The sequence below is a fragment of the Drosophila biarmipes genome, chromosome X (genome assembly GCF_025231255.1).
Source record: "Drosophila biarmipes strain raj3 chromosome X, RU_DBia_V1.1, whole genome shotgun sequence".
Taxonomy (NCBI): Eukaryota; Metazoa; Arthropoda; class Insecta; order Diptera; family Drosophilidae; genus Drosophila; species Drosophila biarmipes.
The window spans coordinates 17,484,930-18,447,915 of NC_066611.1; the positions used below are offsets into that span (position 1 = coordinate 17,484,930).

The following is a 962,986-nucleotide window of genomic DNA, read 5'->3' on the forward strand; positions in this document are numbered from 1 at the left end:
AGAGCAGCCAGAGCAGCCAGGCTGACGACTCGGCCGTTTAGGCGGCCAGAAGTGCGGAGGAGCCTCGCTCCCTGGCGATTCTGTGAACTGCCTGGCGGGGTTGGGTAACCCGATCCCAGTCAATGATCCGGCCACTCGGGATCGCTCTCCTGCCCTTCGACCAGCCTGCGGAGCGCGAAGGACCACCACAGTGACAGGTGCACCAGCGACACCACCACCGCCGCCAGAAACTGGCCAAGGATGATGCAAGGATGCACCTTTGTGCAACTGCAGGGGTTGCTGCTGTCGAGCACTGAGAAAACTGTGTTTAAGCATTATTTTTATCAACTTGTAAAAGACCAAAATAAGTATCTTTTTCATAAAAACAATTATTTTCATAGCAATATATCATATTAAATGCTTTTTTAGTTAATTTCAAAGAAGATTAAAATACTTAGCCGTTTTAAAAATAATATTTCTTGTGTGTTTGTCATTGCCAAAAATATTTAAACTTAAAATTACTCATCAACCATGATGGTAAATTCAAAATATTTAGAGGACAAATATTTTTTTTAGTTTCTTTGTCAAACTACATTTTTGTTTCGAGTGCATGGCCATGGTCCTGCTGTTCTGGCCCAACTGTCAGGATGCAAAGCGTGTGTCTCGGCCGTTTAGGCGAACCAAACACCGCAACACGGCCAAGAACAGAAAAAAGAAGCGGCAGCAGAGGCAGGGGCTCGGGGGCCAGGTTCGAGGGGATGAAGACAGGTTCTGAGGCACAGGTCAGGGCAAAAGGAAGCTGAGTGCCGGCCACGTTCGTTCAACTGCTGTCAGGATACCCGACACAGGACACAGAACGCAGAGCACAGGACACCTGACCAGCTCGGCCGGCGAGCGGAATAGGCCAGGATCCAGGATCAACGCTCGACGTGGCCAGTTTATTGAACTATTGTATCATCCCCTCGGAGTCCAGGGGTTCAGCTGCCGAGCGGCAGCAGGTTCATCAACTTCCCTCGACGGCGAATTAGAGCTAAGAACTCACATACCCCATATAAGGCTGTGGAAAAACGGTAATTTCCCTGCCAAGCCAATTTAATGCTATGTTCTGCCAAATATGGGGTCTATATAATACCTCCCTTGGGACCAAGATCATCAGATAGTATTGGTAGATTTGGTATAATTTGTATTCTTTGCGAAACTATTATTCAAAACGTATATCCTGAAAGTAAAAAACAACAACTAACAAAATGATGATATGATATGATATGATATACTTCAATATCTATAATATTTAACAAGATACCAAGAAGAAATGTAATGATAAGTAGATATATTTTAAAAGGTATACAAATGTATCTAAAAATTAAAATAGAAAATAGTTAACCCTTAAAGAACATACATATTCAGTTTTTTCTTGACATAGCCCAACCTTTCCTCGCAAAGGTCCGTCTGGAGATCGTTGGCCCTTGACTCCCTCCCAAGGATTCTGCAGAGACTTTTTCTCCGGCCCAAAAAACCAACATCCCATGCCTCGATCCATCTGGCCTGGCAAACATAGGAGCGCTACACTCGAATATCGATTACCAGACCGCATAAAAAACTCCGAAAACGCAGGAATAAGAAAAAAGCATTTGCAACAAGGTGTGTCTGCTCTCCGGCTCCGGCTCCGTCTGCTGTCTGCTGTCATCAGCATAATCATCATCAGCCATCAACCAGCCGAGTATTGGCGTTGCGTCGTGGCTGTGTCAACAAATTAATCAGTTCAAATACGAGATACAGATACAGATACAGCGTTTACGGTTACATTTGAATGTGCAGCCGACATCGGACAACGTTCCCCGTATCTGGGAAGTATCTGTTAACCACTTCCACATCTCCCGACACCGCACGACACGAAAGCGACTTCCGATACCCAAATCTCCCAGCCCACTCCATCCAATCCCATCCCATGTGATCCCGAGTTCCTGCGACGTGTGTTTCGGCTTTTAGGGTTGTGCGGCGGTCGAGTTGAGTCAATATTTTCATTGGCTTTGGCTGCTGATAAAAAAGCGAAATCCAAATCGAAATCGAAATGCTCCGCGACTGCAGATGCATTTTCCGCGCACGCTCCGCTTGTTTGCGCCGCGGGGGTGGGCGGAAAATGTAATTGCGGGCGGGGGAGGTACACCAGAAGAAATCAAGCACTCGGAAAAATTTTAAAAAATTTTAATGCAGTTTTTTTATCGAAGAAGAAGGCAGTTTGCGACATTTATTGACATTCAGACCATTAATTATACTCCATTTGTATAAATCACAAAAAGAAGTGAAATTTACATGAAGTTTTAGTTAGTTTTTTGATGCGTAGGACCTGTTTTCGAACCATATTTTCAAACAATTTTTTTTCAATATTTCCTTTTTTTTGGTTTTTATATTTGTTTCTTTTATTTTTAGGTATTATTATACAAATTATACAAGCCCCTTTGAAAGCAGAACGTCCCTATGCTATTAACACCTAAAATGGAAGACAAGCGCCCTTTTTCCCTCAGTGCAGGCAAAGATAGTTGCCATAGCTATCAGCCTACTGGGTTGGGCCCAAGTCTCTCGGCCGGATTGCAATCTGGATGGCAGGGTGGTTCGGAGCTCCTGCTCGAGTCCAGGCAACCGTTAGGACCAGGAATAAAAAAATGGGGCGCGACTGAGCAAACCTTGTGGAGGGATGTGGAGGGGGTTGTCAGCCAGCAGCTAATGTAAATGAGCAGCTGAAAGTCAAAGGATACGAGGAGCTCGAAGGAAGCATGAAATTACGGGTTGATTTCAGGCATAGGTGAGCAGGAAGAAGGGGTGGAGTGTGGATCGGTGGGGCGCGAAGAATTCACTCTTGCTTTCTCCGCATTTCACACTTCTTCACTCGCAATTCTCAAGCTCCCCTCCGACCAGCTATTGAATCGAATGCGCGGTCATGTCTCCAGCTAATGCCACAGCAAATCAAAGTCAAACATTAGCCATGGGCCAAAGTCGAAATGGGGCATGTCTCTATATATACCAATACACCCCTCCACCGATCCGAAATATATATACATATATATATCATTATCTGGAAAAGAGATAACGGATAGCAAGAGTCTCAAAGAAAACCACACATGAGAGGCGCAGAGTCTCGGTATCATAAAGGTGGTGCTGTTCCAGGTAAGCAGAAAAGCACCACCACCAAAATAGTACGCCACCTCCTCGCGATCCCCCCGAGTGGCTCGGTGGCTCGGTGGCTCGGTGGCTCGGCATTTCCGTGGGCCCCTTCTTATCGACTGGCAAATCATCGATCATCTCAAATTCACGATCCATCATCATTAGGCAACGCATTTCGGTCGCTTTGGCGATAAGAAGTCGGAATGGGGTTCTTCATTCCTGGCTTCCATAAATATGATTCCATACTCCTCTAAAAATAAAGGTGGGGCTCCTCTTTTCTTGGATATATCTTAGATATTTTTTACTATAATGTTTATCATCATAACATTCCATTGAAGAGATCTTGCAGACCTTAAAGAGTATATAAAACTTATTGTTGGGGTGTCTAAAAAAGAGGTTCTACATTTTTGGGTTCCATAAATATGATTCCATACTCCCCTAAAAATAAAGGTGGGCCGCTCTTTTCTTGGATATATCTAGGACACTTTATATTAGATCTTGAAAAGATCTTTGAAACCCTGAAACGCATATAAAACTTATCGACGGGGCGTCTAAAAATAGTTTACCAAAGACGCACTGTGGTATTGATTGCACTTGAATGCGTCTTGAGTTGCGTTTTTATCTTTATGGTTTGTTCGGAAAACCATGTCACGTGCCCGATTGTAAATCCACCCATGAGGTTGTTATGGTCGGACGCTGGACAAGCGATCTGGCAGTGGCACTGGTGCCAGCGATTGCACCTTTTATGGAGCCCCCGTATACCTGGCGATTATCTCTGGGGGCAGCTGGATGTGTGCGTGTGTCTACCCGTGTGTTGTAAGAGACCTCCGGCACCCCGATAGTGCAGTGCGACTCATAAACCTATCGATCTACAGCCCCCAAGATAACCGACCGGCCCACTGATACGTCCGGCCGTTTGTCATTGCCTCTCCGATTTGGTGGTGCTTTCAGCTGCAATACCGCTCGGTGGCAGAGTCTCAAAGTATTTCCGAAATTATCACCTAGATATATCTGTGGAGCCTCTCGCTGTTGTCTCTGGGCTTTCGCTTCAAAGTTTCAAAGACGCTGGAAGCGATTTTTAAGCCCCCGCGCCGGGCGAAGGCGCGTGATATGGTTGGTCTCCGGCCTCCGATCGATTCCCAGTGCCAGTGCCAGTCCCAGTAGCAGTCCCATTTTCGATAGATGTCGCCCTGTGTGATCGCTATCACGCACTCCTCCTCCGACTGACTCAGCTGATTCCGGCCAGGTGACTCACCGCCCATCACTCTTGGCGACCGGGACCGAGTTCGATTCCGATTCCAAATCCCAATAACCGAGGCCATATCTGCCCGCCAAATACCCATTCGCCACTTCGCACGCCGCCAGCTGATGATGATGATGATGGTGTCCGGTGGAGACCAAGTGATCCTCACTCTGACGTCAGTGCCTGGCGAGTGGGGATTTTGCCAGGTACAATGGGTACAAGATTGGGCCGGAAGATTGGGGAAGTAGCACCCCTGGCGAAGGTGATCTGTCGAAAATCAGCTATGACGTATGTGTACATGGAGTTTATCAGGTGCTATGTAGTTAAAAGTTACCGGGAAATACGGCTGGTAATAACACATTCTGGGGAAAAAATATGAGATACATATTAGCTAGTATTTTAGAGCTTATTTTAGAAGAACTTTAATCTATATCATCCTAGGAAGTTAAAAGTCAGCAAGAAATACAGCTGGTAATAACACATTCTGGGGAAAATATGAGATACATTTTACTAAAAAGTTACATTTTTATTTTTTATAAAGAACTTCAATCTGTATTATCTTAGGTAGTTAAAAATTACAAGGAAATATAGATACATTCTCAAAACATTTTAATATTTATTTTTGATAAAGACGTTAACCTATGTCATCTGAGGTAGCTAAAAGTTACAATCTGAGGAAAAATATGAGATATATACATTTTACTCAACATTTCGTTTCTTATTTTTTATAAAGAATTTGCATTTATAAGTTTAAACAGCGCTCTATTTTATGTAGAGCTTACACGCAGACATTAATGTTTTAAGGAAATTGTTTCCACCTAGCTGGCAGCTAGCCAACGTTTATCCATTAACCTCGAATGGGAGTAGCCGCCATCTCGGACCGTGCTCTCCAGTGCTCTGGCATGCTTGCGCCCCCAAAAACCCCCAATCCAAGCCCAGGCCGAAGGGCCGGCAATCCACAGTAATCCACGTAGATGTTCTGCTGCCGCGGCGAATCAATAAAAGTCTCACGCATAATTTATAAGGCTAAAATGGCAGTGGAAATGGGACTGGGACTGGGAATGGGAACGGGAACGGGGGACGGGCGGGAGTAGGCGGCGGTGGGGGGATGGCTCGGCCGGGAAGACTGTATCTATTGTCGGGGTATTGATTGCCTAACCACCGCTCAGCCACCCCATCCGCGGTGGAGGAACGCAACCTGGCCAACCTGAAGAAGAGCCAACATCGCTGGGCGGATGGGTGGGTGTGGGGCCCACACAGATACGGAGACCAGATACTCTAACGGATACAGATACACGACGGTTGCCTGGTTACCAAAATAAAGAGCCACGAGAATTTGTACATAACAAACCAAAGCCGTTATAGGGGTTGCTTGTGGGATGGCGTTCTGGCCCGATCCGGGATATGGGCTCTGGGCTCTGCGTTCTGCGTTCTGAGTTCTGCGTTCTATGGGATCTACGCTTTCGGGTATGCTATCTGGGATGGGCATTGAGATAAGTGCGGGTGTTGCGGATGTTGCGACCCTGTTCCCATTGGCTGGCGGGCCGGGGAGCCCGCATGATTTCGTCACCTTATGTAATCGTGAGCCGAAGAGGAGACCTCGGAATTGGATGCAAAGTGGCGGCCTCCGCGGCAGACAAATCAATAAAATGTCTGTATCTGTATCTGGTTGGTTCTCCCGGTGTGTGTTTTTTTTTACCGCTTTTTACCGCTTTTTCTGTTCTGTATCTGTATCTGCAGCTGTGGCTGCGAATGGCTTTTTTGTGGTTCGTTGACTAAATGCGGGCGCGTGCGTTGATGGCCAGAGAAAAAGAGAGCACAGGTTCAGGTATTGCCGTGAACACGTGTACACACATACAGAAGCGCAAAAATATATTTATATAGACGCCCATATATAGTATATTTAATGCATTTTATCCAGATGGATACAGTGGAACTACGAAAAAAGTTTGGTATTACTGTATACCAAACTGTATCTAAACTGTTGAAAACCCTGAAAAACCTTTGAGATACCCCATAAAGTGTTCTATTTCTTACTGGATTCCAACTCCTCTAACCCCTTGAGCCATAATCATTAGCTTAACCGCAACTGCAACTAGGGTGTTAATAATTAACAAGATGTCCTAATGGTCCTTAATAGTCAGTTTGCAAATTTGCCATGTAATTTTAGATGTGCCATAATTACAGCCTTACTTTTATTTTCAGGTCAGCGGACTATTGATTTGTTTCCTAAATAGAACATCTGCGAAAATTAATTGTCTATTGAAATTAAAAGGTTCTTTAATAAATGTTATTTTTAGAAATTGGGGACTATTTTACAGCCTAATATTATTGTTTTTCTCAACAGTTTTATAATTATCTATTAAATTGCATTGGAAATTATACTAAAAGATTTAAGATTCTTGAGATATCCGCTTATTTATGTTTCAAATTTATCCTCTGATCATCTTTGAATAATCCTTTTCTACTCTTCAGATACTCTTGCAGAAGCTTCAGTGTGCTTTTGCATCTCTGAGTTACTTCTGAAGAAAGATACTTCTTCCACAAAGATCCTTGAATGTCCCCACTGAAGCTTCACTGTACCTCGAGAAGCATTATGCTGTGTATCTTGCAGAGAAAAATCAATGCGCAAAGAGGAGAAAAGGCCACCGAAAAGGAGAGCAAAAGAGGAGAGCAAACGAATCAGAAGAACGCAAGTACATAAGATGTACATATGTGTGCACACACACACACATGCAAATCGACTGTCCTGCGCAGCAGCAGACACACACACACATATCCGCGGGCACATAGGCAGAGACACAGACAGAGATAGCAAGCATCCGAAATGAGAGCAGGCTGCTGTGGTTGGCTTGCACACACACACACACACACAGGCGCACAAACAAATCTCGACGAAGGAGGCACCACCCCCACACCACACCACCCCCTCCCCGCAAACGACCCAAAAAAATAGCAACAAAAACCTGTGAAAACGAAAGCACGCAGCAGCAGCGTGAGAGAGCGAGAGAGGGAGAGAAGGAGCGTCGGAGAGCAAGGCGCGCACACACGAGCGGAAAACGAAGCTTAAGCCTCTGCCGGCGTCGCTGCCGACGTCGACTGCGCCCAATTGCCAGGCGGCAATTTATCAGCAAAGATGTGGCTGCTGCTGCAGCCGTCGACGTCAACGTCGGCAGCCCTCTCTCGCCGAGTATCTGTGTGAGCGCACGCCGGCCGCGGAGTATCTGTGTGCGGCAGATAGACTCTGTGCGTGCCGGTGTGTGAGTGTGTCGGCCGTGCTGCTGCGCTCTCGCATTACAATTACACCTGAGTTTTGGTTGCTGCTGCTGCTGTTTGGTTTTTCTTCTTCGGCCGCCAAGTCGTTGACGTCGCTGCCGGCGTCGCAGTCGCTACTTCAATTGAATTGTAATGAGCGTCGGGCGGCGGGTGGCGTCGCTTCTTCTTCCCCCTCCTTCTAGGGATGCACTCGGCGAAAATGGGAGGACGTTACCTGTGAACAATATGAAATTTTAATTTATGTTTTGACTTTTATATTGTTGAGCTTTAAAAAGACTTTATGTGTTCAATAAGTTAAATGTAATAATGTAGTAGTTTTTGTCTCCGAATATTTATTAATTATTAAATTTATTGTGTTTGAAAAATGTATGATTATTTTAAGCATCGGAAAACATACTACTCTGCAGGTGCCGACTATTTCGTGCAGTGCACTTCTTCTGAACTTCCCTTTCGGCCACTTTTCTTGTCGCTGGTTGTTGGAAAATTTGTTAAATTTTCGTCGCCAGCTTTACGGGTTTTTACGTTTTGTCGTTTTTGTTGTTGTGTCTTGCCGCTTACTCCGCCCCCCTAGCCCCGCCCCGCCCCCTATCCCCTTCCTCGCCCCCTCCTCCTCCCGCCTCTTCCCCTTGCCTGTTTTCTGTTGCTTACTGTTAATGCGTCTTACGTTTTTATTTCCATCGCTTTTCGCAGTCGCCGTGGTTGTTGTTGCTGCCTCCATCTGGCTCTATCTTCAACTCTAATTTGTTTAAATTGTTTTTTAATTAACTGTCGGTGACATTTTCTTTTCATTGTTTTTCGTGGCGTGCCTTTGGCTGTGTGGCTCGGCCGCTTTGGTTCTGGCCATAATAAAGCTGTTAAGGGAAAGCTGCTTGTTTTGGTAGTAACTGGAAGTCGGAATTGGGTTGCAAATCTTTCGGAAAAAGTAACGAAAATAATGTCGTTGAGTAATGCTGCAATGTTTTTGGTTTTTGGGAAAAATGGGTTTTGTTCCCCTACGAACATATTTGATATATTTTTTGAAATGTATCTATGAGATACATTTATTATAAACATATGTTTAGAATATTTCCCTCAAAAATGGTCTTGGAATATCTTTAATATGTATATATATGGAAAAGTATCTTTAAGATACATTTTTTACATACATATGTTTTGATTATTTCCTTTAAACACTGTCAAAGCATTTATTTTAATACAATTACAGAAACGTTTCTTTAAGATACATTTATTTCAAACATATATTTTGATTATTTCCTTGAAACATTGTCATAGCATTTCTTTAACATAGTTATACAAATGCATCTTAAAGATACATGTTTTATACAAGTAATATTCTTAGTATTTTACTGAATCCCTGAATGGACCCAAAGCTTTACGAGCCCAGTTCATTCAGCTCTATTTTTGGCCAGACCAAGTATGAGCCAATAAATAGATCATAAATAATTGATATTTTCGTCCATTCCGTCTAGCGAAATCTACTTCTGAAGAATGTCCCTGCCACTCCCCCTGCCCCCACTACCCACTTTTCCCCCACTTTCCTTATCGCCCGTACAAGATTGAACTGACCGCCTATCTAATCGTATTCGTGGCCGGATTTTCCCACCTTCCGCCCAGAGCCCACTTCCTCCTCCGACTCCTCCCTCCCCATTGAGATTATTGGCGAAGCTGGAGCGTAAAAATAATATCTGGGGGAGGGGGTTTCCTGTGTTGCCCGTGTTTTCCACCTCAAAAGGTGTCACCTCAATGCCCGTTATTGATGATCGCACAAAAATAGTTTGTTTATCGAAAGCTTAGTTCCAGGTATACTTCGTGTTTACCCACAGATTCGTCGGAAAACAGACTCAAAATAGTGCTCGGGCAGCTGCCTCAGGCGTGCTACAGTGATCCTCAGACTATATATCTGACAGGGAAATAACTATTCCTCTGAAAGATTTTTTATATATTTTAGCATATAGATTTGAAGAGTTCGATGATGTTTTCCCTTGGAAACTACTCAACACCCTTATAGGTGGCACTTCTTTTCCTTTGGACACCTTGCCCCCACAGTAGTTGCCCCCATCGCAGGGGCCACTGTAGCTAATCAATGGGTTCTTGGCTGATAGCTGATAGCTGATAGCTCCTATCAGTCTGTTGGCGTATTAGCATAAGTAGTCCTAATCTTGGCCAGCTCTCCATTGAGATTTGGCCCAGTCAAGGCCAGTGGCTATCTGGTGGGGCGGAATTCGAGCGATTTCCTAGATGATTGCACCCACGGCAACGCCGGAGGTGCCAAATCCGGACTCGGACACGTCCCATTCGGATGGCTCGCCTTTATGTAAGTGGCTCGGTTCAGGGTACAGGAAGACGTGTTCAAATTCAGTTTGCCCGATGACGAAACCCCATTTTCTTTTTTACCTCTCAGCCCCTTCCCCCAGTGGCATGCTGCATGTCTTCATTATCGTTTATTGAATACGAGTATGCTTTAGTATATATATATATATACGAAAAAAGAAAAAGGGGCTTGAGAAGGGGTGTTCTACAGAGAGACAAAGGTAATCCCTGAGTATTGCACGCGTTGCCGATAAGCGATCGAATTGTAAACTCACTCAATGCAATCAGGCCATTATATTGTATCTGTATCTGTATCTCTGGCTGTAGCTATATCTGTGGCTGTATCTGTTTCTGTGCCAGCCCGCACTGCCGCATGTGTACGTACACATGTATCTGTATCTCACGGCATGTGCAAAATATTTCACGGCTTGACACCTTCTTCGGTTTCTGGTTGCGCTCGCAGCCTCATGGCGCCACTCGTAATTAGAACGCCCCAATAAAGTAATCCCCAGTCCCAGTCCCAGTCCCAGCCCCAGCGCCATCCCCCCACCGCCCACTTGTGTCTGGCTTTGACCCATTCAGTAATAATTACCCAATTTCTGCAGTTCAGTTGCACTCTATCAACGGCTACGTGTGCCCGGCTGGATTTCTTTTCGTTTTTCAAATTTGCTCGCATAATAGCGAACGAAACGAAACGTTCCCAAGCTCCCCTGAGTTTCGTCTTCGAGTTCCCAGGTTCTCCCTGCTTTTATTTATTTATTTCTGCTTTTTTCTGCTCACATAAGAGCAAGAATTTTCTTTATGACAATTCATTTGTTCATTGGGAATCTTTTGGCTTGCATAATGGCGAAGTAATGTCTCCCCGACTTCTCAGTTCTGACTCAGCTCAGCGCAACCCGGGGCCAACAAAGAGCCAGGGAGATAGCGAGAAAGTAATGGCAAATCGGCAGGAACTTGGGAACCAGAAACCACAGGCGGGTTTACATCATGCTTCTGCGAATCTACTAAACTGAACATTTTCAGGTTTGAATGCCAATGCATTGGAAATTAAGCTACGAACTCAATGACTCACCACCCATCTCTGATGGCGAAAAATGGGATTCAGTTTTTGGTCAAAAAAACGATTTTTCTTTACGGTTTTAAGTCGTAGTTTAGCCAAATCGAGGCCTACAACCAAAAGAATGACTGTTTTGACCAGCTCGCTTTCTAGGCTAACGATTCTCATAACTTTCATGAAAATTTATTTTTTGAAAAATTTTCGCTTTTTTTGTAGGGGGTGCATCACAATTTTTTGCAAAAAATCTGAAAATTTAAAAATGTTCAGGTTTGAATGCCATTAGATTGGAAATTAAGCCACGAGCTCAACGAGGTATGCCATTCCTCGATCAGACGAATACTTTTTTAATGGCAGCCAAAAAACTGAATATTTATGGCGAAAAATGGGATTCTGATTTTGTCAAAAATACGACAATCGGATTTTTGCCAAAAATTCGATTTTTCTTTACGGTTTTTTAGTCGTAGTTTAGCCAAATCGAGGCCTACAGCTAAAAGACCGACTGTTTCGAGCAGCTCGCTTCCTATGCTAACAATCCTAATCATTTTCAGGAAAATTAATTTTTTGACAAATTTTCGCTTTTTTTGTAGGGGGTGCATCATAATTTTTTGCCAAAAATCTGAAAATTTAAAAATGTTCAGGTTTGAATGCCATTAGATTGGAAATTAAGCCACGAGCTCAACGAGGTATGCCATTCCTCGATCAGACGAATACTTTTTTAATGGCAGCCAAAAAACTGAATATTTATGGCGAAAAATGGGATTCTGATTTTGTCAAAAATACGACAATCGGATTTTTGCCAAAAATTCGATTTTTCTTTACGGTTTTTTAGTCGTAGTTGAGCCAAATCGAGGCCTACAGCTAAAAGACCGACTGTTTTGAGTAGCTCGCTTCCTATGCTAACGATTCTCATCACTTTCAGGAAAATTTATTTTTTGAAAAATTTTCACATTTTTTGTAAGGGGGTGCATCATAATTTTTTGCCAAAAATCTGAAAATTTAAAAATGTTCAGGTTTGAATGCCATTAGATTGGAAATTAAGCCATGAGCTCAACGAGGTATGCCATTCCACGATCAGACGAATAATTTTTTAATGGCAGCCAAAAAACTGAATATGTATGGCGAAAAATGGGATTCTGATTTTGTCAAAAATACGACAATCGGATTTCTGTCAAAAATTCGATTTTTCTTTACGGTTTTTAAGTCGTAGCTTGGCCAAATCGAGGCCTACAGCTAAAAGACCGACTGTTTCGAGCAGCTCGCTTCCTATGCTAACAATCCTAATCATTTTCAGGAAAATTAATTTTTTGACAAATTTTCGCATTTTTTGTAGGGGGCGCATCATAATTTTTTGCCAAAAATCTGAAAATTTAAAAATGTTCAGGTTTGAATGCCATTAGATTGGAAATTAAGCCACGAGCTCAACGAGGTATGCCATTCCTCGATCAGACGAATACTTTTTTAATGGCAGCCAAAAAACTGAATATTTATGGCGAAAAATGGGATTCTGATTTTGTCAAAAATACGACAATCGGATTTTTGCCAAAAATTCGATTTTTCTTTACGGTTTTTTAGTCGTAGTTTAGCCAAATCGAGGCCTACAGCTAAAAGACCGACTGTTTTGAGCAGCTCGCTTCCTATGCTAACGATTCTCATCACTTTCAGGAAAATTTATTTTTTGAAAAATTTTCACATTTTTTGTAGGGGGTGCATCATAATTTTTTGCCAAAAATCTGAAAATTTAAAAATTTTCAGGTTTGAATGCCATTAGATTGGAAATTAAGCCACGATCTCAACGAGGTATGCCATTCCTCGATCCGACGAATACTTTTTGAATAACTGTCAAAAAACTGAATATTTATGGCGAAAATTGGATTCTGACTTTTGTCAAAAATAAGACATTCGGATTTTTGGCAAAATTTCGATTTTTCTTTACGGTTTTTTAGTCGTAGTTTAGCCAAATCGAGGCCTACAGCTAAAAGACCGACTGTTTTGAGCAGCTCGCTTCCTATGCTAACGATTCTCATCACTTTCAGGAAAATTTATTTTTTGAAAAATTTTCACATTTTTTGTAAGGGGGTGCATTATAATTTTTTGCCAAAAATCTGAAAATTTAAAAATTTTCAGGTTTGAATGCCATTACATTGGAAATTAAGCCACGAGCTCAACGAGGTATGACATTCCTCCATCTGACGAATACTTTTTGAAAAGCAGCCAAAAACCTGAATATTTATGACGAAAAATGGGATTCTAATTTATATCAAAAATAAAAAATTTCAAAATACGGTATTCGGATTTTGATTAAAAATACGATGTTTTTTTTTCGTTTTTAGTTGTTCTTAAACGAATTAAAAGCGTACAGCTAAGAGACCAAATGTTTAAAGCTGCCTGCAATAAGGAACCTTTGCCATTTCTTTGTCGCTTCCTAGAAGCTTACTTTCAATTCTTGCCTAATTGCCATTTTCCAGGTTCCTTTTGCTTTTGTCATTGCCTGGGTGTCCCCCCTTTATCGCCGGCTTTTCCTTCGATCTTGTTTTCGTTTTCATTTTCTTGCGCTGGCTGCCTAATTTCCATCAAGAAGTAATTACGTTGCTGCTCATTAATTTCGTGATCGCATGCCATGTGAAATTGGACGTGCGGAAGAGTCGGGAAGAGTCGCCTTTAAGGGGGTGAGTCTTCGTCTTCTCAGTCAACGGCTAGCACACCTGTCCACAATTCTTGGCTAGCATAGAATGGGTGCACTTGGCCAACAGAAAACAGCTGCCGTAGTCTTAGCTCGTGACCCGCTCTTCGGGGGATGCAATTGCAATATTTTCATGTATTTCTCGTTAAATGCTCAATTTCAGTTGCAGTTGAGCGGCAATTTAGACCATGCCCATTCATCGGTTAGACCGCCACCCACAATCAATGTCAATCAACGTCAATCAGAGCCCATAACCGATTGGTGGGCGGGGGGCGTGGCCGGGTCCGAAGCGTTGAACGTTTAGCACGACCCGCAACTTTCGCAAAGACTCGGAAAAGAAAGTTTAACGCATCTCAACCACACAGAGAACAAAAAGGAAAAAATCTTGATTTCACATTTGATATTTATATGATAGCAACTAAATTAAGTGTTGAAGTACGATTTGTCGCCAAAGATCTTAACTACAATTTGTAATTGGTATACCAGTAAAAGTTTTTCCTCTGTGCAGCTAACATTTATGAGAAGCGCGTAGAGGGGCTCTCGTGCAACGGTCACTCCTCAGATTTTAGGGTGACCAGCGTTGCCCATCATTACACGTTGCAACCGCTGCGTATCGAAACTGCACTTCAAGATCTGTTCGGACCAGAAGCATATATATACTGAAACGTAGATATAGAGCATGCCAGGGAGGATGACGTGAGGGGGAGACTGTGGTGAGGGCGAAACCAGAACAGAACCGAAGACAATGGCAGACTGCAGACCTTGAAACAGTTCAAAAACGTAAACGGTTCAGTGATCATTGATGTAAAAGCTAAAAACGGAGCAAACGGTTGCCAAGAGAGCAGCAAAGCCGAAACGAAAACGAAACAGAGTCAGAGTCGGAGTCAGAAGTCGGAGTTTTGGACTTATGGTCGGAGTAGGAGTCGGAGTCGCAAGATAATGACTGCCAGAGAAGAACGCGGCCGCACAACATCCGTCATCTGGGCACGTCAAAAGCGGCTGTCTGGGGATGAGCCCGCTGCTCGGCTCTTGGCTTTCAGTTCTTGGATCTCAAGTCTCAACTTGGAGAAGAAACAATATAGCGACTGAATCCGAATCTGGAGCTGGCGTGCGCTCTGATCTGCCTGACTGCCCCGCCTGGCATCGTTTGGAATCGCTTGGAGTCGCCCGTCGAGCGGTCTTGGCCCGGTCAAAAAATCGTTCAGCCGTTGAGTTGGCTCCGATCTGTGAAAAGCATATTTTGACATGGCCATTGGATCTTCTTTTCAATACAAGCATCATCATTAGCTTCGCCTAAAGTTCTTAGAAACTGTGGTGTTGGGGGAAAGCTGATGTTTCGCTTGGCGGAGATCTACGGAGGTATTTCATAGGATAATGATCAAATATGTCAATTATATTAAATGTATATAGTAATTTTTTTATGACCCTACTTGATAATCAGTAATAAATTTTAAACGATATGTGTATTATACATTTAACTATATAGTATTTCGTAAGTCTAGACAGATCGATAGATATTAAACTATCTTTCAAATTATCCTATAAAGCTTTCAAGTTTTAAGCAGATATTTTTCCTTTAGCGTAGATCTTGGGTCTTGGGTCTGGGTCTGGGTCTGGGTCTGGGTCTGGGTCTCGGTCTGGGCCTGGGCACTCTCTGGGCTCTCCAGCTCCGGGCCGCGATCTCCCCTGCCTGCGACGGCCGACGTCGTCGGCCCCTTCAGGTTGTCGTCGTTTGTGTGCTGCTCTGCTGTGTTGCCGGTAATGATCTTTAACCAAGCGTAACGTTCGCTTTCAGTGCGTCTACATCTGCGCCGTCACCATCGCGAGGATGATCAACAGCAGCAGCAGCAACATCAGCATTATGATCATCATCTTGCAGCCATTTCTTCGGACCTCGCGACGGACTGGCGGACAGACGAGTTGAGCTGAGTTGAGTTGAGTAGAGTTGAGTCGGGTTGCTCCACCCGCTTCGCTTCCGTTGTGGCTCGAATTTAAATGGCAGCGGGAAAACACAAAATACAGCCATGCACATATAGACAGTACAGAGATGAAGATTCAGATACCCATCTGTATCTGTATCTGTGTATCTGTATCTGTGTATCTGTATCTGTGGCTGGTGCATTTTGAATGCACCATTAATGATCAGACGGGCAGCGAGTGCGCAGACCTTGATTCCCAATGGTCGGGAGTTTGGGGTAATTGCCAGAAGACCGCTGAGGTCTTATAGAGGGGGAGTTAGGAACCTGGACTCTGGGTGGTGACTCAGAACTTGGAAGCCCTTGTGCGATGGGTACACTCTTTGTATCTTAAGTATTCCAAAGGGAAGCTGTACCTACTTTCGATCGGTTTTATATTTTATAAATAATACATGAGTATGAGAAATCCCTCTATATTTACCCTTCCCCAACGTAACTTCTTTTCTGATCACCTGGCTGTACATATTCGAGTGCCTCGATTCGCCATAAATCTTCGCGGCGCAAACAAAACACCCGCCTGCGATCCGCGGAAACTGCTCTGCCCCAGCAGATTTAGCCAGAACCCAACCTTGCGATGATCCCATGTTCTGGCCATGGCCGAAACCATGAGATGAGTGTGAAAAAGGGGGGCGGCGGGGTGGCTCGAAAATCGTAGGAAGCCAAGCAGACAGCCAGCAATTTCGCAGAAAATTTCAACAGACCCCGAGACGCACACACATGCACACGGCTTGCGATACATGGCAGTTATAGATACAGATACAGATACAGATACAAGGCTATGGTCACGGATACAGATGCGGATACCAAAATGCTAATGCGCCCGGTTTTTTTTATTTTATCTGCCCTCCACCTTCATTTGGGGAGATGACCATAAAACTTTGGGCCCATGCATCGCTGACTGGACCAAAGCAGGGGCGTGGGCGGAGGGGGGGGCCCAAGGCAGTCGAGGGGGCGGGCGGCGCTGGGCTGGTTGCAGGTTCGCCGTCCGAGTGGCGTGTGAAAAATGCCAAGTGGCTCCAAGTGTGTGCTGCCGCCAGTGGCTTCTGCAAAATTGATTTTCTCTGCCGCGGCGGATATTTTTGTATCTCTATCCGAAAACTCGGCAAAGCCAGATGCACTGAGGAAATTATTTTCAGTTGCTTTTTTCACAGTAAAAATGATATAATAAAATGTATTATAGTATGGTATATTCTATAGTCTTGCTAGGCTACTAAATACTGATAAAAATATTTTTTCTTGATTATTAAAATTCGTACCATGAAGAATTTTGAACTTACGCCCAAAATAAGATTGGAAAAAAGTCCAAAATTAAGTGATAAAATATTATGTTTTGCACATCAATAGCAAAATAATAGCCAGCCATCACAGATTTGTCTATATAGCACCATTTTCTCTGCGACCCCAGACAAAGATGGTGATGCAGGGTCTATAAATAGCACCCTGACTTGATATGGCCACCGAGTATCTACAGATGTAGGCGTTGAAATCTCGGCGGCAGCAAATAAACAAGCAGCTCGTCGAGATCATCACCATTGTCGTGATCTGCGCACAGCCACCGCTGGCAGACAGACACAGATACAGATGCAGATGTAGAAGCACATACAGATACAGATACAGGCGGCGCAGAGTATCTGGCAGATACGAGTTCGTCTGCCTTCGGGCGCCCCATGTGTGTGTACCCTATGCTGTGTGTGCCGCGTTCACCCATAAGTGCTTCATTAATCTCTGTCAGCGAGGTGGTCTGCCCCCCGCCCCCCGCCCTCCGGCTGCCCCATGCCCAGCGAATGATTTTCGTTTCTCCGGCCCTCTTTTCAGCTCGCTTCCTCCATTTCTCCACATGTATCTGTATCTTCGAGTCGAGATCGCACTGTAGCTTTGATGGCTGCCCAGCTTAGCATTGATATTGCCCCTTGGGCTTGGGTTCCCCGACTTCATCTTGTTGTCTTTGGCCCGTCGACTGGGGATTGGTGGAACGGAGTCGTGGAATCGATGGGAGCATTGAACCAGGGCGGCGTGTGGAATACCAAATGGTTGTGGCTCTGGCAATAGGGACTCTCTTTTGGTCTACCTTCTTGGCTCTGATATTATTACCCTATTTTATAAGAACACCTCTCTTATTATAATATACTTTAATCTATAAAAAATGCTTAGCCTTTTAGGGAATGGATTTTAAGTAGAACCTTTTAAAGCATTTTTCACCCAGAACCCAGAACTCAGAGATCTGACGCTGTAAGCCGGGCCTCTCCAACATCCTCGCATGCTTTGTCTCCCCTGACAAAGGGGGTGCTTCGTCACATTCGAGTGGGCAGACAACCAAGACGACGTCACATGCGTGTGTACATACACTCGTTCCTCCAGCAGATCGCGTGCCTCGTGGCCAGAACATCCAGGAAAAAAGGAAAAAATCAATAGCCAAAAAGCGAGTGTTCCTGGTGGTAGGTGGCACAAGGCAGTGGCAACCACTAGCTGGCCGCTGGCCACTGGCCACTGGCAACTGGAAACTGCCGGCAGATGCTGTCCCGCTTCATCCGCTCACCACCAACGAGGACACACCCAGGATGCCGCACTGGAAAAAATTAAGGTGTTCCTTGGATTCTAGTTGAGAATTTTTAACTTAAGAATAGTTCATTTTTTATATTTTTCAGAGAGAGATTATAATTTATAGGGCTGGCCTGCAAGTTGTCCCAATGATACAGCTAATATACCTATAGGTTCTAATTTTTGTGGCACATTTTTCTCCAAGTGTCGAGCACAGGGAGTGCAGCCGTCCAGTGTCAGTGACACACCTTCGGCAAACAAGGAAACGTCTTTGGGGAAGTCGGAGCCAGCGACCATGAATAATCCCCGAAAAAATGTTGCCGCTGTTGTACGAATAGTTAAGCTCCCCTGATGCTCCTCCTTTTTCCTCCACCACCTCGCCCTCACATCCGCACTCCATTAACTGGATTTTCGTGCCAAATTTCCACCCGACAGGGTATTACCCTTCAGCAAAGCTTCTTGCTTTCCTGGCTCATTCAAACCATTCATATTTTTCCCCCAAGATTCTTCACTATATCACTTCTACATAGTATTTCAGCTCATATCACAACACATTATACGACTTTTAATTGATTGTTGAACGGATTGCTAATCGAAAATACACCTCAATGTAAGTACTTTATCAATTCGCTCTTATCTAACTATCCAATGGCTAGTTTATGACATTTTGGCGTAGTTATATAGACTTTTTAATGATTTTTTGAGCTATTTTATTTTCTTTTAAAGTATATAATCATATACAAGTTGCATTTCAATTTAAAATCAAGTGAATATACTAGGTAAGAACTGGGGAATCAAGAGACTCCCTGGACCTTCCCCTTGAGGGGTACCAGCCAAGTTGTCAGTTCTCACGCGAGATGGAGCTACGTGCACCTATGGAGCCCAGTACTACCCCGAGGAGCCCCCACTTCCTTTCCGGCGAGGCCAGCTTTCTGATGTCTGCATCGGGTTTCATGGCCCGGCAGTGCCAGCTAATGACGAAGCCAGTGACGAGTCGCCATCATCAGTGGGTAATTACCAGCGCAGGTGGGTGGCAGGGCCCCCGAGTGGGTGGCAGTACCGTGGCAGTGTAACGCGGACCTGGACAGGTAGCCACTGCCCGGACATGGCATGCTCATTAGGCAAATCCTTGGAGAGCCTTATCGAGTGCGCGGGGCACGTAATAAAGCGGGGGAGGCGAGTAAAACACCGATGGGGTTGTATTGTCACTGTCATTGCCAGCGGATGAGTAATGTGGCCCCTCGTTTGAACGACCCACCCACCGCCACCGCCTGCTCGGAGCGGAGAAGAACCGTGGAGCCAATCCGCAAGAGCGCGCCTTGATTTACATCCTTGGACTGGCGTTCGGGCGGGGTGACAACCCTGGAAGCCCTGCGAGGGGGCGGTGCAATGTGGCTGGTGCTTTCCGATGGCTAAACAACATGACCCAAAAATGCAGGCGTCACTGGGAAATTTATTACGTGACCCGAGAATATTTTCTGTGCTGCAAATGCAAATTAGGCAGTTGGCCGGCGAGGATGCAGTCTACTAGGGCAGATATCAGATTGAAGATACATAAGTGGAGGGATAAAATAAAATATTTAAAAAATATTTTATGAAGTATCGACATACTTGGAAGCAATATTCCTTAAGTGGTCCTAAGTATTCATGCTTTTAACACTTTATCACAAATATATATATTAATTTTATTGTAGGATTCATTTCCTTATCAGAAATACAGCGCCTAGCTGGCAAATACAGATAAATCATCGAACAAAAGTTCTCTAGAATTTTCTCTAAAAACTTGTATTCTCCTTAACTCCAAATTTATGGAAATCGAGAAGGCAAAAAGGAAACTATTTCAGTTTGTTCTGAAAGTTGCCATTTTGGGGCAGGGGCCCAGGCCCGAGTCCTTGCCTCCAGCCATCTACGGTTGCCATCTTGACAAGACCTCGAGACCGGGGTCCGCAGCCCGCAGTTGGCCCAAAGCCATTGGACACATCAATGGGGTGGAGGAAAATCCTCCGAGGTCGGGGGGGTGGCAACGTGTGTGGGGTGTCTCTATGCGACAATTTCCTGTTTTCCAAAGTTTCCACTCGACGATGGCGGAAAACACAGGGAAAAAGGAAAACCGCGGGAGGGGCAGAAAGGGGAAAACAAAAAAGAGGATAAAGGCAGCAGCAGCGGTGGCTGAAAGTTACAGCAGCGATAAATTCGAGGGAAATGTATCTGACGATTGTCCCTCTAACCCGGATGGGGGGGAGGGGGGAGGACAGGTGGAGGGTTAGCCACCCATTACACCCATTCCAGGCAGGATGACCCCCGACCCTGCGGTTGGCGTGCGGCGCAGGCAAAAAGTAGCTTTTTGTTGGCTGCTTTTTGCATACGAAATGCGAGCTGTAAATTGTATCTGTGCGCTACTTAGATACACCAATGCGAGGCGCACGGGGGTGGCACACTCAACCAGTCAACCACTCGGCCGCCCAACCACCCACCACCACCCCATTTGTAAGTGTGTTTTCGGTGGTTTCGTTTGCCCGCAATTGGTTGCCGCAGCAACGTTGATTTAATAGATTTTTCCGTTTCAGCTGGGAATGTATTTTGCAGATACGACAGAACGACAACGAGGACAGCGGCAGAGGACCTGGCCCATAGGGGTGGCTCAAAGCAGCCCAGCACCAACCACCACCACCCATTGCCACCCACAACCACCCTGCATCCCTTGCAAAATCATCTGAGTCTTGGTGGAACGGCTGTGATTTGCTGATTGCCTCTGCTTTCCCCATATACTTTCATTATGTACCTAAGTTTGTTTTGGGGTTGTTTGAGCTTAATGCTCATCTTGCGTATCTCAGTGCGGAAAATGGCAATGGGGGGTGGAAAATGCGTGGGCTAATCAAAAGCTCAGTAGCCTTCGCCATTTTCTTGTTATTTTCTGGTAAATTCCACAGTCATTGTTACTATATAGGAACCAGCTTAGGAAGATATATTTATTTTAAAGAAATCCGTTGCTTTTCGGTTTGGTATAATTCTTTTGAAATACATTTTAAAAACCTCTCAAATAAAATGTATTTAAAAATGGTAGACCCTCGCGAAACCGTATACTTCTTATATACGCTAGCACTGCCAGCCAGCTAATCTGAAATGTATTTAGTTTTTGTTTCTTTTTTTCGCAATCTATATTTAATCTGAGCCAGAGACGATGACTAAGCAATCGCAAGAAGTGCCGACTCAGAAAACGAGAAACCTCTGGACAATGTGGGGAAAAGAGCAACCGATTCGGAGGGCGCAGGCTAGGGGTGAAGGGGTCGCCGCCGGGGCGGCAGGGAGGACAACCCCCAAAGCCGAAAGCCAGGCCAAGTACGGAGAACCCAAGAACCAAGAACCAAGAACCAAGAGCCAAGAGCCCAGGGCCGTTGGGCATCCGAGGCGAGCAGCAGGACAAAAGGCCCACGTCAGCCGCATGTCACTCGAGGCAAACGGAACCAAACCAAACCAAACCGACTTGAAACCGAACGGAAAATAAAAGCAGCGTTCGGGGAAATGGTGTTGTATGGGGGGTAGAGGTTCCTATACCCTGGGATCTCCAAAAACCTTTTAAAAAGGTTGGGTAATCACAATATACGCTATTGTAAAATACAGTAGGTATATAGATTCATAGTTAAGATAGTCTAAAATGAAGTAAAAATATCACTTATTATACTTTTCCTAATTTTACATGATTTTTTTCACCTTTTTTAGTTAATTTTTTTTATTTAGTATTTATTTTTTTATTTATTGTAATTTTATAAACACTATTTTAAATCTTTTTCGAAACCCCCATATCACCAAAGCTTAGTGGACAATCAAGCTACCCTCACTTAGAGGGAATGCCAAGAGGCAAAAGAATTTCAGATTCATGGCTTTGCTTGTGTTTTCTGTTGGTTCATTTCCGTTTTACCCACACATCCGAATCTCTGTGGGTATATAAACATCAGGGGGGATTACATATATGTACAGGAGAGGGAGGAGCAGCAGGAGGACCATCCACATCCAGGAAAGTTGAGCCAAACAAAAAAATGAGGAGAAAAAACCGAAATGCGACGTCTGCCTGCGTTTCACCCTCCGACAATCTGCAGTCTGTCATTAATTTTACCTGCCACCCTCGCTGCGACTCACCTGTGCACCACCCCCCGTGAAAAGGCCTCCCCAGCCCCCTCCACTTCCACCACCTGGCACGCAGCGGGGCCTTCAGTTAGTCAGCCTTGTCAGCTCGTCAGTTTCAGGTTCCATCCACATCCACAGCCACATCGCAGCAACAACGCAGCCACCCCCCACTTTTTCAAGCACCACCACCCAACCACCAACCCCTCCGCCTTTTTTCATCCCTCTTTTTATATATATATGTGTGTGTGTGGCACCCTGACAGGTGAATTATTTCCCTCTGCGGGCATTTCTAATTGGATTTTCCCTCGGTTCTAAGAAAAAATCTATGGAAAAGAATTTTTGTTTCTATTTCAGTTGTGCTGATGTTGTTTCTTTTTTTTCATTTCCATGTGGCTGTGGCGACCTTCCGCAGAAAGCCACCCCTCGGCGAAGGCCCACCCCCTCCCAGGAGGAGAAAAAATGAAAAGCAGAGGGCTACTACACGCCAAAATGCATATGATATATTTGAAAAGATTATTAAATCCAATAAATATGACATTGGAAGCGCAAATTTACAAAAAAATATGTTTCATTTATTGATAATTGAAAGGCGACTAAAGAAAATAATTTATATCTAGTTAGAAATATATTTTCCCTAAAAAATACAAGATACCCATTTTATTTTAAAATGTTCTAAAAAGAATTTTAATTTTTATATTGACGTATGATCAACATAAGGAAAATGGTGTGTTTAAATAAATATTTTAGGAAATACTTTCTTAACAAGCGTTTTCTTCCTGTGTAAAAAGAGAGGAGCCACCCAGCCGCCCTCACGCAGCAGCTCAGCCACTACCCTCTGTGTGACCTCTGCCCACCTGTGCAACCACCCCCTAACCGCCCGTCCACCCACCACCCACCTGGCTTGTGCCACCCATTCGGGGATGATGACGTCGTCGGTCTTTGCGTTTCGCGTCGCATTCGTTGTTCCTCGCGCTTCACTTGGCCTATTGTTGTTGTTAGTGTTGTTGGTGTTGCCTTGGCCGATTCTTCGGTGGTACATAGAATCCGCATTTATATACTACCCACATGTATACATACTTTTACGATATAGATGTGGTATATGGCCATGTCGTCGTGCGAGCTGCCTCATGGCAAAAGTTCCTCTGAATTTCTGATGTTGCTCTGATAAATACTTCACTGCGCCATTCTCGGTAGCTCCCTCTCACTTGCTCTCCTTCTGGCTTGTGTGTGCTTGTGGAAAATCGGAGGGAGGAGATTCGGCCCACCCATCAATGCCAAGCACTTTGCAGCATTATGTGGCAACAACAACCAAAGCAACAAGAAGGACAGCAGCAGAGAAAATCGATATGGATGGACAAAGAATATATATGTGCAAGTGTATATATGCATGTACAAGGCTTTGGATGTACAGACGCAACGGGGCGGATGAGCGATGGATGAAGCATGAATGTAGTGTTTTAGGTTTTATAATCTTAGAATATTATAATAGGTATTCAAAGTAGCAACTTTTTGAAGTATACCACATTGAAATCGGGAAGAAACTAACGAAGTTATTAAAAATCTAAAGTAGTAACTAAAATTTAGAGTACATTTATATTTAGAGGTATTTCCTTTTTGTAATCAAAATAAAATAAGAAATTTCAAGTTGGGGTCACCTTCTGGTAACATACGCAGGTGTGCAGAAAGTCTCTGTAAGAAGTGCAAAATCCATTACAATTGGTGCTGATAAAATTGAATACCAGGAAAGCTATAAAGACTTCCAAATCACCTTTAACTAGAACCCTAAACCACATGACTAATGCACCTAATCAGATATCTATCTGGTTTATACGATGCTTTGGCACTAGATCGACCATGGTGAGTCACGGTGAGATCCGAATGATCCTCCATTCGATCGCATTGGGAAATGTGTAACCAGTGGCGTATGTTTGTGAGTCCATGTGTCGTATCAGCCCGGCGATAAGCAGCCACATCTGTTAAGCAAGTCCCCGTGACTGAACCAGAAACAGGCAGTCAGCAGTCGGCAATTGATCTATCTATATAGCCCTCAGAATTCTTTACCATATCTAGAGCAGAGCCAAAGACGCAGAAGCTAGAGTGAGCTCAGGTGAGGTGTAGGTTTTAGTGTTTTCTTTTTCTATTTTATGGGCCAAGCACCGTAGGAAAACACGATTCCCAGCCGATTTCGATAATCGAATAGAGTCGAGTTCGCTTTGCTTTCAGACTTTCCGACCGTAAGACACGGTACCAAGTGGAGAACTTGATGCTACCACTTGAAACTTGAGAAGAACAGCGATGATAAGGGGTTATATCATAGCAGGGGGTTTCCAGTTTGAGATGATAAATAAATAGGAGCTCCTTAAAAATAATAAAAAGAGCTCAAGATTGGGTAGAGTCTGGTATGGAACGTACATTATTAAATACTCCAATGACTGAGCTAGTTTTCTGTGTGATTTCGGAAATAGTCTTATTTTTTATGGTGTCATACGACCTTAAGGGGACCTTGAGTTATAGCCTACGAGTGATGCGGTGGAGCACTCTGCGGGACACGCGGCTACTAAGCTCATCCGACTGATTGGCGTCGCCCGTCGAAGTCGAAGTCGAAGTCGATGCCATATTCTCAGACCCATTCCCATTCCATTATTATTTTCATTCCGGGGCGCCGATAGCGCTGGCTGCAATTTCCAGTTAATTGCATTTCGTTGCCGGCGTTGCGACGATAGTTGTAAAATATTTGTGTATAGATTTGGGTTTCTTCGTGAAGAGGCGCCAGATTATGGGCCCCATAAGGAAGAACCTTGTGCGTTTATGTAAACATTGCAAATCAATCGAACTATCTGCCACTTGTGGGGCTCCGGCTCCGGCTCCGACTTCGGCTCCCCCCTTCCGTTCACCTCTAATGGCATTCGAGATACAGGCGAGTTCCGTCTTCGAGCTGCGGTCACTGGGATAAGGAACAGATGCCGGAGTGTTCAGGTTGAAATTTGTTTATTTTTTCACTCCCAGAAGCTGTGTAATCAGGCCGGAGAAGTGCCCACAAATTTGCGGTTGCTCCATCTGGTCACCGACTTGATAAAAGTAAATATGGGGACCGAAAAAAAACGAAGTCACACCAGGAAACAGCAAGTGGATGCCACAGTAGTACTTGCGATAAGAAAACGGGAACTCGAGGAAGGTCATCATGGATATAAGAATATAAGAATTCAGTTGGAATAAACATGGATTGACATTAAATTAGAATTTTTAAAATAAGCATCTAATTATATTGTTAAAGAAATTGTTCATAAGGTAATTGTTATCGATACGTATATCGAAATAATCGTTCCATATCGCTACGGTATTCGTTTATCGATTGTTAAACTTAGACTGACCTTCTCCTATCAAAACTACTATGTGTTTGCAACAAAATCTGGAAAAACTTCAAAAGTAATTCCTGAAAAACCACAAAAGATAGTCCTAGCCCCCAAGTCATCCGCAACGAGTGTCACTCGGGTGGCTCTTTCAAACAGATTCCCTTGCGGTTGGCCATTTTGCATGGGACATGCTAACGAGCCGGCAATCTGCATTATAATTACGAGCATGATGATAATAATATACACATGCTTCTGCCGGGGTAACTCGGGGGCCCCAAATCGCAGCGATAAGATTGAAAATTTGCGGTCATCTATCTGCCATGTCCAGTTCCATGGGAACTGGAAACGAAATTTAACAAATCGGAAAGTTCTTGAAACCGAGACGCTTCCAGGAATTTATTGCGCTGCTACACTTTTCATTATCCATGAGTGGGCAGAAATCAAGACAGTCAGTTCGTTTAATTACGTGGATGCATGGCGATCATTGATCTATATAAGAAATGCGAGGCATCAGCGAAATCCAAACGCGAAGCGGTAAGCCAAGACGCAGTTGTGATATGTTGAGGTAAATGCACACGGGACTACGGTCTCAGCAGCTTTTGGGGATCTCAGTGTCGGAGGAGGGAACAACAAATAAAAATAATTTTATAAAATAACACATTAAGGGTCGCTAAAGTCTAAGAAGATAAAGCAAAACCGATTGTTTGCATTGTGCAATCTTAGGGAATACTATTTTTTGATTAGTTGGGGTCATCAAAAATGTGGTAAAGGTATCTTTTCCCCATTGTTCTCAGTGCAGCGATGCACTTCGGAAGCCATTGACCTGCGCTCAGACTCGACACAAGGTAAACAAATCATCGCCGCGAGAACCGACCATTCTGGACTTCTGGAGCTGCGACAGCACGTGTCTGGAGAGTGTTCTAAGGCATAGGGCAGTTATACGGCAAGTAGTATCTGGTATCTGGCTGCCATTAATCATGCATCCACGTCTGACCCACCTGTCGCCCCATTGATCCATCATTCGCACCTTGCATGTGCACCTTGCAGCTTACTGATTCCGATGCCTCGTCCACGAAAGACAGAGCAGAACATCTCCCCAGCGACGATGATATGATTTCGATATGCTTTTTTCCACACTTTTCTGTATTTCATATTTCATTTAAATCGCAGTGGCCTGATTTTTATCTTGGCAATGCACTTTTTGGTACTCGAATTCTATGCGGACTTCGATGATGGGTTTTTTGGTGGGCTTCTCGTATTACCAGCGAACCCCGAAAAGGGGCTGATATCTTGGCTGGTTGGATTCGCTGGGGTTTTGACTTCCACTTGAGTGAGCGCTTTTTTCTGCATTTGACTGTGCCGAAATTCGCTGATTCTGTGCAAAAGTCGATTGGGCTTGTAGATATGTATGTGCTCTTTGGTACACAGATAGCCACACAGATTGAGTTAGGTGAGGTTGCTGGGGAGCTTGCTCGAGGGTTCTCAAAAGCCTGGCCCCGAAGGATGATAAGAAAACTTCTATACCTCGTCTGGTATCTGCAACATTTATGGCACTCGGTGGTTATCAGGCCAAGAAAAGGGTAATCAATGTCTGACCTACAAAAGTGGTTGGTCATTTCGCGAACTTGTAATCGAATGACTGTGGCAGCTCTTGTTCGTCACTTCCCATGAGAATGGGATTTGAAATGAAGAGATTTACAATCTATACAACATAGTAGGTATAAAGATATAGTCATAGTGATTATGCCTTGCCCAGCAGGCTGTATTCCAAATTGGTATCCAGCCTGCTGCCGCTTAAATATAGAAATGTCGTGAATCGATAAAAAATCACTATGAGGTGCAAAGATCTCGGCGGTTTAGTGACTTAGGGCCAGGCACGATGGGTTTGTCGGTTCGTTTCTGGTTTCCCCCCCCAACTTTGGGTAGTGACTAACCCATTGGGTGAACTTCGAACGCTTTTGCCATATATTTATCACATGAGACGGCCATAAACCGAGGGGCGAAATGATAAAAAAAACGCTACGTTGATATAACTTCTCCTTCTGGCATTTTTTGCCTGTTGTTGTTGGGCTTTTCAATGTACACTTTCGAGTGTCCCACGAGCTTGGGATCTTTTTTGGAAAGGGGTGGGTGTGTCGGTTGCTGGGCGATTGGGCGGCATTATTCGTGGCGCCTAAACAGCTTTGGGCGAACACCTCCCCAACGTCTGGGGCGCACCCCGAGCCCACGAATCCCTCAATTATAATGAGCCACTTGAGCTGGCAGAGAGCCCCAGAAACGCCGAGGGTTCCTCAATGCCAGCGTTTGTTCATCGCCCAGATACACCCGAAAGTACGCCCCACTACAGATACAGATACAGATACAGATACGAGTGTGTATGCATATGGGCACCTGGGTATGTGTGCTGGGGCGACCCACATCGTTGGCCATTTTCTTATTTACCCTTATCGAAGGCGACGCCAGATTTCCAGCGTTTGATAAATGGGGGCGCGCACATTACGAGCCTGGGATTTGGTTGGGAGGCAACATGTATCTAGGCGAACACACAAATGTATTTCTAAATGCACAAAGAGAGGCGCATTTGAGAGAGCGGAGCCCATCATCCAGTAAAGTATCTCAGAGAAAGTATCTCAGCGCTCCTAGGTCCACGTTTTTCGATCCCCATCACAGATACTCTTCACCGGATACACAACTTGCGTTCCACTTCAAATATTGGCTGAGCACTCCACAGATTCTGTCCTAGTTGTTGATGTTTTGCTGCCCACAAATACTTGAGCAATAGAGGATACTTAGAGATACTTCTTCAAAGGGCACTTTACCTGCCAACGAACCTAACTAAGAGAGACAGCAATCAAGCTAACATATGAAATGGAACATCCTATTATTAAAATAAAGGTGTGAATCAATTTAAGGACTTTTACATCACGATATAGTTGGGTTTTCTCTGCCCAAGAGCTCAGATCACATTATTACCCGACATTTTTCCACAGAAAGCCGAAAAGGGAGTTCCAAGTGGCTCTTGACTATCCCCCAAACCGACGTCTATCTGGATATCCGATGATAACTAGGGCGGGATCCACCGGCGACCTTCTGGCGATATCTGAAATGAAGGCGCTCGGCGCGTCATCCGAAATTTTCCCCCAGTATTTCAGTACTTCTCCACAACATATAGCCCCCGATCGGTTTACATTCATGACTTGGCATCGTTGTCATCGCAAACAGAAAACTTTGAGACTTCTAAGCCCGAAAGCCGACAGCTCGTTTGGCTTTATGGCTAGACAAGGCGAGGAAATGGGGTGGAAAATAAAAAGAAATACGACAAAATATATAGAGCAAATGGCATTACAAGTTATCGGTGCAAGTTACAGACCCTCAAAGTTATTGGCAAACAGCGGAGACCCCGAATCGCGTCCCCTTGAAACCGCACAGAGATAGAGCGGGCTCAGCAGATAGATATAGATACTGCCGCCGCCCGAGGTTGGGAGCCCTGAAGACCGATCCGAAGAAATCGATGACGATTCTCTCCCGCCCGCTGATAAGAGACTTCGCTTTGAATGATGATGTGCTGGCTGTCATGTGTCCCCGCTTTCGGGGGATTTGTCGGGGCGTTAGATAATATCTCCGAGGCGGGTTGCCAACTGCGTAACGCGCTTCCTCCCCCAGAGTAAGGAGGGCACAGGCCGGTGTCATTGAAACGAAACCCCACAATTGATTTGGCGAACAGACAGCGATTAAATAGTAAACTGTCTCTAGTTTTGTGGATTTTGAGAGGCCAGCAAGAAAGGCGCTCATCTTTTGTGTGCTCATGTTTGCACAGCTTTCGCCTTTGTCAAGATCTATTGAGATCCGTGCGGTTGAATAGCAAAAATAATCATATCATCGCACTTCGCCACAATACTTGGTATCAGAGCCTGAGAGGCGTTTCTGTTTGACAATGGCACAGTATAAACTAGACACCTTCGCTGGCCCATCAAAACGATTGTCTGCCAAATCTCCGGAGATTTTGCTGACACCTCGAACCAAGGCTACCTTCCTCGAACCGAGTGCTTCCCCCGGGGCTGAACTTAAGTGCTCAGGGAACACCCACCGATTGATCTCTGCACTTTTCCGCCTCGGACATCCCAAAGTTCGGTGGGCAGGCAGCCGATAAGCGGCCATTTTTGGCTGCTCTCCTATCGCCAACGAGCTTGAAATGATTTTTCTCATTAATACCCAGAACAGAAATTCAATTAAGGCACCTGCGATGGACGTGGCTTATCGAGCAGCCGCCCACGGGCCCCGAAAAGCCAGCCACTCTGTGGCGTCGCAGGGAGATATACCCATGGGCGAGCGATTGTGCAGCTCTAGTTCTATTTCCGGGGCCTTGGGTCGGACACTCTGCGTTGACGAAATCTCTGGCACCTTCGGCTCGTCTCTATCTAAGAACCCGGCCCGCTCATTGGGTCAGATGATTGATATAGAAATTTCTGGTGATTACTCCATTTGGCGTTTCTCAATCGGAATCAGGCAGCAGGTGCCAAAAAAAGTGTACACCTATGTGTATATATAATTTTGAAGATAAAAAGCCTGAAAGCCGGAAAAACACAAGAGAGAAAGAGATTGGAGTGGCAGGGGAAATAAAATTATATAAAATCATGGTCATCAGAAAACCAAAAAAGGTTTTCAGGTTGGGTGCAAGAAAAGTGCTTCGATTACTGGGATTTTTAGGTATGAAATACAAGTGATTAAAATACAATGAATTTTGATAATTGAGGATCTATATGACTCCTTTATATAGGGCAAGACTCTTTTCTTGGATGATAGTAATCTAAATTATAATAAAATCTGAAGCATATGATATTACAACAAAGCAAACAAGTTAAGAATGGTATACTACCAGATCCTACATATATTCATATAGCCCCTGAAGGACTGATATTGCTCCATAACAGATCCCATTTCCTACTGTGAAGTGGAACTGGCAGCGTATTTTTATCTCCCCAACAGCTAATGAGTTGTGAGCTAATGAGGATGAGTGCAGGGGAGCACAAATCATCTGGGGCCAACACCCACACGGAGCTGTGAAAAAGCCCAGCGATAAGGGAGTGTGGGGTGTGCAAATACTTTGCTCACTCGAAGCGCCGAACCACCGAGCCACCGCCCCCACGCACCATCCCCTCGGCCGAAAACACACCTTTGGCACCACCCACGCATCCACATCCGCATCTACATCCGCGCTATCAGCGGGGCAGGCGGCGCCTTTGAAGCCTCCGGTGGGTGGTGATGGGCCGAAAGAACTGGCTCAGATACCGCACTGCCTAGGGTTTATGATCCCAGAGGCAAGAGAGCAGACAGAGGGGCTATGAAGGTGCCCTAAGCATCAGATCTACGTACTAATATAATTCTGTTTTTCTGCAACAAATAGTTGAGATTTTGTCAAAGCAAAAACTTCGATTCGAACCCCTCTATGAAGAGATCTTTGCCTTCCCTTTCCCTCTTGGCACGTGTTAAATCTATTCTAACATAAAAATGTGTATTTTCAAAGTACTCGAAACGTATAATGTATAATCACCGCCAGATGTGCCGGTGAAATGGGTTGTTGTTGCTCAAAAAATATCCACAGAGATGAGAAAGTCAACAAACATGGGTAGAATCGGGCGAGAGCGAGGGGTGGGCCCAAAGGGTGGGGGAAACGTGGGTGTGGGTGGCATGGGATGGGATGGGATGGGATGGAATGGGGAAATATGGTGTTTACCCAGCTTATTAGCAAACACTCTTATCAGTCAACGCGGCTCAGTTCGGTTCAGTTCAGTCAGGTTGGGTCGCCATCGATGACGATCATCGGTTGCAGTGATGATAATAGTGATGGTGATGATGATGGTGCGATGGGGAGAGATGTCTGTGTTGTCGCTGGGAAAACAGAACTGGAAAATGGAAAAAAGTGACAAGACGAGACGAGACGGGACGGCATCGAGATGCAATAATCGATAATGGGAAACAAAAGCCAGAGGAAATCCAGTGCGCCCAAAGAAAACACACAGTATCCGTGAGATAGAGCTACAGATGCAGATACACGCTCGGCCGGGCCGACACATGCGAGGAAAAAACGCGATTATTTGCTTAAGTGTATCTCAATGCGGCTGAAATCGAAAACTCCAGTCAGTCGGCCAGATACAGATACAGCTACGGGTGTAGATATAGCCACAGATACATACCGATCAGTTGACAATCAACGTTCAAACAACAAAGTCGAAAATGGAAGACAACAAAACTACAAAACTTTCAGCGTGTATTTCCACAGATAAAAGATACAAATAGCGCAAGGCAGCGCCACAGATACGGATACTGTCGGTCCGTCAATACAACACCTTCCTTGGACCAAAGCCCACAGAGAGCGCAGAACGCGGGCCACTGAGGCTGATCCTCATCAGGTTCGTCACCATCGTTGTGTGCTTATGTGCCATCATCACATTAGCCATCACCATCCTCCCGTTCGCAATCCCAATTACGAGAGCATCTGTGTTGTCGCATTTACAATTCGCAATTACACCTGAGCAAATATCAACATCAGCAGCCAGCCAAGACGATGTCTCCAACCTCATCGCACTGCCGATGTCTGGTGACAATAACCCAAAACCTAATGAGCAATGTATTTTGGCAGAGGAGTACGAGTGCGCGAAGACGATACCAGGTACACGCGGAGAAATGTTGTAGTCGATGCTTGGAAATTTGTGAAAATAAACCAAGGCTTAGAGAAAAAGATACATTTTAAAAAAGATTTTTTTTTGAACATTCAAAAGCAGGCCTTCACAAAGGGGTATATATCAAAGAAAGACGTAGTTTATTGATGGAACATTTTTTAAAAATTATATATATTTATTTTACCTGAAAACTAATATCTATGGTATTGGAATTGATTCTTCATCATGCCTTTTCCGAAAGTCTGGCGTTCAGTGTAATAACTGGTGATTTGAGACTGAGAACAGACTCCGATGACGATCCGCGAGATCGTCTCTGTTTCAGTTTCTGTTGTCGTTGTGATAAATATAAATCTTGCAATCGACGCCGCTCGCTCGCAGAGTTTTATTGCCTGATAAGGCTTGTGTTTCGCTCTCAGTGAAAACCGTGAAACTGTGGGAAACACATCAAAACACCACCAAAAAAAAGCAAGAAACCAAACATCAAAGCACAAAACGCTGGCCAAACAATCCGGAATCCGGAGCAGGCCACACGATCGCCGGAGTCAAGGCCAAAGTCGCGACGAAAGTGCTTATAGGATGGGCCTGTTTCTTTAAAGAGCGGAAACCGCCTCGGAAAACGAGACGCTTTCGGGAACTGTGACTCATGGACTCTGTTAGATAACAGGTGGAATTATTTGATCCGAACTGCCAGATCACGGGTTGTTATGGGAGAAGTCTAAAAATGTATATATATAATATGTAGGTCTTTAAAAAAGGGTTCCTAAGGGTTCTTTATTTCAAATATATATAGATCTTTGAAAAAAAATATAGGATAGACTACAGGATTTTCTAATGATGCATATTTCGCTAAGATTCCAAGTATAATATAATGCAAATCTCTTTTTTAGTGATCCCTAAATCACAGTCCTGTTGATCTATTCCTTCTTTATAATAATGTTTTAACAAGGTGTGTCATACTTTTAACATCAAAATATGCCTTTTTAAACGGCTATGATCATCAAAACATGCATTTTCAAAGCTATATGATATTACAACCGAAACAGCACGATCATCAAAAGGAGTTAGGAAAGTTTTCCCCATCCGTAAGCAAAGATGAATCACTCTCCAAAGAAAAGCGTATGGTCTAGGGATACCTTGGACTCACCGGGGTGTTGCTGAAGATCCCATTTATCACCCTCCGAGGAGTCCCTGGAAACTCCCCCACTTATCTGGGCCGCACACCTTTGCTTGTCCGCTGACTAAGTGCCGATAGATCTTACAAAGCGCTTTTTTATTTCACTTTTTTGGACAGCCCCGTAGGGCCCGCAACGCCCGGGCACACCCGCCTGCGGCAGCGATACTTTTCACAAAATTCCGCAGATCCCAGATAATGTGAAACCACAATCGAGTTAGCAGAACTTGGTAGTGAGTGTGTTCGACAGCGATTTCGGCCGAAGCACTCCACGGCTCCTATCTGCCACCCCCTCGGCGCCCGGCACACGATCCAAGTGCCGTATATAGTTAGTACATAGGCGCTCCGGCTGCTTATCGCCCACGGAGGTGCCTCTCCGGGGTGCTTGGATGTTCGGGCGGTGCTTCGATGGGCGGGCTCGATGCGACACTCGATGAAGGCGTCCGATGACGAGGATGGGGTGCTGCAGTGGTTCAGAGCTTGTTGCTGGTGGCCTGTACCCACTGGACACATCTGATTCATGGGCACACTTAGAGAAATTCCAGTTTTAATAATAACACTTTGGGTATTGAACTCAAAAAAGTCAAGAAAAAATATGTTTTAAATATAAATATTAATATCTTTTTATCTTTATCAGAATATCAATATTAATGTCTAGATATTTTCAAATAGAACCTATTTTTTCTTTTCAACATTAAGTAAATTCTCTAAAATATGTTGAAATCACAAAGATTTTTTCAAAAAAAAAGTAGATACAATTTTTTTTTTTTTAAGTTTTTAAAGATAGATACAAAAATACTTTTTACTCTGCTTAGATATATACATTTATTTCGTGATACTTTGTTTCTAGGTAGACCCAAATAGTTCCTGTTCTATAAAGAACCCTCTAAGCTACCCCCGAGTTTTTCGCCGTGCAGATAGGAGGCAGCCCCAAAGCGAAAGCCACTGACCATGATGATGATGCACAATGGGCACAATGGAGAGGTGTAAATTTAGAGCGCCGTGTGATTGGACGACGGATGGGTGGATGGATCGATGGATCGGTGGAGCGATCGATGCTTTGGGCGCCCGCACAGAACAACGGCACGAGGTCTTTCACTCTGGAAAGCCCCAAAATAGACCCAGATAGGGCAAATGCCAGCCGGCCAACCAATGAGCCTTATCTCAAGACCCCGCAAGACGATCGTGTCCCGGTCTTCGGGGGGCGTACGTTATTCATCAATCGATTTTCGATTTCCGTGCGACTTGATTAAGTGGTGTGGCCGCGCTGTTGCATCAAGCGAAAACCAGCCATTCAGCCGGCCAACCATCCATCGATTGCCGCCGTCATAATTCCCGTCGCCGCAGTACCATAAAACCCGGTCTCTGGGGGTACGAACGCGCCGAACACCATATAATAACCTCTACCATATAGTATAACCTCTACCTGCCTGAGGAAACGCGGCGCGTGCGCTAATCGGCGACAGTTGTCAGCCGAAAACTATCTGGAACCCGGCGTATCCGTATCTCTGGCTGCACAATGACCTAAAACGATGGCCAGACTCGCTGTGGCAGACCGGGCCTCATTGAGAGTGTCGTTGATCCGGCAAAGTCAATTGGTTTCTAACGAGCTTGGCCACTGTGCAGACTCTGTCTGAGTCCTATGTGCCGTAGAACCATGAATGGTGGGGCAATAAATGTCAAATTGACCGAGTCACCGGAAATATTGATATGAAAGTTTGGAATTAGTATTTAGGGAACTTAAGGAAATCTAAAACGGAAGAGAGCCTGGCTTAAGCACAATATTTAGATACAGATTATTTGATGGAACATCTCCTGAGAAATATTTTAAGAGGCTCTGAAAGCTGTCTTAGGTTCACACAAAATCGCCTTCAGTCACCACTACTTTTTCTACGAAACCTTTCTTATCGCTGGCATATCACCATGATATTTGGAATACGTCGAAATGATTTCTCCCCTAACCTTTTTGATGAAATTATTGAAAATACGATAAAAGAATAAAGAACTAATGAAAAGCTACACAAGGAAACTTTTGTATAGGGGAACCATTTATCGCTTGTCAAGTTTCGAAGGAAAAATCAGTGAGACAGGTAATATATTTTACGGGGAAGTCGAAGGACTTTGACTGTCTTCCCACACTTTAGAGAGAATTTTATATCCGAACCCCATCGCATAGGGGTTTCCCCCAAACGCAATGGAACTGCAATCTGCCCCTGGCACTTCCGTCTAAGCCAAGCCATTTGCAATAGCCTTTTTGGTGGAAAAATGTGGGGGCCCGACCAGCTTCGCCCACTTGTTGTGTCACATGTATTTGTGTGAATTTATATATATTCTTTCTTTTCCCTGGCAATAAACACAGTCAGACCCCCGTAACGCCAAACACAAGTTGGCGGGGAATTTCACCAAAAAGCAAACTGCGAACTGACGCATTCTGCCAGCTAACGGCAATTGTTTGGCCACAAGTCGCGAGTACCCTATCTTAGTAGGGGTATATTATTATGAGTTTACTGTGCCTTAAAAAAAAATTAAAAATTATTCAGTAATAATTAAAATTGATTTTGTTGTACGACCTAGCACTTAATATCTGAGCTTAAAGTGCCTGGGTTTATAGAATTTAGAGTTCTATAGAAAGTAAAAAAAAATTTCTTAAGTATATAGGTGTTTTGGAAAGAAGACCAAGTTCGATTCCTGTTTCCTTTTGTGTAAAAATATTTTACAAAATTAGGGTGAAGGCTGTAACTATTTATGTAAATGAATATAAATAAGGTCTTTTTCAAAAGTGCGTTAAATATATTTTTAAAAATTGTTTAACTAAAAATGTAAGTTGCAGGGTATTAACCATTTCAGCACACTGAACGATTTTCTGTTGTTTTCCTGCCTTTATTATTATTAAACAAGCCGTTTGGCCGGTCATAGTTATTGTTCTTTTGGCGTTGTTTTCGTGAGGGGCGGGCGTGCAAGGTAGGAAAGGGCGGGAAAGCAGAAAAAGAAACAATAAAAAGAGGTAAAAATAAAAAATAGCTAAAAATGCGGCGCGCGCCTCTTCAATAGTGTTTATCAGCTGGGCGAGTGTTTTCGTGGGTGGCGGTGGGTGGTTGTGGGTGCCCAGTCACCTTGACATGTCACCGGTGACAACAGCAATAACAATAACACCCATTAAACACATTAACAAAGCTCAAACAACGGCTAACAGGCAAACGAGTGCGAATTAAAACAATTATGGGTCCAGCTTTGCTTTAACAAAATAATAAACAAAAAACGAAAGTGAATTTCAGGCATTGCTGCGACAGAAACCATAAATACACTGGAAAATGATGGGCTATCAATATGTTCTTTTAAAATAATTAACCAAAAATATGTTTATATTTTTTCTAATTACTACTTTTGTGCTTAAAAGCTGCACAAAAAATGAATTAAATATTAATAAATATATTTTATAAGCCCATGTAATAAACAGAATAATTCAACTTTGAACATTTTTATGCTAGGTAACTGTGCTTAATTAATTTAATTTAGTTAATAATTAATGCTCATTTTTTTCCAGTGTACAGAAACACCACAGCGAAGTGATAAAGTGGGGGAATTTTATATGGGCCAAGAGTGGGGGGCGTGTTCCAATGCTGAAGAGCGGAGCGTGGGACTTTCGGTCGCTGGCATTGTTTGCCATTTGTTTTATGCTAAATTAAATGCTAACTAAATGCTCGCAATTAAATGTTAATGCTGCCTTCTGCTGTCTTCTCCCGCCTCATATTTTTCTGCGGCGACTGCACTTTCAAACACTTTCCGCTTCCATTGAAAAAAGGGAAATTGATACAGAAACCGAAAACGAAACTGAAACTGAAACTGAAACACGTTGGTTTCTCAGCTGTTTGCATATGGCAAAAATGCAATATCTGGCTGGCTTTTAATGTTTATTTAACACGCATTGCCATTACCATTATATGGTTGTTATTGTATTGCCGTTTCAGCCATTAATGTTACTGTGTATATTGTGCTTATTGTGCCACCCACGCGCATGCGCAACCCACTCATCGCTCGAAAGTACAGTGGCGCGTTCTGCCATGCTTCAAATTCAGCATAGATTTCAATTAATTTGAAAGTCTATGCTAAAAGGAAATCATTTTTAAGGTCTACAGAAGAGGAAAAACAGTTTCTTAAAAATAGGAGACTTATAAAAATTACTCACGTTTATTTATAGGAAATAAAATGTACATATCTTTCAGATACACATATTTTTTGTATGAAGCGTTTAACATTTTAAATATATCTATACGTTATTTAAGTATAAAAACCTTTTAAACTTGCTCTTAAATTGTTTTTTTTTTTTTAATTATCAATATTCCGCATAAACATTTTTATAACCGCCGAACCACTGTGCGAATTTTTCAAGTTCATTATAAATAAAACGTAAATATTATTAAATTGTGTACAAACAGCGCGTTGCACGTGTCGCCTGTGTGTGTGTGTGCGTAGGGGCGCGTGTTTGTGTCGGTGTGTGTGCACTGGTGTGGGTGGCTGGGCGAGTGTATTGAACTCTTTCTGCATTTTTTGCACAATTTACCCGCTTTTGTTTTTTTTTTCTTTTGCTTGCACTGTATCATTGTGTTCATTTACTTTATTTTTACATTGACACTGTTGTTACAATTGCATCGTAGTGAATTATTGTATTATTTTTCCGAGTGCATGATCAATCGAACGCATCGATTTCGGGAAAGGATGCTGAAGAAGGGTTGTTGGTCACCTAATTTACATTCTTTCGGCAGCTGACACTCTTTTGCGTTGACCTCTCGTCTTCCTTTTCTTGTAAGTTGTATAAGGCGGTCAACTGTAACGACGACGTTGCTGCCTTTTCATTGAGTGCACCGAGAAAAATCGGGAGTGCATCATCCAAAAATTAAAAAACAGCTGTCTTTCTTGAAAATAATTATTTAATATATGTACATTTTACAGATATATGAAAATTCTTTGTAGTTTATTTTGTTTGTTCATTTGTTTATTTCTACAAATACAAAATTCTACGAATTTTTTTAAAGATTTTTTTTCTATATATATTTCAATTGAATAAAAATAATTTTTAAGTATTCTTCTAGTAAGTTAATTATTTTTATCAAATAAACTTGTATTGCCCGAGACTTGGGACCTAGTATACATTTTTTTCAGTGCCTTAATGTTAATTTTAATTCGGCTTGATTGCTGGTGACGCACCCTGAAAAGGTGAGGAGGTGAAAAGGGACCAAAAGCGACCCGATCGTCTCCGGCTTCCGTTGCGGGCAAAGTTAGAGGTTAAGGTTGAGGAACTGCCCAGGAAGTGTCCGCTCGGGGGTTAATGGCTACGGATGTGAGTGTACAAGATACGGATGCACACACATGTGCATGTATCTGTGAGTGGATGGATCTGGATGTGCTCATCGCTAGATGATGTGCGACAGAGAGGGCAGCAAACATGGCAAGCGTGGCCAATGGCAACGGGATTTGCCCAAAAATCCAAAGTGCATCCAGATACATATGTATGCATATGTGGGTGCCACATACAGTGGGCACTCGCTGGAAGACATTCAAATACGATAGCAATTTATTGGCGAACATAACTCTAGGTCACTTTGAATTTAAATTCTAAGTAAAAGGTTTTTGAATGAAATATATCCTAGCTTTGTTAAATTCTTTATGATTTTCTATGCTCATAAGTTTTTTATCTTCAATGCGGTTAAACGTAATTTATTATCAAGCTTTTGGTGCTTGTGGTTTTCATCTAAGGTTACTGTTTAGATACTAACATTTTAAAAATGGAATCCAAAGAAAATTTATCATATAAAGTGGTTGGAAATGTCGTCCCATCTAAATTGTAAACAATAATATTTAAAAGAATTTTTTTTAGTCCGGAAAATAAATATTTAAGTTAAATATTTAAATTGTTGTAAAATTAACAAAATATATATATATTTGATTTTTTCTAAGCTTTCTATTTCTATTTTTATAAGCACTTTGTATGTTCTGTGTTTTCCCCCCCTTTCACTCTTCAAAGGTGACCACTGTACTCCCAAAAGCCAGAAGAAGTAGATGAAGAAGAAGAAGTCTTCTGCTGCGTCAACGCCGCCTCCTCTTTGCTCCTTTCTTCTCCTCCGCTCCTCTCCAGGAAGATGAACTCGGAGCGGGGGATACTATGTGGCCTCTCGCTCTGCCACACACACTTACACACACGCACTCAAAGTGTAATCCTATTTGCGCCCAAAAAAAAGAAAGAAACGAAGAAGGTGAGGGAGAGGGAGAGGGAGCGGGAAAGAAAGAAAAATCCAACAAAGAAGCAAAATCCAAGCTGCGCTGCCTCCGCTCGTGGGCAGCGCAGTCGGCAGCTTTATCTAACACACACACACAGACGAAGGCGCCGAGACGCGCTCTTTCGCTCTCTCGCCGCTGCCCTCTGCAGATAACTGCGTTCGCTCTCGCGGGCAGAGACGCCGGCAGCGCAGCGGCAGCGCGACGTGCGCTTTTATAAATACAACTCGTAGATACATCTACCAGTCGATTTTCATCTGCCGAATCGGTTGCGCTGCGGCTGCGCTCAAACACAACACAAGACTCGTGCGCGGCGCTTTGAAAAAAGACAACCAACCTAAAAGCAGACAAATCATATAATTAACTTGCAAAAAAAAACACAAACAGAATTTCTCAATTCTAATCCTACTAAAAAAACATTTTTTTTAAGTTTCTCAACCACAAACCATTGGGAATTTTTGGAATACCCAAGCTTAAGAGCCAAAGAAGTGTGAAAAATAAAGTGAACCCAAAAAACACAACAAAAAGTGCTATCAGAATCCAACTATCTGTCACAAATTAAAAACATATATATTTAAAAAACCCAAACAACACCAAAAAGATACCAAAAATTGTCACTAAAAAGGAAACAAACCCCAGAACAGTGCGAAATCCGGAGTTGGAATGCCGTCGCAACTGTTGAACAAAATTTCACAACTAAATAACCACTAAGGTAATTTTTTAATGTGTTTATTTTGGATGGAATACCTTTTTTGTTTTTGTGCTACGTGTGTGTGAGTTGTTGTTGTTGCCCTGGATGTCCCAGTCAGTCGAAACGAACATGGATTATAAAAAGGATGCCTTTGGAATAGATATTGGGGCTAGCTTTGAAGTACATTTTTTCTAGATATCCGAAAACAGAAAATAAAAAGTATTGCCTTTTCATGGCATATTCATAGGAAAAAATCACTTGGATAACATGTTTAAAATATGGAACATAGAAGATACTGGATTTTGAAAATATCTTAAAAACATCCTATTATTTTAAAGATGTTTTAGTAAATCAAGTAAAGAGATTTAAACAAGTAAACTTAACGTTTTGATAGCATATATATAACTGAAAGTAAAAGCTAAAAACAGTTCTTAAATTGATTTGTAAATGCTAAAGTACTTACCTCTTACTTGCTTATTAATGCCATATCAAAATAACCAAATTTTAGACGTATTCATTTTTTGTATTATTATGCACACATTTCAATTAAGAGTTCTTCCCCTTTGCCGAGCCCCTACCATTTTATTTGGGTCAAGTTCTGCCTGCAATTAGCTGGGTCAAAAAATTACCCATGACCAATGCAAAAACCCTTGAACTTTGACACGCAGTCCGAGAGGGCTAGGAACCAGAATGTTCCGGCAGCAGGGATGATGAGACCCCGTTTATAGGGCTTAATGCAGATTGATGATCGGTTTAATGTCGCCGGGACGGGACCAACATGTCAAACGGTTCACTTCACTCGGCTTGATTTCGTTAGATGGCGATTAGAAATTTGGTTTTCGCTGGCCAGCCCGTGTTCATTGATAATTCCCAGGGTCATAAAGGTGTGAATTCTGTTCAAAAAGCGCCTTACGATTCCCCGCCCCAAAAGTGTATGTTATTGGGAGGGAGTCTTTATCTCAATGGCTTTCCATGACTCACGACGACGAAATTGAAATCAGCCAACCAAAATGAAAGGCCAAACCGAAAGCCAATGGACAACAAACAACTAACACACATCCAAAATATATTTATATGTATACATATACATATGCGAACAGTGGGCTCGTTATCGGTAGAAATTTTTGATCAGCCTCTGGGTTTTTTCTTTATTTCGGTGGGCAGTTAGGACTTCCAAACTGATCCACCGCCGACCCCCCAAAAACAACAACAACAACTGGAACACGGCTAATAGTCATCGCCTTGATAACGGTAAATGTTAATGAGCGTGCCCACATTTTTCACCCACATACGTGTGCACACACTGGCAACTAGATAAGCGCGCGGCATTGCCAGATGCGTATTGAATTCAATTCCTTGCACCTTTTCTGCGGATGCACTTGCAACAGTCGCGAATTCTTCTTACTGGCTTTTCTCACGAACACAATTTCGATGTGCCTGCACGTTTCTGTTTCTTGCGTAGCTTTGTTTGTTTTCCTGGGTGCCGTTCGATCAGCTGTTTATGGCACTGAAGATTCAGTGTAGAATTACCCGGCCAACGGAGACTGGGGGAATGCCAGAGTCTGTTATGATTTGAAATCTATATTTAGATACTTAAGGACAAGAAGCTCTTGTGACAGTAAACTATAAGACTTGTTTACGGCTGAAATCTACAGCTTTCTGCGAAACCTTTAGCCTTGGTTTGGCAAGCTGCATTTATAGGTGCACACTGGCTGGGGATTTTGATCAGGGATATGAAAATGATACATATTTTCAAACACTTGTTAAAGTGTTGTTATTGTTGGAACGCTTTGTTTGACAACCTCTTGACAGACTACGGAACAGCGATAGGTCTTTGACGTACCATCACTAAAAGTCCTTTTTCTTTTCCTTTTGCGAATTCTTCTCACCAGCTTTTTTAACGAACTTTGCGAAAATGCTCGCCGCACAGCAACAGCAACAGCAGCAGCACAACAGCAACAGCACAGCGGAGGCCGAGATGGAGCGCCAGCGCCGGGACTCCACCACCTCAGAGTCCTCGCTGGAGCACCTGGACTTGGGACGAACGCCCAAGAAGCTCGGCGGCAATGCTGGCTCCGCACAGACCACATCCACGCCCCACGAACTGACGACTGTCACATCGCGCAAGCGCAAACTCCGCCAGCTGCAGCACCATCAGCAGCTGACCCATCTCCACCAGCAGCCGGAGGCGATGAGCGACGAGGACGAGGAGGAGGATGAGCACGAGGCCGAGGAGCACCCGGCCACGGGTGCCCGCAATCTGGGGCGGCACAAGCAGCGCCGCAGCACCCAGGCCTCCATTGTGGTGGACTACAGCAGTGGCGACGCCAGCTCCCTGCGCAAGAAGTTCCGGCTCAACCGCTCGGCGGCCAGTCTCTCGGAATCGGGATTCGTGGATGCCAGCAGCACGGCCCACAGTGGCTATCTGGGCAACAGCAGTGGCAGTGCCACCAACACCACCGCAAACACCACCGCCAGTGGTGCGGCTGTGGTTCCGTCGGCGGTGGGAGGAGCCACTGCCTCCAGCAGCAGCAGCGGCAGCAGCAGTGGCGGCTCCGGCGGCTCCTCGCCGCAGGGCCCGAGCCTCTCCAGCGGCGAGTCGGGCATCGGAGCCGGCGACGAGCACATGAAGTACCTGTGCCCCATCTGCGAGGTGGTCTCGGCCACGCCGCACGAGTTCACCAACCACATCCGGTGCCACAACTACGCCAACGGCGACACGGAGAACTTCACCTGCCGCATTTGCTCCAAGGTGAGTCATGGTGATCTATTTTCCCTCGCTCCTTTTGCTTTTCCTGATGGATTGGGGTTGGTTATTGACCAGTGCCAGAAGTCAGAGAATGGGTTTTATGAGTCAGTTCAATTAATATTTTGAAGGGCACTTTGATTACAAAATAGGGTACTTCATCTTAACAATTATAAGTATATATTTTATTTAGATTTTTCTCAAGATTCTTTTCAAAGAAATTATTGACATTTAAACTTGGTTTATTATTATTACAACGTTTATTGGTCATACAAGACACATAGCTATATGGGGTTTTTTATAGAATCATTTAAATTAATATTTTTAAAAAATGAGGCACACCAGTATTTCTTATAATAGGTTTTTGTATATATTTATTTATTTATTATATAAAGTTAAAAACTAAAGCAACAGGGATACGCAGCAGATACATATATGAAATATATTTATATTAATGTACATGAGACTTTTTCTAAATAAATAAAATACATTTATGGCCACTTAAAATTTGATAATGATCGCGATTATTAAATAAATATATAAATTAATTACATTAAAACTCATTTTAATACATATTTTTTATAGAATATTTTAAACAAAATGTATACATTTTTTTTATTTTAAATTACATTATAATAAACTTATAAAGCAGTTTACCCAAACATTCAAATGATCAGTTAAGGAGTTAATTCTATAAATTACTTTTATTTTTTTAATGATCAGTTAGGTAATAAATTCTATAAATCGATTTGTGTTATTTTTTTAGGCATTTCTCTTATGTTGTTTATTAAGTTTGATATAGAAATAATTGTTTTTTTATTAACGCGGGTTTTGGTATAGGCAGAACACTAGTTAATCCCCCACTTTGGCAGATGCATAGACAGCTGCGCTGGGGCTCTTATAGCCAGGCCATTAACCCCCGATCGCCCGATTGCTCACTCACCTGTTCTCCGTTTCTCCCCCTTCTCCCCTCTCCGAACCGAAAACAGGTGCTGTCCTCGGCCTCATCCCTGGACAGGCACGTGCTGGTGCACACGGGCGAGCGGCCCTTCAACTGCCGCTACTGCCACCTGACCTTCACCACCAACGGCAACATGCACCGCCACATGCGCACCCACAAGCAGCACCAGGTCGCGCAGTCGCAGTCGCAGCAGCAGCAATCGCAGCTGCAGCAGTCGCAGCAGCAGCAGCAGCAGCGACGCCAGCAGCCGCATGCGGCGGCGCAGCAGCAACTGAATCCCGCCCAGCAACTGGTGGCCACCGCTGGCCGGGCCGAGAGCTACGAGAGCGACGCCAGCTGCTCCACGGACGTGTCCAGCGGCCACAGCCACAGCCACTCGCACAGCCGCAGCAGCAGCTCCCTGAACAACAACAACAACGCGCACAAGGCTAACAACAACCTGAAGGACCTGGAGGCGGACCAGGTGGAGGAGCCGGAGGCGGAGGGCAAGCAGCGCCGCCTGAAGACGACCATCAACAACAACATCATCGACAGCGGGCACCAGGAGGAGCTCGAGGAGGATGAGGAGGAGGCCGACGACACGGACGTGGCCATGCTGACCAGCACACCGGATGTGGCCACCCTGCTGGCCGGAGCCAGTGCATCCGGGGCGGCCTCCCGCTCGCCCTCGCCCTCGCCATCCGCCTCGCCGTCGCTGCTCCTGAGCTGTCCCGCCTGCGGAGCCTCCGACTTCGAGACCCTGCCCGCCCTGTGTGCCCACCTGGATGCGCGGCACTCGGACATACCGGCCAAGTGCCGGGATTGCGAGGTGATCTTCGCCAGCCATCGCCAGCTGCAGGCCCACTGCTGTCGCGGATCGTCGGGCATCCTGCCGCCGCTCCTGGGAGCCAGCAGCTCACCGCTGCACCAGGAGGAGGATCAGGAGAACGAGGAGGACGAGGAGCTGGAGCGCAAGGTGGGAGTGCCCAGCCAGAGCGAGGACTTCTTCCACCAGCTGTATCTGAAGCAGAAGACGGCCGGCGGAGCCAGCGGTGCCATCTCCCATCCGCCCTCGCCCATCAAGCACGAGCCGGCGGACAGCAAGGATCTGGCCGATATCCAGAGCATCCTCAACATGACCAGCTCCAGTTCCAGCTTCCTGCGCAACTTCGAGCAGTCGGTGAACACGCCGAGCTCCAGCCAGTACAGTCTGGATGGCCGGGACCAGGAGGAGGAGGCCCAGGATGCCTTCACCTCGGAGTTCCGCCGCATGAAGTTGCGCGGCGAGTTCCCCTGCAAGCTGTGCAGCGCCGTCTTTCCCAATCTGCGCGCCCTCAAGGGCCACAACCGGGTGCATCTGGGCTCCGTGGGTCCCGCCGGGCCCTTCCGCTGCAACATGTGCCCCTATGCCGTGTGCGACAAGGCCGCCCTGGTGCGCCACATGCGCACCCACAACGGAGATCGCCCCTACGAGTGCGCCGTCTGCAACTATGCCTTCACCACCAAGGCCAACTGCGAGCGTCACCTGAGGAACCGCCACGGGAAGACCAGCCGGGACGAGGTGAAGCGGGCCATCGTCTACCATCCGGCGGAGGATGCCGGCTGCGAGGACAGCAAGTCGCGCATGGGCGAGGATCTGGCCGATCTCAGCTTCCGTTCCATCAGTCCCACGCCCCCGCCGGCGCCCGTCATCATCGGTGGCGAGAGCAGCAGCTCCCAGCTGAAGCACATGCTGCTGGGCGAGAGCCACCTGGCTCCGGTGGCCCAGCCGCCGCTGAAGATCCAGGTGAAGAGTCTCGACCAGCTGGTGGACAAGAAGCCAGCCAAGCCAGTGGCCCCAGCCCCACAGCAGCAGCTCCAGGAGAAGATGGGCGCCGCCCTGGACTTCAGCATGGATGTGCTGGATCTCAGCAAGAAGCCAACGGGAGGAGCAGCAGCGCTGACCCCCTCGGTCACACCCACTCCGCCCACGCCCGCCCCCGGAGTTGTGCCACCGGGCGTTGGCGCACCCGCCGACCTGGCCGCCGCCCTGGAGCAGCAGCAATTGCTGCTGGCCCAGCAGCAGCTGTTCGGCGCTGGCGGAGATGCCGCCTCCCAGTACATGCAGCAGCTGTTCCGCATGTTCCAGTTCCAGTCGCAGACGCCGGGATTCCCCTTCTTTCCCTTCATGGCGCCACCGCCGCCGCAGGCCAATCCCGAGAAGCCGCCGCTGGTGAGTCCGCCCAGCCGCATGAATCCCCTGCCCGTGGGCGTGGGCGTGGGTGTGCCGGTGCCACCCGGTGGCCCCGTCAAGATGGTCATCAAGAACGGCGTCCTGATGCCCAAGCAGAAGCAGCGTCGCTATCGCACCGAGCGCCCCTTCGCCTGCGAGCACTGCTCGGCGAGATTCACCTTGCGCTCGAACATGGAGCGCCACGTGAAGCAGCAGCATCCGCAGTTCTATGCCCAGCGCCAGCGGAGCGGCCACCATGTGATGCGGGGCAGGGGAGCCTCCGGAGCAGCAGCCGCTGCTGCCGCCGCCGCCGCCGCTGCAGCTGCCATGGGCCCGGGATCCGGCTCCGCCGTCGGCTCCAATCACCACCATAGCCACGGCCATGGCTCCCATGGACATGCCCCCATCTCGGAGCAGGTCAAGTACGCCATTCTCGCCCAGCAACTGAAGGCCCACAAGAACACCGATCTGCTGCAGCAGGCTCTGGCCCATGGCTCCAGCAGTGTGGCCGGCAATCCCCTCCTGCACTTCGGCTACCCCCTGGCCACGCCCAGTCCCCTGCACAATGGCTCCGGACCGGGCAATGGCCAGGCCATCGCCATGGACGACGATGAGCCCAAGCTGGTCATCGATGAGGATGACAACGAGCACGATGCGGAGGAGCCCGAGGAGGTGGAGGACTTCGAGGAGGATGAGGACGAGGAGGAGATGGACGAGCCGGAGGAGGAGCCCGAGCTGATCCCCGATGAGCAGCCAGCCGAGGAGGCGGAGGAGGAGCAGGACGAGCAGGAGGAGCCGGAGCTGCCCAAGCCGCTGGAGCAGCTGTCCCTGGTGGCGCCGGCCAATGAGGCGGCCCAGAAGATGGCCGAGACCATCCTGGAGCAGGCCATCAAGGCGGGCAAGCCGACGAGTCCGCCGCCCCAGGAGAATGCCCAGCCGGTGGACGCCAAGGTGGTGCCCACCATGCAGGAGCCAGCCGTGACCGGCAGTGCCAGCAGCCTGAAGACCATGATTGCCCAGGCCGAGTCGGTGGGCAAGTCCCTGAAGGAGGTGGCCAGTTCGCCGTTCAAGGACGAGTCGCAGGACCTGGTGCCGGTGGCCAAGCTGGTGGACAACGCCACCAGCCAGAACATGAGCTTCAACAGCTATTTCCGGCCCAGCGACGTGGCCAACCACATGGAGCAGAGCGACGAGGAGGGCCTGGTGGCCTCCGGCAGTGCCAGCGAGAGCAACAACAGCGGCACCGAGGACGTGACCAGCAGCAGCTCCAGCAGCGAGCCCAAGAAGAAGTCCGCCTACAGCCTGGCGCCCAATCGCGTCTCCTGCCCCTACTGCCAGCGGATGTTCCCCTGGAGCAGCTCGCTGCGCAGGCACATCCTCACCCACACCGGCCAGAAGCCCTTCAAGTGCTCCCACTGCCCCCTGTTGTTCACCACCAAGAGCAACTGCGACCGCCATCTGCTGCGCAAGCACGGCAACGTCGAGTCGGCCATGTCGGTGTATGTGCCCACCGAGGACGTGAGCGAGCCCATCCCGGTGCCCAAGTCCGTGGAGGAGATCGAGCTGGAGGAGCAGCGCCGCCGGCAGGAGGCGGAGCGCGAGAAGGAGCGCGAGCTGGAGCGGGAGCGGGAGCTGGAGCGGGAGCGCGAGCTGGAGCGCGAGAAGGAGCGTGAGCTGGAGAAGGAGCGGGAGCGCCAGCAGCTCATCCAAAAGCTGGCGGCCCAAATGAATGCCGCTGCCAATGCCGCTGCAGCCGCCGCCGCCGCCGCCGCTGCAGCTGCCTCTTCGGTGGGCAATGGCAATGGTGGAGCCCCAAATGGCCCACTGGGCGATGCCCTCGCTGGCGGAGATCTGCCCTACAAGTGCCACCTGTGCGAGGGCTCCTTTGGCGAGCGCCTGCAGTGCCTGGAGCACATCAAGCAGGCGCATGCCCACGAGTTCGCCCTGCTTCTGGCCAAGGGCGCCATCGAGAACGAGTCACTGGAGGGGGCCAATCCCCAGCAGCAGCAGCAGCAGATGTCCCAGCAGGCGGCAGTGCACTCGGACGACGAGGCTCCCAATGGCAACGGGAGTCGCGGCAAGTATCCGGACTACAGCAACCGCAAGGTGATCTGCGCCTTCTGCGTGCGCCGCTTCTGGTCCACCGAGGATCTGCGCCGCCACATGCGCACCCACTCGGGCGAGCGGCCCTTCCAGTGTGACATCTGCCTGAGGAAGTTCACCCTCAAGCACAGCATGCTGCGGCACATGAAGAAGCACAGTGGACGCGCCCACAACGGGGACACGCCCGGCTCCGATTGCTCCGACGATGAGCAGGTGGCCAGTCCGCCCAGCACACCGGCTCCTCTGCCCCTGCCCCTGCCCCTGCCCAATCCCGGCCAGCCCGCCAGCGCCAACAACAACAACAGCTGCCACAACAACAACAACAACAACACCATTGGCAGCTCCAAGCTGGGCCTGAAGCTGCCCAAGCTGCACGAGCTGCTGGACAAGGCGAGCGAGTGGCGGGCCAGCCGGCTGGGCGAGCACAAGGAGAACATGGGCGAGGCCACGCCCTCGGCGGCCGCCGTCGCCGGCTCGGATCTGATTGGCAACCTGCTGGGCATCAGCGACCAGGGCATCCTCAACAAGCTGCTCTCCTCCGCCGACGAGGCGGCCAAGCTCCTGGGCGTGGACAACAAGTAGAGGCAGCGAGAGGCACTCGCTTCGCACAGCCATAAGTCCGGAGTCCGGAGTCCGGAGTAGCACCGCCTTACGTATACCAAAGCTTACATAGTTTTCATTAATGGTAGTCTATAAAAAGCAAGCCTATGGGTGGGTAGGAACCTGGGGGATTACAGAGCCACAGGCTCTGGGCAAGCATAGGGAGTCACAGCTGGGGCACCCTGTCCCATAGGCCACTGAGCTATTATACCCATATCTTTTTTTGGAGACCTCTTTTTTTGCCAACCCCTATTTTAAGCGGTCCAACCAACCAAACACAAGCTAATCAAAATCTTCGGAGACAAACACTATTTTTTTTACCTTTTTTTTTCCTAGCCCTACGATTAGTTATACATATTTTACAATTACCCCTAAGTAGCTGCAATGACAACCGAGAGGAAGAGAAGCTAAAAACTGAAAAATAAAAAACTGAAAAAACCGAAAAACCGAAAAACAACGAACATTCTAGCATGACAAAAAAAGACTTGACACAAAGGACAAAAAAACACACACCTAAAATAATAGGATAACGTATAGGAATGTACATTGAAGAGGCCTTGAGAACCGCAGCGTGGCTTAAACCTAGTTCGTAAGGAGGAGCGCAGACGAGGGCCTGCAGCTGGCAACTAAGTATAGTCAGGTATTCGTAAGACTAGGCTTAGACACATTTTTTTTAGGGTCCTACCTAACGAAACTCATCCATTGCTGTAGCCCCCACACACATCTATGAAATACATTCTACCATATAGCTATTTAAATGTACGACAAGCATGATTCTTATATGACTAAATTAGCGGACTTCTTACAGCAATAACCAAAGCATTTCGCGTTTGTAGCGTTGTTTAAGCTAAACGAAAATAAACGAAATTAAACTTACCCAATGCATGCCTATATATACAAGTATAGATATTTATAAAGAGCACTCCCCACTGCATGGTATGGAGCGTACCGGTTATATTCAATGTGGATGCAGCGGCAACGAACTACTGAACAAATTAAACTATGTACTTAGCGATTATGAATGTACTTAAACTGTAAAAGTGTACTTAATTGTAAACTCAGAAGACACACGCAACGAGAATGGATTACAAATTGAATTCAAATAAAATAACGATGAAAGAACAGTCAGCGATGGTATTATTTTTGGGCACAAATTGGGCATTTTTAATTTGACAAATTTCCTAAATACCCCCTCTTTAAAATAGGTGTTATAAATTCTGGTTGAATAAAGATCCAAAAAGTGCTCTTAACCTTGAAGATAACGATAACGATAACAGCTTTAAGTTTGGCGGCAAACAGTGTGACCCTTGTTTGAAAAAACGCAATTTCGCACAATAAAATATATGCTTATGGCAGCACTGGCAACTTCAATTTGAATTGTGCGCTCTTTTTGTATAAGAAAAATGTAAAACCGTGTTGATAAATTTATTTAATTTAAAAACATTATAAATTTAGATAAATGCTGATTGTACATTATAAACATACAAGTTCATGTTTGCTTTGTAGTTAACTAGCCTATACTAATTTTCGCGGTTTAACAATAAGCTGAAGAGTTGAACAAATAAAAAGCCTGGCAATGGCAAAGTAAAAATTGAACTGGTGGGCTGTGTACTGGGGTGTCATTGCTCTAGCTCCATGGCATTCAAAAGTCGATCTTCGCTAGATGATGGTCCTGCTGTGATTCAGCGAGAGCTGTCCATTGGCCACGCGATTTTGGAGGCGCTGGGGAGACATATGGTTATGCTTACTGACAAGATAACATAGGGGTTGACCTACCTTATTAAAGACATCCCGCATCAGGCGATTGCAGCGACGCCTCCGTTCTTCCAGTTGGCGATTCTGAGCGGCCAGCACTTCCGGCAAGCTCTGACAACGCTTGCTGGTCATGGCCTTCATTTCCCTGGTGGTGAAAATCCTCAAGCGAGCTGTGGGATAGGTAATTTGGTTATTTTTTCCATCATACGTTTCCTTCCCATCATGACATACAAGTGGCCGGCGGTGGCAGCTGCAGCAGTCGCCTGTCCAGCGTCTCCAAGCTGGTGTTCTCGCCCAGCAGATCGTCCATCTCGCGCCGCCGCACATTCCGGATCATCTGCATCTGATTGAGTATGGCCTTGCGTTGCTTGGACTTGGCGCAGAATTCGGGGCGGGCCAGCTGCAGTTGATCCTGCAGGGAACGCGTCTCGGGCAGCACCTCACTGCCCCCCGACGAGGTGAACTGGATGACATAGGCGATGGCACGCGGACGCACCTGCAGCGTCTGTCGCCGCATACTCTCCGGATGCCGCCTTGCCTCTTTGGCCACTCTTCTGACCCGCTGGCAGGCCACATCGTCGTACTGATGGGTGGTGGTCGTTGTGGTGGTCTCACAGGTATTCACCATGCCCATGGGTATGGACATGTCCGAACTGATGCACATCATCGAGGACGAGGAGCTGGTCGTGGTTGTGGTGGATCTGCCCACTCCCGACCCGGCTGCTGCGCCTGCTCCTGCTCCTCTTGCTGCAGCTCCCTCGTTTGGTGTCGTTCTTGTGACCACCATGGCTGCCTGCACATAGCTGGAAGCTGCCTGAGAGTTCACCACCTGGTAGTAGATAGCCCCCTCGTTATCCGCACAGCTGTAGCCAGCGCTTCCACTCAAATGAGGCGTGGCATACGCACTGCCCGTCGCCTGGGCGTACTGCATCTGCATGTATTGCTCCTGCTCCTCGTGCTGCTCATGTCTTTCCTGCTCAGGCCTCTGGTATTGCTGTGGAAAAGAAAGAGATGGCATGAGCAAGGAGTAGAAGGATGATGTCCTGCGATTTCCTTACCGGGCAATGCTGCTCATGGGCATATGTTCCCTGGTGAGCGTGATGTGGCTGCTTCTGCTTGAAGAGATGTTGCTGCTGCTGCTGGTAGAGTTGCTTCTGCTGCTGGTAGAGCTGCTGTTGCTGCAGCAAGAGCAGTTGCTGCTGCTGATTTTGATAGTGCTCGCGGAACTGTCGCTGCCTTTGCTGGACAAAGGAGCAAACGCTCTCGCTGCGGCCACCGCCGCTGGTGGAGCTATGCGATTGGAGTACAGGGGTGGCCATCTTCTTGCGATGTTGTGGCTTGGGGTGGCTAAGATGGGGCGGTGGAGGAGGCGGCGGCGGTGTGGCGATGGACGAAGCAGACGAAGGCAGCCCCTTGGGTGCCACACCCACCGATTCCACTCTTACTGGAGGCTGGGGAGCGGTGGGTGTTCCTGGATTTTCCACCTCTACAAACGCTTCAACTGGCATACCCTGCGGCAATGGCTTTACCACTGCAGCAGGCTCCTCCTGGCCACCTGGCATTTGCACCGCAGGCACAGCTAACTTTCCATTGGAACAATCGGACTCCCTGCCTGTTTCGATCTGCATGGAACTGCTTGGCAAAGCGGTCTTGGCATCGGCCAGTAGTTTCTGCAACGCCTGCAGGCGTTGAATCTCCGTGTGAATCCAGTTCAGCTGGTTCCTCCGCTCCGTATCGCCGCCTCCCCTCAAACGCTGCTCGTACTCTATTTCGCTTTGGGTCATGGGATTCAGCCACTCCTGCAGCTCCGAGGGCTCGGCCTCTGCATCGGCATCCGTGGAGGCTGCATCGCGAGTTGGCACATTGGTCTTCTGGGTGATCACCTCGTGCGAGGCACTCGTGGAGCCACTGTTCGAGAAACTAGTGGGCAGTGGTGAAGGCGTGCCGGTGGTTCCACGCTTTCGGGGAGCGGGTACGGGTAATGTTTGAGGCTTTCCTTTGTCAGATCTCTGCGAACCAGCTTGCGAGGTATTGGTAGCCACATCATGCCGCTGCAAGGGGATTGGCTCTGTAAAAAGTCAAAAGTTAGTGAGGATTACCGACCGATAAATGATTTACCCACCTTTTGTCTGCTCCTTTGGGTTGCTGGACTGACTGCTCCTCAGGGAACGTAAACTGCTGCCGGACTCGGCCAAATCTAGGCAGGAAATACGCCTGGCTATATCCCTAACCAGTTTCTTTTTCTGTCCCTGGCTGAGGCTGCGAGTTTTCACCAGCGAGCAGAGCAAATCGATTCCCAGATCCAGTTCTCCTCGGTGCCCCGATCCGGATGCATTTCCTATCGAAGAGGAGGATGTGGAGGCAGCTGCGGTGATGGATGGTTTGGCAGCCGGCGCCTGTGGCTGCTGGTTCTCTTTGTTTTCGTGCCGTCGACTGCCCAGGATCCTCTCGAACTGGGCCGCCGTGTACTGACGCTCCTGCTCGCGCTCCTTTTCCCGCTGCTCGGCTTTCCTTTGCTCCTTGGCGAGCTGCTGAATTCTCGTTGGTTCCTTCTCGTGATGGTGGTCCTTGTCCTTTCTCTTTTGCTCCCTTGGTCCCAGAGCCTTCTCCGGCTGCTCCTTGGCACCATTTTCCTTCTGCTCTGATTTCTTTTGCTCCTGCTTGGCAATCTCCAATTCCTGCTCCATGTATATGTGGTAATCGAAGCTACTGGCCGCCGAACTGCCACATAGCGAGGTAGCCTGGGATTCCCGCCTAGAACTTAAACGAGAATTCCCCATTCTTGAGCTCATTTGTGATCCCATTCTGGAGCTGTTCTGCGAGTTGAGCCGGGAGTCGCCCCTTCTGTAACTGCCCAGTGATTCCTTTTGCGAGCTACTCAGCGATGCTCGGCGGGAACTGACCTGAGGATCTTGGACTCGTGAGCTGAGCCTCAGTTCCTCTTTTCTGGAGCTGCCGAGGGAGTCTTGCTTTTGGGAGCCACTTTGGGTGGCCTCTCGCTTGGAGCTGTTTTGGGTGTCTTCTTTTTGGGAGCTGTGTTGGGTTTTTTCCTTCCTAGAACTCTTGTGGGTATCCTCTTTCGTTGAATTGCCTTGGGTAGCTTCATTAAAGGAACTGCCGTGGGTAGACTCCTTGGCTGAGGTGCTGCGGGAATCCTTTGGCCGAGAGCTACTGCCAGAATCCTCCTTCCCAGATCTGCTGTGCGAAACCTCCTGCGAATCCTCCTTTCTAGAGCTTATGGAACTCCCCAGAGAGGGCTTGCCGCGTTGGCTGCGGTTGACGAAAGTACTGGAAGCCAGTGGTGGCGCCGGTTTTTCCGGCATGGGCGACGGCTCCTCTGCCTCCTGATGGTGCAACCTGTCCAAATCCGTCTCCGATCGCTGCTGTATCGGCTGACGCCAGCCGCACTCCTCCAGAACAGAACGCTCCAGCGTGCTGATGTTGCTGGTGGACACCGCCCTCTTGTAGTAGCCCACATCGGCCGCGGGATCCCATTCCAGGCGCTTGTGTGACTTTAAAGCCGACTCTGGTGTCTGGGTTTTCTTGGTTTGCATCTCCCTCGGCGGCTTGGTGGGTGTCCTTAGATCCTCCACGGATAGGGACATGGTTTGAGTGGCTGCCGCTGGACGTAAACTCGGACTCCTGGAAATTAGAATAGGTATTATGGTGTATTCATCGGATTTCGCCAGGGTTCCTTGGGTTTTTTGAGGACTCAGCTGGGGGAGGCTGGGCTTGCTGGTTGGTGTCGTAGGAGGCAGCTCCAGGAGTCGCTCCTCTGCTTCTCCACCAGCTGGTGGACTCTCCTTGCTCTTGGTGCGACGCCTGTGACTGGATTGCGGTCGAGATCCGTGTTTCCTGGCGCAGCCACTGGCGGTGGAGGGTATGCCTGGCGCTTGGACGACTCCCAGGGCACAGCTGTGGGTGCTGCCACTGGCTCCGCTGCTCGCCGTCGAGGAGAAGGCCATGAATCGCTCCAACTCGCGATCCTCGGCCAATTCCGTGATGTATTCCCTGGCCTGCGGCGGCACGCGGGAGGATTTCGCCGGTTTGCGATGCCGGGAGCTGGACATCTCTGTCCCTCGTCTGCGCTGGGGTAGTCCACTCTTGGTTGTCAAGGCTTGTCCAGTTTATTTGCTTGTTCTATGGCAGTTTTCTACGCAGCAAGCTGCGTTTGTGTATTGGGATTGTTTACTTTTTGAGTGGCACGTTGGCTTGCCCACCAAGGGCTCTGGATCAACTGAAGTGCCACTAAATAACCCACATTTTTCCTTTTACTTAAAAGCGGACTGTTCTGCAGAAATTCTGAAAAAAATCCAGAAAATGGAATTTTTAAAAATATAATATCGGAAATGATGCCATGTATCGTTATCGACAGATGCACTTTGTGCGAGGCTATCGCCAATCGATAGCAGAATGCGATAGCTTGGCGGTTAACTTTTCAAAAGTCTTGCATTGGGAAATATATCTACACTATTGCTGTATTTTCCTTCCGTAAACAAAAACAAAACAGTTTAAATTATATGATGTATATATACAATATGCTAATATCATATTTGGAACATATTTTTATCTAAATAAATAGTATTTGTATTGACAAATGTAATCTTTAAGTCACTTTCAATTAATAATGTTAAAAACCTTTAAAAAATGCAAGCCAAAACTTTTAAAAATTAATAATTTTTTGAGTTTTTATTATTTAACATAGCTGGTTGTAACATCTGTTAACCGTGGCAGCAACTATCGATAACATTCCTGGCCGAACCGGTTCGTATGCAGTGTTGGCTAACGGCGCAACCGGTTCCAGCTGCCCGAAGGATTTTCAAAATGGCATTTGGTGTCGAATTTCGTTGTTTATAATTGCTGCTCGCTGCTCGTTGAAACGCTTCTCCCCAGTTAAAAGTTAATAAAATAGACTAATAGGAGCCAGAGTGTGGTCTGAGAGCATGTTGGAAACGAAGAGCATAGCTGCCCTGGCTTTCACGGAGACGCCGCGCAAGCGCAAACGGGAGACGCTGAGTGGCCATGCTGCCCCGCCCCCGAGTCCGCGTGAACAACCCCTGGGAAAGGACGCCCAGGTGTCGCACATCAGCGCACAGGATGCAGCTGTCGCGTCCGCCGCGGAAGCCTGCTTCACCAACGCGGCCTTCAGCTCCACTCCGAAGAAGCTGATGGTCGGGCGCCGTCGCTTGGCCAAGGAGAACAGCAATCCGCATCCGAATCCCTTCCCCGGCCTGGAGGTCAAGTCGATAGCCGACCTGGCCCAGGAGCAGCTGCCCACCAATCCGTTCGAGGTCCTGCGCCAGCCGCCCAAGAAGAAGAAGCGCGAGCAACTGGCCTGCTTCGAGAATCCTGGCCTGAACTTGGAGCTGCCCGAGAAGCAGTTCAATCCCTACGAGGTGAGTGCCCTAGACTACGTGCATGGGTGTACTTTTCGCCTAGGTTTTGGGTACAGTAAGTACCCGACTTATTTGATATTGCATTTAATTACTTATTAAAATAGTTTTCTGAAAAGATATATAAGTATTTTAATCGGAGTTTCAGAGTGTACTTCGCTTTTAAATCTTAATTGCTTTATTGCATTTAATTTAACTTTATTTAATATAAAAGTAAAGTATCGAAACATTTTTTTATTAAAGCCGAAAATAAAAAATCAAACACTTAAATGTAAATCCTAATTTAAATCATAAATCGCAGCTTGAACCTTTTAAATTTAATATTCAATATTTGTATCATAATAAAAAAAGTATTTTTTAAGGTTTTATAAAAATTGTATCTCCTTTCGCACTTAGATACAAGGTATGATACATATAACTTCGAAATTCACTGAGCTCCCCATGATTTTTCCAGGTCGTCCGCCTGGCAGCCACGCCCGCCAAGGGCTTCATCAATCCTGCCCTGAATTTGCGCGGCAGCGATGCCCCAGCCTCGCTGAATCCCTTCGAGATCCACCGGCCCAGTGAGGCCTCCGAGGCGGCGTGCAACCCCTCGGGTGTGGCCAATCCCGCTCTGGCCGAGCGGGATGCGGAGGAGCCGCTGCCCACCAGCCTGAAGATCGGGCTGCCCTTCACCCCGACCCTGGGCTGTCGCATCGATTTCCATGGCATGGCGCTGGCCCAGCTGACTCCCAGCAAGCTGCTGGCCGAGAAGCTGGTGTTCTCGCCTGTGCCGGCGCCCAAGCGATCGCTGGGTGCCATCAGCGAGGAGTCCTCCATGGACATTGGCAAGGAGCTGGACCGCTACCAACTGGAGCTGGAGAACAGCATCAACGAGGCGAAGTTGCGGAAGAACGGCGTCCAGGTGGAGAGGGAGGTGGCTCGGAATAGCTTGGAAGTGGAGCTGCCCAAGAACACCAAGGTCTCCTTGGTCGTGGAGACGGACTCTCGAGAGCTAATGATGCAGGAGGTGCAGGCCAAGGGAGACACCCAAGTGGAGAGACGTTTGGTCTGCACCCGGAGGCGTACTCTCACCGAGATAAGTGAGACGCCCGAGGTGGAGGAGGAGAAGAAGGACTTGGAGGCGGAGAAGCTGCGCGAGCAGGAGAGGCTGCTGGAGCAGGAGATGCAGCTGGAGAAGGAAAGGCACTTGGCCAGGGAGCAGCAGCTGGAGCAGGAGAAACTCCTGGAGAGGGAGAAGCACCTGGAGCGGGAGAAGCTGCAGGAGAAGCTGCACGAACAGCTCAGGGAGAAACTGCAGGAGAGGGTCAAGCTGCTGGAGAAGGAGAGGCGGGCGGAGGAACTGCTGGAGCAGCAGCTCCAGGAGCAGCGGCACCTCGAGGCGAAGCAGGAGGCTGAAGCGGAGGATGTGGCCTATGCCTCGGAGGAGTCCGAGGACGAACCCGATGACCTGGACTTCAAGGCACCCGCACGCTTCGTTCGGGCCTACAGGCCGGCCGCTGTGCCCACCAAGGCGGCCAGCAAGGAGTCGCTGCACTCCATCGGCTCCAGCAAGTCCTCGAAGTCGGCCGAGGTGAAACCCAGTGGCGGCATGAAGGGCATGATACGCAAGTCCATCCGCAGGCTCATGCACCCCACGCACACGTCGCCCGAGAAGCCGGAGGCCAAGCAGGCAGATGCTCCGAGCCATCACCACAACAACATACTCCATAGCATTCGGCACAGCCTGCGACGGCGGCCCCAGAAGGCGGCCGAGGCGGACAACCCGATGGCACCCGTGCTGGCCGACATATCCATCGTCGACGGCAGCGAGCGGACGATGAAGCTGCGCTCCAACGAGGCCCAGACCGAGTACATGACCATCGAGCAGCTGACCAACGAGAAGAAGCACACCCTGAGGAACAGCATCCGGCGGTCCACGCGGGACGTGCTGCGCCATGTGTTCCACAAGAGCCACGATGCCTACGCCACGGCCAAGTGAGGTGGCCCCCGGATGGGAGTGGGTCGCTTTGAGGGGTTGAAGTGGCATCAAGAAGGGAAATTCTCACCTTACTACCTCCTTGTAACTGATATCAAGAACAAATACTCTTGCTTTACAAGGAAGTGCAGATTCTTGCATGAATATATATTTTTAAATTATATTTTCCAAATTTAGAAGCAGGAAACGTTGTCGATGTTAGTTTTACTTGCTTTTCGATTGTTAAAAGCCCACTGTTCCCTTCAAAGTCGACCCACCCGATCAAGGTTTTAACTTCCTTTAAATCGGTTTTAAGCACCTTCATAGTTAAGTTTCCCAAATGCACCCAAAGATTGTCACACAAAACCAGCAAGCCGAAAGGTAATCTACTCTCACCTGAAAGCCCATTTCATCTTGTATTCTTTGAGGATGAAGAGTTAGCCACTAGTTTTAATGAACACTTTTTTTTATGATCAGGGGACCTCCCTTAAAAACTTGCTGCAAATTATTCACACAATGTATAGAACATTAAGTACTTACTGTTTGCACTTTTACTCATACTTGAATGTTTGTCCACAACTTTAAATATATTACATTTGTTTTTTACACGAACTGGGTGTGTGCAAAGTGATTTTCTTCAGATACGAAGGGAGTAATACGAAGAATTAAAGGGGAAAAATTCATTTCGGTGGACCAAAATCTGGAAAACCCCTACGTTTTGGTAAAAAATATTGCATTTTTGCTGTTTTTCGAACCCAAAGAGCGATTGTCTTGGCAAGTTAGCCCACGATCTGCACCACTTTTGGGTGAATTTATTTTTTGACCCATTTTTTTGATCAAAAAAACTCCTCTCTGCGGTTTTTCAAGCTTCCTAAATTTGCTATCGATCTGCATTATTTATTTTTTGACCCATTTGTGATGTTTTTTTTAGTTTCCCGATTTTTGCCAAAAAGAAGTCTTTTTTTCAGTTTTTTTTTTTTATTTACAGGTTCGTCAATCAACATAGCCATTCCTTAGCTACAGTACGTTCTGGGAAGCCAAAGACAAGCGATAGTTGTATTCCCTAAACAGCTCCGGGGCCACACGGTACGGCTGATCCAAAAGTGATAGGCCAAATGGCGTTTGGCACGCGGGCGTGGGCGGGGGCGTGGGCGCGGGCGGAGCATATGCTTGCTGACAGCTCGGCGGCAATGGTGCTGCGGCATAGGATTCCTGTGGTGGTACTGGTGTCGGGCTGACGTAAACCTGGTCGTCCACCACCACCTGGTTGGCCGGTTTCGGCGCCAGCGGAGTGGAGACGTAGATGATGGGTTGGAAAACTATTTTTGCCGGCTCTTGCCCAGCGTAGCTTGGCCTTGCGTACTCCTTGGGCTTCTCATAGGCATCGAGTGTCTCCTCGGGTGGGCTGTAGATTGGAGTTGGCTGATTGTAAACAGGAGCTGGTGGAGGCGCAGGCGCTTCGTAAGTGGGAGCAGGTGGTGCCGGGACTTCGTAGGTTGGAGCCGGTGGTGCCGGGACTTCGTAGGTTGGAGCTGGCGGTGCCGGAGCAGGCGGTGCCGGAGCTGGTGGCGCGTCATAGCCCGCATCGCCATCGCCGGGCTTGTCCAACCAGTTGTTGGGTGCCACACCACAACCACTGCCGCCGAAGACGGGGCTCAGCGGTGCCACATAGTTGGTCTGCAGCTGTGGCAGCTGGGGCAGCAGGCCGAAGCCGCCGCCGCACTGGCCACAGGGATTGGGCGCGGGGAAGAGCTCGGGCAGCCAGCAGTTGGTGTTGCGGGGAAACAGATCGTCCCACCACTTCAGCAGCGAGCGGTTGGTGCGTCTCAGCGGCTCATTTGGAGTCACCGAGGGTCCCGCATCCGCCATTAGGTAGTAGACGGGCTGAGCCGCCGGCTCAATGCGGCTCGCTGCGCCCCCATCCCTGGCGGATGTGGACACGATGGCGGCCATCGCCAGCAGGCCCACGGCCCACGATCTCATTCCGGTGCTCAGCATGGGGCTACGAATGCGATTGTAATACCAACCTCGCGAGGCAAACCCTCAAGTCGAACTGCAAAATCCAGTAGCTGCCGACTTCAGCGGACTGCCGGAGGTGCGAACCTAAGGCGGAATACTGCCAGGTCAGCATAGGCTGATACCTTTGACGGGGTATTAAAGTTGGCACAGAAACCACGCAGTTGCCCATTAAAGTTATATTTAATATTTCAGCCCAACTTCGTATTTCTCCAGTAGTTATGAGCATAGTAGTTAGTTATTAACATAGCTGTGGTTAATGAGGGCAGCATCGACAATCAATCTCGTAGTTCGAAAATTCGTCACAACTTTTACTCGTCTGTAAGAAGGTTAGGGCATCAACAGCTCTTTCAAGCCAACGAGTTGAGGAAATTTAAACTGATGTTCGAGTTCAGCAAAAAACCGTATCTAGCCCAACTTCCATGAACCCCACCATCAACAGGCGTTCCCATTTAAAAAGTGACATGGAGGCCATTGCCCTCATATTACATGCGTCTTCATTATGTTATGCCCATATTTTTTGACCCATTTTTACATTTTTTATAAAGAGGTATCTCATGATATTTGGAATTCAGATTCTGGTAAAAAAACACATTTTTTGACGGTCTGTTCGGAAACCGACTGTTTCGGAAAGCTTGCTTAATTTGCTAACTATCTGCATCACTTTTAGGAGAATATATTTTTTGGCCCATTTTTCCATTTTTTCAAGGGGGTGTATCATGATTTTTCTGATTTCCGATTTTTGTAAAGAAAACTACCTTTTCTTGCGGTTTTTTGATCGTAGATCAGGCAAATCAAGGCGTACATCAAAAAGACCGACTGTTTCGGAAAGCTTGCTTAATTTGCTAACTATCTGCATCACTTTTAGGAGAATTTATATTTTGACCCATTTTTCCATTTTTTCAAGAGGGTGTATCATGATTTTTCTGATTTCCGATTTTCGTAAAAAAAACTACCTTTTCTTGCGGTTTTTTGATCGTAGATCAGGCAAATCAAGGCGTACATCAAAAAGACCGACTGTTTCGGAAAGCTTGCTTAATTTGCTAACTATCTGCATCACTTTTAGGAGAATATATTTTTTGACCCATTTTTCCATTTTTTCAAGAGGGTGTATCATGATTTTTCTGATTTCCGATTTTCGTAAAAAAAACTACCTTTTCTTGCGGTTTTTTGATCGTAGATCAGGCAAATCAAGGCGTACATCAAAAAGACCGACTGTTTCGGAAAGCTTGCTTAATTTGCTAACTATCTGCATCACTTTTAGGAGAATTTATTTTTTGACCCATTTTTCCATTTTTTTAAGGGGGTGTATCATGATTTTTCTGATTTCCGATTTTCGTAAAAAAAACTACCTTTTCTTGCGGTTTTTTGATCGTAGATCAGGCAAATCAAGGCGTACATCAAAAAGACCGACTGTTTCGGAAAGCTTGCTTAATTTGCTAACTATCTGCATCACTTTTAGGAGAATTTATTTTTTGACCCATTTTTCCATTTTTTCAAGGTGTATCATGATTTTTCTGATTTCCGATTTTCGTAAAAAAAACTACCTTTTCTTGCGGTTTTTTGATCGTAGATCAGGCAAATCAAGGCGTACATCAAAAAGACCGACTGTTTCGGAAAGCTTGCTTAATTTGCTAACTATCTGCATCACTTTTAGGAGAATATATTTTTTGACCCATTTTTCCATTTTTTTAAGAGGGTGTATCATGATTTTTCTGATTTCCGATTTTCGTAAAAAAAACTACCTTTTCTTGCGGTTTTTTGATCGTATATCAGACAAATCAAGGCGTACAACAAAAAGGCCGACTGTTTCGGAAAGCTTTTTTAATTCGCTAACTATCTGCATCACTTTTAGGAGAATTTATTTTTTGGCCCATTTTTCCATTTTTTCAAGGGGGTGTATCATGATTTTTCTGATTTCCGATTTTCGTAAAGAAAACTACCTTTTCTTGCGGTTTTTTGATCGTAGATCAGGCAAATCAAGGCGTACATCAAAAAGACCGACTGTTTCGGAAAGCTTGCTTAATTTGCTAACTATCTGCATCACTTTTAGGAGAATATATTTTTTGACCCATTTTTCCATTTTTTTAAGGGGGTGTATCATGATTTTTCTGATTTCCGATTTTCGTAAAAAAAACTACCTTTTCTTGCGGTTTTTTGATCGTAGATCAGACAAATCAAGGCGTACAACAAAAAGGCCGACTGTTTCGGAAAGCTTGCTTAATTTGCTAACTATCTGCATCACTTTTAGGAGAATTTATTTTTTGGCCCATTTTTCCATTTTTTCAAGGGGGTGTATCATGATTTTTCTGATTTCCGATTTTCGTAAAGAAAACTACCTTTTCTTGCGGTTTTTTGATCGTAGATCAGGCAAATCAAGGCGTACATCAAAAAGACCGACTGTTTCGGAAAGCTTGCTTAATTTGCTAACTATCTGCATCACTTTTAGGAGAATATATTTTTTGACCCATTTTTCCATTTTTTCAAGAGGGTGTATCATGATTTTTCTGATTTCCGATTTTCGTAAAAAAAACTACCTTTTCTTGCGGTTTTTTGATCGTATATCAGACAAATCAAGGCGTACAACAAAAAGGCCGACTGTTTCGGAAAGCTTTTTTAATTCGCTAACTATCTGCATCACTTTTAGGAGAATTTATTTTTTGGCCCATTTTTCCATTTTTTCAAGGGGGTGTATCATGATTTTTCTGATTTCCGATTTTCGTAAAGAAAACTACCTTTTCTTGCGGTTTTTTGATCGTAGATCAGGCAAATCAAGGCGTACATCAAAAAGACCGACTGTTTCGGAAAGCTTGCTTAATTTGCTAACTATCTGCATCACTTTTAGGAGAATATATTTTTTGACCCATTTTTCCATTTTTTTAAGGGGGTGTATCATGATTTTTCTGATTTCCGATTTTCGTAAAAAAAACTACCTTTTCTTGCGGTTTTTTGATCGTAGATCAGACAAATCAAGGCGTACAACAAAAAGGCCGACTGTTTCGGAAAGCTTGCTTAATTTGCTAACTATCTGCATCACTTTTAGGAGAATTTATTTTTTGACCCATTTTTCCATTTTTTCAAGAGGGTGTATCATGATTTTTCTGATTTCCGATTTTCGTAAAAAAAACTACCTTTTCTTGCGGTTTTTTGATCGTATATCAGACAAATCAAGGCGTACATCAAAAAAACCGACTGTTTCGGAAAGCTTGCTTAATTTGCTAACTATCTGCATCACTTTAGAGAGAATTTATTTTTTGACCCATTTTTCCATTTTTTCAAGGTGATTTTTCTGATTTCCGATTTTCGTAAAAAAAACTACCTTTTCTTGCGGTTTTTTGATCGTAGATCAGGCAAATCAAGGCGTACATCAAAAAGACCGACTGTTTCGGAAAGCTTGCTTAATTTGCTAACTATCTGCATCACTTTTAGGAGAATATATTTTTTGACCCATTTTTCCATTTTTTCAAGGGGGTGTATCATGATTTTTCTGATTTCCAATTTTTGTAAAAAAAACTACCTTTTCTTGCGGTTTTTTGATCGTATATCAGACAAATCAAGGCGTACAACAAAAAGGCCGACTGTTTCGGAAAGCTTGCTTAATTTGCTAACTATCTGCATCACTTTTAGGAGAATATATTTTTTGACCCATTTTTCCATTTTTTCAAGGGGGTGTATCATGATTTTTCTGATTTCCAATTTTTGTAAAAAAAACTACCTTTTCTTGCGGTTTTTTGATCGTAGATCAGGCAAATCAAGGCGTACATCAAAAAGACCGACTGTTTCGGAAAGCTTGCTTAATTTGCTAACTATCTGCATCACTTTTAGGAGAATATATTTTTTGACCCATTTTTCCATTTTTTCAAGGGGGTGTATCATGATTTTTCTGATTTCCGATTTTCGTAAAAAAAACTACCTTTTCTTGCGGTTTTTTGATCGTAGATCAGGCAAATCAAGGCGTACATCAAAAAGACCGACTGTTTCGGAAAGCTTGCTTAATTTGCTAACTATCTGCATCACTTTTAGGAGAATTTATTTTTTTACCCATTTTTCCATTTTTTCAAGGTGTATCATGATTTTTCTGATTTCCGATTTTCGTAAAAAAAACTACCTTTTCTTGCGGTTTTTTGATCGTAGATCAGGCAAATCAAGGCGTACATCAAAAAGACCGACTGTTTCGGAAAGCTTGCTTAATTTGCTAACTATCTGCATCACTTTTAGGAGAATATATTTTTTGACCCATTTTTCCATTTTTTCAAGGGGGTGTATCATGATTTTTCTGATTTCCAATTTTTGTAAAAAAAACTACCTTTTCTTGCGGTTTTTTGATCGTATATCAGACAAATCAAGGCGTACAACAAAAAGGCCGACTGTTTCGGAAAGCTTGCTTAATTTGCTAACTATCTGCATCACTTTTAGGAGAATATATTTTTTGACCCATTTTTCCATTTTTTCAAGGGGGTGTATCATGATTTTTCTGATTTCCAATTTTTGTAAAAAAAACTACCTTTTCTTGCGGTTTTTTGATCGTAGATCAGGCAAATCAAGGCGTACATCAAAAAGACCGACTGTTTCGGAAAGCTTGCTTAATTTGCTAACTATCTGCATCACTTTTAGGAGAATATATTTTTTGACCCATTTTTCCATTTTTTCAAGGGGGTGTATCATGATTTTTCTGATTTCCGATTTTCGTAAAAAAAACTACCTTTTCTTGCGGTTTTTTGATCGTAGATCAGGCAAATCAAGGCGTACATCAAAAAGACCGACTGTTTCGGAAAGCTTGCTTAATTTGCTAACTATCTGCATCACTTTTAGGAGAATTTATTTTTTTACCCATTTTTCCATTTTTTCAAGGTGTATCATGATTTTTCTGATTTCCGATTTTCGTAAAAAAAACTACCTTTTCTTGCGGTTTTTTGATCGTAGATCAGGCAAATCAAGGCGTACATCAAAAAAACCGACAGTTTCGGAAAGCTTGCTTAATTTGCTAACTATCTGCATCACTTTAGGGGGAATTTATTTTTTGACCCATTTTTCCATTTTTTCAAGGTGTATCATGATTTTTCTGATTTCCGATTTTCGTAAAAAAAAACTACCTTTTCTTGCGGTTTTTTGATCGTAGATCAGGCAAATCAAGGCGTACAACAAAAAGACCGGCTGTTTCGGAAAGCTTGCTTAATTTGCTAACTATCTGCATCACTTTTAGGAGAATTTATTTTTTGACCCATTTTTCCATTTTTTCAAGGGGGTGTATCATGCTTTTTCTGATTTCCGATTTTCGTAAAAAAAACTACCTTTTCTTGCGGTTTTTTGATCGTAGATCAGGCAAATCAAGGCGTACATCAAAAAAACCGACTGTTTCGGAAAGCTTGCTTAATTTGCTAACTATCTGCATCACTTTTAGGAGAATTTATTTTTTGACCCATTTTTCCATTTTTTCAAGGGGGTGTATCATGCTTTTTCTGATTTCCGATTTTCGTAAAAAAAACTACCTTTTCTTGCGGTTTTTTGATCGTAGATCAGGCAAATCAAGGCGTACATCAAAAAAACCGACTGTTTCGGAAAGCTTGCTTAATTTGCTAACTATCTGCATCACTTTTAGGAGAATTTATTTTTTGGCCCATTTTTCCATTTTTTTAAGGGGGTGTATCTCGATTTTTTGGATTTCCGATTTTTGTAAAAAAAACTACCTTTTCTTGCGGTTTTTTGATCGTAGATCAGGCAAATCAAGGCGTACATCAAAAAGACCGACTGTTTCGGAAAGCTTGCCTAATTTGCTAACTATCTGCATCACTTTTAGGAGAATTTATTTTTTGACCCATTTTTCCATTTTTTCAAGGTGTATCATGATTTTTCTGATTTCCGATTTTCGTAAAAAAAACTACCTTTTCTTGCGGTTTTTTGATCGTATATCAGACAAATCAAGGCGTACATCAAAAAGACCGACTGTTTCGGAAAGCTTGCTTAATTTGCTAACTATCTGCATCACTTTTAGGAGAATTTATTTTTTGACCCATTTTTCCATTTTTTCAAGGGGGTGTATCATGCTTTTTCTGATTTCCGATTTTCGTAAAAAAAACTACCTTTTCTTGCGGTTTTTTGATCGTAGATCAGGCAAATCAAGGCGTACATCAAAAAAACCGACTGTTTCGGAAAGCTTGCTTAATTTGCTAACTATCTGCATCACTTTTAGGAGAATTTATTTTTTGGCCCATTTTTCCATTTTTTCAAGGGGGTGTATCATGCTTTTTCTGATTTCCGATTTTCGTAAAAAAAACTACCTTTTCTTGCGGTTTTTTGATCGTAGATCAGGCAAATCAAGGCGTACATCAAAAAAACCGACTGTTTCGGAAAGCTTGCTTAATTTGGTAACTATCTGCATCACTTTAGGGGGAATTTATTTTTTGACCCATTTTTTCCATTGTTTTAAGGGGGTGTATCATGATTTTTCTGATTTCCGATTTTTGTAAAAAAAACTACCTTTTCTTGCGGTTTTTTGATCGTATATCAGGCAAATCAAGGCGTACATCAAAAAGACTGGCTGTTTCGGAAAGCTTGCTATCTGCATCACTTTTAGGAGAATTTATTTTTTGACCCATTTTTCCGTTTTTAAAGGGGGTGTATGTATCATAATTTTTCAGATTTCCGATTTTCGTAAAAAACTTTCTTTTCTTTCTGTTTTTTGATCGGAGATCAGGGAAGTCAAGGCGTACAACAAAAGGACCGACTGTTTCGGAAAGCTTGCTTAACTTGCTAACTATCTGCATCACTTTCACATATAAAAGTTTGTTACATTCGTATTTTTTTTTTTTATTCAATTAAGTATGTTTTTCTACATCTTTTTAATATTTAACACTAGTTTTTTACATGAAGTTGTATGCGAAGTGATTTTCTATTTATTTAAAAATAAAAGGGTTAATGAGATTATTGTATTTATTCTCGGTAGACCGAAACAGGGCAGAGCCATACAAATAATAATATTTTAGGGGCAATATTTTATTCTATTTTTGGACCGAAAGTTCTGTGGGTAAGTATACAACTAACTTTTGTGTACAGCTACATTCGCATAAATTTTCATCATGTATTTTTCTACAATAATGGGAAATCATTTACAACTGATTTATATTTCAGTGGTATAAGTGAAATTTCAAGAACTGCTTAAATCTATAAATTTCAGTTGGTAACAATACTTGGGCTTTAACAAATTCTAATTTAAATTGGGAATAGTGTTAGCCCTTTGATTTGACTGCGAAAATGTTTTGGTACGTTGCACAACTCCTTTATATTTTCTTACTAATACCTTTTTAGCTTTATTTTTTTATTTCCTTACATTTACTTTATGTATTGCCTTAATTTTGGTTGATATTCTTTTGAGCGGACAACTCTCTATACGGACAATTTAAATGGACAAACAAGATGTGTCTAAGAAGATATGGGTTGTTCATGGATCTACTTGTAGACTGTTTGGAGGAGGGGTCGCCTTCGCTGGTCAATGGGCTTGTAGGCGTGCTGGTAGACACTGGCCAGGCGCCAGTGCTCCGGATAGCCGCCCTGTCCGGCTCCGCCAGCTTGGCTCTGGAAGGGCGGCACCAGGGTCTCGATGTCGTAGTTCTTCTTAGAGTAGGGCTGTCGGGGGCGTGGCACGACCAGGACTCTTCCGCCGCCGCCTCCTCCACAGCCCGGCTCTATGCCCACGAAATCCCCGGAAGCATTGTGCTTCGGGAGTCCGGCTCGAAAGGCCGTCTTGCTGGGCAGGCAATGACCATGTCCATGGCCCCCGAACGCAGGTGGACAGCAGCGCGGAGCTGGGCCCACCTTGTGGCAAAGACGGCGGGCAGGACGGCGCAGCAGGACATCCCGCTTGCAAGGTGGCTCTCCCGTTGGCCTGCAGCCCATCGGCTGGCAATCCTGTGCAGACTCCGGACCCAAGTACTTCTCCCGCAGAGCCTGATACGCCTTGTCGCCCAGCATGGGCGACGATTGGTACTGCTTGGCCAGTCGATCGGGCATCGAGCGGCCTGGTAGCTCCGCCAGGTTGCCAAAGCTCACGCCGCCATTCGGTCCTCCGACGCCCGGTCCTCGCCTGCAATGCGAGGCACTGGAGTCCCGGGAGACACTGCGTGCTCTCTGCCTGGCCGGCGGCGAGTAATCGCAGGCACACGGATCCTCGCGATCCAGGCGGGCTCCTCCGAAATCCGTCCTCTTCCGTAGGATGTCCTTGTCAAAGAAATCCGCCTCACCCAGAGTGCTGGTGAAGACCCCGGCAGATCTGCCCAGATCCGAGGACTGCTCCTCGCGCGGCGTTTTCACGCAGGTAAAGACCGCCGGCCCAGCCGAGTCATTGGAGCCATCTATGTGCCTAGCCAGACGCGGCTCATCCGCGGGATTGGCCGGCTTGAAGTCCCAGCAAATGGCCAGATCCATGGGACCCATTTTCTTGGCCGGCGCCGAGCCAACGCCCCGGAAGGGATCGCCGGTGCCCAGGGCTCGGGGCACAATGCCGCCGCCGGTCTTCGGGCGGAACACCTTCATCTTGGTGCAGTGCGTGGGCCCCGCATTGTGGGTCTTCACACCCACGCCCGTGGCAATGGGATCGATGTCCAGGGCGAGGCCGGCATGGCCGCCGGAGATCTGTGCCCGCCGGAAGGCCAAATCGGCCACACAATCGGGCAGCGGCTGGTGGTCCAGGTTGTCCTGGTGCATCCGCTTGGCCAGCTCGAAGTTGGCGTAGGCCGGCACCACCGGCGATGGACACCGCTCGTTCGGCTTCTCCGTGATCGAGTGCAGCGGCATTTTCTTGATCAAATCCGGATCGCTGTCAAAGTTTCGCACACCCACCGTTGGCAGTGAGATGAGGTCCTTGCCCGGCTCCAAAACGCCAAAGCTGAGCTCACTGCCGCGCTCCAAGTGGTCCGAGTAGCGATTCTGGGCCGCTGCCAAGGCGGGAAACTGACGACCCGCCGCCGAGCCCAGTTGCTCCCGATACTTGATGGGCTGCGTATCCCTCGTGTCCAACGTGAGGCGGCTCAGGGGCAGGTTGTCGGAGCTATCGCGCTTCTGGTCGAGGAGCTGCTGGTGCGAGGGCAACCGGAACTGCGGCTCCGTCAAGTCCCCAGGCGTGTAGCTCAGTTCCGGGAGGGCTGTTTGCGACATGGTTGGATTTTGGATGCAGTGGGTGGCTTTCAGGTTCACTTGTTACATTAGCGGAATGCAGATGGGGTGAGATGAAGATGAGAATGATGGTATGAGTGGTGTATGGTACAAGTGAGTTAACCTAAGGTTAGTGGGTTGTAAAATATATTTGGTCCTAGTTAAATAGTTAGGAAAATGTGATTGAAATATTTATATATATAGAACATACAAGTGCTTAAAATTTTATATAAGCTATGTATAAAATACTTGTTTATATATATTACAAACTGATTAACCTACGGTTAGTGAATTCGGTGCGCAACTGACGAAGAAAAAGCTAATTAAAAATTTTTATATTTTTGTGCTTCATTTAATATGTTTTTGTATTTAATCATATATTAATGGAAGGACTTTTTTGATATTTTGTTCACAATATTTAACCTAAGGTTATAAAATTACCTGAAATCTAGAATTTTTTTACCTTGCTTTATAAAAAATGATATTTAGTAAATAAAACGATATAATTTTAACTGATTTCTGATTTTCCAAATGGTTCTAATGGCCCTTCGATCCCTTGCGCTCCTTGTCCTTGCCCTTATCCTTGGTTTTGTTCTTGTCCTTGCCTTTGTCCTTTGGTTTATCCTTCGGCTTGGCAGGAGCAGTGGCTGATGCCGTTTTATCCGGAACCGGATTGGGTTTATGGCGTCCCTCATAGGAAGCCATGGACTCATTGGCATGCATCGCAGGCCGACTTTTGGCAAAGGCGGTAATTGTTCGCTTTCGACGCCTCTTTTCGATGGCCACACACGCCACCTTGGACACCTTTGGGGGCATCTTCACGGTCTTTTCGGTCTACGAATAAGTTCAGGTGCAGGTGAAAGTGAAAGTGATGGTGCAATAATTAGATAGTGCTAATATACTTTTATAACCTCCGTTTAGTGCTTAAAACAGAATGATCTCATGCGTTATGTAAGGTTAACCTAAGGTTAATAAATTTTGTTACATATTGTGAAATATTCCGGTAATGCATAAAATGTTTGTTTAAAATGCAATATATTTGTGCTTGGTTTTACTAACACTTTTATAACCTCCGGTTAGTGCTTAGATAATGTTATATATAAAATAAGGAAGGTTAACCTGAGATTACTGGTTTAAGTTAGTTATTTGAAAGCTTTTAGATCGGAATTATGAATGTGACTATGTCTGCCTAAATTGAAACTAAAATTAAAATAATAAAATATGGAGAAACTTAAACGGAGTAAACATAACTTTTCTGAGTATACATAATGAATTGATATAGAAGCTTTTTTGAGTTGACCTTCGATCCCGATCCCGATTCCGATCCCCACTCACCACCACTTGGCACTTGGCGCGCTTGCAGCGCTGGCTCCGCTCGTGCAGTTCCTTGATCTTCTGGAGGCCCTCGCACTTGGTCTGGCACCGCTGGCGCATCCAGTGGGGATCGCCCTCCTGGCCCAAGGTCGTCCGCTGGTCACAGGCCAGGGCCCTTCGGTTCTCCCGCTGGCAGCTGCAAAGGTCCCGCGGATAGCCGATGAACTTGTAACGCCCACTCAAACAGGCATCGTAGTGGGCACAGAAGCTACGCGATATCCGGCGCGGCAGTTCGTAGGTCCCGCGATATTGGCCAAAGGAGTTGCCCTCCCTGGGGATTAGTTGTGGGAATTATTAAGGAAAAAGTATATTGTAGAATTAAGAAATCAAGTCTTTCAAACTGTTAAGTAAAGGTTACAATTATTTGACGTAGCCAACAAATTATAATCACCATTAAAGGTGTCTTAAAGTATGCAATAAAAAAACGTTCTTTCGGAATTTATGTTGCATACTTTTATACATATTTATATGTAAGCCTTGGAAAATATTTAAATTTATAAACATATATTAAGCAATTATTAATGGATATCTAAACATGAATAGATATATGCCAGTCTTTTTAACCATACATTGACAAATTGAACCTAACTGTTTGTAAACTGAGACCTAAAATTGAGATTTAATAGATTTAGTTTGTTGTAACTGCCTTAGCTATGTTTTTTCAGGTGGGAAGTGCTTACTTTTTCACTCCGGGCAGCAGGTGTCCGTTGTTGGCGGCCACGACCTTGGCGTTCTTCTTGAGTCCTCGTGGGCGGGGTGGTGAGAATCGCGGGTACTCCCAATTGTTGAGGCGCTTCGACTCGAATCGGCCCTCAAACTGCAATGAACAGAGGGTGATGCGGAAGTTCAGCAGGGACACGGTTGAGGGGAGCCCGGGCTAAGGGGGATTAGCCAGGAGTCGATAGACACCTGTTAGGAAAACGTGCCCTGCTCTCCACTCCTCTCGAGTAATTCCCTTATTTATGGTCCCCGGGCAAACAAACCAATTGATAAAAAAGCCCACCCCGAGGCGAGAGCCGGAACCAACCCCGGCCAAAAAAAGAGGCGGGAGGTGGGGCCAATTACACGGCGTAATCTCTACGCCGGAACATGTGTAGAAAGGCATTGGTCTAATGCCACTTAATGCCTTGTTTGTGTTTGCCCTTCGAAAGTTAGGGCCTCGAGCGTTAAAAAACGAGACTCTGATCTCTAAGCCCGGGTCATTTATCAGGGGGATTAGCCAATGGCAGGTATAGGAATACGGGAGTACCAGAATTATGGAACGACCAAGCAATATGTCTGCAATGCATGAACAGTATTAATCATCATTAAAATAAAATCACTAAATTGTAACATATTTAAAAAGAAAATTGATTAAAATCATATCTTCACTTGACTCAGATTGTTTATTTACATAGTTATGGTTTTGTTAGTGCTGAAAAAAATTACAAAAACATTATCTTGTTGTATAATGTATGTAAAAATATTTAGGAATTAAGGAAGAAAGTTACAAAAAATATTTGTCATCACTTAAATAAAATTACGAAATTGTAATTGTAAATTGTTGAAAAAAGGTATATGAAATTGAATATTTTAATTTGGTTTTCAACTTTGTGATCATTAAGATAAATATAAAAAAGAAAGGTTTATTGTTTATTTACATAGCGATGGGTTTGTTAGTGTTAAAAAAAAAGTATAAATTGCCTAAAAAATAATTATTATATTAAGGAAGTACATAATAGTTGTTATACATTTTTCAAAATGATTACTAAGCTGTAAAAAAATATTAAACTGAAGATTGCAGGGGTTACTTGTCAATGTATATATGATATCTCGCATATATAGGAACACAAATTGTTTAAACAATAAAATTGATATTAATTAAATAAATACTAATTTGTATGCACTTATGAATATAGTAACTGAGTTGTAAAAAATATATATCTTCAGGTGATTGTTAAATTATAGACAAAGGATCTGGATAGTTAGGATTACTTTTTAGTATTGTCAACGGAAAAATGTTTAGATTTTAGTGGTAAATAAAGGGTTATCTTAAGTATCTTTAAGACTTTTTTATATATATGCAACTGTTTTTATCTTTTGGAAAGAGAAGCTGAGCTTTTTATCCTGGATTTCACAGAGTTTATCTGTCATATGGAGCTAGGGAGGCGTAGCTCAAAGGACCTTTGAAGCTGCGGCGATGTCTTCCCACGCGGACGCATTTCAATTAAGGAATGCAAATGGGCAACCGCTGGTTGTTGGTAACTCGATACTGGGGAGGCTGGCTTGTCAGCACTTGATTGAGGCCTTGATCGATGGGTGGCGTGGGTGGTGCAGTGGGCGTTGCGCTGGGCGGCACAATGGGTGAATGGGTGAATGGGTGCTTTGGGGGAGTGCCGCGGGAGGCGCACGTTCGCAGCGCGTGCCTGCTGGTCACCCACATGGCCCACAAGCGAGATGTTGCCACTGTAATTAAATTTGCACGGCAATTACACAATGCTTCCGCTTCCGCTGCCGCTGCCGCTGCCACCTCCCCTCCAGCACTCGAACACATTCCGGCGTGAAAAATACAAATTGATTTTAAACTCAATTAGCAACAAAGGAGCTGGCGTTTAGCGGACACCCGATTACAGCACTTGGCCCAGATGGATGGGATTGCGATTAAGACTGCTCGATTGGCATGGAATAGATAGGACAGTGCGCCACCCCTGGACCGGGCAGAGGTCACCCCTCTGCGGAGCGAAGCGATGATTTTTATGGCAACCCTCTGGGGTGCAATTTATCACATGGTGTCCTTGCACTCGCATCCGCAGGATTAGACAGTCAAAAAGCTAGTTGGAAAACACGTGCAAGGCTGGATACGTTGTGGTATGGGTTCTATGGGATACTTCCCGTTCTGCGAGATGCTTCTGTGGCGTGCCTCCCGCCGCACTTGTAGCCAAGGACTTACGGGTGGCAAAAGTCCTCCTGCTGCTGCTCCTGCTCCTGCTGCTGCTGCTGCCTTTGTCCTGGTCGAGGCGACAAGCACTTAAGCTAATTTCACGCTCTGCCGCCGTATGTCCTTCGCTCCAATCCCTCGTATCCTGTGGTTCCGAAATCCCCAGCCTCTCCTGCCACGCCTCCAATCAATTTGCCCAGCAGCTGTCGTCCTGGCCAATTGGAAAACCATTCGATTGGGCCTTCCCAGGTGTTTCAATACCAGTTCGCTGGATATTTTTGAGTTCGAAATTCCTTCACCTCCGCAGTTAACCGATTCCGCTGCGATTGTGTGTGTATTTGGGAAATAACTCGCGGCTCCCAAGCCCAGTTGCGTGGCAATCGCCAGCGAAGGGGCCAAGAGGGCAGAAGGCCTGGTCCAAAGCTACCGTTACCAAGTAAATAAACTTTAACTGTCGCTATTTGCAAATGTGCAAAGGGGTGAGCAAAGGGGGGTGCAAAGGGGGTGCAAAGGGGGCGCAAAGGGGGCGCAAAGGGGGCGCAAAAAGGGGGGCGGCGCGGCCGAAGCGGGAACGGTAGCGGTAACGGTAACGGTTACGGGATGCGTACGTCACTCAAAAACAAGGGGCCCAACACAGGCGGCAAAATTCCAAAGGTTCCTAAAATTAAATTAAGCTTAAGCCGAATTGCTGGTTTTTAAATGTATTTGTAACAAGCAAATATATTTTATTTTTCACTTAAAATTTTAAAAAACTTCTCTTTTTCATATTTATTATCGTATAACCAAACTACTACTTTTAAAAGTAGTAAATAAAAAAGAAACAACATTTACTAAAAAGTTGCCTACTTTTGGAAGCTTATTAGAAAAAGTAAATTTCTTATAGCCATAAAAGAAAGCACAAAACGAGTTCAGAGGAGAATCCAAAACAAACCAAAAATATTTTTGCAAGGTGTATTTTTTTAAAAACTAAAAAAACAATAAAAAATAATAAATATTTTGAGAACAAAAAAATTAAACATTTTTTATTAATAAGAAACATGTATCTATTAAAAAATATAAAGGAAAACTGCCTATTTTTGGGAGCTTATTGGAAAAAGTTTAACTCTTATAACTTTAAAGAAAGCAAAAAAGAGGAGTTTAGAAAGGAATTAAATAAAAATAAAATTCAGTGTAGTGCCTTAAAATGAATAAAAAATTAAAAATAAATAAAAATAGAGTATATTATACAGAAGCTTAAGAACTTTTAAAAAAATTACTTAAAGCCTAAACTTAAATTAATTAAAAAAAAAAACAATTTATTACGTAAAACAACATTTTTGTCGCCTGGTCCTTGTTTTTGTTTACGGCCGTACACCCACACCCACGAAACTAGCACCCAGACAGGGACGAACTGCAGACTGTCGGAATGCAAGCCTCGTTTTGGGGGGAGAGAAAGGGATGGCGAGCACTCAAACTGGTTGCCATTGCCACGTAGTAGTTGTTACTGTTATTCTCCTCGCGGAAATTATTGCACTCATGGATGTACATATATGCAGATGGGTGTGTACACCGTTACCCGTACCAACCGAACTAGGCCGTTATTCGTGGATATTTGGAATACAGCCTCCCAGCAAACAAAAATACAGGGTGTCCTGATTGCTAGCTCACCTGCTGCGCGCTGAAATGAAAGGCCATTTTGGAATTTCTACTTCCTGCTCCCAAATTTCGAAGTAAAAATATGTACTTTTTGTTTAAAAACAAATTCAGTCTGAGCTCTGAGTTCTGGGGCGCAGGCCTCTGCGTTTTTCCAAGGGGGCGGTGCTTTTCACGAAGGACACGCCCGTTTCTGTGGGGATGCGCGGGTTGTGGGGGCGGCTGGGGGTCGGTTAGCATCTGGCTTTTCCCAGCAAAACGTCCAAACAAATGGAAAACTCAGCCACAGCAGCTGAGGTCCAGCCGTCAGGGGGAGTTTGAAGTCAAAGAGGTTGAGCAGTAGCGAAAATTTCATCAAATAATCCGTGGGCAAGCTTTTTATTCCTTTCACTGGGCCATATGTATATTTATTGTTTGACTGGCTAACACACACAGTTTAGTTAGTTTATAAACAAATATCACGTCTTAAGAGCTAGACAAAAAAAAGGGTACTGATTAGTCCTAAATGTTTAAGGTTATTCGGTTATGGGCATATCATATGTTTTTAGATAAGCTATATATTACATTAAATTTTAGGGGTTTTGGTAAGTGTTTCTCACATCCCATCGGAATATATTAGTTTGCATCTTAACTTAATTTAAGAAATAAATTTACAAAATTATCTTGAGATAGTTTCCTAACAGGAAAATGAAGAAACTCTATTTGAATTTCCAATACTGATGTGGACACTTTTTGTGCATAATTGGAATAGGATTTTAACCTTTGGTTAAAAGTTGGTATCATAAGCTAGCTTGACTTAGGGGCTTGGATTTCTCTACAAAAAATTTACAAAGCAAACAGAATAAGCTTAGCTGGACATTCCAGTGCCCAGATTGTTTCTCAACAGGGACTTTGACAAGTCAGTTTACCATCCAGTGGTTAAATAATATATGTGCAGGTTAGCTGCTCAGTTTGCAGTTTCAGTTTGTTTCTTTCAAATGGTTTTGGGTTCGCATACAGGACTGCCTTTCAATCAACACCGCTGTTGTAAAAGCTTGGTCTGACATGGGCAGACCATGGTATCCTTGCCTGGCATTCGGCTTACTAACCTCTGGTTAAGCATTTTAACCAGAGAAACCTGATGTTATGTGCAAATAATATTACACTCTGGTCAGTGGGCGTAGGGTGAGCGGGTTCCAAGCTGGGCGTTCACCTGACATGGGATACCCGCAGCCTTTTCTCCTGACCTTGCCTGCCACGCCCCCCGATCCCGGGTGCACCGCCCCCCCACCTCCTACGGGGGGGCGAAAAAGTTGGCCTCGTTGAAGAGGCAGCTGGTGGCGAAGCTGGAGGCGCCGGCGCTGTCTCAGGGGGTCTCCAGCACGTGGTTCAGATAGGCAATGTAGCAGATGGCCAGCTTGAGGATCTCGATCTTGGAGAGCTTCTTGTCCGGCGGCAGGGTGGGCAGCAGCTTGCGCAGCTCGGCGAAGGAGACGTTAAAGGCCTCCACGCGGATCCTCTCCCGCGTCGCATGCGCCGTCCTGTACTTCAGGGTGGCCCGCCGCCGGCGACGTCGCTCCTCGCGGGACAGACCCACCAGCTCCGAGGGATCCAGGTGGGCGATGGGCGTGGTCCGGCGACGTGGTGCCGGCGTGGGCGGCGGTGGCGGCGCCGGCTGGGCAGCCGTTTCGCAGGCCATGCGCGCCTGGAAGCGCTTGTCGATATCCAGGGTCGTGCTGGCCGCATAGTCCTCGTTGACCAGGTGCGGATTGTTCGGGCCCACCAACTCGTCGTCCTCGGGCAGGTAGTAGCGGCTCAGCGAAATGCTCTGCGGCGGACCCGCCGCCATGTGGGTCATGTCGTAGACCATCCTGGGGCTTCTGCTTTCGATCTGCTACTTGGAAGCTGCCTGCTCCGAAAAGCTGAAAATAAATGAAAACCGCTGGTTAGATCAACGCAATTTATTTTAAAATGGTGAACCAAAACCGCGCACTCCAAGGCCTATAACTTGAGCCAACTTGTTCCGATTTTAACGCTTTGTGTCTCTAAAAGCTGGTGGTTAAAATATCTGATCATTCGTATTATAATATTTCAGCTGGATTTTCAGAAAGGTGACCCCGACTGGCACTTTTCAAGACCCTAACATACCAAATGGGCACCAATTTTAATGTGTCATATCACTATCTATCTTTTAGTTTTCTAATTTTTTTGTCTGCAGGTTGTAAAGCTAGAAAATTTATAAACAGTTGTTGCTCGCAAATCTCTGGGAAATAAAATCAAAATAATTGGAAATGGCTTAACCCTTCAAGCTGCAAACCCCCAAATCAAATAGTTCGCCACTTGCATTATTTACGCTTCGTTTGTGGACATTTGTGATGAGGGGTGGGCGAGTGCGAGTGCGTCGTCCTCCTCGAAGGACACACCCCTTTCGGGCGACTCTGTTTGCGTTTGCTATTATTTTCATTTGTTTTTATTGTACTTATTGTGTTTATTGTTTACTCGCAGCATATTTTCACACCTACACAAATAGCTGAGCCATCGGCACGTTCATTTGCCCGCGGGAGTTGGCAGACCTCGGAAACCCTTTTGCATTGCGGTCTACGTGTGATTTTACATCCGCAAGTGTGCGGATTTAATGGGCTTTGTCTGGCGAGTCGCACAAATTGCATCGAGTCAAGACGTGAGCATTGCTCTCCTGGGTTTTCTTTGCGGAAAAAGTGGAGGAGTCGGTGTCCCCGAATCGATGGATATGCGATCCGGCTTGAAGAACTTGCCAGGGTGCTACTACAATCCCCAGGGACTCCGAAATTGCACAATTAAAATGCAAGAGCTTGTGTTGTACGCCACTTTTACATTTTCAGCGTGCACTATTTATGACCAAGTTTAGTAAGTCACATTAAGAACTACTCAACAGATAGGCGAAATCTAAATTTTGAATTGTAAAATAAAAGAATATAACCTTTTTATACACTTGTTTGTGGTATGTTTTTCTTAAATATGTATTTATAATTATAAGCTAGAAAAAAAGTTAAAGTAAATCTGAAAAATTTAAGTATCTTGTCATCAAAAGCGCTTAATAAGCTTTTTGTTTTGGCTTACCATAAAAAAATAAAATTTTTTTTGCAATTATTGCAATCAAATAATAATTTAATTAAATTTTGTATGTGTTTGGTTTTTTCGGTACTTCAGGCACTTTAAAAATGGCTCCGAATTTTTGGTACAGAAGAGCCGTGAAAACTTGAACTTACAGCCGTCACAGGTGCAGAGGGTTCCTAGATCCTGGAGTTGACTTGGATATATCCGTGGTATGCACTACGCTTGCCTGTGCTCCCGAAGGACTCGCGCATCGAACTGACTTCCGGTCAGGAAGCTGCAGCTTCATTTATAGCGCAACTACAAGACAACCCCGCTCTGTGGAAAATCCACCAATGCCCAGCCATCCACCCCCGCTGAGAAGCGCCAATTGTAGTTGACAAAATGGCGTTGATTCCGCCCAGCGACCGCCCCTTTTTTCGCCAAAGGAAATCATCCCCTGGATGCTGTTCACGTTCACAAAACACCAAAAGCGAACTTCAGTGATTAAATCCTGAATGCAGCTTTTATTTTTGTACATAAGTCGTAGAAATAATAGTTTAAAATGTTATTTCCCTGAAATTCGATTTTTTGCACCAACTTTTCACTTTTCCTTTTTGCCGCCCGTGGATTCAAACAGCAAACGGTTAGGTTTTCTGCGGTTAACAGCAAGCGGTTGGCATTAACATGCAATCGGAAAAACCCGATGCGCTTAACAGCACCGCCCAGTGCTGCCCATCGATAGGCAGCTGTCGGGCACGATAGACTCGTTGTTATTGTATTTCATAACAGCAGCGAGGCTGTTTTTCTGCCTTTTCCCGGTAAATAGGCGAAATATTCAATTAAGATGAACCTCGGCAGGCTGCTGACCCCACTGAGGAGCGGCACATGGTCGGTGCGCAGCTATGGGAAGCACAACAAGAAGTACCTCTACAAGGATGGCCAGAAGTTCGAGGGAATCACCTACTATCCCAGGTGAACAGCACGTATATGTGGGGTTCCTCAATGTTTAATCCATTTCTTCACCTATTTCAGGACTCCAGATCACCAGGATCCGCCCGTGGAGCCGGCGAAGCTGTTCCGGGTGCAGCGCATCAAGCCGGTGAAGGGCAATCCCTATTGGGAGAAGCGAATCCTCAAGGATCTGGGACTGGATGGCAAGCAGAGCGACTTCACGGTGGTGAAGAACATACCCGAGAACAACGCCCGCCTGTGGAAGATCAAGCACCTGGTCAAGGTCACCCCGGTGACGTTTCCCTATGGCGAGCCCACTGCCCAGGATGTCCGGCACACGATACTGAAGGAGAATGGCGAGTGTCTGGTCACCAAGGATCTGGGGCCCATCGAAAGCCGCCTGGAAGCACGCCAGGACTACGACGAGCAGCCCAAGCGACTCGACACCGATCTGCTGCGCAAAGATGCCCGCCTCAAGTGGCTGAATCCCTGGTAGTTAAATGCCCTTTTCACTTTATTCCTTAAAATATTTTCAAAAAATACAAAAACATATGTAGTATGTGTTAAAGGCATCACACTGACTGTTCGGACGGGTGCCCTAGTTAATGGCCATGGCCACCTTCTTCTCCAGCGTCTTGCAGCCCGAAATGGCGAACAGGCCGTGCGTGCGATCGAAGCTGATGGAAGAGGCCATGATTTGATCGATGATTGCGGGATCGGGTTTTCTGTTCCACCTGTAAAACTCTGCCTCCAGACACCTCACCACATGCGCCTTCTCCATGGGCAGAAACGGAATGTAGTGATCGATGACGTGGGACTCGATCATAGTGGTCCTCTTCAGCCCGCCATCCAGATTGTAGGCGGCCTTCCTCAGCAGCGGCTCGAAGTCACTCAGGCGCGTATCCTCGCGCAGTTTTCCGGACTTCATCAGGTTACCAAGATGATCGGCTATGTGACTGCCCGCAGTGTTCGAGAGAAAGATGAAGATGGCCTTCGTATTATCCGTGCCATCGGCAAAGGCATTGTAGTCCACCAGCGAGGCGAGTGTATCGAAGACACCGGCTGGCATCTTGTCCACCTCGTCGAAGATGAACAGGGATCGCGGGCAGTTGCGCAAATGCTGTCGCACCTCTCGATTGATCCGCATCTTGTACTCGCCGACTCGTTCCGCTTGGGGGAAATCCGCCTGGCCCAGATACTTGGCCACATAGCTCGACTTGGAGCCCTCCAAATACAGCGACTTGGCAATCAGCTCGGCCACAAAGTTCTTGCCCGTGCCGGGCTGCCCGTGGAAGCTCATGACCAGCGGTTTCCGGGAGTTGCTGTGCTTTCCAACGTGAGCCGCAATGGCTGGCAGAATGTGCTGCGTCACAATGTGCTGGCCAATAAGGACTCCATGCAGATCGACGGCCAAGACTGCAGGAGAATACCCAGATTATGAGAATGCGCGCACACATGGATACCCCCGTACTCACGTCCCGTGTCTGACCGTATGCTGCGGTCATCGCAGCACTCGGTGAACCGGCAGTAGGTGTGCTCCTTGAAGTAGGTGCCCAGTCCCAGGGCCCCGAAACCGATGGCGCCCATTGTCAGGGGCTCCAGGCACTCGAGGGGCCGGGGCCCGAAGGCCAGGAGGGCCAGGCACAGTGGCAAAAAGGATAAAAAGCCCATCTTCGACTTGGTACACTGCAGCAACTCAATCATTAAGCGCTATCGAAATACATATGTGTGCAACAAAGAAGCCGCTGGTTACTATCGATAGTGTGGCAGGGGCGGCGCCACAAGGGGTCCGCATTAAGGGGCTAATTTGTCAGTTCGATTTCACACATTTCCACATTTCCTATATATTTACTGAAATAAACCAAACATTATAAAGCTCAAAGAGAACTAGGAACACGGGAACACCTAAAATGATATATTCTCTCATAGCACCCCTCTCATCTGCGCCCCTGTCCGCGATAGGCAGCCGCCGCTGAACGCTGTTATCGATAAACCCGCCAATCGCTGGCCTGGCAAAAAAGAAGCATCGCGTTTTTTTTGCTGAAAATTGTCGCAAAAGCGTTTTGAAAGTTGGCACAGCTCTTGGCACCCGCAGCGAAGAACTGTACCTGCCGACAAGGACTGCCAGATAACCGAATCCCGTCCAGGAACGCCGGAGAAGTGCCGCCCAAAAGGTGTGACCACCAGCGTGTTTTTGTGTGCCGGTGGCCAAGGAACGCTCCGCGGTAGTTCAAGAAGTTCGCCAGGAGAACGAACTCACGGCAAGATGAGTCGCAGACGGGCCCATGACACTGAGGACGAGGGCTATGGTAAGTGGGAGTCGCTGTGGACAGCGAGGCAGTGGCGTGTTTTCTAACCGGCAGGCCGTTGCAGATCACCGGCGCAACAAGCGCAGGCGTGTGTCGGAGAACCAGGAGATTGAGGACCGCTTGGAGTCGCTGATCCTGCGGGTGGGCGAGCGGAGCACCTCCTCCGTGGAGTCCAACCTGGAGGGGCTCGTTTCCGTTCTGGAGGCCGATCTGGGCACCTTTCGGCTCAAGATCCTGCGCATCCTGTCCGATTGTGCCGTGCGAATGCCCGAAAAGTGCACCGTTTACACCACTCTGGTGGGCCTGCTCAATGCCAAGAACTACAAGTTTGGCGGCGAGTTCGTGGATCACATGGTGAAGACGTTCAAGGAATCGCTCAAGATGTGCCGCTGGGATGCCGCCCGCTATTCGCTGCGCTTCCTCGCCGATCTGGTCAACTGCCACGTCATCTCGGCCACCAGTCTGCTCCAGCTGCTGGACACCATGATCGATGTGTCCAACGAGGACACCCTGCCGCAGGTGCGTCGCGATTGGTTCGTCTTTGCGGTGCTGTCCACATTGCCCTGGGTGGGTCGTGACCTGTACGAGAAGAAGGAGTCTGCGCTGGAGTCGCTATTGCTGCGCATCGAGGTCTATCTGAACAAACGCTCGAAGAAGCACCACAATGCGCTGCGGGTGTGGTCCTCGGATGCGCCGCATCCACAGGAGGAGTACTTGGACTGCCTGTGGGCGCAGATACGCAAGTTGCGGCAGGACAACTGGGCGGAGAAGCATATACCGCGGCCCTACCTGGTCTTCGATTCCATACTTTGCGAGGCACTCCAGCACAATCTGCCGGCGATTGTGCCGCCGCCGCATCATGATAACTATGAGTACCCCATGCCCTGGGTGGTGTACCGAATGTTCGACTACACCGACTGCCCCGACGGGCCCAATCTGCCGGGCGCCCATTCGATAGAGCGCTTTCTCATCGAGGAGCATCTGCATCATATTATTGAGACGTACCACCACGAGCGCAAGGACTGCGCCGCCCAGCTGCTCAGCTTCCCGTTCAAGCACAAGATACCGCTGGAGTACTGCATCGTCGAGGTGATCTTCGCCGAGCTCTTTCACATGCCCACGCCGCGCTACCTGGACATCTGCTATGGCTCCATTCTGATTGAACTGTGCAAACTGCAGCCGGCCACGCTGCCCCAGGTCCTGGCCCAGGCCACCGAGATCCTGTTCATGCGCATCGACTCGATGAACACGTCCTGCTTCGACCGGTTCGTCAATTGGTTCTCCTACCATCTGAGCAACTTCAAGTTCACCTGGTCCTGGGACGAGTGGGACAGCTGCCTGCTGCTCGACGGCGAGCATCCGCGGCCCAAGTTCATCCAGGAGGTGCTGCAGAAGTGCCTGCGGTAGGCGATGGCAGTCCTTAAACGCTTCGACTTACTTATGCATGCATCTATTTCGCCCGCAGCCTTTCGTATCACCAGCGCATCACCGAGATGATGCCCACGACGTACGCCAAGCTGATCCCCATGACGCCCGTGCCCAACTACAAGTACGCCAACGAGGAGGCAGGTGAGTCTGGCCCCTTGCCATACGGATTACTTGGATTTATTACGGGATTAAGTCTGCTTACGCCTAGGCCTAGAGTAGGTTGTCTTACTTATTTGGTACTGGCTTCACCTCGTTTTCCTCGTCGTCCACAATGATGGGTATCTCCTCGCCGTTCTCGCCCACCTTGATGCTCACAGATCGGCTCACCGATTTCTGTGTGAGCACCTCCACCACTTCCTTGGGCGGAGCCGGTGCTGGTGGGGCAGGAGTGGCTGCTGTGGTAGTCGCGGGCGGAGTTTGTGTAGTGCTTGTGGTGCTGGTGCTGGTGCTGCTGGAAGTGGTGCTCACGAAGGCCTCGTGGCGATGGCTGCTCTTGGCCTTGCTGTCCTGCTCCTTGCGCCGCTTGGCCCACTTGCTCAGCGGCGGCTCCGTGCTGGTGGAGGTGGTGGTAGTGGTGGATCGACCAGCTGTTATTTTGGGCGTGGTCCGATACCTACTTATGGAGCGCAGTGGGCTGAAGTGCGTGGAGGTGGACACAAAGCTGCTCGCGCTTGTTGTGGGGATCACGTGTGTGGTCCTCTCGGTTGTGCTTGTGGTCTCAGTGGTGGCGGGAGGCGGGGTCTCTGGGGTAGTGGGTGCGGCCGTGGTCACCACTTCCGGTTGCTGCAAACTGCTCACCGGCCGCTGTTCCCCTCGCCTTTGGTCCCCGTTCCACTCCTGATAGCTCTCGTGCCCTGCATCCTGCCCCCTTTCGTTGTCCTCTTCCTGGGCCTGCTTATCCGGCAGCACATCGATCGGATTCTGGTGCACATACAGCGGATCCGGTTCGGAGTAGCGATAGACGGTCTCCTCCAGCGGCTCGCTTTGCACAAAGGACTTGTCCTCGTCCCCCGGACTGCCGCCCGCATAGATTAGCAAGGGGGGCAGCTTGGCCGTTTGGTACTTGGAAGCCTGCCCGTAAATCTGAGGTGTGCGCAGCAGTAGATCCTGCTCCTGCTCCTCCAGGGATTCCGATGAACCCGAATTGGAGCTGGGAAACTGGACTGTCTGATGGTGGGGATACAAATTGGTGGCCGGATTGCTAGCTGGCGTGGTCAGCTCGGGGGGAGAGGAGCTGGACAAGCGGTAGCCCAAGTCGGGATGCAATCGGCCATCGCCGGCACCAGGTGCCACATAGAAGTGGTGATGGAAATGGTGGGTCACGGCTCCGGGAGTAGAGGCCACTTCCCCAGGAGCCAAGGGACCGGCACTGCCCAAGTCACCATTGTGGCCGGGAAATCTCTCCAATTCCGGATGAGTGCCGAATTTCAGGGCAGCCGGATAGTTGGGCCGAAACGTCGTTGGTGCCACATAATTGGGACGCAGTCCCAGATTGAAGAGTCCCGGGAAGAGCTCCAGCTTAGGGCCACCCTGCGCCACGGCCCCCTTCAAGTACTCACCAATGTTGAGCTTGGGCGGCGGAGCCGGCTGAAAGATGCCATGGACAAAGGTGGCCTGCGATTGCTCGCCATGAGTGCCTCCGCCTCCGCCTCCTGCTGCTGCATACCTCTCCCTATCCTGGCGCCTCTGGGCGAAGCCCTGGTCGTGGGCCAATCGCCCGAAGCTGCTGGGATAGTCGGACTCCTTCTGGATGTAGCTCATCTGGTGGTGCGGCTGCCAGGCCTGGTGGTCCAGCGGCGTCACGCTGAACTTCATCTCGTAGTGGTAGTGTCGACCCTTGTCCCCATCCCGATGCCGGATGCGCTGCACCTGCCACAAGGCCCGCCGCCGGTTGGGATTCGAGGTGGGGCACTTGAGCTGGAAGCAAGTGCCGCCCTCCAGGAAGCGATAGGATGCATTGCCCGGTCCCGGCAGCTGCTCCAGATAGCCCTTGGCCAGCGTTATGATGTCGCCGAAGCGCGATGGGGGCGCTCCTCCTCCGAATGCCGCACCGCCCTGGACGTCCGCCGGCACATAGGGAGTCTGCAGGAAGTCGTGATACTCATGCAGCTGGCTGCCCGAGCATCAGCCTGGCTTTAACCATGGGCGGGCAGGAGGGAGTGCGCAGCCAAGCAGGCCGTCTTACCTGAGATTTCCGCCGGCTGCGCCCACCGCCGAGTCCGTGAAGAGGGTGACGTACGTCACATGCTTCAGAGTTCGCTCCCAGGGACGCTCCAGGGGATTCCGCCTCTGGTTCTGGCTCTGGGCCCTCTCCTCGGCCGGCTCCTCGTAGAAGATGCGCTTGCCCGTCAGCTGATGTCCTGGCTTGGGCGTCAGCAGCAGATCCCGTCCAGCACCCACAATGGCGCAGCCGAGGGGCAGCTGGGAAAGATGGAGGTTGTGGCAAACACCCAAAGAAGGGGAATATACTTATGCTTAGAAAGGGAATATACTTATATTATTTTTCTTCTTAAAATATTTGTATTGGAAAGTATTTAAAGCCAGTTTTATTATTATAAACTTAGTGACGTTTCGATTTTTGAGTATTTAATATTTAAATTGATTTTATTATCCGTTTTGTTTAAGTATTTAATATTATTTTATACCTACTTTGAGTATTTAATATAATTATTTTAGAAAATTAAAGTAAACCTCGCTAAAAAAAACCCCTACCTAATATTTATTTAACTTTAAAAGTAGATCAACTTTAGTAAAAATACCAATTTATTAAAAAAAATAATAAAAGTAAGGTCACAAAAGGACAGGAATTCTAAAAAATAGAAAATTAAATATAATAAAAAAGAAACGTCAATAAAAATTAACGCTGTAACTTGAGTAAAATACTTTCCAATAATGTTTAATAAGAAAATGAAAAGTAGGCAAGACTTTTTCTAAAGCAAATTAAATTAGCCGTTTTAATAGACTTAAATCCTAAGTCTTTGATTGCAAAAACAAGCTCACTTGTTGCAAAACTTTTGATATAACACATATTTTTTAAATTTTTTTTTATTCCAAATTATGATTACTGAATAATCCTGGTCACTTCTCAAAGCCCTGGCCCAACTTACGATTGCCATGGGAAGAGCGAGTAGCCAGCAAAGATTCCGCATTGTCTTGGGCCAACAGCACATCAAAAAACAAGTAACCACACAAAACAAAAAGCAGAAGTCACAGAAAATGGGAAACTCGAGAGCGCCAGCGATTCTGTGGGATGCGTTCGAGCTGCGCGCGCTTGAAAAAGCGACTGAAACGCGTCCGCCAGTTGCGCTCGCTAATAATCCACGCCGACGTCTGGAGCGGCGGCCTCTGCAGCTTCGGTGGCTTCTGTGGCCATCAGCCGCCTCCAGCCATCCACCCGAGCTCCGAGCTGCTTTCGTTGGGGCAGCCAAGCGATGCCTCGCCGCCGCCGGCGGAGGCCTTTTGCGCAATCTGCCGCCGACAAGTGTGTGTTTTTCGCCGCTGCTCTGGCTTTCTGGCTCTTTGCATACGGTGTGTGCTCGCGGAGTCCATGGCGCCCCGAGAAGTTGGAGTCGCAGCTGGAGCCGTCGGAATCGGAGGCATTTATGCAACACCCTCGGTTGGAGGGCGGACCACCAGCAACACCGGCCGACCCACTGAAATCCAGTAGGCGTGTGGATGTGGAGCACGGCTGGATACCCTCCCAGACAATGGCGGTCTTCAAAAGCCACTGGGAAGTTGGTCATTCCTCAAAAGCGCACAATACCCCTCAAAGAGCCATGCTAAGGGGCATTAAACAAGCACTTCTTAGCAGTAGAAACCTTTAGAAGCAACATGACAACCTCTTGAGTCACAATAGGAATTTTTTAAGGTTCTTAAAACCTATGATTTAAACAACATTTCTTATATATTATAATCATCATCACTATAAGAACATAAAACCTTAGGAGGGTATGGCTTATTCCACCCATAATACAAACGATCTGACTGGACTTCTTCAGTCTGATAGATTAAAATATTCTATAATTATAATTACTTTATCATAGAAACCTCAGACCCAAAGAGGTTATTACCGTTTCCAGTCATAATTCAATATATTTCCATTTTGTAAAGTACAATATAGAACTAAATTTATAATAATCACTCCACTATAAGAACCCCAAACCTTGAGAGGGTATTACTTATTTCGAATGTAGTCCAATGGAATATCTACAATTAAGTAGATTACATTTTAATATGATCTGTTCCACATGATATTCAAATATCCTACAGATAGAACTTAAGTCCCCATCTACTGCAGTCACTTCACCAAAAGAATCCCAAACCGTATGAGGGTATCACGCATTCCACTCATAATACACTAGACCTTTGTGTGCTTCTTGAGTTTGATTTCATTTTGGCTATAGCCTCCATTTAAGCCCAAAACTTTGCCTTAGATTTCCATTGAGATATGAGTTGTGGTTCGCTTGGCTGGAGTTTCCCTTTCGACGGGCCCCTCCTCCTCCTCCTCCTCCTCGTGGAAATCCCGCTCGCTTTGGGCGTTCTCTTCTGGCGGTTCCGTAAGACTTCGATTTCACCTTGCCGGGGTTCTCTGTCTTTCCTGTTCCGAGCGCGAGATGACCTGGTGGATAAGATGAAGCCAGCCGTCAGCATTGAACTCCGCTGGAGCACTCGGATGAACGATAGTGTACTATGTGCACTTCCCCCTTGTGGCCACGCTCAATTTGAGCTGGAAATCAGATTCCCGTGAAAAGATCTTTAATTCTGGCTTTTAAGTAAAGCTATTTGGAGGCGATGGCACGGATGGTCGGGGTGTTTTTGGGGGGAAATGCACGGCACATATAAGCTCTTATTATTGTGGGCCCCGAATATGTGCGAATTTTTCCACTGCCTGCCAAACAAAAACCATCGCATGATCTTGACACATGCAAACTCCCAAACCATTGACATTGTCTAGAGAACAGTTGGAACTCTTGCGGCTTCGAGCCAGAGGTTAAAGCTGGCTATAGGAAGGTTTCGAAGAGAGCTTAAAAAGAATCTTCAACAATTTGGGACTCCGAATCTTCTTTATTAAAAGATTAAGTGAAGGTTTCGAAGAACGCCTAAAAAGAATTTTTAAGAATTTGGGACTCCGAATCTTCTTTATTAAAAGATTAAGTATAGGTTTCCAAGAGAACTTAAAAAGAATCTTCAAGAATTTGGGACTCCGAATTTTGTTTATTAAAATATGACGAAGTTTTTGAAGAGAGCTTAAAAACAATGAAGATTTTGCGAATCCTTTGGTAAACAGATTTTTAGCTAGTAATCTTCGCCAGAATTTGGAATATATTGTATAGGCTTTCCAAACTAACAAGAATTTCGGAATCCGAAATTCACTCCGAAATTTCTTTATTTCAAGAGTTAAAAGGTTTTGAAAATTATAAGTTACAAAAAGGTGGATGATTGTTTTGTAAACTAGCGCGCTATATGTTATATATGTGCACTATAATAAATAAATTCACTCCGAAATGAAGATATACTAAAAGGGATTTCCGAACACTCCCAACTATTCCTAGTTAATTTTCGCTATCCCTAGCCCGATTCCCACCTGCTAATGGATTGGGCAAATAAATTGCGTATTTGCCAATACATTGGCTTGCCAAATGGCGCATAATTAGCCAGGCTGCCTGCCCGGCTCCCCCAAAAGAAACCCCTGCGAACCGATCTCCACTTTGACATAATTGACGTGAGTGCCAATAAACTGCAGGTAATCGGGGGAGCAGGCGGAGGAGGAGACGGGGGTCTGCCCGGGCTGGAGCACAGTCGTCATTAGTAACGCACCACGCAGAGCTCAGCCCTCGGGTGGCTCGGCTCGGCGGTGTTGTCTGCTGGGACTTCGATGTGCATGGGGATGTGGAGTGGAGTGGTGCCGCTTGGTTCCACGCCACGAACCACATAACCAAGCAATGAAATGCGAATTGCAACGAAAGTGTCACCTAACTAGGGACGACGGCAGTCGCACTTGGGGCGAAGCCTGTCGACGAGCGGGTGCTCCATTAAAACAGGAAATACATCGCATAGGTAGGTGGCCAGTAAAATCAGCTACTACGGGAAATACTAGGCGAAGTTATAAGCCATAGAAATACTGACATACCCATTTACATATCAAGTTCGAAAACACAAATATAATAGGTTATAATATTGATTATATGAATTACGTATTTAGTTTCATAAAAGAATGATAAAATTTCAATTCAACTTAAGCTAAAATCCCTCTCAAACAACCAACATTTCTTATAAACGAATACGAAAGAGATAGCCATAGCGTCCCACCCGATCTTGAAACCAATATACCCGGCCGCAAGCCAAAGGCACCGCCATGTAAACAAATTATCTGAATCATTTCCTCACTGAATCGCTCCGCTTTTCCTCCCCGCAAACAGCAAGTCTGCCGGGCACCACGGTGGCCCATCAACTGGTGGTGGCCATCCGGCAGAAGTGCACGCCCGAGGAGGTGGTCAACATCCTGAAGGACATACCCAGCAGCGGCTACAGCGGCGAGGAGATGTCCGACGGCAGCTTCAATGCCCTGAAAATCGACGTCTTCGTCCAGACACTGCTGAACTTGGGCTCGAAGTCGTTCTCGCACAGCTTTGCGGCCATCTCCAAGTTCCATTCGGTGTTCCGCGCCCTGGCCGAAACGGAGGAGGCACAGATCTGCATCCTGCACAACATCTACGAGCTGTGGTCCTCGCACCAGCAGATGATGGTCGTCCTCATCGACAAGCTGCTCAAGCTGCAGATCGTCGACTGCTCGGCGGTGGCCACGTGGATCTTCTCCAAGGAGATGACCGGCGAGTTCACCAAGATGTACCTCTGGGAGATTCTCCACCTGACCATCAAGAAGATGAACAAGCATGTGATCAAGCTGAGTGAGTAATGCAGCGTCCGCCCGCCAGTATCCTGGATTTAATGGGTGAACTTCGGTACTTCCTTCCCAGATTCCGAACTGAGCGAGGCCAAGGACAAGCTGGCGAAGGCGGACTCTTCGTCCAGCGATTCGGAGGACGATGCCTCACACAAGCGGAAGAAGCCCATCACACATGCCGACAAGCCCTCCGAGGAGGTGAGTTCAGAGTTTCCCCATCTTTGCCATGTCTCTTTAACCTAATCGAATCTCTTGATCATGTGCAGGTGGTTGAGCGCATGGAGGAGAAGCTGGAGGCGGCGAATGTGAACCAGAAGCGGCTGTTCCTCATTGTGTTCCAGCGATTCATCATGATCCTCTCCGAGCATCTGCTGCGCTCCGATACGGACGGCCGGGATCCGGACACAGATTGGTACCGCTGGACCATTGGGCGGCTGCAGCAGGTCTTCCTCATGGTAGGACACCCTTTCCGTGGAGTCTGACCCTATAGTAACTCTTGGTTTTTCCACCTGCAGCATCATGAGCAAGTCCAGAAGTACAGCAGCACGCTGGAAACGCTGCTCTTCACATCCGACCTGGACACACACATACTGGAGGTGTTCCAGCAGTTTGTGGCCCTGCGTGCCTAAAGGAGGAGGAGGAGGAGCTGGACGAGCTGACCCCCAAGCCTACCCCTTCCCCACCTTTGAGTTGAGTTTTACGTAGCCCTTTTACACTACCCGGATGGAATTCAGTTTGCCTGAGCATATGATTTTGGCCCCGTAACTGGCCCACATAGAAATACTTTGTATTAAAGATACTTTTTTATTATTTGCAAGCGACGCTACGAGTTAACAGCAAGAAAGTGAAGAGCTAACACGAATAAAGTCGAATAGGGAAGTTCTTTACCACGCTAAAGATCAAGACGGACATCAAAGTACAATTATAGTCGAGAGATTGAATGGGTGGGCGCCTGAGTTACACCATTAAAAATAAAACACAGATAATAGGGCACTGAGGAGCCCACGACAGCCATCCCAAAAACTATGCTATGCAAAACGTGTGTAGGCAACCGCAATTTAATACTTTTGGGCGCAAGAAGAAACGATCCGTTGCTCTGATCTTGGTAAATATATTTATTTATATGTACGTCTCGCGTGTGTATATATATATATCAATCATCAGTTTTGTATGCGCTCAATATATGAAAATATATACTTATATTTTCCCCATCTAATTGATCTCCGGCTTCGTTCAGGTTTAAGAATTGCAATCGAGAGTAACTATCGCTGTGGGTCAAGCTGGTGCCCTGTAGATTTGTAACCGTTTCCATGAGTCCGTGAGCTGGTCCAGGTCGTCAACGTCGCGCCCTAGGAGGAGGTCCTCGGCTGGCTGGGCACGTACTTCTCCGAGGGCTGGTACTGCCACTGGGCGCAGATGGCCTCCTGCTCCGTCTGATTGTATCCGGCTCTAATCGCATCGAACAACCGGAAAGGGAACGAATGTTTCTGGTGAATCTTTTATTGTACAGCATGGCTGTGGGTGAACTGTGTGAACTGGGGAACACGGGACATGCACAACACTAATGGCAATCGCACATGCAGCTAAGTGGCTAGGACTAGGGCTCCCTAAGGGAGCCGAGACTGCAACTTATGACTACTAATACTAGACGGGCGCAGTAGGGTGAGTCGATTTTTGGGCCCACTAAATAGTTAACAGGCTGGAGAGTAGCCTATGAGTGTTATGATCTAAAATTCCAAATGGCAGGGGCTATAATCCCTCATTTATAACTCATTAGAAAGTGTACTTTATACATTTTCAATCTTATAACTTTGTAAAAAAAAAACCTGATATGATGCCCATTTTAACCCCTGGTTTACCACAAATTGTAGTCCCCTTAAAATCCTATATCACTCAATTTCTCACAAAGGCAGTCTGGCGAAAAAACCCATTTATAGCACTTAATTTATTCTCGTTTCACGCGAAGATGGTAGGACCCTGATAATGAAACTTTCCCAGAATAACAAACACCTTTTATAAAGAAACTTTAACTGAATATAAAGCTGGATAAAAAACGACAACTTTTGCGTGATTAGCTTGAGAATCACGTTCTTTGTCCTGAGAGCATCTGGTAAAAAGTGGCGATATGTGGTTAATGTAATTTAGTTGTAGTGCGTTTTTCTTTGGCAAAGACGTTCCCATCAAAAATAATCTGATTTTAACGAGCTCCGTTGTTTTCAGTTAATATAAATTCAAATTTCACTTCGAATACAGCCTAGAAACTTGATATAATGCAATATAACCCTGAGTTAAATTTTTCTTTCATATTTAGAAAACATTTTTGAATTAACCCAATAACCCTAGAAACTTTATAATAAACAAGGCAACTCTTCTTACAAACCCACACTTTACTCTGAATAAAAAACGTTTAGGCCCTAGAAACTTGATATAAAACAAAACAACCCTGAGTTAAAATTTTCCCCCATTTTTAAAACATTTTTGCATTTTTAACTTCTTATAAGCCCACATATTTCTTCAACTCGGAACCCTATAAAGCTAGTAACTTGGTAATAAGCAAGGCAACCCTTAATTAAAATTTTCTTTCAACTTTAACCTGCAGTTACTGGGACCACATAACCTACAATATTATTTGGGTTACTCTCCGACCGTTAAGTACTTTAAGAAACCACCGGAATCGACCCACCCGGGCGGGGAACAGTCTTGGGGGCATTCGCCACTCTTGCCACTAGCTCCAAGGGGAATCGAAGCCCCCGTAGCCGCGACCACTGTAGTGGCCACCGTATCCGTAGGACGGAGGCCCGGGCCGCTCGTAGTGGTAGCCCCGATCCTGGTATCTGGAGGGTGGCAGCTCCCTGTTCACCGGCGCCTGCAGGCTGTCCCAGAGGAGTCGGGGCCGCTGCACCACCTCCCGCAGGATGTTGACCGCCGCCAGGCCGACGCTGGCCAGCTTAACGCCCCAGCGGCGGGCCGTCGTCTTGGCGGGACTCGACCAGGCGGAGGCCGAGGCCGGAGCGGCCAGGGCCCGGCCCTGCGGATGGGCCAGGATCTTGGCTATCAGATTGTCCCCGTGCGGCGGCACGTAGAGATCCGCCTGCCGGAACTCCGCCGGACAGTGGTCGGTGCGGTAGTAGAAGTCCTCGAACCTCTGGTGCGCCGAGCAGGGACTCCGCTCCTGGAAGCACGTCACCTGCACCACATTGTAGAAGATGGCGCCCAGCGTATTGGCCGTCTCCGTATTCGCCGCCTGCAAACACCGCCGGAACCGGGCATCGCAATCGCAGTGGCTCCGCGTGAAGGTCCCGCGGTTGCACAGACCCCGCCGGCACTCGCCCACATTCAGCACATCCGGGCACATGTCGTGCTCCCGACAGCAGCGATCCTCGCGCGCATGCGCACCCAGGTCATCGTAGCTGGTGGCCGCCGTGCCCGGACCACACCACTTGGTGCCGGGATAGATGAAGCCGAGGCCGCCGCGGAACTCGTGGCCATAGGAGCCCTGGCGGCGACACACCTCCTCCAGCTCCATCACCGATTCCCGCGGCACCTGACGGATGCGACGCGGGTCCGATTGCAGCAGCATCCGCTGGATATCGCCGCTGGCGGGGAGAGATGCGATAGTGATATGATTATTATTAGTCTTTCATAATATAATTTTATAATACCGGATTTGGCAACTTTGAACCAAACTCAAGTACTTGAAATAATACCTCACATTTTTTTGGAACCTTTTAATAAGTTCTTGAGGATCTTATGTATAAGTAACTGGTTCAAAATATTTAGATTGCTGCTCAAGAGCTCTTCAATATTCAAACTATTTTTAAGACTAAGCCAGTAATCTGTTAAATATTTTGTGTACTTATTATGTATATTTTATTTTTAGTTTCTATGACTCACCGATCTGTGTGCATCTTGCAGAAGGGGTGGCGGGAGGACAGCTCCACCATAACGCTCATGGTCATGTCGGAGATGAGGACCGCCGATCCAGAAGTGGGTGGCACCGCCGCACCCAGCCAAAGGAGCAGCACCACCACGACCTCCCTCATGGCGCCAACTGGGATCGGAAGAGAGAAGAGGATGCGGTTCGGATATCAGATCAACACATAACTCTCTTGGATGCCGGAGCAGGAGGGGCCTGACCGATGAGGGGCGCGAGATCTGCTCGGCCGAACTGACGGCGCGATAATGAGAGGGCGATGTGGCATGGGCCATGATATGTGGGCCATCATTAACAGCTGAGTGCCGATCCGCTCCGATCGCCCGCAACTCGCTTTTTGCATTTCTATGGACCGCGCGGATGACCTCTGGCCACGAACAGAATCAAATATCCATAGCTGTGCACAGTGGTCTGCTGCCCATAACTGCCATTCCGCATATTGTCTTGCCAAAACTGTCACACTGAGGTCCATATCAGACGGATCCCAAAACCATATCGATATCATCCACATGCATGAACAGCAAAACCTGACATTTTGTTATGATAATCGCTGGTTTAATGTGATCAAATTACCATTTTTATGCCTTCTTGTTGTGCTACAGTGAACTATGCTTGAACTTTAGCCAAGACTTCAGGCATATTGTACAAGTGAAATGTAAAATGTGTTTGTATGTATATCAACTATATTTGGTATGCAGCAAATATAAGTACTGTGGGCACAAAGTAAGGTGGATTTGTTCGTAAAATTAAAAGTAAATTGATAAATAAATCTTTTTCTCATCTTTAAGATCTCCAAAAGCTACAAAATATAAAAGCTATAAAATATATATAAAATACCTAACAAACTATATTCTAAGGCACTCCACAAACATTTCTAGTATCAGTTTTAAGTGCCCAAAAACTCGTTTTCATTTTATAGTATGGATCCCATACTCTGGTATTGGAACCACTATTCGCCTCCATTCGCACCACTGTAAACCCGACGATCAAAACAAAAGGCAGCGCAAAACAAATGATCGTGGACAAAGATACAAAAAGAAGACGGGCAAAACAGTTTGCAAAAATAGGCGATGGCTTACGGTATTAACCTGGGGGGGGGAGGTGGTAGGCGGAGGTAGTGACCTACCCCAAGCGCCGCTCGTCGAACCAAAAAAAGAAAAAAATGTCGAACGTTGAAAAAAATCGAATAAGCAGGCAGGAAGAGCGGCGCCGCTTTATTTCTTTTAGTGGGTCAGTTGAAGGTGGAGGCGTCAGCTTGTTACCAATTCTTTGGCCTCTCTTCTTCGCCCTCCACCTTTGCTTTTGGCCAGCTCGCAAAAGGTGAAGGTCACCGGCCGGCCGGCCGACTCTGTTAATTAGTTGAAAACTTCAAATCGGACAAAAAGCGAAGACAATTTATGACGCCAACTTGATTCTTCTCTATTCTGCTTGCCTGGCTCAGCGCTCGCTTACGCTATTATTCGGTTACTTTTTTAAGCCAGGCCAAGGAACCATTTTACCCATCACGTTCCACTCGCCCTGTAATAATTAATGGTGACACCTTGCGGCCGCTTGTCATAAGCATTATTTATGTGTTTGCACAATTGTCCCATTGTGCCCACTGTGCGTGGGGGGGCGAGGGAGAGGGCACAGAGCGTGCATCCCGCTCTCTCGCATGCAGCGAGGGGGGGAGCGTGAGAACCTTTTACCATGGGCGTGGTTTCAAGGATTTCGAGCATACATATATAAGATTGCTTAAATTAAATATATCTAATAAAACATATTTTTTCTGATACTTAATAATTCCAGATAATTCATTTGTAGAAAATAAATCAGTGATCAAAATAAAAACTGAAGTTTTTATAATCCAGAAGTCACTTAATCAAACAAATTATCTTGTTATACCTTTAAATTTGAAGAGTAAACCCGCTTATTTCTCTAGAGTTAGTTAATTCATTACCACAAAACTGCTAACTAGGAGCCTTAAGCTAATTAGCAAGTATACCTGCTTGTTATTATTTATCTCACTGGCTAAACACATTTTTTTCTACAATTTTTTTCATAGGAGTGACATTCCTAGAAGTATAAAGCAGGAAATATGATTAATCTTGAGAAGTTTGAATGGGAGATGCCTGCGATACTATGAGGCCTGGCGGGCTACTGAGTCATTACCCCCGTGCCGGTGGCCAGACTACGCCCCTGGCGAGAGTCAGAGGCGGGGCCTTGCCCCTTGTCATCGGCCGAACTTGGCTGTCACTCCGTTGGCGAATTGTTGCGCCCGCAGATCAATTGCCTTCGACGGCATCTATCGTTTATGGCTATTCGCGGACCCCATCGATCGCAATTCGCATTAATTGGCAATCAATTACCACGCCATTCCGTTCTATCGGCGAGCGGAGGTAGCTCTGCGATGGTGGGGCATCTTCTCTTTTTCCTGTCCCACACATTGGATATTGGCTTGGGGCTCTGTTGCTCGCATAATTTTCAATGTCAATGCTTTTGCTTTTAAGCCAGTCTTTCGGTCTTTCCATCGCGCCAGTGCAAAGGAAAACGAAAACAAAAGCCGAATCGAGTTCGCTTGCTTCCAATTCCGATTCCAATTCCAGCGTCGTGTTTATGAACCTCAAGTACAATGACCCAACTCGCCAGAAAAATAAACAGATACTTAAACCGTTTATAGATCTTTGGGCCGTCACTCAGCAGAAGGAGATCAGCAGCGGATCACAGTCAAACTTCTGTCACCTTAGAGTTTGGACTACCCATAGGTGCGGTCAGGAAAGTAAGCACTGTACCTATGATCTCGGCCATCATGTCAACCTTTTTTATCCCCAACACATTATAATACTTCTCTAAAGCCTCTATAAACTATGTTTAAAGTAATATGCCTTGAAAAACTGCAATCAAGTTATACCTTTTGTTTATTTTTCTTTAGAAAGGTTTTTATATTTTCGATTCTTCTTGGGGAATAGTAGTATACCTTGAAAAATTTCAATCGAATACCTATGATCTCAAGTATTTTTTACAAATTGTTTTTATACTTTTTTGATCTTTGACTTGTGTATCCCCCAGCAAGTTGGTACCTCCCAAAAACCTTATAATATTTGTTTCCCATTATACCTTGAATGCAATGAAGTGTTATACCATAATCTGCAGTATTATAATACAATTTTAAAAAATATTTGTGATCCATAACCTTTCTTACCCCCAAGAAAGCTTTCTTCTTCAAAACACATTATACTAATTTTTCTATAACTATGTTTATAGGAATATGCCTTGGAAAATGCAATCAAAATTATACCTATGATCCAGAGTATTATTATAAAATTTTTTTATTTTGATCTATTACTTCTGTATCCCCCAGCATACACTTTACATATTTGTTTCCTATTATATCTTGTCTGCAAGCAAGTACTCTACCCATGATCTCAAGTATTATCTTTCGATCTAGAGCCTTTTCTCTCCCCAGAAGAGGCTTCTTTCTCTAAAGTATTCGTTTTTTCAACTAAGCTTCCAGCAATATACCTTGACAACCCAAATCGAAACTCCGATTTGAGGCATTTACTGGGTTGTGCTGAGACGTGCAGACCGAAGACAAAGCCCGAATCGCTCTTTACGATCCCCGCACGTATGAAAGCCCTTCTTTAACGACATAAGTGCAGGTACTTCAAGGGCTATATAGCTGGCGTTTTGTTTGGCAACAGTGCGACCCGGGTGTTGGAGGCTTCACTGTACCGCCTGGGGGCCATTGGGGCCCGGAGAATGTTTCCGTACCTCGGTCGAAGACTGAACTTTGATGTGTCAACAGGCGTGCCTCGCATCCGCAGATCAGATCATCAATCAACGATCTCCTGTTTTTGGTGGGCCGTTGTTTTATTTAATATTTTGCGTTTTTTATTTTTTGTGGCTGCGTTGCGGCTGAGCCCTTCACTTGGACGCATCCGAAACTGGTTTGCGGCGAGGTGTTCGTTTGCATTTTGAATGTCACGCTGCAGATGAAAACGCTGGTTCTTAAAAGCCACAATAACAAGTTGTAATCCCCCCTCGGCGCGGGGGGCGTTGGGGCCCCAGTTCTCCGGTTTCTCAGCCGAAACGTGGTAATTGCCGGACTGCCGCAGCCGCGTACCTCTTGGCCGATGATCGCCGTAATTGCCGCGGAGCAGACTTTTACCTTCCGACGTGCCCCGTTCATAAAGGAATCGCCGTCCTTGTCCCCTGTCCCCGAAATGAGGTCAAGTTTAAGTGCAGAATACACACGGTGGAGCCGCCGTTCTATGCGGCAGTCGACAGGGGTTTCAGCCCGAAGAGCTGTCACACCTCAGTTATACTGGTGAGTAGGGGTTCCACTTAAACAAAATATATATATGATAATATCTGTTATATCCTATATAAGGTTGTAGCTGTCAGTCTATGGGTGTCCTTATTTTTACCTCTTCTTTCTGGTTTCAGTATTTTAGTATTATCTTATAGTTATAGTTTCAAGACGTTTTAAACTTATTTAATAAATTATTGAAATAACTTATTAAATTAGTAAAAAAAATATATGTATATATCCTATATGATAATATATATTTCAACCTATATAAGGTTATAGCTGTCAGTCTATGGGTGTCCTTATTTCTACATCTTCTTTTTGGTTTCAGTATTTTAGTATTGTTTTTCCCATAGTTTCAAGGCGTTGTAAACTTATTTTATTAAATTATGGAAAAAACGTATTTAATTAGTATTGTAAAGTTGTGATAATAATATAAACCCTTAAAATATTTCTCGTACTATAACATTACATGAACCATATTAAACAACTCCTGAATTATTTAAAAATCAAAGATCAAAGCAATGATCAATAGTGATCAATTTATCTTGCGATACCCTTGGGTAAAATTATACTTTTAAATAATACTTTTTAAATCTTATGATATAATGATTTAGTTATGTAATATTGTATGTTATATTATTAGCACTTTTCAGTATTACTTCTGATATAATATTGGACATACTAATATTTAACACCTCCTTAAATCAGTAATAAATAAAAGATCATAAAGGAAGATCTTGTTTTTCAGAACATCCTATTTGGATAACATTAGGATTATTTGGATTATCCTGTGATATTTTTTGCTTCCTAGAGTTACTCATATTATGATATTTCACATAATAATAATTAACACCTGCTAAAATCACTTCAGGCCCATAAATCAGATCGCATTAGGTGGCATTTTTCGGTAGCATCGTATTTTGGAAAGTTATCGCAAGGTGGTGACACCTGGGGACCATCGAATTAGGGCCAATCCGAAGCCAAACAGAGGCCGGCCATTGTCTGGGCTCGGCTCGAATCTCGATCGAGAGGCGGATAGCTGGACAGTGCCGGTCATTGAACGGCCCCCTCCCCCGCTCAAGGTCGGTGGACAAAAGGCGGTCATAGTACACCGCCGGAGCCTCAGATGGGGCACCAAAGACGAAGGCGTTAATTGCCCGAAATCGAGTAAGCGACTTCTTGGGCTCGGTAAAACCGATCGGAAGTTGGCCAAGAACATGGTGTTGACTCTCGCCATCGGCGAAAACGGTCGAGAACATTGCACCGAAGGCTAGAAACCACTGGCCTTCCCATACAACACCGATCGTACCCGTCCACGTGTGCTAATCGCTGAGCAAATTTCACGGCTTGTCGAGGTAATGCCATCGCGGACTGGATGTGCCAAAAACGACGGTGCTGGGTGGATCTTGCTTATCGACCGCGCAAATATTTAGCCAAGTTGCCAGTTAGATGTGTCCACAAATCAGACTCCGCCTGACGCGAGATGAGAAGTGTTTGACTTGCAAATGCCGGCCAAGGGCCAAGGGGTTCTGCTAAAGAGACAACGTTTTCGGGCACACTGGGTGGGGTCTTCAAAAGGTGGGTCTCATCGCCACTTTCGAGGGTTGTCTTAGATGTCATAGCTAAAAGTTATATCATATCAAGCTGTTGCAACTTCCTTAAAAATACATGGTTGGTTAGCTCGCATAAGCTCATAGATTCTCCTGGGAAGTGTACTTCATAAATTTGCAAGCATTTTTTTCTAACTTGGTTACATTCTTTCAAAAATAAGCTTAATAAAGAAGTGATATAATTTATTTCGTAAAAACATATATTATATCTTTTTGAACTACGAAATAGTTTCAAAAAATATTGTGCAATTTATTTTACAAAAGTAATGTATTACATCTTTTTTGATCACTGAATAGTTTAACTTTATTAATTATTTTTTTCTTGGCTCAAAAATGATGCCTTTTTTTCAAGGTTTTGCTACGTTTTCCAGGGCAACTCCCACTTTTAGGCAACATTTTTGTAGCATTAGAACTACATATCTGGTTTTTATTTTTTAATCTTGCTAATTCATCACAACTATAGGCCACATCCTTAATTCTAGGGGATATATGCTCGAATTTCTGAGATCTTAGATCACCGATTTGTTCTTAAAATTTGGATTGCCTCACTTTCACTCGTCGGTTGGCAGGGCAAGCTGCGCTTTAATCCCAAGGCCGCCTGGCGGCTGCCTTCACCTTTTGACATTTGGCCCACTCGGCCAGTCCACCCTGCCCCCACACTTCGGGCACCACCCCCCGGGCGCGTCCTTCGTGCGTGAGTGACCTTCAAAAGGCAGCAGGAGCAAAAACCACAACAAAACGGCAAGGACAGCTGCACGCACTTCACATGAACAACTTGAAAAAAAACACGCTCAATTTTTACCTGAGAACGGTTGGGAGAGGTGAAAAACTTAACGGGCTAGATTCCCGTTTCGCTGTATCGGTTTTTTTTGCTGGGACAAGGATGCGGGATTTTCGAGGGACGGCGGCGCGTTCGTTCGATGGCTTTAAATTTCAATTTCAATTTCAATTTAGTTTTCGATTTCTGTGGGACGGCCTGCAGCAGCAGCAGCGAAACATTTCCGCGACGCGTTTGCGGCGCAACTGAACTTGATTCTGGCGCGTCGAGCGCTGTTAAACTTGGACTTGGCCAAAAACCGAAAAAGACATGAAAAAATCGTGAACGAAAACACCAACAAATTGAAAGGCAGAGAGTCAGGCCAAGAAACAGAAATCGAGTTACAACTACAACACAATCGGCGTCGTCGTCGCCAGCGGAAGCTGCAGGCCGACCAGAGGCGTGGCCAAGGGGGTTTTGGCCAAAATAAAATGTTATACCAGAACAGCGATTCAGCGGACGCACTGAAGTCAGAAATACGTATATTTTAAATGCTGAAAAAATGCATATTTAAATATGATTATTTTTTTGAATATTCAAAAACTATTGTAGCCATTAATATAAAACTGAAATATACAACATTTTTGTTAAGCATTTCAATTGTTTAAAAAAAAAACTTTTTTAATATTTCTTTAATTTACATTTTTTAATAAGAAATCATTGAATTTATTTTTGTAGAAGTTTTGTTCTGGAAGAATACGTATTTTAAAATCATGTTAAAACAAATTTTAAAATCAGTAAAATTTAAAAACCCCTTTTCAGGTGTCTAAAAGTATGCAGTAAATAATCTTTCTAAAGGAGCTCGCTGAACTCCAGAGTTTATAACATATGAAAGCACACTTTTAGACACCTGAAGGGGATTTTAAGAGCCCAATGCTTGCGGCACCCCCTCTGTTTCGGCCTACGCCCCTGGCCCCGCCCACGAAATCGAAGATGAAAAAGTGCAAAAAGATGTTTGAAAAGAGGAGAAGCTTTCGGCAGACAGGTGGCAGACAAAAGCTCGCCACTTTGCCGCATCGCGGGCTCCACCCGCTGGGGTTGCGCCTCCACTAAGCCCCAAAGCCGCGTAACCGTTTCGCGGTTTCGAACTCCACTAGGCCCCCAGAAAAGTAGCATAGTTTTTGGGGCACGTTTTGAAATTGTATAAATTTATTTAATATACATAGTGGGTTCCTTTATGAGTCTGGGCGGTGAGTGAAATGAGCAGGACATACGTGTTGGCTTGAAGTTAGGAGTTACTTATGGGCTAGCAAAAAAATATATATATCTATCCAATTCTCTTAGGCGTAGAGTACTAAAAAAAAAGACACGTAAGGAAAGCAACAAAAAAATGTGGATTATAAATACATAGTATAAGTGAGTGTGGTGTTGTTAGTTATCCAATTACTTACAATCGCCGTATATAATATTTGTATATGGGCCTATGTAGACTTAGTTTCAGGTTTCTCTTTCAGTTCTTGCTTCAGCCACTAATTGATGTTCTTTCTCTTCATAGATTGCATGTGTTTTCCTACATAAATGTTGCTAATAACCGTTCTATACAAAGGACTTAACTTAGATTTGTTTAAACTATTGCTGCTGTGGTAACTAGGATTCACTAACGACTGGTGAACAAGAATCGCTTGAATGTCTATCTAGCATGTAGGCTTGTTGATTAGTTCGTTTCTGCTTGGTTTGCTGATTGGTTTCTTGTAGTTTTGTTGTTTCACTTGTCACACTTGCTATGTGCTTTGTGTGTTTTCTGTTTCGTGTTGGTTGCCTTTGGCGCCTCGCTCAGTCTTCGGTCCTTGGGGTTATTGTCCTTATCTGATGTTGGCGAACAGATTCAGCACGGACTTGTTCTCCTTTTGGCTGCGCGCCTTGCTGAACACGTTCCAGAATCGCAGCGTCTCATCGCCGGCGCCCGTGACAATGGCCTCGCCGTCGGGACTGAGGGCCAGGTAGAGCACCCGATACGAGTGGCCCGTCAGCTTGGCCACCTGCGTCAGCGACGGGTACTTCCACACCAGGATCTGGTTCTGCGAATAGCCGTGCGTGGAGACCAGCTCCGAGGAGTGCTTGGACCAGGCCAGATTACACACCTGCGAGCCCGTGTCCACGCACTGCATGGGCTGGCCCGTCAGCGTGTTCCAGAATCGTATGCACCGATCCGCCGTGCCCCCGCCGCTGGCCAGCAGTCCATGATGGTGCGGCGACCAGGCGATCGCCTTCACCGCCGCCATGTGCTCCGTGTAGGATTGCACGGGATTCACGGAATGCTGATTCCACACGTACAGCCGATTGTCGTTGCCGCCGCTGGCCAAGTACTGATTGTCCGGCGACCACTTGAGCCCGCACACCTCCTGCCGATGCCCGGCCAGGCGGCGCTCCGACTGCAGCTGCGGCGTTCTCGTGTCCCGCTGGATGATCCAACGATCGCGCGACCCACTCGACAGGATGTCACTGTTCCAGGCCAAGGCGCCCACGCGGGCCGAGTGGCCGTTCAGCTTGTTGATCTGCTTGTTGGCCGCCACATCCCACACGGTCACATAGCCGTGGTGAGTGCCCACGGCGACGGTGTTGCCGCGCTCGTTCCACGACACCGAGGTCACCGTATTTGCGTCCGGACTGAGATCACACAGGCGGGTTACCTAGCATTAGCGGGGGTGGGGGGGAAAACCTCATTAGTCTCGGTGCCTTGATGGAGGGGGCAACTCCCAGGGGAGCAACTCACCTGGCTGGTGCACGCGCTCCACAGGTACACACAGCTGCCCAGGCCCACTGCCAGGACGTTCTGCGACGACCAGTCGACCAGGTTCAGATAGAAGTCGTCCTGCAGCTCGGGCGCATCGAGCACCTTGAAGGGTATGCGCGAGATCTTGCGCGTGGCCTTGCGCGGCGACCGCAACAGCTTCTGGCTCTTGGCGCTGACGGGAGACAGGGAGTACGGGCACTCGCCATTGTAGTCCTAAAATAGGCAGAAGAGAAGACATACTTGAATACGTTAATCTGGCCAGAGGGGCTTAGATCGCCCGGTTGTCCGGGCAATTAGCGGCAGGCGTTCCAGTTGCTGCAGCCGAGCAAGAAATTGCCAAAGCAAATGCGTCTCAGGTGTGGGGAAAGAAGATTGGAGCTGCTTTTGTTTGCGAGCCGCGTACTCGGCGTCCGGCAATTAACGCCATCGTGCTAAGAGCTGCGACCGCGTCGTGGGCTCTGCCCCCCGGTTACATGCTCCTCCGCCCCAGCAAACGGCTAACCTTCTTCTATGCACCGGGAAAAAAGATGTATGCTTATGAAGTGGCTAGTCCAGGTGGCTCACTTTCAAAGCAAGTGAAATTAAGTTGGGAGCAGTGGTCTTTGGGAAAAATGGAACTTAAAAATCCTTACAAAATTAAAGTTACAAAAATTGACAGTTGATCGAACAACAGGCTTTTCCCTTATAAGAAACATTTATTTTTGAATACGTAGCAAATGTTTTGGATTATTTGTAGTGTGTTTTGGTGGGCATTATTATAGAAAAGGTAGTGGTTGCTGCTAAGCTAAACGTCGGTTTACATGTGAAATCCATTTTTTAACATACGCTTAAACACTTTTTGTATAAATCTAATATTAATTTCGTCCCCAAAGCAATTACAATTCAATACAAAAAGGTTTTAAGAGGTAATTTCGCATTTCTAGTTAAAGCAGCACGAATATTTCGTTTTTTTGTTAATGATCGCTCGTTGTTAATTCTTTTTAGAAATGCTGCTGTGAAATGTACAAACTCCCTGAATTCTGTCTCAAGTCAGGCCCAAAATCTCTCGGTGTACCATTCATTTACAAATCGCATTTGGCACGCATTCCGCTTCGCTGGGGGCTCTGTGCCGGCGTTTGTTTGCATAGAAAACGCGGGCAGGGAAGTGTGTTAAGCGTATGCGCGAAGGGCCGGTGGTCAGAGTCAGCGGACCCCGGACCCCGGCCCCCCGACTGCCACGCCCCCCGGCGCCCCTCTTACGCAAGAAATTACATCTGAAGTGCGTGAGTCGGGGCAGAAACCCAACTCGAACGGCCGAAGCCAGGCGGCATAGTGCGTGCCCAATGCGGTGTGGGAGGAATGGGCTGAGCAGAGCTTTCCCTGGCCCAATACCCAAGGGCACTGCATTCTGAAAGGGTTCTACAAGCTATTCCACAGCGGTTTCCGTGACGCAAGGCATTTGTTTTTAATTTATGCCCCTCCAAGATGACTTTTTCGTAATATTTTGCTTGCAAATTTATATGTTGGCTCCCCTTGAAATGCGTCGTTGCTTCGAGTTCTAATCTTTTCCACTAAAACATATACTAGATAACGTTCTTGTATTTAAAGCTAAAGTTTCCGATATGGCCTGCGCTCATGGCTATCAAGTGCAGAACTCCCATTAGCCAGCTGACTAATGTAGTTGACGCATTTCACTTCGCACTACTCAAGGGGTTCGAGTCGCATAAAGAAGACGACTAATGCCTAAGAAATATTTCAGGCTCGACTCATTTCGCATATCGCCTTTCTGCTATTGCATATAGTTTCATGGTTTTTTGTTATTTTTTTGGAACCGCATTTGTCATTATGGGTTTGGTCAGGTTCTCGTTTGCGACCCCGATAAGGCGGGCAAACATCCCGGCAAACAGAACACGTAAGTGGGCATATGGACGGGGGTTGAGGTGCTCCGACCCGACCCCAAAAAGGCACTTGACGTCATGCCGCGGCTCTTAATTCATTTAGCAAATTAAAATTTAACTCAATTAACAGGCCGCAAGAAGACGGGATGATGAACCACACAGAACTTAATTACAGAACTTGGTTTGGCCCCCATAGAGGGGCGTGCGTGTGCGGAGCCCTTAATGGTCACTTTACACTTTGGAAAAAATTGAAAAAAAAAGAAAGAAATAGATGTATAAATCGCGGCGAAAAGAAGCCAGCAATTTAATGGTTTCGAGGTCTTTGCTTCCATTTTCTGGGAATGCTACGGAGGCAGTTAAAAGGCGACAAAGCACTCTATAAAGCGTACAAGCAACTGCCATTAAATTTAAATGTTCTTCGATGCCATGCAGAGCGCAGAGAAGAAGTGCGAGGTGGTAAGCCTATTAGAAATTCAATTGTTAAAACGCTTAAGGTTTGGGGGGGCGGCTTATGGGGGGATGAGGAGATTAAAACCCTCTGACAAATGGCGAAAGGAAACCCGACAACTTGGGCCCGATTAAAATCGCACAGCGAGCTCTTGTCTCAACCTTGTGGCTCTGCCTATTCATCACCTATTTTTTTATGTCTACCTTTTAAGTTGCGTTATATTTCTGGCTATAAAATGTTGTTTTCCTTCTATTTATTTTATTTTTCATATATTTTTTATTTAGTTTTCCTTTTTTTATTTTACCTAATTTTTTATTTTTCCCTTTCTTTAGTTTTTTTTTAAGTATTTTTTAGTATTTTTTAGTATTCGTAGTATTTTATAGTATTTTGAGTATTTTTTATGTTGTTTATTTTATTAAAGTCTTGAAATTGCAACTGTAGTTTAAAGTTATTCTTGTATTCCCCCAGCCACTATGACAACTGTTTTATTCAATTAGAGACTTTCTGTTAATTGCAGTACAGTCTGGTACAAAACACCATGGCACAGTGCCGCGAAACAGTCATCATTCATTCATTCCACCCAGCAAACACCAAACAAAAGACAAAAATGCGAGCTGCTAACAAAAAATAAGAAGATAAAAAACTTGCCGGCCGGCATTTGTTAGGTCTGGTTTTTTTTCGTATTTTATATATATATATACATGTATATATATATGTATTTTTCTGTGGGCGGCGCTTGGAGGCAGGCTTATAAATTAAACAAATAAACAACCAACCAGCAGCGGGAACAGAAAAAATGAGAATAAAAAAGGCAGAGAGGAAGGGGGCATGAAAAGCGTGATTCCAAAAAGAAGTGGTTAGCCCATGTTTAATGGTAATGTTGAACCTGTCGCTCCGATCGCCCGGATCTCGCCTCGGATCGGACCAACTTAATCACGCCGCCACGAAAATAGTCATCGCTAATGCGATGCTAATGCAAATGTCTGCTGCATAAATTAATAGTTATAATAACAATAACCACGGCGGAGACACCACGAAAACAAACCATAAAAGATGAGATTCTGTTGGCAGGGGCCTGTGAGTGGTCGCTTTTCTATAATTCCCCTTAATGGCTATTCGAAATGGCTGTCCAGGCAGGGGAGAGGTATCGGAAGCAGCAGAAAACCAAACAACAGGTGCACGAGATCGCCGCGCAAGGGGGTGTTGAATTATAGTTACTTAAGGCAGCCGTGATTGGATTGTTGGCAAAGTACAAAAAACAATCTAAATATTAATTACTCAAGTTTATTTGGCTGGCACGAAATTTACAACTCCGTGCTTAGGTGGGGAAAACTAGTTTAAGCAGATGGTTTCAATTGGGCAATACTAATATAAGTGAGGCTTACTAAAAAGGTTTTGTTAATATTCGTAAGCCCTAAGAAGAAAACTATTAAAAAATATACCAAATTAAAAATACCAGTTTTGGTATTCTTCTTGTTAGGATGGGGAAAAGTCTTTGTTTTCGGTATTTTTTAAGAGAGGATTGAAAAGTCCTTGTGGAGATAATATAATTGCCTTTGAGGACGACTATAATACTGAAACTTCAACTCAGAGTCGAGTGCAAATAATCACTAATTTTATATATTCTTATCAACAAGGAGTGTTACACATTTTTTTCGAACGAATTCTGACTAACAAAGATCATTGAAAACCCAAAATTCCATTAAAATTTTCAACTCGTCAATGAACCCAAAACCGAAAACCAATCCCCAATTTTTCAATCAAAAGGTTTTGTTAATATTCGTAAACCCTAAGAAGAAAACTATTAAAAAATATACCAAATTAAAAATACCAGTTTTGGTATTCTTTTTGTTAGGATGGGGAAAAGTTTTTGTTTTCGGTATTTCTTGTGAAAGGATTGAAAAGTCCTTGTGGAGATAATATAATTGCCTTTGAGAACGACTATAATACTGAAACTTCAACTCAGAGTCGAGTGCAAATAATCACTAATTTTATATATTCTTATCAACAAGGAGTATTACACATTTTTTCGAACGAATTCTGACTAACAAAGATCCACCATTCATTGAGAACCCAAAATTCCATTAAAATTTTCAACTCGTCAATCAACCCAAAACCAAAACCAAAACCGAAACCGAAAACCAATCCCCAATTTTTCAATCAAAACAATGGCAAACGTCTGAAAAGTGTTGAGACCATATATTTCGGCGACTGCTGGACAACGAGAAACTACTGTAGAAAACATTTAGGAGGTTGGGCTGCCCCACGCCAGCCACATTATTTATGACAATAACTTTGCGACCGCACATAATTGAATTACATATTGTTTGTTGTGACCACAGAGGCAAATGGAATATGAAAAAGCCAAAGGGCTGTATAAAAAGCGGGGGGAGTGGCGTGTTAATTGCGTGGGCGTGATGTAGATGAATGCCCGGCGATTCGTGGGTGAGTAATTGCAGGGCGACAGAAAATCGAACCAGCTCTCGGCAGTTGCCAATGGGCAAAGCCATTTGGCCAAAAAGAAATCAACTGGAGGTGATCGCTATTAATCAACAAAAAAGGGGGGAACAGCGCTGCCCTAAGAGATTTCTTCCCTCTTGCCTCTAAATGGGCACACCGAGATCTCAGCTATTGACTCAAGTGTCGTTTTAGACCACTGAAGTAGTAGTTGGAGATGGAGACGGAGACGGAGAATTCTGCGCCCCAGTCCTCTTTGGACCACTTCAAGTTTCGTTTCTTTCTTGCCATTAAAAGTATGTACCCTGCCCTTACAAAAGAGCATATGGAATAGTTATGAAGGTGTGGAAAAATAAAATTATACAAATTAATCTGAATTATAAAAACAGGGGTGAAGATTTCCCCTTTTTTTATATATTCTTCAAAAATCTATTACCACTCTAATTCTTAAGGGAAACCTTCTAACTCAACGAAATTTGTCAATGATTTGTGACTCCTATACATGGGAAAATACCAAATAAACCAAAGAATAATATATACTTCTTAGAAAAATACCATTCAATACGAAAACAAATATTTTAAAGCGGAGAAATAATAGATTATCACACATCTACTACCACATTCCTCATAAAAATACCCTTTAGACAATGATCTATCGTAGGAAAATACTGAGTAAATCAAACGAAATACGATCAAACACAAGCCCAAATAAACGAGAAAACCAATTTATCTTAAAGACACAACTCAAAGAGTATTCACCCCGTCGCTCTCAAGTGAAAACTAGTTTCTTTATTATCTGAAGTGAGTGCGTGTGTTGCTCACCTATTTGTTTCCAACGCAGGGAATTCGCTTTTGTTATTTTCGTTGGCCTTTTGGCTGTTGGCTGCCGATGATTTTTCTACTGCTTCTGCTTCGGCAACGTGTCAACTGTCAAAAATCAGTCAAAGCAAAATATTCAACAAAGTCGAGAGGGGCAAGCGACAACGACGACGGTCAACGGACGTGCCCCACACGTACCTCTTTATTTAAATAAAACATTTCTTGCTCCTCCACATTTTGCCAACGAGCGGGCAATTGAGGCAACATAAATCTGATAAGCAGGCAAATATGTCAGGTCCGCAATAATAATAATTATGATGGAGGATGGCGATGGCGACGGCGATAATGTTGACGGGGGAGATCACCGGCGTGGCCACGAATCAAATGACAAGTGGCCATAGTTTCGCCCTCCTCACATCCGTGGTGCTCCATTGTGTTTCTGTTTTTTCCACCTATTTATCTTTTCCATTTTTGGTCCAAACACTTGAACAATCGGTCCACCAGCTATATGTACATCGAGGAGATCTATATGCTGTGTAGCTGGAGAGGGAGATCTCCAAGCGCGCTGGCTCATTGGAATCGAAAAGAGTGTGTTAACTCTTGGTCGAGCAACTTTTCCCTCTACTCGTCTTGGACCTCTGGACTTTTCACAAAAAAAGAAAAAACCGGTTTCCACCGATCAATAGTGGCTCGAACACACAGCAACCAGGAAAAGGGGAGTCTGGTATGTCGGTCAAGATTTTTCCGGGCAAGGAAAACGTTTTGGAGGAAAATCACCAAGCCAAGTTCATCACTGGAGTTTATTGGTAGCGAAAAAAAGGCTCTAAAGTAGTGGAAAGCCAGCCGAAAACCTATAACAACAACTAATAGCCTGAAATGATACAAAACTCAATTTCCCACGACCTGATCTCTCTGGCGGTTTATTCAACTCTCCGTTTGAGATCTTCTCCCCCCCATTTCAAGGGAGTACAACGAGAAAACCTCAATTAACACCGACTGCAAATTCAATTAAATGCATTCTGCAGCACACAATGCCCCTGTGAAATCTCAATCAAAAGTCAAATTCGCTGACCTTTTAGCTTAGGGAACTCGCAGCATTTTTATGGGCGACACGTTGCTTTCAAACACAAAAGATCGTTGATAAATCAAACTGATTTCCGAGAACCAACTTGTCTTTACACTGCATAAGCTGATAGTTTGAAATGTTTTTGGTGGCCTTTAATTTGAAATTTATTGAAAATCGATAATTTAGATAATATATGATTTGTTATCGATTTTTTTCGGATTGTTTTATATGTTTATGCCATTTATTATTTAAATATATTTTGTTCTCTCTATATAATCATTTAAACCACTCTTTATGCGAACACTATTAAAATGCCTAAGTTTCGTCCAAATTTATGGTTTTCGATAACGAACATTTCGATAATTTCGATATATTTACAAAAACCCATGTCAACGGATTTTTCTTGTCGATTCCCTAAAATCTGAGTATCAAAATACACCTGATGGTGTGTTCATCCTCTTCCCATGTTCGTATAAACGAGAAATGCAAATGGAAAACTCACCTGCTTGGTGGGTGACTGGTACTTGAAAAGACTCCGCTTCGCGGCCGGCGTGTAGGCATTCTCATTCCGCTCCTCGCCGGCGGTCTTCACGTCGTCGATCGCCGAGCCCAGGAGCTCGTTCTTCAGGAGGCAGGAGTAGGCCAGACTATCGCGTGCCGTTTCCCCGCAATCCCGCTGCTTCTTGCTCGTCTGCGGCGAGTTGTCATTGGACTTGTTGATCGACGCGAAGTTCGTCTGCCAGTTGTTGTTCGCTCTGCGATGGGTGGAAAGCGCGGCAAAGGATGGGAAAACACGAAAATGTTAATGCAATGAAAATGCCATTAATTATCGCTAGCACAGGAAAAGCTTGGGCAAGCAAAGGGCGTTGTTGGGCTTGCTCAAAATGGGATTATATTTCAGTGTATAATGTCGAAATGCTCCTTAAATAATGCATCTGGGCCTTCCTTAAAATATTTTAAAATCTAATAAGAATATACTTTGACTGCAAACCCCTCTTAAAATGCTACTTTCATTTATCTCCCGCCAAGCCTATCCCCTTTTCTTTGTTTTTTCGCCGACCCTGGCCATATGTACCTCCGTTTCGCTGCAACAATGGGAAAAAAGTAAATGAGAACATCAAAAAATACTTAGCCTTACATAAATAATTTATATAAAAATCCACAATGGAATCATGGGAGGGCACTCGCAGAACGTAGACTAAATAAATTTATGCAAACGCGTTCAAATTCAATTTAGCCATATCGTCTGGCGCATACCTCCTCCACCCAACCCGAACCCCACATCGCCAATTGTTATTATTTCTGCCCATTAAAAGCATAGAAAACGTGTGCAACGTGCAAAAAAATTATTGACGGTCGAATTGTGCAAAATTTGCGAAAAACAACAGCTAAAAATAATAATTATTTGCCATGAAATGTGGCCAAGTGTGAGAGAGTTGCACTGCACTGTGAAAAACTGTTTACGAATGCAGCCAGCGTTGGCTGTATTTTTGTATGTTTTTTTATGATTGTATCTGGGTAAACGCATTTGAAGTGCTCACTTCCACCTCGAATAAATCAAATTTCATGCGCGGATGGGGGACGCAAATTGAGCGAGCAAAAATATTTGTATATATCAAAATGCAGGCGCGACGAATGACAATTCAATCAAAGGGGGTTAGCCCCGTATCGAGTTTTGAAAAATACAGGGGAAAAAACCTCTCTAACCGGAAACTAATTAAGTTTCAGCGCAGAAATTAACCATCTTGTTCCTCTTTCCAGCCTTTTCCAGCCTTTGGTGAACTCTCACGTCTTGGGGCTTCGTCGTTGAGTTTTTGGGTTCAACGAAATAAGAGTTGGCAACCAGCGAAGTTCAAATTTCCCCGTTTTCCCAAGAAGTTTTTAGTCAGTCTTGTTGCCTCTTGGTAATGTCTCTCTTTCTTGGCCTTCGTGTTTTCTTCCTACGCGGAACTCATTAGCAAATGGAGGAGAAGAATGTTCAAGTTCTGGGGCCAACAGCGAGGCCAAATTCTGGTTATCTACTGCTTACCAAGTGCAGGAAAATGTTGGAAATAAATAATGGTATTATTCTAATATTCATCTAAGAATCTACTCCACTTGACAAAAATGTATCTTAAGGATGTACAGTAAGAAATATAAAAAACATACAAAAAAGACTAGATCTGGTATTATTTTTGTTAGGTTAGTTATTTCTTTTCGGTATTTCTCACAAAAGGATTGAAAAATCCTTAGGGAGATTATATACATTTTCTAAAAATCACTGCTCTTGCTTACTTTAAAACTACTCCCGAAGAACATTTTTAAGACTATTTCCTACTAAAAAAAAAGTGTTTAAAATATTGCAGCATCTAAATAGAAACATTTTAAAGGGCATTATAATTTTTGAATTGCTTTTGCCAACAACTAAATGAATATTTCACCACTAACGGCCACACTTTTTCCCCCTATTACAATAATATGTAAATTCCGGCTGTCCATGTTTGTCGTTCGTGTTTGTTGTTTTATGTTGATGGTTTTTCTGTTTGTCGGCGGACCTCCAACCACCGTTAGCTAAACAAGGGGCAGCCAGGCGGGAAATTCTTAGGTGGGCAGTTCGTATCCGCTGCTGGTCGTTCTTTTCGCCAGCTCTTTCGCCTTGAAAGCGGAAAGGAGGAGATGACGTAGCGAAAAGAAGTAACGGCTTGTGCAGAGTTCAATGCACCCCATTGAAATTACAAAATATTAACAATCCCACCATGGCAGTTGTAACTCTTAGTTACCGAAGCCCAGTAGGTTTCTGCACTAATTACGCGTTATTTGGAACGCACTTTAAGCCCCAAAATTCAAGCCATTCGCAAAAAATACTTCTATAATTTTGGAAATTTTTTTTTTTGGAAAAACTTTTTTTGAAGTTTTTTTCCTTGTTGATTTTTTTCAAATATATATATAATTTAAAAAAATGTAATAGTAAAACCAACCCACCTGCAGGGTATGAAGCGGTCGAGTGATGTGGGCGTGGTGGACGACTCGAGGTTGTCGAACAGATTTCGGGCCACGGGACTGCAGTGCTTGAGGATGCGCTTCTCGTACTCGGGACTGAACATCTTATCGGCCGTCGGAACTAGCCACGTGTCCTCGCCTGTGGTTTCTTCTTGCTTGTAACGCCGCCGGGTTGCAGAAATTCAACACAAATGTAACCGAACAAAACTTGGAAAAAGAAACACTCCAATGGTAAAATATATGTATCTTGCTTCAACTTCAAACGCCAAAAATCTGGTTAACGTGTCGTAGAAAATATATATACAAATTATATAAGGGAGCTGCAAGAGGAGAACAGATAAACATAATTAATTAGAATGGTTTCTCTATGTGTTTTGGTGTATTTTTGCTTCGAATTTGAATAAAATTGTAATTTATTTCTGCTGTTTTTCGTGTATATTTTTGTTGTATTTCTCTTTTGCGCTGACTACAACGACATTTCGGCTTTAAAGCCATTAATCAACGTCTGCGATTGGATTTGGGCTTTGGGCCTGGCTAATCAGCCCGGCAATTGCCTTTCTATTTTCGAGTCTTTTTCGCACCCATTTCGTTGGGGGCGTATCAATCACAGAGTAGAATGGAATACACAGGGGCGCCGAGGAGACAGCGAGTGGGCTGTCATGTACTTTGGATGTATCTTCCCTCGGTTGCGCTCTGCATACGGAAAAGTGTAGAGAACAAGCGCTGACTGGGAGGATCGAAGCCCAAAAGCCCCCAAAGACTGACAGAAGAGTTAAGGGTTTGCAGATAACACAGAAGGTATATCATCACCCAGACTGTGTAGAGTGAATATTTTGAGTATCAAGAGACTATTTTGTAGCCACAATATATTAACAGCCTGTGCCAAGGAGGAAATATGATCGGCCCTTTCGGCTGCTAATTAGATCCGCCCCAGCGATCCATTCGGGATTCCGAAAGCCCGCTCCGATCTGCCTTCCTATATCTCTGGCTTTCATATGCCTGGCGTGCCTGGTAGCAATTAATTTATGGGCGTTAAGTGTTGCTTGTTTGCGGCGGCGCTGCAAGACCTGCTCCCTCGGGATAGGTGTCTCCCCTACCCCTTTGGAGGAGCCTCCAGCAGCACAGCGGCACAGCAGCGTAACCGAGGAACTCACTCAGGCCAAACACTTCCGCATCGAGGTAAGCCACTCAAACTCCGCCGCCTTCCGTTCGCAGTAGCTGATTTGCGATGATTTTTCAAAATTACTTCTTTTCTTTTAGAAAATATATAAAACAGAGGCACGACCGACAACTGACAACAGCCGACAGGTTACTGATTCTGCTGGAAATGAAAACCCCGGCTAGGGCCGCACTCCACCGTCGTTTGCCGGGGCTGACCGGGGGTAGAGATAAAGCTATTGACTCGCAGGTACCGCCCTCGGCAGGTACTGCAGCCAGGAACGCTGATAGCCCGAATACCGCGGCGAGGTAAGCACTTGGTTCCCAAAATATACCTACTTGTGTGTGATAACCAGTGACTCAGGCGACTTGCGGCTGATAGCCGAGAGGGGGAGGCCACTGCGATAAGGTTGCGGAGAAGGCGCCCTTTAATACCCGCAGTGGGGCGGTCGGGGGAAACTTTGGGGTAAGGTTACTCGCACACAGACACCCCTTGAGTCGCATCGGCGATAGGCGTGTGAAAGTCGGAGTAGGGCAAATAAAAGGGGGAATATTGCATTCCAGGCGGCTTGCCAGTGGCCCTCCCTGGGGAGGTTTGCGAAGCCCCCGAACCGACCACAAGAAGCTGTTCTTCCAATGAACTGCTAGTTCTGTTTCCATGTCATGTGACCTGACATGTAGATTGTAAATACTTTCGTATAAGATGGGGAGTCCTCATGTTTCAGCTATACATGTGGATAAAACAGTTGTTACTACTAGGAACCGTTGCTTGCTAATTATTTTCACAATTTTACTTTAAAATAACCAATACCGATCTTGAGAAACTAATGATATTCCAAGGCCAAAGACAAGGAAGTCACAAAGGGTTCTTTTGCGGGGGTTGTAGGGAGCCAGAGTTGCCACCCCTCTCTGCCGAAGGTGCCACGTCACACGGGGGAGAGCGACTTTCCGCTTTCCTCTCTCTCTGCCCCACTCCCTCCCACTCTGGCACACGCACACATGGCGATCAAGGACAATGAACTCGACTCCGTGTCTGCGATCTAAGACAATCTGTTTACGCCCTGTGCCTGTGTTGGTGCTATTTCCAGTGCTCGTTGCCATTGCCGCTGGATGTGGAAGGTCAACGTGGAAGGAGGGACACAGGCGAAGAGCGCTCTGTGGGAGCGGAAAACGCCGAGGAAATTCCAGGGGCTATAAATACAAGGGGACCGCAGTGGGCGATAAGAGATCCGCGGGATGTGGTTAACTTGGCCTGCACCCCGCAGCGCTCGTCTTCTCTCCTCATACGTTCCACATGCCTTATCACAGGCGAACACTGGAACGATAAGAGACCACAGACAACAACAACAAGAACAACAACCCCCTTGCCACGGGAAGGGCCGGGGAGAGCGTAGCTCCAGGGGAATAATCGATGCTCGTCGCAGCAGCTGAGCACAAAAACTGCAATTGTGTCAAGGACATCGCATCTAACAAGCCAAAAGTCCACTGCGCTTAAATATTTAACTTGGCAATTCGCAGTCGCACGGGTGCGTAGTTTTTACCATTTTTTTTCTCAATTCCCATTCCCATTGCTTTTCCAATTGTGCGGGGCGAGGGAGAGGGAGAGGGAGCGAGGGTGAGATCGCACTGCTCTCCCCGGCCGTGCCCTGTCCCGCTCGCACACAATGTACAGCTAGCAATGGAAAATGGAATGGAAAGAGCGGCGGCGGCGAAGCGAGCGAGCGAGCGAGGGAGGGAGGGGGGTGGACAAAATGACGGTTAACGGTGCCAGACGTAGCTGTTGGGAACACCGACACAGCGACACGCAGAAACACACACACTAGCCAGCACTTTGGCTTTCCACCGGACATTTTCCAGCGGCGGCACCGCCTTTGCACTTACGTTTTGAAAGTTTTACGCGCTAAAGACCGTTGGGTTTGATTTTCCGCCAGCAGGCCAGCAGGACGCCAGGCGTACGCGTTTCAGTTCTTTCGGTTGCCAGTTTGCTGTTTCCGCGCTGCCGACGCTGGAAAACCGTTTCGCTCTCGGGGTGGCTGTCGTTCCGCAGTCTCGGCGCTTGTGTCTTTTCACACGGGCGGCTTGTGATTTTGTGTGTTCGTGACGGCGCTGCGCGATTCCCAGTTTGTCGACTCCGCTGCTCACATTACAACAAAATGTTACGATTTTTCACAAACACAGGCCTCGGCCAGGGGTGGACGAGCTTCGATTGGCGGTCGGCGATGTTTTCGGCCAATCGGCAGCATATCGACGTTCCGCAGGCCCTCGTCGATGCTGCCATCGCTATTCTGCTCCCATCTCTAGCGACTATCGATGCTTCCCCGTCACTAAAATGTTAAGAAACCGTTGCATTTTGAAAATTCTGTAAGAAAATGTAACATTTTCCACATGCTGCAAAAAAATGTTGATGTTTTTTAACGCTTAAAAAGAAACTTAAAAAATAGACAGTACATTTAGTAGTTAAATGCATTTATTATTACGGTTAATAAACCGTTCAAGGTCCTGGATAAATGTATATTTCTCACTTTAATTTTATAAATTATTATGCTTCTTTTTGCTAAAGTTATAAATGAACAAAATAAAAGCAAGATTCCAATGGATAAGATACTAAAGGTAAAAAATGTGAGTAATGAAAGGTAGAAATAGAAAATAAATATAATATATAAAAATAAAGAATGGTATATATTTTCCTATTTTAAATTCAAACTGATTACATTTTTAAAAAATTTTTCCAATCCATTTTTTCTGAGATGCAAGAAAAATAGTATGAAAAAATAGGCGAGGTAGAATTTAAAATAGATAAATGTTAAGAAAGATACGCGCTTTTTCTATTTCCTAAAATGTTGTTCCCGAATCTTAACACTTTCTTTGTTATTTTAAAACTCTCTTTTTTTAAAAGAAATATTTTCTGATTTAATATTTGTGTGGGAAATGGAAATGTTAGTAAAATTAACTGGTAACTAAAATGTCCTCCGATTTCAAAGGTTGATATCTCTATGAGTTCGTGGTTGATTTCTTTAATATTCTACGTTAAAATATTTTAGTTACAAAAGGGTCAAAATTTTAGCCCTTTTTCATGTCCGATTTTTCCGTATTTCCAATGGCTTTCAGACTGGGGACCCAAAACAGCACTTCCCAAGACCATAACTTGGGTAATTGGGTCCCGATTTCGAAGGTTGATGTCTCTATGAGTTTGTGGTTGAATTCTATAACATTCTACATTTAAATATTTCAATTATAAGAGGGTCGAAATTTTAGCCCTTTTTCATGTCCGATTTTTCCGTATTTCCAATGGCTTTCAGACTGGGGACCCAAAACAGCACTTCTAACTTTCATAACTTGGTTAATTGGATCCCGATTTCGAAGGTTGATATCTCTATGAGTTTGTGGTTGAATTCTCTAAAACTGTACATTTAAATATCAGAATTATAAGAGGGTCGAAATTTAAGCCCCTTTTCATGTCCCATTTTTCCGTATTTCCAATGGCTTTCAGACTGGGGACCCAAAACTGCACTTCTAATTTTCATAACTTGGGTAATTGGATCCCGATTTCGAAGGTTGATATCTCTATGAGTTTGTGGTTGAATTCTCTAAAACTCTACATTTAAATGTTTCAATTATAGGAGGATCAAAATTTAAGCCCCTTTTCATGTCCCATTTTTCCGTATTTCCAATGGCTTTCAGACTGGGACCCAAAACTGCACTTCTAATTTTCATAACTTGGCTAATTAGACCCCAATTTCAAAGGTTGATATCTCTATGAGTTTGTGGTTGAATTCTCTAACAATCTACATTTAAATATTTCAATTATAAGAGGGTCGAAATTTTAGCCCTTTTTCATGTCCGATTTTTCCGTATTTCCAATGGCTTTCAGACTGGGGACCCAAAACAGCACTTCTAACTTTCATAACTTGGTTAATTGGATCCCGATTTCGAAGGTTGATATCTCTATGAACTCGTGGACGAATTCTCTAACATTCTACATTTAAATATTTCAATTATAGGAGGGTCGAAATTTTAGCCCCTTTTCATGTCCCATTTTTCCGTATTTCCAATGGCTTTCAGACTGGGGACCCAAAACTGCACTTCTAATTTTTATAACTTGGGTAATTGGATCCCGATTTCGAAGGTTGATATCTCTATGAACTCGTGGACGAATTCTCTAACATTCTACATTTAAATATTTCAATTATAGGAGGGTCGAAATTTTAGCCCCTTTTCATGTCCCATTTTTCCGTATTTCCAATGGCTTTCAGACTGGGGACCCAAAACAGCACTTCTAATTTTCATAACATGCGTTTTTGGATCCCGATCTCGAAAGTTGATATCTCTATGAACTCGTGGTTGAATTCTCTAAAATTCTACATTAAAATATTTTAGTTACGAGAGGGTCCGAATTTTAGCTATTTTATTATATTCAATGGCTTTCAAACTTGTACTCTGTTTTTGGGGTGGCGACGTTCCAATATCTTCTCCCAAAGAGGGTCAAACTTTTAGGCCACTGCCGTGCCATACTATTTCTTTGAAAGGAGGGCCAGCACTTTAACCATTTTCAGACAAGCCCGTCCCACGAAAGCCCAGACTCGAGTTAATTATGCAAAAATATCATATGTATTTCATTGGATTATGCTTAGTGCACGAGAGCGCGATGACATAAACTTAATATGCAATCGCGAGGAGTAAACGTCTTACAAACGAAGCACAAAAAAAGAAAGTAAGTGATTAAAGTTATTAGCATCTCTCTTGTTAACTTAACTTATGAGCTAGCTTAGTCAACTTAGCGTAAAATTGTAAACCAAAAGACAAGATAAATACTTTCCGATGTGTTGTTCTTCCAAGTTCACAATCAATTTGAAAATAGAAAAAGGACATTTGTATGGAGGAAAACTGTCGGATGTTTTGGAGAACTGCTTACTGCAGGCAATACAAAAAATATATATGTATACTACATATCTGCAGATGCTATTTACTAACTGCGTTTTATAGCTACACTATGAATCTGTTTTACTGTTTAGGCTTAGGTATAAATATATATATTTATATGTATTATGCGATTTATATGGTGTTCTATATACAATAAAACGATATATCCCATGTGTGTGTGTGTGTGTGTGTGTGTGTGGTGTGCACATAAAATTTGTTTGTTATATTACACAATTTTGCATTTTGGATAAAGTAGAACTAGGATTTTAGGTTTTCCGTTGCTTGGGATTTGTACTTGCAAGTTGCTCGCCCAGCTTGATTTTGGGTTTTATTTCTGTTACAGTTTTGCCTAGCGCCTTCGCGTGGCCCCAGTGGGCGCGGCCAGTGATGGTCCTGGTGCTGCTCCGCCCGCAGATCCCGGCGATCCTCCTGCTCCCACCGCCGCCGCCCTGCTCCTGGCACTGTAGCAACTAATGGTTGTTATCAGGTTGCTGGAGTTGCCGCCGCCGCCACTGCCACTGCCGCTGCTGCTCCTCAGTGACCAGCGCTTGTTGAGGTGATCCGCCGCCGCCGCCAAGGCTGCCGTGTAGGCCCGCGTTCCAATCGCCAGCGTGGGCACCGCCGCATTCAGTTTCTTCGGCGAGGGTGGCGGCCGCGCGGATATGGCTCCATTGCAGGCCTGCAGGCGATTGGGTTTCGGATTCGCCGAGGATCCGCCGCCCACTAGGCCACTGGCGCCGGCACTGGCACTCAGGGTGCTCCGCCGCAGGCTGCGCCTTTGCTCGCGATCCTCGTGGCTGCGTTTCAGGCGCCTGGCGCTCAGGGCTCCCGCACCAGGAGAACCATTGCCCCGCGGCGTGCTGACCGGGTGGGCGGGGCTGCTGAATACGCCCGAACTGCTGCCTCCACTCGCAGGCGAGGTGTTGCCAACGGGTGTGGAAGAACCTCCTCCTCCGCCTCCGCCTGCGCCGGCCGAAACGGGAACATTTCTGGTACGCAGCGTTCGCTTGGTCATGTCCAGACCCAATCCGAGGCCCAAGCTGCAAAGGCTGCTACGCAGCTGCCTCTTACTCACACCACCGCTGGCCGTCAAGCTGTGACTGCGACGGGTCATCATCATGGAGCTGCTGGGTGGTACATTGCCACCGCTATTGCCACTCGAACTGGCCACTACGTTGACGCTGCGCCGGCGATTTGCGGCCGCCGCTGGATTGCTGCCGCCACTGGCCGATCCTCCGCCGCCCACTCGTCCCTCTGCCGGATTACCCGGCGATCCGGATGCGCCTGCTCCACCAACTGGTCCACCGCTGCTATCGCCATAGGCCACAATGGCCGCTGCACTGGAGGCAATGAAGGACTTGGGCTTGCCGTGCTTGAACATCTGGCGACGACGCGTCTGCATGTGCTGGTGATTCTCGTTGGGCACGTTGCGGTAGCGTCGCATCTGGCGGATTCGCGGGGCGGACATTGATCCACCCACTCCCGCCGATTCACCCGGCAGAGCTTCAGCCGTCGCGGCGCTGGCCACGGGTGAGATCTCGGATTCCTGCAGCTTCTGGAGGTGCTCGAATAGGTAGTGCACAGTATGGGCATCCTCTTTGTGGATTTCGGCCACCGTTTCCAGCACAGCAACGAATCCTTGATCCGGTTTGGCCTCCTGCTTCTTCGCCGGCTTCTTTTCCGGCTTGGCGAGTGGTTTCTCCATCTCGGTCTGCTTCTCCGGCAGCTTTTTCGGCTCCTTTTTGTCCACAAGCAGCTCGGGATCCACCAGAGTGGGTGTGGCGGGCAGCGTAGAGCTCACCTCGTTGTCCTGCAGCTCCTGTTCATGTTCCTGCGCCAGTTCCTGTTCCATGGCTATGTCTATTACCCCAGACTCTAGCTCCTCCACCTCGTCGTCCGGTAAGGTTGAAGCAATCCAATTGGCAGCGGCCACTGGGAAGGCAAACTGCTGCTGCCCCGAACTACTGATGGCCTCCACCTCCATTTGCTGCTCGCGCTGCAGCTGCTGCTCCAGCGCCACCTGCTCCTCCTCGGCCCGCTCCTGCTGCAGCAGGGCATCCAGCTCGATGAGCTCGGCCGGCTGTTGTGGCCACGATTCGGTGAGGCGCTCCCTCTCGCGCCTGGTCTCCAGCTGGGTCAGCGAGTAGCCCTCCTGCTGCTGATAGTGCTGCTGCTCCTGGATAATCTCAAACATGCTGCGATCCACCACAACGGATGCGGAATGGCCACTGTTTTGGTGTGCTGCCGCCTCGGCTGCGGCAGCCGCCGCGGAGCGTGAGCGTGCCTCCTGTTCTTCCTGTTCGTTCAGAAGGGTATTATACGACTCGGCGAAACTATAGCTACTCTCCAAATGCTGCTCCAGTTCACTGAGCTCTCGATTTTCAGCCCTTTCCGCTGGACTTATTGCTGGTGTGACTATGCTGTCGGCGTAAATGGCGCACTTGTCTATGCTGGTGTGCGAATACATCTCCAATGCTGAGCCATTCAATCGATCTGGCTCGGGTTCGGGTTCTGGTTCAGCTTGACCACTCCACGAGCTGTTAATGGCCGCCTTGCGCCACGTTTTTCTTGGGCTAAACAGACTCTGCTGCAGAATGCCGACGGATTTGGTCTCCTCCGCCTCCTCCTCCTCCTCCGAGTGCTCCTCCTCCACCGTTTCATCATCTTCCTCCGGCTCGTCCTCGCCCAAGCCAAAGTAATCGAAGTCACGAAAGGCTTCGGGAGGCAAATGCCGCTTGGCCAAGGCACTGTACGGCTGTTCCAGCACATACTCATCCTCCTCGATGAGAAAGTCGGGGTAGTTGTTCTCCGCATCCAGCGGCGGCAGCTCCTCGTCGTCCTCCTCCAGCAGTAGCTCCACCTCCAGGTCGGTGTCGCGTGCCATCGCGGATGGGGAACGCGCTGGGGTTGTGGGTACACTATTGTGGGCCGCGGGTGTTAGTATCACAGTCACAACGGACGTATTGTCCGCACGCATCTTTTTGGCGGCCCAGGTTTTGAGGGCTTGATCCACCAGCGCCTTGCTGGGATTCATCACGTCCTGTTCGTTGAGTATCTCGCCGATAAGATGCTCCTTGCGCACACTGTCCACGGCCTCCTGGGCGGTCACCACGTTCCACAGGCCATCAGTGCCAAAGATTAGACATCTGCGGGGTATTAACGATAATTAGCTTTATTTGCCTTTAGAATCTCTCAAAGAAATACCCACCTAAAGGTGCTGGGATCGATTTTGACCACCTTGACATCCGGATCGGGACTCACAACAAACTCCTTGAAGCGGGAGTTGTAGCTCCAGAGATCGCCCAAGGAGCGGGCCACCGCCAGAAAGGGTATATCATCCACCAGAGTTCTGCGACGAATGGGGCCGCGATGCATTGGATCCCTGGGTCGATTCCACACCACGCGCGGAACGCCCGATTTGATGGCCACATTGCCGCCGGCTCGCTGAATTCTCGTCTTCTCGGCCAGCGATTCCGGTTTGTGGTCCGTGGTCAGCGGTCGAGCCCGCCAGTTTCGCTCGCCCTTGTTCTGGTAGCCCAAAACGATCCCCGAGTCGCCCACATGACCGATGTAGATCTTCTCGCGGCGCATGAAGGCCACTGTGGCGGTGGTGCCTGCGGTGCTCAGGTGACCGTTGGCGGTGCGGGGCCATTTCTCTGCGGGATTGGGATGGAGAAATACGATTTGATCAGTCATCAGATTATACTTTAGTCAATGGGGTTTCTTTATAAAATCAGAGAGATAATGCCAAAGTAGACTAACTTGTCCTTTCCTCATGTGAAATATATGGATAGGGTTCTAAATATATAAATAATAAAAATAAGTATTCAATAAATTGGGTAAGCTGTTTTCTCTTCTGCTATTAATATTTCACAACCTCGTGAAATTGTACAATATATACAAATTGTATTTTATTCATAGCGAAAATCTTGAAGATCGTTAGCAAGCGCCGAGGTTTTTTTTCAAAACAATTTCCCCAATTACAAATATGAAATTGGAAAATTAAAAGAAAAGTATTCATGCTAAAAGTATTAATGAGGCAAACAAAGCCTTTTCAACAGCAGCTTTACATGATGAAAGGTTCGAAAGACACTTTTCGAGGCCCCTGCAATTTTGGCGGTAAAGTGGATGTTGTGGCTCATGAAAACATCGTCAAATATTGATATTTTCCCACACCAGAGGCGCAATCTCACAGATACACACAGGTATCTACACTTCTGGCATCCCTTGGATTTCTGTGTACTTTGTTTTTGCACAGAGGAAATGGGCACACATTTATTTTCTCTTTCCCCCCTCTCCAACACGCTCAGGCTGTCTCCCTCCTTCTCGCATTTCGAAACGCCTTCGTGGGTTCGCGCCACCATCTAGTGGTGCTGCTCTAACTCACGGCGGGGTTGCCATGCTTGGCGAGAGTACAGCCATATGGCAAGCCCGTGGAATATTCCACTAGCGATAACTGTGCCTGTGCCTGTGGCGGGGTGTGTGTGCGCGCGCGAGTGTGTATCTGTATCTTTTCTGGTGTGGGCCGAGCATAGAGATGAGCGATTGAGCGATGGTTGAGTCACCGCCGCCGCGCACGGTTGCATAATTGCCTAGAGATGGGAGACCCAGGGGAGCAGCTCGGGACCTGGGGTCACCTACTGTCGAGGGGGACGAAATGGCAACCCTGAGAGCGGGGATTCACCCGGCTCGAGCAGCAGCACCAGCCAGTGGCAAGGGAAAATCAGGGGGACATTGTGCTCTCTCACCTTGCTCCCGCCACATGGCGAAGTGTGTGGCGATGTAGCCCTCGCGTATGGCCGTCAGGACGTCCTCATCCTTGTCCGACCAGAACTGCTTCTGCTTGACAATCTCGAGCATTAGGTGCTCCTTGGCAAAGAGCGCCGCCTCGGGACCGCCGTGGCCGTCGTATATGCCGAAGAACGCGTATTCCAGTTCGTGGGTGATGGGCGACTCTTGGTAGGCCACCGAGAATTGGTCCTCCATGTACTTCCGGCCGCCCTGGCTGCACTGTCCCGTTACGCGCATATTGACGCCCAGGGAGGAGCAGGGCGAGGGATTGGAAGCACCGGAAGCACTGGAAGCACCGGAAGCACTGCAACTGGCATTGGAGTTGGAATTGCTGCTGGAACCGCCCTCTGGATGCGATCGCGCTGGAACGACCGCTGCCGACCGGCGTAGGCGACTTTGTGCCGCCCCACCGCCGCCCCGAGAGCGATTTGTTGATGGATTCGGCGGCGGCGGCTGTTGTTTCTTTGGGTTTAAAGGCTTGGCTGGTGATCCCCCCTCCACATCCACATCCATGTCCATGTCCATTGCAGCTTCCAGGCCGGGAATGCTGCTGCTGCTGCCGCTGCTGCTACTCCTCTTCACCACCACTTCCAGCTCCACGGCCTCTTCCAGTTGCTCGTCCCTTCCCGCTGCCGGTGCAACAACAACAACAACACTACTGCTGGCATCCAGTGCTGGATGGCACCCACTGTCGTTATTGTTATTGTTGCTGCCGCCGTGGCGAGAAGAGGACAACTGCTGTTGCTGCTGCTGTCGCGGACTAACGGTGGCCGTTGCCCCTGCGCCCGCTGTGCGCCCACCATCATCCGCATAATAGTTTATAATATCGTATTCCAGGCACGGTCCCTCGGCATCGGTGTCCGCGTCCGCGTCCGCCTCCTGGAAGGCGCCGCTGGCCGTGTCCGCGGCCGTTGGCGTCTCCTTCAAACGCACCACCGTCCGCTCGATGGCCGACTTGATGAGGCATCTGTTGGCACTGGAAGTGGCTGCCGTTGTGTGGGCATTACCCTTATTGTTGGCGGGCAACATCTTCGCGGCTGTGGCTGTGGCTTATTTCTCGATTTGTTGCTCCCTCTATTCCCGTCGTGTTTTTGTTTATGTTGCCGCTGCCGCTGCGGTTGCGCTTCTTCTTCCAGGGCTTCCTCCTCTTCCCCCGCCTAGACGACGTCGTCGCGCAGCAGTGTTGTAATTTCCGATGACATTTGGCACTCTCACACACACGTACGAAACAACAAGAAGAACAATAAAAAAAAATGGGAGTATATGTGTGTATAAAGTACTAGAGGGCTCTATCTCCCTCTGGCAGACCTGGCGTTCGCCGGCAGAGCGAGCGAGACGACTGTAGGGGCTGCCTGCGTCCGTTTGCGTCGTGTATTTACGTTCGCCACTGTGCCCGTGTGTGTGCAGCACCCATCTAGCGTATTTAGTATTTTGTATTTGCAAATTGGCCGCCAAAACTGATGAATTTTCCTTGATTTCAAGCGCCCGAAACGAGCGAAGAGCCTGCGCCTCACAGTTCCCGTGCGATTGGGCGTGTGGAAAGCGCCCTTCTGGGCAGACGACCACCGCGAAGACTCAATGCCAGGGCGCGCAGTTTCACCTTGATGATTTGTTGTTCGCCAGCATTTTCTGCCCTTTATTTCTCTCACGTCCTCGCAGCCTCGCAGCACTTTTGTGTTTTTTCACGTTTTCCCCTTTTTCGGTTGCTAGCGCGCACACAACCACACACACAACAACAAAATTCACGGTAAATTGTTTAACAAAAATTGTGTTGAAAAAAAACGAGACAAGACGAAAATCAAATAGAAAGCGTGTGACCGTCGGAAGTAGGGCGAAAATACCACGTTCGATGGCTGGCGGAAAATACTGGAAGCACACTTATCGATAACAGCGCTGGCAAGTATTGGCGAGAGTATCAGGAATCGATAGCATGCCGCTACTCAGCTGTTCTTATCGGAGAGCAGCCCTGACAACAGTGATGCCGACCCTCGTACAGCAGCCTATCGAATATAGAATATGGCCTATCGAGTGCTGGGTTCCGTGGTGTTGAGGTGGTAAGTCTATAATTTTCAAACGTTTAATGGAACACTCTACCCGAAGTTAATCAACTGCATAATTGATAAGAATAGTTAGTAGTAATTCACACCTTTTGACAGCACTGCGCCATGGCCGATACATCGATAACGGCCAGCACCGCTGCCAGACGCCGCCCGCCAGACGCGGCCTGCCAGACGCCGCCCGGCGCCGGCCAATCAGGGCGCCGAACGACTCGCATGTCGGCGCCCGTCGCCCGACGTCCGACGACCGAATCGGAACCGAAGCCGAAGCCGTCGTCGACGTCGTCGCCGTCGCCAAGTTTACTTAGTTTATCACCAGCCAGCCAGCCAACAACCAAACGCTCAGTAGTTCCAGTGCCGAGCTGCTTCCATTCACCGTTTCCAGTACAAGCCCAGGCGACAACGCTTAGCGGTAAAGGCACCCACACACCCACGCAAAAGTACCAGAAGGGCACTGTTTTTTTTTTTTCACCGTTTGCCCGGTTTTTCAACAATTCCAAAACGCCCAAGAAGTACCTGGCGGCGCTCTCTTTTTTTTCACGTTCTCGCCGAAGAAGAAGAAAAAGTGCAAAAAGCCGCGGCGTGCTAAATTTGTATTGCGTGCAAAATTGCTAACAAAAGGAAAGGCAGGAAAACAAGAGGGGAAACCCACACACACGCACACGCACTCGGTTCTTTTTTCTTTTTTTTTGAGTTCGAGCCTAATGCAGAATTAGAATTATTTCGGTGACAGCTGTTGAACTCCAAGTGGCAGAGGAAAAAAATCGCGCGCAATCAGCAAGTATCAAGAGGTAAGTAATAGAAAATAGGTGGTTAAGATGCGGTGTGAATGTTCTTGAGAGCCGAACGCAACGTTGTGCAATTTTAATAATGCGAAAAATTCCCATGGTGCAAAAGTATGTGGGAGAATACGGGGCGCATGTGTTTTTTTTATTTTTCGCTTTTTTGGAGCCCGATGAGCACGGTGAAATCGAGTTTTCGGGTTGACGTCATTTTAATTATGCATGGCAGCGCAGGTAATGGGCGAGAATTTTGGTTGGCTCGTTTCCGCTTCATTTTTCGCGAACGTTCCAGCTAATGATTGATCAGCCGCCAGCAGTTTCGGTTTCCCCCAATTAGAGGAGAGTCCTGTGTAGAAAATTCGCGCGTTTCCGATTCCAAACGGGAAATTCAATTATCCTGCGTGCATGGCCCGCGCGTGTGTGTGTGTGTGTGCTTGGGATGGCCAGCAAAAAGCGTTGCATACTTGCAGGTGCAGGTCCCGGTCCACTCGGCTCTCTCTCTCGGTGGTTCCTCCTTTCTCTTCGCTGTCAGCCTGTCATTTATAATTTCATTTCATGTCGGCGCGTGTGTGTGTGTGCGGCACACTGCACAAAATAAAAATACAACAAGCTCAGTTTCGCGCTACTTCTCTTGCTCATAAATATACAAGTTGTGCTCTCTTCCGCTTCCTGTTTCCCTCTTCCCCCCTCACCCATCGCCTCCCATCTGTCTCTCTCGCTCCGTTTAACTGTCAATGCAGTTTTCTAATTGACTTCATCAGAAGAGCAGGAAGAAGAGGGCGGGAGCGTGAGCAGGAGTAGGAGCTGGAGCTGGAGCAGGAGCAGGCTGTAGCATCCGTGCACCAACACACACATGCCGTCCCTCTCACTCCATCGCCTTAGGCCACCTGTCAACTCTGCGTTGTCTCCCTCTCTGCTCCCTTGTCGGCCCACTACCGTTATGATTTGTCTGCCCTGCACTTTACTGTCAAACGTCAGAAACACGAACAAACCTGCTAAATCGAAACAAACTTCAGTCGCCTACAAAGTGCCTAAGGGAACACGTCGTTTCAGAACTGAAAATAAACTAACAAAATCGAACAAATTGAGCAAATCGGAAATTTATCTCGTCCCTGTGCTCCCGAGGAAGAATACGCTCAAGTCGTGACAGTACTGCAAGCTATCACTCGGGTAATAGTCCTCTAATATCTAGTGAGGTAAGTTAGTTTGATGATGTTGATAAGCAATGTCTGAAAGAGGTTGGGGATCCTACAATTCCATTGGGGTTTCCAGAAATAAATTCTCTGCAACCAAATTCACTTGGATTCCATATCCATATGTATATTCCAATTTTAACCGAACTTGTTTGGAATTTTTACTTCAAATGCAAGCCTTAAGTCGAGATATGTACATAAGAAGTAGTGGTACACCCTCGAAATAAGTTGGGATACAAAAAGCTACAATTGTACGATTCGTGTTTTAATAGGAATTTAAGGTTAAAATTACTTTTATAACTTTTCTCTGGTAGAATTGCCTGAAACTAATACGATCGATTAAGAAAATATTTTTTAAGTATCAGACAAAGACTTGTGAAAAGCTAACAAACAACTAATGCTGCATTATAACTGTGAAAGTAATTCCTAGGGCCATCACCTACTAGTGAGCGGTTGTTTGTAGGAAGTAATGACTGTACTTGCAGGCTTGTTTACCCAGAGGACAGGAGTTCGTTGTTATTAGCTCGCACACGTCGGACTTGGTGGTCGCTTCAACTTTGGTGTGTTGGGGGGCCATTGGATAGTGGCTAGAGCAAGGAGACTGGTATCGTAGCGACTAAATTTGGTTGCGGCTGCTTTGCGATGCCACCTTGCTGCCCACTTTAGCGCCAACAACCACCCACCACCCACCTGCCAGCCGAATTTTCCACTCGCTGATTTTGAGGTTGCAATTGCAAAATACCAAGCGCACTTGGGGAGCTCTACACTGGTATTTCGTGCTGTTTGCTTTGCTTTTCCCATGCTTTTGCTATGCTTTTCGCAACTAATAAGCAATGCCACGGCTCGCAAAAGTATGCTACGAAAAAGAGCAGCAATTGCACTGGCATCTCTCTGCGTGCGAGTGTGTGTGTGTGCATGTGTGTGAGCCTTGAATTTGAATTAGTTGTTGTTGCTATTGCTGCTGTTCTTTCGCAGCAGCAGCAGCCTCTCTGTCATGGCCACCTCTGCGTGTGTGTGTGTGTGTGTGTGTGTGTGGGTGTGTGGGTGAGAGAGAGCGCCTCCGCTCAAGGCCATGTTGCACTGCACTGCTTGTGCTGGCATCTCGCTCGCTCTTGCCAATTTAAATGCATGCTGCATCTGCATATCGCCCGTTAATTGCCACTGGTATGTGTGCGAAAGGCTCTCTGCGAGCTCCCGTGCGTGCGTGTGTGTTAATATATGTCATACTGTGGCTCTGATATTTGATTTGTAATATTGCCGCTTGTATTGCTTGTGTTTCTATAATTAAATTGCCAGGCTTTTGGTGTGTGCGAACTGGCCCGAAAAAGTATGCAATGCGCCTGCGTTAATAAATCGTGCACAGCGCGAAACGGGTGGCTCATTGCTTATAAGTAGCTTGCAACTATATAAAATATTTTTTTATGTTTTAAAAATCAGAACAAATCAAATTTGCCAGTACTGCAGAATGTAATAATAGTGTAATAATTTACTATTCAAATTGAAAATATTACCATTCCTTATATTATTAAATCAGTGAAAGATATCTTAATTAAAAAAAAAATGGTTGGCAGGATGGTGGCAAGGGTGGCCTTATTATGCCAGTACTCTGGTTAATTTATTATATATGTCTATTCTTTTGAAGCACCATTTCGTTCGGTGTATGTATGTGCTGAGTGTGTGGGAGCTAACTTGATTAAAACCCGCTCTTTAATTAAAAAAATGCTAATCATATTCCCGATGTGCTCGCCGCCTCCCTTCAGTGGCGTTGCTCATCTCTCTCTCTCTTTCCCCCATCTCGTTGCAGTTTCCGAAGTCAAGCAGCTGAAAAAAGCGCCATTTTTGAAACAATCGGACTCGAGTGAAGTTGTAAGCACAGGAGCACAGAGCAGAAAACATCAGCCAGGATGTCTGATCGCAAAGCCGTGATTAAGAACGCCGACATGAGCGAGGAGATGCAGCAGGACGCCGTCGACTGTGCGACACAGGCCCTCGAGAAGTACAACATCGAGAAGGTGAGCTATAGAGTTGCAATGGGGCTTCCAAGGGGGGAGATACCCAAAGGAACTAACAAGATTCCTCAGAAACTGAAATACACTCAATCCCATAAGGTGTCATATTAGTAAACAACATTTTCTAGTTATACTCTGAACTCCTCTCTACTCATGCATTCTATGCATTTTAGTTAATTTTTAGCTGAAGATCGTTGAATGACAACTGCTAAATCACCCACATCCTGCCCCTGATTAGGGGATGAACAAAGGGGGTTAGCAACAGAGAATGGGCGGGCACAACAGGTGCTTTTTCAGGGGGTGGCACTGGGACACTGGTGTTTGCAGGGAAGCGCTGTAACATGATTTCTTAAACGGCCAATTCATGGGCCTGCTCCCCGGGCTGGGCCATTAATTAATCAGCAGAAAATCAACAATTCCAGTTGGCAGGGTTTCGAGTTGATCCAGCAAACTTTCCATTTGAACACAAATGAAATGTGAGGCTTCCTTCTGCGCTGGGGGGATAATTAGATAAATACAGGAGCAGGCTCCCCGGCAAGACCAGCTGAAATTGAAGGCATCACTTTAATGTTTGGCAAACAAGGTTATTAGAAAGGGGAGACTGGCAGTATTATTATTTTGGCCCAAATCTATAATTAAATTGGAACCACTGCCTCACGCACACACGCCTTGGCTTTTCCAGGGGTTTTCCCCGTGCGTTCGCCTGTGTGTGTGTGTACACATTGTTGCATCTCTGGCCAGTGGAAACATAAAACCCGTAGCAACCGCCCACTCGCTCGCTCAGTAGACTTGTGGTTTGAACTGCGTTTGGCAATTTCGCAATTTTGCGGTGCAGCCCTTGGGTTATTCCGCCATTTCCACTTCCACTTCCATTTCCACGTCCATTTCCCCCATCCACCCGCTCGCGATCCCACGCCCCCACGGACTGCGTCACAGTTTTGCCTCCTGGCTGGCCTCCGGGCTGACGAACTCCTTTCACAAACAACGTGCAATATTTGCCTGCATTTTCCGGGAATTTTAGTAATTTTATCACTCTTCCTTGACCTTTGCCCTTATCATCATACAGCTGCATTTTATGGACAAAGTCAGCAGCAGCAGCATGTTCACAATTTGATTATATCGCTGGCTATGCCGGACAATAGCTGTGTTTTTGGGGAAATTGAACAAAGTCCGTCCCTCAGTTCAAAGCCAGCGGTCGGTCGGGTGCGCTGTACGCGTGCCGGCCGAGGCTGGGCAGAGCTATTGGAGGCTGTTCTAGAGGTGGACAAAGTCGGGCGAAGGGCGGGCTGACCATCATTAACAATGTCCGACGTTGGGAGGCGAGACACAACAACTGAAATAAGCTCTTGATTCAGTCGGCAGCCAGTGCAAGGAGCAACAATAACAATAGCCAAGGAGGGGGAAAAAAGCAGCAGCAGAGGAAAAACAAAATCAGCCAGCAATGTCAACAAAGTCGAAGAAATTGAATAATCAATAGACGTACGGGGGTACAGGGATTGCGATTGAGCGGAAACACATACAACCAGCGCGGGTGCACAGGGAAAAAATGGGGCAACATAGGGAGTTTACGCATATAGAACCCATGGGAAATATGTTATAGCCAGTAGAGCACCTAAAACAGTTACTATGTTTATACGATAGGAATCACGATTTCCTAAAAGCGCAATATGGAAATAACCCCTGTTTATACGACACATATCATTTCGTGATTTGCTTTCAGTAGAGATGCCAGACGTGTAAAATTTAATTTTTTAGTCTGGTCTCACTTTTACAAAACGTAAACAAACCAAACAACGCAATGGATAAACTAAAATTCTTCATTTACAATCGGCAAATAAGAACCGAAAAATAATATCCAAACTTACTGAGTGGCGGAACAGAAGGTCGATGGCTTTATTAAAAGCAAGGCACAGCGTTGCCACCTGGTCTGCATAGCGTTAAGTTGGTTGCGCACAACAATTTCACGCTTTCAGGCTGAAATCATGGTCACATTTCGTGTGTTGCCGAATTCGGTAGCGGTAGTAAGAGGTAATTCTAACGTTTTTTGATAGTCCAAAATGATTTTGGCAATAAATATCAGCAAACATGGTCCTTAAAGAACCGTGCTGCCCAAGTATTTCCAACTATTTTCCTCAGTGCCAGCGCTGGTCAAAGTGCGGACCCTGACCGAGGTCAGTAGGAATATGACTGGCGGAAAAGCAGGGAAGGAAAAACAAGCCGGTGGAAGGGAAAGCTGCGGGGGATTGCCATCAGCTGGCGGGCCTTTGTCAATGCCAATGGCAGAAGACAACACACTGAGACCGAGACCGAGACTGCGACTCTAAGACACAGGGAAAATGAAAATGAAAATGGAAAACGGTGTGAGGGGGGAAACCAACGCTCGGGCCTTCGAAAGCAGAGTAAAGCAAAGTAAGCTTGGAATCACAGCGGAAGTGGATAAGAGGCCAGGGTGAGATGGGGAGGTGGGGGTACGGAGGTGGAAAAGCCCGGAGAGAGATTTTGCTAATTGAGCAGTAGGCGCAAAATGTACACAGTGGATGCTCCAGACTTGAATTCTCAAAGTGCAAATGGTAAATGGGTAACTACTCTGAAAAGCGTGCCAAATCAATGGTATTTGCATATTTTTTGTAGTGATTTTGGCGAAGGTCAGTACACTGCTCATTGCCCGTTCCTTCCAGACTCATGAAGTACGAATGGTTTTCAGCTTAAAAGCGACATTTTTTTTCTCACTGTATTAACCAGGTCCTGGGCCTAAAAGTATGCCGCACAATTTGTTGAATGTTTGTCACTGCGCGGCGAGGGGCGGCATGGTTAGCACTGGGGGTGGGTGGGCGTATAGCATCGCCCTCGGCCAGTGCAAAAGCACCTGAACCACCCACTTCGAGCCTGCCTCCGTGGCTATAAATAAAATATATGCCACACGATTGATTGCCTTTTTGTCTTCACTCTTCCTTTCACCGTCTCTTTTTCTCCCGCCCCATTGCATAATAACAAGTTGGCCCTTATTTCTCGCTGTGTATGTGTGTGTTTTTTGTGGGTAATTAAATATGGATTTTTGTGGGTTTTTTTTCTTGGCTTTGTCTTTCATTTGCTTTTCCCCATTTTGCTGCGGGGCAGAAACACAAATTTAATTGCTTGGATGAAAACGGAGAAATTGCCGCTGTCTAATGGGGAAAATGTAAAATAAAAATAGAATAGACTCTCGGATGGGAGGGCGACCTTTAACCTTTGCGAGATGCTGCGTGCGCGGGTCAACAGAAGTTGCATTGGCAAGCCTCTTGCGTTGCCAATAGTTTCGAATCAATAATTGACCTGGTAAACCCATTAGATCTATGGTATTTCCTGGCCGATTATGGGTTCAAAATTCCAATCAGGGCGACACAAAAGCCGGAAAAGTTGGCCGGGGGCGGGGCGGGGGCAAAAACAATTTTTGGTATCCATTAGATACGCAACTAATACTACTGGCGGGGCGTGCGGGTGGGGGTGGGGGTGGGGGTGTTGGCTCCCCTTGGGGCGCCCAAGGGTTGAGCCCGACCCACTGGGCCGTGGCTATATGGTATATATTTTTAGGGGCGCGCAACCTTTCGGGCGGCTTAAATCGTATCCATAGGCATTATGCTGCCCCCCGTGTTCCCATGTATTTGCGTGCCCCTGTGTGTCCGTGTGGGCCGCGATTTAAAGGCAAAGCCCTAAATAAGCCAACAAGAGGGCCAAAAGAGAAGGGAAAGAACACCAGAAATGAAATGAAATGAAAGCGGGAAAAGCAGCAGCGCAGCCGAATATAAATTTCCAGTTCAATTATTTTTTGGCCTTAGGTCTCTTCTCTTCTATCATTTTAATAAATGCAATTGGGTCTTGCAACAGCTAAAAAAGGGAATTAACTGAGTGCAGGAAACAATTTTAGGAATAACGTGGTGGGTTTGTGTTCAGATGTGCAATATTTTGTAGTAACTTACAGCCCAACTTAGTCAGATTTACTGGCAGGCGACTTGTGAGAGTTAGGCTAATGGAAATACGACCCATGGAAATGGCAGCTGGTGAGAAGGGGCGCATTCAATAATGACACTGCGCTGAGCAAACTTAATACTGCTTTCAAAAGCGAATTTAATTAATTTTCCCTGGCCTGCCGGCCGTTCCATAGGATACTTTTGTTTACCTTCTGGCGGCGCACAAAAGGCAGAACCCCTTCGGAGGCCAATAGTGAGGGATAAATAAAAAATAAAATGATATCGAAACGATGAGACAAACATATTTCGGGGCTGGGGCATTTGTAGTGCTATTTGTTGTGGGCTTTGTTTGTGATTTTTGCGTGGCAAAGAAATGTTTAATCAATATGCGGGCAGCCGGAGAGTGTTTGTGTGCAAACAGACTGTTGTCGAGTGTGTAAAAAGCCAACACATGCACCTGCACTCGCCTCTGTTGACACACATCCATCGAGTGCGAGGCTTTTCCGCTTTCCTCCTCTGCCGCTTCCATTTGCATTCCTTCAAACGTGTCCGGGCATACTTGCCGGGGCTCACGGTCCCGAGGACGTTGTCCAGGTGTGGTCTAAATGGACAGGGGCTTACCGGGGCCTCCTTACTGGCGTGCATGCACTATTTATATTTCTTCCAACGCACTTGCAAGGCTTTCAGCACGAACAGAGTGCGAGAGTTGGAAAACAAGTATCTTTGAGGTACACAGGTATTGAAAGAAAGATACTCCAAAAGAGCACCCCTTATGTCTGTGGATTACTCGCACGAAAGCCTGGCAAATGATATGACCAAAATTGCCATGTCGATTTTATTAGGCTGCATTTGTTGTATATTCGAATAGCTGCCCACACGCCTGGTTTTTAGTGGCACAACCCCCTGCTGCCACCTTTGTGTCTGTGTGGCAGAATGTTCATTTGGTGCTTTTTCGGCGTTGCCAAAACAAAATTCCATGGCATTGCTAGGGGGCGGTGGCGAAGCGGGCCTCACCCCAATCCAAATTGAATATAAAACAATCAACTTTATATTGTCGTCTGACACGACACGAAAATCCACACGCAATAGGCTGCAAAGTAAAAAAGAAGTCTGAAAATGGAAAATGGAAAACAGAACATGTCCGAAAGAAGGGCCCAAGGGAAAAGCCCATGGAAACTAGGGAACAGCTGGAATGACTTAATAGCAACGATCGCTGAAGGCATTCCGTTACAGTGCGACCCCGAGAAGGCGGACCAGGCTTCAAATTTGCTTTCTTATTTCTTTCGAGTCGATGAAAAATCTCCCTAATAAGCGCTTAAATAACTATATTTTGAGAGTTAGGTTCTGATATCCAATAAGCCTTTATAGAGATGGAATATAACATCCGTAGATCAGTATATTATAAGGTTATAATTGTTATATTATAAAGTATCTATCTAGCATAAAGCAGTAATTTTATAATATCTCTATATCGATGATTTATAAAATGGTGTCTCTTTCAACTCGAGAAATCTTCCCCAAATCATTATTTTGATAATTGTTTTTCATTTTCCAAAATATATTACACAATATTGCTACATTCCAAGTGTCCTTTATTGGTTCCCAATATATTGAAGGCGTCTTGCTTAACGAAGTACGACTGTGTAATGCGACAATGATGACGACAGCTTTGATTGAGGGATGGCTAGGGAACAAGGCATTGGATAATGGCACTCAACTAAATCAGCTTTATATGGTTTTTCCTTCCTCCTTCGAGGGTCTCGCTTCTCCTCGCTTGTCCTGTTTGTTTTATTATTTCATCGCCGTTTGTTTTGAGGTTACCGGGTTAAGTTTATGACTCTGCACGCATCCCCTGCACCAACCGTGGGCCCTACCTTCTGAACCCCCTCCGTTTTCTTTTTCGACCCCACCCATGACCGAACGAAATCAACTCCAAGTGTGGCGCCCGAAAGTATGGCGAAGGCAAAACTTTCAGATTGCCCCAACTTTCGGAAGAGAACAATTTTATTTTTGCCATTCTTTCTATGGCTTTTATTACGCTAAGCATTCCCCATTCCTTGCGCTGTTGCCACAGATGTGGGAAAACATGATAATTGGACAAGCATCTAGTGGTGAAGGATTTTTTCTTTTACAAATTTAGAGCGGCAATGAAAAAATATTAAAAAAAGAAAATTGGATCCAAAATATACAGTTGGCCTAAGCTCAAAGATGTTTTCAATGGCCAGCTCTTGTTTTGAGATCGTTTTACTTTGTTTTACAGGTTAGGTTTTACACTTATCAGAACTTTATTGTAGTTTTACCATATATTAAATAAATATATTGAAAACCTTCATTAGGTACAAAATATTTAGTTTAAGGAGATAAAAATCAAGGAAAATTCGGGATAGCAAGCTCTTAATTTGAGATCTTATACCTTGCTTTGTAGGTTAGTTTTCATATTTATCGGAACATCATTGTGTTTGTACCAAATATTAAATAAATATTTAAACAATCTTAACTGGATACAAAATATTTAGTTTGTGGGGATAAAAATCAAATATATTTTGGGATATTTTAAATGGCAAGCTCTTAATTTGAGATCCTTATACATGGCCTTATGGGTTTGGTTTTATATTCATCAGAACTTTATTGTATTGACTAGATATTTTGAAATACTAAATTGAATGCAGTATATTTAGCTTGTAATGATAATTACCAACGATTTGGGATACATTTTTCCGACCCTCGACCAAGAGTTCAGCCCGTCTTTGTTTGTGAAGCTAAATATCCAGGATATTGTGAGCTATTTTAGCTGGCAGCCTTTGCTTTGGCATCCTGAACCTGCTTTAAAGTGCCTCGAAGGTCGCTCCCATGTTTATCTGACCTCCATTGTGCTCTCCCTATATACACACATTTTTGCGGGCTGGCTGCTGCGTGTGCCGGCGAGTGTGTGCCTTTGCGTAACCCTGGCTGTAGCCGCCAAAGCGACTGACAATGACCTTTGACATTTGCCACTCTAGACTGCACGGGCTTCGGCGCCGTGCTTCTGGTGTTTCAAACCACCATTCTGCAGTGTTTTAGCACTCGAACTGGCTTTTGCTGTTTATTCCAACCCTGTTCTACACACTTTCTCCCTCGCTTGCCGCCAATTTCACCCGCCTTGGCCGCACTTCCCGTGTGGCAACACACACACATAATTAGCCTTTGCCTCAAGAACTACTGGCCTTTAATTTCCACCAAATGGCCCAATGCGAATGTGGCGGCAACCGCAATCATAACTAACTCATTAGCACAGAAACTTTGCGCCCCCTGCCTGTTTTTTGAGGTCACATTTCGGGTTAGCCCACTGCCAGAGCCCCGGGGAGTGGGCGGGAGTTCGAGTTCCAGTGGAATGGAAAATGGGTTTTTCGCCTGGCATTTTATTGAGCTTGCCGTTGGCCGCTAATTCCGAAACAGTTAGCAGCCACTTAGGCATTTGTTTTCGCCCGTTCTGCCCGGCTTACGGCGGCTGGGGGCTTCTCTCTCCTCGGGCCATTGCATTTCTGACAGCTTTATGGAATTTGGCGTTAACTTGTTCGACAATTGGCAGCTGCACCAGGGGGGGAGCGGGGATAGGAGTGTAAAGTACTCTGCGAAATTGAGTTACCACTTGCAAGCCCCTTTAATATTAGATTATGACAGGGACGGAGGCATTGAACATTCAGCGATGTAAGCCAACTAAAAACCAACTCATGCCTTCCCTTCCCCTCTCCAATTTCAGGACATTGCGGCCTACATCAAGAAGGAGTTCGACAAAAAATACAACCCCACATGGCACTGCATTGTGGGCCGCAACTTTGGATCGTATGTCACCCACGAGACGCGCCACTTCATCTACTTCTATTTGGGCCAGGTGGCCATTTTACTGTTTAAGAGCGGTTAAAGTATTGTCGAGTCGGATGAAGTGGTGGTGAGGAGGCTGATGGAGATGCAGCAGCTGCGCCGCCAACAGCAGCAGGGGCAGCAGTCGCATTTCGGGGCATCAGGGGACGAGGATCACGAGCAGAAACAACAGCAACAGGCACATAACCAACCACTACAACCAACACAGCACCACCAACTACAACCACAACAACAGCAACAACAGCAACAACAGCAACAACAACAGAATCAACAACCACAAGAACGACACCAGCAGCAAAACGAACATCTCAAGGATGCGGAAATGATGACCGATAAGCCAGCCGAGGAGCAGCAGCAGCACGAACACACGGAAGACTTGGACATGGAGCTAACCGACGATCAGGACACGGATGGCCAGGAGGCGGAGGCAGAAGGCGGCGGTGGCGAGGAGGATGAACGACAGGACCAGCTGGACGACGACGACGACGAGGAGGATGATGACGACGATGGCACCATCGTCGAGGACAGCGATGCCACCAGCTGCAGCAGTTGTCGCCGTGCCGAACTGGAGGAGGAGCAGGAGCAACCGCCGCCGCCGCCCTCCGATGAAGACGTCGCCTAGGTCCATGCCCGGGATCACAACTCTTCCCCCAAATAACGATACGATACACACGCACCATTTCAAGGCACGTCTAGCCAATGCAAGGAATACCTGTTCGTTGGTGGTATTCCTTGCATTCAACGCCCCGCTGGATGACTCGCAGAAAGCCAGAAAGCAACCAGAAGATCGAAAAGCATGTTCTATACCAAGCGCTACTATAGTTCACACACAGTATTGTACACACACGACACAAGCACTCTTGTAGGGAAGCATGAGAACCAACGCTGTTTAGTTTCGAACTCATCATTTCCCCCATCCGCCAACTTCGGTTTGTCAGTGGACACACACACACAGTATGGCCTGGCAGCAACCATTTGTGATTTGGATTGGAACTTATGTTGAAATTCCTCATTTTATTTTCCCTTGGCCGCGGACGTACGATGTGCTGGCGCTTTGTTTGGCCCTATACTTTACCTATGAAACCTGCAAATGCGTAATTAAACAATTGTTAACTAGAAATTAACCAAAACCGAACCATGTCTTGTGTTTATTTGTATTATTTCTCATGATTTGTATGATTTCATTGCGAAATTCGTTGGCGCTTTGCGGAGGCAAGAGCCGCACACCCACACCCACCCACACACACCCACACACACACTCCACATAGCACAGGCAACAACCACCACTACAGCCGAACGAGCAAAGCAAAGTAAACAAAAATAAGGCAAAACTAAAGAAATTGTAAGGAAAACTCACATATTTTTCTGTCGAATGGATTATTTATGTGTATTGAACCCTCTCAACACGTGTAAGCGGAAACCAAGCAGAAAATATAAGAAAAAAAATAGTATAATGTGAAATTTGCATACACACCATGCCACACACCCACACAGACACACTCAGCACACCTAATAGATACACGGAAGAAAATGTCTTGAACTTGGAATGCTTCCCCGTAAAATGGTAGATTAAACCTTATTCCACTGTTTTAAACATAAAAATATATTGCTTTTGAATAGTTGTGTGCTTTCTAAATTACATTTTAATACCTCTATGGTTTCTTAATTGTATGAGAGCATTTCTTGTTTAATATATTTTGAAGTATCGTTTGTACTTTTGACATAGAACAAATTTGAAATAGCCAAGACAGACGATCGATCAGAGTCGCTGCTTTTCGCAGAATTTAAGACCTTTAATTAGAGCTGCTCTTTTCTCTCTGTGTGCCCAGGCGATGTGTTATTCATTGCCCACGAGCTGGGCGAATCGGTGTGTGTTTGGACAGGGATTTTCCCAGCCCACCTACCCAAAAAGCACTCCCACTCTCGCCTATTTTCCAGTCAAATCCCTTAGCTTTCCCCTGGATTTTTGCTAGCCCACAAGAACAATTCGAAACAAGAAAAAACTACAAGATACCAGATACCAGATACAAGATGCAATTGCAACCGCAGCAAATTGCAAGCAAATCGAATATTGTGTGTGTATGTGTATATGTATTGTCCATCCACAGCAGCAAAGTAGGCAACACAAATGTTGTAGAAACTGCAAGCAGTAGTAAAACAAGGAAAAGCCAAAAAAAGCGAGGAAAGCGAAGAAAGCAATCGCAAGCAAACCGAAAAATCCGAGTAAAGCTAATAATTATCATCTTGTCGTTTATATAAATGTGTGCTATGTGTTTTCTTCAAGGCAGCAAGGATTGCGGAGAGATGAAGTCCGAGGGAGCGAAAAAATAAATATATATATATTCGTGCAAGAAATACAAAATAAAGTAAACATTGGTGTAAATTAAGCAAGAACTTAAGTAAAACCTACTAAAAACCAAAAATGAAGCTTAATACGTAATTTCCTAACAACAACAACAACAACTGCAGACATTTGCATATGCAGCACCCACACACACGTACATTTACCGTTACTTTCCACACACACACACACACATGCAGCACCCCTTTCTCTCTTTGGCTATTGCGTTTTAGATTATTGCTCAGCACGTTTTTGCGTAGACAACCTTTTGTGCTAACGGTAAGATACGACCTCCTCTCTCTCACCCACACACGCCCACACCCCTCCCACGCACACACACACACACACTCACACACTCACACACTCTCGCACTCACAAGAAGTCGAAAAACGGGAATTTTTTTCTTGAGAATCGGAATGGCGTATTTCTAACGGGAAAGCAAACACAAGCCACACACACACACGAGGACTTCTAATAAGTGTTTATATATACAAATATATATATATATGTATACATATGAAAACAAAACAAAAACAAGGATAAAAGAGCATAATTTTTTGTCACAATGCAAAATATTTGTGTGAGAAACCAATTTTTGATGTAACAGAAAAACGGAAAACCAGAAAAACGCGCGGAAAATTATTAAGTGTAACGGTAGCGGAGCAAACGAGCAGAGAAAGTGAAAATTGACATTCACCCCCCCCCCCCCCCCCTCAGTTTTTCCATCAATCAATTGTCCATTTTCTCATTTTCCGTTAGTAACTTTGAGAACTCAAATCTTTTAGCTGCCATTTCTGACTAAAAAAGGTGCAAGAAAAACCGAACCAACAAAAACTAGTTTAACAACTTAGTTCGTAAACCTCTTATTTCGTTAAATCCTACTTTGTCTACTTCTGTTTAACCGTCTTTTTTGTGCAAAAAACAAACATTGCTTAAGTTTTTGTAAGAGATTAGTAAATTACGGAGGTCGATCGCGAGTGCGGATTTGCGGAGGCGATTTCAAGTAACAATACGAGTAAGAAAAGAGAAAGCAAGCAAAACCAAATGAGATCTTCAATGTGAAATAAAAGTACTTCTTTGAAACCAGGGGTGCGTATAATTTCCCCTTTTCTGGGGGCGGTGCTGGGCTGCAAATGCGGAGCAGTAAGTCGGAAATATCATAAATACTTACTTGGCTCTTGCAATGGCACAAAACACATATTTAAACCATTAGCTAAGATTTCTGGTGATCCTGGTTATTTTTTAGTGTTTTGGTATTTTCAGTAGGGTGGCTTGGATTTTTAATCGTAAGAAAAATCAATTCTGGCTTCAATTTTCACCGGCAGGTGGAGCCAGTTCGGAAAACAGGAAGCGGAAATGCGACTGCTTCGATCTTAAAAGTTTCCAGTCCAAGACAATTTTCATTAATTTTGAATTTGAATGGCCGTTAAGTGATCGATAATAGCCGCTAGCACATCGATAGCGATACAAACTGATAAGTATTCCCAGTATTTTAAGTTTTGAAACATCGAATGTTACGACTTATATCGATAGCTAATGTAAAACGATGCGTGGTGTAAAACGTAAGGCAACTGTTAAGACCTTAACAGCCCACGTAAGCCTACCTACGGTAGGGCTGTTGCCAAATCGATTGACCGGCCAACACCGATTATTTTGCTGGAACGTAACGCACGTAAGCCACGTAGTGCGAATAGCGGGAATAGGGATGGGCAAGCATCGATTGGCCCTCCAGCGACGTTGCCGATTCGCCAGCCCTGCGTTGTTGTGCAATATTTTAGTGATAAACCAATCTCGCTATTTTCCGCGACTGCCCAGCTTACAACGACGCGCGGCGCTGAGACGGAGACCCGACGACGAACAGCCTGCGATTACAACAGAGCCGCACCATCCCCAGCCACAGCCCACAGCCCACAGTCCAGCCAGTCGAGCCACAACAACACAGCGAGAATGTTGCGTACTCTGTCGCGCGCCAGCGAGCTGCCCCTCATTGTTAAGCAACTGCAGAAGGTACGTAATCCCCCGCCCTCCCCCTCCCCCACTAACATTCCGCACTTGTACCACTGACCACTAACCGAAATGTGCCCACTGCTGGAACCACAAAGCGCTGCCCTAACAACAGCAGCAGCGGCGGCGCCAGGGGAAGTGGCAGATACTCATCGTCGTTTTTCGGTCTCTTCCAGAATGCAGCGCAGGCCGGAGTGTCGAGGAGCAACAACTATGCCACGGAGGCCACCGTGCAAGTGAACCGGGTGAGTGCTGTGCGGGAAGGGGGGTGGCAAGGCGGCAAGGCGGCAAGGTGGCAAGGTCGCACGGTGGCGTTACATAATGGGCAACGGCGAACAGGGGGCCCCGGGCCCCATGCGCGCATGCAGGGTTGCATTCGCGTGGTTCTCCCGTCCGCCCGTCCGCCCGTCCGCCTGTCCGTTCCCGATACGGACAAGGTCACGGAGTAGTTTGTAACTTTCCGTCTCCCACGCTCTTTATCGCCGTCTGCGCTTTGCGTGGCCGCCGCGTGACTGTTCACGCACTGTAGGGCACATAAATCACCTTATCAGCGGTTTCCCGGTTCGCGGCCGCCTCTCTGTTTACCTCGATTCTCACGCCATCAGTGGGCCAAACATGACGAAGGGACGCTTTTGATCTTGAAAGGTCTGCTTCCAAACGTCAGTGCTCTGATCTGCCAATCAGTATCTCGTGGATGGAAAACTTACAATATTTGATGTTGAATCGATGGCACATATATCTTCACTAGATAATAAAATATTAGGTGCGTAAAGATTAATGAAGACAAGATATCTCCCGGGAACCCCTGACTTTTCGAAAATTTCATTCTAGTCATCGAAAAATGTGAGAAAATTATGATCTTGTTCTGTAGTTTTTGCAAATATCACTACTTTGTGGTGCCTAAAAGTTCTTTGAGAAAGAAAACTCACAATTTCGGGTTTTGAATTGTGATCTCGTAAAGCGTTCTTCGCAGTACCACTACTCTGAAGGGCCATTCCGTATCTTCAGGATGGAGATCTTTAAAAAACCTAAAATGGTTGACTTTGATGTTTATGGCTTAAGAAAATACAAATCAGTCTCTTCAGGATAGATTTTTTATGATCTATACATGGTCTGTTTTTACCAAATTGGGTTAATTTTGAAATATAATGTGCATAACTTGAATAGAGATCCTTCTACCAGTACTTCAATGTACCATTCAGGCCCTTCTGGATATGAAACTTTACATTTTTGAGTTTAAATATATCAAATATGCTTGTTTTTTAGCACATTAACCAAAAAACAGAACGTTTTATTTTGAAATGGAGTGCGAAAAGATCAGATCTGATGGTATTTGGTTCATTGCTATGACATTAGGTATGTAAATTCCGAAACCTTTTACTTCATTATAAAATATAGATTGCGTAAAAATCAGACAGAGCTGAGGAGTTATCAATTTATTATCTGTCTACGCATATCACCACGGTTTTCCACTAGCTTTTTATCAACCGCCTGTCAGCTGTTAATTAAATGAACCCACTTCAAAGAAACTCTGGTTTTCGTTGAGAAAATAGGGCGTAGATTATATTAGCTAAGTTCAGCCCTAGAAATAATTATTGAAGCGCACATATAATAACCCCAATGCCCTGCCCGCTCCCGACAGCCCTTCAAGCTGCACCGCCTGGACGAGGGACCCGCCACGGAAGTCAAGCTGACCAAGGACCAGGCCCTCAAGTACTACACACAGATGCAGACGATCCGTCGCCTGGAGACGGCCGCCGGCAATCTGTACAAGGAGAAGATCATCCGCGGCTTCTGCCACCTGTACTCCGGCCAGGAGGCCTGCGCCGTGGGCATGAAGGCGGCCATGCGGGATGTGGACAACATCATCTCGGCGTACCGGGTCCATGGCTGGACCTACCTGATGGGCGTCCCGCCCAGCGGCGTGCTGGCTGAGCTCACGGGTGTCCAGGGCGGCTGTGCCCGCGGCAAGGGCGGCTCCATGCACATGTATGCCCCCAATTTCTACGGCGGCAATGGCATCGTGGGTGCCCAGGTTCCCCTGGGTGCTGGCGTTGGGCTGGCCTGCAAGTACAAGGGCAACGGCGGCATGTGCCTGGCGCTCTACGGCGACGGTGCTGCCAACCAGGGCCAGGTGTTCGAGGCCTACAACATGGCCTACCTGTGGAAGCTGCCCGTGATCTTCGTCTGCGAGAACAACAACTACGGTATGGGATATACTTTTGGTTACTTTTGCGTAGATAATATCTCGAAAGACCCATATTAAGCCATGTTATCTTGTGATACCCAATAGGAATGGGCACCAGCGCGGAGCGTGCGTCCTGCAACACGGACTACTACACCCGCGGCGACGCCCTGCCCGGCATCTGGGTGGACGGCATGGACGTGCTGGCCGTGCGCAGCGCCACCGAGTTCGCCATCAACTATGTGAACACCCATGGACCTCTGGTGCTGGAGACGAACACCTACCGGTACTCCGGCCACTCGATGTCCGACCCGGGCACATCGTACCGCACGCGCGAGGAGATCCAGGAGGTGCGCCAGAAGCGCGATCCCATCACCTCCTTCAAGGAGCTGTGCATCGAGCTGGGTCTGATCACCGCCGACGAAGTCAAGGTGACTTGGATGGGGATTTTAAAAACGATCCGAAACATTCATTAATTATCATATACTTTAGGCCATCGATCTGAAGGTGCGCAAGGAGGTGGACGAGGCCACCGCCTTCGCCAAGTCCGACTCGGAGCTGGGCGTGAGCCACCTCTGGACGGACGTCTACTCGAACAACCTGGAACCCAAGCTGCGCGGCACCATCGCCTACGACATCGATCACATCCAGGAGCGCAAGGGCGTCAATCACTAAGTCAGTCGGGCCAACGAATCTGATTCGGGAACACTCACAGGAGACTCACACAAAATCGAAAACAAAACCAACAGGACACCACCACAACACCACAACAATCACAGACAGACACGAAGACACCACTCAGACACTTAGACACAAGCGAAATCTCTAGCTCTTAAGCCGAAAGTTGAATGATGAGAAGCCCGTAGACCGGACCCGGATGCGGATCCGAATTCGGACCCGAGGAGAACCCACAAGAAGCTTAGCTAATCGGAGCACTGCAACCACATCGTAGCGCACCACATTACTCTGGGGAACTGCATTGGATATTATATTGCGAACGTGTTCAATACGGATAAAGCGAGGTGTAAATTGTTGAAAATATACTTACCTAGAAAAATTTACCCGATGTAGTTGTAATTTTCGAACTAAAAGGAGCGAGCTGATACTAACTACCACTTTAGAACATAGTTTTCTTCTTAAAACCTGTGACTTCATGTAGTATTTGTTTGAAAGCCTTTGAAGTAATCTGTTTATTGTAGCAGTATTTTAGTTTCTCTGTATTGTAAGTAATGGTAGTTAAAAATAGCAAACAGATGTTTGAGGCATCTCTCTTTGTTTCCATCTCTTTCTGTTCTGTGAGTCTCATTTGCTTTCGTTGTCGTTTCGTTTTTTTATTTAGCCTAGCAAACATTAGTTGCACTTATTTTGCAAAAACAAATCCAACTTTTAAGTGCCCCGCAGGGCACCGAGGCCAAGACCACGAAACTTGCGGACGAGGAGTGCAAGAAGGCGACCGGCGACTGCGAGGTGCAGCTGCAGGAGCTCAGCACGGACATATATGCATGCCAGGAACGTGGATGGCAAGGTTCGGTGCCGCTGGGCGAGATCACCAAAGTGCCGGTGGGGGCAGCGACTCATCTGGCCAATGCCAGGGAGAGGAAGGCAGCCCAGGAGGCCAAGGGTGCCAGGGAGGGCAAGGCTGGCCAGAAGGCCAGGGACTCCGAGGACTCCAAGGCTGCTAAGGATGCCAAAGGAGGAAGTGACTGGGTGACTAAAAGGTAAGCCACCTGCCACTGAGGCCCCACTGAAGCTCCTCCTGCTAAATACCCAGTCGCCCCCAAAAAGTACTGGCCCATTGGAGTTCTCCACCAAGCTTAAAGTTTGGCAAGGGCTTTAGTTGATTTCTAAACCACAAAAATGCGTTCTAAAAAGTTATAACACACAAAAGAAAATAGTTATGAATCACAATAGAAAGTAGCTCAATTATTGCATTTTTCAAATATTTCCTTCGCTCTACTTAGAATATCGGAATGTAAAGTCAATTTTAAGGCATTTAAATAATAAGCATTATTGAATGTGTTTTGTTAAATTTATTACATTTGCTTAGGGCAGAACTCGGTGACGATATCTTCAAAGACTTGCAATGAATTTGGCCGTTTGTGCCCCGCTGTTTTTCATTTATTCGCCTGGACCAGTATTTCCGAGCTTTTAGCCTTGAGTTCCTATCTTTTTATACCCTTGCAGAGGGTATATATACTCTTGATCAGCGTCACAAGACGAGTCGATCTAGCCATGTCCGACTGTCCGTCCGTCTGTCCGTCCGTTTGTCCGTCCGTTTCTACGCAAACTAGTTTCTCAGTTTTAAAGCTATCGAGCTGAAATCTTCCCAAAAGTCCTCTTTCTATTGCAGGTAGTATATAAGTCGGAAACAGCCTAATCGGAAAACTATATCTTATAGCTCCCATAGGAACTATCGGGGGAGGAAAAAAATTGAAAAAATTATATCTTTGGTGTTTTTTAACATATACCTTTCTTTGCTTTGGGGCTTTTTGACATTATATCTTATAATATTGGGAATATACATTTTTATATTTTTAAGAATTTTGAATTCAATTTAATAAAATTATTGATTACTTTTTACAACTGCAAGGGTATACAAACTTCGGCTTGCCGAAGGTAACTTCCTTTCCTGTTATTCATTCAATTAGTTCTGAATTTTAAATTTAATTTCGTCAAACTCAGACGACTAGCTGTTATAGGAATGATCGGAAAATTGGTGGGAAAATAATGTGAAAAAATTGAAGCTATACTGTTGGGAATATAGTGTTTTGTATTTTTAGGTTTTGAATTAGGTTTAAATTTTAATTCTTAAACATTTAACATAGTATTATCAACGTTGGTTATTTCTTAAAGCAGCCAGATATAGAAACTTCGGCTTCTTTTTTGTTTTAAATTATTTTTTTAAGAATGTATCCCAAAGATGATAAGTACCTACAACTTTTTTTTTAAACTATTTTTTTAATTTATCTCAAAGATGTATCTGAAAGATGTATCTGAAAGATGTATCTGAAAGATGTATCTGAAAGATATATCTCAAAGACGTATCTCAAAGATGTATCTCAAAGATGTATCTCAAAGACGTATCTCAAAGATGATAAGTACTAACAGTTAAAACCCCATCTCCACCTGCGAGAGGTGGCCATTTCTTGGTATCACCCGTTCCTCGCTTTTAGCTGTTAATTAAGCGGATCCGAGCTGAGGAGATCAGAACGATCCACTCACGTACCATTCGCCCAAATGGCGCTCGTGTCGCCGGCGGAACGATGCAGATACTTCCCTACTTCTGCTTGTTTTCCCAGTTGCGAGACGCGACGAGGCCCACGCGCTGCTCGGCGCCCTCTCTCTCGCACACCTGCCGCCGTCCGGCCTGGTGTCCGCTGTGGCCGGTCGGGGGATTCAGTCTCCGCGCGATGCTCTGGCGCTGATCTTCGCCGATCCCATCCAATCCGATCCGATCCGATCCGATCCTCTCTCTACTCAAGTTTCGGGTGTGTGCGTGCTGCTGCCAAAATATTCCCTTTTTTTAACTTTTATTTTAGTGAAGTGCCCACAGGATATTTAAGCACAGTATTCTCCTATATATATTGCAAAAAATCCATGTAGTCGAAAGAATACCATAGAAAGTGATTATGATTGGAGTAAATATCTCGGGTTTTACACGGCCTGCACATGAAAATATGTAACCTCTAGATTATCCGCACTTGAAATAGCAACCAACACATGAACTCGACCCAGTGAGCAAGACTAATCCCCGAAAGCGGATATGCCCAATGCAATCAATTAGTCGAATTAAAAGTGCAATTAAAGATGACACTGGGTGTTGAAAACGTGATAAAGTGGCGCATTTGAATAATTTGATGGTGACAAAAGGGGAAACGCATAGAAATCAACTGGAATAAAAGTGGGCTCACAAAACACAATCAAATATATTCAATTCGGCTATTATCATACTATCTGCTGATTCGAGGGGCTTCGAGCCATTATGTAGATGCAAATATTTTGCAATACAATTGCCGTTTTATTTGTGAAAAACTAGAAAACCCAACGGCGAGTGTCAAACATCTTTCGTTGAGTGCCTTGGGTTTTTTAGACTTCTTGCTTGCTTTCCCGCTGGTTGCCTACTTAGCCAGCGAAAATGTATGAGAGCCATTCTCTGGCTTATTTTTAAGTTGTTTTCTTTGTTTTGAAACACACGCTGCCTCGTTGGCCCCGCCGAAATAGTGAAGAATATTCCTATTATATTTTTGCCCTGCCTATTTGTCTCATTTTGCTTCAATTGCGGACAATTGTGATGGAAGTGTAGTGCGAAAATATGGAAAATTTTAAAATGAAAACGCATAAGAATCTGTGAAAGTGTTTGAATACCTAAATTAATACTCAATGACCGAAAACATAACATCTCTAATAGTTGCTGGCATGACCAAAATATAATCAGCAGCGAAAACAATCGGCGAAAAAGGCACAACTCGATTATTCCAGGTATAAATTGGATTTATATGAAATAATATTAGGCCTGGCCTGGTGGGAAAAACCATAAACAACCCAATCTACATTAAGGAAATATTTTAAAAAAGTCTCTTACTTAGCTTAAAAAAAAACAGAATACTTAAGAATGAAAAATTATTATTTTGTCTCTTTGAAGTTTTTCAGATATTTTTAAAAGTATTAAAAACAATGTGACTATTGTTTAAATAGGTTTTTCTCATGGAATACGTTTTCTAACCATTTTCGCTTTGAGCTCATCCCTTCGTGATCTTAATTTATTTAAATATATGTTTGCCAAATAATTTGAATGCCTCCCGAGGCCCAAGACGAGAGCTGATCAAACACCCATAAACAACCTATTCTACATTAAGGAAATATTTTAAAAAAGTCTCTTACTTAGCCAGAAAGTAATGGCTCTTACCACTAATATTTAAAAAAATATTTTCGACCAAATAATAATTTGTTACCTCATAAAAACAGAACACTTAAGAATGAAAAATTATTATTTTGCCTCTTCGAAGTTTTTCGGACTTTACAAATATTTTTTAAAGTATTAAAAACAATGTGACTATTTTTTAGAATACGTTTTCTAACCATTTTCGCTTTGAGCTCATCCCTTCGTGATCTTAATTTATTTAAATATATGTTTGCCAAATAATTTGAATGCCTCCCGAGGCCCAAGACGAGAGCTGATCAAACACCCATAAACAACCTATTCTACATTAAGGAAATATTTTAAAAAAGTCTCTTACTTAGCTAGAAAATAATGGCTCTTACCACTAATATTAAAAAAAAACAGAACACTTAAGAATGAAAAATTATTATTTTGTCTCTTTGAAGTTTTTCAGATATTTTTTAAAGTATTAAAAGCAATGTGACTATTTCGTAAATAGGTTTTTCGCATGGAATACGTTTTCTAACCATTTTCGCTTTGAGCTCATCCCTTCGTGATCTTAATTTATTTAAATATATGTTTGCCAAATAATTTGAATGCCTCCCGAGGCCCAAGACGAGAGCTGATCAAACACACTCGAATCAATTGAATGGTTCTGTGCGCTGCTCAAGTGACACACTTGAGCAGAAATTCGAGAGTTCGTTCGGGAACATCTGGGAGGCATACAAAAGATACTCTCTGGCACATCTGCAGGTACATAGCTATATGTACGGACACATCTATAGGGCGATCCGGGGCCAAGTCGGGTGGCATTTGTTCAGTATTTCCGCTACATTAATTTGCATAGTCGGCGGGCGAGAAGAATCGGGTGGGTAAGGTGAACTGAACCGAACTGAGGAGACTGTGGGGACTGAGACGACTCCACAGCCCGCAGAGCGGATCGAAGCACCCATACCCATTTCAATTCAAATTCCATCGCATCACAGCGGTGTTCGTCTTCATTTTCGTTTTCGTTTTCATTTTCCTTTCGATTCCTCCAGCCAGTTGGATGGGCTAAAAAGTAACGCGAAGCACATGTGATGAAGAAGTGTATGCACACACGGCGTATACTCAACGCAATTGCCACAAGAGCCAGCGCAGCTAATCCGGCTTCTAATAAATACAATCAAAATGGTTTGCCGCCGTCTCGAAGTGCCCAATTGAATAATTGAACAATCCGGCGAGGGGTCGCGTCTTTTTCCCCAGTTCTTTCGACTTCCTTCAACGAAGATCTATTCATGCGTTTGGGCTGTGGGATCGGAAGAACAAACTGGTTGGGTTTGATCTTGGAATGTGGATCAAGGTGCCGATGAAGCCCTGCTTGTGCCTACCATGATATTTTAATATTTAACCTGATTTTTGATATACTTTGAAAATATTTAAATTGAAATATTTTATTATTTTAATACTTAATTAATGCTCTAATATATATAAAGTGATTTTTGATGTACTTTAAAAACATTTAAATTGAAAATATTATAATAGTGCAATCAACAGGCCTGTGCATTAAGTAGTTGAAAAATCGTTTGTACCATTTTCTGTATACAATATTTCATATTTCCACATTTTCAAAAAAATGCGAAATAGTTAAAAAATGTTTTATGGTCGCTTAAATTCCCCAAAGCAGCAGACTTTCTGCCCCGAGTTCTTTTATTTTATGCCCATCATTTCGGGCACGATTTCCTATCTGAGATGAAAAACAAAAAAAAAAATACAAAGTGATGACGCGACCTTGGGCCAAAATAGATTTTTTATGCGCAACATTTATATTTATTTATTTTTGCTTCTATTGGACGCGATCGCCGCACGTCACCAAATGCCAGGCCATCTGAATATTTTTCAACTGAATTTGCTGCGCTGCCGCTCTTAACCCCTTGAGAACCCCTCACCCCCTCAACCCCTTTTAACCCATTGCGATGCTTGGCCAAGAATGCAGCCGGTATCGAGCATACGGAGATAAGATCTCTGAATTCAAGTGGAAATGCATTTACATTCCGCGGGCCAAGTGCAAATTTAAATCAAATGAGGCGGCCAGCAAATCGAAATTGAATTGTCAGTGGCTTGGGAGAATTGTGATATAAAATACTCAGCGAGCCGCTGGATGCTGAAATGTTTTCGCCCGCAAATCAATAGTTTTTAATGCCGTTTGCCTTTTGCTTGGAGGTCGATTCTCTTGTAAATACAAAGCGAAAATCTTGTGAAATTCGCCAGCGTTTATGGATTTTTAATTGCCAGCCTAACCATAATTGATCAGACAAATGTTTGCATTTTAATATTACAAGGTCTGAAATGAAAAGAAAATACCGCAGTATGTGAAATACAAATATCTATATATATATTCGCCCAAAATGTATACTTAATAAGCAAGTACAGCAGGCCTGTGTGACGAAAATGTGCTTTTAAAATGAATGTGAAAGCAACAGAATGCCTGACAATTAGTCAGCCGCATGGAGCAGGAAAAGCATTTGGGCCGCCTGCGAATAAAGCCATAAAAAGTGGATTAAACTGTAGAAATAACCGAGGCAAAATGGGGGAAAAGCGTGCAAATGCATTTCACAGAATGACAATATTATTTATTTAATTTGTTGTGCTCGTTCCCGAAAATAGATGGGTAAAATCAACAAGAAGCCGACGGGAAAATGGGGCAAAAAGCCCAAGAAATGAAAACCAAATCACGAAAATCGAGAGGCGAACGTGACGAAAAGATACAGATACACAGATACACAAAGCCAGAAGCAAACTAATGAGTCTGAGAACAGCAGTGGAGTGAAAAACCCAAATAAAGAGCAGCAAACGACGCACGGATGACAGAAAATATCAAATCAAATGCATTCAGCTGCCAGGTGGACCATGACGGGGGCGCCGGCGCGAGCTGGGGAAAGTGCGGGGAAAGCGGCTGCGGAAAATAGAAGGGGTGTGGGCCGGCGGCAAAGCCATATCCATTAGGCAGTGGACACTGAATCAGCAGCCGCCCAATGACGAACCCCTCGACCAAAACAAACACCCGAGCACCGAGAGGAAGTAGCAAAGCCCCTGACAGCCCCATGTCGCTGGCAGCCCCTTAGAGGAATCGGAAAAGTCTTCGGAAAATGACTCAGCGCATTACCTGCAGGTAGCCCAAGACAAAAACTATTATATTGCCTGACAGTCGAGATCCGTTTGGATATCTCTTACGCATCTTAAAGGCTAGTTAAATCACCAGAATAATGGTCGATAAATACGTCATTCAATGGCAAAATGAATAAATCAAATTTGCACTTGATTGGATTTTTGTTGAATTCATTTTTCAATTGAATTCCGGATTTATTGCCTATTAATTTGATGAGATTTCTTGGCAATAATCGTTAAAAATTAATTGCAAACCTACTGGGAGGCAATGTAAATAGCCTTTTTTTAACTTATTAAAGCTGTCTTAGAAATACATAATCTCATAAAATAAATAAATATAGTGCAAATAATCATCCCATTTAGTCTTCTTGGATCGGGCAGTTTAGGGCTTCTTTATTTTAGCCATGCTGCTCACGTATTTCGGCTGAATATCGAATGGCCGGCGATAAAAATGCATTGAGTCAAATGGCAGAATGGCAAAATGGAAAATTGAAATGCAATAAGGCACTAAACGTTAAGCATTAAATAATCGACATGTCCATGTCGCTGGGCAAACAAAGCGCATATCAAATTAAATGTTAACCGCCACGTTGCCCCCACACACACCCATGGATACACCCATGGATACACCCAGGGTAACCCACATGTATTCAAAATATACCAGGGCCATGTCGAAGCACGTGCGCGGCTTAAAAGAGCTGCGTATTCAGAAGTGAAAGCGAAACGAGCGCCAATTTATGCACGTGCCGCCCGCGAATTTCCCCCTTTTCCGACTCTAAAATCGCCGCATTAATTGATTAATTATGCAAATTCAAATGTCATGCTGACAAAAATTCCAAAATCCTGCAATCGTTTTGAGTGGCCGCAAAACAAAATTACAAGGCGGGCCGCACAAAAGATATTCTTTTGATAAATGTGAAGCAGTAATGCTCTTGATTTCCCTCACTTTATCGGCACTTTTATGATATTTCTGGTTGACTTTGGCACATTTTTAGGTCTTTCCCAAGTTCTTTGATGTTGTATGTGCATATTTCCTGGTGCTGCATTAAAAACCATATTTTTGACGACATTTTTGTTAAAATACCATTAGAAAATGCACTAGAAAGACTCCTAAAATATATGTTTATCTTTGCTCATAGTCTTACAAACACCCAATAAAACTGGAGAATATGCTTGTAATTAAGTAAAACTATTTATAAACTTCAAGTTGACCATCTGTAGGCCATAAATTTCCTGCCCATAACAGAGTAGCGAACGGTCGCCGTGCAAAAAGCGTAAACAGCGATGGGTAAGTGTGCACAAAAAAGGCAAACAAACATTGAGTGAGTGAATGAGTGTAGGGAAATGTTTGCCCAGGCCGTCAGACATTTAAACACAAGCAAACAGGCTGGCTCACGCACACCAACTGGGGGCCCTTCGTGCCTTGCGCCGCGTTCACCTGTGCGTATACGTAATTAATGCCATTATAATCCCTTACGCGCAATAAGGTAAACAGGGGCGAAAACGGGCCAAAAATCACACCAAAATGAGTAACAAAACGAGAGCCAAGTATTTTATTCATGCCCATTTCACTCGTTCGTCGCCTATTATTTTCTTTATATTTTTATGAAGTTTGCCAGCACTGCGTATGCGTAATTTTGCACTTGTCACAGAGAGAAAACATAATCACAAGATGGCAAATCAAACAGAGCCTGGCCAACTTCGCCTTCCCTGCTCGGCTGGCACTAGAAATACACACTGTTTTTAATTCTGTTTGCCTCCATCAACACCTTTCGGCCCGAACACCAATTTTGGCCCGATGAAAGCTTACAAATATTTGCCATTCGTGTTTATTATTTCTTTTGGTTTCTCGCCGGTTTTCCTCCTGTCTCGCTGGCCATTTTTATGAGCTACATCACAAAATGCTGTTTTGCACGGCGCCCTGTTCGCGTATTGTTTATAAACAAAATGCCCAATTGACTGCCGGCCAAATGATGGCTAAATAATAATAATAAATAGCATTCGGTGCTATGGGAACAGGGCTGAACTCGGTGCCTGCTGACCACATGGAAAACCCAAGAAAATAATGAAAAACTAAACAAAAGGCGCAACCGAATGGAGAAATGTCAGGTGTGGTGACAATGCGATTCTATGGAATCCTATTTACAATTCCGAGTTATTTCTGGGCATTTCAACTGCGGGGGAATGGTAAAATAACACGAAACAGAAGGAAAACGATTTAGAAGGCTTTTGGGCTGCTTGTTTGAATATTTTCATTGAAATACTTGAGAGCCACAAAAATACAGTGTCTTGTGACTGGAAAATTATAAAGAGAAGAACAAAACAGGCTACTCTTTGAATTTATTTTAAGTATTTGTATGTTCTTTATTTTCTATAATTAAATGTGTTTCCTGAAATAAAAAAAACAATTATTTGTAAAAAGATAAAAGCAATGTAAACCTACTTGATTTTTAAAATTTTTTACTATATTTATTCGGTATTTTATTAGAAATATTACAATTTTTGTATAATAAATATATAATATAAATATACTCGTATATACATTTTTTTTTATTAATTATAGTAATTATTACAGTAATTATGTTGACCTTAATTTTTAAATTTATTTAATTTTTGTTAAGGAATGAAATACAATTTTTAATTATTTATTAATTGCTTTAGCTCATATTTTTTATAATTAAAAAAGAAGCCCTGTATATTTTCATATTCATTTATAATGTTTTCATTTTATTTTTAAATATTCATACTTCATTAAATATTTTTATATTTCATTTTCAAAATTTTAAAATATATATTTTAAGTACACATTGTAAGTTTGGCAAAGCAAGGTCACCGGCTCGAAGGGATGGTAGACGTGCAAACTTAAAATTGCCCAAAAATAAATCCATTAATAATCATCAGCGGGGAAAACAAAGCAGGAGCAGGGCGGCCGAAAAAGTGAATAAAATAATAATAAAAACCTTTTAGCATATCCATGGCAATCCCCCGAGCTAATGAGGCGGGGAATCCCCCACAGCAGCCGCGCCCCCTTTTCCCGCCGCCCCCTTTTCCACGCTGCCTTCAGCTCGAACAACAGACAACACTGTTGCCAGCTTGTTTTAGTTTTTTCACTTTTCATATTTTGCTCGGGTTTTTCTGTTGTTTTTTCGGGTGCGGAGTGGAGCATGTGCAACAATGTTTTTATTTTGGCTGAGCTTATTTTTAGTTACTTTTGTTGCCTTCGCTGAGCGAGAGAAATAACTTTCTAAATAAACGCAGCGCAGTTAGCAACAATGGAGGCACCCATATATATACTATATACCTACATATATATATAAACACTTTCCGCTTTTGCTGTCTGCGCGCTTTCGTGACGCTTTTCCACTTAAATGTATTTGTATTTTTATTTTCATTTTCGTTTTCATTTTTATTTTCCTCCGTCGCGTGGCAAAGTTTCGCTCCTTGCAGCATTTTCATTTTATTGCCGCGCAGATTAGAGTTGCAAAATTGTTAAATTTTCATTTCAACTCCGGTCCAAATTTCTTTCTGGTCGTGCACAAAGGCGCCTCAAGTCCTCGGGCCAATTAATTGACAGCGCATAAAAGATAATGGCGAATAAATAAATAAATGCTTGGTCAACCACTCGTCAACACAAATAATTATGGCTAATTGTGAGCAATGCAGCTAATGGGATTGAGTCAACTGGCAAGCCGCAATTTGCCAACTTTCGGCCAGTTCGGGAACAATTTGTTTTTAAATAATGCAATTACAAACACAAGACGAAGGTCCTGGCAAATGGAAGCAAGGCAAAATGCTTCGCACAAGGTCTTAAAGTGAGGAATCCTCAAAACATGGCAAAATGTTTAGCAATTACCCGCATGAAAAGAATTGCTTGTGGGTAATTTGAACTATTACCTAACGAAAAATATACATTTTAAAGTGTTGTTTGCAACACAGCTCTTTTTTTTGGCCATGTTTGCCGGGAACTTGCTTAATTAATTTTCGATTTGTTTATTGTTACAAAGGCAGAGCTACGCATAATTAAATGCCCTTGGGCGAGCTATTTTCACCCGAATTATTTTACATTAATATGGCTGCAACTTGCATTTGTAGTATTATATTTCCGTACGGAATTTGTCATTCGCAAGTGCTTTGTGTGTTTCAAGTTTAAAGTTTAAAGCTGCCGCTCGTTAAATTTAATACGTTGTTATTTTTGTCCGCTTCGGAATTTTAAATGGCAATTAGCCAAGTATTAACAGGTTTTAGGCAAACTATAGGGAATTTATCTGAACAGATTTAGATGTTTACTGGTGGCCAATGAAAAGTTGTAAAAGTGCTTGGTGTCGGATTTTAGGGTCTCATTAAGGTGATTTATGTTTTTCAAACAGGTGACTTTGTATTTTAAACTTTGAATTTAAATTTAAGAGAAATGTTTTGTAATGTTTTAGGATGTTTTCTTATAAAATTGTCCAAGTAATGGTTATAATATGTAAATCTAATTGTTTGTTTTCTTAGTTATTCTATTTTATTTAGTTGTTTTCTGATTTATTTAGTTGTTTATTTATTTAACTATTATTTGTTATTTATTTATTAGTTTTGAAGAAGTTAGTAAAGTTTACAAAATCCATACAAACATAGGAGGAGTGGTGTTACCTACAAGGCCTTAAATTTAAGTATCCAAGCCCTTTTATTAATTTAAATTAAACTATGATATGACAAATATTATAAAATAAATATCAGCATCAAAGTAAATATTTTCAAGATTAATGATACAATATTTTCTGTTTTTTTGGTAATGGATGCTACAAATTCTAACTTATAATCCCAACTGATAAAGTATCAAAGAAGTATCTCAGTCTCCGCCACTTCGTTCTATTTAAGCGGTTAAATGGGCTATGGGAATATTAAGTTATACATAAGATATGCATGGACTCTCCTATAAGCCGCCGGAGTCGCAGCGGAGCACTTGCGACAAATTCTAAACGCTGTCGCCGTCGCCGGTGGCGCCATCAAATTATGCAACGCGTTCTGCTGCGTCACGTGTTTCCACACAACCAGCTGCAGCGGCGGCGTTATAAAATTTAATTAATGCAGCCGAGGGGGCGGGGCAGGGGCGGCCCAAGAAACGGGATAAGCCCGAGCAGCGATGATGGTCCTAAAGGCTCTGTCTGCCGCTGTTGTTTTTGGGCCAGGTGGAAGGTGCAAGGCATGGCTGCACAGCGAGAAAAGGCATGAGATTGTGCTTTGAACACTCCTGAAGAGTTTCAAAATCTGCTAGATATTTAGCCATACAAGAAAGACCATTTTTGGTTACTTTAAGAATTAAAAACGAATAATCTTTAAGATTGTTTTTAATCTATAAAGATTGTACACTACATTTTAAAACAGATAATATTTTCATATGCAATTTTTACAGCTTTATAGCTACAATTGTTAGTGAATATATTTTATTTTAAATAGTTGAAGGAGCTGTTTTTAATCTGTGAAGTTTTTATACCAAATTGCTCTACAGAAAATATTTTTATAGCTAATTTTTATAGCCCATATCTATGATTTTTACTTTTTGTATTTTTGATTAAAGTATAGACTATTTTAAATTTAATATAACATATTTTCATAGCTAGCATTTGAAATTGCAATATATTTTTGAAAAAAATTTTCTTAATAAATTTAGGAGTTTACACAATAAGTGTATCTGAATGTTTTTTATTTAGCTTAGGACATTTCAACAATTTTTATAATTTGAAAATTAAGAATTTAAAGAGTTTCATTTCTGAGATGCTTGTTTTTCCCTGTGTACGCCCCCCTTTGGCGCCCCTGCGCCTCAAACGCTCCGGACAGCTGTAAAGTGCTTTGTTAATTAGCAAACTGGCGAGGGGCGGGGATCGGGGGCAGCAGCAGCGGCAGAAGCAGGAGCAGGATCAGCAGAAGGAGCGCGAGTCCTGAGTCGCAGCTGCAGCTGCCTGCTGGCAATAATTTGCGCCCGCAAGTATGCAACACATTTTGCCACGGCATGCGTGTGTCGGTGGGCGGCGTGTGCGAGTGTGTGTGCGCCTGCATTGTACTTCGCACACTATTTGTCAATGTCAGAAGGGATTCGCAGCGCAGCCACTCCTGCCTCACACGCTCCTAAATTTCACCGCCCTGCGAAATGCGAATCCAACGTGTTGGCAGCTAAAACACCTTCAATCGCTATCTCGGTGTAATTGAGCAGTGGCGCAAATCGTCCTGAGTCACCCGCAATAGCTCGGTACTGGCGACCCCAGACTGCGCATATTGCGCTTTAAATTTGATTAATTGTAGCCTTTCACCTTTGAAAGTCAGTGTTTCGCGTTCTTTCAAGAAGGTGACCCCCAGCTACCGATGAAAATACCATTTTTCGCCATAAACATTCAGTATATTGGCTGCTATATTAAAACTGAGCGTCAGATCGAGGAATGTCATACCTCGCTGAGTTCGTAGCTTAATTTCCTATCCATTGGCATTCAAGCCTGAAATTTTTGAATTTTTCACCATTTCCGCAAAAAATCATGATGCACCCCCTACAAAAATTGCAAAAATGGGGAAAAAAATTAATTTTTCTAAAAATAATGAGGATTGTTAGAGGATCAAGCAAGCTGCTCGAAACAGTCGGTATTTTAGCTGTACGCCTTAATTTGACTAAACTACGGCTAAAAAACGACAAAGAAAAATCGTTTTTTTGACAAAAAACTGAATCTTGTATTTTTGCCAAAAATCTGAATCCCATTTTTCGGCATAAACATTCAGTATTTTGGCTGCTTTATCAAAACTAAGCGTCAGATCGAGGAATGTCATACCTCGCTGAGTTCGTAGCTTAATTTCCTATCCATTGGCATTCAAGCCTGAAATTTTTTAATTTTTCACCATTTTTGCAAAAAATCATGATGCACCCCCTACAAAAATTGCAAAAATGGGGAAAAAAGTTCATTTTTCTAAAAATAATGAGGATTGTTAGAGGATCAAGCAAGCTGCTCGAAACAGTCGGTATTTTAGCTGTACGCCTTAATTTGACTAAACTACGGCTAAAAAACGACAAAGAAAAATCGTTTTTTTGACAAAAAACTGAATCTCGTATTTTTGCCAAAAATCTGAATCCCATTTTTCGCCATAAACATTCAGTATATTGGCTGCTATATTAAAACTGAGCGTCAGATCGAGGAATGTCATACCTCGCTGAGTTCGTAGCTTAATTTCCTATCCATTGGCATTCAAGCCTGAAATTTTTTAATTTTTCACCATTTTCGCAAAAAATCATGATGTACCCCCTACAAAAATTGCAAAAATGGGGAAAAAAATTATTTTTCCTAAAATTGATGAGGATTGTTAGAGGATCAAGCAAGCTGCTCAAAACAGTCGGTCTTTTAGCTGTACGCCTTGATTTGACCAAACTACGGCTAAAAAATGGCAAAGAAAAATCATTTTTTTGACAAAAAGCTGAATCTCGTATTTTTGCCAAAAATCTGAATCCCATTTTTCGGCATAAACATTCAGTATTTTGGCTGCTATATCAAAACTAAGCGTCAGATCGAGGAATGTCATACCTCGCTGAGTTCGTAGCTTAATTTTCTATCCATTGACATTCAAGCCAAAAAATTTTTTATTTTTCACCATTTTTGCCAAAATCAACCCCTACAAAAATTGCAAAATTGGGGATAAAAATAAAGTTTTCTAAAAGTGATAAGGATTGTTAGAAGATCAAGCAAGCTGCTCAAAACAGTCTGACTTTTTGTCTCTACGTCTTCATTTGACCAAACTACGACTGAAAAACTGGTGATAAATCACATTCTTGACCAAAATCTGAATATTATAATACCATTTATTCTGCCATGCCATTTATTTAACTTTTTATCAATTTTCCCTTTATTGATTGGGATCTATCTATTTACGTATGTAGTTTTCCCCCTCCCATCCTTTTGTCCAGAGATTTAGCCAGTTTTTAGCCGAAGGTCGTGGGTCACGTGGGCAGCTGAAAAGTCATGCCTCCGTGGCGTCCGTCAGCCTGCTTTCGCTTCAATTCAGCGGCGCTTTGCCCCGACCCCCATCAATCGCAGAGTCCTCCGATATAGCCACGCCCCCTCCGCCCTCCGCCCCCCGCCCTTAACACCCACCACAGCCCCGGTGGCTACCATGTGGCACTACGTGTTAATCGAGGGGGCCGCTCAAAGCGTCGCTCATTTGGTTTTTCATTGCCGCTGACGCGCTTTCTCCATCAATGCGGCTTGATTTTGTGGCAGCTCCGAAAGCGCAGCCCGGCCACGAGTGCCTTTGGCATCCGTCAATGATGCAACAACAGAGACTGCCAGCGAGCTGGCTGATTAGCCGGGCCCAAGTGCCCAAGTAGGGTTCGGATTTAAGAGCTCGTTTCGATCGTAAGTTTACGCCGATTTAAAGTACTGCAGATTGAAATATTGAAAAGAAATGAGGAACTTTTTGGAAAAAAAGGGCAAGGACTCAAGAAATTGGAATTTATTTAAAGAATAATTTATATTTTTAATCGTACATCTTAAATTAATCTATTTATTAAATTATTTAGTGAAGAGGTGGTATAAAATATATTTAACTAGTTATTTAAGTTTCTTCACTATTTTTTTATTACTTAAACTTGATTTAAAAACTATAAATTTAATTTAAATGAATACTGAAGAAATATTATAAAATTGACTTTAGTTTTTACACTTGCTTTTCAAGGATATTTATTATACTTACGATTCTTTCTTAATTTCTTAGACTTCATATTTTACCTACGATAATTGCTTTGTTTTTTTCTTACTCCCTAAACTTCATATTCAAGGATATCTGATTGAATAGGTGTCCGAAAAAAATTCTCAGAGGAACCCCTTTCCAATTATATTCCTGTAGTTTGCGCCAGGCAATAAAAAAAATCGGTCGTAAGCATTATATTTGCCAGCTAAATATATATCAAGTTAATATGCCACACATACACACACACACACACTCACACACAGGCAGGACCAGGATGCTTTTGATATGTGCTTGTGTGTGTGGGTGAGGGCGTGGGTGTGGGCGCCCTAAACTATGCAACACATTTGCATGTTTGTGCGACGATTTTTTTATTTTTTGCGCCCACTACTACTGCTTTCCTCGCTCTCAGCTCTCTGATATGGCTGATATGTCCTGTCTGCACCCACTGCCCGCCCCCGCCCCCGCCCCCTGGAAAAATGTGGGCGTGGCTGGGGGAAGATAGAGAGCAAAAGCGCAAAGCGCAGCGCGTTGTGAAATGCAAGCGAATTTGCATAGAAAATAGACAGTTTGGAAAATTGCATTCCATGTTGATAACTTAAGGCCCCGACGCAGGCCCCGCTTTTCCCGCTTTTCCCACTTTTCATGCACCTTGCATTCTGGCCGCACCCCCCCCCCCCCCCATTTTTCAGCCCGCCTTCATCCCCGCCTCTTGCGACGCTCTCAAACATTTGCCAGCTGCAATTGAAAACGAGCTTCAAGCACGCAACGCGTGTGCATAAATAACTTGTTTAAGTTTTATGGCAATGGACGTTGGTCCTTTCCGCAGAATCTCATCGCCCACTGCTCCTCTGCCCCAGGGTTCCACACAGGGAAAAAATATATCCTGCTTGATTATAAAAAAGTATAATAAAAACCAAAAAAGCAACAAACACTCAATGTATGAGATTATTAAATATTTTAAATTCTTATAAATGAATTACAAATTAATAACCATAACACTATTAAAAATAATTATTAAAAAAAATATTTTATCTTTATTAATTTAAAAAGTATATTAAAAAATACAAAATAAAATATGTATATTCTTTTTCCTTTAATAGTAAATTATTTTTTAAATTTTCATTTAAAGTGTGTTACTTTTAGAAGAGAAATATCTGAATATTTTCATTTATTTTAATGGGAAATGTTTTTTCCTGAAATATTAAAAATTTTTTTAATTGTCAATTTAAAGTGTGTTACAAGATAGATATTTATAAACGAAATACCTAAATAACAACGGCAGTATAAAATATAAAATTAATATTTATTCAAGAGCAGTTCTGAGGTATATTTTTTTTGCGTGTACCTGCTTGTCACACGATTTATAAATGCTTGGCAGGGGACTTGCCATTGCACTCGGACCTGGTCACACCTTGAGCGAAATGCAATTTTGTCTGCCAAGCCAAGGCGTCATCAAAAAAGAGTGGACAGGCGGGCGGAGGAGGTTGAAGAAATCCGGGCTGCGACGACGATGTGAGTTCGGGGGAAATGCAAGTTGATGGGCTGTCTCGGCAATGCTGCACCTTGGCCTCAGCCCGGACAACAGTCATCCGTATCCCGATCTGTATCCCTCTTGCTCCTTGGGTCCTGCAGACCTCCAGTCCTCCGCCAGTCCCGCAGCTATTTTTCCCCATTTCCACACTCACCACAAAAGTCCGACTGCGACGAGACAGAACTTGAAAATCAAATGCAAAAATACCTGGGGGAAACTGTACTTGCATATTTTTTCCAGCACTTCTCCAAGGGGTATTTGGACTCGAAGCAAATCTGATGAGCTGCCTGTTCAACTTGGTCCATTTTAAAGAAAGGACAGTATGGTTTTGTAATGGTAAGCCTAAGAACTGCCTTAACCGCAGGTTAAACTTTGAACAAAAGTGTGGGTTAAGCAGGGGTTTGTGGTAAAAGCGAAATAGAACCATTAGTTGGGAAATATTAAATTCCTTTCATTTGTTTTAGAACCTTTCAAAGGGTTGAAAATTATAAAAAACTTTAACCTCCGGTTAAATTTTGGTGGTATTAAATTCCAGGGTGTTCATAATTTGCCACTGCCTAAACTTTAGCTAACTTTGGTTTTTTGCCGACGTTCTCAATGCCACAAAGTCGGTAGTAGTGTAGTTTAGCGCACTCGTCGCTGTAGTTTGAAGTAAAAGAAGAAGCTGTCGGAACTGCTGACCCCTCCTGGATTCCACCCTCTTTACAACCCCCCCTCAACTCCGCTCCTGTTTGTTTTGCCACAAAGGCTGCAATGGATGCCTTGGCTGCTGACTCCAAAACTCGGACCTAGGGTAACCTGATGGAATGACTGACTGACTGACTGACTGACTGACTGACTGACTGGCCGCTCCTGTCGGACTATACCCCCCCTTTCTGTCTGACCCTCGCCGACTCCTTCCAACTCCAAAGTGAGTGACTGGGGCTGCCTTGTCATGATGCTGTTGTAACTATTTGACTTTATCTTGTTGCCGCTGCTGGTTCTGGGTAAACAAAATGCACTGGGGTTAAGGAGCTGAAGTGCTGCCGGGCTGGGAAGACGGCCAACGATAAACAAAGCCCAAAAAGCGTTGACTTGGCCCTCGTGGATTTATGTGGCCAGTGGGCTGGTCTGGCACTGAGCGAAAAATGGAGGCCTAGGATTTCATTTGTGATCCGTAGCAAATAAATGTGGAAAACTCTACTGTACAAATTAATTTTAATACAAAAATAAAACCAGCAAAGTATCATTAATAAATGTGAAAACTATTTTATTACGGTAACTTATCTATAAATACATTTAATGACCGAAAGAAATACCACAAAGTGCCAGTAATAAATGTCAAGAATTTTGAGAAATAATTTTTTTAGTCCTTTTCAATATTTTTTTTACGTGACAATATCTAATATAGAGAAAATCCCTTTTTCCTCAGTGCAGCCTGGGCGTTTTTTGCCTTATTTCTCCCAGACTGCTTTTCAATTTAAAGTTAATTTTAAAAGTTGCTTAAATGCAACTTATCCTAATCAGGCAAAACGCGGCCGCAGGCTTTCCATTCTTCCCTCGTTTTTTTTCTCTGACTCCTTGGAACCGGCTTTAAAGCCATTTTCTCCATTTTTATTGTAGTTGGCTGCCAATTAGGAGCAAGGCACATTTTTTGCAGGTGCTGAGAAAATGGCACACAGCCACTTGACTTGCCCAAGCTTCTCTTGTCGCTATTATTATTATTATTTTTGTTGTTGCTGCCGTACCCACTGAGCCACTCACTAATTATGCAAAGGGAGCAGCAAAAAAAAGGCTGGAAGAATGTAAGAATTTCTGTTGCATCTGGCCGAACTGGGGGGAAAAAGAAAGTGGAACGCGGCCTGGCAGCAACAAAAACCGAAGAGAGGGGAAAATCTGAAGAATTCGCCTCGCTTTTTTCACACGTACCTGTCAACCGCGCAGGTGTGTGAGTGTGTTGTCAGCAGTGTGTGTCTCTGTGTGTGTGCTAATTTAGGCATCTTTTGTTGTGTCTGCCTAAATGACACATATACAAAGAGGTGTCCGCGAAGGAAAAGGATATGGATCTGGATTTACCCTAAGAAATGTAATACTCTTGGTGGTGGCGATTTTGATTACCAATTTGTATTGATTAATAATTTAAGCATTGTATATGCCCTAAGATATAATACTTTTAAATGCTGAGATTTTAATTAATTTATGGATTTAATATTGGTTCTACATTTTTATACATATGCTTATAAGTTCTGTGCGTATACGTAATATTATTACGTATACGTAATGGGTAATAAATAAAGTAATGAGTTTTTATTAAATATGTATTTTTTTAAATATGGAAAATTGCTTGCCAATTTATATGATGATCTAGTGTAAAAAAACTTTAATTTAGTTTAATAAAAAAAAAATTTAGATCAATTGATTAAAATAAAATACGTAACCTTTTAAAAAAAATTAATTACACAAATTTAGCTCCTGTTAGTAGGAAATTAATCAAAATATTTTATGTCACTTTTTAAAATTGTTTGATCAAAAATCTAGCACCCCCTATAAATACCCATTAAATTTTGGGCGCCGAAAAAAATAATTCTGTTGCTCAAAACAGAGATGTGTATGGAAACCGCTGGGAGGAACAACGAAACCGGCAACAAAAACCCTTTGTTTACTTGCGGCTGCCACCACAGCAACAACAACTAAGTACAGCCTAAGGAAGGAGAAAAAGCGACGTATTGTAAAATGGCAGAAAAAAAAACAGAACGAAAAACAACAAAAATATGAGCTCGTTTTATACCATTTCAGTTCCACTCCGCGGACTTTTGGCCATATTCCGCCGTTTTCCTCTCAGGCGCCGTTCATTCACGCATTCATTCAATTATTCAGTCAGCCAGCTAGTCATCTATTCATTCATTCATGCCCATTCATTCCCGCATTCATTCAGCCATTTCCATATTCATTCATTGATAACTGAGGCAGGACCTCGCAGGTCCTGTGGCCCGAGTTTTATTTAAAAGCACAGGTGGACTGCACTGCGCCAAAAGAGGGTGTAAAATAATACAAATAAAATGACAGTTTATTATTCATTTAACTCGACTTTCGCAGGGGTAGGCATTTGATTCTCTAAAAATTTCAATTATTTTATTTTTGTGGTAGGCCAAGATCTAAAATTCTAGAATATCTAATGTAGTTCTTTGACTTTCATAATTTTTCCATTGAAATCATTTTTCTAATAATTCATTTCGCCGTAAATTCAATCCAATAATCAAATTAAATTATAAACTTAAAATAATCTCAAGGCCATGTCGTGTTCGTTTAGTTTCAGGCCTGTTGGGACAATAAATATTTTGGTATAATTAAAAAGAGCAAACATTGAAAATGTCTAAAACAAACATATGGGGGTGTTTCCTTAACAACCCATTAATGCGTACATTTCCTCACACCCCACCAATCTTTTTTAACCTCTTTTAAACTCTCAAATGTCATCAGATGTGGCCGGCGAAAATAAGAGCATTTTGTTTGGATTTCCAAAGTTCGCTTAATGCAACGCATATCGTTTTTCGGGTTTTCGGGTTTTCGGCTCTGAGCTCTTGTTTTTTCACTCACGTACGTGCAATATTTGCGAATTTCGAGGGGCGGGGACTTGACTGTGAATTTGCCACTTTTATTGTTTTTAAAACGCTTTCCAATTCCTTGCTCTGCTTTTGTCTATTTGCGATTTTCTATTTCGCTCTATTTTGTTGCTTATGTTTTTCCTAGTTGCCCTCCGCTGCAATTGCAATTTCAGTTTTATTTTACGCGCAATTTGTCTGCCCAGTACGTATGTGTGTGTGTGTGTGGGTGTGGGTGTGGGTGGGTGGTAAAAAGCGTGGGAAAATCGGAAAAATTGGTGAAGTGGCTTGGGGGTAGGAGGGTGAGGCGGTCTGTTGCCAACTGAAACAAAAGAAATAAGCGAAAAAGCCCCGAAATTGAAAACCAAATAAATAAGTGAACTTTCTATGCGGGCTGGGTGTGTGTGCAAAATGTAATTCGAGGCAAATATTCGAGTGGTTTGCTGCAAAAATCTGCAACAAACAGCTGCAAGACAGCGCCACAGGCCACATCCACCTACTTTCTCGTCTTTCTCTCGGCCTTTCTGCTGGCCAACTCCTATCTGTATCTGCCCGATTGTTGGCCAATATCAATGCCAATCCGAGTTGGCCATAAATCATTCGGTGTTGTCGAATGAAAGAGGAAACGGGAGCAACGGAAGGATGTCGAATGATTAGCGTGCGAAATTATATTGCTGCACAGTGTTGATTTTCGTCTTGTTTATTCGGCTTCATTGCCATCGTTCATTTCGGGAACACCTATTTACTATTCCTGGTGGTACAAAAGTGGGTTACCGTTTCTGATATTTAAGAATAAATGCACAAGAATCTAAAGAATATGCCTGTTTAAAAGCAACTCTGTAGCTTTAAATGTTTCTGCGAGCTCAGTGTTCTACGTACGGACAAGCAGACGGACAAGCAGACGAACAGGCCTAAATCAATTTTATATTTTATTACTATTATTACATACTATCTAATGAATATTATAAATTCTAATGGAAAGTGACACAGAAATCTACAGGTGCCTAGAAGTATGCAACGAAATATTTAAAGTTCCTTTTCTATAGGATTTATTCCAGAAGTGATATATATACTTCAAGACACCTCTAAGTTTGATTTTAAAGCCTTAAAGATTTCGATGGAATTAAATTTTACGTTACTAATTCCAAAAGTGGCATTATTTTTTACTGCATACTTTTAGACACCTTTGAGTTTGATTTTTAAGCCCTAAGGATTTTGATAGATTTAAAATAGTTAAAAATTCTATATAAACATTTAAATGCTATCATAATCATATTTTCAAATTCTTTTTAAAAAAAGGTACAAGAATCCCTACTCATGATCTCCCTTTTCCCATGTTTTTCCAGTGGGCGTGTGTGTGTCCTGGCTGCTGACAAAAGTGCAATTGGAATCGAAATCGAAATCGAGTGGAGACTGGGAAAATCGGGAAAACGCAACCGATACGGGCCAAACTCAAGTGGCCAGGATAGGCGGTGAAAAGAAGGAGTTAGCGGGTGGGGAGGCGTGGCAGGCATGACAATGTCCTCGACGGTGACGGCGACGCTGACTGAGGCAGCGGCAGCGGCAGAGGCAGAGGCGGCGACGCTGGGAAATGCGACTGCTGGCGAAATGTTTTCGGATGCGGATATGGCGGAAGTGCGGCATGTTGTCCAACGCATTTTGGTGCCGTGCGTTTTTGTTATTGGACTATTGGGAAATTCAGTGAGCATTTATGTTTTGACGCGGTAAGTGCACTTGTATCCCCCACACATGTCCGCGCCCCACACCCCCTTTTGCCTGCCCACATTTCGGTTGTTATTGTTGCTGGATTATAGCCCAGCCGATTTTGGGCAATGGGGTGGGCGTGGCCTTTAGGCACTGCCATTTTATGCATTCAACAGGGCCAGAAAAGTTTTCCGTTTCATGGTAAATATCAGTTGGATAGAATTTTTGGGATATTTGAAAAAAGAGATAAACAAGTTAGAGTAATTGAAATTCAATATGCTATATACAGGTTTCTTTAAAATTGGAAAAACATTTTTTGGTGCCTTGAAGTATGCAACACAGTATTAAAAGTTGGCACTGTAATATTAGAAAAGAAAAATATTTTATATGTATATATTTGAAGGGCTTGCACATCAAGGCTTAGTTAAAGACTAAATTTAAAAAAAATCTTGATTAAGAAAGAAAATTAATTAATTTAAAACTAATTAAAATATAGTCAGGTATCTTGGGTATACTTTAGACATTGTTTTTGCCGTAATAAAAAATACCAGATTTGAATTTTCATAATAAAAATATAAAAACCAAGTAGAAGTAAGTTCGTTTTAAAAATAAACAAAAATATATTTGAAAGTTTTGTTTAAACAACTTAAGATAAGTAAATATTTTTTTTGGTTTTAAAAATTACAAATTCTTTGTTTCTCTTTAGTTGTAAATGTTAGTTGGGCATCATAGTTTTCTCTGAGTGCACCCAACTATATGTCCGTGAAACAAGTGGAACACGAATGAAGCAGCGAGCAGGTACGCAGCGCATTAAACACGACATTTAATTGTAGCCACCGCTGCACTTTAAAATCATTTCCACACCGCCGACAACAAAAACTGCAGTAAGGACGGTGCAGCAACAACAATAACAATAACTGAAACAATAAGAGCCATTTTATGTGCCAAATGCAAAAATGCATCGCTCGTTGTTCTTGTTGCTTGTGCTGCTGCCACACAGATAAGCAAAGTGTGTGCGTGTGTTTTTTATGTTTGCCGGAAAATATGCGACAGTTGCAAGTGCTCTGTACGGCAAGCTGTCTGCTATGACACCAAATGAGCATTTTCCACGAAAACTGGGGCAAAACGCAAAAAGTAGTGCCGAAATATATTACATTCAAGGTCTAGAAATGGGTAAAAAAAGCATTTTACTTAAAAAAGGTTCGAAACATTTTTAAAACATTAGGTAAAACATTAAATAAATATGAATATTGATTAAAAAACAAATATTGTTGGATCTTTACGTTAATACTCAATTTAGGTAAAAATAAGTATATATGGATTTCATTTTATGTGCAAATTGATCTATTCACTTTCAATCCAACAATTCCAAGCAACCGGACTGCCATAAATGGCTTTTTAATTTAATGCCTTCGTTTCTTCATTTTATTCTGTGAGAACACAAGGAAATTCAACTATCAGAGCTGCGGGCGATGCCAGAGAGAAAACTAAATGTTAACAGTTAGTTTTTATTGTTCATCTTTTGGCTTTATGACTGTGCCGACATTTGTGCGCATTTCGGAAAATGCCCAACCAACCGACCCAGCCCCCGCCCCCTGGAAAGTCCCTGGGGAAATTCAACCGCCCCCTACTGGAATTTTCCGAATGCCCCTCAGCCCGTTTTGCTTTCAGGCAATTTGCTATTTCAATTGGTGTTGCACTTGGCAGCGTTTTGCATTGTCCACCAAAATGGTTTGGCCTGATTTCGAAATGCGGCGAAAACGAAATACCCACCGGAATAAACACAAATTGCAATTCTTTCCCATTCTTCTCGCCGTTTTCCAGAAAGCGCATGAGGTGCACCACAAACATTTATCTAACGGCCCTGGCCATCACGGATATTGCCTACCTGACCTGTCAATTAATCCTCTCGCTCCAGCACTACGATTATCCCAAATACCACTTAAAGATTTACTGGCAGCTCTATGGCTACTTCGTCTGGCTGTGCGACAGTTTCGGTGAGTACTTAGCTGATTAAAAGAAGATGGGCTCAAGAAACCATACAAATCGAAGGTTCCTCGCAAATCACCCAAAAGGTGTCCAAAAGTATGCTATAAGTTTGAGAGCCCATAGCTGTACCTTCATGTATTCGCTGCATACTTTAAGTCACTTTTTAAGGTGATTTCTGTTCAACTATTATTATTTTAAATATCTTTAAAATTATTACCACTGCCAAATTGTTTACTATTAAATATAATCAATAAGTATTTATAATTAATAAAAAAGCGAACTTCAAAAATTAAGAGCGTAAATTTCGTGCTGCGAAAACAATTTCTTCTGCGAAAAAAATACCGAATGCAACGTTGGGAGAGCACTAAGTGGAATGGTGTGGATTCCATAAATTCCCCAGTTCCCCGGTTAGCCCCTCCACGATCCCATATCCCCATATCCCCGGATTCCCGGGACGAGCCCATCAATTCGAATTGCACCTGCGGCTGGTGCTGCTGCTGTGCATCAATTTCATTGAGCTCTGCCAATTTACGAGGTATAGTTAGCAGCGCTTTCTGCGAAATGCCAGCGGTCAGCTGAGGCTCTCTGCCATACGATAACCGATTCTCCGCCTCTCCCTACCCCGCTCAACATATTTTTTCCAACAATTTCCCGCATTTCCACCGACTTTCCCCCACGCTCAACAACCTAAACCCAAAACGGGACTCATCAGCGAGGCACGGACGTCAATCGTTTAGAGTGCGCAGCGTTTTGAATAAATTGACAGCCCAGGCAGCGAATAAATTGAGGTGGGGTCAAAAATGGGTGGTTCGGGGGATTAACAGAGGAGCTACGGGTATTTATAATCCCCAGAATGCACTGAAAAATTCATTTTTCGAAACAAGAAGTATGTGTGCATTGTTGCTTTCATTAATAAACATAATTTCTATGCCTTTTCCTTATGTGGAAATTAAACATTCTTCGAGATTTTAAATAATTTAAAACATTTAATGATAACCGCTTTCCTATATTGAAGTTGTATTTCCCAGGCTACTAAATTTCTCCAAGTGCACCACTGATTGTGTCTATATTGTACTCCCACACCCACTCAAAATTGCTTTCTCTGTTTCTCCGGACAGGTTACATCTCGATTTACATAGCTGTGTGCTTCACCATCGAGCGGTTCATAGCGATACGCTATCCGCTCAAGAGACAAACATTCTGCACGGAATCGCTGGCCAAAAAGGTGATTGCAGGTGAGTTGAGGTGGCCACAGCAGGGCTGAAGTACTTACCAAAATTGGGCATCTCCTTATTCCGACATTTGACTGGAGGATATATATATGTTTAGGCTTCAGAAGTTTAACTGATTCCAACCTTTTTCATTACAAATAAAAATAGTTGTAAATTGCAAATATTAAAATCTTCATCGAGGATAACAATAACTCAATCAAAAATGCGAAAATGCAATGCGAAGATGCATATCGATAGCAAATTAGGCAAGCTTTCCAAAACAGTCGGTCTTCTAGTCGTAAGCCTTGATTTGCCTGAAATACGATAAAAAAAACCACAAAAAAGTGAGTTTTTTTGGGCTAAATCTGAAACCCAAAAAATCGTGAAATACCCCCCTATAAAAAATGGAAAAATGGGTCAAAAAATAAATTTTTCCAGAAGTTTTGCAGATCGATAGCAAATTAAGCAAGCTTTCCAAAACAGTGAGTCTTTTAGTTGTAGGCCTTGATTTGCCTGAAATACGACCAAAAGACCATCAAGAAGTCAGTTTTTTTGGGCCAAATCTGAAACCCAAAAAATCGTGATATACCCCCTTATAAAAAATGGAAAAATGGGTCAAAAAATAAATTTTTCCAGAAGTGTTGCAGATCGATAACAAATTAAGCAAGCTTTCCAAAACAGTGAGTCTTTTAGTTGTAGGCCTTGATTTGCCTGAAATACGATCAAAAGACCACCAAGAAGTCCGTTTTTTTTGGGCAAAATCTGAAACCCAAAAAATCGTGATATACCCCCTATAAAAAATGGAAAAATGGGTCAAAAAATAAATTTTTCCAGAAGTGTTGCAGATCGATAGCATTAAGCAAGCTTTCCAAAACAGTGAGTCTTTTAGTTGTAGGCCTTAATTTGCCTGAAATACGATCAAAAGACCACCAAGAAGTCAGTTTTTTTGGGCAAAATCTGAAACCCAAAAAATCGTGATTACCCCCGATAAAAAATGGAAAAATGGGTGAAAAAATAAATTTTTCCAGAAGTGTTGCAGATCGATAGCAAATAAGGCAAACTTTCCAAAACAGTGAGTCTTTTAGTTGTAGGCCTTGATTTGCCTGAAATACGATCAAAAAACCACAAAAAAGTCAGTTTTTTTGGGCAAAATCTGAAACCCAAAAAATCGATATACCCCCTTATAAAAAATGGAAAAATGGGTCAAAAAATAAATTTTTCCAGAAGTGTTGCAGATCGATAGCAAATTAAGCAAGCTTTCCAAAACATTGAGTCTTTTAGTTTAGTTATTTCGCTGAACAGCGATCGAAAAAACATTATTTTTCTTAACTAAAATCAGAAATCTAAAAACGGCGTAAATAGGTAAAAAAAATCAAAATCCCAGAAAGTAATGGGGATGTTAGCTGCTCAAAACTGTCTATTTGCTTATAGATAACTTGCCCATTTTTATTGATAGCCGTTGCCGTCTTTTGTTTGCTGTCCACGCTCTCGACGGCATTCGAGCACACAATTACGGTCGGTTCCAGGCTGATTGATGAAGCCTACCAGCCGTGCAACCAATCGGTGGCCAACATCTCGCCCACGCCCCCGGCCTTCGTAGCGGCCACGCCCCCACTGGTGACGCCCCCGCTTTCCACGCCGGCGACTATTTGGAAATCGCAGGACTCCACCACGGAGTCCACGACCGCCGGCAGCTCAAATCTGCTCGTCGACTGGGGCAGCGGCAGCGGCGATGGGGAGCCAGGTGAGTGACGTTGTCACCTTTTATACACTCAAAAAATCAAAATGTTGAATATTATTTTAAAAGCGAAACTTAACCCTAAAAAACTCAAGGTGTTTAAAAGTATGCAGCAGTATATTTTTAACTCAGAAACCCAACTGTTCTTGATTTACTGCACTCTTTTAAGGACCGTCAACTAAATTTAAAAATGAAAATCTTAAACTGAATTATATTATATATTTCTTGTAGTTTACAAAGTACTTTATATTTTGGTAACTTTTCCCCCTGCTTTAGAGAACATTCCACGACATCGCCGTCACTGGCACTCATCTGGATTTGTGACGCTTCCCACTCTGAGGAAAACGCTCGAGGAGCAGGATCAGGAGGGGGAAGCGGGCGAGCCGGGGTCAAGGGTCACCGAAAGTTTACTGCAATTGTTGCGTCGCAAACGCAGCACTGGAAACAACAACAACATCAACAATACGGATGCATTCGCATTTAATGTAACGGAATACTGTCAAAATGTAAGTAAAATGTGCTGAGAATTCCGGGAATTTCCCTGGAGAAAGAATGAGAAAAAGGTTAACCACTGGGAAACATGAGGGGAGTTGAGGTGCCAAGACTCTGATAAATGCGACTATAACTTAAAGTCATTTATGTGTTCTGCATTCTTGAGAGGGTCCCGTCACTGGGGAGTCTGTGATTTAATTTAACCTGGGATCTATATGGTAGTATTTTTTAGGTATTTAATTAACTTAATGATTATCTCTTATAGATTTTAAATCTAACCTCTTTAATATGTATTTTTAGGTGACTTTTTATAACCATGGTCCTTCGGAACTGGGCATGGATGAGCTATACAGCAATCTGTGGAATCTGTTTACACTGCTGGTTTTCGTAGTGCTTCCCCTACTTCTATTGGCCACCTTTAACACTTTTCTCATTCTACTGGTGCATCGATCGAAAAATCTGCGCGGGGATCTAACCAATGCGAGTAGCATACGGCGCACAAAAGTGAGTTTGAAGTGTTTTTTGAAAAAGTGTCTCAAAGTATGCAACAATTTATTTGTACTTATTTTTGTACTGCATACCTTTGGACACCTTTGGAGTTTACATTCCTATTAAACCGCAATAAAACCAAACAAATATTTATATTCGCCTAACCCATAGCGCAAATCAAGTTCTGGAATTAAAGGCAGCGTATCGCAGGAGAACCGAGTGACGATCACCTTAATTGCAGTGGTGCTCATGTTCATTGTTTGCCAACTGCCATGGGCGATTTACTTGGTGGTCAATCAGTATATGGACATTCAGTTTGGAACTCAGGTGGTGGCGGGTAATGTGTGCAATCTCTTGGCCTCCCTTCATGCGGCCTCAAATTTTTTCTTATACTGTGTGCTGTCCGACAAGTATCGAAAGACAGTGCGCGAACTAATCACCGGATATCGCTATAAGCGTCGGCATGCCAGGAACAATACCAGTCTCTATGTGCCCCAAACGACGACTACACTGACCCAAATAAACGGCGATCACTATGGGAGTAACTACGGCGGAGCCGGAAGTCGTCGGAATCGCAATACAAATCGCCTGATAGCGTGAATAGCCGTGAATATTTGTAGAAGATATATACTGGTTGAACTCCACGAGAAGGAGTATGTCTCCCGAAATCTCAGAGGAAAAAAGGCTTCAAATTGGCCAGCAATTCACACGGAATCACGAGTGACTCGTTTAAAGCAAAAGTGATTCCATTCAGGCGTGTGATTTGCAGAAAATTTAATTTGTTATATCAATCGATATCTATGTATATCTCTATCTCTCCTTATATATTTATATATATATATTACATAACATACATTGTGCCATAATGTGATGATTATAGATTTATGCTAGTTAACCTAAACGTAATTGTTGTCCTAAGTACTAAACGCATCAAATCAAATACACGCAAAATACACACACAAATAAACAAGGGCCCACTGGGGAAGTTTGCTCTTTGCCCGTCCCACGGGGCGTATGAATAACCCACCAATGCATATTAATTTGGCACTGGCGGTGAATCGCTGGGTTTTGGGGAATAGACTGTGGCTCTCAAAAGTGCAGTAACAGGAAAGGAAGCAGGACTTTCTAAGGTCGAAAGCCGAAGTTTCCAGCTCCCTTTGGCTGAAGACTGGCTCTAAATTTATATTTTTGTAGCATTTCTGGTAAAAAAAATGTTAAATGTATTGAGTCACATGATAGAAACTCAAAAATTAAAGCACTACATTTAATGAAGTTTGTTTTATAGAGAGGTCTTAAGTGCTACGATATTATAACTGGGGCCTTGTGATAGGTTTTAGGGATTTTTATTCTTTAAATATTTTTTAAGTTGTAGGGTTTAATTTGAATACAAAATAGTACCCGTAAGTCTTGTCATCTATGGGAATCTTATAGAGGTTAACCTTGCTTAAACTGTTTAGATAAACTTTCTCTAAGGGCAATAGCCAAATAGAAAGGTCAGAAAAGCTAGCCCTTTACCTGTTGTTGCGATAATTGAAGTGTTGACAATGGGCGGCCCTCTATCCGAGCATCTGCATTCCCAGTGGCCATCGCCAAATCTCCGATGGCCAGTGAATTGGGCTGACCGATACCTAATTGAATGCCAGCCAAAACCAGGTCCTTGCCCATTTCCAGCTTCCGGTTTCCCGCTGCCCAAATGCGAGTGCAATGCGAGCAGCTGCAGCAATCGAAGGGCTGCAACTGCAGATCCAACTAAGCCGATAATTGAAGGTGCCGGGGCTGGCCAGTTGAGATACTTCTGTGTCAACCTCCTGCAGTTGCTCCTGCGACTGAGGCTACTACCACGATTTTCCCCCCCCCCCCCCGGGATAATTGGTTCGCCCGGGCTGGGAGTCGGCCATCGATGCCGAATGCTAAAATACAAGTGAAAATCTTTTTCGGAATGCCGGCAATAAATTTTGCTGGGGGAAAATGTGGAAAAGCGAAATCTAACCCATCCACACACAGAAGGCCACACACAAACGTAATGGAGTAACAAACATTTGCGGTTTACTGCATTGCTATTTCCATCCACACATGTACAGCGGAGCGCATAAAAGTAGTGCAGCTTGAAGAAAATTTGAAATCACTATAAACAAAATGTATTTAGACATATTTAAATGGTTATGAAAGAAACCCCTGATATGTAGTTGGGAAAATTGAGAACGCTAAAAATAAATTAAAAAAGTATTTCCATTCACATTTAAATACTGTAAAGTTTCCGTTTTTATCAGACACTTTTAAAGAATTTTCAAAATATTTATTTTATTATATACTTCTTAGTTGTTCTAAATCGGTTACCTACATTGTATTGAACTTTGCTGTAAATATATTGTTGCTGGCCATATAGCCATCGCTTTTGTTGTTAAGAAATTGAGAACACTTTGGTACTAACAAGCTCAGAGGGAACTTTTTAATAAATGTCAGGTAAGTAAGAAATAAAATACGTTTTCCTGATTCTCAAACAGGCAAAATGAATTGGAAACCCAAAGAATTTATGCAATATTGAGGATTTTTGATTTATTTTTACAATTATTTGAGGATTGTAATTAAATGTGAGGCGAGGACATGAAAGCAAATGACTGAAACAAGAGAAACTAACAAGAAATATAAATGGGAATGCATCTTGAAATATTTCAGTTTTCAAGTACTTGAATAATTTTAGCTATTTTGTTTTTGCTTAAAAAAATCAGAATTAAGAACTACTATTATATGAATGTGCAATTACATGATATGTAGTCGTTTTAAACGTTACTTTACTCATGCCCAGTAAATGTATATACTTAATTTATTAAAATTAGTGTGACCTTGTCATAAAACTGACATGATCGTACCTAAAATGGCATATATAAGCCCAGAAATGTATATACTTAATTTATTAAAATTAGTGTGACCTTGTCATAAAACTGACATGATCGTACCTAAAATGGCATATAAACTTTAGATTGCCGAAGGTAGCTTCCCTTCTAGCTTAAAATTAAAACATATTTACGTTCGTTATGGTAGAATTTCCATTAGTTTAATAAATTTTACATTAACTACTTCATTCCATGTTCCATGTATAAACATTAGTGTGACCTTATCATAAGATGACATGATCTAACCTCCAATGGCATAAACAACTTCAGATTGCCAAAGCAAACTTCCCTTCTAGTCCACGCCTTTAAAACATACTTACTTTTGTTATGGTTACGACTCCCGTTAGTTTAATAAATTCTACGTTTATTACTCCATTCCACGCGCGCATTAAATAAGTTTAAGATGCTCTTTTGTATTTTCCCCTTCGAATTCTAATCTGCCCGGCTGCCTTTGTGTGCCAGCTTCTTTTATCGTATTATTCAGCCATCATCGAGGGTATAGAAATGGACGAAAAAATCAGAGGAGGGGGGAATATTATGAAAGTGTAACAGCTGATTTCACCACCCCAATTTGGAGCGCCTGCCACAACTAGAGTGCATGAAAAATTACAAGTCAGCTCCACAATTGAAATATTTCCGCCTCAACGCACTGAAATGCGCAATCGAAAATAGTTATCTGTGTGCCAACCCAACCAGCCCACTTTTTTGAGCACCACATCCCAGAAAAGGGGGTCTATACCTATATACATATGGGGGAGGCTATGGGGTGATATGGCAGACGGATGTGGCAGCGACAGGGACAACATCGATGTGGACACATATGTGCATTATGTGTGGCCCAGTCCCCAGTTTCTGGGAACTGGGAACTGGTTGCTGGATACTGGATACTGGATACTGTGTGCTGATTCGGGTCCGAGAAATTTCCATATTTGATTGTTTTTGAACGCCTGCCGCAGGACGACAAAGGATGGGAGAAGCCCGAGCCGGAGCATAAAAAGCTCGCTGAGCGGCGTCTGTTTATTGAAAATGGCATATAAAAATCGAATGGGCGGTGGCGTTTTGCTTTATTTTTTGTCGGCTCTGAATTGTGGAAATGTGGAATGCACAGGCATAACATGCTTTTGGGGGCGCTCAGCGAAATGCATGCATTTATTTACAGATATGTAGGTGCAAGGACTCGCCCCTCGCCCCTCGCCCACACTCGCCCCTCGTTATCCTTCGAAAATGATAAAAAATATTAAGCAAGGGCAAACGGAAAAATAAAACACACGGGGACAGCAAGGAAGCATGCCCTAAAGGAAATAGTTTTTACAAGATATATATATTTTTTAATGTTTTAAGGTAAACTTAAAATTAAGTTAAACTTAACCTAACTTAATCTTAAGTGAAATATTATCTTAAAATTGATTAAATAATTTTTTTATTAAAAGCATATATATATCAAGTTTAAGAAACTCCAAAATTTGCATATTCCCTTCTTGTTCCAAAATAATGTAACCCACTTGTATGGCGAACATTAAGAAAAACAAAAAGTGTAAATATTTTGATGAAAAATATCAAAATTAACCTGTCAAACTTAATACTTTTTTGGCATACCCCAAAAAAATGGTCAAGTATGCAAAACATTCCCAGTGACACAAAAGCGAAACGGAATCGGGCGCAAAGAAAAAAAAATGAAATGAACTTGGAAAAATAAACAGAAAAAAATTAAGCACTCATGACAAAGCGAAAGTCGGATAATGCCATAACAAAAACAACAATGGTGGCAGCAACAGCAGCAACGGAATAACATTATAAAGTATCATGGCAATTTTTTCCATGCAACTGCAACTGCAACCAGTAGCGACAGTCAAAAAGTTGTTACAAAAAACAATTTTCGGATTCAGTAGTTTGTAGCTGCAATCTTTAAATGCAGACCGGTTGATATAGCGAAAAATGAAAGGCCAAAAATAAAACGCTAAATGATTGCCACAAGGCGACATCGATTTGCGGAACGGAGATATCTACCGACAGGTTTATTAAAGTAAATATTATTGTGTACCTTAAATGGCTGTAAATGGGAGATGTTCAAAAAATATCTTAGCAATTTTGAAAAAGGACGCAATAAAAACACTAAAGTTTTCAAATCACTTATATTGATGTCTAGAAGTATGCAACAAAATATTTTTGGCCCTAAAGGGCTTTTTTTTTCTTGCATACTTGTGGGCACTTTTTATTAATATTAGTTATTTCAGAAATTGAAAGAATTGATTTCTACTTCACCCAAATCAAAATAACTAAAAACCACTTTCCCGCTCAACTCTACTATTTTCTCTGATGTTGTTAACCATTTCCCAAATGTCCTTCTTCGAGTAATTTATTTTAAGCAATTTGTATTTATTTGCTTAGTTTATCTACTATTTTTTTATTGCCATACGGGGCCAAGTTGGAGGCCATAAAACTGTGAAAATTCAAATATGCTACAATTGAGCCTCGTAAAATTTTACGTAGAGCGAGATAGCATGGCCGAGTGCGAGCGAGATGGCGCGAACAAGATGGGTTTCTAAAGGGGGGCAAAAAACGAGACTGAACGGCACAAAAACATTTTGCGGTTGAAGGCAGTTAGCCAAATAAATGTACAACTAGATAAACAAGCTGCTCAAACTAGTTGCACACACACAGGCGAGATCCTTTAGAGAGAGAGGGCCATAGGCGGAGGTGAGCGAGAAAAGAAGCCTCAACTGACAGACCGTTTAATCATTGGAGTTGCTCTCTCGGTGTTTGCTTTTCATTTTATGGTATTTGCCAATTTCTCCATGTGTGCATGGGTGTGCGAGTATCCTTTTGCCAGCTGGCTAATTTTCGTTGCCTACTTTTCGGCACTTTTAGCACACAAGCAAATTTATCATTGGCTCAATAGAAGCAAACAAAAATGTTGAAAAATTATTGGTAGCTTTAAATGATTGTCTAGCAAATCGTCAATAACAATAATATTATTTAACAAATATTTCAAGATAACCTTTATTTTATTTTTCTCTTGAACAACAATTATATGTGAAAATCTGTGAAATTAACAAATGTTATTTTGCTTTATTGAGAATTGCTTACTGTTTGTTCAATGCCGAACGCTCCAGGGAGTTTTACTATCTCTGTTGAAGCATTCTACTTTTCGTTGGCTTTTGGGGCTCTTTTCTGGGAATTTAGGCTTTTGTTTTTTTTGTTGGCATTGAATATTTTCAATTAACAATCTGTTGCGGCTTAATGGGAATAGCCTACCCTATTTATACTTTAATACTGCCACTCACACGCTCAAGCACATTACCCAAGCACAGACACAGATACACACTCGCACGCAGACGCACACACACAGATACATTCGGGCATACCCTTTTGGCGCTCTTTTTGCTGTTTGTTTGCTGTTTTCTTATGTTTTGTGCCGAAAATTTGCTTAATTAAAAATAACAAGCAAAGCCAGCAGCAAACACCAGCCCATTGCAATATCCTTAAGCCCCCTTGGAAAAACCCCTTGAAGCCGAAGAGGCAGAAGAATAACAACCGCAGAGCTACAAGCCAAACTTTGTTTAATGGTTAGTTAAGCGTTTAATTTGCACAAGGCCTGGGAGCTCATCATCCACTCGCACAGCCCTGGCGATGGCAGCCACCGCCAACCCTGATCCCCTGATGACTTTTTAAAGGCATCCCAGCCCCATATGTCGGGGGCCGGGGGATTGAACTGGTTATTGTGGTGGCTCCCCAAATTCATTCCCCTGAGCACCCTCAACTGCCTGATACTTTTCACCCATTTTTAATTATTTTCCTGTTTTTTATTGTTATTTTCTTGGGTTGAACGAGATATGATACTAAGGAGAGAAGGAGTGCTATCACATAGCCCTTACTCAGCCGATAATTTCTTTTGTTCGGAAAACATTTAAGGAATTGTAGTTCCTAATGAGTTTGTAGGTTTGACAGCTGGTAGCACCTCTATGAATCCACCAAGCTTCCCTGAAATCATTTCTATATATATTGGACAGATCAGGTTGATGGGTAACGCCAATCGGAGCACCGAATGGCGACAACCCACCGTAGTTTGGGTCTACTTCCCAGCCTCCTTCCTGAACTGGTCAATCACGTCCACCCGGTAGTTGGCAATCAGATGGCTTCCAATGGCCGCCAGCTCCTCGTCCTCTGCTCCAGGACCAGCACCTCGGTGATTCGTTTGAATTCGCAGCTCTTGCCCACCAACGATCGCAGACTGATGAAGAATTAGACAAGCGCCGTGAGGACGGGCCCGGCCACAAAATGATTGTCTGGATCATAGCGAAAGCTAACAAAATTCGGCATCGAAAAATATTTATTTAAATGATTTAAGAGAACCACTAGACCAGGCAGGAAGTCAAAAGCCATTGCCTACTATGTTCAAAAGCAGCTAAAAGTTGAAAGCAAGAGCCTACTAAGCCATAAATATATCAGCCTGCGAAATGATGACCACTCTTATATTTGGACTTCAAAATCTGTAGGGACCGCGTTTGCATACTACCACCCATTAAGGCTCCCCTTTGGACCTCTTTCGGCTATATCAGATATACTCGTGAGACAGAAGACATGAGTTGGCCACGAAAAAGCCAACCGAGGCCAGAATCAGAGGACTTGAAGGCATATGTGGGAAATATCGTTTATTAATATCCCATAATACTCATTAGTTAATTTTTTACTCTTACGACCCTTTGGACTGGGCTTGGACCACTTGGCTGGGGTTCGGGGATCTGTTGGTTATGTCCCCCTTGGAACACGCATCCTGGTGTCTGCGAATCTCTGGTGGGTAATGGGCCCCTAGGAGCTACTCGTCTAGGGTGGGAGGAACCTCAGATTGGTTAGGGGCCACCTGGAACCACGAGTGATGGGTTTCGGGAGCTGCTGCTTGGGCTTGGAAGCCTTGGAAGCCTTGGCACCCTTGGAAGCCTTGGAACCCTTGGAAGCCTTGGGACCCTTGGAAGCCTTGGAAGCCTTGGAAGCCTTGGGACCCTTGGGACCCTTGGGACCCTTGGGACCCTATTAAGCCTTGGGATCCTTGGAAGCCTTGGAAGCCTTGGGACCCTTGGAAGCCTTGGAAGCACGAGGGCTGTGGTTGGAGTACGAAGCTTTGAGCAGTGGCACCTTGGAACCACGACACTTGGTGTTGGGGCGCCGCGTCTTGGGCTTGGGCCCACTGGGAGCAAGGGGAACTGGCCACCTCGTCCGCGGCTGTCTGCGATCCATATTTTCGCTTCTTCTGCATCCACCGCGGCTTAGGTAAAGAACTCCCCTTCAGGCTCTTCTTGTACTTGGAGCCCGCGTGGCTCGGTCTACCATGCTTGGCACTCTTGGCCACCTTCCTTGAGCGAGTGGCACTCATTGCTTCTGGGTTCTGCGGAAAGGGGCTTTGTTACCAGTATCGGAAGTTATCAAAAGAACACTAACCATGGAGATCGCCATCATCTTTTCAATTTCAGATTTCATATCTATAGTTTCCAAAAAGTTCATAATGGTGCCTATCAAAAAGTTGGTTAAGTGGGTATATTTATGAAACAAATTGTTTCCACTTCTTTCTAGTTACTTTAAATCAAATTACTTGTGTCTTGTATGAAATAGTGCCTGGAAAAAAGGCAGGAAAATTGTTGGAAACCGAAATTTTTTTTCCTAAGCGAAAGTATGTGTTTACTGGACACAAGTTTAGTACAAACTGAGGGAATCTTGGCCTTAGCTTGACGAACTGAAATTTCGCTTGGAATGAAGGCTCTGTGCTACTGTGATTGGTTTCTGCATTGAACAGTCGTATTTCTCATGACGGTAAACATTTAATCCAGGCGCCATAGAGAAACTGGATATTTCACATAAAGTATATTTATTTTGGTGCCTTAGGAACATGCCACTTTTTAATTTCGACCCAGCTGCATACACATTTTCCTGTTTTTCTAGCCACCGCTGATCGGGTCAGTCGATTTAAATTTTTATTCAGTAAAAGTTTGGTTTGCCACTAGATGGCGAGTCAAGTGTTCCTTTTCTGTGGGGGAAGAGGTTAATGGCTTTCTGCTGAGTGCAGCCATGTTGTGGGAGCCAGCGAGTGGCAGCTAAGCGGCTTAAAGTTGACGCACTAAAATAATTTCAGTGTTAATTTTATTTGAAAACCATCAAGGCTGATGCCCGTGCTCGCTGTGGCTGCAAACTTTTGCCTAATGCCAATTAGAGGGAAATGTCCATGTCGCTGTTTTTCGGTTTCTGGGGGCGGAAAAATAGAGGGGCGGCCGCAGAACACGGCTGATTATGCGATTCCCTTTTATCTCGGACTGTTTTCCGGCAAAATTGGAATTTTGAAAACTCGCCATGATTGACGGATGGCGGTGGCGTTTGGTGAAATACAAAATAATTCACTTTAAATAAATATCGGCTAAATGTCTTTATTCAATTACGGCTCTTCGCCCGCGGGTTCAAAGTGGAAAAAATACTGAAATTAGGAGGAAAATAATGATGATGGCCATGAAGATTAAAATATAAAGAGCTTTAAGTCCCCACAAGACGATCAAGAATTATGTACAATCTTTAATGGTATTACTTTAAAACGGTTTTTTGTTTTTAAGTAAAAAAGGAAGTTAAAACTGTTTTATTTAAAGTATATAAAATATAATTTAAAAAGCATTTATTTAATATAATTAGGCTTGACAACAAATGAGTTTCAATAAATTTTAGAAAAAATATTTTTAAAATTTAATTATGTTTACAAAACAGAAGATGCATTTTGAAGCACTTAAGTATGCAACAATTTCGGTTGCATTTCTAAATAAAATGTTACATTTTTTACTGCATACTTTTGGACACCTTTAAAAAGGTGTTTTTCGTTTAACTCGGTAAAAGTGCCAGCATTCCCTCACTGCGAGATTCAGTGGTATTGAGATGGCCAGATTGTTGAACTGCAGTCGCTGGCTCGAGTCGAAAGTCTGGGCTGTCAGCCGGCCAACGACATCGCCTTTCTGTGTTCAAAATGGCAACAGAGCCTCGCTGCCCCAGCAACACGCCCCTGCAGCTCTCTTGTAGAACAAAACTGCCGCCAAGTTCCACAGGCAGGGGAACACAAAATTTAACTTTTTAATTAAGGCGAGGCAATGGTTTTTATTTTGTTATTTGTTTTCCTTGTCGCCCGGCGAGTGGAAAGTCCTGCCAGAGGACAAAGGCGGCCAGGAAGCGCAACAGGCAAACTTGACACATAAAACGGGGATAAAGAACAAAAAGCGAGGGAAAAAGCACAATAATCATAAAACGCAAGGCAAGGGGCTCGCACTCGATAGCGACATTTAAAATACCCTCATTAATATTGAAAATATATTAAATTTAGTTATGTTAAGAGCTTTTTAAAAATGTTAAAGAATAAGAAAAGGTTAAAATATAATATGAGAAAAATAAACAAAACCAATTGGTTTAAATTATTTTCAGGTTAATATTTTATGATTTGATTCATAGTTTGTATAAATTAATAAGTAATTATAAATAATATTATTACATTTTTTTTTAATATTATTATTTGGCAAGTGAAATGGTATGCCTTCCGAAAACTGTGGGAACTGAAAAAGGACTTCAAAGCGGCGACAGTTTAGTGTTTGCCCAGTGTGCGTTTCGGGTGTGTGAGTCGCTCGGCGGCCATCTTGCGGCTGCTGTGCTCAGCTGACAACAAAAGACAGGACCAAAGGACAATGGGACAGGACGAGGCAGGCGCTTTGTTTGCGCCTCCGCCTGTCGCAGCTGCCTTAAAGGACACTTAACCTTGTCAGAGCCGCCACAACAGCGGCAACTTCGTCTTGCGGATCCGCGAATTGATGATACTTTAAACGCAGCGCGCCCAATAGTTTACGTCCGGGCAAATTGCAATTTAGTCTTCTTTGCCCCTACCATTAATTAGAAAGGCAGTTGTTAAGGCAGGCCTTTGCCCCGATAATTCACAGATTTTGCCAATCCTAAGGTTAGATTTTAAATCCGGCAATTTATTGTCTTCTTTGTTCTATAACTTTGCTTAAAACTATCTTAGAAGTATAATTTTTGCTTAAGATTACTTCTTTTTTAAACATTTTTTTATGTATTTGTTAATTAATTTAATTTAATAAAATCATAAATGATAATTGAATTGGGAATTTTCAAACTGTCATTTTCTTTTAATTTGAATGCATCTCTTGTTAAGGGCACGCTTGTCATACGCAAATAATAAATCTACAAAATACTGCAAACCAATTTGGCGCTCGGCTAACGTTACGTATACGCAATTTGACTGGCTGTAAGTTATTTTCCTTGGATTGTGTTACGTAACTGGCAGCGTTTGTGAAACGTAATTGCTGTGCGACTGTGTGGCCGAGTGTGCGAGTGTGTGCAGCTCGAATTACCAATTTATTTGACAAGCTCACAAATTGCAGCTAACCCGAAAGGGAAAATCAGAGAGCAGCTAAAATGTAAGCACGAAATAAAAATAAGATGAGGGCGAAAAAAGATGAAAAATATTCGGCGCCCATGTAGTTAAGTGTATACATGTGTATATAGGTCGGGGCAAATGTATTCAATCGCACTTTCAGGACAGACCGTTCGAGTGTGTGTGTGCTCAGTGCCTTATTGACAGTTGATTTGCACTCTGATTGCACAAAAGGAAACCCAAAATCCGTACATTAATTAAACACTGAACTCCGAGTCTGTGTGTGTCTGCCACGCCCCCCCTTTCGGGGAGGGGCGGACAGGACGTGGTGTTAGGCAGGATATAGAGGGGAGGGGGAGGGGGTGGCTTTGGTTGGTGTCGGACTGGCAGGGATCCTGCCACCGGAAGCCATCTGTATGGATATGGATGCTCCTGGTTCGGTTTCATTGCTTGCAGCTTGCCTTTTCATGGCTGTGCTACGCTCGATTCAGCCTGGCTTCAATTCTGGCTCAAAGCTTTTCTCAGCTCGGCACTGGCACAAAATCTAATTAGCTCTTTAATCATTTTGGGACTTTTTGATAGCTCATATACTTACAAGTAATGTTTCTTCGTTATTAAATTAATATGTACAATGGATACTTTTAACTAAAAACTCGGGAAAAATAGTTACTTACTTTTAATTACGGAATAAATTTATAACATAAAAATTTGAAATCGTTTTAATAATAAGAGCTTTGGAATTTTCTGTATTTTCAAAAAAAAAAGCCACTTGTTATTTACTTATTTGTAATATATTGAGTATTTATTTTAAACGGACAACTAATGTACAAACCTTTGGCTTGAAACCGAAAAAACCCTTTTTTTATTTTAACAAATAATTTATAAATATTTTAGATTAATATCATTTTCCACATAAGTTTATCAGTTTATATTATTATTATTATTCTAAATGCTACTATAATTTTTACATATTCACATAAAATGTCGAATTCGTTTTTATTCTAAACGTATTTATATATTTATTTACGTATTTTTGTTCATTTTTATTTTATTTTAAATCAAGGCAAAATCACTTTTAAATTATTATTTGGGAGACAACAAAAAACAATCCGCAATTTAATATTTTTAAAAAATTATTTATAAATTCCAAAACATTTAAATGTAAATCCTGTCTTTACTGTTGCCTTCAAAAATTATTTAAAAATCCCGAAATATTTAATTTGAGAGGCCAAATAATTTTCCGCATGTAATTAAATACCTAAAATAAAAATTTATAAGTCCAAAAATATGTAAAGGGTTAGCGCAGCATTTTTTCTCAGTGCCTCCACTGTTGTGTTCGCCCTTTTTCCGGCCTGGCTGCGACCCTTCATGTTCGCTCAACTTGAGGTGTTCTCCTGCCGCCCTTGGACACGCCCCCGCAGTTCCTAGTGCCGACCCATGCAAATTTTATGAATATCTGCCAAAGTGGGAAGTAAGCAAGTAAGAACGCTTCTCGCCCGGCAAGCAAGTTGTGCAGCTCGCAGATTCACAGTGGCGGGCTTTAAATTCAACTGACAGGCGGCAGCTGCTCCCAGGACTCGCAGGACCTCTCCCACGCCCGAGCCCCTGTTTTGGCCATTTGTCAAATGTTTTGCCTGCAGACGCGAGTCGCAAGTGTCGTTAATTATCCAGTGTGTACCCAAACACACAAGCACACATACATCTGCTTGTATTTTTAATTTTTCCCTCCCTATTCTCACATCCTTGGCCGCATATTAATGCATGTTTATTTGCCAGCCCGGCGCACTCGATTCATATTTATTATTATTTATGACCCTGCATTATAACTCATTCGGTGGGCGGCGCCGGGTGGACACGACCTCGTCAAGTTTTAGTCGCCCGCTCGCGAGTGCGTGTGTGCGCCTTTTTAGTAATTAATTAAGTGCCCCTCTTCGGTAGCTAATTAAAATTTAAAGTGCCCGCTTAATTGGTAACATCAACAGCTGGCGCTCCAATGAGTCCGTCCCGCACTCTGCACTCGTGTTTTCACAAGAGCCCTCTTTAGTTGGCCTAATTTTCTTGATTGCCATTTAAACTATTGAAACCGTATTAATCTGTGGTTTTCTAAGCCATACTAGCAAATATTATTTGTATGTTAGGTATTATTGAAAAAAGCTATCCTAGAAAGGAGGTCTTTTCAGTAGGTAACATGAAAAAATATGAAATTGCTTGAAGCAGGTTAGGGATATAATCAAGTTGAAATCAATTACTTAGATCGTAAAGTATTTCAACTCGTTCAATCAGAAACCAATCACAGTAGCACAGAGCCTTCATTCCAAGCGAAATTTCAGTTCGTCGAGCTGAGGCCGAGATTCCCTCAGTTTGTACTAAACTTGTGTCCAGTAAACACATACTTTCGCTTAGGAAAAAAAATTTCGGTTTCCAACAATTTTTCAGCCTTTTTTCCAGGCACTACTTCATACAAGACACAAGTAATTTGATTTAAAGTAACTAGAAAGAAGTGCAAACAATTTGTTTCAAAAATATACCTAATTAACCAACTTTTTGATAGGCACCATTATGAACTTTTTGGAAAATATAGATATGAAATCTGAAATTGAAAAGATGATGGCGATCTCCATGGTTAGTGTTCTTTTGATAACTTCCGATACTGGTAACAAAGCCCCTTTCCGCAGGACCCAGAAGCAATGAGTGCCACTCGCTCAAGGAAGGTGGCCAAGAGTGCCAAGCATGGTAGACCGAGCCACGCGGGCTCCAAGTACAAGAAGAGCCTGAAGGGGAGTTCTTTACCTAAGCCGCGGTGGATGCAGAAGAAGCGAAAATATGGATCGCAGACAGCCGCGGACGAGGTGGCCAGTTTCCCTTGCTCCCAGTGGGCCCAAGCCCAAGACGCGGCGCCCCAACACCAAGTGTCGTGGTTCCAAGGTGCCACTGCTCAAAGCTTCGTACTCCAACCACAGCCCTCGTGCTTCCAAGGCTTCCAAGGGTCCCAAGGCTTCCAAGGCTTCCAAGGATCCCAAGGCTTAATAGGGTCCCAAGGGTCCCAAGGCTTCCAAGGCTTCCAAGGGTCCCAAGGCTTCCAAGGGTTCCAAGGCTTCCAAGGGTGCCAAGGCTTCCAAGGCTTCCAAGTCCAAGCAGCAGCTCCCGAAACCCATCACTCGTGGTTCCAGGTGGCCCCTAACCAATCTGAGGTTCCTCCCACCCTAGACGAGTAGCTCCTAGGGGCCCATTACCCACCAGGGATTCGCAGACACCAGGATGCGTGTTCCAAGGGGGACATAACCAACAGATCCCCGAACCCCAGCCAAGTGGTCCAAGCCCAGTCCAAAGGGTCGTAAGAGTAAAAAATTAACTAATGAGTATTATGGGATATTAATAAACGATATTTCCCACATATGCCTTCAAATCCTCTGATTCTGGCCTCGGTTGGCTTTTTCGTGGCCAACACGTGTCTTCTGTCTCACGAGTATATCTGATATGGCCAAAGGGGTGCCTTAATGGGTGGTAGTATGCAAACGCGGCCCATACAGATTTTGAAGGACAGTCCTAAAGTAAGCGTGGTCATCATTTCGCAGGCTGGGTATTTGCGATCCAAATATATTTATGGCTTAGTAGGCTCTTGCTTTCAACTTGTAGCTGCTTTTGAACATAGTAGGCAATGGCTTTTGACTTGACTAAATAAATCTTTTTCAAAGTCGATTTTTGCCAAATACCGGGTGGTCGTGATTGACCAGTTCAGGAAGGAGGCCGGCAAGTAGTGCCAAGCCAAGGTTTACTCTACATGATTTATATAGAAAAGTCTGGAGAGCGGAGCTTGTTGTCCCAGGACCCCTGGAGATCCCTTAAGAAGGGACCTTAGCCCAGCCAGCTGCCTACATCGAATATTAAATTTATGGAATAATAACGCGAGTTTTAATAGGATTGGATAACCCAACTTGCTTTTAACATAATCATATCTTACGGTTACAGGTTTTTACTCGCTAGAAGACCGAAACCCCGCTCCTCTGGCCTGCCGAGCTGCTCTTTGGAAATTGTGCGAGTGCAACCAATCAAAATTCCTGTTATAAAATCAAATTTTCATTGCTCACAGTGAGCATTTCCTTTAACATTTCACCCAGTGCTGGCATTTTGGGCACTTTTCGGTTTCTCGCAACTGGCATCTGTTTGCCTCGGCATTCTTTTTGCAGGATTTCTCTCCCTTTTTCCCGACTGGTTTCGCAGTTCCGGTTCCGTTTTCTGATTCGGGTTTTAGCGGCCCTAAGCTGAGGGGGCTTCGATGGGTTAAACTGTAACCGGGCACAAAGGGCAGCAATTTTCGGGCCGCTTTCAGCTGTAGTTTCATCTTTCGTTTGTTTTACAATTCACACTCGCACACTCACATGCGTTGGGGCCATTTTTTACGCCTCACCTCAAAGAGTTTTTCAGCCTTGTGTTAGAATTTAACAATTTTTTCCACTTTTTTGCCGTTTGACCGGAGGGCGGACAAAAAAAAACCAGCTCGAATGATTTGGTTTGTTGCATTTGGCAAGCGTTGAAACGATCTATCAATGATGGCCATTTTATGGGCGAAAGTTGCGAATTAGGCCGCATTTAATTTGGTTAAATATTATGGCGTAGTCATAATTGGCCAGGAGTATTTTCATAATATTTTTTGGCTTTTCAGCCTGGCTGCTGAGTAATTTATTAGATTTTTTCCAATGGCTTGCCAATTTATTCAAAAAAAGCTATGAAGAAATCGAACGTTTAATTTTAGTTTTTAGAATAATAGGAACTTTTCAAAAATGTATATAAAACTAGGTATTTTTGGAGTCGCTATTGGACATTCTCAACGCCCCTATTCTTGGCTATTTTTTATGCAGTCGGCGTTAAAAAACCATTTTTCAAAATATTTTACTACCTTTTTTGTTGCCCCCTTTTGCCTTGTGCCAAATTGGGAGGGAAATGGGTTAGTTTTTTATTATTTTCTTCCCTTTTTTTTGGCTGGCCCGGTATGATATTCATCCTGAACTCCAATAGAAAGTGCAAAATTTGAAACAATAACTTTTACGCACGTCAGTGTAAACTCACATGGAAAATTTGCATGCCCCACAAACACAAAAAAAAAAAAAAAAAAAATGGAAAATAGAAAACAGAAAAATAAAGAAAAACGGCTGGAGCCCTCAAAGCAAAGTGAAAATGTGTTTGAGTTTGTTGTAACAAAAGAACAGAGAGCGGAAAATGCATGGAAAAGTTGTTCTGTTCTTTTTTCTCCACCATTTTTTCGGTGTGCGCCACTTTTGTTTAGCATTTTTATTAAAGCAATTTGGCTTTGTGTAATTTGCACTTCATTAGCAGCGGGCCGAATTGAAATTGCCCAAATGGAATTAAAGTTTTTGCCGGCGGAGCGTAACTAATGAATATATACTTAGGTGCATATGCGCAGACTTCAGCCATCCATAAATGTTGCTTTACATGTTTGAGTTGGATTTATGTGGCATGCACTTAAAGTGACTTTGTGGTTTCATTTATGAGCTGCTGCGGTCCCGGGCGACCATGCAAAAGTCACTGGCTGCTGCCTGATAATTTATAAACGGACCGGTCACGGAGCCGAAAACGAGACCCGACCCAAGCTGGAGACCAAACGAAACCGAACCCGGCCAAACCAAGGCAAACCCGGCCAAACCCGGCCAAACCAAGCCAAACCAGACCGACAAACCAAAAACCCAGCCAGGCGAACTCACTGGAATGCAGTCTATTAGAAGCGCGTTATACACCCACACCTGCCCGCCCTTGCCCGGGACGCACACGGGCTGCGCTCGCAGGACCTCACCCACACAGGTGCGCAGTCAATAAAAGTCCAAGTTCGAAAAGGAAATGCAGGCGTGTGCGTATCTGTGAGTGCGGTTGAAACAAGTTGATGATTAATGCAACTTGAATTGCAGACTTTGCTTTCAACTCCTAAGTCCAAAGACTAACCGAAATAAACTTCAGTCAAGTTTTCATCCTGCCGGCGGCTAAAAACTGTGACTCCGATGGGGGGAAAGCTGCCAGTGATACCCTGTAATAGGATTTGAAAGGGATTAGGGGCGAGGAGAGAGCCAGGGGTGAAATAATAAATATGATTGAGGGTTTATCCTCGGCATACACTTCAAGAGGTAGTTTATTTGTCCGTTTTTTCAGGGAATATTAATATTTGTTTAAGTTTATGTGTTCATTTAGGAAAGTGAGTTATTAAATATTATAGCATCATATTAATATATCATATTAATATGTTTTATATATATTTATTTATTATATTTTTCTGATTTTTTTCTCTTTTTTTTAAATTATTATTTCTATATTTCTCAGCTATTTCGAAAAATAACTGTCATAATAATATTTATTATTATTTATAAATTATTCAACTATAAGGTACAGGAGAACCTAAATTTATAAAACAAATTTAAATATAAAAAATTAAAAAATGCTTACAAATAAATTGCATTATCCGAATAAATAAGTAAAATATCTAACATATATTTAAAACAAAGATTAAGATTGAAAATTAAACATAGTGTGCTTGTACTGAACAGGCTATCAAAAATTATATTCAGACTAAGAAGTCTAATAAATTTAAAATAAAAAAATATTTAACAGAGTGTTTTTGTGCCGGTAAGCTTACTACTGTTAATCAAGAATAAAAACTTATTCATTTGTTATAAAAGCTGTGCCTTAAACTTTCATGATTAATATTAAAGAACTGCATTTAAGCCAGTGCATTTATTGGCCATTAGCTCCTCTCAAAGGGTATTTTCGCCCGCCATAATTGAATGCAGCCGGTGGCATAATCAAATCCCAAGTGTCTCATCTCAGTGGGAAGCGCCGCAAGTTGTCGCCAAGACCCCGGAGAACTTTCCTTTCTGAGGAGGGGGAAAAGCCCTTTGCGAAAAATGATTAATGCGATTTGAACTTTAAATTTACATTGTGTTCATGATATTTAGTTGAATTTATGAGCGCTGTTTGAGTTTGTAAATGAGTTGCTCATTTAATGTTTTAACAGGCCCCCCGCTCCGCGCCGGAAAAACCAAACTACATAAGTTGCAGATACCGAAGGAGATGGGCATAGAATAGCCCCCAAGCCCCACCCAGTTTTCCTTGGAAAAACAGCCGTGCGAAGGGTAAGGCTTAGCCGGACTTTTGCCACTGGCAGAACGGAATTAATGATTGTATTTCATTTCATCTGGGGAGCAGTAGAGACGAGAAACCGGTAACAGGACAGTCATGGGCACAAAGGCTTAAAGCACTTATCAGTTCCTTAAATGCTCTCCAACCCCCAGCCCTGGTGAAACCGAGTGGGGAAAATGGGGGGAAAAGGAAATGCAGAGTGTGGAAAGTGTTCTGCAATTACGTACCTCATTATTGTAGTTCAACCCCCAAGAAGTTGTGAATTTTTTATTCAAATCTGAATGTGTATTCTTCTAAGAAGGGGAAATAAAACGGAATAAGAGGATTGTATATTTGCGTTTTGTATCTGGTACTATAAATTTAATATTGTATAATAAAAATACCACAAATATTAAATAAAGCTTTTTAAATACAGCAGAGTGCAAATCAACATTTAAAATGCCTAATAAAATGCAAAGAAAAAAAGATAGCTCACGCGCTGTCGAAAAGTATGCAATAGAAAAGGGCATTCGAATTAAAAATATTGTGTAGCCCGCTTTTAGGCACCTTTATAGGTGATTTCAACCCCTTTGGTTTATGAAATGCTGCCTTTTTAACACCTTCTTCGGCGGCAAAGCGGGAATGCCCTGCCTAATAGAGCCGTGTGTGGTGCCAAGAACCCAAAGGATGCCAGCAATCTCAGTTACGGGCCTCGATGTCCCCCCAGCTGCAGACTGAAAACTGCAGAAATTGGGGGTGTCGTCGTTTTAGGCTTCATTTTGTGCTTGTCTTTGACGGGAGGACATCGATAATTATCGCACAAAATGTGTCCCCGGGGTGGAAAAAGGGAAAATGGGCCTGTGGCCAATGTTCTTTTGATTTCTGTCTTGTCTGGCTGGCTGGCTGGCTGGCCCGGTTTATGTCCGTCTCGCTCTAGCTCTCCTGTGCCCTCTCTCTCACCCGAGTGTGTGAGTGTGTGTGTGTGAAAAACAAGCAAATTTACAGCACACACAGGCCTGCATACATGTGCATAAATTCATTGTCACGAGGACAACGACGACGACAGCAGCATCAAATGAATGAATGAATGTGTCTCTGGGTTTCGGGCCTCTCTTGCCCAGGTCCTGTGTGTCCTGGCCCCTAACATGTGTAGCCTGCTTTTAGGCTAAAAGCACACTACACACACTATACCCACGCACACACACACACACACACACACAGCCACTGCGTTGCTGGCATAAATCTTTGGGACTTTTGTTTGATCGAACGCAAAAATAATGGCGCTTTGTTGTCCTGAGTGCCATCCCTTTTCAGTCCTGTGCGCTCCTCGTGCCTTCATAAATTTCAGCCAGGCCAACTGAAAGCGCAAAGAGAAATCAGCAAGAAAATTGACCTTTTAGCTCACACTTTTAGTTCGCCCCCAGTCACTGGGAGTCTCAGATGCTGCTAATGATACAAAGCCATCTCGCCACCCCCCTCCACCGGGCCACTTTCTTGGGCGAACAAGTGCATCGGGGCCTGAAATGATTGACTGACCAACTGACATACTGGTGTCAACTCGGCCAGGCCATTGACCTCCAGTCATCTGGGGGCTTACCCATTAGAGAGATGGCCCGTGAATAATCGTTGAAAACTAAGTTGCAGGTCTATAAAAAGCCGCTGTGGCAATTCTGCCATAAAAAAATGAAGGGCATATCTAACTAAAAATAAAAGATCTATTTTAAAAAAGGTTTAGGTTTTTCATAAGGTTTGATACCACCACAATATATTGCTAAAAGTATGCTGTAAATAAAAGAAAAGTGTTTTTCTGCATCAGAACAATAAAATCCCATATTAAAAAGTCATGCTTAGTCAATGATTTTTAATGTTAAATACAAAATCAATAAGCATTTTTAAATCATCCCCTTTTTCTTTTTGTTTCTCCTAGCCAACATTATCTTTTGCCGCCGAAAAACCTCAACGGGTTAAGCTGCTCCGCCACTTAATTGCCAAAAGTTTATACTACTCAAAATCTGTCTCAGTCATATTCCCCCAATTTTAACTCCCATTTCCCCATAACTTCCGGCTGCCTTTCTACTTCCACTTTGAGTTTTGATGGGCGCTGCAGACGCGACACTTTTTATGGCTCTCGCACATTAGGCATTCGTCATTAAAGTTTATATCTCGCACAAAAGCAGCCTCGCCCCATTCTGCTCCAATGCTTTATCATCGGCAGAAGCTTACTCCTAGGGATATATAAAATGACAATGATGGCTGAGCATAATGCCAACAATTAGGCTGAAAAATGTTTGCTCACGCACAGAATGGGCGAAAGGGATGGACGACGCAGAGCGAGAGGGAGAAACATTTTTGAAAATCAAAAGTTTGCAGTGATACACTGGTAAAATAGGTTTACTTCTCCAGAGCTTTAAAATCGGAAATAAAAAATAAATCGGAGAAGATAAAACCCTTGATATCCCAATATACTTAATTTTAACTTCTTATAAATTTATATTTTATTTCTTCCTCAAAGGTTTTTTTATCCGAGTTGAAAGGGAGCGGTAAAAAATTACCTCAGTTCTGAAATCCCTTATAAAGGTGATGAAAAGTATGCAGCGAAATATTTTGCATCATTCATTCGCAAAGAAAACGTTTCCGTAGCATGCTTTTGGGCACTTTTTAGGTCATAAAATGCTTGTGATTTGAAGGAAAATATTTGTATTCAATTCAGATTTTAGAGCTTGTTTCTCCCAGAACTTTTTCTCGCAGTGCCCTGCATGTGTTTGCCTTCGACTAACTGACTGATGAAGCATGTCCTGCATGTTCTTTTCTTGTTTATGAGCCTGTGTGGCTGTGGCCGTGTGCGTGTGCACTTTTAACAAATTAAAATTGCAAAAATCCTCTTGCTGCACTTATGCATGAAATACAGTGCCGGACGGACGGTTGGATGGCAGAACCTGCCGGCCATAACCGTAAACTGTGGCCAACTGTATCTCATATCTTAATTGCCAACGATGGCCAGGCCAGGCGGGCCTTTGGGCCAAATGAAATACATAAAATGCATATTTCCGACATTTTTATTACCACCTGCGTGGATGCTTGCTGTTGACAATTTCTTGGCCCATAACTTTGGGCGCCATCAATAAATGGCCGAGGAGAAGAAATCAATTGGCAAAAGTTAAACGTGGCCAAGAGCTCTTCACACGCTTTGTGCCCTTCTGCTGGGCGGGCTAATTGATTGCCATGGGGCTTCGCTCGATTATCGACGACTACTTGGGTGTTATCGAACGAATTACAGACGATGTGTTTGCCAAACAATTTATCCGCCTCTTAATTGATCCGATTTGCCGGAATTAATGTGAGTATTTATCGATTGAAGCGAAGATGTCGCAGAAATGTATTTATTGATATTACTTTACAAACTATTTATGCGTTAAATGCATTTAATTTTGGAACTTCTCAATTTTTTGGCATACACAATCGATTTCATTTAAATAAAACTTTGCTTGCTTTTCCTGAGCTTTTCCTGACATTCCTATTATAAATAAAAATAGAACGGTTGCTCAATTAATAAAGCAAGCAGCTAGGAGCTTTGATTTAATTCCCGTGGCTTTTCATGGAGAGCATCCTTGGTTTTTCCGCCCCAAGCATTCGGCTGTCCTTTATCCTTGTCCCACAATTTTTACACAGCTTCTTGTCAAGAGACGAAATGCCTTCAGAACTAATTTTCCAGCAAAAGTCGAAACTTTTGAGCAGAAATATATATTGCGTTGGAGCAAACTAACCGAAAAAGGGCAGTCGAAGAGGGAAAGTCCAACAAAAAGTGCCAGGAATGGGGAAGGATGAATGAATGAATGGATGGTCGGATGGTCGGATGGATAAATAGCAAATAGCTTTTGGCTCATCATCTTTGGCCAAGAAAGCGAAATGAATAACTTTTGGCCAGGGAATGAAGTGCAAATTAATCAACTATAAAATTAATTATCCCTTTGAAGCGAAAAGCCATCGCCAATATAGTGAAATATATATAGTGGATATTATGGTCCCCCGCTGGCTATTACCGCATGTTGAGATTGAGGACTTTGTCGGACTTTGGCTGTCTTCCCGTCAAATAAGATGACAAATTCCAATATATAACCAATTGACGGGAAATTTCTGTCCAGCTTCTGTCATTTATTTCGCATTCATTTCAGTTCGCATTGTTTTGCTTTGTTTCATGTTGCCTTGTTGTTTTTGCGGCTGGCTCAACACAATTAATTAGTTAATGTCCAATGCTCTGGTGTGAAATTTATTGCTATTTGTTCTCTTCTATTTGATGAGTCCTGGCCGCAGCTTCCAACGTTTTCCTATTACTTTTTTGACAGGGTAGCAGGAGCTATGCTCGACTTTAATGTGCTATGATAGAAATACGAAGCCATTAACACAATGAGTCTTCTTCTTAAATTTAAAATCCATTTGTAGATATTTTTATTGTTAAACAAATATTGTAAATTTAATAATTATAAAATATGTTATATAGTACATACTATTTTGTACTATATAATACTATATACTATATAATAACTAAAAGATGAAATTAATTTACAAAGGTGCCTAAAAGTATGAAGAGAAAGCATTTCAATTTTGGAATGAAAATTGTTGCATACGTTTAGGCACTTTCATAAGTGATTTTAAGATCTTGGTGATTTGTGTAACCTCTTTGATAGCTAGGAATGCCTTCATTGGCGAAAAACTTAGCATTTGGAATGCAATTTGTTGCATACTTCTAGGTACTTTTATAAGTGATCTTAAGATCCTACAGATTTGCTTAGCAACTGTGTTGGAATAGATTTGACAGGGTATGCATAGTTTGGTACCTCCTATTTCACCTCACCCATGCCTGCCCGTTGTTGTAATTGCTACTAATTACTGGCACAGCGATTGCTGATGGATTTCCCAGGCCCCTTTCCACCCGCCGTTCCCATTGTCTCTCGACTTATGCAAATGTGGTTGTAGCTGTCTCTCTCCAATTTCACCCCTCTCCCGCCCACTCGCTTTGTAAACTCCTGTATATAATTTACATAAACATCTAATTGCTGGTTGGCATTGTTGTTGTAATCATGCTTAATTGTTTTCGTTGGGCATTTCATGTTCAATGCTCATGATTGAAAGTTTGTGCTTTGGCGGTTTTCGTTGGCAGTAAACCGCCAACCGCTAAGCCCACACTTTCCTTTCGGAAAAGCGGGGAAAAGCCCTGCTCCCCCTGCGCGCCCAAGCCGTACACCCCGTTGAAGTGCCTTTAAGTGCTTAATGACACGTTTGCATTACTCAATTTCCAGCGAGTTTCCTTTGGCCCAGCGCGAGTTATTTCCTGAATTCAATTAAGCAAACTGTCTCGAGTTATGGCCAAAAGTGCTTGGCGGGGGCGGGGTTGGGGGGTTCGGTGGCCCATCGATAAGGAGGGGAATTATGCGGCCCAGATACTCGGAAGTGCCTGCGATACAATGTCTGACAATTACATTGGCAAACAGAAAACACAAAATGCCAAACACAGCCTCGGCTCGAGATCAACAGCTTTCGGGGCTGGAAGCGGGCCAAATCAGTTAATTGATGTTGAAATCAGGCAAAAGTCCTTGGCCCAAACGGCCGGCCAAATGGTCCTTCAATGGTTCTTGTAGCCGAGATACTTATAAGCTGATTTCAGTTAATTCGTAACGCAAACATCCAGCTCAAGATGGAGTTTTGAGTGGGATTTCGGCTGAAGTATTCATGTTAATTGCATGTTCCGCCAATAATGGTTTAATTACAATTATGAAGTTGCTGACAGGTAAGAAAAACAAATTCTACAGCTAAAACTTGAATTAAGAGTACATAAAATCACTAGATGTTTATTTTTTTAAATGTAATTAATTAATTTATTTAATTAATAAAAACTTTCAAATGGTTATATTTATTTTAAGTATGTCAGTTTTAAGTAACTTAAGAAGGGCATTTATGAGAGAAAACTTCAAAAATAAGAAAGATATTCTTCCGTTTAAATTAGTTAAGCTAACTTCCTAAGCTCTTTTAAATAATATAATTAGTTTCCGTTTTGAGTAACTTAAAATTTAGGCATAAATCGTTGAAAGAGGGGCCGAAGCCCTGAAGCCTCTTAATTTTATTTGAAACTATTTGCAAAACTGATGGCTAGCTGATGTTGAAGCTATTGATATACATAACACATAGCACATACATGCCGTAAAGCTGTGGGCTAATTCCACACCCGATTTCCGGTTCCGTCGAAGATTCAACTCGGCAGTGACTCCTCCGGAATTATGCACTCAATTTATTGTCCCACTTTTCGGAGCCGGCACATTTGCATATCCTGCATATCCTGCATATTTTCCTACCATAAGCAGCCCCCCGAGGACCTTTGACATTTCGGGCTAAGAGCTGAGGACTGAGGACCGAGAGCTGCGAGCTGCGAGCTGAGAGTGAGTGGCTATAGATCAGTGCCAGATGCAGTTGCATTTGATATTTACCTTTTAATATTATTAATATTATGATTAAAGCAGGCATCTGCCGAGAGCATCTCGTATGCATTCAGCGTCCTTTGCCGGCATCCAGCAGCCAGCATCCTTTGCTGGCATCCTTTGCAAAATGAGCTGACAGCTTACCTAGCTGCTATGGTGCGTATGTGTGTGCGCCACAGTATCTGTGTGCGCCGGAGTATCTGTGTGCCAGTGTATCCCTATGAGTGTGTGTGTGTGTCCTGGCCTGACATTCATGCACTGAAGCTGATGCCTGGCACTCGCAAATGAAGTTCTTGTGGATTGCAAAATGAAGTCCAAACTTGTGCGCTATTTTTGCCTTTGACAGCTGCTGTTTTTGTTGCCGCAATGGAATGCAATGGAGCTTGCCAGCCCAATTAACCCCCCTCCCACTGCCCCGCCCTGATTTCATTCCGACCTCGAAACCGCCTTGGCATATAATAATAATGAAATCGACAAATAAGCATGAACAATCGTCAATCTGTTCAGCGTATAATATAGATTTTAAAGGGCAAATGCAGCAGTTTGATAAATATTCATGCATTTATTTTTCTTTGTGTGGAAATATCACGCAGTCTTTCACAGTGAGACTGAGGTTTCATGCTTTTGAGGAAAATATTTTTAAGGGGAATCCTTTGTAAAATAGTTTTAAACATATTTAAAAAAGAAGAAAAAGAAAAAAAGAAAGAAAAAAATTCTAAAAATTGGATTTATAAATAATTCAATTTAGATCCATACTTCACATAAAATTAAAAAAAATGTATCTAAAAATATAGTCTTCTAGATGGTAAACTTACCTTATGAATTTTTCTCAGTGTATTCATTTCTGAGCAGAGAAACTAATGCCGCATTTTCACGCACTTGGCCGCTTTCCCCGCCCTGTTTTTCCGCCTTTGCCCGCGGTTGCCATTGACAGGACATTTTTTTGAGACTACAAATATATGGGGCGGGCTACTTAGCGCCACCATGTATAGTTTTTCCAGTTTTTCTACCGCACGTAGAGAACGCCAACGCCTTTTCAGCTGCCGCGTGCCACCGGCAACATGCAACATGCAACATGTACAGCAGCCACACTCAACCATACGGCGGCAACTTCCTGGCTGTCGGTGTTCTTGTCATTTCATTCATGACATTTCAATTACATTAAAGAGTTTCCCAGCGCGACGCTGCCAGCAGCCGGTGGATTAAAATAGAGCACTATAGAGATGACTTTTTTTACAAGATGATGGTTAAATTTAAAAAGGGATTCGTAGAGTAACAGAATCTTGTGTGTCTTTAATTTATTAAAAACAAATTTCCAGTCGATTGGCATTTAAATCAACAACAAAAATTTGAACATTTTTTGAAAAAATTTGGTCCAAAACATAATTTTACGAAAAAATGTCACGCCTCATTTTTCTCTAAAAATATCAGTATTTTGGCCGTCAAATTGCGAAAAGAGGCCAGAATAGAGAGTGTCATACCTCGTTGAGTTCGTAAATAAATTCCCCGTCGATTGGACTTTAAATCTAACAAATCACAAATTCTGGAATATTGTTCTAAAAAAAATACATTTTTCGGAAAATGATGGAATTAAACTTTTTAATATTAAATTATTAAAATAAAATAATTTTTTTTGTTTTTAATATTTTAAGTGCTTATTTCTAAGGGAAAACCGTAGATGGCTGCCAGTTTTGCGTACTTCAGCCTATGTGCACTTTAGCCTTTTATTTTATTTTGGCCGAAACAAAAAGTAGAGTGTCATACCTTGCTGAGCTCGTAACAAAATTTCCAATAAATTGGCATTCACACCTTGAAAATTAATTTTTTGAAAATTTTTCGCAAAAAATGACGATGATACCCCTTGCAAAAAAATCGAAAATTTGTCAAAATTTTTAGTTTACAGAATCGGCCAGGAAATGACTGCGCTCGATTATGTAGTTTGTTAGCAGTCCAAAACAGTGCGTCTTTTGGGGCTCTGACCATTTTTGACCAAGTTACACCAAAAAAGGTAAAAGGAAAAAATCGGTTTTTCGCTAAAAAATGAGATCCTTATTTTTCGCCGAAAAAAATTCAGTATTTTGGCCGAAACAGAAAAAGTATTGGTCCAAAAGTAGAATGTCATACCTTGCTGAGCTCGTAACAAAATTTCCAATAAATTGGCATTCACACCTTGAAAATTAATTTTTTGAAAATTTTTCGCAAAAAATGACGATGATACCCCTTGCAAAAAAATCGAAAATTTGTCAAAATTTTTTGTTTACAGAATCGGCCAGGAAATGCCTGCGCTCGATTACGTAGTTTGTTAGCAGTCCAAAACAGTGCGTCTTTTGGGGCTCTGACCATTTTTGACCAAGTTACACCAAAAAAGGTAAAAGGAAAAAATCGGTTTTTCGCTAAAAAATGAGATCCTTATTTTTCGCCGAAAAAAATTCAGTATTTTGGCCGAAACAGAAAAAGTATTGGTCCAAAAGTAGAATGTCATACCTTGCTGAGCTCGTAACAAAATTTCCAATAAATTGGCATTCACACCTTGAAAATTAATTTTTTGAAAATTTTTCGCAAAAAATGACGATGCTACCCCTTGCAAAAAAATCGAAAATTTGTAAAAATTTTTTGTTTACAGAATCGGCCAGGAAATGCCTGCGCTCGATTACGTAGTTTGTTAGCAGTCCAAAACAGTGCGTCTTTTGGGGCTCTGACCATTTTTGACCAAGTTACACCAAAAAAGGTAAAAGGAAAAAATCGGTTTTTCGCTAAAAAATGAGATCCTTATTTTTCGCCGAAAAAAATTCAGTATTTTGGCCGAAACAGAAAAAGTATTGGTCCAAAAGTAGAATGTCATACCTTGCTGAGCTCGTAACAAAATTTCCAATAAATTGGCATTCACACCTTGAAAATTAATTTTTTGAAAATTTTTCGCAAAAAATGACGATGATACCCCTTGCAAAAAAATCGAAAATTTGTAAAAATTTTTTGTTTACAGAATCGGCCAGGAAATGCCTGCGCTCGATTACGTAGTTTGTTAGCAGTCCAAAACAGTGCGTCTTTTGGGGCTCTGACCATTTTTGACCAAGTTACACCAAAAAAGGTAAAAGGAAAAAATCGGTTTTTCGCTAAAAAATGAGATCCTTATTTTTCGCCGAAAAAAATTCAGTATTTTGGCCGAAACAGAAAAAGTATTGGTCCAAAAGTAGAATGTCATACCTTGCTGAGCTCATAACAAAATTTCCAATAAATTGGCATTCACACCTTGAAAATTAATTTTTTGAAAATTTTTCGCAAAAAATGACGATGATACCCCTTGCAAAAAAATCGAAAATTTGTCAAAATTTTTTGTTTACAGAATCGGCCAGGAAATGCCTGCGCTCGATTACGTAGTTTGTTAGCAGTCCAAAACAGTGCGTCTTTTGGGGCTCTGACCATTTTTGACCAAGTTACACCAAAAAAGGTAAAAGGAAAAAATCGGTTTTTCGCTAAAAAATGAGATCCTTATTTTTCGCCGAAAAAAATTCAGTATTTTGGCCGAAACAGAAAAAGTATTGGTCCAAAAGTAGAATGTCATACCTTGCTGAGCTCGTAACAAAATTTCCAATAAATTGGCATTCACACCTTGAAAATTAATTTTTTGAAAATTTTTCGCAAAAAATGACGATGATACCCCTTGCAAAAAAATCGAAAATTTGTCAAAATTTTTTGTTTACAGAATCGGCCAGGAAATGCCTGCGCTCGATTACGTAGTTTGTTAGCAGTCCAAAACAGTGCGTCTTTTGGGGCTCTGACCATTTTTGACCAAGTTACACCAAAAAAGGTAAAAGGAAAAAATCGGTTTTTCGCTAAAAAATGAGATCCTTATTTTTCGCCGAAAAAAATTCAGTATTTTGGCCGAAACAGAAAAAGTATTGGTCCAAAAGTAGAATGTCATACCTTGCTGAGCTCGTAACAAAATTTCCAATAAATTGGCATTCACACCTTGAAAATTAATTTTTTGAAAATTTTTCGCAAAAAATGACGATGATACCCCTTGCAAAAAAATCGAAAATTTGTCAAAATTTTTTGTTTACAGAATCGGCCAGGAAATGCCTGCGCTCGATTACGTAGTTTGTTAGCAGTCCAAAACAGTGCGTCTTTTGGGGCTCTGACCATTTTTGACCAAGTTACACCAAAAAAGGTAAAAGGAAAAAATCGGTTTTTCGCTAAAAAATGAGATCCTTATTTTTCGCCGAAAAAAATTCAGTATTTTGGCCGAAACAGAAAAAGTATTGGTCCAAAAGTAGAATGTCATACCTTGCTGAGCTCATAACAAAATTTCCAATAAATTGGCATTCACACCTTGAAAATTAATTTTTTGAAAATTTTTCGCAAAAAATGACGATGATACCCCTTGCAAAAAAATCGAAAATTTGTCAAAATTTTTTGTTTACAGAATCGGCCAGGAAATGCCTGCGCTCGATTACGTAGTTTGTTAGCAGTCCAAAACAGTGCGTCTTTTGGGGCTCTGACCATTTTTGACCAAGTTACACCAAAAAAGGTAAAAGGAAAAAATCGGTTTTTCGCTAAAAAATGAGATCCTTATTTTTCGCCGAAAAAAATTCAGTATTTTGGCCGAAACAGAAAAAGTATTGGTCCAAAAGTAGAATGTCATACCTTGCTGAGCTCGTAACAAAATTTCCAATAAATTGGCATTCACACCTTGAAAATTAATTTTTTGAAAATTTTTCGCAAAAAATGACGATGATACCCCTTGCAAAAAAATCGAAAATTTGTCAAAATTTTTTGTTTACAGAATCGGCCAGGAAATGCCTGCGCTCGATTACGTAGTTTGTTAGCAGTCCAAAACAGTGCGTCTTTTGGGGCTCTGACCATTTTTGACCAAGTTACACCAAAAAAGGTAAAAGGAAAAAATCGGTTTTTCGCTAAAAAATGAGATCCTTATTTTTCGCCGAAAAAAATTCAGTATTTTGGCCGAAACAGAAAAAGTATTGGTCCAAAAGTAGAATGTCATACCTTGCTGAGCTCATAACAAAATTTCCAATAAATTGGCATTCACACCTTGAAAATTAATTTTTTGAAAATTTTTCGCAAAAAATGACGATGATACCCCTTGCAAAAAAATCGAAAATTTGTCAAAATTTTTTGTTTACAGAATCGGCCAGGAAATGCCTGCGCTCGATTACGTAGTTTGTTAGCAGTCCAAAACAGTGCGTCTTTTGGGGCTCTGACCATTTTTGACCAAGTTACACCAAAAAAGGTAAAAGGAAAAAATCGGTTTTTCGCTACAAAATGAGATCCTTATTTTTCGCCGAAAAAAATTCAGTATTTTGGCCGAAACAGAAAAAGTATTGGTCCAAAAGTAGAATGTCATACCTTGCTGAGCTCGTAACAAAATTTCCAATAAATTGGCATTCACACCTTGAAAATTAATTTTTTGAAAATTTTTCGCAAAAAATGACGATGATACCCCTTGCAAAAAAATCGAAAATTTGTCAAAATTTTTTGTTTACAGAATCGGCCAGGAAATGCCTGCGCTCGATTACGTAGTTTGTTAGCAGTCCAAAACAGTGCGTCTTTTGGGGCTCTGACCATTTTTGACCAAGTTACACCAAAAAAGGTAAAAGGAAAAAATCGGTTTTTCGCTAAAAAATGAGATCCTTATTTTTCGCCGAAAAAAATTCAGTATTTTGGCCGAAACAGAAAAAGTATTGGTCCAAAAGTAGAATGTCATACCTTGCTGAGCTCGTAACAAAATTTCCAATAAATTGGCATTCACACCTTGAAAATTAATTTTTTGAAAATTTTTCGCAAAAAATGACGATGCTACCCCTTGCAAAAAAATCGAAAATTTGTAAAAATTTTTTGTTTACAGAATCGGCCAGGAAATGCCTGCGCTCGATTACGTAGTTTGTTAGCAGTCCAAAACAGTGCGTCTTTTGGGGCTCTGACCATTTTTGACCAAGTTACACCAAAAAAGGTAAAAGGAAAAAATCGGTTTTTCGCTAAAAAATGAGATCCTTATTTTTCGCCGAAAAAAATTCAGTATTTTGGCCGAAACAGAAAAAGTATTGGTCCAAAAGTAGAATGTCATACCTTGCTGAGCTCGTAACAAAATTTCCAATAAATTGGCATTCACACCTTGAAAATTAATTTTTTGAAAATTTTTCGCAAAAAATGACGATGATACCCCTTGCAAAAAAATCGAAAATTTGTCAAAATTTTTTGTTTACAGAATCGGCCAGGAAATGCCTGCGCTCGATTACGTAGTTTGTTAGCAGTCCAAAACAGTGCGTCTTTTGGGGCTCTGACCATTTTTGACCAAGTTACACCAAAAAAGGTAAAAGGAAAAAATCGGTTTTTCGCTAAAAAATGAGATCCTTATTTTTCGCCGAAAAAAATTCAGTATTTTGGCCGAAACAGAAAAAGTATTGGTCCAAAAGTAGAATGTCATACCTTGCTGAGCTCATAACAAAATTTCCAATAAATTGGCATTCACACCTTGAAAATTAATTTTTTGAAAATTTTTCGCAAAAAAATGACGATGATACCCCTTGCAAAAAAATCGAAAATTTGTCAAAATTTTTTGTTTACAGAATCGGCCAGGAAATGCCTGCGCTCGATTACGTAGTTTGTTAGCAGTCCAAAACAGTGCGTCTTTTGGGGCTCTGACCATTTTTGACCAAGTTACACCAAAAAAGGTAAGAGGAAAAAATCGGTTTTTCGCCAAAAAATGAGATCCTTATTTTTCGCCGAAAAAAATTCAGTATTTTGGCCGAAACAGAAAAAGTATTGGTCCAAAAGTAGAATGTCATACCTTGCTGAGCTCGTAACAAAATTTCCAATAAATTGGCATTCACACCTTGAAAATTAATTTTTTGAAAATTTTTCGCAAAAAATGACGATGATACCCCTTGCAAAAAAATCGAAAATTTGTCAAAATTTTTTGTTTACAGAATCGGCCAGGAAATGCCTGCGCTCGATTACGTAGTTTGTTAGCAGTCCAAAACAGTGCGTCTTTTGGGGCTCTGACCATTTTTGACCAAGTTACACCAAAAAAGGTAAGAGGAAAAAATCGGTTTTTCGCCAAAAAATGAGATCCATATTTTTCGCCGAAAAAATTCAGTATTTTGGCCGAAACAGAAAAAGTATTGGTCCAAAAGTAGAATGTCATACCTTGCTGAGCTCGTAATAAAATTTCCAATAAATTGGCATTCACACCTTGAAAATTAATTTTTTGAAAATTTTTCGCAAAAAATGACGATGCTACCCCTTGCAAAAAAATCGAAAATTTGTCAAAATTTTTAGTTTACAGAATCGGCCAGGAAATGACTGCGCTCGATTATGTAGTTTGTTAGCAGTCCAAAACAGTGCGTCTTTTGGGGCTCTGACCATTTTTGACCAAGTTACACCAAAAAAGGTAAAAGGAAAAAATCGGTTTTTCGCTAAAAAAAGAGATCCTTATTTTTCGCCGAAAAAATTCAGTATTTTGGCCGAAACAAAAAAAGTAATGGTCCAAAAGTAGAATGTCATACCTTGCTGAGCTCGTAACAAAATTTCCAATAAATTGGCATTCACACCTTGAAAATAAATTTTTTGAAAATTTTTCGCAAAAAATGACGATGCAAAAAAATCGAACATTCTTCGAAAAAAAAAGACATTTTTCGGAAAGGGATGGAATTAAACATTTTATTATTAAATTAAAACTTGTTTATTTTAAAATTTTTTAAGTGTTTATTTCTAAGGGGCTTCCGTAGATGGCTGCCAGTTTTGCGTACTTCCGCCTGTGTGCACTTTGGCCTAATGTCTTTTTCAAATTTGATTTGCAATTAAGGCAGTAATTTAGCTTTAACCGATATTAAGTGTTGGCCTTCCACTTAAACCGTCTGCCAACTTTGCTAACTTTCGCCAGCGGATGGAGGCCTGGATGGGTCTTCATTAAAACGGATTCGTGTTGCTGCTGTTTCTGGTGCTGCAGATGTTGCTGCTGTTGCTGATGTTGCTGCTGCAGCTGTTGCGGCGGGGTGAAAGGTGCGGGGCTTAGTAGCTGAGTACTCTTGCAACTGGCAAATGGCATTATTTTTGTTTGACAAGTCAAAGCGACGCGACATCGCGACTACTGCGACGACGGCCGCAAGAGCAAGAGCCCTTCAAAGTTGTCAGAGCATACTTCTAGGCGCGCCCAAGTGCGTGTGTGCCGCCCACTGGAACACCCCTAAATCCCCTCCCAGAAACCCCCTCGAAAGCCCCCTTTGGCCCATGTGTTTCAGTCATTCGTATGCTGGACTAACGAGTTTCAGCCGGAGGCAACCAAAAAAGTGGTAAGAACTGCCAAAAAACCTAAAAACTTTTTGTATGAATTAAACAAATATTATATTTTAAGGCATAAATATATTTTTACATATTTTGTATATTTATAAGCTAAAACAAAATTTTGTTTAACTTACATTATTATATTTGTATGATCTGTTATTATAAATATAAAAGTATATGGTTTAATTAAGCTAAATTCGAAGAGTACAAGTATTCAGATACAAGAGGAGCTCAAATATTTTTCAAGACAAAAATAAGATGGATATGTGTGTATCATCTTATTAAAAAGTTTCCAAAAGATTGCAAAAAATAGTTTTACAAACTCAGGGCCCTGGTAACCCATAGACCAAGACCCTTGCAGCTTCAGCAAACGATTTTCCGCTGCTTGCACTCTCTTCGGGTTTTCTCTTAGATGCCGTTCACCACGGGAAAAGCGCTGCGCAGACTCACCACAGTGCCAAAAATAAGAGGAAAACTAATAAGCCACCGAAGCGAACCCAATGGGCCAGGCCAACGTAGCGACTCCGGCTCCCATTGACATTTTCACCTACTTTCGACCTGTCGCTTTCCCTCTGGCTGAAAAGCGAGCCGAATGCACTGTGGCAGCTTGACCAAGTCCCAGTTGCCTCGTTTACCCATTTCCCCCAATTTCCTCCATGAATTTTCCAAATCAGCTGGCCAAAAAACCCCAAAAAAATAGAGGAAAGCCAAGTCCTCCAAGACGAGTCGCCTTCGAAGGAAAATGCCAATGTTTCGGTCTCGGTTTTTGGGTCGAACAACAAATTTAATTACAGTCCTGGAAAAGTGCCCTGAAATCGGTTAAGAAATTAACGAGCGAGTAGTTAATGACTCCACTGTATCCGCTTTTTTGGGGGTTTCCTCTATTTTTGTGGTCGGAGGCGAATAAAGTTGCATTAAAATACGATTGGAAATCCGTAAATGGCGCATAAGTAGCAAATCGAACGCGTTGTTCATGCCCTGAAATGCGCCAGGGGTAGTTAAATGTGACAAGGGAATATCTTAAAGATTAAAAAATAGTATTCTTAATTAGGAAAACTAAGTTATATAAATAAGTTTTCTATCTTTTAATATTTTTGTAATGAAAAATTCAAAGAAAACTCCAAAATAATTATTAATAACAAACATAGATATTATTTGAAAAGTAAATATGGAAACGTGGTGTTGTCTAAAACTCCGTAGAAATAAATCTAAATGTGGCATTTACATTTTTTTGTAAATGAAAAAGAAGTGATTAGTTTCTTTTTTAAGGTACTTATAAATAAATTTATAACAGCAAGGATCTAGAAATATTTAAAAATCTAAATAAATTAGTTAAGGATACGCACTTCAATAGGTTTTCATAGGGTACGCGACTTATTCACTTCCTGCCACAAACACCTAAATAAAATACACGGAGGACATCTATTGGAAGGTCCCCATTGTCCTTCCTGCTAGTGTGTGTGTGTGGGGAGGGGGGGGGAGGTGGTGTCGGTCTATTAGCCGCTCCCATTCATTGAAGATTCGCTGAGCGATTGGCGACGTGTAAACGATAATCAAGTAATTTCCATTATGCCAGGACATGGACCAGCGAAATGGTCACCCAGTGGGGAAATGGGAAAATGTGGAAATGGTCTAAGTGGGGGGCTAGGGGTGTTAAGGGGGCGCTCGATAAAAGCCTCACTAAATTGCGATTGTCGCGAGTCGGTGCCAGTGTGTGTGTGTATTGGTGGCAGGAGATACAAAATACATTACGCATACGCCCCGTGGCCCAAACAAAGCAAATCCAATTGCCAATTGTTGCGATAAAGCCAGCCAAAGCAAAGTCAAAGGAAATGTCGATGCTCCCTTTTCCCCTCCCCTTGTTGCTGTTGCTGTTGCTGTTGGTGTTGCCTTTCCACTATTTATTGGCAGTGGCATTTCATTGTCCTTGTCGCTGGTGGCTTGGCTTTTAGACAACTTTCTTTGCCACCCCGCACTCGCCTTGCCCCGCTTTTTGCGCTTTTAAGGCCCACGCGATAATGGCCAATGATGCATGTGTATTGGTGTATGGGTGCGGGTGCTGGTGCTGGTGCGCCAGTCTGCGTGTGTGTGTCAGCACTTTGCGACAACAATGCCATGCCCACCGCCCTTCTGCACTCACCCACACAGCCGCACACCCACACTTCTCATATAATGGCAACGGCGACGGAAACGGAAGCAACATACTTAGACGCTGGCTGAACAGGCCGAAGAGAAAGAGAAAGCGAAAGAGAAGGGTGCCGGGTGTGCGAAGGAGAGAGAGAGAGAGGGAGTGGGAGGGTGAGGCAATTCGGAAAATCCAACTGCAATGCCAGCGTAATTGCAAATGTATGCACTAGGAAATATCGCAAGAGGAAGTTTTTCAAATTGTATATATATTTATTAACATAAAAGGCATTATTTAAAAATAGTATAAATTCCACCCAAATAGAATATGTTATACAAAAACCTTTTTAAAGAAATAATAGTTATATAGGGTTTTAAAATATTTATATAATGTATTTAACAGCTTATACGTTTTTCTTAGGAAATAACTAAATACGTTTTTAAATATTTATATATGTAATATTTTAAACAAATTATTTAGCATTTAAAATGTTTCATAAAAGAAGTTAGCTTATATATAAATAAATAATTCAATCATATTTTCTAAATCAACAAAAAAATATTTCATTTAAAAAAATAACTAAAAATAGGTGGCATGGATGAAAATGGCTTAGCCTTTACTATAAGTATTTTATATAGTATTGCAAAAAAAAAAAGCAAATTATATTAAATTTACCAAGTAAGTATAAATAAAAATGAGGTATGATAATGTAAAGAATTTATTACGCATATTTTATTAATATTAAATATATTAGAACCGCATTTAAAGGTTATAGGTAATTTTAAATAAATAAATGGAACACTTATCCCAGATAACCCAGCAAAAGTATATATTAAAAGTAAAAAACTTGCCTGTGATTTCTCTCCGTGCAGGACTGCGCTATAAAAACGCAACAAGCGCAATGAAATGAAGCGAAACGGTCAGCGCGGATTAGCGTAAGCGCAAAAAGTTCGTTGTCCTTGCGTTTTTGCGCGTGAGCGTTAACAGTTAATTGTTTTGCGTGCGTGTCGCATATGTCTGCATGTGTCCCGCAGCCACCATCTCGACCATCTCGAGCAGCCCTCCTTGGGGCCGCCAAATTGTGTCATTAGCAGTCGCATAAAAGGCCAAATGGCCCGAACAGCTCATTGGCACGTTCCAAAAACTCGAACAACTCGAAAAGCTCGCCATGAAGACGATGATCACCCATTATTCCCCGCAGCTGAAGCTTCATTTGGGCTGGCCTGGTCCACACATAAAGCAAACTTGGCCGGCTTTATGGCCGCAGAATAAAAGTTAAAAATTTATAAATCGCTGTGGCAAAATCTTGGGAGGCCGCCGGCAATCGCTGATGTGACACTTTTCCCTGCCCCTTTTTCGAGCTGTTTACATTTGCTGTAGCCGTTGTTGCAACTTAAATTTTCCGCTTTTTGATGTGCCAATTTTATGCCAAAAAAAAGGGGGGGCGGTGGAAATGCCGAAAGGGGCAGGAAAATACAAATATATATGTATGGATTTATATGTACGTATAGTGCAAAAAACTTGCGCCGAGCGGCAGCGAAACTAAATAAATAAATGTGCGCAGACACCCACGCACACTCATGCATGCAAGTTTTATTTAAGAGTGCAAAAAGTAAAGCAATAAACACGCACACACAGATACACACGCACACACACACGGGGCCAACGGGGCGTATGTGTGTTATGCATGGAAATAAAAGTTTTCCATAATTTTGTATAAGAAAAGTTTTCTTGCGTTGTGTTGCAAGTGCTTCCTGCCCACTTTTTTTCGCCAACCATCCTTTTTTTTTTGTTTTTCTTCTTTTTTTTAGGGTGGAGGAAAAACTGCTGGTGGTCTAGGCCCAAAGTGGCTACAAAACTTTTACGCTGCTTGTGAATTAATTAAAAGATGAACTGGGCAGGCCAAGAAAAGACAAAATAAAAATATATAAAACTGAGAGCGGGCCGAGTTGCGAGCCAAGGGGGAGCACAAGAAGTTTAGTCGGTGTAACACAAAGCGGCAGTGTCTTTGGGGTTAACTGCCGATGGGCTGTGCGACCTCTAACCCCGTTTCATGGCGCCTTTCACTAAGCTACCCCACAGTTAAGTCAACTTTTGCGAACTAAAAATGGTTTTTTTTTCAGAACACTGCTGGCCAAATATTAGCCAGCTAGGTTCATAGTGAATATATTCATTAATCGGCAAATACTGAACTCAAACACCTAAGACATCTGGCCTAGGCTGGCGATCTTGCGCAGACTACGCTCCAGGTGCAAGGGATGGGCCTTGGTGCAAAGGACCAGCTCCTCGAAGGTCATGGTCTCCACATCGTCCTCCTTGTCGGGGAGCTATGGAAAAAATAGAATTTAAATTCTGACCCCAGGTATTCTTAACCCCCTTTTCAGCTCACCTCCTTGGCTGGGCTGCCGCTAATGCTTAGTTTTTTCAAAGCACTCACTAAGTTGAATTTCGCTGGTAAACGCTCCCTGGTCAACACTTTGATGGTCTTGGTCAGCACCTGTGGCGATTTCTGGGTCAACTTGAGAATGTCATCGAAGGTCAATAGCTCCTCCCTCTCCATTTCCGCTTTTATGCGATTGTAGTGGTCCTTTGCCGAGCTATCCATTATGCTCGCTTTTTTATTTTAAATATCTCCAATATAATGTTGCCAGCACGGCCCAGTTACAGGTTTAGAAAGGGAGATTTCAAATAGGAGTTGACACCATTTTCCAGGCTGGCCAACGAAAGTAGGTTGGGCCTTTGTGTTATAAATGAACTTATTTCTTGCCTTTAAGATTTCAAATTTCTGTAATCATATTGAATAATAAAAATATATAAAAAACAACGACGTTATTTATTAAATTATTTAATAGGGTTTTTGAACGACTCCTAACATTTTTAAAAAGCATTTCAACTCGTTCTATCAGAAACCAATCACAGTAGCACAGAGCCTTCATTCCAAGCGAGATTTCAGTTCGTCGAGCTGAGGCCGAGATTCCCTCAGTTTGTACTAAACTTGTGTCCAGTAAACACATACTTTCGCTTAGGAAAAAAAATTTCGGTTTCCAACAATTTTTCAGCCCTTTTTCCAGGCTCTATTTCATACAAGACACAAGTAATTTGATTTAAAGTAACTAGAAAGAAGTGCAAACAATTGGTTTCAAAAATATACCTACTTAACCAACTTTTTAATAGGCACCATTATGAACTTTTTGGAAACTATAGATATGAAATCTGAAATTGAAAAGATGATGGCGATCTCCATGGTTAGTGTTCCTTTGATTACTTCCGATGCTGGTAACAAAGCCCCTTTCCACAGGACCCAGAAGCAATGAGTGCCACTCGCTCAAGGAAGGTGGCCAAGAGTGCCAAGCATGGTAGACCGAGCCACGCGGGCTCCAAGTACAAGAAGAGCCTGAAGGGGAGTTCTTTACCTAAGCCGCGGTGGATGCAGAAGAAGCGAAAATATGGATCGCAGACAGCCGCGGACGAGGTGGCCAGTTTCCCTTGCTCCCAGTGGGCCCAAACCCAAGACGCGGCGCCCCAACCCCAAGTGTCGTGGTTCCAAGGTGCCACTGCTCAAAGCTTCGTACTCCAACCACAGCCCTCGTGCTTCCAAGGCTTCCAAGGGTCCCAAGGCTTCCAAGGCTTCCAAGGCTTCCAAGGCTTCCAAGGGTTCCAAGGCTTCCAAGGCTTCCAAGGCTTCCAAGGGTTCCAAGGCTTCCAAGCCCAAGCAGCAGCTCCTGAAAGCCAAAACTCGTGGTTCCAATTGGCCCGTAACCAACCTGAGGCTCCCCGAACCCTAGACGAGTAGATCCAAGGGACCCATTGCCCACCAAGTGTTCCAAGCCCAATCCAAAGGGTCTTGGGAGTACAAAATTAAGCTTACTAATAGTATGGCAATATTATGCTTTATTAAATAACAGAATCTCCCACATAATGCCTTATAGAAACCCCTATTTTGACGCCTTGAAATCCGCTGAAAATCGGCTTACTGTAGGGGTTTTGGTTGACTTTTTCGTGGCCGACGGGCGACTGTGGCTAGGCCCAATACGGTCGAAAGGGGTCCAAGGGGCGCCTTTGGGGGGTGGTAGTATGCAAATGCGGCCCTGCAAGAGAGCAACACAAATGCAATTTGTATAATTGACTGTGACTGTGACTCCTTTTCTGCTGCCTCGGCTGCCTAGGCGCCTTTTCGATTCGGATTGTATTTGGGTTGGTATATGTTTAAACAATTTGTGTAGCCATGTTCGGTGACTCGCCCTAGCCCTCGCCCCCGCCACAGCCGCACCCGTCCTGCTTTTCCAGCTTTCCCGGCCCCATCCAACCCCCCATTGTGTGTGCATGTGTCCTGCATTTTAGTTTCGTCTGCCACGTGCGGTTTTTAGTTTCAGCCTGGTTTTTGGCCAAGTGGGATTGCCAGGCAGTGGGTGGCTGGCATTCTGGTATTTTCCTCCTTCAGTGTTGCCGGGTTTTGGAATTTGTTTGCGGTTAAATGCAATTAAAAAGAGATTTACAAGCAGCTCGCCTCACAAAAGTGTCGCAACAGTAGCTCAGCGAGCCAAAATAGAGAGAAAAGCCGTACGAAAGAGGCGGCGGCAACCCTGGCGCAGAGATGGAGAGAGAGAGACGGCTATATGGGCGTGGAAAGAGACAGAACGATTGCGGGCTTGACAAATGTTGGATAGCATTTAAATGCGAGCATTTTTGCGTACCCACTGTTGGCATTATGTGCATTATGTTTGCCTTCACTTGAAATAACTGAAAGCCTCCTCCATGCGACTGCACTTCATATGCCGCCCTCTGGTTTTCGATTTTCGGCTTATTTTGGCTTAGTTTTCTGGCCAAACGCAGATACCCATTTGATGTTTTGGGCCAAGTGAAAGTGTGTGTAAGGCCAAGGAATTTTGTGATTTTACGGTGAGTTTGCAAGTTTATTGGTTTATTATTAGTTCAAATGCAGGAGTGTTCGATTTCTTATTTATGGCTGGGGGCTTTTTGTTAATAAAACTCATTGATTTAGGTTTCAGGTGAGGGAAAACTGAAAGTTAAGTAAAGCTATTAGTTCGTTAGAAATGGGAAATCAAGGTGGGTAATATAAATCAGGTAGATCAAAGCAAAGGATTGCATTTGTAAAACGGAGAATATAAAACAGGAAAATCAAGGACTGGGGAAATCTTCAATTAATGTTCGATCTAATTGGTCATAAGTGAGCGACTCTTATTTCCATGGATATCCCTGAATGGCGGAAGGCATTGAAATGAGCCTGCAAATTGGCTCGTTTGAATTGCGCCAACACAATTCCCATTAAAATTGACTTCGAGTTATTTACATAGCAATTAATAAATGCCATTACAGCCCAGCAGGCAGCCGGGAAACTGACGCAGCAGGCGATTTTCCTGCGGGGAAAATGGGAACGCGGTCCTGTCCTTTGGGACGGGGGCTTCCAAGGACGAGGTGAAGTCCTGCGATGAAGATGAAGAAATGAGAGGAGCACGGAAAAAAGGTGCATGCAAATATTTGAGAAAAGCACAAAAGCCAAAAGGGACAACAATGCGATGTAATGAAATGAAATGACAAGCGACTCAAAGGACCATGAACGGAGACGGGGCCAAAAAGGATCAGCAGGAGATATATCGTATAAATTATAAATGCAAACAATAAAGTATTTCCTTTCTTGTCAGCCAAGAAGACGAAAATTAAAAAGTATGTTTGCATCTACAGCTGTAAGGAAAGTAATAGCAGTGGGGGAAAAACATTTCACAAAAGTTGACTAACCAATGAAAAGAAAAATGTCCCAACAAGTTGCTTATTGTGTTGGTTACAAAATAAATTCGTATCTCATATTTTGACAAAGATAACATAACAAACATCAAACCATTCTTAAATTTGTCTTAAATGATGCTGTTAAAAAGCGTTTAAAGAAACTGTTGCATACTTTTCGACACCTTTATAAAAGAAAAATAATAACTCTAGTTATCTTTAGCCCACTTTAAATATTCACTTTAATGAAGAAAGTTTATAAAACATTGGAAAATATTATATTAAATTTCTACCAGATTTTTGGTAGCCACTGTAGTTGAAGCCAAGAGCTTTGGTGCGGTGCCTTCATCTGCCAGATACAAAGATGGATTTGACTGAGAGCTGCCAATTAATGCGAATACTTCTCTGTGGGAGTCAAGAACGTGATGTGACTCCTTTTGCAGCCCGGCCACTTTGCTTGGTTTTGTATTTTTTTGTTGCAAATTTTCCAAATTACATTTGAAATTTTGCATTTCTGCTTTTCTGCATCCCATTCCATGCCGTTTCTCTCGTCTGTTGTTTGGGCTTAGAGCAAAAATATTTGTATATAAATATTTGCCATGCTTTGTTCGTATTCTTTTAACGATTTCAAGCACTCCTTCCATTCGGTTCTTGTCGCTCCTTAAATATATTTCCATGTTTGCCCTGGCTGATTGTAATGCAATTTGTATGCATTGTGCATGGACAAACAGGGGGAATCCCAGGCAAAAGTCGGGCCATCTGGCAACCCTTTCGGGACCTGCAACGAGCCACTGCAACTGAAATTGGAGCTGCAGCAGCAGCGGCAACATGCTGCCGCAACTGGTAAAAAATTATGTCAGGTCGCAAATTATTTGCACAATGGAAATTAGTTTCAGTTTTTGCCCTGCCCGCAATGCATACAAATGTCCAGGCGACATGCTCAGACAAGTCTTATGGTTCAAAGAAAATGTCCGAGGAAAAATGTGGAAAATTCCTATTTTGAACCAACAATTAAATGTCAGGTGCAAAAAAAAAGGGGTGTTGCGTGTCCTGCGAAACAATTGCAAATCAAAATATTGCACTTGCAGCCAATTGAGCGGACCAAGCATCAAAGCAGCAGCATCAGCAGCAAAACAAATCGTGCGAAAGGAAGCTGCAAAGGCAAACCCAAAGGGAAAACGGCAAAAAAAGGGGGAAAATACATAAAAAATACATGGGGTTCCAGCCTGATGCTGCGAAGCCTTGAATACCCTGCTTTAATGCAATATAAATAAATTAAAATCTAATTAAAAAAATCAACACAAGAGCTTTTAAATCTCTTCTAAAAATGTCTAAAAGTATGCAACCTTTTTTCAGAACTCTAGAAGTTACTTTTTTTTCGTGGGTGATGCCACACGAGTGTGAGTGCAACTTAAAGTGTCTAAATCCAAGCCATGAAATAGGGATAGTTAAGTTTCTAAGCTAAAAATTTTCCATTGCATACTTATCGACACCTAAAATTTAATGTCTAATTTCGTTGTGGAAAAACATTTTCAGGATTAATCAAACTTAGTGATATTTTAAACATATTCCCCGTGAGGGTATGCGAAACACGAGGAAAATATCGCCTTCCCATTACCAATACAGCTCGGAGCGAAAAACAGACTCACTTGTCCGGCAGTTGGCTTTAACAATGACATCGGACTTGGACTTGGAATCGGAATCGGAGTCGCACACATGCTCGAACTTCTACTTGGAACCGGCGAACATATGTGGGAATCGGAGCGGGTTAGCGGCCATAAGCAGATCCCGCAGCACAGGCCAGCTGAAAGTGAGCGCATTTGGCCTTTTGTTTCAGGGATTTTCCGAGTTTTCAGTTTTTCCGAGGGTGCCTTGGAGTGGGGGGGCGTTTTGATCCCGGCATTCATTTCAGGCCATTGAAGAAAACGTCAGCACAATCGCTCTGAATGGAAACCCATGTGCAATTGACTCGCATCTCATCGAAGGACCCCTTCCCCGCCATCCGCTTTTTATTTCCATCTCCTGCCAAGTGTGTCATTGCGAATGTCATACAAATTGTGGAATGCCTTCAGTGTCAGAGTCTCTGGTTTCCACTGCCAGGAGGGGGGCTCTCCGAGGGGTTCTTTGAGGGGGCTTCTGCATGCCAATGAATGGCGCAAAAGAGGGCAATGAACAATTCAGCTTGCACTTTGACACCAATATAGCAAAGCGACCGGGGAAATGACGTGGCTTAATAAACGGAAACGAAGTGGGGTTTGTATATATTTAACTTTTTAATCAAAGCTAAGAAGTACAAAGATGCAAGGCACTCAGAAAAAACATATACAACTATTTGCCTTATTATTCTAACATATTAAAATATTTTAATAATAGTAAATACTGATACCTAGGGGTTAGTCACCACAATTACATAATTAATAAAGACCGTAAGCTATGTAATTTCCCTAATGGTTGTAACAAGCAAAATAACCTCTAGTTAATCTGGTTAATGCTTCCGTTAACCCAAGGATTGAAGGTCCTGCCCCCGAGCTAAAGTCGCAACTTGCTGTTGATATTTTGCTCCTCTTTATATTTTACCCACACACAGGCACACCCAGCATGTAACTAAATAATCTTTGTGTAAAGTTTTTCTTTGTGGGAGCAGGAAAAAAAGAAAGGAAGTTGCCCGAGCTTAGGAGACCGCCAGCTGTGAAGGAGTCTGATCCCGCCGATTGCCGGAGGGAAAAGGACATCGAGCCAGTAGAATCAGTTGGCCATAAGCCACCGAGAGCTGCGTGACATGAGCTGCAGGATGAAAGGAGATGTGACTGGGCCAGTGCACCGGGGTTAACCTGAAGGACTAGCAAAAATTTCATAAAGAATGGGTCATAAATCAAACGGTAGTGGATAAGGAACATCTAAAGGCAATAAATAAAATCTTTTATATTCTTTAAATCATAAAATCATAAGTAATACTTATAAATTTCATTAATGGTGTTACATCGTTATATGTTAAATAATTTAATTTCCTCAAAACGAGTATATATTTTGTTGTCCCTGAATTTTGTTATGAGCCATTTGGTTTCCCTCAGTGTTGTCGCAACCCAAAGTCCTCGATTAGTTACATTTATTGGAAGCTGGCCAATTTATTTCTATCCAGTCGTAGATCTGTTTCTTCGGCAAATGCCCCACCGTTACGGATCAAAGTTTGGTAATCGCTTTATATGGTCACACAAGCGTCGCTTAGAGCGAAAAACTTAAGCTCTGGCCACACTGGACGCCGCAAACTTTTCTTTCCGAAAGAAAAGAAAAGGTCGGAGGCGAGTTCGAGAAACGTGGCCAAAAATGGTTTGGAAAACAGGCCACAAGCTGCGCAAGTGGTGCAAGTTTGCTGTGCCCCTCGGAGCCACATTCGCATTCGATTTTTTCTTCCAGTACTTTTGGTTAAGAAGTTTACGCTGCTGCTTTGCAAATTGTTTTCATTTTTATTTTTTTTTTCCAGTATTTTCATTCTTTTTTTTAGTGAGAGCAAGTAGTGCAGGCATGATAAAAGTAAAACTTTATGCAATAATGGGCCGGTGGCTATGTGGTTCAAGGCTGGACCAGAGCCTGGCCAAATAGATGGGCCCGTGGTGCACGTTATTGCCAACATATGTTGCTCGATATTATAAAACTACAGGCCAATGGTGGGTGGCGGGTGAGTGGAATGCGGGGGGAACCCCCGGCAAGTTGCATGCAACTTTGTGTTGCCACAAATCATGTTCCTCTTTTGGAGGCCAGCCCGTACCTAATTTATGTGCTCTTTGCAGCCCAACCTCTCCAAAATTACTATTTATTTGTTTACTCGTTTTTATTTTAGAATATTCAACGCCACGCACATGCATACAAGCGCTGCGGTTGGTCACTGTATGCGAAGTTGGAGTAATTTGTTGGACTAATTACATCAAATATGTTTACGGTGCAAATTAATTAATTCAAATTGGCTGCAGCTCAGCTGGCAGCCCGCGGCGGGTTTGACAGTTCGATAATTTGATAATTTGATGCCGGGACCTGTCGGCATATCAAATATCGGTCTATATGGGTCTACACATAGACGCGTGTATATTGCTCTTTTTTGGGCATGTCCATCACATGTTGCGCCTGCCAAATATTGTCCTGTCATCGAGGGCTTCTTATTGTCATCTCCCTGCCCGGGAAAGCTCTTCCCAGACCTTTCACCGCCTTTTCCCGCCGACTTTCCTCCCTGTTTTCCCACTGCCAATGCCAATTGTTCGGGTCCTATGCGAGCTGTCACGCCCCCAGATTCTCGTTTCGGAATCGCTGTTTGTTTCTTTTACAACTTCTAATAACAGAAAAGTGCTGCTGATTTGGTTCATCACTTCAGTGATATTTCCGCCATTTCTGCACTTACAGAGAAAGAAAAGGTCAGTTCTTTTGAATTTGTGAATTTAAGAAAATCTATGAGCTGAGAACATAGATTAAAACAAATAAAGTTGCAATTTTTATATAGGTTTTGTTGATTGGGTTCATTTTATTAAGTTATTGCCTGAAACTGGTTAGGTTTATCGCCAGTTTTTTGGGTTATTTCGTCGACATGTCCACCCTCCTCCCTTCTTTCTGCCCTTCACCAGATGTCTGTCGTTTGCGTTTCATTTTATTTTATTAAATGAAATGCCGTCAAAACAGAGACAGCCGAGTGCTCTTGTCTCCTTCTTTTGCCAGCTTTCGGTATGTGTGACAAGTGTAAATCAGCGAGGGTGGATTGCTCACTTCTGAGAACAAATATTGTCATGTATTAGCCACTGTCGCTATGATCGATACTATCGAATGTCATACAAAATGGTCGAAAAATTCCAAAATCACAAGGAAACCAAAACCATATGTGTTTGAAAATCGTTTTATGCTTTAGGAAAAAATCTATTTAAACCATAAGGCCACTTAAGTAAAACAAAGTTAAGTGCTAAACGTTTATATATAAAACTGCTTAATTTAAGAACGAATACCAAAAATCTCTTGTAAAATTAAAATATTTTTATTAACGATAATATTAAAATAATCGATAATATCGATAGTGCTATCGATACTTTTACTAATCCCTCATCGACCAAAAACCAGTACCTTTCGAACCACCCATGAGCACTCGGTAATACAATAAAAATAAGCACTAAGAATATAAAAAAAGAAATGCGGAGTGCCAGAAGTGCGGCTGCGGAAGCGCAACTCTCGATGCCATAAAAAACAAATCTTGCCATAAAAATGCTCAACATAATTTAACAAAATAGCAATATCTCCCCTTCGCAGGGGCGGTGTGTTTACTTTCCGGCCGGGGGAGTCCCATAAAAAGTGTACAATAAACGCAAACTAAGTGGCCCACCAGCGGTTGGGGGCGTGGCTCCTTAGGCCCGGGCTTAATAAATGCAAATGTGTCCAAGTATGAACAATTATAGAAAGGAAATTTGCATTAAAAATTTATGTACTCTCTCTTTTTTGTCTCTCGCCGCGGAGATAAAGCGTCGCAAGTGCGACATAAATTTGAGCCATTCCCCCACTAACTTTCCTGCACTTAAAAAAATTTATGAAATTAAATTTAAATGCATTTTAATAATTCACCAACAATAAGTATGGTAGTATTTTTATTGGTAAGAACCACAAATTATATTTTGTTTGTCTTTGTAATCTATTTACATATATGGCTTAAAAAAAAATAAAATAAATTAATAATAATAGTAAATGTAATAATGTTTTGTAATGTTAATGGTAAATGTTTTTTTTTGATACTTAAGAAATATTTTCAATAGATTTTTCCCCAGTGTGTATCCTCACCTCCCCCCTCTGCAGCTTTATAATGGCCACTCTCTGCGGTCGTTGGCGGCCTTAGAAGCCCCAAGGAAACATTCATTCGCACAGATGTCTTTAGTTGTTGTCCATGTCCTTGTTGTTGTTGACAGTTTTGAGTACGTTGTTTGGTTGTTGGTTTCCACGGAAAAAAAACACAGCAAATACTAAAATATATTACCAATATATTTATGTTTATTTTAAAACATATCATTATAATCGTAAAACTTTCGATAAATGACGTCCTTTTTGCAAAGAAAAGATATAAAAATTACTTTACAAAGTAATACACTTTTTTCCTGTGTATTTCCTTGGCTGCTGTTGCTGTTTTGTGGCTGTGCATGGAGGCCTAACTAGCAGGAGGAAGTCATTAAGCTGTTTAGCTCGCAGTGGCAGCTTCTTTAATATTCTTTCTTACTTCCGTCGCATGTGACATGAATGCCGGCGCCCATTTTTTGGTTTTGCCCAGCAATTTGCCTGCGAATTTCGGCCAGGCTCGGGCATTTTGACTTGGCCAATTAGCCGGGGCGATTTCTAGACGAAGCCTGTTGGGCTACCCAACGTTGGCCATATCAATAACCCTTGTAAATTGCCGTAATTCATGACTCAGATTTTCGGAGGTTCTTTTTGTCTGGGCCAGTTAACAGCTCATAAGTCATTTCTTTATGACCCTCAACCCAATTGGAGCAATTTCCCTTTCTTTTGGATCCCACTTAACAGCTCATAAAGCCGAGGGCCTTCACACTTAATAAATATTGTAATTGTCAAATAAAATGCATAAAAATGTAAGCAAGAAATCAAGAGCTGAAAGGTTTATCGCCCTAACTAGGGACTTCATATATATACTCTTAAATAGTTGAGTAAAATCCCAATAAAAATAGTTTAAAGAAGAGAACTAAAAAATATTAAAAAAAAACATTTTTTTGTGCATTTGTAGAGTTAAATTTTTAATTTTCTTTGTAAGAGTCAAACATTTATTTTTAAGGATATACATTGATATCCATATGAACCATGTAGTCATGAATCTTGATGATTATACATTAAAACTCCAATAAATATATAAAGCGTCTCAAAGCCAATAAAATGGAAGTGTATGTTCCTTGGGCAACGAAATCCTTTTTCGGCTGCAACATTCTCAAAGTCAAAGTGCGGATGCCCTTGGATATGGAAAAAGTCAAGAAGGGCCAAGTATGGCCCAAGGAAGAAACAAATATTTGTTGATTTGTTTGTAACCAGGGCAGACAAAAGGGGCCAGGGAAAAAGTTTTTATTACCCGACCGCCCACCAAAAATTCAGAACCCCATCTTATCAATCGCCAGGAAAAGGGGCGGAGAACAGGAAATATTTTGTGGGAAAAGAATTTCATATTTTTTTTCCGTATTCGCTTCCTTTCCTTTTTTTTTTTTGATTATTGCTCGATATTTGTCAGTCAGTGAAACTTTGGAGCGTTATTTAGCCATAAGAAATCAAACTTTCTTAATTAACTTTCTTGAGCGGCGTCGACGGCAGATAGCGAGGGGTGGCTGGAGAGGGGGGTTGGGCGCAAAAAGAGGGTGGATAAAAGTAAGAAAATTAAAAAAAAATTGGAAACTCCAAAGGGGGAAAAGCAAGTTGTCTGGATTTTTTGGTAAAACATGTATGTTGTTAAGCCACAAAGGAAAACTGTCACGTGTGTGTTCACCTCTCGCTCCCACATGCCTCTGCCCTCTCCCTCGCACACCTATACCCCCTCCCTCTCTCGCACTCATTGTGTACTCTTTTCTTTTCCTCAATGTGGAGTTGTATCAAAAGTTTTATTGATTTTCAAGTTTGAATGATAACTTTACAAGAGTTTTTTCGCTTTTTCAGAGTCTGTGTACAAAATTGTTAAATTGCTTGTTATTGACAAATACAAGTGCAGATCGGCGTGCGCGAAAGAGACGGCAGCATGGCCATTGGAAAGAGATGGCGACTGTTGAGTAGAAAGAGAAGGAGCACGATAGAGCTCCCTGTATATGTCCCAAATGATTCTCGTGCTGTGCCGGCTGGCAAAGTTATCAATTCCAATTATGTAACCAAAAATAATTTGAAAACTTTGCAGCACTTTTGCAAAAGACCAACACACACACAGGGGCACACACACACACACACTTGATGACTTCATAAGTTCATACTTGTTACCTGCGACTTGTCAAGTATTTGACTTTATCTCTGGACCCGAGCTCCAGATTCCGTTCAGTAGAGTTCAGTTCGATTGAGTTGAGTCGAGAGTTTTTGGTTTTTCGGGCTCAACCCCCTTTTTTTGTCCCCGCTGAACATGATTTAAGTTTTGGCCAAGTTCTAGCTGCGATTTGGGCTGATTTGAGTTCGAGGAGGCGACCCCCTTTTTTGAATCGATTAGTTGGCCTTTTTCCCAAGTTAAGATAGATAGATAGATAGATAGATAGATAGATAGATAGATAGATAGATAGATAGATAGATAGATAGATAGATAGATAGATAGATAGATAGATAGATAGATAGATAGATAGATAGATAGATAGATAGATAGATAGATAGATAGATAGATAGATAGATAGATAGATAGATAGATAGATAGATAGATAGATAGATAGATAGATAGATAGATAGATAGATAGATAGATAGATAGATAGATAGATAGATAGATAGATAGATAGATAGATAGATAGATAGATAGATAGATAGATAGATAGATAGATAGATAGATAGATAGATAGATAGATAGATAGATAGATAGATAGATAGATAGATAGATAGATAGATAGATAGATAGATAGATAGATAGATAGATAGATAGATAGATAGATAGATAGATAGATAGATAGATAGATAGATAGATAGATAGATAGATAGATAGATAGATAGATAGATAGATAGATAGATAGATAGATAGATAGATAGATAGATAGATAGATAGATAGATAGATAGATAGATAGATAGATAGATAGATAGATAGATAGATAGATAGATAGATAGATAGATAGATAGATAGATAGATAGATAGATAGATAGATAGATAGATAGATAGATAGATAGATAGATAGATAGATAGATAGATAGATAGATAGATAGATAGATAGATAGATAGATAGATAGATAGATAGATAGATAGATAGATAGATAGATAGATAGATAGATAGATAGATAGATAGATAGATAGATAGATAGATAGATAGATAGATAGATAGATAGATAGATAGATAGATAGATAGATAGATAGATAGATAGATAGATAGATAGATAGATAGATAGATAGATAGATAGATAGATAGATAGATAGATAGATAGATAGATAGATAGATAGATAGATAGATAGATAGATAGATAGATAGATAGATAGATAGATAGATAGATAGATAGATAGATAGATAGATAGATAGATAGATAGATAGATAGATAGATAGATAGATAGATAGATAGATAGATAGATAGATAGATAGATAGATAGATAGATAGATAGATAGATAGATAGATAGATAGATAGATAGATAGATAGATAGATAGATAGATAGATAGATAGATAGATAGATAGATAGATAGATAGATAGATAGATAGATAGATAGATAGATAGATAGATAGATAGATAGATAGATAGATAGATAGATAGATAGATAGATAGATAGATAGATAGATAGATAGATAGATAGATAGATAGATAGATAGATAGATAGATAGATAGATAGATAGATAGATAGATAGATAGATAGATAGATAGATAGATAGATAGATAGATAGATAGATAGATAGATAGATAGATAGATAGATAGATAGATAGATAGATAGATAGATAGATAGATAGATAGATAGATAGATAGATAGATAGATAGATAGATAGATAGATAGATAGATAGATAGATAGATAGATAGATAGATAGATAGATAGATAGATAGATAGATAGATAGATAGATAGATAGATAGATAGATAGATAGATAGATAGATAGATAGATAGATAGATAGATAGATAGATAGATAGATAGATAGATAGATAGATAGATAGATAGATAGATAGATAGATAGATAGATAGATAGATAGATAGATAGATAGATAGATAGATAGATAGATAGATAGATAGATAGATAGATAGATAGATAGATAGATAGATAGATAGATAGATAGATAGATAGATAGATAGATAGATAGATAGATAGATAGATAGATAGATAGATAGATAGATAGATAGATAGATAGATAGATAGATAGATAGATAGATAGATAGATAGATAGATAGATAGATAGATAGATAGATAGATAGATAGATAGATAGATAGATAGATAGATAGATAGATAGATAGATAGATAGATAGATAGATAGATAGATAGATAGATAGATAGATAGATAGATAGATAGATAGATAGATAGATAGATAGATAGATAGATAGATAGATAGATAGATAGATAGATAGATAGATAGATAGATAGATAGATAGATAGATAGATAGATAGATAGATAGATAGATAGATAGATAGATAGATAGATAGATAGATAGATAGATAGATAGATAGATAGATAGATAGATAGATAGATAGATAGATAGATAGATAGATAGATAGATAGATAGATAGATAGATAGATAGATAGATAGATAGATAGATAGATAGATAGATAGATAGATAGATAGATAGATAGATAGATAGATAGATAGATAGATAGATAGATAGATAGATAGATAGATAGATAGATAGATAGATAGATAGATAGATAGATAGATAGATAGATAGATAGATAGATAGATAGATAGATAGATAGATAGATAGATAGATAGATAGATAGATAGATAGATAGATAGATAGATAGATAGATAGATAGATAGATAGATAGATAGATAGATAGATAGATAGATAGATAGATAGATAGATAGATAGATAGATAGATAGATAGATAGATAGATAGATAGATAGATAGATAGATAGATAGATAGATAGATAGATAGATAGATAGATAGATAGATAGATAGATAGATAGATAGATAGATAGATAGATAGATAGATAGATAGATAGATAGATAGATAGATAGATAGATAGATAGATAGATAGATAGATAGATAGATAGATAGATAGATAGATAGATAGATAGATAGATAGATAGATAGATAGATAGATAGATAGATAGATAGATAGATAGATAGATAGATAGATAGATAGATAGATAGATAGATAGATAGATAGATAGATAGATAGATAGATAGATAGATAGATAGATAGATAAATTACTTCACATATTTCGCGAGATTCGTCCAAAGCGAAAGTGAAGGCCCATGTTTGATTAAAATCATTTTTGATTCATTCTTCGGCATTGCATTCTCCAGCTCCTTTGGCATTTTTCCCCTTTTGCGCTTTCAACTACGTGGAAATACCTGGCCGAAGAACTTGAGTCGAATTCCTTTACGCTTAAAGCGCCTGGCAACTTTTCCGCAAGTTTTCCGCATTTTCATGGCAGTCAATTTGCTAAATCAAGAATGCGACAGCCGCACAAAGGCAAAGGGGCGGCAAAATAAATATGCCAGCCTTCAGCTTTTCCGCACCGCCTGGGAAATGGACGCCAAAAGGAGCCGGCACGGAACCCGATGCGCCCTGAATTTCCCCCAACTGTCCGCTTTCTTTTTCCCCCACTTTTTTATGTATTTCACTTATTGATGAGTGGAAATGCTGTTGACATTATTTGTGTGGTCGCCGCCAGTTGGTCGCCCAATGCAATGCAAATTTGTTGACACAAACTCAAGCTGGGTCCACAAGCCTGCACTTTCAGGGGATATATTATATCCCCCTCTCATAACATACATATATATATGTATATGTAAGTATTTTTATGTATTTAGTGTGTGTGGAAGCTCATCGCCGATCCCCTGGCCAATCGTTTGCCCCTGAGAATCAGAGTCTCGGTTCTCGTAAAAATGATTCATGATATCGCATTATTTCCGTATCATTTGTAATTTCCAGTTTCCTGCTTATTTTCACCAGCCACACACACACACAGAGAGGCCAGAAAGAGAGGGCTGCAGGGGGAGGCAGAGCGAGAGGGAGGACAGAACTGTTGCAATTACTATCTATCTGGTATTTTATAACTTTTGTGCTCTTCCTGCTGTCTACCTCCGACTTTTCCCTCCCCTGCCCCAACTTCTCCATCATCTTCCGCTGATTACGGCAGCCAAGTCACAGACACACAGATAGAAAAAGGCGCACACAGATACGGGCGGACACACAGATACTTTCATGGGCGAGTTCAGAAAGGGGATTTGGGGATTGCTCGGACTTAAGGTTTATTTTTTAGGATTTATTAAAGACAACAATACAATATTTTATTTTATTTAAATGCATTTTTAAAGGATCTTAAGATGAATTGCATACGACAAGGTACTGTATTATATATATTATGTATTTTTGGAGAGCTTGTAGCCCCTTGAACCCCCCAACCACGCCATGTTCCGCATTTAGACACAAAGTCAGAGAGCCACAGTCAGAGGCGTTGGTGTCGCGTCATCAAGGTCCTGATTTCTCGCCCTCCATCTCGCCATCGCTCCCCGGCCATTGTCCTCATCCGTATCCTTTGTTCTGGATCCCAGCATCCACAGTCTCAAATACAGATACTCAACACTTTTTCTTGTAGTTTTTGATGAACATTTAATTGAATTTTCTTACCGCACCGCGCTTTGTCTTTCACCCACACCATTGACGCGTTCTGCTAACCGATAGATACATATACGTATGGGATATACGGTCGTATCTGCACCTTCATTACAACGGATATATCCCACAGGGCGCACAAGAAGTTATGCATTCACTGCTCTCTTCCTTTCACTGGATATGTGTGTATGGCATCTAATTAAAATTGCAATCGGAATTTTCCAGCTCGAGCTGCGACAAAAAGCAAATTTATCCTTAAGCCAGCGGCAAGCTTCTTGCTGAGATATAGATACTGGATACTGAAGACAACTTATCGGATGTCCATGACACAAAAAGTGGCTGGGTTCCTTTTTTTGCGGCGATGCATTCGGAGCAGTTTATCAAAGGTTTTCAGGTGTGGGATTACGTTCGCTTCCGGCGAGGGGGAGCTCACTTTTTTTGCAGTGTATGAAAGCGGTGAAGGTATTAAGAAATTGAGTAAATTTTAAAATATATAGTTTGCTTGGGAGAAATTGTAAAAGGAGAAGATTAACACAGATATCTTGATATCTTCTTCAGTGCGTTTCATATGGGGAATTACCAAATAATATTTCCCCTATAAATATATATAAAATTGGGCTACTGTCCTGGGATCGATATGTGTTTAATGTCCCACTTGCAGCCACCTATCTCCTCAATTTTTCATCAACCTCTTCGGTGAGCCCCGACTCTCGGGCTAATTGAACCAGCTCCACAGTGGCTGCATCTATGCAAATAACCCCAGTTGCCCTCTTGTCGTCTCAATGGAGGTCCTGCCACCAGGACTTCTCCCTTCTGGGGACTGGGGACTGCCAATGGGGCTGGGACATCAACACCAACAGAAACAAAAACAAGAAGAAAAACAAAACCAACGTCTCTTACGACGGCAATATCAACCAGTAAATAGATAAAAACAACATGACTTAATGAGTGGTATTTATTTTTATGCTAATTACTTTCGAATAAGCAGGAGGTCCTGTGCAGCGCAGTGCAGTCCCGTTTGCCTTAATGAGTGGGGCAATAATTGTTGTTGTTGAATCCTGCAGCGCGCCACTCCTTGAGGCGATGTTCCTCGGCAATGTTTGCATAAAGTAAATGCCATTATACAGCCAAGTTGCGCTGTAAATTCACTTCAACTGTACGAAAGCACTCGCCCTGAAAGCCGTAAAGTATGCGATATGACAGCGCATAAGGGATGCCCGGTCGTTATGCCAGCCAAAGAAGTTCAGGTCTAAGTCAGAGTAGTAAGTAAAAAATTAAAAATTTCCAGGTTTGAATGCCAATAGATAGGAAATTAAGCAACGAGCTCGGCGAGGTATGACATTCCTCGATCTGACGTTTAGTTTTGATATAACAGATTATATTCAGATTTTTGGCAAAAAATACGAGATTCACATTTTAGTCAAAAACACGATTTTTCTTTGCCGTTTTTAGCCTAGTTTGGTCAAATCAAGGCGTACAGCTAAAAGACCGACTGTTTTCAGCTGCTTGCTTGATCTTCTAACAATCCTCATTATTTTTAGAAAAATGAATTTTTTTCCCATTTTTGCAATTTTTGTAGGGGGTGCATCATGATTTTTTGCGGAAATGGTGAAAAATTAAAAAATTTCGGGCTTGAATGCCAATGGATAGGAAATTAAGCAACGAGCTCGGCGAGGTATGACATTCCTCGATCTGACGTTTAGTTTTGATATAACAGCCAAAAAACAGAATATTTATGGCAAAAAATGGGATTCAGATTTTTGGCAAAAAATACGAGATTCACATTTTAGTCAAAAACACGATTTTTCTTTGCCGTTTTTTAGCCGTAGTTTGGTCAAATCAAGGCGTACAGCTAAAAGACCGACTGTTTTTATCATCACTTTTAAAATAATCTATTTACTTTCTCTTTTTTGAAATTTTTGTAGGTCGTGCACCATGAAATACCTTACCTTGTACACTTCGTTGTCTTTAGTTTATATCCTCTCGTTTTTATACAAATTTATTTTAGAAGCACCCTGTTGGCTTTTGGCAGCGCTCGCTCAGGATCAGTTCCAGTTGGACATGATGTTGTGTGCCGCAAAGCTTGTCTATTTCTCGTTGGCTCAGCGTCATGCTGTTCCGGTCCTTGGGCAGCTCCTTGCCGCAGATCTCCGGATAGACCCTGCCCGTGTTGGCCACCCGACGCAGGGCACTGCGACCCTCCGATAAGATGCGGTCGAAGGCGGTCATGGTGACGTGGAGAGGTAGGGTGCAGGGGACTCCTTGGGTCCAAATAGTGTACATTGCCAAATCTCGAATGTCCTCTCCTTCTTCAGCTGGTTCTTGATCTTCTGGGCTGAAAGAGGGCGGGAACTGCGAGCTCTCCACATTTTCGGGATGATTATTAATTTCAGATTCTTCTTTCTTGACCCAATCCTGGCTTCCAGGATCGCTCAATTCGTGGTGCTCCCATTTGGGAGGTACATCCAGATCCGGCTTCGTGTTCCTGTCCAGCAAGAACCACTCGAGGAAGGAGCTCTTCCTCACCAGAATCATGACGGGCAGAAAATCCCCGAGCGCATCCAGTCCAGAAATCGGTGGCAGACGGTTGCTGCAGCAGATTCCTCGAATGGCGGGTAATTGTCCCACACTTCCACGCTGGCCGCCAAAAAGTAGAACGCCCAAGCAAATGGTTTTCCTCGAAGGCAGCTGCGAGGGATCGAAGGTCAGGAGGCAGCGCTCTGCCTCGAAGGCCAGGTGCAAGTACGTGTCACCAGGTGTGTGCAAGCGGTGATGCGCCTTCAGGTGGAACAGTAAGTCCATGGGGGCCACCATATCCATACAGTTCTCCAGGGGACATCGTATGGGCAGGTGACTTATGTCCTCCAGCTCATGAATTTTGAAAGGGTTGAAGGCCATTTTGTTAAGCTGAGGTATATTGTTTATCAGCTACTCAATTTATTAAACTTTACTCACATCCTGCTGTGGGAAAATTATAAAAATGCAAATTGAACGTATTTCATCATATTAACAAACTCGATTACTGTTTTGTAATGAATTGATTAAATCAGTCGTTCAAACGAGCACTTTAATGTATTTATCATTGGTTTATGATTTTCATAATTTAATCACAGGCTTGTGAAAAACAGCAGTGCTTATTAAGCCATTGTACTTACATGGCAAGTAAATTGATTAACTAATGAGGGGGGAAATATGAATTTTTATCACCAATAAAAAGCATAAGTAATTAGATTTCAGATTTTATAATTAACTAAGAAATAAAATAAACAAAAAAAGAGGCTTGCCTTAGGACTATTTGTGAATTTTTGGACAACCCAAAAAAAGTGGGTTTTGGGGAATGACACTTTCAGAGCTGGTTTTTCCGCTTCCGACCCGGTCGCACGGCATAGAGGTCGTCGGAGATGAGTCTACCGGCCCTGGAGGCGGCCTGGAGTCGCCTCTCGTGCACCTTGCGGTGCTTGGTGAGGTGGTCCGACCTGGCGAAGCACTTGGAGCAGTAGTCGCACTTGTAGGGCTTCACGCCGGAGTGGGAGCGCTTGTGGCGGGCCAGCTCGTCGGATCGAGAGAAGCGCCAGACGCACTCTGGCCAGCTGCAGACGTAGGGCTTCTCGCCCAGATGCCTTCGCAGGTGGGCCTTGAGGTGGGCGGGCTTGGCGTAGATCTTCTCGCAGCTGCCGAAGGTGCACAGGTAGCCCCGTTCGCCGGCGGCGTTCTCGCTCATCTGGAGGGCAGGTGCTGAGGGTGGGACAGGTGCTTCCGCAGGACTCGCGGGACTACAGCTGCCTCCAGGTGAAGTCTCAGGCGGTGGCCCCGCCAGCCGGAGGTTGCTATTGCTCTCCTCCAGGAAGTCCGCGCAGTTATCCGTGCAGAGAGGAGTCCGCTCCGGCAGAAAGTCCACCAGCTCTGGGATCTCCACGAAGTTATCCAACAGACGCTGTTCCCAGTCGCTAAGATCCGGCGGACACACGGTCAGCTCATTGAAGTCTATGAACAGGGAGGGATCCTCTGTGTAGGGCAGATCCACCTGAATGTTGCCATTGTTGTTGCTGTCCAGCGTGATGATGCCGTAGTAATCCGACTCCTCGCCATCCAGGTGATGGCCAGAGCCGCCGGCAAAGCCGCTATCCATGGCATAGGGGCACCCGAAGTCTACGACACTGGCCGCATTATTGAGCAGGGCATCGCCGCCGGCCAGTGGCTCCTCGTCCAAGTCGCTGTAAAGCTGCTGGAATCCGCCCGTCGCAAAGAAGTCCATGAGCGCAAATGAGCGGACTCCGGGCGAGTGTCCAAATATTTATAATATCTACGGGCCGGAGTGTCCGGAGTGACAGACGTCAGAAGTATTGATGAGAACCATCGTATCTGTGCAGTAATCGCAGGGGTTGCGACTATCGAGTGCCCTGTTTTCCGCTTAAGGATATTATCATACAAGTAATTGAAATTGGCTTTAAAAATATATTTTTTAATATTAAATAATTATTAACATCTTAAATAAAAGATAATTTAATTTAATATAAGAATATATATTTATAATTTAGATAAATCGAATTTTTAAGAGAACTGTATACTGTTTGATTAATTTATTTAAATTATCAAGAGTTGTTAATTTATTTCAAAAACGAAAAATTATACTTCAATTATCAAAATTTTTGATTGATTAATTTATTCCATTTATTAGAAGTAAATGTAAAATGTTTTTTTATGCATAAAAAATTTACAAATGTGTAAAAAATATAAAAGGAAGGTGTAAAATACTTTGAATGTTGAAAGCGAAGGAAAGGTTACCGTTAAACATTTTATTTTTTCTATTTCTATTTTATATTTTAACCAATAAAACATATGTTTTATCCCAAAACAGCACGCCCTCAGTGAAACACTGGGTACCAAGAGATGCACTCACTGCGATCGTGGCTCGATCGCTTCCAGTGATTCGTGGCCAGGATCCCTTGGGGAATAATTAGCCGGCGAGGAACGTATCTAACCCGCTGCCGGCTTCATTAGTCCCGCCGAGATAAAGATACATCCAGCCATGGAGCGACTGCGCCAGATGTTGCCATTGATCGGCGACACATGCCGGGTCCGGGAAATGGTCAGGGGTACTGGCGTGGTATCGGCTCGCTCTGGGATCGGTGACAAGTGCCGGGTGCCGGGTGCCGAGTGCCAAGCCGTGTCAGGCCGAGATCGGCAGGCCACATAATCCGCAGCCGACGGCACCTGATCGTACGATCTCTCTCTCCGGCCAGCCATCTCACTCTTTTGTTTCTTGTTTTGGTCGCCGGACAATCAACACAAATTTGTTGTTAATTAATGGATTGTTACTGGCGAACTAGAAATGCCCGGGGGATGGATATTCCCCGTCGATCAGTAAATCCGAGCACAACAAGTGCGTGTGGCGTATGTGTGTCAAGTGAGCCGCAGATATGTGTGGCTCTAAATTCACGGAAAGTTATCTATCTGTGAATTGGGTGTGCATTTCGGCTCGGCAGCGGTCCATTTGCAGCATGTGGGGCCCTCGGAGATGGCGATAGCAGTTTCGGGGAATTTTTCAGATGACGCTTTAGGCAAATCACAGATAGTGATTTTCTGGAATTTTCTAGATGACGTTCTGGCCATTTAGTTGCCAGATTTCAAGGAATATAAACCCCTTTCTTCACATTTAGTTTGAGTTTTACATGGTCGGGTTTTCACATTAGTTATAAGGCATAAAGCTTGCTGATTCTAGAGGTTCTTGTGCCGTTTAGTAATTCACCTTGAGAACTTATTGACTGTCAAAGATGCTTTTAGAACATAGATTATTAGGCCCCATAAAATATGGATTAAACTAAAATGTAACTCTAAGATACTTTAAAAAATATAGTGATAAATAATATTAGGTAACACTCAAATAACTATATCTTTAAAACTATCCACACATCTATTTACTTAATATTCACCACATTTTCCCCTGGCATCTCCATTTCTGAAGCTGCCTTAAAAACTTAAAATGGTGCCATGAAATATAGATTTAACTGCAAGATACTTTAAAAAATATACTCACAAAGAAGTACCCCAGTAACTTATAACTATGCCTACACTGCAATAAAGTTGTTTCATCTGTTTCCCTTATAGTCACCGCATTTCCCCCTGGCAACTCCATTTTCCCGCCTGTCTGTGCCAGTTTCACTCTCAGTTTCCCCAACTCCTGCTCCTTGTCTATGCCACTTTGGCTGGCAGCCCTTTGGAAATTAACATAAATTTAACGTGCGGCTGGCGTTTAAGTTTACTTTCGCCTAATGAAATAATCAGCAGCTGCAAATCCTTATGGGCTGTAAGGCCCCTCCCCGGCCGTCGTTTCGCCAGTTTTTGGCGGCCCACGCGTTTTACGCTAATTGATATTGCAGAAATCAAAGGCTGCGCGCGGGCATTATGGGGGATTTGAGGGATATCAACTGGTCGGAGGTCTGGAGTCTGGGATTGCGGATAGCGGATCCTTGACTTCGAAGCGGGCCATTTGTAATTACTGCAGACTCTGATTCCTCCATCATATATGTACTAAAGGTGGCCTCTTTTGTGTGGCGGAAGTGAAATGGTGAGGATAACATAAATTAGTATGCCGCCTGCAGGCATCTCCGGTATTTTGCCATAGCTTCAAGTCCACTTACTTACAGATCCATAGGCAAAATAAACATGCACTGGAAGATATAGGTCTACGATTGTGATTTTACTCACGACTTTTGGTTTTTATTATCAGAATTTTGGTAAAATATGGACAATTTTAATAAATCCTATTTAGAATTGTATTATATTAATATAGGGAAATTAAAATACATACTAAAATCCACCTTCTAAAATATTTTAGGATCCTTTAGCCGCCATTTGGCTACGGCGTTTCCGCCAGTGTATTGGAATGTGCAACCACATTTATCTATGCATCTGACTGCAAATACATTTCTCTCTTCAACCGTGCGAGTGTGTGGCACCGCAAGTGTCATAACGGAAATTATGCATACAATTTTACTGCAAATTGCGCTCGGCAAAATGTTGTCACCTCAGTGCAGTCGAACCCCCAAAAATCCAGCTCCATCTCCGGCTGCTCCTCCTTCTCCTCCAGCCTCAACTGCAACTCACTTAAGCTGGACATTCCGGAGCCGGTTGCAAAGTATTTACTGGGCAAATCCGAGGACTTAAAGCCAAAAACCGGACGATATTATTGTCCTCGTCGTCCTGGCAGCACTCAAATGAACTAAGCGGTTGTCAGGACGTACATATATATATAAGTATCTATGTATCTATGCATCTGTGTATCCCAGTATCCCTGTATCTGTGTATCTGAAAGTTGGGCTGGGGTTACGGAATCGCCTCGGTTGCCTAGTTAGTCCGACTTGCCCTTATCAATCGCAGCTGAGCTGCTTGTTTTCATTGGATTAGACAAGTTTGTTTTGCCTCCGAGTTCGGCGAAGAAAGAAGAACGATGTTGTGCGGCTTACTGTTGTGGCAAATTAAATCGGTATTTGTATCTGCATCTGTATCTGCAGCCCGTCGCTCGTCTCCTGTGATTATGGGCATTTATTGCCCCGGCTCTCGGCATCCGAATTCCCCTGCTGGCCACATGTCAAATTTGTATTTATAATCCTTGTGCTTAGTATCGATTACTTTCCTAACCAAAACGGATTAAGGCCAAGTGACCCAGTTACTTGCGCATATGGGCGAGCACTAATTGAATCAATTTCGGTGGCCAAAAAGACTGTGATTGCGGTGGAGGTTTATTAGCCTCATTCGAGGTGAAAAGAAACTGCAGCAGAAATGTCCTCATAATTGGAATTGTGCTTTCATCTACTAATTGGAATTTAGACTTTAATACAAAAATAAATCAAATGGTTTTTAGGCCACAATCCTCTACACCTTCGACTTACCAATATTCCAAAATTATTTAAAGAGCCAAGGAAACTGTGCACTTGCAAGGGCAAACAAGCGAGTTGCCGGAACTTAATTGATGGAATTTTAAAACGCCAACAGGCCAAGGTCCGGCATTATCCTGCCCAGCCTGGCATTCCCAATTAATTGCACAATTTGGCCAAGAAGCGCTGCAAACTTGGCTGCCAACTTTGCGCAAGGACGAAGGCACCAAGGGCGTGGGTGTGGCTCCTGGAGGAGCTCCTCCAGCTGCAGTGCCTCAAAGTCAGTTTGCCACAGCAACAGGTCAAAAGTTTCCGGCCACCAAGTCCAAGTCTCGATCCTGGTCGGTGGTGCAAAGTTTTAATAAACTCGCCAAAGACAATATTCCATGCCCTCAGTGTGCATGTGCGGGGCTAACCAGGACAATAATTTGATTTTGAGGACGGCAGCGGCACAGCCTGAGAGCAATTTGTTATCCATGGCCGGGGGAAGAGCAATTTTTCGACAGGTCGAGCGCAAAGGTTCAGGTGAAAGTAGGGAAAGTACCCACAATATCGGCGATCCAGCAGCACCGAGCCTAAGTCAGATGCAAACGTAATCCGAGGACAAGTGAGCTAACCGGTTTGACCCAATTTAATTAGACACCCGGCCCGAGGTGGCATTAGCACGAGCATTAGTATTAGTGTTGTGTAGTACAACCCCTGGTATTTGTCTTGTCCTCGCCACCGAAATTGAGCTATTCGGCTTGCAGCGGGCGCAGCTAATGCCGACATGCCAGGACATCGTTGCTCCTGTCTTGGGGTCTGCAGGGGGAGAAAATCTAGGCAAGTTGGTCAGCCACAGCATTCTAAAGGCCCATACAATACGATTTCACACTTTGGGTTCTGTAATATAAATGCAGAAAACAAAAAATAAATTGAAGCATTTAAATCTCAATTCAATTAAACCTAATATAATAGTTTAGATTAATAGAATGTTATTAAAAATATATATACATGAGGCCAAGATAATAGTATTGTTTTTAATTTTCTTTCTTACATTTGGGCATCACAAATATTTATTTAGAATATATTGGTCATTACTTTACCTAAAAAAAGCTCTTGAGATGTAAAACCTCCTTAATGGCAGACTTGTTTTGTATAACATGTTTAAAAAACCTATATATTTATAATATATTTGATACCTTTTTGTTTATATTTTTGTAATACCTTTTTATATATAATCTATTTTATAACACCTATATATTTATAATATAATATATTACCGTTTATAATAAATATTTTATAAAAATCTGGGGATTTTTGTTTAATTAATATCGGTTTCCAAGAATAAGCGAAGTAAATTTGTGTGAGGTCAGAGGCGAGTGGTTTTCCTTGTCTTGGGTTAGTAAAGGAACCAAATATAAAACTTCAATATGTAAAACATATTTATATAAGTACAGGCTCCGGATCCATTGTGTTTTTATGGACCTTCCCATTCATTACCTGTCCCACCCAAAATCTCTAGAGGCGACTCCGTACTTAATATAGTTTTGTTGGCCAGGCCAGGCTACACAGGCCCAGTGGCGTGTGGTTTCCCTTAGTGTACGGACTAGTAAGCCGGATTAACACATCAGGCTGTGGACAGCGGATCGGGAGGTTGGGGGAGGAGGCCCCGAAACAGGCTGTATTAGAGGGGCCGGGTCCTGACACCGGAATACATCTACGGCCACGAGAACACACGACATTATTGTAGCGAAAGACAGCAGTCGGGCGGCTGAGCAGGAGCCAACAATTAGTGTTGACAGACATTGCACTCTGCCAAAGTCCCCGGGGGAATTCGAAGGCTTGTTCTACACACACGCACGGCTGGCTGGGTGGCCGTGCGCCCACCCACACACCCGGGCACACACACGCCCTATCCATGTAGTCGCATATAATTTGAGTTTTCCCCGTGTCGTGTCAAACTGCTGGGAAATTTATGTTTAGTGCAAAGTGCCTACAGATTGGCACACGGAAAACGGGTCTCGGGTCCGGGTTTTTCCCCCAATAGCTGCGCTCGACGTTGGCCCGACTTGTAGAACAGTGGGTATTACAATAAGTATGACAGCCGAAAGTGATGGGCGGTGGTGGTGGGGATAACCTCTTTAAAAGAATGTTCTGCCATAGTAAATAATTTAATGATCACATCACATCATATCATATTATAGGCGTTGTTAGCTGGTGGTGGATAGGCGGGTGCTACCTCAAGCTGGAAACATCATGATGACCGAGATGCGACTCCAGGCTGCTCCATCCAGTTCAGCATCTCCATCCATTTATTTCTATATATATTCGGATTTTTAGGTTACGTCTGTAGCAACGACAAATAAAGATAACTTACGATTTTCCGGGAATTTTGACGAGCTTCTGTCTTATACTGGTTGATCACGTCCTCTCGGAAATTCTTCACGAGATTCCGCCGAAGCGCCTCGAGGTCATCGTCATAGGGATTTTCTTCTTGGCCACATTCGAATACTTGCAGAATCATCTTTTCCAGGACAAGCACTTCGGTAATGCGATTGAACTCACTACTCTTGCTTGCCATTGAGGGCAGATTAAAGCAAAGGTAGACAAGAGCCACAAGCAATGGTCCAGACATGAACAAAATTAGCGGAATCATAGCAAAATTAAAGAAAAAACGCGGCTTTTAAAGAAGTTTCTGGAGAAGTGGACAACTTGACTGCGAGAAGGCGAATGAAATGATGCCGAAACGTCTGCCAAAAGGAGATAGCAAGAAAGAGAGTTTTGCTTAGTCAGCGAGCTTCACAGGAAATGAGGTAAGCAAATACGCTACGTTATGCTTACTACGTATAAACGGCAGACTTGCAAATAATAATATATCGATAGTCGCGTGCTGCTCAACAAAGCATGGTCACACTTCGTTGGAACCATTTGGGGAAGTTCATTGGCACCTCTAGCTACAATGCATATTATTTACCCCAGAAGACAAATATTGTCATTTCCTCAATTTCCTTTTCTAATTAAAAAAAATGTTTTTATACGAATCAATAATTTGGCACTTAAATATCTTCGTTACGTGATTTTTACAAGTGTGTACACACTTATAATGTGAAAAAAGTTCCAAAAGCGTTTCTGCCAAGCAACTGAGTAACCCTACCTGATTTCTCAGTAGGGTGACGATGATAATTTCCCAAAGAAAATTATAAATTCCTGGGCTCATCAGCTTGTTTATGTTTCCTGCTATAATTAAGCGCTTAAACGGCGTTTAATTTATAACTGGTTGAATGGCTTTGGCTTGGCCAAGAAGTCAACATTATTAACATGTCCGAATTGCTGAACGCTCCAAAGGAGTTGGAACAGCACAGGGGGGCGTGGCTGGGAGGCTGGCTTGCTGGGTGGCCGCCTCCCCTTGCATATGCTAAACAATTTGGGGTTTTGTTGCAGCTGCTTGCAACGACCGCAGGGGCAGCCGCAGTCGAAACTCGCCCGGCCACCCACTCATTACCACAAGCAGCTGCAGTGCAAGTATGCCTAATATTAATATGGGGGAGGGGTTCTCGGAATGCTGATGGTGTTGAGGGGGTGGAGAGGGGCGGTCTGGTAGTACCACCAAAAGGGCAAGGGGCAAATAATCCTTCACTCAAGCGATTGGCCAATTTGTGTGCCAGTGTTTGTGCAGCTGCCCCACGAAGTTAATGAAGTGCCATGTGGTGAGCCATCGTGCCTTCCCAAGGACCCCACGTTTTGTTGCCTACTTTCAGGATCCGTGTCAATTTACAATTGAAATTGAAACAGACAATGCCAGTGTCAGAGCTCGCTGCTCTCCCTTTTTATGGAAAATTCACCGCAGGGGGCAAAGACGTAGCCAGGAGTTTTATAAGTGGGGTAGGTGATAAAAAGACGTTTTTTTATAAAAAAAATATGTATATATATGTTGTTAGGTTTGATATTATGCCCACAGGTTTTATTTCTAATTAATAACAATTATATATAGTTAAAAATATTATATAAAAAAGGATAGTAAATTGAATTGAATGATTAAATTTTAATGCTACATTAATATGCAAGTATTAAAAAACTGTTCAACTGTCCCCTTTTCCTACCCAACTACGCCCCTGGCATGAGGCGTGCTTGCCTTGAAAACAAAGTGGCACAAAAATGACATTACGCAAAAGAGGATTTATTTAGTTTATTTGCAGCATATCAGCAGCCATAACTGTCAAGTGGATGTAGCTATTGTTTTTTGCTCCCATTGGTGTAGGTGTTGTTGTGGCCATTGTTGTTGTAGCAGCAGGAGGGGGCGACATGACATGGTGGGCGGGGCCTTTCATATGAGGGGTGCAAGATCTAGAGCGGCCATCATCATCAATCATTTTGATTTGCGCTAAAAACTATGCTATGCTTTGTTACAACAATGCTGCAATACATAAACTCAACAACAGTACAACAACGTACAACAGCAGTACACCAATGGCCACACAACTACACCAACGTACTGGCAAATAATAACAAAACTATCTGTTTGCCTGTACGTATATAGACCGAAGACGATAAACTACAGTAGCAACATCAAGAGGGGCAATTGCCAGACAGAATGACAACAACATTTCATGTCGACAAGTTGCGCTGCCATTTCACTCTCTCTTTTTCTGTGAGCCCTTTTTGCTGGCAGTGTTTCCCGGTACTTTTTTGTATTTTCCACTTTTTTTGCATAATATTATGGGGGGGGCTGGGTTTTTTTTTTTGGGGGGAGTGACACTATGCATGCATTAGGCGAACATTAATGGAGAACAAGTATTTTTACTGCTCGCTCGTAAAGCTGCTTGTCAAATATATTTTGTGCATATATCGCTGTGTAGTTTTTGTGCTCTTGCCGGAGCTCCTTCTTATTTCGCAGTCATCCTTCAGCGAAGGGAATATATATGAGAGACATAATGAAATTTTAATTAAGCTCAAGCAGCAAGCAGAATTAAAAGACGAAATGTGCGCCTTTTAATTCAATTTATAATTACACTCGGCAGCCGGGTAGGTAGATCTATCTCCCCGTCTCCCTCTCACACTTCTGCTCTATGCCCATCTCTTTCGCCAGATATATACCCGTCTCTTTCGTCTCTTATTCGCATCGCTGCGAATCAATTAAAAAGACATTTGCGAAAATGTTGCCAAGGCAAATTGAAACTGAAACGACAACACGAATGCTTAAATGAGCGAATAAACGAAGATGCGACTGAGATGGCAGGAAAGAGACGGGTAGCATGGGGGGCGAAAGAGACAGGTAGTGCGCGGAGGATGCGAATGAATGCATAAATGAATGCCACATTGCACGAATGAATGATGATGGCGGCGGTGATGATGATGGCGGTGCAAGTGTGAATCCGACTGTGCGACTCAAGACGTTCCTCCGCCTTCTCCAGTTAAAGGACCTCCCAGCACCCAGCACCCAGGAACCATAACCAGAGCCAGAACCCGAGCCCAGGACCTCCCATTTGGCCAATCCCGTAGCGTCCGCCATTAATGTAATTCAATAACCTTCATCTGGCCAGTTGGCCATGATGATTGTTGATTGTTTTTCATGCGACGCCAGAGCGCCTCGAAATTCGCAATTAATAATTGGCAGTGCGAAATGTGCGATGTCTTGAGTTCGATGCGATAAATATGCAGTTAATGGTTAAACAGCTTCGGTGGGTATTCACGTTGAAGGACTTAAGAAAGGTTCTTGAAGGCAGAAATAGTAATTGCACAACATTTGAGGTTTCGTCAGTCAAAAATGTACTCATATTAAAAAACGTATGTTTAAAAATAAACAAATAAAATCAAATCATTTTATGTTATCAAAAAATAATTAAAATCTAAGCAAATGTTTTTTTATACATTTCAAAAAACAGATAATCGTTTGAGCAACTTAAAAATAAGTGAGATTAAAAGCAAATCCCAGCCACTGGTTGATTTGCTGCAACTTTTTTACAATGGTAATGGATACATTACCATTTGGCTTGTTAGAACTTCATAATCTGGCTATTGGCCGACATCCAGCAGTGGCAAAAAAGCCCCGCTCAGATGACAATTGTCGCATAGCTGCATCTGCTTCCCAGCCATCCATATGTGCCATTTGCGAACATAATCCACAGTGCCACATTGCAGCGCCGCCCTGCTCGCCCGGCAAACAGACATAAATCAAAAACTCAACGAAAACCTTCAAAACGTTCAATATGCGAACGCCTTGGCCCGTGGCCCCCAGCCATTTCTCATTTTTCACTTCTCAAAGAGATCCTATTCCGATTCCCAGCCCGATCCCCACTCCCAATTGCACTAATCTCGTGCCATGCAGCTGTCCCCCCTTTTCGCTTTCGCTGGAAACTTTCTAATAATTTCTATTTGAAAGCCCGGCCAAAAGTTGTGCGTGGTGTGCAAAACTGTCATAATTCATAAGTCACCCCAAAACCCCGAACCCGAACCCGAACCCGAACCCAAGACCAAGCCCCAACCAGAAACTGAAACTGAGGCCAAAGGGAATCTGAATGGGAATATCAGGAGGATGGTTAGAGTGAAGCCCGGGCTGTCTGTGTATAATTACATGGTTCAACTGTCACGGCGGAAAACAAATAAATGAGTTTCGCTCGCAAAACTTTGTGCTTTGTGCAACTTCTGGGAATCGATCCGCAAATATCGGAGCACCGAGTGCAGTGGCATCGTAGGGCAGCCACCATCAGCCATTAAATCGAACCGTCTGACCCACTCATCAATCAATCGATTGGGCGGCAAGCCATGTAAATTCTAAAGCGAATCAATATAAATGCCACCTGGCTGCTTGGCATTCAAAAATTAATTCAGATTGCAATTCCTTTGAATTATACGCATCAGCAAACTATGATTTCTCATGAAATATTAATGCCGGCATGCGACATTTGATATTTGGCGATGTGCGCTTTTGTTTTTGTGCCCCATCGCCATTGCCCCATCGAATTGTGCACTGGGAAAAAAGCTGAACAAGGAAAGCAAGAAAAAAGGTTTCGTTTTTCAGTGGCTCTAAGTATTTTCACTTTAATGCTTCTTAAAATAGTTGCCTTAAATGTTTTGCAATTCAAATTAGGTTAATAAAATTTTAGCCAATCATTTTTTTGGGTTCAATACCATGTGGTAAGTAGCAATTTTTTTTAATACTATAATCTATTTATGGCATTGAAAAAAATATAACATTTAATATCTTTAGCTAATTAGGATTAACAGAAAATATTATATAGCTATATTTTTTCTAAGTTTCTGTCCATCTTTCTGAGGTACTTTTCTCTGAGTGCACCCATAGAGCCGTGGCCAACTTCGTTATCATTGTCAACATGCCGTTGAGTGCCGATTCTCGAGACCCGAAACCCAAACCTCGAGTCCCGACTCACGACTCTCGATTCTCCAATCCCGGGTCCTTCGTCCTCGCCTCCGCATAATCAGAGCAATTTCAAAGTTGCGTCTGTCGGAAAGGCACAAAATGTGGCCTCCGTGTGCACCCCTCTCATTTCTGCCCACCACCTCTCGACTTCGACGGGTGGCTCGAATTTTTTTGGTGGCTTTTTTGTTGGCACTTCCGTTTTGACACCGGCGTTCCGCTACGTTTCACGGCTGCCATTTCACCTGGCTTCACGTCCCACCTCGACCTCGTCGTGTCTATCAATGCCGGGCCGATTGTCCTGGCTGCCGCTTGTCAGCCGGAAAATGTGAATTTATCACACGAGCACGTACGCGTATTCCCCGTTGTCCTTTTTTGCCAGGCGGGCCATCCGGACGAGTGGGTGTCCTGACCGTCCCACACAAAAAAGCACCGCCGCCCATTCGCTACCCATTCGTTCAGATTAGTTAATATTCGCATTTGAATATGAGCAGGCGCGCTTATCTGGACCGGAGCACACGGACTTCCTACCGGGATCAGCGTGCAGCGTAACAGCGCCTCTCTACGCGCTTCTCAAACCGTCCAGCTAAATGGGCCAAAATCGCAGACAACAGCAGCCTGTCTTAATTGCATCCTGCTGCTGGCAAATTCACTTCTGCCACAATTAAGAGCCAATTTCTGGAGCAAGGAGCCCCTAGGGGGGGTTTTCTAATCAGCGCGACAGGAGGTTGTCGCGGCTGCATTCGCTTTTTCGGCTTCGCATCGCTCCTTTGTTTCCGCAGCCGGGCCACCAAAAAGCCAGACAACCGAGCTCAAAGGGGGCCAGAACGAAGGATGCTGCCTCTGAAGGATAAGGGCTGCTGGAAATGGAGAGTGAAAAGTTCAGGGCATTGAAAAAAATATCGAATTTAATAATATTTATCCTGGCACTCCTGGTTTTAAAAGCCTAATGGACACTTTCACCTATTTACTTAGGTGTATTAAAATATTTACAGCACATATACAAACAATTTGGTGGATTCATTCTCCCTGTGTGGTGGCACTTTCGTCTTTCGCCGTCAGGAAACTGCCGTCATCTGCCTTCCAATGTGGTTTTCTAATGAAATATTCAGCGAAAAACGAGGAAGTGCCTCTAGCTGAGAGGGTTACTCGATGTGATTTTGGTGGTGATCAGCAGGGGATCTCCCTCTTCGGCAAAGTGGTTGGCATTCGGAGCACTCTGGCGGTAGAAATGAGGTGGCAGGGCTTTCAGGCTTGCGTTTCTGGCGGGGATCTGCTGACACTCCTGGGCCCCTATGGGCAACTGATGCCTTCGAATGGGCACTGGCACCCAAATGTAGCTACGTGTCTGCAGCACATCCTGCCAGTGCATTCGATTGGCCCGGCATATGTGACCTATGCTAGTGTCGTACCTCAGGGCCAGTCGGGTCATCGTGTCCTCTTGGGAGACTGGATGCCTTAGCCAACACCACTCGGATCCCCCTGGCCGATGGTCCTGGATATTGGGAGCCCGATCAGCCGCCCGACTGCTCATAACTTATGTACATGCGGGAAAAGGAGTAACGAAACGATAGACCTATTTGTTTTTTGTTGGGATTTCTCTGAGGACTACGGCAGGGCCAAGCAGTCTTCATTATATTCGCATACTCGGCTGGATATTCGCAGCTCCTTTGATGCCGATCATCTGTGTCAACGAATGTCAGTCTGCGGGCGTCCGATTCGCGGTTTATGCAAATTACTTGGCATACATTTCGCCTGCCAGTGCGTCGTAATCAACTCATGGGCCATCGCTGCGTATACGTAATCAACTCAGGCGGCGCGTCGTGTGCGAGCGCATAATACGCCCCGTTGGCGGGGATGGCGGGCGAGATGGAAGCACTGCGTCCGGGTCAGCCGCAAAGGTGTCGTCATCCGAGCACCGGGGCTTTTCCGCCTTTTTCCCCGTTTTTTTTTTTTGGCCCTGCTTAAGCAGCCTTCTTATAATCCCTTCTGCGGCAGCCGTGTTTCACGCAATTCCTGCCGGGATAATGCCGGGTTCTCAGCGAACATTGGGAGTAATTTACGGATTAGTCATGGACTTGGTTAATTCACCCTCCAAATCACTGTTGAGTGGGCCGCAGTTGGATATTAAGTATTAAACGACCCACCTAAATATCAAGGATTGTCAGGTATAAAATAAATTTGAATGATTACATTTACTGAATACCATCGTTATTAACACACATTTAAAGTATTTTTAGATTATTCCACAGCCACCTTGAAGAAATTCAGCAAAGTCACCCCTGGCCAAACCTGTCTTCACTTCCGCATCCAATTGAATTTGTGTTGTTTGCATTGGATTAAACCCAATTTAATATTGCCGAGCCTCCCTCGCAAAAAAGTAACCCCTAGTGTTCTACTCGGGGTATATCCCCCTGATTCCGGCCATATTCGTTCGCCTTGCCAATGGCTTCATTTGCCTGCCGTAAAATATGCGACATTGATATGAATGACAAAAGCGAGCGGAAAAGGATTCACCCCGTCGACTGACTGGGCTTCAAAGTGTCGGATTGCGTGCCGGGGTAATCTAGTGTGAAGTCGTTTGACTGGATGAATTTAATACGGGTTTAAACGATGCTTTGCTTTTTTGCTTTTTTATATGCCCTACCATAATAATTTTTTCATATTATTAAAAAAGTCACTCAAAGGATTTTTATGGGGACGTTAAAAAATTATCCTGGAGATAAGAACGTTTAAAGCCAGCTGTTAAAAACCAGACTTATGTAAGCTTACCAAGGATTTAATAAATGGATTTGGGATTACACCTAAGGAAATGGAAAAGGAAAAATAATTATCTGCCTATTGAAGTTATATGTATATTCCCACTACCTATTTTTGTAAATTAAATATTATAATGTTTTTTTTTAATGTGACATATATTATTTTAGATGATTACATGTTCAAATATTTTAATCTAGTGGAATAGTATTTAATATTTAATATTTAAATTAAATATATAATCTTCGAATATACCATGTTTGTTTCCATGAGAAAACATCTGTAAACTGCAGAGTCTCATGTGCTTTCTCTAAAATGTCAAAACAATTGGTCATATCTGCTACGAGTGTTCCTTGGGTGAACTTAAATTACTGAAAAATGTGGAAATAGCATTGTAAACTCAAGTAAGCACCACATTTTTGCCGCACAGCACCCGGAAAACAGGCGAGTAACCTCCACATGGCCAACAGAGGGGGCGAGGTGGCGGAGATCAGGGAGCGCTATGCCTCGGACAAGGAGATCCCCAGGTGGCGCAAGACCCGCTTCCTCGTCGTCCTGATGCTCTTCTCCGGCATGGCCAATGCCTATGTGATGCGCACCAACATGTCGGTGGCCATTGTGGCCATGGTCAACCACACGGCGATCTCGGAGGCGGACTCCGGGGCGCAGGGTCGCTCGCTGGAGGACGGGGAGTTCGTGTGGAGCTACAAGGTGCAGGGCTACGTGCTGTCCAGCTTCTTCTACGGCTATGTGATCACCCAGATACCCTTCGGCCTGCTGATCAAGTACTTCGGGGCACGGCACTTCCTCGGCTGGGGCATGATGGTCAACTCGCTGGCCGCACTCTTTGTCCCGATCTCGGCGAGATCGGGCGGTGCGGTGGGCCTGTGTGTGGTGCGATTCATCCAGGGCCTGGGCGAGGGACCCATTGTGCCCTCGTCGCACTCGCTGCTGGCCCTGTGGGTGCCCCCCGACGAGAGATCCCTGGCCGGAGCGGCAGTCTATGCGGGTGCCCAGTTTGGCACCATCGTCTCCATGCCCCTGAGTGGCCTGCTGGCCCACTACGGCTTCGATGGCGGCTGGCCGTCCATATTCTATGTCTTCGGGGTGGTCAGCACCATCTGGTGCGTCCTCTTCATCTGGCTGGTGCAGGAGAGTCCGGCGGTGAGCACTCGCATCCGGGAGGCGGAGCGGCAGCACATCCTGCAGGCCATTTGGCAGCAGAACCAGCCGCTGGAGATGGGCCAGATACCCTTCCTGGCCATAGCCAGGTCGCCGCCCTTCTATGCCATTCTGGTGGCCCATGCGGGTCAGAACTATGGCTACGAAACGCTAATGACCATGCTGCCCACCTACATGTACGGGGTGCTGGACGTGGACATCCAGTCCAATGGGCTGATATCCTCGCTGCCCTACCTGGCCATGTGGATCCTGGCCATTGTGTTTGGCATGCTGGCCGGCTGCCTCATCCGGCGGCACTGCTCCGTCACGCTGACCCGCAAGTTGATGAACAGCTTGGGCCAGTACGGGCCCGCCGTGGCCCTGATCTCGGTGGGCTATGCCCACCACAGCCTGTGGCTCACCTGCCTGATCTTCGTCGTCGGCATGGGCCTGAACGGAGCCATCTACTCGGGCTTCAAGATCAATCACCTGGACCTCTCGCCGCGCTTCGCCGGCTTCCTCATCGCCATCACCAATTGTGTGGCCAATCTGGTGGGTCTGCTGGCGCCCATGGTGGCCGGTCATGTGATCGACGAGAAGCCCGGCGTGGACAACTGGCGGATTGTCTTCTTCATTGCCGCTGGTGTCTTCGTCTTCACCGCCAGCTTTTACAATGTATTTGCCAGTGGCCGGCCGCAGTGGTAGAATCGAAATTAATAAAGAAAAAAGAGTACCAGAAAGTCATATATAATCATGGAAAATGGCACAAATCTGACGCAGACATAGAAACTGAAACCGAAACGGCGACCATCAGGACATCAATCAAATGGCCACATGTCCTTTGGCCTGGTCGGGCCATTTAATTTCGCATTTGTGCCATTTATTTTATGGCACATTTCTGGGCCTAATTAGCAGGCATCCGATGGCCACTTGTCCTCGTCATGGTTTTGGCCAAAACATTCGCCGACACCCGAAAATTGTCAGGCCATCAACAGGGCGTTTGTAAATTAACAATGATTTATTCGAACCCGTCTGCCCGGCGTATCCAACATTGTTGGTCATGTTCAGCGGGAGCATTCAATGTTCTGGATACATTTTTGGCTACATCTGCCTCAAGCTTTATTTGACACATTTTGAAATAACATGTACTACTGTGGGCAAAAATTAAGGTGAATTGGCATGTTTCGGGAGTTGGAAAAAACGTTGGCACTAGTGTATCTTTTGGGGAGGGGAAAACTATAATGGGGATGAAATGTATTGATTTAAATGTTTTTTAAGCAAATCAGCCGAGAATTAAAATATTACCAAATTCTAAAAATGGTTGAAATTTACAAAAAACTAAATTTCAACATTTTTTAAAGTTATTTTAACATTTTTTGTGGCTTTTTTGTAAACGTAAGCACCACCTTTGGAGGTGGTAAAGCCTTCTTTTATTATTTATAAATACCTTAAAAAACCTTAAACACAGTCTGTATTTTTTAAAGAACTTTGGCAAGTTTATTATCTTGTTTTCGAATATGAAAGTTCCGATTTTTTCTGATAAACACTTAAGTTTACACGCAGATAACTAGCGGTGTCCAAGGGATTTAGGTCGAACTACCACTTATCGGGGATTTGTTTGGCATCACCTTCGACTTCTGTGGACCTCTAAACGCAGCCAGTTAATCTCTGACTCGTAATCCATTAAGCTTTTCAATTTCGCCACCCAAAAAGGGAGCTGGCCCCACCCCCGAAAATCATGCTAAACGTGGGCGATGATGTCTCCATCATTCGAGGGCCAGAAAGGAGAGCGTTTCGGCAAGTTTAAGCAGCTTAAGTTTCATTGCAACAATAATTTGCGTGCGGGACACGGGGAGATACGGCGGCACACATGCAGAGCACAGAGATACATAGATGCACAGGTGTGCCCGCCCACAGATACTCACCTGCACGCCCACAGACACCTGGCCACAAAATGTTCGCCACTCTTGTAATAACCAGCGAGCACAAGGACACCGAGTGGGTGGCTGGCACGGATGGGCTGGGTGCTCCAGAGGGGTTAGATGGGTTGACTGGGCGGTTGGGTGGAGGGCTGCCAGCTCCTGGCTGCTGGCAAAGTTGGCCAGAATGTTAACTTGTCTGCACGTTTCGTTTTGTCGCCAGTGAAGCGACTAGATAGGGCGGGACATGTAATTGGGTTTTCACTTGATTCAACATGCGCCAAAATGTCAAAGTGCACCGCAAGTTTCCTCATCTCCGTCCCAGCCCCCGCCCTCGACCATTTCCCAGCTGCAACTCCTGTTTTGGATTCGTACTCGGATTCGGGAATCGCAATCGGATTCGGATTCCCCCGCCCAGGTGACTCAGGTGAAAAGCGGCAACGCAGCACACAGCCATTGGCAAGCCAAAGCCCAGGAATTGCCATCTCGGGCGACTCACGTCACTTGTGTTTACTCGCAGCTCACTTGAAGGAATCCCAGCGGAGAAGGTAGAACTCAAAACTTGACTTGCCCAGCGGAAATCGATACAGTGATAACCATAGTGATTGAAACAGTCCCAGCTAGTTTGTTACCCAAATATATTAAAAGGGGTACAAACTTGCCAGCTACTCGTTAAAACTCGTTAAAAAACCAAAAATTTAGTTAAGAACTCAGCGAGGTATGGCATTCCCCGACCTGAAGAATAGCTTTGATATAGCAGCCAAAATACTGAATGTTTATGCCGAAAAATGGGATTCAGATTTTTGGCAAAAATACGAGATTCAGTTTTTTGTCAAAAAAACGATTTTTCTTTGTCGTTTTTTAGCCGTAGTTTAGTCAAATTAAGGCGTACAGCTAAAATACCGACTGTTTCGAGCAGCTTGCTTGATCCTCTAACAATCCTCATTATTTTTAGAAAAATTAATTTTTTTCCCCGTTTTTGCAATTTTTGTAGGAAATGCATCATGATTTTTTGCGGAAATGGTGAAAAATTAAAAAATTTCAGGCTTGAATGCCAATGGATAGGAAATTAAGCTACGAACTCAGCGAGGTATGACATTCCTCGATCTGACGCTTAGTTTTGATAAAGCAGCCAAAATACTGAATGTTTATGCCGAAAAATGGGATTCAGATTTTTGGCAAAAATACGAGTTTTTTTGCCAAAAAAACGATTTTTCTTTGTCGTTTTTTAGCCGTAGTTTAGTCAAATTAAGGCGTACAGCTAAAATACCGACTGTTTCGAGCAGCTTGCTTGATCCTCTAACAATCCTCATTGTTTTTAGCAAAATGAATTTTTTTCCCATTTTTGCAATTTTTGTAGGGGGTGCATCATGATTTTTTGCAAAAATGGTGAAAAATTAAAAAATTTCGGGCTTGAATGCCAATGGATAGAAAATTAAGCTACGAACTCAGCGAGGTATGACATTCCTCGATCTGACGCTTAGTTTTGATATAGCAACCAAAATACTGAATGTTTATGCCGAAAAATGGGATTCAGATTTTTGGCAAAAATACGAGATTCAGTTTTTTGTCAAAAAAACGATTTTTCTTTGTCGTTTTTTGCCGTAGTTTAGTCAAATTAAGGCGTACAGCTAAAATACCGACTGTTTCGAGCAGCTTGCTTGATCCTCTAACAATCCTCATTATTTTTAGAAAAATGAATTTTTTTCCCATTTTTGCAATTTTTGTAGGGGGTGCATCATGATTTTTTGCAAAAATGGTGAAAAATTAAAAAATTTCAGGCTTGAATGCCAATGGATAGGAAATTAAGCTACGAACTCAGCGAGGTATGACATTCCTCGATCTGACGCTTAGTTTTGATAAAGCAGCCAAAATACTGAATGTTTATGCCGAAAAATGGGATTCAGATTTTTGGCAAAAATACGAGATTCAGTTTTTTGTCAAAAAAACGATTTTTCTTTGTCGTTTTTTAGCCGTAGTTTCGAGCAGCTTGCTTGATCCTCTAACAATCCTCATTATTTTTAGAAAAATGAATTTTTTTCCCATTTTTGCAATTTTTGTAGTGGGTGCATCATGATTTTTTGCAAAAATGGTGAAAAATTAAAAAATTTCAGGCTTGAATGCCAATGGATAGGAAATTAAGCTACGAACTCAGCGAGGTATGACATTCCTCGATCTGACGCTTAGTTTTGATAAAGCAGCCAAAATACTGAATGTTTATGCCGAAAAATGGGATTCAGATTTTTGGCAAAAATACGAGATTCAGTTTTTTGTCAAAAAAACGATTTTTCCTTGCAGTTTTTTAGCCGTAGTTTGGCCAAATCAAGGCGTACAGCTAAAAGACCGACTGTTTTGAGCAGGTTGCTTGATTTTCTAACGATCCTCATCACTTTAAGCAAAATTTATTTTTTTCCCCATTTTCGCAATTTTTGTAGGGGGTGCATCAGATTTTTTGCGAAAATGGTGAAAAATTAAAAATTTCCAGGTTTGATTGGCAATGGATAGGAAATTAAGCTACGAACTCAGCGAGGTATAGCATTCCTCGATCTGACGCTTAGTTTTGATATAGCAGCCAAAATACTGAATGTTTATGCCTAAAAATGGGATTCAGATTTTTGGCAAAAATACGAGATTCAGTTTTTTGTCAAAAAAACGATTTTTCTTTGTCGTTTTTTAGCCGTAGTTTAGTCAAATTAAGGCGTACAGCTAAAATACCGACTGTTTCGAGCAGCTTGCTTGATCGTCTAACAATCCTCATTATTTTTAGAAAAATGAATTTTTTTCCCCATTTTTGCAATTTTTGTAGGGGGTGCATCATGATTTTTTGCGGAAATGGTGAAAAATTAAAAAATTTCGGGCTTGAATGCCAATGGATAGGAAATTAAGCTACGAACTCAGCGAGGTATGACATTCCTCGATCTGACGCTTAGTTTTAATAAAGCAGCCAAAATACTGAATGTTTATGCCGAAAAATGGGATTCAGATTTTTGGCAAAAATACGAGATTCAGTTTTTTGCCAAAAAAACGATTTTTCTTTGTCGTTTTTTAGCCGTAGTTTAGTCAAATTAAGGCGTACAGCTAAAATACGGACTGTTTCGAGCAGCTTGCTTGATCCTCTAACAATCCTCATTATTTTTAGAAAAATGAATTTTTTTCCCATTTTTGCAATTTTTGTAGGGGGTGCATCATGATTTTTTGCAAAAATGGTGAAAAATTAAAAAATTTCAGGCTTGAATGCCAATGGATAGAAAATTAAGCTACGAACTCAGCGAGGTATGACATTCCTCGATCTGACGCTTAGTTTTGATAAAGCAGCCAAAATACTGAATGTTTATGCCGAAAAATGGGATTCAGATTTTTGGCAAAAATACGAGATTCAGTTTTTTGTCAAAAAAACGATTTTTCCTTGCAGTTTTTTAGCCGTAGTTTGGCCAAATCAAGGCGTACAGCTAAAAGACCGACTGTTTTGAGCAGGTTGCTTGATTTTCTAACGATCCTCATCACTTTAAGCAAAATTTATTTTTTTCCCCATTTTCGCAATTTTTGTAGGGGGTGCATCAGATTTTTTGCGAAAATGGTGAAAAATTAAAAATTTCCAGGTTTGATTGGCAATGGATAGGAAATTAAGCTACGAACTCAGCGAGGTATAGCATTCCTCGATCTGACGATTAGTTTCGATATAGCAGCCAAAATACTGAATGTTTATGGCTAAAAATGGGGTTCAGATTTTTGTCAAAAATACGAGATTCAGATTTGAGTCAAATATAAGATTTTTCCTTGCAGTTTTTTAGCCGTAGTTTGGCCAAATCAAGGCGTACAGCTAAGAGACCGACTGTTTCGAGCAGCTTGCTTGATCTTCTAACAATCCTCATTATTTTTAGAAAAATTAATTTTTTTCCCCATTTTTGCAATTTTTGTAGGGGGTGCATCATGATTTTTTGCGGAAATGGTGAAAAATTAAAAAATTTCGGGCTTGAATGCCAATGGATAGGAAATTAAGCTACGAACTCAGCGAGGTATGACATTCCTCGATCTGACGCTTAGTTTTGATAAAGCAGCCAAAATACTGAATGTTTATGCCGAAAAATGGGATTCAGATTTTTGGCAAAAATACGAGATTCAGTTTTTTGCCAAAAAAACGATTTTTCTTTGTCGTTTTTTAGCCGTAGTTTAGTCAAATTAAGGCGTACAGCTAAAATACCGACTGTTTCGAGCAGCTTGCTTGATCCTCTAACAATCCTCATTATTTTTAGAAAAATGAATTTTTTTCCCCATTTTTGCAATTTTTGTAGGGGGTGCATCATGATTTTTTGCGGAAATGGTGAAAAATTAAAAAATTTCGGGCTTGAATGCCAATGGATAGAAAATTAAGCTACGAACTCAGCGAGGTATGACATTCCTCGATCTGACGCTTAGTTTTGATAAAGCAGCCAAAATACTGAATGTTTATGCCGAAAAATGGGATTCAGATTTTTGGCAAAAATACGAGATTCAGTTTTTTGTCAAAAAAACGATTTTTCTTTGTCGTTTTTTAGCCGTAGTTTAGTCAAATTAAGGCGTACAGCTAAAATACCGACTGTTTCGAGCAGCTTGCTTGATCCTCTAACAATCCTCATTATTTTTAGAAAAATGAATTTTTTTCCCCATTTTTGCAATTTTTGTAGGGGGTGCATCATGATTTTTTGCGGAAATGGTGAAAAATTAAAAAATTTCGGGCTTGAATGCCAATGGATAGAAAATTAAGCTACGAACTCAGCGAGGTATGACATTCCTCGATCTGACGCTTAGTTTTGATAAAGCAGCCAAAATACTGAATGTTTATGCCGAAAAATGGGATTCAGATTTTTGGCAAAAATACGAGATTCAGTTTTTTGTCAAAAAAACGATTTTTCTTTGTCGTTTTTTAGCCGTAGTTTAGTCAAATTAAGGCGTACAGCTAAAATACCGACTGTTTTGAGCAGCTTGCTTGATCCTCTAACAATCCTCATTATTTTTAGAAAAATGAATTTTTTTCCCCATTTTTGCAATTTTTGTAGGGGGTGCATCATGATTTTTTGCGGAAATGGTGAAAAATTAAAAAATTTCGGGCTTGAATGCCAATGGATAGGAAATTAAGCTACGAACTCAGCGAGGTATGACATTCCTCGATCTGACGCTTAGTTTTAATAAAGCAGCCAAAATACTGAATGTTTATGCCGAAAAATGGGATTCAGATTTTTGGCAAAAATACGAGATTCAGTTTTTTGCCAAAAAAACGATTTTTCTTTGTCGTTTTTTAGCCGTAGTTTAGTCAAATTAAGGCGTACAGCTAAAATACGGACTGTTTCGAGCAGCTTGCTTGATCCTCTAACAATCCTCATTATTTTTAGAAAAATGAATTTTTTTCCCATTTTTGCAATTTTTGTAGGGGGTGCATCATGATTTTTTGCAAAAATGGTGAAAAATTAAAAAATTTCAGGCTTGAATGCCAATGGATAGAAAATTAAGCTACGAACTCAGCGAGGTATGACATTCCTCGATCTGACGCTTAGTTTTGATAAAGCAGCCAAAATACTGAATGTTTATGCCGAAAAATGGGATTCAGATTTTTGGCAAAAATACGAGATTCAGTTTTTTGTCAAAAAAACGATTTTTCCTTGCAGTTTTTTAGCCGTAGTTTGGCCAAATCAAGGCGTACAGCTAAAAGACCGACTGTTTTGAGCAGGTTGCTTGATTTTCTAACGATCCTCATCACTTTAAGCAAAATTTATTTTTTTCCCCATTTTCGCAATTTTTGTAGGGGGTGCATCAGATTTTTTGCGAAAATGGTGAAAAATTAAAAATTTCCAGGTTTGATTGGCAATGGATAGGAAATTAAGCTACGAACTCAGCGAGGTATAGCATTCCTCGATCTGACGATTAGTTTCGATATAGCAGCCAAAATACTGAATGTTTATGGCTAAAAATGGGGTTCAGATTTTTGTCAAAAATACGAGATTCAGATTTGAGTCAAATATAAGATTTTTCCTTGCAGTTTTTTAGCCGTAGTTTGGCCAAATCAAGGCGTACAGCTAAGAGACCGACTGTTTCGAGCAGCTTGCTTGATCTTCTAACAATCCTCATTATTTTTAGAAAAATTAATTTTTTTCCCCATTTTTGCAATTTTTGTAGGGGGTGCATCATGATTTTTTGCGGAAATGGTGAAAAATTAAAAAATTTCGGGCTTGAATGCCAATGGATAGGAAATTAAGCTACGAACTCAGCGAGGTATGACATTCCTCGATCTGACGCTTAGTTTTGATAAAGCAGCCAAAATACTGAATGTTTATGCCGAAAAATGGGATTCAGATTTTTGGCAAAAATACGAGATTCAGTTTTTTGCCAAAAAAACGATTTTTCTTTGTCGTTTTTTAGCCGTAGTTTAGTCAAATTAAGGCGTACAGCTAAAATACCGACTGTTTCGAGCAGCTTGCTTGATCCTCTAACAATCCTCATTATTTTTAGAAAAATGAATTTTTTTCCCCATTTTTGCAATTTTTGTAGGGGGTGCATCATGATTTTTTGCGGAAATGGTGAAAAATTAAAAAATTTCGGGCTTGAATGCCAATGGATAGAAAATTAAGCTACGAACTCAGCGAGGTATGACATTCCTCGATCTGACGCTTAGTTTTGATAAAGCAGCCAAAATACTGAATGTTTATGCCGAAAAATGGGATTCAGATTTTTGGCAAAAATACGAGATTCAGTTTTTTGTCAAAAAAACGATTTTTCTTTGTCGTTTTTTAGCCGTAGTTTAGTCAAATTAAGGCGTACAGCTAAAATACCGACTGTTTCGAGCAGCTTGCTTGATCCTCTAACAATCCTCATTATTTTTAGAAAAATGAATTTTTTTCCCCATTTTTGCAATTTTTGTAGGGGGTGCATCATGATTTTTTGCGGAAATGGTGAAAAATTAAAAAATTTCAGGCTTGAATGCCAATGGATAGGAAATTAAGCTACGAACTCAGCGAGGTATGACATTCCTCGATCTGACGCTTAGTTTTGATATAGCAGCCAAAATACTGAATGTTTATGCCGAAAAATGGGATTCAGATTTTTGGCAAAAATACGAGATTCAGTTTTTTGTCAAAAAAACGATTTTTCTTTGTCGTTTTTTAGCCGTAGTTTAGTCAAATTAAGGCGTACAGCTAAAATACCGACTGTTTTGAGCAGCTTGCTTGATCCTCTAACAATCCTCATTATTTTTAGAAAAATGAATTTTTTTCCCCATTTTTGCAATTTTTGTAGGGGGTGCATCATGATTTTTTGCGGAAATGGTGAAAAATTAAAAAATTTCGGGCTTGAATGCCAATGGATAGAAAATTAAGCTACGAACTCAGCGAGGTATGACATTCCTCGATCTGACGCTTAGTTTTGATAAAGCAGCCAAAATACTGAATGTTTATGCCGAAAAATGGGATTCAGATTTTTGGCAAAAATACGAGATTCAGTTTTTTGTCAAAAAAACGATTTTTCTTTGTCGTTTTTTAGCCGTAGTTTAGTCAAATTAAGGCGTACAGCTAAAATACCGACTGTTTTGAGCAGCTTGCTTGATCCTCTAACAATCCTCATTATTTTTAGAAAAATGAATTTTTTTCCCCATTTTTGCAATTTTTGTAGGGGGTGCATCATGATTTTTTGCGGAAATGGTGAAAAATTAAAAAATTTCGGGCTTGAATGCCAATGGATAGAAAATTAAGCTACGAACTCAGCGAGGTATGACATTCCTCGATCTGACGCTTAGTTTTGATAAAGCAGCCAAAATACTGAATGTTTATGCCGAAAAATGGGATTCAGATTTTTGGCAAAAATACGAGATTCAGATTTTAGTCAAAAAAACGATTTTTCTTTGTCGTTTTTTAGCCGTAGTTTAGTCAAATCAAGGCGTACAGCTAAGAGACCGACTGTTTCGAGCAGCTTGCTTGATCCTCTAACGCTCCTCACAATTCTTAGATTTTGGTCAAAACTCAGTACAGGGAGTTAGGTTTTATCTTTATTTATAATAAATATGATTTACTTATACCAAGCTTAGAACTATGGGACTGAATGCTGTGAAAATCAGTAAATTTTATATCGACAAAAACTTCAATATTAAAATACATTTTAGACCTTTGCCCTTTACGTCAGAGACCACTGTGACCGGAAATCCGCTGCGCTTTGGTTCAGGCTGCAAATCCCCGGCCGCGTACTGAACGTTTCATTATTTGGCATGAATTTACATAAAAACATATCTGCATCTGTATCCATATCCCCAACTGAATGGCGACTGTAATCGGTTTTTGGCATTTGCTTTGCCGGCTGGCATTATTTTTGGTGGAAGTGCAACAATGCGCTAATTAGGCGTCGATTCCGAAACACAGGAGCTAATTCCCTATATGCACCCGCCAGCATATTGATAGAACCGCCGAATGGAACGCAAGCCAGAGCTTAAAAAAGATTCATTTCCACTAATTAAATGTCATAATTCTAGCATTTCGTAAGCGGCCTCTGGCATTGTTTGCAGTTCGTTCGGTTTGGTTGCTGAAAACTCTGCCAAATGCAAATTCGCGTTCGCAGCCAAAGTTATGGCAATCCATAGTAGTGGCTAAGCCTTCGCAAATGTCCAACCGCTTTTCGGTTTTTATATTTTGTGTGGAGCCCAATTCGGGTGGCATATCAGAAACAGAGCCACCGAAGAACCTCCCTTTATGCGCTTCCGATGTTTACGCTTCGATATTGAAAAGTTACGATAATGTGACTGGCTCCATGACTTCGACTCCTGTCTTCGATTTGTGGCTCTCGAGTGCAGCCAGCTCGAGTGGGTCGAGTGGGCGGGGTGGGCGTGGTCGTGCCCGGACTCAGATTCAGGAGCTGCTCGTTATTGCTGCACGGATGAAAATTCGTGGAGAAAAGGCAGCACCAAAAAAAAACCGAAAATTATATAAAACTCTTAGAATCCAAGGGAAGTTAAAATATTTTCAATTTTCCTTACAAGACAGCAGGGAAAAATTTCAAAAATATATTATACTCTTTGTAATCGTAGAAAATGAATGAATAAATGTTTTATATTTTGTAATGTAGGCTTTTTTTTAATATATGCAATAATAAATATATATCCAACCAATTGGATAAAAATCCATATCGTTTTTAAGCAATCAACATATATTCTTCACTAGATATTTTTTCACAGTCCACAGTCCTTGTGTGTCTGTGCTTTTGACAAATAAGCAATTTATAAATCATTTTTATTTCCATTCCTTGGAGTACTCCACTTGCATATTTAGCTCCTCACATGTCCAGGGCCTCGCTTATTGATTTTACCATTTTGTTTGTTTTACTTATGTACGGTTTAGTGGAATATATTTTTTTACTCCTCGTTCGAGTCCCAAAAATAGGACATGCAAATAAAAAAAAAAGGAAACTAAGCACTTAACTCGCGACCCAAATACCCATCGAACTCGGAGTGGAATGTGGTTGATATACATATATATATCTTTTTGGGCGTTTTATTTAAATGCCCCATACCAAATTGGATATGGGATAACAATGTGGAGGGGCCAATGCTCGATTGCCCGGCCAAATCATCCATAAAAAGTGAACTATTTCTATGCTGAAAAGTGAGTGAATCCATTTGCACAGTAAATCCCACTAACAAGGGCTGCCTAAAATTCCCGATCGCTTGGCTTGGCAACCGCAGAGCACGCAGTCTTGGTGAAAATAACTCAGCCATCGATTTGGTTAATGGTTAAGGCGTGTGGCGGGGCTGAGGGGCAGGGGTCAGAGGTGAACGGGAGGCTGGGAACCGCAGTTTGCAGCTCCCAGAGCGAACCCAAACGACTCCCCGATGTCCAATTGCAGTTGCGCGTGAGAGATGTCAGTGCTGGCCCCATAAGCGGATGCCTTCACCAGGTATCGGATCGGGTTTATATATGGATTAGTTGAAAGTGTAATTTAAATTACAAATTCAGACAAACTGTGCTTTAGAATAAAGGCAACCTAAAGTCACAATTCAAGATGTCACACCACTTTTATTGTCACTCTATAAGGTGTTGATAGTATACATACTAATCCACCTCAAACCTAAGCAACGGCGTGGAAATGCATGAAAATGGTATGAAACTGTTGCATGGGCTAAACATTATTTTATTGCAAATGGCCGTAGATAGTGCCAAGTGAAAAATGTCAAATGATATGCATTTTTGGGAAAATCCGCATTTAAAGGCGGCGCATTCCCATTTTCTGGGAAATCTCGTTAGTGAAAATGATAGTCAACCACAGGCGAACGTATGGGGGATTGGTGGATGTGACGGCTGCCGCTGAAAGTGCAACAACTGCATCACCGGAAGTGCACTTATGCCGCGCACTTCTATTTCCGCTGCTGTTTCAGTTTGCCGTTCTGCGTTCTCCGTTCGCCATTCACCGTTTGGCGATAAAGATTGATGGCAGCCGGAGGTCGGAGGTTGGAGCTCACCCACAGAACACCCAACAGCCGTCACCCCCAACCAGCCACCCCCTAATTGTCCATAATTCGCACCAATCGATAGATCAACAATTGCACTATTCTTCGAGTCGGGCTTGCATCTGCACTATTTCCCCAATTAAATGCAAATAAACCATTGCGAGATTAATTGCTGAACAATCATTGATTTTACAGGTTAGTTGTCTTACACAGTTCCATTAATCCTCATAGAAATCCACAGATTTGGCTGATTACCAGGTTTATTTATGGGCTGGATAATTGAAAGTGTGTCAATCGAAATTGAATATGTGTGCCCTGCTCTTGATTGATTGGCCATTTCAATGTTGACCCAAATTCGTTGCTAAATTAACAGCAGCCTTGCATTTGTCAGAGACTTCCATTAGCCACAAGCTAATGTGATGGAAGTTCTATCAAATAAGACTGCATTTTATTGGCTTATGATTTTCTCCTAGCTAATATTCCATTAAGTGAGGGGGATGCCTAAAAATAAATGTTTATTTTAGGACCACTTACCTATAGAGGTGTCTAAAAGTACGCAGGAATATATTTTCAAACTAAACATTATTTTTGATGCATACTTTTAGACACCAGTACAAGTACATTTTTAACAAAATATAGTTTTTAAATAGTAACATATAATCTGCTTATTAAAGTATCTATTTTGGCTGGAAAAATGCCAGGATTGAAACAAGTGCCACACTTCTGAAAACTGTTTACCCCGATTAAGATTCCGGGCGGAGTTCTGCTGAGCCATTCGATTGATGGATTGATAAACCAAACGATTGACAGCCAGCCAGCGAAGCAGAGTTTGTCATTCAGTTTTCCATCGAACGCTGACACGTTGCCAACACATTTGCCAAGCTCGATGGGCGGAAAATGGGGCGGCTGGGGAATGGAAAATGTGGGTGAGGGGGTGCGCTCGAAAATGCCACGTGTCTAGCGATGTGTCGCCATGCGATTTGAAAATATTTGCCAGCGCCGAGGCGAAAATTGTAAATAATAATAAACGGTTTATAGGCGCAGCGTTGACAACGATATCTCGATGATGGCAACAATGAGAACTAAACTGACATACACGTACCGTATATGTATGTGTGGGACTTGAGAGTCATCACCGCCCACTGAAGGACCAGCCCATCGCCACCCAACAACCAACACTTTCGAAGAAAGGAGCGGAAGGACAACAAAAGCTAAAGCCGCACATAGTTGTTGCTGCCTTAAGTAATCCGATTTAAAATGCACCAAATACATAATACACCCGCACAATCGCATTCGCATACGATCACGTCGACTTTCTGCACCCCTCCTTATTTTTCCGCAAGCCCCATTTTCTTACGCCCCCAATGCCGTTCACACGCGGAGAAAGAAGTCAGAGCCTGTAATTCTATACAAAATGTTTAAGCGAGTGAAAACACTTATACAAGTGTCTAAAAGTATGCAGGAATATATTTTCAACAAAGAGTAGGCTTAGGCTATTTTTTACCGCATACTTTTAGGCTCCTATATATAATTAAAAATAAAAGTGATTCGAAAATATTTAAATACAGTTTTAAAATCGATAACGTCTTCTAAAATTTTATAAAGAAAATTTGATTTTTTTCGAACTTAAATAAACCTTAACATTGCCTTGCCTTGAAGATGACTATTCGTTTTTTCAGTGCACTCCTATATTTAACGCCCATTCCCGTTTTTCTCACGTTTATCCCTTCGGAACTCGCATTTGTCCCCAGTGTTGGTGGCGTTGTCAGTGTTGGATAACGTCAAACTACATATCGTGCTTATAGTATATAGCCGGGGTTTTAGCCCCCCCCACGCCCACTTTTCCCCCCTTTTCGAAGGCAATGTGGGTTTTGTATTTTGCACATTACTTGCTTATTTTTTACGGTCCCTGCGTGCATGTGAATGTACAAGTATCTGTGTGAGGAACTCTTTTTTTCTTCTGTTACTCCTGTATCTGTGTGTGGGTTATTGTCTGTGTGTGTGAGTAATATTACTCTGTTGTCGTCGCCAACGTCAGCAAAGTTGTCGCCCTCAAATTCAATCTGCATTTTATTCCATTTTATTTTACTTTCCCAACGCCCAACTTTAAATATATCTAACTACATGACAAGGTCGGGCGATGGGCGGTGGGCGGTGGGAGAGCGAAAAGAGGGAGGCACCACCAGAGCAACAACAATGAAAACAGTGGGAGTAATCTACAGTAATCTGGCAGCAGCAACAAAGTGAATAAAGCGCTGACAAAAGTAAACTGTATCCAAAACAAAAACCCAATGAAGTTTATGATTTCGATTCTGCTCAACTAGAGAATCGATTGTCGCTGTGGCTATATTAACATGGAATGCATTCCGTTCGCAGGGCACCCAACTTTTGTTGCAAAACTAAAATGTGAAATGCAAGTCGAAACAAAGAGGCAGGGAAATAAAGGACTTAATGATTTCCATTTTGTGCATACAATATAATAGGATATTTCACGCACGAAATCGAAGTGTTTTTTACTAGTGCAGCCTTTTAATGTGCTGCAAATAAATGGAGTAGGATTATGCATTCAATTCTTTGCATTTGCATCGCACTGCCTGTGGTTTCATAAATATTTAAATTAATAACTGGGAAAAGGAAGTGCATTTTTTTTGGCACTTCCTTGTTCTTTTTTTAGATACTATTCTGAGCAAAGCTGTAATTTAAAAAGTATACATTATAAATTAAAATAGAAGCTAAGCTTCTTTCAATTTTTATATTACTCTAAAAATATGTAAAACTCAACAAGATTATCTTGTTCCCAGGCAAATGAAGAAATAAGTTTTTAGCCCCTAATTTTATTAATTTATTGAAGTAAAGCTACTTTAAAATTTATTTTTATTACCCTTACAATGTGTAAAAATAAACAAGATATTCTTGTCCCAGCAATTTTTAGCCCCTAATTTGATTGATTTATTGAGTTAACTTACACTCACTCACTTACACTATAAATTATTATTTTTTTATCTCAAAAATATGTAAAATTCAAAAAGATAATCTTGTCCCCTGGCAAATACCTCAATCGCATTTAGGCATCTTAGAGTGTGATTTTGCCGAGTCCCCCAGGGCACTGAAATCTCAATCTGCAGTCGAATACATTTGCATATACACTTTGGGGGAATCCCCGAAATGGCTGGCCGAAAAATGTGTTGCCTACATTCGGGCGCTGTTTGTTTATTAGTCAATGCATTATGGGATTTCATTAGCATACCATATTTGCCGGCCATTCAATGGGATCGCGGCGAGTGAAAAACGAAGCCCAGTGTTGACAGAGCGAGAGGGGTGCATGGCGGGCAGAGGGAGAGGGCACGATACAGGCGAACACATTGTGGCGGGGGCGTGTTTTATCAGCATATTAACGATTATTTTCGACATTGCATATGAATACATAAATAAACAAAAATACGCCATCAACAAATAAATGCATGTGCAAATAAAGCACATATGCTTGTGTGCGCTCGTGTCTTCGTGTGGCAATAATAACAATAACAATGTAAAATCGCTTAGATTTCAACCGCAGCGTGGCTGAGAGAGCGAGAGAGAGGGGAGATGGGCGAGCGAAAGAGACGGGGCTACGAGGGGGCTGGCAAAAAAACAAGAGAAAGGCGGGCCGGAAACGGAGAATTGCAATCCACGAGGAGCCAGAGCCAGAGCCAGAGCCAGAAATCGAGAAATAAGGCAGAAGGCAGCGGAAGCCAAACGTAGAACCAGAACCTCGGGAGCCGGAGCCTGGAAAAAAGTTATTCCAAATGCCTCCGGGCACGTACAATCCATTCATTCAGCAAATACCAATAATAGACACGTACGGCAAGAGCCGTGCGAGGGAGACGGCCTGCTGGGGTGCGCGAGCGAGACGGGCATACGTACGTACGTATGCTGTGCGTGTGGCGGGGAAATGAAGGCATTTGAAAATGGCACAAAACACAAAAGTCAATGAATAAGCAGCCAGTGCAAGTAAAGCAAATTTGCTAAAGACAATGGGACTTTCCAGGGGGCTGAGGGATGCGGTCCCCTCTCTTACACAGAGAGAAAAGCGAATAGTATTTTACAATAATTTCTTATTTCTTAGAAATCAGATTTTCTGAATAAGCTTTTTAAGTTTGCCAATTTGCAAGTCTAATTTAGTTTCGATCCTAATAGGTTTTTATTTAGTTATTACAATGTATACAAATTCCTTTGATTTTTGAGTTAAGGAACTATGTGTTTATCATTGCATTTATAGTCCGATAGAGAAAGGATCATAAGCTCTTTTTTCAAATCCCAAATGGTGCCTATAAATATTGTTCTCTGTGCATTAAAAGGGATATTCCGAGGATACGGGCAGGAAGTACGCCCAAGCATGGCACGATGCGACACACATGGCATAAGAAAACAATATGGCAAAACAATTTAGATAAGTTCAAACAACTGCCGTTCCCTACCCGCTCCCCCACGAGCCACCGGAAAACGCCTTGGAATGAAAATGTTTTTCTTGGTTAGGAATGCTGGGCCTGCAGGGCGAAAACTAGGAGAAGTGAGTCCTCGCCATGTTATAATAATAGTTGCGCTACCCCCTCCCATTTAACTTTCATCTTTTCCGCCGTGTGCTGCGATCGTTAATCACCGCCGGGGGGTTAGGCGGCGGGCGCCGCAGGGGTTAAGCGGACTCCCCCCAGCAGAAGGGAGGGGAAGTGCGTGCCATCCTGCAAGATCTCATCTCGAAAAGTTGCCCACGTCATCGTCGTCCCTGTGTATATTTGTCATGACATTGCAGTTTTAACTTGAGTTGCTATGGAATTTTCATTTTCCTCGGCGAGTACCGAAAATATTTATGGCTGGCTGGCGGAGCCGTGTTGGGAAATTCGGGGGGGAAAGCCCACCCGCCGCCAATAAGGAAGTGTAGAAGGAAGCGCGCTGACAGACAAGCCGCAAGTAATTTGACCAAGTTCAAAGTAATGTTTTGAGTGCCGGCAATAAAAAATGAAATATTGAGATTAAGCTGAGCGCCGCCTTTTTGCTCGACGGCTGCCGTACCCTGTAAAAATAATTCTAGCCACATTCGCCAAATTCTTTTCTTTACGATTTCCCATTGCGTTTTTACGCTTTCCTATCTGTTGCCATAAAAAGTTGGCAGTATTTTGTGTGTGTGCCCCGCAAAAAACTCTTATTTTACGACCTAATTGAGTGATATGAGCTACGATCTAAGTTTCTGCCATTTTCCAGGGTATGAGTACCGAAACGAGGGAGGGCCGCGAAGGGAAACTGCATTCATTCCTTAATGTGCGCCAACAGCTTGTCAAGTCTTTGTTTTTCTTGTTGCCCCTTTGTTGTCAGCTTAAGCTGATACCACCCCACCCCGCGGGTGACCCGAGCCCAACTCCAGGGCCCAACTCCACCCCCTTGTCGCCTCACTAAACCCATTAAAACGTCATAATCAACATAATCATAAAGATAATGCATAACAGAACAGCGGGGAGAATTTGTACGCTGGTCAGCCATTTTTTCCGTCTCCCTTGGCTTGCTTTCTCCCGCTTTCTTTCCCATCCGCCGCCATTCTCCTCGTGGCTTTCTCTCATTATTATTTCGCCAGGCTTGGCCACAAAAGGCGACTAAAGCCTGACCTTTGCTTAATTATGGTAATTAGCACACACACACACACACCAAGTCGCTCTAAAGAGGCAAAACCAAACGGAATGGAACGGAACGGAAGGGGAACGGGGTGGCAATAGAACGGAAGGACGCTGGCCTCTTCGGAGCAAGCGAGACGAACGATAAGCATGCTAAATTACTGGTTCAGTGCACTGAGAGAAAAAAGCCTCAGGTGCATGAATTAGAAAAATAAAAGAACAATAAAATATTTTTTTTTTTAGGTTTGTCTCTATAGCTTATTTAAAATAAAGCCCATACATAAAAAAGTGAGTGTATGGAAAAGCTAGCGACCTTGGCTGACCATTCCAAATACTTTAATAATTTCTATATTTTGAATCAAAAATTTCTTTACAAATTTGCTTAAAATAAAAGTAATTTCTGGCCTAAGCGAATTCTTTCTTCTTATTACGAATAATTCGAGGAGTGTCATTCTATTTCTTTATTTTTTAAATTTTAAATATTAAATATTATTTAAATATATTAAATTTACAGTTATTTTAAGGCAAAACTAGGGCTTTTCTTAACATTTTAAGAAAAATCGTTGTAAACAAATAGTTTGTTAAATGCTTTTTACAGTTATTTTAAGCATTCCGAGGTCTTGAAAGCATTGCAAATCGTAAAGTAGTCCAAAATAATACTCACACTCGAATATCTCCCAGTGCATCGGCAGGACTTGAAGCTGGGACAGCAGCTGCACCGCCGTCCACTGGCTGCGACTGTGGATGATGACGTTGACAACGACGAGGATGGAGCAAAGCTGCTGTCCCGATATAAATATTAAAACATAGAAAAAGCCAGCAGGGCAAGGGGTCGGCAAAAAAAGTGAACAGCCAAAAGCCGAAAGTGAATTGCTTCCGCGTTCTCGTTGGCTTTAAGCGCCGCTCAAGTGCCGACCGCGCCCCCCGAAAAAAACTTGCAATAATATTATGCAATATTTGTTTCACTTTGTCCTGCCCGTGTTCCACTTTGTTTCATATTTTTTTTGCCCTGCTGCTGCGTTTAATTTGCGCATTTCATTTAATTTGCCGTGAATTTGCGGGCCATTCATTTTGTGTTTGCCCTGGCCCAGGGGGCGGTGCACGAGGGTTAAGGCTGGGCCGGCTGGGGGTTAAGGGGCCAGGGGAATCCCCGGCTAAGTGGGGACAACTTCCGCTGCTGTCAAGTTGAGGTGCGCCCTTTGTTGCGCAAATTATTACAGTCTGAAAGTCTGCAGTCTGCAGTTTTCATTTTGCACTGCAGTTTCGCCCTAAAATTCCGCTGCATACTTTCAGGGGCAAAGTTTTTCGCAAAATTAGCTTGGAATACGGGGAGCAGAGCGCAGACTAAGGATAATTGTGGCATAAAAAGAAATAACGCTAAGCTTGGCCAAGTATAAGAAGGGCCCTTGGCCCTAATACTCCATTTCTTCTGAGAATTGAAGCTTTGGGCTTCCAGCTCTTAAGTCCCTCTTTTTATATGAGACATAGGGAAATAAGTAGGGATCATTTATTAAAAATAAACAAAACGAAATGGAAAATATTAAAAATTAATGGCTTTTAAACATTTTTTTTATTTTTACACAGTATAGAGCCTCAAAAAACAATTAAAAATGTAAAGGCTTTCAAAGAAGTATTTTATTTTTGGAAATTTTAGTGTAAAAAATAGTAATTCATAATTTTAAAAAGCAAGAAAATGTCTCAAAAACGTGTTACTTATTTAATAAAGAATAAAATGAAATGGAAAACAATTAAAAATAAAATAGCCCACAAACATTTATTTGAGCGCCTTAAAAGATTAAAATCCGTATGTATTTATCGAATTAAGCACGGCATTCGAAGTCCCTGAATCGACATGTGCGCTCGAGAGGTCGTTTCTTTTGCCTGCGGATGAACTCCCGAAAGGTCAAATGTCTGCGGCTGGCATCAATCTGGTATCAAATGCCGGATCGACTCCTTTGGCCTCATTAAAGCGTTCACCCTCGTTTGCACAGCCACACAGATACCCGCACACACACCCAGCGGAGCTGGAAAAAAGGACGAGACTGGGACTCGGGGCAGTCAGTAATGTGTAATTTATTGCTCCGCTCAAATTGAAACTAAGCGCCATTAAAAAACAATAAACTAAACATGTAATAAATTCAAGCCAAACAAGCGCTCGCCCACACACATGCGCCTTTCTTATGGACCTTGGGTGTGTGTGTGTGTGTGTGTGTGTGTGTGTAAATACCAAAAACACATACAAAAAACTGTGCAAAATAAATTGACCAAATCTGTTGGATAAAAGGATTTGAAAGCAATTAATTGCCGGCGCATAGAAAACATCAAAGTACACACACTCGCACACACATGGCAACGCAATAAAACAACCGGCCAAAATAATAGCAACAAGAGAACCAAATTGCACTTGCCAAATTGCCGAAAAGCGGAAAATAGAAAAACTGTCAACACAGTTTGCGAAACTTATGGTGGAAACTCCGGCCCCAAGTTACACATGCAACTTGTCATAACTTAATTGGTGCCTGTGAACTGCAGGACCAGGAATATGGGCTTGTACAATACACTTTTGTTTCGACCTCAGTGATTTATTTCAGTGTTCGGGGGGGCGGTGTGCAAGTGTAATCAGAATATTAGATGTGTACGATGTGTATGGCACTCAGGGAGCCTACGGCAGTTTCTGGATCAGGGATCAGGGGCTTTTTGTAGCTAAGGAGTCGCCATTTGGTGCATCGCTTCCGTCCGATCATCCTCAGGAGGTACTTGAGCTAGACCTTGCAAAAGCCGGTTTTCTCGATCAAAGTGCCCATGCGCCAGGAGGAGCCCATCAGCCTGCGGTAGTCATAGCTTAGGCAGAGCTAGGGGCGGGGTGCAAAGGTGCAAGGTGCATTGCAAGTGCTGGGAACTCGCTACTCTCTGTGGCAACCCACCGGCTTGTGATCTTTGTGGCGCGGCGAAAGGCCCGACTTTTCGGCCACATAGGCCTGCGGATAGTACTTGCTGATGCGCCACGTGCAACGCCTGATTTTGCCAATGCGCCTGAGGACCGGGCGCAACGACTCCTTGGACAACTGGGTGCGCTCCCTGAGCTCCCTGCGGGTGCGGTATTTGCGACCCCCGAACGCTTGAAGCCGTTCGAGGCGGCTATTAAGAGCAATTATCACTTGAGTCGTTAATCTCCGCCTAGCGAAACATGGTTTAATTGCAGTTAATCGGGGGAAAAGTATTGGGGAAAGTATTTTCGCCTCACCTGCGGAGTGCGCGGCGCACTGGGCCTACCACTGGGATGACCGCTGCTTAGCCTGTACCAGCCCATGTAATCAGTTATGGGATGATGGTCCGGCGGCTGATACTGTGCTGGCAAGTAGCTGATTGGTGGGTAGGCCCTGTTGGCATGCGCCTCTGGCAGCGATGGATCGTCGATGTGGGGGAAGCCCGGCCGATAGGTCGGGCCAATCCTCTCGTGCGGCAGCAGCCCCCTCATCTGCTGGGCACTGCGATAGGGATGGTAGGTCGGCACTGGGGCACTCCTCCCCACGGCGTAGCTGGCCGGCGGCGGCACGAAGCGCCGCAGCGGATAGTCCTCTTCGTAGCGCAGGCGCTCCTCGTAGCGATGGTACCGCAGCTGCTGGTCCATGAAGTAGGCATCCCTGTAGAAGGCCTGATCCTCCGGATAGCTGGGATTGATTCTCATGGGGGGGCCCATGTGGTGGACTCGCTGGTAGGCCAGCTCGCTGGGGTAGTTCACCGGGTAGTTGGCATGGCCGTGCAGCGCGTAGGGCGACTCGTTGACCAGGGTCCTCCGCATGGGGTGGCCAGGTAGGATGTACTGGCTCCTCCTGTAGGGAGTTCCCCGAAGGAAGTTCCTCGCTTGGGGGGCATCAGAGCTCTTAGCCGAACTCCCTTGGCTGGCATCTGTCGGATGCGCTGCAGTGGCCTCCGAACCTGCAGCTGCATTTGCTTGGGAGGCTTCAGGGCTTTTAGCTAGAGTTGAGTGAATTGTCTCGGAACTGCCAGTAGGATTCTCCGCTTCGGGGGTCTCAGCTGCTACAGATTGTATCTGCAAAATAAAGGGAATATTAGTTAGGAGAACATTTAAAAGGTTAGTCTCTTACGATGGAACCTCCAGCGCGCAGCTTGGGTATCTTAAATTGGAGAAACGTGTGCGGTTTTTGAGATGTACTGGGCATGTCATCGGTTTCGAAAACCGTCGAAGTACTGGCTGTATTAGCGGTTCTGGCAGCCGCAGCAGCCTTAGAAGTGCTGGGCCTAGTATCTAACTTAGCAGATATGGCAGTATCGGGCCTAGCAGCCTTCGATGTGCTTGGTTTCATGTCAGTTTCAGTCGTTGTTTTGCGAATCTTTGCTTTGACTGGTTGTTCAATCATTACGGAAAGGCCTCGCTTAGCTGGTTGCTCAATCATTACCGAATGACGACGCTTTGCTGCCGGCAATCCCCTGCTAAGGGGTATCAGATCTGCTTCCGCTATTAACTCATCAAAGGACCTCTTGGGATTAGAGGTTGGCTTCAAGGCTTTGGATTTTAGTGCGTCATCAATAAGCACCGATTCTCTGCGCTTGGGAATAGCAATTTTACGACTGGAGGCAATCAAATTTGACCCTGTCTCCACAGCAACCGATACTCGGCGCTTTGAAATCGCTGGTAAAGAGCTCCTCCGCGTTGTCAGAGGTTGGGGACTACAGAACTTAATTCCCAATTGAGGGGGGTTAGCCTTAAAAAGTTTAGTACTAGATTTTAGAACTGCCTCAATTGTCCTGGGCTCCTCACTGGGCTTTAGAAAGGGTATTTGCGCCTCAGATGGCTTTCCTTTCGGGTTCCATAAAACATCTCGTAATTCACACTCTTCTAAGTTTACCTTTGCGTTTTGTAGAACCTGTTTCCGAATTGCCGGATTTCGAGTCCCCTTTGCAGACCCTGATTTTTTCTTCTCCTTTTTATGCTTCGGAGTCTTTGGTTTTTTCCCTTTACTGGGCTTCAAAGAGGATACTTGTGCCTCAGATGGCGTTTCTTCTGGTAGCTTATACTGTGTAATGGTATCGGTGTCAAAGGAGTTTTTCTTCGGATCTTCTAGAAGCTGGTCTTGAAACTTCGGATCTAAATTCTTGGATGTACGACTCTTCTTTGAAGAGCCTGGTTTCTTCGCTTCTTTCTTAGTTTTCGGTGACTTTGGTTTCTTCCCATCGTTTTTGGCCTTCGAAGACCTCGACTTTTTCTCCTTTTTATTTTTTGAATGATCTCGTACTGCTGTGGAAGTTTTGGAACTACAGGGTTTCGAGTCACTTGGATTCATATCTGCGCCGAATATTTCAGGATAGCCCGGTTTCTCAGCAGATTTATTGATTGGTTGTTCCTCATTTACAACAGGTGCGATGGTATTTTTTGGAGCCGTCAGTTCCGAATCGCTGGGCTTCACCAAGCCTGATTGAAAAGTAGAAGTATAAGTAAAACTGCCAAGTCCCTCATCTGGCTTTGCGATCACAGAACTACAGGGTTTTACGCTAGTCTCAAATATATTCGGACTGCAGAAGTTACCATTTGATAAAGCTGATTTCGATTTAGTTTCGGTTGGTTTGGTCTTTTTGGAAGGCTCTTGAACAGCTATTTGAGGCTGCTCATGCACATTTCGATCCAAATATTTATTTTCATTGATTAGTTTTTGAAACCCCTGTTTTTCTGGTTCAGCCATAGGTGCAAGATGCGTACGTGGTCTAGCAATATTAGGACCACAGTTCGGATTTAACATCTTAACATCTGAAGCACTGGTTGATTCAGGTACTTCATATATATCGGATATAGGCTTAGGTTGGATTGCCCTTGCATTTTTGAGGGGCTTTTGAACAGGTATTTTCGATTCATCGCTTAGTTTTAGAGGTGCCGGTTTTGTCGATTGAGTAACTCCTCCAAAGGAGGTAAAGGGACTTGCAATAGACCCGGAAATATTTGAATTACATTGTAGCGATAACTTATATTGGGCAGCAAAATATCCTTTGATAGGCCTTGGAATTCTAGAGGGCTTTAAAATACGTTTTTGATCCCCAAATTTGCTTTCATCGCTCATTTTTTGAGGGTTTGATTTTGCCGGTAAGGGAGTATTGGGCGGTGTTTTAAATTCCCCAGAAATAAGATCAGTTTTAATTGGCCTTGGCATTTTAAAGGGCGTCTGCAGAACGTTTTGTTCCCCATTTTGATTACATTCAAGAAGCTTGGGATTGTGGGGGTTAATATCTGGTTTCTTGGTTGATCCCGAAGCTTTGTATTCTACAGATTTCACTGGAGTTTTGAATTTGTGGGTTATGCTGGGGAGATTCCGATTAGATTCTGCTGCAGATTTTTCGATTTTCTTTTCCGTGATCTAGAGTAAGGATATAAGAATATAAAAGATCATCACTGCATTTATGCTGAAAAAATACCAGAAAAATACTTTTTGTCCCAAAAAATTATAACAGGATATGCAAATTGCTAAGTTTAGTTGGTATATTTAACTATAAAAAATATTGGTGCGAAATCATACAGAAGTATGTTTAAATCAAATTGCTTTTGTCAGACCTTAAAAATATCCAAACCGCTCTCCTACATCATATTGCATAGACTACTTACATCATCCATCTTTGGTATCGGTACTCCAGTTCCCGGTCGATTATCCCCGCCATTAGTGGAGGATTCAGACACTGCCGGTGTTGGTTTTGAATCTTCCTGCTTCAAAGCATCGGATGATTGGGTGACGATCGGCGATACGGGAGCGATTTCGGCTCCCAGATGTTTCAGAAGGTCTTCGAATGTGAGAGGATTTGTGCAGGGCGTACTAGGTGGCGACGGTGAACCCAAAACAGTTGGTTCATCCAAGCCGGCATTTATTAGTGGTGGATCCATTGGTGGATCCGCATTCTGCACGGTCGTCTTAGCTGGCGACGTTGGCTGCAAATTAGTTGCTTGATCCAAAACGGTATCTTTTGCTGGGGAAGATTCCTCTGACAGAACCAGATTCTTCCCGGGCGCAGTCGGCAGTTTTGGCGACTCCAAATTAGTTGGTTGATCCAAATCGTTAGTTTTTAGTGGGGAAGTTTTTAAAGACGGATCTAGATTATTCTGTGTCGCATGCGGTGGCGATGGATGATCCAAATCTGTATCTTTTTGGGGGGAGGAATTCAATGAAACATTTAAATTCTTCTCCTTTTGCAATGAAGGATTCTCATTCATCTTGGGCGTCAGTGGTAGCGTTGGTGACCCCAAATTAGTAGGTTGATCATGACCAAAATCCAAATTGCATGGTTGTTTCAAATCGGTATCTTTTTGTGGGGAAGACTCCGCTGTTAGATCTAGATTCTTCTGGGCTGTAATAGCTTGATCTACGCTGGTATTCATTTGGGGGGAAGATTCCGGATTCTGCACGGGCGTCGCTTGCGATGGTAATTTCAAATTAGTTGGATCATCCAAATCGGTATATTTTTGTGGGGAAGATTTCAACGATATATCCAGATGCCTCGGTGCCGTAATTGGTGGCGATTGTGACTTCAAATTTGTTGGTTGAAGCAAAGCGGTAGATTTTTTTGGAGAAGATTCCAATGATATATCCAGATTCTTCCCTGCCGCAATCGATGGCTTTGGTGACTCCAAATTAGTTGGTTGATACAAATCGGTATCTTTCTGTGGCGAGGATTCCAGTGATAAATCCAGATTCTTCACCGTCATCGGTGGTGATGATGACTCCTTTTGTGGCGAGGATTCCAGTGATAAATCCAGATTCTTCATGGGAGTCATCGGTGGCGAAAGTTCCCGGTGGGGACCCAGATTCTGCACTGGCGACATCGGGGGCGACGGTGACTCCAAATTAGTAGGTTTATAAAGAGCGGTATTTATCCGTGGAAAGGACTCCCGTGAGGGAAGCGGTTTCTGTGCCCTTGGCTTAGTCTTGGTTTTTTTGGAGCATGATGAACTGGAAGATCCGGAACTGGAAGACCCTGAACTGGAAGATCCCGAACTGGAAGACCCTGAGCTGGAAGATCCCGAGCTGGAAGAGCCCGAGCTGGAAGATCCCGAGCTGGAAGAGCTCGATGAACAGGAGCACGATGAGGACGACCTGGAAGAACTGTCTGACCCGGAAGATGACCTTGAGGTCGAACGAGCCGAATGCTTTGACAAGCAAGGAGATACAGATCGGTTTTTTTGTACATATCCCTTTTTTTGGTGCTCGTTGGGGGCCGAAGTTGATTTTTCTAAAATCTAGAAGGCCAAAAATATATTTTATCCATATAATAAATAAATTAAAAATATATATTAAATAATGTATTTTTTTGTGATAAATTAGTTATTTACTTTTCTGTTTCTAAAAGTTAATACTTGATTTTGTACTAGCTCAAATGAAAAAAAAATATTAGGATATATTTTTTAAATAGAAGGAATGTCATTATATAATGTTTCACACTTACAGTTGTGTCTGATGTCCCCGGGACTTTCGATAGAAATGACTGAATTTGAAGGATTGCTTTCTTCCCAAACACTTTCATCACATTTTTCATGCTCTTACCTCCACCTGCGGCCTTTGGAGTGGGTCTCTTTTGGGAAGCAGATGGTTTGGTAGGCGAGTTCTGCACTCGTACCCCATATTGTGGTGTCCCTTGTGTTGCACTGATGAACTGCCCAGCAACTGGCTTTTGCATCCCAATCGTAGACGCACTGGGCACAGGTTCTATCACCTCCCTTGTGGGAATGGGTTCTGTAGGCATTCCTTTGGGAAGGAGTTCTATAGCCACCCCTTTGGGAATGGGTTCTATTGGAATTCCCTTTGGAATGCCTTCTAAAGGCATTCCTTTGGGAATGGGTTCCATTGATGTTGGCGCTGCGGCAAGCAGCCTGAGTGCCTCCTCCTCCTCCTGTTGTTTTTTCAAAGCTGCCTTTGTCTGTCGAGGCTTACGGGGTTTTCGAGGAGCCCTGGGCTTTGGTGGTGCCTCGGCCTTAGTTTTAGGCGGTGGTGGTACGCCATCCTCCGATCCCTCAGTTGGTACAACGGGGGTCTTTTTTCGCCTAGGGGCCTTTGGCTTGATCGTCTTGCCTATGGTCCGTATAGTTGGAGTTGGAATATTCAGATCTATTGGGCCTAATGGTATACCAGGCTTCACTTCCGAGGGCCCTAAGGCTTCTGCCGGGTTACTTGTTGCCACAGCAGCCTCGGCATTGTTTTCAACTTTCGATTTCTTTGCAGTACTGGCTCTTTTGGTGTAAGTTCGCTTGGGAGGCTTGGCTGCCGCAGAGGTGCTGGGCTGAGAGGGCTCAGCAGGATCCGGATTTTGGATAGAATTCGTTTCTGCAGAAGCCTTGGGCTTGGTTTTTCGCTGCTTTTTGGGCGGCGCGTTGGCCAACCTCTCCTTCTTGGCGGCCTCTTTCAAAAGCTGCGAAATACTCGGCTTCATTGGGGCACCCAATTTTCTCTTGGGCGGCTCCTTTTTGGTCAAGGGGTTCCTCGCCTTGATTACCTTACCTCTGGTGGGCTTGGACGGCGCACCGAGTGTCCTGGTATAATTTCCCGAAAACGACGGATAAGTGGCCATAATATCAGTTGGATTGGTTGTGCTGGCCATTGACTGAGCCTGCGATTCATTTGGATTGGCCGTCGATCCTGGCCCTCCCTGATTCTCTTGGTTTAATGCATCTGCCTCTGGTTCATTAATATAATTGCACCAGTCGCTCAGATCCTCCACTAGAGATTCCTCGTTCCCAGTGGGCATGGACTCCAAATAAGGCATTATTTCCATGGACTGTGCGAAGAAGATTAGGCATAGTTTAGAGCGTTTTACTGCACAACTTACATATGGAAAGTCGGAGTCCTGCGCTGCGGGAGGCACTGCATCCTGGTGCCCCTCATTGCTCACCGTTGATGGCTCTGCCATTATGCTCTGGAAAACGGTCCCATTGGACTGGTCTGCCAATGGTGGCACCGCCCTTGGAAAAGGGCCTGCTGTCAGTGGTGGCCGCCCCGATATCATGTTGTACGAGCGCTCCTCCATCATACTCTGCAAAGGGCGCTGCTCCGGGATATGATATGACTGCATCGCAGTCCGGGTTTGGACCAGAGTCATCTGAAAAGTACGGTCTTGCCCATTACTTCCCCAACGCATCGTATATTGGGCTTGGCTCTGGAAGAGCAGGCTTTGGCGAACGGTCCCCTGGTTGCCACCAGTCCCGAAGGAGCTCCAATCAAAATCGCACTCCATCGGCAGTTCCTACTTAGGATTTTCCCTGCTTTAGCAAAACATTCCCCTACCTAATGGCTCCTAAGCAAATCTTACCTGTTCGCGGTTCCCGGCTCCCATGGAGCCGTCGATGCCGGACATGTTGCTCGCTTCGTTTGCCCGCTGGCCAAAGCCGGAATATCCAGTCGGGTTGTTCATGTACGAGTTGTGAAATGAAAAGTCAAGGCCTGCTTGGCTGCCATGGGAAAAGGAAGCCTATAGGGAGGAAAAACGTTGAAACACTGGGAAACTGGTCACACTTTTAGCACTTGCTTGGGAAACATAATCGCCCTTCACCATGGCAATAGAGGTATTTAAGGGGGAACTATTAACCAGCAAGTAAAAAATAAATAAAATATTGCATTCAGACAGCCTTTAAAAAGTGAAAAATTATTCACACCGAGGTACTGAAGAACTTTATTAAACCAATATTTACTTTAAGCAATTTAAGGTATGTATAGGGAAAGCTATTTAAATTCAACAAGCAGGCCACGTAGTTAAGTTCGGAATAAATAAAATTTAGAGTTCCGGTAGCCTTTAAAAATATTAATTTTCACTCTTATTTAGTTAATGTTACTTATGCATTATTGACAGAATTTAAGCAGCAGGCTTTTTGTTTAAAATCGGAAAAAATATTGCAACAGGGTAGCCATAAAAAAATAAACTGGAAAATTTGTTAACCCTTCTTTGAGCAATGTTACTTTAAGCGGATGTAGTCACTTTAGGCCAAGAGAAAGAAAGCTATATGCTGATTTGGAGCATGACAAAAATAAAATGGTCATATGTGACTTGTCTTAATAAATTGTACATTGAAAAATGTATTCTGGTGTGTGCAAACTTGCCTGATTTTGCGCAGCTCTGGATGTCGAAGGCAACTCGCCGTCCATTCGCACAGCCATTCGCACAACCTTCATTCGCAGATTGTGATTAAAGAGATAGTTTTATTGGACCCGGGGAACCTATCCAACACTCGTAAGCTCACCTGAGACTGGTAGTTCCGCGGAGCCGCGTTGCCCTGCCTGTTGATGTTCGCGTAGGCGTTGGGATCTGGTGGCCCCGACCATCGATTATCGCCCGGGTAACTCATGTCTTAACACACTTTCTAGTTTTTTTTTCCGATTTTTAAAAGAATTTTTATTTATTTTTTTTTTTTTTTGCTACAATTTGATGTTGCTCTGTTCACTGAACGCGTAGAACTGAAATGATTTCCTTCTTGGTCTGACAACATCAACTTTGCTAGCACAAGGGCTGCTTGGATTAGGAAAATTCTCAAAGGAAATAACGTTTTAAAAAATGCTATATAAACCTTTATCTAAGCAGGCGGGGTTTAAAAAAAATACAATTTGTGACGTCTTAAATTTATTTTGTTTTCCAAGGAGTATCAGCGTTTGGCCTTGGGCACATATAGGCCCGTGGCCTATCCATCTGCCTGGGCTAAATGTGCTGTCTATTAATACAAATTTCAATTGGGTGCAAATAATATGCTTAGGTAATTTATGTGCGGCATAATTCCGATCGGCAGTTGCAGAGGACCGGGCTGCCTTCGATGGCCAGTGTTTGCCATTTGCCCTGGCACGCACCGCTGAGCATTGGCATTTGTTTGCCAGGTCCTCCTGGCCAGGACCTCGTGCGCCTCGTCCTCGTCCAGGTCCTGTTCCAGTTGCAGTGGCTGCTGCTGCTGCTGTTGCTCCAGCAGCTCTTGTGGTTTATTATAACTGCATATATCATGCAAATATCCACACACAGAGTGGGGGCGGCCACCAGACCCCCAAAACCCCCAAACCCCCAGACCCCCAATCCCAGATCCCAGCGCCCAGTCATCCCCCGGAGCAACCGAAAATCCAAACACAAACAGAAACACTGGGGAGGCCCAGACCGGAGGTCCTTGTATCAGAGGATGTTTGGTTTCTGGGGTGTGGCTGCCTGGCTGGTCTTTTTTGAGGGCCGCAGTGACAGGTCCTTGCACAAATTCGGTTTTTGCATGCTTAGCTCTCGCCTTCTTTTGCCAGGCAGCCGGCTCTCGGCCCCTCGTTTACGAGAATTATTTTATAAATTTTCATAGTTTTCACTTTGATTAAAAGTGCGGTCATGGCTTCTGTGGCCTGGATTTCTGCTGTGCTGGCCAGCTCCATTACCATGCGCAAAATGGAAGAGTCGGCCGCAAAAGTGCACGCAACGGAAATCGAGTGAAGTCCTGCGACAGCGTCTTACGGAAAATCCTGCCCACTTTGGTCCAGTTAAAGGACATGTCCGGCCAGGGTTTTTGCTTGTGTTTTTCTGGTTGATTTTGAAATTAAGTCAGGTAAAGCGGCTTGGCAAACAAAAAAGTAGGGCTTAAGGTTTAAGCCTTAAACATAAGATCTTTATTCGGCTAGCAGCGTTGGTATGATAAATGTAAAATTAAATTAAATAAATTAAAAATATTTCTAGGTTACCAGGAACCTAGGAACATTTATATATAAATAAATGAATTAATTTTAACTCCCAAAAAAGCAGCATCGGAATAAACACAACATTTTACAAGGAAATAAATAAAATTATAGTTTTGGAAAATTAAATAACTCTATTTTTATTGGGACTTTGCAATTGGAATTAAACCCAAATTTTTAGATTGATAACGTGGTAAAGATAAACCCTGAAACTAATAAGCCAATAACAAACTTCCTGTGGCTGCTCTTCAACTATCTATTTATTCAAATTGCTCCACAAAACGCATGATTAATGGCCATGGAAAACGACTTCTGAGTGGGTCAACACCTCAACGCGATACGTTTGCCAATTTGCGGCAAAGTCCACAATTGATTTAGCTGAGCAAGGTCATCAATTTCGGCTGCTCTACGCCCATTTCGGACGGGTCAACAAATCCCGGTCCCAAATTGATTTATCTGCCCGCCAGATTTGCGCTCAGTGTAGCCGCACACTTTGGATTAGCCAAGTATTCATTGCATTATTGGCATTAATTGCTCAGGCAGCAAAAACCACACGATCTCTCCTTCAAGAGTATTTCATTTTTGTTTCAATATTTGACAAATGCATTTATAATTGCAGGCCGCAGATAAAATCCGATGTGCCATCACCATCGTCTTCCGAGCAATTTGTAATTGCTTATTTATGGCATTTCCTTGTTGTCTTAACGAGCTTAGTGCCTCTCCTAGTTAACCGACAATTCTAAACTGCATTGCCAAGTTGCGGTTTGCCAATAATTATCAGCTGCACACTATTTCCAAAGACATTTGTCATTCGCAGTGAAGGAAAGGTAGTCGGTATTTTAGCTGTACGCCTTGATTTGGCGAAACTACGTTGGAAAACGAGAAAGAAAAATATAATTCTTGACAAAAAACTAAATCCCGTTTTCCCCTATAAATGTTCAGTTTTTTGGCTGCTTTATCAAAAATAAAAGTCAGATCGAGGAATGCTATACCTCGCTGAGTTCGTAGCTTAATTTCCTATCCATTGGCATTCGAGCCTAGAAATTTTTAATTTTTCGCCAATTTCGCAAAAAATCATGATGCACCCCCTACAAAAATTGCGAAAATGGGGAAAAAAATAAATTTTGCTTAAAGTGATGAGGATCGTTAGAAAATCAAGCAACCTGCTCAAAACAGTCGGTCTTTTAGCTGTACTCCTTGATTTGGCCAAACTACGGCTAAAAAACTGCAAGGAAAAATCGTATATTTGACTCAAATCTGAATCTCGTATTTTTGCCAAAAATCTGAATCCCATTTTTCGCCATAAACATTCAGTATTTTGGCTGCTATATCAAAACTAAACGTCAGATCGAGGAATGTCATACCTCGCTGAGTTCGTAGCTTAATTTTCTATCCATTGGCATTCAAGCCCGAAATTTTTTAATTTTTCACCATTTCCGCAAAAAATCATGATGCACCCCCTACAAAAATTGCGAAAATGGGGAAAAAAAAAATTTTTTCTTAAAGTGATGAGGATCGTTAGAAAATCAAGCAACCTGCTCATAACAGTCGGTCTTTTAGCTGTACGCCTTGATTTGACCAAACTACGACTAAAAAACTGCAAGGAAAAATCGTATATTAAATTAAATAAATTAAAAATATTTCTAGGTTACCAGGAACCTAGGAACATTTATATATAAATAAATGAATTAATTTTAACTCCCAAAAAAGCAGCATCGGAATAAACACAACATTTTACAAGGAAATAAATAAAATTATAGTTTTGGAAAATTAAATAACTCTATTTTTATCGATCGAGAAATGTCATACCTCGCTGAGTTCGTAGCTTAATTTTCTATCCATTGGCATTCAAGCCCGAAATTTTTTAATTTTTCACCATTTCCGCAAAAAATCATGATGCACCCCCTACAAAAATTGCGAAAATGGGGAAAAAAAATTTTTTTTCTTAAAGTGATGAGGATCGTTAGAAAATCAAGCAACCTGCTCATAACAGTCGGTCTTTTAGCTGTACGCCTTGATTTGACCAAACTACGACTAAAAAACTGCAAGGAAAAATCGTATATTTGACTCAAATCTGAATCTCGTATTTTTGCCAAAAATCTGAACCCCATTTTTCGGCATAAACATTCAGTATTTTGGCTGCTTTATCAAAACTAAGCGTCAGATCGAGGAATGTCATACCTCGCTGAGTTCGTAGCTTAATTTCCTATCCATTGGCATTCAAGCCTGAAATTTTTTAATTTTTCACCATTTTTGCAAAAAATCATGATGCACCCCCTACAAAAATTGCAAAAATGGGAAAAAAATTCATTTTTCTAAAAATAATGAGGATTGTTAGAGGATCAAGCAAGCTGCTCGAAACAGTCGGTATTTTAGCTGTACGCCTTAATTTGACTAAACTACGGCTAAAAAACGACAAAGAAAAATCGTTTTTTTGACAAAAAACTGAATCTCGTATTTTTGCCAAAAATCTGAATCCCATTTTTCGGCATAAACATTCAGTATTTTGGCTGCTATATCAAAACTAAGCGTCAGATCGAGGAATGTCATACCTCGCTGAGTTCGTAGCTTAATTTTCTATCCATTGGCATTCAAGCCCGAAATTTTTTAATTTTTCACCATTTCCGCAAAAAATCATGATGCACCCCCTACAAAAATTGCGAAAATGGGGAAAAAAATAAATTTTGCTTAAAGTGATGAGGATCGTTAGAAAATCAAGCAACCTGCTCAAAACAGTCGGTCTTTTAGCTGTACGCCTTGATTTGACCAAACTACGGCTAAAAAACTGCAAGGAAAAATCGTATATTTGACTCAAATCTGAATCTCGTATTTTTGCCAAAAATCTGAACCCCATTTTTAGCCATAAACATTCAGTATTTTGGCTGCTATATCAAAACTAAACGTCAGATCGAGGAATGCCATACCTCGCTGAGTTCGTAGCTGAATTTCCTATCCATTGGCAATGAAACCTGGAAATTTTTAATTTTTCACCATTTTCGCAAAAAATCATGATGCACCCCCTACAAAAATTGCGAAAATGGGGAAAAAAATAAATTTTGCTTAAAGTGATGAGGATCGTTAGAAAATCAAGCAACCTGCTCAAAACAGTCGGTCTTTTAGCTGTACGCCTTGATTTGGCCAAACTACGGCTAAAAAACTGCAAGGAAAAATCTTATATTTGACTCAAATCTGAATCTCGTATTTTTGCCAAAAATCTGAACCCCATTTTTAGCCATAAACATTCAGTATTTTGGCTGCTATATCGAAACTAATCGTCAGATCGAGGAATGCTATACCTCGCTGAGTTCGTAGCTTAATTTCCTATCCATTGCCAATCAAACCTGGAAATTTTTAATTTTTCACCATTTTCGCAAAAAATCATGATGCACCCCCTACAAAAATTGCGAAAATGGGGAAAAAAAAAAATTTTTCTTAAAGTGATGAGGATCGTTAGAAAATCAAGCAACCTGCTCATAACAGTCGGTCTTTTAGCTGTACGCCTTGATTTGACCAAACTACGACTAAAAAACTGCAAGGAAAAATCGTATATTTGACTCAAATCTGAATCTCGTATTTTTGCCAAAAATCTGAACCCCATTTTTAGCCATAAACATTCAGTATTTTGGCTGCTATATCAAAACTAAACGTCAGATCGAGGAATGCCATACCTCGCTGAGTTCGTAGCTTAATTTCCTATCCATTGCCAATCAAACCTAGAAATTTTTAATTTTTCACCATTTTTGCAAAAATTCATGATGCACTCACAAAAATTGCGAAAATGGGAAGAAATAAATTTTTCGAAAAGTGATGAGGATTTTTAGCAGAGAAATCAAGCTGCTTAAAGCAGCCGGTCTTTTAGCTATACTTCCTGATTTGGCAAAACTACTACAGAAAAACGGGAAAAAATCGATTTGTTGACAACAATTTAATCCCACATTTGTGGCATTTATTATGTATGTATTTATCTATTAAAGCCCCAAGAATCCTTTCAAACCCGCAACCCAAAACGCTTGGCTCTGCAGAACTGTGATTTGTGATGGTTAAACGTTAGAAATTTCACCCGCCGAGTGTGGGCCATACATATTTTTTAATTGCCCGAGCTTGTCGTTTGCCGTCGACTGCCATTTAATTTCACTAATTAATTTGTTTTCCCCAAAAACACGCGCACACCCCGAAAGGATGAAATGGAGGCGCGTGGGGTGCTAAAGACACGCGGCAGCTGCCGCAAAAGCCAAAAACAACAATTAAACATAAATCTTATAAATTTCCGTAGCCAAAACTTCCTGCCAAGGCTTTTTGTCTCCGCATCCACAGCCAGCCCTCTCCCTCGCACGCCAGCCTGCCGTCTCTTTCCTCCTGCGAGTCGAGATTTCTCGCCGTGCCAGCGAGCATATTTCATTTCGGCTGCAACTTTTCCAAGACACGCCCACCACGCATGGACCCCGCCCCGTTTTTCTCAGCCGAAAAAAGTTTTCCCCAAAAAGCGTAGCGAAGAAGCAGCGGGAGCTGGGCGAGGAAGAGGCAGCGCATTGTTTGTTGTCTAACAGTCTATGACTATTTAAGACGACCCACATGCACACACTCCCACGCACAGCAGCGGTCAGGAAACTATAGACGGGCAAAGATTTACAGGACCAACACATTTTACGCTAAATGAATATTTTTATACATTTTTGGAGATTTTTCAAGGACAAAATTGTATGCTAAATTAATTATTTTATACATTCTTGTGATTTTTTCAAGTCACGGTACGTATTTTCCAGTAAGTAATTTTAAAAATCTAAACTTTTAATTTTAAATTATAAAAAGGTTTGTTAGTATTTGAAGAATACTTTTTCCAATACATTTTTATATTCGTTACCAAAAATCACCCTGTATTTCAACTCTTATATGAATATATTTTGTACAATAATATAATACAATATTCTAATAATAATATTTTCCAAAGATTTATATGTATAAATCTAGTACAATAATAAGACTGTTTAAATCTTTTTAATAAAGATATAGGAGTTTATATGATTTCTCTAGAATTCAATGTATATTTTTATTCAATTTTAATGACACGATAGTTTAAATATTTAGGTTTTCATATGTTGTTTTATATGCTAGTATCTTGAGGGCAGGTGTAAATGAGCATATACACCTACAGACATGTAATTTAATTTCACTATTTTACTTTGGCTGCCGCTGGTTTTCAGTTTGCAGTTTGCAGTTACTTTGTTGGCGGAAAAGTGCAACAAGGCTACACACACACAGGGACAGCCACACACACACACACACACGGACAGACACACATCGAAGGACCACAGAAAACATTTGTTACAATTTCCCACGTAAATACTTCCTGCCAAGAAAGGCTCTCTCCCACACGCACGCACACATATGCAAAGGCACAATTATAATTGTCATAACACAAAAGCAGCTGAAAATTTAGTGCCAAGTGCGAAAAGTTCCACCAACTGAGGAAAAAGCAGGAGGAGAGGCGGCAGAAGGATCGAGGGCAGCTCTAGGAGTTCCTAACTCACTTTAAAAGTTGTAATTTTTTTAAAGGAGTTCCTAACTCACTTTAGAAGTTGTTACTTTTGTTAAGAAAATACAAATTATTAATAGGTTCCTTAAATACAATTTTAAATTATTTCTTATATAGATTGGGCTTTTCATTTGTATTTTATGTTGAAAGAACTTTACTTTAAAATTTGCCCTAGTAGAAAATTCTAGAACTTGGATACCCATAAAGAAATATTAAAAGGTATTCTTTGTTGTGTTTCTTTACTAGAAAAATAATCAAATGATTTTTAATATTCTTAACCGTTTCCTTTGTCTAAGTGAATATTTTGAAAAATGTGAAATACACAAATTGTTTATTTGTTTTTTATAAATGTTTTTCATCACTAAAAAAAAGTTAAATCGTACACACCATCATAAAAAAAAGTTTAAATATTTTGTCATTATTTTCTTATTTTATTTTCTAGTCATAGCAACCTCTGAAATACATGCATATTTTTTTTTATATTTGTTGGTACTTTTTTCTAACCCCACTCGCAGCACCCCCTACTTTCGCCCACCTCTTGCTCTGGCCCGGGAACTCTCTCTCTCTGCCAGTGACACGTTGATAAATGACATTTGCGGCGTCAATGTGAATTTTATAAATTCTCGCAACTTTCACGCCCGCTGCGAGCATCTTTTCCGGGGGGCAAAGTGCCGGGAAAAGGCGGGGAAAGCGGTGAAAGCCAGGCAATGGCCAAAACAAAACGCTGACGCCAGTGGCAATAAGCCCGAATGGGGGGCGGCGGCTGTAGTTTTTCGTCGCCTTGGTAGTTGCATATTTTTTATGACACTTGCGGCTTATCAACGTCATGGCAAACACATGCACTTGAGCCCATCCACGTTACTTTCGCCACTAACCAATTTCACATGGCCCATTCTGCAGCCCGCCCGTCGTCACATTATTTACATTGTCAACAAGCTGTCGCCGGTTTTTCACAGCTCCGCCGCAGTCCGTTCTTCATTTTCATTATGCTACTTTTTTCCACTTTTTGTTCCCCCAGCTGGCTGTTGATTTTCCACGATTTTCGCTTTGTTTTTAATTTTTCTACCCCAGTGAAAGTTTAATTACTATGGCCGAAATCTGACAGAGTCATGCTGTTAACTTTGCCAAGTAACTTTTTCCGCCGGAAAATCTGCCTCGAAAATGGGGCGAAGGTTAAGCTGCAGGGTGGGCAACAGGTTGCGATCCATCGCGAATTTTTGGAAAAGCTGTGGAAATCTTGTGGATGACTTTCCGAAAATGTCCATGAGATTTTCCAATGTCACAGACGAACGATAGTTGTGTAAGTCAAAACATAACAGTGGAAAAAAACTATAACTCAATCGTTAACTCAGTAAATGTAGGGTTTATTTAAGGTTCAACAATTGCTTTCTATATCCCTTTTAAATGAGGAGTAAAAATTATAAGATTTAAGTATTTAAGCTTTTATTATATTATATATGTATATTATATATTATATTTAACAAAGTTTTAACAATAATTAAATTTGATTAATTTTAATATATCCGTAAATTACTTGAGTTAATCCAATTGATTTAATTTCCTTATTATATTATATTATTATATTTATATTATTTTATATTATTATTTGATCTTGTTGAACATGCATCTTAAGTTCATATTTGAGCCTTTAAATGATCTTAATAAAATGCCAGGCCCACAAAACCCGACTTCTTCGCCCAAAATAAAGCTGCCAGCGGCCTTAAATTCTGCAGAAATGTCTTGTCTCCTTTTTTGTGAGGAAGTCTGTGTCCCAACCCCTGGACCAAGGCCCCCACTCCCCCCACGGTGTCCCGTGTCAAGTGTCAACTGTCTGACATTCGATGTGGCGCCCAGGTCTCGAAATGCTAATGAACTTGGGTAATAAGTCGCCTGACCTCGCTCCGCCACCTGCCAACTCAGGTGTCTCACCCGGCCCTCCCCCAATACATAAATATATGTATAATTCTTGAGGGGCTGTGGCGGGCAGGGGGCGTGGCGGCCGGCCACGTTTAACAATTTGCAGGCTTAATGTGGCACCAAAGTGTTAAAGTCCATGTGGCCCATAAGTTGGCCGGTGGAAATGTCCGTAATGTATGGTCTGAGTACGTGTCGCCCAATCTCCAAGAGGTCTTGGGAAAATGGCTGAGGAAAAGCGAAAGGGTGGAGTTTAATTATGAGCCCGACCCGGGCTATTAAAACAACTCTCTGGCCATATCTAATGTGGGTGGCGGTGGGGCTGGTCGGGATACCTATCGAACATTCACGGCCCGGCCAAAAAACGACCTTGTCCGGCGGGTTTGCCATTCTCCGTTTCGATATCGACGAAAAATTGCCGCCCATTTGCCGTGGCTGGGACACTGGGGCAGACTTTAAAGTGTAATTTCTGTGGTTACATTTGCCAAACATAAATCTAATGGATATTAATACAAGTTGGGGGCATCCCCTGCCCAGCCCGGGTGATCCACCTCTCCGGCCGTACTCGTACGTGAGCTCGTATACTTTACGTGCCCCGGGCCTCGGGCCTCGGGCTTTTCAGTTCCAGTTTCAGTTTCAGTCGGGGCTAGGATTTTGGGGCCCGAATAGCGATTTCCGGCATTTGCGGAGCCTCATTTCTGGTTTATTATAATTCAGCACGAATGTGTGCGTGCGGGCCGAGGGTCTCGGGCCCCGCCCTTCGAAGGGGGGCCGTAAAATAGTGTGCGGGAAGGACTACGGCTGCGAATGCGAATACGAATCCACATTAGGTCTCCGTCCACATCAAAATATTTCAATTTTGCAGTTCGCTTTTGCGGTGCTTTTGCCATTTCAGTGTTGTGTGCGCCTCCACTCGGCAAATTTTACTGCACAGTGAGAAAGTAGTTATAAGAATTGGGCTTTTTGGCATTCTATTTTATGTTTCACAACCTATCAAAACTGACCAAAATCATACTTGTACCTGTGAAGATATAGGACATTTATACAAACAAACAAAAATCGATTGAAAAGTAAAATATTAAATTTCAACTCTAATTTTAATCTTCTCTTATTTAATTTTAAAAATCCCTAAGAAAATCTCAAATATCATGCATGCTACCATAGTTTCCAATTAGAGAAGTGAACCCCCAAAATAATATAGCATACTTTTCTGCAAAAACATTTTTCAAAACATATCTCAAGGATATTAAATTTAAACCCCAACGTTACACAGTTGTTAAGACTTCTTAGGCCTTAAAGTTTTGTTTTCTACTTCTTGCATCTAATTAAAAAAAATTCCAATATAAAATCTAAAATTTCAGGATTGTTTCCATAGTTTGTAATGTAGTATCTCAATGTACTTTTTTGACGAGCCAAGGTGAACGGGTTTCAAGGGGTTCTCAGCTTTTCTTGGCAGCCATAAAAAGGCCATATCCTGCTGCCGTGTGAGATTTAATGCGCTTTATGCAAAGCGCGGAGCTCTCATTTAAATTAGATCAGGTCCAGAAACGGCCGCAACCCCTTCGGCCGTTGGCGAGGGGAAAAGCGGAAGAGCGGGTGGAAAACTGGCGACGAGCAGGGGCTGAAAATGTCTTAATTGCTTCTGTTCCTGCCTGACATCCAGAAGTTTGATTAAAAAGTTCGCACGTCACTCAATGAGGCTAATCAAAGAGCGAGCAGGCACCAGGGATGCGATAGAGACGGGGCTGCCGAGCGAAAGTTTGTTTCAATCAATGCGGTTGGCAGATACTTTTATATATATCTGGCTACAATTTCCAGCGGCAAAGTTGTAAACGAGCACATAAATAACCGGGGCTCTGCCTTCAGTGGATTGTGGCACTGGAGGCGAAGCCAAGGCCGCCAAAACGTCAATGGAATATCAATTTTAAAGCAGCCAGAAGTCGGATGCGGATACAGATAATAGACACAGATACGGATGCGAATGCGGATGCGGATGCGGACCGGGGACTACAGGATGCAGGATACGAACTGGGGGATATACGGACACGGATGGACTGGCTCATTGCGAAGGGGTGCCCTGAATAAATATGAATTCCGGCGGGACGGCCTCATCGCTCCCCGCAGTGCATCCGTACGTATGTGGCCATGTTTTCAGGTCTATGACAATAACTTGACGCTAAGCCCAAGTCAAAACTGGAATTGAAATGCCGGCTGGTGGAGGCGAACAACAACCCATGGCCATCTGCTGGGGGCAGAACGGATGGGCCACGATATGGGGGGATGGAGTGTTGCATCGGGGATTTGCCGAGCTGGCTAAGATGTAAGCCGATGGGGCTGTCACTCCTTCTGCTCTTATTTATTCTCAGCCAAAAAACTGCCAGATGGATGGCATATTTGCCTGTTCTTATAGCAGTGGCAGGGCCATAGTCTTTGCTGTAAAATATTGTTCCTGAAGAGCAGTTTACTTCATCAAAGCAAATCAGCAGGCACTTAATCTAAATGAAATTTAATATATTGAACAAACATCTACGAGATAGTATTTATTAATAAATATAGAAAGGGCTATCTCTATTTTACAAAACAAATCATATGTTCTCTAAGACAGAATTGAATAACATACAAAAATTGCAGGGGATAGGCTCTGCAATGCATCCCCGATCCCTGGCACTCGATCCCCCGACCTTTGACCCAGAACCTCGAGTATTTACACAGTTTCCACTTTCGAATCCCGTTCCCAAATCCGGATCCATCTGCCCGGCACGTGCTCCTGCTGCCATCCGAAATCCCTGTCAGCTTCCAATTTGAATGTAGCTGCCAGCAGTGCCATTGTTATTTGCCTCTCATCTAATTCAATTATAGCCACGAATATTGGATCATAACTGGCCAACAACCTTCTTTGCCAGTCCCGCTCTTCCGGCCAAGAAATCTTTGTTGCTCGGGCCAGAAAGCGAGGCACATGGCCAGCAACCGAGGAAGATGGCCAACGAAAATAGCCCGCACAAACAGTCGCGAAAAAAAGGGGAAGAGCTTGGCCGGCCAAGATGAAGCTGGAAAAATGCCGATAAACGGAAATACAAAACAAGAAACGTGCACAAATCTAATTTCCAAACAACACGCGCAGAGCCAAACAAAAATGGCAAAGAAGAGCGGAAAACTGCGGGGAAAACTGAAATGTAGAAACCCAGAAAAACAACAAAAATAAAAGAAGAAAGGCCGAGGCTTCTGGGAGGAAAGGGAGCCTTGGATACCCTGGGTAAAAGTATTTGCCCCTGCTGATCTTTAAATGAATTTAACAATATTCAATATATTTTTGGAGAGCTTATTTTGCCAGCTATAAACAGGGAAATATATTATTAAAATGATTGTAGTAATTATAATAAATTCAATAGTTACTATAATAATTTATAGAATAGTCTATTGAAATACCTCTATCTTAACCTATAGATGTTATTATCATCTTATGGGCTAACAATCTCCTATCCTCTTTTTAACTTCCTTATTATTTCCTCATGTTGTTTATCATATTCTCTTTTTTTTTGGTGAAAACTTTTTATTTCCCAGGCCTCTAGTCGGAAATGCCTCTGCCCAATTTTAAAATATATTTTCCAGGGTATGGCAACAACATGCGCGACGACGACGATGGCGAAATTGAAATGGAGATAGATGCCAGCCGGAGCGAAGGAGCGGGGCGAGCGGAGCAAAGTGAAACTTTTCAATATCCGCATCCGCTCATGAATAATAATTTATAATGGCCGTGGCCGCGTGTCATAAAAAATCGAGCGGCAGAGGCCTCGCCTGCGACTTTGAGTTCCACTTCCACTTTGACTTTGAGGACAACTTCTTCCGGGGCGAACAAGTGTCTAAACCACCTGCCACCCGCCGTCTCAAGCGGTTTTCCCATTCTACAGTGATTTCTGAAACTACAAACTACACACATTGTTTGGCCAGCTCTCCAACTTTTGCCACACTCGTTTGAATAATACTAGAATTTTCGGATTTATAAGTTATTTGCAATAGTTAGGAATTTTGATATTTAAAATCAAGATATTATATCTTTTAAAATTATTATGATATTAAAATAGGGTCATTCTGTACCTAAAATAAGGTCAAGGTAGCATAGCTTTTTAGTAATATTTTGGTTCAAAACATATTAACGTCATATTATTTAAGCCTTTAAAATAAATACTAAGTATTACTTGTACATATTATATAATATTTATAATTTGGTTTGTAAATAAATTAAGTTATATTTTTTTATTAGCAAATACATTTTATTTACCACTTAAAAACAAAAGCTTAGGGGAACTTGTTCTGATATTTATACTTCCGGCTGAAAGTATATTAAGTTAAGAATTAAAAATTAAAGAACAAGTTTTAAGCACTGCTGTCTTAGTTTAAAAAAGGAAAGTTAGGACTTATTTTTTTCCATATTTTTCTATAGAGAAATATTATAAGTGAATAAGTTTTCTCAGGCCTAAAAATACTTTCACTAGAGTTCCCAAGGCTTCGTTAAAAAAATTGCATAATAAAAACCAAGTTCCCTGGAAACATGACGATAAGCCGATCCTTATCCCTGTAATCACTGTACTTTGGCGCTGACAAATAAAAAGTTGTGAGCGAAAATGTAACTTTGGCTCGATGGCGAGATGAGCAACATGTATGGGGTTGGTTTCCGGGGCGTCGGGGGATCGGGGGATCGGCAGCCGGCTCTTCCGTTCCGTTGATGAGTGTGTCACTTGCTACACCTGCTTGCCACACCTAGCCACCGGCGCCCCGCCCCCTTTGCAACCGCCTTCTGCTGCAGAAACCGGAAAAAGTTTGCTCGCTCTGCGGTTCTTTGCGTTTAGCTTATGAATATGACAGCAACTTTTGGGGGCAACTGTACTTCGCTCGCTTTAAGCTAATGAAAGTGCCTACCTGGCTTCGCCCCTGCTAATTAAATGGCACATATCGCATGCAAAACGAACTCCTGCCAATTGTACATTTGCAAATACACAGGGAGTCCTGTGAATATCGCACTTCCAGCACTGCTTTCACCTTTATGGGCCGCCTTTCACGCAGTCATGATAATGATAAAACTTCGACTGGATTGTTACAAAATCACGCCCACCCAGCCGCGGCCCATCAAATTCTTATTAGCGCTCAATTTCAATTGATTCGCCGCACAGAAGGAGCCGACAAAAAAAACTTTTCCAATCAGCCAAAGACCAAACAATCCTTCTTAAAGGAAAGCCACCCGGCTAAAAAGTTCGTGAGCTTCCCTCTTTCGCTCGCTAAAAACCCAATTAAACGCGTCATTAAATTATTTCGCAATTTGCATATATTTCGTATTTCGACTCAATAAAATTTCACACCTGAGTGAGCGACCTCCGCCCACACACGCACCTGCACCTGCCCTCCTTTTTTCAGAGCACCGCACTACCCAGCCACCCAATCACCCAGCCACCTTCATTAACCCACGACAAGTTTTCTCTTTTCCGTATTTTTCCCCGCTTTGGTTTTTTCCTTTCGCCCCGCATTTCATTTTATTTTATTTGTTCTTTTATTTTTATTTGTATTTTCATTTTTATTTTCATTTTCATTCTTCAATTTGTTGTCGATGGTGTTCTTAAACTTGTTTTGCTGCTGGCACAGCGCACTCGCATATTATATATATGGGTAGTTTATGCTTTTGTGTAAATACGTATTGCGATGGCATTAGCTTAAATAGTTGCGGTTAAGGTGAGGTGAACTTTCTGGGAATTTCGATTGGTCAGGATCGAGGAGTCTGAAAAACACAAGCTGCAAATTGAAAATAGGTCTTTAATAAAGATTTATATTTATAAAGTATTTTCAAGACCCTAGAAACTTCCCAGAAAAGTATTCGATTTGAAAATGTCAACTTATAGTACATTAAATTTAGAATTTATTTTTAGAATTATAAGAAGGCTTAGTTTGAACTTAACATATTATAATTATATAACACTTATTATAATTAGATGATTTATAGATTTAGATGAATTTATAGATTTTTTTCTTTTGCAAGCTCTTGACGCCCTAGGAAGTCAACCTTGATTTATGATCCCCAAAATGTTGAGGGTATTCCCAAAAAAAGAGGCTCTCCCCAGCATCCCCTTTTTCGGGGGCCTGGGCCTGGCGTGGAGCCAATGTTTCCTCTGGGGATCTCCCTTAATGACCCAGAAATGTATGCAATACGCATTTAATTCATTTTTTCACCCTTTTTTTAATTTCTTCAAATATCTCAACCCGAAACCGCCTGGCACCCCCCTTTTTCCAACAGCAATGCACGCACATAAAATAAATAAATACGGGGGAGGAAAAAAAGACGGGAAAAGCGTCTACATGAGACGCATATTTAATTCCCCCGACCCCTTGGTCCTGTCACGAAAGGATTTTTCATAGCCTCCTGGTTTTGGACTCTGTTTTGTTTTGTTTTTTATTTCACTGAGCTTCACTTTGTTTGCTTTTGTTTAAAGGTTTTTTTTGCGCTGCTACTCGCTTTGTCGCTGTTTTTATGCTTCGGCGAAGGAAAAAATATGTTGGCCATATCAGAAATGCAATTGTCGTGTTTTTCAGTTTCTTTTTTGAATATTTATTATTTATATTTATATTTTTTTATTGAATAAGGATTATGTATTAGAGGGATTACTCCAGTATAAACGTAGCATAGGGTATTTAATGTTTCGATTAAAATCTTTTCTTCTTGTTAAATTTAATTTGGTGCACACTTTATTTTTATTTCCTTCATTATTAATCGCATGTTTACACACCAGAAGCGCAGCCTGCATGGGTGTGTGTGTGTGGGTGAGGGGTGTGGCCCGAGGGCGGGCCGGGAAATTCTTTAAATTTCGAAACACGAACTGCGAGGAGCCAAAGTTTTATTATATAATGAAGTGCGATCGTAAATCACATCTATTGCCCGCTAGATGGCGCTGTCAGTGTTCAATATGGCGGCATAAAAACCAAAATGGCCGCCGTGCCCAGCAATTAAGAGGAAAAGAGAGGGGGAGAGGCGGAAACGGGGCCTACCGGAAGTAGGCACAAAAGGTCAATTAAAAAGTGTCATTGAAAAAAATCGATAAATTTGTATACACTAAAGTTAGGAAAACTTGTCTTTAAAATATTTGTATTTTCAAATCCATTGTTCATCAACGTTTAATTACAATTTTTTTCCGATGGCAAAAACCCCCTTTAAAACGTAATTTACCAGTGACAGCAACCGACAAGAGAACCAAATAAAAAAGTTAAAAACTTAATTGAAACGAGAAGGGTTGCGAGAAGACAGCGTTTAACGCAAGCAACAAAAAAATTGCCACGCACACACATGGTGTGTTATGAACTACCCGGTTTTATCGGGAATCGCCACCTCTGCCACTGATAAAGTTCAAAAGTGAATGCTTTTTAGTTGCACAAATTGCCAAACAAACAAAATTCAATGCGGGGCCGGGGCGGGGGAGGGCAAAAAACAAAGGAATGGAAGGGGACTAACACAACAACGTGGAAATCCAAAACAACAACCATGCAAACACACATCAAGTCAAGGCAAGCCAAACAGAAACAAAACTGTCCCTGGAAAAACCGAAAACTAAACGCCACCGCCAACGCCACTTTTCCCCGCCCACCAATCGCCGAAGAAAACCTCGAAAATAGAGTGCAACAAAAAAGGACAGGAGCTCGCATGTAAGTGCACAGAAATATAACTGCTTTTAGTTTCCGCTTCCGTTTTAATGCACCGCGCACCGCGGTCACACTGGTCGCTGTGGTCACACTGGCAGGGTGGTGGTGCTGTGTGCTGGGTGGTGGGTGGTGGCCTGTGGGTGGCCAGTTTTTGTTCGGTGGGTGGGCTGGAAATCAAGGCTATTGAAAAAGCGGACCAAAGTGCGGCAGACTAAATGCTCTTAGAGCAAAGGGTTTTCAAAAGCGTTCAAAAAAAGAAGGGATGGAAAGGAAAGTGTAGGGAACATGGAGTTAGAAACAATGGAGGATAATGGAAGGTCTCAAAACAGGAGCAGATCAGCTGAAAGTATGTTCGAAAAATCAAGCATAACTGGTTCAAGGTAAAGTAAAAAAATTAAATAAAAATAATCTAGTTACATTTAACTAGCAAAAAATGAAAGAAATATTTAAAAAAATTATAAATTGTATATAACATAAAAAGGTAATACAAATATGTTAAAGTTAATTTTAAGCTAAATAAATAATAGGCTTGATAAATAATAAATTTTATTTAATTTATACATATTTATGTAAAGAAAACACTATATAAAGCATTGTATTCCCAAAAGTGTATCTCAAGGTCGCATTTTTGGGCCCTTTTTGAAAGCAGGACATATGTTGAGACCCGGCAAGTTGGTTACATTTCTGGAATTGGTCGAGTTTCGGTTGGTTAGTGGGCGGATAGTGGCTCCCGAATTGGTGGTTCGCAGCCGCCTTTGTCCTGCGTGCGCGGGCTCCCTCCTTTATGTGCAATATTTCGCAATTCTATCTGTTTGGCGCTTTGGATTCGAGTTTTTATCCAGGTTCGAGTGCTGTATTTGGCGCGACCTTAGTTTTAATTGACAGAGAAATGTAACGGGGGGGAAGCTCGGTTAGCGGATGTTCGCAGCGGAAGCCGCGTTTTGTTTCCACTTTTCCGCTCGATTTTTGCTTCATTGCGATGTGATATGGGCAACTTCCGCCTTGCACTTTGCATTTCCGGCCAGCGAACAAAGCACGCGTCATTTGTCAGCAGTCCTTCACCCCGCTGGAGGAGGACCTGCGCCCTGCTCCAGGACTCGCATCGCTTCACTGTCATCCGCAGCCGACTCCATCAATCTGACAGGTGGCAAGTAAATTGAAACTCCATTGAAAGCCGGAGTTGGAGGTGGCAAGGGTGGCGGGGGGGAAACAGGAGTCGGACAAAGCGGCATATTAATTACGGGCAATCTGGCCAGACCTTCAATCCAAAAGGCCGGTACTACAGGCAATTAGAAGGCCTTATGAAAAAGAGTTCATATCAAATGGGCTGATGAAAAGTTTCCTGAAGGGTTTTCAAAATAAGAGCAATTACTTGCATACGTTTAAGGAGGCATAAACAAGGGTTCACAAAAGTAGACAAATATATTTTTAAAATAAAAAGTATAAAAAATCGAGTATTTAAGTATTTAAAATAATTTTTGAGCGCATATGAATGTTAAGGAAAATAGGTATAAATTCGAATGAACTTAAACAAATGAATATAATGTCTTTTAACAAATAATAAACTAAATAGATATTAAATTATAAAGGTAATATGTATTTAATTAATAAGGTGACCTCTAGAATTGATCCCTTATACGAGTGCGGTAACAACTTCATAGGCTTGCTAGAAGAAATAGTTTGAGTCAGGCCCGAGGTCATAGGTCATTGTCGTGGGTCGGCGATGGTTATGGTCTTATGGGTTGCAGCCGCACTGCTCATTTATTCATGTGCAATTCTCGGACACCGCTTGTGTGCTTTCCACGTGTTTTAATTAGTTTTCCAGGGTTCATCAGCTTACCGTTGCCGCTCGAGCCCCCAAAGGCCCGGCCCAGTGGCCCCCCGAATGGGCTCGACTCCGGCTCCTCCAGCTCCTCCAGCTCCTCCCCCGGAGTTCATTGCCGGAATAATGAACATAACAAATCAACGGGTCGTCATTAGGCGCCCCAGTGAAATGGGCCAGGAATGCCGAATGCCGGGGCCTGGGATTGGGCTCTATGCATAATTTTTCAGCTCACTGAAGCAAAAACAAAGTGTTGACGGCTCCAGGTGCTCGAAGGTGGGACTACAAAAGTAATTACGGCCCGACCAGCTGTTGCCCAGATTAATTGCCTCCGGCCTAGGCAATGCCTGTGACTGTGGCTCACAAAATGGCCAGGCAAAACAAAGGAATGTCATATGATTTTTGCTGAACACATTTACTTAAACAAACTAAAGAAATGAACCTAAATATTTGGTTAACCCGCCGAATATATTATTTAAATTTCCAAACTCTACAGCTCTTTAAGAGCCGGAAGAATCGCTTTTATTGGCCCTAATAAAGCACACTTTTCCCATCTGGGAGCAGCATTTCCAGCGAATTTGCGTAAAAAACAGCAATGAAAAAGACATCAAAGGGGTGAAAGGAAGCCGAGGCCGCCCAGGGAATATTTCTTGGGAGCAGGCCAAGTAAATGGAGTTCGGGTTTGCAGTTCCTTTTCAAAAAACCCGTATACATCCGGCGAACAGCTGGTAAATGTATTTCACACTCTTTGATTAGGCAAAAATAATGCAGGTTTCCCTGGGCAAACAAAAATAGAAGAAGTAATGCTCACTGAACTCCTTCGTATTTAAAGAAAATGCACATTGATTGCAATCCGAAATGCTCTTTTGGAAAACATTTATGTTTGCAGATTAAGTGCGAATAATTGAAGCATTCCAATTCCCTGCACTTCCATTTTTCCGTGCTGTAAATGTTTGTGAGCACAAATTTTATTCGGCTTTTCCCCTTTTTTTGTGTGGGCGGATGGGGGCGGTGAAAGTTTCATTTAAAACGTGGCCATTCCCTCGGCATTTGGGCCAATCAAAGGGAATCAATTTGCCGCGGCCCCATGCGATAGGAAATGTGTAATTAAAACCGACTCCATGCGCAAATTATAATTTCGTTAAATGTAACTTTCCGGTTTGCATTTTTATTTCCCACTGCCGCACGGTCGCCCGAGGAAATTTGATGAAAAGCTACGCTCTGGCTCTGGCTGGAAATGAAAATTTGATTTGTCTGCATTTTAATGAGTTGCCCCTGCGGCAGCCTTGATAATTATGCGATAAAAACCCTCGCATCGGAACATGGGGCGTACCGCATTTCTAGGGTTTTCCGATTGTTGGCGCAAAAAAAAACCAGAGAAAAACGGAAATTCGCGCATCCAATTTATTGTCGGTAAATTCTACCGCACTTGTTTAATTGGAACATTAGCCCGGGCGCCAAAATGGACCATTAGAACAAAGCGAAACTGAACTGAGCCGAACTAAGCCCAACTAAACCGAAGCCAACTGGAGCGGGCGCCATAAAAATGGCACATTTATTTGCACACCCAAACGAATGTGCTGCATCATCAAATGCTTTATTTGGACACAACATGCAAATCAGCCAAAAACGCTAAATGGCTAATTCAATTAAAATTCCACGGCAAATAATAAAAATCGCCGGCGAGGGAAGGGGGCAATTTATGGGGGCGTGGCACAAGTAAATCAACACGCACAGCAACAAATCTCCGGCACACAGCAAATGAAGTTTATGTTTTTTAATTAAAACTGCTCAAAGTATTTCAACTGAGCGCGAAGGGTCAGCCATTCGACTAGCTAGTGCCCTGGGATATCAGTACATTAGTTCTATTATTTCTTTTGGACTTAAATCAAATTTAAAATTTATATTATTTTTGGAATCACTAGTGAGTATTTTTAAACTTTTATATCATAGGAAACAATATTTTAGAGCTAAAGTATATGTGTACTTCCAAGTAAAACCATATTCTTATTCACTATGGATCTATCATATATAATATATTATTAACTAATTAATAATTTATATATTTTACTTTATTACAATTTTTATACAAATATTTAAAGGGGTGTCTCCGTGACCCAACTACAATAACCCCATACATTTTATTTAGTAATAGTTAATTAAAATGCAGACTAATAACCAATATATATATGTATATAGTACTAATATTATAATCTATATGTATACTTATCAAGGGCTATTATAAAAATATATTGAGGTGTTCTTATTCGACACATTAGTACACATACATCTTTTTCAAACTTATATTCAACTAATCCTCGTGCCTAAGCCACCCTCTCGCCTACTGCTACCCCTCGCGCTCCCTAAACAATTGTTTTGTGCTAACCGCATTATGCGCAGGTGTGACCCAGGTGCGCGTTTGGCTATTTAAAAATTGGTCAGCGGTCATAAATTCCGAACAATTTCGGCCACGTTAACAGAATGTATCCGTGTGTTTGTGCGCCAAATGAAATCAAGCATGCCTGATGAGCGGGCGGGGGCGGGGGAGGGCGCTCCGTTTCCGCTTCCGGTTCACGTTGCCCTGCCCATGTATGTGTCCATGTCCTGTCCGTGTTTATGTCCATGTTTATGTTCTCCGTGCTGCCCCTGCTTTTGCTGCCATTGCAGTTTAATGCGTTTTTAAAACGTACGAAAATTATGTGGCAGGCTTTTTTGTGCTCACGCGCTGGCCGCTCTAGTTTAAAACTGAAACATATAAAAATAATTTATGGCAAATTATTATAAATATATAAATGTCCGTGCGTTCCGTCCGCTGAAAATGGACAGTGTTTGCATTGAATAAATTTTAATGGCACTGCAGGACTTAATCCGTATGCGATGAATAAATAATCAAAAGTGAAAAGAGCTCTGCGAACGGCTACAAACGGCGCATTGATCGTTCTCTATCTAGATTTGACGATGATTTAAGGCTCGAAAGTAGGCTGTACAATAAATAAATTCCGGCTCAACTATATATTTATAAAACAATATTTATTATGACAAGCGGTGGTTAGGTTTTTGTGGCCCGCTTTACGAATATGATTTATTCTGGCTCTGTTCGTTTCTATGTCAGGGCAAGGTAACGCAAAGTGAGGCAAGATTATAATAACAAATAAATGATAAGGGTTAAGTAAATCGATTTACTGAAATTCCTGAAGCATGTATATATCCCTTAGGAATACTTTCTTTAATGTATGTATATTTTTACTGTTCACCAAGGCCTGGCTAATCGATTGGCTAGCAGTGCACTTGCCTAATCGATGGCCTTCTGATTGTCTCGACTGCACTTTCCCTGCTTACTTCCCACCCCCAATCGCTGCTCGATTCACGCCTCATTTGCGAGGGGGTCCAAAAAATGAGGGGCTACGTCAGCCTCAGAAGGGCAAGCGATTAATTATGCGCATAGCAAGTTCCCGGCTGCCAAAAGGGGGGCTTAAGAGTCCTCTGCCGGGCGGGGGCAGGGGGGTTTACAGACCCAAACTTTCGGCACACATGTGACGTGTCGGTGTTGGCATAATATATGCATTCTTATTAACAATCTCGTCGCCATTCTGACTCTCAACAACTCTGGAAACGCCAAGCACCCACCCCCCCTCATTTGGACCCCCTTTCTGCCGGCTGCCGCCGCCGCCCCTTTTGTGGCTGCTTCATTTGGATGTGTAAACGTGTTATTTATTTTCTCCTGCCCCGGCGGAGCCAGGAAAAAAGAGGAGAAAGAAAACTGAATGTTGCCTTTTAAGTGGCAATAAATCAAATTGTCCTGTTCTCTGCCCTCTGGGAAGCTGCCTTGGCTCGAGAGCGCCTCAAAAAAGGAGGCGGACTGGGCCGGGGGGGCGTGGCAGTCAGTCAGCGAGCTGTTGGCAACTTACTTTCATATTTGACTTAGTCATAAAAGGCAAAAGCGATTCGCTTTCAAGCTAGCCAGGGCAAAACGTAGACACACTGCAAGAAATACTCGACTAGGTGCTTGCCTTGAAAGAAAAAAACAAGTTTAATAGATAAATTATTTCCCTGAGTGTGCTAGGAACTTTACTATTTTAATTTCAAATGGCATTTATTTTATAACATTTAAAATAAATATTCCCTAGTTGCCTTAATTTATTTTAAATGTTTTTTGCTTAAGAGCTTTATTCATTTATTTAATATTAAATAGTTTATTTTATATATGTATATATATAAAATAAATAGTATCAATTATGAAAATTAATTTAAAACGGATTTAGATTAAGAATAGTATTCATTATTTTTTTAAAATAGTATTTACTATACGCTTTATATGTATATTATAGTATTAATTATTCTTAAAATATATATAAAATATAAACAATGTTTTATTTTCTTACAAGCTTGAGTACATTTTTTTAAACGATAAAAATCCATTTTTCAATATATTTTTGAATGCAGATTGATTGGCTTTTGCATTGTGCCCATAAAACAGTCAACTATATTAATGTCCGAGGGCCTTGAGCCAGTCCACAGCCCGCCGATAAGAAAAATAAGGGCTTTTATCGATAATATTTTTCGGTGTGCCGGAAAGCAAGGACTAAAGACTAAGGATCTGGGCCCCAAGTCAGTCAGCTGTAAGCCACTGAAGTGTGTGTGTCTGCGTGTGTGTATGGAGTGTGTGTGAGAGCGTGGGTATGCCTGTGTGTGTGGCATCGCGGCTTTGTGTGCTGCGCTGTTTGTTTAGCGTTCCATAAGCTCTTAAGCTCATTTCGGTTGCGTTTTATTTGTAACTTGAGGCACCCAGCACCCAGCACACACACAACCCACTCACACCAAAGCTGACTTTATTTATTTAAAATAAAGCTGCCAGCCAGCTGAAATATTGAGTCAAACAATTGCAAGACGACAGCTGCAGCTTCAAAATTAAAGGAGAATCCAGAGAAGAGCCAAAAGTAGGGGATAAATGGCTGTGCTGGGTTGGGGTAAATACAAAAGGTTGGGCAAAATTGAAAGGGGAACGGCTGGGGAATACGAATAGTAGTTAATCCCGGCCAAATGTTATCAGACAGCAACCTGCATTTTCCACACCACAGCCGAAAGAAAACCGCTCAGCTAAATATCAACAAGTGTTGTTAGAACCAACAAAACGCAGAAAAGTAAGAGTCACTGCTTCGGGGTACATTGTCTTAAGAGCAGTTTAAAAGATGAAAGGAAGTGCGGTTTGTGCTTAGAGCTTAAAGAAACCAAGGAGGGACGACTAATTTGTACTTACTTTTATAAAAAACCCCAAAAAAGTACTCTAATATCAACAGAAACTGTTGTTTTTAAATTTCTAAAGAAAGGGCCTTAAAGTATGCAACAAAATTTTGTAAGTCTGGAAATTTGATGCTTTTAAGGAGAGTAAATATAATTTGTAGGTTTAATTGTTTATATCATTAAAAATCATTTTTGAAACCTGGAAAAAAATTCCCAGGGGGGAACAATTGCAAATTAATATGCCTTTTTATTTATGCAAACAGCCCCACGCCCACCGCCAACCGCCCCCCACGGCTGGCGGTGCATGTCTTTGTGGCGCTTTGGGCGCTTAGTAACAACAGAATTTAACACCTTTTGATCGGCAGACAGCAAACGACCTGCAGGGGTGTCAGAGTGTGAGTGTTTGTGTAGTTATGGCACAGAATAAATTCCTGTAAGCCCTACTGAAGGGCACACATCCACACACCCGCACTCGCACACTCGCACATGGTACACCACCACCCAGGCAGAGCCGGAGACTCGGAGACTGCGGGTCCGACTTACATATGCTCGTTATTCATAAACTTAATGCCAAAGAGAGCATAATTTTCATTTTGCCAGCGTTTCGGGTTTTGTTTGCCCCGTTTTCGGGGAATCACCCCACGGCAGCGACCCACCCAAGAATGCACAGAGAAAAATAATTATTTTACGTATTTTTAACCACATACTGCAGTATTTTGAATTCAAAAAGATAATAAATACTACAAAAAAATATACCTACATTAACATAATTAATTATATTTGGAAAGTGCTTTTATTAATATTTCATGAAAAGGAATTTTGTGGGTAGGAAATGTAAAAAATACTGAAACTATTATTTTTCAGTATTTTTTCAGCATTATAAAACAGTATACAAACTTATCGTAAATCATTTCAAGTAAAAGAAGTCAAGGAATTTTTTAAAGCCATTTATGATTATCTGAAAATTATTATCTGCTTTCATATTTTTTTTTGATTACTAAGAATGAATGTATATCTAATTTCTTGAAACCCCTTCTGAAAGTATAAAGGATCTCAAAAATGTTATAAAAATACCTTAAATAATATGGAAACTTAAGGAAATTATAATAATTGACAAATGAACTGCCCTTCTGCCAGTGCAAAACTAAGGCACATAAAAGCCAAACATTGCCCAGAAACAGGCAACAAGGTGGCGATGTGAAGGGGTGGTGCGGGCTGCGGGAGCAACAATAAACTTGTGTAGCAGCGTCGGTAAGTGGGAATTATATAAACATATACATCAGTGAGCAAACACTCACACACTCGCCGCAGAACGCGCACACACACGCGGAATGGCAGCTGTTGCGGCTTCATATCGCCGAGAAGATCGCCGTTCGCCGTCGCAGCACACGCGGCGTATGAGTAATACGCAGAGTCGATGAGCCAACTGACTGAGTGACTGACTGACGGACGGATGGCAGATGCGAATGATGTGCTCTCGATGCCAACTAATCCGAAATTTGGCGAAATCATTTCAGAATTATTTGTATAATGAAAATATATATGTTTATACTTTATAAAAACATTTTTTTTTCTAAGTTTTTGTATTTTTTTTTTGTAGTATCCTAGCTAAAATACCAAATTTCTGTTCATACATGATGTATCATTTAAGATGTATATACTTTTAGATTACCAAATTGGTGGAACCGTTTGTAGTTTAGTCGATGTTTATTTTAAAAATATATATGTATATATTTTTTAAAGAGTTTTTTTTAGTTTAAGTTTTTTAGTCGAAATGTGAAATGTATAATATATCATAAAAAAAGCGAATATACCCATAGATTTTTAATATTTTTGAATTATTATTATACACCAAATTTAATTTTAATATATTAACCTTCAATATATAATTTGCCTAAAAGCATAGCATCTTTGTTATACAAGTTCACTTTAAACAAATGAGTACACCAAAGTTGCTGTATTAAGAACATGATTTGATTTAATTTAGGATATTACAGTATGACAAGATTGTTTTTTTATTACACTCTAACGAAATTGAATCACTTATGGCAATAAACTCGGAGGGATTCTCGTTGTTTCTGCGAACTCTCCGCGACTTTATGACCCCTGATAATCGCTTTCGCTGGAGCTTAAAGGTCTTAAGGTCGGGCAAATCAGCTAAGTGAAGGACCCCTTGAAGCGCCCCTCCAGGAACTGGGGCCCCCCTTTCCACGTCCATGCATTTGAACCGGAGGCCAGAGCGACCCCGTCGTTTCCTTATCTGCTTGTCGGGGCATTCGCTCGATTCGTATTTCAATTATGCATTCCGGCAGCATGACCATGGATGCTGCAGTGCATCCCCTCTAGACCCCCCTTGCCAGGCCCCTGAACTGCTGCAGTGCACTGCAAACAGCAGGAAAATAAGAAGTACAGAGTGGGGCGAAATTTTCTGTTACATTCCGCATTCCGGTCATTAATACGCCATCAACAGCTTCGTGGAGCCCAAGGGGGTGGCACGGGGTGTGGCGAGGGGTTAGAAAGGGAGAGAGCATAGCTGGCCAGCATCATACCCATCGTCATAGTCATAGTAATAGTCACAGCATTTTCCAGGGCCACACTGCAAGAAAAACATTGGATTACAAAGAAAAACATATATTTTTAACGCTGGTATTTTTAAAGTACTAACCATAGTGTGACCCTTTACGGAAAATAAAAAAATATTTCCTTTTATATCGTAGGTCCTCTCTGATTTAAAAGGATTAAGTTTTGATATTTAAAAAAAAATTAATGTAATATAATTTTAATAATAAATTATTACGTCTCCCAAATTGTTAACACCTAATAAATCTGTAATTCTTAGTTACATACACAAAAATCATGTAAATAATGACCACTTTTCTCCCTGTGCATCATCATGGGCACGTCAGGTTGGCCATGCTGCCTCAGTTGAATTTTCTCTTCTTTTTCTGTCCGGCAGACACGCACGGACGGACTGTCGAAATGCAGCTGGAAAGTCCACCCACCTGCCACCCCCACAGCGCTGGAAAATGAGAGTGTCCAACGCTGTCGTTGTTGCCATTTGGTCTGTGGAAATGTTGCACGCACGGCCGCGCACCTGAGTGAAATAAGTTGAAATGCTAATGATGGCAAAACATTCAAATACCGGGGCTAACGGTCCCCAGATAAAGCGGCGATTCGATGCGGTCCGAATCCATGGGTTATCTTAATCCTGGAAAACAAGCAGATGCATACTTCCTTATTTTCTTTCTCAGCCTTTCTATTGTAGTATATTTACACAGGGAGATTATTGGAAAATGATGAGCTGCATAAAGCGATAGGTCTTTTAGCTGTACGCCTTGATTTTAGCTACGGCTAAAAAACTGCAAGGAAAAATCGTATATTTGACTAGACAAAAATCTGAATACCATTTTTGGCCATAAACATTCAGTATTTTGGCTGCTATATCAAAACTAATCGTCAGATCGAGGAATGCTATACCTCGCTGAGTTCGTAGCTGAATTTCCTATCCATTGGCAATGAAACCTGGAAATTTTTAATTTTTCACCATTTTCGCAAAAAATCATGATGCACCCCCTACAAAAATTGCGAAAATGGGGAAAAAAATAAATTTTGCTTAAAGTGATGAGGATCGTTAGAAAATCAAGCAACCTGCTCAAAACAGTCGGTCTCTTAGCTGTACGCCTTGATTTGACCAAACTACGGCTAAAAAACTGCAGGGAAAAATGGTATATTTAACTCAAATCTCAATCTCGTATTTTTGCCAAAAATCTGAATCCCATTTTTCGCCATAAACATTCAGTATTTTGGCTGCCATATCAAAACTAAACGTCAGATCGAGGAATGCTATACCTCGCTGAGTTCGTAGCTTAATTTCCTATCCATTGGCAATCAAACCTGGAAATTTTTAATTTTTCACCATTTTCGCAAAAAATCATGATGCACCCCCTACAAAAATTGCGAAAATGGGGAAAAAAATAAATTTTGCTTAAAGTGATGAGGATCGTTAGAAAATCAAGCAACCTGCTCAAAACAGTCGGTCTTTTAGCTGTACGCCTTTACGTACGCCAAACTACGGCTAAAAAACTGCAAGGAAAAATCGTATATTGACTCAAATCTGAATCTCGTATTTTTGCCAAAAATCTTAATCCCATTTTTCGCCATAAACATTCAGTATTTTGGCTGCTATATCGAAACTAATCGTCAGATCGAGGAGTGCTACACCTCGCTGAGTTCGTAGCTTAATTTCCTATCCAATGCCAATCAAACCTAGAAATTTTTAATTTTTCACCATTTTCGCAAAAAATCATGATGCACCCCCTACAAAAATTGCGAAAATGGGGAAAAAAATAAATTTTTCTTAAAGTGATGAGGATCGTTAGAAAATCAAGCAACCTGCTCAAAACAGTCGGTCTCTTAGCTGTACGCCTTGATTTGACCAAACTACGGCTAAAAAACTGCAGGGAAAAATGGTATATTTAACTCAAATCTCAATCTCGTATTTTTGCCAAAAATCTGAATCCCATTTTTCGCCATAAACATTCAGTATTTTGGCTGCCATATCAAAACTAAACGTCAGATCGAGGAATGCTATACCTCGCTGAGTTCGTAGCTTAATTTCCTATCCATTGGCAATCAAACCTGGAAATTTTTAATTTTTCACCATTTTCGCAAAAAATCATGATGCACCCCCTACAAAAATTGCGAAAATGGGGAAAAAAATAAATTTTGCTTAAAGTGATGAGGATCGTTAGAAAATCAAGCAACCTGCTCAAAACAGTCGGTCTTTTAGCTGTACGCCTTGATTTGGCCAAACTACGGCTAAAAAACTGCAAGGAAAAATCGTATATTTGACAAAAAGCTGAATCTCGTATTTTTGCCAAAAATCTGAATCCCATTTTTCGCCATAAACATTCAGTATTTTGGCTGCTATAGCGAAACTAATCGTCAGATCGAGGAATGCCATACCTCGCTGAGTTCGTAGCTTAATTTCCTATCCATTGCCAATCAAACCTGGAAATTTTTAATTTTTCACCATTTTCGCAAAAAATCATGATGCACCCCCTACAAAAATTGCGAAAATGGGGAAAAAAATAAATTTTGCTTAAAGTGATGAGGATCGTTAGAAAATCAAGCAACCTGCTCAAAACAGTCGGTCTTTTAGCTGTACGCCTTTACGTACGCCAAACTACGGCTAAAAAACTGCAAGGAAAAATCGTATATTGACTCAAATCTGAATCTCGTATTTTTGCCAAAAATCTTAATCCCATTTTTCGCCATAAACATTCAGTATTTTGGCTGCTATATCAAAACTAATCGTCAGATCGAGGAATGCTATACCTCGCTGAGTTCGTAGCTTAATTTCCTATCCATTGCCAATCAAACCTGGAAATTTTTAATTTTTCACAATTTTTGCAAAAAATCATGATGCATCCCTAAAAAATTGCGAAAATGGGGAAAAAAATACATTTTTCTTAAAGTGAAAACTAAACGTCAGATCGAGGAATGCTATACCTCGCTGAGTTCATAGTTGTTTTTTAATATCCTTCAAAAATTATAGTTCCGTTTCTATGTAATAACGTACCAGCTAGTGAAATATGGAAGAAAGTGCTTCATCTGAAGAGTCGACTCCCGATAAACAAGCGGCCGTCTGTCCCGTGGGCGATTGCCAGGCTGTGGTGAAGCACACCCACCTGCTGCGCCACATGATCAGCGAGCACCTGGACCCGCGGGCGGGAGCTCTGCCCTTTCAACTGCGCCTGCGCGAGGTGACCAGTGGCCAGCGCACCCTGCTGATGCTCACCTACCGCCAGCTGGTCGTCGACCATGACCAGTGCCTGGCCGTGCTCAACTGGAGCTCCGACTCGCCCTTCGACCTGATGGAACCGCAGTTGGATCTGCCGCCCTGCCACCAGGGCTTGACCTACCACCTGCCCGTTCTGGTGATGGTCTGCCGCACCACCTGGAAGGCTCTCCTGAGGCAAGATGTCGAGGCGGTGGCCCGGAACTCCAGAGACCTAGCCTCGGAGTGGGGCACTGTCTATCTGCTGTGGCTCGTCTCACCCTACACGCGGCGGGCCATCTACGCAAATCTGGCTGTGCTGAACAGCCAGCTGCAGGGCATCGTGCGAAGGAATCGCCGGAGGGTGCGGAACTTCGCCAGCCGGATGCCCATCAGCCAGTTCATCAACGGCCTGGACCCCTTCTTCGTCAGCCTCAACGAGGACCAGCTGGACGAGCTGTGCGACGGAGGCGGCGATCACTCGTCCGTCTTCCTGGAGGTCACCATCGTGGGCGAGGGGCAGTAAAAAGGACTTCTTCAAAATCAAAATTATTATAAAATTGTCAATGAGTTTTGATGCCAAATTTTGCATTTTCATAGGCCTTCCTTGTCACATTGTAAATTTCAAACCATAAATAAAAAACTTAATATATATTTTCTTTATCAGGCCTAGCGAAGTATTTAAAAAAAATCTGACTCCGACACTTTTGTGCTTTTAATATGTGCAAATTTATGCAAATTATCGCCGGGCCGGCGGAAAGTAATCAACAACTTTCGAGTGTCCCTGAGCCCTTGCGGCTCATCTGGTCCACTTGTGGGGCTGGTTAATAAGTCGAAACCAATCTGGACTGGGGCGTGGCAGACTTTGGCACCTTGGCACAAATTTGGCATCGGTTTATGGCTGGGCTCGCATTATTGATTCCGCTTGGCCAACTTTATTGCCCCCTTTTCTGCCAGCTTTTTTCCGAAGGGCATCACTGTTTTTATGGCCCAAACAGACACCGGATTGCTTGAAGCTGCAAATGTGCCATAAATTGTTGTCCTTTATGTTTTTATGTCCTGGCAGTCAGTCGACAGGAGGGCCGCAGCAGGCAGATCGAATCAGATCCGATTCAAGTTGGGAGTTTTAAGTGATTTTCCATGTCGTCGTTGGGGTTATGTGAACGAGCAGCTAAGCCAGAGATTTTGGTCATTGAAAGGGTTGTCAATAAATATAATTGATGCGGAGTCGGCCCATAAAGTTATGTCTATATTATTTTAGAGTCCAGAGTTAGTTCCCTTTAAACACATGTTTGCCAATGAAAAACTAATAGTAATAATATAGTAAGAAAGTGGAAATCAGGCCCCGGATAATGCTTAATATCCAACTACAATAGTTACCGGGCAACCAAAGGTACGTGGGGGAAATATAGGAAAAAATGTGTAGGATTTTTCCTCCTCCCCCTCTTAAGTAGCCGAAGAGGTAGCTGGAAAGAGAAATACTAAAAAAATGGAGCAAATAAAATGGGGCAAGAGGAACGGGAGTAGACAATGGCAACTGCCGGGCCGTGGGCTACTGCTACTTGAGATCCCAATATAACGCGACGACATGTTTACGATGCATTTGTATCTGGGCACAACACCCCCAACTTAGCCCGGCCTCATCTTCATGTTTTGTATGCTCACATGCTGGCATTTTCATTGAGCAGCGGGGATGGATAAAAAGAAAGAAAATGGAAAGGGGAGAAAAAAAAGAATCAGTAAAGTCGGCGCAAGGATTTCAAATTCCCATTCCATCCATTCACCAAAACCTCCGACTGTCCGCTTGTCCGTAACTCTGTCCGCAAGCCTGTCCGTCAGTAGGTTTGTCCGTCAGTCCGGCTCCATACGTGTGCGTGCTCCAAAATCGAGAAACATCCCTTGGGTGGGGCAACAACGACAACGATGAGGACACATAAAGGCTAAATTGGACCTGAATGTGCGCCGTGGAGACATTGGCCGGCCAATGGACAAACACTCAAGTCATTTATCCCACCTCTAGGCCCTCCGCCCCCTAAAAATATCTCGGATATGTGGCCACCGCCGGAGCCTATTGAATTGGAAAATTCAATGGGTATAACCATTCAATTGCGTCGTACAAGTGTATAATTACGCCTCGAAACGGATAGGTGGGCGTCCCGGCCCTACTATTTGGATATGGCCCATCTCAATCCCGAGCTGAAGCCGTTGCCACATCTCCTGCCACCCGAAACGTGTTAACACGAAGGCCGGAACGTGTGCTCTTGGCCAAGTGAGTGGAAGCCATCAGGGCGAGTCGTGCCGCCTGTCAAAAGTTTTTGTTTCTATTCTGTGTCTGATTCTGATTCCCCGCACCCAGCGATGATAGTTTTTCGGGTGGGCAAAGACCTAGGATCAGGAAACTTATCAGGTCAAAACTTAGGAAAAACTTCATGAAAACCTTATCCTGAGGTTATATAAAATCTTAAATTTAACTGATTCATTTGGTAAAGTACTCATTATATATTTTTAAACATTACTTTATTTTTTTAATAATGTAACTTAAATTTTGTATTTTTTCTTTCTTTTTAATCTAGTAAATACACTGGGTATTTCAAAGGTATGTACCCCAAACACCTAGTAACTTCATGGTTTCGACTATACCTTTTTGTTGCAGTCAAATGTGGAGATGTTTGGAAAACTGGCTCGCCATTTCTGGACAACTCTGGCCGAAATGAAGACGCCATTCTGGCCCCGAGGGGCCAGCAGTCCAACAAAAGGACAAACTGAAGACAGACACACAGTGCAGATACGGCAAGCGGGGATTGTCAAGTGGGCAGCTGGCCTAAAAGGTTGTTCCAACTAAATGAGAGAGCTTCAAGGTTGTGCCTGCGGGCACACGAGCTGAGCTCGAGATCTCTTCTCTGGGAAAATGATTTTCTTCGGACATGGTTTTCCAGCTCGAAAGGCACTGCTTGAAAATTAACAAGACTCCTGTGATCACATTAGAAATAAATAATCAATAGCTGGAGTATATGCAAAGAACTAATTTGGTTGGTCATAGCTCGCACACACTGAACAAAAATATATCTTATTTCTATCCGAGTAATATTTATTTATAAAACTATTCTGAAGAAAATTTAAAAAAAATGTTATATTATATACTATTTCAAACAATTTGGTAGATGCTTAACTTATTATTATTATGGGAATATTTTTTTATCTGCTTAATTAATTTATTATTGTATAAATATGTATTTTTTATAGAAAGCACTTAAAAAAGTACACATAAAACTTAATCTGGAGACAAAAATAAGGAAATTTTGATAATAAGAAAGATAAAAAGCGTATGACATGTTTTGATTTATACAACAACCCCATAATTTCCCCCTGTGCACCAAAAGGCGGACTGCCATTGGAGGGCTGCCATAATTGCTGGACAGAATTCACATGGCAGGTCCACTTGGGCGGAGTGCTCATTAAAGGGAGATGCTCCAAAGTTCGACTCGATGACACGGTCGAAGGCATTTAAAGCGATATTCCACCGCCCCCGAACCTTTTGAACTTTGAACTTAATGCACATTTAAATGCTGGCACTTGGTCGCAGTCTGTTTGGCCAACTTTTCTGCTGACTTTTTAGACTAAAAGTCAAATATTTCATTTGGAAATTCCTAGCGACGAGGCGAGAATGAAATGTGAAAATGTCACCCACTCACACACACTCGCCGAGCTGCAACCCCCCATTTTTCTGACCCCGGAAAAGCCACCCAAAAACCGCCCACTTTGGCGGCTGCTTAAAAACTATAAATTAAGTTTACAACTTTTCCGCAGAAACTTTCTTTTTTCTGTACTTTCCCCAACCAGCTACTGTTATTTTCGCTGTTCTATCACAGTGTGACAAAATGGCATTGTCAACCCGGAATTGGAATCTCCGTCGCCGTTTCTCCATTTCTCCACCGCCGTATCTCTAGGCTTCTCCATTTCTCCGACTCTCACCATCTCCGGCAAATGCATGTCAAGTGTTACCAAAAGCAACTTTGACATCCATCATTTGGCATCTGTGGCACTTGTTGACCTTTGTTTGCAACACGACACAAGCAAGACAACGGGGAGAAAGTCGGGTGGAAAATAGAGGTGAAAAGTGGGGGGTGGCAGGTGCGAAGTGGGGGGGGGGGGGATTGTACTCTCATTCCACCTGACAGCTAATCAAAATGTCGCACAAAGTTCATTAACAACATTTTCCAGTCAATTGTCTTGTCAGGCTTAAGAGCGGGGGAAAGCTCTGGCAAATAGAGAGGAAAACCTGAGACAACTAGAATATTTCTGCAGCTATGTATTTATGTTTGCACCTGGGGGAGGAGGGAGGCGTGACCCCCCATCACCACCCACCACCCCCCTTTCAGGTCGTTGAGGTCGGCGGCTCACTTTATTAACAACTTGGCATAAAGTTGTTTGTCTTTCACCTCGGCGTGTCGATGACATCACAACGAGGAAATGGCACAGGAAAATCGAGGGGGGTGAAAGGAGGCAGGAGGTGTAACCCCCAGAAGGGGGAGTGCAAATTTATTGCCAGGCAAATCAAGTAAACTTAACGAACTGCCCCACAGGCACAGACCCACAGACAGAAGTCACCTGGTTGCCCAGAAATTAGAATTTCAGGCGAAAGCCATTTTCGGGGAAGTAGAAAAACCTAGATTTATATTTGCTTGAAAGATATGTCTTAAAAAAATTACAAAGATTTTATAAAAAAAAAAAACATACAATCCTCATTTGAAAAAGAATCCAAAAAGGTAGCCTCTTAAAAATAGAGAATAATAATATTAAAAAACCAAAAATCATTTATATCCCAAAAATGGCCTATATTTTATTTTTAAAATACGCAAGGTACTTTCAGAATTGTATATCCCCAACAAAAGATCTATACATAACATTATAATATTTTTATTGTTTCGTTCCCAAAATATATGATTCCACGAGAACTATAGAAAATATTTCGCAGAAGCTAGCTCTTAAGTTGAGCCAGTTTTCCCCAAAGACGCAGCCAGCATTCTCATGGCATTTTCTCCATTTCCAAATTGAATTTTCGCAATGGCTGGGAACTAACCGTCGGCCAAGGGTGTAAAAATCAATCAAACAAAACGGACTGACACTTGGACAGACGATTAAGGGAAATGCGGAGCGGGAAAAGCTCGGGGAAACTCGATATGCAAGTAAACGAAAACCAGACTTTGGGCAAGACAGATGGAAAACCTTATGGATGGGCTGGGAAGGTTGGGAAATGCTGCAAAATGCGAGGGGCGGGGCGAAGTAAGAGGGGATTCTGTCATTGTTTCGGTCAAACGCACAACAACAGAGCGTTAAATTCACACAAAACGAGCAAAGATGAGTCCGATTTTGATTCGAAGCCCCAGTCCTTGGGCAGGCATTCAGGCAGAACCTAAAAAAGTACGACAAAAAACTGAGACAATGGGGAATTTTTAGAGATATATATATATATAAATATAATTTGTTAAGAATTTTCCTTAAAAACCATATGTAATTATTATATTTACTCTATAAAAGCTACTAAAACTTAATTTTGTATAGCTTGAAAGGCAAAACAATGAGCTTCCTTGACTCCTCAATGCAGATTTTGTATTCAAATTACTTGGCAACTGATTGTGCAATTGGCAGGGAGAAAACCGTATAAAAACGGGAAAAGCTGTGGAGTTTATAAAACTGATTAACGCAGTTTTTCTATCTTTTTTTCCGCAGCACTCAGCCACTTCTAAAGGCAACGAGAGTGGAGAAGGCGAGTGTGTGTGAGTTAGACCAATATTTTTATGCAGACCATTAGCAGCATAGATTAGTTTTGCATATCAAATGGCCAAAAGGAGTTTTCCGCCCGCCGCCCTTCCGCTTCCCCCCCGGCTTTCCCCATTTTCCGCAGCACTCCAGCCGAGTGAATGAATCCTTCAGAGCGGAGGACACGCACAAAAGCGCAAGCAAGGCAAACAGGTCAAGGATATTATGCATATGTGAGTAGGCAAAACGAAACAAAGGGGGTGGTATGGGTGGTCCAGGGGGTGGCTGAGTGGGCGGCCGAGTGGGTGGTGCAGCAAGGAGACCCTCATTTTGGGTGCCATTGTCACCAGCAGTCGTCTGCAGCAGCGTCATCTTCATCTACATCGTCATTGTTGTTCGCCACTCGAAAGTCGCACAAATGAACGCGTAATTGTTTGCACATGAATACATTGAGTAAATATTTGCAAACACATTCAGCATTCCACCCACTACCCTCCACCCAACCTACCTCTATACCCGTCACGTTCGCCTCGATTTTCCTCCGATTTTCCCCCGATTTCGCCGCCGGCCTGCTCCTCGCTCCTCCTCGACTGCATCCTGAGCCCGGCTGAGCCATCATCATTTGCATGCCGGGGCAAAAGACTTGAATTGCATTGCCAAGTCAAAGAAGGCCTTAATCTGCTTACCTTGCCTCGGTGACATTTCTTTTCACAGAAGAACACACCCCCCGAACCAGGCGGGAAAGCGGGAAAATCGCTGGAAAAGTTGCTTAGCTTGGCAGGGCTTTGCTTTAATTACGGCGTCCCCGACTTTGAGAGCATAAACAAATTGCAAATTGTTTATGGCATGCAAATTAATCAAATCTCTTTCTCAATTAAGCCTGCAGGCCAAGGAGCCGGCACCGAAGGAATTGCAATGCGAGTGGAGTGGAAATAAGGATGGAAAAATATGGAAGTCGGATAGGCGAAGTGAATCGACAGATGGCCCGGGAAAGCTGAAAAACATCGGAAAATGGCAAAAATATCCCAGGAAATGCTGTGTGTGTGTGAGTGTGTTAAGAAAAATGGATACCCAGAATAGAAAATTAAAGGCAGGCTTTGAATTTATTATTGGTTAAGTGTTAGTTATTAATAATACCTATTGCCTGTAAATAAAAACAAAAAACAAAAAGAAAAACACTGGCAAATAGGTAAAATATTTCTGGAAACGCTGTTATCTCCCTCTCAAATGAGTAAAAAATTATAGTTTAGTTTGGAATTTATTATTTCTTATGTTACAGTTGACCATCGATGATCCAGAAACGCACGATTCGCTGCACAATTCCACTCACATGCAATTAAATCGCCCAACTCGGTAATTTGGAGCTGGGAAGTTTCCTTTTCGCAGCCCGAGGGGAGCCAACTCATGTAATTGAGTGTAAACTTGTCAGAGCATTTATTTAATGCCTAATCAAGTGATGTATAACACATGACTTACCCACTTCGCCACCTCCAACGGACCGGGTTGCCATGGGTTAAAGGCTCCGATGGGCTAAGGCTGGTGGGAGGTGGGCGATTCGTGTTTTCCGGGGGGAAAAGACGGTTGGGTTAAAGTGTCAGTTGTAGCTTGTCAAAGTTGTGCTGTCCAATTAGCATAATTTCTTGTCTCAACTTTAGCCCAGATGCAACAGATACGGATGCGAAAGTATCTGCGACACATCTAAATTGCCGGATGCCCGGAATTCGCTTAAAGTTCCCATTAAATCATTACAAAAACTTCTCCCCGGGCGTCATGGCATTTTCTGCTCCGATGGATTTCCTCATTAAAGAATAAATTGTAATTATTTTAGATGGCCCAGCAGAACAATTAATCATTGGGATCTGGCTGGGATTATGGGTGAGTGTGGCGAGTGTGGCTGAGCCAAGTGTCTAAGGACTAAATGGCCCTAGATATAAGGATTCTCTTTAAAAGATATAACATACTATATATATAGATTTTATTAGTTTAAATAGAATTAAGTGATAAGTTTTTTACAGGGCTTTAAAATATATCACAATAAAATGTTTAAAAAAATATATAAATAAAACTAATTATCGGTATTAAGTGGCTCTCCCAACAAAACATTATTTAAAAGTATTAAAGCCTTGTAAGTGTTGATATTTTTTTCTGCTAAGCTACATTTAAGGACTCGAAATCGTCCTTCAAGCCCAGTTTTAAGAATGTTTTTCACCACCACCCCCTGCCCAATTAATGGCTATTAGCGTTTTTAGGCAGGTGGAAGAGAAAAATCAACAGCTGGCGAAGAGCGAGCCAAGGTCGTTCGCCGGAAGGGTGCTCTTCGCTGTGGGGAGAATCGGAAAACTCACCACGCCACGAGGATTTTCCGAGGCGACGACGAGGGCAGCGCACGAGGCTTTTCCGTGCGGCTTTCAGTCTCACGTTGAACTCTGCTGGTGTTTGTTGTCAGCCGGCTGGTGAATTGACCCCAGGACACAGAGACCATCCGATTTGGCCAACTGAGCCACTCAGCCAGCCGAAGGACGAAGGAGCCAGGACCACGACCACCACAATTCGCGACGTGTTGTTAAGGACCAGAAGCCAGAGACCAGAAACCAGCGACCTCTGGCCCTCGAAAGTGTCCTGTGATCGCGTGACGATAATTGTTTGTGTCTCGTTCTAAAACAAATAGAAAACTCTGTTAAAAATACAAATAAAACAAGAAACAACAGTGAAGTTCGCTGATCCCTGTGCGCGCTTTCTATTATTTTCGGTTTTTTTTTTGTTTTTGTTTTGTTTGCCGGCATCGAGCACACACCCACGCACACACGCAGTGATAATGATGGTGATGAAAATTCAATAACAAGTGAATGCAACAAATGCGCATGAAATGAAAAATTTGTCCACACAAGTGTGAAAAACCGAAAAGTAAAAAATCAGATAAAACTGAGATAGTCAGCGAGCGAGCGAGGCGTAGCCAAAAACCCAATCAACCAAATAAGCCGAGGGGAAGAGTGCTCAGAGAACGGTTAGTAAACACAAATTGTTTGTCTTCGTGGCTTTTTCGTGTCTTTGCCCTGAATTGAGGACTATTTTCTTAGTGCCTGATAAACACAGAAATGAGAAAAAGGCCAATGGGAGTGTGCTTTTTCAATTCCTTCCCAATTCCCCAACCACTTAATCCACATGATCACCTCGACTTTTTGAGAAGCGCCGAGAGGGGCGCTAAACGTTTTCGCTTAGCTGTTAAATGCTTATGATTGTGAATGGCTCTTAAGTGAATATTGAAGTGTGTTGGGAAACTATTTTTGGAATTATTATTTTGTGAGTAACATAATTAACTGTTATCTTAGCATATTTTCTCGGGTAAATTAACAATAAAATAAAATGTAATTTCAGAATGAAACTAAAGAAAGTAAATTGAATTCAAACATACTTATCATTAGTTAACTCTTGGGTAGAATATCTATTTAATTCTTTAAATCCTTATCATTGGTATTTATTTGGCTAAATTTGTTAAATTTGTTACTAAATATAAGTTATTTTATGTAAATAAAATCAAGCTTATTTTTCATAAATCTTTTATGTTCGGTAGAGTTTAAGTGAAGTAAATATTGGACAGCACTTACCCGAATATCAAGGGGATCTTAGCACTTTGCCAAAATGATTAGCAAGCTGTCAATGGCTTTGCTCCATTGATGATAAATTCCCGCGTCGAACAAATATTGGTCAAGGGTCCGGATGCTTATCTGGACAACCCAAACGATGACAGTTCATTTTCCGAAGCTGCCAGGCTAATCAATTCCAGCACCAGAACCCCACGATAAGCAGTTGTAAATCAGGCAGTCATAAATAAGAAATTGTGGAAAATAAGTGACTCCATCAGGCAGTGGAAACTATTCCCATTCTCGGCTCTCGGCTCTCGGCCCGGAAAGTGTGACAAAGCGGTGGACGCCAGGACAGGACAAGGACCTACATGATTTATAAGGCACATTAAATTGAATATTCAACATAATGTAGCATTTAAATGACCCACGCACAGCGCCGAGAGCAGGGAAATGTATATGTTGTATACGCCAAAGTGGCAAAAGTCGGCCTTGAAGGTCATCGCAGCTGTTAGCCAGAAAGCCAAGAAAGCAGACTTTATGGCTGACTTCTTGGCATATTGTTTAAATGCGAAAATCGCTTAAAGTTTCGCCAGCGATTGAATTTTTTCGCGAGTAGGGGGGGTTCAGCCTCAAAAAAATGGCAAAAATATTCGCACACTTTGCGTGCGCGCGTGAGTGTGTGTGGGGGAAAGTAATTTACCAACACAGTGGCAGCGAAAGCATCATAAATCACACGTTCTGCCCAACTACAACTACAGAAAGTGACACTCGCTGGAGGCGGTTGGAGGGGGTGGTGGCGTGGCGCGTTACGTGTCCAGGTCAAATGTCAAAAGTCAGCCAATTTGGGCAACATTTTGACAGACACTGCGCTTAGCCGCCGGCTGGCTGTTCATCATTGTGCAACACTGCCAACCGATTATCGCAAGGGCGTGATGAGTCACTCCAAAGGCACATCCCCAGGGGATTACCCGAGGTTCGGAGTCCTTCCATCACCAGGGATTATCTGAGTTTCCAGCGAAAGGGAATTTCTGGGCCGCTTTACAGGTGAAAGTTCGCAGGGAAAGGCAGAGGTTCTCTTAAGAATCAGTGTTGGTAAATGATGTTTAATCCACTTTAATGCAAATAGCCTTCAATATAATCAAAATCTAAAGCAAAAGTTTAAATTTGAATGCAAAAAACTTTCCTAACTATAATCCAAATGCTATGCACTATTAACATTATTAACATCCAATTCAGTTTTGACACTCTCAACATAATTGATATTTGAACTTTTTAGCTGGAGAATTGCATTAAAAAGTTAAAAGAGTTTGGCCAATCTCTAAAACTTTTAGTGTTGGTGCTCAGGCAGCCATAACTTTGTTTAGTGTTTATTAGTCATCAATGCTAAAAAGCTATAAGAGTCTGAACTTAATTATAAAGTTATATTGGCATGTGTAGCTTTAGAAGGTTATTTTGTTGGGCATATGTATAATGGCATCCACTTTCGAGTGACTCTGGCCCATAATTCCTTTGACAACCCAAGATAATCACTCCTTGCCAACCCCTTGACCCGCAAATCATATTTCCCGGCCGTGGATTTATGGGCTGCCTTCCGCCCTCCCTCTGTGGGAAAATATATGGCTCTGGGTTAACAAGATGTTTATAAAAATGATATTACGATTTACCTAACCCACACGAGGACACGCACAATGTGTGAAGTGAAGGCGGGCAGTGGGGGGCTTTTGGGGATCCAAGGCCATTAGACAACGCATTAATCTAATCATATGAGTTCCTCTGTCTGTGTGCCAAAAATCATGAACTCAAAAATGGTGGCCCGAAAAAAGGAAAACATTTGCAAGTTGATTTATAAGCGCGCTGATGTCAGTTACGTGCAAAATGGCAGCAAGTTTTTGGCCCCCGCACGCACTCAATAATGTTGCGAGCATGGGTTAAGAGGGGCCAAAATGGGGGAGGGGGATGGGCAGGTGGGCTGGGCTTTTGTGTTCGGGGGGGTGAAAGGTTAGCAGCGGGGATTTGCCTGAGTCGGAGCCAAAAGCAAAAGCATTGCGCAAATTGCTTGCAACACTTTTTGTGCCATTCACCCGCCATTCACCCGCTTTCCCCGGGCTGCCTTGGCTTTTATAAATCGTTTAGACACCAGAGCTCCGTTCCCAGATTTTGCACCACCACCCACCTGAACAACAACTGAGAGGCGGTGGCGACAAGTCACCGAGTCAAAAGAAGCCCGAAAAACAGGAAGCCACTCCCGCACCCATGCCCTTTGACCCCGCAGCCCTCCATTTTCCAGGCGCCACTCAAAACACATCCATCAACAGCGTATTTATATGCGAGGCAAAAGGTTAAAGGTGTTTTCTTTTTTTGTGCTTGCCTCCCCCTCTCTGGATACAGAGAATCCAGGATCCAGGAGCCCGGAGCCAGGAGCCCGGAGAAGAAGGCTCCTAATTGTCAGGACTTTGCTTTGGCTTCGGCTTGTTTGGCCCCTTGCATACTTTTGTGCGCTCGTCGCGTAATGAAGATAATTGCTGCTAAGCGGATCCTGCAGGATTTCTGAGACACCTCCGCATTCCCACACCTCCGGAAAAGCCTTCGCCAACGCCCCCCCACCCTTTCAAGAAATCCACAATGTTTCTGGCGGGGATTTCCCCGTTCAGGGGGGCAAGGCCGGCGCCCCAGCTACCATTTGCTTCATTTTCATTTAGACCTGGTTAATTTCAACGCGTTTTCTTCATTAACCGAAATATAATGCTATAAGGCAATTCGTTTTCATTTACGTGGCTGGGAATATTTGTTATATTTATATAATTAGGGGAACATTTTTTAGGTACTTTGTTGTAATTCATATTTTTGTATAATTATTTCCAGTGACTTAAGCTTAAGCTTGCTTAATTTGTATTTAAAGCTTGTAAATAAAATAAAATGCTTAGCAAGGATTATATTTTTATATTCTTTATTTTAGTAAGTTTGAATATTTTTTATTGCCTATGTCCGTTTTATAACACATATTTTTGTATAAGCTTTAAGCTAACTATTTTTTTTCATTAAGTTTAAGTTTGATAAATTTTGTTTAAAGCTTGTAATTGCCTACTTAGGTCCTATTTTATAATACGTATTTTCGTAGCTACCTATTAATTTTCAATGGCTTCCATTAAGTTTAAGATTGATTAATTTATTACTAAAATATAATGTAAGAAACTAGATTTAATTTACGTGGATAGGAATATTTATTTATAATTATATTTTAATTTTATGAAAATATTTTTGAACCTTACCTTATTTTTGTACCTTTTTTTAATACATATTTTGTGGTTTCAGCTGACTATTTATTTTCGATAGATTTAATGTTCCTTTCCTCGGTTTTTTTAATTTTTGTTTACACCGTTTTTTGATTTTCCTGACTAGGAATATTTTTGCTAATATGTATATTATTAAGCGGGCATATTTCTTATCACATACTTTATTATTATGCATTTTCCTGTTCGAGCTTTTAGCTAGTTAATTATTTTCAACGGCTTCTACATATTTTCCATTTTCATAAGGCAGTGGAAAAACAAGTTTGAAGTTTTCCCAAGTTCTGAAGACAGCCATTCTTGATAACTCGGTTATTAACTCGGTGTTAACTTTAGTTTTAGCCAAGTTTGCGGAATTCCAGTTACCAAACAGTGCTCCCAAAACTGCCAGAAATTAGGGATAGCAATTTTAAATGTTCGCCGAGCCCTGTTCAAGCATTCCCGAAGCTGCAGCCGGCGCTTTACTATTTTATTTTCCTTAACCCATTTTTTTTAGTTGCTTACTCATTTGGCCGTTTTTAATTTGCAGCATCTCTGGTTGCCTCAGCGAGGAGGACCTGCATTAATTAAATTCTTTCAGGTGTTAAAAGGTGTTGAGTCTGCAGCTATTGTTAGGGCAGGGCGGCGGAGGCCAGGGGAGGGGGGTGGCTAATTGGTAAATGCTCTCAAGTGCCCCGGCTAACGAGGCGTATGCGTAATGCGAACAAAGTCGGCAGAAGGCTGGCTTTCCCATCCAATCAGTGGCTCAACTCTGCCACCTTGGATCACTATTTGAGCTCTGCTAGTCCCAGGCATAAATCCTTGTTGATTTGCCTGGAATATATTAGGATATTCAAAAAAAGAAGAATTAAAAAACACTTGCAAAATTATTGCGACAGACGTTAACATTTATGAGCAGAGAAAGGTAATTGTTTTTTTCACTTTCACATTTCTTCCCATTTGGGCCAGCCTATTTTCTACTTTATTTTTTGCTTCATTTGTTTTCTGTTTTCGGTCCTCTGCCCTCCCGTTTGTCGGCATAAATTTATTGTGTTCGCCCGCCTCACGCATTTGCATAAATATTTTAATTTGCATTTCAACGAACATGAAAAGCGAAGCGAAGCCAGGCCTTAAAATCCATGTACCCAGAAAATAAATACAAGTATATGCTACAAGACCGAAAAGCGACTGAAAAAATAATAGCAATCATTGGCAAGCTATGTGTAATCAAAGAGTTACAACTATCTGGCGATTTTATTTATATATTTTCATTTGCGCCCACATCAAAGCGACATTTGTATGCAAATTTAGTGTGTTGGGCGGAAAAAAATGGTTATAAGAATCATATTTCCTGTTAGAATTGAATTTGCTTTAGGGCATTCGAATTGAAATTCAATTTGTATATTTTTTTGTCCAAATACGGTAATTTTAGATGTGCCATTCGTTTTGTTGGCAACTCTTCAATTAAACTTTTAATACACATTCCACTTGTTTTTTAGTTAAAACTTATTGCCATTCGCAAGTCGCTTGCTTCAATATTGACTTTTTTAAGACTTTTGCTGTGTGCGGCTATAGATCGCTGGAACTTGGGCCAGGACATTGCGCATACGACACGTAGTCCCGTGAAAGTTTTCAGATTCCTATCATAGCACAAAGGAGGGGGTGGAGGAGCGGGGGTTAGGGGCAGGGACAACAAAAAACTAAACAAACAGCCCTCGCAGAGGCAAATATGTTTTCATTTTCTCATATCTCCGGCAACACACGACGAACAGAGGACTCCTCTGTCCCTCTGCATGTGAGGGAAAACTTTCCATTTCAAAATATTTTCTTAGCAAGCTTCTCATGGCTCTGGCGCTCCTTTCGGGCATGGTAGTGGGAAAATAAAAAGAAAAATCCCAGCAAAAAGCTGCAATGCAAGCTGGGCACAAAAACCCGTCTCGTCGGCAGATGTTTTGTGGCGAAAAGCCGAAAACCAGGCTCTTTTTGCGGCTCTCGCATTTCGCTGCGCACGGTAGCCGGATCAATAATTGAATTTCGTCAGGCATTTGCATATCACATCCAGGACGCCAGTTTGCACAACAATGCCGGCGAACACAGGACAATTGCACTAAATTAACGCAATTATTGCCAGATATGCAGCCGGAGATCGGCCAGAAAAGGAATTGTTAATGCGGCTGCCAGGTAAATAAGTTGCCCGCCTTAACTGGGCCATGATTGGGCAACAAAAGGTACTAGCTCTTGGCAAATACGTCATGCCCCCCCGAATACATATGCCATTCATGCAATATTCATTACGCCCTCAGTCGGACTTTCAATTTCCATTCGCATTATTCCAACTGCCCCCCAGTAATTTACAACAATGAGAATGCCTCGGCTGACCGGGAAATATTACATTTAATTGCATTAATTCCATGACTCCGGGTACAATGCATTCCCAACTTTTAATTAGGTTTTAGCTCTGGCAAAATCGCACATTTCAATTGGGCAAACAGTGAGCCAAGCCGAAAATCAGGCTGGGTCGGCCATAAATTCCCAGAAATTAGGCAGAATACCTTTAAGCCTGGCCAGAAGTAAAAATACCTCAAGTGTCCTTTGTTGGCCAAGAATTCCCCGCAAGGACCTACACAATCACAAGCCTTTAACAATAAAATTAGCATAGCCCGGGGTCCCAGGAGAATTTCGTAGAAATTAACCAGAATGCCGCAAGGTTTTCGCCACAATTGAAAAGTACTTGAATGTGGGCTCTTTGTTGTGCCTGTGCCCCGAAAAACACGCATAATTCAATCAGTCGGGCCAAAGGTCCCAGGCAGCACAATCACTTTATTAGCCAAATACACAGAGGGCCATAAAAGAGGGGGCACGCCGAGTAATGGCCATCAAATTTGAAGATTCGCTGCGGCAAAAGCGCTTTTCATTCTATTTTTCTTTTTTTCGGTCCGTTCGGGTCTGTTTATCGATAGATAATATATTTATATTTAAATAACACTTCATCATGTCGACGCTGCGTATGCGTAATATTGTTTGCTTTCATGTTTGGCCCCAGTGAGAAGGCAAAGCCAAGGCGGGAAAAAGGAAAGCCCATGGAGCCCATCGACTTATAAATAAACTTGATCCATTGCACAGGGCACACAGACATGATATAGGCACACACAATTTGCCCCGACTCGACTGTCGAGTGCGATAAATTTTGGGCTTATGATTTTATCTCTTTTTACAGCCTCCCAGGCGAAACGCGAAAGGCGAACGCGAGGCATTTCCAAGTCAATTCCTCAGTTTCATTTTCATTCCGATTGTGGGTGGGCCTTCGCTGGCTCGCACCCCCACCCTCCCGCGGCAGATTTTGGGTGGTTTTTCCTGGCCACTCATGCATGAAACAGCGCTTCAGGAACAGACAAAACCGAGAGACATTGCATTGTCTGCCGCTGAAGAATAAATAAACTACTCATAACAACAATAAGCGGAGCAAGTCAAGCAAATTACGCACACACAGCGACAACAAATAAGTTTATTCGCTTAACTTTGGCCGCAAAACTAGAGAACTGGAGAAATGGAGAACTGGTCTCGCACAGGCCAACAAAAAAAACCCAACTTTTCAGCATTACATGCATAAATAACCATTAACGGAAACCCAAATTGGCCCACAAATGGCAAAAGAATGGCACGGAATTAACGCAAATATATAAAAAATGGGAAAGGCGAACGGATATTCGATTCGGCTCCTTGAAAATGATTTAGCCCCAAGAATTGCCTGGGAATTGCCTCCTTTGAGATGTACTCGAGTGGAAGAGCAACTTTGCGGATGGAATTATCTCCCATGAAGATGTAATTGATAAATGGGTGGATGTGTGGGGGCGGGGGCGGGTTAGCCAGGCAATGGAAATGGCAATGGAAATGCGATATACTAAGCCCAAGCGATTGCACAAGAGCCCCGGAGAAAGGTCTTTGGTTTTGTGGTCCCTGAATTACACCGCACTCGTTAGAGTCTGCCAGAGACCCCAATAGCATTTCCACACAGATACCCAGCTGCTGGGGAACTTTGTAATTAAATGAGAAACTTTTAAAGCAGGATTCAGTGCAATATGTGTTGGGTAGTCCCCCCAAAAACTATCTAGCTAATCCAAAAAATCCCAACCACTCACAAGGTGTGCATGCAAGACCTCTCTCCAATGGTTCTCCAACTCAACAACAGCCACTCGATGGCGTTTCACAATAGTTTGGCAATTATTGCCAGCACATAAAGCGCTCAATCCGAATTGCTGGTCCGGTCGTCAAGTGTTTGCCCAACAGGTAACCCCTCCAATTATTCCAATGGAACTGGCTCAACAGCCAGAACTCAACTCAACTCAACAATTCAACAATGGTTCAACAACCGCACCGTTTTTTTGCGCTATGACAGCAATCAATCGGGAATAGGTGCGCCACATTACCTAACCAATTCGAAGGAGGGCCAAAGGCAGTCGGGACAATAAAAATGCCAACAATTGCTGGGCTATTTATGCGGCATATACATATAGGCACTTGGGCTTCTGATTCGCTCACACTTGATCACTTAACGAGGCACGGACAATTCCCCACTCAATGAATCTCGAGCAGCAACAGCAACTTATCCGCAGATCATCTCAATGGGTATTACCTACTTACACACGCACATGTAAATAGATGGCTGGGTCCTTAGTCCCTGGTCCTTGGGCATAAGCGCGTGTATGTGTGTGTAATTATGTGCTACATCATCTTTTATGGAGGCTCAAACAACAAGGGGCCATGCATCATTTTCTTTGCCGCTTCCTCTTAATCTTTTTGCGTTCTTTTTTTTATTGTCAAGTGTATCAAACGGAATATTGCCACGCCCCGGGCCGACGGGCCGCCCCGCTTTTGGCCCCTTATTGCAACCACTATGTCTCTCGTTTGTTTGTGTTTAATCTCGTTTTAATGCCGTCGAGCATCATCGTAAAAATTATTACATTAAATGTCAACGCAAAAGAGAGAAAGAACGCAAGGAATGAAGGAGCACTGACACACATGCCTGGGTGCAGAGAGAGAAAAATTTATATATTTCTAGAGGCTAAATACCTGTAAATACGAAAGGTGTCTAAAAGTATGCTACGTGGAATGGGATTTTTCATTAAAGTTGAATTCTGTACATTTAATCTAAAAAGAAATCATTAAATCTAGAAATTATAGAACTGTAATAATTAAAAAAAAAAGTGTCCAAAAGTAGGCAGCAAAAAATACCAAATTAATTAAATTAACAAATTATTTAGTTTTTATGTTATGTGTAACTTTTCTCCCAGTGTCTATGAAGAAAGTAAAGTGGCGGAGAAATGAGAAAGCAGGAACGAGAGGAAGAAAGATATGGGTGGATAGAGCAGGTTTGCTGAAGACGGTGAAGGTCTGTTGGTTTAAGAGGGTCGTTATTATTAAATTTTACACACGCACACCCACACACACACCCTCAGACAACAATAAAGTGTGCGAGTGTATGGCCAAAACACATACACACAACCCAAACACCCACACTCACTTGCAAACAATGTATACGCCACTAAAATTCAATTTTTACGAGCATAATATGTTTCAATGGCAACACACACACACTGACAAAGACAGCCTTACACACATACAAACACACCGTGGCACACCTTCATTTAGGGTCTCCTTTGTCTTTGTCTCAGCCTCAATTTTCCGGCCCGCCACCCGCAACCCACCACAATCATTTTGGCAACTGCTTTTTATGTGTGTCGCACATTATTAAATGAATTCAAGCGCGGAAAATTGCCTGCCTGCCACGCCCACCGCCCAACGCCCACTTTTGTCAATAACCTTAGCGATCCAAGTAACAAATCAAGACCCTATCAGATGGCAGGCAAATTGCTTTCAAAATATAACAAGACAAATAAACGAGCAAAGAAAACAACAGCCACACTTTCCATAAATTTTCACTTCTTCTTATCTGTGAAAAATGAGCTCATTAAATGAATAAATATTGAAGTCTCAAATCATAAAAACGCCTTTGTGATTTGAAATCCTTTTTAGGGCTGTCCAAAAGTATGCAACAAAATATGCTGTAACCTGAACATCCACTTTTTGCTGCCTACTTTAAGGTTTTTATATTAATGAAAATATTTGTCATGATTTTTTCTAATAATTGTGAGTTGTTCTGTAAATGGATTACCATTTGTGTTTTTCCAGGACAGCAAATGGTGATATGTTGTTATTCAGAATGTGATAAATGACCTGATTGCGCCAACACAACACTGCAACCTATAAAGCACGCAGACAATGGTCTCTGCTTATCCTATTTATAGGTACCTTCCTCGCCAGAAGACAGCATTTCCCCTCTGATTCACTTCCGCAGTGCAGAGTGCAAAGTGCATAGGGCATAGTTCTGGGCTGATTTAAATGTTGACACGTTCTGGTACTTCTCCCGGTTCTTTTTCCTGGTCCTGTTCCAGCTTATTATCTCGAGTCCTTTGCCATTTCCATACGATGAAATGTAACTAATGAGGCGTATAATCATTGTTATGTCAACAGTTTTGCTGCCTTTTGACAAGCGGCTCACACACACACACTCTTGAAAGAGACGGCCTCACACACTGCGAAAGAGAGGGCAATACACAGAGCGAGCGAGACAGGCAGTGCAAATTTTTGGGGCGCTACTAGAAGTAATCTTCCTGCACATGTCAATATAAATAGGCGGCTGCGGAAGTGGCAAGGAAAAGCGCTGGGGGGGCGGGGAAACTTCATCATTACATTGTGTAAAAGTGGCTAAAAAAGCATGTATAAAAAAGAACGAGGAGAGACCACCCACACAAGTACATGACACAAGCTTTGACGTAATTGCTGTGTAGGAAATAAGCAATTTGAGAGATCATTAAAAAGTTGAAGCGACAAAATAAAAATCCCCACTCAAAAGAAATAAAAAAGAAACTGGAAGGCAAGATGAAGAAATAAAAACGCCATCAACGCTAAAGGATATTAAATGCCAGGCCCACATACGAACTTGGTGCCTGCCTCAAAAGGTTTTTCTCTTTCTTTGGTTTTGGATTTTCGGTGAAATAGTTGGCCTAGTCAATTGGATTTTTTTCTGGGCTAGAAATGTGATTCAATGCGAAATCAGTTTACATTTCTGATTTCTTTTTGATTAGTTAGCAGCTCAGGGAGAGCCAACTGACAGCGATTTCCTCGAATCGCATTCACGGAAATTGACTCAATTGCCATGGAATTTTCATGGCGAGCGGGAGGCAAAACAAGCAGCAGGGCCACAGGCAACAAGAAAACCGAAAACCCCAAGAACCCCACATAACATCAAAATAAAAGAAAAAAAAAAAAACAAATAATAATAATACATATAAAAGAAAACAGGGAAGAAAACCTCCTGAGGAAGGGAGAGGGAAAAACATGCAGTTGAATGCACGCATTTTGTGGCTCGCAGTCTTTGTGGCAAGACCCCCTCGGCCACGGGGGGGTTAAGCCGGGACAGAGCAGAGGGGCTAAGGATGGCAGGATGGCAGGATGGGCATTTGATTGCGAGTTTGTGTGCTTTACTTTTTTGGCCAGGCCAAAAGACTTTGCGTCAACAGCAGAAACAGGCGGCAGCAGCCAAAAACACTCGACAAGCGACAGGCGGCAACAAAGCAAATTTTGTTAGTGGCTTTTGCCGGCCTCTAGCTGCTGGGAAATGCACAGAGAGAAAAGCTCTGGTCACAAAAATTGAATGCATTAAAAAGTTATTAATTTAAATACCATTTGTTTTTTTAAACTGAAAATATTTAACTTCAATTTTATTGTCATTTTTATATTGCTTAAAATTAAAAAAAAAATGTCAATTAATTGTATTTAAATATCAAGTATTTATTTTTATTTTTCTATTTTTGCTTCAGTGCATTAATTTTTTACATTAGAGCAAAACATGTATATTCAATAAAAATAATTAAATTATCTCAGAAAACACTAAATATATTAAAAAAATAGTATTTATTTGGCCAACAACTAAGTAATAAAGTATGCTATTTTATATTATATATCTTTATAACTTACCCTGTTTTTGTCCCATTTTTTCTCTCAGTGCCGCCGCCCTCCTTGCGACTTTCCTTTGGGCCCAGCTGCGTGAATGCCACTGCATTGTTCGGCACTTATTTCTGGCTTTTGTAAATAGTATTTGCATTTCATTTTCTGGTCGTGTCCTGGCCGAGTCCTTCCGCGTCCTTCTGCCGGTTTCGCCGTGCTAGTTAGCGACTTTTCGCTGCACTTTAAATGTCATTTGTTTGCCGTTTCGGTGCGGCTGCCTTTAAGTAAATTAGTGACCCCCTTTCGGCGCCCTGCTGCATCGCGGCCATTGTGTTTATCCAGGCGCATTTCTTTTTGTGCAGCGAGACATTGCATCTCCCTTTTCCCCACCGAAAAAGAGCCGCCCACTGGCCCCTTTTTTCGCAACCCAGGTCTCGTCCTTCGTCTCGTCATCGCTGACGATGGCCTTTGTTCTACTCGGTCGCACAGTAGCTGAAATTTGTCGTAACAAGATTTGCTTTTGATTTGGATCCGCGTCCCACGTCTCCATTTCCCGCTCCTTTGCAATGCCTTTTCCAGGCACTGAGAGAAAATTTTGGCAGCTAAGTAGTATAATATATAAAATATATTACAACTGAGTATAGTACTTACATTTCACAATTTATTATATTTAATTGTATTATTAAATGATTGTAGAAAATAAAGGAAAGGTCTTGCATATTTAACTGCAAGTAAATTATTTTTTTTGATTTATTTTGTACACCATAATATTTGTTCAAGTATACTTATCCATCCTATTTTATGTTACAGATTGCTTTGTTTTAATTGAAAGACTATTATTCTGTAGGTGAAAAATAACACATTTCCAAAACCAATTGATTGACAGGCTGTCAGAAATATCTTGCTGACGGACAATTGACAGGGCAGTCGTTTTTTTCAGTGTATTCACTTGACATGGTAAGCGCGTGCAACATTTTTGCGTAAACAAGTTGCCTGTGCAACGAAATGCGAAAGGCAACAGAAACAGCGGGGCAGTGGCAAAGAATCCCAATTGCAGGCCTGCCGAGGCACTTGAGCCAATTAGGATTTATGGCCCAGCGGGCTGTCCTTTTTGTCATGGGGTAGCATCACCGCCCTCCACCTTAAACCCACCCACCTTCACCCCCAAGGACTGTTTACAGACCCCATTCGTGGTCACGATTATCACTGTTTGTGACAGTTGTTGGACAGGCAGCGAGGGCTGGAGTGCTTTTAGCCATCATCGAAGAATTCCACAGGCAAAAGAAAGTAAATGCTGGAAAAAATCTCAAAGTGAATAAGTAAATCAAAGCAATTAACATTTTACTTAATATTGAGGCTCAACTGGTTCAATTGGTCTGAAAAAATGTAATAAACATTTTCCAATGCTTTTTTAAAATTTGTAAAATATATGAAACCCTCCAATTAATATGTATATATTTTAAATATATATTAAAATAATCAAGGACATCAAATCGGCACTCAACAGTGTAGAAATAATCTAACCATAGCTGCTTTTCTATGACTATTTTTTGTCGGCGCACCGTAAAACAGTTTAAAAAAAGTGCGACTAAGTCCCTGGTAATGATCTTGTAAAACAGCCTTAAATATTTGCAACGAAGGAAAACGAAATCCCCTTCAATTTGGCCATATCCTGCAGCATTTTGTACTTTCGCCAACATCTATCAACGCGTGAGGCGAAAGCCCCATGGATTCCAGGGCGGATATATATCATATTAGCCCATCTGCGCCACTGTGAATCCCCCTGGAATCGAAATACATATATTTCGCTTTATACATATGCAAGCAGGCGAATATGCGAATGTACCATATATCTTTATCTGCGCGCACAGAAAGCCAGCGAAACAGCGAAACAGTGAAACGACGAAACATTTCAGCGTCAGTTTTTATCTACGATGATGCATAAAGCGCCACAAAACATTCCCTTACCGCCCCAAAGTCCCGAAATCCCAGCCCCCCGGCCCCCAGCTCACCCTTTTTCCAGTCGACTGCTTTATTATGCTAAAAACTGTGGAGCTAAAGTGTGTTATATGGCATAATCCACTAACGAAAATTGAGCACGAATTTATTATGTTTTCGCATTTTTTTGGCTTTCCTGCCTAAACAGACATCCGCAGTGGTGTGCCTGTGTGGGTGTGCACCAACACAGACTCGCACACACTCATACATAATGAATTATGCAAGACATTCGTGCCCCCCACACACTCGGAAATACTTTTAGCCCTATCAATAATTCAAACCAAACCCAACGAAACAAATAAAATAAAAAAAGCGAAGAGCTGAGGAGCAGCGCTGGCCTAAAGAGCAAAAAAGAACGAACAAACAACAGCAGAAAGCTGCCGACTTGATGAATTATAGAAGTAAATCTGAATTGAAATATAACTGAACCGAACCGAACTACATATATGAATGTGCATAACTTGTCTATAAATACGGGTGTGTGCATATTTGGACAGCACCTGGTCCCCAAATCAGAGATGGACGCGGGACTTGGGGTCGTGAGTGGTTCTGAAAACTCTGTTATCAGCAAAGAACAAATCCTGTTTTATTCCATTTGAGTGTCTACATGGATTGTATTATATTAAATGAATTGGATGCTGTTATTTATTTCTAAGAAAACACACATTTAAGGAAATCCCAAGTTTTAAAAACATTGAAAATGGCTTCTAGAAGTATGCAGTGGGAAATCGTTTTGTAAGAACCTAAAAGTAGGCAGTAAAAACGTGCGTTACAAAAGTGAAGACTGAATACAAAGAGTTTCTAATTCAAGATTTACTGTTGCATACTTTCAGACTTCTTTATGAGCTCCGTAAAATCCGTAGTATTTTTTGTCTCACCATTGATTCTCTCACAACAAAAATAAATTCCATCCAAGTTGATCGTCACGCTCCCATCCTCAGCACTCGGCCCAATGTGTACCACAGCCTTTATTTATATATCTTCCTTTTTGTGTGGCGTTATTACGAGCAAATGAAATGCACGCCAAATGAAGTGTAATATATCATCGAAGTCGGCCCGACAAACTGGATGATGGGGGGCCAGGGGAAAGTTTGGGCCGAATTCGGGGCGCGCGGCCAGGTAAAGCGGCCTGTATAAATAGATAGATTTATTACCGCACTCGCTTCGTGCCTGTGTGTTCCTGGTAATTTATGCCGGCCAAGAAGCATTTGAATTAATTTGTTGGCTTTATCAATAGTTTTACGCACGCTCCCCCTGCTTTCTTTTCCGTTCGCCGCCTTTCTTCACCGCTAATAAGCTTTCAACTTAAAGCTGCAACAACTTGGCGGCGACTTTTGTTGCACGTTCGCTGCCACATGTACGTGGGAACGAGTGTGCCGGAATGGAGCCAAGTCCTAAGTAGTTTGCCGGTTTTTCTTGCCAATCTCGAGTTGCTTTTAGCTTACAAAAACTAACCAAGAACTGAGATCACGACGAGCCACAGACTGGCAAAGAAAAGTGGGTAGTAGTTTTGCGCAGGGACTGACAAAGCACTTTTACTTAAAGTGCATTTCTACTACCACTCCTTGGCTGCGTTTGAAGTTTGTGAAGCGCTCACAAAGTGGCGGAAAAGAAAGAGATTTTCGCGAAAGACTGGCCGGGAAAATCAAATATTTTTAACCCGACTTTCGAACGCTTTGAAGGTAAACCGCGATTAACAAACAATGCGGGTTGCTGGAAGCTTCCCACAGAGTTGATTTTCAGGATCTAAAAAGTTCAAATAATAAACTAAAAGGAATCTAATTTCATTCAATATTTCTACAAAATATCCAAACTAATTTATTACTTTACCACTGGCTATCCATGTGAACTAAGCCTCTGCCCACCCGATCGCAACCGTTTCTAATTGGCCCAAAGTTAGACTTCCCCTTCGATCAATACCATCCGATGGCGAAAGTCAAGCCCGCCCAGTCGTTATTAAATTACGGATCCGTTGCGGCCTTCCATTGGCCCGGCCGTGAGTTACGAATTAAGCTACTTGAACAATAATTGACTTCAACAAACTGCATTTGTTGCGCATTTATCTTGAGGCATCCGCGTTGCGCTCTAACTATTTGCACAATGGTGGGTGGCTTTGGGTGGCTTTGGGTGGCTGGGTGGCTGGGTGGTTGGGTGGTGCAGCCATAAGGCCCCACGAAACCACTCGCACCCCTTCACTCCAATGAGAGCCGCTGCTGAAGGGCCGCAGAAGATGTAAAGTGCAGCGGAAAAAATAAGAGTTAACTTTAACGCAGCGAGGCTTGCAGTGAAGTCTGGAGTGCGTGGGGTTTTGTTTACACAGCATGGCAAATCCATCCCCTCCGACGACGCCCCTGCAATCCATCCTGTTGCTCTCGAGCAAGAAACTGCGGTTACTGTGGCAGTAACACACTCCTTGAAGTGCACCGGGCGAAAAATCGGAGGGTAGGTGTGAAGGTAATCAGGGATTTCAGCAAAAAAAAAGTTTCATAAAAATTGGAAATAATCTACAAATCGAACTTTATTTTATAAAAAACAAATTTCAAAATGAGAGATCTCAACTAAAAATTGTCCTTCTTCTTAATTCTGTTCATTAAATACCATCATCTGTCATCAAAGAAGGTAAAGAAATATTACAAAATTTTTTTTATTTCTGAAAGTTAAGAACTTTTTCAAACACAGAGCTAATGAAATAAAGGTAACATTTTTTAAGTACAGAAAACCCAAAAGAAAACATCTGATAGAGCTTGCTAAGGAGATATATTAAAAACTACTAAATGTTTTATTTTATTTTAATTCTTTTGAAAATACTAGGTATTTTTTCGAGTGCCCTTCGACTGGGAGTCCATCAAATTGCAATATCCGCGACGGCGACGGCGACATCGACATTAAGCCCCTCACATCGATATCGCCTGCCAGTCCTCAGTCTCTTCCTCTTCCCCAGCCGCCCGGGCCACGCCTCCCGCCCCCCTGGCGGATAAGATTAATGCATTTTAGCCTGGCAGGAAGAGTCTTACTTCGGCGCCGGCTGAAAAGCGAGTATCTTAATACTCTGGTTACACTTCAAAATGAGCAGCGGCTTTGTTTTCCCCTTTTTCCGCAGCTCTGCCCGATTTCCCCCCGGCTTTCCACCGGTTTTCCACCGGTTTTCCCCCGGATTTTCCCGCAATTTACCTGCCTCGCTTTGCATATCGATGGCACTAACTTGCCGCCGCGGAGAAGTTTCGAACAAAGTATCGAACCGAGATTGATGGCCGGCTCATTGATCAGGTTTAAATAGTTTTAAATTGCGGCCCTCGGCGCTGTGGTGTTGCTCCCCCGCCGTGAAACTTATTTATCCAGATCAGTTTCCCGCTAATTGGCTTGCGGATGTACAAAGATGCAATTTCCGAAGTTTGGCGAAGCTTATGAGGCAAACTAATTTTAATAATTCCCCAGCTCACTTTTAAATGATAGCCGAGGGGGCTAAGGAATATCAATGTCTGTTGCCCACTTGCTGGTGGGCAAATTTTAAATGGATCGTGTTGGTTTTTTTATATTTCTCTGCTCGTGTTGCAGATGTTTGTAATTTGTTCGGCAAAAAAAATCAGCCGACCGGCCGCAAGCGCCACTCGAGAAAACTTTAAAAATCACTTTTGCACAATGCGCAAAAAAGTGACCAAACAATTTCCATTAGTGCAAGAGAGTAGGCTGAATAATTGATTAAAAAGCTTGTTGATGTGGCGCAAAAATGTCAGAGTGACAAAGTTGCAATTAAATTAACATTTACATTGAAACCGACAGAAAAAGTGGAAAAAAAACGAGAGGGCAGCAGATTGTTGTCACTCATTCAACGCGCACGCAAAACTAATTGAATTATATTTAATTAATGTGACACAACAATGCGCCAAATGCAGGGGATTGGGGATTGTGGTGCGTTTCTTACATGGGACAGAAACTAACTGGCAAGCACGTGGATAATTTTAATTTTATGTACTGGCACACAGAGCGGCATTTTCCCTCGCATGACTCAAACTTTTCCAAAATTGTTTTGCTAACGACAACAACCGAAGTAGCAGCAACATCAACTCTGGCAGACTGCAGCAGTTGCAGCAATAAATCTTAGCATACCGCAGGGCGCCCAGAGCCAAGGAACTTTCCCCGCTTTCTCCGATTTCCCAGCACCACCCCTCTTCTATTTCCCAGCCCTTCGCCGCCTCTGCCCACCGAGTGCCACAATGTGGCTTAAGCAATTTGTGCAGCGACAACAACACCACCAAAGCCAGCAATAACAGCTGTACACTGGGAAAAAATATGATTTTTTCTACATTTAATTGTCTAATACCTACGAAATGCCTTACTATTTTACAAAGTGTCTAACTTGTGAGATACCGCTCCAAATCAATATTTTCCCCATACTTAAAAAATATTTTTTCTCTTTAAATTAAATACATAATTAATTTGCTTAAAAATAAATATTATTGTATTAAACATTTTAAAAAAATTCTAAAGGAAAAGATTATTTACCAAGGGTTATAAGTTTTTATTACACTATATCTATCAATAAATTTAAGGAAGAGTTTTATACTTATAAAAAATATAAAAGTCTCAAGAAATTAATATAAAATAGTTGGACTGTTTTTTTATTGATTTGATTTTTTCTCTCCGTGTTACTGCGCGCACAGTCCGTGCTAAAAGTATGTGCACAGGACTCGCATATAGAATGCTTCGGCATTAGTTTTTAGTTTTCGCATCACATGACGCTCGGGGGTGTCATATTGAAAAAAAATTGCTTTCAAATTGGGCCAAGCCAAGCAGAAACGTAAAAGGCTGAAAAAAACAGGAAGGCAAAAAACACGGACACAAAAAATCGCAAAAAGGAAAGCTCGCAAAAAATGGAGAGACCAAAAAAACAAAGCACGGGAATACAACAAAAAGCTGGGAAACAAATAGCCACCGGCAGCAGCAACAACTACAAATTTTTGTTTCGAAATTAATTGCAGTGGTTTGCAAAATATAGAAAAAAAAAACAAAACAAAGTCAGAGAAAGGGAAAAACTATAAAAAAGTCGAAGAAAAAGCAGGAGTCAGAGGCAAGTTTCAGTTTTTGGTAGCCAAAGTTAAACAATTAACTAGGCAGGGACTAGTTGTTGGCCAAAACAAAAGGGGGGTTCCAATGGAGGCGGCGGAGGCAGTCCAAGTGAGATATATGCAGACATGTTGACATGATGATGGGCGTGGCAGTAAAGGGCTAACGGACGGGGCGGGGGCGGGGGCGGGGCCAGGGGGCTGCGAATGATAGATGGACGAGTGTTAAATGGCTCTCGGCCAGGAAGATTTGCGTGGAGTGCAGGATTCAGTCGTTCCGGGGACAGAAGCCACCATGAATGGCATTACACAGATGCATTGCCCTGAAAATGACAAAACACGACAGCCAAACTACGAACATCTGGGGATATAGAGCTTTTCATCCTTGGACCGCGCTGCGTATGCGTAATTTTATGTATTGCCTATGAAAACGCAGCTATTAATCTAGTAATTTTATAATTTGGGTACTTCGATGCGGATTGAGATGCGGGACATCTTTAAAAGATTGTAGCATTTTATTGAATTTTATATTATTCTACATTTAAATATTTCAATTCTAAGAGGGTCAAAATTTTAGTCCCTTTTCATGTCCCTTTCAAACTGCACTACTAATTTTCATAACTCGGGTAATTGGATCCCGACTTCGAAGGTTGATGTCTCCATCAGTTTATGGTTGAATTCTCTAAAACTCTACATTTAAATATCAGAATTATAAGAGGGTCGAAATTTTAGCCCCTTTTCATGTCCCATTTTTCCGTATTTCCAATGGCTTTCAGACTGGGACCCAAAACTGCACTTCTAATTTTCATAACTTGGGTAATTGGATCCCGATTTCGAAGGTTGATGTCTCTATGAGTTTGTGGTTGAATTCTCTAAAACTCTACATTTAAATGTTTCAATTATAGGAGGGTCAAAATTTAAGCCCCTTTTCATGTCCCATTTTTCCGTATTTCCAATGGCTTTCAGACTGGGGACCCAAAACTGCACTTCTAATTTTCATAACTTGGGTAAATGGTTCCCGATTTCGAAGGTTGATATCTCTATGAGTTTGTGGTTGAATTCTGCAACATTCTACATTTAAATATCAGAATTATAAGAGGGTCGAAATTTTAGCCCCTTTTCATGTCCCATTTTTCCGTAATTCCAATGGCTTTCAGACTGGGGACCCAAAACTGCACTTCTAATTTTCATAACTTGGGTAATTGGATCCCGATTTCGAAGGTTGATATCTCTATGAGTTTGTGGTTTAATTCTCTAAAACTCTACATTTAAATATCAGAATTATAAGAGGGTCGAAATTTTAGCCCCTTTTCATGTCCCATTTTTCCGTAATTCCAATGGCTTTCAGACTGGGGACCCAAAACTGCACTTCTACTTTTCATAACTTGGGTAATTGGATCCCGATTTCGAAGGTTGATATCTCTATGAGTTTGTGGTTGAATTCTCTAACATTCTACATTTAAATATTTCAATTATAAGAGGGTCGAAATTTTAGCCCCTTTTCATGTCCCATTTTTCCGTAATTCCAATGGCTTTCAGACTGGGGACCCAAAACTGCACTTCTAATTTTCATAACTTGGGTAAATGGTTCCCGATTTCGAAGGTTGATATCTCTATGAGTTTGTGGTTGAATTCTGCAACATTCTACATTTAAATATCAGAATTATAAGAGGGTCGAAATTTTAGCCCCTTTTCATGTCCCATTTTTCCGTAATTCCAATGGCTTTCAGACTGGGGACCCAAAACTGCACTTCTAATTTTCATAACTTGGGTAATTGGATCCCGATTTCGAAGGTTGATATCTCTATGAGTTTGTGGTTTAATTCTCTAAAACTCTACATTTAAATATCAGAATTATAAGAGGGTCGAAATTTTAGCCCCTTTTCATGTCCCATTTTTCCGTAATTCCAATGGCTTTCAGACTGGGGACCCAAAACTGCACTTCTACTTTTCATAACTTGGGTAATTGGATCCCGATTTCGAAGGTTGATATCTCTATGAGTTTGTGGTTGAATTCTCTAACATTCTACATTTAAATATTTCAATTATAAGAGGGTCGAAATTTTAGCCCCTTTTCATGTCCCATTTTTCCGTAATTCCAATGGCTTTCAGACTGGGGACCCAAAACTGCACTTCTACTTTTCATAACTTGGGTAATTGGATCCCGATTTCGAAGGTTGATATCTCTATGAGTTTGTGGTTGAATTCTCTAACATTCTACATTTAAATATCAGAATTATTAGAGGGTCGAAATTTTAGCCCTTTTTCATGTCCCATTTTTCCGTATTTCCAATGGCTTTCAGACTCGGGACCCAAAACTGCACTTCTAATTTTCATAACTTGTGTAATTGGATCCCGATTTCGAAGGTTGATATCTCTATGAGTTTGTGGTTTAATTCTCTAAAACTCTACATTTAAATATCAGAATTGTAAGAGGGTCGAAATTTTAGCCCCTTTTCATGTCCCATTTTTCCGTATTTCCAATGGCTTTCAGACTGGGGACCCAAAACAGCACTTCCTAAGACCATAACTTGGGTAATTGGGTCCCGATTTCAAAGGTTGATATCTCAATGTGCTTGTGGTTGAATTCTCTAACATTCTCAAATTAAATCTTTCTTTCCTACGAGGCTCAAAATGTTAACCCATTTTTTTGGTCAATTCTTTCCTTTTTCCAATGGCTTACGGAACGAATTACCGACATCAGCGAAATGGCGAACCACATCTGAGCAAGGCGATAAGAAACCGTCAATAAAACTCAAATTCCTGTCACCAATTAGCATGCAATTTGAATGCCCAATTGTGTGCCAAGTGGATGTTTACTGTACCTGTGTACCTGTCGCCGGTGAGCTCACTGTCCACACAGATGTGTGTAAAAATACTCGCGCACTTGGCCATATTTAATGGCATGTTTATTGAAGTCTCTGGTTGTTTAATGAATTGCAAACACATATGGCGCCACCCCACAAATATATATATATATATTTTTATTCCCGTGTCGTCCGATTTGTGCATACTTATATACATACCTGGGTATTTGCACTGGAATACGTTGTGCAAATACGTAATAGTGGCGCCAAATAAAAACATCAAGGTGGCCAATCGACAATCGACATATCGCTCAATTACGTCAATCGGGAAAATTACTGCAAAAGTTTGCTGGTCCTCACCACCACCTGCACCACCAGGGAGGGCGCCTCGGGTCTTCCGCATTCAATATTCAGTTTGATTACACATAAATGTACTTGAATCAAGTGAAATTAAAATTCATTTCATACCCCGATTCTGTCAATATTGCCCGGGTGTCTGCCGATTGCATTGTTTATGAGGTCGTCGAGTTTCGCGTGGCTTTGGGGGCAAGTAAATTGGATCGAAACTGGTTGTGATATGGCCGATTGAATGCTTTAATTTTGTATTGAAGCTTGGAATATTATATTATATAGTATATAATATATAGTATATACTTTCCATATACCTTCCCAATATTTGATCAACACTGCGTATACTTAATTTACTTTGTATTTGCTCTGTTTCCTGCCCCTTACTCTCTTGAGATAATATTTCCCCAGCTTGATTATGTTTTAGCATAGCATTCATATATCCTTGACATATATTCGAGTGATATTAAAACGTTCCATCAAAACGGGGCCTAACAAGTTGACCAAATAACCAATTGGCAAGCGACGCAGACAGCCGCCGGCCACGCCCATTTCGCACTATATAAATTAATCAATTACAGGCGCACGCACACACACGTAGACGAGTCCTCCAAAGGGACGAAGGACGAGCAGGGAGCTGGGAGTTCGGAGCAAGGAGCAAGGAGCATCAAACGATGCAGCTCAGCTGTCAATTGGAGTTGTCGTTGCCATGACAGACGATTGCACAAACAGAGCGGACACAGATACGCACACATACGGACAGGAGCCCTACGCAGATACTCGCACTCACAGATACCCACACACACACTCACCCAGACACTCGCCCACCCACAGAAATGTCAAGTGTATCCTGACGGTTCGCCTTTGGCTGTTTGTTGTGTGCTCGTCTATAAATCATGTTAATTACGTTATAGCAAATAATTTTCCTGCACATGGAGGGCATGTCCTGCATAGACAGATTGTCGCTGGACAGGCGAGCTCTGGAACTGAATGAGCCACCAAAAGACCGCACCACTGGACCGCCCGCTGAATGTCCATGTCCCCATTCGCCGGCCCGGTTCCGCATGTAAAATGCATCACTTATTTGCTCGCGCTGCCATGCGGCTTTCAATATTTGTGGTCCGTCGAACCATCCAGCCATTCGAACACTCAAACAGCCAAACACCCAACCAGGCATCCAACCATCCAAACACCCATAGCACCACTCTGCCATCCAATCAATCGAACAACTCGATGGCAACCCAATAATGACCGCTTCGAAACGCCGATAAAGATCTTTTGTTTTCCTTTGAATGGCTTCACGGAACTGCGGATCCGCCAATGAGATTCAACTATGCCAGCATGGAGCTCTTAAGTTTTTATTTGAAATATCATCAATATGTTTTGCTTGGAAATGTTCACTTGAATTTGCAATTAATGTCTTTTATATTAAAAATATATATAAGTTAAAACTTTTGCATCAAAGAGAGCTATTATATTATTTGAAAATTTTATTTTGTTATTTATCTATTATTTTTGAAAATGAATACAATACCATATTGATATATTTTTAGTTTTTAATGTATTTAATGTCTTATTTTTATACAAAGTTTTGATATCAATAAAAAAATTACTATTTTATAAAATGAATAAAGACCATTTTGATTTATTTTAGACAAATTTAATAAGATTCAACTATTTAAAATTTATATTTTTCTATCCAATTAATATATTATCTATTTAAAATATTAACAGAATACCGCATAGATTTATTTTTAGACCAATTCAATTGGCCTGTTTTTATAAGACCTGAGCTATAAGTAGCAAATCCCCAAGTTGTTGCTGTTAAAGCAACCTGATGGGCTGGGAAAATGAGGGAAAAGTAGTGCCTCGCATTTCGATTTCGGGACAATGGACGAGAGGCTGCAGCTTTAACCATCTGAAGTGGCGGCACTTGATGAGGAAAAGGCATTTTCGCAACAAGATATCGTTGGGCCCTTCCCTCGCCACTTCTTTCTTCTTTTACTTTGTGGCAAAGAGACAAGTGGCTTGGCTTAGTTTTTCTGGAAATGGCCGCCTGTCGAGATTTTCGACACACAAATGCGAGACAATGGGCGATAGGCATCTCCATCTCCAGTAACCTCATCATCGCCACGGGCTTCAGTATCGTGTCCTATTGTCATCTGTTCATGTGGGTCAGCCTGTTTCAGTTTCGGTTTGGGCTTGGGTTTCTGGGGGAGTGTCGGTCTAATAATATGGCCAGCTGCACGGGGAAAAAATACTAGAAAAAATATTCGCCTACCCATTAAAAATCAGTGGCTGGATGCTCAATAAACTAAGAAAGAAAACATATTGATAGAAAAATAAATTATTTAAAAAATATTTTAAGAAAGTCATATTTATAATAACCATTTAAGGACCCTAATTAAACTGAATTTTTTACCCTCTGCATAGATAAGAAATATATTTGTTAATCAAATAAATATATCTTATTACTATTATATTATTGATATGAAAAATATATTAAAAATATTTTTAAAAAGCTATACTTGTAAATTATACATTATATCATAATATCACCATAAAACCCACTTTATGGCCGAACTTTCCCCCCGTTTCTGGCCGTGCATGCCATGTCCTTTTGGTCCTGCACATGTGGCTAATCCAGTGCTGTGTCCCCAAACATTTGTGCCCCGTCGGAAGAGTAAGTATGGCAATTGTAAGGTCAACTTTCCTGTTGGATGTTGGATGGGCCTCGTCTAATGCAGTGGAAAAATGATTTGACTGGGAGGCTTCCGTTTTTGCGGTTGCCTTTCGACTTTCGGTCCACTCGGGCCCTTTGTTGTTGTTTTCCTCTGTGTGTGTGTGTGTGTGTGTGTGTGTGTGTGGAAATTTATGATTTTCCGAGCGACTTTGAAAATCTGGCAGCGTCTTTGGCCTTTTTCACTGGGGCTTTCGCCTGCTTTCGTCTCCTCTCGCTTGACATTTCACTTTTGGCGTTTGCGTTTGTGTTCGCCGCTTGCCGTTTGCCATTCGCCGTTCGCCTTTTCATATTTCGCATTTTATTCGGCCAGCCTTTTTTCCCTGCGACTGACAAACATATTCGCCGGGGCCCTTGTTTGCCACCGACAAAGGCAAAGGAGCAGCGCCCAGGAATACCCTTTTCCGTTTCCAGTGATTTTGCAGCCAAGGATGCCAAGGATGCGCCCACAAAGGACTTGGAAGCCGAACACGTTCTTCGGCACTGCCCTTTCGTACGTGGTGGCGTATACGTTATTTTTTCGCATTGAGGTCGAATTTCGGAGGAAAAAGGCTTTTCTGGGGGTCGGAGCGAGGCACAAACTTATGCATCCCCAAGCCCTGGAAACTCTTAAGTTCTATTCAATTTAACTGGTTGCTAAGCTATTAAAGGTATTGACTTTAATTTGATTTAATATATAAAATTTGTATTTATACAACAGCCAGATTTAGTTGTTCTAAAGGCCTAGCATTAATTTCGGTTCACTTAGTGCATAGACCATCATTTAACACCCCCTGACCTATTTTGGAAGCCCCTTTAAGCACAGGGCATTTATCATTCGACTATCTCCCGGGAAAATCGCTTTCTGTTGTGTTTTTAATTATTTTCTTATGCCTCACTTAAGCCACCACAGCTGCTTTTCCGCCTTTCCGCAGCCCACAACCCTTTCAAGGCATATTGAGTGCTTTGTAATTTTTGCGGTTTTTAAGCCCTTTTCCCGGGCCCTGCCCCCACCCAGCCGAGTTTAAAAATAAAGAAAGCGTATCAATAAAAGGGATTTCTTTTGGGGCCAGCCTTTTTTTCGAGAGGGGGGCCTGGTGAAAATGCCACCCACAGCTTTCCCTTTTTGCCTTTTGGTTGTTGTCGCGATTTAATCTTTGGCTGCTGTGGATAATTGCGAGCTTAAGCATGCGCATAAAAGTCATTACGTCGACTACCGCAGAACGGGCAATTTAGATTTATTCTAATTAGTGGCCCGGCTTCACGACAACAGCAACAAAAACACGTATTTCAAATGCTAATCAGTGGCCTTCAAAGGGGGCGGCTTGGGGGGGTGGGGGGCGGCAATGAATGAGGGTAAACATTGAAAAATGTCCCATCTTAAGCGATGAAGTTGCTTGGAAAATTAAGTTTTGGCCACGAAAAGAACAAGTGACAGCTGCTGTTGTTAGACAAAGTACTTAAACAGGGTACTCGGTGCTTGCGAACGGCTGGATCAGCACTTTTGAGCCCCGAAAATATGGGTAATCCCTGGCTTACGCAGGCTTACACCTCTGAACAACGTTGAATATACCTGTTAATCTATAGCTTGGGCTCCTTAACCTTGTTTACAATTATCGCAAAATACCTACTCCACATAAATGATTTTACTTCGTTACTAAGAGGTATCAGCAAATCGACTATTGATATTCCGTTCGGTTTCAAAAATAATTCCCTCGCATTTTCAATAGGCAAGCAAATTGCCTGACTCCCACGTGTGAATTAGCACAAAGCCCACAGCAAATTTATTTTAATTTAAAAGAGATTCGGGGGAAAACAAAGAAAGAGAAAGCTGCTGAAATGCAGAAAGAGACGGGGAAAGGAGGCTCTTCATTTTCCGGGGGATAAGTGCAAATCTCTGGCAACTGCTGTTCTCGATTAGGATTTGTTGTCATTGATGGCTGTAAATTGTCTATAAAAAATGTTTAATTGAATGCAAACCAATAAATATTAAATTTTCACAGATAAGGTACATGTAGGGTAGGTAGTTATAAAACACAATGACACATGATTAAAGTTATAGAGTTATTTTAATAAAGGCCACTAACATAACATCAACAAAAAATAATCTATGCAATGTAGGCAATAATGAATTTAATTATTGTAAACATGTAAGCGGTTAATTTAATAAAGAAATATAAAGAGGGAATAGTTTCGTGTTATTTATATGCTATGCCCACATAACTTAGCATAAATTTAAAAGTGTAAAATTTAAGCTATGAAAATTATATCAACATATGAAAATAGAAGCAAACATTTTATCAGCCTTTAACGAACTATGAAAATGTTTGCAGTAGGGGAGAGAAATAATAAGCTTCATCAAAGTGATACTTGAAAGTGTGCCGGTAAGAACCCTAAAAATTGATCATTATTATGTCCTTCCGCAACAGCTAATTTCCTCCCCCCCTTTCAGCCATTATCCATTACTATTTTATGGCACCTCCCACGGAAAAAAAAACGCCATCAACCAATAATTGGCTTTCGAGTAACTTCAGCCCCGTCATCGTGGGCGAAAAGTTGGCGAAAGCTTTTGGCGAATGCAAACATTTGGTAGCGTTAGCAAACACCCAACACCACTCTGAGCCACCCAAAAAGCAGCCAGCACCGCCGAACCACCGAGCCACCGAATCACCACCCAAAAGAGCCAAGACTCCTGCCATATTAATTATCCACACAACACAAACACTTTGTTGCAAAAATTTCCAACGCTGTCTCGGCCATTAAATATTTAACGCCTGCCAAAACACTAATGACAAACACTAAAACCCGACACTAAATTTGAAATGCTTTAAAATTTTGTTTAAGCATCCATTAAGGGGAGTACGATCGCAAAATAAACGCCATATAAAATCAGGCGGGTCCAAATAAATTCCACGCTTTAAGATTGTGGCCCATTGTGAGTGTTTTCTTCGCTGGTTTGAGTGTTTTTGCGAGTGTTCCTCGAACGAGTGTGAGTGTCTTGCAGCTCGGGGAGTCACTATTTTGACGGCGACGATGGGGTCACACTTTGTTTTTATTGCACGTGCTTGCTTTTAACGATTTGCCGTTGTTTCTACCTCGCATTTCGGGAGGTTGGGGCGAAAAGTTGTTAGAACATATCTACAAGATGAGTATCTAATTAATTAAGGAATTAGGTTCTTTTTAAAAAAAACCTTATTAAAAACATTCAAATTAAAGTTAAAAATACTTTAAAAATTATTATTTAATTAAATTAATTAAATACATGTATATATTTTCAGCACAACCCACACCTCCTCGAGTTCTTAAGATTCCTTAGACAATTTTGTTGCATACTTACAGGCAAAATAAAGTGAAGAGCCTGGGGTATCGGAATAATTTAAAAAAAAATATTAAAAATAGTTTATAAATTATTATTTTGGGAGCATTTATTCGTTTTTGCTTATCTTAATATTAAACATTGACTATTTTTGTATTTTAAAACAATCCCCACACCTCTTCGAATTCTCAAGATTCCTTGGCAAATTTTGTTGCATACTTACAGGCAAAGGTTGAAGTCAGCGAAGTGAAATAAAGTGAAGTGTCTGGGGTATCGGAACGTCGAACTGCTGCCCATAGATCTCTTAAAAATTCCCGGGAAAAAGGTGGAGAAAGCGGGAGAAAGAGGACAGGAGCGAGACAGGAGCTCCGTTTCTGTGCTTTTCCCCATCCATACCAGCACAAACAGCCAACGACAGCCATACAATTTTAATCACATTAAGTTCGCGCTGTCGAGAGAAAGCAAGGCGAGACTACTTCCTCCTGGCCTCGGTGCCCCCCTCCCCTGAGTTCCCCCCAGGGCCCCCACGCCCCTGTGTTTGTTTGTTTGTTTGTAATGAATATTTGCAAGTTGTGCCTTGAGTTTTCAGTGCAAACAAACTTAAAAACTGTAGCGCACTCAAGCAAAATAAATACTTGAGCAACAACAACGGCAGCGGAAAGAAGGCGGCGGCCACGCCTCCTGTCCACCCCCTTTCTCCCAAACCCCTTTGCGTTTTTTTTTTCTCCTCTTTTTTTGCAAAAATTTATTTGGTTAAGTGACTTTGAGCCCGACTGTGCAAGCAGCTCATATGTATCTGTGTGTATGCCGCCGTCTGTGTGTGTGTGTGTGTTGTCTGCCAGTGTGTGTGTGAGTGTCTGCCAGTGTGTGTGTGTGGGGAAGAGAATGCGTGTAAAAGAGGAAGTGAGGCTTCATGCATATTGAAACAAAGTGAGTGCTCGCATTGCGTATACGCAGCATGGCCTCCAAAACAAATTAAATGAAAATAATCCGAAAAAAGGAGAGCAAGACAGCCAAGAAAATAAATCTGCAGCATGGGTGTGGCCGTAGCCAATCATTAGCTTAAGGATCGGGGAACACAATTTAAATGAGGAATGGAGTTGAAGAAGGGAAAATGTATAAAAAATGTGGAGGCACTTGGCACTTGAGCAACCAAAAATGGGATAAAATGTAGGGCAAGTCAAGAAGTTTTTGAATTTTCAGGATTTTTATAAGGTTCAGCTTAGGTTTCTGTAAGTAATTTCCTTTTATTTTCTTTTGAGAATCAAAACTTTCTGGAATAAAGAGGTTACCGCAGGTGGTTTGCAACCGTGCTCTTTATAGCGATTATGCTGCCACTGAATGGAATGCTAATGACATAGTCGCAGACCTTGGCACCCAAATCCCAATACCGCCCCCCCATCACTATCGCCAGCCAGCCCCTCACGAATGCAAATCCGAAATCAAAAGCTCTCTTTGGAATGGGCAGGGGGTGAGAGTAGGGAAGGCTTGACATGCCGCAACTTGGCGGCAAAAGTACACAATAAATTTGCATGCCACATGCACACACAGATACTCACACACACACACACACACACAGTTTTCTGAATAGAAATTGTTAGCACACAATAACAGACAGACGAAGCGTGAAACGAGTGAAAAACAGAGGCGGCGAAAAGGGACATATGCATAATGCCTAATAATCCGCATATTGTAATATCTGCATTATACGACTGGCTAGAAGCGAATGTCATTATGTGGCCAAAACACCCACACACACACCCCAGCACCCTCACATGCAAAAATTGTATAAAAATTGCGGCTTAATCACGACGCTGCAACACGAGCAATCTGCAATATGCAATCTGCATCTGCAACTGAAGCAAATGCCGCAAGGCAACTGCCAAAGTGGCTCAAAATCCAGTTGCCAACTGCACAGTGGAGCAAAGTGGTCAAAAAGCTTTTTAATATTAGTCGATACTTGATGAGCACAGCAATTCATTTGATTTTTTTAACTAAAATGTGGCAATACTTTCCCAAACTCAACCACAATTTAATATTAAAGAAAAGTTGTTTAATGGATTTTATCCGGGTTTTGTTGGAATGCATTCCCTTGGAATGCATGCAATAATGCCCAGTGAAAAAAATAATTACAAAAATATTTTAGTTAAACGAAGCATGGGTTTTATTTCACTGCACTTTTTGTATTATTTCAATTTGCATAATTTGATATACCTTCTTTATGAGGTTCCATAATCATGCTTTTCAATCCGTTTTCCTGAGATCTATAACTACAGTGCGTAACATGCATATCAGTGTGGAGCTTAGACGACGCCTGCCTGGCTGCCACTGTCTGAAAATTGTCGCTGCCAGTAAGCCTCTGCCTTTGGCCCGGCGAACGGCACACCCCTCGCCTTAACCCCCGGCAGGCGGCGCAGGCAGCCCGGAGTTAACCCACGATTGCCCCTTTGGCAGGGCTCCACGTGGCCGCCATCGCTGCGTTATTTGTGCTCATATGTGGCCTGTTCCGCTGGTGCCACCGATTCCACCGAGTCCACCGAGTCTGGGCTGCTCTGGGCACTCCTTCCTTAGCCCCTAGCCGGCAGCCCGCAACCCTTAACCCATACCAGCCCAGGCCCAGGGCTGGCTGGCTTTTATGCCCGCAGATTTGGGTTAAAAGTAGCTTCCCCTGTGTATTTAATGGTGTTCCAGACTCGCCTTCATCTTTTGCCAGCTGCAATTGTTATGAGTGTGGAAGGGGTGGGGCAGGCGTGCAGGAAGGGGTGAAGAAGGCCTTCGGAAGGGGTGGGCTATTGGGTTGCCACCCCACTAGGAACACAAAGAAATAGAACGATGTCGTTCACTATTTTTGCCCTTTCCCTAACTCAGTTTGGCATGCATTCAGTGGCCAAAGGATGCTAAAGTCAAAGAATTTCCCCAGCATCCAGATACTTTTGTGTGCAAATTTCTCAGTTTTCGACTTCGGGGCCGAGTTTTGAATTTCTGTTTGAGCTATGCTCATGCATGCCCTGCCTTTCACATGCCACTCACATTCGCATTCCATTCCCTTTGGCATTCCCCCCGTGCGAGGTAATGGAATTGCAGACCTCCTCAGTTATTTATTTATTTAATCTGCTAAGACTTTAATGGCCCGGCGCAATGCAATTACAATGCCAGCCAAATGGAAGTGGCAAAAAGTGTTTGTACCAGTAGCCGGAAAATGTAAATGGCAACAGCAGCAAAAGTTTAGGTTATTAATTAAGTGGCATTAAGTGGTATTAGTGGGCCAAGGAAAGCCTCAGACCCATTTCCAAAACATTAGCAAAAGAAGCGAATTTTAAATAATCATTCGGGGAAATTACAACATCGAGTGAGCCTAAATATCCAAATTAATTGTGAGCAGCTTGTAATAATATTAATTGGCAGCCAACAAAAGGGGGGAAAATGGAAGGGCTGATTGCAGGAACAGCAGGGGAAAATGTCTGGCAAGTGACAAAAGGAAACCAGTGGCAAATCAGCAACTGAGAGGAGATTTCCTGGAAAAACAACACCTGCAACAGCCGAATCGAAACAACAAACAACCGGCTATATGCTCCGATTTCTGGCCCAAACGAGCGGCAATTACGGCCGAATGAAACAGGCTAAAAAACAACAGCAATCACACGTCATTCGATTTAATTGATCAGCAACAGGCAATCGGAAATCGGCATTCTGCAATCGACAATCAGTGTGTTTTTTCCTTGTTGTTTGTGCCCCTCTAACCGCAGAAGCGGATATAAAAATATTGCCACAAAATTTGATTTTAATTTGAAATTGTCATGGCAACCCGAGTTCAAACGAAATTGAACACTAAAGTGTGTGAGTGTGCTTCTTTTTTAGTGGGCTCCGAATGAAAGGCAGAAGGTGGCACTAAATGCCTGTGCATGCAAAAGCAATTTGCAGTTAATTAGCAGACTAAGAGCCCCGAAAGGCAACTAAAACGGGTTGAAAGTGGCAACTTGGACGGAACAAAGTTCAAATCCCGCCTGAAAAAGTGGAAATTCTGTGAGAACCTTTGGCCCAGAGCAGGCCCAAAGCATGGCATTAATTGCAACCGATTTCCTTGTCCATTCAATTACAAATTAGGAGAGCCAGTTTGGCCAAGGATATTTCGGGGCTGTGGGCTAGTTTCCACCGGAACAATGTCAAATTGTCAGGCGGAGAGTGATGGAAATGCATTTTACAGGGGCCGTAATGAGCCCTATGGCTGAATGCGTCCACCAAATTGACCCCTGAAGCATATGAAGCGGAAAAAACCGACTCGCACACATCGTCCAGTAAATTATAATTGATGCTGCACGGGCAGAAAGTGGGGGAACTCAGCCCAAGTTGGAAAAAAAAGACAGGGCAAAAACATTGCATTCAATACGGCGATTTATCGAATGACTTTTAAGCTAACATATATGAGTTATATTCAGGAAAAAATACAATTTATTCATTTGTTTTAATATTTATTTTTTATATATTTTTTTTCTTGTTTTTAGGGCTTTTAAAAACCATTTCCCGCAGTGTAAAAGTGTTAGACGAGCGGAGCTCGCGGTTGAAAATTGTACAAGCATATTGATTCGATCTGATTCAGTTGCAATTTTCGAACCTCTCAGTTTCAGCTGCCCCTCTCGCCGGCCCCCTGTCCCTCTGGCTCCCCATTTCTCTCAGTGTGTGAACAGTGTCAGCTGCTTTTTGGCCAGCTGGCCAGCCATTACTTACCATTAATTTATGCATTAGTAGGGCGCTTAAATTAATCAGCGAATGGCAGGCGGGCTAACAAAAGGGAATAGGCCTTCGCAGCGGGAAAATAAAATTTAATTCGCCACCGAAAACCCGAGAATGAAGTGCAATTAAAACCGAAAGAGGCAACGAAATTATGAAGAGCTTAAGGGGAATTAAAGCAACTTAGGCAAAGACAAAGCAAGTGTTAAGATGCGGTCATAAAAAGTATAATGTTTTTATCTGAATGGGAGGAAAAGAAGGGGAAAAAAGACAAAAAGAAAGGATTTTTGAGTTTGTTTAGGGAAAATCTTGATAAATTCACTAAGAAATATTTAACCATTTATCTTTGCAGAGGGTTTCATCAAACATCGATCCGCAGAAAGCAACGATTTTAGTCGACTCACTTGGGGTAAGTAAGGGATATTCTTTGCGCGATAAAAGAACCCACCTGACCCACTTTGAGGGGTTTTACGAGATAGTTTTCAGCCCCTTGGCTTCACTCACTTATTTTGCCGAGAGTTCATAATGCCAATTCTGGTCTGCCTTCCGCCCTCTTCCATCTGTCAGTTGCTCAGTCACTCAGTCTGGCAGTCTGGCAGTCAGTCATTCAGTCAGTTAGCCAGTAAACTGAGCTGAGCTCTGGCGAATGATAAATGGCTGACATTGTGGATTGTAGGCAACATTAAGCGTCGTTGAAGCGCCGCAGATTGCAATCGCTGGGGCTCTTTGGCGGAGTCCCTCTAAAAAGAGCCACGCCCCCACTCCGTAGGCCGCCCACTCGCCGACACCACAGTTACCTTAGCCGTTTTTTAAACACCCTAGTCTCAGGCTGATTTTAAATCCATGAAAAATGTATAGGTAATATAAAATGGGTATCTTAAATATTAAAAAAAAATAATAAGGGTTCATACACTTACAGCTACAATTTACAATGCCCAAACAAATATTTTTGAAGTTAAATATAAGGTATATGGTATTTTTAAAATAATTATTTAATTTTGAATAGTTACAAATAAATAATTATATAGAAAAATTAAAAGTTACGGATCTTCTTTTAAATATATAAAAATGTTATTGAATTCTTGTGCTTTTATATTACATACCTCAACCTTTCCTAATAATACGTCTATACCCACATAAAAAGGTATTTTCGATTTTTTAAGAATTATAAACGAATTAAATCTTATTTTATAAACATATTTAAAAAAGAAAAAGTTTAGATACACACAGAATCCATCTGTTGACTTGGCCAAGGTAAATACCCTTCGTTTGCGCCCCGACCTGCCCCGCCGAAGTTTTCCCTGCTTTTTCCTTCTGCAGGCAGGCAACCTGTGAACCCTGACCCCGACCCATCGCTCTGCGATTTCCTCTGACAGCCAGCAGCTTGTAATTTGTAATGTCGAGAGTGCCAGGTAGTGGCGCCTGTTGTTGCTGTTGCCGCTGCTGTTGGTGCTGGCCGGTTCATGATTTTCAAATGAAATGCATTTCTGAACTTTTGCGGTGATTTAATGATGTGCCCGGGAAAGTGCCCCCTGGCACTTGAGAATATGATTCATTTGAGTCGCATCCGAGTCGATTTACGAGTGTGTGCCCATCCATCTAACTGGAGCCTCAAGTCCCTAATTAAGCCCGGCTTGAATTGATTTACAAAATCGTAACCGATGCGACGATGTCAGCCGAGCCCATTGGATTTGCGGCTCTAATTAGCCTCAATTAAGTGATTAAAAGCCATCAGCCTCGATGATGGGGATATCACAAATTTCTGGCTGCTATTTCCCTGCGCTTTTTTGTATTTTATTATTGCGGCGCATAATAAATGCCAATTAATTATGACAACAACAGTTGCAAAACAAAGGCAGAGGCAGAGGCAGAGGCATGCACCCTTGTGCATGCATATCTTTGGGGGATAAATAATTTTATGGAAATGCCAGCAGCAACAATATTGCGATGACTTTTTAATTAAAAACAATAAAATTGTTTGTCGTATTATATTGATCGGTTAGTGAAATGAATCAGCGGCTGTGGAGTATTTTCACTATTTTTTTTGAGCACCGTGTTTATCAATTCTGGACAAATGGCCATGGTCAAAGCCAACGTAAGTCCGATTATCGGTTCAGTTCAGTGCGTGTAGAGGTGTATATATTCCGCCATAATGGCCATGGTCGTTTTTCAAGAGGATTTCCAGCTTATCCCCCGATTGATGGACCGCCGGTAGCTTGGCAAATATTTTGGCAATTTGATTTTGCTTGCATATTTTTCAGCCTTCCCTGGTTTCAGGTGGACTTTAAGAATAAATTTGAAAAGTATGTTGAGTACTCTCAGTCTTTTAGTTCAAGTTTTAGATAGTTTTGGTGAGCTCTACATTCGTAGATACTAATTCGACTGCCACAACCCTTTGCCATCTGTTGCTGACACACTGGCGAGCGCTACTCAAATATTACTCATACGCCACGTTATTCGCCGGACAAAACCAATGGCCAGTTATTAGCTGGCAGTTCGATTTCGGTTTTGGTCTCGGTCTCGGCCCGCTCGCAAGCTGGCCAACAAAACAAATGACCGTTTTATGGCCGGCAATCAAACACAAGACCACAAATACTTCGACTTATGGATGGCTGTATATGCCAGCAGCCAGATACCGCCGCCATATGTACTATACGTTCATTGGACGCCTGCCATCATCATCATCGTGGCTTGGCAGAAGTTCCAATTTTTCACACAGCACCACTCTCGACCGCAGAATATATAAAAAACACATTCTTATTACAAATCGGACAGAGTGGCGTGCCAAAAAGAAGCAGGAAAAAAGTGAAAAATAAGGGAAAAAAGTATATTTTCATTCGCATAAGTGAAAAGAGGCCGAAGGGCGGTGGTGGAAAACAACCCACTGACGCACTTATTTTGCGCTTTGAATCCAATCACGTACCAATTTTCCAAATTTAACCTTTTTGAGCTCGAGTTGGAGGCTTTGGCTGCCAATAAAAACCATTTGCCAGAGTGAAATTTATATGGCCGCGTCGGTGGGAAAAAAGGGAAACGTGTTTAAGAGGAGTGCGGGCGAGGGGAAGCGGCCAAAGGATAAGGGATAAGGCAGGGTGTGGGCCAAAGACCGCAGGCCGAACGCCCTTTGAACCGTTTCAATTGACCAAAGGCCAGGTCTTCCTTTGGCGACCCCCTGCCCAGAAGCACCTTGTGCCACTCGCCCACCAAGCCAAACCAAAAGCCCGCAGTCAGCTGAAATTCGCTTGGTCCTGGGCTCGTGACACGATCTGGAAAGTATTTCAGTAAAACATTTAAGGTTTTAGGAAAATATAGAGCTACCTTACCCCAAATAATCTTAAATAAAAATTTGCTTATAATAATACAACATTTTCTCAAAACCCTTTGAAATTCCTTGGTGTTTTAAATTTTATCACTTCAAATTTAGTTTTATTTATAATATTCGGTGTTTTTGTGGTGCTCTTAAATGTTGTTTATCACTGGAAACCCTTGCACCATCTCTGGCTGTACTTTACTTGGCTTCGGTTTTCCATATTCAGTCGATTTCCATATTAATTTCGTAGTCTGCGTAATTTGAGCCGTTCTATCCACCGCGCTCATCTGCCTTCACAGCAGCAAAATACACACGGAGAAATTCTATTGAAAACTACATTTTTTATACAGATGAAATAATGCATGGAAGAACAAGTATAATAATATTTTAGTAATGTCAAAATAATATTTCAAAATCTATATACATTCTTAAGAATTATAGTATCTAAAATTAAAATGTAAAATATAATAAATTTTGTGTTTCAAATAGTTAAATAAAAAAATTGTATTAATTTTTGCACTTAACATTTCTTTATTTTTAATATTTTATTTTGGAAATTTAAATGTAGTGTTTTAAAGCTCAAAACAAATGTATTTTTCCAATTTTGTAACCAGAACATTTAAATTACTTTGGATATCATCAAAATCAAAGAAAACAAATGGGGGTATTCTTATATTTTTATCATTTTATTTTTAGAATACAAATTTGCTGTTTTAAATAGTACAATTGTACATACAAATTCCCTTTGGAAAAAAAACTGATGGTATATATTTATTAAAGAAAACAATTATTTCTTTGAGTGTACCACTTATGCTCTCTTCGATTCTCGGTATCTGTTTGCTTGGCTCCCATTTTGCCTGTAAGCGACACCATAAAATATTGAACGTGTTGAGCACACACACACAAGTGCACTGGCACTCACACCACGGCACTCGCACTGGCACACACACACACTCAGGGGGAGAGAGGGGGAAAGGTCAGGGGGTAAACTCACTGACCTCGCCAATATTACGAACCCAAAACCCATCGATGCCTTCGATTCTTGGGCTTCGAATGTTCCGCTGGCTCGAAGAGCCGCCTTGTTGTTTTACTTTTACGCGCGGTGGCACTTTTGGCTTTTGTTGCCAACATCCTGTCTGACCCTGCCACGCCCCCTGCCCCCTCGGGCGAACTCAACTCTGACCCCCTGCGACCCCGTTGCGAGTGACGCTTCATTTTCTTTATTTCAGCTGGCAGCACGCGCATTACATTACATTACAACAGGGCCGGAATGGGTCCGCTGGATCCGCATCCAGACCGCCCAGAGTCCATGTCCGCATCCGCATTCGCATCCGTATCCTTGTCCATGTCCACGTCCATGTCCATGTCCTGGAAAATGAGCGAGCGGGACGGACAGACGTGGCTTTTCCGACTCGCATTTCGGCCATTTCTTGTTTGCCCATTTCTATTCGAGTGCGAGTGCGAGTGTGAGTGTCAAGTGAGTGTTTGAGTACTCGGCTTATTCATGGCCAGTGGATTCGAGGGGAATGGATGCTGGCTGCTCGGTGCCCACTAAGTAATTGTGCGATGTGAGCTTACGGGCCACAAAAATCCCACAAAACTAGAGACCATTCAAAATAATCTTTCTTAAATATCTATCTCCATTTCTGTTATAACAAATTATAGTTCATTTAATGAAAAAATGTAAATGTAAGTCCATAGTAATAAGTAATAAATAACATTTATTAAATAATGTTCCACATTTATTTGTTGTATATTACATTGAATAACAAAAGTATAAAAGATATTTCCAATTTATCGAGCTGCTGAATATAATCATTTTCCGCATTTGTTTAAAATGCATGGATTTTCCGGGCATCAAAGTGATTTTACCCCAGATAATGGCCAACCTCCCCCCGCTTTTTTAAAAGCCTTTTCTCGGCGCACTCTGCCCCCCTGTGGCTTTCTTCTCCTTCGCTTTCCCGGGCATTTTCCGCAGCTTCTTTTTACGGTCTGCTCGATTTTTCGGTACAAATTGATGCCATCTGTTCGACGTTTAATGCCTCGGGGCTTTGGCCAGCTCCCGGGCCATTTGTCGTGCAACACTTTCAGCGCTTTTTAATGCAGTGGCTGCATAATTTGAACGCTCGTAAGTCGCCTGCATTATCCGGGCCATAAATCGGACACGACTTGGCCACGCCCCCTCCGCCACGGCCGCCGCCTCCGCCTCCTTAGGGCGGATGTGAGTGCGGATGCGTTGGAGCAGTTAATTTTGGCCACTGGGCAGCTCGATTTTCACACGATTGGCCCGGCTTTCGCCCAGAAATAAAGGCATATCCTCTCGGCCATATCCTATCAGCCATATATATATATATGTGGGTATACACTACCTGCACTCACCTGAGCCGAAAGCCACTTAAGAGCCATTCAAATTACGTTTCATTACGCTTATTGAGGGGGTTCCCGGCAGTAACAAACCTTTTTTATGGGGCGGCAGAGGATGCCCAAGGTCTGGAGGATTCGTTTTTGGAAATACCGCAAAGGAAACAATATAATTAAATTGAATTTAATACATATTATTTTTATCTATTTATTTTTTTAGCTGGTAAAGCTAAGGTAAACAGCGTGCCTTTATATTTGAATACATATTTTATAGCAATTATTTTATATTGCAATATATATGATTTAAATAAAGTACACAATACCATGTTCTTATTAATTTATAATTTGAATTTGTATACTTAAACATTTCCTGGGTAACCCCAAGTCGATCAGCTAAGCCCAGTGGCCACAAAGTTGTGCCTTTGTTTTATGGCCACAAACTTTTGAATTCAATTTGCTTTTGGCCGGCCAAAAGTTATTGATTTAATTCGTATCTGGGGAATGCTTAATCAAAAATACTCGGCTATATGACGGGCCACTGCCACCCTGTTTTTCCGACACTTTTCGGAGGGAAAAGTTGGCTGCTTTTTCCTGCTGCTCGTTAGCTAAACTCCGTGGAGATAGTTTCCCAGCTCGCCTTGTTTTCCTTATCGATTGGGGCAGCCCGGGATCTGTCTGGTACATTCATTTTCCAAGGGCCAAGTGGGCCTTGTAGGCGCTGTCAGCCGTCAAGCGATTATGCTGGGAGATTCTCTGGGGCTACCAGTCAGTTCTACTTAGGAATTCAATACAGCAACACGTACATTTTCCAAGTCTTGAATACTACGTACTTTTTCATATTAATACCTTAAAAAAGGGTAAATATTTTGACAAATATTTTCTAAAAATGAGTGAAAAGCAGGAGAAGCGGGCCAAACCGAAAGGGAAAAAGCATGAGGAGCATCTGCGTCGTCAGCGGATTTTGTCTCAACTGTCGCGGGCTCCTGGAAAATGCCCCCTGGGGCGCTGCGAGCAGGTGGTTTTTCCCTCGGGCCTGCTGGTGCACCTGCTCCACAGGCACGGCCACGAGCCGAATACCACGGTATGCATAGTCTACGATGATCAGCCACTGCGTCTGAACTTCAAACTGGACGCCCTGGAGCCGGATGTGCCGCAGTCGCTGGCCATTTTGCTGTATGCTGGCACCGAGAATAAAAGCGAAACTCTTCCCGCTCGCCGTCATCTGAGCTTCCCCAACAGCGGTCTTCTGAACGACAGGCGTTGCTTTGAGCACCACTTGACCCTGGTGCTGATGATCTGCAAGACCGCCTGGTACGCCATGCTGCCCGACCAGCAGCTGGCCGCCGAGCTGGAGGAGATCGACAATCCGGACAACACCATATACATCCTCTGGGTGGCCGCCCCCGTCACCGCCAATCGTGTGTTCTACACCATGACCCTCTTCGATCGCTACTACATACAATCGCGCAGCGTCATTCGAAACACCAGGAACTACATTGTCTCGCAAAATCCCAGGGATTTCCTGGGTCTGGAGTCGGATTACCTTCTCCTGCGCCAGGAAGAGGCATTCGATTTGCTAGGTGGCCCGGAGCACACCAGGCTCGATGACGACCTGCCGCAGGGCATTCACTTGGAACTGTTCCTGCATGAAGATCTCTCCGCGAAGGCCCCGGAGAGCCGGATCTCCAAGCATGTGTTGGACACCTACAATGGTTCCGGCGCCAAGATGCCGCGCACCAAGATGACGCTCGACAGGGATGCCCAGGGAAAGCTGTCCCTCAACCGGAAGCCCCTCTCGGTGCCCATGATAGGAGGACCAATGGGAACGTTTCCTGAAATGGTTAACGATCATCCCAAGGAGGTCGAGAAGTGTGCGACCAATCATCAGGACAAAGAACTGGCCACTAAGGCTTCCAAGGCGAGGACAAAGAAGAGGGGGAAGGCTCGGCCTAAAGATCTACGAATTCTCAAAGAGGAACTCAAAATGAGGCCAGAAGTGACCTCTAGAGAGGGGAAAAGTCGTCATCTTGAGCAAGAGGAAAGTGACAAGTACCATGCAAATCTAGCGGCGAAATGGTCCAAATATGTACTCATTTCCCAGCTTAGAAAGGCCAAAACAAAGAAGTTGATGAAAACCATGGATAAGTATATACGAATTTGCCAGGAGGCGAACTCCTCTGCATCCGACCTCGAAGACACTCTCAGAGAACTGGCCAAAATGAATCCCGACCAGCAATTAGCCGTCAAGGGGTCACAGAGAAGTAGATCCGTTTCGCCGGAGCGACGACGAAGGGCATCCCACGAAGTGGCACCAGAAGTGCCCACGGGATCTCGCGTGAAGGCAGGCTCCAGCCAGGGAGTCACCTGGGCTGCCATAGAAGAGATCACAGGCATTCCCATGAGGGAGCTGCAGCAAACAATATTGAACTTGCAAATTCCGATCACCAGAGAGGCGATGGAAACGGTGAAGGAGACGGTGATTAAGTCGGTGGGGGAGGCGGTCAGGAAGGTGGCCCAGGAGAAGGGGATCCCTAGGGGAAATCTGCGCCTGGAAGAGCAGGAGAAACGCAAACCTGAAACGAGAGACAAGGCCAAGACCCATACGGAAACGGAAGTGACACCAAAAAACCAAGCTAAAATCCACGGAGTTGAATGTGTTTCCCTAGTCGACTGCGATTCAAGCTCCGAAACCTGTGCCCCCTGATGACCCATCATCTGATTTGCCAAAGGGCGTTTACAAAAAAAAATCTGAAGTTACTCTCATGGCCCCAACCATTTTCGGTTAATCCTCTCCAAATTTCATCCAACGAAGTGTAATTCTTTCCTCACAATAAATGACCCAAATTCCGGCAGCACACGTAATACGATTTTATGAGGGGCCAAAACGCTTTCGTTGTTTTCATTGGCATTATTTAAATTCCATTTTCGTTTCGCAGCCGCCACATGAAAATGGTCAAATCCTGTGGAAAGTCTGTGTGTGCGATAAAGTGGGAGTTTGGCCAGGGGTTTTTAGTGAGGAAACCAGACCATTGCGGTTGTCATCGCACGTTGCACTCAGCAGGAGTTATTTAAAATATAAAGATTTTTATTTAGAAAGCTTGCAAATGCGTTGCACGGATGAAAGGCAGAGGTAAAGCGCTTAATAATGCACCAATGAATGGCAGGCCAAACATTTATTTAAGCTGCTGCAACAATTACAGTCGAAACAATGAACAGTGATTATTAATATAAAAATAGAATAAAACTTTAACAAAATAATAAACAGCAATAAATAAATGAAATAAGAGGAAACACAAGTACAGGGCCTTCGGAAAAAGAAGACAAAAGTACAGTCGCGACAAGCTGCAGGCTATTTCTGTCAAGCTGACAACCGGCTGAAAAGAACGAGACGGCGATAGCGAGGTGAGAAAATCAGTGAATAAACCGCATCCATTTACTTAAGCTGCTGCAATTACAGTCGAAGCAGTGAATAGTGATTAATAAAAGTAAACGTACACAACTTTAATAAAATATTAAACAGCAATAAATACAGCTTTGCCGCTCATGCAAAAAAAGGCCTTCGGGAAAAAGAAGATAAAAGTACAGTCGCGCCAAACTGCAGGCTATTTCTGTCAAACTGACGGCCAGCTGAAAAGAACGAGACGGCGATAGCGAGGTGAGAAAATCAGTGAATGAATCTCATCCGAGAGTTTTTCGCACTTGAAAGCGGCCGGCAAACAAAACAAGGACGCCAGGAAGTGGGCGGCAAGGGTTAAAAGGGGGCGCGGACCGCCCAGAGTTGCCTGCAACTGAAATGCCCGGCCAACAATGCAACAAAAATAAAAGCAAAAAAAGAACGTAGAACGTAGAACCGGACTCGGAAAGGTGAAAAATAAGAATGGCCAGCAACACAAATAAAATGCGAAAATGCTCGGCGACAAGAACAACATCATCAACAGCAGGGACGATGGAAATCTTCCGCCCTGCCGCAGTGGAAAACTTTTGAATAATTTATCTTGCGTTGAAAGGACGTTTTCATTAAAATTCGCCAACGTATTTAAAGTGCGAGATAACTCCCAGAGTGGCGATTATTCAAGTGAGTTCATTTGCCTGCTAGGAATGCTAAATGCGCAGGTAACTTTCCTTCGAGACAGAACATGTACATTTATGTGGGGAAAATCAGTCATGAGAAGGAAAATGGGAGTCTAAAATTATTTTTAATTATATTCAATACATTGCTGGGACGATACTTGGCAAGAACATACTATAAAAGATTTAGTTAACATTCATGGTTAATAAAAAATATTTTCTTTAATTTTTTTTAATATTTGTATATGTTTTTCGTATTTACAAGGTCTTACCACTCGAATTCACCTAAAAAAGGGCGTTTGCAAAGGGCAAAGGGCGAACGGTAGGAAAACAAATGAAGAGCAAGAGTTTTCATTGGAAAATTGTTTTACATTTCAATTTAATTCCCTTTTTTGTGTCTGGTCCTCAACCATTTTTTGCCAAAGGTTGGTAATATGGTTTTGCTGTTATATGGATACACTGTGTTATTTTAATGCGCTTTCCCTGTTCGCCCGACCAACTTTTTGGATAAATACTGTGTGTTTTATGCTCTTGTGTTATTTTTTTCGCCAGAAATACAATTTATTGGGTCTTGGGCAAAATGAAAAAACACATGTAAGGCCAAGAGTCCCATGACCCTTGTTTTTACTTTCTCTTAGGAATAAGAAAGTCCCCAATTCGTGTTTTAAGGCTAAACTAACCATATAAAATATTTATTTAATATTACTTTGTTTTTATTTCCAATGCTAACTGCATAAGCTTCAACCAGATATTTTTCTTTATATTTTTACTCTAAGGGAAGTCTTAAGACTAGCACACTTATTCATACATTTGGCTGCAATTCTTCCCTTTGTTTTTTGAGTGACTTCCTCTGTGCGGCTTTATGGCTTCTTTCAGCTGCCTCTGCCAAAATTAGCCATCTAAATCATGTCCAGCGTTTCCCCTGACCATTCCAATTCCCAGCTCTCGCTCTTTTGTATCTGCTGGATTTGTCAAGAGTGGAATCAACATAACATAAATTTAATGTCTGAAACAGACACAGCGAAAAGGAGCTAAAACACGGACAATACAAAAAAAAAGCGTTCATTTGCCAACGGCACGATGAAAAAATAAGAAATATAATTTTCTTAATTCTTAACGATGTCCTTTTGTGATGATACTCTTAACGAAAGTATAAGCTTTAAAGAAAATATATACCAACGGCTTTTTATATACAAGTTTAATTACCCTTTATAATAATTATTCAACTTATTATAATTATAATTAATGTTATATTTACTACTAATATTTTCTACATCAAACCAAACGTTCTTTTAAATTAAAAGAAGCTAAACATTTTTTATAACGTAGAACAGTACACAATTATTCGGTATAGAAATCTTAACTTCCTCCCTTGCGCTTTGTTTTTTGGAGATTTTTTTAAGCTGAAATATGGCGAATCCGCTGCTGAATATCTCGCGTAAATATCGCAACCTCCACATATACAAAGCCGTGCTTACTCAGGAAAAAGGGGGAAGTCGCTGGAAAAGTGGGCGGGGCAGGAAGGGCGCGTTGGCGGGGCGGGCGTATTACCGCTGGCTACAAACTGCACTGGGGCTGGCAATTTTCTTGCGGGTCCCCACAGCAGCGCACCGCTTCGTCCTGCCATTTCCATTTTATTCCGCTCCTGGGCAGCGTCGTTTCATCGCGCAATTTCCGCACAAGTGTTGGCAATATAAAAATAGCGACAAAATATAAAAGTAATTTATGTTCGCCTTTTTCCATATCATTTCTATATGCATGAGTTCGGGGGACTCACTTCAGCCGGGTAGTTGGGTAGTTTATAAAAATGTATGGTACACCAAACAGCCAACCGAGCAGCCAACCAACTACCGCTGCCGGCTCATCCCCTTTGTGAAATATATGAAATATGCATGTTGATGCGCTCGTTTGTATGCGCCAAACTGCATTTAATTTATTAAAATAAATATTTTGCAGTGTTGAATAACGGCGTCTGAGTTATGTCACCGAAGATAAAGCACTCCGTGGAAGTATCGTCATGCTCGGTGCTTTATCCGTAATTGATGACATTTCTGCTTGTTGCTTTCAATCTGATTACCGAAGTTGGCTCAAGCTTTTCCCAGAAAAGTGGCGCAGTGTTGGAAAACATATGTATTTAAGCGTTCTGTACTCGTACCTTTATGTATGGTTTTATCAATATCAAATAAGAAAGTATTAATTGTTTTGCTTTCAAAACCGAATTTCCATTAATTTAATACTCGTACTTTATTAAAAGAATACTTTTCCAGTGTTAAACAACGGTAAGGTATGCACTTTCCTTATATCACATGCAGTATTTTTAGTAATTTTCCATTCTTTATCTGTGATTGTACCAACATTAAATAACAAAGTACAAACTGTTTTGCGTCAAAAACCAAACCTATATTAATTTAATACTCGTCCTTTGTTAAAGAATATCCTTTCAGTGTTAAACAACGGCGAAAGAGTGCATTTTGCTAGTATCACTGGCAGTACTTTTAGGAAATTTCCATTGTTTAACCGGGCATAATTCAATTCATTAAACCTGCTTCGCAGGGTGAATAGTGCTAGCGGTGATAAAACACTAGGCGCTTTATCCATAATTGATGGCAAGCCTTGGTCGTCGCTTTCAATTTGATTAACCAATTGCCGCGCTGAAATTTACATGAAGCGAAACCAAAATTAAATATGTTTAGTCCGAAATCACATTTCATTATAGTGCGGCGATTGCATAATAATGTGGTCAGCCGCAAATAGCGACCATTATCCGAGTCACCCGTGCAACCAGCCGCCCACCAGGGCACCCACGTGCACAAACAGCCACCTCGCCAGGCCCACACTGCTCTTTGTTTGCTGTCAAATCGCAATGCAAGGGACTAAAATACTCATGAATATATCACAACAAGCATTTACTAGATTCATTTGACAGGATGTGGCAGGTGGATCTTTGTTAGGAGAACCCAAAGGCAAATACAAATGCATGTACACCTGAATGAACGCATATTTGCGTAATCGATTTCTACTCCTTCAAAGCTGCATAAATGCAAAAATGCCGTTTAATAAAGCGAAATTATATGGGCAGTTTTTATATATTAGTATATATAGACCCAAATATATTCAAACACTTCTCATTAATTCCTTTGTCAGATTGGCAAAAATAATTAGGTTGTCCCTTTTGACTTTGTTCAAATATTTCCGACCGAAATTGTCAACTAAAATTACACACAATTTGTGCTATTTAATGGCTGCCTGGCATATTTTTCTTTATTGTTCATCAAGTATGCAGAAAGAGGGACAGACAATAATGGGCCAAAGGGACGGAGAAGCAATTCAGAAAGTTAACAAATAAAATTATGCAAACGTCAAAAAACGTAAAAAAATGTGGAAAAAGAGAGAGCACAAACAAATTTGCACGACAAGCGGAGGGAAAATAAAATCTGACTTCGTAATATCCCAAAACTGTGTTCATAGTGTAAAAATGTCTATTTACATAGTCATGCATCATGGCAGAAAGAGACGGATATGCGGCGCCAGAAAGAGAGGGGTGTATGTGGAAAGAGGGGGAGGCCGAGAGGCACAGGTACAAGTGCCAGGCGAAGAACTAAAAAAATTAAAATATCTATATGGAAAAGTTCATAAATTTTCAAACACCACGCGAGCTGGGAAACCAGAGAGAGAGAACAGCTAGAAAGAGAAAGAGCGAAAGCAGAGCGAAAGAGACGGGGCACTCGGGGGGACACAGATTGCGGCAAACTATTTGCAGCACGGCAAAAGTAAAATGCAAATAAATCCCCAAATGCCAGCCCAGTCACAAGTACATGCAACACTAAACAACAGGCACGTTCGTCTTTAGCACCCCTCCAAAGTTTTACTTCCGCCCTCCCCCCTAGCCATGCCACACCCACCGATTTTCCACCCATTTTCCCGCCTCGTTTGCCTGCTGAAAGATAGCCAAAAAACCACTCGCACACATATGCACATATGCGAAATATGCCCACCTGGCCGGGGCAAAAAATAGGTGGGAAAAAAAGAAAATTCCGGAAAATATCTGGACACTTTCCCCGCAAAATTCGTTTACAATTCGTTGGACAGCAGAGTGCGTGTACGCCATGACTTTTGCCCATTTGCAAGTAAACTGTGTAAACTCGTCGCCAGATTAATACGATTTTAATGCAGCCCACCTTCCGGGGTCCGCAGGGGAGTGAACTAGATTTTGAGCTTGAAAAGTAAATTAAAATTTTGCTTTTAGGCATTAGAAGCAACTTTAAAGCCCTATAACTTCAACTAGATAAATGTATGTTTAAGAATATTTTTTTGCTAGGAATATTTTTGGTGACAATAATTTATTTTCAAAAAACTACTTTTCGAAAGACTACTTTTTCTAAATATATTATTAAATAATTTATAAATAAATCAAATAAATTTTTGTTACTATTTGGTCCTCGCAAAAGAACTCTTTGATTCATAATTTATTTGAGTTCATATTATTGCATTTTTTATTTAAGTATAAAATAATTCCTTGATTTCTAATTTATTTGAGCTCATATTATTTAATTTGTAATTTAAATAGTTGTAAATTTTGAAAGTGTCTCCAAGCGCATTTACATCTTTTGTAGCTAAACTACAACTTGAAGAAACTTTAAGGTGTTTCCTAAATTTAATCCAGCCTGACCCACTTCCGATGATAGCTATAGTTATCCCTGCCGGTCCCCAAGGATTTGCTAGCATCAAAGGTTCCTCGACTGTGGGCTCTGCTGTTTTGGAGTATTCCCCAACTGGAAATCATTGACAATTCGCTGATGTCTCCCCCAAAAGCCCCGAGGAAGTGTGGCAAAAAAGCACGAAAAATAAAGGGAAAAATAAAAATACAGCAAAAAAAGGAAGCGCATAAATGGCAGAGCCAAAGTGAAACACTTTAGGGGCGGACGGGGTTTTTTGGCACACGTGGAAGCATTTTGTCGGACCGGAAGTCGCATAATTTCAGAGCGGAAACAACTAATTTGATTGTATTTAGCACCAGTTGGGGACGCGGGAGGCGAGCGGGAAACTCCAGAGGTCTCTATCCGGGGGATGGCAGCTTAATGAGCAACTTTTTAGTTGCAATTAGCCGGCAGAAGAGTAGAGCAACTGAAGTAGAAACATCGAGGCGAGTCGAGGCGAGTCGAGGCGAGGCTTAAACCTCAGACCGGGCTTCTGTGGTTTTACACATTTCACTTTCATTATTCGCAAAAATGTGCTAACTTTTTAATGCGCTCAACTGTTGTCCAAAGCGCTCCGAAGGAACGCCTTTCTGTCCATGTATATACACAAACGGATATACATAATAGCGGAAAATGGGGAGGAAAACTTTGCTGATATCAAAACGAACGACTCTGACCATAGTGCTTGGCGGGTCAGTAGCTGACAGCTGCGAAACTATTCCAAAACTGACGGCAGTCCGACTTCGGGCAGGTAAAACACTCCACAAACTTTATATCGCTTGATTAAAAACTTCCCAAAACGAGGGCGCGATGCTAGCATTACGTTCTCTAATTTAAAACTTTGGCACCGCGTTAAAGCTGCTAGGAGCTACGGTTAAATTAATCATTTTTGCAAGGGAATGACGACAGAATTGGATTAAAAAATTAACTAGATAAATGTATTGTTCTTTTTCATAAATATAAATATAAATAAAAATCATAAATAATAATTTTGTTTCTTATTTAAAACCACATTTTCTAGTTACACACCTAAATCGGAAGGCCGAAATAGAGACCCCATACGGAGGCAATTTAATTTATGAGAGTTAACTACCTCATATATCATGCATGACAAAAAGCCGCTCGCTGCGCAATTCGGGGAAAGTTTACAACTCAATTTGTTGGACATCCCGCAGAACATATCCATAGTTAATGATCCTCCGCCGGGCGCAGTTAATATAGCAAACAACGGCAAAAATGGGGGAAAACTTTTGCGGATGGTAACGGTTGGAAAATGCTGAAAAACGAGGAGACAGGGGGATAGGGGCCCTTCCAGCAAACCTTTTTGACAAGCGTCGCAGTCATAACTTTTACTGTTCTACTTGTTGTTGCTGTTATAATTGCTCATTACGCTGGCATGTGCCACGCCCCCGCCCCCATTTTCCCTTTTCCCGGCGTTTTGCAGCGCCACAGCCCGCCACAATGAAACTTTTTAGTTGATTTTATTATTTTTTCCCAGCTTTCCCTTCCCCAATATTTTGTTGTGTTTGTTTGATGCCTTCCAATGGCAGATTTCCTGAAAACCGAAACTTTTCTCCAGACCCGAATTAAAACAATATAAGCATGGTCAAACACCGAAGACCCTTGGGTGGTCCAAACATATTTTACTGGCGGGTTGGCCAGCAGCAAGAAAACAAGGAGCTAATTAAAATCATTTCATAAATTTCCCATTTCCTTGGGTTAACAACAAACAAAAACAGGTTCCCAGAAAGGGGCGTTAAAGGTACTAGACAACAAATGGCAGCTGCTTAAGCGTTTAGCAACACCAGGAAAAGGATTAAAAGAACAACCAGCAAAGGCACTTTACAGTATTAACATGTCTGCTTCTTATACCACTTGCCAACACTGGTATTTTACACTTATGCATCTATTTCCAACACTGGCAAATATTCAATATCGCTTTAATATTAAGGGTGGTTTGCTTGGGTGTATTTATTTTGTAAAATTCAAATGATGAACACTTGTGTGTATTTTCCTGTTGACCAACACTGGTTATTCATCTGTCAATTGAAATTCCCAACTCTGGCACATCTCCAAGGCAAACATTGGGAACCCCGAACATTAAGGATGGTTTGCTTAGGTGTTGATGGGCATGAGGAGGCTTGGCAGGGCGATTGGGTGTGGTTTTTGGGTGGCCGGGGGGTTGGGCCATTGGTTGGATGGGTGGGTCAAAGAACCGGATGGGCTGCTAGAGCCTGCGGCTGGGACGCGACACGTGCAACGGGCGCGTCAAATAGGAATTCATTAACAAAACGTTACACAAAATTTTAATTAAATATTAAAACATAAAAGTTTGTCGAGCAATATTTCTGCGCGTTGGCGACAGAATTTCGTCCGGACCTTGGGGCACTTGGGCACCCAAAAAAAACCCCCCCCTCCGAAAATGCCTGGAAAACCACCACCTCTCCAACCATTTTTGGGCAGCATGACAGCGGGCTTTTGTTGTTGGCGGTGCTTTTGGTAATAGAAAATTAAGTTCTATTTATGTGCAAAAGTTCCTCATTAAAATCGAGCAGGCAAACTTTGATTAAACTTGCCTGCCGCTTTTATTTCCACCAATTTTCGTTGTTTTTTTTTGTCGTTTCATTTCTATACTAGGATACATATATTCCTATACATATACACTCTCCTCTGGGGCAACAGTTTGTTTTTATGCGACAAAACTTGTCGATAATTTAATTAGTGGAATTTCCTAGCCGGACACAATGCCCGGACCAAATAAATGCCGGAGTGGCGAGCAGTAGACAGCAAATTGCCCATAAGGCTTGAAAGCTGCCTGGGGCGTGTGTGTGTGTGGGGGGGGGGGATGTTGCTGTGGGCGTAAGTAGGTGGGCGTGGCACTCCACTCGGTACTCCACAGGAATGCTGTTCGGGTTTGCTTGCGGGCATTTAATGTATCTTTAATTTCCCCTGTGGTTCATGTCGTACACAATCAGAGGAACATATATACATATGCGCACACATACATACATGCGAGCGTATGCGGCGCACATGTGTGTGCGCGTTTCCGTTTCCGCTGAATAGTCGTGGTTCCGGTTATCTAGGGGATTTTCCTTAGCCCCTTTTGCCCGGTGGATTTTTCGTGTTTTTATTCCAGTTTAACGATAGCTAATTTAGAGATCGCTCAGGGTAGTCTGGTTGAAAGAAATTTTATGAGTTTAATAAATATATAATAAAAATAAAGCAGTATTTATATTTACACATACTTGCATATTACAACTGTTTAAAAGCTCAAGAAACTTTATGTAAAAAAGTAATAAAAAAAACTCTGTCTCAAAACTGATACATTTTTAGTAATCAGCACAATATTTGCTACAAAACCTGCACTTTTAAACCGAATTTCCGAAAACAAACCGAATTTACTACTCACTCCCAGCAAACCATACGTTGTAATCATAATACCCGCACTATTTGGCAATCACACATGAGCGAGCCATGCTCCCCAGCTCCCAGAGTCAACATTGTCGTCATCGCTGGTGCGTATTAACGCCCATCCGAAATCCAAATACAAATTGGAATTCCGGACAGAGACGGAGAGATATCCATTTGGCCCCTAAGAGTTCGACTGGCTTACTCACAACCAATGAAAGCCCCAGACAATAATAACGACTTGTAGTTAATGCCGCCAAGCTAACAAGTCCCAGGATCTCCCAAGGCCACAAAACAAAAAAAAAGACAGCTTAGGAGGGGGATACAACCCTTTTTAATTCGAGTTTAAGACTTCTGGGGCCGGGCTAATGACGCCTTTGGGGAAATTCCCATCGATGGTCGATGGTCCAAGGCTGAGGGCCAAAAACGTAGAAAGAACTCGAGCAGTGCATCCAATTAACTGTGGCCATAAGAACACTCTCTCATAATCAAGAGCTGCCATTGGGGCCAACAAACAAATCAATGCGAAAAGCCGAGAATTCGTGAGTCATTCCATGGGTTGCCTTTTTAGGGAGCCCAAATTTATCACGCATGCAATGTTTGGCGTCTTTATGATGCACAGGGAAAAAATATTTTATAATAAAAATTAAAATACTTCTATGGGTTTCCATTTCGGTACAATTTTAAGCATTTATTTTTGAATTATTAGGTGCTTTTTCTTCCTTACTAATCCAGTGTTGGAAAAGCATATTTGTATGTAACTGTGTTGTATAATATGCCCTTTCCCTTTCTTAAAAGTATTGGAAAACTCATTTTCAATTACAATTTGTGTTGAATTTCTTTTTAACGCGATATTTTTTCAAGTGGTCCATTCTGATTCTGAGGTGTGGCTGACTTTGATTTGATTGAGCACAAAATTCACCATTTCCCAGCATGTCCAAACATTCAACTGCACTCAGTGTCTGCTGCGTAACATCGAGGGTGTTCCGGTTTTTGGAGTGGTTTTCCGGCCCTCAACGGGGGGTTTTCCGAGGGGGAGGGGCAGGGGCTTGGACACTCCATAATACCCTGACTAGGCATGTTCACTTGCCACGTCCCTTTGACGCACACGGCAAATGCAACAAGCTGGCAAACAAGGACAGCGCCCAAAACTAAGCCACCTGGAAAACATTTTGACAACTGATGGTGCTCAAAAGTACCCATTATATAAGTTCTTGGCGTTGATTTATGGAATAAAAATATTCGTTTTTAATAGTTCTTAAGTGACTGAAACGATTTATTAAAGAATAGTGATTGGGACTAGATTATAAGAGGTCTAAGTATCAATAAAAAGTGTTGTGAAAATCAATTTTAATAAAATTATAAGGGTTTCTTTGTTATGTGACACTGGGCACACTAATGTTGTAAAATTCAAGAGTTTGGAGATACCCCAACTTAGTTCAATATACACTAGAAAATTAAAAAAGCCAGGGTATGAAAAGTGCAATCGCCGTCCACGCCTGGACCCGAACTGGAGCACATCAATGGGGATTTATAAAAAATGCAAATTCATTAGAGCAGCCGCCGACCAGGACGAGTCTGCCGAGTCTGCCGACTGAGTGCTGGGATCTCGAGAGCTGTTGGATTCGGTTCAGTTGGGGGCCAGCTGCTCCACTAATTCCAATGGCTTGTCACCGGAAAAAACAGAAGCAGCAGCAGAAGCATCAGGAACAAGGCTGCGGCAGCTGTGAACCTCAGACACAGAGGCGTCGTGTCAGCGCCGGGTGAAAGTGCAGCGTCAGGGGCTTTCCCTCCCCCTCACCCTGCCACTTTCACCCACTTTCTCCCAGCGGTGGCAGCATTTGGAAATTAAAAAGAACAGCAGCGGACCAGAAGAAGTCGAAGGAAATGTGCAACCTTAGGCCTGCACACATTGATGGATCGGATGGGCTGCCACACATATCCAGCTTTTAAGGACACTCGGTACCCTGGAGCATTTGAGGTGTTAGGAACCCAGTGAAATGAATGAGTTTTACTGGCAGGAAACATAAAAGCTAGATCGATCAATGTGCGCGAAAGTATGCATCACATTTGGGCGGAAAATACGGGACTCCGATTTTGGTCAGAAATACTATTTTCTTCCCGTTTTTCAATCGCAATGCTTAATTTTCAATCGATCTGCATCGCTTTTGGGAAAATTTATGTTTTAGCCCAATTTTTCATTTTTTATGTCATGATTTTTTTGGATTTCACATTTTCCCCAAAATAACTCTTTTTTTACGGTTTTTCGACCGTAGTTCAGCCAAATCAAGGCGTACAGCTAAGAGACAGACTGTTTTGGAAAGCTTGCTAAATTTTCAATCGATCTGCATCACTTCTGGAAAAATTTATTTTTTGACCCAATTTTTCATTTTTTATGTCATGATTTTTTGGATTTCATATTTTCCCCAAAATAACTCTTTTTTTACGGTTTTTCGACCGTAGTTCAGCCAAATCAAGGCGTACAGCTAAGAGACAGACTGTTTTGGAAAGCTTGCTAAATTTTCAATCGATCTGCATCACTTCTGGGAAAATTTATTTTTTGACCCAATTTTTCATTTTTTATGTCATGATTTTTTGGATTTCACATTTTCCCCAAAATAACTCTTTTTTTACGGTTTTTCGACCGTAGTTCAGCCAACTCAAGGCGTACAGCTAAAAGACATACTGTTTTCGAAAGCTTGCTTAATTTTCTGTCGATCTGTATCACTTCTGGGAAAATTTATTTTTTGACCCAATTTTTCATTTTTTATGTCATGATTTTTTGGATTTCATATTTTCCCCAAAATAACTCTTTTTTTACGGTTTTTCGACCGTAGTTCAGCCAAATCAAGGCGTACAGCTAAAAGACAGACTGTTTTGGAAAGCTTGCTAAATTTTCAATCGATCTGCATCACTTCTGGAAAAATTTATTTTTTGACCCAATTTTTCATTTTTTATGTCATGATTTTTTGGATTTCATATTTTCCCCAAAATAACTCTTTTTTTACGGTTTTTCGACCGTAGTTCAGCCAAATCAAGGCGTACAGCTAAGAGACAGACTGTTTTGGAAAGCTTGCTAAATTTTCAATCGATCTTCATCAATTCTGGAAAAATTTATTTTTTGACCCAATTTTTCATTTTTTATGTCATGATTTTTTGGATTTCACATTTTCCCCAAAATAACTCTTTTTTTACGGTTTTTCGACCGTAGTTCAGCCAACTCAAGGCGTACAGCTAAAAGACATACTGTTTTCGAAAGCTTGCTTAATTTTCTGTCGATCTGTATCACTTCTGGGAAAATTTATTTTTTGACCCAATTTTTCATTTTTTATGTCATGATTTTTTGGATTTCATATTTTCCCCAAAATAACTCTTTTTTTACGGTTTTTCGACCGTAGTTCAGCCAAATCAAGGCGTACAGCTAAAAGACAGACTGTTTTGGAAAGCTTGCTAAATTTTCAATCGATCTGCATCACTTCTGGAAAAATTTATTTTTTGACCCAATTTTTCATTTTTTATGTCATGATTTTTTGGATTTCACATTTTCCCCAAAATAACTCTTTTTTTACGGTTTTTCGACCGTAGTTCAGCCAAATCAAGGCGTACAGCTAAAAGACATACTGTTTTCGAAAGCTTGCTTAATTTTCTGTCGATCTGTATCACTTCTGGGAAAATTTATTTTTTGACCCAATTTTTCATTTTTTATGTCATGATTTTTTGGATTTCACATTTTCCCCAAAATAACTCTTTTTTTACGGTTTTTCGACCGTAGTTCAGCCAACTCAAGGCGTACAGCTAAAAGACATACTGTTTTCGAAAGCTTGCTTAATTTTCTGTCGATCTGTATCACTTCTGGGAAAATTTATTTTTTGACCCAATTTTTCATTTTTTATGTCATGATTTTTTGGATTTCATATTTTCCCCAAAATAACTCTTTTTTTTACGGTTTTTCGACCGTAGTTCAGCCAAATCAAGGCGTACAGCTAAAAGACATACTGTTTTCGAAAGCTTGCTTAATTTTCTGTCGATCTGTATCACTTCTGGGAAAATTTATTTTTTGACCCAATTTTTCATTTTTTATGTCATGATTTTTTGGATTTCATATTTTCCCCAAAATAACTCTTTTTTTTACGGTTTTTCGACCGTAGTTCAGCCAAATCAAGGCGTACAGCTAAAAGACATACTGTTTTCGAAAGCTTGCTTAATTTTCTGTCGATCTGTATCACTTCTGGGAAAATTTATTTTTTGACCCAATTTTTCATTTTTTATGTCATGATTTTTTGGATTTCATATTTTCCCCAAAATAACTCTTTTTTTACGGTTTTTCGACCGTAGTTCAGCCAAATCAAGGCGTACAGCTAAAAGACAGACTGTTTTGGAAAGCTTGCTAAATTTTCAATCGATCTGCATCACTTCTGGAAAAATTTATTTTTTGACCCAATTTTTCATTTTTTATGTCATGATTTTTTGGATTCCACATTTTCCCCAAAATAACTCTTTTTTTACGGTTTTTCGACCGTAGTTCAGCCAAATCAAGGCGTACAGCTAAGAGACAGACTGTTTTGGAAAGCTTGCTAAATTTTCAATCGATCTGCATCACTTCTGGAAAAATTTATTTTTTGACCCAATTTTTCATTTTTTATGTCATGATTTTTTGGATTTCACATTTTCCCCAAAATAACTCTTTTTTTACGGTTTTTCGACCGTAGTTCAGCCAACTCAAGGCGTACAGCTAAAAGACATACTGTTTTCGAAAGCTTGCTTAATTTTCTGTCGATCTGTATCACTTCTGGGAAAATTTATTTTTTGACCCAATTTTTCATTTTTTATGTCATGATTTTTTGGATTTCATATTTTTCCCAAAATAACTCGTTTTTTACGGTTTTTCGACCGTAGTTCAGCCAAATCAAGGCGTAAAGCTAAGAGACAGACTGTTTTGGAAAGCTTGCTAAATTTTCAATCGATCTGCATCACTTCTGGAAAAATTTATTTTTTGACCCAATTTTTCATTTTTTATGTCATGATTTTTTGGATTCCACATTTTCCCCGAAATAACTCTTTTTTTACGGTTTTGCGACCGTAGTTAAGCCAAATCAAGGCGTACAGCTAAAAGACAGACTGTTTTGGAAAGCTTGCTAAATTTTCAGTCGATCTGCATCACTTCTGGGAAAATTTATTTTTTGACCCAATTTTTCATTTTTTATGTCATGATTTTTTGGATTTCACATTTTCCCCAAAATAACTCTTTTTTTACGGTTTTTCGACCGTAGTTCAGCCAAATCAAGGCGTACAGCTTAAAGACAGACTGTTTTGGAAAGCTTGCTAAATTTTCAATCGATCTGCATCACTTCTGGAAAAATTTATTTTTTGACCCAATTTTTCATTTTGTATGTCATGATTTTTTGGATTCCACATTTTCCCCAAAATAATTCTTTTTTCTACGGTTTTTCGAACGTAGTTCAGCCAACTCAAGGCGTACAGCTAAAAGACATACTGTTTTGGAAAGCTTGCTTAATTTTCTGTCGATCTGTATCACTTCTGGGAAAATTTATTTTTTGACCCAATTTTTCATTTTTTATGTCATGATTTTTTTGGATTTCACATTTTCCCCAAAATAACTCTTTTTTTACGGTTTTTCGACCGTAGCTAAGGCAAATCAACGCCTCAATTAGGTATGCCGCTCCTCATTCGCTCCACCTTCAAGTCCGTTAAGCCAGCCGAAACACTGAGCTTTAAGGTCGGAAAAGTTGGATTCAGATTTGTTTTAAATACTATTTTGTCCTCCGTGACTCTCTTACCTGTGGTTCTCCAAGCCCCTAAATCTCAACTTCGGCTGGCATTTGAAGCGTATTCTCAAGAGTCAACGTTGAAAGCATTGCAAATGAAATTCAAATTCGCTGCATACTTTGCAGCGTTTATTAAACTCAAGATTCATTCAAGATTCAAAAACCAAAAGAAATAACAGAATGAAAAAAGGATTGGGGGGGCGTTAATGGGGGCGTGGCCAACCGCTAATAGTATCGCCTTGATGCCGCCGCATAGTATGCTTTTCGGTTTAATGAAGCAGCCGCGGATTCAGCAGCAGATTCCCCGAAACTTGGGGAAACTCTTTTCGCGGCAGTCATAAGTTCAATCAACATCAAATTTAATTAAAACGCTAAAAGCATCCGCCCCGCCCACTAAGGCAAAGTGAGAAAAAAAGTAGCCAGCCAAAGAAAAAGAACGAAAAAGCGTGCACTGTAAGAAAATGTATGGACCATCGTGAACTAACTTTTGCATATTATAGCCAAATGTTAATAATACATTTTCATGAAACAGCACAAAAGTATTTTTTTCTAATGCATCTTCAATATAAACATAAAATAAAACATTTAATTTAAATTATAAAACAAAATGTGATGTAAGAAACAAAAAATAAAAATATTTACATTTTTTTTAAATTTTCCAATGCATCATAATTTGATTTTGTATTATCATATAACTAAAACAGCTTAAGTTTGAAATGTTTGGTAAAAAGGATCTTTAAAGATCTGTAATAATTTCGCTCAGTGTACCGAAAAGAGGTGGGATCCAAGGCAAATGGCCGAGGGGTCGACATGGAGAGAGGGAAAAGAGCGAACATTAAAACGGAAATAATTGTGGTCTGGCCGGAGACTGTCGGACCGGATATGGGCAGATCCAGGGGCGTGGCTAGGAAGTGCCAGGGGGGCTATTCGGTAGGTGAGCCCTTGCAGGGGCAGCGACATTTGCAACACTTTTGGTTTGTAATTAAGTAGCCAAATGGCAGACAGACAGACAGCCGGAGGGGAAAATCGCTGGAAAATGGGTGGGGAATGGGGGTGAGGCTTCGGCAGACTGGGAGACCCAAAGAGGATGTTAGCCATCCGCAGCTAATCATAGTTACACAAATGCTTATGGCGGAATCAACTTCCCCCACCGACGATGATTAACAATTGAAATCGATGGCGGGCGCCAGAGAGATTTCACAAATTGACCACATCGGCTTAAGTGGGCTAAAAGAGAATTTTCCCCGAGACATTCAAAGATTTTAAAGCTTAGTTTAAAGTGTTACAGTACAATTTAAAGTTTATAAAGTGATTTAAAGATTCACAGGGTTTGAAATTTGGATTAAATACAGTTTAAAGATAAATAAATTTGAATATAAAATTATTACTTTACTAGGGTTCTTCTTTTTGTTTGAGAACAAGTGTACATAAAACTCTGAGCTCATGTGCAACAAATTTATTTAAAAATGCAAGTGCTTTAAGTATAAATTAAACTAGACAGCCAGACCAAACAAATGGCTGACACGGAAGTTGAAACTTTTTAAAACCTTAATTCGTATCTGTTGTTGCCCCTTCTTTTCAGACCAAAAAAATTAGGAAACTAAAACAGAGGCCCAAATACAATTATAAACACATTTGTCTAACCATTTTTGCACTTTTGTTTTTATTTTTGGCCCTTTGGCAACTTTAGTGGCATGCTCACTTTCAATTTGGCCTTCGTGTAAGTGCAACACACGTGAGTGTTTTTGTTGCAACAATGGAAAAGGACAAAAAGCCCAAGAGGGTGCGAAAGAGAGGGGGCGAGGTGCTGCGACAAGGACGGCAACACAGGCACAGCGCAAATTGTGTAGAAGAAATAAAGGGCGCAGTGGGGGGGAGTGCAGACAGACTCAGTTAGTGGCAAACTTTTGCCGCTTTGCAACACTTGAGCACCAGCACACTCGGCGAAAGAGACGGGCATACAGCGTGCGAAAGAGACAGCTAAAGGCGACCAGAATGAGAGGGCGAAAGCGCAGCTTATCCGCCCCACACATGTGAGTGTGTAACTAATTTAAAAAGTCATTTTTACTTCCGGCATTTACACAGCTGCACTTAGTTAAACAAAAAAATGGCAACCCTTCATCAGGGTTGCCGAGTGCCTCGTAAAACCCACCTTTGGGGAAAAGTTTTTTATGAAAATTGCACAAGAGATTTCTGTAACTTTAACAATACATTTTGAACAAATCAGTTTTCGAGACAAAGAAACATAGTGCTTGGCTAACAATTTGATAAGGCTGTTCCTATTAGTTAGTTTTAGTTTGGCTGCCAGAGCTTACAAATGTAAATAGGGGCGGATTTTATTGGCTAACAAAAGCCCCGTTTAGTAATTACCTGTACCCCTCGGAACTGCCACCAGCCAGCAACTCACTCTTAAACAGACTTCCTCAATTTCCCGCTGAAAATAAACACAATGGTCTGCAGGTTTACTTTCTCAACAAAGCCAAATCAGAGTAAATAATAATAAACTAGCCCCCTGGCAGCACTGGCCCATTCCACTGAATCGGGCACCGCCACCCCTAAGCTCCCACCATTTTCCCCCCACTTTTCCACCCATTTCCCAACCCCTAACCCTCGAGCAACCGCAACATCGACAGCTGCAACAACATTACCTGCAACAACAATTGCTTATTTAGTGCTGGCAATCTGTGTTCGATGTGTTTCGATTGTTGCGGCCAAAGGCCGCAGGTGAAAAGTGGGCGGAAAAAGGGTTTGGACTGAGAGTGGGAGTGGCTACCGTGGGTGGCAAACAACAAAGTCCCGAAAACCCCCAACGAAAGCTTCATGTACACTGGTCTTTTTCGCCAAAGCAATTAATTTCCTAAAACTATTTGCGATTTGCACGTAAAACAATTGCAAATCACAGTCGATGCCAATGCCAAAAACCAATGATGAATGCAGTGAGCCGAGGTTGTGCCAGTGTTACACTCGACTATGAAATGGAGCTTGATAAATAGCTTTAAATTAAATTAAAAGGAAGATTTAATTTCAATCAATTGCTATTTAAAGATTACTTAAATTGTATTAAAATACAAAATGCTTCCGTAGCTACGTAATCTTTGTTCACACACTCAAAACCAATATCGCGCAAGGAAAGCACCATAAATCCGCTGAGAGGGCCGTAATGGCAATTCATAAATAACAAGGGGAGACATCAAGATTTGTCATAAGACCGCGTAAACATTTCGGACGCATTCAATAATTCACACGATAAACACTGATACTCCAGTGGGGGGGCTAATAACAGATCTAATGCCAAAGCAAACGCTGCGAAATGGCAAATATATAGAGCACATAAAGCCGGCAATGCGGCCATAAAAGCTAAGGCTAAAGACAAGCCAGCGCACACACACATTTTATTTCATAAGCCAGGCATCTTAATCTCCGGGAATAAACTCGTTGACACCCGTTTTAATGCGAGCTACCCCCGTCCCGCCCGCCGGAAAAGCAGAAAACACCAACCCGCTTTTCCGCCCACGGCCATGTTCCATGTTTGAAATTAATTTTATTCACACAAAAATTCTCGCGCGCATACAATTTCATTAAGCAAATATTTTCGTCGCCCGCCAGCGTTACCTCTTCTGCCACGCCCCCTTCCGCCCAGGCCATGCCCCCACGCCCACACATCCCCCTTCGGGATAAAAACAACACAAGGCACAATACTTGGGTATACGTGGGTGGCTCTCAGTTACTCGTTACAAACCAAGAATACTTTTGGTGGTACTTAAAAAAACGGAAAAAGAAGCTTATTGTTAAAAAATATTATTTACCCAACATTTAAAAAAAAGAATTTATAGAATTTATTCAAAAATGAACTAGCCTATGAACTTCTGAATGAGTTTGTCGACTAGATGAACTTAAAAATGAACAAGTTAAATTTTTTGGTATTTTTTTGTTTTTAAAATAACATTTCTTTAGCATAAAATAATAATAATATTTTCTTGAAATCAAAAACTTAAAAACTAGTTAAAATTAGTCTAAAAAATGTACTTACAAGTGATCTAGCCAATGAACTCCTTGATGAATTGTTTAACCAAATGAACTTATTCATTTTTGTGATATTTTTTTATGATCTAAAAGGCGTGCGTTTTTTAAAGCAGCTCCCTTTACAATGTGTTGGAGTTCCAAGAAATCCTCTATTTTAAGGGTACCAAAATCGTTGTTTTCCCAGCTTGAACTTTTCCCCCAACTTTTTGTCTTTTCTGTGCGAGCTTTTTTTGTTAGTTAACGACGCGCGGCTTTTATACGATTTTAATGCCGCGAGCAGTGCAAAAGAAACTGAATCCTTGCGCTCGCACCGCCCGCCACCCACTCAAATGAGGCGCTCATAAAACGGGGCATATAACAAATGATAGTCCCGGCCACGCCCACAGCTCCTTCCTCCCAAACCAACCAAAAAAAAACAAAAAAAAATTCAGCAAAAAAAGACGGCACAATTAATGCATTAAAAAGAGGACGTGGATGAGGAGGCAAAAGCGAAAACATTTGCAAGGCCAATAAAAATGGCATTTAATGACGCCTGCAAATTTTCGAGCCTCAAATAATCAGCATAAAAATGAGCAAAAATGCAGAATATAAAATTAATTGAAATATCCCACAGGGAGTCAGATGAAGGAGCATTAAATATAAAACATTCCCGGAGTCAAATGCCGGGGATTTTCCAGCGGCGATTGACAGGCGAATTGTGATTGCCATTGCGCTTAAATTGCGAAATGGTTCAAACCGATAATGAGCCAAACAGCGGCGAGGTGAGTCGGTAAATGTTGCTCAGCGGATTAAGAGGGGGATCCCCCGAATTGAATTATTTATGTACCAAAGGCAATCGCCATGGGTGAAAGCCCATTTCCAAATTACATTTTAAAAGCAAATATAATGATTGGCAAAGAGTGTCAGTCTTGTCGGATCAATTTTTCATTTTTTTTTTATAATCAAGTATTTAAATACTCATTTTTTATATTCTGGTATTTTAAGCCTGTAAAAAATACTGCAACGTATATTTTACCTTTAAGTTTATTCAGAAAAATATGGCATGTTGGAGTCCAAAGATACAACCCTCGGGACGACAAACCAATTAATTTCTACGCATAGAAAATAATGAATAGTTAAGAGATAAATTTTACATTTTCCAATTTCCTGGTATTTAAATACTATAAAAATACTGAAAAATATCTTTAAATTCATTTACAATACTGTGCTCTGGAAGGCACTCACGACGACAAAGGTCTTTAACTTCAGTACAAAAATAATAGTAAATAGTTGGGACATAAACAATACATTAATTTTAAATATCCTGCTATTTAAAGACGTCAAAAAATGCAGTAAAATATTTTATCTTTAAGTTTATCCAACACAATACCGTATTCTGGAGTCCAAGAAAGGCTCTCAGGACGACAAACCAATTAAGGCAAAGGACACAAAAGAGGAAGTGGCAGGGGCACAAAGTGGGCAGGAACAAGGAGAAATGAAAGTGGGAGAAAAGGGAATGACGACTGAAGGAATCAGTTTCCCCATTCGGACCAAGACGCTGCTCCGCCCGGCTTATTGGCTCAGTTGGAGGAAGTACGCCGGTATTTCGCCAGATCCCCCAATTCAGCCCACTCCTTATGCACTCCCCACTGCTGTCCATTCCTCCGCCCATCCATCTCAATTTACTGCGTGAGACTTTTGTCAACGCACGGCGAGAAAATGAATGCCAAAAATTGCAGAACCCAAACGGAGGAAAAGTGTGACAGCGGAAAATGGGCAGAACGGTGGGGGGCTGGGAAATGAGAAATGTGAGGGGACTACTGCGAACTGGCGACAGACATTAGGCGGACATTGTAGCCACCTCCGAATTCGGGAGAAAAAGGTGTAGAAGATACTTTATAAATGCTTAACCTTATTTCCATTTAATGGGACTTTAATTAAATGTACATATTTATAAAAACACCATCGTACATTTTTTAAATAAATACCAATATCCTTAACTTTTGTTTTTTTTAGGAAATCTATATTTTAAATACATTTTTCAACTATTAGATTAAGTTCCGGGTTATTTCACCTTCTAAAAAAGTAGCAAGTATTTACATTTATTTTAATCTGTTGATATACAACTTTTGAATGAGTAAAAAATTGTTTATCTAGAATTCAAAAACACATTCCTTACTTTTAAAATCTCTTCCTAACTTCAGCATTTATTTCTAAATTAGATTTATCAATAAAATCAAAAATATACCCAATTTTTGGGTAATGTTTTAGGGACCTTCAATAATTAAATTCATTAAATTTAATATGCTTCTTTTTAATGCACTTTTCTCCAAGTGTAAGCAAAGCAGAAGCCGCACAAAACGGAACACGGTGAAAAAAAGTGATGCCCAAAAAGGCAATTTATGCGGGTCTCTGCCGCTTTCTCCCGCTTTCTCTCGCCTCCTTTCTCGCTTTCTCCTGTTGATGGCTGCGGCCACAGTGTTGCGCCAGTGTGCGTGCGCGCTAGTGTGTGTAAGTGTGTGTAAGTGTGCGTGTGTGTGGGCAAACATAAACAACAGTTACGCTCGAACAACGGGCAAAGTTGCATTTCCGCTGTAACCGTTTTCCGCACAGGAAATGCGTTCGACGCGTGTTTGAAATATTGGGCCCAAAAGTCTTCTCCCCTGGATTTTCCCCGCAGGCTTTTCCCTTGGTTTTCCCTGCCCCTCGCCCGCCCCCTCCCTTTTTTGTGGTCAACTTGCCTGGCCAGTGATTTTGCTGCCGGTCCTTCGGAGCTTTCTCCCACTCGCCGCTCGTCGGCCAAAAACCAGTTTTCATCTCATTTGAGCGAGCATTTAATGTTCAGCCTTCGCGGGCTGGCAAACTGCAGCCGGAAATGATTCTTAATCCCCTCGATTTTCCACCCAAAAACCTTCTACGATCGAGCAAAAAGGGGTGTGTGTGTGGGTGGTTTTTCCGCAAAACGGGTTTGTTGCTGCGTCGAAAATCAGGCGCAATGAAATTGAAGTCGCAAAAAATGTTGGGCCACTGTTTGCGACAGATTAAATTCAATAAAAAACAATACTCGGTAATTAAGGGGAATTAAACGGAAAAACCTTCTAAGGTTTTTGGCTAATTAGAATATTTAGTAAATTAAGATTTTTGATTTCCAGGGAATTACCTCCATTTTCCCTTGACTTAAGATGACAGATTTTTTGAGGTATATTATATTAAATTCGATGAAAACACCGTAGAACTAAAGCGTATTTAAAGGGTTATCTTTAAAGCTTATTAGCTAACAGAATATTTAATAAATTAAGATAGTGGATTTTGAAATAAAATGCACTATTTTCTACTAACCAAAAATTACAGAATTTGTTTAAGCTTTTATTTGATAGTTTTCAATGCTCTTTGTTAACCAAAACAATTGCTTGATCAAGATGCACGGATTCCCCATCGATTCGCCTTGATTGCCCCACAACTTTCGCATGTTTTCCAAGCGAGTTCTCACCTTGGCCAATTGCGATTTTTGATTCATTCCCTTTGTGTTTTCCTATGCTGAAGTTTGCTCCTTGGCCGAGATTCCACCTGGCCAAAATGGCAGGTGTCTGAGCGGGCCACGCCCATTTTCGCACCAGAGCCACGCCCCCCGGGCACGCCCACTCCGCCGCCCAGTTGCATACGAAATGCGCAACACATTGGCTGCACTTGAACTGAATTCCCAGGGCTTCTTCGTGTTGTTTTTCCGCCCTTTGTTTTCCCGACACTTGTCTAAGCCACTTGACGGCCTTTTGACCGCCTTGCTGGGCGGCAGGCCGGGAAAACTCTGGGGGGGAAATTGCCGGAAAAGCGAGGAAGGATTGCAGCACGGCTGAATAAAAAACAACAGTCGAGCGCCTTCAAGCAGCGTGTCCTTGTGTCCTTGGGAGCATCTTAATTGCCGCACCTTTTGTCTGTTGGCCGTTGGCGTTTGCTTTCGTATATCCTAAAAAATGTATCTATGAGGCAAAAACCTTTTGATTTTCCGAAATATTTGTAGATTATATTCTTAAAAATGTGGGCAGCATTATTTGCTTTTGGATCATAAATACAAATATTTCAATTTTAATATCCATATGGTTTTTTTGTTTGCCACAAAAGCTTAACAGTATGATTTGCCTTTTTAACCATGCTTTTCATTCGAAAGAAAAGGCTTGTGATCGTTTTCCGTTTTTCACCTCTATGGTTGGGGATTCCCGGCGAATCGCAATGAAAACTAAACAAATTCCACGCTCCCGTGCGTTTCAATCAATGCCAACTTCAATCGACGATGACAGAGTTGCCGATGATGGCGACTAAGCCGCTTAGGCTTTTGCCCATGGAAACACCCGTGGCACACCCAGCCACCCACTGAGCCACCCACCTGCCCGCTAAGCAGACACATGAACCCACCAACCCACCAGGCGACGCCCTCGCCCACCCACCACTTTTTGGCATTTTGGCAAAAGCGATTAATTTCGAGTAATTGCAACTTAATGAAAAGCATTCAATTGTGCAAATTAATGGGAATGTCTTCAGCATTCTGATTTCCAGACATCCATGTGTGTTTTAGTGCCTGTTAATTAATGCTTTGATGAACCGCACTCAACTGTTTCTGTTTCTGTTTCTGCTTCCGTTTCCATTCGCACCGGCAAAAGGCCCAGAGTCCCTGCCAAACCGAGCCAAACCGATTTTCATCTGCGGCACTTGCGGATTTTGGCCGGAATTGTAAGCGATTGCCAACGGGCACCGAGGCGGAATACCAAATCGGTTTATCGCAAATGTATCTATTTGCCCATTTTGGCAGAAAATTATGTCAAGGAATGCGAGATGCCGGGCTAAATGGCTTAAGGTGTGTGGCTCAGGCAAAAATTGCATCAAGCCAATCGAACGGCTAAAGGCTTATGTTGTTTATATAGCTTAGGTGAAGGCCACAGTATACAATATATATAATAAATTAAATAAACCAATTTGCCTCTCTCCTCCAACCCCCAGCTTGATTGATTGATTGAACTGCGAGGCAAGGACCGGGCCAAACAGCGACCAAATGCAAGATGAACCCGGATCAACCGATGCCAATGCAAACCGGGGCGCCGCCTCCGCCCCCCTCGCAGATGACCGCCCACACAATCGCCGTGTCCGGCGTCACCGCTGCCCCGCCCACCGGCTCCATGGCCGCCCACTATGGCGGCGGCATGGGCATGCCGCCCACATCCTCCTCCGCCGGCGGTACGGCCGGCAACTATGTGTCCATCGGCATCCTGCCCAGCATGTCGCCCGCCCAGCTGCCCCCGCTCCTCCTGCCCGCTCCGCCACCCGCGACGACGACCTTCAAGACCACGCCCCTGCTGCCCATGCCCACGCTGGAGGACATTGAGGTGGCCAACCAGACGGGCGGCCAAGGCGGCCAGGTGAGTGGTCCCCGGCAAAGATATAGTAACAGAGGGTATTTTGTAGCTGGACAGAAACACTTTTTTGTGGTGGTTTGGGGAGGAATATCCTTAAATCCTGGCCTAGTGTGAACCTTTTGTTTTATATTTTCAAATCAAGCTTCATTCGCTGGGCACAAGAAGTCCCAAAAAATGGGTTATCCCTTTAAACTATAAATGGCTATGCTATTATTTATTGATTTGAACGACTTCACTTGCTAGTTTGAATATAATTTAATATAATATTACTTCATCAAATGATAACAACATATTTTTAAAATCAAGTGAACAATACTAATACTTATTTTTAAAAAAAATATTCTTTATACAAAAAATCATTTTTTGAAGTATACTTTTAGGTCAAAAAAGAAAACTACTAGTTTTTCTTTTCGTAAAATTATATTTGTATATATTTATTTTTAATTAAAATATACAATAGAAAGAATAGAAAGCTAATAAAAACCTACGCCTGTATAAACATAGTATTATTAAATTCCGTTTCCACCTTTCCAGGTGGTGGTGTCCTTGGCCCAAACTTCGATGGCGCCGCCGGGCATTCTGAAGTACCCCACGGCGGGCTATGTGAGCGACATGATGGCACCGCCGCCGCTGCCCCTGCCCCTCCCCCTGCCGCTGCCGCACCCCCCGCCGCCGCTGACCTCGATCGCCAGCAGCACCGCCGGCAGCAACAACAGCAACATCAGCAGCAGCAACATGAGCAACAACAGCGCCAGCAATTGCGGCACGCTGAAGAGCAACGCCAAGCTGTTGCCCCTGCAGCTGATGGCCACGCCCCCCAGCCGCAAGGAACCGCTGACACCTGCCCATCCGCAGGCGGCCTCGATACAGGCCCAGGCGCAGGTGCAACACCAGCTGCAGCAGCAACACCAGCAGCAACACCAGCAGCAACACCAGCAGCAGCAGCAGCAGCACCAGAGGCAACAGCGCAAGCGGCAGGGGTGGTGCTCCTGTTTTGGCTCGGGGGGCGGGGGCGGCGCCGCGGGTGGCGGAGGCGGTGGTGGGGGAGGAGGTGGCGGCTCCGGCGAAACCGGAAAGACACCACCCGGATACGGAAGCAAGGACAAGAAGAAGAGTCGCAAGGCCACCTCGCAGACGGTGTGGTCCGCCCTGCTCACAAACCTGGGCATCTGCATGCTGCTGCTCGCCTACACACTGCTGGGTAAGCGAGGGAATCCCAATTAAGTTAGCCTAATTAATTCGATAAATTAACAAACGAATTTAATTCAAATAGTTGCCCCTGACGAGGACTTAATTTGATTTACTTTCCAATTTGAAATTGGCCTACGGCGAGGCTACAGGGTTTAAATGCAGTAGAAAAATCCAAGCCAATCGTTTCTGTTTTAGGCGGTAAAAATACCACGGTTTAATAAATATTTATAAATAACATAACTAACTATTTTGAAAATGCATAAAAAATTTTATACAAATATTTGTAGCATACTTTTACTCACACTCAATCAAAGAATTACAAAAATTCATTGGTAATTCTTTGATAAACAAAAAAGTGTTTGCCTCGTATTTAATACATCAACACAGTTTTAGTTATGTCCTAAAATTTCTGTTTTCCTTTCTATCAAATTGACAACATTTGAGTGGCTTTAAAGGGCAAAAGTGCATAAGTTTCCTGCGGCTAAGTAGCCAAATTGACGGCACTGTGCGTGACAGGCACTCACATATCATTTGTATCCGCTGTCTGTTGTTGCCAGTTCAACATTTCATTGTTGCGGCCGCCCTAATTAACGCGGCATCTTCTTTCGGCCACGCGCTCATCTCATCTGCCCTTTTTGCGGCGCGTGTGTCATATACAGATACATTTACAGATACGGGATACACTTACGAATGCGAATTCGAATAAAGACACGGATACGGATGGGCTTACACTAGTGGATACCGTTACTGTGCCCCGGAACAAGGACGATACAAGGATGCTTAATGTATCTTGTCACAGAGTTCGACGTTTAAATTAACCAACAACAGGAACTGGGTGGAACGCCGCCAAAGCCGCCGCACGACAACGTGATAAATTTAATTAATCATTCGTCGCCACCACCGCCCCCTTTTCACCTCCACCACCTCCACGCCCCTTCGATGCCAAAAACAAACGTCAAAATGGTGGTCGCAGCCCCAAAACTTATGTTTCACCCCACTTGTGTGTATTTGCGGCACAGTGATCACTAGAGTTCAAAGGTTTTTGAAAATTCCTCATACAGGTGTCCAAAAGTATGCAACAACATTTTTATCGCCTAAAAGTCGCATGGATTCTTACAGAAAAGGGGTATTTCTTTGGTTTTTTTGTTTGGATTTAAAAAAAAAACCGAATTAAATAAATAAAAATCGTTCATATAATTTTATATTTATTTATCATATCTTTTTTTTACTCATAACCTTTTTTTATGATAGCTTTTTAGTTTTTTTTCTTATTTTTTTAACTTTCCCTTTTTTTTAGAAAGTACCCTACTTTTAGTTTCTTATCAGAGCTACAGGATATTACCCACATAACCTGGAGGTGCACTGTGACCTCCTGAGCTTTTGCCTAGACGGGGATTGGCATACTTTTAGGCGCTGTCATGTTTATGAGCGAGTTTTAGAAAACCGAAACGCGGGCTGCGTCGCATTCTCATTCTCCACAGCCGGAAATTCACTTCTCACGCACTTCTCTGCCCCTTTCTCCGCATCCCTGGTGGTGACGGCTGCTTTGACAAGCGATGGTGGTGGGAGACACAGCAGCAACATCGGCACAACAGCAGCAACATCACAACAGCAGCGACATGGAAGCACACACCACACACATGTGCCTATGGAAATACTTTAAACAAATCAAAAAATTCGCACTTGTGTGTGCGTGCGACAGCTGGGCGAAAAAGTTGTCCCTTGTTAGGAGGAAATCATCAAAGTGACACAAACAATTATTTAACTTTCGCTAGGCCGTGCGTGAGGCCGGTGACGTCACTCAGGACACACACACTCCCACACACATGACAAACGAATTTTCCCCACGTTTTCCCCAACCCATTTTCATGCTTCAGCGGAAGTTACAAGTTGCTCTAATAGGTCTATTAAGGTTAAAGCCTTTTCAGTGGCTAGCCCAAGCTCTAACATGTAATCGATTTGTAGAGATTTTTGTAGATAGATATACATCTGTAATAAGTTTAATATTTTAACAATTTAACTATGGTTACTATGAAATGCTGCAATCATCACACCAATTAATACACATACTTAATATTCAAATCGACAGTTCGCAGAACGATATAAATGAAAAGAAATCATTAGCTCGTTTAAAACTCAGCTCTGATTGCCGCTGACAGACAGCTTAAGCGATGGCTTGAAACAAGCGACAGAACTATAAAAAATTGCTTTGACAAATACATAATTACCAATACGTTTCCCGCTCAATAAATCCCATGTCAGGTGGTTCCAGGAAAGTGAAAATAAAAGCGAGGCAGCCACGAGCATGTGTCAGTGGTGCTTCAGCTTTATGTCCGGCCCATCATCTTGGCCTTCCCCGATCCGATTTTCCGCCATCCATCGTGTTTTATTTTTTTTTCCCCCCACTGACATGTGTTGGCTTTTGGCGAGGACATCAACTCATCATTCCACATACTCATTCTCGGCCAGGGGGAAAAGTGGGAAAACGGAAACTTTGTCGAAGGCAGGCGAAAACTTTTCAAAAACTTGACAAAATGTGTCACATGTGACATTAGAGTGCGTGTGTATTAGTTGGCGAGCATTAACATTAAATGAGTGACAGGAATCAACGCGGAGGGCCCCAAAGGTCCCGAGACAAGGGCCGTGGGAATGGTATCGATTGGTGCGAAAACCAGGAGGAGGGATGAATTTGAATAGGACTGAGGTCCTCAACAAATTCTGGGAGCTTCGATTAAATTTGTACACTCAAATGTGTCCAAAATTGTTTCATTGAAGGTCTTCACCTATGATTCTAACAGTTTCCTTTCAATTTAATATTTTAATATTACTAGAGACTTGAAGATTTAGTAACCTAACTCACTTTTGTGTTCGATTCACTTGCCGTATTACATGTTTCTGGTAACTCCATACCATTTTACTTTGAAATACCCCATAAATTTAGCTGGAGAATCCGCTTCAGCCAACAGCGTGGTAGAAACAGGAAGCCCTTAAGCTGGCTCAGACCGATTGCAACACCTTCAAGATGCTTTATGACCCAAGAGCCACCTTCTTCCTCGGCCTGCATCTGCATCCTTTTTGCCTTTTGCCTCTGGCAAACAAATGAGTTACCGTTGAGTTCATATTTTGCTGGAGATTTGAGATGGGCCACATGATGTGCAGAGAAAAAAGAATTTCGTTTTTTATAACATCAGCCTTTTTTGAAAATCTTTTTAAATGTACCTAAAAGTAGGCCACAGAAGTTGTATTAAATTTGTATTGCATACTTTTAGACAGCCTTGGGAGTGATTTCCGGAATTTCACTGTAGTTTATGTGGTTTTTGCCTATTTTTCAACTCGAAGTATTTTAAAGACACTTACTTTTCTCCCAGTGCTGCCTTGCTGATGTTTGCCTTTTGTTCGCCGGCTCGTTGCAGGCTCCTTCATCTTCCTGACCATCGAGAACGAGGACTCGGCCCTGCTGCATCAGCAGCACACTCTGGCCAGCACCAAGCGCAATTTGGCTGGCCTCGGGATCGGGAACAGCATCTATCAGCAAAGGACACCGCAGCAGCAGCAGCAGCAGCATCAGGCGGTACAAGGACGTCATGCTGACAATGACACGGTGGCCGCCGCCGCCGCCGTTGCCGCCCAGGGAATGCTGGCCGGAAATGCGAATGGCGGCGGCCCCAATCCCTTTGGGCCCGCATCCAGTGGCGACTTTGTTTACGGCATGGACGGCATGGATGCCGCCGACTTGGAGGCGGCCGGCATGCCCCAGTTCGCCCTCTCGCCGGACACCTACGATGTGCGGCAGCGGACCATCGAGAACATCTGGGACATCACCGTCTCGCTGAACATCCTCTACAAGGAGAACTGGACAAAGTGAGTAGCCACAAAACCTTACAAAACAAAAACTGGGAAATACATGATCAAATAAAAATAACTACAAATATGGGTATTATTGTGGGTACAAGAAAGTATTTTCAGCATTTTTTTAACTTTTTTGTTTTTAAATTTTGTGAAAAATAAAAAACTTAGCTGTAATTTTGTCTTATAAAATCCTAACTATTATAGGTTCACTAATTGAAAGTGTAGAATTTATATAAATTTTTAAGGCTATTTTTACTACATTTAAAATAATAATTTGAAAAGTTCTAGGTATAAAAATACCATTCAAAACACTAAGTGTAATGCTTAGAATTTAAAATAAAAATATTTAATAACCCTTTGAATATATATGTAAAAAACATGAAATTAAAACAAACTTTGTATAAACTTTACATAATAGATAAACATTATATGGGGTTTCATTCCACTGTCCTGTTCCCACAGTGCGTATGCTTGTTCTAAGCAACCTGGGCGTATACTTGATCTTATATTGATTTCCCCGTGTGACTCATATAGCCCCCTCCGTCTCTGTCTCTCCCACAGATTAGCCGCACTTGAAATAGCCAAGTTTCAAGACCAATTAATCAAGAGACTGAACGAGGATGTTATGCTGCAATTATCGCACGACGACGTGGCCAACGCCCCCTCCTCGTCGTCGTCGGCGGGCGCCTCTGCTGTTCCGGGGAGCAACAATCCGGCCACGGAAGCCGTGCTCCTTCACACACACTATCACCATCATCGCGCCGGGGGCGTTGGGGGCGTGGCAGTGGGCGGAGGACCACCGCATGAGTGGAATTTTGCCAAAGCGTTTTTGTATTCGCTGACCGTTTTGACCACAATTGGTAAGTGCCGGTGGCCTTCTGCCTTTGCAGACACAACGAGGGGGTCCGGCAGGGGGAGGGGGTGGTGGGTGTGAGGTGCCCCCGTCCCCAAAAGGGCGCTGGAAACAATGCCCCCACCCATGGCTTGCCTCTCTCCATTTTTCCCCATCGCCGGAGCTGGGGGCCATAAATTTGATGTACCACCAACGGAAATTTGTTTTACTTGAATGGCGAGTGCGCTCTTGTTTGCAGGATGCCAGAGGCAATAGCGCCTAAGAGGGGGTAGTACACTGGAAGAAACTCAATTAAATCGGCATTTTGTTACATTACAATCGTTCAAAAAAAATTTAAAAATATTTAACCCTAATAAGTTTACGATCTTACATTTTCATATACCAAAAGTTCCTTAGATCCTTATGTGCATTTCTGAGGGTAAAGGGTTTTTTTGCAGTGTATAAAATGGGGCAAAGGGAGTGGGGCGTTATGAGGGCTATGGGCATGACCCGTACACCTTTTGACACCATCGCATGAGTGCATTTGGGGCCGGACCAACTGCTGTTGCTGATGGCAACAAAAAGGGAATAGCGGAGTGGTCAAAAAACGGGGGCTAAAAGGGGTCTATAAATGTGGCTGCTAGGGAGGGTGAGCAGGGGGTGGGCCAGCGGCTGGGGGCTTGAAGCCGTGAAGAGGGGGACTTGATGATGATGCGATGCCATGGTCACATCCATGATGCTGGTTGCACAACGAAGCCGGAGTAATTCGTGCCATAAGAACTGCAGTGGTAATTGATTGATGTGCACACCGGAAGCGGGCTTAAAGTGTTATCGTTTCCAGACAACGATTATTTATCGGAGGGATTTCAGGTGTCTATCGGAAAAACGAAGATAGCGAAATTAATGGATGCACATGCAAGCTTTTCTGCTGAGGTTGCTATCTTAAAGTGCAGGGGGTTTCTAAAGGTTGAAAGGCAATAAAAATGTAATGTTATTGAATAAGAAGCAATTCAAATGATTATCGATATTATCGATAATTGAACTTTATTTAGTTGCTCGAAGGAATATTGCAAATATTATAGAATAAACAAATATTTAAGAATCCCTCGCAATCCCTTTAGCATCCCATTTCAATCGTCGCCCATTCAATATCGCCTTGATATAGATTTCCAGCTCTGTCCTTTCAATTGCCGAAACTAATTCGATAAGACTTCGATTGCTGACTCTGTCGAGGATTTCTCAATTGGCATTTGTCAGCAGCAGGGACTCCCCGGAAATCTCCAGGTCCCCCGAAAGGGTCCTGGCCAATTTTAAATATTGGTTTGTGGAGGGCCGAAACTTTTAAGCCCCAAACATCCATCTACGTGCAGGGGGCTTTCCGCACCTTTTCCTTGGGATTTTCCCTCCGCCCTGAGAGTGTGTGTGTGTGTGTGTGTGTGTGTAGCCAGTTGTTGGATTTCCCAGGAAAATGCCGTGTTCGTTTTTTCATCGGTAATTTCGTAGGCCCAAAATTGGGAGGAAAAAGTAAGAAGGAGACGGAAAACCAAGCCGAAAGTCAAATATTGATAGAGCAAAACAACAAACGAAGCTATTTGCTTAGCCCGAATGGCCGAGCCACACACATCTCTGCACACATTCTAGGCTTTTATATCCGTATACATGTGCGGGGATACGTCGACACGACTTTCCACTTGTGAAAATGCTATAAAATAAAATTTGCAAAAATTTCCTGCTGATCTTGGCAGTTTATGCCGATGCCAAGAGGCCAGAAAGCAAATATAGGACCAGAAAAACGACCGGCTCCCCCTGCAAATGTGCATAAAAATGGGGGCGGGTGGCCGGAGGGGCGGGGCAGTTTGCAATTGCGTTAGTCAGCAGACTGCCGGGACATTTGTATTAACATGACATCCTGCCAGCCTGCCAGCCTGCCAGCCTGCCAGCCTGCCGTCCTGCCACCCAAAGCAAAGAACCACCCACCCACACCCACTCCTCGTCCTTGTCCTTGCTTATTATTATTATTATTGTTTCTGTGGGTTGTGCTTACTTTTTTTGGCCGGCAAAAAGCGGGGGCGGGCAGCAGGTCTTCATTGTTCTTGGACGGGCTGCCCGAACAATATGATTATGATTATTGGTCCGTGCTTCTGGCCAAAGGACCAAGCCACTCGAGCACTTGAATGCAGTGCCATGCTCCGGGCTCCAACACTCTGTAATGGACTTGCCTCTAAAGTTCCCGGGGTCTTCGAGCTACCCAAAATAGCATCATTTTTTATAAGAAAAAAAGTAAACGTATTCGCCCAACTTTTAGGCATTATTTCTTATTGTACATAAGACTCAGACTAATTTATTTTAAGTTACTTAAATTATTTTAAGTTACTTAAAGCAAACGGACTTACAAAAAATTACTAAATTATTAAAAGAATGTTTTTTGGGACTTGTGATCTACGAATCAAGATTAAAAACAATTTACATTATTTTAAACCTTATTTTTTTTATGGGTTTTCCAAACCAAACCCAAAATATTAAATTTTTTAAATACTAAAGTACGACTTGTGATCAACCAAACGAGATTAAAGACAATTCATATTATTTTAAATCTAAATTTTTTCCCAAGGACTTTTGCTAATCCAACCAAAAATATTAAATTCATTCGCGAATTCTTTAGAAAAACAAAAACAAAAACAAAAGTCATTTAACTTACTTAAAGAGTATAAATATACCAAAAAAAAAATATACAAGACAAAAATTAAAGGGTATTGCCAAGTTGAGCAGCCCTCGGCCAGCCACATCCTTGTCCGTGGCGTGAGTCCTATGATTGTCTTGGGCATAAATGCGAATTTATAGGCAGCCTGCTTCCGCCGCTCCTCGAGATGCCTTCTGCTGTCGCTGGCGCAATAAATAGGACCCCGGATCGGGATCGGCCAAGCCCCTGGACAGCAATAAGACAAGTAATTTAGTTGCAAAATAATTTTAAATTTCATTTTCCACTTTCACAAGCGCACAGAATGTGAATGTGAATGTGAAAGTGAATGAGACTGAGGCCGAGACTGAGGCCGAGGAAACTGAGGCTCCACTTCCACATTCACTATCATCAATTGCGCATCTTTGGGGCCCTGCGATTCCGTTTTATGCTCCGCCATTTTGTGTTATGTGTGGGCATAACCGAAGGACCATCGATGTACAAATGGGCCCCAATGAGCGGGGGGGGCGGGATGAGCCCGGCTGGAAGTCGAAGTCGAAGGCAGATTAGGCCTAGTTGTTTATGGCGGCAGGGTGTGTTTAAGCTGCGACCGGGTAATTGTATTTACTCGCCCACACACGCATATTCGATAAATAATTCACTCGCCCATCGGCTTAGTGATCAGTAATCAAGGGCCCATGAACGTTCCCAGCGATTTATTTGCATAATCGATAAATACCTATCGGAAGCGAGCCGAATGGCCAACATTGTGGGCGAATGGGACTTTGTAAGTGCAGTTGTAATGGAGCCGGAATCAACTTTGTGAGCGGCATAGTAATAGGTAAAGTTATGTGGGTGCTTGGCTTGGCATTACTAGTAATTTCGATTATTTCGATAAATATGACTTTAATATTGATAGTCGATAAATAGCTATTTCGATTGATTCGATAAGCGCCCCTTTGACATTGATAACCGATAACTGACAAAGGTAGAAGGTTAAATTGTTTCTAGGAAATATTAATCTTGTGGTAAGTAGTTGATACTTATCTGATACCTTTCGATAGATATACATTTGGAGTCCCTTCGCCTGCCTGCCCCACATGGAAATCTTTCAATATCTTTCAATAAAATATGCAGATGCCTCGTTATCCCTGAGTTCCCTGATATCCCAGCAAATTGACAGGGCGGCAGCTGAGTTTTACAGCCCCCTCGAGTCGGGTCAATGGCAATATTATTAGCCCTGGCCTGGGGGCCAGGGCCTTGAGCGGGCCTTTCGCTAGATCCCCAGCACAGTGGTGCAAATAAATCAGCACAATGCTGCCGAATATCTTGCCATAGATTGATTTATCCCCTCACCCCTCGAGCACAACAAGGGCCCACTGTGCGGGGATGGGACGAAAGGGATACAGATACATCGTGGGGGGGTATTTTCGGGGGATGCTGAGCTGTCGTCTGCTTTGTGACACATTGACATTTTGGCCGTGTGCAAGGGGGAGGTGGGATTTCATTTAAATTTGCTGTCAACGCAATTACATGGTTACCAAGCACTTGGAAATCCGCTTCCTGTTTCAGTCACTGTTGCTGATTTTAGGTTAACAGCACCCGCTCACTGGGAAAAAGCATCCCATCTACCTGGGTTTTTTCGAATATATAAAAAGAGATTTAAAAAAATGTAATAAAATAAATAAATAAATTGTATATATTTCAGTACAAATTTCTAATTGGCACTGAGGTATCTAGACTTTTCCCTCTCTGCACTTATCCGCCAAAAACGCCTTCCCTCCAAGAAGACACAGGCCGCAGGCTCTTGAGCCCTGCCACATGTGACACCCCCATATTGATTCGATTTATTCGCTCCCACAGCTTCCTTCCAATCTCAAATGACTCACTTCCCGCGGAGGCGGCATTTGTTCAATAAAAAAATAGAAGACGCGGCAGCCAATAAACCACGCCCACGTGTAAATAAAATATATTTCGCAAAACCGCCGAAAGAGAAATAAGGGGAAGAAACAATAAAATTAAGAAATTTTCAAATTTATGCATGACACACCTGACGACGATTGCGTGTACGTGTGTGTGTCTGTGCGTGCCACGCCCACCGGGCCCCCGCCCCCGACCTTTTTTCAACCTTCCTTAGGGAGTTTCCGGCCTTAAGCTTGTTAAGCATTTTTATTGCCTCTGCCAGCTTAATTATTTTTGGTGCCCTTTACAACTCGGGCAAAAATGGGAAAAAGGAAAAGATTGGGAAAACACACAGAGTGTGGGGGGGGGGGTTCATCGGGCTTATATGTGAAGTTACGGCTCATTTGGGTAATGTCAATAAGTCGGATCTCTCGGGGGAGTCGCACAAATTGACTTCTGGCGAAATAATGTGGGAAAATCCAAAAAAAAAAAGAGGAAATTGTTAATGGACATTTTTTTGCCGGAGGAAAATCTTTTAATAGCCATACAGTAAGTAGGGACTTATATGTAAATACCAAAAAGGGAGTTATTGCTACGTTTAATTAAAATAAATACATAACAGGCTGACTTTACATATCAAAAACTGGATAGAAGGAAGGAAAAACCATATTTCAACTGAAAATGGTCCTTCGAGCCGGATGTTTTGAATTTGGATTTCTTTATAAAAACTAAAGGGCTTCAAAATAACCAAAAACTACAATACCAGACACCTCGATTTCCCATACACTAAAGACTTCATCTTCTAACCCCCCAGGCTATGGAAACGTGGCTCCGCGCACGACTCTCGGGAGGATCGTGACCCTGGCGTACGCCTTCTTCGGCATCCCCCTGACCTTGGTCTACCTGAGCAGCACGGGCAGCATTCTGGCGCGGGTGGCCCGCGAGGTCTTCTCCAAGGCCCTGTGCTGCTGCCTCTGCTCGAATTGCGGCTACTGTTGCTACGACGAGAAGCGAATGGCCGAGAAGGAGCGCCGGATGCGACGGAAGAGGCAGCAGGAGGAGCTGCGCAAGCAGCAGGCCGTGATGCAGGAGCCGTACTACGTGAGGGATGTCTTCCATGCCACGCCCGAAAAGGATGCCGGGGCCGGCGGGGCTCCGCCTCCGAACGCTGGAGGTGGGTCGGTGGGTGGCTTGGGCGACATAGACTCCCTCAGTGCCAGCGAATCGAGGGGCTCCATGCACGGCCTGAGTATCCTGGCCCCCATCCTGCTCTGCTTCTCGATGATGATCATCTACATTGTCTTCGGCGCCGCCGTCTTGTATCGCCTGGAGAACTGGCCCATCCTGGATGGCATCTACTTCTGCTTCATGAGCCTGTCCACCATTGGCTTCGGCGACATGCTGCCCGGCCTGCGCAGGGAATCGAATGCCACCACCTGGTTTTGTTCGGTTTACATAATGTCGGGCATGACCCTGACGGCCATGTGCTTCAATGTCATCCACGAGGAGATTGTCCACCGCATTCGCATCGTGGTGGAGTTCAAGAAGACGAGTGCAGCGAACGCGGGCGGCGGTTTGATTGGCGGCGGCAGTGTGTCGGGCGGTGCCGGTGGTGCAGGTGGGCCCGGTGGCTCGATGATGGACGGGGCGCACGAGGAGGGCGGCCAGTACTATGTGCCGGCATCTTGACACTACGAGAAGCGAGGGCATCTCTACCAGCGCAACCCCACCGAAGAGACCCTGGTGACAGGTGAGAAATGATTGAAATTGAGCTGTTAATATGTTGGTTTTCTTATTACATTTGGTCCTCCGAGCCGCATTTTTGATCTGATGATCTGAACTGATCACGCTGCTAAATAGCTTTGCAATGCTAAATAAAAATATTTCTTAGCTTCAAGCGTTCATGTCCTAAAATATAAGCATCCGGTTCGAAGGACCAATTGGAATGTGCATTTCTTATTACATTTGGTCCTCCGAGCCGCATTTCTTCTAGAATGAAATATCGAATTAAACTGACCACGCTGCTAAATAGCTTTAGCGTAACTTTGCAATGCCAAATAAAAATATTGCTTAGCTTCAAGCTTTCATGCCTTGAAATAGAAAAAAACCCGGCTCGAAGGACCAATTGGAGTTCATATGGCAAATGAATGGTTTATAGCAAAGGATTCCCCTTACTTACAGACACTCCCACATCGCTGGTGCTGAAGGACTATGTAAACCACGAGCTGGTGCCCATCCTGACCATGGATCCGAATGGCGCCCGCTTGGCACCCGCCCCCGCCCCCGCCTACACGCCCGCCTCCTCTTCGGCGGTCATATCCGGATCGGTAATGCCCGGTTCTGGCGAGGTCACCACGCCCGGCAACAGCTGCATTGCCCACGGTAGCGATCCCGGACTGGGCTACTCCTCGCTGAGCAGTCCGCTCCTCGATGTCCTGACCACGCCCACCGGGGCCAACGCCTCCGGGGTCTATACACTCGCCGAGGAGACGGAACTCGAGCTCCAGGAGACGCAGGTGGACAGGGATCGCATCTAAAAACGCCAACGACGAAAGTATTTAATCGACGGATCAGTATTAGTTAGCGATTAGCCTTAGACATAGTCCTAAAACCCTAGATCGAATCGGTATAGTGTGTAAAGTGTAATGACTATTTTTTTTGTTTTTTTTCCTGCCCCCAAAAATTGAGCGGGTGTATATGATGTAAGTGAGTGTGTGTATGTAGGGGAAACTTTCCCCCAAAGTAGAAAGAAAACGTCGTCCCGTTGGACCAGCAAAAAAGAGCGTAGCATAAGGCGAACTATCACTGTAAATACTATATATTGTAGCCGTGGCGAAGATACATTTCCATAGCTCCTAAGCAGATCAACCGATTGTAAAGAGAAGCCCCCAGAAAAACATAACTAGTCAATGTAGTGGAACATAAGAAGCCATAATAAACCAAAAATACAAAAAGCTAGCATATTCCAAGGGAATTGAACAGCTGAAAGGAAGAAAAAAACTGTTTTGGAGGAAGTGAGGTGATCATAAATATTGAGTTAAATATAGGGATTTCAAAAGCACATAATTTGGTGTCTAAATACTTTTGCATACTTTTATTCACTTTTGAAGTGATTTCAAACTGAATTGATTTCACCAAATTACTCTTACTTAATCTTTCGTACATTTTGAACATTTAAAAAATGTATTTTTCTAAGCCAAATGTATTTCCCTTACTGGTCAACACATGTGGTCATCGCACGAAACCCTCTTCTCAATTTGCGATATATTCGGAACTACACCTTCTTAATGTATGAATAAATAGAGAAATTCCCCATTTTTATGTGTGTAAGCAGGGAGCCCCAGAACGCAACTACATAATCCGCAATACCCATACCTAATCAAGACACATTTTATACGTAAATCAAGCTTAGAAAAATTACAAAATATGTACTTAATGCGACATAAATATGCTACACACAAATATATATAAATATATATATATAACTACATCTAGGTAATTGTTTTTTTTTGTAATTGTAATAAGCATAAAGTGGAGGAGAGGAAAATTAAACTATGCATACATATTATCAATGAATTCGAATTCATAAATTTAAATAAATGTTTGAAACTACAAAGAAAAAACTACGAAACAAAAAAAAAAACACAAACGAAACTTGCGTAACTTTGTAAATGTTGAAATATACCCCATTGTATATTTATGACAAGTGCAGCAGTGAAATAAAATTAATAAAAACTTAAATGAGTAAAGATGTTGATGGAGTTTGTGCTTAGCATGGAAAGCATTTCGAATTTGGCGCGCTCTTTTACAGAAGCTTTTTGCTGTGGGGCGGGGAATTTAACTTACATTGTATTTTGTGCTGTTAACTTCGACATTGGGCTGTTAGGCGCAAACTTTACACTATAAAAAAGAAAAGGTTAAAATTTGTTATTATTAAATAAAAGCTTTATTATTTTACAGATGTATTGTAGTTTTGTAAAAATATTGCAATAGTGTAAGGAAAAATCCAACGGAAGACCCTACTATCAGTTTACTTAGTTATATTTTTTTTTTTATTATTAGTATCATTTACAAACTTCAGTGTCAAAACTATTTTTTGAGTGTACTATCTTTAACATTTTAGCTTTTCACATGTCTGGCAACACTGCTCCGCCATCTTCAATTAACCGTTAGGATTTTATTGGCGTGGCTTTACCTTTAAGTTTGTATTATTTTGTATATTGTGTGTGAATCGTAGGATATAATGGACTGGTCGCTGATCATATCGATCCTGATCAACTGCCTGTATGCCTACGCGCTGGACGAGGACTGTCCCACGCTGGCCGACGGCGACAGTCTGTCGCAGACCCAGTTGCTGGACCGCTTAACCCATGGCTGCCGGTACGACCGACTGGAGCGACCCATCACCTACTCGGAATCCGGCCAGAGGCTGCCTGTGGACGTCTACATGCGCGCCTACATCTACTTCATGCAAAACCTGGAGGCGCACGATCTGCAGTTCAAGATCTACGCCCTGCTCCAAATGCGCTACCTCGATCCGCGCCTGAACTTCCGCAACGTAAGCCCCAAGAGAAGGCAACCCATTTTGGGGGAACAGCAGCTGAGGGACTCCCTCTGGATGCCGCACATATTCCTGGCCAACGAGCGGGACTCCAGTATTCTGGGTGAGCACGGGAGAGCCATAACCCTAAGCCTAGAAATCCCAGGTTTCATAGCTTTATATTCTCAGGACAGACATTAAATATATCAGAATGTCCCCGAGTTTCTAAGGGATCCCAAGGATTACTTGTTTCCCTCACTTATCACCAGACTTATTTCCTTTGAAGGTCCCAAATTTGAATCACAAACTAAGAAACCACACAGTCTCCTTTGTGGTCTGTTATAAGCGATAACATTTAAGATCTCCATTTCAAAGTTACCCCTTACCTGTGAATAACCCTCAACGAATACCTAGTAATCGCCATGTTCCGCAGGTCTCACGGAGAAGGACATCCTCACCTCGATTTCCCCCGACGGCACCGTGATCGTCTCGAACCGCATTAAGGCCACACTCTACTGCTGGCTCAACCTGAAGAAATTCCCATTCGACGAGCAGCACTGCTCCACGGTGCTCGAGAGCTGGATGTACAACACCTCGGAGCTGGTGCTCCACTGGGAGCAGAAGCGTCCGATAACCTACGACGGGGCCCTGCACCTCACCGAGTTTGTGCTGCAGCGCTCGTGGTCGAATGAGACGGTGATCAACGCCGACTTGAGTGACCTGCGCCACGGAGCCTTCGCCGGCAACTACAGCTCCCTCAGCTTCACCGTGCATCTGACCCGCGTGGTGGGCTTTTATCTGATGGACTACTTCCTGCCATCCATGCTGATCGTGGCCATTTCCTGGGTGTCCTTCTGGCTGCAGGCGGACCAGGCTCCGCCGCGAATCACGCTGGGCACCAGCACCCTGCTGACCTTCATAACCCTGGCCTCGGCCCAGGGCAAAACGCTGCCGAAGGTGAGTTACATCAAGGTCTCGGAGGTGTGGTTCCTGGGCTGCACCATTTTCATATTCGGCAGCATGGTGGAGTTCGCCTTTGTCAACACGATTTGGCGGCGCAAGAAGAGTGTGCCCGTGAAGAAACTGAATAGTAAACACATCCTCAAGTCCACCCTATCGCCAAATCTGCTGAGGCGGCGTAGTCACGCCAGATCCAAATCGTTTTCGGGAACTGCTCTGCAAAAGGCCGCCGACACTGGCTCCCTGGGCGGAGCTGGCTTCAATAACTATCTAACCGTCAATCTGCCAATCACCACGATCAAGGAGGGGCAAGTTCTGGATCCGCAGAGGACCAGGGGAGCAATTCAGAAGATGGATGTTACCTTCGTGGAGAGTGCCTTTGGCTCCATGGGCGCAGCCCAGTCCACGGGAGCCATCAGTGCGGCCACCAGCACTCACACTTTGACCAACAATAACCAGACCGAAAGCGGAACGCACCAGGAGGAGATCGACCTGAGTGGCTGGACCACATTGACGCCACAGGAAATCGCCATGTGGATAGATAGCCGGGCTAGGTTCGTGTTCCCCCTGTCCTTCCTGGTCTTTAACTTGTTTTTCTGGACCTTCGTCTACTGTATTTAAATTGAGTCGTTCTGGAAATGAGCCTTTTATTTAAAATATTGTTTAATTTGTGTATTTGTGGCTGTTTGAAGAGCGCTTAGTTTTTTCGATATACTAAAATTACTTATAATATTATGGTTTCGTTTCGTATGAGTTTTGTTTGTTTATCATTTTCAAATTTTATTTTAAATTGAAAGTTTTTAAAAGTATGTTGTTTTAATTTTAATTATTGTTAAAAAATAAGTGTACAATCTGTAAAATAATTATTGAAAGAAAAGTTAATTTGAATAAAATCAAGGATTAACAAATGTGTTTTCTCAATTTGAATTGTGCGCCCAGCTAAAGTAAAGCAAACCAATATTAAAAAAGATGATCAATATAAACATGCTATAACATTAACTAAGTTGAATTTGTTTAAGTTTTTATAAATTCGAAACAATAAACTCGTATTTTTAAATGGGAATTCCCTATTCGATTTGCATTTGAAAACGATTACTATTCCCGCTCTGCCTTCAATTACAAGTATCGATTGGAATATCGATAGGACAGCTGGGGAGCCAGCCATATGCCAACCTGTGCGTCAGAGCAGCACCGCTATACCGACCGCGCAATCTATTCCTATTCGTTTTTTCCCCCACACATACACACACACGGCACACGCACACTGCGCAACAATAACATCGGGCCCCAAAAAAAAGACGACGGACACTACTTCGTCGTGAATTGTAAAATACAAAAAAAAACGCATTCGAACGCGCTAGTTTGTTTTTTTTCACGTGTAACTACGCCAAAAAAAGGGCAAAGGAATTAAGCAGCAAAAAAAGGAGAAATTCGGCGCAGCAACAACAACAAGAGCGCCGCATATATGTGTGTATGTGCAAGTGCAAGGCAAACATAAACAACGCGCGTGTGTGTGTGTACAACGAAAATATTGTATAAATCAAATTTATATATAATTTTTTTGTTTTTGCCATTGTTGTATGCCCAATAGTGATCACTGAAATCTAAAGGCAAACCGAAATAACAAAAATTAATTTGAGCAATCCGATTGCTTAGCTTTCACAAGTTGTATAAAACAAAAAATAAAACAAAAACGAACAAAATAATAGAAGAGAAGAAAAAGAAGGAGCTGAATGCCAACCGGTAAAGATAGCGGTAAACTGCGAGGGAGAAGGACCACAATAACAACAACAACGCCTGCAGGGGGGACTCGGAGCAGCAGCAACAACAAAGTGCATATTCTTCCTTCTCCTCCGCCTCCTCTGCGGCCCCTTCCCGATTTACGGTTATAATGGACACCATCTGTAGATTGTGCTTCCAAACGGCAACGGTATGTTAACAGGAAAAAACATGATATATACACATATGATTTAGGTATATAGACTTTGATATTTCTATTGATTTTTTTTCTGTTTTTTTTTCGCCTTTTTGGGGAGTTTAAACAATTGAATTTGCGCTACTGTTATTGTGCGCGGGGGCGGAGGGGTGGGGGTGGAAAAGCGCGCGCATTGCCCCCCTTTCCCACACACGCACACACACGTTGAAATAACAAATACACACACACGCTCGCTCACATATGCGACCCCAAACTATTGCTGAACCATTTTTATTTTTAGCCAACTCAGCCCGAAAAGTTGTTCAAGCCGACAACTTGAAAAAATATTATTTTTACATTTTGCTTACGCTTGCCGCTCGCTTTTCACTTTGACTCCTTTTCAACCTTCCCTGCCCCGGCCCCTGCGAGTCCCCTTTTCGGCCCCTCCGCCCCCCGCCTTCCATGAACCGCACAAAAAGAAATACATAATAAAACAAAATGACAGAAATTGCGCCAAGGCAGCCAAATGTCAGAGGCTGCACGTGGGCTTAGTTGCGAGGGGGTTACAACAAATGAAATTGAATATTCAATATTAAAAATATGAGTTCTTAAGAAGCTTTATTATTCGACTGATAAGAATTTGTTCAGGAATCTTATTGGGTCTTTTACCTACAACCACAAGTAAACAACTAACAATTAAACAATACCAATTTAAATTTATATTTGGTAGTTATATAGAAAAATAAATATTATTTAGTGAAGAGCAGCAAGTTGCTTATTATTCTATTACTTTTTACCACCCACCAAAATGACCCCTTTTTGCGCGGACGCCTCTGCTTGGATTGCTGGCAGAGCGGCGGCAAAACAAAACAAAAAGCGAAAGAATAACAAAACGTTGTACCGAAGAAAAAAAAACATGAAATGAAAACAACAACACGCTGTTGTTGCTGTTATTGTAGTTTCATTTCTTTCTTTTTCATTCTCCATGTGTGCGTGTGTGTGTTTATCTTCTTGTCTGTTATTTCTAGCTGGTGGGAAAGAGAAAGGGAGTGGGAGAAGGAGAAGGAGAGGGAGGGGAGAGAAATGAAATGAGGTTGAGTTGCCACAATAAATAAAAAGCATTTTTGCTCTCTCGATCAAGAACTCCAATTGGAAACCCCCATTAATGCGCCCTCCTGTCGTCCTGTCTTACAGTTATTCCAAGTGCCCGGCTATAGCATACCCACGTGCGTCCGCTGCTCGGAGCAGTTGACAAATAATTCCAACTTCCATCAGTCGGCGGCAGCCGCTGCCGCCGTCGCCGCCTCTGCCTCGGCCGCGGTCGCCGCCTCCGCTGCCGCGGCGGCCACCTCCTCGTCGACGGCCTCCTCCAGCGACAGCGACGCCATCGCGCAGCAGCACCAGAACCCGCAGCAGCAGCAGCAGCATCCAAACTCGCAACAGCAGCAGCAGCAACAGCAAATGCAATCATCCAGTTCTTCCGAGAACCTACAGTCGCAGGACGACTCCGAAGACGTAAGTCCTTTCTCGAGCATGCAGATGTGCAGCAAATAAAGTGTGCAGCAGGTCGCACTGCAAAAAGTGCAGTGTTTGAGTTGTCAAAGTGAGGCAGATACCGTAAACCCAGTGTTGAGGAGGCCATCAAGACGCAGCACACTGAATGGAAAGCTAGTTGGAAAGCCATGTAGAGGGAATGCAGTGTTGCACATGCCATAGTTGGGAAACAAGCAAATCCAATTGGGCAAAAAAATAGTGTTGAGAATGGATAAGAAACTCTTTTGAGAACACCTAACCCTAACTGCTAGTTCATTTTGACTAGGATTTGCAAAGACCAATATCTTATTGTAACTTCCAGAGACTGATGCTGATTTATTAATTAACGAGATTTATTTTAGTCGAACAATAATTTGATTCAAAACATTTTTTCATCTCATTTCACTAAATGTGAAACTAGTATCTAGTATTTGAAATATGAACCAGATTATGTGTGTCAAAACTCCAATCAATGAATTACCTTATAAATTATGAATTTGGATTTAATAATTCCTTTGTGCACTGCAAGCCCCCTTCGATGTACTCCAATTACGGGGGCTCAGAGGCCCCGTCTCCTCCAGGGGCGCTCCCCAGGGAGTTCGACTCCTGCTCCTCCTACTGCACTTGTTTATTATTGTTGTGCTATTTTCTCCTTTTCAACTACTCCCCCACTCGCAAAAGGAATACATAACTACATACATACTTACTGCACATTCATAGCCGCTGCTTTTCTTCTTCGCTTCTTATTTCGCCGTTTCTTTGCATGTTCTTGTTGCCTTTCTTTTTCCATCATGCAACAGAGAATTGCAAAAAAAAAGTATAAATAAAATTTAGAACGGGTCATGTCGAACTCGGGGAATACTCTTCTTCTAAAGTTTAACTCGAAACAAATGTGGGTTCGAATACTAGGGATCTCAGACAATTTTTTTAGAATAAACAAAAAAAATTATGTAGTAAATTAAACATGTCTTTTATGTATATTGCTTTAACTTTTAATTTGTTTGCAGTTTTTAAATGTAATTATTGTAGGTTTTCATAGTTATTATTTTAACATTTTAAAAATGTTCGAAACAAACAAAATTTTTAACTTTCTTATAAAAAATATTTTCAAAAAGTCTAAACAAATTGCAGAGTATTTGCACTTCCACCTGCTGCTTTTCGCACTGCTCATTTTCTTGTTTTCCTTTATATTTATATATATGTATATATACACATATATTTTGTGCTTCTTTTTCCATTAATATCTGCTCGGTCGACGTCGACGTAGAAGTCGGCGTATCTCGGCGTTTTTGTGCGCTGTGTAAAGCGGAAAAAATTCATTTTCAGTTGACGCTTTTGCTGTGTGGGTGTGCGTGGCACGCAAAAACAAAAGGCGAAAAACAAGCGGGGAACAACAATAAATAAAAATAGTGAAAAATATTAAGTATAATTTGAGTGATTCCGCAATAAACAAACTGAATTCGCACGGGAATTTGCAATCCGTTCTTTTGGCCGCCAGCTTGTTGAGCGTGAGTGGGAGTGGGAGGGGGATAGTGCCGGAGAGCTGTCCGTTTAGCTACTTTACCGCCAGATACATATAACTAGGTTTATACCTATATGTAGCGGGAAATGTGTTTTACAGAAGTGCAGAGAAAAGCATCTCAAAGTGTTCCAAAGTTTGATTTCTTTTATCAGATATGGTAATATATCTTGAGGTCACTGTATACATACTTTTTTAAACTTTTTAAAGTGAAATTTAAAAAAAATCCTGTAAAAAAGCATCTCAAATTATTCCAATGTTTGATTTCTTTTATCACAAATGATAATATATCTGGAGGTCACTGTATACATACTTTCTTAAACTTAAAGTTAAATTAAAAAAAAATTCCTTGATAAGAAAAATATTTCTGAGGGAAAACTTATATTAGGGCAATGATTTTTAAGGTTTTAAGCCTACAAAAGTACGGAAATTACTTTCTTAAACTTTTAAAGGTAAATTAAAAAAAGAAATTCCTTGATACGAAAAATATTTCTGAGGGAAAACTTATATTAGGGCTATGATTTATAAGGTTTTAAGCTTTACTAGCCTTAGATGTTGAGGAGAAACAAGCCTAGATGGATTAAATTCCTTACAGGGAAGTAATGAGAGTATAAGCTTGTTACAAATTCGTTGGAAAATATTTCATTCCTCACAATTTGGCACAAACATATCAAAACCCGACAACACTGTGGGTTGCAGTCGCAATTGTCCCCCATGCGAAAAGCCACCGTTCTCAACTGATGATCATCATATCTCTTCAAGGTGGATCTGATATTCAACGAGGAGGGCTCCTGCCCGCTATGCAACAAAACGTTCTCGCGCAAATCCTCGCTCATGACGCACATACGAAATCACTCGGCGGAGCGTAAGTTTGTGTGCACCTACTGCCACAAAGGTGGGTACCAACGCCAGCTATATCTGCTGTTTGCAATCCCCTAATGATCTCTGGAATTTCCCCGGCTTGCAGGCTTCACGCAGGCGGCCAACCTGCGGAACCACGAGCGCATCCACACGAACGACCGGCCGTATCAGTGCGTGGACTGCGGAAAGACCTTCACGCAGATCACCAATCTGAACAATCACCGCCGGCTCCACACCGGCGAACGGCCCTTCGTCTGCAATGAGCCGGAGTGCGGTCGCAGCTTCGCCCAGGTGAGCTCAAGACCTCCTGCCCCCCATCAAATAATAACAAATGTACTCCCGCGCAGGTGACGAATCTGAACAACCACATGAAGTCGCACCACAAGGTGCAGCAGTACTGCTGCAACGTGTGCAACAAGAAGTTCACGCAGGTGACCTCGCTGAACCAGCACCTGCAGGCGCACGCCGGGGTCACCGGCTACTACTGTCCGCGCTGCCCGGAGAAGAACTTCAAGCTGCAGTCGCAGCTGCACACGCACATGAAGACCCACGGCCTGGCCTTTCCGTACGAGTGCGACAAGTGCGACGAGAAGTTCCTGCAGCAGGCGCACCTCGACCAGCACCTCAAGATGCACGACGAGTTCAAGTTCAAGTGCGACATCTGCCCGAGCAGCTTCAACCAGGAGTCGCTGCTGAAGAAGCACGTGCAGCGCCACGTCGAGGGGCGCTACCTCTCCTGCCCGGTGGCCAACTGCGCCGAGTCCTTTGCGGTGCGCCAGCACCTGTCCAAGCACCTGCTCACAAACCATGCCCACCACGAGCTGCCGCCTCCGAAGCGCTCCAAGAAGACGGGCACGCTGCAGTCGTCGCAGCAGCCGCTGGCGATGATCGGCCAGCCCTTGTCCCTGCAGCACACGACGGGGCAGCGTAAGTTGGGATCTCTTCGCTTCCCAAAAGCTTTTCTTATTAAATGCGGTTTACTCCCACAGGTGGGCGTCCGCCGAAGAACAAGAACAAGGCCACGGCAGCGCTGGCCGCCACGGCCATCAAGATCGAGATCAACGAACCGCTCCACGGCAGCCAGCATATCAGCAGTGTCAGCGGCCTGTCCATCCAGCAGCAGATCAACCAGCACATGCAGCAGCAGGCGGCACAGCAGCAGGCGCAGCAGCAGCAGCAGGCGCAACAGCAGGCGCAGCAGCAGCAGCAGCAGGCGCAGCAGCAACAGCAGGCGCAGCAGCAACTGCTGCACCTGCCGATGGGTCAGGCGGTCAAGGCGCGCTTCATACCCACTAAGTAGGCTAGTTTAGGATGGAGGAAAGGTCTCTCTTAGCTTAAGCCCGAACGATCAGCTGCTAAAACCCCTGATTAGCATAGCCATAGCCAAAGTAGCATCACATTCAGCCAGCAAACACACGCGAAATACCATGGAATATGATATGGCGGATGGCTCGGGAATGCCTGGCGATCTCTGAATGGGTTTTGCTGTCGGAATTGGGAAGTTATCATCCAATCAGCTAGCAAATGCTTGACCACTTTTAGTTTACCAAGGCTTGGGAACAATTTATTCACTAAGTTTAGGCTCAAAATGTTTGTACCAGTGAAAGAGAAAACCTTTTTTAATTTAAATATATTATTATAAAATATATACCTATTCTTGGTAAAGCCTTAAAGCTTGTAAGCAAATCGGAGCTATAGAAACTGTAAAGCTAGTTATACTTTCATTTAGCAAGTTTTTGGTTTATAAATTCCATTTTTTTAACCATTTTGAAGAATCTTACAAATGTATCTCGACTTCACTACTGTTTGCATACTTATTTTGGGACTTGACATACATATTTTAGGTCAAGAAACCAAAGTTAAGTAATAGTTTCGATCATGTTATATCCTTTTACTCGTAACATATGTTAATTCCCATGTAAGACTATTTGAAAGGCCTATTTTTGAGTATTTGAAATAATATTTCCAACCAGTTAGCACTCTCAATTCCGACAAAAGACCAGTTTTGAGATCGGCGCAGAGATTTACCGAGCCTCCCGGATTCAGAGTCGGCGGCAAGCTGCTGGTTCAGTTTGGTGTCTGTCTCCTCTTTTTCCTGTCTTAAATTCTCCAGCCAAAGCAATAGACACGCCAAAAGGCCCCCAACTGAATCGAAAGTTAAACAGCTATGCCTAACGTTTAGAAGCAAAAGCAGCACCAGGCGGACAGACGAACACAACTGACTCACGATTATGCACATAAACGCCCACATCTTTATATACATATATTATATAAACACGAGGTCAGGTGGAGAAATCGAAATCTGCAACTTAAATCGAATTAAAATTAAAGTTTTTAGCGCAATGCAAAGGCACAGCGAAACGGAAATAAAAATGTTGAAACAGAATCGGAAGCAAATACAAATTACCTACGATTAAAAGTAATTATCCATTGAGAAAGGCAACAGAAACCGGAAGTAACAAACAAAATTCGATTAAATTCGGTATGTATTTATGTTAAGCATTAGCTTAAGTGTTTTTATTTTTTTTTTTAATAAATCATTACAAAAAAGAAGCAACCTAAAGAAAGGAAACAAGTTAAGCGTAGCGCAAGTTGTTTTTATGGAGGTGTTTTACATTCCAATTAGCAGCACAACCGATCGGTTATATGTAATACATATATACCATTTATTTGCAAATACATTCCATTTAAAAAAGATAATAAATTTACATTGAGCTTAGGCTAGACGAGCAGAGGCGATGGGGCCAACGAGAAACGATCAGCGGTCGGGGCTCAATTCGAGATGAGTATATTTGGCTCGATGGAGTGCAGGACGTTGAATCCCTTGTGGAGGATGCAGGTGCGCTGGACGCCGCAGGCCACCAGGAAGTGCGAGAACTGAAGGAAGGCAAGGAGAGCAAAGGATTAGTATCGGTTATCCAAGGATCGAAGGGACAACCCACCTCCACGGAGTGCTGGTGGATGTTGCTCACGCAGACCACGATCCTGCCGCGGAGCAGCGCCTCCAACTGGGGCACCTGCAGGGCCTCCAGGCGCTGCTCGCCCAGCTGGACGGTGGCGAAGGGAATGTTGATGCTGTGCGGCACATGGACGCGTCCGAACTCCACCACGCTGCGCAGATCCACGAGGGCCAGCTCCGCCGGCGAGTTGTCCAGCAGGAATTGCACATCCTTGGCGCTGATGCGCGGGCACTGCTCCTGCTGCAGGTGCTTCAGCTCCACATCCGCCACGCCAATGTCCTGGAAAGTAATTTAGGCTGTAATACAAGTTATCCCATGCTCTTGCTCGCCACCCACCAATGCCTGTGGCGGCTGGAGACGCAGTGCATGCTGACGATGGGTAATACTCTTGGGCGTGGCCTCGTACATCTTCTGGGACTCCAGCACACAGCCATCCATCACGATGTCCGGCAGATCCGAGAAGAGCAGGATGCACTCGTTGAAACCGGAGGTGAGCAGTGTGCTCCTCAGCTGGCGCAATATGGCGATGCCGATGAACAGCGGATAGGAGCTGTCGCCCAGCATGAGTTTGTCCCACAGATGCAGGATCTTGTGCAGCGGAAAAACATCTGTAACACACATTAAACATTACTTAGGACAAGGCAACTCTGGGATTTCAATAGACTGAGTAGAAACCCACGCGAGAACATGGTGAGGAACCAGGGTATGGCGAAAAGCTCTGGTATAAAGCTAATGCTGGCCAAATGCCGGGCGAGGAGCGGCTCGTGAAAGGCAGTCAGCTGGGAGAACTTGCTCAGGTACTCCTTGATCACCGCCGAATTGTCCTTGAGGAAGAACCACTGCAGATACTTTGGAATGAACTTGAACAGGCTGAGGAAGGCCAGCTCTAAGAGAGAGAAGGAAAAAGGGTTAGCATGAGACTCTACAAAGGAAACCCAGCACCCACCTTCGTTGTTGAAGTTGAGATAGAGAAAGGGCGCCGTCAGCGAGTCCAGTCCCTGCCAGTAGACGTACTGCGGATGGGCGGTGACCCAGGCCTTGAGCAGGCGCCTCAGCTTGCGATGGCCATCGGGCGAGGAGAGCAGCTCATCGTACTGATGACAACGCGGTATGTCGACCTCAATCTGCCGATCCGTGCTGGTGGACGTGAACTTGTCGATCTTGGCGTAGCTCCCATTGGGCACCACCTCCAGGAGGGCAGCCCAAATGGGGCCCCTCAGCAGCGGCGGCACATCCACGGCCGCCTCGCGCCGCAGCTGCTCGGATGTGTGCGGGTAGCCCTGCAGAAGCCGGGTGAACAGGCGCACCCGCTGAAACTGGTACTCGATGTCCCTTTCGCGGATCACCAGCGGCAGTTCCTGCAGCTCGCGGGCAAAGTGGGCAGGAAAGCGCGGCGAGTGGAGCAGCGGAAAGTAGACGGCAGCTGGCAAGCGACTCAGTCGCTGGAGCAGTGCCTTCAGGCGCAGCGGCACCACCCGGTCGTCCATGAGCTGCGCCTGACTGCGACCGGGACAAACGCTGGCGCCGCTCAGGCGCACGATCTGCGGCAGACCCAAAATGGGCGCCTCGCTGCGGATGAGACCCTCCTTTTTCAGCTCCGCTTGGACATCGCCGCCGGCCAGTTGCCAGAGATGGTAGATTTGCGACAGGGGACATCGCAGGAGTAGGGGTAAATGCTCGGCGCCCTCGTGCAGGGGCTGCAGCTTCTCCTTCTGCACATCGAGGTGGACTGCCTCGAAAGCCGGATGACCTATGAGCTCCCCCGGCAGCGGTCTCCTCTTGGGCAGGACACTCAGACAGCTTTCCAGCAGCTGCCGCAGACTCGCGTCCATCTGTGCATAGCGTTCGTGGCACTGGTGCTCCCGCGCAATCTTCTCCAGCACGCCGTTGCTCCTGCCAAAGGCCAGGATTTTCCTCACCACATTCGAGAGTTTCAGCTTGGGCCACAGCTCGATCTGGAACACCAGCTCCACCACTATCATGGCCAGGGCCCACACATCGCTCTTCACATTGCCATTCAGGCCGAGCAGCCGTTCGGGTGCCATGTAGCGAATATTGCCAATGGGAAAGGGCACGTAGGCGCCGCCCTTGGTCATGTGGTGCAGGCCGTAGTTGAAGAGCTTCACCCGCAGCCCATCGCTGGAGATGAGGACGTGCTTGGGCTCCAGGTTGTGGGCCACCAGGTGGTGCTGACTCAGGACGTTGATGCCGCACGCCACCTGGTAGAAGATCCGCAGGATCTGGGCAATGGCCAGCGGAGGATGCCGCTTGGCGTAGTCCTCCAGGGACAGGCCCAGGTACTCCGAGACCACAATGGTGCGCTCTGAAAAGAGTGGGTTTGGGATTAGTAAGATGGATATAAAATTGACTTTTAGGAAATGATGATTCTGATGAAAGTTATTTAAAGTAACTTTCGATTTGACACTTTTTTGGGGTATTTCTGTCGTGCGATTTCGAAGACAATAAGAGAAAACATGAGATATTAGTTGCTTAGTCTAAGAAATGGACAAAATCCATCAAAAATATAATTAATGGGTGGTTTTGAATGCTGTTTTGGTTTTGGACTTATCTAGAAAGGATCAAGAGCTTCCCTGGACCATCTGTATAGCTTTTTATGATATTTAAATCACATATTTTTTAAGATATTCAATTTTTTTGTCTAACTAGTGGGCTAAATCCGTAAAGAAGTATAATTAGTGGGTGGTTTCGGATGCTGTTCGGTGCTTGGGCTTATCTAGACCGGATCCAGGGCTTTCTGGGACCGCCCCACCCACCGTGCTTGCCGCGTATCACATCCAGGTACTGGCACAGGTGGTCGTCCTGCAGCTCCTTGAGCTTCTGGGCCCTGCCCAGGATCGCAATCGAGTTGGGCGTGAGGGGCAGGCCGTTGCTGCCGCAGACGTCGCCAGGATGGAGCTTCGCGAAGAAGGTGACGGCGCACAGGCGACTCTCCCTTTCGCGTTCCCGCGTGCTGCCCATCGCCGGTGATGGTGATCCGATCCCAGGTTCACAAATCAGCGCAAGTCACTCCAGGCTCCGGCAGTCCCAGTCATCAGCAACAATTTAATTTTGTTTTGTGGCAGCGGATGCAAACACAGCTGATGGCGTTGCCACACCGCGCCGAGTGCAACGCCCCCAATTTTTGGGACCTGTTAAATGTACGTCATATGAATGTTAGGTGTTAAAAAGATGTGTGCCCCTTGTTAGAGTTAGCTTATTAAAGTACTATTTATTCTAAACATATAAACATTGCAAATTTAGATGTTTTTCATAGACTGAGCAACAGTTGAAAACGCTTAGAATGACAGTGCTGCCAGACTGTACCCCTTGCAAACAGCTGCCACCACTATGCGCCATTCCAATTGGAAATGTTTTTACTGTTTTCTTAAAAAATTTTAGTTAATCATTTTTATATTATAAACCTATTAAAAGTTTAACTTTAAAACTAAAAAAAAAATTATTCATGATTTAAAAAGAAAATAACTCAGAAATAATAATTATTTTTGAGTTTTATCATATCATTATTATTATAAATCATCAAAATAATTATTTCTGAGCGAAAAGAAAAAAAATGATTATTTCCCTTTTTGAATTTTCGAGAAATCTACATAGGGAAGCCGTGGTTTCAAATAAACTTTATTTTGATAAAAAAAAAATAAATCAGAAAAATCAGTTTTTTGTTTTGTATTTCTTTTGCCAAGGAATAATTACTCTTTTATTTGTAATACAAAATTCGAAAAAAATGTTTTTTTTAAGGAAACTATAAAAATCACAAACTGTAAAATCATGATTAAATGGATAGGCAGAATCACTGCGATGTTTTCCTATTCCGCCTACGTAGATTCAAAGTGGGTGTTTTCTTGATTCAAAGTAGATTAATTAAATTAGAGACTCCTTATGATTGTACCAACACTTCAAAAATACCTGATCATTTATTATTTTTCATGTTACGCTTTATTCATTAAAAGTTAATATTCCTAAAAGTTTACCCTCTAAATTAATATTTATTTAACCGCTATAATTTCGAACATTTGTTTAGGGCCTGCCATCTGGCAGCTCCCGTCCAGCCGAAGTGTGGCAACGCCCGACCGATGTTGCTGTTTATTGCCGCCTTGTTGTTGCTGCCAATGCCTCTGCTCGCTGTTGTTGTTGCTGTTGGCACTTGCGATTTGTTTTTATTGCGCACTCGAAATTGTTTTGTTATTTAGTGGCGATACTGGGCGAAAAGCGCTTGAGATGGTCGAAAATCGAGCGCATTTAAGTTTAGTTTAAGTTAGTCGCTCGAGCAGTCCGTGTGTGTGTGTGTGCGTGGTCCGAGGCTGCGGTGAATGCAGTTTGGCAATTGCAGTTGCAGTTTGCAAATGTGAACGAAGAGCGGCGCAACAAGGGAAAATAGATGAAATAGGCGAAAATGTCGCTTTTCGTGGAGTACACTGAGCCGAAATGGCGCGACCTGGACATGCGCGCGCTGTCCGTCGACCAGTTCTACCTGTACCTGCGCTCGCACTTCCCCAGCGAGGGCCACCTGTACTCGCTGTCCGACGAGTGCTACACGGTAACAAATAGTATAGGCCATATGCCACAATCGCGGCAGTCGCGCAATCGGCCTCACTTTCGATTTATTGATTCCATTTATTTGGGCTTCGATTTCTTTGCTTTGATTCGCAGTGTCCGTACACCAAAGTGAAAGCTCTGCCCGCGGCCGACGGCGCTGCCGGCGCCGCTGAACCGTTACGTTTGAGCTCGGCGTTCGGGCTGAATTTCAAGATATTCGAGCACGATCAGGGTCACTACGCCTACGACAATGTGTGAGTACTGTTACACTGTTCCACTGTGCAGGGGCACCAATGTACCCAGGGGCGCAGGCACAGTGGCCACTGGCTGGGCCGCCACAACGATGGCAGGGCCAACCAGTACAGTGGCCACTGGCTGAGGTCAAGCGTTAGTGCATTAGTACATTACTAACATTTTTACATACAGAAATATTTTAAAAAATAAAGATTTTAATGTAGTCTTATATAGATTTCAAGTACAAATTCATAAAGGTATCCCACTGCAAAATCTCAATCCAATTACCAAAGTTATGGAATCTCGAAATTCAGTTTTCGGTTTCCTCACAGAAAACCATTGGAAACCCGAAAAAATCTAACATGAAAATGGGCTAAGATTTGGACCCTCTTCAAAACTAAATATTTAAATGTAGATTTATAGAGAATTTAAATACAAATTCAAAAAGGTATCCCACGTCTAAATCAGGATGATATAACTCAAGTTATGGAATTTAGAAATTCAGTTTTGGGTTTCCATACGGAAAACCATTCAAAATACGAAAAAATGGAACATGAAAATGGGTTAAAATTTGGATCCCCTTCAAAACTAAATATTTAAATGTAGATTTATAGAGAATTTAAATACAAATTCAAAAAGGTATCCCACGTCCAAATCGATATCCTACAACTCAAGTTATGGAATCTAGAAATTCAGTTTTGGGTTTCCATACGGAAAACCATTCAAAATACGAAAAAATGGAACATGAAAATGGGTTAAAATTTGGATCCCCTTCAAAACTAAATATTTAAATGTAGATTTATAGAGAATTTAAATACAAATTCAAAAAGGTATCCCACGTCCAAATCGGTATCCTACAACTCAAGTTATGGAATCTAGAAATTCAGTTTTATGCTTCCAATACGAAACCCATTGGAAATACGCAAAAATCGAACACGAAAATGGGCTAAAATTTTGACCCTCTTTGAACAGAAATATTTGAATGTATAATAATAGAGATTTCGACCACAAACTCATAGAGACATCAACCTTCGAAATCGATATCCAACTAGCCAAGTTATGGATTTTGGAAGTGCAGTTTTGGGGTCCAATACTGAGATCCATTGGAATTATGGAAAAAATGGAACATGAAAATGGGCTAAAATTTGGATCCTCTTCAAAACTAAATATTTAAATGTAGATTTATAGGGATTTAAAATACGAAATCATAAAGGTATCCCACGTCTTAATCGGGATCATACAAATTAAGTTATGGAATCTGGAAGTTCAGTTTTGGGTTCCCATACAGAAAACCATTGGAAATACGAAAAAATGGAACATGAAAATGGGCTAAAATTTGGACCCTCTTCAAAACTAAATATTTAAATGAAGATTTAAAAAGAATTTAAATACGAAATAAAAAAGGTATCCCACGTGCCTATCGGTTACCTACAACTCAAGTTATGGAATCTAGAAATTCAGTTTTATGCTTCCAATACGAAACCCATTGGAAATACGGAAAAATCGAACACGAAAATGGGCTAAAATTTTGAACCTCTTTGAACAGAAATATTTGAATGTATAATAATAGAGATTTCGACCACAAACTCATAGAGACATCAACCTTCGAAATTGATATCCAACTAGCCAAGTTATGGATTTTGGAAGTGCAGTTTTGGGGTCCAATACTGAGATCCATTGGAATTATGGAAAAAATGGAACATGAAAATGGGCTAAAATTTGGACCCTCTTCAAAACTAAATATTTAAATGTAGATTTATAGGGATTTAAAATACGAAATCATAAAGGTATCCCACGTCTTAATCGGGATCATACAAATTAAGTTATGGAATCTGGAAGTTCAGTTTTGGGTTCCCATACAGAAAACCATTGGAAATACGAAAAAATGGAACATGAAAATGGGCTAAAATTTGGACCCTCTTCAAAACTAAATATTTAAATGAAGATTTAAAAAGAATTTAAATACGAAATAAAAAAGGTATCCCACGTGCCTATCGGTTACCTACAACTCAAGTTACGGAATCTAGAAATTCAGTTTTATGCTTCCAATACGAAACCCATTGGAAATACGGAAAAATCGAACATGAAAATGGGCTAAAATTTGGACCCTCTTTGAACAGAAATATTTAAATGCAGAATAATAGAGATTTCGACCACAAACTCATAGAGACATCAACCTTTGAAATCGGGATCCAACTAGCCAAGTTATGGATTTTGGAAGTGCAGTTTTGGGGTCCAATACTGAGATCCATTGGAATTATGGAAAAAATGGAACATGAAAATGGGCTAAAATTTGGACCCTCTTCAAAACTAAATATTTAAATGTAGATTTATAGGGATTTAAAATACGAAATCATAAAGGTATCCCACGTCTTAATCGGGATCATACAAATTAAGTTATGGAATCTGGAAGTTCAGTTTTGGGTTCCCATACAGAAAACCATTGGAAATACGAAAAAATGGAACATGAAAATGGGCTAAAATTTGGACCCTCTTCAAAACTAAATATTTAAATGAAGATTTAAAAAGAATTTAAATACGAAATAAAAAAGGTATCCCACGTGCCTATCGGTTACCTACAACTCAAGTTATGGAATCTAGAAATTCAGTTTTATGCTTCCAATACGAAACCCATTGGAAACCCGAAAAAATCTAACATGAAAATGGGCTTAAATTTGGACCCTCTTTGAACAGAAATGTTTAAATGTAGATTTATAGAGATTTAAAATACGAATTCATAAAGGTATCCCACGTCCTAATCGGGATCATACAACTCAAGTTATGGAATTCAGAAATTCAGTTTTGGGTTTCCATACACAAAACCATTGGAAATACGGAAAAATCGAACATGAAAATGGGCTCAATTTTGGACCCTATTCAAAACTAAATATTTAAATGTATATTTATAGAGCTTTTAAATACAAATTCCAAAAGGTATCCCACGTCGAAATCGGTATCGTGCAACTCAAGTTATGGAGTCTAGAATTTTTGTTGACCCCTTCCAAGTTACCCATAGCCACTGGCCACTGTACAGTTTCTAATTTGCGTATGTGTGTTAACTAGTTTAAGCGAAACTGCTTAGCAATGCATGCCAATTGGCCGTGCACCTGTTCTCTTCAAGTTTAATTAACAATTTGTATGCGATTTCCCCGCAGCTCGTCGCTCTGCTGGCTGCGTCGCACCGACCTGCAGGAATTCGGCGTCTACAACCTGACCCTCGAAGCGAACGGGACCTGTACCTTTGCGGTGGACAAGCCGGGGGTGCCCATTAACTATGGTGAGTGCTTCGGTAATCCATAGTCCGCATTCCGTAATCCGTAATCCGCAAGTGCCCCATACACTTGACCGTGCCACTCCAGATATTCCCATGTACTACTTATCGCTAATGCCCTATTTCCCGCAGCTTTCCTCGCCGTCTTCGTGCTGGTTGCCGCCCTGCTAATCGCCCTGAAGCTGGTGAGCTGCGCCTGGCGTTGCTATCGGTACGATGAGGCCACCGCCGCCGCGGACAGCATCGGAGAGGCCGCCACCAAGGCCACGCAAAGGAAGCGGCTCCGCAGCCTGGACACCTTCCGCGGGTAAGCCGGGGGCTCCCCGGGCCCAGGCTTGGGTTCAGGAGGGTCGCTACCCTCCCTCCTGGGAAAACCCAGATAACTCAGTGCCTTGAGAGCTTGTAATGATTGTACTTCGGAAACGCTCTCTGCTAGATATGGGTTTTGTATAAGGGAGATCACTACCCTTGGAAAAGTCACGTCCTCAGATAGTACTGGAAAGTTCTTAGGGATAGAAGTCCTTGTATGTCTTATAAAAATAGTATTACTAGCCATAGAAAAATCTGCGTCTTCAGATAATACTTAAATACTCACTTGGAACTCTAATTCTATATTAAGTGTCCACTGTCTTGTCTGGTACTATATGATCTTCTTATCAGTGATCTTAACTAAGAAATCCCAATGTAAGCTCATAAAACTTTTGTAAAGGTAATGTTGCTGCTCCGAAGAATTCGCTAAGCAGTTTTTCTTTATTTTATTTAAGAAGGCAACTATAAAACCCTGTCTTTATAGTGCTATACCATTTTTCCTAGTCATAAGAACAATCCTCTACGTGTTATTCCCAAACTAACTCAGATTTCCGGCCCACAGCCTTTCGATCGTCCTGATGATCTTCGTGAACAGCGGCGGTGGCGGCTACACCTGGATCGAGCACGCCGCCTGGAATGGCCTGCACCTGGCCGACGTGGTCTTCCCCTCGTTCCTCTGGATAATGGGCGTCTGCATACCGCTCTCCGTCAAGTCTCAACTCTCGCGCGGCAGCAGCAAGGCCGGCATTTGCCTGCGCATCGTCTGGCGATCCGTCAAGCTCTTCGCCATTGGCTTGTGCCTGAACTCGATGAGTGGCGCGAATCTGGAGCAACTGCGTCTCATGGGCGTGCTGCAGCGGTTCGGAGTGGCCTTCCTGGTGGTCGGTGTGCTGCACACGTTGTGCTGCCGCAGGGAGCCCATAAGTCCGCAGAGATCCTGGCAGCGGGCCGTGCACGATGTGTGCCTCTTCAGCGGAGAGCTGGCCGTGCTGTTGGCCCTGGTGGCCACCTACTTGGGCCTTACCTTTGGCCTGCGAGTGCCCGGCTGTCCGCGGGGCTACCTGGGACCCGGCGGCAAGCACGATTACAATGCCCATCCCAACTGTATTGGTGGCGCGGCCGGCTATGCGGACCTCCAGGTGCTGGGCAACGCGCACATCTACCAGCATCCCACGGCCAAGTATGTCTACGACTCCACAGCCTTCGATCCGGAGGGTGTATTCGGTGAGTGGGGCCCCCCAGGGTGGGCTGTAAACGATGCAGCAGCTGCCTAGGAGAAAATCCTATAAAAACCACTTGAATCTGAAGAATTCGCGGTGTAAAAAAGGCTTGAAAATGCAAAAAACGATTTATTTTCTTATTTAGTTACAAGATATCTTAGCTTATTCAATGCTGCTGCAACGTTTACCTCTAAATCTTAAGATATGCCGAAAAGCTCCCCGACTAACCCCCAATGTAACCCCCTACAGGCTGCATCCTGAGCGTGGTGCAGGTGCTGCTGGGCGCCTTTGCGGGCGTCACCCTGCTGGTGCACCCCAACTGGCAGTCGAGGATTCGCCGCTGGATGATCCTGGCCGTCTTCCTAGGCCTCATTGGCGGCGCCCTGAGCGGCTTTTCGCGCGAAGGCGGCGCCATTCCCGTGAACAAGAACCTCTGGTCGCTGTCCTTCGTCTGCGTGACGGTCAGCCTGGCCCTGGTGATCCTGTCGCTGCTCTACTACGTCGTCGACGTGCGGGAGATGTGGAGCTGGTCGGGCTATCCCTTCACCGAGTGCGGCATGAACGCCATCGTCATGTACGTGGGCCACTCGGTGCTGCACAAAATGCTGCCCTGGCACTGGCGCATCGGCGAGATGAACACCCACTTCATGCTCCTGCTGGAGGCCACGTGGAACACCCTGCTCTGGGTGGGCATCGCCCTGTACCTGGACGCCCAGGAGTTCTACTACAGCCTGTAGGGCTGCGGGGCTGCCTCCGCCTGAAAAAGCCCCCATATGCACAACTCAATTGCCAAATAAACTAGCGTCTTGTACATATAGATCGATTTTACGCATATGTTCCCTCAAAGACCATGGGAAATGTTTAGTATTTGTAACACAACTCCGAATTTTGCATGTCTTGCGAGCACAAATCGATGTCAAATAAAGTATATGCAATGATAAAAGAGATTTCCTTTCCCATCAAGGAAGCATTGCCACTTTTCGAATATTTCAAAGACATTTCGATATAGTTCCAAATATTTTATTTGTATTTGTATTTGAAATAAAAAACATTTTCTTTTAACACACATTGGTTTCTTTTCCCGTGTTTCTTGTGTAGGCATTCCTAAGGCTACAATTTGTATGCTTCTGTGTGTCTTGGGTGGTTCTGCTCGCCCCCTCGCCAGGCTAAGGGCTGTGATCCGCCAGCCCCGCCGGAAAAGGGCCAACTTTGTGTTCGACTACAAACTACTAGGGCACTGAACTACTACACGTCCAACTACTACGATGAATCGCTCCCGAAACTGCTCTCCGTCCTGCGATCCGCTTGACAACACCGCTCGACCGGGTAGCGGGAGGGACACAGATGCAGACGCTGACTAAGTTGGGCAACTAGACAAAAACAAGTCATTATGCTGGCTTAAAAGGTATGTACATAAAGTAACGTCTAGGTTAAGGTGCTTCTCGAGTGTTAAATACTACCCTAAAATGAAATGGGAGCTGCTGCTTCGGCTGAGTATTCTACAAAGAACATTTGTAGGGGAGATATATGGTTACAAGTAAACCGTGTTGTTTATGTACACTATGCACTGCTTTGGGGCACAACTTAGAATAAATACGCGTGTGTGTGTGTGTGTGTGGGGAACACTCTTCCTCAAACGTTGAGATAAGAAATGAAAAGTACAAAAAAAAAGAATATGATAAAATAATAAATTGAAGGGCGGGAGGTTGGCTTTCCTCGCCGTTAAATAGGTAGACTGAAGTATAACAAATGTGACAGGGGGAAAACTCCCTGCGAGACGCTAGGCATCTCCTATCTATCTCTATCTCTCTCTGTTTCGTTTGCGTTCGCTTAGACGATTTTGGCTTCTGGAGGAGGATGAGGAGCAGGCGGCTCCGCCGAAGTGGCCGCCACCACTGCTGCTCCCGCTTGGCCCACAAATTTGGCGGGCTTCAGCAGTATGAACTTGGGATTGGGCGCCACGGCCACCTTCTTGCCCACCGACGACGGCGTTATGGTCACCGTGCTGGGCGCAATGGCGTTCATGGCGGCAGTCTGATTGGTGGCCGCCAACGAGGAGGCCGGCAGTATGGTGGTCACCCCGTTCTCGTGCTGAATGCTGTTCGCGCTATTGAATATTGCGCGCATTATATTGCCATTGCCCTGAGATCCGCTGAGTACGTTGATTTTGACAGGTGCTCCTGCTGCTGCTGCTGCTGCCGCTACCGCAGCTCCCTCTCCGTTTTCGCGCTGCTGCACGATGCGTGCCGTAAACTCGTTGCCAGCCAGCACCAGATTCTGCGGCTGCCCAGCCAGAGGCAGACCGCTGGCCAGGATCAGCTGCATGCCGCCTCCCGCTGCCCCGCGCAGCTTCCACTCATCCTGCTGTAAGTGAAAGTGATTAGTTAGTTATAGCCTCTTTAAATGTTAATGGGAATCACTTACCGTTGGTGGACTGACCGACTTGCGCTCCAGCACATGCTCGTCGAATCCCGAGTCCGAGGAGTTGTCGTTGAACTTGGTGGCCACCGAGGACGAGGTGGAGCAGTTGGACAGCGACGAGGGCGAGGCAGCGCCCACGGAAACGGTTTGGGTTTGGTTCTGGGCCGCCGGTTGGGACTGCGACTGGCCGGTGGGCTTCTGGTTCAGCGACAGATTGGAATGTGGCTTCGACGACGGCAGTGTCTCAGCTTCAGTTTCAGTCTTGCTCAATGGAATTGGACTTATGCTAGGGGTATCACTATCCGGAAATGTCTGCGACTGACGCTTGAAGTACATGTGGTGCTTCTTGAGTGGCCCCATCTTTGGCCCCTGGCTTTTAACTTGAGTAGCGGTGGGCTGTGCGATGGGAATGGGATTTGTGGCCTCCAGTTCGAGTTGCTGCTGCTGCTTGAGCTTCAGCTGCAGCTGCTGGTGGCGCAGACGCTGATGCATCTCGCACGGTTTGTACAGGTCCGGATCGATGATGTAGCAACAATTGCCGAGGGACAGGCTCTGGAAGACCACACCGCAACAGACCTCCAGGCGCACGAGATCGCCCTCCTCGAAGAAGGGCACATTGTCGACGGCCCGGCGATTTTTTTGCGGTGCCATCTCACGACGTCGGCTGCTCCCGGTCAACTTGGGGCGCTTGCTGGTCTCCGAGTCAGCGGAAATGGCCAGAGCAGCGGCCGCCGTACGCTTGCGAGTTTGATATGGAGCTCCGGGGGAGCGCATCAGGCCTGGCGGCATCTGCTCATCGTCGTAACTCTCGTTGGAATCGCTGGGATGATGCTCGGAGGTAGGTGAAGTGCTGCTGGGACGATTGAAGACACGGGTAACCGATGTTGAGGCAGCCGCTGCTCCCGAAGCCGCTGTGACCTTGCCCTTGCGATTCTTCTTGAAGATCTTGGCGAACTTTTCGGGCAGGAATGAGTTGGCGCTGCCACTGGCGCCCTTGCCCTCCGCCGCCTCTGCGTTCTCGCGCTTCTTTTGTTTGGCCATGGATTTGGTTCCGGGTCCGGCACGGGCATCCACCACCTGTGAAAAGCAAGGAAATGGTTTAGTTCGAGGCGAGAGTACTATATACTTTCTATTTCACAACAAAATTAAATAAAATTGCTTTTTACAGCTTCAAAATATTCACTAAAGAAGACCTGGCAAAGAAATTCGATTTTCTTGAGCCTGAATTCAACTCTGATAAAACTTGATTCCTCAATGAATATTTTTCGGCTCGATTAAATGACAACTGACTTTACAAAGCCTGTCAAGATGACAAGCGAGCCATGTGTCATCTGTCATTTGCAGCAGTGTTGATAAACACACTAATTTACGCTTTTCTAGGTGGTATTTCAAAACCAAGCGAAATTCATACATTTCGCAATGGTTATAGCTCAGAATTGACCTCTTCTATGCAAATTTTATAAATTATGAGATTTTGAATAGATTTTTTACAGATACAAAGGGATAAGGTAGATTCCTTTGGACTGCCAAAAGTAACAACTAAAGCACACTCAAATCCCAGCCCGTAATACTCACATGACCCCAGTGGCGCTTGCTTCCGACGGGCAGTCGCTTGTAGCGCTTGACCAGGAGGACGCACGCGTTGCAGATCTCTCCGTTGCGCGGCTCGTGGAGATTGAAGCACTGCATCGACTCCTTCTCGTACTTCCGGGAGGCGGTGAACCGGGAACTACTCGACTTGGCACGGCAAATGCAGCAGCCGTCCGCGGAGCGGTAGACGCGTGGTTTATGGAAATTGAACATGGCTTTTCGTTTTTTTTTTTTTTTTTTTTTTTTTTTTGGGTGATAGTTACACAAGTTTTACTGTGGCTAATGGGGGGATTTTTGCTTTTTTTTTTGTCGCTAGCTTTTTGATTTTGTATGCTTTAAATTGTTGATTTTTGAAGTGTTTGTTTGAAACTTTTTTGTTTTTGAATGTTTGTGTGTTTGGTATGTGCTGCGGTGATCACTGTAGTTGTGCTGGTGTTATTTGTGCGTGGACATTCCGCTTGTGTTCTTTGTTACGCGCGCTTGCATTGCCAACATCCATTGCCCAGGCTTCACTGTAGTTGGCTGCATTTGTGCTGGAAGATAGAGATGGGAAAATATGTTAATAACGTTGGTAATTATTAAAAAAATGTTGAATGTGTGTTGATGAGCAACATATATTATTTAACATATTATCAGAATTACAGATAATATTCAGATTACATTTTAAAATGTTTTTCTATGATAAAAAGTGGTGTTCTCAACACTTAAAACCACCAAACAGCTGGAAATCATTCACAAACATTCCTGCTCGCCAGTGTTGAAAAGCGACTCAACTTATTTGACAGCCTGTCAGATTTTGTCACTTGCACTTGCACAGACTTGATAAAAAACGCCATTGAAAACCACAGACCAACATGACGAAACCAGTCCACGCGACATTTTGAATTTTCGCCACATTTGAAGCGCGGGGGAAAACAACAAAGCGAAATGCTCAAATGTCTTATCAGCGGAGCGTAGCAAGTGGTTTATTTCCAGGGCAGTGTTAATTAAATTTAGCAAACATGTTTAAATACTGCCGCCGTAGAACAACAACAAAAGCAGTGCAAAAACAAAACCGGGGGATCAATGGGGGGTGTGCGAGCGAGATGGCCGTAGGCTAAGCCACGCGCGCGCCTCACAATACAGGCGCAATTTTTTCTGTGTTGCCTGGCAATACTTCTGCGTGTGTGTAGCTGAGCGAGTGCAACTTTGTTTTTTTTTTTGTGTTGGTGGGGAGCAGAGGGAGACTCGACTTGATAAACAAAGCGCCAAAAAAGGAACACTCAAACGCGCTCTTGCGCTGCGTTTATATGCGTACTACAACTCCCCCTCTCCACTACACACGCGCCAACAACAACAACAGAGCTCCAGGAAAAAGAGAGCCGCTGCGCTGCTTCTTCTTTCAGGTGCGTTGATATGTTGTTATTTCTTTATTTCGTTCCATTGCGCTTTTTCATTGCTCTTTTTGGGGACACTGATTTTGAAAAGCCACTTTTGTGGCATTTCTGAATGTGCCTGCGCGCGTGTGTGTGTGTGTGTACTTCATGCACCGGCTGTGTGTGCATGAGCGGTTGTCTCGCAATTCACTGCTTTTTTGGAGATGTGGTGAAAATGCGGCTAAATGGTCCAGCTCTTCTATTATTAGCACGTTTCGCCACGAATCCATAAACATTTACCTTTGACGAGCACACACTTCTGCTAGTCTCGCGTTGCAAAAGCCAAAAAGCACTGTGTTTTATTTAAAACCGAAAGGAAAGCGGCGGAGAAAAACGAAAACGCGTCTGCACGCGAGGAACACAAAGGCGAATTGAAGAAACTGACGAAAATCGACGCATGTACGAAATGGTGTACAAAGCGAATGCAGTGATAACGCGAGCAGCTGAGCATTGCCGTCTCGCTCGCACGCGCGCCCGGTGCGTGTGTGTACGTGAGAATGCGCGCAGCAAAAGCAACAGCGAAAAATTCCGGTTGTGAAGGAAAGAGAAGGAGCATTACAAGCAGGGCGCAGCTAAGGGGGTGTAAAAAAAACCAAACAGAATGAGACATATTTTAACATTTGCCATTTATATGAACAAGTTTAATACCCGAGATTTTCTGCATTGTTTATATGTATCTATCTAGATCCCTAGAATACGATCTTTGCCTACGCCACTGCCTGCAGGACCGCTGCTGCCGCAGGGTTGCCACCTGACAACAAAAACAACAAAAGAATGCAAATTGAGAAACATAAATATGCAAATATTCAACGCAACATTTTGACATGCTCTTTTGTTGATATTCTTTGTTGGCGCAGCGACTGATAAAGATAAAGCTGAAAACGTGCAGCGCAGCTGGTGTGCCTTCTTACGGCTATTTATAGCGTTTTTATTGCAGCACCCACACGCTTCTGTGTCTCTCTTTTCCTCCCCCCTTCCCAACAGCTCCGGTTCATTTGTATTTTCGTAATACGTGACCAGCCACACATCCCACACTAGGTGGCAACTCCGGTGGGCCGCTGCTTTACAACACTGTAAATGTTCTGCTGGCCGAGGCCTTGTTGTTGTTTTGCTTGCATTCCTTCTGCCTCCACTTTTTCGTCGGCGAAAGTGGCCGAAAAAGGCCCCAACATGTTTTACATTTACACGGGCGCAGGTGTGTGCGTAAGGCGGTCTACGTGCCGAATTAAGGCAGCATACGAATAAAAAAACCCAAATTAAACTAGGTCGCTGTTGTTGTTGCAATCAAAACAAATTGCAAGCCGCCAGCGTGAGTGTGTGTAAATGGGAATGTAAGTGAGCGAGTGTGCGTGTGTGTAAGCGACGCCTGCTGTTGCTTCTCCCTCCCTTTCGCCGCCTCATTCTTGGTCGCAGGTCTTGCAAAATAACAAACTGTACTTGTGCGAAATTGAGCGTGAAAACAGAACAAATTAAGGCTCTCTCCCTGATGGATAGCTATAGTATTTAGACATATGTATCAAACAGCGGCTGACCTTGTTTTTGTTTTTTGCGCCTACGAGCAGCGGAAAGTGAAAGACTCTGATTGGAATTCTCATAAGAATGGAAACAGGTTGCGGGCGCATAACGGTATACACACACACGCACGCCTTGCCAGATGAAGCGTAATAGCAAGGGCAAAAACAAAAAGCCGGAAAAAAGAAAGTAAAAATTTAGTTTATATTATTTACAGAGAGGGAGAGAGAGAGAGAGAGGAAGAGCGAGGGAAAGAGAGAGAACAGCTGTTAAGTAATAGATTTGCAGAGAAAGCGCGCGCAAAGGTACAAAAAACACCTCAGTGTGTATTGTGTGCCACTTAGCAGAGCGCTTTGTGTTTTTGCATTTCCGCACATTTGCTGCGTATTTTTCACGGACTTCTCGACATTGGAAGAGTTCAAGCGGCTCTTGCGCGTCGGACTCGATTTTTACTCACTTACGATCAGCGAAGGTCAGCAGCAAAACGAAAACCGATCAGCACGCGCACACACACGCACGCCAGCCCACACACAGATACATTCACCGCAAACAACTTGTTGTCATGTGTCTTTCAGCCCCCAGAAAGTTATTTGTTTTTGAAAAGCCGCCTTCGACATTTACCTTAATCGCTCGTCTGTCACTCCTCTTAGCACTCTTTATTCTCACTTTAAACTGCACTCTTTGTCGCTTCCTTTTTACGTTTGAGATTCAGCTTTTCGGCTTTCCTAGCGGTGGCAAAACTTCGATAGGAAAGGCGATAGCAGCGTAGGTTGTGGCATTGGCTAAGCATGGCGTTGCCCAACACTATGCGGGTTAGCATAGACACCTACCCGATATCCCAGACACACACCCATCATTTTGGTGTGACCATTCGCTATGTTATTTTTGCATACTAAAATTGGTATATGGAGTATTTAATTTGGTTGCCGGATGGGGTTATTTCTCGATCGCAGAGCAGCCACACCGCCCCTCATATTCGTTTGTTTTTTTTTGCCGTGCGCTTCGGTCGTGTTTTCGTGTCCGCCTTCGGCGCTCCGTTCGTATGTTTGCCTCCTTTTGGCAGCCTGTTTTGTTTAACAAACAGCAACAAGTTTTCGGTGAATAAAATCGGCTTCTATTTTTCGGCCGCCTCAGATCCGAGATCTGTGATTTGTTTTCCTTTTTTTTCCACCAAGTGCGCCGCCGCGCCAGAAGTTTATGTTCTTTTTTTTATGTTTCCCATTTAAAATGAAACGTGACTAGTTTGTTTTTAATTCGTGTGCAGCGAAGAGCAGGAGAGGAGGAGGAGGCGGAGGAGGAGCAGGGGAAGAAGCAACAGGAGGAAGAGAGCAAAGTGACTTCGCTGCCGACGTCGTCGCCGTTGCGCCGCCGCACTTAGTTGTTGTGCCTGTGTGTGGGCCGAGTGCAGCGGTGTGTGTGTGTGTGGGAGAGAGTGAGGAGAAGTGGAGAGAGGGGAGAGAGAGAGAAAGGGCGGAGTAAAAGTATATGCGTGCAATTAGCATTTAATGCAATCACCATTAAGCGAACCGCCCGCTATTGTAATTCACTTCGCCTCACTTTGCTTCGCACAACAGGCCCGCATACAAACACAGTGCGAAACTAAGTGCAAAAAAGCGGCGGCAACAACAATTGTCTGTTAATTGCTGGATATTTCGTAATGCAGCCACAATAACAACAACGGTAGCAAACATTAATGCCACAGTGGGCGCTGGCTAAAGTGGGCGCAAATTAAAGATTGATGTAGAATTATTTAAATTTCACATTTTATTATTTTTTTGCTCAGTGTTTATTGTTTTTTTTTTGTTAATACTGTACTGTAATGGTACAAAATTAGTTACAAATCCACCTGCTGGGTGTCCCACTGTACTTGTAGTAAAGCGCCGTTACACTCGCAACCGTGTGTGTGTGTGTGTGTGTGTGTGCATCAAGCGACTGTTTTTTTTGTTCACTCTAAATCACACACTTTTGTACATACTCTGTACATATGTGCAACGCTCACGCACTTGTACTTGTGCGTGGTTCATATTTGAATCGCCCCTCTCCCTCGCTCCGCCGTCGACAGCAGCAACAGAGATAGTGTCTTTCTCTCGTACTCTCTTTTGGCTGCTTTTCACCTGCAGCTTTCGCTTCTGCTTCTTCTCCCTCTATGCAAGCGTGTGTGTGTGGCCGAGCGACAGTGCCGTTATAAATTTGTTTGCCCATAAAACATTTTCCCTGCACTCGCCGGCGTTTCTACATAAATGAAAATCAGATTAGGAAACCATTACAATGGACCCACAGTCGTCTCTCACTCTCGCTCTCTGTCTCTTCCCGCTCACTCACTCGATTGTTCTGCCATTTCCCGTTACACAGAGAGTGCAATACAAGTGCAATATTAATTAAGTAATAAGAGAGGAAACGTATGTGCATAAATGTGTATCGAGTGCATATGTCTGCAACACAAGCGAATGACCATGTTATAGCCACAGAAAATATACAACAAAAAACGTAAAACGCCCCGCTCCTGTCCCCACCCCCGCAAAAGTAAAATAAAACTAAAATCTGCGAAACCTTCGACTCTCATTGAGTTTTACTGTACTTGAAAATGGACTGTGCCACGCGAAAACAACAACAATTACGGGCACATCACCAGCAGCAGCAAATACGGCGACACACACACGGACGAAAGCGGCGGCGATTACAGCAACAACAGCAGCGGCAGCAACAACACAGCCACCACTTCCAACGGCAACAACAACACGTGTGGCTTGTTGTTGGCGTTTTGACAATTTTTTTGACTCAGGTGAGTGAGAAAATAAAAACCGTCAGATAAAGATACAACGACAGGTAAACCTTTTTGTCAGGATCTCAGGGGATTGGCAGGGGATAAATGTTTGCCAAAATGTCAGTTATTAAAAAATGATTTCTTATCAACCGATGTTTTAATGTTGGTATTTTAACAATGTCAAAAATAATTGTTAATCATAAAAAAAATATACTTTGGTATTTTATAAAAAAAACTATTCAAATAAATGTATAATATTTATAGAAAATATGTTAACATTTTTAAATTAAATTTAAAGTGCAAAAAAACTGATAACTTCTTTTTTAATAGTCAATAAGAAAATTATTTCTTATTAAACAATATTTAAATGTTGGTATTTTAACAAAAAAATGTCGAAAAAATACCTTTAGTATATTTACATATATACATTGGAATTTACAAAATACACTTCAAAGAATTTTATTATTTTTAGACAGAAAGAAATGCCATTAAGTTCAATTTAAAATACAAAAAAAACTAATAAGGTCTTTTTTAATAGTCAATAAGAACATTATTTCTTATTGACCAATATTTGAATGTTGGTATTTTAACAACAAAATTTAAAAAAATACGTTTAGTATATTTTCTATATGTATTGGTATTAAAAAAAAACTCTTCAAAGAATTTTATTATTTTTGGACAGAGAGAAATTTAATTTTTTAAAGTGCAACTTAAACAATAGTTGATTAGGTCTTTTTCGTAGTCAGTAAGAAAATATCACACAGTAATATTACAAATAAATATTATTCTTAATACTAAAACCAAAATATGGGCAAAGTAACCACATATGCTAGTATTTTTCACAGCCTTCTACATTTCCTATTATTTTTTGAATTGAAGCGATATCTTTGACAGCTTGTTTCAAATAAGACCTTAACTATTTTCCAATTTTGCTGTCAGAAAATGAATTTATTTTGCCTTTGCTCTGCTGGTGCGTTTTGGGAACCCGTTTGGCCGGTTCTAGTTGGCTTTCGGCTGTGCGTTATATCTTTCAATATCAGCTCGCTAAACCGCTCACTAAACTAAACTAAAATCGCGTCAAGTGGAGATTTTAACCCAAAACCCATCAGCAGGCCATAAATATTTAATTTTGGCCAATGTTTCGTGTTTATTTAAATTTTTAACCAGGTTTACTTGTTGCTTTACCCAATTTTATTGGCCTAAGTTTAATTTTTTATGCACAGTATTCATGGAAGTGCCATACCCAGTCCCAACGATCTTCATAACTATCAAACTCTAATGACTCGCAGGCGGTCTAGACTTAATGCACATGTTAAATTGCCCAATTAAGTGGCGAAACTTGCGAAATGTGTTCTGTATTCTGAACCCGAGTCGATCTAAAATTAATGGCAGGTAATTTCTGACTCCTACGGGTGATGAATCCGACTCCGAGTGCGGTGATTGTGTGAGTTTAATGTGTGATTTGAGGGCCTATGCCAGCCATTATTCCCGGCTTTATTGGCTGACTTTTGTTTTAGCCGCTGATGGTTGTTTCGTTTACAAAACTCGTTTCGTTTCGCTTTGCATTGTTGTCGCATTGTTGGGCACAAGCCAAAGACAATAAAAACAAAATCCCAGAGCGACAAGTAAAAAGTAAAAAATAACCAAATAAAAATACAAAAAAGAGTGAAAAGCGAACGCAAGTAAAACTCAAGGTTGGTTCTGATGTCGCTGTCATCGGAACTTCCTCACTCAGACAAAATTGCAACGTTCTTTTCGGATTCGTTAAACATTGTATCAAACCAATCCCAACTTGTTTTTCACAAAACCAGAGTATCTCGAGGGTCTAAGCATACTAAAAACATTTTAAATGTTTAATATAACCATAATACATGATGGGTATTAGTTTCATATCAATAGTTTGGTTTTTATCTTCAATGTAGTTATAGAGAGAGCGGTTCCATTTCATTTTAACATTAGTAGGGGGGTTAAACTAAGTAAAAACATTTTTGGAAGCCTAATAATACATAATACATGATGCACCACTAGTTTCATATCAATAGTTTAGACTTTATCTTCAATATTATTATAGAGATAGCGGTTCCATTCTCTAAACATTATATCAAACCAATCCTAACTCTTACTGACAAAACATTGGTATTTCAAGGGGTAACATAACTATTTACATGTTGTCACATCAGTTTCATAACAATAGTTGACACTGTATCCTAAGTTTTATTATGACAACATGCGGTTCCGTTTTATTTTGAATAACTTTCGAACATTCTGCATTCTCGGGTACATTGTATCGGTTCTGCCAAATGCTTTATAACTCACGTGTGTCTGCCGCCTTGACTTTGGCTTTCATATTTTATCTGGGCATTGGCGCGATTGCGGATCGCGGGTCATTACGTGCCGGCTTATCGCCCGAACTTGGCCGAAAGTATTCGTATTACTAAGCGTCCGAAAAAAAGGTTTATAAAAAATGGCAGCGCAGAAGAGCTGCGATGACATCAGCCGAGCTTTTTTCTTTTTTTCCGGGTGGAGAGAGTGGGGCGGAGCGATGACAGCGGCGAAACCGCAGGGCGCAAGTGTGAGTGATTTTGGATGGTTCGAAAACCCCGGCGATCGTATCGCTAAATGGGCTAATCTCGATATAGCTCGGTTTCCGTTTATTTATCTGCCTGGCGAGGCATATTTTACTATCTTACTTTTATTATCAAGCCAAAAATGATCTTATGTTTTGTTCCGGTTTATATATTATATGGAATTAATAATACATTTAAAAAACTTAAAGATGATCTATATATATATTTATATAAGGGATAAAAACCCGCCTAGTTTTTTAACAAGTTGAAAAGATATTTATTATAAAGTCACAAATTATCTTAACTCTTTTTTCCGAATAAAATAAATAACCTAATGACGATCTTATTTTATGTTTGTTATTTACATAATTATAATATAACATAATTATAATATAAGACCAAAATGATATTAACTTGAATTACAGATCATATCTTTGGATCATAGATTATATAGCATCTTGTTAAATATTTTTTAAGGGTATAAAAATTCCCCTATTTTATTATCATGCTTTTATTAAAAAAAAAAAAAATATCATATTTTTTTAAGAGTATAAAATCTTCCCTTTTTTATTATCATGTTTTTGTTATTAAGTCAAAAATGATCTTAGCTTTGAATATGGATCATGCCTTTGGAAGAATTAAAGAACCCTAAAATTTCACATATATTTCTATATATTTGTAAGGGTATTAGAACTCCGCTGTCTTTTTTGACAAATCACTCTCGAATAAGTGCATTGTCTCTTGAAGAGAGCTATAGGGGAATTCAATTAGAGGCGAAGTGATCAAACACAGTGCCGGCAATTAGCTGATCCCCGGCCTGCCCCCTATATTTCGGATAATACTGGGGAACTGTGTCAAGTGTTCGGAGATGTGTTGAGGGAAATTAACCGAACCACCCTTCGAACAACCAAATTAGAGTCGAAAACTACTCAATTGCACTGGGGATCGGGCCTCGGCCCTCGCCCCTCGTTTCTTTGTTTACAATTGGTGGGATCGATGTAAAATTAACTTTGGCTCAATTAGCTGAAGTTCTGTTTTCTTTTTCTGTTTCGGGCTGCTCAATTCTTGGCCTGACTCCCCAGATGCCACTGTTTCCTCCACTTTCTCGTGGGTGCTTCTTTTTTATTACGTATGTTTTTTGTAGGGCCTGTTTGCCTGCTTTACGGCTTGTTGGCACCTTCTTCGGTGTTTTCTTTTCTTTTTCCCGCTGTTCTTATTACCATTGTTTATTTGGCAGCTGAAGAAGCCGGAGAATCGCTCTGGAGTGGGCCAGTGAGGGGTTGAGGCGAGAAGTTACCACTAATTGGCATGCGGGCGGAGTTGGGTGAAATGGAGCACACACCCATTGGAATGCTAGAATTTCACATTACTTTATGTTCTACCTGACTTTCTGGAGAATGTCGCCGGGAGAGACCACTGAACTCTGGAAGAATCTGTGGCTTTCTCCCGGCGATCGGCAAATAAATCAGCAAACAAACAAGACAGGAAGCGAATTCCGTATGCAAAGTGACAGCTCAAACAGAGAATCGGAGAACACATATGTGTATGCCCGTTTATGGCTTATTAATCTCTATTTGCACTTGACTATAGACCCCATCGAGTGAAGTGGCGGCTTCTAAGAATAGATACATCACAAGCTTGGGCTCCCACAGCACACTTTATTCACCAGAGGGGGCTGAACTCTTTGTTTGTTTCGTAGTTGAAGGAGTTGTTGTCATACTACATTTATAAACACAATTTCTAACCTTAGATATATATGTTAAGTTCCAAACTTACAGAGCCTTCGACTTATATGACTTTGACTGCTTTCACACAGTTATATATCCCCTCTTAGTTCAGTGTTCTCCATTATCTTTCCACCGCCATTTAGTGTCGATTTTACCTACTTATATAAGCCCGCAAAATATTTTTATCGTCTGCGGTTGTTAAATGTCCATTTATCAATATAATTTTATAATTGCTATTTTGTTTTGATCTCCAGAGCTGCGTTTTCATGCCATTTTCGACTTCCCTGACTTCTCGCCAGTGTTTTTCAGCGTGATCTACAATTATTTTCGTTCGCTAATCGTTGCACCAAATTCTGGCTCTCTCTTGCTGTTCTGACAAAGCAACTACTAATTAATTGATATTAATTGCGGGGCCAGAGCAAAAACTGGGCCAACTCGACCAGAACGGCAAAATTAAATAAACAACCAGCTAGCGAAAAAGATTTGCCTGGTCAAAATCGCTTCGAATTGCAGGTGCCAGCGGAGGGACACAAAACGTCAATTTGTTTATTGAACACAAAAATATGGCTTTGGCTAACGAAAAAAATAAAATAAAAAATAAAAAAGAAAAATACGCACGACAAAAATTAAAGCCAAACTCAAGAGAAGCTTTTGGCTCGCCTAACTGGTTTTGGTTTTTGATTTTGATTTTGAATTGGATTTGTATTTTTTTTGTGTGTTTTTTTCCATCCATCCCTCTTGCACGCACGTAAAAATAATTAGCAAACAACCTACAGCGTTTTGTACTGCGGGGAAAAAAAGAAAAATAAATAAAATCACACATTCACAAGAAAAACAAGCTTTAAATTCGATCTCACGCATTCCACGTTTGCCATTTCAATTTGCGTTGCGTTTATTTATCTTTTTTCGCCGCCCGGTTTCGTTTCGATTTATGCGATATTTTCGCACTGACTTCACAAATCGAAACATCACTTAGTCCAAAACTATCATAATAGTGCTTGCTTTGTTTTGGCAATTATGAGGATTCAGCGAAGAGTCGTACTGTTTGTTTAAAGTTCTGTGGAAATTTCCCTCAGGCATGATTAGAATTTATTCTTATCGATATTAGCTTGCAATTTATCGCCAAGACCGATCATTTTCTCCCTCCCACCATCTGCTTGTCACTTATTTCAATTCCAAACTTTCCCAAAATCCCCCCCCAAAAAAGTGAAAGGCAAAGCCGTGAAACCAAAACAGAAAAACAAAACCCAACTTAAATTGTCAATCAAATTGGCTTAACCCAATTGTAAGTAAGTGCCGATTAAACAAATAATAGCATGTGCAAATAAATCGAAATAATCGATTGCACCATCGATTAAAGCCTAATCGATGTTCGGAGGAAGTCTTTAGTCGGCTTGGTATCATTTTATCCAAGCCGTTTTATTAAGTATGGCAATTTGAATGGACTTAAGTTGATCACATATCGATTATGTTGCAAAAGGGGTTTCGGTAATATTTATTGCACATTTACGGGTTGTTTTTGGGTTTTAGTGTAAACTAGATGGATATTGCTTTAAAAAATTGAAACTTTATGGGGTTAATTGTATTATTTCCGTTTTTCCCCCCCTTTTTAACATTTCATTGTTCTTAACTTTTTTGTTTGAAATAACACATTAGTCCAATCGTTTCGGCTCGTACGATAACGATTACTCTCCGGTTTCCGCCTCATCACTGCCATAATCATGCCCCCATCCTAATTATGACCATTAGCTCGATCGTTTGGGCTTAAAGGTCGAATTCATTGCGCAGACCGAAGGACAGAAGCTGGAGGAGATGGGGGCGTGATCAGTGATCGCTGATCAGAGGTGTCGATGCCAAAACGGGGGGCTGTTATCGCGAAAAAGGGGCGGCTTCGGCTTCCGTTTTCACATGCAATTTGCCCGCTTTACTGCTCATTGTCGGTTTGCATGTGACATGCGATAGAAGCAGCCACTGCTGAATCGAATTAAGAAATCATATTCAAATCGCACATGCACTTGGAGCGTAGGAAAATGCGCTTTTCCTACCTCTCTCAGTGCTGAATTGCCATTTTCCGGATTCCGGATTCCGGATACGTTTTCTAGCCTCCAGTCGGAAGTGCCACATCCCTGTGCTTTGTTTTTTTTATCATTTTTGTACCCCCCCCGAAATTCGATAGCTTATATCCGTTGCCAGGCTGACGTCAGCACCGCATAACCGAATAACGACCCAAACGTGATTGGCGTCATTATCATTTATGCATATATTCATATATGTATTCGAATAGTATGTGGCTGTACGGCGATATCGGCCATCAGATGATCGGAGACTAGGAAATCAACAACTGGCGAGCGGGGGCAATAAAACAAATAGATCGGCATCTGCTAATTTCGTTTTGCATTATATTTTTTACGGCTTTATTGCATTTTATTTGGCTAATTATCGGGTGCCGAGCACACGTACTGCGCACTTAGAGCCACAGGACGGGAATATCAAGCGGTTCGCTCACTCTCAGATCGCTTAATTCCCTGATCGAATTAAATGATGTTTTAATTAGCTACTATATTCCGTGTCTCATTGGACACCCAACTATGCCCCATGGATAGACAATATTCCTGGAAGGGTAAACATTCCTCTGGTTTCCCAGCAATGAGATGGTCTTGCCCCTGGGTAATCCTAGGCTACGCATTCCCGAAAACCCTAAGAATTCGCTCATATTCGCATTTCTTGGGCTCCATTTGCCTTCGATCAGCCAGACGGGAAATACGATCGAAGTATTCCGCCTCTCCATTTATCTTCAGGGATCGTAAACAGAGTGTGTGGGTGGAAAGCTGACACTACGGCTCGCTTTTCGCGCGCAGGAAGGCCGGAGAAATGCGCAGATCCGACGTGAGTTTTCTTATTTTTGCTGAAATAGCGACGAGGTCGGGGCCGGTGGAAAAACCCATTGTTGTGCGCCCATTATACAGATGGTCATTCCAGAGGCCGTTCGTCGCAGATAACTGGTGTCGAGGCCGGTCATGTGTGGTCCATGTGCTGCGCCGGCTGCGCCTTGGCTTATGTAATGGCCACCTTAATAGCTGCACCCCGCACGAGATGCACTCACTGGCACCCAAGCGGAAGCCCCGTGAGTCAGCTATACATAGTATGTGTATTATGTGCCATAAGCAGTCATGATCAGCGAGGGATCCGCGCTCTTATCTCCCGATTTCAGTGCGCTGCGGGCCTTATCGCCGTGATTAATGGGGATCGTCGGGCAAGAATGATTGCCCGAATGTAGGTCAGTTATGAGGTAAGCCCCGCGGATCTAAGGAGAGAGTGGTTCCGATTGAAACACCCTTGGCAGTCGCGGCAGACTCGTTTGCCTTCGTGTTTAGTGGAAAACTGTGTACCACCTATGTGTGCTGAGGTCTAAAGCGATACATGAATGATATCATAGCGAATCGATAAAAAAGGAGAAGATAAAACATATCTTAAGTTAAATGTAATATAATAATGATATCATATCGAATAGATATAAGGAAATGGGAAATATAAAACGTATTTTACTATATGTTCTGTGGTATAATGTAATACAATAATGATATCATTGCGAATTGACAAAAAACAGAGAGGATATAACGTATTCCATATAGGTTCTCAAGTTAAATGTTATCTTAAGGGATGGATAAAAACAAATAAGAAATGTAATTAATGTTTAATGTAAGATAATAATAATATCTTATGAAATAAAAACAAAAAAGTTCAAGATATTATAATAATGATATGATAGTCGAATAATGATATCATAGAGAATTGATTAAAACAAGAAAGAAATATAGCAACTTATCTTAAAATGAGTGACTCTTGCAGTTAAAACTATATTTCTATATTAGCAATAGCATACTAATTGTAGAAAAAGCATACTCCAATTTATTATAAACAAGGCAATGTTCGGTTGGATAGTTGTTCTTATATATGATGTTTCAATAATACTTTCTTTGTGTCAAATCAATTTTTTTTAATTATTATAAATATAGAATAGTAATAAACTCCTTCTTTCGGTGCTGTATTAAGAGAAAAACCTTCCTTATAATGTTGGCTCTTTTAAGGTACCATTCTTCCTACTTTTCGGATCCGCTTTGTATGCTTAAATACTCATCCTAAAACTCAAAAATCAAGCTTAGACTAGAACCGTTCTCGTGAATTACATGTACTTTCCCACTCTCTCTGACTTACGCGATTCAGACTTGCAATAATTCAACAGGTGATGTGTTTTAAGCACTATAAAGATTTACGCTGACTTCGTATCAAGAAAAAACACCTCGGCTTACGTAATTCTTGCGGTTAGGACTTGATTTATTTGTTCAGTTCTAATTAAACTGTTTTTAAGATTATTTATAGACGCTATTAACCACAACTCGAGGAGTTTTCGTTGGTTGGCTTTTGTTTAATGCTTATAGCTCTTGGTTTTTGTGTTTGCTTTGTAAATGGGTTTATTGTGGCTTCTGTAAGTGGCTGGATTTTACTAGGGCAAGAGTTATAATTAGGTGTAAAACACAATGAGCTTTACGGCTTTAACTATTGTAACTTTTTCAAAGAACTATTATTAATTCTTTTCTTTTTTGTCATTATTTTTAGCACACAAATGCCGCTGAGTTGGTGATTAATGTGCCAAATGCGAGCAGCAACGACAACGCCTTCTACAGGATCGACTACAGTCCGCCCTTCGGCTTTCCGGAGCCGAACACCACGATCCCGGCCAGCGAGATTGGCAAGGACATCAAGTTCTCCCGAGCGCTGCCGGGCACGGAGTACAACTTCTGGCTGTACTACACCAATTCCACGCACCAGGAGCTGCTCACCTGGACGGTGAACATCACGACAGGTGAGGTTTTAAGCAGGGCTTTGGTTCGGTTCGGAGTTCGAAGTCAAGTGATAGATAAGGTTCCGGTTCGTGAACCGGTTCGTCAATGTGCTGGCGCAGGTTTCAGGTTCAAAACAGTCTTACAAATTTTTTTTTATATATAATAATAATTTCAATCGTATTTTCATGACTTTTCATTAATATAAACAACCTAGTAGAGTATTTATATATGCCTTAGCAAGAAAACTATTTTAACTATTTTATTATGTTGGAATAGGGCACAGGTTCAAACCAGGGTTAAAAATAGATTTTTTTAAATTAAATACAAATGTTAATTTATTTTTTTTTTATTTTCATTTTTTTATTTATTTATATAAAGGTAAATTGCAGTGTGGAACTATGAACTAACTTAAAATTAGAGCGCTAGTAATATTTTTATTCATATAATCAACCTAGGAGTCTATGTTTATTTTTTTTTTTTTATTAATTTAACTTTAGTAATACAAACACAATTATCCAAAATATTGAATGTTTGTTACCTAGTAGGTAAAAACTCCAAAAATAACATATTTTTTCGAACGGATTATAATTTTTTTTAATAATGGTTCCGGTTTGGTACCGGTTCACCTACAAAATAGGTTCACCTTGTTTTCCAAAAGTATTTGAACCGCTCCTGTTCGATGTGGCTCACAGTCCTGGTTGTCACCCATATATTAATAATAATATTTTTTTAATATATTTTTAAAATATTTTATTGAATATTTAGTATACTATTTAATATTCTCTATTCACTACTCAACAGCTCCCGATCCGCCGGCCAACCTGAGCGTCCAGCTGCGCTCCAGCAAGAGCGCCTTCATAACGTGGCGACCCCCGGGCACGGGGCGCTACTCGGGCTTTCGCATCCGGGTGCTGGGCCTCACGGACCTGCCCTTCGAGCGCAGCTACTCGCTGGACGGCAACGAGACGCTGCAGCTGTCGGCCAAGGAGCTGACCCCCGGCGGCAGCTACCAGGTGCAGGCCTACTCCGTCTACCAGGGCAAGGAGTCGGTGGCCTACACGAGTCGCAACTTCACCACAAGTAAGTCGGGGCAGAGGAGCGGCACGCGAGGTCCGCACCGACGGTGCAACTTCTAGGGAGTATCCGCTAACTGCCTAACTGCAAGCCGCGATCCGTAATCCGCTGGTGATGGGCCCCACGACTAACACTCTTTACTCTACTCCAACTCGTCTCTCGCGTCTCTCACTCTATGTCTATATAAAATGCTCTCAAGGCGGCGGGACTCTGAATATCTGAGCCACCAGAAGGTAACCTGCTTTCCACACCACACTGACTCCCTAAGTTCACGAGCGATTCCCTTGTTTTAGTTCATTTGTTAATAAACTGTTGGCTAGTGTGTATTTCGTTGCGCTTTTATGCAGTGGCGCCCAACTCGATTCGAAATTGTTTAGACTAGGTGAATTATTCAAAGGTAGATTACCCCCAGTGATTGGTCTTGGTTTTGGGAACCACTGTGTGGGGCTGTTGCGTCTTTATGTTTTGGATTTAAATTGTAAAAGGTGGCGTTACTTACCTTTTTGTAAATAATTGTAACTAAAAATCAAACAAATTCCGCAGTGTAGTTGTTAGCTGGTTATTAGGGGTAGAAATCTTTTATTTTTTATTCTTTCATCCAATTTTTGGTAATCATTACAAAAACCACTATTTGTTTTGGTTCTATTTTATCTTTTATAATTCATTTTTTTTAAAGAATACTGTTCCATTGGTTCTATTTCACTCTTAATCTTTCCATTTTATCGTAATTAATCACATGATATAATATTTCTCATTGCTTTTTATAAGGAATTTTAGGAATAGAATTTACTGAATGTCTCAAAAACATTATATTATACCTAACCATGTTTATTTCCTACAATACTAGTACTCAAATCCCCATTTGTTATGATATTTCACCCTGTAATGAACTAACTAACCCGATAACCAAGTAACCCAAGTGCACCTCCTCCCACATTAGCTGTTAGTTTAGAATCTAGATCCATTTATCCAACTCTCATTGCATCTCCGAATCCCTCTCTGCCCGCTGCATCTTCCTTTTGCGCCCAGAGCCCAACACCCCCGGCAAGTTCATCGTGTGGTTCCGCAACGAGACCACCCTGCTGGTGCTGTGGCAGCCGCCGTTTCCCGCCGGGATCTACACCCACTACAAGGTCTCCATAACGCCGGACGACGCGATCCAAAGTGTGCTCTATGTGGAGCGCGAGGGCGAACCACCGGGACCCGCGCAGGCGGCCTTCAAGGGGCTCGTTCCCGGGCGCGAGTACAATATATCGGTGCAGACGGTGTCCGAGGACGAGACGTCGTCGGTCCCGACCACAGCCCGGTATCTCACCGTGCCGGAACGTGTGCTCAACGTCACCTTCGACGAGGCCTTCACCACGTCGAGTTCCTTTCGGGTGCGCTGGGATCCGCCGCGCACCTACAGCGAGTTCGATGCCTACCAGGTGATGCTGTCGACCTCGAGGAGGATATACAATGTGCCACGCGCCGCGGAGGGCGAGTCGGTGTACTTCGACTATCCGGATGTCCTGGAGCCGGGCCGCACCTACGAGGTGGTGGTCAAGACGATTGCCGATAATGTGAACTCCTGGCCGGCCAGCGGGGAGGTCACGCTGCGTCCGCGACCCGTTCGCGGCCTGGGCGGATTCCTCGACGATCGCAGCAACGCGCTGCACATATCCTGGGAGCCGGCGGAGACGGGGCGACAGGATGCCTATCGAATAAGGTGAGTGAAAGTAAATTGAATATTGGAAGGAAGCGTTTCGGAATCTAAAAAAAGCTACAAGTAACGAAGAGCGAATGGTTTTTTTTGGTAATGCTTAAGTCTCTTTGGCGCCTAAATTTTAAAAAAATTTTAATTCTGTGTAAATCGAAATCGATTTTATTGATCAATACCTATCTACATACCAAAAATCATAACAATCGCAATACTATTTTAAAAGTTATGAATAAATAAGTAAATCGATTTATAAAAGACCTTCTATGGCCTTTAGTAACCCTTACCCACGCTAGGTGGCGCCAACCGCGGAGTGATTAGACAATGAAAATCCTCTAAAATATTAGTTTAAAAGTGGTAAAGTGGTTTATTTTATGAAAGTTGTTGGTTGTGAGCTGAGTAATAGGTATCTGATAGTCGGGACACTCGACTATTGCACACTTCCCTTTTGATATAAATTTGTACTAAAATGAGCATAACTTGGTCCACCCTCAGCTACCACGAGCAGACCAACGCCAGCGAAGTGCCAGCACTGTTTCCCGTGAGCACGGAGTCCCAGATCACCACGAATCTCACGGAGTACACCCTGGACTCGCTGCTGGCCGGGCGCCGCTACCTGATCGCCGTGCAGGCCCTGTCCAAGGGCGTGGCCTCCAACGCCAGCGACATCACCAGATACACGCGCCCGGCGGCGCCGCTCATCCAGGAGCTGAAGAGCATCGAGCACGGCCTCGTGCTCAGCTGGCGCAGCGACGTGAACTCTCGCCAGGATCGCTACGAGGTGCACTACCAGCGGAACGGCACGCGCGAGGAGCGCACCATGGCCACCAACGAGACGAGCCTGACCATCCACTACCTGCATCCCGGCTCCGGCTACGAGGTCAAGGTGCACGCCATAAGCCACGGCATCCGCAGCGAGCCGCACTCCTACTTCCAGGCAGTCTGTAAGTAGATGATATAAACGAAATATCTTTTAATGACCATGGAACAGCTTGGATTGAGATATTTACGTCAGCAAGTTGGTCGAAATACATTGTTGCAGTGCTAGAATGCGATTCGGCTTGGCAACGATTGATAATATATGCCATAATCCTGTTAAATATGACCTTAAGTCTTTTAACGACCAAACAGGTTGTCTGACTTTGTCATATTTCAGTATTTTTAGTAGTTAGCTCTTGAATCTTCCCAGTTCAAGTGCAAGCATAGATAAAAAAATATGAAATAATAAGATATACAACATAAATATTCGCTTATATATATTGTAAACTAACTAAACCCCCTCTCCTCCCCCTGACAGTTCCCAAACCGCCGCAGAATCTCACCCTGCAGACGGTGCACACGAACCTGGTGGTGCTCCGCTGGCAGCCGCCGGAGGGCAGCGACTTCGGCGAGTACGTGGTGCGCTACCGCACGGACGCCTCGCCCTGGCAGCGCATCTCCGGCCTGCACGAGAACGAGGCCAGGATCGAGGACATGCATTACGGCGAGCGCTACCTGGTGCAGGTGAACACCGTGAGCTTCGGCGTCGAGAGTCCCCACCCGCTCGAGCTGAACGTGACGATGCCGCCGCAGCCGGTGTCGAATGTGGTGCCCCTGGTGGACTCGCGCAATCTCACCCTGGAATGGCCGCGACCCGATGGTCATGTGGATTTCTACACCCTCAAGTGGTGGCCCACCGACGACGCGGACCGTGTGGAGTTCAAGAACGTGAGCCAGCTGGAGGACTGTGAGTAGAAAGTCACGTTCCTGTGTTGTACATCTAATGGCATACCATTATTCCCGCCCAAACCCTTCAGTGAGCTCGCCCAGCGTTCGGATTCCCATCGAGGAGCTGTCGCCAGGTCGTCAGTATCGCTTTGAGGTGCAGGCCAGCTCCAATGGCATTCGTTCCGGCACCACGCATCTCTCCACGCGCACCATGCCCCTGATCCAGTCCGATGTGTTCATCGCCAACGCCGGCCACGAGCAGGGTCAGGACGAGACGGTGACCCTGAGCTACACACCCACGCCGGCGGACAGCACTCGCTTCGATATCTACCGCTTCTCGATGGGCGATCCCAAGATCAAGGACAAGGAGAAGCTGGCCAACGACACGGAGCGCAAGCTGAGCTTCTCTGGCCTGACGCCCGGCAAGCTGTACAACGTGACCGTGTGGACAGTGAGCGGCGGAGTGGCCAGTTTGCCGGTGCAACGCCTGTATCGCCTGCACCCGCTGCCCATCAGTGATCTGAGGGCCAGCCAGGTGGCGGCTCGAGAGATAACCCTGCAGTGGAAGGCTCCCGTTGGGGAGTTCACGGATTTCGAGCTGCAGTACCTCAGTGCCGATGAGGAGGCACCGCAGCTGCTCCAGAATGTGACCAAGAAGTCGGAGATCACGCTGCAGGGCTTGCGTCCGTACCACAACTACACGTTTACGGTGGTGGTGCGAGCGGGCTCCACGCAGGGCACCGAATCGGATGTCTCCGGCAGCACGCTGATGCGCAGCAGTGCCCCCATCTCGGCTAGCTACCAAACGCTGGCCGCTCCGCCCGGCAAAGTGGACTTCTTCCAGCCGAGTGACGTGCAGCCGGGTGAGGTGACCTTCGAGTGGCTTCTGGAGCCGGGCGAACAGCATGGACCCATTGATTACTTCCGCATTACCTGCCAGAATGCCGACGATGCAGCGGATATGACGAGCTTCGAGTTCCCGGCGAATGCGACGCAGGGCAGGATTGGCGGCCTGGTGCCCGGCAACCAGTACATATTCCGTATACAAGCCAAGTCACCCTTGGGCTTTGGAGCCGAGAGGGAGCACATCCAAGTGATGCCCATCCTAGCGCCTCCTGTCCCCGAGCCGAGTGTCACGCCCCTGGAGGTCAGCAGAACGAGCAGCACCATCGAGATCAGTTTCCGGCAGGGATACTTCTCCAATGCCCACGGCATGGTGCGATCCTACACGATAATCATCGCCGAGGATGTGGGCAAGAATGCGTCGGGTCTGGAGATGCCCAGCTGGCAGGACGTGCAGTCGTACACGGTGTGGCTGCCCTACCAGGCCATCGAGCCGTACAACCCATTCCTCAGCAGCAATGGCAGTCGCAGGAGCAGCCTGGAGGCGGAGCACTTTACGATCGGCTCGGCCAGCTGCGACAAACACCAGACGGGCTATTGCAATGGTCCGCTGCGGGCGGGCACCACCTACAGGATCAAGGTGCGTGCCTTCACGGACGAGGACAAGTTCACGGATACGGCGTACAGCTCACCGATCACCACGGAACGCAGCGACACGGTCATTGTGGCCGCCATCACGGCGGTGGGCCTGCTGGTGGTCTGTGTGCTGGTGGTCGTCTTCTGCCAGCACCGCTGCCAACAGATCCGCCGCGCCTCCAAGCTGGCCCGCATGCAGGACGAGCTGGCCGCCCTGCCCGAGGGCTATGTGACGCCCAATCGTCCGGTGCACGTGAAGGACTTCGCCGAGCACTACAGACTCATGTCCGCCGACTCGGACTTCCGCTTCAGCGAGGAGTTCGACGAGCTGAAGCACGTGGGCCGCGATCAGGCCTGCAGCTTCGCCAATCTGCCCTGCAATCGGCCCAAGAATCGCTTCACCAACATCCTGCCCTACGACCACTCGCGCTTCAAGCTGCAGCCCGTCGACGATGACGATGGCTCGGACTACATCAACGCGAACTACATGCCGGGCCACAATTCGCCGCGCGAGTTCATCGTCACCCAGGGGCCGCTGCACTCGACGCGCGAGGAATTCTGGCGGATGTGCTGGGAGAGCAACTCGCGGGCCATTGTCATGCTGACGCGGTGCTTCGAGAAGGGCCGCGAGAAGTGCGACCAGTACTGGCCCGTGGATCGGGTGGCCATGTTCTACGGCGACATCAAGGTGCAGCTGATCATCGACACGCACTTCCACGACTGGAGCATATCCGAGTTCATGGTCTCAAGGGTGGGTTCACCATGGATTATTGAAGCTTGTATGAAGCTATGCCTAACCGCATCCTTCTTCCTTGCAGAACTGCGAATCGCGCATAATGCGGCACTTCCACTTCACCACCTGGCCGGACTTTGGGGTGCCAGAGCCGCCGCAGTCGCTGGTGCGCTTCGTGCGCGCCTTCCGCGATGTCATCGGCACGGACATGCGACCCATCATCGTGCATTGCAGCGCCGGCGTGGGCAGATCGGGCACGTTCATAGCCCTGGACCGCATCCTGCAGCACATTCACAAGTCGGACTACGTGGACATCTTTGGCATTGTGTTTGCCATGCGAAAGGGTGCGATAGCTTGTTGACTAACAAGACTCTTTGTGGTTACTAATCCTGTTGATTATCCGCTGTTGCAGAGCGCGTTTTCATGGTGCAGACGGAGCAGCAGTACGTGTGCATCCACCAGTGCCTGCTGGCGGTGCTCGAGGGCAAGGAGCACCTGCTGGCCGACTCGCTGGAGCTGCACGCCAACGATGGCTACGAAGGTGAGTCGAAGGGATCCACTGCCCCAAGTCAAAATCCCACCCACCCATACTCTACCTGATTTTTCTCTACTTTCCCCCTCACTCTCCTTTCGGATCAAGTTTTAAATAATTAATTTTTGCCGATTAACTTTCTGTTTTCACAAACACACACACTATATATGGATGCGGATCTATACCTTTTAATTTGGTGTTTTGTTTGTTTACATATTGATTTCCTGTGGCTGCGGTTTCCCTAGGTTCTTGCCGCCTATTCATTTGATTTGAGACTGTAACTAACCAAATATTTTTCAATAATTTATTTTCTTCTTTCTCTTCACATTCATACACATAAAAACCATCCACACACGACTAAAACACAATTGTAAATTACACAAAACGCCTAACCCACACACATTTTCCATTTGCTTCTACTCCCGCAAACAAAATTGAAATCGAAAACGAAACAAATTCCAATCGAAAAACCCCCGAAAAACAACCAACCCACAAAAAAGTGACTAAAATTTACTTAGAGCGCCAGCCGCAAACGAAAATGGGAACCTTCCCCATTCGAGCTTCTCTGGCCAGGGCCGAGGAACTGGATGCGGATTTAATGGCCGACCAGGAGCAGGGGCAGCAGCTGCAGCAGCACCTGACCAAGGAGGATCAGCAGCAGCTCAAGCAGAGCGAAGATGCTGATGAAGAGGAGGAGGAGGAGGAGGAGGAGGAGGAGTTGGACGATGATGACCAGCAGCCGTTGAACAATGAGACGACGGCCACCCTGTCCTCGGCCAGCTGTGCCAGCAGCAGCCAGGACGTGCATGTGGATCTCCAGGAGGCCATGGAGAGCAGCACCAAGCTAGAGAAGGAGAAGAGCACAAAGTCGCAATCAGACAGTGAGACGGATGAGGATGAGGACGAGGATGGGCCAGTGGCCAAGGATGGGGCCGTCGCCGATGAGGATGGCTGGTGGTAGTGATAGAAAAGTCGGCTTTTTGTTCTAGGTTTGTACCCACAAAACACAGGCACACCCACAACACAGACCCACATCCAAAAACGACTTGCTTTAACTCGCTTTTTACCCCCCGACTAAAATGGAAAACACAAAATTCTAACCGCACTGGCAAAGTAACTAACATTGACACATGAACACGGTTACGGGTTAAAACAGAACATTAGATATTCCAACTAGAAAAGCATACAAAAATGAAGAGAGATAATTGCAAAAAGCATTTTAGCCTGTCCTCAGTTTATGTGTAATGTTCTTGCATTCGCAGGATCCATGGCATTTTTGTACTATAACTACCTTTCAACTTTTGCAGATGACGAGGGCATCGCTGAGACGGGAATCTGAGGATGCCTGCTGCGGGACCATCATCCACATATGATATGATATATATAAAGTACCTATAGTTATTTTTTTTTACATATACTGTACGTAAAATCTGCCTGTGATGTGCTGGATGTGATTTGTCTACTGAAAATGGCACTCGGAGTTGCTGTCAAATGAGTTGAGTGGAGTTCGTGGCCCTCATCCCGCAGCTCTGGAGGATCGGAGCGGATTCTGGAGGATCGGACTGGGACTGGCGGGATGACGGCCCCGCGTGTTGGCCTGTGCCATTTATGCGCGTACCGCCCCGTACCGCCTGTTTGCCATAGAGCTAAGCTAGCTAGCCCGCTTATTTAATGTAATGCCGCCAAATTAGACCAAACCAACGAGAGCGTAAACTTAAGCTTCGGGTGTAACAATCTATTACCTATTTTTGTATTGTATCCATCCCTGTACCTATGTTACCTAATACCCATTACCCTTGCTCTGTCGTGTTGTGTATAGATTTGTACATTTGTTTTCATTTAGTGTGCGCGTCGATCGATATTATGACTACGTTTACTATTACCATGATTACTATTACTCTAAACGATTGTGTATTATTTTTATTATATAGTCTAGTTACGTTTAATCGATAGACTTTAGTCCACGATTAGTCAGCGAAATGTTGGCTCTAACTGCATGCAAGCCTTCCATTTGCTTTTTGGCCAACTGCCAACTAATGTCTCGAAATAAACGGACGATTCCATGTTGTCTGGCAAAGCAGCAATCGCAATTGTAACCATTGTGCAGTTAAAGTTATTAGCATTTATTTTATTGTATTTAATTATTTTATTTTTTTAAACGTGCATCTACACAAGATCAATAAATTTATATTGAGAACATGAACGACTAAGAAAGGTGTGATTTTGGTATTTATGGATGAAAGGTTAACAGATGTGTCTATGGGGATCGAAAAGTTGATGGTCCCAGTAGGGAAACCTTTTCTTTTTGAAAGCTAATAACCCCAAGACTTTTCTGTTTCGGATTACTCCGAAAACAATTTATTTTCGTTGCCCAAAAGCATGCAAATCTTTGGAAACCATGAGAAAAGCTGATCCAGCTCAAAAAATACCAGAAAATAAGAAAAGCTTGCGCTGAGCTTGGAATACATCAGAAAAGGGTGCCTACTTGCAAGCTGAGCCCGAGTCAGAGATAAAATCAATTTAAATAAAACACTTACCTCTTTAATTGTTAATAGATAGATCCTTAAATGCAGAAATCTGCTCCTTCAGAGTATAAATAAATGCTCAGTCCATATAAAAAGGTCCCTTGTGAAATCCATTTATTCAAATTCCTAAAAAAATAGTAAAGATCTTGTGAATATGATTATAAAAATAAATTAGGTGTCTTAAGCTATGATAAGTGTAGTATAGGTTAGGGCATATCTTTCAGCGAATAATTTTCTAAAACGTATGCAATATAATCAAAGATTACCAGGAGTTGCTGGGGATTCATTAGAAATTTCAAGTGCGTTTTGAGCGCAGACAGCTTTCTCCTTAACAGGCTGGGCAGTAAATTAATTAAATATCTTTTTAATTGTGATCCGATTTCGATGGGATTTCGAAATTTCCCAGCATCACTGCTAGATCACCGACGACAGCCGCAGACAGGCGGGCATTTAAGCGATCTTAATGGTCTGAGCAGGCCAAATATAGCGAAAATCATCGCAGCAATTATGAGCCATCTAAATGTTGCAGTTTCTGTTGCAAGTTGCAACGTGCTGCTGCTGGTTGCCTTGCCTTTGATCCGAGTTGCAACAAGTTCCAGGAAGAGGAAGACGATAGGATAGCCAGATCATCATGATCTAATGGTCTCATGATCACTCTATGACGAGGCCGATCGTGTACGTCAGTGCGAGTCGGCATTCGCTTTAAACAAATAAAGCCCGCGACTAATTGCATTTGCACTTGTTGTGCGATATTTCTTTGCCTCGAATTACTCGCGGCCACAGTGGATGGCATACGTAAGAGCTGCGATATGGGTTCTCTTCGCTTGAAGATGGGTACTGAGCACAGTTTAAGACACGTCATTTGTCATTTGTCTTTCGTGGCCTTTTAGCGTTTGGCTTAATTGACTTCTTCTCCATCATAGTGGCTAAACTGCAGCGAAAACCAAAGAAGAGCGAATGGTCGGGCGGAGAAAGCACATGGGAAAAAAGTGCAATGTGATGTATGTATTTTTAGAAGTTAAAACTCGATTAAGTAGATAGATAGATCATAGAAGTCAAGTCCAAAATACTTATTAAACTAAGTATCTAAGATTCATATTAAATGAGGCCTAAAAGTGTGCTGCACTTTATTTTGAACTCGAAAGTCATGGATTCACTTGAAATTATTATTTTATTGCATACTTTATGAGACTGTTTTTAAGAAATTGCAAATATGTATTAAATTTAAATAAATTATAGTTATAGCTTAAAATGTTCTTTAAAAAACGGCTAATATAAAAGAGCTGTTTAATAGTTAGTTGTATTTTCTGCTACTTTTGCAGTTATTTTTTTCCTGTGTATAGCTAGTTTTGCTAATGCCTTAGCTAAAAGTCCAAGTTTTGGTCTCATCATCTCCCGGCTTCTCATCGCTTCGCCTTGTCTTATGGTCAATACCAATTGGCCGTAGTGCGGAACATTTAGCTTCATTACGTCGGGCCATGTTTGCTGCCTTGGCCATCATCGCACTGCAGAACCGTTTTAATTAGATGTAACCATAATAAATCATAGGATCAAATTCAGCCAGGAATGCGGCCGCATCGAAAGGGAATTTCCAGGTTGCCAACTTGGGTCCTTAGGTACAAAGAAATACAGTGAAGTCTCAAGAAATTCAACGAGATAATATTTTTAATTGTACTATAATGCCTACAAAATGGCAAATTTAAAAAATTCAAGACATTTTATTTATATTGAAATGTAAAGATTTTATTTGTGAAACCCGTTCTGAAAATTATATATTACGGAATATTGTTCGATAACCTAGCCTAGTGATCAATTACTTGTCAGGCCACGTGGGATTCCTCTCCTTATCCCTATCTGCAGATAATCAAGTTCGAGGCTTGTGAACACAACTATGTAGGAGCTAATGAATGCAACGCAAAACTTGGACTTTGGGACCGTAGTTATTCCGCCTCGATCATCTTTTCGGTTCCCATACCAAAGAGTGATGTTCTATTGACATGCAAGTTGGCAGTTTTGGCCGGGCCATAAAGTTCTGGCTGGCAAATGAGGTTTTGCTGCCCACCCTCAAAGCCTGGCGGCCTTTGAGAAGCCGTTTCGTGTTGTTTCGGTCTTGGTTCTTCCCAACCTAAAGCCCCCAACCGCTGCTGCTGCTGCTGCTGCTGATGTGTTCAATCCATTGGATTATTGTCTACCCTCGGTTGTTCGGCTCTTAGGCTCCTCCCTGGCTCTGCGCCAGCCGATCTATTAGAGCTGTTCCAGAGCTGGACTTAACCCACATTGTGGCCATTAAAAAGCCATTCCCCATTTGCCGAGGATGGCCATTTGACAACGCCCGGTGCGAAATGCAAAATGCAAATTGCACTGGCAATTGCCACGCTTCATTCCGCCCCCTCATTTTCCTTTCCTTTCGTTTCCAGCTACCCAATCCTCCATCCCCGTGCCCCCCCAGGCCCAGCTCTCCAGCTCAGACATCACCCACTGCATTTGCCACATCTTAGATAAGTGCATTGTGCATTGCATGCAATTTGGTTGCATGTATTGCCGCCACGGCAGCAGCAACAGCAACAGCAACAGCAACATGCAACAGCAGACCCTGCAACTTTGCCTTGCTCTTGGTCTTGAACTTGTGAATTTGCTAGACAACAAGCCAAAAGCCAGGAGAAGCAGCCACCATCGGCAGCAACAACAGCAGCAACAACTGCCAGCAGCAATCAGCGGCAAGTGAATGAGCTTAAATTGTCCCAGGCACAGTGGGCAGGAATGGGAATTTAGACGGCAAAAAAGAGTGAAAAAAAAACGGAAAAAGCCTGAAAATTCATAAGTGGATAAATCATAATGAAGCCTCAATTAAGGTCATTTTATTTAAAACAGACTATTGTGATTGTTTTAAATTTAAATTTAATTTAATTTTTCTTATCTATAATTTTTTCAAAAACTAGTAGTAAATCCATTTTTTTATCGTACATTTTTATTATTTTAATTTTAATATGAATTCACTGTTTCAAAAAGAAAAAAATATAACCATTAATATTTAAAAAAACAAATGTTATATAGGAGTTTTTAAAGTATTTACTTTTATTTATTTAATATTGAATGAGAAGTTTGTAGTTCAATAGACAGTTTCTTATTATTACTACTCCATTTTCATTATAGGTACTTCTGCAACCGTATTTTAATGGACTTAGCCCACTGTGCCATAGCTGGAGGGGAGTTGGTTTTCGGTCGGTTTTGGTGGTGGCCACGATGATGGCTTCGCTGGCTGACTCTGCAACCCATCAGCCCATCGTCCCTCCTGCCCCCTAGATGCCATGTTGCTGCCTCAACGCCCTCAGTACGTTATTATATAGAAGTACATATATATATTTGCTGTATGCGGCTGATGTTGCTGCTGTGTGTGTTACCATCGCCGTGGTTGCTGTTGCTGCTGCTGCTGCTGCTGTCTGCTCGTCTGTGGAGCATCAAGGCACTGGGGCAGCGAGGCATCAAGTTCGCAATGGGCGACATGAGATGGCTAACACACACACACACACACAGAGAAAAGAGCAACCGCAGTTACTTTTGGCCAAGACTGCATAGACAAGCCTCAATTAAGTTGCAATTGCAGTTGTTGCTGCTAAAGTTGCTCATGTTGCTGCTGTTGCTGTTGCTGCTGCTGCTGCTGCTGCTGCTGCTGCGACTGATGTTGCTGCCGGCGAAGCGTTGGCGGCATCGGAATTCCACTCTGGAGCTGCCCACGCGCGCGCTGCTCGGCTGCTCAGCTGCCTGTTTTGCTGATAAAGTCCGAAATGATGTACTGCCCATGTGCTGGTGGCTCATTTTGGTTTTCTTTTCTTTTCCCTGCATTTTCCACTCCGCCGGCCTGCTGCCTCCCACTATTACTGCCGTTTTTTTTGCATTCAGCACAGGAGCGCACTTTTCAATGGAGGTCAAAAGTCAAGTTGGGAGTGCGCGATTTAATAGATTGAGCTACACTAAGCAATTTTTCTATTCATTAAGCTTTAAAATATGTATGTATATGGTAAAGATAACATACAATTGATCTCAATATTTCCTTTGAAAGTATATATTACGTACAACTTGTAAAAACCCGACTTTAAGAATTAAAAATTAAACATTTTTTATTTTCTATAATTTGGGGTTTCAAAAAATAATTGTAAAAATAAAAAACGAGATATTCATTCCAAAAAAATTTGTAAAAACTTGAATTTAAGAATTTAAAATTAAACATTTATTTATTTTCTATAATTTGGGTTAAAAATATAATTGTTCTAGTAAAAACATATTTATTTCTTATGAATTAATATTATATAAATATGTAAAACTTGTAAGAACTTTAGATTAAGAATTGAAAAATGAAATATTTTTCTTATTATTCTTATTTTTTATAATTTGGGTTAAAAATATAAATGTAAAAGTAAAAACAGGTTATTATCTCAATAATTCTTAAAAAAAACAACATTACACAATTTCATTATATTTTTTTATTTTCCATAATTTGGGTTAAAAATAGTTTCAAAATTATGATTCCTTTTCATCACCTGCGATACAGTCTTACTCAATAAATTTCATAACTTGTTTATCTTATGCCTCATTTTAGTCTGAGCACACTGCCCAGGATCCATTTTCCATCATATTACAGCGAGGATCATCAGCATTGCCTCGTTCTTTCCCCCTTGTTGTGTTTTCCCAGTGCATCAGCAAAGTACATGGTGGTTTCTAACCAATTTCTAATTGCAGGCTCTTCGTGAACTTCATTATATCGCCATAACTTTCAGATTAGGATGCTTCGAGACGGCGAAGACCTCGGCCGCCTCGGCGACCGTATGGGACTCGCGCGGCGTGTTTCCAATCTGGACACCCATTTGGTGGGCCTTGGTCTTGATCCTGCCCAGTCGCTTATCGATTTCGGCACAGATTTGCTCACTCAAGAGCTTCAGCTCGGCGATTTCGTAGCGGAAGTCGTTGACATGTCGCCTGAGGAGGGCGTGGCGCAGGAAGCGACGGCTGTAGCGAAAACCACTGGACATATTCGTCTTGGTCACCAGTAGGGCCATCTTTTTGGTTAGCTTAACGGCGGCCAGGGATCGGTGGCGCTGCTGGCAGTTGCTGAGATCGTTGGCCGACTCCTGGGTCCACTCCAGATGCACCACGTTGTGGCTGCGGATGTCGGCTATGCGGCGCTCCAGGCAGGCCCAGTTTTGGCTCAGGTCGCGCAGCATTTCGCGGAGACCATCGTAGCGGCACAGCAGCTCGGTGATCTGGCACTGGATGTGGTGCTGGGCCCGCTGAAGGCAGCGGATCTCCGAGTGCTTCGCGGAGAGCCCGCCGCAGGAGACCGGGTCCTCCGCCTGCGACTGCTCGGTACTGTTCTCCAGCTGCTGATGCCTTCGGATCTGGCTCTGCAGTATATCGATTCGCTTCAGGATCTGGTCCAGTCCGTGAATGGCTCTGAGGGTCTTGGACTCCTCGTCCGAGGTTACCTCCTCCTCGACCAAGGCGTAGGGCAGCAGCTCCGTCTCCTCCTCCTGGGACTCGCTCTCCTCGGCGGCCAGAGTCGTGGGCTGCTCGACTGCGGTGCCCTGACTGACCATCGAATACACCCGAGTACTTGGCACTTGACACTTGTTGGTCGTGCGCGCTATCATATCAATGTCCCCCAAATTGGCCTTGTGACAATCGCCCAGTTCACCCAGCAGATCCAGTTCCTCGTCGAGCAAATAGTCCGGTTGCTCCCCCGCATTGGCGTCCATTAGCGTCAACTTCTCCATCTGGCCGTCGAATCGGGAGATCTCTTATAAATTCTGGATTTAAGGCTGATTTTTTGAGGTACAAAATGTGTGTGCAAGCTTAGAAGATATAAAATATTTTGTGACGTCCAGCGAAGCCTGCTTTAATGGGAGGTATTCAAACTGTATTGATCTACTCAGATGAAAAAAAATGCTAAGGGTGCCCTGAAAATACTAGAGATTTCAAATCCCTTAAAGAGATGTCTAAAAGTATGCAACAATATAGTAAGTGCTAAAATGTGATTTCATACTGCATACTTTTGAACCCCTTTACAATTGATTTTGAATTTATAGTTCATTTTGTCTAGGCCAGATCCGCTCCTGCCTTTCTACCTCTGCGCTGATAAGAAAATTTATGGTTGCCCAGTTGCTCTGGCGGCATAATTGCGCACCCACATCCAGAGCCCCACATCCAAATCCCCAGAAACAGCCACTCCACATGAAGTCCGGCAGCAGAAAACAAAAACCGAAAATAAAAGAAAAGAAAAAGACAGGGGCGGCGAAGAAGAGGCTTGTGGGCTGGCTTTTGGCGTGTGGCTTCATCTCCAATTCTTCTAGTCAGTACTCCCTCTTTCTTCCCCCGCACCCCCCGTCTTCGGCCCTCCAGCATTGCCGGCAGTTGACTTTGTTTACCCGCAAGTTGTAATTTTCTTGCGAAAACCGTCAGCCACAGAATTGCTTTTCTCCATCTCCATCTCTCAAGCTTAGTCTTCTGTCTCTGATAAATCCCGCTTCTGTCTGTCTTCGGCTCTCAGTCACTTCTCTTCGCCCCTTTCTTCTGGATTTCTACCCTTTTCCCGCCGTTCTTCGCTGTACCACCCCTTTCTCTAGCTGCAATTGGTGCCCCCAACTGTGGTTTTACAGTGATCTTTCTGCTGGGCTTTTTGCCTTGCTAATTGCTTGCCAGAGATTCGGGCTCTACTTACGACATCATCCCACGCAGAAAAAATATGGGATTCTGATTTTTGGCAAAAATACGAGATTCATATTTACCAAAAATACGATTTTTATTTCTAGTTTTTCCGCCGTATTTTGGCCAAATCAAGGCGTACAGCTAAAGGACCGACTGTTTTGAACAGCTGGCTTCCGATGCTAACAATCCAGGTAGTTTTAAACAAAATTTATTTTTTGAGAAAATTTCGCATTTTTTGTAAGGGGGTGCCTCACAATTTTTTGCAAAAAATTCAAAATCCTAAAAATTTCTGGGTTTGAATGCCAATAGATAGGAAATTAAGCAACGAGCTCAACGGTGTATGACATTCCTTGATCTGACGTTTACTTTTTTTATAGCAGCCAAAATACTGAATGTTTAGGACGAAAAATGGGATTCTGATTTTTGGCAAAAATACGAGATTCATATTTAACCAAAAATACGATTTTTATTTCTAGTTTTTCCGCCGTATTTTGGCCAAATCAAGGCGTACAGCTAAAAGACCGACTGTTTTGAATAGCTGGCTTCCGATGCTAACAATCCAGATAGTTTTAAACAAAATTTATTTTTTGAGAAAATTTCGCATTTTTTGTAAGCTGGTGCCTCACAGTTTTTTGCAAAAAATTCAAAATCCTAAAAATTTCTGGGTTTGAATGCCAATAGATAGGAGCTCAACGATGTATGACATTCCTTGATCTGACGTTTACTTTTTTTATAGCAGCCAAAATACTGAATGTTTAGGACGAAAAATGGGATTCTGATTTTTGGTAAAAATACGAGATTCATATTTAACCAAAAATACGATTTTTATTTCTAGTTTTTCCGCCGTATTTTGGCCAAATCAAGGCGTACAGCTAAAGGACCGACTGTTTTGAACAGCTGGCTTCCGATGCTAACAATCCAGGTAGTTTTAAACAAAATTTATTTTTTGAGAAAATTTCGCATTTTTTGTAAGGGGGTGCCTCACAATTTTTTGCAAAAAATTCAAAATCCTAAAAATTTCTGGGTTTGAATGCCAATAGATAGGAAATTAAGCAACGAGCTCAACGGTGTATGACATTCCTTGATCTGACGTTTACTTTTTTTATAGCAGCCAAAATACTGAATGTTTAGGACGAAAAATGGGATTCTGATTTTTGGCAAAAATACGAGATTCATATTTACCAAAAATACGATTTTTATTTCTAGTTTTTCCGCCGTATTTTGGCCAAATCAAGGCGCACAGCTAAAAGACCGACTGTTTTGAACAGCTGGCTTCCGATGCTAACAATCCAGGTAGTTTTAAACAAAATTTATTTTTTGAGAAAATTTCGCATTTTTTGTAAGGGGGTGCCTCACAATTTTTTGCAAAAAATTCAAAATCCTAAAAATTTCTGGGTTTGAATGCCAATAGATAGGAAATTAAGCAACGAGCTCAACGATGTATGACATTCCTTGATCTGACGTTTACTTTTTTTATAGCAGCCAAAATACTGAATGTTTAGGACGAAAAATGGGATTCTGATTTTTGGTAAAAATACGAGATTCATATTTAACCAAAAATACGATTTTTATTTCTCGTTTTTCCGCCGTATTTTGGCCAAATCAAGGCGCACAGCTAAAAGACCGACTGTTTTGAACAGCTGGCTTCCGATGCTAACAATCCAGGTAGTTTTAAACAAAATTTATTTTTTGAGAAAATTTCGCATTTTTTGTAAGGGGGTGCCTCACAATTTTTTGCAAAAAATTCAAAATCCTAAAAATTTCTGGGTTTGAATGCCAATAGATAGGAAATTAAGCAACGAGCTCAACGATGTATGACATTCCTTTTAAAACTACAAAAGTTAGGATGCAAGCTGCTCAAATCAGGAAGTATGTTTGACACAATCTGTGTTCCATTTCTCAGCCCTAAATAAAATTAGAGCTGTATATGCTAAAACGAAACTATGGTCAGAATGAATATACGAAATTGTTTACAGTGTTTTTCACGTAACGTTAGCGATTGACAGGCTTTTAGCCAACTTTGCTATTCCATTTGGAGCCATCTCGCTATTGAGGCATCCGTTGAATGCAGAATTGTCACATGCGGAATTTCGCAGGTTCCTGAGAAAACGCTTAAGCATGTGAGCTGCGATAGGATACGAAAGCCCAAGAATGGGGTCGGGTTAAGCAAATATTAAGTAAGGCCTGAAGAGCACTGGCCAGATGCCCAAGAAGTATTCTATTTAGTAGGGAGAAAGGGGCTATGCCACCAAAATATTTCCCACTACTTACATAATAATGTGTCTGATATTATTTTGCATCTCATGGGTACAAAAGTTGGAGTTGGAAGGGAGCAAAAAGAAGAAGCGGCTGGGAGAGCCGCGAACTGTACCGCTAAGATGCCTAATTACATCCAAGACGAGTGATGACCGATGATGGCCATAAAGGTTCACATGATCTGCTGATCTTCTAATCTCCCGGAGGCCTTGGTCATGCAGGAAGTTCAAGTGCGCGAGAATACGAATGAGAAGCATACGATCCAGACATTCAGACATTCTGGCATTCATACATATGTATATTCCGACCAACTGGAGTTGGTCCACGTTGACTTGACTCGACTTGGCCCGGTCAAATCTTCGTGGCTTCTTGGCTTCGGTGGTGACTCCGACGAAGACAAGTGATCATAAAATAATAATAATAATAAAAAAACACAGACACAGAAAAAGAAACAGAAACAACCGAAAGAAAACGAGTAGCGAATAATGCAATATACATTAGATATAGAACGAGTCTATAGAAAATTACGATTTATGTAACAAGTCGAGGAATTCAAGTGCATTTATTTCCGCATCTGGAACTAAGTGGAGAAGCGAGCGCATAAAAAATAATGCCAGACTCTTGGCTGATCGACGTGGTGATATCCTGTTGGAATAATAATAAAATAAAATAAAAAATTGTTTTTATAGTTTCTTTAGAGCAAATATTTATAGGCAGTTTTAAGACAGCAGGGAATTTTCTTTCTCTTAAAAAGCCTCTTAACCTTCTTCCATATATTGTAAAAAATGGTATTGGTATTTTTTGGTATATCCATACATCATACATATAGGGGTATTTGGTATTTTTTCTATACTTTATCATATAGTTAAGGTTTCCTTTATTTATTGTAAAAAGTCTAATACACCCTTTGAAATAGCATATAAAGGTAAACTGCCGATCAAAAGCGAAGCAAAGAAAGCGATTTTCCGATGTTCAGCCGGCTTGGGGGAGTGGGGAGCCAGTGGGGTCCAGGATCAGATTGGATCTCGGCTGGGCTGGGATGTGATGTGATCGGATTGGTGCAGTGCATCCATCAGAGCAGCGCCGAGAGTCAGTCAGCCAGTCACCCATTCAGTCAGTTGGTCAGTTATTAAATGTTACCATAAGAAATAGAAACAACACCAGACACCAGAGGCCCCTGAAAAGGGGCAGCTACGGGGGGAGTTATTACATAACAGCGGGCACAATTGCGAATGGGAATGTTCTGTGCAAAGAGAGAGGGAGAGAGATGTGTATGGACAGAGATGAGGTGGACTTGTAAAAATCATGGCGCTGCTAAAGCGTAAAGGCAAAGAATTATAATTTTCCAATCAACTGATAAATTTTTAATGATGCGACGGCGGCCAGAGGACTTGGGAATGGGTATGGGGATGGTTATGGCCATGGGGATCTCTAATATGTTGTCCAAAGTGCATGCCGGAATCCCACCGCGATGGCGATGATGATCATGGTCATCATGGCCAGTTGCCAGTTGCTAATGATCGTGCCGTGGAACAGACGCTTGGACATGTGTAAGAAACATTCCCATAGGTGTGATTGCCGGCGCGCAAGAACAAGTAAGACACCAAATTACTGTTACCTAGACGTGGCCACATGGGCGGGTGGAAATCCAAGGGGGGTGCGCAAGGAAAATCGGTGGAAAAAGAGGCGCCGCAAATTCACTTTGGTGACGAGTGACGACTCCCCCCAGTCGCCATTGGCACTGGACCAAAAAGTGGCTTCGTGATCGATGCGGTCTTTTGATGCCCCCTGACTAACTTGATTGCCTGCCCCCTACTCCCTCTCCCACCCTCTCCCAACTGGACTTCCCATGCAAATAACCCCCCTCCCCACACAGATTTCCTGATGAAGTTGTCCATCTACCGGGGTCTTAAGCCGAAACTCTAAAGCCTTGCCATTCGGTAGGTGCTCAATCAACGAATGGACATAATAAAATACCATATAGATAAGGATGCTGGTTCTCTAAGTAAGTGCGGATTAAATCCAGGTGGTTTGTATTCGGCTATATAGATAGAGTTAAATACCGATCGATGGGAAAATAAATTATGAGCTTAACGAGCTGCAGCATTCCGTATTTTAACAATTACCTTTTGACACTTTGTCAAAAAAGGAATAGTTTTTAGTATTTAAATACCAATATTTGGTTTTACTTCTAGTATTTAGATACCTATTACTTCCAGTATTTTAATTTTTATTACTTCCAGTATATTTTAAGCCTTGTCAATCTTCCTTTTTTTAGTTTCATCCAAGTTTTTCAGCCTGTGCAGTGGGCCATGGGAGAATTCGCATTTTGGCAACCGATCGATTGTGACCGTTATTTAATAAGGAAATTTTATCAGGCAACAGGGGGACGGGGAAGGGGATGGGGATGGGGTTTTGGCCAGACTCAGGTGGCGATGTGTCCGTGTCCATGTCCAAGTCGAAAGGCGCCAAAAGCTCGCAACGTTTTTCATTTCGTGCCCGCAGCCGTTGCACGCATACAAATTACGAATGCAAATGCGAAATCCCAAACCCAAGTCTCTCCCGCTTAACCCCTCCTGGGATTCCCCGTTCTTAACCCCTTGCGGCAGCCCCAGGGAAAAGGCGGATCGAATGGACAGCAAATTGTTCGCACGCTTCGCTCCCAGGTAAAAAAAAAATAAGAAAAAATACAAAAAAAAACAAAGAGAGGGTCTTCTAGTTAATGCGTTTGGGATTTTCGCGCATTTTCTTTTATTTTTCAATTACGACGTGGTCGAAGTGAGACAAAGCCAACAAACACGGATACCCACAAAGTCAGCTAAAGTAGGCACTTCAAAAAATAATAATCAAAAGGAAAATATGCTACTGGTATTCTGGAAACAAAAAAAGCCTATAATATAGCGTTTTCAAAACTTAAATAATTATAAAACACTTTTCTTTTATTTTTTTTGTTTAGTATATTAATTTACTTTGTTTTTTTCTGTGCAAGTATCACCGAATGATCGTGGTTCGAACCAAAGCCAATAAAAAGTTGATCGTCGCTGCTCAGCCACATCTCGTTTTTTCTCCTTTTCTCCTTTGCTCCCCAGCTCACTTACTTCTTCACTGATCATCGCAGTTTGTCAATTAATTGATTGCATTCTCCGCAATTGCTTGGCTAACAATAATAACTGTCGTATTTGCGCTTAAATATGTGCATCTCTTTGGCCCTCCCCCCATCAGGGTGATCTGCGATCGAACTGAAGATCCGAGATCGAGAAAGATCGTTGTGCGATCCGTGTAAAAGTCGTTTCGTTTCGCCCCATACCCTCACAGCCTAAAGGACTGGGAGATTGTAAGGATCTTCTAAAAATGGGTTGCAATCTATCTGAAAGTTTCGGGGAGTAGTTTCAGTACATCTAGAAATCATGTTACTCAAATAAAGAAGCATATTACCTTTATAAAGATGGAAATGATGTTCTATTTTAAATGAGAAAGTATATAATAACTAAATCTTAATATTATAATGTCCTTGAGTTGGAGTTTGAATACAGCTAGAAATAATGTTACCAAAAATAAGGAATCATATAATATTATCTTTATAAAGATAAAACATATATAAACATAAATATTATTATATTAGACCTATTTCTTGAGTAAAAATAATGTTACCAAAATAAAGGAGCATATTATATTATTTTTATGAAGATGGATCTTAATAAATATTAAAAAATGAAATCATATTAGATTAAAATGATACTTAGTTTCCGTAAGCTACGTTAAATGTTAAATAAACATTTCATCCCAGAGGATTGCCAAGTCGAGAGCCTCTTTAGGCATAACCATACACCTGATATTCTCAAAAAAAAAGGAAAATGGGAAAAAATGGCAGAGCTAATGCAAAAGACCGAGGCCCGAGGGTCCGGCATCAATTGATTTATCATATACTTGTGTTCGCTGGCAAGAGCGACTGGCAGGCCATCGGGTACCGTTTATCGTTGGCCCACTTGGGATTGTTCTCAGGCTCAATTAGCCAGCTTTGGAGCCACAGTCCGCAGCGAATTTCCATTCATTGCCTTCGACGCTGGCCCATTCATTTCCCATTTTCCAGTGCCACTTTGCCTCAGCTGCGCTTTTCCTTTTCGCCAAATAAATCATCTGAGCACTCATCTCATTCGAGTTCATCTCATTTAATTGAAATTAAAGTGAATGGTGCTCAGCTCATTCGATTTGCTCGAGAGTTTCAATTAGTTTTTCCCATTTAAATTCGATTTCTGGTCATTTTGTTTTTTTTTTTTTTCAATTAGCAGTTAATAAAATAAGTGTAATTAAACTTATATTTGCCTTGCTTTCTCACAGGTGCCATACGCTTTGCAAAGTCAGCTGATCAGTTCAAGTAATTTAATTAAATTAAATTAATTTTATAGAATGGAATTCGTTTTTTTTTCCATGCTCATTTCCCTTGATTTTCATTCGAGAACTAAGAGTATTTCCCTGTTGAAAGAACCAGAAGAGCCCAAACAAAATATGTAAATTGATAATGCAGATTCGTCTACTTTATGGCTGTCCACCAGGTTCCCGAATGGACGTTTTATGGCCCCGCCTTAGTGCCTTACATTGCCGGCGCGCACTGTCCATGGGCTATATGGCCGGTTGCATTAAAGAATTCCAAAATATATGCGTATACTTATTTATTTATTTTGGTTTATTTTCTTTTGTTCGAGACACAACTCGACTCGATTCGATGCGATTCGATTCAGTATTCTTTTCATTCCGCCTGGCTTTGTTTCTTTTCATTTTTTAATTGTCCCCCTTTGGTTTTGTTGCCCAATTAGGATTTTCTATAGAAAACCAATGGGTTTATTTCGTTTTATTGGCTTTTAATGAATGCAATTCCAAATCCACGCTTCGCCCATTGTTGGCTCTTGATTTTTATGGGATTCTAATGGGGGGACCGACCGGCGGCGGGGAAATGTCCACTTGAGTTGCAATCGAGTGAGTCGAAGGTGAGGAAAGGTGGGCAAGGTCGCCCTAAAAATGGTAAAACCAAACAAAAAATTAAGCAAACATTTCTGGTTCTCTTCGTTGGGTTTAATGGCCGGCCCTTTGATTTCATTTCGTGTCCATAAACATGAGAAAACAACTTCTGATCATCGCTCACTGTTGAACATTCAATTTTGGCAACTATTTATTTTGCATAAGAATGGGGGAAATAGGCCTTGATTCTACGCCTCTATAAGGTGGTTTCCCCCTGCTTTCTTTGCTTTAAACGATATTGGACTTTAATGGATCGTTATGAGAAGAAAGCTGTTCCCTTGGCAAAACAATCAATACCATCTTGTAAATACACACAGGTGCAGATTCCTTCTTTCTTTTTCAGTTTCTTGCATTCACTGTCATAGTTTTGATATACCACTCTTGAATTTCCGCTTCTCAGGGATCGCGAACCCGTCGTTTATTCCCCTTTTTGCGGAAGTCAAGCCATGAAAAGGGCCACAACTTGGGCCATTTTCTAACCCAAAATAGGGTTCCCGCCCCTGCTCCACCTTTCCTTGAAAATTCCCATGTCCGTTGCCGCTGAATAAAATTATAGAAATATATAGATGCGTTTGTAGGGGCGAGCAGCATCCATTCATTCCCATAGACACCGGATCCATCAACCCTTCTGCGCACCCTTAACCATCATCTGGTGTCTCTTTAGAGATCTGTCACAGGTAAATCTGGCAAAGGTGGAGGGTTGCGCTGCCGAAATAGGTGAATATTTGTCTAGAGCTACCTGCTTTCGAGTGCGGAGGCCAAAAAAGAAATGGGACGATATACATATGCTCAAGTTCAGTTCTCACATATCGATCAACACAATTTGATTCGCATTTCGGGCGCACCCTCGCTGCGTTTTCCGCATCCATTTCCCATTTTCCACCCGCCTGTCGTGGGAAAGGCTCACAGGTGCTGTTTCCAAATGGCCGATAAGAAATTCAATACTTTTGCTCACATTTCCCCCCCAAACATTGTTGCAAATATTTGCTTAATCCGATTTGTTTTGTGAGAATTTTCGCATCGCATCGGGGGCGTGTGCATTGGATAATTTTTCCAAAGGGGATTTTCGGTGATTTTTCCTGCTGCAGCTCTTCACTTGGCTTATGTGTGGTCAGTGGGATTTGCCTGGCAATTAGCGAAAATGATTTGATAAAACAGTAGCTGGACAGAGCCTGGACAACGGCAATGATGAAAGTCGCACAAATCAACAAATCACGATCACACAAAAATCACGATTTCTTCTACCAAAAGATCAAGACCATTGGCAAAGAAATGGAAAGAGCAAGAGCAGCCGAAACAGAAGCTAGAAAGCAGACAATGTACAGAAGCCAGAACTTTGCAAAAACCTTCTACAAAATGCTTGTCCAAAGCCAAAAGCCCAGAACAAATACCCAATACTCTCTATGGAATCATTATAAAGGAAGATGGAACTCATCTCAAATACCCTGGCGTGTAATATTAAACGATGTTCAAAGGGATATTTATTACAACTATCCACTTAAGAGTAAAAGATATATTGAAAAGCTACCTAATCTATAAAACTATACTCCTAAAACTAATCTTTGTTCAAAGGATATACATTTTTAACTCTATTTATAAAGAATCCCTCACACCGAAATCCACTTCAAAGAGACTTAAATTGATTTATCTTTTAATAACCAAGTGAAATTGCTCCTCTAGACACTGTTACCCTATCAAAAATGTGTGCATTTGCCTGGCGCTTGCTTGGTTAGGACCCTGTTCAACCAGCCAAAACAAAATGTGGCCAAAATGTGTAAGCAATTTGTCAACATCATATGACAACCGAGCCCAACAACCGACAACGAGCAGCAGCAACATGAGCAACATGGGCAACAGCAGCAGCAACATCTGCAGCAGCAGCAACGCTATTGACATTAGGGCACCTGTTTGTTTGCCAACTAAACTATGATTACCGTTTGCCATACCCTAACTCAGACGCCCAGACATATTACAAAAGATTAAGCAATTCGTTAAATATGCAAGGCACTTAGGTATTAGATACATAATAATAATGATATAATGAAGTATTTATCAGGCTATTTTGGTAACAAGAATAGAGTAATAATAATGCTTAAAAATTAGCTAGTTAGCATGCTGTTTATAAAGGTGTTCTTAAGTTTTTAATCCCCCATATTTACAACCTTTTAGCTTGCTATTTCAGGGACCCTTCACCTAGTTTTCCTTCCTCTGGCTATTTATTTTTAAAGAAATCCCACTCAAACCGCGAAAAAGCCATGCCATATATCACCGCTGCAGTAACACTATTTAGCCACATAACTCGCTCGTAAAATAGAGTATTCCCAGCTCCTTTCGGATCTCCCCAAGAACTGGGATTGCTTTCTTGTCTGTCATTGAGCCGACAGCACGCGTACCCCCAGTAACAACAACCACACTGACAATGGCAGCAGTATCAACAAGTTGGTCATAACTCGTGACTGACTGCACAGGCGGCCAGGAGGAGCCGGGGGAACTGCGCTTGGATGGGGATGGGGATGGGGATGTGGATGTAGATGGGTACACCAAAGACCCAAGTCGACGTTAATCACAGACAAAATAAGCCCAAGTGAGGGGCGGCGGAGGAGCAGGCACTTGGAACTAGGAGGTTTTCACAGGGGAAAACAGCCAGGCCTTCGAAATGTATCTTAAAATAATATAGACAGCTTGAAAATTTCAAATCAATGTTACCTTAGTGGGTATTAAAGGAAAATATATTTATATTTGTAAATAATAAATAAACAAAATAGAACAGACTAAATTTTAATGATTAATTATCTTAAAATATTAAATGAAATATTAAAATTAAAAAAGGGTTTTCTTATTTTACTTAAGTGAGTATTTCAGAAAAATATAGTTACTATAAGAAAGAAAATATTTTAATTGAGATTAATAAAGAAAAAATATTGTTTTAATTTGCTTAATATTCTGAAAACAAATTAGAACAGAAAACCAATAAAATTGTAATGGTTAATTAGGATTTTTATTATTAAAATCTCTCAAGAAAAAGTTTTTCCTATTTTACTCATATTTGCTAATATTAAAACAATATTTTAATTGAGTATAGTTGGGAAAAAATATTTTTTAAATATTCTGAAAACAAATTAGAACGTAGAACCAATAAAAGTGTAATGACTAAATAAATCCCTTTCTTGCATTTTTCCCAGTGCACCCTGGAGTCAAGTGGCCAAGTGAAAGAGCCAAAAGTCCAAGAGCAAGTCCAAGAGACCAAGTCTGAGTCGCACTTTGTGGCCACAAGTCATTGGCAAAATGTTTTTCGTTGTTGCTTTTTGGTCAATGAACAAGAAAAATGGGTTTTCACGGTTACATGCGTCCGCGGCCCGACTGCATGGAGATATACTTACTCATAAGTATATGCAAATGGCCCAAAGAAAAGCGGAAAACCAGCCGCATGTGCAGGTGTGTGATATATCAGCGTTTTTTTTTTTTGGTTGGTTTTTTTCGGTAGGGGGAAATATTGCATATAAGCAAGAAGAGAGCCCAACAAAAACATCCTGTCGCCAGGCAGTTTCTCACGATAAGCGGGAACCCAGCGAAGAAGGGAGCAGTCCTGAAAAAGGATCTCTCCTCCTTGATTTCCGTGATTCACGCCTATTTTCAGGTAGAACTCGAATAGCCAGCAGGTAGCGAGCATAGATCCAGACTCGCAGATAGGACACTTCGCCCTCATCCTTGCCAAAAATTGCATTTCAATCGAGGTCCTTTTCCGTCCCCATTGTCCTTGACACACTTTCACTTTTACCTTTGCCTTTCCTCGGGCCAACACAATCTTATCTTAATGAGCTCAGCGAGTAGAACAAAGCGGCTTGCACCCTCGCGGAGAACTGAAATTAAATTATGGTAATTTTAGTTTTCGAGAGCCATTACATGGCTGAGTGATTTGCCCAGAGCCCCGCGAAGAAGAAAAAAACAAACCGAGCAGCTGTTGATTCCGAGAAGTTCAAGTGTTGAAAGCATTTTCATGGCTTTATTCCTTAATTAAGCGGTCGATTTTCCTCGAACTGGAAACAAAAGCGGTGCACTGGCAGAAAGGGGGGCCACGAATGTGTAATATACACATTTAATAAGTTTTAAACATCACATCATCACATTTATTTGAATTTCACTCGCTTTTATCATATTTTTCCGTGTAAAAGGCTGCGCTGGGCGGAGAAAGACCCACTTTCTTAAGTATAAGGCTAATGCCAAGCTTGTTGGGCTGCGGCATAATTAATGTGCATTAAAGTCGCCGTCCAGAGAGCCATAACCGGCGTTTGATATATGGTTAGTGTGCGAAGGGGGTGCACTTGCCCCAGTGGGCCACGTGCTGACCTGCGTTCGTCTTGGTCGCGTGCTCACCCAAAAGCCCCACCCACCTGGCCAGCCCCGTCCCCTGACCCCATCGACCCGACCCGCGGGCCTTTTCAAATGGTCTTTCCCTTGGTCTTTCTCCCAAAGATCAGGCATTGAGCACGCTTGATGGCCAATCATGACAGTCAGCCGTCCGTTAAGCCGGGCTCAACTGTACTTTCGAGAAACACCCACTTTTGGTACAGTGACAACTCTGCATACTCAGCCAATAGGGGGAAATAATCGCAAAAATCAGCCATGGGTTTGTTTCAAATGGATGAAGTTATTAAAACTTGTTGGGGATCGTAAAAAGAAATGCGGGAGAAGAAGGATTGGAGGTGCAAGCGTGAGGAAAGTTTGAGAAATATGGAAAATATATCATGGATAAATTCAAAAAAATATTTTAATAGATATTTATTATTTAACAACTGATTTGTTTTGTTATTAAAAGAATTTATATTTGAAAAATCTCGTATAAAAAGTATTTATTCTTGAAATATTATACTTTTCTAGGAAAATCTTTGTCTTTTTAAGGTATGTTTCTCTCTTTCCATTCCATAGAGAGGCTATATTTAATAAACACATAGTTTTGAATAGTAAAAGAAAATCTGTCAGGGAGAAACGCCACACGCCACACGCCACACGCAACACGCACGAAACCCTGCACACATCTCTATCAGGGAGACAGTGCAATGAATGTTGCATGTGGAGCAGCTGCAACAACAGTGAACTGGAACTCGTCTAGTCGGCTGCCTTCACGTTGTCTCTCGAGTATTTGTCAATTAGATTTTTAATTGCTGAAATATGAATGTAGGCGCAACAGCAACAAATGCCTTGACTTTGACGTTGACAGCGGCAGCAGCGGCAGCCGCAGCAGCAACAGCAACATGCAGCAGCAACAGCCTGGGTACAGCAGCAACATGCAGCATCTGCAGCAGTGGCAGCCTGTTTTGCCTGTTTGGAGGCTGCTGCGGCAGCAGACGAGGACGACCACGACGACGATTATTAAATGCAACTTAGATCAGATCAAATGCAGCAACAGCAGCGGGGACAGCAGCAACATCGGCGGCAGCAACGAACGCGATTAAATCGAAATTCTATGCGCCATTGACCGCTCCTCCTGCTGCTTCTCGAAAAAGCAGAGGAAAAGCACACAGGAATAATCCGCTCCGTCTGGAAAAGATGGATCGCGTGCCAGGCGACTGCGACTAGTTGAAATATTGTTATTATGCCTTGGCTAAAAGTGAATGATTGCCGGGAAATCTCGGCTTTTGGCCAGACTGCAGCTGCAGACGGCGAACTGTAACGCGCAGCACTCGCAGCATTTTCCCAAACAGTTGCTGCTGCACTTGCAACATGATGCATGCTGATAGACGACGATAGATTATCGGGCAGCAGCAACTGCTGCAGCAGCCGCATCTGCATCTGGAAATCCCGATTGGCGAAGGTTGTTCTCCGGCCGGCATTTAATGGGTTATCAAACAGGTGATCGGCAGAAAAAATAGTGGAGGTAGACCCCAAAAAAGCTGCAGAGCAGCAGGTATATGTGGTTTATAAAATGTAATTGATTAAAATAATTCCAAATATATTTTTGGAACTTAAAACAGCCTTCGCATTATCATTTCCAGAAGTGGCAACATGCGGCAGCGGCTATAAATTAATTAAGCAGACAACTTGTTGCCTTGCCCCTCCCCCCCCCAAATCTTTCCCCCTGCCCTCGTCTTTCGCTCACCTTAAGGCCTTATTAAAATTAGCGCCAGATTACGCATACGCCACGTGTGGGGAGTCAGGTGAGTAATAAGGATGGAGATTACGTTGGGGATTTCCAGGGGGATTACGAGGCGCGGAGTTCTTGAGTAGGGGCAAGCTCAGCGGACAGGCGGCTCATCATGTTGCAAGTACGAGTATTCATACTCATACCCAACCCATACTCACACTCACACCCGTATTCACACTCATGTTTGCATAGAGTGCACTTACCGTTAGCCGCGAAGGAATCAATGTGCGAGTCTGTTTATAAATATTTTCATTTGCCGCACGGCTGCTGACTGAGTGACTCGGAGGCCCCGACTTCTCCACCCGATTTCCCGATTTTCCCATTTTCCGACTTCAGCTGGCAACGTGCCTCGCGCGCAGTTGGCTTTCATGGCCCAAGTTGCCGCAGTTGTCGTGCCATGAGCAGCACACGGGAAAACCATTTTTTGATATTTTCATCGAGTCGAGCAAATAAACTTGATCTTGAATAATGTCCACTGGCCATTTTCCATGAGTTTTCCTGGCCTATCTAAACATTTAGTCATAGAAATATTCATATGCATTGGGGTTCCTAGCAGTAAATGAATTTTATATCTTGGTTAGCTCCTTTTTATTCATTTATATATATTTTTAAAATGTTGCTAAGTGACTCTATTGAGGAAACATAAATTACTCAATTATCAAACTCGATCTCGTGCCAAAAAATTCTTTCACCTCCTGCCGCTGCTCTCCTATTTTATCAGTTTTAAAACTTAATAAACATCTTTATTCATAAACACTTCTGAATGTGAGTATATATGAATACATACTCATGTTCCTTTCTCCATTCTGAATGGCACAAAAACAGTCGAGGGCCAAAGGCATTCTAGTCATATTGATTCGTACTAAAGAAGGCATTCTGAAATCTATATTGAAATCAAATGAGTTACAAAGGTGATACCCTAAGGTACTGTGGGTATACTTGTTGGATTCCACTTCGATTAAAGAAAATGCAAAGCAAATATATTCATAATTTGTAAAAAAAGATACAAGTTTTATAAGAAAAGTAGATACAAATTATGTAAAATATTTTAATAAATTCTAGGAAATTATATATATTGAGATTTGAAAATCTAGGGTGTAATACAGTCGCAATTTATATAGTTTTCCCCTCCGTGAAGGTAAAGAAAATGTTTCCCTTTAATTGTTCGCTGCTTGGAGGAGCCTCTTCTTTCTCGAGACTTCGATTCATAATTTAGCGATTTGTCTCTCTGTATTTAAATATTTCAACTTAGGGCTGTCGCCTGTCGACGGCATTTGCATCTCAATTGACTCGCCGCGGAGTGACCCACACGAGAGGTGAACTCCAGCGTGCGCCAAGCTCACCTGTGATCTGTGGCTCGTCTTAACACCTTCCAGTGCCTAAATAAATTTAAGAACGCCGCTAACAAGAGTATCGGAGAACAGAGCCCCGGAATGATAGATAAAGATATCAGTTTTCAATGGACTGCTGGCCGGGCTGGGGAGGCACCTGTTCTCGGGCCAGTTCTTGGCAGGCAGCGCCTGCCTTTTGACACTTTCGAAAATGTGTTAGTCGCCGGATTTGCATAAGTTCACAGTAAATTCGAAAATGCGACTCCGCAGCGACACATCTCCATTCGGCGGCCCCGGCTCAAAACTAATCGCTAATAAATACAGACTCGTATTTCAAAATGATTTGAATATTTTTGAAAGGCCCTCGCACCCCTTTCGGTTTTCCCTCACCCGTGGCGTTTGTTTTGTTCGAAACCAAAACATTTCCCGCTGCCCGGGGAGAGGGAGAAAAGCTGTAATATTTCACACCTTTCCCCAGGAACTCGGGGATTTTTCGTAGATATTTTCGATACGATATATGGGGACACTAACAACTTAATCAAAGTCGAGTTGGCATATGTAAATTCGGAGTTCTTTCTGGGGAAAAGCATTGAGCGTTTCGAGAGCTGTTTGCTCTCGTAATTCTCGGGGACTTCTCACGATCTTTGCTCGAGTTTTACATTATGCACAAAGTTTTGCCTTATTGATATTTATGACGGATAATTTCGGGTTGTTATATGCGGCGAGCGAAAGGTTAATGACGGAAAGTCGCCTGTCGCTGGGGAAATCGAAATTACAAAGGTTTAGCCGTTCTTTTCCGGTTTCGGGTGGCATATGGTTTATCTCGTCCGCATCTCATTCATCGATTGCAGTTGCGGGGCTCATTAAAATGAAATACGAACTCTGTAAATTGAATTTGCATAATTTTTACATCTTACAGATGATATGGATACAGTTTACAATCGCATAGGCCCCATAATCATGTGGTTTATGGTCAAATAATTCGCTCGGCTGATCCTAAACCAACTCGTTAACATTCCTTGGCCACAGCTCCTCTAATATAATTTACACTCGATCGGCGAGAGACAATGGACCGGCGACGGCGATGCTAATGATGATGTTTATGGGTTCTTTCTTTCGATTGTTATCGGACCGGCTAAACCTTTCGTTTTGATCCGCTGCTGCCATTCTGCTGATCAATACTCCCAATCGATTCTGAATTCATTTATCTTCCCTGCTAGGTAGCCAGGTGTCTGGCGGAATTGATAAAAAACTTCACGCTTCGCATTTGGGCAGCGGCGAAAAGAACAAATATATAAACGTGATAAATAAAAAGAGATTGTCAACGCGAACCACAAAGCGATGATGATGTTGGCTCGTCCAGAAGATGGTAAATAAATTAAAGCATTTGATGGCATTTCGGACTTATGCAAAGTTAATGGGACAGAGCATAAGGCGACCACCTGGCGACTTATGCGGACTACGAGAAAAGAATGAATTTCATTGAGGGGAATCAAAGAAATTTTCCCATTTCCAGCTGAAATACTGAGACTAAGTACTGCTCAATTGATTTCCCTAGTCATTAGACCCTAAGGTTGCGTGAGATTTAGGCAAATATTTCGAAAAAATGTCGCGTCTTTTGTGTATTGATTTAGATTGCCAGACAATGGTCCTGAAATTTTTATTGTTTAAACGCTGGCCCAAGAACACAAGGCAGATGCGAATAAAAAAAGAGCGAAAAGGCCGGCGAAATAATAACAATAAAATTGAACAATGGCCTGCCATAAATTTTTATTATATTTTACCGATAGGTTTGTCTTTAGTTTAAAGTGGCGTCTGTCCATCTCTCTCGCCCAGTTGTCCCCGGATTGTTTTGATTATTTTTTCTGGCCGATCTGTTTTGCAAATAGGAAGCCGAGCCAGCAACAACAATGTATGTCATTGCATACAAAATTTGATTTCATTGTCATCAGGTTCTGTGCTTTTATTTATACTATTTTCGGTGAATCTATCAGTCCGTTGATTGGGTTATTGAACCTTTTTGCCGACTGGGCAAAGAGAGAGGCCCATTCGCTGGGCTCTGGACTCGGGCTCGGGGGCTACCGACTGATAAAGGATGGCCATCTAATCGCAGACGAAACAATCCGAATTAAACTAATCCGATCCGATTCGTTCCATCCGAAACCCAGTTTACAAGATATTCACTTTGCCTCCCCATTTTCCATGCTGCTGTCGCTGGCCGGCGAATTAACGCTTGATTAAGAACAATTTTAGTCAGATATGTTGTAGCATCAGTCGGAGAAAAAGTATGTTAAACAAATATATTAAAAAAAAATTAAATAAGATAATATGTAAATTTAAGTCACAAAAAAAATTTAAAATTTTAAATGTGAAAATCCAGCTGAAATATTTGAAAACCAACTAAGTAATCTGCTGGAAAGTTACTGACCGGAAAAATAGAATGTACCACATTCTAAAAAAAATTCCCAGCTTTTTCGCAGTGCCTCTGAAATTGTCGCCAGATGTCTTCAGGTGTCGCCTTGACTTTGTGGCGCTTTGGCAAATAGTGTGGCTAATTGTAGCCACTAAACTGTTGTTGGCATGCGTTTGACAGTCGGTCTCCTCGGACCGACTAACCAGCTAACCAAGTAGTACAAGCGACTAGCTAGCTAACACAAACCTCTGCCAGCATAACTGCTCAACAGTTAGCCACGCCCCTTCGCCCCAACGTGTGCAGGTTTTTCGATTTTGCCTCCTTTGGCTAATTTATTTTGATTGAGTTATTAAAATACTTGTTTACACAAGCTGGACAACGAGGTGGGGGGAAAAATAAAAAAATAATCAACCGAAATCATCGAACAAATGTGAACTAAGAACCGGGCGCTTTTATCATTTATTTGCATCTCTCGGTCGATAAGTACAAATGTTTTTCAGATTTGATTTTACAACTCTGTTACTTTGTGTCTCTTTATAACTCGCACTTCCGTTTCCGCGTAATAAAAGAGGATGCTGAGTGCTGCGGGGAAGGGGGAGAGCAGGGGTTAGGGTCTTGGCGGTGGCATTAAATTAACTAGGAATTAGCCTGAAATTAGCGGCGAATTAAAAGCCAGGTAATAAGCATTTAAGTGCACTGGAAAAAACAGAAGTACTTGGTTAGAGAACTAAAAACTAAATGTAACTTTAGTTCTAGTAAACAAGTATATAATTTAACTCATTTTCTTGCTATAAAACAAATAATTATAACTATAAAATTAAATAAAATAAATTTGTTGGTTTATTATTGAAAAATATGTATTTAGAAATGTAATAATGAATTTATAATTTTAATTGCATTGTGCAATATCTATGCATCCTATGTTCCCAACTTAAACAAATATTTTCTTAACTAAATATATAAATTATGCAAAGGATATTTATAAAATTAAAAAAAATATATACAAAAAAATCGATACACTGTAAAATTCAAACTGGGGAAACCTTCATAACTCCAAAGACAACCACTGATTGGTATTCCATTTTTTTACCTGCACCATCGAAACATTTAGCGCTGCATTACATAAAATTGACATTGATCGACGACATCGGATCGCATTGAATACGATAAATAAAGTGGATAGCTGCGAGATTACGGCGCTCCGGCTGCCGACATCCGCCGCATCTCATTTGGCGACACATTTGCATGATTATGAGCTCGGTTCCGGCCTGCGAGGAGTCTGCGATCGCCTTTGATGCCATGATTTCATGGGCTCCAAGTGCAAATCGATATTCAACTGTTGCGGACCGGCGATTAAAATTGTTTGCATTTTTGTGCCATTATTTATATAATAGCTAAATGCACTAACTGTTGCAACGCCTGGGCGACACCCCACTCCACTCCACGCAACTTAACTTGCTTAACTTGCCCCTCTCATCCGCTTTTCAATCGGAAAAACAGGCATGGGATGGAACAAATCCACGTTGTTGGCCAGCAATTAACGGAAAATACCCACCTGCGAGGGAAAACTGCAGGGAAATGTGTCAAACGGCGAGTTCCTCAGCAGAAGCTGCCACTAATGGGTTGTTAAACGGAGCTTGTTGGCCACAAAGTTGCATTTGTCCAATCGAAATTGAAGCTGGTAAGTGTCTTTAGGGTTTACTAAGTTAAAGGTTTTTTGAAAATAAAAAATATAATTACTTGATAAGTATTATTAGCTTACCTAAAATAATGATGAACCCAAAATCGTAATTGAATTCCTACATTTCTTTGAAATAAACAATGTTTTATCTAAATTTCCTCCCAAAAATAACAAAAAAAAACATAAAACCTGGTACCTAAAATGTTTTAAAAAATTCGGGAGGGCAAAAAACCTTAAGTTTCTTGTCAATTGATAAGCAAGGTTTCTGTTTCTTCTGACTTTTGACTGTCAGTCTTCAAGTTCTCGGTTTTTTGGTTTCATTTTGGCCGCTTTTGTGGTTTCTGTCCTGCGTCGTTTATTTTTTATTTCGTTTTTTGGGTGGCTATTGCGTTGATCTTCATTTAATGTCGATTTTATGGAGCGCCACAGCGCTAAATTCTTTAGCCTTTTGCTGCGGGATGACTTATTTTGCAAACAATAAAACAATAAATCAATCAATTATAAGTTAAACTCTGCGACAAGAGCAATCAAAAAGAAAATAAAGCTAAACAGCACAAAAGAAATGCGAAGGCAAAAAGCGAACATTTTAATACGTACAAGCCGAGTCCATTTTTGGCCAGGCGAACGGTAGAGTTTGGTGATTGAGATGGACGGCGAATATATTTACTTATGGTATAATGTAGCATTTATATATTTAGTGGTTTACCCAAGGGCGGTGATTTATTTGCCATTCAAGTGGGGACTTATGTATAGTTTTTTAATTTACGAGATAATAAAGAATTTAATGTTTTTACTGTTTAAATTGTAATGTACTATTTATTTATTTGGTGTTTTGGCTTTTTTTTATTGAATGTGGATTTTTTATTTGTAATTTTAAACTATTCAAATATATTTATATGTTATATTCCTAACCACCTAACATTTAATTTGAAACTAATTTGGTCTTACTTCGCCGTCAAAAGTGCAAGCCATGATTTATTTATTTATCCTTTTGCGACGCCCCTGCCAGTTGCATATTATATGCATTATAATTTGTCAGTCCGGGCATCTGCGGATCGATGGAACAACGCACAACATGGCAGAAACCCGCCGCAGAATAAACAATAAACAAAAGAAGCTGGCCGAAACGGCGGGGTATGGGGCATGGGGCATTGCATTCAACTGCAATTTGCTGAACGTTGTTCGCCTGTCTCGTCCGCCGACTGTTTTTGGACTTTAGCCAAGAGCCAAATGAAGGAAAAAGCGCCTCTGCCTTGGCGCCAAAGTGGGTCACTCCGGCAGCAACAACAATGAAATATATATAAGAAAAAGCCAACAATAGCTGCCAATTTGGGCGCACAAAATTCCTGGGCTGACAGGCGTCGACTGGGACTCGGATTTGGACTCGGATTGGGACTGGGATTGGGATTGGGAGTCGGACTGGGGCTTGGATTAAGTATCGGGCTGCGATGGTGGCGACACCACACTGGCCGCCTTACGCATGCCAATTAGGCAGAATCAGAAGCGAGAAGTTGTAACTGGAACACCCACCCTCCTTCCCTAAAGTCCCCTTGAAACTTAGGGAAATTGGAGAACTAAAAAATATTTTACAATGGGAAAGATTTCAAAAAATATTTATTTAAAGCCAAAGAGCTTTCCTATTAGAGTAATAATTTATTTTGAAATTTGGAAACATGAGGAAAGAGAAAGAAGGGCTATAACCAAGAACTGAAGTTGTCCCTTAAATTTATAAAAATGTTTTGCAATGGTAAAAAATTATGGAAAAGGACACGGGCAGTTTTTTTATATTATTATTTTATTATTTATTATTTTGTATTTTTATTATTATTTAAAGTATGTAAAAGAAGAATTGAAAACCATAAATTTGAAAATCTCCAAAGTTTAGTCCAGTTTGCAAATCGTTTATAACGGTCTCACAGGTAGAAAGTTACTAACAAATATTTTAGAACAAAAAAGGTATTTGTTATATTAACAAGAATGTGATATGATTTTTTTCGATATTTTGCGAAATTCTTCATCTGCTTATAACCCCCGTCGATATTCTTATCTCTGCCAAATTCGAAAGAAAGAGACAAAGAAATTATCAAATTAATTCGAAATGTTTTGCAAGTCTTTAAAGACAATGGAAATGATTTCGTTTCTATTGCCATTATATTTTTAACGACTCCCCAAACCGATCCGATCGATTTGAGAGCTTTGTCTCATGACTCTTTTGCCGATCATCGGCGATCAGCTATTGGGGCCAGAGACCGCGATCCGAAATCCAAACCCCCAAAATCGTGTGAGGCTGAGTTTCGCGATGTGTTCCCGATTTTCATGCCAAATTAATGCGATTTTAATGAGTGAACAGCGCTGAGCAATCAATTATGCACACTCAATTTTCGGTTCTACAGACCCGCTATCGTTTTCGCAAAACCAATTGAACGATCTGCCCGTAAACTGAAGAGCACTCGGGCTAGGGGATCGTATATGGAGATGGGGAAAGCTGGGAAACAATAATGGTAAGTAATTAGATGGAGAAAATGCAGGTAAAGTCATATTGGTATAGGAAAATAAATAGTATGCAACACAACTATTAATAATAGTTTTTGTTGAGATATGGCTGAACTATCATTTTTTAAGTTTACTTTTAAGAAATGGCATTCCTCTGGAACAGAAAACGATTAAATACATTCGGAATTCTCACTCGACCTGAGGTCATTTTCACACAAGTGGCTGCAAAAGCCGGCGGCAAGGGGCATTACATTTTATATAACGGCTTTCGATAGTTCGGTTTTTTATTTTTTGGCAGCTTCTCCGGCGATTTTCTGCCGCTTAAATACACATATTTGTCCCGGGGCACAAGCCTCCTCGCCGATCGACGACAAAGTTAAAATATTTGCCAAAAACTTTAGCTAATGAACTGTTAATTGCCCAGCGACCCCCCAATACTGGCTGCTTAATTGCAGTTAATGGGTTAAGCTCCAGCTCTTACCTATTTCTGACACTTGATTATGCAAAGGTCTCGGCTCTCGAACTTACTCCCAATTAATTTCCACACCGCAAAAACCAACAATCTGAGTCGCCGGCATTGGCCCCGAGGATACGCGCGCGATTTGCTCGCGCCAAATTTGACAACATTTACAAAAGGCCCACGAAAAATGGGTTTTATGGTAGAGTCGAAGTCTTAATGCTCCTAAATACATTTTTTTTTTTAAATTTTCACAGTTTAAAAATCACAAAAAATTATTAAAAAGGACCGAAAAATCGTTTTTTTTAGAGCGAATGCACTTTCGTAAATGTGTTTCAATCGATCTTATCGATATTAATCGATAGTTAAGTTAAAAAGTATTCAAAAAAATTTTAAATAATATTTCTTAAAAGAGTTTGTAAACATGAACAACATGTTTTTTTAATTTTTTACTGTACAAAATACCAAAGGTTGACAACATGTAGTTTTTTTAATTCCATAATTATCGATTTTTTCGATTTCTTAAAATAACCGTTATATAAGGAAGTTTTCTTTTTATTCAACTTTTTTTAAAAGTCAGAAGCTCTTTTGCAAATTCATGCACCAAGAAGTACAATCAAATTCACATTCCACATTCTTTAAAATCCCTCATTACCCAAACACCTAGAAAAATCGTGATGCCTGCCGGGGAAGAGTGTTCGAAACTCTAGAGGCAGTGAAGGCAGATATTTGGGAAATGTATCGAAATATGTTTTCATCAATAATTACACTTGCCGTTGGCCGTGGAGACGGACGACAGCTGCCACCTGGAGCTGAAGATTCGAAGCTCCGAAGATTCGGGGATCCGAAGAGGAGTTTGGGAGGTGGAATCCGAGGCATGGGTGAGATGGACCGGGGTGAGAGGGTAGATGCACCGCTCTAATGGCATTTTAATAATAGATTACGACGCTGGCGACGACAACAGTAGATTAAGACGGAGCTGCCAGCAAGATGCCCTGAGACAAATGATGTTTGCCACTAAACAAATTTCGCAGACTCTTCGGTATTTTCTTTTTTCTTGCTTTTTTCTTTAAGTGTCTGTGTGACAGTTGACAGTTAGGAGAAGAGGCTGCAGAAGAGTGGTGCGGGGAAGAGCCAAGGAGACGGCGACTGAAATTGACTGGGAGTTGCGAGTTCATCGCAAAGTCTTGGCATTATTTGCATAATTCAACTTTAATACAAATTGGCAACTCAAACAATTTACGCTTGCATGGCCACACATTCACTTGGACACTTTTTCACCGAGATGCGGATTTAGAGATGGTAGTTTAGGATTTTCACATATTATATGCATTAATAATAAAGTAATAAAAATCATGAAAATAGCTAGAAAATACCATAAAAATTCTTGAGGTTTTTCTAGTTTTATGAAGTTTTGATCTCTAATTCCTATCATCTCTATGCTGAGAACCAAGAGCTCTGCAGTTCAGTTTTTCGTTTTTTGCCAGCTAATCATGCGCATGATCTTTGGGATGGATGCATGTGGGCACATTAGGGTTACCACCGGCAGAGCCATCTCCTCGATTCCCGGACTCTTGGACGCCCGATTCTTGGGGACCCGGCTGGCTGGCTCTTCGTCTCACACTTGAGCACAATAAATTCCCATGACAACTAATTTAGCCGGCTTCTTGGCCGCTCTTTCGATCTTTTGCGATCGAAGTTTGCCTGCATTTATTTGCTGCGCTTTTTTTCCGTACCCAACGTACCCACCGATCGCTCCAACTGGCCGGGTGTGTCTCATCTTTGCCGACTCTAGAATTTTTATTGACTTTGACTTTGTCTTTCAGTTCGAGTTTTCAGTCCGACTTGTTGCTTCAGGAGGCTCTGCATTTGGTCAAATTATGTGGACGGGCCTTAATGATCGTCTCTATGGAGATGCGATTGCCATTGCCATTGCCACAAGTTGGCCAAAGTCACCAAATTCCCCACATTACGTATACGCCACGTGAGACGAGACGAATTGAATTGAATTGAACTGAAGTGAGCTGAGCTGAGCTGAGCTGAGGCGATCTGAGGCCAGGAGACCCACTCCATGCAATTAACCGCAAAGTGTCAAAGTCAAGGCAACGGGTATGGCTGCCACCGCCACGCCCACTGCGGCCCACAAGTGTGGCAAATAACAATTATTAACTTTTCTGTGTACCCTAGGTGGAGGTATAATGGGTTGGGGAACTGGTTACCCAACAAGTTTAACCAAAATTGTAAGTGCTAAGAAATAACAAGAAGCACTAGCATTAAATAAACAACTTAAGTTACGAAAAAATATATAACAAATACTAAAAAATAGTATTTTATTAATACCGCTTGTATTAGCAAATATCCTAAATAATACATATACCAAAAGGTATTTTTGGTATTTGTATTTAATGTATTTTTTAATGATAAAAATACCAAAACGCCGTATTTGCTTGGCTTCCATAAAAAGTCAAAGTATCTTAACTGATAATTTATAATTTATATTATAATAATTTAAAATATTATAATAATTTAATTTACAGATCTGTGATGTTTATAGGGTATTTTGAGTTTCAATAAACCCCTTCTTTTTGGTTTGTTGTTTGGTCAGGATCAACTTGAGCAACATGGGAAACATTCACGCCAACAACATGGAACAGCAATCTAAACAAATGGCCCACATCAAACGAATGGCACAGCCTAAGAAACCCTGACCGTAAGTTGTTTTTCACCGCATGTAGGATACGATACACGGGTGTTTTTGGTTTTTTTCTGGTATTTTTTTTTAACAACCGCGGGCGTAATGCGGATGACATTGACGCGCGTCGGGCGAAGCCATCCATCTGAAGATTGGAGCGAGGAGTTGGGACCTGAATTTGAATCCCGTCTGTCAGGCGGAGATTGCTGCTGCAGTGCGCCCCTGGCCCCTGTAATTTAACACCCACGCCAGCCTGTCAGGCAGCTCGATCCCCGAACCCCCCCACAATCCGCTGGCCCAACGCCAGTGGCCTGAATTTGAATTTAGCATGTGGCAACGTTTATTATCAGGTGTCGTCGCTTTTCAATCATTTTGTTGTGCGCTGCACACTTCACTGGCGAAAATTGTTTTTAATTGCCTCAGCTCTGGCATGAAGCACGGGAAAAAATTAAAATTCAGGTGAAATTATCATTATATGCGTTTAAAAATATCATCTTCGGGTAATACTTTTTAAATAATACTTAAAAAAGATACTTAAGTTAATTTTTTGTAGCCACAAAATATTTAATAAAATAGGCTTTCAGTTCCATAATTTAAACACGACTATTTCATCTATCTTTTTAATTTGCCAGAAATATTTTCATAATTACAGTAACTTTTTACATTACATAAAAATTAGTACTCAATAAATATTAATGTTTAGTAACGGAATCATAGTTACTTATACTTGTGAAATATCTTTGTTATTATTATCTTCACTCTATTTTTAGTTTTTTGGTAAATGTATTATCTTACTCTATATTTTCTTGTAGTGTAGCTGCCGCACATCTGCCGCCACCAAGGCGGAAGCAGAGCAAAGAGTAAACAATTTGGCCAATAATTTGTCAATCAAGAATTAACGATCGAACGGAGCAAATTGAATGTGGGATCGGGTGGTCGGGAAGTGTGGAGGAGGTACTCCCATTGGGGTGGGGCGTTTACTCCTTTATTGCGATAAAGCTGGAGATTTTATGAGCGAGTTGCCAGCAAGTTGTCAGGCATAGTAAAGTTACATAACTGCAGTTTAGAGCACGCGACATTTTGTCGCAAGTTTACGGTCGACGACAGGCAACAAATGCAATGCCACAAGGCCCCAAAGCTCTTGAACGCCATGGAGCAGCCGGAGGTGAGGTAACTCCCCGCAGCCGGAGCATCGTCGTCATCATCATCATGGTGATCATGGTGATCATGGTGATCATAGTCATCCCAGTACCAAAACCCATCCCAAACCCAATCCCAGCGAAACGAAACTGGAGATGCCCAGCACTGCGATAAGCGCCTGAATTATGATTAGACGACAGTCGTATACATATATACACAAATGCTATATATGAGATGGCACTCTTCTGGGGTGGGGCATTCGCTTGGTCTGCCTTTTGTTGCATCAAATTATGAGGCAATAAAACAATTCACAATGAATGAGTAATGGACAAATGTGGCCGCGAGATCGCCAGTGTGCGCCCAAGTTCCCGAAAATTATTGGACAGGCATTGGTAGTTGTTTTGCCAACAAAGAACTATATTAAAACAAAATCTTTAAAGACTATTGGTTGGTACAAATTCATAGCTTTCTCAAGGCCCATCCTGAACTATTTTAAGATACTTTTTTTTGCTAAAATACGACCACGTTCGCCTGCTAATGTCTATAAATAAATTCCCTGGCTTTTCATTGACTGCACACAAAAGTTTGTTGTGCTTGTGCTTTTGTTTTTATCAGCCTCATTTTCCGACGCTTGGCTGCATTTTCATTTTCTTAATCAGTCAAAAAACTCAAAAGGTGATCAAGACGACGACGAAGAAGAAGAGCAACAGCAGCTGATGATGATTGCGATGAGGAAAAAGATGAAGACCGTTCTTCGGAGTAATTATTCCTATATAATATTGTATATACACATAGATATGACTTGGTTGGGAGGCAATGAGCATGGCAAGTGCTCTGCCCTTGCAGCAATAGCTGGTTAGAAGAATGTTATATAATTTAAGCTAGCTTTTTGCCCTACAACGGCAGAGGGTATTGGGCAATCTTGGGATTATTTAAATAAAGATAAATACCTTTTTGAAACTGCTTAACAGGTACTGAGTTGGGTGTGGAATCCGTAAACCAGGAATTTTGAATGGTTTTTCCAGAGCAGTTTAGATCCTCATCCTGTATGCTATTTACATTGGGCTTAACCGGAGGTTAAGAAGTAGATGTTATGTCAGCTAATAAATATAATCCTGTAAATATAAATGTGGTTATTAATTATACAATTTACTTTGAGTAACCTTAACCAGAGGTTAAGAAGTGGATGTTAAGCAGCTAATTTATTCTAATACTGTTCCCTCCAAGGGTATTCTCAAGTCTTATATTTATATGGCTTTTCCACCTGCTCCGCTCCGCTCATTTTCGTTGGTGCTGTATGATTTATGATGCTTGAAAGATAAATTCTGGCAAAGCTCTTGTTAACTGCGGCTGTCAATAGTCGCTCGACTCATGTGAGAGGTGCGATGACTGCTGGCAGTCGTTCGTCTATATAAGATAGTCTACCCGCCTGCAAAGCCATCCAACTATTCCATTCCTGATAATGATAATGATGTTGTGCTCAGTGTCAATGCTCTGTAGCGGTGAATTTGCGTTAATACTGCTTCTGATTCTAAATATTTCTCCACTGTCAATGCCTTTTCTTTTCTTCGTTTTTTGTTTTGTGTGGAAACTCAAGTATCCCGCTTGCTGAATGTCGTCGACGTCGTCGTCGTCGTCCCACTCTTGAGCATATTACGTATACGCCATGTTCGACTTGTGTTATCCAACCGCGGGTCTGTGTGTGTCTGCCCAAAAGGCAGTTTTATGCTATAATTTCGAAATCGAAGAAAATTGATAATCTACAATTGCCGCAGAACGCAGGCCACTATGTGCTGTTACACTTGTGGACAAGATAGTAGCACTGCTAATATAGCTTTGGTTTCGAAAGATTTCAATTTTAACCCAGAGTTAAAAAAAAGTTAACAAATAATTGTATTTTCTAGTTCTTATCTACAGTTACCCAATATTGTTGACATATTTATAGTCATATACTCAATATTGGTTTCATTATACCAAAAGTAATGTTAACCTTCAGGTTACATCACGCTAATATATAACCTTCGGTTTAACACAAATTAATATGCAATATTTTTTTTATTTTCTACCTTTTAACTGTAGTTAACCAATATTTCTGGAACATTCATAAGTAATAAATAAGTAATGCTAGCCTTCAGGTAAGTGATATATTCTTTTGAAAGTTTCTTATTTTAACCTACGGTTAATTTTTTTTCATAAATTGAATGCTTGACCACCGTTCGTTCCGTGTTTTTACTTGAACATTTCGGATGCACACAACCCACGGTCGCTGGCCAAATTGTAATCGTAGTTGTGGTCGCCGTTGTAGTTGCAGTCATGCCTTGAATTTCGCTTTGATGGTCGCCGCACTCGCATAAATCAATAAAAGTGCAGCCGCTGAAGAAGAGGCAGAGCAAGCAGCAGCAGCAGGAGCAACAACAATTACATCTGCAAGAACAACCTCGAGGAGTATCCAAGAAATGCCAACGAAATTTCCCTGTCCTGACAGATAAGGAATAATACGGTGGAGGCTAGATAAAACAGCTATCAGCCTTAATAAATTTTCAGATGGCGGAAGGCAACATAATTTGTTGCCCAATCGCACTTAGCCATATAGTTTGTCATGCATAATAAAATAAAAGAAATGCACTTTAGTTTATTTTATACTATATCCATTTCTTACTTCTTATCTAAACCTTAGAATTTATAAGCAACTCTTTTCAGAAGCTTGGAAAACTTAATGATCTATTATGGTTATTGAGTTTCGGTTTCAGAAACAACAAATTGCAATTTTTACGACTGGGAATCTGGTGACAGATGAAACTTTCCTTCTTCCAACGATCGATAAGAATCACTCGACGATGGAGGAAAAAATCCGGAATACCAAAAATTGACTGAAAACCAAAAGATCAAAAATCAAAAATCAACAATAAGCACAGATGTCGGTGGAGGTGGGTTCCATAAATTTTCATTAGAAATGCAACAGCAGCCAAACGATAAGAAACTTTATGGCCGTCGTTGATATAAAACCTGGCTCTAATTGAAAATAAAAACCGAAAAGCTCTGGCGTTATTGAAAACGAAATGAAATTTAAATAATTTTTGATGAAAACTCGCCTTTAGTTTGTAGAGCATCAAAGTGGCGTGGAAAACGAGACAAACAAAGGGAATGGTCGTAAAGAAGACTATATCTGCATTTATTGAATTAATGCATATCTTCTGCTGACTGTACACAGTAAAAAAAAAAATGTTTTAACTTGAAAACGCAGTCATGGAAAATGTAATAATAGTAGATAAAAACATGTTTCTTCTAAGACAGTTGTGTAACTTATTTCACTCGCATCTTGTGGCTTATTAAAACAAATGTTGTTGAGACAAGAGTCTACAGTATTTTCCTCAGTGCATGCCTGCTTATTGGCCCCTCATTCCCTCTGTGTGTGTGGCATCAAGTTGATTTTTTCGGTTTTAATATTCGAGCTACCGTTAGATTCAACAGCGAAGAGCGGTGTGGAAAATTCGTGGAGAGGGGCAGGGAAATGCTCAGGGGGCGGCGTCAAAGTCGACGCTTCGCCAACGCCGGCGTCTCTTTGGTAAAACATTAATTAAATTAATTAACCAACTCGTGCCAAGCCTTTCCTACCCAAGGAGATGGGCAGCAAACCAAAAAAGAACACATCTATGTACGGCGGAGTCGGTGGCAGGCACTCGTATATATATTCCAGACATCGCTTTGGAACGCATAATTAATGCGCTCAGTGCGCAGAACCAGATTAAAGTGCTCCTCGCCTTGCCAGAAGATACAAACAGATATAAGATACAAGTCCGTGTATATGGGTGTACACCTGCCCACATAGATCGCTTCATACAGCTCCGTCCATAGGTGGTGGCTGTTAAGTCAGTCATCTGTGGTGAAAGATCGGATCCATCCGTCTTCCGGCAATTGAAAATGATTCTCTCAATTAAACTATGCCGACTTGAGTGGGTTTTACTTTTAGTACTGCTCTCCCCGGAATTAATTTATTAAAAGGGTTAACTAAGGTTGCCGAAATATATATATTTCAGTGATACAAATAATTATATTTAAATTTTATTTATGAAAAGGGGTAATTAGGGCGACCAAAGTTGATTCATTTTAAAGTATATATATCTTAGATTATTATAATTTTAATGCAAAATTAAAAATGATTTTAATGTTGATTGGTGGATGGGTCTGATACGAAATATTTTTTAAAGGAGGTAATGAAAATGGCCAAACTTTTTTTTTTAGCTCATAATAAAAGTATCTTAGGCAAAGTTTAAAAATTTTTTATGAATATTAGTTCTGAATGCTTATGATCCACAACAAATATAAATAAAAAATATCAATCATCATTGAAAACATTTCAGGAATACATCAAAGAGAAATAGTGTTGCCAATGTAAAGTTTACAAAAAATATTTCTGAGTATTATTAAAAGATGCTTATATTCACAAAAAATATTTTTTTTAATTTCTCAGTTGTCTAATTTAATCCGTTTTCACATTTGGATAATCCCATTCATAATCCATCAGATCTGAACCAATTTTCTGGCCTTTTCTTCGCCGCTGCGCGCCTCTCTCCCTCCAGGGTTAGGGCCAATTAATCTTGGCCAGCTCGCAGATGCCCCTGAATAGGCTTTCCATATCCGTTAGCAGTGCGGAATGTGAAACCCTGACAAAAACAAAAACAAAACCGAAAATAAAAGCCCGACACGTGCCAAGCGAAGAACACCAGGCAGCGAGACATCAATCAATTGCGCTGATTGAATGCATTCGAAACCGAAAACCCGAGAGACCAAAGAAAGGGGGCTGCGAAAGTAAATAAAACCCATGAAAGGCAGCCTCCAACAAAGTGTGAAGTTGGAAATAAAGTGGCGCTTAATTGCGAGCGATTAATGAAGCAAGAATCCCCATTCCCAAAATCCAATGCCCAATTTTGAGGCGCCGAGGGCAGTTTTTCTGCGTTTTTTCTAGTGTAGTGCTGAACCGCTGTCGTCGCCTGTGTCAGGTGTCATGTGTCAAATGTCAGGTGTCAGGTGTCAAGGCAAGGGGCCAAAAGTTTAACGGTTCTCCCGGCCACCAATCAAGGCGAGAAAAAATAAACAGAAAAAACAAAGCACCAAATGAAAAACGAAACAATCCAAAAAGTTTACAACAAATTAACGCGAAAATCGCCGGCAGCCAAGTGGCCAACGAACTCCGATCGATGGGCAATCGGAAGGTCGCCTTCGTCATGAAAATGTATGCCTTTAAATCCGATAAAGCTAAAACAAAGAGCAATATCAAGTGCAATAAACCATAAACTGATGGAGTCCCAAATTGAATAAAACTATTAAGGAAAACTGCAAAAAATATATGCTTAAACAGACGGAAAACGAAAAGTGCAAAATTACAGGGCTTAAGCCACGACTTTTAAAATACCCTGGAAGTCTTTCTATTTTTCAGTTTAACTCTTGAAGAAAATCTATATTTTTTGCATTAAGCTTTTAATTTCCTTGAGTTCCCATATTCCAATTATTTAAATTATATTATTAGACCCCCGTTTCACTTGGCTTTCTGCATTTATAAGCTGACTCAGAGATATTTCTGTGCCGATCATGTCACGATCATCTTGGGGGGATTACGAAAATCTTAAGCTTTTGACGTGAGTTCTTGAGAGATATCTTTGATCTTTGTTTGGACATCGTTCATATTTATTTTTACTTAAGATGTCACACATTGATTTTTACAAATCCTATAGCTTTCCAGGAACACCGCATTGATCCCCGGCCCCTGATACTCTGTAGTCGAAAAATCTGGCACAATGCGCGCATATTGAACGAGTCTTTCTGCTTCCGATTCTACATTTTGGATTCTCCAATTATCCGATTCTTCGTGACACAATTCCCAAAATAAGGGACGGGGGCGACATAAGTATCAGACTTTGTTGCCCACCGATTAATATGGAGAACGACAGCACTTGCCGCAAATGGTGTGCCAACTTCCGATCGTATGGACGTCTATATAAAAAAAAATCGAAAATCGAAAGAGCCGGCGAGAAGAAGAACCCAAACCCGAACCATAAATCACAGGAGCGCATGTTGACAACACTGGCAGCATGACAATTGCCACCTGCTGGGCCGAAAGGAAATCCCATTAATGACAAAATCAATAAATTCATATTTCCATCACAAGCAGACAGCACAGAAAAATAAACAAACCGAAAAGATATACTATACACAAAGGCGAACGAGTCGGGCAGACAGAATGCCGTTAAATCAGCGCTTTAAATACAATATTAAATTAAAGGCCCCCAATTCTCCGCAAGACAGAGGGGCAGAAATCTAATAATTAAATGGATTCTTCAAGAGCGCACACAAAACTCAACGGGAGACAAGCTAGGAAGGCGGTAACGAAATTGATTTGCCAGATAAATCAAGAGGTGATCTTACACAAGAAGATCTCCCCAGCTAGCAGACACCCAAGCTGGGATAAAGAATTCGAATTCAACAACTTTGTTTAGCCATTATAGGGCGAGAATGGGAGGGGGTAAAGTCTAGAGATTAAAGACTTAGGATCAAAATGTAATGTTTAAGAAAAGCACTACTTTATCTTCAATAAATGGCTTTTATTTCTATGCTTATGGGTTACACATCAGGTAGAAGGTGGAGTCCCAAGATGAAAGTCTTAGGATCAGAATATAATATGAAAGAACAGGAGGAATTTATCTTGGATAAAAGTCTTTGAAAGTCATCGGTTTTCTATTTCTTATAATTTAATAACTTTATAATCTCATGAAAAATCATTTCTGCTGCGGCTGCATTCGAACGGATTATGCAATCACAATCTGCCGTGCGTTGTCTTCCGGAAAAATCAATCAGTCAATCACTCAATCGGCGACTGAAGGAAGCCAAACAGTTGGCCGACTGCAGACTGCCGTTGCATTAATCACCCAAAGCTATGCAGCTATGCAGGCAAATCAGAACCGATCGATGCGATCGCACTCATCATAATTATCGATGATAGCTCAAGTCGCCTCTACTCGACTCGACGCCAACGTGTCATGTCAAGTCCCCCCGATCTCCGATCTGGGATCTCCGATCTCGGATTGCCTCTTTTCATTTTGCCTAATTGAAATAATGCCGCCCCGTAATTGAATCAATTAAATCGCCAGCAAATCAGCGCCAGTGCGGAATGAAAAATGCCGATGAAGGTGATCTGCGAGTGACTTCTTTAAAGTAAAGCAGGGTCTTCCGCTTAGAAAAATATTAATACCTAAACTTATTTATATATGTTTCTATTTTGAAACACAGTGTTATAAATAAAATCTATTGGTTTATTATTTATAAATCTTAAACATATTAATAATTAATATAATTTAAAATCGTTTATAAGAATTTTCTAAAGAAAATACTTTAGCCTTAGTTTATTACCTCTGTATTATAAAATATTTCATTGTTTAAATTAAATACTAAACTTACCATAAAAATACCAAAGCTTTTCAGAAACTAATAGAACTCTTTTTGTAATCCTTGCCCAGGGATTTAGGAAATTACATACTTAATAAGGTACAAAATCCTTCAGCCCTTGTTTTTTACCTCTGTGTTTTAAGAAATATTTTTCATTAAATTTAAATACTAAACATACCGTACAAATACCCAATCTTTTGTGGAACTAATAGAACCCTCTTCTGTATGGGCAGAGAATATCTCGCCCAAGTTTAGAAGTCACGACCCAGAAAGTGAGTCATTCTAACCTCAGCAAACTGCTGGCCAGCTGTCTGTGTGGGTCTGTAATTATTTTGATATTTCCCGCACTTAGAAATGAATCGATTTCGAGACACACTGACGCACAGATTTATTAATCGGAGACACAGAAACACCCTGGTATTCCTAACAAATTCGTGATTAGTGGATGGAGCTGGCCAGGATTTGGACACCGATCCTCTTACTGCTAGTACTGCACCCTTTCGGCGGCATCCTGGCCTACATTAGTCACAGCCATTGCAAGGAATGTGATCAGTACAAGAACACAGTGCCCGAGAGATGCAAGTACATGCTGGAGGAGGAGCAGGTCTTCGAGCGAAAGTGTGGCGGTACCTATCCGCTGATGGCGTTCACCAAATTCCGGGATACCTTCGTGAAGACCGGGGAACCATTTGCCCTCTATATGCCCAATACTTTGGATCATGTGATGGTGCTCATGAAGGATTCGGCCCTCCAGAGCTGCGAACGCCTTCAACTGGCCGATGTGACCACGTTCTTCTGCCTGGACGATAACAGCAATGAGACGATTAAATTGGATTTGGCTCACATGTACTGCTTCCCATTTCACATCCAGCTGCCGGATGATTTGATGCAGGAGTGCCTCACGGAGAACAAGATGAGCAAGAGGCATCTGGACGATGTCCTCCGCACCCGACGCGGCGTTATCCACTATACCTTCGGCGAGAGTCGGGGCCATCGTTGGTGTATTTCTGGATATTCCTGGGTACTTCTCCTCCAGTTCCCCCAGCTCCTCCGGCTCCTCCTGCTCCCCTGATGAGTCGTAAATTTTTATGCGAGCTGGAGCTGCCATAAAGATTGATCGCTTAAGCCAAGGGGGATATGGCATTAAACAAAAATGGCAATACAAAAAAAAATGAAGTAAAGTAAATATATATATGTAATGAATTGGTAGCCTTATCGCTGGCCTTGCTCCTGGCCATCTCCTTTGGAACCGCGGAGCCCTTGTTGAGTATTTATTTATGGCAGAACAAATTAAACTGTATTAACGCATTGTTTGTTTTCAATGGTAAGTGGGAAGGGCAAGCTTCTGGGTTCCCATGGATCGGCCTTACCCAACCTCAACTTCTTCCGCTTCTCAGGAATTTCAGAGATCTTGTCACAGTCTTTTTCATTAGTTTTCATATTTTTGTTAAAGTAATACATAATAAAATATAAAAATTGTTTTCTTTGTGGGAGGGAACAAAGTTTTTATTTCTCGAATTTTTTTTTAGTTATTTTTTGCTGTAACATGATCCGATAACTAAAAGACGCACTGTTTTGGACAGCTAACAAACTAGGTAATCGAGCGCAGTCATTTCCTGGCTGATTCCAAAAACTAAAAATTTTCACAAATTTTCGATTTTTTTGCAAGGGGTAGCATCGTCATTTTTTGCGAAAATTTTTCAAAAAATTTATTTTTAAGGTGTGAATGCCAGTTGATTGGAAATTTTGTTACGAGCTCAGCAAGGTAGGACACTCTACTCTTGGACCATTACTTTTTTTGTTTCGGCCAAAATACTGAATTTTTTTGGGCGAAAAATAAGGATTTCATTTTTTGGCGAAAAAACGATTTTTTCCTTTCACCCTTTTGGGTGTAACTTGGTCAAAAAAGGTCCCAAACCCAAAAGACGCACTGTTTCGGACAGCTTACAAGCCAAATAATTGAACGCAGTCATTTCCTGGCTGATTCCAAAAACTAAAAATTTTCACAAATTTTCGATTTTTTTGCAAGGGGTAGCATCGTCATTTTTTGCGAAAATTTTTCAAAAAATTTATTTTTAAGGTGTGAATGCCAGTTGATTGGAAATTTTGTTACGAGCTCAGCAAGGTAGGACACTCTACTTTTGGACCATTACTTTTTTTGTTTCGGCCAAAATACTGATTTTTTTTGGGCGCAAAATAAGGATTTCATTTTTTGGCGAAAAATTTGGATCCTAGTTTTTGGTTTTAGTCATTTTTTGCTGTTTACTTAGTAAAAAATGGGCTGATAAGACCATAAACAGTTATTTTGTGTGCGTTAAAAATAATTTTATTTAACATTTTTGAAGTTTTACTGAGGTTTTTTTTAGGGACTTTTGCCATTTAATTTAAAAATTGTACGATTGATCAAATACACACCTATGGTTTAAGAGAAAAAATATATTTTACCCCGCTGGGTGTATAACTTCGATCTGTGGTCTCCCCGCCGATTTGTCCACATCACGTTGCAGTTCGTGATCCAGAAGAGCGGTCACCTGCGGCTGCCTGGCGTGCGTCGTCGCCAAATTTCCATCCACATTTGCAAAACCTAATTCGCGATCGCCGATCCGCGATATACACATCGAAATCTCCAAGTCTCGGCTCTCTAATCCCCATTCATCCGGTCGTTTGTAGTTTGTAGCCGCGTCTAGCGGTTCACTTCGACTGCAAGGAAAAGCCTTGGCGCGACCATCGACCAAATTGTCAACGCGGCGATCCGAATGCAGAACATCTCGGCATCGGATCAGATACTATGCATCGAGTACTCCAGTTCGATCGCTCCGCGGCGATTTGCATTTTGGGCATTGGCCCGGGTTAAGGAGAATCAGAATCAGAGGTTTCAGCAACAGTTTGTTTGTTGCACAAATGCCGTTGTCCGCACAGTGGTACAAATTGGTAAAAATAGTTTTTGCAAAACATTGTATACATACAGAATATTTTGAAACCAAATTTTAGGTTCCCAAGGGTAGGCAACAATATATTTTTGATTCTGAGAACCAATGGATTCATTCCAAAAGTCTTTGGGTAATATTATACATTTAAATGACTTTTAATTTATATACTTGTGAAAAAACAAAAAATTCAACTCGCATATACTAAAAAAAAATTAAAATAAATTCCTCGTCCCACTGTAGATACGTACTACAAAAGAAAAAGAAAATTCAATTTATTTCACCCACATGCAAGTGGTTTTCTTCTACTTGCCATGGTTTCGGTTCTTCTGGTATTCATAGGAATTTTCAATTGATTTTCAGTTTCTATTGACCGCACCGCAGTTGTCACGTGTTTGCCCCGCCCCTTTCGCCGCGAACAGCCTCTCGCCTGCCAGGTCCCTTGCCCCATCAACTCATTACGCATCTGGCACACTTGAGTTCAATCAAATGCCAAATGCTGCAGCAGGTGGGGTCTCTCCCCGGCTCCTCGCATTTTCTGCTTTACGGGGATAATTGCGCAAAGGCTTTGGAAAGATCTGTCCAGCCATTTGCATAAATTTCCCTTGCAAAGGGGGGTTGGTTTCGAGCTGGAAAGGGGGACCACACAACCTGAGATTCCGCGGAGAAAGACCACAGAGACCTGACTTTAGCCTCCACACGGTAAAGAATTTTGGGATATTCTTATTCAGATTTATTACTTTCTAAGAAGAACTAAAATTTTAAGGAACTTTAAAACGAAAGGTAATCATTTTTTTTAATGATTATCTTTTTAAAAAATTTATAAAACTAAGTGAAGAAAAAAATAGGAAAAGAAGAAAGTATAATATTAGTATTATATTATTAATCTTGAAGGTAGCAAAATAATAGTTTTTCCCAGGAATTATACTTTTTTCAATACATAAAAAAATATTCCATATAAAACCAAAACAAATAACTTATTTATCACTTTTAATAAATAAAAAACAATACTCTATTTGCATGGCTTTGTACATTGGTATGCTAAGAGCTCTTCAAATATATGTTTCCACTGATTTTTCGGTGCAGCCAAACGGCTGGCCAGTGGCTAACCATGTCATAAACAATTATTAGGCGGCTGCCGGTGGTTCTGGTGGTGCTAGTGGAGCTAGTGGTGCTAGTTGTGGTGTGTATTAAAACGGTTTCCATGTTGCAAATGGTAGCGATCATCCTCCTCCCGGTGGCACCCCTCCAGCTCCCCTTCGCCGCCATCCTCCGCGCTTCGATCGCGGTGAAATTGCATTATAAATTAATTAGTCAACTATTTTAGCAGCACACCTGTGCGGGGCGACAGGACAGGACAGAGGCTGGTGGAGATGATGGAGAAAATCTCCCATAGACGGAGTTTTTCAGAACACATCAGGCAGCAGAAACAGAAGTCACCAAAGACGGCCATCTCCGGGGGCTTTGGGAACATTGTGACATCGTCTACCTGGAGATGGCTGGAGATTCCCCTCAAATGAGCCGGCCAATCATTCGGAATGTGGCCGTGGCTCATTACTTCTATTTAGCCATTGATTTCCCTAATGCTTTCCGCAGCGAAATTTATTTTACACCATATTTAGATTTCCCCCTCTTCGATTTCCTCTAGTTTTAATGACGTGTGATTTTTTTTATCTAAACACAACTATTACACCATTATAATGGTTTTAAAATATCTTAAGCAGGAATATTTATGAATATAAATATTATCACTGTATTACCTCAACATAAATATTATTATAATTTCTTAAGCAAAAATGTATATTTAAATATAAATTTCTGTATCTTTATATTATTATTTATTGTTAATTTCCTTTTCAGGATTTATTAATACAAAATACGTCACGAAATATATTTATTATAGAATCTTAAATAGGGAATTAATAATAACTAATTAAATGTGTTACTCAATATATTATTTGATCAATTTTATTATTTTTTTTACGTCACTTTGTTTAATCTTCTGCCATGACTTTTTGTATATTTATATAGTTAATTATTATTAATTCCCTATTAAAAAAGCGATAATCTATATACTTCGCACCTTTTTAAATTAGTTTCTTAATATACCACTTGATCATTCTTTTATTCTCTTTCAAGTCACATTGTTGAATCTTCTTTTATTTTTAATTTAAGCCATTAAGTTTATACTATAATGTTTTAAATAAATGGATACACAACGTTGAATATTTGCTTATTTATATAATTAATTACTACTAATTCCCCATTTAAAAATCAATAATACGAATATTTTACACCTTTTAAATTAGTTTCTCAACATATTACTTACTATTCGAGCATTCTTTTGTTCCCCTCCGAGTCACCTTGTTGAATCTTCCCACACGTGCCACCGAATCTCGAATTCTCGCCGCCGGCAATCACAGTGGTATTCTTCGGCGCTTTGGACACGCCTACTTAGTGACAGTCATTAGGCGACAGTCGGCTATTTAATGGAACATTAGTTATTCATTTGGGGGTCATCGCCGACACCTTTGCCACTTTTAGCCCCTGAACAGAAGGAGATCGATGGGCGTGGCAAATCGGCCAAGAAGTCTGGCTGGCGAGAAATCTAAATTTAGAGGGGACACTGAAAGGGGCATTAATCAGGGAATAAGTCAGCAAGGGATTCCTTTGGCCGCGGAAATAATTAAAACATTCTCTTTGATGCTGACGGGGGACGAGGGAAAAGCAATCATGTCGTACAGGGCCGGAGATCAAAGATCAGAGATCACGGCGTTAAAACAATAAGCGGCCAATAAGCCAAACAAAGCAAATGTGCAGTTAACTTAACGGTCGAGCGTGAAGAAAAGCATAAATAAAGTTTGTCAAAGCGCCCAGCGAGCTCTTGTATTGGGATAAACAAATTAACAGTGGAGCCTGGCTAAGTTTGATAGGGGGTCTAAAAAGTATTGAGTTTAATGGTATTTATTTTATAGAATATATGAACTATACATTAATTTTGTATAAGAGATTATTAAAAGTATAGGGCTAAAATTATAAAAAAGTCTCTCAAATAGTACTGCCTTATTTAAATATTTATTCTAATTGAATAAAAAAATTATAACTCCAATGTCATAAGTAAGCAAATATTCTTTTATAGTTAAATGAATAAATGAAGTATATATTTTAATATATTAAATTTATACTGAAAACTATCTGTTTGAAAAAAATTTAAATGGTATTTATTTATATTTTTTTTTTATAGAATTTGTTAATATCTTCATTTTAAATATTTTTTAAAACATTATTATTATTTTTTATTTTTAATATTAAATATACAAGGTTTAAATTATAAAAAAATTTCAAATCAAAAATATCATATCATGAATTAGCTAATATTTTTATATATTTAAATTAACTATAAATTTTAATATGCTATGTAATAATTAACTATTTTTATATAATAAGAATTATAAATTATGAAATAATATGAATGGAATAATAGCTACAAATTAGATTAGATTATATATTTCAGCATCCTAAATAAGCAAATATTTGATTCATATATTTTGTATCATTCTAAAAATCAAACCAAGCACGTTTATTTAATTTTATTTAATCGTAGCTTAAAGGCAGGCTTCCCTGTCGATCGCCGAAGATCTTTGACCGCCAATCGATTTCGTTTTCCGACGCCCTGGCACATGAACTTTGACTGTTAATGGAACACGAGCGAGAGTAGGAGAATGGCCCCCCGAAAAATAACGAAATAAGAAATAATTTAGAGGGCGGCATGGGGACGGGTCTGGAAAGTACCGTTCGCTGGGGGCATCTTCGGCTCTTTTGGCTACCACTCGGGGGCTACTTCTGGGCCCATTGTCACCCCGGCGATTGGTGGCAACAATAGACAATTTGAAATCTTGATCGAGCCTTTTGTTCGCTTCGTTTCGCTGTTCGTTGACATTTGTCACCATCGCCCATCGCCCATCGGCAGACGGGAATTTGGAGAAATACAACAAATAAATCGATTCGATACGATTAGCAACCTGTCCCACAGCCCATCGCAATCGGCATTGCACCGCCCCTTTTCTATTTCGATGCCACAATTGCCAGTTATTTTTGTCAGCGTCCAGACATTCGCAGAAGCTTTGTTTGGGATTTGTGTGTTTTTTGGTTATTTTCCGGGATTATATCATCCCGAAGGGCTGTGGCTTTGTCTTCCCCTGAGCCTGATGTATCTCTTTGGAAATTGGTTTAACATTTCTTCGGCGATTTCAATGCGTAGGGCTTAGTTCGGCCATTTTTTGCAATCTATTTTTGGCCTCCTTTTGTCCGCGGCTTTCGTCTTATGCAAAATGCGTGAAGGTGACTGGACTCTGGTATTTATTTTGGTTGTATCTACGGGTCCACCAGTCTCCGCCCCTCCAACGCCCGTCTGTTGTGGGGAGTGGCATGTGCGATGGGCTCGTTTTGATAGTTAACCTTTCCCCAAAGGTGGCTTCTTTAAAAAGGGAATAAAGGAAAGCTCTGAACTTGGTGTTCTTAAATTGTGCAATCCATTGTCTCATATTTTCACCACTTTAAGTAGGTAATTAAAAAACAAATATCAACACCAACTAGTTGAAATCTAATATCCTGCAAATTATTCGCTCCTGTCGTATTTTAACGGCGCATTCAGAAAGTGCCGGCTGCATATGATTTATTTGGATTTCCCTGCCTCGAATATGAGCTTACATATGTACACCTATATTTGGGCGTGGCTTCCATCTCGTTAGCAGCGTCACCTGCAGCATTAATTAAGCAACAAATGGCAGCAAACATGCCTCAAAATGGACTCGGCAGCCGCGATGGTTGCATTGGGGCAGAAATAAGGCTGTGAACGGAGGAGACCGGCGGGGTTCCGGGCGGGCAAGAGACACTCATAGATGCCCAGGAGAGATTGCCGCAACAAGATTCTTATCACCGGCAACACAGCGATGCGGCTGCCACCTGCGGCCCAAATCTGGGGAGAGGCCGCCATCCAGGGCGATGATAAAGTTATAAAAAACGGAGCATTTCCGATTAAGTTGATTGTCGAAAATTTGCAAACCGATGAAATATTTCAGCAATGTGATTTAATGGCTGTGTGGTGGCATCCACACGGTAATTGCAAACGCCAGCGGGGCGTTTTGCACTGGCCATACAGGCTGCACAGCGAGAAAAGTCCAAGGTGTTCTTAGGAAAAAAACTATTATAGATATTTTAAGCTACAACAATTTAGGCAAGGTGATATATTTAATTTATATTTATTGAAAATAATAGCAATGTGGATTCTATCCACAGTAAAAATCTAAGATAATCTTAAGAAAACTGCATATACTTAAACCCACAAAACTGTAATAAAATAAATATTTTTGTGAAGTTTCCTAGCTTAATATTTAATAAAAATATTTTGGCACATAAATATGTAAGCACATATTTTTTTATAATATTTTAAATTATTAAATATTATTTTGTGCATGTTAAAATCTAAATTTTCTTGAAATATACCAGGTAGATAGGTATTTTTGTGGCCATATTTTTGTTCAATACATTTGTTTTTATACTTTATATTTTTCTCGTATTTATCTTATATTTTTCCCAGTGCCTTGGTAACCTCAGCAGTCCAGATTCGTGGCTACCGCTGTTGTTGGCCACCTGTTTTGTCATCCATTAGCCATCTTCCCCGGCAGCGAGCCTCTTTTTCGCCTCTTTGTCTCTGGGGCTCGGCGCGGAGTCTGGGGCTGGTTGCATGCAACGCCTGCTTAATGGCATTTGGAAATTTGTCAATCGTTGTTGGGCAGTGGCAGCGGCAGTGGCAGCGACAGTGGCAGCGGCAGTGGCTCGTGTTACCCCCTTTTTCCGCTGCGGCGGAAGTGGGAGAGCTAAAAAATTGGCCAAAGCGGTTCTTCTGGGGCACAGGCGACCCCCTTTCGGCCATCCATCCGTAAGCCATCCTCTTCGATCTAACGAAGCAATTAATTTGGCCTGGCACGTTCCCCGGTAGTGGAGTGGATCGTAGCTCCGGTTTCGTCTGCTTCCAGTTGGCTTTTTTCTCCCCCCTTTTTGTTGAGATTTTTTGCAATTTAAGTTGATGTTGCGCTAAGTGCTGCCATTGCCGCAGGGGCGTGGCAAAGCGGGGGGCGGGCGGCTATTGGGAGGGGGGTCCATCATTTAAATGACGAATTGAGTCAAGTCCAACCGGCCGGCCAAGACACGCGCTATACTCCATATTCTATTCCCGATCGTTCCTTTCTTATATCCTCTTCCTATAGTTGACACCCGGCAGCGTGCAACATGTTGCCAGCCACTTGTTGCCAGCGATAACAGACACGCACACAGATGCATTAGCATCTCGCAGATACATCTGTGATATGTTAACAGATTGAAGCTGGGAAATTGATTGACAGACAGCCGATGGAAAGATACAACAAGGTAATGGCAAGTGCACAAAAAAAGTGATCAACGATAGCAGCGACAAAGATCGCTGTAACAGGGGAACTATTGATGTTGCCCCTGGCTATTACAGGGATCGCTGATTTTGACTTAAAAGATAGTAGAGGAGTTGGATTGCATATGGGAGATTGATAAAAAAAATTATTTAGATGATATATTACCTAATTTTTAGATTTGCATATTGTATTCTGCAATCTAGAAAATGTAAATCTATACAGAAAATATGATATATTACTCAATAAAAAAAATAAAATATACAATATGAATTTCCATATTGAAAACTTAAATTTAATTAGATATCACTGATTTTTACCTAAAAGATAGTTGAGGAGTAGGATTGCGTATTGGAGATCGATAAGAAAAATTATTTAGATGATATATTACCTTTTTTTTAGATTTGCATATTATATTTTGTAAGCTAGAAAATTTTAAAACTAATTCGGAAATATGATATATTACTCAATGAAAAAAGTAATAAATAATAAATATTGTAAGCTTAAATTTAATATATGTCAGAAATCACTGATTTTTACTAAAAAGATAGTATAGGAGTTGGGTTGCATAGGGCAAATCGATAGGATAAATTATTAAGATGATATATTAAATAATTTTCAGCTCTCTATATTTATAAACTAGAACCTATAAACAAAATTATATATGATATTTTAGTTAATAAAATATAAAAAAAAATATTAAGATTTCAATATTGTAACCCTCAATGTATTATATGTGTGTGGTTAAATTGAAATGTAAATTTCCTGTTCAAACCACATCATAGGCATTTTCACAGCAAGTTGGGTAACACTTTAACTTCAAAGTGCCAAAGCATGTTTTAGTGTTGCTGGAGAAATAAAAATATTTACTCTTCTTGGCGACCAGAAATGCCAGCTGCAACTTAATTAGGCATTCAGATACCAGACTCTTATAAAACATAATTGCGGACGGATAAGAAGCCGGAGAACCATATATACACAGCCAATTTAACAGTACTGTGAGTGGAGAGAACCCTAATGGCCGTCTGGCTGTTACTAGGAAGTATTTTCCTGGCTGCATACACTGCGCTTTATTACGCCATATTTGCACAAACATTACCCATTCCCATTGCCGTTCCCGTTCCCAAACCGAAGCCCATGCCCCTGGTCCGCAACTCGGTTAACCTGTCCATAAAGCGGAGACAACCAGACGATGTCGCTGTTTGTTTGCCTTCTTGAGCGGTGTTAATTGTCATAAAACGAAACGATGCGTAGAGGAATAAGCATATACGTGTATCTAAATACATGGCAAAGAATTTATATAGGTATCTTCATATATATACGCGGGGACTACACCTCGATGAGGTGTCTAAGCACTGCTTTTGGCCTGCGCACATTCCGCCTGGCGTTCGCCGCATTCTTTTGGCCAACTACCGCCCAAAAGCCATCCAATCGATCGCACTTTATGGCATCATTATGCTAATAGGCAATTGTGCATTGTCCCTCTCTCTCTCTCTTTATATATACTTAAATACCTATCCATATAGCACCCCCCAAAGAGCCCACCGACCGGCGAGAATTGTACAACGTTTACAGTTTTTTTTGTAGTGGTCGTTCATTCATTTCCATATGGACACGCTCATTTGATTAGCATACACATGGAGGGAGGAGTCGTACATCTGCATATAAATCTATATCTTTGTACCTATCGAATAATATATATATATACACATATATGTGCTTTGATTTGCTTAGCATTACGTGTGCGCTGCTGGCTCATTTGACCCAATTTGTTATGCAAATATTATGAGTTTCGTTCTCGGTCTTGGAAGATCTTAGGAATTTTTCACCATGGTAGCAGAGATACGATTTTCCAGACTTTTGTTATTTCATTGTTCTCCGACTGTCTTTTCTGCTGATCTGCTCATTGTCTTTGCTGGAATTTGCATTCCACATGATGTCATCTTGAAGAAAACAAAAAAAAAAGGTAAAAAGTCCCCTAAAAAGATTGCTGAAATTACCCAAAAAATACAATTTTTAAATAAGTAAAAAAACGTATAAAGTTTTTCCTGCAAAAAAAAAAAACCATAAAGTCCTCAAAGAAGATTGCCAAAATTACACAAAAATATATTTTTTTACCTGAAAACATTTTTTAATTATGTTTAAAAACAAAACACATTAGGTTGTTCCTGCTCTGCAAAGGCCTAGTTCTTAAGACCCTTATTTATAACAATGTTCTGAAATAAAATTGAAAAAATGTTTATTTTTTGAAAACAAGTTAAAAAAATCTCAAGACGAAATGCTTATAAGCCAAATTGCGAAATTCCCAAAAGGAAAATGGAAGTTAGCGAAGAAAGAGAAGAAAACCGAAACTGGTTTCTCCCTTTTCCTTTTCAAATACAGTTGCTTTCCGAGAAGAGAATACGTTGGCCATGGGGCCAGGAACACCTCCGAAAAAGGCGGACAAAGCACGTAGCAAGAAGGTATATGGAAGGTGGTCAAAACCAGAGGAGGTGGGTTGTTTCCCCCCTGAGAAAAGGGCGACACCCCACGCCCCACACTCTTGCCCCTCTCCAGAGACTCGTTAAGATATGGTTTCCCTCATTAGTCTTACGCTCCTTGGTTTGTTTTTCCCTATTTCCCCTTTGCAATTCGTTTTTCGCTTCTAATTTGGCTGATTTATGGAAACAGGGGAGCGAGACAGACACCTGGGGACCCACCCAAAAATCGGGAATCCGAGAGTTACCAACAGGCCCCGAAACAAAACAAACGAACTGACTCACATGACCTGCCTGAACTTGGCTTTAATGGCTTTTTATTAGCCTGTTCCTTTCGTTGCCGTTTGCCGTTTGCCGTTTGCCGTTTGCCTTCTGCCGTTTTCGCTGTTCGTCATTTATTTTGGCCATAAAATCCGTCTGGATCTCCGTTCTCCTGGCTTCGGTCTCCTGTCTTCGGACTCTCCAGCCTTATCAGCATACTGCACTTGACGTCTGGAGGCAAACAAACGAAACAAAAATAAGAGAAGGTTAAAAAATCAACAAAAAAAAGCCAGAAACACGATTGGAATTTATTTCTCATATATGTTAAAATTATTTTGCACGCGCTTCATGTTTATTCTGCATTCGGCCAGCCTTCGTTTTTGTTTTTAGGAACAGTTATGCAAATATTTATGATAATGTTGATGTTTCTGTACTTTTTGCGAAGCTGTTTATCCATATTTTCCACGCCATTAATTGAAGGCAAATAAACCAAATGTACTTCTCAGGCAAATAATAAGTCATCACAAAAAAAAGAACATCAAATTGCACTTCCCTGATTTGACATTATTATTTAATTACTTTATTTGTATTGTGTTCCTTCAGGAATTCGAAATATTTTGCCTATGTTTAGTGAAAAAAAAAACCAACCACCCAAGACGTCTTTTTCTGAAACATTTTGTACGTTTTTTGACATCAAGAATATAGTCTTCTGACAAGTGCTGATCCAACCTGGTATTAATTGCACTCGCATTGCCAATTAATCTGCCCGATAATCGTATTAATTGCCAGCATCGTGGAGCCACTCATAAATATTGCTGCCAAGTTTAAAGCCGTCTGACTTCTTCCTGGCCAGTTTCGGGATCGGGATCGGTGTCCAAAGCTAAGCTAACACCGAAGTTGCAGCTGATCGGGTGGCAGATGCAATGGCCAAGTGGGATTCTATCCAGATAGCCGGCTCCAAACTAATAGCTAGTTTGAATTATAATGCAAAAAGCAATCAAAATGCAACAAGCAACAGCTGTTACATTCGCATAAAACAGCCATGGAACTAATGTCCTCTTAAAGATGCATTATAATGGATGTAAGTATGTGAAAATGAGACGAGATTCGCTCATCATTAAATGATATGAATATTTTAAAGTTAAAATAATATATTACAATACTGTTATCATTGTTTTAAATAAAAATACAGTTTTTTTCCATCAAAAGTTCTCAACAAATGAAAGCGAAACGATGGCAAAGGGTAGTCCCGACGATCAGTTAGCCCCCTCTGGAAATCCCATCTCGCGGCAAACCCAATGCCTTACATAGGAAATCTCGGGACGAACTCTATAGACGAGGAAAGGAAAAAACAAAAAAACATCTGCGCCAAACGAACTTTACATGCAAAAAGGAATCACAGTTGGTAGTTTGCTTAGTTTGCTGGTAGGTTGATAGGCAGGCAAACAGGATCAGGAAATTCCGGTTTGCTATTATTTTTATTATAATAATTTTTCTCCTTCGCTGGCCGCAGATTCTTCGGAGGATGTGAGGCTCTTCTAATGCCGAAAAAAGGCGAGTGCAAGCGAGATGAGATGGCCGGGGCAAACAGGAATCCGCGACTGAAAGAGCATTGAAAGACGATACGATACGGTGTACCTACGTTATTCTTGGTTCTTCTGCTCGATTCTCGATTGGTCAATTCTCCGGTCTTCCCCCACCCCCCTCCGACTCTCTTCGCGGCGTGTGGTGTGTGTGTTTGTTGTGGTGGTGTCTCCTTGAACTGGCGCTGCTTGTCGATCTGGCCGTGACTCGTTTGCTATTTTTATAATCAGCAAGATCGAAATAACTGGGCAGTAATGGGGTATACTCATTGGGGGCCGAGCAGGGAGTCGATGAGTGGCGCGATAGGAGATTATGGCGCGCCGGGGTTTGGTTGGCTAACAAAACATTTTCTGAATTATATGGGTATAAATAAGTTAATGGTAGAACTACTTTATTTTTTCCTCCATCCAAATTAGGGGCTTTGCACACGGAGCGATCGAATTATGATTAAATAGATGTACAATGTACATACGAGTAATATGAACCAGTGGATGTTATGAATTAGCAAGAGATAAAGAGATCAGCACATTAGAGAAAAATACTAGGATCCATCTAATAAGAATGGCATTAGATCGCATATTGTAGATCTAGTAGTCATTTCTGGAGAAAAGTAAATACTGAATAAATACTAAATAAAATGCTAAGAAGAACATAAAATATAACCATATACTATCAGTTACATTTCATAGAGATTAGTTGTAGAATCCATTTCGGATAAGACTTTCATTGTTATCTTTCTTCTCCTGTTATCTTCATAGGATTAATTAATAAGAAAGGCGGTATTTCTAGAGAAAAGAATATACCAAAAAATACTAAATAAAATACCAAGAAGAATTATAAAGATAACCATATACTATCAGTTACATTTCATAGACATAAGTTCTAGCATCTTTCTCAGATGAGACCTTCTTCGAAAAACTCCTGCTATAATTCTAAGGTATTCTTAAGGTTGATACCCCTTTCTCACGCACAATCTGTAGCTTCCGAGCCCAAAGGATACCAACAGGAAAAAAGACAGAGAAGAATCTGCCTTACTTCTCAGCTACCTCCTAATGTGCGGCCCGTTGGGTGAACAGGTTCTGAGACCCTCCCTTTCTCCGCTTGCCATTCTTGGGACCGCGCTTCCCAGAGCCTTCTGCAGTCTTCTCCCCGCTCTCTGCCGCCTTTCTTCCCTCTGATCTCTTCGCAGTGCGAATTCATTCCGATCTAAGCCCGATCCCCGCGCTCTTCCCCTGACTCTAAGCCTTGGATTATTGATTGCTCTGGGTCTCTGGGCAAACGTGTGCCAGGCAGTGGCTCTCCACAGCCCCCTCTCTTTCTTCTCTACAGACCCCCGTCTCTTTCTTCGCCGTGGCCCCCCTCTTCGCTCCTCTGTCGCCCACTGCTGTGCCGAGCATTTGTCGCCATGGCAAGTATTTGCTTTTCCACTTTGCATTCGCCGTCGAATTATTATTTATGGGACTGCATCTAATTCAGAAGACGATGGAGAAGAAGAATCGGGCAGCTATAGCCCCTGGGCCATTGATGTCTTTGTTTATTGCTCCGGTTCCTGTTCGATTCGGTTCGATTTGGTTCGATGTTCATATGGGAGCTTTATTTTTCATTTCGGCCTGCAGTTTTCAGGCGGAGGAAAAGTGGGAGGGGCCATTGGCTGGCCTTGGGGTCCACTAAAGCGAATGCTAATTAGACATCTCGGGAAACCGGAGAAAAAGAGAGGTGGCCAGCCTCGCAGATCGAGTGCACTTCGCTTGGGCCAAAACATCTGGCTGACATCGCAGACATTTTCTAATTGACAGCCGCTCTAATGGAGGAATCCAATCCAAGTCCGAATCCCAATCGCAGTCAAAAAACTCTCTGGGAAATACCATGGCTAATTGCAGAGATAAGAGCCGAAATGTGGATTTTTTAAGGATAACCCACGGATACTCTTAGCATCTGCATGGAATTAACCATTAAATAAGCAGTTTTCTTGGGATTAAACAAATCATATTCATTTCTAAAGATATGTAAAGGAAAAGAGGATGAAGTAAAGCCAACACCCTAAAGCTAAATATTCTACATTTAAATTTATCTTTTCCAGGAGGGTCAAAATTTTAGCCCATTTTCATGCTTGATTTTTTGATTATCCCAATGACTTCCAGTATGGGAACCCCAGTATCTAAACCCCATAACTTTAGTTCTTAAAACCCGATTCAGACGTGGAATACCTCTATGAATTCGTGGTCAAATTTTCTAATATTCTACATTTAAATTTGTCTTTTACAGGAGGGTCAAAGTTGCAACCTGTTTTCATGTTCGATTTTTATTTTAAGCTTCACTTCTATGGTTTTCACTTATTGGTTTTCAATTAGAAAGTGGAATATTTCTACAATTATCTTGGCATTCCGAAAATAAATTATTAATAAATAAAATATTAGGAATATAGTTACCCCTGGACGTTGACCTGCAACCACTCCAAATTTTGGCCTTGAAAGATCCTTGGCAGCCAGTCGCTGAAGATCAATAAAAACAAAAACACCAATTTGCATAGGAATTTGTGCTGCTTCGTGCTTCACGATCGACTATTCATCGATCGCTCTTTTCGATATGTGCGCTGATCTAATGCATTTCACAAATGCCATCGAGTGACTTATTGACGCAGCATGTGGCAAGGCAGCCTGCCACTGGAACTGGGATCTTGGACCGCGGATGGCGGATGGCGGATGGAATCGAATGGGGATCGGATCGCCAGTTGGAGTGCAGCTCACGTACGCAATTGTGGCTGATGATTGGAAGGAAAATGCCAAAGTCAAAGCCAAAGTCCGCGGCCCGTTGACAACGCCTTCGTGCCAAAGACCAACGAGAACTGGAGCTGCAACTTATGGGCCGGATTATTGGGCCACCGACGGAACGGCGGCTGTGGCATATAGCACACAGCACACAGCATACAGCATAGTTCGTTTCATTCAGCAGGCACAATTCCACGAAAGTGATTGATTACAATCAATGCAACGATCCGGCGAACCGTCGATCGTCAGATCCAACTAAATGTAATACAATGTAATGCAGGAGGCGGCGGGGCAGGGCAAAGGCGATCAATTAAAACCGACTGATGATGATCAATTATCGGCGAAAGATAAAGACCAAAGTGAAGAAGCTGCAGTTGTGGCCTGATCTTGATTCGAAAATACACAGAGAGAATAATGGGTTCAGTTTAAATGTATATCGCAAAAATCAATGGGTCCTAAAATAAAATTTAACTGTTCAAATCGAATTAAGAAACGGTATTTTAACAAATTTATATAACCCCCATCAAGAGGTGTCTAAGTAAGTAAGTATGTTTTTAAGCTTCTTAATTTAGCTTAGGTAGAGAATTATATGTAATCAAGCACCCTTGCTTAAAGCAATTTATTTGTTCCACATAAAATTGATTCATTTAAGTTTATTTGGACTAAACTTATTTGTTGTTTAGTTACTTAAGCTAACTTAAAAGCTTTCATTTGAATATATCCATTTATTTATTTTCCCAATTCATTCTTTAACAATCAAAATTCGAAATGTGCTGCACAAGACTTTTTTTAAATTTTTTATTCCAATAGTCGCACAATTTTTTCCTGTGCACGACTGGCCGAGAACTTGAACACTTGATCCCAGCCAAAGCGAAACCGTCCGTCCGGCTGTCCAACATTTCCACGATGACGACAATGACAACGACAATGACGATGACGATGACGCTGGCCAGTCATCGTCATCCTTTTTTATCGTTTTCTGCTGCCGATGCTTGTCATGGCGATGGTTGTTGTTGCAACAGTTTTAACACATCATAAAGCTGCTTAAAGTGTGCTTTTGGTTCGCAGCCCCAGCCCCGGCCCCAGCCCCAGCCAGCGGGCTGCAAGATCTGTTGGCATTACATAACTAGCACCACATTCTCAGATCGATCTCCAATCGCCCCGAACGGACTTGTTCTATCTATTATTTATTTGTCACCTCTGTTTGGATGGAGTGGGAATTCAGAGGTCAAAGAACTCAAGGTGCCCAAAAAAACACGCAAGAGATTATTATATAGAAAAAGTGCAGGATAAAAAGTAAATTACTCGCTCTTCCCCTTCAATACAATATTTTGTACAACATTTTGAATGGTTTTTTGAATCTTTTTAAGTTACGACATAAATAATGAGCTAAGCCGGCGACAATCTACCTACCACAGGCGAGTATAAAAATAATTTGACCAACCAATCAAAAGCCTTAACTTTTTATGGCCCAGTGTTCGATTAGTGTCGAAAATCGATCCGTGGCTGTGTTGAGAATTTTATTAACTCTTTCGCCCAAAACGAACGAAAACGAATGATTTCCTATGGCTTTGGGATGTTTTCATACTTTATGACAAATAGACCTGACTAATTGTGAGGCACTCAAAAATATTTTACAGAGCCATCAATCGGAGCTCGGGTAATATATAGTGGATATTTATAAGTCGATATAAAAACATCTATTTTATGATCTCTACCATTCTGTGGCGAGCGCGCCGTGTGTGTGTTTTGTGCCTTGTGATGGCAATAAATCAGTAATTTGTTAAGAGGCGCTAGCTTCGAACTTGTGAAAGCAAGTTCGTTGCCTAAGTCTTTTGTTTGGCCAGCAAGGAAACGGCCTCCTGCCTCCCTGCCAATAAATCACCTTGTATTTACATTGATATTTTCGTTGTGCTCGGTGCTCGCATTTCGAAAGTATTTAAAGATTTTTCAACTTTTTATATGAGACCAAGAGTTCGGTCGTTGTTTGTTGTGAAAGGAAGTCCAGTCCGTAGATCGTATGCAAATTTGCTGCTTATACAGAAGACGAGAAAAATGAAGATAGAAAAGCAAACAGCCAGAGAGACAGTCGGCTGGCGGGAAAGAAAATAGACAAACGGAAAAAATTGTAAATCACAGAAGTGCAGCTGCAGCAGCAGCAGCACACTGGCCACATCATCGCACCGCCGTCCTGCGAGTCTCGGACCGAGTTTCCGAGCCACAACCCCATCGAGCGTTCAAAAGCCGCGCTTAGAATTCACCGGCGATCTTTCGGCTTTTCCCATTTTCACGGCGATGGCAGCGTGATTGGGACTGCGGTGACACGATGCTTTGCCGGATCGTGATGGAGCAATTTTCCCATTTCGGTTAAGAATACCCGATGATTTAATCGAGTGCGTGCGCTGGAATTAATGCGAATATGCATTTAAAATTGTTGCGTTTGTAGTCTTCCGGCTTGTCTTTGCTTTACATGTTTTCCCACTTAAATTCTTCTTTTATGTATGATTTTCTAAAATTATTATTTATTAAAAAATTATAAAATTTCAAAATATTATCTGAAGTTTTGAAAAAAAAGGCATAGTTGAAGACTAAAAATAAATTATAAAATCTATCCATATTTTAAGAAGTATATGAAATGGATAGGTTTAAAATGTTTTTTTTTACTAAACTACTAAAAAATAAAAAAAATATAAACAAATCAAAAAATTTTAATTCAAAAAATAAACAAATAATAAAAACAATGCAAAAAAAAATAATAATAAAAGTACAGAAAAGTAAAAAAAAATACAGAAAATTAAAAATTATAAAAAAATAATACAAAAAAAATACAAAAAATAATACAAAAAAATTATACAAAAAAATAATACAAAAAATAATACAATAAAAAATACAAAAAAAAATAATTAAGACAAATAAAAAAAAACTAAAACAAAAATATAAAAAAAAAATATACAAAAAACAAAATAAATACAGAAAAATAAAAAAATTTACAAAAAAACAAACAAAATAAGATAAAAAAATAAAAATAACAAAGCCAAAAGAAAGTATTCTAAATTGAAGTCCGCTTTCTGAATTATTGGCTCTCCATACGAAAAAAACATTAAATAGGCATACATTTTGCAACCTTTTTTAAAAATAATTTGGAATGCAGTGGAGTCGCGTGCCAAATTGCTCGAGTGTTCTGGAAAAAAAAACCGAACTCCCCTTATGGGTCTGCCAGCTGCGATTACTCTTCCTGCATAATGCCGGGCGCAAGGATCACATCTCTAGAGCACCGCTGCCTATCCCGGGTGAACGTTGCGGCGTTGTCAAATCGGGCAGTGATTTGTCTCCAATCGGTAGTCTCCTGGTTGGGATTTCCTTGGCGATTCGCATTCGCATTGCCATGCGGATTGGCATTGGGATTGGGAGAGCTGCTGCCTTCCCGCTGGCCAATTGACACTTGAGAGTGGCCCCGCCCCGCGGCCAGCTGCTGTGGGCAATTTATAAACGAAATAAATTCAATTGACTTGTTTGCCGCAGCATTTACAGTTGGCAACAATTGCGGCAATGCCATAAATCGTTGGACAAGCATTCGAGGCCCCTCCGCCCCCCGAAGTTCCGCTCGTGGCTGCGTAACAATAAATTTCCAATGCAAACAAGTTGGCGGAGAGGAGCCTCTTTGGCCAGGACGGCCATTCGGGCCGAAAGCAAACCAAATCCAGCAGCGGCTGCCTCGGCGTTTGTGTTATTTGAATTTCGAAAATTATGGCCACAAATTTGTTTTATTGCCAAAGTCAAGGCGTGCAATCATTAAATGCAACAGCATGCGGTCCCGATTCTCCCAGTCTCTGTGTCTCCAACGGCTGCCCCCCTCTTCGCCTGCCCGATTCTCCTTTTCTCCATTTCTCTGCCTCCGTCTCTGGGTCTGCAGAGTGGCAGAGTGGCACCTGGCTGGTGGGACGGAGACTCCCAGAGTTATGCCTTGCACTAAAAGCGTTTCAACTAACTTAAATATGAGCACATCATTAGCCTAAAATTGTTAGTTTGCCGACTTGGTCATGGCCAGCAGACGCCTTGCCCCGCGGTTTTTCTTCTAAGCTGGGCCAGGGCACTGAGAAAAAAGTGAGTGTAGTGAATACAAAAAAAATGTATTCTCAAGAAAAGTTCACAAACAATTATATTCGAAAAATATGAACAGATTTTAAGGCACTGTTTCTAGGAATGTAACAATTTAATAAAATATTGTAATATTTTAGTACACTTATTTTTTTATTATATATAATAATAATATTGTAAGCAGATCAGTCAAATATGACTCATTTAAATACTTTTATTTCATATATTTATTCTCAGGTTGAAAGGCAATTGAAAATGACCAAAAACCTACATTATTAAAACATAAAAAATATATATATTGTACATTTTATATATTTTTTAATGGAACATAAATTAGTTTATTTGTTTTCGCATTTCTATTCAAGAGATTTGATATTCAAAAAAATATTTGATTAATATTATTATTATCACTTGGTGATTCTTCAAGATCTCCGCCTTCACCCCCCATTTCTCGCAGTGTGCCTGGCCACAGTTTCAAACAGCTTGTGTCTTGCAGCTGCGCCGAGCGCCGTGTGTTGTGTGTGCATCATAATGTCTGATTAACACGTGCGCAAATTATAAGATTTTATGCATTAGCCACAGATATCAGAGCCCGAGATAAAAGCAAAAATGCCCGGCTGCCGCACTCTCATCACGGATCGGCTGATTCTCGCTTCTCGATTCTCGATTCCCGATTCTGGAGCCCGGACTTCTAGACTCCCCAGTCTGGCTCTGGGTCTCCGCGTCCACGGCACTACGGAATGATGTTTTATGCATGTGCTGCACGCACGCTCAACCTGGACATCATCAAATTCGTACTCATCCCATCGCTTCAGCTGGGTTGCTCTTTTTTTTGAGCACTTTATTAGGCGAACTGCTTGCAACGCCTTGTGTTTTCGGAATTGGAACGCTCTTGATTATTCCTTTGTTGCCGCCTGCCTTCCGCTAAAAGGGGGCGTGGCCCCGGTGGTCCACATTTGCAGACTTTTTCTGCCAAGCGGGAATTATGTAAAATCGTTCGGCCATAATGTCCAGCTGATTATACATAAAGAGGAGTGGGCGGGGCGACGGCATAATGCCCCAAAAGTGGGTGAAATGTTTGCGGAGATTATTAGTTCGAGCTCTTAACGGAACACTCCCAGTGGAGGAGGAGGCAAGTTATCAGAAATAAAAACCCATTGCATAGTAAATAAAATGCAAAACACTAGATCCATTAATGCCAAATCTCTCTTTTCCCGGCTCCAGGTGATCCAAAGCCATCAAACTCCCGGAGATCGGATAAAGCCAAACCGAAACGGCCCACACAGCAAATCATTTTGCTACTCCATGGCCGCAGAGCAGAGACTACGCATCGGTTTTAGTAATCGAATTTTATGACAATTCCATTAAACGGTCATTTACAAGAAGGCAACAACTGGGGGCCAGATATGAGCCAGCCAATCTGCGGATTGGTGAGCCCACTCGCACTCGCCAACCGATCCGCCACGCCCACGCCCTCGGGCCTGCCAAGTAAAAGCCACGATGGGCTGAGCTTTGCTTTTATTATTATTATTTTTGTATTTTCTACTTGGATTCTTGTTAGTCTCTTGGGCAGGGGGCGAGTAGAACTGTTTTCCAGCCTATAACACGCACAAATCTCGCATGTATTTACCCACGGACGGGGGCTAATTCTAATTCCTGCTGCCTGCTCGACTTTCGAGATCTTAAATCGCCCATTTTGTACACGGAAAAAAATTAAACTGTCTTGGTAAAATATATAACCTAGCAGCCATAACACTTCGATATTATTCTAACATTTTATATTATTTAAAATAATCCAACAATGAAAAAATAATGTATTTAATTTAATAATAATTGAGTACCAATTCATTGATAATTAAAATATTATTTTTAATAATAATAATAATTGTATTATTTTTTAATATTTATATTAAAACTACACAAACATAATCCTATTTTAAAATTGAATATTTGCCAAATAAATCTCTTAATAGAACTAGAATTTAAAAACCATTATGTAAGGATATTATTTTACAAGTATTTTACATTGGATTACAATTTATAAATAACCTATCAATGCTAAAAATATTGTCGATTGCCAACCAATTAAAATTTGAAGTAGTTGTAAAATAAATATGTAATTTACTTATTTAAAATTGAATATTTGCCAAATAAATTTTATAGTCACTTTAGAACTTAGAATAGATATTATTTTACAAATATTTTTAATTATATTAAAATTTTTAAGTAACTTAATTGATAATCACAGTAGTTTAAGTTTTATCTTTATTTTTTCAGTGTGCCAAACTATTCCATCCGCTGCCAGACGTAATTACTTCCTACCCATCCCCAAATCCCCATCCCCATCCCCATCCCCATCCCCATCCCCATCCCCATCCCCATCCCCATCCCCATCCCCATCCTGCGCCGCGTCTCCATTTTCCAATGGAGGGCAGTAGAGGCAAACCGCATCGGGTTTGTGTTTTTTATTTTGGTCTCTCTCTTTGGAGATTTTCAATTACCAGCGATCAGAGAAAAGGGGAAAGGGGGCTTTGGAAAAATGTGGTGCGCGTGTTTGGTGGCGTTGCGTGTCTCTTGGCATGTGTCCACGCGAAATTGATATCGAACATAATTTTTTGTTTTTCTTTTAAGCATATTTTGTCTACCTCGTAAAGATGATTTAGCCCGGTTATACATAAAACATAAAAACTTAAAAATAGGTATAAAAGCAAATTTTTAGGCGAGGATATATTAAATTACTACGAGAGATTTTTAGGCATTCAAAAAACTTAACTATTACAAATTTGTTTATTCTCTTTTAAGTTTATATAATTTTTGAAGGTTTTACATATGCTGAAAAATATTTATTTAACATTTTTTAAGAGGACTTTTCATTTGCCCACACAAAACCTAAATCAACAGGTATCCTTGTAGTCGAAATACCTAATATTCAGCATCCTAGCCCGTGTTATTTGTTGTTGTTTCTCTAAGCTTTTATATATTTTTCCCCCACTCTTCGGGGGGGTTTTGTATGTAAAAAGGAAATGGCTGAAAAATGCTAACAAGATTTGCACGATCCGCCTGCCAAGAAACCTCTGGCTTGGGATCTTGGCTTTGGCAGTGGCCGGAGGAGTTCCAGCTCCCAGCTCTTCTGCTGTCTGCATGATGACAATGACAAGGCTGCAAGGTTACAAGTTTTTCCAGATCGAGAAAAAATCAGGGGGGAGAATGGAAAAGCGGAAAGACAGGACAGAGACTTATTTTTTTCCTTCCCGCAGTTTCCATTCTTAGGCAGCTCCGCGTAGCGACGATCATCAAACACTAAACAGCTCGTAAACACTTTGGCTTTATCGTCGCGGAGTCTCCCCGTATTTCCCCTATTTTTCACAATTTCTCCCAAGAGTTTTCCCCCTCCATTTTCCGATTTTCCCCTGCCTGTTAACGTGCCGCTGACAATTGCAATTGTTGTTGAGCTTATTGTGGCTCCGGCTGCTGCTGCGGATTTTCCTTGGCGCTGGTTCATGTTCGTGCTATCAATTTTATGTTAAAATTTGAACTACGAAATTGACTTAAAAATTGGGGCATTAGATAAAAAGTTGTAGCTTTTATAGAGAAATCTCCTTTCGAATATCAGATAGGAGTGCAATAAAGTATTTAAATTGGAAATCAAAACACTTAACTAATTTAACTGAATAATAATTTTTGTCATAAAATTAAACCTTATATTATTCAAGTTTAAAAGTAATAAAAATATTTTTTTTAAATGATTATAATAAAACGTTGCAAGGAAATACTTTTGCATTCGTCACATCGATTTTAGAATATTAAAAAAATAACATTAAATTTAAATCTTATTTTTAATTACAATTACTAAACAAGAATAGGAAATATGACCTAATGTTAAAAGGCAAAAAATTGAAGGACAGGCTTCCCCAATCACACAAAATTCGAAAACAGGAACTCTTCTGGCCAAGATTTGTGAACTAGTTGTGATTGCTACTTTGTAACGATCAAAACGACGAACAAACTGGAGCTCCACCAATCGATCCAAATATTTACCATTTTTGCACGCTAATTGACAAACATTTCATTAGAAAAAAAAATATTGCGATTTTCCATTACGGACACGAACTTGTAAATTTAAGTAGCTGCAGAAGTGGATCTGAAATCTGAAAACTGGAAACAGGAGCCGCCGACGGCACTTCATCTTTCGCCTTTAATTAAAGAGGATAAAATACTGGCCAGGAATTAATGAGCAAACACTGGATATGTGTAATTTACCCACATTTGGAGTTTTGAGTAAATCCTAGGGAAAGAGAGGAATTCACCTATTTCCTAGTCGTATTTGTCCAGCGGTAACCTTTGGCCGAATCAATTAATTAGCCCACTCAGTGCTGTCTGAAAATCTCATTATTTATGCACATAATCTTGACACCTTTGGGAATGTTTTGAAAGCCATCGCCGCGGTCCACCTTCGTCCCGAAAGACCATGTAATACCAGTTGAAAATACCCGTAGAAATGCATATGCGCGGTACACCCGATAAGTATACCTATACGTATACGCAATGTGCGTTTGTCAATGCCGATTATGATTGTCGTCGCCGCCCCGCTCTCAGAGTTTTCCGGGGAGGGAAAAACGGGGAAAAGCCATCGAGAGGAGCCTCCACATTATGGACAGGAAATGCTAGCCGGGCCAGAAGCGAAAACACGCGCAAAAAATGCACACACTTAGCAGGAATTTCATCCAATTAAATTTCCATAAGTCGATTTTTGCAAGAGCAGAAAAATAACTACCAATGAAAAATAATTGAAACAAAATATTGACTAAATTGAATTGAAAGCTATCAATAAAAATATCTAAAGCTAAAAAAAATTAAATACATTTTCAATTGATTTATGGCCCTATCACTTTCTTGATTTTTGACTAACTCACTGGATTTATTTTAAGAAGTATGGCAACCTCAATAAAACCTTTTAAACTGCTATAAAGTTGGTTAACAATATATACAGTTTACATATAGTTTGCCGTGATTTATTAAAATAAATTCAGGCAGTTTTTTAAAAACGTTGCAAGTGCATTTTATTTATATATAAATAAGATATTTTTGAACTTCCTTACTCGATGTATTTTAACAAGTATGGCAACCTCTACATAAATTCACATAATGTTGTCAAGTTGTTAACCCATTTACATCTAGTTTGCCATGATTTTTTTAAATACATAAAAATATGATTCGTTAAAAATTAAGCTAGTTAATTGTATTTTAATTTTTTGTAATCTTTGTTGGCTATTTTTTTGCAGTGCACATTGCCCATGCAAACCGAGCAACTTCCATCTGCAGCACTTCTATCTTCTCCTCGCTGGCTGCAATAAAACTTTGCAGTTAATTAGTCAAAATGCTGCACAACCGGGCTGGCAACTTTGCCAAATGATTCTATTAGCCAGACGCACAAAGTTGAAGAAATCAAGCAGCCAGAACCTCCGACGAAATTTTTCGAAAATGCCAAGAAAAGAAATAGGAACCAGTGGAGTTGAGAACACCACTCGAAACTCCATTTGCACGCAGTAAATTGGCGAACATATTGACTTGATATCGCCTGACGGGCGGAGGCGACGATCGATAAGCCAGGCCACTGCCCAATAATTCTGCAACTTATGTCCGCGGTCTGCCACAATTAACCATTGTTTATATGCCCGCTGGCCCGCTTGCTGCTCCAATTGGCCAACTGATGCTAACGGCCAACTGTTCGCTGCGCAAATTATAATTTGCCAAGTTTGCGCATTTTTAGCGGCAACTTTGTCGCCAGAATGTGGAGTGGAATTGCCGCAGACAGCAATTGAATAAATCGCGGGCAAATTTTCAACTGGTATCGGGTAATTCTGGAAGAGATTTAGTGGTTCTCTGGCAGAGATTCTGGAGCTGACAGCTGGCACTGGGTGTATGGCATCACGGGAAAAGATTTATTAACTTAGGAAAGGTGAGGTAGCGAATGCGTATGCATATGGTGTAAATATTATTTAAAACTGGACCAACTTTTGCAATTATTTTTTATCTTCCGGTTTCATAAACCTATCGTGGCTAATTGCCAGTCCGTCAATCAACTGCTGTCCGCAACCGAAAACCACTTGCAATCCAATCCGGCAGAGAAGGAACCATTTCAAGTCGCATTGAATTGAGATCTCAGCGGGAGTCGAGTGGAGCTCGAGCACCTGTTCAACCAATTGATAGCCAAGGGCGATCCACTGATCCACCATCGCACCACAGTCGACCATCCATCATCCCAGGAACGCCCCCACATCGCGCAGAGCATAATTGATATGCATAATCATTACGCGCTTGTGTTGTCGCGTTTCAATTAAGGCATTAAGAAAATAACTCCAGCAATTGTCAATTGCTACAGGGGAAGAAATAATGATTCAGTGGATTTTGATTCAAGGGAAACCCCTGAAAAAATATGATTTTAAGGCTCCAGCACAATGCTGATTCGAGGGATTTTAATTTGCAGAATAATATATAAAAAGGAATATCCAGAATAATGTATAAAATATGTATTTAATTACTTTGCAATTCATCAGCTAATCTTATCGATTAAAGACTCTTGGTTTTTAACCATTTTTATAAATTCAGTATAGCCCTAAAAGCTCTGCTTTTCTTGCTGTGCTCCAAGAGAAATCAAAGCGAAATACTCGTACCCACAAAGATTTATTAAGTTCACACATTCGAACAGCACTTGAGGCTGACAATTAAAAATCACTTTGGTCTTTCCTCTCGCTTTGCCCCGCAACTTGACTTGGGGCTTGGGTTAACTTGACTTGACTGCCGATTGCCATTTTGGTGGCTCTCCAAGTTTCTTGGGCAGCAGCTGCACCACAACCAACAATGAAAGCAATAAAAGCAGTATAAAGAGCCACAATGGGCGATCTAAGGCGCCATATGCGATATATATTCGATACGCCCGTGTGTCCAACAATTTTCCGGCATACTTTGTGGACCTTTTATACCCTAAAAACCAGAGGGTTATGGTCAAAGTGATATAGCCTAAAAATAAAATTAAAGTTTTTATGATTGTACCTCATTTTTAAGGGCTAAAATAATTTTTTAAAATTAGAAAAAAAAAAATCCAGCAATTATTTGCTTAGAATTTTCAATAATTACATCTTAAAGCCTCTGCTTTTGTACACATATTTGTCCATTTTTCTGCAACTCCCACTGTCCACCTGCCACCATTCGCCCCACTGTGCACTGCTGCTGATTACTGATGGCTGGTTCGCCTGCGCGCTCGTTTGTCCGCTTAATTGTGAGAAAATACATCAACGGCAGCCGGGCCACAAAGGCTGATCAAATGAAATACAAAAAAAGAATTACAAAAAACAAGACCAAACAAAAAGCAGAAACACCACAAAACAATGTCTAAGTACACGGGTCTTTTGTCATTTGCATTTCGAATCGCTTGATCGATTCGATTTACTCGCTTTATCGGTGGGTGTCGCATGGGATTAAAAACTTGAAATAATCAATTGCGAATCGGCAATTGAGCGGGTAAACAACAAAAGGCAAACAAGCAAATAACAAAAAATCGATGAAAAAACAAGTGGCAAAGTTCTTGACATTGTTCGAACGGTTAAAAGAAAGTTGATGGCTGGCTGGAGGAGCCGAGATCGCATCGCAGCCCGGCTCGGAACCCCGAACTATAGCTATAGATTTGGCTCCGATCTGGTCCCCGCCGATCCGATTTCCTCTGGCAATCGTCAGCTGCGGGCACAAAACATTTGGGGCCATCAAATGAAACGAGTGCAGCACAGCACAGCCACATTGCAATGGCTGTGGCCGTGGCCGTGGCATCGTGCTGCAAACAACACAAAATGTTGCACAAATTAAAATTGAACACAATAATCAGTGTGACATGTTGTTGCAGTCGTTGTCTATATCTGCAGGGAGTGTAAGCCAGAGATTTCGAGGAGTGGGGATGGTCAAGCCGACGGTGGAGATACCTCTGGGTATAAGAAATTTATTAGAAATATATAAGAAATTAAGAAGGAATAAATCAGAAATGTATAAGAATTTGTGAGATGTGTATTAGAACTTTAAAATAAATTTATAAGATATTTATGAGAAATTTATTATAAATTAAAAAAAAAAATTTACAAATTTATAAGAAATTGATTAGGAATATATAAGAAATTGATTAGAATTTTATAAGAAATTTATAAGAAATTTAAAAGAAATTTATAAGAAATTTAAAAGAAATTTATAAAAAATTTAAAAGAAATTTATAAGAAATTTAAAAGAAAATTTATTATAAGTTTATTTACTTAATATGAAATTATAAGAAATTTAAGAAAATGTAGCACAATGATAGAAAATTATCAGAAATGTGTTAGAAGTTTCTAGAAATCTCAGAAAATATCTAAAGAACTTTAAGATTTTAGATTTTTATCAAAACTTGATTTGTTTAAACCCAAGCGATTTTTATAAATTGTTTTTCATTAAAAAAAAGTGTAATTCTACATAAAATGTAACCTTCGGCATTCTAATAATTTTAAAAAAATATATCTAAATATATATACATTATGTACATTATTTAATATTTTTCTTTCAAATCCCCTTAACATGAAGAACACCAAGCGAGTCGGCTTAGCTCCCCAACTCTCGACCAGATTTTTCATCTGGAACTATTTTCCTCGGCCATTTGTTGTTGCCAGGCACTTGTCGCCTGTCGACTGTTTTCTGTTTTTGTGTCCGTGTCTGTTTTGCTCACTTTGCTGTCTGTTCCGTTTGCTGGGGATCTTTCCCTGGCCTCCTGGTCCCTCCAGCTGCCTCTCTCGCTGCATGCGTAACGATCTTGGCCAAAGGAGTCGGGCCGGGACCCACTTGGCTGCTGGCCAAGTGGCCAAGACCACAGCAAATGACTTTATTATAGGTTTTTAAATTTATAAACGCACATTTACCAATGCTAAACATCCTTTGCTGAAATCCCCAGACACGATCTCTCCGCACGTCTGGTTTCCTGATCCATAAAATGGAATTATGCGAACTATTTTCGTGTTGAATCGCTTTATGGCCTTTGGGAGGTGGCAATACACTCGTTTGCCATACATTTTGGGGCTAGAATTGGCAACAGATCCTAGCCTGATTGGTGCGACTTGGATATTTTTCGTCATGCATAACTAATAACTTAGAAGCTGTTGAGCCTCTGAATCACAATAAATAATAATATCGGGTAGAAAAACTAAGGTTACACATTAAAAATCTCTATCGATTTTCATTGAGCCCCTGGGAAATCCCACTCTTAGGGAACTCATTCCATTTTTTTACTGCCCACAGGAAGTTGCGCCCACGTACAAAGCCGAACAACAGATCGACAACAAATTATGCTGATCTGTTTAGGACCAATAATGTTCTCAGGTCTGGTTCCCAAAATCCTTCATTCAAGCCATTCAAGACAACAAAACGTTGACAAAAAGCATTTCTATTTCCCCGCCGATCCATTCCCATTTTTATCCTACGCATCCGATGAGAACTTTCAGGCGTGTGGGTTCCCCGATGCGATCTCTTTCTTATCCGGTTCGATCGTTTAGTTGCTGATTTGTAGCCCCGATAAAGATGGGACTTTAAGCCTCCTCGGCATGCACATAATTTGTAGTTTTTGGCCATTGACAAAAAAGTTTGACAAGAAAGACGATCCAAAACTTGTCGAAAGTTCGGAAGTTCGATTGAGAGGTTTTTTATTGCTTCTAAATTGGCCGGCCGCCCAAGACGACGGAGTTCATAATTCCTGAGCTGCTTGTTTGTTCTTCTTTATTACGCGACTACCTACTGTCGGCAGCGGCTCACCCCGTGCACTGTGAAAAAATACGCGTAGATTGATTGATTCCTCCTTGTTTCCGGTAAGTGTATATATATCGTGCTGATATATTCGTTGGAAATATGTGGTGTATAACATAATATGGTATATGATATATACTACAATATGGAATGTGGTATATTCTACAATATGGTATATGGTATATACTAGAATATGGTGTAGGGTATATACTACAATTTGGTATGTGGTATATACTAAAATATGTTTTAAAATACAGTAGGAATGTGGTATATTCTACCATATGGTATATGGTATATACTAGAATATGGTATAGGGTATATACTACAATTTGGTATGTGGTATATACTAAAATATGGTTTAAAATACAGTAGGTTTTTTATATTTTTGGTTAGTTTTCATTTTTAATGCCCATTCATTTTAAAAGTCTGTCCTTCTTAACCATCGAATGTCTAATAAAGTATACAGTTTTCACTATATTTTTTAAAGTGTACATATATTTATTCAGTTTTTGTCGCCTGCTTCCGTCGCTCTTCCGCCTTTCAAGTTCTTGTGGCTTACGACGTTTGCTGTTATTCCCACAAAGTCGCTGCTTTGTGTCCATACTTTTTGTGTGATCTTCCTATGAGCGCATTACCTTCATATTGAAGTCGGCGGATCGGCCCGTCTCCTCCATTTCATTGCCCATCCTCCGCAGATGGATAATTTTATGCGAAATTCTCGTGCTTCCCAGGCCAGCATATTAATAAATATATGTGTATAAATATACTATATCTGGGCTTACGCTCAACTGCTTCTCAAGTAAGGTTTCGTTTCTTTCGGTTTAAAGCTGAAATAGTGTACATTTTATAATTATAGCTTGCGTGCCCCAGGGCTGAGTGGTTGGCTATTTGGGTGAGGGTCATTCCAATGTGCCATTGAAGGCAGGGGGAAGTGTCTGAGTCTGAATTGTGCCTCAAATAAGAGCTTCCAGGGAACAGGTAAACTATTCATTTACCTTATTCCATATCTGAAAGACTGCGTTTATATAGAAATTTTTAAAATTGTATTTCTTTTTATCAGACCACTGTACTTATTTTCCATGAGTAACACAAAAATATATACCAAGCAGTTATTAAGAAAATTGTGTTATTGAAATAAAACTCTAATTTGAAAATATAGTTTATTATTATTATTATTAAGTAACCCAATCAATAATATACAGATTTAATTGAAGTTTAATAGAAATTGTACGGTTTATTTATATTTATAAACCTAAATATTAGAAAGTAAGCCCAATGAAGACTATACTTATACGGAGATTTGATTAAATATAAAAATAAATTTACACTAGCAAAAAGTTCATATTATTGCCTCGCTGGCAAACGAATGACTTACTACACAAACTTGATGCATTCGACCCGAAACACTTAACGGTAACTTCTCCATCGGCGTGTTTTTTGGTCTGACCTTCAGCAGAAACAACAGCAAGAAATTCACCTAACCAAAGCTTTTAGCAACCCGAAAAAAGGCACACAAACACTTAAAGAAGTTCACACAGTTCCAAGTGCGTCCATTTACATAATTGTCACACTGATTTCTTACATTAACAAAAAAGGCAGGCCACATTTCAATTTGTTTTTGTTGTGCTCTTCAAAATGTAATTAACCTCAAGTTTTTTTCGGCTCTTTGGTTTTGTATATATTTTTTCCTGCCTTTTTGCGTCACTCTTAGAACAACGACAACGTCAACGTCGAGTAATTAAGCAAAGCTAAAAGTTCATGTTAATTGTCCCAGGCACTGACCCAGCGAGCGGAAAAGAGAGGGCTGGATGGGCGGAGAAAGAGACAGGGGCACACAATTATGCCCCCCGAAAGGTCAAAGACTAAAAGAATTGTCAACCGTGGACAGGTCGACCGAGCGAGTGAGCAAAGACACAGAGATACCAATGGAAAAAGACCAAAGAGGTGGTTATAAACGTTAAAAAATAAAGCTTGAAATAATATAAAAAGTTTAAAATTCGTCAAAAAATAAAAAGGATTCATTTTTGTGTGATGCAAAAGGTTTTGTAGGATATATTAAATACTTGGCTTGTAAAAGTAATAACATTTGTACTCATATTTAAATAAAATATTTATATTTACTAAATAAATGATGAAGTATTTTTAGATTTTTGTTATTAAATTATTCATTTGGTATTTTAAATAAGAATACTGTAAGTAGTGGGAAACTCCATTTTGTAGGCGAAGAACTAGTAGTGGAGAAGGGTTAAAAACATTTGCTTTTTTTTGGCTAATGTTGACTCATTGAAGGGGATCCGTAGCTTTTCTTCATTCAGTTGGACGAACTCAGCGGAAACAACGAACGACAACTTTTTTAGGCTTTGTTGTTCTTTGTTCTGTGTCTCCTTTTTTGGTTCGTTTGTTTTTATTTATTTTGTTCACTATTATTATTTTAGCAAACGACCGTTAGATTGTGCGAGCACGCGGTGTGAATGATACTTTAATTACCCAAAAATGCGAGAGAGGAAGGGGAGTGGAGAAATAGTATTATGCTAATGCAAACCAAAATAACAATATATTCACACTGTGGAGATTTACACCGAAAATAAGCTTTTCTCTTAATAAGGAAGTGGTAAAAATATATTTAAAACAGAAAAACACTGTTTCCAGATTTTAAAAGTGCCTTATTTTAGTCTGCAGCTGGGCTTTCAAGTATAAATATAAACCATTATCCAAGTATCTAAACGCGTTCCGCTTGTCTCAAGATTACCCCACCACCCCAAAAAAATCGAAAAACGTTTCAACTCATTAGGCCAAGATGAAAATTGAAATGGGAAATTAATACAGGCGAACAAAGGAGTAGCCTCCCGTTAGCCAGTTGGTAGCTTTTCCTTTGTTTCGCCTGATATGGCTAATATGGGCTGACAAAGCGCCGACGTTTTCGAGAGGTGTTATCAAAACATTCGAGACATCAAAAGTATTTAAAAGCGCCTTTGTCCCATCAACCGTTTGACGAAATTCGATGTTCAAAATTCAAGTTGACTACTGGAAAAATGAAGGAAGCATCTTTTCTTCGGCCCATACTACGACTTTTTTAATGGAAAATCAAACGCTTGCGCCAGTAGCGACACAAAGTGATGTGTCCCATACGTGTTTACATTAATTTTCAATCAACTCGATTTGCATCGCATATGAGGCAACCAGATCTGGAGGAGTCGATGGTACCGCAACGTAAGATAGCGCAAAACGCCGCCACAATTTATTCGGCTGCCTCAGATACTCTAAAAAAAAAATGGGGAACACAATAAACTGATGATTTCAATTATCAGAATGTTTTAATATTTTATATTAGCTTGTAGTACTGACAATAATATATAAATGAGGAATATTTGTATACCAAACAATTTTATTGGTTTGCTAATCTCTCATAGCTCATAGAAAACAAATAGTTAATTCTGAACCCGATTAAACGATTAAAATAATTTTCCCAGCTGTTGTTTAACAAAGCGCATAAAATATTGAACATTGCCCCCGAGGCAGACGCTCGTTCAATCAATGGACTGTCTGAGGATATTAAATGGGAGTAAATAAAATCAATGACTTTGGAGGGGGGCCAGTAAACACGATCATATCGTAGCACACCACACCACACCACACCAGTTCCATCAAAAGCCAGGAGCGACAGGAGCATCAGCACAAGAGATGGCAATTAATCAGCGAAATTAGTTTTTATGCATTTTAAATGATTTTATAGTTTGGCTTTGGCTCCGCGGCACCGTTAGCCGGAGTGTCGTCAATATGGCTTATAGAAGCCAGTAAGCCCCTCATCTGAGATCGGAAATCTGAGGCCCCCATCCGAGCCCCCTTGGCCATGCCCACAATCTCGTCCAGCTGCCTCTTAGTGCCTGCAATCTGTTTTCAAGCCTGCAATCAAATTTTCGCTTTCATGCCATTTGGCCAGAAAATAACAAACACAAGGCAAACAAAAATTAAAAAAAAAAAAAAAACAAGAACATAAAACAACCAAAAAATCTCACAAAATGATTTTACGCCGCAAGTTGATCGAACATAAATTTAATAAAAGGCTTTCGCCCTAATGCGGGCCTGCAACAGCTGCACTTTGGAGGAGGCAAGTCGACTGATTTTATATCCTTTTTAGGGGATTTTGGGATTAATTTTATAATCCAACAACGATTGGGACCTTTACTACAAACGTATTTAAAATGTATACGACATCTGTAAAATATATATATGATATGTAGTAGAAATATAAAATATAACATATGCATTGTATACAAAATGTTTATAAAATATATTAGAAACGTTTTACAAATATTAAAGCATCGTATTATAACTATTCAGGAAAAATATAAGGAACATTATAGAAGTATAATCGATTTTAAGAAATAAGCAAAACATATTTTATAAATATATATAATGAAGTAAAAAAATATTAAAGAAATATAAAAAAAACATATGATGCTTTCAATTGCAACTTGATAATATTAGTTTATTATAGCCAATTTTTTTTGTATGTCCACTTCTTAACAGGGGTTTTTAGCACTTATAGAACCTTTTTTACAGATACATACAAATCCTAACCAAGCTAACCGATATACCCGCGATTCGAAACCAAAGTTTCCAGGGTGCCCCGATGCACTTACGTCCGCGGCTAATGTTAATGGGGTGTGGCGTTTTGGCCAGTGTAAATAAATTAAAGAGCAGCCGCAAAACAAAAGCACTGATCACCGAGCGAGAGAGACGGAGAAAGATAAGGCGAAAGAGAGGGAGGTGCTGGAGATGCGGCGGCATTTTGATTGCATTTCATTTGTGGCAGCCCCATGCCGCATGCAGCAGAAAATGAATAAAAATAAAAAAAAAGTGGAGAAAAAAATAATAAGAACTTTGGCCAAGAGATTCTGGCTCCTTTTGGCCTTTGTTTGCTTTGCAAATTGCGCTCAAGTGCGCCGCCGAGATAATCAGTGCAAATTCTGGCCAAAAAGGGGCCGGGGAGGGGGGCTTTCGAGGGGGTGGGGATCGGTGCTTTATGATATCTTATCTGTGGGTAATCGGAGCAGCTGCTCCTGCATCTGCATCTGCATCTGCGCTGGGTTGTGTGTGTCATTCCTTGAGCAAATAATGGCAACAATTATTCCAGCAAATGCAGCCAGCCCAAGACTTTGGGGACTCCTCTTTTGCACTCGCAGAAAATACTATCAAAAAGTGAATCTCAAAGGGGATAAGTCACAGAAAGAAAGGATGACGCTTAAAGAGCAAGATGTTAAATTGAATCAAGGAACCACTTCTTTTTATTAACTCTCCAATTTTTAAGACACATATTTGTTAGTACTTTTTAGAGGGATTTATACATTAAATATTAAAAAATATTTGATAATTTATTACTCTTATGTACATATATATAAATATATCAAGTTCAAGATTTTTTATTTATGGCGATCCTTGTAATATAATACTATTATATTTTTGAATGGATAATTAAGCATCATTTTAGAGGCTTTTCAAATAAAAAAAAAATCATTTTTCCAAAATAATATAAATTATGTATATATGCAAAAATATTTGTAATGAAATATATATCTAAAAAAAAAACAATCAATAAGAGTACATTAAGCAAAATAACTCATGGTGTTTCTCCCAGTGCACAACGATCTCAACTCCTTGCGGCCGTTGATTCCTTTTTGGGTGATTATGCAATTTAGCAGCTTGTAAGTGATTGTTTGTGGGGCGTTGTTGCCTGCACCACTGCACCGCCACATCGCAGCACCGCAGTGGTTTTGTGCAGTTGCAAGGTGCAACACGAGAGCCACTGGAGGCAGGCAGGCAGGCAGGCAGCTGTGCGCTCGCCACAAATTGTTGTCCGCAGAGTTCCCTCCTCTTTCGGCATTATTTCTGCACTTTGCTCTGCTTTTTCTGTACTTTATTTTATTCTTGCACATTTTTTCTGTTTTTTTGTTCTTACGGCGCTGATTGTTACAATTTTTGTGTGTGCGCGGCTTTCAAATTAAAACGCAGAACATTTTTGGCCATTTTTCTTCCTTTTTTGCGGATTTTTTCGGGCACATTGCGAGTCGAATGGGGTGTGTTCTGGGGTTTTCGGAAAACGACTTTTCGATATTCTTTATGAAGTTAAGTTCAAAACTAAGGAAAGTATTCAACAAAATTTCGTATTGTATTACCTAACATTAAAAATGTAGCAGTAACAATTATTAAATTAATATAAAATAACTTTTTATAGAAAATAAAGTCTTTGAAGAATATGTTTTATAGTGTGTAATAATTTATTTCAAATATTCATAATGTTAAATATTACTATACATACAAATATACCATTATTGAAATAAAAATACCATAAACAGCATAAGTATACCACAAATAATATAAATATACCAAAAACAACATTGACATACTATAATTATACCACAAATAACATAATTTAAATTTAAATAACAGTAATATTATATCAAATATTAATAATGTTAAATATTACTATACATACAAATATACCATTATTGAAATAAAAATACCATAAACAGCATAAGTATACCACAAATTATATAAATATACCAAAAACCACTATAATTATATCACAAATAACATAATTTAAATTTAAATAACAATCATATTGTATACAATATATACAACTTTTCTATAGTTAAGAGTATTAAACGCTCCAGAGAACTGAAAGCTGAACCAACCAACATGGTGAACCAGCTTGAGGATGATAAGTTGGGTTCGGGAATTGGGGACTCGGGATTTGGGATGGGGACTTGGGGACTTGGGGGATCGGTACGAGAATGAGAATGAGAATGAAGATGAGGATCCGGTGGAGGATGACGTTGATTCGACGATGACGAAGACGATTGCCAAACTGCAGCGCCTTCGGTTTTTGGCATTGGCTGTTGTTTTTGTTGTTAACAAACCACACGTAAGCCAAATAAAGTAAATTGCGGCAAATACAAATTGAAAACGGTCTGACAAATGAAAGTCAGTAACAGCTGCAACCTGGATATGGGAGTGAAAGAGACGGGGGGCCGAGTGCGACGAGGAGAGGGAGAAAATCATTTCAAGGTCAGCCAAAGCGCCTGGCCAAGAAATTCGTTGAACCGACTTTCGACAAATTGTGACAACGCCCATGCGACAAAAGCCACTCCAAAAAATATTAAAATTGCACACGAAAAAAAGGAAATCACTTTTAAGGTAGCTGAATTTGAAGTTAACAAGGATTGATAAATATTAACTAATAAATAGTACTAAATAGTAGTCAGTATTTGTAAACTAACTAGAAGTAATTAGTAGCAAATTCTTGTAAATAGTAGTCGTCGGTTTATTGTCGGTTTTCAATAAGAAGTCCTCCCATTCTCCGATTTTTGCTTTTTTCGCACAACTGTGCTTCATACTGTTTGCACTTTATTTTAAATTATTATGATTTTGTTTTCTTTGGCATTCACTTTACTGTCACACACTGACCGCAAATTAATTACGCTCAATTGAGCAGACAAGAAAGACACGCCCTCCTTGGCACCGCCCCCTTTTGCGGTTGGTTTTGGCGAGCAAGATCATTTTAAACATCGTTAAAATTACAAAGGATCTCGAGTAGTGATATTATAGTTAATTCCATGACATGACTTATTGGATCCCGATTTAAACTTGGCAAATTTCTATGAATAAGTGGTTCTATGCTCTTATTTTTTGTACTTTAAAATTTAGTTTGAAATCAAACTTAACATTTTAGCCTATTTTTTTATTTTCAAAAATACACCTAAAACACAATAGGTTGAGTAATTGTATCCCGATTTATATGTGGGATACCTCTGTAAATTTGGTTGTTGAATTCTGTTATAGTCTACATGAAAATCTTTCTTTCTTTAGAGGGTCAATATTTTAACCCGTTTTCATGTTTGATTTTTCCGTAATTCCAATGGATCTTAGTAAGGGACCCCAAAACTGCACTTCCGAAATCCATAACTTGGGTAATTGGATCCCGATTTCGAAGGTTGATGTCTCTATGAGTTTGTAGTCGAATTCTCTAATTTTCTACATTCAACTATTCATTTTCTAAGAGGGTCAATATTTTAACCCGTTTTCATGTTTGATTTTTCCGTAATTCCATGGATCTTAGTAAGGGACCCCAAAACTGCACTTCCGAAATCCATAACTTGGGTAATTGGATCCCGATTTCGAAGGTTGATGTCTCTATGAGTTTGTAGTCGAATTCTCTAATTTTCTACATTCAACTATTCATTTTCTAAGAGGGTCAAAATTTTAACCCATTTTCATGTTCGATTTTTCCGTAATTCCATGGATCTTAGTAAGGGACCCCAAAATTGCACTTCCGAAATCCATAACTTGGGTAATTGGCTCCCGATTTCGAAGGTTGATGTCTCTATGAGTTTGTGGTTGAATTCTCTAATCTTCTACATTCAAATTTTTATTTTCTAAGAGGCTCACAATTTTGGCCCATTTTCATGTTCGATTTTTCCGTAATTCCAATGGATCTTAGTAAGGGACCCCAAAATTGCACTTCCGAAATCCATAACTTGGGTAATTGGCTCCCGATTTCGAAGGTTGATGTCTCTATGAGTTTGTGGTTGAATTCTCTAATCTTTTACACTCAAATATTCATTTTCTAAGAGGGTGAAAATTTTATCCCATTTTCATGTTCGATTTTTCCGTAATTCCAATGGATTTCACTATGGGACCCCAAAACTGCACTTCCGAAATCCATAACTTGGGTAATTGCATCCCGATTTCGAAGGTTGATGTATCTATGAGTTTGTGGTCGAATTATCTATTTTTCCACATTTAAATTTTTATTTTCTAAGAGGCTCACAATTTTGGCCCATTTTCATGTTCGATTTTTCCGTAATTCCAATGGATCTTAGTAAGGGACCCCAAAACTGCACTTCCGAAATCCATAACTTGGGTAATTGCATCCCGATTTCGAAGGTTGATGTCTCCATAAGTTTGTGGTTGAATTCTCTAATCTTCTACACTCAAATATTCATTTTCTAAGAGGGTCAAAATTTTAACCCATTTTCATGTTCGATTTTTCCGTAATTCCAATGGATCTTAGTAAGGGACCCCAAAACTGCACTTCCGAAATCCATAACTTGGGTAATTGCATCCCGATTTCGAAGGTTGATGTCTCTATGAGTTTGTGGTTGAATTCTCTAATCTTCTACATTCAAATTTTTATTTTCTAAGAGGCTCACAATTTTGGCCCATTTTCATGTTCGATTTTTCCGTAATTCCAAAGGATCTTAGTGTGGGACCCCAAAACTGCACTTCCGAAATCCATAACTCGGGTAATTGGATTCCGATTTCAAAGGTTGATGTCTCTATGAGTTTGTGGTTGAATTCTCTAATCTTCTACATTCAAATTTTTATTTTCTAAGAGGCTCACAATTTTGGCCCATTTTCATGTTCGATTTTTCCGTAATTCCAATGGATCTTAGTAAGGGACCCCAAAACTGCACTTCCGAAATCCATAACTTGGGTAATTGCATCCCGATTTCGAAGGTTGATGTCTCTATGAGTTTGTGGTTGAATTCTCTAATCTTCTACATTCTAATTTTTATTTTCTAAGAGGCTCACAATTTTGGCCCATTTTCATGTTCGATTTTTCCGTAATTCCAATGGATCTTAGTAAGGGACCCCAAAACTGCACTTCCGAAATCCATAACTTGGGTAATTGCATCCCGATTTCGAAGGTTGATGTCTCTATGAGTTTGTGGTTGAATTCTCTAATCTTCTACATTCAAATTTTTATTTTCTAAGAGGCTCACAATTTTGGCCCATTTTCATGTTCGATTTTTCCGTAATTCCAATGGATCTTAGTAAGGGACCCCAAAACTGCACTTCCGAAATCCATAACTTGGGTAATTGCATCCCGATTTCGAAGGTTGATGTCTCTATGAGTTTGTGGTTGAATTCTCTAATCTTCTACATTCTAATTTTTATTTTCTAAGAGGCTCACAATTTTGGCCCATTTTCATGTTCGATTTTTCCGTAATTCCAATGGATCTTAGTAAGGGACCCCAAAACTGCACTTCCGAAATCCATAACTTGGGTAATTGCATCCCGATTTCGAAGGTTGATGTCTCTATGAGTTTGTGGTTGAATTCTCTAATCTTCTACATTCTAATTTTTATTTTCTAAGAGGCTCACAATTTTGGCCCATTTTCATGTTCGATTTTTCCGTAATTCCAATGGATCTTAGTAAGGGACCCCAAAACTGCACTTCCGAAATCCATAACTTGGGTAATTGCATCCCGATTTCGAAGGTTGATGTCTCTATGAGTTTGTGGTTGAATTCTCTAATCTTCTACATTCTAATTTTTATTTTCTAAGAGGCTCACAATTTTGGCCCATTTTCATGTTCGATTTTTCCGTAATTCCAATGGATCTTAGTAAGGGACCCCAAAACTGCACTTCCGAAATCCATAACTTGGGTAATTGCATCCCGATTTCGAAGGTTGATGTCTCTATGAGTTTGTAGTTGAATTCTCTATTATTCTATATTCAAATGTGCTAGTTCAAGGAGGGTCGAAATTTTAAACCATTTTCATGTTCGACTTCAGTTGATGTGTTTCAGAGTGGGAACCAAAAACTGCACTTCTAATTTTAATAACTTGGGTAAGTAGATCCCGATTCATACCTGGGATACCTTTATGAGTTTGTAATTTAATTTTTAGTGTTCTTCAATACCTTAAATATTTGATCTCGAAAAATAAACTTATATATTCAGGTTTTTTCTTTCAAGCGCTTAAAGTATTTAAACTCTTTTGTTAAACGCGAATTCTTTGATGCTAACAAAATATTTTATAATTATTCCACTTTTGCAATGCCACAACATATGTGGTGAATATAATGGGCAGTAATTTAAAGGCTTAAAAAATGAAAACAAAGAGAGGGGGTGTTGCTCATTAATCATATGACAAACGTTTTTCTTTGTTCACTGGCTTCGCGCATCGAAGCAATTCTTTTTTTTGGAAATTTATGCATATTGCGAGTCGAATCTGACAACGGTCCCAAAATCCAGACACAGACCCACATCCAGCCTGATTCTCCTTATTTTTTAAAGTCGAAAAATCGAGAAATTGAGAGTGTGTGGGGTGGCAAAATGCAGCCACTGAATCATTTGGAAACCAAAAACCCGAAAAAGAAAGCCACAAATTAAAAAGAAGCAAAAAAAACCATAGGACGCCAATTAAAATGTTGGGTCTGATATATGGCAGTCAATATGATATGAAGAGGATTAAGGGTAAAAAGTGTTTCGTCCATGATATAGGTACCATTTAAGAACATGTATATTTCGAAAAATCTTTTAAAATGTAAGCCACTCAAAAGTTAAAAATTTGCTTTATAAATTGTTAACTTTGTTTTTAATATTTTATAAATAAACTTATGAGAGACAAGCTCTTCCACTGGATGAAAGGAAGGGAAAATATTTTCGATTATGCCTGGCATTTAGGATTAGCTAGGGTTCATTTTTCGTTGGCTTTTGCCAGCTGCTTTCTATGCAACATATTGAACCGCAGCACGTTGCATCTGGGCATAATAATTGGCTTTTTCCAGGAGGAATGTCTGAGGATATTTCATCATTTTGTGGCCGACTGGGCGATGCCGCAGGTCTTTGTCGTTGGATTATTATTCCTCGATTTTTTTTTCTTTTTTTTGTAAATTTGTGCAAGTTTTGGGGACCTAGCATCATGGGAGAGTTCTAGCAGCGAATGCTACACATAATTTTGCATAGTTTTATTGCAGAACGAGGAATGTACCACTCGTTACCCGAACACCAAGAGCACTAGAACACCAGACTTTCAGAGTGGATCAGAGTCGAGTGCTCGACATTTATATGCGCATCACTTAGTCGAACTTCTTTTACCATGAGCGGAATTCATAAAAGGCAAATTCTCCTCACCATATGGTATAGGTATATATGTTTATACCCGTGTGTATAAACACTGATGGGAAAAAGTCACTGAATTAGTTGGAATATTCTGTGAGTAACCCTCGTGTCTATGACATAGGGAAAATGCCTCGAAAATGCCTCTTAAATGCAACATTTTCATGCGGTAATTGCAAAGAACTACGGCAACAGCAAAAACAAAAGAAAATACAGAAAAAAAAATTAAGAAAAACAAAAGCGGAAGCTTTGGCAATGATCATGCAAACTGCTCATTCATAGGATAATTATTCCATGAGTTCATTGCGGTGGCGTCGGTGGGTGAGCAATTGTTTTTTCTGCTGGATGGTGTGGTGGCACCTTCCGAGAGGGGTGTATTCTATCCCCTACCTATACTATATAGCATAGTCTCGCTATATATATAAAGTGTATTTCGCCGAGCCAATGTCGTGGGAGCCGACGCGAAAGCCGACTGACTGGGCTGTGATGCATTCTTAATGTTTTCATCGCATTAAGCGCATATCTAATTTAAGGCACTCGCTCTATAGGCTAGGCTGTTATACATCAGTCTCGTAGGTTCAATTTTCCAGCATTGTAATCACTCAGGAATTCACCGATGAATGTCGCCCGATAAGCCGGCAATTTGTTTGCTCTCGAGGAATATTTACAAGGCTTGTCTTTTTAATAATTCTTAATTTTTGACAAATTTTAAATTGTATTTTTGCAAAATGTATTAAGTGTGTTCCCCTGAAATTTCTCCAACGACCTTGCCCTGCTACTCAGCAAAAATCAACTCCAGAAATATAGCACGCCCACACTTTGTTGGGCATGTCTGACCAGTTTCTTACTATATACGCATTAAGAGCTGTATATCTGCTGTGCCTGTGTGTATTCCCCAAAAATCACAAATTCTTCGCGAATGACAATGACTGAACTGAAGCTCCACTGGACTGTTCCACTTATGCACATCTGTACACACATATAATATATTTCTTTACACTGGAAAAATATTGAATTTGATATATTTTAACTTAACCATATTTTTAAAATAATATATATTAAAAAAAAAACATTATTTAATATTATAAAATACTTTTTAAATAACTGCAACTTAAACAAAATGTTGCAAACAAAATATATTTATAATATATCTATTTACTAAACATTAAAAACTAGTATAAAATACAAACTACACTTAAAAACAGAGGAGACCCTCTCCTCAAATATTTTATATATTTTAAGTTGTTTGTTTAAAATAATACAAAAACCTTTTCAAAATCAAATTAAAACTCCTTTTAAAATGTATTTAAATATTCTATCAGTGTCGCAAAGCGTTGAGTCTTGCCGTAAACACATTTCTTTGCATTGACTTAACAAATTTGAACATTTATATCGTACGCACATATATTTGCCATCTTCTCCTTTCGCTTAAAACGGTAAAAAAGTAAATTTGATTCATACTCGCACGTAAGAACAACCAGAGCTTTTGCTTGTTGACTCGTTTTGTTTTTATGATCCCTGTTTTCGGTTGTGCTTTTATTTTGTCGGGTCTCGCTCGCTGGAATTCTGCGAATTTTTATTGACAAATTTCATTAGAACTTGTACTTGGTCGAAAACCTGGCCCAGGGGCGAACTTGGCTTGGCTAACTGTAGTCGAACGAAGTGAAATGAACTGAAGTGAACCGAATTGTTTGTTTGTTGTTGGCGTGGTTTTTGATTTCCTCTTTTTTTTTTTTGAGGAAAACGAAAGACTTAGGCAACGAACTTGAAAATTCTCACCGCGCAGGTTTTTGTTTATTATAATATTGTTTCGGTTTGGTTAAGCAAAACAATGTAAGTTAAGTCTTAAGTTAATAATATTTTATGCTTTAGAAGCTAACTTTGGTGAACAATTTTAAAATTATTATTTTTGGGTGTGAGAAAAAAGGGGCGGCGATGGAGTGGCACGTTTTATTGAGAAACGCACAAAAGAATTTAAATACCAAATTACACGTCAACTGACCAGAACAAATTCAGATTCAGATTCAGCTTCATTGTGGGTTCTGTGTGTACTTAGCACAAATTCTACCATTGCGAATTCTAACATACACCGAAAGCCACGCCCACTACCCACGCCCATCCCCCCCACATGGCCACCCCTCCCGCTCGTTTTGTGCAGAGCAGCGTGACAAGAACAAACAATGAACAACAGCAAAAGCAGCAGCTAAAAAATAAAGCAAAACTACTGCAAAAAACATAAAAACAAAATACAACATTCTCGTTTCTTATTGAAATGGAAATAGATTTTTGCTGCCAACACTGCGCTGCTAAGCTTGTTGTTGTTGTCATGTCTATTGTGTGATTTGCAACAAAAATAAAAAACCGAAAACTAATAAAATACGAATATTTTGTATGCTTTAAAAAAGTAAATTTATAAATCAATTAATTTGTAATTTGGGCAATTGGAATTTTTAAAAAAATATATAAAAAATGTTTAATAACATCTTAATATTATTATTTAATATGTTGATAATTTTGTTTAACAAAATATAAATTATTGTTTTTTTTAGAAACCTAAATAATTTTATATTGCTTTAAGATATAGTCCTTTAATGTACTTTAATAGTTACAAAATAATTAGCAAGCCCTGAGAAAATGATAATTGGAGCAAAAATAAACTTAGTGTAATTCCTCTTCGACACACAATAAAATAATATTAAATAATAATCATAAAATATAATGTCGCATTAGGATTAAACAATGCAATACACTCCTTAAATAGGGTATCACCACGAAGGCAAACACTTGGCGTGCCGTGATTGTTGTTGCTGCCTCAAGTGTTGAAGTTCGTGTGAATCGCTCTGTTGTTGTAGTTGCTTTTTTTTGCAGCAAGCAACAACATCATTATCATGCCACAAAGTCAGGGGCAACAAAAGCAACAACACCGAGAATCTTTGTCCATTGTTTCGCTGTTTTTGTACTTTTTTTGTTATTACAATGAAAGCTCATTGTGGCAGCGAGGCATCTAAAACTGAATCTGAATCGGAATCCGAATCCGAATCCGAATCGGAGGAACCACAAGTTGGCAACAAGTGCTTTTCATTGGCGAACAACAACTGCAGCCCATTTTTGGCCACAAAATGCTGCTCCATTAGAATGTAACAACGCTTCACTTTTTTCTTTTTTGCCAGTAGCTGTTTGCATCGTTAGCAGAACGAAAAAAACAGAGCAGGAACAGCACTTTAATTCGGCCCATTAAAGGATCATAAAGCGATGGCTCAGGAGATTTTTCAGATACTGATGTATCTATTTGCAGGAAAAGTTTAAGTGGCTCTGGTAAATATTCATTACATTGCCTTGAAATATTTATGATATGTTTTTATTTGTTTATTACATTTTTTATTTTATTTTTTATATAAAGTAGAAAAACGCTCTAAAGCTTGGTGTCTTAATTTAACGCCCAATGATTGCATCATTATATACTGTTTTTCAGTTCTGCTACACTTTTCCCCTTTGGCAGTCGAGATGCCAGCACGCTCAAATGCACTTGGAATCAATGAGGAAGTAATTAGATTAACTCTTCTTTTCTTCATTTAGTTTACAGTTCTGGTTCTGGACATTCCCCCTTTTGCTCTCGGCCGCCTTTATGCCATTTGCTGTTGGTTTATAAATCAAGTGTAAGTGACATTGAAATTTATTGGCCAGAATGTCTGCTTCTCTGCGCTGCTTCAACTCGTTTATTATTTGTCTATTTGCCCCTTCTTGAATTTTTATTTCATTTTTTTGCGTCTTGCTCTGTTGCGTGAGAATTTCGCATGTTGTGCGGTAGTTTATATAACACACCGAGTACACATGGAGGGACCTATATGTATGCTTATTCTTACACCGCCTAATTAAAGCGCCGACCATCTGGCAAAGTTCTCTGTTCCAAGTCGCACAAATCATAATCTCTCCTTGCGGTTTCTTTGGCCTCGTGTAGAGCGCACAGATCACAGAACTAGTGTAAAAGGAAGGGAAGTGGATTTTGATTATGCTAATTAATGTTTGTTTTCCATTAGCCAGTGCTTCCGATCAATATTGGGATTTTAGTACAGCCAAAAAACAGAAAGTTGTGATTTATTTCGGTTTGTTTTAAAAGTATACCAAAGAAAATATATAAATTATAGGTACAGATTGAAGACTAAATAATATAAAGACACTATTTTACAAGAGTCTAGATACTTGCAAAATCGGTACTCCATAACGTAGAACAATGTTAAAAATATTTGCTCTTTTTTTCTGTGCAACATTTTCAGCTCTTCCTTCTTTTCCCTCGATTTTCACCACTTCTTGAAACTGATAATTTCATCATTTTGTGGATGACAAATCGGCAATTGCCGGACATCTTTGTCCATTGCCCTCGCAACTTTATTTGCTGATCACCCGCGGAATTTGCTAAGTTTTGTCAATCGAATTGCTTTAATTGCCTTGACTTGGCCACTTCAAACCGTTAAGGAACTTAGCAGTACCTTATTTTTTGGCACTTGTTCTTGTTTAAATACAAATATCATCGCTCAATCAGCTTAAAGTATCTCAGCGAAAGAACTGTTTGAAAACCAATTGAACGAAAAATATCAATCGAAGAACAACAAGCTACCGTTAGATAGGTATCTGAGCCCCCAAAATGATTTCCTTTGAATTCTGTCATCAACACTTCGATTATTGTTCATTTTTCTTGTGCTCATTAATTAAACATTTCACGTGTGAATTTCCTGCAGCAACAGGTACATCCGGGGAAAATATTTTGGCTGTCTACAAATCTATATTCATATATGCACACGGGGCTCTCACACTTTATATACAAAGGCATATACACACTTGGTTCGTTTTGCCAGCCTGAATGTTTTCTTGGGCTTTGTTTAATTCCGAGATCTACGCTTTTCAGTGGGGGGCAATTAAAAAACTCTTTACGCAATTTGCAGAGATGTGTTTCTGTTTTTTTTTTTTTGTATGTGTGGCATTTTTTTGTTGAAAACGTTTCGCTTAATTTTAGTTTATGGCTGCCAATAACCGACGTCAAGGCCAAGGCCAGAAAGGCCGGCCGACAGACAATCGCTTGCTTCGTTATTTTCTAAGCCGCTCCAACTACCAACTACCCAAAAAATGGAAGAAAAAATTCAACACACAAAAAATGAGGAAAATAAATGTAGTTGAGCCTACAATTTGTCTTGGATTTTTGCCGTTTTGTGCGTGCCGCACGTCCCGCACGAAACCGAAACTGAACCGAAACTGAAATTAAAATTGAATATCATCTAACGAGATCGGCGCAGGGCAATCTTTCGGATGCTAATTGCCGCCCGAGATACTAAAGAGTTCAGCGGTGTTTGAACTGCCATCGGAATTGGCCACAGGAAGGCTTCGTTCTCAATTGGGGCCACCGCAAATCAAAGTTTGGATTCGAAATCACAGGTTCCGGATTTGAAATCGGTAGGAAAACAAGGTTTTTATTTGCTGTGTCACTTAGATTTGGATTGCATAATTGTCTGCTAGGTTTTTGTAATTCATAAGAAAATATTCCGCTTGATCTGAAATAAAAGATCTTAGTTTCCAAGGTTCGTAATAATTATTTAAATTTGAATTTATTCGCATACCTCCCGCCTCCATTAATTTTCTCAGCCATTTTAAGCAATTTATACGCAAAGCTAATCACCATCGATCAAATGGACGAGAACAGCCTAGGAAATCGCAAATATTTAATTAACAAACGATTTGAGTTGCAATCAAATGATTTGCATACTTTGGCTAGTTAACCGTTTAGCGCTTGCCATAAAATATGCTTCACATTTTGATTAACGCCATAATTGATGCGGAATTTCGCAATCAAAGTGGTATTAAAATAAATGTTGCCTCTAAATTGATACGCACACACAAGCGAGTGTGGTTTGTTTTTTAATCAGTGAGCTGAACAATTTCTGGCCACATTTAAATCATTAGTCATTATGACTTTCGACTTGTTGCGTGTGAGCCAGGCCAAGCATCTCGGAAATCGCGCTAATTTATCTCTTATAAGTAAAGCTTTTCGTCTTGTCTTTTTTCCTGTATTTTATTCGCAGCATTTTTCCCTTTTTGTATTTTTTGTGTGGCTCTGTTGGGCCACATTTCTTTCTTCTCGCTGCTGATGCGCCGCAGAAACAACAACGAAAAATAATAATAATAATAACAACGATGGCGACTCATTCACTTAGTCAGCAGACACTGGCCACTTGGATTTTGGCTCAGTCCAATGAACTGCAAAGATCTGCAGGCCAAAGGGAAAAAGATAATAAATAAGAGTAATCTGTGCAAACAGCATCGGTTAGGTGGACTCAAAATGTGAGCTAGCAGTTTTAGTTCAGATGGACTGCATAAAACTGCTTGATGTATTAAAAAAATATTTTATAATATTTTATAAAAATTATTTTTGAAATACATTTTTCCCCTTTGATTTGATCTAATATTTATATTTTTTCAAAACTTTACAAAGCAGATTCCTTACACCCAGCATATATTACAGAAATGCAAAGTAAACCGAAATATACATAAACTGCCCTCATAAACATAATGAACTCGATTCGACCGCTACAATTTTGATTAGATTCCTGAATATTCCTGACGTCATTCACTTTTTCGATAGGCATTTCTAAAACGTGTTTCAACCAAAACTAGCAGTGTCATAAAACAAAATCGTATAAAAACCCAATTCATTTGCACACAAGTTGAACGATTCTTGGGTTATAAAAATGTTAAATGCACACCAATATTTTGATGGCTGCGTTTAAGTCGCGGTTTCAGTTTGTAGCCCATCAATATAATTTAAACAGCCAGCTCGGGGCGAAATCCGTGTTAAGCTGCTTAAAATCGAACGAAAATAACTGCCAAAAATCTCCGAGCTTAATCATTTGTTGCGTGGCTCCTAAGCGATTTTTGTGAATGAATGTAGACATCAAAATAACAATAATTTGTGCGAAAAATAAAATGCCTGAAATTATATGGGGATATTAGCAAATACGCAAAGGAATGTGTGCAAAACTCTGCCCCCAATCACGGTTCTATGCTCCCTCTTGTTTTTTCTGGCAAAAAAAGAGCAACGCTAAAAATAGAGCAGCCGAATGTGCTGAAGTGTTCGTCTATAAATAAAACAAGAAAGTAAATCATCCACTCAGGTGGAATAATACCGTCTAGAAAGAAAGGAAAACAATGGAGTGAAGAGGTGTTAAAAATAACACACTCTCTCTCAGATAGTTTAGGCCTTTAACCCAACTTAAGACCTTACGATCGGTTTAAAAATATACATATGGCTTCTTTCTAATGTAAAAATGAACCGTTTATCTTGATAAATTAGGTGTTTGCGATAATGGGTTTGCCCTTTTAATGCGACTTGGGTTTTTATAACTATGTTTATATTTTTAATTTATTTTTCTTGACTTTCTTACAAATATAAAACTGCGTAAAAACAGCTTAAGTGGCTTAAAGTTCCATAATAACAATAAAAAAAAATTATAAACATTAAATTAAAAAAAAATTTAATAAGTTTCTCATATTGGTGTACCAAGTTAAGCCCCATTATTTTTAGGTAAATGTTGATCGATATCCTCCGATTAATCGCCAAACTCCCATCGCTAACGCTTTACACAGAGAGAGTGGGAGGAGGCAAGCTAATTGCTGTCGAGGCCAAAAACGATCTTTGGACTAATTGTTCTGGAAATTGCAAACGATCCAAACGATCTCACCCTCTCACCCAGCCTCCCACAGCCCCATCTCTTTTCAGCACACCTGTGGCCATCTCTCTCTGGCCCAGTGTGTGGTGTGTGGTGTGTGGTGTGCGGTGTGTGTGGACTGTCAGTCAATTAGAGCAAAAGCGCTGGAGAGATCATTAGAGTGCAACAAAAAGGATAGAAAGCATTTTGAGTGGCAGTGATAGATTGTTGAATTGTTAAAGAATTGCTAGATTGGCTGGCTGGCTGACTGGCTGGCCAGAATAGAAGAACTGTATTGGCATTCGGCCATATGCCATTTCTGGCCATACTTATATCAAACAGGAGCAGCAGCCGCATCAGTTGGAGCGGTTAAGTGACTAATTTATGGCCTTTTATGTAAGCCAAAGCAATAATACTGATTCCACACTCGCGTTTCAGTTTGAGTCTGACTATGAGCAGACTTCGGCTCTCGGTTCGAGCACTCTCTGCAATGGTAGCAATTCATCTAATTGCCGGTGACGGTGCCGTTTGATGGACAGCCCGCTGGACTGTATAAAGAGAATTATACAACAATCAGAACAGCAATAGGCCAGCCAAACCGGGCAAAGAACACAACTGAGCAGCGCGGCCAGCCATGCACCGACCATCCGCACAGTCTTATCAGAAGAGCCCACCTGTTGGTCGGGGGAAGCCCCTAGGGATCTGCCAGCCACCACAGCCCCATTCCCACTCCCATTCCCATCTCCCACCCACAAAAACAAGGCGCAAAACACCGTACACAATCTTTGCTACCTTGCCTCATTAATAGTTTCATCAATCTTTAAATCACAATTGTTTTTTAGAAAAATTTCAAGTATTAAACAAAATATTTCCTGAAAAGATGCTTTAAAAACAAGTTCGAGTCATGGTACACCCCTACACTTATTTCCACTGTAAACTCCCCAGTCTTCCCATTTTTTCTTTAAAAATGCAACTTTTTCCCCAGATAAGCCTAATTTCTTCGGGACATTTATTGCCTTTCATCAGCCAGCTCTTTTCTAATGACTACTACAACCAATCTTGGTTTGTTTATCAAACTGAGCACCGTGAAGTCTTTCCTCGTCTCCTCTCCATTCTCCATTCTCCTACCTCATCAGCTTTGACTTAAATAGATAACATATATTAGCTTCTATATTTATGTGCTCCCCAACGTTTTGATGAATCAAAGAATTTATAAATGGGGTCTTAGAAAAAGGGGACCTAAACCAAACTATCTTAACTTAAACTCCCCTTACCTTTAAGAAAAACCAACCTTAACAAAAGTAACTCGACTTAAACTCCCCTTTAAAACTCCAATAACTACTTAGGCCCTCTTCTCTATCTAGGATAACGATCTCTTAGCTGTACAAAATCTTCTTTTGATTTTCTCACACACGTTTTCCATATTGTCATCAATTGGCGGAAATCAATCAAAGCAGCTTTAGCCATTCACCCGAATTTTCTCCTCGAGGAAGTGAAAACTCTTGAATGAAAATCATCAACGAACGCGACGTCTTCAGGTCGCCCCATTATTATATTTGAGTTTTATAGTTTAAAGTGCCCGAATGGAGCTTAAATCACAGTCTAATGAGACACGACGACAGCTTGGGAAGCTCTAGAAAAAAAATCAACCGATATCCAAACTTTTCACACACATCCCAAAGCCGAATCTACATAAATCAATAAAAGATATATCTAAAAAAAAAGGAAGATTTTTTAAGAACCAATCAAAGTGACATTAGGAACCCGCTAGTGTCATAAAAACAAACAAAAACCTGAAAGCCATGAAAGCAAATTTTCTTTCCTGCTTGTGGGTACTTGGAAAATCATTCTAGGGTTCGCTTTTATCTTTACTGCAGGCCAAGAAAAGGTGTTAGAACAGGTGCACCACCATCATCATCGAAAGATGATGGGAATTCAGCCTACTATAGCCCACTACGCCATACCCGAAAGCGAGTATCTATTTTATACACAACAAAATCGGTTTATATTTGTTTTTATTGCGCATACGCAGTGTGCCTCTTTGGGTCGCTCTGGTTTACGATGAGATCGCAGCCCAGCCGCAACGGAAGTCATTTGTCCGGGTCTCCGAGTCAACAAAACCTACCTAGAAGCACACGAAAAAACCGAATCCAAGCTTAGAATCGGCTTTGTAGAAAAAGAACAAGTAGTAGTCGGAGCAGAAAAAACACAAGAAGCCCATAGAGCTCAGTACTCAGCACTGTACTTGCTCGTTTCTGTGGTTGCTCTTAGGATTACGTCACTGTCACAGTGCAAGGTAAAAATGAAAGGGGAAATGTTGAGCACAGACATATATCCTATAATATTTTGCAAACAAAATAACAATATTTTTCTACTATAATAGTTTAGTTAATCTATTTTTGGAACGACAAAAATAAATAAGAATATTAAAAATGATATACCTATCATATACCTATCATACACCTATCCTATACTTATCCTATATCTATCCTATACTTATCCTATATCTATCCTATATTTATCCTATATTTATCCTACATCTGTCCTATACCTATCCTATACCTATCCTATACCTATCCTATACCTATCCTATACCTATCCTATACCTATCCTATACCTATCCTATACCTATCCTATACCTATCCTATACCTATCCTATACCTATCCTATACCTATCCTATACCTATCCTATACCTATCCCATACCTATCCCATACCTATCATATACCTATCCCATACCTATCATATACCTATCCCATACCTATCCTATACCTATCCTATACCTATCCTTTATCTATTAATTATATGTTTTCTCTGTAATTTCAAAGTCTTTATGAATGTACTTTAAAAATATACTATTCTGAGTGCCTACTGATAGAATTGTTGGTTAAATAGATGATTTTGCAAGGTACAAATTATAGATATGACATACCAGTATCCAAAACGATGTAGGGGACAGCCATAATCCGTTGCTGGCTAAACTGGCAATGGAGAGACCTGGGAATCGCATAGCCCGGCCAATTATCGTTAGGGTAATGGATGCTGTCTGTCACATTTCGCCGGCCAGGCCGCGGATGACGAGGAAGATGATGAGGAGCGGCTAGGCCAGTAGTTCCCATGGTCGAATCGTTATATATAAAGTACAGCTAGGCCGATCTGCTGAGCCATGCCAGCTGACCAGAGTGCAAGAAGAAGAACAACTCAATCAAGCGAGTGCGAAACTTCAAGTTCATCGCGATCTCCATGCCGTGGATGGGAACCGAGCGTGTCCATTACACTTGTCCCTCTGCCCAGGTCGGTGCACTGAGAGAAACGGAAATTAGTTAAATGAATGCTTATATCTCAGGCGAGCGAAAGCTCTATAACCAACCCTTGCTAAACTTTAGTTTGAACTCTAAGATGGCATTAAAAAGTATTAAATAATACTAAATAAATTCTTAATATGTTCTATCAGTATTGTTTAAATTTTTGTATATGTTGTCTAAAGCTAATATTTTATTTTATATTTGTAATATTTAAAATATTATTTTTATTTTTTTTAATTTTTCTAAAATTAATAAATCATTTTAAGCCGCATAAAAAAATACATTTTTGTTCTAGGAGTCACTTTAAATTACATTAACAATATACAATTTGTTCCATTTTGTCATAAAAGTGTCAGAATATATTTGAAATACCCCCTGGGATTTTTCTCAGTGTTTTTCTATGAATGCCTGTGAGATTCTCTGGCCATGACAAGCGCGGGCCCAATGCTAATGCCGATGTTAATGCTATTATTATTGTTGCTATTTGCGCTACTGTTGCCCGAAGGCGTTAAGAACTACAAAATAGCGACAAAGTGTAAGCTTAACCGAAGAGGAAGCCGGCGAAAAAATAGAAAAAAAAACCGAACAACAATCGCACCAGGCTGAAAAATTACATTGGGAAATCCGATTAGCCGACCGTTCTGCGGAACCTCAAGATCGCTTTTCGGAGTCAATGGTTTGTGGAATTGGATAATGCAGGGATTACATTATCGTTGGATCTCAAAGTTTTTGGTTGGGCGGCACAAGCATTTTGTAAATTGAAGTCCTTTCTCATAGAAACTTATAGAATTCATTTTTAAATTGGTATGAAACAATGATTTCTAAACTAATTTATTCACCAACCCATGATTTTACTTTCCTTTTCCTAGTCAGTATCTTTAAGATACTCATGTTGGTCACCCTGTCTTGGCTCTGCCTGTCGAGAATTTCCTTTATTTCGCTGACAAATAAAACAAATACTTATCAAAGCAGGTGAAATGCACAAATCCCTACCCACCGACCACCAATTTTATGGCCCCTTGGGCATTTCGGAAGTTCTTTCTTTCAGCTCCAATACGCTTTTTAGTGCGCTTTGTTCGTACTCATTTCCATTTTCGGGTATCGGCCATCGGCCATCGGATGCCTTTTGTTGGGCATTTGCCTTCTTTTATTTTTAATAAGAGTGACATTCGCTTATCAGAGTGGGGCTGCGTGTAATATTTATGTGGCATTTTGTCACCGCGACACCGTTCGTGGTGCTGGTGACCTTTCTCCCCTCGCCGGCCGGTCGGTCGGTCAACTACTTGAAAGAAAATTTAAATTTTAGCATAAATTTATGGGATGGCCGGCAGTCGAACATTCTCAGCGACATCATCATCATTGCTTTTAGTATCACCGCGGCGGTATTTGTTTTGTGAGTGCATTTATACATTTAAGATGCGATATTTGGTGGTTTATGGAGCAACGACGACGGCTTCTGCTTCGACTTGGGAACGGTACTTTTTCCGACACCCTACTATTTTTTATCGAATTTTAGGGAAATCTATGGAATTTTAGAGGATTTTCGAAAATTGTTTTTTTTTTTCTTAATTTTTTGCCAGCTAAAACATGATATTAAACAAACAAAAAAGTATATTTAACATAAAAAAATATAATGAAATATAATTAAAAATAATTCTACATAAATTCAAATTTATATTATTATTTTATAATAAATATAAAAAAAAAATGTTGATTATAAATAAATAAAAACTATATCCAATATAAAAATTTAACATAACATTTTTAAATATAAATTCAAATTCGATAAAAATACAAAATCGATTTTTCAAATTGTAAACAAATTAAATTTAAAAATATACATATACAAAAATATTTAAAATAAAAAAATGTCTGCAGGAAGCTACCTATGTATTCGACCAGTACCAAAAAAAGAACAACCAGAATCAAATTTATAAATAAATAAAAGTTATATCCTATATAAATATTATATAAAATACATTTTTTAAGACATAAATTCAAATTCGATAAAAATACAAAATAAACTTGAAAAAATTAGATTTTTCAAATTCTAAACAAATTAAATTTAAAAAGATACATATAAAAAATATATTAAATATTAAAAAATGTCTGCAGGAAGCTACCTATCTATTCGACCAGTACCAAAAAAAGAACAACCAGAACCAAAACCCCTCCACATTCGATTGTCCACCTCCCACCAACGAAAAAAAAAAGAAAAGGGGCGTTTGGACATTTCTATTCCTTTTGGCCAGCAGCCCATTCATTGATACTTTGTGGACCCTTCTCTCACTCGGCGAGTGAGTGGAGCTTGTCCAGTAAATTAGCATTAACATTCATTTGGTTTCCAGACCGATTCGTTTGTTTGTTTGTATTGCGCGAGCTTAGTGGCCAAAAGGGTTTTTGTATTTAAGCCAAGAGAGCTCGAGAGCTGATTTCAATGCAATGCTAGGGACGAACGCATTTATCATCGATAGCCGGCATTGATATGCTAAACTGCAGTTGACTTTTCTCGGTATTCCAATAGTCAGTGTGCCAACTTGTATACGAGTTTGAGTGTGGAGATACATATCTCAGCTCGGTTTACATATCCCCATTTCTTTGGGGCTTTGGCTTTCGGTTTTGGTCGGGGTTTTGCTTTTTTATCAATCAAGTTCCCTGCGGTGCGGCGTGTTGACGTCTCTCTTATTACAACAGCATGATTATGGCGTATTAGCCCTATTAAGTGTCGCATGACATCGATGTTGACTCAAGGTGTTAGGGTGTGTCATAATACTGGATGAGGCGGGCTGCGGGAAGTCGGATAGTCGGGAACTCGGGATCTTGGGGTTTCTGAGATGGGCCGAGCCGAACTGTGCTCATTGTATGGCCCCTCGAAGGTGAATGTAAGTCTGCTCTTTGCCTATTCTATTTTAAATTGCATATGTAAGTACTTACCAGGAATTTCCGTTTTATGAGTTCTGGAAAAAAAAATAAAAATAATATAACATGTTGTTTTCAATCGCTTTTAAGTTGTAGTTATTATAAAATGTAACAGAAGATACAAGGCTTAAAAACGTAGTATACAAAATGTTCGGTTATTAGTAGTTCTAAAAAGAAGGCACGCAATTCTTCTACTCTAAAAAAAAAAATAAAAAAGAACAAAAATAAAAGAAAAAAAAGGGAAAAATTAAAAATTAATAAAAAATGAAAATAAAAGAAAAAAAAGAAAGCTAAAAATAAAGAATAAGAGAAAAAGTTTGCTTTTAATAAAAGTTTATTCAAACAACCAGAGGCGGTATTCAAGTTAAAGCACAGATTAAAATCTAAATATAATGTCTATATATCATACAGTTACATTTCTACACTAAACAATCCAGAATTTGAACTTGTCGTATTTTTTGTAATCCAATTATACCCATTTAATAGTATAATAGTATTTCTATATAAAAACCAAATAAAGTTGCCTCTCTATGACATTTTTTTCGGTGTACCCATTTACCACCGGGCAACAGGAAGCGGACAGGAAATTCGCGATTAGTCAAATTAACGGTCGCATGGCACAATTAAGCTAAGCCAAACCAAACCCAACGCGATAATAGAAGCCAGAGCCCATTCAATTATCCAAATTGCTATCGCTTCGCATGGATTTCGATTGGCATCAAGAAAAGCCACTCGATCTCGCTCTTGTAATGCCCTCAAAGTCAAACTTAATTTCGGATCACCTTGAGAGCCGCACCACAAAAAATCAAGATTTACGAAAAAAAAAAAAAAAAAAAAAAAAAAAAAAAAGAGAAAAGAAAAAAGGGTGGTGCCCCATGGTAAATATTCTGGAAGTGCTACCTGATCATTGCATAATTGCTGCCAATGAACAGCAGGCGACCCGAGTTACATAAGACAGAAATAAAAGGTTGGGAAAGAGAGTGGGAAACGCTTGGAGTAGAAGTATGATGTAAAGCGGCGGGAAAGCAGCCACAACTCCATCAGCAGACAATGTTCCGGAGAAAAAGGAAAAGAAAAACACACAAGCTACGGTAATGACAATAACAACAGCCGAGCGCAAAAAATGCTCAAGTGCGGTAAATGGCCAAAAAAAAAATGGTAAAAAATAGATAAAAAAAATATTATAAAGGTAAAAATAAACAGCGCTGGCGAGTCAAGTTGCTTCTTGCTGTACGTGGCTTTGCACTGGTGTCGGTGTCTAAGTCTAAGCCCCGCCGCCTGTGTGCGTGAGTATCTGTGTGAGTACGTGCAGACACCCAAAAACCCGCCCCAATCCGCCTCGACAAAGGCGGAAAAATCAAAAGGTGCCCAAAAAGCTCAGCCACAACAACTGTGCAGTGGCCCTACCAAAAATACAAATTAAAAAATCATTTAAAAAATACAGATATTAGGACAGTATTTATAAGGGTTTTAACAAGGATAAATAACTTTTTTCTTTGATTAAAATAAACCAGCAACGCAAAATAAAAAATAAATGTAATTTAAAAAAAAGCCCCAAAAAATAATATGAAAGTATCACAACAAAAAGCCTAAAACCATAATTGTTGTAGTAAAATACAGAACAATTTCAAACAATTAAATCCACCGACAATTTAATTTGGATATTTTTTTAGTGTTTATACAAATTTTAAATTGTATAAAATATTTCACAAAATCTATTTAAATTATTTTTCTTCCTGACATGTTTTTTTAAATTTATCTTTAAAAAATGTGTCTTGAAATTTATCATAAAAAGTATCTCAAAGAGTATTTTTATATGTATCTTAAAATGTAAATCTTATTAATGTTCTATAAATATTTTTTGTTCTTAAGATGTACCTTAAACGTTATCTTGAAGTGTGGCATAAAATGTATCTTAAAAAGTATCTATAAATATTGTTGTAATGTTCTATAAATATTTTTGTCCTTGAGATGTACCTTAAAATGTATTGTTATATATATATATTGCTTGGTATCTTAAAATGTATTGTTATATATATATATTGCTTGGTATCTTAAAATGTATTGTTATATATATATATTGCTTGGTATCTTAAAATGTATATAATAAATAGTATCTTAATATGTAAATTAAAAAGGTAAATCTATAGATATTCCAGAGACAAGACCATTTACAAAGTAATTCCTTATTTTAAACGTTATCTTGAAATGTGGCATAAAATGTATCTTAAAAAATATCTATAAATATTGTTGTAATGTTCTACAAATATTTTTTGTTCTTAAGATGTATCTTAAAATGTATTTTTATATATAGCTTAGTATATTAAAATGTATCTTAAAAAGTATCTTAATATGTATTTTTGAATGTAAATCTATAGATATTCCAGAGACAAGACCATTTACAATGTAATTCCTTATTTTAAACGTTATCTTGAAATGTGGCATAAAATGTATCTTAAAAAGTATCTATAAATATTGTTGTATTGTTCTATAAATATTTTTGTCCTTGAGATGTATCTTTAAATGTATTTTTATATAAAATGTATCTTAAAAAGTATCTTAATATGTATTTTTGAATGTAAATCTATAGATATTCCAGAGACAATACCTTATTTTAAACGTTATCTTGAAATGTGGCATAAAATGTATCTTAAAAATATATATAAATATTATATTATATATTAAATATAAATATTGTTGTAATGTTCTATAAATATTTTTTGCTCCTAAGATGTATCTTAAAATGTATTTTTATATAAATATATACTTTATGTATCTTAAAAAGTATCTTAATATGTATTTCTGAATGTAAATCTATAGATATTCCAGAGACAAGACCACTTACAATGTAATTCCCCATTTTATTTATCCCCAACTCTTTGCAAAAACCAAGCTACCCAACTGGCGTACCGCACACCTTGGTTATGACCAAAAGCCGAATAAAAAATCAAGCCACTTATTACCACAAGGTACCGGGCAGACGGCCAGCTTGTTCTCGTTGCTGCTGCTGTTTGCTGTTGTTGTACTTGTCGTGTTCGACTGCGAAACACAAAAAATCAACCAAAAAGCGCCAGCAAAGAGTACAGACATCGGAGAAGGAAAAAAATCCGACCGACAGCCAAAAGACCGAAAAACAAAAACCAACAAAAAAATGCCAGACTCCACAGCCACAGCCAGCAAAGCCTGGGCTTCGGCTCTTTGCACGTGATACATTCATCATGAACTTGAATTTGAATTTTAAGTTTAATGGTTAATCCATTGTGGCTGTTGCTGCTCGTTTTTGTTGCTCTTGTGCAGGCAACAATTTGCGAGCACTTGTTACCAATATTGTTGCTGCTGCGCTGCCTTTGTTGTTTCTCGTTCTTGTGTCTGGGTCTTTGGATTTTTTCTCCGATTTTCGGGCCGAGCTGAGGGAACAAAAACAAAAAAGCCGACAATTGCAGTCGTTACTTTTGTTGTTGTCACTTGCACTTGCACTTGTTGCGTTGTTGCCTTGTTGCGGCCTTTATCGCCCTCATCATCGTGATGAGTATTATTGTATAACGCTGAGGATTCCCCCGCCGGGCGCACCGAAAACACACAACAATACTAATCCCAGCTGAGCCGCAAGGTTTTCCAGGGCCACGCCCCCGCCCCTGCCCCCGCCGCAAGCCTGAAGTACGCCCATCTATGCGTAACCTGCGAAAGATGCGAAAATCTGTTGACAGGACATCCATTGTCCTGAGGGTTTTGTTTTGTGGGCGGCAAACGGAAAAAATGCAAATCCTTCCCAAGAAACAAGTGGCAAGATGGGAGGATAAGATCCTGATTGAAGTATTTGCCTTCTCTTCTATAAAATTTCAAAGTTTCAAGTTTGTGTTCTACGTCTTTTGTTTGTTAGAAAAATTCTAGGAAATTAATTTTTGTTTTATGATAAAAATATATACATTATTTCATAGAACGACTCATGCCAGTTCGTTTTCTAAGTCATTTGTTTAAAAACAAGAGCAAATTACGGTTGAATAAAAAGTACAAAAACAACTAAATTTATTGGGTAAAGTCGCAAGTTTGTGTCTTGAGTCTTTTGTTTTTCAAGAAAAACATGTAATTTCAACTTTAAATTTAAAAATTAATTTTAATTAACTTCCACAAGACTCATTTCAGTTCGTTTCCTAAGTCATATGTTTTCCCCTATTCATTTAGTGCAAATTTGTTCTTCGAAAAAATAATAAAACATCTAAATTAATTGTGCAATTTAAAATATCAATAAAACTGATAACCCCATTTAATCATGCTCATTTATTTAAAACTGAAATAAATCGAAGCTTTAAGTGGATGAGAACGCGGCCAATAAAAGGCCATTAATAATGTATCCACGAAATATACCGGACTTTCCTCCGCTGCAGAACAAATAAAGCATACAAAATCCAGACTCCATATGGACTTAAGAGTATATTTGCTTATTTTATAGACCGCGTGTACGCACATAAATGTATCTCATTCTGAAACAATCTCATTATAATTGCAATCAGGTTTCCATGATGTTCAGTTTTTTCTGCTTGCGTTTTTTGAAATTAGTCAAAAAACGTGCGCATGACGCTTCAGTGGGGGGGCGAATCCACCTGGGGGGTGGGGCGCCCTGTGCGAATGCGTGCGCTCTCTTAAATGAATTATGAATAAAGTAATCAGTGGGCACCTTTTTTTCAAACCGCTGACGTGAGGGCCACGTTGGCAACTAATTTCGACCTTGCATACAATTTTAATTAAGTTTTTTCTGCCTTTTTTGTTTCTGTTCATGTGCACATGGTTATACACTTATTTTTATATATATCACATACCATAAACGAAGAGGCAGCAGCAGCAGCAGAAACAGAAGGGTGTCGACAGCCCCGCCGATGACAATGATAATTTGTAAGCTAAAGTTAATTTTCAACTACGTTTTACGTGTTGTCTGCGACGTAAGCCATAAAAAGTGGGCAAGGAAACCCGTGAAAATGATCAAGTTCAACTTGGGAATCGCTCGACTGAAGGTGGAAATTTTTTGAAAATACTTCTTATCCATTGGCCCTATAGGTTCTTATATTTTATTATTGTTTCAGCCCATACTTTGTACTAAAAAAATGAGCATTTTAAGAAGATTTTTCTAACAGAAAATACTTTTAAATCAAGATCTGAAAGATCTTTATTTTAAGGATTATATATATAGGATACATATGTTATCCTTAGACATATCTATTCCCCATATCCCTTTATTTATTTACGTTCTCCCAGGACGCCCAAATCTTCTCCAACGCAACACCAGATTCTTCAGCTCCCTTCCTTCAATTCTCCTCCCTCGAGAGGCTCCGGGCTCCGTCTTCTTCAGCTCTTTTTACTTTTTCCTCTCCTCACCGCGATCGCCGTTGCATATTTTCAATTTTTTGCATTTTCAACATAAATTAGCCGTCTCCCAGTGACCCCCAACACAAGTTCCTCTCCTTCGTGCCATCGCGCCTGCGTCTTTTCGCTCTTTTTGGCCAGAAATAGACATCGGTTAGGCCAAGAAGAGCAGAATTCCTGCCATCGGAAAGGAACGTGGACAAAACAGGCATTGGAAAAAAGTGAAGCGTTAATAAAACGGCACAAAAGGAACACACACCGCAGCAAAGACAACGCAACGGGTTAAAAGGGGCGATGGAGCCGGGGGGGCGTGGACCAGGCACCAAGCGGAGTCTGCAGAAGATGTAACCAAAGTCCAGGCCCACGATCATCATCATCATCATCAGCCTCATCCTCATCATTGGCATGGTGATGCAAAAGAACCCAAAGAAGCTCCAGAGCAAAGAGTGATGAGAGAAGATGTGGAAGATTTTAAGGAGGAGGGGGTCGCCTTCGGTTGCTGCATTCGCGAAGATACAAAAACCGTCGGGAGTATAGGAGACGTGGTATCTCGCAGTTTACCTTAGAGCTTAAAGAGAAGTCCTAGTTTCTGAAGACTATAACTTAGCTAAAAATAGTTGGATCTTTGATTTTTTTGCTTTGGATTGAGTACGTTTATCCTATATCTTATATTAATAGAAGATTTCTAGGTAACTAAGCATGTATTTTTTTTAATCTTAATTTGACAATTTTAAAGCGACTTGAAGTTCCATTTGGCATCCATCAGGAACTTAAATCTCAAAGATAAAATAGGTTTCTTCTCAAATACTTAACTTAAAAAATATAACACTTCAACTGAAAAAATGTCTTTAAATTTTAATTTAAAATTTAGTTTAGCCTTCTTTTAGGTACACCTAAGATCTGAATTCCAATCAATAAATGTATCACAATATCATCTCACTAAGAAGTAAACTTAGGGGATACACAAAAATCGATTCCGAGGGATATCTGATATCTGGTATCCCATATCCCATATCCCATATCCCATGTGTGTGGGGTTTTGGGCGTTGGGTTTGGTACCGGGTACTGCAGGAACCTCTTCTGCTGCTTCTCCGGCGGCTTCCTCCTCTGTTTCATGTGCTCCCTCCGCTTTGGTCGCGTCTTCAATTGCTGTTGTTGTTGTCAGGCGTGTGCGGTGCGCGTTGAATCCGCTATAACAGTGTTAGTACGTTAGTAGGTATACAAACAGGTAAAACAGGTATTCTCCGCCGCTCTGCCCATGCTCATCATCATCGCGATCATGACCACCGTAATGATGATGTTCTTTTGCCGCTGCTGCTGCCGCTGCTGCTGCTGCTGCCTGTGCTCCTCCGTCTCCTTCTTGCTCTACCACCACAATGGGCTGGCTGGCAAGCTGCTTCTTACCTCACTTGAAGCATTATTTCAGCGAGTCGCCGTCGATGACGACAATTGAGCAAATAAAGATAAAACTACAACAAAAACACTATAGGAGCCCAGCGAAAAACGAATTGCTCCGAACGGTAGTTCAGCTATATTCAGTATGTAAGTATCTTATAGTTTCATCCTATAGTTTGTTGATCGGATCACTCCAGTAAAATGTTTAAAATAAATTTGTAATTGATTTTTTCAATATTTCCGTTTATAAATAAAATGCTGCATGGAAAATTAAATACTAAAAAAGTAAATACTTTACAAGTCTATATTTTTTTTAATCATTTAATGCAATTAAATATTTTGTGTGCAACACCCGCAGGAAGAGTGAGTGAGATCGGGCGATGCAAGCGCATTGAGGCCCAAAGGAACACATTCTTAAACACAGCAATTACCCAGCGAAATGGGCTTTGGTGGGCCAAGAGGCGGCTGGCGGGCCGAAGATGCAGACAGTAAGAACGAGAAAATTCTACTGGCTCTGTGGGCCCAGCGAACCTCCACCAACCCACCCACCCCCTGAAGAAACCCCACCCAACCAACTAGCCAAGAACCAAAGCCAAAGTCAAGGCATTAACAGCCCAGTGAACACAACACTCACACACTTGCCATGTGCAATTCTACGCGCACTTCGGAGTATATATATATCCGTACATACATATGGATCTGGGGGGTAGTGTGGGTTTGGGTCTATACCTTCGGTGGCCTAGGTCTGGGCCAACAACAATAACCAGCTCGGCTCTCATTGGGGTTTGCAATCAAGCGCTTGAGATTCGCTTTTGGTTACAGATCTTGATCCACTATCTGCTCTATCTAAAACCCTGATTGAATAAAATATGAAAATAAATGCATTTGGAGCAGCGGAGTGTACAAAAAACAAAGCAAAAGGTATTATATCTTTTTCGTTACATAAAATTTTGTTAAAAATTTCCATCCCTTAAAATTAAAAGTAAAAGAAGTAGAAATCTTCGTGCATTTGAGGATGATAACAAATGTTTCGAGGGACCAAAATCAGTGTTTAACTCGGTTCTGGGCCAGAACACTTGCAATTTGGCCAGCGAGCGGCTTTTTGAGTGAGAGTGAAGTTGGCGCAGGAACAATGCAGCAGCAGCAAAGACGACAACAACCACACAGGGAGGTGTTCTTCAGAAGGCTCCACCGATCGAGAGGAAAAGAACCATAGGCAGACCCCTGATAACGCCAACATCACGACATTAACATTGCCGCTGCCTCAACGGCAAAGTCACAGTCAAAGCCAAAGTTGCCAACAGGTTTTCAGAGCCTGCCTCTTCGGGCCGAGATTCTTCAATGCGCTCTTCGTAGATTCTCTCGCGATACACATCGATACACAGGCGAAAAATCTCGAAGAATATTTGTTGAATGAACATAAAATATTAGTACTAACAGCATTTGTTTGATTTAGTTAAAAAAGATTTACGAGCATGGGTGGGTCTTGAACCCGAACGTCTTTTGGCAATCTTAAAAGTATATACTACTACATATTGATTATATTATTCTCTCATTTTGTACTCTTAGTACTAAATATTTATTATTTATTTATTATATGGCAATATTTTTTTGTGTGTAACTCTCTCTCACCTGCCAAAGAGGCTTCGTTTTCAGTTTCGGCTATGAGCTCGTCTTCGTTTTTACCTTCGGCACGTTGCTCTCTCGCTCTCTGGCTCACCTTTTCGCCGCACACCAGCTCAAAGTTAGCTGTAAATTTGTTACGTCGCCGCAGAAGAGAACATGCGTGCGCTAGTGTGTGCCACACAGGTGTGCGACGCTCTGAATTCGCCGTCGCTTACATCACTCGCTCTGGATGTGTGTGTGTGTGTGAAATAACGTTAGTTATCCGTTGGGGCAGCGCACCTGTGCGAGCCGGAAAGAGATGGAGCTAGGCCAGCCGCTCTCGCTGCCTGGGTATCTCCTTCCTTCTCTCTCCCTCTCTCTGTCTTTCAATCTTATTTGCCATTCTAAGCGCATTCTAAGCGATCTGCGGCGTTCTCTCACACAGATACAGCCGGGCACAGGGATCAAGGAGCAGAGAGGGCAGGTGGAAGAGAGAGAGCGAGAGAGCAGACGCACACCTGAGAGCGAGAAATGCCTGCGTTGCCAACTATTTTGCCGTTTAATTTCGCTTATATGGGTACTTTTTTCCATTTTACTTGCCGCGGCTGCTTCTTCTTATTCGGCTCGTTGTTCCTTCTTATTGCATTTGCCGCGCTTCTCTTTTCTTGGATATACAAAAGTATCCCAGGGATGATAATGATGCAACTCCTCAAGGGCCATTTAAAAAAACCATTGAAATCACTGCGTTTTCCAACCTCCTTTTCAGATTTTTAATGTTTTCTATCTTTGCATTTCAAGGCAAAAATTAAAAGACTTAGGACACGAACTTGCCGAAATTTCTTAACTAATCTGTCATTTTTCGGAAACCGGGTTCCTAACTCAATTTTGGTAAGAAAATACATTAAATATGAGTTACTTTCTAACCAAAATGATTAAGGCTTAGTAAAAAATATCTCATTACCTGATTAATAAATTCTTTATTAAATTAAATTAAATTAAATTATTATTATTAAATACCTGAAATAAAGCGTATTATAATCTTCTTTAAAGAATTAAAGTATCCTGTGTATCTTCTATTGTAGAATATCAATATTTTATAATCTTAGATCCCAAATCCTTATTTTTCTTAGTATTTATAAGTTGCATATTCCTTGCATTATTAAAACAAAAACCTTCCTTACAAATTAAAAAAAAATATATTTTAAACCAAGAACCCATCCATATTTCTTTGTAAATCTTGCCTGGGGGACCCTGAAAACTACCTAAAATCGATTAAACCAAATCCTAAATTAGTTTTCCGATCAACCCAAGCTCCAAGTACAATAAGTACAGCTCTCCGGATCGAGTAAAAACCATCTCAACCGGCAAATGGCCAAGGCGAGGGATCTTGATCATGATCGCGATCATCATTATGATCACTACCTTGACTCTGAGGCGGGAAAGAGAGGGCCAGAGCGACAGAGAGAGATGGAGAGCGAGAAACTGCATGAGAAACGTTATGTGAGCGAAATGAGGCAGAGGCAGAGGCAGCAGCAACAGCAACAGCAACGCACACAAAACACTCTCACTCTCTCTCACACAGGTGCGCTCGCCTCGCCGCCTCGCCGCTTGTTTCTCACCTGAGCAGCGGCGAATATCTCGTTATTTCTGACTCATACGAAAGCGAAGTTTCGCTCTCCCTCTGCCCGTGTGTGTGTGTGTGTGTCGCCTGCTCTCCCGACTTACGGTGTTTTGAATTCGCCGTCTAACTGAGTTTGTTGTAGCGGCGAGATCGATCGGTTGACTTTGGTTTGGCCTAACTGACTACCTCGAATACAGTAAGTGGCGAGCCGGCGTTGTGAATGCACGTGTTTTCGCTTCAACTCACCTGGGCGAACCCCACAAACCAAAGCAATCCACAAAACACATCAAAAATATACAATAATCAGATACGAAAACACTGTGTTGTGCATCATACGATTTATGATACTTCCAAAAACCATCAAAACAAAACACAAGCGAATTTTTTTTAAGTAATATTTTTTACAAGTGTCCCGACAAGTAAAAATCAAGAACCCAAAGTGTTTGAGAACCCAAAATAACTGGAGAAAAACCCAAAATTTCTCAACACGAATTTTTCGAAACCTGTGGTCAACACACAGCTCGATCAACGAGAATTTTTCAAAACTCAAGAGACCCTGCTGAAAGGCAGTTTTTCAAGTACATTTTGTTCCCAGTGATTCGAGGAAAACAAACCTGAAATACAGAAAACCAAAAGGCGGACCTCCCCAAGTAGAAGCCAACATTTCCAATTGACTGTTTTGACTGGGAAAACCGAAAAACTTGCAAAAGACATGAAGAGGGCCAAACAGAAGCTGACCTGAGCTCGGCTCATGACAAAATCAAAACTGAAATCAGGCAATTTTTTTTTTTTACCACAGTGGACGAGCGGCGAACAAACATACACACACAATTGGATTAGTGTTTTGTTTATTTCGGACCCACTGTGACAGTCCCTCGTCCACCCAAGGCAGCGGACATAAAATCAGAAGTACGCCGCCTGCCTGAACTCGTCGCGTGTCGCCGTCGCGTTTCGTTCGATCGATCGTAAATCGCCAGCCGCTCATCGTTGATCATCCGATAATCCATCATGCCGAAGATTTTCCTGATCAAAAACCGCCTGCATCAGCAGCAGCAGCGTTTGCTGGAGTCGCAGAACTTGCTGCAGCACAAGAGCCAGGACGACGAGCGCCTGGTGCCGCCCCTCAGTCCGACGCCCAGTGGGAGTGGCAGCGGCCCCTCGCCCACGCCCACCGCCCAGCCGCCGCCGGAGCCGCAAGGTCAGGGCCAGCAACAGGTGCTCGGCCAGGTGCCGGACGCGGACCAGCAGCCGCTGAGCCTCACGCGCAAGAGGTTCCACCACCGTCGCCACTACTTCGGACAGTCGCGCCACAGCCTCGACCAGCTGAATCAAGGCCTAAACCAGAACGCCAGCACCCATCAAGCACGGTATCCTGCGGAATTGGAAGTCGAACGCGCCACGGGCCAAGTTCAAAATGGTAAGTTTGGAGTCCCCGGAAAAGTGCCATTCTTCGCTCGTGGCCAGAACATTGATAGAACTTTCCTGGCGAATGTATCTCAGGTTTATAGGTATATTCAGGATTTGTTCTGCAAAGTCCAACCAAACTTATCTTGCAACATATGAGGTTCTAAAAATCCTTAGAATATCTTAATAGCTCCAACATGCTTTTCTTTTTTTTTCAAAGGTTATAAATGATTTTAAAAGAGGCTCCTTAAGTTCCACATAAATAATAATTACATTTCCCGTAGACTTCAGTTTTATTTGTTTTGACATTGAGGTTCTTTCTATTTTTTTAATAAACCAAAGAACAAAGCCAAGAATCTTAATTTACTCAGATAAATAATTGCTACAAATCTGTCAGTCAGCCTTTTTTTCGCCGCTGGCAAACCGGCAATCTATTGCCTGGAAATCTTTTCAAACCTCAAGCTTCGCTTTTGGGCAGCTTTTGTTGTCTTCTGCGTTTCGTTTTTTATTTTCTTTCGCCCACACCATGACGAACTCGTCCCCAGTGTATCTGCGTATCTTTGTGTCTGTATCTGAACTGTCTATGCTCCATTCTCCCAAGCGGAGCTAGGAGTTCACTCCGACATCAATCACTTTCATTGAATTTCGTAAGCGTTTTTATTTCGTTTCATTTACTTTTTGGCCAAAAGCCCAAAGTTCTCCCGTCTCCGCTCTGTTTTCAGTTTTCTTTCTATTTGTTCTTGTCTGCTTCGGCTTTTTGTTATATAATCCCAGGCCAGCATGCTGATTAAGTCATTTCGATTTTCGACTTAGGCGGTGGTCTTAGGTTAAAGGTTTTAAATTTTCATAACTGATTAGGCGCGAAGAACTTTCTTCGGTTCTTGGGCGGGTTTTATTAATTAAGTTCGTTTCGATTTTCGATTTTATCTGAAAGTGAATTTCGTTCTTTCGTTCTCTCGCCGGGCTTTCGCTCAAGTCTCTTGTTCCTAAGCTCTTTTAACTGCCCTTTGTCCGGCCTTAATTATATCTATATTTATTTCCAACCATCGCCCGGCCTCACTTCAACGGAATCGTCTCTCACACGCAGCCTCATAATTCTGCCCCTTACACGGGCATTGTATTTCATGGTTATAGCTCATATATATATAAAGTATAGCCACGGATCGCTGAGAGTGTTATATACATTTATTAAATTAAATAACACGTTGCGTTCTTGGGGTTCCTCCCGTTTTATCGCCGCCCCAAGTTGCCCTCGTCTTCCCTCCATCGCCCATCCACTTAAAAATGTATTATGAACGCTTCCGCTGTATAATTTTTTATGGGTTCTGCGGATATTGTAATAGAAGCTATTCGAAGGAAAATCGTTTCGAAACCTTATGTACTTGAAGGAAATTTGCAAAAATGGTTATTTAATAGCTGATTAGGGGAAGTAGTTTCAAGTAATAGCTGTCCTTGCTGTGAAATAACCCATACTAGTTCTTGGCTATTAAAGCTTGGATGGATAGTGATATGAAATATCTTTCGCATTCTCCAACTTTTCTTTGCAATCCTCCTCCTTTGATACGCTTTGTTTGTCACGCGTTAGTCCCTTATCCTTTTTCCGGACTATTTCCATGCTGCTCTGATTCCAAAAAGCCCTCTGGTCACACTGCCTGCCCACTTTTTGTTCAATTACCGCTTACGGTTCGTGTTTTTCTTGCCTCCAGTGGGCTGTGCCCATGGCCAAGAACTTCACACACCTGAGCGCACACTCATACACCCAACCGAGGCAAGAACGAAAGAAAAAAATTATATAACTAGCAAAGTACAAAGTACCAAAAGACAGCTAAGCAACACACAACAACACAGAATCTCCTCTCGACCAGGCAAAAGTACAAGTTTTGCCACAAGATGAGGAGCCGAAGCCGAAGCCAAAGCCGTAGCCAAAGCCAAACCCCAAAGAAGCGAAAAGAGTGTGGAGCACAGCAAAGAACTCTTTTATTTCTGCTGTTTTTGTTTGGTTTTGCAGCCTAGACTTGCGCTAAAGCACCAACTACACACAATGACTAAGATGATCATCATGATGATCACGGGAGCCAAGTTCAGTTGGGAAGGAGTTGGGAAAGGAAAGGGAAAAGGAGGATGGGCACGAGGACGCTGGGTGGGGTGCATTGTAGGCACGTCGTCTGCCATTTGGCCTAAGCAAAGTCAAGGCAACTGGCCATAATAAAACTTGTAGAACCAGTCGAAATGAAGACTTGGGGAGCAGAGACCCACCAGAGGAGCCAGCAGAAGAGGCAGCAAGAACTTGGGCTTGTGAAATGCCAAAGGGCCTTGGAGGAGATGAACATTGCTGAAGGGAAAAAAATGCAAAAAGCGAGGCAAAGATGCCCGAGAAAACCGAACTGAAAACCGAACTTCATGCATATATGGGCAGGAGGCAAGAATTCCTCCTAGCCTCTTCGCAGCCCTACACAGCTGGAAGTTATGAGCATAACTTCCTGTTACATTTTTCCCTATCTCCGGCCAGCGATCTCTTTGTGCCGCCAATTTCTCCTTTAAGCGCCGCTAGTAAAAGTCAATAAATAACCGAAAGGAAACTCATTGATCGACCGATCGAGTGATAAGGAAATTTCGAAGAAAAAAAACAGAAAAAACTAAAAGCGATCCATGCAAATTCTGCAGCTGTTAGAACTGCAAGTACAATTGCAGGCGCACACAGCTTACACGCAGATGTTGCAATCCCCGAGCGGAAGTTGGCGAAAGGTTCCCTTAAAGACCTCGCGACCCTTCTCCAGAGACAAGTTCAGCGAACCCTCGGCAAACAACACTCGCCGTCTCAAAAACAAAAAGAAACACAGACGGCGACGACGAGTCAAAAGCAAAAGTCAAGTGGTAAATGAGGTAAATGGTAAATGGTAAATGGTAAATGCGAAAAGAAAAAGAAAACAACACCCAAAACCCATTACTTCATAGGGCCAGTGCGAGTGCTCGGGCGCTGAGATTTTCTTTGGAAATCAAATCAACTCTATTGTTTATTCAATTAGGCGCGCCTGATCCCCCAGTTGGACCACCGAATCACTCTCCGATCTTCGGCTAATTGGAGGAGTTGAGATGGGCATCTCCACCTGATTGAACGTATGCAAATGGAAGATGGGGCCGATGGGGCACCTTTCTGCGTTGATTAATCAAGCCTCATATTGGTAACCCTTCTCATTCGATATTATAGGCTTATGGTCTGAGCTCTCAGGGAATGGGAAAGAAATGTAAGCAGTATTACTTTAGAATCCATGGGAGTAAAGTAGGAAAAATAAATAAGTCGTTACAACTTACTAACTTTAATTGGAGGAACAAAAAAAATAGATTTTTACTGATCAAAGAAGCTATTAAGCAATTTGGAAAACGATTACAGGCATTACTAAAAACAGTCGAAAATCATAAAAATACAAAAAGAGACAGATATATATAGATATTCTTTTAAATGAATAATAAAACATTTAATTTCTACTTTACCTACTTTAGAAATAATTTTAAATAACTTTAAGGATTTATTTGCCTAAATGTATTCCTCAGATACTTTCGCCATCCCCCTTGCCAAGCCTCAGTCACTTGCAATCGAAAGACTGAGGCAGCGAACTTGATTTCTCCAATAGGCAGCAAAATGCGCTCTTTTCGCCGCGTTTGTTTTTTGTTCCTTCTTCCTCCCTTTTCCCTTTCCCTTGCATGTGTGTGTGTAATTTTTTGGCATTAGTTCTACCTGCCAAAGGACTGATAAAACAATGCACCAAGAGCAGGGTGTGTGTGTGGGTCTACCTGTGCCGAAGGTTTTCTTAATCTCGCAACCAACAACGATATTTGACAATCGGAAGGCGGGGGAGAGAGCAGGGCGAGGAGGGCGAAAAAGGGCAGCGGAGCGGGGGAGAGAGTCCTGCACACCTCGATAACATTTCAGAGCCGAGATTTATTTGTGCAGTGAATCAACAACAAGCGAGAACACACAGCGCACACAGGAGACGGGAGAGAGGAGGAGGAGAGAGGCACACAGGGCCGCGGAGAGGGGCGGCGAGGGAGGGGAAAACAGGTCTCAAGTGCTGTCAAGCGAGAAGAAGAAGAAGAGGGCAGAAGAAGAAGAGGGCAGAAAGAACGTAGAATATACGTTTGAAAAAAAGGAAGCAAGTTCTTTTTGTTCGCCTTTGCTGGGTGTTTTTCTCTTTTTTTGTGCTTCCTCTCCTTTGCCTCTTTTGGTATGCAGTTGAAGAAGAACGAGACGGGCAGTGAGTAGAAGGAGCGCCGAAGCAGAAGAACAAAAGAACGAAGAAAGAGCGAAAGGCAGCGCAGAGATATATATGTGTGTTTATATATATTCTCGATCATGGGCAATGATCAGCGCAATGATGATGATGATGATGGTGCGTGTATTTTCTTTGTCTTTGTCCCTGTCGCCCCCCGCCCCTCCCACTGCCACCAGCACACATCTAGCTATCTCCCTTTGTTCTGCCTGTCATGAAAATGCATTATTTTTCCATGGGCTGCAACTATTTCTAATTGAATTACCCCTTGATATGGATAGGCGAAGGTGAGATCAATGGAAAAAGCCAGTCATTTTTCAAAATAAAATCCATAATCCCTAATTACATCAATAAAATCTCGTATTAAATTTGCTTAAAAAATTCCAAAAACATATTTATGATCACCCACATAGGCACCTAAAAGATGCCACTCTTTAGATGCTTTTTCCCCTTCATAATCTGGATTTTTTCCATAATTAAATCGTCTCACCAAAAAGGCAGACAAAACAAATAAACTGCCAAAAATATTGCAATTTCGTCTCACTTTTTTAATAAACAATTGCTCTTTTTTTCCTCTTTTCCGCCGCAAGTGTCAATAACTCGTAAATCGCTTCAGCTGCGAATTTCTTATAATTTTCGAGAAAAAAAAACAAAAAACATTATTATTATCAACTTTATGCAGCCGAAACGGGGAAACTTGTTTCGTTTGATATATTTTGGTGTATTTTTAATGCTTTTTCTCGACTTCTTTCTTTATTGTTTTAAACACGTTTTTATAGCATTTGTAATCAAAGCAGCAGCGGCACAGGCCACAATTGATATAGAACTCGTTTTCATTCTCGTTTGACGTTAACAACAGCAAAAACAACAAGTTAACTGTTTTTTGTGAAATATTTGCGTTTTTGCTGGCAGAAGATCGTCGAAAAACCAAAAAAAAAAAAAAACACGTTTCGGCCCGGCCAAAAGGCGCGAGAGGCGGCGAAACGGTTTTTTATCTGCAAAATGATGAGGTGGGTGGGGGTGTAATTCGCTAGATACATCTTCAAGTGTGCGAATTTATGTTGCATAGATTTATAATTAAATCTGGCCTAAATGCCTAACACTTTGCAGTAAGTGCCTGACTGAAAAACATGATTTATTTATTGATTGTGTGCAAATGAATTTCCGCCCTAAGGTCTTGGCATTATTTAGGAAAATTACAAGGGAAAATAAAATACTTTTAATAAATTGTGCGAATGTTCATTGCAAAGTGAGGCGATTAAAGTTTTTATACATCAAATTTAGAAGGGAATTTTGCTCAATCACTTGTTGGCATTCAAAGCCAACAGAGTAATCGGCAGCTTATAGCCTGGATTTGCATTTCCCCGAAAGTGCGAAACACGGTGACCACATTTCGCAGCCATTAAAATCGACACAGAAATTTCAGTTTTATGCAAATCTCTCCGCGCAAACTACGAAAACGAAACGGCTTGGCCGAGAAATTTCACAAATCCCTAGCTTTTCGGGCATAATTGAATGATGGGGGCCATTTGGCGATACTTTCGGCTGGCGGCAGATGAGCGCTGCGTAAATTGCACAATTTCCGATCCGAGCGAGAGACAAAGGTTTTGTGTCGCTGATGAAATTTCTGTCGAGCGGCCAAAAATCGAAATGTCGATGAAATTTCACATATCTGCCAAAAAAGACGTTCCCCACGTGTATATAGATACATAGGTATATGGGTGCGAGCCTGATGATAAGTTTGTCAATGGCTGTGTTTGTCAAGCCGAAAGCTGGGGAAAAAACCAGTTCAGAGGTGCAGCCTCAGCCGCAGCCGCAGCCTCAGCCTCCAATGCAATGTGCTTAACGCATATGGTGTATCGCGGATCGGCGGGGCAGATATCGGGGGACCGGGGCACCGGGGGCCTTACGACTACTATATAGTACGAGTTGTCAATGCTTTAGTTAGTCGTGCGAGGAGCAGAGAGGCAGTCGCGGCTAAATGCAGTTTCATGCAGTCATTCATTCATTCATTTAGTCAGTCACAAGTCAACCCTGACCTGAAAAGACTTATGTATCTGCATCTGTATCTGTATCTGTATCTGTACATACACGTATCTCTATGTATGAAATGCACGCCTGCATCTCTGCGCTGTTGTTGTATTTGCTTATATTCGTATGCAACTTTTTGTCGAGCTGCCATATGCGAAGATCGCCTCGCATCTTTATCGCACCCACATATGATCCGCGACGCGTGGGTGGGGAAATAAATTGAATTGTACCTGTTGCTTGGGTACATATCGATGACAATGTAGTGCAATTTGTGGTGGTTTTACATAGGAAGAGGTGGGCATGAGGAAAAACTGAATTTCCCTAATTTAACCTTATTTTTGGAGTCAAATTTAAATATTTGATGTTTATATTTTCAGGTTGTTACCTTAAAACCAGTGTTTAGACGTTTCATTATCCAGTCTACAGAAATTCCATTATTTGTTTAATTTAACTTTATTTTTTGGAATCAAATTTAAATATTTGCTATTTATATATTTAAGTTTCTGCCTAAAAACCTTACTTATTCTGCAGAAATTCCAATACCCAACAAAAATTGTATGTTCAATATTTTTTTTAGTCAATTACATATAAATTTGTATTTTTTATATTTATGTTTCCTTTAAAAAAGCCAAATAAAATAAATAACAGTTGTTTGTCGCCACGACGCACTCACACAACCACACTTATTGACAAACGTCAAAAATTTCAATATCAAGTTCGTTGCCTAAGTCTTTTGTTTGGTGTTAGAGTGCAAGTGAAAAATACCAAAAATACCAAAAGCAATAATAATGGTAATCAAACAGAGCCAGCGACAACAACAACAACTATAAATAAAAGCCAAGCAATAAATGATATGCACACACTCACACACATGAAATTGAATAAAAAAAAAAAAGAAAACCAAATAAGAAAAAATCTACCGGTTTTCAAGGTTAGGCCGCTTTAACTGTATTAACACCGGGTCCGTAATCACAGCAGCAGTTACGTCATAATGAACAGAGCCGCATTACAGCAGCAGCAGCAGCAGCAGCAGCAGCAACAACAACAGAGCGGCCGCGGCCACTTTTTTTTTGGCTGCGGTTTTGGCTCATTTCATCTTTCAGACCCAAAACAAAATTCATACGCATAATTTCATATTTGTAACAAAATCCGAAAGAGCCAGATGCGGAGCAGTGTTGTAAGTGGGTGTTTGCCCAACGTTTCGGTTTCGGTTTTCCAGCATGCAAATGTGGGTCACCCGACTCCTGGAAGCAAGAGCAGCCAGCGTTTTGCCATGTGTTTACAGTTAAAACAGTTTGGCAACAAGCTCTGAGCTATCGAGAGCAAGAGTTGGGCAAGCCGCTCGGCGGGCTCATCATCATTATTGATTTTCCGTTCGGGCCTTTGTTTAGCTGCCTGTGCTAAACCTTCGGCGTGCCCGCCGCCGCCGTTGACAGATGATCGGTGGCTGATAGTATGTTGTAAGCGGGGCCTACATAACGGTATGGCAAGGTCAGCCAGGTGCGGTTGAAAGTGGGGGGGGGGGGGGGGAAGCTGAAGGCAGGGGAGTACACAGAGGTATACCAAAGTCTTTACAAAACGTAGGGTTTAAGGCGTCAGGAACTTGTAGAGGATCAAAAGAAAATAAAAGTAAAAGGTTCTATGATTTCTTCCCTTAAAGTATTAGGAACTTTTTAAATTCGACATGTAATGGTGTTATTTGACCTTAAAAACATTTAAGAATACTTTTCAAAGTTTTCCAAAAGAAAGTACATATATTAGCCAAAAGGATCAAAAGAAAATAAAAGTAAAAGGTTCTATGATTTCTTCCCTTAAAGTATTAGGAACTTTTTAAATTCGACATGTAATGGTGTTATTTGACCTTAAAAACATTTAAGAATACTTTTCAAAGTTTTCCAAAAGAAAGTACATATATTAGCCAAAAGGATCAAAAGAAAATAAAAGTAAAAGGTTCTATGATTTCTTCCCTTAAAGTATTAGGAACTTTTTAAATTCGACATGTAATGGTGTTATTTGACCTTAAAAACATTTAAGAATACTTTTCAAAGTTTCCCAAAAGAAAGTATATATATTAGCCAAAAGGATCAAAAGAAAATAAAAATAAAAGGTTCTATGATTTCTTCCCTTAAAAATAAATGCAAAATCGTACATAGTAAGTTTAAAGTATTGGGAACTATTTAAAATTTTTTATTTGATCTTAAAAATATCTAGGAATATTTTCCAAAGTTTCCCAAAAGAAAATGCATATATTAACTAACCCAAAAACAATTTAAATGCCAAAAACCTCTTGATATTGTAAGAACTAATTCATTTTAAAACATAATATAAGTGGAGGTTACCAGGCTTATAAGTGCCTTAAAAGCATTAAGGTCAGCCAGAACAACTTTTTATTATTATAAACTCTATAAATTCGACATGTAATGGTGTTATTTGATCTCAAAAATATCTAAGAATTTTTTCCAAAGTTTCCCAAAAGAAAATACATATATTCTCCAACCCAAAAACCATTTAAATACCAAAAACCTCATTTTAAAATATAATAATAATAATATAAATGGAGGTTACCAGGCTAATAAGTGCCGAAATAAAAGCAAGTTTAGCTGGCAAAAACCAGGCTAAAGGAAAAACACATCGCTCATTTAGGCGGCGCATGAAGGCGAAGTGCTCCCGAAACTAGTTTCCTAAAAGGCTCATCACTTGCCTCATTAACAAGGGCCTGCGATTAATTAAAGGCCACCTGCAAGAACTAGTTACTCGGCTGATGCCTCATGGGCCCCACTGCGTTGCTTCGCTGTTCCTGCAAATGAGTTCGTCAACCAAGTGTTTGCTGCTTTTCCCTTGCTGTTTCTTGCCACTTTTGTTGCAGTTTTTTTCACTCTGCCGCGGAGCTGAGCAACACAAGTATAAATATTGATATGGACAAAGCTCACACGAACGGACAGTCGCCAATTGAGCAGCGTTTTCAGAACGAATATATTATATGCGTTGACCCAAATGCGGTGCCTCATTTGTCTGTGTGTCGCACATATGTTGCACAAAGAAGCATGCTAAACAGCTACTAAAACCATGCATTGCAGTCGCTCGAATCGAGCAACCGCCTGGCCGACGGACGGACTAGATAATGGACTGACTAGCTGAAAAAAGGCGAAACAAAAACCCAAACAGCATCGAAGGCTGGCCGTGTGCATGTGCTAATTGCTGCGGCCAACAGAGCCGCATCTGACTTGTGCTCTATCTAGGGGTTCAACATTAGAATAATCAATGTTTTTAAATAATTAAGATGTGGATAGTTTATAGTACATTTTGTTTAGAAATATTTTTCAAGCCCCTTCTTCCTATTCTTTATTCAACTCAACGATCAAAAGAGCACACTGACTACCCCAAGATGGGTACAAAATAATAGATACACGTATACCTGAGCACACGTAGCTTAGAACTGAAAAGCGCTTTTCCGTTCACAGTTCGTGCCTGCCTCATTAACATTTTACAGTGACAACAAAAACAACGGGGTGCAGCCTCCTCTGTTTTTTGTGCTTTTTTTGCATTGGCTTACAAATCATTTAACGCAATTGCGTTAAAACTTTGCCCCCTCGAATGCACAAGCAAACAGGCATACTTTTTGTTTTAGCTGCTTTTTCATCACCATTGTTAGACAGTTTGTTGCACTTTTGTTTAGTGCGTCCTCGATTTGTTTGCAGAGTTGGGTTGAACGCGGTCAAGTGGGGCTGCGTTGGGGTTGCTTTCGTCGCTGAAAGGGAAAACTGCTCCAGTTATAGTTTAATATTCAAATCTAAATCCAATAAGTGCCCAGCTTAGGCGGCCGTTCTAGAGCCACTTCTGGCCAACTTACTCAGCTGCCGCCTGCCCATCTGTTTGTGCAGCATATTTGGCATTTGTCAATGCCACATTCAGTTCAAGTCTAAGCGACTACATAACACAAGTACATAGCACAAGTTGCAATGTAAACGAGTCAGAGGAAGGAGAGCAAGGTTAGCATTGACATTAATACCGAAATAAAAATACAAAAAGCCAGCAACAAATTGAAAAATACATAAAAGCTGCATTAGAACAGCGGCGGCAGCAACTGTAATTAGAAGCTGCACAGAAGGCAGCACATGTCGGCACAGCTCGTTTGTAGCTGTGTAGGCTACACTCGGAAAAATAGCTGCAAAGCGGGAATAAAAATGTTATTTATACTATGTATTATCACCAAAGAAATGTAAAAATCTCTGGGAAAGGGGCTTATAAATTCCATTTAATCTTATTTAGTGGCACATTTCAATGGCCTTCCCTGGCCCATTTTCGTTCTGTGTAGCCAACAGCGGGGCACACTGAGCACCCGGACCACATCCATGTGGTTTGCAATTTAAGCCGCTTCGAGTCGCAGGCCCTGAGTGGCTGCCAGCGTTGATGATGACGAACAGCGATGCCTCAGACACCGAAACATTAAGTGCCTAAGCAACATTTGCAGCTTCGACCTTGAAAACGAGGCAGCAGGAACACACACTGTGTGTTTTGGGTGCAGGGGGAGCATACTAAAGTTGCCTGAGAAGTGACACCCAGAAAACAAAAGACTTAGGACACGAACTTGAAAACTTGTTCAGCAGAAAAGCCAAAATAACACAGCGAAGGCATGTGTTATTATGAAGCTTAACCGAACCAATTTGCGAGAAATCCCGAAACAAAAGACTGGTAAAACCCCCAAAAGTATAATGGGAAAACCGCAAGCCCAAAGAACCCAGCGCCCAGGCAAGCGGCTAAAAAATGCAATTAAGTTAAGCGAAATTGTTTTGTTAACGCGTCGGCAATTTATAATTCACATACTCAATACTTAATGCACATGTGGAGCGGCCCAACAGGTCGTGTTCATAAATACATACAGCGATGGGCAGATTTTCGGGGATCGATAAGACTTAATTGCACGGCACTTAATGCATGTTAAGTTGCGGCCAGCGGAGTGGGTAACCCGAGACGGAAGGGCCTAATGAAGACCTTGGAAGCCCTTAGAAACCGAACTATCAACAGCAGCAGCAGCAGCTGAAGCGGAAGGAACCCGGCGAAAAGGCCCTGAAAAGAAGTAAACCCAAAGCCAAATTGGGCGTTAGAGACAAATTCATTTGGGCAGCGAGCAGGGGAGCCCCTAAATTTATAGACTGTCCCCAGGGGTCTGCGCGATCCCGATCCTGCGATGCGAGGAGAGCCAAGAAACAACACAATATCCGATCGGATCGGATCGTGTTGCAAATGGGCTGGCACAACACTTGGCTCCCTGTGGCATTAGAATTGCTAAATGCTGCCGGGCAGTGAGAAGGGTTCGCTTGCACTACGCCACGCAATTTGTAGGGGCAGCGCGCGGACATTAGGTCATTTGGTCAGCGCGGCAGGGAGACACAAGGCAGCGGGCCAGGATCGGTAGGAAGGGACCGGACCGGACCGCACCGGACCGGGCCCAGCGAAAAGCACCTGTTAGAAGCTCGAACTTCCTCTGGCTTCAAACGGATGCATCCATCAGTTTGGCAGGCTCACAGGAAGCTCCTTCCCGCGCTTCCCCCGGCCTTGTTGCACCCTTTCCTCGTGACATGGGTCCTGCATCTGCCATCTATTCTTTCATTTGAAAAGGAGCAGGTTGGCCAGGGAATTGATTAGCTGTCTGTCGGCTAATCGATGACACTTCCAGCCACTCTCGCATTTATTTCCATCTCATTGTAAGTCAACGCCTCGCTTTTTTGCGCTTTTGTCAACGTTTTTGTTCAGTTTCATGCTCTATTAAATTCCGCTCGACAGTTGCAATCGAAAGCAAAAGTTTCGGTGGCTGGCTGCGGGGGTGGATCGAGGCGTACTGGAGGTGGGTCACCACCAGCCGCGGATTGGCCAAGGGTCCGTGGGTCAGCGCAGGGCCGACATTGCCGCATGGCTTCATGTTTGCAATCTTAAAAATACGCAGTATTTATGCCTGGAAAATCTCTTTGCAATCAACCAAACTTCATTATAAATACCCTACTAACTACATTTTTATCAGAGATTCACGGGTTGCCCAGACTCTTCTTTTTGCGCCACAAGCCGTGGCAACTATCCGGCAGATTCGATCACTACTCAATGTCGGAACAATAGCCCATCAAGAGAACAGCACCTGGTGCATGTTGTCAATATTGGGGTCAATATGGTGTGCAGCAGCCTTATCTCTACGAAAAACATAATGAATCCAAGATGTGGGCTCTGGATCTGCTCGTTGTTCAGCCAGCTCTTGCATATATACGAGTATTCAGATACAGTCGGATATTCGGAGATATATACATTTGTTTATGGGCAGAGCCGCCTCTGCCAACGTGTTTGGCATTTGCAATTAGACACACAGAACCACTCGAACCACAGCCACAACAAAAACGACAAATAAATATAAAACAAGGCTGGCTAAAAGGGGGAGGCAGGTGGGTGCGGTGGGTGTGGGTGTGTGCCGTCATCCAAGTGCCGTGCATGCCTGGAATTCAGAATGCGATAAGCTCGGAATGCGTTTGGAATTTGACTAACATTGCCTCCCAGAGCCTAAGAATTATATAATTTGTATAAAAAAATATATAATATAATAAAAATATATATTGTCCCTCTAAAAGTTATAATTTCATTCTGGTTTTTATGTAATTTTCCATCGACAAGTTAAACGCCCATGGCCCAAAGGGTTATTTCTCTATAAGGCGAGTACGGGTTATTTGCCATTAAACTCGGCCGACGCCCGCATAAAAATTAAAATAAAACTTCAAACTTGTAAATACTTCCTCAAACAGTAAACGCAGATACACAGTTCAGGAACAGTAGCTCAAAACTAGGAACTACTGTAGCAGAAATGCCCAGCCACTTTAAGGGACTGCTTCATTTAAATCGCCTGGAAATTCCCTCAGAATACTGAAGACCTGGGTTCAACTACCCAATTAGCAGGCGACAAACCCGTAAAAAATCCATTCGTACGTAGTGGGCGCGAAAAACACAGAAAAAAGAACGTATTATGAATTCCGTACGACAACTTCAGCAGTTCGGATCGAAAAGCTTGGCTTTGTCGGCATTGTCATGCACAATTTGCATATCTATAGTATAGTACACGCAAAAAAAAGTTGACTCAATAGAAATAATGCCTATTTTTTTAACTTAGAAAATGTTTAGCATAAGGTAGTTACACATAAAGTACAAACCTAATTAATAAAACTACAAAAATAGAACATTTTTGAACAAACATTGAGACATTTTGCACAGTGTACGAGTACACACAGTTACTTTTCTCCGTACTTTTTCTACGCCATATCACTTTTGCCCGCTCTTATTTCTCTATTTTTGTCATTTTTTGCCGTGTGTTTTTACGACGCATTTCGCGCTAGACAAAATCGGTGGAAGCCGCCGATTCCAGTGGGGCATAAAATTTAAATTGAAAAGTTCAAGCACACATCGCACATCCCCTACACCGGGGTGCGAGGGGGACGGCGCGAGTATGCAAATCGATGTACGGTAAAGGATAAAACGTACATTGAACTCTGTGGCGTTTGCCAGAGCGAGATGGCGCTACAGATTCCAGAGTAATCAGCAATTGTTACTGTCTCTGTTTAGCTAGAAAAAATTCTAATTGTTTAGTGTTTTTCCTCGTTTTTTTATTTCTCACTTTGTTTTAATTGCTGTTGGCTCGAGGTCAATGTTTGTGCTTTGTTTTATTTTTTATTGTACAACACAACTTCAATTGAAATTCATTTCCTCATGGCAGCCACACACAAAAATGATTAAAAAAAAAACAAACACCGCACAAAAACAATAACAAATGCCGCCTTTTTCGCATTTCATTTTCAACTTGAAAAACTCAAGCTCAAACATGTTTTCTATGTGTGCCTGTGTAATTACGAACATTTTACAATTCGCCTTGACCTTAACACAATAAAATAAATTACAACTATGGCAATGCGAACTCACACACTCACACGATCAACTAAGGCTGGTAGCATGTAGAACCCGTGTAAAATGTAGAGGGTGGGCGTGTAGAATGTGGGCGCGGTCGTCTGTTAACCCATTAAAAACATACATAAATGGCATGCCAGCCAATTGGCGATCAATCGATCAATTGTTTTGTGCTTAACAGTGGTACAAAAACTGACTTATTCTTCAATTTGATTAAAAATAATGTACTCTTCAAAATCAAATTTACATACATACATATGTAAAATATGCCTAAATGTGCTTGCTTGTGTGCGCTTTTGACAGTTAGAATTTATGCGGCGCAGTTTGGCCATGACCAACAGAGCGAGATAGCGAATGCGTGATTGGCATTTGTAATTGCACACATTCATGTAATTGCACACTCATGCGCTTACATACGAACATATGCAATTACACACTCGCAAAAGGGCCTAGAAAAACAAGAACAACACACACACACACACACACACACACACACACACACACATACACACACACACACACACACACACACACACACACACACACACACACACACACACACACGCCCACGCCATCGAACACACACATAAACTGAAAGCCTTGATCTTGATCGGAACAACAACAATAACTTACCGCTGTGCCATGTTGTTGGTGTTTTCTTACTTGCTTTTGGCTTTGCTGCACTTGTTTTGATTTAAAGCCAAGACGGCTTTTGGCGGCCAACCTTGTCTTTGCCCGATTTGTCTTTGCACTTGCACTTGCAACTGGCCGATCGCCACTGATTTAATTGTGAATAAGTAATAAATGGCAGCAGCGAACGCAATGTCTTTGAAGTGGGTAGTACGAAAAACGAACGACAGAGGTCGCTTTCAGAAGAGCAAGAGAAAAGGGAGGGGAGCAAGAAGAAGAAAGCTAAGATCACCGATTACTTTGAGCCAAAGCCTTGGAATCAATATTAAACACTCGATTTCCCTATAATAAATGGCTTTTAAATGCGTTTCTTTATACAAAATTGAAGCCACCTTTAATCACACTTTTTAGCACTTTTGGTTATCAATATTTCACCACTTTTCGACCAGCAGACAACTCTATGCCAGTTACAGTTACACACAGCGCCGATACTTTTTGACGAATGCGAGACAAGAGGAGGATCGCGATTCGCTGGAAATTCCATTCCTTTTTACAGTTAAACGGCGATCGCCCAAGCGAGCGGATCATAAGAATCGAAAAAAGTTTGAACTCCTAATTGCTCTCATTTTCGGTGATTTTCCGTTGCTTCTTCAGCTCGCTCTCGAAAGTTCTATCAAGTTCTCGTTTTCCAGCCAAGTTTTCTTAGTTATTTTCCTCCACCTGTTGCTAACTAATATTCCTCTTCTCTTCTCTAATTGCAGAAAACTTTGCAGCCGAACTACTGCAGCGCCTGACACCACACAGCAGCAGCAGCACCACCACCACCACAGCTGCAGCCGCAGAAGATAATATTGTTAACCCTGCAGCGCCTGGTAAGGGCGACCATTTGGTTAATACTAGCAAAGCCACCACCTCCGTTTTAGCCACAAAAGACTGCACAATTGAAAATTCCCCAATTAGCATACCAAAAAATCAGCAGGAGGAGGAGGCAGGAGAGGGAGGGGAGCAGGCGAAGGAGAGAGGGGAAGAGGAAGCGGCGCTAGGCGCAGCAGAAGGAGAGAGCAAAGAGGAGAAGCAAGTGGAGGCAAGAGAGGCGCAGGAGGAGGAGGAGGAGGACGACGACGAGGTGGATGTGGGCGTAGAGGCGCCACGCCCCCGCTTCTATAACACCGGCGTGGTCCTGACCCAGGCCCAGCGCAAGGAGTATCCCCAGGAGCCAAAGGACTTGTCCCTAACCCTCAGCCACGCCCTCGCCCAATCCTCGCCAGCTTCCCCACAGCCGCCGCATCATCCGCACAGCGACTCGGACTCCGACTCCGACTCGGATGGCGGCTGCAAGCTAATCGTTGACGAGAAGCCCCCATTGCCGGTGATCAAGCCTCTGTCCCTGCGCCTGCGCAGCACACCGCCGCCAGCGGATCAGCGGCCGAGTCCGCCGCCTCCGCGTGACCCGGCGCCCGCCGTTCGCTGCTCGGTGATCCAGAGGGCACCGCAGGCCAGCCGGCCCGGATTCCTCCTGCCGCCCCTCGATCAACTGGGCCCGGAGCAGCAGGAGCCCATCGATTACCACGTGCCGAAGCGGCGCAGTCCCTCGTACGATTCCGATGAGGAGCTGAACGCCCGGAGGCTGGAGAGAGCGCGTCAGGTGCGCGAGGCACGACGCAGGAGCACCATTTTGGCCGCCCGCGTCCTCTTGGCCCAGTCCCAAAGGCTAAATCCCCGATTGGTGCGCTCGCTGCCGGGCATTTTGGCCGCTGCCGCGGGACACGGACGCAATAGTAGCAGCTCCAGCGGAGCCGCCGGCCAGGGCTTCCAATCTTCCGGTTTTGGCAGCCAGAACAGCGGTAGCGGCTCGTCCAGTGGCAATCAGAACTCGGGCAGCGGTGCTGGTTCACCCGGATCTGGTGCCGGAGGCGGCGGTGGCATGGGCGGCGGTCGCGACGGCCGAGGGAATTACGGACCCAACTCACCGCCAACGGGAGCATTGCCCCCATTCTACGAGAGCCTCAAGAGCGGCCAACAGAGCACGGCCAGCAACAATACGGGCCAGAGTCCCGGCTCGAATCACTCGCACTTCAACGGGAATCCAGCGAATTTCCTGCAAAACGCCGCAGCGGCAGCGTACATAATGTCAGCTGGGTCTGGAGGAGCAGGCGGCGGAGGAGGTGGCTCCGGGAGCGGAGGTGGAGCAGCCGGACCGGGTGGCGCTTCGGCAAACAGTGGTGGTGGTGGCGGCGGCGGCAATGGTTACATCAATTGCGGCGGTGTTGGTGGTCCAAACAATAATCTCGACGGTAATAATCTCTTGAACTTCGCCGGTGTTTCTAACTATAACGACTCCAATTCCAAATTCCATAATCACCATCACCATCATCATCATAACAACAACAATAACAACAACAACGGTGGTCAATCATCGATGATGGGTCATCCCTTTTACGGCGGCAATCCCTCAGCCTACGGGATAATACTGAAGGATGAGCCGGATATCGAGTACGACGAGGCGAAGATCGATATCGGCACCTTTGCGCAGAACATAATCCAGGCAACGATGGGCAGTTCCGGTCAGTTCAATGCCAGCGCCTACGAGGACGCTATCATGTCGGATTTGGCCAGTTCGGGTCAGTGTCCGAACGGGGCCGTCGATCCCCTCCAGTTTACGGCCACGCTGATGCTGAGTTCGCAGACGGATCATCTGCTGGAGCAGCTGTCCGATGCCGTCGACCTGAGCTCGTTCCTGCAGCGCAGCTGCGTGGACGACGAGGAGTCCACCAGTCCGCGGCAGGACTTCGAGCTGGTGTCCACGCCCTCGCTGACGCCGGACTCGGTGACGCCCGTGGAGCAGCACAATGCCAATACATCCGAGCTGGATGCCCTGCACGAGAATCTGTTGACGCAGTTGACCCACAACATGGCCCGGAACGGCAGCAATCAGCAGCAGCATCCACATCATCAGCAGCACAGCGTGCAACAGCAGCAGCAGCAGCAGCACAGTGTGCCACAGCAGCAGCACAATGTGCAACAGCAGCATAATGTGCAGCAGCAGCAACATGGTGTGCAGCAGCAACCACCGCCCTCGTATCAGCATGCCACGCGCGGCCTGATGATGCAGCAGCAGCCGCAGCACGGCGGCTATCAGCAGCAGGCTGCCATGATGTCGCAGCAGCAGCAGCAACTGCTCAGCCAGCAGCAACAGTCGCACCATCAGCAGCAGCAGCAACACGCTGCTGCCTACCAGCAGCACAACATGTATGCCCAGCAGCAGCAACACCACCAGCAACAGCAGCAGCATCACTTCCACCACCAGCAACAGCAGCAGCAACAGTCACACCACTCGCATCACCATGGCCATGGCCATGACAACAGCAACATGTCGCTGCCCTCGCCAACGGCTGCTGCAGCTGCGGCTGCTGCGGCGGCTGCTGCTGCGGCTGCTGCCGCCGCCGCTCATCTGCAGCGACCGATGAGCAGCAGCAGCAGCTCCGGCGGCACCAACAGCAGCAACAGCAGCGGCGGTGGCAGCAGCAACAGTCCGCTCCTGGACGCAAATGCCGCCGCGGCAGCAGCAGCTGCCCTGCTCGACACCAAGCCACTCATCCAAAGCGTAAGTAATCCACTCGATCAACAGCCTAATGCCCAATCACAGCAGCCAAAGCAGGGCAAACAAATCACCCTGATGAAGACCACCAGGTACACGGAGTTTGTAGAGATGGTGGCACTGGATGTGCTGCTCAAGCCAGAGCAGTGCATTGAAGTCAAGCCAGAAGTGACCGAGATAACCGCCGAGGAGTTGGCCTTGGAGGCCGAGGCACCGGTGGTGGCCACGGGAACTCCGGCTCCACCACCACCGCCAGCAGCAGCCTCGTCGTCGGGCAGAAAGCTGCGCGGACGGGCCAAGGCGGTGGCCTATGGCTCGACCATGATCACGCTGATATCCACGCTGAAATCCTCGCCAGAAGTGCCGGCCACCAAGACGGTGCACCGCACCACCTTGCGATCGTTGGCGTCGGCGGCGGCGGCCACGGCAGCGGGACTGTTGGCGCCGTCGCCCACCGTTTCCGTTTTGAATGAGAGCAAAGTCTTGCAGCGGCGCGTAAGTGCGGAAGAGGAGTCGGAAATGGTGGGGAGGGGGCCTCCAGCAGATTAGCCATCAAATGTTATTTTATGAACTGATAACTCAATTTAATCTATAAAAAGGCATGTAAGCTATATAATTACAATTTACAATGATGTATTTTAAACGAAAGAGAGCCAAATCAGTCCATTAATAGCTTTTTGGTGTCAGTTTGATGGATTTAAGACCTGCCCTTAGACATTCACCGACGATTCTTTCGAGGAGCCAACCCCGAAAATTTGTGTTTAACCTGTTGTTTGTGTTTGTCTGTGATTGTTTTAGTCTTGTTGAATCCCCAGCACTCTAATCCCCAATGTTGTAACCCCCATTAATGAGTGTATCATGATTTATTCAACAGTTGGGCTTGCCGCCGGATCTCCAGCTGGAGTTTGTGAACGGCGGACATGGCATTAAGAATCCGCTGGCCGTGGAGAATGCCCATGGTGGCCATCACCGAATACGCAACATCGATTGCATTGATGATCTCAGCAAGCATGGCCACCACTCGCAGCAGCAGCAACAGCAGCAGCAGGGCTCACCGCAGCAACAGCAGGGCATGCAGCAGTCGGTGCAGCAGCAGCAGCAGCAGCAATCCCTCCAGCAGCAACAGCAGCAGCAGCAACTGCATCAGCACCACAGCAACAGCAGTGCCAGCAGCAATGCCAGCAGTCACGGCTCGGCCGAAGCCCTGTGCATGGGCTCATCCTCCGGCGGGGCCAACGAGGACTCGTCCTCGGGCAACAACAAGTTCGTGTGCCGCGTCTGCATGAAGACCTTCTCGCTGCAGCGACTGCTCAATCGGCACATGAAGTGCCACTCGGACATCAAGCGCTATCTGTGCACCTTCTGCGGCAAGGGCTTCAACGACACCTTCGACCTCAAGCGGCACACGCGCACCCACACGGGCGTGCGGCCGTACAAGTGCAACCTGTGCGAGAAGAGCTTCACGCAGCGCTGCTCCCTGGAGTCGCACTGCCAGAAGGTGCACAGCGTGCAGCACCAGTACGCCTACAAGGAGCGCAGGGCCAAGGTAAGTGCCTGATTCACCCGTAATCCACTTGAAACTTATGCCTATAATTTCATTTCGCCAGATGTACGTGTGCGAGGAGTGCGGCCACACCACCTGCGAGCCGGAGGTTCACTATCTGCACCTGAAGAACAACCATCCGTTCTCGCCGGCGCTGCTCAAGTTCTACGACAAGCGGCACTTCAAGTTCACCAACTCGCAGTTTGCCAACAATCTGCTCGGCCAGCTGCCCATGCCAGTCCATAACTAGTGGCTGGACCTTAGATTTAAGCACTCGAACCACTTAAGTAATCCAACCACATTGTGACTTTGAAGTTTTTTGAAAACTGCCCTTTCCCCCTTCCCGCAGAGGATACGGAATTTTTGGAGATTATGCTTATTATGTATATTTTTGCCTAGCCCTAGGATTAGTAATTGTAGCAAGTAGGCTATTGTATCGGTATCGCGCTACCCACTCACTTTGCTGTGCAAACTCTCTCTCACTTGAAGCTAGAGCCCTTTTGTTTATAGTTAATCTTGAATTTTCGCCTTATCGCAATTACTTTTTCTTTCGATAGGCCGCTGCTTAGTCAAAAAGTTAGCGAGCCGAGAGATGTCTTGAAGATGCTTTGAGCAACACACATGATTATGGATTATCACTCGTACATAGATATATTACAAGAAAATATATATAGAAAGATATAGCTGTAAGATGTTAAGAGCTACCAACCGAACAAGCTGCAAACGTTTGCATTTATTTGTCTTCAACAAAACTAAAAAAAAAAACCTAAAAAAATGAACAAAAAAGCTAAGAGAGCGCGAAGAGAAATGATCAAGGATAACGTATTTAGACACCACCAACCATACGCATAAATATTTATTACTTAATCACAACCACATTGCAAAGAGGCAGAGCATTCAGTTAATCTAGGCTAGGATCCATACAAAACAAAAACGAAACGTAAACTAAAGCTGTTCATAAATGAAGTCAAAGCCCAACAATGTCCAACGTCTTTTGGAAGAATCGATTGCGAAAACCAAGTTCTTGGAATATATAGCCTACATTAATCTTAGCTTTAAGGCAATACCACCAATTGTACTGATCTTAAATGAACAAACGCTAAAAAACATAAAGTTATATATCTATACGTATATATAAGCATATAACTGAAGGTATATTGTGTAGGCCTTAGTTTGGTGATTAAGATAAACTTACTCCTGAATCTGGATTCGAATTTGAGTTTGAATTTGATTACGATTGATTTCTATTGCGTAACATTAAACTGCATTATTATTTCTGTTTACTTAGCTTAACGCTTTTTTTTTCTTTTAATTTGTTGTAAGCAACAACGGGTTTTTTGTGCAATCGCTTGGTGTTGGTTAAATGGAAATAAGGATGAAATGAGACAAATCGGATTTAAGGATCGTACTTTAAGATAAATGCGGGGGCTGTGCATTGCGGCGCCACGCCCACCGCCCGCTGTACAGCCTCCAAAGAGTAAGAAGAGGAACGTGAGGGAGCAAATCGAAACCTGGCAAAGAAAAGGGTCCTGTTTCAATCTTCTCCCTCCGTAAACCTAGTTTTAACTAGTAAACTTTCACTCACACATGACTACACACATATATAAATATCAGTTCAGCACACACACACACAAAAAACACACCTAAATATTACCTTAAATTTAGCTAGTTAGTTTAGGCAAAATTTGATCATGAAAAAGTTGGAAACGGAAATTCGATCGCCTTATTTTTTACACTTCCACAAAAAATTCCAAATTTTTTTTACTACCACTATTTTAAACGAATTTTGTATGAAACAAACAAGAAACACAAAATTGAAAAAAAAACATATATTTAATATATAACGAAATTTGAACGGAAAGCAAATTTGTTAGTTGATAATGAAACAGTTTTTTTTTTAAAACTATCAATTATGTATACTATATATAAAGATTATGAGAAGCGAATTAATTAATAAATATTAAATATGACAAAATGAAATATAGTTTATTGGATTGCTAATTGAGCAGGTGTGGTGAGTAACGGAAAATATAACATTAAAATAGCTAAAAAAAGGCCTCATGCTGAAAGCCATTAGAAATATGGAAAAATCGAACATGAAAAAGTGGCAAAATTTTGACCCTCTTTAAACAAAAATATTTAAATTAAGAATAATAGAGAATTCGACCACAAACTCATAGAGACATCAACCTTCGAAATCGGGAGCCAATTATCCAAGTTATGGATTTCGGAAGTGCAGTTTTGGGGTCCCTTACTAAGATCCATTGGAATTACGGAAAAACCGAACATGAAAATGGGTTAAAATTTTGACCCTCTTAGAAAATGAATATTTGAATGTAGAATATTAGAGAATTCAACCCAAAACTCATAGGGACATCAACCTTCGAAATCGAAAGCCAATTACCAAAGATATAGGGTTTGGAAGTGTGGTTTTGGGGTCCCATAGTGATTTCCATTGGAATTACGGAAGAATCGAACATAAAAACGGGTTAAAATTTTGACCCTCTTAGAAAATTAATATTTGAATGTAGAAGATTAAAGAATTCGACCACAAACTCATAGAGACATCAACCTTCGAAATCGGGATGCAATTACCCGAGTTATGGATTTCGGAAATGCAGTTTTGCGGTCCCATACTGAGATCCATTGGAATTACGGAAAAATCGAACATGAAAATGGGTTAAAATTTTGACCCTCTTAGAAAATGAATATTTGAGTGTAGAAGATTAGAGAATTCAACCACAAACTTATGGAGACATCAACCTTCGAAATCGGGATGCAATTACCCGAGTTATGGATTTCGGAAATGCAGTTTTGCGGTCCCATACTGAGATCCATTGGAATTACGGAAGAATCGAACATAAAAACGGGTTAAAATTTTGACCCTCTTAGAAAATTAATATTTGAATGTAGAAGATTAAAGAATTCGACCACAAACTCATAGAGACATCAACCTTCGAAATCGGGATGCAATTACCCGAGTTATGGATTTCGGAAATGCAGTTTTGCGGTCCCTTACTAAGATCCATTGGAATTACGGAAAAACCGAACATGAAAATGGGTTAAAATTTTGACCCTCTTAGAAAATGAATATTTGAATGTGGAATAATAGATAATTCGACCACAAACTCAGAGAGACATCAACCTTGAAAATCGGAATCCAATTACCAAAGTTATGGATTTCGGAATGCAGTTTTGGGGTCCCTTACTAAGATCCATTGGAATTACGGAAAAATCGAACATGAAAATGGTCCAACATTTTGACCCTCTTAGAAAATTAATATTTGAATGTAGAAAAATAGAGAATTCGACCTTCGAAATCGGGGTCCTTTAACTCTAGTTATGGAATTTCAAAATACGGTTTTGGATTGTTACCCTTGATTGTTTCGGGTTTATATGTCTTTAGGTTGTAATCAAACTCCACTCGAATTGAAAATAATGGAACACACTTGATGTTTTATTTTCAAATATTTTGTATTTTATTTATTTCGCTAGTTTCTTTATGTTTTGTCCTTCATTTTTATGTTCAGTGTTTTTTCAGAGGTTTTCATTTCGTTTTTACAATTTTTTTGTTCGGATTTTTGTCCATTTTTCGTGTTGATCTTGTCGATATTATTGTTGGATTTTTGTGTTTTTTTTGTTTGTTTTAATTTTTGTATTTTTTTACATTAATTACTGAAATACACACACAGACACGGAATTACAATAAAATCTAGATTGTTTTGGTTTATGTGTTTCTTTTTGAATTATCTCTGTTATTATCATGAATTTGAATATATGTGTTTGTTGTTCTTTATTCAATTTTAGTCGAGTAGTTTATAATGGCTTGGCTTCGGCTACTTCATTTTGTTAGTTAAACTAAATTCTTTAAAATTTCCGCTATTAATCAAAGAAAACGGGAAAACAGGGAAAGTAACCTCTCGTGAAATGTGACTTATGTTTTTAAGATGCATCTTCTCTTAATATGTTGAGCAATTGCGCCAATTTTAATTTGTTTAATTTCCATCTCTCCTCCCCACACAACTTTCTCTCTTTACATTTATATACGCACATAGATACTTATATACAAATAGTTGTATACTTTATATCTGATATGAACCACCCCGTCTGGGAATAAAGGCGAGCAACGTAAGAAAATCAAAACACAAACTATACTCTGACAAAATATATATTTTCACTTTTTGTTGGCGTTAAATTAAGAAACAAAGATCCAGTATATGTTTACTATTAAAATGAGAAATAATAATAATGGTTAATAAAATTATGCGCTAAGATTAAATCATTTAAACATACGTGTTGATTTTTTTTTTTGAATATTTCATTTGCATTTTTATACACAAAAACTAGGAGTAATAAAAAAATATAGATATTTTCAAATACATACAAGGCGCTGACATAAAAACCCATGATAATATTACTTTTAATGCGATAGGACCCGACATTTTGGGCCTTGTTCAAGTATTCAGAGTCCAGGAAGGGGAATTTATATCGGGGCACCGAAAACCGATCGAGAACATAATGGTGATCGGACTGTAAACACACCTGCTCTCTGCGAATCTCTTCCGCTCGTTTACACACATTGATTTAGTAATTCGTAATGATCTTTATGTATATAATATATATATGATTTCTTGTTATGTCCTTCTTTTATTGTGGTTTCGCTTACATCGAGTCTAACACTAAAAACAGACACATTTCGTTTAATTTTGCGCTTGCACTTCATCGTCGTTATGTAAACGTTAAGTTTGGTTTTCCCATATGTGTTAAAAATGCTTCTAAAAATTGTTTACCATATTTTGTTAATTCTGTTTTATTGTACACGCTACACACATAATTTCTGGTTTATATTCAATTTTTTGCTTTTAGGTTGCATTTTCAAAAATTTGTTTTTGTTTTCATTTCACATTCATTTAGCTTAGCTTTCTATAGTTTTTTTTTTTTGTATTTTTACGGTGTTTTTTTGGGAGGGTGAGGGTAGGAAAGGGGAGGGGCGGTTTACATAATACTGAAAATACGACTAGACATTCATAGTGTATAAATACGATTTGTTTAATTTACTTTACCGTTTCTGTTTATAGATAATTTATTTAAATATATTTATTTACCTTTATTTATATATAATATATATACTTTCGTGGGCTTTATGTTGTTGTTCAGATTGAAATTGTTCGGTTTTTCCTCAATATTTCTCGAAAATGCTTTAAAAAGTCGGGTTTTCTTTTCTACTCCTTAGATCCTTTAACAAATTCGTAACTTAAAAAGTTGGCTTTCTGCATATATATTTTTGTGCATAACAAATTGATTTCCCTTTAAAAATAATTATACCTTTGCTTAGTTACAATTTTTTGTTAATTTTAAATTGTTTCTTCCTTTTTCCTTGTGTTAATATGATTATGTGTTGTTTTTTAGTTTTGTTTCAAGAATTTAGATCTTTTAAAGTTACACACAGGGGAGACACATAGAAATTAGTTTTTACTTAACTTTTCAATTATTTGATTATTAGGTACTTTTATGTTAAAAAAAAGAAGACAACTAAACCACATTGAACTCGTGTGAATGTGTTTTTAATTGGACTGTTCTTGGCTTCACAATTATACATCCATTTTCGATCCTAATTTAAGGTGTTTTGTGTGTGTGTACACTATAAAGTTTACAATATTACTTTATTAAATATTTTATTGCAGAAAATTTGGCGCCCAAGCCTTTTGACCGGCCTGGTTTACACTTAAAAAAATATTTCACTTTGCTTTCTATCTTTCGCTTCACCCGTTTCCTCTTCGATCTTATTTAAAGTTACGTTTTTTTTGTTTCTTTTTTCCCATTTTTTTTTAATATAATACAAAAAATTTGTTTGTTGTTGTGTGCGCAGTCGTTGAGATTAAATTTTTAAAAATTTAGTTGGTTGTTGTTTTTGTGGTGCAAAGTTGTTGGGTTTTTGTTAATCATCGTTTTTATCCTTTTGTTGTTTGGTATATAAAATAGTATTTTTGGAGTTTGGTTTTTGGATTTATTAAATCTTACAATATTTATTTCTTTTTCTTTCTGCAAATGTACAAAAATTCGCGTTCTCCTTGATTTTTCTCGGTGTAACTGAAAATGATTTTGGGCTAGGCTTTTCTCATTTTCCCTTGATTGCTCTCGGTGTATTGAAAAGGGGAGAGGGGCGTGAAAAAGGCGTGAGGGGCAGTGAACGATGAGTTTTCCGAGAGGCTTTCCTCGAGGTTTTTCCCACCTGTTTTGTCTCTTTTTTATTGCTTCCCGAAATCCGCACTTTTGGAGGACTTATCGGATTTATCGAATTCACTGGTTATCGATTTAATCAACTCTGAAATTTGTACATCGTTGAAATCGAAATTCAATTGCTTTTCAAAGTGCCTAGTTTTTTTTCGAAAAATGGGTGGAAAGGGGGCGGGCCTTAGATTTTATCAACGGGTCTTTGAATTCAACAACTTTTCATCGATTTCTTCGAACAGGAAATTTGTACATCGTTCAAATTGAACTTTTAACTCGTGCGGAAGACAAATCCATAAATAATGTTTTTTCTTGTTCATTTGGAAAACAAAAACATTTTCTCTTTGCGCGATTTTCCTTTGAGCTTTTCCATGTGTCTATGTGTGAGTGTTTTGTGTGTTCTTTATGATTAACGGCTCTTGTTATATAATTATTTTCTTTTAGTAACAAACAAAATGGCAAGCAACAACAATTATTATTATTAAGCACAAAAAAGCAAAAGGAAAACTCTCAATGGAAACGGAAAATCGGTTAAATATGCGTTTCCTTCCATGCTACACACAGAAAAAAAGTGAACTCTTTCAGCTACGTTTTACAATTGTTGGCTAACTTGTTTGTTATACATTTATAATTTAATTAATTAATTTATATAGATTTTTATTCATTATATTGTTAACATTAAATGCTTTTGATAGAAGTTTTTGTTATGTGGATTCTTTTTCTCCTCCCTTATTGTATCCGATTCCCCATCCAGATATATATCTATATATATATATTTGATGGCTATATATATATATTTGTTTTAGGTAAATTTTAATTTTCGAATAACGAAAAGAATACACAAACAATTGTTGATGTAAATGCAAATGAAGAGTTGTCAAGTGTTAATGCTAAAGATCAAGTAATTGTACAGCGGCTATATATATATATTATATATTCGTATGCTTATGCAGTTTCGTATGTTAGGGTAAAGCTAAAGCTAAAGCATGCTCTTTCAGCTTAGAGACTACACAGAAATCAGGCTTACACCTAGCTACGGATTATCTATAGTTTATAGTAATGCAAATCATAATCATACATCGTTTGGGTGTTTCGTGTGTATCGTGTGATCGGGCACTTAGCAACTAATTAAGGAAACCACAAGGTGTTTGAGCGAAGGTGAGAGGGGGTCAAAGTTCAGTGATGGGGCCGGGGAGAGATTGCACATTAGAACTGCTAATAAAAAATTCAAAAAAATACCTTATCCTGTTACGAACTAACTATGCAAAAAACATATATGGATTCTCGAATTATATGAAACAAATACTGCGCTTTAGGTAAGTGAAAACAAGGTGTTACTCAAAAATATTTAAAAAAGAACTAAACGATAAGCTAGAATAAAGCAGTTTTCACTTATTTTCTTCATCCTTTTTGATTCGATTTTGGGAGCCAATACTGTGGGATCCTCGAGTGACAGAGAGATATGGTTGGTACATCGTATATCTTTCCGTATGCGGACAGCACATTGGTCGCCTAGTCCATTAAATTATAATACAATTTCTCGAGTCATCTTTGTCATTACGCAGGAACTGAATTTTCTTTCGTTTTGAATGCAAAAACTAAAGCCGAGAGATCAAGTGCAAAACTATACAACTAAAATTAGGGTTCGCAGTAGGGAGTACAATGTGCTGGGCGCCATACGGAAAGCTAAAACAGAGATTTATGCGTATAATTAGGGTAAATGATATGTAAAAATAAAAACTTATATTATACAATTCGTGTTTCACATCAAGTTACAAGTTCATTTGAGATTTTCTCCTTTTTTCGTTAGGTTTTTACACTAAAGTGGGGCGAAATTTGTATACACTCCTTATAGACAGATCAGAGCGAGACAGAGGGGCACGAGAGCAACAGAGACAAAGACACACACAGAGTGAGAGAGTGAGAGAGCGAGAGACAAGACAGACAACTACAACAAACGGAAGTGGGAGAAAGGGGAGAGAAATTACACACTGGGAACGGAAACGGAAGCAGTTGAAATCAAACATTTATCAAACACTTTACACACTGATTTAGACTTAAGATCACGTATAAGATCATCACGAGCGCAACAGAGATAGCAAATTGTCTATATGGTGGACATATAGGATAAGTAGGTGTTCTATATATATTGACAATATATACGTGTATATATTAGGGTGGCTCGACCTGATTGCGTTGCAAAAAACAAGGAGGAGTTGAACTATGAGGAAGAGTCTTCTATGGATAATTCTAAATAATTTGGCCTTTAAAACTTTAGCTATAATATTGGTTTTAAGCTAGCCTTAACCAGAAAATAAACCCCATTTCCTCCTCTCTTTTGGGTAGGTCAAAATCAAATCTTAGATCTACGCTTTTTACAATCAGATTGGTGAAAGTTCTAAACTGGGTTTCAAAAAATACATTTTTCCTTTTGAATAATACCAGATTCTTTAAAACCAGCTGATAAATCACTCAAAACTAATACCTCTAGAAAATTTATAGTTTTTAAAGCCCATATAGTACAAATTGGTATCTGCTATTACACAAATTAGTTATTTTCCTGATGCCTCTTGCATTAGTTAGACATTTAAAACCTCTCTTATCGCGAGCAGCTTAAAAGCGTTATTAGCCCTAAAGTTTCTACAGCGAAATCAGTTAGAATTGTTCATAAATTGCTTTTTGCACCCTACGCAAATCGATTCACCCTCCTGGATGTGTTTTGTATGTGGTGTGCGGTGTGTGTAAATGGTAAATGTGGGGGCTTGGATTGGGGGGACATGTAATATATATACGTTATGCAGCTTTGAGTCTGGGTAAACCGAATCCTCAGCTCCACATGGCTGCGTCGTGCACGCGTCGCAGGACATTGCGTTGCTGATCCTGTTCATGCTCCTGTCCGTGTTCCTCCTCCGCATCCCGCTCTTCCTCCTCCTCTTGCTGCCGATGCTGCTGGTGACCCTCCTGCCCAACCAACTGCTTCACTCGACCACGCGAATTCCTCTTCCGTTTCCCATGACAATGACCATGACGTTGATGACCCACCACAACGGCAGCCGCCTGCACTCAATTGTAAATGAAGTTGGCCGCATCGCACAGGGCATCGCTGTCGTCATCGAACTTGCCGTTCATGGCATAGGAACTGGTACCCGTGCCGTAGACCCATTCCTTTTTGATGAAGTCCCCATCGGTGGTCGACGACGACGTCGTGTTGTGCAGTCCACCCAGCGAACTATGATCCAGCCGGAAGTCATCGTCGTCGTCGGGATAAAGCTGCACCGGTATGCTGTCCGGTATCGAATGCGGTTCAAATAGATTGCCATACGGCGGCAGAGAGTGATTCAGATCGACATGATGATCCACCAAGTCGCCATCAAAGTTCGATATGCGGAACTTCGAACTTGGCGGCGATTGAGGGGAATGCAGGGCCGCCGAATCCTCAAACATCACCTCCTCCTTGATGAACATGTCGTTGGAGTTGTCGCCAGAGCCCGAGGAATACAGATTCGGCTCCACTTTGATAATGGCCGCTGTGGCCAGGGACGGTGAAGATTTCTCATCGTCATCATCGTCATCGAAATGATGATTGTGATGGTTGTGGTGATGCAGATGCTGCTGCTGTTGGGCATGCTGCGTTTGCTGCTGGTGCTGGTGCTGCTGTTGCTGCTGGTGGTGCTGCTGATCGTCGTCCTCGTCTTCATCGTCATCCATGTCCGCCAGATGACGACGTCGGTGGTGATTTCGGTGGTTGTTGCGCTGCGTGACCCGCTGTTGCTGTTGTTGGGCTTGTTGCTGCTGCTGCTGTTGGTGGTTCCTCGTGCTGCGTATAATCGTGGAGGCTCCCAGCGCAGCCGCCGCCGAGGAAGCTATGGAAAGAGGCACACCGGTGGCCTTGGACACCAGCACCGTGGATGAGGAGCAAGAGGTCGAGGATGACGATGGCGATTGAGCGGGCGAAATAACTGCAAGGCGAACAAGTAAAGTGATGTGAATGTGGGACTTCCTAACATATTTTCATTATTCTCTGAAGGAAAACTTTAATTTTCCATTCCATTTACTTATGGAAACACTCATTTACGGATTAGCTTATACCTAGGTAACCAAAAACCACTTACCACCTGTCTGCTGCACCACACTGGTCAGCGCGGAGCCAGCGTTGCTGCTCCCGGTCGAGTGGTGAATGATCGGCGTCTTCCGTATCAACTGCGAGCCATTGCTGAGACTGCCGCCGGCGTTGCCGGTGACAATGTTGCTGCTGCTGTTGTTGCTGCTGCTGCTGTTGGTGGAGGAGGTGTTGCCGCTGCCGTTGCTGGTGCCTGCACCGCTCTGGATGACCTGTGCATGCAGCACGGGCGTTGGATCGGAGGTCTGTTGCTGCTGAGATCCCTGCTGCATGTAGTTCTTGATGACAATCGTTCGTGTTGGCGCCGAAACGAGATATTGTTGCTGCTGCGACTGCTGCTGCTGCTGGTGCACCTGCTGCTGCTGATGCGACATTTGGTGCTGCGAGGCTGGCGAGGATGAGGTGGAGGAGTGCTGGTTCAGGTGTAGCGAGGCATTCGAGGACTCCGATGAGTCCTCGCCGGTGGTCAAGCGATTGGTGGTTGCGTTCACAATGTGCGAGGAGGAGTTCATACCGCCGCCACTGCCGTCCTCCTCATCCCCGCTCAGTCCCGACTGATCGTCCAGTTCCATTTGGTGCTGGTGCTGCTGCAGATGCTGCTGCAGATGCTGCTGCTGATTGCTACTGGTGCCGGGTCTCTCCATCTCGTGCGGCGGCTCCAGCTTCACAATCGTTGTCGTAGTTGCGGCCGCCGTCGCCACCGCCGTTCCGCTGTTGCTGCTCGAGTTGCTGCTGCTGGAGTTGCTGCCGTTGCTCGAGTTGCTGCTATTGCTGGCCTTCGAGGAGGCGGCTCCGGCTGCCGCAGCTCCGCCAGGCTGATCCCTCAGATGCACCTGCATGTGCGTCTGCAGCGAGGACTGCGTGTGCAGCTTCTTCTTGCAGATCTTGCACTCGAAGGGGAAGTCGCCCGTGTGCGTCCTGGCGTGGATCTTCAGGTTGTAGCGCTGGCCGAAGCCCTTGCCGCATACGTCGCATCTGAAAAGGGGAGGGGAAAAGGTATTTTAGCGACAAATCAAAAATATTTCACTCTGGTACTTATAACTAATACACAATCTAACAAAATATAAAACACAGGGATTCAGCACTAAGGTTTTCATCTGAGATCAACTTTAATACTCACTTGTGCAGCTTGACTCCCGAATGCAGCTTCGAGTGACCGCGCAGCGAGGCCAGGGCACTGAACACCTTGCCGCAGATCTCGCAGGTCAGGTTCACGTTCTCGTTGTGGATCTTCTTGTGCACCTTGAAGTACTCGAAGCTCATGAACTCCTTGTGGCACACCTCGCACTTGTACTTGTGCCGCTCCGACTGCTGGCCCGTATGCACTCGCATGTGCTTGATGAAGTTCGGCCGGAAGCGGACCACGCGACCGCAGATCTGACACTCGTACGGCTTGCAGCGCAGGCAGTGCTTCTCGTAGTTCTTCAGCGACTTCAACACCATGTTGCAGATGGCGCACTTCATGTTGTTGGCATGACCACTGCGATGGATGTCGAAGAGTTCCTTGGAGTCGAACTTCTCCACACACTCGACGCACTGGTAGCTGGTGGTCACAGTTGCCGCCGGTGGGTTGTTGTTGGCGCTGCTGTTGTTGCTGCTGCCGCTGCTGCTGCCGTTGTTGGTGGAGTTGGTGTTGCTGTTGTTGTTGCTGGTGGTGGAAGAGCTGGATGCTGAATGCTTCACTGGATGGTTTTGCTGTTGCTGCGCTTGCTGTTGCGCTTGCTGCTGCTGCTGCTGTTGCGCCTGCTGCTGCCTCTGCTGTTCTTGTTGCGCCGCCTGCTGCTGCTGCTGTTGCTGCTGCTGCTGCCTTTGCTGTTCCTGCCTCTGTTGCTGGGCCGCCTGCTGCTCTTGTTGCTGCCTCTGCTGTTCCAAGGCCAATGCCAATTGTTGCTCGGCCGCGGCCGCCGCTGCCGCCGGCGTCTGTTGCTGCTGTGTTTGCAATATCAACTGAGTGGCCGGCAACGCCTGTTGCACCACATTCAGCACCGTCATGGGACTCCGGCTGATGACCGCCGCCGCCGGCATTCTCACATAGGTTGTGCCGGCCGTCAGGCCGCCGACAGCATTGCTTATGTAAACAGGTCGCCGCTGCAGCTGGACCAGGGCCGCCTCGGTCACGGGCACGGACAATCGGTGGGTGGTGGTGCTCACAATACTCCCGGCGGGCAGCTGAACCAATTGCTGCGATCCCCCGGCTGTTGCGCCGCCACCAGCTGCGCTACTTGTCGCTCCGCCCGCGCCAGCACTGATTTGGTACTCCAGCTGGCCGTGCTGCTGCTCCTCATCGTCGTCCTCCTCCTCTTCCTCCTCCTCGTCGGGCATCTCATCATCCTCTTCCAGCTCCAGCTTGACCTGCGTGGACAAATGCTGCGTGGTACTCTCGGGCTCCTCGTCCGCCTCGGCTGCCTGAGCCTCCTCTTCGATATCCTGCAGATTCTCATCGTTCAGCTCGGGATCCTCCTCCTCCTCATCCTCCTCCTTGATATCGCTGGCGGCCAACACGGACGAGTTGCCCGTTGCCTGGATTATAATGCGGCGACCGTTCAGAAGGTGGTGTTGCTGCTGGATGAGCAACTGTTGCTGGTTGTCCAGGTGATTGCTATTGTTGCTGTTAGTGTTGCTGCTGCTGCTGCTGCTGAAGGAAGCGCTGTTGTTTGTTGATGCTGCTGCTGCTGTGGCCACAGTGGCTGATGCAGTTGTTGCTACTGCTGCTGCTGCTGCCGCTGCTGCTGTCGGTGGGTGGTTGTTGCTGCTGCTTTCCAGCTTCAGATGATGGTGCGGATGGTGGTGTTGCTGCTGCTGCTGCTGCTGCTGCTGATGGAGATGCTGCTGCTGCTGCTGCTGATGCGAGTGCGAGTGGGGATGGTGGTGCGAATGTGAGTGCGAATGCGACGCGTGCTGGTGATGGTGATGCACATGCGAATGCTGGTGAGGATCGTCGTCCTGCTCCATGGGAGCATCCTGCAGTATAAATTCGATCTGTTGCGAGAGGGCGCTATCGTTGATGGCCATCAGTCCATCCATATCCTTGACGCCGGCAGCGGCGCCGACGGCGGGGAAGAGCGATGGCAGCGCCGCCGACGTCCCGCTGCCGCCGTCGACGTTTGTCCCGCTGCTGGCCATGGCAGCAATACACTATTTAATATATATTTTACCGATTTGTATCTGCAAGTAGGTGGAGCGGGTTAGAACTATCTTGAAATTGTTTAGCAACCTAGTCTTTGACTCACCTCCTGTTGAGCTGCTCAGGATGCGCTGGCTGCTTTGGCGTCCTCTCAGATATATTTTATGTATAGTTACCTGAAGAGTAGAAAAATAATAGATTATTAGCTTTGTATTTTTATAAATAATTTTAACTTAATAAATGGCATAGTACTAATTTTTAGAGAATATTTATGATAAACCTGTAGGATTGTTAAAAATTTGTAGGTTTTATTTATTATAATTAAATATTTTATAGTGTTTATTTATGAAAAATTCTGTATCGAAACCGAGCAAATATTATTGCAAAAATATTTTTTAGATTTTATCAAATTCTTAGCTTGAAATATTTGTATAGCTTCAAATGCTCTTATTTACAAACACATCACAAATATTAAAAACTAATCATTTTAAATTACATTTACTTACAATTTTTCTGTTTTTAGCTGCCAAAGCTGCTTATTTTTGTTGTTTTTAAAAATCTGATTTTTATTTTAGACGGCTTCCCTTTCAGATTTTAATTATTTCTCATTTTTTCTGCGGTTTTTACAATTTTTATTTTAAAGCTGCCATTATAAACAATTGTATACTTTTTAGTTGCCGCTTTTTTAATTTTTGCTGTGCTTCTTCTTTAGTTATTAAATTTGTATTCTGCTTCTTCTTCTGTTATGCTCCTCCGCTTTCGGTTTTTATTCTTCTTCTGCTTGCCGCTGCTTCCTTCGCTTCTGTTATTATTATTTATATTATTTTAGATTGGAAAACACAAGCACACTTTTATGTTTTGTTTTGTTTTTCTTTCGCTCAACGCCTCGCTTTTTGCCTTTCGCTTATGTTCACATTTGGTTTTTGGGGCTGCACAAAAATTTTCCATTTCCTTGTCATGCGGTTTTTTGAGCTTTCCATGCGGCGACGCTGGCGTCGACGTCGCTGCTGGCTGCGCTGCTCCTGGCTATCGTTGTTGTTCTTGTTTTAGCTGTTGTTGTTTCCTTGCTTGATTTCCACATTTTTAAAAAAAAAAAAAATCTCGCTTTTCTTTTTGTTGTTTGTCTCACAACACACACACACACGCACACACATATACAGCTGCCGTCGTTACTCCAGCTCCTTCTCCTCTCCTTTTTGTTATTATTATTATTGATTTGCTCTCATCTCGCGCAGTTTGTGCAATTTACTAACTGTAAACGATATGGAAAGAAGCAGGTAAATTACACACGTTTTTGTTGTTGCTTACAATTAAATGCGTTTTACGAAATCGGATTTTCCACCCACCCACACACACACACACACAGGCGCGCGCCTTTGGAAATAAAAACAAAAAATTAATTTTAGCTTTTCCCCCCACACAAACACACACACACACTCGCATACAAGCACACACGGGTTTTTCACTTTTGCTCCATTTTTCTTTCGGTTTTTTGGGGAAGTCTCTCCTCTCTCTCTCTCGCTCACATTTTTGACCTTTTCGTTCGGTTCTCCTTTTTGCCTTTCCTTCGCCGCCGTTTCTTGTTCGAATCTTTGGCTTTCGTTTGCCTTTTAACTTGGTAATAACTGCATTTGTTTAATACTATTTATTTGCTCGTTTTTTGCAATTTCCTTTTCGGTTTTTCGCAAGGCAGCAACAACAACGAACGACGCGACAATTAGCGGCTGCGCTGCTTCTTCTTCTTGCTCTCCTTCGCTGGTTCTCCTCTGCTTCTTCTTGTTCCTCGGCCGATTTGCTCCCCCGCACCCGCGTTAATAATTTTCTTTTGGCCTTCCCCCCACGCCTCTTGTTGTTGTATTGTTGTTGCCGTGTTCCACACACCCGCTTTGCTTTTCGCATTCGTAAGATCGTTTTTTCCTTTTTGCACTGTTCACCGCTGTTCAATAATAACAAAAAAATATTTGCTTGTGTGTGAATTTTTGCCTCCCTGGGTCTCTTTGCGCTTGGCTGTGTGCGTGCTGTGTTTGAACAGGGTTGCATTCGGCGGGCAGTGTTGGTAAACGAACGGGAGGCGCGCTGTTTTGCACAATATTCAAAAGTTAATTGGTTTTCGGTTGGGTCATACGCGAAACAACCTTACTTTTATTCCCATTTCTTAAGGCCCCCCTCCAATTTAGTTATTGTCCTGTGCCTTTTATTTGCCTTTCTTACCCTTGCTTCACACCCACACACACTGGCACACAACTTAATTCTAGCACACAGCGCAAAACAAAAAAATACAGCAGCGGTCCAGCGAAATGGATTTACGAGCTTAATGTGGAAAAGAAAATTTTTTGAAAACAACACTGTACAAAATATGACACATTCTAAATTATTTTTAAAATATAAAATAATTTTTGGTGATTTTAGAATCAATATTTGTTTATGGTACAATTAAATAAAAAATGTTCAAATATATTATGTTTTGCTTGATTAACAGGTGTACAAAAATCGCAAGTAAACGTGCCCTTTGCATTTATAATTGCAATTTTCATAACGTTTTTATCAGTATTTTAGGCCTAACCTCTATTATTTTGAACACCACTGTGCCCAAAGGACTGCCAGAACTTGGAGCCCAAAAAGGGAGCACAAAAAGGGGATGACGTTGGTTAGGGGGAGGGGGAGCTGACCTAACAAGCGGAAATAGGCACAAAAGAAACACTCCGAAAGGCAAAGGCAGGCGGCATGTGCGAGAAGGACGACATAAGGCCGAAAGGCGCGAGAGCGAAAGGGAGAGCGCCAGCCTCAGTGGTTGAGCGTCATGCGATGCACAGTGGGGCAAAAAGCCGAAAAACAAGGACTTATATTTAAGTCGAGCCTTTAAAAAGATAGGTAACAAAAATTATGTCACTGGAGAACATTACGGTGTTTACATGCCCTAAATTTTTTTAAATTACAAGTATTTTTTTTAAATAAAAAATTCTGGGCATTCCCCACCGTGCGATGGGGCTCGCAGCGGGGGGTGGGGAAAGGAAGGGGCCGTTTTATTTCGACAGTTTTTGAATTGCTCTCTCTCTCGCTCTCGCTTGTTTCTCCCTTTTTTCGTGCGCTGCTCCTGGAATGGAGAAGAGGAAGATGTGATGAAGAAGAAGAAAACATCATCACCTTGGAAGAAGAAAATTTTCAATGGGAAAAGTAATTCGTTTCGTTTCTCCTTTTTTTGGGGGGTGGTGGGTGGCTTGATGCTCAGTGATTTTCGCCGGGCGGCGGTCGGGGGGTGGTGAGCGCTTCCTTGGGGGTTGAAAACACACGCACTCACACACCGCTGCTCACTCCCACCGAAAAAAAGGGCTAACAGGGGTTAAAAAATATCCGCACAATAAAATATTATAAAATAAAAAATAAAGTCCACACACAAAGGCAGCTGGAATCCTCTCCTCCACAGAAACGCACACACTCGCAGGCCGAAGGGAACTAGTTCTTTTGTTTTCCACTTCCCCTTTTGGCTAACTATTGGAAGTATGCACCCACATTCGTATATAGTATATTTTTATTTAATTGTTTATATTTTTACTGGCGCCGCTCGTTTGCCTTCTCCTCCTCACACTTTGTTCGCACTTCACGCGCACTCACACACACAGTCCCAGGCACACGCACACTCCTTTGGCTTTTCCACTCGTATTCTACTCACACTTAACATCACATTTTCGTTTATTTCCGTGTGTGTGTGCAGTTGCTTGGTTTATCACTGGATTTAACCTATTTTGTTCGGCTTTTTAATGTGTCTTAAGTTACGTTTTATTAAATTAATTTTATCCTTTTTGTTTTGTTTTTTTACGAAACTAAGACCAAGAGATGGAACTGTGGTGTGTCGATAAGTTATCGATAGGCGGAGGGAGGGAGTGTGTGCTGGGCTAGGGGGGACATCAACCCGATCGGGGTGCTTTGGTACCGATGTATATGTAACTAAAATATACCAAACTGATGTAAACGGTCACACCGAAGTACGGGGTGCGGCACTCGCTAATTTAGCAGATACACAGGTCTATATTTATTTGGTATATTTTAGGTACACTAAAACTCCCCAACAAACGGGCACACTGGAGCGGAGAGTGTCTCTGCTCGACCAGCGGGGACCTGCACCTGCCGCCTCCGTACGCCCTATCGATGACTTATCGATGTACCACAGTTCCATCTCCATCATTTGTCGGTCAGTTTTTTTAGTCTCAAATTCTAACAAAATTATTGGTAAACCAGCGAATAACTGGCGAAATGCTCGTCTCGCCGCCGCACTCCGTGCCCCGTATGTAAACGCGCTGGAAATCGAGCCCGTGGAGCAGGCGCCTCGCCAACTCGAGTAGCATTCGCCTTCGCTATTCCCCGTGAACAGCGAACACCCAGCCCAAAAAAAGAGGAGAAAGAAAGGGAAGAGAAACGCGTGCGAGAGCGAGAGGGCACGAGCGACACCAGGGGGAGAAAAGCGAATTCGAGCGACTTGAGTGTGTGGAAAAGCCTGCTGTGTTTTCCTGCTGTCCACCAGTTGGCCAGGCGGTCCTCCTCCCCGGGCGCTTTTTCTTCGCGTCCCCCACACACACACACACGTAGCTTGGGGGCCCCCGCCTCCACCGGGAGCAGGCGAAAATGGATGCGGACAGGGGCGGCGGGCAGGAGACGAAGGTGATATACCACATCGACGATGAGACGACGCCGTATCTGGTGAAGATCCCCATTCCATCGGCCCAAGTGACGCTGCGCGACTTCAAGCTGGTGCTCAACAAGCAGAACAACAACTACAAGTACTTCTTCAAGTCCATGGACGCGGACTTCGGTGTGGTCAAGGAGGAGATTGCCGACGACTCCACCATTCTGCCCTGCTTCAACGGGCGCGTCGTCTCCTGGCTGGTCTCCGCCGATGGCACCAACCAGTCGGACAACTGCTCCGAGCTGCCCACCAGCGAGTGCGAGCTGGGCATGGGCCTGACCACCAGGAAGCTGCAGCAGCAGCAACAGCAGCAGCAACAACAGCAGCAGCAGCAGGTGCAGCCTGTCCAGCTGTCGCAGCAGCAGCAGCAGCAACAGCAGCAGCAGCAGCAGGTGCTGCACCACCAGAAGATGATGGGCAACCCGCTGCTGCAGCCGCCACCGCTCACATATCAGTCGGCCTCCGTGCTATCCAGCGATCTGGACTCGACCAGCCTCTTTGGCACCGAGTCGGAGCTGACTCTCGACCGCGACATGACCGACTACAGCAGTGTGCAGCGGCTGCAGGTGCGCAAGAAGCCGCAGCGGCGCAAAAAGCGGGCGCCCAGCATGTCGCGCACCTCCTCGTACAGCTCCATAACCGACTCGACCATGTCGCTGAACATCATCACCGTCTCCATCAACATGGAGGCCGTCAACTTTCTGGGCATCTCCATTGTCGGCCAGTCGAATCGCGGCGGCGACGGCGGCATCTATGTGGGCAGCATCATGAAGGGCGGCGCCGTGGCCCTGGACGGGCGCATCGAACCGGGCGACATGATCCTGCAGGTGAACGACGTGAACTTCGAGAACATGACCAACGACGAGGCGGTGCGGGTGCTGCGCGAGGTGGTGCAGAAGCCGGGCCCCATCAAGCTGGTGGTGGCCAAGTGCTGGGATCCCAATCCCAAGGGCTACTTCACCATACCGCGCACGGAGCCGGTGCGACCGATCGATCCCGGCGCCTGGGTGGCGCACACCCAGGCCCTCACATCGCACGACAGTATTATCGCGGACATTGCGGAGCCGATCAAGGAGCGACTGGACCAGAACAACCTCGAGGAGATCGTCAAGGCGATGACGAAGCCGGACAGCGGGCTGGAGATCAGGGATCGCATGTGGCTGAAGATCACCATACCGAATGCGTTCATCGGCGCCGATGCGGTCAACTGGGTGCTGGAGAACGTCGAGGATGTGCAGGACAGGCGGGAGGCGCGACGGATTGTGTCGGCCATGCTGCGGAGCAACTACATCAAGCATACGGTCAACAAGCTGACCTTCTCGGAGCAGTGCTACTACGTGGTGAACGAGGAGCGCAACCCGAATCTGATGGGCCGCGGCCAGGGCCACCTGCATCCGCACCAGCTGCCGCACGGCCATGGCGGCCATGCGCTGAGCCACGCGGACACCGAGAGCATCACCAGCGACATCGGGCCGCTGCCGAACCCGCCCATCTACATGCCATACTCGGCCACGTACAATCCAAGTCACGGCTACCAGCCGATCCAGTACGGCATCGCCGAGCGACACATCTCATCCGGCTCGAGTAGCAGCGATGTGCTCACCAGCAAGGACATCTCGGCGTCGCAGAGCGACATCACCTCGGTGATCCACCAGGCCAACCAGCTGACCATCGCCGCCCACGGCTCCAACAAGTCCTCCGGCTCCTCCAATCGCGGCGGCGGAGGCGGCGGCGGTGGCGGCAACAATACCAACGATCAGGACGTATCCGTATTTAATTACGTATTGTAGAAACCCTTCTTTTTGCAATCAAATTGTGTTTTAATTAATTAAATTAAATATGTACGATTATTCTTTTTTATATACGAGTATACAAAGCAAGCAAACAGCAACCACAATATAATAATTATAATAATAATAATAATAATACTTATGTATATGTATGGTACGTGTAAGTCATGGAGAAGAACGCTAACAGCCATCCACGAAGCGAGGATCAGCGGGATCAGCAGGAGCACCACAGGGACGTCCGTGTCCGGCGTCAATCGGTTGTGTCGAGGATCGGATCAGATCAACTGAGGTATATGATATGGAGGAGCGGGCGCGGACGCAGCGGCAGGAGCGGCAGCACGACGGCGAGGATGATTTTGAATAAAGTTCTAAGAATTTAGTAATCACAAAGTAAATAAATACAAATAAAATGAATAATCGATGGCTTTTTGTCCAGCAGTCGGGTCTTATCAGTGGCCGTGTACTATCTATTTCAAACAATAAGTAAAGGTTCCCCTGAAAAAAGGAAATAATTCATTGTTTATCATCGCTTAAAAACAGCATGTTTTTTTATGAATTATAGTTTTCTTCTAAATTCTTGGACCTTATAATATTGTAATCAAACAAAATTAGAATACAACAGAAATATTTTTTTTCAATGTTTTTGTGTACTTTATTAGAACAATATTAATGTTAATTTACTTCATATTATTTGGTTAGGTCATTTAAAATTAAATACTAATTATAAAGTCGTGGAAATATTAAACAAAAAATAGTACCAACAATAAGATAATTAATAAAAAAATACAAATATTTACATATATACAAAACTTATTATTTTAAAACTTAAATTAATGAAGAGAGAGGCTTAAAATTTTGCTTTAATTGGTAAAATGTAGTAGGTTTATGTATAAATCTTTGATTTTCATGAAATTTTCCCGGAGAAGTGTGCGTGTGTATTGTTTTCTGCCTCCAAAACAAACAACCAGGCATCGGAACTCCGCCTGGAGAGATCTCCAAGCGAGGAACCTGAAGATTCCGGGCGTGGGTGTGCACTCAAGTGCATAAAGAAGTCTAAAAATAGAAAAACCATTTTGTTCAGCGGACGCCATTCGAATATGCCGCCATCCTCACCGTTTGCCAACACTGCTCCCGCCAATCGATGGCGCACTTATCGATTACACAGCCAGCCAATAAATCGATTTGCCCGATTTTTACCAGAAAATTCGCAAACAGTACATAAATTTATATTTTGTGAGAAAAAGTGAGTAAATCCGAGATGGCCACCGATGTGGAGCCGGCCGCCAACACGGCGGACAAGTTCTCCGCCAACGCCGAGGAGCTGGAGAGCTACTACCTGATGCTGGAGGCGGGAAACATCCCGGAGCTGCAGTGGCAGTTCCCCGGACGCAGGGCTCCCTCGCCGGAGGCAGCTTCCGGCGGCAATAGCAAGGAACTGGAGCAGGCCACCGACGCCATTGAGCAGGAGTAAGTTGTCCGGGCCCTGGGTCATCAGTATCACAACCAACCCTCCTCCCTTGCAGACCCCAGAAGGCCAACGACTTCGACTTCAGCGACGAGGTGGCCCCCACCCAAATGCGCGTCCGCAGCCAGACCTCCACGCCCAAGTCGGCCAAGAAGAAGACGGCCAACTTCGCCGGCGTCATGGAGACGCTGAAGAAGAAGAACGCGGAGAGCTCCTAGCACCCGCCAAAGTTCTGATGCTGAGCTGGGAAACCCAGGCAGATCGCTGTACGGCTGGGCATCTCCAAAAGGAGAGCACCAGGAGCTGAAACATAGCTCTGTCTACTACACTAGGCCTAGGAACTTAGTAGGCAACATTTTAACATTTATTTGTTTGGGAAAAACAAGCGAAAAGCTTGCCAAAATACTTTTATAGTTGGGAAAAACATTGTCTAACTTGGTAAAACGCAGGTGATGGTATGACATCAAGATTCCTGCGTTTTCGTCATATATAGTTAATAACTAGGAGTAGCAGATAGTTATCATTCAACAACTTAGGCTACAAAGAAAATATTTTTATAAAATTAGGTAGTAAGAACTTTAATTCGCCGTTTAAAAGTTCAGTTTTCTATTGGAAAGCCAGTACTGGTAGTTAGTAACTTCCTTAGAATTAAAGAACTAGCAAATAAGAGTGATTTATATACATTATAGCTAGTTAGTTAGGCATATTAATTACCTACCAGGAGTATGCATTGCATTGCATTTAGCACTTACTTTTGTGTTCCATTTAAAATATAGTTTCTAACCAATTCGTAATGGCAATATTTCTGATAATGTTGCCCAAGAACCGCCGTTTGAAGAATAGCCTATTTAGAGCATAAGTGAGTTCATAACTAATCGTAAAGATCTAAAATAGGCAGGACAAGATAGCTTACGACCTGTATATATAATGAATAAAAACTGAATTTCACAAAAAGCTGTTATAGTCGTGTCTGAGAGTAAATACAAGCTATTAAAATCAGCACAGGTATCCAAAGTAATACTTAATTAGTGTCTATTTGCTATGGTAAAATTTGCAATAGGCTTAGGCAAGTAATAACCAAGTGTTCCATACAAGTAGCATTAGCTCTCTTTTTGGACAAATATTACAAATCAAATCTCTTAAAATACGGGTTTAATACTCCCCTTTCCCTATGAACGAAACCATAACTAGTTTAAACTTTTAAGAAAAGATGGGAAATAAACATACATTACTGAAGTACTCCTTGTTGCTCCCAATAAATCATAAACTTCTCTAAGAAACACACTATCTAACCATTTATGATGTACACCCCCTTCGGTCCCACCCAGTAACGACTCGCAATAAACGTTCACCTTTAAACACGTAAGAAAATTGATTTATTTCGGAAATATCCTTCTCGTTAACAGCAATAATAAGTTATTGTGCCTGCGGGCGTGTGGTGCAACCGGCTTGTATAGTGGCTGTATAGCTTGTAAATATATAATTCGTTTCTGTTTCGCAGTACTGCAGCTTAAAATGGCATCTGATCAACATAATTGACATACCTTAGGACTATATGTGCACATGTTCTCTATGTTATACAGTAGATTAAGCTTAGGCGAGCCGCGGGCCGATCCCTCGATCCGTCCCCCGGGCGTCGTGTAGATTACCGTGTGTGGCCGTTCTCGGCCAGAGCCTTAACTAGGTTCCATAGTTATGTACACTTTATATTTAGTTTAGTGTTTATGCGTGGGCATTACAAAAAAATCGAAGCTCAAGCTTAACAATATTTAACAAAGTGGGCTAAAATGTATAACACAAAGTGGGTTGAGAATTGGTTTACATGCTTGTAGATGTATATACTACATGGAGTCGGGGCTTCCGCCGAGTCAAGAGGGGGACTGCAGACGAGGAGGGGGGCCAGCGCTAGGTGGCGAGCACCGGGGTAAAACTAGGTTCTGGCGAGAATCCGAAAAGGCTGGCGGAGGCGCATAGAGACGGCTCCTTTGGGGCATTGTGATTACACGCTTAAAGCTTTAGGGCTTGCGTCAAGTGCTTGGGGGTCGCTTGTGTTGTTTTAAAAACGTACAGTTTAAATGCTAACAGCTTAAAAAACTTAGGCCTAAATATTTGTATATCATTCCGTTGGCGAGGCTCTGCCACTCGTCTCCTGTCACTCGGCCTCCGGCGGCTGGCTTGGCGGCGGCGCCTGGTGGCCGGCCGAGGGGTGCGACACCTTGGTGGCCGTCTCGTTGGTGATGATCTCCACGATCTGCGCGAAGGTGGGCCGCGAACGGGGCGTGGCGTGCCAGCACAGCTGCATCAGGTCGTACATAAAGTCCGGGCACTCGTCCGGGCGAGGTAATCTGCAAAGGATAAGATAAATATATCATTTATATATATAATAAATACAAATATATATAAAGTGATGACTACTACTCCTTAAACAACTTCAAATACATAGCTAAAACTATTGTAACTTCAAAAACTTCATTGCAAACCTCAACAAAATAAAAGTTTTCGTACATTAAGAACGAAAAGCTCTAAGGACTGGCTTGTAATTACAATATTCCCTACACTCTACTTCAAAAACATTATCAACATAAACGAACAAATCATTTTTAAAGCCCTATGCCCCTCTCGGAGATTGTAAGCCTGACTATGGCAGTTCTCACAGCTGTCAAGCTCTTAAATTAAGAGCCTTATCGCCATGAACTAATGGCTACATGCGTGGAAAGGTTATCAGCTGTCAAGACATAATGTTTTCCGCGAAGAAATGTAGATTATTTGCTGGCTAATTTGGGGCTGAGCCTGGCGATAAGCTTTACCTTTCGCCCTTTTGGAGACGGTTGAGGAAGTCGTCCTGCGAGGCCTGCAGGGGCACCAGGTTGGGCGCTTCGCCCCGGGTGAACATCTCGTGAAGCACCACGCCGAAGCTCCAGACGTCCGAGTACGATGAGAATCTGCAGGTGGAGATGGCCTCCGGGGAGTACCTGCCCATGGGATTGGAGGGATTCAATGGTAAGTTTTTGTAATAAAATCGGAAAGCCTAGTCAGAGTCTCCTCACCATTTAATGGGTATGTCTCGCTTGCTCTTCGCGTAGTAATATCCATCCGAGTTGGCGAACTGCGCCAGGCCGAAGTCTGAGATTTTGACGCGGTCGCCATCGCCGCTGCGATCCACCAGAATGTTGCGGGCGGCCAAGTCCCTGTGGATCAGTCCCATGCCGGACAGATATTTCATGCCCTGCGGAGGGAAAACAATGGATGAAACATCATTAAGTGTTGGAACAACCTACTATAAAGGGACTCCTTTAATAATTCTAGGTAAGTATTATATTGACTATACTGTATCCTAAATATATTAGGTGTATTTGATCTTTAATCTCAAATATATTTGAAAATCTTATAAAGTTATATTCTACATAGTATTTTATATCTTTAAGTATATGTATACTATTAATAATAAATATATGATAACTTGTATATATTTTCAAAAACATTTGGGATTAAACATTAAATATACTTATATTTTTTATCTCAATGCTTAAATATATTTGAAAAGCTTATAAAAAGTTATATTATATATATGTAGTATGCCATATCTTTAAGTCCAAACATATAATATAATAATAATATAAAATAATATATTATAACTTTTACATTTTCAAAAACATTTGGGATTAAAGATAAAATATACTCGATATATTATATGATTTGGTATAGTATAATATAATATGTATTATAACTTTTATAAGATGATCATCTATATTTGCTCCTACGGACACTCACCTGCGCAATGTCCAGGGCAAGGGCCACCAGGCGCGCGTTCGTGAGATTGGGCTTCTCGAGGCGCAGGTACTCCTCGAAGGAGCCGGAGAGGTACTCCATGATGATGCAGTGCGACTTCTCCGCCCAGTACTTGAACTTGACGATGTTCGGGTGCACCAGGGTGCGCATGATGCCCATCTCGCGGTGGAAGTCGTTCGACACCTGCGTGGTGTTCAGCTTCTTGATGGCCACCTGCTCGCGCGGCTGGTCCTTGTCGTTGAACTCCAGGTGGCCCTTGAAGACGGTGCCGTAGTGGCCCTGCCCGATCATGTTCGCCATGTTGTAGATCACGCGGCACTCGCTGGTCAGCGGTATCACCATCAGCATGTTGGAGCGCGGGAAGGGATAGTTGCAGGGCGCATCGCCGCGGTCAACGATTTCCTCCTCGCCAGCTCCGTCTGCAGGGAGACAGCAAACATATATACAAATTACAAGGTGTTATCAGCCCAGGATTTACTGGACCACTCACTCGTTGCGAGGTCGGGTGGCGGCATATAGTTCGGCAGTATCTCCGCCTTGATCGTGTTCAGGCGCGAGAAGATGTCGTGGTGGCTGAAGCGCTTCTCCTCGTCGTCGGACCACCCGTCCATGATGGTCTCGAACATCAGCGAGGGGCAGAGGTCCGGGTCCAGCGTCTTGAGTATGTTGCCATCGGTGTTGCGCTGCCTCATGAGCTGGTCCTGCGTCAGGCTGCGCAGGTCGTCCTTGCAGCGCGAGAATATCTCGTAGATGGTGGTGGCGAAGGCCCACAGCTGGGTGTACTGGTCCAGCTTGGCCGCCTGCAGGTTCCGGTAATACTTGATGGGCACCCACGGCGAGCTGGGGGGAGGGAAATTAGCTTGTTAAGTGGCGTTCGTCTCCACCTCCTATCGAAATGCACAGCCCTGTGAATTGCTTTTCGATGATAACACACTTCAACGACGCTTGCTCGTCGGCGAAATGCATTACTATTAAGCGGAATCGGGGGCTACTCACTCGGATTCTCGGTAGGGCCGCGGATAGCCTGGGTCGCTGATCTTGACGTCGAGCACGTACGAGTTGGGATCGTACTTGGTCACGTACAGATTGCTGCAGCGTATGTAGTTGTGGATGATCTTGTTGTCTTCCAGATAGTGCATGCCGCGCACCAGGCCGTGCATCAGGTCCAGGAGGCAGTGCAGCGTCACATTGGGCACCGAGTGCAGGAACTTGTTCAGCGGCCCGTAGCGCGAGTACTCCATGACCATGGTGTACGGGTCGGCGAGCGTGAGGCCGTACAGCTTGAGGAACTGCGGCGACTGGATGAGGCTCCAGGTCTGCGCCAGGCGGAAGAACTCCATGAAGTTGCCGTCGCTCTTCAGCATCTTCATCGTCACCGAGACATCCTTCACCGGGCTCTGTTGCAGCCAGTCGCCGCGCATGGTAAACATCATGCCATCGTCGCTAAGCGAAATCGAATCTAGGGGAGTCAGGGAGAGGGAGCTGTAGTGCAATCAAGGGTAAAGAGCAATGACCTCCTCACCTGGATACCACTGCAGGTCCGTCTTGGGGTTGAAGATCTGCGGATTGCGGCGCTGCAGCTCCGCCTCGCTGAGCTGCAGGTCAGTCTTTTTGGCCTTGAGGTTCTTTGGCAGCAGCAGGAGCAGCAGCGGCGGCTTGTCGTACTTGGAGGCGGGTATGCGGTAGCGGTCGGGGCTGTCCGCCTGGATGAAGTGCGCCACCTCGTGGAGGGAGTTCAGCACGTGCTCGGCGTTGTTATAGCTCAGCTTCCACTGCGAGTCCTTGCGCACAATCCTGAATGTCTCCGTTTTGCAGCGCTCCTGGTCGGTGTTTTTGGCCATGCTGCAAGGAGGCGGGCATCGTTTGAGATTATCTCTTTTCACTTTTGGCAAACGACCCAGTTGTACAGGTTGTTATACGCTATTATTAGCAGGGAGGGAGACTCTTTCTTTCCTATAAAGTATATATGTATATTCTTGTCCGTATTATCTATTCTTTGTCCGTATGTCCGTTCGTCTGTCCGTTTGAACGCAATGAAGTCTCTCAATTTTAAGGCTACCGGGAGAAAAGTGTTCCTACCCTTGCACAGGATATTATGAACTCAGTCAGGAGTTGTAAGGCAGAGGAGAAAGCATTTCGAACCCTATAAATAAATATTCTTTGTCCGTATGACTCTCATATTTTCTTCTAGTCTGGGGTGTAGCATTATTTGAAAAAATTAGAATTTTGATTTTAAAAACATCAGATGACTGTATCAAATACCATAGCTTAGAACTGCAAAGGTATATTCAATTCGGCCTGCCTAAGCTACAGCTTCCTCTCCTGTTTTATCTTAATCTGAGGATATAAATAGGGTGCGCTTTGTAAGGGCTGCAAAAAGGAAAGCCGTGATTTCCCATTTTCACCATCTGCATGGCAACCCGATGGCACAAATCTTTGAATGAAATAAAAAAAAAACCGCAAGCAAAGCGTTCTAATTTTACTTTCATAGAAATACTGTTGACGTGTGCATGGGGCCAGCACTGACTAATTAAAAGAGTTAATCCATTAGGGGGAAATCGCGGGCAAAAGCCGGAACACTGGCCAGTGCAGAGTGGCACAGTGTGTGGCATATGGGGTGTGGAGAGTGTTCTAGGCCCGATAAAGGTCGGGGAAGTGGCTGATCGCGTGGGCGCGTCGTGTGGGGCCCAGCAGCACTCACATTTTGGTGTTGATATCGATGTAGTATATGTTGTACTCTCTGTCGCACTCGCGCACAATGTAGCTGCCGCACTTGTCCCCGTTCTCGTGCAGCTTCATCAGGGAGTAGGCGCCGCCGATGGGTCCGTGGCAGTACAGGGAGCTCAGCTCCTCCAGCGAGGGCGTGCGGTGGGAGTGGCACAGGTCCTGCATCCACTTGCTGGACAATCTGCAACAGAAATATAAGTAAATGTTTATTGGGTTTAATAACTATTCTTAATAAATTGCTAGTTAATGTACAAATCAGCCAAATCAAAATTCCAATACAAAATTAATATCTTTCAAGCGCTGTTAACCATGTACAAAAATTTGTTTATACTTCATTTAAAGATAAGCTGGCTTTTGTCCTCATTCCTCCCCCTTTTTAACGCTGCTGAATTGTTATAAAAATTTAAAAAGGAATTTGCTTCAAAGATTGATTTCAAGGCCTTGGGTTGAAAAACATTTTTTCAGAAAATACAAAAACACCAACTGGTCCCAGCTTGATAAGAAAAATCGGAATCTTGCCTTGTTTCGGTTGTTAAGCTAGGTTTTTGGTACTTTTGAATAACTTTTGTTTGCTTTGACGACGGCATTTCGCACGCATTCCGTCAAATGTTATCAGATTTCATGTTTATGTTTAAATCAACTGTTTAATTGTTGCTAGTTGGAAGTATATGTGTTTGTTTGCCACAGAAGAGTTAAATAAGAGTTCGTAGAATCCACCAAGGCTTCAAAGTGGCAAGTGTTTTTTATCACACGAATGATAAAACTGAAGCCTGATCAGGCGATTAATGCTTTTTAATTGTTTTATAGCTTGTTGTGGTGTCAATATATTGGCTCCATTGGACTGTTGTATATCTCTTGGGATACTCAACGCGCAGACTCACCTGATGTAGATGCCCAGGTAGGAGATGAAGGACTTCATCTCCTTCTCCGTCTGGAACTGCATCTCGTAGCCCTTGGGCAGGCCCACGATTTCCAGCCGCACGGAGGTGTCGCTGATTTTGGAGATCATGAAGATTCCCTCGACGGCGCCAACCAGATTCCACTGCGAACACATGGACAACATTGAAATCAGCTCGGTTATATATAATATACTTTTCTATGTTTTCTTATTTCATTTCCCTGAATGCTCCACATTGCCTGCCCCCGATAAGAGGTATTACTACACGTTCTTCGCCCTGAGCGAATAATCGGAGGAGCCATTAAACTGGCAGCTCAATAAAAATGTTTTCGATTCGAAACAGGAGGTTTTCCCTGGCCGAGATTAACGTGACCCGGCACGGGCGGAAATGCTGATCTACTTATGTGCGGAACTTCCCAAAATTGCAAGTTAAAGACGGTCCATGGTGAGGGATCTCTATGGTCCAGTCCTTCTATGACAGTTTATAGTTTTTATAACTTTTGGTTTATCAGAGAGGATCTTCGTATTCGTAGCAAATCCCCAAGTACTTTGACGTTGTTCTGAATAATTTCCATAAAAATATTAGATTTCCCCAGAGACACGTTCTAGTGTGAAAGTAAACTCGTATCTTGAGTATTGAGTAATTTGCTTGGCCATTATTGCAATGTTATATGGAAATTCACCGGAAATTTGAAAGGGTGAGAAATGCTCTTTTATGGGAAGTATATTTATGAAATTTAGAAAATACAGGCTGTAAGAAGCATTTTGGTTTCCTATTTCCTATAGAAAGTGGATAAGTTCTAGTTTAAAACTAAATATAGTTTATAAAGTTATAATTCCTTAAATTCTTTAGGGATATTATTAGAAAACATGAATTTCAGCTAATAAAAAAGGACCAAAACTATGCAAAGTGCAGATAAACTTCTAAAAAAATCGCCATAAACAAAGCCTTGGCAGAAAAGGCACTCATATTCACCTTGAGGGTGGCCTCCGAGGTGACCCTGGCCACCTTGAGTCCCGGCTCCAGGGAGTCGTGCGGGAAGACGCGCACATAGACATCGATGCCGGCGCTGGCGGACCGTCGCTTGCCCTTCTTGCCGCTGCCGCCGTGGCCACCGTGGTTGAGGTTCGTGGTGAGCGTGGACAGGGTGTTGGTGGAGCCCGAGCTGACCAGCGTCGTGGTGGACTTGCTCACGGACTGGGTGAGACTGGCGCCGATAGCGCCGCCGCCGTGGGCCACCTCCTCGTTGGGCAGATACTGAACCGTGCAGGTGAACTGTTCGGTGAGGTAGGAGGGCGCCAGGTGGGAGATCTGGTGGACGTAGTGCCACTTGAGGCGCTCAATGCTGGGCGCATTGGCCTTGAGGTTGCGGAACACCTCGCGTATCTTGGAGCCCACAAAGAAGCTGTGCGCCCGCCACAGGCTCGGCGGCAGATAGGCGCGGTAGGACTTCTCGATCGAGCGCAACGCCTGCTCGTCCTCCGTCTGCTCCTGGGCATCGATCAGCATGTCCATCACGGCCAGGCCCGTGGACTTGTCCTTGTGCTCCGGATAGCGTATCTCCGGGATTTGTTCGGTGAGCCAGTCGTAGCGCATCTGGTGGTACAGGAACTTGTGGCTCCGCGGGTCGATCGACTCTAGCTGGTTGTCCAGCTCGGGCACCCGGAATCGCATGCGGAAGCAGTAGACCAGCTGGCAGCTCAGTCGCTCGCCGGGCAGCACCCACGTGAGATCCAGGCGAATCAGCGGCGTGGGACGGCGCGACGTCGAGTGCTCCCGTATACCGTACAGCAGCTGGGCCGTGGGCGCAATGTTGTGCAGCCGGCACATGGCATTGCAGATCTCCTCGCACAGCATGTTGGGCGGGAAGCGCTCGTAGCCACTGGTAACCAGGTTGTACACCCGGATGTTGCCGTCGTCGTTGAAGTTCTGCGAGGAGGTGCAGCTGCGCATGGAGGAGTTGGTCAGGCTGGCGCTGTCCGCCAGCGAGGTGCGTCCGCTGCTGCTGTCGTCCATTCTGTCCTCCTCTCCCCTGGCCAGGGCCATGAGAAGGTGGTCGGTGAACGGTGCCTCTGGGCGGGGTCCTCCGTGCTCCTCCTGCAGTCCCAGCTTTGGGCTGTCCTGTGTTCCGTGCGTGCGCGAACTAGCTTCTCAGTGTCTCCTGCTGGCTGCTTCAATCTCCGCCAGAGTTTTGCCGCACACACCCACACACTGCGACTGCTTCGGCTCGCATTCAGATTCGTTTTTTTCTTCAGCTTCAGCTAGTGCTGTGTGTGTGCTCTTGCACTGCTACGTCAATCCGCGCGAGAAGGGAGAGTGTTGCATGGATGGATGGATGGATGGATGGATGGATGGATGGATTCTCTTACCCCCCTTCCTCTGGGACTGGCTTCAATTCGCAGGGAGTTCCATGGACTCCGCCGGCGGGGAAACCCCTCTGGACAGCTTCTGCGACGCTCTCCGCGAGCCGTGGAGCAGCGAGTGGGGCGCCGAAAGTGCCAACTCCCCGGAGAAGAAGTGCTTCGGGGTGCAGGGGAAGTCGGAGGCAGCAGGGTCCGAAACAAGACACCGAAACGCCAGCCAGGTGCGCGTCGTTCGCGGGGCAGGCCACTGCCAAACGTGGGCCTCCGCCGGGCACACAGTCGCACTTGTTTACGGTTTGCGGTCGCGTTCGTCGGGAATTCGAGTTTGCTGGGGCGAAGGTGCAATTGCGAAGCTACTATATAGGCACAAAATATCAGGGTTTCGATGTATCGATGTTTAAATGATATTTTCAGTAGTTCGGCACAAAATATATCACGGTTTCGATGCATCGATATTTGTAGTTGATGTTCCCGAGAGTTCGGCAGCCCTGGTTCGTAGGCAAAACCGCTCGTTTTACGTGAAACGTGAGCCAGCGTAAGCAAACGTAATGCCAGTAATAACCGAGATAGCAACAACGTAAGTGTCGGTAAAAAGGAGATGCAAGATCTGGAGAGAGAGATGAAGTAGGACCGTACGCGCATTTCCAAAAAGCAACATCGGTTTTTCAGTATTTTTGTGCCTCAACGTAAGCAAACGTAAGAGTCACTGTTAGGTTTTAATGCCTCTTAACAGCGCTATTGGAATCAAACAATATTATCTTAGCTTTATTTTTCGGTCCGACGTATCGAATACCGACTTCTGGAAGCTCAGTTGTATATGAAAGATTTCCAATGCAAAGATTGAAAGATTGGCAATGCGCAGCAGTGCAAGCACTGCATAATCCAAGGCAATCGATAGCTGCCCGAAAACATCGGCAGCTTCAGAGGTCGATTTTCGTACATCTCCACTGCCACAGCTGTCACTGCCGTTTATATAACCTCAAACCGTAAAATATATAAAATTCCGGAGCCCGGTTATTTAGAATTGTTCACTGAAAATCACACCATGTCCGAGTTCGAGAACCTTTCCGGCAACGACAAGGAGCTGCAGGAGTTCCTCATGATCGAGAAACAGAAGGCCCAGGTCAACGCGCAGGTGAGTCCCCGAAGCATTTCATACGTCCCCCAACCGATTGGCTCACATAAACAATCCCCGCCAGATACACGAGTTCAACGAGATCTGCTGGGAGAAGTGCATCGGCAAGCCGAGCACCAAGCTGGACCACGCCACCGAGACGTGCCTGAGCAACTGCGTCGACCGCTTCATCGACACCTCGCTGCTGATCACCCAGCGCTTCGCCCAGATGCTCCAAAAGCGCGGCGGCGGCGACCTGTAGAGGCTGTTCCTGTTACCAAAACCGGAGTCCGGGATCTGGAATCTGGGATCTGGCATCTGGGTGTTTCGCCCCCAAATCCGAGTCCGGGGAGCTTCCGCCACTGTCCTACTGTTAAAGCTATTTTTAAACAAAAAATTATCATGTAAGCTCTTTTTTTTCCGCGCTGCGTTCTGGCGCGGCCAGCTGATTATGTGACCCGTCGTCCGGAACCGGAGATCCGCCTTCTGGTCAAGGACGAACCATGAATCCTGTACCTTAAAACTACTGTTTTGACGGCCCGACGCTAGCGAATCCAAAATAAATACAACTTTCGTTTTGTATGTTTAAAAGGAGTATAGTGTAGTAATTATTTGCTTGGACCCTCGGCGACTTGTTTTTGCTGAGTCAAAGTTGTAGCAATAATGAGTTTGCCGTTTTTAAAAGGCAGCACACGAGAGTTGTCAGATAAATACTATGTTTTCTTTTATCTAGGAAACGGTTATTAGGTCGTTGGTTATACAAAGTTAATTCCTTAGAATTTGAATTTGTATTGCTTCTCATTTATGATTTAAAAAGTTTTGATTAAGGAATGAAATAAACTTCGATTGAGATTCGTACATGTTTGCACTTTGTTGATGTTGTACTCATTCAGCTTATTTATTCATGTTTTTTACTCAAAATCAATAAAATATTGATACGAACTCATTGAAATTCCCCATTCTTCAGTTTTTATATACGATTCGATTCAATTTAACGGTTCGATATCGATAGTTGGAGTAGCGCTGCCACTAGGCTGAAATGTATCGGTAAATTTTCAATTGGCATTCTAGTTAATATTTTAAACAAAGCAAAAAATATAAACAAAGGAGAAATTTTGTTAAAAATTCCTGAAGCTAATTAGTAATTTATAGGATCAACTAACTTTTCAACTTTCAGAAACTTTACTTGCTTACTACTGATCCTAAAAGTGTTTATTTTACTAAAATTTACTACTAAAACTGTACGTTTTTTTTCTTGGTTTTTTATAAGATTTCAGAGACCAACTTATTAGCAAAACCGCGCGCTGGTTTTGAACTGTGCCCAGGCGTTCTTATTGGAGTTTCTCCCTCGCGCGCCTCTGGTAACACTGTTTTCAGCAGAAGTGTTTCCGCGAGCAGAGCAGAAAACCGTATTATACCGTAATATATATTCCCAACGTGCTGCCGCTGCTTATTTATATTAAACATAAAATGCCCGAAGGCTGTGCCAAACGCAAGTCCTTTTTGCCAGTGAGTGTGTGTGCGTGTGCAGCTCGAAGCGCAGTCGGTGTCGGTTTGCAGTGCCAGGAAAATTGAGAAACGGGACAAAGGATCAAGTGGAGAAACATGAACAGTTACCTTGATTTGCCTGCAGGATTCAAAACGGGACATAAAACATTTTTTTAAGGTGCTCCTTTTTTTCGCCGTCCCTGTGTGTGTGCGGACTGTGTATGTGTGGTGGTTGTCTTCCACCAGCGACTGTGTGTGTGTGTGTGTATGCAAGGGATGTTGTTGTAAATACAGATGATAGAAAGGAAATTCGGGAAAAATCAAATAGTTGCCGAGCAGGCACGTGTATGTGTGCAACGGCACAGCAGCCAGCTGATTTTTTTTCGTGTGTAGCACTGCAGTTGCAAGCGAACCGAGTGCGGTGTGTGCGTAAGTGTGGAGCATACATAATTCACAGCATCCCTTTTTTAGTCGTTAACTTAACGGGGAAATTCACAATAATGTGAGCGTGTGTGCAGATTTTCGCATTAGTATAAATAAGTTTACAATGCTCTCGCGCTCTCTCCCTCTCTCCCTCTGTCGCTGCCCCTCCATCTCCCCATCTCACCATCTCTCTCCCCCCCTTGTGCATACATTACGGCGTGTATTATTTTATTGTTGTCTAGTAGCTGTGTTTTTTGTCTTTTCGGCTGGTCTATAAATAACACACACACCACAGCGCTCGCATAATTATGCTGCGGCTGAATAATTAATCACCTCCTATCTGCGACCCAGTTTTCCGCCCGCCTTTCCCTTCGATTTTCTCCGATTTGTCCCTTCTTCTCAACCGTTGTAACGTTTTTTTTTTTGACACACTCGCACTCCGGCCCACCGTCCACCGAAAACAACTACAATTACAACCACGGGCGACATGTCAAGGTCAAAAATCCGCCAGGCGAACGTCAATTCGTAACGGTTAATATCTCGCTGCAAGTGTGTGGGGCTGCGTGTGTCCGTGTGCGGGGATTGAGTGTTTATTGCATATGCTCTCCTTTTTGCTGCATACTTTTCTGGGTCTGGGTTCGCGCCTGCAGCAGGTGAATCAAGGTGTGTGTGTGTGCGTCTGTGTGTGTGCTTGGAGTGCTTGTGAGGGGGGTACAGTGGCCACTCACGAAAGGGGAACCCCTTATTTAATACTGAGATATTTTTTAAAAATGGTAGCTAAGACTAATACATTAATAAGATGGTCCCGAGAATTCGTTGCACAATCCCAACTGCTTGAGCTGTTTAAACTTGACTAGTAAATTTTTTAAACATTAAAAATTGTTTATTAGCGTATCTGCATTTTAAAAACAATAAGCCTATTTTAGATTTGGATCATTTTTAGATTTAGATATTAATTAACGCCTGGAAAAAATCTGAACTCATGGCTGAACTGATTATGTTTTAATTATATAAAATAAAATAAAGTTCCTCTGTTTTCCACTCATTTAGCGATCACTGTACTCTAACATTCTCACACATGCACACCACAAAGGACTCGAGCACCATAAAAATAGGCAATACAATTGTACACATAAGTTAGTGTGCGAGTAGGCATATCAATTATACGACCTGTGTGCGCCCGAAAAAAAGAATAGGAAAAAGTACTTCAAGCGGTCGAAAGACATTAAAAATAGGAAACAAATGACGCACATAAATTAGGTGTATAGAAATCCAACTCGCACACTAAATCAAACGAAAAAATAGGGGAGCCAATTTAAAAATAACCTTGACATTAGGCTGCCTTCAAAAATGTGTATTTAACTAATGAAATTCTAATAAAACCATTTCAAAACCATTGATCAAGATAGAAGGAAGATTCAGGGAATTGGAGCTCAAAAATTACAAATTAAAAACAATTCCCAAATATCATAATTATTTTTACCAAAAATATATATTTATCTTTTTAAGCGAAACAAAAGTTTTAAGTAGATACTTTTCCCCTGTGTGCGGGTATTTTAACCTGTGAACGACTGTTGAAAATTGTCCGGGTCGGATAATAATAATAATAATAACCGTAATAACCGGTTCGTAATTCCCAAGGGTGATTGAACCCGGCCTGCGTTGCCCTGTGGTTGCTATTGCTATTGCTATTATTATTATTATTCTTGCTGCTGTCTTTTCCGAAGCGCGTTTCCTAGTTTCCAGTCGTTAGCCCTGTTTTGGCCTCCCTTTGCCACTTTCTTCGTCGCTCTCTCCGCCTTCGTCTGGCCCTCCTGGGCGTTGTGTATTGACCCGTCTAGTTCTTCAATTGTTTTTTAAGTAATTCGCGTCACTGGCGCACACAACATTAATCAAAGTGACTGCGCCTGATGGGCTTCATTCTGATGCAGACCCAAGGATCCCGTCCTCTCTGTCAAAATAATGGGCTCCCGGCAGTTAGGATTGTCGGCTTAGACATTTCCCTGCTATTCATGGCAATTTGTTAAATAATTCCTAAGCTCCAGTTGTTGTTTTGAGGAAAATTACACTCGTTGCGCTTCGATTATGCTGGCAGAATGTACTTCCTTAGCTTATTGACCCTCTTTTGAAAATCTGCGTAACCCTTGGGATAGTAAATCATTTAATGGTTAGGCAACTTTTAGTATGATTTGGTTTCCTGTCAATTGGCAAGCTCGAGACTGCCCTAACTGATTCTGAATTGTGTGTTTGGTTTATTTATTTTCCGCATAAACAAATTTCCGAGAGTTTAATAATATTGCTTGTATTGCAATATCACGACGGATGGCACGTTTGTTTTGCTTAGAGATTGTGGAAAAATAAATATAGGTCATGTGTGTATAAAGAGATATTTTGCGGGTGAAAAGATCACTACAGAAGAAACATACCAAACAAAATTTACATAATTTGCCAGGATTTTTTAATTTTTTAGATATTTAGATACTCGAAAATATTTGAAAATGTGGCTCTTCTTATTTAGTTTATTTTATGATATAATATTGTATTCTTCTTGCATAAATATTATTATTTTATGAAGGAACTTGCTATATTTTTTAAGATAGTTCTTACTTTTCACTTAGAAATGTAGAGCAAGGAGAGCGAGGGATTCTTCTTAGTTTTGGTTTCCCATCTTGATGATTTTCCCTAGTAAAAGATATTTATTTGACAAGCTAATATTTAGTTGGCAACGTGCAAATGGTGCATAAAGCCACGAGCCATTAACACGTGGGCCACATTCTCGTTGGTTTGGCCAAATATTGACCAAAACTGAGGCAAAGTTTTTGATAATCCCGCGCTGGCAACTTTTGAAGGGGGCAAAAACGGCATCCGACAGATAAATAGATGGATAGATATATGTATTGTATCTGCTGTCTGTGGTATATGCAAACACTAATTGTTGGACCGCCGACCGACGACTGAGAACCGCTCGGGACTCTCGGTCGGCGAGAGCAGGGTGGCCAAGAGAGGAGCGGCGGCGGCGGCAGCGGCAGAGCAGGCGACCGAGGGCCAAAAGCAGAGCACCGTTAGTGCCTCAGTTGGACGTGTGTCTGTGTGCGGTGCGGGTGTGCGGCGATTCGGAATTTCGGCCTGGCCAATGTAACAAGTTATCAAGTCAGGGACCGAGCCAAGCAGGCACAAAAACGGGGAAAGGAACTCCCAACTTTGACATTTCAACTCTGCCCCCTGCATTTCTCCCCATTTCTGGACGGTCTCGTTCTCTTTTCCCCCGTTTTTTTTTTGAGTGAAACTAGAGCAACTGCAGAAAAAACGTTTCGCTGAAATAGCAAAAAAGCAGCCAGCACTCACACAGACTGGCGGGAATATGTAAATGAAATCAGCTCGACAATAGCGATCGCGAAACAAACGGCCAGACGAGAATTTCGACATCGCGACGCTGTTTGTTTTTGTCTTTTCAATTTTTCGCATTTCCCAAATATGAGTGTCTGAAAAAAGCACCAGCAACAGTGGTCTCTCAATAAAAATGTCGGTGGTTTTTTTTTTTATAAGTGATAGTATTTGAAAGTTGTTTAAAATGGGTAAATTTGTTTTAAATAAAGTGTGTGACCTATAATCATTTTAATATTTTATTTTTGTATGTATTACATTTTTTTTTAAATTTCTAGCCTTACTGATCTAAGTAGTTCCTTAAAATTTTAATATTTATACATTTTCAAAATTGTTTTTGATACAAATTCAAAAATTCAAGACCTTGAACCTAAGCAAAAAACATTCAAATTATTTATACTGGTAATAGAAATATTGAAAAGTTGTAGGGTAATTTTTTTTTTTAAATGTATATAATTTTTTTTTCATTAAAAAACATCGTCATAATAATATATATATATTAAAAAAAAATACTGTTCGCTTTCCGTATTCGAAGTGCACATAAAACCACTGTACCCTGTTCGTTGCAATCGGAAGCGCATTTCACTGCGCCCGTGTGTGTCTGCAAAATTCGTAATTTTTTTATGATTATACAACAAAATTTGTTTTGGTGAATAAATCCAAAGGAGCAGGTTTTTCAACCGTTTTATTTTGTCTTTCGCCCTCTAGATGGTGGATGGAATTATAGAGTAAAGTAAAGTGAACCGAATAAAAGGAAAAGACGATCTGTGTTTTTTTGTGTTAGTGTTGTGTTGTGAAGCAGATACAGAACGACATTTCGATGAGAGCCGAATCTCAAGTGCAACGTGAAAGCCACAGAACCGGAAGTAGACGAGGAGCCACTGAAATGTGAAATTCCGCAAAGAAATCGAGAGGAAACGCACACGTCAATGTAACCACAAAACTGCCCCAAAAACCAAAAAACTGAAAGCGCAAAATTCAAAAACCAATCTCCAACTTCGTTTGAAAGCCAAAAACAACAATATTTGTACATAAAACACACCGTATATACTATAAACAAAAGTATATATATATCAAATATATATATATGTATATGTAAATGTGCCCGCAGAACTAAAGGACGAACGAAAAGCCAAAGCGATTTCCCCGCATAATTCCCCTCGAAAGCGACTCCAGTAAATTCTCAAAATTGCGACCCACGCTCTTTCGAGTCCGGCGGCGTTGAACCACACTCAAAGCTGCTGCACCACCGCCATTTCCGCTGCCATTTCCACCAGCACCACCATAAACAGTAGCAGAAACACCGCTCACAGAATGCCAGTGAAAAAGCAAGGTAAGCGCAAAAGCTGCACTCTTATTCTCCCCTTTCAGCTTTCCACAGTTCCATATATCACTCTTCGGTGTTACGTGGAAATCCATTTAATTGGCTGCTCTATGAATGGTGCTGCGGCTAGAACTGGGCGTACTTTAAGATTAATTAATGGTATTTTAAAGAATATCAATCGAGACGTACATTTATTTTTCAGCTCATTTTTGGTCAAAAATTCTCTTCTTTATCGGTTTTTCATTCGTAGTTTGGCCAATTCAAGTCGTACAGCCAAAAGACCGACAGTTTTGATCAGCTGGCGTCCTCAGCTATCAAATTCAATAGTTTTAAGGAAAATTTATTTTTTGACCCTTTTTTTCATTTTTTTGTTGTATCATGATTTTTTGAAAATCAGTTTTTTGTCAAAAATCCCCCTTTTTCATTGGTTTTTCATTCGTAGTTTGGCCAATTCAAGTCGCACTGCCAAAAGACCGACAGTTTTGATCAGCTGGCGTCCTCAACTATCATATTCAATAGTTTTAAGGAAAATTTATTTTTTGACCCTTTTTTTCATTTTTTGCAGGGGTTGTATCATGATTTTTTGAAAATCAGTTTTTCGTCAAAAATCCCCTTTTTTCATCGGTTTTTCATTCGTAGTTTGGCCAATTCAAGTCGCACAGCCAAAAGACCGACAGTTTTGATCAGCTGGCGTCCTCAGCTTTCAAATTCAATAGTTTTGGGGAATATTTATTTTTTGACCCATTTTTTTTCATTTTTTGCAGGGGTTGTATCATGATTTTTTGAAAATCAGTTTTTCGTCAAAAATCCCCTTTTTTCATCGGTTTTTCATTCGTAGTTTGGCCAATTTAAGTCGCACAGCCAAAAGACCGACAGTTTTGATCAGCTGGCGTCCTCAGCTATCAAATTCAATAGTTTTAAGGAAAATTTATTTTTTGACCCTTTTTTTCATTTTTTGCAGGGGTTGTATCATGATTTTTTGAAAATCAGTTTTTCGTCAAAAATCCCCTTTTTTCATTGGTTTTTCATTCGTAGTTTGGCCAATTCAAGTCGCACAGCCAAAAGACCGACAGTTTTGATCAGCTGGCATCCTTAGCTATCAAATTCAATCATTTTTAGGAAAATTTATTTTTTGACCCTTTTTTTTCATTTTTTTGTTGTATCATGATTTTTTGAAATTCAGATTTTAGTCAAAAATCCCCCTTTTTCATTGGTTTTTCATTCGTAGTTTGGCCAATTCAAGTCGCACAGCCAAAAGACCGACAGTTTTGATCAGCTGGCGTCCTTAGCTATCAAATTCAATCACTTTTAGGAAAATTTATTTTTTGACCCATTTTTTCATTTTTTGCAGGGGTTGTATCATGATTTTTTGAAATTCAGATTCTCGTCAAAAATCCCCTTTTTTCATCGGTTTTTCATTCGTAGTTTGGCCAATTCAAGTCGCACAGCGAAAAGACCGACAGTTTTGATCAGCTAGCTTTCAAATTCGACCACTTTAGGAGAAACTTATTATTTGACCCGTTTTTCATTTTTTGCAAAGGGTGTATCATGATTCTTTGAAATCCATATTTTAGTCAAAAATCCTTTTAAATATTAAAGTATTCTTAACAAAATATATACCCACTTAAAAACCGTTAGGTTCAACTTAATAATTTAATAGTAATAGTATTTTTTTTATGTTTAGGTACAAAGTGTAGCATAAACTATATTTTTCAAAGTGTCCCCAACAAACTATTTAGTTTACAAATTGCAAGACAACATTATTCTAATAGACTTTGGGCAATAGAACATTGATTTGGGGAAAAGTTCTAAGCTGTTTGCACAGGAAAGTTAGTATTAGTTTTTCAATTGTAATTCTAGTAGATCATTTAACTTTTTAGGTGGCAACAAAAGTTCGCCAAAAAGTTGGCTTAATTGCTTCTGATGGAACTCTAGCCATACAAATGCAACCAACTGCTTTAGAACCTCTAAAAAAAACTAAATTAATGCAGACAACGAATTTTATTTGATTATGTCACATACAAATCATATTTGGGCAAATGAAATGGCCAAAAACCAACGGAAAGAGGCGAGGCGAACCGAAAGAAGAGTGCCACAAAAGCTGTAAAAGTCGGAAAATGGAATGGGAAAATGGTTTGGGGATGGGATTTCGGATGGGGATGGCTAGGAGGAGGATGCCAGCAGCCTCGCAAATGGTCAGTGAAGGTCGTCGTCGGCGTTTGACGCGTGCTGGGGACATCAAACTACGGGCACAGATACATTGTGGGTTTAAATATATATTCTGGGGTGTCTGTGTTTGCCGGGGGGCCACAATGCGACTCGATTATAATAATAAATTATGTGTTTAATTTTTTGGCAAACATCGGACGAACGACCAACGACAGCCAGCGACACGGGATGGGACTTGACCCCTGACCTCTCCGAAAGAGGACAACAAACCATGTGCCAAAAGTTCCACCGCAGAAATACAATCCATAATATATGAGACTCGCGCCCAATTGCAAAGCAGTGTAGAATTAGTTAATCTTAGCTAATTGTGAAGTTCAATATTAAATTATTTGAAATGTTTAAAATGGCAACCTAAATGAGGGGTTTAAACCCTAAAAACACATGGAATTTAAGAGCTTTAAGCCAACATTTAGTGCAACAGGCACTATCATAACTTGTACTTAGAGTATGAGGGCAAAGAAAGAAATATCAGGAACATGAAAGGGAATAAACTAGGCCCAGCAGAACGAGAAACATGTTTAAAAAGCGTCAATCTTTATTGATTTATCGGCGGTAGCAGCCCCGAACTATGGCATTATAGAGCTCAAAAGTCGGGCCAGTTGAGTGCGATACTTGGACCCGAAGAGAGGTCTCCACACCGCTGGTCCCCTCGCAATGGATTCTGACACGGACTCGGATCGGGAGAAGAGCAGCGATCCCAACGAGGGTTTGCTGAGCAGCGACGACAAGACCTTCCACGACGATGACGAGCCGGAAGAGGACTCTTCGCCAGCCGACGATGAGGAGGAGCCCGAGGAGGAGTCTTTGCTGCCGCCGAAGAAAGCGCAGAGTCGAGCAGAAGACCAGCCGCCGCTGGTGGTTCTGGTGCAGTCATCGGCGGAAGCCATAGAAGTGCCCGAAGAAATCGATGATATCAAGCGGGCAATAGATGGTGTTACAGAGAAGGAATCTCAAAGAGAACCCATAGTGGAAACCGAAGCCGATCCCGATCCCGAACCCGAACCCGAACCCCTGAAGTGTCCCACCTCCCTGCGCGACAGTGTCCGCGAGTCCGTGGAATGCTTCTATTCCGCCCAGGATCTGCTGGAATACGGGCACTTGCTGTCCTCCACTTCGATGGTACGCACGCCGGATGTGGAGTCTGGGTACTTCGAGAAGTCCGAGAGCGATGCCTCGCGCGACGAGTGGGAGGGTCCTTCGTCCTCTTCCTCGGGCGCAGCTCGATGCCGCCTGTTGTCCGGCGTTTCGGGACACTCCGTCTCCTCATCCAGTCGCCATAGTGCCGAGGGTTTGCGAATGGAACTGAGTCGTTTCCGCACCATCATCGAGACCCTCGAGCGGGAAAGTCTCGAGAAATCGCAGTCGGAACTGCAGCTGAAAGCGAAGCCCAAGGCGAAACCCAAGCCCAAGCAGAGATCCCATATTATGGAATCAGCGGGGGAGAGTGGTTCGGATCAGGGTTCGGAAAAGGGCTCCGAGCGGGGCTTTTGGTCAACGGTTTTCGGACAGGCGGGCCTGGAGATCAGCCAGGATGAGGAGGAGCGGATAACGGAGTTACAAAGTAGTTAGTTCTAGCCCTTCTAACTATTCCATAAAAATCATTTAATATATTAAGAGAAGCCATTGAAATTTCTACAATAACCAGATATAAAAATACATAATACACATACAATTTCGATAAATTTTTTATTTATATTATTATTTTCTATATTTTGCAGAAGCTCATCGGGCCCTCGAGCTGCTCGAGGACTATCATGCCAGACTTTCGGAGCCGCAGGATCGGGCGCTGCGTATTGCAATCGAACGCGTTATACGCATATTTAAATCTCGCTTGTTTCAAGCGCTGTTAGGTAAGTAATCGACTTGCAAACCTATCGATAAAATCGATATTTACTCTTTTCGTTGGTATAAATAATAATGGGTATTTAAATCGATAAAGCATAATTTTAAGGAGTCCTAAGTAATAATGTATGTTTAAATATTTTATAAATGACCCATTTTTTATTAAAAGTCGGGCTGTTATAAACGCTCTGTGGTATATATGTGCACCCAAGTACAATATAAAAGGCGCGTTAACCAAGCTCATCATCGTCGTATTGATTTCAAAACTTTAAACTCAAACAAAGTTGCCAACTTGCAGGCCAAGATTGTTAGCAAGTGTTTGATGAGCCGGAAAGATCCTTGAAAAGTAGTTCTTATCTGTGCAGTTGCCTATCGACTATCGATTTTTGGCTCGGTTCCTCTTGCTGGAAATTATTTTCACTTGACAAGCAGCAACACAGGCAGCAGCAACAAAGGGAAGAGCAACAACAGAGCAGCGACAGTAAAACGATAATATTGCATAGGATTTGGGTCAAATAGCACAGGCAGCGCAGCAGTGGAAACAGCAGGCGTCCCCACAGTAATGCGGCTAATTTAGCTTTTTTTCACCAAATCTGGTTATTTTCAAAAATCGATAAAAAGCTCACTACTCTTCTAATAAGATTTTACAGATCCCAACGTTATCGATAATTTGGGTAGCACCCATTGAGGGATATCTATTGTATTTATAATATTAAAATATCTTGCGATTACTAAATTTCAAATTGTCTTTGAAATAGTATCTGGAAGAAAGCCTTCTTTTCAAAATAGATATGCAGAATAACAGTCAAAAAACTTGTGTAGTATGTAGATATATCCAATAGATAATATCCATACACACTTAAAATACATTTAATATATGTTTGGTGAACCCAAGAGATTAAACGGATTGAGTTTTTAGCTTGTGTTGGACTTTTGGCAGCTCTATTTTGAATATTTTTCCTCGCCCATCTCTTTTTAGTATCCGTATCCCCGTCTCGCTCCCTGTCCATACGTCCATCCATTTCGGGACGGGCGGTTGGTCTGCAGTTGTCTGTTCACCGGGGTTTGCCTGTTGTATAATTTGCAAAAGTTCTGGCTCCCCGTCTCGTTCGCTCGCTCTGTGCGGCCCCCCGTCCCTTTCTATTGGCCCCCTGGGTGCAAAATGTGTTGCCCGCTGTCGGTGGCAGTTGCATAATCCTTTTCGTTTCGCCAGAGTCCTCTTTTCCTTCTCATTCTCGTTCTCCTCCTTTCCATTCGCATTCCCATTCCCATTCTTCTCCTCCTTTCTATCCCGCCGGTGCTTCCTCCTCTCCTGCTACGGCTACCGTTACAGTTTCAGTGGCTGCGCCTGGCGTGTCAGAAATGTTAAACGGCTAACAAGCACACACAAACTCGAATGCAAACAAGCCAAACACGTGACAGGTTGGAAAACAGGAGCTTTTATATGGCCAAGCATTTGGGTGGACCCGAATTGAGGCAACCATATGGTCACACTGCCACCAAACGTGATCGTACATGACTGAAGCTAGAAATATCGATAAGTTATCGATCGCCATTTGATAGACATTTTGAACGAAATGCAACTCTGAATTCTTCTTAAAACAAAGTTTTCAGTAATCAAATACATTTTTGCTTTAATTGCTGTTAAAATGTATATGAAAGGAAAATGAGCTTATAACCTTGAATCAAGGCAGCTACCGAGGTCCACTCGCTGAATTTGAGGTGTGTGTGTGCGTGTGAAATAATTAACAAGGTATTAGCCGCATCCCATAGCACACGAAACACGTGAGGGTGGGTGTGTTTTGGGTATAATGTTAAACCTTAGGTTGGGTTTCAATCCCTTGCTGTCTCTCTCTCTCTATCTCTTTCCCTTTCTGCCTATCTCTTACCCGCTTTTGTGGGAAATATTTGCAATGAATCTGTTGGGCTCTTATGACACGAAACAATTATTAATTGTTCGTACAACTGTATGATTCAGTTTAATTACAGAGAACATTAAATTCTGGACAACACTGCGTATGCGTAATGTTGTTTAGATCTCTCCTAAGCCTTGATGAAATCTAAGTTTTATATTTATTTTTCACAGTTCAGCTTTCCGTGTTATGGGGGCCCAACAATTGGCACTCAAGTTGAAGCGAAGGATAGAGATAAGGATGCGCCAGGGGCTGTGTGGGGGTGTGAAAGGTCATGAAGAGCCATGTGCGGGCAAAATCCCAATTTAATTGGCCTAGAATTGGAATCATGTGCAGCATACTTACATTTACATACACGAGAGGTACACTCGCGGCGAAAATAATAGTATCAATGTACGGAAATTAATCAAGGATAACTTTAATTGTTTCTGATTGGTAAAAAATTTTGTTTTAACTTTATTTTTAAAAATGATATATCATGAATATAGAGTGTATAAGCGATTACTAACTGAAATAGTAATATTATAATTTTTTTTAATTTAAATTTGTTTGTCGCTTTTAGGACTTTTAATAAATACCTATGCAAATCTGATCGAAATCGACGCTAGTATTTTCCCCGCAACTGTACACATTTGAGTACATATGCAGATATAATGTGGATACTTTTAAGGGGTCTTATCGATTTCCTGGAATTCCCCACAGCGAGATAAAACGAGAGTTGGCGTAACCTGAAGTTTAGCATCTTTTTTCCATCGCCATTGGCATTCAGCTGAGCCAAGCTAAAAAATGTTGGCGAAACAAAAATAAAAACAAAAACCGAGGGAAACAAAGCAGAACACAAATTGAAGAGGCAATCATGGGGGGAGGAATAACAATGCTTATGAAGCCATTGGCAGGAAGCATTCCGATAACTCATTTTAAGTTCAAGTGGCCAAATCGATTGCATAACGCACCGAAATGCCAATGTTTGTGTGTACTGTACATACAGTAGCCTCTCGGAAAAGAAAACCAGAAAATGTCTTTTGAAAAACAAAAAAACAATTGATAGCGGGTACTTCAAGATTTTAAAAACTATTTCTCTTTTTATTTTCTTTTAATCATAATATAAACTATTGTTAAATTTTATTGACTCTAATAAGGTATAATAAACTTTTCAATAAATAATAAAAGATAATTCATTTACTAGGTAATACATTTTAGATGGGTTTTAAATTATTTTTATAAATTCGTAAATATTTGTACTACTTCTTTTTCCCAATTTTAAACAATGATTGTATTTCTTTAATACACCGTAAATATGTTTGTAAAAATGATTCATTTTTTTTAAATATGTTCTTTATTGAGTTTGTGGTGTTTTATTGATCCTCGCAGATGTATTGCTTATTTTAAATAAGCTCGCTCAAAGTGCCTGCCGAATTTCCCCGGGGAAGGCATTAGTTTTCGAGGGAGCTGTACTTTATGTACACACATTTCAATGACTGCGCGTACTTCTCCATGCAATATTGGTGGCACAGCAATGCCCCATGGAATTCAATGCTCCTGCCCTCCCTTTCCGCCCCTTTTGGGGGGCTGTCGGGCACAGGAAATTAAATGGGCGCCATGGATTTCGTTTCAATTTTATTTTCCTTCCAGTTTTTCGGACCCAAGCTTCAGCTGAATTTTAGTTTCCCCCCATTTGGGCCACTTGACTGCTGTTGAAGCGAAACATATTGGCAGGCGGCATATGGGCATGTACGTATGCCATACATATATAGGTGCTGCCACGCCCCCCGCATTCAAGCCGCCCCTTCCGCTGCCAGTGGCAGCGTCAGTTTGCATTGAAATGTGTGCATTTAGGATGCATTCTGACAGTTTCTGATTTCCGCTTCTCTGGGAAAAGCTGTTCAATGACTGTATGACACTGTAATAAATTAGGCATAAAAGCCCGTTCCACGCTGAAATCATTCATGAATTTTAGGCTGCCAGTTGAATAATGAAGGACTGGTTAGAGGTTGTTAGGAAAGGCATTAGTATCTGCATAACCTATTGGCCTAGAATATACAAAAATAAAATTAAAAGTGATATAAAGTAAAAACCCACAAGTTTCGGCTCGAAGGCTCATGTTTTTGTATGAATATATAAACTTGTATTGTATACTATATTTAATTTGTAAAGTAAATTTAAAGGAAAAAAATAACAATATAATAAGATAATTTAAAAGGGTCACTTAAATAAATATTTTGTTTGAATATTTTAAACGTTTTCCACACATTTCTCCCAGTGTACATTCACTACAAGTTAACTACAAAATGCCGTCTGAGTCTTCGATCCCTTTGTTTATTCGTCCGACTGCACTTCAGTGGCTCGTTATCGTTACTCAATGTGCTCAACTTTATTAACCGCACTGTCACTTTTATTCCCTGTTTGTTTTCACAATCCAAAAATCCACTCCGTTCGGGTGCGAAGGAATTAATTATTCATCTCTCAGGGGCTTGGGCTGGTTTTTCCTTTCCGCTGAGTAGGCAGGCGAGAGAAGTCCGGAAATATCCATAAAGGAGGATTATGTACCAGCAGCTGAAAAAATAAACCGAGGAACTGTGTGGTCTCCTCTAAAAGTTGGGACCAATAGCTTATTCCGAGGTAAGGTTTTCAATTTTGATTGTACTGTAGCAATGCCTAATATATTTACTTTTATTTCAGAAGATTCCAATATCAATGGGTCTCAATGGAATAAAATAAGGAATCCTTTTAAATAATATTTGAAGTTATGGAAAAAATAGGAGGATTTAAAGCGTAGTGTAATGGAGTGAGAGAGAAGCTTATTTTGTGAAATTTTCTACAACCTATCAAGAAAGCATTAATATTTTGCTTATAAAAGAATTATTTTTTAAAGATTCCATCTAAAATACGACTATCTTAAAAGGTTAACCAATAACAATGTACTAAGAGTTTATTGAAAGTAACTTTATTTACCTAAAAAGGATTATTGATTTAAAACATGTAACTAAGTAACCCAGTTTTGAATATCTTCGAAGCTAATACAATATAATAAGAGATCTAGAATTCTTTATAAAATAAACCATAAACATGTACTGATTTAAAGACACCAAAATATTTATAAAAGTGTAAAGATTGCATAGTTGTATTCTATGTAGTTTTCTTTGCAAAAATGTCAAGTGTCTTAAAATCTATAAATACATTTTAGAAGACTTTTTCTTTCTTTCTGTGCCAAGATCTTTAGTTAACTTATCATGGGCTTATGTATTTTAATTCACTAAAATATTCAACAAAATATGTTGTGAACTAGTTATAAGGTCTTTCACAAAAACACCCATATTAATTGCGGATTATTTTCCATTTCAGATATACAAGAATTCTATGAATTGACACTATTGGATGACTCGAAGAGCATACAGCAGAAGACAGCGGAGACCTTGCAAATTGCAACCAAATGGGAGAAGGACGGACAGGCCGTGAAAATAGCCGATGTGAGTAGGATCCTCGGGGACTTCACTTTGCCACATAGAACTAGAATGTTACCAGTGCTGGATTGAAAGTTACTTAGGGGGAGGTGTGAATGAACTCCTTACCCAATTGGACAATGTGTCTCTTCCCGTTTAGAACGACCTTAGATTTTCGTTTCAATATCATTACGTGTCATTTCAACTAACTTACTTAGCTTCTACCTTACTCATCCGTTAAGAGATCATCTTCCTTCTGTCTATCTTACGTTAAAAGTTTCTCTTAGATATAAGCTCTTAACCATTTGTTTATGCTTTAGAACCAATCCCTATTGTGTACTCTTATCGATCTACCTATTTTCAAATATGGGATAATATTTCTAGATCCTTAGACACCCTTCTGTATAATCTAACCCCCTAAGACCCTTAAACATTTTTTTATTTATACTATACTCTAGTATTGATTGTTTATCTCAAAGAACAAAGTATTTTCTCTTACTTAAAATGTGATTAATGTCTACTGATCTGTTTCCTTTGGAATTCCAAATTAATTTTAGGTTTTTTTCTAGATCGATTTATTCCTTATATTAATTGATATCACATTTCGAAAATTTATAGATCTATTATATCTTTTTTAGTCCCATACATTTTTTGGCTGCTTTTCTCTGAACCGGATACAATATTAGGATATTCGAAATGTTTCCTCCCTTTACGTTAATACCTATATGCATATTTAGCTCTTCCACAAAGTTATATTCTATAATATTCTGTTGTTTGCCTGTTTTTCTAAGAATTTTTTATATTCCTTATAGATCAATGCAATTCTAGAGATTTAAAAAACTTGAAAGTGCCCAAAAGTATGCAATAACTTCTTTTGTTTTTCAAGCATTTCCTTTATATTAGTTTTGAAGTTACTAGAGATTTGTATGGGACCCACGATTGATTCTAGTTTCAAGTTCAAATGGTTTAAATCTTCCGTTTCCGCCGTTGTTTTCGTCTCACTCGATCTGCTCTACTCTATACTGTTATCTGTTCTTCTCTTCTTCCACTCCACGCCTACTACTACTACTACTACTTACTATTCCTGAAATCGCACAGTTTATCAAAACTTCAAATTTAAATCGCAATTGCGCCTATGAGTTTAACAACGACGCCTCATCCAATCAAACCAACCAATCAGCACTCACTCAGAATCAGATCGCAAACAATGTGAGCGCCCAGGCCCTCAGCAGAACATTTAAGAGTGAATTGGAAGAGATCTTGGTAAGATACACACTGCATACATCCCATTAAGACCATAAGCATATATTTATACTCATCTGGCATTGCCACTCTGGTTACTCTGGTTACTCAGTCATTCCACGAGGTTCCTTAGAAAACTTAGGGGTTTATGGGTTTATAAGGTATCGAAGGAGTTCCTTCTATAAGAAAATACAATATAATGTTACGACGATCTCATTATATTTTAATATGGGGATGTTAGGTGTAGAAAAAATAACTTCTATAAAAATATATAATACCATCTTGAGACAATCGTTATATTTTAATATGGCGGTATTGGGTATAGGAAAAATACCTTCTATAAGAAAATATAAAATATAAAAATAAAATATAATCAGCATTAGCTCCGTTTCCTATCTCCACCCTTTAAATAAAATAAAAAAAAAACAATTATAAAGTACCACTTTATTAATATATATTATATCTTGTTTAAACATAGTTAGGCCTCTAATTTCTCCTTTGACGAAAGTTTTTATTTTCCAAATTGGTAGAAAGTTCAGTTCCATAAACAAAGTTTAGTTTTCCTAATTTATAACTAAGTGGTAGCAGGGAAAAGTTTATTAATTTTAGTTTCTCAAAGGGACCACTGTCATATTGAGTTGTTCCATTTTCTGAAACCGAGCTACTGCTCTAAAAATCCTAATTATGCGAATGAATGGGTTAATATCCGTCCCATTAAAGTGGAGCCCCTCTTGGCCCCTGCAGTCGGTGCAAAAAGAATCGAGAGCACTGCCATTAGGTGGCCCACGGCTAATTGAAGTCTCTCGAACATGTCCCAGGACCCAAGCACGTGGTGAGTGGATGGAAATGGGCGGGAGTGGTGCTCAATCCGTGAGAGAGCCGGTTGAATGTCCTTACGCCCAGATGTCCCTTAAAAACTGCTGCGGCTTAAGTGGCTATGACGACCGGTGTACCCCATTCCCACTCTGAGCCGGCAATCGGGGCACTTGGGTGGATTAGTAGGAACGTATACGACGGAACAATACCCTTTGCAAGTAAAAGTAAAGTGAAAAAAATTATAGCCATCTCTTTCTATATTTCAAATAGGTACAACTTGTATAGGACTTAAAAAAATTGGGAATTAAAAGTGCTTTAAAAGTGTGAAAAAAATTAGCGTACAGTTAACTATTTTTAACCAAACCTCATTAAATAGTATTTAAAAAAAAAAAAAACATTTTTTGCATATAAAATTTAATAATTTGAAATATGTGGAGTTCCTATTCCACAAATATAGGTAAAAAATCATTTTTAAAAATGTTTTAATTAAAAAAAAATATTGACGATTCAAATATAATGCAAGTACAGACCGAAAAATTCTGGAAGAATATATCCCTCTACGACACTTTTAAGGTTTTTTCAATATATTCTTTATAAATAGTCCCTATCATCCTATTATTTTTAATGGTCGAATACCATAAAGCTAATAAAACGCTGAAAATTGAGATATGTAATGAATTACGGGGTAGTCCATAGTCGAACCTTTTCCCATTCGGTCTAAGGTGATTGATGGCGCTATACTATACCTACACATTAAAAAGAAAAGCAGGAGCAGACACAAAGGCTCAGATTTCCAACCTTTCGCTTTCGCCGACTCGTGCCGTCTCGCTTTCTCCGAGTGCTGCCGTCTCGCTCGCGCCCACAGGCCGCTCGGCAATTTACTTTGTTTGTTGTCCTTTCGCGCCCACTTTTTTGTTGTTGCCCCTTGTTGTTTGTCGCCTGGGACATGCGTACTAAAAATCGGAGGGTCGTCAAGTCGTCGAGTCGTGAAATTCAGAAATCGTGAAATCGTGCAACCGTTGCGCGCCCATCGGAACGGCGAAATTGCGGACTAGCGGAACGGTGGGACGTCACAAGTCGGCCAACGGTAAACGATAGGCGGCAGACGGTCGGTAAACTGTTGACGGGTACAGTGGGTCCTGGCTGTTGGTGAACCGCAGGTCCTGGGGTTTTTTATCAAACCGAGATTTCAAATCTCTTGTTGCGGTGCCTAAAAGTAGTCTATACTTTTTTGTAGTTAGAATGAATATGTAAAAATAACCTGTCCCTTATTCACTTAAGATTTGAAAAAAATGGTTTTTTAAAAGAATTTTTATCGCATAGATAAAGTACATTTTGAAGACCTTGCTTTAATATTTTTTTTCACACTTGAGATCCTAAAAAAATCAGTTTTTTAAAATGCTTCTTAAAGAGATGTAGAGGTAAAAGATTTTTTATGTTTCCCTAAAAGTCTTCAAATATTCTAAAAAAAATGTAAATAATGGAAAGGTGGTTATAAAAATTTGTTTTTTTTTATAATAATTCTAAAAATACTAATAAAATTATGTTTCTAAATTAAAAGTGATCAATTACAAAGAAAAATGTGGAGGTGGAAGTACCATAATTATCTATTCAAAGACTCATTTGCATTGTGGATCTGATATTTCTTTTTTCTTAAAGTGAGGTATCACTGCACTTCTGACTAAAATCTGTCTTCGCTTTGAAGGATGCTGCCGGCAGGCGGACAAATGTTTGTTATCAGTTGCTAACCAATGAACGATTGCCCAAGGTTCTCATTACTTATTTTTTGTCGCTCTCCGTGTATTGTTGCCAGCGTTTTATTTTTTGTTGTTGATTTTTTTTTTGTTTGGCCGGGCCGAGGCAGCGACGCCGACGGCGACAGCGACGCCGACAGAGGCGGTAACACACGAGCGCTCTCGGTTTTTGGCGAACGGACATGGACCTGGCGGACTGGTGTGCTCCGGTGTGGGTTGGTATGCCACCGGGGGTGGTGGTGGGCGGTGAGCGGTGGGTGGCGACTGGCGGGTGCTTCTGGGCGGTAGTTCCGGGGGGTGGGTGGCTGAGTGCCGCACGCCGTATGGCAAAGGAAAACGGCGGCAGCGGCAGCGTCAGCGGCGAACGGCACGGCAAAGGCGGTAGTAACAGTCGTGCCGTCGACGCGTCGAGTCGCACAACCATTTTGCATAGCGGCGCGTGTCTGTCTGCCTTTCGATGTGTGTAGGGTGTGCGTGGGTGTGTTGGTGTGTGGGTGCGGGGAATGCCCTTTAACCCCCCGTGAACAGTGCGCTGTTTAACCCTCGTCAAGCGTGCAGGGGCCACAACAACAGATAAACACTTGTGGTCCACAATTCGCCTGATTTTTGTTTGTTTTCAATAGATAAATACATGAGGAATAATCTAAAATATTCTTAAAAGCCACCAGATTTCATTTGAGATATTGTAAAAGTGTTTTTTCGTATATATTTTAACAATAATTTGCAAAATAATATCTAAAAGAGGAATGTTATTAAGATTGCAAATTGCAAACAAAAGAATTGATAAATAATATTATAAGATACATCTATGAGCATTTTTACTTAAGAAAAAGTATATAAAATCGTTTATTCATGAATCAAAGCCTTCAAATATTGTATTAAAATATTAAATATAAAAATCATCGACCATTTAAAAAACATTACAAAGTTTTTTATGTGAAAAACAGCTAGAAATCAAACGCAAAGATGCTTTTTTTCTGTGTAATACCGTGTTTTCGTCCCATATTTCTGTACTTCCTTAATGTTGTTATCAGTCGTTGACCGGCTTCTACTTTTGCCTCTTTTTTCTGTGGCTCTGACACATGCGTGTCCATCACTCATCTGCATTGGCGCCAAAAAACAAACATTTTACATAATTTGTAAGACAGAATGTACACATCAAGTGGGGAGACAAAAGGAAAATAAACGAAAAGATCAGCAGCGAGAGCAAGGCGAAAAACAAGACAGGTTCGAGGCATCGAGGCATTGCAAGGTGGCAGGTGAACCACGGGGCGGATGAACAACAGGCAGGCTTCCAAATATTACGTATACGCCCCACGTGCCCCGCACCAATCGCTCACCAATTAAAGCCACCGCCAGGTGGCACAAATTAAAAGTGATTAAACCTGCACAGCAGTAATTGAGCCATTACTTTAATTAATTGTTGGAAATCGTGATAATTCACAGCATATGGCTGACACATTTAGGTTTAGTGGCGAATTCCGAAGGAAGTTTCCTGGCAATTTGTGGAGCAGAAGGCTCTTGTCTTAAAGAAAACTAAATTATAAATATTATTTTTAAAATAAAAAATGAAAAAGTGAATGCTATATTCAACTACAAATGAGCTTTCTGACGAGGAAAATGTTTTTTTGTGTTGATAAAAAAGATAAAAGAAGTAGAGAAAAAGTGTTGCATATATTTTAACCTCTTCGGCCCTTTGGCTTTCCCTGCTATTTTCCGCTTTTCCCCTGTCTCTCTGCTAGTTTTTCATTCACGGCCGTCTGGCAGTGGAAAGCATCGTCAAAGCAACAAGAAAATCAGCATAAACGAGACGAGCAATATATCAATCTATTTATTTTGGCAGCTCGCAACGTTTGGCTTTCCTGCGCTGCTTTCATGCCAAATAGCGTTTGGATTTTCGATTTTCCGCCGCTAATTTCGAGAGTCTTTCGAATCTAGAACATCCGCACAGGGGAACACATGTTTCGCCGTCCCGACTGTAAACAAAAAGTATTCGACACTCGGTCTTCGGGGCCTTGGCACACACTCTACGAAGAGCTGACGCCAAACGAACTCTCGGCGAGAAAACAATGAACACAGTGGTCACTCTTCTGGTCTAAACGCAATATCGCAATAGATCATAACCAGTAATTTAAAATATCACAATATCAAATCATAAATAACCAAATTGAAAACGTAAATATTGCTTTTGGCCAAGTGCTCGCCAATCAATGGCGCTCAATGCAAGGGCAAATAAACAAGCTCCGCGGAATATAAAGCAGTGATTAATGATCCATTGAAATTGCAAGACAAACGAGTATTTTACCAACCGGAATTGGTTTATTCCGGTTAAATATTTGTCCGTATTATTCATTTAGGTGACAACCGAAAAGCCGGGGCATACATTTCACGTATTCATTGCGAGTGGCGCAAATATTCATCTGTTTTCGTGTGTGTAACCGGTGAAAAACAAACAAAGACGGCGAGCGTGCCGATTTCAATCCCATTCGTTTCAGCTTTTCCGCTTTTCCGGCTGTTTGCACCCAACTTGTTGCTATCGCAACTCTTCAAAGGCATATTTGTCATCACATCGTGCTCTTGATGTTGTCTTCTTAGTATTCAAGTGGCGACTTTTGCTCACCACTCAAAGAAATACTTGAAGTTAATTCGGTTTGAGTGGTATTTGCACATTTTTTATTTATAAAAAAGAGGGTAAACATTATTAGCGAATTGTGAACCTATTTTCGTGTAACTTTTCTATACTTTTTGTTAAATATTTCTATTTGAAAAGATAAAATGAAACGTACAAAGTGAAAAACTGAAAATCAAGTGTATCCCACCGATTGAAACAAAACCAGAGCTTTATTTTATTTAAATATTAAAATCGCGGGGAGACTGAGGCACTGCACTGTGAGAAATGATTGACTGGGTGTCGATAGTGCGGCATTCCAGGCGCCGCTTTTCCAATTATGTGGGCTCGCGGTCGCCGGTGCGAATGCGTCGACGTCGACGTCAACTGACGGCGCCGCCGCCGCAGCAGCAGCAGCAACAGCAGCAACATCATCAGGATCAACATCAGTCCAGGGAGCGCCAGAAAAAGGACAAGGAAAAGGAGCGGGACAAGGACGATGAGTCAGGGGGCGGGGGCGCTTCGCGATATGCCTGCTGTTGTGCCAATGTAAGTGGTAGAACGACAAAAGCATCGATAAAGGATTACAAGAATAACATCGATATTAAAGGCGACAATCGAAATATTTATCAGTCTCATGGTTTCTATAAAAGTATGATAATAAGTTTTCTACAGATAGGTATAAACAATGGTTAAAATTCCTATCGGGGGACAAGCACAGTGAATATTTTCTGCCAAGGAAGAAAGAAAAGAACAAAAACATCGATAAAGGATAACAATAATATTCGATATACTTATCGTTTTACTGGGTTCTATGCTTGTTTGTTAATAAGCTGCTAAAGAAAATATATTTATTATTATTATTCCATTAATATAACGTTTAATAATAAATATTTTCTAAACTTTAAACTATCAATGTCTAAAATATTAAAGAAACACTCAAGGAACTTTTTAAATTTTTTAAACTTTCTTAATATTTTTAGCACTGAAAACTTTACCATTTTATCAATATAAATATTTTCATAAATTTGTTTAGCTGATAAGTAGGCTATAACTTCTTTCCTGGGACTAATGCCTGTCCACAAGGCTTAGATGTCTTAAAGACATATAATATGCGGTATTTAAACCCAAGATCCTAATCCCGATCGCTTTCCATTCGACTTTCTTCCGCAGAACCAGCGCATGCGCATCGAGTCGGACACGGAAAACGCCAAGGAGCCGCCGGCCGAGCAGCTGCAACAGCAGAATCCGCAGCAGCCGCAACAGCAGCAGCAGCAGCAGCAACAGCAGTCGCTGGCAGCCAAGTCGAGGAGCGGGTCGCAGACTGTAAGTTTTGGCAATTTAATCATTTGTGCCAACGGCCCCAGCTGAAAACCCATGCCAGAAATCACAGACTCAGACACAGTCACCCACACAGATACACCAGCACGCACACCAGCGCAAGCGAGTCCTCGTGAGCCTCCATCAACATCAAAACCAACATCAAAGCCAACTGCAACACCATTACCAACTTCGCCTTAACAACGGCAATCCAGCCAAAATGCTAAGGCGCGCTTTCGAGTCCTCCTAGTTTTCCCCGCATTTTCCGGCCGGGAAAAGTGCTCGAGGGCCGAACAACCGGCCCAAGAACTGGCCGGGAAAGTGGAAACAGCAGGCCGTGTAATTAGCCCCCGCTCAAAGAATTCATTAGTTCGTAGTTCCCAAGGCGGCTCCCATTTTCACCTAATTTGGCGATTTCACAAACAAGTTAAGAAGCTTTTAGCCATAATTAATCAATTAGGTTTGCCAGGGAATTCGTTAAAAACGCATATGCTTAGGGTTAAAAATTATTATGATAGCTTTTCAATGTATGTAAAGAAGATTTATCAGATGATCAGATGAGTGAATTATGTTCAAATCTTTAACTATTTTTAATAATAATTTTAAAGCAAAGGCTTAATGCATTCCTTTTTTATACATTTTTGTCAGGAAAGTAATCGGAACAAGGTTGCATCATTCCATGTGCATATCCTAGGTGCATTGCTCTAGTTTTTCGTTACAAATCGATGAAGGGAACAGCTAATATTCAATATTCAGACAACAAATATGCTGGAATTTGTGTTCGATTCGGTTGTCTGAGTAGAACAGTACAACTGCAACCGCATTTTTGCCTTAATTATTCATCTAGTAGAGGGCCCGCACGCCCACAACTTGAAATCGCCAATGGTAGAGCCAGTGTAATTGGGAGCACGCCTGTTCCATGCCATACCGCCCCTCGACCTGTCCGCCTTTTTCCCCATTTTGCTGCCTTTTTAACGAATCGTTACTTACTTAAGGCGGTTAAGGCGCTCGGCCTCCTCGCTTTTGTGGGCCAAGCGTCGCCCATTTCCGTTTCCGGCGCGCGTTGTTGTTGCTCGTTGTAGCTAACCTGGCCTGCAAAGGGAAAATATAAATGAAAACGGGAAAATTGCCAACAGGCGTTACACATTTCCTTTATATTAAAGCTAACGATGTTTATTCTGAGTTTTTGGTGCATGATTTGTGCTTAAAACGCACATTTGATCCGATTTATTTATAATTTAAGCCCAAGTTTTATGCATGATTTTATGTTAATGCTTTTAGTTGCCAAATAAAATTTGATTTTAATTTAAGAAACCTACCATGTGAATTACCTTAAAAATATATATACATTTGCGCTTTTTTCTGACATGTTTGTTTGTTTTTATTGCTTTGATGACTTATGGTTTGTATTGATTTGTATTATTATTTTTGAAAAACCACTCATAAGAATGCGGAACCTATTTTGTAATATATGAAAAGTTTGCTATAAAGTGTAGGAATACCCTTACTATCTGGTATATTCAAACGGGCATTTGGGTCCCAGTATTTTCTGGCATCGATTGAAGATCACTGAACGGCCGCACTGTCGCCCATCGATAGCTCCGCCATCGAGCTGCAAAAATCGATTAGTTTGGGTGTGTTGTTTTCGTCGCGTTCGGTTTAATCATTTTTTTGTTGTTTGTTTGTTTGGTTTCGTGCAACGGAAATGTGAACACAAGTATATCAATTTGCGTGCCTTGTTCATGAGTCACTGGCATCGCCGTCGGCGGCAGCAGAGAGCACTGGAGTGTGGGAAGGGGAGCGAGCATTGCCAGCGCGAGCGATACCGATAGGCGGCCTATCGATCGGAACGGAGGGGGAGAAGTGCCAGCAAAGTATACCGAAAAAAGTTCGCTCTCCCTCTCTCGCACAGTGTGTTTTTTTTCCCAGCCGTGTTGTGTTTGTTGTTTCGGCGGCCTCTTTTCATTTCCCCGATCGCTAAAACACAAACAACACGCCCGTGCGTGCGATTTAAATACGCCAGCTATGTACTAAGGCTAACCGCTGCGTTCGAAATGTGTGCATTTTTGTTTATCTAGTGCAAAGAGTTGGATAATCACACGGGCGGCAACTGAAAAAACACAATACACTAGTAACGAACGAAGCGGGCAAGAAGAAGAAGAAGCAGCAGCAGCAGCAGCGCCGGCTTTTGTCCGTGTGTGTTGGTGTGTGTTCGTGTGCGGCTGGAACTCTTTAACCCTTGAACTGCCCACGGGAATAGTTGGTACTCGCGTAGAAAAGCAATTGAACAGGAGCCGCGGCCAGGATGACGACCAGGAAAAAGAAGCGCGACGGCGGCGGCAGTGGCGGCGGATTCATCAAGAAGGTCTCGTCGCTCTTCAACCTGGATTCGGTAAAAATCGGACTACTATCCCACCATCCATTAGCTCTACATGGCCATTGGCCACCCCAAATGGGACGTGGAAAGGCTGGGCATCTGCGCTCTATATAGTGGTATAGTGTGTGCGATGATTCCATGGTTTATTTTTAAATCGAATTCGCAGACTGAAAGCTAGCCGATTTTCCTCGATTCAAAAAAGCCATATACAAGTGTGCGCACAGCTGCGGGCAGCATTGTAATGCCGAAGTTACTTTAATTACTTCCGCCTAAGTGGGTTCCATTCGATTCCAAGTGCCCGGCCAGAGTCATCAAAAGTCTGTTTATTTACGCCCTAGCTAAGCGTTTTACTATTTGTTTACACCTTGGGGTTTGTTTACCTCTTGAAGTGGGTGTTCTGATTTGCGTATTTTGGCAAATTTAATCGAACAGGTTGACCCCGAAATGTGCAATGTGTTTGTGTTCTGAGGAAATAATTTCTTTATATGATCTATGGCAGGGACATAAGCTATATTTGCCATATATATTTTGTTAAATCAAATTCAAACTTCCTATTGGTTAATTTCATGATTCATTCCGAAAGAATGTATTTAAAACAATTTTTAAATATTTTTTTATTGATGTTTAAAAAGACAGCGTGCCTAAGCTTTTGCCCTTGACTGTGCGCACACTCACACTCGCACAAGTGGGTGCGTTGTCATCGTTTTAGCGTCTTTGCGTTGCGTTCGCAGCGAAAAAAGTAGAATAGAAAGACCCGTCTCTTTCTAATGCCTCGGCCAACGGTTCTTCTTTGTTGCTGCTCTCTTCTACTGCCGGATTGTTGTTGCTGCTGGTGCCCTTAATATTCAGCGCAGGCGTAGCCACTGCACTTGTTGTTGTGCCCAATCCGATCTTGCCTCTCGCTCGCTTTTTGCCAGAAATAGTTTATTTTCGAGTCCGCTTGCCACCCACAAAACAAAGGAATTTACAGTGAACACTGGCTATGGAGTATTGGGAGTGGTAGATATATATTTTATAAATATGTCTCAATAATGTAGAAGAAGATTTAACTTTTTTTTTAAATATGTTCCTTTTTAGTATCAGTTTAATATGTAACGTTTTTTTATATCATTTGGTATGGAATGTTATCATAAAATCACTTTAAAGTAATGTCATTTATGGAGTGTTATCTTAAAATCACTTAAAAGTAATGTCATTCTTTAAACAAATATCTTCTTTTGACCTAAATATATTTTATTGATCCTAAAAATATCTTAATATCAATGGTATTATTAAAAACTAGTATCTTTTGACCAAAATATATTATGTTGATATTAAAAGTACCACAAAATCACTTAAAAATACAGTAACTCTTTAAATTTAATAGTATATTTTGACCAATAATATTTTATATGGATCTTTAAATTATGATTTTTAAATAGGTTCGTTTTTCGTTCTATATATGGTATAGGAAGGAAAAGTAACTCTTCGAAATACTAGTATATTTTGACCAAGAACAATAATCAAACGGGTTCACAACCCCCAGTACTCACTGTAAAGCCAAGGCTCTTAACTTTGTAGATCATTCCATTTTTCGTGAAAACTTGAAAACAAATCACGCGTCGTCGACACTGGCAGCGATGAATGAACCCGAAGGACAAGTGTACATATCGAACCATAATTTCAGCGCCTCCCACCCCTCGGGGGGCGCAATATAGAATATGGAATATGGCTTGGGTTTCCGTTTCGGCGGCGTTTCTCGCAGGTGTCTCGACCACGATCACCGTCACGTCCGTCCGCCGAACGTCCGATCTCATCTAGTAAGCCCCGGGCACTTTGCCAGCATTTCTATATTCGATTTGGTCAATGAAGTGCAACGCAGCTTGACGCATTCCAATTTCCCACTGGCCCTGTTCGGCTTTGGATTTGTTAATAAGTCATTTAAATGGGTAATCAGGGGTGCGCCTGGTTTATGTTGGGGGAATCTCGGTAATCCTTGTGTAGACTATCACTATAATCTTAGTGTTTTTGGGGCAATATCTCGAGCAATTCACCCATGAGTCAGGTCGCATTTGTGTATCTTGGACAATTGGTTGCTTTGTCCTCACAGTCTTTGTGATCTTGTTCCCCTGCTGGCCAAAAAGAATACCATTTTGTAGCTATATATTTGGGGGACTATGTATTTTGTAGCTGCAAATAGGAATCTTGAGTTCCAGAAAAGCTGGTTACACAAAGTCATGTGTATCTGCGATACTTTGTATCTGCCGGGGCAGCCATTGCTTGCAGTTCACTACTAGTGCAGGGCGTATTAAGTTGCATTTCCTCGCTTGCATAATCCAATAAGTACTTGGAGCAGAGTGTCGTTCAATGACTCACTGGATCTGAGGTCTCTCGAGGGGTGACCCATGGGCATCTCTATAACTTTGCACATTGGAATGCCGAGTTTCTTGCGGAAAAGCTCAAGAATTTTATCGTCTGCGGCTGGGTTTTCCGCACTTCCAGTGTGCCGGTGGCCCCCAAGCATATGTTTATCATAGATAAGATAAGCGCCCTGTGTGCGATATGATGTGGCTTCCAGCTTTGGCTCTAGTGTCAGCCACTAATTTCAAGGGTGTGCAAGTCTACGAAAACAAAGGCCAGAACCACAAACGGCAAAAATGAGGCTGAAAAAACCAATTGTAGCTCGTTGGCCCCGTTAATATGGCGTGCTGTTGTTGTGGTTTCGCCTTTTGCTGGGGGCTTAGTTGGCCCAAAGTCTTGTGCTTGTCCCGCCGCATTTGCAGCCCCCCTTGGCCGCCCCAAGAACACGCCCGCTCCTATTAAGCGAGTTCCGATTGTTAACTTTATGATGTAATTTTTCTGGCTTTTATAATTCTTTTCGGGCTGGAAAGAGTGTAGCCAGATGTGTCAGCGGAAGCAGCAGCGGCACGAACCTGTTAGCCTAAGTGCCCTGTACAGTGGGGGCTGGCTAATGGCTTCTCGTGGCTGTAACACGTCCCACTTGTAATTATGGCAATGGAAAAAGTGTTTATTAAGTTTTGTTGTCTCGCGGATTTCACTAAGACTAGGTCGAGTTACGAATGGGATTCAATGATAAAATAAAAATACAAATATTTTATAAAATGTTTCAAAGAATTTAAAGTAAATCTACCATGCAATACAATATATATCTAAAATATTTTAATAATAAAAGTATAATAGTTATTATTGGTTATTACTCATATGTATATATATTATATTTTTGTTGATATAATAGCACATTTAATAGCAAAACTATAGATTGCTTCTGTGCTAAGCTACCAAAGACACTTCCGAAAATGATCCTTTAGCCCAAGAAACCGCACTTAGCCACTCCCCACTGTACTCGCAGCGCCGAGTATCCTCCGGCGATTAACCCACAGAGCATATTAATATTTTTAGCCCGCCTACTTAAGCTCCCCAGGCGTATACGCGACTTGACCCACTCCCAGGGTTAATTGGCAATTTTTCGCTAGACTGGAGCGGCCGATGTATGTAAATGGGGGCTGTGGGGGGTTAAGCCGGCGCAGAGCAACGCCCACTTTTGCACTCACACACACTTTCTTGGGGCTAATGCTGCTGTCGTCGGCGCTCGATGAATTCATTTACACTGGCCTGCTAATCAATTGAACTCGTTCAACGACGCCACCCCCTCAGCCGCTTAACCCACCGCGACCGCCCTGAGTTGTGCAAGCCCGTGTTTTTGTTGCCATTTTTAGCGCACTGTTGTTGGTTTTTCCATTTTTTGGTCGCCTGCTAATTGCAACGAGAGTTTTGGCTACGGCCCAGATAACTCAAGATATTTCAAGAGCCGCCATTGACACGATTTCCCCCGCCGGCACGGGGGCTTTGGAGGGTTAATATAAGTATTTATTAGTCACCGAACCACTCTGACTGCAGCCGATCCTCTCTAAACCTTCCTCTTTCACTTTCATCACCTTCTCCTCCAGCTCCATAAGGCGTCGTCGGGAAAGGTAAGCCTCCGGATGGAACCGGAAACCGAAAAGATTGTAATCCAAACTGTTGCCATTTTCGATATTTTTAGGGAGAGGTGTCTACATATTTTCCAGGAAATGTGTTAAGGCAACCCATTTTATGATAAATCTAGTAATTTACTTGACTTTTTCTTATAATATTGCAAGTTCTTCAACTTAAAAATGGCCCTGAATTCTGTATCTTACGATCTTTTTGCCATCGTATTATTATAATACTTTTCCCCTAAATGTGGTCAATATCGAGAATGGAAACAGTCTGAAAATCAACGTTGTTTGTCTTCGTTTTAACTGCATTTGCATCGCCTGAGTGATCGTCGTGTGTTCGTCTTGTTCATGTTGTTTTATGTATTCGCTGCCTAACTGAGTTATCCATGCTATGACGTCATAAATCACTGAAAAGCCGTGAAGGTCACATACTGCATCTCATTCAAAATGTATAATAGATTGTAGGAATATGCGTCAGCACGGAATTTGAGACATTTCTCACAGCCAAAGCGCTGAAAAATGTATTTGTTTTGGCTAGGGCATTTATAAGCAAAGTAACTCTATAAAAATCAACTAAAAACGCACCATTTGTACGATATCCATCAAGATATACATACATAATCTTAAAAAACTCACATATTTAAGATTGTAATTGGAAAAAACATTTTAAAATGTTATGAAATTATTATATGTTCTATTTAGTTTCTAATGAAAACTCATCTTATCCACCTGTGGACCCATTTTACACTTTAATACACCATTCATTACATTCTTCACTTCATTTAACACTGAATACAACGTTGTGGCCTTTGTGTGATCATTTGAAAACCCCTTATGGACCCCACTAATGATCTCCCATCCTCTCCAGGTGAATGGCGATGACAGCTGGTTGTACGAGGACATACAGCTGGAGCGCGGCAACTCCGGATTGGGATTCTCCATTGCCGGCGGCACGGATAATCCGCACATCGGCACCGACACCTCCATCTACATCACCAAGCTCATTTCCGGCGGAGCAGCTGCCGCCGATGGACGGCTGAGCATCAACGACATCATTGTGTCGGTGAACGATGTGTCCGTGGTGGATGTGCCACATGCCTCCGCCGTGGATGCCCTCAAGAAGGCCGGCAATGTGGTCAAGCTGCATGTGAAGCGAAAACGTGGCACGGCCACCACCCCGGCCGCCGGATCGGCGGCTGGAGATGCCCGGGACAGTGCGGCCGGTGGGCCGAAGGTCATGGAAATCGATCTGGTCAAGGGCGGCAAGGGATTGGGCTTCTCCATAGCCGGCGGCATTGGCAACCAGCACATCCCCGGCGACAATGGCATCTATGTGACCAAGCTGATGGACGGCGGGGCGGCGCAGGTGGACGGGCGTCTGTCCATCGGGGACAAGCTGATTGCAGTGCGCACCAACGGGGTGGGTGAAGTCATAATATTGCGGCTGTATACCCTTATCTAACTTGAATTTCTTGACTTAAATCCCCGACAGAGCGAAAAGAACCTGGAGAACGTAACGCACGAACTGGCGGTGGCCACGCTGAAGTCGATCACCGACAAGGTGACGCTGATCATTGGGAAGACGCAGCACCTGACCACCAGTGCGTCCGGCGGCGGCGGTGGAGGACTCTCGGCCGGCCAGCAGTTGTCGCAGTCGCAGTCGCAGCTGGCCACCAGCCAGAGCCAGAGTCAGGTCCATCAGCAGCAGCATCCGACGCCGATGGTCAACTCGCAGTCGACAGGTGCGCTAAACAGTGTGGGACACACGGTTGTCGATTCACCACCAACACCACAAGCAGCAGCAGCATCTGCCACTGCGTCAGTCATTGCAAGCAACACCACAGTCACCACAGTCACAGCCACAGCCACAGCCACCAACAGTAGCAGCAAGTTGCCGCCATCGCTAGGCGCTAACAGCATTAGCAATAGCAACAGCAATAACATCAGCAACAGCAACAGCAATAGCATCAACAACAACATCAACAGTAGCAGCAGCACGACGGCAAACGTTGCAGTTGCGGCTGCAACACCAGCAGCAGCAGCAGCAGCAACTCCACCCGCCTCCTTCTATAACAATGCTTCCATGCCCGCCCTGCCTGTCGAATCCATTCAAACCAACAACCGATCCCAATCACCCCAGCCGCGCCGTAAGCGATTGATTTGTTTATTATTTAACCGCTCTTCTGTTGTAATTAATATGTATATATGCTCATCGGTGACCCGGTCGAGGGTGTTTATCGGAGGTCCTGCGATCTCCTCGAATAAATGCGCTTGCACTGGGTCGCCATCATCGTTCTTTGTTTCCTTCATTTCTCTTCTATAACATTTTAATAAACATTTGTGATTTCCCTATCACTATTTTTATTTGAACTTCCATATTATACCTTTGTTTCCTGTAATCCATAGTTGTACTATTTGTTTCCTTCTATTTACTTTAACAATACTTTCCTGCTTTCATAACTTGATTCATTTTTATTTTCTTTTAAATCCTGCTGTGAATCAATCTCTATTTCGCCCGAATTCTGTGTCACCCCTGAAAAACCGAGAGTTTTATCATTTGAAGAGCTATTTCACTTACTATAATTTTGTTTTTAAATTAGAAATTGAGTTCTTCATTGGTATTGTTTGTATTATTAAAATCATTTTGCGTGTATAAATATTTTTGATCTTTTTAAAGTGCGTTTAGAAGATTTTTGTATAGTAAAGCCACTGAAGAAAGGTTTAGGAGGTCTAACGCAAATATTAGCTCCAATACTTAATAATTTGAGTTATGTATTTATTTTCCCATTGAATCCTTCATCAGTACTGTTTTTATTATATTCTTTTTGGCCTGCTTGAGTGCTTTTGTAAGATTCTTTCGAATAAAGGCACTCAAGATGGGTTTCACGGGGTCTAACGCCTTACTTTTATCCCTCCAAACATGTATTCCCTCCAAATCTTCCCAACTTTTCCCGCAAACTGTGATCCTACCTATTGCTCTTGCTGCTGTGCCAACTAACTTGAGGCCCTAGAAGGGATCGCCCTCATTTTCACACGCTGGAAGCTGCTCCCGCCTCCCCTGTAGTCTCCTCACCGCCATTCTGTGTTGATTTGAGCTACCCGCCCACTAGATTTGTGCCTGTTCTAGAGTTGTGTTCTCAGATCAGACCTCCATAACTGATCGCCCCTCCCCCCAAGATCTCTGTTGACTTGTTGTGCTGTATATTAAGGTGTTAACAATGTTAATAAGCGTTATTGGTGTGCCTGGGATCGTGTATGCCTGTGTGTATAGTGTGTGTTTGTGCTGTGGGGGGCGAAAAGCAAGTGCAATCTTCAGTTTCCGTTCTGTTGTCTTCCGTTTCGGTTTCCGTTTCCGTTCGGCCTCAGTTATTGTCGCAGTCTTTTTTCGTTAACCAGTTTCTTTCTCTTTCTCGGCGCTGCCTGCTGTCTCTGTCCCTTTTGCGTTTGTCTGTCTCTGTCTCTCGCTCTGTCTGGGACTTCTCTGGAGGCGCTGAATCCGCAAGAGATCATTGTACTTCTCAAAGCATTATTAACCGCTCTATATCTCTATCTCTATCTCTCTCTGTCTCTCTATCTCGTTCTTATCTATCTGTCTATCTCTGTCATGTCTCAATAATTATTCCCATTCAATGTGCAACAAAACAAAACAAAAACCAAAAAACCCACGATAAACCTAAACCAAAATCACAAATTTCTGATAACAACCTAGAGCCCGGCTCGCGATATGCCTCCACCAACGTCCTGGCCGCCGTTCCGCCAGGAACTCCGCGCGCAGTCAGCACCGAAGACATAACCAGGTGAGTGTCTGGGTCCCTTCTCTAGTAATTTGGTTGTTATAAGGCCTTGTTTCCCCACACAGAGAACCGCGCACCATCACCATCCAGAAGGGACCCCAGGGCCTGGGCTTCAACATCGTTGGCGGCGAGGATGGCCAGGGCATCTACGTGTCCTTCATCCTGGCCGGCGGTCCTGCCGATCTGGGCTCCGAGCTGAAGCGCGGCGACCAGCTGCTCAGCGTGAACAATGTCAACCTCACGCATGCCACCCACGAGGAGGCGGCCCAGGCGCTCAAGGTGAGAGTCCACAGGATATTCCACATAGAATTTAAATAAATTGATCTGCTATCTCTCCTTCAGACTTCTGGCGGCGTGGTGACCCTACTGGCGCAGTACCGCCCGGAGGAGTACAATCGGTTCGAGGCGCGCATCCAGGAGCTGAAACAGCAGGCCGCCCTCGGCGCCGGCGGATCGGGCACACTGCTGCGCACCACGCAGAAGCGATCGCTGTATGTGCGCGCCCTGTTCGACTACGATCCCAACCGGGACGATGGCCTGCCCTCGCGAGGATTGCCCTTCAAGCACGGCGACATCCTGCACGTGACCAATGCCTCCGACGACGAGTGGTGGCAGGCACGACGCGTCCTCGGCGACAACGAGGACGAGCAGATCGGCATTGTGCCGTCGAAGCGGCGCTGGGAGCGGAAGATGCGGGCTCGGGATCGCAGCGTCAAGTTCCAGGGTCATGCGGCAGCTAATAATAATCTGGATAAGGTGAGTGGGCTTTATACAGCCCGGGAAAGCTTATAGGATTTTGATCAACAACCTTGAGTAACTTTAAATCGTTCTTGTTGTAAAGTTTTAAGCCATTTCTAGAGTTCAGTATGCCTTTTATAATATTAAAGTATTTGTATTTAACTATATTTTCCTGTGCATTTTAGGTAACTGTTATAAATGTTTGCCAGTAAAGGTGTAGGAGATTGATATAATAACGTTTTTGCATTACTTGATTCTTGTAACTTTTAAAGACCCTTACTTATCCCTGATTTTTCTCTTCTTGCAGCAATCGACATTGGATCGAAAGAAAAAGAATTTCACATTCTCGCGCAAATTTCCGTTTATGAAGAGTCGCGATGAGAAGAATGAAGATGGCAGCGACCAAGAGCGTAAGTAGACCAAGTCCAAGGGAAGCCAGCCGCCCGACTTTGTCACAGCCTCTCGATCTTGATCTCGATCGTTTGCTCTTTCACCGGAGAAGGCCAATAATTGGAGAACATCAAGAAGCAACTCAAGTTCAAGGCGTTTTTGGTTTAGTCCTAGGCTTAAGGCTCCAAGACTTTCACTCTGTCGCTTTCTCTACTGAATATCTGGCTGGATGGATGAGCGTGTGTGCTTTAGGGCGGGGTTTGATGACTTGAGTGTGTGCCTGTTTTGACTAGGATAAGAAGATAGATATGTTGTGACACACATCTTTCGTGAAGAGCACCAAAATTTGCACAAAACCTCATTCTCAACGTCCCGGTCCTGTTTCGTTTACAGCAATGGTGATTGTTCTTAGTTAAGCCTTTCATGCCGTGTTAAGATGTTCTTACGTTTTTTAAGTGTGCTTAAATATCATAGATTGCTTTTTTTTAAGACCACTGTTATTTATGGGCATGAAAGGATGCAATTAATGTTGCATACATCACATATTTGTAAAGAATAGTCATCAGAAGCTTAAAGTTATTCATGTCCCATTTTTTTGTATTATTTATCCTGTTCTGAGTTGATGTTTTTCATTTGTTGAAAATAAATTAGATAAATGTTTTGTTTAATGTTTCTGGTTGAGATGTTTTACCCATTGCTCCGTCCCTTTTTTTTCATGTTTTGTTATGCATTTTATATGATTTACATTTCTGTTTATTTCCATATATTTTCCCCACCGAAACCCGTGACGTCCAAACACTCATTTTACGAATCCATCGATGAACCGACGAATCAACCACACTGAAACATCACACAAACTACCACACATTTCCCGTCCCATTCGATGTGCTTGGATGTTGTACTATCTTGTGTGTGCCCCGATCCAAACCGATCCGTTCCCGAACTGTAAACTATGTGTTTAGCCAATGGAGTTGTGAGCAGCACCAGCGAAATTGACATCAATAATGTCAACAACAATCAGGCGAATGAACCGCAACGTAAGTGCCGACGACGTTAGAGGTGGAAATGTTTCGAAACGGAGCCGAAGTCGGCGGTGTACTATATAAATCACGATCTATGCGCTTGTAAATGTATCTCAAGGTGTCAGGGCTTCTCAGATGGTCTAGTCTTGGTTAACAATCACACACACAATACACCTGTAAACGATCTGTACACATTTTAGAGCGTAAGCTATAGTCACACGATCTTACTAACAGTTAGTCCTCGCGGGGAGTTCTATAGATCATGGCCATCATCGTGTATATAATCTTGGATTAAGCTAAAAACAGAAACGTATTTTATCCGAAGACGGTTCTTCAGCGGCAGAGTTGCACGTTCTACACATACGATACATCATCACCAGCCCCATCGAGATGAAACCAAGTTGATTTCGTTCTTTAGTTCATTTCAAAAGCTTTTCTTCCCGCTACTCTCTACTGACAGTACATTAATCTTCTTATCGCTCTTCTCTCTATCAAAAATCGAACTAAAAACTTTGTGTCCAGCTGCTTTCATCAAATATCTACATCACTGCGAACCAAAAACAGTTCTTATAAACCAGAAAATAACTTTTGACTAATTGCCATCTTGTTTCTAACTATAATACATACAGAAATAGATGGAACCTTCAGATGGTTCCGCTGACATTTAAAAATTCTAAATGGTTCTTACAAAGTTACCCATAGTGTCTGGTATAGTAAAAAGATTTGTAAACGATTTTTGAAATGAGACACAAAATTCCGGATATGACTATGGATACCCTTTTGGTAGTTCGGGCTAGGAAGAACCATTTAGGATCATTTTAACCATATAATAATATACATATAATGTTGTGTCCACCCAAATGAACCGATCTCCACCGCTATTCTGTTTTAAACTGACCAAACATATCTCTTTCGATTTCTTCTTTTCCGTTTTCTCTCTTATCTCTTCCCTTTCGGTTTCTCGTTTGTTTTCTCTTCGTTTTCTAGCCTTTATGCTTTGCTACACACAAGACGATGCCAATGCTGAAGGAGGTATGTACTCGATCAGAAGAATTTACCAACTACCAACATATACATATCGATATCTCTACTTATACATAACTATCTATCTATATATCTATATCTGAGTATATCCACTGAACATAAAACAGACGTAACATACCATTTATCGAGTGCTAACTCTTCCATTATGACTTACATCCATAGAAATGCATTTGCTGTAAGAACTAACACAGTCGCAGCTGAAACACATACGATTAACCACTTACCTGCATATATACATACATAACATACCTGTCTACATACATGCATACATCAGAAAACATCACACGTTATTAACTGTAGTTTGGTTATTCGTTGATTCCGTTAGAATTTTCGGGTTCTACGTGCTTTTTATTTTCATTCATCACATCTGTACATCACACTCTATACACGGTACATCACTCTCTATCGCTATAAATACATGTCAGGACTCTCCAAATATACATAGCCCCGTATTCCATATAAAACCGATCCGCAAGACCTTTGCGGACATAAACGGATCGTCCAAACATAACTTTCGAAAGAACTATACCATATGCATGTAAATGTCCATTAAGTGTACACTAAATGTATAAAGGAACTTGAAAAAAAGAACGTAAAATGATGTAAAATCAAATGTACATCAGATTTATGAATAGTTTCCAAAACCTACACTGAACTTTGTACAGGGAGTCCGTACACCAGCCTCCTTAACATCCTATCAAAGATCTTTCAAGGACAAGATCTCTGTATTTAAGGATTTTTCTGTTCGCCTTTTAAGTTGAAACTCTGGATCCCCTGGTTCCCTGGTTCTTTACGTTACAAAGAATATGAATATACGGACATGGCTGACAGAAATCTATAAGAAAACTATACCATTTCGATCTCAACTTGCTGTTCTTTTATTATCCGCTTGTATCACGTCGTGTTTTAATGTTGCCACACTCGATGCGATATATAATGTACATATAGATGTGACTGGAATGGCGTACTTGATGTGAATACAAAACAGATCATCATACAGATACACCACAGCCAACCGAAAGAAAGTTTTGCCCAGACGATTCTCAACTCGGGATGCACACGAATACTCCATACTCGTACACCAAAAAACCAAGAAAAAGGAACTCAACCGAACTCCACTCCCCCATTTTCCTTTTCGAGTTCCATCACTAAAGTATTACTCGTTCTCAGTCAGCCACAGACAGACAGTACAAGACATGAGTAAATGGTGATTTCGATTTCGATTTGTTGTTAATCCTTGATATTTTTCTTGTTCTTCTTTTACATTTAACCCCTGTGTGTGTGAACTACTTTGAATTCTTGTGTTGTTTGCCTACTACTCAACTACTACCAACAACAACAACAACGACTACTACTACTACTTCTACTTCAACAACAACGACATCAACAACTACTTCCGTTCGAATCTACTACTATTCTACCACTATGTCTGCTACTGTAACTGACGCAACGTCACATCTCCATATCTCTCGCTGTTTCCGAATATATATAATATATAATATAATGTTTCCGAATATATAATATATATATATATATATCTGTGATGGAACCGCACCGAAACACATACATCCTTTGATTTGTTCTTTGTAAACCTGTGTTTAACTCACGAATTTCTCTCTTGTTCCAAATACACACAATCCCATGCCACACATATATCAATATTCTCGCTAATATATAAATATTTAACTTCTCAAAACCAAACCGAAACCAAAACCAAAACAACCAACCAAACCAAACCAAACCGATCAAAAATCAATCCAACAATATGACCACCGATATAAATCTCTATATGTATACATATATATTTGTTATAACCATGCGCTCACGAACTGCGACAACGACCAACTACTAAATTCTTCTAAATCTGCGCCCAACAACACTATCGACTAATCACTGCTCAGGCGAGATTATCTACAGGGTGGAGTTACCCGATATGGAGCAGATAACTCTGATCTACTTGGAGAATAATGATGCTGACTATCGTAAGTCGAGCATCTGAACAACCAACAATCACAAAAAAATAAACCAAAAAACAAAATCCAACAGCAACAAAAAAAAAAAACAAGCAACAAGTCTCTTCTCTTTTTGTAATACTAGTAAAAGTTACAACAAAGCTTATGTTTTCTTCTACCTAAAAAACGAAAGAATGAAAGTTAAATATTTAGTTATAAATACAAAGAAACAAAATTTTGCAAGATCAATTCCTCTTGGTTATATTTTTCGTTCTTTCCTTGATTTCTGCCTATCTCTTGCTTTGTCTCTCACTCATGCTGTCTCACTCCATCTCTCTAGCTCTCTCTCTCTCTGCTAGACATCTATCTCTATCGCGTTTTGTCCCTAGAGAATACGTTTTGAAGATAACTTCCCGTAGGGCTTTCAGTAGATTTCGTCAACTCCTCACTTTCTTTCGTTACTTTCATTTCGTATATCAGAGTATTAACTAGGATAAGCCTAAAACTCTCTCTTCTTGCAAGTAGAACGATATTTTTTATACTGGCAGAGAAAATTCATTGTTACGATTACTAGAGTATGTATATTTTTGCAGACCTTGCATATAGTGCATACAAACTGTCTTCAGAACCATCCATCAAAACTTCCTGGACACACCACTTAAGCCCTACATATTTTTGATTCTTAGACCTTTTGGTTTGTTTATGAGTTCTTAAACTGTTGTGAATTGTTGATAGTTGCGTAGAATCGAATGATGATAGCAAATTTTGTGAATCCACCAAGAAACACACAACGGACACACTCACATCCTGTATCGTTTGCCTATTCCTTTCAATTGGTTGCCACATTGCGTAGTATCACCCGATCAATAACAGAAAAGTTGACCCATGGATCGCCCCAAGATCTGAACCACCCCCCCCAAATGAGCTGAGCTTAGAGCATAGTTCTGTGTCCCCCTGCCTGGATAGTTGTTTGTCCCCGTCCTCTCCCCAGTTAGCTAGAACACACTCACCTTGCCGACACACATCTGTCCATATAGAGATATGTATATAGATTACTGAACCGATTCCAATTCAGTTGGTTTGCTGTTGTTTTTAATGTATTGCTCGTGTCGTGTCTTTTTGCATGTGCCCGCCCCCCGAACCACCGCAAAAATTGTTTCTATTCGAGAAAGAAAATATCAGAAAGAACCACCCCCCCACAAAAAAGAATATAAATATGTGTCTTAGAGTTCTGAGATATTTGTGAATTAATTGCGGGTTTCAAGCTGAAATCCAAATCCGAACGAAAACCAAACCCAAACTGAAACTGAAATAAAGGAATTGTACAAATCGAGGGAGTTTTATTTGCCTTAATCGAACAGTTGTTAATCCAACCCGTAGCACTCAACGCACGTGTGTCTGTAAATGAGTCCCAAAAAGAGTTGATCCGAGTGAGTTCTACAAAGCGCCAAGTGAGTAAAACCCCGCAAACCCCCTGGTGACGAGAAGGTGCGACCTCAAGAGCCAAAGAAAAATCACCCATAACTGGGTTCGACCAACGCCCAGATAACCACTAAGCTAGTTCTAATGATCTGAACATAACTCTACACTCACTCATCACAATCGACACACAGATTTGATTCATGTTGTCCAAGTTTTTGTGTGCCATGTATGTATGTAAGATCATGATGTCATGTATGTAGTATGTTTCCAAGTAAGACACCGCCCAGTGTGCCCACTGTCTGTTGACTGTTTGCCCGTAGATCGCCTGCTCTATGTCCACTTAGTCATCATTTCTACTCGTAATCCTGTGTATCCTATGTCCACTGCATACCTAAGTGTAGAAGCTTGGTTACCATATATCACGTATTGCATTTACATTTAGACTTTCGGTTTCTATCCTAAGTTTGATATCATTTCATTGTGTACTTTACGTTTTAAGTGACTTATGCTTAGGAACCTTGATTGAGCATTGATCCCTGTTGCCTTAGAATGTTTCCTTTGCTCGATTTATAAGTTTGCCGCCCAGAACAGTGAATGCTGGATAAGTGAAACATAACTTGACGAGTATTTGCCGGTATCTCGAACTTTTATTTTGCAAAATTCAATCTCTGTACATTCTTGTGAGCGAGAGCTTAAACTAAACAAACCTAACTTAGAGATACGAATTCTACCCACTTTTCCCCCTTAAACCGTAGAGAGCCACTGCCAACTAGCTGAAATTAACCAACTCTAACTCCTACTGACTTGCCTGGATCTCTTTTGATACTTACGACCCAGTTAGAGCTTAGATCAAAATAGATATTTGTTTTGTAGAGCCCCCGCCCCGAGAACCCAAGTTGAATTCTGTAAAGAAATCCCACCCACCAACCCATTTTCCCCCTGGTTCCCACTCATTTAGAACACTTTGCGATGACGTAGAGCACCTGCACGCCAAGGTCCTAATCCAAGTGCTTAACCTACTTTCCAGCTTCCGAGGAGAACGTGCTGTCCTACGAGGCCGTGCAGCGCCTGTCCATCAACTACACGCGCCCGGTGATTATCCTGGGGCCGCTGAAGGATCGCATCAACGATGACCTAATATCGGAGTATCCCGACAAGTTCGGCTCTTGTGTGCCACGTAAGTGGAGCCCTCTTCATTTTGGTTTAACTTAAATTCCAACTGATGTGTATCTTCCTTTCCCGCAGACACCACCCGACCCAAGAGGGAGTACGAGGTGGACGGTAGGGACTATCACTTTGTGTCCTCTCGCGAGCAAATGGAGCGGGATATCCAGAACCATCTGTTCATCGAGGCGGGCCAGTATAACGACAATCTGTACGGCACCTCGGTGGCCAGTGTGCGCGAGGTGGCGGAGAAGGGCAAGCACTGCATCCTGGACGTGTCCGGGAATGCCATCAAGCGCCTCCAGGTGGCCCAGCTGTATCCCGTAGCCGTGTTCATCAAGCCCAAGTCGGTGGACTCAGTGATGTGGGTTTCCCAGACTTACCTAGCTGCAGAGGAATCCTAACTAATCATTGTTTATTACCCCCAGGGAGATGAATCGTCGCATGACGGAGGAGCAGGCCAAGAAGACCTACGAGCGGGCGATTAAAATGGAGCAGGAATTCGGCGAATACTTTACGGGTAAGTAAAGATAATATTTAAAGTTTGAAAGCATGCTAATAATCCTTTAATTCGCCCTCCCAATAGGCGTTGTCCAGGGCGACACCATCGAGGAGATCTACAGCAAAGTGAAATCGATGATTTGGTCCCAGTCGGGACCAACCATTTGGGTACCTTCCAAGGAATCTCTATGACCAACAGCCACCACAACTTGGACACTGCCGCCTCGAGTTCGATGCCGACCGGTCTCGAGATCAACAACAGGAGCAACTGGAGCAGCAGCGGCAGCCACAAATCAGCAGCCGCAACAGAAGACGCCGCACTGATGATGCATCACAGTAACAACCGAAACAGCAACAGCAACAACCATAACAGCAACAACTACTACAACAGCAGCAGCCACAGCAACCACTAAAACAACACTACGACTGACAACGACGGGCAACGGAAACGGAAACGGATCGACGGACCTACAAACCTGACCACAGACAATGAAATTTATATTGACGCAGCCGCAGCAGCCAACTTAATGTAGCAAATTGTCCAAAGCAATTTTATTTGGATGCACTCATTGATGTACGGTCAGGTGAACGTACACACAAACGTACATCCCAGCAGCTAGACAAGGACGGAGAGCTAAGCATTTGGTATTTGGCATCGTAGAGGGTTATGAGATACGAGATGGGAGATGGAAGATATGAGGGTGTTCAAACTGAAGCGGACAAAGGTGTATAGTTTTTAGTTAGAACAAAGTTGGATATAAACAAAAGAAGCGAAATATAATATATATATACATATATACACACACCACTTATATAGACTAAGATCCGATTATAAAAAGCATAGAGTCGAGCGCAGACGAGGGCTTTAAGGAGTTCGTTAAGCGCTAGAGTGTTGTTTGTTTATGTTGATGTTTATATACGAGAGCCAAGAGTTATAGCGAGTTAGTTATGTTGACGATAATGTGTTTTTTGATATATATTGATCTATATGAATATGTAAACATGCAGGCACAGGCAGGCACCCACCACCCAGGCACACCGATCTTTTTGGGGGTGCTGGTGATGTGGTTAACTTTAAGTACGACAATGTTTAGTAGCTGACTACGAATAATGACGACGACGACGGGACGCAGATGCGGATGCGGACGCGGTTACGGTTGCGGATCTAGCGGATAGTCAGAGCATGACGATAACGATTTACGATTACGATCTAATGATAATGATAATATGTATTGATGAAATATCGAAGCTAATGACGATGAGAGATGAGATGAAGAACGTTGGTGCATTTGTTGTTAGATGTATGTAATTTTTCCCACTCGCCTTTGCCTAAAAGCAACACAAACGTAAAACCAAGAAGAACTCTATATAAAAAAGTGAATCAATAAACATGCGTACGATAAATACTAGAAACTAGCGGAAAAGTTGCATATACAACCATAGACATTCATTCACACATCTACTTACTAAATATATCTGTACCATTTAGCCTATAGTCCGCAAGAGATCGTCGAAACAAAGTCATTTTACTATATAAATATACACGAAACACCCGCATAATGTAAACTACGGCAGCAACCGATTGGAATGCAAAGAGACGGAGGAACGGAATTTGTTGTCGCGTTGATTTAAATCTATATGAGTAAAATATTGTATATTTAACGATCTATAAAACAAATATAGTATGTAGATAATACACACGAACCCATTCAAGCATACATGGATTACCGATGCGGTCTAATTTTATACACACAAAAACACACACACCCACAAGACAATTCGAATTGCAAAGGCAAATAAATAAATGAATAAGGAAGCGGAAGCGGAAGTGGCGAGGAAGAGGAAGAGGCAGAGCTGGAGATGAGATCAACTCAAATTAGCTAACTAAACATGTATTTGCTGATTAATTTATGTAAACCAATCTACGATTTGTAGCCAACGCACAGAAAGCAAAACACATTCGAAATTTGTTCGAAAAATTTAGCAAAATTCAAGTTGAGTGTTAACATTATTGTGCATATAAATACTATTGTTTCCCCTACTCAGACCATCTCTCTTGCTCCCTATCCTAATACTTCTTGAGACATATATTTTTTTTTTATATACATTTTTTTGTAAATTGCAAAAACGTCGACGACGCCACAGCAGCTGCAGCTATGGATATTATTTCAAAAATATATACACATAACTATTATACAAATAAAGTAAAAACAAATTGATTATAATTTTCACAATGTATGCGCCGAGAGCATTGTTATATTTAATAAACAATCCTAAAGCAAAAATGGGACAAACAATTAAAACAAAATAACAACTATTCGAATAATTTCCACTCTAAGCGAAAGAAAAACAAAAAACAAAAAGAAGCTGAACCCTAAGTGTAATAAACGAGATACAAATCGAACTTCTTAATCAATTTGATACATCCAACTAGCGTACGAAGGCATTGCATTAACTAACATTAAACATAGACGACGAGGTGAGGAGTTAACTATAGATAACCGCTTAACAGGGTGCGCCCCACGTCTTTTGGGTAACTATTCGTAGCAAGTGATCTTTTTTTTCGCTCAAGCAACCGGAAATACTATTTAAACGAGGGGGAAGGCCTTTTTCCAAGCGGTTCTTCCGACAGGCGCCAAGCCCCTTCAAAAAACACAAATTCGAATCACTTTTCCAACTAGCCTTAGATTTTACTAACATGAAACCCTCGAGAACTAACTATCAAGCAATTATCAACTAGATAAAGAAAATATATTACAATTAGAGCCAGGAGTGCTGCCGAGAGCGGGGGAGTTTCTTTGTCAAAAAAAAAAAAAACGAAAAAAACCGAAACCGAAACCGAAACCCATTCGTCCCAGATGATAATGATATATGATGTATAATCCTATCCACTACACACACGCGCGCGCATACAAAGCATGGGAAAGCGTTTCATCAAAATTGTGCCTTTTCTTTTTGTTGTTGTTGTTGTCGAATCGAATATCGAGTATCGATGATCGGTGATCGAATATCGAATATCGATGAAAATATACACACACATAGACACATGTACGGGCAAGCTTTCGTATGGTTTCCGCTCACACTTACATTTACATCCCGTTTACATCACACTTACATTTACACTTACATCTTGACCCACTGCCACCCCCATGAAAATGCAATGGTTTTTGCTAGTCATACACCTACGAAAAACGAAGAAAAAAAGAAAGAAAAAGAAACCTTAGCCTTAGCGATGAGTAAAGAAAGTAAATCAAATTCAATTTTGTTGAAGTTCGCGTATGGATCGGCAGTAGAGCTAGTATATGTGCTATTTACGCTAGTGCAAAAGAAGATGAAAGAGTTGAAGAATTGGGTTGATATATATGGGCAGAACACACGAGAACACCCAACATATGTACAATACTCATGTTCATGTGCGAGAAGAAAATTGGAGACCCCATTCGGCCTCAAAGCGTTTTCATTATGTATTATGTCAAATGTAATTTGTTCATCAGCAGATGAAACACTCGCCCACACCCCAAAAACACACTCGAAATAAACCGTAATAAAAATACGTAATCATATGGCTTGGATTTTTATTGAGGTTTTTTCAGGAACCCTTTGATTTTTACCTATAAATATATTTTTACAAATTCCGCACAGTGCAAGGGATGCTAAAAGTGTAAACTTTTTGTAGCACACTTTTCAGCATGCAGCCAAAACTCAATCAGAAAGCAATATTTGAATAATATTTCTTATTACTTTTTATTTTTAAAATCATATTGAAAATGTTTAAATATTGAAAGGCCTTGAATAATAGTTTTTATTTGTCCGAGCAGGCCTCTGATTTACAGTCGTTGAGTTCGTTTCCCCACATTAAGTAATGGACTCAACTGACTAAATACCCATGTGAAATTCGGTCTCAAAATTGTTCTTCCGTTCTCCCCTTTTTTCTTTGTGCATTTCAATTAAAGTCGCGCCGACTTCAGTCAGCAATGGCACATACCATCAAATTGGAGTGGATAAGGAGGATCCTGAGCTCATCCGGCTCCGGGCAGAGCCGCCTAATTCGTAGGTTTCAATGGCCGGTGGACTATAAAGATTGTGGTTTATACGTAAGTTGTATACCCTCCAGATGATGCGGCTAGGACGCGGATCTGCAACCAGGGACCCTTGAGGCGACTGATGCGTCTGATCAGGAACAGCTCGGGCACGGCCTCCGGCGGCAATGAGCCGTGGAAGGTGGGAAGGAAGCCCCAGAACCCGGGGGAGCCAAGCACCGAACGACCATCACCTTTCAGGGTCAACACATCCCCAAATGGTACGTTAAAAAAAAAATAAAACTATTTTTACTATACATTTTATTTTATTATTTTTTGAATATTAGTAGAGATAATTCAATATTAAATATTAATACAGATATATAATATAATATATATTAAACTAAATATTAATTCAAACAATATACTGTTAAATATTAATTGCTTTTTAATACATATACATTACTAACCATTAAATCAAATATTTATACAGCTGACATAAATACGTAAAACAGCTAAACTATCTTCCATTTCCACAGCTCATATGGTAAGTATGCACCCTCTGGTCAAGGGTCAGGACAAGAAGCGCCTGCCCTTCGAAAAATCGGCCACCATGAGGTCGCACAGCGCGCTGAGAAGGGGGGAGCAGCTGGCGAGGACCCTGCGATCGCAGGATACCAGCGGCAGGCCCGGGTCAAGGTCCACCATTCCACTCAAGATCCTCGAGATGGTGCAACGGGAGCGCAGGCTGACGGGTCACCCGCCCAGGGATCGCAGAATCTCCGCGCAGATTGACTCGATGAGGACCAGGAACATGGAGAGGATGGTGCGTGAATCGCAGGCCAGGCTTCTGACCGGGCGGGTCAAGGAGCTCTTTGGAAGACAGGAAGAAAAGGAGGTGGAGAGGAAGAAGTTGGACGTTGAGTCCTTTGTGCCCGAGCCCAAGATCGCGAAGGAGAATCGGAGCAAGCTGGAGGTCAGGGAGGTGGTGGACCTGCTGAAGAGGGCCATTTCCCTGGCGCTCTTCAACCACAAGCGGCGGGTCGAGGTCGTGGACGTGAAGGTCTCCCGGATGCAGACCAAGCTGGAGTGGAACGCCAGCTCCATGGAGACCCTGGCCAAGGACATGGATCGCTCCCTGCAGACCACCCACGCTTACCACATGCGAGTGCGCTGTGCCATGGTCCTGAGCGCCAGGAAATCGCCAAGACCGGAGGCCACGAAGGCAAACTGCCAGGAAATGGCCAGCAATCTCATCCAGGAGGAGCAGAGGCGTCTGGACACATTGAGGGCGGAGAGGGTTCCGTTGAAGCTGCCGCAGGATGACCTAAAACTGGAGAACATCGTGAAGAAGCTTGCTTGCCCAGTGACCTCGGCCGAAGCAACGGACTTGGACATTAACTCGCCAAATTGTCCCAAATCTTTTTTCACAAAAGTCGCTGACAATCCGGAAAATAACTTCCCAATAGACTTCGTCGAAAATCCAGACGTCTTCTCCCACATATCCAAGCCGCTGATAAAAAAGTAGTGCAGTATATCCAATAAAGGAGCTTCGGAACACTGAATTCGAATTTTAGGAATTGATACCATTACAAAAGTATTCGATATTTGAGTTTTTATGGCTTAATCACATTTTATAAATATTTTCTAGGCTTGAAAAAATATAATAAAATCGATTAAAAATAGTAATAATTCGATTTCCTCCCATAATTAATTTTCATTGTAATTTAAAAATTCGATATTACAATTTGTATGGCTTAAACACATTTTATAATTATTTTTTAGGCTTGAAAAGATATAATAAAATCGATTTAAAATATTAAAATTTAGAAATTATCCCACAATTATTTTGATTTTATGGCTTACTCACATTTTATAAATATTTTCTAGGCTATACAAAAAATGTATTATAATTCTATTTAAAATATTACTTATTAAATTGCTTCCCACAATTTATTTTGTTTGTAAAACTATACACTTAGCTTACTTCTCCCTCATTTCATAGCCATCAGAACTATTGTTTGTTTTGACTTCATTACAGATCCTTTCCCCTTAGATTATGCTTTCAATTAACTAAAGTGCTGATAGAATGGCGATTACAGCGTTGAAGCGGTCGAAATTCCGGGGACATAGCCCATCTGGATGATAATAATGCCGTAGGACAGACTGCAGCTAATCAGGGCGAAGGCACATCGCATGTCCATCCTGAACATCCCCAGCACCTTGTTCTCCGGCGATGCCCGTCTGATGGCTCGTCTCAAAAGGGACATTTCCCACTGAAAAATAAATATTATTTGGTGAGTAAATTGCAAAATATGAGAAAATGGCAAGTAATATTGCTTTCGGCCCTAAGATTAAACATAAATTGATTATATTATATTTTGGGAAATTTTTTAAGATCTGTATTATTTTATATTATACATATATAATGATATTTAAATAAATATAATTATTTCAAGGGGTTTTCGGTATTAGTTAAATTGTTTATAAAATATGTTTTCTTAAAAAAAATTGATGGGTAAAATGTACCAATATACATAGATAGTTTTTAATATTTTTAAATAAAAACTTTATTATACTATATTAGATATAGTTTTTTTTATAGTTTTTGACAGAAACTATTCCGTTGGAAAACTTTACCATTATTTTATTTAATTTTTGTATATTTATTTGTATTATTATTTATTATATTTAATTATTTTCTCTATTCCATGCTGTTCCCTCACCTGTCTGTGGGCCGCCTTGCCCTCCACATCCCGCCGCTGGAGTCGTGGACTGGCGCAGACTCGGTTCTCCTCCGCCACCAGGTGCTCACAGACGATCTGCAGGAGCAGGGCGTCGCCCAGGATGACCAGGAAGGAGATGGCGGCGAGTAGGATCTTAATGCAGTAGGTTCGCATGCCCAGCGAGTCCTTCCGCTGGACGATGATGGCGTAGCCCAGGTAAATAGTGCCCGTGTTGAAGTATAGCTGAAAGAACAAGGTGCTGGCCACCAGCCAGGCGAACATCCGATGGACCCGCCGCCCAATCGCCAGCAGGCGCTCCTGCCGGCGCAACTGCTCCATGAGCTGGCCATAGGATGCCTGCTTCCGCTGGCCATTCAGACGCAGTGCCTCGCTCAGGCCGAGGAGCAGCAGGATATAGACCGCCTGGACTGAGTCCCGGGCCAGGGAGTTGTAGATGAAGTACAGATTGGCGAAGATGTCGCTCGCTTCGAAGGTTCGCATGTCCCAAATCAGGAGCACGCTCAGCGCAAAGTTGAAGTTGTGCACAAGGTTGTGGATCTTGAGCAGGAACGCCTTGCAGTAGAAGCGACTGGGCTCCTGGTGGTCCAGCTCCTGGTCCAGAATCTCGGAGACCTCGTTGTACGCCTGGCACACCTCTCGTTCCCGGAGCACTCGCATCAAGGTCTGAACTAGGAGCGCCACCATCTGCACTCGTATGTTGCTGTCGGACATCTTAAAAAATACGTGATAAATTTATATTCTTAGATTAAAATGTTCTTTTTAAACGTTATTATTTCCTTGAATTTTAGAATTTGTATAATAAAAAAAATGTTTTTATAAATTTAAAAAAGATAAAATGAAATTATAAGTTAACTAATTTAAATAAACTAGAAAATAATTATTTATATTATTATCTTTATCTTTTATTTACCTTGAACTTTGGACTCATTACAGCATGGATATATATATAATATTATACTTAACTTTGCTCACCTGAACCACGAATCCTTGCCTCCTAAAAGTGCCCTCTGCGAAATACGTTGAGGCGTAGATATAGTAGACGTAGAACAATACCAAATTGACGGCCATTGTGAGCCAGCTGTAGGTCTGCAAAAGCCGGGAGTGGACCAGGCGCCGCCGGCTGAGACTGTAGAAGTGGCTGGTCAGTCCCAGGACCAGGAGCACTCCCATCCAGAAGCGCAGAGCCCTCCGGCACCACCTGGCGGCTCGCATTGTGGCCAGCAACTGAATGTATCCACCATTAAGGAGCCATGGCTCGTCCCGAAAGGAATTCACCGACCACCTCTCGAAGGTCTTATCTGAGCAAACAACAGACCATTGAACTGCTATCTTCAAAGGACACGCCCTGTCCCTTTTCCATCGGGAAGCCCTCTTCCATTAGCATTCATCTTTTATTCTGTTTCATAACCTACCTCACATTAAAATGGGTTGTAAGGTTATGATGACAGTTCATATAAGTATGGTTTATATTATGTATTAGTAGATATTACAAATATTTAAATTATCCCTTTTTTAAAGGCGTTTAAAATAAGTGAATGCATGCATTGGGTATAATTGAATTGTATTGTTGAAGTGAAGTGTTTCTCCTTAAACTTATAGTTCGTTAAATTCGGATTCGATCATTTCTTTTTATGTTGCCTACTTTTTAGGATTTCTTGCGCAAATAGAGATCAAACTGCACCAGAGTTATGAAATAGGAGAAGGCGGTGACAGCGATGAGGTATACCAATCGGCGATCCAGGTGTAGAAGGCCGCAGAGCATCGGCGGTTGGTAGTTGAGTAGCTCCAAGGAAAGGTGTTCTATCTGTAAAATAATAGTTCTTCCAATAAACCATATACCTTAAGAAATACCTAAGCATATATTCTAAAAACAAAAGTACCAATGGGTATATTATTTATTTTTACAAAATAATTCTAATAGATCGTTAATTTGTATATACCTTTCAAATATTTATAAAAGGTAATGAGCTTAAGAAAATGCATATTATATATAAGATAAATTCCTATTCCAATTCGAGAAAGCTCCTATTTAATTGAAAATTTTAGAGGTTTATTATCCGGGTGCCTTACAATCTCGTTTAGGCACCTAAAAGCATGCAACAATGTATCTTAACGCCAAAATCATATGTAGGAACCTAAAAGTATGCCACAATGTATCTTAAACTCAAAAGGGCGATGAAAACATCAAGAGGAAGGTCCCTTACTCACTGCATACTTTTTGGCACCTCAAATTAAAAATAAAAGAGTTTTGAAGACTAGGTACCTAGGAACCCTACCCACTATGTCCGATACCTACCTCCCTGGTCAGCCGCTCATCATGCGCCGGTGGCTCTGCGAATCCCCGCATGGTCAGCGCCACGCCCTCCAGCTCCAGCTTGATGTGCTCGTTGATCAGGGCCACGATGTAGGTGTCTATGTAGAAGCCGGTGGCGTAGACCGAGCCCACGATCACCGGGTAGCTGACCTCCTCCAGCGACTGCTTGGCCAGCATGTGGAACAGGGTGTAGAAGTTGGTCAGGTTGTTGATGAGCGTGCTCAGCATGAGGCCGATCAGCTGGAACTGGTGCATGCGGAAGCTGTCCTTCTGCAGCTCGTGGATCTCCCGGCACCGCCGCCTCAGCTCCTCCAGGCGATCGCTGAGCTCGCAGCAGCGATGGAGGAGCATTCCGCCGGGCCTAAGCCGGTCCATCTCCTCCCTGAGCGCTGCCAACTGCAGGTTGAACTGCCTGTAGTACTTGAGCACCGAGGCGTTGATCCAGTAGCAGTAGTCCGCCATGTTCTCCGTGTAGTTCCACAGCACGAAGGCGTAGATGGCGAAGTGCACCCGCACCTGGCTCACGGAACCCTTCTCGCCCTCGCCGTACTGGGCGAAGATGCCGCACACCTGGATCATCATCATCAGGTTGATCAGGCAGAACTTGAAGTACATGAAGAACTCGAAGGGTTTCTTCGGCTCCCGCGGAGCGTTCTGGAACTCCCGCTCCAGGTGCATCCGCTGCAGCGTGCAGCGCTGGTTGATGGCCACGAAGTGCACGGTGTTGGCCACATAGGTCACAATCACGGTGGCGTACTTGATGGCCGTGTTGGCGAAGCTCACGTAGAAGAGCAGCTGCAAGCGGCGGTCCAGGGTGTCGGTCAGGGTGCGGAAGTGGTAGCAGAAGTAGCCGGGCAGCACCACAATCAGCAGCAGGCTGAACAGGTGGCCCCACAGGATGAGGAGCACCTTGATGCCGCGCTTCAGGGCCCGCTGGGGGATGTAGTCGATGATCACCTGGCCGTAGATCAGGGCGTACACATGGCCGTACTGGTAGAACTTGATCTCGTGCCGCTCCCAGAAGCTCCGCTCATCTGGCGAGGTCATTCCGGGTCCACTTTGCCCAGCAAACTGAGCAGCGCCCAGGTTTTTTTTTTCGGTTTGCGTGTTTTGGGAAATGAAATGGCCAACGGGAGTGGCAGAGCCAGCGCCTAATTATTGGAGATGGCCGATACGAAAGGCTCGAAAAGGAGGTGTAAGGTGAAAAACTGCCCTTGGCTGTATTGCCACAAATAGCTCTTGTTTTAATTGATTTATTCATTTTATTTAAAGGTTTTTCGAAAAAAGCTATGGCAATTCAAACAATAGTTTTCAAAAAGTTTCAAAGTTTCAAAAGGCGGGGCAAGCCTACATGATTCTGCCTCAAAATATATTTAAAATATTTCAAAGAGCACTTAGAATGTATCAGAAAAAGTACTGAAAATTGACTTACGAATTTTCTGTTTATTTAAAAAGTAACAACATTTTGACCAACTAGGTTTATAAAGTAAGTATATATCTACTGAAAGGATGTAACCAAGGCAATAATAGAGCCCGAAGTCTGAAGAATCTGCAAAACACCAAAATGAAAGGTAAATATATTCAAATATGACAACCTAAAATATTACTTTTTCAAATATAACAACTTATTTTAAATATACAATTGCTTAGTTTTCTTTTCATTTTTGTAGTTGCTGTTTTCTTAAATTATTAATTATTTATTTTATATTATTTATTAAATTTACTTATATTTTTTAGGAAAGGATACATTTTATAATTTAAAAGACAATCGCCTTTTTAAATGTACTATTTTTTTAAGTGTAGATTTCAGTTACTCACCGAGGCAAAGGTGTTGAGTGAAGGCGAAAAGAAGGGCACTGCCATGGACATGGGCCGCTGGGACCGCATGATCAGAAAGAGAACAAGGCGGCGCTGCTGGGGCTTAAACAAGTGCCAGGGACAGGAGAACACGACTCGGCACAGCTCCGCACTCTGTAAAAAGGAGGTTAAAAGCCCGTACAATATAGGAAAAATCCGGTATCCTACACTTTCGGCCACCAGAGTTCCGCCGTAGCAATAGACCAGCAGTTGGCTCAGGGCTGCGACCGTATAGGCCACATAGAGAAGGGCTCCCAGGCCATTGTTGCCCACGCCCAGAAGATTGACCATGCTGAAGGCAATCACCATGCCAGCGGACACAAAGTGCGCCAGGGTAATAATCACATAGCGCTCCCGGAAAAACTTGGCCAGGTTAATAATGTCATTGTGCCTGATGATCACCGCCCGCATTCGCTCCTCCAAGTGATGCAGCTGGTCGGACGAAAGCTCCAAGTGATCTGGAAAAATGAAATTAATACATTTTTGCTAGACTTACCTACCCACCTTTGTACGGCCTGAAAATGGATCGTATCTCCGACTGCAGCACTTCGAAAAGAGCCGACAAGTGGGCACAGAACTCGAAATAGAAGCCATCACAACCTCCGAACATAAAGATGGTAACATAGCCCGTGTAGGCAATAAATATGTATGTTAGAGGGAAAAATGGTGATCGTAGAAGAACTGTGGGCATTCTGTAAAAATATGACCCCTGTTTATTTAGCTTTACACATAAAGAACACATTCCCATAGTGTTTTATAAATTTGGAGTTCATGTAGCGTTCCACATAAATCATTAGGGTTTTTGGAATAATTTAACATAATTTTAGGTGTTTAAAAGTAGGCTACAATTATGAATTCATGCAGAAATACTGATATGCCTGCATACTTTTAGACACCTACAATTATACTTAAAAGAGACTACAACGCCCAAGTGATTTTTTATTAGGAAATTGTTAAAAGATGTAGGATAATTTTTTTAGATTTAAATTCATTTTTTAAAATTTACTTTTAGGAGTAGATATTTTTGCTAATTTTTGGCAAAAATCCCCAGTAACTCAAATTTGGTTGTGCTGAACGTTAAAACCGAATTAAAAATGTAGATTAAATGGTGTTTTTAATCTGAAATTGCAACGGCTCACGTCATATTAAACGGTGTGAACCAGACGAAATCGTCAACCCGATTCTGGAGGTACAGGACCAAGGCGATGAGGATGGGTTTCATGTTGTAGGTGGTGCAGGTGAAGAATCCGGTGGACAGTGGCCAGAAGTTGATGCGGGCCGCCATGATGGAGTGCCGCAGCCGGATTCGTCGCTGGTCGGGCAGCTCCCGCCTGAGCTCGAAGAGCAGGCTCTGCAGGCGGCTCCACATGGCCCACAGGTCCTGGCGGTAGCGCAGCATGAGGAACATCTTTAGCAGCGTGACCGCCGAGGTGCCCGCCGGACAGAGGGTCTCCAGGGCCAGGGTGATCTGCTGCTGGTCCAGGAAACGCAGCCCGGCATGCAGTTCGGTGAGGACGCCGATGGCCAGGATCACGAAGTTAGCCAGGGCCCTCAAGGGCGGCCTGTCGCCCGACTTTTCCGGCCAATAGCCCATGATGTTCAGGCTGAGACGGGGCACGGCAAAAAAATACACCGAAAGGGCTTGATCGCGCTTTAGGAACCGGAACCACCTGACCATGGTGGATATATCTTTTTTGATCCATCCTTTACAGGAATCTGCCTTATATAGGCGGCGGTAACCGTACTCATACACTTGGGAAAACAATATTAAATTCTTAAAATTTATTTATAATTTGTTTATAATTTGTAGATAGATTAAAGATAGCTCACTTAAAAACGTTGGTATATACAAACGAAAACTTAAGGATCCTGGTTCTTATGTTTTTTATTAAGATATGATATAATACATTTAAAATCCACATAATTATTTTGCAGTTTAAGGAACCTTCTTTTTATTTTCTTCTAAGGATATGACAAGATTCAGTTTAAAATCCAGGAAATTTTTTTACTGCTAGGGAATCTTTTTTTTATTTTCTTCCAAAGACTAAGTTAAAATTTACATAATTATTTTACAGTGTAGCTGACATAGCCCTCATAATTGACTTGTTATTCAGGCAAAGTTGGTCAAAGTTCGACCAGTAACTTTTGCAATTTAAAGACTCCGATAATTGGCGGCGCGGATGGATCCCTGGGACTCGAGGGTTCCATTTCTTATTTATGGGGCAGATGGGGAATCGGAGCGGACGACAGGCCCAAGTGGCCGGGAGCGCGACGCAATCAGAGCTAATGCATCAATTAGCGCTGGCCGCTAATTTCAGTAATCAAAACACAAACAAATCAAGATTAAGGCACTCGGACGTCGGACTCGTCCAACTCGTGCGTTTTTAACTAATCTCCAGCCCACTCACGCACAGCATGAGGATCCAGGGGCGGATTCGGGGACTATTGGACACCTAGCAATGGAAAATAATGGAAATATAATGGATTAGAATCTTGACTTGTAACAAAATTGATAACACAACTACCAGGTCTGAGACCTCTTCTTTTCGCTTTATTTGCCCGACATATCTTCTATGAATTTTCCACATTTTAAATACTTTTATCTATTTCTTGTAAGTACTCTCCCGTTTCTAGTCCCTGTGATTACATCTAATATGTATGCAAAGCAAATATAATAGTTTTTATCGCCGAGTTAGGCATATTCGCGACTTTACTTTACACTAAGCAGTTGGAACCTCAAATGATGACCTTCATGAGTCACTGTGATAAGCTGGCAATTGCTCACAATAGGTGGCCTTATCAGAGCAGAAATCTAGTGCCGAGCAGAGTGGATATAAAGCATGTTGTGTGTTTGCATCACGTGATTTGGGGGAAAAACATTTGTGGGATGTAATGGGATTTTGAAAGATTCTTTACTATTATTAACTTTTAAAATACCAAATAAATGGTATGGCACATCTTGAAATGATTTTTCCAATATAAGTGATTCATAAAAAGTGGGTAGCTTGCATTAGGTACACCTTATAGAGCACCTCAACACCCCCTTCCCCTGGAATCCGCACCTGCTCGCCCTGACGCCTGTCAGCTGCGGAGTCATAAATCATGCAAACCTGTCCGCCGATGGGTATGCCGGGTTTTCGAGTACGGCCATTGATGTATTGAAGTTTTTGTCAACGCCTCAGACGAGTCTAAGGTTTTTTATGCCTTTTTGTATGTAGTACATATACTTCGATTAGCAGCGCACGTTCCGCGGCCCGGTGACGTCAGCGATGGCACGCACACAGCCGGAGGCTCACGGGTTGGTTTTTTGCTCTGACTTTGATCGGGTTTGAAAAGCCGCGACACCGACATCGAAGGTCGATCTAGAGCACCGATAAGACCGCTCTATATGTTCAGCCTCCTAAGGGTTCTCACCCAGAACATGCACATTCCATAACGAGTGAAAACACCCAAGACAGCTCATCTCGCAGCAGCATTTCGATTTTGGCAAAAATACGAGATTCAGATTTTTGTCAAAAATACGATTTTTGTTTACCGTTTTTTCGTCGTAGTTTCGTTAAATCAAGGCGTACAGCAAAAAGACCAACTGTTTCGGGCAGCTTGCTTCCTCTGCTAACGATCCCTATCATTTTAGGAAAAATTTATTTTTTGAGAAATTTTCGCATTTTTTGTAAGGGGGTGTATCGCAATTTTTTGCGAAAAGGGTCAAAAATACAAATTTTCCAGGTTTGAATGCCAGTTTATAGGAAATTAAGCAACGAGCACAACGAGGTACGGCATTCCTCGATCCGACGTTTACTTTCTTTATGGCATCCAAAAAACTGACTTTTAAGGGCGAAAAATGACATTTCGATTTTGGCAAAAATACGAGATTCAGATTTTTGTCAAAATTACGATTTTTGTTTACCGTTTTTTCGTCGTAGTTTCGTTAAATCAAGGCGTACAGCAAAAAGACCAACTGTTTCGGGCAGCTTGCTTCCTCTGCTAACGATCCCTATCATTTTAAGGAAAATTTATTTTTTGAGAAATTTTCGCATTTTTTGTAAGGGGGTGTATCGCAATTTTTTGCGAAAAGGGTCAAAAATACAAATTTTCCAGGTTTGAATGCCAGTTTATAGGAAATTAAGCAACGAGCACAACGAGGTACGGCATTCCTCGATCCGACGTTTACTTTCTTTATGGCATCCAAAAAACTGACTTTTAAGGGCGAAAAATGACATTTCGATTTTGGCAAAAATACGAGATTCAGATTTTTGTCAAAAATACGATTTTTGTTTACCGTTTTTTCGTCGTAGTTTCGTTAAATCAAGGCGTACAGCAAAAAGACCAACTGTTTCGGGCAGCTTGCTTCCTCTGCTAACAATCCCTATCATTTTAGGAAAAATTTATTTTTTGAGAAATTTTCGCATTTTTTGTAAGGGGGTGTATCGCAATTTTTTGCGAAAAGGGTCAAAAATACAAATTTTCCAGGTTTGAATGCCAGTTTATAGGAAATTAAGCAACGAGCACAACGAGGTACGGCATTCCTCGATCCGACGTTTACTTTCTTTATGGCATCCAAAAAACTGACTTTTAAGGGCGAAAAATGACATTTCGATTTTGGCAAAAATACGAGATTCAGATTTTTGTCAAAATTACGATTTTTGTTTACCGTTTTTTCGTCGTAGTTTCGTTAAATCAAGGCGTACAGCAAAAAGACCAACTGTTTCGGGCAGCTTGCTTCCTCTGCTAACAATCCCTATCATTTTAGGAAAAATTTATTTTTTGAGAAATTTTCGCATTTTTTGTAAGGGGGTGTATCGCAATTTTTTGCGAAAAGGGTCAAAAATACAAATTTTCCAGGTTTGAATGCCAGTTTATAGGAAATTAAGCAACGAGCACAACGAGGTACGGCATTCCTCGATCCGACGTTTACTTTCTTTATGGCATCCAAAAAACTGACTTTACAGGCCGAAAATTGGATTTAGAATTTGGCAAAAATACGAGATTCAGATTTTTGTCAAAATTACGATTTTTGTTTACCGTTTTTTCGTCGTAGTTTCGTTAAATCAAGGCGTACAGCAAAAAGACCAACTGTTTCGGGCAGCTTGCTTCCTCTGCTAACGATCCCTATCATTTTAAGGAAAATTTATTTTTTGAGAAATTTTCGCATTTTTTGTAAGGGGGTGTATCGCAATTTTTTGCGAAAAGGGTCAAAAATACAAATTTTCCAGGTTTGAATGCCAGTTTATAGGAAATTAAGCAACGAGCACAACGAGGTACGGCATTCCTCGATCCGACGTTTACTTTCTTTATGGCATCCAAAAAACTGACTTTTAAGGGCGAAAAATGACATTTCGATTTTGGCAAAAATACGAGATTCAGATTTTTGTCAAAAATACGATTTTTGTTTACCGTTTTTTCGTCGTAGTTTCGTTAAATCAAGGCGTACAGCAAAAAGACCAACTGTTTCGGGCAGCTTGCTTCCTCTGCTAACAATCCCTATCATTTTAGGAAAAATTTATTTTTTGAGAAATTTTCGCATTTTTTGTAAGGGGGTGTATCGCAATTTTTTGCGAAAAGGGTCAAAAATACAAATTTTCCAGGTTTGAATGCCAGTTTATAGGAAATTAAGCAACGAGCACAACGAGGTACGGCATTCCTCGATCCGACGTTTACTTTCTTTATGGCATCCAAAAAACTGACTTTTAAGGGCGAAAAATGACATTTCGATTTTGGCAAAAATACGAGATTCAGATTTTTGTCAAAATTACGATTTTTGTTTACCGTTTTTTCGTCGTAGTTTCGTTAAATCAAGGCGTACAGCAAAAAGACCAACTGTTTCGGGCAGCTTGCTTCCTCTGCTAACAATCCCTATCATTTTAGGAAAAATTTATTTTTTGAGAAATTTTCGCATTTTTTGTAAGGGGGTGTATCGCAATTTTTTGCGAAAAGGGTCAAAAATACAAATTTTCCAGGTTTGAATGCCAGTTTATAGGAAATTAAGCAACGAGCACAACGAGGTACGGCATTCCTCGATCCGACGTTTACTTTCTTTATGGCATCCAAAAAACTGACTTTACAGGCCGAAAATTGGATTTAGAATTTGGCAAAAATACGAGATTCAGATTTTTGTCAAAAATACGATTTTTGTTTACCGTTTTTTCGTCGTAGTTTCGTTTAATCAAGGCGTACAGCAAAAAGACCAACTGTTTCGGGCAGCTTGCTTCCTCTGCTAACGATCCCCATCATTTTAAGGAAAATTAATTTTTTGAGAAATTTTCGCATTTTTTGTAAGGGGGTGTATGCAATTTTTTGCGAAAAGGGTCAAAAATACAAATTTTCCAGGTTTGAATGCCAGTTTATAGGAAATTAAGCAACGAGCACAACGAGGTACGGCATTCCACGATCCGACGTTTACTTTCTTTATGGCATCCAAAAAACTGACTTTTAAGGGCGAAAAATGACATTTCGATTTTGGCAAAAATACGAGATTCAGATTTTTGTCAAAATTACGATTTTTGTTTACCGTTTTTTCGTCGTAGTTTCGTTAAATCAAGGCGTACAGCAAAAAGACCAACTGTTTCGGGCAGCTTGCTTCCTCTGCTAACAATCCCTATCATTTTAGGAAAAATTTATTTTTTGAGAAATTTTCGCATTTTTTGTAAGGGGGTGTATCGCAATTTTTTGCGAAAAGGGTCAAAAATACAAATTTTCCAGGTTTGAATGCCAGTTTATAGGAAATTAAGCAACGAGCACAACGAGGTACGGCATTCCTCGATCCGACGTTTACTTTCTTTATGGCATCCAAAAAACTGACTTTACAGGCCGAAAATTGGATTTAGAATTTGGCAAAAATACGAGATTCAGATTTTTGTCAAAAATACGATTTTTGTTTACCGTTTTTTCGTCGTAGTTTCGTTTAATCAAGGCGTACAGCAAAAAGACCAACTGTTTCGGGCAGCTTGCTTCCTCTGCTAACGATCCCCATCATTTTAAGGAAAATTAATTTTTTGAGAAATTTTCGCATTTTTTGTAAGGGGGTGTATGCAATTTTTTGCGAAAAGGGTCAAAAATACAAATTTTCCAGGTTTGAATGCCAGTTTATAGGAAATTAAGCAACGAGCACAACGAGGTACGGCATTCCACGATCCGACGTTTACTTTCTTTATGGCATCCAAAAAACTGACTTTACAGGCCGAAAATTGGATTTAGAATTTGGCAAAAATACGAGATTCAGATTTTTGTCAAAAATACGATTTTTGTTTACCGTTTTTTCGTCGTAGTTTCGTTTAATCAAGGCGTACAGCAAAAAGACCAACTGTTTCGGGCAGCTTGCTTCCTCTGCTAACGATCCCTATCATTTTAAGGAAAATTTATTTTTTAAAAAAATTTTCGCAATTTTTGTAAGGGGGTGTATCGCAATTTTTTGCGAAAAGGGTCAAAAATAAAAATTTTCCAGGTTTGAATGCCAGTTTATAGGAAATTTAGCAACGAGCACAACGATCCGACGTTTACTTTCTTTATGGCATCCAAAAAACTGACTTTTAAGGGCGAAATTGGATTTCAATTTTGGCAAAAATACGAGATTCAGATTTTTGTCGAAAAAACGATTTTTATTTCCCGTTTTTTGTAGTTTTGTTGAATCAAGGCATAAAGCATAAAGGCAGACGTTTCAGATACTTCTTTCACTCTCATACGCAGGTATTATAACTTAAAAATCGTTCAGTGCCTCTATTTAAATATGGGAAAAATATTAAATTATTGACTCACTTTTAAGCTATCCCCCTCCGAAAAATACAAGGGCATCAAATTGATTTAAACACTGGATGATGATCGTAATGATGATGGGTAAATTGCTTGATTCGCGGGATTGGGATAGATTTGATGGGCATAATTGCAGCGGCGGTGCCGAGTACCGCAAATGGCTAGCAAATTGAATCAACGCCAATTGTTCAGCCGTCAGCAGTTGCCCCTTTTCCATATGCATTTGGTTTTATTTTGGTTTTTTTAGCAACTTCCTTGCAACTGAGGTAGTCGCCATCGAACACACGGAATACCCCCTTTCTCTCACGCACGCCCACTACTTAACACGCAACACAGGTACAGTGAAACCTCTAAAAGGAAATATTGAAGATATTCAAGAATTAAACATTTTCTGGTTTGTCATGATTTGAAATTGTAAAACCTCAGATTTATAATATTTTGTTGTTGAGGTTTGTCATATTTTAGGATCATACTGATAAAGCTCAGAAATATAACATATTATTGTACAGGCTGTCACATTTTGAAATGATTTGACATTTAAAGGCCTCAGAAACATAATATTTTTCCAGAAATAAGTCTTAAAAAAATAATACTATGTGATACAAGAATTTATTTATTTCTCTGATAATTTGTAAGGTTATGAAAAGTATACGTTTGACTAAGATCACTGTGCCCATAGAAAGGAGCCCCCAGCACTCAGCTCAATTGAGGTGGCCTGACATTGTTTTTGAAGAGCCAGCTGAATGGGTGGAATCAGCAGAACCAAGGCAGAGGGAGAGGGAGCTGCCTTAATTTGGATGAGGGGCCTGGGCACTTGGGGGTCCCAGAGATATCCGATCACGCCGTTCAGTTAGATTCCGCTTCATGACAAGCCGATCCAACGCGAACCGCACCGAGCTGAGCTGGCACCACAGAAACAATACGGCGGGCACATAGAGTGCACATGACTATTAGATAAGTTTATTATAGAATAAATAAGCGTGCGGGCCCGAACCCAAAGCCCAGAGCCCAGAGCCCAAGCCCGAATGCGAATGCGAGTGCCATAAAGAAGTTAAGCAATTCAGACAGTTTAGAGCATAAATTGTTTAATAGAGTTTATACGCCAATTGGGGGCATAAAGAGTGTCGCATTTTATAAGTCCGTTTTTCTTTTTTCTATTTTTCGCTTCGAACTGCAGACGCACATCCCCTGGCACAGACTTTCCAGATAGGCGGCTGGAAATACGTAACGCTGGCAAAGTTCAGGGTCCCAGGGGACGGAATCAGAAGCACTATGGCTGGTGGTGCTGCCAATCTTTGACTGGCGGCGGCTATCGGCCATCGGACGACGGATTATGCAACTTTATGAGGGCTCACAAGTGGCCAAAACCCAAACAGACGAAACTTAACGCCAAAAAGAACAAAATCCACTCGATGGAGCGATAGTCATCTGTAGAAAATGGCGCCAAACAGTGCGGTGGCCCCCATTGATTTTCTGATAATGCTTTCGAGAATTCCCTGGGAATTCTATAAATGTGCTTTTTAAGGCCTACTTTGTACAGTAAACTTTATTTTAAGGTCCAGTTCCAAAGAAAAACGCAATAGGCATTTATAAAACACTTCTGAACCGTTAGCATTGCGTATAACAAATAAGAGCGACACGTTGCCATTATTTATTTTATTATTGAATGAAACAATTAAACAGTAAGCTATAAAGACAAATACTTGAGATAACAATAGAACCGAAAACGTGACAACGACTACTTCTGGTTGTAAAAGTGTCACTTACTTTTAGGAATACAGCATTGGCCTGACTGCTACCGACGAGATCGAGTGTAGTATCTGATCCCAATGGGAATACTGGCGCCCAACGTGGGGCCTAAAAATAGACCAACCTACTTCTGGTCGTTAAAGTATCACTCTCTGTTATATTCTATAGCACAAGCAATATTCCCAAGGCTGGGATCTAGTTCAGAATCGGATCCAACCGAATTGGTGACCCTGATGAGATGTCCATCGAGAAACTGGCGCCCAACGCGGGGCCTAAAAATAGACCAAGCGCCCGATGATGGGCCTCGATGATAAATTGCCGCTTGATGATCGCCAATTAAGCTGGCGAAATTAATGCGAAATATGAGAAGTGGTAATGCCAATTCAAATTCCCCAATTACCACAGTCTGCGCAAATCAATTAGTCATATACTATACATATATTTGATGTATATGAGGGACCATATAGTCGCTGCCGCTGCCTTCACCTACTTACCATTGGGTCGGTTATCGCAGCCACGCGTCGCCGGCTCTTCTTCTAGCAGGCTATTTAGGGCAGGCCACCTCCTGGGCTCCTAATCTTGGCCGGCTTGGCCACTTCCAGCGCTATCGAAGATCAAAGTTTTACGCGTTTTGTTGTATTCTTTGTTTGGCGTTTGCTCGCCTTACGGGCTTTATGGCCCGGCCGATTGCCCGGCCGTCGCCTAAGCCAATTTGAATGCAGCCGGCGAGAGAGGCTCGCGAAAAAGCCTCGTTAAATACGAGCAAACACCAGAAGACGGACGACAATCGGCGATCGACGGGCGATTTACAGGGGCGGCCGTGGAGGGGGGGCGTTGACCGCAGCGGGAAACGCATGCGCAGTTCACGTGAACAGATAACCAGCGTTGACGAATTAGCAGCTTTTCTGGCCACTTTTTTAGATCCCTATACAATAAAAAATCCATTTTATTTATTTTTATTCATAAATGTACCTTTTTTTTAATTTTTAAGTTTCTGTTGTCATAAAAAAATTAGGTGCTAAAGTTAGGAGTTCTTAAACATTTTTTATACATAGTTTTGTGAGCTAAATTCTTAGTTTAACTACATTGGATCCCTATATCGACATTTTTTGGTCCTACCTTACTAATATCGCTCATACGCACTGTTAACTAAGTTTATTATACGGACAATAGATGCACTTGCTTTGTAAGACTCAAAAAATAGTCTTTGTCTTTGTTAACTATATGATAAAGCAAAAGTTTTATCACAAATGTGATTAAAGTGTGATTAATCTACTCGGAAATGAGAGCAACACAAGGTGACTAACTGAAATCACTCATACGCAGTGGTGACCAACTTTTTAGGCACACCTGGTTCACGAGTAATTGAGTTACAAATTATTAAGTAATTTTTTATTAAAAATTCTGTACTTCCTTGCCGCGAAAAAAATCTTTCTGGCCAGCACTGAGCCGAATTGAAGAGGCAGCCGACGATTAATAGAAAATTATTTCACGTTTGCTTGTGTGTTTTATTTTATGTGTGTCTTGGCGTATATGTTAATTGTGCATTTAAAATTGAAATAAAATGTAGCTTGTCGCAATTTATTTGATACGTTAACTTGTTGTTTCTGCGACCGTCTGCCCGTCCAGACGCTTTTGTTTGCATATAAATTTAGATCAGCTGGCGAATTTGTTACACCCAAAGAGAAAATGAGTGTGCTGATAGAAACAGAAAATTTTATGAATTTTAATGTGGTAAATAAAGGTGTTAATTGGGCGTGGTTATAGACGAAAGAACATTTTTTTTTTATATTTTTGGATAAGAAAATCTATTTAATGAAAATGTTTATAAGATATAATCCTTAAATTCGAATTACTTTTTGAAGAAGTATGTATACTACAGAAAAGATCGATAGATTAGACTAGTTGTGTGGTTATTTTTGTATACCTTTTATAGAAAGTAGGATCATATAGAACCCAAGGCAAAAGACCATTTAATCTGGAAAACTGCCCTGATAGGCTGCAAATTCCGGTCAGTTTACATTACCCCCCAGACAAAGCCATAAAAACCCGCCCGGACAATTAACCGTTTTGTGCGAAACTCGTTTGCAATCAGTTTTTTCACACCTCCGGCTGGCAAACATGGCCAACATTTTGCGGTGGGTGTAGGGTGCGTTTGGCGAACGGGCGTCAAGGAGTGCGAAATGGGGTTTCGTGGGTTGAGGGGGGCATATTGGGGGTCTGCCACCTTTGTGGGCCACAGGAATTGCTCCCTTTTCCGCTTATTTACTTTCGCTCTGTCGGGGCTGACGAGGTGAGCCCCACGCCAAGTAATAATAAAAATGTGAGAATCTTGAAAAGGTAATTAACACATGGTCGTGTTTGCTTTATGCGCCATAAAAATAATCAAAAAATCGAGTCACACATCCGAAGATCTCCCCAGTTGTCCGAGTGCGCACTGATCGGACCGGAGAGCCTATAAAAGCGGATCAATCGCCGCTGGATCTGCGCAGTCGCTCCCAAGAAGTGTCCACTGTATCAGCTCCACTCGAAAATCCTAGTCCCCCCCGCAACCGGCCTCAAGAACGCATTCTTCTTGAAAACCCATACTCGAAGTTCAAAGTTCGCGTTCGGCATTACTTTCGTTGCGAGTTCGGAGAAACGTTGTAGCACACACTGTAAAATGCACTCAGCGTAAGTTGTTCACCATCACCTCAGCCGCCCGTCCTTGTCCTTGTCAACACAAAAAATACAAATTAATAAAAAATGCTTATAAACTCATTTGCTGGCGATCCAGCTGATAAGCGACTTTTACTCATTTACACGCACATCAAAAGTGAATTAAAAATAAACAAAACATTTGGCAACTCGACCTGCAACCGTTAATCTACACGGGGAGAAAGTAGTTCTGAAGGTGATTAAAAGTATTTGTAGTAGTTGTGAAATAATATAATATGTAATAAAATGATCAGGGAAGCAAATTACATTCCTGTAGTGATTTATTCTTTTGTTAACAATCCAACATTTTTATTTTATATATATAAGCTTATTTCAAGCATTCCCCAATATTCAGTTACAATAAAATTACAAAGTGATATTACACTAATTTATAATTGATTTTTGTTTTAACAAATCTTTGGAATGATAAGTTTTTTTTTTTTTGCGTGTTACTGTTGTCTATAATATCACACATATTATAGATTAACATTTTAAAATACTTTTTTAAGAAACAAAATATTCTTTGTAAAAAAAATGTTTACAAATTATCAAAAAATCATGATAATAATGGGAACTTTGTTGCGTGATACTGGTAATATTATAGATTAGGAAATTAGATCACTCTTTGTACAAATTTCGTAGAAAATAGAAACTAGATTTCCTAGATACTCTAGCAAAGTAGCACCTATTTCTTCCGGTGTTACCGGAAGCGTGAGCCAGGAATCCAATTGGGAGAGCAGCGCGCTCGCTCTCTCGCCCGCGCCGCAAGCGACAAACTGCAAAGCGTCTAATCCCCGTGGGTGGGAGTGGGAGGGCAGCGGCGCGCCTGCGAGTGCGAGCGAGAGAGAGAGGGGGCGCTGATCGTGCGGCGACTGCGCTGCAGCAGCGCTGCTCCGCCGGCGGCCACAACAGTTGTTGCTTGTGTTTTCAATGGCGCGCTGCCCGCGTCGCTGCCGGCGCCGCAGTCGCCGCTAGTTTGTTGTAAGTGTAGTACAGTGTAGTGTGCGGTGTGCGGTGTGCGGTGTGTAGTGTAGTGTATAGTATAGTGTATATGGCCGTATAGTATAGTTTGTGCGGCAACAACCACAGCGGCGCGTTGCTTTTGTTTTGCTTTGTTGTTTGTTGTTGGTCATTATAAATTGAGTGGGAACAAGGGGCTCCAGCTTAGTCGTGTTCCAGTAACGCTTCCGCGCACACCAAAATTCCGATTCCGCATTCAGAACCAGCTGAATCCCCCCCGCCCCCACGAGACCCAGAGAGGACGCAGCAGTGTCCCCAAAATCACACGCCAGCTAGTCAGCCCCGCAGAGAGTGCAAACAGAAGTCAGGTGCGGCTCCAGAGACCAAGAGTGCCCCGAGTCCGGGTCGAGTGCCAAACGAACCTTGTTTATTTCTGATCCACTCTCGCTTTTTTTTGGGTGCCCTAATCGCCTAAGAGCAGAATGTCCGCTAGGATCCTGGAGGACTCGCCCAACGCGCGCATCAACAAGACGATCCTCGACCGCTACCTGTCGCTGCCGCTGCAGGAGAACATCGTCCAGGCCACCTACGTGTGGATCGACGGCACCGGCGAGGACCTGCGCTGCAAGGACCGCACCCTCGACTTCATCCCCCAGAGCCCCAAGGGTGAGTGTGCGAAAAGATCTCGGCGGTTTCGTTAGGGATCTCGGGATAGTCAGAGCTATGCACTAACAAAAAGTCTTGGTATTAGCATTATTTATTTGGGAATTTTCTAAAAGTTTTTGAGGCTGGTTTTCATAGGTTGTGTTGTTATGGAAGCTAGGATAGTCAAAAATATTCCTATACCGAAAATCGAGATATTACTAAGAAGTTAGGATAGTCAAAAGTGTATCTTTGGCAAAAATCTTGGTATTACCAAGAGATATTATATACTGCTTTCCATTTGTAGTTACATGTTTAGCTCTCATCCCAATTATTTCGGAGTTTCCAATCACCTAACTATTGAATTTCTTAAATTGAACCTACAATATGAATTTAGATCCTACAGAGATCGAAACGAAAGCCAAAAACCCATTATTATCTGACAGATCTCAAAGTATATACTATCAACCAAAGCTCCTTTAGAGGAATAAACCTTTAAAACAATCCCTGGTATTACTTCCCAATAAAACCCCCCAAGATCATACTTTTTCGTAACATCCAACTACCTTCCACTGCTGTGATAATCCCTAATTATAATTCCCGATTAGTTTCTTGTTAAACAGCGCTTCGATCAAGTAGTTGAAACGCCGGCATCAAGTAATTCCCGCTTATCTAGCAGCATAGGTCGCGCTCGCACTTGATTTATGTGCCAAACACTTGATTTTCTGCGAGTGTAATCTTATCTGGAGTGGCTAAGCTCTTGGGACTGTCTCCGTCTCAGGCGCTGCCTGGATTTATCACCACCCTACACAAGTTTTCGGCGAACCAGCTAGCCTAACGGGGTTTTAATAGGTCGGGTGTGAATGAACTTAAGTCCAAAATAGAAGTTAAATTGGCAAGAAAGTTTGCTAGAATATATAAGATCAGGTCGAATGTTTAGCAAACACTAATTCAATTAGTTGAGAACATTGAAAAAGCAACGAAAGTGGCAGGCTCACCTTTAAAAATACCCGAAACAAAGGGAACAGAACAAAGAATCGCAAGGAAAGTGCTCGGCAGAAGAAAGAAGAGATAAGTCTCGCCAGGTGCTAATTTGCACAAATCAGTCGAACACCTTTGGAGACCAGAAATACAGGCACACTCTTAAATCAGAAGCTAATCGTTCGCAGCTTTTATACAACAGATCGGGCCAAAGTCCAGGTTTATTTACATTTACAAGCCTAATGTGTGATTTCATTATGGGGGAATAGGTGCCCCATTAATCAGAAAATATGTTTCGTATTTGCCATAAATCAAAACCATATTTGTGTGGCACTCACACACCGTCCTCCACTATCTTCCGCCGGCAAATTGTCAGTTTTAATTCATTCTAAATTCGCATGTTGCCAGCAATTGCTACGCAATAGCCATATGGCCATACTATACTATGCTGGATCTGTGCGACTTTACGAGCGTCTGAAAATCCAGCCCATAAACGCCCCAAAATTGGCGGCAATGAACGGCTCCGTCTGTTGCGGTTTTTTATTGATCCCTCTCACGGGGTTATATAACCCCGGCCCGGCGGTGACCTTTGCCTTGGCACGATTCCGGCGGCGGTTCTTGGGGCTCCGCGTACGTCTGGGAAGTGCTTTATGGTCTAAAAACAGAATTTTCACGACTCGCGTCTGATAATGCGATTTAATCGCGGGGCTTTATAAACGCCCGTCCGGACTTGAAAGAGTTTATTCGTGCTCGGTGTTAATTGATTGCGATTTAATGTGCAATTACCGGCGGAGTGCGAAGAGGAAGCGGCTCTGGGGGCCCTGGGTACTGGGGTATTGTAAACCAATTTTGAACCTTTCACGTCTATGGGTTGCTTTTATATTATCACCCAAGAAGATAATAAGAGTCCCCTTAGGGCCTAAAGATACCTAGTATTTCCTGTTGGATTATCATTGAAATTGAAACATATTCCCTTCCTCATATGAAATCAATTTAATTCGAATTGGTATTATCTCGGAAATGTATTATTTTCAACTAAAATTGCTTTAAAGTACTTTATTTCTTGCTAATTTTAAATGCCCTACCAATAAGAAGCACAAAATTGCCAGTTGGAAAACCGCAAGCCCAATCAGCCGTGCGACAAGGACGGATAGCTGCCTGTTCGGCTCAAGAAAAACCCCCAACTTTGAAAAAGCCCGTTCAGCACGCGAATCTGTCACCTTAATTATTCCACTTGCACTTGAAAGCAAAAGCAAAACACAAATAAACAATAACAAATGACTTAATGCGCACAATTACTAATTAAGAAGCGCACTTACACTCGCTCCGTCCCCCTCGCACAGAGTGCATTCGCCAGGCGTTGGAAAGGGACGGACATAAGCCTGTGTAGTGTAGGTGTTAGGGAAAGCAGACTTTTATTTTTTATATTATATATTCGTTATTCCCCAGTTTTTGACTGATGCACCCTCAGGGGAAGGGAGGGCTAGAACTGCATTTCAAGTTCAAAGTGGAATTCTAAATGGGCAGTTGGAAAAAATAGCAATTGCCAAATGACATTTAATCGCTGGAGCGTGCCCCTTTCAATAAAGGACAATCGATCTAATCATATATTAGACCCTTCGACCCCCAACCGCAATAGGCAAATATCAGCTGCAATCAAGAGTAATTGAAAACTTTGTAGCCCGATTGCATTTCTAAGCACTTCAGGCAATAAATTGTTAGTCACTCAAGGATGGGCCAGAAAAGTACAGTTTGCGAAAGTGGAAAGGGTCACACTAAGAAAAACCGTGTGACCCTAAAACTATTTTCTAACCTAAAAAATATAGGAAGAAATAGAATTATGTCTCCTTATTTTCGATATATTAACAATCCATTGAGAAAGTTTAAGCTTAATATGAAATGTTATTGATTTTTAGAGGGTTCTCCGCCCCTAAATTACTATATAGTGCCTAGAACTAGCTGCTTTCAAGATCAATGATCTCGGGAGTGCAGTCTCCAACGACTGATAATGCAATCGGCCTTTCGCATTACTCGTCTCGCCGTGTAGGACTGAAATCGGAAGCAAATAGCAACAGTGTTTGACGGCGGTGGTACGATGGCCATAAGGAGGGGGTGGCCTGGGTGGTGCTTGGCTTCGTGGAGAGCAAGGCTAATGGCTGTAGTGCTCTGGTGGCACAGTGACACACTGGCATTAGTAGTTGAGAACCAGTTGGGCCGCTGTGTGTGGAAAAATCTACAGCTGTTTATCAATTCGAGTGGCACACAGATACTCGAGCACACACACTCCGAGGGGGAGATGGAGGGCGAGAGGGAGAGGGACAGGGACAGAGATAGAGAGCCCACACGAGATACCAGATTGTAAATGAAAACGCCGGCTCAAGGTCACCCCCCGCCTGTTACAACAATGCAGCGCCCACCCCCCGCGCGGCCCGGTATTTGCATAAGTGAAATATTTTCATTAGCATTATTTACATACGGGGAATTAAGTATTTATTATAATAAACAACGGGCAGTGGGGAAACGAGTTACCCAGTCAACAAACATCCGTCACCCATCACCACCCCCTTATCTCGATTCTTATTCTCACTCACAGGCCCCAGTTTTTGTTTTTTGTTTTCTTTTCTAACGGATCATCAAAATGCAAGGCGGGTTTGGAAAAATAATAGGGAGGAGGTCGGAGCTTGCGTTTGGAAACTTAATAAGCACAATGATTCCATTCATTTGAATACTCGCTTACATAAGCAAGGGTACAGTTCCGAAAAGCATAATGAATATTCAGATATTACAATGTTTCATACGGGTTTTTCTCGCTTAAATTGGATATACAGAGGTTATTTTAAAATATCAGCTTCCATTACTTTCATTTTAACAAGTTTTTCCCCCACAAGCGTGTTAAGCTAGTTGTAAATCAATCTAAATTAATATTTAAGCAAAATAAATGGTTCTCTGCTGACTTGGAAACTGAAAGTGTTCCATAACTCGAGTTAATGTATGGCTAGCTATAGTTTAAAGGGGCTAAAAAGTATTAAATAAATTTGGTTTAATATATGAATACCAGTAATAATATATCACTTCATGATGATCTCTTGATGGGTTGCCTTCGGGCTTACAGACATACGTTAACGAGTTTTGGACCTGATATAGGGGGTTGCTGATGGGGAGATGTGAACTCTCAAACGGAACCCCAATCGCAGGCCCAGTCAATTGCCGTCAATTATATTTAATGCGGGGGTATCGCATGCTAAGTGAGCGACGAGGTTACCCCTTTAAAATTAACCCCCAGCGACAGCTAATGGGCATAGACTAACCCCCGTTGTTGTTTTCTATTGCCACCATTACAGAGCTGCCCGTTTGGAACTACGATGGCAGCTCGTGCTACCAGGCCGAGGGCTCCAACTCGGACACCTACCTGTACCCGGTGGCCATCTACAAGGACCCCTTCCGCCGCGGCAACAACATCCTGGTGATGTGCGACACCTACAAGTTCGACGGCACCCCCACGGACACCAACAAGCGCAAGACCTGCCTGGAGGTGGCCAACAAGTGCGCCGCCGAGGAGCCCTGGTTCGGCATCGAGCAGGAGTACACCTTCCTCGACTTCGACGGCCATCCGCTGGGCTGGCCAAAGAACGGCTTCCCCGGACCCCAGGGACCCTACTACTGCGGCGTTGGCGCCAACAAGGTGGGTCCCACAACATGATATCATTTTTATACTACCTTGGAGGATTTCTAAAACTAAAATAATTTGTATATTTAAATATGAAAGTAGTTCATTTTTATTTGTCTAATTTACTGTGGTCAGAAAGTGCCTTGCGCTTTTATAGAACTAAATTTTGACTATTTTTTAAACCCATGGGGCGTATACGTAACTTTCCCTTTTTGATATCATTTTTGAAGACTTTTAAAACCAATAAATTCGAGTAAAATGATTATTTTTCTTTTTATAGGTATCGAACATAGAAAGGTATTATTTTGTTGTCAAAATATCGATTTTAGTATTAAGATTTCCTTAAAAATTAAAAAAAAGAGGATAGGACAAATTTACTTTTACTTATAGGAAGTCTTAAAGAATTTCAAATATTATTTTTTTATAGTACTTTTTAAAAATGAGAGTAGGATAATCTAATTTTGTTTGTTAAGAATTTCAAATTTCCCATAAAATATGTTTATAAATATCTCTTGACTCACCCTACTTTTCCAGGTCTACGCCCGCGACATTGTGGATGCCCACTACCGTGCCTGCCTGTACGCCGGCATCAAGGTGTCCGGCACCAATGCCGAGGTGATGCCCGCCCAGTGGGAGTTCCAGGTGGGACCCTGCGAGGGCATCTCCATTGGCGATGACCTCTGGATGGCCCGCTTCCTCTTGCACCGCATCTCCGAGGAGTTTGGCGTGAGTTAACAGTGATTTCTTGGTTACTTTTTAAGCATAACTTATGGGAAAACCATTCGCCAACACACACAGATTGTGTCCACTTTGGATCCCAAGCCGATGCCCGGCGACTGGAACGGCGCTGGTGCCCACACCAACGTGTCCACGAAGGCGATGCGCGAGGATGGCGGCATCCGGGACATCGAGAAGGCGGTGGCCAAGCTGTCCAAGTGCCACGAGCGCCACATCCGGGCCTACGACCCCAAGCAGGGCCAGGACAACGCCCGCCGTCTGACCGGCAAGCACGAGACGAGCTCCATCAACGACTTCAGCGCCGGAGTGGCCAACCGCGGCTGCAGCATACGCATTCCCCGTGGCGTCAACGACGACGGCAAGGGCTACTTCGAGGATCGCCGCCCCAGCTCCAACTGCGATCCGTACTCCGTGGTGGAGGCCATCTTGCGCACCATCTGCCTGGACGAATAGGAGGCTTCAAGGGCACAGACCTCCAGAGTTGTTATCGATTTATAGATTGTTGTTAAACCACCTTCGATCCACTGACCCACGAACATCCGGACTCCTGAACACCGAAAGCGAAGTTATATGCATACCGTAGGCTTAGTTTTTACCCAACGTATTTTCGAAAACCCAGAACTAGAATCCTAAGGCAGCCCATTTTGCTGATATTTCCCGTGTTTTTTTTCTTTTTTTTTTAGCTGCTGTTATTTAGGTTTTAGTGTGAGTTTTTTTGGACCAGCAATACAATATACATGGTCAGCGAGTTGAAGAAGATGAGATCAAGAGGAGCAAGAACCCAAAAAGACATCCCCACCATCCCACAAAAAAAAGAAAATCGTAAAGCTCTAGTATCAAACACTCCCCTGAGAACCCTATAAAAGACCCAACCCCCTACTTGTTAATGATATTAAATAATTACTTTAATCCTAAACTACATACATATACTCTCTAGTTAAGAAAATGCACTAAAAAATAAAAAAAAATACCCAATACAAAATAAGGTGGTTTTCATTGAGGGGTTTGATGGGTGATATAAAAACAAACTTAAAATAGGGGTTCCTTAAATGCCATATTGATCTTCTTCTTTTTTGGTTCAATCAATATGATACCGAAAAATTATTATAATCATGATGATATGAAATATAATACTAATATTATGATATAATAATAATATCATATTAATATTATGATATAATATAATGATTATGAATCACCAATACAAGGAATACAATACATGGTTTTCTTTAACTGGTTTTAGGGTGACATAAAAAAAACCTTAAAAGCGGTGTTTTTAAAGTACTTTGTATAGGCTTTTGCCCTTTTCCTTTTTGCTTCAATCAATATGATTCTGAAAAATATCATGATATAATATTATAATATAAAATATATGATATGATATGATATAAAATATAATATATGATATGATATAAAATATAATATATGATATAATATAAAATATAATATATGATATGATATAAAATATAATATTATGATTATGATCTAATAAATCACAAATATTAGAAACTTAGAAAAATGCTAAGTGCTAACAATATATTCCTATACTTTTCTCCCTTTTAATAGCCAGCACGTGCTAATTTGTATAGATTAAAAAGTCTCGTACTTATGGACTGCATGTAGATTAAGCAGAAGTTCATTGGGCGGGTTCATTTATGGGGTTGACTTTTTTCCTGGCCGATAAGCAAAAATTGCCTTTATGATTCCCAGAAAAAACTGCCTTTGTTTGGTTTTCATTTCATTTATTTAATACTAAAAATTGTAACTTTGATTTCGTTTTGTATATCCGTTTAATTTTGTTGTTTTCAGTTTAGTTGAATTTTATCTGCTTCATTCTGTAGTCCTGCGGGTTGTCTCCGCTCTGCCGCTGTTAGTTCTATCGTTATATTGATATATTATGTATATATATATTGTTTTTGTTGTATATGTAAATGTAAAGTATATAACACTATTTGTTGTGGTATTTTGTCAACTACATTCCATTTGTGATTTGAATTTTGTCGGTTGCTTTTTGCTCAATGATCAACAACGAATGAAACAAGAAACGCAGTAAATAAGTGCAAACCAAAGGGAACTCTGCAGACCGCCTTTGCTCAATGGAAGCTAAACTGGATTTATTTGCATTAAGTATATGCTATGGGCGCGTTGCTTGCCCGCTAATTTATTGGATTGAATGGGGTTTCGACCGTCTCGGCAGGGTCAACAAATCGTGTCTGCTGACGTGTCTGCTCTCCGTCTGGCCCAAAGTCGTTGGCACAGTCGCACACCGAGTTGATAAACGGCCAAGTCTTTTCGCATTTATCAAATCGCACTGACAGGGCAATAAAATTAGCTGCTATCGGCCGGGGGGTTCGTTACGCCCCCCGCGATGAGTCACCTAAGTGGGGCCATTGTTGGATCGGCATTTCGCACAGATTCCACACTCATTGGTCAATCAGTTAACACCAACTAGCGCGGGCCGAGTCTAGACTTTGGCCAACAATAATAATGCTGCGTACGCAGGTATAAATTTGTATAAACTATTTTAGATATCGTATAATTTGTGCCGTCGCTTGCCATAACATAGTACGCACTTCTAGTTTACTCGCCAGTTTCTTAAGACTCGAGGCTGCTGGGGGGGAATCAGATCTCTGATTTTCGGATTTTACGGGGGAATGTTTAAAACGTTTGCTCTAAAATGTCTGTTAACTGCGCTGCTGATTGTAATACTGCCCCAGCAGCCTCGTCTTCTAGCCGCAGACATACACATCTATGTGGTTCTTAATCGTTACTAATTATCGCATAATTATGCTAATCAATTTGAAGGGTCGGGGACATAACTTAGGCATAATATAACAAAGTGTTGTGACATCATTTCCGCCTTCTTACACGCTACGAAACATATTACATAGGTCGCTTACTTCTCTCGCTACTTCTTATCGGTTTGTCATGATGGGCAAATCAATGGAATTACACAAATTATAGTTAGTTAATCGTTAATAGATTGGTTGGGGGTCTTAATCACGGTAAGTAACAAACCTAAACACTGAGCACGTCGCCATGCCAACAAATGATAATAAAACGTCTAATAGAAAATAATAGAAGAAACTCAATAGAAACAAAAAATGGGTAATATTGCACATGGAAAACGGTTCAACCTGAATAGTTACATCGTTTGTAGATAAATCGCTAGTCGACAAGCTGCCAAATCGCTTTGGATCGTTATGGGTTCAGGGAGCCACATAAATCATACTTTTTTAAGGGCTATAGACAAGCGCTACTGTTAACTAAGTAGAATATCGTAAGTAGTGTGAATATCGTATTCGTTATCGTAATATCGTTCTCGAACGGGGAGAAAGGGGGCCCCTACTTTTCGCGGTTCTTTCACATATCGTTTTAAACTATTTTAAATAGTTGTCTCTTGGTTTTTTTTCTCAGTTTCTCATCTTGCATTCGGTTGTGCATTTGGCCACGCTTGTTACTTGTCTTTCGCACTTGGTTTTTAGTTTAGTTTTAGATTTATATTGGTTTAGCTTACTTTACGAGAGTTACAAAATTCATGCCAGACAAATGTGTGTGTTAATATCATTCCACAGGATGAAATCATAATACAAATCAAGTGTGTAACTCAAATGTTCCGTACAATTTAAAAAGTCGGCGTTTCGATTGATCTGGCATAAGAACAATTCGGTTCGTTTAAAACTTACATTAAAAGTGGTTGGGTAATGGGTTTCTGTTTTGGGGGGCTTACATAAAATCCAAATGCCAATCTGCACTCTATCGCATCGCCTAGAATCAGTTGCCTTCGCTCAAAATGTACAGGGTGTAAAATACTCTCACAATATCGCTCCAATTGGGATTTAAAATAAATACATGAGTGTTTTTCGATTGCAAATGTAACAATAATAAAAATATTGCCAAAAAAAATAGTAGATACAAATTATCATTATAAAATATGCATATCGTATTAAATCGAATCAGATGCCATCGATCAATGTACAAGTGTGTGTGGAATACTTCCACAATATCGTTTAAATTAGGCTTTAAAATAAATAAATATGAGTGTGTTTCGGATTGCAAAACGTAACAGTAATAAAATTAAAAATTATTGCCAAAAAAAAATAGATACAATTAGGTATAATAAAACTTGCATATCATGTTAGTGGGGTTTAAACGAATATCATACATAAATATGTTGTAATGGGATTGCAACTATTCTGCCGACTGCTCCTCGCTGCTTAACTACTTCCTGTGCACGCTTCCGCTTCCGTTTTTGTGATCACAGGCCTGCCCCTCTATATATATATCCACGTATATATATAAAGGTATAAACGCTCCCCCATATCGATATGGGTGTATCCTGTACTGCCCTGCTTTTTCTCTCCCCCCTCACTCGCTGCTTTCCCCCTGGTTGTGGTCGTGGTTGTGGCTGTTGGTTGCTGAGGATCTGGATCTGATGGATCCGTAGGTTATGTGGACAGCTCCGAGCTCGCTCGCCTCACCATATTCAGTTCGTTGAAGTCGATGTCGGTCGACTCGATCGATTGGATCGATGAGCTGCGCAGCTTTGTGCCCGGAAACTTGCCGCGACTCTTTAACGCCGAAAGCTGTGGAAAATCGAATGGGATTTATTAGTATGTGGTTCATTAAAATATTTATAATAGGCTAGAACTAGGTAAACTGACGTTTACAAGGCTAAAGCACTCAATTAATTTTTGTCATGCGGCTGTACTAACTACTATATTCAAAGGGAACTTTGAAGGTTTTTGGATCCTTAAGTAAACGGAGAATTATTATAATTATACAAAAGAAGGACTAACTTTATAATAGACTTTAAAATATAAACTTTGCAATGCTTTAGCCTAGTAATTTAGTAAACAAGTAAAACACAGATCCGATTACAGACAGATCTGAATAAATGTTTGTGTAGAGAAGCGTGTCTTAAATACCTTATAGATTAGTTGCTATGAATATGTCTGTTAGATAAGAAGGCATGCAAGCGTGCAGAAAATTAATAATATTACAAAACGTGTTCCTTAAAATCAGCGAGTTGTCAAAAACACTTCCTCAGGGACGTGTACATGTCAATTAAAAATAGAAATCAATATTCAAAAGCTGAGCTGAAATGCGTAGCAAGGACAAAGCGAACTCGTGTCAAAACAGCATCAACTGATGTCAGCTACTCATGCTCATGTCATGATCAACGAGCACAATACGTCACTACGAGTATGCAAAACAAACAACAGCGAAGATCGATTAAAGTCGGGCACTTCCATGGCAACAACTAGCATTGGATGCAGTCAATCCTAGTACGAACCCGATGGAGTCACTGACCCACATCAAAATAAAGCATAGATCATCGTTCTACTAGATCGGAACTAGAAATACTCCCGGATAATGGTTCGTGTATAGGACTAAAGCTCGCAAAAAGCTTTGGGAACTTCAAGATAATAACACTAGTCAACAGGAGAATTTATAAAGAATATCATACATGGTTTAAAGGTATATAAAATATACTTTCAAATGTTTTTATCACGATTTTAAGAAGTTTTACGATAGAAGACTATCGTTATTCTTTAATTATTAGATAAATGGAAGATCTACAAAATTTAATGTTTTTTTATATCAGATTTTATATTATCAACTTTTTTATCATAATATTTGCTATTGATATAAAAACCCTAAATCTTTTCATAGAATCCTAAAATGTTTCGATATTACCTATCGATATTGTTTATCGATAATATAATAGAAATATAAAAAGGAGCAGAACCCATGAAAGCTTTTAAAAATATTATGCATACTACATACATATACTACATTTAGCTTTTTTGATGTATCAGTAAATATTTTATCATAATAAAAATTATTCTTGATAATTTCGGATCAATGATAGGTCACTCATGCATTTTAAGGCTATGAAAAAGGGATAATATTTCTATGGCGAGGCTCTAGAGGCTACACAACGTGCAAACTATAGGATGGCAAGGTCAACAAGGGCTACGAATACGCATTGGTTAAAATACTGAGATGTTTGAGCAGTTTTATAGAGACCTGGGTTTTTTTTGGTAGCTTGGCCTGCTGCTTGAGTTTGGGTTTTCTATGTTTTCGGGGTGGTGTGTAGGTTTGTGTGGCATTAGAGATAGAGGATATTGTGGCTTCTTGATATTCAAATTGAGTGTCGGTAATTTTCTTATTTTTGTATCAATTTTTTTTAATTTTGCTCGCTTTGTTTCGTTTTCATTCAATTGGTTTGCGTTTTCGGGTTGTGTTAAAATTAGTTTAGCTTATCCATTTCCACGGTTCAGTGTCGGGGCTGGTTATTGGCGTGGGATACTAACAACGCATTGTTTTTATTTTGTTTGCGTGAGAAAGAAATTCAATGAGAAATACAAGATTATTATCTTGGCTTACACAGCCGATGAGTTACGGAATGGGCTTTGAAAATTAACCAAACGAAAAATAAAACAAACCATAAAGTCGCAGAGTAGCAAAAACTAAAAGGGTGTAGTATAAAGCTTATCAAACGCATAAATCTTTTCGAGTGCCACAATAATATCTTTTCTATATGAATTGTTGTCTGGTCTTTCAGGTCGAATCTGAATTTGCTACAAGAACAAGTATCTTATTTTCTTAACATAACTTTATGTAGGCAATACACAGCATTTTATCAAATATGTCTCTCCTTTTATAGATTCTATACTTGCTTCTATAACAAACAGATTCGATTTGAAACTAGCTGGCAAACAAAGCATATACAGATGAAAATCGCCTGCAGGAGGCTACAGCGTGCTCATCCAGATTGGAAACATGACTCCGAGCTGGTCTTTGGTTAAGTCAGAGTTGGGTGAGTGGGTGAACAGTGGTTGGGTGGGTGTTAATATTGAATGTCTGCTGCTGCTGCTGGCATTTGAATGAACTTAAAAACGTAACCGAAACCAAAAGCAGTGGGGGATTAGCGGCAAATGGCCTGGGACACAAGTGCGCTTAGCACTCCTCGCTCACCTCCGCCTTCATGTCGGCCAGCCTGTCCTGCAGGTCGCGCACCTTATCCGAATCGTCCAGATTGGCGCGCAGTTCGCCCTCGGCGAGCATCTCCGAGTTCTGCGATTGAAGAGAAACCAGCAGAGTTAATAAATGATGGTACTATGGAAATACTATAAAATTCCGCTCTAACCTTGGTCTCTAGTCGGGAAATTTCCTGTTTCAGTTCGGCCACCGTTTGGCTCTGCTCGGTGAACTTGATTTTCACATTCATCAGCTCATCCTTCATGCGAGATTCCAGATCCGAGTATCTGCAAATGGTTTTGGGGCATTTTAATTATGCAAAAGTTGCTTGGTTGTGCGCTTGAATAATTCATCTTACCTGTGTTGCTGTTCGCGCGCCTTGTTGGACATGTCCTTCTCCCGGGTCACGGCCATCTCCAGCTCCTCCTTGAGCTTCTTGTGCTCCTCGTCCTGCCGCCGCAGCTGGTTGGTGGACACCTGAACCTGCGTCTCCAGCTCCATGACCTTCAGTCGCAGCTCCTTGAGCTCGGTGAGCGTCTCCATCTCACGGATGCGCGTGGTCATCAGCTCCTCCTCGAGCTTCTGGGTGTGCTCGCTGCTCTTGGAGCTGTCGAAGAAGGTGGTAAGCAGCTTCTTGGGCGTGGAATCGACGGCGTTGGTGGTGCGCTCGCTTTCGCTGCGCTGATTCTCGGCCAGCTGCCGTTGCCACTGGCTGCTCAGCTCCTGCACCCGCTGCTTGAGGTCCTTCAGCGAGAGCGAGGCCTCCGCCTCGCGCAGTTTGCTGGCAATAAGTTCGTCCTGCAAGTGGGCCACCGAGTTGTCGGGCGTCGTCTCCCGCAGCGTCTTCTTGTCCTCCTCCAGCTCCTCCACCTTGGCCTTGAGGTTCCGGATCTGGTCATCGCTCTCGGCCAGACCCTGACGCACTTTTACCAGCTCCTCCAACAGGCAGGAGACCATCTCGTCGCGCTGCTTCAGCGCCTCCTCCTTCATGCAGAGCTCGTCGATGGACGACTGCCGGGAGTTATTCTAAACGGCGATCAATACACAGATTAGTTTAGGGTTCTTTGTAAGGATATTGAGTAAGTTTGGGCATGCGGAGTGTGAGTTGTTAGCTTTGAAACGAATAAGTCTACATGGGTAATTACATATGTACTTATCCTAGGTTATTCTGCTTTACAAAGGTAGTCAATAGACACATAGTTAATGTAGTTACTCGTAGACCCAGAAATCTGAGCTCCTACTGGTTAAAATATATATTTTCTATTTATGTATTTGGGGCAACCAATAAACATGCAAAACAACAGAGCCGCAGAGTTATCGTATTGTTCATTCAAACTACAAAGCAAGGTTGCGTGAGCAACCCACCAGATACTTACGCTGTCGATGGATACATTCTGTATGTGATTGGTTTGTTTATTTTGAAATACATTTATTTCGGATATCGATATCGGATTTAAGCGAACATTTTGTGTGTGTATTTTGAAGCACCACAACCATAAGAAATTAAATAAAATAGAAAAGGATACAGACGATTAGCAACAGATTCCGTTTTAGTTACAGGACATATGACCGAGAGATTGGGATCGCTGAAAGGGATGGCTTGGCCACAAGCTATACTCACATTCTCCTGCAGCCGCAGACTCAGGCCGCGGATCTCCTCGTTGGCGTTCTCCAGCTGGTGGGAGACCTCCAGGAAGGATCGCCGCATCAACATCAGCTCGTTCTGAATGGCATAGCTAAAAAGAGGGGAAAAATCCTTAGTAAGTCTTCAGATAAAATGAATTACTAAGCATATAATTGTATATGTATTATTATTGAAGTCAGTAAATTCCAAAAATATTTAGATAACTCTTTTGTTACTTAGTGTTTACATTTAAATGGATTTGGAAAACAACAAGTTTTTAGACGTCATTTATATGTTATCCATTTTTTACTTTTAACACAACTCATTCTCTTTTTTTTGTTTTGAGATTGTCTGTTTTTTTATATTACTTAATGTTTACATTTTAATATATTTTGAAAATAACAACAATTACAGACGTCATTTTTCGTTGATAGATTCCATACATATAAGTAATATTTCCGCAACAATTAATAAAGTCTTTGAAAATGCGTTTTTACAATAATATAAGCGCTACTTCTGAATAGAGGTTATACTAATGCTCACTTCTAATGCTTTTTTGTTAAATAAAAGTTATAGTTTTAAAGCCACTAAGAAAGACTTTAAGAGTACATCATAAAATAATATGAGAAACACTTTTAGGTGGCTATAAACCTATTTTCCCATCACCAAACCCACCTAGTCTCCTCCTCCTCCGCCCGGGACACCTGACCACGCACCAGGCGAGCGGCCAGCTCGGCGCTCTCCGCCTCCAGCAGCTCGTTCCGCTGCTTCAGCATGCAGTTCTCGCGCTTCAGCTGCCGCAGCTCCGCCATCTCCTCCTGCTCCTTCTTCCTGATGTCCTTGTACTCCTTCTCCATCTTCTTCATGCGCTTGGTGTTCAGCTTGATCGAGTAGGCCAGCGCAAAGAAGCCCTCGACGTCGGCCTCCACGCGACCGGGCAGCTCCTTCTGGATGAACTTGATCATGGCCTCCATGTCCAGGCAGAGCAGCGTCTCCTTGCCCATCATGAGCAGGGCCAGCGCCACCTTGAAGATGAACTCCATGCCCTCGCTGAGGAAGACGTCCATGATGCGGCAACTGAGGTTCACGTTCAGCGTGGTGGTGTACAGGGTGAGGAACCAGCTGGAGGCGTACGTGGACGCCTTGAAGCCCTGCTGCTGGAAGTGGATGTGCATGTCGGGTATCAGCTCCTGCACCAGGTTCTCCAGCTGGTACAGGCACAGGCCCAGCTCCCACATCGACGGCTTGAACATGTGCCGCATGCGATGCTGCTGCATGATCTGCACCAGCACGGCGAAGGCCTCCTCCTCGGGCATTTGCATCAGCAGCAGGCCGACTATGAAGCCGGATCCCTGGCAGTAGCCCACCTCGCGGTCGTACAGGGAGTAGGCTTTGATCACATTGAACAGGGCCTCCTGGCCGGGTCCGTCCTTCTCCTTGAAGAACTCCACCTCGGGATAGGTGCGGGCGATGTCCCGCTGGATGACCTTCTCGCAGACGCTGTTCGCCTTGATCAGCTCCGCGTACTGCTTCTTGTCCACATCCGCCGCTCCACTGAGGTGCTGCCACGCGATCGCCCGGAAGTACTGGGGGATTCCACGGCGCACCAGCTCGCCCACACAGGGGTTCTTGCGCTTCAGAGCTCCCTCCCAGTCGTTGACGATGGTGCCCCAGGTCGTCCAGATGTCCTCCTCGGCCACCGAGTAGCCGCCTGCAAATAAATTAGAAATAACTATCGATTACTATTTATTGAAAAGTACATACTATCATCCAAATAATACATAACTTTGGTATGAACCCAAATCTAGCACACTTTATTGTATCTATCTGTGCGCGTTGCGTACATTAAGTCAGCGAATTTCGTCAGAAACTGCTTGAATATTAGTCACAGCCTAGTCAAGCTGGGGCTGTGATATGCAATCCCTTATCGTTGGTATCTTTTAAAGTGGATTTTGCTATAGAATGATTACTACTTGATTTTTTGTTGCTTTTTATGAAAATAAAATATATGGAATATTTGTAATATTTTGAGGGTTAACCCTTTATAGTTACGGATATTATTTGGAAACATTAGAAAATTTAATATCTATTGAAAATAATAAAATTCTTTAAAACATATTCTTATGTTCTTCTTTTAAGAAACAACAAGAGATATAAAATGCCAAAGGGAAGCTTTCAATCTAATAAAAATAATATTAATAATTAAAAATTTTAACTTCATTTTAAACCTTTCGAAAACAACAAGCTGGCCCTTAAACATACTAACAAAGAATGTATACTAATCCTGTAATGTTGTAATATTGCCAGGAGAGTTCCACGCATCCAGATACTTACTCGAGGAGACGCTGACCTGACTCGTGTCCGAGTTCTTGCGACTGTGCGTGGAGTGCGTGAGGGACTTGGCGTCGCTCTCGATGAGCTTGTTGGCCGCCTCCAGCTTGGCCAGCAGATCCATCTGGGAGGTGGGCAGGTTCTCTTCGCCGGGAACTGGGCCGCCCTTCACGTCCATTTTCGCTTGGCTCTCGGCTGTTGAGGTCAGGGTCATCTTCTGACGCACGACGACGATGTCCGATCTCAGTCTATACTCCCCTCGGTAGCTTGAGTCCCTCGGTTCCCGTTCCTGGATCTCAGTAGGTCCGATCTGTAGTGCCCCTGATTCGTGATGATCTAGTCCTTGGCCGATGCTCTAAAACCGACACATGATGCTCCTCCCAGTTGGCACACTGTAGGGGAAAGAAAAATACCATCTATAAGATATAATCAACGACGAGTTTTGATGTTTTGCGGTTTTCCATGGTTAGTTCTGGCTTATTTGGTGGGAGGAACCTTTGCTACATGAGTGTCTGGCTCTTCGGTATTGCAGATAGTGGCTGGCGAACGCGAAGTTACCGGAATTCGAGGGCCCAGCGAAATGAACTCCCCTCGAGATCTGGCATGTGCCACATAATGGAAGTACTACGGAGTATATAAAACAAATAGACGCGAGTGCAAAGTATTCCAGTCTGTTTGCCAGCCTCTGTGTTTTCGGTTTTCTCTTGTTCTGTTTGTTATTCGTGCGCCCTACAAAACTCGTGCTTATAGAGGGGCTTGCACGGGGGCTGGCGGGCCTGCCGCCGAACAATGGAAAAAGCTGTCAGGGCTTTCTGGCGATTGCCTCGGCGGCCATTTCCTCGGGGCGGGTATGCCCAACCCTGCCACGCAACTAGATCAAGTTTAACTTGCCACTTTTCCACTCTCAGCACCCGAAGGAAAATGCGTCTAAACGTGGGTTGTACGTAAGTGATCAACATGGCGAATAGGAATATTTTGAAGATATATTTTACATCTAGGTGATCCCATATTATCCTATTTTCAAATTGCTGAGAATACATTTATTTAATATTTTACTATTATTAACCAAGAGAAGACATCACAATAATATAAATGTAGCCTACAAATTCTTTAAAAATTAAAATTCCCCTAAAACTATTCTTTACACAACAAGTACAAAGGAATACTGAGATCTTACTGCATTTGTAAAATAAATATAATATAATACCAAAGAGAGCTCTACATTTTTATCAGAATGTTTTAGCTCTCTCTTTGAAAGCAAAACAAACCCAAAGGAAGTTCCAATTTGCTAAAACACAGCAGCTATCATTTTAGAGAGGAGGAGATTGGGAAGAAAACAATAATAGACTCAGAACTGTTGATATTTAACTCTTTTTTTGGTGAGTTCCACCTCCCCCTTTGGTTTTTGCTTGCCACCTATCAATCAGTTCGATTACACTGCAGTAGAACTATTTGTTATTTCTGGAGGGGAAACAGAGCCACGACGCTTTTATCGCTTTTCTGATAATCTAAAGTTCTTCTTCCTTCGATTAATCCAACATTCCTCATTACCCGATTGCAAGAAAGTGGGGTGTATGGCGAATCGTTTGGTTTTTATCCACCCTTGAGTAGTATACTTAAACTATATATGGTTTTGATATAATTATCTATATATATGGCGCAGATATATAGTTTATTATAATAATTTATATAGCGCAGAAAATGACTTATCTGAAGGAATCAACTTTTAACTTTAAAGGATTTTGCTGATAAGCAAAGCCATCATTTTTATAGATTCCACTTTCACTTCTGAGTTATTTTTTATCAGTGTTCTAACAAATTTTTTGCATGTTCGGGAAATAGAATGTTCAATTTCTGATGGGAAATATTTTTTAAAAATACACTTTTGCTAGGAAAACCCTAACAACTCCCCTTTAATATATTTCTTAGAGTCCCACTTGCCACATCTTTGTTCTATTTTCCATCTATTAATGGAAACACTTGTAGTCCATCACCTGGCCCTAGCCCCTCCGAAACAGCTGTCTCTATCTGGAGGCACTCTGAGCCGCCTTCGGGCCGCGTCTGCTCCGTCTGGCCATTATCTAATGGATTCCTCTGGCCAGACAATGCCACACCCCCTCTGTGGGGTGCCCGGCCCCAGAAAGCGGCTCCTGCTCTACTCGGTCCCAATACAATTGAAAGGCAAAGTAAATTCAAACAGATATGTAGGTCAGGAAACGATAAACAAGCCAGTGGCATACGGCCTTTCGTGAGCCAGTGCATTCATATGTGCGTTGGGTGTTTGTGCGGTGCAGTAGCCACTCGAGTGGCAGCCTTTTCAAATGATAAACCAAAGTCTTAGGGGCTAATGAACGAGTTATAATTACCAGAGTGGGGGTGCTTGGGCTCCTGCCTCTGGGCCTGCATTCGTTTTTTGGTCTGATTCACTTAGGTGCGAACGTAAAGTGTGCAAAAACCTTCCACGAAGCGCCAGAAAACGTTTCAAGACCATTAAAAATTCCACTTTGGCGTGTCTTCTCCTACAAGGCGTATCTCTCGGTTTAACTACAGTAAAAACTAGGTAGGCAAGTCACTTGCGTCAGTACTCCGTGTAATCGATGGGCTCTTAGGTGTGTTTAAGGTAAAAATAAAAAACAGACTGCTTTATGGCACTTGGGGAAAACAACATTCTAGAACAGAAATATTATTTAAATTTGTTTATCAAACTGAAGGTTATTTTAGAGGTGCGTTTCTTTTTTATCGGAACAAAAAAGTGTGTAATATAAGTACACAATCATCAATAAAAAATATAGAACATTACAAAAAATATATAACTAAAATACTGTGGAATATTGGTAAAAATTATATTTTTTCTAGTACCGTTTTCTATCGCTTTCTGAGTCTCCACTGTACTTTGTACATGTCCAGGAATGACCGCCGTCAATATCTCCACAATTTAACAATCTTACTTCCACTGATATCAACAAACGCGCAGTCCAAAGCAAACGGAAAATATTGAAAATATAATTTGTGCACCTGCCGGAGGCAAACAAAAAACAAAATTTGATTATTCTGAAGAAATGGCGATTTATTTATGGCAAGCCCTTAAAACTGCCAATGGACGCATCGTATCGGGCAAGTCCAGAACAAACACCTGCCAGGCAATTCTGCAGAAATGCTTTTGGGGTGCTTTACTTAACAGCAGCATTGTACGCATAAAATGTGACATTTCGTGTGAATTGCGGTTCGGTGAGTCACCGGGTGCCAACTGCCATTAGGACACATGCCAGGCGATAAGATCCGAAGACCAACGTGACGTATGCGCAACAGGCGCCCCCACACCCCACACCCCACACGCCACACCCCACCCACTGCCTATTACTCACTTATCCCACCAGCCAGCCAAGTGATCGATTAAAACAATAGGCCGCACACCGACGAGGGGTTAAGTGGTGCTTCACTGTCTATGTAGGCAAACAGACAATTGCACAGTCGGTACATTGCCATCGCATGTGGCAGGTAACAGGTACAGTGCTCCCTCAGAACGACGAACTGTGGCTTGAAATTTACCAATACAAGAGTTAAGGGGAGCCAAACCATCGAATTGTCAGTTCTACCAACGAAATAGTTACTTTCTGAACAACAACTTACCATTTTATGGTAGTACAGTTACAGTTTTTAAACCTTTTTTTCAGTTTATAACTATCCGTATTAGTCAATTTTACCTATAGCATTTTTTTGTGTATCCAAATATTTAACTTTTGTAAAAGTTTAATGGTTTTTTCCCCCAGAAAGGGAAATTCTTTTAACAGTGGTTATTCAAAAATATAAACCAGCTTTATTACTAAATCTAAAACCAAAAGAATGATTTGTAATCTATTAAAATAGTGCTTACAGAACAAAAGAGAGAATATTTTAAAACAATTTTTTTAGGTTGCCCTTGATAGAACCCCCATAAGGTCCACCCTATCGACAGCCCACTGTACTCCAGCGAGAGTCAAAAATGCAGCCTTCCCGCATCGCGGAAGGCCGTGCCAAAAGCTCTCGTTCCAAAGTCAAAGGCAAATTGTTCAATTGCAAGCGTACACTGAGAGAAGCCAGTACCCACAACCTGGGCCACTGGAAGCCAAGATATGGACAGAAATAAAGGCACCTCAGTGGAGCAGCCGGTGTCAAAGGCAGAGACATGGGCCGAAGGCAGCCCACGGGTAATATCTCATCGATACGATACGTGTTGATTAGATTTCGACACCACAGAAAGGCAAACAGCACAACAAGTGTGTGGGGTGTGCTCTCGTGTGTGCGCGAAAGGAAAAGCAAAGCCAAAAGCAAAGCAAAGCAAAGCAAAGCAAAGCAAAAGCAAAAGCAACAGTGCAATCGTGAAACCAAATCTCCATTGAAAATAAGGTTAGTTCACCCTCGCGATTCAGAGTTTCAGTACGAATCGTCGTGTCAAGCGCACAGGAAGCGATCGCAGCCCGGATCGGATTGGATCGGATTGGATCGCATAGGATCGCCCAAGTGCTACACCTCAGACAGCGGCGATCGCATGTGGACAAACAATTAAATGTAATGCCAAACAAAATAGTAAACAGCGAAAAGCGAACAACAATCGAGCCGAGCTATCAGCCCTTTGCTGAGCAACAGAAAAACACCGAATAACACCACAAATAAATAACAACATTCCAAATAATCTTTGCAAATTGAAATACATAAAAGAATATATGTAAAGCCAACAGTTATGACAAATACAAGACGAAATATCCCAACAAAGAGACACTTTTAAATATTTAAACAATAAAAATCGCCAACTAATTCTAGATATCGTGCAAGCCTTACTCATTATGCATGAGCCATAAACTGCGGATTAATACCACTCCAATAATATTTTTTACTTGTGTTACATTTATCTCGAAATTGAGCCTCACAAAGACGGTGGAAAAATTCGGTTTTAACGGACAAATAAAGCACCTTAATCATCAACTGGTTTTCTTAAACCTACCGAAACATTTAATTATTATTTGTGTATACTTTTTCTTAGCATTCAAGTGAAATCGCATTAAAATTTCGACACAAATACAAGGCAAATAGAAATAATTGGGCCGAAAACCAGTTTTCGAACTCCCATTTGACACAGAAAGAGGGGGAAAAATTAATAATAGTAAAAGCCAACGCATGATAAACACCGAAATAAACTAGTTTTCGCAGTGGAAATTATTATATCTATATTTTTTGCAACCGCTCTTCTTCTATTTCTGGCACCTCCTAACCATTGTGTTTTTTGTTTGGTTTTTTTTTTTCTACCCGAAACATATGTTTTTTGCATGTGAAGACAAGGTCACAGAAGCGCTAAGAGGCAAAGTAAAGACGCCACGACGAGCCAAGATGACGGCCAACACAGCCACGTCGGAGGAGCACCTGCTGGGCAAGGGTGGCCAGGCCCAGGAGCCCTCCACGCCCTCCACGCCCACCTCGGCGACCGCGGAGCCCAGCGAGCTGAGCGAGATCTTCTTCGTGGACAACAGCCGGCGCAAGCAGAGCATCAAGATCCAGGTGAAGCTCTGCCCCGAGGGCGTGTACCTGCGTCGCGAGACCGACGAGGACGACCACATCAACGAGCAGCTCATCAGGATCGACGACATCATAGGCTCGCGCTACGGCCCGCGCCTGAAGAAGCGGGCCCGCGGTGGCCTCAACTCCTGCCGGAACCCCAATGTCTCGGGCCAGGAGGCGGAGCCCGAGCCGGACAGCGACAACAGCGCCTACCTGTACATCTACGCCTATCTGAAGAAGGAGAAGCCCCTGCGGCGCGTCCAGACCCTCAGGATTCTGCGCTTTCGCTCGAGCAACGACTACGCCGTCAATCTGCAGACCGCCGAGCAGTGGCACCACACGATCCGCAGGCACAAGCGTGGCAGTGGCAGCAGCTCCCCCGGAGACTCGGGCAAGCAGCTGCTCATCCTGCTCAACCCCAAGTCGGGCTCGGGCAAGGGCCGTGAGCTCTTCCAGAAGCAGGTGGCTCCGCTGCTGACGGAGGCGGAGACCCAGTACGACCTGCAGATCACCACCCATCCGCAGTACGCCAAGGAGTTCGTGCGCACCAGGAGGGATCTGATGGAGCGCTACTCCGGCATTGTGGTGGCCTCCGGCGACGGCTTGTTCTACGAGGTGCTCAACGGGCTGATGGAGCGCCTGGACTGGCGCCGGGCCTGCCGGGAGTTGCCGCTGGGCATCATACCCTGCGGCTCGGGCAACGGCCTGGCCAAGAGTGTGGCCCACCACTGCAACGAGCCCTACGAGCCCAAGCCCATTCTGCATGCCACCCTCACTTGCATAGCCGGCAAGAGCACACCCATGGATGTGGTCCGGGTGGAGCTGGCGCCCCGGGACAAACACTTCGTGATGTACTCCTTCCTGTCCGTGGGCTGGGGCCTGATAGCCGACATTGACATAGAAAGTGAGCGCCTGAGATCGATAGGAGCGCAGCGGTTCACACTTTGGGCCATCAAGAGGCTGATTACGCTGAGGACCTACAAGGGCAGGGTGTCCTACCTGCTGGCCAAGAACAAGAAGGACCAGGAGCCGCCCGTGGAGGCGGCCAAGGAGGCGCGGGAGATGGCCGCGGACGAGAAGAGGCCATCGGTGCGCTCCTCGCTGCCCATAAATGCTGGCGAATTTCGCGATTTGCCCGAGGAAAACGAGGACGTTCTGGAGGGGGAGCAGTTCGCCGACGCCATATCCCTGGATCGCTCGGTCTATTGCCAGCATGCGGACAGCTGGCACTCGGCCATGTCGCGGAGAACGGCCTACTACTCCCTGGGCGGACCCAGCCTGCACTCCAACCGCAGCCGCATGAGCCTGAGCCAGCGCATCGAGGCGGCCAACGCGGAGTTCGCGCAGAAGGTGCCGACGGGCACGATTCCGGGTCTGCAGGTGCCACTGCAGGGCATGGAGAACTGGGTCTGCGAGGACGGCGACTTTGTGATGGTCCACGCCGCCTACACCACCCACCTCTCCTCGGACGTGTTCTTCGCCCCGGAATCGCGGCTGGACGACGGCCTCATCTACCTGGTGATCATCCGCAGTGGCGTGAGTCGCCACCAGCTGCTCAACTTCATGCTCAGCCTGAACACGGGCACGCACCTGCCCATCGGCGAGGATCCCTTCATCAAGGTGGTGGCCTGCCGGGCGTTCCGCATCGAGCCCAACAGCTCCGACGGCATCCTGGTGGTCGACGGCGAGCGGGTGGACTACGGACCCATCCAGGCGGAGGTGATGCCCGGCCTGATCAATGTGATGACCACCAGTGGTCAGTAGCCTGCCCATCCAATCACTATCAGGGTGGGGGAATCGATAACTAACTGCATTCAGTGAATGTCACCATCCAATAGCTTCTTTGGGTCCTAACCAAATATATTCCATAAGAAGCACTTCCACTGAATCACATGATAATGCCTACAGAGATGGAATATTGTAATGCCCATAAAAACTGTTATACATCTTGCCCACAACTAGTGGTTGTTTAAATAATCCAACATTTATTAGCTAGCCACCTTAATATCATCCAATTTTATAACACTTAGGAAATGGCTTTGTTCAAAGTACACGTTTTTGACATTATTAGGTAGTAGCCACTAAACATTGTTATCTCTGTTCCTATTATTAGTCGAACCCATTCTCATAGTTCTGAATCGCAATCTGTAACTTTTGCATCCGCCCATGTATCAAAAAAAACTTCACCATATGCACTTAAGTAGTTGGCTAAGTTGGTTTCCATTATTTTTTTGTTTGTTAATCGGTCGATAGTGTTAATTATTTTAAGATCCATACGTAGACGAATAAAAGAAATAAAAATAAAAAAAAATTAACAGAGATTATGTGGGTTCGAGTGTTTTGTTGCCGTGGAAACGCTATTCTCAGCCCCAAAGAAGCCTGGCAAATCCACAAACATACAAGAAACGGGGCGAATTCTCCGCTCATCCGGTTGCATGCCGATCTTTATCGATACGAGACCCCTAAACGGGGGCCTTGAGGGCCCCACGAAGCACCTACACGAAGGCAAATAGCAACGCACCTGGTCGATGTTCAAGTGGGGACTCATAGCCGCGTTAATGCAAACACCGATTGGGAGATTAAGCCTGAAAAAAGAGCCGGCGAGGGATTACGATTACCCAACAAAGGGGGGAAATAGAAGCCAAGAATCATATATAACACTAAATTCTAACTTAGATTGTAATAATCACTCTAGTAAAAAATTTAAAGATCATGGAGTTAATACGACTCTTGGAGGGAATACAAAATATTCCTGATTACAATTACCCAACAAAGTGGGAAAAAAGAACCTGAAAATCATTTATAATCCTAAATAACAACCTAGATTGTAGTAATAACTCTAATAAAAAATTTCAGAGCATGGAGTTCGTAGTTAATACCATTTTTAAAGGTAATAAGAAATATTCCTAATTACAATTACCCAACAAAGTGGGAAAAAAGAACCTGAAAATCATTTATAATCCTAAATAACAACCTAGATTGTAATAATAACTCTAATAAAAAATTTCAGAGCATGGAGTTCGTAGTTATTACGATTTTTGAAGGTAATACAAAATATTCTTAAGTAAATTATATGAAAAAGAGAAAAATATTATAACACTCCCAACTATTTTCCACAGTCTATTGTAATTAACCAGCTCTTTACCTTTGCCTGTCGCCCACATCGGCTGGGATTATCTTTGACAGGCACTCAAACAAGTTGAGCAAATAGAACTCCTCTACATAAATGACATTTGAAAATGCTAATGAAATCGAAGATAGAGCAAAGACCAACGCAAAACGGATAGTCACTATTCCAGCGCGGTTCTATGTTATTTAGTTAGTACCTGCCTATGTAGACCTGTCTGCCGTGGATCCACTGATAAGGCCTTTACCCCTTATCACTTCCAACGCGTTAAGGTATCGGAAACGTAAGCAAATTCAAGGTATACTTTTGGGCCAGGCGGAATACTCGGTATAGTTCACTGGCAAATTGGGGACAGGCTGTCAAAAGTCGTCGTTGACGTCACACAAGTCCCACGAGAAGTTCGACCTGATTTCGGATCTATGGAAATCGATAAGTAATTGTACTGAATTGACTGGCGTTTCAAAGTCGTCATACTTTTGGGCTGTCCAATATTCGAGACAGTGCGATATCGCTAAGGGGAATCATTAGACTATTGAGGGCTTTTAGTAAGGACGAACTTATAGTTTAAGTTTTATGTAAAAACAATAATTCACAATATAAAATGTATAATATATAAAATGTTTAAACAGTAGTGGGACATTCTATGTTATGATATCTGTTAAATATCATGTTAAAATTGTATTCCTGAAGAATTCGCCACTATCTCACTTCTAACTTTCTTTAGCCAGAGGCCATTGTACTATATTTATTATTATAATTATGTTATGATATCTGTTAAATATCATGTTAAAATTGTATTCCTGAAGAATTCGCCGATACCACTATCTCACTTCTAAATATCTTTAACCGTACTACTACTATATTTATTATTATAATCATGTTATGATATCTGTTAAATATCATGTTAAATTGTATTCCTGAAGAATTCGCCACTATCTCATTTCTAACTATCTTTAGCCAGAGGCCACTGTACCATATTATATTGTTATAATCATGTTATGATATCTGTTAAATATCATGTTAAAATTGTATTCCTCAAGAATTCGCTGGCTCGACTCTCTTTTCTAATTATCTTTATACAGAGACCACTGTACTACGTGTCCAAGTGTATATTTCTTTGTAGAATTGGCACTTTCAAATTGGTTATAACTTATGTTTTGTGTAAGAAATAATTACTAATAACATAGCATATTTAATTCATAAAAGGTTAAAGCACATGTTATGTTATGATATCTGTTGAATATCACCCTAAAACCAAATTCCTGAAGAACTCGCTGACTCTACTATCTCTTCTCTAATTATCTTTATCCAGCGCCCACTGTACCACGCGTTCGTATGTATATTCCTCCGTTGAATTGGCCATTCAGTAACATTGTTTCTCCGTTGCTATCAACTCGACGCAAAGATAATTGCGACAGCAGCAAATCAAGCGAAAATAATGCCAGCAGACAAGTGTATATGTCCGCGTATATACCGAGGGAGTAACGATAACTAATTGTAGTTACAGTCTGTTAACAGATGTTGCCACTCTCTGTGGCGACGCTACGAGTAGAAATTAATGGATCTTAATAAGACCGAAGAGGCACTCTTTAAGCTTTCAACCTAAGCGATCCGAGGCACACATGACAGAGGGCAAGCAGTATGTGTATTTCCCATTTTTTGCATGGTCCGTGAGCTGGGCCCCTTAATTATTAACGCCCACTGTGGGTTCTAAGACCTCTCGAGTTTCTACAGCCTTAAGCTCGAGTGCGGGCCGTCTGCACACACGAGCACAATACCATGCCTTCGTATACACACTCGCTGGCGGATATTTCTGCACTATTTCCAGTCTAATTCATTCACAAAATGTTCCTTACATTTCGCCTTCTTCTGCGCCCCAAGTCGGTGGCTTTTATGTGAATAGTTAACTCGCAGCCGACTCGTGGTTCTAGCATTATACGAGCCCATGCATATGGACAGCCGTTAGAAGTCGGCAGCCCACAGATGGAAAAGGCAACCGAAAACCATCAGTGGTTCCTACTACACTCGGGGTATTCAAGTCCCAGCGCCCGCCTTGTCGCAGGTAAGCGTTTTCGGTCGCATTTGGTGACTCATGGCATTTTAAACGTGGCTTAAGTATTCCCAAAACAAGTTTTGCTCTCCCTTTCACTAGGAATTTTTAAAAAATCTTTGCGGTAATGCTGTATATCTATTTCTTTTCCAATCAAATCATGATAGTTTTAAAATGTTTTTTCAAAATAATGTATCCTAAGTTTCAAATGTTATTCTGCAATTTTGGGAGTGCCCTTAAAAAATATGCTTTCTTAGCATTTTCTCTTATTATTTAATAACAAATTCCAATATAATTCAAATATTTTTTTCAATATTTTCCTATATTTGGAAAAATATTTTTCCAAAAGAGCGCATTGGTATTCGTTGAAAAGCATCTTGTATCTGCCTTAATGCCGTGTAATTTCATTTTATCTCTGCGGTTTGCTTAAATAAAACACAATAGTATCTCGTGCGACCACAGTCACATCTGTTGCACATTCCTTTCGCCCCGGCGCCGTGCATGTGTCCCATTTAGGCGGGGCCCACTGTACCGATTAGTCAGAAGCCTGATGATGAATACCTCTGGCTAATTTTTCGACCCGCGCCTCCCGCTCCGCCCCTTTGATGGCCAATCACAATTTGCTCATTTGCTGTTTTCATGCCATTTCATTTGTTTTGTTTCCGATATTCGTGTGGCTTTTTTGCGGACAAAATGAATAATACATGGGTGACCGGGTGGCCAGCATTTAGCGGAGTTCATTTGTTGTCTTGCTAATTTGCGCACGCACACACATCGCATTTGTATCTGCATCTGCATTTGCAATTGCATCTGCATCTGCATTTGCATTTTTTAATGCATCTCGAGTCACGCCCCCGAGCCATATGCCGCTCGCTACAGTCGCAGCCATGGCTGTAAGGCACATACTGCCATTCCGCAGATTAGCCGGATCACCAATGGAGCGTAGAGCAAAAAAGCACATACAAATGCAGTGGTTTGGCACTTATTTGCTCTTTTTTATAACATTTTATCTCCTCCAGCTTTTGAGATAAAAAACAAAACAAAAAAAGCAGAAAGTTAGGGATTAACACGATGCGATTCAACATAAAAATTATAAAATAATAAATATTAAATTGAGTCTATAGTCTATACATTTAACTTCCATTTCTCTTCCCTTGGCTACTTCTTATTCGGTGTGTAACAATCTCACTTTAAAGCCACATCCCCCCCAACTCGTTCTGCAACTGCCCAAAGGCTCATATTTGTGTTATGAATTAATCCAGTGGGCTGGCCAGAAGCCTAATCACACATCCGACCCGTACGAGAACGTTCCCCTCTATCACAGCCAGGCCGTGTGCTCCGCACAATGTCCCCAATGTAATTTAAGCCCAATCATCAAAAATTCATGAATGCCACGCCCTCGCCCAGGCCCCAACCCCACCCCCTGGTGCACACAGATACACACGGACACAAGTGCGCGGAATAGAACCAAGCCCTGAGTTGGCCAACTCTCATTAACCCAATTTGAATTGTTTGCTCACTGGCTATCTCGCTCCGACGCACTTGCAATTGAGCCCTTGGCAATGAAGTGACGTCAGCACAGTAGGCACTCGATAGTGCAGAGTCTTCATATTGCATTAAAAATATATAGGTCCAACACCCAGTAAAAAAAAATTTAGAAATCCTCATTTGAATTTTTGTAAATAATAAATTAAATTAACAATTACATTTAGAAAATATTTTTTAAATATTTTTCTGTAAAAAATCTTAATAGTACAGAATTCTACAATCGAATCTGAAATATTGGAGTATAACACTCAATAAACCATTCTATAATGTTTATTTTATCTTTTAAAATACAACATTACATGAACAAACACATTTAGAAAATAATCTTTAAATATTTTTCAGCATGAAATTCTCTATAGTGCAGATTTTCTAAATTGTATTTCAAATATTTAAGTCAAACACTCAATATAATATTCCATAAATATAATTTTAACATTTAAAATCAAAAAATAAATTAATAATTACATTCTTTATATTATATATTCTTTATATATTTAATTTATAAATAAAGCTTAAATAATATGATAAATATATTTACAAAAATACTTATTAAATCTTGAAATTATACGTTTATGGAAACCTTTTGGCAAAATGTACAACGCACTCCCAGCGAGTGCCCACTGTACCCCAGTGGTAATTTCAAAATGCATTTACCTGTCTGCTTGCCACAATTAGTGGCAATGCTAATGTAATTCTCAAGTGCCGTCCGAGCCCGAACTCAATTTCTATTTTCCATCTATTGCCACGAATCCCAAGGCAGTGGAAAAACAAGTGCAGCGGAGCTACTGATAGGGCGCAAGCCCACAATATTTATAATAACCAGAAGCAGGAAAGGCGAAATAGAACCCCCGGGGGGAGTGAGGCGCGCAGACGATAAGAATTCGACGATTTCTTCAATCAGTAGGGAGACGCACTCCGCCGGAGTACAATTTTCGATTTGAGAACAATGAAACTTTATCGCAGCAATTACATTTACAAATGCAGCCAAAGCAATAGGATCGATTTTAGTTCAAATGATAATAAAAGATCGATCTGGAAAGCAGGAAAGGATGATATAATACCGTGAGATAATGGGTAAGATGGAATTAACAATTTAGTACAGATTTTGTTTAGAAAATATGAAATACCCTTTCTGTCTAAAACATATTTAAATGATTTATTTACCAACAAATCCTACTATTTGAACCGCTTTTGTTCAGCCAGAGAGTGGCTGAAACAGGCGGCACGATGAAATAGAGCCCAGCAAACTCGAAATATGAAACAAACGGAAAAGGCAACCGCAAATGAAATTATGAAACACAATTCCCCTGAGTTTTTAGCCACCCCACAAGAGCCCCTGCCGACTCCCAACTCATTAACATAATTTATTCACAAAATGCCGCTGTATGCTACTGGTGCACTGAGAAAAACGATTGCAAAATGGGAATAGTATAAGTAATTTGTTGTGTTGCCCGCTTTTATTTCAACACTAAATGATATGATCATCACGAAAAGCATTGACCTTTAGGTTTAATCATTTTAATTAGCACATGTCAAGTTCAATTCCACAAAGGATTTTTACGACACAATTGTCAATTTCAATTCGACCACAACCAATATTTCTAGCAGTGCACTAGTGCCATTGTTGTTTCAGTTGCTATTGGCTGAAAGAAACATATATTCCCAGTAGCATTCACAAGTGCTCCAATAAAAAGTGTTTTCAACGCAATATTCGAGGCGTTTTGGATTTCAACAGCAGCAAGAAACCGAAACCGAAACCGAGACTGAAACTGAAATGGAAATGGAAACAGACGAAACTCCTTCAGTTCCGAGCACTAATAAATAACAAAAACGATATGTGTCTGCAATTGCTGTTGAGTGGCTGAAAAAAGTAAGCCAAAGCTCCAACAAATCAGGAATGAAAACTGGCTAGGAAAAAAAAGCAACATGCCAACAGTCGAAACTGCAAATTCATGGCTTCAAACAGGAATTTCAACGAATACAGTGTGTGTTGAATAATGTCTAAATAGGTAGCAATGCGTAAATGTTTCCTGAAAAATACATTTGAAACATTAATAGTGCTAACAAGCATATAAAATCGAAGTTCAATATTACAGTGATGTATTTCGGGCAATCGATTGTAAGGAAATGTTGAATAAAAAGCAAGTTATCGATAATTTCTTCGAAGCAAAGCTGGCTCAAGTAACGGGCCTTTACTGTGGGCCGAAATTCCAGCACGTCTGGAGATTGGCACACATTTCTGAATCGCCATTACCGCCTCTGTTGTTCCCTGATTTTCTATGCTCTGGGGCAGTCTCCAGGTCTCCACTTAGCCAAGTGGCCACAATACCTTGCCTCCGACTGTGGATTGGATGCTGCGATACCGGGCCCATTGTTGTTTGCTTCGATATTTCTTCGTTTTTTTTCGAAGTATTGACTGCATGTTTTTATATTTGCCTGAATTTTACATAACGGCACTCTTTGCGAAAACAAAGACAGCTGCGCGCAATCGCAAAAGACATCATGAGGTTGTCAATCTTTTTGACAAATCGCACAAACATACATACATAGTTTAAGGGGAACCCACTGGAGCCCGATAAAGTTGGGCCTCTCTAATTACTGGCTTCGGTGAACCCGAAAGAAAAGGGTCGAAACTCGATCGTGAACTTGACTCCGTTAATTGTTATTTAATTTATGCACATGTACCAGAGCCATTTGTTCAGTTTTGTTCACAACATAACACTATTTATTTTGCAGTGCCCATTTCTCCGATGATCTCTGTTATTTTCCAGTTGGCTTACTTAATTTCAGTTTAGCATGGTTGCGCGAAAACGTGTTGGCAAGCGCTTGTTATGATCCGTTAAAAAATATACATACATATGTATCTACGAAGCGGCGATAGGGAAACAGACTCAAGTGCAAATTATTTTTGACATATATATTTTTTTTGCGGCTCTGCGAGGAAGGTCAAAAGCTCGCGTTCGAAATGGGCAACATAATAACCAACAAACAGCCGCCAAAATATCATAAAACAATGCAAATAATGAAAACATGGCGAAAACACTTGAGCAGATAGTTGAAAAACCCGCTAAAACAAAAAGAATTCCGATTGGAATGAAGCGAAAAAAGTACGCAGCACGGCTTTTGTTTTTGGCCAGAAACGGCAGAATGAAGGCTATCCTGCCTGCTCCAACCTTCCCCAGATAATGACAGATGATACACCCACACCCACGAGCTCTGCAAATTTATGATCATAATTAACATGACGATGGCTTTCTGCTCCATGTGTTCCACTAGTTTTAATGCTCGTGATTTAAATGAAATTTGAATAAGCACGCACATCTCCCCCAGCACACAAAAAGCAAAACTGGAGTACGATGTGTCTGGTACAGCAGAGGTCAGAGGTGTAGGGCTTTGTTATCAATCCAAAAAAATATATTTCATAAGGCTCGTTTAACGACATACCTTAATCAGTCATATTCAGCTTTTACTCATCTTTAAGATCTCAATTTATTTCGGAAAAAAGTGCCAGAAACCATGAAAGTGCACGTAGATTTAATCTACTCGCGGATGAAAAGCCAAAAACATGCTTATCACAAACCGGCAGATGAACAAAAGTTCACTAATCTTTGAGCTACTTTCAAGGAAACTAGGTTGTATTTTAGTTTTGTGTATACACAAGCCAAGCTTGTTAATTATGCCACATATAACACAAAATGGGAATCACATATTTTCAAATAAGAAAGTCTCTTAAAATCATTACTGTTTATCTCAGATAATTTGGGAAAAGGTTTTTTCCTATTAGGCCCTAATTCATCCAATAAGCAGTATTAAATTGTTTACCCCCACTGTACGTCGCGTCTACGTGGGCCGTGTGCAAGGTGGCAACGCTGCGTGCAAGGTGTCGCCGAAGTGGGAATGCGCAGGCGCAGAGCGGGCCAGAGTGAGATGGGGCGATGCACAGTGGGCAGTGTAGTTTTTCGTATATATCATAAAATTTTAAGCGATCTTCTGAAGTTTGTGTTATACATTATTTTCAGGACTTAATATTAATAGGCTGCCATTAAATCTGAATAATTTTTATTAAGTTCATTGATTAAATTCAAAACCCAGTGTTTTGGAAATGCAACTTGCTTCTGATTATTTGAAAACAAATGTGTGTAAAATAATGTAAAGTTAAGCTCAACAGTAAAATACTATTTAAAAGTGAGTTCTAAAAATCCACTAGTTTATATTTTATTTCTCTGGAACCTTACTGAACCCACCGTGCGGTGGGCCCACGAAAAGTGGGTGGAAAGTAAAGGAAAGGAAAGCAAGACAAGGTTACAACGCAACACAAGCAGCTGATGAGGTGGGTGTGGAAGCGGGAGCGAAGGGAATAAAGGGAAGCACAGGGAACGGGCAGGGGGAGGGCAAGTGGAAGTGGAAGTGGGCAATGGGAATCGCAATAAGAATGGAAATGGAAAAAGGAAGGGCAGGACTGCCCCGTTATCATTGTTGTTGTTTCCCAGCGAATCTGCGGAGCGATGAAACGGTGATGTATGATGATGAATGATGATGGACGATGGACAATGGACGCATTTAATTACACTAATGCACACAAAAGTTGTACCAATTTTTCTTTTGCTGCTTCGCTAATTTAACCAAAAAAACAAGCAGAAAAAAGACCAGCCACTCGTACACACACACGCACGCAAGCAAAAACCCACATAGACAAGAAGCGAAAGAAAGTTGCTGTATTTTTCTCACTCCAATTTTCGTTGATAATGTTTACATACACACGTAGTTTTCTACGGAAGAAGACGAGCCGAAACCACACAAAAAATATAAATAAAGACGCTGATGCTGGAACGTACCTCTGCGGCCACTGTGGATAAACCGTTAGGCTGGAACGGGGGGTGGTGGTTGTGTTGGTGTGCTGCTGTTGCTGTTGCGGCAGCAACAAATCGCCGTCGTTTATCGTTTTTCAGACACGTTTGCAATCAGCAGGCCTCTTCCACATCCGATTAGATCAATGACTCGCGATCAACTCGCATCCGATCGAGAATCGTTTACAATACTCGAAAATTTTGACAACACCGAACTTTTTGCTGCTGCAAACGTCACACATACACACACACACGCATAAGCACACACCTCGACAGCAGCAGTAATTTCAACTCCCTCTCTCTCTTTCGCCACCACACCACGGTTCCTTCTGGCTTTATTTATTTATTTTATTTATTTTTAAGTACTTCAATCCAAGCACTTTTTATTCATCGGCCGAATATTGCACTGGAAAAAAATACAGCGTTCGATCGACGACGGTGAATTAACGAATGTTTTTTTCGCCCACTCGGAGTGACCACTCCGCGAAAGCTAAAATATACCAGGTGGGGGGTTTTTAAATAGCGGCATATACCAGAAATATACTGCTCAGGGTGGCAGCTCTTTAGCACGGACACAAGCCAATGGCACAGTGGGCTTACAAATATATTTTTATTCCATAACAAAACACAATAAATTTATTGTAGGAAATGTAAGTTAAGTGAAAATAAATAAACCTTGCAAAATAATTTTATAATGTCATAGGTGAATAAATTACCTAAGAATTACTTATTACTTTTTAAATACCAAGCTTAGGCTGGTTCCATATTTCAGACTAGGAAGAAAAGTTGGTTTCCATGTTCCCCTAGTTTTAAAGGTTGCTCTTTTAGTCCTGTAAAGACATGCAACATAATTTTATAAAACCCTTTAAATACATTAAAAACTCATTTCTCTATCAAAAACCTAATGGTTGTATGACATTTTAGTTAAGTTAACATAAATAAATCATGCAAAACATATTTATTATGTCCTTTTAATATTTCATAAAAAGGAATAGGTTTTTATAATTCCAGGCTTAGGCTGGTTTAATATGTCAGACCAGGAATAAAAATTGTTCTCCATGTTTTCCTGGCATGTAAAAATATGCAACATTATTTTAAATACGTTATATATAAGTGTTTTACTAGAGAATAGGTTTATATTTTAAAAACCAAGTTTTTATTACCGAATATCAAATTATTTGCTTCGGTTCAATATTTCAGACCACAAATAAAACTTGGCTAAGATGTTTTTAAAACCGTATAGAGGCCTTTGTTAGTCCCGTAAAGAATAAAAAATACTTAATTCCTGATTTTTAATTAATCTTTTATACCATTTATGAAATACATCCAATTTTAAGGTTTCGGAAAGTGGCGCCAAATATAACCTAAAAAACGGCGAAGGCGGGGGTTTTACCGCAGAATACCGCAATTACGCGGGTATTTTCGTGCGCGACGGTCACACCGGCTGATGGCGTCTTTAAAAAGTCAAAAATTTATCCGCGATTTTGCTGAATGAAAACGCGATTTTAGAGGGCATCCGCATATTTCCTGGACGAACTGAGTGCTCGGCGGGCGCCAGGAAGTGTGCGTGGGAAAAGGGGACTGAAAACCGGGCAGAAGGGCAGCCCGTTCGCTAGATAAACGCGCGGAAAACGTGAGTTCCCGGATCGTTTGCATTTTTGTGGGAAAATTGCAGCGGGCGGCATTCTGCGATAATGGACATCTTTGATATGGTAAAAGCGGCGCCGCCGCCGCAAGCAATAACTCCGATTGAAAGGAAGATCTCCACCCCATCGCCGGTGCCGCCAGATTCCCCCTACAACTCAGGTAAATCATTACTTCTTTGGCTACTCTAGGGTACTCCCGTTTTTCCAACTTAATAATCATTTGTTTGGTTTTTGTTCTGCATTTTTCAGACATCCTGGAGAGCGGAAATCTATCGAACGACGAAGAGTTGGATAAGGAGCCGGCGCTCGACAAGTCTACCTTTAAGTTAGCCAGCCAGAAGTCGGATGTCATTGATCAGAAATCAGAGATATCCCCCTTCAAAATGCCGAAACCTATCAAGACACAGGGAGAAGATATTGTGGCCCTGAAGGGTTCCTCAGATGAGGAACAAGCTGAACCCTCGTTCAGGAAGCCGAGAAAGAGCGGGGAATCCAACAAGACCAGCTCGAACAAGAAGTCCGCTGCCGCAGCACAATCGTATCCACTGAAACCCCATAAGAAGAGGCCCGCCGAGACTCTGCCGGACGACGAGGACTCGGAGGAGGACCAGCAGCTGACCACCATGCCCACCAAGACCAAGGCGCAGCAGAAGATGTTCAGCGACCAGCCGCCGGGCAAGTCCAACTGCGATCGGCAGTGCGTGGTGCGAGTGCGCCGCCTGACGCAGCAGGAAATCAATTCGGCCTTCAAATCCGTGGCCAACTCGCCCTTTGCCCATGTGGCCGACTCGTCTCGTTCCCGCCCAGACGGCAGGAAGGGGCGTGGCAGGCCCCGAAAGAGCAACCCATCGCCGCCCAAGAAACAAAAGTCGCCGACCCAGTCCAATTTCCACATCAAAGTTCCTCTGCAGAACGGTGCCAAGAAGCGGGCTCTCAATCAACTGACGCGCCCACACACGCCCCCGCCAAATTTGACCAGAAAAGGGGCGGCGAAGGCGCAGTCCAAGTCGCCCGAGAAGCCCAAGTCCAAGTCGCCGAGCAAGCCGATCAGGGGCCGCCACGCCAGTCAGGCATTGATCCAGCGTTTCGGCGCTCGTTTCTTTGGCTGCGTTGTGAAGATCAAGCGGACGCCCTGGCCCGACCAGTGGCCGCAGTGCAGCCCACGCCCCATTGGCGGGGCCAGGAAGGGACGGCCCCGCAAGTCCAACCTGTCGGTGTCCTTCAGCGAGGCCGTCGAGATCCTGGGCAGCCCCGAGGGCCCCTCTCGCCGGGCCACCTTCGGTTCGTACTCTTCGAGGTCGACGCCCAAGCCAACGCGTTTGCAGCGCGTTGATGCCACGGGCAATGTGCTGGAGGACATAGCCCTGACCTCCACGCCGCTCTTCTCGCCATCCGCTGGCCCCTCGACTTCTGGCGGTTCCCGCTCGAAGGGGAAGCGCCGCTCCTGCAACGGTTCACCGATGGGTCCCCGGCTCAAGCGCCCGCACCAGCGTCTGCCGCTCTCCAGTTTGGCCAGCCTTCGCCTGGACGATAGCCCGAATTCCGGCGAGGATGAGGAGTACATAGGTAGGTAGATGCAATAGGCAATTTGACGAAGGAACATATATTCTCGATCTAAGTACATATAAGCAATAGTGGTGAAGAGTTAAGAGTACTCAGGAATTTTGTGTATGGTGTGCTGTGGTCATTACATATTTGTGTTCATCACATATGACTATTGGTTGTCACTTTTAGCCATAAGTAAGACTAAACATCTCCGTCACCACAGACGAGTTTATCAGTTAGCTTATAACTTTAAACTTTAATTCAGCATTATGATTTATATAATTATAATTAGCCATTGATTTTGAAATTCAAATAAATATTCTGTTACCTGCAAGCACTTTTTGAAAACACACATTTGTCTCGTTTTCTGTACATGTAATTCATTAATAACACTCCATCTATATAACTATTGGTTTTGGGATCCAAATAAATATTTTTTAATTGCAAGCACTTCTTTGAAACACACATTTGTCTTGTTTTCTGCACTTTTCATTCATTTTCTAAGTTTCATAAAAGCTAACGTGGGAGAGGATAATCCTATATAAAAATATGTATTAACAAGAACATTTTAGCTAAAACTAAAAAAAATTCCATCCTTTTTCTTGATCAGTACCCAACGAGCTGCCGGGAATTAAGAGAACTGGAACACCTCCGCTCAAGAAAAAGAAAATATCCTTCACCACGACCATCAGCGACGATGAGGATGAAAAACCGACTCCAAAAAAGCTCAAGGATAATCTAAAGAAGCAGCCAAAACCCCACAAAGAGACCGGTAACAAAAAGACGGATAAAGCCCACAAGGAAAAGAGTAAGGCTGACAAATCGCACAAAGGGAAGGAGAAAAAACAGGAAAAGCAGGAAAAGACAAATGAGATTCCAAAGGAAAAACTTACTCCAGCCACTGAAGCAGTAGAAGCCGCCGAAAAGCCGGAAGTCAAGCAGCCAGAAGAGGAAACGCCATCAGAAGAGCGAGAAAACAAAGATGAGGAAGCTGTACCAAATGAAATAGAGAGAGACGGAGATGCACAGGAAAAATCTGTAGATGCAGCAGAGGAAAATCCAGATGAAAGTGTCGAGGAGAAAGCTGACGAGAAACTGGAGGAGAAACTGCAGGATAAGCTGGAGGATAAGCTGGAGGAGAAACTGGAGGATAAGCTGGAGGAAAAAATAGAAGAGAAAGCTCAAGAAGAAAATCCGCAGGAGGACACCGAAAAAGAGCTGGGTGAAGCGGCGGAGGAAACCTCTGAAATTGTCCATGAATCTTCAGAAAAACCCACAGGCGAGGAGAACATTGAGGTGGAACTGGAGCAGGCTGAGGAGTTCAGGGATTTGCCTACTCCGCCCCTGCTGCCGTCCACCGTTGAGGAGCACCAAGACGATATTCTGGAGATCCAGACGTCCCTGGACGATGTCCGTCAGCTGCACACTCCCTCATCCCGCCTCAGTACGCCCAAGCCGCGCAGCCGCCTTGATTCCGGCGAGTCCGATTGCAGCTTTAAGTCCGCCAGCGACCACGATAAGCAACAACCAGCTGGACTTGCAGCGGGAGATGTCATCCAGGAGGCGGAAAAACCAGCGGATGCCGCTGAGGTGCAGCTAGCAGAGGCCATGACCGACGATACCCTCGATCCAGCCGAGCTTCCCGCAGAGCTGATGACCCCGCCAACGGCCCCAAGAACCGCGAACGGCAGCGATCTAACCAGCGGATCCAGTGCGTCGGCGCCATTCTACTCGCCCATTGACTCCATGCCCACGCTGGATGACGAGGTCCTTGGCCAGCTTGTCGGTGAGTGGGAGGCCATCTCCTTGATCCACTAAGCACAAGAAATAATGCCATATTTATTTGTAGATTACAAGTAGAGAAGCTTAAGTTTTCAGGCCTTAAAGTACGTCAATTATGGTTTATCTTGGTTTATTTATTAACAATTCCAAAAAATTCCCACTGTTAAATCGCAGAATCATTTCTGCGTAGGTAACAAGATAATTTACGCATTCCATGAGTTGATTACATCATGTATCCCAAAGCAACTTTTTTTTTATAACACAAGGCATTTAAATCAAGTCCCATTAAATAGCGATGCTGTGTCATTCAGCTGTAATTAAAAATCTTAATGAAGTATTTACTTTTTAATCAAATTTTCAGTTTAAAAATAGATTTTTATTTAAAATGCTAGAATGCTTGACACATTCCGATGATGAAAGATAACAAATAACAAAATGGAATCGCTTCGAATCCCTTTATTTTGTTATTAAATGGTGTCCATCCTCGAGTAACATCTACAAATGTTTTACCCTGTTTACTTCTTACCCTATGTCCCACTAATTAACGTACCCTATTACTTACCCAATTTACTTTACTAATTAAATTGTGTGCTTTGGCCTTTCAGAACCCGACTTCCAGTTAAACTCCAGCCGCCATGCCATTTCTAGGGGCACACTGGACGACATAATGACTGCGTTAGAGTCCTAGGAAGCTGGCTTTTTGCACACCAAGTACTAAAGCATCCACAAACGTCACCCACAACCCCACATACACACACCACAGACAAAAGAAAAGGTGGATTAAGAACCGATCGGGTTTGAACTTAGTCAGGATTTTAAATGGGTTCCCCTTATGATCAAGAAATAGTCGTATGTTTACTTTTAAAGACAGTTTCATTTTGAACAGGTACTCAAATTTAAAAAACTAGAGTATATTTTTTTTTGTAAGAGAAAGCTAATGATGCAAACTTGAATAGTTTGCACTCAAATAAGTTTCTGATCTAGTCAGCTTGCTGGACTTGAAAAAGGAACACAACTCACTCACTCAATTTGCCTATGTGCGCAAAGCAGTGAAAATAAATAAATTAGCACGAAAAGTTAAAGAAAACAATTAGCAGGAAGTCACATAATTAATTTCTAATGTTTAAGTTGCTTAAACAGATCGTTATGTTAGTTATACGCTAAAAGAATACGTATTGGTTATTTCCCCTTTTTTTGACAACGTAGATTTTGTAAGAACTAAATGGCATTCATGCACATTTATGATAAAAATAAATTTAAGCGTGGATCATCTTGAATTAAATGTAAATTCAATGTATTAATGAGCAAAATAATATGTATGTACTGTAAAAAGAAGAAAAAACAGAATGATAAAAATATGTATTAGGTTTTTAATTTGGGATTGGATTTCGTGTGCTGCTGTGATTTGATGTTCTTCAAAGATTCGGAAAAGTCTTTATATACTCAGGTATTACATTACTTTTGTAGAGTGCCAAGCTTAATTATGTTTTCTAACACAAATTGTTTAATTTTAGGTTTTGTTTTCGCTTGATTGGCGGAAAAGGAGCAGCCCTTAACGAGTCTGGCTGACAAGGAAAAAATCATTTACAAGGAAAAAACACTTCGTCATTCGGAAAAAAAATAAATTTGAGAAAAGGATTTTAACAAAACTAAAGGTGGTCATCAAGACCAAGGGGCAGAAGAAAATGTTTGCAGACAATCCAGGATTGAACTTCGCTGTCCACCTATACATTCGGCATACTCGGTTCTCGATCTCTAGGCCATGGTGGCCAAAGAAACTAAGAATTTTTAACTAGTCACCAAGCTCAAGGCGAGCGTGGTGAGCGTGCGCCGCAGGCCACTTCACGCGCTGCCCATGGTGGAGTCCAGATGCACACGTTCCATTGGCGTGGCGAAAAAAACACCTGCCGACATATAAAACCTGTCGTTAGTCACATTTGGGGCCTTCAGTATTCCTGCCTCTCTGATGGACCCATCTCCACGCCCGCAGGAAGAAGATGCCAAAAGCCGGGCACGAGTCTTTAAAGGTATACATAAATTTTTAATATTTGTAATAGAAAACAAAAGGTTGTGAACAAAAATGATTGCCATTCTAATCATTTTCACTAACAGAACCCGATAAGTAAAGTCATCTTTTGATAAATAAATATAAATATATAAGTAAATATATCAGGTTAATTTTGTACAGACATTTGCTTCCTAGTGCTGGTGTGTTCAGTGAATTTATTTAAGTTATTTTCTATTAAAAAAACTTATTCTAAACAAATGTCTAAAATCCACTCTACTTTATTTTAAAATCACTGAAGACGTTGCCATATTGTTTGGTCTGCTTGCCTTAAAAAACGGCGTTGCCGTATTGCCTGCAAATGAAGTTTTGCCGCGTTGTCTTACCGTCAATTTTAAACTTTCGTTATTTTGTGTAGGTATAGCTAACAACTAAATTATTTCAGCTGAATTAATATACATATGTTACACATCTATCTATATAATTTGTAATTAACTAGAAAGAGATGAGCAAATATTTATAAGACCAATTAATAAATTATGAATAATTATGAACAGCAAGCAGACAAGATTATATCAAAGCTTAAATTTATAATATTTATATTTAAATCACTAAAAATTAACCCAATTATGTTTACCATTTCAGATTTGAATTTATTCTACACTTCGCGCAGCGTTGCCACGTGTTTGGGCCCGAAGTGGCCACCTTTCTTGGCGGAGCCCGAGCATCCAGTTCAGCGCGAAAACACAACAGTCGCAACTTTGACTTGTTGACGGTTGGTTCTCTTCGGGCTCCCGGGGCTGCGTCGGTTTCCAGAGTTTTTGGCGCGAGTGCGAGAAAATTCGAAAATTGCCCCTTTGCGTGAGTGCCCCAACAATGCTGGGCTCACAGGACCGAGGAGGGCCGTGCCCCTAAATAAATATATTTATCAGGATAGAGCCATTGAAATCGAAATTAAATGATTGCAAAATAAGTGAGGGACAGCGAAAAGAGGACAAAGGCGCGGAGATGCCGATCAAAAAGGTGGCGGTGAAGGAGTACGACTCGCAGGATGAGGCCAGCACCGAGCTGCTGGAGAAGCTGAAGCACCTGGACCGCCGAGTGGACGCCGCCGAGGCGGGGGGCGTGGCCAAGGGGGCGGCGGGCGGGCGCAGGAGCACCGCCTGGTGGCAGTCGGTGAAGTGGAAGTCGGCCCTCAATCACATCGGACTGCTCGTCTCGCTGTCCATCTACTGCGGCGTGGGCGGACTGGTAAGAGAACGTGGACGGGAACGTGGACGGAACGTGTGCTCCACGTCCCCGCCAGACCCGCACATAACTAAACAAATATTTAATTATTTTCCATGTTTTTTTCCCCTTTTTTTGGGTTTTTTTTTTTTGGGTTTTGCCTTTTGCGGCCGCCGCGAACATGCAAAATGATTTGTGTTGGGCCAAAAGCCGAAAACGGCGAGCGTTAAAATTGTTTGGAGCAAGAACGAAAAGCAAAACACATAAATACAGTAACCAATCGAAGAAGGGGATTAATTAGGGTTAATCTATTCAAGATTCCAAGGATCCAAATTAAAAAAAAAATGTGTTATAAAAAATTTTCAGTGATTATTCACTGAGTTGAGTTCAATCAATCCCTAAATATATTAAATTAACAACCCGAAACAGTGGTTTTTATAGCAAACATTTAATCGACTTAAAATACAAGTGAATTTTTGAATTTTAAATTTGTTTTTCTAAATACTAAAACACGATAATGGTCGTTTTTGGTTATTTGATTTTTTATACGAAACATTTCAAAATTAAATAACAATATTTTTTTTAGTTCTTTCTAAAAGTTAATATTAAAAAAAATATATATTCTTCTTTGATATAACTTTATGAAGGAATTCTAATTAAGCAATTTAATCTGACATTTTTTACGTCGTTATTTATTAGTAAAAATAACTCAATATCAAAAAAACGTTAATTTTTAATAAACTTATATTAGTGCCAAGCCCGTTTTAAATTAAATGATTTATTAGCTCCATTACGATCGCCCACTGTACCAATAAGAACAAAAACAATAACCCAAACAGAGCCAGAATTTATTGCAGTGGAAATACTAAAAATTATCCCAAAATTAAGTCATAAAACTATTTTGTACATTTAAGTGCCCCGCCTCCCCTAATTGCCTCTGGATATCCAGACACCCGAATCTGTCTGGCGTTGGGAGCCGGAGGAGCAGGAGGAACTGCATCGGGCGCACCACGTCCAGGCCTTTTGGCCTTGTCTAAACATTTACATTTTCGCCAATGACGTCGTGGTTTCAGCTTCTGGCCAAGCAAAAAAAACAAGAGTATTTTCAAATTGATGCCGTCAGTTGTCCATGACTGCAAAATAGCTGCAGTTAATGTTAATCCGGGGAAATATCGGCGGCGGCCAGGGCAGAGCCCTAATTGTTGTGTCCCACGTCTTGACATATGGCCGGGTGTCGTGCCGGCAGGGTATTTGTTATACTGCCTCTCAATTTCCGCGAGCACCGACAATTGCGGGCTGGGAAATGGATAGGATGTGGTGTGGGTGCCGGCCAAAGTGGGCTGAATGAATGGATGTCGAAGCTTATCGAGGATGTGTGATATATGCGCGGGGAAACCCCAGTTGAGGGCATCTTGAGCTGGGAATTCTTTTTGTGGCATTGAAGATTAATTCTTCTCAAGGAACCTTGATAAGAAGAGGGGGGTTTCTTTGTCTTTGTATCATAGAAACATGTTCTGCACTCGATTTGAAGTATAATTATAAATTAGGGAGTATTCGATTTTTTCTTGATATATATTTTATGAGAAAAGGGGCTGTTTCCTCTTTGTAATATATAAACGTGGGTTCCCCATATAAAATTGTGAAAGGCCATTTTTAAGGAATTCTAGATTAGATTTGACGATTTTAATAAGAAAGGGGGTTCCTTGGTCTTTGCAACCCATTAATATATTTCCTGGAGTACTTATGCTATTAAATATTTCTTCCGAATGCGGTCTAAAATTACACTATAATTTTTTTCGATTATTTGATAATTCCCCATAAATACACCAAATGTTCCATGCAATTGCTAGGGATCATGAATAAATTGACTCTATTTATATGTACTTCTGCTGACTGCCTTGGCAACCAAATGATTCATGGCGCCTTGAATTCTTGAATTCGTGGATATTTCTGGGCTATTTCAAATTGAGGCTGCCCCTCCGGTTCCCGGCAGACCCTGTACTCCACCAGCGCTATCAACACCTCGATGAAATATCTGGCGATTCGCGCAGATTTCTGGCAGCCAAAGCCGTGCATTAATCAGGCAGCACATTCGCATTCATATGGATTGTCGAGGCAGCCCAGTGCCCCCGGATTTCCCGCCGGCGAGAGGGACCCTTCAATCTCTGGGCCACACACCACACCACATGTTGGCCAATTATGCGCACTTCTCACTCAAATGGCTCATCAAATTCATTTCAAATTCACATGGGGAATAGCATTTGTTTTATGTTTCGATTCCCGAGGCCCCAATCGCTTGATCTTGTTTTTTCTCCTTTAATAAACTAAAGAGAAATGATTTTAAGCTGTTGAAACTGTAATGTTGCGTTATCGCTAGTACTAAGAACAATTGAATTTAATTTTTATAATCAATAGAAATTTATTATAATTAAATGGAATGTATTCTACGTGATAAAAATAATATTTTTGCCACTCTAAAAGTCCCCCCCACCTCTCAGTAAGATTCGATTTGCACTGACTTAACCCTAGAGTCGCCCCCTTAACCCACCTCAAAGGTCTCCTTTAAAAGGAAATGAATCCTGGGACGTGAACGGAACTGTCCACATCAGCATATCACATGACACTCAAGTTTTCGCACAGTTTTTCCCTCAATTTTTTCCAGCCGGAAATCAGTTTCAGTCACTTGACCAGCGACAAAAACTCTTGACCCCAACTGCTTTCTCCTCTCGATATTGGTTTGCAGAAAGGTTAAAAAAAGCCTTGAACTATGATCTGAGGATTTCTAAGAATAAAATAAAATTTCTTAGCACTTAATAATTACTTTAAGTCCTATAAAGATTAGGAAAATTTGTTTAACATTACCAAATAATTCAAAAAAATAAACAAAAAATCTTTACAAAACTACTTTTAGAAACATAGAGTTTAAATGTTATACCAAGCTCGTGGCGTCATCTGTTTGGGTTCTCCCTTTTCTAAATCATTTTATTCGAAAGATAAGCTGCTTTAAAGCGAAATCACTTTTCGACGACCGACAATATAAAGTTTTAATTGGTTTTGTTGACGGCAATTGACATTTATCTATTTTACGGTTTTGTTTTCGTTCTGCCGTCTCAACCCCCGATAACACGAGCAAGTCTATTTATTAATTAAGCCCATTTCCCGAGGGGGCCGAAAGGAGTGTAACTCGAATGGCGGGCAAACAGCCTCCTTTCCACATATGCCAACAGTGGGATGAGGGGACATAAATCATTTTAATTAGCATTTTGTAGCATACTTGAAGGCGTCGTCGATCCGTTGTGCGCGCACGTGTGTGTGTGAGCTTTCCCCTGCCAGTGTGTGTGTGAAAAATTTCACTTTGTCAAAAGTTGTCCAGCGGAAAAGTTAAAGGCCAAGTGAATTAAGTTGCTGGCCAGAACAACGCACAACAACAAAATGGCCAATTAGAGCGGAGTCAACCCATCCCCTTTCTATACGCTACATAGGCACAGTCGCAGCCAAGATGATAGGTACTTTCACTTTTAAATAAAATGTATTTAACAAGAATCACACACCTGTACTCCGCTATAGAAATAAGGATTATATTATTATATATTTTTATATACTAATTTTTTAAGTTATATTATTGTTTTTTGTCATCTTTCTATACATAAAATGACAGTCAGTACAATAGTAATTTGTTCCTTTTTAATAAAAAATAATTTACAAGAATTCTAGAAATTATACTCCAAGAAAAATGTATTAATCATTTTATTTACATTTTTAGTTTTTGGTTTACTAATTATCTTATTTTAATTTATATTGTTCTTTTATTCTCTATTTATATTAAATATATACAGTCAAATAATGACTTTTTTATTACAACTTTTTTATTTCAAATATCTTTTTTCAAGTTATATTGTCCTATAAAAATTATTTAATCATATTTTATTCAGCAAAAACCTAAAATAAGTTTGAATAAAGAAAAATATATTTCCTATACTGTCTTCAACTTTGATTAATATATATCGTTAAAGATATAGTTACCTAAATGTATTATTAATTTATTATGTATTTTAAAAACCATTTTAATATTGTAAATTTTTTTGTGTTGTATTTTATTTCTAAAATATTGCTTTATACCAAGTACAACCTTTGACTTCGGCTGTATTGTTTTATATGTGAGTCTGCTCATGTGTGCGCCGGTGTTATCTGATTAACTGACCCGTCCTAAGCCTGCCCCAGACATGATTTTTCATATCGAGGCCAATTTGCTTCTTGGCCCTGAACACTCCGTTCAAACCGAAACCGAAGTCGCCGCCAAGGGCCAGGAACTAGGCACGGCCCAATAGGCGCTTTTCCGCATTTCCACCGCGGATGTTTGCAACAGGAAGGAGGGGGAACGCGGGAAAATCACGTCAGGCTCACATTAGGACAGTAATTTGACATTTTTGGCCATGGTTCTTAAAGAGTGATAGGATGGTCTTAACTTTTATTTAGGAAGATATCACAGAAAATGTCCAGCTTTTTTGGTTGAATTTAACCTTCTATGAAGAATTGTATTTCTTACATTCCCTTAAGCAAGTTTTTTTTAATTTAAATAAATTTCAAAGTTATTTGTTTTAGATTTTTAAATTGATATAATTATTTTTAATATGATGTTACAAGTATTTCAGTTGCTTTTTAAGCATTTTATCACTAACTTTCGATGGTTCCCCCTTTGCTATAGATTTCTTATCTTACACCATCAATGTTTTTGTTTTTTATGATACGAAAAGCACTTTATTCGATTTCTTCGGGGATATATCACTTACCTTCGATGGTGACCTCTGCATGAGAAGCCTTTCCCCGCCACCACTGATGGCATACCCGGGGTCCATTTGAGTTTGGCCTGCTAATGAAACCATTATGCTCCATCGCCCCCAGCCAAGCAGCAGCGCTTGCAAATTCCAATTCCAATCATGTGTCCCCGATTCGCCATCCCAGAAGCCCAAACCCAAATCCAAACATTCCCGAAATCACCGAACAATGACGAGCCGAGCGATGCGAGGCGAGACAAAGATCCATTTGCCCCGAGATGGGGCACAAGCCAACTCGCAACCGAAAGTGCTTGAGTGTATTAGCACCGAGTTGTGGACCACGCACGAGGCATACAAATCGGGATTCGATTTGGAGGCCAGGAAAGGGACAGGATCGAGTGGAGTGCAGTCATAAAGTCACTTCGGGGGAGTGAAAAGCGGGAGCCTGCAGCAATTTAACACGCTAGAGTGGACCGCCTCTGCGTTTTTTATGTTCCCTTCCGTTTTACACATGTCCCCGGCACGAGATACAAATGATTCTTGGCCAGCGGCCAGGAAAATAGACACAAAATGAGGGTGTCAAGTGGGTGGGCGGCGGCGAAGTGGGCAGCCGTAAAAATATTAACAAATTATGCGGCGACAGGCAGGTGACAGGAATCCAACAGATTTATGCGGCGAGTGGCCGAGTGTGAAATGAATTTATATCCTCCCCCGAATCGCGGCCCGCGGTCCGAAAATAGCCACACAATTGACTCATTGGGGAACACTTAAAACCGGGGCTGTGTATGGTGTGGATGCCTGGTGGATCCAGGTCACCCCGATCTCGGAGCATCCATCAATCAGTCGCTAATGTCCCAGCCAGTTGGCTCATCGCATTTATCAGTTTTTACTTTTAATCGCCTGCTTACACGCCGCGATTTATTTTTTATATTTTTACGGCCCGCCCATAAATCTGGCGAGATTGTGGCGAATTTATGTACTTTGGGAGTGCGAAAAGTGGATGGCCGGCCACTTTTTTCAAATTAAATCAGTCACACTGCCGGAAAATTGTGGGAATATTTTGCACTGCAAGTGAATTAAATGGAAATTATTATTACGTTTCGAAAGTGTGAAATACACTATGTATTTTATATTTTAACCAAAAGTTGATTATAAATTTAAATTACAAATAAATGATAAATAATGATGTGATATATGTATAAAATATTTAAATAATATATGTATTGGCTATAAGTTATTATATATATACCATTTTAGCTTAAATTTGGTAAACATTTTTAAATAACGAAGTGGATAATATTTTATTTTAAGGTTTGAGAAAATGCTTTTGTTATTATTATATTATGATATTAATAGTGTTTTTATTTATTTTATATTAAGTATTTACATGCTTTTTAAACTTCTATTAAAGTACAATTTTTAAGTACAAAACTGGATAACATTGTACCATATACTTCATTTAATGCCATTTAAAATGGCAAACTGTTTATTGGTTATTTTCCCTTGTAAACAAAAGCATTTCCCCAAAAATTATAAACTTTTTTGCCAGTCACTTGCAATTTTCCGTCTCCCAGCGAATTCCATTACATTTTCCATACAGACACTATTTACATTGCTCGGTATTTATTTGCCATTTAAATGCCCATACTTTTTCGCATTTTTTATGTTTTTAACCCGCGGACGAACGACCCACGCTTCTGGGGATTCTGGAAATCAAAGAGACGCCACTGCGCCGACACGCCCCCTGACAGTGGCCACAATTAACCCCCGTGGGCCCGCGCTTAACCCCTGACCACCAACCGTCACTATCGCTTTCATTTTCCCGCGTTGTTTGCTTGTTCGCCTCCCTCGCACCTAGTTTTCCTCGAGATCTGCCCGAGGCGGCGTACGAGGCGTATGAGTAATGTGCGTATGCGTGATTTTTGCGCTTTTTATGCTACCATGTAGCATATTCCACGCCCGATTCTATCTTCAACCGTGAAGCAAGTAAATCGGAGGAATTCTTCGTTCGCACCGGACTCGTCGTGGCTCGCTGCTCGCGGAAACAAATCGAAAATCATTTGTAAACTATTTGCAGAATCGCCGTATAATTATGACGATGATTGTTGGCCGTCTGTCTGCCAAAACAAACTGGCCGCGGCCACTGCGCCGGCATTAATAATTTCTACAATTTATTGGCAAATTAAAATAATAAACTACCGCCGCCGATTTGATTTATTTATTTGGCCAGCATAAAAACGTTTCACTAGCTTATGGTGTGAAATTTAAATTGGCAACGAGAAAAACAGAGCAAACTTTTCTATGTGGAGTTGGCATGTCAAGGCTGTGGCTGCTCTTCTTGGGGTTTTTCCCCATGCGGGTGGCGTAGTGGGGGCAAGAGCCTCATAACAAAACGTTCGACGCCAAATTTGCATAATTGAAAAGGGGAGGGGTGCGTTAAGTCAGTTGCCCAAGGAACATGTAGTCGTTTTTCCCTATAGAGACGGGTTTCATGCTCTTTTTTATTTAGGCAAGATATTAATTTTAATAATGAATTATTAGGGAAATGGATGGAATACTACATTTGCCCAACTGATAAAACATAAATAATAGTTTCTAGATATTTCTAAAATATAATTTATAAAAATATTATTTTTTTTATATGATTTATCTGAAGTACCCTTTGATTAATGTACATTAAATACATTATTTATTAACATAATAATTCTCTATTTCTTAAATACATTTTAAAAATCGAATTACCACATTTGTATTACCAAGAATTGGTCACTATGTGATGGAATACAGATGTTCATTATGATTTCTTCCACATGATAGCTGGTATTGGCAGACAGCTAGATGAGCAATTGACTTTGATCTCTAGGCAATAATCTATTTTCCCCTCTTACAGTTAATTATTTATGCTAGTTTTTCTTTAACTAAACTTGTTTATGTTTTCTTTTTTAATTTTTAAATTAATTTTTAGTAGTTCCTATGCCTTGAATGTAATTTTCCCCAAGCGTATATCCCCAAATAGTTAAAAATCGCATACCTTGCCGTACACTGCGCACACTTTCGCCCAATTCGACCGCGGCAATTACCAGAAAGTAAGAGCCAAACGGCAAGGAGTCAGGAGAGGAGTAAGCCAAAAGCAGCGAACTAGAACTCGGTCAACTTTTTAGCCCCGGCCAATCTGGCGCCTCGCGTGCTGCACCAAATTCGGTGTTAAGCCAAATCCGCGGCAGCCTGCCCCATTAACCCATGCCAGCCCACCTAACTTGGCCAATTTGCCCCTCCCCCACTCGAGCATTGACGCGGCTTTGATTGTTTTTTCCGCAGGTCGACAGTCGACACAATCTCAGACACAAGGCAGCACGCAAGTCGCAGTCAAAGCAACTCAATTTTTGAGGGAAAACGCAGCGGCAGGAGCAGATCCTTGAAAGGTTTTCCCGGGGTATCAGCAAAAGCATGTCGTTCAGAGGGAATCATTCGATTTTCTTATTTAGGAGACTCAAATATCCAATAACTGGCGAAGGGCCTACCTTTATTTGGGTATTTAGATATGTCTTGGTAATTTATAAGATTTAATTTGTTTTGTAATTATTAGTTTAATATCAGGAGTTTATAGAACTTTATAGAACATCCAAGAAGATTAAAACGTAATTCGTTAATATGTTATATAAATATTTATAAAATTAAATACTTAATTTGTATACCTTTTATAAATCCGGAAAAATGATTAATATTTATTTAATATATTATGTAAATATTTAAGCAATTTGATAAGGCATTCGCACACCTTTTATAAGCCCGGAAAATGGTTGATATTTATTTAATATATTATAAACCTATTTTTAAAGTTTAATACTTATTAATACCAATACTAAATAAATATTTCTTTTTCTACATTTTAACAAATTGCAATATTATTGCAAAGCCAAGAGTATCCTAAAAACAAAAATAAATAGTGCATTTAACATAAAAATACTTGTATTCTGTTGGAAATAATATTCCTTTTGTAGGCAACACTTTGGGCCCTAATAATGTCTTGTTTCCAATGGGTGATTTATAGTTTATAATAGCCGCCATCGAGGTCCCCGCCAAGCCAGAGTTGCGTGCAAAATTTTTGCATGTCAAAATGGCGTTGATTGATGACGGCTTTCTTCCCTAAATGCACACAATGCGCATACGCAGCGTGTGACGATGTGTGGGCCCAGTTCCCAGCTTCCCCTCCCAGCTCCCCGCAACTCAGCATATTTTGCGGAAAAGAGTGAGCGACAGGCGGTAAACAATGAAAACACTTACGCACTCACCAGCCAGCAAATAGATGGATGTAATACTTTGCTGAACTTTGACAGGCTGCAAAATGCATTAAAGTTTCACTCATCGAAAGGGGGGGAGTTATGAAAGTTGGCCAACTCGATTATGGAGATTGCTGGGGGAGCTCCAACAATAAGCGCGCTGGACTTATAAGTTATAAGTCCCAAAAGCGCGACGAACTCGGCCCGGGATTTAGTGCTAACTTTTGTTAAGTTAAATTGCATTTTTGACGGCAAACAAAATGAAAGGCTTATAGAATTTAGTCATATTATATTTCTTTTTTTATGGCATAATACTACAAAATGATACAGTATTCCCTCTTTATTTTGAACAATCATTGAAAATTCGCCAAGCTGTTAACAACCTGAACCCACTCTAAACATTTTTCCCAACATATGTGTCGGTTTTAATGGTGCTGCCTCCCTCGAAACAAACTTGGGCTGCCCATTTGTAGACCCATTTATAGACCCGACCTAGACGACCATATTGCAAGACTCTTCGAGCCAAGTTAATAGTGTCTCCCCCACCGCCGGCGAAGCTATCAATTTCACGGCTTGGCCGCCCCTTGTCCAAAAATGATGCCATCGCTGGCAAATTGAAAACGAAATAAAATAGAATAAAATAAGGCAGAGCGCGAGTAAAAGCCACAAATCATCGCGGGCCACAGAGCCAAGAACGCCATCTCATTAGCCAACAAATTCATCCGGCAGCTGGCCACAACACAGTGTCAATCAAAAGTCAGCGCACCCCCATGCCAGCGCCCCTTTTGCCATGGACAGCTGCCAAAAAGAAGGGGGGAGGGGCAATTCACCAGCTCATAATTAGAAAATTAAGAAACTATCATTCTCGGCTGTCCACGAAATGTGCCTTGCACTTCATTATGCTCGTATAATCATTATTTTGCCGTTTGGTTTTCCCTGGCTCATTAAGACACTTGAGATCTCTTGAGACTCTGGGATCTTGAGACAGATCTTCGGGGGCAGAAAACACGAGTGATGGGATTAAAATTAGGCAGTCTGTTCGGTGGCCGAGATTCCCTCCTTTTGGGCAGCTTGGGTTCGTGCTAGAGAAGAACTCCTTGGCGTGACCCATAATTTATTCACGCCTCCATTATGGGCAAATAACCACTTTAAACACTGCCTGCTTACAAGTTTCTTGTTTTCCAGGAATCTGTTTGTTTCGGCACGCAAAGTTGTTAGCGAGGAGAAGTAATGGGAACAATTAAAATATAATAACAAAAATTAATATATAAGAAAAAATAATAACATGAAATAGTTTAATATTTATTTATCAAAAATGACAGTAAAGTTTTTCAAACTAAAACTAACTTTATTATGAAGATTATTATTATTTTATTAAGATTTTTTTTCTTTCTTTTATTTCAATTTATTATTACTTTTTGTAAGCCTCATAAATTTATTTTGATTTATAGATTTATAGTAAATGTTTGCAAAACCCTTAAAAAATGGTTATTTATAAAGATTACAGGAACTTACTTATTTTGTATTATTTTTGTAGTTTCTAATTTTTATGAATATGAATTTCTAGAAAATGAGTTTTTGAAAATCCACTACACCGATACTATCGCCCCGGGGTCGTGATGCCACCATCCACCGCCAGCTTCCGCGTCCGCATCCGCCGGCGTAGTGCCCCCCCCGCGGCACCATGCCATGTGGCACGCAATCTCGAGACCCTCTTCCGATTCGACGGGCGTAATCTTTCTGCTGCCATGTTTGGCTCACACACATCACGGCGCGGTTAAAAACGCGCCGCAGACGCACACAAATCAAGGGCGGCGGGAAAAACAGCGACCAGTCACGTGGGCGGGGGCAAGTGTGCTCGGAGTGTGTTGTGTGTGTGTAAATATATACATATTAGCCCAGCAGCTGATTTGTTGTCGTGGCATGCAAATGGCACCCACCTCTCCGCCGGCTTGTCACGTGCTGATGGACACGCCAAAAGGGTGGGTCAAAGGTGGAGTGCCGGGTGTGGGCCCCCTCTCGGCTCACGTCGGATTCGTTATTTGTTATTTGTTATGATTTTATGCCCAGAACAGAGCCGAGGGCTCAAAGTCAGCTTACGAATTGGTCAAAAGATTGTGTAGAATTTACGACTATGCGTTGGCTTTTTGAAAATGCTTTATTAAAATTATTAAAATAATATGTTTTCAGTAGAAATCTAGTTTTTAGGAAATTATAAAAAAATATTTCATAGAAGAAATTAATTTTAAAAATATTGAATATATAATCTTACGACTGTTATTTTAGTTAGGGACCCATAGAAACCCTCTTAATTATATTATTAGCATACCATTTTTTTAATGTTTAAAGTAATGCTTTTAAATATGTTTAATATTCCCAATATTTATCAGTTAAAAGTTCTATAGTTTATTATTTTTTCCGTTTCTTTTTTATTACTTTTTAATTACTATAATCTCCTATCAAAAAAGTATGTGTGACATTTTTCGAAAGAATTTCTTTATCTCACTTTCACCCCCAACTACGTTTATTTCGTATTACTATATTATGCAGATCCATTTGACTATCCCCGCTGATTTCCAATTCCCATGATGATTTCCCATTTCGGTGGGTCTGGGGGGAAATCAAGTGACTTTGTCACTCCTGGCAACCACGATGGTGATGTGGCCACGCGGCCATGTGGCATGTGTCTAGACCCGATAATGATGATGGCAATCTCTGGATTTTGGAACCCAATAAAGCCGAACCGAACCGCAGCGAATACCACCGCAGTGCCCAGCCCACGAGGTCCGTGCGGGGCTATTTGGGTCAAGCGGCGGCATTAGCATAAAACGAACATCCAAGAGGCGCTCCAGGAATGGCACTTACCCGGCTCTTTTGCCGGGCATTGTGTCCGGAATTGGTTAATTAACCGCAGGTGGGGCTCCTCCGGCCCGCTCCGGCATTATCACTCCGCTGGATTTTAATTTGATTTCGGCTTCGGCCGTGTTCCCATATTTTCTTTTTCTATCTCTTAACTGCTCCATATTTCGGGGCGCCTGGCCTTGGGCCGTAATAATTACGCATAAATATGTCAAGTGCCGAGAAGTGCGAATGGAGTGGCCAACGGTGGGTGGTCCTCGTCGGCTGCTGTGCCGCTGGCAATAAAAAGCCATAAGCGTTTTTATTTACGACTATAATTGGGCCTTTTTCCGTTGTGTGTCAACGATGTGGGATGAGATGGGAAGGGAATGGGAAGGCGTTCGGAAGTACATGGGAAGGGAGTGGGAATGCGATGGGAAGGTATGGGGAACTTGGAACGGCATTTCTTGAAGTGTTCTCGTGGAACTCGGCGGGAAATCCAACTGTTACAAGTGCCTCGTGCTGTGATTGTTCTGCATACCAAATTTATTGCGGTTCGGCCGAAGGGATCCTGAGATATTAACTATTAAAGATTACGACGGCCATTCATTCCTAACGGCCCTTTAACTCGTTGCGAAGCTCACATAAAATGATTCTGCAGTAATTTACATGATAAAGATAGGTATGTGAACCGTAGCCTGCAAATCTCGCCTTTATTAGTTTGTACAGCCTGGGAAGTTTCCCTTTTCCGCGATTTTCCGGCCCATAGCAATAGGATTCGCTATCAAATCAATTAGCAGGTTCAGTCGTAAAATTTTACAGAGCCGTTAAGCCGTTTGGTTTTATTGCGTTATGATAATATTTACATTTACCCAGAGTGTGGAAAAATGTGATGTTTTCATAATAAATATAATTTATGCCAGTAGACGCACATATATTGCCTTCCCTCTGTTTTATCAGCCCGTACAGCCCGCCCGTTTTCAGCTAGTTATTATCCACAGATCCCGAGACTTGGGGCTGCCGTCGAATCACTTAACAAGTTCCATCGTTAAATTTTACAATAGATCTTCGGGCAAAGAGCCCTCAAGCCATTCGGTTTTATTGCCGCGGGCGAGGCGCACTCAATAAATAATCAAAACCTAATGAACTGGCAGCGATTTATGCGTGCAGCAACAACAAGTTTGTGGAAATTATGTCTAATTTGGTATCAAATCATAAACTCATAAAATCAACAAACCAAATTCGCGGACGCTGCCCGCCCGCGGTTTCAAACGCGAACGACAGAAAAGCGCGGCGATACGGAAAATGTGGAAAAGTGTTTTCGCCTTTTTTCTTGCCCTGCCCATAAACAAACAAGTCTTGGTTATTTTCTTTTTTTCTTGGCGGAAAAGTCAAAGAATATTTAAGGTTGTAGCGAGACCAGCTCGAAAGGGCGCCCAGCGGACGCCGTTGTCCATTTTCGCATTTTCACGACGCTTCCGTTTTGGCAGGAGCCCGAAACTTTCGCCACTTCCCCATTGGGTCAGGGTCCTGGACTGGCGGTCATTGCCGCCCCTGCAACTAATTTCCAATAAATAATACCAATTTATATTTATTATACGTTGGGCCGGCGCATTTGTTTTGTTTTTCCCTCGCTGACGGCCCTCGTAATAATGTTCTCTTCTGGTAAATAATCATAAATACGGAGTGAGGTGATTTATGGTTTCTTATTCGGGTCTGTTGAGTGAGAGCTTCTAAAAAGCGTGATGGCTTTGGTTCGGACATTCATTTCTTCTCTTGATCTGGATAAAAAAATCCAGTATAATTTCTTTAAATATTGTTCATTTAATTATCTTGTAAAAGTACATTTAGGGGAACTCAAAACAAAACTTGTAAGTTCTATGAGATGAGGTATTGATTCCCGATTTCGATGGTTGATGTCTCAATGAGTTTATCGTTCAATTCTCTAATCTTCTACCATAAAATATTTATTTTCCAAGAGGGTCAAAATTTTAACCCATTTTCATGTTCGATTTTTCCGTAATTCCAATGGATCTTAGTAAGGGACCCCAAAACTGCACTTCCGAAATCCATAACTTGGGAAATTGGATCCCGATTTCGAAGGTTGATGTCTCTATGAGTTTGTGGTTGAATTCTCTAATCTTCTACATATTTATTTTCCAAGAGGGTCAAAATTTTAACCCATTTTCATGTTCGATTTTTCCGTAATTCCAATGGAAATCACTATGGGACCCCAAAACCACACTTCCAAACCCTATATCTTTGGTAATTGGCTTTCGATTTCGAAGGTTGATGTCTCTATGAGTTTTGGGTTGAATTCTCTAATATTCTACATTCAAATATTCATTTTTTAAGAGGGTCAAAATTTTAACCCATTTTCATGTTCGATTTTTCCGTAATTCCAATGGATCTTAGTAAGGGACCCCAAAACTGCACTTCCGAAATCCATAACTTGGGAAATTGGATCCCGATTTCGAAGGTTGATGTCTCTATGAGTTTGTGGTTGAATTCTCTAATCTTCTACATATTTATTTTCCAAGAGGGTCAAAATTTTAACCCATTTTCATGTTCGATTTTTCCGTAATTCCAATGGAAATCACTATGGGACCCCAAAACCACACTTCCAAACCCTATATCTTTGGTAATTGGCTTTCGATTTCGAAGGTTGATGTCTCTATGAGTTTTGGGTTGAATTCTCTAATATTCTACATTCAAATATTCATTTTTTAAGAGGTTCAAAATTTTAACCCATTTTCATGTTCGATTTTTCCGAAATTCCAATGGATCTCAGTATGGGACCCCAAAACCACACTTCCAAACCCTATATCTTTGGTAATTGGCTCCCGATTTCGAAGGTTGATGTCTCTATGAGTTTGTGGTTGAATTCTCTAATATTCTACATTCAAATATGCATTCTCTAAGAGGGTCAAAATTTTAATCCATTTTCATGTTCGATTTTTCCGTAATTCCAATGGATCTCAGTATGGGACCCCAAAACTGCATTTCCAAACCCTATATCTTTGGTAATTGGCTCCCGATTTCGAAGGTTGATGTCTCTATGAGTTTTGGGTTGAATTCTCTAATATTCTACATTCAAATATTCATTTTCTAAGAGGGTCAAAATTTTAACCCATTTTCATGTTCGATTTTTCCGTAATTCCAATGGATCTCAGTATGGGACCCCAAAACTGCGCTTCCAAACCCCATAACTTTGGTAATTGGCTCCCGATTTCGAAGGTTGATGTCGCCATGTGGTTGAATTCTCTAATATTCTACATTCAAATATTTATTTTCCAAGAGGGTACAAATTTTAACCCATTTCAAGTTTAAAAAAACTAGACCATATAAGGTTTTCGTATCCCTTTTGCTTCATTCCCCCGTTTGCTCATCCCAAACTTCAGCTAAATGCAACCTCTAGACCCTGAAATATGACCCCCTATATCATCCTTGCGAGAACTTGCCCGACACCCCGGGGCTTCATCGTTCGAAGGGTGAAGTATTGAATCAATCTGCGACCTTGCTCGGTCTTGGGGCTGCCGCTCAGTCTGCGGGTTGTTTACTGACCGTAGCCTGCTTTTGGGGAGCTCGCAGCGGAAATGAATTATCGCCCGCTAAATGGGCGCGCACATCATTATTATTATACTCATAGCAGCGACCAGCAGCTGGAGTTGCAAAAACATTTTAGCTGGGATTTTTTATTATTTTGCTTTCCCCTTGTAATGAAGAGAAATCGCGCTGGACACTGGCGGCGGGCATTAAAAAAGTAAAAAAAGGAGCAGCTGTAAAAACGGGATTACGAAACTGGTTGTGCTTTCTAGCCTGGCTTGTCAATCTGGATTAGGTCCAGCCCCTTTTTAGGTATTTTTACTGCCACTCCCGAAATGGCTTGGATTGCGCTGGGGAAAACAGGGTATATTTCATAATTATAAAAATTAATAAAAAGCATATTGAAAATGTAAGCGCTTCAAAAACTATCAAAACCTCTATCAGGATGTTTCCTTTTGGGATTAATAAAGTGAAATAGGTGGACATCAGTTTCTAAAAGACATATTTATGTTGCCTCGATAAATATTGTGGCATATTATAATAGAGGGATTTTTCGCCGTGCAGCTCCTGAGACGCAGTTCAGGTGGTCGGATTAGGGCACCGTGGGGAACTCCATTATTTCCATATGTCGTGCGTTAATTGCCGCACATGTACTGTATGATGGTGGCCAGAGGGTCGGGCAAGGAGCCGGGATCCGGGGACTGGGGCTTCGGCAGCGGAAAACACTCTAGCTGCGCTGTGTGTGATTTATGTTGTGCAAAATGGGGTGACAAAGTGACAAGTACCATAAGCCGGCCCGAGCAAAGAGTTGCGGGCAGGAAGTCACTTTGCGAAACTGTGATTTTAGGCCCTAAACTGGGAGTGCGAGTCATTTGTCATAAGTTTGGATTAGGGTTTAACCCAATTTTCATTTTTTTATTGCCTTATTTTCATTCACAAAATTTATTGACTTGTATATAGAATCAGATTTATTTATTTATAAATTGCAAGCTGTTCAGCAATAAATATTATAATGTTTTATTACTGTATAAAAGGATTCCTTTATAAATGATGATGATGTTACTCTTTGGCCAATATATTTTTTAGTATTTAAACAATTTTAGTTTGGATTTTAGCTGTACTATAATTTTTACAAATATTTTATCAATTTTTTTTTACAATTTTGGCTAGTAAAACTATTATTTTTCTGGTATTTTAAGTATCCTTATGTTAGTTTTGTCTGCATTAAAATCGTATTTAATTTGCTATATTATTTTTTAGGTATTTATGGCCAGTAAAATGATTATTTTTCTAGTATTTTAAGAATCTCAACTTAAATTTTACCTGTATTATAATTTTTTAAAAATATTTTATATAATTCTTAGGAATTTTTATACTTACGGCCAGTAAAACCATTAATTTTTTAGTATTTTAACAGTTCTAGAGTTACTTGAACCTGTATTTTAATTAATTTACAAATATTTAATATTATTTTTAAGTTAAATAAGAAAGTACTCACATGTGGGAGTACTTTTAGTTAGAAAACTGGAATACAAGTAACAGTTTTTGGAGCACAGCAACTCGCACTTCCCAGGGGTGGAGCTGCAGCCCCCACTTCCTGCCCCATCATAACTCACGGGGATGCCCCTCCCTGCCAGTGGTCAGCAAACAAAAAGAGAGCAGCCCAAGATAACCCCATGTCCAATAATAATTATAATTTATGCGCCGGCACAGAAACAAACCCAGACGCAAACTTCCAGCTGCTGCTCTGTCTGCGGATGTAACGAACCAAATTACAGATCTGTCCGCTCGCTCCTTCCGCCCTGCATGTATCTGTATCTATGGGATGTAAGTGACTCGACACCATTGCAGCTGGACAACTTGTCGCCCTTAAATTGCTCAGGGAAAAGGGCAAAGGATTGATTTCGGCGGACGGGAATTAATTAACCAAATGCAAAAATGTGCAGCTGGGGAGAAATGAACCTAAGTGGAGGCGAGGCGAGGCGAGGCGAGGCGACTTCAATTAATCAAAATGCAGACGTGCCAGGAATTCAGAGCATTTGCAGCTCTGTCAAAGTCACAAGTGAGGGCAACACTTCGAGTCTCCCAAGGCTGTCCGTATATCTTTCTTGGCCCCTTTTTCCTTGCAGTGTGGGTGTGAGTGTGTGCGGCGAAGAAAAATCGTCTGACACATTTAAATTGAATTTCCAAATTCATTCGCTTTTTTCGCCAACATTTCTCTGGCCGCTTGGCTTTCGATTTGCTGTTAAAAATAAAACTCAAAATCAATTTGTGCAAACTATTTTTATATCGAAAACAACATACTACAAGTTAAACAAATTCGCCGCGATGATGTGCGAGAAATTGAATGAAGACTTCGATTTTGTTGTATTTACGTTTCCTCCTTCCATCACTAAAACATCAAACAATGGCATTTGGAATTCCAGTGAATGGCAAATTCTGTTGGCCCGTAAAAAATAATTGTAAAGTGATTGTTCATAAGTATTATAAGCTGTGGGGGTGAAGGTCAGGGCGCAGAGTTCAGAATTTAACGCATCTTAAATGTTTTTTCAAGAGTACTGGGAACGGCACTGGGGTATATTCCTGGAATAAATCTAAAAAAAATCGTTACTCATTAAGTGCATATTTTTAGAGGCAACAAATTGATTGATTTATAAGGAATGTTTCTTTGACTAATATAGTTCCTTTTCTTTTAGATATTTCGGCATTTGGAGCGTCCTGCGGAGGTGGAACGGCTTTCCCATCTCAAGGAGGTGGTGAAAACCCACAGGGAAAAGTTCATGCACACCATATTGAACAACACCGAGGTCCGCAATCTCGACGAGCTCTTGGCCTTTGAGCTGGCCAAATACGAAGCGGTTAGCTTAGCGTTAAACTAACTTACTTATCCATCTTTTATAATCCATCAATTATGTTCTTTCAGGCCGTCCAACAGGCTGCTGAGGGGGGGCTGCTTATTGTGGCCGATAAAGACTTTCCAGAGCCCTACGAGCGATGGAGCATTCTGCAAGCTGTGTTCTTCTCATCGACTGTGTTAACCACCATAGGTGGGTGATGGCCATAAATAATAAGTGGGATTTTTATTGCAAGATTTGGCAGAGAGACTGGGGCTAATTTAATATTATATTGAATATTATGCACATATTAGAAGGCTGAAAGAAGGCCGTTAAAACTTATGCACTAAAGCTATTATTTAGGAGATCCTTTTTTTCTTTTTATAGATATAATTACTTTTTACTTATTTAAATTCTAAATAAGAATAGAAATATAAAAATATCCTAGGCATTCTATGACCAAAAGCAATTTCTAAAACACTATTTAAAATTTAATATATGTTAATAAGCAGCTCATTTTTATGATTCATTTTAATGAAATACTTTCCTTGTACAACTTTTAGTCTAAGCCAGTTTAATTAATTGTCACTTTCAACTTTCAGGCTATGGCAATATTGTGCCAGTGACGACTGGGGGTCGGGTATTTTGCATTTGTTTCGCCCTCATCGGCATCCCCTTCACCCTCACAGTGATTGCCGACTGGGGTCGGTTGTTTGCCTCGGCTGTCTCTGTTTTTGGCCATCATATGCCCAGTAAGTTAATAAAAAATACATTTTTAAAGAAAAATATTTTCAAAGGGCAGCACAAAATTAAAACAATTACAATTGAAACATATTTTCATGACTGATAAACATTCAACAATTCAAGCGTACACGGTGCGCATGAGTAATATTAAAACACGGAACATAACATCACTCATACGCACTGTTGGCTTGGCGAGCATTACACTGCTGCCTACACTTTATTTAAATACAATAATAATATTTTTAACATCATGTATACTTTATATACATATTTATTTTAAATATATAATTATATCTTTTTTCAACCTACCCAATAATAATATTTTTTATATTATTTATACTTTATATACATATTTATTTTAAATATATAATTATATCTTTTTTCAACCTAGCCAAGCCAAAGTTCACCAACTTCATTGGCAAGACCTGGTTCTATGCCATTTTGGCCGTTGGCTTTCTGGGCGTTTACTTGGCCGCTGGCGCTGGTCTTCTTTTGCTCTGGGAGGATGATTGGACCTTCTTCGATGGCTTCTACTTCTGTTTCATCACCATGACAACCATAGGCTTTGGTGATTTGGTGCCAAGTAAGATGGGAAAAAATAAAATAATGTTTTTGATTAACTGTTATAAACCCCTTTCAGAGAAACCCAACTACATGTTGCTGTGCACACTGTACATTCTCATTGGCCTGGCCCTGACTTCCACTATTATTGAGCTGGTGCGACGGCAGTATGCCACCAGTTGGGCCAAGCTACAGGTGAGTTTGAGCCAAAGCATTGTTAAAAATATATTTTTAAAATATAAAACTATTTTTATAGGAACTTTCGGGTCCCATGGCGGAGACATTACGTCGATTGGGCGAAACAGCGGGCACAGGGCTCGATTACACAGCCCTGCAGAAGGTGCTAACGGTAATCATTTTTTATAAATATAAAATATAAAATATTAAAATACATTAAAATAAAAAATATACTTTCAGGTCTCCATGCCCAAATGGAACAGCAAGAAGAACGACCACAGCCCCGACATTGCCGCCTTGGAGGCCATCACAAATGCCATTTTGAAGGAGGTCAAGGAGGCGCAGAACAACAAGCCCAAGGTCCTGCAGATCGTCATCTACGAGTCCTCCGTCTAAAACCTAAAACAATGAAGAGCAAAAAAGAAAAATTAGAAAACCAAATCGCACAGCCAGAGAGCTTCCATCGCGAAAAGTGCTGCATAGTTTTGGGCAACCGACAAGAAAACAAAAAAGAAATATCAAGAAAAATATCAAACGTAGTTAGGCTGCTGAGCGTCATCCATGGGCCACAGTGGACACTGGCTACTGCAGCACTGCCAGACTTCCATAAGTTAGTGTCCGTACCTATAGCTATTATATAGTCAAGTGTCTAGGCAATAACATTGCTCATACGTACTGAGGCCACCACAAGCATACCCATGCCCCACACATGCGAGGCGCGGCAGGTGATTTAATGTCTATCTTGAATAGTCGTAGATAATATTTTTTTTCTAGGTATCCTAACCGTATGGGGTAGCTTAAGTTATCGTTAATCCTAATTGTAACTCTTGTCCATACCATGCATAGGTGTCATCTTAACAATAAACCAGGAAAAAGACTTCAACAATTGGGAGCTGTTTTTTAAATGGGTGTTATTTAGTGATGAAAAATAAAATTGCAATGCATGGTTTCCCTATTATCTTATTATATTATATATATGTATATATATTTTAAAATATTATTTTTGTTTATTATTATTTTATTGATATTGTAGTGCCCTTATGTTTGTATATCTTTTTTGGGATAAGTTAATTTACGCTTAAAAAAATGTTTTTTGCGCTTGGAAAATATATATTGCTAATATATATTTCAAGCTAAAAAAAATTACAGCACATTTCTAGCTAAATAAAAATTAAATTTTTGATATTTTTTAAATTATTTATTTTTATAAAATTATTAAAAATATGACTGATTAGTTAATTTACCTACATTTACTACGAAAAAAACAGTCATGATTCAAATATATATTAATTTTTTTGTAGATCAAAAAAGTATTATCTTTAGCAAATTTTCCACCTAAATAAAAGTTAAATTTTTTTAGTTTTTAATATATTTAATATTTATAAAATATCAAAAGAATATCCCTATAATTTACAATCAGGCTGAAAAAATTCTTGCTTTAATACGCCTTTTTTCTGTATTCTGGAGTGGTTAGGTTTCGTAAAATATTTTTTCCTGTGTATATAAAGCGGGTCCATTGACTTGACCTTTAGCAGGACCCTCTAAAAATACAAAATATTAATCAAAATATTTTGTTAATTCAAGAAATAACCAAAAGATGACATTACTTATGAGAATAACTCATAGAATAACTCATAGATTATACAGGCAAATGCAGGGGATTTTCTCGCAGTGTGCATATGCTGCACGTTGTTGGCTATAAAAGTCGTTCGCACCGTCGCCGCTGGCTAGTCGCTGGAAGTGCGAGTGCGGGTCCATCGTTTCTGATTTCGGATCTCTGATTTATAAGCTCGGGCTCGGGCACGGGTACGGGTACGGGTACATCTGTGAGTCGCGGTCCGCGTCCGTTTCCGCAACTCCGCCATCCCCATCCCCGTGAGTGGGCTGTGTGGGCTGTGTGTCCATTCTCGTGATCATTGGCGCTGGATGCCCCGGCGAGGGGCTGTCACCGTTCAGTTGTGCGCTGGCCGAGCAGCGAGTAACATCCGGTCCACCGATCCCATCCGATCCGATCCGACCCATCCCAACCCATGGATAGCTGATCGATAGCGCCCGATCCGATCCGATCCGAACCGAACCGATCCGTGTGCCTGGGCAGTGTGCGTGCCTCGATCGCCCCTTTTTTGTTTGGTTTTGGTGCTTTTGGTGTTTTGTTTGCTCTTGCTGCTGGTGGACAAGCGAGCCAGCTGAAGGATAGGATCCCCCGGGCAGAAATCGACCATCCCATGGAGGTGCTGAAGAAGGACGCCGCCCTGGGCTCGCCCAGCAGCGTCTTCTACTTCCTGCTGCTGCCCACGCTGGTGCTGTGGTACATCTACTGGCGACTCTCCCGGGCCCACCTGTACAGGCTGGCCGGGCGCCTGCCCGGACCCAGGGGCCTGCCCATCGTGGGCCACCTGTTCGACGTCATTGGACCCGCCTCATGTAAATGCCACGATTAAGTGTTTTCGGGGATTTGGGGATAGCCTCAACTTAACGTAATGCTATAAGAACTGATTGATTTTGATACATACGTATAATAATAATGCAAAATTATTTAGCAACTTATTTTTGATTTCAAAATATATTTTAACTAATTCTTGTCCAGTTTCAAATGGAAACTTAAGTTGGTGGTCTTAAAAAGTAAAAATAAAACTCATGAATCATCGTAAAGTATTAAATTACAATTTTTTATTCTATTTTATATTTACATATTAAAGAAAACATTATTTTAAAAAGCTACATAAGTATTTTCCAATAAACATTTTTTTGTTTGAAAATAATGAAAGTTTACTACAAGTATTTTTATTTGCATTTTTAAACAGTCCTTAAATTCAAGCTTTTGAAGGGATCAGTTTTTTATCGTTCTACTAGATAAGTACTTATAAGTAGTAGAATTTAGTAAGCTATTAAAGTCAACAATAATTTAATTATAGCTGACTGTTAAACAAGGACAATTTTCAATTTAAAAATATAATTTATTAAAAACTTTTAAATATAGTAAATATATTTCCGGTATTTTAACAAATTTTTGGAAGTATTTTTCTTTTTTTACATATTACATTATTATAATGTATATTATTTTATATGAATAACTTTCTTTTCAAAAGTATTTCCTAATTTTTAATAATACCTGTAAATACTTTAAAAAAGAGCTCAGAAAACAGATAAAATAACCCGCTTTTACTCGCAGCTGTTTTCAGAACAGTCATCCGGAAGAGCGCCCCCTTCGAGCACATAGCCAAGATGTGGATCGGGCCCAAGCTGGTGGTCTTCATCTACGACCCCCGGGACGTGGAGCTGCTGCTGAGCAGCCACGTCTACATCGACAAGGCCTCCGAGTACAAGTTCTTCAAGCCCTGGCTGGGGGATGGCCTGCTGATCAGCACAGGTGAGGGGCTGCACAGGGGGCAGGGGCTTCTGGGGGCCGGGTAGTGGGGGCCCAGGGGGTGGGGCCAGCTTGAGGACCACTTGCCACTAATGCAATTTGCGGAATCATAAATTAATTAAGCGATCCGCTAGCCTGACAGTTGGCACAACAATGCCGCTATAAATAAAATCAACGTCGCAGAAGAGTCACGGCGAAAAATTATGGAGTCGTTTGAAGTCGAAATTTAAAAGTATCAGTTGGTATTTTAAGGGTTTAAAGGAAAAACTACTAAAGAGAAATAAAATACTAAAGAAATTTCGGAGTAATTTAAATAATATTATTTTTGATTGAAAAGGATACTATCTTAAGAAAGATTTGGTACCATATGGTAAACTATACTGTATATCCCATATGCTATCAGCTTGATATTTTGATAATATCCCATTAATGATAATACATTTCTCTTGTAATTCCTAAACAAAATAGGTATCATACGATCTATAGATTATTGACTACTAAGGCATTGGTTTTTGAGTAGTTGATTGGTTTCCACTTTATAAAATACAAGACTGATGTAGAATAATATAATTTTTAAAGTTTTTTTAGTTTAAGAACCAAGTTCCAAGGGTCTTCTCGATACCGTATCATACAGCGCCCTCCTTCGTTGCAGGTCAAAAATGGCGTTCGCACCGCAAACTGATCGCACCCACATTCCATCTGAACGTCTTGAAGAGCTTCATCGAGCTCTTCAACGAGAACTCGCGCAATGTGGTGAGGAAGCTGCGTGCGGAGGATGGTCGCACGTTTGATTGCCATGATTACATGAGCGAGGCAACCGTGGAGATTCTATTGGGTAAGTGAGCAGATATGGATGCGAGATGGATACGTTTGTGGGCACTACAGTACAGTCAACCCACACGCACTGGGCGACACACCACGGCATCATCCCCAATAGCCACGCCGTCCAGTCCCAGCGGCATTGCGGATATGTGCGTGTGCCCAAGTCACCTAATCTCCGCTGAAGCATACTGTACTATGTGCCATACGCTTCATTGTATGCCACACACAATTGAGTGCAGACCCATTTCCCTATATACTGACAAATCAAAAATTCTGCTCGCCTTTGTTGTGCCCCCCACAATGGGCGCAGATGACATGTATGTACTTATCCCGGCCTCCGATCTAACCGAATTATGCCAGCTGCCAGCTGCCAGCTGCCAAACTGCTGCAAACTGGTTGGCTTTGTCCTCCAAACGATCATGTGGCTTAGTTGGGAAAGTTTCGTGGTGAAAGGTCTTTCCCCAGCAAAAACTAACTATCGTAACTTGGAAGTGGCTTTGCTAATTAGGCTCCGCTAAGGTTTATATGTGGGGAAATCGTATGACAGATGATTATAGAGCACTTTCATGAAAATCTCTTGAGTATTTAGACCACTAGCCCATAGTAACTCAGCTCCTATAAGAAATTCACTATTCTTTTTAACTTGTATTAGTTGATGAGGTCCTTAGGAGTTACATTTTTATTGTTGCGAACAAAAAAAATGCAATATAGAAGGGAAATATCATAGAATCTCCTTATATGCGGCAGGACTGAGCCAAGGTAACTCACAAGCCCCAAGCTTGATTCAGGTGAAATCACCGCCCATTCGTAGATGCAGGTGAAGGTTGTCCCTATACTTTGGGACCACCCAGTCGGCTGGTTGATGCATTCAAATACCACCCAGACGGCGATTCGCTTAAAGCCAAACACGTTCCGTTTTGGGGGCCTGGAAAAATGGAAAAGTGAAACCGCCAAGAGCTGGACAAATTGGAAGGCGGCCAATGTTAATGACATTGCCGCCGGTGGATCGCTCGGCCGATTTCGGATTGATTTCTAGGCCATTGCATAATCCGAGCCCTCAATTGAAATGCAGCCAATGCGAGATTACAGAACTCAACTGGAGGGGACTTGAGTGCCGCGGCGAACCGAACTGCAGCGAGCTGCAGCGAGTCCCAGCGAGTCTGAGCTGCAATTAAAGGCACGTCGCATTGCCATTAAGCATTTAATCAGGAAAATTTGAATGCAACGGCCGCCGGCCGGAGCTGAGGTTGTTGTTCACGGCGATTATGGGGTCTGACGCAAACGGGCAATTAGCAATTAAGACCTGAACGAAGCCAGCAAATGCCTATGAAGAACTCGGCAGTGTTTTCAATTCGAACCGTAAGAATGGGCAGGAAGACCAAATGTCATTGCATAAGGCGGATTTTCCATTTCCCCGAGCAACGAAAGTGTTTACTTACTTTGTACCCTACTGTACCGCATTCTGCATGGAAAAGTTATCGATAATTGGGAAACTTTTAGTAGGGTGTGTGGTTCTTGATGGGTGGTAAACTAACTGACCTATCCTTACATTTTGAGATGAAACATTTCATTTAGTTCAAGTGGATTATTTTATTATTGGACTGGAAGTATTTTAAAAATATAGCTTGATGATAGTTTCGAGAAATTTATAATTGGAATATAACCTACATTTTTTTCAAGTTTTTTTGAGACTATTTCGGGGGTTCAATTTGCTGAGTTTTATAGTTTTAAAGTATATACAATGTTTTGAAAATAAATAACAACTTTTTTGATCAATTTTTTTAACCTCGCCCTTGAAGATGTAGTCTGTGAGACAATATGCAGCCAAATACAAATTCAAAATTAGTTCTAAAACGGGTTCATAGGCTCCTCCCGCCGAGAGAAGGCTCCTCCCAAGTCGAAGCAACTGCCGAATTCCTGGCTCGCATTTTTCCCACAGCACAAAAACATTCTGCTCTCGAAGCGGATCTGCCCGTAAGCTCGTTTATGCTGTCATCTATAGATCTATTTATGCATTGTATCTACAATTAGACAGGCGGCACGGTGCGCGGCAGGGGTCCCCAGGGGCTACCTCCGCCGCCTGTTGTCTGTTTGTTAAGTTCAATTGGCGCTTGGGTCAGGCGAGTGCATTCCACTTCCCCCCATTTGTGCTGGGGGCCCACCTCCGATCTCGATCTCGATCTCCAAACGCCTAGTGCGATCCGATTCTGATCCGAGTCGCCACTGGGCGGAAAAGTTCAATTCTGCGTTTGGCACACGTGATTAAGGACTGTTTAGCTGGGCACTGAGATCAAAAGCGTTCTCTTAGGGACGCCCAACCTAAAATCTAAGATCCACAATATTTTTCAAAAAGTTTTTTGAAAAAAAAGAGACCGTTTTTCAACTGTCATACTGCAAAAAAAGATCAGAATTAGGAGTGCTATACCTCGTTGAGCTCGTAATTAATTTCCCTATCCATTGACATATAAATCTGGAAATGTTTAAATTTGTCATCTTTTTGCACAAAATCCTGAACCAAAAATCCTGATAAAAAAATGCAAAAATTGGTCAAAAAATAAACTTTTCTTAAAGTGATTGGGGTCGTTAGCAGGGAAAGCAAGCTGCCCAAAACAGTTGGTCTTTTTGCAGTACGCCTTGATTTGACTAAACTACGACGAAAAAACGGGAAGTAAAAATCGCATTTTTGACAAAAATCTGAATTTCGTATTTTTGCCAAAATCGGAATCCCATTTTTCGCCCTAAAAAGTCAGTTTTGTGGCTGCTATAAAGAAAGTAAGAGGAATGCCATACCTCGTTGAGCTCGATGCTTAATTTTCTATCCTCTGGCACTTAAGCCTGAAAAATTTTTATTTTTGACTCTTTTCTTAAAAAATCGTGATGCAAAAAATGCGAAAGTAGTTTACAAAATATTTTCCCGGAAAGTGATGAGAATTGTTAGCTGAATATGTAAGCTGCTCAAAACAGTCGGTCTTTTAGTTATAGGCCCTAATTTGACAGAGCTATGGTTTAAAAACCGCAAAAAAACGGGCCTTTTTTGACATAAATCGAAATTTAGGTTTTTCGACATATATCAGTTTATAAAAAAAAGCTATCCCACCAACTTAGGAGAGTAAAAGTATACTTAAAGAATATTATTAGTTTATGCAAACTTAAAAAAAAAATCCCCTAAATATGTTTTTAAGAAAGATCACCGTACCAAGTCTTGGAAACATAGTCTTGTATAACAATTAAGACTGCAATATTTTCGTCACCCAGTTCTTGAGCAGCTTTCTCTAAGTGTACGCTCGCCTTCCAGAGACTGCGATGGGCGTGTCGAAGAAGACGCAGGACAAGTCGGGCTTCGAGTACGCGATGGCCGTGATGCGCATGTGCGACATCCTGCACGCCCGCCACCGCAGCATCTTCCTGCGCAACGAGTTCGTGTTCACCCTGACGCGGTACTACAAGGAGCAGGGCCGCCTGCTGAGCATCATCCACGGCCTGACCACCAAGGTGATCCGCAGCAAGAAGGCGGCCTTCGAGCAGGGCACCCGCGGCTCCCTGGCCCAGTGCGAGCTGAAGGCGGCCGCCCTGGAGCGGGAGCGGGAGCGTGAGCGGGAGCGCAGCGGACAGGAGGCGGATGCGGATGGGGGTGCAGCGGCTCCAGCGGCGGCCAGTGAGGAGAAGAGCTCGCCGCCGGTGGCCGGGCTCTCCTACGGCCAGTCGGCCGGGCTCAAGGACGACCTGGACGTGGAGGACAACGACATTGGCGAGAAGAAGCGGCTGGCCTTCCTCGACCTGATGCTCGAGAGCGCCCAGAACGGCGCCCTCATCACCGACACGGAGATCAAGGAGCAGGTGGACACCATCATGTTCGAGGGACACGACACCACGGCAGCCGGCTCCTCGTTCTTCCTCTCGCTGATGGGCATCCACCAGGAGATCCAGGACCGCGTGCTCGCCGAGCTCGACTCCATTTTCGGCGACTCCCAGCGGCCGGCCACGTTTCAGGTGGGTAACTTTGGATAGCACCTATTTATGCATGAATAACCTCTCTCGATTTACGTAAAACATGGAACTGGCGACTGCAGGACACACTGGAGATGAAGTATCTGGAGCGGTGTCTGATGGAGACGCTGCGCATGTACCCGCCCGTCCCGCTGATCGCCCGCGAGCTGCAGGAGGACCTCAAGCTGAACTCGGGCAACTACGTGATCCCCAGGGGCGCCACGGTGACGGTGGCCACCGTCCTGCTGCACCGCAATCCGAAGGTCTACGCCAATCCCAACGTCTTCGATCCGGACAACTTCCTGCCGGAGCGGCAGGCCAACCGCCACTACTACGCCTTCGTGCCCTTCTCCGCGGGACCGCGCAGCTGTGTGGGTGAGTCGGGGGACCTGCACTGAAAAAAATAGAAGTACTATTAAATTTAGCGAAATTGCGGTGACTTTCGATAGAAGGAACAGCTGGATAAATATATTTTGCCAAACAAAAGTCTGGAGAAAAGATTTCTTAAGTATTTCTTTGCATTAAAAATTGAGATTTCTAAATTTAAGAAAAATTAGATGAAAAATATTATAATAATATTATTATACTTTATAATTCACTAGTATTAATATTAAAAAATTGGAATTTAAATACTTAATAAAAGGTAGTTAACTTAGTTAATTTTATATTGTACAATATTTTTCATGGCACTTACTATTTTTATTTTAGGGCGCAAGTACGCGATGCTGAAGCTGAAGATCCTTCTGTCGACCATTTTGCGGAACTACCGTGTCTACTCGGACCTGACCGAATCGGACTTCAAGCTGCAGGCGGACATCATCCTGAAGCGGGAGGAGGGCTTCCGCATCCGCCTGCAGCCGCGGAGCAGGTGAACCAGGCCATCCAGGTGGACGGACGAGGCCCATTGGATGGCGGACCGCACAGAGTACACAATAAGCTACACAGAACGGACACTTATCCATACATATATCTCTACTTGTTGGCAAGTGATAGTCACCGGTTTATACAGTAATATTGATAATATTAAAGAATAAACGTGCTCCCACACTCGATTTATTGCCTAGTATAATAATTATTTTTTTGTCGCATTTAACACGCAAGCAATCACAACTATCGTCATCTTCTTTTAACTGTTTTTTTTTTTGGTTATTTAATAATTATAATACCTTTTTTGTGTAATGATTTTGACAATAAATCTTTTGTGTAATTATACAACGTCGATGGTATAGGGCGAAGGAGGTGAGTGGCCGAAAATCTGCGTATTTAATGGATTATAAAGGGAAATGCAAATGAGTAAAATAAATGAGTAAATGAATTTTCTTCGATTTTCTGACTGGCTTGCATTTACCTGTTTTTAAGGAGTATAAGTTCGGTACTGAAAACATTTTTAACAGGTCCTTAAATGTTTTTTAATCATATCTCTGCTTAAACTGCAAGAATATTGTATTTAAATAATTGCGCCAACTTCAACGCTTCTCAACACTAGTTCGCTCTCCCGAACAGCGGTAGTTGTCATCGCCCATGGCCCATCCCTAGGCCAGAGCTGCCAGACTGTCCAGTATGACCGTACTCGCAATAACAAAGCTTGCTGCCACACAACTACGTGGCTGCGATTGAAGCAGCGAAGCTCGAAAGCGAAAGTGGAAAGTTGCACCTCTGCTCGCACCCCTACTGGCTTGGAGGACCCACTCGACTCGCCAGGATGTCGCACGCCATCGACGAACTGCAGGCGATCATCGCCGAGCTGAAGACGGAGCTGGAGGAGCCGAAGACCGCCGGGAGCAACAGCAGCCGCCTGGTGCGCGATCGCATCGAGCGCATGTCCGCCGAGGTGGTGGACTCCAATCCCTACAGCCGCCTGATGGCCCTGCAGCGCATGAACATCGTCAGGGACTACGAGCGCATCCGCGACAAGGCGGTGGCCATTGTGGGCGTGGGCGGCGTGGGCAGCGTCACCGCCGACATGCTGACACGGTGCGTACACAGCGGGAAATCACTGTGACTTCCTGCGAAATTAGTGCACCAAATCCCACCCATCAGTATCACCCAAAACAGCTGGCTTAAGCTATAAGACTCTGACATCTCCTAAAGAAATGAAGTCCGTGTGGCAAACCTTTCCATATGGACATATCTGGTCCCTGCCTAAATATTGAATATCAAGTAGAACCAAATAATCCTTAAGTTTCCCTTCTATATAACTATATCCGGGTAATCCATATTTGTTTGGCATACCCTTTAAAAACTTGAAAGCATAAGAATATATTAAAATATTGTGGCTGAACGTATTTATGTCACATAAGCGCTAATTCTTATAACCATATCATATGATATATCATTTCCAAACCGTATACTAAAAGCCCCATTTACATTGCAGCTGCGGCATCGGCAAACTGATCCTGTTCGACTACGACAAGGTGGAGCTGGCCAACATGAACCGGCTGTTCTTCACGCCCGACCAGGCGGGCCTCTCCAAGGTGCAGGCCGCCGCCGCCACGCTGGGCTTCATCAACCCGGACGTGGAGATCGAGACGCACAACTACAACATCACGACGGTGGAGAACTTCGACCGCTTCCTGGACACCATCGCGCAGGGCGGTCGCGTGGCCGGCCAGCCGGTGGATCTGGTGCTCAGCTGCGTGGACAACTTCGAGGCCCGGATGGCCATCAATGCGGCCTGCAATGAGCGCAATCTCAACTGGTTCGAGTCGGGCGTCTCGGAGAACGCCGTCTCGGGGCACATTCAGTTCATCCGTCCCGGCGACACGGCCTGTTTCGCCTGTGCCCCTCCCTTGGTGGTGGCCGAGAACATCGACGAGAAGACGCTCAAGAGGGAGGGCGTGTGCGCCGCCTCCCTGCCCACCACCATGGGCATCACGGCTGGCTTCCTCGTCCAGAATGCGCTCAAGTATCTGCTGAGCTTCGGCGAGGTCTCCGACTACCTGGGCTACAATGCCCTCAGCGATTTCTTCCCCAAGATGACGCTCAAGCCGAATCCGCAGTGCGACGACAGGAACTGCTTGGCGCGGCAGAAGGAGTTCCAGGCCAGGCCCAAGCCCGTGGTGGTAAAGGAGGAGGCGGCCAGCGAGGAGCCGCTGCACGCCACCAACGAGTGGGGCATCGAACTGGTGGCCGAGGATGCGCCAGAAAGTAGTGCCACGCCAGCTAAGACCTCTGAGGTGGGCAAAGGCCTGAGACTCGCCTACGAGGCACCCGAAAAGGATAGCGAAATTCTGGGAGATGCTGTGCCCGCACCCGACGACGGTGCCAGTCTTGAGGACCTGATGGCGCAGATGAAGTCCATGTGAAAAATTGATTCCATACTCTGTATTTATAGAAACTTTTTGTGAAGCATTTTTTTTGTATAAACTCAGTTTTGTTTGTGTGCAAGTTGGCTTGGCCATTTTAAATATACACGCTTCTGTGCAAATTGCCAACTGACAAGCTGGAACACCATGAATAAATGTTATTTTTATAATAAATATATTTAAGAGCAAATTCTTGAACTTTCTGCGCAGCCATTGTATTTGTTTAATAATAAAACCATATAAAATAGGCATGTTTTTAGGTCGTTTTGAAATGTGTTGCTCCTCTTTAAATTGTACAACATTTTAGAGCATTCATTTAATGATGATTTTTTAATGTTTCTGTGGGATAAGTAAGATTAAATGCTAATTTATTTATTTGAATTACGCGCGCTTATTGCTTCGCTTCAATGGTATTTTCAGTATTTTTCCCTGTGCGGTCTGGCAGCACTGGCAAGCTAGTTATCGACTGAGTCCGATAGGCGATTACAATTTTGTTGTCGCGTTGTCAAAAAAAAAGAAGGAAATCTCCTTGGAAAAGTGCTTTTCCTGGCTGCCACACACGCTTTGCTGAATCCCCAGGGGCCGGAAAAAGGTTTCAAGAGTGCACCAGACATGGGCAAGAAGGAGGAAAAGTCGCAGCCCGGCGAGGAGGTGAGTAAACCAGATGCCGGCTTGGCACTTGGTCCATTGGGATGGCTTCTCCAAGACACGTCAGTGCATGTAGCTTCATGGATGTTTCTAAGCCAAGATCCCTCTTTCTATCCAGCTCGTCAAGGTCAACAAGTGGGACGGATCCGCGGTGAAGCACGCCCTGGACGATGCGGTGAAAACCTGCCTGCTGGGCGACCGTCCCCAGCTGAAGGAGCAATTCGGCCTGGTCAACACCCGCCTGGCCCTCTGCGCCCTCGCCGTGCTGGTGGCCATCATGGCCCACGCCTGGGACTTCACCCACCCCTTCCCTGAATCGCGTCCGGTGCTGCTGTTCAGCGTCCTGGCCTACTTCGCCCTCCTGGGCATCCTGACCCTGCACTCCAGCTTCCGCGAGAAGGGCACCTTCGCGGTGGCCCTGCAGAAGGACAAGGAGCGCGAGCGCCTGTGGGAGGCCAGCTCCGACATGCGCAAGTACGACGACAAGTACCTGCTGACCCTCAGTGTGCGCGACTCCAAGAACGGCAAGCGGCGCGAGCAGAGCAGCAACAAGTCCTGCGCCGCCTTCATCGACCAGAACGGCATCGTCCTGGACAACCTGGTGGCCAACGAGGTCAACCGCCTGTTCAACGCCCTGGCCGCCGACAAGAAGGACAAGTAGCTGGCCGAGGAGGAGCCAGTCTCTGGAGCAGCCAGCTAAGCGCGCAACATTTTTTTTTATAAATAAACCAAATCCCTCACTTTGTCTCATTAAACTGTACACTTTTTGGTAAGCCCACTGTGCGTCCTCGCTCTTGTGTGTTCAGCTTCTTAGTTTTACAAAAAAACGCGACATATATTACTGATTCCACCTCTAAGGCTTCAAATGATTAGCCCTGATGGGTGATCTTTCCTTGTCCATTGAAGCCTTAGGGCATTTAATCCTATAAACGCAGTCCTACAGGCGTAACCTTAGCCTCCTTAAATATATAACTTAAAATAAGTCCACATATCTACCATTTTTACTGGGCTCCTTAAAGAAATTCGAAGGTCTTAGTGAAAAAAGTCATAAGCTAAATTGAAAAATGTGGTAGAACACTAGAGTAGTGATCAGGAAGGCTTGGAGACGTCGAGCCCCCATTAAAATTCGAGAAGCAGAGCGGCGAGGCAGAGGATGAGGCAGTAGCCGCCAGCTAAGTGGTGGCAAGGAGCGGAGTTTGGGTCAGCATGCGGGAGATAGTCACCCTGCAGATCGGCGGAGCCGGCAATGCCATCGGCGATTCGGTGGGTAGCTGCCATAGGACCACTAATGCCCCTAACCTCCGATCTTTGCAGTTCTGGCACGTGATCTCGCACGAGCACGGCGTGGACTACGCCTCGGGCAGATTCGGCGGCACCAGCCCCCTGCAGCTGGAGCGCATCAATGTGTTCTTCAATGCCACGGCCAGCAAGCGGTTCTACGCCCGCACCATACTCATCGACACGGAGGCCAGCACCATCCAGCGGCTGAACGCCAGCAGCCAGCTGTACCGGCCGGAGAACTTTGTGGCCGGATCGGAGAGTGCGGGGAACAACTTCGCCCGCGGCTATCACACGGATGGGGCGGCCATCCTGGAGCAGGTGCTGGACAACACGCGGCGGGAGGTGGAGTCGGTGGACTCGCTGCAGGGCTTTCAGCTGCTCCACTCGATCGGTGGCGGCACCGGCTCCGGCCTCACCTCGCTGATAATGGAGGCCCTGGTCGAGCAGTATCCGGACAACTTGCTCTGCAACTATGTGACCATCCCGTCGCCCAACATGTCCCAGGTGGTGGTGGAGCCGTACAACGCCCTGCTGAGCACCCCGGCCCTGGTGAACAACTCGCACCTGACCTTTTGCCTGGACAACGAGGCGCTGTTCCAGATCTGCAACAGGAATCTCAAGATCAAGATGTCCGGCTACGAGCACATCAACCACATTGTGGCCCTGACCATGTCGGGCATAACCACCTGCCTGCGCTTTCCGGGCCAGCTGAATGCGGGGCTGCGCAAGATCTACGTGAACATGGTGCCGTTCCCGAGGCTGCACTTCCTCATACCGGGATTCGCGCCGCTGGTCACCTGCAAGCAGCAGCAGTTCAGCAAGGGCACCGTTTCGGAGCTGGTGCAGCAGATCTTCTCCAGCAACAATCTGCTGTGCGCCATCGACCTGCGGAAGGGCAAGCTGCTGACGGCTGCGGGCATTTTCCGGGGCCGGATGTCGCCGCGCGAGGTGGACCAACTGATGACCGGGGTGAGGAACAAGAACATCAGCAATTTCGTGGACTGGATACCGAACAACATCAAGACGGCCATCTGTGACATACCGCCGCGGGGCCTCAAGATGTCGGCCACCTTCATAGGCAACACCACGGCGATTCAGTCGCTGTTCCAGCGCCTGCTGGACGGCTCCATGGCCATGCTGCGGCGCAAGGCCCACCTGCACTGGTACACGGGCGAGGGCATGGAGGAGCAGGAGTTCCAGGACGCCCAGCAGGAGCTGCAGGCCATCATCGACGACTACCGCAGCAGTGCCGAGGGCGAGGATTCCGGCGGCGGCGGAGCAGGCGCTGGCCGCACTGGCAGCGCCGGGGACGAGAGCGGCGATGAGGAGGGCGCCGCCGCCTCCGCCGGTCCCCAGTGCCCCTACTGCGCCGATTAGCCCACCGACATCCCTTCCACACAGCCCATCAGGCCTCCCGAAGCGGGGATTCACCGAGCCTGGGGTTGCCAAATTCAAAAAGTGTCCTCCTTTGTCGTCTCGCGTCTTGGATTCGGATTCATGCAGGCTCCTGGGGCAGCTGCAACTGTTCAGGATGCATTTCGAGTAGAAAAAAATATATATATACTTTGCATAACTACCTTGTTTTGAATCCTATTCGAGATTTATTTTATTCTTTTAACTATTTGTACGCACATAGTGGAGTGTTAAACTATTCCGAATATCTTAAAAAGCTTAAAAAATAATTCGGAGTAGTTAATTTTTACCTTTTTTACGTACTTTTTGGTCTATAAAGTTTTAATTTGATAAGAGAAATAATAATATATTTACTATTTTTCTTGCAATGAAGCACAGCCCTATTTTTCAGGGTCTTATTCCTAGCAATCCTTATAGAGATGGTTAGTTTTAGGTTCGGTGGTAACCTAAATTCAAGATAAATTCAACCTAATCTGAGATATTTCTGGGTTGATAATAATATTTATTGATTAACATATTAAATTATGGCACTGTTTAAGTGAAAACTCAAACCGCCTTAAGGAATTTATTACATATGCTTGTAAGGATTTCGGAGCTATTGGCGTTTCTTCGATTTCGGAGCTGTTGGTTCCTTCGCCTGGTTTTCCTTGATTGCCCCCTTCCTATTGATCAGCCCATCTTTGGCCTGGGATTGGAGACCTCGGCGGAGGCTAGCAGTGCGCTTCTTCTTCGGCAAAGGCTCCCAGTCGGATGCCTTGGGGCGACGCCTCTTACCCAAGGAGGCACTTTGGGGAACAGGACGGATCGGGGCAGGCTTTGTGACCGCCCCCTGCGGCTGGGGAACATCAATGGGGCAGAACAGGCCAGGGGGAGTCCCGGCTACCGGTGGGTTCTGCTCGGCCACATATGGGCGAGGAAAGATCAGGTCCTTGTAACGCTTTCGGTCCGGTAACTTCCTGCGATTTATGTGACCGACCTCAGCATCGCAGTGGCGGTCTCCATCGTCGAAGATGACATCTGGACGCTGCGGCCCAGGAGTTGGGCGGAGCAGGCGCAGGAAATCCGTTGGTTTCGGTGACTTCTCTAGGTGGATCAAGTCCTGGGGGGCCTTTGGGACCGGCAACTCCTTCGGGGGAGCCTCTGTGACTGGCAAATTCTCCTGGGGAGCCTTTGTTTTCGGTATCTTTGGAGGATATATCAGGTGCAGGGGAGCCCTCATGGCTGGAAACGTCTTGCGGATAAAAGGAGTAGGAGGACGGATCAGGTTGGGAGGAGTCTTTGGGTTCTCGGTGTCGGAGGCGCTTTCTTCCTCATCCTCTGAGGAGTCTGATCCTTCCTGTGGAACACGAACTAACGGACGCATCTCGGTGTCGGAGGCGCTTCCTTCCTCATCCTCTGAGGAATCTGATCCCTCCTGGGGACGCATCTCAGTGTCGGAGGAGCTTCCTTTCTCATCCGCTGAGGAATCTGATCCCTTCTGGGGAACACGAATTGGCGGACGCACCTCGGTGTCGGAGGCGCTTTCTTCCTCATCCTCTGAGGAGTCGGATCCCTCCTGGGGACGCATCTCAGTGTCGGAGGAGCTTCCTTTCTCATCCGCTGAGGAATCTGATCCCTTCTGGGGAACACGAATTGGCGGACGCACCTCGGTGTCGGAGGCGCTTTCTTCCTCATCCTCTGAGGAGTCGGATCCTTCCTGAGGAACACGAATTGGCGGACGCATCTCGGTGTCGGAGGCGCTTTCTTCCTCATCCTTTGAGGAATCTGATTCTTCCTGGAAAGCAGCCCTCTTGGCTGAAAACTTCTTGCGGATAAAAGGAGTCGGAGGACGGATCAGGTTGCGAGGAGTCTTTGGGTTCTCGGTGTCGGAGGCGCTTTCTTCCTCATCCTCTGAGGAGTCTGATCCTTCCTGTGGACTACGAACTAACGGACGCATCTCGGTGTCGGAGGCGCTTCCTTCCTCATCCTCTGAGGAATCTGATCCCTCCTGGGGACGCATCTCAGTGTCGGAGGAGCTTCCTTTCTCATCCGCTGAGGAATCTGATCCCTTCTGGGGAACACAAATTGGCGGACGCACCTCGGTGTCGGTGGCGCTTTCTTCCTCATCCTTTGAGGAATCTAATTCTTCCTGGAAAGCAGCCCTCTTGGCTGAAAACTTCTTGCGGATAAAAGGAGTCGGAGGACGGATCAGGTTGCGAGAAGTCTTTGGGTTCTCGGTGTCGGAGGCGCTTTCTTCCTCATCCTCTGAGGAGTCGGATCCTTCCTGAGGAACACGAATTGGCGGACGCATCTCGGTGTCGGAGGCGCTTTCTTCCTCATCCTTTGAGGAATCTGATTCTTCCTGGAAAGCAGCCCTCTTGGCTGAAAACTTCTTGCGGATAAAAGGAGTCGGAGGACGGATCAGGTTGCGAGGAGTCTTTGGGTTCTCGGTGTCGGAGGCGCTTCCTTCCTCATCCTCTGAGGAATCTGATCCCTCCTGGGGACGCATCTCGGCGTCGGAGGCGCTTTCTTCCTCATCCTTTGAGGAATCTGATCCCTTCTGGGGAACACGAATTGGCGGACGCACCTCGGTGTCGGAGGAGCTTACTTCCTCATCCTCTGAGGAATCTGATCCCTCCTGGGGACGCATCTCGGTGTCGGAGGCGCTTTCTTCCTCATCCTCTGAGGAGTCTGATCCTTCCTGTGGACCACGAACTAACGGACGCATCTCGGTGTCGGAGGCGCTTCCTTCCTCATCCTCTGAGGAATCTGATCCCTCCTGGGGACGCATCTCGGTGTCGGAGGCGCTTTCTTCCTCATCATTTGAGGAATCTGATCCCTTCTGGGGATCACGAATTGGCGGACGCACCTCGGTGTCGGAGGAGCTTACTTCCTCATCCTCTGAGGAATCTGATCCTTCCTGGGAAACACGAACTGGCGGACGGATTTTGGTATCGGAGGAGCTGTCACGGTCACCATCTGACTCATCTGGAAGTGGAATCTCCCCGACTCCGTAGCCCTTATCCATTTTGGCCCTGGGGCGGCGCCTGCGCTCCGGCACCACGTTCTGCAGGGTCATTCTGCCCCCAATGATGCGGGGCAAGAACGCCTCGCTCTCGGAGCCCGGAAGATCCACTTGGACAATAGGTCTTTCCTTGATATTGAAGTTCATTGTTAAGTTTTAGAGATTAAAAAGGCTCAGTAAATCTGCAAAATGACTTGTGAAAAAGATCTGAGAAATGAAAATGAAAAGTAACTGCCCACTCCGACCTGTCAAAACAAAAGTCATTCTCGTAACAGGGTGCCGAAAAAAGGGTGACCACCTAAAGAAAAGAGACTAGCTTTTTAGAGTAGTGGAAAATCGTAAAATATTCGGTTATATCTAATGGAATATACAAGTTTATAGTAACTCAAGTTGGGTAAAAATGGTTTTACATCAACACATATGTTTGGGTAATTGCGTTGATGTTTTATTTAAAAAATAAATATAAAAATAGTTCATCACAAATTTTATTACAAATACAAAATATTTATTCCGTCATGCTTTGAAACGAATATTTTTATTTAATTTTAAGCCAATTAACTTGGGAGTACCTATTTTTTAAATTATAGATCCAAGACTTCTTATGAAAAAAAAACTCTTCCGCTCTTCTCGCATTTTTCCGGCTACTTTGCGATCGCTCGCCAATGGGATTTTCTATTTCAACAATGGCCAAGCATTTTCCGAGGGTCAAAAGCCGGATCTGCTAAACTTGAAAGGCTGCCAAGAGGAGTTTTTGGCGAGTTTGCGGCAAAAACAAACCAGAACGAGGCGACCGCCCGGCCAAAAACAAAAAATACGAATTCTTGAGGAGATCCGGAGACGACGACATTATTAATAGACGGATGCTAAAGGTTTTTGCACTTGGTTTATTTCTGGCTCCGCATTCCTATTCCTGAGATGCCGCCGTGGTGACAATCCGACCACACGGTCGAAAAATATTTAATGTTTACAGTTTAAGAATAGGTTTTTGATTTGGAATAGGTTTTTGAAACAAAGTACCAGGAAGTATAAAAGCTTTTACTGAATACCAAGAACTCGGCTCTCTTTCCCATGCAATTGATTAAATATTTAGAAAATGTTAAAACTATAAGCAAACTATTTTTTGGTTAAAAAATAACTAGTATGACTTTTTTTAAGTGCCTGAAAAATGTGCATCGCCTATGCAAGTGGAGCAACACACACTCGCACTGGCGGACACACCTACAATCGCAAGGGAAAGCGGCGGAAAAGTGGGAGGGCGAGGAAAAGCCAGGGAACCGCAAGCATAAATATAAATATAAAATTGAGAATTCAATCGAGAGGCGAGATGCCAACTATTTGTGGGCCGGCCACGCCCACACGCACCGAGAACAGGCGCCACACAAAGTCGCCAAATAATGAACTCATAAAATCAGGCAATGCAAATTGCCAGTAGGTGTAAAGTGTAGGCGAAACTAGGATTTTAAATTAATAACGTTGTGATAGATTTCAATGTCAATTCAATTAAAGTTAAGAGTATAACATTATTTGATTGGAAGGTGCATGTTTGTGAAAATCCATTGTTTTCGTATAAACTATTAATACTAATAAATCCCATTTATAAAGTATATCCATAACAATTGTTATATAAAAACCTACATTTATGAACCCACTATTTTTCAAATTCAAAAAATATCAGTTTCCGTTGACCAGTGCTGTTAACTGATCTTCGGTATTTTCTGGTATATTTAGGAGTGTTATCGATGAATATCGGATAGGCGAAAATTATACATTCAAAATTGACTTAAGGGACTTTTTGGGAATACCCTAGGTGCCAAGTATCGATGACATCCCGCCCGTTTACGGTATTTCTGGTATATTTCAGCGAACAGTGGTATTTTTTCCAGAGCAGTAAGCAAGATCTCCGCTCTCCCTCTCCGGAAAGCAGCGCTGGATGCAGCCGAGAGCGTGGAGAAAGGGCGAGCGGGGACGGATGGAAATCGATGTGACCGACGCTTCGGAACACAGAAATCTCGCACGACTCAAAAATACCGAAAAACCGAGCGATGCCAAGCCGAATGTTCCACGGGCACTCGGCACTGGCAGCAATCGGCACTGAAACTCCCATCGGTACATCGGGCTTCGGGCAATTGAAATTTCAATCCGCCAACGAACGGTTCGTGCGCGCTGTCCGTGCGAGTTTCTTGTGCCCGTGCATCGTACCTCCGCAACAACAAAACAGACCTGGCCAAAATCTGCGGGCCTTTCGCACCGAACCCTTGAATTGCGACCGGGAAGAGGAAGCTGGAGCGGAGTTCTTCGCAGAGAACGGTACTTGCAGGCGCCGAAAATAACAGAAACAGCAGCAACAACAGCAGCTCGGCAGCAGCAGCAACAGCATCACACATACATACACACGCGGGAATTTTTTCGGGCCTCTCTTTGCGCGCGTGTGTGTGTGTGTTGCAGTTGCATAGTTTTTTGTTTTCCACTGGAATTTTGTCTCCCTCTCCCTCGCGCGCAACGTTTTCCGCAGAATTGTCTCAGAGCGTGTGTGTTTTATCACTAAACTACAATTTTTTTTGGTTCTGTGCAGTTGAGATTTGAATTTGTCCCCGCCAACCCAAAGAATCGGAGGTTTCAAAGCAATCAAACGAGGGGGATTAATCAAAGCCAAAAATCGAAAGAAGACTCGATCTTCGCACACTCACACACCCCAGCTTACACACACACACACCATGTTCACCGAAAAGGGAATCTTTCCCATTGGCGACGGACTCCTGGACGTGGACGCCGATCGGCTGAAGGAACTCCTCGTGCTGTGTCACGACATCAACGAGATCTACGAGGTGGAGCAGACGCCGTTTGCCAGGTGAGTTGGGTCCGGGGCTCGGCGGCACTCTTCCCTTGCCAAAAGCCGAAAAATGGGGAAAAACAGCGAAACAAGTTTCTCGCATCTCCACTCGGAGAAAATCATAGCCATAAGCCTGGGATCTGTTCGGATTTCTCGACCAGGATGGGTTCTGGGTGGAACCTTAGATGCAGTCCCCAGTCCTACAACTGTCAAGTGGGAAAAGGTACTATAAACCCTGTCCCTTGGTATAGGACACCATTCGAGGTAGAAAACACTATGATATTGGAGTTCTCTGGAACCATGTATTATACGATATTATCAAAACTCAAGAAAATATCAACTCAGTACTAAAACGAGCTAGGAATACTGTGTACTTGGCTTTATACTTGCTGTACAAGTGCCTGTGGAGCTACCTGTTCTAAAATCTCACTCGAATCCAACAAATTGATCATATTGTCGCGCTGATTTTTCTTTCTGTGCAAAAGCAGCTGCCGAAAAAATAAAAGCGAAATCCCAAAAACACCGAAACAAAGCTAAAAATGTTAAAGAAAGTCAGTCGCGAGTCTGTTTTATTTTTCTGAAAAACTTCTGCGTCCCAAAACTTGTTTTATTTACTTTTTTCTTCTTTGCGACGGCCGCCTGTGTGTGTGAGCTTCTGCTCAACACGCACACAGTGACATGTGGTCGGGAGGCAAAAAGAGAGTTTTGTGTGGATAACGGCACAGTGGTTTTGTTATGAAAACGATCGCGGGGTTTTCACAAAATATTAAAATACCGAAAAAAGAAAAATTAAAAAATAAAAATGTCAGCTTGTTAGATTTAGGAATCTGTTCTGCAAGTATCTGAAGATTGATACCCGCAGCCAGTACTTAATATCCATCCGAAACGATCCTGAGTAGGGACTGTGTATGTACCAGGGGATTTTAGTTTATTAACATACCTGGCCTTGGTTCAAGGGTTCTGGGTTCTGGGTCCTGCGCTTATTTTGCGGAATTCGGGCTTGTGCAACCACTGTGCATCTCGTTCTTCCTCATCCTCCTGCGCTTCTTGCCTGCTTCCCTCTTCCGCCTCTCCTCGGCGTCCGCTCCCCTCTCTCGCTCCGCCGCAGAGCAGCTGTTACCGTTTGCTGGCGAACTGACCCTCGTGCTCCGTCTCTTTCCAGGCCCCGCTGGCCCTCTCGCTCGCTCCATGTGGTCGGCACTAGCCCCGTCTCTTTCGCGCCCTCTCAAATGCCCTTCGACTACCTTTATTTTCCGCTGGATTTGCATTTCTACCCTTTTTCATTATAATTTGTTCGCATTGCGCTTTGCCCCTGCCTCATTAGTTTTGCACTCCGTCGTTTCCCCGAACTTCTGCAGGCCGCGCCACCCACAAGGCCCCTTTCCCCGCACCCCACGAAGGTCGTTTGCCTCCGGGGACCCGATCTATCATCGTACTCCCCATTCCCCCCTGATAAGCCCCGTGTTATCAGCGGAGAAAAACGACGAAAACGAAAATTAATAATAAAACCTAAATCCCAATCGACGTTTTTGAGTTTCGTAAGCAGCCAGCCGGCTGAAATTCAATTTTTCAGCCACCGATTGCGGTGGGAGAACGTAGTTCTTATCGGGAGCCCTGTTCCCGAAGTGTCGGCCGTAAAAGCCCCATGGAAATTATATATTAAGTTGGGAAACACTTGACAGAAGTAGTTTAGGAGGGCGTTAGGTGGTATCTGGAAAATATGGCACATGGGCCCTAACTATATTGTCATACCGAATGTTCTGGTAATACAGGTATACCTTTAATAGGCCTTTAAGGGAGTCTTTAATGCATCGTATAAAGCATTAACGTTGACGGTGAAATGTATCTAAGTTGCTTGCCAAAATTTAATGGATTCAAATTTATAATACATTCAACTTTCTCATAAAGCTATGTTATTTGTTGTTGATCACTTTGAAGTCTTCCAATTTCTCTGTTTTATAAAATATTTACTTTGTATTTTTGTTATTATATATATATATTAATATTAAATATATATATTTTGTTGTAATGGGTTAGAAACAAGTGTTCCCTATAATTTATTTGCTTTTGCTAGCCTTTCTCTTCGAACTTGAGCACAACCCCTAAGGTTTTCAGCTCCCTCGCCGGCTATTATTTGTTCATATATTATAATGTTGCTCCCCTGGCATTCCGATCCCAAAAGCGCCTTATTTCGCAGTTTAGGGTTCTGCCTCAGACGGGTTATTTTCCCCGGTAATAGCCATTTTTGTCGGCCGTTTCGCCTCGGTTTCTCATGCTTCTCTGGTTCCGCATTCGCTGGATACCAACTTGTTGCTGCGTTTGCTTTCGTCTCACCTTTTTTCTTGACTTTGTTTAATTTTTTACACATTTTTTTGTGTTTCGGGCCGTTTGCTATATCAACGCATATGTTTGGAACGCTTCACCCGCAAGAAATGCGTCCGAGAGCTTATTTTGGTTGTTATCAGTTGCGGGTAGATAAGGAAAAGCAGGTGAGGGAAGTGGGTTTATAGGGGGGAGTTCTTTATTTTGCACTGCGATAAGTAATATTTTTTTGTGCAGAGAAAAGCCTCCGCAGAATTGCCTCCACAGTTCCACTGCAATAGAAAACAAATACTTACTAAACCTAGCGTTCGATTCACCCGAACTACTAGCCTGGCCTTATGAGACATATTTTTCCGACTTCCCAACTATTTTCAGTGGTTAAGCCTCAAATCGCATAGCACCATGTCACAATAGATTTCGCCCCAAAAAAGTTGAACCCTAATGACCGGCGGAGAAATATAAAAACCTGCCAAATTGGAAGCATTTGACAATTGCAAGCCGTCAATCAGCCGAGGGGCTAGAGGGGCTTGCGATTTCGGCTGTTGGTTTTCTGCAGGCCGGAATGCCGAAAAGTTGGCCAATTGGGCGACGCACATACACAGTATTTCCTACAACTCTCGAGCTGTGCATAATTGGACTTGGATGGATGGGATGATGTATGGTAAAACACAAACTCCATGCGCTGTTGGTGTTGCTGCTGCCCGCTCGGCTGTGGCCCAATTTATATGGAAAAAAGAGGAAAAAATCGAAGAAAAAATCGAAGTAAAAATCGAAGAAAAAACAAAATAAAAATACGATTTGACAGCGAGACAAATGAAGTTGTGGACACCGGAGTTTGGGATTTGCTTGCTGGTTTCTCAGTTGTCTTTGGCCATGTTTGGGTTTTTCTCCGTGGCTGCCACGGAGACTTCACAAAGCCCACTTGACTTCAGCATTGGCACATTGTCCAGTTTTTTTGGACCCCGGAGTTGGCCTTTCGATTGGAAATTAGGACGCATTTTGTGGGCAGCCGAACGCTTGCATAATGGAAATTTTATTCCACTCTGTGTGCAAAAAATATAATTCGTTTCGTACGCGCATTTGGGCATTTGGCAGCGAGTGCGAATCAACAATAAGTAACAATCTTTACTAATCAATTCGAGCTCGCACCCGAGGAAAGTCACACCTTTTTGTGGTATTAAGTTAGGAGTATATTTATTATTCACATGTCTGAAAATTTGGCTGTTTGCCTCGCTCGACGAATATTAATAGTGTTTTTCTTGAGCAAATTCCCTTTCTCCAGGTATGTTTTTAGGATATTTAATTCTGCATTTTTTATTTGAATCTCTTGCAAAGGCAGAGTTGCGCAGACTTTCCCACTGAAAAACGCATTTTCCCCCAATGGTTTTCCGCCTTTTCCTGGGACCTAACGTAACCTCAGTGAGAGTGGCTGACGTCACGGGAAAATCAACCCCCAGTTTCCATCCCAGCAGGAAAAACAGGGATAAAGCGGGGAGTTGGGTGGAGAAGGTCGCCCACTCGCAGGCAAATACACACCCGAACAGCTGATAGATGACTTTGGGCTCGTTGCTGCCCCTGTTTTTGCTGGACTTAAACAAATTTGTGCGTGGGCGAGGTTCAGTCCCAGGAAGGAACCCGACAGCCCATTATAAGCAGCCCTCCTGCGGCACGAACATCATTACTCCCCGGGCCCACTGACAGAGTCAAAGTTTTCTGGTAATCTTAGACGCCGCTCGAGGGGAATATCGATCACAGTAGGCTCTTGGGTTCTTGCTAGGATGTGGCAGAGCGTGGGGCGCGGGCCCGGGATTTGCCTATCGCCCATCTTCGGCTCCCCTAATGCTCGGAGGACCCATTGACAACGTCAACAGGAGGCGAGATTTCCCTTTGTTTTTACAGCCGAAATCGATTTTGCCACCATGTGGTTTAAACGATATGGGGGTAGTTGGCATGAAGGGTCTCCAAAGTGGTGGAAGGGCCTGGTTACATTTTAAGTTTCACTTTAACCCCGTGCTAGACTCCCAAACAAACTTATGGATACATAGATCTTGCTTTTGAAATTGAAAAAGACGCATTTAAATGGCGCTTTCTCATTTGTTTATCTGCATTCTGGGCGTTTGTGGCCTGTGTTAATGCATTTGTTTATTTCAAATTCAACTTTAACTGGGGCCGTTGCTCCCCTTTCTGCTGCCGTTTAGCTTTGTTTGTTTGCAAATTAATTTTTCAAATTGCCATTTTGGCTAATTAACCGAAAGCCAGCCGAGACGCCCACGCCGCCAATAATTTATTGCCCCGCATTGATACAGTTTTGATTATCTCTTTTATGGGCAGCGAAGCGAGGGAGATCGCCCCGAACTGTCGATGATGAGTTCATTTTAATTGAGTTTTTCAATATGCCGCTGAGTGCCTTACGCTAGGTTCCCGGGGGGAGTGTCAGTCAGAAGTCGGCGCTCGAACCGGCCATCTTGGGGTGGCGAATCCGCCGAGTAGTTTACTGGGAATGCGACCTTGGACGGGGTCTATATTTAGGAGTGATGGAAATTCCTGCGCCGGAAAATGTCAGCGGGACATGGCATCGCATAATTTGGAGGGAAACCAGGCTTTTATCGGGACAAGGCGCATTTCCATTTGGTTACGAAGGCAAATAAACGGAAATTTACTCTGGTTTTCTAAAATTATTTTAATCTTAATATTAAGAAGTTTTTGAACTCGGTTATTATAATAATCAACAATTCAAATTAAACAAAAAGTTGCTCAGCATAAGCGAAGCTTCTTCTTGAATCTTTCTTTCTGATATCAAACAATAACAAAAATACGCCCGCTTCAGGAAGCAGAAACACAAGAAAAATAACATCAACACTTTTGCCTTCAAACACGAGAAAAAATGTTTTCCTCAGATAATTAACGCGTTGACAACACCAAGAAAAACAATTGAAGACTGGAGCTGGAGATAATAAGAGCCAAGTGAGAGGACAAGAAAGCCCGGGAAGAAGACGGCGCCGAGCCGGAGCTACATAGTAGATATGTAGAAAGAGGCAAAATAATCGGCAGCCAAGCTTGAAGAAAGTGCCATCAACATATTTTCTGTCCGTACGGGGCGTGTTCGATAGAGCGGACAGCTGAATACTAAGGGAGTTTTTATGGCCTTATACAACACTAGGCAGATTTGATTTTATTCGAGCTGTTAATGAACACTGAAGCCAAAGTCCTTTCTTAGCACTTACCAACACATAAAAGGGAAGATTGGGTGAAAAGGTGTCAGCAGTAACTTTACCATCTTGAAATCTGCAGAGACTCTTTAAATTGTAACGAGCTTTTTGTACATATAGATTTTCTTAAATAGGAGAGTGCTTTTTTTTTTTTTTTGGAGGGGCTACTGTACTGCTGGGAAAAGGGGGCTAAAATGCGACAGTGAAAACGTGTGAGGGAGCGATATCAGAGACACAAAAGCTGCTTATCAAAAGAAATGCAAGAAAGTATACACTTCGTAAACATTTCCTTGTTGTCAGCGGTAATTTCCCTGGCTGGGAAAATCAGGAGGGGGATGCCAGCTCCGACTCCAAAAACGAAAAACGAAAAACTAAAACGGAAAAGTAAATAAATGTTGATGACAGAACATACAATTAGAAGAAATGTCTTGCCCAAAGTGAAATATTAGCAACTCCATCTCCCCCAAAAAATAAATCGTGGTGTCGACAACCCTGGACATTGACATTAAATAAATGGGAATAGATTGCAACCCTTGGGATGTGGAAATGGAAAACCACCTACACGCTTCACCCCACTCCGCCCCTTCAATATTTGTTTTTCGGATCTTTCTGACTACTATGATGCACTGAAAAAAATGGGTAATGAATAACAAAAACTTATTCTGAATATGAGTACTCTTTATGAGTCAATATTACTAAGAAACAAAAGCAATTACACAGTAATTTAATCCTAGTTTCTATCAAAGTATGGGGATTGTCCCAATAGAAGATACGATTTTTTGGTATCTTCTAATTCTGGTACGTGATACATTTTTCTCTCACTGTGACATGTGTTTGTCTTCCTCTTCCACTCGCCTGCTGCATTGAACATTTAATTGCTCTCATAAAACCCCCTGCCACCCACCGCCCCTGGTTGTTCTGCCCTTTTGTTGATAAAGCTGCAGCTGCATTTAATGAGGTTTTTGGCTGTCATTTCGAGGGGATGGCCCGGGGGGATGGTTGCCGGGGGGAGGATCGTGGGGAGGGCCGGGTCATTGACAGGGTGACTAAGTCATGCCGACAGCCTAATGTGAACTATGGCCAAATGTCACGACAATTTGCCCAAAGGTAAACAGAAGGGTGATCAGTGCAAGAGGGGTGCAAATATCGACCCTAATGGCAAGCCACAAAGCCCATAAAATTAATCAATTGAATTAAAGCACAGATCTAACGTTTTAATGGGTTCAGGGAATATTAAAAAAAAAAATAAATATCTTCAAAATATTACAATCTTTTTATGGATTAAATGAATAAAAAGTATATAACAACTATTTTCTCATATTTGGTTAAATTATAAAAATGAAAATGTGCCAAAAATTGTCAAAAAATTACTCAAATTTCCTTTGAATTTATAAAAGCACCCCCAACTTTTCCAAATGTCAAGGATTCTTTGAAAACCTATTTTTCAAAACCAAACTTTTTGTCTAATGACTTCGTTTTTACTATGGTGAACCGACTTATTATTATCTTTTGTTATGGTTTTTTATTTTTTAGCTGCCTTTCGGCTTCAGTTGCTTTGTTATTGAGCAATTTTTAGGCAATTTTTCGATTTCCATTTCCGCTTGACGCGCTGCTAGATGGCCTTTAACCTTTTGGTTATGAATTCTTTTTAAGCACTCTGTTTTTTAACGCTTTTTTGCGTATGTTTTAACTGCCTTTTTGTGGTTAGTTGACTCCAGCCAAGGCCGAGCTAAGCGAACGAGTTCGAAATCAATGTGCAGTGACCTTGACAGGGGTGCCCCCCTTCCTTGCCCCCAGGGAGCGGAAGTTCTTGCAAATTTTGGATGTGTATTATTTAAAAATCAAGCTCAAATTGCAAAATAGTTGGCGATTGCAGCATTTTCTTTTCGTAATGCTTATACGGGCCAGTGGAATTTTATCTTGGCACACAGACAGCATACCTTGACTGGGTGGCTTTTGGGTGGTGAGTGGGTGGCTGGTGGAAAACCCCCTTTCAGCCGCCTGCCTTCGCCACTGTCTTCTCCAAAAAGATAAGATAATAAAATGCGACTCGGCAACGCGAGACATTTTTTGAAACATTTTTTTCGCCCATTAGTGTGTGCAGAGAGAGAAAAAATCTGTTAGAAAAATGATAAAAATCACAATTTTTGTTAAACTAAATTTCATCTATAATAAATTGCTTTTGTTTATATTTTAGATTTTTTTAATCATATATCTACTAAAAATAAATAATATTAATATTATTAATAATTTATAAAGCTCTCCTTTAAATTTAAATACACTTTTCTCTGCACTACAAATATTCTTGTTTATATTTCTGCTCTACATTGCCATGTTCCCCTGCACTTGAGTCGCATTTTCACGTTCAGAGCCCGTGCCCTCCCACTTTCCCGCCTCGCAACCTTTGCCCCCGCCTTCTCGCATTTCCACGGCTCACAGTTCCTAATTCTTTGGCTCAATGACGCATTTCATTGGGTGGAAAACAATTTCGTTCTTGTCTGCTTTATTTTTGCTTTCCATTTTGTGTCAGGCCACATACAAAAAGCCGAAAAAGCCATGGCCTGTTGACATTGACATGGCCATGGGCAACAAAAGGAGTCATTTTTGGGCTATGGTATTTCGCTTTTCTGCGGGGGATGTCGAGCCAGGAACAAAAGTTGTCAGTGGATTCGTTTGAGAAGTTCAAAAGTGAAGGGAGTCTTTGGACGTATTCATTCTTTTATCCGTCAAATGGAACTGACTCACATGGGTACTTAGAAGCGGGGGAAAATAAAAATAAATAGATCGTAAAGTCGATAAATTGGGGTGTTATAAAGAAGATTTGGCATTTTGATTTTTAGTTGGTTAAAGTGGAACTTTGGAGCATTTTTATAGAATTAATGTTACTAGCCTTTTAAGTATTAAAGCAAATACTTTGGATTCTGTTTATTTACTTGATTAAAATGGAACTTTAGATACTACTTACTACTACTATATATAAATATATAGATATGATATGATAATGTAGTAAATGCTTTAAACTCTGTTAATTTTTTAGACTATTTCTTAAAATGATATGATATGTATTATATTGCAGATACGATATGATAATGTAGGAAATACTTTTAATACAGATATGGTATGATAATGTAGTAAATACTTAAAACTCTCTCATTATTTTAGAACATTTCTTAAAGTGATATGATATGATATATATTATATTACAGATATGATATAATGTAGTAAATACTTATTTTAGAGCATTTCTAAAATGATATGATATGATACACTGTAGTATATTATATTACAGATATGATATGATAATAAAGTAAATACCTATAATACTATGATATGATATATATTATATTGTAGTAAATACTTAAAACTCTCATTATTTTAGACCATTTCCTAACTAATATGATATGATATTGTGTTGATTTGCTGGGATTTCAAGCTATACCTATAAAAATTGCAATACTCGTACATTTTTCCGCTTTCGAAGCACTTTTGGAGAACTAGTTCAGTTTGTCGACTGGGCAGCCAGCAGATGATGCAAGTTGTTTCGTGTGGTGTTATTCAATCGCCGACAACAAAGTTGTGTTGCGCATGAGAAAACACATTTCCATATGACGACGCGGCGGGACTTTGGCCGGGACGGGCTGGGACTTAAGGGCTCTACGGCTCTACAGTGCGATTAGTATTATCTGGCTGTTTGCATCCAGGCCGCAGGCATAACAGCTGATAACAGGCGACGATGGGCGCTGCGATGGTGATAATGAAATTTCCCATTTGACATTGGCTCGATCGAGGAAAAACTACGAAACTAATCAAGCGATTAATCGATCAATCAACTGACACTGAAACTAATGAGCCGCACACACACTCGCACACACACTCGCAGGGGAATGGAAATGGAATAAAAAGAAAGACCCCCACATATTCCACTCCATAGAGTTCAATTCCAAAATTGGCCAGGCACAAAGGTGACAATGAGGCGGGCTTTTAATTTAACTCAAACGAAATGCTACGATGACGCACCGACGAGACACCAGCGTTTCCGCTGAATTAATTATAACTGGAAAAAATAATGGGAAGCTGACTGAGAAAATGCATTCGAGTGAGTAACCGAAAAAAGCAAAAGTCCCGGCCCAAGTGCAAGCCAACATGGCATTGGGCCAAGCCGTGGCAAAAAAAGAGGAAAATAAATATAAATCAAGAGACATAGAAATAGAAGCCGAGGCCCCAGCAGAAAAAGAAATCTGAAATGCAATTGGAAGCCAGCAAAAAGCCAAGTTTATGGTCAAGTTGCAACCTTACATTTGGCATTCATTCGGATTCGATTTTTCTGCCTTTTTATTTCGATTTCCATTCCCAAGCGCAGGGAAAACTGTACCCGTCCGATATCTAATCGATGGTCAGGGCAATTAGCCCTCTTATCGCAGGGGGCGATAAAAAGTCGGGGCGATAATAATATTACGAAAAAGAGCACTCCAAAAGGGTATACAACACATTTCTGCAGTTTACTCTGCTCTTGATTCTCTTGTATTCTTTAAGGGCGATAAGGTCGGATTGAAATGTAAGGGCTAGACGATAAGAGATCAACCAGGGAGCTGGGAATTCCAGAAGATATAGTACCTGAAGAGATAAGGATATAAAAAATAATATAAGAGAGGATACATAGTATTCGAATTTGGAAATTTTAAAAAATTTATGAAAACCGATTTTTTCCTTTTACCTTTTCATTGTAACTTGGTCAAAAATGGTCAGAGCCCCAAAAGTCACACTGTTTTGGACAGCTAACAAGCTAGATAATCGATCGCAATAATTTCCTAGCCGATTATGAAAACTAAAAATTTTGGCAAATTTTCGATTTTTTTGCAAGGGGTAGCACCGTCATTTTTTCGAAAATTTTTCAAAAAATTAATTTTTAAGGTGTGAATGCCAAGTTATTGGAAATTTTGTTCCGAATTCGGCAAGGTATGACAATCTGCTCTTGGACCAATACTTTTTTTGTTTCGGCCAAAAATCTGATTTTTTTGGCGAAAAATGAGGATCTCATTTTTGGCGAAAAACCGATTTTTTCTTTTTACCTTTTTTGGTGTAACTTGGTCAAAAATGGTCAGAGCCCCAAAAGACGCACTGTGTTGGACTGCTAACAAACTAGGTAATCGAGCGCAGTCATTTCCTGGCCGATTATGAAAAATTTTGGCAAATTTTCGATTTTTTTGCAAGGGGTAGCATCGTCTTTTTTTTGCGAAAATTTTTCAAAAATTTATTTTTTAAGGTGTGAATGCCAATTTATTAGAAATTTTGTTACGAGCTCAGCAAGGTATGACATTCTACTTTTGAACCAATACTTTTTTTGTTTCGGCCAAAATACTAAATTTTTTTGGGCGAAAAATAAGGATCTCATTTTTTGGCGAAAAACCGATTTTTTCTTTTTACCTTTTTTGGTGTAACTTGGTCAAAAATGGTCAGAGCCCCAAAAGACGCACTGTTTTGGACTGCTAACAAACTAGGTAATCGAGCGCAGTCATTTCCTGGCCGATTATGAAAACTAAAAATTTTGGCAAATTTTCGATTTTTTTGCAAGGGGTAGCACCGTCATTTTTTCGAAAATTTTTCAAAAAATTAATTTTTAAGGTGTGAATGCCAAGTTATTGGAAATTTTGTTCCGAATTCGGCAAGGTATGACAATCTGCTCTTGGACCAATACTTTTCTTGTTTCGGCCAAAAATCTGATTTTTTTTGGCGAAAAATGAGGATCTCATTTTTTGGCGAAAAACCGATTTTTTCCTTTTACCTTTTTTGGTGTAACTTGGTCAAAAATGAGCCCCAAAAGACGCACTGTTTTGGACTGCTAACAAACTAGGTAATCGAGCGCAGTCACTTCCTGGCCGATTCTGAAAACTAAAAATTTTGCCAAATTGTCGATTTTTTTGCAAGGTGTAGCATCGTCTTTTTTTGCGAAAATTTTTCAAAAATTTATTTTTTAAGGTGTGAATGCCAATTGATTGGAAATTTTGTTACGAGCTCAGCAAGGTATGACATTCTACTTTTGAACCAATACTTTTTTTGTTTCGGCCAAAATACTGATTTTTTTTGGGCGAAAAATGAGGATCTCAGATTTTGGCGATAAGTCGAAACCTAGTAAATGTTAGTTGTTTTAAAATAAAAGTTTTTGAGCTCGAAAAAAGTGTCTTGCCGAGACCTAATGAGCAGCTGTCCGCGCCTTCCTATCACAAATAAACTCGAAAAGGCAGGCTGGAAAATGATGACTAACTTCAGAAATGCTAACGGTGCAATCTGGCGACAAAATTTCCGCACTTCACGCTCGAACAAAAAAACACAAAAACGACACAAGAAAGGCAGCCAAAGCCAATTTACCGTTGCATCAGAAGCGGCCAACAGCAGCAGCAGCAACAAAGGCTGGCAAATGAAATTGTCTAATTGCCGAGGCAACAGGGCAGCAACTTCGGACAGCCGGCAACGCGGCGCATGCGCAACATTTTGCCCAGGCAATGAAAACATTTTACGTGATTTGCGTGTACAATTGCCCAAAAAAAGGTACCAAAAGTGCACTTGAAGAAATTGGGTTGACGAAAAATACAAGAAACGTGAAAAGCTCGAAGCCAAAAAGGTGGAAAATTCGTAAAGTGTAATGCGAATCGTTTGCTTTGGTTCGCCCATTCGTTTTGGTCGTTAGGGGGTTAAGCGGGGGGCAGCAAGGGGTTAAGAGGAAGCAGATAAAGAGCCGATTTCGTTGTTTTTTCCTCTTCACATTGCTGTTGACTCGAAAAAGAGGTAAATAAACTTCTTATTACTTCTGGGCCCCGTCTCTCGGCCCTTGTTTCCATGTTACCAACTTTTACCTGCCGCCCACCCCCTTCTTGGCCATTTCTTGCTTGGTTCTCATTCATTGTTTTGGTAATACCCTTCAAGAGGGTTCTATTGGTGTGTTTTCGTAAGCCAAACCATGGATTTTCCTTTAAATAGATTTAAATATAATATATGAAATATAGGAATATGAAAATTAATAAAAATATTGGAAACTAAGATTAAAAAATGTAAAAACTAGTTAAAATACACTGTTGGCAAGGGTGTACGGGGTTCATCTTGCCAAAGCCAACTTCATTTCTTGTTTGTTATAATTTTCGTATGTTTATGTTAATTTTTCGCTTAACAACAATACACCAAGCAGAAATTGTTGGCAAAAAACGTGACATCGTTTTGGGACTTCAAAATTGGTTTGGTGATGTTGTTGTTGCTGCTGCCGTCGCCTCGTCGTTGAAGGCTTTAACCCATGCTGACCCCGTCTTTGTCTCCCCTTCTTTCACTCACCTTTTGCCTTGTGTGTTTCCACACAGCGAAAATGGCAACCATATTTTTCTTTTAGCCTTTTTTTGTTTTCGGCTAACCGCTTCGGGGGCTTGACAAATTTGAAATTTTAATTTTTAACGGTTTTCATTTCGAGTTTTCGGGGGGTTTTATGGCAAATTGTGGCTGCAATTGCTTCACATGCGAAAATCGGGTTTTTGGGCACTCCACTCGGTTTTAGTACTCATTTAATTGGTGGGTAGGGTTTTTTATTTTCGGTATTTAGGGGTATTTAGTAATATTTAGTGGGAATTTAGTGTCCTAAAAAAATGTATTTTTGTGTTATAAAAAAGTGCCTCCCCTATACTGGAGCAATAGGAAAATTTTCCTACCGCTCAATATCAAACTCGCTTCGATGATTTAACCCTGCCTGTTCCCAGATTCGAATTCCTTCGCACATTGTAGTCAAGATTGCATTTGCATTTGCTTATTTATTGCCACACTTTGCGCGAATTCCTTCGCCTGGCAATATATTTATTTCGCTCCCATTGAAATGAACTTTACATTCATTGATAATTCACACACTCATTCACTCTTAACCCCTTACACAACACAACACAACACAATGCAAAACAAAAGGAAAACACTTGCCACATGTGTGGAAATTTGTTTCACTTTTTAATTAGTTACATATATTTTGTGTGATGTTTTGTTTTCAGTTCAGCTTTCGTATCAAATTAATCGAGAATTATTTTGCAATTGTTGCGTAGTTTTCTAGTTGCATTTTCTTCTCGCGGCCGATGTAATTGCTTTAATTGTTATTCAAGAAATGCGCCGACTACCCGTTTTTCCCTCGACTCGCAATTCGCGATTCGCGATCCGCGATTCTCGATGAAATTTGCCCACCAACAAAGACAATTAATGGCTTATGGCTTATTTTGCAATTTGTTATAATTGAGTGAGTGCAATATGCAATTGCATTTCAGGCGGCCACAGATCGTGTGTTGGGGGCGTGGAGGGGTTAAGCGGTATTGGCTTCAAGGCGACATTTGCTTGACTGTTGCTAAGAAAACCTGACAAATTGTGATCGGGGAATACACCAAATACGCCACTCTAATGCTCTTTAATTAATATATAATATAATAAAATATTACAAAGCTAAAAAAGATGATGAGAAAAATGGTCATAATACCTATGTATTAGCTTTCTTAAGCCATCTCAAATTTTAGAAATTTTCGTCGAAACTCACCGCCGAAAAGCCTGCAAATCGCGGTTCTCATGATTCCACAAGGGTATACCAAAATGCAGCTGGCCAGCCCAACTGGGTCCCAAGTTACCCATAGAACCAGCGATGAAAGACCGAAAAAGATCTTTCAAAAGCACGCACACACCAGCGCCCCGCGCACACTCACTCACGCACGTTCCGCACTATAAACGACCTGGCATGTCAAGTATACAAATTGCAGAAAAAAAGAGCGAATGGCAGAGAACAGAATAGAGTCAAGAACGGATTGCGGAGGAGAGATCAGCCCAACCGCACCCGCAAGTAGAAAAAAGAACCATATTATAAAATGCAAAAACATTACAAAAAAAAAAAAAGAAAATAACAACCAGGAATGCAGGAAAAGGCAAATCAAATCAAATGGACAAACCGAAGGAATGCGGCTTTAACGACCATGCGAGAGCGGGACAGAGCTCGGGAGAGACAAGGACGGCCACATGGGGGAGGGGGTCTGAAGATGCTGTCAAGGTCGTTGGTGTTCGCCTTGAAAACAACAACAACAGCGCAGAAGCAGCGAGTGGAACTGCCAAGAAAACTGGTCAGTCTGCAAGAAGATGCAACCGAGCAGAGCGCAGAAGAATTGGAGATGCCATCGCGCCGTCTCCCTCTGGCGCGGTTTCTTCAAGCCCTCTCTCTCGCGAGCCATTGTTCTGCAGAAGGAAAAAAGTACGACTGCGAATGCCAAAAAGTACTTGACTAATTAGCAGGCTCCACGAAAATGCCCGAGATCATGATGCGAACATGATGTTGATGGATCCCCCAAAAGGCTGTCTGCTAAATCACTACCCAAACAAATCTCCAGTCTCCAGTCTCCTCTTTACATAATTTGCACGCTTCGAAGATTTTCGAGCCGAAAGGGTTTTTTGAACCTCTCCCTGAAAATCGAAAAGAGGCAAAAACCGATCCATTAACAACAGTTCAATGGACTGGGCAGCGGCTTATTAGTTTTTAAATGTTTAGGAAGAATATCTTATAGTCACAAGTTGGCATCTTCCTATAAAAAAAATCCCCATATTATTTACAGATCTCTAAGGTTATTCTACTAAAAATTGTGATTGCTGAAATATTATTGCCCCCTTACTTTGGGAGATCATTAAAGTTCGCTTTGGCGTTGAAAGCTCAACAATATGATTACTAACCCCACTTAGCCTTCCCTTGCCCTCACCTGTCTCTGCTGACTAATTAAACGACATTTATTATCCTTAGTTAACAAGCTTGAAGGTCTCTTTGTGATTGGATTATGGAAACTTGAAAAGTGCTTAATTTTTCGCATATTTCTCTGGCATTGTTCGTGGGCTCCTCTTTTGTTGGGGCTTAGGTTTTTTCCTCATTTCGTTTTATTTGTGGTTGCCTCTTTCCTTAAAAGGTAATTAACACTCGGCCACGATAATTTGTTTTTAATTATTGAGATTTATTGATTTTTCCCGCATTTCGGCCAAGCCTTGACCTTTTGAACTTTTCTGCAGCTTATTATATGTACGTATATATATTTGGGAGCAACAACTCAGTGTCTTTGGAAACCTTCCCAGCAATCGATTGAGATATATCTCCCGAACTCGAACTTCTTGTGCTTTATGTTGTTTCGCCTGTGGCGTTTTAAAAATAACCCGGCAAACGAAAATAAAAATCATAATAATAACATCGTAACCACATGGAGAGAATCGTATTTATAGATGTGCTACGGAGGAACTTGCAGTTTTGGGGCGTGGAATATTCTGGGCACTGTTATTTTTCCAGTATATTCATTTATTTTTCGTTTGTTTTTTGCATAAATTAACATTTTTTTTATTGTCGGAGCGGCGCGAGAACTTCTCACATCCCATATGTGATGGGGCATTTTTATTATTTGAATATTATTGTTATTGCCCCCTCATCTTTTGGTATTTTCTTTCGTGGCGCAGTCTAAAAATAATGAATTCTCTTTGTTTATTTGCAGGTAAGAGATGCCGGAATAATTGTTATTGTCATGATAACTACCCAAAGTGATGGGCGATGGCTGAGCCATTGGACTGCCGTGTGTAAGTGAGGAGGGTTCTAACTTTAGAGAGGTTTTTTGGGGGGATAACTATATGCCAAACCCGGTTTAATGACGATCTTGATAGGGCGAACCCAGTATTTGCTAAAAGAGGCGTCATTTCCAGGCTAAAGATCAGCTATCGACCAACTGCAGCCGATCATAACGATCGGAGTGGAGATTGCCTAATTAATCGCGATGGCGGACAAGTAAACAGGGATCGGATCACCAAACCCCGGCTCTGTGGATGTCGGCTCGCCTCAGGATCAACGATCACCGATTTCCCCCCCTCGAAGACTAGTTCTTCTCGGGCAGCACACTCTTTACCAGGTTGTAAACTTCAAACTGTGAAGGGCCTTGCATAATTTGTGCCTCGTACAACCTGTAAGCCAGCTGCTCCGCTCTTCAGAGGAAAATGCCAAGAAAAACTGGTGGAAAACCGGGGGGGCAGGGAAAATGGGGGAAATCCGGAGACAGCGCGAGATCGGCAAAGCATGAAAAGATGATGAACAAGTTCTGGCCGAGGTGGAGTTGGAGGCCAGGGGAAGGGAAAGTCCCCAGTACCCAGTACCCAGTCTGCAGTCGGAAAGCCAGAGTCGGAGTCGGAGTCGGAGTCAGAGAGTCGGTGGGAAGTCAAAGCACTTTAGAGCACTTTGAACTTTTACAGTACACGACTCTATATAGCGCACTGTGTGCTGTATATGTTTGTAAAACAAATTGTGGGCAGCGCAGAGAGACGGAGACGGAGTCGGAGCCAGAGTCCCAGTTGGTTAATGAATAGGAAAGAATTCTACAAATAAATAAATAAATGCTGTAGAAAGCAAGCGGGAAACGGTAAATTATCTTCTATTTGAACTTATTGCACAATTGAAATCTTTGACTCCGGAGGAAGGGTATTTAGAAAGATATTTTAGAGTATGTCTTTTATAGGGAGGAATTCCTATGATTATCTACCGGTTACTGAGGGCTGCTGATCTCAGAAATAGGTGTCCAAAAATCAGATATCTTTCCTGGGGTCTGATACAAAAAATTATAATTTTATTAGGCTTAAATCTAATTTGAATAGGTAAGAGATAATTTTTAATTATCAGGGTTAGCCGAACCTTCCCTTCCTTCTTATCAGTGAGGATTACAGCTATGTCTCCCGCGAAAATTATAGAAAAAAGTGTATCTCCTCGTCGTTCTGCCCGATCAACTCATTTCACCCAACCGAAGTTATTCTTTCTCTTTTGCCTATATCTTGATTCGATTTGTTGAAATTGTAAAGAAACTCAACGGTAATTGATTGAAGAGAAAGAGCGGATGATGATGATGATGCTGATGATGATAGTTAGTTAGTTGCCCGACTCGATCGATCAGTTTAGGGCATCGAATATAATTTCTTTAACCTTAACATTGTCTGTCGATCGCTGATTGATTCCCAGTCTGTCAGTCCAACGACTTGCTGTCCAGTCATGCAGAACGGAATAGCCCCAAACCCCACAGAAAATACAGAAAAATACAGAAAAGTAAAGAAAAATACGGAAAAATAAATAAATAAAGAGCCCGGCTCGTCGCGAAGCTCTTCTCCAATTGTTAAGCACCTCTAATTGCAAAAAGCCCCACAACAGAAAATAAAACTGTTTTTCAGATGGAGCGAGGCAGTTGTTTTGTTCGCTTTTTGGTTTTTAGGAAAGGTTTATTAGTGAAGCGCGTGAGACATTTGTCAAGAGATGTGCGTGTTTTAGAAGGCGCAGGGGGCGGAGAGGTAAATTACTCACAAAAGTTCAATGTCAAGATTTTCGTTCACTTTTTCGAACAGTTTATTGAACTTTTCCCCTCACTGAGCACTTACAACAAAATAAATATCAACAGGAAAAGCTCAAGAAATGCGATAACCTCTAAATTAAATCACACTTTAATTTATTGGCAATTAGTTATTTAGTTATTTATTAAAATTAGGAAACATTTTAAAGGTGTTTTAGAGGATAGTTTTAATGTTCGAAAAATATTTACCCTTTGAAATTCCTAAGATTTTTGCTGATAATAAAGATATGGAAAATAACTACTATTTGCAGTCAGATAAAAAGTCAGCCAGCTTTGCTGGATTTGCTCATCTCAGAGATAGAACGACATTTTTGGGAAATATTTCTTAGCGCTGGGCTTGAGAACCTAATTAAGGCGAACTACGAACGAGTTTCTTTTTCATTTGTCTGAAAAGCAGCCGAAATATGTGAGCAAACAGAGCAACAGCTACAGATACAGATACACGGCACACAGATGCAGATACTACAGATACAGAAACAGATAAAGATACGGATAGACAGAGATACACACACGCCAAAGATACTTTTTGTTTGGGACCAAGTCTCCAACTCCAATTTGGCGCCGCATTTTGCCGTTAGTCATGCATATATATTTATATGTACACAGATACATATATAGAGATATAGATATATATCTATATAAAGCTCGGCGATCAGCGGACAAATATTTCAACTTGAAATACAAAAACTTCTTGGAAAACATTGGCAGATAGATACACACAGATACACATAAATGCCAACTCAGCAAATACTCTTAAAAGTATTTTATTTTTCGAGCCAGTTTCAGGTTTACTTTGTTGTATATCAAAAACTGGCGGGGCAGAGGCGATATATGGCTATATAGCGATATGGGCAGAACTGTCTGCTGTGCCGCGCCGAGCTGTGCGGCTTGGAAACGACCTTTGCAGGCATTTTTGTTATTGTGGCCAATACCTCTTTTTGTTGCCATGTCCAAAAGTGGGCGGCAAAGAGACAAAACCGAGTCGAAACCAGATCAGATCTTAGCCAAACCAAATTGGATTCGATTGGATCGCGGAGCCCCGATACTTACTCCCAGACTAGGCCAAGTCGAAGCTCACTCGTCTGGCCGAACTAAATCACAGCTAACCAGAATGTTATTAATCAGAAAATTATGTAAAGCCTGCAGTTATGTGAATGGTAATGGTCGACAGGCAATTATGGCCCTGGTTTAGACGGAGGAATCTAAAGAATTCGCGTTAAAACATTTTTTAAGATGTATCTCAAGATTCAGTCGCGAGACAAACTAATGGTGTCATTGTAGTGTATCTAAAGCAATTATTTTAAATATTAAAAATGGTTTAACTACAAATATTTTAATATTTTATCATCCTGAAAGAAATATTTAGGATTCTGTATCCTCAACTAAAAACCCCTTTCAACCGAATCTCCACTCAAACGAATTTCAAAGTTTATGGCACTCAAAGTTGCGGCTTTTTTTGCATCCGGCTGCAGATCATGATTACCATCATCATTATCGTCATTGTCACACTCATCCAAAACTGTCACATTAACTTTGATGAGGTGGTGTGCGGTGTGGTGTTAGATCGGCGGTGAGCGGAGTCCGGGGATCGGAGTTGGGGGACCGAAGATCGGAGACCGGAGAGCCACCGAAAGTAATCGCCGCTTGGAAAAGTGCAGGCGAAAACTGAAAGAAGAAATTTTATTTATTTTTTCTTTCTGTTGCTTTTCTTTTAACTTTCACCTGATGCCGGCGACAGCCCAGCGGCAAAAGACGCCAGCAAAACGCGCGCCGCTCGCGCACAGCATTAGAAGTGATCATGATTGCGATTATGATTGCGATAATGATCATGGTTACGATCATAATGGTGTTGTGCTGCGAAAAAATTAACGCAAACGCACGCAAAAATGTCACCGCATAAATAACAACAGCAAAAATAGTGGCAATAATAACCAAGAGAGGCGGCAAAATTGTGGCAAGTAAATGGAACTGTGTTGGAAAGTTTTTCGATCTGTCGCCCATATATGGAAAGGTAACACAATCCTCCGTGCGATATGTGAGCCCAAGTGAAGGTTTTCCGCCGCCTTGAAAGCAGATTTTCCGATTTCCCGGCAATGACCTCTGTGAAATACCTTGTGATTGATATATATGTTGGGGAATAAGATAGGAAATAGAAAATAAAGCTGGAAAAATGTCTATATTTGACTATCGATATTTTCAAAAGATCATGTCGATAAAATCGATTTTTTCTGGCAAAGCAAGATAAAGTCACTTGAAACTGTTAAAACACAAAGTATTCAAATCAAATCAAATACCTTGTGATTGATATATATATTGGGGAATAAGATATTACAGGAAATATATTTCTGTATCTATCTATATTTGACTATCGATATTTTCAAAAGATCATATCGGTAATATCGATTTTTTTGGCAAAGCAAGATAAACTCACTTGAAACTGTTAAAACACAAGGTATTCAAATCAAAGGTTTTTACCGTACAGACCGAATCCCTCCGAAAGAAACAAATCTCTTTGCAAGGCCAACTTTTGCATATCTCAGTGTGTGATGATGACCTGCTTTTGCCTTAAATTCACCCCACTCCCCGCATTTCAAACTGCGTTATCTTTGCCATGGCACACTGACTGAAGTCTGCAGACTCGGGTACTGAAGACTGTAGACTGTGGACCGGAGACTGAAGGCTTGAAGACCGGCACATAAACCAACCATTACCGCCATTAAAGCCGCAGCAACAACAGAAAGCGCTTGCAGAGAATTGAACAAAAAAAATATCAAAAAAAAGAGACAACACTCGTAAACTAAGAAAACAACAAAGCAAAGTTCGCTTTGTGGCTCCGAAGACTTCGCACATGCAAACAAATTGCAGGCAGCACACAACACACATATGCAGATGCCCGCGAGTGTGCGCAACCACCAACTGACCTTAGCACTCGACACATCGCATCCAAGCGGCAATAATATAGTAACTACTAACTGGAGAACCGGAGAACAGGCAGCGAAAGAAGCGGAGAGCACTGTATCTGCGGAATGAAGAATGAAGTTCGCACAATGGCGGCTTGTTAACAATTTTGCGTGGAAATACCCTAACTAAAAGAGAGTTAGGCTGTATGCCTTATAGAGAAGGTTCTTGCCCAGCAGCAGAAATTCCAGAGTAGTAGTTCTAGAAATACTAAAGGTAACATATCTTAAACAGTTCTTTATTGATATTCAAATTTAACTAAATAAGGGTAATCAATTAAACAAAAAAAAAAAGTATGAAAAAAGAATGCTTACTTTATAACTTATGGAACAGGTTCTTGAGTCACTAAGGAATTAGAAGCCTTGCTTCACACGTTACAGAGTGGGTTCCTGACATACCAGACATAGGAAATTCCAGAGAATTAGTAGCCATACAGTAGTTTCTTAAAGATAGGATATCTTAGATGGTTCTTTATTGAAATTTAAATTTTACCAAATAAAGGTAATCAATTGTTGGAGGGCCAACTGTATGAAGAAGAAAACCCATGTTGCAGAGTCTTGGGACAGTGATTAATACCCTTTGGTCGGCCAGGTCTTAATCTGCGTCTATTGTTTGGCATTTGCATAAATGTTTATGCTGCTTTCCAGGGTATTTAAGCCAACTCTCTTGCAAAGTCGTGTGTTTGTTTGTTTGCATTTTTGATGTTGATGTTGATGTTGACTTTCTGACTTTCCGACTGGTGTGCTCCGCACGGAAAGTTGATTCCATTTCTTACCTTCGTCCCTCCCTGTCTTGTGTCTTGTAAACAAAAGACCGTTAATTGACATAGAATTTTTTGGTTTATGCCGCTGCCGTGAATACACAAACTTCTCGGTCGAAATAATTTCCATAAGGTTCCGTCGTCAGCGGTCATATACCTACATAAGTTCTTCTTTTCTGTGGTCTGAAACAAAAGCAGTTTGTCTATCGCAGTTCAATAGCCCCTTGAACTGTCAACTCGGAGGTTCTGAACTCGCAGCCGATGTGCCCAAGTGCCCCATCGTAACCTTTTTGGGTTCGGAGGGGGCAGGGCACATAGGAATCGACCCAAATTTATGTGTGGGAAATCAGCTGATTGCTCGAGAGCACGAGGGTGACTCGAGAGGGACTCCACAGGTGGGCTTAGGATATGGGGGACTGAAAGGCAGGCGGTGGTTTCCAAGATAGATGGATGATAATTCCATGGCTTACCCTAGGCGTTCTTGTATTCCACTTGGTATTCAGTAGATAGATGGAATAAGTGCAAGACAAGATACAATATATATATTTTTAACTTAATTTTTAAATAAAGCAATCTCTTGAACCCCGGCGACCATGTAAATCCCTTCTCTTACAACTCAATTTGGGCACTTCGAATTGAAAAATCTTTGTTTTGCGAGCGAACAAACCCTGGCTAAATGATGATTGATTCCCAGCCATTAATTACATCGATGCAGATTTCTTGATAAACATCTCGGCATCAACTCATCAAGAGCATTATCATCATCTGTCATCGTTTCAGGGGATCGTCCCCGACCGATGCACCACTTTAGAGCGGGGCAATCGCAATTGAAATGTTGCGTTAATTGCGACTAATTAGTCATCAATACAGCATAGAAAATAATTAAAAGATACGTCTATATAAGAGCAGGAAACTTGAAGAGATTGACGCGAGAGCGATCAACCGGCCGAATGAATCAATCAGCACAAACAAGTTTACATTGACCTTTGTTGAAAACAGCAAAAGTGGATAAAATAAGACTCAGCAAATAGCAACAGCCACTGTAGATACAGATACAGATACAGATGCGGGTAGTTCTAAGATATAATGTACGATCGAAGGTGAAGGGGGAGGAGTTGCCGCGAAATAATGATTATAATAAGAAGACGGCCATAACAATAACTTTTTATTTCTTATGCAAATGAACTTGAAAAATATTTTTATTGCCCTCGTATTATCTGCCTCTTAGTCATTATGAAACAATTAAAAAGAATTAAAATATTGAGGGGGAAAGGGGTATATGAAAAGGCAGTGCGATTCGCGGCGAGGGCGTGGGCGTATCTGCAGAGAGATACTTGTACTTCCAGATTTCCGCTCCATTACTCACCCAGGGATCCATTTGGCGCAACGGCAATAACCATCAATTATCGTCTGTCAATTGCGAGTCTTGTAATGTGTATCTCAGCGATACAGATACATGGCACCGCCGCCGCCGCCACCGCCACCGCCATCGCACGGCATTAGATATATTGATAGATTTTTTATTGCAAAACTTTATTATTCATAATCAATTGATTTTGCATTTTGCCCGCGCCGCAGCTTTTGCCGCTGCTTTTTCTGCTCATTATAAGGATCCCGGGCGATTGCATAACGATAATAGTAATAATAACAGTCGGGCACATAAAAATATCGATTTTCTACATTTGTTTGTTTGCCATTTGTGAAAGGTCCCCATGCACATACCACTGCTCTGTACACTCGACGGGAGATTGTTGGGGCACCCGATACAGATTCGAATCTGGTTCGGTTCGCGGAGAGTTCAACAAACCGCGCGGAATTCAAATCTATTGACCCAAAAACCACTCACAATCGGTTTTTTAGCGAATAAATGGCAATTGAAAAACGCTTCCAAAATACAACAATGACAAGTGAGGCAAAAAGTAAAAAACAAAAGCCAGAAAGCCAGATCGCAATGCAACATCATTAAGCAAACAATGAGCAATCAGCGGAGGAAAGTCCGATTCCAGGCCAAGGCCGAAATCAGCAGGAAGAAAACTAAGGTATCGGGGGCCCATGGAGCGAAAGGGCCCCGCGAACTGGGACAAGGCCGATATCATTTACGGAATTGCCAATCGAAGGAAAGATCAATGAGTGGGAGGCAGGAAGTGCACGGGAACATATTACTCAACTGGCGTTGAAATCAGCCAGATATTGCGAAGGAAAAATGGGCTTAGAGCAGAACTAGAAAGTACGAAAATGGTAAATGTAAATGGATCTGTTTGAAGACCGAAATTAGATAGCTTTATGAGGGATCTTGATATAGAAAGTACGAAAATAATAGTACTAAACAGATACTTTGGTTACTTAAAGGCTAAAATAGAATGGTTTTATAACTATATATGGTTATTTCAGAACCAAAATAGGATAGTCCTATGACAGATATTGATTGCAAGGGGATTACTTGTATATTTGAAATAAATTATATACTATGAAAATATTCCTAACAGATCCCAAAACCGGTTACCCTTTCCTCAGATTTTCGTGGCCCAAACCCCGCGATAATAACACCCGAATTATTGGAGTTGTTTCTTTATCACACATTTCTCACCCCTCTTCGTGGTTCACACATTGCGTATACGCAGCATGTGCCGCCTTTGGCATTAACGAAAAAATACAACAAGTGGAAAAAAACATTTTTATGGACTACCTTGAACGACCTTGCCGCCGTTTAGGCGCCCGCTAAGCAAACTTGGTCAAAATGCATTAACAAAAAAACCGAAATACACCGAAACCAAAACAAAAACCGCACGAGAGTCGCGCTCAACGTTTTCGTAGCGTTTTTCGCCTCGATTCGATTTTCGATTTGGGTTCGATCCCAGTGTGTGGTGCACCTGTGTGTACAGGTGTGTAGATATGCCCCAATATATACACGACTATCTCATTATGATTCGGTTACGGTTCGGCGTTGTTGTAGCCGTCTTGCTACCACTTTTTGGGCCTTTTTGCCCCTTTTTTATACACTTTTTCGGCTGAACCTGTGTGTGGGCTGCACTTTGGTCAGTGAGTTTTGTGACGATGATATGGTGTCATCATTGACACCACAGCACCAAAAATCCAGCCATAAAATACGAAATGAAATGAAATAAAATCAAGACGTCCAACGGACGCCCACGGCGGAGGTGTTTGAATCATGGATTTTCGACCAGGCCTACACCTGTCCTTGTTAACGTCTGTCAAACAGAGCATTGGAGAAACCTACAATTTCACCCCGAGGTTCCCACAATTTGCGGCCGACTCCACACTCCACACTCCACACTCCACACTCCACACTTTATTCAAATGGCAATTCATAAAAATAGGTATTAAATCAAGAGACTTAACGGTCTGCGCCCTGGGCCAAGAACAAATGTCTTAATTGGGCTAAGAACTGGCAGAAAACCAAGCCAACTTTCGCCGCCAAGACAATGGCAGCCAGAAATTTGCCTAACCGTTACAGAAAATACCCAAAGAGCTTGTGTTTATTAACGAGACCCCAGCACGATTCGTGCGATCCAACCTTGAACTTGGCTTTTTGGCCAAGCTCCGACTTTTTATGTAGCCATATTTAATTACAATCGCAGCCGAAGATTTTGGCACGCAGCTCAGAGAATCGTGACAAACAATTTGGCTCAGAGCAGAGAGCCCAGAGACACTTTATACAAATATCGAGCAGAATCGCGCCAGTCGCGATTGCCTGACTGTCTTGACTGTTTCTGCTGTTTATGGCCCGAACACGACACCCCGACTTTGATTTGGCAATCAAAAGTTGGCTGGCGACATGCGGAAAATGAAAATGGCACCGCAAAGCGGCTTATTACAAATCGAAAACAGAAACAGTTCTGTTCTAAAGCCTATTTAAGGCGGCAATCCTAAAACTGGTGGGGCTTGAATGAATCAAGTTTGACTCTCATGACGACGATGCTAATGATTGAGTCGAATAAGTGTCAAAAGAGGGCCCAGAGTTTTTTAAGCAAGCAAAAGTACGAAAATTATTTAAATTTCAAATGCCAGTATACCAAAAACAAAAGCAGGTTTATTTGCTAAATATCAAAGGATCAATAACTGTCAAAAGAGAACAACAATTTCATTTTAAACACTAAGCAGTTAAATATCAATAAAAGTTGAATAAATATTGTATTTTTTGTAGATCTTATCCCTAATATGAAATATAATATGATAATAGGAAAACAAAACATTTGGTTGATATAATATAATAATAAAAAGTTAAGAAATTAAAGTTTTCACAAAGCAAAGATCTTGAAAAGCCCAGAAATAAAAGAACACTTCCTATGGAAGCATTCCCCGAAGCGTTCCCCGAAGCATTCCCAAAATTGATGTTAAAAATCCGTGGATTTTTAGTTGGAGAGCAAAAAAGTAGTGCCTTTTTTGTAAATCTTAAGTATAAAATGAAATTACTTACATTACCGTAATAAAAAGTGATGAACTTACATTTCGTACAAAGCCAAGATATCACATAAGAAGAAATAATACAGCACTATCTGTGGAGCATTTCCAGAGTGAATCACCCGGATATTTCGTAAGCGGAAAGCTAATGTCTGCCATAAAACTTAAAAATATATCAGCATATAATGGCGGTCTGGACACATACGCAAGATGCAGGCCATATAGGAAGGGCAAGTAACCATTATTATTATATCTTGGTGACAAATTCACTTCCTTGCCTTGCGCAAATATATGCCTGCCAGAATCTGAATATGGCGAAAACCCAGACCAGCCCTCGTCTGGCACCCTCGCGAGAGTCTCGAAAGAAATCTTCCGATGCAAACCCAACCGAACCATACCGAACCGAACCGAGCCAAGACAAACACCTAAGCGTGTATTATGAACGTGTTTTGTCTAGTTTTAATTAGCATAATTTGCATGCGAATGCTAAACAGAACCGGGCATTGGGAATGGGAATAGCTCGGCTCGTAGCTGGCTCAATTGTGAAATGTGGCGAGTGGCTTCGGAGTTTGATTTGACAGCCCAGTCGATGGTGATGACAACGACCATATATCGGGCGTGTTCCAGTGTCAAATTAGCCGCCATTAGAGCGACTGCAGGTGGTGGTGGGGCTAATAATAATAGCAATGATAAATCATAAGCCAAACACACCATACCCAGCTGCACAAACGTATTAGAGGCGAAATAGTAATTGCCATTTTCGAAACGCGCGTTTTTGGCGCGTGAATTCCAGCGCGCCACCCGCGCGATTTTCAAAACGCGATCAAAGGCAACGCGATCCGAAACGAGACGAAAACGATTCAATTCGATGCGATCCGATCCGATCCGATCCGAAACGATACCATGCGATACCATGCGATTCGGTTCGATTCTCGCTCCTCCGGTCCCAGAGAAAGATGCCAAATGTAGATAGGAGCCCCCCAAACGCTTGATCATTGCCTTTTTCCGCGTTGCGCCGCCAAAAGGGGCGGCTATTGTTCACTTTTTCTCTCTTTATTTTATTTAAAAAAGTATTCGTTTTGTGCTGTATTTTGTGGCGCCGCAAAAACGCGCTCGCGACAAAAACCGCCAGCTCATGATTTAATGCGGTTTTTAGTTGCCCAGTTGTTGGCAACGTCAAACTTCAATTAGCTTTTTAACTTATAAACTTAAACGCTCAATAAATTGTGATCGCCGCGCTTGCGCCACCCCCTCCTTAACAACGAATACCAACAACTCACGGCTAGAAAAGTCCATTGGACATCGATGCAAACACGTTTAGAGCGGGGCTCGGGGCAGGGGCGTAGAGGCCAGGGGGGTACTCAAAAAGATACTAAGTAAATCGTAGATGTGTGAAGATGTATCTTAAGTTAAGTTTTAATTTTAATATTTTCGAAATAGTTTAAGATGTTATTCTTATATTAAACTCGAGATTTTTTTTTTTCATAAGATACCGTTTAGTTTTTTTCAGGATTTTGTTTTATTTAGATAGTTTTTACATTTTTTTTTCATTTAGATACTTCTTATTATATTTTTCACATAGTTCATTTTAGTATATTTTTTCATATAGTTCATTTTAGTATATTTTTTCATTTAAATACTTTTTGAAATTTGTATTTTATTTAGGTACTTTTTAAATTTTTTTCATTGGATAGTTTTTAGATTTTTTCATTTAATGTTTTTTTAATTTTTTTTTTTAATTTAGATATTTGTATATTTAATAGCTTATCGATCATTTATGCACCCCCTTCGGTACGCCCGTGTAGCCGGAGCTAATCTCAAGCATTGATTTATGCATGCAAAGCCAGAAATAATAAACGAGGAAATGGAGTGAGTCAGTAACTCAGCCAGTTTCGCGGATAGAAAATGTCTGTCTGGAAATTAAGTAGCCAAGAATGTTATCACAAGCGAATCTAAAATGCAATGCAAATAAATCCCCATCCCCCCATCGAAACCCGCTCCGTTCACTTGACTCCAACAATCGGGAACCCAAAACCCAAAATGGTTCCACTGTGCACTCAAATGCGGCGAATGATTTGATGAAAGATCGCCCGGAGTGGCGGGATTATTGGATTAGGATAGCCCAACCTAACCCCTTCCTTCTGCCAACTGAACGTTCAATCGTTTCCAAATGCCCAAAGGCTAGGGGGAAAACGAGAACGAGAAAATCCCGAGCTGGAATTGAATTTTCACACGCGGCTGCGATAAAAGTGCCTGGAATAAAAGGAGCGTGGGGGCGGTGCCGTGCATTGATGGCCGCAATTTGTCTGGGGACAACTTTGACCCAATTATGGAACGGAAAAGCGCCGGCGAGTCGAGGAAAACCCAGCAGCATGGCCGTATACAAATGGGGACAACGAGGCGTATGATTTATGTGCTGCCGAGCGAATGAATCAATGGTTAAACGAATGAATCAATTCCAAGAAGAGGCAACAACAGGCCAGTTGAACGGCACAAAAAAGGTGAATTCACGTAGTGACGAATAAATGGACGAATACACATCAAAGTCAATTTTATATTAATTTGGTAAAATACGGAGCCCCCTAACAATAGCTAGTTAACAAGCAAGGATATATTACTTTCAGAAGCAGTTATTTCATTTAAAATGTATAAAAAACCTCTTAATTCAGCAATCAACTTGTAAATACCTAACTTACCAATCCGAAGACTATAAAATATGTTAAACAGTCAAAAACCAAGTGAATCATTTGTCTAACAACACGTTCTGTGAATCATCCCACCGCAGACCGAATCAATTGGCAGTTAATTGCAGTCACTTGTTCGTTTGGATGCTCTGGCCGAAAGTCATTCATTAGCCAAGTTAACGAGCAGCTTGCCCAGCAGCCCATTGTATTAGAACAAATGTTTTATGGCGTTTTTAGACGCGTGCAAAAAACGCGCAGGGCCTGGTCTAACCTTTTTTTCCTTTTCTCCTTCGAAAATTCTATTTTTTATAGTTTTTGTGTGTGCATTTTTTAAGTGCGCGTTTTATTTTCCCTGGCTCTTGTCGACTATTGTTTTTTTTATGATTTTATTACGACATTTGCTTTACCGTTTACAGTCGGTTAAGTACTTGTTGTTGTTTCTTTTTACTTGGGATCGGGGGCGATGTTGAGGCGTCTAAACAAGCGAAACGTTTTGCCGGTTGCGACTGCGGCCTTTGTTAATTTGCCGCCAGCAAGAGCAGCAACAACAAAAAACACTATAATAATTCCAGCAATAGCAGGAGAACAATAACAAACACAGGCGATTAATGTGCAGCCAATATTTATTGTCTTAACAATATATTTATGCAATAATTGCATTGAAGTGGTGCCATTAATTATCTTTTTGCCACTCTCTCTGTCGCACTCCGCAGTGCGTCTCTGTCCCGCGCAGGGCAAGCCTGCGCCCACACACACTCGCGGAAGCTGTGCTTGTTGTTGTCGTCGCGCTGACCTTAAGTGGTTTGCATCTCCACTAGAAAGCCGATTGCACAACCACCCGCTCGTCGACCTCCCATACGATATGATCCGAAGGTTTCCGATCCCCAGATTGAAAACAAAAATAATACATGTCGTTATACTTCACTTTTTGGTTGCATTAGCTCAGTATTGGATAGTATAGTATTTCTATCGAGATATAAAGATAAATAACTAGATATACCGTATGATATGATCCGAAGGTTTCCGATCCTCAGATTGAAAACAATAATAATACATGTCGTTATACTTCACTTTTTGATTGCATTAGCTTAGTTTTGGATGGGTAAATAGTATTTCTACCGAGATATCGAGATTAATATCTAGATCTACCATATGATATGATCCGAAGGTTTCCGATCCTCAGATTGAAAACAATAATAATACATGTCGTTATACTTCACTTTTTGATTGTATTAGCTTAGTTTTGGATGAGTAAATAGTATTTCTACCGAGATATCGAGTTTAATAACTATATCTATCTATGTATTTTTGTTTCTCAGATTAAAAATTAATCTAATACAGTGGCAAGTGCATTTTGCGATGATTTTCATTTAGTTCTGGGTAGTATATACAATTTCTATCCAGATCTTATGAGTAATAACTAGATCTAATATAAAGGTTTTCGATCCTTGTGTTAGCTTGGTTTTGGGAAACAAAGTAATATTTCTATCATGATCTAGATCTTGAGATTAATAACTAGAACAACAAAAACATTAATCGAAAATAGTAAAAAACACCGAGAAAATTGAACCAACTAGTGGAAACTCCTTAAAATATTTATAAGTTAGGTAATCCAAAGGTTGTAAACGTGTTTTCAGTGGCCCAGCTCAATCAGTTGAATAAGATATGTATTTGTGGACACCATTCAAGTTGATTACTTCAAAGTACGCATTGTACTGCTTTTTTAATGGGGTTTATTTGCGTATTTCTACAACCACCGCCCGCTGCGTTTTGGCCGCGTTTTCCGTGCGTTTTCGGTCGCTAATTTGCGCCGTCTTGCTGTTGCGGGTGGTCGTCAGTTTGGCCAACTGCTGGATCTGTCTCCGGGTGCACAACAATCCAATCCCATCCAATACGGCCGGCACACGTGGCGGGGGTGTGGCTCCTGCTGCGCTCAAGTTTACCGCTCGGGGGAAATCCAACATTTGCAGAAACGAAAATAAAAAAGAACAACCAGTAACAACAGAATATCGTGCAGTTGTCCATATATATACATTTTTATATAGGTACACAAATGAATTTCGTCGCGTGGTTTTCCAACTCACTCGCAGTTGCCGCTAGACTTCTCTCCATTCTGCTATTTTTCTTTGTGTTTCTTATTTTTTTATATCTAAATTGAAACTAAAAAACTTGATGAAGAAAAAACAACAAGAGCAGCGAGACTCTTTTGAACTTTTGCCGACGCCATAACGAGCGGACGGCTGTCGTTGCTAAATGCAAATTAAAACGGCAGCAAGAACAACAAAAATAACAACTAGAACAACAACAACAGCAAATACAGTGCACCAACAGACACCCACAAAAGAAGAAAAAAAAATATAATAAAAAACACAAAAAATTGATAAAAAGAGAACGCCTCAGAGGAAAATGGGGAGAGATACGCAGCCATGGCTCACGCAGGCCGCCCATCTTATCAATCGACCCCTTTTCTTCGCGGCTAAGGCATACGAAAAAGATTATGCCCAGAATAAAACTAAATTTAAAACTAAAATTTAGGTAAATACCTAAAATAAAATTCAGTATTATTTTTGTCTTTAAAATACCAATTTACTTGGAAATATAAAAATACCAAAAAATACTACTATAATTGGAAGTACGAAAACTAAACAGTTCTTCCCTTATTTTTTTTAAAGCAGTTCTTTGCTATTAAAGCTTTAGGGATTGACCCATATCTTTAATATGAGTACATACCAAAAATTGGATAAAATACTCTACTTGGTGATATGAAAACAAAAGAGTAATACCCCTAGTTTTGCTAATGCAGTTCTTAGTTCTTATTCCCTTTCAAATGAAGGCCCCATATCATATACTAAACTAAACTACTAACATATCTATGTCTCTAATTACTCTACTTGCAGATAAGAAAATATAGGAGTATTTCCAACTTTTTTAGTTTAAGCAGTTCCCAAATATACATTTTCAAAAGAATAACCCATATATCTTAGAGTATTTATTATTCGTTCTCAAATACTTTTTCAGTTAATTTTTATTTTACTGCTTGCTTTTCATCGGTTTTTTATTTTTGTTCGATAACAATTCCCAAACCCGGCACTCGTTTGTTTTGTTATCGTCACGCCTCTGACCCCACGACCCCCCTTTCCGCTGCGCCCCTGCCAACGCTGCGTGCGATATGGGGCGTAGGGAACCGAGGGGTGCGGCGCGGGGCACAGCGACTTGAGACTGTGGCTGCATTTTAATTTATTTCGTTGTGCCATTTTACGCAAATTGAGGACAAAAAAGAACAAGTACTACAACAATGCACGCAATGCGGGCTCCACTCTATTGTGGTTGTTGTTCTCGGGTGCCAGTTGATAAGAAATTGTCATTTTCCATGATTACGCTTACCCGGGAGAGCTGGCAACAAGAATCCAGAGGGTGGACAAGTAGGAACCTCCTCCAGGGGCTCAGCCAGTGCCCCAGCATAGGTTATACCTAAAAAATGATATCCTATGTATTTATACTTTTCACTTTACCCCTTTTCATTATCTTAATCATTTCGAAGAGCCCCCTGCTGCGCCCCTGTCTTCTCCACTTATGACAATTGAATTAAAGTTTGTGTTCTCTTCTTGTTCTCTTTGCAGGTAAGCTTTGCCCCCGTCCATAAATAAGAACGTGGTGGAGAAATATCGCTGGAGCCGAGTGTGTGAGTTTGTCCCATATTACCCGTATAATTATCTTTCTTGGTCGACATTTTGTTTGCTCGAATTATGGCCCACTTGTTTCAGAAACTACATCATGGGCGATTTGGAAAAGGGGCTTTCACATGATATGGTACAAAATTAAACAAACAAGACTTAAACTGTTTAAATAAGGCACTCAAAGTATCGTAAAATACCAGAATTTATAAAAATGTGAGCACATAAGACCGAAAGGGTTATTTTCGGGGGAAAGCAGCTGAATATCTGCCACCTTAGGTGCCAGTTAGATTGTTTAACTTTCTTTATTTGAAGTCCTGTGGGTCTGTGAGGTATTTCTCTTGCAAGTTATGGGAAAGTGCTAAGTGAGTTATTTGCCAATTGCGGCGGTGCTGACACCTAACTGCAGGGAAAATTGCCAACTGTCCACCTGTCAAGGAGCTAGTAAATAAATATCAGGCATTAGTGCGGCCACGCCCCATTCGCCCACTGCCACCCCCTCCACAGAGCCTCCTATTTCGAACCCACACCCAAAATTGTGTTAATTGAATTTCCTCCGTTGCCTTTTTTCCAGCTTTTATTTAACAATTTTGGTGTACTGCCATTTGCCAATTTGCCTGCCATTTGCGGTCACGTTTTTGGCTGGCCACAGGGAGAAAAACAATAGTTTTCAATAAAATAACAGGAAAAATGCATTAAAATAATTTCAGTATATTTGCAGTATATTTTCAGTATTTAATATAGAGTTATTTTACTAGAAAAATTGTAGTTTCCTGAATCCTAAAGAGGTTTTAAATTTGTACTTGAACATTTTATTGTCCTAACTCTGTTTCTCTCTCTGTAGCACAACGCCTCCTGCCACCCGTCGCCCCTTAGCCCCCTCGGCACACCATTAACCCTCGTGCCACTTCACATTTGGTTGCGCAAAATGTGTTTAACACTTTTTGGCCAACATTTTTCCTTTGTGGGTCAGCTCATTGAAAAGTTGACTGCCAATTGCAGTTAACCAATTAGCAGCAATACCCGACTCTTTGTTGCTGTTTTTTCAGTTTTTTCAGTTTTTTTCGCTTTGTGGACAAACCGCTTTTCACTTACCCGCAATTTTCGAGCAATTCTGTCAACGAACAACAACCACACACAACACACAACAACAAAATAAAAGCCCAACAAAACTTAAACCTTTTTGGCCACAGCATTTACGTTCTTGGCCCAAATAAGTTGTTGCTTTCTCTCTCCACCTCGTTTATTATAAAATAATTGACAAGCCATATAAAAGCTAAAAAGCGAAGATGACAAAGTAGAAGATCCAAGATCCGTCAGGTAAAAGCCTCTCGGGCAGGAAAAAATTAAATAACATTGCAAGAAATGAAAAGCGCGAAAAATTTGCACACACCAGGCGGAAAAAGGGGGGCAAAAGCAAAGAAAGGGGGAGAGTTAACTGCATTATATAGAGGAGGCCGGCTGAACTCGAAAAAGAAAGTAGCTGAGAAGAAACCGCAGAAAGAAGAGCGGCTGCGAAGAGCGAAGAAACCAACGAACCAACCGCCGCACGGCACAGCAACCAAGAGAAGTGGCTGAAGAATTACTTTCTGCTGGGCAGGAGAACCACCTTGAAGACCACGAACACAGAGAAGAATCGCGAGAATGTGCAGCTAAATAAACCACAGATGTGTTTCCCCATTCTTCTCTGCATTGGTATTTCATTCACAAGATTTACTAGTTATTGTAGTTTTTTATTTAGTATTTTTTTAAGTTCTTCTGCAAAGCGTTAGGAAGATTTTAGTATTTTAATATCACAATTGTGTCCCACAATGCTGCATTAGGAAGCCGGGATTTTCCTGCCAAACATCCTTGTACCAATTTCAAATACCCACAAAAACCCGCATAATTGCTGTTCAAATCCAACTGAATGCGAAATGATTTTAAAGCCGCCCGCTTGGCCAGTTTTCAAGGTAATGTAAGGCAACAAAAATTGCATAAAACTGGCAAATACAAAGTAGAGAAACGGCGAAAAACAAAAAATTAACAACGGCGGCGGCTTTTGTCTATATATTATTATCTAATGGGCGGACCGGCGACTGGGACACATTGTCCAAGCCAAGACCGCAAAGCCAGACGCACAATGACTACTAAAAAAATGTAAGGAAAATTGATATAACCGGGGAGGCTACAAAAAATTGCAGTCGAAGCGTAGAAAACATTTCATGGTTCAATGCCAAAGCAAAGGCGAACTACAGAGAAAAAGCCCAAAAGGAAATATTTCGTGTTACCACTTAGACGGGGGCTTTCTGCGACAGAAGACAGTCTTTTCTTTTTCCACTTGTTGTTTTTCTATTTTTTATTTTAGACCCAGTCATCCAAGCTGGCGATTAGTTTTAAACGCTTGGCCAACTTGTCCAGGGGCGGAGGGGCCCGAAAAGGGGGAGGGGCGTCTGTGGGCCACTTGGGGAGGAAACTGTTTTGTCGCCAAGTTGCGGTAATTATTATGTCAGTCGGTTGGCGGCGATTCGAGAGTGGGCTTACACTGGGCGAAAAAAGGGCAGTAGTTCCAGGCAGGCTAGTTAATGGGAAGCGTTCTGGAATGCTTCCTTAGAGAATATGAATCCAAGTTAGATTTTTTTTCTTTTCCAAATATTTATAGTATCTAGCATGTTTGCTATTAATATTTTAATTTAAGGAATGAAATTGGTACTTTAAGTGAAAAATACTTTAAACCATTATAAAGGACGTTTTCTCATCCTCATGGTAAAAGATAAGCATTCTGGAATGCTTCCTTAAAATTCTTACTATATTTCAATTATTTAAAATATCTAGCTTGTTTCCTTTTAAAATTTTAATTTAAGGAATAAATTCGGTAGTTCGAGTGAGAAAAACCTAAAACCATAATAATAAAAAAGTTTGAAGGGACGTTTTCTCATCCTCTCGTTTAAATAGAAGTATGTTTTATATTACGACTTAAAAATCTGGCGTGTTCTTTCTTGTGTTTTTCTAAGGCAGAGAGGTGTTATTTTTCGTGGTGTAAAAAGAGGGTTAGGTGGGGTGTATTGCCAAGAGTCGGGGGCTATAAATGCACATATATATACTGAAAGGGGGCCGTGACAGCTCAGAACTCTGCGGACGCCTGCGGCATTTCCAATTAGCCAAACAGCGGTTTGCGGGCAGGAGAGTGAAAAACAAACAACAAAAGTGAATTTAATTGATTTGCATATTTGTTTACGGAGATTACGAGTGCCAGGGGCGGGGGCCTAGAAAGGGGTGCCCATACCCATGCCCACTACACCCATCCGTATAATCTGCAGGCTATAGTTCGATTCGAACCCACCTTTTAAAATCGCCACCGAAACGCGTTGGCGTTTGCGATCATAATTGCCGCTGCTGCTGGCGCCAGTTTTTCTTCCTCTCCGAATACCGAATACCACTAGGCACGTATAATTTGCCAAGACAATTACCAGACTAAAGGGGCAAAAAGGCGAAACGCCTCGAAGGACAAAGGTGCGACTTTTGATCTCAAAGAATGTGCACCTTTTGGAACTAATAATTGGCTTCCATCTGGTATTTAGGTAATTTTGGCTGTTTGATTAGCAAATATCTAACCCAACAGATATTTAACATAAATATTCTACATCGATTTTAGAAAATCTAGAAATGTTTTTCAATGCATTTGTCAACTTAAATAATTATACAAAAAATCCACAACTTAATTGCATAACTTTGGGAAGCCCCTCTTAAAATGTTGCACAAACCCACTTGCGGCTATAAAAACTTCTAAAAATCTTGGAAGAAAGTGGAAAGTTTTCAAACATTTGTGGGGGGAAAGAAAGGGGGGCACGAAGTCCGAGGGAAACCCTTGCGGTTGCGACTTTATTTAATTTTCTGCTGTATGCAGCTGTAGTTTTTCTTCATTTTTTTCTGGCCTGGCCAAGGAAAAGTTTCTTGTTGGCTGCACTGTTACATATTAAAGGGAAAAATAGATACCCAGCGAAAGAGAGGTGAAAACAAAGCGCAGTACAAAATAGACAATGGAATGTTGCGGCCCAAAATGGAGTTGGCTAACACCAACACTTTCGGATGTGTGTGAGTGCGGAGTGTGGTGTGTGGAGTGTGTAGTGTGCAATTGTCTTCTTTGCGGTTTCGAGGCGACTCCGACGCGACTTTCGCAGCCGCGTCCGCATTTTTGCCACTTCTTCCAGCCCAATCCGTCTTCATCTTCATTTTCATCTTCATCTCGGATGCAAAATAGCGGCGAGAGACAAAAAGTTAAAGTCCCAAGCCAGCTTCCCTTTATATAGGAAATAATGTTGCATAATTTATGAGGGGAAATTGTTATAGTTTGTTTTTTTGCCCGACTTTGTTTATGGATCGCGAAAATTCGCTAGCACTTACAGCAGCGGCCTTGAGTTGGACAGAGGATTCGGCATTTTTCTTAGATCCTAAACTTTTAAAACAATATGCTTATAAAGAAGTTCATATTCTTTAAGGTTTTTTAAAATATACTATAATATACCGTAATATAATACTAAAATATATTGCAATATAATACTATAATATACCGTAATATAATACTAAAATATACTGCAATATAATACGAAAATATACTGCAAAATAATACTAAAATATACTGTAATATAATACTAAAATATACTATAATTTAATACTATACTATAGTATAATTTATAACTACAATATAACACCAACAATTAAAGAAATATATATTTTTTTAACTTCCATCTGAATTTTTCCTATGGAATACGTTTTTTTAGAAGCTTATCAATTTTTTTTTAATTATTCAAAAGTGCACCCTCCGTCGCTTTCGCTACTTGTTGTTGTTCATCGATCGATAATATCAACATGGAATGTGGAAGAGGAAACGAAACTCAAATTGAAATTTAATTGAAAAATGGCAACGAGTAGAAAACTGAAAACCGAACAAAAAATCGACGAAGAAGCGTGGCGGCAAGCTAAGAATAAATAAACAATCGTATTTTCCTTCGCTTAATTTGTGCATATGAATGAATGAGTGAGTGACTGACGGACGGACTGAGTGAATGAATGAATGATCGCACGCATGAATGAATGAAACCAAAAGGCCATCGAAGAGGGAGGGAGCGGGATGGCGAGAGGGTGTGGGAGATCAATGAATGAAAAGTGCGATTGTGTGTGCTCGTAATTGAAGTTAAATTTGTTGATTCTGATCCACACAGCGCTGTGCAAATAAATAGGCTCTCCGGAAAAGCAAGCAAAGTATATACAAATTTGTAAAATCAGAATCAAAAGGAATCATTTCATTCAAGGAAGTATTCAAATTATTTCACACGAAAATCCACCCACTTATCACCTCTCCAATCCCCACCTTATACAACACATTTCCTTATTTCAATCAATGGAGAAAGATCGCACATTTCGTCGGCTGTTCGATCGAAAGCTGTCACTCGATATGAAACGACTTCCTGAATTTCTGTTTACTATCGCCCCAGCCCTTCGGCACCGGCATGAATGGATCGCAGCTGAAAAATGTGAGGTAATCGATATAGTCAGGGGTTATTAAATAGCCCAGCGACTCATTCATAAGCGGGAAATCAATGCTTTCGAATATCAATTAAAAGGGAAGGGTGCTTAAACAATCAAACTAGTTGTTCTCTACAAGCAAATCTACTCAACACCAAAAAGTATATAAAAAAGTATATATAGTAGTATATAAAAAATAGTGGTGTTGAATGAAATGAATCACTCCCCGACTTGTAACTTTGATTGATCCATTCATGAATGCTTAATTTCTGAATTAATTAGCAGGAAACATGTTTAATTTGTATGCCCAAAAAATAGTTGATTAAAATTCTTCAAAGGTACAAATCCTTCTCCCTCTTCTTTCACGCGCCCTTTTTTTATTCCTGGCCCATTTAGGTGGACGGCACTGTAAGTGGTAAACTCCAACTCCCTCTCTCTTCCTTCTTTCACTCGCTGTCCCTTTCTAGCGGAAGTAGTCATACAAATAGAATCATTCACAGGCTTGTATAAAAAATCTTTACGCATGATTTTACCTCGTTTTGTTTGCGCCCCTCCAAAGGGAAACAACAAAGTGTATATATAGTATAAAAGAATCATAAAAATGCATCGCCTCATGTCGCTCCCTTGGCACATGGGCGCAGCCCAGGGGGCTCCACAACTTCGATGCTGGTTTGTGGGTCCAAAAAATTCTAAGAGGAGCTTTGGTAAAGAAAGTACATTACTTCTTGCTATAAATAAATAAAATGTTTCTCTAAAACTCCTCTTTAAGTTGCTTTTAATTGGCTACGCCCCTGCCTGCGGCTGCTCTTCTTCCGCTGCAATTGGCATGTGGATCGTGCTGCGCCCGCCAGGGGCGGGGCAAAGGGGGTGTACGTGCTGGGCATTAATTCAACTCCCCCTGCTATCAACACTTTCCACCAGAAAGACTTTGCGCCCTTGGAACGCAAATGAGTGCAATGCCAATACGGGCTTGGAGACGGGTGCGTGAAGTTACTGAGTAGAGGGTTACTGAGATTAGAAAATATATATATTGTTAAAAAAAATCTAAAAATACATGTACAGTCTGTACTCAAATTGGTTCTTCCTCCACCCCAGACTGATCCCTTCAATTGTCTGGATTTCCCCCCCCTGCCTTTTCCTGTCTGATTTCAATTAGCAAAACTGTGGGATGCTTAATTCCCCCTTAAATCGCTCCTTCTCCTTCCCTTGGAGTCCTCCGTCCCTCTTGCCGTCCCCCTCTGGCGACATATGGCTCTCTCTTTCGTTGGACAGGCGGAAACCACCCACCGGAGGAGAGGAAAGTTGTTGAAACCGAAATGAAACTTCACTTTTCACTCGGCCACCAGACGAGAGCAATCCCCTCTTTCCCCGCTTTTTTTTCCTCCTTTTTTAATATATATATACGTGGCCCCCCTTTTGACCCCCTCGCCGCCTGCCCCTGGCTCAGCCGGTTGCCATGATGCTGCAAACCTGTAAAGTAAAAGCTTGCAGTTGCAGCGTCACATGTTTGACCCATTTTCCGGCCCGAAAAAAGTGCACGAATATAAAAACTTTGCACTGAGGTTTCGGTCTAAGATCGTTATTGCCATCTTGAGTATTTTTCGTTTTCGTTTTCGATTTCGTTTTTTCCCCATTTACTTCCTCGCAAAACTGTAAAAATATTTACACACAAGCGAAGGAGACTGCTTAAAGAGTTATAAAAATAATTAATTGCCAATTAATTGTTTATTTCACACACGCAAGGTGTGGTGGCATGACTAAAAACAAAAAACAAGAAAAAAACAGCATGATATATGTGTATGGAAAGAGAGATCTATGGGGGATAAACTGTGGGTTCAGGGCTGGGAGGTGCAAATAAATCGAGTGCCCTCGTCAGGGACTAAAGACACCGATCGGTTCGATGGGAACAATAATGAAAAGTCGTTACGCAGAGTGTTCAACTCTAGGTGGGATAGGGTATAGTGCAGTATGAAAAGAAATCATTTTATTTATATTTATTTTTTTTACTTTATATTTATCCCTTTCTCTCCGGTTACCTTGTGTTGTATCTATTCCAGAAACCACTTCAGTAATTTATTGCAATCACTGATCTTCGGCACAAAGGTTTCCACACGTTTGCTCCGAGACTTATCACCTCCGGCGACCGATTGCCATATGGAACAGCATTCCCAGACACTGCCATAATCTCCATTTTATATTTCTTGCGCAGATCAACGCGTATTTTATGCATTTTTTATGCCATTGATACCTGGGCCAGATATCGTTTAACTATCTGCCTATATGGCCCACAACGATATGGTTTTATTTTAAAAGCTCTTTATCGACAAATAAACCATTTCGGATTCTCGCTGGAGTTGTATTCGCGCTCGCCCCATCACCTAAGTCCAGCCATTTGCCTGCCCGGCCCCGAGTGGCAGCTCTCAGCTCTTCTAGACATTTTCCACCGCTTTTCCACGGCTTTTCCCCCTTGGGCTCGCATGCGAGGCGGGTTTTATTTATTTCTGTTCAACTCTTTCTTTCACTTGGCCAAGGCAATCCAGCTATTTCCCCCCTCTGCCACTCCGCAGACTGGCTTTGCGTGCCTGGATTTCGATTCGATTATTTTTGTATTTAATTCTCTAATGTGAGCGCAAACAAAAAAGGAGGAAAACTGAAAATAAAACAACGCTGTATGATTTTTTATTCGCCGCATTTCCTTTTGAGTGGCAGCTTTTCATTAGTTTTCCATTTGCATTTCGTTGCCACTTTGACGGCCAGTAGTGCCAAGTTTACGCTCATAATGCTGTTTGTTGATTACTATTAGCATTTTGTACACGATCGGCATTAACATATTGAAGATTTTTTGTGCCTTGCTTCTTTTATTTAATATTTTCCACTTTGATTTATGAGCTGCGATAGAGAAAACAATAATTTAATTGCTTGAAAAATACAATGGATATTTTATTAAACGATTATTGTAAGATGAAGTCACATGGAAACAATGTGAAAGAGGAGAATTTATAGATTTGTAAAAATCAGTGGCTAAAAATAACACTGATTTAAGCCGAAGGTTCTTAAAATCATGATACACAGGAATGTAAGTTATTGAATCATTGATTTATAATTTATTTAAATAAAATAGGGTCATAGAACGATGATTCAAGTATAATTTAGCGAAGAATTCTCAAGTTTTTCCCCTGCAAGTGCCACAATCCTAGCCCTCTTTCTCCGAACTTGTCAATGGTTTAATCTTCCCCGTAATTCTAGGCGGGATTAGGCCGCGGATTGAGGAGCTCCAGACACGCTAATGGGGCCGGGCATATAGAAATGTGATGCACAGGGACGTGAGAACCGAGGCGAAGAAAGAGCCGCGGCAGAAGAATCAGAAGATTCGCTTCCCTTGCATGCGAAGAATTTGGAGACTTTAATTTACTCTATAAAATCGAGCTTTTGTATTTCATTTATGCCACTGCACAGTCTCTCCTCCTTTGCCCGTCTCGCCTTTTCCCACTTTAGCAACGAAAAAATTGTTTCCATGAAATTTCCCACAATTTTCCCACTGCGAACTGCTGTGGAAAACGAGTTTCCATCAAAACGTTTGCCGGCAGGAAAAAAAAACTTTCAATGCTTGGCTGTGAGCCACAGAAAACCCCCTTTTTCCCACTGCCTACTGCACTCCCCCATCAATCTGCGCCCCTGCGCCGCCAGAAAATGCATTCGCATTCATGTGTGAAAACATTTCCACTTTTTCCCAGAGAAATGCCAGGCAGCAGGCAAAGAAGAGCTCTAGAAAACAAAAAGAAATGGGGGGAGGCGAATTAGCATAATTGACTAACATTCAATTGAGAGCGGAACTGCTCTCAGGTGAAATAGAGGTATGTGAGGAGCCGACAGGAAATAATGAGGGGAGTTTAAAAACTTAAAGGTGCCAAATAAATTGTAATAATAATATGCTAGCTATAACTCATCTCTAGGATACCACAAAATACCTTAGCATTATGTGAAGTTCTATAAAAGATATATTGATTACAGCGTGTGGTACCCCCTTTTAAAAGCAGTACCCCAAAATCCCTGATAATACTGCTTTGCCACTCTTTCGTTAGCCCCCTCTACCCTTTTTTCACATTTAATTGACTTGTGACTCATTCTGATGTCGCTCCACCAGAAAAAAAGAGTCTTGAGTGAAGAATCTGAGAAGGTAGAGCGTTCCTGCTCGATGAATCATCATTATATTTGAAAAGAGCAGGATTGTATCGCTGCTTAACCGTTAATCGGAACGGAAGAGTCTTAGTCTCTTCGGAGATTCTATTATAAGGATTCAGGTTCTTTTAAAGTTCTTCTTTACATTGAAAGTTTATAATTAAAACAACTATGTTTACAACTTTGTAGTTTTTATAAATTCTAAGTTGTATAGCAAATTTTAAATACTTATAAAATATGTATTTATTAGGCAGATACGAATATCTTACGCTATTTTAACTGTCAAGAATTTGGATAAAAATTATTGTAGACACAAAGTAACCTCACTTTAAGCCATCTTGAGCTACCAAAGGGTTAAGCGACGTGGGTTGCGTGAGCTTATATTTTTTTATTGGACCAAAGTCAAAACCAAGGCAGACCGACCGAGCGAACCCCGCCCGACTCTTAACTCCCGAGTGCCCCGCGCCGTGTGCTCTTTGCCACTTTGTCGTGTAATCCAACGCTTTGAACTTTAACGCTTCGCTGGGCTTCACGCATGCAGAATTCAAATGCTTACTTTACTTTGCTTAATTTTATTTTATTTTATTTGCGCCCCGCATGTTGCTGGGCCCCCCGGTGTAAGAGTTTTTTGTTGTCGTCCCAATTCTGTCAATCAACTGCAATCTTTTTTCTAAGCTCTCGTATTTTTGTGGGTGCCAAAGCGTTTTGTTTGGATAATGTTAAACCACAAAAGGCCAAAGTCAAAGTATTAATGACAGCTAAGGCAACACTCAGGCAACAACAACAACAAATGGCCAAGCGGCCAAAGGGAAAGGCCCGCAGAGCCAGAAAACGCCAGAAAATGCATCAAATTGCAGTTGAGGTCAAGGGCTAAGCCCAGAGTGTTGATTTAACCAACTTATTTTTTATTAACCCCCCCTCGAACGCCGAAAAACATATGTATGTACCCATACACAAATGAATCACGCGGCTTACCAAAAAATAAATAAAAAGAAAACCAGTTCAAAGGGGCAAACAAATTGGGGACTTGACTTCATTCTGAAGCTTGGGCAAGCACTTCTGAGAAAAACCTTTTCTCTGGGCCGCAAAAACCAGTCGAATTAACTAGGAAACAAAACTAGTTCAAACCGTTAGTCCACATAATATCATTTCGTGTTGTTTCTTATTGTTATAATTTCCACCTCATATGCTTGCATACATATTTCTCTCGCTTTTTTGGTTCAGTTTCAATTCCGATTTTTATGTAACCTATTAAGCGGCTTAAAGAAAACAACCAGCCAGGCTGCGACCTTCGTTGCCAGCTGCCACGACAATTAAACACGAGAAATCATAATTTGTGCCGACTGCCAGTTGGATTTCCTAAGAAATTCCCATCTCGCGCTGTGCCCTGCATGCAAAATCAGCCCCGACTGCTGCTCTTCGAAATGCCTCATCTCCTGCTGCACATCCACATATCCCACATCCGCATATCGAGGAGGCGACAATAATAACAGAGAAGTTGGGAAGTCACTGAGAGTTCGTGTACGAGTTGGCACTTTAAATACCCTGGGAGATTGATGGTTCAAAGAACTATTGAGACCATAAAGAAAAGGTGAAGCTAGGATCACGTAAGGTATGGTTACTCTAGAAAATGACAATTGTTCTTGGATTGATTTGAAATTTCAGTGATAAAAAGATACATTTTACAGATTTAATGTACCAAACCATGCTGGATAAGTAATATGATATGATATGAAGATAGGATCCCTCAAAGTACTGTTCTCATAACAAGATCTGTAAGAACTAGCAATTGTTCTTGGTTCTCTATGAAATGTCTTAACATAATGAGTAGTTTTAAAGACTTCTCTGTACCGAAGCACTCCGGATTACTCATATGACGAATACAGACAGAATATGTATGGGCGCCATATCTAGTAAGTCACTGTAAGTGGAAGGGCAAGGCAGTAGCCCGCCTAATTCAGGGATACCCTCGAAAAGTTGTCAATAAAACACAACACCCCCAGCAAGGGCATTGTATCTAGTAGTTCTCTTGTTGCTGCGGGCATGACTTGAGGCCTTGATTGCGCCGATGACACGTACAGTACACCATATACACCACATACACCACATACACCACATACAATACACAATATGTTAAATGCGTGTTCCGTGCACTCCGAGCTATCTTCGCCAGCGACAGCAGTTTTTACGTGTCCAACGAACAACGGCGACAAAATGATTTCCAGCTCCAGGAACAACAGATGATTCTACTGGGGAACCGAAGAGCCGGAGACCGAAGACCGAAGTCTGAAGACTGGAGAGAGATATATGTGTATGTTCTTTCTCGATTTCCCTTTCTTGGGCGCCTTATTATATTGGCAAGGTCAACAGTTGGGCGTGAGTGGTGTAAATGTGCTGTGCATAAGAACATATCGGCAAACAAATCGCAATGTTGTTGCAGTCTTTCTTCTTTTTTTTATCCAGTAACATAGTGCTGTGATTCTCGGGGCTGCCAATAAATTCATTTTGTCTGGTGGCATGTGCCCTGAGATTAGCCCCACAGCTGCCAGATGGAGTTGCAGTTGCAGTTTGTGGAGTGTGGATGCTGGGGAACTAGTTCCGAAAAAGTGTAGTGTTGAAAAGCACCTTTTAAAACCCGACACTTCGGGATTTATAAGACTATGATATTATCAGTTCTCTTTGGGCAAAAAAGGTCGTTATTACTTAACATGAAGTCAGTTTGAATATTATAACCCTATGATATCACCAATTCTGTAATTTTGCATATTGGTTTGGTATGGATGCTGGGGGACTAGTTCCAAAAAAGTGTAGCGTTGAAAAGTACCTTAGCCTATGATATCAGTTCTCTTTGAGAAAAAAAGGTCGTTATTACATAATAATTACTTATTTTGGATATTGTAAACCTATGATATTACCAATTCCGGAATTTGGCATGATTATAGTTCTAAAAAACGAGTAATACAGGAAGTACTTCGTAAAATCCAGTAATTTGGGATATTATAAGCCTATGATAATTGGGATATTAAAAGCCTATGATTTTATATATAGTCATATATTAGAAACCTTAATATATCTTAACGCCTGTAAAACCTTTTTCCGAAGCACGTAAAACCCTAAGACCAAAGTATTTTTCTTCCATAATTTGGAGCCCCTAGTTCCTAGAACTAGTTCCCTAAAACCGACAGCACTTGGTTCGTTTCTCGCCTTTGCATTCGCTGCAATCAACTACAGTCGACAATCGCTAAACAAGTCAACATGTCTGGTGATCCGGCTCCAAAGAACCCGAGGAATGCGCCTTATCAATGGCCAGCCAATCACACTCGATACAGAAAAAGTACAAACGAAATAAAGTAAAATAGCCACTGGCAGCTCAAGGATAACAGGCAGGCCAAAAGCCAACTCAAGTCAATTGCCGGGATGTGGAATATGGGGATATGTGGGGAAAACGAAGCAAAAGAGCCAGCTGTGTGTATCAACCATATCGGCCAATTGGCAATTGCTAAGCTAATTTATCATAATTAAAGCCGCTTAAGAAAAAATATGTTGTGAAAGCTGAAATGCAAAATAGGTGAGCGAACGGAAGCCGAAAAGGGACGTATGTATGTAGGTAAGCTCAGGCGAGCTGAAGCAAAGGCATCAGGGGGTTAAACCAACTAAGCTAACGAGCCTGACACATTTTCAAGTGGGTGTCGATGGCCCTCGTTCTATGCAGCCCTCTCTTTCTGGCCCCGTATGGCCCTCTCTCTCTGTTGACTGACTAAATGAATGTGTCAAGCTGGAGTGGAAAATGGGAAATGGAAGCGGAAACGGGAAATGGGAAAAGGGAAGTGGGAGTGGCTGTGCGCGGATCCAAAGGATTCGACTGCATGCTGTGCTAAAAATATCACCCACACAGTGGGAGGCTAAAGTCTACGGACCTTTGACAGGTGACAGCTATCAAATACTCGCCGAAGATCTTTTTTATGGCTTCCAATCAACATCTCCAATTCGGAAATCGGATAACCAAATATTAATTTAGCTCCACTACTGACTCATGCTTATTTACATACATTTACGTCCGAATTGGTCTGGCATTTTTAATAATGTCCAAAACTATGTTCACATAGACTCATGAATAAAACTTTGTCAGCTGGGTCTTAATATGAAATTGGGATTTAGATATAAAGGAAGATAGATCTTTGCTATAAAGTTGTCTTGAAAATAAGAAAAATAAGTTGATAGTTATAAGAAAAATATTATTTCTTTTTTATGGGATTCTTATTAAAAAAAAAAAGGTAGCTTTAAAAATGTATGTTGAAAAGCTTAATCATAATATCAACCTCGGCTTAAGAAATAAGTGTGGATATATTTGAATTAGGATACAGGATTATTATAATAAAAAAATTTGTTGTCTTTTTTTATGGGATTTCTACTTTCTGCCTGACAGACGATACTTTTGGCTCTCACTGTACACCACCTACATTTCAGGCTCTTTTCCACCGACTCTGCATATGAATATGCGACTTTTTCGAAGGCATGTGTCTGTAAGCTCCTCGTAATAATGTCAAGTGCCTTAAAGCGAAGGCAAAATCTCTTCGCCCAGGCAGATAAACAAAGTATGAAAAGCAAATAAAAAAGGAAAGAAAAAGGTCTGAATTAAATAAAAACAAAAGCAGGAATAACAAAAGCAGCCAGCATTCAGGACACCCGATTGTGAACCTGTCCCTGTTGACAACCCCTCGTCGGGGGCTTTGACACGGCTTAATTAAAAAAGGAAATGCTAAATGCTGTATGCTGAATGCAAAAATGCAGAGCATGTCATACGGGGTTTGTGCTCGTGTTTTGTGTGTGCCAAGAGCAAACAAAGCTGCAAATTAATGGAATAACACAAAGAAATTAATCCTTGGCTATGGCAAAACTCAAACTCGAACCGAAACTCGAAATAAAAATGAAACGAACGCAAAATTATTAAATGAATTAAGTACACACACAAGCATACACGCTCTGTGCTGCCTTTAAGCTCTGACCAAATTTGTCCACAATTAAAAACAAAGCGCGCGCGACGCCCACGCGATTTGTGCGCGTTTTTTGCCGCTCCGCCCGTCACAGTCGATGTTTTTTCCTCCTCATATTTTTTTAAGCTGACCAAAAATGGCCAAGCGATCGTCGAAAAAGCCGCGAACCGGGGGCTCTAAGACGCATTAACAATTGGCACATTTAACGGAAATTATTGATGTCAATTTGCAAATTGGAAAGTGCCCGACGAAAAGCCAACAATATCATAATCATCGCACAATGAAACAAAATCATGAATCTCCGAGTGGGTTTCGATTTGTGACTTATTCTGATAGCTGGCCAAACGGGAAATGAAATATGTATAATTTGGACAAAGGCCGAGCAAATCGGAAAAGAAACGTGAATTCAGTTCTTTGATGGCTCATGAAAAGTAATTAGGGTGTAAAATGCGAATTCTTTAAATTAATAATGAAAACAAACGAAAAAACTTAAAGAAGAAATTCAATTTTCTGCCCAAAAAACTCTGACCATTTTTGACCAAGTAACACCAAAAAAGGTAAAAGGAAAAATCGGTTTTTCGCCAAAAAATGAGATCCTCATTTTTCGCCCAAAAAAATTCAGTATTTTGGCCGAAACAAAAAAAGTATTGGTCCAAAAGTAGAATGTCATACCTTGCTGAGCTCGTAACAAAATTTCCAATAAATTGGCATTCACACCTTGAAAATTAATTTTTTGAAAATTTTTTGCAAAAAATGACGATGCTACCCCTTGCAAAAAAATCGAAAATTTGGCAAAATTTTTAGTTTTCAGAATCAGTCAGGAAATGACTGGTCTCGATTATGTAGTTTGTTAGCAGTCCAAAACAGTGCGTCTTTTGGGGCTCCGACCATTTTTGACCAAGTTACACCAAAAAAGGTAAAAGGAAAAAATCGGTTTTTCGCCAAAAAATGAGATCCTTTTTTTTTGCGCCAAAAAATTCAGTATTTTGGCCGAAACAAAAAAAGTATTGGTCCAAAAGTAGAATGTCATACTTTGCTGAGCTCGTAACAAAATTTGCAATCAATTGGCATTCACACCTTGAAAATTAATTTTTTGAAAATTTTTCGCAAAAAATGACGATGCTACCCCTTGCAAAAAAATCGACAATTTGGCAAAATTTTTAGTTTTCAGAATCGGCCAGGAAGTGACTGCGCTCGATTACCTAGTTTGTTAGCAGTCCAAAACAGTGCGTCTTTTGGGGCTCTGACCATTTTTGACCAAGTTACACCAAAAAAGGTAAAAGGAAAAAATCGTTTTTTCGCCAAAAAATGAGATCCTCATTTTTCGCCCAAAAAATTCAGTATTTTGGCCGAAACAAAAAAAGTATTGGTCCAAAAGTAGAATGTCATACCTTGCTGAGCTCGTAACAAAATTTCCAATAAATTGGCATTCACACCTTGAAAATTAATTTTTTGAAAATTTTTTGCAAAAAATGACGATGCTACCCCTTGCAAAAAAATCGAAAATTTGGCAAAATTTTTAGTTTTCAGAATCAGTCAGGAAATGACTGGTCTCGATTATGTAGTTTGTTAGCAGTCCAAAACAGTGCGTCTTTTGGGGCTCCGACCATTTTTGACCAAGTTACACCAAAAAAGGTAAAAGGAAAAAATCGGTTTTTCGCCAAAAAATGAGATCCTTTTTTTTTGCGCCAAAAAATTCAGTATTTTGGCCGAAACAAAAAAAGTATTGGTCCAAAAGTAGAATGTCATACTTTGCTGAGCTCGTAACAAAATTTGCAATCAATTGGCATTCACACCTTGAAAATTAATTTTTTGAAAATTTTTCGCAAAAAATGACGATGCTACCCCTTGCAAAAAAATCGACAATTTGGCAAAATTTTTAGTTTTCAGAATCGGCCAGGAAGTGACTGCGCTCGATTACCTAGTTTGTTAGCAGTCCAAAACAGTGCGTCTTTTGGGGCTCTGACCATTTTTGACCAAGTTACACCAAAAAAGGTAAAAGGAAAAAATCGTTTTTTCGCCGAAAAATGGAATCCTCATTTTTCGCCCAAAAAATTCAGTATTTTGGCCGAAACAAAAAAAGTATTGGTCCAAAAGTAGAATGTCATACCTTGCTGAGCTCGCAACAAAATTTCCAATAAATTGGCATTCACACCTTGGATATTAATTTTTTGAAAATTTTTCGCAAAAAATGACGATGCACCCCTTGCAAAAAAATCGAAAATTTGGCAAAATTTTTAGTTTTCAGAATCGGCCAGGAAATGACTGCCCTCGATTACCTAGTTTGTTAGTCTTTTGGGGCTCTGACCAAACTATGGAAAAAAATTGAATTTACGCCAAAAAATGATCCCCTTATTTTTAGCCCACAAAATTTGTAGCTTCGACGAAACAAAAAAAGTAATGGCAACTGAGTAACTCCCTTTTCTGTCAAGCGTCTTGTTTTGTTTACGAAAACGCGAAATGCCCAAGGGACTTATCCTTGTATTTTGACACTTGCCTAGTCGCTTGTCCTCGTCTGTTTGTTGTTCCCTCTGCTGAATCTGCCCTTGCTATGGTTTGTTGACATTTTGTGGGTCAAAAACCTAATCAGAGCCACCTCGTGGGCACCCCCTTCCCGTCCAGCGATTCGTGTTTGTCTTGTGTTTTTATTTGCATAACAAGAGGCTTGTCTCCTGCTCTCCTGGGCACCCCCGTCCCCGTCCCCACCCGGAATACCCATACCATGCTGGATGCACTGGCTGCCCTGCAGCTTAATAATATTATCGTGACGCATGGGCCCTCATCTCTCCATCTCGCCTCTCTCTCGCTCGCCCGCAGGCCGTCTCTCTTCCACGCGAGGCATTCTTGCATTTCTCCTCTGGGCAATGCACTGCTTGCACACATTCTTCGCACTGCTTGGATTTCCTGACAAATTTAATTGTCACATTAGAAACAATCCAGCACACTGAGAGAATTTCTGTGGTTGTTATTTATGAGAAAATGTTAAGAAATTTGAAAATTTTTTACATTTTATTTTACTTGGATACCTTTTGGCAGTTAAGTTTCAAGATTCAAGAGCATTATGTTCTCAAACTTTATTGTTTTATTAGCTTGTTTGCCAAATGATATCCCTTCGTTTGTTGTTGGTTTTGGTAGCAAATAAAAATGTATATATGCGTTGAAAAATGTATATACTTTGATATATTTTTGGGAAATAACTTGCAGGATTCAAGAACACAACGCTCTCAAACTTCAACCCGATTTTATGAGGGATATCCCGCTATTTTCGGTGACATTTTTGTGGCTGAGTGCACGGATGTCTCTTGTCTCGTTAGTCACCTTTCAAACAGTCAGTCAAAAAAGAAAACTATTAGTTGGCCTGACGTTAAATGTGGTTGGGAATGGCCATGGGGATGGGGATGAGGATGGTTATGGGAATGGGGATGCCGATGCCGATGAGGATGAGGATGGCGGTGACGATGACGACGACGATGATGACTCCACTCTGCACTTCACTCCTGGTTCATTGCACTCGCCCTCTCTCTTTCTGGCCCCCTGTAGCCGTCTCCCTCTTTCGCTGCACTGTGCTAAAAGCATCCATCCAGCCCAACAACAGGAAAAACAACAACACTTAGCCGCACTTTGGGCCCAGACCATCAAAGGCAGAAATAAGGGGAAAAAAGGAAAACATCCAAGAAAAGAAAACGTCGAAGATGCTGGGCGAAGAAGAGGAAGCTGAAATTCTTCAGTTCGTCGAGAAGTGCAAGTTGCAAAATGTTACTGTAGGGCCACAGAGTGGGGAAAATCCGGGCACCTGGAAAGGTTGGGCATTATATATAGCCAGCCCGTTCCGCAAAATGCAACTAAATGGCGCTCAAGCTATTTGTAGGAAGAGGCGGACAAAATACGGGGTATTAAAGTTATTGACAACATTGAAAAATCGAATAAAATTGGGGAAGATTTACGTTTTAAAGTGCAGAAAGTACTTGACAGGATTTTACAAAGAATTAAAGTGTGTAAAAAAGGCAAGCTAAAGCTAATCAATGCAAAGTTTTAGCAAACAATCAACAAGAAGTTATACGAAAAATATTAAAATTAAATTTAAAAATATTTATTAAACTAAATAACGGCAATTTTAATACAAAATGCAAAATCCAGGCAATTACTTCCACATCAAATCGTGCCCACTATTAAATGTAGCGCCAAAAATCCGCCACTTTAATTACCATACCATTGAACTCATAATTGATATCCAATTAAAGCGAATGGGAGAGCGCGGGACCTCGGGAGCGTTATGAATCGCAGTGTTTCAGTGTTTCAGTGTTTCAGTGTTTCAGCCATTTCCCATGAGCCGCCGCCGCTTTTGGCCGACTGGCTAGCCTTTTGGCCAGAACAAACAGCACACCCGCCTGGCAATTTGCACCTTGTTAACAGAACAGAGACTTAAATTTGCAATTGCAAATTAGCCAGTGACATTGTTCCGCATCGCATTAGCATTAGAACGGCAATTGGAATCGGATTTGGACTCGGAATTGGATGTGGATGTGTAATCGCAGCGATTAGATCGCAGTGCGATGTGGGGGAGTTGGGCAATGACGGCGATCCCAATGCGATTTGCCCACCGCATGCAGCTGCTGTTTGATGTTCTGTTCTGCTGCGAAGCGATCTGTTTGTTTACCCGTCTGCTTGTTTGGATTTCGGTTTACATATTCGCCTAATCCGGCTAGTCCGGCCGACTAAGTTGGACAAGCCATCCGACTAATTTGGAAAACCGAGTGGAAACTGACCCGCTCAAGCGGAGGAATGCGTAAACACGACCGCTCGCCGGCGAAAGGCGAAAACAATTAAAAGGCCATAAACAACCGAAAAATCCAAATGAAACAATGCGATCTGCAATCTGCTGCTGGGAAATTAAAGGGGGCCGCTTCGCTGGCTCTGACTCTGGCTCTCTGTGCGGCTGTTTATTTAATTGAGCTGGGTAAACAAAATGCGAAACACAAAACAAAAATCCAAACATGCCACAAGGAAGACGTCTGCGAGGGGGCACTTTAAAATTATTTGCACATTTTTGCGGGTGATTTGTTTTATGGGGGAGAGAGTTAAACGAAAGAGCCATCACACAGATCACTTATCGGGGATATGTTCGGAAAAAACCAAACAAACCAAACAAAATGGGTACTGAGGCGCAAAATGTACCAATTGAAAGATTAATAAATATAAATCTACGCAAATGATGGCTTTAAATATTTTTTAAAAATTACAAACACCTTGCATTTGGGCTGTATTATCAATAAATAATTCAAATATGGCTTACAGGAATTTTCTGCACTAACAATTAAGAGATGAATAAATATAAATCTTCCCAAATATATTTTTTGAATTACCAGCATTTTGCTTAGCTGTCAATCGGTTGTTGCACCAATTTTTCCAAAATACCTTGGTCTATCTACCTTAGGCAATGTATTCCAACCCAAAAAAGCATCCAGTAAATAAATCAATAATTGTTTACAGTACTTTTCTGCGGATCCTCAATCACCACCTTATAAAAACTTTCGCAACATTTTCGGTTTGTTTTCCCAATTTTCTTGCGTTTTGCTTATTGTTTTCCAATCTCTCGGCCTGGCGGTAAATGACTGCAAAGGGCAATGTAAATATTGCGCAGTCTTGGAGCCTGAAGCCCCAAGCCCCATCATCAAGTCCTAACCCCTCCGTGCCCCCGGTGCCCCGGGTGCCCCCTTAACCCCACTCCACCGCTGGCATTATCTTGACACGTGCACGCGCCGCGTTTTGTGCGCGTTTTTAAACGCCACCTTATTTGGCTCTTTGTTTTAGAGCAGCGGTCTCCAGTCGAGTTTGTCGCTTGTCTTTGGCGGATCAAGAAATCAGCATTTAAGCGGTTAAGAAGGGGCCGCGTATGCCATGTTTGTATGTAGATCCGATCAATTGACGATCATTTGAGGCGATCAACGCCGAAAAAAAGGGGAAAAAAGCTGCCAAAGCTGACCAATTTTAGAATCTTCTCCGATTCCACTTCAGATCTAACAAAATTCACACTCGAATTTTTTGGCATCTCTATAAAGCGTTTATTATTTGTTTATTGTGTTGTGTCGAGAGCTTTCAAAAGAGCAAAAGGGCAGAGCTGCGTGGGTGTGTCCAGTTTAATTCTCCGCCACCGATCAACCATGAACTCGGCCATAGACCGTCTCATTTTTCCCCCATATCATCATCACCACTGCGTTTGACCTTTTAAAGTTCAGTTAACCGAGTACTGGGCACTTTTTACTGCCCATAAATACCTAAAAAAAAACACTTGCCGTCGAAGTAATAATTGGAAAACATAAACTTAATTTACGGTTTTTACAACTCCTGGAGAGTTCTAAAAATCTAAATCGTTGCTTCAAGCTTTTAAATTTTGGTAAAAATGACTCAGAAAATGTAATCCTTTGGGATAGTACACCTGAAATATTGTCCCGTATATATTTATTTAAAGCTAAACGATCGATTCACTCCCCTCCGAACCCTTTAACTTTGCCTTAAACCGACGGCTTATTCATCTCCCAACTGTAAGCAAAACAAAACCGAGAGATACAAAATCCATCCGATCCAAAAGTCGTGCCAAAAGCATTTCAACTGTCTTACGTAACGGACAGCCAACTAAAAAGGCAAAAATAAAAACAGAAGAGCAGATAAAATTCCAAAAAGGAGAGTAGAAGAGGGCAATAACTTTATTACGATCAGAAAAGACCTTGCCCAATTAGGCAATGTTGTTGCTGCTGCCTTTGCTGGGGAGTGGGGAGTGCAAAAATTGTAATTTAATTAAAATTTATGGTAATGCAGGGAGGGCACTCTTAGCCGGGTGATGGGGACTTTTTATGCCCTGGAAGTAGGCATGGGAATAAGGAAGTTGGCGGCCAAAGATTAGAACTCGGGCTTAGAACAGACCCTTAAAATAGAACCTAAGTTTCTATACCATATTATATCACATACCAAAGTCCCCGTTTCCCAAGCAGAGATGCTTCTCTTAGCTGGATGATTGGGACTTTTTATACCCAGGATGTAGGCATGGGAATAAAAGATGGGAACCAAAGATTAGAACACAGGCTTAAATAGCCCCTAAAAAATATATCCTCAATTTCTATACCATATCATATCATAAATCCTAAATCGTGGATGATTGGAACTTTTTACACCCTGTAAGTAGGGATATGAATAAAGAATATGAGAACCAAAGATTACAACCCAGTCTTAAATCAGGCTCTTAAAATATAAATTCAGTTTCAATATCATACCATACCATTGGAACTTTTTATACCCTATAAGTAGTGATAACAAAAAAAGGATAGAGACCAGAAATTAGAGAACGGACTTATATTAGCTGCCGAAAATAGAACCCCAGTTCCTATACCATACCGTTTCCCAAATCCCCATTCGCCCAGCTCAAACATTCCCCCCACTTGATGAAGTGCTGTCCCCCATACGACGCCATATTCCCAGGCAACAATGTTGCATTTTGTTTATTCTCATCGTGTACGCAAATCGCCTTGCTAATTAAATCAAACAAAAACATGAATCCGAAACCATTCGGGATTGAGTTGTGGCCAGACTTCCTTCCATATGTTTATGTTCTGAGTTGCTCGTTGCAGTTGCTTGCGGGCCTGCGGGCTTTAAATATTTCAATTTGATGTCGGGCCAACTTTTATTTTATGATCCGCAACACTAGACGTTTGCCTGTTTGCTTAGTTGTGGCCGTAGACTGGCCCAAATGCAAAACACGGCAGCCGATTCTAGTCAGGAATGTACAGGGAGAAAGGCCTCTCAAATATTTTATAAGAAATACTAACAATATGCATTGTATTCACAAAGTTTACCTACATTTTTGGCATAACTATAGTTCTTATAAATATACTAAAAAAATCTTTAAAAATCAATTATTAGTTGGTTAGTTTTCTCTCTCTGTAAGACCAGACAACAAATGTCTCTGGAGGAGCTGGAGAAAGCGGAAGGGCAAATAGACGTAGAAAGACAGGAGCGCCCGAGTCCAAGTCAATGTTTGTTGTTGTCGTCTGTCCGCTGTCAATGTCAGGGAAGGAGACAGGGACAGTTACCAGGGGCGGCGGACAGTTGGGGGCGGGGGTCGAGGGGGCGGGCAGAACCTTGGCTGCCGGAACGCAGACACACCACTTGACAGCCGAGCGCCTGGGGGCAGGGACGGCGGCGCGATCTCCGCCAGAGGGGGCAATTAGAAAACCAGTCCAGCGAAGGCGACGACGGCCAAGCGCTGCTCATTATTGATGGCCAGCCGAAAGAAGCCCCTTTGTGGTCGGAGGAGCTCATTAGCTAGGTGACCGCGTTGGCTTATCCAGCTTAAGTTCCATAAAAATCAAGGATTATTTTCACTATTTCCTCCTATTATGCTTTTATCAAATTCTGTAAAGCTATTAAAATATCAAAAAGTGTAATTTTATGTTATCGATCTGTAATCGGAACAGAAACTATAATGTATCGATAAAATCGATCCAAGTAAAGTTTGTTTTTAAGCTGGTTTTGATTAAGACTATGGATGACTATTATCACCTGTCGAAATTAAAAGCTCATTTCAAGAAATACCAATAAAATTCGTTATAAAAATACAAATATCGATAATATCGATTGTAACAAATCGAAAACTAATCGCTTTCTTTAGAGTAAGAGTATCCCAAGTGGGTTGTGATCGAATTAGCTGCTCCTCTTTAGCCATTCCCATTCCCAAACCCATTTAACTGATCGAAGCTTGCGTGATCGTCTTCTGGGCAGGAAGAGGTGGGTGGTGGGGCTCCAAAGGGGCTGGACTGGATGGAGGAGCCGCCGGAGCCCGAGAGAAGCAGCTGGTCAACTATTTGGTATGCCAGCTTTGTCACCAGAGTTTCTTTCTTCTGGCCACCGCCAGTGGCTCCTGTTCTTGCTCGGCTGCCGCTCCGCCAGTTGTTGCTTTAAGTGTTGGCAATAGTGTTGCTGTTTTAGTTGTTTGGCTGTCTGGTTGTTTGGTTGTTTGCCTGTTGCCGGAAGCGCAATTGCTTCATTATGGCACGTACTTTGTCAAAAGGCGTTGCGTTGAGTCACATTTTGTTCGATTTGTGCACTACGAGAAAATTGGAATCTTCCAATAAGAGTTGAAAATTCGCCATCTGCTGGGATATTTAGAATACTTATCTAAAATTCCGTTCTTTTCACCAATAATCTTTTTTGAAAATTCTTAAATTATAAAAAAGCCACTTCTTTAGTAGCAATTCTACCCCATATAAGTACCTATTCTTAATAGTAGTCTCAAATAACTGACCAACGCTGGTTTTCCCCTCCGCAACTCGGCCCAAATCCACTTAACTTATGAATGAAAAATGATCGGAGCTGGCTCACGCACTGTGTGGGCTGGTCGCCGGTTGTTGGTTGATCGTAGCAGAGCAGAAACCACTCGATAGTAATCCCCGCCTTTTCGGTACTCCTTCCTCCATTCACAGGGGCAAATTCGCCGCCGTTCGCCGCGCCATCCACAAGAACAGCGGCTCGCACTTCGCGGCCAAGTTCCTGAAGAGGAGGCGCCGGGCGCAGAGCAGCGACAAGGAGATCAAGCACGAGATCGCGGTGCTGATGCTCTGCGAGGGCGAGGAGAACATCGTCAACCTCAACGCCGTCCACGAGACGCGCTCGGACACAGCACTCCTGCTGGAGCTGTAAGTACTGTGCTGTATGCCAACCCTCTTAACATAAGAATTTTTTCTAATTTTTGAATTTCTTGTAATAATTTATCGCTTTTTTTATGATTTTTTATCTCTAAATTCCAACCCAAATATACCAATCCTTTCATAACTATAATTTATTTCGTGTTATTTAGTTTTATTTTAATGTAATATACATTTTATAGAGTCCTTCATCTCTATATCCTTTTTTTCCACTTCTTGATTTGTTTTAAGAAGTCATTACAAGGTAGTACAAGGTAGTACTATCTTATATGATAATCTATCATTTCTTATATATGATATCATAATTATAATAACCAAATATCATCCTCTTCGCAGGGCCACTGGTGGCGAGCTGCAGACCATCCTGGACAACGAGGAGTGCCTGACGGAGGCGCAGGGCCGCCACTGCATGAGGGAGGTGCTCAAGGCGCTGAAGTTCCTGCACGACCGCTCCATTGCCCACCTGGACCTCAAGCCGCAGAACATCCTGCTCGCCGGCGAGCGCATAGAAGGTGGGTATTCCCTTGGTCTTTCCTAACATCTATGTAACTAATGGATTCCTCTCTTTGCCAGATGGATTGAAACTGTGCGACTTCGGGATCTCGCGGGTGGTGAGCGAGGGCATCAATGTAAGGGAGATGGCTGGCACACCCGACTACGTGGCCCCCGAGGTGCTGCAGTACGAGCCGCTGTCCCTGCTGACGGACATCTGGTCGGTGGGCGTGCTCACCTACGTGCTGCTCTCCGGATTCTCGCCCTTCGGCGGCGACACCAAGCAGGAGACCTTCCTCAACATCTCGCAGTGCGCCCTCACCTTCCCGGACAACCTCTTCGGCGGCGTCTCGCCGGTGGCCATCGACTTCATCCGTCGCGCATTGCGAATTAAGCCAAAGTGAGTGGCCATTGGGATACTGAATGCCACATTGCAAACGCAAATAAAACTAACATTTAATTATTTAAAAAATTAGGATAAACCCAGTTCGTCATTTAGTAATTTAGATTGTGATTAATGATGTTCAATAACTGGGAAATAAAAATCCCATTCTTAATTTTGCGGTCAGTTGGTTGTAAATCACAATAAGTAATTTTTAAATGATAAATATTTTAACCTTTGTACCCATTGATTTAAAAATGTCACAAAAATGAATTTAGAATTGTAATGCACAATATCAGTCCGAGTTTTAAACGATTCATTGATTTATAACAAAGGAATTCAGACCTTTCCGTTGCTTTGCCGTATTTAATCATCAATTTTTTCATTTTTTAACCCTATGTTCGATACAGTCAGTGGATTTCCTGTACGTGTCATTACAATTATTCATTCTTATTTTTTTGGTAACATAAAAGTCTGACAGATGTAATATGATTTAATTATTACAGTATTTCTAATAGAAATACTAATGACATATCCCTGTTCCTTATAGCGATCGCATGAGTGCCGCCGGCTGCTTGGAGCACATTTGGCTGAAGGACGACTGTTCCCTGGACAGACAGATCTATCTGCAGCCCCAGAGCGATGCCGAAGAGGAAGAAGAGGAGGAGGAGGACGACGACGAGGAGGTGGAGGACGAGGAGGAGCACGTCGAGGAGGAGCAGACCGTCGAGGAGCCAGCGCCAGAGCCAACCCAACAGCAGCAGCCACCTGCCCAGCAGCAGCAGCTGCCACACCAGCTAGCCAAGTCCGGCAGCCACAGCAAACCGACGCACAATGGCCACCACCGAGCGAACAGCAGCGGCAGCATCTCCAAGATCCCCATTGCCACCAGCAAGCTGCTGAGCAGTTCCAGCTCCGAGACCACCACGGCCATCCACACGCTGACCAGCAACGGCAACACCAATGGTCACATCCACAAGCCCACCCAGATTGTGACGCCGACCCGACGAGCCTCGGATTCCGATAAGGAAAACACGTATACGGCCACGTTTGTGAAGAAGCCCGTGGCCACCATCCAGCTAGGCAGCTCCAATGGCATCGAGGATGCCACCGTGGTGGCCACACTCACCCTCTTCCCCGACGCTCCCACCACGCCCAAGGTGATCCGCAAGACGCCGACGGGCGAGTCGAATGGCTCGGCCACGTCCGTCAAGGCGCTGGTCAAGAAATTCCAGCTGGAGGACGCGAGCGGTCCGGCCATGGCCCGGCGCAGTGGGGGAGCAGTGACCAGCGGCAGTGGGCTGCATTCGCCGACGGCGACGGCGTCGGTGCGGATGAACAGCATTCGACGGGCTTCGGAGCCGCTGACCACGGTGTACAAGAAGCAGCAGGCGCCGCAGAATGGATGCAGCAGCAGCATTTCGAGCCCGAGTCCGAGTCCCGGCAGCAGTCCCACCACCACCACATCCGGCAGCACCGCCACCCTGCTGATCCACAGCCAGCGATTGGCCAGCAGCACAGCGCCGGCGAGCCACAGTGCCGCTCCAGCAACAGCCACAGCCACCTCCTCCGCCAGCAGCAGCAGCAGCTCAGGGAAGACAGCGAGTGCCGCCCACCATCTGCACCACCATCACATGCACCACCATCACCATCATCACCACCATCATGTGGTGATTGCGGCAAAGAATGCCGCCGCCGTGGCCGCCACCAACAACTTGAGCCTGGACCAGGGTATCATCTGTTAGCTAAGGGCCAGCCGGGCCAGCCGCAATGCCAAAAGTTTCTTTCATCGCTTCCTGTGCTGCATGTAACCACCAGCTGCCATGGCTGCCACGACGACCAGGCCCCCTCCCCCGACGACCAGCGCCCACTGGCAGAAGGCGAAGCGGAGCAGGAGCGGCTGCGAGTCACCTAGCTGCAGGATCACTAGGTGGCCAAGTGGCGATTTGAGGAGCTATGGCTATGGAAACGGATCAGCGGTGGGAAGCCGGTGGAGATGGAACGGAAACGGAAATGGGAACGGAAACGGAAATGGGAACGGAAACGGGAACGGGAACTTGAGCTGGAACTGGAACTGGTGCTGCAGCGGGCGATGGAAGTGGCTATGGAAACGGAAGTGGAAGTGGAAGTGGAGAGGGAATCATCCGCCAGACTGGCAAGACGACGATGATGCATTGATTTTGATTTGAGCTTAGTTTAGTTAATGTTTTACGGCCTTAGCATCTAGGAGTCCCACGGAAACACGGTTGCCACGCGAGAGCCCACTAATTTAGATAAAGGAAATTCAAACATTTTCATTTTCGTTTTAATAAGTTGAAAAATAAAAGAATGTTTTACATTTTGCCCACATGGATGTGTGAAGTAAAATATCGGACCTGTTCGGTGGCAACCGTGTCTGCGAGACCCGCAACATCCCCCACACACACACTAGAAAAACGAAAACCAACTTAGCTAAAGTCACGAGAATGCGAATTGTGAGTGAAAAATAAGCAAAACGAAAGAGATGAAAGATGGGCGTTCGGAGGAGTAGTAGCGTAAGCTGATTTCAACGGAATTTTTGGTAGACATATCATCCATGTTTGTTATGCGTTTAGAGGAAGCACACAAGGAAAAGAAAAGGAGTTTAGAAGGAGAACCGACGGCGCGGATAGAGTTCATTGTTTCAACGAATATATAATGTCAATTTGTGGCCCACAAGGCGAGCGAGTGAGCCCTTGGGCCTAGCATAAATTATACAACCTATATACATTATCTTTATACACATATGCATACACACATATAGACTATACATAGCATATATATGTACCAAAAAGCAGGGGGAGAAACGTGTCAGTTGAGAGCCCGCCATTGGTTGCGTAGAGCGTTTGTTAATCGGCCAATCAGTGCATCAATCCGATGATAATCAATCATATAGCATACCGTGTTATTCGCCTAGAGGGATGAGAATTTAGAGAATGTTACAAGCCAAGCAAAATTGTTAATCGTGTGTCTCTCGATGTGTGTTCAATCGTTCAAATCGTTGCTTAAATGTTGCCTAGAATACATTACATTACATTACTTAGGAGGAAAAGAAGCCACATGGATCGTATAAGAGGAGGTCTAGAGGGAGAGAACTAGTTGCTTAACTCACGCAGGCCCCACATCTACCATCTACCACGTCCGATCCCAATCCCTGTTCCGACTCAGTCTCCAATCCAAACCCAGATCCAGATCCCCCAGTTCTCCTCGTTTTAAGTCGGTTTTTGTATATATTTCCAGCAAGCGGAATGCAGCATGCGAAGTGCAGCCAGCAGCGCATATAATTAAATGTAATTCTTTTTTTTTCGATAATCATATCTTAAAGCTTGATAAAGTGTGTATTTATTAGGCGAATCGTTTGTGTGGTCGGCGATCGATGGAGGGTCAGTTAATTGTTGAAGGAGAAAAAATGCTTAATTTATCGTAATCGATTACCCTTTTCTTTTATATTTAATACTTGCGTGTACTTCTCTTAATTACTATGATTTTTTTTATTACACCTAAACCACTTATTTGTGTTTACTGTACGTGTACATTAGTAGTTAAACGCGAGGACGCGGCTCTTCAGCCGGCTCATAATAAAATCTGCGCCAGATGGAGCCAGAGTGTGTTTTAATTCTTAGCGACTTCGATTGATTTTTGTGTTTAGAGAATCTATTTCTATGAGAAGACAAACAAAGATGCAAATTCTATTATATATTATATTATATAGTAACTATTTTATAGATAACTAATTTAAAATATATTCAATAAAAACCATAAAAATGAGTCGAGTTTTGTTGTTGTTACTGAATTGGGACCGAATTTTAAATTTATGTTCCTTTAAAATATTTGCAATGATTTAATTTATTTATATTTTCCAATAAAAACTAAAACATATTTCCTTTATGATAATTATTATGTTTGCAGCTTCTTTACAGCTGTTAACCCTTAACATAGGGCCTTCAAGTATGCAGCACTTTTTTAAGCAATCTAAAGAAACATTCGGCCCAAAAGTATGCTGCACTCATAGAAACTATTAGAACGAATAAATAACACTAGCCTACAAATTCAAGTCGCAATCAACAAAATCTTAGCCAACCCCCCAAAGAAAATTGAAATGGAAACACCGAAGAAAATGTATAGAAAAACAATTAGACACACGTTTTTATTCGAATACATGACAATCTGTTTGGTATAAAAGAAAGTGAGACAAAAAACTTGTATATATCGGTAAAAGTATAAGTAAGTGTAACTGGCGCCAAAGAACGTTTCACAGTACAACAAAGACATCGCCGCTTGGCACCCACTTCCTGACTTCTGTACATCTAGATCTATCCCTGGGCTCGCGCCTCCTCCTCCTCGCGGGGTCGATGGTTAGATGTGGGAAGAACAAATGCTTCGAGATTGCGGATTCCACTTGAACACTCGCCGCGGGCGGGCAGATTTGGCGAGTGGGCGGTGGTGGCTTGGGTGGGTGGGTGCTTAAATGCCGCGGTAGGATCGGTGGGCCAAGAAGGCGCTGATGAAGTAGAGCACCGCATTGACCAGGCCCAAAACGCCGGCCACCATGTAGGCGTCGTGCTTCACATCGCGTAACCTGATCAGCAGGAAGGTGGACGAGGCCAGGATCAGGATGGCGGCCACGCTGTGGTAGATCAGCTCCTGCAAGCAAGAAAGTAGGTATTCAGATACGGTTCCATGTGCCAGGTCTATGACTATGATTTATGACCCCACTACTGCAACCACTGAGATTTTCGGTATAGTCATATATTATGACTCACGGATCATAAAAATGTCTTCAAGTTGCTTGGGACATTAGAGTTTTCAAGTATTTTTACACCTTTACTATAGTATTTTAATAGATTTTTAAGTGATTTGTTTGGAAATACAGTGAAAATACAGTTGTGATTGTTTGTTTGAAGGATTTTTTGTTAACAATACTCACATAGATCGTCTTGGCAATAATGCCTCCCGTGCTCAGCGACGTGAGACAGGCGAGGAGTAAGCAGAACGTCCCTATCATAAAGGTGACGCCCATGAGATAATGGAAAAGGTCCTGCTGGCCGTGGTAATATAAGCGGTACTGCTGGAAGTTGTACGCCAGAATGCCCACAATGGCGGCACCGATGATCTGCGCATAAACCACAAGGATTACTTCAAAGCAAGACAGAGCCTTTGGGCTGCAACTCACCAGCTCGAAGAGCTTGAGAATTCCGGGGAAGGTCTTCAGATAGCCCGTGTTGAGGACGATGTAGGAGGTGTTGGTGGTGCTCGTGGTGGTGCGGGTAATGGTGACGGAGTGCGACATCTTGGCCTTGTTTCGGTGGTTCTCTTCGGGTGGGGGCTAAAGGTGGGGTCTGAAAATGACAAAAGTGGTTCAAAATAATGGTAAAGTTGTGTGGGAAACTGTTTTAGACATCGTATTTTAGATATATTCCAGTGAGTTCCACTGATTTCCACTTTTTTAGAGTGCTTAAATAAATAGTTGGCCTTTGTACAAGTTAAAAAAAATTATAAAACCTGACTCATTTGGAGCAAAAAACAAATGATAATATAAACCAACTTGATACTTTTGGTTGTGACTTATATTATTAAGTATAATTCTGTGGTGATTCATGAGTTTTGTATTGCATGGTATGATAAGTAAATATTTCGAAGAGATCCCCCCAACATCTCAATTCATATGGCGTGTTTTTTGTTCTTTTTCTGGGCCAGCTGTTACAAATCGAACGCCCTTGCCACGCCCATCGATCTGCACAGTATCCACACAGTGTTTGTGTATTTTTGGCCATCTATTTGTTGCTGTTTTTGTTTTGGATTTTTGCTTTTTGGTTTTTGTCTAATTTTAAAACCATTTTCAATGCCGGCCTCGCGAGCGAGCGAAACTTGGGCAGGCGAAAAAGCGCCAAAAGCGTTATTGAAGCATCAGTGGGAGAATCGGAAAATCTATTTACTTGACCGTCGCCTTTCCACCCAGTCCCCTGCCCCCCTTAAACAAGTTCCCCCCGCCTTTTCGGGGATCGGCAGCGAACAAAATGGATGAATCGCTCGGATATATGTGCGCCTAGGAGAATGGATACACATATATGCCGGAACGTCATGAACTTTATGGTCTGCTGCCTGCTGTTCGTTGGAAAAGCTGAGCAAATCCGAAGCGAGCCCGAAATTGGGGCACACACTTAGAGATACAGATGCCGTGGGCGGGGGTTTAATGGAGAACATTTGCGAATTCTTCTTTGCAAGCTCAATTTTCTCTGTTCGAATGGATTGATTCGGGAGTCTGTGGCTTGAGATTGAACAGAAAGCGATTGAGATGAAGAAACCGAACTAGTTTAACACCGTGCTTGGAAGATACAAGATACAAGAATACAACGATGCAAAGGTAAAAGATACAAGAACAAAAGATGCAAATATACCAATATGCAAAATACATGTGCATCAAAAGATGCTAAGATACAAAGTTACAAAAATACAAGAATACTAAGATGCAAAGACGCAAAGATATAAAGATCCTAGATACAAAGATACTAGATACAAAGATAATAGATACAAAGATACTAGATACAAAGATTCTAGATACAAAGATACTAGATACAAAGATACTAGATACAAAGATACAAAGATACTAGATACAAAGATACTAGATACAACGATACTAGATACAAAGATACTAGATACAAAGATACTAGATACAAAGATACTAGATACAATGATACTAGATACAAAGATACTAGATACAAAGATACTAGATCCAAAGATACTAGATACAAAGATACTAGATTCAAAGATATAAAGATACAAAGATCCTAGATACAAAGATACTAGATACAAAGATACTAGATACAAAGATATTAGATACAAAGATACTAGATAAAAAGATACTAGATACAAAGATACTAGATACAAAGATACTAGATACAACGATACTAGATACAAAGATACTAGATACAAAGATACTAGATACAAAGATACTAGATACAATGATACTAGATACAAAGATACTAGATACAAAGATACTAGATCCAAAGATACTAGATACAAAGATACTAGATTCAAAGATATAAAGATACAAAGATCCTAGATACAAAGATACTAGATACAAAGATACTAGATACAAAGATATTAGATACAAAGATACTAGATAAAAAGATACTAGATACAAAGATACTAGATACAAAGATAATAGATACAAAGATACTAGATACTAAGATACTATATACAAAGATACTAGACACAAAGATACTAGATACAAAGATACTAGATACAAAGATACTAGATACAAAGATACTGGATATAAAGATACTGGATACAAAGATACTAGATACAAAGATACTAGATACAAAGATACGAAGTTAAAAAGATACAAAAATGCAATATACAAGAATCCAAAGATACTAAGATACTCAGATACTAGATACTAAGATTCTAAGATTCTAAGATACAAAGATACTAAGATACAAGATACAAAAATACAAGAGGATGCAAATATAATTAAAATCTGTTCATGAAAAAGAAGATCGAGCATAGAACCTTTAAAAAATGTATTTCAGTTGAAATATACGTCTATTGAATTGTATGCTTTTCAAAAAATCTCATAGCTAGGCCTGCATGACAAATGAATATGATAGAACGACTGTGGTAAGATCAACAAACACATTTGTGGAATCCATAAATCAAGCAAGCCAAACAAAAAACAGCGAAATACGTTGTTTATAAAGGCGAAATCCGGAGGCCAGCCGTGCTTTACACGTTCAGAGGGGCATGTAAAGGGGTCGGGTTTCAGAACACAGAAGTCAGACCTTCCTCAAAATCGACGACGCACTAGCCGCGACGAGACGATGACGCCATCGGTGACGCAATGGCCACAACTTACAGGCAGTGCCGATGATGCTCATCAAAACTCACAGAGCCACCAGGCCCGGGGGGCGTGGAATGGGGCAGCAGGGGGCGTGGCCCCGCACTCCGAAGCGCAGAGCCCAAGCCAAAATCAAAACACCTCACGCAAAGGCGACAAAAACAAGAGCCATGTGCGCTGTTTGGCGAAAACAAAAAGTGAAACATTTTGAATGATGATTAGGCGGCGGATTTCCGCCGAAGCACGGAGTGATATCATAGGCATATCATGGCATCGAATGTATATGCCAACCAGCCTGGGCAACAGGTTGCCTGGCCCCAAAAGATCAAGAGGGCCGCTCTTGGCCATCTCCAGGTGCCAGCATCAGTATCAATCGATGGAGCGGAGGAGAACAGGCCCGCTGATAAGAACTTTTGCCTTTGCATTCGCATTCGGTGCGCGATTTCGAACCCTGGAAATGATATCATCGCCGCCATTAGTAATGCAGCCGATGGCCCAACAGCGGGAATACTCGTAGGAGCAAGCAACAGCATTTTATTGCACAGCCAAGTGCCGAGAATTCGAGTTCCTCGCGCCCCTCGAATGTAGATACAAAGAACGGGGAACCAAAAAAAAACAAAATAATATTATGAACACATATAGTCCCTCCATATACCCATGGCTTCGGCGGGGATCTTACTCTTAATTTTCTCAAAATTCGGCGTAGGACTCGGGCCAACTGGCTTTTCTCGCACTTCTCGACTTCTGCGACCTTTCGCGCGCACGCTGCTGACGAAACTGAAATCGAAACTGAAAAACAAAAGCCTTCGCCGCTGCCTCAGTGGCCGCGGCGCAGTCGACGCAGCCGGGAGCGAAAACAAAACAAGGGGTAGCAGCAGGCCGCCTCCCGACCCAGCCGATGCCCTGGAAAGCTCTGCGCGGTGGGTCGCCCAAAATAGTTACTCTCCCCACTAGCTTTAGGTATAATTTACCAATATTTATCATAAAAACAAACGTTAACCCACAAAATTGTCAATTTCACCAACAAAATAGTTACTCTCCCCACTAACTTTAGGTATAATTTACCAATATTTATCATAAAAATAGACACAAACCCATCAAATTGTCAATTTCACCAACAAAATAGTTACTCTCCCCACTAGCTTTAGGTATAATTTACCAATATTTATCATAAAAACAAACATTAACCCATCAAATTGTCAATTTCACCAACAAAATAGTTACTCTCCCCACTAGCTTTAGGTATAATTTACCAATATTTATCATAAAAACAAACATTAACCCATCAAATTGTGAATTTCACCAACAAAATAGTTACTCTCCCCACTAGCTTTAGGTATAATTTACCAATATTTATCATCAAAACAAACATTAACCCATCAAATTGTCAATTTCACCAACAAAATAGTTACTCTCCCCACTAGCTTTAGATATAATTTACCAAGATTTATCATAAAAACAAACGTTAACCCACAAAATTGTCTATTTCACCAACAAAATAGTTACTCTCCCCACTAGCTTTAGGTACAATTTACCAATATTTATCATAAAAACAAACATTAACCCATCAAATTGTGAATTTCACCAACAAAATTGTTGCTCTCCCCACTAGCTTTAGGTATAATTTACCTATATTTATCATCAAAACAAACATTAACCCATCAAATTGTCAATTTCACCAACAAAATAGTTACTCTCCCCACTAGCTTTAGGTATAATTTACCAATATTTATCATAAAAACAAACATTAACCCATCAAATTGTGAATTTCACCAACAAAATTGTTGCTCTCCCCACTAGCTTTAGGTATAATTTACCTATATTTATCATCAAAACAAACATTAACCCATCAAACATTAACCCATCAATTTCACCAACAAAATAGTTACTCTCCCCACTAGCTTTAGGTATAATTTACCAATATTTATCATAAAAACAAACATTAACCCATCAAATTGTGAATTTCACCAACAAAATTGTTGCTCTCCCAACAAAGAAATATACGGAACCCACCTTTTTATGGTACTTTAACTATTAAATAGTCACCAAAACCGCAATAAAATACACCTTACTATTTGTAATAGTTCTTTAACTTTACCTAAATTTGGCCAATCAATTGTTATGCAAGCTTAAAAGGACTGCAACCCCAGCTCTAACAGGTGACCTCATCTTGGCTCAGTCCATGCTACCCGTTGACGACCAAGCCCAGGGTATCGGCAAGGCAATTCAGCCAACGCCAACAAGTTGCGCTCGCCGAAAGGCGGCGGCCGCATTTACTGGCTGGCTGTTCTATCGCGGTGCGAGTATAAATGACGCCTGACGTCATGATGTCATCGTGTGAGCGGCGGAGCGCCGGCCTGGCCAACCTTAATATTTGTAATCTTCAAGTGCAACTGGGCCGCGACCACGCCCCTCGCTGAGACCGTCCATCAACCGCCCCCCGATTGGCAATTAGAAAGAAAGGAGCTGAACTTGGTAGCTGGCGGAGCACCCTCAAAGCTCGTCAAACTTTTACTCTGACTCAGCGCCAGCTGAGTGGAGAGTGGAGAGAGTGGGTGAAGGCGAAAGAGAGTGCACTGCGAGAAATAATTGTTAGTAAATTAAAAAAATGTTGAAGGTTGTTTACTAGCAAAAATATTATTGAATATAATGGTTATAGATTGAATAGCTCTTCTGCCAAATCAGTAAATAGGTAGCATATATCTTATATATGATATTAAAACCCTATATCTTCTATATTTCTAGTAAATACCCAGTTTAAATTGAACTTTATCGATTTGTATAAGTATACCAATTGAATATATTATGTATTATGGCTATATATTTAAGAACTCTTCTACAAAATCAGTAGTAACAGTTAACGTTTACCTTATCTGCTACTATAAGTATTGACTAAACAGTTACACCCCATCATAAATATATTATTTATTACATTATTTTATATACCTATAATAATAAATTATATAACCTGATTTAAAACTTTATAGACCACTTGTTAGATCTTTTTCCGTGTACCACTAGATCTACGAAAGGTCGATGAGTAACGCTGCGGCGGTGGAGATGACGCCGGGCCGGGCAGCCCCGCCCCAGTGGGTGGCGGTTATCAGGCAAACAAAAACAAACTCTATCAACACCACAAACACAGCTCGGTGATCGAAAAACAGAGCTCATCGGGCGGCAGCGTAATGCACAAGCTATGCGGATCGCCTTCGGAGGAGAACCTTAAGGCATGCAAATGCCCGCCATGAGTAATGGGCAATTCATAGACACTGGGCATCAGAGTAAAGCTCTCCGGATGGGGGTCAATTAGCTTTATGGTTAAGGAATTGTTAATCTTTCCCGGACATTCTACAGCACTCTATGGCCCTACAACAATAGGAAATATCTTTGGTAAAGGAAAATACATCTAAATGTGTTGTTAATAAAACAAACAAAGCTCAGTAAAATAAGCAATAACCCTAAAAACCCGCCCTAATCTACCATTTTAAGAAAGAATACGACTTAAGCGTAAATAGTATTTATATATTAATATTATAAGTACTTTTATGTCTTTGACCCAAAAATTGAATGGTCTATCCTATATGAATAACAAAACTGTAGCCCACCTTAAAATCCAGCCTTTATCTCCCATTTAAAGAAAGAATGTGATTTTATTCATCCATTAACCACAAAAGGCGGACATTAGCACTTGGGACTCGCCTTTTTCCTTTAATCCCATTAGCCACTGGTTCAATGGATGTTCGACATGTCGGCATGCAACTCGTGCCTGCTTTTACAATTACCAGTGGACGGGCGCTTTCCTTTTGGCAGGCGAAATAGTTCAAGGATAATGCTGTTTTCAACAATATTCTCAATTTCTGTAAGGGCATGACATTTTGCGGAAAGAGTGGAAAATGAAAAATTGAAAGCTTTGAATGCCAATAGACTGGAAATTAAACAACGAGGTATGACATTCCTCGATCCGACGTTTATTCTCGTTGTAATAGCCAAAAAACTGAATATTTATGTTCCAATTTTTGCCAAAATTACGAGATTCACATTTTTGTCAGAAATACGATTTTTCTTTCCGGTTTTTTAATCGTAGCTTGGCCAAATCAAGGCGTACAGATAAAAGACCGACTGTTTTGTACAGCTTGCTTACTCTGCTAACGATCTCAAGCATTTTAGGGGAAATTAATTTTTTGAACATTTTTTGCAATTTTTGAAGGGGGTGCATCAGGATTTTTTGAAAAAAATCTAAAAACACAAAAATTTTCAGGTTTGAATGCCAATAGACTGAAAATTAAACGACGAGCTTAACGAGGTATGACATTCTTCGATCCGACGATTATTTTTGTTGTAATGGCTAAACTGAATATTTATGTTCCCATTTTTGCCAAAATTACGAGATTCACATTTTTGTCAGAAATACGATTTTTCTTTCCGGTTTTTTAATCGTAGCTTGGCCAAATCAAGGCGTACAGATAAAAGACCGACTGTTTTGTACAGCTTGCTTACTCTGCTAACGATCTCAAGCATTTTAGGGGAAATTAATTTTTGAACATTTTTTTCAATTTTTGAAGGATTTTTTGAAAAAAATCTAAAAAGACAAAAATTTTCAGGTTTGAATGCCAATAGACTGGAAATTAAACGACGAGCTTAACGAGGTATGACATTCTTCGATCCGACGATTATTTTTGTTGTAATGGCTAAACTGAATATTTATGTTCCCATTTTTGCCAAAATTACGAGATTCACATTTTTGTCAGAAATACGATTTTTCTTTCCGGTTTTTTAATCGTAGCTTGGCCAAATCAAGGCGTACAGATAAAAGACCGACTGTTTTGTACAGCTTGCTTCCTCTGCTAACGATCTCAAGCATTTTAGGGGAAATTAATTTTTTGAACATTTTTTGCAATTTTTGAAGGGGGTGCATCAGGATTTTTTGAAAAAAATCTAAAAACACAAAAATTTTCAGGTTTGAATGCCAATAGACTGAAAATTAAACGACGAGCTTAACGAGGTATGACATTCTTCGATCCGACGATTATTTTTGTTGTAATGGCTAAACTGAATATTTATGTTCCCATTTTTGCCAAAATTACGAGATTCACATTTTTGTCAGAAATACGATTTTTCTTTCCGGTTTTTTAATCGTAGCTTGGCCAAATCAAGGCGTACAGATAAAAGACCGACTGTTTTGTACAGCTTGCTTACTCTGCTAACGATCTCAAGCATTTTAGGGGAAATTAATTTTTGAACATTTTTTTCAATTTTTGAAGGATTTTTTGAAAAAAATCTAAAAAGACAAAAATTTTCAGGTTTGAATGCCAATAGACTGGAAATTAAACGACGAGCTTAACGAGGTATGACATTCTTCGATCCGACGATTATTTTTGTTGTAATGGCTAAACTGAATATTTATGTTCCCATTTTTGCCAAAATTACGAGATTCACATTTTTGTCAGAAATACGATTTTTCTTTCCGGTTTTTTAATCGTAGCTTGGCCAAATCAAGGCGTACAGATAAAAGACCGACTGTTTTGTACAGCTTGCTTCCTCTGCTAACGATCTCAAGCATTTTAGGGGAAATTAATTTTTGACCCATTCTTGCATTTTTGCAGTGTATCAAGCGTTCGCGTAGACAGATTAGCAGAAGATCGCAAATCAAACGAGCTGTGCATGTATTCGTGATCAGTATGAGCTTATCTGTAAATTGAATCGATTGTTATAATTAATTACAATCTTAGCTTGAGCGCCACATGCCCTTTATTACTTCTGGGTAGCGTTTGTCACTAGCAGCAGATCGGAAATGCCAGCGCAGATCGGTTTGCAACCTGTTTTATATGCTTGTTTGGATTTTTGCGTTCCGAGATTGGTACCGAAAAAAAGAACCGAACAAAGAACGCGCGGATCGAACGATCCAGAGATCGGGAGGTGGCCAGTGGATGGGAGTCCCCTGTGGTTCTGTGGGATCGTAAGCTCTCGAATGAGTGGCGCAAGCTCAGATCGCTGGCGTTGATAAATCCGACTGATAAGCCGCAGAGAGCAGTTCTCATCCGGCATTGGATCTTGGCACATCATGTTTCCCGCTCGCTTGGGTTCGCTTCTGCTCGTGGTTGCCGTTGTGGTGCTTCTGGTGATCACCGTGGCCACCGTGTCCGCCGGAAAGCCGCGTCACCGAGCGACCAATTGTCCGCCCATCAAGCTGAAGCGCCAATGGGGAGGTAAGCCATCGCTGGGCCTCCACTACCAAGTCCGTCCCATCCGCTTTGTGGTCATCCATCACACGGTCACCAGCGAGTGCAGTGGACTGCTCAAGTGCGCCGAGATTCTGCAGAACATGCAGAGCTATCATCAGAACGAACTGAACTACAATGATATCAGTTACAAGTAAGGATGGTGTACTATTTTGTTTTTACTTAAGTTTGAGCTCTTAGGTTTGAAGAACTGATAACTGAAATTGTCTTAGTATGCATACATTCTTAGAACCTGAACTGGCGGATTTGTAAAGCAATAGTAAACATATCATGGAGCTTTTTGGGTTTTGAAAGGCCTTAGCTAATAGATTAGAATGTAATATCTTCGAGAAACTGGATCCAAACATTCAAATTTGACACTTCTTTGACAAATTTACATTTTAATGTTCCTAATTTTACAGTACTGTAATATAGAATCTTAGTTGTAGGTCTTACCTACCTCCGTAACCGGCGATCTCTTCCAGCTTCCTGATTGGCAGCGATGGCATTGTGTACGAGGGCACTGGCTGGGGACTACGGGGAGCCCACACCTACGGCTACAACGGCAATGGCACGGGCATAGCCTTTATCGGCAACTTTGTGGGTGAGTTCCAAGCGCATCCCCTCATCCGGCTGGAGCACTATATGTCCCCGATCTCCGACAGATAAACTTCCAACGGAGGCGGCTCTGCAGGCGGCCAAGAATCTTCTGGCCTGCGGGGTGCAGCAGGGGGAGTTGAGCGAGGATTACGCCCTGATCGCCGGCTCGCAGGTGATCAGCACCCAGAGCCCCGGACTGACGCTGTACAACGAGATCCAGGAGTGGCCGCATTGGCTCTCGAATCCTTGAAATATCCCTAAATATCCTTTAAGAAGCCACCAAAATTTCCAAAACTCTTCAATAACCGATTGGCAGAAAGCTGGAATTAACAGTTATCTTTGGCTTCCAATCTATCGATCTATCGGCTTGCACTGGAAACTTGTCGCTTCCTTTTTTTGTGAAAAATAAAGCTAACTTTTTGTCTTAAAATTAGAATAAGTTTTTGAATTATAAATAGAGATGTATAGATGAGTTAAATCTAAAACTATAAAATATAAGCACGTTAATTAGCTGCCCTACCCAAAGGTTCCTGGAGCAAGCAGTGCATAAAAACTGCACTTTCGATTGGCTGCCAAAGATTTCCAAGATGCCGCCCGAAAGCTTATCGATTCTTCCTCCAGTCCATTTGGGACTTTCCATTTTCCATTCTCCAATCATTCTCAACTTCACGCCGGGATAAATGCTGAATATAAGCGACGAGAGGCTGGCCCACATAATGGCGGACTTCGATAGGACCTGGAGCACTGGGAGCAGCTGCTCGTCGAGCAGCGCGGACAGGGACTGCCAGGTGGGCGACGCCTATTGCGCGCAGGATGCCATCCGGCCACTGGTGGCCATCAACTGCTCCCAATTTGTGGTGGCGCATGCGAAGGGCGAACTGCAGCCCGCTCGCCGGTTTTCCGAGGTCTTCCTGCTGAAGCACATCCTGGAAACGATGCGGAAGCTGGGCCTGAACCTGCTGCTCCGCCTGCAGAGCTACACCTGGCCCCATTTGACCGGGGGAGCTGGACACGGGGCCATGATTGTGAGCGCACCGCGCAGTGGACGCACCTTTGCCTACGTTCCCGCCGTTTGCCATGTGGTCTGTAAGGCCCTGACCGAGAGCAGGAACCGGCGCAAGGATCTGCCGCCGTTGTCGTGGCCACAAGATCAGTATGGCCCCATGGCCTTGATCCTGGTGCCCGATCTGCGTCGCGTGCAGCAGGTTAGCGCCATGTGCCGCGCCCTGCTGCGCAAGGCCGAGAGGGAGGAATGGCTCACCCTGACCCTCAACGTGCCCTCGTCCAAGAACTCCGAGTTCTTCCTGAGGCTTCTCAACGGAGTGGGTTGCCTGGTGGCCACTCCTGCCCAGCTGGCCTGGTTTTGGGAGGAGGCACCGGGCCTAATGCGCTTCCCTTGCCTCCAGTTCCTGGTCTACGACGACGTGGACCTGATGGCCGAGGAGCAGCTGACGAAAGCCCAGCAGGTGCTGCAGGAGATCCTGCCCCTCACACACTCGCCCCAGGTGGTGATGGTCTCCCAGTCGTACAGTCCCAAGCTGATGGCCAGACTGAGATCGGTCAATGATGACCCGGCTCTGGTATTCGGCGATATACTGGAGGCGGCCCTGTACGGCGGAACACGCATACGGATTTCCCTGCTCCGCTCGACGGCCAAGATCAACGCAGTGGTGCAAATGCTGCAGCAGTGTCCTCCCGAGGATTACCGCACGGTGATCTTCTGCATCGACGACAGGGACATGCAGCACTTGGTTGCGGCTCTGGAGGAGCGGGGCTACGATTGCCTGCCCTACTACCAGAATGCGGACCTGGAGGTCTTCGAGAAGGTGCACAGCTGGCAGGCCAACAGCCGTGGCGTGATCCTGTTGTGCACGGACGACTGCCCGGAGCTGATCATCAGGGATGCGCACACCCTGATCCACCACAGCTTGAGCCAATCGTGGAGGAAGTTCAAAATGCGCCACCTCATGTTGACCGACAATCTGAGGAACAGTCTGGCATCCACAGTTAGTCCCGCGAAACTGCCACTGCATTCGCTGGTGCTCCTGGACGACAACAACCATCGCCAGCTGCCACGTCTGGTGGACTTCCTGCAGCTGCACCAGGAGGTGGACCCCGGCGTGGTGGCACTGGCCAAGCGCATACGCAAGGAGATGGGCCAAGCGAAGAGCGAGCAGAGGGCCCTGTGCGACCAGATCCTGATGATGGGCAAGTGCTATGATCCCGTCTGCGAGGATCGTCATCAGGTGGCCCCTTTCGATAGGCGTCCTGCCCACATGCCCGCGTCCGGTGACGTGAAGGTTCAGCTGGTGGATGTCTACTCGCCGACGCACTTCTGCGTTCGCCTGCTGGAACACCTGCCGGCGGGGGGCACCTGGCAGGTGCTGCCCTTTACGGGGGTGCAGGAGATGCGCATGAAGCTGATGCAGCCCAAGAAGCCCCGACGCTACTGGCCACCCGAGGTGGGAGTCATCTGCATGTACCACTCCACGTTCACCAAGGAACGGGTGCGCGTCCTGAAGGTGGCGCCCATAAAAAACGTCAACTTTGCCCAATCCGATGTGGCGGTGGTACTCCAGGCCCTGGACACCGACACGCGCATCTTCTCCACCACCTCCGGGCAACTGTCTCAGTGTCCGGAGGCACTGCAGCGACAGCCACCGTTGTCCTGCGACCTGCGGCTCGTCGGCCTGGTGCCGTACTGCGGGGAACGCAGCTGGACCGAGGACGACTGCAGCAAGGTCAAGTACATGCTGACCCAACTGCCCAAGGGTCACTTTCTGCAGGCCAAGATTCAGTTCACCGCCGCCGGCACTCTCTTCGCCCGGGATCTGGTGGCCATGGTGTATGCGGACCAGTTCAAGGTGCATCTGCGCCACCTGAATCTTAAAAAGAATCTGATCAAGCGCACGTTGGCCAAAAAATGTGAGCAGGCTATTGACATGATCCAGGAGTTCTTCGAGGAGGTGTTAGTAGAGGACGTTTCGGAGGGGAAGGTTAAGGTGGCCAAGGAAAAGGCGGAGAACGAACCAAAGGAGAAGGCGAAAGATGCGGTGTTGGTGGAGAGCCAACCCGTCTTGAGTGCAAGGTGTCAACGGCTGGTGGAATTAGCCCTTAGGATGGGCAGGGAGAACGAAAAGCGACGGGAGCTGGAAGAGATGCAGTCCAAGAGCACAGAGGTACAAAAGAATCAGCTGGCTAAGCCTGTCACCCCCGCCACGGAAGCCTCCAAGCCCCTGTCCAATGAAGACAGCGTTGCCCAGCTGTACGAGTGCATGATGAACTGCACCCTCTTGCAGCTGGAAGACGAGAAGGAGCCCGCAGAGGATCCCTACCAGACGATGAACACCGATCCAGCTGACTTCCTCACGCAAGTGATCAACAATGAACCCACTGTAAAACGCAAAGCGAAGAGGAGCAAGGCGAAGGGTGCTCCTGCAGCAGCACCACCACCCGACCATTTCCGGCGGGAGGTGCCTCTGCAGCTGCCGCCCAATGTGGTGCGCCCCTCGGTGAACTATTACCAGACCGTTACCACCTTGGAGCTGCAGGTATCCCTGCCGGAGGACGACCACGAGTACACGGCCCTGCTGGCTGGGGCACAGATCTTCTTCAGGGCCACCTCCAAGTCGTCGGAGCTGATCCAGCAGTTCATCCTGACCCTCCGATTCCCGTACGCCGCACTGAGGCATCTCATCCGCGGACGCACCGTGTACATCAGCGTCACCAAGTCACTGGCCTTCATCGATCCGCTTGCCTTCGGCGAGCATCGGTTCATGAAACCCAATCACGACAAGTTCGACAAAATGGAGGACCACCGGAGGATGGCTCACAACCGATTCGCCAGCGTTGTGGACGAGTATCGGCCGAAGCCCAACATCGTGTTGCAGGAGAAGAGCGAGGAGAGTGGGGACGAGGAACGGAACATGGACGGGATTGAGCACGTGGACACTCATAATATAATGTGCGACTAGAGCTGGAGCAGATGAACCAAACCATATCAATCTAGATACTTTTTAGGCGGCAAAGCAAATCAAAAATCCTCCATGAGAGTGACAAGTACAAACCATTTTTATACATTCCTATACACAAAAAAAATCATTTTTACACTCAAAAAAAAACAGACCACTTTTAAAACTTCTTAATAGTGTAAAAAACAGACCATTTTTAAAGCTTTCTTCTAAGGTTCCTTTAACCTTTTGTTGTATCATTATAAGTAGTCTTTTACCCTTTGAAATTAGGTATAAAACCAACTCAGTTAGTATAACATGAAATAAATAAACCTGTGTCGTTGGGAAATTTTTTTGTTCTATTTTATATTTTTTCTACGTGTTTTTGTGTCATATTTTACAAAAAGTTTTCGGTTTTGGTCGTAAAAATATATATGAATATATAGATAGATTATGTGTGCCTGCGGATATACCTATATACGTAGTTTTAAGCTTTCCGGCTGCAGACACATCTTGGGGTGTGGGCGATAACATTTTGCTGGCGAAAACAACTGGCGGGTTCATTCAAGAATAGGTTACATGGAAAACGCTACGTGTAGTGTTCGGTGTTTACTGGTTGAAGCCCGCTCTTGCGTTATCCCACTTATCTTCTCCTCCGTACTTATGATCTAGGGTCTTGCCACCGACTTGGGCCAGATTATAATAGAGATGTAGACGAAAAAAAAGAGTGACAGAATCTCCAATTTATAAGCCATTGCCTACAGCACGAACTTTCCGGGTTTGTGCAATTAGGAATTGATATAAATTCACTTTTCTCTTAAACTGCTCGAAGAACTGTGTACAACTGTCGCTTTTAATAACTCTCGGTTTACCAGAAACTTAAACTACAACCCTTGAAAGTTCTGCACAAACTGGGCGATGCTGCTGATGCACAGCAATGACTTTTATCTATTGAATGACCTGTCGGCTTTTTGCAGACCTATTAAATTAAATCCCCCTTCCCCGCCGAAACGACGATCGCAGGCGGTTCCTAACTGCGACTCGACCGCCCCGGGGATCGGGAAGTGCCGGGGGAGCTACCCCCGTCCTCCTTTCCTCAGTCGTCGCTCTCCTCGAACGTGGGACTGCTGGGCGAGTAGGCCGGACTCGTGGGACTGTAGTGGGAAGGCGCCGTCGGCGAGTACATCGGCGATGTGGGCGAGTAGTTGCGGGCCGTGGGCGTGTACGTTGGCGAGGTGGGCGAGTACTTCGTGCTGCTCGGCGAGTAGATGGACATGTTGGGCGAGTACCTCGGACTCGTCGCCGAGTAGGTCGATCCAGTGGGACTGTACTGGTTCGAGGGAGAGTGCTGCGGCGAGCTGGGCGAGTACAGCGGTGAGGTCGGCGAGTACTTGGGCGAGGCCGGCGAGTACTGCGGCGATCCTGGTGTGTACTGCGGTGATCCCGGCGAGCCATCGTACGACGGAGACGGCGGCGAGTACGTGGGCGACGTCGGCGAGTACTTCACCCCCGTCTGCGAGTAGGCCGGCGAGGCCGGAGAGTAATGCGGCGACGCTGAGTAGTTCGGACTGGTCGGAGAGTAGGAGGGTGTAACGGGCGTGTAGTTCGGACTCGTTGGCGAGTACGAAGGCGATGTGGGCGAATAGCAAGGCGACGTGGGCGAATACGAAGGACTCGACGGCGAGTAGGATGGTGATGTGGGCGAGTAGGATGGTGAATTTGGTGAGTAGTTGGACGAGCCGGGCGAGTAAGCATTGCCCGTGGAGTAGAGGTTGCTGCCGCTGCCCGCAAACGACGGACTTGACTGGAATTGCGATGTGGGCGAGTATACCGGGGATGTTGGTGAGTATCCGGATGAAGATGGCGAGTAGCCCGTCGACTGGGGATTGAAGTTTGGCGTCGTCGAGGCATAGCGTGGACTTGCAGACGCATATAGCGGCGATGTCGGCGAATAGTTTGGGCTCGATGGCGAGTAATTCGGCGAAGCTCCGCCGGGCGACGAGGCCGTGTAGTTGGGGCTCGTTGGTGAATACGAGGGAGACACGCTCGGCGAGGCCAAGAAGTAGGGCGACATCGAGGGGCCCGGCGAGCTGGGCGACGAGCCCGGATGAGCTGGCGACCAACTGGGCGACATTCCCGAGGCATCCGACGCTGCCGAGGGCGAGAAACTTGGTCCGCCGGGAGTCATGGCACTCACTGCAAGCATAAGAAAGAAAGAGAGGGAAAACGTTAGGTCAGAATACCCAATTATGGTGCAGTAAATCCTCAACATGGCTTGTTATGAAGTACTTACCATGGCCTGGCGGAGAGAAGTAACGCGGCGTGTTGCAGTTGACCCACGGCGTCATCGGTGGCGTCATGCTCGGCGTGGATCCACCGCCAATGAACATAGCGGCGCCGCCCAGCATGCTGCTGCCCAACGTGTTCGGGATCTCGATGCCGAAACGACACTTCTCCGCGTCGAGCAGCAGGTCGAAGCAGCCGGTGCCCATCTTGGGCAGCTGGCCCATGATAATGTTCTCGGACACGCCTCTCATGGGATCCGTTTCGGCGTGGGCGGCCGCGTCCATCAGCACGTCCACTGTCTCCTCGAAGGAGCAACGCATAAGGGCACCAGTGTCCTGTCTGTTGATGCCGTGACGGGTGATGGCCATCAGATGGCCCTTGGCGGTCATCACGTCGCACAACAGGGCCAAGTGACGGTAGTTCACGTACAGACCGTAGAACTGCAGCACGGCGTTCATCTCCTTCTCGACGGACTTTCGCACAGCCTCGATGCCAAGCACCTGGAAGATCTCGCAGATGTCGTTGGAGGATGTGCGGATGGGGTCCACGTCGCGCTCCGACAGCACCTTCATCATCGAGGTGCCGTCCGTCTCGAGCAGCCACTCACCGATGGCCTTAAACTCGCCGGTCTCTGTAATCACGATACGCTTCTTGCTGTCCGTCTGTGGCAGATGCATGTACACCTTGCCGATGGCTTCGATGCCCTGCAGCGTCATGTCCGACAACATGTTCGCCTCGATGCAACGCAGGAACATGTCGTCCTCCATCTTGTCGACGGCCTCGTCCTCGTCCTGGAACTTGTTCTCCTCGTTGTTCATGATCCTGATGCGCAGCACCAGCTTGTCCGCATTGTCGTCGTTGAAGATGCAATTGAGATCCTCACCGAAGCCCACGTTGATCTTCTCGGCAATCTGTTCCATGGTCAGCTTCTTGTCCGTCATCCGCTTGCGATCCAACTCGATACGCAGCAGCCAGGGCGAGATGCGCGTGGGATCGAAGTCCGGCATTTCGTAGTAGACATTGACGAACTCCTGATCCTCGGATATCACTGTTCGCTGCGGATCCGGATCGTAGTAGATAGCCGTGTTGGCCGTGACCTTGCGCAGCGTGGTATGCTCCAGACGGCACAGCACGTTCTTGGCCTTCTCCGCATCGCGGGCAGCTCCGCCCGTAAGGAAAACGGTTAGCGACGGAGCCTTGGGCTTCTTGGATATATTGATGATCTCCTTGAGACGCGGCACACCCAGTGTTACGTTCTTCGAGGACACACCAGCGAAATGGAAGGTGTTCAGTGTCATCTGGGTGGCGGGCTCACCCAAACTCTGGGCGGCCAGGGCACCCACCATCTCGCCCGGATTGGCCTGGGCCTGCTGGAAACGCGTCTCGATTTCTCCGATCAACCACTCAAAGGCCTCGGCGGACAGACGGAACTCCTCCGACACGTATTTCGTGCACAGTGTTGAGCGGATCAGGCACTGGAACAGCAGCGTGGCGTTCTCGTTGGCCTGCTTCGAGATCCGATCATTGCCAGTCACAATCACACACCGTTCGAGCAATCCCTTGACGCCCTTGATCACCCGCATGGGCGAGAGATCCGTGGGCAGGCGCTTGTTGATGTGGAAGATCTTCTGCACGTTCCAGATCATGCGCTGCAGGTTGCACGGCAGTACCACCTTGGAGTCGCCGTTGGGGAAGATTTGCCGCAAGCTGTCGCGATCGGAGACCAGGCGATCCCACTCCGACTCCAGTTCCTGGATCGCCTCGCTGCTGTCGGTCATCTCCTTGATCACATCGTCCGTGAACACCTTGCGCATGTATCGCTCGTTGCTCCAGTCGAACTTGAAGCGCTTCTCGAACGCCTTGTTCGACAGCTTCACCGTGGGCATGTTCTGGAACTCCACCAGCTCGCCGCACAGGCCGTCCTCGCCGTAACGCAACTGGATCAGCTGACCCACCGAGTTACGCACTGTGCCGTCGTAGTTGACCATCACCGACTCCATAGCCTTTATAAGACGACGCTGGATGTAACCGGTTTCAGCAGTCTTCACAGCGGTATCAATGAGACCCTCACGACCACCCATGGCGTGGAAGTAGAACTCCGAGGGTGTCAGGCCGGCCAGATACGAGTTCTCCACGAAGCCACGGGACTCAGGACCGTAATCGTCTTTGATGAAGTGGGGGAGAGTGCGCTTGCGGAAACCGTAGGGGATTCGCTTACCCTCCACGTTCTGCTGGCCCACACAAGCAATAACCTGGACGAGAAGTAAAGCAATCCATTAAACAAATATTCAGAGGAGCATGCCCAGTGAATAGCTCACCTGAGAGATGTTAATGTTGGAACCCTTGGAACCGGACACCACCATAGCCTTTAGATTGTTGTATTCTGTGAGCGATTTCTTGGCCGAGCCACCAGTCTTGTCACGAGCATCGTTCAGGATACGGTTCACCTTGTTCTCGAAAGTCTGACGCAGTGTGTTACCCGGCGTGGGCTCCAGCTCCATGTTGTGGGCCTTCTGGATAACGTTTATCACGTCGTCCTTGGCCTTCTTGATGGCCTGCTGGATCTCGTTATAGGTCTGCGGATCGGCAATGGTGTCACCGATACCGATACTATGGCCCTCGAGCAGCAGCCAGTTGTTGATCACGGTCTGAATGTTGCCGTAGAACCGACCGGCGATGTCGTGGCCGAGCTCCAGGAAACAAATATGCAGCAGCGAACCGGCCGAAGTACCCAGCGTCTTTTTGCAGAGAATGCCCATGATGAGCTCGCCGTGCTCCACCATTACCTTGGTGTCACCGGGCGAGATCCACTTGTACGGGCCGTCATCCTCCTCGTCGGGATGCGTAGAGTGCGTGCGTATCATGTTCACGTTGCCGGGGATGATCAGGGAGAAGATCTGCTTGCCCGTCCACAGGGGACGCGGCTTGAGGATGCAAGGCTGCGGCATTTTGCCGTCCCACGTGGGCAGGAACATGAGCAGGTTCATCACCTGCTCGCGCGTGATGAACACATCGCGCTTGGTCATCTTTCGCACCGCGGTCAGGGTGTCCTGCACGATACCCATGACGGGTTTGTTTGCCTGAGGTGTAATGATCTGTCGGGGTGTTATGTGGATGTTCTCCACCTCGGCACGCGTCTCCATGGACTGCGGCACGTGCAGATTCATCTCGTCGCCGTCGAAATCGGCGTTGTAGGGCGAGGTACAAGAGAGGTTCATGCGGAACGTCGACCATGGCAGCACTTTCACCCTGTGCCCCATCATACTCATCTTGTGCAGCGTGGGCTGTCGGTTGAAGATCACCAGATCGTCGTCGCGCAAGTGACGCTCCACCTTGTAGCCGCACTGCAGATGCAGGTCAGAGGATTTCGGATGGAAGCGCAGATCGATACGCTCGCCATTGTCGCGCACAATGTACTTGGCTCCCGGATACTGAGAGTTGCCTCTGCGCACCAGCTCCTGCATGCGATCAATGTTGAAGGGGGTGACCAGCTCGGGGAAGGTCAGGTTCTGGGCGATGGAGCGCGGCACACCGACCTGGTCGATACGCAGGTTGGGATCGGGGGTGATGACAGTACGGGCGGAAAAGTCCACACGTTTTCCCATCAAGTTGCCACGAATCCTGCCCTCCTTACCCTTGAGACGCGCCTTGATGGCTTTAAGGGGCTTGCCCGACTTCTGCATGGCCCTGGGCATTCCGGGCATGTCGTTGTCCACCAGCGTGGCCACGTGAAACTGCAGCATCTTGATGTTCTCCTGGATGACATGCGCCGCCGCCCCACTGGCCTCGTTCTTGCGCAGCTCATTGTTCGCCTTGATGATATCGGACAGTTTGTGGGTCAAATCGTCCTGATTCTTGGCTGCACCGAACATAACGACCGCCGGACGCACGGCCAATGGTGGAACGGGCAGGACAGTGACGATCATCCAATCGGGACGCGCGTACTTGGGGTCCATGCCCAGAATGAAGCACTCCTCGTCGGTGATGTGCTTGAGTATCTCCCAAACACGCTCTGCCGACACCACAATCTTCTTCTCCTGCGAGTCCTCGTTGGGATGCTTCCACTCGGCGGTGAGATCGAGACCTGTGCGCCGGATTGACGGCTGGTAGTGACCGCAACCGCCGTGGCCGGGCTTCTTGTTCGGGTCCGGCTGCTGGTTCTCCTTGGTCAGGTCCATGTCCTCGCCGCCCTCGCAAATGGTCTTGCCCTTGCACAGATCATAGACGTAGGCCAGACGCTTGCGCGGCTGCCCCTTGGACTTCATCACGATCTCCTTGATCTTGGGATTGTGCGGCGAGACCAGCATCTTGGAGCAGTAGAAGCACACGCAGCGCAGGATCTTGATGGTCTTGGTGATGAAGCCGATGTGGAACACGGGCTTGGCCAGGTCGATGTGACCGAAGTGGCCGGGGCATTCGGTCATGTTGCCGGCGCACGTTTGGCAGCGCGACGTCCTGTCGATGACGCCCTGGCGCGGGTCCATCAGGCCGCCCAGCTTGGGACGGCCGCCCTCCATCGTCTCGGCGAACTGGACACCGCCCTCGGTGACGGACATGCGGCGCTGCAATCGGGAAAAGAGTTCGGTGAGTCAAATGGCCATATTTTAAATATTTATAGGTATTTAAAGGTAGGAAATAAAATATTAATGGTAAATTTTACTCATGTTTTTATTAAAAGTCCTTTATGTTCCTCCTAGTAAGGTTATCTAGTCTTTAAATATTTTTAGGAATTAGTCTTTGGAAAATGGTTTATTATTTATAATACTATATTTTGTTTGCATTGATAGTGTTATTGACTTCAGTACAACTACACATTTTATATTGGGAGGAACCAAATAAGTTGTTTGTTTTACTAGGACACATAAAAGAATAACTTTTTCTTGATATTTAGTAGTTGAAAAGTCGTTAAATCATTATGATAAGTGAACATAGCAAGTGAGATTGCTTGCCTTCTATCTTAAAATGGTTTTTAATACTCAGTTTAAATGTCGGTGACTACTACAAAGTATATAATGTTTACATTTAACAAGTTCTTGCTATCTTTGTATGTACTTTTTAAGAAATTGAAATATTAGGAAAGACTCAAAGATCTATAGTGTGTTATTTTCCTGGAAAATGTCCCTGACAATGGAGTTTAAACGTTTCCAAACATATCCCTAGATGTGAAGGTATTTGACCCGTCTATCAGTATCCCTGGTAAAATATAGAACTGATATAAATAAACCCGTCCTATCCCAGGAGTTCCTATATATAGAGGATCGACCCATTAATGACTAAGGTTAGTGGCTTAGAAAACCCTTTCTAAGCGTGGCAAGGTCGTTCCTGAACTCGTTACCTTTGGATTTTACATATTATCTTGGGCAAATGCCATCATTGTTTTGCTTCCCATGTGAAATCCCTGTTCCTTAGACAAAGACAAGCCTCTTTGATTTAACCCCTGACAAAGGCTTGGAAATCATGTGCTCATTTAATATTAACCACTTTTTGCATATACAATGCGCTGTGGAAAATCGCGAATTTTTAAACATTTTTTTGCATGTGTATTCATGTTTATAAAAAGGTTCGGTTTTTCAATATGGCGTCGGAGGGAGACGGCCGAGCTGCACTTACAATTTCATCAGGTGACAAAATGCCGAACTGTACGCGCTTCACCTGGCGCAGCGGCGCCTTCGAGTCCGTGGTGGTGCTCATCCTGGTCGGCGGTGGCCACTAGCCGCGGGCCACTCGAACGGAGCGCGAGATGCCAGAAAGTGGGGCTGCTGCTTCTGGCTTTCTGCTGCGTCGTCACACTTTTCACCGCGTGCGATTGGCCCGGGGGGAGGAGTGGAGCCTGCACGGCGCGGGTCGCAGGGGCGTGGGCGAAAACAAGGCTGGGTAAACAAGCGTCGTCTGCTGCTGGCACTCTGCAACAGTCGGTCTCTGCAGGCCGATGCTAGTGCGGATTTCCCTTTTTTTACGCGATGCGACGTGAAAACGCGGACAACGCGACCGAAAAGTGTGACTGCAGCGGCGGCGTTGCGAAATACCTGAGGTGATACGGTCATGCTGCGGGCGTTGCCAGATGGGTGAAACACTTTTTGGCTACAGCTATTACAGCTAGTCTTCAGCTGGACAAGTCTACAGCTATTTGCTTTAAAGGAATTTAATAGTCTCATTTCCGTTTTAATTCAGGTGCTGAATCTTAGCAGTAAAAATATAAGTTTAAGGAACTGCAAAAGTCCTAGTAGGAAGCACAGACTCTTGTCTAGATACATGGTTGGAATTCAATTCGAAGTTCGTAGAAACATAAGTTTGTTGGGTTTATATAATACAAATGGAAAGCAGAAACTTGTTGTAGGGGTTTTTTGCTTGGAATTTTTTTAGAAGAGGCTTCACAGCTTTGTTTTAGTTATTTTTTAGCAATGATAAACACCTAACCTGTCCCCTTATAGGTTTCTTTAACAATTCAAATCATTAATTATAATAGTGGTTAAATAATACCATCATTTTTTAAATCAAATTAATAAGATAAATGAAGTTTATAAGTCTTAATTATGTTTTAGCTATTTTCGCACTTACACGGCAGCTTACTAATATCGAAAGGTGGCCGCTCCGCTTGCAGTGTTGGCCAACGGCCGCCCAGGCAGTGCTGCGAAACACCGGCCGGTCAAGCGGTCAAGCCATCAGCTGTGCAGTGCGCTCCGACCTGGGTAATTACGACAACAAGAGATCGCAGTAGCAATAACAAGTAGCAACCTGACGATGAGCGAGGCCGGCACCAACGCGGATGCAGTGGCGGCCGAGAAGGAGCGCAAGTTCCGCATCCAGGGTGGGTTCTTGTCCTGTCCCGTCCGGCACTTACATATTCCCCTGACCTGACTGGAGTACACCTCCTCCTCCACTTTGCAGCCGCCGCCTTCCTGGGCCTAGTGGGCGGCGTGTCCGCTCTGTTCGGATTCTCGCGCACGCTGGCCACCGCCAAGAAGACGGACAGCAAGGTCCTCCAGCAGGCTGGAACCCGACAAGGACTGATCCTGATGGACGAGGGCGCCACCCTGGCCCTGCGGGCTCTCGGCTGGGGCACTCTGTACGCCGTAATGGGCACCGGCGCCTTCTGCTACGGCTTCTGGAAGCTGTCCGGCGCCAAAGACGTGAGCAATGCCACCAGCTTATGGAAATTCCCATCTAACTATTCCGTTTCCCCCCGCAGTTCCAGGAGTTCCGGCTCAAGATGGGCAACGCACTGCCAAGAATCACGAAGGACGAACCGCCCACCAGCCGCACCGACTTCGAGAGCCTCACGGACCTCATGAAGTACCTGGCCGCCTGGAACAAGGAATGAGCTGCTCACAAACACACAATTTTATGAAACCAAACGCCTGAGTAGACTATAAGACAAACTGGAAACCCTTCTTAACTGGAGTTTACAAACAGGCCATGTTTTTCTCTCGAGAAAGCACGCTAGTTAATGCTTACTTTCTATACAACTGTTGGACATTTGATATCTTCAAGATTATGGTTTGAGAGCTGATATTGTTCCGTCATTAAATCGCAGCTTTTGAGCAAATAAGACAAACATTTTGTCTGATATACAAGAACTACAATTTTTATGGAGGAACCATTTAGTTACTCCCAGTTTTTAAATCACAGAAGTCACAAGGAAATAGGAGTATTGGGAGCCTATTTGATATTTCAATTGTTTAATAGTAACTTTAGAAATACGAGGTTCATCCATAGACAATATGGATATAGATATAGTTCGGTAGGGCAAGAATTACCACTTTTTAACTTAAATTAGTTGGCTTTAACTTAAAACTATGTACATAGATAGCTCCATGGATGGCAAACCCTCCACTATAGTAACTGCGCCATCATCGTGAGCCCGCCAGGTTCTGGTGAATGGCATTGTTGATCATGGTGTTGCGCATGAACTGGTACTGATCCTCCAGGTTGCTCTGCAGCTCCATCATGTCCTCGTGCTCGGCCTGAAAACGGATGGCGGCATTTGTGAAGGCCAGGGAGCCTCGCACGAAGTTCTGCAAGTTGGGACCCTGGTCGAGGTAGCGCTGCTGCTCCTTGCTGGGCTGGTAGCTCACCTTCTGGCTATCCATGTCCAGGTACGCCTGCATCACGAAGTCCACGAACTTCTGCTGCTCCACCTGGGCGCGCTTCTTGTACTGCTGCACCTCGTCCTCCTGCGTGCTGGGTCCCCAGACTGAAAGGTGAAGTGCACATTGGTATATACGGATGTAATGGGCCGGGGAAGCACTTACTTTCGTCCAGGTCGATGTTGAACAAAGTGCTGGCCTCGTATTGCTTGGGTTTGAGGGTGGCCTCCAAGGTGGCGGGAACGTCCTGCAGCTCGATGTCGGACACGTCACTGCAGGACATGTCACCGGCGGTCACGTTGGCCACATTTTCAAACAGCGCAGAGCGGCGCACATAGGATTTTTGGGGCTTTCCTGGACTCTCGGTGGGATCCATCGCGTCGCTTTGGTTTTCAAATCAAATCCGTAATCGCTGCGCTTTCCAACACTGCGCCAGCGACCAGTGAAGTCAATCTAGCTAGTTGTCGGTATTCTGGCTATTTTTTTCTTTTCGAAGGAGGGCACTTGAACTTGAATTTAAAAGATCTAAATATTTCACTATATTATATTATACTTGAAGATTTATGGGTTTTTATGAAGAAAAAGGCTGCAACTATATTTTAAAATGGGTGCACACCTTTGTTAAATTGTAAAAACAAAGCAGGCATGTACTTTACCATCTAGTATTGTCAAATTCTTGTATAGTTCATATACCAAGTTGACAATCAAAAACCCAGACATATTTCTTTCATAAAATCCAAAATTCTATAGTGGCTCAAAATTGAAACAATGCTCTACGTGAACGTATTGCGTCTTCTAACCCTGCTAGTGGGCTGCTTCTATCCAGCATTCGCGTCCTACAAGGTCCTTAGCGGTCAGAAGCGCAACGAAGAGGAGCTCCGCATGTGGATGTCCTATTGGATAGTCTACGGAGTCTTTGTGGTCTTCGATTTTCTGACAACAGGTCTGGTGGCGTTCATTCCTTTCCTGAACGAGATGAAGCTGCTCTTCCTGTTCTGGCTGTTGCCCACTGTGGGCGGCGGCAATGAGGTGATCTACGAGGAGCTGCTGCGCACCTTCTTCAGCAACAACGAGTTCTCCTTCGACCAGGTGCTGATCCAAGCCACTTTGGCGGGCGGTGATCTGGTGGGTCAACTTGTGGGCTCTGTTCTGGGGCAACTGATGGCCGTGGCGGATAGCTGCTTCCTATCCCGCGGACATCGTCCTGCCCTGCAGATTACGCCCAGCATAGAGGACCTGGTCAACGATGTGATAGCCAAGCGGCAGTTGAATCAGAAGCGGAAGCAGATGGCCAATCTATCTGATACCATAAATGAAGTCCTGGGAGACAAGACCGACAGGAATAGCACTTTGTCGGGCTTTGACCTTATAAACGAATCTGAATCCGATCTGCTGGTCATCAAGGACCACATTTCGAGGCCGAAGGAGAGGCCCCTAACCGCGCCGAAGCCAATGCGTCAGTCAGCCCTAGGCAACCAGGACATGGATCTCAAGCCGGAAGTGGATCTGAAGCCGGAAATGGAGCTCAAGCCAGTCACAGTACCCTGAATATCCCAGAGAAAAGTCAACAAAAGGTTACAAAAAGCAGCCTTTACAAATTATTTCGAACGTACCGTAGAAAAATAAATTTATAAGCACATACCATGTGTATGAGCAGGCCTTTTCAAATGAATTCAATTTTTTTAATGATTTTGATATGATTAACTCAGCTATATTTCTCTAGCGGGTTTTCCCGCCGCGCCAGCTCCGCTGCAGCCTCTGAGCGCGGTCCGGCAACGCCCGCGGCAACAACTCAGCAACGACTTAAAAACAGCTGCATTTAACCCGATTGGATTTGCGATTTGTTTCCTTCCTTTTATGAGATGATATGCCGACTCTGCCTGGAGGATGCTGAGCACGGGGTGCCCATTTTCGACCAGGACCCGTCGGCGGCGCAACCGGCGCTGCGCCAGCTGCCCGAGCTGATCGAGCGACATCTGCAGCTGGTGGTGAGTAGATTCGGACATGGACGGCCAGCCCATGTGTCGATTCCAAGGTATAAGGACCCCCACTAATGATGCTCACCTCTCCCACTTCTCCCCCCAGTTGGCGGCCAACGACTCGGTGTCCACGTGCCTGTGCAACCGCTGCTGGCGGCAGCTGACCGAGATCGACCACTTCTGCTCCATGGTGGCGGACAAGCAGCGGTCGCTGCACCGCTCGCTGCAGCTGAAGACGGAACTCCCCGAGCTGCCGGAACTGACGGAGCCGGAGCCAGCCTTGGTCGTGTGGAACACGGAGTCGCCCATCGAGCCCAAGCTAAGCTACGAGGGCGACGACATCAAGGATCATATACTGTGCGAGCCGGTCATCGATGCCCTGTCCGCGGGCGACGAGAAGGGCAGCGACTACGGCGACACCTTTGAGCCGGGCTTCGAGCCGGAATTTCAGCCCGATGAGGAAGAGGAGGAGGAGGATGAGCCGGAGCCCGAGCTGGATCCGGTGAAGCCGCGACCCAGGGGCAGGCCACGCAAAACGCCGCTGCAGCAGACGCATCAGATCATCAAGCGGAAGTACGAGAAGCGCAAGCAGCAGAACAAGGCCAAGATCACGGAGCTGTCTCTGAGGGAGTCAAGAGCCAGGCTACGAGAACTTAAACGCAGCAGTTCGGGGGCAGAGGAGGATCAGGACGAGGACGATGATGATGAGGACGAGGCGGAGGTGGCTGCCGATGCCGACGAGCAGCCAAAGCCGCGCGGCAAACGCGGCCGACCCAAGACCAAGAAGCTGGTCACTGCCGACGACAATGACGATCCCTCGGAGGCGCCCGTCAAGCGCAGCAGCATCAAGGAGATGGACGACTACATAGCCTCCAACGTCAAGCTGGACTGCGCCATTTGCGCCGCTCCGCTGGAGGACTTCAACGATCTCAAGCGCCACTTTCGCGTGGAGCACGACTGCACCGGCTACGTGAAGTGCTGCAACAACCGGTACAAGAAGCGGACGCTGTACGTCGACCATCTGCACTGCCACAAGGATCCGCAGTACTTCAGCTGCCAGAGCTGCCGCAAGAACTTCCTCAACCGCAACAGCCAGGTGATGCACATGCTGCGCTTCCACTCGCAGCAGCAGGAGCTGGTCCACCAGTGCGCCATCTGCGAGGCGCGCTTCGCCAAGAAGTTCCTGCTGACCATGCACCTCAAGGGGCACAAGGGCACCGAGCGGCCCGAGGTGTGCGACACCTGCGGCAAGACGTGAGTGCTGCTGCCCAGGTAGCCAGCCCCCTAATGCGTTGCCCTCTCCCATTGCAGATTCCGCACGAAGTTCGAGCTGAGCGCCCATGTCAAGCGGATGCATGCGGCGGACTTCACGCCCATCATATGCGACATCTGCGGCACCCACTTCAGGAGCAAGGCCAACTTCCTCATCCACAAGAAGGCGCTGCATCCGGACGGGCCCGTGGCGGAGGTGCAGTGTACCCTGTGCGGCCGCTGGCTGCGGGACGACCGTAGCCTGCGCAAGCATCTGGCGCGCCACGATGACCGCGACGGCGACACCAAGTACCGATGCCTGCTCTGCAACGCAGAGAAGTCATCCCGTGCCGCACTCAGCAGCCACATGCGGTACCATCACTCCGCCAAGCGGCACAAGTGCAGCCTCTGCGACAAGGAGTTCAAGCTCCCGCGCGCTCTAGCCGTGAGTGTCCGGCAGTGCGCCCTCCCGATCGGACTAATCCCAGACCGTTTCTCTTGCAGGAGCACATGGCCACCCACACGGGCATCGATCTGTACCAGTGCCAGTTCTGCACGCGCACCTTCAAGTCGCACGCCAACATGCACAACCACAAGAAAAAGATGCATCCGAACGACTGGGTGAGGAAGTACTCGCAGCCCAGTAGCAGCATTACCTCCGCAACGGCTCCAGTTGCCCCACATCCTCATCCTCATCCCCATCCACCACCGCCACCACCTGCTCCGGCAGCAGTGGCTGCTCCTGCCACGCTAGCCGGGCACATGCTGCCGCCGCTGGGCGGGATGAACAACAAGTCCCTGATCGAGATACCCGACGCCGAGGGCTTCGACTTCGTCAGCAACAGCTCCGTGTGCCCCACGCCCGACTGAATCAGTGTGTGTTTGTCTGCCACCCTGTGTGTAACCGCCCTGCAGTGCCATTAGCCAACGAAAACACTTCATCTTTCTTGATGGATCGAGGGTGAATTTGGTCATTGGTGAGTTCTGCGGAACTGCGGGGCACTCCCTGGCCGGGATTTATGTATAAAAGCGTACAAATAAACTCGAGTAATTACTGTAGTTGCGTGGAAATCGGGGGTGGTCGGTTGGTCGGTTCAGGCCTCGTCCTCGGGCTCGTCGGCCTCCTCCTCGTTCTCGGTGAGAATGGTGCGGATCTTCATGAGGAGCTCCTTCTTGACGGCGTCCGGGACGAGGGTGCGGGCCTTGGGCGTCACCTCCGTGATGAGCTGCTCCACGGTGAAGCTGTTGTTGGTGCCCTTCTCCAGCAGAATGGTGCGGCACATCAGGCGCACCTCGTCCCGCCAGCCGCACTCCGTCAGGCGGCTGCACAGGAGGTCCTTGATCTTGGAGCGGTCCCCAGTGAGCACCGTGTACTGGTCCACTGCGGCGGAAACGGTCATGCTGGGTGAGAGGCGCCGGCAAATGGGATTGGGGTCTAATGCTACAAATTACTTCTCTCGGGGCGTCGTCTTCCTCTGGCTCTTCTTCTTCCTGGTCCTTGTCGATTCCGCTGCCTCCGTCTCTTCCTCTGCCTCTGCCGCTGCCTCTGCTCTTTCTCTCCTCTTCCTTGCCCGGTTCGTCGCGTCTTTTCTTTACTGTTTGTCCGTCTGCCTTATGTTGTTGCTGTTGCCGGCAATCTGGCTTTTTTCCAGCTAGTTTTGTAACACTTCGTAATGGCCCACCAAAGGAGAAGCACTGAACAAAGGCTGTTGATTAATGTCAGAATCTATTTATCTGAAATACAACGAAGTTTTGAATTTGTACAATGAAAATAACAATTCTTACACATTGTTTCTGCAATTCATGTGAATTCCTTGGCATTCCCAGCACTTACCTTTAGCTATTTTCTTACCCTCCACCTTGTCATCTCCGCCGCTTGTCGCCGATTCCGCCCGCGATCTGGCAACGCCGCGCCCTGTAAACCGAATTTGCCAGGCGATTAATTGAATTAATTGGTCTTCCTGCAGCCGCAAAGCAATGATATGCCGCCTCTGCCTGGACGATGCGGAGCACAGCGTGCCGATCTTCGACCAGGAGGAGCAGGAGGAGGCGCCCTCCAACCTGGCGGAGCTGATTGAGAAGCACCTGCAGCTGGTGGTAGGTGGATTCAACTTGGTTTAACGTTCAAGCCATGTATTCCCGCTTCGCATCCCCGATTCCAGCTCCTGCCCAACGACGCGGTGTCCAAGTGCCTGTGCACCCAGTGCTGGCAGCAGCTGGCCGACTTCGAGCAGTTCTGCGCCATGGTGATGAAGAAGCAGCTGGGCCTGCAGCAGCTGAAGATGGAGCCCTTCTCCGAGGACGAGGATGCGGACACCAAGGCGCAGATACTGTGCGAGCCGGAGATCGACGTGAGCCCGGCGGCGGCGGACAACGAGGAGTGCAACGAGATCGACGGCGATGCCAGCAGCAGCAGGAGCAGCAGCATCCACACCTCCACCCGGCGAAGTATGCGACTGCCCTCGCCCATCAGACGCAGCATGCGACCCCGGGCAGCCGCAGCCACGCCCAGAACCCGGGTCGTCAAGGCCAAGGCCAAGACGAAGCGCCACCAGGAGGAGGCGGACGAGGACGAGGAGGCCGAGGGCGATGGCGATCCGGAGAGCCGCAGCAGCAATGGCCGCGAAATGGACAGCTACATCGCTCTGCACGGCCGCCTGGAGTGCTGCATGTGCGGCGGCGACGACCAGTTCCAGAACTTTGCCGAGATGAAGCGGCATTTCCGGAACCATCACCAGTCCGCCGGCTATGTGGTCTGCTGCCAGCGGCGCTACAAGAAGCGGGCCCTCTACGTGGACCACCTGCGCATGCACAACGATCCGGACTACTTTAGGTACTTGGCCAGCCTAGGCATGTGGTGCAACCCCTACTAACGAACGAATTGCAGGTGTAAGATCTGCTCCAAGCAGCTGGTCAGCCGGATCAGCTACGACGTGCACATGCTGCGCTTCCACTCCAACGAGGACGAACTAAGCTTCGCCTGCAATCAGTGTTCCAAGCGGTTTTCCAAGCAGTTCCTGCTCACCATTCACTCGCGGGTGCACCAGCAGGAGCGAAAGGAGCAGTGCAAGCACTGCGACAGAACGTAAGTGAAAGAGGAGGTGGTGGTTAAGTTGGCATAAAGATTGATGCCATTTCTTATTCGCCCACAGCTTTCGCACCGCCGTCGACCTGCGGCTGCACATGCGTCGCACCCATGACCCCGCCTTCGTGCCCTTCATCTGCGATTCGTGCGGCGCCAAGTTCAAGACGAAGCAGAACCTGCTGGTGCACAAGCGCACCGTGCACCGCGAGGGCTCCCAGCTGCCGGAGGTGCAGTGCCAGGAGTGCCAGGTGTGGCTGTCCGACGAGAACAGTCTGCGCAAGCACATGTACATGCACCTGGACGCCGCCTCGCTGCGGCAGTGGAAGTGCGAGCAGTGCGGCCTGGAGAAGGGCTCGCGGGCGAAGCTGGCGGCGCACATCCGCTACCATCATCCGAAGGAGTACCACAAGTGCACGCACTGCGGCAAGGAGTTCAAGAGCAGCCGCGGCCTCGAGGAGCACACGGCCACGCACACCGGCCAGGATCTGTACGAATGCGCGTTCTGCGAGCGGACCTTCAAGAACTCGGGCAACATGCACAAGCACCGCCGCCAGATGCACGCCGCCCAGGTGGCCGCCCTGCAGCAGCAGAAGAAGGTGCGGCCCAGCAAGCGCAAGGACAAGGGCGACCTGCTGCTGGACGTCCTGGCCGCCGGCGGAAAGGAGCTGAGCCACGCCATGGGAGTGGTCGACATGAACGACTGATGGATTCCAAACACCAAATATACACATTGGAATTAAGCTAGTGTCTTTATTTTGTTTCAACTCGTGCAACAAATGACTTTAATTTATGTTAAAGCCGCTAATTGTAATAATTTTCATACAATTTTACATTTAATGTAAATAATTTAGTCCTAACTGGATTTAGTTTTCGACTCATTAATCTTAAATAAAAACTGCTTTTTAAAAACAATTAGTCTTGAAATCAAAACTCAGTCTTAAATAATTTGTATTTTATATTCTTAGTTGCTAAAATATTAAATCTCAAGAACGTTTGAATATTAATTCAAGTCTTAAAAATATTAATTTTTAATAATAGTTAAAATATTTTGTATTCCTAATTTCAAGAACGTTTCAAATTCAACCACAATTAAGTATGCTTTTCCCCTCCATTCCATTCCCAGTATTTCCCGTACTGGTATTTTGCCTTTAGAGTGCCCAAAACCCGAAAATATCGAGGGCTAGAATAGCTAGATGTTGCATCGCCGCTCTGGCCACACTAGGCAGACTACTAATTTCTAGCTTCATTTTAGTTTCTAGCGAAAATAGGTAAACGAAACTTGCAGCGAACTTAGTGGAGTGATTTTAGTTTTCTTTTTTAATTTTCCAAATTGAGTTAGCCTTTTCTTGATCCAATACACACTCACGCAAGCACTTTTTGCTCAGTTTATGATTTTCTGGTGTACATACACACTGATTACGCATCCAATTGGCATTATGCTCTTAGTTTTCCCTAGTTTTTTGCACTAAGTGAAAATTTTTCGTGAAAAGACGCAAGTTAGGGGCTTTTTGGCAGATGTATCGCGGTGGTACAGTTTTCATTGTCATGGTAAGTAGTGCCCACGCGGTGCACCGTACACACACACCCCAAGCTGACAAACAAAATGGTGGAGCCCTATTTATAACTTCCATTCTTTGTCCGTTTTCCCTTTCAGTCTCAAATTAGATGCAAGTGAGTGCGTTTCTCCCTGGATCGCTTAGCTTTCAAATGAAGTTGAAAACACAACTTAGTGAAATAATCTAAGAGAAAGTCAGTCTCGATCTTTTTCCACTGCCTTAGGAGATTTTCGGACACATTGCATCCACAGCAATCCTAATTATGTTTTTTCTTCTATCCGTTTAGGGTGCTGAGATGGCCATCTAAAGGGTAAAAAGGTGTTAGCAATAGCTTTGGAGATCGGTTCGAATGAACGAGGAGAGTAGAACGTTATGAATCGTTTGAACCGTTTTCTAAAGCAAAAAGAAATTCAAAAAACGTTGGTTTCCTTATAATCGAACGGCTAAAATTGATTTGTCTTACGCGCAGTAAGCCAAATAAGATTATTTGAAAGCCACATGCTGATTGTTTTACTGGTTGACTCGTTTGCCAAGCAGTGAAACGAAATGAAACAAACATAAAACGCCAGAACAATCTTAAGACGCAACGTTTTACAAGCCGCAATGAACAAAAAAAAAAAAAAACAAGGTCTTAAAAGGCATGCAAAATGTTGCGAATAAAGCAAACATATGGGTAACGTTTTACGCGCCTTAACCAGTCTAAAAACAAGTAAATTGCCAAGTTTCGTATAATTGGTGAAATGTTATACGAAACTTGGAAATTACCAAGAAAAAACTATTTAGAGCGAGATGGCTGTGGAGCGGCGATCTCTTTCTTTTACGAGTTTCAAATAGAAAGGGAAGGTAGATCGTTTTGGATAAGAGTGAGATGGCCTGTGGCGAGTAGGTTTGAAGAAAACAGTGTTTATTTAATGAATAAACGAAAGATTGAAAAATAAAACGATTTTGTAGCATAAAGCTGGCTTTTTATTTCTTGGAATAATACTGGGACGCCATTTTGTTGGCGCCAAAGTAAAAATCAAAAGGCTTTCAGGGTTGATCGCCATTTTGCTGTTTAGGGTGACCAGTCCTGCGGTTTTGGTCTGTGGCTTAACACTCCTCCTAGCGAGGACTCCAACCGCACCCACTGCGAGTGCTCAGCAGCCCTGCTTTGCAGCACTTCGCAGCACTGCTCTGCTAACTTTACAGTATCTACTTTCGAGTCGAAATGCATGTAATGTTTTAAAATGCTCGTGTGTTTAAATCGATTTTCGAAGTTCAACGTCTACGCCACCGCCGCCAGGCTGCCATGCAACTAAGCTCGACGTCGAGTCGGTCACGCAACGTGATAAGCTAGTGTTCTTACCGTGGCAAAAGTGCGTAAAAGGTCGACACAAAGTCCTAAGCTTTTCGTTTGTGGGCCTGCGTGTGTGTGTGTGTTTGTGTGTGTGTGTGTGGCAATACACACGCATTGTGCGCATGTGTGTGGTCCAGCTCGTACGGGCGGTGCGCTGGTGTGTGTGTGTGTGATTACCTTGAAAACAACATAATCTGCTTATAAAGAAAATAAAAGGGAAACAGAGAAAAACAATGCAGTTGTGCACATACTACACGCGCACACACATGCAGGGGCGCACACGCACACACACGCTGTTAACAGAGTGTTATTTTGGCTTTCAAAGGCAATGGCGCTGTTAAATCAGCAGTTCGCCCCTGTTGAGTGTGACCGCAGCGCGGAAATGCCGCCGCCAGTGTGGCCGCGCAGCTGGCCGCAGGCCTGTCCTATTGTCATTAGAAAATCTCACATAGTACTTCTCTATTTTTCCCTCCCCCACACAAAACCAGCAGCTCGCAGCGCTAAAACCAGCAGCTAATTAGACAGGCTAGTGTCGGGAGGTGTGTGTGTGCAACTGGTGCAGCAAATCGCTGGAGAACGCGGCGGCCACGCCACAGCAGCAGCAGCAGCAGCAGCAACCACAGCGTCGACAACAATAACAACGGGCAGGGAAAAGAGCTGCGCAAAAACGTAAACAAAAGCCAGTTGGAAAAGCGAGCGGCCAGGCAGGAGCCAGAGGAGAGCCAGGGGAAAACAAAGCCACGAAGGCGCAGAACAAAGAGGGGCTCAGGGGACGCGAGGGGGCGAGAGAGCGCAGCGCGAGCAGCGGAACAGGAAGAGGCGGAGAGGCGGAGGAGCAGCAGCAGCAGCAGAAGAAGAAGCGCAAAACAGAGGCCGAAAATGGACTCGGACAATGACAACGATTTCTGCGATAATGTCGACTCGGGCAACGTCTCCTCGGGCGACGACGGCGACGACGACTTCGGCATGGAGGTGGACCTGCCCAGCTCCGCGGAGCGCCAGCTGGACCAAGACGACTACCAGTACAAGGTGCTCACCACCGACGAGATTGTGCAACACCAGCGGGAGATCATCGACGATGTCAATCTGCTGCTGAAGGTAAGAGCACAGTGGGCGCCCGCTAAGTGTGCGCCCTCCTATCCCCGCCCTCCATCAGCTGTGCATCCCCTCGTTGCCAGCAAATACAGGCCAGCCTCCCTGCCAAGGACGTTCGTTAGTTGGCCACGAAGTTCCTTTCACGTTGGGGGTTCTTTATTTATTGTTATTATTTTTTTAATATTTTTAATGACATTTATTTTGTTTGTACATTCAAGGCCAGCCCATATCATTTTCTTCAAGTTATTTTAACTTCCGGCGGAATGTTGGGGAAGTACACGAAACTGAAAGTTAGGAGCTAAAGATAACCCACTTCCACCTACGCTCCTCTTTTCTGAAGAGTAATAATCTTTAAAAAGTTATAAACAAACTTCAGATAGGGTATTAACTTATCATAAAATGAATACAAGGTTTTAAATACATTTTTTTCCTGTTGAATACCAATGAATGCAATTTGAAAGAGCAAAAGTAGAGAAGAACCAGTATAGACCATAGAAACCCTCGCCCAACCGAGTCGCCACTGTGGCCAACACACTGCACTTGTGCATGTGTATCCCGCGCAGCTTGCGCCCACCTCTCCGCCTGCGCCCACCGCTCCGCCTGGGATCTGGGATAAACTGAAGGTCGTCCGCTGATGACTGCCAGTGCCAGTGAAATCGGAACACAAGCACCCAGGCGCACCCAAGGTCGCCAGATCCACATCCGCGTCTCCCGCTGGCTTGGCCAAAGTTGACCTGAACGGTCGTCCTCTTTACTTTCCCCGAATCGAGGGATTTCCTCGGAAAAGCCAAACTTTCAGGGATTTCCGTTGAAATGAGTCAACTTTTATCCAAGGGAAATAAGAGCTGCATGTAGTTAACAAGAGTATAACTTCTTTGAACGTATCAAAGCGTTGGTTTTTCTTAGATAATGGTTTGCAAAAACAATATGTAAATATAAGGGCTTATGCTAGGCAATATTTGACTAATAAATCTATATGAAAAACATTTTAATATCTTAAAATCCCACAAAATCATCGTATTTTGGCTTTGTATAGGTAATAAATATATCGAAGTTCACTTTATGTGGGTGCTAACTTTTTTGTTGACTCAATTTATTGCTAATTATTAGTTAAATAAACACTTTTATACCTCTTTAATGTTAATTCTTATCATTTTCACATTTATGTGTGTTTTTATTTCCAAGAAATGTTATTAATTTTGGAATATAAGATCTTGTAGTTCCTAAGAACGTGTACTAGCACTTTTTGTACCTATATTATTAGTGGCACAGCCACTTCCGCTGGCGGCTCAGCCCAATGCTGCTGATCGCTAACGATTTGGCATTGCTTCCGAGGCCAGCTGGGAAGGGGCCAGCGCCCCTCGCCCCGCTCGCCAGGCAGACCCATATATTAGCCATCGTCCACTGACACCCGTCTCTTTGTCTCGCTTTTTATGTCCCCAGCTCCCCACGCCCATCACGCGGATACTGCTGAATCACTTCAAGTGGGACAAGGAGAAGCTCTTGGAAAAGTACTTCGACGACAACACCGAGGAGTTCTTCAAATGCGCACACGTCATAAATCCCTTCAACAACGCCACCGAAGCGGTCAGACAAAAGGTGAGTCCTGGCCACACGAGGTTCCCCTCCATGGATGCCACCTAATGCCTCTCTTCCTCTGTTTCAGACCACACGAAGTCAGTGCGAGGAGTGCGAAATATGCTTTTCACTACTACCGCCAGATGTAAGTGCCCCTTCCTTTCAGGGGGTGAAAACTTCTCCCATGACCCAGTTGTGGTTGCCATTCCATTGGCTGGGCCAACCATCGATGGTTCGGGGGAAACAAATGCCTTATCTGATGGCACTGCTCGGTGGCTAATCTCAAATATTCTAAAACATTTTATATCAATTATTTTACGCCAGAGCTTATCAATATTATACTCGCTTGATTTATAAGTTTTGATAGTTACTGCTTATTTGAATTCGCCTGGCAGCATGCCGTTAGGTCTAGCGAAATTGGGCAGTTCAGGGTTATGAGTGCAACTAAGTAAGGCCTTAGATTGGATAATTGACTTGACGCCCGTCTCGCTAGAGTCAAATATGCAAATGCAAGTTGAGCACTGCAAGTTCCAGAGACTTTCACTTTTGCTAGACTTTAGGGTCTTTATAGGAAAAATTAACTCAAGGTCGTATACTATAGTAGGATTACAAGTGGGAATTCCCCAAAAAACCAGAGGTATTTGCAAACAAACAGATTATTATACCTTTAGGAGTCATTGTATTAAGGGAATGAATCAAATTTGTATAAGTAAAAGTATAAGAATAGTCTCTAAGGTTATAGGGCGGGTAAAATTAAGAAGTTATAAAAAAATCCTGACTAACAGCTCCTCTCTGTCTACCCCTTTCAGTCGATGACCGGGCTGGAGTGCGGGCACCGATTCTGCATGATCTGTTGGCGCGAGTATCTCACAACGAAGATCGTTACGGAGGGTCTGGGCCAGACCATCTCGTGCGCGGCGCACGGCTGTGATATCCTGGTGGACGACGTGACCGTCACCAAGCTGGTGCTGGACGCACGGGTGCGGGTCAAGTACCAGCAGCTGATCACCAATAGCTTTGTGGAGTGCAACCAGCTGCTGCGCTGGTGTCCGTCCGTCGACTGCACCTATGCGGTGAAGGTGCCGTACGCGGAGACCCGCCGCGTCCACTGCAAGTGCGGGCATGTCTTCTGCTTCGCCTGCGGCGAGAACTGGCACGACCCGGTCAAGTGCCGGTGGCTGAAGAAGTGGATCAAGAAGTGCGACGACGACTCGGAGACGTCCAACTGGATCGCGGCCAATACCAAAGAGTGTCCCAAGTGCAGCGTGACCATCGAGAAGGACGGCGGCTGCAACCACATGGTGTGCAAGAACCAGAACTGCAAGCACGAGTTCTGCTGGGTCTGTCTCGGCTCCTGGGAGCCGCACGGCTCCTCCTGGTACAACTGCAATCGCTACGACGAGGACGAGGCCAAGACCGCCCGCGATGCCCAGGAGAAGCTGCGCTCCTCACTGGCAAGGTGCGTTTCGGGGCTTATATCTACGCAGTTTGCTTTGTGCACCCCTTAACTGCTTACTCATGAATGAACCCATTTTATCTGCTAATTGCTATAATTAATGATAACGATGGCCAAGCCGAAGAACGAAATGAATCAGCTATAATTTCCAATTTGGGTTTATCGCTGGTAAACAAGTAGAGTTATCTGCGGGGAGTAATATTAAAAACAAGCAAAGGCTAAGGCTAAGCAATTGCAAATAGAAAGGGAGTTGATATAAAAAGCTTTTGATGATGGAAATCTTAGAATAATTGTTATACATTTATATACTTACTCTAAATGCTGCCTAATCCACAGATATCTCCACTACTACAATCGCTACATGAACCACATGCAGTCGATGAAGCTTGAGAACAAATTGTACTCATCTGTTAAGCAAAAAATGGAGGAGATGCAGCAGCACAACATGTCCTGGATCGAGGTAGGTGGTGAAAGTGCATCAAAAAACGTCACAGACTAACCAAACTCTCTTCAATCTCAGGTGCAATTTCTGAAAAAGGCTGTCGACATACTTTGCCAGTGCCGTCAGACTCTCATGTACACATACGTGTTTGCGTATTACTTGAAAAAGAACAATCAATCCATGATATTCGAGGATAATCAAAAGGACTTGGAGTCGGCAACGGAGACGTTGTCCGAGTATTTGGAACGTGATATTACATCCGAGAACTTGGCTGATATTAAGCAGAAAGTGCAAGATAAATACAGGTGAGTTCGCCCTGGCGGCAAGCCAGCGAAGCAATCAGATCAAACTAAACGATCTCCTCTCTACAGGTATTGTGAAAAGCGGTGCTCTGTCCTGCTGAAGCACGTGCACGAGGGGTACGACAAGGACTGGTGGGAATACACAGAATGACGAGAGTCATGGCTGGATAACTAAGCTAAGCTGAGCGGCAGGCAGTCGGCAGTCGGCAGTCAGTGTAGTGCCCGCTACACGCCTCCCCCAACCAGCATCCCAAGGCACCGAACGCTAGCGCCCCATCCACATAACCAACACCAACACCACCCACCCACACCGAAACCGAAGCCGAAGAAGTTGAACAGAAGTTAGGGATAATGTAGAAGCTACAGCACGGAAAGGCAAAAGGAAGGAAACGCGGAACCCCAAGAAGAAAACAACCGAAGTTGCGAGGCGGAAAGTGAACCCATTCGGGGATATTGTGAAACCAGAGAGAAATCAATATTAAATCGTAATATGCAAATATATAATTATATATATATTTTTCTTCGTAACGAGCAGCCGCATCAGGACACTAGGCCGGACAGGATCAGCTAGACACACTCTCACAACCAGTCACAATGATCAGAAGCAGCAAAAGCAGCAGCATCATCAGAATCAGCAGCCGCAGCAGCAGCAGCAGCCGTATATATATAGTAAATAATCAACAGTTACAAACTTATTTGATGTTAACCGATTGCAAAGAGATCTTCATGTTATCAAAAGCAAAAACTAAGGAAAAAGCGCAAGAGAAAGCGACAAATTAGTGAATTCAAAGCTCCACGAAAGAGAAACGAACAATAGAACCTAAACGTATGTGAAATAAACTACACATGTAAGCCGAAACACTCGCCCAGCCTCCTTTCCACCTGCCCAACTTCCTGCGATTTTCAACTGTCAACGACCACCAGCGCTTTTTAACCCCGTTTCGAGTTAGCGATATTGTTCATTAGTTCCAATCTCAGACCCAGTTCGATTTAGAATTTCAAATTTCGAGTTTCTTCCAGATTGTTAAGCATGTTTTAAAATTGATTTGCCTATTCCCATTCTGTTTTCTGTTCAATAAACTATTGTGCCTAGCATAAATGGAACGAAAATGTTTGCGATTCGATCGGTTAGGCTTTGTTTTCGTGGCGGGAGCAGAGCTACGCCCCCATTCTTAGTTCGTAATGGCCACTCGAATATTGTAAATGTAAAATGGAGCCGGATCAGTGCTCCCAGCCGCGCCAATCCACGTAAGCTCTGTTGCTCCAGCACAAGCCGAAGAAGATCTTACACACAGCACACTGAGTTATATATAGACGAGAAGTGTATAGTTAGGGAGGCGGAAGAGGGTCCATCCCCGGGTCCTCGGAGCGTCCTCCTGCCCCGATCGTTGTATATAAGAGAACAGTTTTGTCCATGGTTTCCTAGCCCGCCCACAGAGCCACACAAGTAGGCACGTTGAACACATGAAGTGCACCCAAAACTCGACTTGCCGCGCCCCCGCTACGAAGGCGTTGGACCCTTTTACCATGTTTCCGTCTCCGTTTTCAGCATTCTCCATATTCTTAATGACAGTAAATGAAGAAAACAATTATATTTATAAACAAAACTAAATGGAAAACTCATTGAAATTAAATTGATGTAAAAAGTTAAAAGTTGTTCGAATTGAAAGAAAATGAAAAGTAAAAAACACCCTTATGTGGATTAAAAAATAAATATAAAAAGCTGTAAAAATTATGAGAAACTATGTATGTATAATTAAAGATGAAATGTTGCAAAAATTAGTGAAAATAAAAATTTAAAAAATCTAGCTGCCTGTTTTGGTTTGGGGAGACATTCTTCATAACTATATATAATGAAATATATTTAAAAAATTCATAATTATTAAACATTCTTAAGACAGTAAATTAATTTTTTATTACTATTTAAATATAATATAAGTACCAGTATCGTGCGAGGAACATCTCTGCCCGATTTCGATTGCAATTCCGAAAGCGATGGACTCTTTGGACAAAAACAAACTATTCTGAAACCACCTTGAAAATTAATTTTTTGAAAAATTTTCGCAAAAAATGACGCTGCTGCCCCTTGCAAAAAAATTGAAAATTTGGCAAAATTTTTAGTTTTCATAATCGGCCCGGAAATGACTGCGCTCGATTACCTAGTTTGTTAGCAGTCCAAAACAGTGCGTCTTTTGGGGCTCTGACCATTTTTGACCGAGTTACACCAAAAAAGGTAAAAGGAAAAAATCGGTTTTTCGCCAAAAAATGAGATCCTTATTTTTCGCCCAAAAAAATTCAGTATTTTGGCCGAAACAAAAAAAGTATTGGTCCAAAAGTAGAATGTCATACCTTGCTGAGCTCGTAACAAAATTTCCAATAAATTGGCATTCACACCTTGAAAATTAATTTTTTGAAAATTTTTCGCAAAAAATGACGATGCTACCCCTTGCAAAAAAATCGAAAATTTGGCAAAATTTTTAGTTTTCAGAATCGGCCAGGAAATGACTGCGCTCGATTACCTAGTTTGTTAGCAGTCCAAAACAGTGCGTCTTTTGGGGCTCCGACCATTTTTGACCAAGTTACACCAAAAAAGGTAAAAGGAAAAAATCGGTTTTTCGCCAAAAAATGAGATCCTTATTTTTCGCCCAAAAAAATTCAGTATTTTGGCCGAAACAAAAAAAGTATTGGTCCAAAAGTAGAATGTCATACCTTGCTGAGCTCGTAACAAAATTTCCAATAAATTGGCATTCACACCTTAGATATTAATTTTTTGAAAAATTTTCGCAAAAAAAGACGATGCTACCCCTTGCAAAAAAATCGAAAATTTGGCAAAATTTTTAGTTTTCAGAATCGGCCAGGAAATGACTGCGCTCGATTACCTAGTTTGTTAGCAGTCCAAAACAGTGCGTCTTTTGGGGCTCCGACCATTTTTGACCAAGTTACACCAAAAAAGGTAAAAGGAAAAAATCGGTTTTTCGCCAAAAAATGAGATCCTCATTTTTCGCCCAAAAAAAAATCAGTATTTTGGCCGAAACAAAAAAAGTATTGGTTCAAAACTAAAATGTCATACCTTGCTGAGCTCGTAACAAAATTTCCAATAAATTGGCATTCACACCTTGGATATTAATTTTTTGAAAAATTTTCGCAAAAAATGACGATGCTACCCATTGCAAAAAAATCGAAAATTTGGCAAAATTTTTAGTTTTCATAATCGGCCAGGAAATGACTGCGCTCGATTATGTAGTTTGTTAGCAGTCCAAAACAGTGCGTCGTTTGGGGCTCTGACCATTTTTGACCAAGTTACACCATAAAAGGTAAAAGGGAAAAACCGGTTTTTCGCCAAAAAATTAAATCTCTGTTAAACAACCAAAATAATGGGCCAAAAATATATATAGCTCTGTCGTAGTCACAGGTTCTAGAAGGTATGCGTTTAGATCTATAGTTCTCAGGACATTTCTGTTTTTTTTAGATAAATCCAGAAAGGATCTGTTTGTATTCAACTTTTAAGAAACACTGTCCTGTTTTTGGTGTTATATTTTTGTATTCGTTGATATTTTTACGATTTTTGTTTTCTGCTGCTCATCACTGGTTTACAAAAGGCTCTGGTAACACTTTTTGAGTCCTCGAGAGTTCGTATCCTTTCGAAGGGGGTTGCTGCTGATCTGCATACGATCTCTAACCAAGAGACACGTGTGCTTGTTCCTACACAGCAATAAAGAACAACCACAGAGGAATGAGGTGTAAGTTGTACTTACCAAATAATTTGTAATATATCCCAAGTATTACAGTTTTTTGTATTTTTTCGCAGTTTGTTTCTTTCTGTGCCTTTTGGCCATGTGCTCCGCCTTTGCACTGCCTGTAGATGGCACCGTGGGTTCTATTATTTCCATTCTATGGCCGCAAAAGTATCCCCCTGGACTAACACCAGTAAAGATGGGATTGATCACCGCCTACGCCCTGACTCCCTGCACCCGAGAGCGAACTCCCACCACCGTCGCCTTCCGCTCGAGGGACGAATGCTCGGAGAAGTGCTCTGGACACTGTGCCCTTTGCAATGCCACCTGTATCTTTGGGAACCGATGTGTTTGCGGCACAGATACTTACTGCGTTTACGATCCGAATACGAGCAACCTTCAACCAGGAGCACTGCTACCAAGAATTTGCCTGCCCATTGAGAACTTCAAAGAACGCAAATGAACCTATTACTTGTATTAAATCTAAGGGATCTAAGAGTTATAGTATACAACCAACAGGCTTAGAAACAGAACAAGTTAATTTTAATGTATATAATTATTTTTATATTATTGTCGATGGTTCCAGCTGTTAAAAAATATATGATAAATTAGTACTTATGATATTATGATACCTAAAAATGAGGTCCTTCAATTGGAAAGATCCCTAATGATGATATTGTGCTCGATGCCAGTGTTAGATCATCGGGCCACAGGAGACAGCCGGCTACACTAAAGTATTCGAAGTTGGTGGCGTAGAAAAGTTTGCTCAGGCTCGGCCTTTTTGAATATTTGTTCAAATCGATTGTTCCCCTAACCTTTGCTATTCGATCTCAACTGATCCATTTCGCTGGCATGGCAAAGCCCATGAAATAGAATTAAACAAAAAATAGACAACGCTGCTAGTCTCATTGTGCACAAACGAATCGATACTGATGGGCAGTTTCACACAGATTTCGGCTTGTTTATATTGAATTCTAAAGTAACAATAAAAAAGTGGAGGTTCGCCATAAGCATTCATGGGAACTATATTTATGGAAAGAGGCACTAAATATTATATTTTGAATATACTATATTCCATTCATTGGAACTTATGGATTAAGTAGCCTTTCTTCAAGAAAGAGCCACTAAATATTATATTTTTAATATATTTTATGATTAGTAAAAACCGCAAAGAAGCAGAAAAAGATTATTACTTATTGGCGCTCAACAAAGGGCAGAGTTTATCGCTCAATTGATATTAAAACAAGTAGTTTAGTTAAGTTTAGTTATTACTATATTTCCTATCAAATATAGCAATTGCTAAATTTCTTAAAATAAAATTTAATATTTTGGAATTATTCGGGTTTTTATGAGTTTTTGGAAAATTTGTGTTTTTTTTTCTGTTCTACATATTCGTTTGTGATAGACCGCCTGTCAACCTTATTTGCTGTCTTAGTGGGCAAATTCAATTAGATGTATATTTTAAATTTATGATCTTAAAAACTGCTTTACAGAAAAGGCTAAGCGGTTATCGCTTTCGGGAAATGCTCAATTGCTACTTCCTAGTTTTTAAATGACACATAACTTAATACAATATTCTTCTAGTTCGTTTTTTCTAGTCATGAAGATTTTTTTTTATAAAATGTTTTGGAAGAGATGTAAATAATTTATTTGTAATATAAATTTGTTATTTGTAATATTGTTTGAGTTAAATCTAAATTAAACAAGAGAAAACGCCAGCTGAAAGGAGTGCGAGAGGGATGCAGATATGCTTCCAGGAAATCTGTTTTTTGCTAGCGCCACCTAGCGGCCACTTTTACTCCACGAGGAACGGGTATAGAAACTTCAGTTTTGATCTGTTTATTGTTTTTAAATTAAATAGATTTTGATCTGTTTATGGTTTTTAAATTAAATTGAAACTAAACTAAATTTAAAATAAATATGTCGATGGTAATATATTCTTTAAATTACCTAAATTTGGTAAAGGTTGATTGAGGGGCACCCAGAAATCCCTTTGGTGTTTTCAATGTTACCGGATGTCATGATGCACGTCTTCCCGAATCTGGGTTGACATGGGTTACTGGAACACCCGCCTCCTCCTAGTCCTGCTCGGGCTCCCGTTAATTGCTGGCTTGTTTCCCTTGGCGTGTGGCAAACATGGCTAATAATTGCATTAGGCCTCTAGGGCTTCCTCTGCGCCGTGAGGGGCGATGGACCCGGTTATTGGATGGCTGGCTGCTGGCTGCCTCTGTTGCTTCTATGGCCTCTTACAATAGCCGCTGTCACACGCACAAGAGTCTTAAGTCTAATCTTGTGCAGTGGCCAGCAGCTGCAATAAGTACCTTTCGGCTCGCGGCGCAGTCGGTGAATCACTATTCGAATCAAATCGTACCGCATCGCATTCCTGTAGATGTGGGGGGAGGGATCTGGGTTCAACGGACATTGCCGAACCGAGTGCTGAATAAGTGATGATGATGTGCCAGCGACATATGGTCGAAATTCCAGGCCACGGCGGAGGGTCTTGGCACGTTTTTGAATAATATATATGGGTGTTATGAGTCCCGCCAGCGCTTATTGATTTCCAATTGGAAGACGGGCTTTACTTTCGCCCTTTTCTGCCTTTATTTTTGGCATATCCTGGGCACTGAATCACGGTAAAAAAAAAGCGCAGCTCGGCTGGTGGATCCTGTGAGGGCACTTGAAAAAAAAGGCAGGCGGACAGGACACTTGGGCTGGCCGCTGGTGGTCGCTTAATTAACGCCATTTAACTGAGACATTGTGCGGTGCGGCGCTCAGCTTTTATAGTGCCAGGTGGCCGGAACATCCCCCGTGCGGCGGCCCGCCGCAAGTGCGCCCCGTCCGTGTGGGCCGAAGTCTTAGATGTGTGCGTAATATTATTAGGGGCGCATTAGTGTGCGTCCCAGTGGCGAGTGCGGAGAAAGAAAAGGCTGCCTACTTTTCAGCGCCCGGGGGGCCGGTGGGAAACCGAACGAATCCCGAAAAAATCGAAATCGCCTCCACCACAGTCAGACATTGAGGCAGGTTTCGCCCTGCCGGGGTGCTTGACCAGAAGCCAATGCGCCGCTGGGCGAAATATGATCCGCAGGGAGATATGCAACTGCAACTGCAACTGAAACTGCCACTGCAACTGGCCACCCCGGAGCCCCTGCTCCAGCCCCGGATTGCCGAGCGGGGGCGTCACAAAAATTAAATAACATTTTTCCCGGCTGGAGCCGAGGTGGCACTGCTATGGCCTCCCAGGGGCCGGGGCTCGGAATGCTTCGCTGGTCAGCGCCCGTACAAAAGTGTGCCTGTGCCTGTGGCTGTGCCCGTGCCAGTGCCTGGTGGGGAATCTCAACAAGGCAGCGCCAAAGGTAATGGTGGTAATGGTGGCTTAGCGCGTATCAAGTGACAGATTGTCTGCGGCAAGGAGGCCGGCGATCAGTCGATTGGCCCGCCGTCTTGGGAAACCATAATTTCCGACAGCTTTTCACAACTGTCGCTGCATTTGCACACAGTGTGGCGGAAAAATATAATTGATATGTGGCAGGAAAATACCCGAATATATACCCTAATTCGGGAGACATTCCTTCGTTTCCGGAGCTGTAAGTATTTACAAAATTTAATTATTCGAATTATAGTAATGCCGGGGGGGGGTTGGGGATTGAATCATGATTGAAAAAATAAGTTGATTTAAAAGTTGATTTGATAAAGTTGATTTTAAAAGAAAAATAATTTTGTAGGTATATCATCTTACTGAAATATTACACTTTTTGTATTTCAAAAATACATTCCATTATATTTACAATAAGTTCTTTATTTGTTTAATACAAGCGGCTTACTGAAACTATGTAATTATTCTTTAAAAATAAAATAAAATTTGATTGGATAGTAAAAGAGAAATTATCAAGAAAACAGAGAATTCAGAGCGAGCAAAATCAAAAAAATCAATCAATCACTAAAATCATTTGTTATTCCCTGTAGATAAGATTCAATTTAAAATCGGTGTTTTTAAAATAATCATTTAATCAATTTATTTAATGTATAATGGCCATACACACCTAATCTATCAACTATTCAATTTAAATAAAAGTTAATAAACTAAGATGGCTAAAAATCTAGTAAATACTAAAATTTAAAATACGAAAGAACTTTATTTATGTTACACCCTTAAAAATACCTCCGAAAACCCTGAGAGGGTGGGAATCCCTAATCGAAACCGAACAGGTGCTGCCCACAAGTTCATTCTCTTAGCCAGCTGATAAATTTCAAATAAGCCATCGGTCAGAATACGACTATTTGCAAAACTTTTAACAACTTCGGGCTCCTTGAACATGCGAAATTAAATGGCCAATCAGCCAGCAAAGGGGGGCTACTAGGATAGGATTACCTAAAGTAGTATATTAACTTACCCTAAGCCACGGGTGAAAACCAAAATATTTATATGAAGTTGGAAAATTGGTAGGGGTTGTTCAAAAGTTTGAGGTCGTTCAAAGCGTAATGGGGGCCAACCAATTATACTTGGCTGTTTCGCCGAAGGCTGGCGCTGCAAACGTCTTTTGTTTTGGCTGCCTGTCAAAGTTGATTTCAATCAATATTCATGGCATAAAGTTGTAATTAAATGGCCGCATACACTTTTATAAAGCGCGTCACACGTGTCCTTTGCAGAATGAGAGGGCATCGTTGGGGGAGAGAGATGGGGGTAGAGTCGCGACCTTCGCTGCTACGTCACAGTGCTCAAGATAATCGAGAGCCGAAAGAAATGGCGGAAAATCCTTGCGAAGGGAAAATGCAAATGGAAAGCGGGGGTCGAGGGGGGAGCAGTGCCCTCTGTGCTAAAAATAGAAGCCCCCGAAAATCTAGGACAATCCGCCCCGCCACAGTGACGTTGCAGACGCCCGCTTTCCTGTTCCGGCACTGAGAGAAATTTTCACAGCTCTCGTATTTCTCAATTCCGGGATGAAAAATGGAAATTGTACACTTTTTCATGTCATCAAAGATGTCTACAGGCATGCCAAGAACATTTCCATCAAATACGAGAAAAATATTTCTTTGCATTCCTCAAGACAGCTCTTGATATGTCCTCAAATGTCGCATTTGGATGTTGGGTATGAGAACTAAATAATTAACTATTTATGGGTATATATTTCGCATGAATACCAATTGATTTAAAATGATTTCAAAAGGTGACTAAAAGTATATTGTATATTTGGAAACCGAAAGTGTGACCTTCCGTTATCCACAGCATACTCTAGGGCACCTTTGTAAACGATTTTAAGAGGTATTGACTCGGCTTGTTCGGGATTGAGATAATGATGTGACTGAATGATAGGCTATTTTCTCGCTGTGTGGCGCGCCCGCTTGCCTTTCACTTTCTCCAGCCACTTTCTCTCCGGCCCTCATCTCCGCGGGCGCCTCGTTTCGTCTTCGGCGGGACTTCGTCTTGGACTCGCACTCGGCACTGGGTTACTGGGTCTGCACATCGCAGCATCTGCTCGGTGGCGACTGTGACGTCAGTGGCGGCGGGTAAATGGCCTCTGCAGGCTCGTCACATGTTGCTGTTGCGCCCAGCAACATCCACCCCCACGCCGCCCACCGTCGCCCATCGCCACCCCTTTCAGCCCCCAGAGAACAACAACAAACAGGAGCAGGGTCAACAATGTTTGGGCTGCCCCTGAAAGTAGGCAGTGCCTTTTTATTTTGCACTACTTCACGGGGGAAGGGCTGAAAATGTGGCAGGCGAGTTTAGGTTTTTTTCAGGAGTTCGGAGTTCCAACTTTACATATTATTGCAAAAAGTTTCAGTAAAAGTTTTCCTCTTTTTTAACCAACAGTTTACTTAGCTGCCCGAAAGTAGGCAACACTTCAGCGAGAGCACAAAGGTTCTATTATAAAATGAGCATAGTTGATTTTGTAATCGAAAGCTTTGAGTGGAAAATATGAATTTAGGAGCCTAAAATGTTGGGGCAATTTTGATGAATTTTATTATAATTTTGCCATTTGCCTAGAATCACTTTTTGTGGGGTATTTCAGCTTGAGACTTGAATTTTAAATAATCAATAGTTTAGATTTTAAACTGTTAGTCCAAATTTAATTTCAACTTTACCAAATGTTTTTTCTTAAGTCCTATTCTGCCATTTTTATTTATTAATCATATTTCTGGTTTTGTTGATAATGCTTGAAATAATAAAATCAAAACCTGTAAAGATTCTAAAACACTATAGTTAAAAAAACTAAAACAGAATCTTTAGGGATTTTGAAGTATTATATCAATCAAATTTAGTAAAGTTCTGTTACATACACACTTCTCAATTAGGAATCTAATATTTTTGTACAAAAGCAGCGCTTGAAAATGCATGATGAACTGACTATTCGAGATGATAATCAATCTACCAATCTGCTATTCATGAATACTTACAAACAGCACATCAAAAAAATGTAAAACTATTTTTTACTTAGAATTTTTTTAGTTGAAATTGGTTTTGAAGTGGGGCCAAGCCACAAACGAGCTCAACGTGTCAAGTTTTAGTATTTAAAACGATCTCAAAACTTGCTTAGTGGAACTCGGACGTGGCACAGCTATTGCGGAGCAGAGATTCCCATGACATTGTAGAACTTACTGCAGCACTTAAGCACTATTTTGGTTTTTGGCACTTTAAAAAATTTAAAAAAATATATTTTGGCGCCAGACTTGGTTTTATGTTGGCTGTTTCTGTTTTGGAAAGTGCTTGGGATATTCAGCTGCAGCCGCTCACGACTGTGTGGCCTGGAGACGAGTTTCCGACTGATTTTCCCAGATGCTGGCACCGAGAATGTAAACCCATGACCAGGCTCAAATTCGAGGCGCCCGACGTCGACCGAGGCAGCGGCCGTGGCAGAGGCAGCATCACCATTACCATCACCATCACCATCACCGCCGCCATCCAGCGTCCTGCATCCAGCACGCCATCGCCAGCACCATCGCTGATGTCGCACAGAGTGTCCTTTGCAGATTATGTCTGGGGTCGCGTCGGGGGTCGGCGTTCGGGGGCGCCTCTCCGGGCTGGGCCTGCTGCATCCAGCCAGTGGATGGTTTCCTCAATGAAAACTTCCATTTGCAGCGGCGGCAGCCGCAGTTGCAGGGCGACGTTGCCTCACATCCTGTGAATGAATGCCAGCCGTGACGTCACCGGGGGCCAAAGCCTTCGTGCGCCCCGCCGCCCCCTGCCGCGGCGCCTCCTCGGTGATTTCGGCATTTGGCATTCGGCACTAGGTCACTGTGTTAGCAGACGCCAGGAGCGAGAGAGACGGCGACAGGGGCGCAGAGAGAGCGAGGGAGCGGCCGCAGGGGGCGGCAGGACAAGGGGCGTGGCCGGTCGGGGCCCCAGACGGCAGAAAGTCGGAAGTCCTGTGCCCCTCGCACTGAGCCCGCCCGAGCCCCTGCTAAGCCATCAAGGAGGCAAACTTTTCGAAAGCCTCGAGAAAGCGCAAGAAATCAACAATCGCATATGAATAGACGAGGAACCAGACTCCGGGAAACTTTAAAACGTATCTTAAAGTTTGATGTTGCTTCCTGCGCCGTACTATAATGTAATATAGAAATATTACCTTATATAATAATATCAATCAATAACAATCAGAAATAAAAAGAGTTTTTTTTTAAGAAAGTAGGGAAAGAATATTTTTGGACTGCGCCCTAAAGTATACCTTACAATATATTTAAAGCAACTTAAATTTTAAAAATCTTATCAAAGTGTCTAAAAGTATGCAACATTCCTGCTTTACCATTGCAAAGCTCTATAGTTTTGAGATTTTGGATCATAAATGGCACATACTATATGTCTTACTGTCAACTGTATAATAATTTATTTGAAGATAACTTTTAAATTTACCTAAAATTTGCCAATTTATTTGTTAGATTACTTACACTACTATATCTTTGATCTTTGATATAAATACATTTACTATGTGTGGAAAACACACAATTCTTAAGATAATTATAAAGGAAATAATATAATTTTCGAAATAATCCATGCTGTGAAGAATTGCAGCATAGTGTCTTAATACACTGAGCGTTGGAAGTGCTGTCTTTTTTCCTGAAAATAATCAGTATATATTTAGCCATTCTTAGGATTAAGTATGCTACTTAGGTATCTGTAGATTTGTTTATTATTAAAAATTGCATTATTATTGTTTTATACACAAATCGTATATTATGAGATCTTGTAAAGGCTGAGGATTGTATTTTTATGATCTATGCTTTCCCATAACTAAGGTTCTGTGCCTGTTTCACCTATACTTTTTGGGATGTGTGTGCCAGAGTGTTCAAATATTGATTTCCAGAAGTTAACTTACTTTCTCGCCCAAAAACAATTATACTTTGGGGCTTTGAGATCCGCGAAGGTTGATTATATTTGCCGTATGATGTATTTATGCGTTAGACGTCAAAAAGCTTCCCCCTTCGACTTGGATTCGCAATGGATGAAGGATTGGCCGTGGGGCGGAGGTCTGCTTTCGCCCAGCAGCAAAGCACTTGGAGCTCGGAACTCGGTCCTCGGCGCTGGGATCGGGTTGGACTTGAGCCGGAGCCCCAGGTGGACGGGGGATGGCGGGGCCATCATTGCAGCGGCAATGACGTCGACGGCGTCTGCACACCTGTTTGACATTGCCCACTGGCCCCGCGGATGAATGGAGCCCGGAGTCGGGAGTCCGGAGTCGGGAGTCGGGAGTCCGGAGCCCAGCCCGATCCCAGCCCAACCGAACTGGGCCCGATTCGCAACCGATTCGGTTTCGTTTTCGGCTACTGCCGCGGCTGCTGCAGTTGACACTTTGACCTTATGCAGTCCATGCAGTGCGTCCAAGTCGGAGTCCGCTTCCTGCCCCCTGAAAATCCCCACCAAATCCCAGCCAATTACGGCCCGACCTTCGCATTTATTTTTAGTGCACTTCTAAAAATAAATCGGGGTCAGCCAGTAGAGAGCCAGAGAACCCAAGCAAACCAAACCAAACCGAAGCGGAGCGAGGCGAGGCGAAACTTTTAGACTGAAATTCTTGCGAGCCAGGGCGAATTAAAACAATTTAGCCAGTTGGGGAATTTCGATTCCCAGTTGGTTTCCAGATGCCAAGTAATTAGAGGTGCGGTGCAGAAAGAGTGGGTGGAGCACGGCCAGGAGGTGGCTATATCTCTAGATGAGTCGGACGGGCCAGTTGTCGCTGCCAACCGAGCGGGAAGGAGAGACAGCGCCCGAGAGCAGCGTATTCTTATTATGCCACATATACATTGTATGGCCGACTCTCGACTACATAGAGCCCATGCCGCAGCATACATACCACACCATACCGTACCGTATCGCACCGAACCATGCCCACCCCATATAGCTGCGCCCGATTATTCGGCGCTATGTGCATGCATGGATTTCGTTCTGGTGCCAAACACGATTATGTGACCCGCAGATGTACCATATACTATATACTGTGTAGCACATGCCATGTAGTCGCACATAGAGCGGTAATCTGTGTGCAAGATCTGAGGCGATTCTTCTCTAGGAATGCGTCGATGGCGATTGTTGTTCATGCAAGTGTCTGGTCTGGTCTGGCGCAAACGGAGGGAAGACGGCGACAGTTGCAGCTGAGCGCTGGGTTTCCTGATTCACCGTGGCAGAGATGTATCTATAGATCTTTAGTTTTGAGGTGCTGGGTCTCAGCGCTTCAACAAATATCTGAGCAAATAAGATTCCGACTCACCAACTAGTTGTCGAGAGAATTTACTATCTGAGGACCCAAAAATCACTAAAATTCTAGAAGTCCTATCAAGGTGTCTAAAAGTATGCAATAATCCTGTTTAATCCATTGGAAAGATATTTAGCTTTGAGATTTGGGGCCATAAAGCTCTAAAAAGAGTGTAATATATGGGGACAAAAACGACCGTAAATATAAAATCCCTTACTTAGGTGTCTAAAACTATGCTACAATAAATGTGCAAAACACCAGGCTCTATATTTCATAGCATACTTTTACCCAACATTAAAAGAGTTTTGAAACGCAAGAGGTTTTTTAGTAATATTTTGTAATATCTCAAAAATGCTTTGAATTTTCTTAAATAATATAAGTTAATTTAATTTTCTTTAAACTTGCAATAGTTAAATAACAGTCTTGCTTAAATCTATTTATTTCCCATCCTTTGAATGAATTCTAAGCTTTGGTTAATCATTTTTAGCACCTGTTCTTGCATAGCCTCATGCATAGCTTATCCAAGCCGAAAATCAGCAACCTCGCCATGCACACCATCTGCGATAGCCGCATTGGGACAATGCGAAGACCCCAGGTGGAACAATTAAAATGCAACTGCCTCCGCTTTCAGGGCCCAATTGCCAGTTCCCTTTCGAGTGCCCTATGAAGCCAAAGGCCGCCTTCCGCTCTGTTCTGCGAGACTGTCGACTGGCCCTCGCCCTGGTGTCGCTTAAGCCATCAAAGTCCGGCCAGATAAAGTGGCCGAATCAGATCGAATTGAATGCCCGCCGGGACAAAGGGAGCCCACTTCCAAGGGCCAGGACGCTGGGCATGCACATGGCCAGCTCAACTCGGCCGGGGTTTAGCTGGATTTTGCATTTCTGTTGCCATAGCGCCACGCCCACCCAGCGCCAGCCACCCACCCACCGACGGAATGGAAATGGAAGTCGGAATGCTGATGGCAATGGGCTTGGGCACGGGCAGGGTGGCGCCCATTGATGACGCTGAAGACTTTCATTCACAAAACTGCAGGATTTTCAAGGCAGGCGAGAGCGGAGCGGCAAACGTCAGCAGTGAATGGAAGAGCCCCTCCCACGCCCCTGTGAAAATGTGGAAAATTGTGCAGCCCCGCCGAATGTCCTTCGTGGCGGCTGTGGGTGCGGAAGATGCGGATGGAGGGGCTGGACGGCGGAGGTTCCTTGGCTAATGAAGACCAATGACGTCCGACGGGCCACGGAGGCACTACGCGAAAATCGTGTATCGTTTTTGAAACCAAAGGGGGAAAATTGTCCTTGAATATTTTCTAATATGTATGATTTCTACATTTTATGATCTTATCTGATAATGTAAAGTAAGCCAATATTTTTTTGAGACCAGGTATTGAACCCGTACCCTTCATACTAACCTACTGTATGAATTTTGTGGATGTTTTCCTATGAAAAAGCTCCCAAAGCAGGAATAATTTATATGTTTTGATTAAGTAGATTGAGAACAATATGTAAATCTAATATTTCTGATTTCTTGCTAATTTTTTATTAATGTTACTCGTAATCTTTTTTTCTCTGTGTACCCATCAGAAACTATTTAAAATTGGAAAATAGAAAAAGACATCATCAAACCAGTGGATTAAATGCTAATTGCTGGCTCTAAGCTTCGAAAGATTATAATGAAGCCGAGGAATGTATGCGATTTTCCCCGTCGCATTGAACCATATCAAGTGTCATATTTTCCGAGTGTGGCTGTAAAGTCAGGGGAAATTGCTGGGGAAATCGGGGCCCCTGATTGACCTCAGCTTATTGGACCATCAATCAATTAGGCGCCATTTTCCTTTCCACGAACGCATGCACATGGAATCCATATCATATTCCTGCATCATGTTGCATGTTGCATGGACTGACCTCGCCGCCTGCGATGACGTCTGCCGTGGAAACTATGACGTCACTGGCGGCGAAACTAGTGCAACCACACGACACGCTGCACACGCATCCCGTCGGTGTGCCCGGCGCTGGTGTTGGTGCCGCTGCACGTCATCAATTTGGAGCACGGAGGGCAGTAAAAAAAAGAGCATAAATATAGACACCTATATATAGATGGGTATCTGTAAGATACACGAACTTCTTAATCCGCAGGGAAGGGAGCCACTTGAGGGGGTTTCATACGAATTTAGTGACTACTTTTTATTTAAATATAAGAACAGTGATTTCTCCACATCAATTTGCAAGTAAAACGAGGTACCTAAGAATTAACTTGGAGATATGGTAGAAAAAGCGAAGATTATTAGCCCAAACAGGTTTAATTATATTTTATTAGTATTTGGGGAATAAAAATAAACGGACGACTATTTGGCTTGGCATTCTTACGCACAAAATGTTGTTAAATTGCCTAGAAAATAAAGTTTTCCTTTAATTAGGTTACCTTTAAAAGTGTTCAAATAAGCCATCTACCTCGCAAACCGAACGTTTGTCTTTGGTAACTCAATTTAGGTGCGCAACAAAGTCTCATCGCAAGGCATTCTGAGTTTGAAAACAGGCAGGGACAATTGGTTTATTCGATTTCGACTCTGACTTTGTGCTGCAATTTAGACCATAAAGCTGCAGAAGGGCTTTCACAAATGTTGTTAATCCTTGGCGCAGGCAGCGCAGGCAACGCATGCAAACGCATTTGCGAACTGTAAGCTGTAATCCGTTTAGTTGATTTAATTAAATCTGTGAAAACTTTGCCAGCTCTGAGCCCAACTTGGGCAGTGTTATTTAAATGTTTCGCAGGACCAGCCGGCGCAGCCGAGTTCTGACAGCCTCCCTGAGTGCCAGTACGCACATAATGCTAGTGCATACATGGCACCTACCGAGGGGATGGGCCTGGGGATGGGCTGGGGGATGGGCCTGGAGATGCGCCCGGGGATGGGCTGGGGGATCTGGACGGGATGCGAGTGCCTGTTTGTGTGTACATAACCCTAAATGGGTCAGCAGCGACGGGGGAGTGCGTCGGGGGCACGACGACAGCAGCGACAAATGGTTGTCAGGTAGAGCGAGCATTACAAGGCCAAGCCCAGGGTGGGTGGCCCAGGGGGCTGCAAAGGGGGTCGAAAGGGGGCCAGGGGCGCCGCACGGCGGTTCGGGGGGCTTATGACGTTTGTTTTGCTTTGACGCACTCGCAGAGCGCTGACCATCGATGGTTCGCCTTTGACCCCGAGTTAATCTCGATTCGGCTGGGCCCAGCCCTGCCCACTCACCCGCCTATAAATAGACACCGGATTATGGGCGAAAAGAAGTCCTAAGTACTCCACTCCAAGGGAACTTTGGTTAAATAATTGGCCTCTTTGCTCATAAATAGATTTAAACTCAAACGAAATATGTTGAACGTATATGTTGGATTTAAGTGTTGAAATTCTCATTCCAATGCAAACAGCACTTTAAAGTCTGTGATTTTACATAGTCATATTTGTATATTTTCAATACATTTAAAACTATTGTGTTTCTTTTGGAATTTGGTTTTAAATATATTCTATTTAAAATCCCTATTTTTGTTTATTCCGTATTACTTTGCTATTAATATTAAATTTAAATACCTTTATTTTCTAGGCCTTATATTTGTCTCGCCCTGATATTTGTTTATATTATATAAATATTATTTTAATATATATATATACATACACTTTAAACTCTGTGATTTTCCATTTTGTTCATTTGAATATTTTGAGCATATTAAATTGTGTTTGTATTAAGATCCATGTTTTTGTTTCTCTCACACCATAGTACCCATTGCCAATATTACTTTTATTTATTTTAAATGAAAAGAATATTAATTGCACTTTCTAAAAATAAGTTAAATTAAATTATTTTTGTTACTTACATTTATGCAGTTTTTATTTAGTAGGTTAAGTTTTATATTTTAAATATTTCAAAACAATTGTCTTTCTTTTTAAAACTATTTTATATTTTGGAAGATCTATAATTCTGTTTATCCCATACCATAAATTCTCTTACCAATATTACTTTTATTTATAATAAATAAATACTTTACATTACATGATTTCCCCTTTTCTAGTCCAAATTAATGTGGTTACCTTGTATTTTTGGAATAAACTAAAAACTATTCCCTTTTTTAAAGATCCCTATATTTGCCCATCCCATTCCGAATACTCCTCTTAAATAACTTTGGTTCCTGGGCCCCATTGCCACCCCCGCTCGGATATTTCCTGTTTGCCGCAGAACCAAAAATAAAGCACAATATAAAAGATGTTTTCAAAAGAAAACATTTTCGAAATTCATAAATTAAAACGAGAATCGCTTGGGCGCGCAGCGAAATTGTTTTAAATGCTTTGAACGAAAATAAAGGCGAAAATAGACGCGTCCGGACATAGACGACCCGATCAAGTTCCCTACAAAGGCGAAAACATTCCCCAAGCTAACCCACTGCCCTTCCGCGGGCCCCCGTCCATGCTGCCCCCTGGAAGCCGAGTGCTAAATTTAAATGGGGAAAAACAAAATAGAAATCATCGAAAACACATTTCGACATAGAGCCAGAACAGAATACAAAAAATGGGAAAGGCAACAGCAACATTATTTTCAACAACATTTTTGCTCTGCAGAAGCCTCACGGAATAGGAACATATATGTGCGTCTATGTATATCTAGACTCATATGCGAGGTGTATATATAGAGACACGGTTTCGTGATCGGAACGTTTTATTCGCTTCGTTCGCGGCGAATTGTGAAAATTACTTTCCACCAGCGTTGCAAGGCGCCCTGTCTACGCGGCGTATGCGTGATTTTCACTTGGGGATGCTGTAGGTGTGGTGCAGCGTCATTCGCAGAGTTTACCATCATCCCACAGATATACAGACTTATATATGGGGAGCTTGTGTGTATTTGGCCATGTTCCGAACACACATTATATTTAGATTGACGTGGCCAAAGTAATTCGGCTAAAACATTGATATTAACAAGACGGATATAGGCTATATGTACGGCGGCCATTCGAAAGTTTATAGTTATGTCAGCGGACATCCAAGATAAATAGCCGAACAACATGGAGCAGATCGTTAATAGGCTTTTTCTAGATCAAGTCCAGAGGGGCCTGGTCCAAGGAAACCCTTAAGCGGCATAGTTCCCCAGAATGATAATCACTTGCAGGGCTTAATGAGCGGATGTTTTATTAAAAGACCTGATAACATATGTAATATTAAGTTCTTGATATTTTATAGAGGGTATATAGCTTTAATTTACCCCTAGTTGGAAGCTAAGAACTTAACCTTTATTATAAAAATATTTTCTTATCCTTAATAATTAAAAACTAAGTTGTATTATATTTAAAACCCTACCTTACTTTCAAAAAATTAAATGGATTAACCTCATTATTCCCTTACAATAATTTATTTATTTTGATTACAATGATACATTATTTATGGAACTTAAACCAACTTAAGAACATCATAATATTATTTTTAAAACTATTTTTAAAACAAATGCATTTTATAGGGAACTTATTTATTTACTCTTAATATTGAGAAATGATTTATGTTAATTAAAAACCGCATTGGGGAACCTAAACTAGTTGGGAATTATAAGGAAGTTTTCTATTCTTTTGATAAATGTCCTCAGATTCTAGTAAATATATTAGTAAACATTAAAATATCGCTATGTTGTATATCCCTTGTTATCCAAGGGCCACTGGATCTATGGATTTGCCCAGAATTTTCCAAATTTCCCCCGACTTTTGGACTTCTTGGTCAGGGCTGGCGAAACCCCAGGCCGGCGCTGCAGGAGTGGCCACCCCTGGTCTTGGACCGACTGCACTGCCATGGCGCAGCCTCCCAACTGGAGCAAGCCTATTTTTATCCACTGCATTGAATTCCAAGCGGCTCCGTTTACACCAGCGCACACCGACTGCAGATACGGATACAGGCCGAGAGATTCTCCAACCTCCAACCGGCACTCCTTGGGCTCTTTCGGGCTGCAGTTCGGGGGGGCGGATCGGGAACGGCTCGGGATCGGCGGAATCCGTAGAGCCGGCGCTCGGCGCCCGTCGGAAACGCAGACGAGCGCGGCCCGAGCACTTCTCGGTGTCCATTTCGATTTTGGGCTCTGCGCTCAGTCGGTTTTGGGGGCTATTTTTAGGCCTCACGCCCAGATACATAGCCCCGCCCCCCAGCCCACTCTCGCTGCCTCTCGCTCGCGCCCGTTACCGAAGGACGGCGGGCAGGTGGGCGGCTGGCTTTCGGCGGCGCGACGAGGCGACACGAGCGGTCCGCCGCGATCCGTATCTGTATCCGTTGGATGGCTGGCCGCTAGAATATAGTCTGCCGTGGATCGTCGGACCGTTCAGTCTTTTTGTGTCGTTCAGTATCATCCGATTCGTGTGATCGACAGCACAGCCGAATTTTTTTTCTTTTTTTTCTAATTTCTTGAAGGTGAGTGCTTGAGCCACGGAGAAAATGCGGCTGAAAGAAAGGAAAAGCAGCGTCGACAACAAGAAATAACAATGCAAGAACGCCCGTAGAAAACAGCAAATAGAAAACAGCAAATAGAAAACAGAAAACTGCAAAATGCCAATGCGAATGCAAAGAAAAACAAACGTGTGCCATCCTCGGTCCTGGCTCACATGGCTTACATACATGTATCTGGAGCCCCGAACAACGGCGTGTGCGTGCGCCCAGAGGATTCTGAACGTTCTTTTTTTTACAAACATTTTTTTGCCATTTTTTTCAAGTGATACCAGTTTACCAGTGCACGAACAAGAAATGCTACGAAACTGCCCAGCGCTGTGTTGACTTGAATTTTTTTGAATTGCACTTCTTTCCTTCGATTGGCTTGCCAGTTATGTAAGAAGTTGCAGTGTGTGTGTGTGTGTGCGTGTATGCGTGAGTGTGCGTGCAGAAAGCTAAAAATGTATCCAACAGATACAAGATACATTTCAAAAAGCTGAAAACCAACAGCAAGTGCCCGAAAATAGAACGAAGCGAGCGCAGAAAGTCCCGAGAGAGAAAAGCCACACACACACTCACACGCAAGCACGCACATACACAACACACTCGCACACTCGTACAGGGAGAGAAAAACAAACGCACATCCCGAGCATATGAAAATATCTGGATAAATACTCTCCGCACTTTTGGATTAAGTATTCGATTTGAATTTCGTTGCTCCAGTTCGATATTTTTTTTGCCGTGCACGTATAAACAAATCCAACGGCGAATCATAAATAGCTGCCATATTCCTCGCCTCCGAAACTCGTGTATCTATCAACAGGTTTATTTTTAAACCCGACAGATACTAGATACAACAGAAGCCATCTCGTTCGCTCCTGCTCTGCGATCTATGCTAAGTGGAGACTTCATCTATGCCCGAACTCGCTCTGCACTTCTCGCAGTGTACATGGCCGAAGGTCGTCATTGTCAGAACGTTTTCACGCCTTACCTTCGCTAAGGTGCGCAAAGACAGGGCGAATTCTAATTTCTTCGGGGCTAAATATACGCCTAGCCCCCCAGCTTTTCGTTCTACTAGACCATATGGTGTTCCTGGCGTGAAGAACAGTATAGGGGCACAAAATTCTGCATTATTTCGTAACTTGCACTGAGAATCTGTTTAAAGATTTTCAGGCCTATCAATAAATAATATTGATGGATACTTTCAGATGGTTCCTCATAACCATTACTTAATTTCATTTCCTAAAATGTATATCCTCTATCAGATGATTTGCTTAAGCTGTAAGTGGATATGCACAGGCTTCTTTGTCTAAAATCACCTTTTATAAAGATTAGTTACCAATTAAAATCTGCAAGTTTTTAATGTTTACCGAAAGCCTTGCAAAATATTTCTCGGAATACTTTCAAAACCTCTGTAAAAGTACTCTTATAAACGAGTTCATTCATCCGATAAAATACCCAAATGCCTTGGTTACTAACAAATGTGTTTCAAAGAAAACATATTGCTGGTAACTTTCCATTGGCAAGATCAGCTGGCCGAGATCGCTGGGAGGAGAGGTCCTAACTCGGTTCTCTGGCACTCACTTGAAATCGGATATCGCAGAGAGAACGCCAAGATCGGGCCATACTGTGGTCTTTTTCTGGCGGGCGGACGCCCACGCCAAAGTAAATGTGCCAGCGAAAGAAAAGCTGGGCGAGAGAGAGCGGGAAATGAGTGATGCTGGGGTTGCCCCCCCATATACGGCATGGGCCCATGCTGCGTATACGTAATGTGCGGCGCAGGCTAGTATCATTGCGCATACGCACTGTGGGCCCCGAAGAGATCGTAGGTGTGAGCCATTGAGAGCGAGAGAGAGGGAGCGAGTGATTTATGGAACACATATATATTAAACACATACCTAGTGGCGTCTATACCTATGGCCGTGTATATATAGGGCAATCGGAATGATGTCATCGAGCATTTCCATTTCCACCCACCAGCCACCTCCAGTTCCAGTGCCTTGAGCTCACCTCTCGATTTCTTTTCCTTTCAGTAACCAAAAACACAAATCAAAATGGCTGATGATGAGGTGAGGTGAGTATCGCCTTTGGCCCCTCCCCCTTAACCCAACCCCCTTTGACCCATGCGGGATTAACCTTTGGCCTCCTCCTTTGCAGTTAACTATTTTTGGTGATATATCGAACAACTGCTGGTACCGGAAATGGAAATGGAGGAGATGTGGACGGGACTAACCTGGACCGGATCCGGATGAAGGTAAGGAGAGAGTTCCCAGCACATCCTTAAGCTTCTACTGCCCCTTACTTGCAACCAAATGCAACCCAGGCCGAAATGCCTTTCTCTTGCTTTCACAGGATCGCCACGCTTTGCCAACCCCCGCAAATCCCAGCCACTTCCTACTTTCACCCAAGGAGCACAGATAATGATAACTGTCAAGTCGAAAGAAAGCCATGTCTGTTATCGTTAGTGTGTGTCTATGTCTCTGTGCTTTTCGCTGTCCCTAAATGTTTTTGAGGTGGTCTGAGACTGGAGAAATAAGTAACCTGAATAATTCAAAGTAGTCCTCAAAGAATGTTTACAAAATTATAGTTAAATTATAAATGAGCTTTTCTCCAGCGTAGACCTGCACCTCTGTCTATGACTCCATCCAAACTCCTTACTTACCCCTCCTCCTTTATTTTCAGAAAAAGGCAGCAGCTCCGGCCGCGGCACCGGCAGCGGCGGCCAAGCCGGCGGCTCCGGCAGCAGCGGCAGCTCCGGCGGCCAATGGCAAAGCTCCGGCGGCCAATGGCAAGGCTCCGGCGGCCGCCGCCGCCGCGCCCGCCGGCCCGCCCAAGGACCCCAACGACCCCAAAGTGAAGGCCGAGGAGGTACACTTGTGTACGTGTGTGCCCGTTTAACTCCACGTCAAAGTCCCAGTCCACGTCCAAGTTCCGTGCTGTGTGTTCGAAAAAAGAAGATATAAAACGCGATATAGTGTTGTGTCCAGTTTGGGATATCGGTTAACCGTGCTGACCTCCGGCTTGTTGTTCCTTTGATTCGCAGGCTAAGAAGGCTAAACAGGCTGAGATCGAGCGCAAGCGTGCTGAGGTGCGCAAGCGCATGGAGGAAGCCTCCAAGGCCAAGAAGGCCAAGAAGGGTTTCATGACCCCAGAGAGGAAGAAGAAACTCAGGGTAAGTACAAGAGAGAGGAAAGAAGGTAGAATTGTGAACACTTCCCACTTTTTCGAGAAGAAACGTTCTTGAAATCAAGACGAATGTGCTCCCAAGCTTGTTTTTCGAGAGAAAAGTGCTCTCGATTTTGCTTTTTCGAGACGAGTGTAAACAAACCATAAGTAAAACTCATTGCTCATACCACTACCTTCTGCCATCCACAGTTGCTGCTGCGTAAGAAGGCCGCTGAGGAGCTGAAGAAAGAACAGGAACGCAAAGCGGCTGAACGTAGACGCATCATTGAAGAACGTTGCGGCAGTCCCAGGAATCTCAGCGATGCCAGCGAAGGTGAGTAGCCTCGGTCCTCGAACCGAGTGGTCAGTCGCCCGGTGTCCAGGTGCGGGGCGATCCCTTGGGCCATCCCCACACCGGGACACCGGGGCAGCGAGAATAAAAAATGAATGAACGTATAAACGAGATTAACGAATCAATCAGTAAACCAGATGGGCGGATCGTATGTCCCACGGCATATATCCGTCTGTCGAGAAGCATAAACTGAAATCGATAACTGAAAGTTGAACAAGTGTCATCTGTCGCATACATACACACACCCACAACCACAACCACACCCACACCAACACGGAGACACCCACACTGTGCATATACACACACCAACACCCACATGCAGGATAACCGACCTCCCACATCGGATCTCGACGTCGCTGAGGAAGCATAGTCTTAAATGCCTGAACTGAACCACTGTGTGCAACATGTATCTAAATGTGTCTCTATCTCTATCTCTCTTTTGCCGCTCCCCTGTCCGTTCTATCCACACTCGATCCACACACACACACACCGCCCACTCCAACACCACCAACACCACCAACACCCCATACCAAAACCAACTCCGAACCACTCCAAACTCCGAAATCAAACCCCATTGAGAACAGACACACTCAAATCTCTGATCAAGCAACACTATGACAGGATTAATAAATTGGAGGACCAGAAATATGATCTTGAGTATGTTGTTAAACGCAAGGATGTTGAGGTACACGAACACCACCAACTTTTTAAACGCCACCTAAATACGCCTAAGTCTATCCTCGATCAAAATCAAAAGTTAACGCTTAACAACTACAATAAACACACCTTCTGTCAGCTGTCTCTTTCTATATCTAAATCTCTATCTATATCTCTAAGCCACTATCTCACTCTCAAGCTGTTTACTGTATAATACACTCAATCAATGTTCGTGAAAAGTGTTACTTGCCCAGGCACTAAAACCTGTACAGAAGCTCGATGGCTCTGTTAGCTCCGTATCTCCGTGTACTCACCCGATTAATGCCAGGTCTCTTTCTATATGTCCCTCCAGTGAGGGGGAGTTCTGATAGGGCAGGTACTTCCATACCACCCTTCGGGGGGTCCCATTCCTCGAGTAGCTTAGCGAAACACACTCACCCACAGCCACACACCAAGAAAAACCCACACACACCCGAACACCCATCCAGATCGAACCGTTTTGATAACCACACTTCGTTCCGCAGATACCATTCAGGGTGTTTGTAAGGACTACCACAGTAAGATACTGAAACTGGAGTCCGAAAAGTACGATCTCGAGTACGAGGTAGCCAGAAAGGACTATGAGGCAAGCAGCTCCGGTTTCCAATAGTTTCAATCGCTCGCAGAACTCGTAGAACTTGTCGATAACTATACTATATATAGACCTACTTCACTAGCCGAGGCAGCAGCACAACCAGCCCAAAGATATATGCAAATATTTCGGAGCTCTATATACTCTAGTGTGTGTGTCCGGCGGACAAGACAAACAAAAAAACTAAGCACTTTGTAGAAATCGTAGTTAACAAAATCTACTTTTCGAAACTTATTTTTCATTTTGGGAGAGAGCTGTGAAAACAAGGCCCCCACCAGAAAAGAAATGTATCGAGGTGTTTTGGGCACCCGAAAATCGTATATACCATATAGAAAGTAGAGCCCTAGTCAACGCAGCTAACACGTAACATAAGAGCCTGAAGATCGGACCCAAATGAGGAAAGATCGAAGTAACAACGCAGCCTTCCGTACTAACAACCCAAGCCGAGTGCAACAAATGCTGACAATACCTATTTTTGATGTCACCAAATTTGTGCGTTTTTGCTTTTTGCGGCTTTAGCTATAAGCTTTTTTCGGCTACACGTATTTTGGCTTTTTGTCGTAGCGAAAAACACATGTACTATTTTTGAATTTTTGATATAGCTTCTACTAACCCACCGAAACGAAAGAGTATTTTAAGAAGAAACGATTGTTAAACGGTTATTGGTAGGGAAGTGCAGCCCACTTACTAGTGTGACCAGAGGCTAGGTCAACCACGAACAGTCATCCCAGAAGTACAGTCACGCACAGACAACAAACAACAGAAGACACTGAAACTTCTACAGACCCTTCATGTTGCTCCAAGAAACGAATACACAACACTGTCTTACATTTAGAACATTCGTAGGTGATAAAGCTCGAGTTCAATCTATAACTTTATATTAATCAAATCTTAATCTAATCCTTCTTTTTCTCGAAAACGCGCCAACCAAACAATCGAACAATCAAACAAACCAAAAACGAACCACCACACTCAAATCGAAACAAACAATGCGTCGTTGTCGCTGTCTCTGTCTCTATCACTCTTTCTATCTATCTCTTTCTTTCTTTATCTTTCTCTATATCTTTGACTACATATCTAACTATATCTGTCACTGTCTTTTCTTCCATGTCGATCCCTTTCTCTTTCCCACTCTTTCTCTCTATATCTATCTTTCCCAAATCTTTCACTCTATCTGTATCTTTATCTCTATTCTCTGATCCGTTACCCGAAACGCACACATACAAACAAAACAAACACCAATACCAACACACCCACAACGACACACTCGCAAACTCCAAACAAATACGAACTTTCGTTACGTCTTCTCAAAAACGTCAAACGTTTACCGTTTCGTAACCGCTACTGTTACCGCTACCGTTACCGTTTACCGCAGCCGAACTGCAAACAATATGCAAACAATATTGGCAACGCGTTTACAATTTGGAGGGCGATAAGTTTGATTTAGAACACGTGCAGAAAGTCAAGGCTCAAGAGGTAAATTCCCCAAAGATTTACAAAGTTTTGCCATGCACCCAAAAAAAAAAAACGAATACAAAAAAAGAAACCAAAATCGAATGTTTTTTTCTTACTTTCTTATCAAGCCAAAAAAATATAAGATATTTACATATATATAAATCAACTATTAATCATAACTCTACTTTACAATTATGCCCTTGATTTAATTACTTGATTTCATTTCTAAATATTTCCTAATCATATTTTTAGTTTTTTACTGCGATACTTCTGTTCGTTTACCTAATTTTGATATTGTTTTAACTGCGCTAAACTACAGAACAAAACAAAATCAGAGATCTTCTCGCATCGGCGCGTGCTTCAAACAGTCCGGATTGGGGGGGAAATAGTTCCAGGGCCGCCGTGTATATAGTCTATCCGTCCGGACCCGGGAACTGTCTGCCCCCGCCGCAACCCCAAGCCAGGTCTTCGGTCCGCCGGAGTGGAAGCTTGTAGGAGAATCAATGAGGAACTACTTTCATTAATTGTCAAACCCGAATAATCAGTCTCAGCTAAACGAGAAGCCCATGGAAATCACGCGAACCCAATAAGCCAATAACGTAAACCGTAACGATCGCTTCCGTTTCCGATTTGTTCCGTTCCGTTCCGTACCACTCCGTTCCATTCCGAAACAGAAACAGTAAAAAGAAACCAAGCCAATTCGTATTGATTAATGAAAACTCATCGAACACATAACATCTAATGAAGCTGCGAAACAACAAACGATATGATATCGATAACCATTATTGCGATAAATCAAAAGAAAACTCTATAAACAGTAAATGCAATCATAACTACATTTAGTCATACCTAGATTTAGAACTTTACCAAAACGTCGAACGTCGATTAAAAGTTTAAACCAATCCAAAAACAAATCCCGAAAAAATAAAAATATTTTTGCAGGCGAATTGCAAGAGATTTGCGAAGAGTATTACGAGCGTATGTATATTTGTGAAGGCCAGAAATGGGATCTGGAATACGAAGTCAGGAAAAAAGACTGGGAGGTACTGCAACAATTTCAATTTAAAATTTCAAATCGTTCTCAATCAATCAATAAATGTCAAAACTCTGAATACAAAAGAACAACCAACCAAACAAAAAATATAGTAATAATAAAACCAACTCACCCCAGACAGAATGCAACAAAATTGTATCAAAACTAAAATCTGAATTGATTCTCTAAAGTATTCATTTGAGTTCTAGTATCATGTTCGTTTCCGTTCCGTTTAGTTCCGTTGTTTCTTTCTTACTTGAATGCGCATCTCAAAAATATGTCTCTTAGTTTGTATCTGTTTTACTTGATTGTTTTTACAAAACTTCAACCACTCTGGTCCCCCATGCCCGTATATATATACAGAAGCATATATGTGGGCGTGGATGGGGGCACATAATCGTGACTATTTATTCGTACTACTCCCTGTTTGATTTCAATTTTCGATTTCGAGTTCCTAATATCGTTGTTACTTACGTTTAACTCCGAAACTCAAGACGGAAATACGTATCCGCAGAGGTGAGGACGCGAGGATTGCCAATCAGACCAGTCAATCGTTATCGAATGTGTCGAGAAATCGATTCAACTCAAAGTGGTGACCAGAGTTCGTGCCCAGTGAGGTTATGTCCGAACGTACAGTGAGGTTAAGTCCGCTACCAAGAACACGAACAAACATGTCACATGGCACCTCCTCACTTCCTTTTGCAAAAATATCAAATTAACTGGCAATCCAAGTATGCTCATCAGTCACACAACACCCCAGACAACAAGAACAACAAATAAAACCCGATCAAATCAAATCAAACAACTACAAGAAACAAGCAACAGCAATGTAGTATTAGTAAATTGCACAACAATTACAACAACAGCAAGATAACTAGTTTGTTGAACCATTTGTGAACTTTGTTTTGTGTGTGTGTTATTTCTCTTTTTTTCTTAACTGTAACCAAAAAAATTTGTTTGTGCCGCTGTCGACGCGTTACCGCCATTACTCAACTGCAGCACAGTCTGTGCGTCCGGTCCACAAACACAATTGCAATTTTACGATTTTACCAGCACAAAAGTATACAAGCACACACTAGCACAAAAGCACACGATCACAAGTAATAAACAAAATCAAGGAAAAGTACAGTCACGCTCACACGACACGCAACGCAACGCACGCAAGCACGCAACATTTTGCATGCAGCAGCACATGAAAATACCAGAAAAAATCAAAAACACCGAAACGACCGATAAGCAGCAGCCAAGAACCTATCCCAATCAGCAAAACCCTCTACTGTCCACCGCCCACCAAGCCACCGCACTTCATTGTAAATAATGTTTGTGTAAATTGTTCCCATTGCCGCTCACACTCTGTCTCTCTCTCTCTATCTCTGTCTTTCTGTCACTCTTTTTCTGTGTTTCTATCTCTTGTCCGCGAAAAGCCGCAAAAAAAGAAAAGCAAAGCTGAGTTCCAAGTTGAAAAGCATAAAAGCCAAGCGTCGATTACTTCTCGATTGAATCACTTAATGCTAGTACACTAATCGTGATATACCGATAACGATACCGATTACCGTTTACCGTTACACGAACCCGCCAAAAAATGTCTAACGAAACTGCGTGCGCAGCCGAACAAACAAATCGAAAGAAAGAGAAACATAAAAGCAAAGCAAAGCAGAAAAAGCAACACAAAACAAAAAACAAAAACGAAGGGAGCAGAGGAGGCTGTTATTAGCGTTCCGATAAAGATAACGATAGCGATATACATGAATACCGTTAAGCAGTACCTCAGCCCAGTCGCCCAATCGGGTCAAAGTATTATTTTCAGTTTCAATCTCAACCCTTAATCTCAGTTTCAATTTCCGTTCCATTTCCATTGTAGTTGCAGTTAGGCCTACGTCGCTCGTTTCGTCTCACTCACTCCGGCTCAGACTATCAATCTATCTGTCTCTCTCTCTCTCACTTGATCACTTTGACTATCTGTCTCTGTCTAGTGTATATATGTATAAACGAACAATACTCTCTATAAAACTACAAATAAAGCATTAAAGCAAAAGCAATCGACATTTGGATGTTATGCTGTTCAATCAACAAGAGGCGCGAGCTGAATACAAAAAAAAGAAAGCGCCAATCTAGTGAACCACCACCACCACCAACCAATCGAACCGAACCGCAACCACCATATCCTCGTCTCGCTCCCACTAGGCAGTTTAGGCCGCAGAGAACTTGGCTCGTATGGCTCGCTCGCTTATTCGCTCTCGCACTCACTCACCCACGCACGCCAGCACGCCCTAGTATTAGCACCTAGTACTTAGCATTACGACTTAGTGGTAGTGCCAATGGTAGAGTATGCTCTATATGTCTGCAACCCAGGTTTCCTGTTTCCTTTGCATGCCAAGAGAAAAACACCTGCCCATCGAAAAGAAAGAACTTCTTATTGCAGCATTTTGATTTTGATAGTTGCCCGCCAGTAGCTGTAGCTTTATGTGTCGATAGACCGATTTACAATAGTCGATTGCCTCTCACTAATCGCGTAACCTCTCTCTTCCCAACTCTCTTACACTCTGATGTGGTACACCCGCAGATCAACGATCTCAATGCCCAAGTTAACGATCTTCGCGGCAAGTTGTAAGTATCAATCGAAATAATCGATCGCAATGCGATTATTAATCGATTGTTTAACTTTCCTTCCTACAGCGTCAAGCCAGCCCTGAAGAAGGTCTCCAAATACGAAAACAAATTCGCCAAGCTGCAGAAGAAGGCCGCTGAGTTCAACTTCCGCAACCAGCTCAAGGTGGTGAAGAAGAAGGAGTTCACGCTGGAGGAGGAGGAGAAGGAGGTAAGTGGGGGTCCCGCTTTGAGGGGGATTACTATGCGGGAGGAACGATGATCGAAACAATACACCGATCTTTAAATCTCTATCTCTTCTGTGACATTTAGAAAAAGATTAAAGATGCCGCTGTGCTAAATAAAGCCAAAAAGTGTAAGAACCTGAGTGTGTGCGTGTGACCTAGATCCTTCTGTTTGCCTTGAGCACCTGAGTGCACCCGCTCTATATCTTTCTCTCTATATCCATATCTTTTGTCGCACACTGATCTGTTCTGTCCTTGACTTTCTACGATCGTAGCTGTCTTTAGTTAGTAGTTGTAGTCACACATTTTCTCTCTTTAAATCACACACAAAGTACCAAAAGATCCACAGCAGATGGCAGTTTGATATTTATAACACAAGTATATTGATCTCTTTATGCTGTGATGACTTGGGGAAATCCCATCGAAATTATCAATTTATTGTTATCGAAAATATCAAATTGACCATCGCGCTACATCGAGTTTTATCGAAGCACACGTCACTTGTAATTGTTGATCACCATGTAGTTTTTAGTGTCGGCACTGAGCATCCAGATGTTGAATGTGGCCATTCGTTGTGTCTGTGATATACTAATGCCGTTTTATTCTCTCCTTTATTCCGTCATGGTACTCCGATTACGGACGAGCAGAAGAAACCCGACTGGTCCAAGGGCAAGCCCGGAGATGCCAAGGTGAAGGAGGAGGTTGAGGCCGAAGCTTAAGTGTCCACACGTCCACTAGTGTCCACTGACCCGTGACTCCCGCCCTAAACAATAATTGAAATTATTTACAACAATTATCTGAAGCAATACAATTTATTTAAATCTATTGATATATATATCCACAAATATATATGCATGTATATATCTCGCCATATATATGTGTCCACAATGGATTTGATCAGAAATGAAGTCAATAAACAACAACAGCAACAACTAAAACATCTCAAAATCAAACTCAGACTCAAACTCAAACTCAGAAACAACTGCTACAAATAATTCAGATCAACGATTCAAAACAACAGCCAAACATCTGAACACCTTGATGAATTATTGATTATATTTCATTATTTACAAATTATATTTTTTAATGTAAATTAAATTAAATTACAAAAAAAAAGAAACAGACAGAGTCTCGCACATTATTTATATTTCTCAATATTTTTATTCATATAACTTGTACACGAACATCCACACGGAAAGGGTACCACATTAAATTGGTAGATACCTATGGGAAGGAATGATCCTCTAGAGGAACTAAAATTGAACAGTTGCCCTCTTCGCTGTACGCTTCGATTTAGGGAAACTACGAGCAAAAAACTACCAAAAAAGGAGTATTTTTAACCAGAAACTGAATTCCAAAAAAATCCGATCCTACCCCTTGTAAAAAATGAAAAATTTTTTCAAAAAATTAATTTTCCTAAAAGTTATTGAGATTGTTAGTATTGGAAGCCAGCTGCCCAAAACGGTCGCTCTTTTCACTGTACGCCTTGATTAAGGAAAACTACGAGCAAAAAACTACCAAAAAAGGAGTATTTTTAACCAAAAACTGAATTCCAAAAAAATCCGATCCTACCCCTTGTAAAAAATGAAAAATTTTTTCAAAAAATTAATTTTCCTAAAAGTTATTGAGATTGTTAGTATTGGAAGCCAGCTGCCCAAAACGGTCGCTCTTTTCGCTGTACTCCTTTATTTAGGAAAACTACGAGCAAAAAACTACAAGAAAAGGAGTATTTTTAACCAAAAACTGAATTCCAAAAAAATCCGATCCTACCCCTTGTAAAAAATGAAAAATTTTTTCAAAAAATTAATTTTTCTAAAAGTGATTGGGATCGTTAGCATTGGAAGCCAGCTGCCCAAAACGGTCGCTCTTTTCGCTGTACGCCTTGATTTAGGAAAACTACGAGCAAAAAACTACCAAAAAAGTAGTATTTTTAATCAAAAACTGAATTCCAAAAAAATCCGATCCTACCCCTTGTAAAAAATGAAAAATTTTTTCAAAAAATTAATTTTCCTAAAAGTTATTGAGATTGTTAGTATTGGAAGCCAGCTGCCCAAAACGGTCGCTCTTTTCACTGTACGCCTTGATTAAGGAAAACTACGAGCAAAAAACTACCAAAAAAGGAGTATTTTTAACCAAAAACTGAATTCCAAAAAAATCCGATCCTACCCCTTGTAAAAAATGAAAAATTTTTTCAAAAAATTAATTTTCCTAAAAGTTATTGAGATTGTTAGTATTGGAAGCCAGCTGCCCAAAACGGTCGCTCTTTTCGCTGTACTCCTTTATTTAGGAAAACTACGAGCAAAAAACTACAAGAAAAGGAGTATTTTTAACCAAAAACTGAATTCCAAAAAAATCCGATCCTACCCCTTGTAAAAAATGAAAAATTTTTTCAAAAAATTAATTTTTCTAAAAGTGATTGGGATCGTTAGCATTGGAAGCCAGCTGCCCAAAACGGTCGCTCTTTTCGCTGTACGCCTTGATTTAGGAAAACTACGAGCAAAAAACTACCAAAAAAGGAGTATTTTTAACCAAAAACTGAATTCCAAAAAAATCCGACCCTACCCCTTGTAAAAAATGAAAAATTTTTTCAAAAAATAAATTTTTCTAGAATTAATTGGGATCGTTAGCATTGGAAGCCAGCTGCCCAAAACAGTCGCTCTTTTCGCTGTACGCCTTGATTTAGGAAAACTACGAGCAAAAAACTACCAAAAAAGGAGTATTTTTAACCAAAAACTGAATTCCAAAAAAATCCGATCCTACCCCTTGTAAAAAATGAAACATTTTTTCAAAAAATTAATTTTCCTAAAAGTTATTGAGATTGTTAGTATTGGAAGCCAGCTGCCCAAAACGGTCGCTCTTTTCGCTGTACTCCTTTATTTAGGAAAACTACGAGCAAAAAACTACAAGAAAAGGAGTATTTTTAACCAAAAACTGAATTCCAAAAAAATCCGATCCTACCCCTTGTAAAAAATGAAAAATTTTTTCAAAAAATTAATTTTTCTAAAAGTGATTGGGATCGTTAGCATTGGAAGCCAGCTGCCCAAAACAGTCGCTCTTTTCGCTGTACGCCTTGATTTAGGAAAACTACGAGCAAAAAACTACCAAAAAAGGAGTATTTTTAACCAAAAACTGAATTCCAAAAAAATCCGACCCTACCCCTTGTAAAAAATGAAAAATTTTTTCAAAAAATTAATTTTCCTAAAAGTTATTGAGATTGTTAGTATTGGAAGCCAGCTGCTCAAAACAGTCGCTCTTTTCGCTGTACGCCTTGATTTAGGAAAACTACGAGCAAAAAACTACCAAAAAAGGAGTATTTTTAACCAAAAACTAAATTCCAAAAAAATCCGATCCTACCCCTTGTAAAAAATGAAAAATTTTTTCAAAAAATTAATTTTTCTAAAAGTGATTGGGATCGTTAGCATTGGAAGCCAGCTGCCCAAAACGGTCGCTCTTTCCGCTGTACGCCTTGATTTAGGAAAACTACGAGCAAAAAACTACCAAAAAAGGAGTATTTTTAACCAAAAACTGAATTCCAAAAAAATCCGATCCTACCCCTTGTAAAAAATGAAAAATTTTTTCAAAAAATTAATTTTTCTAAAAGTGATTGGGATCGTTAGCATTGGAAGCCAGCTGCCCAAAACAGTCGCTCTTTTCGCTGTACTCCTTTATTTAGGAAAACTACGAGCAAAAAACTACAAGAAAAGGAGTATTTTTAACCAAAAACTGAATTCCAAAAAAATCCGATCCTACCCCTTGTAAAAAATGAAAAATTTTATCAAAAAATTAATTTTTCTAAAAGTGATTTGGATCGTTAGCATTGGAAGCCAGCTGCCCAAAACAGTCGCTCTTTTCGCTGTACGCCTTGATTTGGGGAACCTACGAGCTAGAATTGGCAAAAAAAGCGCTAAAAAAGTGTATTTAGATAGTACTGTGTTCTTTGCCATTGGAAATCATTTTCGCTGCATCCGTGTGACAACGCTTATAATTTCGCATCGTTGCGTTCTTAAAGTTGACATCAGCATGCGTTAGACTGAATGCGATTCTAATTACGCGAACCACACACCGCGTGGCAAGTAAGTCCTGCAATGGGGGTATGAAGTCGACAATGGTATACCTGGTTGCAAAAAGTATTGCCTACATTTTTGGGTCATAGCAAGGTTTTGGGGTTTTAAGGAAAACCGATTAAAGTCAATTTAAATTGGTACTTAAATGTTAAGCAAATTAGAAAGATTGAAAACAAAAACAACTGCTCCAAGTTCAATACACCCCAGAAATATTCAAATTTGTAGTACTACAGAGTACTAGAGTACTTTGCGACATGTAATACCTCGCGCTATGCTGCCATAATGGAATCATAAATCCGCGCTGCAATGTGATTCAATAAAAGTTCATTACAATTATTTCACAATAAATTATTACCAATGACTGCGTCCAGTCGCTCCACCTAACAACTCGCCCCTCTTACAGGGCCACAAGTGGGTGCACTTTTGAGGAATCCTGGAGGAGGGGGAGAGCACTACACCTGCGCATATGCTGGGAGGTCAAGTGGAATGAATGATTAGCATTTAATTCGGTTTATCGAAAAATATGAAACGCACTCTGAGCGTAATTGACGCTAATACGCTTGGACAATAGTATTCTCGCACCTTTTTTTGGGAAGTGAGAACATTTAATTGGATTTTACATGTTAATATGGCTCGAAATTACTTTTACATTTCATAACCGAATGGCTTTGGTGCACCAAAAAATAGTACAATATTTTGTTGAAAAAAATGCTTATAGATGTTTATTTTAACACCTTGGGCCGATAAAGTCAGGCGCTTCTTTGGAAATATAGAAAAAAAAGATTACGATCTATGCACCCTCTAGTCAAACAGTTTCAGGTCGTCCAGCCGCTTCAGGGTGCACTTCAAGCTCTCCAGGGTGCGAGTGTTCCCCTCGAACATGAGCTGGACCTTCTGCCTGGCGAAGGTCTCGTCGTGGAAGTTCTTCAGCGAGTTGTCCTCCGAGTCCACGCCGATCATGCTCATCAGCGGAAAGAAGCCGAAGGCCACGAAGAAACCGTAGGCCTCGCGCTTCCTGATCTCGTCCATGATGTCCTCATGGCTGGGCAGCAGCTTGGACCAGGGCAGGTGCTTCAGGGTGTCCACGAGGGCCTTGTGGTATATGTCGATGAGCTCCTGCCGCCGGTCACGCAGCACCTCCAGTTCGAGGCTGGTGTTCAGGAAGTAGTTTATGTCGAAGCCCAGGCTGCCGTAGAAGCACAGCTGGAAGTCGATCTGGGTTTGGTAGGTAGGTATAGTTAGGTACATATAAAACAAGGGAGAATGCTGTAGCCGAGAGCCCCGACTATCAGATACCCATTACTCAGCTTGAGGGAGTGCGGCAAAGTGACTGTTTCCAATGTTGCACACCAGCGCCACCTAGCGTCGACTCCTTTACTTGCTTATAACTTTTTAATGAAGAATTTTTTGAAGGCAGATGTACATTGATAATACCTTGCTAAAATAAGTTCACACTGCGCCAGAATCTCTAGAATCTGCATCCCTAATCTCAACAATCTAGCTTTTGTATCCGAGATCTCAGCGTTCATACGGACGGACGGACAGAAGGACAAACGGACAAGTTTAGATCAACTCGGCTATTAATCCTGATCAAACTTTAACTTTTTAAGGGTTCGGAAACGCTTTTATATCTGTCATAGTTCACGACGAAACTAATATACCCCTTTTTACTGACTAAGCGGTACTAATGTGGCCCTCAATATAAGATCACTTACGATTTTCACCTGCTGCACCTTGTACTCCGTATCGTACTTGAAGAATATGTTGTTCACCCAAAGGTCGCCGTGATTGAGCACATTGTGGCCTCCGCGCAGGGGATACACTGCCTTGAGGACCCTATCGGTGAAGTGCTCGTGGTAGCGGTAGAGCTTGGTGGTGATCCCGCCGAATCCCTCGCAGTCGCCCACCAGGGCGGCCAGCTTGAGCAGCTGGGTGCCGAAGAGCAGCTTAAAGGGCTCCGACTTGATGGCGTCCATGTGCAGCAGGCCGAAGGGATAGCGCTCCACGATCGTCTCCGGCTCCCGCTCGGCCATCACCATGGTGAGGGCATGGTACTCGGCCAGCTTCCGCATCACCAGCGAGGAGTGCTCGAAGTCCAGGCCCAGCTGACGGCACTTCAGCTGGTAGCCCTCGGAGCACAGGTCCTCGAAGATGATCGTCTGCTCCGGCTGGGTGGTGGAGTAGTAGTGCCTGCGAAGAACGGGAGAATGTTATTCTCTGCCTTAAGAAGGAATCCAAGGAGGAGACCCACTTGGCTCCCAGTGACCAGGGATGGGTGGCCTCCTCCGCCCGCCACATGAGCGCCTCCAGCTTCGGCTTGATGTTCAAGTAGAAGATGGTCTCCTTGTTGTAGATGTGCAGCCGGGCCAGGATGGCCTGCTTCTCGTCCGGCATGGACTTGACGATCAGCGACGTCTCCAGGACGGAGTTCTCAGCATTGCGATACCTGATCTGCGCCCGGTAGATGTTGCTGCAGTAGTTCTCCCCGCCGCGGGTCAGGTTGGTCAGCTGCACGCCCATGACCTGCAGGTCCTGCCGCTGCAGTCCGTGCTCCAGGGTGCGCCTGAAGAACTGGGGCGTCAGGTAGAGTGGCAGCTCCTCCGGTGCGTCCGACATCGTGGATCGGTTCGATGTGCGATTGCGGCATCATTCGATGCCGGCTTTTTATGCGAAATCTCGGAGAGCGGCTGCCGATGCCTTATTTGTTTTCTAATTGATCTTAATGGACAGGGCACGAATGGACCTTCCTCAATTGCCTTAATGGAAATGCATTTACATACCGTCGGATTAGCGGCTTGCAGATTGAAGAACATAACCGATTTGCAGATGTCCAAAAAGCGATGGTCGTTGATCCCTAGGATTACAGTTGAGCTAGATATTTATAAAATATATTTACTATTTATAATAAATATAAGTAATATTAACCTAAGTTACTTTTTTAATTAGATGGATCTCTTTAATATTTTGTTATATCTTATTGAGCTTTCCCCAAAAGTCAGTACTATAATTCTGAAAATAACTACTTTTAGGATTGCCGATCCTCTGAAACTTTTAAAACCGACTTTATAGATAGAAATATATAGTCTTGGTGTATGATTCCTAAAATTATGTTGACATTCAAACATTTGAATACAGACTTCATATTCATATAACAAAGAATAAACTCTTGCTTTAAAATTGACTATAAAAATATTTTATTAATACTAGATATATGTATAAGCGCAGTTAATAATATTTATTTAAAACAATTTAAAAGTGTTCTAACAATATCTAGAACCGCATGCTTCACTTAGACGATATTTTTGGTTATCTCTAGGGTGGAGGGAGTGGGTATCGCCGGCGCTGCGCCCGACAGACCCCTGCTGGGCATAATTCCTGGAGACGGTCCAGTTTTGGACCGCTTGGGCAGCGTGGCGGCGCGCAAATAGGGATTGTCTATGTTGGGGTTCTCCAAGATGGCCTTGTTGGTGGTGGAATTTGGCTTGATCTCTAGCTCGGGCTTGTCCTCCTTGGACTTGTCGCCGTCCATCTCCTCGTTCTCGCTGTCGCCCTCTTCGCCGTCCTCTGCAACGGAAGGAACTACTTAGTATCTGGGTATTTAGTTAGCCAGAAGACAGAACTCACCCTTGCTGGGGACATCTTCTGTGCGATTCGCCACCAGATAGTGATACTCCAGCTCCTCGAAGTCGAACACCTGATCTGTGGGATTCAGGGCGGCTGCATAGGGAGGAAAGGCTGGCTTGCAGGCAATTACTGGCAGAAATGAAGGCTTAATTAACGAGAAACTAGGAGATTTTCAAGGCCTCTTACGGGGAAACATGTTGTCCTCGGTGGGAAAGAGGTTGTTCGTCTCCGTGGTCTTGCAGAGGAACTTGGTGAGCGCCTTCTCGATGTCGCGCTTCTGGCAGGCGGCCTTCTCGCGTATGGCCTCGTACTCCGTGACCGGCTGCTTGTGCGTGGGCGTGCGGATGTAGGCGTGGGGATCGGGCATGGCCGGAAAGTAGCTGGGCACGTAGTGCGGATGCGAGGACTTGCTGCCCGCCTGGAGCAGGCTCAGCTGGCGCTGCTGGGTCTGCTGTGGCGGCAGCGGGATGCCCACATGCGTCTCCTTGCGCATGTACGGGTCCAGGCTGGAGATAGCGATGCCCATGTTGATGAGCGCCAGGCTGACGTCGCCCACGGTGGGCATGGTGCGTCCGCTCAGCTCGCAGTAGTTGTGCGCCGAGTTGCCAATCTCGTTAATCACTGGAAGAGGTATATGGTTATCCTGGGCTTAATACCAGTCCCGCTTCCTACTTACGCGCCTGCAGCATCTGGGTGAGCGTCTCCAGGCACTGGTTGCTCGCCTGGCCGGCGCCCTTGTCCAAGAGCAGCTGGGACACCGCCTTGTTCAGCAGCCGGCGGTACGCATCCACGGTGGGCATAGCCACAGCTTCCACCTTCTCCATCGGATCGGATCAGTCTTATTTTATTTATTTAAGTCAAAAAAAGGGAAAGAAATTGTTTTCGACCTCGGGGTTGCCAGATGGTGAAACTGTTATTGTTTTTGTCGCTAGTGCTGCCAGATCAAACGATGAATGCATGCTGCATACTGTTATCGATACTTAAAAAGCTGTGGTACTGGAGACTTTGATTTCTCTTTAAATCAAGCTATTCAAGTTTCCAAATTTCAAAACAATTGTTTGTTCTTTGATGTATTTAAAACTAAGTATATGGGAGGAAAATTATAAATTGATTGTTTAAAGAAATGTTTTAGGGACTTCAATAAGTTTTTTAAACATTTTAAATCCATTTGGCATAGCAAAATTTAAAAAGAAATATTAAAAATTTGAATTTTTTCTCAGCCTTAATATGTTAAAAATATGGTTATTGAAGCCTAAACTCTTAAGCTTTAGCGGAAGAGTGAGCTATTCTTAATTGTAAAAGTTTTTTAAACATTTTAAATAAATTATTTCCCATTTTTTGGCATTACAAAAGTTAAAAGCAAATATTTAAAATATACATTTTTTCTGAACCTAATATGTTAAAAATATGGGTATGGAAACTTGAAATTTCAAACTTTATCGGAAGAGTGAGCTATTCTAAATTTTATATTAAAAAAGAAACAAATTTTCTTCAAATATGGAAAATGCGGGCAAGCTATAGATTTCTGGAAATATTTCATTATACGATGAATTATATGTTTTACTTAAAGTAACACTCTGCGGTTCTGGTTTTGTTTATAAGAATGAGGCGTACTTAAAAAATTCCCCGAATTCTGCGCCTGGATTTTGTATATTCTTTATTATGTAATCGATAGCCAGCAGTCGATGTTTAGAAAAGCAGGTTATCGAGGTGGCACCATCCCAAATAAATCAGAGTGTTTTTTTGTTTGCCAAACAATAGAGTCGAAAATCCGGGGATCGAGCAGCCGTATTGTTCCATTGATGCAGTTGGTGAATCGCCGGCCTGCCTAGTGCGATCGCATAGTCACAGAGCGAACTCGGGCCCCCTGGAGTCACAGGTCCCGGCAACGTAGTCCCAGCCCGAACCCCGAATCGCTCCATCGGGAATCACTAATTGCGTGCGTACGTATGAGTGGATGCTGTGTTGACTAATGGTTTTCTCGGGAGGATGGACGGGGTGGGGGCGTGGACACTCTATACTCCCTGGCAATTTGCACTTATAATTGGAGGTCTTCGGGCCGCCTCTCTATGGTTTCTATTTTTAAGCCAAGTGTGCTCCACTTCGGTTATCAGCCGGAGTTTCCCCACTCCGCCGGACATATATACACATGCCGCCAGTAATCCCCCCTTCTTTGTCTGCGCGCCAAAGAGATTCCGTTTCGAAACCTTAGAAAGTATGGGCAGGAAAAAAACCAGATCTTAAGTAATGATCGATGGGATGGTGGTCGGGTTTGGTAGGAACAACTATGCACTTAGGGGTCCTAAGTTCTATAGCCATAAGTATTTTATTTTTATGATATCTCAGAGGAAAGAATATATCTATTAGTGTCTGCCACTATAGAGAGCTGAATTGCGTAATATGATGTCCTAACTATTGATATGTCACCAAGTTTGAGTATTAGAAAACAAAAACCCACTTTAGTTAGTCATATTTTAAACTCCTTATGGGATTAGTAATTAGTTTAAATTGGTTAAGCACTTAAAAACCACTTGCGGGGAAACCCATACCTCAAAAACATCCCTTTTCTTGCAGTGCCCCCCATATTATTGTCACCTTATTGGTTTTGTTTATGCTTCTTTGTCTGGTTTTTGTTTTCATTTCTTGTAAACGGGCCTTTGCCGCACTTTGCATTTGGCTTTCGCAGTCTCTGGGTGACTCACAGCCACCGGCCAGCACGCTGCTCGGTGTATCTAATCAGTAATTAATTAAAGAACACATTGACAACCCGGAAAACGTAAAATATAAAAGAGAGCCATCTCCCCATCTCCCCCCATTGCAAAGTGCGCACTCCATCGCGCGGATTTGTTTACTTTATTTCTCGCTGACCCCGCAGCTCTCTGGTTTTCAGTACGTGAGTGGATGTGGCCAAAGAGAAACTCGGACCTGGCCCTGGTGGGGCGACCTACAAAAGAATGCCAGGCAAAAAACCCAGCAGCAAGATCGTGAATCACTTGCGTGGGGCGGGAAAAGCACCACCACGATCGCAGATTTTAAGGGGTACTGGTACCTGGGCTATATATTTAAATATTTTCATATTTGTTGTGTACCTTATTATTAAAATGTATAAACATTTTTTAGATTTAGGTATAGTATAGTATTTATTAATAGGTTTATTCCGGTCTTTAGTAGATTAGTTAGAAAGAACCTTGTCTATACAAGCTGAAATACTACGAACTTATTTTGTTGCTCGCCTTCAAGTTAAATAGGTCAGAAATTTAAATATTATAAGAAGTTATATTATGGTTAATTCCTTATGTACCCACTTGTTAAGTTAAACAGCACATCTAAGAGAAAGTTCTAGACATGCTGGTAGATATACTAAATGCCAACAATAGTAAATCTCACTTACGAACCTTTTCGACTTCATAGCCACCTTTGTATAGGTTCCTAATGATTAAGTACACAACAAAGAGCAGTCTTCTGACGTATAGAACCCTGCCTATCACTAGCTTAACGAGTCATAACTCAGATTATATAGCCAACTAGTAATTTCCTCTTCGAACCTCCTGCAGATCACTGAGCGATGAACAAGGTGGGCAAGCACATCCAAAGCGGCATCTCGGGCCTGGGCGCTGGCGGAGCTCCCTTGTCATCGGGGGCTCTGCTGGGCTCCCCGCTGGAGGCAGCCAATGGCGCTGGCTCGGCCAGCACCACCAATGTGTTCAACTCCATCATGAGCTTCCTGCCGGACAACCGCCCCATAACCTCGCTGCACATCGTCGAGGACTTCGAGCGGTGAGTCTGTGAAACCCTCGCACAAGGATTTATCTCTAACACCAGGTACTTTTTGCACTAGCTGCCCGAAGAACTTCAGTGCCATACATCGCACCTACGACCAGGACTCGGATGCGGACCTGTGGCGCGACTACAGCCTGTTTGGGCGCCAGAACACGCGCTATCTCTGCCTGTCCAAGTCCGAGGGTCTGCCGGAATACGTGGTGGAGACCCTACAGTGAGCCCAACTCCCTGATTTTCTTAAACCCTGGATGGTGTATTGATAACCCTTCGATTTACAGAGTCATTGCGGACAAGACGCCGCCGCCCAAGGAATTCTCTCAGGTCTCACGCACCGCCGACAGCGACCAGAAGGCCTGGCGCAAGCGGCAGGTGATCTACAAGCTCTCCAAGCGCGGCACCGTGACCCAGGCGGTCACCGACATAATACTCTGCTCCAAGCTGAAGACAGCGCCCGATGGCTTTAAGCTGGCCGGCGACATCAACGGCGTGCTCATCTGCTACAAGACGAGCGCGATTCCAGTGCGCCTGTCGCCCCCAGTGCCAGGTGGCATCGGACTGCCGGCTCCAGCCACCTGTGAGGTAGAGCAGGCCCTCAACCGCCTGAACCTCCAGGGCCAGCGCAACTCTCGTGGACCAGTAAGTGTTGGCTTAAGTATGCCTCAATCCAGCTAATGCCTGCCATTTTCGCCCCAATAGCTGCCACAGCCACCGACTGAACACCATGACTATGAGGAGATCCAGGCCAACTATCAAATAAGCTCGCCACAGCGACCGGCGCCGCCGCGTCCGGCGGGAGTGGGCTCCGGCGGAGGACGCGGCACCTACGGCGGCACCGGCACCCTGGGCACCTACACCGAGCTGGAGGGCGTGCCCTTCGTCATGGACATTAGGCTGCAGCGCAACCAAGCTGCTGCTGATGTGAGTGATGCCTCCAACAGCCGTTTCCCTCTCGCTCTAACTCGATATTTGTGTATATTGCGTTTAAAGATACCCACACTGCCAGAAATCTCCACGCTGCTCAAGTCCCTCGACTATGACTTTCAACTGGAACGCCAGATCCTATGCACTATGAAGTCATCGGCATCGAAGAACCCGTTCTTCAAGTAGGATTGCAAACCTTCAATAGAAAACGTCGCAAAATGGAGCGCTTAGCAATGTAAACAACAAAGCAACAGAACCGGAAATGAGTGGATTTTATATTTAGTTTAGCGTAAGCTTGATCAGATCTGATGCGCGAGTGGCGTCCGCCATGGTACACCCAGTAGTTATTCAGTTGGATTCAGTTCTAAGGACCCCGGCCCCTTAGAGTTAATGTGTGTGTAATATTCCTGTGCCTTCGATATGGAACTCAGTTTTTTAGTACCCCCCATTGGAAGCAGAATCCTACCTATTTACATCATAGAAGTCATTCATATACATGCATCGATTAACCCCAATTGTGATCCGAAGAGCAAGCGAAGTGTTCTGTCATTATTTTAACCGCGCTAAATCAGATGGCTTTACACATATGTCTTTCAAAAGGCCCACGCATAAGATATACTTACACCTAGCACATATGTCTGAAAATGTAATGTTAATGTTGAATCGGTCTGGGGATCGGACTGCTAATACCGATCCCAATATAGACGAGCATATATCTGATATATACATACGTTCATAGGCCACCTAGCACTTAAAACCAATTGGTTTTTAAAAATACACAAGTATCTATTACATACTAGCTCTAGTGACGATTAGACTGTCTTGCAAAATCATAGATTCTTCCTCCGCCCCGTCCCCCACATTCCCCACTCCCCATAAAAAATGAACAAAAACTCTCCACCATGTTATATAGCAGTTCAAGTACAAGAAAATATATATACGCCCGTGAAAATCGAGTATTGTCTTTCTTTGAGTCAGGGCAGGAAGGAGGTCTGTCCCGAATCTGGGATATAATACGAGCAAATACAGGGTTCCGGGCTTAAAAATATTTGTTTACGACCACAAACAGTCACAAAACCAACCTTATGTCAAGGTGATAACCTCTCAGTTTATTAAACATAAGTACAAAAGTTAGTTTATAAAGTAAAGTGTAAAAAATCCACACAAAATACTAGGACATAGGTTCTAGTTCGCCTGCATGTGGGTTAGTAAACTTAAGCGCCTAGGGTCATTCAATATGTACAGAGCTCTCTCTGGGATCCGAGGATCCCTTGATCCATGCCATCGGGTCAGATCGGATCAGAACAGGTTGTGGAAGAGCAGGTCCGGCTGCGACAGGGTCTTCTTCAGGTTGCGCATGCTCAGGCGGCGGCGGTCGGCGGTGCATCTGTAGACGACGGGACGTGGGGGTGGGGGATTGGTGTTGCAGGTACAGTGGGTGCGGGTACGGGTTCAGGAGTTCGTGTGGTTAGCAAAGCTTTCGAGACAACGGCACAGGGATGAGCACGGGTTTGGATGAGGCGCAAGCGGCTGGGACTCGGGTGGGGGGAACAGTAGCGGGCGGCCGGACACCAATGCACCTTCACCAGGGAGACCGGGGGCTGCTCCTCCGCAACGGGACTCACTTACTCGAATATGCGACCCTGGTACTCGATCATCAGCTTGACGCAGTCGGCCAGGGTCTCGCCCTCGCGGAGCAGTTGCTGGATGTCCTGCATGTGGACGCCCTGCGGCACTGTGTGGAAGATGGAGGGCGTCACCGATATGGACAGCGTTTCGGCGCTGATCTGCTGCAGCGGCACCTTGGTTAGTCTGCGAAGGGGTGATGGAAATAGATTATACATTGTTATAGCTTGTTATATTAATCTGTTATATTATAATCTTATATTATATTATATTACTATATTATTTTGTGTATTATGGGAGTATGATATAGTTTATAATAGGAACTAGCTTGTTTTATATTATTTTCGCTTAAAATCCCCCAAGTGTCATACTACGAAAACAATTTCAAGGGGATTTAAATTATTTCTCGAAGAATTAAAAACAATAACTCCACACAATAAATATTAAGCACTTCCGCTGAACGTATTACTAAATAATGAATAATCAAGCAAACATAATTTATACGCAAAATACACTTCGAATATATTTCACCAAAAAGCCTGAGTCATAAAGAGTATTCTGGAAAAGTACAAACAAAGTCTTATGACCCAGGCTTGATAGGAAAACTCCCTATTAAAATTGCTTGAAACTGATGAGGTTTTCCCACAGCTATAACCACCCACCTGTTGAAGTGCCCGAAGATGTAGTCCATGGTGTCGCGGTTGATCTCCGGCAGCGAGCGTATCAGTCTTTTCAGAGTGTCCAGCTTGGCGGAAAGATCGGTGAGCACTGTGGGGAGGGTGAGGCAGGGATTACAACTGAGAGCACCACGAGGGGGAGTTCCTAACTTACACCACTGGTTGGGCGGGCCAATGAAGGTCTTGGCCTCGTTGACACTGACCAGCGGGCTCTTGATCTCGCGCAGGAACAGCTTCAGCACCCCGGTCAGCGTGTGTATGTCCACGTCCGGCTGGCGCAGTGCGTCGTAGTCGTTCGCGTCGATGCTGAAGCGCAGCGTCTGGATCTTGTTGTAGTCGCCGCACTGCCGGTAGATGCCCTCGATGGGCTGCGTGGACCTGCGATACTTCTGTTCGATGAGGTCGCAGCAGTCGACCACGATGCGGGGCACGTTGCGGTACTGGTCGTGCTTCAGCACCATCTCCAGCTCCGTGTCGAAGCAGGGCTCGTCGAAGAAGATGCGCTGCTCCCGCAGGGTCTCCACGCTGGGCCGGCTCTTGAACCAGTTGGACAGATTCATCCAGGCCACCAGGCGGGAGGGTCGCACATTGGGACTGCCGGTGGTGTGGGCCGGATACCGCTTGCCGAACGCGCCACCGCCGCCCGATCCCGCCGAGCGCTGTTTCTCCTTCTCCCTGTCCCGTTCCTGCAGCAGTTCGCCCAACTGGCGACTCATTTCGCCCACCTTCTGCTCCAACTCCTGGCCGTAGGTGGTCTGCACCAGCAGATCCTGCTCCAGCGTGTGCATGCGCTGCTTGAGGTCGTGCCAGCGCTTGGAGCAGGCGCTGCAGCACTCCATGGCGCTGTGGCGGTCCCTGCCCTTGGACCTGCCCACCGCCGGACTGCCAGCCGAGCTGGAGTTCGAGGAGCAGACGTCTAGGCTGGTGTTCGAGACCAGCACGGCTGTGTTGGTGGAATCGTCCAGGAAGAGGCGGGTCAGATCCCTGGTGCTGCTGCTCTTCAGCAGCGCCAGCTTGTTGGGCTTGGTCTTCAGCTCCCTGAGGAGGACGACCGCCTCGGGGCGCCCCGTGTCCTGCTTGCCCGCCTTGTCCAGGGTGCAGTTCGAGCCGCCATTGCCCTCCAGGCGGAACAGAGTGCCCGAGGTGACGCTGTGGCCGCGCATATAGGCGTGCGGGCCCTGCGACGATGACGATGACGACGAGGTCGTGGAGCGGTCGCGAAAGCAATTCATCAGAGTCTTTCCGGGCTGGCGTCTCTCGTGGGCCACGAATCCCGCGGCGCCGATTACGATGTGTGCCGAGTCTGGAGTGCCAGGCGTTACTGGCCGCTGACTGGTCGTCGTCTGCATGATGCTGGCCAGGCTTATCGGTTGCCCGCACTCCCGCCGCCCTCGCCACTTGGGCTTCTTCTCGATTGGCTGCTCTTGGGCTTTATCGCAGCAGCGCCCAAGGGGTGAGGCAGCTGACCGGTGGGGAGTGGCCCGCTTCGCCTCCTCCTCCTCCTCCTCCTCCGGGGGCAAGTGACGTCAGTGGCAGAACTGTGCGGAAAGAAACAATCGTGGGTATAATTAGTTTGTGACTATTGGGTTTAAGCGAAGATAGCGAAGACAGTGGGCACTGGTATATAAGTGTATTACAAATTTCGAAAAGTGCTTTTATGGGGTGGTCATAATCTAAGGGCCCACTGTGGTCAGCACCCACCTCTTCCGCTTGTCAAGAGCCAATTTCCGCTGACTCCCACTGTGTTGTCCCAAGAAGTGGCAGCAGCAGCTGCTGCAGCAACACCCGTTGACCACAACTCACTTCTGGGGCTTCCTTCGCCGCCGATGACTCTTCCTGGGCCAATCTTGCCTGCCCTGGCGATTCGGATGACGCAGTATCAGTGGCCCGATGGCCGGTCGGTCATGGATAGTGGATAATTCGCAGGCAGCTCCGATTTCAACTGACTGGCCGGGGCGAGCGCCTGGCATTCTGTGGCCGCTTATCGCACTTCCAATTGTTCCACAGTCCCAGCCACTCCGACACTCCCGATAAGATAAGCGCGGGGGAGCCAAACAAATGCCGGAGCACTCGGTACAAATATAAATAAAACTAGCTGTTGCAGAACTGACGATAATGTGTGAAATGCACTGGCGGGCAGCTCCTACCCGCCCTATGCACATCACACTCCATATCCCACGCGCATATCGATGTGTTTACTCTGGCAAGTGGCTGACAATGGCTTCTGCGGGCTGCTCGGCGGCGGCCTGGACTTTGGCAATTTGTGGGTAACTGGAGCAAGTCAGGGCCTTGACCAGCCCTGGCAGATACGGAACAGCTTATCGGCAGTGATGGGAAGGGCACTGGACTGGTTTTTATAGATATACTACGTAGGAAGTGCCGAATTTTCAATATCCGGTATGGGAAAAATCACAATGTCAGTTGGAGCTCTTCAAAATGTAGTAAGTGCCTCAAAGGGTTATAAATATATCATTTAAATATCTTTTGAAGAATAAGTTAGGCTTATATAAGACTGAGAGGTGCCTCATCTTATTCTTAGACAAATATATGGTTAAGAAAGTATCTAAGATCGGACAAGTCTGGCACAATACTGACAATAACTATTACAAGAACCGTACATATAAGTGTGAGGGTTCCCCTAAAGGGTTCCTTAGATGCGCAGTACAAGTACCTACTTCCCATCACTACTCATCAGTGGCAGCCCTTATCTCTGCTTAGTTCTAAGGAGAATCACTTGGGCACCTCCTCGCCGGCTTTGATTTTCTTTCGGTCGTGCGACTTCAGGTGTCCCTTGAGGCCTGCATACTGGGCGAAGCCCTTGCCGCAGAGCTTGCACACGTACTTCTTGTGCTCGGCGTGGATCTCCTTGTGGCGATTGAGGTACTTGGCGCTGGTGAAGCGCTTGTGGCACACATCGCACTCCTTGTCGCGCACGTTCAGGTGCCCCTTGATGTGGTCCCTTAGGACGGTTCGCTCGAAGAAGCCCTTGCCGCAGATGTGGCACTTGGCCACCGGGCGCTGCTCGTGCCGCCGCTTGTGCCGCTTGAAGAAGGAGACGGTGCTGAAGCGCCCGCCGCAGATGTGACAGCAGTAGGGTCGCTCGCCGGTGTGCGAACGCCGGTGGACGATGAGATCGGTGCTGGTGGCGAACCGCTTGCCGCACTCCTCGCAGCTCAAGTGGTAGTCTTGCGTGTGGCGGCGCAAGTGAATGGTGACATTGCCCACCTTGGTGAAGCCCTTGCCGCAGGTGGGACACACGAAGGGCAGGCTGCCGTCGTGCTTGGCCCGATGCACCTTGTAGCCGTCCACGCTGTTCACCAGCTCCTGGCACACGTCGCACTGAAAGGGCGCCATGTGGTCCTCCAGGAAGCGCAACTTCTCGTAGTAGCGAGAACGGGAGCGGAACACCTTGCCCTCCCGCTCGCTGCGCAGTCGGCGCACCTTCTCCTGGTGGTAAGTGCTCCTCAGGCGGCGAACGAAACGCTGCAGCTGCGAGGGATCGAGTGGGATCTGCAGTTCAGTGCGGCACAGCTCCAGCAGGCGATCCTTGGCCTCCCCCCGCACATTGCCCATCCGGCAGGCGAGGTCCTGCATGTCCCAGCTTTCGCTGCACTGGCGGTACAGCTCGATGAGCTTCAAGTTCTGGGCATGATTCAGGTGGGGCACAGCCAGCAGCTCAGCGCCGTTGCCCAGCATGTTGGGATGCTTCGGACGCCGCAGGCTCCTCACCAGGAAGTGCAGCCGCTCGTAATACCACTCGGGACTGGCTGGTGGATCTGTAGTGAGCTCCAGGCGCAGCTTTTCCTTGATATAGACATCCTTCAGCTGCTTGACGTGGGTGGCAATCTCCTGGCGGGACATTTTCAGTCCAAACTGGTCACTGAGGCCAGCGGCGATCTTCTCGCAGGCCAGGCTGCGGTGCCTGTAGTTCCGGTAGGTCACCATGCCCAGGTCCCAGAGCTGCGGCTGCTGCTCCAGCTGGTCGATGAAGGCCAGCATGATGGGGTGCTCCAGCAGCCAGAAGTGCGAGGTGTCCACGGACTGAAAAACGCAGATTAGCATAGGACACATAGGAATCCCTGGCTAGCTCACGGTTTGCTCCTCCTGGCTGGACTGCAGGGATGCTATGCTCTGGCTATCGCTTTCCGGCCAGTCCAGCAGGGTGTCCTCCTCCTGTTCCACCGGAAACTCAGTCTCATTTCCCTCGGGACTCTCTTCAGGCAGGAATTCCTCCTTACCCAACCCATCTGTGTCCTGCGTGGCCAAGGGATCCTCTTCCTTGGGTGGGAGCACTGCCTCCTGATCTCGGCCAGCTCCGCTGCGCAGTGCCCGTTTCTCGGGTGCCAAGGAAACGAGCTTTACGTCCTTCCTTCCTTCATCCTGGAACAGCTCGGAGTGCTGCGACTCCAGGTGCAACTTGAAGTCCTTGAAGGTGCTCGTCCTGTTGTCCTGGCAGTAGATGCACTGGAAGGCGAAGGAGCGCGTCTGCCTCTTGGTCACCCACACGATGTCGCCGCAGCGCTGGTACGGCGGCATTATCTTCCCTTCCGGAGATCGATTTTCAGTGGAATTGTTTGTTTACAATTGCAACCGGAGCTGCCAACCTGCGCGAAGTGCAAAGAATGCTAGGGATACCCTGTAATATATGTGATTTGCTTTTACGCCACTCCGTACAGGACAAATCGGTCAAAAGGATAATGTTCTTAATATAAATGTGCTGATAACATCATAATCCTTTTATATTTCCGCAGAGATTGGTCGTAGAAGCCTCTTCCAGTCGCATGCTTAACCAACACACCCCTCGCTACCCCTTAAACAACCGGCGCAAAAACAGTGTTGCAAAGCGCCCCGCAGACAGGCCTCCGGAATTCGAAAAGCGAAGATGTGTGTTTAATAGCAATTATTACATAATTTCGGGACAGATAATAAAACTTTCAGCTTAACCACTAGACAATAGATAAATGCAAACTGATCGAGCCACTGCCGGAAGCCGGGGATGCTCCACAACCTGATCTAGGGCATCATGCGCAGGGCGCCATCGATGCGGATCACCTCGCCGTTGAGCAGCGGATTCTCAAAGATGGCCTGCACCAGGTGGGCGTACTCGCTGGGCTCGCCCAGGCGCTGCGGGAACGGTATGGACTTGGCCAGGAAGGTGCGCACCTTCTCGGGCAGGGCGGCCAGCATGGGGGTGTTAAACAAGCCCGGTGCAATCGTGCAGATGCGGATGCCCTGGGTGCTCAGGTCGCGGGCAATGGGCAGGGTCATGCCCACCACGGCCGCCTTGGAGGCGGAGTAGGCCGCCTGGCCGATCTGGCCATCGAAGGCCGCCACCGAGGCGGTGTTCACGATCACGCCGCGCTGTCCGTCCTGGTTGGGCTCGTTGGCGCCCATCAGGCCGGCCGACAGGCGGATCACATTGAAGGTGCCCACCGTGTTGATGTTGATCACCCGCTGGAAGTCCTCCAGCCTGTGGGCCACGTTCTTGTTGAAGTTGTACGTCTTCACCGCCGTGGCCGTGCCGGCACAGTTCACGGTCAGGTCCAGGCGACCGAACTTGTCCTTGGCCGTCTGCAGGGCGGCGCTCACGTCCTTCTCGGAGGTCACGTCCACGGGCACGAAGACCACCTTGTCGCCCAGCTCCTTGGCCACCTCGCTGCCCTTGGAGGAGGGCAGGTCGGCCAGGACCACGCTGGCTCCCTGCTTGGCCAGGCGCTCGGCGGTGGCGCGGCCCAGTCCAGAGGCGCCGCCGGTCACCAAAGACACTGCGTTCTGGGGGAGAGAGGGGGTTACTATCTGGCGGTCTTTGTGGGGATTAAGATTGGGGTCTATCTTTAGTAATACCATAAAAAATAGATTACTAGCTTTGAATTCGAAGAACAAAGGTGTTTATCAACAATGATTACTAGAAAATCAAGCGAATAACTTTTTTTACAAGATCATAATGTTTTTTACCTATTTTTTATGGTATTAGAAATAAAATATACTGAGCATTAAAAACCTATAGTTTTGAGGGGCTGATAATCGAATATTTTATGGTTTTCTATGCTAGAAACCCACATTTGATGGTATGTAAGCTAATATTGTTTCCTATATAGTATACCCTAAAATCTAGTACTAATATACGTACACCCCACTGTTTACAGTTAACTAGCCCCAAAGATCGCTCGACTAGAGATCTCTTAATCTCTGACGCCGGTTTATCGCCCTAGCTAGCAGCGGATGGAGGGAGCATCAGGCCAGACTCCAGATGAGCCCCATTGCGCTCTGTTGTTGTATAACTCGGATGGGTCATGCTAATTGCTCGCACCGGGTACAAGGTGCATTGCCGTCCGCAGACGCGGTTATTTATGGGCTCCCACAGACACGAGTTCAGATCCCAGTTGGACTTTGCCCCCGGCCGCCGGTCGTCCGCCAAGGCCCCGGTAATCGCCATTGGTCCTTACTTACGGCCCCGTGCCTACCTTGATCATTCTGCCGGGTGTGTGTTGTGGGTGCGAAAAGCGGTGATCGCCAAGTAACCAGCAAACTTTAAACAGAAAAGCTTCAACAATTTAAACAATGGTCAGTGGAGGTGGCAACATCGATGTCGATTTCGATAACTTCGATAGGCGTTCATCGGGCTTGCTATAAAATATATGGGGTATTCTGCATGCGAAATATTAGTTGACATTTCCAAGCCAATCTCAAATTATTAGTTTTGCAATTGAAACTACATTTTAACAAGTACATAAGACAGAAAATCCGTGTTTTTTCTTAAATAGAAACTGTAAGTTAAGGAAATGATGTTATATTAACATTAGTAGTAGTAGAACAATTAGTCGTTTATAAAAAAAAAATTGAATAAACTGCATTTCAAGTGTATAATTAGTTGACATTTTCAAGCCAATCTTATAATATTAAACCACATTTTTATCAAGTACATCAGAGAAAAAATCCGTGTTGTTATTTCTTTAATAGAAAGGATACAAAAGTAAAAATAAAATGTAAGTTAAGGAAATTCTATTATATTAACAGTAGTAGCAGTAGTAGTAAAACAATTATTTATTTATAAAAATAAAACCTTGAACAAACGGTATTTCAAGTGTATAATTAAAAGAATTCTCAGTTTTTTTAAACAAGAATGGATTTTAAATACATAAACTTGGTTATATTAACCGTCTGATTTCCCAGGGTCGAGCTGCATTCCTACAATGAGCTGAGTAATAACAGTGTGTGTGATATAAATTAATCATTATTCCCAGTTATATTCATTTTTTCCAATAAATTACCCATTTAATGGAACGCAACTGACCTATCGCGGCACGAACAGTATCGGCGCGTCACGTGGGCCGGTCCATCCCTAATCTGATTGGAAAAGCAAAACACAGGAGCAGTTCACAACAATAACAGACAATTAAATGGTCAGGAAAACAACATGTCGTCCACCAGTGGCAGAGACAAGCAGGGTGGCAAGCTAGCAAGCCTCCGGCTTCTGGGCGACGAGGAGCGGGACAAGCTGATCGGCACGCCGCGGCTGCCAAGTGGTGAGAATGCAGACCCTTGCCATCGAGCGTTGCTAACCCATTTCAGCAGCCCTTCCCGGGAGCAGGCAGCCTGCTCAGGATCGCCTCAAGCGGCTGCAGACCAGCCTGAAGCGGGTGCAGGACAAGAAGCCAGCCAAGGAGAAGGAGAGGGAGGCCAAGCGGACCACGCGCAGCTCCTCCACAGCGGGCCACACGCAGTCAAGGGTCCCTGCTCCAGCGCCCAGCCGACGAGCCAGTGCCTCCGTGGCCCCAGTGGTCACGGCCACGCCGCCCAAGCCCTTGGCGGAGCGCTTAAGGGTGCCCGGGGCCCAGGGGCTGTCACCCCAGAATGCCTGGGAGAAGCCCAAGGCCCTGCTGGATGCCAGCAATCGCCTGAAGGAGGCCACAGCCCCAAGTGGTGGGTACCGACCTACCCTTTAAAGCTTCCTTCAAGCCCCCACTCATGCCCTTTGTTCCCCCAGCCAACCAGCGACTGGCCATGTTGAGAGCCTCCCTGCAGCAGAAGCAGCTGGCCCAGGAGCGCAACAACAACGATGTCAGCAGGCCCGACGAAAAGGGCTTGAGGAAACCAGCAGGGGACAGCGATTCCGCCAAGCAAAGCGCATTTAATGACTCCGCGGACGGCGAACTGGAGCCCGAGCCCATGGAGTGGGAGGAGTCCATTGCGGCCGCTCCTCCAAGGCAGCAGGAGGACGACATCCTGCTGATGCGACAGGCCAGCGAGGGCGAGGAGCTGCCCAGCCGTCTGGTGGATCACATGTACTTCGTGCTGGACACCAACGTGCTGATGCACAACATAAAGTTCGTGGAGAGTCTCACCGAGCTGGTGCTACCGGGCACCGTGGGGAGCATGCTGTACATTCCCTACATAGTCATCAAGGAGCTGGACAAGCTGAAGGGCCAGCGCCCGTCGGAGGATCCCAAGCGGCTGATTGCCGTGCGGGCCATACGCTACTTGAACACCAAGTTCGACGAGAGCTTGGAAATACAAGGTGCGCCGTAGGTAAACCACGTGTTATGGCCCATATTAACCAGCAGTATTTGCGTTCCAGCCCAATCCGCCGTGGAGGAGGCGGAGCACCTCATCGAAGTGGACTGCCCGGACGACAGCATCGTCAACTGCTGCCTGCAGCTGAGCGAGCAGGTGCCGCACATGATGCTCCTCACCAACGATGCCAACCTCCGGCTGAAGGCCAACGCCTCGGACATCCGGGTCTCCTGTCGCTCCGACCTGATGGCCGCCCATCCGGCTGAGTTTGCCGCCCTGGGCGACTAGCTGGGATCCCCCAGGGACTCCCTACTTTAGTACACAAAAGACTACGCCTGCGATTGTGATACGGGATCCGGACGGATCCACCAGTCAAGCCACTGCACCGCAGCACACATGAAGTACAAGCGAACACTCATCACATTTACATTTACGAGGTCCACCGGCGGTGTTCACTGAAGACTAGAGTTTCGCATATAAGATATTACTGCCTTTTGCTACCTGAAATAAAGTTTGTTTTTCGAAGCTCTTGTGTTTGCCATCGAGATTAGCGCCGCCCGGAAGGGCATCCGCGGAGCCAAGACCCCCGATTTAATTAGCCGCCGCCGGAGGTGCCGCCTTTGATTGCGCCTTATCGGTGGGGGCAAACAAGATCGGTGCAGGAGGCGCCTCCGCCTCCGCGGGAGCTCACTTGGCCCGTGCCGCTGGGGAGACCGAAGTCAAAGCTTGCGCAACGTTCACCCAGTGCGGTGGTCCTTCTCCTCCAAACGCCCGCGGCGCAAAGTTCTGCGGCTTACTCTCGATAGTGACGACTTTATTGCCGCGCGATAACTTAGGCTATACAAAGTGTACGTACTTGGGAGTGTTAAGTGGGGTGGATCAATATTTATAGTTGCGAAAAGCAAAAAAACGTTCGATTCACGGAGGCGGATAGTAATTTGTGGGTAATTCCCTCCGAGAAAGCTTGGGATACAAACAGGCTCCATCTCTATTTACAAACCTGCGAAATCTGTGGATGTTTCACATGCAAATACAAAATAAGTTGGGAACAGCTGTTCCAGGCAGTTGAAATACATCTTAGAGTGTTCTATCCAAGAAGAGGTTGCTCTCCAAGTGACAGAATCCAGGGCTTTCCCAGAGGAACAGCTTGGAATTAAGCCAAAACTAATATCCGCCTCTTGAACACCTTGTCTTAACATTAAATCCACTTCAAGCGTGAACTCTACATACTATAAGGTATATATCTTTGCTAATGTACAGTCGGGCGGCAAAGATAAGAATACGGGGGGAAGTTGCTAGGAAGGACTCGGAGACAGCTTCCTTTGCCAACCATCCACTCCTCGGGCTGTGGTTTGCTACGTGCTAATGTACAGTCGGGCGAACAGGAACAGGGAGAAGTCGAGGCGGAGGCGGAGGAGGAGGGTTCCTTCAGACACACTGCAGCTTGAGGCTAGCCTCCCGGACCTGCCTCTTTGCCTGATGCATGGCCATTAGCTGGCACCAGCCCCAGGCCAGGGTCCTGTCCTACATCTTGGGCTCCATCAGGGAGCCGCCAGCGCCGCCGACGCACGGCAGGTGCATCTGCATGCGCTCCAGCTGATCGGCCAGCAGGCGCTGCTCGCTGGTCAGCCGCAGGATCTCCTGCTTCTCCTCGATGGTGTGTCCCTTGCGCTTGGTCCGGTACTGCAGCATCCGCTTGTAGCACTCGAGTATCTCCTGGTCGACCGTGTCCAACTTCCGCTTGATGGCAATGCGCTTGATCTCCTCGCTGGCGGCCGAACGCAGTCGCTTCAGCTCCTCGCTGTTGAACTGAGAAATGGAGCTTATCTCTGTGGTGACCCGCTTGATCTCCAGCAGCACCTCGTCCACGTCCTCGTGGGCCGCCAACTCACTGGCGTCGATCAGTCCGTTCTCTATGAGCGTCTTCTTCAGCCGCTGTTCGATGCCCACGCCGTGCTTCATCATGGCCAGCGATCGGAAGTTGCCGGAAGCAGCCGCAGCGGCGGCATTGGCCGAGGACGACGAGTGTGAGTGGGTGTTCTCGTTGCTGCTGCTCGTGGTGCTGTTGCTGTGCTCGCCCACGGCCGCCTGCTCGCTGGGCAGCGTCATCAGCGACTCCTCCATCAGGGCGGACACCAGGCGCTGGGTCAGCGGGCCCGTGATGCTCTCCTCCACCATTCCCTCGGCCTTCTTGATCATCCCGCTGGCGCTGTTCGACTTGAGGCGTGCTCCGCCCGGCTGCAGGGCCTTCATGTCCTCCTGGGCCCAGGCCGTGGAGTAGTGGGGACCCAGCGGGGGCACCGGCGGCACCAGCGGACCCCGATACTGCTCCAGGAGATCGTCGATCAGGCGCAGATCCTCGTTGGTCAGCGGCATGCAGTAGGGCTCTACGGAGAGCCAGAACTTGTTGGGTGTGTCGTTCTTGGGCACCGCCACCTTGGGCAGCTGGGGCAACGGCTGGTGGTGCGGCAGCACGGAACCCGAGGCGTTGGCCGCCACCAGGGTGGGCAGATAGTCCATGCTGTCGTCGGTGTGCACGGCCAGGGGGCTGTTCTTGGCCTGGTGCTTCGAGGAGCCGCCGGCGACGCCCTGTTGCTTCAGTATGGTCATCGAGGAGTGCTTCTTGCGCACGCCTGTGGGCTCGTCGCGCTTCCGCTTGGACTGGCTGGAGGAGGAGGCGCCTCCGCCGCCCAGGGGGCTGCCCAGACTCGTGGAGGAGTTGCTGCCGACGCCGAGCAGGCCGTTTAGCATGTTGGCCGGGCAGGGCGGCGATCCCGGGACGCGGTCCAGCTTTCGGCGGTCCTGGCGCTTCTCATCCTTGTCCAGGCTGTCGTACTCCGCCTTCAGGACCCGCGTGCGCAGCGCCACGTTTGAGAGCATCTGCTCCAGCTCCAGTTGCACTGCATCCAGGTCCTCGGCGGCCAGGTGATCGTCCGCTGGACGCTGCAGTGCGGTGGCAATGGTGGGCAGCAGCTTGGGCACGTCCCGGGTGCGGATTATGGGTATGACGACGCCCCCGGGCGTGGCCAGCACCTCGGCCTCCGCGAAGGAGCTGGGCGGAGCGGATTTGCCGCCGCCCGTGCCATTTGTGGGCAGTTTTCCAGCGCCCCCGGAGGACGCCGAGATGCCGAAGCCACTGGAGCCGGGCGGACCGCCGAAGTGGGCCAGCTTGACGTTCTTCAGGTTCGCACTCATGGGACGCGGCTGCGACAGGATTGCTTCCTCGGTGGCAGCGGAATTTGGGTTTGTTTTGCTTTTTTCTTCTCTTTTTCTGTGGTAAAATCGCAACTTTGTTTGCGTCAATTAGAGGTGGGCGAGTGCTGGCGGAATATCGATAACATGTACGCCTGGAAGGGAGACGCAAAATGTGGGGGTGTGCCCTGGCTAATCTAGCCGGGACACTCACCATTTGCAAGACGGATTATTTTCGGTATTTTTACCAGATCTATTTTGGAAGTTGGTCAAGGATCTTGTGCAATATTTCAATTCTTTTAACTTTTCGCTTTCACAATTATACTTAGGTAATCGGTACGAAATATTAGTGGGGTTGATGTCCTAGGAAATAGCAGTTTTAGTCTGCTATAAGGTGTATTATTCTATATTAACATTGCGAATTATCCCCAAAACCTTTTCCTTGTTTTTTTAATTTCCATTTAATTTCATTCATTTACAAGATTCTTTATCAAGTATGAGCTGCGATAGCATATAATTTTATTTCTGTTTGTCTTTTGAGGAACAACATTTATTAATTTCACGAGTTCTTAGTCCATCTTATCGCTTAATCTTACTTAACTATATATTTTTGGACTGTTTAAATTCTCGCTCTGTGAAGGACCTACACTTTTTCAAAAGTCCCTCCAAAATGTTATCGCAGTGGTTCCCTGTGATCGCGTTCGATAACTTGCTCCTCGATCGCTGCCCAACACTGCTCACTGCCACTTACGTGTGGCTATCTCGCTGTTCCCCGACTTACGCTGGCTTACGTTCGCCTACGTTCGCTCACGTTGAGCGCAAAAATACTGAAAATACCGCCAGGTTTTCGTTAGCGCTTCTTTGTTGCTTTGTTGTTGTTTGTGTTGCTTCTGGCTCGCCCGCATTCGAGCATTTCGAGAGTTTCGCCCGTCGCCTGGATTTCAGTGATATGCGCGCTCCTCGGTTCGGCGATAGGTGATAAGCAGCGTACTCAAGCAGCCAGCGACCGTGGACAATTGGCAGGGGCAGGGCGCCGCGCGCGATGTCGAAGTAGAGCCCGCGGGTGCAAGTGCAAGTGCAGCTGCAGTGTATGTATGTAATTTATGTAATTGAAAGGCGCTTCCCGCCCCGCCACCCCGCCCACCCGCTCCCCAAATCCCCGCCAGATCGGCCGATAATCTCGGACTGGCTGCCTCCAATTGCGCCTCGTTTGTCCAATTGCGCCGAGGGCGAAAATCACAAGACAAGGCGAGTTGACGGCGGCTCAGCTGCGCTGGCGCTCTGCCGCCGCCGCTGCCGCCCCGCCCCCTGCGGCCGCGACCGCCCCTTGGCGGAAATCAGCAAAATCAAAAGCCAACAGCGGTTCGCCTCAGTCAGCAGTCGCAGCGTTCGCTTCCACTTCGCTCTGGAAGGGGTACCATCAATTCTGGGAGAGGTTTGCCATTCAGGGAAAAGTTACGATCTATCCCTAACTTAGGTAACTTGGATCTGGCTTGCTTACTTGGAATTCTAATGATGCAAAAGGGATGTACTAGAGTCTTAGTTCATTCCCTGAAAGTTTCACACATGTAGAACTTAGGATCTCTGAGTCTGAAGTGTTTAAGTGTAGTATACCATCGACCTAACCCAAGTAACTTGGCTTTGGCTTGTTTATTTGGAATTTTAATAATGCAAAAGTGGTATACTAGGGTCTTAGATCATTCCCTGAATGTTTCGCCTTTGTAGGACCTGAGATCTCTGAACTGGAAGTGTTTAAGTGCACAGAAGTGTAGTATACCATCGACCTAACCCAAGTAACTTGGCTTTGGCTTATTTATTATGATGTTTAACAAAACGAACGTGTTTTTCTCGAGTTAATATGTATTCCCTTAAAGTTTCGCCGGCGTAGAACCTGAGATCTCTGCATGAGAAGTGCCTAAGTGTACTAAACCATCGACCTAACCCAAATAACTTGACATTGGCTTGTTTGTTTGGAATTTTAACAATGCAAAAGTGTTATATTTCAGTTTCTGTGTGCCCACCGAAAGTTTCCCGTCTATCAAGCAGATTTATTTCATATTCCACACAGCGTGGCTACTCTCATCTCTCAGGAAAAAGCGATCAAGTGAAAAGATTCCCTGGACCTTTGTGTTCTCTCGTTCTTTGTTTCCCTGCTGCGAAAGTGATCCGAATTCTATACTATATCCAATAGCTGTGATAGCCGTGTTTGCCTCTCCAGCTAATCCCCTCGAGATTGCCGCAGATTGCGCCCATAATCGTTAGAAGATTGTGTCTAGGGCAATTATTGGAGGGCGAGAGGGTATTGCAGGTTCGCTTCCCCCGAACAAACCCGCCTGCTTGTTTTATTGATCAAATATTTGCGTCTACGTGTGCCGTCGATGTGTTCCGGCGATGTCTCAGCGATTATGGGGTTTTGTGTGTCAGCTGTTGGTGCTCTTGGGGCTGTTGTTCCAGGCGGCACTGGCACATGTTCCATAAGCCCAGCACCAGTGCCAGCCGTGTCGCTATCAGCGCTAATTAAACTGCAGAAGAGAAATCTGTGAGCGGCGATAAGGCGATGGGGGCGATAAGGCCCGCACTCCGAGATGGGCGCGCTGGGTTCGGATCCGCCGGCGGAGGCGATCGATCAGAGACGAACGCCTCTAATCCACTACGAGGGCCATTGTCCGCCGCGGTATGTGCTCATGGTGTGTGGTCCAATCAATCAGCCAGCCGATCTATATTTGGCTCTGCCGTTGACGTTAATTGACCGCCAGTCGGTCCACCCGCCACGGACCCCCATCAATTATCGCCCAGGTAGTGGCCACTCTTCTGGGCTCCAGAGGGGGAAATAGCCATCGACCATGGAAATGTGTGGCTGTGCAGTGGGCGAAATATCGGAGCATCAGCGCAGTATTCCAATATTAATCAAATCATAGTTTCAGAATGTCAAATCAAGGTATTACAAGCTAATCAAGGGATATTTAAGTACTTGTTTTAATTGCAGAAACATATTAATATATAATACAATATAATAGTACAGTATAATATTACTATCATAGTAGTTCTCAAAACATTGCTATATTATGTTCTTCAAATCAGAATGGAATCAACAACACAAGCTAATCTATTTCGAAGTATTTTTTTTTTAAATTTGCATAAACCTTATAATAGTGATCCCAAAAACATCAAGCTATAACATTTAAGAGACAATTTCTTATATTTTTGTATTGGTTATGATTTAACTACCATTAAAGTTAGACACTTTCAAAAGGCTTTAACGTAAATCCCCGCATAATAATTATAAATTTTACTACCAAAATGTAATCCCATATGCTAAATGGTTAATTATAGCATGCATTTCTATAACAAATTGGCATGCTGATAATGAAATTTAGATAGCAGCAAATTTAAGTTCTCCATACTTATCAAGGTTGTCGGGAAAGTATCTAATCTATAATAATGATGTTACCCTAAGAAACGCCAAAGGAAACTCGTGGCATTTTTGAGAATTTATGGAAGATATGGAAGGTATTTTCGCCAGTGTATGGAGATGGGTTGGGCGGAAGTTGCGCCCAGCAGGCGAGGAAGGGCAGCGTAAAATAGGAGGATAGGAGGCAGCCGCGGTTGGCGACGCAAATATTTGTGCAATTGATTAAAACATTCTGCCAGCCCGATCTCCAGCTCTACGCCTATCTGTATCTTGTTTGAACGGGCGACAAAATTTTCCAATTTGCTTAGCTCGTTATGCGGGCCGCGTTAATGATACATCTACATATGTTCCGTGGAGAGTCGGCTGCCGGAGACCCAGTACCTGTTGAATTAGGGCTTAATCTCTTCCTTCTCGGGCCCGCTGCTTATCGGTTGTGGAAAACACACCCACCAGCGCCGGCAGTCGTATATCAGGTGCTCCGCGTAATGCGCCCGATTAGCCACTGCATTGATTTGAGCCACTGTCCATTAGCCAGGTCGCTCGTCCGTTAAATTGCCAGCGCCCAGTGGGAGAAAGCTGGGCGATCGGCTCTGAGCCCACGGATACTTGGATTGTGCCCAGAATATTACTCACTCGCCGCAGAAAGAGCTATATTTGGGCTGTGAATCACCCCGAAAACGTCTTTGCTTATCTTGGGCTCTACGTCCCATGTAGTTGCACGTTTTCTTATGATAAAACGTTTATTCTCACACAATGATAATACGATTTCAAGGAAATGTATCTGAAAACCACACAAAAGGCTTACTAAATGCCAACATTTTATGATAAATGTAGTATTTTTAACCCATCTTTTGAAGTGATCAAGAAACCAAAGATCTTACTAAGAGTGCTCATATTTCCAAGACCCATATCAACAAACAAAGTCCAGCTTTAACCAATAACAACATGATATCCGGAAGTGCCCCTAACAAGTCTTCAATATTTATTGTTTCAGACGCGCTTCAGTGCAGCGCCGATCAACGGAACGGAACGGACCCGATCTGGACTGGACTGGACAGAGCTAGCCCTAGAACAGCCAGGCGAACCCACCGGCAGCCATGAAGTTCGCCGAGCACCTGTCGGCGCACATAACGCCCGAGTGGCGCAAGCAGTACATCAACTATGAGGTGGGTCTGGGCCAGGAAATCCAAAAAATAAAGCAAAGAAATCTAAAAACCCCTATGTTTCGAACAGGAAATGAAGGCCATGCTGTACCTGGCCGTGGAGGAGGCGCCGTCGGTGGAGAGCGTGGAGGACGATGTGCTGAAGCGGCACTTCGCCAACTTCGACGAGAACTTCTTCCACTACTGCGACAAGGAGCTGAAGAAGATCAACACCTTCTACTCGGAGAAGCTGGCGGAGGCCACGCGAAAGTTCGCCACGCTGAATGCCGAGCTGAAGACCTCCATCGAGGAGTCGGAGCGGAGTGCCAAGAAGTCCAAGGGACAGAAGCGGCATGCGGCCCTTCCGGATCGCAAGGCCCGCGAGCTGAAGTTGGCCTTCAGCGAGTTCTACCTGAGTCTGATCCTCCTGCAGAACTACCAGAACCTGAATCACACCGGCTTTCGTAAAATACTCAAGAAGCACGACAAAGTGAGTCTGATTTACGGCCCCTGCAGCGGCGTCCCCACTGCACCTTGACCTAGCCAAGATCTTGGGGGATTACCTCTAGTCTGCGACGCAGAAAGAGGGAGAAACAAGTATTTCGTCGGAGGAATAAATAATACAAATTTATGGCAGGGTTTTCGGGAAAAAGTTGCTCAAAAATAGTCTGCCTTATCGCGGGCAATTTTATTCGAGTTGCACACGATGGAACTCTTTAGCAACCATCATAAAATATGCGTGAATCATTCATTCTAAGATAAGAAAGTTCGGTTGGATATGTTTTTTGATATATGTTTCGGTTCTTAACATGAAATTACCTTCTTGGAATAGTAAATCCTTTTATAATATGATTTTCTTTAAGTAACTCCATTTTATCCTTACTAATTATTAAAATTACTATTTTCCCATCTCTTCGCCACAGCTCTTGCGCGTGGACAGCGGTGCCAAGTGGCGGCAGGAGTACGTGGAGGCGTCGCACTTCTTCACCAACAAGGACATCGACAACATCATCAATGAGACGGAGACGACGGTCACCGGCGAGCTGGAGGGCGGTGACCGGCAGCGAGCCATGAAGAGACTGCGAGTGCCGCCGCTGGGCGAGCAGCAGAGTCCGTGGACCACCTTCAAGGTGGGCCTCTTCTCCGGCAGCTTCATAGTGCTGGGCATTGTGGTGGTGCTGTCGGCCATCTTCCACGAGATCAGCGGCGAGAACCTGAAGGTCACGTTCCGCCTGTACCGCGGTCCCCTGCTCATCATCGAGTTCATCTTCCTCATCGGCGTCAATATCTACGGCTGGCGGTCGTCTGGCGTGAATCATGTGCTGATCTTCGAGCTCGATCCGCGGAATCACCTATCCGAGCAGCATCTCATGGAGCTGGCGGCGATCTTTGGCGTCGTCTGGACGCTCAGCATGTTGAGCTTCCTGTACAGCGCCAGCTTGGCCATACCGGCGTTTATAAATCCTCTAACGCTCACCCTGATTATGGTGCTCTTTCTGGCCAATCCCTTTCATGTGCTCCATCACGATGCGCGCTTCTGGCTGTGGCGAATCACAGGCCGTTGCATATCCGCGCCGTTTTTCCACGTGGGCTTCGCCGATTTCTGGCTGGGCGATCAGCTGAACTCGCTGGCCACGGCCATCCTGGACTTCGAGTATCTCATTTGCTTCTACTTCACGAACGGCAACTGGACGGAGGCGAGGGATGCCTCCATCTGCATGGAGAAGGACTTCATCATCCGGCCGATTGTCAACTGCCTGCCCGCCTGGTTCCGATTTGCACAGTGCCTGCGGCGATACCGGGACTCGCGGGAGGCCTTCCCCCACCTGGTCAACGCTGGCAAATACTCCACCACCTTCCTGGTAGTGATCTTCGCCACCCTCAAGAGCTTTCACAGTCGTGAGTGTTCCAGCTAGCTCTTAGTTACATGTTTTTTAATGATTGTATTCTCTTTTTCAGCGAACTATGCCAGCACATTCGACAACCCGTATACCTGGCTGTGGATCATTTCCTCGATTGTGTCCTCCTGCTATGCCTACACCTGGGATATCAAGATGGATTGGGGTCTGTTCGACAAGAATGCCGGCGAGAATACCTTCCTGCGCGAGGAGGTTGTCTACTCATCCACGGTTAGCAGAGATTCAAATATTATGTATAAGATTATGTAAAATAATCCTTGTTGGTTTACCTTTCAGGGCTTCTACTACTTTGCCATTGTGGAGGACCTGGCGCTACGCTTTATTTGGGCGCTGTCTTTCTACCTCACCGAGATGAAAATCGTGAGCGGCGACATAATGACCTCCATCACAGGCATCCTGGAGGTGTTCCGGTGAGTTAGGATGCCAGAATACCGGCTTCTTTCACTTTATTAACCACGTATACCCCCTATAGCCGCTTTGTTTGGAACTTCTTCCGGCTGGAGAACGAGCATCTCAACAACTGCGGCAAGTTCCGAGCCGTGCGCGACATCTCGATAGCGCCGCTGGACTCCTCCGACCAGGCGCTCATCCTGCGCATGATGGACGAGGCCGACGGCGTGATCAATCGCTACACGAAGACGAACCGACCCAAGCCCAAGAAGGTCAAGGACCCGGAGAAGCGCAGCCTGCTGCAGACGCGCGGATCCCTGCCCGATCTCAGGATCGATATGGACAGTAAAAAATTGTAGGCAGCGAGGGCCGCCCACCGAATCGTGCTTCCTAACGAAAGATTTTGCGGAACGTGTTATTCGAAAGCTTATCGATAATTCAATTTACACTATTTTTTTATTAATTCCTTTTTTTTGCGTTGTTTAGCTAATTTGTATATTTAGTGACTAAGTACTTAAAGTTGAGGAGAGACAATGTCCAGCAATAATTAGTGCGTAAGAGTTCTAACCAATTATCATTCCATTTATGCGGTTAACTAACGAAAAAGACCAGACCTATTCCTGTATCCGTAGCCTGTGCCCCGTAGCCTCTAGCCCCTAAGCCACATATCCGCGATTTCAAATCCAATTCGAAACCCATACCTTCCACAGCAAATTGTAGTAGCGAGCGGCAGTATTAGTACTTAGAAAAGGCGAACAAAGTAACAGAAACCGAAGCAAAAAAAACAAAAACCTGCACTACATGCAGCCACCACATTCCTTTATCTTTCAGTGTGTGTCCACGGTTAGCCAGTTAGTTAGTCTTGCCCTTTCTGTTACCTGTCTGTCCACCTGTTGATTGATATACATGAAATACGACATAGACTGTGACCAAACCGAAACTTAAACTGAAACTTAAACTTAAAGCGAAGCCGAAAGGATTGTACATAGTATGCATAGAGTAGTGCCTGCCTGTTTTTCTCTCAGTGTGTGTGTGTGCGAGGCCCAGAATTCCGCAGTAGTAGTACCGAAACTAGACTTGAAAAGTGTAATGTTGTACAGCTGTCTACATGAATTGTATACGCATAGGCTTAAGAACACTTTGTGGGATATTTAGAGAAGACTTTGTCAATTTTTGCCATAAGTAGCTCGCGTTTTGAGCGCCAATTCGCCTTGTCAAAATATATGTATCTATGTGTGAAACTGCTTTTGATACGAACCAAAAAACAATGTAGTGATTGTAAAAGAATGGTTTCTGTGCCTTGGTTTATCAATGAAATGACTGGGGATATCCCAAAAACATACCATATTCGCTTGTATACTAGTTTACCCATCAGGATGCAGGACCTTAGCCTAGATTTTAAGCTAATCCACACACACACACACCATATGTATTGTACACCCTAGCAAGAAATACCCGAAAATGAACAAGAAACGAAATAAAGACGGCCTGAAGTATGCAGCAAAAGAACAAAAACTCCTCGTAGTCTCCAGAACAAAAACTCCTCGTAATCTCCAGAACCCCCCAGGGCCTAGCAGATATTCTCCAGCACCGCAGACACCAGAGCCGTGCCCCGCATGATCCAGAACTCGGGATCGATGTTGCTGCGCAGGAGCACGGCCAGGATGAAGTTGGTCGAATGGCCCGTGGTGGAGAGGACGCCGGACCGCTGCTGGGTCTTGTAGAGCGGCGCCTCGTAGCGCACCACCGTCGAGATCTCCAGGCAGGGCTTGAAGCGCACCACCGGCATGCGGCTGAAGAGCTCCCCGAAGTTGGCGTCGCACAGCCCACCCTTGCTCAGATCCCAGCGAGCCGCCTCGATGAAGATGCCGTGCACATTGATGATGGCATCGGTGCACTCGGGCAGGTTGCCATACAGCTTTTGGTCCTATAAAGACAGCGTAAGTGCATTTAGAAAACTGTCTACCAATGATATATCATCCCATTTCATCTCTTCTCATCCAGCCTACTCACATTCATGTTGTTCATGTGCATCTCGAAGAAGTCCTGCTGCACCAGCTCCTTCTCGTACACATCAAAGTCGATCTTCAGCGAATCGATGGGCAGGACTCGGCGCCGGGCGTACGTCTGCAGGACGCCGGTGAGGAAGGACTGCGGGAAGAAGAACCCACTGATCCAGTAGGAGCGCGGCGCTCCATTCTCCGCCCACTGCTGGATGAAGTCGATGCGCCGCTGGAAATCGGCTATGTAGCTGGGCAGCGGCTTGATCGAGAGGAAGCTGCGCTTGGCCCAGGAGGCGGGCACCAGGTTGGACAGCAGTGCCTTGAACACGTTCTCCAGCTCCTCGGACATCACCACCAGGCCCTTGATGGCCTTGGCCAGGTTGATCATGCTGTCGTGGATGATGCCCAGCGCGATGTTGAAGCGGTCGATCTCCTGCACCAGCACAATGGTCAGCGAAGGCACCTGGCCCTTGGAGTCCAGCTGGAAAGGGAGAAGATACAAGCCTTAGTCAAGAACAAGATGTAATAGGGATTGTTATGCTAATACCCACCACCGAGAGCGTGTCGTGAATGGGTTCCCGCTTGATCTTGGTGGCCAGGGCCTTCTGGATGCGCTGGATGGTCTGCTGGCAGATCTCGTTCTCCATGGCCTGTCCCTCGTCGGCGGCGGATCTGGGCTGACCCAGCAGCAGGGTGCTAATGAAGAAGGCCGTCTCCTTGGTCTGGAACACAATGTTGGCGTTCTGGTTCATGCCAAAGATCTCCGGATCCTCCAGGACAGGGAAGCCCTGCACGTACGCCGAGTACTCGGCCAGCGTCTTCTTGCGCGGATCCCGATAGTAGCTGTCGCCGCGGCAGTACTTGTAGTCCGGCTGGATGATCCTCTTGGAGGAGAAGATCGTGAGGATGGTGCGCAGACAGCGGAGGTCCCAGTAGTCCGTCACCCGGCCGCCCCAGGTGATGTCGCCATTGATGTAGAGGATGGCCTCCCAGGGAATGTCGTCGAGCACCTCGCGGTCGATGAAGAAGTCGAGGGTCTTCAGGCCGCACTCCCGGTCGCTCTCGCTGAACTCGTACGTGATGTTCCAGCCCAGGGGACCGAACTTCCTCCGCTCCAGCAGCACGGCATGGAACATGCACAGCCCGAAGACAATGGCCCGCCAGTTGCCGTTCTGGATGTGCTGCTCGAAGAAGTCCTGCTTCAGGTCCGTCATGGCCCCGAACACATTCGCCTTGATGCCCTTGGGCGGCTCGTTGGTGATCTTCACCGAGTTCTGGAGCACGCTGATCGGGAACGTCTGGATGGGCATCGAGGAGAGGTAGAGCCGGAAGTCGGGATGCGCCTTGGTGATGCCCAGCGTCAGGTTGCGCACGATCGTCTCCAGCGTCTGCATGAACGAGGTGGCCAGGTGGCAGTTCTGCAGGAACACCCAGTGGCCCAGGCGCAGGCTCTTCTCGATCAGGTTCTCCGCCAGCGGGCCCTGGCCCTGGCCCAGCGAGATGGAGTAGTACTTGTCGGTGAACTGCATCTGGGTGGTGAACTTCAGGAAGCCCGACATCGGGTCCGAGCCGGTGGACAGCACGAAGATCAGCGGCGTCACCGCAGAGGTGTCCAAGTACCTTCGGGGGCAAGAAAAGATCGCACACATATTACAAGCCTTTAGAAAAAATTAAGTGAAAAATAACTTTAAAAAAGTTCCCCAAATATTATAATTTAATAAGTACGCCACGCTTTCAATAAGCAATGGAAAATTATTTATTACATGTTGAAATAAACATTTACTTCACTCATTTTTTAAAAGAAATATAAGAAAGCTATGAAATGTTCAGGATTAAATTAAACTCCAAACGGGACCATAATACAATTTTAAAAATCAAAAATTTTACAAGAGGTTGCATCAGATTTTTTTGGAATTCAGTTTTTGGGTAAAAATTCTCCTTTTTTGGTAGTTTTTTGCTCGTAGTTTCCCTAAATCAAGGCGTACAGCGAAAAGAGCGACTGTTTTGAGCAGCTGGCTTCCAATGCTAACGATCCTAATCACTTTTGGGAAAATTTATTTTTTGAAATTTTTTTTTCATTTTTTGCAAGGGGTAGGATTGGGTTTTTTCCGAAATTCAGGTTTTGGTTAAAAATACTCCTTTTTTGGTAGTTTTTTGCTCGTAGTTTTCCTAAATCAAGGCGTACAGCGAAAAGAGCGACTGTTTTGAGCAGCTTGCTTCCAATGCTAACGATCCCAATTAATTCTAGAAAAATTTATTTTTTGAAATTTTTTTTTCATTTTTTACAAGGGATAGGATCGGATTTTTTTGAAATTCAGGTTTTGGTTAAAAATACTCCTTTTTTGGTAGTTTTTTGCTCGTACTTTCCCCAAATCAAGGCGTACAGCAAAAAGAGCGACTGTTTTGAGCACCTGGCTTCCAATGTTAACGATCCCAATCACTTTTAGGAAAATTAATTTTTTGAAAAAATTTTTCATTTTTTACAAGGGGTAGGGTCGGATTTTTTTGGAATTCAGTTTTTGGTTAAAAATACTCCTTTTTTGGTAGTTTTTTGCTCGTAGTTTCCCCAAATCAAGGCGTACAGCAAAAAGAGCGACTGTTTTGAGCACCTGGCTTCCAATGTTAACGATCCCAATCACTTTTAGGAAAATTAATTTTTTGAAAAAATTTTTCATTTTTTACAAGGGGTAGGGTCGGATTTTTTTGGAATTCAGTTTTTGGTTAAAAATTCTCCTTTTTGGTAGTTTTTTGCTCGTAGTTTCCCCAAATCAAGGAGTAAAGCAAAAAGAGCGACTGTTTTGAGCAGCTGGCTTCCAATGCTAACGATCCCAATTAGTTCTAGAAAAATTTATTTTTTGAAATTTTTTTTTCATTTTTTACAAGGGATAGGATCGGATTTTTTTGAAATTCAGGTTTTGGTTAAAAATACTCCTTTTTTGGTAGTTTTTTGCTCGTACTTTCCCCAAATCAAGGAGTACAGCAAAAAGAGCGACTGTTTTGAGCAGCTGGCTTCCAATGCTAAATTTTTTGTTTACTATTGAAATTTATAGGCTTGGGATGCCAATGGATAGGGAATTCTGACCCTATTTCTCACAGTGTTCGCCAAAATATTGTTTTTCTGGTTCGGTAAAGTTTCATTTGTGTTATTTCGGAAGCAGAAATCTTTGTCAACCAATAAGGCGATGCTTTCTTGAGCAGATTTTTTTTCTAACTTGCAAAGGCTGATAGTAATTGTCGGGATAGTAATAATGCTAAGAACCTTATAACTTACACAGAACTCAGTTGGGTGCCGCCCGAGGCCTCGGTGAAGTACTTGCCCACGGTGGACTGGAGGTAGCAGACGACGTTGAGCAGGAATCGCGGTTTGCGGAAGGCGGCGATGAACATCAGCTTGTGGAAGACCCTGAGGCGGTTGTTCCACTTGTCTGTGGGTGGCTGATTGGTCTGGGCAAAGTCGAAGACCTCCTTGTTCTCCTGCATCTGGATGAAGAAGGGCTTGTCCAGTTCGTCGGTGAAGCCCCCAAAGAAGCTCTTGAAGTTGTCCTCCAGGAAGAGGCACGAGTCCCATTCGATCTGGCTCATCTTGATGTTGGCCGGCTGCTTCTTGGGCCGAATGTTGCCCACGGGACCGCGGGTGAGGAAGAGGAACTCCTCCTCGGTGACGCGTCCCTCCTGCCGTTCCACGGAAAGGGCCAGCAGGAAGCTAAAGATGATCTTGTGGTTCTCGAAGAGACCCCTCGATATGTTGTCGAAAATGGCCTTCAGTTCGTCCGTCATCAGAGTGGAAATGCGCACCTCCACGGTCTGCGTTGGATGCTCCAATCGCAGGACGTTGCAGAAGACCTGGGTGAAGTACTTCAGGCTGTACTGGTACATGGGATCGATCTCGGCCAGGCCCGCCACCACAAAGTAGAGGATGGCCCCGCGGGAGGCCAGGATGCGATAGCGCTCCCGGGAGGCGGTGATGACCTTCTCCGTCTCCTCGGTGTCAATCAGTCGGGCGGCGATGATCAGCGAGGTTTCCTATGATATACATAACTTTGGATTTAACTCATAATGAATACTACAAAATGAAAGCCCCACCTTGGCGTCATTGAGCGTCTCCACCAGCTCTTCGTCGTCCAGGATGTTGCCCTCGGAGTTGAAGAGCAACTTCAGCACCTTATCCTCCAGCGCCAGCAACTGCTGTTTGTCCGAGTTGATCTTGACCACCAGATCGTTGCGCTGGATCTCCATGGCGGGCAGCTCGATGGCCACAATGTCACTAGAGTAAAGAGTGAGTTAAGGGAATGCCTAAGTATCTAACAGCTCTACTCACGCCAGCAGCTGATCCTCCAGGCCGCTCTCGGTGACCAGGAAGTTGACCAGGGTCACATTGATGCACACCTCTGGCAGGTAGTGGGGATTGGGCAGCTTGGTGGTCATGTACAGCTTGAAGTTATCGTCGTAGTCGATCACCATGTCGCCCAGCTTCAAGTAGGTGCGACCCTCGAAGCGGTAGGTTTCCCGCTGCAGGATGGGCCTCAGGCTGGGATCGATGGTCTCGTTGATCTCCTCCAGGAGCACCGGATATCCCTGGCGCACACTGTTCTCCAGCACCCGCATCATGGAGGCGTCGGTCATCTTGATCACCTGCAGATTGTTGGCCCGCTCCATGTTGCGGATCCAGCGGTTGGCCTGCTCCTGGGGATCGATCATGAGGGCCCAGCGCAGGGCCCGCGTGGCATAGATGCCGTTCTCGATGGATATGTTGTCCTTGGGCAGGCCGTCCACGTTCCACTGGCGCATCTCGTACGGATCGCCCAGGACCTTGAGCAGATTGAACTCGGGGCTGGAGGGGATCTTGTGCTCGCGGCACTTGGTCACCCACAGGGCGCTCATGTCGCGGCGGTATTCGTGCGAGAAGGCTCCCAGGTAGGCCACACAGGCGGCGGCCACCAGGACATCGCCGGGGACACAGGCCAGATCGCCTGTCAGGGATTTCACCGTTTCCCGCCAGCGCACCTGCTCGTCGGAAAGGGCAGAGGTCAGGCGACCCGCTCGATTGATCCGCCCATAGGTCAGGTCCACATTGTCCTGGATCACTTGGAACTCGCGCTGCTTCTCCTCCAGGCTGTCGCGCAGTCCCTGGATCTTGGCCTCCACGGCGGCCAGCTCCTTCTGCTTCTGCCGCAGCACCGTCATCACCTCCTTGAGCTCCGCCTCGGCGGCCTCCTTCCGCTTGATCTTCGGCTCCACCACCTTGTACACCTTGGAGAACTTGTCCATGGATATCACCCACATGCTCATCGACTTGGCCACCTTGGAGACCTTCTCGAATTTCTGTAGATAACCGGAAAAAGATATGGTCAATCCAGTTATTCTCAGACTTAGTTATTGAATAGATTTATCCATTGGAATTTTGTTGAACTTTTCTATACTCACAGCTGGAACGAAATCCTTGTGATCAATGTATTTCTTGACCTTCTTCAGAGTGTCCTCCTTCATGTGCTCCTTGTCGTACTCGAAAAGCCTCTTAATGAAGTTAATGTCCGCCATAATGGCCTTGGCAGATGCCCAAGTGGGTCTGAAAAAATCAAAATTGAAGACTGAGATTACATAGATGCTAAGGTGAACCACTCACTTGACCCCCAGCAGGATGCAAACGGCCTCCATGCAGAACTGCACCAGAGCCGGCGGCGTGGTGAAGGACTTCAGTTCATTGATGTCCGCCTTGGTCAGACCCTTAAGTGCCTCCTCCGCCTCGCGCAGGGCGGGCATGGCTATCTCCAGATCCTTGCCGGCATCCTCGGATATAGCCTGGGCCACCGCCGCCTTCTCCTTGGCATTCATCTCGTCCTCCAGCACGCTCTGCTTCACCGCGTCCGCCTGCTTGGTCTCCCTGGTCAGATTGTCCACCAGGGACTTCATCATGGCGGACTTCTCGTCCAACTGTGGCACCATCACCTCCAGCTCCTTACCCATGACAGCGATCTGGAAAGGGGTTAGAACTTGGTCTAAAATCTAATATATAAAAAGGAGTAATCAACACATACCACTTCATTGGTCTCCAGCAGCTTGTTCAGGCCATTGGCAATTCGCTTTCGCTTGGCTATGATCTCCATGTTCTTGATCTTCAGCAGATTCTGGTAGAGCTTCAGCAGCTCCAGATAGCTGCTGGGCGTGGTGTAGTAGTGCCTCTTCATCTCCTTGTAGAACTTCACCGAGGCATCCTCGACGGTCTGGAAGGAAAACCCATTAGAGGAGAGACCCCAAGAGTACCTAGAACTCACCTTGTGCATGAAGACCGTGGTGCTGGCCAGCGAGATGCGGTCCTCCATTTTGGGTGCGATCTTCGTGAGCAATCCCAGGGCCACCGAGTAGAGGGCCTCCGTGGGCCAGCTGGTGAACCAGTCGATCGTGGTGCAGTTGACCAGCGAGGGGAACATGCGGCATCTGCGGCGGAAGGCATCGCCCACGGGACTCATGGACATGACCACATGGAGATTGTTGCGCACCCGGTTGATGAAGAACTTGTAGATGGTATCCCGAGTACAGGGCTAAAAAGGGTACGGGAAATCATGATCTTAATATCATAAAATGATAGAGGTACCCACATCATCTTTCCTGTTCTCATTACAAGCATCGCGGGCCTCCAAGATGATCTTCTCGAACTCATCTCCCTCGAACAGGTTGGGCACTTCGCCGGAGTTGAGAATGTTGTTGATGTCCTCGAGGAACTCCTCCTCCACGATCTGGCTGTCGATCAATAGGAAGGTCACCGGTTGGTTCTCAATCTGTTGAATATAAAATTCAGATATGTATTTGTAATAACCCCTTAATTCCATAACTACACTTAGTACTTACGCCTGCGATTCTGTAGAGGACCCTGAGATCCTCGTGAAAAGCATTGAGGTCATAGTTCCGTCGCATCTCGATCTGCCAGCAGTTGTACTCGTTGACGTGAGACGCCAGCCTGGTGAGGGACTGCTTTCCCATTCCGGCCACGCCCACCAAGAGTCCATTGCCTCGATCGCTGCGCAGGAGTCGCGCCAGGCGGACCGTGTGCTCCATGGCGTCCTGGAAGAGGATCAGCTTCATCCGCTTGCCCACGGCCACCGAGTTGTAGTCCGATATATAGTCGTTGAGCACGCTCTCCAGCTTGGCGTGATCCTTGATCTCATCGTATATCCGCTCGTTCTTCGGCTTGCCAAAGACCATGAAGTCACCAAAGAGTATGGGCGGCTCATCGTCATTGATCACCGGCCGATTGAAGTGGTCCATGCACACGTCCTTCATCAGCGACTTGAACAGGTTCTTGTCCTCCAGGTTGATCAGGCGATCGTGGAAGACGCGCGTGGTCTCGTGGTAGAACAGCCGGAGGATCTGGTTCTCCTGGTTGTAGTGCAGATTGCTCGCCTGCAGGATGCCCTGGATGCACTTGGACAGGTCGCGCAGATTGAAGATATAATGCGATCGATCTGGAGTGGGCAGCATGACGTTGGCCACCCGCATATAGACGTCCACACAGGCATTGACCATGGGCTCCGAGAGAACCCTGACGGCCGAGGAGAAGGTCTGCAAGAATCCGCGAAGGATGCCATTGAAGATCTGGGTGAGGGTCTCCTCATTCGGCTTGGGCAGTGAGAACAGGGCAAAGTGACGAACGAAGCGTGGGGTCAGAGGATTACGGCCTCCACCCGGCGGAGCACAGGCACAGCCGAGCACCACGTCCAGGATCTCCTTCCAGTAGAGCTTCTCCCGGTCGTAGAAGCCCTTAAAGTCCAGAAACTGCCGCAACAGCTCAATGGCCGGCGAGGCGCCGTAGGTGTCCAACTTGGGCATATTCACGTCGTCAATGAACACGATCACCGTCTTGCCCACCGGAGCACCCAGCTGGGTCTTCTTGCGCTTCTCCAGCGGGCCCTCGATCATCTCCTGGGTGCGACTGCTGCTCGTCTGGGCGGAGAAGTTGAGGATCACCGGGATGACTCGGCCCTCGGACAGGCGTTTCATGCAGCTGATGGCCAAAACCGTTTTGCCCACTCCCGTATCTCCAGTAACCATGACGGGCATGCCCCGTTTGAAGAGGAGATCAGAGACATAGCTGGAGGGGATTGGGAAGGATCAGGATGTGGAACTGCTATCCGGAGGCGGGTGAGTGCTTACCCATATTTCGTGGTATCAACGGTGGGCACTTGCATGTCGTAGTACGAGGTTTCCGGGTCGAAGGAAAACTTGGCCATGATGTCCAGCCAGTTGCCCCAGTCCATTTTCTCCAGGTCGATGCGGTAGTTCCACATGGAGAAGTTGGGCAGGCTGTTGGAGTGTCGATATAAGCAATATAATTTTTAAATATACAAAAAATGTATAAGATATGATCATCATTTTGATAGAATGTATATAACATATTTCCCACCTCATATTCGGATGCTGGGAAATGGCCCTGCTCCACTGCTCCTCGAAGGACACCTTCTCCGCATCCTTGAGGTTTGAGGCAATGGCCCAGAGCACCGCCCAGGCAAAGATCTTGGTGAGCAGCTCCTTGGCCTTCTCCTCATTGAGCGCCGACCACTTGACCGCCTCCAGCTGGGAGGAGGTGAGCTCACAGCACAATCGCACCTTGGAGCCGAGCACCTGGTGGATGGTGTACACCGCCCGCTTCCGTTCGATCTTCAGCGCCTTGTCGAAGTAGCCCAGGAAGAGCTGGTAGAAGAACTCGGCCAGCGGGGCGGGCAGCTTGTGGCTCATGTCCACCTCCCGCCAGGTGTCGATCAGTGGTATCCAGCCGAGGTCCCCAGGATCCACGTAGACCATGCCGCAGCGGGAGACGGTGGCCGGCGAGGCCTGCAGCAGGTCCTGCACCTCGAAGAGCATGTGGATCCAGGCGGTCAGCTTGATGCGCTCCGAGTTGGCCAGGCACAGCATCTTGTTGTCGTCCAGCACGGTGTTCAGGTTCTCGATCCACACCGCATCCACGGGTCCGTCGCACATGATCCACTGGTGGATTTCGTCTAAGAAGGAAGGATTACCTATGGAGCCCCTGTAACCTGGATGGTTTTACCTTCTACGGTGGTGGCCGTTCGCACCGCCAATCCCAGCAAGCCATCCTGCCACTCCAGCGTCTTGAGATCCACATAGCCGTACAGCTCGTTCATGGTCACCGCCTTGGGGTTCATCGTCTGGATCACCACGGGCCGGAAGTTCGGGTCCTGCACCTCGTTCTCGAAGAGATGCGAGAGGGCAAACTCCAGGGCGTGCAGCACTATGGACTTACCGCCCCCCGTTGGACCCACCAGCATCACGCCCCAGCGGACGCACATGGTCTCGTAGAGCTGCAGGCACTTCCGGATGGTGGTGGGCACCGCCTGCAGATTCTTCTGCCGCAATCCCAGCCGCAAGCTGGCCTCCAGATGCGGATGCTGTGAGTCGGGCAGCTCCACGCCGGGAAACAGATCGCTGAGGATGCCGCGAAACAGCACTGCATCGTCCGCCAGGAACTTGGGTATGTTCGAGTCCCTCAGAGCGGCAATCAAAGTGATGTCCTCCCGCTGATTGGGCGAGGCTCTCTTGAGAGCTCCAGCCATCACCAGGACAGACTTCACCGCCCTCATGCCGAAATCGTAGTGATTCTGCTGGCTGAGCTGCTGGCTGCACAGCTGGTACATCTGCACCATCTTGCGTGCCAGGATCTTGGGATCCTCGAAGCCCTCCGAGTACAGGATGACCTCCGAGATGAGCGCGTAGTCGGGCACCATCATGGAGATGGGTCGGAAGAGGGCCTTCAGGTTGTCGGGCAGCTCGGTACGACCGGCGTAGCCGGGATTCATGGTGATGAACACACAGCAGGAGCGGTTGATCTTGATTTCACGACCCTCGAAGATGAAGCTGTGGGAGAGGAGGACACGTAACGTATTAAAAATTGGTATGGGAATGGCTTCCTAATAACTACAAAGATAAATTAATAAGTTATGATGACCATTATGATTAAATTCAGTATAAATTCTCTCTTTCATTCTTCTCTATCTTGCTTTTTGCTCTCTTTTTCCGTTTCAGAAAACTTTATGCATTGCTGTCTCGCTCTTATTGAGAGTATTTTCTCTCAATATTCTCTTTTTCTTTTAAAGAGAGAAAACTAATACCTTATATTTACATTTACCATGCGAATATCTAACTGATCATAATATATGCTAATTTTCTGTGAACCCACCGCTTGACCCTCATGGCCTTGGCCGTTCGGATGGTGATCAGCTGCTGGGCAATCACGGACAGCACCTCGATGTCGATGCGGTTAAACTCGTCGAAGCAGCACCAGGCGCCGCACTGGGCCAGTCCCGAGAAGAAGCGCCCCATCATCTTGTAGTCCAGGCCGTCCGAGCAGTTGAAGACGACGCACTGCTTGGCCAGCGCCTTGGCCAGATCCTTGGTGGTCTCCGTCTTGCCCGTTCCGGCTGGTCCGGCGGGTGCTCCGCCCAGGTCCATCTGGAAGGCGCCCATCAGGCAGAGGTAGCAGCGATCTGTGAGAGGGGTGAGCACCAGGACGCCACCGGCACCCAGGTACTCGTAGTAGTAGGGGATATTGGCGGCTGCCATGCGGGAGTAGACCGTTTCCGTCTCGTCGGCCCAGTAGAAGCGCAGCATCTTCAGCCAGTTGAAGTCGGTTCTGGAGGGGATGGGGTAAGGAATTTTCTCAGGTCTCAATCCTCACAAACCCTGTTTTACTCACGGCTTGCAGACCTCCTTTTCGATCAGCATCCTCACCGAATCCTTGGCATGCACATCGATGGTGATCAGGGCGCAAAGGATCTTGCGCAGCAGCGAGCTGATGCTCTTCCTAGTCAGCGCTGCCAGGGCGCCCAGATCCTTGAGGCACTTGATCTCGAACTTGGCCATCTTCTCGAGAATATTCAGCGGATTGCGCTCCTTGCCCTCGTAGATGCGGTGGATGTCGGCGGCCCACTGCACCTGCGAGACGGTGAGCACCACCTGGTTGGGATGGTCCTGGAACCAGTCCTCGCGCTCCTTGGCCGGATAGCACTGGTACCCGAACCGCATGTACCTCTTGCCCGATACAAACATGGCCTCCTCCACCTTGCTGAGCCACTCCTCCACGGCACCGCGTGCCTTCAGTCCCTTGCCGAACTGCAGCTTCTCGCCCTCCGGCGACAGGAAGGCCACAATGTCGTTGGTGGCCACCATCTTGCCATCGCCGCCCTCCTTGGAGCCGAACTCCAGGCGGTAGATGGCGTCGAAGCACTTGCGCAGGTGCGGCTGCACGGCCTGAGGGATTCGCGTCTGCGCCAGGATCTCCAGCAGCTCGTCGTTGGACAGGAAGTAGAACCTGTAGGAGAGTTGAAAGTAAGTAGGCAGAGTCAAAAGTATACAGGGGTATTCTCACCTGGGGAACACCACCCGCTTCACCTCCAAGTAGGCCTCCAGTCCGCGCGATATGAGGTCCAGCAGGCGATTGTTCTCCAGCAGCACCTTGTACACGTCCACACTGGACATGGTGGGCAGGGCCAGGGACACCTTCTTCGCCTGGCGCACCGTCTCCTTGAAGCTCTTGTCCACCGTGAAGAACATCTTGGCCTCGTGGGGCAGCTGGCGCTGGATGTCCGCCGAGGCGAAAATGGCCTCCAGGTAGATCCAAGCGCCCTGGCAGTCCATCCAGCTCTCTGTAATGAAACTCATGAAAATGTGAACCTTAATCCCGATCCTTAACACCCACCGAAGGTCTTGCTGAACTGGTCCATGGCATTGATCCACTCGTCCACCTTGCCCTTGATGGGGCCGACGAACTTGGAGGCGGCTATGGTGTTGATATTCACATTGGAGTCGTCCAGGACGGCCTGCAGCTCCTCGGTGCCGGCCAGGATGAAGACGTCCTTGGCGTCGTGGTGCGGCACAATGGCCAGCTCCGTCTCCTTCCAGGTGGTCTCGATGGCCTTCAGCATGTTCTCCAGCTGCACCTCGCCGGTGGCCTGCGAGGAGATCTGCATCAGGGCCTCGCCGATGGCCACATCGTCGAAGGCGTGCACATCCTCGTACGTCTGGATGATGATGTCCTTCTCCTGGAAGAACTTGCGGTTCAGCAGGTCCTCGATCTCCGCCCAGTGTCGCTAGGAGGGGATTTGGTTCAATATTGGATTAGATCCCACTTCATTTCCATATCTTACCGCTCTCAAGTTGGGATTGCGCAGGTAGCCAATCACGGGAAGCTTCTCCTTGAAGGCCTCTGCGGATTTCTGGAGCACGGGAACTATGTTGTTCTCCGGCAGGTACTTCTGGAACTGCAGGCAGTTCTTGATCGTCTTGGCATTCAGATCGACCAGGTCCGCCACCGCCAGGGTGTTGAAGTCGGCCGCAATCCACTCGGCCAGCGACTCCTCCCAGTCGGTCCAGGTGCGGTAGAGGTTCTGGCGCATCCGTATGTCATAGAAGCCGTTGGCCATCTCCTCGTACATGGTCAGGTCGATCTGGAACTCCTTCTGGTAGCCCAGGAACTCGTCGGCTCTCTCGCGGCACTTGTTCAGGTGCTCCAGCATGGCATCCAGCTTGTTGGTGACCGACAATCTGTTGGAGTTGGCCTGGAAAATATTATTTAATAACCATAATTTACAAAAGTATTATAATTCTCATAGAGAACCCACATCCAGGAGCCAGGGCTGCAGTGCCTCGATGGCCACCTCGTGGATCTCCTCCTTGAGCGCCGCTATATCATCCTGCATGGCGTCTTCCAGCCGGTTGATGAAGTCCTGCCTCTTCTCCCTGATCTCCTCCAGCGTCTCCCGCGTTCTGTTCAAATAGTCCTCGGTGTCCATGTAGTCCTCCTTGGAGTCATCATCGATGGGTATGCCAAAGTCCTTGATTATCAGCAGCAGATCGTGCACATAGTCGATGCCATTGAATATCTCGTCCAGCTCGGAGGAGCACTTGTCCAGGAATCGGATGTGGGCCACAATCTCCAGCGTTTCGTGTGGCTCATAGCAGATCCTGCCATAGAAGTCCTGGGCCTCCTCGTACAGCCTGGTGGTCTCCTCCTCGGCCAGCTTAGGCAGGTAGGTGGCCAGAATGTTCTGGAGTCGGGAGCAAACTGGCGTCACCGTGTCCTTGAAGTTGGTCTGATTGAGCTTCAGTAGGCCCAGGAACACGTACTCCAAGATGCCATCCAGAGCCCTTACATTGTTGCAGTACCTATCGCAGTAGGCGCGAAGGATCTGAAGATCTAGGAAGGACATGGACTAGGACTTTTGGAGCTACGATATATACAATATTAAGTATACCCCTCTCCGTGTTGAGAACCGTGGGATCTGTACTGTTGTCTATCTCGAAGTTCTCCCGGATCTTGGTGAACCTCTGCGTATAAAGACGGGCTCTCTCGTAGGCTTTGCGGATCAGCACGAACATATTTTTGCTGTTGAGTTATAATAAAATATATAGTAAGTTCGAGTTATACACTGTGTACCTACCGATTATACTGAAAACTGTGATCAGCGCGTAGGAGATAATGCAAGTCGGGAGCGCCCTCGTACAGCACCTCCTCCTGACGACCCATAATCGAGGGTCTAGAAAAATGTTATTAATGTACCAAGTCAAAGCTAGGTAAGCCAAGTCACTCACTGGGTGTACTGAGTGAAGAAGGGGTCCGTGGTGAACGGGTGGATCTCGAGGACCGTCTCCAGTATGAGACCCGTGATGCGCTGGAAGATGATCTTGATTACATCCTCCGAGGGCTCCACGTCGATGCGATCGGGCAGCAGGCGCAGCATGGCCAGGAAGAAGGGGCTCTGCGGCTTGTCCGCCGGCCGCTGCTTCTCGATCCGCTTGTCCACCCGGTCATGCCGGTTGATGTCCGCCTCCGAGGGACCCACCTCGTCGTGCAGCTCGAAGGCGCTGGCCAGGTCGGCGAAGCTCTTGATCGTGATGCGGTACAGCATTTGGTAGACCATCATGTCGCAGTAGGTGAGGAAGCTGATCGAAAGGGGTTTGCTTTTAGTTTAAGATCTGGATGGTATCTTGGAGCATCCTACTTGGTCAGGGTCTTGCAGAAGGCCCGCTTCCGCGCCCGATCCATGAAGCTGTGCGCCTCGCGCATTTTCTTCAGCGAGGGATAGTAGTTGACCTCGTCGTCGGGATAGAAGCCTCGGGCTTGGATGGCATCCGTGCAGGCCCGAACTGGTTTTTAGGGGATTTTTCTTTAGTAAAGGAACCTTTAGAGGAAAGCGCTACTCACATATGGTCTTGCTTATGAACTCGCGGAAGTCGGTGAAGGTCTTGTGCAGCTGCTCGTAGATGCGCATGTGCGTTTCCAGGAAGTAGAACGGCTGCCAGCTCTCGATGTTGGTGATGTTGATGAAGTTCAGCCGCTGCATCTGCACGATGTCGCTGCGCATGCGCAGGATCGCCTTGGCCAGCTGGGGAATCACGATGAATAGGTTGTTCTGCAGGAAGTCGCGGGCCTCGTTCAGCTTTCGCCACTTGATCGTCTTCTCCCAGACCTTGAAGAGGAGATTAAGATAAAATTTTAAAATTTGATTTTAGATAATGTATATTTATAATGAAAAACCTTAAAATAAAATTCAACTATTTAACTAAAAATTCAATAAAATATCTTGAAACATTATTAACTTACTGAACTTAATATTTCATATCCATGTGGATTTTTAAGTAATAACTATAAATTAATTTTAAATATCTCAAAAATGGAATGAAATATCTTAAATTAAAAATCTAAGAATTTTATTAAATTATTGAACTTAATATTTCATATCTATATAAAATATGTAAATATATATTATTTAAATCCAGCTGTAGTTTTAAGGGAGAAACTATACTTACATTGAAAATATCTAAAAATATTATTAAATTGTTAAATGTTTCCAACTTTCAATCTATTTCCTAGCTACTACTACTACTATCTCGAACCCTACCTTGAACCCCTTCCACAGCCGGAAGATGGAGAAGGAGCGTATCTGGATGATGCTGAGGAACTGCTCGAACTCCTGCTGCCACTGGTCCAGGGGCGTGAAGAAGTTCTCGGAGCAGTGCCAGTAGGTGACCCCGTGGCGGGTGACGGTGTAGAAGGGCTCGTAGGTGTTCAGGTCCTTGTACTCCACCAGCCGCAGGCTGTACGGGGTGAAGTACTCGCTGTCGTGGGGCAGCATGTAGTCCATGTAGACGAAGGAGTCGTCCGGCATGGCGCGCATCCGGTTGATGATCAGATTCAGGTCCGGGATGAGCGAGGCGCCGGTGGTGATTTTCGTGGTGCTGGCACTCCGGGACTTGGCGCCGCCCGTCGAGGTCACCGACTTGGTCATGGAGAAGTTCAGCCGGAACTTGGACACCTTCTTTTGGCGCCCCCCGCCGTGGTGGCCATGGTGTCCGCGGTGTCCCGCCGGCTGCTTCTTGGCACCGCCCTCCGGCGCACCCGTGCTGCTGCCGTCGTTGGCATCGCTGGCGCGATCCGTGAGGCCGGTGCCGTCGCTGCCAAGGCGATCCATGGAGTAGCCGCTGGGCCGTTCGTGGCTGGCATCGTAGTGGTCCCCGTCTCCGGCCGACTGCCTCCTCCTCCTGCCGCTCCGCTCCTCATCCCCGCTCTCAGCCTCATCGGTGTCAGCCTCATGGACCGTGGTCTTCAGCTCCTTGCCGCGCTCCCTGGCTCGATCCTTGCCCAGATCCTTGCCCCTGACCCTTCCCCTCTCCCTGGGCAGCAGCTGTCTGGACATTCCGGTTATCGGGCGAGAGAAAGTCCGGCTGAATGTGGTTAGGTTTAGATCGGTTTCGCACCGACTGACAGGAGTTGGTTGCTCCAGTTTGTTTTTCCGTCGCCATGTCTACTGTTGTCAGTTTACTTCTACAAGTTTATAAATAATAAGTTTGTTTATTAGCAGCCCTTCACATACCCTTTTATATTTAGCTGCAAATATAAGACATTTATGTCTCTATAGTATTTAAAATTATATATTACACATAAGATCTATAAGCTAACATTTATTTATTTGTATATTTTAAAATGTATTTATAAGGATGAAATGTGTAGGTTTTTAGTTTGTTGTTGTTTTGTTTTTACCTTTTCAAATGGTATGAATTTTAAGTTATATTTTTATGAAAATTAAATACCCAAATACCCCGTTTATAAACTCACCTCTTTCAGGACTTTTACCCACAAGCTTTATAAGTGAGCTTTACTAAGACTTAAAGCCAAGATTTCCACTGAGCGTTAATGTTTAAAATTCAATAAAAAGTTATCAAATTTGTTTAATCATTTTATTTTCCAACTAACAAAGTTTATTTATTGATATTTTTATTCTTCCTATTTAAAAACCATTTGCTTGTATAGAAAGCCTCTAAAAAACAGAATGTATCTAGTTATAAACCATAGGAAAAACTAACTGAAGAAACATTTTTATTAAATCTACTTTTTCTGTCAACATTTAAATTGTAATATTATTTTTGATTTTCTTTCAATTACTAATTTAATGAGACTTTTAAAAGACCTTTTTAAAACGGTTTCTCTTTATATTATATGCCTACTATGCTTAAATTTAGTTCCAAAGCATTCTAAAAAATAATGTTTTAAAAACGTGGAGCTTACAAATTTCAATTTCAATTCAATTTTAACTTTTTATTTAATTTTTGAAACGTTTTTTTTTTAATTTCCGCCAACATTATTTTAGCGGCTTTAGCCGTAATCCTGGCGGAGCTTTTCCTGGAAAAGCTTTGGCGTGTGGAAGCGTGGAATTTCGAAAATCTGCTGCATTCCGCTGCGGTGGTTGCGTCGCTGCGCGCTGGCTTGGCCTGGCCCACTTTCCACCCGCCAGTGGGCTTTCCACTTTTCCGGACCGGCAAAAAACCAAAAAAACGAAGGCGGGAAAGCGGAGAAAGGGGTAGCGATTGTTGCGCCTGCCCGCCGCCTGCTGCTGCTGCTGCTGCTGCCTGACCTTCAAAGCTGCGGAGAAGAGCTTTTTCGACATCGAAAGGAAAGGCAAGGTGAAAGCAGAAAGCAGAAGGTAGAAAGCAGAAGCATCTCTCTGGCGACGCCGCCGTCGAGGCGGGCAGCGCAGCGACGGCGCCGTCGGCGGCTGCAGTCGGTTTTGGTTTTTGGGATTCGCTTCGGAATTCGGAAAAGGCGCGTTCGGATTTTCGGACACGACGATATTCGGGCCGCTGCGATTCTGGGTTCCGCACGCCAGAGTCTCCAGCGCCTAGTCGTTGGGTATACGGCGCGATGTACAGAGCCGCGACACGCGACACGCAACTAGCAGCAGCAGCAGCAGCAGCAGCACAGGTTGTGGCAGCCACAGCAGCAGCAGCGACACTTGCAACACCAGCAACACTTGCAGCAGCAGCAGCAGCAGCAGCAGCAGCAACACTAGCAACAACTGCCACAGCAGCCGGAAGACCGAACGACCACTGAGCCGCCCCCTGAGCCGTGTTAGTAGACCGTCGTCGTGGTTGAAACCGTCGCCAAAAAATACACCAAAATCCGCCAGAACCGTCGCAGCCTCCTACGAATTCTGCTATTTTTTTTACATTTTTTTCCAGTGCTCGCGACGCGAAAAATATTACTTGAAATCTTGCAAATCTCTCTCTAACTTCTGCAAAACCAAAAATCCCTTCACCAGCCAGCTTACTCTTGGAGGTAGGTGCCCTCGGCCCCTCGATCACTATGGCCCATTCACCCCTGCCTCTATTTTCATTAACATTTAAAGAATCATCAAACTGTTGTGACGTAAATACTAAGCCAAAAAATCGCAAGTTTTTTTAGTTCAGCTTGTTTTCCTTTTTTTTCGAGTCTCCGTGTATATTTTGCGCGTCGCGTCGCATCGTTAAAAGCGATTTTCATATTCATAACACTGCAGGTCGGCTGTAATACATAATTTTGGCTTTTTTCCCCCTGATATATCTCGTATAATTTGTTCTTTAATGGTTCTCAGATGTGTGTGCGATGTTTTCTGGCGATCCATTGGGTGGGAATATTTTCCCTTTTGCGCACCGCCATTGGAAATGTCCTTGAACATTTTCCCCGTGCTCATGTGTGTGTGCGTGGGGCATCAGTCAAGTGGGCCCGGTTTTCCCTAAAACACTGCCGCCCCTTCAAGGGTTTAATGAAACAGCCCATCAAAAAATAAGGTGGAAATTAACAAACAAATGCGGAGAGATGCAAGAAGCCAGGTTAGGCGAAGAAGCCAGGGGAAAGTTCAACTCTCCCCCAAACCTTCGGCCCCTGCAGTTTGGGTGGGCGGCTGCAGTACCGCCCACCGCCCCACGCCCAGCCTTATTTCCACGCCTCCAGTGCACAGATAAAAATATACTCCATTTCAATGCCATCTTTAATGCACGGGTGGTCTTAGATCTTTCTAAACCCAAATCAGCGGAGGATTTTTTTTTAAATAAGGTATAATAATGTTTAGAAAGAAATTTCCATTAATTCCAAGGGTTTTTGAATAACTCTGCAAAGAAATTACGATTATTATCTCTATAGTTTTATTAAACAAAAAAAATAAGAATAAAGTAGTGAGGGATAGACCTTTTAAAGACTTTAGATTTAGGATGAAATGTGCTTTAATTTGTAAGTTATTACTTTTAAAGACTAGTATTGTCCCAAAAAAATAAATTCCATTAGTTTTTAATAAACTTTCAAAGGAAAATTTGTATACTTCATGAACAACGACGCTTTTTTGAGACGCTTAAGTCCCAAGCTAGGCTTCCCCCTTTTCTCTCTCTGCATTAGGGCAACTCTCCGCCATTAGCGAGGCGAAACGAACTGAAATGAAATGAAATAAAACTACAAAAGACAAAGTCAACTCGCGGAGCATTTTGGCCTGCGGGCTGCCGGAGCACAGGAATTCACTTAAATTGCGAAGAATGCGAATTTGGTTAAAGACCCGGCGAAAGAGAAGGCAATAGCCGCAGGAAAGAGACAGCACTCTCCACGCTCTCTCGCCCCCAACTGAACCCCCTAAATGTGCAAAATTTTGCACGCCCCGTCAGCATTGGAGCTGAGAAGCGGAAAAGTCAGGGAAGGCTTCCCAAGAAGGGGCCGCAAGGGGGTGGTGGCAGGGCCAGGTGAGAGGAAATCGGTAAAGGGGGCTCGAGAGGGGGTGGAAGCAGGCGGTGCTGACAGCATCTCAGACCCTCGAGGGAACAAGGCGGATTCTTTATCAAAATGTATGACAAGTTTAAAAAGCCTTGCGGAGAACATCAACAAAATGAAGGTGGATGGACAGAAAGGGGGGAAAGGGGTCCCAAGACGGTGGTTGGTAAGCCAATATGCGAAAGGATGGAAGATAAGGTAATATTCCAAGGTACTTGCCTTTTTAAGCTTTAAGCCAAATAAATCAGGTTGCGAAAGTTGGCTCGAATCGGGCCGCGGAGTCATATATCATCAGGCCTGCCCGGCACAAAGAACAGGCCAAGAACCTTACAAGATTGCGGAAATTCCGGATTTCCTATTTGATCTTGGGCTTACTGAATTTAATTAATTTCCTTGAAGGGTTCTGAAACATTGTTACTAGTTGTATATGAAGTTTATCTATGGGAATATTAATAATCAAAAGGATTAGATCTAAGAAAAGTTTTACCTAAAGGTGTACAGATCTGAAAAAGGTTTTATAGTTCTGAAAAAGAGTGCGTTCTGTTGCTTCTAACAATGATACAAATGACTAGGACTTTAAAATCACTATTATTTGTCTTTTGTAGGTGTCTAAAAGTATGCAACAATATGTTTTAAACTAACGATTAGAATGAATTTATTCAGAAAGAGGTATACTGCATACTTTTGGGCACAAAGAAACACTCTTAATAAACATTTATAATGAGCTTATCTTATAAGCTTAGACATACATTATTTCCCAATTTAAAGACCCTTTTCTTGTGAGTAGTATAATAACAAAGGAGGACCAGACCGACCTAATTCAACCTCAAGTCCCAGTGAAGCCTCTTGATTAACGCCAGTTATCATTTGATTACTGCATGAAGTGGGCGACCTCATTAGCGCAACTGCACTCGATCGATAGCCCACTTTAAAGTCCTGAAACGCACTGTACCCGGTTGGGAAAAAGAAGGGAGAGGCGGAAGAGCAGGCCTGCAAACTAGGTTTATTTGGCCAACCCCAATCCCATCGGCGTTTGTGCAAACACTTCATCCATCACCCACGCACACTCACCCACGCACACTCGCACAACCAACGACCATAATTTGTTGCAAATTTATTGAAAAGCCATAAAAGAATTTCCGTTTCCTTTTCTCCTCCTCGCTTGGCCACGATTGCAGGCGGAAAACGACACGAATCACACCCCTAATACAGCGCCAAATGAGCTGGAAATGTCCAAGTGGCCGGTGGCGATGGTGCTGATGATGATGGTGGTTTCGGATGGGCCATCGAGGAAGCAACAACGGTGGCAAATAAGCCAAATTAACGAGATCCCGGCTCCCGAAGGCAGGAGGCACATCGCTCTCGCACTCGCACTCGCATCCGCAACCGAGGAACAATGCCCTGGAAGAAAGCCATTCAAATCGCCCAAGTAATCGGCAAATAATCGAGAAAAGTCGCTTCGTTTCGTTGAGGTTTTCGTTTTTTCGATTTCGCTTTCGGTTTCGCGAGTGCTGTCCTACCACTTCCGTTTCCGCTTTCGTGTACGTGTGTGCCCGCTCCTGTGTCTGTGTCTGTGTCTTGGTGTGCGAGCAGTTGGCCAGATATATCTATCTTTATTTTTTTGTTTTTTTTCTCCAACCCCCGCCCCCAACGAAAAGTTGAAGTTCTGAAAACTAACTAAGGAATCGAGATAAAATATGCAAATATGCGGGATAAATGAGGACTGAGTGTTGCGGTCGAGGGCAGTTCCAGTTCCAGGCGCAGAACCATTCTCGCTGGCCTACACTGTGCACCGCGAGTGGGACTCGAATCGCAGCCATTCTCGCTCTTCCCCGCCCTCTGTCCTGCGCCCCCAGCATTATCGAAGCCAACTACGGATGTTAATAGATCTAGTTCTAATCGCAAGCAAATATCAATAGCAATCTACGATTCAATAATAATACAACACATATTCAAAGCATAACTACCAGCTCAGCCAGCCAGGGGAAAGCATTAAGGTGAGTTCAACTGCTTGTAATGATTTCAAAGAATATCAAACTTTAGTTAAAGCAAGGGTAGAAATCACCAGAGTTTTGAAAACCCTGTTATTGCATTTTTAGGTGTCTGAAAGTATGCAACAATATATTTTAAACTAAGAATTCGAATGCATTTATTTAGAAAGACGACTACTCCATACTTATAGGCACACAATAACAAAAAACGTTGGTTTAAACATTTTTCAAAGTATTTTAAAGTGTCACAAAAATCTCTTTTGATTTTAAGTGTCCTGCCAAAAATAAATCAGATATTTTTCTTAACTACCCTTCCCGTTTTCAATTCCTCTCAACAACTATTGGACAATGGATTAAGCACTCAGTGGAAAATATCTTTAAAACTTAAAGTATCTTTGGCATCCTTCTTCTGTGACACATAATTGCGAAAAATAATTCAATTTGACCGCATTTTATGGGTCCAAAAGCAAATCATTGACAATAATCAACGAGGGGAAATGCCAGGGGCTGGCGGTGGGAAATGAGGAAAAGCTTGGCTTGGCCAGAGGCCAACCTGCCGCCAATTGGGAAGCGACCAGTGGACCGGCCTCCCACAACCACATTCCGTATCCCACATCCCTATTTTTCTTGCCAATGCTTGCTGAATGTTGAATGGAAGCAACAGCCTCCGCTGGCTCGTAAATGTGAATGATGCCGCTGATGGCCGGGTGGGGAATCCGGCGGAGAACTGCGGACTTTGGTCTATGGACCATGGACTCCTTGGTCTCCTTTCGGGGACCGTGGCCCAGCTAAAGTGCTCATAAACATTTTGTGCCCAGTTTAGCCAGAGTCCCTGCGATTCTTAGTTTTTAGAAAGGGACTTACATATGGAGTATATCGCTACTCTGGGAGTAAAGTAGTTTTAAAAAGAAGAAAACACAAAGGGTATTTTTAGAGTAAATTCTTTTCTAATTAAATAATTTTCATGAGAATTTGCCATAAATTGTATTAAACTTTTAATAAATAAAACTCTGTACTTTATTTATGGTCAGTGTAGTGACAACTCATGGTTTACGGCCTTCTCTTTGTGTGCAAATATTTTGGGCACCTATTCTAGCTCTTCTGCAGTCCGCGAAGAAACCGAAAATTGCAACAGAAGCTTTAGAAATGTTTGCGGGAGTCCCCCTCCCGAAAAAAGGAACCCCAACTAAACCGAAAAAAGGCAAACAAAAGAAGGCAAGAAAAATATGCGTACGCTCCAGAACATCCAAGGTCGGTCCAGTGGCCACCCCACCTCACCACCACCCACTCCGGCCCACTTCCGCCCGCTCCTTGACGCACTTCCTTCATATTATTATTCGCTGTTGCTTTGCGCGTGCCATTCGTTTTGCGAAATTGCTGTATTTAATTTGGCCAGCTTCTTGTGTCCATCTGCCCTCCCGCTCGCACTCGCTCTAAACAATGCCAGCAGGACGAAAGGAGCGGGGCGAGAGTCCTGTTTGCGCAATTTTACGACTCACCAGAGGCATCCTGCCCCGCTCCTCCACATTACCCAGCCCACCCCAGCTCCCACTTCACCAGCTTATTGTTTTTACACTCCAAATTTGTATTATTTTTTAATATCTGAGAGATATTTCTCTTCTCTTCTTGAATTTGAGAAGAATAAATGCTTGAATTGCATAAATGTTACATTTTCCTTCTATACTTAAGTTTTGTATAGATTGGTACATCATTTTTATATATTTCACTCGATTTTTTTGGAATATATCATAGACATTTTCCTTACTTCTTGAATTTGAGAAATAGAGATTCTTAAATGTTGAAATTGTAATCTGTTGTTCTAAGTCCTTTTTTTATACTTTACACTTTACACTTTGATATATATGACTCTAGGCTTATACCTGCGCTTTTATTTAAGTTTCCTTCTGATATCATCAATTTTAATACCAAATAAAACTTTTTCAAAGTGTATCTGCCTAAAACTCTTGTTGCTGCTGCTTGTTTTCCCTCTTTTCGGTTGTTTTTCCTACCAACTCCCGGTCCATTGCAGCTCCACATAATTTAAGCCGCCGACTGCCTCTTTTTTCGTTGGATTGTTTTTCGTTTTTATTGTTTTTATATGCTTTGCCCCAATTCGAATAGAAACTTTGCAGCTGCTGTCCAGAGTTGATTTTCCAGCCGCATAACGGGAATGGCCTAAGCTGCTTTGCAACTCTGATGCAGCTATCGATTGCAAGGCTATCGAGCAAAAGGACTTATGGCTTATAGTGGGTTTTCCATATTTTCACCATCTTATTGGTCTTTAGTCCTTGGTAAAACATTTAAAATGTTTCACCAGAGAGGAAAACACGTACTTCACAGGCAATGCTTCTAATACAGCAATCTGGTAACACTGTTTTGCTGCACACAGGCCGCTGGTCACACTGCGGTTGGGCAGCTTTTGTTTGGCGCATTCGTTGGCGTGTGAAATAAAACAGATTTGCCTGTTGCTGCGTCATTTGTTGTTGCCGTTTCGCCTTTTTTTGGCTTTTCGTTTTTCCAAAAATAAAGTGCGTTTTGGGAGCAGTGCGACAAACGACATATCCACGGCTGCCCGCCAAGACTTCTAAATTTATGTAAGTTTTATTTTCGTTTTATGGCCGTTGTGTTGTTGCCTTGTTGCTGTTGCATTTCGCATGTGCCGCCTGGTTGCGTTTTTTTGGGTTTATTTTTTCTATTTTTACCCTGACACACTCACATACTCACGTGTGCCTTCGCCATGCATTTTGCATATTGGCTGCGCTTTTATTTCTATTTATTTCGGTTTCATTCCCCTTCAAATCAACGAGATCGCCCGGAAAATTGGGTCGTAGGGATACGGTGGGCCAGTGGTGGGGTCTGTGCGACCGCACACGTACGCGGAAAAACAACAAACAGCGTGGCTTCATTAAAATTGCTCATTTCTCTTTTATTTTGGCCAACAAATTCCCGCATTTCCCCCACGGCGGGGGGTTCTAGAATTTCGAATTTCCAGAAGGGGGCCGGGGCGCTGGATTGGACAATTTATTGTGCGGTTTTTAAACTGTGGCATCGTTGCATATTTAACGTCCCCCAGCTGCGCTCCTATTTTATGTGCTCTGTGCGTCCCAGCGAGTTGCATATGAATGAAATTGGGCAAAATCAAATTAAAGCACGTGCCTGCAACTGAAATGGAAACACGGTGGTGCAGGCCACATAACTCTGTTAAGTTTAATTTGTTTGTGCGGCGCAGCTCGGCGGAGCAGATAAAAAGTGTCTGATATTCATTTTCACAATATTTATGCGACACACTCGTTTTGGAAGCCACTTTGCGGGATTAAAGTGGTTTAGTTTTCGATTTTATGGTAGTTGAAATATTCTAGTTGCTCAGTTTTAGCAGTGGATTAGGGAGTTTGGGTGATAATTGAAGGCAAAACGCAGGGAGAATGTTTAAAATATTTGTATTATAAAAATATATTCCAAAACGGTGAATAGAACACACAGATTTTATTATTTTTTAAGGATTTATTTAATAGCCTTTAAACGACATAATGGACATTGTTATGTGTTCATTGAATATAGTATATTTGCTTTATTATGAGGTAACAACTTCCAATATTTTCGAATTCAAGGGTAACCAGAAGCACGAATAGCCATTCAATAAGGCCAAATAGTTCTTGGAAAATCGGACTATTAATTCAAGAACCCTGCCTCTCTCTGTCGCCCCAACAAATTGGCAGAGAAACGAAACGAAATCAATTGGAAATGGGCCTAGAAGCGATCAAAAGTGGACGCTTCTGTTTCTAGCATGTGTTTTATGGGCCCACGCAGGGACGCACACAGCGGCACATGAGATATATATTCGTGGATGGGACAGTGGGACAGACATGCGATAAATCGCCGCTGATATTTATAGAGGAGTTTAGTTCAACGACACACCCAGCGAATCAAGAGCAACAAAACAGGGGCAAAGTAAAAAATCAAAACTAACACAAAACACGAAGCGAAACTGAACGAAATCGAGCGAAATGAAAACCAGGCTAAGCTGGCGATGACCTTGCGATACCCTTCCATGCTGGCTGAGATCTCTGGCCATTGGAATCGATTAATTTATGGACAAGCTCGTGGCCCACTTCCCTCGATAACGCATGTACTCTGGCGAAGGGAACAAATAATGGCGAAGGACAAGGCACAGATATCTCTGGATACCAGGATGCACAGCGAGAAATAGGGTCTATATAGTGGTGATTTTAACCGGTTATCTAGGCAATGAAGATGTACTTTATATGTGGTCCTTAACCTATACATAACCCTACTTTACAGCCAACATGGCGGATGGGTAATGGATGATTTTTAAATTTGATTAGTGTAAATATATTTAATTTTTTTTCTATGCTCACATTTTGTTCAAGAAAAGATTTTCTATCCAATAAATAAGCAACAAATATGTACAGATTTTTTTAACTTAAACATAACCTCACTTTAAAGCCAACATGGCGGATGAGTAATGAATTTTTGTAATACTATCAATACTTTAAATTTATTTGTTTTTTTTTTTCTGTTAGTATTCGAATAAAAGTATTTAAAGTATTCTAGCAAATAACTAAGCAATAAATATTTAGAGATTTTATTAACTTTAATATAACCTCACTTAACAACCAACATGGCGGATGAGTAATGTTTTTTTTTAATACCATCAATATTTTGAATTTATTTTATTTTTTTGTTTTGTTAATGTCCGAATAAATGTAATAAAGAGATTTATTTTATTTTGTAGTGCTAGTTATAGTTTTTATAAAAGTTATAATGACGATTTAAAGATGTAATTGCTTAGGATTGCTTTCCAATATTCGCAGTACTTTTCTCCCAGTGCCCACGCAACTTTGGCCCTGTCATCATCGGGCCATATTCAAGACATTTTATAGTACGCGCGTGTCCATCGATAAGCAGCAGCATAAGACCCGGCCCGCCCTTTTCCCGCCCCGATTCCCCCCACTTTCCGTCCTATGGCATTGAAAATGCCGTAAAATACCAGGGGGAGAGGCGACATCACATCGTAACATCGTAAATCGTTAACAAATTGAAAACCAACCAAAATAATCGCCAACTTTTGGCAATCGGTTGGCGGTAGTCGGAGAACCAAAATCGATTCCATATTCCATTTCCGTTTCCAAAGAAAATCTGCGGTAAAAACCTCATTTACAATTCTGAACTTGAACAAGTATTTTGAATCCATTGAACTTGAAGCGAAAGTGCCTCAAGGATACAATTACGTTACCAAGCTCTCGGAAAAGGAAATATTATACGAGTATATTCCTCTTAATGTGTTTTTAAGATGAACTAGAACTCACTTCCAAGCCTTATTTCTTAACGCTGAAATGGACTTCCCTATGATTAGTAGCCGAATCGAAGGGCCCCTGGGCTTTTCCAGTTTTTCACGCACAATCGATAAAACCATCCCGGTGCGAAGTCAACAGGTGGAAGAGCCGAGGAAGTGGGGGCGTCACAAGGGGAGGAAGTGCTAAAAAACGCAACTAAGTAAAAACCGAATAAAATTGCCGCTAATCAAAAGCTGCACGAATACTGTGAAAAGTTGCGGCAGGTGAGTGGAAATTCTGGGTGGCAGGTGGGTGGATTTTCGGCTCTTGGTCGCTGCAAGCCCACGTGTGCAACAATAACTAATCAAAAACTGGGCGGCGGTGGGGGAGTGCGAATGGTTAAGGCTTAGGTTTTGGTTTACGGATTGTAAACTTGGTCCTTGCCACGCACACACACACGCGGAGGCGAGTGCAACATGGCAGCAGCTGCAGACATTCAGCAGTTTGTTGCTGCCTTCGCTGCTGCCGCTAGAATTCATTTTAAATTGAGAAAAATCGCAGCTACACTGGCACGAAATCACGAAAAGTTTTAATTATTTTCTAACAGGCGAACACACACGCAGCAAAGGGAAAACAGCAGGAAAAACAAAAACCGGGTAGAGAAAACCCGGGGAGCGGAAGAGGTGAAAAGTTGCCCGAGGCATTTCGGTTTTGTTCAGCGGTTCGTTACTCATTTCGTTCACCACTTCGCAAAGTAAGCAAACTGATTTTTCCCATAACTGGTAATTGCAATTCCCAGAGGCCTATTGAACAAATTTGATGAATCGAAATTATTTTGTTATTCTTATATGTGGTGTAATCAAAATGTACAACATTCGAATGTATAGTTGTTTTAAAAGCGTTTTGGTTAGCTTTCTACTCTATTGGTTTTTTATTTATTCCTTTTATATTTCATATTTATATTTTAAAAAGAATCTTAAATATATGGATTAAGATACTAACCATTTTCTGCCAAAAACCATTTTTATATGTTTCAAAACACCAGAAATTTCGCAAAGCACATTTTATTGCATAGTTTTGGGCATATAAGCTTTTTAACAAGAATTTCGTATATAATAGGCTTAGTACAGTTTTTTGCCTACTTTTAGGCGACTACGTTTTTGTTTTTAAAGAATTTAAAGTGCTTTTCCCGGAGATTACAGGGGGCTATCCCAATTCGCAGGCTCAAAAGAAGACATTTTGGGCTGCTCCTAAGAGACTAATATGAATATATTATTTACTTGAAACTAGTCGTAATTTGATCTACTCCTATATACCAAGTTGAAAACTAATTATAATTTATAATTAAGAGATTATTTACTTAAGAAAACATTTAGGTTAAAGGCTTTAATTAGATCTGTTCCTGGATTATATTAAATAAAGATGTTAATTAAAAAAAAAAAAAAAAAAAAAAAAAAAGTGCTTTGCTTATTGAATTCATATTAAAATGCGGGTCGAATTGGAGCAGACTGAAAATGTCTAGGAGATGTGGGGAATACAGTAGGGAGAAAAAGTGCTTGACCTGGAAATACTATACCCGAGACGGAGTATCCAATGGGTAGCTGTGGAATTTCGGCACGTCTTGGGCGCAGAGGAGATCCGAGTCCAAGGAATGGTCCTGCGAAATCGTGTCCTGGCCCTGCCCCTGTGCGGGTGCAAGGAAAGGAAGAGGGAAATTAAATACGTTAAATAACCCATATACATGCACGTGGCCGCACACACACACACACTCGCACACTCACACATTCCCACGTCAATTTGTGGTCATTTCCTTTTTCATCAGCTGGGGCAATAATTCCTCGTCCTTTTCCCTCCTCGCTGCCTCTCTTCCTGTCTCTCTCCTCCCTCCTAGCCTGCTTTTGGGCTGTTTTCTTTGCTCGCTTTGTTTACCGTTAGCTCTCTGCAATTGCGGTACGTGCAGGATGCCCGACTTGTCCGTGTGTGTGTGTGTGTGTGAGTGTGGAAGCGAGAGGCGATGCAGAGAGAAAGAGATGCAAAAAAGGAGATAGGAATACGGGGCAGCCTTGCATAAATATTTCGTAGCTCGCTTTTCGACAAATATTTTTCCGACAAAGGAAACGAGCAGAGGGAACGGAGAGCAGGAAATTCAACCATACTCTTAAATTAAGTCTGGAAACGACTGGAGAGGCCCCATGAAATATTGATGCCGTGCACAAGTGCTTAAGATATAGTCGATAAAGTCGCCCAAACTCCGAGGAGCATCTGTCACGTTCGAATTAAATTGAAAACTTAAAATGCTCACAGAACTTTGCCAAGCCAGTGTTCAAAGCAAATTTTCCTTTCCAGCCTTTGCATTGATATCCGAAGAGAACAGTTTAAGAGGCGAAAACTGTACAAACAATTATAAACAGTATAAAACAATTAGGTTCAAATATTTCCCAATAAATTCGTTGGTCTTTGAAACAACAAATTCCATTGCATACTGTTAGGCAGCTGAGTAATTCGCTTCAAATCTCTCGAGGCTTTCGGGCTTATTTATTGCCCCAAGTGGCTATATGTAGGCTATGTATTATTCTAAATAATCAACATTGCATATTTGCAAATAGTTTATATGCGTTAGTCACAAAGAGACAAGCAAATGACACATTTCGAGGTGAACTCACCTATGGCTAACTTTCAAAGTGTTATAAATTGCTTTTTGGTTTATAAATAGTAACTTTTTCAATCTCGCACCCGCACCCGCCGATTAAAGCGCATCCGAACTGAATTTAAACGAAATACATAAATTTCGGAATGCAATTTGGCAGCTCATGCGGAATAATGCTCTTAGGACACCGCATATGCATCTCGCTTGCTGTCCCGCTCTGCCTGTGTGCTCGTGTGCGTGCGAGGACATGTGGTTGCATGCATGTGTAGGAACCAAAGTGAATGACAAACTTTCGGGAGAGCGAGAGGGAGCATGTCTCTGGGCCATTTGCATAAATATTGCCTCTGCCGGAGCCGCTGCCGTTCGCCATCTCGCTCGCACACACTTGCCGCGCTGCGTGGGACGGCCGCTAGGTGGCGCTGTAATCAACTGTGTCAAAATGCCAGCGCAGAAAGTCAAAAGTCGTCGCTGTCAGGCGAAGAAAAGGGCAGAAAAGGGCCGAAAGTGAGGGAAAAGGACTCGAGCAAGTCAAATTTTAAACACACCACAGCACACACACACACACACACACACGCGTATACATAGATTTCAAGGCACACCTGCCCAGCATCAGAGACGCTGTAAATTGAGGTTAAAAACGAAACGAAACGAAGCCAAAGGAGGCAAAAAGGAATACAAGGCAAAAGCGTAAAAAAAGAAGGCTGTCAACTTGACAGGCACGTAGGTGACTCGCCCCTCCGCCTCTTATCCCCTCGATGAAAGGTAGACAAGATGTGTAAAGCGCCATCTCCGTCTCGCTCTGTCATTTGTCATCTTTCACGGCGTTTTTTGCCGTGTCTCGCGCTGTTTTTGTTGCTGTAATTGACACTTAAACTCGAAATTTGACGCAAATTGCTGGAACACAATGCAAAAAATATATACTTAAAAAATGTAAGGTGCAACTGGCTTGATACTCTATATTTAAAAAACGTTATCACCTTGATTGTCAAAAAATGTTTACAGGAGCACTATAAATGATGCTTAAAAGTATGCTGTGAAAAGAAGGCCTTCCCTTGTCATATTTCGCAGCATACTTTTACGCACCCTCTAAGCGATTTTCCAATTTCCAGAGATTTTTGTGGCCACCCTTGATATTGGTTATTTACCGACAGCAGCTTAAGCGTCATAAAAGCCATAGATTCTGAGCTTAGCAGTTTTTAGTGCGCGGAAGGGAGTTGCTTTTTCCATGCAACCGCTGTTGCACTGCACTTGAAGTGTCTTGCAACTGTAATCAAGGCGAGCAGAAGCACGCAGAAGGAGCGACGTTTCAAGTGTCGCATGCGGAAGTCTCTGCCGCAGCCTCTGTCGCGTCTCTGCCGGGGCTTAAGGCCCGCTTGCTTGCGTCACAACCGCGCTGCTTGACAGTGCGCCCCCCCACTCGCACCGCACAGCTGCACTGGGCATAAAATCTAGCGAAAAGAAAAAATATCACTTAATTTTGCATTTTCGAAATTCCAGTGTCTTGAAATTTGGAGGTTTGCAAACACCTTAATGTGTGCCGAAAAGTATGCTGTGATATGTCCAATGATGGAATTCATTTTTTGTGGCATACTTTTAGATACCTTTGTATGGGATTGTGCTCTATTTGATGCCAAAAAGCGTTTTCAGTGCACCTACTCGTACTCACCGTGTGCACACACTCACTCGCTCGCCACCTGTACATAATGAATTGTAATTTGAACAGACGCGGAGCTCTGAATGTGTGCATGTGTGTGTCATGCCCACTCTCCCCTCCTCCTCCCCCCCCCACTCTTTCTCTCCAGGCGTGTGTGTGTGCGAGTCGGCTATTAACTTAAATTACGTAGCATACTTTTGTGCGTCGCCTGCGGATTTAACGGCATGCCCTCGCCTGTGCGAGTGTGTGTGTGCTACAAAAGCATCGCATTAAAGTCGCACACTCACACATGCGAACTCGGTGGTTGGGATTGTGCAGAAGAGGAAAAAATAAAAGAAATCTGAATGAAAATAAGAGAAAACACGGATTTATTGTTGATGCCAGGTAACAAGAATTTTAGTGCTGTCTTGATTAAAGCCCTAACATTATTTACGCACAGAGCCGCGCGCTAGGCGTACATTTGCATAGTTATGCTCTTCACCTAACACATGTAATGTGCCAGGAAAACGGATCCGACTCGGCAAATAGAGAGCCCGGCAGTGTTCGTGAGATTTCACAGATAATTCTGCCAGATGTGGAAAGTATTTAATTTATGCTAAAATCTGTTTGGACATGCCAAACAAATGTTTACAACCTAAATTAGTGTAGCCCATCGAAATGAGCGGAGCGATGTACACACACATACACCGTTTCGGCGGTTATCCGACAGGTGTAGGTGCGGTTAACGGGAAACGGGCGACGGCTGCCGGGCGCAGGTGTCAAAACCGGAAACGGAAACAAAGTTTGCCCTTGCCTTCCGACCACCGGCGGCAGCCCGAAAAAATCAAAAGCAGCCACATCAGCGGCAATTCATATGCGATTAGGCCAAAGGATCGGAGCGGGTGCAGCCATGTGGTTTGGCTTGCTTGTTGCTGCACAACAATCCGAAAAACAAACCGCAGTTGCTGCCAAAATCTGTCAGCCATTGCGGGCTGGGGTATATACCCTAAAGGTGAACTAAGTAAATTCCAATTATAAGATATTTTTGAGATTCAGAAGATGTTGTCATAATTTCTTTGGCTTTTCCACTTCCCTGAATATTTTTAATATTCCCCGATTAAAGAGCACTTGCCAATTCGACCTGGAAAGCCGTAGCCCATCAACCGCCCTCAATTCCCAGTTCGCATTCAATTCAATTTGGGAAAGACAAATACTTTTTAATTATTTATTTATGCATATGGCAAACGGCGCTGGTGGCGGGGATCCGGGGATCAGGGGGCCTGGGCGGACCTGCTCATTAACAAAACAAACGACAGCTGAAAAGGGGGCGGAGCGGAGGCATTTCAGTTGACGCAGTTGTCAGACAGCTTGGCGCCAATTGCGCTGTGCGACCTTCACTGGCGGCCACAATAAGCGGGAAGTTAACCCCCAGCCTCCGAAAAAAGAAAAGGAAAAAATAAAACAAACCCACCTCCCACACGCAAGCTGCGTATACGCAGCGTGCTCGCCTTGCTTCTTATGCTCAGTACGCTCTAAAGGTATACAGAATTTATGGTATGCTGTCAATAAATATACTGCAAAATGTAGTTAAGTTTTGTACTTAAATAGTTTGAGATTTGAAATCATTTTAAAAATGCCCAAAAGTAAACTACAAAATGAGGTAATAATTCAAAGCATACTTTTGAACACATTCAAAAAACCATGTTGCACCGCCAAAAAGTAGGCAACTGCTTGTGAAATCCCAGGGTATTCGATTGTTGGATCCTTCTTCCTTCTTCGTTGGCCTCCCCCTTTTTCTCCTCGGTCCGAAAATGGAATGACGGGCAAAGTGAAAAAATGGCAAGAGGCCCAGGCGAGCATTAAGGGATAAGCTCGCAGTGAATATGTTAATTGTGCTGCCTTTGTCCGGGAGTGTGAGTGTGTACCAGTGTAGGGCGGGAATGGTGCTCGGAATGGGAGTGGGGCTGGGAGTGGGGTCTAATGGGTGGCGCACATAAGAAGGGTCCATAAGGAGAGAGACAAACTGCTGACAATGGAAATGTATTATAATTGGAGAGGGAGACAATTTCGTTGGAGATTGATGATGCCTTTGTGGCTAAGCGCTATTCCTAAGTGGATAAAAAGCTGAATTATCGACATGGCCCCTGCATTATGCATGACATGCATAGAATTTATCCCATTAAATCCAATATGCCATGAAAAGCTGTGACAGAGAAGCATTTACAAAGGTTGCTAAAAGGTGGCCCATGGAAAATGTGTTTATGAATTAGTCGTTGAATTCTCTTGGGCTATTTCATATCAGCACAAGCTGAGCGGTCGTATGGCCATCAGAATCTTGGCTATGTTGTCCCTGAGCACGGGACTCATGGTCCTTTGCTTCTCTAGGCTGCTGGGCTGGGCATGGGCCTGCGACAGTTGATACAGATCGGCGTAGTACTCCATTCCCGCGATGCCCACGGCATTGAAGCTGGCCGACACCTCGGTGCAGTCAATTATCGAGGTCTTCAGCGGGGTGACCAGTAAGGTGGAGTAGTACGGCACCTTCTTGCCCTCGATCAGCTCCCGAACCAGGAGAACTGCAGTCCGGGAACCGGCCAAGAGGTTCCACCGCGACCAACTGAAGTTGTGCGACTGGGCCAAGGTGGAGAGACACGCATAGCAGTGCATCTCCATCACGTAGTTCTTCTCACAGGAGCCCTCCGTGTAGCAGAAGGCATCCTCGTCGGGGAAAATATCCACGGCGGACAGGATGAGCGTGGCCTTGAGCTCCGAGAGCGACAGGGTCTTTCCTATCATCTCGGTGATGCCCTGGGTGCTGCCACCCTGAAAGTTATTGACCGTATAGCCCGATTCGGTTATCGTCATGTCCAAGCTGATCAGCGAGGCCGTGAAACTGAAGATTATGGTGCCGGGACTGAAAGAATGATGGGGTAATTAAGGTTAGCAGGTATTCCTATACGATTTTACTAACTTTTTCATATCTGGCCGCAGGTCCCAAGTTTGATAGGGCATATTGCTGTATTTATTCAAAGCGAATCCAAAAATACCTGTGGGTTTCCATGGGCTTTTCTTTATTTTTTGATATTCATAGGCAGCTTTCAATTTCTTACCCAATCTTCCGGTGCGAAACTGTATGGACAGCTTGTCCTCATTAAACTTGGTGTCGTGGACATCGCGGGTGCTCCACTTTCCCTGGGTTATGGCTGCCGCATTGCTCATTTTCTGTTTACTGTGCATTATACATTTAAATAAATACAAAAAAAAATTTGTTAACCTCTTCCAACGGTTTTTTATTTCGCACTCAACTATTCAATGCAACTCAGTTCGATTAATCTGTGGACTTAATTTATATTCATTTGATATCAAAAGTGAGTCAAGAACGATGCAACGTATCATTAAAGAAATGTCCTCCTGGCTCTCAAGACTACTTTCGCCTTAAAAAATAAAATCAAGAACACTTTCATCTTAATTTCAAGATCGCTTCAACTCAAAAATCGAAGTCAAGTGTACTTTCGTCTTGATTTCAAGAAAGTTTCTTCTCGAAAAAGTAAGAAATCGAATTCTCAAATTGAGAACCTATGATCTAAGCTTTTTCTGTTCTCAATATGCATACCTTTCACTGTCACTGCTGTCACTGTTAGTCGGAGGACCCAGCAGGTCGTGCAGGGTGTTGCCCGCCGTGGAGGCTCCTCCTTCGAGCAGCTCCACCAGGCTGTCCACATCGTCGTCGTCGTCCTCGCTGCTGTCCAAGCTGTTAGAGCGCTTGTCCTTTGGCTCGGGTTCCAGTTCCGGTGGCAGCTGTGAGTCCCGCACAAAGGATATACCCGTGTAGTAGGCAAAGGCGGCGGCTGCTGCGGCGGGCTGCAGGACATCCACCAGTTCCTGGCTAAGAGGCTGCATATTCTCCGGCGGATCGGCTTCGTTTTCTGGCTTCGTGTCCCTTTCTCCTGGGCATAGGGATGGGATAAAGAATTTGAATCCTTCTATTGGATATATCTCACCTGCTTCACTCCCTCGCGAGCCTGTGGGCGACAGCTGCTCCGATATCTGCTGGATGAGCTCCTCCTGCTGATCCCTGGGCAGCTGGAGTCGCCACAACCGGTCCATGTCCTCGATGAGCTGGGAGAACAGATAGCCCTGCTGGAGGATGAGAGGCTTGGAACGCGGTGCCAGTTGACGGAACTTCAGAAGCTTATCGAAGCATAGAGGGGGGAACATCTCGGCCGGTTCCTCCGTGTCCAGGAACTCAGCTCCCAGACCCGTCTTGGGTAGGTCCTTGGGTATCACCAGTTGATCCTGGTCGGCTGCCTGTCCTTGACCCAGGCCCAATCCCTGACCCAGTCGGATGTGGGTTTGACGGGCCAGAAACATCACCTTCCGCTGTCGCTGGCCCGTGGCCATAATCGGAGTCGACTGCTCCAGGCGAACGCAGAATCCCTGGGGCAGCCGGGGCACCACGAAGTCCTTGACCAGCCCATACAGATCCACATCGCTGGGGATGGCCCGCAGATCGAAGTCGTTGATTTCGCGCAGCACCTGCTGCCGGCTGGACTCGCCGGCCATGCCCGATTTCTGGGAGCGCACACGGGCAGCTGGACAGCGGGGCGAGCTCTTCAGGGGGCTGGGCTGGGCGTGGGTGGAGAGGGGCGTGGCCTCGGTGGGCGTGGCCGTGGTGGCAGCCGCCGTTTCACCCGCCCCGGCACCACCGGCCGTGCCATCTGCCTCCGTGGCATCGCCCTCGCCGGCTGACTTCTTGGCCTGCGGCTTCATGCCGTCGGCCAGCTCCATTTCCAGGGTCTCCACATGCGTCTCCCAGCGACAGGCCACAGGTGGCTCGAACCAAATCACCGAGTCCGGCAGTCTTGGGGGGTTAGAATTCAGGGATTAGGTTTCGTCTTGAAGGGAACTCAATACCCACTGTAGGGTGACCAGGGCCAGTTTGTCCAGGGCCGCCTCAATCATCCGCATCTCGGCCTCAATCTCCTCGGGCAATCGCCGCACTCCCGGCAGAACTGGAGGCGGGGGCTTGTAGGTCTGGTAGTACTCCTTGTGCACCAAGCTGTTGGCTGAAGTGACTGGAAGTGGAAGGAGGTTAGTCAACTAACAAATATAATCCCTTAAGAATGCAACACAACTGGTGCGTATGAAGGATCTGGCATTCAGCTGCTTGTCCTGCTGCGGGGTCTCCAGGAAGTCGATGCAGTAGACCCCGCCGATGATGCGGTACTTGCGCAGATTCACATCCGTCTCCAGCATTCCGTAGGCCTCCGGCCCGATGGCCCTGCGATGGGCCTTGCTCAGCTCGTCCTCGTACTCCGCGTACAGCTTGTCCACGTCGTAGGTGCGCTCCCGCGGCGGCTGCGAGCTGGCCGAGTGCTGGTCCTGGGTGAGCTGCTCCAGCTCCGAGAGCGGGATCTCCCGCCCGCACTCGTCCAGCATCGCCTGCAGGATCTCCTTGCGCTTGCGCCACTCCCGCTTCGTCTGCCGCAGGATGTCTTCGAGGTGTGTTTAAAGTAAATGATAACTATAAACAATTTTATTTAAAGAGTATCTCACTAGCATTGGCAGATCTGGCATGCTTCAGGCAGTAACTGCTGCAGTAGTCACTGAAGTGGTCGTAGTTCAACCTGAGACCCCGCAGAGCTGAGCTCTGCAGGTGAACCGTGGGTGGCAAGGAGATTTGCATCTCTATGGTGGGGAAGTCGATCTCATTATGGGCGGACTGCTCGCCAATTCGGGCCTTTGGGTTCAGAGCTCTGAAGCAAGGGGTTTCAGAGGAATAATATAGTTTTAAGATTAAAGATATCAGGGTCACTTGCATTTGAGCATCTTTGGAGAAGGTCCAGACGAAGCTCTGGAAAACATCAGAGGTGTAGATGTGCTTCGACACTCCTGGTCTATCGATTCTGCAGGAAATAAGAATAGATATAAAACGGGATCATGTAAAAATATATATTTAAGATATATAAGATCATAAAAAAAGGTTCTTCAATTCAATATTCCCCTTCAAAGGTAGTTTTTAATCCAAGACCACTTACTCCATATCCCTCTCAATATGCGACATGGTCTTGTAGGTGAACTCGTCCAGGTGCTGCTTGAGGAACACCCTCATCTCGGTCTTGAGCTTCACGAGATCGGCGGCAATAAGGGCGGACTTCTGCTTGAAGGGCAGCATTTCGTCCAGCTCATTGAGGATCTGTGAAGGATCCATAATAGACAGATATAGGGAATACGGGATCTTAAAGGGACCTCACCCCCAGAACCTCCTTAATCCGCTGCGAGTAGACGTCGCCGAGGCGTCCCTGCTGCTGACGCAGCGAGATCCTCGTGAGATCCGGCACCTGGGCGTCCTGGGTGAGCAGGGTGCGCTCGTCGGTGCGCAGCAGCCAGTTGCGGGACTCCAGCTGCCGCTTGGCGATGTCCGTGTGCCACTGGTGGATGTACTTGCGCAGGTCGCTGGGACTGGCCGCGTTCGGCAGCCCGTTGCAGCGCATGAACTTCTCCCAGTCCCGCTCGTGCCGCTCCCCGTCCTTGATGGCCTCGATGGCCGTGCGCACCGCCTCGAAGAACAGCATGCTGTCCTTCAGCTGCGCCCGCCGCTGCCGGTTCTCGGCCACCTCCTGCTGCTGCCGGTGCTTCGCCTGCTCCATCTCCAGCTTCTTGCGCTGCCGGGCCTCCTCCAGCTTCTTGAGTCTGCCGGGGAAGGGGGATAGGTATTCATGTGTTTTTATTTTAACCCCCTAACAGAACAGGATATCCCCAAATAACGACTAAGAAGCGTCCCTTTTTAACGGATTTTCAATGTAGTTTCGCTAATTCAAGGCGTACACCTAAAAGACCGACAACTCTGAGCAGCTTGCTTCCAATGCTAACGATCCCAATTAATTCTAGAAAAATTAATTTTTTGAAAAAATGTTTTCATTTTTTACAAGGGGTAGGGTCGGATTTTTTTGGAATTCAGTTTTTGGTTAAAAATACTCCTTTTTTAGTAGTTTTTTGCTCGTAGTTTCCCCAAATCAAGGCGTACAGCGAAAAGAGCGACTGTTTTGAGCAGCTGGCTTCCAATGCCAACGATCCCAATTAATTCTAGAAAAATTTATTTTTTGAAAAAATTTTTCATTTTTTACAAGGGGTAGGGTCGGATTTTTTTGGAATTCAGTTTTTGGTTAAAAATACTCCTTTTTTGGTAGTTTTTTGCTCGTAGTTTCCCCAAATCAAGGCGTACAGCAAAAAGAGCGACTGTTTTGAGCAGCTGGCTTCCAATGCTAACGATCCCAATTAATTCTAGAAAAATTTATTTTTTGAAAAAATTTTTCATTTTTTACAAGGGGTAGGGTCGGATTTTTTTGGAATTCAGTTTTTGGTTAAAAATACTAATTTTTTGGTAGTTTTTTGCTCGTAGTTTCCCCAAATCAAGGCGTACAGCAAAAAGAGCGACTGTTTTGAGCACCTGGCTTCCAATGCTAACGATCCCAATTAATTCTAGAAAAATTTATTTTTTGAAAAAATGTTTTCATTTTTTACAAGGGGTAGGGTCGGATTTTTTTGGAATTCAGTTTTTGGTTAAAAATACTCCTTTTTTAGTAGTTTTTTGCTCGTAGTTTCCCCAAATCAAGGCGTACAGCGAAAAGAGCGACTGTTTTGAGCAGCTGGCTTCCAATGCCAACGATCCCAATTAATTCTAGAAAAATTTATTTTTTGAAAAAATTTTTCATTTTTTACAAGGGGTAGGGTCGGATTTTTTTGGAATTCAGTTTTTGGTTAAAAATACTCCTTTTTTGGTAGTTTTTTGCTCGTAGTTTCCCTAAATCAAGGCGTACAGCAAAAAGAGCGACTGTTTTGAGCACCTGGCTTCCAATGCTAACGATCCCAATTAATTCTAGAAAAATTTATTTTTTGAAAAAATTTTTCATTTTTTACAAGGGGTAGGGTCGGATTTTTTTGGAATTCAGTTTTTGGTTAAAAATACTAATTTTTTGGTAGTTTTTTGCTCGTAGTTTCCCCAAATCAAGGCGTACAGCAAAAAGAGCGACTGTTTTGAGCAGCTGGCTTCCAATGCTAACGATCCCAATTAATTCTAGAAAAATTTATTTTTTGAAAAAATGTTTTCATTTTTTACAAGGTGTAGGGTCGGATTTTTTTGGAATTCAGTTTTTGGTTAAAAATACTCCTTTTTTAGTAGTTTTTTGCTCGTAGTTTCCCCAAATCAAGGCGTACAGCGAAAAGAGCGACTGTTTTGAGCAGCTGGCTTCCAATGCCAACGATCCCAATTAATTCTAGAAAAATTTATTTTTTGAAAAAATTTTTCATTTTTTACAAGGATTTTTTTGGAATTCAGTTTTTGGTTAAAAATACTCCTTTTTTGGTAGTTTTTTGCTCGTATTTTCTTCAAATCAAGGCGTACAGCAAAAAGAGCGACTGTTTTGAGCAGCTGGCTTCCAATGCTAACGATCCCAATTAATTCTAGAAAAATTTATTTTTTGAAAAAATTTTTCATTTTTTACAAGGGGTAGGGTCGGATTTTTTTGGAATTCAGTTTTTGGTTAAAAATACTCCTTTTTAGTAGTTTTTTGCTCGTAGTTTCCCCAAATCAAGGCGTACAGCGAAAAGAGCGACTGTTTTGAGCAGCTGGCTTCCAATGCCAACGATCCCAATTAATTCTAGAAAAATTTATTTTTTGAAAAAATTTTTCATTTCTTACAAGGGGTAGGGTCGGATTTTTTTGGAATTCAGTTTTTGGTTAAAAATACTCCTTTTTTGGTAGTTTTTTGCTCGTAGTTTCCCTAAATCAAGGCGTACAGCAAAAAGAGCGACTGTTTTGAGCACCTGGCTTCCAATGCTAACGATCCCAATTAATTCTAGAAAAATTTATTTTTTGAAAAAATGTTTCATTTTTTACAAGGGGTAGGGTCGCATTTTTTTGGAATTCAGTTTTTGGTTAAAAATACTCCTTTTTTAGTAGTTTTTTGCTCGTAGTTTCCCCAAATCAAGGCGTACAGCAAAAAGAGCGACTGTTTTGAGCAGCTGGCTTCCAATGCTAACGATCCCAATTAATTCTAGAAAAATTTATTTTTTGAAAAAATTTTTCATTTTTTACAAGGGGTAGGGTCGGATTTTTTTGGAATTCAGTTTTTGGTTAAAAATACTAATTTTTTGGTAGTTTTTTGCTCGTAGTTTCCCCAAATCAAGGCGTACAGCAAAAAGAGCGACTGTTTTGAGCAGCTGGCTTCCAATGCTAACGATCCCAATTAATTCTAGAAAAATTTATTTTTTGAAAAAATTTTTCATTTTTTGCAAGGGGTAGGATCGGATTTTTTTGGAATTCAGTTTTTGGTTAAAAATACTAATTTTTTGGTAGTTTTTTGCTCGTAGTTTCCCCAAATCAAGGCGTACAGCAAAAAGAGCGACTGTTTTGAGCAGCTGGCTTCCAATGCTAACGATCCCAATTAATTCTAGAAAAATTTATTTTTTGAAAAAATTTTTCATTTTTTGCAAGGGGTAGGATCGGATTTTTTTGGAATTCAGTTTTTGGTTAAAAATACTAATTTTTTGGTAGTTTTTTGCTCGTAGTTTCCCCAAATCAAGGCGTACAGCAAAAAGAGCGACTGTTTTGAGCAGCTGGCTTCCAATGCTAACGATCCCAATTAATTCTAGAAAAATTTATTTTTTGAAAAAATTTTTCATTTTTTGCAAGGGGTAGGATCGGATTTTTTTGGAATTCAGTTTTTGGTTAAAAATACTAATTTTTTGGTAGTTTTTTGCTCGTAGTTTCCCCAAATCAAGGCGTACAGCAAAAAGAGAGCGACTGTTTTGAGCACCTGGCTTCCAATGCTAACGATCCCAATTATTTCTAGAAAAATTTATTTTTTGAAAAAATTTTTCATTTTTTACAAGGGGTAGGGTCGGATTTTTTTGGAATTCAGTTTTTGGTTAAAAATACTCCTTTTTTGGTAGTTTTTTGCTCGTAGTTTCCCCAAATCAAGGCGTACAGCGAAAAGAGCGACTGTTTTGAGCAGCTGGCTTCCAATGCTAACGATCCCAATTAATTCTAGAAAAATTTATTTTTTGAAAAAATTTTTCATTTTTTGCAAGGGGTAGGATCGGATTTTTTTGGAATTCAGTTTTTGGTTAAAAATACTAATTTTTTGGTAGTTTTTTGCTCGTAGTTTCCCCAAATCAAGGCGTACAGCAAAAAGAGCGACTGTTTTGAGCAGCTGGCTTCCAATGCTAACGATCCCAATTAATTCTAGAAAAATTTATTTTTTGAAAAAATTTTTCATTTTTTGCAAGGGGTAGGATCGGATTTTTTTGGAATTCAGTTTTTGGTTAAAAATACTAATTTTTTGGTAGTTTTTTGCTCGTAGTTTCCCCAAATCAAGGCGTACAGCAAAAAGAGCGACTGTTTTGAGCAGCTGGCTTCCAATGCTAACGATCCCAATTAATTCTAGAAAAATTTATTTTTTGAAAAAATTTTTCATTTTTTGCAAGGGGTAGGATCGGATTTTTTTGGAATTCAGTTTTTGGTTAAAAATACTAATTTTTTGGTAGTTTTTTGCTCGTAGTTTCCCCAAATCAAGGCGTACAGCAAAAAGAGAGCGACTGTTTTGAGCACCTGGCTTCCAATGCTAACGATCCCAATTATTTCTAGAAAAATTTATTTTTTGAAAAAATTTTTCATTTTTTACAAGGGGTAGGGTCGGATTTTTTTGGAATTCAGTTTTTGGTTAAAAATACTCCTTTTTTGGTAGTTTTTTGCTCGTAGTTTCCCCAAATCAAGGCGTACAGCGAAAAGAGCGACTGTTTTGAGCAGCTGGCTTCCAATGCTAACGATCCCAATTAATTCTAGAAAAATTTATTTTTTGAAAAAATTTTTCATTTTTTACAAGGGGTAGGATCGGATTTTTTTGGAATTCAGTTTTTGGTTAAAAATACTCCTTTTTTGGTAGTTTTTTGCTCGTAGTTTCCCCAAATCAAGGCGTACAGCGAAAAGAGCGACTGTTTTGAGCAGCTGGCTTCCAATGCTAACGATCCCAATTAATTCTAGAAAAATTTATTTTTTGAAAAAATTTTTCATTTTTTACAAGGGGTAGGATCGGATTTTTTTGGAATTCAGTTTTTGGTTAAAAATACTCCTTTTTTGGTAGTTTTTTGCTCGTAGTTTCCCCAAATCAAGGCGTACAGCAAAACGAGCGACTGTTTTGAGCAGCTGGCTTCCAATGCTAACGATCCCAATTAATTCTAGAAAAATTTATTTTTTGAAAAAATTTTTCATTTTTTACAAGGGGTAGGGTCGGATTTTTTTGGAATTCAGTTTTTGGTTAAAAATACTAATTTTTTGGTAGTTTTTTGCTCGTAGTTTCCCCAAATCAAGGCGTACAGCAAAAAGAGCGACTGTTTTGAGCACCTGGCTTCCAATGCTAACGATCCCAATTAATTCTAGAAAAATTTATTTTTTGAAAAAATTTTTCATTTTTTACAAGGGGTAGGGTCGCATTTTTTTGGAATTCAGTTTTTGGTTAAAAATACTCCTTTTTTGGTAGTTTTTTGCTCGTAGTTTCCCCAAATCAAGGCGTACAGCAAAAAGAGCGACTGTTTTGAGCAGCTGGCTTCCAATGCTAACGATCCCAATTAATTCTAGAAAAATTTATTTTTTGAAAAAATTTTTCATTTTTTGCAAGGGGTAGGATCGGATTTTTTTGGAATTCAGTTTTTGGTTAAAAATACTAATTTTTTGGTAGTTTTTTGCTCGTAGTTTCCCCAAATCAAGGCGTACAGCAAAAAGAGCGACTGTTTTGAGCAGCTGGCTTCCAATGCTAACGATCCCAATTAATTCTAGAAAAATTTATTTTTTGAAAAAATTTTTCATTTTTTGCAAGGGGTAGGATCGGATTTTTTTGGAATTCAGTTTTTGGTTAAAAATACTAATTTTTTGGTAGTTTTTTGCTCGTAGTTTCCCCAAATCAAGGCGTACAGCAAAAAGAGCGACTGTTTTGAGCACCTGGCTTCCAATGCTAACGATCCCAATTAATTCTAGAAAAATTTATTTTTTGAAAAAATTTTTCATTTTTTACAAGGGGTAGGGTCGCATTTTTTTGGAATTCAGTTTTTGGTTAAAAATACTCCTTTTTTGGTAGTTTTTTGCTCGTAGTTTCCCCAAATCAAGGCGTACAGCGAAAAGAGCGACTGTTTTGAGCAGCTGGCTTCCAATGCTAACGATCCCAATTAATTCTAGAAAAATTTAGTTTGTAAACTGACTTTTCAGGGATGAAAAAAGCAATTCTGAATTTATGCAGAAAATTCTCAATTTTAAAGTGGTTTTGTAGTTTTTCCAATTCAAAGTTTTTTATCCAGCTAAAAGACCTACTGTTCCGAGCAGCCTGCTTCCAATGGTAGCAATCCTTTTCACTTTGAGGAATTCTTAGCTTGCTTACCTATTTTCTAATTTTCACTTGAACACTAGAACTTATCGCGAGATTAAAACATCCTGTTCTTAGTACTCACTTCTCCTTCTCCATTTCGATCCGCATGAGCTCGGCCTGCTCGGCCTCCAGGCGGGCCTTCTCCTTCTTCGAGAGCTTCTTCTTGGGCGGCTTTGTTCATGAAATTTGCATCATCGTCATCATTATGGTAATTAGCATCTTCATCAGCGCTGAGCCGGGCGTTTGACCCGTGGCCTACCATCTTATCCTTGTCCCGAGCAATCCTCCTGTGCAAATGGAGCCGGTGCTATTGATATTGATCCAACACGAGTCCTGGCAACCTTGTTTCTGTTTGCGTCTCTGCTGCTGTTTTTGTTTTTGCCAGCTGCCCGGGCAACTCAGGTGGCCGGAAGGCAATCCTTTCTGGCCCGCCATAATTTCCCTAATTAAATATTCATTGGGGAGCTTAGCGTTGGCCAAAAATGTTTACCGAAAATCCCCCGTCAAGTTGCGCGTGGCAGGAAACTATCCACGGGGAAATGAAGGCCGGGTGACACGCCGGCTCCTCCCAGGAGCAGGGGGATTGGATGCGGAGGCTAGGGGAATTCCGAGCTCGGGACTCCAGACTCCGGGTTCCGGCTGAGGTGAGAAGACAGCGATGCTTCGGGGACTCTGGGCAGCTCGGTGTAGAAAGTCACCGAAGCGAGTATCGATGGCAAATCAGATAAATTATCTGTTGGAACGTAGATTAATAGGCCACTTTTAATTTGAGTACTTTAAAATGTCCTCGCCTTTAATAAATGCAAAAAAATATAATTGAATTCTCACAACAGAGAGCCATTAAATATTTAACATTTTTCCCTTGCGCGAAATTGACAAAAGCACTTTTTTAATTTCCCACGGCAGTATTGTCCATTATCATCGGGCTAATTGCCGCAAGGGTAGAGCGTTTTCCGATTGAACTTTGCCAACTTGCCCCGTGTCCTGTTTCCCCCCTTTTATTTTTCCTTTTCTGCGAAAGGCTTTCCCATGCGAGTCTCGGGGTAATTCTTTTTCCTTTTCGGGCTGGCGAAGCGGTTGTTCTGCTTTTTTCCCCCTAGGTGTCAAGGCGACAACGGCGCTTAATTACCAGCCTATTTAAATTTCAGCCCGGCCAGAGCTCCTCCTGGTGTCCCGGTGTCCTGGTGTCCTGGCTAATTGCGGACCCACCTTTGGCTTATCAAATTAATAGCAGTTGCAGGTGCTCAGGGATGGGCGAGTGGAGCTTTTAAACGGCAAGCGAAGCCCGACAAGTCAATCAGTGGGTTTTCCCTACCCTCGCCAAAGGGTTCTTGAGTGGGGTTCGATGGAATCAATTAGGTTTCTTGGGTGATAAATACCGCACATGAGTTTGGTAACAAGTGGCTTTCTTACTTTTCCCGTTTTGAAATAGAAATTGTACAAAAACTATTTAAAGAAGTATGCATGTCCTAAAAAATAAACAAAGGAAAATCTTCTTTACACAAATATCATATATACTTTACATATTAATATACCTATAAAATACCTTTTTGAAACATGTTTATATATAGAATATGAGGGCGTTTATAATCGTTTGTATATTGATAAGTTCAATAATATTTTATAATATAAATCACAGATCCGTAAGTAACCTAATGAACTCCCTATACAGATCTTAATCCTAGGTCTATTAGATTTTAGAAAATGTATAGATGAATATTAAGTTCTGAAAGTGTTTATGCTAGTGTGTTATATGGAATATGCAGCCGTAAAACATACATAAATTGATAAATTCCATGATATTTTATAATCTAAATCACAGGTTTCTCAAAAACTCCCTATGAAAAGTGTATAGATAACTGCAATAAATGCCCTGACCATCCCCGCCTTTCATTTATTTTCTGTTCGCCCTCCTCCCAGGTTTTTTATTCGTTTTGCAATAAATAATTGCAGCTTTCCCGGGGAAGCATTGCGCAGCCACAGGACATGCCTCGTAATCCCGCCCTCCGGCCACTCATCTGCCAGGTGGGCCAGGTGCTGGTGCTCATAATGCCATATAATTTTTGTGTAAATAATGCAGATTGTGGGGCCACCGGTTGGCATGACAATATGTTTATGGAGACCCGGCTGTAATTAGTTTAAATTGGTCCGCGGGGCTGGACTAGGGAGGGCAGGCAATGGAATAGTATAAATGGGGGGACTTGGGACTCGTGGCAGATGCACAATAAAAATTTATCATACGCACCGCTGACGTTGACAGATCGTCGAGCTGAAGCCTTGCAAGTTGGCTGGCTACAGGCGACAAACTGCCACAAAGGCGATAAAAAATACGAGAAGAGGAGCCGGGGGTCCTTAGAATCCGCCGTCATCCTTCATCCTTCGTCCTGCTGACTCCGGCTGCAGCCTTTCCCACTCGTCTCCAGCTGAATCCTGAATGCCGCACGCCCGAGTGAACTTTGCAATCTGACAAAATTGGTGAATGGAGCACGGTTAAATGCTCCGTGTTGCCGGGGAACAGAGGCTGCACAACTGAAAGCTGAAAACTGGAAAGTGGAAGCCGAGAGCTGGGTGTGCTACTGCTGCCGGAGTTGCCTTTGTTTAACCCATGTTGCCCATAATGTCGGGGCCGCTCTACTGCCTTTTCTTCTCGGGCGTGTGAAAGGCATTTGTGAGTGCTAAATTGCGCACAGGCTGAATCACAGTTGCGAATTAGCTTGTGCATTCGCTTTAACAATTAAATTCAGGCTCTAGCTTGGCACTAGGAATTTATATTGGAATTTAATAAAAGATATTCTCATGGTAATAGGA

General features: G+C 42.9%; 84 protein-coding genes and 5 long non-coding RNA genes across 191 annotated transcripts; 50 read left to right on the forward strand and 39 right to left on the reverse strand.

The window, feature by feature from the left end:
- The first annotated feature begins 40,083 nt into the window (after positions 1-40,083).
- Positions 40,084-50,243, forward strand: LOC108021955 (uncharacterized). Its single transcript, XM_017090784.3, has 3 exons — positions 40,084-40,535; positions 42,407-43,266; positions 44,250-50,243. The coding sequence occupies exons 2-3, from the start codon at positions 42,430-42,432 to the stop codon at positions 49,095-49,097; spliced, it is 5,685 nt and encodes a 1,894-aa protein (XP_016946273.3). The 5' UTR covers positions 40,084-40,535; positions 42,407-42,429; the 3' UTR covers positions 49,098-50,243.
- Positions 50,244-50,526: 283 nt separating this feature from the next.
- Positions 50,527-55,239, reverse strand: LOC108021956 (centrosome-associated protein Alms1a). The gene is made up of 5 exons (XM_017090786.3): positions 52,993-55,239; positions 51,929-52,938; positions 51,102-51,864; positions 50,892-51,040; positions 50,527-50,837 (listed from the first exon to the last, which is right to left on the reverse strand). Exons 1-5 carry the CDS (start codon positions 54,938-54,940, stop codon positions 50,775-50,777), a joined length of 3,933 nt encoding a protein of 1,310 aa, XP_016946275.1. The 5' UTR covers positions 54,941-55,239; the 3' UTR covers positions 50,527-50,774.
- Positions 55,240-55,679: 440 nt separating this feature from the next.
- LOC108021981 (trichohyalin) lies at positions 55,680-58,832 on the forward strand. Its single transcript, XM_017090821.3, has 2 exons — positions 55,680-56,266; positions 56,718-58,832. The coding sequence occupies exons 1-2, from the start codon at positions 55,814-55,816 to the stop codon at positions 58,242-58,244; spliced, it is 1,980 nt and encodes a 659-aa protein (XP_016946310.1). The 5' UTR covers positions 55,680-55,813; the 3' UTR covers positions 58,245-58,832.
- A 346-nt stretch (positions 58,833-59,178) lies between these two features.
- LOC108021940 (uncharacterized) lies at positions 59,179-60,263 on the reverse strand. Its single transcript, XM_017090767.2, has one exon. The coding sequence runs from the start codon at positions 60,216-60,218 to the stop codon at positions 59,238-59,240; it is 981 nt and encodes a 326-aa protein (XP_016946256.1). The 5' UTR covers positions 60,219-60,263; the 3' UTR covers positions 59,179-59,237.
- A 7,419-nt stretch (positions 60,264-67,682) lies between these two features.
- LOC108021936 (uncharacterized) lies at positions 67,683-69,386 on the reverse strand. The gene has a single exon (XM_017090762.2). It carries the CDS (start codon positions 69,384-69,386, stop codon positions 67,683-67,685), a length of 1,704 nt encoding a protein of 567 aa, XP_016946251.1.
- A 481-nt stretch (positions 69,387-69,867) lies between these two features.
- On the reverse strand, positions 69,868-75,433 carry LOC108021937 (protein Flattop homolog). The gene is made up of 4 exons (XM_017090763.2): positions 75,322-75,433; positions 71,438-71,574; positions 70,719-71,028; positions 69,868-70,217 (listed from the first exon to the last, which is right to left on the reverse strand). The coding sequence occupies exons 1-4, from the start codon at positions 75,346-75,348 to the stop codon at positions 69,921-69,923; spliced, it is 771 nt and encodes a 256-aa protein (XP_016946252.1). The 5' UTR covers positions 75,349-75,433; the 3' UTR covers positions 69,868-69,920.
- Positions 75,434-76,651: 1,218 nt separating this feature from the next.
- On the reverse strand, positions 76,652-78,633 carry LOC108021939 (helix-loop-helix protein 1). Its single transcript, XM_017090766.3, has 2 exons — positions 78,534-78,633; positions 76,652-77,207 (listed from the first exon to the last, which is right to left on the reverse strand). The coding sequence occupies exon 2, from the start codon at positions 77,153-77,155 to the stop codon at positions 76,652-76,654; it is 504 nt and encodes a 167-aa protein (XP_016946255.1). The 5' UTR covers positions 77,156-77,207; positions 78,534-78,633.
- Positions 78,634-79,110: 477 nt separating this feature from the next.
- LOC108021980 (39S ribosomal protein L30, mitochondrial) lies at positions 79,111-79,883 on the forward strand. The gene is made up of 2 exons (XM_017090820.3): positions 79,111-79,332; positions 79,393-79,883. The coding sequence occupies exons 1-2, from the start codon at positions 79,205-79,207 to the stop codon at positions 79,805-79,807; spliced, it is 543 nt and encodes a 180-aa protein (XP_016946309.1). The 5' UTR covers positions 79,111-79,204; the 3' UTR covers positions 79,808-79,883.
- Positions 79,808-81,038, reverse strand: LOC108021979 (torsin-like protein). The gene is made up of 2 exons (XM_017090819.3): positions 80,787-81,038; positions 79,808-80,727 (listed from the first exon to the last, which is right to left on the reverse strand). Exons 1-2 carry the CDS (start codon positions 81,013-81,015, stop codon positions 79,910-79,912), a joined length of 1,047 nt encoding a protein of 348 aa, XP_016946308.1. The 5' UTR covers positions 81,016-81,038; the 3' UTR covers positions 79,808-79,909.
- Positions 81,039-81,289: 251 nt separating this feature from the next.
- LOC108021960 (nuclear cap-binding protein subunit 1) lies at positions 81,290-90,874 on the forward strand. Its single transcript, XM_017090790.3, has 7 exons — positions 81,290-81,620; positions 81,685-83,023; positions 83,086-83,189; positions 89,468-89,956; positions 90,026-90,150; positions 90,219-90,407; positions 90,468-90,874. The coding sequence occupies exons 1-7, from the start codon at positions 81,578-81,580 to the stop codon at positions 90,579-90,581; spliced, it is 2,403 nt and encodes an 800-aa protein (XP_016946279.1). The 5' UTR covers positions 81,290-81,577; the 3' UTR covers positions 90,582-90,874.
- LOC108021959 (uncharacterized) lies at positions 83,247-88,854 on the reverse strand. The gene is made up of 3 exons (XM_050887503.1): positions 88,746-88,854; positions 85,234-85,516; positions 83,247-85,161 (listed from the first exon to the last, which is right to left on the reverse strand). Exons 1-3 carry the CDS (start codon positions 88,852-88,854, stop codon positions 83,274-83,276), a joined length of 2,280 nt encoding a protein of 759 aa, XP_050743460.1. The 3' UTR covers positions 83,247-83,273.
- A 175-nt stretch (positions 90,875-91,049) lies between the features above and the next one.
- On the reverse strand, positions 91,050-100,925 carry LOC108021961 (acidic phospholipase A2 PA4). 2 transcript variants are annotated; one of them, XM_017090792.3, is made up of 4 exons: positions 100,590-100,920; positions 93,847-94,003; positions 93,096-93,548; positions 91,050-91,401 (listed from the first exon to the last, which is right to left on the reverse strand). In XM_017090792.3, the coding sequence occupies exons 2-4, from the start codon at positions 93,993-93,995 to the stop codon at positions 91,302-91,304; spliced, it is 702 nt and encodes a 233-aa protein (XP_016946281.1). In that variant the 5' UTR covers positions 93,996-94,003; positions 100,590-100,920; the 3' UTR covers positions 91,050-91,301. The 2 variants fall into 2 exon arrangements, with proteins under 2 accessions (XP_016946281.1, XP_016946280.1); XM_017090791.3 differs by lacking the exon at positions 91,050-91,401 and having other exon boundaries at positions 91,408-93,548; positions 100,590-100,925.
- Positions 100,926-101,731: 806 nt separating this feature from the next.
- LOC108021962 (fizzy-related protein homolog) lies at positions 101,732-116,334 on the reverse strand. Of its 3 annotated transcripts, XR_007763866.1 has the most exons (6): positions 116,024-116,334; positions 112,967-113,304; positions 110,508-110,760; positions 103,318-103,551; positions 101,996-103,234; positions 101,732-101,898 (listed from the first exon to the last, which is right to left on the reverse strand). XR_007763866.1 is itself a non-coding variant. In XM_017090794.3 (5 exons), exons 2-5 carry the CDS (start codon positions 113,086-113,088, stop codon positions 102,407-102,409), a joined length of 1,437 nt encoding a protein of 478 aa, XP_016946283.1. In that variant the 5' UTR covers positions 113,089-113,304; positions 116,024-116,334; the 3' UTR covers positions 101,732-102,406. The 3 variants fall into 3 exon arrangements, 2 of the variants coding, with proteins under 2 accessions (XP_016946283.1, XP_016946284.1); XM_017090794.3 differs by having other exon boundaries at positions 101,732-103,234; XM_017090795.3 differs by lacking the exon at positions 116,024-116,334 and adding an exon at positions 114,139-114,278 and having other exon boundaries at positions 101,732-103,234.
- A 2,397-nt stretch (positions 116,335-118,731) lies between these two features.
- LOC108021949 (uncharacterized) lies at positions 118,732-125,703 on the reverse strand. Its single transcript, XM_017090776.3, has 3 exons — positions 123,811-125,703; positions 122,271-122,718; positions 118,732-122,208 (listed from the first exon to the last, which is right to left on the reverse strand). The coding sequence occupies exons 1-3, from the start codon at positions 124,880-124,882 to the stop codon at positions 119,412-119,414; spliced, it is 4,317 nt and encodes a 1,438-aa protein (XP_016946265.3). The 5' UTR covers positions 124,883-125,703; the 3' UTR covers positions 118,732-119,411.
- A 455-nt stretch (positions 125,704-126,158) lies between these two features.
- LOC108021951 (dynein light chain 1, cytoplasmic) lies at positions 126,159-137,742 on the forward strand. Of its 2 annotated transcripts, XM_017090778.3 has the most exons (3): positions 126,159-126,322; positions 129,690-129,897; positions 137,581-137,742. In XM_017090778.3, the coding sequence occupies exons 2-3, from the start codon at positions 129,790-129,792 to the stop codon at positions 137,740-137,742; spliced, it is 270 nt and encodes an 89-aa protein (XP_016946267.1). In that variant the 5' UTR covers positions 126,159-126,322; positions 129,690-129,789. The 2 variants fall into 2 exon arrangements, with proteins under 2 accessions (XP_016946267.1, XP_043949223.1); XM_044093288.2 differs by lacking the exon at positions 126,159-126,322 and having other exon boundaries at positions 129,674-129,897.
- Positions 137,743-137,781: 39 nt separating this feature from the next.
- LOC108021950 (probable serine/threonine-protein kinase fhkB) lies at positions 137,782-138,837 on the forward strand. The gene has a single exon (XM_017090777.2). It carries the CDS (start codon positions 137,782-137,784, stop codon positions 138,322-138,324), a length of 543 nt encoding a protein of 180 aa, XP_016946266.1. The 3' UTR covers positions 138,325-138,837.
- A 2,919-nt stretch (positions 138,838-141,756) lies between these two features.
- LOC108021968 (pyruvate dehydrogenase E1 component subunit alpha, mitochondrial) lies at positions 141,757-145,293 on the forward strand. The gene is made up of 5 exons (XM_017090806.3): positions 141,757-142,050; positions 142,224-142,292; positions 143,690-144,254; positions 144,341-144,663; positions 144,725-145,293. Exons 1-5 carry the CDS (start codon positions 141,991-141,993, stop codon positions 144,905-144,907), a joined length of 1,200 nt encoding a protein of 399 aa, XP_016946295.1. The 5' UTR covers positions 141,757-141,990; the 3' UTR covers positions 144,908-145,293.
- A 285-nt stretch (positions 145,294-145,578) lies between these two features.
- On the forward strand, positions 145,579-174,710 carry LOC108021972 (uncharacterized). 5 transcript variants are annotated; one of them, XM_017090810.3, is made up of 9 exons: positions 147,622-147,720; positions 148,536-148,711; positions 167,420-167,797; positions 169,602-169,774; positions 170,885-171,001; positions 172,434-172,721; positions 172,992-173,221; positions 173,508-173,711; positions 173,868-174,710. In XM_017090810.3, the coding sequence occupies exons 3-9, from the start codon at positions 167,586-167,588 to the stop codon at positions 174,294-174,296; spliced, it is 1,653 nt and encodes a 550-aa protein (XP_016946299.1). In that variant the 5' UTR covers positions 147,622-147,720; positions 148,536-148,711; positions 167,420-167,585; the 3' UTR covers positions 174,297-174,710. The 5 variants fall into 5 exon arrangements, with proteins under 5 accessions (XP_043948906.1, XP_016946299.1, XP_016946298.1 ...); XM_017090809.3 differs by having other exon boundaries at positions 147,638-147,720; positions 148,454-148,711; XM_050886892.1 differs by having other exon boundaries at positions 147,645-147,724.
- A 6,515-nt stretch (positions 174,711-181,225) lies between these two features.
- On the reverse strand, positions 181,226-182,298 carry LOC108021933 (uncharacterized). Of its 6 annotated transcripts, XM_050886961.1 has the most exons (4): positions 182,027-182,298; positions 181,646-181,973; positions 181,547-181,564; positions 181,226-181,501 (listed from the first exon to the last, which is right to left on the reverse strand). In XM_050886961.1, the coding sequence occupies exons 1-4, from the start codon at positions 182,087-182,089 to the stop codon at positions 181,407-181,409; spliced, it is 504 nt and encodes a 167-aa protein (XP_050742918.1). In that variant the 5' UTR covers positions 182,090-182,298; the 3' UTR covers positions 181,226-181,406. The 6 variants fall into 6 exon arrangements, with proteins under 6 accessions (XP_050742918.1, XP_043949193.2, XP_043949195.2 ...); XM_044093258.2 differs by having other exon boundaries at positions 181,226-181,973; positions 182,027-182,097; positions 182,163-182,298; XM_044093260.2 differs by having other exon boundaries at positions 181,547-181,973.
- Positions 182,299-187,323: 5,025 nt separating this feature from the next.
- LOC108021946 (uncharacterized) lies at positions 187,324-188,390 on the forward strand. Of its 3 annotated transcripts, none has more exons than XM_044093252.2 (3): positions 187,324-187,480; positions 187,546-187,616; positions 187,670-188,390. In XM_044093252.2, exons 2-3 carry the CDS (start codon positions 187,554-187,556, stop codon positions 188,207-188,209), a joined length of 603 nt encoding a protein of 200 aa, XP_043949187.2. In that variant the 5' UTR covers positions 187,324-187,480; positions 187,546-187,553; the 3' UTR covers positions 188,210-188,390. The 3 variants fall into 3 exon arrangements, with proteins under 3 accessions (XP_043949187.2, XP_043949188.2, XP_050742943.1); XM_044093253.2 differs by having other exon boundaries at positions 187,328-187,465; XM_050886986.1 differs by having other exon boundaries at positions 187,342-187,616.
- A 3,159-nt stretch (positions 188,391-191,549) lies between these two features.
- On the forward strand, positions 191,550-192,448 carry LOC127010946 (uncharacterized). The gene is made up of 3 exons (XR_007763902.1): positions 191,550-191,624; positions 192,013-192,130; positions 192,204-192,448. It is a non-coding gene; the product is annotated as an uncharacterized LOC127010946 (long non-coding RNA).
- An 18,656-nt stretch (positions 192,449-211,104) lies between these two features.
- LOC127010945 (uncharacterized) lies at positions 211,105-211,702 on the reverse strand. The gene is made up of 2 exons (XM_050887051.1): positions 211,402-211,702; positions 211,105-211,339 (listed from the first exon to the last, which is right to left on the reverse strand). Exons 1-2 carry the CDS (start codon positions 211,615-211,617, stop codon positions 211,214-211,216), a joined length of 342 nt encoding a protein of 113 aa, XP_050743008.1. The 5' UTR covers positions 211,618-211,702; the 3' UTR covers positions 211,105-211,213.
- A 267-nt stretch (positions 211,703-211,969) lies between these two features.
- LOC127010477 (uncharacterized) lies at positions 211,970-212,931 on the forward strand. Of its 3 annotated transcripts, none has more exons than XM_044093256.2 (3): positions 211,970-212,121; positions 212,187-212,257; positions 212,311-212,931. In XM_044093256.2, exons 2-3 carry the CDS (start codon positions 212,195-212,197, stop codon positions 212,803-212,805), a joined length of 558 nt encoding a protein of 185 aa, XP_043949191.2. In that variant the 5' UTR covers positions 211,970-212,121; positions 212,187-212,194; the 3' UTR covers positions 212,806-212,931. The 3 variants fall into 3 exon arrangements, with proteins under 3 accessions (XP_043949191.2, XP_050742963.1, XP_050742966.1); XM_050887009.1 differs by having other exon boundaries at positions 211,985-212,106; XM_050887006.1 differs by having other exon boundaries at positions 211,981-212,257.
- Positions 212,932-229,201: 16,270 nt separating this feature from the next.
- On the reverse strand, positions 229,202-230,095 carry LOC108021932 (uncharacterized). The gene has a single exon (XM_017090759.1). The coding sequence runs from the start codon at positions 230,093-230,095 to the stop codon at positions 229,202-229,204; it is 894 nt and encodes a 297-aa protein (XP_016946248.1).
- Positions 230,096-230,482: 387 nt separating this feature from the next.
- LOC108021943 (Krueppel-like factor 3) lies at positions 230,483-231,480 on the reverse strand. The gene has a single exon (XM_017090771.3). It carries the CDS (start codon positions 231,450-231,452, stop codon positions 230,544-230,546), a length of 909 nt encoding a protein of 302 aa, XP_016946260.1. The 5' UTR covers positions 231,453-231,480; the 3' UTR covers positions 230,483-230,543.
- An 11,810-nt stretch (positions 231,481-243,290) lies between these two features.
- LOC108021945 (uncharacterized) lies at positions 243,291-244,044 on the reverse strand. Its single transcript, XM_017090772.2, has one exon. It carries the CDS (start codon positions 243,963-243,965, stop codon positions 243,564-243,566), a length of 402 nt encoding a protein of 133 aa, XP_016946261.1. The 5' UTR covers positions 243,966-244,044; the 3' UTR covers positions 243,291-243,563.
- Positions 244,045-245,530: 1,486 nt separating this feature from the next.
- LOC108021941 (putative inorganic phosphate cotransporter) lies at positions 245,531-247,078 on the forward strand. Its single transcript, XM_017090768.3, has one exon. It carries the CDS (start codon positions 245,648-245,650, stop codon positions 247,052-247,054), a length of 1,407 nt encoding a protein of 468 aa, XP_016946257.1. The 5' UTR covers positions 245,531-245,647; the 3' UTR covers positions 247,055-247,078.
- Positions 247,079-266,927: 19,849 nt separating this feature from the next.
- Positions 266,928-275,783, reverse strand: LOC108023166 (titin). Its single transcript, XM_017092407.3, has 9 exons — positions 275,591-275,783; positions 275,451-275,516; positions 274,666-274,824; positions 274,186-274,599; positions 272,809-274,134; positions 270,980-272,602; positions 268,476-270,734; positions 267,611-268,420; positions 266,928-267,543 (listed from the first exon to the last, which is right to left on the reverse strand). The coding sequence occupies exons 1-9, from the start codon at positions 275,693-275,695 to the stop codon at positions 267,508-267,510; spliced, it is 6,798 nt and encodes a 2,265-aa protein (XP_016947896.1). The 5' UTR covers positions 275,696-275,783; the 3' UTR covers positions 266,928-267,507.
- Positions 275,784-304,703: 28,920 nt separating this feature from the next.
- LOC108023310 (uncharacterized) lies at positions 304,704-305,666 on the forward strand. Its single transcript, XM_017092611.3, has one exon. It carries the CDS (start codon positions 304,819-304,821, stop codon positions 305,527-305,529), a length of 711 nt encoding a protein of 236 aa, XP_016948100.1. The 5' UTR covers positions 304,704-304,818; the 3' UTR covers positions 305,530-305,666.
- A 7,537-nt stretch (positions 305,667-313,203) lies between these two features.
- On the forward strand, positions 313,204-392,403 carry LOC108023639 (uncharacterized). Its single transcript, XM_050888325.1, has 8 exons — positions 313,204-313,767; positions 346,952-347,008; positions 379,224-379,639; positions 380,171-380,837; positions 384,241-384,688; positions 385,238-385,536; positions 390,902-391,837; positions 392,269-392,403. Exons 3-7 carry the CDS (start codon positions 379,283-379,285, stop codon positions 391,774-391,776), a joined length of 2,646 nt encoding a protein of 881 aa, XP_050744282.1. The 5' UTR covers positions 313,204-313,767; positions 346,952-347,008; positions 379,224-379,282; the 3' UTR covers positions 391,777-391,837; positions 392,269-392,403.
- On the forward strand, positions 353,037-355,127 carry LOC108023641 (uncharacterized). Its single transcript, XM_017093257.3, has one exon. The coding sequence runs from the start codon at positions 353,157-353,159 to the stop codon at positions 354,972-354,974; it is 1,818 nt and encodes a 605-aa protein (XP_016948746.1). The 5' UTR covers positions 353,037-353,156; the 3' UTR covers positions 354,975-355,127.
- Positions 392,404-394,244: 1,841 nt separating the features above from the next.
- On the forward strand, positions 394,245-396,495 carry LOC108023234 (pH-sensitive chloride channel 2). Its single transcript, XM_017092509.2, has 2 exons — positions 394,245-394,751; positions 395,061-396,495. Exons 1-2 carry the CDS (start codon positions 394,331-394,333, stop codon positions 396,206-396,208), a joined length of 1,569 nt encoding a protein of 522 aa, XP_016947998.1. The 5' UTR covers positions 394,245-394,330; the 3' UTR covers positions 396,209-396,495.
- Positions 396,496-396,818: 323 nt separating this feature from the next.
- On the forward strand, positions 396,819-404,000 carry LOC108023512 (gastrula zinc finger protein XlCGF8.2DB). 3 transcript variants are annotated; one of them, XM_017093057.3, is made up of 7 exons: positions 396,819-397,058; positions 397,179-397,517; positions 398,697-399,017; positions 401,317-401,449; positions 401,522-401,706; positions 401,763-402,342; positions 402,405-404,000. In XM_017093057.3, exons 2-7 carry the CDS (start codon positions 397,479-397,481, stop codon positions 402,713-402,715), a joined length of 1,569 nt encoding a protein of 522 aa, XP_016948546.1. In that variant the 5' UTR covers positions 396,819-397,058; positions 397,179-397,478; the 3' UTR covers positions 402,716-404,000. The 3 variants fall into 3 exon arrangements, with proteins under 3 accessions (XP_016948546.1, XP_016948545.1, XP_016948547.1); XM_017093056.3 differs by having other exon boundaries at positions 396,819-397,517; XM_017093058.3 differs by lacking the exons at positions 396,819-397,058; positions 397,179-397,517; positions 398,697-399,017 and adding an exon at positions 400,364-400,543.
- A 57-nt stretch (positions 404,001-404,057) lies between these two features.
- Positions 404,058-407,505, reverse strand: LOC108023513 (TBC domain-containing protein kinase-like protein). Its single transcript, XM_017093059.3, has 6 exons — positions 407,150-407,505; positions 405,322-406,698; positions 405,055-405,261; positions 404,712-404,983; positions 404,358-404,654; positions 404,058-404,292 (listed from the first exon to the last, which is right to left on the reverse strand). Exons 1-6 carry the CDS (start codon positions 407,352-407,354, stop codon positions 404,188-404,190), a joined length of 2,463 nt encoding a protein of 820 aa, XP_016948548.1. The 5' UTR covers positions 407,355-407,505; the 3' UTR covers positions 404,058-404,187.
- A 966-nt stretch (positions 407,506-408,471) lies between these two features.
- On the forward strand, positions 408,472-415,025 carry LOC108023382 (heparan-alpha-glucosaminide N-acetyltransferase). The gene is made up of 6 exons (XM_017092789.3): positions 408,472-408,930; positions 409,044-409,183; positions 412,319-412,440; positions 412,567-412,741; positions 413,306-413,967; positions 414,213-415,025. The coding sequence occupies exons 1-6, from the start codon at positions 408,787-408,789 to the stop codon at positions 414,698-414,700; spliced, it is 1,731 nt and encodes a 576-aa protein (XP_016948278.1). The 5' UTR covers positions 408,472-408,786; the 3' UTR covers positions 414,701-415,025.
- Positions 414,968-421,665, reverse strand: LOC108023381 (uncharacterized). 2 transcript variants are annotated; one of them, XM_017092788.3, is made up of 4 exons: positions 421,523-421,665; positions 417,960-418,507; positions 416,388-417,461; positions 414,968-416,327 (listed from the first exon to the last, which is right to left on the reverse strand). In XM_017092788.3, exons 2-4 carry the CDS (start codon positions 418,185-418,187, stop codon positions 415,794-415,796), a joined length of 1,836 nt encoding a protein of 611 aa, XP_016948277.1. In that variant the 5' UTR covers positions 418,188-418,507; positions 421,523-421,665; the 3' UTR covers positions 414,968-415,793. The 2 variants fall into 2 exon arrangements, with proteins under 2 accessions (XP_016948277.1, XP_016948275.1); XM_017092786.3 differs by lacking the exon at positions 421,523-421,665 and adding an exon at positions 419,630-419,774.
- A 190-nt stretch (positions 421,666-421,855) lies between these two features.
- Positions 421,856-442,230, forward strand: LOC108023383 (tyrosine-protein phosphatase 10D). 5 transcript variants are annotated; one of them, XM_044092890.2, is made up of 12 exons: positions 421,856-421,941; positions 423,254-423,683; positions 432,577-432,823; positions 433,605-433,883; positions 434,907-435,585; positions 436,072-436,520; positions 436,874-437,302; positions 437,373-439,513; positions 439,581-439,839; positions 439,908-440,036; positions 440,528-441,016; positions 441,335-442,230. In XM_044092890.2, the coding sequence occupies exons 2-11, from the start codon at positions 423,486-423,488 to the stop codon at positions 440,986-440,988; spliced, it is 5,271 nt and encodes a 1,756-aa protein (XP_043948825.1). In that variant the 5' UTR covers positions 421,856-421,941; positions 423,254-423,485; the 3' UTR covers positions 440,989-441,016; positions 441,335-442,230. The 5 variants fall into 5 exon arrangements, with proteins under 5 accessions (XP_043948825.1, XP_043948824.1, XP_016948279.1 ...); XM_044092889.2 differs by having other exon boundaries at positions 421,888-421,998; XM_017092790.3 differs by having other exon boundaries at positions 421,888-421,998; positions 440,546-441,016.
- Positions 436,464-565,228, reverse strand: LOC122818592 (uncharacterized). 2 transcript variants are annotated; one of them, XR_006368075.2, is made up of 7 exons: positions 564,750-565,228; positions 538,518-538,540; positions 535,211-535,581; positions 494,445-494,651; positions 475,823-475,987; positions 442,565-442,678; positions 436,464-436,518 (listed from the first exon to the last, which is right to left on the reverse strand). It is a non-coding gene; the product is annotated as an uncharacterized LOC122818592 (long non-coding RNA). The 2 variants fall into 2 exon arrangements; XR_006368076.2 differs by lacking the exon at positions 535,211-535,581.
- Positions 447,019-448,442, reverse strand: LOC108023273 (uncharacterized). The gene has a single exon (XM_017092558.3). It carries the CDS (start codon positions 448,318-448,320, stop codon positions 447,307-447,309), a length of 1,014 nt encoding a protein of 337 aa, XP_016948047.1. The 5' UTR covers positions 448,321-448,442; the 3' UTR covers positions 447,019-447,306.
- Positions 482,640-483,620, forward strand: LOC108023304 (uncharacterized). Its single transcript, XM_017092607.3, has one exon. The coding sequence runs from the start codon at positions 482,758-482,760 to the stop codon at positions 483,382-483,384; it is 627 nt and encodes a 208-aa protein (XP_016948096.1). The 5' UTR covers positions 482,640-482,757; the 3' UTR covers positions 483,385-483,620.
- On the forward strand, positions 544,803-546,668 carry LOC127010503 (uncharacterized). Its single transcript, XR_007763253.1, has 3 exons — positions 544,803-545,540; positions 545,614-546,176; positions 546,239-546,668. It is a non-coding gene; the product is annotated as an uncharacterized LOC127010503 (long non-coding RNA).
- LOC108023504 (transcriptional regulator ovo) lies at positions 548,676-571,170 on the forward strand. 8 transcript variants are annotated; one of them, XM_050884751.1, is made up of 5 exons: positions 548,676-549,898; positions 565,508-568,350; positions 568,393-568,839; positions 569,219-569,890; positions 569,952-571,170. In XM_050884751.1, the coding sequence occupies exons 1-5, from the start codon at positions 549,490-549,492 to the stop codon at positions 570,135-570,137; spliced, it is 4,557 nt and encodes a 1,518-aa protein (XP_050740708.1). In that variant the 5' UTR covers positions 548,676-549,489; the 3' UTR covers positions 570,138-571,170. The 8 variants fall into 8 exon arrangements, with proteins under 8 accessions (XP_050740708.1, XP_050740709.1, XP_050740710.1 ...); XM_050884752.1 differs by having other exon boundaries at positions 568,396-568,839; XM_050884753.1 differs by having other exon boundaries at positions 568,405-568,839.
- Positions 571,171-574,039: 2,869 nt separating this feature from the next.
- LOC108023440 (uncharacterized) lies at positions 574,040-587,235 on the reverse strand. Of its 7 annotated transcripts, none has more exons than XM_050884766.1 (6): positions 587,137-587,235; positions 583,869-584,614; positions 583,469-583,538; positions 581,359-583,403; positions 580,231-581,213; positions 574,040-580,077 (listed from the first exon to the last, which is right to left on the reverse strand). In XM_050884766.1, exons 4-6 carry the CDS (start codon positions 583,359-583,361, stop codon positions 579,182-579,184), a joined length of 3,882 nt encoding a protein of 1,293 aa, XP_050740723.1. In that variant the 5' UTR covers positions 583,362-583,403; positions 583,469-583,538; positions 583,869-584,614; positions 587,137-587,235; the 3' UTR covers positions 574,040-579,181. The 7 variants fall into 7 exon arrangements, with proteins under 7 accessions (XP_050740723.1, XP_016948418.1, XP_050740722.1 ...); XM_017092929.3 differs by having other exon boundaries at positions 587,033-587,235; XM_050884765.1 differs by lacking the exon at positions 587,137-587,235 and adding an exon at positions 586,873-587,005.
- A 260-nt stretch (positions 587,236-587,495) lies between these two features.
- LOC108023672 (segment polarity protein dishevelled) lies at positions 587,496-590,268 on the forward strand. The gene has a single exon (XM_017093294.3). The coding sequence runs from the start codon at positions 587,983-587,985 to the stop codon at positions 589,831-589,833; it is 1,851 nt and encodes a 616-aa protein (XP_016948783.1). The 5' UTR covers positions 587,496-587,982; the 3' UTR covers positions 589,834-590,268.
- A 582-nt stretch (positions 590,269-590,850) lies between these two features.
- LOC108023297 (uncharacterized) lies at positions 590,851-592,537 on the forward strand. Its single transcript, XM_017092598.3, has 2 exons — positions 590,851-591,300; positions 591,357-592,537. Exons 1-2 carry the CDS (start codon positions 591,092-591,094, stop codon positions 591,514-591,516), a joined length of 369 nt encoding a protein of 122 aa, XP_016948087.1. The 5' UTR covers positions 590,851-591,091; the 3' UTR covers positions 591,517-592,537.
- A 108-nt stretch (positions 592,538-592,645) lies between these two features.
- On the reverse strand, positions 592,646-601,520 carry LOC108023540 (tyrosine-protein kinase hopscotch). 3 transcript variants are annotated; one of them, XM_017093110.3, is made up of 11 exons: positions 601,083-601,520; positions 599,689-600,999; positions 598,696-598,856; positions 597,789-597,995; positions 596,610-596,929; positions 596,084-596,546; positions 595,578-595,927; positions 595,070-595,506; positions 594,346-594,524; positions 594,106-594,270; positions 592,646-593,643 (listed from the first exon to the last, which is right to left on the reverse strand). In XM_017093110.3, exons 2-11 carry the CDS (start codon positions 600,757-600,759, stop codon positions 593,451-593,453), a joined length of 3,546 nt encoding a protein of 1,181 aa, XP_016948599.1. In that variant the 5' UTR covers positions 600,760-600,999; positions 601,083-601,520; the 3' UTR covers positions 592,646-593,450. The 3 variants fall into 3 exon arrangements, with proteins under 3 accessions (XP_016948599.1, XP_043948958.1, XP_016948598.1); XM_044093023.2 differs by having other exon boundaries at positions 599,689-601,002; XM_017093109.3 differs by having other exon boundaries at positions 599,689-601,520.
- Positions 601,521-602,017: 497 nt separating this feature from the next.
- LOC108023250 (mitochondrial import inner membrane translocase subunit Tim8) lies at positions 602,018-602,785 on the forward strand. Its single transcript, XM_017092530.3, has 2 exons — positions 602,018-602,211; positions 602,276-602,785. Exons 1-2 carry the CDS (start codon positions 602,122-602,124, stop codon positions 602,450-602,452), a joined length of 267 nt encoding a protein of 88 aa, XP_016948019.1. The 5' UTR covers positions 602,018-602,121; the 3' UTR covers positions 602,453-602,785.
- Positions 602,786-603,555: 770 nt separating this feature from the next.
- On the forward strand, positions 603,556-647,912 carry LOC108023354 (disks large 1 tumor suppressor protein). 34 transcript variants are annotated; one of them, XM_017092710.3, is made up of 20 exons: positions 603,556-603,699; positions 608,194-608,818; positions 612,757-612,888; positions 618,136-618,260; positions 619,332-619,496; positions 625,827-625,979; positions 632,298-632,321; positions 633,196-633,747; positions 633,820-634,474; positions 636,037-636,124; positions 636,187-636,400; positions 636,464-636,877; positions 637,167-637,269; positions 638,212-638,286; positions 639,259-639,303; positions 641,217-641,297; positions 643,717-643,866; positions 643,935-644,217; positions 644,282-644,373; positions 644,440-647,912. In XM_017092710.3, the coding sequence occupies exons 2-20, from the start codon at positions 608,800-608,802 to the stop codon at positions 644,544-644,546; spliced, it is 3,477 nt and encodes a 1,158-aa protein (XP_016948199.1). In that variant the 5' UTR covers positions 603,556-603,699; positions 608,194-608,799; the 3' UTR covers positions 644,547-647,912. The 34 variants fall into 34 exon arrangements, with proteins under 34 accessions (XP_016948199.1, XP_050740713.1, XP_050740718.1 ...); XM_050884756.1 differs by having other exon boundaries at positions 603,592-603,609; XM_050884754.1 differs by lacking the exon at positions 603,556-603,699 and adding an exon at positions 603,732-603,856.
- Positions 647,913-648,178: 266 nt separating this feature from the next.
- On the forward strand, positions 648,179-650,023 carry LOC108023261 (uncharacterized). Its single transcript, XM_017092543.3, has 3 exons — positions 648,179-648,404; positions 648,469-648,654; positions 648,913-650,023. Exons 1-3 carry the CDS (start codon positions 648,329-648,331, stop codon positions 649,899-649,901), a joined length of 1,251 nt encoding a protein of 416 aa, XP_016948032.1. The 5' UTR covers positions 648,179-648,328; the 3' UTR covers positions 649,902-650,023.
- A 414-nt stretch (positions 650,024-650,437) lies between these two features.
- LOC108023314 (putative gustatory receptor 10b) lies at positions 650,438-651,876 on the reverse strand. Its single transcript, XM_017092617.3, has 2 exons — positions 651,100-651,876; positions 650,438-650,649 (listed from the first exon to the last, which is right to left on the reverse strand). The coding sequence occupies exons 1-2, from the start codon at positions 651,829-651,831 to the stop codon at positions 650,470-650,472; spliced, it is 912 nt and encodes a 303-aa protein (XP_016948106.2). The 5' UTR covers positions 651,832-651,876; the 3' UTR covers positions 650,438-650,469.
- An 889-nt stretch (positions 651,877-652,765) lies between these two features.
- Positions 652,766-654,481, reverse strand: LOC108023330 (gustatory receptor 10a). Its single transcript, XM_017092651.1, has 2 exons — positions 653,417-654,481; positions 652,766-652,924 (listed from the first exon to the last, which is right to left on the reverse strand). The coding sequence occupies exons 1-2, from the start codon at positions 654,479-654,481 to the stop codon at positions 652,766-652,768; spliced, it is 1,224 nt and encodes a 407-aa protein (XP_016948140.1).
- A 451-nt stretch (positions 654,482-654,932) lies between these two features.
- On the reverse strand, positions 654,933-656,969 carry LOC108023300 (odorant receptor 10a). Its single transcript, XM_017092601.1, has 5 exons — positions 656,431-656,969; positions 655,796-655,983; positions 655,460-655,749; positions 655,253-655,405; positions 654,933-654,983 (listed from the first exon to the last, which is right to left on the reverse strand). Exons 1-5 carry the CDS (start codon positions 656,967-656,969, stop codon positions 654,933-654,935), a joined length of 1,221 nt encoding a protein of 406 aa, XP_016948090.1.
- An 11,664-nt stretch (positions 656,970-668,633) lies between these two features.
- On the forward strand, positions 668,634-675,456 carry LOC108023576 (glutamine synthetase 2 cytoplasmic). The gene is made up of 5 exons (XM_017093170.3): positions 668,634-668,811; positions 668,925-669,109; positions 673,408-673,748; positions 674,268-674,459; positions 674,532-675,456. Exons 2-5 carry the CDS (start codon positions 668,926-668,928, stop codon positions 674,922-674,924), a joined length of 1,110 nt encoding a protein of 369 aa, XP_016948659.1. The 5' UTR covers positions 668,634-668,811; position 668,925; the 3' UTR covers positions 674,925-675,456.
- Positions 675,457-676,976: 1,520 nt separating this feature from the next.
- Positions 676,977-702,989, reverse strand: LOC108023477 (ecotropic viral integration site 5 ortholog). 7 transcript variants are annotated; one of them, XR_001768083.3, is made up of 10 exons: positions 702,506-702,989; positions 685,417-685,805; positions 683,758-684,793; positions 683,080-683,194; positions 682,835-682,852; positions 681,817-682,484; positions 681,628-681,745; positions 681,456-681,554; positions 680,505-680,786; positions 678,920-679,057 (listed from the first exon to the last, which is right to left on the reverse strand). XR_001768083.3 is itself a non-coding variant. In XM_017092998.3 (9 exons), exons 2-9 carry the CDS (start codon positions 685,625-685,627, stop codon positions 678,920-678,922), a joined length of 2,403 nt encoding a protein of 800 aa, XP_016948487.1. In that variant the 5' UTR covers positions 685,628-685,805; positions 702,506-702,989; the 3' UTR covers positions 676,977-678,919. The 7 variants fall into 7 exon arrangements, 5 of the variants coding, with proteins under 5 accessions (XP_016948487.1, XP_043948763.1, XP_050744594.1 ...); XM_017092998.3 differs by lacking the exon at positions 680,505-680,786 and having other exon boundaries at positions 676,977-679,057; XM_044092828.2 differs by lacking the exons at positions 680,505-680,786; positions 702,506-702,989 and adding an exon at positions 687,780-687,969 and having other exon boundaries at positions 676,977-679,057.
- On the forward strand, positions 689,826-693,266 carry LOC108023478 (sphingosine kinase 1). Its single transcript, XM_017093000.3, has 2 exons — positions 689,826-689,961; positions 690,725-693,266. The coding sequence occupies exon 2, from the start codon at positions 690,778-690,780 to the stop codon at positions 692,707-692,709; it is 1,932 nt and encodes a 643-aa protein (XP_016948489.1). The 5' UTR covers positions 689,826-689,961; positions 690,725-690,777; the 3' UTR covers positions 692,710-693,266.
- A 943-nt stretch (positions 702,990-703,932) lies between the features above and the next one.
- Positions 703,933-708,848, forward strand: LOC108023608 (serine/arginine repetitive matrix protein 1). Of its 2 annotated transcripts, XM_050888035.1 has the most exons (5): positions 703,933-704,323; positions 704,413-705,729; positions 706,319-707,494; positions 707,558-707,594; positions 708,096-708,848. In XM_050888035.1, the coding sequence occupies exons 1-4, from the start codon at positions 704,212-704,214 to the stop codon at positions 707,566-707,568; spliced, it is 2,616 nt and encodes an 871-aa protein (XP_050743992.1). In that variant the 5' UTR covers positions 703,933-704,211; the 3' UTR covers positions 707,569-707,594; positions 708,096-708,848. The 2 variants fall into 2 exon arrangements, with proteins under 2 accessions (XP_050743992.1, XP_016948704.1); XM_017093215.3 differs by lacking the exon at positions 707,558-707,594.
- Positions 708,849-710,172: 1,324 nt separating this feature from the next.
- On the forward strand, positions 710,173-731,394 carry LOC108023264 (TWiK family of potassium channels protein 7). Of its 2 annotated transcripts, XM_017092547.3 has the most exons (8): positions 710,177-710,746; positions 728,858-729,019; positions 729,085-729,208; positions 729,598-729,747; positions 730,131-730,322; positions 730,380-730,495; positions 730,557-730,649; positions 730,718-731,394. In XM_017092547.3, the coding sequence occupies exons 1-8, from the start codon at positions 710,504-710,506 to the stop codon at positions 730,871-730,873; spliced, it is 1,236 nt and encodes a 411-aa protein (XP_016948036.1). In that variant the 5' UTR covers positions 710,177-710,503; the 3' UTR covers positions 730,874-731,394. The 2 variants fall into 2 exon arrangements, with proteins under 2 accessions (XP_050746561.1, XP_016948036.1); XM_050890604.1 differs by lacking the exon at positions 729,598-729,747 and having other exon boundaries at positions 710,173-710,746.
- Positions 731,395-732,223: 829 nt separating this feature from the next.
- LOC108023612 (cytochrome P450 4g15) lies at positions 732,224-739,705 on the forward strand. The gene is made up of 6 exons (XM_017093219.3): positions 732,224-732,901; positions 733,650-733,847; positions 734,497-734,679; positions 737,962-738,656; positions 738,737-739,028; positions 739,362-739,705. Exons 1-6 carry the CDS (start codon positions 732,703-732,705, stop codon positions 739,523-739,525), a joined length of 1,731 nt encoding a protein of 576 aa, XP_016948708.1. The 5' UTR covers positions 732,224-732,702; the 3' UTR covers positions 739,526-739,705.
- A 518-nt stretch (positions 739,706-740,223) lies between these two features.
- On the forward strand, positions 740,224-742,209 carry LOC108023691 (ubiquitin-like modifier-activating enzyme 5). Its single transcript, XM_017093315.3, has 2 exons — positions 740,224-740,627; positions 741,028-742,209. The coding sequence occupies exons 1-2, from the start codon at positions 740,356-740,358 to the stop codon at positions 741,956-741,958; spliced, it is 1,203 nt and encodes a 400-aa protein (XP_016948804.1). The 5' UTR covers positions 740,224-740,355; the 3' UTR covers positions 741,959-742,209.
- Positions 742,210-742,424: 215 nt separating this feature from the next.
- Positions 742,425-743,379, forward strand: LOC108023669 (signal peptidase complex subunit 2). Its single transcript, XM_017093291.3, has 2 exons — positions 742,425-742,609; positions 742,725-743,379. Exons 1-2 carry the CDS (start codon positions 742,571-742,573, stop codon positions 743,265-743,267), a joined length of 582 nt encoding a protein of 193 aa, XP_016948780.1. The 5' UTR covers positions 742,425-742,570; the 3' UTR covers positions 743,268-743,379.
- Positions 743,380-743,717: 338 nt separating this feature from the next.
- On the forward strand, positions 743,718-745,460 carry LOC108023668 (probable tubulin beta chain CG32396). The gene is made up of 2 exons (XM_017093290.3): positions 743,718-743,869; positions 743,921-745,460. Exons 1-2 carry the CDS (start codon positions 743,813-743,815, stop codon positions 745,262-745,264), a joined length of 1,401 nt encoding a protein of 466 aa, XP_016948779.1. The 5' UTR covers positions 743,718-743,812; the 3' UTR covers positions 745,265-745,460.
- Positions 745,461-745,895: 435 nt separating this feature from the next.
- LOC108023168 (nucleolar protein dao-5-like) lies at positions 745,896-748,451 on the reverse strand. The gene has a single exon (XM_050890539.1). The coding sequence runs from the start codon at positions 748,449-748,451 to the stop codon at positions 745,896-745,898; it is 2,556 nt and encodes an 851-aa protein (XP_050746496.1).
- A 1,925-nt stretch (positions 748,452-750,376) lies between these two features.
- Positions 750,377-810,685, forward strand: LOC108023403 (death-associated protein kinase related). Of its 2 annotated transcripts, XM_017092854.3 has the most exons (6): positions 750,377-750,611; positions 750,877-751,152; positions 807,713-807,925; positions 808,271-808,446; positions 808,508-808,826; positions 809,359-810,685. In XM_017092854.3, the coding sequence occupies exons 2-6, from the start codon at positions 751,019-751,021 to the stop codon at positions 810,551-810,553; spliced, it is 2,037 nt and encodes a 678-aa protein (XP_016948343.1). In that variant the 5' UTR covers positions 750,377-750,611; positions 750,877-751,018; the 3' UTR covers positions 810,554-810,685. The 2 variants fall into 2 exon arrangements, with proteins under 2 accessions (XP_016948343.1, XP_016948342.1); XM_017092853.3 differs by having other exon boundaries at positions 750,377-751,152.
- Positions 810,686-812,946: 2,261 nt separating this feature from the next.
- On the reverse strand, positions 812,947-817,441 carry LOC108023745 (uncharacterized). The gene is made up of 4 exons (XM_044093517.2): positions 817,343-817,441; positions 814,000-814,165; positions 813,754-813,939; positions 812,947-813,470 (listed from the first exon to the last, which is right to left on the reverse strand). Exons 2-4 carry the CDS (start codon positions 814,114-814,116, stop codon positions 813,291-813,293), a joined length of 483 nt encoding a protein of 160 aa, XP_043949452.1. The 5' UTR covers positions 814,117-814,165; positions 817,343-817,441; the 3' UTR covers positions 812,947-813,290.
- Positions 817,442-822,685: 5,244 nt separating this feature from the next.
- LOC108023233 (peptidoglycan-recognition protein SA) lies at positions 822,686-823,911 on the forward strand. The gene is made up of 3 exons (XM_017092508.3): positions 822,686-823,035; positions 823,367-823,485; positions 823,547-823,911. The coding sequence occupies exons 1-3, from the start codon at positions 822,725-822,727 to the stop codon at positions 823,729-823,731; spliced, it is 615 nt and encodes a 204-aa protein (XP_016947997.1). The 5' UTR covers positions 822,686-822,724; the 3' UTR covers positions 823,732-823,911.
- Positions 823,912-824,014: 103 nt separating this feature from the next.
- On the forward strand, positions 824,015-827,780 carry LOC108023754 (putative ATP-dependent RNA helicase BoYb). Its single transcript, XM_017093391.3, has one exon. The coding sequence runs from the start codon at positions 824,162-824,164 to the stop codon at positions 827,453-827,455; it is 3,294 nt and encodes a 1,097-aa protein (XP_016948880.1). The 5' UTR covers positions 824,015-824,161; the 3' UTR covers positions 827,456-827,780.
- Positions 827,773-835,716, reverse strand: LOC108023443 (DNA-directed RNA polymerase II subunit RPB1). Its single transcript, XM_017092934.3, has 4 exons — positions 835,328-835,716; positions 832,036-834,279; positions 829,725-831,969; positions 827,773-829,627 (listed from the first exon to the last, which is right to left on the reverse strand). The coding sequence occupies exons 1-4, from the start codon at positions 835,406-835,408 to the stop codon at positions 828,528-828,530; spliced, it is 5,670 nt and encodes a 1,889-aa protein (XP_016948423.1). The 5' UTR covers positions 835,409-835,716; the 3' UTR covers positions 827,773-828,527.
- Positions 835,717-836,338: 622 nt separating this feature from the next.
- Positions 836,339-837,272, forward strand: LOC108023265 (transmembrane protein 242). The gene is made up of 3 exons (XM_017092548.3): positions 836,339-836,525; positions 836,606-836,847; positions 836,907-837,272. The coding sequence occupies exons 1-3, from the start codon at positions 836,459-836,461 to the stop codon at positions 837,036-837,038; spliced, it is 441 nt and encodes a 146-aa protein (XP_016948037.1). The 5' UTR covers positions 836,339-836,458; the 3' UTR covers positions 837,039-837,272.
- Positions 837,273-837,379: 107 nt separating this feature from the next.
- Positions 837,380-838,217, reverse strand: LOC108023293 (uncharacterized). Its single transcript, XM_017092595.3, has 2 exons — positions 837,970-838,217; positions 837,380-837,911 (listed from the first exon to the last, which is right to left on the reverse strand). Exons 1-2 carry the CDS (start codon positions 838,178-838,180, stop codon positions 837,568-837,570), a joined length of 555 nt encoding a protein of 184 aa, XP_016948084.1. The 5' UTR covers positions 838,181-838,217; the 3' UTR covers positions 837,380-837,567.
- A 256-nt stretch (positions 838,218-838,473) lies between these two features.
- LOC108023660 (receptor expression-enhancing protein 4) lies at positions 838,474-839,476 on the forward strand. Its single transcript, XM_017093280.3, has one exon. It carries the CDS (start codon positions 838,573-838,575, stop codon positions 839,350-839,352), a length of 780 nt encoding a protein of 259 aa, XP_016948769.1. The 5' UTR covers positions 838,474-838,572; the 3' UTR covers positions 839,353-839,476.
- Positions 839,477-839,550: 74 nt separating this feature from the next.
- LOC108023659 (transcription factor grauzone) lies at positions 839,551-842,093 on the forward strand. Its single transcript, XM_017093278.3, has 4 exons — positions 839,551-839,792; positions 839,890-841,037; positions 841,095-841,479; positions 841,539-842,093. Exons 1-4 carry the CDS (start codon positions 839,667-839,669, stop codon positions 841,902-841,904), a joined length of 2,025 nt encoding a protein of 674 aa, XP_016948767.1. The 5' UTR covers positions 839,551-839,666; the 3' UTR covers positions 841,905-842,093.
- LOC108023661 (enhancer of yellow 2 transcription factor) lies at positions 841,978-842,687 on the reverse strand. 2 transcript variants are annotated; one of them, XM_050884831.1, is made up of 2 exons: positions 842,487-842,679; positions 841,978-842,415 (listed from the first exon to the last, which is right to left on the reverse strand). In XM_050884831.1, coding segments are annotated over exons 1-2 (288 nt in total). In that variant the 5' UTR covers positions 842,488-842,679; the 3' UTR covers positions 841,978-842,128. The 2 variants fall into 2 exon arrangements, with proteins under 2 accessions (XP_050740788.1, XP_016948770.1); XM_017093281.3 differs by having other exon boundaries at positions 841,978-842,687.
- An 82-nt stretch (positions 842,688-842,769) lies between these two features.
- Positions 842,770-845,031, forward strand: LOC108023770 (transcription factor grauzone). The gene is made up of 4 exons (XM_017093410.3): positions 842,770-843,131; positions 843,197-843,867; positions 843,922-844,119; positions 844,187-845,031. The coding sequence occupies exons 1-4, from the start codon at positions 843,012-843,014 to the stop codon at positions 844,821-844,823; spliced, it is 1,626 nt and encodes a 541-aa protein (XP_016948899.1). The 5' UTR covers positions 842,770-843,011; the 3' UTR covers positions 844,824-845,031.
- A 362-nt stretch (positions 845,032-845,393) lies between these two features.
- On the forward strand, positions 845,394-846,372 carry LOC108023258 (uncharacterized). Its single transcript, XR_001768071.3, has 3 exons — positions 845,394-845,667; positions 845,774-845,790; positions 845,962-846,372. It is a non-coding gene; the product is annotated as an uncharacterized LOC108023258 (long non-coding RNA).
- A 484-nt stretch (positions 846,373-846,856) lies between these two features.
- LOC108023642 (E3 ubiquitin-protein ligase ariadne-1) lies at positions 846,857-853,692 on the forward strand. Of its 3 annotated transcripts, none has more exons than XM_017093258.3 (8): positions 846,857-847,041; positions 847,503-848,109; positions 849,550-849,705; positions 849,773-849,829; positions 850,494-851,143; positions 851,477-851,600; positions 851,661-851,887; positions 851,954-853,692. In XM_017093258.3, exons 2-8 carry the CDS (start codon positions 847,891-847,893, stop codon positions 852,033-852,035), a joined length of 1,515 nt encoding a protein of 504 aa, XP_016948747.1. In that variant the 5' UTR covers positions 846,857-847,041; positions 847,503-847,890; the 3' UTR covers positions 852,036-853,692. The 3 variants fall into 3 exon arrangements, with proteins under 3 accessions (XP_016948747.1, XP_050746478.1, XP_050746454.1); XM_050890521.1 differs by having other exon boundaries at positions 846,857-847,030; positions 847,500-848,109; XM_050890497.1 differs by having other exon boundaries at positions 846,857-847,030.
- Positions 853,693-855,530: 1,838 nt separating this feature from the next.
- Positions 855,531-856,129, forward strand: LOC108023323 (uncharacterized). The gene is made up of 2 exons (XM_017092627.2): positions 855,531-855,624; positions 855,693-856,129. Exons 1-2 carry the CDS (start codon positions 855,618-855,620, stop codon positions 856,079-856,081), a joined length of 396 nt encoding a protein of 131 aa, XP_016948116.1. The 5' UTR covers positions 855,531-855,617; the 3' UTR covers positions 856,082-856,129.
- Positions 856,130-871,553: 15,424 nt separating this feature from the next.
- On the forward strand, positions 871,554-882,996 carry LOC108023458 (troponin I). 11 transcript variants are annotated; one of them, XM_017092969.3, is made up of 10 exons: positions 871,554-871,716; positions 873,765-873,800; positions 874,414-874,599; positions 874,775-874,903; positions 875,107-875,230; positions 878,934-879,034; positions 881,588-881,631; positions 881,701-881,842; positions 881,944-881,986; positions 882,503-882,996. In XM_017092969.3, coding segments are annotated over exons 2-10 (786 nt in total). In that variant the 5' UTR covers positions 871,554-871,716; positions 873,765-873,785; the 3' UTR covers positions 882,505-882,996. The 11 variants fall into 11 exon arrangements, with proteins under 11 accessions (XP_016948458.1, XP_050741143.1, XP_050741144.1 ...); XM_050885186.1 differs by lacking the exons at positions 878,934-879,034; positions 881,944-881,986 and adding an exon at positions 876,430-876,530; XM_050885187.1 differs by lacking the exons at positions 878,934-879,034; positions 881,944-881,986 and adding an exon at positions 877,912-878,012.
- A 3,514-nt stretch (positions 882,997-886,510) lies between these two features.
- LOC108023296 (uncharacterized) lies at positions 886,511-888,535 on the reverse strand. Its single transcript, XM_017092597.2, has 3 exons — positions 888,171-888,535; positions 887,635-888,109; positions 886,511-887,134 (listed from the first exon to the last, which is right to left on the reverse strand). Exons 1-3 carry the CDS (start codon positions 888,533-888,535, stop codon positions 886,721-886,723), a joined length of 1,254 nt encoding a protein of 417 aa, XP_016948086.1. The 3' UTR covers positions 886,511-886,720.
- A 550-nt stretch (positions 888,536-889,085) lies between these two features.
- LOC108023251 (transcription initiation factor TFIID subunit 8) lies at positions 889,086-890,470 on the reverse strand. Its single transcript, XM_017092532.3, has 4 exons — positions 890,220-890,470; positions 889,730-890,164; positions 889,544-889,672; positions 889,086-889,483 (listed from the first exon to the last, which is right to left on the reverse strand). The coding sequence occupies exons 1-4, from the start codon at positions 890,365-890,367 to the stop codon at positions 889,209-889,211; spliced, it is 987 nt and encodes a 328-aa protein (XP_016948021.1). The 5' UTR covers positions 890,368-890,470; the 3' UTR covers positions 889,086-889,208.
- A 794-nt stretch (positions 890,471-891,264) lies between these two features.
- LOC108023725 (multivesicular body subunit 12A) lies at positions 891,265-895,200 on the forward strand. Of its 2 annotated transcripts, none has more exons than XM_017093361.3 (6): positions 891,265-891,486; positions 893,098-893,320; positions 893,382-893,537; positions 893,602-893,959; positions 894,020-894,241; positions 894,311-895,200. In XM_017093361.3, the coding sequence occupies exons 2-6, from the start codon at positions 893,109-893,111 to the stop codon at positions 894,428-894,430; spliced, it is 1,068 nt and encodes a 355-aa protein (XP_016948850.1). In that variant the 5' UTR covers positions 891,265-891,486; positions 893,098-893,108; the 3' UTR covers positions 894,431-895,200. The 2 variants fall into 2 exon arrangements, with proteins under 2 accessions (XP_016948850.1, XP_016948851.1); XM_017093362.3 differs by having other exon boundaries at positions 891,265-891,482.
- A 127-nt stretch (positions 895,201-895,327) lies between these two features.
- Positions 895,328-899,270, reverse strand: LOC108023629 (rho GTPase-activating protein 15). Of its 2 annotated transcripts, XM_050890547.1 has the most exons (5): positions 898,249-899,270; positions 896,702-898,085; positions 896,533-896,638; positions 895,874-896,056; positions 895,328-895,631 (listed from the first exon to the last, which is right to left on the reverse strand). In XM_050890547.1, the coding sequence occupies exons 2-5, from the start codon at positions 897,894-897,896 to the stop codon at positions 895,544-895,546; spliced, it is 1,572 nt and encodes a 523-aa protein (XP_050746504.1). In that variant the 5' UTR covers positions 897,897-898,085; positions 898,249-899,270; the 3' UTR covers positions 895,328-895,543. The 2 variants fall into 2 exon arrangements, with proteins under 2 accessions (XP_050746504.1, XP_043948822.1); XM_044092887.2 differs by having other exon boundaries at positions 895,328-896,056.
- On the forward strand, positions 898,848-901,490 carry LOC122818605 (uncharacterized). The gene is made up of 2 exons (XR_006368097.2): positions 898,848-898,988; positions 901,299-901,490. It is a non-coding gene; the product is annotated as an uncharacterized LOC122818605 (long non-coding RNA).
- LOC122817748 (zinc finger protein 596) lies at positions 898,982-901,204 on the reverse strand. Of its 2 annotated transcripts, XM_050890546.1 has the most exons (3): positions 900,786-900,874; positions 900,640-900,720; positions 898,982-900,588 (listed from the first exon to the last, which is right to left on the reverse strand). In XM_050890546.1, the coding sequence occupies exons 1-3, from the start codon at positions 900,792-900,794 to the stop codon at positions 899,278-899,280; spliced, it is 1,401 nt and encodes a 466-aa protein (XP_050746503.1). In that variant the 5' UTR covers positions 900,795-900,874; the 3' UTR covers positions 898,982-899,277. The 2 variants fall into 2 exon arrangements, with proteins under 2 accessions (XP_050746503.1, XP_043948821.1); XM_044092886.2 differs by having other exon boundaries at positions 900,640-901,204.
- Positions 901,416-903,168, reverse strand: LOC108023761 (3-hydroxyacyl-CoA dehydrogenase type-2). The gene is made up of 2 exons (XM_017093402.3): positions 903,012-903,168; positions 901,416-902,319 (listed from the first exon to the last, which is right to left on the reverse strand). The coding sequence occupies exons 1-2, from the start codon at positions 903,018-903,020 to the stop codon at positions 901,561-901,563; spliced, it is 768 nt and encodes a 255-aa protein (XP_016948891.1). The 5' UTR covers positions 903,021-903,168; the 3' UTR covers positions 901,416-901,560.
- A 711-nt stretch (positions 903,169-903,879) lies between these two features.
- On the forward strand, positions 903,880-905,586 carry LOC108023169 (uncharacterized). 3 transcript variants are annotated; one of them, XM_017092411.3, is made up of 4 exons: positions 903,880-904,073; positions 904,120-904,470; positions 904,535-905,065; positions 905,126-905,586. In XM_017092411.3, the coding sequence occupies exons 1-4, from the start codon at positions 903,965-903,967 to the stop codon at positions 905,347-905,349; spliced, it is 1,215 nt and encodes a 404-aa protein (XP_016947900.1). In that variant the 5' UTR covers positions 903,880-903,964; the 3' UTR covers positions 905,350-905,586. The 3 variants fall into 3 exon arrangements, with proteins under 3 accessions (XP_016947900.1, XP_043949517.1, XP_043949516.1); XM_044093582.2 differs by having other exon boundaries at positions 903,880-904,070; positions 904,123-904,470; XM_044093581.2 differs by having other exon boundaries at positions 903,882-904,073; positions 904,123-904,470.
- A 268-nt stretch (positions 905,587-905,854) lies between these two features.
- On the reverse strand, positions 905,855-908,389 carry LOC108023707 (transcriptional adapter 3-B). Its single transcript, XM_017093336.3, has one exon. The coding sequence runs from the start codon at positions 908,254-908,256 to the stop codon at positions 906,586-906,588; it is 1,671 nt and encodes a 556-aa protein (XP_016948825.1). The 5' UTR covers positions 908,257-908,389; the 3' UTR covers positions 905,855-906,585.
- Positions 908,390-909,111: 722 nt separating this feature from the next.
- On the forward strand, positions 909,112-916,631 carry LOC108023474 (xenotropic and polytropic retrovirus receptor 1). 3 transcript variants are annotated; one of them, XM_044092792.2, is made up of 7 exons: positions 909,112-909,345; positions 912,660-912,831; positions 912,899-913,297; positions 913,731-914,706; positions 914,767-914,936; positions 915,003-915,136; positions 915,199-916,631. In XM_044092792.2, the coding sequence occupies exons 2-7, from the start codon at positions 912,763-912,765 to the stop codon at positions 915,473-915,475; spliced, it is 2,025 nt and encodes a 674-aa protein (XP_043948727.1). In that variant the 5' UTR covers positions 909,112-909,345; positions 912,660-912,762; the 3' UTR covers positions 915,476-916,631. The 3 variants fall into 3 exon arrangements, with proteins under 3 accessions (XP_043948727.1, XP_016948485.1, XP_050740726.1); XM_017092996.3 differs by having other exon boundaries at positions 909,112-909,341; XM_050884769.1 differs by lacking the exon at positions 909,112-909,345 and adding an exon at positions 909,715-909,730.
- A 55-nt stretch (positions 916,632-916,686) lies between these two features.
- Positions 916,687-932,863, reverse strand: LOC108023475 (dynein axonemal heavy chain 6). The gene is made up of 27 exons (XM_017092997.3): positions 932,029-932,863; positions 931,332-931,596; positions 931,129-931,273; positions 930,719-931,069; positions 930,568-930,663; positions 930,382-930,512; positions 929,749-930,323; positions 929,275-929,685; positions 928,827-929,217; positions 928,497-928,773; positions 927,825-928,439; positions 927,309-927,761; positions 926,163-926,986; positions 925,518-926,112; positions 925,268-925,417; positions 923,966-925,205; positions 923,716-923,895; positions 923,392-923,658; positions 923,155-923,340; positions 922,743-923,092; positions 922,544-922,685; positions 921,438-922,441; positions 921,203-921,383; positions 920,391-921,142; positions 917,671-918,739; positions 917,130-917,600; positions 916,687-917,043 (listed from the first exon to the last, which is right to left on the reverse strand). Exons 1-27 carry the CDS (start codon positions 932,821-932,823, stop codon positions 916,687-916,689), a joined length of 12,273 nt encoding a protein of 4,090 aa, XP_016948486.1. The 5' UTR covers positions 932,824-932,863.
- A 17,194-nt stretch (positions 932,864-950,057) lies between these two features.
- Positions 950,058-961,100, reverse strand: LOC108023311 (dynein axonemal intermediate chain 7 homolog). The gene is made up of 13 exons (XM_017092612.2): positions 961,080-961,100; positions 960,261-960,349; positions 954,014-954,452; positions 953,798-953,955; positions 953,579-953,665; positions 953,316-953,515; positions 952,895-953,254; positions 952,678-952,834; positions 951,761-952,620; positions 951,373-951,706; positions 950,870-950,988; positions 950,731-950,806; positions 950,058-950,673 (listed from the first exon to the last, which is right to left on the reverse strand). The coding sequence occupies exons 1-13, from the start codon at positions 961,098-961,100 to the stop codon at positions 950,058-950,060; spliced, it is 3,516 nt and encodes a 1,171-aa protein (XP_016948101.2).
- Between the last annotated feature and the right edge of the window lie 1,886 nt (positions 961,101-962,986).

Excerpts from the sequence above, each read along its gene's own strand:
- LOC108021955 (XM_017090784.3), top strand. The coding sequence starts at position 42,430 with ATGCTCGCCGCACAGCAACAGCAACAGCAGCAGCACAACAGCAACAGC. Across the intron at positions 43,267-44,249 it reads CCTGCCGCATTTGCTCCAAG|GTGCTGTCCTCGGCCTCATC; the intron begins GTGAGTCATGGT and ends AACCGAAAACAG.
- LOC108021956 (XM_017090786.3), bottom strand. The coding sequence starts at position 54,940 with ATGTCCAGCTCCCGGCATCGCAAACCGGCGAAATCCTCCCGCGTGCCG. Across the intron at positions 52,939-52,992 it reads CCCAAAGGAGCAGACAAAAG|AGCCAATCCCCTTGCAGCGG; the intron begins GTGGGTAAATCA and ends GACTTTTTACAG. Across the intron at positions 50,838-50,891 it reads TGCGGGATGTCTTTAATAAG|CGCCTCCAAAATCGCGTGGC; the intron begins GTAGGTCAACCC and ends ATGTCTCCCCAG.
- LOC108021981 (XM_017090821.3), top strand. The coding sequence starts at position 55,814 with ATGTTGGAAACGAAGAGCATAGCTGCCCTGGCTTTCACGGAGACGCCG. Across the intron at positions 56,267-56,717 it reads AGCAGTTCAATCCCTACGAG|GTCGTCCGCCTGGCAGCCAC; the intron begins GTGAGTGCCCTA and ends TGATTTTTCCAG.
- LOC108021940 (XM_017090767.2), bottom strand. The coding sequence starts at position 60,218 with ATGCTGAGCACCGGAATGAGATCGTGGGCCGTGGGCCTGCTGGCGATG.
- LOC108021936 (XM_017090762.2), bottom strand. The coding sequence starts at position 69,386 with ATGTCGCAAACAGCCCTCCCGGAACTGAGCTACACGCCTGGGGACTTG.
- LOC108021937 (XM_017090763.2), bottom strand. The coding sequence starts at position 75,348 with ATGGCCTTTCATTTCAGCGCGCAGCAG. Across the intron at positions 71,575-75,321 it reads TTCATTTCAGCGCGCAGCAG|TTTGAGGGCCGATTCGAGTC; the intron begins GTGAGCTAGCAA and ends TGTTCATTGCAG. Across the intron at positions 70,218-70,718 it reads GCGCCAAGTGCCAAGTGGTG|ACCGAAAAGACCGTGAAGAT; the intron begins GTGAGTGGGGAT and ends ACTTATTCGTAG.
- LOC108021939 (XM_017090766.3), bottom strand. The coding sequence starts at position 77,155 with ATGGTCTACGACATGACCCACATGGCGGCGGGTCCGCCGCAGAGCATT.
- LOC108021980 (XM_017090820.3), top strand. The coding sequence starts at position 79,205 with ATGAACCTCGGCAGGCTGCTGACCCCACTGAGGAGCGGCACATGGTCG. Across the intron at positions 79,333-79,392 it reads GGAATCACCTACTATCCCAG|GACTCCAGATCACCAGGATC; the intron begins GTGAACAGCACG and ends CACCTATTTCAG.
- LOC108021979 (XM_017090819.3), bottom strand. The coding sequence starts at position 81,015 with ATGATTGAGTTGCTGCAGTGTACCAAGTCGAAGATGGGCTTTTTATCC. Across the intron at positions 80,728-80,786 it reads CATACGGTCAGACACGGGAC|TCTTGGCCGTCGATCTGCAT; the intron begins GTGAGTACGGGG and ends ATTCTCCTGCAG.
- LOC108021960 (XM_017090790.3), top strand. The coding sequence starts at position 81,578 with ATGAGTCGCAGACGGGCCCATGACACTGAGGACGAGGGCTATG. Across the intron at positions 83,190-89,467 it reads GTACGCCAACGAGGAGGCAG|CAAGTCTGCCGGGCACCACG; the intron begins GTGAGTCTGGCC and ends CCCCGCAAACAG. Across the intron at positions 89,957-90,025 it reads CAAGCATGTGATCAAGCTGA|ATTCCGAACTGAGCGAGGCC; the intron begins GTGAGTAATGCA and ends CTTCCTTCCCAG.
- LOC108021959 (XM_050887503.1), bottom strand. The coding sequence starts at position 88,854 with ATGACGACTGTGCTCCAGCCCGGGCAGACCCCCGTCTCCTCCTCCGCC. Across the intron at positions 85,517-88,745 it reads TTATGTCAAAGTGGAGATCG|TATATTCCCCTTCTTTGGGT; the intron begins GTTCGCAGGGGT and ends TCTAAGCATAAG. Across the intron at positions 85,162-85,233 it reads GCAGCCGGCGGAAATCTCAG|CCAGCTGCATGAGTATCACG; the intron begins GTAAGACGGCCT and ends ATGCTCGGGCAG.
- LOC108021961 (XM_017090791.3), bottom strand. The coding sequence starts at position 93,995 with ATGAGGGAGGTCGTGGTGGTGCTGCTCCTTTGGCTGGGTGCGGCGGTG. Across the intron at positions 93,549-93,846 it reads TGCAAGATGCACACAGATCG|CGGCGATATCCAGCGGATGC; the intron begins GTGAGTCATAGA and ends TCTCCCCGCCAG.
- LOC108021962 (XM_017090794.3), bottom strand. The coding sequence starts at position 113,088 with ATGTTCAGTCCCGAGTACGAGAAGCGCATCCTCAAGCACTGCAGTCCC. Across the intron at positions 110,761-112,966 it reads GACCGCTTCATACCCTGCAG|AGCGAACAACAACTGGCAGA; the intron begins GTGGGTTGGTTT and ends CACCCATCGCAG. Across the intron at positions 103,235-103,317 it reads GGAGCGCGTGCACCAGCCAG|GTAACCCGCCTGTGTGATCT; the intron begins GTGAGTTGCTCC and ends CGCTAATGCTAG.
- LOC108021949 (XM_017090776.3), bottom strand. The coding sequence starts at position 124,882 with ATGTTGCCCGCCAACAATAAGGGTAATGCCCACACAACGGCAGCCACT. Across the intron at positions 122,719-123,810 it reads CGCCATGTGGCGGGAGCAAG|AGAAATGGCCCCGCACCGCC; the intron begins GTGAGAGAGCAC and ends CCAATCCCGCAG. Across the intron at positions 122,209-122,270 it reads ATCGATCCCAGCACCTTTAG|ATGTCTAATCTTTGGCACTG; the intron begins GTGGGTATTTCT and ends AATACCCCGCAG.
- LOC108021951 (XM_017090778.3), top strand. The coding sequence starts at position 129,790 with ATGTCTGATCGCAAAGCCGTGATTAAGAACGCCGACATGAGCGAGGAG. Across the intron at positions 129,898-137,580 it reads AGAAGTACAACATCGAGAAG|GACATTGCGGCCTACATCAA; the intron begins GTGAGCTATAGA and ends CTCCAATTTCAG.
- LOC108021950 (XM_017090777.2), top strand. The coding sequence starts at position 137,782 with ATGGAGATGCAGCAGCTGCGCCGCCAACAGCAGCAGGGGCAGCAGTCG.
- LOC108021968 (XM_017090806.3), top strand. The coding sequence starts at position 141,991 with ATGTTGCGTACTCTGTCGCGCGCCAGCGAGCTGCCCCTCATTGTTAAG. Across the intron at positions 142,293-143,689 it reads CCACCGTGCAAGTGAACCGG|CCCTTCAAGCTGCACCGCCT; the intron begins GTGAGTGCTGTG and ends CGCTCCCGACAG. Across the intron at positions 144,664-144,724 it reads TCACCGCCGACGAAGTCAAG|GCCATCGATCTGAAGGTGCG; the intron begins GTGACTTGGATG and ends CATATACTTTAG.
- LOC108021972 (XM_044092971.2), top strand. The coding sequence starts at position 167,586 with ATGACAATGTCCTCGACGGTGACGGCGACGCTGACTGAGGCAGCGGCA. Across the intron at positions 173,222-173,507 it reads TAACGGAATACTGTCAAAAT|GTGACTTTTTATAACCATGG; the intron begins GTAAGTAAAATG and ends ATGTATTTTTAG. Across the intron at positions 173,712-173,867 it reads GTAGCATACGGCGCACAAAA|CGCAAATCAAGTTCTGGAAT; the intron begins GTGAGTTTGAAG and ends CCTAACCCATAG.
- LOC108021933 (XM_044093258.2), bottom strand. The coding sequence starts at position 182,089 with ATGAACTTTTTGGAAACTATAGATATGAAATCTGAAATTGAAAAGATG. Across the intron at positions 181,974-182,026 it reads AGATGATGGCGATCTCCATG|AACCCAGAAGCAATGAGTGC; the intron begins GTTAGTGTTCTT and ends CCCTTTCCGCAG.
- LOC108021946 (XM_044093252.2), top strand. The coding sequence starts at position 187,554 with ATGAACTTTTTGGAAAATATAGATATGAAATCTGAAATTGAAAAGATG. Across the intron at positions 187,617-187,669 it reads AGATGATGGCGATCTCCATG|GACCCAGAAGCAATGAGTGC; the intron begins GTTAGTGTTCTT and ends CCCTTTCCGCAG.
- LOC127010945 (XM_050887051.1), bottom strand. The coding sequence starts at position 211,617 with ATGGATAGCTCGGCAAAGGACCACTACAATCGCATAAAAGCGGAAATG. Across the intron at positions 211,340-211,401 it reads GCGGCAGCCCAGCCAAGGAG|CTCCCCGACAAGGAGGACGA; the intron begins GTGAGCTGAAAA and ends TTTTTTCCATAG.
- LOC127010477 (XM_044093256.2), top strand. The coding sequence starts at position 212,195 with ATGAACTTTTTGGAAACTATAGATATGAAATCTGAAATTGAAAAGATG. Across the intron at positions 212,258-212,310 it reads AGATGATGGCGATCTCCATG|GACCCAGAAGCAATGAGTGC; the intron begins GTTAGTGTTCCT and ends CCCTTTCCACAG.
- LOC108021932 (XM_017090759.1), bottom strand. The coding sequence starts at position 230,095 with ATGGCCTTCAACCCTTTCAAAATTCATGAGCTGGAGGACATAAGTCAC.
- LOC108021943 (XM_017090771.3), bottom strand. The coding sequence starts at position 231,452 with ATGGACTTCTTTGCGACGGGCGGATTCCAGCAGCTTTACAGCGACTTG.
- LOC108021945 (XM_017090772.2), bottom strand. The coding sequence starts at position 243,965 with ATGAGCAGTCGGGCGGCTGATCGGGCTCCCAATATCCAGGACCATCGG.
- LOC108021941 (XM_017090768.3), top strand. The coding sequence starts at position 245,648 with ATGGCCAACAGAGGGGGCGAGGTGGCGGAGATCAGGGAGCGCTATGCC.
- LOC108023166 (XM_017092407.3), bottom strand. The coding sequence starts at position 275,695 with ATGAGTTACCCGGGCGATAATCGATGGTCGGGGCCACCAGATCCCAAC. Across the intron at positions 274,825-275,450 it reads CCAGAGCTGCGCAAAATCAG|GCTTCCTTTTCCCATGGCAG; the intron begins GCAAGTTTGCAC and ends TCCTCCCTATAG. Across the intron at positions 267,544-267,610 it reads GTGCGCCGCGCACTCCGCAG|GCGGAGATTAACGACTCAAG; the intron begins GTGAGGCGAAAA and ends ATGTTTCGCTAG.
- LOC108023310 (XM_017092611.3), top strand. The coding sequence starts at position 304,819 with ATGGAAGAAAGTGCTTCATCTGAAGAGTCGACTCCCGATAAACAAGCG.
- LOC108023641 (XM_017093257.3), top strand. The coding sequence starts at position 353,157 with ATGAGTGAAAAGCAGGAGAAGCGGGCCAAACCGAAAGGGAAAAAGCAT.
- LOC108023639 (XM_050888325.1), top strand. The coding sequence starts at position 379,283 with ATGAACCCGGATCAACCGATGCCAATGCAAACCGGGGCGCCGCCTCCG. Across the intron at positions 380,838-384,240 it reads GCTCGCCTACACACTGCTGG|GCTCCTTCATCTTCCTGACC; the intron begins GTAAGCGAGGGA and ends GGCTCGTTGCAG. Across the intron at positions 385,537-390,901 it reads GACCGTTTTGACCACAATTG|GCTATGGAAACGTGGCTCCG; the intron begins GTAAGTGCCGGT and ends CTAACCCCCCAG.
- LOC108023234 (XM_017092509.2), top strand. The coding sequence starts at position 394,331 with ATGGACTGGTCGCTGATCATATCGATCCTGATCAACTGCCTGTATGCC. Across the intron at positions 394,752-395,060 it reads GCGGGACTCCAGTATTCTGG|GTCTCACGGAGAAGGACATC; the intron begins GTGAGCACGGGA and ends CATGTTCCGCAG.
- LOC108023512 (XM_017093056.3), top strand. The coding sequence starts at position 397,479 with ATGGACACCATCTGTAGATTGTGCTTCCAAACGGCAACG. Across the intron at positions 401,450-401,521 it reads GTGCACCTACTGCCACAAAG|GCTTCACGCAGGCGGCCAAC; the intron begins GTGGGTACCAAC and ends CCCGGCTTGCAG. Across the intron at positions 402,343-402,404 it reads GCAGCACACGACGGGGCAGC|GTGGGCGTCCGCCGAAGAAC; the intron begins GTAAGTTGGGAT and ends TTACTCCCACAG.
- LOC108023513 (XM_017093059.3), bottom strand. The coding sequence starts at position 407,354 with ATGGGCAGCACGCGGGAACGCGAAAGGGAGAGTCGCCTGTGCGCCGTC. Across the intron at positions 405,262-405,321 it reads TCTCAACTTCAACAACGAAG|AGCTGGCCTTCCTCAGCCTG; the intron begins GTGGGTGCTGGG and ends TCTCTCTCTTAG. Across the intron at positions 404,984-405,054 it reads GTTCCTCACCATGTTCTCGC|ATGTTTTTCCGCTGCACAAG; the intron begins GTGGGTTTCTAC and ends TGTGTGTTACAG.
- LOC108023382 (XM_017092789.3), top strand. The coding sequence starts at position 408,787 with ATGTCGCTTTTCGTGGAGTACACTGAGCCGAAATGGCGCGACCTGGAC. Across the intron at positions 412,441-412,566 it reads GGGGGTGCCCATTAACTATG|CTTTCCTCGCCGTCTTCGTG; the intron begins GTGAGTGCTTCG and ends TATTTCCCGCAG. Across the intron at positions 413,968-414,212 it reads CGATCCGGAGGGTGTATTCG|GCTGCATCCTGAGCGTGGTG; the intron begins GTGAGTGGGGCC and ends AACCCCCTACAG.
- LOC108023381 (XM_017092788.3), bottom strand. The coding sequence starts at position 418,187 with ATGTTCAATTTCCATAAACCACGCGTCTACCGCTCCGCGGACGGCTGC. Across the intron at positions 417,462-417,959 it reads GCAAGCGCCACTGGGGTCAT|GTGGTGGATGCCCGTGCCGG; the intron begins GTGAGTATTACG and ends TGCTTTTCACAG. Across the intron at positions 416,328-416,387 it reads AGTCGGTCAGTCCACCAACG|CAGGATGAGTGGAAGCTGCG; the intron begins GTAAGTGATTCC and ends TTTCACTTACAG.
- LOC108023383 (XM_044092890.2), top strand. The coding sequence starts at position 423,486 with ATGGACTGTGCCACGCGAAAACAACAACAATTACGGGCACATCACCAG. Across the intron at positions 423,684-432,576 it reads TGACAATTTTTTTGACTCAG|CACACAAATGCCGCTGAGTT; the intron begins GTGAGTGAGAAA and ends CATTATTTTTAG. Across the intron at positions 436,521-436,873 it reads CTCCTACTTCCAGGCAGTCT|TTCCCAAACCGCCGCAGAAT; the intron begins GTAAGTAGATGA and ends TCCCCCTGACAG.
- LOC108023273 (XM_017092558.3), bottom strand. The coding sequence starts at position 448,320 with ATGGAGAAGTTGACGCTAATGGACGCCAATGCGGGGGAGCAACCGGAC.
- LOC108023304 (XM_017092607.3), top strand. The coding sequence starts at position 482,758 with ATGGAGCTGGCCAGGATTTGGACACCGATCCTCTTACTGCTAGTACTG.
- LOC108023504 (XM_017093039.3), top strand. The coding sequence starts at position 549,490 with ATGCCGAAGATTTTCCTGATCAAAAACCGCCTGCATCAGCAGCAGCAG. Across the intron at positions 549,899-565,507 it reads CACGGGCCAAGTTCAAAATG|AAAACTTTGCAGCCGAACTA; the intron begins GTAAGTTTGGAG and ends CTCTAATTGCAG. Across the intron at positions 569,891-569,951 it reads ACAAGGAGCGCAGGGCCAAG|ATGTACGTGTGCGAGGAGTG; the intron begins GTAAGTGCCTGA and ends TCATTTCGCCAG.
- LOC108023440 (XM_050884766.1), bottom strand. The coding sequence starts at position 583,361 with ATGGCCAGCAGCGGGACAAACGTCGACGGCGGCAGCGGGACGTCGGCG. Across the intron at positions 581,214-581,358 it reads TCGGGAGTCAAGCTGCACAA|ATGCGACGTATGCGGCAAGG; the intron begins GTGAGTATTAAA and ends TCCCCTTTTCAG. Across the intron at positions 580,078-580,230 it reads TGTGGTGCAGCAGACAGGTG|TTATTTCGCCCGCTCAATCG; the intron begins GTAAGTGGTTTT and ends TTCGCCTTGCAG.
- LOC108023672 (XM_017093294.3), top strand. The coding sequence starts at position 587,983 with ATGGATGCGGACAGGGGCGGCGGGCAGGAGACGAAGGTGATATACCAC.
- LOC108023297 (XM_017092598.3), top strand. The coding sequence starts at position 591,092 with ATGGCCACCGATGTGGAGCCGGCCGCCAACACGGCGGACAAGTTCTCC. Across the intron at positions 591,301-591,356 it reads ACCGACGCCATTGAGCAGGA|ACCCCAGAAGGCCAACGACT; the intron begins GTAAGTTGTCCG and ends CCTCCCTTGCAG.
- LOC108023540 (XM_017093110.3), bottom strand. The coding sequence starts at position 600,759 with ATGGCCCTGGCCAGGGGAGAGGAGGACAGAATGGACGACAGCAGCAGC. Across the intron at positions 596,930-597,788 it reads ATCGATATCAACACCAAAAT|CATGGCCAAAAACACCGACC; the intron begins GTGAGTGCTGCT and ends GCCTCCTTGCAG. Across the intron at positions 595,928-596,083 it reads CGGCCCTACCGAGAATCCGA|CTCGCCGTGGGTGCCCATCA; the intron begins GTGAGTAGCCCC and ends CCCTCCCCCCAG.
- LOC108023250 (XM_017092530.3), top strand. The coding sequence starts at position 602,122 with ATGTCCGAGTTCGAGAACCTTTCCGGCAACGACAAGGAGCTGCAGGAG. Across the intron at positions 602,212-602,275 it reads AGGCCCAGGTCAACGCGCAG|ATACACGAGTTCAACGAGAT; the intron begins GTGAGTCCCCGA and ends AATCCCCGCCAG.
- LOC108023354 (XM_017092700.3), top strand. The coding sequence starts at position 611,693 with ATGGATTCTGACACGGACTCGGATCGGGAGAAGAGCAGCGATCCCAAC. Across the intron at positions 625,980-632,297 it reads CGAGGAGCGGGTCGCAGACT|CTCCATAAGGCGTCGTCGGG; the intron begins GTAAGTTTTGGC and ends CTTCTCCTCCAG. Across the intron at positions 636,125-636,186 it reads AGCACCGAAGACATAACCAG|AGAACCGCGCACCATCACCA; the intron begins GTGAGTGTCTGG and ends TTCCCCACACAG.
- LOC108023261 (XM_017092543.3), top strand. The coding sequence starts at position 648,329 with ATGGCACATACCATCAAATTGGAGTGGATAAGGAGGATCCTGAGCTCA. Across the intron at positions 648,405-648,468 it reads CGGGCAGAGCCGCCTAATTC|ATGATGCGGCTAGGACGCGG; the intron begins GTAGGTTTCAAT and ends TATACCCTCCAG. Across the intron at positions 648,655-648,912 it reads GGTCAACACATCCCCAAATG|CTCATATGGTAAGTATGCAC; the intron begins GTACGTTAAAAA and ends CCATTTCCACAG.
- LOC108023314 (XM_017092617.3), bottom strand. The coding sequence starts at position 651,831 with ATGTCCGACAGCAACATACGAGTGCAGATGGTGGCGCTCCTAGTTCAG. Across the intron at positions 650,650-651,099 it reads GCAAGGCGGCCCACAGACAG|TGGGAAATGTCCCTTTTGAG; the intron begins GTGAGGGAACAG and ends TTTATTTTTCAG.
- LOC108023330 (XM_017092651.1), bottom strand. The coding sequence starts at position 654,481 with ATGACCTCGCCAGATGAGCGGAGCTTCTGGGAGCGGCACGAGATCAAG. Across the intron at positions 652,925-653,416 it reads ATGAGCGGCTGACCAGGGAG|ATAGAACACCTTTCCTTGGA; the intron begins GTAGGTATCGGA and ends ATTATTTTACAG.
- LOC108023300 (XM_017092601.1), bottom strand. The coding sequence starts at position 656,969 with ATGGTCAGGTGGTTCCGGTTCCTAAAGCGCGATCAAGCCCTTTCGGTG. Across the intron at positions 655,984-656,430 it reads TTCACACCGTTTAATATGAC|AATGCCCACAGTTCTTCTAC; the intron begins GTGAGCCGTTGC and ends ATATTTTTACAG. Across the intron at positions 655,750-655,795 it reads CATTTTCAGGCCGTACAAAG|ATCACTTGGAGCTTTCGTCC; the intron begins GTGGGTAGGTAA and ends TCATTTTTCCAG.
- LOC108023576 (XM_017093170.3), top strand. The coding sequence starts at position 668,926 with ATGTCCGCTAGGATCCTGGAGGACTCGCCCAACGCGCGCATCAACAAG. Across the intron at positions 669,110-673,407 it reads CATCCCCCAGAGCCCCAAGG|AGCTGCCCGTTTGGAACTAC; the intron begins GTGAGTGTGCGA and ends CCACCATTACAG. Across the intron at positions 674,460-674,531 it reads GCATCTCCGAGGAGTTTGGC|ATTGTGTCCACTTTGGATCC; the intron begins GTGAGTTAACAG and ends CAACACACACAG.
- LOC108023477 (XM_017092998.3), bottom strand. The coding sequence starts at position 685,627 with ATGACCCTGACCTCAACAGCCGAGAGCCAAGCGAAAATGGACGTGAAG. Across the intron at positions 684,794-685,416 it reads TCAGGTCAGCGTCTCCTCGA|GCGGCTACTCGGTGGCCGAG; the intron begins GTAAGTATCTGG and ends ATTTATTTGCAG. Across the intron at positions 679,058-681,455 it reads TGGCCGACATGAAGGCGGAG|CTTTCGGCGTTAAAGAGTCG; the intron begins GTGAGCGAGGAG and ends GATTTTCCACAG.
- LOC108023478 (XM_017093000.3), top strand. The coding sequence starts at position 690,778 with ATGACGGCCAACACAGCCACGTCGGAGGAGCACCTGCTGGGCAAGGGT.
- LOC108023608 (XM_017093215.3), top strand. The coding sequence starts at position 704,212 with ATGGACATCTTTGATATGGTAAAAGCGGCGCCGCCGCCGCAAGCAATA. Across the intron at positions 704,324-704,412 it reads AGATTCCCCCTACAACTCAG|ACATCCTGGAGAGCGGAAAT; the intron begins GTAAATCATTAC and ends TGCATTTTTCAG. Across the intron at positions 705,730-706,318 it reads CGAGGATGAGGAGTACATAG|TACCCAACGAGCTGCCGGGA; the intron begins GTAGGTAGATGC and ends TTTCTTGATCAG.
- LOC108023264 (XM_017092547.3), top strand. The coding sequence starts at position 710,504 with ATGCCGATCAAAAAGGTGGCGGTGAAGGAGTACGACTCGCAGGATGAG. Across the intron at positions 729,209-729,597 it reads GACTGTGTTAACCACCATAG|GCTATGGCAATATTGTGCCA; the intron begins GTGGGTGATGGC and ends TTCAACTTTCAG. Across the intron at positions 730,496-730,556 it reads CCAGTTGGGCCAAGCTACAG|GAACTTTCGGGTCCCATGGC; the intron begins GTGAGTTTGAGC and ends CTATTTTTATAG.
- LOC108023612 (XM_017093219.3), top strand. The coding sequence starts at position 732,703 with ATGGAGGTGCTGAAGAAGGACGCCGCCCTGGGCTCGCCCAGCAGCGTC. Across the intron at positions 732,902-733,649 it reads CGTCATTGGACCCGCCTCAT|CTGTTTTCAGAACAGTCATC; the intron begins GTAAATGCCACG and ends TTTTACTCGCAG. Across the intron at positions 738,657-738,736 it reads AGCGGCCGGCCACGTTTCAG|GACACACTGGAGATGAAGTA; the intron begins GTGGGTAACTTT and ends TGGCGACTGCAG.
- LOC108023691 (XM_017093315.3), top strand. The coding sequence starts at position 740,356 with ATGTCGCACGCCATCGACGAACTGCAGGCGATCATCGCCGAGCTGAAG. Across the intron at positions 740,628-741,027 it reads ACCGCCGACATGCTGACACG|CTGCGGCATCGGCAAACTGA; the intron begins GTGCGTACACAG and ends TTTACATTGCAG.
- LOC108023669 (XM_017093291.3), top strand. The coding sequence starts at position 742,571 with ATGGGCAAGAAGGAGGAAAAGTCGCAGCCCGGCGAGGAG. Across the intron at positions 742,610-742,724 it reads AGTCGCAGCCCGGCGAGGAG|CTCGTCAAGGTCAACAAGTG; the intron begins GTGAGTAAACCA and ends CTTTCTATCCAG.
- LOC108023668 (XM_017093290.3), top strand. The coding sequence starts at position 743,813 with ATGCGGGAGATAGTCACCCTGCAGATCGGCGGAGCCGGCAATGCCATC. Across the intron at positions 743,870-743,920 it reads GCAATGCCATCGGCGATTCG|TTCTGGCACGTGATCTCGCA; the intron begins GTGGGTAGCTGC and ends CGATCTTTGCAG.
- LOC108023168 (XM_050890539.1), bottom strand. The coding sequence starts at position 748,451 with ATGAACTTCAATATCAAGGAAAGACCTATTGTCCAAGTGGATCTTCCG.
- LOC108023403 (XM_017092853.3), top strand. The coding sequence starts at position 751,019 with ATGTTCACCGAAAAGGGAATCTTTCCCATTGGCGACGGACTCCTGGAC. Across the intron at positions 751,153-807,712 it reads GAGCAGACGCCGTTTGCCAG|GGGCAAATTCGCCGCCGTTC; the intron begins GTGAGTTGGGTC and ends CTCCATTCACAG. Across the intron at positions 807,926-808,270 it reads ACAGCACTCCTGCTGGAGCT|GGCCACTGGTGGCGAGCTGC; the intron begins GTAAGTACTGTG and ends TCCTCTTCGCAG.
- LOC108023745 (XM_044093517.2), bottom strand. The coding sequence starts at position 814,116 with ATGTCGCACTCCGTCACCATTACCCGCACCACCACGAGCACCACCAAC. Across the intron at positions 813,940-813,999 it reads TTCTCAAGCTCTTCGAGCTG|ATCATCGGTGCCGCCATTGT; the intron begins GTGAGTTGCAGC and ends GTTTATGCGCAG. Across the intron at positions 813,471-813,753 it reads TTATTGCCAAGACGATCTAT|GAGCTGATCTACCACAGCGT; the intron begins GTGAGTATTGTT and ends TCTTGCTTGCAG.
- LOC108023233 (XM_017092508.3), top strand. The coding sequence starts at position 822,725 with ATGTTTCCCGCTCGCTTGGGTTCGCTTCTGCTCGTGGTTGCCGTTGTG. Across the intron at positions 823,036-823,366 it reads TACAATGATATCAGTTACAA|CTTCCTGATTGGCAGCGATG; the intron begins GTAAGGATGGTG and ends GATCTCTTCCAG. Across the intron at positions 823,486-823,546 it reads CTTTATCGGCAACTTTGTGG|ATAAACTTCCAACGGAGGCG; the intron begins GTGAGTTCCAAG and ends GATCTCCGACAG.
- LOC108023754 (XM_017093391.3), top strand. The coding sequence starts at position 824,162 with ATGCTGAATATAAGCGACGAGAGGCTGGCCCACATAATGGCGGACTTC.
- LOC108023443 (XM_017092934.3), bottom strand. The coding sequence starts at position 835,408 with ATGAGCACCACCACGGACTCGAAGGCGCCGCTGCGCCAGGTGAAGCGC. Across the intron at positions 834,280-835,327 it reads TTTTGTCACCTGATGAAATT|CGCCGCATGTCCGTCACCGA; the intron begins GTAAGTGCAGCT and ends TCCCGATTGCAG. Across the intron at positions 831,970-832,035 it reads CCAACATTAACATCTCTCAG|GTTATTGCTTGTGTGGGCCA; the intron begins GTGAGCTATTCA and ends CTTCTCGTCCAG.
- LOC108023265 (XM_017092548.3), top strand. The coding sequence starts at position 836,459 with ATGAGCGAGGCCGGCACCAACGCGGATGCAGTGGCGGCCGAGAAGGAG. Across the intron at positions 836,526-836,605 it reads GCGCAAGTTCCGCATCCAGG|CCGCCGCCTTCCTGGGCCTA; the intron begins GTGGGTTCTTGT and ends TCCACTTTGCAG. Across the intron at positions 836,848-836,906 it reads AGCTGTCCGGCGCCAAAGAC|TTCCAGGAGTTCCGGCTCAA; the intron begins GTGAGCAATGCC and ends TTCCCCCCGCAG.
- LOC108023293 (XM_017092595.3), bottom strand. The coding sequence starts at position 838,180 with ATGGATCCCACCGAGAGTCCAGGAAAGCCCCAAAAATCCTATGTGCGC. Across the intron at positions 837,912-837,969 it reads CAACATCGACCTGGACGAAA|TCTGGGGACCCAGCACGCAG; the intron begins GTAAGTGCTTCC and ends TTCACCTTTCAG.
- LOC108023660 (XM_017093280.3), top strand. The coding sequence starts at position 838,573 with ATGCTCTACGTGAACGTATTGCGTCTTCTAACCCTGCTAGTGGGCTGC.
- LOC108023659 (XM_017093278.3), top strand. The coding sequence starts at position 839,667 with ATGATATGCCGACTCTGCCTGGAGGATGCTGAGCACGGGGTGCCCATT. Across the intron at positions 839,793-839,889 it reads AGCGACATCTGCAGCTGGTG|TTGGCGGCCAACGACTCGGT; the intron begins GTGAGTAGATTC and ends TTCTCCCCCCAG. Across the intron at positions 841,480-841,538 it reads AGCTCCCGCGCGCTCTAGCC|GAGCACATGGCCACCCACAC; the intron begins GTGAGTGTCCGG and ends TTTCTCTTGCAG.
- LOC108023661 (XM_017093281.3), bottom strand. The coding sequence starts at position 842,434 with ATGACCGTTTCCGCCGCAGTGGACCAGTACACGGTGCTCACTGGGGAC.
- LOC108023770 (XM_017093410.3), top strand. The coding sequence starts at position 843,012 with ATGATATGCCGCCTCTGCCTGGACGATGCGGAGCACAGCGTGCCGATC. Across the intron at positions 843,868-843,921 it reads AACGATCCGGACTACTTTAG|GTGTAAGATCTGCTCCAAGC; the intron begins GTACTTGGCCAG and ends AACGAATTGCAG. Across the intron at positions 844,120-844,186 it reads TGCAAGCACTGCGACAGAAC|CTTTCGCACCGCCGTCGACC; the intron begins GTAAGTGAAAGA and ends ATTCGCCCACAG.
- LOC108023642 (XM_017093258.3), top strand. The coding sequence starts at position 847,891 with ATGGACTCGGACAATGACAACGATTTCTGCGATAATGTCGACTCGGGC. Across the intron at positions 849,706-849,772 it reads CCGAAGCGGTCAGACAAAAG|ACCACACGAAGTCAGTGCGA; the intron begins GTGAGTCCTGGC and ends CCTCTGTTTCAG. Across the intron at positions 851,601-851,660 it reads ACAACATGTCCTGGATCGAG|GTGCAATTTCTGAAAAAGGC; the intron begins GTAGGTGGTGAA and ends CTTCAATCTCAG.
- LOC108023458 (XM_050885186.1), top strand. Across the intron at positions 874,600-874,774 it reads CCAAAGTGAAGGCCGAGGAG|GCTAAGAAGGCTAAACAGGC; the intron begins GTACACTTGTGT and ends TTTGATTCGCAG. Across the intron at positions 881,843-882,502 it reads TGGAGGAGGAGGAGAAGGAG|AAGAAACCCGACTGGTCCAA; the intron begins GTAAGTGGGGGT and ends ACGGACGAGCAG.
- LOC108023296 (XM_017092597.2), bottom strand. The coding sequence starts at position 888,535 with ATGTCGGACGCACCGGAGGAGCTGCCACTCTACCTGACGCCCCAGTTC. Across the intron at positions 888,110-888,170 it reads CCCTGGTCACTGGGAGCCAA|GCACTACTACTCCACCACCC; the intron begins GTGGGTCTCCTC and ends CGTTCTTCGCAG. Across the intron at positions 887,135-887,634 it reads AGGTGCAGCAGGTGAAAATC|ATCGACTTCCAGCTGTGCTT; the intron begins GTAAGTGATCTT and ends TACCAAACCCAG.
- LOC108023251 (XM_017092532.3), bottom strand. The coding sequence starts at position 890,367 with ATGGAGAAGGTGGAAGCTGTGGCTATGCCCACCGTGGATGCGTACCGC. Across the intron at positions 890,165-890,219 it reads CACCCAGATGCTGCAGGCGC|TGATTAACGAGATTGGCAAC; the intron begins GTAAGTAGGAAG and ends TACCTCTTCCAG. Across the intron at positions 889,484-889,543 it reads AGAAGATGTCCCCAGCAAGG|AGGACGGCGAAGAGGGCGAC; the intron begins GTGAGTTCTGTC and ends CTTCCGTTGCAG.
- LOC108023725 (XM_017093361.3), top strand. The coding sequence starts at position 893,109 with ATGAACAAGGTGGGCAAGCACATCCAAAGCGGCATCTCGGGCCTGGGC. Across the intron at positions 893,960-894,019 it reads AGCGCAACTCTCGTGGACCA|CTGCCACAGCCACCGACTGA; the intron begins GTAAGTGTTGGC and ends TCGCCCCAATAG. Across the intron at positions 894,242-894,310 it reads GCAACCAAGCTGCTGCTGAT|ATACCCACACTGCCAGAAAT; the intron begins GTGAGTGATGCC and ends TTGCGTTTAAAG.
- LOC108023629 (XM_050890547.1), bottom strand. The coding sequence starts at position 897,896 with ATGCAGACGACGACCAGTCAGCGGCCAGTAACGCCTGGCACTCCAGAC. Across the intron at positions 896,639-896,701 it reads TGGCCCGCCCAACCAGTGGT|TGCTCACCGATCTTTCCGCC; the intron begins GTAAGTTAGGAA and ends CCCTCCCCACAG. Across the intron at positions 896,057-896,532 it reads ATCTTCGGGCACTTCAACAG|ACTAACCAAGGTGCCGCTGC; the intron begins GTGGGTGGTTAT and ends ACCCCTTCGCAG.
- LOC122817748 (XM_044092886.2), bottom strand. The coding sequence starts at position 901,083 with ATGCCGCCGTACCAGCGCTGCGGCGACATCGTGTGGGTGACCAAGAGG. Across the intron at positions 900,589-900,639 it reads CCAGCCAGGAGGAGCAAACC|TCCGTGGACACCTCGCACTT; the intron begins GTGAGCTAGCCA and ends TGCGTTTTTCAG.
- LOC108023169 (XM_017092411.3), top strand. The coding sequence starts at position 903,965 with ATGTCGTCCACCAGTGGCAGAGACAAGCAGGGTGGCAAGCTAGCAAGC. Across the intron at positions 904,074-904,119 it reads CACGCCGCGGCTGCCAAGTG|CAGCCCTTCCCGGGAGCAGG; the intron begins GTGAGAATGCAG and ends AACCCATTTCAG. Across the intron at positions 905,066-905,125 it reads CGAGAGCTTGGAAATACAAG|CCCAATCCGCCGTGGAGGAG; the intron begins GTGCGCCGTAGG and ends TTTGCGTTCCAG.
- LOC108023707 (XM_017093336.3), bottom strand. The coding sequence starts at position 908,256 with ATGAGTGCGAACCTGAAGAACGTCAAGCTGGCCCACTTCGGCGGTCCG.
- LOC108023474 (XM_044092792.2), top strand. The coding sequence starts at position 912,763 with ATGAAGTTCGCCGAGCACCTGTCGGCGCACATAACGCCCGAGTGGCGC. Across the intron at positions 913,298-913,730 it reads TACTCAAGAAGCACGACAAA|CTCTTGCGCGTGGACAGCGG; the intron begins GTGAGTCTGATT and ends TCTTCGCCACAG. Across the intron at positions 914,707-914,766 it reads CCTCAAGAGCTTTCACAGTC|CGAACTATGCCAGCACATTC; the intron begins GTGAGTGTTCCA and ends TCTCTTTTTCAG.
- LOC108023475 (XM_017092997.3), bottom strand. The coding sequence starts at position 932,823 with ATGTCCAGACAGCTGCTGCCCAGGGAGAGGGGAAGGGTCAGGGGCAAG. Across the intron at positions 922,442-922,543 it reads ACAAGGATTTCGTTCCAGCT|AAATTCGAGAAGGTCTCCAA; the intron begins GTGAGTATAGAA and ends GGTTATCTACAG. Across the intron at positions 921,143-921,202 it reads AGACGCTCAATGACGCCAAG|GAAACCTCGCTGATCATCGC; the intron begins GTGGGGCTTTCA and ends TGTATATCATAG.
- LOC108023311 (XM_017092612.2), bottom strand. The coding sequence starts at position 961,100 with ATGATAATGGACAATACTGCC. Across the intron at positions 953,255-953,315 it reads TGCCAGATCTGCCAATGCTA|ACATCCTGCGGCAGACGAAG; the intron begins GTGAGATACTCT and ends CACACCTCGAAG. Across the intron at positions 952,835-952,894 it reads CAGATCCTTCATACGCACCA|TCACTTCAGCCAACAGCTTG; the intron begins GTTGTGTTGCAT and ends TTCCACTTCCAG.